At 34.6% G+C, this 910,411-nt stretch overlaps 9 protein-coding genes, 2 long non-coding RNA genes and 1 other non-coding gene across 19 annotated transcripts; 7 read left to right on the top strand and 5 right to left on the bottom strand.

The window, feature by feature from the left end:
- Nucleotides 1-15,606: 15,606 nt before the first annotated feature.
- GABA-B-R2 (gamma-aminobutyric acid type B receptor subunit 2) lies at nucleotides 15,607-818,422 on the top strand. Of its 2 annotated transcripts, none has more exons than XM_074121125.1 (18): nucleotides 15,607-15,942; nucleotides 501,721-501,994; nucleotides 737,458-737,595; nucleotides 770,807-770,974; nucleotides 786,649-786,824; nucleotides 793,916-794,090; nucleotides 800,993-801,226; nucleotides 802,226-802,286; nucleotides 802,444-802,681; nucleotides 802,909-803,149; nucleotides 803,515-803,637; nucleotides 805,951-806,061; nucleotides 806,233-806,457; nucleotides 810,994-811,255; nucleotides 812,436-812,538; nucleotides 812,626-812,773; nucleotides 815,049-815,259; nucleotides 816,124-818,422. In XM_074121125.1, exons 2-18 carry the CDS (start codon nucleotides 501,734-501,736, stop codon nucleotides 816,423-816,425), a joined length of 3,177 nt encoding a protein of 1,058 aa, XP_073977226.1. In that variant the 5' UTR covers nucleotides 15,607-15,942; nucleotides 501,721-501,733; the 3' UTR covers nucleotides 816,426-818,422. The 2 variants fall into 2 exon arrangements, with proteins under 2 accessions (XP_073977226.1, XP_073977225.1); XM_074121124.1 differs by having other exon boundaries at nucleotides 15,615-15,942; nucleotides 816,118-818,421.
- Nucleotides 354,250-388,244, top strand: LOC141449535 (uncharacterized). 2 transcript variants are annotated; one of them, XR_012455580.1, is made up of 3 exons: nucleotides 354,250-355,978; nucleotides 370,947-371,166; nucleotides 381,379-388,244. It is a non-coding gene; the product is annotated as an uncharacterized lncRNA (long non-coding RNA). The 2 variants fall into 2 exon arrangements; XR_012455579.1 differs by lacking the exon at nucleotides 354,250-355,978 and adding an exon at nucleotides 356,910-357,538.
- On the top strand, nucleotides 378,851-378,960 carry LOC141450598 (U6 spliceosomal RNA). Its single transcript, XR_012456190.1, has one exon. It is a non-coding gene; the product is annotated as a U6 spliceosomal RNA (small nuclear RNA).
- LOC141449534 (uncharacterized) lies at nucleotides 476,748-488,457 on the bottom strand. The gene is made up of 3 exons (XM_074119082.1): nucleotides 488,376-488,457; nucleotides 478,000-486,845; nucleotides 476,748-477,915 (listed from the first exon to the last, which is right to left on the bottom strand). Exon 2 carries the CDS (start codon nucleotides 486,732-486,734, stop codon nucleotides 480,189-480,191), a length of 6,546 nt encoding a protein of 2,181 aa, XP_073975183.1. The 5' UTR covers nucleotides 486,735-486,845; nucleotides 488,376-488,457; the 3' UTR covers nucleotides 476,748-477,915; nucleotides 478,000-480,188.
- On the bottom strand, nucleotides 761,678-763,157 carry LOC141450546 (uncharacterized). Its single transcript, XR_012456166.1, has 2 exons — nucleotides 762,804-763,157; nucleotides 761,678-761,786 (listed from the first exon to the last, which is right to left on the bottom strand). It is a non-coding gene; the product is annotated as an uncharacterized lncRNA (long non-coding RNA).
- A 2,813-nt stretch (nucleotides 818,423-821,235) lies between the features above and the next one.
- On the top strand, nucleotides 821,236-829,960 carry Vps26 (vacuolar protein sorting 26). Of its 2 annotated transcripts, none has more exons than XM_074119080.1 (7): nucleotides 821,236-821,425; nucleotides 821,734-821,877; nucleotides 821,954-822,186; nucleotides 823,971-824,135; nucleotides 824,216-824,316; nucleotides 827,381-827,592; nucleotides 828,047-829,960. In XM_074119080.1, exons 1-7 carry the CDS (start codon nucleotides 821,423-821,425, stop codon nucleotides 828,305-828,307), a joined length of 1,119 nt encoding a protein of 372 aa, XP_073975181.1. In that variant the 5' UTR covers nucleotides 821,236-821,422; the 3' UTR covers nucleotides 828,308-829,960. The 2 variants fall into 2 exon arrangements, with proteins under 2 accessions (XP_073975181.1, XP_073975180.1); XM_074119079.1 differs by having other exon boundaries at nucleotides 824,216-824,322.
- A 4,125-nt stretch (nucleotides 829,961-834,085) lies between these two features.
- On the bottom strand, nucleotides 834,086-844,046 carry Dph2 (Diphthamide biosynthesis 2). Its single transcript, XM_074119073.1, has 8 exons — nucleotides 843,816-844,046; nucleotides 843,615-843,727; nucleotides 841,695-841,909; nucleotides 838,750-838,989; nucleotides 838,315-838,571; nucleotides 838,075-838,234; nucleotides 835,970-836,141; nucleotides 834,086-834,325 (listed from the first exon to the last, which is right to left on the bottom strand). Exons 1-8 carry the CDS (start codon nucleotides 843,930-843,932, stop codon nucleotides 834,193-834,195), a joined length of 1,407 nt encoding a protein of 468 aa, XP_073975174.1. The 5' UTR covers nucleotides 843,933-844,046; the 3' UTR covers nucleotides 834,086-834,192.
- Es2 (ess-2 splicing factor homolog) lies at nucleotides 842,146-843,616 on the bottom strand. Its single transcript, XM_074119074.1, has one exon. The coding sequence runs from the start codon at nucleotides 843,579-843,581 to the stop codon at nucleotides 842,202-842,204; it is 1,380 nt and encodes a 459-aa protein (XP_073975175.1). The 5' UTR covers nucleotides 843,582-843,616; the 3' UTR covers nucleotides 842,146-842,201.
- Nucleotides 844,047-844,104: 58 nt separating the features above from the next.
- Nucleotides 844,105-865,957, top strand: LOC141449528 (DENN domain-containing protein 1B-like). 3 transcript variants are annotated; one of them, XM_074119072.1, is made up of 14 exons: nucleotides 844,105-844,275; nucleotides 844,902-845,060; nucleotides 845,156-845,293; nucleotides 845,459-845,597; nucleotides 847,809-847,862; nucleotides 847,945-848,202; nucleotides 851,084-851,185; nucleotides 852,535-852,762; nucleotides 853,384-853,560; nucleotides 858,472-858,504; nucleotides 859,761-859,933; nucleotides 861,877-862,045; nucleotides 862,358-862,537; nucleotides 864,393-865,957. In XM_074119072.1, exons 1-14 carry the CDS (start codon nucleotides 844,259-844,261, stop codon nucleotides 864,642-864,644), a joined length of 2,079 nt encoding a protein of 692 aa, XP_073975173.1. In that variant the 5' UTR covers nucleotides 844,105-844,258; the 3' UTR covers nucleotides 864,645-865,957. The 3 variants fall into 3 exon arrangements, with proteins under 3 accessions (XP_073975173.1, XP_073975172.1, XP_073975171.1); XM_074119070.1 differs by lacking the exon at nucleotides 844,105-844,275 and adding an exon at nucleotides 844,376-844,475; XM_074119071.1 differs by lacking the exons at nucleotides 844,105-844,275; nucleotides 858,472-858,504 and adding an exon at nucleotides 844,374-844,475.
- A 2,430-nt stretch (nucleotides 865,958-868,387) lies between these two features.
- On the bottom strand, nucleotides 868,388-869,840 carry Pgls (6-phosphogluconolactonase). Its single transcript, XM_074119081.1, has 3 exons — nucleotides 869,158-869,840; nucleotides 868,710-868,993; nucleotides 868,388-868,641 (listed from the first exon to the last, which is right to left on the bottom strand). The coding sequence occupies exons 1-3, from the start codon at nucleotides 869,483-869,485 to the stop codon at nucleotides 868,528-868,530; spliced, it is 726 nt and encodes a 241-aa protein (XP_073975182.1). The 5' UTR covers nucleotides 869,486-869,840; the 3' UTR covers nucleotides 868,388-868,527.
- A 1,057-nt stretch (nucleotides 869,841-870,897) lies between these two features.
- On the top strand, nucleotides 870,898-887,441 carry LOC141449531 (centrosomal protein of 78 kDa-like). 3 transcript variants are annotated; one of them, XM_074119075.1, is made up of 10 exons: nucleotides 870,899-871,118; nucleotides 871,198-871,452; nucleotides 873,093-873,283; nucleotides 873,946-874,122; nucleotides 874,203-874,377; nucleotides 874,634-874,815; nucleotides 877,408-877,502; nucleotides 877,581-877,703; nucleotides 882,924-882,977; nucleotides 887,071-887,441. In XM_074119075.1, the coding sequence occupies exons 1-10, from the start codon at nucleotides 871,091-871,093 to the stop codon at nucleotides 887,135-887,137; spliced, it is 1,347 nt and encodes a 448-aa protein (XP_073975176.1). In that variant the 5' UTR covers nucleotides 870,899-871,090; the 3' UTR covers nucleotides 887,138-887,441. The 3 variants fall into 3 exon arrangements, with proteins under 3 accessions (XP_073975177.1, XP_073975176.1, XP_073975179.1); XM_074119076.1 differs by lacking the exon at nucleotides 882,924-882,977 and having other exon boundaries at nucleotides 870,898-871,118; XM_074119078.1 differs by lacking the exon at nucleotides 870,899-871,118 and having other exon boundaries at nucleotides 871,221-871,360.
- A 5,388-nt stretch (nucleotides 887,442-892,829) lies between these two features.
- On the top strand, nucleotides 892,830-905,424 carry ValRS (Valyl-tRNA synthetase). Its single transcript, XM_074119039.1, has 17 exons — nucleotides 892,830-893,134; nucleotides 893,203-893,385; nucleotides 894,484-894,611; nucleotides 894,945-895,109; nucleotides 895,187-895,388; nucleotides 895,651-895,939; nucleotides 896,697-896,967; nucleotides 898,497-898,704; nucleotides 898,788-898,964; nucleotides 899,055-899,176; nucleotides 899,260-899,516; nucleotides 900,332-900,702; nucleotides 901,267-901,422; nucleotides 903,189-903,389; nucleotides 903,487-903,607; nucleotides 904,862-905,028; nucleotides 905,122-905,424. The coding sequence occupies exons 1-17, from the start codon at nucleotides 893,000-893,002 to the stop codon at nucleotides 905,332-905,334; spliced, it is 3,366 nt and encodes a 1,121-aa protein (XP_073975140.1). The 5' UTR covers nucleotides 892,830-892,999; the 3' UTR covers nucleotides 905,335-905,424.
- The last annotated feature ends 4,987 nt before the right edge of the window (nucleotides 905,425-910,411 follow it).

The raw sequence follows: 910,411 nt of genomic DNA, 5'->3' as shown, positions 1-910,411 counted from the left end.
CCACGCCTCAAAAAGGTTCGCCATCTCTGGTATAGTTTATTACATATTAATAAGTTATTATTACATTAATTAGAATAGGTTAAAATAATAAATGCCTGTTTCAGTCACGGTAAACTGTATTATGCCGAGCTTTCGACCTAGGGACTAGGTCATCTTCAGGTCTAATTTACAATGTACTATTTTACATCATTAGAGGGTTGGTGTGTCTTCAGTCTTGTCTGTTCATGGACTGAGTGTAATCGGTGTGTGACAATGACTGAAACTGGCAGTTATTTTTTCATTCCTATTGAAACTATGAATCAGTCACCAAAAATAATGTAAACAGTAAAATATTACATGTTTGTATTTCTTAATCATTATTTTAATGATGTAATACATTTTGGCCTTGGCTAAAGTAAGATTTTTTTAAAATTTCTATTAATGTTCTTCGGAAAGGATTCCATTACTTGAGAAGCTTCAGTATATTTTTTTTCTTGACAGATTCGTTTATGTAAAATAAAAATACAGAAGTTAAAATTACTCAGATGCACACTAGAGTCTGGCCAGTCTTTAGTTACTGCAAATTTGTGAGAGACAGTAAATAAAATTAAAAACTAAGTGCTTGTTGCGAACAGATTATAGTTAATAAGTTAAATGCAAATTCTGTTGAGCGAAATGAGGCCACCCACTACTAATACAAGTTAGTAATTAAAGTAATGCCAATTATTTCAGGCGAGCTTTACTTTCAACTAACTACCGGCAAGGTATCGTAGCCGACTAGCAAAAATATTTTACTATAAATTTCTGTTTATAACATGAAATAAAATTCAAATTCGTAAACTGTTAATTGAACCCAGCACATACGAGGGTCGTTTGAAAAGTCCGTGCAAAAATAAAAACTACTTAATTTTTTGGGGTAAACCTTTTTTATTTTTCAACATAGTCTCCTTTTAGGCTTATACACTTCGTTCAACGCTGCTCTAGTTTGTTGATCCCTTCCGAATAATAGGATTTGTCCAAGTCTGAAAAATAGCCATTCGTTTCTGCAATCACCTCCTCGTTTGAATAAAATCTTTTTCCCGCCAGCCATTTTTTCATATTGGGGAACAAATAGTAGTCCGAGGGAGCCAAGTCTGGAGAATAGGGGGGATGTGAAACGAGTTGGAACCCTATTTCCATTAATTTTGCGACCACAACTGCTGAGGTGTGAGCTGGTGCGTTGTCGTGATGGAAAAGGACTTTTTTGTGGGCCAATCGTGGGCGTTTTTCTTGCAGCTCGGTTTTCAAACGGTCCAATAACGATGAATAATATGCACCTATAATAGTTTTACCCTTTTCCAGATAGTCGATGAGGATTATTCCTTGCGAATCCCAAAAGACAGTCGCCATAATCTTTCCGGCCGAAGGAACGGTCTTCGCCTTTTTTGGCGCAGATACCCCCTTGGTAACCCATTGTTTAGATTGTTCTTTGGTCTCAGGAGTGTAGTGATGTGTCCATGTTTCATCCACAGTGATGAAACGACGCTTAAAGTCCTGCGGATTCTTCTGGAACAGCTGCAAACCGTCCTTGCAACACTTCACACGATTTCGTTTTTGGTCAAGCGAGAGCAATCGCGGCACCCATCTTGCGGATAGCTTTGTCATGTCCAAATGTTGATGCAAAATATTAAGTACCCGTTCATTCGAGATGCCCACAGCACTAGCAATCTCACGCACCTTCACTCTTCTGTCATCCATCACCATATCATGGATTTTGTGCCCATATGGCCACTCCGAAAATTTTGAAACCACTTATAAACTGTTCTAATCGAAGGTGCAGAGTCACCATAATGTTTATCAAGCTTCTCTTTAGTCTCCTGAGGCGTTTTGCCTTTCATAAAGTAGTGTTTAATCAACACACGAAATTCTTTTTCGTCCATTTTTTGAAAATCACTCGGCTTCCTCGATTCAAACGAATGCCAAACACAAGGAAATAGACCGATCTGGCTGAAACTTGGTGTGTGTTCTTCCAAGAGATGCTACTAACTAAACATAACCTCGATACGCGCCAGTAGTGCTATCTCTCTGACTTTGCACGAACTTTTCAAACGACCCTCGTATGCATCTTTCGGCTTTTACGCCTATCCACGCATATATCGGAAAATTGACAATAACCTTTAATTAGATCATTATTAAAATAAAAAATACAGAATCCATCGACACCAGAGCCCTCTTTTCAGACACAGGGCTAACTAAAAAAGGATATTGGGCGTATTTGCAATACTCGTATATTCCTTATTTAATAAAAGAATTAAAAATGTTCGTTCCTAAAAAAGTATTAGCTAAATAGTTTATCTCTTCTTACAAAATGTGAACGAAATAAAGCATAAGAAAAAGCAGAAAGGTTTTATTTTTATTATTTGTGAAGCCCGTTTCCCTTTACAGCCATGTTCATGCTATTTTTTATGTCTTTGTCTCTTGCAATTGTTTATATCAAGCTTTATTTTTCATTTATTTATTTATTTTTAATTTTCGAAGAATTGTATTGGCAATTCTAAAAAATGCTCATGACTCCAAAGGAGTTTACGATTACAAGACAATAATACAAGAAGAGAATGAGGTTAGCCTACGGGATCGATAAATCCCAATAGGTCTCCTGTAAAAAATGCTAATATAGAAAACCTCCCGACAGAAAGCTATAATAAAACGTAATATGAATCGATATAAAACAGAAAATAGAAAAAAAAAAACTTAATTAAGAATTAAACCCACGCAGATTGAAAGAAATAGGGAGCCCTTCTAATAGAAACCAATACAAGAAATTATTATAAAAACCAACTCTGGATTTCTCTCTCATGGAAATAGTGAAAAATTTCCAGAATCTATTTTGACTGGCAACCCATTTCTATGCGAAATTACAAAAGTAGAAATATACATTGTAATATACGGGGTGACCATGGTTACAGGCTCCACCCACTTTTTTTTTTAAACGTCGGGAAATTTCGAAAAAATAAAAAACACTTGAAAGTTTGTTTTTTCCTTGATTTTGAACTTTTAACACAAATAACCTTCCACTGATACCAAGGAACCTTCCAATAATTAATATTTTTCTGGAACTCCTACCCAAAGACTTCTCAATATCGAAATTGAAAGAATCACCACTAAAAACGGCTCATATTCCTTATAATACCAGTTTATTTCTGGTATGTCAATTACTGGTGCCCAGTCAATTACTGGTCCCTTCACCCTATTTAATCATTTTTAGTCTAGTTTATTTTCAGTGATTTACCCATTTTTTTAAACCCCAATATCCCGATATACGAGCATCCAACTTTTTTTTTTCAAGTGGAACGTTATATGTTATTTTTGCATATTTTTATAGTATTTGAGCTCCTAAAAAAAAAAACAAATTTCAGTTTAATGTCAAAATTATCTTATTTTGTTCAAATTGGGCCAATCAACGGACAGGCAAGCCAAAACTCTGGACTCCCACGCTCTGTTTGTAGCAGCACTTATGGTGGCAAAGTCAAGATTTAGGCAGGCTAGAGTTATTCGACGTTCCAGATCTTTGACTGAATCCACGGGATTAAGGTTATTGTACACTTTATTTTTTAGATATCCCCACAAAAATATAGTCCATTGGGGTTAAATCCAGAGATCGAGGTGGCCATTGGATGGGACAATGAGTTCCTAAGCACTTTTCATGGAAATTTCTGTCTAGGTAACCTCGAACAACTCTCGCATTATGTGCCGGGCAACCATCTTGTTGAAAATATATATCTAGCCGACGTTGTAGAGGAACATCTTCAAGCAGAACTGACAAAATGTCTCTTCAAAAAAAGTTAGATACCTTGCACCAGTTCTCTCTGTAGAAGTATGGGCCGATTAGTTGATTTCCTAAAACTCCACACCGAACGTTTGTAGAAAAAACAACCTGAACGTAGGAATAACTCTAGCCTGCCTAGATTTTGACTTCGCTACCATAAGTGCTGCTACAAGCAAAGCGTGGGAGTCCAGAGTTTTGGCTTGCCTGTCCGTTGGTTGTGCCCAGTTTGAATAGATTCTTTTTTAAAAAAAATACGTAATTTTGACAATAAACTGAAATTTGTTTTTCATATTTTAAATTACCATAACTTTTTTATTTGTTTTTTTAAGGAGCTCAAGTACTATAAAAATATGGAACAAAAAATATAACGTTCCATTTGAAAAAAAAATGTTGGATGCTCGTATATCGGGATATTGGGGTTTAAAAAAATGGGTAAATCACTGAAAATAAACTAGACTAAAAATGATTAAATAAGTGTTTTTTATTGTTTCGTAATTTCCTGCCGTTTAAAAAAAAAGTGGGTGGAGCGTGTAACTCTAGTCACCCTGTATAATTTAGGTCATTAAGTTCAGGTTAGATCTTTGAAAAATAACAGAACATCAATGTGAAATAGAAACAGAAAATCCATCTTACAGAAATCTCTTTAATAGAAAATCCGAACTAATGGAAACAATTGAAGCAACTGCAGTTCGAAATGTTTACAGATATTCTGGCCAATAAGCAAGCTGTTAGGATTCCTACAAACATGTGTACAATCTTAACGCATAAAGTATACAAATACAAAGAAATAACCAGCAAATTCTGGCGAACAACGTTCTAAGTACATCAGAATCCTAGACCCTTTGCAAGAACCTGCTTGTGTCAATATTAATATCTCACTGTGCCACAGAATAACTACCTGCTCGGTGCTGTTCCCAAACCTCAGCCGCTGTAAGCTTGAGTCCAAATCCTCTTAGGCTTTGAGCTTAAATAAAATAAACTAATGTAAGTGCGGAACTAAAAAAAAGGTATATTCCCGCAGCACTGCTAAGTTAGCTCATGCCTTTTTTCTGAATGGGACATGTTCACTTAAACGTATCTCTGATGCCTAACAATTTTTTTTCTTTTGATTAGCCAATCCTCTTATCCTAAATCTTTCAACTTTTAAACCAGGGATTCCCAATCTTTCTTCTGCTTCAATAAATATAAAAATAACACAAGAAATCGGCGTTACAGGCAATTACTAAGCCTAGGGCTCCTCATTTTAATATATTCAGTACCTCGGAGGTACACAACATTCATTTTTGTACACAAGTCCATTTTTCAAAATTTATTTTTTTTAATTTTTCTAATACAAAATTATTGTTTTTTTATTACCCAATCAAATGTTAATGTGCATCTACGTTACTTATTATACACCAAAGATTTAAGGGGTTATAGGCAGTCAGAGGCGCAAAAAAAGTCATTTTTTCAAATTTTTTTGGGGAAAAACGTGTTTACTTTTTTATTCGGGAACTTTTGCGTCATATCAGTCTATGTTTAAAGAACTTATTGTAATTTTTTCGTTACAAATTAATAATAATTGTACTAATGGCGAATATTTTAATGCAACACGTCAAAAAAATGCAACCCTCTCGTGGACATGATATCTTGAGACTGGGTCATCTGAAATCAAAATTTCGAAAAGATTTCGTTAGTAGATGACTTTATCTCGTACTTGAACGAAGGATTTAGAAAAAAATTGAATTTTTAATTTTTGGGACAACTTTAAAGTTTGAGTCACGATTTTCACTAAAAAAATTGACTATTTTATGTTTGTAAAACAAGTTCTATTCATTGAAAGAAAAAAAAAAATCCTTCGTCCAAGTACGATTTTAATATGTGTAAAAGAAATTCGTAAAATTTCAAAAAGATCGGTGCAGTAGATTTTGAGATATCGTGTCCACCGACTTTGAAAACGTAGTTTTGGAGAAAAACGCGTTTAAAGTTTTCAGCGGTTAAAGGTTTGCGAATAAAACCTGGATAATTTTTTTTTCAACTTACACAGTGTCATCGATTCCAGGCCCATAAAATAAGTCCTCCATGACTTCCAAAATGTCCAAGTTTTCCGATTTCTGCTGTCTGCGTAGGATTCTTGCCTTCCGCTTAGCAAGTTGCGCTCTGTGCTCAGCGATGGTAATTCGATTCTCGTCCATTTTCACTCTTACAATTTTGCTCGGATCGACTTGAAATTTTAGGACAACATTCCTGAGATACTATAATTTAATATAAAAAAATCATAAAAAAAATCGATTTTTTCAAATTTCTGACTGCCTATAACCCTTAAGTAAAATAACTTCCGTGGCCTTATAAGTAAGAAAAAACCGCGAGATAACCTTTCATTTGCTCTCTTGTAATAAATTAAAAATGTGACATAGAGTGGTGTACCTCCGAGGTACTGTATTAATTTTTAAGCCATTTCGTAACATTTTAATCGTAGTAGCAGAGTCAGAGATGTTGCAAGATCTGCCGGAAAGATATACGATTCTATAAAATGGCGGAAATATATTGTACATATTATTTTTCCATTTTATTTATACATGAAATTTCAAACAAGCTTACAAATGTAGCACTTGCCTACTCATAGATCTAAAGAAAATTTGTGGCCGCCCATCTTGCCTATCTAGAGAGTATAACATTGAGACATGTTATTTCGTGGGTACAACATGAAAGATAATTGGTTTTCAAAAAGCAAAGTACTATTTTTGTCTCAACAATTTCCTTCAAATTTTGATTTTGATTTCATAATGAAACCCTTATCAATTTACCTAGAGTTTCTTAGCATACTGAAATCCTCTTTAGAGGAAAGTCAGTTTCCACTATTTCCCTGAAAGTGCCCTTCAATAAATTTTCCAGGGGAAAATGTTTCAAAACACAAGAAATAAATCTGTGCATGTATGGGCAACGAATGTAGCAAAAGTTTGAAGAACGAAACAAAAAATGGAACTTGAATAAAACAAAGAAAATTCAAAACTGTTTTATTGAAAAACTCATTTTATTTTAAAACTGCTGGTGGAGAGGATGAAACTTCAATTTTAAATCTCAATGATTTTTTATTTATTTTATTTTATTTTTTTAATATTGATCATTGGTAGTCAGACTCTCAGATATCTGGACCATTTTGTTAAAATCAGTTTTTTTTGGTGATACGAAGAGCTTAAACAACATGCATCACTGTTGAACACTCATAATCTAAAATCTGCACAAATGAAATACCACTTTTTAAAAAGAGGTAAAAGAAAAACAAAATTGAAGCACCTCAACTAAATAAATTCCCAAATATTCCACTGTACAATGAAAATTTAATGAAGCTAAAAATGTTTCTAAAAATAAAAACCTTCATGTAGATTAAAACGAGTGCTTAACATCGACAATTGTGTAACATTATAAGAGTTAATGTTTAATTTTTGTTTGTGTTGATTAATCACGTAGCCACTGGAATGTGCAATCGCTAGCAAAATTTAGAATTCTGTTGGAATAATATGAAATGTCACAAATTCTCATTAAATCCTCACTAATGACCAAAATCTAGTCGATATTTTAAGGGAAGATGAATATTGTTCAAAGTGAATGATGTCATTAAATTTATAATTCCATCTGTGATGTCATGAGCGTACTCAGGGAGGGGTCGCTTGAGCCCTTACGTCGCTAGGAAATTAATAATAAAAATAGAAAAAAAAAAAAAAAAAAGATGAGCTTACTGAAACAAAAATTATTACCAGGCGCGATAACAAAAACTTTTATTGTTATTGCTTTATTGTGAAGGATGTAGAAAGTACGGTGTAGATGGTGATCATATGACAATGTTCTCGCCTTTTGCTCTCAACCTAAACTATAAGTAAAAACAATTGCAATACTCAGAAGAAGTAAAACAGGCATGAAACCTTCACCCTTTATTTTCTTCATTAACCTGGTAAATGATCTCAGTTTGGGGGGGAAAAAAATCATAACAAAAAACGACGTTTTCGGAACATTATTATTATTACTTTACTACTCAGCACATTATTCTGGCACAGCTTAAATTATTAAAAAAAATTAAATTTTGGTTGAAGATTTTACGAAATAATAAATTAAAGAGAATTTTACAGAAAAGTAGAGCTTTGAAATCACGCTATGCTAAGAATTGTCAAAACATTAATGGATAACGACTTAAAAGTCAGTTTGCATAAACAGGAGGCATTTCATATCCGGAAATCCCTCATCTTTTGGACCAATATTATGAATTGTCGTTATATGAGAAATGAACGCGTACAGATTTCAATATAAGTTATAAAATATAGGAGATAAACTCTAGCTATCTGTAGGTACAAGCCACTGCTGAACCAAGCAATTTTTTTTTTTTTTTTTTTTGTTATTTACAATCTGTATAAATATATACAATAAGTAAATAGGAGGTGAATGAGATGAGCTGGAGCGGAAAGAGCAGGAGGAGAGAAGCTACCCAGCGGTAGCTCTCTCTAGATGAGATAGGGGAATATGAGGAGGAGAATATGAGTAGGAGAGAGTAGAGATTTAGTTCTTCAGACTGTAAGGAAGTCGCGGGGCCACTGGCGATTCAGTCGGCGAGGAGTATTAAGGATGTCAGAGGAGGCGAGAGAGGATTTGAGTTAGTAAAGAGAGTAGTATGGAACTTTTGGTATTTCGTCTTGGCGAGTTGGTCTATGAAGGGAATGTTGAGGTCGTTTTGAAGAGTGAGGTTAGTCACGTAGAAAGGAGTGTCTGCTATCTGTCGGAGGAGTTTTGACTGAAATGTTTGTACAGTTCGTACGTTTTAGGTTTGGCTGAACCCCACAGCTCTAGTCCGTAAGTCCACATAGGTTTAAGAATAGTACTGTATAATTATCGTTTGAGTTCAATGGGTGATTTGTAGCGTCGTCCAAGAAGTCTGTTAAGTAGTTCCGCATGTTTTGTCATTGCTTGTCTTTTAAGTCTAGTGTGTGGGTTCCACGTGAGTCGCTTGTCTATGTAGAGCCCAAGGTAGCGCACCATTTCTGTATAAGGAAGAGGATTGCAGTTGAAGAGGACAGGTGGACAGGAGCCCCGCCGGAGAGTAAACGTGGCATGCTGGCATTTCTGTGAGTTCATTTTAATCCGCCACTTCTTTGCCCAGGATTCTATTCTATGTAAGTGTGTCTGTAACTTGTATGAAGCTGATGAAGGATGTGTACTTGTGGCTAGTGTGGCTGTGTCGGCTGTATGTGTACAGAGTGTAGAGGGTTGTACAGATATGTCTGATGTGTATACTGTGTAGAGAACGGGGCCAAGTATACTCCCCTGCGGCACTCCCGCCCCGAAGAGATTGCTGAGCCAGTACTAACTTGAAGAACCTATCTGAAAGATAGTAGCGCAGAATGAGGTAGTATGTTGAGGGAAGATGCTTTTTTAGTTTGAACAGGAATCCAGCATGCCAATTTTAATGCGAATTTTAATGAAGCAAATAATGATTTGGAGAATAATATCAGAATAGTGAACTAACAACTGTAATGTCTACTTTTTCAGACGGGTTTTACGTCCAACTACCAATTAGGTGTCGTGGACGGAGGCGACTAACAAACATACTTTACTGTAAATTTCTTTTATTTAACATTAAATAAAAGCCAAGGCCTAAGACCGGGAATCGAACCAGTGCCGCAATTCATATTAGGTTTGCAGGTCTCGCCTTTAACCGCTCGTCTACCGTGGCGCCTACCTCTAATGTATTATGGCGAAGTAATTAGAATTTTATTATAAATTTTATATTGTTGTGATATTACTAAAAATTAATGTTTTAAAATTGGAAAGTTGAAGTGATTCTGTAAGTTGCTTGAAGTTGCAACTAAGTTGTGCCATAGTCAATCCAGATTTTTTTCGTTTTCTCTTCTAGCAATATGCGATCGGGCGATTTTCGAATTTGAGTTCTCATCGAAAACATAGCTTTTGGGCACATTGGCGAGTAGAGCTATTTTATTGCATTGGATAGTCTTTGCAGACAACACTGTCCATCACCGAAGAGTGAGGTATAATAAGCTCCAGAAAAGAGAAAAATGACTGGAAAAATATTTATCCCCATGTATTTTGATTCTTTCATAGTATTTTACTCATAAGTAAAAGGAAATATCCTACCATAACATGAAGATAAGGGAGTAATGGAAAAAATAATTTCCACCAGCGCTCCCTAAGAAATCCTGGAGATAGAGAGGAAGATGAATAATTCTACTAAAGTGTGGGATGGGGACATTGCTCAGAAAGCAAAAAAAAGGTCACTAATTATTTCAAGAACCCTCAGACCCACTAAAGGGTCAATTGTCATCTTTCCCTCGCTGCAATCATCAAGTACTTGCTTCTGAATGGGGCAATGTTTGTGGTGAGCAGTTTATATCCTTCGCAGATGTTTACTCATGGCAGTGATTAAATTAAATCAGCTTCAATCTACAGCTTTTATCTTTCGGAGGGCCTGGAGTAAGAACTTTGGTACAAAATAAGAAGAGCGAAACAAAGATTGCAGTGGTGAGCTACAAGATGCTATCGTCTTCCCAACAGAGAGGGGATAAATGGAAAAGAGACTGATCCTTTCAAAGGCTCTACTGACGCCCTGTCATGGCCATCAATGTAGAATGCCCTTTCAGCAGTCTGCTAACGGTCACAACATACTCAGTAGCACTACGGTAGAGGCGTCATTACATATAAACGCAGAAAAGTTGTATTTGACAGCTTCGTTTACTTGATTTTCAAATTGAAAATTGAAACTTTTCTGTGACCGAAAAACCTTTTTCCCAATTATCACGATCAATTATTCAGTTTGCTTTCTTTCCTTTTACCTCTATAACATTTCCAGTCCGTTCTAGCTGGAACCAAGCGAAGTCCATGATCAATCATATTGGTTTTTACTATAAGTGAAGATAAGTTCATATTAACTTTTAAAATGGCCTTAAATGTTTGTTTACATAGTATGAGGAGACATTGCTATTTTGTCATATTTTCAAAATCCGTGTGGTTGTTACAAACGAAAATTTCAGCAAACTGAAACTTTATATTTCACCATTTACCACTTGGAAATATCGTCAATTTTTGATTCAAAATACTATTATTATTATTAACTTTTGCTCAATATAAAAGCAATATTGGATTGTGTTTATTTTTAAATGGCTTGTATTCATAATCTGGTTAATTTATAACCTAAAAAGTTAGATTTCTATTATTGTCCAATTATGGAAGGAGTACTCTTTGTGAATAGATAAATGGTCACACAAACCTCGTATTATGCATAAAAATTTCACTAACTCTCTAAGGAAAGCGAAGCTCACGCTATTGACAGAATAGTAGATGTATTCCTAGATAACAACCAAGATTTTATGGAATATTCAATTATTCCATCTAACGTTCCATTCATTTTTTATGGATTAAACTTAGAAATGGATTACTAAAGCCAAATCGTAGTTTATTTATAATTCAATTAAATAATAGAGATCTTGCATTTTTTAGTTTTTAATTTCGTAAATTCTCTACTCCTTTATAGCATGTTTATTGTAACTGTACTTATAATTGTTCAAGTATAATCAAATAAAATACTTCATAAACAAAACCAGACAAACTCAACTTAAGAACCACCCGACAATATGAGTCCAACAGCAAATCAAGAGAGCTATAAAACAGCCACCTTTATCGTACCTAAAAATGGAGAACTCAAGTACGTATCCATCAATCCTACAGCACCTAACCTGAGAATAGTTCCCTGATTGCACATAAAAAATACACAACACATTATCCACTTATTGAAAGACCCAGAACTAACATTCTCATCACGCCTCATGTCCCTTGACATTACAAACCTTTACCGTTCAACCCAGACAGAGACTCTTTAATTATTATAAAATGGAAACTACAAGACGAAAACACACTACAGACATTGGACCAACTAACAGCTCTAACCGATACCGAAACTACCTTCAAACAAAATTAAAAACGAAAATTTCAGCAAACTGAAACTTTATATTTCAGTATTTACCACTTGGAAATATCGTCAATTTTACACAGTTTTACTTTAGATTTAAAAATAACTTTTGCCTTTTGCTAAGGACAAAGTAATAATGAGAAGTCCCCATCGCCAATATTGTTTGAAATATTCATGCAATACTTGCAAGAAACTAGACCTCAAAACAGCGCTTAGGACCAACAATAAACTAGGAAACAGTACACAAATCGAAACTAACAACCATCTTGACAACAGTGACATTTACAAACTAGTTTGTCCAGACTATGTTAGTACCAATGTTACCCAGAGCGGGAGAAAAATCCAAGACAGATACAAATAACACATCCGATCGTACAAACTCAACTTACGCAAACCTTCTTATCAAACACAGTCATTGGACAGTATCAACAACACAATGATTCTGTTACATTCAGGGAAAAAGGAAGATTTGAGGACATCTTAGAAAGAGTAGAAGCATGCAAACAGAAACGCATTCACCAAAACAATATGAAAGACCAAATTAACTATAACTCTGATACACTATTTGAAGCCATTCCGACACAGGTGAGCTAGCCTCGCAGAAATAAACATGAATATAAATAGCGTGCAGCATGTTCTCTAATATCAAAAGTGTTCTTTTAAGATTTTATTGATTTACGTATTACGAGGGGGTACCCAAAAATAACCGGAATTGCGTTGCCGCGCATGGAGCTTATGTAGTACGCATTTCTGCCGCTAGACGTGTATAACGCAATTCCTTGCCAGTTCAGTCCTGCCTGTGTTGTCTGCCTGGCTTGTTCTGTTCATCTGCAGTGATTGTTTTTACCAGCGCTGTTTTGTTCTTTTTTCGTTTTTTATGATGGCAAGTTTAAGTGAACAACGTGCAGCTCTGAAATTTTGTTTTCTACTCGGCAAAAATGCTGCTGAAAGTGTTTTAATGTTGAAAACAGCTTACAAAGATGACGCTATGGGAAAAACTCAAGTATACGAGTGGTTTACTCGGTTTAAAAATGGCGACATGTCGATTGATGACAAACCTCGTTCTGGACGTCCATCAACTGCCCGAATCGACGAAAATGTTGAAAAAATTCGAGAGCTGGTGTTCACAGACCGTCGACAGACAATTGATCAACTGTCAGAGAGTAGTGGGTTATCTTGGAGCTCGGTTCAGCGAATTTTAACGGAAGATTTGGGAATGAAAAGGGTTGCTGCCAAGTTTGTTCCTCGAGTTCTGACTGACAATCAAAAAGAACATCGAGTTGAAACATGTCGTGCTTTGAAACAACAGCTTGAAACTGATCCAGACTTTCTGTCAAAGGTCATCATTACTGGTGATGAGTCATGGTGCTATGGTTATGACCCAGAAACAAAGCAACAGTCGAGCCAATGGAAGACGTCATCTTCACCCCGACCAAAAAAATGTCGTCAAGTCAAGTCAAACATCAAAACAATGCTGATTTGCTTTTTTGATGCCAAAGGCGTAGTCCATTCAGAGTTTGTCCCCCCAGGTCAGACCGTCAATCAAACCTTGTATTTGGAAGTTTTGAAAAGATTGCGCAATAGTGTTCGCCAAAAAAGACCCGATTTGTGGCAAACAGGAGACTGGTTCTTCCACCACGACAATGCATCTGCACACACAGCCATCTCTGTTACACAGTTTTTGGCTAAAAATGGCATGGTTCCGCTGCCCCACGCACCTTACTCGCCTGACCTGGCTCCGTGCGACTTTTTCTTATTTCCACGCAATGAAAAAGGGCATGAAAGGTCACCGATTTGACAACATTGAAGAGGTCAAGAAAAAAACGAAGAAGGAGCTGTCAGCCATTTCTAAAGATGACTACAAAAAATGTTTCGAACAGTGGAAGCACCGGTGGGACAAATGTATTAGATGTAATGGAGAGTATTTTGAAGGGGATAAGTAAAAAATTTGTAAATAAATAGCTTTTAAAAAATAATTCCGGTTTTTTTTGGGTACCCCCTCGTATTTGTTAATCGATTCGAATTACATATTCATTAATATTTAATTTAACAACAATTATTTCGCAGTACAAATAAACTAGGTATGGTTCAGCTTAAGTTTTAACAACTTTTATTTTACAATTCTTAAACATTACCTACGCACAAAACTTGCATTTCCCTTAATATACCTTCTAGGATTCTTTAATTTTAATTCAGTTTTGTAGAAAAAAAGACGTACACAAAGAAGAATTTTTACCAACTACTTCCGTCATGTTCAAGGACCAGAAGTTATTTATTTCCGGCATATCGAATATCTGCACGATAGTAAAAAATAGGAAGAATGAGGAGACAAAGTAAAAAAAACTTGAAAACGTTAGAGTAATGTAACCGACATAAATTGCTCCTGTCTTCAATCACTTGTAACTCAAGTGTTGGACATTTATGTATTAATTTAAATATGGTTGGACAAATTTAGCGGCTAACAACTAATACATAACTTGACTGACTCTCACAAAGTACCATCTCACCAATTTGGGTTCAGGACAAAGCATTTATCAGTAACATCAAGTTAAGAGAGTAACTGAACATATCGTGAATAAAGTAGAAACATAGTAAGTGCCTTTGAACCGTAGCCTCCATATTGGCTACCGCCTTTGCTGCCAAGTCAGTAGTTTAATTTCCCATTATTCCCGAGTGACCTGATATCCTGACGAATATTATATTTGTCCTCTCTTGTCTCAAAATGTACAGCGATACACCAAATTACTTGAAATAACTTTTAGTAGAAAAAGCTGAGGTGCAACTTCTATAAATTTGGATGAGAATTCAGAAACATATTTTTTCTGCAACCATGTAGGGAAGTTCTCATTACTCAATTAAAATCAACTGGGTAATGCCCAACTTCCCACACTAGTGGGGAAAAATTCCCATTAGTGTCACTTTCCTCACTAGTGAGTGGAAAAACTTTATTGTGCTTCCTTGATATAAGAAGTTTTGTTATTAACATAAATATTTTCTGTAAAACTTTAATAAGCTTATTTAACGTAACTAAATAATTAAAAAACGAATATTAAAAAATAAAATAAAAATTGAAAGGAATATAGAAATAAAAATAATACTTTAATAAATAATTAGATATTTTTAATTATAACAGTTAAAAAGGTTATAGTGTTACCTTATAGAAATTTAAAATGGATTCTAGTGATTCCTGTTTAGAAAACACTCCTCCATCAATAAAAGAAACAGCAGAAAATGTAAATACGTGAGTAATGTAAATAATTGTAATATAACAATAAATGTTTATAATAAATAAATTACTTTTTGTAGACTGTAAAAATGAAATTTTTAATTTTTTTAGTTAATAAATCTAATGGCTGCAGAAAAAATATAATATTTAACTACAGTGTAAAGTATTTTCCTCACACTCAGCAATTTGCATTTGCACTCGCATCGCTCGCTCGTGCGTGCAAACCCCGCCTCGCGTGAGGAAAAGTACTACTTTCCACGCTTGTTAAATAAATAACTATTGTTCAAAGTTGGAGGGAAAAAATAGAGGAAATCCATGTACGAAATTGGTGAAACTAGGTTCTAAATCTGTGGTAGTTTGTTCTACAAGTGAAGCGGTGGTTCTCTCAAATTTTTTCTCCTTTACACCCGCACTGTGTAAAATAATTCTTTGATGGGGAAAGATTTTCTTTTCTAATCTTTTTTTTCAATTCGCTTCAATAAACTTTTTGTAATCCAAGTTCCACTATTAGTTTTCTTAATGTAGAGTTTTATGTAAACACACAGGATAGCGCTAAATTAGAGAAGAAGAAAAAAAGACGTGCGACTATTGGACAAGGGGCGGGTGGAAGTTCAGTAAGGAAAACACTCGGCCGGTGGATGATGGTGAGAGGCGGCAGCAGCAGCGTCAGGTTAGTGGGCGAACGGTGCTTATTGAACTCGGCACGTACAGTATAGTGGCGCTTCTTGACGGCACACCTACGTACTAAGGCTAGCTAGGCCAGTTGGGCCCTAAGTCTGTGAGCCGCAGCGTCCCAGCAGAAGCCCTTTGGTCATTTTTGAACGCCTCATTCCCCCTTATAGTTCATTAACACCGCCCTATCCGTTTAATTCTGTGTATTCTAGTGGACCTAGCTGTTATACCACTTCTACCGCGGTATATTCTGCTAAATGGCAACCACGGACACACCTACCCGACCATCGGCCAAGGTTATTTGATATCAAGGTAGGTCAAATAGAAAATTAAAAAAAATAAATCAAAAGAAAAACCTAATACAATTATTATACAAAATTCCTACCCTTGTGAATAGTCGCAAGACTAAGTTCCTTGTTCCTTTTCCAGCGATTGCATTAATACAATTTGAAAGCAAAGAAAGAAATAAATGGAAACATTGAGGAAAAAGCTGTCAATGATGGCATGCTTATAGCATGCACCAATATTTTACCACTCACTGCTGAAAATCTCGAATCCATTTTTAAATAGAAGGGTGAAAAGTAATTTTATTCAACTATGAACCGCTTAGAAGTTTCAGTGGCTAAGGCTATCTGGCCTAACCCCAAGAGACTTAATCTAAGCTCTAAATTCAACAAAAAAAAAATACAGTAAAATGTTTATATTTAGAAAAATGTCCCACTGACTAGAAAGTAAGGTTGCATTTTTTCAAATGAGAATTAAAATAATGTAACAAATAATAAGATAAAATTATTGCACAATCATTTTACATCCTAATTTTTATTGACTCGAAAAAAAGGCTCAAATGGCCTCAAGTGGATTAGTTTGGAATTGTATATAAATTTTTTTTTTTTTTTTTTAAGTAACGGAAATAAATCCAGGTTAGAAGGGCATAAGATCGTAGGAGCAACATGGCGGTGCATGTTTCAATATATAAAATTCATTTTTTTATATACAGAAAATAATACAAAATTGATATTCACAGTCACTTTCAGTAAACGAACCAATAGAGGACTTTTTTTTCACAGCCTACCTGATTTGCTTTTTCTAGCAAATTTCCTGTATCCAATATTTGTGTTTTTATCACCAGTACACAATTTAAAATTATCATTGCGTACAGAATTATGCAAAAAACATTGTTTACGGGAGGATAAATCTCATTGCAGAAAATTTCTTGCGAAGTTGTTATACGTATAATACATCTCGTTTACAATTTTTTTTAAAAAAGTTTTACCATAAATTGTTACTAAAAGAAAAGAACTTTATAGTTTATTGTTTACATTTTCTTCTTCAAATTTTTGATTTTTGATTATTTTTATTAATTGATGAATTATTTTTGCAACATAAAGAAACTTCAGGGAATGGATTAGCTATGCGATTAGCGTACTGGACTTCCACGCGGAGGTCCCGGGTTCGAATCCAGCTGCTGACCCTTAGATTTTCTCTTCCTAGGAGCTTCTTACAGCTCACTGTCCGGTGATGGACAGTGTTGTCTGTAACGAAAGAACACTGTCCGGAGGCCGGCAGTGCACTGAAAAAAGCTCCGGGCGCCAATAACCTTAGATGTTGACGCGCCTCAAATAAAAATAATAATAATAAAAAAAAAAAAAAAAAAAAAATTAAAGAAATTTCAAGATCAAACTGGATCATTTCCTCATGCGCAGTTGGAGAATTTACTGTTCCTAAAGTATAGGCTAAACCTGAAATGTACAACTGTATTTATATAGTATAACTCGGCTTTCTGCTTTTATTATGCACTCATTTTTCTTAAGAATTTTGCTATTTTGTTCATACACAACTGCAGCACTTTTTACACTGGTGAAGCTAAATTATATCAACAACTTATGCAATTAACACTATCAAGCAAATAAAAATTAAGAGTTGAATACGTTTAGAACATCATAATTTTAGAAAATTGTGAAAAGTGAGTTTTTTTTTTTTAAGTTTTAAGACTTAAAAAAAGGATCTCGAAAAAAAAAATTAAAATTAAAAAAACGCGCGAGTTTGGGGTAGTCTCATATTCTTTTTTACTGAAATTCTAAATTTCAGCTAAGTTCCATTTAAAGTAGGTATCTTGCGAACTTGATTACATCCAAAAGTGAGAATTCCTACCGGACAGTTTTAATAATTGATCCAACCATGTAATTATATTAGAATACTATCTCCTATGATGAGACCTACAAGGCTGATATGCGTTGTGGTACTTGGTTCGATTCCCGGTATTGGCCTTGGATTTTATTTAATGGTTAAATGAGAAATAGTAAAGTACGTTTGCTAGTCGCCTCCGTCCACGACACCTAGTAAATGGTAGTCGGACGTTAAGTCCCGCCTGATAAAATAGGCGATTACTTTACTTTTACTGTCTCCTATGGAATTAAATATCCTTGTGTTAGTACATAGTGACTTTTTGGGGAGGGGAATTCCAAGCGTAATAAAAATGTATTCAATTTCGGATTCTGTTTCTAAAATCTACAACTGGGTTAATGATATTTTTGGTATATAAATTTCACTCCACAAGAGGGGGGCCATCAATAAAACTCTGAATTAAATTGTATATTATAAAAGAATTTGTAAAAACGTTCTGTCAACCAAATGACTAAAGACTTTAAAGACTTGAAAGTAGGGCTGGCATATTTATAGGTAGGGTAAGCTCATAATTATACAAACTGTGGTTATATTTGTCAACTATGAGGTCTGTAAGAGATTTGAGTGATTTATATTGTCATGATTTTCACTATCCACAAAATTTGCACGTAAATTTATTCAAATAAATACTGTCCGGGAATAAAACACATTTCTAAAAAGAACCAGAAACATCATTTGGTTTAACCAATTAGTACCTTTATTGAAACAAAGACTTTTTTCTGCAACCATGTAGGGAAGTTCTCATTACTCAATTAAAATCAGCTGTGTAATGCCCAACTTCCCACACTAGTGGGGGGAAATTCCCATTAGTGTCACTTTCCGCACAAGTGAGTGGAAAAACTTTATTGTGCTTCCTTGATATAAGAAGTTTTGTTATTAACATAAATATTTTCTGTAAAACTCTAATAAGCTTATTTAAATTTATTTTATTTAAATAATTAAAAAACGAATATTAAAAAATAAAATAAAAATTGAAAGGAATATAGAAATAAAAATAATACTTTAATAAATAATTAGATATTTTTAATTATAACAGTTAAAAAGGTTATAGTGTTACCTTATAGAAATTTAAAATGGATTCTAGTGATGCCTGTTTAGAAAACACTCCTCCATCAATAAAAGAAACAGCAGAAAATGTAATAAGTAATGTAAATACGTAAGTAATGTAAATAATTGTAATATAACAATAAATGTTTATAATAAATAAATTACTTTTTGTAGACTGTAAAAATGAAATTTTTAATTTTTTTAGTTAATAAATGGTTGCAGAAAAAATATAATATTTAACTCTAGTGTAAAGTATTTTCCTCACACTCGGCAATTTGCACTTGCACTCGCATCGCTTCGCTCGCTCGTGCGTGCAAACCCTGCCTCGCGTGAGGAAAAGTACTACTTTCCACACTTGTTAAATAAATAACTATTAACTGTTGGTGAAGAACGTCTCTCTCAGGGAAATACAAAGTATTGGGTTAATTGAGCAATATAATTGAAAAACTTCGATTCTTCGATTGTAAAGTATATCTTTGGATATGAATTCTGATTTTCAGTTTCCCTTTCAATGAAAATTATAGCCTCAACTCCAATTTGACTTGCTAGGCTTAAAGGCTTAAATATGGGAACATTCTTAGAGGTATTAGTCAGAGATCCCAGTGTCAGCTTACTTATTTAAGAATTTTATATAAAGATAATATTCATTAATTCAATGGTGAAGGTATATTTTCGCTAAGCCAAACTGATTCTCTGATAACCTCAAACATTTTCTGCTTTTATGTCTGATGAATTACATCATTACTTCGTCAGTACTTTTAGAAACAGTAAAAATTCCCAACTAACTGTTAGTTAATCAGTTACTGGAACTTAGTGACGTAAATAAAATAAACGTCTTTTGTTTTGTTACGTATTCTCTGAAATTATTTTAAATTTACTTTTATTCTGATTTTTATTAAATTAAGGTTAAATAAAAGAGTTTATTCTTTCTATTTTCACTTAATTCCACTGTTACACTAAGCATTGATCTGTAAACCCATCTTTGTGTGGGAGAACTGTGTATAGTTTCACCGGCAGAAGTAAACCCATTAGGAGCCTTTAGTAAATTGCCATTACGTGTAAATGTTGACGTTGCGTTGTTTTAATGCATCAATCGTTAAACAGAGACTGTAAAAGATTACAATTTTGTTTTTTTAATCATTAGGTTGACATCTAATACAATAAAAGTTCCAATAATAGCGTTTGTAACAAATAAATAATGTACCTTTATTTAATATTACAAACATGTTTGTATCAATGGACTTCGCTTAAAGTGAACTAATAAGTAATAAGTGAATAACTTGAAATTATTATTATTTGTTTGCTAAAATTGTTTAATAAAATATAATTCACTCAAATTGAATTAAAAAAAAAAAATCTGCTATACCACTGGAATTTACCACTGCAACGGTTGCTGCAAGAAGCAAATATGGTACCTGATAAAAAAATAAAAGAAAGTCATGAGTGGAGAAGGCACTCAGTGGTGCCACTCCAGTAAAGTGCTTTGCTCTCACGATAACAGAAGATCAGGAGGCCATCTTCCCTTCAATCTCCTTAGAGGATTACCTGGTAATGTGGAGGAAGATGGGTGTTCTATGAGAGGGTTAGGATGAGCTGCTGTAGAGGAATGAAATTTGAAGAAACGAGTGTTAGCAAGATCTGTAATAAATGGGATTTTGAGGTCATTATAGATAATGAGGTTAGATACATAGAACGGAGCGTTAAAAAGTTTTCGAAGTATTTTTGACTGTAATGCCTGGAGGTGTAGTGAGTTGGAACGCTTAGCCGATCCCCATACTTCGATGCCCTATGACCAAATAAGTCGCAGTAGCAGAAGGTATAAGAGACTTTTGTTATCTAGGTAGAGTTTAGATCGTTTGTCAAGTAGTCTGGCGAGAAGTTTGTAGCGTTGGTTAGTTTCTTGTCTTTGCAGTCCAGTATGGGGATTCCATGTCAACCGTTTGTCTAGGTGCAGTCCAAGGTAGCGTACTTTGTCCACAGTTGGTATAGGAGTTTGGTTCAAGATGTAGGATTTTCCGTCTAAGAGTAAATACTATAAATTTTGATTTCGTAAAGGTTAGTTTTGATTCACCATTTGAAAAGCCAGTCCAGTAAGTGAATTTAAATTGATGTTTTTCTTAAATATTATTATTTTATTAAATTTAGCCTAAAATTGCATCAACTTCTGCAGTCGGCAATTAGCCAATTACATCCTTTATTTGTATCATTTTCGTTTGTACGAGGTGTGTTCAAAAAGTAACGGGAATTTTCGTTTTTTGAAAAAAATATTTATTTATTCATCTACATTAACATTGTCGCCTTCAAAGTAGTCCCCTTCGCATACAATACACTTGTGCCAGCGCTTTTTCCAATCCTCGAAACACTTCTGAAACTCGATCTTTGTGATAGCTTTCAGCTCTTTCAGCGATTCGCTTTTAATGTCATCTATGCTTGTAAAACGACGGCCTTTTAATGTTCTCTTTATGTTTGGAAATAGAAAAAAGTCACATGGAGCCATGTCTGGCGAATATGGAGGCTGGGGCATCGTTAAAGTTTTGTTTTTGGCCAAAAATTCACGAACAAGCAATGAAGTGTGAGCAGGTGCATTATCGTGGTGCAAAATCCATGAATTGTTTTGCCACAAATCCGGGCGTTTTTTTCGGATTGCTTCACGCAAACGGCGTTGAACTTGTAGGTAGTACTCCTTATTGATTGTTTGGCCTTGTGGCAAGAATTCATGATGCACTATGCCATTAAAATCGAAGAACACAGTGAGCATAACCTTCACATTCGACCGCACTTGTCGAGCCTTTTTCGGTCTTGGCGATCCAGAATGCCTCCACTGGGACGATTGAGCCTTAGTTTCGACATCATATCCGTAAACCCATGTTTCGTCACCTGTTATAACACGTTTCAGTAGATCCGCATCGTTGTCGACTTCATTGAGTGACTCTTGAGCAACTTCCATTCTCCGCTGTTTTTGTTCGAAATTCAACAATTTTGGAACAAATTTTGCTGCCACACGTTTCATACCCAAAACATCCGAAAAAATTTCATGGCATGAGCCAATTGATATGGCAACGTCATCAGCGACTTCTCTGATTGTGATTCGGCGATCGTTCATAACCATTTCTTTCACTTTTTTCACGTTTTCATCGGTTGTTGATGTGCTTGGACGTCCAGCTCGTTCGTCATCTTCAACGTTTTCGCGGCCATCTTGGAAACGCTTATACCACTCGTAAATCCTTGTTTTACTCATAGCAGACTCACCATATGCCTTTATTAACATTTCACACACTTTATTTCATTTTTTACGCAAAATTTAATACAAATTCTTTGATCCATTTTTTTTAACAAACAAAAATCGCCAAGCTCGAAAAACACGTCTAACCTTAACGGCTGCCACTTAAGAAGTAAACAATGAATATTACTGAAAATTTTATCGTACTTCAGGGGCATGTGTACCAACATAATAAAAAAAAAAAAATTTACAATCAGACTCTCCAAACCCGCGAAATTTAAAAATTCCCGTTACTTTTTGAACACACCTCGTATTGCAACGCTTTATAATAAAATAATTGTTGTAAATTTAACAATAGGGTCTTCCTCTGTGAAATAGGTATCTTAATGGGCCTATTGCGGTCCCCCTCACCCAGAGAAAACAGCTCACCTTGTAAGAACGCCAGAGCCCCCGTATCTATCCTTAGCTCGACTTCCTTTCTTCCAAGGAGGTAGTTTCAGGCCTGACCAACCAGACCATGAAGTGCCTTACACAACCACACAAGCCTCGCAGGCAGTTTTATGTGAAATGCCGCAAATGTTCGAGGTCGGAGCGGTATCCGCAAAGCTTCCTCATTGGCTTCCCGTTACCCACAATTTTGTAACTTAATGCAGTAAAGGGTTATATGAAGTAATAGGTTTAAAAAATCGAATAAGATATAAACAAAAGAAATCTTTAAAATAATAGTGATATCAAGGAATATTACTACGAACAGTACTATCATGAAATGATGTGAACAAGAAAGTAAGAAATTGTTAATAAATCATGTGGGTAGAAATAAACATTAACTAAAAAGCAATTAGAATATAAACAATCAATAATATTTATAAACATAAAACGCTTCTTACTGATATAATTACAAAGAGAGATTAAGTGTTCCATGTCCCTTAAGAATTTTTAATCTTAAACTCCTAGGGCTTTTAGAGAAATGGACAAGTGAGTGATGGAATTGAGCGGAGAGCAGCTGGACAATTTGGTAACAGCAAATAGTGGGAGGTTCTACCTAATCTTGCCTTAATTTTTCCTAGAACCCTTCCTTAAAATAAGGGTCGCAAAGTCTCGGATCATCCTCTCTATCCGACCATCCACACTATTCCAGATTAGCTTTAATTCTGAACAGCCAACTAAGCTCAATCAACTTAGAATTTGAACTCACTTTAAAATAGGTACCCAAAATCCACGAAGTTAGGCCAACCTGCAGACAGTTTGCTATAAAGTACTAGCTGTTAAAGTTGGTAACTGTGATTGCAAGTAATTCTGCTATTTTTTTTTACCTAGGTTGAAGATCAACATCCATCTAAAAATTCACTGAAGACTATTCCTGTTTGCATTCCAATCGCTTGGGGTTGGAATAGGGTAACAAAACAAATATTCAACTGGAGGAAATAGACTCACTCGCTACAGGAAATAAGATTTTAGTGTTTATGCTAAAAGGCAACAAAGCCCAATATTCAGGTCGTGAGAGGTGTAGAGTCAGTGTTAGAAAAAAATAAAATAAAACCTGTCGTTTGATCTTCGAGCGATAGAAAACGACCTCAAAGGATAAAATTGAAGCGCGTATGTTGATTAAGATTCAGTCGGCCTTGTTATGTTTAACTTGTCTTAAAGTATAATATAAGGTTATATTTCCACTTCCAAAGAAGCTAACCGTTAAAAATAATCAATGCGAATCAGTATTGATTTCACATCTAGCAATTTCCCCATTAAGGCCACAGTAAAATCTTTAAATATTAAAGATCCCCTTTGATTTTAAACATTTCTTGATTAAACTTTAGGTTGAAAAATAATAATAAATGTCCTAAAGCTTACAATTCTCAGCCTATAAATTATTCTAACTTAATAGCGTTCAAATTAAATTCTAGAAACGATAATACCAACGAGAAGCTACCAACGTTTTTGACAAAGCCCTTTACTGAATCGATATTCCTTTACTAAATCGATTTTTTTCTAAAAGTTCTCCGATTTTTTTTCAAATTTTGGAGCACTAATTGCATAAAATCCCATCAATAACTATTATTTGAAATTTTTTGAGAGATTTTTGTAGTTTTTAATGATTTTTTTTAAACAGTTCCTTTTAAGTAAACGTGTTGAATTTTTAAAATCATGTAGTTTTTAATACAAATTGTTAGTTTCAACACATTGTAATAACTCAAACTGTGGTAAGAGAGCGTCTTTAGAATGTTTACACATAATTTTTAGGTAAGAGTTCATTTATTTTTGCCCCCTTATCTTAATTTATTTATTTCCTACATTAATTAATTAAAATCGTGTTGCCTTTATTTTTGATCATATCAGGGCAGCAATGTCGGGCAGAGAGAAAATATATATCAACTATATTTTCATTATATTAATAGAATGGTGGCATTAACAGTAGTAAATACGAAATTTGTTGCTTTAATATTATTGTAAATGTGTTGGTATGATAGCAACAAGCAAAAATTTCAAATTGAAACAGTATTCACTCTAAATAAGAAAACTTTCCCTCCTCTCACCTTCCACAATACTTCTGTACCAATTACTAACCAAGTACGATATCTCGGACTACATCTTGACAAACGTCTAACATGGAACCCACACACGAGACTCAAACGAATTGACCTCAATCTGAGGTATGAAATGTTGAAAAGACTACTCGACAAACGTTCAAAACTGACCCTGACGAACAAACGAACACTACGAGGGTCGTTTGAAAAGTCCGTGCAAAAATAAAAACTACTTAATTTTTTGGGGTAAACCTTTTTTATTTTTCAACATAGTCTCCTTTTAGGCTTATACACTTCGTCCAACGCTGCTCTAGTTTGTTGATCCCTTCCGAATAATAGGATTTGTCCAAGTCTGAAAAATAGTCATTCGTTTCTGCAATCACCTCCTCGTTTGAATAAAATATTTTTCCCGCCAGCCATTTCTTCATATTGGGGAACAAATAGTAGTCCGAGGGAGCCAAGTCTGGAGAATAGGGGGGGATGTGAAACGTGTTGGAACCCTATTTCCATTAATTTTGCGACCACAACTGCTGAGGTGTGAGCTGGTGCGTTGTCGTGTGGGCCAATCGTGGCGTTTTTCTTGCAGCTCGGTTTTCAAACGGTCCAATAACGATGAATAATATGCACCTGTAATAGTTTTACCCTTTTCCAGATAGTCGATGAGGATTATTCCTTGCGAATCCCAAAAGACAGTCGCCATAATCTTTCCGGCCGAAGGAACGGTCTTCGCCTTTTTTGGCGCAGATACCCCCTTTGTAACCCATTGTTTAGATCGTTCTTTGGTCTCAGGAGTGTAGTGATGTATCCATGTTTCATCCACAGTGATGAATCGACGCTTAAAGTCCTGCGGATTCTTCTGGAACAGCTGTAAACCGTCCTTGCAACACTTCACACGATTTCGTTTTTGGTCAAGCGAGAGCAATCGCGGCACCCATTTTGCGGATAGCTTTGTCATGTCCAAATGTTGATGCAAAATATTAAGTACCAGTTCATTCGAGATGCCCACAGCACTAGCAATCTCACGCACCTTCACTCTTCTGTCATCCATCACCATATCATGGATTTTGTGCCCATATGGCCACTCCGAAAATTTTGAAACCACTTATAAACTGTTCTAATCGAAGGTGCAGAGTCACCATAATGTTTATCAAGCTTCTCTTTAGTCTCCTGAGGCGTTTTGCCTTTCATAAAGTAGTGTTTAATCAACACACGAAATTCTTTTTCGTCCATTTTTTGAAAATCACTCGACTTCCTCGATTCAAACGAATGCCAAACACAAAGAAATAGACCAATCTGGCTGAAACTTGGTGTGTGTTCTTCCAAGAGATGCTACTAACTAAACATAATCTCGATACGCGCCAGTGGTGCTATCTCTCTGACTTTGCACGGACTTTTCAAACGACCCTCGTATATACCGCTCTTCTTGCCCCAATGTGGACGTACGGAATACAGCTCTACGGAAGCGCCAAAAAATTGAACATCAACCGACTTCAAACCTTACAGTCTAAAATTCTAAGAACAATAGTTAACGCTCCCTTCTACATCTCCAATCATACTACACACTCTGATCTAAATATTCCTCTCGTCTCTGAAATAGCCCAATCTCGCTACACAAAACTCACTTAAATCTACCCAGTCATTACAACCCTCTGAATCCACAACATGTCTACTACAACACTTCCTTCAAATCCACAGCGCAGACTAAAAAGCGGTGGTGGCCACGCGATCATCTCAACATATAACGCCGACCTCCTAGGATGGTTGCTGTGTAAGCTGGCCAACCTGGGTGAACTAACGGCTTCCATCACTGGATGGTCGTCGTTCACTCCAATCACGCCCTTGGCGCATATGCATGTGCGCGTGTATGTATGTACACATATACAGATGCGTGCATGTGTATTTGCGCCATCCCTTATCTCTCATCACTTTTGCTTATTTTGCTAGATACAGTTGCACAATAAATAAATTAAAAAAAAAAAATTGAAATTTCAAATTTAATTTAAAATAATATTAAAAAATAACAATAATAAATTAAAATAACACTTTGTTGTTAATTAGTTTTCATTATAAGAGGAAAGATTGAAATTTTAGTTCTTTTGAAAATTATTAAGTTTTTAAACACTGACAACTCTGCACACTTCTTTTTACTCCAACAATTAAATAAAACATTTACAAATTTAATTCTACCTTTTTTTTGTGAAACTTTTAATACCCAAAAGCGGTCGAATTTAGATACCTGAACTTATGAGCAATTGATCCAAGATTACTGAATATGTGAACACATTGAGCGCTTCATATTTACCCAAGAATCTTATTTACACAGTTTTCAAGCTAAATTTACAACTTCACTAACTCCCAGAATTCACCCAACGCCTTTCAAAAAAAAAAAAAAAAAAAAGTTTACAACTCAAAAAAAGAAATCTTTGGAGTCTTTGGTGAAATTATTCCGATTTTTGGGAAAACTTTTTCATGTGAACGCTTCAACATTTTATTCTAACAGCTTGACTGCTAGTGACCACAAAAGCATTGCTCAACAATGTGGGTCTTCACTATACATATAATACAAATACTACGGGATCTTTCACGTCAATAAAAGTTCTTTCTATTGAGTTTGGAGCGCTAGCCTCATTTTAAACTCTCGATCTCTTTATGCCATAGGATGGAACAACGTATTAATAAAATGAAAATTGAAAATAATGGAATCATTCAATGAGAAATTAAGATATTCGGTTACTGGAAAAATCAGGAAATAAAAATTGTAAAATGTGAGGCGCCACGGTAGCCGAGCGGTTAGAGGCGAGACCTGCGAATCTAATATATATTGTGGTACTGGGTTCGATTCCCGGTCTTAGGCCTTGGATTTTATTTAATGGTTAATAAAAGAAATTTACAGTAAAGTATGTTTGCTAGTCGCCTCCGTCCACGACACCTAATTGGTAGTTGAACGTTAAGCCCCGCCTGAAAAAATAGGCAATTACTTAATTAAGTGACTGCAGTTTGATCAGAGGTCCCCAAACTACGGCCTGCGGGCCACATGCGGCCCCCTGAGACATTTATCCGGCCCTCGCCGCACTTTCGGAAGGGGCATCTCTTTCATTGGTGGTAAGTGAGAGGAGCTCTAACATATATGTGGCGGTGTCGCAAAGCGCTGCGTCGCTCATGTACAGTACTACTTCCGATGACCCGGGACGGATGCGTCACGGCTCTGAAAACAGTGTAAAATAACAGCAGAAGTAGGAAGAAAGGTAAAGTACTATAACTAAACCGGACATTGACCATCTCATTAGCCAAAAGAAGGTCCATAGTTTCCACAGAAATACTGGGCAGTTTGGTGAATTAAATTTACTTGTTCTTCATTTGGAATATTTTATTTGTTCCCGTTTTGTTTTTATTTTTTGCATTAAAATAGTTTTTTTTTATATTCTGGCCCTCCAACGGTCTGAGGGACAGTGAACTGGCCCCCTGGGTAAAAAGTTTGGGGACCCTTGAGTTAGATGTAAATTAAATTTAATTTCTTCGAGCATCATCTTTCTTTAATTTGTTCAATGTTTAAAGTTTAGGTAGAATTTTCATTTTTTAATTTTAGCCACCAAAGAAATATGATGCTGGATAGCTGTTGATGATCTAAAAAGAAGTTGAGCTTTACTTGCAGAGTAGGAACTGCTATACTTTCTTTCAATTAGCTTTATATTGAAAAGTTGAGAGTCCAAAACTTTGTTTACTTACAGATTAATTAATATTATAAACATTTGAGGAAGTCCTGAATTTGATGGCTACATTTACTTTGCTTAGAAATATTATTTTGGAAGAAGCGTGATTATTAAATTACTGTTTTTATCCCGTTTAAATTAAAAAATATATATATACATATTTTTTTCAGGAATTCCTCAATACTAAGGTTTCGCTCATCCAAAGATTTCTATCCCGGATATCCTCTCCTATCAGTCCGTAACTGTGGAGACTTCCTCGGACGCCATCCATCCACTCTTTCTTGGTTCTGCCCTTTTTTCTTCTTCCTTCGGCTTCACAGTAAATAAAATAAATAAATAGTCTCGCAATATTACGTCATAGGGTGAATTTGCTGAAATTTCTGAAATGCAGCTGGGATTCTGAATGATAATTTCATTAGAAAATAAATAAGCATGAAAAGAAAATAACAGTAACTTTTGGTCACTGTAGTTATCTGTACTGAGTGACTTATTCTGTGCTAAATACGAGATATGGCTCAAAATTAGTTCGTTTCTTAGGGCTAGAGAAGTTTTAGGGATCTACAGTCGAACCTCTCAATAACGGGCACTGGCGAGGAAAAGCAAAGTGGCCGCTGTTTGGAGGTGGTCGTTAGAAGGAGGTAGGCAAGATTCATAATGAAAAAATATGGGTTTTTTTTCCAAACATCTATTTAAAAATTGTTTATTATTTAAAACGTGCATACGTAATTGCATAATTATTTAGCTATATGATATGCATCAAATTTTTCTTAATTATCCAAAAAATTTATCAAAAAACTACATATTATTGACTTATTTAATAATTTTTATAATAATTATCACATTTAGTCATAACAATAATAATTTATGGTAAAATTATCATCATACTATCATCTATTATTAGAAAAACAGAACAAAGCTTTCGGCAAGTGGACGATGGCTCGATTTGGTTTTTGCAAAATCTTCCAACACATTTATTTTCTTTTCTAGTGTTAACCGCTATCGTTTGAGAGACATATCGGAAAAAATAATATAGTTTGTCCAAAGTTATATTGAAAAATGATTAAAATGGTACAAGATGTATGAACTTATATAGGAAACTTTAGGAAAAACCAGAAAATAACAAAAACTTGAGAGGGAATAATTATTTTGATCACCGCGTCAAACGAACTTTTAATAATAAGGTGGTCGTTGGTGAGAGGTGAAACATATAATCCGTTCCCCAAAATCAATGTCCGCGGTCGCTATGTAGAGTGACCGTTAGACGGAGGTTCTTTTATATAGAAAGAAAGTGCGTAGGGGTTAAACGGGGAAATCCCAAAACTGGTCGTAAATGGAGGTGGCCGTTAGTGAGAGTGCACTTTATGGGAGGCTCGACTGTATCTGATATTTGAAATAGATTTTACACTGTAAAACATTGTTAAGTTATCTGAGATGAGAACGTCTGTTGTGCGTTTGATATTTAGGGTGAAGCTCACAGAATTGCTGCGTTGCTTAACTATCAATAAAAATTGATTATTCAGAGAGATCTATGCAATAGTTACGCGACATTTCCTGATGAGATTGCAATGCAGCTCAAAGAGTTCAAACGTAAATTTTCTTGTATTTGTTGGTAATCCCAGAACTAACTGTAATACTATCAAAATATACCGAAATGTATCTTGCATTTCCGTAGAACAACTCAGTACTACCTAAGTACGAGCAAATAAGTTATTTAACAGGTGTTCTTAAAATTAAAGCATGGTGCGAGTTTAGAAGCTACAAAGTAGTGAATTTGCGTATATTTCAGTTATCACGAAAATAGAATACCGCTAAATTAAAAAAAATATAAAAAAATTAAAAACTCGAACATCAACCGACTTTAAACCTTATAGTCTAAAATTCTAAGAACAATAGTTAACGCTCCCTTCTACGTCTCCAATCGTACGTCTCAATCAACTCTGATCTAAATATTCCTCTCGTTTCTGAAATAGCACAATCTCGCTTTACAGAACTCCACTCAAATCTACCCAGTCATTACAACCCTCTGATCCACAACATATCTACTACAACACTTCCTTCAAATCCACAACGCAGACTAAAGCGGCGGTGGCCACGCGATCATCTCATCATTTAACACCGACCTCCTAGGATGGTTGCTGCGTAAGCTTGCCAATCTGGCGAACTAACGGTTTCCATCACTGGATGGTCGTCGTTCACTCCAATCACGCCTCTTGGCGCACATGCATGTGCACGTGTATTTGCGCCATTTCCTTACCCTCATCTCTTTTGCTTGTTGTATTGGTTGCAGTTGCAAAATAAATAAACAAATAAAATAAAATAAAAAATATTGTTAACAAGATATTGATTTGAAGTAAGATAATTTTAACATTTTAGTGCCAGAAAATAGGATGGAAATTTGACAGAATTTAACAGTGTAGAAAAGGATGATCAACCTTGCGGAAGAGCACAGCCAAGTGGTTAAGAACAAAAACAGCTGATCTGTTGTCTAGTTCCTCTCCTTCTCGCTCTAGGCACTATATAAGTGGCACGAAACCAGCTCTTGCCTCATTACATTAATCAGAATTACAACAATAATTATCCTCAATGCTTGGTCCTAATGCTATTCATTGCAAAGCTAGTTTTTCCTAGTTTATTTCTGTAAATCTCTCGTCAAGTTAGTTATTCTAGTCACTAGACTATTAATACGTAACACCACTATCGTTTTTTCTATTCAGTCCTTTTGTATATCTCAGTAACATAAACTATCCCATTCGATCCTTAAACAAAAGCATATCTCATGAGACTATCAACATAATAGCAACCCAGGATCCTACAATCTCACGATTACATTGTCAGTATCACTGAAAGCAACAAATTTGTAAGCACCTTTTCTTGCTAGACTCTTATCTGCGCGGTTGTGCTTATATTACGGTTTTTTTGTTTTAATTGAAAAAATATTAAACTTTTTGGCTCCACCCACTTTAAATGCGATTCCTCCTAAATGACTTGAGCTACAATAAAATTCCGATAAAAGCAACTAATTAGTTCATAAATAGCGCTAATTTGTACACAAAGTGATTAGAGAGGATCTCTTTAATACGGACTGATCAGTCTTGTGGAAGCAAGGTTGTAATTACATATAAACTTAATAAACAGGAAATCCAGATAGATTTCTCCAGATATTTAAGATAGCGAAGATTAGTAACTGTAATAACAGTTTTTCAGTAACTTAACCAACTCGCATAACTATGCCCTGATGAAGACAATAAATTTGGCGAAACGTTGGCGTAAAGAGGGTGCTTTTTCTTTCTTTATTTTGACCGAATTCTCGCTATTTCAATCTTAAATGTGTTTTATTATTATTATTTATAATAATTGTACGTGTGTCCCCGGCTGAAGGAGATCACATGGTTTCCACATTTTCCATGTTAGTATACAAGCTGATCTGTGTGTGCATTTTTATTTTTTATGAGTGATAAGCACAGCTCAGTAACGGAAAATTATTGTGTTTGATTCACAATTATTAAAATTTATCCTCTTGAGTAAAATAATTTGCCACTTGGTCAATGTTGCTACGGCCAGATTACCTTAAAAACAATAACATAAACACAAACGACTCCTAAACGATTCTATGATCCGGCAATGCTAACGCCTAACTTGGATCGTGGATAGAAGCAGGAAATATTTTATTCCTACTAAAATATAAATACAGGGTGTCCCAAGGTATATGGACAGTCTTGTCCATGGGACATATTTTTCTGTCCCATCCCATCCCATGGCAATTTATGCCTGCCCCATCCCAGCCCATCCAACGGGATTCCCATTATAATATTAATATGGAATACAGTTCAAATAAAATTATTAAATTTATGAAAGTTTACGTTTAGTGTCTACTAAATAGGACTACATGTACAAAGAGACATGCAAAACGACAAAATTTATTAACTTTATTAACTTTAACACTCAAAAGTATAATCTAAGTATGACAATTCAGTATCATTTTATCGACTACCATGGGAAATACAAATGTGTACTGTCCCATCCCATCCCATCCCATGGGACGTTTCCCATGGGATTCCAATGGGAATAACATTCCTATGGACAACACTGTATATGGATAACTACTTTTTCTCGGAAACTAAGATAGCTAGAAAAAAAACTAAAAAATACGTGTTCCCTTAGTTTTTTGTTAAAAATCCAAATTTAATTTGTAAATTTTTTTCGGTGCTTCCAGAAGCGAGATACAGGCACCAACTTCATTTTTTCAAATGGGGAGGTGTGGTTTTTATTTCAGAAATAGATTCCTCTATTTTTTTTAAAGAAAAATTTACTTGAACGGTTTTTTTCTGAGAGAGGTATTTTAGAAGTTATGAATGAAAACATGATTCTTATAAGAAATGTCAAAATGATAATATTATAACGGTTTTTTGATAGGATAAGAAGAAAAGTACTATTTTATTATAAATTTTACTCCTCATTAATATTACAGATCATGCTCGAAATGGCCTCCACCATTAGAGATACATAGACATGCTCTTTCCTGCCAATTGTCCCTTACTGCCAAAGAAATAGATTTGGCTTTAACCGAGTTACAGGCATCTATTATTCTTTGCTTTAGTTCATTTACAGATGCAATCCCGGCCCACGTGTCGATATAACGCGTCAATCAAATTTCCTATCGAGATATCTCTTTACACGCTTGTTGGTGTTATATCGACATGGGGGGCGTTTTCAGTGGCCACCTCTCTCACCGGACTTGACACCTATGGACTATTTCCTTTGGGGATACCTGAAAAACAAGGTGATTATTCATAACTTTTTTCTTTCTTTTCTTATTTCTGCTTACCTAAAAGCATTTCTAAATCTAGGTGTATCAGAATCAAGCCGGGACTGCATCTGTAGATGAACTAAAACATAGAATAATAGATGCCTGTAACTCGGTTAAAGCCGAATCTATTTCTTTGGCAGTAAGGGACAATTGGCAGGAATAGAATGTCTATGCATCTCTAATGGTGGAGGCCATTTTGAGCATGATCTGTAATATGAATGAGGAGTAAAATTTATAATAAAATAGTACTTTTCTTCTTATTCAATCAAAAAACCGTATTTTTTAGTTTTTTTCTAGCTACCTTAGTTTCGAGAAAAAGTCCATATACCTTGGAACACCCTGTATACTTAACAAATAACACTTTCGGCTTGATATTCAACTTCAGTTTTTTTTTTTAATGCGCGTCAACATCTGAGGTCCTTGGCGCCCGTAGCATTTTACAGTGCAATGCCTAAGTTCTCCTGGACAGTGCTCTTACGTTACACTGTCCATCTCTGGCCGGGCAGTAAGCTGTAAGAAGATCCTAGGTAGAGAAAATCAAAGAGCCAGCAGCTGGATTCGAACCCGGTTACTCCGCGTGGAATCCAGTATACAGGGTGACCAAAGTTATATGCTCCACCTACTTTTTTTTTTAACGGCGGGAAATTTCGAAAAAATAAAAAACCACGTGTTTAATCATTTTTTGTTTAGTTTATTTTCAGTGATTGACCCATTTTTTTAAACCCTTGTATCTCGAGATACAGCATCCAACTTTTGTTTTTCAAATGGAACGTTATATTTTTTGTTGCATATTTTTATAGTATTTGAGCTCCTAAACAAAACAACAAAAAATTTTTTGAAATCGGTTAGGTTTTTCAAAAGTTATGGTAATTTAAAATATGAAAAACAAATTTCAGTTTACTGTCAAAATTACTTTATTTTTTTTAAAGAATCTGTTCAAACTGGGCACAACCAACGGATAGGCAAGCCAAATCTCTGGACTCCCACGCTTTGATTGTAGCAGCACTTATGGTGGCGAAGTCAAGATCTAGGCAGGCTAGAGTAATTCGACGTTTCAGATCATCGACTGAAGCCACGGGATTAAGGATACTTTACACTTTATTTTTTAGGTATCCCCACAAAATATAGTCCACTTGGGTCAAGTCCGGAGATCGAGGTGGCCATTGGATGGGACAATGAGTTCCTAAGCACTTTTAATGGAAATTTCTGTCCAGGTAACCTCGAACCACTCTCGCATTATGTGCCGGGCAACCATCTTGTTGAAAATACATATCTAGCCGACGTTGTAGATGAACATCTTCAAGCAGAACTGGCAAAATGTCTCTTAAAAAAAGTTAGATACCTTGCACCAGTTAAGTTCTCTCTATAGAAGTATGGGCCGATTAGTTGATTTCCTATAACTCCGCACCAAACGTTTGTAGAAAAAACAACCTGAACGTCGAATAACTCTAGCCTGCCTAGATCTTGACTTCTTCACCATAAGTGCTGCTACAAGCAAAGCGTGGGAGTCCAGAGTTTTGGCTTGCCTATCCGTTGGTTGTGCCCAGTTTGAATAGATTCTTTAAAAAAAATAACGTAATTTTGACAGTAAACTGAAATTTGTTTTTCATATTTTAAATTACCATAACTTTTGAAAAACCTAACCGATTTCAAAAAAAATTTTTTTGTTGTTTTTAGGAGCTCAAATACTACAAAAATATGCAACAAAAAATATAACGTTCCATTTGAAAAACAAAGGTTGGATGCTGTATCTCGAGATACATGGGTTTTAATGGGTCAATCACTGAAAATAAACTAGACTAAAAATGATAAAATACGTGTTTTTTATTTTTTCGAAATTTCCCGCCGTTAAAAAAAAGTGGATGGAGCATATAACTCTGGTCACCCTGTATATTGAGCATTGACCTTATCCATTCCATACAATATTTATAACTATTAGTATCCTAATAATCCCTTCATTTTAGCAAAATATTATTGAGGATTCAAAGCTGCAGGCGAACCAATGAGACACTGTTCTAAAAGTAAACCTTATTCGTGCTGATGGAGCCGGTAAGTTGAACATCTCCTCCACTAACGCATAAAGAGTCTTTAGTATCAAATAAATAAATATACGCTGCAATGTGCGTGCCTGGGCAAGGCTTACTGTTTTGAATTTGAATTTTCCATTTACCAACAATTTCAAATTTCATTATTAAATATTAAAGAGAATGTTGCAACAAGTACGCTAGCAATATGGAAGCGTTAATTAATACGAGCTTGTTCTGGCAATTTTAACCTGAAATAGGTTACCAAGTTGATTTATCCAGTTTAATTAAAATTATGTTGTTAATATTTATAAGGGAAAAAAGTAAATTTTGCAGTTTTTCTAATAGCGCGTGATACTTCCCCATAAAACTTAATTTAAAAATAACGAATTCAATATTTTAGCGAATAAATACAGCTAACAAATCAATTTATAAAATATTTTTAAGCTGTTGTGACTATTTTTAAAGAAAGGCGTGTTAACATCAAAGTTAGTTGACATTTGGAGCCTTCTCGGTGTACGGCGTCGTCCGAAAAGTGTACTCTCGTTATAGATTACACAGGCGTCAAGATAGCCGAGCGGTTAAAGGCGAGGCACGCACAGCTGCGATGCATTAAGGTACTGGGTTCGATTCCCGGTCTAGGCCTTGGATTTTATTTAATGGTTAATACAAGTATTTACCAGTAAAGCATGTTTGCTTGTCGCCTCCTTCCGCGACGACTACGATATTGAACGTATATTTATTGGATGTAAAGCCTGTTTGAAAGAAAAGTGTATTGCTTTAATTTTCATAGACACTGTCTATTGGACAGTGAATTATAGATAATCTAAGGGTGGAAGGCCCTGTTTTTGAATCCGGGACCCTCAGCTTGGTAATCGACCAGGCTGCCAACTGAGCTAATTAGAACCATAGTAATGGATTATAACTTCTTTATCTTTAACTCATTTGTAGACTATTTTATTATACACAAGGAATAACCCAGTATCGGCGTATTCCAGCTCGAGATCAACCAAAAAAATTAAATTTCGAAACATGTTCATCACTTATTCTCTTTCGGCAGAATTACGCTAACTCCTGAAATTCGGTAACCGATTTACGCTCATTGGCACAATGTATCTAATCTCTTTCATAAAGATGAATGAATCTGCCAGTTATAGTCTCAATATGATTTTCAGCTGGCCATCTTTTCAGTTTACCAGACCTTTTCAAACCATTTTACATTTTTTCCAGACATTTTTCATAATATCAACATTTTTACATTTAAAAAAAACATTTCAATCCTAATATTTCATGATATTAATTAATTTAAATGTGTCACAATTGAATATTTAGTAGCAATATAATAAGTAAGGAACGGATTTTTATGTATTTAAAAATGCCAAATATTTAATTAAAATATGCATTTATTTTCGTCAATTATGTGGAAAATATGTGATTTTCTTAAAATATTTTCTGGAATATTTAAGTAAAATGGACATTTTTTTTATGAAAATGGAATTTTTTTTTTGGCAAGTTATAATTATTTATACAAGAAAAGAACATTTTTACAATTTATAATAATTTATTAGGAACAATGTAATTTGTTTTTACAAGTTATAATGATTTATACAACAAAGAACATCAGCATCACTGTCAAGTTTTCCAATAACTGCATTGGCAATATACCTGCCCTCAACGTCAGTGGTTTCATCAATTGACACCCAAATCGGTCCATCTTTGATATGTTCTCGAATTTTGGTTAGTGTATCTTTATAGATATCTTCCAGGTAGTTTTTCCGCAGAGTGCTCTCGTCAGGCATTTTTTTCCCAATATAGGTCTCTAAGAATCCTTTGAAATGAGGATTTTTAAGTTTGTGGAAAGGGATATCTGCTCTAACCAAAGCCCGACACAAATCTGTACTCAGAGTAGACTTACTTGATGATGGAGATGTAAAGAAGGCTTGATAGGACGTCCTCTCTTTATTTCTGTTTTGATTCTCTATGTGCGATCTGGTGGCAATATGTTGGGTGACTTGGGAACGTTGAGAGCAAGAAACGCGCTTGTCACAAGCTGTGCAGTACAAAATGTCTCCATCACTTCGAAAAAGTTCTACTGGAAACTCGCGAAGATATTTAGCAACCAGTTGTTTGTTTGAGGCCAATGTTCGTGACATTTCACCCAAAAAAGAATACACTAAGTGACCGAACGAAATGAATTGGACACTTCAACGAACGAGCTGAAAGAACAGACAACGTCAGACAACTTCAAGGAACTAACAAGTGCCCGTCACTGTTTAGCAGCATTCTGAGTAAATTACAATAACCATTGTACCCACTGTGATTCACAGCCCTACAGTCTGTGGTTCACAGTTCCTGTCAACCACCTCCCAATTATGAAAATATGCCCAAAATGAAAAATATGAAAAAATATGTACATATTTTGATTAAATATGTAGAAATATTTATTTATTTTAATCAAATATGTATAAATATGCGATAACATCTAAATATGTGGAAATATGTGAAATAAAAGTAGACTCAAACGGCTTAAAAAGTGTTAGTATGTATACTTCTAGTTGAAAAACGTCTGTAAATTGCCTAGAAAAAAATATGTAAATACATACGAATCCGTTCCCTAATAATAAGTCTGGAATATAAAATAATTTTTGTGAGCTACATTTTACATTCATTTCTTAAATTCTAAGTTTAATTATTTTAAATCTTCTCGCCATAATTGAAATGTGTATCTCATAGGACTTCGTTATTTATTTAAATTAATTATTGTAGCATAACAAGAATTTTAAATTTGTCAGTAAATTATGAAGATTGGGGCAAGATGAAACAGTTAGGTACTGTCCAAACTACCTGGTCTCATTTTGTGTAGAAAGAATTACATTGTTCTTTAGGATATATTAGGGATAATCTTTGTAAGAACGCGGAAATCAAATTAAATTACTGTGCTGTTGGATTAGAGATCAAATGTTAATATTGTAGAGTAGTGCTGCGTCTGAGTAAGTGAAATGTTACTTCTCGGCTTGAACAAGAGCCCAACGTTTGGTTGCAGAGCTCAATTAAGTGTTTTTATGAGGAATAAGTCCTCCAATACGTTATTGATTTGACAAAAATTATCTTAATTTGAATTTTATAAAAGTTAAATCTTTTCATTTAAGCAAGGAAACGTTTATGAAATAGCTGGTTAACCTTTAAAATTCTGGATCAAACATTGTATCGAATGTAGCATGCTCCAATCTCATTGGGGAGAGGAACAGCTCTGTGGCTAGTACCCAAGATGGCCATGTGGATATCCCGGGTTTGAACCCACCTGCATACCCTTGATTTTCTGAACCAGGAGCCATTGCGATGGACAGTATTAACTCTAACGAGAGAAAACTACCCGGAAGTCGCCTATTCACTGAAAAAGAAACTCTGGACTGAAAGGACCTCTGATATTGCTGCCCCTTAAATTTAAAAATATTAATGAATATAAAATTTAAAAGAAATCGATGCAGCCCCCCATTCTAAAAAAAAAAGAAAAACCATTCCAAATTGGAAAACCAAAATTAGTAAAGTGGTCCTTACGATATAGAGATTTTGGTCGTTAATTATCTGACATACATCCCCAGACATGATACAAACAGGCACCTGCAATTTTTGGTTCTTCTGGTGATCGCAAGGGTGATAAGAAACGTAATAACACTCCGGAATAATTTCTAAAATCCAATATCTCTTAGCGAACCGCATTTTGCAATGAAAATCAATGAATTCTGTAGACGATTTATGATTTTCTGCTTTGCAGCGAGTGAAATAAATGAACTTGACGAGCCAAACTTGATGGAAACTAATGTTGAATGTTTAAGTTACATTTACATTACCTTAAGATAGAGCTGCCAACTATAAACAATGCAGACATACCAACCGCCCGGAGTTCTACAGACCGCCGTCTAGTGTGGGATCCCATATACAGTAAGTAATTAAAAGGCAAGAAGTTTACAAACGTTAATGGAGTTGTGGGTTCCCGGTTTTACAGAATTGTAGATCCATATAAACCATTCAATAACCAGAATTCACCTTCCAACTGATGTAGCCTGTCAGTCCGTTTCCACCAAACTATTCTTGACGGTTTTACATCTTCGTCGAAGACATACAACATCCAATTTCTTATTCTTTTTAAACTGAATCTCCATCAGTTTTGCAGAAATGATAAGTGCTTAGATATGTGTGTGTGAAATAATGGCTACGCTTTACGAGCTAGTAACAGTTTACCATTTACTTTTGTTAAAAGTTTATTGCTTTAATTGGTAATCTCTTAAGAAGCAATGGCGGCACGTCATCTAATTGATAATAAAAATAACTTTTCAGTAAAAATTCGCAAAAATAGATCTCCATATGAATTCAGAAAAATAATTATTTCTTACCAAAAGCTGGAACACTTAAATAGAAAATGGGCTAAATCACTGTTGCTACCTTTTTTGTAGATTGACTTACAATATTGGGGAGAAAGCCAATTATCTTCAAGTCAATTTACATCGAAAATAGTTTTTAACTTGACAGTTTCTGACAAGAAGTTGGACTCGTAACTTCTCAAAACTACTTTTTGCTGTATTAGAAGATTCTTGCTTCCGTAAGCTGCGGTAGTGTTGTCTTCCTCCAGCTAACTTCAGCCGAATTGTCTTTGCTTGCTTTCGCGCGAAGCCTCGGACTTAAGGCGGATAAATGGTTGCTGGATTCCACAATTAAACGCCTTGAACGGCAAGAACTTAAAAATAAAGCTTCTATATCCTTGCAAACGATTAAAACTAAGACTAAACAACAAACTCCGACATAACAGCCGTCAGATCTTCTCTTTCTGGAAGCTATCAGTTGGAGGAGACTGACAGCATTGTCTCTGACAGCGAGAGAAACTGTCCTAAGGCCAGCAGAGCACTAATAACCTTAGGGTCATTCCATGCCAAATCAACACAAAAAAAGACCATTTTTGACCTCACCATCTCGGATTTTCTTGAAATTTGGCACATGTGTACTATTGGTATAGACTTGGAAAAATATGAAATTTTACTGTGATATGTCAACTGGTTTATGAGTTACAGGGCTGTAAAGTTGCCAAAAATGGGCTGAAAAACAGCGAACCCCGTGTTTTTGAATTACTGCAGAAGCTTTCCTAATTGAGCTACAGACTTGAGATTGGTGTCATTTTATAGCATATATAATGCCCTTTCCTGTGATATGCGACACCATATGGGTTAGGATAAATAAAGTTTGTTAAATTTAAATTTAAAATTTAAATTTTAAATTTTTTAAAAAGTACATAATTTAAAATTTTAAAATTAATTCCATGAATAGCTAGCTAGTAGTGTTATGAATCACTGGGCAAAATATTAATTTGGGACGACAATGGCTTAATTGTTAAAAAAATTTAAGACTAAAGCTCCTTTTCATGGAAAATATATTTTAATAAAATTAAAGTAATAAATAAATTGAAAATAGTAATAATGAATCAGTGAATCATAATTAATAATTATTAAGATTTAAAATATTGATTTTGAAATCATTTTTAGAATTAATAATTATGACTACAGTAATTAATCATATTAATTATATTATTTTAATGAAATTATGCAGTTAATCAAATTATACAAAAATAATTCAATTCAATATCTTTGTTCAAGAACAGTCTTCTTTGGCTGAGATAACAGCCTCTTTAAGTTGGTTTAAGTCGGCAAAGGGCCTTGTGATGGCGTATGGGGTTCGGTAACGAGACTGGCAGCTCGTGCCAGTTTGCAACGACCCTATGAAAATCAAATCCAAACTTCACTACAACTTTTTGAGTGGGCAGTAGAAAACATCACCAACATAGACTTTGCATATTCAACCCAGGAAGACTGTTAAATCTGAGTGTTTTTTAAAAAATCGGTTTGCTCAAGCATTGGCTATTAAAGGAACACAGCAATACCATGCTTTCATTCCCTGAAGTAAATCCAAAATATTGGTTAAAAACTTTTCTATGAACTCAGAAGCTTGCGAAATGGAAGTTTCAAAATTCCGTGATAAACTAAAATTAGCCGCCATATCAGGTTGTATATCAGTGTAGTCTATAAAGAAACTGGTGGCTTGGATATGTTTTAGAGAAAAATGAAGAACTTGATGAAGTAAAAGTAACTTTTCTTCATCCAGTTGGACCCTCTAAATTATCTCGCATCCAAGAAATGCCGATATTATTTGGGTCTCAGTAGTGGATGTTTTGATAAAAATTGATCCTGTGACTCTGACTGGAAGAACTTACATATGTCCTACTAGAAAGTGATGCATGTCAAACAAATGAAGCCTTTTCAAGCTTAAAATAATAAAGAAATCCTATTACTTAACAGTATGTTTTACTTTGCACTTATTAGTGGAATTATTATTAGCATTATTGTATTAACATGAATTCAGAGTTGAATTAATCGGATTGGAGCTTTAGTCTTAAATTTTTTTAACAATGAAGCCATTGTCGTCCCAAATTAATATTTTGCCCAGTGATTCATAACACTACTAGCTATTCATGGAATTAATTTTAAAATTTTAAATTATGTACTTTTTAAAAAATTTAAAATTTAAATTTAAATTTAACAAACTTTATTTATCCTAACCCACATGGTGTTGCATATCACAGGAAAGGGCATTATAAATGCTATAAAATGACAACAATCTCAAGTCTGTAGCTCAATTAGGAAAGCTTCTACAGTAATTCAAAAACACGGGGTTCGCTGTTTTTCAGCCCATTTTTGGCAACTTTACAGCCCTGTAACTCATAAACCAGTAGACATATCACAGTAAAATTTCATATTTTTCCAAGTCTATACCAATAGTACACATGTGCCAAATTTCAAGAAAATCCGAGATGGTGAGGTCAAAAATGGTCTTTTTTTGTGTTGATTTGACGTGGAATGATACTGATGATCATTATGTCACAGTTCAATAAAATTTTGGGAAGCCAACCAAGGATACTTTGAGAAGCGTTGAAAGGGGGCCTGAATTGCTCTAGGACGAGATTATGCCTAATTACCGACTACCCGCTCTACCTGAAGCTTTCTATAGAGCCTTGTCAGTTAACAGGATATGGAAGCGGTAAAATTTACCCTGAATATTGTGGGAGATTTCTTCTGAATATCAAAGAAGAGCATTTGAGGGGATAGGCTATTGTTGGCGAGATGTGAAAATACCAGAGATGGTCAGTGGCTTCACCACTCCTCTTAAAACGTCCATCAAGAACCTAGAAGAGTTCTTCATTGGGGATGCTTTAGGTATCAACTGGTACCAGTGGGGGACAGAATAGCTCTGTTAGATGGCAGGAGAATATGTCTGATTTCCGAAGCTGCAAGGGCAATTAAAACTAGGTTTAGTTTAAGTTATTTACAAAGGAACAATTAAGTTTTAAATAGCTAAGAAGATATAATTATATTGTATATAAGTAAGATATATATATACTCTTTACTATCTTATTACATAGTTCACGTATATTACAGAGTGATAATACTCTAAGTTCTGGTACAAGAAATTTGCAGCTCTACCATTGTATTCCATAATAACAGTTAATTATCTCTCTCTCCCGCTAGTATAAATAAGTTTAATTAATTTAACAATATTTTCTTTTAATTTCAATGAACAAACTCATCTTAATTTTTAATGTTTGCACCGTATAATAGCTAGGTATATTATTTAATCATTATAAATCTAGAATACTAATTATTCAACAGTGTATTTGAATTAGCGATAGCAATGTCTGCTAATTACGATGTAAATTTGGTTGATGGAAAATGGAACATTGTTGTCCCACTACGCGTTTCCCTTCCTTCATTTCTACACTTTCATGGCCATCGGCCTCTTCTCACCAATTCCAGATTCATCCACGGGTGTCCAGATAATGCAGTACATTACCTGCTACACAACATACTACGTTTCAATATAATTTTGTTCGGTGATTAGTTTACTTTAAAGTTATCTGTAGACCTTTTGTCTTTTTTTTTATTTTATTTGAAGAGTAAATAATTTAAGAAGGCAGTGGAGATGTCAAAAGTGAAAATAAAATAAAAGGAAATTTTACTTGAAACTATTCGAGCAATATTTTTATATAATTTATTCTTTCTCTTTCTGCTAATTTTGGTTGCTATGAATCTCCCCGCTGTCTCAAAGATTTCACCAGCATTTCGTAAGAAACTGACTAATAGGAAACCAGGTTATGTCGTCAGCAATAGAGAAAAAATGTATGAAGAGTTGTAATGATCTTGACGGCCGATGTTAAGAAAAAAAAATCAGAATTCCTTACAAGAGAAACTTGACTAATGCATATTCGCTAAAGGGCGCACGCACCATAAGAGAAATAAAATAAAATAAATAATTATTACAACTGTAGCTTTTGATAAATCGCTCTGATCGATTCACTCCTTGAATGGAGTTAGTAGAGATTTATTTAAATTCTGTATACAGGGTGTATGCGGAGGAGAGGTCGAAAATTCGGGTGGTGATTCAGCAGCTCAAATGCAACAAAAAATATTCTCTTCACTTTGGCCCGATTCTCAATAGTGTCCAAGATATTTGCATTTTTAACTTTTCCGTCGATATTTGCGTTTTTCACCATAAAAACGGCCGTAACTTTTCTATTCTTTATCCTACAATAAATCTGCTTATTTCAAACGAAAGAGCATTAAATTTCCTATAAATCTGCTTAATACAGAGCCTCAAAACGTTTCTAATAACAATGGAATTTTTACTTTAATGTTTACTTTAGTGTGGGTTTTCACTCATGTATTTACTGAAATATTAAATTTTTACAAATTTTAGGTTAGACATTGGTGAGAACACCCACGTGGTGACAAACACAGACAGACCTGACAGACAAAACTAACACACACAGACAAACTTGTAAAAAGCACTTTTTCGAACACAAGAGACCCCAAAACAGGTATTCCTAGTAAAATCTTAAGATCGAAAATCTATTCGATTACAAATAATTTCTCTTACATAGCAAAACTCCGAAAACATCAAGATCCAGAGTTATTCAAAGAGAGTAGTTATTTTATATAAGGGAATAAAGTTAGAGCAACGATAATATCAGGTTCTCCACTTATGAATAACAATCTGGAGGAAATAAATGATAGGTGATACCCAGAGCGAAATTAAGCTCGAATTAATAAACTCCACCAAGTTTCTTGGTTGTGCACAACTCTAATTGAAGTTTGTGTACCACTGAAATAGTAATTCTTACTCTTACCTCCCTAATTAGTTATTAATTAACTTAATTAATCTAATTAGCATTGGTTTGTATTCATTGATTACAGTGCCGTAAAATGGGTAATTTTCCTTATTTATTTGTTATTTACTTTAATAAATAAATTAATATCGATTTTATTATTTAAAATTTAGATATGTTAGATACATTTCGACACATGTCATGGCCGCACTCTGCCTGTTAATGAACATTGTTATTATTTATTATTATTTCTTTTTAAAAACGCAAATATGGACACCTTCTTTAACTACATTTATTAGTAAATGATTATATCAACAGATTTATTTATTAAATTTTTTTAGTAACAGACTTACTATTGATAGAGTCATATAGAACCTGAAAGATGTACACCTATATGATAAAATTTAGTTGTACCTGAAACTGTTAAATTGTAAATAATATTAAATAATCATTTTATTTTATAAAATTGTAAATAAAATCATCGTTAATATGATGCGACAATATTAAATCTGTTACTATAATATTAAATAATATTTTTAAGTACGATGTTATGAGTTACTGTTATTTAGTTGTTTAGTTACTTAGTTTAGTTAGTAGTAAGTTTAGTTACTTACCCTAGTTAGGGCATCAAAAGGAACAAGGGACAGTAACAGATTACCATCAATTTTGCTTTCTTTTTTTGTAATGAAGTAAATTCACATTATTTTCCTTTTTAATTACACATAATATTCTTCTATTTAAAAAATATAAACCAAAATTTGCAGAAAAGGACCATGTCTTACAGTGTACTACAATAGCAACAGCAAGAATGTAGCAAGCAACATCGGAATTGAGGAAAGTAGTTTTTAATTAGACAGTAACAGTGCATTTATGTTTAATCAAGTATTCCATTTCATATATGGGCTCTATAGGAGTAGTCTTAAGGCAGACAGTAAATTGGGAACGCCGCTAGGCTCCAGCCTCCAGCTCTCTTGGGGAAGATCAAAGAGAATGGTAGAGCTGTCAGTGATGTTGGTCTAAGCTAGCAATATATCAAGAAAGGGAGAAGAAAAATAAAAGAGGCAAATGAAAGTCAGAAAGTTCGAAAATTGTGGCCAGAGTCCTGCAGAACCGGCAGAACGAGGGCCAGAAGGAATGCTGAAGAATTTAGGAAAGTTGATAAATAAGATTTGATAAGGTTCCTTTAGACAGTTTGGTGAATCTAGAAACAAACCATAAATACTCGTATTACAGTAATTTTCCAAATAGTTGCCCAGAAAAGGAATTACTAGGAAGGACTATAAACAGGATAGAAGAACGCGGTTTTCCAATTATACAGGCAACATTTAAATGCGCACATTTCTCTCTGTAAATCTTATCAGATACTTTCCGTTTACAATTACAAAGTCTAACTATAAATGAGAGCCGTCGATATAATAGAGAGCCGAGTTCGGAATAAGAAATATGGGATTAAATAAAGACTGATTAATGTATCAGGCGGTGTCGGAGAGGTAATGGAAAGCGCTGTATCAGTGGCAGGCAAGTTAGTTGGGATTTTCAACCGCACTGATTTAGTATTTAACAGATTACTAGCTCCAGCTCTTCGACTTCCTCTAATGAGAATAGCTTACCTTTTAATTTATTTAAGTTAGTGTGATGCACCTGTAATGAAACTTTCTTTAATTAAGATCCTATATCTGACTCATAGAGCAATAGTTATCGAAAGTAGTCTAACTAACCTTTTTAGAACAAGCCCAAACAAATTTTTACAAACGTCTTTTTCATTTATTAAAATCCACACTATACTATATATATAATACTGTTGGAAACTAGATTTTCTCATATGGCCACCACTATTTTTAAGCTTACGTTGAAATGGTTCTGTAAAATATTGGAAATGGATCGATCCAGATTACCTCGTATTTGTTACGATAGGCTGTTACATCTCGATTCTTCATCGTCTAATAACATTAAGTTCAACTGGGTAACCCAAATTAAGGAATTTTTTTATATATGTTGGTATATAGAAATATTCCTTTAAATACTTCGGATGTTCAAAATTATCTTCTACTCTTTCTACAATTTCCTGTAACTAGCATTTTGTTTCAACTTAGAACTTGCAGTAATTTCTCCATTAAAATCGTTCACAAAGCAATAACCTAGTTAATAAATCCTAACCACCTCTGTACTCTTTGTAATCGCCATGAAAATGAAGACTTATTTCATTTATTTATTACCTGTCCGATTTATGAATGTATTAGGTTAAAATATCTTCCCCAATTATCTATCCTTACCTCTATTTCAGGAACAACTATTTATTTCATTTACTATCACCTTTATCGAAATCTGACTGTCTTAATATTTACAATTATACCATAAAGGTAGTAATGTTGCGCTTATCCATGCTTAATGACTAAAGTAAGTTATAATATACTGTTATAGTATTTAAGTTATAATTTAATTTAGAAGTTTATCTCTATTTAGTAGGATTATTTTACATTATGTTATGTATTATTTTATAATTATTTTTTGTTTAAGTTCTGTTTAATTTGTATCTTTTAATGTTTGTTTCTAAAACGTTTTGTTTATGTAACTCCTTCTGCACACCTGTCTGGTTAAAACAGAATAAATAAATAAACCTTTTAGAACAATTTAGAATACAAAAAATAATAATGTTTTATAATCTAAATAATTATTAAATTGACATATATTCTCCGAGACTGCTTTAAGTGCTGTCGAATGAAGATGGATATGAAGCAGACTTGACTCAAAAAGCTTGGGGTGGCCTTGGAGCGACTGAACGCAAAAAAGTGGGGTCACCCTAGAATGTATGAGCTCCTAGCTGTTAATGAGGTTTTTCTATAGTTATTTCAGTATAACCATTATCCATTATATTGTACAAGGATTGCCGAGGACTTTGCTGGATTTTATGAGGGCTTATGTGAACCAAGAATCAGGCATTCGGTGTCATTAGGTTAAGTTTCTCAGGATCATGTTGGTAGAAATTTATGCAGTTGGTTATGAAGTTTGCATTTCTCAGAGAACCGAGACAGCTGGTGTAGGAGTGCGGATGATTGGTGGTTAGGAATTAATGAAAATTATTGTGGGCTTTGTCTTCGTAATGGAATTGGAACACTCACGATTTACTGGTTAAATAATATTTGTGATAGTGATGTAACTGAACGAATGAAATTAGCGGATTGGTGAAGGAGCGGATTCTTCTATTTGACGTGGTCAGCGAGAAGCGTTCGTTATGTGTTATGGTACCTAAGCCAAGAATGGAGACTGTTGACACTCGTGCGAATGCAGAATGTTGAAGGTGATCTGTTGATGTATGTAGCATTTTGCTTGATTGAGCTATCAGCGACTCCAAAAGCTCGCCTGAAGTGCCAGTGTAGGACAGCCACTCGCTTGGGATGTACATATCTGAGAGTATATGCTAGACAGAATGACTTAGTAAAACGTGTAGGATCAAAAACTTCTGGTTTCTCTTACTTCCGGAATTACTCTTATAATGTAAACCTCTTCTAGCCCTTACTACAATGAGGCAAAGACCTTAGAATTTTTAGATAAAAAAAAAGAAGCTTTGAAAACACGGTTTTGAAGTAAAGAGTTAAGTCTGCAGTGGTGTAGCGTCCCTTTGGGTCTCCAAGGCTGCGCCTACCCAAGTTTTTTGGAAAAATAAAACATTATTTTCGTTAGTCATTTAAAACTAAGCATAAAAATGCAGCATTGAAAAAATATCAATCATTTTGAAATACCTGCTCTACGAATAAACCTAAAAGAAACCTAAAAGTTCAAAAATCGTCCCATAAGATGACATTTTTTTTAGCATCCTGCTTTCTTGCTGTTCACCGCTCCAATTTATGGTTATAGTTTGATAGTCTTGAGGATCCGAAGACTTCTCTGTCCGGGAGTTGTCGCAGAGATGAAGTACCGATTAATCGCACTTAATTTTGGAATGAAAAACTTTATTAAAATTTAATTTAAATGCTCTGTTACTATCGAATTAGAAAGTTCATTCGTCAATTCCGATGTTGCTTGCTACGTTTTTGCTGTATAAGTGTGTTGTGTGAAATCCAAATTGATTTACCCGGGAGTAATCACCACGTGGAAAATGAAAATTATTTTTATAGTAAAATTATGTAAGTAAGGCAGAGATCTTGGCTTTAATTGAAAAATATAGTCTAACAGATACTTTAATAGAATCTCCGACTTTCTTATCTCATTAAATAAATGAAAACTAAAAGATATAGTCTTAATGATTCTTGAAGAAAAATTTTCTCCTTATTTAACCAGTTAAGCGTGGAATTTAGTTTTTTTTAAAAAAAAACCCACAGTGTGCGGAATTAAAATCAGACAATGACGTGTATACACGTCGAACGCAGGGCAGAACAACCAAAAGTTTACAACGTCGTAATAGTCACTGCAAGCACTTTTTCTGCAATCTCTGGGGCTTGAGATTACAGAGCATTCTGTGCTCTTTCAAAATCTTGCACCGCTTCACGTATGTATTGCTCTAGTTAACTAGAGACGCAAGAGCTTTTACAAAGAAGAAAAGAGCTTTGAATTCTGTGCAAAATGAAATCATGCTCAAACTGAGGTTTGAACCTCTATCTAAAAGGTAAAAACGGCATTGCACAAGGGTTGAGAGCTTCTAATTGTGTGCGTAATTCCCAATCTCTAATGCGGTGACCAAACATGTTCCAACCACTTATCATTTGGCTGACTCCCACCACCTCCCTCCGTATAAAATAATTGGCAGTTCTATTGGTAAGATAAAGGAAACATCCCACCAAATAATATTCTTATTGTATTTTATTAAAATTTCGAGTTTTTATAGTAAATGGCAATTTTATATTTTTCACAACGAGTACATACGTCGAACGCACCGTAACAGAGATTTGGTTTGACGTGTATTCACGTCAAACGCGCTTAACTGGATAAGGGCTTAAGCTTCTGTGTTTCTGTCGGGAAATTAAAAACTGTTAGCTACTTTTATCTGCTAAAGTAGGGAGTTTCTCCAGAGTGAGGCATTTCGCAATAAGTTCCCTCGTGATCTGTATTTTATGATCGTGATACGATTTCAAGTCCCTTTTTTTGGAGGACAAATTAGTTCTGACTAATTTTACAGATAAAAAAAGAAGATAAGCCCGGGGTACCGCCTAAGCCAATAAAATTCCAAGCTGCTCTACTATTTGCATAATATTTTCAGTTTCTTTGAAGAAACTTTTCAGCGCAGTATATCGATCTCTGCTAATTTTCGAGAAGCTATTCTGCAAGCTGATGATCCATATTTGCTATAGAGTTAATTTTAGAATCGATTCCCGTACAAATTCATTTACTAAAATTCATCATTGATCATTTACTAATAAAATAATAAAATTTAATGAAGGCAACTCAAAAATAAAATTAAAGAATCCCTTTTACAAAGAATGCACCAAAGAATTAAATTATTTGGGTATATTTTACACTTAGGGTTTTTTCTTCTCCGTAACAACCTTTTAGAGTGGATCCAGAGTTAGTATAGCAGCTGTGTACTAAGCCTTTGTAATAGATCTGAAATCAATAAGTGGCGCTCCAAAAAGCGATTGAATGATACTTTATGTTTTAGAACAATGCGGTATGGTTGGCAGGTGTGAGAGCTAAGATATGTTAACGAGCTGTTTGGTTCATACACCATTACATTCAGCCAAGTGCATACCAAATCTTGTTATAAGATTAGCATGCGGTCCCTTCATATATCATATTACTTTTGAAACTGTGTTTTTTGGGACTGACTAACCTAAACTTTGTAGAGCAAAATGATACCTTTGAATTTCTTTTCTGAAATTAATTCCTTGTTCAGTTCTAAAATTTAACTTCACCTCTCAACTAACGAGATATTGTTTTTTAATTATTATTTAAAGATTTACATCTTTACAAAAATTGAATCTACTATCGATTCGTGAAATATGCATGTTTATAAAACATGGGCGAGATGCCACGGAATGGCTGGAGTTCTACCATTCAGTGAGGTCAGTGTGAAGGGCTAAGTTTGATGAGCAGTACGGAGGCGCTGGTCATTTTCTTGAGTACTACTGAGTGAAAGTATTGAATACTATATGGGATACTTGATTGAACCACAAACTTCGTTCACGATTGCCCTAAGGGATGTTTTCAAATGAGAGTTTTGAGCTTCTGTCAAGAAGTCTAGAAAGAATTTAGTTCCTTCTGTGAAGTGGCTAAAGGATACCTTATTTTTTCGCTCTACATCCTTTCAGGTCCCTCGGCTTCCTCTACAATTTTCCTCCAGTAATCTCTCCTTTTAAGACTTGTGACTCCATCTTACTATTGCCGGTTTGGCAATATCTTCTTCCAATTCTGCAATCCACCTTCTCTTCGATTTACCCACCTTTCTTCTTTCTTCGTCTTTATTTTTGTAAGTCTTACTTTTCATCTTCATGTCCCAACTAGTCGACACTTTTCCCTTTAATTTCTGACACTTTTCTTACTTACCAAAATTCCTATCAGCCTTTGTAGTGTCTACAGGTTTATGGGTTGTCGTCTATTGTTATGGTGAATGAGCAATATGTACAGAGCTGTGATACTTCGTACTTCCCTACTCCTCAAGCAACTGCAAGCAACAGTTATCCTTGAAGGATAATAAGAGATCTTAATTATTGAGATGTTTGTATTTAAATGGCAAAGTTTTAAACAAATTGGTAATTTCAATATTAAATTGCCAGAAAATTTTCTTAAATAGAAGTTTAAACCAGTCCAATTTTGGATATTATTATTATTTTTTTTTAATTCAAGGCGCTTCAATATCTGTGGTCATGTGCACCCTAAACAGATTATTAAATTAATATCTCCAGTTTTCTCCGTAATACTTAACTTTTGAATGCAATCACTTGCTAAATTAACTTAAGTTATTAGACTTTCTGTTCCGATCAGAACTGCCGGCAAATATGGCAGTTGACAATGTTAAAACAAAATGTACTAAATGCAAAAAAAAAGTGTAAAAATTGTCAGACTAATAAAAGTGTCAATCATTTGTCGAAACACTTTTTTAATATTAATATATTTGAACCCAGTCAGCAGAGTTACAATTAAACGATTCTACACGTATTTTAAGTTCATTTTAAAATTCAGAGAGATTGCTCACTGAATATAAATCTTATACCAATATGAATGCTAAATAATAATAACCCTTGATTAAAACAATTAGGGAACTCTACATTCAATGCGAACGCCTCTGAAAATTCATTTTATTCTCGTACAGAAGTTTACAAGTACAAGAAGTAGTAGGGGTGACCTATTAAATAAGTATTGCATGCCAGTAATTTTTCAATTACAGTAAAATGTTATATCTAACAAGTGCCATTCCAAACAGGACTTCCTAAGACCCATCCTAGGGTCATATAACCCGTTCCAAAAAACGGTAATTTAGAAAACTTAATCTTAATTTATGTAGATCAGTATAATGCTATGAAATAAAAACAATTCTTAGTTTGCCATTTTTGCATTCTGACTTTGAACTGCAATTACAAAAAAATTTTTAATTACACTTAACGCAAGTCACTCGTTTTTGTTTGTTTGTCATACTGCACCACGTGACATTGAACAGTTCGCTACTTTAGTAATAATAATAATAAATAATTAAATTATCAATAAATTATTTTATAGATTCTACAAAAATAGTAAATAAAGAACTAAAATGGAAACGTTACAAGAATAAAACGTTTCTGCAATTTAAAGTTAAAATGTTTTATGTTCTGATTTGATTGATGTTAAAGTTACATAAATATTATTCTTTCATTCAAATTGTTCATTTCTAAAACTCTAAATGCATCGACAATCAAGAAAAACTTTCTGGTTCAAATCTGCTGGAGATGAGTAACACAATTGTACTAGAGTCCATCCAAACCTCTAAGCGACAAAACAGAGACTTCTGAAGTTGGGTTTCATTTGCATTGCAAATAACTTTATCCAGAGTATAAAATGTTGGAGTGTGTGTGTCTATGTGTGGGTGGAAGAGAGAATGACGAGGAGGACTCAGTGTACGCCAAAAAAGAGGAATTGTATTTCTTGTTTTTAATTTGACACTGCTGCTTCTTTAAAAGTTCATTACTTTATTACGCTCTTTAAAAGTTCTTATTATTATTATTATTATTACTCGTATTAACAGAATCAAACAGGACAAGTTAACAGTCTGAAGGAAAATGTTCCATTAAGGACTTTCCATTAGCGGCAACAGCTATAATCTTAAAGAAAATGAAATTCATTTTGCTGTGTACGAGTACTTCTACGTATATTCATTAATGGCGACTTAAGTAATGAGTTTTGTATAAATAAATCCAGTAAACAGTGCACACCGTTCCTTTATTTGCGATAAACAAAAGCAAGAAGAGTTTTTTAATCAACATTATATTGACTTAATACGCTTATTTTACGAACGACATTAAAACTGCGCACCCCATGAAAATAGGGATCCGTGATGATGATGCGATTAATTAATTGGATCCCCGCAGCAATCTAAAGAGTTTAAGCTAAAACAATTTTAAGGCACCTCGCCATTTGTCTTACCAGAAATTCTGCTGTCTTACCAGCCTAAATTTACCAAGTGATTTAAAGGAAATCGTCTCTTTTCAGTGCACTAGCTGACTCGTTTATAAATGCACGCGAAGCAATACTCACTTCACATCTCCTGCATTTCTATCCTATCGTCGCGGTATTTATTTCATCTAAACCCGACCTGGGCATCTGGCAGCCCACGGGCTGGGCTCTCCAGCAAGTTTTTATTTCTGCCCGCGGAGCCGTGAAAGAAGCCTGGCGCCCCAACCACCGCCGATCATCGCATGGCTTGCTGCTCTTAGGTAGGACTGAGTTAAGTATATTAGCCCGGACATGGAAAACCATTTCAATTTCTCCAACATGAGAGTGTTGTCCCCCGGAAAAATTAATTGCCCCATTTTTAACCAAGTGCCTTAGAAAGAAATTAGAATTACAAAATGATTATAAATAGGCATAACTAAAATATCAAGCGCCCCGCAAGGGGTGGTTGATGCATGCAACCACTTGGGGAGCAGCGCCCCCACGGGTCACCACAGCTCAGTACACCATGCTCGCTCATTGGGACAGTACACTATACACTTACACAAGCACACCCTACGCTACAGACAAGGTCATGGACAGTACACAACCTAGGGCCACCGCCCCTAGGAAACCACCCCGGACGGGGGAGTCGGTTCGAAGGCTCTAAGGTAGCAGCCTTACCATCGAACTCGGATGCTGAGGGCCGATAACCCTCACATCAAAAAATTACCTTATCATGAAACCTCAAAATGAAATAGCCGGTTCGATCTCAAGGAAACGACTTGGCCGTCAAAAGGATTTAAATCTCGGATATTGGAAACAGTGGAACATATTGGAATCTCGGGTCTCTGGTAAACAGTGAGTACCAAGTTGGTTCAGAAATAAAAAAAGAGGATCATGGCCGCTAACAAATGTTACTTTGGCCTAGTAAGGCATGTAAATAAGTAGACTCATCTCTCGGGACACAAAAGCCCTTCTCTACAAAACTCTCATCCGACCAGTGCTGAGTTATGGTTCCGAAGCGTGGGCAATGACCAAGGCAGATGTCCGGGCCCTTCCGCTTTTTGAGCGGAAGGTGCTCCATAGAATCTGTGGTCCTGCACGCGATGGACCGAATTGGAGAAATAAGAAAAATCAGGAATTGTACACTCTCTTCACGGATCCTGATATAGTAAAAGTAATAAAGCTTAGTAGACTGCGATGAGTGAAGATGAGTTTCCTAAGAAGGCACTGGAAGGAAACATGCAAGGATCCAGGAGGGTAGGCAGACCAAAGCTGCGCTGGAAGGACAGTGTGGCAAAGGATGCTGCATCTATGTTAGGATTCCGAAACTGGAGGGCGGCTGTGCAGCAAAGAGACGCCTGGCGGGCACGTCTTGAGGAGGCCAAGACTCTGCATGAGTTGTAGCACCAGTTAAGAAGAAGAAGAAAACATCAAGGGCAGACTTAGGGTAGTGAGGTTTATTTAGTGATTGCAGTTGGGGTTGGCCCATTTCAATATTAAAATAGCTAATTTAAATAATTAATCGTTGAATTGCTGGAGACTTATTCACCAAAGTGATTTGAGGTATGTGTCTCTCATTACATTGAGTAGAAAGATAGTCTAGTTTTGTGTTTCTTTTTATTTAAGAATTTGACAACTGCACAGCTGGTACAAGTATGAAAATATCGAAAGTACATAAAGTATGTGCGCAAGTACACTGACTCTGATTTCTTGAACGGCAGCCATCCAGCGATGACAGCCGTAATAAGCCCTTAAGGCGTTAGGACTGACTTTCTGCATAACCAATGAAATAATTAAAAACAAAACAATATTTAAGAACAAATATTCATTTTAATTGAAAATCAGAATAAATATGAAATTAAAGTATATTTGTTCCTCTTATTATAGTTCCGCTGGCCGTTGGAGGTTAGGTATCCCCATCTTGGCTAGTTTTACTTCATCCACAGCGACTTGAAATAAAGATTTAGTCCTCCAATGAAACCAATCACAGAAGATTCTTTAAACAAGAATGACGTCTTCTAACTGCACTATGTTTCCCTTGTATTTAACAGGTGCAATCATTTGCAATGCTCCCTACTTCACTCATCAAGTGTCTCAATGCACTTCATTTCTTTATTGTATTTAATATGTCTCCATTCTGATTTTTTCTTCTGAACACTTCTTTATTTGTCACTTTATCAAACCCAAGATATTTTCAATATTCTGCTGAGTTGCTCATTTCAAATGCTACGATTTTCTTGGAAGTATTTTGGGTACAAGTCCTTGACTCGTCTCCATAGAACAAAACGAGAGAAGATACATTTCAAAATTTCATATCTTAATTCTAAATTAAATTCCCTGTAGCATAAAAAATTACGCATTTTTTTTTTTAAAAATTGTAATTTCTATTCTACATACATTTCTTGTAAGTGGTTCTTTTGTTCAGCTAACTAGCATCCTGGATACTTGGGTTTGGAAGCTCTTCGCAAAGTTTGCGACGCGACAGATGATGCGGTAATTAAATTAAAATTGGTCTGTTTCTAACAATCATATCTATCGTATTTAATTTGTTGATACTTCTTTCTTATTCGTTTCTTTATTTTTTTATTTTGTACAGCTTTTATTTGTAAATCACGCACGTTACTGGCAATAAGGACTTTATCGACGTTGTATCCAATATTATTAATTATTTGATCCTCGATATACTCGTATCTTCGAGTGCTCCATCATAAATAGCTTCAGAATGTACATTGAAAAGGTTGGTGAATGTCTGCTTTAACAGAGATCTGCTCTCTGCTTCCAATCAATTATGAATACCAATTGTACACTTCTTTCTAGTACATTCCGAGAACTTTTCAAACCACCCTCGTATTTACATCTCTACTATCCAATCCTTACTTATTGAGCAAGTTTATTAGCTTAACGTTTTGTGTTCTGTCAAAGGATTTCTGTTAATCTATGAAGCACATGTGAAGGACAACATTCATAACTCGTAAGTTCTTCTCCGATCATTTGTATAGAAACGCAAAGCCTCCCTTTTGTACCAAAACCTTTTGTAAATCCTATCTGTGTTCAGTTTACCCATTCAGATGCTATCCTTTTCAAACACTATATTGTACAGTGATAGAATATCAATTCCAATATCTTCTAATAATTTTATATTTTCCATAAAAATTTCATCTTGTCCTATAGCTTTACCATCTTTAGAAGATGATTGTATATTCCTATTCTGATTTCAAAATGTCAGGGCCTATATCATCCAAAGATTGTTCAGAATAAGGCGCTCCTTGATCACTAAGATTGCTATTCATGCCATACATATAATTTATCTTTAATGTTACTCAAGATATTATGATTTTTATCTAACAAAACTGGAGTGCATTTTGTCTTTTGAATTTAACATTACAGTTTGATAGATTTCTTTATGAAAGTTAGAACTAACATAATTTCTTTACATTCTTCATTCAACTTACGCTGCTTTGCATCTCTGATTTTCTTTTTGATTAAATTTATAATTCCATACATTTGTACATCAACAGACTTAAATTTGCTTACGTTCTACCATTAAATCTAAGATTACTTCGGTCTTGATTTATTTTTGTTTTGTACCATTTATTATTAACCAGGAGATGCTTTTTTTGGTAACTTTGCAACATATTTTAACTCAACAACAAGGCCATTTTAAGGTAATAACGTTTGTTTAGAAAATTTTGTGGTCCAAGTTTTTTAGGATTATTTTCAGTAACCGGATGTAAAAAAAAATTATATGCAGAATGTAACTTTAATGGCCTGTATGTGGCCATTCTCTCAGCTACTCCGGAGCGCTAATGCGTGCTACCCCATAATTCCACCTACGAACTTTACTTTGATTTTTGTTTTGTTTAAATGGAAAAAGTAGAAATAAAAAAAAAGTTATTTGTTTGTAAAATTTATAATTCCTAAAAATAAAATAAAATAATAATAAAATGTTTCAAGTCATCGTGAAAGTAGGAATTTGTCTGTTACTCATCGTGAGAGACGGAATTGCGATGGTGCAGATATCGATTTTTTTTCACGAGAAATATCCGCTTAATGTCCCCCTAAGTCGCAAAATATGATTTGAACAAATTGAATTTGTTTGTGTATGAGATTGGTGGGAGGTGGTCATTAAAACTCAGACATAATAACACTCTCATTCCGTGGTCGACCCCAAGTACTTAGGGCTAACTTTAGACAACAAACTGACTTTCACTAAGCACGTTCAGGACAGGCAAAATAAACGCAGGTAAACTGGACTACGACTATTATTTCCTTTTCTCTCACGTGACTCCAAAATGACTGTGACTAACAAACTCCTCCTTTACAAAGTAGTCATTAGGCTGATGTTGCTCAACGCCTGCTCCGCCTGGAGCCCTGACTTGTAGTAGGAACATCAAGAAACTTTCTTAGACTCGCAACAGACTTTCCACGACGCACTAGAATTGACTCACTCCACGAGACTGCGTCCATTATCCCCGTTTACTCTTCACTCCTTTATCCAAAATCGTCTGTTCAAACTTCTTTCCATCCTAGGCTGCCATCCCAATCTATTATGCCGCGACATAGCCTCCTACGATCCTTCTGCAACATACAGACACAGAAGACTAAAACATATACTCCTCTAACTCTCTACACTAGCTGCAGGTTTTTCCTCTCCTTTTTTTCCTGCATTCCAATCCTCCTCCCCTAACTTTCTCTTTCTTCACTAGATAAGAAGGTTAAAATGTATAATACATTTACACTTCATATTTATTTTATGTATATAAATATTTATTATTATAATAAATATTTATTCTATCCTGGTCATTAAAACTCAAAAATTGAAGTTCAAATTTAATAACATGTCAGTGTTCTTTTGGAGAAAATCAACTAATGATTGCTTTACTCCAAAATGGCTCCAAGGATTTTCTGTAAACTTTCAAGTTCATTAAAAATAAGTAGAGGCACATTTCTGTTATATTTAGTAACTTTTTTGAGGAAAATGCTACTTAAGCCAGTTCTAAGATGGAGGTGGAGTTAAGCTCTTTATCAGTGTAATACTATTAGGAATTTCATTGTATTGTATTTATTGCTTATAAATACTTAGTCTTGAGTTTGACGAAACATTATTTAAACATGGTTCGTTAGTTTGTTTTCTAAACAATACAAAAATAAAGTTCTCATCAAAGAACACAAATATGTAAAATAACTTTTTGTTTGCGGAATTTAAAACGTTTATGAGTACACAAAGCGCTAATCATGCGAGTTTCTCTTATATTGAACACATTTGGGCACATAATGTTACTGAGAAGCACAGTAATTACCAAGATAATGAACAAAAATCTTAAAACATTACTATTCGATTAAATCATTATCTAAAATTTTAGACAGTGAATCAAAAAATTATATAGATTACATTGTGTTTTGAGTGAGATATGCAAGCGATATCGTATTTATGTCTGAATGAGGTAAAAACAAGATAATTGATCAGGAAGTGCTGTAAATGATCAACTTTGCCAGATTTACAGAGTTCACGAGATTTAAGTCCTGATAATTCACGCTTTATCCCAGTGGGAAATTGGCGAGAAGTTACTTTTACTTGCTAAGCAAATTTGCGTTATTAGTCTATTATTTAATAAACATGAGCATTCCAAATTTGAAAGTGAAATGAATATACCGATTAAGTTGGTACGCCTTGTTGCGATGAGTATGTCGAATGTTCACTGCGTCGTGCGGATACAGTCGAACATCCCCTCTCAATTCCAATCGAGAAACGGATTAAGGCAAGGCGATGCATTAGCCTGCTTGCTTTTTAACCTGGCTCTCGAAAGATTGATCAGAGAGTCGGAAATCCAAACCACGGGAACCATTTTCCATAAATCTGTGCAGCTCTTAGCCTACGCAGATGACATAGACGTTGTGGGTAGAACAGTCGATGCTGTAAAGGATGCTTTCCTGAGAATTGAAGCCAACGGCAGGAGATTGGGTTTGGAGGTTAATGAGGAAAAAACAAAATTCCTCTCCACCGACCCAACACAAAAAGAACCACTCCGCATACGGGACTACGCATTTGAAAATGTAGCTGAGTTTGTCTACCTGGGATCTCTTGTGACAGCCGATAATGACGTCTCCCAAGAAATAGGAAGGAGGTTGCTGTCGGCTAACAGATGCTATTACGGCCTAAATAAGCGCAAAGAGACACCAAACTTAGGCTGTGCAAGACCCTCATTCGGCCTGCTTTGGCATACGCGTCAGAAACCTGGACCATCTCAAAGACAGACGAACACCGTTTGCAGGTGTTCGAGAGAAAGCTACTGCGCAAAATCTACGGCCCAGTACGTGAAGGCACGACCTGGCGACGTAGGAAGAATAGGGAGTTATATGATCTAATGAAGGAACCCCCAGTAGTAGCCTGGATTAAATTAAACCGGCTGAGATGGGCAGGCCATTTGGCGAGGCTGAGTGCCGATGAGATTCCCTCCAAACTGCTGCGCGGGACCCCGGATAGGAGACGGAGGGTAGGTAGACCTAAACTGCGTTGGACTGATGGAGTTGCCCAGGACGCGAGGAATATCCTCGGACTGCGTAACTGGATGGCGGCCGCTAGAGATAGAGACGACTGGCGGAAACATGTTGAGGAGGCCAAGACCCACATCACTGGGTTGTAGAGCCAGGAAAGAAGAAGAAGAAGAAGAAGATTCCAAATTTGAAGAAAGGGAGGAATGAGTGAATGTGCCTCTTCATGAATTGATTTTCAGTTTTATTATACGACATTTCGTCCAAGTCGCCTTTAAACTTTAAATTGGCATTATTTATTGCGCTCCAAGGAGTCCTTAAATACTTTTATGAGGGTAAATTTGATTAAAGGTATTCTGGGCGCCATATTTGCAATAAGAAAAAGAGAAAGTGTTACATACAATAAGTGGAAAATTCTATAATTTTAGTAACCAGGCACCGACCGACAGATGAGTCTCAAAATATTGGTTTTAAGATTTATTCGTAAGGATGTGTGGCCAGTTGCCCAAAGCGTTGAAATATAAAACAATCAATCTTTTTATTGTTTTTAAGATAATTTCTTGCAACAAGGGTTGAGTCAATTTACAAGATAATAGTAGTAATTACAAAAAGACGAAATAATATAATAATAATAATAACAAATAATTATAAAATAAATTTACTCTGTTTGATATGATGCAGAAAATAGATAAATAGTAGTAATAATATCTAAACATAATCATTTACCTCGAAACAAAACAAAATGGCGAGAAAAAGTGATATAAAAGAAATCAGATTGAACTGCTACTAACTTTCCAAAAAGTTTTTTACTTTAAAGATTTCTGAACGTATAGAAAGGTGTTATTCAATTTACAATAAGTGTCAATTGTCAGTAAATTTGACAGTGTACTTCGCCCATAGGATATAAAATGTAGTTTAAAAGATACATTCGCCTAAAACAATTCAACATACGAGGGTCGTTTGAAAAGTCCGTGCAAAGTCAGAGAGATAGCACTACTGGCGCGTATCGAGGTTATGTTTAGTTAGTAGCATCTCTTGGAAGAACGCACACCAAGTTTCAACCAGATCGGTCTATTTCTTTGTGTTTGGCATTCGTTTGAATCGAGGAAGTCGAGTGATTTTCAAAAAATGGACGAAAAAGAATTTCGTGTGTTGATTAAACACCACTTTATGAAAGGCAAAACGCCTCAGGAGACTAAAGAGAAGCTTGATAAACATTATGGTGACTCTGCACCTTCGATTAGAACAGTTTATAAGTGGTTTCAAAATTTTCGGAGTGGCCATATGGGCACAAGTGACGTTGAACGTTCTGGACGCCCTGTTGAGGTTACTACTCCAGAAATCGTTGATAAAATCCATGATATGGTGATGGATGACAGAAGAGTGAAGGTGCGTGAGATTGCTAGTGCTGTGGGCATCTCGAATGAACGGGTACATAATATTTCGCATCAACATTTGGACATGACAAAGCTATCCGCAAGATGGGTGCCGCGATTGCTCACGCTTGACCAAAAACGAAATCGTGTTAAGTGTTGCAAGGACGGTTTGCAGCTGTTCCAGAAGAATCCGCAGGACTTTAAGCGTCGTTTTGTCACTTTGGATGAAACATGGATACATCCCTACACTCCTGAGACCAATCTAAACAATAGGTTACCAAGGGGGAATCTGCGACAAAAAAGGCGAAGACTGTTCCTTCGGCCGGAAAGATTATGGCGACTGCCTTTTGGGATTCGTAAGGAGTAATCCTCATCGACTATCTGGAAAAGGGTAAAACTATTACAGGTGCATATTATTCATCGTTATTGGACCGTTTGAAAACCGAGCTGCAAGACGCCCACGATTGGCCCACAAAAAAGTCCTTTTCTATCACGACAACGCACCAGCTCACACCTCAGCAGTTGTGGTCGCAAAATTAATGGAAATAGGGTTCTAACTCGTTTCACATCCCCCCTATTCTCCAGACTTGGCTCCCTCGGACTACTATTTGTTCCCCAATATGAAGAAATGGCTGGCGGAAAAAGATTTTATTTAAACGAGGAGGTGATTGCAGAAACGAATGGCTATTTTTCAGACTTGGACAAATCCTATTATTCGGAAGGGATCAACAAACTAGAGCAGCGTTGGACGAAGTGTATAAGCCTAAAAGGAGACTATGTTGAAAAATAAAAAAGGTTTACCCCAAAAAATTAAGTAGTTTCTATTTTTGCACGCACTTTTCAAACGACCCTCGTAGTGCATGATAAAAGGAAGAGTTTCCTAGATTATCGCTTACAAATACACATAAGTTACATTGCTGCTCAGAATTAAATCTATATGAAACATTATTAAGGAAGATTCTGCAGTTCTTGCTTACAAATAACCTCAATTGGCTGGCTACTCTTAATCTGTTTATGTGATACTGAAAGAAGAGATAAAGCGTTCAAATATGAATCTTCCAAACATAAGTTTACTTGCTTCGACATGCAAACTTCACTATTTAAAATAAACGGGTATAACAGTTATAAAAATCTGGAAATACAAATAATGACAAATTTTAACAAATAAAAGGTGAGCGAAATAATGTAGAAACTGAAAAATATTTTGCTGAATTGGGAAATTTCTTTTTTTGAAAATATATATAGCTAGATTTGTATCGACAGATAGCGATAAATTTGTTGGTGCGGTTTACCAAATGTTATGTAGGTCCGTGATAGAAGGTACTTTATTATTGGGTGGAAACAAGATAGAGGATTTCGCGGTCCGCGACAGAGCATGGGAAGAGCATAGTCAGCCGTGGCTGGGTGATGTTGCCCTATATTTGTTCTGTTAGATACTAGAATGTTGTTCTTAAGGCAGCCATCTGCATATGTAATACAGGTGCGATATTTATGTAACGGCGGCCTAGTCTTAGTATGACTGCATAGGCTCAGCCACGCTGTTTACACTGCCCAAACTCAAGCAAGAACTTTGCAGGTTCGCTCTACCTATCGCTACTTAAGCTTATCTTAGCTTCAAATACAAATATTGAAACTTCAAAGCAAACAAGGCTCCAACTTCTTGGAGCAAGAACTCTCTTCAACCACTCAAGATAACACTAAGAAACTTTTTAGTTTTCCATGCATTGTCAGAGAATTCACCGTCTGAAATATAAAAATCGTTTGTGAATACCCACTTGGCATTCTCTTAAGATTATTCTCAAGGTTCTCAAGGTCACATTTAACTCTTACAAACATTGTACAGGTTGTGACCATACATTACACTGAAAGGTAACCTAACAGGTAGCCTATTTCTCTTACATTAGGAGAACTGCTTTAAAACAAATTTTTATAGAAAATTGATAAATGTATCTCTATTAATAGCAACTGGAGTTAGGACCGAGCATTTAGAAGCAGCGAATAGCACTTCAAATGAAACTTAGCAACCATCTTTGCCATAAAGCACCCTTCATCGAAATTTCCTGAACAAATTATTCTAATAAGTTATTGATTTACTTACATGTAAACAATTAGTACATCTAGTTTAAAGAAAATTGTTGGGCGAGAAGAACCAAAATCTGTGCATAAAAATATATTCATACCATTATACAAACTAGGTTAATTATTAATTACATATCATTTTGAACGCCTAATTCCTATATGAATTGAAGTAAAAATCAGTTTAATCGAAGAATGAACGTAAACCGAACAATGTTTACTCCCAATTACTGCACTAAACTTGCTCTTAAATCAGATGTCAAAAACAAAAAAAATCAGTAATGTAAGTAATTAACGTCGTAATGATTATTTTTTCATTAGCATTTTTTGGAGGGTAGGGATTAGCTATGCGGTTAGCGTACTGGACTCCCACGCGGAGGTCCCGGGTTCGAATCCAGCTGCTGACCCTTAGATTTTCTCTTCCTAGGAGCTTCTTTTCAACTCACTGTCCGGTGATAGACAGTGTTGTCTATAACCAGAGAACACTGTCCGGAGGCCGGCAGTGCACTGGAAAAAGCTACGGGCGCCAATAACCTTAGATGTTGACGCGCCTTAAATCATAAAAAAAAAATTAGCATTTTTTGAAAAACCTCTGCTTAACAGTTTAATACCTCCTATTAAAATTAATCTAAGTTAAATGGGTACTACTCTTTACCGAACAAGTATTTTGTGCATGAAAAAGGGCAGCATAAGGGTCTGTGACATCTTATAAATTCTAAACAACATTCATGAATATTAATGCAGTAAAATCACTTAAATGATACTATTGTTATAAACATGATTTTTCTAACTTTAATATGGTTGAAATTATGGGCTGATGAAATGCTGGGTACTTGCTGATTTGTGTACCTTAAGTCGTTTAATCAACCCTTATACTTTAACTTTTTTAGCTGTAGGTTTTTGTTAAGGAAATAAATGCGTTAATTGAATGGTATAACTTACAAATGCACTTGTTTCTTCCAAAAGGAAATCAGAAAACTGATTCTTTCGCATTAAAGTCGTTACTACCCATTAGTGGCTATTTAAGTCAATCATTGACAAGCCACATAGAGTACATCGCCGTCTCAGGCGACGGTAGGGATTGTCTGGAATGGTTAAAGGACGAGAGTGCTGGTCACTGAACAGGTAAGGTTGAGCTGACGGAAATTTCTCGCACCATGAATTGATTCAATCTTAAATAAAAAGTGTTTTTTTAGGTCAGTGTGAATATTCTGTTATAGATATTGTATGGAACATTGGTTATACTTGACCGAAGGGTTTAGAGTTGGAATGCTTGGCTAAACCCTATAGTACGAGTTCGTAAGTTCAAAACTGTTTTAAAGGAGCGTTATGTGTACAATACTTTGTTGTTAAAAGTCAGATTTGAACGTATGTGAAGGACGTATGTGCTTTTTGTGTTCTTGTCGCTTTAGGCGAGTACAGGAAATGCGTAGAGACTCGATATAAATTTTAAATTTAAACTTAATTGATCACTAAGAAAGCAAGACAAAAGGATTTGATAAATACAGATTCTTTGATCGAGACACGTTTAGATGGAACGGAAAGCGGGATCTATTTTGGACGCAGAAGCGGGTAGACTGTCAAGACTCATGTTACAATGTTATAAACTGAATTTCGATGATAAAACCGTAATGTAAGATCGCCAAAATATTTCAAAATGAAAAAAAATAAAAACACACTACGCCTTTTCTCAATTCACATCGATTTGTTTAATTAACAGTTAACAGGTGTTATCAAAATGGCCAACATCTTATGCACGCAAACATAATTACAGTAAGCGTTTTATTTTGTTTTTACAATGGTGCTTTTTATATACTCAGATTTCACTTCCGATAACATTCTAGCTCCTCCAATTAGAATGCTAAGTTTGCAAGGTACGGCCAAAACAGTGTTTAAAGTAAAAAAGTTTTGCATACATGGAGTTTGTTAAGGATAGAACCGGGGATGGTGAGGAGGTGGTCTTAAATTACGAGGGTCGTTTGAAAAGTCCGTGCAAAAATAAAAACTACATAATTTTTTGGGGTAAACTTTTTTAATTTTCAACATAGTCTCCTTTTAGGCTTATACACTTCGTCCAACGCTGCTCTAGTTTGTTGATCCCTTCCGAATAATAGGATTTGTCCAAGTCTGAAAAATAGCCATTCGTTTCTGCAATCACCTCCTCGTTTGAAAAAAATCTTTTTCCCGCCAGCCATTTCTTCATATTGGGGAACAAATAGTAGTCCGAGGGAGCCAAGTCTGGAGAGTAGGGGGGATGTGAAACGAGTTGGAACCCTATTTCCATTAATTTTGCGACCACAACTGCTGAGGTGTGAGCTGGTGCGTTGTCGTGATGGAAAAGGACTTTTTTGTGGGCCAATCGTGGGCGTTTTTCTTGCAGCTCGGTTTTCAAACGGTCCAGTAACGATGAATAATATGCACCTGTAATAGTTTTACCCTTTTCCAGATAGTCGATGAGGATTATTCCTTGCGAATCCCAAAAGACAGTCGCCATAATCTTACCGGCCGAAGGAACGGTCTTCGCCTTTTTTGGCGCAGATTCCCCCTTGGTAACCCATTGTTTAGATTGTTCTTTGGTCTCAGGAGTGTAGTGATGTATCCATGTTTCATCCACAGTGACGAAACGACGCTTAAAGTCCTGCGGTTTCTTCTGGAACAGCTGCAAACCGTCCTTGCAACACTTCACACGATTTCGTTTTTGGTCAAGCGTGAGCAATCGCGGCACCCATCTTGCGGATAGCTTTGTCATGTCCAAATGTTGATGCAAAATATTATGTACCCGTTCATTCGAGATGCCCACGGCACTCGCAATCTCACGCACCTTCACTCTTCTGTCATCCATCACCATATCATGGATTTTATCAATGATTTCTGGAGTAGTAACCTCAACAGGGCGTCCAGAACGTTCAGCGTCACTTGTGCCCATATGGCCACTCCGAAAATTTTGAAACCACTTATAAACTGTTCTAATCGAAGGTGCAGAGTCACCATAATGTTTATCAAGCTTCTCTTTAGTCTCCTGAGGCGTTTTGCCTTTCATAAAGTAGTGTTTAATCAACACACGAAATTCTTTTTCGTCCATTTTTTGAAAATCACTCGACTTCCTCGATTCAAACGAATGCCAAACACAAGGAAATAGACCGATCTGGCTGAAACTTGGTGTGTGTTCTTCCAAGAGATGCTACTAACTAAACATAACCTCGATACGCGCCAGTGGTGCTATCTCTCTGACTTTGCACGGACTTTTCAAACGACCCTCGTAAATAGAAATAGGGCACTAACACCACTCCTTTTTATTGCTTTCTAAATGTACGAGTAGTTGAGAAATTTTCTTGTTATACTAAATTTAAATGCCTTGTCTAGTTATCCTGAAGGATAAAGCCAGTAATTATCTCTTTGGCTGCTGTAATCCAGTGGTCTAAATACTTTCTATCCTCTCCTACCCTACTTCTGGAAGAGTAAGGAGCCAGTGGCCAAGAAATCTGAAAGAATAAAAGAGCCAAATTTTTAAAATATAATTTGTCTTTTTAAACCAACCTTTCTTCTTGATCAGAGGTCATTTCAGCTTTTTTTTTCAGTGCACTACCGGTCTCCTGACAGTTTTTTCTCATTACAGACAACACTGTGAGCTGTAAGAAGCTCCTAGGAAGAGAAAATCTAAGTGCCAGCAGCTGGATTAGAACCCGGGATCTTCGCGTGGGAATCCAATACGCTAACCCACTAAGCTAATCCCCCTTCCTTACTAACCCACAATGATTTACTACTTTGGGAACATAAAAGAAATCGCGGAAATCATTTTTGTTTTCCTTTTACTTTTTTTATTTTGCAAATAACAAAAATCAAAATTGCATCGATAAAAAAAAATCACTCCTCCTAGACGGATTTCATCGAAACCTTTCTTAAAATTGTAAGATTAGTATTAGCAAAAACTTCCTGGACCACATTTTTAAAAAACAGAAAACTTGCTGTAATGATAATAAATGCACAAAACGCTAGGGGAGAAAATTAAAAAAAAATATCACTAGTTAATGTCTGAGTTAAAAAAAAAAAACTATAACTGGGAGAGAAATGAAATCTTGTCGGTTGTTATGAGGGTAAATGGCCTGGTGCCCATAGCAACCATGAGGAGCATGAGGCTTTGGGACTCACTAGTAAGATATAGGCTCAAACGGCGGTTACATTTGGACACGGCCTGAATTATAAGGAAAATTATGCTGCAGTTATGATCGTATACACAGTATCATGTATACTACATACACTCACACAAACTGCGCTCTCTTTTTTGAGAAGAATCTGAATTCGTAATGAAATGCAACAAACAAAACCTCCAGAGAGATGGCGGCTCAAAACTGCCTCTTTGCTTAGTAGTAAAAACAGATTTATTTCCAAAAAATGTTTCTTATAAAGGAGAGTCAAATTATTTGTAACTAATTGCATTAAAATGATTTTGCTATGAGTTTCTTTATCAAGAATCTTAAGACAATACTTCGAAACTTTGTTTTCAACTTGCTCAATTTGTAAAGCAATCACTAAATTATTGGCGTTTCGAAAAGTGAATAGCAAAAGTAATTTCTAGACAGTGTACAGTTTCTTAAAGTTGGAAATTACTTGTTGATCCATAGGCTGAAGTAACGGTGTAGTATTAGGAGGCAGATATTGAATTTTGATAAATTGAAATTCGTCAAGAAGATCATTTTGTAGACTTGGAGGATGAGCGGGAGCATTGTCCAGTACAAGCAACGCATGGAGCGGCAGATTCATCTCCAATAAATATTTTTTCACAGAAGGACCAAACACTTCATTTATCCATTCAACAAAAATGTCACGTGTCACCCAAGCCTTGTTATTGGCTTTCCACATTACATTTAGTTTGTTCTTGTGGATGTTGCATTTCTTAAAGGCTCGTGGAGTTTCCGAATGATACACCAGCAATGGTTTAATTTTCAAGTCGTCGCTTGCATTAGCACAAAACAGCAACGTGAGGCGTTCTTTCATGGGCTTGTGGCCGGGTAATGCTTTAACACAAATGTCACTATATGGACTTTCCCTATACACCACTCATTCGGTGAAGTTCGGTTTCGACTGTATCAGTGCATTAGATACGTGGAGAATATGAAACGCATATGCGTAAACAGGAATGACTAATCGAAGAATGCGCAGTTTTCGATGAGTCAGCGAAAACTGCGCAGTCAGCGAAATGTCATTAGAAAACTATCGTTATGCGAAACATCGCTCGCTATAAGAATCAATTTGTTTTACTCGTTATGCGAATTACTCGTTAAGCGAGGTGCTCGTTATGCGAGGTTCCACTGTAAAGGACTAATAAAAGGTGTAATATTTGAAGCTTTTTAAAGTTTGACAATGTCTTTTTTTGTGCAAGAACTCTATAACCTTTAGCACCGTTTTCTAAAGTCGGAAAATTCTCAGAGGTGCTCCGTCCTCCACCTCATGAGAAGTGGTTGGAATAGACGCCAATGGCCTTTTATTCTAAAGCCGGTAAAATACTAATCGGTACATCAGTTTAGGTCCAGGGCTGCTACTTCATGATCAACAGGCCTGGGCTAAGATCACTCGGGGCATTAAACACCTCTTTCTAAGATCTGCAATCAAGTGAACATTAATCAACCAGAAAATTCAAAGATTTCAACTTAGTCTTTTATGAAGTAATAATGGTAAAAATGATTAAACTAAGTAAGAATTAAATTAATTAAAACATGAGTAAGAGAACTTCTAGAAATGTTGATGGAAATGATTTTTTTGGGGGGAGAAATACTAATGAAATAACTAGGGCAACTTGAACCATAAATACTTGGGTAACAAAGTTGAAGAAAACATAATAAAACAAAAGAATGGATAAAGTAAGAACAAAAACAAAGCTATTAGTAACATTCAGCGAACAGGGTGTGCAATACCACGCTTGGAGTTTGTATGTGAAAAACATATCTCAACTGAACGTGAACCAAACAGAACTGTTATGGCTAAGTTCTGTTTTTTCAATGATATATTTTTTTCAGTAAAACTAAATTGTAAAATCTACGTCCACGGTTATCTTTTACATACATCGAAGATTTGATTTCTTTTTTTGCATATCCTGAAATCTCTTTCGGTTATGACCTTGCTTTAATTTTGCTTCAATTTCAACTTACGGTAAATTTAACCATATGAATCGGTTTTCTTTCTCTTCTATCAATGAAGTAACTTTATTTTGTTCTGTGGTGCATAAAGTAGGTGCTTGTTCTGTTAAGAAGCTATCTGTAAAGAGCTGCCATTTTCTCAAATATCGCTCAAATAATTCCTATCTGCCAAAAATTTTTTAAAATCATTCAATTAATTTAAAAATTGAGTTTAGCATAGAATTTATTTGCAAAAATCTGGCGTAGACCTTTCATATCATCCTCTTGCTGTCATTCTAAAGGTGGTTTCACCTGATAGATTTTCTAGTAAAGAAGTTTAGAGAAAATGGAGCCATTTTTGTGTAAAATCTCTCTAAAAAAAAATGGGGAGGAAAACCTTCCTGTAAAATTGGGTCTCCGATTGAAGGACTGTGAGCGCTAAGTTAAAGGTGGGACCCAATAAAATATAAAGTTTTAGTTTACTGCGATGTTTTTATTTTTGAGATTCACATTTTGTTCTCCCTCAAGATATTTCCCAGTGAACATTCGAAATAGAAACTCAACTCATTACCTTTTTCTACCCAGCAAAAGATGATATAAAACTTCTGATAAGTAATGACATAGTTTCAAGTGTCGAAGTTACACTAAGCGGAGATTAAGTGCTTAATAAATGAAAATATCCCCTAATTCATTTCGATAAAACCACGCGCATAATAAGTAGGAAAGTAAGTTGCCTATTTTTTCAGGCGGGCTTTACGTCCAACCACCAATTAGGTGTCGTGGACGGAGGCGACTAGCAAACATACTTTACTGTAAATTTCTTTTATTAACCATTAAATAAAATCCAAGGCCTAAGACCGGGGAATCGAACCCAGTACCACAATACATATTAGCGTTTCAGGTCTCGCCTCTAACCGCTTGGCTACCGTGGCGCCTAAAACTAAACTATTCTACATCTTTCTATCACCGAAGAACTCTAAATTCTTTTAACAGTGAAACATGCAGTAAAAAGTGTCTGCCTTTCAAGAAAGAGCCATAGTGAACTCAACTTAACCTCTTGAACTTAAAGGGGATTATCGTTAAAAAAGTATTTCATTTCCTTAGTAGAAAATTAAATATTCTAAACGTTGTAATGTATATTTTTTGTATGTTATAAAATGTTTTATCATAAACTAACTTAATATAAAAATTAAAAGTATTGAAACATATTCAGAAAAAATCAGTGATGCATTATTATCGACCTAAAAATTCCTTTTATCTAGAATAACGTTTAAAGAGGAGTTTATAAAATAATATTCAATAACTTTGTCTCATTCTTGATCGGCGCTTAACTTCGTCTAACTATAATCTAAAGTTATTTTTGTTTGTTCTTAGGTCTGTTAAATTTTACAATTTTTTTTTTTTGCAAACGAATAGTTTTTTACTCTTGTTAACAATTAAATTTGAAATTGAAGTCTTTAATTGTTATTAGCTTTACTGTAAACACAAAGCAATAATCAGTGACTTCTTAGTATTATTTCACATGATGTTATTCATCAGCAAATTGAAATTACCTAAATGAATTTTTATTGCTATAAAAACCTTGCTATAGCTTTTAGTCAAAAAGCTCGGAGTGTTTGAGAGCTCCTACAATGAAAGAAAAAATTGTTTTCGTCTAAACTAGTATTGATAAGAGGATTATCAATTGTATGGACAAAACTATAACAATGCAAGGCAATCATCTTTCCATCCTTGGGAGTCCTTAAGACATTAGGGAAGAAGATTGCTTGTGCCAGCACTACAGTACGATTTCCCTTCCTTCTACCAACAATCTCCGAGGGACCTCCACCTTCTTCATCCTAAAAAGAAAAATTACCAAGATCGTTTCTTATATTTTGAAATATCACAAGTACATGGTTGGAATCTCTGTGTGAATAAATAGTTTTTGCGTTTACTTCGAAATTAAATTATTGTTATATAGGTTAACTTCATACTTTCATGGAGCATTCAATTTTTATTTTAAACATTTCCATTGAAGAAGAAAATTAATTGATTTCTTGAGTAACTGCAATTTGGCTGTCCTCAAAAGTGCAAAGAGGTACAATATGCATGCCACTATAATACTGTAACGAAGTTGACCTGGGCGGAGAAGAAAGGCCTGGATTGTTCTAGAGGTTGAACGACCAAAGTCAGTAACAGGCCGCCACTGCGTAGACAAAAGGGCCGGTCTTTACTTTAACTAGAAAGAAAAGGGCTAGATTGTTCAAGGAGTTAGTGACCTGTGTAAAAGCCAGCTAAGAGAAAGGCCGCAGTTGGGGTGGTGGCATATGTGTTTCCCAGCCAGTGATTGACAGGTGAGAGTGAGACAGACGGAGTTGGAGAGAGACGGAGAATGGGAGGAGGCGTCTCACAGCTGAGGTGGTGGCAGTATGTTTTCTCCAGCCAATGAACGTCAGGAGGGCGTGGAAACTTATGCTCAGAGAGTTGGAGGAGGGCAGTCCCAGTTGGAGGGAGGCACGCAGTTAAAAGGAGGCCGACACAGCTGGAGTTTCAGTTTCAATCGAGTTTTCAATTAAGTTTCAATCATAGTGTTAATCGAGTTTCAAGCAAGTTTTAAGGAGTTATTAGAGTTTATAGTTATTAGTCAAGTTTATGAGTTAGTCTTGGAGAGTCAGTGCTGCGGAGTGCTTCAGTGGTAGCTAGTTGGGCAATTAGTCAGTTGATGAGTAGAGCTGTGTTAGTGTAGCTGAGACTAGTGCAATTCGGTGCAGTGCGGACCAGTGGTCAGTCGGGGAACAGTTTTGTGGCGTTACGAAGTGAATAAGTAACAGTAAACTGTTGTGACTGTTGTAAATGGTGACTGTAATGAATAGCGTTAGTTGCTAGTAAATGTTAATGTTAGTTAATGTTAATGTGTGAATAAATCAGGTTATTACTTACAACTTTAGCGAGTTTTATTAGTTAATCAAACCCACATATTTAATAACTAGTGGCAGGCACTAGTTGTGTAAGTAAAGTTTTTTTTTTAGAAAAACTTTACATTGGTGTCAGAAGTGGGATATAGTAAAACTGCTAGACGAGTAAGTGTTGATTTTATTAGATCGGGTAAATTGCTGGAAGTTCTAGAAAACCGACGAGTGTTGTATGCCCGTGAGTACTAAGAAGCCCAGCATGGAAGAGTTAATAGCAATGATGAAGGAGATAAAAGAAGATCATAGGAAGTGGAAAGACGAAATGAGAGAAGATATGAGAAACTGGCGGAACGAGATGAAAACAGGCCATGACGGAATAAAAGGTGAAATAAAAAGAGAAGTAAACGACATACCTGAAGGAATAAAGGCCGGACCAAACAAGGGCCAAGAAGCAAAGAACGTACAAGAGGAACATGAAGGAAGTAAGGATGATGCAGATAGCAGGTCAGACTTAGAAGGTGACCAGTTTAAACGAGGACGTAGCCATGTAGAAGTTCAGAAAGCTGCGTTGGAAGAAGAAAGAATTGAAAACTGCAACGGACAGGAAGAGCAAGACCAAGGTAAGGGAACTATTGTTAAACCAGGAGTGGAATGTAGCACTGAAGCGACCAGGGAGGAACAACTCCAGGGTGAGAACATTGTGTCTGTGCTCAAATGTCAGGAAGAACCAGCCCGGAAAAGGGTGGACAGCAAAGAAGAGGGGAAACGGGTAATCCTGCTAGCATCGAGAAAGGAAGAGGAGCTATCAGCGGAAATTCACGGAGGTATCGCCGGGAGTCACTTTGGAGTGAAGAGGGCATGGGCCAAGCGGAAGCAGCGGTTCTCTTGGGTAGGCTACCAGGAAGATGGTGCAGACTGGGCTAGTCGGTGCACCGAGTGGGTAGCAAGAAAGGGAACCAGCCGGAAAACCAATGGCGCCCTGAGGCAGGACAAGGTTGGGTTACCGCTCAAGAGGATAGCCTTCGATATGGCAGGACCTTCTCCTGATTCCAGAAGAGAGATACGCAACATTCCGGTTGTGAAGGACCACTTCAGTAAGCGGGCAGAGGCCCACGACTTAGCAGGTCAGGACTCGTCACCGGCATCGGCGGTCTACCAGATCCTCGGCGTCAGGAGGAAAAGGACAACGCCGCTACACCCTCACTCTGACGGCATGGTGGAGCAACTCAACAAGACTCTAGGAGGCCATCAGAGGACTTTGGGGAAAGATCAACAGGAGAATAGGGACGTACACACACCCCCTATAATGATGGCGTACCGTCCAGCAGTTCCAGAGACCGCAGAGCGAATGCTTGCAAGCATTGTGTTTGGCAGGGAGCGTCGACTACCCAGTGACGTTTTATTTGGCAGCCCAGAGACGGACGAATCGGACGTGAGCGGCTACGTTGCGGAACTTCGCCGGAAGTGGAGAGCTGCACGTGGAAAGGTACGCGGTAGGAAAAGACTGGACAGCGACCGGACGAAGACATCGTGTGACAGGCAGGGCATTAGAAGAACGTTCCAGAGAGGTGAGAAAGTTCGGTCGTATAAACGTGTCCGCAAAAAGGGAAAACCTCCTAAGTTGCTGGGAAGGATCTTGCACCATTGCCTGTCGGCTCAACGACCTGGTGTAACGGATTCAACGCACGCCCAGATCCAAGATGAAGGTGGTACACTTGGACCGATTGCTGCCCAACGTCACGAAGGAGACTTCTGTTCGGGACGAACAGTTCTAAGAGGGGAGCAGTGTAACGAAGTTGACCTGGGCGGAGAAGAAAGGCCTGGATTGTTCTAGAGGTTAAGCGACTAAAGCCGGTAACAGGCCACCACTGTGTAGACAAAAGGTCCGGTCTTTACTTTAACTAGAAAGAAAAGGGCTAGATTGTTCAAGGAGTTAGTGACCTGTGTAAAAGCCAGCTAAGAGAAAGGCCGCAGTTGGGGTGGTGGCATATGTGTTTCCCAGCCAGTGATTGACAGGTGAGAGTGAGACAGACGGAGTTGGAGAGAGACGGAGAATGGGAGGAGGCGTCTCACAGCTGAGGTGGTGGCAGTATGTTTTCTCCAGCCAATGAACGTCAGGAGGGCGTGGAAACTTATGCTCAGAGAGTTGGAGGAGGGCAGTCCCAGTTGGAGGGAGGCACGCAGTTAAAAGGAGGCCGACACAGCTGGAGTTTCAGTTTCAATCGAGTTTTCAATTAAGTTTCAATCATAGTGTTAATCGAGTTTCAAGCAAGTTTTAAGGAGTTATTAGAGTTTATAGTTATTAGTCAAGTTTATGAGTTAGTCTTGGAGAGTCAGTGCTGCGGAGTGCTTCAGTGGTAGCTAGTTGGGCAATTAGTCAGTTGATGAGTAGAGCTGTGTTAGTGTAGCTGAGACTAGTGCAATTCGGTGCAGTGCGGACCAGTGGTCAGTCGGGGAACAGTTTTGTGGCGTTACGAAGTGAATAAGTAACAGTAAACTGTTGTGACTGTTGTAAATGGTGACTGTAATGAATAGCGTTAGTTGCTAGTAAATGTTAATGTTAGTTAATGTTAATGTGTGAATAAATCAGGTTATTACTTACAACTTTAGCGAGTTTTATTAGTTAATCAAACCCACATATTTAATAACTAGTGGCAGGCACTAGTTGTGTAAGTAAAGTTTTTTTTTTAGAAAAACTTTACAATACATTCAATGTCTATATTCTTCTATGCATACAACGGTTTAAATAAATACATTATAAGTTTCTTAATAATCTAACTTTGTATGAATTTCTCAAAATAGGTCCGCCATTAGCGGAAGTCAACTATACTTGAGCAAAAATTTCAATTGGGAAGTAAATTTGCCAATTATAATTCTACAGCCAGACAAAGGCAAAGATTTGAGGCATTTTGAATTTTACTTACTTTTCTTCTGCTCAAATACTAATTTTAAAAGTGTCCTTTTGTAAGGATGTTTCCAACTTCACTCTTCCTGGATACTTGACCAATCAATATTGGTCATCAAGTTTCCTTCTTTAAGCTTCCTTTATTCCTTTCTTCATTGAAACCGTTCACCTCATATTTATTAGCTTTAATTCTTCAATACTTTAGAAGAATTTGTTTTGAAGCGACAGAGTTGGTTATTGAGACAAAAAAGTGTTAAATGTTAAAAGATAAATTTTCTGGGATCATTCCTTTTGGCCCAATTCAAATATTTGTTTTAAAAGAATCAAATGGTTCATCACTGAAATAACTTCTCATCTTGATCCCTTTTAAACTAAATTTATTGATCTAAAATTATTGATTCTCAACTCAAGTAAAGTGAAAAGTTCTGTAAACAAGGAAGTCTCGCATCTTAGGCTAGTAGCTTGAGTTCGGTGAACTCTATGTTCTGTGAATTCATAAACTTCAATGTCGAGTACAATTAAACAGTTTCAACTCAAGTCTTCTCTTAAGTTTTTAAATTTTACTTGAAAATTCAAAGTATTTTTCCACGACTAAGTATTACATTCGCTGAAAATATCATTTATACATTTACCGAATACTGAATACCGAAGCGCCAGCGATTCGCCTCTTTAATTAAATTCAAAAAAGTGCCAAACATAAGAAATATCTACTCCGTTCGTCAAGCTAATTAGGTACCTCCTCCATTATTCGCAATAACGGTCTTTTTAATTCCTCATTTAAGAGTTTCTGTAATAATATCTCGTTATTTAATTAATTTTTATAACATTTTATGTACAAAATCTAATTACATTTCGTTGAATACCATCTTCACTTTCTTTTTGCATCAATAGCTGGAGACACCCAGCTCGAGTGGTTAAAAGAAGAGAGAAAGTTAAAATGATGAGGGGCGCTAATGACCTCAGTAGTCGATGCGCCCAAAAAAAAAAAAAAAAAAAATAGCTGGAGACTTTCTTTAATGGTAGAAATTGAGGTTGTTCCTCATTTACGACATTCAGTTTTACTTTTCAAGACTTGTCTTTTGAAGTTCTCGGTGAATAACGAAAGAAAATATTTTTCGAAATTGTATTTGTTGGGTACAAGAATTTTACAAATATTTCGAATAAATTAACTAGCTAAGAGAACTAAAATTGGTTTGGACTTATAGATGTTGCTGTCAAAGAATAGTCCGGGTGGTACTGACAAATTTCTGGTTAGGTTAAACACTTAACTTGGTTAGGGTACGTAGAATTAAAGTAATCACCTACTTTTTAGGCGGTTTAACTTACAACTTACAAGCCCATGCTTCATAACTATTACTACTTCACTCGCCCATGCTAACACAGATTGATTGATTGGAGCATATAGTTTCTGCCAACCAATACAATGTCAAAATTAATTAACTGAGAGTGCGACGTCTGTCTGCTCTTTATTATCCTTTTTTGCGATTGGTCACTCACAACTACAATGGGAAGAAATCATCGACATTATTATTATAACCATCTCCAGAATAGGTCAGCAGAAAACCAACTCATTCCCCTTTCTCCAAGTTTAGTTGACTTGTCAGTAAGGAACACAAATACCAAATTCAAGTAAATCTGCAATTATAATGATTGTAAAACTGAAATAATCAGAAGGAATTAGGTCAGTGGATCCGATCTAGATATTCAAGCGGAGGTCGCTGGTTCGAGTTCATCCAATGTTGCTAGTGGATTTTTTTTCCCCCCCCAGGAGTCTTTATCAGTTCGTTAAATGCAGGCACTGCACTGAGAAAGCTCTAGAGCTAGTAGACTCTATAATTATCGAAAAGATGCAAACAGGAAAAGTTATGTTGTGTTTCACATCACATTAACTTTCAATGCAGAACTTTCCCAACTTCACTTCGCAGAATATTTGTTCCCTTAGAAAAGTTATTAAGGTGAAAAAAAAAAGATTTCCGATCAATTCCTAAAGTAACGTTTTACTAGCTAAATTGATGGTTCAAATTTTAAATTATTCTTGCCATATTGATGACGTAGTGATTAGTGCACAGCCTGTGAATAATTAATATAAGTTAGTGCTGGAAAGCCAGACATCTAGAAGGCTGTGTGAAATTTATGTATCTCCTATCACAACACCTCAATCCGACAGGTCTGACTAAAAGCCAGAAACATTACTTAAATAATTTGGAAAATCTTATCACGGTTTGCGATGTTACTCAGATAACATAAAATAGCCATATTTAGCTATATTTAGGTATATCTTAGTGTCAAAATTAGATATTATCCGAGGATCGAAGTTGAATTAATGGCAGAAAAAGTAGAAAAAAGGAAAATTGGTGTTAATGGATTTTTTAGTGCACTTGCACTTAGTGCACTTCGTTGCAGAATCACTGTGTTTTGTGGAAATATATATATGTTACATACGAAGTTGATGATAGACACTTTTAGAGAATGACCAAGAATAAAACTACTAAAAATGGGTGAATGAAACAATGAAATTCAATACGGGTGAATAGCATTAACTTAGAAATCCTGCATTTCGTCCTGAGTGTCCCATATCCTTAGATTCAGCACTTCCGTCGGCAGCAGAAAAGCACCTTCTCGTCCTAAAACCACCGTAAAAAACCGGGTACATTGAAATTCGGTGGGATTTGCTACAAAATAGGAGAGAATAACGTACTTTTTCTTTTTAACTTAAACTTTTCAGGCCTAGTTCAACACTTTGAAAAGTGATATGAGTTAGAATATGAGCTTTACTCCGGAGTCTTCTTCCGAATGATTAAAGACTTCTGTCAGTAATTTAAAAAGGCCGTTCGCCAGTGTACCTCACTTACCACCCAAACTGCTGCTAGCAGATAGTCGGCAGTGACTTAAGAAGCTGCCGCAAAAGTTCAAGTCCTCTTACGCTGAGCAGTTATATGCTGAATTCAAGTTTCAAAATCCTTTTTCAAACGCCAATGATTTTCGAATTATTAATTGCGAATTATGTTTCTTAGAAAAAGGTGATTTATTTCGAAATATGATCTACATAATTTATTGGACGAGCGCCCCCTATTAAAATGGATTCACTATACTACATTTCTTTAGATATTTTCATGTTTACGCCTAGTGAGTCATCTATGTGATATTTTTTTTAAATTGTCCTAGATATAACGACGTATATAGGCTCTTCAGTTATATAATATTAAGTATATTGCAGACTGAAAAATATTAAGTCATTCCACGGACTATATTATACAAGAAAAATATCCGCATCCGGCTCTACATCAGTTCTAATCTAATTTACTAATACTGCAACACATTCAGTTGTAATGTACACTATGTTATGACTATTTTTAAGTACATTCCAGCATGTAGTAGTTGAATGTTGCATTTCATTTAATGTCGCTGATGCAGCTCTGAGATAAACGTACAAAACGTCTTAAAAAATGGAAATGTAATTTATTATTTTCTTTACAATTCTCATTAAGAGTCAGAGTCTCTTGAATTAACTTAATTTTTAGATACTACTTATTGGTTTCAGAAAAAAACAAAATAATAATTATAAAAATCAAAGAAAATAAAACTGTATATTTATATATAATAAAAAGTTTATAGCTACACTAGAACAGTATTTATAGCTTATATTTACACAGCAATAAAAAAAAAGTAATTTAATAAAGTCGGTAGTGTCCTGTGGGTTATGGGAATGTGGCAGAAGTGGCTTTACTGTCATTCGCAGTGTTTACAGGTACTTAACCTGGCATGCGAACATTGAAATAGAAGCTGTTCTCTGATGATCATGACCGTTTTCATTTTACATTAATTCTGCAACGATAATTACACGAACTGCTTCGTAAACTGTATTAAGTATGAAATATGTTCCGTTGTTAACTAATCAAGTTTGCAAACAATTTGTAGAAATTTTCTGTATACAGATTTTTAATTGATGATCTATTGCAGGTTTCCAGAAGGTTTTTGATGGTCTCAGTTTAAGATAAATATAACTACGAAGTAAAAGGGAAGGGATTAGCTATGAGGTTAGCATACTGGTCTCCCACGCGAAGGTCCCGGATTCGAATCCAGCAGCTGACCCTTAGATTTTCTCTTCCTAGGAGCTTCTTACAGCTCACTGTCCGGTGATGGACAGTGTTGTCTGTTACGAGAGAACACTGTCCGGAGGCCGGCAGTGCACTGAAAAAAGCTCCGGGCGCCAATAACCTTAGATGTTGACGCGCCTTAAATCATAAAAAAAAAAAAAACTACGAAGTAAAAAGTAAAGTAAAGTAATCGCCTATTTTTTCAGGTGGGCTTTACGTCCAACTACCAATGTCGTGAACGGAGGCGACTAGCTAACATACTTTACTGTAAATTTCTTTTATGAACCATTAAATAAAATCCAAGGCCTAAGACCGGGAATCGAACCCAGTACCACAATACATATTAGTTTCGCAGGTCTCGCCTCTTAACCGCTCGGCTACCGTGGCACCTAATTACAAAGTAATTGATATACCGCTTCAACATCCAGCATTGATATTCACTTCCTGTTCGGTGACTGTAACGGGAGAAAAACTGATTGGAGATCAGCCATGTACTAAAACGCCACGGGCGTCATTAGCCGCGCTATTGACCGAGGAGTAGTCTTTTAGGTACAATCATGTAGCGTAATGTAAAAGGAATGTGGGTGAATTACAGCTGCTAGGCATAATATAGAAACAACGCATCTTGGATGCAGAGATATGGATCGCCGAAAAAAGTGCAAAATGTTAGTAATTAATATCCACGTAATAACGGATTGTCATTATTATTAAACCCGGGCTAGTTCCAATGGCATTACAGCCAGAGATCCAGCCCCTAGGTAGTTTAGTAGATAATTCTTACCCTTCTTACAAGCTCTACGATCGTTCCACTAGTTTTTGTTGCGATATGTTCTTTTCTGGCAGCAGGTGTCAAATATCTCATAGCGAAGCAATCAACCATGATATGAGAACAAGTTTCCTTTTCTCCTTACAAAGAGATTCGATAAACCCATTGTTTTGAATAGAAAAAATTAAAAAAATCAGTCTCATTACTTAATTTACAGACCTCGTAAATCATTGCTTCTCACGGGCTCCCTACACTCCCAAACAAGGGATGAGGTTGTTTTACAATTTCTTACTTCACATGCCCCATCCACGAAAAAATAAATATCATTTAATTTCTTTAAACTTGATACTTGTAGCAAATGCACAAGAGGTTCGCTACAATTTTGGATATAATCCCACAGAAATCTTCCTCTCAGGTTTGCCAACTTATAAAGAAGTGATTTAAGTCATCACTTTCACCGGAATTACATATCGGATAACTTTTAGAGCTAACCAACATATAACAACTATTCCTGTTGTGAAATGATCTTTATTAATTTAATACAGAAAATTCGCAACTGACATGTAATTCGAGTTTTGATAACAGAGCATTTAAAGTTACTATAAGGCTCATCAAAGTCCAGAGAAGATATTTTCCTGTAAAATGGGTTTCTAGTTAGAATTCAATATCCGGACAACATCCTGTGAGAAAGAATGGTTGGTTAATTTAGAAATCAAATCCGTTTTCATTTTCTCGAAATCACAGTTATTTTGGTTGTTCCAAATATTCTGGTGCTCCTTATCACTATAAAAAGCTGTTTTACGTGAGAGGCCCAATTAAGTTCTAAGGAATTATGAGGAGAACAATCTCAATTCCAGCAATTTCTCATAGCGAATTGTAGGAAGACGTTCTGGTGGCATTTTATGTATCTTGTCTAGCCAATTAATTATTCTAGAGAATACTTTAATTTGTAATACTCGTACACTCAATTCGGTTCGGAGTAGATAATTTGGGGTATTTCGAGAATGTAGAAAGATGGATTTCAAAAATTTGTTAATATATGAATAATCTATTGCAGTGTAAATAATTTTATATAATATATAATCTCACTAAATTTTCGACTGCAAAGCGAGCAGATTTAAGCTGAAGTTTAAGCTTATTATTTATGCTTCATTTATGTTTTATAATAAGAACTCCACAACAACAAAAATTGTAGGATGAACTAGTGTCAGATAGAATAATTTAATTGTACATTTGCTTTCAGTGTGTTTGTTATATGTATGTATTATTTATAATACTAATGTATAATTCAGTTTGTAAAATTACATGCAGTGCTACTTTGAAAGTTTTCAAGGTTGCTGATCTTCAGTAACAGTCCTGTCAGAGTCTGGTTTCTGGACCGTACAATGAAATGTAGTACTTTGGAAGATTGACGGGAAGTCCAGAGACTGGTTTTCTGGCAATGTTCCCGCTCTACATCACTCGGATCAATAAACCATTCCTTACACTCCCTAATTCGGCTCTCTACTTCCCTTTTTTCTCTTCTGACTCTCATTCTCATCATTTAAAATGGTCCAATCTTTTAATGTGTTTTCCTTCTACTTCTATACTATCTCCATTTTTGATTTCTTGTAGAGATTATGATCATTCGCCCAGCAGGAAATTTACCGCTATTTCCATTTCTCGATATCCCTTCAACCGTTTAGCCTAGACACAATTATATCATCCTGGTCAAGGTCAAGTTATAGATATACATATCTGTAACGTCCCCAAATCCTGTCCTCTTCTTCCACAGTTCTTCCATTTCTGCGAGCAATGTCAGAGCTTTATCTTAAAGAGGGTTGGCGACAGGTAGTCCTATCGTTTCTTGGATGTAGTGAATTGTTGGGAAATTTAGAGGATATTTAGCCTTAGCTAGGGGAACATTACGCTAGCAGTCTCTGTATTTAGACTTCCCTAGGCCAATCTTCCGCACAGCATCTTTATCTCGAAGGAATGCTTATCACAAGATTTTTTCACAACTACGACATCTCAGAAATTCATTTATTTGATGGTTATCCTTAAGTTTATTCTTGCTGTTTATTATAATTTCATATTATTGTTATTGAGTTATTTATTTATTTATTATTTATTTTTAATACAAATTGATGTATTGAAATTAGGATGAAAGTGTGGTGGTTAAGAACAAATAAAAGACGTATTTATGAGAGATCGGCTTGGCTGCAAAAACTAGAATAGAATCTGATTAAAATCAACTGAAGAACCGATCCGGTAGAGTTTTTGAACTCTTCTTTCTTAAGGTCATTTCCCTTGTTAGGATAAATATAGAATAATAAATGAAAGTGTTCCTCTCCAGGAACTGCTTGTACTCAGAGGAACGGAATATAAGAGTTGACCTCTTCTCGAGGAGAAGAGATTGAAAATTATGCGGCTGAAATGAAGTAAAACTCTTATTATACTTGTTTTTCCAAGTGGTATGGGATATCCCGTTTATTGCTGTTTCCCAGGGCCTGCAATCGCAGCCTTAGACCACGATATTTATACGCCTCTAGCAGTAAAATATCTCCATTTAAGCATTTCCTTATCTTATACTATTTGATTATAATTATGTTCAGTTGAAATTCTAATTTACACTTTATTACTGACAATTAATGTGGTGTGAACAAACTAACGACCTCCTCTAGCTACTGTTCTCGTGGTTCTGCTTTTACAGTTCATCAAACTCCTAATTCAAAAATTCTAATTAATTCTTTATAACATTAACCATATTTTAATACTGCACATAAAGGAAATTTGTCTTCAAAAATTTTATGGACCACTCCTCCATATTCCCAAGGATAATTATTATTAATATTACCTCTTTTTCTGTCATGTGTATTTCGCAGCGTTGTTGTTTAACAGCAGAAGCAAAAAACATTTAAAAAAATGAAGTTCAGATCTATAGTTTCTGATGATTGTCTCGATGTTTAACAATGCATGGCCTATCCGAAGTCAATTTGACTCCAAAAAAAAAAATAGGAATGACTCTGTTTCCCCACATCTCATAGCTATCCCAAAATGCTCTTAGATATGCTATCCCCACTCTCTCACCATTTGATAGTCACGAGCTGAAGACCATGGAATTCTTAATTTCATTTTGCAGATTAGTTTACTTAATAACATAAGAGTCATTTTGACTCCAGATTGGCATTACACGTAAAAATATCGGAGTCATTTCGACTCCTGATTGGTAATATAAGTACATTTTCTGTTATTATCTTGACTCCAGGTTATTGCCTAAATGCATATTTGATAAATTTACGTAATTTTCATAGAAATTATCAAGGCACAAAAAAAAAGCCTCTTTCTAGAATTGATTTTCTGTCCGAATTGCAGCAAAAACTTGCAGCGAATTGGGTAATTTCCAATCCGTGTCAACAGCGCACAGTAATTGAAAAAATAGTGAATTTAATTAAAAAAAGGGAAGAAGTCCCTGATCAGAAGGCAGCCAATCAGAGTTCTAGAAAATACTGAAATTACTGCGATCCTAAGTTGAAGTTAATTCCTTCTGTGTGAAATGTTAAAGCCGATTGGTGGACAAAAATTTGTTTTTTAGTTCTTAATTCCTATTCTTTCTCATCCATTAGTGCACAATTTTTTATTAAAATTGAAATCAATATAAAAAAAAGATAAAAATAAATTAAGGAGCAATAACTGATGTAAGTTCGTGCATTGGCAATGCTGTGTTAAGTGTGGCAGTCAATATGATAATTGGGTCAATACCAGAATTGCGGCTCACCAACTTTTCAGGTCTCTAAGTTTCGCAGTGCTTAGTACAAAAATAAAATAAAATGAGGCTTCAACAGAATTTTTAAAAATGAAAAGAAAACAACGAACTTGAAAAGGAAATTAAGTGAATGTAGTAGTTCCGGTTAGCGCCAAGTTTTTCCAATCTTTTCCTCCATCTTCTTCCCCCTGGCGGGAAGGGTAGACGACTGGCGCGGAGCTTTCCCGACGTCTCTCTTTATATCGATATACATTGAGAGTGTGTAGAATAGGAGTTATTGCTCACCCTTCCTCAACCTCATACATAAATCATTAGCTCATCCTAAATAACACCATAACAGCCCTATTTTTTTCTAGGTCATCAGTTTCTTTTAACACTTATCTCACCCAGTTTCTCCACTCATTTATACTTATATTTCACTTAGGTTTACCTAATCATGTAACCTGGTTGTTTCATTAAATGTCTCATACAAGATACTTCTTCAACTGAACAGTTTATTTAAATACATTTTCCAGTAAGTTATTAAGTAAAATGTTAGTTTGGTGCTTCAACTTGAAACTTAAACTATCCCATTTTCGAAATCATTCCCTTACTAGTAAAAACAGGGTGTCACAAGCTATATGGATAACGACTTTTTCTCGGAAACTAAGGTAGCTAGAAAAAAACTAAAAAATACGTGTTCCCTTAGTTTTTTGTTAAAAATCCAAATTTAATTTGTAAATTTTTTTCGGTGCTTCCAGAAGCGAGATACAGGCACCAACTTCATTTTTTCAAATGGGGAGGTGTGGTTTTTATTTAAGAAATAGATTCCTCTATTTTTTTTAAAGAAAAATTTACTTGAACGGTTTTTTTCTGTGAGCGATACTTTACAAGTGAAAACATGATTCTTATAGAAAATTTCAAAATGATATTATAACCGTTTTTTGATTGAATAAGAAGAAAAGTACTATTTTATTATAAATTTTACTCCTCATTAATATTACAGATCATGCTCGAAATGGCCTCCACCATTAGAGATGCATAGACATGCTCTTTCCTGTCAATTGCCCTTACTGCCAAAGAAATAGATTCGAATTTAACCGACTAACAGGCATCTATTATTCTCTGCTTTAGTTCATCTACAGATACAATACCGGCTTGATTCTGATACACCTAGATCTAGAAATGCTATTAGATAAGCAGAAATAAGGAAAGAAAGAAAAAAGTTATGAATAATCACCTTGTTTTTCGGGTATCCCCAAAGGAAATAGTCCATAGGTGTCAAATCCGGTGAGAGAGGTGGCTACTGAATCGCCCCCCGTGTCGATATAACACCATCAGGCATGTAAAGAGATATCTCGATAGGCAACTTGATGGCCGTATTATATCGACACGGGGGGCGATTCAGTGGCCAAATTAAATTGAGATTTCTAACAAAAAACTAAGGGGACATTTTTTAGTTTTTTTTTCTCTAGCTTCCCTAGTTTCCGGGAAAAAGTCGTTATCCATATAGCTTGGGACACCCTGTATATTAGATAATTCTAATCGACAAATTTAAAATTTAAATGATCATTATGTCATTTCATTTTAATAAAAAGTATTATTTATTTTGTCAGTCTATTCTTCCATTTAAGCTCTTCGAAAATTTTCCTGGGCTACTAACAGCTTGACCTTCTAGAAAGAAAGCCCGAGAACAATACTCGAGGTAGGTGGATATGACAAGTGCTACCATGTGACGCAGTTGAAAACTATTTTCCTTTTAGCTCTCCAGAGTTGAGATTATTGTTGCAGGTTTTTTAAGAATTTCGTCCACTTCTAGGAAGAATTCTAAACTTGTTTTTAAAATCCGCAATATTTTGGTGCAGAAGTTTGCTTTTCAGAGCTACAATGTTGTATAATTCTTTGTTCTAACACTTTTGGATTGAGAGATGGGAAGCAGTATTTTTGTAGCCTTAATTATGCTCTTTGTAAGGCCAACTTAGGAGTGTTTAGTTTGTTCTTAAAGATATCTTAATATTAAATTAATTTTGATTATCCTTATTACTATTATCACGTAAAAGTATTTGCGATTTAGAAATGTACTAAGCTCTAAGTATTAGAAATATTTATCTGATAATTTTTACTATCTAGCATTCGTGGTGTAACAATTAAAATGATTCTCCTACCTTTAGTAGTACTCGACGATAATATTGAAGTAATGTTGGAAATGCAGACCATGACAATTTAAATATCCCAGTTAAATTGTTTAGTAACCGTAGTTCTGTCTGCTAAGAATGTAGAATATGCATTTGCTTTAATCCGAAAATGTCAATTATGGGGAAAAAACGAATAACTTCTATCCAATCTAATTATTTGGTATTACATCTTCATTTTGGAGCAATTATATTGTCTAGGGATTTAGTCCCAGAGTGGAGCATTCAAGCATACTACAAGTGGCAGCTCATTCTGCAGTCTAGAGCCCCTCTCAAACCGATATTGCCTGACTTCAGAAATCATTAGTCGCCTGGATGCGTATTGTCTTTCATAGTTATCAATTTCGTGCTACCAATTTGTACCGCCGAGAGAATCTGTAAAGGAATATGTGAAACAAAATATAAATGTTTGATTGATTTTATTAAAGAAAAAAATATTAAAAAAGATATTCCCAACAGTAATTGTTATAATCAACAATTTTCTTTGAGGAATTTCATAAACGTCACAAATGAATGATGTTCTATTTTGATGCAAAAGAAATACTTTAAAAAACAAAATCCAATGCATACCACTTAAAACAGTATTGTACCTTTTTTAAAAAAAGCATAATGCGATTGTAAGTATGCGATTGGCTCAGTAAATAAGGCTAGTCCAGGTCAAGCGATCGAGCGGCGTCTTCTAGCGGTTATGAAGCGAGGATTTGTAAGAAGGAGATGCTCAGTTCGAATTCTACTTGTAGTTACTTTTTATTTGTCCGAATGAATGTTAATAGAAAAGTATATGCTTCCGCCCCCGACCAACGCATCTAATTGGCAACTGGACGTCAAGTTAAGCTTTAAAATTAGACATTAATTGACTTTTTAATATAATTATTTTTAAAAAGGCTAAGACAAAAAGGCTGCCGTAGAAAATATTATATAACAGGCAAGGACGACCGTCGGTTCGGTTGTTAGCAGTCTGTCGAAGAAGATCTCCGAAAGGTAGAGATTAGAAGAATGGCGCCTCAATTCCAAATATATTGTGGAAGCCAAGGTCCAGTTATGGACTGACTGATAAACCATTAAGTAGTTAATAACATACCGCACGTTTTGTTGCTCGAAACATTAGGGTGTGCTCAGCCTTACGAGTCTAATAGGAAGCCATTGGATTAAACGTTGCTTGAGATGTAATTGATTCTTTACGATTTATCCTTCTATAAATCAAGAAATAGAGAAATGAGCGAATATGGTTGTAAATTGATTATTGATCTCTGGTACCTGGTAACTAGAAGAGACAATAAGCAAAAACAATTAGTAGGAAACCTTAGACCTTTAAACAAGGGGAGGTTTTCCCACTAAAACTATTAAGGGGCGTTACAAATAGCCTATTTTATTGATAAGACCTTTAGCCCCATTAAAGTTAATCAATATCTCATTTTATCAAAGGACTTTGTATAATATTAGATACTAAAGAGTATTTCCAGTATTCACTTCAGAATACGAGCAAGAATACATTTTCCACGTTGACAGACCAACTTACTGAGATCTTTTTGATCATTGTAAATGATAGAACAACAAATATGAACACAAGAATGAAAAATATACTTTGTTTTGTCGAACAGTTGCAGAACTGATTCACAGAGAAGTATAAATTCTTTCCTCTGTCTTTAGTAACTAATAATATACAAAGTCTTTTGATAAAATGAGATAATGATTAACTTTAATGGGGCTAAAGGTCTTATCAATAAAATAGGCTATTTGTAACGCGCCGCAATAGTTTTAGTAGGAAAACCTTCCCCTGTTAAAAGGTCTAAGGTTTCCCACTAGTTATTTTTTTCTTATTGTCTCTTCAGGTAACCAGGTACCAGAGGTCTCACATCGCACATTAGCGTTCATTCTGTCAGCATATAAGAGATTTCCTCTCAAAAGGGAAAGGGAGTAACCCTTTGTGAATATAGTTACTGACCCATTGCGCCTTAAAATTAGGCATAAGGCGAAATTAAGTTGGATTGGAAGTTCGGCTCGGACATTAAGCCGGATCAAGATTAGTTATCGAGCAGAATCGCAGAATCGGAAATGTGATCAATCCATACATTTTTAATTAATAATTTTTTATTTAAATAAATAATTTATCAATTCCAGCCAAAAATACAGAAATGGTTTTCTGTATTAAAAAATACTTTAAAACATTTTCAAAAAATTGAAATAATATTAATTAATTCTGTCAGATCGCCGCTGCGAACGGTGAGGCATTCGTTAATCTCCTAACCGTTGCAAGGAGAAAACTCATGTCACATTAAATACATAGATGTACCCTACATATATTATTTACCTACATTTACGTGAAGTTATTTAAATAAACTTCTTTATCGCATAAATCTTGTCTATGTGTATAAAGTGAAGGATGCTGTCTACACTGGAGAACAAGCTAAATAAAAGCTTCTTATGAACGCTTTTGAATATACTAGCTCTTCTTTCTATAAAGTAAGAAAGCCTTTACCACCAACCTAATGCTTCTTTCTTACCCTTTTCCTAATTCTAAATATTTCTCTGCATAATAAAATCAGGAAGTTTTTCTATATATAGTATTTTCCCTATTTATATAGCCAATGAAATATTGATAAGCATGCTGGATCATTAGGTAGGTTATTTATAGTGCAGCCTGTCTTTTTTCTTCTATTTCTAAATTTAGCCCTAAATATTTTTATATTCATAAAATTTTGTTGCAATTATCGTTTTCAGGCGCTGTTGTGCAATTTTAAAGTACAGTGGTACCTCGGTTCTCGACCACAATTCGTTCCGGAAGTGCGGCCGAGAACTGAAACAATTTATCCCATAAGAAATAATGTAAACTATGTAGTTTATTTCGTTTCTAAGCCCCAGAAATATGCCGTTTTACTGGCCTAATTTTTATATTTTATGTAAAAATATGTATCTAAACAAGAAATAAGATCTAAAAGTGTAAATATAAAAACAACTCGGCTCATCTCGGGTGTTCGAGTTTCAAATGTTTGTTCGGATTTCAGGACAATATTTTCTCGAATTTCTTGGTCGAATACCGATTTTTTTCGAAAGTCAAGTTGTTCGAAAACCGAGGTACCATTGTATCTAAGTATGTATAACAACTGTCCTACAGATACGTTGAAGCAGACTGTTGAAGGAACTTATCAAAAGTGATGAATTTGTTAATAATTGTTCATATAATTAAAAATTGGAAGGGATAAAACTAGAAAAATAATTCCCAGAAAACATTTCATTAATTGCAGAAGAAGTTTAAGCTTCCACGAGCTTGAATCTGCTACTGGCTACGCGGAAATGATTCATTGTACTGTTGAGGAATGAAAAACTCTTTTATAATGTTCTTCAGATGCCACGAAATATCAGAATTTTCTGGGAAGATAACGCAGTAGACGCCGGTTGCTTTAGATAGAGGAGAAAAGCTGTACAGTTCCTTTCTGTGCATAATAGTATGCAAGTGAAATGAGGTCAATTACTCGGTATTGTTGAAGAGTAAAACAACCCTGAAATAATGTTCCAATCCTTAAATATTAGTATAAAGCAATTTGAAGAAGTCAAATGGTTGAACTTCGTTTGGTTAATCTATAAACCAAACTACATAGGAGTGGTGTACATCACTGAACCAGACAAGGTAGATGGTTAGCTGGTCCATGATGGGCATTAGTCCTGTGCAGAAGCCGGAACTGGTAGCGCCGATGAATAATAATGCTGAAACATCAAAACAAAATGTTGTAAGAACTGGGTTAATAAATAGAATTAAAAAAGGATGGAACAACAGTTAGGTAAAATAAATAGCCTATTAGCTACCGTGAGTGCTCTCTTAAACTGGAAGAACTGCCAGAAATAAAGCAGTGCCATAGTGAAAATGAAATAATATTTAAATAAATTACAACTTTGAAATGGTAGTAATGATAGAGCTATGCGAAATCACTAGGGGCAAAATGCTGTGAGTTATATTTGAATATTCATTGATTAACAAAAACTCTGTATGAAAAAGTAACTGCTCAGATGCTTGCTCTAGGCTCAAACACTGAAATAACTGACCAATCAGAATGGAGATAATAATAATTCCACTGAACAATTAAAGTCCATTAAAATACTATTTATTCTTTAATGGAGGAAGCACTTAAAAAATAAACGTTCATCTGCTTGAGATGATTTATAGAATAGAATACCCAGCGATTTGCAAGTCACAAAAATGGCGTCCCAGGCAGTTCGATGAAGAAGACTAATTAATTAACAATTAATCATTTTTGTTTTTTTTAATCATTTATTTAGTTACGATCAACGCATTGCGTAACAATAAGCAACATTCACACATATCAGAGAGGAGAAGTTAACCAGCGGTAACACTCCAATAACTTTCTAAATTCTACTGACTCTCTTCATCAGAGAGGAGATCGCGAGGCCACTGTCTTTTAAGACATCTGGAAGTGTTGTCTGGAAATGTTCTGGAAGATAGATGTTGTACAAGTGGATTGTGATGTAATTGAATGTTAAGATGGAATATTCTGTAACGTGTTTTTGCAACTTGTGCGACTAAATGAATGTTCAAGTCTGTGTGAATGGTTTGATTGGTGACGTAGAAAGGAGCGTTTACTATAGAGCGAAGAATTTTAGACTGCAAGGACTGGATCCTTTGCGGATTTAAGCGTTTGGTTGAACCTCCACAGGTCGATGCCATAAGCCCAGACTGGCTTTAGTATACTTACATATATTAGTCTTTTGTTGTCCAGAGTGAGTTTTGATCTGTTGTCGAGTAGTCTTTTCAGTTGTCGGAAGCGTCTGTTAAGTTCTGTTCTCTTAAGTCGAGTATGAGGGTTCCATGTGAGTCTTCTGTCAAGGTAAAGCCCAAGGTAGCGGACTACGTTGACAGCTGGTAAGGGAATAAGATTGTAAAAGACAGGAGGAAGAGTGATGCATCGAAGAGTGAAGGTAATATTTTGAGATTTAGTTTCGTTCAGTTTGATAGCCCATTTTTTGAACCAATTTTCTAAGGAGGTGAGGTAAGACTGAAGGTTTCTATGAGCTATTATTGGGTCTTTGTCAGTAGATAAGATGGTAGTATCGTCAGCATAGGTGAGAAGAGTAGTTTGAGGATGAGTAGGTATGTCTGAGGAGTAGATTGTGTACAGAATGGGGCCTAGTATGCTGCCTTGCGGAACTCCAGCATCAGCATGGCTGAATGGAGAAAGAATAGTTCCTACCTTCACTCTAAAATGTCTGTCAGTCAAGTAAGATTTCAAAATGAGGAAATAGGTGGCTGGAAGGATGGTCTTGAGCTTCCAGAGAAGTCCAGTGTGCCACACCCGATCGAAAGCCTGCTTCACATCAAGGAACACCCCAAAACAACACTCCTTCTTCTCAAGGGAGGTGGAGATTACATCTACAACTCGATGGCACTGCTGTATGGTGGAGTGCTGTCGCCTGAATCCAAATTAGTGATCCGGGAGAATGTCAGTAGATTCAATTATTGGAAGAATACGTTTTAGCAGGAGTTTTTCAAGAATCTTTCCTAGCCTTGACAGTAAGCTAAGGGGACGATGTGTAATGAGGGGAGTTGTGGAGGTTTATTTGACTTAGGTATCGGAAGTATAATGGAAAATTTCCATAGTAGCGGAAAGTAGGTGGTGCGGAGAGTGGCGTTGTAGATTGAGGTGAGTAAAACTAGAGCTTTTTTAGGAAGTTTTCGAAGGATGGTTGGAGTAACGAGATCAAAACCGGGTGCTTTTTTTAAAGGAAGGTATCTAATAATATGTTTAACCTCTGAAGGGGTGAATGGCTTTGGAGGAAGCGAGAGAGGAAGAGGAGTATCAAGATCTTTCAAGAGCGATTCTTGGAACTGAGGATTGACTAATTCAGAGTGAGGAGTAAAGGCAGAAGTTAGATAAGATGCAAATAGGGAAGCTTTATCTTCGTCAGAGGAGGCCCACGAGCCGTCATCACGTTATGTGGCCACATAACCCTGTTAAGCACCGAAGTGTTAATGTGGAGTGCTAACTTGACACGAGTGGCTGTGAATGAGCTGATTAAATAAAGTAGTCAAAAGTTAATGATGTAAAGTCACTAATTATCAAACAATTGGTTTTTAATAAATGATGTATACTGCGTTATTAATTAAGATAGAATTAAAATGAGGTGTACTCACCGCAACCGCCTTACCATTACACTGTTCAATAAAGATTAAATTACCTTAGAAGACCACCAACACCAAAATAAGAACTATTTAAATGTTCGAAACACAAAGAAAAACTTGAAAATTTTATGAAATTTGAGACAGAATTTACGAAAAAAACCACAGATATACGACTAATATGTGATTAGTGCAGATAATATTTATCAAGCTTATCCGAAATATGACTGCATTTTATTAAGAACATAACTATTAATATTAATAACGAATTGAAGGAGTAAGTAAGCACTGGAGGCTTGAACGTATGTAGAGCTGCTAAGAGCTAATGATGACCGTCTCTGGCGTTAGCTTCAGCTCAGAATGGTGGAACCGAATTCATGAAACTCTTACAAAGATGCCTGTCTGGCTAGACTGGTTGCCTTCGCGAAGTTTCCTCCACTCTGGTGGCAAGGAGGCGCGTTACAACATGCAGTATTACTCCCTCTTCTCAAACTAGCCTCTGCTGAATTATTAACTAAAAAAAAACTTATTTTCATAAGTTAACACTTCTTGAGGAACCTACTTTTCTAAGTCGGTTTCTGCCTTGCTTGTTCGCTAAATATAATATATCATAGACATGACAAGCGCTTTCTACAAAACAGTAAATAGAATACAAATATTTCATACATTAACCTAAATTTTACTAACGATTCTGCAATAATCTAGTTCTGTCAAACACTTGAGCGTTGCATTAAACTGTAAAATAATCATTTATTCAATTAATTTAGTTTTGTTCAAACGATGTTTAATTACTTTCCTCGTAAGCTCGTCCTTTGTTGCACCTTACAAGGTGTAATTTTGTTTTACATTTGGTGAAAACCAGAGGAAGTAATTTCGATTTGATGCCATAGTGTCTACACTGTGTCAAGTATGTTAAGTGGTTCTTTCTATCTCGTGAAATGAAAATGAGGATTCTGTCCTTTTCTTTTGACTTTCAAATTTAATTTATATGTTTTTAATTGCTATCGCCGAACCCTAAAGAACTTTCTTCTTAGAATAAGAAATTTGATACTTAGAAATTAATTCTAAGAGGCCATTCTTTCTAAACTGGATTTTTATTAAACGTTTAAAGTAGGACCAAATTAAAATGTACTTTAGAAAAATGTTTTTTCTAAACGGTTGATAAATAGAGAAATTTTTCGTCTCTTACTGGTTCAAGAAAAGACAAAAAGTTTCCGAGGTGAACTTATTTCTTTTCCCACTATCTACAATTCCAGTAGCTCTTTGGAATTTATCCTCATTTTCGTTCATTTCAATAGAAATTCGTGAACATTCCAATCTGCTGTTTTATCTTGTCCAATTATCTGAATAAACGTAGGTTTCACTATGCCAAGTGTTAGGAATATATCTTATTTTTTGACTCGTAGGAGCTCCCATTTAATGTTACGGGCAGTCTTTTTTATTTAGTATTTAGTATTTCGAAACATTCCCTTCAGTAAAAAAAAAAGTGGCAAAAATGGTTTCCTGTTTCCAGAATAGTGTAACCGTCAGTTTTAAGTGTTAATTGCGTCACCACTACGAGGGTCGTTTGAAAAGTCCGTGCAAAGTCAGAGAGATAGCACCACTGGCGCGTATCGAGGTTATGTTTAGTTAGTAGCATCTCTTGGAACAACACGCACCAAGTTTCAGCCAGATCGGTCTATTTCTTTGTGTTTGGCATTCGTTTGAATCGAGGAAGTCCAGTGATTTTCAAAAAATGGACGAAAAAGAATTTCGTGTGTTGATTAAACACTACTTTATGAAAGGCAAAACGCCTCAGGAGACTAAACAGAAGCTTAATAAACATTATGGGGACTCTGCACCTTCGATTAGAACAGTTTATAAGTAGTTACAAAATTTTCGGAGTGGCCATATGGGCACAAGTAACGCTGAACGTTCTGGACGCCCTGTTGAGGTTACTACTCCATAAATCATTGATAAAATCCATGATATGGTGATGGATGACAGAAGAGTGAAGGTGCGTGAGATTGCTAGTGCTGTGGGCATCTCGAATGAACGGGTACATAATATTTTGCATCAACATTTGGACATGACAAAGCTATCCGCAAGATGGGTGCCGCGATTGCTCACGCTTGACCAAAAACGAAATCGTGTGAAGTGTTGCAAGGACGGTTTGCAGCTGTTCCAGAAGAATCCGCAGGACTTTAAGCGTCGTTTCGTCACTGTGGATGAAACATGGATACATCACTACACTCCTGAGACCAAAGAACAATCTAAACAATGGGTTACCAAGGGGGAATCTGCGCCAAAAAAGGCGAAGACCGTTCCTTCGGCCGGAAAGATTATGGCGACTGTCTTTTGGGATTCGCAAGGAATAATCCTCATCGACTATCTGGAAAAGGGTAAAACTATTACAGGTGCATATTATTCATCGTTATTGGACCGTTTGAAAGCCGAGCTGCAAGAAAAACGCCCACGATTGGCCCACAAAAAAGTCCTTTTCCATCACGACAACGCACCAGCTCACACCTCAGCAGTTGTGGTCGCAAAATTAATGGAAATAGGGTTCCAACTCGTTTCACATCCCCCCTATTCTCCAGACTTGGCTCCCTCGGACTACTATTTGTTCCCCAATATGAAGAAATGGCTGGCTTGAAAAAGATTTTGTTCAAACGAGGAGGTGATTGCAGAAACGAATGGCTATTTTTCAGACTTGGACAAATCCTATTATTCGGAAGGGATCAACAAACTAGAGCAGCGTTGGACGAAGTGTATAAGCCTAAAAGGAGACTATGTTGAAAAATAAAAAAGGTTTACCCCCAAAAATTAAGTAGTTTTTATTTTTGTACGGACTTTTCAAACGACCCTCGTGTGACGATTGGAAGTAAGAAAAAATAAAGCTACCTCCAAAAAACCAAACAGTAATACTAATTTTTTTTCCAACAAAACTCGAATGATCAATTAATATAATGTCCATTTAATTCTAACGTGGTCCATTACAATTTATAAAGTTAGATTAGTATAATTGCTTTTGGGAGAATATTTTCAAATATTGGATATCATGAAATTTCCAGTACAATAATTTAAAATTACGTAAAACAAAATTGTATCTATAAAACCACTATTTTAATTACTGGCTAGGTTTAATTGTTAATGGATCCGGACATTGTCTGATTGATGAATCGATCGACGAATCGATCTAGTGTAAATGCTCAATTTCTTTGTACTGCAAGTTACGCCATTAATTTGAAGGAGGTGTGGCCGTCTAACGATCCGTATTTACCATTGTTCATTATATTTTCTGATTTATTTTATTAATTTAAGTTAGACTTAAAGAACTTTTGATACTTGGATATTTTATTAAAAACAAGTAAAAGAAAATTAGCCAAGTTCAGTATAATTCAATAATTTTTTAAGTAATTTGGTAATTGCTAGTGATTGAATAATATTTTACTAATTCTTTATTCTCGAAAACTCGAAAACAAGTGAAATCCCTTCAATTAGTGATCATTCTTACGTTCACTAAATTAGTAATGTATTAATGGAGAAGTATTGCAATCGTAAAATTTTTTAATTTTGTATTTGTCATCAGAAGAAACTTTTTGATGTTTTTAATAAGAAATATAACCTGCAATCTTTCTGGAACATTTACTTTACAGATAACCTCAATATTGTACATGTTCACTATAATAAAATGAAACGGATATTTATGTCTTGAAATTGAAAATCTGAACGATTACAGCAACTTCTCTCACGAGGAGTAAGAGGAACTAAAAATGGAAAATGAGTTTTCTTTTAAAGCGCTGGGAAGTTCCCACTGTTTATTTGATAAATACTGGGGTTCCAATGCACTCTGTTGGTATTTCTCAAATATGAAGGCAATGATGTAGTTATAAACTTTAGAATAAAAACAATAATCATAGTTCCTCAAAACATAATCAAAACCAACAATGCACAAAAAGTGTAGAATAGTGCTTTCAGGCGTGTATGATATAATAATTGAGAATTTAACTGAACTTTTCAGCGAAAATGTTTTAATTACACCCTATTATTAGTTTCAAAAAGTTTTTATTAGTTGCGGCAATGATAAATTAACATGACGTAACATCACTTGGTACTTTAAGAGCGAAATTATGTGTGAGAAGATTGTCTGTTGGTCTGCAAAAAAGAGGGTTAATTAAAAGAAATGTTTAATTAGATAGATACAAGTAATGATCCTAACAATAAGTTAACAAAAACCTAAGTTAAACACTTCTAAAATTACTGTAAAGTAAACTCTGCATGTATTACATAATTGTATTGATAGATTAAAGTTCATCGTAATAAAACAAAAATGGAAGTTACAAGTGTAAACAAACCAAAAAGTAATAATATATATGAATTTTACAAGCTTACATAACTGGAATTGTGTTCATTTCTAGAAATCGGTAATAATAAATGTAACAGAAAAAACATTTCAGTACAGAGTATCATGGAACAAATTAAAAAAAAAAAATTAATCAGTGTACTTAATCAGTATGTGTTTGACTTAATAAGCTCTCGGCATGATAATATTGTAATACGGATCTAACCACATTCAATTTACAATTTTTATATTTCGAATTTACATTCGGTAAAATTTAGCATAAAGCACATTAAGTAAATTGTTTACCGGGATCTTCCATTACCAAATTAGGCATCAGTTTACTGCGTATATTTCTATCTTAATATCCCTAATATTTATTTACATTAGTTACAATTCTTATTACTAGTCACTCTTTATTTATTACCATCATTGTCCGCGGGAATAGGCTCCTACGACGACCTAACAACAATTATGGAAAATGTCTTTATTATTTAATCATAAAGTGTATATTTCGTTTTAACCAGTTAAGCGCGGAATTTAGTTTAAAAAAAAAAACCCACAGTGTGCGGAATTAAAATCAGACAAAGACGGGTTTACAATGACGTCGAACGCTGGGCAAAACAACCAAAAGTTAACGTCATAATAGTAACTGCAAGGGACTTTTTCTGGAATCTCTGGGGCTTGAGATTACCGGGAGCATTCAGTGCTCATTCAAAATCTTGCACCGCTTCACGTATGCATTGCATAGTTAACTAGAGACGCAAGAGCTTTTACAAGGAAGAAAAGAGCTTTGAATTCTGTACAAAATGAAATCATGCTCGTACTGAGGTCTGTTCTCTGTCTAAGGTGAAAACGGCATTGCACAAGGGTTGAGAGCTTCTAGTTGTGTGCGTAATTCCCAATTATGGCGGAGACCAAACATGTACCAACCACTTACGAGGGTCGTTTGAAAAGTCCGTGCAAAGTCAGAGAGATAGCACCACTGGCGCGTATCGAGGTTATGTTTAGTTAGTAGCATCTCTTGGAAGAACACACACCAAGTTTCAGCCAGATCGGTCTATTTCTTTGTGTTTGGCATTCGTTTGAATCGAGGAAGTCGAGTGATTTTCAAAAAATGGACGAAAAAGAATTTCGTGTGTTGATTAAACACTACTTTATGAAAGGCAAAACGCCTCAGGAGACTAAAGAGAAGCTTGATAAACATTATGGTGACTCTGCACCTTCGATTAGAACAGTTTATAAGTGGTTTCAAAATTTTCGGAGTGGCCATGTGGGCACAAGTGACGCAGAACGTTCTGGACGCCCTGTTGAGGTTACTACTCCAGAAATCATTGATAAAATCCATGATATGGTGATGGATGACAGAAGAGTGAAGGTGCGTGAGATTGCTAGTGCTGTGGGCATCTCGAATGAACGAGTACATAATATTTTGCATCAACATTTGGACATGACAAAGCTATCCGCAAGATGGGTGCCGCGATTGCTCACGCTTGACCAAAAACGAAATCGTGTTAAGTGTTGCAAGGACGGTTTGCAGCTGTTCCAGAAGAATCCGCAGGACTTTAAGCGTCGTTTCGTCACTGTGGATGAAACATGGATACATCACTACACTCCTGAGACCAAAGAACAATCTAAACAATGGGTTACCAAAGGGGAATCTGCGCCAAAAAAGGCGAAGACCGTTCCTTCGGCCGGAAAGATTATGGCGACTGTCTTTTGGGATTCGCAAGGAATAATCCTCATCGACTATCTGGAAAAGGGTAAAACTATTACAGGTGCATATTATTCATCGTTATTGGACCGTTTGAAAACCGAGCTGCAAGAAAAACGCCCACGATTGGCCCACAAAAAAGTCCATTTGGCTGACTCCCACCACCCCCTCCGTATAAAATACTTGGCAGTTCTGATGGTAAGATAAAGGAAACATCCCACCAAATAATATTCTTATTGTATTTTATTAAAATTTTGTAGTTTTTATCGTTAATGGCAATTTTATATTTTTCACAACGAGTATACACGTCGAACGCACCGTAACAGAGATTTAGTTTGACGTGTATACACACGTTAAACACGCTTAACTGGTTAATCATACTATTGTAATGAATTATCAAATAAAAGACTACTACTACTGTATGTGATTTTTAATTTACATTATTTATCAATGAAACTAAAACACCACTGGCTTGACCGAAATAATTTGTTTTCTATTGAAGTGATTTATTAATTAAAATAATTAATTAGACCTATTGTACTATAATTTAAAGAACAATCTGTATCTGTCCTTTTATTATAACTATTACATCTAAGCTCAGACCTTTACTGGCCTCAGCTAGCTGCGTTTGAGGTAAGACTGCAAGGAATAAGCTGCAAATTTTCCTAAATTATCTACAGCTTATCACGTTGGTAACACCTTGGTTCATACGGAATGTACAAATCAACAAGAAGCTGTGTATCCACCTCCGTGAGAAAACTGACCGTCCTTATAAATATATCACTTATAGGTACATATTTGTCACTTTTTAATTTTTATTAAATAATCTAGCCAGAACACTTGACCGTACTTTACAACTGGACTGACCCGCACAAAATGGACTTATGCTAAGTCCAATTATAAACCAATTAAAAAAGAAAAACTACCTCCGAACTAAGTTGATTTACAAAAAAACATTTTAATCCATCTCAATATTCACCCTCCTCAAAAAACCCTCTGTGGCCACAAGCCACGAGACAATTCTGTTAAAGAGAAATACTAAAATGGCGTGAAAAAGTGTTCTTCTCAAAGTTTTATAAAAGGAATTAGACAGGCTGTCACGAAGGATCTAACTTTGCCTCGGGAGCCTGTAATTAAGTGCAGGGGTGCTGAATTGGCACGTTCGGCCAGTCTGTCATTTAAACTAAATGGAAAGGTGGTTAGTTTTTTTTTTTTTTTTATCTCTCTGGTTGACACTTAGCACTCCAAGTCCTCCATCTTCATGCTCTTCCCACTCCTATGCCTTCACTTTCCATCCTATGCAGATCGCCCTCCACATCCTTAAGACATATTTTCCTACAACGTCCAGTTTTCCTTCTTCCTACAGACGCATAGTAATATTTCTAACGCCTTTTTTCAAACAGAATACCTAGCGGAGTCGATCCTTCGTAATGAAGGTGGTCATCACCATAAAGATTACCTAGTTCCTAGTTCTCCCTATACTCCAAGTAAGTCTTGAGTGTTGGTTTTTGCCAGTTTTTATTATTATTATTAGGCTGCAACACTAACCATCCATATTTTTTTCACATTTTTTAATTTGTTTATTTATTTTGCAACCTTATCTAGTACAATAAGCAAAAGTGATGAGAGATAAGGGATACTCTTGCACGCATATAGTTATGTGAGTACATACACACACACGCGCACATGCATGTGCGCCAAGTGGCGTGAGTGGAGTGAACGACGACCATCCAGTGATGGAAGCCGTTTTTGCCAGATTGGCAAGATTACACAGCAACCATCCTAGGAGACCGGCGTTATGTGTTGAGATGATCGCGTGGCCACCGCCGCTTTAGTCTGCGCTGTGGATTTGAAGGAAGTGTTGTAGCAGACATGTTGTGGATCAGAGGGTTGTAATGATTGTGTAGATTTGAGTGGAGTTTTGTGTATCGAGATTGGGCTATTTCAGAGACGAGAGGAATATTTAGATCAGAGTGTATTGTATGATTGGAGACGTAGAAGGGAGCGTTAACTATTGTTCTTAGAATTTTTGATTGTAAGGTCTGAAGTCGGTTGATGTTCGATTTTTTGGCACTTCCCTAGAGTTGTATTCCGTACGTCCATATTGGGGCAAGTAGAGCGGTATATAGTGTTCGTTTGTTCGTCAGGGTCAGTTTTGATCGTTTGTCGAGTAGCCTTTTCAACATTTTACACCTCAGATTGAAGTCAACTCGTTTATTTTTTATTTTATTGTTTTTTTTTTTTTGTTTTTTTTTTTTAATAAAAAATCTCTCACGGCTTTATTAGCTTAAAATGCAGCTGTTGTCATTTTCAAAAAATTATTCGCCTTACCTCCACCTCAACGCCTCAACCTCTAGCACTTGGGCATACTCTTCTCGTTCATGAAAAACTGTTTGAAAACCATTGCGCTAACCAAGGCCTGCTTTTGACGACTTTAAAAAAAAGAAAAGAAAAGCGATTCGCGGTAATTTTGATTAGAAAAACCTTAACAATTTTCCAGTTATTTTTCATTCAGAAAATTCGTTCGTCAAATTTGGTCACACATACCGGTGCCATCCTTACTGAATCAGAGCGTAATTTTCTACGTTTTAAGCTTAAGAGTTCCAATGCAGATAAGAAGAATAAATGAATAAAAAATAATTGTAATTTATAGAAGAGAAAAATGTCTCATCGAAGGCAAAGTCCTTTCTGCAGAATGTAACACAATCTAGTCATTCTTAGATCCTAACGAACAACTTAAAGAGCCATCTCAAGGAGATGAAGTATTCCAGAAAAATTGGGTTAGACTTAAAGATATAAGATCCAGGAATAATGCGGTAAGAAGAACGCTAGGCGTAGATATTAATGACAACTATTAAACATCAACTCCCTAGGAAGAAATGCTCGAATAGCAAAATTAGTGAGCGAGTCATGGATGGAAGAAAAAGAAATGTCGGAGTTTCCTCAGAGGAACTTGGGACTAGGAAGTGAAAGAAGGATTGCGGGATAAAGGAATGGATATGGAAAGAAAGGAACTGGCCATGAATGGAAGAGAAATGCAAGGCATCTACTCCAGTCCTAGTGGATTATGGATTGTTACAACCAATAGTTAGATAATTGTTTATAAGGAATTTACTCTCTCTTCCAAAAATTGGAAAACTCCCAGAATAAAATTTAAAATAATTCAATAACTTACTCGTAATATAAACAGAGATTATATCCTTATAAAGCATTGAATCGATACCACAAAAAAATGCAATCAAAGACTTAAACGCTTTAATTTATAAGATCAACTTGGAATACAAACATTGAACGCAACAAAAACTGATTTATTTTATGAATGTGGCCATAACGTTCTACTAAGCAAGCTTACCGCTCCAAATGTTTCAATATTTAATCTAATTTCATCGTGGACAGAACACATCTAGTAGAACACATAAGGTCTTTTCAAAGCGGACCTCGTTAACTTTAATTGGTAGATAGAAGCATTTCGTCGGTCAATTTCATTATCTCTAATTGAATTCGTAATAATGAATTATCAAAATAGAAGGAAGTGAAATTAATTACTATTCAATTTTTCATTGCCTCATTATTAATTTCCTCATTTTACAAAATTTATTTCGTTTAAATTAATGTAAAATTTCCGCTAATATCTGTGATTAGAACATTACTAGTGATCAACCCATTCGTATGACAGTTGGCACTGCTTAAAACATAATTTATTTTAATCGCCTCATTCAAATGAACGGACTTTAGATTTGTTTGATAAAAAAATTTGCACTTAATAAAATTCTATGATATATTCTTAAACTAATTTCGTTTTTAAACATCCCATGTTTATTTAGCTATAAATTCAGTTTCCAATATTGTTGATGTCTTCTCTAGTTCGTCCTCTAATAACGTAATATAATCATAATTTAATAATGGAGGTGGTAATAATTATAATAATAATGGCTTTATATTTTCCTAATTTATGAAGTGAAAAAAGACATTTTTAAAGATCACATACTTCCTTTTTTGTTTTATTTTTCGATTGTCAAGAACTAAGTCAGCGAACGATCTGTACCTTAGATTGGTGTCACCTTCTACTTCTGTACTGAGCGCTTCTTCTGCGCACAGGGATCTGCCAGCCTCTTTTGAAACCAGATTATTCCCTCTCTTATCCTGATTTTGTTGGACCAAGTCTTTCGCCGTCTGTCGCTCTTTCTTTTCGTATTAAGTTGGTTCTCTCTGTAGCCATTTCGCTCCGCTACGTGCAATCTCGCCTAAAAAAGCACTTTATAACTTCACCTTTTTTATGAAGCACACTGCATCTCTAACAGAAATCTTCTTACCAGTAATCTCGTTTCTTATTATATTGGTTTGTTGTGTGCCAAGTACACTTTGCTTCTTGAACACAGCTGTATTTTCGTTCTTGATATTTGGTGTTGGATCAAATTTGGCAACCCAGGTCAGTACAGGAAGAATGCAGTTATAAATAGCATTTTTCGTATCAACTGCACTTTTTCGTATTTTCGTACACCGACTAGATATCTTACAATAGAGACCGTTTAGTTTTTGAATTTCTTTATTTAGCCGATCTTCAAAAGAAAACTGTTTGATTCAGATAGAGAACTGTTAGAGAACACCGTCTATCACCAACTTGTTTTTGAAAGTATTTCCTTTTGCAGAAAAGTTGATTACAAACTGTTCGATCCTCAAAGGGATGTGCGGCCCCCCTGGCCTAGAATTTATCTTTTGGCACAGCATTGTCCGGTTGGCGGCACTGGAGAAGACAACGGAGAGGGGGCTCCAGCGTGTGCCTGGGAGCTCGAGCCAGTTGCCCTTGGGCTTCTCAGGAGAGTATAGGGGCGTATACGCATATCAGTCTTGTCTGCAGTTCAGCCATCTTTTGTCTTGTGGCACCTCGGCAGGCGCATGTGTCTAGTGAGATTTTGTGCCTCTAAAGTCTACTCTGGTCATGACCATGATATATTATTTAGACTCTAGGACCTTGTATAATTTGTATCTTACTTGGTAAATATATAAAATTTTATTGTATTTGTCTCAATCATTTAAGGTATTCTGAGTGTCGGTGGCGTCCCCACCCTTCCCTTTCCTTTAGGAGTTTTATTTTATTTTATTTGACCTCTTGCAAAGATTCTTCACAAACTTCACGACTCCTGCTGATCAGCACTCACTCTAAAACTACCAGTCGCCTAAGCCAATTTAGCGCAGTCTGTCTGTTCGATAGAATAAGAATCTTTTATCTTTTTAGGCCTCTGCTCAGGTTCAATAGCGCGTATTTCCGCCTGGACAGCTGCGAAATAACTGCAAAAAAGAAAAGTGCAATGAATGTCTCTGGCCTTACTCTAAAGATTCTTAGATCTTTAATCATTCCTGATCGTTCAGATTTTACAATAATACGAAATAAATTTTAGATTTTTTAGCTGAAATACTAGACATAAAAGACTAATAAAATCAAAGTTCTAGAAATGTTGGAATATTGTTCTACTTGAATTCGTTTTAAGGAAGTTCTCGTGGAGATGTAAGAATAAGAATTCCCTGTAAGCTGTTATTTCATAATAGTTCACAGTTAGGAGTTAAAAGTAATATTTTAGATTTAGGAGTTGAAGAAAATATTAAAGCCTCGAGAATCAAGAAAAAATGGTGTGAATATTTCTCATCAGAATTTTTTGATTGAATGTTTCAATAAATTATTATATTTAAAACCTTGTCAATCAACACCAGCACCAGTTTAATGATAGCATTGTTAATAATAACAGAAAAAAAAAAAAAAAACTCTACTTGTGTACATAATCTGCAGAAGTGAGGGAATAAAGAGATCCCTGGATGCTGCAGTATTGGAGCTCTAAACACAGTTCGTAATGTCCGCCTCTGCAAGCTCCTAAATCATAATACAAGATTTATGCGACAGTAAATCAATATTTGAATTTTTTTGTTGTTGAATATTTTGAATACCTCTAACACTCTACTTGAACTAAAACTGGCAGAACTTGAATGAAACAAAACTGATGTGAAACTCGCTAAGTAGCTAAGTTTTCTCGATTTTCAATTTTTGTATTGTTATAGTTCTCGGTTTTTGAAAATTTAACGTAAATACCCGTTCATTGTCCAATGGTTAATTGGAGAATACCCAAGCTTCTCAGAATCTTTGCTTCAGCATACTTGAATGATGATTAAGGCACATACAGGCCTCAAGTCGCCCAAGGATTTTTTTTTTAATGTTTCAAAATACATTTTTTTTTAAATATAATAATATACTTGTGTACACAAGCCGCAGTTTTGGATTATTATTATAAAATTATTTTATAATAATTATTATTTATATATTTCTGACGTAGTTAACTTAGGAATTACTAGTTCATTCAGGATTTATGAGAATGAGTGGTTGATGAATTTTCCCTTATAGATTACATTAATTTCGCCATGTAAGAACTGTGCCATTTGCCAGACATGTGCTCACAATTATTATTTTTTTTACTTTTTGACACATTTATAATATATAAAAATGAATAGTTGATAGTTTAGTACAAATTTTGAGCGCATTCTCTAAGAGTTGCATATTTTCACTTGCATTTCTTCCGTTACTAATTTATATGCGCACTTTTTAATCCATAACTTTAGGGATAAAGTAGTTTGACGAAAGTCGCTTAAGTCGACTTGCTTAAATCGTACCACAATGATTTCAAAAGTACTTTTCCGGCCATACAAAATGGCAACAGTTTGTAGTTATACTGCTCGGTGTACTTAAGCGCGTAGGCGGTGGCATCTGTGTTTCAATGAATTGAGACTGTTTTTGGAAAACAAATACATTTATAGCCAATTCAGTGAAATTTTCATCTCTTGTGTGAAAGCTTCTAAGGCAAGTAAACACTAGTTAAATACATTTTGCTTTTTAATATGTTATTTATCTATTTGTTTGCTTCTGGCAGTTTTGTGAAAAATGTTTTCAAAATAGTTTTAGGGGTTTGTAGCTGTTCATTATTTTTTGTGACCAGTTTTCAGTCATGATACATTTATTCTGACGAGCTTTCGTCCTAGGGACTAGGTCATCTTCAGGGCTAGTTTACAAAGTAATGTTTTACATTACAGGGTAGTGTGTCTTCTGTCTTGACTGTTCATGGGCTGATTAAGGGTTTATTAACTAACATGCACGCCGTGTCTTATCTCGTACCCACTTATGCTTCCTAAGTCCTACCACCGGTACGACTTAAGAGCCGGCTGCTTCAAGCTGCAGGAGCTTCAGGTTTAGTTTTCTGGCGTGTTTGTTGAAATAAATTTTTAATAACTAGATATTTTTTTTTTTTTTTTTTTTTAAATCACTCAAGAGTTTATTATAAGGAAGCCTCATCAGTTTGGTAAGAACCAATCTTGGCGAAACAATTAATCAAAGTACGTACCCTTGGCTATGCTTTAACCCAAAATCTGTCCCGAAATCGCCATAAAAGATTTTAAATCTCTAGGATCGTGGTCATGTAATAGACATATCTTTCGTAATGAAGACTTCTCTGCTTCAATGATAAACAATGAGGACTCATTGTCCAAACTAACTCCAGAAGAGAATATTGAAGCTGAAGAAACTGAAAGTTTGTCAGCCGACCCACTTCCATCGACTCTAGGACAACACCTACACAAGTCGCGATAAATTCAGAAATCGAAACACTAGCTGTCGATACTGTATATTATATTATACTGTCTCCCATCCAATCTCCAACTTGTCACGTCAGACTCGAGAGAAATAAAGGCAAATTTGAATACGCTGACTCTAGTCCCACGACCAAATATATTTATTTGAAAATAAACCATATATTTATTTAATTTTAGCTTGAGGTACTGGTTTCCTTAGTCGTACCGATTTCAATTTTTTTTTTAATATTAGGCTTTCAAGGAAAAAAGTGCGCAGACTATTTAATTTTTTTGCATTAAGTAAAAGCAGGGTTTACTAAGGTTTCTAATGATACCCATAAGTATGTATTTACTAATTATATTCTCTGATTTCTGAGAACGTTTTTTTAAGAGGTACGACTTGAGCAACCTAACCCTAATTCTTTATCCTATCCACAAGCTCATCTTTTTACACATAGGTGACACTGAAGTTTGCCTAAATCTTACTAGGACTGTGCAAAGAGGCATGAAGCAGCAGCCGAATTTCAGAGAGCGTTAAAATAAGCTAAAATTTAATTTTTTTTTTTTTTGTAATTATTTACTTAGGTTGATATATTTTTTCTATGATCACCGGCAAAAATTAAATTAATAATTAAATAAGGCAAACACACTCGATTTTCTCTACATAAATACGATTTTCTCTACGTAAATACGATTTTCTCTACGTAAATACGATTATCTCTACGTAAATACGATTTTCTCTACGTAAATACGATTTTCTCTACGTAAATACGATTTTCTCTACGTAAATACGATTTTCTCTACGTAAATACGATTTTCTCTACGTAAATACGATTTTCTCTACGTAAATACGATTTTCTCTACGTAAATACGATTTTCTCTACGTAAATACGATTTTCTCTACGTAAATACGATTTTCTCGTATTACAAATCAGAATTTTAATCGAAAATTGGATGCAAACAATTCAAAACCTCTAACTGGGGAGTAGTTAGTAGATAAATTATTTTAGATTCCAATTCTATTGGCATTTTAGGGAATAGCGAAAAGCAACAATCCGAAACTTATCACTTAATCACCCAATTTTTCTCAAATTTAGAATTTCAGTGATTCCTTAAGCCTCCTTATTGTACGAGTGACTGAACGTCCGACTGTTAAACAATTTATTAAATACCTAGGAATTCTTCTAGACAATGAAACACATGGAATCCACGCCCGAGATTATAAAGACTGGAATTTCACAATTCTTTCGAGACTTTATATCAGACACTTGGAAATAAAATACTTTTCAATAATTCTGTTATAAAACTGGGCAAACGAGAGCGAAGTTTGGGATTCAATCAAGTATCCCATATCGTATTCAATACCTTCAGTCAATAGTCCTCAGGAAAAAAGTCCAGCGCCTCCATACTACGTATCAAACTTAGCCCTTTACACTGACCTCAAAATTCCTTTAGTACAATTTATTAAAAACCGCAATAAAAAATTCCATAACTCTAGGGCCAACCATCGCCAACCCGTTCATCCACATCCTCTCCTCACACACAACCGCAGACATCCTTCTAGAAGATTAAACGCCGCTGGCCATCTTTCTTAAAGCAACAACTTGAACCAGTACGTAATCTGAAGTTTTTAATAAACTTCCTCTTATGGAAGGCATCCAACCCCACGTTTTCAAGATATGCATTCTTCTGCATGAACCGACTGCAGATTTACTTGCATCACTTCTTTTAAAATTGTAAATGCCCAAATAAAAAATTAACAAAAGAATGATATTAAAATTAATGTGGTAGGTGTTGGAGTAGTGTTCACGAACGTGGCTTTGTAAGTAGGAGGTCCCAAGTTCGAATCCCGCGTTTTTATTTGTTAGGAAAAAAAAATTATCAGTAAAGAATGTGCTTCCGCCCGCGAAGCTAATATGCATTGTGGTACTGGGTTCGATTCCCGGTCTTAGGCCTTGGATTTTATTTAATGGTTAATAAAAGAAATTTACAGTTAAGTACGTATGTTTGCTAGTCGCCTCCGTCCACGACACCTAATTGGTAGTTGGACGTTAAGCCTCGCCTGAAAAAATGGACGATTGCTTCACTTTTAATAATAAAATTAATATGGATAATCTTTCCGTACATAAATTTCACTTTATAAAAACAAAATTTTACATATACTAGAATGAGGTTACAGTTTTAAATGACTGTAACCATAGATAAATTATGGACTGAGATTAGATCTGATAGAAACGTTTCAAAGATAAAGCGAAAATTTATGTAAAATGAAGAATTAAAAGAAAAGAGAGGTTGAAGCAGGTCGGTTTTTGTTGTATTACTTTAATTTTAATTAATATGATATTGCATTTTGTTTTCCACTTCTGTTGTATTAATATTCCGTATTTATTCTTCAGGGATTTTATTTCCAGAATAAAATTGTTTCATCTCTCTCTCTCGATTTTGCTGTAGCCATTTTAAAGAAAAATTTGTTCTGATAAATGGCCAAGAAAAAATAATTTTCAAATCAGCTATAATTTATACATTTCAGCCTTAGCTCGATCTGAGTGCTGAAGAGCCTTTTGCTACAATGGCCGAAATCAATAAAAATACCTATAACACAAGAAGGACGAAGGAAGCCATATTTGTGTAGGTTTAGAATGATAAAGATCACGGCCCAGAACAGGGGTCCCCAAACTTTTTACACAGGAGGCCAGTTCACTGTCCCTCAGACCGTTGGAGGGCCGGACTATAAGACAAACTACTCGTATTTTAAAGTAAAAAAAACAAAACAAAACGGGAACAAATAGAATATTTCAAATAAAGAACAAGTAAATTTAAATCAACAAACTGCCCAGTATTTCTGTGGGAATTATGGACCTGCTTTTGGCTAATGAGATGGTCCAATGTCCGGTTTAGTTATAGTGCTTTGCCTTTCTTCCTACTTCTGCTTGTTATTTTACACTGTTTTCGGAGCCGTGACGCGTGCGTCCCGCGTCATCGGAAGCAGTACTGTAAATGAGCGGCGCAGCGCTTTGCGGCACCGCCACATATAGTGCTCCTCTCACTGACCACCAATGAAAGAGATGCCCCTTCCGGAAGTGCGGCGAGGGCCGGATAAATGTCCTCAGGGGGCCGCATTTGGCCCGCGGGCCGTAGTTTGGGGACCTCTGGCCTAGAGTAGTAGTCGTGCAATCTATGTAAAGCTGATCTTAGGATCCATTACTGGCTCCTCAGTCTCCTCATGGTCCAGTTTCCTGCAAACCATTACTTTCTCCTATAAAAATCCTTCGTATTTTTGAGAATTCATTTACATTAATTTTGTTTATGCAACAATTGTTCCCTAATGGGGTTAATAAAATATTGATAATCAGGAATACTAGATAATAAATTAGTAATTTGGTAAAATAAATATATTACTAAATTAGTATTAAAAGAGAAACTGTTAGGTTAGTTTTTAGATGAATGGTGTGAAGTATTTTAAAAGGCATTACATCATGATGGCATTGGTGATTAGGGTGGAAACTGGTGGCGGAAGATGGGCGAACTAAACTATATAAGGTTTTGGACAAGAAGTGAAAGTAGAAGTATAAGAGAACAGTTTGTTGGGAGTTAGTAGTTGGATGAGGCGGTGCTGGATCAGGTGGCGGGCACATTGTATGGCATACCGGCCATGTTTTATTCACCGCCGTTCGGCTCTGAGTGCCAAGATATATTATTCAGACGGAAGCCTCACGCCTCCAGTTTGCTCCAATCCTTGCCTCCACTCCATGCCCGTTATACCTCCTATCGTCCTTGTTTAGTTGCTTCTATCTACACGCTAGTGGTCGTCCATTCCTGGCTATATTCAAATACAGAGACAATGGCAGCAAGGCTAAAGGGGGCTTCCACACCACCATACCATAGAATTGTAGCTCCAGAGTACATCAGGAAAACGGACTTTGACATCTTAAAGAGGTACCCTTGTCTGTCTACTTACCTGTAGTTCCTTATACCACAATTCGCTGGAATGTGTTCATTTCAAGTTGTTACTATTTTGATACAAACTTCTTCTCTATATCCAAATGTAATTTTTCGACCTTCCAAACACTTTCAGCAAAGAAACAGTCAAGATTAATTTTGAAAAATTCTAAACAGGATAAAACCAAATTTGAATAGTTAGTTGAATTTCAAGTAGCTACTTCCGTAATAATTTAATTAACCCGCCTCTAACTTGTTCACTTTCATTAAATAAACTTTGCTTGTAGATAAATTTGGACATTAAATTTGATCTACCTGTACATTAGATTCTTAATCAACAGATTTTCGCTCTTATATTTGGAGAGATTTATGTGTTAAGTTTCTGATATCTAACTACATATCTTTTCTTCAAATGCTTAGAAATTTAGCGCCGCCTGAATGGTAATTTTTTCTCAGTGAACCGGTTGTTTAGTGGCAGATAAGTCTGCAATTCCAGCAATCACAAATAAAATGAAAATGCTTTCTACTTTTAGCTATCATTTTTATGCCCAACGTTTTCATTCTTTCCTTCAATTTCCTGCTTCAAACTCGAAGAAATACAATTGTGACAAAATTGTGAAGTTGGGTTTTTACAGTACAAGAGAACTGGTATAACAAGAATCCCGTATTCAGTATCTACAATATCTTTTATTTATCTAATAGATTAAAATGTTTTGGATATCTTAGGATCACTCCTTCATCTCATTTTAGTTCTGTGAAGAAAAATCGACTTTTTACTTAACATGGCTACTTAAATTACTAGAAATGATTTAAACGCCTTCAACGTATAAAATATTTGCGGTTAATTTTCTTAAAGTTAAAGGAAATTTAAAGCGAACGTGTACCAATATGAACCATCTACAAATCCAAAACGTTTTTCGAGCACTAACATGTGGCATTGTAGTTGACAAAGAATGTCTTGGACAATCTGAAGATATGGGAATTTATAAATTAATGCTCTGGATGAGAAATTTGGACCTTGAACTGATGAATATTTGGCAGGCAAGATAGCAGATTAGTATGAAAGGCAAGAATTACCGCTCAGTTTGTTGCCTAAAGTAGGTTTTTTTTTTTTACCGAGAATGGTTTGTCAAGATGCAACCTTTGAGGTCACATGTTTCCTGACAGGACATGGACCATTTAATGCGGAGCTTAAAAGGCTCCTAGGATTATCAGAACATCTTTTAATTAACTGTGCCATACATGAAACTGAAAGAAATGAACTAATTAAAAAGGTTGGTATTCGGAATTTAATGATAGGTTTATTCTATGAAACAGTTTTATTTAACAATATGTATTAAGCTTTTAGAAAAATAGAAGAATTTTTCAAATTGAAGAGGAACAAGATTAGGGAGTTTTCGGGTGTTTTTGGCAGCATAGTTATGGGGTAATTCCAATGGTGTTATGAATTTATGCACGCCTCCAAGTGGTGGACAGTGGGCAACTGTTTTTTGTTAAGTTGCACAATAGAACTTTTTATAGAATCTGATTATAGAAGAATGTTTACACCAGCAGGTTATGAGCGATAGCTCGGGTACTGCTGGATAGAATAAAAGGCTCAAAAGCGTTAGGAAAGGTTAGATATCTTAATTAGAGGGCGGCGGTCTAACACCTGGGAAACCAAAATTAGACTATTTGAAGCTATTGGTGTTTCAACCGTATTGTATTACTCTGAAATCTGGGCCCTCGGTCATCTCGAAGATCTTGAAAGAGTCCAAACTAATTTATTCAAACAATTGTACCACTTGCCTGTGAATACTCCTCCTAACCACTTCATAAGATTTGAAATAAGTTACAAACATCTCAGAATTGTAGCACTTGAAAAGGTATTAAAATGGTGGGCCAAAGTTCTTAATACGACGTCACATGATGTTTGCCCAGACAATATTATGATGTTTTGTTTAATTATATGAAAAAAATCACAGTTTTATTGTAAAACAAAATATTGGTTGTCGTATTTAAATAAAATTTTAACGTGTTTGGGATGTCCCTCAATTTTAGATACGACTTACGATTGTAAAACTATTGCCGATAACTGTGATGACATTCTAAGCAAATGGGCTAATCACTTACAAAGTAAAGATATTGAAAGGATCCTTAATTGAAGATATAACATAAGAACAGTTAGAGATTGATGGCATCATTTATTGGTGGCGAGCAATGCCTTAAATATAATTGTAATATCAATTATATTAGAATAGTCGCCCAATTAAGATTGTCAAATAAAACCCTTGAAAGACTGTTTATTGATGGGAAGTCTCACATAATTAATGAGGAGGAAATATGTGAAATGTGAAATTACAATGAATATTAGTCCCTTTCACATGTATTTTTAGATGCCCGTACTATAAATTATCTAGAGACCAATTCCTAGAAAGATACATTGATAAAAATATCAGCGAAGAAGAAAATTCAGTCAATTTGTTAATGATTACTGATTTGAATAAATTTAAATCTATAGCGTTCTATAAGTTGGCTGTAGTTAAAAGAAGAGATTTAGCGTTAAATTTATTTTGAGCTATTTTATTTTACTTTATGTTTCTTTAAAATGTTTACTTTTTTTTTTATTTATGATTTAAGGCGCGTCAACATCTAAGGTTATTGCCGTTCGGAGCTTTTTTCCATAGAACTGCCGGCATCCGGACAGTGTTTTCTCGTTACAAACAACACTGTCCATCACCGGACAATGAGCTGTAAGAAGCTCCTAGGAAGAGAAAATCTAAGGGTCAGCAGCTGGATTCGAACCCGGGATCTTTGCGTGGGAATCCACTAGGCTAACCGCATAGCTAATCCCTTCCCTAATACAATATTATTATTATTATTTTTTTATTACTATTATTATTATTTTTATTACTATTATTATTACTCCGCACTCTTCGGAGAAAGCCGCGAAGGTGACATCGGCACTGAGTGGGCTTATGTCAAACGTTGGAGGACCGACGTCTAGTGATGTCGGTAACGAACGCCATACTTCTATATGGGTGTGAAGTTTGGGCCGACGCTCTTAGAAAGGAAAAGTACCGGAAGCAGATGGCTTCGGTCCAAAGAAGAGGAGCATTAAGGATCGCCTGTTCCTATCGGACGGTATCGGAGCCTGTGGCACTAGTGGTGGCTGGAGTGATCCCTATTGATTTGATGGCCCAAGATCGTAAAATGGCTTACGATCTAAGGGAAGTCCTTGGAACATCGGAGGCGAAGGTAGTGGCCAGGGAACACTCAATTCGGTCCTGGAATGAGAGGTGGCGGACGGACACCCGAGGCAGATGGACTGCACGGCTAATTGGCAACCCTTCTGTGTGGGCCGGAAGAGAGCATGGCGAGGTCGACTACTACCTCACCCAGTTTCTTACGGGGCACGGGTGCTTCACCTCGTACCTGTATAGGATGGGGAAAGTTGGAGACCCGTCATGCATCTTCGGAGACTTTGACCTCGATGACGCCCATCACACATTCTTTATGTGTGATAGATGGGTGCTGGAGAGGGAGAGATTGGAACAGGAGATCGGAAGAATTACGCCCGAGACCGTAGTGGGGATTATGCTCTCTCACAAAGACTGCTGGGACCGGGTGGCGACCTTTGTGAAGGCAGTCTTGATAAGAAAGAAGCAGGAGCTGGATTTCCGTCTGCTCCGGTCGTTCCAGAAAGTTGAATAAAGGCCGGTGGGAGCTCATATGGGCTACTATGAGGCACCACCCTGAAGTAATGCGTAAGTGGTTCCAGGGTGGGTTTCAATGCCTCTTGGGGAGGTGGGTTTTTTAGTGGGTGAGGGTCCCACATACCGTGGGCATTTCCCCACGACGATGCATTATGCATTTTCCCCCTCCATCAAAAAAAAAAAAAATATTATTATTATTTTATTATTACTATTATTATTATTATTTTTATAAAATACCAACTAAAAAATAAAAGTAACATCGACGGCATGTAGGTTAGTATTGTGACTAAAAAAAATTTATGTCCTTCGATGCGAATAATTATTATAAAATCTCTTATGTTTATGTAACTAAATAACATGTGTTCAAATGTTATAAAGAATGGAAGGTACCTTTATAACAGTGAGAAAGAGTTACATCACACTTCACAAAATCGTAAATTCATTATAAGGTCTCAACTTCCAGAGTTTTTTTTTTTAATTTGTTTTTTCGCTGTGACTTGAAGCGCCTAAATTTGTCACCTTTATAAGTGGAAAACCAGAATGTTGATTTTTAACACAGAGTGAAAAACATTGTTCTAAACCAAAGCTTTTATTTTGGTAAATTAGGCTAAAACTCTTGTCACACTCAGGGACTGTACGCATTTGATTAATTGTGTTTGCCATTAACTACTTCTTTCTTCTATTTAACTTACTATTTTATAATCATATACAGTCGACTCTCGATAATTCAAAACTCGATAATTCGAATTTTTCGATAATTCGAACTCTACAGCTGCTAACTTCGGTAAATCGAAAAAAATTCAGTGTATTAAGATACGCTAGATAATTCGAAATCCTTTTCTTAACAACAGGGGGAGAGAAGGCTCTATAATTCGAAGGAGGCCACCTTCCCCTCTTTATAATTCGAATTTTCCCTAGTAATGTTTACTTCTCATTTTCCGCTTATTGTTCATTTCCTGCGTAATGTTTCCCTCCTTTTAGCCCAGTTTAACTTTCCAGATCTCTTTCTTAGTTTGTCACGATGGGAAGTACGTCTCCCTTACTGGGTCCGACACAAAAAAAATTATCGCAGCCGTGAAAAGTGGTTCGAAGAAAACAGATATCGCCAAAACTTTCAATATTCCACCATCAACGCTTTCTACAATTCTAAGTCACTGACTAAGTCAAACCACATTGAAACAAAAAACTGTTCTTCATTTTTTAAATTAGGTACATATGTATATTATTATTTATTGAAATGTTAATACATATGTAATTTTTTTGTTCTTTTTTGTCGTTTTCATTATTTTTACTTTTTTACTTCAGGCTATATATATCTAAAACTTAGGTAAGCTCATACGTATTTTCAATATACGTATGTACATACATATATACATAATAAAAACTCTTAATAATTCGAATTTTTTTTCCCCTTCTTGATAATTCGAAGTCTCGATAATTCGAACTTTTCTTGTAGTCCCTTGGATTTCGATTTATCGAGAGTCGACTGTACTACTAAAAAGAATGAATTTTGTTCAGCCTTGCCCTGACTGTTATGTAAGCAAGATTTATTTAATAATGTTTAAATATCTTGTATTAAGTATTAGATAAATGGGATATTATTTTTTTAGTTTATGAAGTAAACTACCAGACCTAGACCAAATGGCTGAGACTCATCGAACAATTTGAAATGCAAACTGGTCAGCATTTTGAGGTTTTAAAGAAATTCATTGTTAAGTTCTCCTAAAAAACCTGGCACTTTCCATTTAAGATATGAAACGATTAAGAAAATAAATGCAATCTTTAAATAAATTCGCGTACCGGAAAGAGTCTTGTAGATTGGTGTCTGCTTTTACACTTTTTCTAAAAGAAATGTTTCCAAGTATAAGGAAAAGGATTTTTTTAAATTATTATTATTTAAGGCGCATCAACATCTAAAGTTATTGGCGCCCGGAGCTTTTTTCAGTGCACTGCCGGCCTCTGGACAGTGTTCTCTCGTAACAGACAACACTGTCCATCACCGGACAGTGAGCTGTAAGAAGCTCCTAGGAAGAGAAAATCTAAGGGTCAGCAGCTGGATTCGAACCCGGGACCTCTGCGTTGGAGTCCAGTATGCTAACCTCATAGCTAACCCCTTCCTTGGAAAAGGAAATGAGAATATTGGACTGCAGAAACATAGAGAGAAGGATGTCGAAATATAGCCATTAAGTGATGCTTCAAAGGGAACCCATTTTATTGGGCAAAACAAAAAAAGCAGTTGGAGGGATTAGAATGTAAAGAAATAATTAACAGGAAATTGAAATATTGTTTAATTATAGAGGAGTACTGTGACCTGAACTATTCTTAGGTGAGATTGGATGAAGCAAGAGTACATCCGCTGTGTTTTGATTTGTCCCTTTGATAGGTTAAATAAATCTATAACCAGAGTATTAAATTTTAAGTTTATCATAAAACAGAAATGTAAATTATTTATTTACCTTAATTGGTGGTTTTACTTTCTTGCGGTTAGAACTTTCACTCCTCAACAGGTCTTTCAGGGGTACGATATAAAATTTGGAAGGATGCGTCATGAAATATGTTTCTAGCAAGTTCCATCTACAGTATCCTCTCTTGACATGCAACGTTCTACCCTTTAGCTGATGGGTTAATGTAGCAGAACTTCATCAACAGAAGCTCTTCAAGTTCTCTTAGTTGGGTCTCCCTATAAATCTGGACTTGATTAGAACAGCAGCGAGATGCTTTTAAAAAAACGTCTTTTTAGAATATAACGTTTACGTATATCTTGATGGAGAAGTGAACTGTAATTTTGGACTCCAGAGTTGGGAAAACCTGAAACTTCAGGAAATATGGACAACTTTCCATTTATATCTTATACTCTTGGAAGTTGAAGGATGGTTCTTACAGAATTTCTTTATACTGTAAATGGGAAACAGCACGAACTCTTGTGATGAATTATTATGGCCATTGAACGCGAACACATTTATTGTAGCTCTTATGATGATGTCAGGTTAATGAATGGGTGGGATGGATAGGTTTTAATGCGCGTCTTAACAGTATCGCACTTCAAATACTGTTAGAATGTGAGTCTGAGAATGATTCTTACAGCAGTTTCCATCGGCGACTTTGACTAGAAGAATGAAAAGTAGTTGGTTAGATAACCTTCTACTCCCAAATCACGATTCATCACGATCAATGGCTTAATATACATAGGTGGTCAAAAGAAATTGGATAAAATCCTCAAGAAACCAAAGACCTGTGACATCCCTTGCGCTTCCGAATAGCAATCATTGCATCATCATGAAATTGAATCTCTTAGTTGCCACTCCTAATCAACTACCTAGCTCCAATTGATGAATGCAAGAGAATAAATTAATGTAAATGATAGTGGATTCTTTGGAGGTATTTGTAAACATTTTGAATATTTTATTTTGGAATGGTGAACGTATGACGAATATGCAGTCATTAATAACTGATTTATTATACTGAATGTACCAATAATTCTTCTGTTCGAAATACCACTGATATTCTGTGCCTAGCCTAATAAAGGTATTTAATTATGTTAAAAAAAGTACTGCGGGTAAGGCAGTCCTTATGTCAGTAATTTATTTGAATTCTTTCTCTTTTCAAATATCTTAAAAAGGAATATTTTGTATATTTTTTCATTTATTTTTCTCTTTCTATTTATAACTGTGAAGATTACCGAATACTATGTATTTAATATTTTATTTTATAATCTATAGAGACATCTTCTGCACTTAGCTCTGTTGTAAAACTGCTACTTTTTCTTTTTATTATTATTATTATTAATTAATCAATATTAGAAAGCAGATGGGATGCTATTTAAATTCATTTCTTTGTCATGTTAGCTGAAAAAATTGAAAACTAAAAAATAAATGAGGAAAATGGAACTAATTCCTGTAAAATACTTAATTAATTTTATTTAGGTTTTAGAATTTCAGTTAAAAATTTAAGTAAACTATGAATTTGATTACTTTATTTGGAAGATTTCAAAAAGTTCTGCTGGAACTGATTTAGTAAGAAAGAAAAAAAAAATCTTATTTCATGTATAGATACAAGATCCGTTATCTGTTATCTAAATATAGTTCTTTAATTTACAAATTTTACGTAGGTTTGGGATAGATTCCCCGTAGATATTTACTGGCGATTTACAATCTTGCTGGGTTTCTAGCACACTTCTCACACCCAGCAGAACAATAGCTTTGCGCATATATAACATATTGTAACAAAGTTGACCTGGGCGAGAAGAAAGGCCTAGATTGTTCTAGGGGTTGAGCGACTAAAGTCGGTAACAGGCCACCACTGTGTAAACAAAAAGGGCCGGTCTCTACCTGAGCTAGAAAAGGAAGGCCTAGATTGTTCTAGGGGTTAAGCGACCAAAGTCGGTAACAGGCCGACACTGTGTAAACAAAAGGCCGGTCTCTACCTGAGCCAGAGGAGAAAGAGCTAGATTGTTGTTGGAGTTTAGTGACCGTAGCCTGTAACGGACCACCGCTGTGTAAAAGCCAGCTAAGACTAAGGCTCCAGTTGGGGTGGTGGCAGTATGTGTTTTCCAGCCAATGAGCGGCCGGTGGGCGTGATACAGACGGAGTGGGGCAGTCGCAGTTAAAGGGAGGCAGACACTGCTGGAGAAGTCAGTTTTGCAGTTGATAGTTTTTAGTGAAGTCTTTGAGTTTAGTTTTTGAGTTAGTCTTGGAGAGACACTTTGGAAGTGACAGTTTGAGAAAGTCAGTGTTACTGAGTGCTTCAGTGTTAGCCCGTTGGGCAGGTAGTCAGTTCGTGAGTAGAGCTTTGTTAGTGCGGTTGAGTCTAGCGCAATCCGGTGCAGTGCGGACCAGGGGTCAGTCGTGGAACAGTTTTGTGGTGTTACGTAGTGAGTAAGTAACAGTAAACTGTTGTGACTGTTGTAAATGGTGACTGTAATGAATAGCGTTAGTTGCTAGTAAATGTTAATGTGTTAATAAATCAGGTTATTACTTACAAATTTAGCGAGTTTTATTATTTATCAAACCCACATATTATTTAATAACTAGTGGCAGGCATTAGTTGTAGTTGTTAAAGTTTTTAGTAAAAGGACAAAAACTTTACAATATGTTAGTCTAACGTTCGAACAAAGAGCTCACATAAAGAGTACATTATAGGGATACTGTCGCTCGGAAGCTGCCCCGAATGGGGAGCAAGTCTGAACGGCCTGAGAGGACAGCACCTTTACCTGACTCGGGAGATAATGGACTGATTATCCACTCCCCTATATCATGAGTCCTTACAGATAAACTGCCTTATTGCTTTGGTATCTAACAGGGAAATCGCCTAATGGACTTCAAATTAGTATTCTCAAACTTTTTGTCATTACGAGGGCTTCCGGACAATATATAGCAATACTTATTAGCAGGCTCACACTGCTTACAATTAACTTAGAAGGTCTTGGTAACCTGGATATAATACGTATAAACGAATCTGGTATTGATTTTCGTTCTCTTATAATAATTTGACCTAGCTCTGTCTGGAAAGCCAGTTTTTTGGGTTGGGCAAGATATCAAATTTCGGATATACGTTATACATCCTGGTACTCCCTTTCTCTGTATGGCAGCCATCTAAGAGCTCCCAAAAACTAACAATTCTTGAAGTAAATACTAATAAATCAGTAATTATTTAATAACTTTTAATTACGAGTATGTAGCTTAAAGTGATCAAGTTGCATAAATTATTTTGTATATTCTCTGAAACACTCTCAGAAAAATGATAATGTTGCGAAAATGAATGAATAGTTTTGAAATTATTACAAAACTGCATTACTTGCTCAAACTAATTTTCAAGTTGTAATTCCTATTTTGAATTCCCAGCTATTGGTCTGTTACTGCTGCCATTATAAAAGTATTTTCTTCCAAACAAGCAGCCAATCATTACACGCTTCTTAGCCCTAGATTGATTACTGGCCAATATAAAATCGGACCCTGACCGCTCATAAAGCACACATTCATTGGGTCTTCTGTTAGTTTTTATTGTTAAGACAACATGCACTAACTTTACGGTAACTGCAGACAAGAGGCATCACAATCTCACCATTCCTTTACGTTTAGTTAAAAAAACAAACGAAACAAGATTCTTCAGTAAACAAATATCTCTCTGTTTCAGGTATGAATGTATTGCTGTCGATTTTCATACTTCAATTGCAGAAATAAGGTTCAGTAGTTTGTATTTACATAAGGTAAGTGGGGGGAAGATGCCACACTTAACTCTTATTTCCGTTTTGTAGGAAACTGGGTTATCGAAAAAAACACCAAATGTATCAACGTCCTGGTTGTTTTTTATTCTTTAATTACATATATTTATTAGTATATTTAATTAAATGCAAAACCATTAAAAATGCATTTGAATGAAATTTGTCAAAACTGGCATCTTCCCCCATCATATGGGTATATTTAATTAAATGCAAAACCATTAAAAATGCATTTGAATGAAATTTGTCAAAACTGGCATCTTCCCCCATCATATGGGGAAGATGCCAGTTGATGCGGGGGAAGATGCAACAATATCTTAAGATATAAATTGAGAAAGAAAAAATTACAAATTTAATGTTAGGTAAACAGCAAAATGTTCTCATTAAACACTGAGGGGAAGGAACACCGAGCAAAAGACATTTTTTGTTTAATTTTTAACGTTTTTTGCAATGCAAATTGTCTTTGCTGCAAATTTCATGTAGCCATCTCTTGCATGTTATGCGTTGAAGCCAATCGCATTTTGGGCCCTTCCTATCGCAAAAATATCCTTTACACTCAATACAAAAATCATCGTCCTCCTCTTCAATGTCACTCTTACCACTGGTCATTACCAAATTATCGGGAGCGGAGGATGCTGAAGATGAACTGTCCTTCCTTTTCTTTTTCTGCAGTACTTTCCCCTTTTTTTTTTTTGTCGGCAGAGTAGCCTTTCTTCTCAATGCCTCCCGTTTCTCCACCGTCGTAAGGACTTCAGCAGTTTGTTTCTTTCTTCGAGTTTGCTTGGGTTTCTGAAATCTGGGGATAGGACTAATTTCTTCAAAAGAAGTGATAGCACCGCTGCTGCTTGTTGAAGCTATTGCCAGAGGTGCGTTAACTCCTTGTGTGGCATTCAAATTTTCTTTCATATTGTCAGAATGGTATAAGCATGTTCTGGAATTTTTTGCGGATCGTATGGATAAATTCCGCATGCAGAAAATCCCACGCTGCCATTTCCAACAGTGGCTGCCCTATTCCACGCGGCGCTCAGCAAAGACCCAAATTGAAGTCTGGTGATTCTGCGTCCCGGGTTAGAATTGGTCCAGTTGTTAAGGGCCTGCTGCCAAAAAGTTTTGTCTTTGATTTCTATTCCCTATAACATGATATTAGTTAGTTTTTCCTTTTTATTTAATAGTTTTTAATGCTGGGTCAATATGGCCCGAGGTGACGGCTTATGGCACTTCACATAAGGTGACGGCTCAAGGGTTAATAATATTAATGTATTATACAAAAACTATATTTCGTGTGTCATTAATTGTTTTATATCGATTTAATATTATAAAATATATCATTATAATGTAATAATGAACGAGAATAAATATGAAATTGAAACACTTCAATAGGTGGCATCTTACCCCAAGCACTGGAGAAGACGCCACATAGGTTTATTTTTGTACTAAGGCTTCAATCATGTTGTTTCAAGCTAACACATACTCACCAAGATGTACCCGACACAAATATCACGGAATTATTACGTTTAATCTAGTCAATCCATCACCAAACCTTAAGTATCGACAACGAAATATTATAATATGGGTCCTCACCATGTTCAAAGAGTTGAATTTTCAGTTTAACGACGATTAAACTAGATATAAATAGAAATACTCACAAGCACGGTATTCACAGTTGTTTACTACACACTTTAACGTAGGAATTGCTGCCATCCAGTTGTAGATATGCAAAATATGACGATACTTGCATCTTCCCCCAACTGGCATCTTCCCCCCCACTTACCTTACACTTACATATATTCTTTCTTTATTTTTAGTCCTGAAATTTGAAAGCATGATGTGCTTTTTTTTTGCATATGTTTTTGTTATTTTTCTTTTATGTTGGAGAAAGTGTTTTTATTTATTTAAAATTGAAAAAATATGTAATGGAAAAGCCAATCGCCATTCTTGAAAGGGATATTTGTTTTAAAAATAAATATTTACATTCAGCTCAAAAAATATGTTTTTTTCATCATACTTTGAAGATAGAAGAAGTCAATTTTGTTTCACTTTGTTTTCCTTTTATCCCAAATTTTCGATTACTTTTATCTCAGTTAGGATTTTTTTCCCCTTTTAATCTGACTTTCACTAAAGTTTATGAGAACTACTTGTAATCATTTATTTTTATTTTTTCTAAACCTCGTCTATTTATTTTTGTCTAATTTAATAACTAAATATTCATGTTGTCGATTTGGAGAAGCTTACCCAGCAATTTTCCGCTACAGAAAAAGTCATTAGCTACACGGCCACAACTGGTATGTGACGCGTAATCTCAGTGAAGCACAGTGTTCTCTCGTTACAAAGAACGCCATCACCAACTCCTGATGGTCAGCTGTATGAGGCTTCCGAAAAGAGAAAATATAATAATAATTATATATCGGATTATTGTTCATTATGGAGATGTACTTACTGTTGCAACGTAAATTCGCTCAGCTTTAGCAAGCTTTAGAGCGTTTCCGGCAAACTAACACAGTCCTAACGTTAACTTAGCCCCGCCCTCGCCAGAATAATGTGTTTTCCACAACTCGTGTTTCCCTTGAGCCATCGCGAGTAAATGCCTTCTTCCAAGCGACACGATCCTCTGCCTGTTCCTCTGGCAGACCATATCCCGCCATAATTTCCTTCACCTGCTCCCACTTTTGGGTCTTCCTCCGGCCATCCACCTCGCTGTCCATCACCACCTTAGGCAATCTCTCTAGACCCATCCTCCTTACATGTCCATGTGAGTGCCTTAGTCTCTCTAATTTCCAGGACGTTCCTCTCTCAACTCCTATTCTTTTCCTGATATCATCATTCCTAACTATTACTGTTCATTATTTTTGGTGACTGAATCATACAATAGTTTCAATAGGATGACAAATTAATGCCAGTTTCAGTCATTATAAACTTTATTATGCCGAGCTTGTCTCTTTATGTCTCTTGAGTCCATGAACAGACAAGACAGAAGACATACCACTAATGATAAAACAGTATATTGTAAATTAGCCCTGAAGATGACCTAGTCCCTAGGTCGAAAGCTCGGCATAATAAAGTTTATAATGACTGAAACTGGCATTACTTTTTCATCCTATCATTCCTAACTTTGTCCCGCCTCGAACATCCTGCAGATCTCCTCCAAAAATCCATTTCTACTGCTAGGAGTCTCTCAATTTAATAGTTACAAAAAGAAATAAAGTGTGACGCTTAGTGATATTTATTGACATAAGATAAATTTAAACCAATTTATTTATTCTTCGTCACAACATAGATTGTATGAACGTCATGTTTTTGCAGACTCTCTGTAGTAGCGGAGAATAGGGTAAAGAAGAAAATACCTAAATCAATAACTGGACCCTTCAGCATTAATATATTTTTTGTATAAAGTCCTTCAACCCAAAAAGAGGGTTCGATCTTATATTAGTTCTAATTTTCAAGCAAGAAACTTTACCCTGTATAAGAGGGTGAAATTGCTTTTGGAAGAAAAGTCCCTCTATTTTTTGCCGACATTGAGCTTTAATGAAGAGCCGGAAAATGGAATCATTTTGCTCACAGAGGGAAATTTTCTTTCAACTTTATACACATTGTGCCCAAATTGGTCTACGAGTATTTCAATGTAATCTACGATGCAAGTTCTCATGTAATATTGTAAGTCTTTTTATCCTTTTTTTTAAAAAATTATTTAAGGCACGTCTTCTTCTGAGGTTATTGGCGCCCGGAGCTTTTTCTGTGCACTGCCGGTCTCTGGACAATGTTCCTTCGTTACAGACAACACTGTCCATCACCGGACAGTGAGCTGTAAGAAGTTCCTAGAAAGAGGAAATCTAAGGGTCAGCAGCTGGATTCGAACCCGGCTCCACCGAGTGGGAATCCAATACGCTAACCGCATAGCTTCACTACCTTCATCCTAATTTTACAAAATTTGTTTATTTGATGCAATATTTTGATTCATAGTGTAGTGTTTTGTAACAAAGAAATATAATACTGTTTTTGTTTCATTACATTGTTCCTGTAACTGTTGATAACTAGAAGTGGGCAGTTTTGCATTGTAGCTAGCTCCTCATATTCATATAATTTTATAAGCGGCCCGCAGGCATAAAAATGAATTTCCCAAGTGGCCCACAAGATCATTCGGGTTGGACAACCCTTACGAGTACTTCTTTGATAACTTAAAAAATATGTGTTGTTTCCTGGCATCGAAACTGTACTTCTTACACTAATCCGTCCAATGCCATTGCTTTGTGCACACCGTTGGGGTCATGTTGGTAGATAGTGAATCGTGGTAACTGAATTGAATCGCTTCTCATCTCCCAGTAAGACATGCTGATTTCACTCGTGTCAATTGATACCGTTGCTACTTTATCCTTTCTTTCTACAGCTTTAGAATGGGAAGGTCCTTCGTACACTACTACGTCTAGCGACAACCAGTTCGCATTTGGCTCTCTAGAAAACATACATACACTTTATCAAGGCTTATTGAATGAAGTGTTTTGGTTCTATAAGCCAGTTGGTTGGTACAGAATGTAGTTTACTCCCTTTAATCTCCTAAGAACTCGGTCTACAGGAAGTTGATAGCCCCGGCTGCTATGAACAGCTATGAACACTAATTTTTTAACTCTTCCACGTGATTCGGAGGATTACAGAGTTTCCCAATATAGAGAAATTGCTGTAAAACTATACTCTGGCACCGAGTTCGTCCAAATTTAGCACAAATATTCTTTCCAATTTTTTATAGTAAATTTTCAGGATGAAAACGAAAATATATCTTTTTTTTCTAAAAAGAGAACCCACCAGCTCGCTAACTTGTAGAATTTTATTAATTAGTTGTTTCGTCGTGATTCTTAGTCGCCACCTGTTCTGAACCGCTCAAAAAATGTTCAAAAAGTATTTAACCCTTTTAGTACCGGCGAAAAGAACGTGCCTAAGCGAACAATACCGGGCCGAATCGGCGAATTTGCAGAAGTTTGCGAAAATGCTCGTAAAAACGAAAGTAGAAGTGATATTTACAAAATATAAAAAGCAGCATATTCGGAAATAAAGGGAGAATAAAACGATACGAATTGTGTTTCATTATTTGTTGAAAATCATAAGAATAACATGAACATAAGACTTAACAAAAATCGTACAAAAGTGATTTCTCTTTTTCAAATGGTAATTGCACATAAAAAAAAGTCGTCATTTGGTCATAGCTCTATATACATCTTTTAGTATAATGTATAGACATTATTATTGTCAAAATTCGCACTAATTCTGCGTCATCCATGTTCGTAACAGGGTATAATTTTTTCAAAAAGGTATCAACAAAACTGACAAAATTTTCTACTGCTAATTGTGTCTCTATGAAAACTTTGACGGTTTTTGAATACTGACTGCACGTTAGAAGGATCAAGAAAGACTGAAAAAGATTTTAGGCTTGCCGAGTCGATGCACGCATGCCACTTGAATACTCCGATAACTATCATAAACATCATAAAGATTGCGATTACGGTCCAGAGAAACTATCCCGTGTCGACGAATATCCGAGGGATATCCCGGGTCCCGTTTCTATCTTATCACTCTAACATATACAGACCCGCGGCACTAATCAGCATAAAATATTGTAGAGAGAGCGGAAACGGGCGAGGACGGCCGTACGCCGAAACGGGGGACCCGGGATATCCCTCGTATAGCCCGAGTCAGTGTGACCTGCGAGCCGGAAGTTCGTCACGGTCGTCCTGGTGTCAACCTGGTTGAGAGAGAGACTATTCTTAGTTGCTATTAATACGTATGTGTGTAAAGAGTTTTCGTTTATTTGTAATAAAGTTTTGTTTTGTTTCGTTTACGTTGGTTTCCTTCCGTACCTTCCCCCTCCCTACAATATAACAAAAAGTTAAATCTAATAACCATTTTTTCACTTGTGTTGCATCGAATATGAACCATTTTAACATTTTATAAAGTTATTTTGAAACACAGACCTCTTGTGATGAGTACAATAAGGCCCCAACGGAGGCGCAACGATATATCGTCGTTGGTATTTTTGGCAAGTGCACCGAACGATATATCGTCGTTCGGTACTAAAAGGGTTACAAAAAAAAAGCAAGACTGAACTAAAAAATCAATTCATTTACTATAGAATTACTTTCGTCTAAAGATCGTTATCTTTTGATGTTTTTCTGATGAAAGCGTCTCGGATTTTCATATTAATGTTGGATGTTTCACAAAAAATTATTAAAATTAATCTTTTTGATAAGTTCGGGATCCTGGCTTGTAGACAACATCCTAAGTCAATAAACAAGCTTTATTTTCACAATAGTGCTTGTATTTTTGTTATGCTGTTTAATATTTACTGTTATTTGTTACTTTCTTTCTATACAAAAACGTTCTTTTGAGCACTTCACTAGTTATTTATTACTTGTAAAGGAAATGAAATGAAATTTATAATAATATAACCTAGGGAAAGGTTGGGTAGGGACGAATCAATATTCAATCAGCATGCAATAATGATTTCTTTCTTATCATGGTTATCTATCATTTCCTGAAGCTACTTTTTTCCCCTTTTTCACATTTTTTAATACTTAAAAGGTTTCTTTTTATGTAAAAATGGAAAATAAGTTTGCACTAGATGAACAACTGTAATATTCAATAAACATACGAGTATTTGCATACGTATAGAATGTGTTATATTATTCTTATTACTGTAGCTTCAGACCAGTATGGAATTTCCATTTATTTAAATTTTTTTATCAGTAAATTAAAAGATGGTGGAAAAAAGATTGAAAGCTCTCACATCGATTAAAATCAGTCGAGTATATGGTCTTTAGTACACCAGAAAATTACTTGAGCAGATTTGTAATTGGATTGCTAGTTAATCCGGACAAACCTGTTCATTTGAAATAAATTCTGTTCTATTATTTAAAATTTCTGTCTTCTGGCCGATGAACATCCAACTTATCTTATTAGAGATAAATCCGAAGCGGCGGATACGAATGGCCCTAAAACACCTAGTTTATCTGAAGAGAAGAATGTCTTCTCCGAGTTATTCTTATTAATATCAGCTATAAAGGTAAGTAGGGTGCGTTACTGGAAGCACTCTTGACCGTAAAAGAGCCTCTCATGCTTTTACTTCATCACCGATCAAGTCGAATTAAGTGCTTTCTTTATCTTGACCCATAAAATCACTTCATGGCTTCCTGCTGAATAACGTGGCCAATCAATGCCCAAATAAATGTTCTGTTGATAGCTCCTTTGCTTTCGATATACCTTCGTAACCTCAGTTGTCTATTTATGAGATTCACTCCGTTCTTTTGATCTGCCGCTACAGCTCTTAGAGGTTTTTTTTTGTGTAATTTTCCGCAAAGTCCTGACACTTCTTTACCTATAAACTTGAGATTCCAACTGTCCACTCATACTACAACTTCATATTTGTACATTCCAGGTATAGCCAGAGTTTTGGCAATAAGGCCTTTAATCGGGTAAGTCTCTATTTGCTCCAGGCACAGCAATGTTGTGCAAAATTGTGTAAGGAGCCGAAGGTGGACTCAGTTTTGAGCCATTTCGGTTCTTCAAGCCGTCAATACAGCTTTGTCAAGCATTTCCAAGTTCTTATTCTGCTTGGAAGAAAGGCTTGGGAGTGAGGTCCAATAGTGTCAGGCGATTCAGTGTGGTGTACTGAAGGCTCCTAGATGGGAGGAAGGCGTAAGAAGCAGGGTGTGCGGGGCTAAAGAGGTTTGATATTTGGGTAGCCAAGAAAGGCAAAAATTATTTCTTAGGACAATCATTCAAGGGCGTGAACTTTACTTATAACAAATGCCTTGATAGTGAGGCCATCAAAGAACGGGTGCACTACAAGTGAGTGGTGAGTAAAAACTCTTGGTCAGAGGATGATGAACCAATTTATTAGCCGCTAAAACTTACTGCAGCATTATTTCAGCAAGGCAGGGCGGTCATTATGATGATCACAGGGCTTTTCGGTTATTGAAGAAACTTTTACATGAGCCTGGCAAGTTCTATCAGGAAGATGACGAAGCGACATTGCAGTACTAGTGAAAATCTGCATGACTCATGGTTAGCCACTTTGGAGATGACCAATCTTCGACTTCATACTTTTCTCAGGTGTCTCTCTCCAGACCCTTAAGTCTATTTAAACAACCAGGACTGGATGGGATGTTCCAATTGGACAACTTACCGTCTGGGTCGCAATGGCACAGTGCACTTTCAGTATTTCAGTATTAGTGCAGTATTTCTGCCCAACTTTCGTAGAATCTAGTTCACTTTTACATAAAACATTTTAATGGAAAAATTATTTCTCAGGACAGTCGATAAATCTAAATCTTAATTTTTTCGGACATTAGAGTTTCGACATTCATCGAACGCTGATATTAAGTGGCATTACAATGTTTGATATGAGTCCGGTATAAGTTTGATCATCGAACCAACTAAAGGGAGTAAGGGGAAGTGCAGCGACCTGGCAAAGTCCAGCCAGAAACCGGTCGTTACTGACCATCAGATGTGTAGGGTGACGCTTGACGTTAACTTAAAGAACATTGTTAAATTAGAATCGTCCAAAGGTATATTTGAAACGTGGTTTTGTTCATTTTTGTGAGATTTTCTCAATGAAGACACCTCAAACTAGTTTAATGAATCAGCGACGAGGCCATTTCTTTGTTGTGTCCTTAACCAGTTTCGGTCTTTTATTCACCTTGAAAGGTATCTTAATCAGTTAAGATGTAGAAAGTTTGACTACACTTTGTGTTTCCGACTCGCACAACACTTGTTAGTTCAGAAATACAATAACAAGGTTGCTGCGACGAATAAAAATTCAACGAAATTAACCAGCACTGCGGACCTAACCACAAGTACGAAGGGTACCGATTCTGTTTGACACTTCACAAAGTAACCTTGATTTTAGTGGTTCAGCTAGCGGCCAGCTTATCCGACGTTTCTTTCCATTTTAGCAACTAAACAGCCACTTCTTTTGCAAGTTATCGATGTAATAGCTCGATGATGTATTTTTTGTACTATTGAGAAGCATTATCAACTCATTTATTATCTCATATATCGTCGCCTAAGAAGTGATACCTTGTAACTACAAAATATCAACTTTACAGGAGAAGGAAAAAAACAGGATATAAAATTCATTTTAAAGCATACAGTAATTCTTCTTTCAATATTAACTATTAGTGTGACTGTCGTCTTGAAAGTGCATGATTGAAAACAAATTTTTTTTCAACATTTATTTCTTTTTTCAACATTTATATATAAAAATGTAATTTTCGTTGAAATTTTAGTTACGAGGTATCACTTCTTAGGCGACGATATGTTACTTATGTATTTATGTAAATATTTCTTATGCATACAATTTTATAATTCCTTTGTACAGATCCTGTAGAAAGCAATAAATTTACCGCAATGTTGGTAAAGAAGAATTTTATTTAAAATTTTGTGATAGCTCCTCAATACTCCAAAATTAATTATATAAATATTAGAGGCGACAAAAGACAACAAGCTGAGGGCAGTGTGCCTCAGTGTGCTCCTGGAAAGAGAAAATTTTCAGCAACGTAACCCAGTTGGAACAAAAGTTTATTTTGTGTTACAGTTTTGGATGATTAAAATCAACAGTGTAAACAGTCATGCATCAAATGTAGTATAAAGCAAACGCTTCACGTTTTAACCGATCAGCGCGTTTTTACCTGAAAGATCAAAGTAATGTTATGATATGAAACACGTCATTTACAGAATGATGACGGGGTTTTGTGACTTCTCCCAGATCGAACAAATCAGCTTTTTCCCGTTATTCCTATTATATACTGATACGCTCAAGTCGTTATAACTTTTATTGATGCTGATTTTATTTATTATTTCATTTTGATATTGTTACTGTTACTTTATTATATATTATTGTATACAAAAATATGGAGTGGTAACTGCCAAGTGGAATGTATTAAAGTATAAACATGTAATATTTTTTAATAAAATACCATATTGATAACAACCAATAAGATGACGCGTTCGTTATTTTGCAAGGAACAATAAATACGCATAGAGACAACTGTAGGTACTAGCTGAGATACAGCGATGATATATTTATGAATTATTATTAATTACAAGCAAGATTGCCTTCATCGTAGTAATTGCAACAAATTGAGAGAAGCAAGTTATACAATGAACAATGTGCAATGGTAATACAACCATTATCTTTTGCAACAAGTGGATTAGATCACAAAGCTTGATTCTAACCCGGGATCTACGAATGGAAATCCAGACCACTAACCACTCAGCTGATCGTTTTCCTTTATTGTATTCATTGTTGATGAAAATTTTGTAAATACGAGATAAAAAAGTTTAAAATCTTTTAGAGATTTGCAGATTTAATTAAATCTCTTCAGTGAATATATTGTGAACACAACTCAAAAAGTATAATAGCGCACAAGAAGATGGCGATTGTTTAGTGAATAAAGAGAATGTTTTCTTAATAAAAAGGAAGTAATTGAGTTAGTGAGTTCAACTATCTTAACATTTCTTTTACAGTAAGTGTCCGGATATAAAGTGGACAATCAGAAATGGATAGTTTCATGGTAAAAGGAATGAATTACGAAGAGTTAACGGAATCACACATCTATGTGACTAAAGCAACATTAAATTAACTGATTTAAAAATAATGTTTTAAACCAATTAGATTTAGGCTAGATCTCTATGGGATGCGAGGAATATCAAGTACTCCACCCCAACATTAGTTAGTTAGAATAGGATAAAAAAATGATTGCCATTTCAGTCGAGTAAAATTTATTTTGCCGAGCTTTCGACCTAGGGACTAGGTCATCTTCAGGGCTAGTTTAGAATAAATTTTACTCGACTGAAATGGCAATCATTTTTTTATCCTATTGAAACCATAAATCAGTCACCAATAAGAATGAACAACAATTAGTTAGGTTAGAAGGAGAGAGTTAGGGCAACCGATAGGTTAGTTTCGACAAGATTAGATGTTAGTAAATCAAGTAAAATAGTGAAGTGTCTATTCTCCAGTGTAGTTCAGGTGGAAAGAACCTTCGATGTTGCGAACCTTTCAAAACAAACAATTAGATTCATCCAATATTTCTCATCAACTTTGCTGGGTTACAAGGTTCAATATTTTATATTCATGTTTAATAGGCTTTTTGTAAATTTGCCAATTTCCTTCGCACTGTTTTTTGTTAGAATATTCTATAATTATATAATTATGGGTTTTAGCCGTTTATGCTAATAAATAAATAGTGCACTATCCAAATTCAATCACAGAAGTTCCTTAGTTTAGTTCAACCGTGAACACTTGGTGTATAATATAGGAATTATAGCTCTCAAGAGCGCAGATCCTAAAAACAATTCCTTTGTGAGCGAATTATCGAACTGACAGCTTTGAACTCCTCAAAGAGCGGGATCAAAGCGGTGCCAATGATATTTTAAAGTGCCTCTTGTTTAAAATTATTCTAAAACTTTTTGGTAAACATGCTTTTACCACAATTTAGTATTTTCTAAGAATTTAACAAATATGTTGTAAGCATAAAGAAAATATATTGTCTAAATTTCTAATGTGAACATACCGACGATGAAATAGTTGTGTAAGTTCACGTTATTTCTACCAAGAGAAATAAAGTACATCATTTTCGAAACGATCGTTGAACCTATCGTTGTGCTCGATCAGTAATTGCAGGAAGATAAGACCGCTAATCCCTACGCTTAGGGAAAGGGATGAAGAATTTGTCCATGAGTCGCCATTTGGGGACCACTTCTGTTGTTGGCAGAATCTTTAGCTCCCTTGTTAGACCGATTCCTATTGAACGCCCTAGTACGTTTCGGAAGTGATGGGTGGATGGGGAACAACGTGGGGAATCTGCCTGTGTTGCTTCCTTTATGACGGGTGCTATCCGCTTCTTTTTTTGTAATCAGTCTATCTATTAAATTGTGCGAGATTGTCTGGCTTAAATTTTAAACCAATCTTAAGGGTCAATATTTAAAGGGCTAATTCTCTTTAACCCTGAAATGGTATCGTCGGGTCAAATTTGACCCGCGCATATTTCTTTTGTGTGGCATTTTGTAGGAATTAACTATAAAAATCTCCCCTTCTCTGAATTCTCCTCTTTCATCCTCACCAACAATCGACCAGTCGTACTTGAGCTGTGCAAGTAAATAAAATATAGGTTTGGAGTCAAGTTTGACCCGATAATACCATTTAGGTTTTTTTTTAAATATGTTTTATTTTTATGTTTTGGACTTTGTTTTCTGTTCTATTTTTTAATATTATTCTTACTACATAATATTTAATATTATTGCTGTTAACTGGTTCTGTTCAGTTTAGCTGGTCCATGAACTAGGAAAGCTAAATTTGTCTTCCCGGGGACATTTCGAAAAAAATAAAAAAGAAAACCTCTCTTATGTAATTCCAAATAAAACAATCTAACTAAATTAAATGCAACTTTTGCATTTTTCAACTTTTTTTTATTTTTCTTAATCTTATGAAACAAATTTAACAAAATCTTCATCATTTTCGTTTGCTAAATAAATTTTCTAAGATAAACTAAATCGATTTTAATTATATCAATGATCTTTTAAAAGTAATGTGCATTTAAAGTTTCGGGTCAAAGCTGACCCGACGATACCAGTTGAAGTTGAGATCTTGAGGATACCAGTTAAGGGTTAATGTAATTTACGAGGGATTTAAATTCCCTTAAATTGTATTAATAAATAATTTACCTAAAACTTGATGGGTCAAAAATAATTCTCTAAAAATAGGATAGGTAAAAATATTACTTCATTGCCTACATTGTTATCTTCCTATAACGTTTAACTCCACACAGTTCACATTGGGTCGATCATGGTGACACTAGAGTGGGATTGACAAGTGGCGATATAACTTAGTACCTGTTTTATCCCACGGGTAAACATTACGAGTGGAGCGGCTTAAAGCTACGATTAACGCTGATTATTAAAACAGTTCGTTACGAATAACTGTAATATCAGGTCATATGTAAAATCGATATTTATTTTTGTCCTTGTGTAATATTTTTAGCCTAGAATATAAAAGACCATAATTATAACAGTAATTATACACATTAGTTCCATTTCAATGTATTGATCTTTTAGTAACAAAGAAATTGAACAGAAATTTTAGCAACAAAGGGAAAACTGAAAATAGAATTAGTTTCTCCTGGTTTTGCAAATCTCATCAGAGAGAAAGTTGGAGTTAATATTTAGCCAATTCAATATTTCTATTTATTTCTTTCAGATGCGTTAGTTAACATATGAGGTCATTGGCTCCCGTAGCTTTCCTCAGTCTCCGGACAGTGTTCTCTCGTTACACTCAACACCGGAATACGTATCCAGATCATCCGCGAAAGAATCCATACGCTAATCATTGAGCTAATTCTTTCTCTGTTCAACAATCATTATTTGCTGATTCTACATTCAAAAATATCAAGTATAGACTTTCCGAATAAAAGACCTCCTGAATCCGCGAAGAAAAATTAGTTTGCTAATGAACTCATTTTGGGCCATTATCATTAATTCTTGCCGGGACTTTTCTCTATCCTAAAATGAGAACATGTTGCATCAGTTTAATCATACTGGTTTAATTATTGCTGGTGGGCAAATAAAAACTGCAAGTTATCTAATTGTGTAAATCTGTAACTGGAATTAGGGAATAAACAAATTAATAATAATATTAATAATTCTAGCTCTTTTTCGGCAGTCAATGATAAAAAGATTCTTTCAAATAAATGTGTACTAATTTTCTAAATTAGTTAAATTATGATGTCTTTTTTTGGCGTAGATCATGAATGTTGGACCAGTTTTTGCCAAGAAATTTTATTTCTAACATTTAACTTAGGAAATTGAGGACGAAATATATGATGTTTAAATGGCGTCCACAGTTGAGTTTCTACTACAATTTAGATAACAACAAAAGTTTCTAGATTGCTAGCCATTTGTCAGAGCACTATGACTAGATGCTAACGCTTTAAAGATTCCATTTTCAGACAACCTAACTGTTCTTCTAATTCATATCAAATATAGTCTTTTTTCTTTTATAAAAACAACTAATCAGTATGTACCTACTGGCTCAAAATACATAGTTCTCTGTGGTTACTAAGTTGTGTAGTAAGATAATATTATGTTTGTTAATTCACCGACCGATATTCTGACAACTTTGCAATCTCCTCCCACGCATTTTGTTTACAAATTTGAAGTAATTCGATTATTTCAACATTCCCTACACTCCATCTAAAAATATTAAACAATATATGTATAAAAAAAAGAAGTAAAATAATAATATAATAAAAATAAAGAAAACAATAAAAACACAATTGAATAATAGCACTTATAAAGATTAAGCACACAAAAGACGAAGACACAATGGAGATTGAAGAGGTTAAATTTGGTGAGAAGAAAGAAGGTATGTGACCTCTGGGGAATTACCGAAAATACTCGTCTCCTCTACAGTGTGTTTGGATCATTTCTTTAATGTGTCAGCGAAACCTTAAGTTAGCTTTGTGGGCCGATCGGACGCCATCATTTATTATATCATATTTGTAATGATTAAATTGAGAATTGAATTTTTCTGAGGATGATACTCTGTTTATCCAACAGTTCACACAGTTCAGCTATAATATTATAATCCTATGTTCAGAAACTTCAGATAAGTACAAAAGGAATAAATGGATCGCTCAAATAGAAAACATCGGTAGGATTTCTAAAATAATGTAAAGTTTTTGTCCTTTTACTAAAAACTTCACAACTATAACTGATGCCTGCCACTAGTTAATTTAATAAGTGGGTTCGATAATAATAAAACTCGCTAAACTTATATGTAGTAACCTGATTTATTAACACATTAACATTACTCACATTAACATTTATTAGCAACTAACGCTATTCATTACAGTTACCATTTACAACAGTCACAACAGTTTACTGTTACTTACTCACTACGTAACGCCACAAAACTGTTCCCCGACTGACCACTGGTCCGCACTGCACCGAATTGCACTAGTCTCTGCTACAAAGCTCTACTCACTAACTGACTAACCGCCTGACTAGCTAACTTTGAAGCACTCCGTAACACTGACTCTCTCAAAACTGTCACTTCCAAAGTGTCTCTCCAAATTAACTTCCAAGACTCACTCAAAACTCACTTCTCCAGCTGTGTCCGCCTCCTTTTAACTGCGACTGCCCCACTCCGTCTGTCTCACGCCCACCTGCCGCTCACTGGCTGAGGAAAACACATACTGCCACCACCTCAGCTGGGGCCGTTCTCCTCCAACACTCTGTCTCACTCCAACTCCGTCTGTCTCACTCCAACCTGTCAATCACTGGCTGGGGAAAACACATACTGCCACCACCCCAACTGGGGCCGCCTCCTCTAATTCTCTGTCCCACTCCAACTCTGTCTGTCTTGCTCCCACCTGCCGCTCATTGGCTGGAAAACACATACTGCCACCACCTCAGCTGGGGCCGCTCTCCTCCAACACTCTGTCTCACTCCAACTCCGTCTGTCTCACTCCTACCTGTCAATCACCCCAACTGGAGCCTTTCTCTTAGCTGGCTTTTACTCAGGGGTGGACCGTCACAGGCTACGGTCATCCTTGAACAATCTAGCCCTTTCTTTTCTGGCTCAGGTAGAGACCGGCCCTTTTGTTTACACAGTGGCGGCCTGTTACCGACTTTGGTCGCTCAACCCCTAGAACAATCTAGGCCTTTCTTCTCTGCCCAGGTCAACTTCGTTACAATAATTATTCGATTATGAGTTTCTTATCCATTATTCGCAATAAATTGAAAATGACAGCCAAATAAAACACAAACTTCTGAGGCCACTGAGACAAATTCAACGCACTAAGAACAGTAAAAACTTCAACAATAAAACAGTTTGCATCAAATAACTCTCAAATTGTTTAGTATGAAAGTAACAAGTAACCGCCTGCATTGTGCTGCTATCTTTAGAACAGTTTATTGCTGCACCGAAAGAACTTTTTTGGGGGGACTTTTCAAATTGCATTCTGCTGATTTGCCCTCGCTCTGTTATTCAGCAGAGGGAAGCTGAACAGCTGATGGCACTGCAAAAGAGTTTACAGTGGGCGCTGAACGAAGGCTTTTTTTTAAAATAGGATTTTTGGACTCTGTTTAAATTGATAATCCTAATCGAACCCTGTGGAGGATATTTCTGATAGCAAAATGAACACTTCTAATTATTTTGGCCAAAATTTTCTTTAGGGAAGTGGTGCTGGCTTTGCACACGCCCCTTTTTCAGTAATACTTTCAGTCACTTTGTGTGACTCTAAGTCAGGGCAAACACCCAAGGGTTTACTAGCAGATTTTTTGTCTTTGCATATCTAAGCCTTCAAACCGAAGAACGAGTTCACTTGAGCATTTAACAACTGCCCAGTTACGAGAATACATCAAATTCCATATGAACATGTCTATCAGATAAGCACATACTTAACATTATTTAAAAATTGTTAGCACCTTGTTATAAGGTAGATGAAAACTAGGGATGCCTGAGTTAGTCGTTAACTTGTTTTACAAGTCATATTGGAAATTAAGGTCGTAAAATTAAAAAAAGTAAAGTTAAATACGAGGGTCGTTTGAAAAGTCCGTGCAAAAATAAAAACTACTTAATTTTTTGGGGTAAACCTTTTTTATTTTTCAACATAGTCTCCTTTTAGGGCTTATACACTTCGTCCAACGCTGCTCTAGTTTGTTGATCCCTTCCGAATAATAGGATTTGTCCAAGTCTGAAAAATAGCCATTCATTTCTGCAATCACCTCCTCGTTTGAATAAAATCTTTTTCCCGCCAGCCATTTCTTCATATTGGGGAACAAATAGTAGTCCGAGGGAGCCAAGTCTGGAGAATAGGGGGGATGTGAAACGAGTTGGAACCCTATTTCCATTAATTTTGCGACCACAACTGCCGAGGTGTGAGCTGGTGCGTTGTCGTGATGGAAAAGGACTTTTTTGTGGGCCAATCGTGGGCGTTTTTCTTGCAGCTCGGTTTTCAAACGGTCCAATAACGATTAATAATATGCACCTGTAATAGTTTTACCCTTTTCCAGATAGTCGATGAGGATTATTCCTTGCGAATCCCAAAAGACAGTCGCCATAATCTTTCCGGCCGAAGGAACGGTCTTCGCCCATATGGCCACTCCGAAAATTTTGAAACCACTTATAAACTGTTCTAATCGAAGGTGCAGAGTCACCATAATGTTTATCAAGCTTCTCTTTAGTCTCCTGAGGCGTTTTGCCTTTCATAAAGTAGTGTTTAATCAACACACAAAATTCTTTTTCGTCCATTTTTTGAAAATCACTCGACTTCCTCGATTCAAACGAATGCCAAACACAAAGAAATAGACCGATCTGGCTGAAACTTGGTGAGTGTTCTTCCAAGAGATGCTACTAACTAAACATAACCTCGATACGCGCCAGTAGTGCTATCTCTCTGACTTTGCACGGATTTTTCAAACGACCCTCGTAATGCTAAATTTTTCAGGCTGGTTTTACGTCCAACTATCAAATTAGATGCTTTGGACGGAGGCGATTAGCAAAACATACTTTAATACAAATTCCTTTTACTAACCATTAGATTAAATCCAAGGCCTAGAACGGGAATCGAACCCTACACCACAATAAATATTAGCTTACATATACAAAAAAGGGTCTCTATAAAAAGCAAATTTGTGTGTGATCAGTGAATATCAGGCAAAAATCAATATGTTTTAAGTTGGGGGCTGTTAGGCCGTTAATGGAATAGTAAATCAACATATCGCTCACTGATATGCATTGCGCTGCGATAGGTAATAGGGCTGTAAGGTAAAGCTTTATCGTGTTCTGTAGTTCATAAAGTAGGATTATCCTACTTTGTAAACTCATGTTATAGACATTATGTTGATTTAATGCATTCAGAATAACCATCACTTTGATATACAATAATCACCTAAGTTTGTTTGGGTAACTACGTCCATGGAATTTTTATGATGTTTATTAGTATTGTTTATTACTTTAAAGTTATTAAATTGTGGAAAAGCCATGGTAAACCTTGTAGGGAATTTCAGATCACCTCGGGCTTCATACAAGAGGACCCAGTGTCGCCAACATTATGTAATATACATATACAGGGGGTTATGAGAAGCTATCGATCAGTCTGGACGGAATTTATAGACTAAGAAGGTACAAGTGTTAGCCTATGCTGATGACGTGGCTTTATTGGCAAGCTCTGAAGCAGAGCTGAAGGCGACCTACTTGGATAATGGACCCAGCGGCCAGAGAGTTTGGATTGGAGGTTAACTGCCAGAAAACCAAATATATGGTTATGTCCAGAAGAGAAGGATATTTCGAAACCTAGGAGAGGGGAATATACCGGTGAAGCGGTCGAAGATTTCAAATATTTGGGCTCAGTGTTAACCTCCAAAAACAATGTAACAGCAGATATTTGTGTACGGATGGCTGCTGGAAATAGTTGCTTGTGGGGTCTTCAATCGGTGATTAGAAGCAAAAAAATGTGTCGGGTGCAGCGAAAATATCAGACAGTATGAGTCACCTACAGCTCAGAAACGTGGATCCTGATACGAGCGGATGAGCAAGGATTTCGCAAGTGGGAAAGAAAAAATCTTAAGCAGAATATTTGAACCTGCGAGGACAGAGGATCAGAACGAACCAAGAAGTGGCTGAACTGTTTGGGAAATCTAATACTGTGTCTTGTATAAAAGTTGGTAGGCTGTGATAGTTAAGACATAGTCACTGGATGGAAGATATAAGTAGTCCAGAGAAAGCTTTATATGGATATCCTGATGGGAGAAGGCCCCTAGGCTGACCAAGGCTGCGATGCTGAGGGATCTGGAGGACATCTTAGAGGCCATCTTCCTGCGTGGTTGGAGAACGGCGGCGAGGGACGGTGAAGGATGGAAGACTGGCTGAGGCTCAGGTCCCTTAATGGGCTGCGATGGCCAGTCTGTAAGAAAATAAGTATTAGTATTATTATAAGAGACATTCGATTTATAGTTAATAGCCATGTTTGACTGAGTGAACCAATCGTTTTGTGAGGAACCTCAACAAAAAAACACTTTTCCTCGCCCAAAGGACCGCAGGACGTGTATTTCCGGAGCAATTCAGAAATGAAAAATGAATTGTTTTATTAGAATAAGAAATTGAACGCTCAATATTAACTGACGTAATCATAATGACGTAAATACAATTAATACTTAATTTAAATTTTAATGGAATGTTAGGGACAAATATTTATTGGTAATTGTATAATAGCTGTGGATATATTGCATATGATTCTTGTAACTCGTCTGTAGTACCTAAATCTTTGTTCAGATAAATTATGGTAGCTTCTACCAGAACTTTGCAAAGTTAAATTCTAGCTGCTCTATTATTAAGTTGCTCCGAACTGAATGCTCGACATTGTACAAGCAATTTAAGCATTTACGAGGGTCGTTTGAAAAGTCCGTGCAAAGTCAGAGAGATAGCACAACTGGCGCGTATCGATGTTATGTTTAGTTAGTAGCATCTCTTGGAAGAACACACACCAAGTTTCAGCCAGATCGGTCTATTTCTTTGTGTTTGGCATTCGTTTGAATCGAGGAAGTCGAGTGATTTTCAAAAAATGGAGGAAAAAGAATTTTGTGTGTTGATTAAACACTACTTTATGAAAGGCAAAACGCCTCAGGAGACTAAAGAGGAGCTTGATAAACATTATGGTGACTCTGCACCTTCGATTAGAACAGTTTATAAGTGGTTTCAAAATTTTCGGAGTGGCCATATGGGCACAAGTGACGCTGAACGTTCTGGACGCCCTGTTGAGGTTACTACTCCAGAAATCATTGATAAAATCCATGATATGGTGATGGATGATAGAAGAGTGAAGGTGCGTGAGATTGCTAGTGCTGTGGGCATCTCGAATGAACGGGTACATAATATTTTGCATCAACATTTGGACATGACAAAGCTATCCGCAAGATGGGTGCCGCGATTGCTCACGCTTGACCAAAAACGAAATCGTGTGAAGTGTTGCAAGGACGGTTTGCAGCTGTTCCAGAAGAATCCGCAGGACTTTAAGCGTCGTTTCGTCACTGTGGATGAAACATGGATACATCACTACACTCCTGAGACCAAAGAACAATCTAAACAATGGGTTACCAAGGGGGAATCTGCGCCAAAAAAGGCGAAGACCGTTCCTTCGGCCGGAAAGATTATGGCGACTGTCTTTTGGGATTCGCAAGGAATAATCCTCATCGACTATCTGGAAAAGGGTAAAACTATTACAGGTGCATATTATTCATCGTTATTGGATTGGCCCACAAAAAAGTCCTTTTCCATCATGACAACGCACCAGCTCACACCACAGCAGTTGTGGTCGCAAAATTAATGGAAATAGGGTTCCAACTCGTTTCACATCCCCCCTATTCTCCAGACTTGGCTCCCTCGGACTACTATTTGTTCCCCAATATGAAGAAATGGCTGGCGGGAAAAAGATTTTATTCAAACGAGGAGGTGATTGCAGAAACGAATGGCTATTTTTCAGACTTGGACAAATCCTATTATTCGGAAGGGATCAACAAACTAGAGCAGCGTTGGACGAAGTGTATAAGCCTAAAAGGAGACTATGTTGAAAAATAAAAAAGGTTTACCCCAAAAAATTAAGTAGTTTTTATTTTTGCACGGACTTTTCAAACGACCCTCGTATAATTACCCAAATATTTCATGGAGTGACACATTCTAGAAAAAGGAAAAGAAAAATCCCTAAAGAAAGGAGATAATTAAAAAAAATTAAATGATCATTTTATGGAGGCTAAATTCATTGAAACAGAAACAGACTGAAGTAGCGTTGAAACGATTAAGAACTTAAAAAGGTATGTAATTATTGCTTTTGTACTAAATTCTCTTTTCAAAATATTTCCTTAAACTGCAGTAATGAGTTCCAAAGAAAACGATTAGTTGAATAAAAACACTACTGGAGAATTACGGTCGTAGTCGGAATTTAACATAGTTTTAGTTGTTCATCTTAGCAAAGTTTATGTTGGGAATGTTGTAATTAAATGAAGATTTGGTAACTTATATTAAGACAATTAATTGTTATATCTTGTTTATTGATTTTTTTCCCGAACTTTTAATTAATAGTATTAATAGAATTAATTTTTGGTGTATAACCTAGAATGAAAGATAGATTTGTGTGCTTTGTTGATATCGACCACCTGGGGAAATACGACCAGAAGCAGCATGTTTAAATTATTTACAAGTTGCTGGTAAATATTGACTAGGAAGCATAAAGAGGTAGAATAGAGGAAATGGAACCGAATAGAGTTACCAATTAATAGAAAAGGTTTTCAAAGTAAAACAGGATGCACTTCTCTTGCAGATTGTTTTTATCATTTATTTATGTACTCATAAAGTTATTCATTATTGATCTTGTAACGAATGATGTTTTAATTACACGTAAATAAGAAAATTTGGTCCAACACACTGCAGAAACCATCGTCCAGACCCAGCATGTGTTCATTAACTACTGATGCATCCTTCTTCTAATAACTCTTAAAGCTATCCCACCAATGATTAAAAAAAATCTGCCGTAAATTTTGGTATTAGTCCTCGAATGAACTATTTTGCTCATCTTTAGGGCAATGGTGGTATTAAGTTTAGGAAGTTTAGCGGCAAAGTCTACGGTTTAAAGTGGATTTTAGAGCTATCTTTAGGAACCTATTTCCCAGGAACAATGTTAAGACAGAAAAGTTATATACCATCAAGTTTAAGTAAATTCAAAGAAAATTGTTGGAGCCTTTTTGGAAAGAAACTGAAAAATTAATTAAGTTAATCGTTTTTTCATTTTGGCTGCTTTTGTCCAATTTGTTATTCTAATAGGATCTAATGAATGAATATTTTAACTAAATGAAGATTCGATAACTTATAATTAAGATAGTTAATTATTATAATTGATTTTTACTTTCGAAGACTCTCCGGTTTTGAGTTGCGCTGCCTTTCACTCAATGTTTTTTTTAAAAAAAACAATTCCTAGTTTCAACTATTTTCTTAACTTTGTGTAAACTCACTGCACACATGTTAAACTAATGCATTTTGTATTAAATATTTTTTTGGCAAATTTAATTTGCGCATATTATCAAGAACAGTTTGTATAAGGCTCTATTCTAAATTGCCATTTTGTTTATTTACTGTACGGTTCTAACATCTCGGTATAACATTGGATCAAGAAATGTCTAATCAAAAGTCCAAGTGAGAAAAACATACACCTGTAGTACGATTGTGCAGTAAGAGTTTTTCTCTCATAGAGTATAGTGTAATTAACACTGCATTGCCAATCCAGAGTCAATTTGACTCCAAAAATATAGGAATGACTCTGTTTCCCCACATCACATAGCTATCCCGAAATGCTCTTAGATATGCAATCTCCACTCTCTCACCATTCACGAGCTGAAGACCGTGGAATTCTTTTTGGGGGGGGGGCAGATTAGTTTCCTTGAATCATAGGAGTCATTTTGACTCCAGACTGGCTTTTCACGTAAATATATCGAAGTCATTTCAACTTCTGATTTTTTTGGCCTTTTGTGGTTAACAAATTAGCCATATTAATATGGTATTAATATTGGTGGGGTAACATTAAATTTTTATATTGTTGTCTCTGATAAATTTGACTATATCTACATACAGATCGTTAGTTTGGCGGTTTAGAATTGTGGAGAGATGTGGCGGAAGTGGGAATTTAGCTTCGATGATACGTTGCCAGAGGATATCTCTACCATGCGTATACTGTGGGCATGCTGGGATTAGGTGATTAGCATCCGCTATGGATTCCCTATCGCAGTGACATATTGGTTCGGTGTTAATGCCAATTCTGCCAAGATGATGTGGAGAATAATTGTGGTTGAACCTTAACCTGGAGATGACTCCATAAAAGGGTCTATCCTCAGTATGGAGGTGATACCACGGTCCGGTAGGGATTCTAGGCTCTATAGACGCGTAGAATTTTCTCTTGTACTGCTGAGAGTTTATGTATTCTAGTCCAGATGTTGTAACAAGATTTTTTTGTATGTGCTTTTAGGTCTGAATGGGCTATTGAATTTAATTCCTGATTGGTAATATAAGTAGATTTTCTGTTATTAACTTGACTCCAGATTATTGCCTAAATGCTTATTTGATAAATTTACATAATTTTCATAGAAAGTATCAATGCACAAAAAAGCCCCTTTCTAGAATTGATTTTCTGTCCGAATTGCAGCAAAAACTTGTAGCGAATTGGGTAATTTCCGATCCGTGTCAACAGCGCTCAGTAATTGAAAAAATAGCGAATGTAATTAAAAAAATGAAAATATCCCTGATCAGAAGGTAGCCAATCAGGATTCTAGAAAATATTGAAATTACTTTACTGCGATCCTAAGTTAAAGTTAATTCCTTCTGCGTGAAATGTTAAAGCCGATTTGTGGACAAAATTTTTTATTAAAATTGAAATCAATATAAAAAAAGATAAAAATAAATTATGGAGTCAATATGACTCCACATTGGCAATAACTAAGTTCGAGCATTGGCAATACAGTGTTAAACGGGGCGATCGGACATCACCTCTCTACCAACAGCTACATTTCGTTGTAGTTGTTGTGATCGGGAATGAATCTGTGGTGATGAAAGATGAAAAAGAAATAATTAACATTTATAACAAACTATGCACTACATTCTACTGTAAGTGTGCTTAAACTCAGCTAAACCAAATTTGGAAACAAATGTAAGATTTTTATGCAAAAATATAAAGAAATGGTAGTGTTTTGTCGTAGTTAATGGGTTGCACGCGAAGTGATTGTTAGCGAATGTTAACTCGTAAGTCCTTCGACATGCTGAACTTGCGACTGCAGTCTAGATCTCGCCCTAACCATAAATGGAAACTCTACCACTTTTTTTTTCACTGTAGGCCAGTGTTGTAACAGACACACTGAATGTATGTTTTGGATAAGAATATTAATGAGAACTACTTTATGTTTTTAGAATGAATTCAAAGTTTGTAGCAAAATTTGATCAAGTAAACCGTGAATGTTCTAACCAGATTGTGTATTATTCAAACCAGAATCACTGAGCTACATGGTCTTAATTTTCCTTGAAACTCACGTTGAGTACCTTTAGGTTGGTTAGCTTTTTAATGCATTTCCAAAATGCACACAATGAACTTCACGGCTCTACGTATATCAACGTTGCTGAACCATCCGCCATGTTCATTTGAATACTAAATTCAATTAATTTCCTTGAATACCCAATGTCAAGTCTCGTTGGAACTACCTTCTATTCTTACACCTTTCCATCAAATTTGGGGCAGAATTTTATTATTTTTTTTAATTGCGTTTTTTTTTATTGTTTCTTGGAACTGTTATGGTTCTGTTAGTGATCAATTTCACATTCTAGATAATATCGTGAGTTACAAGGTGAATAATTGGTATACTTTGTTATTGCTGTCTAATAAGCAGAAAACTAAAATGAAATAGATCTAACAGGAGTCGTATATTGACGTTCAACGTCACAATATGGCAACCGACATTTTCAGTAAATTATTTACTTCCATAGCCCAATATGTGCAGATAGCTTGCAACGGAGCAGGTGTCGTGCCAGTGAAATGCTATTGATTTGTTTTAACCTTTTCTCTTTCTTATTTATCACTTGAAGAACATTTAACAGAAGATATAGTTTTGACTTTTGTATTTCCTTGAGTTCATCGCAAAAAAAATTAAACACTGAAATGAATAAAAGTATAATGTAAACCTCACAGGGTACAACATGGCGAGTTTAATGGGGTATCATCCACCTGGTTAGCACTTCGTCGTTCTTCGTTCTATGCTCTGTGAGCATTTTGTTGGCGGTTAACTTGTCATAAAAATCTAATTCTTAAATTGTATCAAAGTTATAAACAAAGTATAGACCTCGGAATTGGAAAATGAAGATTCTTGATTTCTAAGGTCGCAACATATCCCACAATAATTGGACCTTGCCCTTGAACTCAAGGTCTATCCGATTGCTGTACACAACTGGAATTTCCATGTCTTCTGCAGATCTTGCTCAAGCATTTTTTTTTTCTTCCTTTCGTGAAATAACTGCACCCTACAATCGCAGTTGACACTGTCTGCAACTTTTGACCCACTTCGTGAAGCTCAAGCTGGATTGCCAATATAATGACTGGAGAATTCGAAGGTACCAACCTTGTTAGCCCCACTGAAGAACAATACAACACTTAGCCAAATAAGTTATTCCTTTACATTATCTCAATAATCTTGTTCTTGACCCTAGAACGACAAGGCTGTGCCATACATGACACCTACGTTCTTAGTTTCAGCGCATGCGAAGGCTAAATGGTAGGACAGCTCTTTAGCGTTCATTACCCTCTTATTCAGTCATAAACTAAGTGAAGTTATTTCGCGTTTCTTCTGTTAGGTGTCATACTTGACACCGCCTTGTTGACTTAGTTACTTCATGAATTCATTTTCTTTTAGACCACAATGACCCCTTACCCACAAAAAATTAATGCAGACCCCCTCCTCTTTAAAAATGGCTATAATTCCTACAATCTCTGCGATAATATGATTCATTCCTGCAGACTGGTTGTGTATATGTGATAATTTACACAACGCACTCTGGCTGACACTAATAATGGTGTATTTTTTCTCCGACAACGAATAAATATCTTTTATAGCCGTTAAAATAGCAATCAGCTCCGCTGTATAGATGGACGCCTCATCTTCTAATTTAATTATAGTTTGACGACTTATACAGGTATTTAGATGCACCATTTCGCTACGAAGACATAACATTCTTCACCAACATCTATGTGCTTATATCTGTAGCAGAGCTAGCAAAGAAATAAGAATGTATTTAAAAGTAATAGCCGATTAGAATGAATGGAAGAAAATGATTAGAGAAGGATTACGTGATTTTAATTTCGGTTAAGCTATAAGGATGGCAGGAACATAGAGTACTGATCCATCCATTAGCTGTAGTTTATATAAATAGCCCCCCCCCAAAAAAAGCTTTCATGAATTTCCCTGGGACAATGAATTTGTTATTTAAAACTTATGAAGAGATCAGGAATGAATTTTTAAGTCAATGTGACGATGGTATAAGTGAATAGTGAATTTATGAACCAGAGAAAATGATGGTTTCACACATTCCAAAGGTAATCAAGAATGTTATTCAACTGTCATACACGCGCTCGACTGGTGAAATCGGACAAGAAATCCAGAAATCATATAATTTTATAATAAGACCAAAGGTGGAGTGGATGTTTTTGATAAGTTGTGCTAAAACAACCACTCGAAAAACGTAACGATGGCCGTTAAGGTATTTTTTTGGAATGTTGGACGCAGCAGTTTTGAATGCCTATGTAATTCCCTTCCCTTCTCAGGACGTGTCTTAGCTGCCAGATTAATCTTTTAGACCAAAAATTTAAGTTTTCCAGGTATTTGGCCCTGGCAACATTAATAAATTGTAGGTTTGAGAGAGTGTGGTTCATAAAGATAAATTTACTGCAACTTAGATGATCTGTCTTAAGGTTCACAAAATGAGATTCCATTTGGTATGAAGTACGAGTATGATGCGATTGAGTGGATGAGGTGATGATGCTACAGTTCCGTCTGACGGCAAGGAAAGTTCAAATTCCTTCAAAATTGAAATTTTCTTTAAAAACACAAAAATATTCATCTGGTTCTCAAGCAGACGGCTTTGCCAATGCTTTATTTATTTTTTAAATCTACTTTGGCTATGTATATATATGATTTCTCAATAAAATAATAATAAAAAAAAATATTCATCTGGTTTTTAGCCCTGGATAGATCATTAGTTTTATTAAAGATATTTTACAAAACAGTTTGCATTACTTCTCGGTCATCTTCTAGCTTCATACGTTCGCCCACCATCAGATACCTTGAAGAACTATATGATATCACGAACTGATTTTATCTAGTGGTTGGTGTGGCGGTTAGGAGCTCCCGAAATAGTTACCCCAATTTCTCTGTCACGGTGCTTAGTTTTTATTGGTCAGAAACATGTTTAATTTAAAGCATGAACTTCCGCCCCCCTTGTCTACAACATTCAAGGCGATTACTTTACTCATGTGGTGGTGACCTTTCTTTTATTTATATGCAAATGCATGACCACCCCGCAAGCTAGCGTGACTAGTAAAAAGAAAATAACTGCATTTATTGATCGACAAAGAAAAAATTTCCAATGACTTCGCACAATTTCCTTGCACATGTGTACTTCTCTGTGACAAGCCCACTGACGCCATAAATGTCAAAGGTGTTATCTAAGCTGAATATCGTGGAAACTTATTGGAGTAAATAATTGAGATGGAACAGGATTGTATCGTCAAAGTTCGGATTTAGGTACTCTTAATATCGTCCAGCCAAAGAGGGCAGGAAAACAATATATCATCAGCCGGAAATGGTGTACTAATTTCAAAAAAAAAATCTTGAGGGAACACGCCCAAGACTTTTTCTTAATCTTCAAAACTTTTCGCTGGTAAAATGGTAAATTTCACTGAATTATAACCTTACGGAAAACCCTAGGAGCTACCAGTTACGAGAAAGTGAACTATTAATAATTAAGAGTAAATTCCAGCAAAATATCCAGTTTCAACTTGGTTTTTTGTTTGGTATGTGGTTAAGGTGAATAAAGATAACAGAAGAGTCCACTTTTTCGGACTCAGAGCACCTTATATCTGATATTATCGGTGGTAACTCAAAACTAAACCAAAACGAAAACCTGCACAATAACAGTAGATTGTTTTATTAGTGTTCTAAGAGGAATTAATAAAAGAGAGGTATTGTGGGAAAAATATGGCTTCACGTAACCACTTAGTTTAACAATATCCATCCATATTGTTCCGTATCGGAAAAAACAACACGTTGCCAGTATGTGGCTACTGCAACATTCCACATGGCGGTTTAATGAATAAACAATTTTTATTTTGGCCATTTTTGCCGAACTTGAATCAGAATTTTAACGCCTTTTTTTTGTTGCAATAAAAAATATTCAAAATTCAGATTTTAATTAATTTTGTTATTTACTAGTAGTTAGCAAAATTTTAGTGATTTTTTAGGTATTCAATTTTGAATTTTCATTAGATACATCTGATTTAGAATCTGCTAGTAGCTTTTAAAAATTGGACTGAGTATGGTCAGTATAACTTAAAAAACGATCCTAGGTTTCGAAATTGTATATTTTACGAAAAGCAGTAAGCTTTCGGCAAAATCAATCCATTGAATTTGCCAATCACAGAGTTTTTTTTAATTGTAGAAATACTAAATAAATGATCGATAAATATTGTTTGAATTGAATATATCATTTAACTGCACTTGGATGGTAGGTTGTTCACTAAAATTTCATTTCAAGTTTAATTTACGAGTATTTGTTTTCCGTATATAAATTAATTTAAGGCATTAGTTTTCCAGAGATAGAATGCGCTAGTTGCTGAGAAAACGTTCCTCAATTTTCCACAAAGGCCACGTTTCGCTGTCATTAATTACAAACAAGTAGTCTCCAACCCATTTTAAAGATAATGAGCTTTATCCCTTTAAATAACCCTCTGAGGCGTTATTTTTTTTTTTTTTGCCGTTCGTAAGAAGCTTTATTTTAATTATTAACAATGTTCAGTATAATTTGGGTTGTAGCTTAATTCTGTGAGGAGATTTTTCTCATGCAAAATTATCATTGTTCTTCTACAAGTTTCTATTTAAAATGGATAATACAAGAAATTTATGTTGTATAAAATTTTGGAGAAGATGATTATAATCAAGTTTGTACCTATTATGTAGGCAGTGGTTCGGTAATTTTAAAAATAAAAATTTATTTTTTTCGTAGCGTCTACATCTCAGACACGGAATCTTGGCCTCCTCATTACTGGGACAGTGAATTGTCTGTTTTTTATGTGAACTACTTAAATAAAAACTAACACGAAGGAGTTACTTAGAGATCTTATTTGTAAGCATTCTATATTTGAAGTAGTGTCTACAAAAATCTCTTTTGTGCAAATGGAAATGTACTTGAGAAATAAAATCAAATTCAAAACAAAGAGAATAAGTTACTACTTAAATTATATATTATACTCCATAGATATCATGCAGCATATTCTATGGCTTATTTCCACCCACTTGATATAACTGCCTAACTTGATGTATAATTGGTAACGGGCCACAATTGTCTAGCGGTAGAAGATGGGTACTGGATTTGATTCACTGTCTTGGCCTTGGATTTTATTTAATTTATTTAGGAAGGAACTACCAATGAAGCCCTCTATCCGCCCTCCAGTCCGACATTAATTGATAAATAGACTGAAATAATAATAATAATTGCTTCACTTATTCTTTAATGCTATTATGATTTAGGTAGTAACCGCATTAGATTAACAACGAAATCTGTAAAACCTGAGTAGCTGGAGAAGACAAACTATCCACTGGTCAAACTGATCAGTCCCAAAGGAGAACCCAGGACAACTAGCGCTTCAGGGTTGTCACGGAAGGTTGAAAAGGCAAGAGAATAAACAAAAGGTTTTGGGCAATGAGAGAACAGCGCGGTATTTTTGTTTTGTGCTTCACGAAAGGAGTGTTAGGGTAGTATTTAAGACAAGTTTGTGAAGTAGAACGGGTGTAAGGGTAGTGAAACCCCACCACTCATCCACTCTAGCGTAGGGGTAGTGAAACCCCACCACTCACCCACTCTAGCGTAGGGGTAGTGAAACCCCACCACTCACCCACTCTAGTCAGAGAGAAAGAGACAGCCCCCTCGGCACACAGAGAAGGGAGGCTCGGCGAATGTATATAAAAACGAGAGGAAAGTCAAAAAGGAGATTCTGTTCAAAGTCTAACACTTTAATTGTACACATCGTTTTAGCCACGTCAGTCAGTCTGTTCTGTTCTTGTAGTGTAAAGTATACAGTCCTTGGCAGTCAGTCAAATACATATATAATATCTTATACCAATACAAGGTGTTATTTATCCATCAACATCTACAACCAACATCTCCTCAAACACCATTACAACGGGGAATCAACTACAGGTAGGTACTTTTACATCGCGGTTTAGGAAATGGTCAATCAGGAAAATGTTATTCAGCCAATTAAGCGTGTATATGACATAGTGAGCCGTGCACACCCAATAGGAGCCGATGGATTCACTGAACTAACTGTTGGTGATAATTAGTTACGGAAAATATTAGATTACATTTGGCGACAGTTATATCCGATTGAAGATAGTGCCGAAGATCTTTTCAATGAAGAAACCAAAAACTTCACTCTCAAAAGTATAGAAAAATGATTGGACATGGCGAACCAGATGGAATCTTACCCTTTTAGAGAACGATCTTCTGCCAGAGAAAGTGGCATCATGTTAAAGACATCTTCAAAATTGTCATTGAAATCTGGCTAACAAGAAATTTATAATGATCTGCAAAGCAAGGGCAATCAACCTCTAACTGCAGTTTTTTTAAAACCTAAACCTACTGGAATTGCAGTGGAATTTGTCGATGAAACAAGCTCAGATCTTGAAACAAAGCCAATCAAACATTCTCGAACAATTGCAATAAGTGACGATGAGGAATAAATTTGTGAGCGTAACATTATGTTTCTTTTAGATTTTGACTTGAAATCATAATCTTTTTAGTTTTTATATGATTTTGAATTTTATTCAAGTTTTTTAGGTACGTAAATAACAGAAATGATAAAAATTTCACTCCATAAAAGGCAGTTTTTCTCTTTTTAGAACCTAATTCCAGTTTTTGTATTAAGTTGGTGTCTCCTACGATAACGCGATTTCCTATAACGCAGCATTTTCAAGGAACGTTCTACCGCTTTGTAGGAGGCCTACCTGTATTTGTATTTATTTATATCTCAGATAAAAATGTCTTTATTGTTCGTACGTTTGTCCGTTTGATTCAGCTCTGAGTTCTTGCATGTCCACATAGATTTGATTACAGAGATGGATATTAGTCTTTATAGTCCCGTCAATAATTTAAATCTTCCTTCAATCAGTCAGTAAAGAAGTATGGCACGTTTTTGTTGTTTAGCTAGACTTTTTAAGTCTTGGTTGCGGGTTCCATGTTTATCAGCTTAAAGTAGCGCACCAGGCCTTAGCAAGAAAGAGGGTTGTTGTAGAATAAGACAGGAGGAGGACAGAAGCGCCACCGAACAGTGAACGTGACGCGCTGACATTATTGTCCATGGTTCTGAGGTATGAAGGTATGTCTGTAATATGGGGGGAAGCTGATAAAGGGTTTTTTTACTTGTCGCCATATGGCTGTGTCGACTGCTGATGTAGAAGACAGAACTGTGGCTGGGTGAGTAGGAATGTCCAATGTAAGTACAGAACATGACCAAGTATTCTCTCCAGCGACGCTCTGCTACCCACCCTAGAGAAGAGAGGAGATGCTATCCAAGCAAGTTTTTGTCTTTTTATCGATTTGAATGTTCATTTATCTTTTTGCAAATATTTTAATGAGAATATAATTGGTTCAGTAGATATACCTATGCATTGTTTACACAATGAAGCACACCATGAAAAACTATAATTAAATCAATTTTTACTAAAATTTGACTATAAATATCCGTTCTAATTTCGTTTTAGATGACAAAAAAGGAAGTTGAGTGAACTTCTTTGACTTTAAAACCAAGAATCACATTAAGTATTGACACCAGGTTGTTATTTACAAAGTTTGGCACACTGTAGACCTTTCAGATGTCCTGCTTTCAATTATCTTTTGTTTAGGAAGTTTTCATATTTGCCTCCTTCAACTTTTGAATTCAGAAATTGGTAGTTTAGAGCAAAATCCCACAACAGATTAAGTACCTTCATGGACCAGCGCCTAACCTGGAATCCGCATTCTAAGAACTAAACAGACGATTCAAACTTCTCTCTAGACTTCTAAACAAACGATCTAAACTTTCACTAATCTCCAACATGATACTTAAACCTGGCCTGGACTTACGAAATGGATCTTTAAGGCTCAGCCAAAGCTTTAAAAATCTAAAGAATCCAATCTTTTCTATCGAAAACACTCGGTCGAATCCTTACTTTGTAATTCCACCTTGCACCAAGATCTTCCTTAATCCCGATAATTCTGAAGCTGCAAAATCCCGTTACGTTAAATTCCACGCTTCTATTTCCTAACATCGTAAGTCAATGGTTTCCCAACTTACTGCAATGACAGGAAATCCTCCAAGACGGTTGACCTTCTGCTTAGCCATTCGAATGAAGGTGTATTCACCAGAAATCTTGTGTTAGGGATTGCGCATTGTTATCTGAAAACAAAACTGTAGGAAAGCCAAAAATAGAAAACATATAGCTCTTTTCTTGATTAAAACACGGAGAAATAAACTTCTTTTTTAATTCGTAATTTATTTTTTCGTCAAGTATGGGAGTGTAATTATTTAAAATATTAAAAATAAAATAAAGCATGCTTCTTTGAGTGGCGTGACTAAATAATATATGACGTGGCACGTTGCTATAAAAGTTTCCATATTTGATGGACCTCATTATGCGATTTATATTGATATGCCTGGGTGAAATTAAGTATTAGGAAGTGAGTGAAAGAAGGAGAACTGCATTTCATTAATATATGTAGTCTTTCACTCGTTAGAGTATTTTTTGAGAGAACCCATAGAAGAATACAATTATTTCGAACAGTGAGTATTGTGCTTATTAAAAAAAAAATTATATTGCAAGAGTTGCAACTGTTTTTAAAAAACACTGCGCATAAGTCTACTGCAGAATAGCATTTTTATAAGCTCAAGTTCGTTGTGATAAGATTTTACAGGAAATTGGCCCTGAAGTCTTTTATGAAGGTTATGTCCTTCCAAATGGGTTCGGGAATGGAGAGAGGGCCTAAAACTGAGACAAGTTACAAGTGCCTTTCACGCAAGACTAAACTCTCGCCAAAAATATTGTTATAAATCAACTAAAAATATTACAGATAAAACAAGCATGCTAGCTAACACGGATAATTTCTGTTTTTGAGAACCGCGAATTTATAAAAATTTAATTTAAATTCAAGTGTAAATTTGAACAATAACTAAAAAAGTGAATTTAGAAATTTAGCCACCCCCACACTAGACTTAAAAGAACAGAACTAAACAGACGCTATGGACTACTTAAAAGACTCTTAGACGATAGGTCAAAACTCTCTCTGTACAACAAAAGACTGATTTATACTTCTATTTTGAAACCCATCTTATTAGAGCTGTGGGGTTCAACCAAACGCTTCAATCGCCAAAGGATTCAGTCTCTTCAATCTAAAATACTTCGAACTATTGAGCACGCTCCATTTTATGTCTCCAATCTGACTATACACACTGACCTTAACATTCCTTTTATCACCGAACTTGCTAAAACACGATACATAAAACTCCACTTTAGCCTGCAATCTCATATAAATCCTCTTGCTCAAAATCTTTCTTCAAGAACTCTTCCTGACAACTCGACAAGACGTCTTAAAAGACAGTAGCCTCGTGATCTCCTCTCCAGTAAAGAGAGTGACTAACCATCTAATATTTGGGAGTGTTACCACTGGGTAACTTCTCCACTCGTTACTTATCATTTGTTACTCGGTTATCACTGTTACTTATAGCGCTAACGCGCTGATTGTAGCAAAAATAATCGCAACAAAAAAATAAATAAAAAAGAAATTTAGCAACAATAGAAGATTTTTTTATTGTGATTAAAAAAAGATGTCCGGCCGCCTGTCTGCGTAAGGATATGATCTCGTAATGTGTCATCAAAAAGAAACGACTTATTTTTATTTTTCTTCCTCGGTAATCGTAATGAAAATACATTGGCTAGTTTGCCTTACAAACTTCTCCGGAGTGAAGAGAATGAGGTGGTCGACACCCTAACAGGGCAAGGCGCCCAATTTTCTTTCAAAGGAACCCTTTTATTTGGATAGGCGTTCATTTTCTCCGCAAGGAGCTAAAGAACGAGGAAGAGAACTGTAGAGGTATGTACTTGGCCATATTTCTAATCGTAGGTATGTACTTGGCGAAATCGTATAGACAACTATAACCTCACAGATCTCAAGCGTGTTTAGGCCTGAACAAAGATAAATTCCTTAAACTGACAAGTTACCGCACGAGGAATCTTCATGTTAGAGGGCACCTGAAGAAACTGAGTATACGTAGAACGTGATGGCACATGTAGATTGCGTAAGGAGCTAAATTCTAATACATCATCTAACTGATTCACCAATTATTCAGAAAGATTTAGACTGCTGAGATAGTACGTACCCTCCTTTCAGTTCCTGCTGGGATTTCTCCGAGATCTGAGACTGAAAAATTCTTCCTTCTTTTTAATTCCTCTCCTTAAGCAAATTTTAATTTTTAAATGACCCAATCATTTAGCTTAATTTTACCAGGTTAACCGTTTTCATTCCATTTTCACTCATCTCTTTAAGAACTAACCAGACTTCTGCTGATTGTTGGAATCCGCACGCCTTTTCCCATTCTTTGTTTTTTCTAGTTCGCAACATCATATTTAAGATTCGTTTCAAGCCGGTATAATTCTTATCAGATTTTTCTTTAATGGTGAGCCATTTCTGATAAGCCATCTTTTTAGTTTCTATTGTTTTGTAGCAATTCATTTGACATCCTCCTTTTAATTTCAATAATAGTAATAATAAATTAATCTATATTAACTGACTGGAATGTAGATTTAATAACAATTATTAATTAATAACAATTCCTCTTTTAATAACAATTATTACTTATGCAGAGTACGGAATTTTGAAGATACGAATCTGTGATTTAGACGTCATATCAACAAATTAACATTAACTTCTCAGTTAGGATTTTTTTTTTTTTTAAATTTCCGTATTTATTTTAAGTAAAAGACATTATTTCTGGCCTAATGGACAGCGTACTTGTGCTTCAAAATAATTCAAAGTATTTATCAAATTTGGTTAAACTATAAATTATAAAAAGCTTAGATCTATATTCATGAGAAACTAACTTGTCTACATTTTTTCTATCTTATTTAAGAGAAGAATAGGCAATGGAGTGCTTCTTTTATAAACTGAATGTAGAACTTGCATATTTTTTAATGGGGCACTTTTAACTAGAGAAAAGTACTTATTGATTCTCTCTCCAACAACTCTGCAGTAAATCTTGTAATATTGATTATAGTTATGAAATTATAGCGAATATTCAAGTGCATTATTAATCTTAGGTTTACAACATCGTTAGGTTTACATCGTCGTTAGGTTAGCAACATCGTTAAGTGAAATTATTGCTAATTTTATGTTTTACTTTGGCCATAAAGATCTACGTATCTTTGAAGCGTTAAAATAAATAGATAAAAATCTATTTTATGGCAAATAGGTTTAGAATGTTATTATTATTGACCTCTCAATAGACACAAACCCCAAACAATTGACTTTTTAATAAATTCTAAAAATTACTGTATTTTTGTACTATTATTTATCTTTTACTTTTTTAATGGCCTGCTTTGGAAAATAAATGATTCCAAACAAAGCGAGCCAATTATTGATGATGAAATAATTTTTTGTGTAGCTCAAGATTCTTCATCTATTTCATTATTACCTATTATTAGAGTGGCAAAGACGCGACAATCTGAGTCCCTACAGATTCCCATTTTAGATAAATTTGTTTATTTTTAGCTGTAAGTATGAAGATTGATTGAATATGTGGTTAGTTTAGAAGTGTGAGATAGAATAAGCGATATCAATTCGGCTCTGCATGTTATGTCCGTGTCGGTCTGCGATGAATGTGGATTTGTTATGAACTGTCATGGCAGATTTTGGTCCAAGGAGTCTTTTGAAAAATACGTAACATCTATTAGGTACCTGCCTATTAAGTCTTCTGTGAGTTCGACTGTCTAAGAAGAGTCCTAGGTTACGAACTGACCTATAAGAAGTGGATGGCATGTTTGTTTTTTATTATTATTAAAGTCTTTATTTATAAATGTTACATGCTTAATAAAGAGAAATACAATTCAAAATGAAACAATCATCTCAAAAGACATTACCATGGTCATAGACCGTCGGTGGAGTCGAAAAAACAAAGAAAAAATTCCATTGAAATGAAGAAAATATGCTTCAAGATAACTAAATAAACTATAAACAATATTAATCCAAATGAGCAGCAGAAATATAAAATAAAAGTATTAATATTAATTATTACGGAATTAAGAGAGAGTGAGCTAATCAAGTAAAAATACTACTGTATAATTCTAAATTCTTACATAAATTGAGATCAAATCATACAATAAATAAGAGTCTATGAGTAATTTAGAACATGCACATACGCAGCATTGATGTAACTAACAGTTGAGACCCAGTTACGACCGTTCATGTATGCCAATGCTTCCTCTCCAGATAGTTGCAGCTGGCCAAAATATCCGAGCCTAATGTCGGATAATCTCGGGCAGCTTGCTATAAAGTGATACACACCGTCAGTTACAATATCATTGCACAATTGGCAAGTATCATTTTCAACTCTTTGGTAAGGAGCAGAGCTGCCTAACTTCAATATACCCGCTCGGGCCTTCATTAGCCAACGCGTGTGTTCCAGGGGCAAGTTACAACGCAAGTAATGATTGTTCCCAAGATCAAACTTAAGCGCTCTATATAAAGGATAAGAATCATGTTCAAAAACTTTGTTCGCAATTTGCGCTTTGAAGTTTAAACTAATCCTATTTTGCAGCTGACCAAATATATCACTCCACCTATTGATATTACTTAAATTAATTTCCAAATTTAATTCACATTGATCCATTAGTTTCAAGATATCTTTAAACCAATAGAGCTGCTTCTCAACAATATGTTTAGCAACAAGTTTAGGGAGTCTACTATCCGGCATGTTAAAAACCTTAAGAATATAATTACAGTGTAACTTGAAAGTATGTGTGAAAATTGGGAGGTAACCAAGTTCATTATAAATGAACGCCGTTGGAACAAACATCGGTAATCTAAACAATCTTTTAACAAAGAAGCGAAATAATTTTTCGAGTTCATCATAGTAAACACCTCCCCACACTTGAGCACCGTAGCAAACTATGGAGCGACTAACAGCATTAAAAAATCTAAGTTTAGAGTTATATTCTACATTATTAGTTTCTATAAGATATTTCCATAAGGTATTCATTCCCTGTTTCGCTTTGGAGAGTTTTTCTTTTAAATGGCTGTGAAAAGTTAATTTAGACGACAGAGTTATTCCTAAGTAATTATAGTTATTGACAACTTCTATCTTTTCTCTGTTAAAAAACCATCTCTCATTCTTTGCCAGTTTTCCTCCATTTTTGAAAACCATAATCTTTGATTTGTTCATGTTAATTTTTAGATTCCACAAAGCAGCGTAACTGGCCAGGCAGTTAATCATCCTCTTCATTGATTGCGGTTCAGAAGAAAGAAGTACTATATCGTCAGCATACGCTAAGATTTTTATTCTTAAAAAAATGTGGAACGCTTCACGATTTTGCGTGTCATCCTGAAGTGTACTACTGAACATAGATCGCTAGTCTAATTTGTTTGTTTTCTTAATGTGAAAGGATCGTCAAACCCAGCAGAGGTTGGGTTGTTTTCCTTTTTACGTCGAGTTCGAATGAGCTCTTGTTTCAAGGTAGAGGAATGATTTGAATAAGACTGGAAGGACAGGATTGCAATGTAATCGTCATAGGCAGTGAGTACAGTTTGGGGATGAATAGTGATGTCGTTGTAGGGAATAAGCCCTAGAATACTGCCCTGCGTAAATCGGAGACTTCAACATCGCATTTCACTCTGAAACTGCGGTCGGTCGAGTATGGCTGCAGGAGGAGAAAAAAAATTGAGTAGAAAGGGATTTTTTTTAATTTGTAGAGTAGCGCTGGATGCCGAACTCTGTCGAAACTCTCGTGCCACTTCCAAAAAATCACTCAGACAGTACTGGTCATTATCAAGAACTGAGTAAATGGTGACAACGACCCGGAAGGACTGTTGCAGGTTGGGTAGAGTGAGGGGTTCAGTGGGTAGAAATGATACTTTGTGATTGTAGAAGCGGAAATAAAGTAATTGTTCAAAGATTTGTGATAACTTATGGAGAAAGCTAAAATTTATTGGGTTAAATAAAATTAAAAATGCCTTAAATTTTTTAAAGGGGAGGAAATAAAATTGTGTCTTTTTTGAGTAAGGATTTTTTTATTTATTCCTTAATTTTAAATTTCATATGGAGGGGATGATGGAATACATTTTGGCACACGTGGCGGCACTGCGTCCACACTTCAGTTCTAATAACTTCGACAAGAAAAGATTATTTCTAAAAATCTAAATTAATAACAGCAGAGTTACAAGAAAGTTCATTTTATTGATATGGCTATTATTTACCTATGTACCTACTTGGCTATTATGAGGGAACAAAAATCTTTGCAGGTAGTTCTGAGTTCCTCTACTAAGAAGTTGTATAAAGTTGGAACTCATTAAGTTTAGAGACAGATATTCAGAGATACAAGAGGTCCTTGGATGGCGGTGAGTGGAGAAAGGAGCCACTGTGGGTATTAGAAGATAGGATCGTTAGTGAAATGTAATTACTGGTAAACGAACAGTGACATGGAAGCGAGATTCTCGTTGCTTACGGCAAGCAGACCTCACTCACTACCATCTCGCCAGAACAGCGCACTTCTAACAATATTAACTAGGTACTTCACTTATAACCCAACACTGAATTAACTATAGCCTAAGTAATTGTTCACCATATAAACATTTCTGTATACAAACTCCAACTTGATACTAAGTTTTATATTGTCTCTAGTTTTAGTTATATCACAATAAACTACTCCATTTTATTTCAGTCTGAAAACTTGTGAAACTAACTTGAGTACAAATGTATTTGCCTATTTTTCCGAACACCATTAAGCCGGGTGTGGGGGACATAGCAATATAAATCGATAAGACAGATGGATCTACGTGACATTACTCTAAAGCCAGAAGTCTTAAGACCATGATCGGCCAAAATCGCGTACCACTGAATCTCATCAATTCAGTAAAGAGATGCCTACAGTTCTGGCATTTTCTCCCAGCTCAGAATTTCAAGCAACATATTTAATTTTCTTTTTTTAATGTGCACGCGTTTGGGCGATATATTGTTTACAAAAGAGGTTACAAGAACAAGAACATTTTCTGAAAATGAATTTTTTTTTCCTATTTTTGGCAACTTTTTTCTTGAAATCTACTAGATCTGGGTAGTTGTAAAAAAATTACAGAAATAACAGAGGACAGGGACAGGAGACAGAGGACTTGCCTCTATATTTTAAAGAAAGTTTAGGTATTTTATCTTTTTAGGAAAAGAGAAAAACATTGTCAAAGTTTGGTGTTTTTTAACGTTACGCTTTTTCGTGCAGTTTTTGATGATCAATCCTTATACAACTGTCCTACCGGACAGATTTAATTTGCATTTAATAAAACACAAGGCCATGAATTTACTGGAATTTAACTTTAAAGGAGAATATCATCACTCTTCTCCCCTTCTTGGAATGTTATTCAAATAAATTTCAAAAAATAGTTATTTATTTAACAAGTGTGGAAAGTAGTACTTTTCCTCACGCGAGGCAGAGTTTGCACGCACGAGCGAGCGAAGCGAGGCGAGTGCAAATGCAAATTGCCGAGTGCGAGGAAAATACTTTACATTCGAGTTAAATATTATATTTTTTCTGCAACATTAGATTTATTAACTAAAAAAATTAAAAATTTCATTTTTACAGTCTACAAAAAGTAATTTATTTATTATAAACATTTATTGTTATATTACAATTATTTACATTACTTACGTATTTACATTACTTATTACATTTTCTGCTGTTTCTTTTATTGATGGAGGAGTGTTTTCTAAACAGGCATCACTAGAATCCATTTTAAATTTCTATAAGGTAACACTATAACCTTTTTAACTGTTATAATTAAAAATATCTAATTATTTATTAAAGTATTATTTTTATTTCTATATTCCTTTCAATTTTTATTTTATTTTTTAATATTCGTTTTTTAATTATTTAGTTACGTTAAATAAGCTTATTAAAGTTTTACAGAAAATATTTAATAACAAAACTTCTTATATCAAGGAAGCACAATAAAGTTTTTCCACTCTCTAGTGAGGAAAGTGACACTAATGGGAATTTTTCCCCACTAGTGAGGTAAAGTTGGGCATTACACAGCTGATTTTAATTGAGTAATAAGAACTTCCCAACAAGGTTGCAGAAAAAAAATATTTTTTTTTTAAATTCTCTAAAAAGAAAAAAAAAGGTGAAAAATCTATACAGAAATAAGTTAATTTCTTTTGAGTGTTTTTGTTTTGGTGACGTGCTGGGGCCACACAATTTTTAATTTTTAAGATATTTTGGTATCACAAGCTTGCACAGATCCTCTTTCATCTCAGAATCTTCAAAAATTATACCTACGGGGTAAAACCAAATTTAGAATATTTAACTTGATTGCTACATTTTCCTAGCTGGATGGTAAGAGGAAATAAGAGAACGGATGCTATAAAATGCCAAATCTTCAATTTCAAAGTTCTAGAGTTTGTTAAACCGAAAACTTAAACATAAATACACTGCTCCACAAAAAAAGTGGCGCACTTTAAAAATGCGTTATTTTTTTTTCTCTGTAACTTTTTTATTCTACATCTTATTTTAGTTAGCAAATATAAGAAGTATAAAGTTACGGGAAGGCTAAAATAAAATAAAAAATGATCTAAAAGAAATGAAAACCTTTAATTTAACAAAAAAGTACTTCTCGGCAAAATATGAGTTTGAAAGAAAAATGTATTTCTTCCGATTAAAAAAGGAGAAAAAGAATTTTAGTAACGTGTATTGTTCGCATTACTGCATCCAATCTCCTCGGCATACTCCTTATTAAATTTCTCACGAAATCTTGTGTTAATTCCTCCCATATCTCCACCAGAGCACCTCGCAACTCTTCTAAGCTCCTGGGAGGATTATTTCTCCATCTTAATCGCCTACCCAGCTCATCCCAAAGATGTTCAATTGGATTTAAATCCGGGCTGCGTGCTGGCCACCTCAAAACACGAATGCTAGTATCCTGTAGATATTGAACAACACAGGCGGCAGTGTGTGGTCTGGCATTATCTTGCATAAAAATAAAATTCTCCCCAATAAATGGTGCATAGGGTATCACATATTGCTGCAAAATTTCCCTCACATACAAATCTGCATTCAAGATTGCCCTGTTGAACACGTGGAGCTCAGTCTTAGCCTCCATAGAAATCCCAGCCCACACCAGCACTGAACCACCTCAGAATGGTAGTCTACCAGAAATATTGCACGAAGCGTAGCGCTTCCCAGGCCTTTGGTGAACTCGTCGCCTCCCATCAGATGCATAGAGAGTCTAAAGAGAGAACGTTTCTCCAATCGTTCTCAGACCAGTTGCGGTGTTCCCTAGCGAACTCTAGACGGGCTCTCCGATGGTCTACGGTGAGCAATGGTCCTGTGGCTTGCTTCCTAGAGCGTGAATTCATTTCAGCAAGCCTTCTTCGTACGGTTTCGGCACTGAGTGAAACTCCACGAACAGTAAGCAGTGTTTGAGCTGTTTCAGAAGCAGTTGATGTACGATTTCTTAGAGTGTGAATTCTAATAAATCGGTCATCTAGTGCTTCTGTGGCTCTTGGTCGACCCGAACCTTGTCTACGAGTGCAGAGGCCTGTCTCCCGGTAACGATGGATGGCTCTACAGACAGTGGTCTCAGGCAACCCTAACGTTGGTGCTGCGTACCGCTGACTCCGTCCATCCTCAACTAATGCAATAATACGGGCCACTTGCTCTGCTGTAATTGAGAGTTTGCAATGCTTTCAACTTGAAAAAAGTCGAAACGCAACTGTAGAGGTCAATAAATTTATTTACTGTTGAGGTAAAGTTCACGTTGTTGTTTACACAAAAAGACCGAAGGGTATTAAACGAGGAATTGCTTCTCTATTTTCAAGAAACTTTGGACCTAGTTTCGATTAATTGTTCCCTGACATTTTATGAAAACAATTAAAACTAATAATCTTTCCCCAAAATGTGACAAAACAAAAAATAAACGCTTTTTTCAAAGTGCGCCACTTTTTTTGTGGAGCAGTTTAGTACAATTAAGTGTAATCATTAAATTTGGAACAACTCCCTGATGATTATTAAAAGTGCACAAACTTTGCGATCTATAAATAGTTATTAGAATTTAGCGTTGAATGGGACATTGAGTTTAACGGGAATGTAAATCCAATGTTCTGCTGTGTAACCGTAGAACGGAGCTAACAAATGGAGTAGGTTAGTGGGCACAGCTAGCAACATTCTCTACACGAACTACTTGCGTTCAATGCTCGCTCTGTTCTATCTTGATTCCAGAATAGGTCTTACAGCTATAAATATTATAGCTCTCTCTCTCTTTCTCCAGCTATAACAGAGATATTTCTCTGGAAGGTTCTGTTCCATGGAGAGATTTATACAACATTCAACCGGTGTGCCTGTAACAGAAGTGCTACTGCATTGACCTTATTCCTTGCCACTAATGTTTTATAATATCCTCCAAGATTATGATGGAAAGTATGAATTAATTACCACTGCCACTAACTCATACTTGCATTCACTTTTATTTACTCTTTTACTGTAAGAAAAGTATCAAGATAATGTCAAATTTTAAGAAGAAGAGGAAGAAGAAAATACATTTTTCAATGTGGGAATATTGTCTACTAAGAATAAAAACCTGTACAGTTGGAGGCCCTATTGATTTGGCCTGGATTTCAGATATTTATATACAAAAAATATTATTTATTTATCCTTTTATTGAAATTTACACCTGTACCTACAGGGTACAATAGGTAAATGCGATAAGTGTATGTGAATAGCGTGGCAGACGTGAATGACGGTCACCCAGTGATGGCCGCCATTAGTCACCCAGTTGGTCACGGGGCCAACGGCGCCTCAGCCGTCTTCGAGGATTGGAGGATAGCCGCAGTTGAAGATAAGTTTGCAGCTAAAGGGTTGGGATGAAGTGAGAGTTTTTGAAGAAAATTTTTATATCGGATTTTGGCAAGTTCAGAGATGAGTGGAATTTGGAGATCTGTATGTATTGTGTGGTTGCTTACATAGAATGGAGCGTCTACTATGCGGCGGAGTATTTTGGATTGGAGTGTTTGCAGTCTATTGATGTTGGATTTTTTTTAGCTGTTCCGTAAAGTTCGAGTCCGTAAGTCCATATTGGTGTGAGAAGAGCTGTATAGAGCCGTCGTTTGTTCTGTAGTGAGGGTTTGTATCGTTTGTTTAGTTCGGTACGTTTAAGTCTCGTTTGGGGGTTCCAGGTAAGTCTCTTGTCTAGGTTCAAAAAATATGCAAGTATTTACAAAAATAATAATATAAATTAATGAAATGAATCCATTAAATTACTATTTTGGTGAAGCTGGGAAAAAAGGAGATGATTAAACCAAAGGGATTTAAAGACGGAAAGGGTAGGAGCATGGCGGACAGGTGAAGGAGGTAAGGAGTTCCAGAAAGAGGTATCGCATTTTAGAGTATTTTCTCCGGCAAAGTTCGTTTTGAAGACCCCTGAATCCAAAAAAAACGGGTTTTTAGAAAATGGTCGGTGACCAAACTATCTCCAAAAACAAAAACCAAAAAACCAAAAACAAAAACGTGGGTAGCTGAAACTTTACATTTCGATCAGTCCCACGAATGGCCTCCCCCTCCAAGTTTAGATTAGTATTTAAAATCCCTCAATCGCTTTACACTTTACAAAACGGATTTTCTAAAACAGAGCCAGCGAATTTCCTTTTAAGTTTTCCATTTTCACATGGTTTTCGTGATAGGCTCATGTTTATTTGGAACATTTCTTCCAGGAGTAATTAATAACGGAACTTAGCGAGAAGTGGGTGCGTAGAGACTTCTTTTTAAGGTACCTTTCAGGATATGTATGTTACAGTCCTGTTATAGGTTATATAAGAGAGATAATTGTGAAACAAAAACTCCAAGTCTCCAGAAAAGTAAGCGTTTACACCAGATTAAAAAAAAATAATAATAAAATAAAAGCGATGTCAGCAGCATTGCGGAAGTCTTTAAATGTTTAAACAGAAAGCTGAGCACTCAAATTGTGGTCACATCTAGCTACTAGCCTTTTACCATCTTCAGAGAGCCTAAAAGGTTACATAATCTGTCTGTAACTAATTCATAAGCAAACAAAACGTGATGCAAAGTGCTCACAATTTTGCTGAAGCAAATCTCGGATTTCAATAACAAATTTTCTTCTAGCTCATATTTTTGTATAAGTATTTGGCTGTAATATAATTTTACATAAATCGATGGAGCTTTCGAGAATGATAGAACTACACAGTCAGGCACCCTTGGTAAGCCCTTTAACTTAATTGCATCTTTAAAAGAAACCAATTTTTTTAATAAATGTGGTACATTTTTCTTAAAAAGACTTCTCATTAAAAAAAGGTTTCCTCAACCAAAACGATTCGCACTATTGAGACTTACTTTCCTCCTAGATCTAAACTCTTAAGAACCACAACCACCAACGATCGCCACCCAGTCCAATTCAGAAATCTAAAAAAGCTTAAACTTTTTTACCGTCTAAACCAAAACAGTCTTCCTTTTGTTTGGGAAAAATTTTATTTAAATCAATTATTTGTCTCATCCTCAAGTTGATTCTTTCAGCAAGCTTGGCACTCTTGCAGATCTTTGTCAGAAATCCATTTTTGTGATTACTAGAAGGTTGTGTTCAATCATCTACTCTGAAATGCCCCCTCTCATAAAAATGGTACCTTCGCCGAGATTTTTATTTAATTTCTTTCCTCCAAATAATTCGTTTTAGAAGCATTTCTGGGTAGATGACTTCCCTCTAAACTCTAAAGTGTTCTTTTACGAGTAGTTTTGTACTCTGTTATACAGGCTGTTCAAATAGTAATAATTAAACATGTTATATAATTCCGACTTGAAATAAATTAAGTTAGAACTTCGAGAATCATAGTGAAGAATTTAGTAGTAGTTAGTGTTCACATACATATATATTTCCTGCTTCTTATTACTGCTCAGGAGTTTATTGCAATATCGTGTCAAATTTTTGGAATCTTCTTTCTACTGGAAATACACTCAGTGACAAAAAAAACCGGACACATATTTCTAATAAAAAAAGCTGCACATTTGTATTTATTCGTTTAATTCCAATTTTTTATCTATGTATTAATTATAACGCATGTAATAATTTACTGAATAAGTTAATTTTAATGCAATCAGATCAGAAATTCATAAGTTACAGAAAAATTATGTAAACACCGGAAAATCTTTATAGTGATAAATTGAAATTTAAGTAACAATTATTACCTTGTTGATTTCTAATACCACGTATTACCTCCTCTAGCCCTTCGGAGGGCTTCCAGTCTCCTAGGCATCGAGTAAATAAGCAACTGAATTTCATCTTGTGAAACAGCATCCCATAACTCACCAACAGCAGTTTGTAGCTGATAACATTTGTTGGGGGTGGCGGAAGTTGCCTGAGGTGTCTCTTTAACATGTCCCATAAGTTTTCAATGGGATTCATGTCTGGAGAACATGCTGGCCAATTCATTGTAGTAATTGAAACATCCTCCAAGTAATGGGTAACAATTCGAGCAACATGCGCTCGAGCATTATCCAGCATTAACACGAAGTTATCCCCAATAAATGGAGCAAATGGGACCACAGCTTCCTGAAGAATCTCTTCAATGTACCGTCGAGCAGTCAAAGATCCATTCTGTATAGTAATTAGTTCGGTACGGGCTTGGGTGTTGATTCCACCTCATACCATAATTGGCTGCCTTTGAAAAGGTTGGGATTCTCGCATGGTACATGAAGCATAGCGCTCACCAGGTCTTCTCCATACACGGTCCCAGTCATCTGATGGCCACAAAGCAAACCGGCACTCATCTGGGAAGAGAACAGCCCCCCATTGCTCAAGTGTCCAATGGAGATACTGATTTACAAAAAGTCTCCTTTCTACTCGATGCCTCTCCAGTAGAAGAGGACCTGATGCGAGACGTCTAGAGACTAAGTTATTCTTTTGAAGCCTTCTAATGACTGTCCGAGAGCTCACCCTGACATTACGGACCGTTTGTAGTTCGCTACGTATCTCGGGAGCGGTCACATGACGATTTCGCAGACTGTAAGAGTAATAAAACGATCGTCTCTAGGCGACGTACATCGCTGTCGACCGCTACCTTCTCTTCGATCGAGACTTCCGGTGGTCCTAAGTCGCTGAAGGCCATCGTGGATGGTAGAGCGCGGCTCACCTATGATTTGAGCGATGTACCGTACGCTAAGCCCTTCGTTGGCCAAAGCATCTGCCCGGGCAAGGTCTTCACGACTTAAAACCATCCTTTTAGGGGAAAAAGTCAATTTAATTAAATTTTTGCAAAAATTTATGTTTAATCAAAGAATATAATTTGAAAAAATTAAAAAACTCACTTGATAAGCTGACTCAAGAAAAAAATAAAAAATCTGTTAATCCGTTTTAAACACTTTAAAAGAATAAGTATCACTGATAAATGGTAAACAACTAGTCTGCAATGTTAGTTTGAGCTCAAAGATCATTGCTAACATTTGTACCTAATTATTAAAGAAGATAAACAAATAACTACAGGTGTCCGGTTTTTTTTTGTCACTGAGTGTATTAATTTAGGTCTAATGAGTCGGGAAAAGTGGTTTAAACAAATGGAAAACATGTTGGCTTAACAGGAAAATCCCAAGAAGCAGAAAGTTTCCTTGCACATTATTCAATAACAGTACGAGAAAGTTTTTTTGGTCCTTTTACTCAAAAAACTTTAACTATAACTAGTGCCTGCCACTAGTTATTAAATAATAAGTGGGTTCGATAATAATAAAACTCGCTCAACTTATAAGACCTGATTTATTAACACATTAACATTACTCACATTAACATTTACTATCAACTAACGCTATTCATTACAGTTACCATTTACAACAGTCACAACAGTTTACTGTTACTCACTACGTAAATACTCCACAAAACTGTTCCACACTGCACTGAATTGCACTAATCTCAGCTGCACTAACTAATAAGCTCTACTCACTAACTGACTAACCGCCCAACTGGCTAACTCAACTAACTAACTCCACTCACTGGCTAACTGCCCAACTGGCTAACTCTTAAGCACTCGCAACACTAACTCTCTCAAACTGTAGCTAACTAACCGGCTAACAGCGCAACTGGATAACTCTGCTAAACTCCGACTCTCTCCAACTGTGACTGCCCCACTCCAACTCCGACTGTCTCACCCCCACCTGCGACTCACTGACTGGGAAAACACACACTGCCCAACTGGGGCCGCTCCCTTAACTTGCTTTTACGCAGTGGTGGACCGTTATAGGCTTCGGCACTAAACTCCCTGAACAATCTAGCCCTTTCTTCTCCGGCTCAGGTGGAGACCGGCCTTTTGTTTACACAGTGGTGAACCGCTAAAGACTTTGGTCGCTCAACTCCCAGAACAATCTAGGCCTTTCTTCTCCGGCTCAGGTCAACTTCGTTACAGTATGATTTTGATGTAAATTATTTCTATTATCTTTAAAGTAAGATTTTTTTTTTTTATTAGAAAATTCTGTACTAATTTTTCTGGATTATGCTTCACAAATTATTTAATAATACAAAAGATAAAATAAATAATATGAAAGTCAATTGTTTTTTTAGTGAAAATTGAAAGTTTCACGGAAAAGCAATTACACAAACTGCGGTATGAGAAAGACTGTGAAGATCACGCCGTTTTCTATTCTGCGAATGAAGTGCAAGGCTATTAGCACCAGTAGCGGTGGGCGTATTGATGGCCCACTTCACTCTGTATGACTGAGGGTTCCTTTCAAAAGATGTGACCGGATTCTTGGTTTGCACTTCAACCAAAGGAACTTAGTTCGTACAATCACTCTGTCTAGGGCTGTACGCAGAAATTTACTGCTTCAAAATTTTGCAGCAATAGTTTTTATTTGAAAGGCAACATCCTCATCTGAAGTTTCTAGAAGAGCCAACTTTTCTGATTCTTCAGCAATATTTCTTTTCTTTTGGAATTTTCTTTCCCTCTCTAATCGTTTCAATTTATTCGAGGCAACTACTGTTATTAGGGGAGTATCCCTAATTTGGAAATCTGGCTAGAACAACGCTTTAATTTTTACTAAAATCCTTAATTTAGTTTATTTTTTATTTATTTATTTTTTGAATTAGAATTGACAGATACAAATGCGCTTCAAATTTACATTCCATTCGCGTCAGTGGGAATGCAACACTGGAAGCCCCTTAAATAGACCGAAACTTGATCCCACTGTTAGGGATTCACTAAGCGGTTTAACATCCCTCTTTGCTCCAATCCCGTTTCTTTTCAGAATGGGAGATTATTTGTTATTCCTCTCTCTTTCTTTGGAGATTTTCGATTAAAAATAATAATAAAAATACTTAAAATCTGGTGTAAAATATATTTTTCAATTTCTCTTATTTCGGACATGATTTTAATGCTGACAAATTTAAAATTTAATGTTTTCTCTCCTTTAAACTACTAAATAAAATTAAATTTTTCAAGATTTTTTTTTTTTAATGAAGGAAATGTTTAAAACTGTTATTAGAAAAAGCGGAAAAGATTAGGATCCAAACAGTCAAGTTAAAATTAAACTTGCTTAAATGTTTTAAGTCAGAGTAAAATCAGATCTCCTCAACGAAAACCTTACGGTTTAAAAAGTTCAAGTATTAGGATTGATTAAACTACAAAAGGAACACAAATCAGAAGAAGAAGAACAGCAACAAGAACAATAACATTTTCTGAATATTCCGTTTTTGCTCATTTTCAGCAACATACTTCTCGAAATCTATTCAATCAATGTTGATGCAAAAAAATACAGTAATAAAGGAGGATTTGCCCTGTATTTTAAAGAAAATTTGGGAATTTTATCTTTTATAGAAAAAGAGAAAAAAATTGACAAAGTGGGGTGTTTTTTAACGTCAGGCTTTTTCGTTCAGTTTTTTGACGATCAACCCTTTTACAGCTGTCCTACCGGACAGTTTTAATTACTGAGCACAAACAAACATTGTCCAAACCTTTGGTCAAAACAATAACCCACCCTACATATTCGCCACTTTTACATACATGGGAAAAGAGATATACAAACTACGTAATCCTTCCAAGAAACTAGGATTTAAACCGCAATTAGGACCAACAAGAAACAGAAAAAAAGTGCACAAATCGAAACTAACAAACCTTTTGATAATAGACGTATTCAATAAGTAGTTTGTCCAGACTATGATAGTACCTATACCGACCAGAGCTGGAGAAAAGTCCAAGACAGGTACAAATAACACATCCACTGATACAACTTACGCAAACCTCCTTATAAAAACATCAGCTGGACAGTATCAACAACACTCTGGAGAAAACTGTCTCCGTTACCTTCTGGAAAAAAAGGAAGACTTACGGATATATTAGAAAAATACAAACAGAAATCAATTCAAAACAATGTGAAAGACCAAATTAACTATAACTCTGATACAATCTTTAAAGCCACTCCCAACCAAAACTACCGACACAGCTGAGCAAACCTCACAAAATAAAGCATGAATATAACGAGCGTGTAGCATGTTCTCTACTATTACAAGTGCTCTATTTCAGATTTTTATTTATTTACGCATTATTTTTTAATCGATTAGAATCACGTATTCATCAATATTTAATTTCCCAGTGAACAAATGAACTAGGTATGATTCAGTGTTGCCAGCTTAAGTTCTCACAACTTACATTTTACAATTCTAAAACATTACCTACGCACAAATCTGCAAATCCCTTATATACCTTCTAGAATTCTTTAATTTCAATTTAGTATTTGTGGAAAAAAGAAGGAATTGCACCAGCTACTTCCGTCATGTTCAAGAACTGGAAGTTATTTTTATTTCCGGCATATCGAAAATCTGTACGATTGGAAGGGTGAGACAAAATGAAAACAGTGAAAACGATAGAGTAAAGCAACCAACATAAAGTACACCTGTCGACAATCACTTGTAACTCATATTCATGTATTAATTTAAATAAATACAGTTGGACAAATTTATCTGCAATCTATTACATAACTTGACTGGCTCACCAATTTGAATTCAGGTCAATGCATTTACCAATAACTTCAAGTTAAGCGAGTAACTTGAACATATCGTGAATAAAGTACGAGAACGCAGAAAGAACGCAGCAGCTATATCTCTTGATTTAGCCGATGTATTTGACAATTTTGTCGCGCTGGACTGCTTTACAAAATTAGGTTAAAAAAAAAGAAAAGACCAAAAGAATAAATCAAAAAGGCTGAGAAATAAATTCCAAAAAATAACTTAGGGAAACCGTGAACACTAAAATTGAAGCTTCTGTTGATTAAAAGAAAACATCTGAAAAATTTAGATTTAAATTTTTGGGAAACACAAACACTAATTTAGAATTTACAGTCAATTACGAAAAAATAAAAAAAAAAAATAAAAAATAAAATAAATAATAAAAAAATTAAAGAACTAACAGAACCTAATCAAAACTTACCACTAATATTAATTTGAAAGTAATAATAAAATGATAACATGCTATTTTCATGCAAGAATAATACAAATATGGAACAGTATTTGATAATAAAGTCTTACCTTGTTTAAAAAATATAAAAGTTCATCAGCATCTCAGTAGATCACCAGTCCAATAGCACTTGACACTAGTTAAAATAATTTACAACACTATTCGCACTAAAACTGTATATCACGCACTACGTATAATATGAACACAATTTATAAAATCGAAATTCACTTTAACACGAACTAATATTCACTTACAAAATCACGTTAATAAAAAAAAAACATCGCTAACAAGTTAAAGATGGCCGCCGGTAACTGGCCAGGCTGATCAGCGGGTAAATTAAGGTTATCTTAGCAGTGTGACCAACTTATTTTCATAAATAACCCACAAAAATAAATTGTAATTAGTGAATTTTGTAATTATCGCATTAGGGATTTTGTTTCATCAAATTATTTCAATGTTGACTTTAAAATATAAAAAAATATTTACCTACTTAAATCAATGCAAATGAAGAAAAAAATGGTTCCAAAAAATTACTCTTGTATACGAGGATTTGCTCTAAATTTTAAAGAAAATGTTGTAATTTTATCTTTTATAGAAATAGAGAAAAAAAATTGTCAAAGTTGGGTGTTTTTCAACGAAAGCAGTTTTTGACGATCAACTTTTATACAACTGCCTTACCGGACAGTTTTAATAAATAATAAAGACAGGAGCCGCCCGCAATATATCTTAAAATCGCATATCTCACTTTGAAAGTATTGAGGCAGTTCCAGTTTGCCGAGAGCGAAGATTATTGATGCATTCCGGGATCAAGTTTGAATTTCTAAGTTTTTTCAGCTACTACAATTAAAATTTGGTCTCAAAATAGGGATTAATCAGTTGTATCAGGTAACTAATAAGTAATTTTTACACTTAATTTCGTTTATATTTGTCAGACTAAACATATCAGACATTTATTTGTTACACATCTACAGAAATTATGAAAGAACACAACTAAAAAAACAATAATAGCAGTCAGCAAGTGTAGGGCTAGACTGAAACATAAGTAAAGTCGCAATCTCTACACTATAGTGACTAATCTAGCTATGATGATGGAAGGAAGTGCGAAAGCGGTCATGGATACAGTAATCATGCGTACTACGGCGGATAAAACCAATGATAGAGCGATAGTACTAGTTCAGTTTTCCTCACTCAGCTAAAACTACACAGCCAGCTGGTAATCTGAACTCAATTTAGTCTTTTCCGCTCTTGTCAGAATATTCTACAACAAACTTGATACGATTCTCTTCTCTTTATACACTATCCAGAGTGTTGTCCAACAATATAGAATAGTTCCACCGCCAGTTCACCATAATAATCACTTGGAGAACTATACAGTGCCTACCCTTTCACCAAAGATTGTACGACTACAACTATATTACGTCATATGTAGTGTGAAGAATGAGAATGTGCGAAAGTTTGCAAACCCATCTACTGCTCTGCTGGGCGTTACTGTACTGGGTGGAGTGTTGGGAGCGCTGATAGGCTTGGAACAGCCAGCGGCTCCCTTTGAATACTAAGCGATGGATACAGTTCCTCTTGACACGCCTGGTCTGCATTTGGGTGTAAAGCTTGAAGAAATATTAAATTCTTCTTTTTATTATTATTGTTTTATTTTGCAAAGATGTTTTCACTTATCATCTACCATTGTTAACTGTGCAGTTGACTTTAAATCTAATACTTCTATTGTAAGCCTCATGAACCTTTATTTATTGATGCTTCAACTTCTTAATCTCTTTATCTAACTGCCATCCCTTTACGAATTCGGGCACGCCTGAATAAAACATAACCTGCAGCCTTTCTTCTTCGTCACTTTCACGACCAAATGTTTCCTTTACTCCACTATTTTCTCCTCCTTCCATGTTTCTAGAGTAAATGTCCTGTGCCCTTGCCGGTGTTTGAGGACGGCTTTGCTTTTGGTCTTCCAGTATTAGTTTAGGGAAATAGGGAACAGGACTATTGCTTTCCAGCTTGATGAAAGATCTGTTTCCATTTGGCAAGCCATTTCAAGGATAGTTAGTAAAGCTTCGCTAATTCCTGGAACACCCTAAGACCTCTGGTTACAGTTGGGAAATCACTTCTTTTTTTTTCCAACCGGGCTTGGGACCGAGTTTGGAAAAGTTATTTCTGTTATAAGTAGCTTAAAATTCTTTTTGTCCCTCCATAATAAAAAACAAAAATCTTAAATGTTCCTAAGTGCTGCTGAAGCACTCCTACTTAATGCAATATCTTAATCTGCTCCAACTTAAATAACACTTAATTACATAAATCCGCATTAAGAATTTTCCCTAGTTACCTACTGAAAAAACTAATTTACCAGAATGTCTATCCTCTCTTAACTGCCTTCTGTGTTTAATCTGACTTCCTTCAGTTATACCGAATTTCCTTCCGTTGGAAGTTTCTGCTGCCATTAAGAGGATGGCTTTAAAATATTGTACAATGGAACTATTAATTTTTTTTTTTAAGGAAATGATTAAACAGGCGGACAGCTCCCAGGTGAATGTGTCAACTGTGAATGATTTTACTCTGTTGAAAGCAATAAATTTGTCGGAGAGTCGGTTAAATATAACTTTTTCTAATTTAACCCTCCATCGGGTTCATTTAATCTGTGAGATGAAGAGGGCATTTTCTTGTGGATAGTAACTCAGGTATCTCTTTGAATGAGCCATGGCCCTCAGTAGGTTCCTCTTTTACCTTCTTCTAACCATACGGCCTGTCGGTGTTTTACTCTGAGTTATGTGGTGTTACTTAGCGTCCGCGTAATCTGTCAGATTGGTTGCGCAAGATGGTCTCATTCTTTGGGCATTGACATTTTTCAAGTTTTCTTATCAAAAACTGTTAAAAAGTACATATCATTTAAGAGACTGTTTTCTACTTATTGACTACTTTTGCAACGAGTGTCTTTTGTTGAATAATATTGAACAGAAGAAAGAGAAGGGGATTCGGACACTAAACAAGCTTTTTTTTAATTTTTAGATGACCATGATGCGGATGATTTTGAGTGCGTATGTACAGATAAAGGTAACCAAATTGTCGGATAAAAAACCTACTTCTAGTGTTAGACGAGGGAGCCATAATATGTTATGGCGTTTGCCTGGTATAGTTGGTGACAACGTCGACAGAAACGTTCGGAGATGGTTCATGGTCACTCTTTCGCTCTTCTGATCATAGCGGGCATCAATGCGTAAAACATTTCTTGGATAATGCTAATAAACCATCTCACACATTTATTCATAAATGTGCACCTCAAAATTGGGGATGACTGATTTTTCTATTCACATTAATGTTCTGTTCCACTTTACGAGTTTTTTTTTTTTTTAAAGAAAAATTTAAACTGAAATTTTTCATTCGTTTCCAAAACATTTTTGATGAAATGTACAGCTATTGGGTCATTAATCTCAGATTAGTGGCGCCCTATGGTGTTACAAAACTATTGCGCCCGATGGAGGGTTAAGACCGCTCCTCAATATATTCCGGTCGGTAACAGAACCAAAAATAAAACTGGGAAATATATTCTACATGAACTTTCTGTTCTTCAGTCAGTCATCATCATTCTAGCAAGACTTCCGGGTGTCTGCTACTAGGCTTATTATATTGGCAAAAACATTTCCAAGACATTCATTATGGTTCAAACAATGCTGTGCACTTTATGCTTCTGGGGATATAAGATTAGTTATTCTACAAGGCACCGTTTCTTCGAAAATATGTGTGAAATTAGCTGATCGATCTGTAAGAAACGAACTATGATCAGCGCCACTCCGGATGATAGCGACCATTTTAGGAAACTTCCGCTTTAAATCTCCAACTTCCGGTATCGCGGATCTATTCAATGACAGCGCTTAGAGGTATGCCAAGGCCCCCTAGTATGCTGGAATTAAAGCACAACATCTTTGTGACAATTAAAAGCTAAAAGGCTGGCCCACTTATTCCATGGTATTGCGATTCATGTATCAAATGTGCGTCTCCCTGGAATGCCCAAATGAGATTTTAATGACTTACAGCTTAACAATTTCTACGAACAATTAGTTCGGTTGCTATAAAGGAAATATCAGCATGCTGAGTATTGGGTTACCTTACTTCTAAGACCTTTGTAGAGTAGTAAACATCCTCGTCCACGTTAATAATTAAGAGCATCTCCTAATCTCTTTGATCGAAGATTAATATTATTCAAAATGATTGTTCTAATTCCATCACTTATAGAGTGATATTCTACTTCTTTTTTATTAACTTTTTCTTAATTTTCAAGATGAATTTTATTTCCAATAGATTTTAAATTTTAAGTTTGCATCGAAAAAATCGATTTAAAGGCCATTCATAACGGAAAAGTGAATTTTAAGAGTTATATGCGTGCGTATTATCGATCTCTTAGCTATGTAAAGAAAAAATAGGAAAACGTTCAAACTTGTATGGAACGCTCTGTCATGAGACGTTCAATTCAAGTTTTTTGGTCAAAACAGCTACACAGGAAAATACACATCACTGTGTTCATTTCTCTTACTCCTTGTAAGAGGAATTATTGCATTCATACAAAATTCATTAAAATCGGTTAAATAAAAAAAGAGATATATACGAAATTTTAACGAATTATAAAAAGTCCAAAATTTTTAAGATTTATTTATTTAATATTTTTAATATATTAAATATCAATATTAATAATATTTAAAAATGGAAATAGCCATTTGAAGGTTCATTTTTTTTTACAAAGACGGTTTACAAATTGTACGTATGTACTCTTGTCTGATAATTATTAGTGTAGACCCCATTGATATTTATTTTAGGTGTCACTAATCAGACAAAGTCAGATCATCAGACTTGAGCATAAACGTTTGGTTAATACCAGCCAACCGGCATTGTTTATTTGCTAAATCGATTTTTCAATTGCGAATCTCTGTAACATTTATTTGAAATATTTTCCCAGCAAAAATCCTTTAACAGACATTTTGGGGCTAGGGATTGCGGCAGGCTATTTCAGGGCCATGTGTATTGTACAGTGCACTTTGTTAAAATGTTTCTATAATTCAACGACTCCAGAATTATTGAAGGAGAAAGACAGCTGATTCTCCAAATCTTTTAGAGAAGTGTGAGTGTAAAATTTTTGTAATTTTATTAATTTTTTTTTAATATCAATTACTGCTTTAATATCGTAAAATTATTTAATAAAATAATAAAGCTAGCGGATGGAATTAGGACAGCCAGTAAGAAGAAGCTGTCCTCTGAGCGTGTTCATAGATAGTAACGTGCAGAGAATATTGCCAGCACTGCAGTGTGAAGAGTTAATATAGTTCCGGAACTGCGTTAGTAGTTTGTCCAGGTGGAGGCCGGTAATTGACAATGAGATGGCCACTATGATATGAGACCCTTCAATTGTTAGTAGGTACCGGCCAACCTCTACATCTCATCATATTATAACGAAATTACATACCACCTCTAGTCGGGCCACTCTGTCATTAACACTGCTGATATCCGTTCGCATCCTCTCCCTTTATATTGTATCACTTTATCAGCACGCCCACACATTCTAATTATTGCCTGTTGAACTTAAGCTATTCTTTTATTTTACTTAACAACAGCTTCTACTAGAATTTAATTATAAAATTTCATTTCTGTTGTACACATGCAGTTCCATATCTATTTTGGAAATTCGGAAAAGGGTTTACTTTTAAAGCGGTTCTACGAGGTTAAAATGAATTGCTAAAATTCCGTGCGAAAGAAATCTGTCCAAACAGAAGTTCTTTTTAACAAAATGGATTTTTCATTTTAAGATATTTTGGAAAATGGTTTTCTACGATTTCCTGTAAATTGTTTTTTTATTTATTTTAAATTTGTTCATGAAAGTAAAGTTTGATTTAATTAACTTTTCAGGGAGAATCCTTGTTAGTGCTGTTGAGGTAGGAGTATGGATCAGATTTTGCTGTAAAAGCCATTTTAAGTAATGCACTAATTTACAAATGTTTAATAGGGATATATCGGGTAAAGTAATAGCCATATTAAAGTACCAACTTTAAATTTTAACATAAATTGATAAGTCTAACCTGGAATCCACATACTAGACTCAAACGGAAAGAACTGAACAGACGATTCAAACTTCTCTCTAGTATTCTCGACAAGCGATCTAAACTTTTACTACAGAATAAACGACTTACACTGTGATCCTGAAACCTGCCTGGACTTACGGGAATGGAACTTTAGGGCTCAGCCAAAGCTTCCAATATCTACAAGAATCCAATCCTTCCAGTCAAAAACACTCCATCGAATAGCAATTACTCCTTACTATGTCTTGTAACTCTACCTTGCACCGAGATTTCCTTGTTCCTTAAGTTTCAAAAGCTGTAAGATCCCGTTAAATTAAATTCCACACATCAATCACCCCATATCCTAATCCAGAAGTGCCCAACTTACCAGGAAATCCTTCCAGGCGGTTAAAAATCTAAACTGAAATATTTGACAAAATGTTAGAAAATATTTTAAACAAGTACCTACCTACTATTTTTATAATCGAAGGGTAATTTGCTTAGTTTCAAAATATTTCATTTTGTCAAATATTTCAGTTTAGATTTTTTTTTCTTTTATTTTTTATGTGTAATAAGTAACCTTAGACTACCTTATTTTAAGAGAATCTACTTTAAAAATTGACTACAGCTCCATCCCCAAGAGTTTAATGAATTAAACAACACAATACAATATCACTGCTGTATGCTCGTGAACACGTTTTCTTGCAAAACAAACGCAATTTCTCATACGAAGATAAAAGGAATCCTGGAAAATGATATACCGTTTGAAAGCCCATTAGACAAGGAAACTTTTGTAAAAAGTGACAGCACCTAGGTCTGAAAATGATCACATAAGAGCCTAATGAGTTTTCTTAAAAATTTCGATTACTTTTATTTTCCTAGGTTCCGGTGGAAGATTAAGGCAGTTGGGAGAATAATTTATGCTTCAAAATGGTGTCAATTTTTAGGAAATTTATCTGTCTTTCTAACCATGTCATCGGAATTGAATTCGGACTAAAACTTTCTGAGTAATAACATTTTTATTGGAAAAAAGTAATGATTTTAGAAAAAAACTTTAAAGTGACGTCACTCAAGAACAGAGGAAAATATGAACTTGGCCAATACGTCATTGAACTCCACTTTAGATGTACTACACGCAGTATTGACAATACTTACTGGTTCACCCTGTATATCCATGAGCATAAATCATAAGGACATATACTAATAAATTATTGAAAGAAAATATGCGTTATAACAACGCGAAGGACAAATAATATTAATTCTAAAGTAAAATAACGAGAATGAATACAATTTAATTCTTCAAATTTGCATCAAGTGCACTCTGCCTTTTGTTTTTGTAAGTAGAAGAGTGCACTTCTACAAGTCAGCTGAGATAGTGCCAAGTAGGACTTATACTGCCTTCTAGCATAAAATAACTTTTATATATTTTATTTCATTTAATTTTTTTTTTTGCCACCATTTAATTACAAACTCGAATGTACTGTCGTCATCTTCATCGTTTCCTTCGTCATATTTTGATGTTCCGGTTCTATGGTTTCATCAAACGCATCCCTAGTAACAAGGTAAATTTATTTATACTAATAGCACTTTGTTGTATATCCTTATTTTTCTTTGGGCTAGATGTTTTTATTAAGTAGAATGTTGACGTAATTCAACATTAGCTATCAATATTAGTGTTTGATTTTCGTTTCTAAACATTTGGCCGAAATAAGTGGCAGTCTCTGGTAACCGAATAAGTGGTATCAAACAAGTGTATTTAAATCAACCATTAAATATTTTTGTTATTCACAACTTAAGGGAACTTAGATTTGCAGGTTAAATACAAGTTGAAACCAATAGCTAGCGTGTGTGTTCTAAAGTGGAACAAGAGTTGCCTTGGCATAGCTTTCCTGCAAGGTAGTTTAGATTCACTCAATAACACAGATATTTATGTGTGTGATAAAGGTACAGTGACTGAATCATTGGAAAATGTGATTAGGGAATGAGGGAAGATTGAATTAAGTGCATCAAGTAGTAGTGTTTGCTAGAGGGGCTTCTTAAGGTTGAACAACGATTTGCACTGTTAGCTTGGGGGATTTCAATTTTCGAGACATAGTGTTGAGAGTCTCTTCTATTGAGACTTATACTACCTTCTTCTGCTCTTACTCTGGTCTCGCGGTTCGAGGTTTGCACTGGATATAAAGGTTTTGATGTACCATCAAATGAAGTGCGATTTTCTTATTCAGATTACAAGACTATAAAGGATCCGAACGTTGACTAAGAGAGTTGGCCATTCTTCTGCACCTTATTAACCTGCCACACGCAGATCACCCTCATCAGCGTCCAGCCATCTTAAACGTAGTCGACCCCCTATGACTGCTCCTGCCGGTCTCACCTTTATGGACAATCTATCAAGACATATTCGTTCGACTGGGCAAGCCCTGGCAATCTTCCTCTTTTTATAAAACAGTCTTTTTAACTCCAGGTTGAAGCAAGTTTTCCTTCTCCGTTCGTAAATGTGGGATAAAGATTCTTTTTATCACCTTCTTCGAGCATTTTTTCATTTTTCCTGGACATCACATAAGTTCTGGTCTAACTACCATCTTGTGGATGTTAAAGTTCTAAAGATGAGAATCTTCTGTATCCCCGCTTACGTTCCAGGAAGAGTAAGAGCTGTTTCCTGATACTACGGATCAAAGGTGTGTATACTTGTCACACATGGAGAAAATATGAAGTCGCTGATGCCTCGAGGTATTCATATATTTAGTTTTTGTATCGTTTTATTAAACCTGGTACTCCAGGTCTCGTTTTTTAAAACAGTTATTATAATTCTGCGAGTGATTTCTCCAATACTGCCTCACTCCGCACTCTTGCTACGTGCTGGGTTAACTGTTGTGTCCCCCGGGTTTATCATTATGGCTCTGATGACTTAGTTTTAGGCGCAAGTTAAATACTGCATGGGGCCACGGGTCATCTGTACTCTGACCTCTTCCAACTGGGAAGCTCTCACGGTCAATACGTTTTGCACTCGACCTTCACCGCTAGTATTACTCCAATTGAAACCAATCATCCAATCAAGCCTCACATACTTCTTTGATTTCCCTAGAGTTCTTAGATCCGCTGATGTCGCTTTACTAATTGATTTTTGTTTTTTATGTTTTTAGAATACTGTAACAATTTTCTGTAAACTTCGAACGAAAATGAATCACTCAAAAACGTTCGTTCCATTAATGGGCTTCTTGCCTTTCAATTATTTTGAGGAATTTTTACTTGTGGGCTTTAAATTTGATTATATATTAGGCAATCCATTTTACCAAATTTGTGTGACAGTTTTGGATTCAATTATTGAGCATCTCTTACTCTACTGAATTCCTTTGCAACCTAGATTCAAAGAATGAAATATATTTTTTTTGAAAGGAAATTAAATATTCATTAAACAGTGTACGAGGTGTGTTCAAAAAGTAACGGGAATTTTTAAATTTCGCGGGTTTGGAGAGTCTGATTGTAAATTTTTTTTTTTATTATGTTGGTACACATGCCCCTGAAGTACGATAAAATTTTCAGTAATATTCATTGTTTACTTCTTAAGTGGCAGCCGTTAAGGTTAGACGTGTTTTTCGAGCTTGGCGATTTTTGTTTGTTAAAAAAAATGGATCAAAGAATTTGTATTAAATTTTGCGTAAAAAATGAAATAAAGTGTGTGAAATGTTAATAAAGGCATATGGTGAGTCTGCTATGAGTAAAACAATTATTTACGAGTGGTATAAGCGTTTCCAAGATGGCCGCGAAAACGTTGAAGATGACGAACGACCTGACGTCCAAGCACATCAACAACCGATGAAAACGTGAAAAAAGTGAAAGAAATGGTTATGAACGATCGCCGAATCACAATCAGAGAAGTCGCTGATGATGTTGCCATATCAATTGGCTCATGCCATGAAATTTTTTCGGATGTTTTGGGTATGAAACGTGTGGCAGCAAAATTTGTTCCAAAATTGTTGAATTTCGAACAAAAACAGCGGAGAATGGAAGTTGCTCAAGAGTCACTCAATGAAGTCGACAACGATGCGGATTTACTGAAACGTGTTATAACAGGTGACGAAACATGGGTTTACGGATATGATGTCGAAACTAAGGCTCAATCGTCCCAGTGGAGGCATTCTGGATCGCCAAGACCGAAAAAGGCTCGACAAGTGCGGTCGAATGTGAAGGTTATGCTCACTGTGTTCTTCGATTTTAATGGCATAGTGCATCATGAATTCTTGCCACAAGGTCAAACAATCAATAAGGAGTACTACCTACAAGTTCAACGCCGTTTGCGTGAAGCAATCCGAAAAAAACGCCCGGATTTGTGGCAAAACAATTCATGGATTTTGCACCACGATAATGCACCTGGTCACACTTCATTGCTTGTTCGTGAATTTTTGGCCAAAAACAAAACTTTAACGATGCCCCAGCCTCCATATTCGCCAGACATGGCTCCATGTGACTTTTTTCTATTTCCAAACATAAAGAGAACATTAAAAGGCCGTCGTTTTACAAGCATAGATGACATTAAAAGCGAAGAGCTGAAAGCTATCACAAAGATCGAGTTTCAGAAGTGTTTCGAGGATTGGAAAAAGCGCTGGCACAAGTGTATTGTATGCGAAGGGGACTACTTTGAAGGCGACAATATTAATGTAGATGAATAAATAAATATTTTTTTCAAAAAACGAAAATTCCCGTTACTTTTTGAACACACCTCGTATATTAGTGTGTATGCGGGAAATACATTGTATTAAAGCTGGTTAAATGATCCATGTGAGGTATATGAGTTGTTTTAGAAAAAAAAAAAAGTGTATAGAACAGAAAAGATGGCGATAGAGTTTCTGGGCTCCTGAAGTAACGTCACCTTCCTACTCTATATGTGGCTTGAATGTTAAGAGGTTAGCAACAAAACCCTTGCAGAATACAAGTGAGATTCGTTCTAATTTAAAGGGAAAAGTGCGAAGAAATAGTGAATAGAAAGCCAGTAGAGATCTTTTCAAATCTCCATCTTGTCCTTCACCAAGAGAGAAGGTGATTTGTGTCCTTATATAATCGATATCGTTTCCACCTTGTAGGATCACATTAAATTCTCTTTTATACTGACAGCCGATGAAATCTATTTCGTTGCTCAAGCAGTAAAAATATAATGTATTAAATCGCACTAGCTGATTTATAAAACATTAATGTATTAGCTTTACATCAGGATTTTAAGTTTGTCCTTATTCTTTATTATTATTATTTTAAACTTAATTTTATTGAGAGGACAATCTTTAAAAGAGACATCAAAACTAATTATCTTGGAAAACGATTTGAGGGGCTCATTTGTCTGCATTTTTTGGAAAATTGCAAAAAAAAATATAAAAACTCTTATTTGCAATAAATACACTCTTAATTAAACAGTTACATTTTGACCGAAAACTTTTCCTCAAAGCCTCTGAAGGTAGCAAACTGGGCTAGTTTGTCATTTGGATTTTTTTTTTTTAATATATTTTGTAATTTACAATCTGTAAACATGTATACAAGGGTCGTTTGAAAAGTCCGTGCAAAAATAAAAACTACTTAATTTTTGGGGGTAAACCTTTTTTATTTTTCAACATAGTCTCCTTTTAGGCTTATACACTTCGTCCAACGCTGCTCTAGTTTGTTGATCCCTTCCGAATAATAGGATTTGTCCAAGTCTGAAAAATAGCCATTCGTTTCTGCAATCACCTCCTCGTTTGAATAAAATCTTTTTCCCGCCAGCCATTTCTTCATATTGGGGAACAAATAGTAGTCCGAGGGAGCCAAGTCTGGAGAATAGGGAGGATGTGAAACGAGTTGGAACCCTATTTCCATTAATTTTGCGACCACAACTGCTGAGGTGTGAGCTGGTGCGTTGTCGTGATGGAAAAGGACTTTTTTGTGGGCCAATCATGGGCGTTTTTCTTGCAGCTCGGTTTTCAAACGGTCCAATAACGATGAATAATATGCACCTGTAATAGTTTCACCCTTTTCCAGATAGTCGATGAGGATTATTCCTTGCGAATCCCAAAAGACAGTCGCCATAATCTTTCCGGCCGAAGGAACGGTCTTCGCCTTTTTTGGCGCAGATAACCCATTGTTTAGATTGTTCTTTGGTCTCAGGAGTGTAGTGATGTATCCATGTTTCATCCACAGTGACGAAACGACGCTTAAAGTCCTGCGGATTCTTCTGGAACAGCTGCAAACCGTCCTTGCAACACTTCACACGATTTCGTTTTTGGTCAAGCGTGAGCAATCGCGGCACCCATCTTGCGGATAGCTTTGTCATGTCCAAATGTTGATGCAAAATATTATGTACCCATGGAGTAGTAACCTCAACAGGGCGTCCAGAACGTTCAGCGTCACTTGTGCCCATATGGCCACTCCGAAAATTTTGAAACCACTTATAAACTGTTCTAATCGAAGGTGCAGAGTCACCATAATGTTTATCAAGCTTCTCTTTAGTCTCCTGAGGCGTTTTGCCTTTCATAAAGTAGTGTTTAATCAACACACGAAATTCTTTTTCGTCCATTTTTTGAAAATCACTCGACTTCCTCGATTCAAACGAATGCCAAACACAAAGAAATAGACCGATCTGGCTGAAACTTGGTGTGTGTTCTTCCAAGAGTTGCTACTAACTAAACATAACCTCGATACGCGCCAGTGGTGCTATCTCTCTGACTTTGCACGGACTTTTCAAACGACCCTCGTACAATGAGTAAATGTGATGAGTAAGATGAACTGGTACGGGAGGAGAGCAGGAGGAGAGGTCTTCAGGTTTTCGGTTAGGTCTTCAGACTGCGAGGAAGTCGCGGGGCCACTGGCGATTCAGTCGGCGAGCAGGATTGTTAGGAATGTCAGAGGAAGCGAGAGACCGTACTAGAGGATTAGAGCTAGTCGAGAGAGCAGTATGGAACTTTTGGTATTTCGTCTTGGCGAGTTGGTGTACGAAGGGAATGTTGAGGTCGTTGTGAAGAGTGATGTTAGTCACGTAGAAAGCAGCGTCAGCTACCTGTCGGAATAGTTTTGACTGAAATGTTTGTACTGTACATATGTTTGTATGTTTGGCTGAACCCCACAGCTCTAGTCTGTAAGTCCACATAGGTTTGAGGATAGTACTGTATATTAATCGTTTGAGTTCAATGGGTAATTTTGAGCGTCGTCCAAGAAATCGGTAAAGTAGTTTCGCACGTTTTGTCATTGCTTGTCTTTTAAGTCTAGTGTGTGGGTTCCACGTAAGTCGCTTGTCTATGTAGAGCCCAAGTTGGCGCACCAGATCTGTACAAGGAAGAGGATTGCTGTTGAAGAGGACAGGTGGACAGGAGCCCCGCCGGAGAGTAAACGTAACATGCTGGAATTTCTGTGGGTTCATTTTAATCCGCCACTTCTTTGTCCAGGATTCTATTTTATGTAAGTGTGTCTGTAACTTGTATGAAGCTGATGAAGGATGTGTACTTGTAGCTAGTATGTCTGTGTCGTCTGCATATGTACAGAGTAGTGTAGAGGGTTGTAGAAGTATGTCTGATGTGTATACTGTGTAGAGAAAGGGGCCAAGTATACTCCCCTGTGGCACTCCCGCCCTCATTGTTGAGAAAGAAGAGATTGCGGAGCCAGTACTGACTTGAAAGAATCTATCTAAGAGATAGGAGCACAGAATGAGGTAGTATGTTGAGGGAAGATGCTTTTTTAGTTTGAACACAATCGAAGGCCTAGTTTACGTCTAAGAATGCCCCTGAGCAATACTGTTTCCTCTCCAGTGCTGAAGCAATAGCATCCACAACCCGGTGGCATTGTTGAACAGGGCTAGGTGACTCCTGAAACCAAATTGGTGGTCTGTTATAACACTAAACTCCGACAATATGGTGTTAATACGGTTAAGTAACAGTTTTTCAAGAACTTTTCCTTGAGTCGGCAGTAAGCTGATTGGTCTGTAGGATGAGGTAGGTGAGCAGGTTTTCCAGGTTTCGGAATCATTCGCACCATGAATTTTCTAAAAGTTTTTTTGAATCAAATCAAATGTTTTCTCGAGGGCTTCATGGAAATCACTCTTCTCGTCATCCTCAGCAGATTCTTTGAAGACATGACAGCTTGCGTAACTAAAATGGAAAAACTACTTTAAGCCGCAGCTTAAAGATGATACAAGGCTTCATGGGTGTGACTCCAAATCTCTCATTCTTCCTTTTATAATAAACCCTCTTCCAAAAGCTTGCTTTTTATCATAGCAGCTATAATAGATGAGGTGCCTTTTTTCAAGAATTTCATTACCAGTCCAGCAAATTTCCTGGATCACAGCTGCGTCAATGTGATATTTGACCATCCAGTACGAATGGCTTGAAGTCCTCCTAGTCTGTAAAGAGTTGAAATATTCCAAAATCCTATTTTTAAGTCAGTAATACGTTTCTGGTGTCTATTGTCAGGTATCAATCCGTCATTGTTTTGTTGTCTTTGAGGTCTAGTAAACGTGCGAGAATTTAAGGCGTGCGGTTGATTAGCCCCCAGCGCTTGAGTCTGGTGGAGGGTCTGCCTCCTTGGAACATCCAAACTTGCTCCCCTGTCAGGGGCAATTTCCTAGGAAAGGTAGCCTTAGGATGTGTACTGAGAATGTCTTAATGGTTTACGTAGGGGTGTATATGTAATGTAAGTGTGGTCTGTAAATGTGTTTAGGTGTAGATGCACCCTTTTAGTCGTCTCTTATATCAAACAGGGATTACTGAAGATATATTCTACATCCGAATTTGTGGGATTTTTCCTCCACAGCTTGTGAACCTGGTACTGGTAGCTGGCGGGCTGATCCACTGTCTCGCCGTACCCTATATTGGTTAGCGGATGATACCAACCAGCCTTAAACGCTTAGAATGGTCACCGTAGCTGGTACTACGACTTTTTTCTAGCCTCTTGGTGCCTTACTTAGACTTTTGGCACCATTCTAGTCACTATTGGTTGTCGGTTTACGTCTAAGAATGCCCCTGAGCAATACTGTTTCCTCTCCAGTGCTGAAGCAATAGCATCCACAACCCGGTGGCATTGTTGAACAGGGCTATGGTGACTCCTGAAACCAAATTGGTGGTCTGGTATAACACTAAACTCCGACAATATGGTGTTAATACGGTTAAGTAACAGTTTTTCACACACTCACTACACAAGACCCACTTCACTCATTCAATAGACTTTACGAAATTCCTTACACTCACTTAATACCAATAATTACCATAATCAGTACACAACTTAATTTACAAAGCTTTACACACACTCTGGACACATTTACCAGTAAATATACTTCTATAATTAAGAATAACCCATCCTAACCTAACCTCCATAATGAGTGGTTTAGTGGGTGGAGTACCCGCCTCCACCTAACCCCCTTAACCTAATCAGGTCCACCCAACACCCGAAACCTCTTCTCCATTTTCCCAAGCCACATTCCCAGCCTAAATCCTCCCTTCAATGCTCTTCAAACACCTAAACTTCATACCTAAGTGCTTCCAACTACTCTTCAACTCATACAAGCAAACAGTACATGACTCCCAGTCTCTTCCTCCTTATACTCGTAAATACTGTTTCCCTAATCAAACAACCCCCAACTCGCACAAGTTTGCCTTGAAATAGCAATCCCATGGCCTCTCATCAACTGCGTGAATGGTACTCTGGTTCTACCCACTTAACTTCCCATCCCCTCTATCTTTTTTCTCTCTGGCTCTTAGAAACACCTGAAAAGTCAACACTCAGTACTACATTTCTCCATTCAGAACAGTTACTTATGAAAAAGTCATTCATTAATTCAATCCTCTATATTCTGGAATTCTTTACCACCATCTTTAATCAATAAAACTACAATAGCAACATAAATTAAAACTGAATTATATAATTATTTAATGCATCTATTCAAAAATGACGCCAATTAATAAGTTTAGTTATTATTTAAATGTAATTTAATATTTAATTATAATCCAATAATTATTATTGTTAGACAATTAGCAAATATTTGTGAAGCTTTTTATTTGTTTTAGCATTTTTCTAAAGATTTACCGCTGACCTTATCTTCTTCAATTTCTTTTGTTATTTTCGTTCTTAAGGGACATTGTCCTAGGACGGATTAGAGTTTCTTACTTTTTCTTTCTCTCTACAAAATGAAGAGTGTTTTCTTTGACGTTGTAATTATAAAGCGAACTCATTGAGCGTTCCTTATGATTGGCGGGATAGACGTTGTTCATTTTTTTGCGTCAAACACCAAGTCTGAGCACCATGTAGAAGACAGGGAGTTATGCAACTATTAAACACTTGCTTTTTCATTTCCACACTTAATGTAGCTTTAAAGAAGTGTTTGAGTGACCAGAATTTTCTCCAACTAATGGAGATTCTCCTAATCACCTCCTGCGTGGTTCTATTTTTAAATGAAATAGTTTGTCCTAAGTATGTACTTTCGGACACTCGCTTGATTTCTTGTCCATTTATTGTTATGGCCGATCAATCTGGTCCATTTGTCTGTATTTTAGTCCTTTCGGCAATTATACCTAAACCTGCTTTAGGCGCTTACTTAAGAAGGTCCTGGATCACATTTGACAATTCATCTGCCGAAGCGGCAAACAGAACTACATCGTCTGCAAACAATAGATAATCAATATTCTTACTAATATTTAAATTATTATAGATGCCACCACAATTAGTTGCATATTTTTTTAGCATTTGTCCACCCACCCCCCTTACATTTTCAGAATATTATAACCATGAAGTCTCCGGGAAAGCTTCTCTCATATCTCAAACTTACTCCTAAATTTGGGCAGCCATCTGGCAACAAGATATCATAGGCGATGATTTTCATAGACTTTATTAATTATTATCTATTAAAATACACACAATAAGCCTCTTGTATTAAAATAGATAATGCATACACAAATTTGAATGTATTTATAACGCAAATAACTCATTCACATTTACATTTAACATTACAAATACTATTTGTGTATTACATCAACAAATAGAAATTATTAATACAAAGCTTACGTAAACTTTAACAATTATCTATTGAACAATTACACAAAGAGTTAACAGACGTTGCCGATGAATTTTCAAAACAACTCCAAAAGACTTAAGGGGGAAAGTAGTGGATGTTTGGAGGTGATCAAGATATGTAAATGATAGATGTCAGCCTTCGCTAACCTAGCTCCACTTGGAAGCAGCAAGGCACAGTTTCCATTTGATGTGTTCTGCAGAATGATAAGATTGGATGTTCAGACTGCTTACTCTTTTATTCCAAACTATGGAAATATGCTGTCATTCTTCCATGGTACGATAGAATTTAGGTTAGATGAAACTTTAGCAATAAACTGGATTTAAAACGAACTCTCTTCTGTTCTCGAGTATCTGAAGATTTTGACGAATTTTCTTTTGGAAGGAGGGTTTAACATAAATTCAAAATGAAGTAATTTGTCTTTGCAGATTATTTAACAATGATTTCATTATATAAATATGTAAACGATGTGTGGCTATTAAATAACGAGACTATTGCTAAAAAACATTTTATTTTAAATTTATACATATTTAGTTATTATCACTTTCAATATACACCCCTCCCCTATCCCTATAACGCTCCAGGCGAATTTACCATTGTTCGAAACAGTGCTGGAAGTCTTTTTCTATGAGCTCCTGCATGACACGTGCCGCTTTTTCTTTCACAGCTTCAACGGACCGAAATCGTTAACCTTTAAATGCAGATTTGACTTTGGGGAACAGATAAAAGTCACATGGGGCCAGGTCAGGCGCATAAGGAGTATGGCCTAAAACTGGGATATTGTACTCGTACTTGGCTAGAAACGTCTTAACAGACAATGCAGTGTGAGCCGGCGCGTTTTCTTGATGGAGAACCCATGACTTGGTCTTCCACAAATCGGGTCGTTTTTTCCTTACTCTTTCACGGAGTTGAGCAAGCATCTCACGGTAGTAATGATGATTAATTATAATCGATATTTTCATCCGTTTTGGACGTGGAAGGTCGACCCGGGCGGTCATCATCTCCGACGTCTTCTCGGCCATCTTGGAAACGCTTGAACCACTCAAAAACTCGCGCACATGATTAACATTCATTGCCATAAACTTCTTTTAATAAAAGATTTTATCTTTTAATAACCTTTCTAACGGTTTTAAGTAGTCTTTCAGTAACGGTTTGACCCAGTTTCATGTGAAATTTCACGACAATTCATTGCTGTACTACATGTGTACTACATATTCGTTGCTGTACTACATATTTGTTTATTAACAACAAATTCTTGGATTGAAAATTAAAAGTGTGATGAAAGGACAATTGGAATTGGAATTTGCAGTAAAAAATAGTAACTTGAGTCCGCTATTACTAAAATAAAATAAAGATAATTGTGGACTTCAAGTTGAGTTTCAGGCATTTAGGCAGGCTGTTAGTGGCTTAAATTAAGTACACACCTTCCCAATAAAGTAAATATAAATAGTTTCAATTTTACATAATTATTGTGTAATATTCAAACTTAGTTTTCCTATGGCTTTTCTCAAATAAATACAACATGCTTGGACTACATTAACCCTGGGGTTATTTGCTTTTAATTAAATTGGAGTAAAAAAAAAATACGCAAAATAAATAATGCAATTAATGCGCAATAAGAGGGAGAGAGAGACAGAACGATTTTACTGCGTCATAGCTAATTTTAAAAAATTTAAAATATTCAAATACCTCGCTAAATTTTCAATTTAAAAAATATAATAAAATAATTCTGCTACAAACTTCACTTGAAGGAAAACAGTTTTAAATTATAAAAAAACAAGGAAAACCAGAAATATAGAGCGTTTTATTGTGTATTCAGTTTTGCTTGAGGGCACTAATCTGTACACTGGCAATGCTACACAAATGGCGTACACGACGATAGAATGAAATTGTCTTCCATATCATTTTGCTTACGAAGGGCGCTTGGATGTTCTCTGCAAAGTTGGCAATTCAAGCTAGTTTCCTGTCGCTATCCGTCTGCGGATCTTAATCTAAATTAATTTTTTTTGGGAGGAAAAAGATTCAATTATTATTATTATTGCGCATTAGACTCTTGTATTATAATTTATTAAATTTGTTCATGATTTTTATTGTAACTTATTGGTTATAGCTACTCTTCATTCAAGATGGCTGCTACATCTGTGTTAGTACAGTACAACCTCGATTAACCGGACTGACCTCCGGCTATACCCAACCTGGAAAACTGAAATCCCGGTTAAACCGAATCCACAGTATTAGTATGTAATACTGTACTGTTTCGTCCCAGGGATCAACTTCTGTCTTAGACGGCAAACCTTTTTTTTTTATTTTTTACATACATATTTTTAAGGCGCCACGGTTGCCGAGGGTTAAGAGGCGAGACCTGCAAAGCTAATATGTATTGTGGTACTGGGTTCGATTCCCGGTCTTAGGCCTTGGATTTTATTTAATGGTTAATAAAAGAAATTTATAGTAAAGTATGTTTGCTAGTCCCCTCCGTCCACGATACCTAATTGGTAGTTGGACGTTAAGCCCCGCCTGAAAAAATAGGCGATTACTTTACTTTGCTTACTATTTTTGTTTTTATTTTTTAATTTTTTTCTCTTTTCTTTCTCTATCACAATCGTACCACTACGAAACGTAAATCCCATGGTATTTTGTAAGACCGTGGTAAATCCCAAGAAATTCAGTACTAATTGCACCATATTTTGAGTTTTTACATACATACATAATGACCCTTCAAGAAAATCAGGTATAAAAGAGTTGCTGCCACGCCTACAATTATGTTACATCGGAAGACAAAAAATTTTCCTGTTGCCACCGAAAATTAACTTTTGTTTCGACGCTGATCCAGGTGTTCTTATGATGCCTCAACATGATCCCGGTTAATTCGAATCCCGGTTAACCGAGGGCCGATAAATCGAGGTTGTACTGTACTACGCTTATTGCTCATTATAGTAATACTTTCTAGGCGCCACGGTAGCCGAGCGGTTAGAGGTTTGACCTGTAAGGCTAATATGCATTATGGTACTGAGTTCGATTCCCGGTCTTAGGCCTCGAATTTTATTTAATGGTTAATATTGAGAATTTTAGTATGTTTGCTGGTCACGACACCTAATTTGGTAGTTGGACGTTAAGCCCACTTGAAAAAAATAGGCAATTACTTTACTTTTATTTCTATTTCTACTTTTTTCCACGTATCAATCAACTCACATCCTAATTCACTAGTGTCCCAACTTACTACTCTACCAGGAAATCTTCCCAGGTGGTCGAAGTGCAGGTGGCCACGCGATCTTCTAAATGAAGTAAGTGCCAGTGAACAATAGTGTAGTGTACCACTTTGGGAGTTTCACCAATGAATGCTATTCATGTATTTATTCTATGCATCTTGTTGTATCAGCTTCACTTGTTGCAGAATTACTGCAGTTGTGAAAAGAAATAAAGTAAAAACAAAAAAAAATCTACTTTTACTTCTATTCAAAACGGCTGCTAGAACTGTGTAAAAAAAAATTTCAGCAATATTTATGCAATGAAATTGCCTTTTAATTCAATACTTGCGCGGGAAATTCAATAAAAAACTGAATATGTATTATATTCAGTAGTGGCACATCAACACAATTCATAATCTTTAAACTAGACATTTTCCTATGCATTTAATCCCAATAATTATTACCCAGATATTGTGGTCGCACATTACACTAAGGGACAATTTGAAAAGACCTCCATCTCTCCTCAGCACTGCCAGAAGAAGAACTATCTGGGAAAATGTTTAAAAAATATAAGTACACATCTAATTGGCGTACGAATGTTAAAGAAAAGACGTTTTATTTTTGAGATATTTTTTTTTTGTTGCGTTTATTTATGCTACAATCAGTAATTGCGCTATAAGTAACAGTGATAAACGAGTGTCAAATGATAAGTAACGAGTGGAGAAGTTACCCAGTGGTAACACTCCCAAATATTAGATGGTTAGTCACTCTCTTCAGTGGAGAAGAGATCACGAGGCTACTCTTTTAAGACGTCTTGTCGGGTTGTCAGGAAGAGTTCTAGAAGAAAGATTTTGAGCAAGAGGATTTATATGAGATTGCAGGCTGAAGAGGAGTTTTCTGTTTGAGAAATATAAAAAAAAAATAACTAACTTTCGGTTAGCATATTCTGCAAGAGGTTCCCCACATTGCTTTACATGATGTAAGAAATAATAGCAATGACAATGAACCTTGAATCGAGGCTTAATTAAAAAAATATAAACGAAAGTAAAAAAACAAAAAGACGACGACCTAATTAAAACAAAGTTCTAGGAGAGAAGACTTAGGACTTAGATGTTCCTAATATTTATCTCTGTAACTTGTTTACTTACCTGACGTCATAACAAACTGGTAATTAACTTGACAAGTGGGTAGGATGAACGGAGGTCATGTCATAACTTTGCTACTTTTGCGCCTTGAGAAACTCGAGGTACAGCTCCACCAAAAAATGCCCCATCGGCGAGCCGTCACCGCTCTGCGCTACGACTTCACCTCTAAGTTACTTTTCAAAATGAAGAGGAAGTGCAATTTAAAAAATCGATGTTTTATTTATCATTACAATTTTTTGATATTCAATTTTCAAACTTCAGGCATTGTTCGTGATAAATTTTTATAAAATTACAAATCAAGGAAAAAAGAAGATAAATTACCAAATGGTTCCCTTGGCGCATTCAAATCAGTATACGAATATTTTTAGACAAAAATGATTGAGTTGGAAGTAGAGCAAAGTGAAACTCGAGTGAGGAAAGTAGACTTTCGTGACAGATAGAATGTTCCATATGTGGGTCGTTAGAGAATGTGGCGGCACACGCTGCGCCCTCAGTTCTGGGGACAAATTATTGTTGTCACGCGATTAACTTTATATGTAGCCAGTTTGTACACGATATTACTACACTTTAGTTTCCAGCTGAATGTGATTGTTTCCCTTGTTTGTTTGCATTTAATGGCTCAATAAACTAATACAAATTGGTTCCATCGGAAAAAAATCAATAAATATAATTACATCTGGTTGCTTCTTTTAAATGAAAAATTTTTACTTTCTCTCGCAACTAATAATAGAAAGGATTGTGATCGTTGAAAGTTCTATTTTGTTTTTTCACTATTAATATTCGTTATGAGGACGTCTGACAAATAGGTCTGTGAAAATGAGTATCTTTTTGATCAGTGTATTTCAAGAAGGGGAAGCCGAATTGGTGCACAATTCCATTCTGTTTGCACAAATCCACTGCTTCTATGTAAATGACTTGAATATATAGGTTTCGTGACCGTAAATATATGACCGTTATATAGGCCAGACAAGTCAGTATCTTAAGGCAAGGTTGTACCAGCAACAGTATGATTTTAAGACAAAAAAAAAAGACGACAATTCCACCGCGCTACTTAGACACCACATTGAACATAAACACAATTTTGATTTCCAGAATGTGACAGTACTCGATTGGGGAAAAGAACCAGTACAAACGTAATTTTCTAGAAATGTGCTATATAGTGAAACAAAACAACACAGTAAACTTTAGGACAGACACGTCGAATTTAGCCAATTGCTACAACAATATTATCATTAAAAAATATAAAGATCTCTAACTTCTGTACATAATTATTGCTGTGTTTTTTAAATTTACTAATCATTTGGTTCTTATGTTATTTAGTTCATAAGGGTTTTTGGTTTTTCCTGCTTTTTGTATTAAAAGAAATTTTCCCAATATCTATTTTATAGTCAAAATTGAACATTGTAATTAGTCTATTGTGTGTCCCATTGTCATTACCAAAATTCCCGTGTAAGTCCGGCTATATCTGTATATATATACCTGTTCTCCAGTTCTGGCTCTTAGTTTCTGTAACTCAGCCAACCCGCATAGCCACGTAAGTTTTCAATAATTATAAAGAATTTATTGTATTTTATTTTTTTATTTTATTTTATTTATTTATGTATTTATATTTTTTTTATTGTATTTTTATTTTTAATTACCTACTGGATTTTTTTTTTTTACTGATTTTCTGTGTTACTGAATTGTTTGTATTTGTGTATTTGTAATATCCAGGCCCTGAAGAGGACAATATATTTGTCGAAACGTTGGCAAGAAGACTAGATTGTTTTTTATTTGACTGATTCCTCGTCAATCTTGAATCCTAAGTAAATGACATAATTATAATTACAAAATTAATCGAACAAAATCAAAATTTTAGTCTGATAGAGAGGGATCCAGGAAAATTTAAGGAAGGTGTGAAAAATGAATTTTTAATGAAGAATTGCATGAAGAATAATTATTTCAAACTATTGAATTTGAATTTGAATAAATATTTATTACAATAAATATATACATAAAATAAATACAGAAGTGTAAATGTATTATACATTTTAACCTTCTTAACTAGTGAAGAAAGAGAAAAGTTAGGTGAGGAGGATTGGAATGCAGGGAAAAAAGGAGAGGAAAAACCTGCAGCTAGTATAAAGAGTTAGAGGATATGTTTTAGTCTTCTGTGTCTGTATGTTGTAGAAGGATCCTAGGAGGCTATGTCGAGGCAGATTGGATTGGGATGGAAAGGAGTTTGAGCAGACGATTTTGGATAAAGGAGTGAAGAGTAAACGGGGATAATGGAAGCAGTCTCGTGGAATGAGTCAATTCTAGTGCGTCGTGGAGTGTCTGTTGCGAGAAATTTGTTTTGCGTTGTCTGAAGTTTCTTGATGTTGCTACTACAAGTCAGGCTCCAGGCGTAGAGCAACATCGGCCTGATGACTACTTTGTAGAGGAGGAGTTTGTTAGTCACAGTCATTTTTGACATTTCAAAGTCATTTTTATTTTGTAGAAGTTGTTTGTTTATTTATCCATTTAATGTAATTTACACCTGTACCTACATGGTACAATAGGTAAATGCGATAAGTGTATAAATAAATAGCATGGCAGACGTGAATGACGGTCATCCAGTGATGGCCGCCATTAGTCACCCAGTTGGTCACGGGGCCAACGGCGCCTCAGCCGTCTTCGAGGATTGGAGGGTAGCGTAGTTGAAGATAAGTTTGCAGCTAGAGGGTTGGGATGAAGTGAGAGTTTTTGGTGAAAATTTTTATACCGAATTTTGGCAAGTTCGGAGATGAGTGGAATTTGGAGATCTGTGTGAATTGTGTGGTTGCTAACATAGAATGGAGAGTCTACTATGCGGCGGAGTATTTTGGATTGTAGGGGTTGGCAGTCTATTGATGTTGGATTTTTTAGCTGTTCCGTAAAGTTCGAGTCCGTAAGTTCATATTGGAGTGAGAAGAGCTGTATAGAGTCGTCGTTTGTTCTGTAGCGAGAGTTTTGAGCGTTTGTCGAGTAGTCTGGCTAGAAGTTTGTATCGTTTGTTTAGTTCGGTACGTTTAAGTCTCGTATGGGGGTTCCAGGTAAGTCTCTTATCTAGGTACATTCCAAGGTACCGCACATGGTCAGCTGGTGGGATAGACAGGTGGTGGAGTTTGACGTTTGAGTGTGAAGACTATGTATTTAGACTTAGTTGGATTAATTTTTATACGCCAGTTTTCTAACCAAGGTTCTATTGAGTGAATGTGGGACTGTAGTCAGCGTACTGCGAGGATAGGGTCAGAGTGTGTGGAGAGAATGGCAGTGTCGTCAGTGAAGGTGTAAATAGAGGTGTTAAGGTTAGAAGGTAAGTCGGCAGTGTAGATTGTGTAAAGAAGAGGAGCTAAGACACTTCCCTGTGGCACACCAGCAAGGACAGGATAGATGGAAGAGTGAGTAGTGCCTTGAAGAACTTGGAAGAATCTGTCAGAGAGATAAGAGCTGAGTATGAGGTAATAAGTGCTAGGAAGGATGCGTTTGAGTTTCCACAGTGGACTTTCGTGCCAGACTCGGTCAAAGGCTTGCGATACATCGAGGAATATTCTAGGGCAGTATTGTTTTCGCTCGAGTGAAGAATTGATGGTGTCTACAACACGATGGGCCTGCTGGATCGTCGAGTGGCAACTTCTGAAACCAAACTGATGGTCCGGTATAATTTCGAGAGATTCTGTAATTTCGTGGGGAATATTTTGCCCAAGAGAGGCAGTAGGCTTATGGGTCGATAAGAAGAAGGTAGTTGGGTCGGTTTGTTGGGCTTAGGTATCATTCGAACTGTAGAAAATTTCCAGAGTATAGGGTAGTAAGTAGTAGTTGGAGTAGGATGTTGGCAGTAATTAGATCGTACAAGTTGTAAAGAAAACAAATCGAAGCTAAATAAGAAATTTGTTTTCAAGAAGTTTAATCCTTAAAAAAAATGAATTCATATCTTAAAAAATTATGCGTTTTCTAAAATCATTTAAAATTAATTATGAATGTACATTTTTTGTCACACTTTCGGATTTTTTATGGTACTTTAAGAATGTGTAATTACCAAAAACTATTGCCTTTTGGTGTTACTGTAATTAATGCACTTTTTTGTTGTAAAAAATTCCCCTGGTCAAATTCCCAGTTCTTATTTTATACATAGCTAACTCTTTAAATCAATGGTATGTTTCATTTATAATCCAAATTATCAAGAAAGTGAGAAGCTCAAAAATTTACTTAACTTGCACTTAGTCGAAAATGAAGATATTATAACATAAATCAATAATCAAAAGCAATTCCTAACCAAAAGTAGGCTTCAAGATGAAAGCCAAAAGGGAAAAGATTAAACGAAAATAAACAAGCAATAGTTACTCACCACCGCAAATAAGGATGGATATCCAGCTAATGAGGACAAAAAAAGAAACTGTCAATACTCAAGCAGCCGCCTTCTTTGGATAAGATTGAATAAATAAATCAATTGATCCAATTTGTGAAATAAAATGCACGATAATTCAGAAAACCTTTATTTTTTCCTTGTACCAAATCCTTTTCATTGCTGACAGAAATCCTATTTTTCTCCTTAAAGCGCTACTTAAATTGTCATTTTCGTTAAGTATTTTCTCTACGAATACTTGAGCAAACCAATAATTGCTTTAATTTGAGCACTTTTACTGTAGAGAGCAGGATTATTATCATGTTCTCTGAAAACAAAATAATCAAACTAATGCAAATTTTTATCTACTAATCTAATATTTAAATTATTATAGATGTCATCACAATTAGTTGCATATTTTTTTAGCATTTGTTTTTTTCCCCTTACATTTTCAGAATATTATTACCATGAAGTCTCCGAAAAAGTTTCTCTCAAATCTCTTTCGTCTAAATTCTTCTTCTTGATCATAATGCGGGTTTTGCGAACGAATGATCGAACAGCTAACTATGGGCAGTATCGATAATTAAACCAACTAATTAGTGTACATTGAAAGGCTGGCGATAAATGGTCACTAGGCTAATTGCGCTTCAGGCGACGCATTATTATAGCGAATTTTTCAGCTGATAATGGTGATAATAGGGATATCAGGGGATTGGTATCACCATAAAGACTGGAATGGAATTTCCTGTAACGAAAGATGGTTAGGTCGGAAAGAATTATTGACGTTATTTTGGAGGGTAAGATTGGAAGCTTAGTAGAGTGCGCAATTCGACGGAGAATGCTTGATTTAGATGACTCGTTACGGCAGGAAATGGAAGGCTTGGTTGATGTGGACCTGCTTATGGTTGCTTAAGGCTGAATTTGCAACAGAACCTGTGCACTAGTTGGTCGTAAATATGGAGGTTGAGATGGAAACGCCGCTCACGAGGAGCGCCATTGGGATATGCCTTGGTTACAATTTGTGTTTTAGACGTTAAAGTTGTTTAAGAACACATGATTCGTTGAATCATCCTGTCCAAAAAGAGCACATATCGCCGTAATATCACCACACTTCTGTCAATCGCTTAAGAAGTGCGTTTCCTCTTCGTTTACCTTACAGGAAGTATACGCTGCACGTCGAATATTTTTTTTATTATTAGAGGAGGACAGGGTCAGCTTGGTGTTGGTCGCAAGGTGAATAAGTTCGTCACACTTCTCACCTGAAATCATATTTGACTCAAGTTAAGTTCAATTATTGTGTTAGAGGAGCTAGTTTTGATGAAGGTATCTGATGACTGCTCTAAAAGCTTTATCTTACATCATTTGATGAACATGGTAGACAAAGTTCGGCTATAATGTTTACTCTGTTTGAATATCGCATGTCTGAGGCAATAACAGTGCTGTTCAGTCTGGCACGGCACATAAAAGTGTTCGCAATCAATTTTTATAGTTCTTAAGATTGGTATGACTGGCATTATTTTATTTTATTTTTATTTATTTACTTTTTGAGGTTCGGGCAGATTTTTGTTTGTTTCTTTTGACCTAAGGAGACAGGCTCCGTCGGCCTGAGAACAGCGAAACTGTTAGACTTGATAAAGTCACTGGTGAAGGACAGTGACGAAGTGGATTTAGCGATTTTGAGTTGACATTTATTCCTCCGAATAACCGTTTAGGCTAAATATTATCTGTTATCTGCTTTGGCCTTTTTCTTTTCTGAGGAGGTATGCTCACCAGACGCAGTTAAACAAAATTAATCTAAAATTATTGAAGAGAAAACGTAAAGAGTGGAGAGCAAGAGGAATGTTTTGAGGCTATTTACCCGCTTATTGCCGATTTGAGGCTATTTACCCGATACAAAGTTACTATTTGCATACAAGTTCATTGAACCCTGTTTATACATAAACTTAGTAAAGTCAAATTATTCAATGATTTTTAATTTTGCGTTTATTTGTGCTACAATCAGCGCGTTAGCGCTATAAGTAACAGTGATAACCGAGTAACAAATGATAAGGTAACGAGTGGAGAAGTTACCTAGTGGTAACACTCCAAAACATTAGACTGTTAGTCACTCTCTTCACTTGAGAGGAGATCACGAGGCCACTGTCTTTTAAGACGTCTTGTCCGGGTTGTCAGGAAGAGTTCTAGAAGAAAGATTTTGAGCTAGAGGATTTATGAGAGATTGCAGGTTGAAGTGGAGTTTTCTGAATCGTGTTTTAGCGACCTTAGAGACAAAAGGATGTTAAGGTCAGTGTGTGTAGTGAGGTTGGAGACATAAAATAGATCTTTTACAATAGTTAGAAGTATTTTAGACTGAAGAGATTGAATCCTTTGGAGATTGGAGCGTTTGGTTGAACCCCACAGCTCTATTCAATACGCCCGATGGGTTTTAAAATAGAAGTACAAATCAGTCTTTTGTTGTCTAGAGACAGTTTTGATCTATCACAGGTATAAGAGTCAAATTAAAATAAAATACAAAATTCAGAATTTTGCTTAAAAATGTCACAAAACTGAAGAGCGGCACAAATTTTATAGATGGGACAATTTTCTCTCTAAAACCTTGTTAAAAACAGATGAATTTTAATTAATCCACTTGTTTGAGCTGTTTGGCTCAGAACGCTGCCAAACAGACATTCAATACAGAAGTGAAATTCCAAATTTTAATAGATTCAATTGAGCGAAAGTGCCACTTTACTGAATAAGTTTCGAGGTTTTTAGTGCTTATTTTATAGACTTTTTTTTTATTATTAAACTGTTTTGAGAAAAAAAGATGTGAAATCCCAAGAGATTCTCTTTCTCCCAGTAAGAGGAGGTTAGCGATATGCAGAGTTTCGATTCTAAGTTTTTATCGATAATATTCGTTCTAAGGTTCTCTGGCTGCGAAAAAGTATTTTTTAGAAATTGATCAATGGGTGTGGTCAGTGTTACCCAATAAGAAAACTGACGGCAAGAACGAATTATGTTTCTTATATCGCAGCATGTGTATGGAAAGCCCGAGATAGTCGCTTAAATAAAGAAAAGGTGATTGAGATAGTTGGGACACATTGAATGGGTTGGTTACTTCCAAAATGGCAAACCAGTTGGCACAAGATTTCGAAGACGCTTTCGCCCTTAGATGGTTGGATGGACTAAAGAAAGACCTCCGTCGAATTGGAGTGAGAAGATGGCCATCTTTAATTGGGCATCATCCAACAATCTAAGTCGAAAGCGTCCTCGAATTCTCGCGCCACCTGGTTTTCTATTTATTAACGTTTAAGGTAACCTCCCCTGAGGCATCATCTCCAGCTGTCCCAACCAGATGGTTTAAGGGTGATTAAGATTTAATCACCCCTTCTTTATTTAAAGTAAGGAGGAAAGTTATTCAGGAGGCCCAGACCCTAATCTAAGGAAGGTCGCACCGATTGGTAAGTATCGATGCCGCCAATAAGCTTTTGGACAAATTTAGCCAATTAGAAGACACTTTGCTGAATCGATTTTTTTTTTTTTTGTAATTTCTTTGCAAGCTGGAGGGGAGTTAAGCTTCCCCTTACAGGGTCATTTTAATATAACGGGCGGACTGAACACTGAATATTTTAATTTCCAAATTTGTAGTAAATTGTTACGAATTAATTTTGTTTTTTGAGATTTTCCGCTCAAATTCTAAAAACTTTTTAATTTTAAACTTAAATTGCAGTAACATGATGTGTTCACGCTGCGTATTTGCAAGATCTAAAATTTCAAAGAGTACGTATTTTTAGTTCATTAGTTTCACTCGATATTACAAATTTATTATTGTGAAATAATTTTTATCTTCATTAGACAATACAAACTGATGCCATTTTTAAAGAATTTTTACGATAATGGTAAGTTATACTAGAAAGAAATCACTGTTTTATTGGAAATCGGAAATCGATAAGTAAATGTGAAGTTGAATTAAAACAGAAACTGTCCCACACACGTTTCCACGATCGACCGCATATTTCATGTGACCTCGGTTTAGACTAGGTCACACCGTTGTTAATAAATATTTGGTTTATATCGCGAAATATTTTTATTTATTGAATATTTAATTTAAAAAATTTTTTTGTCACTTCACGAGTTTTAATTAATTCGTCATTAATCCTCCCCCCAAAAAATGTAGGTTTATATCTTTTTGTGTAAAAATTACATGCCAGGATCGGCTATTGATTCTCTTTCTAGTCTATAAATACAGTAGTAAATTCTGAGAGGGTCATTTGAAATTCGTGCGTAATTTCCTCTTTTACGTCTTTTATTATCTTATTTTTATATCATCGGAGGCGGATTCTAAATACTAAGCGCCGTAAACGCTTTTTATCCTGAGACTAAATCCAGAGATTAGCAACATGAAAAAAAAAGAAGAAATGTCTTCTTGTAGCCTTTAAGTTATTTGAAAAATCTGGGACGATTTCCAGTGTTCCCAGTTTGTAAAATGAAATCTTAAAACTTACAACTGATTCGAAATCACCAAAAAAAATGATAAAAAACGAAATGGCCATTTTAGTGAAATGAAAGTTCAGACTGTAGTTTGTCCTTTCCCTGTCTAACACTTAGCTCGAACTTAGTCAGTTATTGTTGCCAATGTGGACTCCACATTTTTGACTCCATAATTTATTTTTATTTTTTATTTTTATATTGATTTCAATTTTAATAATAAAATTTGCATTAAAGGATGAGAAAGAATAGAAATTAAGAACTAAAAAACAAATTTTGACCACAAATCGGCTTGAACATTTCATGCAAAAGGAATTAACTTCAACTTAGGATCGCAGTAATTTCAGAATTTTCTAGAACCCTGATTGACTGCCTTCTAATCAGGGACTTTTTCATTTTTTGTAATTAAATTCACTATTTTTTTTCAATTGCTGGGCGCTATTGACACGGATCGGAAATTACCCAATTCGCTGCATGTTTTTGCTGCAATTCGGACAGAAAATCAATTCTAGAAAGAGGCTTTTTGTGCCTTGATACTTTCTAAGAAAATTATGTTAATTTATCAAGTAAGCATTTAGGCAATAATCTGGAGTCAAGATAATAACAGAAAATGTACTTATATTACCAATCAGGAGTCGAAATGACTCCAATATATTTACGTGTAATGCCAATCTGGAGTCAAAATTACTCTTTTGATTCAAGTAAACCAATCTGTAAAAAGAAACTAAGAATTCCACGGTCTTCAGCTTGTGACTATCGAATAGTGAGAGAGTGGGGATAGCATATCTAAGTGCATTTTGGGATAGCCATGAGATGTGGGGAAACAGAGACCATTTCTATTTTTTTTTTTTAAGTAAAATTGACTTCGGATTGGCAATGCACTAAAGAAGCATTTTTGTAAGAAAATGTTTAAAATTTTAAAGTTTTAGATCTAATTTAGCTTTAGATACTTTGAGCGTACGAAGACCAAAAATAACAGTGTAGTGAAGGTTTAGTTCAGAGGCTACCATACTGGATTCCCATACAGAAATCTCTAGTTCGAATCCTGCTGCCCGCTGGACAGCGTTATCTCTGTATGAAGCGAACATTTTCCGGAGTGCACTGCAAAAAGCTCCAGCCCCCCAAAAACCCAGGAATCTCAGATTTATTCATATTATCCAAACTGTAAATAAATATCTCACACTATTATTCAAGAAATGTTACTCGGAAAGTTAATTTTTCATTGAGCCCGCGAGGAACTACCAACGTTAAAGTTGCATTCGCATTTCTTTCTTTTCGTAGATTATTCATTCTGAATAAAGAAATACAGGAACTACAATGCTCCATTAAGCCCCCTAATAACGTGTGCATGTTTCACTAATAAAACGAACGTGTAAATTCTGTATGTACATATATAAAAGTAAAGAAAAGTAAAGTAATCGCCTATTTTTTCAGGCGGGGCTTAACGTCCAACTACCACTTACTAGGTGTCGCGGACGGAGCCGAATAGCAAACGCACTTTACTATTTCTCATTTAACCATTAAATAAAATCCAAGGCCAAGACCAGGAATCGCAGTACCACAATGCATATTAGCTTCGCAGGTCTCGCCTCTAACCGCTCGGCTACCGTGGCGCCTTTGTACATATATATTTATATGGTAAAGATAGATATTATGTATTTTATTAGGCGAAAGATTAAAAATGATTAAATACGTGTTTTTTATTTTTTCGAAATTTTCCGTCGTTTAAAAAATAAGTGGGTGGAGCATATAACTCTGGTCACCCTGTATATTTATTTATAATGAATTTAACAATTTACATTATTTCGGCTTACAAAGTTCGTGTGTACTTATTTTCCGAATAAAGCTAATAATGCCCATTTTTCCCCTATCACTAAACAATGGGCCCATTATTGTATTAAATTCAGTGAAGGGAGTTCAAATTTCATTTTTGCTACATTATGAGTATTAATTAGTAACTTTTCATTATTAAATTAATCATAGTACAAAATAATTTAGTATTATCGATTTAGTAAATTATTATTATTTAATATTACAATATTTTAATTTTACTTTTGTTTTTTTTATTTTTTGTCCTAAAGACACATAATATGTCTTTGGCCTCTTTGTATAAACGTTGGTGGAAATAACTAGAGAGTATTCCTGAAACGGTAAGGGGAACTGTGCAAGTAACATATCTGTATAATATTCTAAATAATTTCTTTCTGTCCTGCGTGAATATGCCAGCGCCATATGCTTAAAATATCCATCGTCATTACAGTCTACACAAAGAGATGAAGCTCTTCTTCTGGTTCTGTGAAAAAATTTGTTTTACAAACTGTATGATCAGTTCTCATTCAACTTCTAGCCTGACGACGCTTTTGTAAAGCAATAAATATAATTTTAGATTTAAAATTGTAAATTGGCAATACCTTTTAAAAATTTCTTGAAATTTGAACTCACTTAAAAGTTGTACAATAAATAACTGTTTTGAACATTGGTTTTGCCGTAACTTTGAATAATGCAATCTATTAATAATGTTAGTTCACATATTAGGAGATAAGGAATGTACGCAAATCCGATTCTTAACTTCGGGATAAGGAATGGCTCTGAGAACATCCTGGTGTTGACCAGGCCTGGGACGTTAGTCGTTAGCTGTGGTAAGGGTTCGGCCACTCATTTGAGAACTCATCGGAGTAACCCGATAAGACCTAAGTTCCCTGGAAGGAAAATAAGGTTTTTAAACGCCAAACCGTGGAGACCAACATTATTAGCCAAGTAAAATGCTATTAAAAATACCGTTACTTGAGTATGTTCTATACCTCTATATGTTACCATTACTGCAGTAACTCAGTGGAACTGACAAGTAAATGCTTTTAAACAATGGCGTCAAATTGGTTTCGAAATCTGTACGAGAGTGTAACCACACTCCTAACCTACATCTGTTTATCCATTTATGGAATACACAATGTTATTCCAAACATAGGCACAACTGAACAAACCTCACCTAAGCATGAATATACCACCATGTTTTTGTAATATAACCTACTTAATTTAAGATTTTGCTTATTAGAATCTCATGTTTACAAATATTTAATTTAACAATAATTATTTCCCAGTACAAATGAATCGGTAGATACTTCAGCGTTGTCTGCCTAAATTTGTGCACTTGCTCGCGTAAAGTACCAGCTTTAACATTCTAAAACATTACCTGTGCGTGAGTCCTTCAGAATCCCTAAATAAATGCTCGTTTTCATCAATTTTAATTCTTTATTTTTTAAAAATGTTTTCACCGTTCAAGTAACACACATACGCTACATGTGATCTCACTCAATCTAGCAGCACAAATGGAAACTTAGATGATATCAAATTCACTTACTCCAATCATCTAATTAATTTACACTGCATTGCCAATGCTCGAACTTAGTCAGTTATTGCCAATCATGTCATATTGACTCCATAATTTATTTTTATCTTTTTTTATATTGATTTCAATATTAAAAATAAAATTTGCATTAAAGGATGAGAAAAAATAGGAATTAAGAACGAAAAAATAAATTTGGGCGCTGCCGACAAATCAGCTTGAACATTTCACACTGAAAGAATTAACTTCAACTTAAGATCGAACTAATTTCGGTATTTTCTAGAATCCTGATTGGCTGCCTTCTGATCAGGGACTTTTTCATTTTTTTAATTACATTTACTATTTTTTCAATTACTGTGCGCTGTTGACGCGGATCGGAAATTACCCAATTCGCTGCAAATTTAGCAGCAATTCGGACAGAAAATCAATTCTAGAAAGAGGCTTCTTTTTTGTGCCTTGATACTTTCTATGAAAATTATGTAAATTTATCAAATAATCATTTAGGCAATCATCTGGAGCCAAGCTAATAACAGAAAATCTACTTATATTACCAATCAGGAGTAGAAATGACTCCGATATATTTACGTGTAATGCCAATCTGGAGTCTAAACTAAGAATTCCACGGTCTTCAGCTTGTGACTATCAAATGGTGGGGATAGCATATCTAAGAGCATTTTGGGATAGCTATGAGATGTGGGGAAACAGAGACCATTCCTATTTTTTTTTTTGGAGTCAAATTGACTTCGGATTGGCAATGCGGTGTTAATCAACCTCTAAAGATGTACGAAAATCCGAAAACAATTAGAAATATAAACAAAAAAAAAAAACTTGCGGATAAAATAAACGATATTATCTAGGTCTATGGTCATTATTTTATGAATAATTATGAATCAAGTATAAAACAACAGTATAAAACCAAAATCGTGAGTGTTTCCTACCAAGGTTTTGAACCTGAAGATATTGGAACATTTAATGGGTAAGTGAAAGTTAATAAGCGATATAGGCAAGGTAATAAAACAGTAAAAAAACATTTCAAGATAGTTTGTAAGAATTTAAATAAATAGGAAATAAAATAAACAACACGTTGGGAGAAAATGAAATAACACAAAAGAGTTATGAAATATAAGAAGAGGAAAAGAATAATGAAGGAGTTTTATTCTATTATTAACTGGAGAAAGATAGGATCGGGCCATGGAATTGTGTGATGCGAATTACAACGGGCTTTAGGCACGGATACAGCGGGGCGTTCTGGTGTATTGTCGGTTTGCCCAGGGACCATTGTACCGCTGTGTTCCGCTCTAATCCAGTTTATCGTCCTTCATCCTCTTCCTAAAATGGTCATTCCCTTCGTCGCCATACGCACACAGTGATCACTCCAACGGAACCCACTAAAACATTCTACAGACAGAACGTTCAATCTCAGCTTTTTCCAACTTCTTATTTTATTTACTACTTTCTGTTGGAGTTTGGAACTTTTTATATTAATACACTTTATACATGAAATATTTGTAATAAAGTTTGGCTATCGTTTATTTATATAGACCATAATAAAGCCTCAAGTATGTGAATGAAAGGAATATAATATAATAAAAAATTGCCTAGTTGGGGAATTCCTAAAAAAGAAAAAAAACCAAACGCTTTTTCTTCTATAATTAGATCTTGTGGCCGTTGTGACCAGCTTTGGAGAGTTTCCAGGTGACGGATTTTCCAGAAGTCAGAGATTTAGGAAATTTATTTAAATTTTGTAAAGGCCTTATGATTGTCTACCCCTAACCTGACAGTCCAAGCAGGTTACCGCCACCAAATTGTGTTGTTCCTTGAATTACAGTTTTCCATTTCTGTAAATTTTTTTTAAATTTATTTATTTTGCAACTGTAATAGATATAACAAGCAAAAGAGATGAGAGTAAGGAAATGGCGCAAATAGCGCAAATACACGGGCACGCACATGTACGAGGTGTGTTCAAAAAGTAACGGGAATTTTTAAATTTCACGGGTTTGGAGAGTCTGATTGTAAAATTTTTTTTTTTATTATGTTGGTACACATGCCCCTGAAGTACGATAAAATTTTCAGTAATATTCATTGTTTACTTCTTAAGTGGCAGCCGTTAAGGTTAGACGTGTTTTTCGAGCTTGGCGATTTTTGTTTGTTAAAAAAAATGGATCAAAGAATTTGTATTAAATTTTGCGTAAAAAATGAAATAAAGTGTGTGAAATGTTAATAAAGGCATATGGTGAGTCTGCTATGAGTAAAACAAGGATTTACGAGTGGTATAAGCGTTTCCAAGATGGCCGCGAAAACGTTGAAGATGACGAACGACCTGGACGTCCAAGCACATCAACAACCGATGAAAACGTGAAAAAAGTGAAAGAAATGGTTATGAACGATCGCCGAATCACACTCAGAGAAGTCGCTGATGATGTTGCCATATCAATTGGCTCATGCCATGAAATTTTTTCGGATGTTTTGGGTATGAAACGTGTGGCAGCAAAATTTGTTCCAAAATTGTTGAATTTCGAACAAAAACAGCGGAGAATGGAAGTTGCTCAAGAGTCACTCAATGAAGTCGACAACGATGCGGATCTACTGAAACGTGTTATAACAGGTGACGAAACATGGGTTTACGGATATGATGTCGAAACTAAGGCTCAATCGTCCCAGTGGAGGCATTCTGGATCGCCAAGACCGAAAAAGGCTCGACAAGTGCGGTTGAATGTGAAGGTTATGCTCACTGTGTTCTTCGATTTTAATGGCATAGTGCATCATGAATTCTTGCCACAAGGTCAAACAATCAATAAGGAGTACTACCTACAAGTTCAACGCCGTTTGCGTGAAGCAATCCGAAAAAAACGCCCGGATTTGTGGCAAAACAATTCATGGATTTTGCACCACGATAATGCACCTGCTCACACTTCATTGCTTGTTCGTGAATTTTTGGCCAAAAACAAAACTTTAACGATGCCCCAGCCTCCATATTCGCCAGACATGGCTCCATGTGACTTTTTTCTATTTCCAAACATAAAGAGAACATTAAAAGGCCGTCGTTTTACAAGCATAGATGACATTAAAAGCGAATCGCTGAAAGAGCTGAAAGCTATCACAAAGATTGAGTTTCAGAAGTGTTTCGAGGATTGGAAAAAGCGCTGGCACAAGTGTATTGTATGCGAAGGGGACTACTTTGAAGGCGACAATATTAATGTAGATGAATAAATAAATATTTTTTTCAAAAAACGAAAATTCCCGTTACTTTTTGAACACACCTCGTATGTGCGCCAAGAGGCGTGAGTGGAGTGAACGACGACTATTCAGTAATGGAAGCCGTTAGTTCGCCACGTTGGCGAGGTTACACAGCAACCATCCTAGGAGGTCGGCGTTGTGTTGAGATGGTCGCGTGGCCACCGCCGCTTTTTAGTCTGCGCTGTGGATTAGAAGGAAGTGTTGTGGTAGACATGTTGTGGACCAGAGGGTTGTAGTGACTGTGTAGATTTGAGTGGAATTTTGTGTAGCGAGATTGTGCTATTTCAGAAACGAGAGGAATATTGAGATCAGAGTGTATTGTATGATTGGAGACGTAGAAGGGAGCGTTAACTATTGTTCTTAGAATTTTTGATTGTAAGGTCTGAAGTCGGTTGATGTTAGATTTTTTGGCGCTTCCGTAGAGCTGTATTCCGTACGTCCTTATTAGGGCAAGTAGAGCGGTATATAGTGTTCGTTTGTTCGTCAGGGTCAGTTTTGATCGTTTGTCGAGTAGTCTTTTCAACATTTTATATCTGAGATTGAGGTCAATTCGTTTGAGACTCGTGTGTGGGTTCCATGTTAGTCGTTTGTCAAGATGTATTCCGAGATATCGTACTTGGTTAGTAATTGGTATAGAATTGTTGTGGAAGGAGAGAGGAGGAAGAGTTTTCTTGTTTAGAGTGAATACTATGTATTTAGATTTACATTCGTTCACTTTGATTCTCCCCTTTTGCAGCCAAGGCTCTAGAAGATTTAGGTGGGATTGGAGTGTACGGCATGCTGTTACAGGATCTAGATGAGGAGAAAGAATTACACCTTTTAAAAATGAGCGTTTTCTCAACTATTTTATTTGTAAAGAATAACTTGGTTTGTAATTGACTTCATATAAATTATTAACAGTGGGTTCTGCTAATTTACTGTGTGTACTTAGTAAGTCGATTCGTCTTAGCATGGCCAGAGTAATTTTTATTTTATTTACATTAACTCTTCTCCATGTTCAAGAAGCATTAATTATTAATTTTAATTAATTCCTAAGCTGAAACTAAGATTATATTGGTTCTGTTTGGCAAGTAAAGAACAAATTCAGAAGGCCATACTACATAAATATTTCCTGAAGAACTAGAATTAGTGGTGGTTATATAAAGAATTATAAAATGCGCCAGTGATAGGTGTAAATCAATTAACAGAAATAATAACCAGTGCGGCGCAACAGTATAATATGTTTTATAAAGATACAGTATCTGTTTTTAAACAATGTTGGTTTGATGATGATTGTTTTAAAGTACGTAAACATTTATACAGTTTGTTAAATATCTTTAGAAATACTAATTCCGTTACGATGAAACTATACTATTTGAAAATCAGGAACGAATATAAAACTTTGTGTAATGATAAAAAAAAGAAGTATACAGAGAATATTATTAATGAATTTAGTAAAGTTAAAGATACGAGCGAGTTCTGGAGTATGGTACGTCACTTTAAAGAAAAGAAGTACATTTTTGACAAAAATATATCTGCTGTAGAGTGGATTAATTATTTTAAAAAGCTTTTAAATCCACCGCTGAATGCCACCCGAATTGCCTACGCGGAACCCTATATTGTCAATGACTTCTTAGATGGCCCTTTTGAGATGACGGATTTATTATTAGTTTTAAATAGAGCGAAAAATAACAAAGCACCGGGGACAGATAGGATATCATATGAATTTTGGAAAAGTAGCCCTAAGAGTTTTTTAGAAAAATTATTAGAATGTTTTAACGAAATATATCGTACGGGCAAAATACCTGAATGTTTTAAAAATTCTATTTTGTTCCCAATTCATAAAAGAGGGCCAACTGATGAGGTGTCAAATTATAGAGGGATTTCTTTTTCTAATACTGTAGGCAAATTGTTTACTGGTCTCATTTTGGACAGAATCACATTATGGGTTAACGAACAAAATCTTTTGAGAGAATTTCAGGCGGGTTTCCGTAAATCCTACTCAACGGTTGACAACCTTTATAACCTGATGAGCATCATTAAAATCAATCTAAGTGTGAAAAAGCAGAAGGTCTTTGCTTTTTTCATTGACTTGGCTGCTGCATTTGATCGGGTTGACCGATATGCTCTGTATTTCAAGTTGTTTAACTTAGGACTGTCCACAAGGATGATAAGGGTTTTAAAAAATATGCATGAGAGTAGCTCGGCTCAGGTTTGGTGCCAGAATAACTTATCAGAACCTTTCGAGACATTGATGGGGCTGAAACAAGGATGTTTGTTGAGTCCATTATTGTTTTCCTTGTTTATTAACGACATTTATGACAACCTTGAGGGTGGAATTAAAATTCAGGGCAGCACAATTAAAGTTTTGGGATATTTAGTCTTGGTGTTACTGGCCTCGAGTAGGTATTCTCTTCAAAAAATGATATACTCCCTATCTGATTACTGCGATTTATGGAACTTGGTTGTTAATTTAAAAAAATCCAAAATTATAGTGTTCAGAAATGGGGGTAGGATAGCTACCTAAGTGCGAGGTGAGCTGCTGTATTTGAATAAGTATATGTTTAATCAGCCGGTAGCATTATGCTCTTTATGTAACAAAAATGAGGTTGAAGATGTCTTTCATTTTGTAGCTTCCTGCCCAATTTTGGCAGAATTTAGAATAAAATATTTAAATAAGAGAACATTAGACCATGCCGAATTTATTTCATATTTGAATGGAAAAGATTGGGCTGGTCTTATAAATTATTGTATTCATGCGTGGAAGTACAGGTTCTTTTTAGTTTCAGAGTTTAATTATTAAGATAATTATTTTGTTTATATTTTATTAGATTTGTTTATTTTACTTTGCTTTGGTTATTCAGTAGGTTTTTTATTTTTCTTTCTATTTCATTATCATACTTCCATTACAATTATGTTTTTTGTTTTTTTATATTTACTAAAATAATATACAACAACCCCTCAGACGGTCATTGACCATGAGTAAGTCTTGTTGGATACTAAATAAACTTTTAAATTGGCAATCATATGTAACCAAAATTACAATAAAGACTGTTATTATTATTATTATTATTAAAGAATTATAACTGATAATCCAAACGATTTGATTAGGTTTGATTCTAGATTGAATGGTACTTTTAACAATAAATAAAGGTAAAAAGCGGTGTCTATTTTGGAAGGTAACTCTTTATTAATGCAACACAGTGTTTCATGACATTCTGACAATCAAATATTGATCGAAAGGAAATAAAAACAGTATAATTTCTGTGTGTAATCAATAACCGACTGGTGAATGTCACCACAACTAGGCTCTCCAGCTTACTGTCTCTTCCAATTTGTCAACATGTAACGAGATACTATATTATATTCTTTGCCATTTATTACCACATAAATATCTTAGCTGGTTATTGTAGTAAAATTTAATGGTTTAGTTAACATAAAAGAAGTGATGAGAGAGTCTGTGGCAAAAACAAACCAATGTATCAGCACTTATCATTTTCTTAAACGATGTAGATGCCAAAAATAAAAGCAGTACTCGGTTTTAGAGAAAATTATTCAATAACCAATCCGAATTAATCCGAGAAACCTAATGACGATCTTCTTGTCCCCTAACTAACTTTGAATTTCTTTTTATGGTAATCCAGTTTCCAATTAAAGATACTCAGGCAGCCCAGTGACATATTTTTTTTTATTTTCTCTTTTTAGGTAAGAAACGGAATCATGTCAAATTTTAGATTTTGATTTTTGATCAGAAATATCCATTTCGAGACCCTGAGTTCGAAAAGTGTTTTTAGGGAAGTGCTCTTTCCCTCTCTGTGTCTGAGTACACCTGAACAAAACTTAATATATGAAAAAACGCAGGAAGCTATGTACATTATTTCGATTCAGTCTCTCCTAGAAATCCAACTGCAACTTAACGATCAAAACCTGAAGGACCATTCTACTAAACAGAATTTTTCCTTTTTCCTTTTAAATTTTGTGAAAAACAGCTCTAACGATTTTATATAAAATGTTTATGCATACTGCACTCATGATAGTCTAAAACGTTTATTTGAAACATTGTTACGGGAAAATTTGATTAGGTGCATTTCCTGGTGATGGAATTCTGTAATTCCCCTCCTAAGTAACATTTTTAATTTGAAGTAACGGTCCTGTTTCTTGTGTTTGATTATGAAGGGTTATTCTTTCATTAAGCATTTACATGTTTAAAGAATTTTTAAAAAAATTGTGTTTTATAAAAATTCTGCAACCGAAAGTATTTCTATTCAGAATGGATTTCTCACTTTTCTGATCATTTTTCGAAAATTACCTTACGTTAAATCTAAATATTTTTTAGGACATTCTTGGGAGTGATGAGATTGGTCAAAAGCGTCGCTATAGTTTAATTTGTAGCATTACAGTCTGGATGATTTCAGTATGAATCAATATGTTTTATAATCCAGAGATTGAGAGAATGTTTAAGCTCCAGAATTTTAGTATTAACCTCCAGAATTCTGTAACAACCTTCAGAATTCCAGTAATAAGCTCCAGAATTCTAGTAATAACCTTCAGAATTCTAGTAATAATCTCCAGAATTCTGTTAATAACCTTTAGAATTCTGTTAATAATCTCCAGAATTCTGGTAATAACCTCTAGAATTCTGTTAATATTCTCCAGAATTCTAGTAATAACCTTCAGAATTCTAGCAATAACCTCCAGAATTCTAGTAAGGGAAAAATGGGAGAGTTTGCATCAATTTTTTTTTCATTTATTTTTGTCCTCAAGTCTTTCGTAACACTAGGCGTAGGCCACCGTCTGGACGGTAAAAGTCGATGCTGAAAAAAACCACACATTAGCTCCTCAATCTGCTTTGTAAACTTTCTTTTACTTCATTCCTAGTTCTTTAGTATATAAAGAATGAATATTTCTTTCTGATGTTTAAAGTCGGAAATAGGGTTGAATTTTTTAATTATGAATGATTCATGTCAATTGGTTACAACAACAAAATGTGTGTGAAAAATAAAAGAAAAACGAAGAGTGGGAAATTTAGCGATGAGAGATCTAGCGAAGTATTAAGTATTTAGCTGAACTTAATCTTGACTGAGAGAAAGAGAGAATTTAACAAAGAAAAGTATATAGAGGATAGAATTCTAAGAGGGACCACTTTACTTGACCGAGACATTAAGTGCTCTCCACTTAACGCTGCAATTAGGCACTGGTCGGCACTTGTGAATTTATTTACAAAAACAGGAATTCAAATGAGCCCAATTAAAGTGAATCGACCATGGCATGACTGACTGAAATAATCTTCAGGATCTGAACAATCGTAGGCTATCAGCAATCTGCAGAATTACTTTAAAAAAAATTGAATTCAGCAGGATTAGATTAAAAGCGCACGGAAAAAAATTCCTTAAGTACTCCACATCTGGTGTTTGGTGGATTAAGAAATCAATGAGTATACACATTTAATGAATACAAAAAAATAAATAAAAGTATAAAATTAATAAACAATATCTCACAATAACATCAATAGGGCGTGAAGCATGCTGTAAGCTACCAATTCGTGTGCGTATGAGATGCTAAGGGTCAAATGAGAGTTTAGAGGATAATGGGCTAAGGGTTGAAATCTAGAACCCCTCTACTTGATCGAGACATTAAGTGCCCTTCAAGTAACGCAACTAAGTAATCACTGGTTCCCCTGGAGATATTCTTTTTTATTTTGGAATATTTCCTACTACGTAAACAAATAAGTAACAGGTAAATATTTAGATGGGATAAAAACTCAAGTGTACCTTATTCATATCCAACAACGATTTCATTAGTTACCAAAAAAGCCCCGGGGCAACAATATTGTAGCCACCCTACAGAATTTTCTAGAGGTGAAGTTTTATGATTCTTTGGTATCTGTTGTATCGGGATTTCACTAGGTTGTGGACAAAAAGATTCTATCAGGTTTGTGTGGATTGTGAAGTTAGAATACACTTCCGATGATTTTGGATTTTAAGATTTCTCTTTTGTTATTTAGTTACGTTCGTGTTTCCAACAAGTTCTAGACCGTACACCCAGATGGGTGCATATAGTGCGGTGTCAAGAGGTGCGTTTCCTTTAGTTAAGTGAGTTTGAAGCGATTGTTTGAAGTCTGGTAATTATATCTGAAGCGTATGTTCGTTAAAATCTGGTGTGCTGATTCCACGTAAGTTGCTTATCGAAGGTCACGAACATGGTCTGCGCAGCATTGAATTGGTAGACAGGGGCTTTTTCTTTTATGATATCAGTTTGAAGGAAACGTTGAGCAATTACGTTTGAATAAAATTAAGTGAGGACAGTTAGTAAGTGTTGGCATGATTAAGATTATCGGTAGTGAATTCTGTACACAGGAGTGTACATTGCTGCCCTCGGGCTGTGAATTTATTTTCAAAAAATTTGGAATAAACACTGTCACGAATTTCTCTGACTATTATTTTTGAGGTTCGAACTTATCCTTTTATTCAAATTTTAAAAGCTGTTTTAATCCCAAAAAGGGAAAAATCTGAAAAGTACCGAGGCATTTCCGATTGGTACCCAAGACTCAAAACCGTTATTTGTATTGAAATAGTAAGCTACTCATTCCTTCTCCTAGAAGTGCCTAATCAAATTGCACTAGAAAAATCTCTTAAAAAAATATTGTAGATCACTATTGGATTTTGATTCTACGAGGGTTGGCCAGAAAACGTACGAATTATGATCTAGATGGTTCGTGAAAATCAAAAATACAATCAGGCCTCAATGTTTAGAAAAAATTGTTGTATGTTTGAATAAATCTCAGAAAAATGAAAAATCCATTCAGTTCGAGAAGTATGAGTCAGAAAGACAATGTACTCTATTTCAGTTGAGGAAGCGGATTCAGAACCATACACATTATGCTATTCGTAAATGGCGAGATACAACCTGGAGAGACATCTTGGTTGACACTTTTTATCCTTGAAAGCGTAATAATAAAAAATCCATTCGCTTAAGTGGAACCAGTTACGGGAAACTACCCTCTGTAGAGGGCATGAGAGACCTGGCAAAGGTTCTTCAAAGATAACTTATCGATTAATCCATCACCAGATCATCGTGAGAACTAGAAGGTGACAAACCGATAAGAGAGAGCCAATCAGAGTTTACATTCACAAGCTCAGCAAAGTGCACTTCCTGTATTGGGTTAGTATGGCATGCTAGCGGTAAATGGTGTGAGTTCATTGACTAAGACTCTAGATAAACTTAGTATGCTGATTGTACGATAGATAATCACCGACTGAGATATCTACGGACAAAGTTTTCCTCGCTCAATTTAAATAATAAAATTATACAAAATTTTGGCAGCTGTGGATTTGTTGCTATAGCTACGAACAGACTGATCTCACAAGGCCGCAATAATAAAGGAAGGTGAGATTTAACTTCGGACAACTGCTTCCTTCTTATACCGAGCAAATGGCCTCCCGTTTTCTTATTCAAAAAGGGTGGGAACACAAAATATGTCTTCGAAAATTGTGAGTCAGAACGGCCATATACTAGCGTTTCTTCATTTCAGTGGACAACATAGTAGAGGCGGATTCAGGTGTATTATTGGCGCATAAAGAGGTACTGTAAATTTTTTTTCGACCCGCCATATAATTCACTTGTATGGCTTAAGTTGCTCGTAACTTATTTGCATTACTTGCGGACCTAAAGTAATCTTACCATTTGTTCTCTTCGTTGAACCATACTACCTTGCTGGCTATGGAAACGATTTTGCTATAAACATCATCATCATCATCATAACAATATATTTATTTTACTTTTTTTATGATTTAAGGCGCGTCAACATCTAAGGTTATTGGCGCCCGGAGGTTTTTTCAGTGTAGTGCCGGCCTCCGGACAGTGTTCTCTCGTTACAGACAACACTGTCCATCATCAGACAGTGAGCTGTAAGAAGCTCTTAGGAAGAGAAAATCTAAGCAGCTGGATTCGAACCCGGGTCCTCCGCGTGGGAGTTCAGTACGCTAACCTCATAGCTAATCCCTTCCCTTATCATAACAATATAATTTGTAAAATAATTACTATAAATTAAAATATCATCTTGTTTCTTAATTTTTTTAAAATTTATTTATTTGTTATTCACAATCTACAAAAAGAATAAAATGTAATTAGTGAATGTGATAAAAGAAAACTTCATGACTGGATCAACTGGAGGAGAGAAGCTGCCCACCGGCAACACTCTCGCTGGAGTTCCTTACATTACTGGAGCTGGTCACGAGGCCAACAGCGTTTCAATCGACGTAGAGGACGCTCTGGAATCGTCTTGAAGGCAAGATTTTGAACAAGAGGATTTGTACAGAATGGAAGAGAGTCAAAGAATTTTCTATATTTAGATTTAGATTCGTCAGTTACGTAGGAGATTTTGAGATCGTTATGGAGGGTGGAGTTAGAGACATAAAATGGAGAATTCGTTATCTGACGGAGTATTTTGGATTGGAAGGACTGTATTTTTTGTAAATTGGAAAGTTTGGCTGAACCCCACAGTTTGAGTCCGTAAGTTCAGATCGGTTTGAGTACGCTGTTGTATATTAAGTCTTTTATGTTCCAGTGGTAGTTTTGATTGTCTGCCAATTAGTCGTAACAGTAATTTGTTTCGTCGGTTGAGTTCAAGTCTTTTCAGTTTAGTGTGCGGATTCTACGTTAATCTTTTGTCGATGTACATCCCAAGGTAGCGAACTAAATTAGCAGAAGGAAGAGGAATTGAGTTAAAACTTACAGAGGGACAAGAATTTCGACGCAGAGTAAAAGTTGGCACTTTTGAGGATTGAATTTGACTCTCCACTTCTTGGCCCAGGGTTCTAGTTTGTGTAGATGAGATTGTAGATGAGAAGAAGCTGTAGTGGCGTCTGAGTTAGAAGAGAGAATAGCAGTATCGTCAGCGTAAGTGCAGAGCAGCGTGTGCAGAGTCAGTTGGTAAGTCAGATGTGTACACAGTATAGAGAAGCGGTCCGAGAATACTACCTTGAGGTACACCAGCCCGTGCCAGAGAGTAGTCGGAAGAGGCAGATCCATAACTTATCTTAAAGAAGCGGTCGGTAAGAAATGATAGTATAATTAAGTAATCAGTTGATGGAAGAGCTCTCTTTAACTTCCACAATAGTCCTGGGTGCCAGACTCGATCAAAGGCCTGAGCCACGTCGAGAAAGTCCCCATAGCGTTTCTTAATTTAAATTGTTTCTTAATTATTACACTTCTAAAATTCAAATTAATCAAATATTCTAAACTCAACAACTTACCTGACCTTCATCGAGTAGCCATTTAGTGTAAGTTTGAGTTTACATTCTGAATTAATGAAAAGATTGCTGGAAAAATTTAATAAGGTAGTTCAAGCATTCAAGGGTTTTAATGTCCTGTTTAAGATTTCGTCGTTTAAAGGCATTCGTTGAACTTGGTAAACTATCCGCGCTTGTACAATTCATGATTATGTTCTTTTAAATCAATGATAACCAACAAAAATCTAGCTTCTCTATAATCGGATATTATCAGTATCAAACGATTTTATTTGGAGTTAGATATATCGTGAGTTAGAACACTCAAGCTATCTTTTGTTATTTAGCTATTATCCATTAACACGAATTATAGTTGGCTAGCTGTGACGTCTGCTTTCTTCAACAGCACCATTTAGTGGATTACATTAATGGAGCCTAGTGTTTTTTTCAAATTAAAAATGTTTCAATTTGGGCTAAAAATAAGTCATGTGAATTTTCACACCAAATTTTTTGTGACGGTAACTTCACTACGTGAAAATCTCCTTTTTCCAAAAAAATTGTAAGAGTTTAAAGACCAAAACAGTAAGTTATTTAAATTTGACTACAAAGTTGTCTCTTTTACAATAAATTTTAACCATAGTTTATAATATTTAATAACTGTAATATTAAATGCTTTGAAATAATAAGCGCTATATTATATGGTAGAGATATACTAAGCTAAATATTCTGTAGAATAACAAACCACGCTGCCGTACGATGTTATACTTCAGTTCAACTTCGCCAACGGTTCTCACAATAAGTTTAGCGGACGTGATGCATGGACTAGGGGGGTGTACGGAATCTTGGTCTGGTGGCTGCCTTAGCTCTGGGATACATGAGACATTGTACCAAAATTGCGCCGGCAAAGGTAAATAGATAAGGCTGAGTTCTATTTCCGGCTCAGGTAACAAGCCACCCCTTGCTGCGATATATTCCAGAACCTTCACATCCCTAACTCCAAACCCTGCACTGTCATACATTCCTTTCTCAATTCTTCTTTCTAATTCTCTTCTTACATTTGATTTTTCTTCGCTTTCACTTTATTACTTTCTTTATTTGGCATGAGATTTTCGAAAGGGAAATCGTGCGTAAAGTTTTTGGCTCCTTTAGAGAAGAAGGTACTTCAGAGGATTTGGTACTGTAGAGGGTTTTATGAGATTTGAAACGAAATTAGGGCCTCTAAATTTGTAAGATGCGACGGTTTCTTTTGGTTAAATCATTTTCAAAGATTGGTGGGTTAGATGCCCGTGAGTCAGTCTACTGTTCTACAAGTTGCAGAGCTAGAGGCCAAGTCAAGATGGCTGGACCTGGATTATACGTCAAGCTAGAGCAGATAACTAATGGTGGCAGACTTTGATCCGGTAACATTGGGGAAGGTTTTTATTGGAGGCTAACGCTAGAGAACTGTACAGCCGATGATAAAAGTATAAGTATGTAAGTGTTATTGTGAGAAGGAATGTCTATCAAATTTGAGTTCCTCCGTAACTCCACCGGTCTTCTGAGTAAAAATGGTTTTTACAAATTGATGAATTACTGTTACTGCGACCCATTTGGTCATACGGCATCGAAGTATGGGGATCGACTAAGCGTTCTAACTCACTACGCCTCCAGGCATTACAGTCAAAAATACTTCGAAAACTTCTTAACGCTCCGTTCTATGTATCTAACCTCACTATCCATAATGACCTCAAATCTTGCTAACACTCGTTTTCTTCAAATTTCATTCCTCTACAGCAGCTCATCCTAACCCTCTCGTAGAACACCTTATCTTCCTCCACATTACCAGGTAATCCTCTAAGGAGATTGAAGAGAAGATGGCCTCGTGATCTACTGTTATCGTGAGAGCAAATCACGTTACTGGAGTGGCACCACTGTATGTCTTTTCCACTCATGATTTTCTTTTATTTCTTTTACCATATTTGCTTGTTGCAACAACTGTTGCAGTGGTAAATTGCAATAAAAAATTAAAAAAATAAATAAAAAATTGATGAATGTTTAGTTGGATGGGATAACTTAAAAACTAAAATTTTAGAATTGAATCGGTGCCACCCTCTTACCCTGCAAGAAGTTTTGGGACTTAATCAGTCCATATAAAGTAAAATTCTTTCGAATCGATTTTTCAAGTTTTGGGGATTTTAGAGAAAACAGCTCTATTAAATTTATTTATAGTTATTTTTTCATGTAGGTAACATTTAATTGAAATAATTTCCTAGAAGATGATTACCGAAATTCAAAATGCGAGTGAAGTTCTAAATTTGAACCGAATCTGTTGAGCAGAAATACCACTTTATGGAATCAAATTTGTGGTTTTAGCTATTTTTTTCTTTAAATAATTTAAAGAAAATTATCTAATTACTTAATTGTGATGAGATAAAGACAAATGAGTGATTGAACATATATTTTTTAATATTCACTGTAGCTGCATATTAAAATTATCCAATAGTACATTTGTATAAGGGTTGATCGTCAAAAAGTGCAAGAAGAAGCGTAACGTTTAAAAACACCCAACTTTAACAATTTTTTTCTATTTTTCTATAAAAGATAAAATTCCCAAATTTTCTTTATAATATAGGGCAAATCCACCTTTATATTACGAGGGTCGTTTGAAAAGTCCATGCAAAGTCAGAGAGATAGCACTACTGGCGCGTATCGAGGTTATGTTTAGTTAGTAGCATCTCTTGGAAGAACACACACCAAGTTTCAGCCAGATCGGTCTATTTCTTTGTGTTTGGCATTCGTTTGAATCGAGGAAGTCGAGTGATTTTCAAAAAATGGACGAAAAAGAATTTCGTGTGTTGATTAAACACTACTTTATGAAAGGCAAAACGCCTCAGGAGACTAAAGAGAAGCTTGATAAACATTATGGTGACTCTGCACCTTCGATTAGAACAGTTTATAAGTGGTTTCAAAATTTTCGGAGTGGCCATATGGGCACAAGTGACGCTGAACGTTCTGGACGCCCTGTTGAGGTTACTACTCCAGAAATCATTGATAAAATCCATGATATGGTGATGGATGACAGAAGAGTGAAGGTGCGTGAGATTGCTAGTGCTGTGGGCATCTCGAATGAACGGGTACATAATATTTTGCATCAACATTTGGACATGACAAAGCTATCCGCAAGATGGGTGCCGCGATTGCTCACGCTTGACCAAAAACGAAATCGTGTGAAGTGTTGCAAGGACGGTTTGCAGCTGTTCCAGAAGAATCCGCAGGACTTTAAGCGTCGTTTCGTCACTATGGATGAAACATGGATACATCACTACACTCCTGAGACCAAAGAACAATCTAAACAATGTGTTACCAAGGGGGAATCTGCGCCAAAAAAGGCGAAGACCGTTCCTTCGGCCGGAAAGATTATGGCGACTGTCTTTTGGGATTCGCAAGGAATAATCCTCATCGACTATCTGGAAAAGGGTAAAACTATTACAGGTGCATATTATTCATCGTTATTGGACCGTTTGAAAACCGAGCTGCAAGAAAAACGCCCACGATTGGCCCACAAAAAAGTCCTTTTCCATCACGACAACGCACCAGCTCACACCTCAGCAGTTGTCGTCGCAAAATTAATGGAAATAGGGTTCCAACTCGTTTCACATCCCCCCTATTCTCCAGACTTGGCTCCCTCGGACTACTATTTGTTCCCCAATATGAAGAAATGGCTGGCGGGAAAAAGATTTTATTCAAACGAGGAGGTGATTGCAGAAAGGAATGACTATTTTTCAGACTTGGACAAATCCTATTATTCGGAAGGGATCAACAAACTAGAGCAGCGTTGGACGAAGTGTATAAGCCTAAAAGGAGACTATGTTGAAAAATAAAAAAGGTTTACCCCAAAAAATTAAGTAGTTTTTATTTTTGCACGGACTTTTCAAACGACCCTCGTATATACCTTTGCACTTCTATGTCCAGACGCAGTTGAAGGCATTCTGCACTTTCAGATACTAATACTGTATTACTGTCCCTATTAGATAGACGAATAATCTAAAATCCAATGTGAACCACAATATGCTGCGCCATCTTCTCGAGCTAACTGCCCATCGACTCGCTAAGAGAATTTGCCAGAATTTTCGATTTAAATACAAGTGCAAATCGACTTGTTGGGGCAGTATACTAAGTTACAACCGAATTATTGTCATTAAAACCACTTAAACGGCTTTCTCTTTCTAATATTCTCAAGTTCCAACTAACAAAATTTTGCTCAATTCCAAACATTTGAAACAAATTAAATTTTTACCAACATTGAAAACTTTTATCGTCACTCCTCGCTAAAATGTATCATCTAGAATCTTGTAAAATGTATCGTTAATTACACTAACATGTAACATACCAAGGAAGCGTTTTCCGTATCCATGACCGAGAACCACCCTGAGATGTATTTATCTAGTATCTTTAGGTTGGCTGGTTTTGAACAAATATGACTTCTTCTGTTGGTACATAACCAAATTTTTAAAGTGGGGACCTATGTTTATAAATAAATTCAAACTTTATTCTAGAATGATTTAATTGTGTTACTTAGATCACTTTTTGTCTACATTCGTTTGAAAATCATAACACGAAGCCAGTGCAAGCCAATTATTGCCACTGACACCAAACATTGGTCGGCCGCAAGTTCCTCGCTACAAAAGTATCACAAGACTATAATCCACCAATCTAGAGAATTCATCTTAATAATGGGATCAATCTTCACAATAAACATATAACAAAGCACACTATTAACCGAAGATTCACTAAGGCAGGTTTAAGTTCAACATGTACGATCTGATTTTAATTATTTCGGATTGATTTAATTAATTTCGGATAGGTTGGGAAGCCGAGTAGTGAAATGAAAATTATTAGTATATTTGTAGGTGCTGGGAGTATTTAAACAGTAAATACAGTAAATGGTTAATATTTTCCTCGTAATAATTTAATAATAAATCTAGAATTTTACCCCAGTGCTCTAAAACTTTCATTAGAATCAACATCCTTTGCGTTAAATCGGTTCCGCAAGTCGTGTTTGCCTAATAATTCGAACTATCTTAGGCTAAACTGATTCCTTTATTTAGATGTTCACGAGTCAGAATCCTCATGTATCGCATTAATCTTTTTTTAGCGAACCTCAGATGTATTATAAGTACTTAAACTTATTTACGTGCAATTTAAACTTATATAAGTATACTTTTCATTCTACCTTCAAGCAACAAAAAAAAAAATCTAGCTATATAATTCTCATGACCTCCCATCATGTGGTAGAGATCGAACAGCTTTTAAAAAAGCTTTTTCTCTAACTCTTCATTCTGTTTCCATTCCCATCATTGAGCACCATTACATGAGGTAACTCGCAATGTTGCGTGGAACTATTACATTTTTACGGCGAAACTGTAGTCTTTACATGAAAATGGGATAGATAGATACCTGCCGAGTCTAGAGATAACGGCTTCATTCACTTTCCAATTTACATGTTTGTTCAGATTTAACGTTGACATGAATTTAGACATCAAGATAGATACGTGTTAACATTCTCCATTAAATGACCTACCATTAAATGAAAGTACCATTTCTTCTTGTTATCCCCAGCCTTTGACTTAAAAATGACAATTTAAGATTTATTTAAATTTAATATCAAGACTCAACATTTCACGTAACATTTCCAAGTCGACTTTCATACGTCACATAGTAATTATTTGTTCAGCCAAAAGTAAATACATCATCGTCTGCGAAAGCCAACAATTTAACTTTCGTTTTAAGCAACTTAATGCCCTTTATTTGATACATCATGTAGCTACGAGTAGTTCAAATAGAAACAAAAACAATAGGATTAAGTAGGAAAAGGGATTAACTAAGTGATTAGCGTATACTGGATTCCAGCGCGGAGAATCCGGGTTCTAATCCAGCTGCTGGCCGTATATTTTCTCTTCCTAGCAAATGGAGAGTATTGACTGTTACAAGAATGTCCACAGGGCGGCAGTGCCCTGAAAAAAAACTCCGGGTGCCTCAGATAATATCGCGCCTTAAAAAAAATGGATAAAAATAAAATAATATAGGACTAAGCGAACTTACCTATTCGGCGCTGGTTACAACGATCGGAATCATACCAATATTATGATTAAAAGTTGTAAAACAAAGCAATCGCCTGTTTCTTTAGGTGGGGGTTTAACATTCAATTTACCAAATTAGCTGTTTTAAACCGAGGAGGACGATAGCTCTTACTTTATTATCAACATTTTTCTAACAAACAAGCGTACAAAGATTGTTCTAAAATTTGAGCCTTAAAATGCATAAAAGTTTTATGGAGTAGATAAGTTTAAATTCCTGGGTTCTCTATTTAATAAAAAAGGAACATTCACTGATTACATTATAGGAAATTTACAGAGTGAGGTGATAGCTGTCCGCCTGTTAAATGGCCTATTGTGGAATCTGGTACTCTCGATAGAAAGGAAAGAGGCTATTTACTCAGTTGTCGTTGGGTATAGGTGAAAGCGGCAGCAGAAAAGCTAACGGCAACGGAGATGGATGTATCTAGTTGGAGAAAACTCCATTTAAAGCATGAAAAGATAAGCTTTGAAAGTCAAGCTGATGGAAAAAGAGGCTGAAATAAGTCAATAGGGCAGTACGGGGAAAATCGGGCAAAGAATAGTCACCTGGTCTTTTGCGGATGTTGGAAAATAGGTAATTTAATGAGGCCTAGAACTAGAAGGAAATGTGGCCACCGCTCCAAGAGTGGGTTGCCAAAATAGAAAAGCTAATGGCCGGTTGGTGACAGTAAGATCTCACAATCTTAGATTCTAGCTGGCAACCAAATACGCTGTTATTTAAATAATCAAAATTAAAAACTGTTAAACCCTTAATCGAACTGGAGATATACCACTTTGTTCGTAGCGTACGTACGAAGTTCACTGACAATCCTTGTGCTATTTTGGAGAAAATCTCAGAAGAAAAAAGTATTTTTGAAAAATGAAAAAAAAAGTGTAAACTCCGAATGTTAGGAACTCGTTTAATCCTTCTTAATAGTGCTCAAGAAATAGATAGGACCGTACATTACCCTAGGATCATCTCTTGACACTATCTATAGCCGTTTTCTTTCTCAAAATTGCCCTTAATGGAATTTAAAGGGAATAATGTTTCAAATAAAAGTTTGTATATTTATAGCTGGTAGCCACTGTATGAGGTTTCCATAAAATTGTAGAAGTCGTTTTTTAGTAACCTCTAACTACTAAAAAATCTAATATAAGCAGCACTTTTGGCCAGCCAATTTTTTCAAATTATTAATAATATTGGCTACTACAAAATAATCTACATGGTTGCGTAAGTTCACGGTGAGAAATCCCAAAACTACCCATTTTCAGTTCTCAGCAGAATTATCTGAATTCTTCAGATAACAAGTTGAACATAGAATTGATGAACTTACAAGAAATGTAGCTTTAATTTGTGCAATTAATTAAAATCATATTCGCGTGAATTTGAACGTACATAACTAGTTGAAGTTTGTTTAAATGAGTAGTCGTGGCAACTGAGGATTTTGCATAAGATGTACCAAGTTCCAGTTTAACACAAAATGGGGTAATGTTTTCAAACAAAACATCAATAAAGATTGTAATGTTTCTTTCAAAAGGGTTTTTATTAATCCTATAAACAGTGTTGCCACTTCTACTGGGGATAAGCACTCTCATATTTGTAAATGGGCTCACTGTTCGCTACAATCATTTCAACGTAATATGTAGAAGGGAATGGTTATTTAATACCTTAATGGAGTGCATGCTGTGTGCTCTCTAGAGTGCTACATTCATACACCGCAATAAGTATCTATAGATTTGCATTAGAATAGCATGTTTCATTGTCTTAGCACTGTATCCTAGTTTCCTATTGCTGTTATAGGTGAAATTATTATTTTAAATGTCTACAATAAATTACTCTAATATGTGACTAGTTGCAAAGCTTATGATAGAATACAATTGCTTGTCGAACCTCAGAGTATCCGAATGAGACCTTCGTATACTACAGTTGTGGATTATGAATACTAGTTTTCTTGTATAACTAAAATTACATTTAACATTTAATTGAATACAAATTCATAATTGAAATAAACAAAAAAACTCAAAGTAAGATATTCATCAAGGGAATACTTCTCTCAAAATTCTGGAATATTTAATCGAACGAGCTGCCATGCAACGTCATTCCCTGTTCTACTCTTTAGAGTTCATAACGTTTCATTATTTTATGATGATTTATATCGACAAAAATCTAATTCTAGTGCAATAGAGCTTTTTTGATTTTTTTTAAATCGCAGATTATTCTTTATCGACAGAAAATTGGCCATTATTCAGATTTTTAATTAACCGCAATTAAAAAAAAATAAATGCATAACCTAAATATATGATTTCTTCGTTTAATTTGCAGACTAACAATAACCTGGGGCAATGTTAACATAGTTCAGAAATCCCCCCCCCCCCCAAAAAAAGTGATTTATTTCTTTTCTATTCTGTTCATTCAACTTGAAATAAATTTAAGTGACTTACATTTCTGTAAAGCGATGTTTGTTTAAACGATACCTTTGATCATAAACATGGAGACAGCTAGATGGTCAATACTCCCCTCAACCCCACATAGTTCCTCCACTACGAGATGACGTCAAGCTACCGGTCGAAATTCTTCGCATTTGGTATATTTTATTTTTTACTTTTTTTTGACATTTTTAGAATATGGCTCCTTTGATTTTCTATAACTTCGTGAGTGCATCAGTTACTCACTGCTCCATTACAATTGGAGAAGAAAGATTGGAAAGAAAGATACAAGAAAATTAGTTCTATAGATGTTCTGGGAGAGTGTGGTTTAGCCATAAATAACTAAAGAGTTATTTTAGTGAGATGAACATCGTAGAATGTTACGAAGAACTCAGTATTTTTCTAAAATTCGGATTTCGAACGTTTGGACTTCGATAATTGTTGTGAGCTGGTAGTGTAGTGGAAGAGGTGCGAATCAAAGGTTGTCAGGAGGAGCTAAAAAATCAACTCTTCTATTACTGAAAGGGCTAAACCTGAGGTACTTATTGAGAGTGCTCTTGGGAGATGTGCCACTGTCTTTCAGGCCAAAGTCTTTGCTATAAAAACCTGTGCTGAGGAAAATCTGCGAATGAATCTTAGAAATAGGGAGGTTCGCATCTTTTCGGACAGCCAGGCTGCGCTGAAGGCCATTGACTCCTTCAGAACTACCTCTTCCCTGGTCTGGGAATGCAGAAAGGCCCTAGAACTACTGGCTCGGCACAATAAAGTTCGGTTAGAATGGGTGCCGGGTCATGTGGGGATTAAGGGGAATGAGACAGCCGATCTACTGGCCAGGAATGAAGCCAACACTCCTTTCATTGGCCCGGAGCCTGTCCTGGGGATCACCACGGGTGCAGTTCGTGAGGCTCTCAGAGATTGGATCTGGAGAGAACCCGAAAAGAACTGGGTGATGCTTCCTGGGGTCAAACACAGCAAGAGTGTTATGCCCTTGCTGTGCAAACATAGAACCAAAGAGACTTTGGGCTTGGGCAGGAATCAGATCACTCTGATTACTGGCCTATTCACAGGGCACGGTAGGTTCAGAAAGCACCTGCACAAATTAGGGCTTATTAGCTCGGAACCATTGTGCAGATTGTGCCAGGAAGAGGAGGAAACGGCCTCTCACCTGTTATTCGATTGCGTTGCAATCGAGAGACTGCGCTACGACATCTTTGAGACCAAAAAAGATTATAGCGCAGAAGGAACTGGTAAGGAAAGCCCTCAACCTTCTTAGAAGGGGAGGTGTCACCTACTATATTTAGAGGGAAGGCACAATAAGCCTCTTGTTGCTGCGGTGCCGTGGGGTATAGGGCCCGTCCCGCCCTTCTAAATCTAATCTAAAAAATCTAATTACTGAAAACGTTTTTCGTGAAGTATCCTTCTTGCAACGAGTATTCATTTTCGAATAACCAAAAAATGATATTTTTCTGCCAGAACGAAGTGTTCGCTTTGGCTAAGTTGAGTAGAATTTGAAAGTAATAATAACCAGCTTAAAATGGCAAACACTTTTGTACTCCCGTTTTGTACTTGACAGCCAGTGGATCGCTTTCTTTCAAATCTTTCCTCTGTGGAGGTTTTTAGCTGGCTACCAGTTCTTATTCATTGCTTTCGTTTCTTCTAAGAGACCCAATAATCTACTTTAAAATAAACTCAATTAAACAAAAATCACTCAGTTTTACACAGATTCACTCAGCAGGGGGTATTGATAGGGGTACCAAGTTGATGAACTCTTCCGCAACGCCAGGTACAGCATTGCTGAATCCAAGAATGTTGCTCTGGACCAAATTCATATCGTCCTCTAATGTTTCTTCAAAGTAGCCCTCACAGTAACCTTTCCTTTCAACCTCATGGAAGAGGTGTCTAGAGTTTCTAGTTCAACAAAGGCCATAGTAAAACCCAGAGATAAAGCAAGTTAATAAAGCACAAACTGAAATTAAAAGGGTTAGGAAACATGGGTTGGTAAGCAGAACAAAGTTGAGATGGTAATAATTGGACACATCCGGAAAACTTTGTCACACCCTAGTGTTTAGGTAATAGTTGAAGCTCTGACTTGAGGTCAGAGGATGATTTTCAAATTTATCAATTTAGCCTGCAGCAATTGTAATTATTTTTAGGCTTATTATTGATTCAATTTTCTTATTATTCCCAGTTAGAAATTTTTCTAAAAATTGACAACGAAGCCAAACAAGAAATACGAAGTGATTCGTCCTAAATATTGATCTACTAAGTTTTGATTATAGACACTATCTAGCTGTCTCCAGTAAACCTTTCTACCAGTAGGTTACGACTTTTTACGGTTTTCTAAGCGATTCTCTCCTTTATAACAGGTTAGCCGTTAAATAGATTCGATATGAGTAGTGCTTTGACTAAATCAGCCCCTGTTTGATGCTTTATACTTTTTCTAACGGATCATCGTTCGTTTAATTGGTCATTACACCTGGAATTGGGCAATTTTCTTTGATAATAAATTGGTGGCATTTCGTCAATGCTACAAACTGGAAAATTGATTGAGTGAAGTGGCGCTTTTGGTTGACCGATTTTCACTTCAACAAAAGAACTTTGCGTTTTTTTTCTTTTTTGTCATTTAACTTCAAATTCAAATTTTAAGCATTGTCCACAGGCCTACTGCGAGTAGTACATCTAAAGTGGAGTTCAATGACGATTGGCCAACTTCATATTTTCCACAATTCTTGAGTGACGTCACTTTAATTTTTTTTCTAAAATCATTACTTTTTTCCAATAAAAATGTTATTACTCAGAAAGTTTTAGTCCAAATTCGATTCTGATGACACGGTTAGAAAGAAAGATAAATTTTCTAAAAATTGATACCATTTTGAAGCATAAGTTATTCTCCAAACAGCCTCAATCTTCCTCAGGATGCTGGAAAAATAAAAGTAATCGAAATTTTTAAGAAAACTCATTCGGTCCTTATGTGATCATTATCCGACCTAGATGCTGGCACTTTTTATAAAAGTTTCCTTGTCTAATGGGCTTTCTAACGGTATATCATTTTCCAGGATTCCTTTTACCTTCGTACGAGAAATTACGTTTGTTTTTACAAGAAAACGTGTTCACGAGCACTCAACAGTGTTAGTTTATCAAGTTGTTTAATTCATTGAAAACTCTTTTAGATGGAACAATAGTCAATTTTAAAGTAGGCTGTCTTAAAATAAGTAAGTCATAGATTACAAATGTCACTGAAAAAAAAAATCTAAACTCTCTGAAATATTTGAGACAATATTAGGAAATATTTTTAACAATTGCAGTTTTTATAAAAAAAAATTATATACCGTTAGAAAGTGCATTAAACAAGGAAACTTTTATAAAAAGTGCCAGCACCTAGGTCGGATAATGGCCGAAGGATTTTTCTTAAAAATTTCGATTACTTTAATTTTTCGAGCATCCGGAGGAAGATTGAGTCTGTTTGGAGAATAACTTATGCTTCAAAATGGTATCAATTTTTAGAAAATTTATCTGTCTTTCTAACCGTGCCATCAGAATCGAATTTGGACTAAAACTTTCTGAGTAATAACATTTTTATTGAAAAAAAGTAATGATTTTAGAAAAAAAAATTAAAGTGACGTCACTCAAGAACCGTGGAAAATATGAAGTTGGCCAATACGTCATTAAACTCCACTTTAGATGTACTACTTACACAATAGGCCTATGGACAATACTTACTGGTTCACCCTGTATATACAGACCAATTTATTTAAAAAAAAAAACACTTTTTTCGGACCCAGAGACCTCAAAATTTATATGTAGTAGAAATTCCTGTTTTTCAGATGGGCTTTACATCCAACTACCAATTAGGTGTCGCGGACGGAGACATCAAACATACTTTACTATAAATTTTTCATATTAACTATTAAATAAAATCGAAATTCAGACCGGGAATCGAACCCAGTACACAATAAATCTTAGTATTTTAGGCCTTGCCACCAACCGCTCAGATATCGTCTGCGCCTGCCACAAACTTAATATTTCTTGTTTAAATACAAAATAGATCTGTAGGATAATACTAGTTTTACTTGTAAAGTAGATGAAAGAAAAACGACGGTTAGGGATGGTTATTATGCATAATTATGGTCATTGATAAGAGATCATAAAATTCCGATTGATGAATCCTACGCTAAGTCCCTCATATTGATAAGTCCTTCGCTTCAGCGATTCATATCTTAAGATTCATCAGGTCCCAGGAGGAACACCAAATTAGAAAGACTTAGCTTCCTGGTGTTTTCAATTTTGAACGGTGGTTCACACACAGGCTATGTACTTTCTTTTTTGTTTTTGTTTTTTTTTTTTTGAAAGTTGTAAAATCCGATGTTTCTGGTAATCACTCGATTTCGAAAAGTGGTGACGATTGTAATTCATTCCTTACCCAGAATGGAGAAAATAAGTATTTGCAAGAGGAAACCAAAAACAACGTTGGAGATAGGTTGAAGTCAGGTGCTTTTATCACTCAAGCAGATATCAAAGCTGTTATAAATGGCACTGAAAGGCATTTCAAGCAGTTATCTGTCAAAACTAAAGCAGATTAACTCAGAGGTTTTAAAAGGTCTCGCAAATGGGATTGAATTCAATATTTAACTCTTGAATAAATGATTTGAGGAGTCAATAGCATTGGTGTAGCGAGTGTCACAATTTCAGCCATTATCTTTGTCAAATGAAAATCTATTCTAATTTTAGTTTTTAAAAAAAAAAAACCGAACAGTTATTTTAAAAAGGTTAACAAAGTTAAGGAACTTAAAAGGTTGAGAGAGAAAGGTTGAGGCAAGTTGAAATCTTGCCAAGTTTCTCGCTAGACTGAACTTTATTTAAGTAATCTTTGTTAATATTTCAGCTAAATTATAACAAAATCCTGAACTCCTCGTTGCGGAATATTTCATTCTTTTGTATGCAAAAATTGGGATTTAACTCCAGTACAACTAATAATCATTGGGGTAACGTTTATTAATGAGATAGCTTTTTTTCTTATTAGTATTCTCATCAGTAAATTAGCAGAACTTAATAATAAATATGATTTCAATCAAAACTAGTTAGAGTTCTTCACAAAGAAAGTAAATTGGAAAAATGCTGAAAAATCAAAGAAAAATACGATTAATTTTACAAACAAAACAGAATCATTAATTACGGAAAGCAAATTACTAATTCAAGACCCAACGCTTTTCTCCTCGCTTTGAGAATAGAAAGCCGTTTGCAACCTCTTACGTATAACAAAATTTTGTATTTCAAGGCATAAATTGTTTCAAAGTATTTTAATTTTGTTTTGTTTTTGTTTATGTAGAACCAAATTATTGAACGAAGTTCATTCTTGGGAGTTGATTCTGAAAAACTGAATCATTTAGGGTAATCGGTTAGGCCCCATTTTATTGCTAAAACTGATAAATGCCATAGAACTGTGAACATGTTAATATCACTTTTAAACGTCCGTGCCACTAATACACTAACAAAAGATTTCATAAAGCGCACGCGAAAGATGGGTTAAGTGTGGAAATGATCAAACAATTCTTTTTCCTTATTCTGAGCCGGTCCAGTCAACTTATTGCAGCAATTCGCTGCAAGAATTTCAAAGAGACATTAAAAAAAGTAAGAATATAATATTTACCCTAACAGGTGCCATTTGTGCTCCAGTTTACTACAACCAGACTGTACTTTCTTGCCTGACGCCGTACCATACCTCTGTTTTACAAATGTTTTAAGTGAATCCCAAATAAACGTGTTAATTACGACAATAATTCATAAAACTCTTCTATCTACTTGCGTGACAACTTGACAGTCGCCAAAAACTGACTTTTATCAAGAAAGTACTTATGTACTTCCGGAAATTGGTTAGTATTTACCGACTCCAACTATGAGGTCTAGCCAAGCATCTACCGACTCCAACTATGAGGTCTAGCCAAGCATCTACCGACTCCAACTATGAGGTCTAGCCAAGCATCTACCGACTCCAACTATGAGGTCTAGCCAAGCATCTACCGACTCCAACTATGAGGTCTAGCCAAGCATCTACCGACTCCAACTATGAGGTCTTGCCAAGCATCTACCGACTCCAACTATGAGGTCTTGCCAAGCATCTACCGACTCCAACTATGAGGTCTAGCCAAGCATCTACCGACTCCAACTATGAGGTCTTGCCAAGCATCTACCGACTCCAACTATGAGGTCTAGCCAAGCATCTACCGACTCCAACTATGAGGTCTTGCCAAGCATCTACCGACTCCAACTATGAGGTCTTGCCAAGCATCTACCGACTCCAACTATGAGGTCTAGCCAAGCATCTACCGACTCCAAACACCAGCCAAAAATTCTAAGCCGCGTAATCAATGCTCCGTAGTCTCCTACAGAACTATTCGCACTGACATAAAAATGCTTTTTATTCAAGATTAAATCATCTTAAGATATGATAGTTTAATACTCGCCGCTCTCCTCATCTCAACCTCCTCATTAACCGGCCCTCTTCTTCAGATATTCCAGGCAATCCCAAGCGATATCTGAGGCGAAAAAACCCATTCAATGATCGATATCAGTAATTGATTCATTAATTGGTAACCTTCATTTCAATTCAACTCACGTCATGTGAATCTTCTGCATGTGATTGAGAATCACTTTTTTAAATTATGAATAAATAAAATTATCGCATTGTAAATATTGTGCTACATAGTGGTATCAAGATTTTAAAATGATTCTGATTTTTTTTTTATATTCTTACATTTCTTCATAAACTTTACAAGAATCTGCTCATCACCATCCATCCATTCATGAAGTGAAGAGATTTATTTATTGTTTTACTTAACCCAACTCCGTTAATTCCAGTTATTTGTAAATCCCAAAAGGATTTAAATTCTATTTCTTGCGGATTAAATGGAAACGTTAAAACTAGGGGATCTCAATGAAGTTTACTTGAAAATCGTTTGGGTCATCAGTACCACATTTGTTACTGGCTCTATGCAACGTCCATCCTAATTGGATATTGACAGCCGTTAATCCGTCCAAAAGTGATTTATTTCGCCGGTTATTATTTCCCAATAATTGGAACTCAGCTCCTATTTACAAGAATTCATTCGCAAGAACAGCAGAATTATAATTTTATGCAACATTTTTGTGCATTCGGTTCTTATAAGGCTGGAGTCTTCAACAACTCAAAACAAATTTCAGTACTTCAATCGCCTTAATTTTGATTGCTTAATCAGTTAACGGTTACAGAATTTAGCAGGAGTTTGGTTCGAGATGCAAAGAACAATAACGAAATTCGATGAGATCCTACAATTGACATATTTAGCTGGCACGAAAGAGTTTCTCTTACAAAAGTTAATTGACTTCCCTCATCAATTATTAATATAATTATGAAGTCGTCTTTATCGTTTGGTTCATCATCTTCAACAGCAATCCTCTTCCTGGTACTGATCTGGTGTGCTACCTTGGGCTCTTTATTATTACAGATTATTTGAACGACGCTCCAAATTACCCATTGAACTAAAAACGATTAATATACAGTACTATTCTCAAACCTATGTGGACTGACGGATTAGAGCTGTGGGATTCAGCCAAACCTACGAATATACGGACAATACAAACCTTTCAGTGAAGACTCCTCCGACAGATAGCTGACGCACCTTTCTACGTGACTAACCTCACTCTTCACAACGACCTCAACATCCCCTTCGTACACCAACTCGCCAAGACTAAATATCAAAAATTCCATACTGCTCTCTCGACTAGCTCTAATCCTCTAGTACTGTCTCCCGCCTCCTCTGACATCCCTAACAATTCTCTCGCCAATTGAATCGCCAGTGACTTCCTTGCAGTCTGAAGACCTAAACATCATTATACCCAATAGAGAGTGCTACCACTGGGTAGTTTCTCTCCTCCTGCCTTTCACACATACATTTATCTTTCATTCTTTCTATTTACTTATTATACAGGGTGTTCAGCATAAGACTACGGTAACTTCGGGAGGTGATTCTGGGCATCATTTGCAACAAAAAATTCCATATAAACTATGGCTCGATTCGGCTCCGTTTTATAGATATTTTTAATTTTATGTTTTTTCAAGGTGTTACTACTTTTTAGCAAAACGTTGTCTATATTTCTCAAACTATTAAAGCTACAGCTATTTTAATAAGCTCATTAGAAAGAAGGTTAAATTTCCTTTTAAATAAGCTAATTTGTATTCCAAAATAATAATATTAAGTATTTTACTTTGTGGCCCAAACATAAGAAATAGCAAGTTTCTAATTTTTTCCAAAAACTTTGACTTCATTTTTCTCAAAAACGTTTTATATGAAAAAACCGTGCACTATTCTGGAAAAACATCTACATACGATCACCTTTCGAACAGTGTACAATAATTGGGGTTATGTTAAAAATTGATGCAGAAATCTGTGATTAACTGCAAAAAAGTAGGCCTCAAAACAGCGTCGGCATTATAAAAGGAATTCACCTACCATAAGAATATAACTGATCAGAATCATCAAATCCAGTACGATTTTTTGCAAACGTGTAATTTAATAATTAATTAATTTAAGAACTATTTTCAAAAATATAAAATTTACATTATAAATAATAAAATAAAATAAAATAAAAAGAAAAATGAATATGATGTTAAATGATTGTTAGGTACCAATTTCGTTTTATTATAATGATTTGAATCTAATGAATGTATATCACAATTATACTTATTTTTTATTCTTTTATCGAAATTTACAACTGCAACCATTGCGGCAACCAATAATCAGGAACATGATAAAACAATTCACAATTACCAAAAAATGGTTTTTTATTTATTTTTTTAAATTTTTAATATATTTTGGATAACACATGATCGTTACGTGGTTGCCTTTATATTTTGCTTTGAGATAACTTATTGTAATAGAATTTGGGACCTATATTTCATTTTAAATGACCAAAATTTTGTCCACGCATTTTTTTTTCAAATTTTCATTTCCGGTTTTAGGAGATTATACAGTTAAAATTATTGCGCAGTTCCGAAAGCTCCTGTAAAATTGTCATTAACCTATTTGAAATTAGTTCCATCTGCATGGTTTACCTAGTTCATTCGATTCTGTAACACATACGTACTGCTGAAAATAGAGCGTCTAGTTCAATTTTATTAATACATTGTAACAATCCTTAATTGCCAAGCGCAATCTAAAATGAGTTTTGGAAATAGACTTTTTAAAGAATACGCGTATTAAATGGCAAAGCTTTTAAAATAACTGAATTACATGAAGCCCCCATGTTGCTGCGCTGAAAAGCGCCCAAAGTAGGTCAAACTGTGCTGAACAATTTTCTCAAGCCTTCCAGATCCTTTTTATTACTTTGCAATGATAATGGATGAGATTTTTTGAATGTTGGATTTTAAAATACTCTGGTTTATCATATTCCTGATATAAGTGTAGTAGTTTAATGTCCAAGCCTGATGCTCTGGCTGTTGCTTTACCAGTTAATAATGTTTTTGCGAACGAGAATATCCAAATGTTATCATTCTATTCAATTATTTTTGGCCATTCCTCTCTGAAACTAATCTTCATAATAAGTGGACTTCTCTCGTTAAGAAAATTAAAACTGAAAGTGCTTTATTTAGACATTATGGCGAATAACCTAGTTTTTGCAGCAACTTCAGTTTGTATCAAACATTGCTTGTTGTTATATTGTACTTATGTTCTGTACATTGTGTTATCTCTTCTTTCTCACACACATTTACTGATCTATTTTACTGAATTATTTACTGATTTGTTCTTGATTAAATAAATAAATGGTCCACAATTTTAGGTAAATGTTAGTAAATAACAGAAACTTCTTCATGAGTACATTAAATCTTTCATTATACATCAAAGTACCAAAATGTTTTGTGCCAAAAGACAAACTATGTAATCGAAAGACTAATTTGTTATTAAATAGGACTTAGTAACATTGTTTCTTCATTAATTCGTACTAATTATTGCTGATTGAAACAAAATAATAATACTTAGAGAGGGAATTAATTAAGTGGTTTGTTTACTGGTTCAACAAAGGGATCTCGGGTACGAATTCAGCTACAAGATCTTCTCTTTCTAGGAGCTGTCAGGTGATGGATAGGGTTGTGTATAATGAGAACAGGAAGCCGGCAGTGCACAGAAAAAATCTCCTGGCGCTAATGACCTCAGATCTTGACGCGCCTTTAATTAAAAATAATAATGAAATATTGTAGAAAATTAGCAGGATTTAAGAATCATTATATTCTTAACAAGATGAAACCTACTTTTTGCTCTTAAAAGATCTCCTGGCTTACAGAGTGGTTTCGTGGAAATTTGGCCTCTGGCCTGAACTATTACCACCTCTACGCACAAGTACCGTTTCTGCCTACGAACTACATTAATTTTTAAAAATTATTAATAATTTTAACAGAACATTTATAGTATCTTCAATGATTTTGTGTGGAAAAATCAGCCAAAACTAGATCACTTAGCAACAATGAAACTTTTAGCACATTTCCATTATACCTTTTCCAGTAAAATTACTGGAGCGTAGACATATTTAATGATTAAGTAATTTCTAGCTGCTGTCTCTAGCAAACTGTACTAAAACCAACAAACTATTTTGCACCATTTAACTTTGTCACTAACTCTTCTTAATGTTGCATAACTGACACAATATTTTCTCTTTATGCACTTTTAATTCGTTGCTAGTTTCGTAGAAACACTTTTTTGCAAGCTCTTTATTTACTAAATTTTAATTATAAAATATATGACAATATATGATCTTCTTACATGTATAATGTATAGGGGAGAGAGGGCACATTTGAACAGAATTTAGATTTTCTGTTACAGAGTGCACAGAATCGTATTATTGAACCTTTTTATTTTGTTTTCTACAACTTTCAAGTCTTCTTAACAGATCTATATCGATAAACTTTACATACATATTAATTTAAAAATTTGTGTCAAATATTAATATCTGTCCCACTGGTGGGGTAGCTTTGAACACAATATAAAATAGGAAGAAATGATATTACTTTACTCTGAATCTACCTTATACGTATCAGTATTTCTCTCACTACTACATTACTTTCTCTTTTAAACCACTGAAATCTAGTTCAAAAATCAAGAATGGCTCAGTTGTACCCGAAGTGATTGGGTTTAGGAAGTTTGAACAAAATATTCGGTTTGTTGCGCTTCTTAACGTAGGTTCGGACCACTTTCCACTTCTCTGCGATTAAACAAAAAAAAAGTCACAAACTTGCAGGTCGGTAGGGCACATTTTAACTAAGATGTTGAAATGTGCCCCCTCTCCTTCTATAAAAGAAAATATAATATCCAACACTTTTTGCAAGCAAATAGACTTTTGTAAATACTAGGTTTAAAAATACAATTTCCAAATGTTAATATGGACTAACAATACTTACACCTTTCCATTACAATCTTAACAATACACCTCCTAAGCTGCAACACAAATTTTACTTCCACCTTACAAAATATAACATTCCTTAATTTTGACTTTACAAACAATGAAAACGAAAGGAAACTCTGTCAATTATACAACAGGTCTACCACAAAATATGGAGAAAATTACCAATCATAATTTTTTTAAATATTTGGCGGGAAATTAAAACTGTTCAAATTTGCCCCTGTTCAAATGTGCCCCCTCTCCCATCCTATAATTTACATTTATGACGTAAACTAATATAACTCACAAAATCTGGAGCGAACATACATACGACTATTCTAAATCTCAAAATTTCTTACAACTCCAAATATTTGAGTAATATTTTTTTCTCAACAATATGCAGTTTGTAACAGCTGTACCTTACACTGAAATATGGTTACATTTCCTTATTTATATGGTAGGAGAAAGTCTAAATCAATACCTCTCGGAAAAACTGTTCTAACAAGAATTTTTTTCTTTACCCAAAAGTTATAAATTTTTGTGTACCATGTAAAGCCTAGTAGCCATTTTACAGAAAGTGAACCATCAATTGAATAAAGAGGTATTTCCGATTGAGTATTTTCTTTAACCACAATTTCGGGAACACATTATCCTCCGCACATACGAGGGTCGTTTGAAAAGTCCGTGCAAAAATAAAAACTACTTAATTTTTTGAGGTAAACCTTTTTTATTTTTCAACATAGTCTCCTTTTAGGCTTATACACTTCGTCCAACGCTGCTCTAGTTTGTTGATCCCTTCCGAATAATAGGATTTGTCCAAGTCTGAAAAATAGCCATTCGTTTCTGCAATCACCTCCTCGTTTGAATAAAATCTTTTTCCCGCCAGCCATTTCTTCATATTGGGGAACAAATAGTAGTCCGAGGGAGCCAAGTCTGGAGAATAGGGGGGATGTGAAACGAGTTGGAACCCTATTTCCATTAATTTTGCGACCACAACTGCTGAGGTGTGAGCTGGTGCGTTGTCGTGATGGAAAAGGACTTTTTTTGGGCCAATCGTGGGCGTTTTTCTTGCAGCTCGGTTTTCAAACGGTCCAATAACGATGAATAATATCCACCTGTAATAGTTTTACCCTTTTCCAGATAGTCGATGAGGATTATTCCTTGCGAATCCCAAAAGACAGTCACCATAATCTTTCCGGCCGAAGGAACGGTCTTCGCCTTTTTTGGCGCAGATTCCCCCTATGGTAACCCATTGTTTAGATTGTTCTTTGGTCTCAGGAGTGTAGTGATGTATCCATGTTTCATCCACAGTGACGAAACGACGCTTAAAGTCCTGCGGATTCTTCTGGAACAGCTGCAAACCGTCCTTGCAACACTTCACACGATTTCGTTTTTGGTCAAGCGTGAGCAATCGCGGCACCCATCTTGCGGATAGCTTTGTCATGTCCAAATGTTGATGCAAAATATTATGTACCCGTTCATTCGAGATGCCCACAGCACTAGCAATCTCACGCACCTTCACTCTTCTATCATCCATCACCATATCATGGATTTTATCAATGATTTCTGGAGTAGTAACCTCAACAGGGCGTCCAGAACGTTCAGCGTCACTTGTGCCCATATGGCCACTTATAAACTGTTCTAATCGAAGGTGCAGAGTCACCATAATGTTTATCAAGCTTCTCTTTAGTCTCCTGAGGCGTTTGGCCTTTCATAAAGTAGTGTTTAATCAACACACGAAATTCTTTTTAGTCCATTTTTTTAAAATCACTCGACTTCCTCGATTCAAACGAATGCCAACCACAAAGAAATAGACCGATCTGGCTGAAACTTGGTGTGTGTTCTTCCAAGAGATGCTACTAACTAAACATAACCTCGATACGCGCCAGTGGTGCTATCTCTCTGACTTTGCACGGACTTTTCAAACGACCCTCGTACACGAAATGGGGCTGAAATAACAGGGAATTCTTACTGCCCTCACCTTTTCTCCTAGAACTGCCCTGAATCAAAAGAATGTTACAATCAATAGTTACAAATTACATACAAACTACATCAAGTTTGAATAAAATCGTAGGAATAGTTTTCGAGTAAATCGCCAAATTTTGAAGAATCTTTGAATTATTGGCATTCCCTGTTGGCCTTTGATTGTTATTATACGAGTGTTACTATCATATCGGTGGAAAGACGTTACAATATACAAAAATGGCGCTTTAGAGGTGTTGCCCACCCTCCGAACTTTTAATTGAAAAAATTAATTGATCCACCAATTTAAAAAAAAACAAACTCGCAGCTGTTTTCGAAAAAATTAATATTACATTCTCCTGAGCATCCAGTGCACGCTAACTACTGTACTAATACCCTCCTTCGAGAATAAAATTAACATTATTATTGATGTAATTTTATTAATTGAACTACCTCCGATTAAAATAAAAACTCTTCATCCATTAAGAACATTGCCTGATGAAAAATTTATAGTCTTTTAATCCCGCAAATTTACAATTTCTAAAATTTTGTGTGAAATAATAATACAATTAGTTGTCTTACTAATTAGTCCAAAGCAATTAAATTCAATTCCATTTTAATAACTTAATGATCGAAAACTATTAAATGTAAAGTCAAGAACAATATGAATTCGTTCGCTAGATTATCGTTTCCTAACACAATACAGATTAGATTAGGTAAGATTAAAGCAATGGCTTTCATAAATTAATTATTAAATCCATAACGCCTCATCATAATTTAGATAAGTTTTAGTTAATACACCTATAGTACTAATGCAATTTAATTAAACGCGGCTCTGGAAATTGATTCTCTTATAATTTTAGTGGCATCAAATGTACTACAACTAGATCTGGATGACTGATTGGTACACTTGGCTTCCAACTGCATCTTGAAGCCGTTTGAAACCTCATAAAGCCTTAATTTTTCAGCAAACCGGTTGTAAAAATAATTAACTGATAATTTTTCCAAACTGCCTTAGATCGTGGGTAAAAGACAGGTAATAAAAAAATGTACCAAGGTCACTTAATAGAAGTTTTTTAATCGAGTCTGAATATCTAGATAGTGAAATTAATACAAGGAATTTAATTAATATTTACCTAGAATTTATTATTGCAAAGGAATAAAATCTAAAATATCAAGCAATAATGCAAATTTATTGGCCACAAATATTTGCAGAATGGTAACTTGTTACATTTTCAGTCTAAATTAATTTTACAGAATATTATTCAAATAGAAAGAGAGAAATTGGTATTATTTCACTTTTATTTATTGTGGAACGTTTTGTTATTGAAGTTTTAAACTGGAATTAATTAAAAATTGAATTTATATTTACTCTTAAATAAACCTTTAATATATTTTGTTAAAAAGAATTTTCCGACCTACGGGCCTAAAAAGGTCTCAAAAGGCATATTTGTTTACCGTAATATAAGGCCTCTACTGGAGGAAAAAGCGTGACTTCAGCTTCTCCTCAGAACCTTCTAAAACCCAAATGATCTACAAGATACGTGCGCGTTTAAATGAAGCCTTAGAAAAATATTTTATTTTTTTTTAATATACTTTTTTTTTCACTGACATTTCGACAAATTATTCCCTTTTTCAGGGTTATATGTTATTTAAATAATTTATAAATAAGTTTATGTGCATGGAACGGCAAACTGTAAATTAAGAAAGTGTTTCGAGTCCTAACTGTTCACAATCCTTAATCGTCCTTGCGGTTGATTGTAAGTTAGAGTGGCAATCCTTGAATGAGCCCTATGTTAGGATAGAAAAGCAATTATTAATTACACCCTAATAGTTAATGTTTAACTATTATTTAAAGAAAAAAATGAAATCAAGGAAATAGAAAAAAAGGTTCAACTTATTTGGGAAAATCGAATACAGATACTTCGATTAATTCAAGAATTAACAAAAGAATACTACGAAGTCACTGAAAAGCCCCCAGTCGAATCCAAATGCGAGCCAAGCCTGATTGTTGGACATCCCTTGTTTTATGAAAGGATATGTACGAAAAAACCTCAACTTACAATGGGTTGTAAGTTGAGGTTTCACTTTCACTTACATGCGACTTAAATTCTAGCATTTAGCGAGTATACAAAGTGTAAACTGACGATCAATGTGGCTTAAGCAAAGTACATAATTGATCGATTTTTGAAAACAAAAATGGCTAAAAATAAACATCTTTTGAAAAGGCAGTTACGTTCAGCCCACTTTCTTCAAATTTGGTATTTTGAATACCTGTTGTTTTCGTATTAATACATTGGCATTGATTACAATCCACGTTGCATTACGATACAGTGATGTCATTTCACTGAAATGAAACTTTAAAGGTTTGCTACCCCATTTCTTGTCCAATTATGCTCTTAAATGAAGCGTGTTTTCTACCTGAATCCTGATCAAACATACTCGTCTTACAGGGAAGCGGAATGTTCGCTCCTTGAGGGGTCTGGCGCCCAAAGAGTATACCCTGCTCTCACAAAATAAACAGAGGTAGTTGTGGGCAGGGCTTATTTACCATTTTCAAATTTAGATTTTTTTTTTTATAATCAATTTTAAGTGCTACAAATTTGGCAAATTATTGAAGTTTATTCTCTGAAAATGTTTCTAAACCATATTTGGACCATATTATCATAAGTACCATATTTGAATATCTATTGCACCATGTTTGAAACTATGCAAATTAACCTTCGATTATAAATAGTACTTAAAATATTTCCTGGCGTATAAAAATTAACCCAACTAAATCTAAATACATAGTCTTCACACTCAAACGTCAAACTCCGCCACCTGTCTTCTTACATCACACACCTATCCCACCAGCCGACCATGTGCGGTACCTTGGAATGTACCTAGACAAGAGACTTACCTGGAACCCCCAGGCAATATTTACCGAAACGTACCGAACTAAGCAAACGATACAAACTTCTAGCCAGGCTACTCGACAAACGCTCAAAACTCTCACTACAGAACAAACGACGACTCTATACAGCCCTTCTCACACCAATATGTACTTACGGACTCGAACTTTACGGTACAGCTAAAAAATCCAACCTCAATAGACTACAAACACTGCAATCCAAAATTCTCCGCCGCATACTAGACGCTCCATTCTACGTAAGCAACCACACTATACATACAGATCTCCAAATTCCACTTATCTCCGAACTTGCCAAAATTCGATACAAAAATTTTCACCAAAAACTCTCACTGCATCCCAACCCTTTAGCTGCAAACCTGTCTACAACTACGCTACCCTCTAATCCTCGAAGACGGCTGAGGCGCCGTTGGCCCCGTGACCAACTGGGTGACTAACGGCGGCCATCAATGGATGACCGTCATTCACGTCTGCCACGCTATTCACATACATTCATCGCATTTACCTATTGTACCTGTAGGTACAGGTGTAAATTTCATTAAAAGGATAATAAAAAAAAAAAAAAAATATTTCCTAACATTTTCTCAAATATTTCAGAGAGTTTAGAATTTTTTTTTTTTTTTAGTGCAATTTGTAATCTTTGACTTCCTTATTTTAAGATAGCCTACATTAAAATTGACTATTGGTCCATCTCAAAGAGTTTTCAATGAATTAAACAACTTGATAAACTAACACTATTAAGTGCTCGTGAACACGTTTTCTTGTAAAACAAACGTAATTTCTCGTACGAAGATAAAAGGATTCCTGGAAAATGATATACCGTTAGAAAGCCCATTAGACAAGGAAACTTTTATAAAAAGTGACAGCACCTAGGTCTGATAATGATCACATAAGAGCCTAATGAGTTTTCTTAAAAATTTCGATTACTTTTATTTTTCCAGCATCCGGAGGAAGATTGAGGCTGTTTGGAGAATATCTTATGCTTCAAAATGGTATCAATTTTTAGAAAATTTATCTGTCTTTCTAACCGTGACATCAGAATCGAATTTGGACTAAAACTTTCTGAGTAATAACACTTTTTATTGGAAAAAAAAGTAATGATTTTAGAAAAAAAAAAAAATTAAAGTGATGTCACTCAAGAGCAGTGGAAAATGTGAAGTTGGCCAATACGTCATTGAACTCCACTTTAGATGTACTACACACAGAAGGCCTATGGACAATAATTACTGGTTCACCCTGTATATATTTAAGTTAAATAAAAGCCTACCTTCTTCCAGCGTACTACATCCGCTTCAAAAGGGGTGTTCGGAGTTAATCACCTATTAGACGCTTCATTTAACTTATTGTAAATTTGTATGCGGAGGTAGAGGACCCAATCCCAGACAGACAATGGGCCTACTTTCGCATTGGTGCCCTTCTTAAACCAATTTCAATAATTCACAGATAATAGTCCACGTTTTCTCGGTTTAAATATTCATAACCAATTTTCTGTAACTTAATCAATTCTTTTTCTCTTGTTACAGGTATGTTGGCTACGTAGATTGATTGGCGTACATTTATTTATGAGGTGAGCTTACATTTATTTTTCAAATTTAAAAAACTCACCACCCACGGCTAAAAAATTAATAAAATAAAATTATGTAATAATTATTGCATGAATATTATTCAAAAATCCACGACACTCATCTGGGAAAAAACCCAGATAACCTAAAAGTAGATATTTTTGGTGAAAAACTAAATTTTGAAAATTTAATAAAATTGCTTTTTGTGCCTAGTTCTGGAAGTCACACAAAAAATCTACACTCTTTCTCGAAGAGAGAAAGTAGAAAATATTTTTTTTTTTATTTTTTCACCGTAATCTTACGACGATTCTGTGCCTCCCTTGTTGAAGAGCCAATCAGAAATCGAATGTTTAATCCAAACTTAGATGGGTGAATTTAGTAACCTTTGGAAATTTTAGTTGCGTAGATCAACTTTAATTAATATTTAGTAGATGGTGAATTCATGCAGTTGACTAAAGTGGCACTTTAGAGGTAAGCATAATCACCGCTTAATCTGATTCTCAAAAAAAATGCAAATAAAACTTAAGAACTACATATGCGCGGTATGTTCACATTTGACTACAATGTAATATTTGATTAAGTAATGTCTAACCAAAATTATAAGTAGGAAATATCTCAGTACGCCGGAATTGTGATTTCACAAAAAGGTATTTTCGTATTCACTTGGCAGAGGCCAAAAGGATGCAAACGAGGACAAAACAAACGCTAGAATTGCCTTTCAGAGAGGTTAGCAGAGTAAATAGAGGATGGTTATGGAAAAGCAGAGACGTCACATTTCCTCCAATAATAATATTTTATAACAGTAGACTTGCAAAATATCGAAATTAATAATTTTTATTTCTTAGAACAAATTCTACGTTTTGCAAAAAACATTTGCGAGTATTTGTTTGTTTGTTGTTTTTTTTAATTTGGATTAAAGTTGTACTTAGTTCCGTTTTGGTTTTTAGCAAACAAGATTAGCGCGTGGTTGCGTTCAGTGCTAAAATCGTTCGTGTCTGAAATAAACTGACGTGGTATTGATCTGCGTTAGTAGATGTATGCCACATACATTATTTAGCGAGTATGTGCTCGGTGCAACTTTATACTTGTCCCTCTGAAAAGTCTTTTTCACCTTCCATTATACACTTGAACTTGCTGCTTTCCACAACAGAATAGATATCTTCGTTGTCAAAGAAAATATTTTCCACTTTTTAACTTCAATTTATATTTTATGAATGTTCTTTCTCTTATCTTTGAACATAACCTCACCAAATTAGAAAGGAAGTAAATTAGAACAAGAATAGCCGAAATATCGCCTGTCTTTGTAATACAATATTCAAGAGCATCATTATTGAAGCATAGAAAGTTTCCAATTACAGTCACCTGCCAAAGACCGATGCTCGCAATGTTGTTCCTTCTGTGTAGGGTGCAAAACAAGACAATCTTCTCCTTAAGAAAGGATTTACCCTCTTTCCTGGGCTGATATTACAAAGGCTTTTTTAACCTGTGATTACTGGGAAAGACTAAAAAAGAAGTAAAGTAATCGCCTATTTTTTCAGGCGGGGCTTAACGTCCAACTACCAATTAGGTGTCGTGGACGAAGGCGACTAGCAAACATACTTTACAGTAAATTTCTTTTATTAACCATTAAATAAAATCCAAGGCCTAAGACCGGGAATCGAACCCAGTACCACAATACATATTAGCTTCGCAGGTCTCGCCTCTAACCGCTCGGCTACCGTGGCGCCTGGGAAAGACTATTTACTCCGTTGAAACGCACGAAGTCACTCTTTGCCATCTATAATATGGCTTAAATCGCATGACGCTTCCAATTAGGCTGGGGAGGACTGTGGAGAGAGGGGAGCAGCAGTCGGGTATCTTGCTCCTTAGAGTCGAATCTTCTGAGTATAAGTCCTTTTTCTCATCTCTGAGCGGACTATGGAACAAGTTTCTATGCAGACCCCAGTGGCATGTTTTCTAGGAGCAATTTCCAGAGGGCACCAAGTGGAGATAGAGATTAGATTTTAGTTAATCAGTACTTTCTTTAACCAATATCTTTGCTGCTCACAATGAATCAAAGTGATGCTTCAGCAAAACAATTTCATCACTAAATAAAACAGTGGTCATTGCGAATATTGGCCTCAAGTTTTTTAAAGTTTGCAGTCAGTGGATTTGTTGAGGAAAAACGATTTGTGCAGAAGTAGCTTTAAAGCGTAAGAAAAAGTTTAACTGATTTCTCTGGTCTTTTGTGCTTGCCGTACTTGCCTTTTAACTATCACTTTTATCTAAACAATTTATCTTGGAAATAATTTTAGCACACTGCGCGTTCTTTGTCCTGTATCTTAGCTGCTAATGCATTGGAAAATGTTGCTTTTCTTGCATTGGTGACTCTTTTCCTCACTTGCTTTCTAGGTAAGCCATCTGTTTCGAAGGAAGACCCTGAGTTGCGTAATTGGTCTACTTTTCTAATTTTGTTTGCTATACAGTTGATTTTGAAACTCTAGCTTTCTTACTTACCCGACCTTCCTGTATTAACCTAAATGGCGTCGCAGTCAGTCAGGAGATGTGTTTGAGTTTCTTCCTTCTCTCCTCAGAATCTGCATGCCATCGCGTTCCAGACAGCTCAGATTAAGGTCGAGGCTTGCCTCCATTTTGTTCTGGATATAATTGCCTAGATCTTCGACTCCCTCAGACTTAGGAGGTAGTCCATAGCGTAACTCTGCAGATCTCCCTTTTTTTTCAACACCTTCATATAGGTTTAGTTTTCTAATGACATTTCGCTGACTGCGCAGTTTTCGCTGTCTCATCGAAAACTGCGCATTCTTCGATTAGTCATTCCTGTTTACGCATATGCGTTTCATATTCTCCACGTATCTAATGCACTGATACAGTAAATTCAAAAAAAGAACCGGCATTCACAGCGTTATAAGGCACGGTGAAGCAGCAAGTTCCGATAAGAAGGCAGCTGAGAACTACGTCAGCGACTTCAAAAAACTTTTGATTTCCGAGGGTTACTTGCCACAACAAATTTTTAACTGTGACGAGACAGGTCTCTTTTGGAAGAAAATGCCCAAGCGAACCTACATAACAGAAGAAGAAAAAGCATTACCCGGCCACAAGCCCATGAAAGATCGCCTCACGTTGCTGTTTTGTGCTAATGCAAGCGATGACTTGAAAATTAAACCATTGGTGTAAGTGTGGCTGATCTAGCACGCACCTACAATCGATCAACATCAACGATTTGCACTATTCTCAAGAATAAAGACAAAATCAAACAGATAGATGCATCAAAGGGCGTTACAAGAATGTCTACGCAGCGGTTACGTATCCTTGATGATTTGGAAAGATTACTTCTCATTTGGATAAATGAAAAACAATTGCAAGGCGACACTATAACCGAACAAATAATCTGTCAGAAGGCAAAACTAATTTTCACTGATCTCCGTACGAAAACTCCAGGATCGTCAACAGACGAAAAAGAATTTAAAGCAAGCCGTGGGTGGTTTGAAAAATTCAAAAAAAGAACCGGCATTCACAGCGTTATGAGGCATGGTGAAGCAGCAAGTTCCGATAAGAAGGCAGCTGAGAACTACGTCAGCGACTTCAAAAAACTTTTGATTTCCGAGGGTTACTTGCCACAACAAATTTTTAACTGTGACGAGACAGGTCTCTTTTGGAAGAAAATGCCCAAGCGAACCTACATAACAGAAGAAGAAAAAGCATTACCCGGCCACAAGCCCATGAAAGATCGCCTCACGTTGCTGTTTTGTGCTAATGCAAGCGATGACTTGAAAATTAAACCATTGCTGGTGTATCATTCGGAAACTCCACGAGCCTTTAAGAAATGCAACATCCACAAGAACAAACTAAATGTAATGTGGAAAGCCAATAACAAGGCTTGGGTGACACGTGACATTTTTGTTGAATGGATAAATGAAGTGTTTGGTCCTTCTGTGAAAAAATATTTATTGGAGATGAATCTGCCGCTCCATGCGTTGCTTGTACTGGACAATGCTCCCGCTCATCCTCCAAGTCTACAAAATGATCTTCTTGACGAATTTCAATTAATCAAAATTCAATATCTGCCTTCTAATACTACACCGTTACTTCAGCCTATGGATCAACAAGTAATTTCCAACTTTAAGAAACTGTACACTAAAGGTCTCTTCGAACATTGTTTTGAGGTGACTGAAGAGACAAACCTTACTTTGCGAGAATTTTGGAAATACCACTTCCATATTGTTACATCCCTCAAGATAATCGACAAGGCGTGGGACGGGGTTACCAAAAAAACTCTAATTTCTGCATGGAAGAAGCTCTGGCCTGAAATCCTCGTCGAATCTGGTTTTGAGGCGATTGAATCCGAACCTGTGGAATCTCTAGATAATGAAATTGTGTCTTTGGCCACGGATATGGGATTGACAGTTGATAAAGATGATATTGATGAGCTTGTAGCAGATCATAGTCAAGAGCTATCCACAGAGGAACTTGTTGAGTTGCAACACATTTCACAACAAGAATTGGTGGAAGAGAATTTATTAGACAAAGAGGAGAAAATATCAGAGGAACAACAATCTTCCAGCGCAATAAGAGAAATGTTGAAAGCATGGGAAACTGTTGCAACACACGTAGAAAACTATCACCCGAATAAGGCTGTGGCTATGCGATCTATAAATTTATTTAATGATAATGCTGTGTCACATTTTGAAGACATTTTGAAGCGACGGCAGAAACAAGGAACATTGGACAAATTTATAATTAAAAAGGATTAATTATGAATGTACATATTTATCTCAATTAATATATGTAATTTATATTATATTACATCATATGTACATAATTTTTTCGAAATAAATGTTATAAAAAAAAATTTTATCAATATTTTTTTTGCATGGAACCAATTATCCCCTTTTATTTTAATTTAAATGAAAAAAATTGTTTCGCTTAACGAGTATTTCGCTTAACGAGTAAGGTTCTGGAACGAATTATGCTCGTTAAGCGAGGTTCGACTGTATTTTTAATTTTATGTTTTTTCAAGGTGTTACTACTTTTTAGCAAACAGTTGCCCATATTTCTCAAACTACTAAAGCTAATGCAATCTCAATAAGCTCATTAGAAAGAAGGCTAAATTTCCTTTTAAATAAGATAATTTATATTCTAAAATAATAATATAAAGTATTTCACTTTTTGGCCCAAACATAAGAAATAGCAAGCTTCTAATTTTTTCCAAAAACTTTGACTTCATTTTTCTCAAAAATATTATACATGTTTAAAACGTGCACTACTCATGAAAACATCTACAAACAAACACCTTTCGAAAAGTGTATCATGAATAGTGGTTATTTTAAAAATTGATGCAGAAATCTCTGATTAATTGCAAAAAAAGTAGGTCTCAAAACAGCGTCGGCATTATGAAAGGAATTTACCTACCATAAGAATATAATTGATCAGATCATCAAATCCTGTACCATTTTTAAATAAATTAGCTTATATAAAAAGAAATTAACCTTTTTTCTAATGACCTTATTGAAATTGCTGTAGCTTTAATTGTTTGAGAAATATAGACAACTTGGAATTGGCTAAAAAGTACTAATACTTAATAATAAAAAACATAAAATTAAAAATAGCTATAAAACGGAGCCGAATAGAGCCATAGTTTATACGGATTTTTTGTTGCAAATGATGCCCAGAATTGCCTTTCGAAGTAACGGTAGTCTTATGCTGAACACCCAGTATATAATATATATACATCTATTGCGACGCTTCAGTTTTTGGGACTATTAGCTTCAGTGGTCTTTCAGTGGTCCATAAATCCCAAGATAATGTGCTATGAGACTTCTAGAAGGAAAATATCTAAGAATATCTACAATTATAATTATTCGTTAAGATGGAGCCCTACGCTATCCCAAATCTCTCTAGGTCCTTATAAAACCTAAGAACTTCAGTTTTTCTTTTTCATGTTTCGAAAAATTCAAATTTTTTTGGTTATAACAAAATTTAATTCTCTGTTTTAGTACTATCGTATAAGTTAAATATGTTTAAAAGTGGTAAATGATAGAAATAATAAAGTGAGCAAATATATAAAGGATTCTTAGAACTTTATTTTCCGAAAGTGCATGTCTATGAAGTGCAGTGGAAGTTATATTTGTGTTTTCAAGAATAATCCTACCTTTATCTCTGGTTTCAGCCATTTCTTGAACTTTGCAACCCACTTGCGCGCACAATGTTTCAGTTTGTTCAACAGGTCTAAAACACTAGTTTAATACAACATGCTCGCTGGTCAATACTGGCTATAAATCTTCACTGGTAATTAATCTTGATGGCGGGCAGAAGGTGCACTCTCGGGTAATTAGAGAGAGAGAACGGTTGGAGAAGGGTAAGGTGATGGAGGCTCCTAGAAAAAGAAGAAGAAGAAGAATAAGGATGAAACAAAAGGATTCTAGTAGGGTTTTCCTGTAGCTACAAGGTTCTCCCTTTTGTAAGTTGCAAACTATTGTTGTCTGCGTCTATATTTTACCTCTGACACTAAATTCAATACTATAAAGAGAGCGTCACAATATTTTGATAGTAGTATAGCGAGGATGTACTGGTATAAAAGAGCTGTCGGCAATCTGGTACATCCATTATGTTACCGCTTAAAGGAAAATGCGCCGATTATTTATGTTTTTATGAGGTTATTCGAGTAATGGTTATAAAACGGGATTTGTAAATGGGAAATACCCGGATCGAATCCCGGGCGAAACTACTTTTTATTTGCTTAAAACAAAAAAATATATGCTTACGCCCCCGGACACGGCCTCCAATTGTAGTTAGAATTTAGTTCCGCTGAAAAAATGGGCGATTACTTCCCTTACTTTTTTATATTTTTAAAAGCGAGTAGCTTCCATATTGATTTGAACTATCGCCTTTTTTTCAGTCTCCATTTTGAATTCGCTTGTTTATTTTAAAAATAATCTCTATGGTTTTTATTTAAAAACCAATGGAGTAAACATATGCGATCTATTATTACTTTTAAAAAGAAGAAAGGTTCTTAGTACCTAGATAATTAAAACTGTCCGGTAGGACAGTTATATAAGGGTAGATCGTCAAAAAGTGCAGGGAAAAGCGTAACGTTGGAAAACACCCAACTTTGACAATTTTTGACTCTTTTTCTATAAAAGATAAAATTCCCAAATTTTCTTTATAATGTAGGGCAAATCCTCTTTTATAACTGTAATTCTCTTCCAACAACCCAGATCTGATGGATTTTGAGAAAAAAGTTGCTGAAAATGAGCAAAAATGGCTTTTTCAAAAAGTGGTCTTGTTGTTGTTGTTGGTTTGTCGTTACCTATTATTTAAACTACGTAGCGCCTAAACGCGCGAACCGATTTTCATGAATGAGGTGTCATTCGATTCGGAATTTTATGTAGATGTGCATTTTGGGAGTCTCGACGCTGTACATCGAATGTGAGAGGAGTTAGCCCCATGTATATAAGGCCCCCTCCAAATTATTATTAATTACTAATAATTGGAGTTGACCTCTAGCTTTTGTACAGTGAACACAGTTCTGTGTGCTCTGCATTTTCGTGCTTTTTTATCTTGGTTTTAAGCCGAAAAATTTAGTGAAATTTTGCTTATTGGAAGAATAAGGTGTTTGACTTTATTATTTTAAAATTCAGAAAAATTTATCGCTTTATTTCTGAGAAATTAATGATCTAATTAGTTTAAACTTGTGTTATAAAAGTATAAATTGTGTAAGTGAACTTTGTTAACTCAGTGGTGGGGATGTGTTGGCTGTATTCACTGTTATGAGAGAGCAAGTGAGAAGGAAGTAGGTGTGCGACTATAGACAGAGCGAGCCACGTAAACACTGCTTATCTTTAGGAGCTTCTCCTTGAATACGAGTAATAAGTAAATTTAACTCGACTTACCAATACTATTTCTTTATTTTCAATTAATTTCCACTATTTGATTAAATATCTTCATATTATTAATTTATAATAATTTTAAAAATGGAAGAACTGATGGTTGAAATTAGAACTAACAATGAAGAAATTAAAAATCTGAAGCAAAGTGTAGACAAAACTCTTACATTAATGACTGAACTTTTAAAAAATTTTGAAGATACTAAATCAAAATGTAAGGAACTCGAAAAGCAAAACAGTCAGCTGAGAGAAGAAATAAAAATAATGAAGAGGCAATCAAGAAAAAATAACTTTTTAATCTATAACGTGGCCAAAGAAGACAATGAAAATACGGTTGGAAAAGTGAAACAGATCTGTGCAGATATAGAAGTAGCTCTTCCGGATTCCGCTATTAACGACTGTTTCCGGGTTGGTAAAAGGGAGCCACAGCCTATTCTGGTAACATTAAACAATCAATTTATAAAGCGAGATATTTTTAAGAAAAAGCAATTATTGCAAGAGAAAAATATGAGAATAAGTCATGACCGCTCCAAAGAGGACCGGGAGGAAGGCAGGCGGGTTTACAATTATTTAATTAAATTAAAATCTTTGGATCCTAACATAAGTTACAGACGTAATTTATTCAAGTTTAGAGGCTCCTTCCTTACCTTAAAAGAAATTGAGGATTTGCTAGATAATTTCACAGAAACTGATGAAACTACTGAAAGCGAAACTAACTCTGAACGAACCAAGAAAAAAGTGAAAATTGATAAAAGGACCAGAACTAAGTTGGAAAGCTTCATGTTTCGTCAAAGGAGTTCTCCAGTACCTTCATCAGCAGATATCTGACAACCGTTGACTCAACCCATTTTGCAGGAAGAACCACCACATAAATTTTCACCTGCTGATAACTATGTCTGTAAGTCTGTATTAAATCAGAACACATATAAGTTTAATATTTCATGTTTAAATATCAATGGATTTAACACTTTTTATAACTTAAATAATGCCGAATTAGATTGTTTGAAAGATAGTCATGTCATGTGTTTTGTTGAAACCTGGATAAGTGATAAAGCTTTCAAATTACCAAACTTATTTAATGAATATGAGATGTATGTATCCGAGGCAATTAAGACGCATACTAGAGGTCGAGCCAGCGGAGGCATAATGATTCTAATTCATAAAAATTTGTCTGAATCTGTATTGATAGAGATTTCCCGCTACTGGTTGTTTGTTGGTATTAAAATTAATAAACTATTCTTAATAATAGGTACTATATATTTACCACCATTATGTGATATCGAAACTTGTTTAGAGCAATTACATTTCATTTTAGTTAAAATCCATAACAAATTCCCAGAAGGGTATATTGTACTTTATGGTGACTTTAATTGTAGAGTTGGGAATTTAAATACTTTAGAGGATGATGTTTTCGAAAATACCAGCTTGTACGGCCTTAGAACGGTTATGGATTCATACATTAACAGACGAGGGAAGTTACTTGCTGAACTTATGGAGACATTGGGGTTTTTCTTATGTAATGGGAGGTCGATTACTGATAGGCCAGCAAATTTCACTTATGTTTCTAAAATTGGCAAAAGCACCATTGATCTAGTCTGGATTAATGAACCTCTATTTACTACTTTTTATGATATGTCTGTAACACCACTCTCTCCTGTTTTTGACCATTTACTTTGTACTGTCACTTTTATGTTTAGTGATCCCGCTCTTTCAAAAGTTAAAAATAAAAAGGAAAACACTTGTAACCTCGTTAGACATATTAAGTGGGAGAGTAGTAGAGTTCCTAGTTTTCAGCTTTTCTTAACGAGGTCTGATAGAATTTACTTCAATAGCAAAGATAATACTAGTCTTTATAATAACTTTGTTGAATGCATGCACGAATCTCTTACCAATTCAGGATTACTATTTTACAGAAATCAATTTAAGGAGCCAAAAAAAACAAACCAAAAATGGTTTGATAAAGAATGTGAATTTCAGAAATCACTTGTTTGTAGGAAATATAGGGCACTCCAAAAAAAAGATGCTTCTTCCAATAAACTATTGCAGGACTATGTTGACACAAGGAATTTGTATAGAAGTTTAATTAAAAAGAAAAAGAATTTATTTTGGGAGAATATTAAACAGAATATGCGCAATGTAAAAAACAACAGTCAGTTTTGGAAAACCATTAGATCCATCAAAGGGTTTAATGCGAACATTAATGAAATAGGGATCACTGAATGGGTTGATTACTACAAAAATTTGTTCGGTATAAAAATTATAAATGAGACACAATTCTTTTCTGCAACTCATCCGTTCTTAGATACGCCTTTCTCTTTAGTAGAGTTACAAACCTGTATTCAAGCCAGTAACAATAATAAGGCACCAGGGTTCGATGGCATTATATACGAGGTCTTCAAGAACTTAACACCGGAATGGGAACATTATCTTCTTCACTTATTCAATAGTATCTTAGATAATGAATGCCCCCCAAAATCGTGGTCTAACGCCAAACTTCATTTAATCTATAAAAGAGGGAATAAAAAAGATCCGGACAATTATCGTGGAATTTCCCTCATCAATTGTATCGCTAAACTCTTTACTGGTATCTTGGCGAAAAGGATTCTAGCTTGGGCTGACAATGAGAATATAATCCCGGAAGAACAATCTGGCTTTCGGAGTGGGAGAAGCTGTGTAGACCATATATTTACGCTTACATCTTTGATACATATTAATTTAAGAGAAAAAGGAAGTTATGTATTTGCCGCCTTCGTGGACTTTAAGAAAGCCTTCGATTCCATAAATCACAACTTATTATGGGAAAAATTGTTCCTTCTTGGCCTTAGTGGAAAACTCGTGAGGATATTGAAAGGTTTATACGAGATGGCAAACATACAGATAAAACTGGGAGATTGCTTTTCTGAAGAAATAGGTGTGACCTCTGGACTACTTCAGGGTGAATCTCTTAGCCCAGCTTTATTTATCCTTTTTATTTCAGATATTGTAAATTACTTTAGAAGTAACGGAGCTTCAGGATTAAGGGTCAATAGTTCAACGGAAGTTATAATGCTTTTATTTGCAGATGACCTGGTATTGTTCAGCCGCTCCTGGTCTTCAGCTCAGAAGAATTTGAAAATTCTGAATGAATATTGTCACAATAATTATTTAAAACTAAATCCGGAGAAATCAAAGGTTGTGCCTTTTCACAAATCAGGGAGAATTAAAAACCTAAAGCCTTTATTCTGGGGAAATTTGAAATTAGATTATGCAAAGGAGTATGTTTACCTGGGTGTGCCATTTGCGGCATCTGGGAAATTTAAACGGGCTTCGGAACACTTCACACGGCGTTCAGTGATCGCAAGTGCTAAAGTAAGGGAAATTCTTATTAGAGGGAGAAGTGATTCTTGGGATTCGAGAATGACCTTGTTCGACTCCATGGTTGTTTCTACACTTCTTTACGGTTCTGAAGTCTGGAGTTTGAGGTACTTTGAACCCTTGGAAGTGGTCCAGACGAAATTTTTAAAAAACTTATTCTTATGGCCAAAATTTACCCCTAATTATATAGTACGACTAGAGTCCGGTAGGAAACCTTTGTCAGTCCTAGTTTTCGGCAGGGTAATAAATTTTTGGATTAAATTGCTCCAACTCCCACTTGAGAGTCTCCCAAGACAATGCTTTGTACGTTTGTGCCAACTGGATCAATGCCCCAGCAATAATATTGACTATAATTGGGTATCACAAGTCAGAAATATAGCCATTCAACTAGGGGATCCCTTGGTGATGAATTCAGAGAATGCTAATATGGTTATTGAGAATAAGAGTGGCCTGTTACAGAAGATGAAAAATAATCTCCTGAGTCTAGATATTGATAGAGCCCTGAATTCTGGTTATTCCTCAATTTACAGAAGTATTTGTGACTTTGCTGACTTGGAACCCCAATACTACTTCACGTTATTAGTTAATATTAATAAATTAAGGGTTATTAGCCAATTAAGAATAGCAAATAATAAGGTAGTTAGGCTATTGATAAATGGTGAAGTATATTACTTATATAAGGAAGAGGTTTGCAAATTGTGCAAGCATTTAATATTGAATTCTGTTGAACACCTCTTATTGGAGTGCCCTATTTATTCCAGCGTTCGATCTAAGTTCCTGAAACAGTATATTGTATCTCATGACAGCACATCAAATTTGGTTAATATCTTAACTTTTGATACTGTTGAAAAAATGAATAATGTCTATTTTTACATATTAGAGATCTGCGGACTGTCGGCAGAATTAAAATAAAAACCAACAGCATATTCAATATTAATAATTATTGTTTTGTAAAGTTGAGGAACTTAGTTTCCATTACTTAGGAGCTTGTTTTGTTTACTTTCCTTTTTTATGCAACATGCGAAATTTTGAGAGCTAAATTTTAATTTATTTTTCTATTACGTACCTTATTATTTTGTAAGTACATTGTAAATTATTTTTATTTTGCAAAAGTCATTATTTTAATTGTAATAGAGAATGTCAACTCCATGCTAACAGGTGTATGTTCCTTTATAGCAATAAATATATTACTACTACTAATAATTCTGTAAATCTTAGCCCGATTTAGATAAAATTTGGCAGGGTGATATCGTTGATTTTATTTGACTTTGCGCTCATGTGTCCGTTCATCTCTGACCGGTTTCAGACTATTATTAATCACCACAGATATGATTTATCAGTTTGGGTAGAGAAGATGATAAATTCCCTCCAATGATTTTTTGCGCAATGTTCGGTACTACATTTTGGAAACTGTTATGAATGGTTGAATGATATGAATATGTTGCTCAAATCCCTCAACCGCAAGTACTTCTTTAATCAATGTGTGGTTCACATTTTTTTAAAAAGATTTTCACGAAAATGGATTTTTTGGAAAATGGATTATGATGGTTCTTCGGGACGGGCTAATGTAGGCCTATCTGTAACAAACTTTCCAGTTTTACGAACAGAGTAACGTTGGTAACAATTTAATAATTCCCAAATGTTTGGAATTTAGAGAAAAATTTTAAATCAAAATCTTGCGATTAGTAATTAGAGAAAGTCGATTACTTTCTCACCAGAATTTATATTTTATCTCCTCTGTACATGTTTCTACTTTCTCGCTGGTCAATTTGGAAGTTCCAAAAACTAAATTTCTTTTGATTAAAGTTTTGCAATTACCATTAATTTCGCTGTGGGGTGAAGATATAATTGCCTTGCGCTATTTAGTATTCTGCCAAACAATTTTATGCCGATAACTTTGGCAATTATGGCTTCCTTTATTAGGTTTCTTCCATAGTTACTTTGGAGTCAGAAGTTTTACTCTAGATATTATCTCAGTGTATCCTGCTAGAAGATTCTGTGTCTTATATTGTGGGAGTAATTTCCTAATAGGACTTCTTCTATTCTCTTTTAGCTTCAAGATGCTTCTGACAGGAGAAGTATCCCCAGTTTAGGGTATTCAGAAAGTGCATTCAAGGTTGATATCTGTAAGAAGTGGAAGAAGGCGAAAGGCTGATGTTATTAAAAAAAAAGGCATGGCCATTTAGAACTGACAAACCAAAGTGTTAGGTAATATAATGAATAATTATTTCATTTTTCTAAAATTATACTTAAAATGTGCACATTATTCCAGTTGGACTCTTTGCTAAAAACAAATCCTTCTATGAAAGGTCACTTAATCACTTGCCAAAAATCTGGCTGAATAATTTTGTAACAAGCTCTCCACAAACTAGCCTTTTCATCACTACAAATAAAAGTGGAATTCTCAATAAAGAAGTTACCATAGGATGGTTTTCAGCGCCCTTGTATGTTAAAAAAACTAGAAATGTTATTTACAAGTAGGCCCCTGAGCTTTTTAATGTGAAAGAGTATTTGAAATTTATGCTAAACAATTAACCTGACACGAAGATCAAACAACCAGAGTCGGTGGTGGATTCAGAAGGCTAATTTATGCCTATCGCCTGCCTAATTTATTGTTGCTATACGTGTGTTCGGTCGTGACTAACTTCCGACTCCCGCGGCTCAGTCTCGCGCCCGCGCGCGTACTAATGTACGCATCCGCCTTAATTTCCTGCTATCACTATCGCCAATTACTAAGTCTTATTTTTTATTCAATAATTTTCAGTATATTAAAATCTTAGTTTCCGTTTCTTATGCCAAATGCGTCACTACCTATCACTTCTATTTCCTTTATTTGTTTTTCCTATTCTAAGCCCTTTGCCCCACTACTTCCTTTAGGACCGTGTGGTCACTTTTCGAGCCTACACAGTTCTCTGCGGTACCGCGCTATTTACGCTTCTGTGCTTCTGTGCTAATACGCTTATATTCAACGCTTCACTCATCGCTTCACGCCTATCATTTTTCATCTGCATCTAGTGCCCTTAGTACGCTATTACTTTCATACTTCCGCTGACACCTAACAGTACGCATCATCCGCATCTAAACGCCTCTCCCGAATATCGCTTCACGCATATTCCACCGCTTATAGTGCACTTATTGCACTATTCCCCCTTTACTCTTCCGCTTACCTCATTTCCACTTCCGCTACGCTTCTCTGAGCCTGAGCCCAAATATTGCCTCCCTTTCTCAGAGCTCAACACACACACACACACATTTACATAAACATATATACACGCTTCCGCTCCACAGCTTCCTTTCCTCTCATCGCTTCTCAGGCAGATTATCAACATACCTCACGCACATCGCTCCTTGCAAAGGGTAAGTACCTTCCCCTTTCTCTTTTATTTCTCTTTATTTTTTCTATTCTTCTTTGTCTACTATTATTTCGTACAGCGCCCACTTGGGCATTTGGGTGTAGGCGTACTCGAGCGCCTACAACGTGATTTTTGAAACTGTTTGTAATATACCAAGCGTCCCTTCTAACATCAGTTAATTGGAAGTTTTAAATTGTTTCAAAATGGGTAAAACGTCATATCCTTTCAAGTCTCAAAGTAAAACGCGAATTACTGATAATAATGCATTACGTAGCGTTTCAGTTAGTGATGAATGTGTAACTAATAATGGCAGAATATTGAATTCTAAAAAAATAATAGAATAATTTTGTTTAATAGTTATATTATTTTGGTTAGTAGGGGTTGTAATATTTCCACTAAAATTCCGTCACATTGTTTTGAAATCTTCAAGATTATTACGGCATAAACTGAAAGTTCTGTCTTACTCTCTAATCTGAATTAGACAGAAGTTACTCGCAGTTTGCTAACTTCAACCCTACCTCTCTATTATGCAGATGTAAAACGTCGGTTTGTAACAGCAAGGGCTGGCTGGCTATACAATGTCATATGAAATACGAAGTCTGTGTCAGTTACATTATTATTATTGCACTGTGCCCCCGTTGTATTTATCTCCCTAATTATAATCTATTTCTGTTTATACTTACTTTCCCTGAATTTAATTTGGTTTAACTTTGATCGATTGATTTTTCTGTTATTACTTCTTGTAATTTTAATTACAGTGTAAATCAGAATTACGAACTGCTTTTGACAATAGAAACAACTGATGCAGCGGCAACTTTTTCATTTAGAACATTTCGTGAAAAACTAAAATGTCGAATCAGTAAAAGAAAGTTTGACGGATTTCGGCCAAATCCTTGAATAACTGAAGTGACAATAGTACCTGAGCTGAATACAAAGTTCGAGCCTTCTTATACAATTCAGCGCCTTATCGTTTTAAGATATTCTGGTCACACATCGCATACAAATACATTTACATTCATGTATATTGGCATGCGATATTTTACACTTGTTCTCCTGTTCAGAGGGAACTCAACAAGAAGTATTTCAGAGTAAACTCAGTTCCGAGAGATGATGACACGTGTGCCATTTTTGCAAAGGTAAGAGGAAGGAAGAAGGTTTGTTAATACTCTCATTACTTTCCACCATCTCAATTTGTTTTCTTTTGTTTTTTCATTTAATTATTCCCAAAATTCTCTCGTTTCCCATTATTCCACCCTGAATGTCCTTTATCCACGCCTTTCACGGTCGCCCCTGTCACCATTTCTGTAATCAAATTTTATTAAAACTATTTTGCTAACTAAAATCACTAAAATTCACAAAATTCTCATGACTTCCGCTCAAGCGATGTTCTAACTCGAAAATAAGAAATTTTGCATAAATATTTAATTATTCCTAAATTTAATCAGGAATTGAGGCCACACATGGCTCCGGCATGGCTTGCCATTTTGTTAGTCCTCTAGTAGCGCGACTCGTCAAACTCGGTTCTACAATTTTTATCTGTTAGTCCGAATGAAAATAAAATAAAGTAAGTATTGCCTATTTTTTCAGGCAGGCCTCATGTCCAACTACAAAATTTGGTGTCGTGGACGGAGGCGACTTGCGAACCATACTCAACTGTCAATTTCTCATTTTAACCGTTAAATAAAATTCCAAAACCTAGACTGGGAATCAATACATCTTAGCTATGCAGGACGAGCCTCTAACTCCTCCAATTCTACACTGAATAATCAGTTATATCTACCTCAACTTATTTATCTCATGTAGTTAATTATTCGGCGGCGCAAATTTTGCGACAATAAGCTGGAGAAATCGGTTTAGAGTCCAATGGACGCCAAGGGAAGTCTAGCCTACCTATTTAAGAACTGGCTTAAAGAGCGTTTTTCTGGACAGCAAAATGTTGGAGGCTATTCCGATAAAATTCCAACTAAAGAATTCGGTCCAGAAAAGTGGCACTCCTGATCATCACATCACATCACCAATTTGTAAAACCCACTTTTTTGGGGGGATTCAGGAGTTGAATTTTTCCGAAACAAATCTTTCGCTAGCGAGTAATTAGTGTGAGAGTAAGTGAGAAAACAAAATTCTTCAATTTTGAGCTGAATATTTAATTATGACAACGCTTTAGTAGAAGAATACTCCAAACAGCTAGCATGGTAGCGGGGAGAAACGGAGGGAATGTTAGTTTCTCGCCAGACTGGTCCATCACTCAAAACCCATTGCATAATTGATTAACTAAGAAAGCGTCAAGCCCGAATTTTGCGGTGGTGTATACTACTTCTTCTTCTTGTTTGACACTACACTCCTTGAAGGACCTTGGCCGCCTCAATAATGTTGTGCCATTCATCCCTCTCTTGGGCCGCTCTTCTCCATCTTCTTACGCCCAAAGCTCTGAGATCCTGCTCAACATTGTCGAGCCATCTCACCCGGGGCCTCCCTCTCCTTCTAGTCCCTCATGAATGTCCAAAAAATAGTTTTTTGGCGGTGGTGTCTACACTTCATGTAAGGTAGTCCTCATTAGATTCTTTATATTGTTTTCTACAACATCCATTGGTGGGCAAATCCAGTATGTAACTCATATAAATAGTACATAAGGGGCGGGTGTTGCTCTAGTGGTCAAGAGCATGGATTTGTAAGTGGGAGATCCCCAGTTGGAATCTCGCGTTTAACTACTTTTCATTTGTACAGAGTCCATTGAGTTTGAAAAAGAGATTTCGGCGAATTGGTGTATGTGTGGGTACGTATCCACCACAATTCAAAAATATAATAATTCGAATTTGATCTTTCGCTTCTTTGCAAACCAAGGAAGCCGCAATGAAGGTTTCAGTCAAAAAGTGGGGCACCCGGAAGTATACCACTTTACTAAATGGAGTTTTGAGTTTTTGGATTTTTTTTTACAAACGGCTCCTAAATTATACATTATAATTTTGATAATACATTAAATTTGTGATAAATTTCTTTTTCAGGGAACTCGATCAAAGACACATGGGGATAAAAATGGTAGTTAGGCTTAGTGCTGCACGAGAATCGAGACAAATCTTGGTACCGAGACCGAGACGAGACTTGAGCAACCGAGACCGAGACCGAGACATTATATATATCTCGTCGAGAAATCTCGGTCTCGTCTCGGTATTTCAAATATTAATTTTTAGCTACAAAATTATAAAATTGTGTTCTTTATTAATGAATAATCATTACGGGTAATGAATTAATTATTAAAAGATACGATTTTATTATATATGTTCAATATTACTACATCTATTTGACTTCGAATTACATAAGTAAAGTAAAGTAATTGCCTATTTTTTCAGGCGGGCTTTACGTCCAACTACCAATTACGTATCGCGGACGGAGGCGACTAGCAAACATACTTTACTGTTAATTTCTTCTATTAACCATTAAATAAAATCCAAGGCCTAAGACCGGGAATCGAACCCAGTACCACAATACATATTAGCTTCGCAGGTCTCGCCTCTAACCGATCTTCTATTGGACATTATCAACGCAGCTTGCGAAAATAATCTTTAAGATGGCACTGAAGTTGCACAGATACTAAAAATATCTTTCGCCATTCTAGACAAATTTTTGAAGGAATTCTCCACCATTTTGAAGTGTTTTCCACCATTCTAAAATGTCAACGTCTACTGGTGCTTGGTCTAATTTGGTATAGTATTAATTATTTATGTCTTCCATGCTTCGGTGATAGTTGCTGATTTTTGAGCAAATGGTCGTCGTCGTCAAAAGGTGAATCATCAGATTCTTTATCTTCACCAACAGCCATAACTAATGGAGCGGGAAGTTTGTTGGGAGGTGCATTTTTTATTTCACGAATCGACTTGATATAAGAGGCAGATATGTTATTTGGGTCTTTCATTTGGCGCGTTTTTAACATCTTCTTGAAATTATATAAAGATATATAACAGTAATAGTAATATATGATGCATTGAAGTGTAAGTAGTTGTCTTCTTTTACACACATTTTCATTACCAATATATAAATTAAAATAATTATTAGAAAATAATAACATTTTTTGAAAAGATTATTAATAGCAAACCATTTATAATACTTAAACAAAAATTCAAAAAACCGAGACCGAGACCGAGATTTGAGCGACCGAGACCGAGACCGAGACGAGACTTGAGCAACTGAGACCGAGACCGAGATCGAGACTGCGCCTCGTCTCGGTCTCGTGCAGCACTAGTTAGGCTAACTTACCATTTACGTACATTGTACATCATGTATGGTTTTACAAACTGTATAATGTTGGTATTAATTATTAATTACGCCCAAATATTCTGATTATAAAACAAATATTTTTTCGCTTTAGTTTGTCGCCCAGTGATTAGGTTATCCAAAGGCGAAAGGCGATCCCTGAAAGACCAAAATCTTGGAAGCCGCGAGAATTCAGGTTGAATATATTCTTAATTCAAACTAATTTCTGGTTCACTAAATCCCTAGGAAACGTGAAGGTGTTTGTAAAGCGTTCTTAGTGGGAGAATCCCAGATCGATCCCTGATGTAGCTACTTTTTGTTTATCAGACCTTTTTGCTTTATTTTTACTTCCATTTCATCAACCTATCTGTTTATAAACAAACTTTGTTGCTTTTTTTGAACTTTAAATAATCATTAAACGTTTTACAATAAACTCCTAGAGTTGTCTGTACAGCTTCACATTATTTGATAAACAATTTCCACATATTGAAACGCTGGAGTCAGGCACAAATATAAGTTAACAATGAGCTCATATTTATGCAGTTACATAATATATTTGATATTGTGTGGCACATTACGTGCAGTATATCTCGTAGCTACCACTGCCGAATTTGAAGGGTCGGTGTCAGACGGCATGATTCGATCTGAGGTGGCATATCGTAGCTCTACGTGTATGCTCTGATTCACGACCATTTGTTCAGTCTTGTCAAGTTTCTTTTTTAGTAGCCTCTCTTAAGAAAGATATTCTGTCCGCCAATTCTAGCATTTAGTACATTTTAATAATCTTATCAAATCATTAACTGCAGTTTATGTGATGCAATTCGCTTGAGCTGCCTCTTTCGCAGTATCCATTATGACCTTAAAAACTTAACCGCCACTTTTTGTTTTCTCTCTGTACAAGTTTAGGTTTAAAATTTTCACCACTAAATGGTAACACGTGTTTCTCTTTCAGAGCATTTCCAATTCTAAACCGCCGACAAGCGCAACAAGTTCCGCCGTGTTCACAGTAGCATATGCAGTCAAGCGAGTCAATCGATGGAATTTGGCTTTCAGATGGCTCCTCGCATGAATATCACGTTATGATCCACCTGTACAGATGTAATAACAAACAGGTCATCTTTTTTTGTGTAATCATTTTCAAAAGGATCAGTATTAATGGAGATTGCTTTGTTTTTGCAAAAAATAATATTAATTATTTATTTGCAATATTAATTTCCAACACTTAAAACCAACACTGAATTGATTGTGACTGCCGGAAAAATATAACATATTTAAGTGCTCTCTGGTCATCCAATGTCGACTTGAAAATTGTGTGCCTCGAGCTGGAGTATTTTCTTTTTACTAAAAATAAAAAAAATATAAAATAATAAAAAAGCATCGAATGGGACATATAACATAGAATGTCAAATTTCCAGCGAGCGAGCTCTCAAACTTCTGACAGATCTTAATTAAGTTTAGTCTACAAATCAAAGAATAATAAATTATCTCAAAAAACGCAAAAGAAAGAAAACGACGCAAACAAAACTAGGCAGAGGAGGAAAGCAAACTACTTAATGAGTACTTAACAAGAAGTGGGGATTACTTTAAGTTAAAAACTTCCAAGTTAATAAGAATATCCAAAAATTGTGGCTAAGCATTAAGACTGTATAACTTTCTGTCACGTTTTTTTTTTGCTTGGATAAGCAATGCATTACTACAAATTTAAGCCGTGGAATAAAACTCCATATTTCTTGTATAGCTCTTACTTTCTACTGCTTAACTCTATCCAGACGGAACATTTGCAAATGGCAAATGAATATAGTCTCACTTCAGACCAATTTGAAACTTGATACTGACGGCTGATGATCCCTATAAAACTTGTATTCAACTCTTTAAATTTTTTAACTGAAGGTAAGTTGAGCCTTCGAAAATTCGAATGGAAGACCACTTAAAAGGTATCGTATTTATCAAACAGAGTTTAACGTGAAAACATGGAGTGTTTCCTTCTGATGTTCTTTAAACAGTTTCTTTCTCTGGCTGGGAGGATGGGGGTAAGCAGGACCGCCGCAGGGGTTGAGTGCGACATCTTGATTGGGAGACACCCCACTCCAATAAATTACAACTTGCAAAACTTTAATTGCAAAAAATAAAAAATAAAAATATGTATCTTTAGTTAATTATCTTACAAAAAGTTAACCGACCGCTAATTCTAAAATTGGCTTTTCTTTGGTTGAGTAAAACTCAAGATTTCAAAGCGAATATTTCAGGTTAAAATTTAAAAAAGAAGAAAAGGACACGACTACAATTCTTCCACTTCAGAAGTAAGAGAATGAAATTGGTTATTATATTTTTCATGTTATTTTTAAATAAAATACGGATCAATAATCCAATTTTCAAAAACAATAATAATACGTAATAGTAACATTAATAATGCAAATAGTACAAAGAAATAGTTGACATCAGGCTTAATTTAGAAAATTTTGTGTATCAGTGCCAAAGAAATCTAAGTTAAAATGATTGGCTGTCCGCATCATACGAAAGATATATTCTCTTATTATGTACAGTATGTACCAAAAGTCCCATTACCCCATCTTACTGTATGCTGTAAGATGTTTTGTGATATTGGGTCGTGAAAAGAATGTCTGACGAATCAAATTATACCCTGGAGGAAGGAATCGTCATGAGTACCTGAGCTCATGAACGACCTCACAGTGAGAAAACATTGAGAGAGATCCAAAATGATTTTAACGTTAGATTTAATAGGGCAGCACCACCGAAACCAACAATTCTACGTTGGGAGAAGAAGCTATTTGAAACTGGTTCCATTAAGGACAGACCGCGTTCTGGAAAACCATAAACCACTCCGAAAACCCCCGAGACTCATGTGACCGTATCAGTGAATCAGCACACTTATCTCGCCATGCTACGCGACTGGTTTGTACCACAATTGGAACGTTTGGGGCTTAGTGATCGAATCTGGTTTCAACAAGATGGGGCGCTAGCTCATTTCGCAATACGTGTGAGAGACTACCTAAACGAAGTGTTCAGAGGTAGATAGATGGTTGGGAAGAGGATCGCCAGCGTTACCGGCACCTCTGAAATGGCCACCACGAAGTCCTGATCTGAAACCCTGTGATAACGCATTGTACGGCACTAGTTAATTGTTGTATTATTCAATAATTCAATGTAAATCAATATATATTGAAAATAAGTTATATTTGCACTAATCAAAGTAACAATGGGAAATCATGGGTTTACCAACATCAAACAAAAAGTCGCCCAGAATCGTTATCAGACAACTGAAGACCTCAAAGACGCTGTTCGGAATGCATTTGCTTCCATCACTCTAGCAATGTTGCGGCGCATTTCACGTCACTCCTGGAGGAGAATAATATTGTGCCATGAAAATGACGGTGTGCACACTCAACGCCAGGAGTAAATGATGGTTTACTTGTTATAATTTGTTTATGCTACTTAAAAGCTTCTCTCAGGATATAGATACATGCTGTTAAAAGAACACTTTTCACGGATGTTTGCAGAAGGGGAATGGGACTTTTGGTACATGATGTATAATGGGTTATATTTTATATTATTAGAAAACTTGAACCTCTAATAAATTGCAGAAATCTACAGCTGTTATTAATAAATGATTTGTAAGAGTGAATTTGAACCGCTGAATGTAACATATGTAATTAATTTAATTGTGCTAACAGAATGTTATTATTTTCTTAATATTGAAAACATATAAAAACACCGGTTAATAATAGCAACAATCAATACATTAGTGTGGCCAGTTCAGATTTCAGTATTGTATTTCTTTCTCATGTCCTGTGTACACACATTTGTAGCGCTAGTTTAACGTGCTCAGTGGGGGATTCACTGTCTAAAGCGTTTTAACAGACAAGAACCCTCGTCATTGCTGCCAACTATAGGAATCCACAATAAGATCTTGCAACATCCGACTTTATTAACAGTGCATCACCTTCGGTATATAAACGGAACATAAAGGATTTTGCAAATTGTCTACATTTATATAAGTGTACGGCACTAGTTAATTGTTGTATTATTCAATAATTCAATGTAAATCAATATATATTGAAAATAAGTTATATTTGCACTAATCAAAGTAACAAAGTATGTTATGCGACCCCTTCACGTATTACAAAATAAATGTATCAGATTGTGTCTCGGATTCTTGAACAGCACACCTGTGGACGTAATGTACGCAGAGGCTGGCGAATTACCGCTCGCTTATAGAATAGAAGTACTGTCCGATCGATATGTCTTAAAAAAATTAGCCACGAACCGAATAATTTATAACAAAATAAGCCAATTAAATACCGAAGTCCTCACTCACAAATATTGGACAAAAAAGAAAGGCCCCATTTACACAGAAAGTTTTATTAGAATCTCTACCTTTAGAGATAAGGTATATTCGAATAATAAGTTAGATGTGTACAACTTAAAATACGAACATTTATTGAGCGAATTAAGGGTTAACACTTCCTTCGACTTGATAAAGGTACCGGAAAAGATGAGAACTGCGGCCTTCGAAGATTACATTTCTTCCCATTATCCGGGCTCATATCGTTTATTTACAGATGGGTCCAAAATCAATAATAAAGTCGGAAGTGCTGTGTATGATCCGGTTCGGAACTATTTTACGATAATTAAATTAGAAGATGAGGCGTCCATCTATACAGCGGAGCTAATTGCTATTTTAACGGCTTTAAAATATATTTATTCGTTGTCGGAGAAAAAATATACCATTATTAGTGACAGCCAGAGTGCGCTGTGTAAATTATCACATATACACAACCAGTCTACAGGAATGAATCACATTATCGCAGAGATTGTAGAAACTATTGCCATTTTTAAAGAGAAGGGAGTCTGCATTAATTTTTTGTGGGTAAGAGGTCATTGTGGTATAAAAGAGAATGAAATTGTTGATACACTTGCAAAGGAAGCCACCAATCGTGGGGAAATGGCTAATTATAAATTACCACACACCGATATCAAGGGTATAATTGCAAAAGCAGCACTACAAAAATGGCAGACAGATTACAATAATGGTGATAAAGGTAGATTCTATAAAACTATGGCAGATCAGTTACCTAGACAACCATGGTTTAAGGGAACTGGCACTAATAAATGGGTTGTTACGACAATAAGCAGGCTGAGAGCGAACCACGCGGTGTGCGGATCGTATCTACACAGGATCAACAAAAGGTCCTCTCCTCTTTGCGTAGATTGCAATGAGGAGGAAGATTTCAAACATGTAATAATGATATGTCCACGTTATGTGGTAGAAAGGAAACGAATGTTTGACGATATATACAGGTATTCAGATGCACCATTTCGCTACGAAGACATTATATTCTCCACCAACAGTTATGTGCTTAAGTCGATAGCAGAGCTAGCAATGAAATATGAATGTATTTAGAAGCTATAGCCGAATTAGAATGAATGGAACAAAATGCTTAGAAAAGGATTACGTGATTTTAATTTTGGTTAAGCGAGAAGGATGGCAGGAGCACAGAGTGCTGCTCCATCCATTAGCAGTAGTTTATGTAAATAGCGGTATATAGTAGAATGATGAATGTGTGAAGCGAATGTATTTGTAGGTAAGAATGGAGAGTGAGTGATATTCTAGTGATAAGCACCTAGACGATGCTGGCTGTATGGCGGAAGCCAATGCCAAAAAAAGAAAACAAAAAAAAAAAGTAACAAAGGGAAATCATGGGTTTACCAACATCAAACAAATTACAATTTTTCTTAAGCATTAACCCTTCAGCCGTCACCTTGGGTCATATTGACCCAGCTCATACTTTCAAGACTTCTATTTTAATATCTATAAGGGCTGGGCTCCCGAAATTTTTATTTATCTCTTTTTGACGTATTTTGATTGAGATGGTGTAGGATTTTTTCCCGCTGCCTGCTGTACAGGCGTGAACCAGCCATTTTCACCCGAGGTGACAGTTTGTGTGGTTCATTTCTTACTGTTTTGACCCGTGGTGACAGTGTGTGCCGTTCATTTCATAGTGTTCATTTCTTAGTCTTAGTTCATTTCTCAACCTTTGTTAGAACTCTTAGTAAAAATAAGCCAGAAATCCCCACTTCATTTCTGCCACACAAGTCAAGGGAAGTGAACAGATACCTTTTTGGGTTCACAAAGAAAATTTCTATGGTGTCTTATGTGTCCAAAAAATCAAGAGCTGTAATTTTGTTATCTACAATGTATAACGATAAATCCATTGACAGCGGAACAGGGAACAAAAATAAACCCGAAAATATAACTTATTACCATGCTATTATGACCAACTTTGTGCAAATTATTCTGTAGGAAGAAAAACAAATAGATGGCCCATGGCCATATTTTACCACTTACTTAATGTGTCAGGGCATTAATGCGTATATCACATAAAAAAATAATGCTCAACGTAAAAATATAAATTTCAAAATGGACCGACGCACTTCCTCAAAAGTTTTGGGGCATCAATTATTGCGAAACGTCATTATCAGAAGGTCGCTGAGCATCGTGATCCCACGGAATTTGAAGGTGAGGATCAATATGTATCTGCAAGAAGAAAGCGCAACAATCCTTCCGATTGCAACAAATGGAGAAGACATTCCTAACCCTAAAAAACGAAGAAAATGCCACATATGCCCTAGTACAAGGGACAGTAAATATCCTACTTTTTGCAGTAACTGTAAAAATTACATATGTAACTGTTTTAATTTTAATTGTAAATTGTCAATATTTTCTCTGTTTTTCATTACATGCTAAGCAGCACCTCGTTTAGAAATTACATCTTTATGTTTTTGATTTTTTTTTTTAAATTTTATTTCTGTTTTATTAAAGTATAAATTAACGTTTTGTCTTCGATTTCTATTCCCTATAACATGATATTAGTTAGTTTTCCTTTTTATTTAATAGTTTTTAATGCTGGGTCAATATGACCCGAGGTGACGGATTATAGCACTTTACGAAAGGTGACGGCTCAAGGGTTAAGTAATTTTTTATAACACCAAATTTTAAAAAAAGTAAAGTAATTGCCTATTTTTTTCAGGCGGGGCTTTACGTCCAACTACCAATTAGGTGTCGTGTGGAGGAGACTAGCGAACATATTTTACTGTTAAGTTTCCATATTAACCATCAAATAAAATCCAAGGCCTAGACCAGGGGTATCGAACCCAATACGTCAATACATATTAACTTTACAGGTCCCGCCTCTTAACCGCTCGGCTACCGTGGCGCCTCGAATTAATATAAATTATAATTAGTTTAATTTCATTTTTTTCACAGCGCTAAAGATAGATGATCTATACTTTGTGTTGAAATCATGGCATTAATGTAAAGAAAACAAATTATGACTGAAATTGCCAATAATCTTTTTTCCTTTGAATTAATGAATCAGCCACCGAATAAGATTATACCTGACCTCCACAAAAAATGTTAACTTTGTGCAATCTACTGTTTTGCAATTACACAGACCAATATGAGATTTCTCGCACGATATATGTACGAGGGTCGTTTGAAAAGTCCGTGCAAAAATAAAAAATACTTAATTTTTTGGGGTAAACCTTTTTTATTTTTCAACATAGTCTCCTTTTAGGCTTATACACTTCGTCCAACGCTGCTGTAGTTTGTTGATCCCTTCCGAATAATAGGATTTGTCCAAGTCTGAAAAATAGCCATTCGTTTCTGCAATCACCTCCTCGTTTGAATAAAATCTTTTTCCCGCCAGCCATTTCTTCATATTGGGGAACAAATAGTAGTCCGAGGGAGCCAAGTCTGGAGAATAGGGGGGATGTGAAACGAGTTGGAACCCTATTTCCATTAATTTTGCGACTACAACTGCTGAGGTGTGAGCTGGTGCGTTGTCGTGATGGAAAAGGACTTTTTTGTGGGCCAATCGTGGGCGTTTTTCTTGCAGCTCGGTTTTCAAACGGTCCAATAACGATGAATAATATGCACCTGTAATAGTTTTACCCTTTTCCAGATAGTCGATGAGGATTATTCCTTGCGAATCCCAAAAGACAGTCGCCATAATCTTTCCGGCCGAAGGAACGGTCTTCGCCTTTTTTGGCGCAGATTCCCCCTTGGTAACACATTGTTTAGATTGTTCTTTGGTCTCAGGAGTGTAGTGATGTATCCATGTTTCATCCATAGTGACGAAACGACGCTTAAAGTCCTGCGGATTCTTCTGGAACAGCTGCAAACCGTCCTTGCAACACTTCACACGATTTCGTTTTTGGTCAAGCGTGAGCAATCGCGGCACCCATCTTGCGGATAGCTTTGTCATATCCAAATGTTGATGGAAAATATTATGTACCCGTTCATTCGAGATGTCCACAGCACTAGCAATCTCACGCACCTTCACTCTTCTGTCATCCATCACCATATCATGGATTTTATCAATGATTTCTGGAGTAGTAACCTCAACAGGGCGTCCAGAACGTTCAGCGTCACTTGTGCACATATGGCCACTCCGAAAATTTTGAAACCTTTTATAAACTGTTCTAATCGAAGGTGCAGAGTCACCATAATGTTTATCAAGCTTCTCTTTAGTCTCCTGAGGCGTTTTGCCTTTCATAAAGTAGTGTTTAATCAACACAAGAAATTCTTTTTCGTCCATTTTTTGAAAATCACTCGACTTCCTCGATTCAAACGAATGCCAAACACAAAGAAATAGACCGATCTGGCTGAAACTTGGTGTGTGTTCTTCCAAGAGATGCTACTAACTAAACATAACCTCGATACGCGCCAGTGGTGCTATCTCTCTGACTTTGCACGGACTTTTCAAACGACCCTGTAGTAACTCAATAGATACTGCAAACTGTAGTATCTCAATAGGAATTGTATATATTATTCAGATTCAAAATTTATACCTTTCTACTGAACAATAACTTCTGTTTTTTGTATCGATGATTTTGTTCGCACCAAAATAGTTTCTGTATTTCTTTATGTAAGTTGCGCTTAGAGAGATTCGTGTAAATGTTCCTCTTAGATTGATTTAAATATTCGTATATTTTTCAAAGAAAAGTTGGACGAAGAAGCTGACATAAAGATTTAAAATATGGAGTAAACTTGAGCGAAAGAAATGAAATCAGAATCTGCTCTAGAGACCTGTTACAGAACTCATAAATTAAATGAGTCTGTTTAGTGTCTTTTGTTTCCAAAATATAAAACTCTCGGTAATATTATATCATTATTAAAGGCAAAAAATGGAGTTAATCCTATTGGCTGATTTTCAAGGTAATTAATTAATGAGTCTAACGAGTCGACTTCCTTTGCCACATTACGAGTTTGTCTCTTTGTAGCGTAGAAAAGACTTTCTTTTTTTTAAATTTGTTATTTGACGCTAGTTGGGTTGTATCCGGTTCATCATTATTTTCTCCGCCTTTTCTCATTAGAGACAAATAACATTGTATTCTTTATGTGCTGGACAACAAGAGCAATTTTGTAGAATGGTTTATTCCCTAATTACAATTATTAACAGGTAAAAAGTAAACTGTGTATTATTCTGCGCAAAACCAACCATTTTGTTTTCTTGGCCTTTCAATCTAGCCCAAACTATCAATCATGTTTACTTCCGTCTGATCGATATTTTTTATTTACAATGTTATTCTGAATTGTTTATGTAACCTAGAACTAGTTGATAAAAGAAAAGAAAATTTTTGAGACAAGCAAAATTCTTGTTTACCAATATTAACTGGGTTTTACTGGGGCGATTCAAGTGTTGTGCACCGTAATTGGCTACATAAAGTTACTTGGAACGTCTCATTTTAGCTTTTTACCGTTTTAAAGTTTTCTGTAACAGTTTATTGGCATTTCTAATAACAACAATAACTTACAAACAACTTGTGCACAATTAAATAACACCTGGACAGGTCTGTTCACTTGGCTAGCGCTTACTAATACTGTTTAGATTTGTTACTATTGTTTTAACTACTTGGCACTTGGGCCATTGAGTACTCCTTTGTTTATTCTTGTGAGTACTTTTCAAGTGAGACATTAAAGTGAGACTTAACTTTAGCGTCAACATGCTCAGCTATTTATTTAAATTGTAGGCCATGCCTTAGCCTTAAATTACGTGGTGAGTTGGTAAGAACTTTATTAGTCTTTCTACCTAAGGACAACAGTAAAGAATTCTCAGTTCAGGAAAAGTTTCACGTTCTCTACTTGGCTTTGGCTCTGACGGAAACCATCGCTAAGTGCCTGGTCGTAATACTGTTTTTTTATTGGCTACTGTTATTAACCTACTGCCTTTTTACTGGCTAGTGCTGTTCAGCATTAGTACCTGCGCTACACTTTATTGGTTAATCTAATAGATTCTTAGTGTTTTAAACTTAATTAAAAAAAATTATAACAAAATTAATTTTGAGAAACCAACTTTGACCATGAACTGTAATAAATAATTAATTTACAATTAAAGTAATGTCCGAAAGTATTTGTTTATATTCTTCACACATTCTCAGAAAACACACTAAATATATTTTTTGAGATGTACGATGCTGAGTATACACCCCTTTTAAATTATCTCAAATCTGAAATAAAATCTCGTTATCGGAGATATACACATTGTTTTTCTCAATTATAAACTATAGTTATTTTGTGTACAGATCTATAAATGTAGAAGATATAAAGGGTTGAAAATTTTTTGGGTCATGAAATTCTGTAAAATTAAGGCCGTTCTATATCCCCCACTGTGAACCACGTATTCGTATGAAATTTTATTCTCTGGTACACTTTGTTTTCTCAATTATAAACTATAGTTATTTTATGCACAGATCTAAAAAAGTAGAAGATATAAAGGGTTGAAAATTTTTTGGGTCATGAAATTCTGTAAAATTATGGCCGTTCTATATCTCCCACTGTGAACCACGTATTCGTATGAAATTTTATTCTCTTGTACACTTTGTTTTCTCAATTATAAACTATAGTTATTTTGTGCATAGATCTAAAAAAGTAGAAGATATAAAGGGTTGAAAATTTTTTGGGTCATGAAATTCTGTAAAATTAAGGCCGTTCTATATCTCCCACTGTGAACCACGTATTGACATGGAATTTTATTCTCTTGTACACTTTGTTTTTCTCAATTATAAACTATAGTTATTTTGTGCACAGATCTAAAAAAGTAGAAGATATAAAGGGTTGAAAATTTTTTGGGTCATGAAATTCTGTAAAATTAAGGCCGTTCTATATCTCCCACTGTGAACCACGTATTCGTATGAAATTTTATTCTCTTGTACACTTTGTTTTTCTCAATTATAAACTATAGTTATTTTGTGCACAGATCTATAAATGTAGAAGATATAAAGGGTTGAAAATTTTTTGGGTCATGAAATTCTGTAAAATTAAGGCCGTTCTATATCTCCCACTGTGAACCACGTATTCGTATGAAATTTTATTCTCTTGTACACTTTGTTTTTCTCAATTATAAACTATAGTTATTTTGTGCACAGATCTATAAATGTAGAAGATATAAAGGGTTGAAAATTTTTTGGGTCATGAAATTCTGTAAAATTATGGCCGTTCTATATCTCCCACTGTGAACCACGTATTCGTATGAAATTTTATTCTCTTGTACACTTTGTTTTTCTCAATTATAAACTATAGTTATTTTGTGCACAGATCTAAAAAAGTAGAAGATATAAAGGGTTGAAAATTTTTTGGGTCATGAAATTCTGTAAAATTATGGCCGTACTATATCTCCCGCTGTGAACCACGTATTCGTATGAAATTTTGTTCTCTTGTACACTTTGTTTTTCTCAATTATAAACTATAGTTATTTTGTGCACAGATCTAAAAAAGTAGAAGATATAAAGGGTTGAAAATTTTTTGGGACATGAAATTCTGTAAAATTAAGGCCGTTCTATATCTCCCACTGTGAACCACGTATTCGTATGAAATTTTATTCTCTTGTACACTTTGTTTTTCTCAATTATAAACTATAGTTATTTTGTGCACAGATCTATAAATGTAGAAGATATAAAGGGTTGAAAATTTTTTGGGTCATGAAATTCTGTAAAATTATGGCCGTTCTATATCTCCCACTGTGAACCACGTATTCGTATGAAATTTTGTTCTCTTGTACACTTTGTTTTTCTCAATTATAAACTATAGTTATTTTGTGCACAGATCTAAAAAAGTAGAAGATATAAAGGGTTGAAAATTTTTTAGGTCATGAAATTCTGTAAAATTAAGGCGTTCTATATCTCCCACTGTGAACCACGTATTCGTATGAAATTTTATTCTCTTGTACACTTTGTTTTTCTCAATTATAAACTATAGTTATTTTGTGCACAGATCTAAAAAAGTAGAAGATATAAAGGGTTGAAAATTTTTTGGGTCATGAAATTCTGTAAAATTAAGGCCGTTCTATATCTCCCACTGTGAATCACGTATTCGTATGAAATTTTATTCTCTTGTACACTTTGTTTTTCTCAATTATAAACTATAGTTATTTTGTGCACAGATCTATAAATGTAGAAGATATAAAGGGTTGAAAATTTTTTGGGTCATGAAATTCTGTAAAATTATGGCCGTTCTATATCTCCCACTGTGAACCACGTATTCGTATGAAATTTTATTCTCTTGTACACTTTGTTTTTCTCAATTATAAACTATAGTTATTTTGTGCACAGATCTATAAATGTAGAAGATATAAAGGGTTGAAAATTTTTTGGGTCATGAAATTCTGTAAAATTATCGCCGTTCTATATCTCCCACTGTGAACCACGTATTCGTATGAAATTTTTTTCTTTTGTACACTTTGTTTTTCTCAATTATAAACTATAGTTATTTTATGCACAGATCTAAAAAAGTAGAAGATATAAAGCGTTGAAAATTTTTTGGTTCATAAAATTCTGTAAAATTATGGCCGTTCTATATCTCCCGCTGTGAACCACGTATTCGTATGAAATTTTGTTCTCTTGTACACTTTGTTTTTCTCAATTATAAACTATAGTTATTTTGTGCACAGATCTATAAATGTAGAAGATATAAAGGGTTGAAAATTTTTTGGGTCATGAAATTCTGTAAAATTATGGCCGTTCTATATCTCCCACTGTGAACCACGTATTCGTATGAAATTTTGTTCTCTTATACACTTTGTTTTTCTCAATTATAAACTATAGTTATTTTGTGCACAGATCTAAAAAAGTAGAAGATATAAAGGGTTGAAAATTTTTTAGGTCATGAAATTCTGTAAAATTAAGGCGTTCTATATCTCCCACTGTGAACCACGTATTCGTATGAAATTTTATTCTCTTGTACACTTTGTTTTTCTCAATTATAAACTATAGTTATTTTGTGCACAGATCTAAAAAAGTAGAAGATATAAACGGTTGAAAATTTTTTGGGTCATGAAATTCTGTCAGATTAAGGCCGTTCTATATCTCCCACTGTGAACCACGTATTCGTATGAAATTTTATTCTCTTGTACACTTTGTTTTTCTCAATTATAAACTATAGTTATTTTGTGCACAGATCTATAAATGTAGAAGATATAAAGGGTTGAAAATTTTTTGGGTCATGAAATTCTGTAAAATTATGGCCGTTCTATATCCCCCACTGTGAACCACGTATTCGTATGAAATTTTATTCTCTTGTACACTTTGTTTTTCTCAATTATAAACTATAGTTATTTTGTGCACAGATCTATAAATGTAGAAGATATAAAGGGTTGAAAATTTTTTGGGTCATGAAATTCTGTAAAATTATGGCCGTTCTATATCTCCCACTGTGAACCACGTATTCGTATGAAATTTTGTTCTCTTATACACTTTGTTTTTCTCAATTATAAACTATAGTTATTTTGTGCACAGATCTAAAAAAGTAGAAGATATAAAGGGTTGAAAATTTTTTAGGTCATGAAATTCTGTAAAATTAAGGCGTTCTATATCTCCCACTGTGAACCACGTATTCGTATGAAATTTTATTCTCTTGTACACTTTGTTTTTCTCAATTATAAACTATAGTTATTTTGTGCACAGATCTAAAAAAGTAGAAGATATAAACGGTTGAAAATTTTTTGGGTCATGAAATTCTGTCAGATTAAGGCCGTTCTATATCTCCCACTGTGAACCACGTATTCGTATGAAATTTTATTCACTTGTACACTTTGTTTTTCTCAATTATAAACTATAGTTATTTTGTGCACAGATCTATAAATGTAGAAGATATAAAGGGTTGAAAATTTTTTGGGTCATGAAATTCTGTAAAATTATGGCCGTTCTATATCCCCCACTGTGAACCACGTATTCGTATGAAATTTTATTCTCTTGTACACTTTGTTTTTCTCAATTATAAACTATAGTTATTTTGTGCACAGATCTATAAATGTAGAAGATATAAAGGGTTGAAAATTTTTTGGGTCATGAAATTCTGTAAAATTATGGCCGTTCTATATCTCCCACTGTGAACCACGTATTCGTATGAAATTTTTTTCTTTTGTACACTTTGTTTTTCTCAATTATAAACTATAGTTATTTTATGCACAGATCTAAAAAAGTAGAAGATATAAAGGGTTGAAAATTTTTTGGTTCATAAAATTCTGTAAAATTATGGCCGTTCTATATCTCCCACTGTGAACCACGTATTCGTATGAAATTTTATTCTCTTGTACACTTTGTTTTCTCAATTATAAACTATAGTTATTTTGTGCACAGATCTAAAAAAGTAGAAGATATAAAGGGTTGAAAATTTTTTGGGTCATGAAATTCTGTAAAATTAAGGCCGTTCTATATCTCCCACTGTGAACCACGTATTGACATGGAATTTTATTCTCTTGTACACTTTGTTTTTCTCAATTATAAACTATAGTTATTTTGTGCACAGATCTAAAAAAGTAGAAGATATAAAGGGTTGAAAATTTTTTGGGTCATGAAATTCTGTAAAATTAAGGCCGTTCTATATCTCCCACTGTGAACCACGTATTCGTATGAAATTTTATTCTCTTGTACACTTTGTTTTTCTCAATTATAAACTATAGTTATTTTGTGCACAGATCTATAAATGTAGAAGATATAAAGGGTTGAAAATTTTTTGGGTCATGAAATTCTGTAAAATTAAGGCCGTTCTATATCTCCCACTGTGAACCACGTATTCGTATGAAATTTTATTCTCTTGTACACTTTGTTTTTCTCAATTATAAACTATAGTTATTTTGTGCACAGATCTATAAATGTAGAAGATATAAAGGGTTGAAAATTTTTTGGGTCATGAAATTCTGTAAAATTATGGCCGTTCTATATCTCCCACTGTGAACCACGTATTCGTATGAAATTTTATTCTCTTGTACACTTTGTTTTTCTCAATTATAAACTATAGTTATTTTGTGCACAGATCTAAAAAAGTAGAAGATATAAAGGGTTGAAAATTTTTTGGGTCATGAAATTCTGTAAAATTATGGCCGTACTATATCTCCCGCTGTGAACCACGTATTCGTATGAAATTTTGTTCTCTTGTACACTTTGTTTTTCTCAATTATAAACTATAGTTATTTTGTGCACAGATCTAAAAAAGTAGAAGATATAAAGGGTTGAAAATTTTTTGGGACATGAAATTCTGTAAAATTAAGGCCGTTCTATATCTCCCACTGTGAACCACGTATTCGTATGAAATTTTATTCTCTTGTACACTTTGTTTTTCTCAATTATAAACTATAGTTATTTTGTGCACAGATCTATAAATGTAGAAGATATAAAGGGTTGAAAATTTTTTGGGTCATGAAATTCTGTAAAATTATGGCCGTTCTATATCTCCCACTGTGAACCACGTATTCGTATGAAATTTTGTTCTCTTGTACACTTTGTTTTTCTCAATTATAAACTATAGTTATTTTGTGCACAGATCTAAAAAAGTAGAAGATATAAAGGGTTGACAATTTTTTAGGTCATGAAATTCTGTAAAATTAAGGCGTTCTATATCTCCCACTGTGAACCACGTATTCGTATGAAATTTTATTCTCTTGTACACTTTGTTTTTCTCAATTATAAACTATAGTTATTTTGTGCACAGATCTAAAAAAGTAGAAGATATAAAGGGTTGAAAATTTTTTGGGTCATGAAATTCTGTAAAATTAAGGCCGTTCTATATCTCCCACTGTGAATCACGTATTCGTATGAAATTTTATTCTCTTGTACACTTTGTTTTTCTCAATTATAAACTATAGTTATTTTGTGCACAGATCTATAAATGTAGAAGATATAAAGGGTTGAAAATTTTTTGGGTCATGAAATTCTGTAAAATTATGGCCGTTCTATATCTCCCACTGTGAACCACGTATTCGTATGAAATTTTATTCTCTTGTACACTTTGTTTTTCTCAATTATAAACTATAGTTATTTTGTGCACAGATCTATAAATGTAGAAGATATAAAGGGTTGAAAATTTTTTGGGTCATGAAATTCTGTAAAATTATCGCCGTTCTATATCTCCCACTGTGAACCACGTATTCGTATGAAATTTTTTTCTTTTGTACACTTTGTTTTTCTCAATTATAAACTATAGTTATTTTATGCACAGATCTAAAAAAGTAGAAGATATAAAGCGTTGAAAATTTTTTGGTTCATAAAATTCTGTAAAATTATGGCCGTTCTATATCTCCCGCTGTGAACCACGTATTCGTATGAAATTTTGTTCTCTTGTACACTTTGTTTTTCTCAATTATAAACTATAGTTATTTTGTGCACAGATCTATAAATGTAGAAGATATAAAGGGTTGAAAATTTTTTGGGTCATGAAATTCTGTAAAATTATGGCCGTTCTATATCTCCCACTGTGAACCACGTATTCGTATGAAATTTTGTTCTCTTGTACACTTTGTTTTTCTCAATTATAAACTATAGTTATTTTGTGCACAGATCTAAAAAAGTAGAAGATATAAAGGGTTGAAAATTTTTTAGGTCATGAAATTCTGTAAAATTAAGGCGTTCTATATCTCCCACTGTGAACCACGTATTCGTATGAAATTTTATTCTCTTGTACACTTTGTTTTTCTCAATTATAAACTATAGTTATTTTGTGCACAGATCTAAAAAAGTAGAAGATATAAAGGGTTGAAAATTTTTTGGGTCATGAAATTCTGTAAAATTATCGCCGTTCTATATCTCCCACTGTGAACCACGTATTCGTATGAAATTTTATTCTCTTGTACACTTTGTTTTTCTCAATTATAAACTATAGTTATTTTGTGCACAGATCTATAAATGTAGAAGATATAAAGGGTTGAAAATTTTTTGGGTCATGAAATTCTGTAAAATTATGGCCGTTCTATATCCCCCACTGTGAACCACGTATTCGTATGAAATTTTATTCTCTTGTACACTTTGTTTTTCTCAATTATAAACTATAGTTATTTTGTGCACAGATCTATAAATGTAGAAGATATAAAGGGTTGAAAATTTTTTGGGTCATGAAATTCTGTAAAATTATGGCCGTTCTATATCTCCCACTGTGAACCACGTATTCGTATGAAATTTTTTTCTTTTGTACACTTTGTTTTTCTCAATTATAAACTATAGTTATTTTATGCACAGATCTAAAAAAGTAGAAGATATAAAGGGTTGAAAATTTTTTGGTTCATAAAATTCTGTAAAATTATGGCCGTTCTATATCTCCCACTGGGAACCACGTATTCGTATGAAATTTTGTTCTCTTGTAAACTTTGTTTTTCTCAATTATAAACTATAGTTATTTTGTGCACAGATCTAAAAAAGTAGAAGATATAAAGGGTTGAAAATTTTTTGGGTCATGAAATTCTGTAAAATTAAGGCCGTTCTATATCTCCCACTGTGAACCACGTATTCGTATGAAATTTTATTCTCTTGTACACTTTGTTTTCTCAATTATAAACTATAGTTATTTTATGCACAGATCTAAAAAAGTAGAAGATATAAAGGGTTGAAAATTTTTTGGGTCATGAAATTCTGTAAAATTATGGCCGTTCTATATGTCCCACTGTGAACCACGTATTGATATGGAATTTTGTTCTCTTGTACACTTTGTTTTTCTCAATTATAAACTATAGTTATTTTGTGCACAGATCTATAAATGTAGAAGATATAAAGGGTTGAAAATTTTTTGGGTCATGAAATTCTGTAAAATTATGGCCGTTCTATATCTCCCACTGTAAACCACGTATTCGTATGAAATTTTGTTCTCTTGTACACTTTGTTTTTCTCAATTATAAACTATAGTTATTTTGTGCACAGAACCAAAAAAAGTAGAAGATATAAAGGGCTGAAAATTTTTTGGGTCATGAAATTCTGTAAAATTAAGGCCGTTCTATATCTCCCACTGTGAACCACGTATTCATATGAAATTTTGTTCTCTTGTACACTTTGTTTTTCTCAATTATAAACTATAGTTATTTTGTCCATAGATCTAAAAAAGTAGAAGATATAAAGGGTTGAAAATTTTTTGGATCATGAAATTCTGTAAAATTAAGGCCGTTCTATATCTCCCACTGTGAACCACGTATTGACATGGAATTTTTTTCTCTTGTACACTTTGTTTTTCTCAATTATAAACTATAGTTATTTTGTGCACAGATCTAAAAAAGTAGAAGATATAAAGGGTTGAAAATTTTTTGGGTCATGAAATTCTGTAAAATTATGGCCTTTCTATATCTCCCACTGTGAACCACGTATTCGTATGAAATTTTATTCTCTTGTACACTTTGTTTTCTCAATTATAAACTATAGTTATTTTATGCACAGATCTAAAAAAGTAGAAGATATAAAGGGTTGAAAATTTTTTGGGTCATGAAATTCTGTAAAATTATGGCCGTTCTATATCTCCCACTGTGAACCACGTATTGATATGGAATTTTGTTCTCTTGTACACTTTGTTTTTCTCAATTATAAACTATAGTTATTTTGTGCACAGATCTAAAAAAGTAGAAGATATAAAGGGTTGAAAATTTTTTGGGTCATGAAATTCTGTAAAATTATGGCCGTATTATCTCCCGCTGTGAACCACGTATTCGTATGAAATTTTGTTCTCTTGTACACTTTGTTTTTCTCAATTATAAACTATAGTTATTTTGTGCACAGATCTAAAAAAGTAGAAGATATAAAGGGTTGAAGATTTTTTGGGTCATGAAATTCTGTAAAATTAAGGCCGTTCTATATCTCCCACTGTGAACCACGTATTCGTATGAAATTTTATTCTCTTGTACACTTTGTTTTTCTCAATTATAAACTATAGTTATTTTGTGCACAGATCTATAAATGTAGAAGATATAAAGGGTTGAAAATTTTTTGGGTCATGAAATTCTGTAAAATTAAGGCCGTTCTATATCTCCCACTGTGAACCACGTATTCGTATGAAATTTTATTCTCTTGTACACTTTGTTTTTCTCAATTATAAACTATAGTTATTTTGTGCACAGATCTATAAATGTAGAAGATATAAAGGGTTGAAAATTTTTTGAGTCATGAAATTCTGTAAAATTATGGCCGTTCTATATCTCCCACTGTGAACCAAGTATTCGTATGAAATTTTATTCTCTTGTACACTTTGTTTTTCTCAATTATAAACTATAGTTATTTTGTGCACAGATCTAAAAATGTAGAAGATATAAAGGGTTGAAAATTTTTTGGGTCATGAAATTCTGTAAAATTATGGCCGTTCTATATCTCCCACTGTGAACCACGTATTCGTATGAAATTTTGTTCTCTTGTACACTTTGTTTTTCTCAATTATAAACTATAGTTATTTTGTGCACAGATCTAAAAAAGTAGAAGATATAAAGGGTTGAAAATTTTTTAGGTCATGAAATTCTGTAAAATTAAGGCGTTCTATATCTCCCACTGTGAACCACGTATTCGTATGAAATTTTATTCTCTTGTACACTTTGTTTTTCTCAATTATAAACTATAGTTATTTTGTGCACAGATCTAAAAAAGTAGAAGATATAAACGGTTGAAAATTTTTTGGGTCATGAAATTCTGTCAAATTAAGGCCGTTCTATATCTCCCACTGTGAACCACGTATTCGTATGAAATTTTATTCTCTTGTACACTTTGTTTTTCTCAATTATAAACTATAGTTATTTTGTGCACAGATCTATAAATGTAGAAGATATAAAGGGTTGAAAATTTTTTGTGTCATGAAATTCTGTAAAATTATGGCCGTTCTATATCCCCCACTGTGAACCACGTATTCGTATGAAATTTTATTCTCTTGTACACTTTGTTTTTCTCAATTATAAACTATAGTTATTTTGTGCACAGATCTATAAATGTAGAAGATATAAAGGGTTGAAAATTTTTTGGGTCATGAAATTCTGTAAAATTATGGCCGTTCTATATCTCCCACTGTGAACCACGTATTCGTATGAAATTTTTTTCTTTTGTACACTTTGTTTTTCTCAATTATAAACTATAGTTATTTTATGCACAGATCTAAAAAAGTAGAAGATATAAAGGGTTGAAAATTTTTTGGTTCATAAAATTCTGTAAAATTATGGCCGTTCTATATCTCCCACTGTGAACCACGTATTCGTATGAAATTTTGTTCTCTTGTAAACTTTGTTTTTCTCAATTATAAACTATAGTTATTTTGTGCACAGATCTAAAAAAGTAGAAGATATAAAGGGTTGAAAATTTTTTGGGTCATGAAATTCTGTAAAATTAAGGCCGTTCTATATCTCCCACTGTGAACCACGTATTCGTATGAAATTTTATTCTCTTGTACACTTTGTTTTCTCAATTATAAACTATAGTTATTTTATGCACAGATCTAAAAAAGTAGAAGATATAAAGGGTTGAAAATTTTTTGGGTCATGAAATTCTGTAAAATTATGGCCGTTCTATATGTCCCACTGTGAACCACGTATTGATATGGAATTTTGTTCTCTTGTACACTTTGTTTTTCTCAATTATAAACTATAGTTATTTTGTGCACAGATCTATAAATGTAGAAGATATAAAGGGTTGAAAATTTTTTGGGTCATGAAATTCTGTAAAATTATGGCCGTTCTATATCTCCCACTGTAAACCACGTATTCGTATGAAATTTTGTTCTCTTGTACACTTTGTTTTTCTCAATTATAAACTATAGTTATTTTGTGCACAGAACCAAAAAAAGTAGAAGATATAAAGGGCTGAAAATTTTTTGGGTCATGAAATTCTGTAAAATTAAGGCCGTTCTATATCTCCCACTGTGAACCACGTATTCATATGAAATTTTGTTCTCTTGTACACTTTGTTTTTCTCAATTATAAACTATAGTTATTTTGTCCATAGATCTAAAAAAGTAGAAGATATAAAGGGTTGAAAATTTTTTGGATCATGAAATTCTGTAAAATTAAGGCCGTTCTATATCTCCCACTGTGAACCACGTATTGACATGGAATTTTTTTCTCTTGTACACTTTGTTTTTCTCAATTATAAACTATAGTTATTTTGTGCACAGATCTAAAAAAGTAGAAGATATAAAGGGTTGAAAATTTTTTGGGTCATGAAATTCTGTAAAATTATGGCCTTTCTATATCTCCCACTGTGAACCACGTATTCGTATGAAATTTTATTCTCTTGTACACTTTGTTTTCTCAATTATAAACTATAGTTATTTTATGCACAGATCTAAAAAAGTAGAAGATATAAAGGGTTGAAAATTTTTTGGGTCATGAAATTCTGTAAAATTATGGCCGTTCTATATCTCCCACTGTGAACCACGTATTGATATGGAATTTTGTTCTCTTGTACACTTTGTTTTTCTCAATTATAAACTATAGTTATTTTGTGCACAGATCTAAAAAAGTAGAAGATATAAAGGGTTGAAAATTTTTTGGGTCATGAAATTCTGTAAAATTATGGCCGTATTATCTCCCGCTGTGAACCACGTATTCGTATGAAATTTTGTTCTCTTGTACACTTTGTTTTTCTCAATTATAAACTATAGTTATTTTGTGCACAGATCTAAAAAAGTAGAAGATATAAAGGGTTGAAGATTTTTTGGGTCATGAAATTCTGTAAAATTAAGGCCGTTCTATATCTCCCACTGTGAACCACGTATTCGTATGAAATTTTATTCTCTTGTACACTTTGTTTTTCTCAATTATAAACTATAGTTATTTTGTGCACAGATCTATAAATGTAGAAGATATAAAGGGTTGAAAATTTTTTGGGTCATGAAATTCTGTAAAATTAAGGCCGTTCTATATCTCCCACTGTGAACCACGTATTCGTATGAAATTTTATTCTCTTGTACACTTTGTTTTTCTCAATTATAAACTATAGTTATTTTGTGCACAGATCTATAAATGTAGAAGATATAAAGGGTTGAAAATTTTTTGAGTCATGAAATTCTGTAAAATTATGGCCGTTCTATATCTCCCACTGTGAACCAAGTATTCGTATGAAATTTTATTCTCTTGTACACTTTGTTTTTCTCAATTATAAACTATAGTTATTTTGTGCACAGATCTAAAAAAGTAGAAGATATAAAGGGTTGAAAATTTTTTGGGTCATGAAATTCTGTAAAATTATGGCCGTACTATATCTCCCGCTGTGAACCACGTATTCGTATGAAATTTTGTTCTCTTGTACACTTTGTTTTTCTCAATTATAAACTATAGTTATATTGTGCACAGATCTAAAAAATTAGAAGATATAAAGGGTTGAAAATTATTTGGGTCATGAAATTCTGTAAAATTATGGCCTTTCTATATCTCCCACTGTGAACCAAGTATTCGTATGAAATTTTATTCTCTTGTACACTTTGTTTTTCTCAATTATAAACTATAGTTATTTTGTGCACAGATCTAAAAAAGTAGAAGATATAAAGGGTTGAAAATTTTTTGGGTCATGAAATTCTGTAAAATTATGGCCGTACTATATCTCCCGCTGTGAACCACGTATTCGTATGAAATTTTGTTCTCTTGTACACTTTGTTTTTCTCAATTATAAACTATAGTTATATTGTGCACAGATCTAAAAAATTAGAAGATATGAAGGGTTGAAAATTATTTGGGTCATGAAATTCTGTAAAATTATGGCCTTTCTATATCTCCCACTGTGAACCACGTATTCGTATGAAATTTTATTCTCTTGTACACTTTGTTTTCTCAATTATAAACTATAGTTATTTTATGCACAGATCTAAAAAAGTAGAAGATATAAAGGGTTGAAAATTTTTTGGGTCATGAAATTCTGTAAAATTATGGCCGTTCTATATCTCCCACTGTGAACCACGTATTCGTATGAAATTTTGTTCTCTTGTACACTTTGTTTTTCTCAATTATAAACTATAGTTATTTTGTGCACAGATCTAAAAAAGTAGAAGATATATAGGGTTGAAAATTTTTTGGGTCATGAAATTCTGTAAAATTAAGGCCGTTCTATATCTCCCACTGTGAACCACGTATTCGTATGAAATTTTATTCTCTTGTACACTTTGTTTTCTCAATTATAAACTTTGTTATTTTGTGCACAGATCTAAAAAAGTAGAAGATATAAAGGGTTGAAAATTTTTTGGGTCATGAAATTCTGTAAAATTATGGCCGTTCTATATCTCCCACTGTGAACCACGTATTCGTATGGAATTTTGTTCTCTTGTACACTTTGTTTTTCTCAATTATAAACTATAGTTATTTTGTGCACAGATCTAAAAAAGTAGAAGATATAAAGGGTTGAAAATTTTTTGGGTCATGAAATTCTGTAAAATTAAGGCCGTTCTATATGTCCCACTGTGAACCACGTATTGATATGGAATTTTGTTCTCTTGTACACTTTGTTTTTCTCAATTATAAACTATAGTTATTTTGTGCACAGATCTAAAAAAGTAGAAGATATAAAGGGTTGAAAATTTTTTGGGTCATGAAATTCTGTAAAATTAAGGCCGTTCTATATCTCCCACTGTGAACCACGTATTCGTATGAAATTTTATTCTCTTGTACACTTTGTTTTTCTCAATTATAAACTATAGTTATTTTGTGCACAGATCTAAAAAAGTAGAAGATATAAAGGGTTGAAAATTTTTTGGGTCATGAAATTCTGTAAAATTATGGCCGTTCTATATCTCCCACTGTGAACCGCGTATTCGTATGAAATTTTGTTCTCTTGTACACTTTGTTTTTCTCAATTATAAACTATAGTTATTTTGTGCACAGATCTAAAAAAGTAGAAGATATATAGGGTTGAAAATTTTTTGGGTCATGAAATTCTGTAAAATTAAGGCCGTTCTATATCTCCCACTGTGAACCACGTATTCGTATGAAATTTTATTCTCTTGTACACTTTGTTTTCTCAATTATAAACTTTGTTATTTTGTGCACAGATCTAAAAAAGTAGAAGATATAAAGGGTTGAAAATTTTTTGGGTCATGAAATTCTGTAAAATTATGGCCGTTCTATATCTCCCACTGTGAACCACGTATTCGTATGGAATTTTGTTCTCTTGTACACTTTGTTTTTCTCAATTATAAACTATAGTTATTTTGTGCACAGATCTAAAAAAGTAGAAGATATAAAGGGTTGAAAATTTTTTGGGTCATGAAATTCTGTAAAATTAAGGCCGTTCTATATCTCCCACGGTGAACCACGTATTCGTATGAAATTTTTTTCTCTTGTACACTTTGTTTTTCTCAATTATAAACTATAGTTATTTTATGCACAGATCTAAAAAAGTAGAAGATATAAAGGGTTGAAAATTTTTTGGGTCATGAAATTCTGTAAAATTAAGGCCGTTCTATATCTCCCACTGTGAACCACGTATCCGTATGAAATTTTATTCTCTTGTACACTTTGTTTTTCTCAATTATAAACTATAGTTATTTTGTGCACAGATCTATAAATGTAGAAGATATAAAGGGTTGAAAATTTTTTGGGTCTTGAAATTCTGTAAAATTATGGCCGTTCTATATCTCCCACTGTGAACCACGTATTCGTATGAAATTTTATTCTCTTGTACACTTTGTTTTTCTCAATTATAAACTATAGTTATTTTGTGCACAGATCTATAAATGTAGAAGATATAAAGGGTTGAAAATTTTTTGGGTCATGAAATTCTGTGAAATTATGGCCGTTCTATATCTCCCACTGTGAACCACGTATTCGTATGAAATTTTGTTCTCTTTTACACTTTGTTTTTCTCAATTATAAACTATAGTTATCTTGTGCACAGATCTAAAAAAGTAGAAGATATAAAGGGTTGAAAATTTTTTGGGTCATGAAATTCTGTAAAATTTAGGCCGTTCTATATCTCCCACTGTGAACCACGTATTCGTATGAAATTTTATTCTCTTGTACACTTTGTTTTTCTCAATTATAAACTATAGTTATTTTGTGCACAGATCTAAAAAAATAGAAGATATAAAGGGTTGAAAATTTTTTGGTTCATGAAATTCTGTAAAATTATGGCCGTTCTATATCTCCCACTCTTTAATTAGAAGATGGGCCGAAAATTCCATGACAACGAAGTTCTTTTTCTAATTGAGTTTTGTTGTACTTTTACTCCTAACATTACATTTCAGAATCTTGTTAAAGTTTAGGACTTGGCCTATTTCAGGCTTTTGCCTACTAACCTAATGAACCCTTTTTTAAACTTTTTTTTTAATTTGAAATTTGTTTTGGGCCCCCACAATTAAATATGTATACAAATAAAAATGAGGTGAGAAAACTAACTAGTGATAGCACTCCTCATCACTGATTTATTCACTGATATTCAATCTGGATGATTACTAATTCAAACTGATGATTAAACATTCACTAGAGAGCACAGCACTAGGCTATTGGTGTTTAAGCCATTCAAGAGAGTTGTCAGTGGGAGTCCAAATTGAAAGCCGACGGATCTAAGGATTAGAACGTGAGGACAAATGGAATCTCTTGTATCTTTTGTTTGGTTACTTCTGGTAGGAACGGAATTATTCAAGTAAACCTGGATTAGGAGCGTTTACTTATTTTCCGAGGAGATTGGATACGGTTAAGGTTGAAACGATTGGTTAAACCCCGTAGATCGATGCCAAGATTTCAGGTAGGTTTGATTAATGTGTGTACTAAAAGTAACTTTTGTAATAATTGACTGTATATTTTGTTTTTTTACATAAGATTTGTTTTAGTCGTCTGTAGCGAGTGTTCTTTTTCTGTCTTTAAAACGAGTGTAGGATTCTGAGTACCTTGTCGAGGTAAATCCCAAGATAATGGACGATATGAGTGGCAGGAACAAGGGAAGTTTTTCTTTCAAGGGTAGAAACTAGTTGCGGACAATTACTTTCGTACAGCTGAAAGCCCTATTTTATAAACTTTTTTTTCTAATTGTGTGACGTACACCTGCATATTTCTAATCTCTTCTTTTTTCTTAAGAGAATAGCCATATCGTCTGCAAGATAGAGGGAATGGTTTCTGGATTTGTTGGAATGTCTACCTGCTCCACTGAATATTGGATAGAGCCTAAGATGTCTGCTTGAGGATCACCAGTTTCGGCCAATTGGAAAGGTGACAGAGAATAAGTAACGGCAAGAGTGATAGGATTAGAAGATAAATTAATGACTGAAGAAACGCTCTTTAGCTTCGAGAGCAGCCCCAGATGCCATACTCGATAGAAGGCTTGCTTCACTCTGAACTTCATTCACTTCGTTCAAGATTAGAAGCGTCGGCATGATCGCAAACTTTCTCTTCTTCTAATATCTTCTTTTGGCGTTCTCATGTTGCGGTCACCAACCAAGATAGTTTTCGTTATTGCTAGCCATCATTCATCAAAGAAAATAAGGCAGCGCAAAGCTGTTGACTTTTAATTTCAGGACTTCTTCATCTAAAAATAAGGTTAATTAAAAAACAAAAACAAAAAATGGAAAACTAATTTAACAACTTTTTTTAGAAGAGGGTTTCAGTGAATTGAAGCAGAAGTGGCTAAAATGAAGAAACGAATAATGGAGAAAAGAATCAATCGACTGAAAAGAGAAGCTTAGAGAAGGATATTACCCGCCAGGAGGCTGCAAAGAAGCAGTACAATCACAGAGTAAAAAGTAAATCCATGTCCAAACCAACTTCTCTTAATTTGCTTATTGTTTCCGGTAAAGACAACAAGTATCCCATATCGCTCATTTATTGATATTTAACATAAGTAGACGGATGTACATGAAGTGTGTGAGAAAACTTAGAATTTCTCTTCAAGAAGGTTTTGAAAGCTGCTGGGAAAATATACATAGTTTGTTCAGAAACTAAGAAAATCTGGTACAGTTTTTTTGTGCTTCAGCTGAAAGCTGAATTTTTAGAGTTTAATCCATTTGAAAGACGTGATGTAGGGATGATCAATGTTAAAGTAACTTTGAATAGTCACAATTCAATTGTAGTGACCGATTCAAAAATCATCAAAATAATAATAATAAAATAATAAGGTTAATGGGACATCTGCCATCCCAAGTAGTGGGGTGATATGTTCGAGAAGGAACAGAAATTAGAGGCGCTAATAACCTCGGCTGTTGATGCGCCCAAAAAATAAAAATAATAATAATAATCAAAATTTTCGCTATGTATTATATTTATAAAAAAAAAAGATGGTGGAAACACATACCCGATTTTCTCTTTACGAAAATTACAAAATTCGTATTTGAGTCCAAATTACCAAACTAACGTTAATTTTTGTCGTTTTCAGATTGCTTATTCTGGCCAAAAGTTTGTACAATAACATTTATTAACAGGTTTCTTCATTTAGTTAATAATTTAAACAAAGAAATGCTTAACGAAACAAAATAATTCGTATTCCCTCTTAGGCCACTGGGAAAAGAAACCATTGAAATATCACAGTTTGGTTATTTTGAGTTGGTCGCCGGATATGTCGTAATTACTTTGGTTGTTTCCAGAAGTTGTTTGGACATCCAAGTTTTCGAATTACTTCCTCCTTTCTCTTTCAATCCTAAAAGTTCCGTTGCTACTTCACGAACGGTTTTACATAAGTACCTATAAATTTCGTTAGGCGTATCCTCAAAGTTTTCATTCAAATATTGATTTATCTTTTGAGTATAAAGCCACTTTACGTTATCATCCTGCAGGAGCTCAATTTTGTCCTGGTTTCCTTCCATTCTTCCTTGTTCTTCTTTTTAAATCTTATCTTTACCTTTTATCCATGTCCATGACGTTTTGCCTTTTACCAGAAAGTGATCTAAGCCACACTACGCACCTCTGCACACTCCAATGTCCAGAAATCTTACTGAGCTTTGCTTCCTGGTAATGATATAATCAATTATTGATTGTATTTGGAGTCCAGGTAAATCTATGTAAGTTCTTGTGTTTGAAAAAGTCATTCTGGATTTTTGCATGATTCCTTAAGGCTGTTACTATTGTCAATGGTTTCGTTATCTCCAAACGTTCCATGTATCTCTGGAGTTCAAATCTCCCATCAAAAATATTTCCTTCTTTTCAGTATCTCTTCCAGGAGTTCTCTTAGGTTGTCCCAGAATTCATCCTTCTCACTCAATTCAATTCAATTTATTTATTTGTTATAGGGGTAGTCCCCATACAAAGGAGCATGGTGGTGATGGTGTACAGATCAATAACATAGAATTATAAAGAAACCAAAGATTAATAATTACAAATACAGAATTAATAAATGAATTGTTATACAGACCAAAGTTGTATATAAGTTTTTATAAAACCATTCATACTTATATTGAAAGAAAATGTCTTAATTTCAAAATGGATGTTACATATTTATACAAAACATGAGCTGAATTGACTGTGTCTGGGTTAAACAATTTTTCAATATGTTCCCCTACATTATCAGAATGGTAATACTCTCTAATAGGTTTGTAGAATGGGCATTCAACAAGAATATGTGCCAGGTCCTCTTTCTTTTGTAATCGACATAACCCACAATCCAACTGAGGATCTACTCGTATTTTACTTATTGATGTCCTTAATGGACGGAGACTTTGAAACTCTTAGAACTTCTTAAGAAGCAAAAACTACATAATTCCTTCTCACTCTTCTGGGTATCATTAGTTAGCGCATACGAACCGCTTCCCTTCCCATAAGCTTCATTTCTAGGGAAATTATCCTTTCGCTAATAAATTTCCCGGAAGTTATATTTCTTCAGTGTTCTTTGCTTATCAAGACAGACACTCCTGCTTTTGCTCTAGCTGTTTTATCCACACCACTCCTGAAATGTGCCCTAAGCATTCCTCTGCGTTTCTTTTTCTTTTAGCCTCCAATAGAACGGCTGCTTGGAGTCCCTAATTCGACAACTCATCTGGTCAGAGGTTCACTGTTTAATGTACCCTGCACATTTCAGCATCCAAAAGTTACAATCGTAGTCCGTTGGCCTGGTCAATGCCGACTAATCCGTCCATTTTCTCAATTTATAGGTCTTTTAGCATTGTTTGCTGGAGGGGGAGTTGGCCCCCGAGTTGTAGGAGCTGGAGGTTTGATTTTGGGGACCTCTTCCTCGAGACTGAAGCCTTCACTGTGGCTCAGAGACCTCTCTACCCTGGAAAAGTATAGGACAAAGTAGGATAAAAGGAGGTAAAGGAGAGGCAAGAAAAAGGACGGAAGAATAAACCTGAGTCCACGGACGGTTGACTCAGGGTCTCTCTTTTAGTCGCCTCTTACTACAAGCAGAGATGCTGTGGATGTATTCTTACTCTCCATCCTAAATAGGTTTTTCAGGTTTTTGGAATTTTCTTGAAAACTCCTCGAACTATTTCCTTTAAACTTCCTGTGCTAACTGGATCATGCAGAACTATAACTTTTATTGGAAACATTTTCACAGAAAAATGCTCCTGATGGCAGTTCTAGAGCAGAGGTAGAACATGGCTTCCCATGTTAAGGGCCATTCAAGTATAATAATAGTGCCTGTGCAATATTAATTAGAACTAAATTTGTTTGTGAAATGCCGAATTTGAAGGAAATGTTTTGCGTAGAAGTACCAGTGTGCCAAATATTATTTGGGATTTAGCAATTTTGTCACTCAAATAGTTTCAATAAAATTTTGTTAAATTGTTAGGGTAAGAGTAAATAGTGAGAATATTTCACACCAGACATTTTATATTTGTATTTTTAAAACAATTTACTTTTACAAATTTTTTGTCCATTAGGCTGTATCAAAGAAATGTATGTAATTGGAGAATAAAACTCCAGACAAATAGATTGAATCAGGAGTCGTTACAGAACTAGACGATTACTGACACAACAAGATTACAACCAGGTTGTAAAGGTGATTGTAAATTGAGCTTTAGTCGTTAGCAGTTGGTGTATCAGATAGTAGCAGCTACTGGAAACCACTACAGTTTAGTTCTATTCTACTACACAACGAATAATAAATTTACTTGAATACACTCGATTGTCCATTTGATTACAATTCTACTCTCAAGTAGTAGATAAGATGGGTTTCAGCGAAAAACAAATTACTAACTTAATCCATATAAGTGTTATATGGATTTTGATACAGTTTGTACATGTTTTGTGCGTGTAAGTGCGCTAGCTTTAATCTTGAAGTAAAAACTGTGGGCTTCTTGTAGCGTTAAAATATTTTATTATATTCCATAAGGAAAGTATCGCGTTCCAGCCAATTTTTTTTGGAAATGGAGTTATGCCCACAAAATTCCAGTTTTATGGTCATGTTATGCATGAAAAGAGTTTTCAGTTTAGTAAAAGTGGTAGGGCTTAAAGGAAAAGTCTCAAAAATGGATTTTTTTTTGACATTGAATATGTTTTATCAACTATCATTTCATAAAAATTGAGTTTCAATTTTTTGAGTGATGGTTCGACGCCAAATATTTAATTTGATTTTAACGATTTTTAATTTTTTAGATTGGTTATTAATTTTGGTACCATCAATCAATCCAACCGTTAGCTTTCACGATTCCTCAACCAAAAGGCCATCCATCGCAAGGTATCGACCTACTACTTACTGGTAATATTTAAAAGAAACTTTAAATATAATGCTAAACTTTCAAAAATTTTCTCAAAATTGCGAATTTACTTTAAAAAGCAGAAAATTTCGGGTGAGATAATAGCTTTTTCTTGATTTTGTTTTAATGAAAACCGCTTGAAAGTAGTATGCAATCCAAAGTATTGATCTTCCCACAACGCTAGATGACACATGCATGATGTATTGACGGCTGGTAGACATAACGACATATGTTTAGACCTGAACCATCTCTTAACTACTCCAAGTACAACACTATTCTGGGCACTTTAGATTAATTACAAATTAATTTTTAGCTGGCCGCACTGATTTCTGGTAATTTGCAGCTAGCTGTATAATAATAATAATAAATACTTTATTTGAAAAGAAATTATAATACAAACATAAAAAATGAAGAAAAAGAAAAGTATTCTACGGCAATGGAAAACCGTCTGCCGGAGGTTGATATACATATATAAAATAACAATTACAAATTGCTTTATAAATTGACTAAGTATTTAGAAACAAAAACTGCTAAAAGAGAATACAAAAGATGAGAAAAAAAAATAAAATAAATAATAATACAAATAAAATAGTAATAATAGGCAGAAAAAAGAAAAGAAGGATTCTCTTAAAATAAATTACCATTTTCTATAACAATAATAACAATAATATACTAAATATATGAACTACTATGAATTACTAAACTAAGTACACTTAGTTAAAGCAAAAAGAACCTGTAAAGTGTAATACAAAGAAAGCTTAATCAAAATTAAATTCCATGATTAAATTGTGTCTATATTGCCAGGCGTGTCTTGCAAAACCAATAATCCCAATGCAGTTTTCGCCATTGAGCATCAGTATTAACTCCGATCTAGATAATTTGCCACAACCAACATAAAGCCTTCGTATCTCCGAGAGAATGGAGCAGTCTGCCAAAAAATGACAGACATCCTCCCTCGCCCGAGAGTTACACAGAGAACACAAGGAGTTACTTCTCTCAACCCAAGGGGTATAGTTTAAATAGAGTACCTCACCACGAAGTCTGAATAGCCAACCAAGTTGACTAAGCGTTAGTTTCGTTGAGCTGGACACCAAGCTACAAGGCTTGACAGAGTTGGATTTCTTTATACAATAAAAACCTCGTAGAGCAACGAGCCAACTCCACACACTCCTCAAGATGGTGAACCCCTATTCTTTGTACGATGGCCGTTAGTTGCGTCCGCCAATTAGACATATTTGCAATGGATGAATCAAATGCACAAGAGTAGCGCTGAGCTAAAGAAGACCAGTGCTTAAACCAAGAAATTTTATTTTTAATAATCTCCAAAGCCAATATTTTGGGAAGGCGATAATCGGGCAAGTTAAGAACACTTAGGCAGTAGCTAAAATGTAAAGAAAAAGTAAAAACCTTAATAAGAGTTGTGGACTTTTCAATAGGAAGCATATAATTAGGGGTCACTGAAGGCAATCTGAAAAGCTTTTTAATAAAAAATCTTTGAAACTTTTCTAATTCTTCATACCTTTGAAAGCCCCAAACCTGACATGCATAACAAACCACGGTACGAGAAACAGCATTAAAAAAAGTATATTTAGCCGAAGGCGGGACTGAATTATTTGCAATGAAATCGGACCAAAACCAGTTGAGCCCGAATTTGGCCGAAGAGATTCTATCTTTCAAGTGTGAAGTCATAGACAATCGGGTAGACAGCAAAACACCCAGGTATTTATACTGGTTAACAACTTCCACGGGTGAACCCTTGTAAAGCCAACGTTCAGAAGAAGCAAGTCTACCTCCCTTCCGAAATACCATAATTTTAGATTTCGTTAAATTAAAGGATACATTCCAGAGATCACAATAAGATTCCAAAATTTTAATGTTTTTTTTTGAGAGTAGTAGGGTTATCCGCTAAAAGCACCACATCGTCGGCATAAATTAATATCTTGAATGCAACTCCACCTATACGAACACCACCTTCAAGGGCCAGAGGTAAATCGTCCAGGAGCTAGCTGTATATTTCAACCTTGAAACTCTAGGAATAAAAGAAATATAATATTGAACTAATTGTTCTTAATTTCATATTTCAACAAATAATTTTCTGTAAAAAAAATTTGTTTTAACTGCAAAAACCAAATAAATATGTTACAAAACACGCAGAAATTTACAGAGTTAATAAAAATTGATTAAAAAGACCATGTAAATTGTTTTATTTAGAAAAAGAACTAAGTGAATTAATGGCGAAAACGAAATAACAAGGTTAGTGTAGTTCTTCGAGCGGAGGTAAACCTATTTGCCGTATGTTGATTTATTTCACCCAGCGCTATCAATAACTTCATTTCCTTTCTCTTTGTACTGATGGATATTTCATTTATACTTCCGTTATCATTTAAATGTAATTTACATTTTAAAAGCTAATTACACTATAATTACATGATGGTCTTCTGTTCCATGATAATGTGGAATATAGGTTAGCAAGGCACAGTATTAAAGCACCTTTTACAATCTTAGCTGCAGCTCTGTGGTGTGCCACTATTATTGGCACATTTCAATTATAGGCGCTGGTTGCAAAAATATCTCAAAATTTAGGGGATTTAACCTTCCAGCGGGCGCGCGTATCTCACAGATACAAGCTTAGACTAAAATAATCGCAGTTTAGAGACGGAGCGGCGGAGGATGCGGTCCTTTAAGCAATGCTACACCCTGATGACTAGTTTCCTTCAGTAAAAATCTTATCTTGTTTGGGGGTTGTACATTTCTTTGCAATTGGCGATCCGCGCCTGACATATACTCGCGACCATTCGAGTAAGTTTCCTGACTTATCAATTATTTATATTTTTTCTTTTATACGTGTTCATCAAATTGAACTATTTTCAACATTGTTTATAAGAATATTGTTTTCTACTGACAGAAAAAGACATTGTATATCTCAGATACGAGGAGGATATAACTGCGAACACTTTTAGACAGTCTAGTGGCTGAACAAGCTGATTGTAATTATTACACCTATTGGCTTGTAAAAAATAAAAAGTACTGTCGTTTTCTGAGCATTTTTAATTTGCTATTTCAATTATTAATACTAATTACAGATGTTATTTAATTAATTTCATTTCTTCTATTGACAGAAAAAATTAAAAATACCAAAGTTTATCTGTGAGATACGCGCGCCCATTTTTGTAACTTTTTATGCGCGCCCGCTGGAAGGTTAAGTTTGAGGCTGTCAGATAGTCAGAAAAAAACATTTGTGTCTGCCGCTCTCTACTTAAGCAGTTCAAGTCATTAAATGGATTTTAATTAAATATTTGCTTCCGTTATTGATTGGAAGCCCATGATGACTTGTACATTAGAGCATCACCATAGTTCATGGCATTGAATGTGTGCGAAATATCTGTTGAGACTCACTCACACGACTCCCTCTTAACGTTATTTACGAAATAAAATGTACATTAAATACAGAATTTGTACTGAATAAAAGCCAGAAGCCGCATTCAATTTGTGGGGTAAAGCGTTATTTCCGCTCAACCGATTTTCTAGGAATTTTACTTTCATACTGAATCCTGAATACTGAATCCCATTTTACAGTTAATGCGGTCAAACATGACACTTTAAAAGAAGTTAATGATGAGTAACCGTTCTCCCAGAGCTGCCTCAAGATCGATATTGCTCAGAAAATGTTTCATTAAAAGTTTTAAATCTTGAAATCTACGCCAAAGCAATGAACTACCCAATTCAATTCTGTGATTTTTTTTTGCTATTTCATTTTTTGACTAATGACTCTTTTAATGATTCTAAATGATTTTTTTTAATGATTCTGCGCTGCTCCTTGGGTTTTTATTTTTTTATGGATAATTTTTTTAAAAATATTTACAAAATACAGCAAACATTATTTAAAATAAATATCAAGGACAAATATTAAATATTTAAGATTTGATTTAGTGCAGAGCGAGCTGGTTGGGTGGTGCCCAGTGGTAGTGGTACAAAGTAGGCTATAATAGTAGGCGTGCTTGTGACACATAATCCTGGCGATCAGTAACAGATGACTAAATATCTCTCACACTTACCTTCAAGGAACGGCCCTTTCTAGGTCCCAATTCTACCTCAATATTCTTAAAAATAAGAAAATATTATTCTACATATTTCAACCTTGGATATTTTATTTTTCAGCACGTATTTTTCCTTTATTTATGCATACTTTATAGTTATTGAAGTTAGAAATTATTCAAGTGTGCGCTAGTTTGGAGTTATGAGCCCTAATACCTAAATATAGAAGAAGTTCTGTATGAAGGACAGCAGAAATTGACCCACAGGGTCTCTTGTGGGATCCACTAAATGAACTTACAGTCCCTTACTCCCTTACAGTCCTATCGGTTATATGGTTATAATTAGTAATAATAATTTTGAAGAGGGCTAACTCCTCTCCTATTCTATGTACAGCGTCGAGACCCCCAATAGGCACATCTACATAAAATTCCGAATCGAATTCATAAAAATCGGTTCACGCGTTTAGGCGCTACGCAGTAACAACAACAACAACAACAACAAGAACAAAAACAATTTTTGAAAAAGCCGGTTTTGCTCATTTTCAGCAACTTTTTTCTCAAAATCTATCAGATCTGGGTTGTTGCAAAAAAATTACAGTTATAAAGGAGGGTTTGCGCTATATTTTAAAGAAAATTTGGGAATTTTATCTTTGATATAAAAAGAGAAAAAAATTGTCAAAGTTGGGTGTTTTTCAACGTTACGCTTTTTCGTGCAGTTTTTGTCGATCAACCCTTATACAACTGTCCTACCGGACAGTTTTAATACTTAGGATCCTGGAGTGAGAGTCCTGGACATATGAAGAGCCCTAACCCTTGCTCTACGAAGAGCCAAAATTTTAGCAAAACTTGCCCTTCAAACCACTGGCATAACACGTGCGGTGCTTTTCATCTCCTTATGACCATAAGATCATGCTGGTAGATCGTGCTGTTGGCCGACCAGCCTTGCTGAAATGAACTACATTAAAGTTTAGGCGAGTAGTCGCAATTAAATTGTATCGCCTGCCTCTAGTCCGGGATTTTACCTGCCACTGCTGTAATTTCTGATGGCCACACAGACAAGGCAATAAAGCAGCACCGCAAAAAAGTACAGTTCCCGTTATAACTCCCCTTGTGACCAAGTGATCTACATGCCTATATAACATCTACAATGGGCGAGCCCTGGCTCAAGAATTAAATACAGGTCTATGAAAGGGTTGTTCGGTACAGATGTAATAGGAAAAAGTCACCATTTTTGCTAGGTAAAAAAGTCACGTTCAAAAGTCACAATTCAACAGCACTATTTGAAAATCTCACAATACAAGTGTACCCTCTCAACAGTGTTAATACAAAATAAATTCACTGACAGAATGAAATATAGATAGATGCAGGGTACAACTCTCAGTACGTTATAGGAATTCTATATTTAATTTGCGCCGGTATTCCAGTATATAAATAAACCAGACTATTCGAGAGGGCTTTATAGGTCTTTCGCCTGTATTGACTGACGTAACAATAGAGAAGAGATATGGTAGATGATTATCAATGGTATATACAAGCATCTCTCATCGTATGGACCATCATTACCTCGAACTCTTTGCTTCAATGATGATGTCCTATGAAACAGTTCTACTTCCACGCTCTGCACCTGATTTCTTTATACATTCTGCTATTGGTGGCCGTTGAAAAAGTCAAATTAAAAATTTACATGTGTGGTATGAAACACATCATTGCTTTCTTTAATAAATAGCATTTCAAATTCAGATTTTCTTCTATACTGTTTTTTTAAATATTCTATTCTTATTAATATTTATGAAAGGTATTTACGGGGAAAATGTTTCAACAAAGGTTGGTATGACTGTACAACAATAACTGTACGAAATGATTGAAAATTGTTGGAGCCATTACACAAACAATAAAATTCTTCCATCAACGTGTTATTTGCCGCTTAGTAAGAGATTCCCCACGTAGCTTGCAAGTTATAAGAAATAATAGCAATTACACGAACCTCAGCGTTAGAGATGACAGTGAAACATGTTACTGCAGAAATCGTTTGGCCGAAGCCATAATAATAAAATAAAAAAACACCTACTTTTAGGTAAGTGTCTAGCATTGAACATTTTTATTTGGATTTTCAGGAATCATGGAACAGTAAAGAATTAATATTACTTTTGGTAGGTTTTTCAGGCGAGCTTTACTTCCAACTACCAATTAGGTGTCATGGACGGAGGCGACTAGCAAACAAAATTTACTGTAAATTTCTTTTATTAACCATTAAATAAAATCCAAGGCCTAAGACCGGGAATCGAACCTAGTACCAAAATACATATTAGCTTTGCAGGTCTCGCCTCTTAACCGCTCGGCTACCGTGGCGCCTTTTAGTAGGTTACATTCACTACGACTATCACCCACAATGCCCCCAAGACCTCCGTATAACGGTTTGGTACGCAGTTTTTCACCAATTGGCCTCTTTATACAAATTTCCAGTCAAAAACTACATTATGTTTCCCCTAAAACATCAACAGTGACATGTCGTGTTACGTTACCATTTTTTTACCAAATCTTTCTCTCTCCGTAAAAGATTTTCAATTTTAAAAAAAAGGGAGAGAAAAGTGAAGTGATGCGCAGTTATCTGCCAATGATACGCAGTCAGTGCCAGCCCAATGATCCTCTTCTTCAAATCCATAACTTCTTACCTGAAACTATTTGCCCTAAATTCAGTACAAATATGTCTTCTGCATTAGTGTGCAGTTTCACAAAAAGTGAAAACTGGTATAACAATGGTAGAATGATCGCTGACTGTACGATTATAGAGTGCAACTACAGGAATTATAGTTGCTTGATTGTAGATTATTTCAAAGAAAATTTGTAAAAATTAAGATTTGGTGATGAAGTTCAAAATTTAATGTGTCAGCTTTAAATAAGTTCATTTTGTAATAAAGTGTAAATCCAAAATTTTGGGAGCATTTAAAAAAAAAAAACTGCAAGGCGTTGAAAATAGCCACTCAACAATTTGAGCCATTAGATGGCTAATTTTGATTTGGTGCTTTGTTGATGCACAAAGAGAAAATAAATTAGAGATTTCTGCATCCTTTGTTCTTTCATAAATCAACAAATATTTCAAAAACTGACCAATGTCAAAATTTTCACTTGCAGCTATAATGAAAAAAATTATTAATAAGCAATTAGTAAACAGTTATTCAGCAATTTCCGTTCTGTTTAAAATACGAGGTGTGTTCAAAAAGTAACGGGAATTTTCGTTTTTTGAAAAAAATATTTATTTATTCATCTACATTAATATTGTCGCCTTCAAAGTAGTCCCCTTCGCATACAATACACTTGTGCCAGCGCTTTTTCCAATCCTCGAAACACTTCTGAAACTCGATCTTTGTGATAGCTTTCAGCTCTTTCAGCGATTCGCTTTTTTATGTCATCTATGCTTGTAAAACGACGGCCTTTTAATGTTCTCTTCATGTTTGGAAATAGAAAAAAGTCACATGGAGCCATGTCTGGCGAATATGGAGGCTGGGGCATCGTTAAAGTTTTGTTTTTGGCCAAAAATTCACGAACAAGCAATGAAGTGTGAGCAGGTGCATTATCGTGGTGCAAAATCCATGAATTGTTTTGCCACAAATCCGGGCGTTTTTTTCGGATTGCTTCACGCAAACGGCGTTGAACTTGTAGGTAGTACTCCTTATTGATTGTTTGACCTTGTGGCAAGAATTCATGATGCACTATGCCATTAAAATCGAAGAACACAGTGAGCATAACCTTCACATTCGACCGCACTTGTCGAGCCTTTTTCGGTCTTGGCGATCCAGAATGCCTCCACTGGGACGATTGAGCCTTAGTTTCGACATCATATCCGTAAACCCATGTTTCGTCACCTGTTATAACACGTTTCAGTAGATCCGCATCGTTGTCGACTTCATTGAGTGACTCTTGAGCAACTTCCATTCTCCGCTGTTTTTGTTCGAAATTCAACAATTTTGGAACAAATTTTGCTGCCACACGTTTCATACCCAAAACATCCGAAAAAATTTCATGGCATGAGCCAATTGATATGGCAACATCATCAGCGACTTCTCTGATTGTGATTCGGCGATCGTTCATAACCATTTCTTTCACTTTTTTCACGTTTTCATCGGTTGTTGATGTACTTGGACGTCCAGGTCGTTCGTCATCTTCAACGTTTTCGCGGCCATCTTGGAAACGCTTATACCACTCGTAAATCCTTGTTTTACTCATAGCAGACTCACCATATGCCTTTATTAACATTTCACACACTTTATTTCATTTTTTACGCAAAATTTAATACAAATTCTTTGATCCATTTTTTTTAAGAAACAAAAATCGCCAAGCTCGAAAAACACGTCTAACCTTAACGGCTGCCACTTAAGAAGTAAACAATGAATATTACTGAAAATTTTATCGTACTTCAGGGGCATGTGTACCAACATAATAAAAAAAAAAATTTTACAATCAGACTCTCCAAACCCGCGAAATTTAAAAATTCCCGTTACTTTTTGAACACACCTCGTATATTACAAAGGATTGTGAGCTTTACTTCTCTGAATTTTTATTTTGCTGTTCGGCTTTACGCCATCATTAATATTCTCTAATTCACCGACAAAGAATAATAGTAATAAAGTAAACTATGTTTATAAGAATATCGCATACTGAACAACAAAGTGATAAAATAAAAAAACCCGTGGTTTTCTGTTGTTTTCCTGCGGTGTGTTCATTTACGTGCACTTTGTTGCGTGCAGTGTTAATATCGTGCTGTTCTATTGGTTAAGTGATGTGCCTTCAAAGTCGTTTTAACTTTTCTTTTTGTAAGACAGGTTAATGCGGACAGACATAATGCCTTCCGCCTGCTTTGAAGCCGATACAACTTGAGTTATTGCGTTGTTTAGCTGGAAGTAATAATAAAGAAGAGATTTAAATTGAATTATTATACTTCCTTTTTTTTTAGACATTAGTCAATTGTTTAACCAGGTAACTACTCAGTTTATATTACAAATCTTACAGTTCGAAGATTTAATTTAAAAAAAGTAATACATCCGTCTTAGAACTTCTTCACATAATTAGGTTTTCTTAACACTGCATTGCCAATCTGGAGTCAATTTGACTCCAAAAAAAAAAATAAGAATAGTCTCTGTTTCCCCACATCACGTAGCTATCTCGAAATGCTCTTAGATATGCTATCGCCACTCTCTCACCATTTGATAGCCACGAGCTGAAGACCTTGGAATTCTTAGTTTCATTTTGCAGATTAGTTTACTTGAATCATAAGAGTCATTTTAACTCCAGATTGGCATTACACGTAAATATATCAGAGTCATTTCGACTCCTGATTTGTAATATAAGTAGATTTTCAGTCATTATCTTGACTCCAGATTATTGCCTAAATGCTTATTTGATGAACTTACATGATTTTCGTAGAAAGCCTCTTTCTAGAACTGATTTTCTGTTTGAATTGCAGCAAAAACTTGCAGCGAATTAGGTAATTTCCGATCCGTGTCAACAGCGCACAGTAATTGAAAAAATAGTGAATGTAATTAAAAAAATGAAACAGTCCCTGATCAGAAGGCAGCCAATCAGGATTCTAGAAAATACTGAAATTACTGCGATCCTTAGTTGAAGTTAATTCCTTCTGCGTGAAATGTTAAAGCCGATTTGTGGACAAAATTTGTTTTTTCGTTCTTAATTCCTATTCTTTCTCATCCTTTAATGCAAATTTTATTATTAAAATTGAAATCAATATAAAAAAAGATAAAAATAAATTATGGAGTCAATATGACTTATTGGCAATAACTGATTAAGTTCGAGCATTGGCAATGCAGTGTTAAGTTCTCTTAACATAACTTCTGTGAAGAGAAATTGGTTAAAAACAGAACTGTTTTACATTTTTTTTTTAACTTTATTTATTTTCACAACTGTAGTTTGAATCGTCTGTTCAGTTCTTTCCGTTTGAGTCTAGTGTGTGGATTCCATGTTAGGCGTTTGTCCATGAAGAGTCCTAGGTACTGAACACAATCTGTTGTAGGAAGAGGAGTAGGTAAACGGCGAACGGATAGTTCACCTTAAATTTTATGATTTAAGTAGTATAATTACTTAATTAATTTTTAAGACAATTATAATTAATTTTTTCCTAAAAATAAAACTAGATAGAGATGTTAGAAATTAAGTCAAAATTATTGCAGTTGTATTGCATTTTTTTTTAAGTTTCATGAACAATTAAATTTTTACAAAACTTACAGATACAAAAGTTATGTACTATCTGCTAATAACTAGCTTGCTTACACGTCTAACACATTTTGATAACATCATTGATGGCATTTCCTGCAAACTGCACATAATTAACTGGAGATCGAAGCGTTTCTTGGCCTTTTTGATGCCATCGTCGTGTCCAGTCATCGTGTGAACAGCGTTGATAAATTCCTGTTAACAATAGTCAAGTTAATTTAGATAAAAACAAAAACTCTTTAATTTATTTTATTTTTTTGAAACATTATGCACGAGGTAAGTAGTGTAAGAGTACAATGATGGTTGTTTTCAAGTATTATGTACCAATAATAAAACAAAAGTCTTGCGAATGGAGTTTTAGAAAAATATGTGAACAATGTTTTCTTATTTTTCTGAACTTAAGAGTTAATAAAATCTTTGGCATGAAAACAAAAGTTTTAACGAACGACTTTCCATAACTTTTAATCTAGTTTCCATAATTCCAGTTCCAAATTAATGAAGTATTAATAAAAAAGGTAGTAAATTAAATTAGAAAAGTTAGGTTCGCACTAACCCTTTCGCGTATTTCTATTATTTTTTATATTAAAAGATTTATTGTTCTATAATAGAATTTTTATAGCTTGAAGCTGTTGACAAAGTAATATGATGCGAAACGTCCTTTTAATTGAAAAAAAATTCAGAACTTCAAAGCGAAGAATGACGCTGATAAAAAATTAAAATAAAAAGAGAAATACTAATATTTGTCATAATAATTTTATCAAGTTATGTTTAAAAAGCGAGCAAGTTTTCATGACAGAGTTCAAATTTAATATCTTAAAAGTAAATCTGGTGGTCTTTTTTATTTAATTGAAAGGACGGGAAATCCATTTCTTTCCAAAATATGCTGTTATAAAATAGAGAAGCGTAAATGGTTTACCCCTTGTTAATAAATATAAATAAAATTAATATACAGCGAGTAATTTAAAGGCTCATCTTTATGGAATTCAATGAAAAGGAAGCAAGTGTTCAGCCATCTTTATGGTATGGTTCCTTGGGAAAGATGACAACGTGAAATCAAGATAGAGTTATGATGGTATTAGAGAGGGAAGAAGGACGCTATGGCAAAGATGCCGAAGCAGGACGAAACAATATTAAAGTTTAATAAAACACCATGGCTGATAACAAGGATAGAGAATATGCCAAACGGTGGCACAGGCAGCTAAGGAAGGAGCAGTGCAAGATATTAGATTTGAAAAGTTGGACGGGAGTCATTTGCAATTCTTGGTCAGGGATGGCTGACTTGGAGCCATTTCCCGGCTTCCGTATCTCAGACTCGATCTTGTTAAATTTATTATTAGAAAGAAAAGGACTCTTCTTTGCCATTAAAGTGGCCATAATTTTTAAATTTAAATTGAAATGTTTTAGCCTAATACTACATTATTACTTCTACCTCAACAACAATTACTTATACTTTGTTAGATTTTTAGCAGTACTCTCCTCTAAATATATGTTAAAAACTCTCAACTCGAACAAGTCTTTCTTAGAATAAATATTTAATCTGAATATATTCTGTAATATAATACATACATTCCCTTCAATGTTTATGTCTGACATTCCAGTAATACGAGAATATACTCGTAGTTTACTGCATGGTGTTGTAACTGGGAGCATTTCTCGAGTATAGTAAAAATTTAGTAATAAAGAAATTGTGCAGCAAAATATAGTTTTATTTAGAACGGAACTTTACAAATATTTAATCTGCTTATATGTACCTTTCAATTTGAATTATAATGTTTCTGTCTGTTTTACCAAAAGTTGAAAACTAACATAAAATTACATATTTCAGTTTTTAAAATAATTTACACTTCATTAATTGTTATTTCTAGCTAGAGTAATTTAAAAAAAAAAATCTATGAAAGGGTTGAAGTGAATCACACTTGAAGGACTTTGACCTTTAGTCAGAAAAAACTATTTTAAATTCGCGGCAAATTTGAGATTCTCAAAGTGCATTACTGAGGTGATTTATTAAGAAATCTCTATTTTGACTAATTGTAGTAACTAATTAATACACCAATATTAACTACTACTTTTCAGATTGATGAAGACTAATTGAAGTAGAAGCTCAGTAAATTGCTGTTTCATTTTGAATGATTTTTTTTTTTTGCCACTGATAACTTTGGTAACTTTTGTCTCTTTGAAAAAGCTTAATCTGAAGCGTCTAACTGGTTGTATTTTACACCACTAGTAGCGCACATCCAGCTGGAGATAAGCGGCTCGTTTAATGCATATTTAAGAATGAAGTAATGTTCGCTCAAACGGTACAGCGTAAACCCAGGCAAACTAACTAGCAGTTATTTGTAACATTCGTACTGTCACCTTATTGGCCGGCTATATTCTTATTTGGTATTATTTTCTGGTTACATTCTTTTACTTGTAAACTATCAATTGTTTGTAATATTTGTACTGTTCTTTTATTGGCACAAAAATCGTGAACTGTTCTTGTGGGTTCCTCATCTCCTCGTTCACTAGCAGCAAAATGGTTTTGTTGTGGCCTTGGATTATAGTTCTCTTCATTTATCAATGAGGAAAGAGAATGGTGTGGTTTTTGCCTTCGGGAGTATATGCGCCACTTTGCCTTCCACTCCCGCCACATCTTCCTTTACTGGCCTTCTGTCTAGGCTAAAATAGTCCCAAGATATCCCTTGCCTATCGTAAAAGTGAACATATAGACTTGTTTTATAGCTACTTGTGGCTTGACATTTCTTCCACTTCATTATTATGCAAGTTTATATTCCCTTTTGTGAATGTAAACGAAATACCACAAAAATGAAACATTGCAGGCATCTCGAACTCTATATTTGCTGGTCGGATCCCGGCGCAGCAGGATTAGATTTAGTAGAAAAACTTGATCTTAATTTTCTTTCCGATTGCTTTCGGCTTAATTATAGACACATTTGTGTCTTATATCAAAAATAAATTGCCAAAGAAAAGCTTGTTATTTGCAGAATAGAATCAAGCTGTTATAAAAATGTAAAACTTTACAATCAGAAATTTTTTAGAATATTTCTTTTAAAATAATGCATATATATAATGTAAAAATATTAAAATTTAGTATTAAAATAATGTAAAATTAACAATTTAGAGAAAATGTATTTAACTCCGAGTATATTACTGAAAGATTTGGCTACAATTTCGCTTTCCATTCGCCCTGCCAGACCAGAAAGTAGACCGCAGCAATATCTTGACAGGGTCAACCACTAGTGTGGCCAAAAGCTGTGATATCGACATTCTCTCAAAGATTTCCAATTTAATTCCTTTGCTTCACGCAACAGGGTCCATTATGAGTACTACTGTAGATGTGTTCTCAACACTAAATTTCCGTCTCGTTTCAATAATTTTACTTTTGCAGTGATGATAGTATAATTAGGCAATTATAAGTTGATCGTTAACAATCCATAAAATTCTTTCGAGTTTCTCTTCTTGGAAAGAGAGGTTTTAGAAGACATCATTCTTAATGTTGCTTTCTTGAGTTTCTGACCTGTTTTCTTATTGAGCTTGAGTTCGTCCTTGGAAACTGTTCGCCGATGGCTGACCCATGTAACGTTTATGTTATTTGAAAGGTAAAGTTTCAGTTAAATTTTAACAATTTAATGAACTATTATTGAATGAAGCTTCTCAAAAAAAACAAAATATCGCGCATGCCGTCACAATGTAAGGGTCCACAATTTGTTGCTCTGCACAAGTTTCGAGATACCAGCGTTTTGAGATCTAAAACAAAAATTACTCAAGTAATTTCCTTAAAAAATATGTTTGCACTTCCTTCAACTGTTCCTGTTTAGATTTTGAGTTGAGTAACTTATCTAGATTTATATTTACTTTCTGATTCTTCATTTTAAAATTGATTCTAACAATGTTGCTCATGAAATTGTGAGCAAAACCATACCTGGGTTCACAGGATGATCTAATCTTACCCAAAATTACTTACTCCTTGATGTTTGATTTCTTCCTTAATATATGCCATGATTTGAATCCAAATTATCGAAACTGCTGCATAAAATAAAACATATTCGTTTGGATAGGATAGCAGTAGAGATAATCTCACAATGTATTTAACGCTGTCTGCTACCTGGTTGAAACTCTCACAGCTGAAGAAGCTGTTCAAACTGAGAAATGAACTGGTTTATCCAATCTGTGTAATGAGTCGATGAAGCTAATCACAATAGAAAAAATGTCAAGTGCAATTAAATTTATAAGAGAAGAGTTAAATATAGTGCTGCACGAGACCGAGACGAGGCGAGACTTTATGCAATCTCGATCTCGGTCTCGGTCTCGGTCGCTCAAGTCTCGGTCTCGGTCTCGTCGAGATATCTCGGTCTCGGTTTTTTGAATTTTTGTTTAAGTATTAAAAGCGGTTTGCTATTAATAATCTTTTCAAAAAATGTTATTATTTTCTAATAATTATTTTAATTTATATATTGGTAATGAAAATGTGTGTAAAAGAAGACAACTACTTACACTTCAATGCATCATATATTACTATTACTGTTATATATCTTTATATAATTTCAAAAAAATGTTAAAAACGCGCCAAATGAAAGACCCAAATAACATATCTGCCTGCTATAACAAGTCGATTCGTGAAATAAAAAATACACCTCCCAACAAACTTCCCGCTCCATTAGTTATGGCTGTTGGTGAAGATAAAGAATCTGATGATTCACCTTTTGACGACGACGACGACTGCATCAATATTTTTGCACCATTTGCTCAAAAATCAGCAAATATCACCGAAGCATGGATGACAGAAATAATTAATTACACCAAATTAGACCAAGCACCAGTAGATGTTGACATTTTAGAATGGTGGAAAACACTTGAGAATTCCTTCAAAAATTTGTCTAGAATGGCGAAAGATATTTTTAGTATCTGTGCAACTTCAGTGCCATCGGAAAGATTATTTTCGCAAGCTGCGATGATAATGACCAATAGAAAATCTTCTCTAACTTCTGACTCAGTAAAAGCTCTTTTATGAATCAATGCTTGGGCAAAGTGTATCTTAAAAACGAAAATTTGTGGCAATATTTTTTAGGTGCATAGATAGGCTTTTTTTTCAAATTCACTAATTCCAAAATTCTAAAATATAATTCAAATAATATCAAAGTTCAAAGTATTAGATTATTAATAGTGAAATTTATGAAATTGAATGAATGAATGATATCAATAGTGAAATTTAGTGAATTTATGTAAAAATTATGTAATTCGTAGGGGGCCGTGGCAGCCGAGCGGTGCGAGACCTGCGAAGCTAATGTGTATTATGGTACTGGGTTCGATTCCAGGTCTTAGGCCTTGGATTTTATTTAATGTTTAATACGAGAAATTTATAGTAAAATATGTTTGCTAGTCGCCTCCGTCCGCGACACCTAATTGGTAGTTGGACGTAAAGCCCCGCCTGAAAAAATAGGCGATTTCTTTACTTTGTTTACTTTACTTATGTAATTCGAAGTCAAATAGATGTAGTAATATTGAACATATATAATAAAATCGTATCTTTTAATAATTAATTCAGTACCCGTAATAATTATTTATTAATAAAGAACACAATTTTATAATTTTGTAGCTAAAAATTAATATTTGAAAAACCGAGACGAGACCGAGATTTGTCTCGATTCTCGTGCAGCACTAGTTAAATAACTTCTTTGGTGATTGTGCCGTCCTGTCCGAACGCCGTCTGTGATAAATGGGAGCGAAATTTGTATCAGCTCACTTTGTAATTTAAGTTCACTTCAGCTCTTTAAGTAATTTGAATGTTTGCGCAAACTTTATTAACTTTGACAGGCAAGTTGTTAAGGTACAGTTTCTACTCCATTAAAGAATTTAATTATTAGTTTGCAATTTGATCACTATTTTATTAAACTATTTTTCCTTCGTTGGTGAGAAACCTTAATTCTGTGTTACAGCGGTTATTTTAATTATAGTGTCTGTCTTAAGATTTTGTTTCACTTCCGTTTGATGATCAGCGCAATATTATTTACGAATTTCTATTACTGCGTTTAAGAAAACTTTTGTAAGACTCCTACCGATCTCTGGCAGAGAGTGACAGCTACGCCTTAAGCTTAACTTATATTGAATATTTTATTCCAAAATAGAGTACAATAATATATTTGCGCGATTAATATCATGCGCCACAACTGTCAGGCGTTATTGCCAATGGACAGTCAGCTATGTAGGATAGTTTTTAAAATGATCACCCCAAAGACAAAAATCTTTGGACAATGTGCCAAGCGATGCATTTTTCTGCGTAATTTGCATGTGTTAATCTAACAATTGCTGCTTCAACTTCAAGAGACAACCCAATTATCAAAATCTTGGCAAAGAAAGGTGCTTCTTGTCCGCTCTAGTTTTGATAACCTAGTTCTGAATGGGAAACAGGAAACGATCTGCTTCCCTATGAAGGTTAGCCATTCGTTGAATGAGTTCTGGAATACATTGAGAATTGTATCTCACCAATCCTTTCATGAAGCTGTTAATGTCTCCAAGCTGTTTTTCGTTCCTTTTACCTACTGAACTTCAAGGTCTGGTTGCTTTAGATGGTATGGACTGTAATTCCTATTTCTGGCCCTTACTAAGCTAAGGAAACAATAGCTGTGATAAAGTATAGAATTTTTTTTTTTTTATGTACTTGCAAGTATAGGAGTCGAATACAAAGTTGATGTCAATTTCTCTACTTTAAACTGATTAATCATCAACATCTGATGATGTTAAACTCTGAAATTGTTCAAGAATACAATAAACATACGTACTATGACTAATAAAATCAAAGATATTATCCTGCACTCTGGACATAACCAAGATATATACATTTACACGTATGTAAAGCGTGTCAACAGCTTAGGTCATTCGCACCCGGAGCCTTTTTCAGTACATACTGATGTTCTGTTGACAGTGAAGTATAAGAAGCTCCTGGGAAAAGAAAAATCTAAGGGCCGGCAACTGACTTCGAACTCGAAATCTTCACGCTAGAAATCTAGTGCGCTAACCACTAAGATTAATACCTTGCCTTTATCACCAATATTTCTCAACGTCTAGTATATTAACGCCCATTATTATTATTATAATACTTATCTGTTGTCTATGTGAATTTTGTGGCTAATTTCCTGTGAAACAAGTTGAAACAATGGTACCAACTATTGTGGCAGACATCAACTGGAGTACATTTGTAATGAATGATGTTAATGAAGGGTGTGCCACTGTCGGTCAGTCACTTGTCCACTATTAGACATTTGCTTCCAATATACACAGTACTCGTAACTACTTAGTAAGGGATGTACTTCTACCTTTTAAGCAAAATCAAGTTAGTTGGTTTTTCCATCTCACGTTCTTGTAGATCTAATTCTTTTCTTCATGTTGCGAATTAATTGACATTCTTATAAGAAACAAATGTCTTTTCTGCTGGAGGGAACTGATTGGCCAACAAATACGAATACAAAAATGTGTAACTATTTTATGCAGTTTTCTTTTACTATTTCCGCCAATAATTGCCAACAAACTATACTTTTAGTTTTTTAAAAAAATATATATAAGATAAACAAAATTAATTAAATACTCATTTTAGCTTGCTTTACTCATAAGAAACCATCTTGTCTAAAGGCTACAGCTTCCATGGCGCTGGCCAGTCTATATTTTTAATCGGTACAAATCTTGACCTAATTATCTCCATTCATTGTTACTATTTGGTAGGCCCACTTCATTTCTACATGTTCTACCTTTTCAATTTAAACCAGATCTTTTGATGGATTATTATTCATCTTCTTGTTTGGTAAATAAACAAGCACATATCAATTTCATTTTCGCTAAGTAGCTGGGATATATCTTGTTCACGCCAAATACTCCTGCTCATCCAGTTACAGTTCTTTCCTCCAACGCTGAAGAAACCTGCAGTATTACTCCAAACTCTTGTTACCTATACGAGATTGGTTAAACCCTACTAATAGCAAAAACTATTACATTCTCTTACCAATCCTGATCCATTGCACTATTATAACGTTTACCTAAATACGTAGTTGTGTTTGTCTTAGTTTAGGACTTCTTCTCCACAAAGACACATAATTTTAGAAAGATTAAAACTAACAAAGACTGCAAAATCTTTCGTTCGACAGCCGCTCAAAACTCCCTCACGTATTTTTTTTTTAAATTTAAGGCGCGTCATTGGCCCCTGCAGCTTTTATCATGTACAGCCATCTTACCAATCGTAATCCAAAGGTAATCGTCTAAATGGGAAGTGGATATTGACGGTCGGCGGACGCTATCCCTATTTATCCTGCTTGTTCGGACATGTTACCTGGCGCTATGTCTCACCAGCTATGCCTCTGGCCGCGATCTGCCCACCTTTGCTCTACTCCCACTCTGCATGAGACACTTACCCCATATTTCCCACTTTCTCCTTCCATTCACACAATTATCAGTAGTTTGCTTAAAATGGATAGAAAAGAATTACCCTTTAACAAAAAAATATGAATAATTATGACTATATTATTAACTCTATTACTTGATTTTATTTCATAAAACCTGATCTATTATTTTGAAAAAAATTCAAAAAAGAAATAAAAATGGATAAGTAAATGCAGCAAAATTATTTAAACATTTAGAAGAGAGCCCTGAAATCTCCAAATTTAGTTCAAAAACCGTCAAACCACTCATAGAATGCAAGCAAGTCCAATTCTTCGTTTAATTTATTATTTATTGCAGATAATTGCAAGAAATTATTAAATTAACCAAGAAATCCAACTTTTACCTTAAATTGCTATTAAGGATTTACTGATTACACAAGTGAACACGGTCGGACAAAAGATGGACTAGAGCAAACTAAGAGAGGTCATCAATGGACTTAGAGAGGCTTCCGTGTCTCTACTAAAGGTTATGACTTGTATAAAAGAGCACGTTGAGTGAATACAGGACAGAGTAGAAACAGCTTCTACAAATCTTGTCCATTTGTAACACTTGTTTTAAATTTCACTTGTGGATATTTTCCATTTCAATTAAATACAAATGAATGGCTTAAATTTAAAAAAAATAAATAAAAGAAAGAAATGTCCGTTGCCTGATGGCTAAATTCCCCGAGCTTGCTCCATTCTGGCCCAGCAGGAAGCAGTGAACTTATTTCTTCATTTCAGCTCTTGTGGTGAAATCACTTCTTTCGTTTAAGAATTTCATTCCTCTGTCTCTTAGTCATACATTTATACATCAGCCTAATTTATCTTAACCTCCTTAATTCGTGGAATATAAAGGTTTACTGCACACATTTTATGGAAACCTTAAAAGAGGTATAAAATGGCTCTAAGAAACCTCTTCAATTATGTTCTCTTGATAAAAATAAAAAACCCACATTACATTATTTCCGGGTACAGCACCGGATAAGCACCCCTAAGAATGCTAAATCTGATTTATGTTGTCCATGTTCCATAAGGGGATACATTATCACTTTACTTACTATTATTTAAATTAAAAAATGCCAGCGTATCATTACAGGAAAGTAACGCTAAGTATGTAATGTCATTGTTATGGTTGGAAATGCAGTTGAGGACTTTTTAAAACTCAGAATTTTATCCTTAGCTCAGTTATTTTATTTAGATTAATTAATGCAATCCACTTATTTACTTGCAGTAAACAACGATGAAAAATAGATTTTTTTTCTTAAACAAAGAATAATAGCAAGCAAACAATTTCTTAGTGAAATTTATCCTTTGTAATTACTTTCTTATGGAAAATGTGGCCAAATTATGGATCTTAAGTTTTCATCGCAATCAATCGTTTTGAGATTTCCCTTTTACGAAAAAAGTAATTTTTAGATAACATTGTGTCTGTGTTTGTTGGACCAATCATATTGCAGAAAGAACAAATTTTACGTAACTACTTTTGTTTTTATTTTTTGCCATAGGACTAGATAGATAGATAGATAGATAGATAGATAGATAGATAGATAGATAGATAGAAAACATACTTTATTATCATATTTACATACAAAATAAATAAAAATTACACATTTGAATCGTATGAATACTGACATGAGTACAATCGTCTGTCAGGAAATTGTGGCTATCATTTTAAAGAAAAAACTTTTTCAAAACTTATAATACTTTAAATAAAAAGAAATCTTTTTAATTTAAGGAATGGGAATCGGGCTCTAAAGGGAAGAACTAGTTAATAATAATAACAATAATATTAATAATAATCAAAATAGTAATAGTCAAAACTACATCCGAGACATGGGTTGGTATTACTGTTTAATAGTTGAAATTCGCCACTAGAAACATTCTAAATGCCACAGATTCTTTAATATAGGCAATTAATGGCAGCCAATTAGAGCCAGACAACAGCAGAATCATTTCTCTTTCTTTTAAGGTCACCTTGTCAAAGAATTTCTTTCTTATAATACCCAGTATTCTACAGTGACCAAGAAAGTGAAATACATCTTCATTGACGCCCATATTGCACATACTGCACCTTATAGTTTCTTCCTTGAATATATGGCTTATAGTTTAGGTCAAGTAGCTCTCCTCTTATCTTCATAATTAGACCCACGCTGTAGGCATCCAAACCAATAAAAGTGGAATTTACTTTAAAAGATAACTTGCTATAAATTTTATGGTACGTATTATTAAGAGCTTTGGAAATGTTACAGTTAATATAGTGCTGATTTAAAGCATTAATAATCTTGTTAATTTCAGCACCAAACCTGTCAGGAGACTGGAAATCTAAATTAACATCACATTCCAACTTTTGAAGCCAATTGGCCAAATCTTTAGACCACAAAATTTGTTTTCTAATTATTTCCAGTGCCAAATGTTTAATTAAACGATTACCATCCAAATCCAAAATCTTTTTAATGAATCTCAAAAATATTGAGAAGGTAAAAACATGTAATGGGCTTGCACCTGTTTCTAAGTAGAGAACATAATTAGGTGTATTTTTTGGCAGACGATACAGTCTCTTAATGTATAGCCTCTGTACTTTCTCCAATCTTTCCGAGTACTGGGCACCCCAAATTTGACAACCGTACGTAAACCATAGGACTACTTGATGATCCAAATTCCTGAACTGAAAGTAAAATTGTAATACTAAAATGGATTTTTCACCTTTTTTTTTTGAAGATTTTAGTAAAAAATGGATTAAAATACACACATTGTACTCGTAGTGATCAACATCAACATATTTTTGAAACATTTCTCCCGTAAAATTCAATTAAGGAACACTTCTTGTTTGTAGAGGATGGTGGAATTCTTTCGAAAGAATAATTTCATTATATTGTACTTTATTTTTTTTGCCGCCAGAATTGTATTGGGGTGTGAGGAGATTGGGTCCAGGACCTGTTTGGTTGTAAAAAGGTTCATCTTGGAACAGCTTAGGCTATTTCTTAGTCTCTTGCATTGCGTGGTGGCTGAAGTCCCAAGTATGTGGTTTTGTCCAAGACTCGTTTTAAGTTCCTGTTTGTTTTTTTGGGGTGGCTGCTTAAACGAGTTGGGCATGGTGCAGGGCTTCTTCCTTCCTTCAAATAAATAACAATAATTAGATTTTAGATTTTGACCGGCAGGACGGGACCCATGCCCCACGACACCGCAGCCACCAAGAGGCTTATTGTGCCATTCCCTTTAAGTCTAGAAGATCAAACCTTCCCTTCTAAGAAGGTTGAGGGCTTCCCTACCAGCTCCTTCTGCGCTATAATCTCCTCTGGTCTCAAGGTACCAAAAATATCGTAGCGCAGTCTCTCGATTGCAACGCAATCGAATAACAGGTGAAGAGGCCGTTTCTTCCTCTTCCTGGCACAATCTGCACAACGGTTCCGAGCTAATAAACCCTACCTTGTGCAGGTGCTTTCTGAACCTTCCGTACCCTGTGAATAGGCCTGTAATCAGAGTAATCTGATTCCTGCCCAAATCTAGAGTCACTTTTGCACAACAAGGGCATAACCCTCTTGCTGTGTTTGACCCCAGGAAGCATCCACCCAGTATTTTTCATGTTCTCTCCAGATCCAATCTCTGAGAGCCTCACGAACTGCACCCCTAGTGATACCCAGGACTGGTTCTGGGCCAATGAAGGGAGTACTAGCTCCATTCCTGGCCAATAACAATAATAATGACTACCTTTTTTTACGTTCAGCCTCCGGCAGTACATTGGCAGATATTAACCCGCTTTAATCAAAAAATAAATAGGACTCTTGTATATATACATTAATGGATCCTCACCCTTGACCACTCCTTCAGAACCTATTCCGTTCCATCTACCTGTCCCAACCACTTGAAACCCTGTCACACAATCTGTCCACATCTATCTTCTTCTAACGCCATCAATTTAAAAGAAAAAAGTCCAGAACTTTACCTCATCTCCACCACCTTCCGTCACCTCACAAAACTTTGTATCAAATAATCCTCTTTTTTTTCTGTCCCCGTTTATTTTTTATTTCTATATTATGATCATTAATAATAATAATTACTTTATTTTTTTTTTATAATTATTTTAATTTGTGGAGTTTTTTAATTTTTATGTTGCTTTTTGTTTCTGTTTTACAACGTATTATGTTTAGACGATTAAATTTCTGTTGATCCACTTTTTAAATTCTTAACTTCAGTAACTTTGCGCCTTCTAAAACACCAAAAAAACTCTCCTCTTCAGTTACTAAATGGCCCCATATTCAATCAATCTTTTATGATAGATTTTCTACAAAGTTCACTTATAATGTTAAAATTGGCTGGCGAAAAGGCTGCACATGATCATAACAGCTGTATTACATCTCAGCATCGTGCTGCCGTTATGGAGGTCCATTATTTTTATAACCTATCTACGGTGATAAATAATATTCTCTTGGTAGAGAAGCCGTGAATCGATGGAGATTTCTACGTAGTAAAACTTCTACTTCGTAAAGTATGATTAATACTTTATGTCTAATGAAATATGAAAAGCAATACTAGATCTACTGAATGATGTAACTACATGAAGAACATTAAAGTTAAGAAAATAATAATGTGTATTGTGACATAATCGCCTACTTTTTCAGACATGGCTGAATGTCTTATTATGGTGTCACCATGCTTTACTGCTGACAACTTCCTTCAGGGGGAACTGCATTAATCACTGCACTAAACTAGTCGCTGTAACATCAGAGTAAACCCATCTTAAGACAGAATTGTTTACATTTGCAGGCAATTCTATAAATATGTTCGCAATTCCACCAATAAGGAGTTCCTACCAGGTACTCTTGATAGGTAAGAGTTTATTTTATTTATTTTAATGGAAACAAGGAACTCTGAATGTAGATAAAGAAAATGCCATCCTGCGAGAGTATGTTCCAGTGACGGTAGAAGAAGATAGTGCACCTGCACGGCTGAAGGAATACGTGTCATTTTCCCAGCAATAAAAATGATAATGGCGGTGATATTGTGCAGCAATTATGATAATGTCGCCCGGAGTACGGTTTATATACTTAAGGGCAGTTTATATTGTTGGTGTGCACATTTATTTGGCCGATGAATTAGTGCCCTGGAGGCCATTATATGGGTACTTTACCTTTTTATTATACCATAGTCATATCCTTCCGCTTGCTTCATATTCGGTACTCTCCTGTGGTTTTATTTAATCAATATCCATATAGTTGTAGTAAAGAAGATCCTTACCACTGTAAGAGACATGTCACAATCTAGAGGTGGGGGTGAAGTGGAGGCATTGCTTCAAGGAAATAGACTTGGAGCCAGATGGACCACGTGAGTTATTGATTCGATTCAGCCGCCAATGCATCAATCACCGCACGTCTACTTCTTGCTTTACAATCATTAATTCATATTTAATAAAACTTGCATAATTAAGCCATAAGTTATCTCACTTATTGTACTCATTAATCGGAATATAGTCCAAAATGTCGATGCCTTTAAAAGCTTTAATTGTTTATGTTATCATGTTCATCCACACATAATAATTCTCAAATCATCACTACATCTCTCTCTCTCTTGGCCGCTCACAACATCCTCAACATCTATCTCAGGGTGTCTAATCAACTGTTTCCATATTTGTTGATTTTATTAATGATAAAATGATTTTATGTCGCAACGTCCACGCTTTTTGTTCACAATACTCTTAATTATTTTTTAATTGAAGGTCAAAATCCTCTACACCAAACTGACCAATCAATCTACAACTTGTTGGTGTTAAGCATTGCGGACCCAACCATATTTTGAGCAATTTTCATGTTTGCTTTCTAAACCGAAAGTGCTTGTGAATATGATCGCTTCAACTTAGTCCTTGACACTATCAGATTTAGCGAGACAAAAAGAGCTTTCTGCTTTATGTTTTCGTTTTGATACAACCAAAAATACCAACCTTAAATGGAAATATTTTTCTTTTTTTTAAATTTATTTAATTATAATGTATATTCGGCCCATCTTTATAACGTAGGGTTACAAAATTGCAGAAATTAAATTTAAACAGCCTATTCTCATTATAGTTTACATCAAACAGCGTGTTATGCGCACTGACAAACATTTCTGTATTACAGAATAAATGCCCGTCATTAACACACCATAATCCTAACCACGCCAAGTATTATATATAATATGTAGGTTTTACAAACAAATAATGGTGTAGTAAATGCCTGAAGGGAATTAGACTACATCAAAACCTCAGATTTAATTACGTCTTTTGAACAAGGTCCTCCTTACGGCATGGTTCAATGCCATCACAGGCTTTAAACTACTGAATACTGATGTCTACTTTCAAAGAGATAATAATAAAGAGTAATAATTATTAATTACTTTTCATAGAAATTGTTTATTAAAAGCAATTTTCGATGCCGCTTTAAAAACTAAATGTACTTTATTGAATTCACAAGGCCCTTTACTGGCGATAGACAATTTTTATTTTGTATATTATCTAAGAGGCAGTTTAGCAATAATGAAGATTTGCGATTTAGAGTTTTTATTATAAAGTCCCCTGAGTAAGTTGAGGGTGGGCTTGAAAATTAAGTATGGGTCTGTAATCCGGAAATAACACGTTACTGAAAGAATTTTTCAGTTCCTCTCGAAAATAAATCTGATTTTCTTTAAATTTGGCGCGCTCATTTCACGTACGTAATAGACCTTTTTTTAATAGGATGAAAAAATAATTGCCATTTCAGTCGTGATACATTTATTCTGCCGAGCTTTCGACCTAGGGACTTGGTCATCTTCTGGGCTAGTTTACAAAGTAATATTTTTACATTACAGGGTTGGTGTGTCTTCTGCCTTGTCTGTTCATAGACTCGACAGAATAAATGTATCACGACTGAAATGGCAATTATTTTTTCATCCTTTGAAATTGTGAATCAGTCACCAGAAAGAATGAACGACCTGTTTTTTATTTAATTTAATATACAAACTGCCTAATGGCAACATGTAAATATGATTGCGTAGATATAACATATAATCAAAATTACTTGAAAGAATTGAATGAGAGCCTTCCAACAATGATCATCATGAGTCGGATACCGTTGAAGTGAATTCGAAGGATGCCCTTCGAATCGATCAGGTGATCGCGAGGCCATCGACGCTTCAGTCTTGGGGAAGATTCAAAATAAAAATCATTTGAGACAGCTTGCGTATGAGCGGGTTGAAATGTTGGGAAAATTTGGAATGAAATTTGGGGTAACGGGATTTGGCTAGATCAAAGTCAAAAGGGATTTTTAAGTTAGTGTGGATAGTCTGATGACTAACGTAGAAAGGTGCGTTAACGATGGTGCTTAGGATTTTAAATTGGAGTGTTTGTATACGGCTGAGATTGGATCTATTTAATAGTAATCTAATTTAAATTGGAAGCAAATTAGAAGTAGCACTTTACTAATGCGAAGCCCAATTGGTGCCGTCAAATATTTAAGAAGATACGAAGTAAATCATTTACTTCGTTTATTGACTTTTATACATTTTTGAAATAATATAATTAAATTTTTTAAATCAGACATCGGACAGCAGATGATTATCAGAAGCTAGCTTTTCTCCTTTCGTGTTGAAATTTTTCCTTTAATAACCAATCTGCCAAATTGTAACCAAATTGTAATTGACGATTTTAGCTGATTTACATTTAATACTTGAGTATATAAGGCGTCATTTACTTTTCGAAGTATAAACCATGTTTAGCCAATCTTTTTTTTTTTTAATCCGTGAAAAATGGATTTATACCGATGGATTGTAAAGAAGCGAGATTTAGGATGTAAACAGTGCGAAGAGTTAATTCAAACTCTGGTTCATCAATTATTTGACAAGAAGTATTTGGTCTTGAACAATCATGCTCCTGAAGAACTAAAGATAGGTAATTTGTACTACATGTACCTTATTTACTTGTGCTGAATATAGTTCTCAGTAAATACAGTTTCTTCACCGAATTAACGTGAAAATCCTTGTACTTTATTTTGAAAGTTCAAAAACATAATGGGCTTTGTCTTCATCAAGATAGCATTGGGAATCAATCACACACTGTGCATCTGTAAGATGTTCTTAGAGTTGTGTTATCACAGTAACTCTATTTCTGTCTACTGCACTAGCTTCTTATTCAGGTAGTTCCTCTCTCATGGATTGCTTAGCAGAAATAATAGAGAGAAAAAAAGTAGAGAATCATTTCTACATTGATTTACAAAGATAGAACCAAGCGGAACAATTAAAACAATAATAATTTTTGCTGCTTTAATAAGAGAAGGATAAAAAAAAAAACAAATTCTGAATAAAAGCCGATCAGTCGAAGTGATTACTTGTTTTACAAAGAAGATTAATATTCCTTATTGGGCAAGATTCTGCCTGCAGGTACTAGATCCACAAAGGAAATTTAAGCGGATTATATTTATTAGACCCAGTTAGGAAATTGGAAAGGTAGAACAGTGAAATTGATAAAGTTGTAAACTTGGCAAGCATGGCGGCGTGTTACAAGAAGATGACGCAGATGCCGAAGTGAGAGGCGAGGTGAAGAGAATGCTAGATAAACTAGTGATTCCACATTAAACTTAGTTTGTAGTTGGTAGCACTGGGCGGAAAGGAGGGCGTTCCAACAACTTGTCTCTCTTTTGTCTGTCAGCTAAATCAGATATTCTGCTACTGCTTCCTTCAACACACTAATATTCAATCTTATAATAACACGCGGAGATTGGTGGTAGTTTCCATAAGTCTATTTTAGGCTATACTTTTCGTAAAGATCAATATAAGCCTTCTTTATCCCTTAAATTTGCATTTGATTCTTTTCTGATTTGATTCTTTGGACGAGCTCTTAGGCTTGAAACTAGTTCGCATCCCACCGGCCTAGAGGGCAGGTAAATTGTATAAGATATCTAGAAGGCGGTAAGTACTGCGGACAAGCACGCGATGTTTAGATTAGGACAATATACAACTACTACTAACAGATTCTCGGAGGGGGTTGGCGCAGTATGGAGTTAATGGAAAATTAGATTTCTTAAAAATGTTTTAATACTTATAATACGAGGAGTGGCTGTAAAACATTATTGTAAAACATTTTATTTTAAAATACATATTTAATTATTATCACCTTCAATATACACCTTACAACACTCCATGCGAAATTACCATTGTTCAAACAGTGCTGGAAGTCTTTTTCTGTGAGCTCCTGCATGACGCGTAGCCGCTTTTTCTTTCACAACTTCAACGGACTGAAATCGTGTTCGTTTTAATGCAGATTTGACTTTGGGGAACAGATAAAAGTCACATGAGGCCAGGTCAGGCAAATAAGGCGGATGGCCTAAAACTGGGATGTTGGCTAGAAACGTCTTGACAAACAATGCAGTGTGAGCCAGCGCGTTGTCTTTATGGAGAACCAATGACTTGTTCTTCCACAAATCGGGTTGTTTTTTCCTTACTGTTTCACGGAGTTGAGCAAGCATCTCACGGTAGTAATATTGATTAATTTTCATCCGTTTTTGACGTGGAAAGGCGGTCATCATCTCCGACGTTTTCTCAGCCATCTTGGAAACGCTTGAACCACTCAAAAACTCGCGCATGTGATTAACATTCATCACCATAAACTTTTTTTAATAAAAGATAAGTTTCAGATGGAAAGGCGGTTTTATCATGTTTTGATGTGAAATTGGCTTCCAAAACAGGCTTTGAAATTTGAATTGTTAGAGTTGGAGAAGGTAATGTTAATCTTACGTCCTGCCTGGATTCACGCAGACTGTCCTCCAATAATAATAATTGCAAGAACATCGGCAACAACATTAGTGCAGTGGAGTTGTACGCGGAGCATCTAGTTCGAAACCAGATGTAAAAACAAAATCAACTTCAACACGTAAGATCAATGAAGCGGCATCTTTGCAGGAAACTAGCTTAGGTAGATCTCAGTGCTCATTTGAACTTTAGATTCAATAAGAGCGTACAAATTTTAGGTTATTAACTCTTTAAATCTATTCTTTTGGAATCATCTCTTGAAAGAAGTGTAAGATGAGGAATAAGAACAGAACTGAACAATGCATCGTTGGGATGCTTGTGATGAGAGCATTAAAATATCAAAGACGCAAGTAAGTGCTGGTATAGTAGAATAATTCTACCTTGGCTGAGAATCTAATTTTCATCTTTATATCCAAGGTTTGGATTTCTTTCAGCTGGCAGTTAAGGCCAGATCATCAAACAGTCCAATCTCTTCCAACCCACAACTCTATCAGAAGCAGACTTCTCAAAATTAGGTTCTTCTTAATTTATTCCTCGCTTAATTTCTCCGCCCTGTTAATCTCAAACTTACTTTCCCTCTCTTTAATACTTCTTACTTTTATCTTAACCTCTCAACCCCACTTGAATTCTAAACGTTTAAAATTATATAAACAGATTTGTTTACTTTACCCAAATATGGATTGCATTTATTTTATTTGAATTTAACGCGATTACCGATGACATAGCTACGATTTAAGCTACAAAGCTAAGCGAACCCAAAATATTTTTTGAAAACATAAAACACAGCATTTATTACTTTTTTATAACTGTTATATTTTATCATAAAAATGCAGTTTTAGTAAAAAAATAAAATTAAATAGAGGAATCCTAAATTTAGAAAAATTATGCTAAAGGTTAGAGCTTTTTGAACCTCATCCATAGAAACTGCAGTTGCGACTATCGCTTGCTATTGTATTCAGGATCCGCAGATTAGCTTCAGCAGTTGGCAGGGAAATGAGGCGTGCTTTAATCACACTGTCAGTTTTACTAAATAACTATGGTAACTTTAAAAGCTCTGTTACTGTCCAGTGTCCAGTCAGAAATAAAAACTACTTTGCACCTTTTTGCCTGTGAGACCCGAGAGTCTCTTTATTCGTTTTCTTTTCGAGGGAGGTGCCTTTTTCAAGGTGCTCATTGACCATTCTTCAGCTATAGCAAAAGTGGCAGATGTCTGTGAGCTCGACGAAGACCCTACAAAGGTGGGCCTGAAGGTAATAATAATGTCCCGCCACCATGCTGAAATTTACCACGACATGAGAACGCGAACTTGTAAGCCTTTTTACTTGTTTCCTGCCGCCGTCTCGGCTTATCTCCGTTTCCTCCAGGCTGCAACAGTGTGCTAAATCATCATCTTATTATTTTCGGAAAGATTCATAGGTGCCTGCGGTATTCTCTGCAGCGATTTGTTGGTCAGATCTACCATTTGCGATTGACATTTCATCCTGGCTGGTTGCATTGACGGCATTAGATGGTCAATGAGACGTAGCAGCTATTAGTAAGAACAGTATCATCGAGCTGCACTTGGACCTGGGTATTCCGCGTCTGATTTAAGAGCACTAACACTGAGCCAATATTACTGTTGTGAGAAATGTCTCCATTTCTGTGTTTATCCGCCCCACTTCAGAAGAACTGCTACTTTCTCCTTGCTATCCCATTATTTAAACTTAGCGTTTAAACTTTCACGCTTAGAAAATTTCACTTTCTTTTGCCCCATAGATTATCCAACCTCTGAAATATAAATAAAAAAAACTTCCTCCACAATTCAACATTATTTTGTTCTCTGTCACCAGTTACACATTCCAGTAGTCTCTCTCTTCTAAATGCTGAGAAACTTTTCAGTCTTTCTACTCTTCACGCCTGCCTTTGTGACTAATGTTGCTATTATACTTAACTGTGCAAGTTGTTGTCTAGCGCAATAAGTTTTTAAATGGCAAAGCATTTTAGTTCGCAAAAAAAGAAGCATTTATTTCTTCTAACCGCTATCCTAACCATTGTTTCTGATTCCTAAAATAGTGGTGCTTGATGTCATTGTCGCTCAGAGCCTTCTCAGTGCTTTGTCAGCCCTCCATCTATAATATCATTGCACTCTAATCTCCAAAGTGATGTGTCATTATTTTTGCCATTGTCTTCTCAGTGGTAGGTACTTGATTTTCAAAACATTAAAATTCATCCTCCCCAAGTGCCGTATTTATTATTGCCATACCTATTAAGCAGACAGAAAAGCCAAATTTACTAAAAATTAAACCAAATTTATATTCTTGGTAATCACATAAACATGCAGCATTAAGAATAGTGTGCTGTCGGCAAGGAAGTCCCCCTTTTATAAAGGCGCTGGAGGAAGAAATCGCTAATGGCCACTTCGGCTCTTTTCTAAACCTTTCCCTTACCACTTTCTCATAACTCTAATTTCTATGAATTCATCTCATCTTTTCCTAGCAATATAAATCCCGTCCACCATTCGGGATACCCTCGAAACCCTACACTTAAATAATATTATAGTATTAAATAAATAATATACTACTATAATGTCTTAGTAACCTTAAGTAACATCAAAAGGAAGGAACTCAACTTACAAAAGTGTTATTCCAGGGTAAAAAGTGGTTTAAATTACAGTCTAGTATTTTAAATTTGCTTCATGCAAAACTTGCCTAATTATTTAACTCCATTTTTTTTTGTACGTCACATAATATTGATGATTGTCTTTATTTCTGCTGCATTTTGTCTTTTATTCTTTTGTAACAACGAGAATACAGGAATAACGTACGGTTTACAATTCCTTTTATTCTTAAGAGTCATTAATAAGTCTGGGAAATTCCAGGAACAAACTTCTCAACTGGATATGATGGCTTATTGATTCATAATTAGCTTTTAAATAGATCGATTGTTCCATGAAGCGATATTAAAGAATTCTACAATTTCGGTTACATTACTGCTATAATGGAGGAAGTTATGGTAATTTGGAACCCTGTCGGTATTATGGAACCCTATAATATTTTGGCAGCAAGTGATCTTAGTCTTAACAGTATCCGGCTTAAACTGTAGTTAGATAACGGTAGTGTGCAAAGCAGAGTGTTAGTTCAGTTGCTACTCTGTGTCCATTTTGAAATTTTTTATTTTTATCGATTCTTGAAAACTTTAATAAAGGTAAGTTCAAACTGTTATTATTGTTTTGTTATCAAAATAGTGGTAGTTATCCGCAGTATCTATTGGTTCAAAGGGATGTATTGCAGCGATTTTCATTTGTGAATCAAGATAGCGATGCTTGTAATATGGAACCGCCATGGGTGGTGGTAATATGGAACCCTGTTCTACACTCGCAGTGGAAAAATTTCATGGGGTTCCATATTGCAAGCATTACAAGCAAATCATTTATATTTATGGGGAAAAAAGGAGAAGAATCTAAAATGGGGCTAAAAAAAAGCTGCAAAAACTTTCATTGTACCTAAACCCACTCTACGGCGAGTTGCAATAAAAATACTAAGTTGTTCCATACTACCCGCACCTCATGTCAGAGGCACCACTTTCACTTTTTTCATAAAATTGAAGGTTGCTCTTCTGGTGGTTGGAGGAGAGTAAATTTGAAAACAATAGTGCAAGACTAAGATATAAAGGTAATAATTACCAGAGAAAGCAATACATTTTTTTGGAATGTCTAGCATTGGTTAGTCAAAAACAAAGAAGGGTTCCATATAACCACCACTTCCTCTATACATGTACGCTCAAAGAATGGTTTTCATGTTCATCCGAAATAGAATAACATTTAAATTTTACAAAAAAGCTGAAGAGAAAAAGGCGGAGCTCTTCAAATTAATAACATTTTGAGAAGAGGCGTGGCTTGAACATCTGCGACTGGTATTAGCACACATCCCACACAAGATTTTGGTGCTTTGGAAAAAATACTTAATTATTATTTTTTAATATTCCTCGTTATTGTAAAAATCAGCTCTTGGGAAACCTGGAAGGTTATGAAATTATAATGAAAGTGAAGTTTCACGAAAAATATCCGATTTAAACTAGAGGTTTTCAGTAAATAATCTGTGTGGTGTTTACCAAATATCTCAAAAACAAGAATCGCTGGAAATTGTAAGTTAACCAATAAAGCGTGTTTGACGTGTATACTCGTTGTGGAAAATATAAAATTGCCATTAACTATAAAAACTCGAAATTTTAATAAAATACAATAAGAATATTATTTGGTGGGATGTTTCCTTTATCTTACCAATAGAACTGCCAAGTATTTTATACGGAGGGGGGGTGAAGGGAGTCAGCCAAATGATAAGTGGTTGGTACATGTTTGGTCTCCGCATTAGAGATTGGGGAATTACGCACACAAATAAAAGCTCTCAACCCTTGTGCAATGCCGTTTTTAACTTAGATGCAAGGTTCAGACCTCAGTACGAGCATGATTTCATTTTGCACAGAATTCAAAGCTCTTTTCTTCCTTGTAAAAGCTCTTGCGCCTTTAGTTAACTAGGCAATGCATACGTGAAGCGGTGCAAGATTTTGAATGAGCACAGAATGCTCTGTAATCTCAAGCCCCAGAGATTGCAGAAAAAGTCGCTTGCAGACTATTACGACTATTGTAAAATTTTGGTTGTTTTGCCCTGCGTTCGACGTGTATACACATCATTGTCTGATTTTGATTCCGCACACTGTTTTTTAAAACTAAATTCCACGCTTAACTGGTTAATATTCACAAAAAAAACACTTGCAGAACTCTAACTTACATTTCAAACATTGCCACGTCAGATACAATTTAGGGTACTACTGAGAGAGAGAGAGAGAGATTTGATTCCTCTAACGTGCTGTTTTAGTCGAATGTACTATTTTGGTTCATTTATATTGTTAAGGACGTTTAAATCTGTACTAAGGGAACTAGAGTCCGAATTTCAAGAAGATCCCTTAACCGAAAATAATACTTTAATGAATGGATTAATTAAAAGATGGATTACTCTTTTGGAAATTTATCAAAAAGTGGTTACCACCTTCGTAATTTTAAAAGAACTTTTTTGGTTTTCTAAAACATCGTTTCCCAACCTTTTTCGACTTGCGTACCAGTTGGTAGTACATCATGCTAAATTGTACCTCTTCGTAAAAATGATTGTATTTCGTGACATTTGTTATTGCGAATGTGTTATTTTATTATTATTATCTTTATTTGTATAGAGATACAATGTACCTGTTACAAAGGAGTTCCAATTCATTTTCACTTTATAAACTTTGTAAAGTGTAAGATCTTAGTTTTAAATCTTTTTTTAAATAATTAAAAATTGCGTACATATTTTTCTCTACAAAATTATTAATTAATTTACAAAGTTCTTCTCTAGGATTATTATATTTGTGCCCAAATCTTATTAATTAATATCTTTTAAGCATTCAACTACCTGTAAGTACCACTTAAATTTAATGTTGCTTGGATAGAGCTTACTCATTACAATCAGTCTCTTTAAGCAGATTTTTATATATTTATCATTTAAGTTCTGTCACATGATAATTCTATTTAATTACCTTTATCTATTATTGATAATGATGTAGCTTTTCCTAAATTTTCTTTATAGAAGGGGTTTGAAATCCAATTATCATTTGTGTTTTCGAGTTTTGGAAAATACTCCATGAAAGATAATTTTAATCCTGTTAAATGTGCTGTTATATTTTCTCGTATATAAGTTTTTTGGAATTCCTAGGACTACCCTTTAGTACCACTCCGATCTCGTGTACTATTTTTATAAACTGATAATAATGTGAGAAACACTCTAAATATGTTTTAAAATGGAAATTTTGAAGAAAATCTGTTGGTTAGAACTCTGTGAGTTATTGTAAGAGAAAGACATCCGAGTGTGCACCAGATTGTTAAAATACTAGACAAACTATGGCCCTACAAATGTTTGGCCTTTAACTATATTATTAATCCTGTTACCTAGAAGAACCTACTTATTTTTTTTTGCATTCAGTATTTCTGGAAATGAACATTTATAAATTATAAAAAAAACAGAATTCCTGGAATGAGTCCACTGGTAATCTTTTTTATTCCCTTCTAAAAAATCTCGCAAGGGCGTAATGAATGTTTCTATTCACAGCCTTGAGCTAGTTTCCTACTTGTGTACGTGTAGAGGTAGGGTTGCCCCCCAAATGTTATAATAATTTTATAAAACTATTGACTTTATTTTAGCGGTTCGGCTAGTCTGAAAGAGTGGCCGCCTGTAAGTCGACGATAAATTATGAATGGTAGCGTGCCATGTCAGACAAATACTACACTATATTACTACAAAATACTACAACTGTTACAACACCATACTTCATATCTCCGCTTCTTAAATCATCTTTAATCAAATATTTATAATTCTATTGATGGACAGCATCGATTTAATGGTGACCGATTTAATGCAATTATTGTGATCCTTCATAACATGTTTTATTTGACCTTACTTTTTCTATTTTTCTTTGCATTTAATTTATTTATGTTCAATGAAAAAGCATCTGAAAAATTATTTTATAAAAAAAAATTTCTTTTTTCTGCAACCATGTAGGGAAGTTCTCATTACTCAATTAAAATCAGCTGTGTAATGCCCAACTTCCCACACTAGTGGGGGGAAATTCCCATTAGTGTCACTTTCCGCACAAGTGAGTGGAAAAACTTTATTGTGCTTCCTTGATATAAGAAGTTTTGTTATTAACATAAATATTTTCTGTAAAACTCTAATAAGCTTATTTAAATTTATTTTATTTAAATAATTAAAAAACGAATATTAAAAAATAAAATAAAAATTGAAAGGAATATAGAAATAAAAATAATACTTTAATAAATAATTAGATATTTTTAATTATAACAGTTAAAAAGGTTATAGTGTTACCTTATAGAAATTTAAAATGGATTCTAGTGATGCCTGTTTAGAAAACACTCCTCCATCAATAAAAGAAACAGCAGAAAATGTAATAAGTAATGTAAATTCGTAAGTAATGTAAATAATTGTAATATAACAATAAATGTTTATAATAAATAAATTACTTTTTGTAGACTGTAAAAATGAAATTTTTAATTTTATTAGTTAATAAATGGTTGCAGAAAAAATATAATATTTAACTCTAGTGTAAAGTATTTTCCTCACACTCGGCAATTTGCACTTGCACTCGCATCGCTTCGCTCGCTCGTGCGTGCAAACCCTGCCTCGCGTGAGGAAAAGTACTACTTTCCACACTTGTTAAATAAATAACTATTTCTCCTAAAGAGAAATAAAATTTCCGAGCAAGCCCTGTTTCCTTTATTGAATTGTAATTTGCCCGAGGATATTACTTTTTTAAAAACAAAATAATACACGAATGAACAGAATCTTTTTGTTAAAATAATAGCATTTTATTTTCCATGAACTGAAATAAACGTTCTGCTAAAAAAGTTTTATAATCAAATTAATGTTGCTGGAGATAAGTACGGATGAGTTTGGATATCTTTATTTTTTACTTTGGGATTGTCAACGGTCACTTTTACGATCTCATTTAAAAAGTTTACCTTAATTTAGGTAAAGCTAATTATTAAATAAAACAATTACAGTACAACCTCGATTAACCGGGATTCGGATTTTAACTGGGATCATGTTGAGTCATCATAAGAACACCTCAGATCGGCGTCGAAACAAAAGTTAATTTTCGGTGGCGACAGGAAAATTTTTTGTCTTTCGATGTAACATAATTGTAGGCGTGGCAGCAACTCTTTTATACCTGATTTTTCTTGAAGGGTCATTATCTATGTATGTTTGTAAAAACCCAAAGTATGGCGCAATTAGTACTGAATTTCTTGGGATTTACCATTGTCTTATAAAAGATCTTACAAAAGACCATGGGATTTACGTAGATGGTTATATGTAATATTTTTATGGAAAATTACCGGCATTATTTTAATCTTCCCAAAGAGCAGCCTAATCTCAAGCTAGTCTTCAGTGTTAATAAGTTCGTCCTACAAAAAACATCTTTCGTTTGCCCCTTTCGGTCGAATTTTTATTTCACTTACGCAATGGAATCAGTTAAGAAAACTGGTACTAAACGTAAACGTATTCACCCGTCTAATACATACATACTTATGTACATATGTACGAGGGTCGTTTGAAAAGTCCGTGCAAAGTCAGAGAGATAGTACCACTGGCGCGTATCGAGGTTATGTTTAGTTAGTAGCATCTCTAGGAAGAACACACACCAAGTTTCAGCCAGATCGGTCTATTTCTTTGTGTTTGGCATTCGTTTGAATCGAGGAAGTCCAGTGATTTTCAAAAAATGGACGAAAAAGAATTTCGTGTGTTGATTAAACACTACTTTATGAAAGGCAAAACGCCTCAGGAGACTAAAGAGAAGCTTGATAAACATTATGGTGACTCTACACCTTCGATTAGAACAGTTTATAAGTGGTTTCAAAATTTTCGGAGTGGCCATATGGGCACAAGAGACGCTGAACGTTCTGGACGCCCTGTTGAGGTTACTACTCCAGAAATCATTGATAAAATCCATGATATGGTGATGGATGACAGAAGAGTGAAGGTGCGTGAGATTGCTAGTGCTGTGGGCATCTCGAATGAACGGGTACATAATATTTTGCATCAACATTTGGACATGACAAAGCTATCCGCAAGATGGGTGCCGCGATTGCTCACGCTTGACCAAAAACGAAATCGTGTGAAGTGTTGCAAGGACGGTTTGCAGCTGTTCCAGAAGAATCCGCAGGACTTTAAGCGTCGTTTCGTCGCTGTGGTTGAAACATGGATACATCACTACATTCCTGAGACCAAAGAACAATCTAAACAATGGGTTACCAAGGGGGAATCTGCGCCAAAAAAGGCGAAGACCGTTCCTTCGGCCGGAAAGATTATGGCGAGACTGTCTTTTGGGATTCGCAAGGAATAATCCTCATCGACTATCTGGAAAAGGGTAAAACTATTACTGGTGCATATTATTCATCGTTATTGGACCGTTTGAAAGCCGAGCTGCAAGAAAAACGCCCACGATTGGCCCACAAAAAAGTCCTTTTCCATCACGACAACGCACCAGCTCACACCTCAGCAGTTGTGGTCGCAAAATTAATGGAAATAGGGTTCCAACTCGTTTCACATCCCCCCTATTCTCCAGACTTGGCTCCCTCGGACTACTATTTGTTCCCCAATATGAAGAAATGGCTGGCGGGAAAAAGATTTTAATCAAACGAGGAGGTGATTGCAGAAACGAATGGCTATTTTTCAGACTTGGACAAAACCTATTATTCGGAAGGGATCAACAAACTAGAGCAGCGTTGGACGAAGTGTATAAGCCTAAAAGGAGACTATGTTGAAAAATAAAAAAGGTTTACCCCAAAAAATTAAGCAGTTTTTATTTTTGCACGGACTTTTCAAACGACCCTCGTACATTCATAGGTACAAATGTATTATGTAACACTGTGTACTCGGTTTAACCTGGATTTCAGTTTTCCGGGGTGGGTATAGCCGGAGGTCAGCCCGGTTAATCCAGGTTGTACTGTAATTTGGAACTAAACTTTCTTTCACTTGGTAAGGAGAAGATTGCGATCATTTTAATCGAATTTAATATTCGATTTTTATTTTTCACCGGATGTATTCGTATTATTGGTACCGTCACTCCGATAAGTTTTGTCTGGGTTTTTCCCCTTAGCCGTAGTAAAAAGTACACTATTCAGGAACCGTTAGAAATACATTGTTCTCGAATTAATACAAATATTATTAAACTAACATTCAGTCGAATGGTTGATAATCACTACGAACACACACTATAAGGTAGTGTCATCGATTGACTAAATAAGTCAAAGTGTCCATGAAAATTAGTCTTAAGGAAGTTACGTTTAAAGGATGGAGGAACAGAAAAATGTTTGTTTAGCGACAACGACCTGTGCTCGCGAGAACATGTGCAGCAAGAACGTTCTAAGAACAACGATAGGAATACGAATGGAATTTCAATAGTTCAATACATCCTTGTGCTGCTAGTTCAGCACCATGCCATGCTATCATAGTACATCATATACTCATTTTATCTATCGTAGCACGCGTGTTCTTTATATTCCTGACCGGTTTTGGACTTTCATCAGTCAGCATGATTTAAGGTGGATAAAATCAGCAACATTATTCAGCACTGTGGACCTAACCACATTTTCAGCAGTACATCATGTAGTTTCTCCTTCATTCCGGTTAAAAAGTGTCGGACCATGCACAACTCCTTAAGTGAATTTTACTCATCTGTCTATTGACGGGCTGATTCAGTTTTAATAATTTATATTTAACCTTCCAGCGGGCGCGCGTATCTCACAGATACAAGCTTAGACTAAAATAATCGCAGTTTAGAGACGGAGCGGCGGAGGGTGCTGTCCTTTAAGCAATGCTACACCCTGATGACTAGTTTCCTTCAGTAAAAAACTTATCTTGTTTGGGGTTGTGCATTTCTTTGCAATTGCCGATCCGTGCCTGACATATACTCGCGACCATTCGAGTAAGTTTCCTGACTTATAAATTATTTATATTTTTTCTTTTATACGTGTTCATCAAATTGAACTATTTTCAACATTGTGTATAAGAATATTGTTTTCTACTGACAGAAAAAGACATTGTATATCTCAGATACGAGGAGGAAATAACTGCGAACACTTTTAGACAGTCTAGTGGCTGAACATGCTGATTATTACACTTATTGGCTTGTAAAAAATAAAAAGTACAGTCGTTTTCTGAGCATTTTTTATTTGTTATTTCATTATTAATAATTACAGATGTTATTTAATTAATTTCATTTCTTCTATTGATAGAAAAAATTAAAAATACCAAAGTTTATCTGTAAGATACGCGCGCCCGTTTTTGTAACTTTTTGGGCGCGCCCGCTGGCTGGAAGATTAAACTCATTTTTCCTAATCTATGACTTTGTACGGTTAATTGTACTATTGGGTGAAGGGCATTCCATTCTAAGAGGTCGGTCTATCCGAGCTTAAAATTTCTCATAGCCTCTTAAATTTGTAGGAACAATATGATGATCTTTCTCAGAATAGGTTGAGAGTGATCCGTTTAAACTGACAATTGCCGATTGTTAAAATTTGAGAGATAATTGTGTTTAATAATTATTTAATAATAATCAGAATCAATTGTTTCGTGAAATAATTTTGCTCATTTTCATTAAATATTTAAAGTGAGTCTACAGTCTTTTCTACCCTCTGACAATGTTTTATCTAGGAAATGGCATATTTTATTTTTATTTAGTCAACATCTGGCAACAATAGCGCCATCACATTATTATTTGTAAATCAAGTTTCGTTAGATTGGATAAATTATTGCAAAAATGTATCTCATTAAGGGGTCTGACATAATTGAATGCTGTACATGAGCAAGCATTGTTCTGAGATTATTTAATTCCTATATGATTAGATTCAGATTAGAGTTAATTTATACATCAAACGGAAGTTAAAAAGCAATCTAAATCAATAACATAGTCTGGTAACTACTGGTTCGGCACTGGACAAACAGAATGTATTTATGTAAAATAATTTATGTAAATTAGATTCAATTTTTGAAAACGTTTTATGGTTATATATCGGTATATACAATTTGCAACCTTGGAACAAAATAGAGTATAAATTAGGATTTTCGATTTTAATGTTTTTATGCCATGGAATGAGTGAAAGATATTGGAGTGATGTAGCATTGAATTAACAAATCGAAAGATATTTCTTATTTTTTGAAAGAAATTAAGCCACTTTGTTTAAGTTCTGGAAGAACGAAAACGTTTAACTACAATAGTTTATTTAGTTTGTCCGGAAATAGTTATAAAGGGAACACCGTCCTCAGAAGAGCTAGAAGAATAAAAGGACTTAATGGGTAATTGAAAAAAAATGTTAGGAAAAACGGATCATTAGAAGAGCAGCCATGACTGAAATTACTGTCGAGTGAAGATAAAATAAGCCTCGTTATCTGTTCTCTTACTCTCTTCCTGCTCTTGGAAATAATTTAAAAAACCATCTTTCATCCCTTTAGCGTAATTACTTGTGTCATTAAGATATAAATCTTTCACTAGAAATAAAAAAAACTGAGAAGCAGTTGCATTGATTGTAAAAACATATTCGCTTAAACGTAAAATATATTTTTTTAAATTATTGAATAGAAATTGTATTTTGACCTCACTAAATTAAGAATTATATCTCACTTCATAACCTTTACCCTCATTCACAAGGTACCCCCTCCAATCTATCTGATCCAGATTCCTAATCCTTCGGCAGATAAAGTGCGATATCTCGGACTTTACCTCGACAAGCACCTTACGTGGAACCCCCATACTCGACTCAAGCGACAGGGACTTTTCTTACGTTACAGAATGACCAAAAGACTGCCTAGACAATCCCTTCAATCGAAAATCTTACACACCAACAATAACGCCAGCAATCACGTTATCCTTACTGACCTAAAAAATTCCATTTGTCCGAGACCTAGCCAAATCCCGTTACACCAAATTTCATTCCGAACTTTCGCAACACTTCAACCCGCTCATATACAACCTGTCTCAGTCTACTCTTCCCTCAAATCTTCGCCGAAGACTGAAGCGTCGATGGCCTCGCGATCACCTGATCGTATGACAGAAAAGGGGCATCCTTCGAATTCACTTCAGCGGCATCCTGTGTTAGTCGACTCATGATGGTTATCGTTGGATGGCCTTCATTAAAAATCACTCCAGCCATTTTAATTTCATATATTGTACGCTATCATATTTACTTGTTGCCAATACGCAGCCAATTAAATAAAGAGAGTTAAAAAAAAGAGACCTCACGCTCATTTTGCCCGAACTATTGCAGCTTATGTACCTTGAATTTTGATCAAAAGCAAGTTACATATACTTTAAGAATTGTTTGTTACTAAGATTCATCTCTTCTGCGTTTTTTTTTTTAAATAGAATGAATTGCGCATGCATTGACACTTATTTTAATGCTCACATTTTTTGTTTTAACTTTAAAAGGCTACTTTAAGAGACTACTTAATCTCTTACGCTTTTAAATAATATTAATTTTGGTACATTAGTTTTGCATATAAATATATAAAGCAACGAAATAAAATAAAGAAAATAATTTCTTAAGAATAAAAATGAAACAAAGAAAGAAATAAGCCAAACATTGACAATATTCCATCCTAAACTCTAGCCATCAACTCACAGAAGGCACTATTTTCACCACATTCTCTTTTTTAAATAATAAAAAGGAAGAGTTGATTAGCTGAGTGGTTAGCGTATTTTATTCCAACGCGGAGATCCCGGGTTCAAATCCAATTGCTGGCCCTTAAATTTTCTCCTTCTAAAAGCTTCGTACAACTCACTGTCCTGTGATGAGCAGTGTTTTCTGTGACAAGAGAGAACACTGTCTGGAGGCTGGCAGTGCACTGAAAAAAGCTTCGGGCGCTAATAACCTTAGATGTGGACGCGCCTTAAATACAAAAGAAAATAATACTCGTACCAGCATACTAAACTGCCTGCCTGTAAGTACAAAATTAAGTCTCATGGGGAATTGATTTAATGAATCAATTTAAAATGGTACGAAGTGAAAACAACTAAAATTCACTATCAGAGAATTAGGAATAAACATTAATAAAATAATGAAAGAAACCAATGCGGTGCGTGGTTTGGATTCATGGAGAATACTGATGCTGATGGCATATCAGTTACGTGCTCTAATATCCGGGGAACTCCAGCCCGAACAGCGATTGGCCAGCTACCAGCAACCAGTTGTAATAAATTATGAATGATATAGTGTAAATTTTTTCAGGGAAATTCGATTATGGGCATTTTCAAGAGAGTAGATTGCCTCTAAAGTGCCAATTTTGTGTAATGTACGATCCTATCTCTAGTGCACAGATAAGGAGATTTAGTAATACTAATTCCAAAATTGAAGAAAATTCCTCGACTGAATGTTCGCTTTCACACGATGAGTTGTTCACTTTTTTTAAAGATTTTTTTGATTGATTCATGTATCATTTTTCAAAAAAAAACATTTGTCAAAGAAGTTTGACGTAAGGATCTAGAAAATTTCATTAAGAAATTTAATGCAGCTTGTCGTTTGCGATTCCATTAACAGTAAGGAAATCACCCTTGGGTATAAAGCTTGACGAAGCAAAATCCATTGAACCTTCGAGAAACCTTCTCTGAACCCCTCAAAATTTCACTGAAGAAATATTTTAAGCGAAGTATTGGCAGTCACATACCCAATGCTTTGTAAAGTTTACAGAAGTTGGAACCATTTTCAAGAAAAACGGATACACTTTAACGTCAAAATCGGTGATTGTGGAGCTCTTCTAAAGAACCTCAAGGTTTTGATCATATCCTTGCATTATCCTTCGGTCAGGATACATCACAACAATCAATCTTGATGATGCTCGTTTTGTTGACCTCTTTCTCAAAATGACTTGCTCTTTTAGCTTTTAAGGCAAACTAGGCTCGCCTATAATCTTACGTTTCACAGTACGGTTGTAATCTACAAAATTTTCAATGTTGATCATAATGAAATATGGCTCCAATTTTCGGAATCTGAAGAAAGTTGTATGAGTCGAAATGTTGAGTAGTTGGAACCATGTGGGTTCACACTGTACTTTTCAAATTATGACCGAGATCAAATCTGTCAGCAAAATAATGCATATTCTTCTTTTCAAAAGACCTAAGTACTAGACAGAAATACCTAGGTACCAGACAATAACAAATGCTGCTATAATTCTCCTTCCAGCTGTATCATTTAAAAATTAAAATGCAATTCTGCCTTTATTTCAATGGAACCATCTTGATTTCCTGAGTGCCAGCAGATCACATTACTTTTATTTATTTTCTTTTAAAATAAAACTATATTGAATTGCATTAGTTTAAAATGTTTTATTATTTCAAGTGCAATAAAATTTTATATATAATAAATTATACGAACTTATTCCTTTCGGCGAAATTCTTTGGCAAAATCTGTTCGTACCTGAAACAAAACATGCCATTTATTAAATACAACTAGTAGTATGTCTTTAAAGAATTTGGTTAAACATAGCAGAGTAACTTCAAAACATAGACCTTAAATAACATTTTCTTTTAAGTTTATCTTGGAGAAATATTTTCTTGCACAAGTTGTTCTAGAAGGTTGTGTGAAGTTGGAAGCGAATGTATCAGTTTGTTAAGTGCTACTTCAGGTATCGTTCGTCCTGACTATGTATCATCAAGATGGTGGCCCTTGACTCAGTAACCGGTGCTTAACTCAGGACGGTGCTTTGTCATTGTGCACAGGTGTGGGGGATTCAAGGAGAATGAATTGTTGAATAAAAGTGAACGTTTTTACATAGAATTATTTATAAGAGCTCCAAGTTACTCTCCGAACTACATGTTGAACCCAGAATGCCAAGAGAATATTATTTTGTTGGTGCTGAAATAGAAATGATTCTGGACAGGAGCACAGACTAGGTCACGTCTACCTTTAATGTGTATAACTGCCATTTTAAAATAATTCTATTCTGTTTGTGTTTCCAATATTCTGTTTGTTCGTGTGAGCACTAAATATCTCGGAAAACGAAAAACCCCAAAATGATGAAACTTCATATTTTGTTTCAGACCTACCTGGGATGGGTCTGTAACTGGAACTCTCTCAACCGAAATATTGTCACCTTGGAGGTCTGCAAGACAGGCACCATCGGCGATAAGGAAACAAACAATACTGAATAGATTTTTCAACTTTTTTTTGTATTTTGAGAAAGCAGTGTTGTTCAGAAGACAAAAACTGCAGTTATTTAGAAAATGACTAAGCACGCGACATTCCAGCTAGAAATAAGAAAACCAAATCAATGAAGAAGTATTGGAAGCTTACTTTCTTTGGGTAAAGGAACCAGTACCCTCTTATAGGTATTTACCAGTCAATGAGGTTTTAAAACAATAATTTTCTAGAATGCAAAGAATAGTCTGTATATCTCGTCAAGAAAAAGAATAGATGCAGAAATCGCCTTCAGTCCTTGGTAGAGCGGATACGTATCAAATTATGTTCAACAAAATAATCCATAATATTAGGAGTAATGCATGTCCCAGTAAGTCACTCTGGAGGTCTCTTTGAAAGAGACCATCTGCGATAACGAAAGAAATAATACTGACCAACTTTTAGTACTATCGCCAATTTGAGACAGCTTAAACCAGAGCTGGACATTGTTTACAGTGTCAAAAGCTCTTTTGAAGTAAAAAAAACATTATCTTTCTTTTATGTCTTTTATATCACAGAAATATACAGGGTGACCAGAGTTATATACTCCGCCCACTTTTTTTTTTAACGGCGGGAAATTTCGAAAAAATAAAAAACACGTATTTAATCATTTTTAGTCTAGTTTATTTTCAGTGATTGACCCATTTCTTTAAACCTCTTACAGCATCCAACTTTTGTTTTTCAAATAGAACGTTATATTTTTTGTTGCATATTTTTATAGTATTTGAGCTCATAAAAAAGTTTTTTTTGAAATCGGTTAGGTTTTTCAAAAGTTATGGTAATTTAAAATATGAAAAACAAATTTCAGTTTACTGTCAAAATTACGTTTTTTAAAGAATCTGTTCAAATTGGGCCAATCAATGGATAGGCAAGCCAAAACTCTGGATTCCCACGCTTTGCTTGTAGCAGCACTTATGGTGGCAAAGTCAAGATCTAGGCAGGCTTGAGTTATTCGACGTTCAGGTTGTTTTTTCTACAAACGTTTGGTGTGGAATTTTAGGAAATCAACTAATCGGCCCATACTTCTACAGAGAGAACTTAACTGGTGCAAAGTATCTAACTTTTTTTTAAGAGACATTTTGCCAGTTCTGCTTGAAGATGTTTATCTACAACGTCGGCTAGATATGTATTTTCAACAAGATGGTTGCCCGGCATATAATGCGAGAGCTGTTCAAGGTTACCTGGACAGAAATTTCCATTAAAAGTGCTTAGGGACTCATTGTCCCATCCAATGGCCACCTCGATCTCTGGACTTAACCCCAATGGACTATTTTTTGTGGGGATATCTAAAAAATAAAGTGTACAGTAACCTTAATCCCGTGGCTTCAGTCGATGATCTGAAACGTCGAATAACTCTAGCCTGCCTAGATCTTGACTTCGCCACCACAAGTGTTGCTACAAGCAAAGCGTGGGAGTCCAGAGTTTTGGCTTGCCTATCCGTTGATTGTGCCCAGTTTGAACAGATTCTTTAAAAAAAATAAGGTAATTTTGACAGTAAACTGAAATTTGTTTTTCATATTTTAAATTACCATAACTTTTGTAAAACCTAACCGATTTCAAAAAAAATTATTTTGTTTTTTTTAGGAGCTCAAATACTACAAAAATATGCAACAAAAAATATAACGTTCCATTTGAAAAACAAAAGTTGGATGCTGTATTTCGAGATACAAGGGTTTAAAAAAATGGGTCAATCACTGAAAATAAACTAGACTAAAAATGATTAAATACTGTTTTTTATTTTTTCGAAATTTCCCGCCGTTAAAAAAAAAGTGGGTGGAGCATATAACTCTGGTCACCCTGTATATACAGTCCTGTGAAAAAGTATAAACTCAAAATTGAAGTATTTTTAAATCTGTACAACAATACTATTATTTAAACTGTATTTCATATTAATACTATGTCAGAAAGCACTCAAAGGTCATTATTCCAGTTGATAATCTAACAATAAGAAAACCGTATCATGTAAACATATCTTATGCACGCTGAAGCTGTGAATAAATATAAACTCAATTTTATATTTTTGAAAGAATATCAATTCAGTTCACCTTTTTATATAAAAGAGTAAGTATTCGTGCTGATTTTCTTAATTTAAAATATGCCGGGCGGGATTCAATTATGTGAAACTGAGCAACAAAGAATAATCGACTTAAAAAGAGTCGGCATGCCAAAGGCAAATCGCTAGTGATCTAAACCGCTCTCAAGGTGTGCTTAAAAACTTTTTAAAGTTAGGCCAAGAGAATTATGGAAAAAATAAAAGAGCTGGAAGGCCTCCGAGATTTTCCAGTTATGTGAAACGCGCCGTTTTAAGAGAAATTTCAAAAACTGGTACTTCTTCTGCTCAGATTGGGAAGCTATTTAACCTAGGTGTGATGCCAGCTTAATACGGAAGTGGATAGCTTAAACCAGATATTTAAAATATCGTAAAATTACAAGAAAACTGCAGCTCAAAAATCATCATTTACAACGGCGCTTGCTGAAAAACACATCCAGGAAAGCGAAATTTGGTCCAGGGTGATTTTCAATGTCGAAAAAATGTTTAATCTTGATGGACACGACGGTTTCAACTATTACTGGCACGACACAAGGAAGGAGAACAAAAAATTCTCTCGAAGGTCACATTGGGTTGGTGAAGTGATGGTTTAGGCTGCTTTCAATGAAAAGGGCAAGTCTCAAATTGCATTCATCACAGGCATGAATGCAGTAAGTTATAAAAAAGTGTTGGAAGAATTGTTTTTGCCTTTTATTACATTACTAGAAGAAGAAGAGATAATTTTCCAACAAGATAATGCACCGATACACAAAGCAAGGTCCACAAAACAGTGGTTTGAGGATTTCGGGCCCAATGTTTTGGATTGGCCAGCTATTAGTCCAGATCTTAACCCTACTGAAAATTTGTGAGGGCTCATGGCAAGGGAGATCTATGACTTTCAGAAGCCAGAGATCCAAAATGTCAAAGAACTCAAAGAAAGGATCACAAAAGCTTGGCAAAACATCCCAGAGGACATTTTGATAAAGTTAGTAATAAGTTTCCCAGAAGGCTGTTGGAGGTAATTAAAAAAGTGGGGAAAGATCTAATTATTAAAAGGTATTCTCACTTAAAACATTTTGAGTTTATAATTTTTCACATCTGTTTTTACTATTTTGTTACATTTTCTAGCTAATCCAGGATATGTATTCTGACTAACAATAAAATTGTCACAAATCATGCAAACTATATTTCAAAGTATTATATTTTGTTAAATACATTTAGAATAAAAGCTTAAAAACAGTTAGAGAAGATTTTTTCATCTTGAGGTTATACTTTTTCACAGGACTGTAAATATATGTATTTTTTTTTTTTTTTTTTTGCCGGCGCATCGACGTCTATGGCCATGAGCGCCCTATATGTATACGAGGGTCGTTTGAAAAGTCCGTGCAAAGTCAGAGAGATAGCACCACTGGCGTGTATCGAGGTTATGTTTAGTTTGTAGCATCTCTTGGAAGAACACACACCAAGTTTCAGCCAGATCGGTCTATTTCTTTGTGTTTGGCATTCGTTTGAATCGAGGAAGTCGAGTGATTTTCAAAAAATGGACGAAAAAGAATTTCGTGTGTTGATTAAACACTACTTTATGAAAGGCAAAACGCCTCAGGAGACTAAAGAGAAGCTTGATAAACATTATGGTGACTCTACACCTTCGATTAGAACAGTTTATAAGTGGTTTCAAAATTTTCGGAGTGGCCATATGGGCACAAGAGACGCTGAACGCTTTGGACGCCCTGTTGAGGTTACTACTCCAGAAATCATTGATAAAATCCATGATATGGTGATGGATGACAGAAGAGTGAAGGTGCGTGAGATTGCTAGTGCTGTGGGCATCTCGAATGAACGGGTACATAATATTTTGCATCAACATTTGGACATGACAAAGCTATCCGCAAGATGGGTGCCGCGATTGCTCACGCTTCACCAAAAACGAAATCGTGTGAAGTGTTGCAAGGACGGTTTGCAGCTGTTCCAGAAGAATCCGCAGGACTTTAAGCGTCGTTTCGTCACTGTGCAGGAAACATGGATACATCACTACACTCCTGAGACCAAAGAACAATTAAACAATGGGTTACCAAGGGGGAATCTGCGCCAAAAAAGGCGAAGACCGTTCCTTCGGCCGGAAAGATTATGGCGACTGTCTTTTGGGGATTCGCAAGGAATAATCCTCATCGACTATCTGGAAAAGGGTAAAACTATTACAGGTGCATATTATTCATCGTTATTGGACCGTTTGAAAACCGAGCTGCAAGAAAAACGCCCACGATTGGCCCACAAAAAAGTCTTTTTCCATCACGACAACGCACCAGCTCACACCTCAGCAGTTGTGGTCGCAAAATTAATGGAAATAGGGTTCCAACTCGTTTCACATCCCCCCTATTCTCCCTCCAGACTTGGCTCCCTCGGACTACTATTTGTTCCCCAATATGAAGAAATGGCTGGCGGGAAAAAGACTTTATTCAAACGAGGAGGTGATTGCAGAAACGAATGGCTATTTTTCAGACTTGGACAAATCCTATTATTCGGAAGGGATCAACAAACTAGAGCAGCGTTGGACGAAGTGTATAAGCCTAAAAGGAGACTATGTTGAAAAATAAAAAAGGTTTACCCCCAAAAATTAAGTAGTTTCTATTTTCGCACGCACTTTTCCAACGACCCTCGTATTGTTATAATTGTCTCCATTTTCTTTTCTATAATTGATATCATTGAAGTATTAAACAAATCGTTGTCAGAAATCAGAAAGTCAGTTTACCATAGTTTTGAAATCTTTCATAATGTTATCCAATTTCTAAAAGCAATTATGAACTGTAAAAGATGGGCGAAGATAATTCTCTGTCAGCGAAACAATAAACGTAACTTACATTTTATGGTTGAACATAGCGCTCATAAAAAGGTATTAAACACACTAAATCCAGACTAAAGACTTGAACGGAATTACAAATGAAGTCGGTAAACATAAATATGAAGAGAATTTTAAAATTAAAAAAGAAAAGAAAAAAGAATAGAATGTTCTAGAGAAAAGGAGTAGAGGACAGTTTAATATCCTCATAATGGCGAATTGAGTTACAGAAGGGCTTAGAAGGAAGAAACCCTTAGCCCTATTTACAGCCTAAAATTATTAATGTTCTCTAATGTATACGCTAGTAAATATTATAAAATGAAAAATATTCAGCAATATTGGTGAAAGGATTAACTGCCCTTTCAGCCTTATTCAGTAGCTGTAGTTTACAGAGCTAAATTTCTTTGGTTTTTGTATTTAGTTAAACTAGCAGCTAATTCAAAACAATGCTTATTGCAATTTAACGCACTTTATAAATACCTCGATAGAGTGAATCACTTCTTTCCTTCTTCCAATTTCGTACAATTCCATTTTAAAACCTACCTGGAAGTGTAGGATTCAACCAGAGTTTAACCTCAAGTGGATACAAAAACTTCTATCCAAAATATTCTAAAATCCTCGTTAGTGCCCTCTTTTAAATATCCAATTGAACTATCCACTGAGAACATCATCTCGTCAGTTCAGCTACTCCATCCCGCTTTGAAAAATTCCATTATACCCTACAATATCAATACGAAAATTGGGGTGAGTACTAGCTTTGCAGATTATATTGAAACTACAGCGCACCTCTCGCATCGTATTTCTCTGATTCAGCTAAGGCTCGGTTACAGACCAAAATTATGATCTTAGAAGCTTCTAAACGTTTCTGTGGAGTAAAAAAATCCACTCTCTCGCTTTTACTGCTCTGAATAGGCTTTAGGCATTCATGAACTCAGATCTTAATTAATTAAAAAAAAGAGACATCTATACCCCTGAGTGTATTCTTTTAATGAACATCACTTTTTTTTACAAAAAATAATATCAATGAAAATATCAATGAATGAATGAAATTCTCCACTCTGGCCAATTTAACCTTTTTTCGGATGCCAATACTTGGATAGTGCAGCATTAGCCACCAGTGTTTTGTAGCTTCCTATCTCATTGCCGATCAAAGCGATTAAAGTAAAACTCTCCGAGAAATGTAATAAAATCTAATGAAAATTCTATTTGCCGAAGGACGACTTAATGGTCAAAGCTTAATAAAAAAAAAGCTTCCCTAATAAGCTCTCCAGTTAGAACTTAATGCAAATCACGCAAAAAACATAAAACTCTACTTCAAATTAGAGATGTTAGTTGGAATAAAAATTTTTATAGGTTAATATTGCTTGTGTAGCTGCAATAAAACTGGTAAATTTTATGACAGAATAAAAATAAAATTGACCTGCGTGCAGGCTAGTTTTTTTTTGAAAATCCGGTGCGAGCAGCCCATTGGGCTCTCTTTCACCGCAGTTCAGGTAATTACATTTTTTTTTGTTTATTTTCCGTTCACGAGTTTTGCTTTCACGCACTACGGGTTCTCGTAGTTTCTCTCTCTCAAAGACATACAGACTAATTTTAAAACTATCCATTTTGGATTCAAACGGATATCCGGTACTTCTAATCGAAATTTTGAAACAATTGCACCCAAGAGAAAGTAAAAATTTGTGGGCTCCTTCTCCATTAGATAAATAATTGTGTCGCAAATACAAAATTTAAATAACTGATTCATAATTTTTTTAAAGTTTGCAAAGTAAAACTTCGATATCGTATTTTTACGTGGAAAGGAAAAACGAGGTTATGGTAGGTATATTACCAGTGGTCGGCAACCTGCGACCCGCTGGAAAAAGTTTAGTGATCCAGTAAACAATTCTTAATTAAGACGATCGAAAGGTAGTCTTGCCAACGAGTGTGCTTGTTTTGAGATGTGTTGCAAAATTCTATCATTACGTAGCGAGTACACGTTTCAACATGTACTTTTCTGCTAACATTTTATTATTTCTTTCAAGTTATAATTAAGGATTTGGTGATAATAAATTTTTAATTATCTATTTCAGGTATATTGGATTATCCCATCTGTAATTTTCTGTACTCTGAAAATATGTAATCTAAAATAGAAGTGATGTGACCCATAAGCAAAACGTTTTGTGGAAAAAAATTTGAAAAATGACCCACTTGTAAGAAACGTTGCCGACTACGACAGAATGTGAATAATCTGTATCTAATAATCTAACTTGAATAATAATTTGAATCATCAGATCTGGAATCTTCAATATCAGTCTGTAAGGAGGTAAATCAGGATCTCATAGCCGCCAATAAATATGGTTTAGTACTCTTGATGTTTATAAAAAGCCGAAACTCACCCAGGACCGCCAAATGTACTTAGTACAAAGTGCTAATGCGCCCTGTTCCTGGAGCTGAATCATGGATCATGACCAAAGCCACGCAGCGAAAGCTACACGTCTTTAAAAGAAGAATTTTAAGAAAGATCTGTGGTACAGTTAAGAGAAATGAAGGAAAAATCACAAAGAGAATTTGACAAGGTTATATTCAGAAGTAGATATTGACAACTACATCTAGTTGAATAGAACGCGATGGGCAGGCCACATTTTTAGGGATGGAAGAAACTGCCATTCCCAGAAGAGTGTTGCTCGGTGTACCAGGAGGGAAATAAAAGGTGGCAAGATGACTGGATGGTATATGACAGCCAAAAGACTGGAAGTAATGGATCAGTTCAGGGATAGAGAGATTTGGGAAGACCAACTTTATCAAAATAAATATCAAGTATCAAAATAATAATTAATAGAAGATAATGCTGTGAGTCAAAACTTACACCAGATTGAGCAATCAGTTCTGAAATTACGATAATTAAACAATGTCAGAAATTGTAGTACATTTTAAGTTGCATGTTACAAATATTCGTCGAGAACAGTTACCAAGTTGTGCTCAAGCTTGCAAAGTTATGGAAACTGAAGCGAATACAAAGTTTCTATTGTAGTCTAACATATATTTTGCATAAGGTTATAATTGACTATGTGAACTTCATATTACAAACAATATTAAGGCGCGCCAGTATTACAGCGTATAATAAATACAAGTTCTGACAATTTCATACGACAACGTTCCGCAACAATATTATTTTCTTGAATCCAACCAGATTTATTTATAAAACATTTTCTGTCCCTACAAGAAGGAAGAAATTATATTTTACCTTGTTTTTGGAAACATAATATTTTAGTGAGTGAATAACTTATTTCTCTGGGGGCAACCAAGAGTAGAACATGTTCAGAAAGATAAAAGTATTTTTTTAAACTCTAGTTTGATAAATTTAAAGTTGTAATGTATACTTTAAATAAAGAAGATAAAATTGTACTGTCAAAGCAGCAAAGGAGTTTTTACATTTTTGTATTTTTATCTATTTTTAGCATTGACTAATTTGTTAAAAAGGATGCTACAATTGTAACAAGATAGAGCATTAAAATTAAGCAAATTTTATTCGTAGAATAAAAGTATATGGTTATAAAAAACAACTCAAACTGAAGTTTATTTATAAAGAAATAAAACATTAGTATTCCTGATAAAACTTTAATCAAATAAGTCCTGTAAACAGAACAATAACAGAACATTAATTTACTTGAGGATGTGCTGGTTGAATGTACTTTCATCCTTGTTGCTCGTATATTATTGCTATTTTTAGAGACACTTTCTACAAAAAGGTTTAATATTCTTAAGCAGACCAATTATTTGTACTCTTTGTAATTAATTTTGTCGGTTTTCTTTTCTCGATGTTTGATACAGTTTGCTTTCAGCCTCTGATGCCGTTAAATCCTTCGGGCATTATATTATTATTTTCGGGCGTTTATACCATTTTCGTTCAGGTGATGTTGGTCTAGTCTCTTGGTCCTCAGAGTGTGAGTATGGTTAAAAACTTATATTATGTAGTAAATTTAAATGTATCGGAATGTTTGATATTTGGCAACCCTGTAGAGGATGTAAGAGAAGGGCTGACCGTTAGGGGTAGCTAGAGGGTTGCAGGTAGTTGGAGACATTCCTCAGTTGAGTTGAGTTGAGTTTTGTCACTCTTTACAATGTTATGCTTTATGAATGTTACGCCTTATGAATTATGTGAATAAACTATATTTATGTTAATTTGTGTTTATTCAACCCTTTTGAGTATTAAGTAAATTATTATTATGTTTTATGTGTTTTAGTTTTGAGTTCTCTCCCATTTTCATTTTTCATTTTTAATTTTACAATTACTATATTTTATGAGTACAAGAAGAACTTACGTAAATAAGTAAACCTATTTAAAACTAACAGGGATTGGCCCGGTACGTCAAATTGATCAAAATAATCTTATCTTCACCCACTGAGTGCCTATTCTACAAATGAAGCTAAAAGAGCACGTCATTTTGAGAAAGAGGTCAACAAAACGAGCGTCATCAAGATTGAATGTTGTGATGTATCCTGACGGAAGGATAATGCAAGGAAGATGATTCAAACCTAAAGAAGAGCTCCACAATCACCGATTTTGACTTTAAAGTGTATCCGTTTTTCTTGAAAATGATTCCAACTCCTGTAAACTTTACTAATCATTGTGACTGCCAATAATTCGCTTAAAATATTTCTTCAGTGAAATTTTGAGGGATTCAGAGAAGGTTTCTTGAAGGTTCAATGGATTGTGCTTCGTCAGGAGTGATTTCCTAACTGTTAATGGAATCGCAAACGACAAGCTGCATTAAATTTCTTAATGAAATTTTCTAGATTCTTACGATCTACCTGTATATCTACAGTAGTGATATTAAACGCCTTGAGAATTCTTGAATCTTAACGTCTGTTGATCTAATAATCGATTCGCAATAAGCTACTTAAATTCCTGGTTGAAATTTTTGATTCTTACCGTCTGTCGATCTAACCAGTCCATCTAAAGCAAGCTCCATTAAATGCCTTACTAAATTACTTTACATTAAAGTTTACTGAGGCTAATTTTTGGATAAATTATTTTAATCTTACTTATTAGAAACTCGTACTGCCTCCGAATAGCACATACACCAATTGACTTTGTTTTGGGTACACTGTTCTCCATTTCCAGCATTCAGAGTCTCTGACTCCCTTCTCTAGTTTGTTCTATCCTAATGGGAATTAAGTTTATATTCTATCATGAACAAAAGTTGGATTATATGAAGTTGCAAAGTTATATCATATCTAACGTCGAGGAATTGGAAGAAGCAAAACTTTAGTAGCAGTATGCTCAACAATTATGTAAAATATCTTATTCTAAGTTATATTCAGTTAACATTAAGGTAATCAGATATAATCAAGGTTTTTAATTTAAAAAATATTTGTAAATCGTTACAGTCAAAAGAATTGTAATTCTTTCTGAACGTTTTAAATTAATATTTAATATTATTAAATTAACGATTCACACATTTATGGATTAGATGGAAATAATTCATCAATCACATACAACACTTTGGTTAGAGCTAAGAATCTTCATTTTTTTATTTTGTTTTCTAGCTTCTACACTAAACAAATCTTCTGGAATTGGAAACTCTGCTTTCCAAAACCGGTGGAGCTAACCTCTACGCTTACCTCGCAAGTTATGGTTACGTCCTTTCTATATTTTGTACAAGAATCTCTAACAACTTCTTCACGTAAGAGAGCTTTCAGATCGTAACCTTCAACATCTAGTTATTCGCTACAATAGAGAACGCTCCACTTTCTGTAACAACTTCTATCCTTCATTGCGCCTCCCAATCACCAGATTGTAGAAATATAATTTAATCCAAAATATCTAGCTATCTTTATTAAAACAACTATTACTAAAATTTCTCTAAACGCATAATTTTTAAATTTAAATATATGTTCTATTGAGTGAAGGTGGGACTGTAGTGAGCTCAATGGAACCTTGGTTAGAAAACTGGCGTATAAAAATTAACCCAACTAAGTCTAAATACCTTCACACTCAAACGACAAACTCCACCACCTGTCTTCTTACATCATACACCTATCCCACTAGCCGACCATGTGCGCTACCTTGGAATGTAACTAGACAAGAGACTTACCTGGAACCCCCATACGAGACTTAAACGTACCGAACTAAACAAACGATACAAACTTCTAGCCTGACTACTCGACAAACGCTCAAAACTCTCACTACAGAACAAACGACGACTCTATACAGCTTTTCTCACACCAATATGGACTTACGGACTCGAACTTTACGGAACAGCTAAAAAATCAAACATCAATAAACTGCAAACACTCCAATCCAAAATACTCCGCCGCATAGTAGACGCTCCATTCTATGTTAGCAACCACACAATACACACAGATCTCCAACTTCCACTCATCTCCGAACTTGCCAAAATCCGATACAAAAATTTTCTTCAAAAACTCTCATTTCATCCCAACCCTTTAGCTGCAAACTTGTCTTCAACTACGCTATCCTCCAGTTCTCGAAGACGGCTGAGACGCCGTTGGCCCCGTGACCAACTAGTTGACTAATGGCGGCCATCACTGGATGACCGTCATTCACGTCTGCCACGCTATTTATTTATACACTTATCGCATTTACTTATTGAACCCTGTGGGTACAGGTGTAAATTTCATTAAAAGGATAAATAAAAAAAAAATATGTTGTGCTGTGCAGTATCGTTTATCTTTTGTTGGTGACTGATTAGGCTAAGGGGAAGTTTTGGTTTCACTTGAGGCTTTGTTGTAAACTGCAACAAAGAATAAGTTAGAAGATGTAATTTAATTTCTCGCACAAATGCTAATTATTATTTTTATTTATTAATTCATTTATCTCAAATTTTTAAATTTAGTTTTTTTGAAGCCATTCAATAACATTTTAATTTGTAGAGTAAGTTTCTTGGTGACTTTTTCTTTCTGTTAATGCATAAAATTATTGTTTTGATTACTTTATCCAGGAAGTTTATCCAAGATTGACAATAAACATGGCTGCGTACACTGTAGCTTCTCCACTCTTGCAGTAAAAGATCAATAATTAATTTTGTCTAATAGAAGTTTGTGCCTCATAAAATTAACTGAATATTGTTACCACGCTATTCGCAGTCAGGTGCTTTGCTTTATATTAATATTGCTGCCTGCGTCACCGTTTACTCTTTCATTTAATATTCCATGTTTTAATATTTAAAATTAGGTTAATGTTCAATCTGGGAATATTATAATTTTTATTAAACATACTTCATTAGGAATTCATTAATTGATATTTTATTTAGAAATTTATGGGTCGTGAATTAAAAAACTCTTTTAGAATTCTGTTATTATTGTTTCAGGTATTTTTTATTAAATAGGAGATGTATTTTTAAAAATATACAATTCTCACAGTTTTTGAGTGGTAATTTTGTTTCTTTTGCTGTTTCCACTGATCGTCTCGAGCTCCTCCTGTACACTCCAATTCACCAGGTAGCTCTAGGTCTCTCCTCTTGTTCCTTCAATACCTTAATCTTTCCCTGTTTACCTCATACTCTTTTTTTCTTAAGTTTACCTTGAGAACACCTTTCACCACGTCTTGTTACAGTTTTTCTAAAATGAATTTCGCATCATACCTATCTTGGCCTATCATCATTACCTGCTTATCTGCAAACAAAAGTGAGTTCAATTCAAGGGTACTTCCACTTTTCGTATCAGCAGATGTACCATTCCATACAAAATTTTGGAGACCAATTTAAAGCAACCTGGCATATTCTAGCCTAAGATCCTTTCCACTACTCTAACCGAAGCTCTGCACTCTACATATTCTTTAAATGAGGTCAACAAAAGAACATTTCCAATTCAAGTCATTTTAGTGACTTTCAAGCTGGATAATCGGCTCAGCGTCGATCAACAATATTAAGTGGATCTTTGGGGGGGCCAGTTTTTCAGGAATTTGACGAATTCAGACTGCATGAACAATAAATGATGAGTGCCTGGTTTTAAAACCAGCCTGTTATTTTCTAATTTGGTCTTCAAATTACCAATAACAGAAGTCATAACAATCATGTATCTTTAATTACCAATTACCTTTTAATAATAATTATAATAATGTTTGTTTATTAAATAACGATACAAGAAATCACTCCACAAGATCCCCCAAGTCTGCTTCAAATTTAACTGAAATCGGTACACGATAACTGTAATTCGCCAAAATAGTACTTGTTTTAGCCGCTCGAAGTCGATCTTCAAAGTGGTGTCGGTAAGCTAATTGTGGAGTTAACCATACGAGTAACCTCGTACACCCAAATATTACCAATTACCTTTTCATCGTCTTCTTAGAGATGGCGGAAGCATAAGTTAAGCACCAATCTTCAGGTATACTTCCACCTAATTTATTTACTTCTTTAGTTCTCTCTCTGATAATAAAAGGCCTGTAAATAAATGTTGTTGTTAGAATGGTGGTAAAATTATTTTATTATTGTATAGTAATATTTGCTACAAAAAGCTACTAACAACAACTAACAAAAATCGAAAAATTACACGCAGTATCGATTCACAATGAACCACTTTCAGAGAACCAAATTGTCATTACTCCCTTAAAAACTTTTAAAATAATACTTCCCACAAATATGTTTGCGGCAAAAGTGATACACCTATGTTTATATTGTATTTTCTTGTACAACATGGTTCCTTTCCATTGTGTAAAGGTATCTTTTGGTCCAGCATCTCATTCGAACCATAATCGTATCGTAATAAGTGACCATTTTATTGTAATCTTTCTCTACATTTGGTTCAGAGAAATTTCTTGCGAGTACATCCTGTTTCTTAACTTCGCTTCAGTTTAACTTCTCCAATAGTTCATGTCCGTGGCAAGCAAACTTTTTACAACACTTTTCTAGAAGATCCAGTTTTGTGTTGCATGTTTGGTTGCACTTTCTATGACAGAATTGTTCAATTTGTTTGTTGCCTGAAATACTAAGTTTACATTAGTGTTCACTGGTAACCGTATTTTGACGGTGGAGTATAGGAGTCGGACGAATGGATGAAACCTAGGTAATACCAGCTCATTCCGCCGCGCACAACCACCGGTAACAATCGCACCAATGCAGAAAATAATCAAAATTTAGATTTATTCTAAAATAAATTCTAAAGAACGGTATTTATTCCTTAAAATAGGATTTTTTGCGCATAGTTTCGTATTTCCGTTAATAAGTGTAAAGTACCCGAACCAATTATAAAAAAACATTTATCATATCTTACATTTTCAATACTCCTCACTTTGGCCATTTATTATCTCTTGATTTTTTTAAATTATCCTCCGAGGCAATTAAAACGCTTCGTGATTTTCTCTTCTTTAATTGATAAAAGGCTCCTTCGAGAAACATAATATATATATATATATAATAAAATAATTTTATACTGAACTCAAGAAGTTTAAAATAAGATTATAATTGAATTAAGGATAACGATCGCTCTCATTATTATACTAACAAGACAAGCTACAAACCGCGAAAACATGGAGCCAATTTGCGGATTTGACTTTTAGTAGTTCTAATGTCAAGAAGTTCATTGTACCTAATGTTACAAAATTTATTGTAAAACATAGTTGAAAATTATTAGGATGTTATCTATTGTGGAGTACAAGTGTTCGTGTTTATTGAAAAAAAAGTATACATACGAGTATAGGGCTAAATTTGAAATTATATATCGTACAAACAATTCAACGATGTTTTTGGTGTGAGATTTACTTTAAAGAAGTCAATTGTAACGGAATCGTATATTGATAATCTACTAACGAAAGATGAGAGATAAAACCCAGATGTAAACTATTAGAAGAGTATCTGCAGCGTACAAGTGATCTACAAATTACAGTCGACTCTCGATAATTCGAAACTCGATAATTCTAATTTTTCGATAATTCGAGCTCTACAGCTGCTAACTTCGGTAAATCGAAAAAATGCAGTGTATTTAGATACGCTCGATAATTCGAAATCCTTTTCTTAACAACAGGGGGAGAGAAGGCTCTATAATTCGAACGAGGCCGCTCCAACCTCTTTATAATCTCCTTAACAAAAACTTACAGTTTAAAATGTTAAGTATAAGGGTTGATTAAACGCCAAAAGGTACACAAATCAGCAAGTACCCAACATTTCATTAATACTTCATTAATATTTAAGTAATTCTACTGCATTAATTTTCATTAATAAGTTATTTTTTAGAATTTATTAGATGTCACAGACCCTTATGCTGGCCATTTTCGTCTACAAAATATATGTTCAAGTAGCACTGTAGATTGACTGTAATATCTAGTTATCTATAATAATGAAACTATTAATTACAGGTTAAAAAGAAAAACGTTACAAAAAATAAAAAAAAATTATGAGGCTAAAAAATTCAAAACTTTCTTTTAAAAGAAACTTCACCAACATACATCAATGATTTTCAAAAATCGTCGGTTTAAGTTCATTCTTCGATTAAAGTAATTGTTATTTTATGAAGTAGTCAAACGTTTATAATAATTATCTGGCTTTATCGCAAGTAACATAGTTTTCTTCAATTACATTCTCAATGTAGGTATTCATCCCACAATGTTGTATATATGTAATATAAAGTAAATAAGATATGCATATTTTTAGGACAGCTAATTATTCCAGTATTTTACTATAAGTAAAATTAGGGGGACTAAATTAAATTACAATCGAGAAATCAATAATTGTTGTTGAATAATCTACTTGTTATAACTGTGTGTTATTTGTGCTCACGAATATTTCGGTAAGACGAATTCAAGACAGTAGCCGACTCTAACTTTGTATTTTTCTACTTTAACATGCATGTACATATTTATGTGATTTATCATAATTATAACAAAAAAATATTATAAATGAAGTGGCCAGCATAAGGGTCTGTGACATCTAATAAATTCTAAAAAATAACTTATTAATGAAAATTAATGCAGTAGAATTACTTAAATATTAATGAAGTATTAATGAAATGTTGGGTACTTGCTGATTTGTGTACCTTTTGGCGTTTAATCAACCCTTATACTTAACATTTTAAACTGTAAGTTTTTGTTAAGGAGATTTTTGTACCTTTTGGATAGATTTTCCTTTTTGTCTATTTTACAAAGTTACATATCTGCTTTACAGATTTTTTTAAAATTTGGAATAAGCAATTCTATAATTATAACCTGATAAGGTGTTAAGTCGGAACCGTAACTACCACTGGAGAGATCTTTTTAAAGAATGATTATAGTTGCGGTCCCCCAAACCATCCCCAATAACAATGTTTTTGAAAAAGCGTAGGAAGGTATTTGTACGTGAATATCAAAATTAAACTGCGATTTCAGTACTTCCTTTTAAGAGGAGTAAGAAAAATAAACTACGATTGCAGTACTTCTCCCTAAAAGGCAAAGATTTTTTAATCGAACGACAATTCATTGATTTAAATCGGTTCACTCATTGATTATTTAAACGATTGCAGTACTTCCTCTTAGTAGGTGCAAGAGCATCAGCAACGTACAGGAGCTTTAACCACTTATTCGAGCTGAATTTTATCAAAATCTTACTAAGCGTTATAGAAATATTGGTAATAATAGTTTTAGAAAGGGCCTTATTTGGGTGGGGCGAACTCCCCTCCTTATGAGGCACGGCGTCGAGACTTTTAAAGTGCAAATCTGTACAAAATTTCGATTCGAATGACACTTCGGTCGGTTCACGTGTCGATAATTTGAAACGATTGCTATACTTCCCCTTAACAAGTGTAAGAGCTGATCGCCGCTTTAATGTTACGTAGGGGAGCCCTAACCCTATCATCCTACCAAATTTTATCAAAATCGGGCCAAGATTTACAGAGTAATTAGTAATAATAATTTTGGAGGGGGCCTTACATACAGGGGGCTAACTCCTCTCTAATTCGGTGTACAGCGTCGAGACCCCCAAAAGGCACATCTACATAAAATTCCGAATCGAATGTCACCTCATTCATGAAAATCGGTTCTTGCGTTTAGGCGCTACGTAGTTTACAAAAAAGGTAACAACAACAAGAAGAAGAAGAAGAAGAACAAGAACAACAACAATTTCTGAAAATGCCGTTTTTGCTCATTTTCGGCGACTTTTTTCTCGAAACCTATTAGATCTGGGTGGTTGCAAAAAAATTACAGTTATGAAGGAGGGTTTGGAGTAAGATTTAAAGAAAATTTGGGAATTTTATCTTTTATAGAAAAAGAGAAAAAAATTGTCAAAGTTGGGTGTTTTTCAACGTTACGCTTTTTCGTGCAGTTTTTGATGGTCAACCCTTATACAACTGTCCTACCGGATTCGAATTTTCCCTAGTAATGTTTACTTCTCATTTTCCGCTTATTGTTCATTTCCTGCGTAATGTTTCCCTCCTTTCAGCCCAGTTTAACTTTCCAGTTCTCTTTCTTAGTTTGTCACGATGGGAAGTACGTCTCCCTTACTGTGTCCCACAAAGAAATATTATCGCGGCCGTGAAAAGTGGTTCGAAAAAAAAGATATCGCCAAAACTTTCAATATTCCACCATCAACGCTTTCTACAATTCTAAGTCACTTGACTAAGTCAAGCCACATTGTAACAAAAAACTGTTCTCCATTTTTTTAATTAGGTACATATGTATATTATTATCTCCTTAACAAAAACTTACAGTTTAAAAAGTTAAGTATAAGGGTTGATTAAACGCCAAAAGGTACACAAATCAGCAAGTACCCAACATTTCATTCAAGCTTAGTTGATATAATTTAAGTAATTTTGCTGCATTAACTTTTCCTTCACATTTTTTAGAATTTATTAGATGTCACAGACCCTTATGCTGGCCAGTTCGTTCATAATATTATTTGGTTATAATTATGATAAAATGTATATTATATCTTCGTTTTTAAATAGGTACTTTATTTTAACTCTATTCCAAATTATTCTTCTGATTTATCTTTAATATGCCCTTTATTCTGAAGTTGTCACATCTTATACATGCATGTTAAAGTAGAAAAAGACAAAGTTAGAGTCGGCTACTGTTTAATTTTGAATCACGGAGGATTTAAAACAATATTTCAGACTTGAATTCGTCTTACCGAAATATTCGTGAGCACAAATAACACACAGTTAATACCAAGTAGATTATTCAACAACAATTATTCATTTCTCAATTGTAATTTAATTTTACTTACAGTAAAATACTGGAATAATTAGCTGTCCTAAAAGTATGCAATACTTATTTATTTTATATTACATAACATATATATAACATTGTGAGAAGAACAGCTACATTGAGAGTGTGATTGAAGAAAACTATATTATTTGCGATAAAGCCAGATAATTATTACCTATTATTATAAACGTTTGACTACTACATAAAATAACAATTACTTTAATCGAAGAATAAACTTAAACAGACGATTTTTATTAAAAATAAAATAATCGAAATCATTGATGTATGTTGGTGTAAGCATTTTTTTAAAAAAGTTTTTAAATTTTGTAGCCTCGTATTTTTTTATATTTTTTATAACGTTTTCTTTTTAACCTGTAATTAATAGTTTGATTATTATAGATTAATAGATATTACAGTCAATCTACAGTGCTACTTGAACAAATTTTTTGTAGATGAAAATGGCCAGCATAAGGGTCTGTGACATCTAATAAATTCTAAAAAATGTGAAGGAAAAGTTAATGCAGCAAAATTACTTAAATTATATCAACTAAGCTTGAATGAAATGTTGGGTACTTGCTGATTTGTGTACCTTTTGGCGTTTAATCAACCCTTATACTTAACTTTTTAAACTGTAAGTTTTTGTTAAGGAGATTTTTGTACCTTTTGGATAGATTTTCATTTTTGTCTATTTTGCTAAGTTACATATCTGCTTTACTGTTTTTTTTAAATTTGGAATAAGCAATTCTATCATTATAACCTGATAAGGTGTTAAGTAGGAACCGTAACTACCACTGGAGAGATCTTTTTAAAGAATGATTATAGTTGCGGTCCCCAAACCATCCTCAATAACAATTTTTTTGAGAAAGCCTTTTTATATAAAATAGGAAGGTATTTGTACGTAAAAAGCAAATTTAAACTGCGATTTCAGACCTTCCTTTTAAGAGGAGTAAGAAAAATAAACGGGCGATTACAGTACTTCTCCCTAAAAGGCAAAGAGGCAAAGATTTTGAATCGAACGACAATTCATTAATGTAAATAGTTTCACCCATTGATAATTTTAACGATTTCAGTACTTCCTCTTAGTAGGTGTAAGAGCATGATGGCACTTCACAGCCATGTAGAGGAGCTTTAATCACTTCTTCGTGCTAAATTTTATCAAAATCGGACAAAGCGTTATAGAAATATTGGTAATAATAGTTTTAGAAACGGCCTTACTTGGGTGGGGCAAACTCCCCTCCATATAAGGCGTAGCGACGAGACTTTTAAAGTGCAAATCTGTACAAAATTTCGATTCGAATGACACTTCATTCATGAAAATCAGTTCACTTGTCGATAATTTGAAACGTTTGCTATACTTCCCCTTAACTAGTGTAAGAGCAGATCGCCGCTTTAATGTTACGTAGGGGAGCCCTAACTCTATCATCCTCCCAAATTTTATCAAAATCGGGCTAAGATTTACAGAGTAATTAGTAATAATAATTTTGAAGGGGGCCTTACATACAGGGGGCTAACTCCTCTCTAATTCGGTGTACAGCGTCGAGACCCCCAAAAGGCACATCTACATAAAATTCCGAATCGAATGTCACCTCATTCATGAAAATCGGTTCTTGCGTTTAGGCGCTACGTAGTTTACAAAAAAGGTAACAACAACAAGAAGAAGAAGAAGAAGAACAAGAACAACAACAATTTCTGAAAATGCCGTTTTTGCTCATTTTCGGCGACTTTTTTCTCGAAATCTATTAGGTCTGGGGGGTTGCAAAAAAATTACAGTTATAAAGGAGGGTTTGCCCTATATTTTAAAGAAAATTTGGGAATTTTATCTTTTATAGAAAAAGAGAAACAAATTGTCAAAGTTGGGTGTTTTTTAACGTTACGCTTTTTCGTGCACTTTTTGACGATCAATCCTTATACAACTGTCCTACCGGACAGTTTTAATTTATTGAAATTTAATTAGGTACATATGTATATTATTATTTATTGAAATGTTAATACATATGTAATTTTTTTGTTCTTTTTTGTCGTTTTCATTATTTTTACTATTTTACTTGAGGCTGTATATGTCTAAAATTTAGGTAAGCTCATACGTATTTTCAATACACGTATGTACATACATATATACATAATAAAAACTCTTAATAATTCGAATTTCTTTCCCCTTCTTGATAATTCGAACTCTCGATAATTCGAATTTTTCTTGTAGTCCCTTGGATTTCGATTTATCGAGAGTCGACTGTATATTGTTTGGTTAAATATTTCTGTGTTGCGATTTGGTTTTACAGAATGGTTCCAATGATTAGCTTAATTTGATTGATTTGTATCCACTCTAAATACATATCTGTTTTAGGCATTTATTATTTTTTGAGAAACCTTTTATCTATAAACTTCATTGAAGCCTTGTTTTAAAGGAGAATGTAGGTAATGTTAAGCGCCTCAATTAAGTGCCATGTGGCTCTAACAACAGTAAAAAAATGAATGATTATAAAATGTGTTGCTAATATTCCAAGTAGGAAGCTGAGCGGCTCTCTTGCAAGGCTTTTAATGATCTTAGACAATCACAAGCGTCCCCAGACTAATAAAAAATAATTGAGTACAATTAACTACAGCTTGACACTATTAATGTTGGTATAAGCAAAAAATAATTTAATTAACAACTTATCGTACCAAACATTTGTAAGAAATTTTACAGTGTTCAATGCCAGCGTCCTCACAGCGAGTTCTGGTCTTAGATAAGGAGCAAACTATGCAGGATGAAGTAGCCACTGTTCTCTATTAAATAACGGAATTAACAACATCCTTTTAACAAACTTTTGTATTAATTTTTCTCCGATACATTAGTATACTTTTTATTTTAATTTTTTTGGATGGTGTCTCGCTATCAAGGCGCTCTTGTGTGGAACAGTACCTGCTTACCCTCAGGCGAAGAGAGTACTTAGTTCTGAACGTAACTTAGGACGTCTCTCCTTCTGGCAGTGAGTATGTTAGTGTTATTGTTACATACAGTGCAATTATCGCGGCTGTACCATCAAAATACATAATAATAAAACAAAACTGCGTGGGTTCGTGTAGTGGGCGTTTTCGAGTTCAAGGTTTGTCTTCTGAGTTAACCCCATTTCCACCCAACCATATTTGAATGTTCTAATCAATATGGTTATTTTGTAATGTTATTTTTTTACAAATACTTTACTGTATACATTGGAAGAAATAAAAATCCGAACAATTATTTTAAGAAAACACCCGAACAATGAGTGAAACATAATGAACTTTCGTAAACTTTAATCAGCTCCACCCAATGGTAGCCCAGCATTAATCAATCGACTTTCCTCCATATTTCCCTTTCATTCAAAAATCTGTTTCCAGGGTTATTTTTATAATTAATTTTTTATCATTTTCATTTATTTCATTACATTCTTTTACTCTAATATTAAGAGAAGATGACCAGCGGGTTTTCTGTTTTGAGTTCATTTTGATGTTTCTTGAGCCTAGAACAGTGATCTTTACATATTGATCTATCTGACTGTGCGGAAAATTAAATTTTGTTATTTATTTGGCTTCTTTTTTCAAAATCAAAAAGGTGCAAATGGCAGCTGACTCTTGAAAAAGAAAAGAATAACAATAATTCTTTGTTTGTTTAGGTCAGTACAATAGCTTATTTATAATAATGAAAAATAAGACGAATGCTGATAAATCAATAGGAAAATAAAAGATAACTTATTTAGTTTACCAGAATAATAATAATAAGGGAAGGGATTAGCTATGAAGTTAGCATACTGGACTCCCACGCGGAGGTCCCGGGTTCGAATCCAGCAGCTGACCCTTAGATTTTCTCTTCCTAGGAGCTTCTTACAGCTCACTGTCCGGTGATAAACAGTGTTGTCTGTAACGAGAGAACACTGTCCGGAGGCCGGTAGTGCACGGAAAAAAGTTCCGGGCGCCAATAACCTTAGATGTTGACTACGGACTCAGCGATTCTCGTAAACGAGAAAACTAAAAACTTTAGCGCTCAGATTTTATTTTTTGCCGTAAAATCAGTATTCACATCAGACATACCTGTAAAACCTTCTACTCTACTCTGTACATATGCAGACGTCACAGCTATATTAGGTACAAGTACACATCCTTCATCAGCTTCATACAAGTTACAGACACTTACATAAAATAGAATCCTGGGCAAAGAAGTGGCGGATTAAAATGAACCCACGGAAATGCCAGCATTACTCTACGACGGGGCTCCTGTCCACCTGTCCTCTTCAAAAGCAATCCTCTTCCTTATACAGAAATGGTGCGCTACCTTGGGCTCTACATAGACAAACGACTCACGTGGAACCCACACACTAGACTTAAAAGACAAGCAATGACGAAAAGTGCGAAACTGCTTTACAGACTTCTTGGACGTCGCTCCAAATTATCCATTGAACTCAAACGCTTAATATACAGTACTATCCTCAAACCTATGTGGACTTACGGACTAGAGCTGTGGGGTTCAGCCAAACCTACAAACATACGAACAGTACAAACATTTCAGTCAAAACTCCTCCGACAGATAGCTGACGCTCCTTTCTACGTGACTGACCTCACTCTTCACACCGACCTCAACATTCCCTTCATAGACCAACTCGCCAAGACTAAATACCAAAAGTTCCATACTCTCTCGATTAGCTCTAATCCTCTGGTACTGTCTCTCGCTTCCTCTGACATCCCTAATAATCCTCGCCGATTGAATCGCCAGTGGCCCCGCGACTTCCTGGTAGGCTGAGGACCTAAATCATTATTCTCTTATCTCTCCTCTCTCCTCCTCACATTCTCCTCTCTCCTATAGAGAGTGCTACCGCTGGGTAGTTTCTCTCCTCCTGCTCTCCTCCCGCACCAGTTCATCGCTCTCTCCAAATTTACTGATTGTATACAATGTATACAGATTGTAAATTACAAAATAAATTGAAAAAAAAAAGTTGTCTGCCATTTTTCATTTTTTAAGATCTTATGATTGGATGATTATCTCGCCAGGCGTGCCTTGAATGTGTGATCGAATCAGTTTTACTTGGCAAACGCTTCGAAATTTTATTGCAGAATTCTAATTTAACGAATAAAGGTGAATCACAAATATTCATAAATATTAATGTTAAACAATGATTATTATTTATTGCAAACAGTAGTAGAACTGTCAATAAAAGATAAATAAACATCTAAAACAAAATAAAGTATAAAATTAATAATATACATACGAGAAGCACACATAAACATTTCTACAGACAAGAACCAACTTGTTCAAACACGACTTTGCGTCGTGTATGTACGTTCGTGCGTGCGCCCACGAATCGAGGTAATAAAGCCTCAGGAGAACAAGTCAGAAGAATTAAAGAGAACAAGCAATATTAGCATTATCTCTGTGACTTCCTTCATCTTCCCATTTACTCTTGATGCTACTTCGCTCATCCAATTTATCTAGAGATACTTTTCGTGTATTTAATCTTTTTTATTAGTTTAATATTGCGACATCTCTCTTTTTTCTTTTTGTAAACGACTAAGTTCTAACTCTTATTTTTAGGAAAGAAAGTAACATGTAAATTTGGTAAACGATTGCCAAACAGCCCATTAGTTCGGTACTCTTTCTCTCATGCCATATTTTATTTGTAAAGAACGTTCATCTTATATTTGTGCAATATTTCTAACAAAATAAAAACAAGTAATTTCAACTATTTTCTGGGATACTGTCAATAAAAAATAAAACGAATTGCTATTAAAATTCACGTTATTAGGTATCTCGTTAAGAATCTAAATCTATTTTGGACATCACTACTAACATCTGTGATATTTGCAGTTAATTCCCCATTACGTACGTGTATAATGTTGCCTGGCATGTACAAGCCTTGTGTTTCCATTTGTAAGCTGATATAAAGTATTTAATTGCTTATGACTGCAACTCTAGGACTCAGACAAACATACCGAGATTCCAAACTAAGATACTATGACAAATATTGGATGCCCCATTTCTACGTCACAAACTTTACTCTACATACCGGTCTCTGCATTCCTTTCGTGAAGCAACTAGCCAAGCAAAAATACCACAAATACCATACTATACACTCTCATTGCTTTAATTCTTTCGTACAGTCTCTCGCATATTCTACCATTCCTCAAAAATCTTTCACTGGCTGAATCACCAGTGATCTCGAGATCTCTTTCGGGACAGGAAAGTTTCACCTATATATATATATATATTTTTTGTGACAGTCTTTACATTCTATCTCGTAAACAAGGTTTGATTGTCTTTTTCAGTCTGGTCCTTTAGATAAGAGAAGAATTGTCTTTTTGTGTTGTCGATGTTCTTTGTGATGCACGTTGGAAGGACACAGGAATCAATCCGGGTGGAGTGTGAAGGGGCATTCATGGAAGAGGTAGAGGAGTTTAGGTACCTGGGAGTCTTGTTTAGCCGGGATGGCAGAATTGATAAAGAGGTGCTGAATCGGGTGGGTGTGGCCAATAGAGCCTACGGTCTGATCAGGAATACTGTGGTCGGTAAAAGAGAGGTCAGTAAAAAAGTGAAAGTGACCGTCTTCCAGACCGTCTACTTGTCTCTTCTTCAGTATGGGGCAGAATCGTGGACTATGCTGGATAAGTATGCAAGCCGGGTAGATCTCTCCGCCGGGTCGAAGGGGAAACTAAGCGAGATAAAATTAGAAATGAAACAATAAGTAGCCGCTTAGAGATACAACCCTTCGTAACCAAGTTGGAGAATCGGCAGTTGGGGTGGTTTCGCCACATCTGCAGGAGAAGTGGATTAGAGAAGATTAGGAGCTTGATGGAGGCCAAATCAGAAGGCCGCAGACCAAGAGTGGGCTATTTGGATTACATCGAACGACTAGCACAAAAGCGAGGTCAGACTAGGTCTTCTATCCAAAAATTGGCAAACAACAGGAAGAGTACATCCGTTGGTTAAAGGCCTAATTTATCTAAAGCTCGACGCTGAAAGGCATAAGAGCGAAGACAAAGAAGAAGAAGAAGAAGAAGAAGATGTTCTTTGTTGCAATAATTGTGTTAAGTGAGTTCTGTAGAACTGTTTTTAATTGTTTGGGAATGACTGTACATATAGTAATGAGGCATATTTTTTAGGTTTTATGGATAGGTTGGTGTCATTGTCCAGTTCTAGGTTTGTTTTTCTTGATGAGTTGATTGGATTGGTTATTTCGTAGTATGATTTGATGGCATGGTTGATGTGTTTAGAAGGTAGTTGTTCAATTGAAGTATTGTTTTGGAAGTTTCTATTATGACCTGATAATATTGGGTTAGATGTGAGTTTAAGATTACGTAAGATGAAATTGTTGATACAGTTGGTTTTCTGTATTAGAGGTTGGTTGAAGAGAGTATGTTGATTTTGTCTTTATTTGTCCAGTGTAAGTTCTTATGAGGAGGTCAAGAAAGGGTATTTCGTTGTTGGTTTCTTGTTCTACTGTTAATTGTAAGAAGCGGTAATAGTGGTTGAAAATTGTAAGTATTTCTGGTATTTTTGTGGTATTGATGCATACCTTACCTACCTACCCCATGGCGCTACGGCCCTACAAGGACCTGGGTCTCCTCCACTATTTTTTGCCCTTCGGCTTTGACATACGCGTACCTCCGCCATCTTCTAATACCCACTTCCTCCACACCATCTAACCATCTCATAAGAGGCCTCCCTCTGCGCTACGGCTTCCTCCTGGCTTTCCCTCCATAAGTTTCCTTGGAATCCTATTTTGTGGCATTCTTTCAACACAAAAATGTCCAAGCCACTTTAACCGGTTCTTCCTTACAAAAGATACCAGTTCTGGTTCCCCGAAACTCTGCCGAAGTTCTTCATTTTTTTTCTAATTCTCCAGCGCCCATTTTTGCAGACAAAATATTCGTCGAAGTACTTTTCTTTCCCATATATTGAGAAGTTTTCCCGGTAGCTTTTGTAAAGAACCTAACTTTCACAACCATACGGAACCACAGGCCGAATGATTGTTTTGTATATAAGGACCTTAGCTCTGCTTGTCAAACTCCTGAATTTGAATGGCTTGTGGAGAGCGAAGGAACATCTGCCGCCACTCGTGCTTTTATTTCTTCTGAAGTTTCGTTTTTTCCAGTCACGAGTGCTTCCAGATATTTAAACTGGCATGCGGATTTCAACACATGATTTCCAAGGTACATGCTGGATTCCACCCGACCTGGTCTCCTAGAAGTTTTTAAATAAAAAGTCTTGTCGTCATTTAACACATATGCAGACCCATCTTCCTTGCTGCAGCTTCGAATTCTTCAAAAACTCCAGCTAACGCTGAAAGTAGTATTGATGCATACAATTTAAAATTGCTAAGTTATTAATAAGTTATTATGGTAATTGTACAAAAATGGATTTGTAATTTATAATGAACTATTTTTTTTATTATAATATTAAGATTAAAATTGTATAATCCTAGAGAATTATTATCATTTTCCCATAGTAGAAAAAAGGAATACAATAAATTCCAGCATTTTAATCTAATAAATGTAATCTGGAGTTTTATCTAAGCTAAAAAGTGGTGGGTCCAGTAATGGAAACAGTCATGTCGATTCCAGGGCCAAATCATGTTATTATTCCGCTCAGTTAACTTCTAATAGAGTTTAACACGACATTGAATTAGAGGACTTTTTTTTATTATCTACGCCTTTTTTGTTAACTTTTTTCGCTATTAATTTTTTTACTTGCTAACGTCTTAAATTATGCTAGAAGTGGCAGCCCATTCTCATTAATATTGTCTGTCAGCCTAACGAGCACTGTGTAGTCGGCTATAATTTTTGTTAACTTGCACTCAAAAAAGGTTGTAATGTGTTTTCTGTTCCTGCTTCGGAATGAATAATTATTTTTTGAATATGAATTTATTAATTTTGGCTTAGATAAAAACTTGAACGAATCAGGTGAACGAGGTGGCCACTGAATCGCCCCTCGAGTCGATATAGCACGCCCATCAAATTGCCTATCGAGAAATCTCTTTACATGCCTGATGATGTTATATCGACACAGGGGGCTATTCAGTGGCCACGTCGTTCACCGAATTAGACACCTATGGACTATTTCCTTTGGGGATACCTGAAAAACAAGGTGATTATTCATAATTTTTTTCTTTCTTTCCTTATTTCTGCTTACCTAAAAGCATTTCTAAATCTAGGTGTATCAGAATCAAGCCGGGATTGCATCTGTAGATGAACTAAAGCAGAGAATAATAGATACGTGTAAGTCGGTTAAAACCGAATCTATTTCTTTGGCAGTAAGGGGCAATTGGCAGGAAAGAGCATGTCCAATGGTGGAGGCCAGTTCGAGCATGATCTGTAATATTAATGAGGAGTAAAATTTATAATAAAGTAGTACTTTGCTTCTTATTCAATCAAAAAACCGTTAAATATTATCATTTTGAAATTTCTTATAAGAATCATGTTTTCATTCATAACTTGTAAAATATCGCTCACAGAAAAAAACCGTTTAAGTAAATTTTTCTTTAAAAAAAATAGAGGAATCTATTTCTGAAATAAAAACCGCACCTTCCCATTTGAAAAAATTAAGTTAGTGCCTGTATCTCGCTTCTGGAAGCACTGAAAAAAATTTACAAATTAAATTTGGATTCCTAACAAAAAACTAAGGGAACACGTATTTTTTAGTTTCTTTCTAGCTATCTTAGTTTCCGAGAAAAAGTCGTTATCCATATAGCTTGGGACACCCTGTCCAAACAATTTCCAAACAATTTCGATCTGTCAAGTTGGAGGGTACGTTAGGAGAGTAATGGAGACTTACAGAAAGACGCCGAGGTAGAGATAATATTGTTATTTCCTGCAACATTGTATTTGTGACTTTTTTCGTAACAATTTTACTTTTGCCTTTATCAACTTGATTTTTTTTAAAATACTTTTGCGTTGAATGAAACGTTCAATTTAAGTTTGATGAGTTATTTAAACGTTACTTTCAGTATGTAACACGAACAAAAGTTCAGGACGTCGAAAGACTAATGACCGTTAGAGTCTTGCATCAAGTAATAAAAGTAAAGTAATCGGCTATTTTTTCAAGGCGGGGCTTAACATTCAACTGCCAATTAGGTGTCGTGGTCGAGGGCGGAAGTTAATACTTCGCTACTAAATTTATTTTCTAAAAAATTAAAAGTAGCTACATCGTGGACACACATACAAATCCACTTTCGTGACCACTACACCAACACCTCCCCGAATCGTACTTGAATTTAGTACGATTCCATAATTAGATATTTTTTCCTTGCTTTCTTACCTTAAAAAGGCAAAAAGAAAGTGCATAATAAGGCGCCAATGAGCGGTTAAAGGGTTCGATTTCTGGTCTAGGCCTGGGATTTTAGAGAGTTTTCTTTAAGTATACTTTTTAGTCGCCTCCGGCCCGAAACCCAATTTGATAGAAAGTAAAGTCCGTCTAAAAAAATAGACATATCATTACATTAGGACTTATTAGATACAAATTACAAAGAAGACAACTGATAAGTTACAGCTAAATAATTTATAAATATACATAATTAGAACTCATACACACGCATGTGTGGTGTAAAGGGCGTCCATCCAATCGCCAGTGGTGAATCCCGAACAGACAAGCTTATAGCCATTAGTTTAGGCAACAAACAACCATCCTAAGAGGCCGCCATTATCAACAAATGATTGTGCGGCCACAACCCCTTCGTGGGTCTGTGACGGGATTGGCTCCCCGATATAAGTGTGAGTGGTCATATGAATGTTGTGTAAATAACTATGTAAGTATGTAAATAAGTTTTTGTCTTAGGTTATTAATGTGAAGCGAGGAATATCAAGTACTCCATCACAAATCGCGATTAGTAAACGAGAAAATGAATTTTAGGTAGATTTAATGTATGTGATTGTGTTTATTTGGATGAATGTATTTATATGCACGAGTGTTTTTTACTTTAGTTTAGAATGAACTAGTGTAGTGTCATTCAGCAACATTGTCAGGTGCGAAGGACCTTAGATGTTGAGCACCTTTAAACAGAACACAAAAAACACCCCTTCAGATAGTATACGGGATTGTACAGGTAGTTAAGCTGCGGCGAAACAAATCAAGTTTCAAAAAGGTAGGCAGTATGAGTGGGGTTTTAGATAGTCTTAGATAGTCCGGAATGGGCTATGTGTGGAAAGAATGGAATATTAGCACGGAGTGGTTTCTGTGAATACACAGAAGGGTGTATTGATTATAGCTCTTAGGATTTTGGATTATAAGGTTTGGAGTCTATTGCGGTTTGATCGTTTAGCAGTTCTGTTCAGTACAGTCTTTTTATACAAGAATTGGGGCTATCAGGACTGTTTGTTCGCGACAATTATTAATTTTGGATCAATTATCAAGTAATCGTTTCAACATTTTATTTCTGTAGGTGTAAAATATTGTTTTAAATCTAACATGCGAGTTTCTCGTTAGTCCGTGGAATCGTATTTGATTTACAGTGGGGATGATAATGCTATTCAGAGGAAAGGAAGGAAGTTTTTTTGTATTTTTAGGGTGAGTATTATGTGTTTAGACTTTGGTTCAGTAATTCCTCCACCGTCGAAACTGGCGTTCAGGGGTGTAAAGATAAGAATTGTAAGGCACGTGTTGCTGCGGTTAGTTCTATACTAGAGACAAGAATGCCGCAGAGATTCAAAGGAGTGTCTTTTGGTGTGTTGGTTCAGCCTGTGTAGTCTATATGGAGTAGGGGTGCAAGCATGTTCCCACTGGACTTCGGCGTGAACAGGTTAGATGGAAGAGGGTGAATAACCGTGGATAATTTGATCAGAAATGTAGGATATGAGGATAGGGATCAATTTAATTGCAGTTTTTTTAACAAATAAAATACAATTAGGAACGGGTAAATTTAAAGCAAAATAGGAGACAGATGTTTAGATTAAAACTGAATTTAACTTCGTTGAAATGTTGTGATAGATAGATAGATAGATATTCAAAAGATAAATGTGTAATGTAGAGGGGATAGATGGGCAAAATGTTATCTGGCGCACCGTATGTGACCCAAATCCTGTCTCGAGTTAATTGTGCGTACGTGCATGAGTATATGTGGGTAGCCGAGCTGGGGCCGTTGGTGCGTTCGTGCGTATTGATTGTTAAGGTCGGCAGCCTCCTCCACACCGCCCCACTCGTATTCATGGAGGCGGCGTTTTTCGCCCACCTTTCTATCCCGGCCACACTGGACCACTAGCCGGCCCTTCGCGAGAACATTTACCTCTACCAACACCTGCACCACCTGTCAAAAATTAAACAATTAATTTTTTTTTTTTTTTCTATGTATAGATAGTTAGACAGATGATTGATTTTCTTTTTGAACATAATATTCTTAGCTAGGAGTTGTGAAAAAGATTTTGCATACAATATTATTCAATTTGTAAATAGAGTATATCATGTAATTAACGTTTAAATGAACAAGCAACTTGATTCAGATTAATTAAATATAGAAAACAAAAAAGCAAATAATGTGTTTGAAGACAGGTGATAGTGTAAAAGTCAAGTTATCAATTTGAGAAGTTTTAGCTCCTTGCGATCTATCGTTTTTTAAATTTTTTCTTCACGCTCACAGACAAAAAATGAAAAACCCTTTTTTTGGGCTCAGGAGGCTTCGAAAAAAAATGTTTTGGTAAAAAATCAATTTAAATAGTTTCATGAACAAATCATTCTATTACGTAGTGAGAGAAATAAAAATAAAGTTATGCCTACCTTCCGCTTTTGGCAGCACATACAAAAATGTTTGCTCTTTCAATTTGGAATTCTAAAAAAAAAAAAAAAACTAAGATGGCGCGTGATTTTTGTTTCGTTTTTTGTCCTCTCAATTAGTGAGAAAAGTTCGTCATTAATAAACCTTAGAACCCAATAAAGACCAGAATCCCTACAACAGAATCGAAAGTGTGATACGACGAGTTTACTGTCATCCGCAACTCCTTCCTTCATGCAAACTGAACTATGTTAATAATTAACAAAAACTTACAGTTTAAAATGTTAAGTATAAGGGTTGATTAAACGCCAAAAGGTACACAAATTGCTGATTTGTGTACCTTTTGGCGTTTAATCAACCCTTATACTTAACATTTTAAACTGTAAGTTTTTGTTAAAGAGATTTTTGTAACTTTTGGATAGATTTTCCTTTTTGTCTATTTGCAAAGTTACATATCTGCTTTACAGATTTTTTTAAAATTTGGAATAAGCAATTCTATCATTATAACCTGATAAGGTGTTAAGTCGGAACCGTAACTACCACTGAAGAGATCTTTTTAAAGAATGATTATAGTTGCGGTCCCCCGAACCATCCTCAATAACAATTTTTTTGAAAAAGCGTTTTGAATAAAATAGGAATGTATTTGTACGTAAATAGCAAAATCAAACAGCGATTTCAGAACTTCCTTTTAAGAGGAGTAAGAAAAATAAACTGCGATTGAAGTACTTCTCCCTAAAATGCAAAGGGGCAAAGATTTTTTTAATCGAACGACAATTCATTGATTTAAATCGGTTCACTCATTGATAATTTAAACGATTGCAGTACTTCCTCTTAGTAGGTGCAAGAGCATGATAGCACTTCACAGCAACGTAGAGGAGCTTTAACCACTTCTTCTTGCTAAATTTTATCAAAATCGGATTAAGCGTTATAAAAATATTGGTAATAGTTTTAGAAAGGGCCTTATTTGGGCGGGGCGAACTCCCCTCCTTATGAGGCATAGCGTCGAGACTTTTAAAGTGCAAATCTGTACAAAATTTCGATTCGAATGACACTTTATTCATGAAAATCTGTTCACGTGTCGATAATTTGAAACGATTGCTACACTTCCCCTTAACAAGTGTAAGAGCAGATCGCCGCTTTAATGTTACGTAGGGAAGCCCTAGCCCTATCATCCTACCAAATTTTATCAAAATCGGGCCAAGATTTACAGAGTAATTAGTAATAATAATTTTGGAGGGGGCCTTACATAAAGGGGGCTAACTTCTCCCCCATTCGATGTACAGCGTCGAGACTCCCAAAAGGCATATCTACATAAAATTCCGAATCGAATGACACCTCATTCATGAAAATTGGTTCACGCGTTTAGGCGCTACGTTGTTTACAAAAAAAGGTAACAAGAACAACAACAAGAAGAACAAGAACAAGAACATTTTCTGAAAATGCCGTTTTTGCTCATTTTTGGCAACTTTTTTCTCGATACCTATTAGATGTGGGTTGTTGCAAAAAAATTACAGCTATAAAGGAGGGTTTGCCCTATATTTTAAAGAAAATTTGGGAATTTTATCTTTTGTAGAAAAAGAGAAAAAAATTGTCAAAGTTGGGTGTTTTTTAAGTTACGCTTTTTCGTGCAGTTTTTGACGATCAACCCTTATACAACTGTCCTACCGGACAGTTTTAATGCATTTTTATCCTGACCTATGTTGATTTAGAATCATGTTCATGGCCTTTAGCACCATGTTACTTCTTTAGACAGAAAATGGTCAATTTTTTATGCACCCAATTATTACAATTATTTGTTTTCTGAATTTGTAATAAAATGAAGTTTTTTTCTTTTCTTTTTTTTAGGATGAAACAAAAGCTAAACCCGTCTTAAATAATTACAAAGTAAATTAAAAATTAAGTTTCCTACATTTTTAAGCACCAGAAACGTGAAAGTTTTTTTTTAAATAGGGTGAAAATGTTAGCGATTCCTGTTTTCTGTGTCTCCAGATAAAAGTCCAGAACAAGGAGGAGTTTTCTGGTGCACGCCTAGTGGACTCAACCGTCTGAACTTACTTTATAACTTCAAGTTATGCTTCGGTGCTTCTTTTTTACTACACAATGCGCTACTGTATAATATAACGAGGGCTTTGCTAAGGGCTTATTTTATAAAGAAACTGTATACAAGCACACTCACTCTACTACCCCTCCTCTGCAATAATGAACAACTGACGCTTAAATGAATTATATAAAAAATTTATTTTCCACAAGTAAATTTAATGTTTTTTCTTTTCAAATTTCGCGAGCACAATTATTTCCTTATTATCAATTATTTATTAAAACTGTCCGGTAGGACAGTTGTATAAGGGTTGATCGTCAAAAACTGCATGAAAAAGTGTAACGCTGAAAAACACCCAACTTTGACAATTTGTTTCTCTTTTTCTATAAAAGATAAAATTCCCAAATTTTCTTTAAAATATAGGGCAAGTCCTCCTTTATAACTTTAATTTTTTTTGCAATAACCCATATCTAATAGGTTTCGAGAAAAAAGTTGCCGAAAATGAGCAAATACGGCTTTTTCAAAAAATGTACTTGTTCTTGTTGTTGTTACCTTTTTTGTAAACTGCGTAGCGCCTAAACGCGTGAACCGATTTTCATGAATGAGGTGTCATTCAATTCGGAATTTTATGTAGAGGTGCCTTTTGGGGGCCTCGAAGCTGTACTTATAAAGGGAGAGGAGTTTGCCCCCATGTATGCATGGGCCTTTCTCAAACATTGACGCTGTACATCGAATGAGAAAGGAGTTAGCCCCCTTTATGTAAGGCCTCCTCCAAAATTATTATTATTACTAATTAATCTGTAAATCTTGGCCCGATTTTGATAAAATTTGGTAGGAAGATAGGGTTAGAGTTCCCCTACGTAACATTAAAGCGGCGATCTGCTCTTACACTTGTTAAGTGGAAGTATAGCAATCGTTTCAAATTATCGTCACGTGAACCGATTTACTTGAATGAAGTGTCATTCGAATCGAAATTTTGTACAGATTTGCACTTTAAAAGTCTCGACGCTGTGCCTTATTAGGAGGAGAGTTCGCCCCACCTAAATAAGGCCCTTTCTAAAACTATTATTACCAATATTTATACTCCTTAACAAAAACTTACAGTTTAAAATGTTGAGTATAAGGGTTGATTAAACGCCAAAAGGTATACAATTCAGCAAGTTCCCAACATTTCATTAATACTTCATTGATGTCATTTAACACTAGCGACCAATTAGTCCTGCAAGAGAGCATCGCCTCTACCAGCTTCTCAGGAGTCAATCGCCCGATTATCAACTCCAAATCTCTTCTAGGGCGACCCCACCTTTAACACACAAAAAAGCTGTAGGCGTCGTCTCTCATTCCTGGACAATGTACACAATCTTCTTAAGCCTCCTTACCAATCCTGTTGAGGTATGCACTGAAAAGGCCATACCCACTCAAGAATTGGATAAGGTAGAAGTCCACTTCTCCGAACGACCGCCTTATCCAGATGCTTATATCTCTGATAAGCCTGGCGGTCCATCGGCCACGCGGATCTTCGTCCCAGGCAGCCTGCCATTCCAGGACGGTTCGGAAACGCTCCTCCCTGGACACAGCTTCCCTATTCATTTCCGGTCTCCTCTCATAAAGCCACTTACGCTCACCAGCTGAGAGAGCAATAGGGATAACCCGAGCAATTACCATAATTGCAGGCTCGGATACAGTGTGGTATGCCGAGGCAATCCGCAGTGCACCGAGCCTCTGGACCCTGGCTAGTATCTTTCTATTTGCCATTTTATTTAAAGCATTCGCCCACACCTCCGCAATAATAATAATAAAAATATTAATATAATAAATAGTAATAATAATAATTATTATTATTATAACTATTATTATTATTATTTGTAATATTATTATTTTTTTTTTTTTTATTGATTTAAGGCGCGTCAACATCTAAGGTTATTGGCGCCCGGAACTTTTTTCAGTGCACTGCCGGCCTCCGGACAGTGGTCTCTCTTATTATCATTATTATTTGTATTATTATTATTATTATTATTATTATTATTATATGTAAACCCCAAACCGGCTATCGTGGTGCAAACGTTATTTTGTATTGATTTGTTTTAACTTGGAATGCTAATTGTGCATATACTTATATATATTTTTTTTTAATACTGTAGCAATGTTTTATGGAAAAAATGAGTCATTTTTATTGGTGAAAAATGTTTATATAATTTTTAGAATAAACAATTAAAAAGTTAGAAAATTTGTAAATTAATTAAAAAAAAAAAAAAACTGTGTTTTAAATATCAGTCATTTTAAAGGAACATTTTGCAGGATACAGACTCTCCGCCTCGGTAGGAAAGAAAGGAAACAATATTAAATTCCTGTGAAACAATAGCGTACTAGATTGTTGGACTCTGTCAGGGAAATTGATATTCCTCGCAGACATAGAGGTGTTTGACATTTAATAAAGGCCCAACTTGTGAGGAGGTAATAAAGGACCAAAATTGAATTTCGGCTTTCCGCAGTTTCTAGGAGAATCCAAGATATGACAGTAAGTAGTCGCCATGCTAATAAATAAAAAAAAAAACAAGAACTGCCATTGGGCCAACACCTAAATGTCGGGAAAGTAAGTGGTTAATGAGGTAATTAAAATTAAATTCATCCAAATTGCTGAATAAAATAAAACAGAATTGTTTTGCACTATTCAATGAAAGACGAGTCTCGTCAAAGTGTTTTTTTTTTTTGTTTTTTTAATAAATCGTTTATTTAGTTGCAACAAAACGCATTAATTGCGTTATAAGCAACAATGATAATAATGTACAAGATTCACAGAGAGAGAAAGAATCACAGTTACACAAATTGAATTGAGTCCGTAATGTAAAAACTTTTTACAAATGTTGGCAAAGAGAAGCAAGAGTTGTGTTCTCAAACAAGTAAAAAGATACGATGAACATAAGCCAGCAATCTTATCTATAAAATAAATCAACCGTAACCTAGACAAATAGACAATAATAGAGCGTTTTCATTCCCAAATCTACCTTGACATTATCCATCAAATTAAATTTAACTATTAGGCGCGTTGTAGCCGAGCTGATATAGGCTAAACCCGCAATGCTAAGATGTATTGTTGGTTAGTAGGTTCGATTACCGGTCTAGATCTTCGATTTTATTTATTGGGTAATAATAGTTATTTATTTAACAAGTGTGGAAAGTAGTACTTTTCCACACGCGAGACAGGGTTTGCACGCACGAGCGAGCGAAGCGATGCGAGTGCAAGTGCAAATTGCCGAGTGTGAGGAAAATACTTGACACTCGAGTTAAATATTATATTTTTTCTGCAACTATTAGATTTATTAACTAAAAAAATTAAAAATTTCATTTTTACAGTCTACAAAAAGTAATTTATTTATTATAAACATTTATTGTTATATTACAATTATTTAAATTACTTACGTATTTACATTACTTATTACATTTTCTGCTGTTTCTTTTATTGATGGAGGAGTGTTTTCTAAACAGGCATCACTAGAATCCATTTTAAATTTCTATAAGGTAACACTATAACCTTTTTAACTGTTATAATTAAAAATATCTAATTATTTATTAAAGTATTATTTTTATTTCTATATTCCTTTCAATTTTTATTTTATTTTTTAATATTCGTTTTTTAATTATTTAGTTACGTTAAATAAGCTTATTAGAGTTTTACAGAAAATATTTATGTTAATAACAAAACTTCTTATATCAAGGAAGCACAATAAAGTTTTTCCACTCACTTGTGCGGAAAGTGACACTAATGGGAATTTTCCCCCACTAGTGTGGGAAGTTGGGCATTACACAGCTGATTTTAATTGAGTAATGAGAACTTCCCTACATGGTTGCAGAAAAAAGAAATTTACATTAAAGTGCATATGTTTACCATAAGTTTTCAACGAATTCAAGTAATCTTTTCAAAGTAGGAAATGTCGTTTTTCTGCAACCATGTAGGGAAGTTCTCATTACTCAATTAAAATCAGCTGTGTAATGCCCAACTTCCCGCCCTAGTGGGGAAAAATTCCCATTAGTGTCACTTTCCTCACTAGTGTGTGGAAAAACTTTATTGTGCTTCCTTGATATAAGAAGTTTTGTTATTAACATAAATATTTTCTGTAAAACTCTAATAAGCTTATTTAACTTAACTAAATAATTAAAAAACGAATATTAAAAAATAAAATAAAAATTGAAAGGAATATAGAAATAAAAATAATACTTTAATAAATAATTAGATATTTTTAATTGTAACAGTTAAAAAGGTTATAGTGTTACCTTATTAAAATTTAAAATGGATTCTAGTGATTCCTGTTTAGAAAACACTCCTCCATCAATAAAAGAAACAGCAGAAAATGTAATAAGTAATGTAAATAATTGTAATATAACAATAAATGTTTATAATAAATAAATTACTTTTAGTAGACTGTAAAAATGAAATTTTTAATTTTTTTAGTTAATAAATCTAATAGTTGCAGAAAAAATATAATATTTAACTCGAGTGTCAAGTATTTTCCTCACACTCGGCAATTTGCACTTGCATTAGCCTCGCTTCGCTCGCTCGTGCGTGCAAACCCTGCCTCGCGTGAGGAAAAGTACTACTTTCCACACTTGTTAAATAAATAACTATTTATGTGTAAATATGTTTAATTAAAATTTGAATTTTTAGAGACAGTTTCAATTATTATAATTTTTTTTCACTATCGCTTCTATGGAATTCAAATTGGTTTACTTCGTTTTCCCTACAGAAATCGATATTAGTCTTTATTACACAATCTTACGACTTTGGTATTTTAATAAGAAACTTATTAAGAGAAAGGAGTGGAAATTTACTTCTTCATAAACTATTTAATTAAGAGAAGCGTATATTAATTAAATATATGAACTTAATTTATAATTCAAAGCCAAGTTTAAAATGAATTTACTTTACCTGCAAGTGCTTGGAACATTAATTTAAAAGTTGAAACGTTCTTGGCGTTTTATAATGAATGGAGTCTTGTAATTTTATATATTAAGATTGGACTATAATTTTAAAATTAATGGTCAATATGTACACTATAGAAGGCCATGGTAGTGTTGTTGCTAATTGGATCAGAGAATCTTCCACTTGGTTCCTGCTGCTGATACAAACTGAGGAGATTCACGTGGAGTTTTTTATTTAAAGAATTAATTTTCTAATAATGTCCAAACAATCTGTTGTGCAATTACACTCATTTCTCTGACCTAAATTACAGTTATTTGACCTAGCAAACTCAAACGTTTAGATAAGTTTTTCTAAACTCTTATAAAGCCGAACAGTTTCAAAAAAGATATTTCTGGTATAATCTGTTTCTTATCGTTGATATACAATTTGCTACAGAATGTTAGTATTGTACTTTGCTGTCCAACATTCAAAATCTTTCAAATTAATTTTAGTTCTTCCAGAACGTTGTAACAAATTACAGCCGTAAGCCACTGCAGCCATTCTGTCGAAATCCATTCGTAGAACGTGTCCGAATCAGCTAAGTCTTATTCTCTTCTATTACTTCTTCTGTTGGCTATACTTTCAAGATGGTTTTTGTGGCTTTAAAAATCCTTTCTCCTACATTATTTAAAATATATGTAGATGTAGCCCTTCGTAAATGGTCCCGCAGATGTAAACCATTGGGATTAAAGATAAATAATGGCGAATACTTACACAATCTGTTCTTCGCCGATGATCAGGTGGTTATTACTGAGGACTCAGACGACGCTAATTTTATGTGCGCTAGACTAGCCCAAGAGTATAAAAAATGGGGTTTAGCTATCAATTTTAAAAAAACTGAGTTCATGAGTAGCCAAGGAGGGCTACTAGAAATCGCGGGGGTGAAAATTAAAACTTCAATCTACTTTAAATATCTGGGTACCATCCTTGAAGTAGATAACGGCTCTAGGAGAGAAGTGTCAAGAAGGATCTCTGAGGGTCGCAGAGGGCCATAGGGTTGCTTAACCCTCTACTGTGGAGCAGTAACATACTACCGACAGTTAAAAGGCTGATGTATAATTTCATAGTCGAAAGCATTATACTGTACGGTAGTGAAACATGGACTCCAGGAAGTCAAGAGAGAGGGAAATTGTTGGCAACCGAGATGGATTTTTGGAGAAGGTCCGCTCGAAAATCCCGTTTGGAAAGATTTAGAAATTCTGAGATAAGAAAGACTATGGAAGTAGAGAAGGACATCCTCCAAAGAATTACGGAGAAAAGGTTGCAGTGGCTCGGACATGTTTCAACGATGGAAGAGCAAAGGATTCCTAGACGGATAACGGAATGGGACCCAGAGAGAAGAAGGAGAAGAGGCAGGCCGAAGCTGGCTGGCTGAAAATGGCTAAGGAGGATATGGCTGGATATGGCGTCTCTATAGAAGATGCGAAAAAATAGAGAGATTTGGAGAAGTAAAATAAAAAATTAAATTTGGGCGAGGGAATCCTCACTGTGGGGATAACCCTCAGACAAAAAAAAAAAATCCTGCTCTTGTGATCTTCCCCTCTAAGTTTTCTCAGATACCTCATCTCCTGTTTCTTAGTCACTATCCAGGACTCCGATGAGTATGTGAGAGTACGGAGAGAAATGTCGACCTGTAGTCCGACAGCATCCTACTCTTCTCTATTACTGAGGAAGCCCTTGGGCAATCAATGTTAACTTCCTTAATTGTATGAAGAGTTAGAGCCGAACATAATTGATACATTTCAGGAACTTTACCAATCATCATTTTTTTAGAAATCACCTCATCGAGTTTGATTGAAATGGTAGGAAGTCTATGTAAACGTGTAACTTGTTGAAATTTTCATAGGATATGTTTCAAATAAATGTTGCAGATCTCCACGAGTAGAACTAGTTTAGATTTCCTAGAAACAAAACCAAATTATCGTACAAACACTTTTCAAACATAAAAATTATTTTTAAGAGATAAAACAAAAGATTTTATTGGCCAAATGTGCAATTCGCGATCAGTGTGGTTGTTGGAAAGAATACGTCAGGTGATATTGTAATAATAGGTTGCAACTATCTCTTTTCATAAAGAAAAAAAAAATCATAATCTGCTGACACGGAATATTTCCGTGACTAGCAGTCACAACCGTGACCTACAATAAATTACATTATCGTGATTCAAACCAAGTGTAACTTTTCCAGTAGATAAACTTAAACTATTTACAAAGAGTGAGATTAGAATGCATACTCTAAAATAAATAAAAGATATGTATAACGCGTATACCTAGAAACGTAATTGTATTTATCTGAATGTAAATTGTACTTAAATTCTATAAACATTAGTGGTTTAATGTAATATTGTGAAGGTGTTTGTATTAATTTATTTAAATAATTAAATACACAATTACTGATGACTGATTCAAAGAGTTTTTGTGAGATTTCTGGAAACCGGTGAGAAGTTATTAAAAAGGGAAATCTGAGGAACAAATAAACATATAATTCAAAATTAAACTTCTAATAATAATAATTTTTATCAATTATAATGTATCGTGACTTATTTCTTGTTAAAAATATTCACATAGTTCGGCAGCTGAAGCTCGTAGAGTATCATTTCACATTCTAAGACCCAGCACTAAACAATTAAACTCAATTTTCAGCACTACTCTTCTAAAATACTAAAATTTGATCTCAATTCGAGCATTATAATTCCTTTCTACAGTTACCAACTTTGATCTGCCACTCCCTTAGTAAGCTAGCCCTTATATCGTATATAAACCTTTAAGTATTTTGTTTCTATAAATCAGATAGTAAGGGATTCTGATCACCAATTAACTGTTCCATTGTTTTGCCTCAACTTCTGTGCTGCTCACAAATGAGTTATGTCAGTTACGGTAAAGGAAGTATGTAAGACGTTGCCAAAATCGAGCTTGAAATGAATATCTCAAGAAATCTGAGACTAATGATGCATAGTTGAATTTGACTAAATATGTTCAATTAATAACGGTATTGTTACTTTGGTAATAATTTAGTTTCTCGAAGAAAATAGATTTGAAAATGGGGACAACTGTACTGAGCTCCCCAGTATTTGCACTAATTTATAACACGTTCAATGCTAAAGTTAAAGTAAATTCAAGAAATATCTTCTACGTTGTTTAACTTCCTAAATGAGCTGAGATTGGAAAGATGAAAACAATTATACTCTGCCGTTAGTCGTATATGTGCTCATTCCGCTGAAGAATGGACGAGTGATTAAGGAACGCCTATCCCTCTCTCTCTAGATTCCTCCCAAGAGATAAAACTTCGCTGTCTAGATGAAGAATCAAATAAAACTTAACTGCTTTCATTATAACTTTTTGGCTTAACTTTCTACGTTGCTTTATCACTTTTAGCTGATTGTGGCTCGACAAAGGTCGTTTTTAGAATTTATTTAGTAGTTATGAGAGAAACTTTATGAAGTTGTTGTTAAATCAGACACTGAATGGTGCTTCTATTTCTAATAATTGCTGCCTTCAAGTAGAAGTGCTTCAAAAAAAAGAAGTGCTTTTGAAATACGATATTACGCTCCTTTCTTAAATACCTCAGAGCCGATACTGAAGAGAAACTGTGGCTAATTCTTTGGCACCATTTTGCTTGAAAGCATGCAAAGTATTTTCTCATAGCGCTTAAACAATCTCCAATAATATCTGGTATCGACTGCTAGTGGCTTTATTCTAAATATAAGCGCGATTTACCAAAATGGCACCTTACAGAAAATTCTATCCCAATATAATGAACTTTCTTAATATGTAATTTAAGTACAAGAACTAAACAGACGCTATCGACTCTTAAACGATAGACTATGTATCATGTCTCTGTCAAACTGTCTCTTGACTGCGAAAGACTAATTTGTACTTCTATTTTGAAACCCATCTGGGCGTATGTGATAGAGTTGTGGGGTTCAAGCGTCGCATTGATCTCCAAAGGATTCAATCTCGACTAACTAAAATACTTCCAATTATATAGTAAACGCTCCATTTTATGTCTCCAGCCTGACTATACACACTGACCTTAACATTCCTTTTACCACCCAAGTCGCCAAAGTAACAAGATGCAGGAAACTCCACTTCAACCTGCAGTCATATGCTAAAACTCTAGCTCAAAATCTTTCTTCCAGAACTCTTTCTGATAAACCATTTTTATCCCTTCTAACATTAAAAATATAACAAACGCAGGAATTCAAAGGCCTTTGCAATATTAGATACAGCTTTTCAGCTAAGTCAATATACACCAACGATCAGTAATCAAGGTAAGGAAATACTAAAATGGCGACCAGCTGTTTTTGTTAGAGTAATGAACAGAAGATAAGATTAGAAAAGGGGACGGAACCTGTACCCTGCACCAAAGCCACAAGAGACTAATTGTGCCTTCCCTTTGTTTAGATCCAGTAGACGAAACCTCTCTTACTAAAGAGGTTGAGGACTTTCCCTACTAGTGGTTTTTGCGCTACCATCTCCTTTGGTCTCAAAGTTCCAAAAGATTCATAGCGCAATCACTAGATTGCAATGCAATCGAACAAATGAGAGCCCGTATCCTCCTCTTCCTGACACAATCTGCAAAACGGTTTGGAGCTAATAAGACCGACCTTGTTACAGATGCTTCCTGAACCTACCATGTCCCGTGAATAAGTCTGTAATCAGAGTAATCTGATTTCTGCCCAAGCATAGAGTCTCTTCGTTTCTTTTATTTACACAGCCAGGGCACCATACTGTGTTTGTCCCCAGGACACATCACCTTTCATGCTCTCTCCAGATCCAATCTCTTTATTATGCTGAGCGCAACTTTATTGTGCTGTGCCAGTTGTTCCAGGGCCTTTTTAAATTTCCAAATCAGGGAAGAGATAGTTCTGAAAGAAGTAAGGGCCTTCAGTGCAGCTTGGCTCACCGAAAAAATGCAAATCTCCCTATTTCTAAGATCCATTTGCTGGTTTTCCTCAGGAAAAGTTTTGATAGCAAAGACTTCGGCCTGGAAAAATGGTGGAGTATTTCCGAACAGATCTTTCAATGAGTACCTCAGGTTTAACCCCATACACTCCAGTTCCAGTACCACAGGCTAAGCGACTGAATGTTTTCATTATAATATATTTTAGTTTGTACGTTTTTGAAATTCAGAACAAGCAGTATGTCTAAAATTTATTAAATTAATTATTGTTAAGAATGGAAGAGATCAAATCTGAATATTCTGTTTTCATAATTTAAAAAAGTTAAACTAAATTATAGATTTATTAGTTCCCGCTTCGGCCATAAATATACTAAAACTGGGACTATACCGAGGAGATTAGCAGAGCCCCTATGCAAAGACAACACGCAAAATCGTGAAGTGTAAGGCACCACGATAGCCAAGCGGTTACTGGCGAGACTCATAAAGTTAAGATGTATTATGACACTGCGTTAGATTCCTGGTCTGGCCATGGATTTTAATTATTGATTAAAATGAAAAATTCATAGTGTATGCTAGTCGGCTCCGTCCAAGAAACCTAATTTGTGGTAGACGTGAAAAAAATAGACATTACTACTTACGAGTATATATACTCGGAGATTTTTTTAAAATTATTTAATTAATTACTTTACTCATTTGAAAACATTGTTTCCCTTTTCTCTAATGCAAGAAGTGTTTCTCTGGAATGTTGATATTTACCGTAGCGGTGAGTAATTATGGTTGAATTTGACATTTTGGTTAGTAAAGGTAGCAACGTGGAGGTGGTTGTGGATTGCAAACCGACCTAACCGTGCACACCAGAGGGAGCGTTCTGATTTAATTTACTGCACACAGACCAGCCAAGCTGGCTCACTAATTAATGAGCCTCTCACTCAATCTACACCTGCCAATTAACGCGCATTGGAAAATTAAATGATTTCTGGTGGACATACTAGTAAGTTTAGTCAGAGTAGTAAGTTAGTAAAAGTGGCAACATTAAAACAATTAATTACTAGCAAATGAGTTAGACTATATTTTACTTATTTTTGACTTGTTTAGGGTCGTTTGTTTAATTAAGAGTAGATTACTAAACATCTGGAGCCACACACGACTTTCTGCTGTTACAATTCTTGAGGTGTTGTAAGATACGTATACATTTTTCGAAACTCCTAATTTTAATACTTATTAGTACTTAATAATATTGTCCAGATTGAAAACTACACAGGGCTACTGCCCCGATACGAATTTTCCTAGAAATATAAATAAGTGCCGGAGATCAACGTGAATATCATGTGTTTACATTGTCAGGTCCCATGGACGGGCACCAGTGATAATCGAAATTTTAATTGAATTCTTCCCGCAATTTAAAAAAAAAAATGTAATTCACAGACACAATTAAAAGAATATTTACCAATGAAAATTAAGGAATCGTAAATTTTTACCTCAGTCATTTTTTTACCTAGAGTTCTTTTTTTGTTGTTTGTCTTTGAAGTAATCTAAACTTTGTTACTAACGAAATGATCAACTCTCAGAAATGATCAAACTAATTTTACTAAATCGGTTTTGAAACAAAATTAATAATAAATTCATATAAAACAGATCAAAAAGTTAAATTAAGTACGAAAAATATTTTAAAGTTAGAAAATGTAAATTCGACTCTGAAATTGGAATTAAAAATCTTAATTCTCAACATTATTTTAATATATTGCCCCCCACTACTCATACACAACAGAGAAATACCGACCTCCATACAAGTACGCTACCTAGGACTGTATTTAGACAGTCGACTTACATGGAACCCGCACACTAGACTGAAAAGACAAGAACTCAATAGACGATACGGACAACTACGAAGAGTGCTTGGGCGGAGATCAGCCATAAACGTACAGAACAAATTGACTCTACACAAGACACTACTAAGACCCATCTGGACCTACGGTGCTGAGCTGTGGGGCTCTGCGAAACCTTCCAACATCCAAAGAATCCAATCCTTTCAATCTAAAGTCCTTCGGCATATCGTTATTATGTATCCAATTTAACCCTCCACACAGACCTCAATATCTCTTTTGTCAATGACCTAATCCATTCTCGCTTCCTTAATTTCCATAATAGCCTAACCATACATCCTAATCCCACAGCACAAGCCTTATCCACAACAACCCATCCCGACAGTCCCCCACGACGCCTGAAAAGACGTTGGCCCCGTGACCTTTTACCTATTTCCTAAACTTCCTTTCAACCTCTAGAGAGTTCCAGCATTAGCTTGCCCCTCTCAGCATGCCTTCCCGATTGTGGCGCTGTGTCCTCGGATTCAGCCTACAATCTGTGCTTAACTACATGATGATCACATTTACTTGTTGTACATGTATGAGTATGTACAGGTTATAAATATGTTAAATAAATATATATATATAACAAAAAAGAAATTAATATAACTGTAAGTTTTGCTAATGTCCCTACAAAGTACAGGTAGATTTATTTATAATTTTATTGATGAGGGAACAAAAGCTTGATTTCGAACTTTCTACGTATAGATTTTCGCTTCCTACACCCGTTTTATTAAAATTTAACTGCAACTTACAAGAAACGGTATGAGATTACTACAAAAATTTATTGAACATTCTTTGCTCAAGCGCTAAATCTTCACAAATAAACATCTGCCGCCTCACTTTTATTCACTTTGACAAAAATTGAATGACTTAAAGGAATGGTATAGATTTGCTCCATTACAGCAGGCTATTTGTTAGAGTTCTTCTCCAATTTTTGATTAAAAATGTCGACGAAATAGAGATGCTAAATCCTTTACTAATGATCGACTACACGATTTTCTTTCAGATTAATGAAATGACAATGAGTTTTCTTCTCAAGAATCTGAAAAGATCTCTGAAGTGCGAGGGAATATCTCAGATTCAGGATGTTTGGACTTTTTTTTAAGGCCCAGAACTCCACTAAATACAAATGTACATCAAAATCTCTCGACGGTAACGGAAGAACTTGCCTATAAGGCCTCCACCAAATAACTCGCAATAATTTCACTATTGTCGGAGGTGTAAAGCAGTAAATGTAACAAGAAAATAATATAGATTTGTATTTTGTAGTCATAAGTTACAAATCTTTTTTTTTTTTTTTTAATGATTTAAGGCGCGTCAACATATCAGGTCATTGGCGCCCGGAGCTTTTGTTCGGTGCCGAACAGTGTTCTGTCATTAAAGGCAACACTGTGGCAGTGGCAGTCAGCTGTAAGAAGCTCCTAGGAAGAGAAAATCTAAGGGCCAGCAGCTGGATTCGAACCCAGGTCCTCCGTGAGGGAATCCAATACGCTAATTATTTTATTTATAATAAGTTTAGTATTATTATTAGTAGTGTATAGCACCTATCCATGTTTATTATTTTTTCTTTCAAAAGTAAACATCTTTGTTTATAAAATGAGAGGTTATACAGCTGTTACCCTTAGAGTTTGTAAAAGGAAACCAGCAGTTTTGTTCTTTCTTTATGGATGTTTTCCATACTATTATACATTTTTAACTGGTTCTACTTGCACCACTTTATTTTAAAGAAATAGGTTTTTAAATAAATAAAATGTGTTACATAAGGTAACTTATTTTCAAAATAGAATATTTAACTATAGTTTATGGCATCTTTTGGCCGATATTTTTGACGAAGTTTCTTCCTTGAACACAAGATTTTTTTCTTACACAGCTACCATTGGCAACATCTTATATTTGGGAAGTAGAATTTGTAGCAGCGGCTGCCTTAAATACAAAATGTGGATTTTAGTCAATTATATAAAGTGGCTATCAATTTCCAATATTGCCATCTTATGAAAAGCTTTACCTTCCTGCAATAGTGCGACCAAGAAAAACCATCTTGATTGTCTAGTTTTATTTGTTCTAGTTTTGGTAACACTGTTTGCGCGTTAGCGGAAGTGAGTAATGGTGTTTTATTTACAGAAAGTTATTCTGAAGTTTCCAGAAGAAGGTGCACTTAAAATGGAGAATCATTTATTTAAAATAAAATTACACCTTTTTCCATCTCATGGTGTTAACTGAGGACAAATTTAATAAATAGTAATTTTGTTGTCACATAATGTTTTAAGCGGCACTGGCCACGCGATTTAAAGTAAAGTAAAAAGTAAAAGTAAAGTAATTGCCTATTATTTCAGGCGGGACTTAACGTCCACCAATTAGGTGTCGTGGACGGAGGCGACTAGCAAACATACTTTGCTGTAAATTTCTTTTATTAACCATTAAATAAAATCCAATGCCTAAGACCGGGAATCGAACCCAGTACCACAATACATATTAGCTTTGCAGGTCTCGCCCCTAGCCGTTCGGCTACCATGGCGCCTACACGCGATTTACTTGGCGATACAGGTCGGTAAATAAATTTTACGTTAAAATTTACACAGTAAGGGTGATGACTCCTCTCTCACGCCGTTTCATCGTCATATTTACTTGTTACAGTAAACTTGAAATAAAGAGCTTTTTTTTAAGTACGGATACTTACCTATTAAGAAGGGGACTAAAAATGACCTATTTAGAATTGAAAACAGACAATAGGTCACAAATTAGAATAATGTTTTCCTGTTCTAGATTAAATATTTGATTGATATATTTCTATTCTAACCAAATGCAAAATGCAGTTGCAAAATGTGTATTATCAAGTCTGCTGTGGTAATTGTGGAAAGAAATTCTATGAATGCGAAATAATGCAGCACGAAGTGAGAATGTTATGAATAAAACCGATATATGCATAAAATGTTCTGTTTGGAATGGCACTCCATTTGAAAAGAATAGAAGAGCCACTATTCGCTCAACCGTTAACTTCTACTCAAGCGGTTAATTCGGAGAATATGCATTCACGTTTCGAAATAATAAAAAACTTGAAAATGTTCTTCTTTTTCCATTTATGTTTCTTAGTACGTTTACCATCTTTCAATTCGGTTGAAAAGAGTCAGGTGGAATTTCTAAAATATATTTTAGCCCAGTCAGTTGACAGTTTAGTGCTAGTTGAATCTAGTACTGTACAGGTTAAAATGAAAATTGTACAAATATGCTGGATTGCTGATTACCATTAAAGTATGGATTTTCGGATTCTTTCACAGATCGTCTTCTTCAGATTAGTTGAAGTTGATGGTAGTTACTGGCCTTAAAATTAGTCCTTCTTAGTCTTTCTCTGAACAGTGTTGATCTCGACTTCCTTACTCGATCTCAGTTTAATCTCCGCTACTACTCATCTCATGATCTCTCGAGTTTGGTGGAATTTACTTGAGCAAGATTAAAATTGATGAAAGATCTATGTTGCTATCCAAACGTTCCTTCCTTGCCGTTAAAAACCTTAAACCATCTCAAGCGCCTGCTTCTTCAAAAATACCTGTAACTGCTTTTCTGCTCTCTAATGTTCTCCGAACTTTGATTATAGAGGCTTCTCTGGCACTCTCAAATATAGACTAAATATAGAGTAGTTCCTGATGAACTACTTTGCTGTTGATGTGATAACGCTCACATCAACCACCCATATACTTGCCGTTAAACTGATTTACTATTCTGACGCCAATAGTTCTTTTAGACTTCTTCTTTCACTTTATTAATTCTGAAAGTTCTTCCTATATCTTTCAATTTCTCCAATTCAAATCCTTTGTCCATTCCCGACAAACTTGCTCTCTCCTTTCCACAAGACAGAATCCCTCAAATTCTACCTCACCTGGGCCACAACCCCTTGCCGGTAATCATCGTCACGCCCTTTCACTCTGTTTTAATGCTCGTCTCATTCATCACCTGTTTCTTTTCTTTTTGAATTTTCTGTTTATTACTTACTTTAAGTAATTTTATATTCACATCTAATATGTGCATGAGTTATCTTGAAAAATATATTATTTATGTTTGTTTTTTAAGATATACAATTTTATTGATAATCTTTAATTTCTTGTCAGCCATGTGAAGCCACTATTTTTTTAATTATGATTATTTTTAGTAGACTAATGTCGTTGAATAATATGCTGATTTTATGTTATTTCATTTCAAATCGTGAACATTGTTATCATGCAGCTTGATTAAGTGTCGTTAAACTTTATAAAAGGACCTTCCGGATTTACTTTTTTTAAAAATAATTTACAAGAAAGGTAAAGGCCAGTAATTGTGAACAAATTTAGACACCTGTATTTATGGTTTAAAGCACTAGACTGGGCATGACGTGAAAACGCAGGAAGCCGAATGGCTAGAGCAGAAGTAAGGGGCGAGTAGAGTGACCATACTCTGTGTGGTAATCACACGTTATGATCGCAAAGACCTACATACACAAGTACACGAATGTATAAAAACAATATTCTCTACTTCTCCTTGTGCCAAACCCGTTTCCAACAGTCGGTAAGCCCCTACTAGAGGCGGTTATGGGCCAGTTACCTTTGTTTGAAGGCAATGCTGGCTACTCTCCAATATTCTGCGTGAAAGAGGGGCTCCACGTTTCATCTACCCGCCGTTCCCTTTGGTTAAACTAAAGACCTTTTCCGTTCTCCCTGTAACGATTTATATTTATGTGCCCAAACTCGGAATTACAAGAGAATCTTAATTTAAAACTGATCGCGAGTAGAGCGGAACTGTGTTTAAGGGTTATTTATGATTTGATTTTTTTAGTGTTGGATTAATTTCTGTTTGAGTTTGTTTTTAGTGCTGCCGTAAATTAAATGTTTTTTTAGGCAACCAAACATAAATGAAACACAATTTGGATTAAATGGCATTTATGTTTTTAAACTGTAACGAAGTGCGAAGTTTTCATAATGAAGTTTTCGTAATGAAGTTTCGAAACTCACAGAGTTCTTAAATTCAATAAATCTTGAAAACTCTTCAGACTCTCCCATTACTGTCCAATCCAAAGTCACATAACGATTAACCCTTAAAGCTGAGTTGCATTAATAAAATGGAATATAATATATATTTGTTTGGCGGATTTAGAACTTTCTTATCATTGAAATTGTTGACGAATTAGCGCTAGTTTTGAAACGGAAACAAGCAATAATCACACGTCTAGTACTAGGTTATGATGAATCTGGTGTTCTTACTCCTCAAAGCACCCTGTACTTTCCTCAAGCTTTGCTTAAGGTTTACAGTTACTTACCTTTCAGCACCTTAAGTTCTTCTTAAGCATTCAATCTTAAAAGAATATTTTTCTGAAAATACTATAGCTAAAATTAAAACGAGATAGAAAACTAAAAGATAACTTATTTGAAACTTAATCTAATAGTAGTAAATAATCAACAGAAACATTACCTACCTGGCCAGTAATGGAAGTAATTATAAAGTAAATAAAAAAAATATATATTAAAAAAAAATTACATTTTATAATAGTGTTTCATGAACCAGCTAATCGTCAGTTCAGTAAAATTCTAATATTTTTCACCATTCTAAAAAAATAGTTAAATCCTGTGAATTAAGTTGCGCGCAGAAGTTAAAAAATAAGTATTAGGGTAATAACTAATAACACTACTGTATGAAGATACAAATTCCAACATTAAACCTTCTTAAATCCTGAAGAAACAATAATATTTGTAATTAAAAGTACGTCAGGTACTTAGTTGAAGACAAAGCAATTTTATAACAACAAAATTACCCCGTTATTTCATTTACTAGGTCATGAATAAGAAATTTTACCACTCAATCGCAACTCTTTTATCTTCATCTTAGAATTAGAAAATACCGTCAAAGAAATAGCCTTATTTCAGCTTCATCGTGTCTAGTACTTCGTCATTAGAAGAAAGTCATCCTTTATTTCCCAAAGTACGAATAGTCAGCTATGGTTTCTCAAAGAATTACTGCCTTCAGTATCCAGAGTGCATATAGTGAGCAGAAGACCATCGTTTTACTTCCTGCCCAAAACACGTGAATGCATCTTCTATATGGAGCTTACTCTACGAATTCCAGCGTTTGCTAAAACTTACCAGATTTACCTGCCAAGATTCCAAGTAAATCCTTCCAACATGGAACACTCAGCAGGCCATTTCAGACAAAAGGAAAACTAGCGTCTACACTGCTCTGAATGCCGCAACTAATTTCTGGACCCAGAGACGAAGACCAAGCGGATGGTCTAGTAAGGACTGCACCAACCCTCTTCTAAGACCACATTACTCCTACTATCATCTCTCTTTTTAAAAGTTTAATCCTACAGATGATAGTCACACCATTAATTTCTCATCTAAAACAGATATTCTTAATCCTGGACTAAAACACCATCTTCTCTAACCTTAGACAGCTTTCCTCTCACAACTTACTGACCGATTAAGAGTGCTAAGTTGTACTACTTACCGGAAATGACTACAGATTCCAGTAGTTTCAGATGGAGTTGCTCCCTGCATAAAAAGAAGTATCAAACAACATGAATATCTCCTACCTGCACTACAAAATCTCGAAGCTGTCGCTACAAGTAAATACCGACAATGGTTAAACTATTATCAAACTTCTACAAGAAGATATCCAAAGAGCATTCCCTCAAAATAGCTCATTACTACGTACTACGAGAGTGTAACAGCAAGTGAACATACTGGGGTTGTCAGAAGACTAATAACAGCGGTACAGACTATAGTGACTGCCTCGGACAACTTGAACATATTAATTTCAGCACCAGACCAACCTACAGTCTAACCCACCTTTTTGCCCCAAACAAATACCAACCTGACAACCTGGAGATCGCTTTACTACACAGTATTAACACACCTGTATACCTGGATTCAATCAGCGAACTAGATTCCGACCATCTACCAGTAGTTTTCAGGTTTCATTAACACTTTCTACGGTGCGAGCCAGCTCCAAAACTAATCAATAAAAAGATAAAGAGCGAAAACCTCAAATATGATACAAATAAACTACTGACGTTACTTGTTCATTCAGGAATTCTGAACATACTAATAAGAACTCAACTTATTTACTCTCATTCTTAAGTAATGCATACGGCGGTACATACTCAAGACAAAATAACTCATGTAACAGAACTAGTAAAGTGTAAAGTTGAATGGGACCTCGAGAACCATAGAATCACTACGTACAGTACACTCTAGAGGGGATACCTCATTCTAGACAGATACGAAAAAACTGTTGAACAAACCTTCACAATTCCTTTTCTTCGAGTAGGAAACAGATTGTCAACAAGTAATACAGAAAATTGTGACTTCAAAGTGTCACACCTCAAAAACGAATTCATTCTATCTGACCAGTCTCACCAAGACCCCTACGATTACAAAATTATGAGCTGCATCAACACAATCACATCATCATGTAGAGCTCTTCATCACGTTTACAACTCTTTCAGAAATATCCTCAATAATTAAATCATTTCCCAATAAAACAAAATCACCAAAATTTGACATGATTCACAGTATCCTAAAAAAAAAAACTAGATAATCTGTCACCAAAGAGTGTTGCATTTTTAACCAACTCTTACCAAATTGTAGAATTTTTTATACCGGAAAGAACATTCCATGCAAGCTCAAAAATCGATACATTACTAGGCGACTCAGAGATCGGTCATGAGTTCCTTACTCTTCAACCTCGAACAAATCTGAACTTTTATTGACTCACACGACCAGACTAACAGAAATCTCGCTCACTTCTAGAAGTCTACGAACATATCTAGAACTTTATAGAAACGTTATTTCACTCTCTGTGAAACTTCTAACCAGTCTATTTGATATTCAAGGTTAAGAAAGAAAAGAAACTATAGAAACCAAGCAATTTTATTTTATTTTTAAATTTTATTTGTATTAAAATTTACTTCTGAAGCCAAACTCAACCTATATTTTAAATTCAATAACCTACCTAACCTTTAGCGGGTAGTACTTCGTCTGTTTATTTATGTTTGCAGAAAAAATTTAATATTGAACTTCTTAAAAAAAAATTCTTGGCACATTCTCGTTCAAGATTTCACACAACCACAATTCGTGAGTGAAAAGAAGACTACCATCACTTGTAAACAAAAATAACTACGTATTTTTTAACGAATTGAAACAGCTTTTACGGTGATTGGGACTGGAAATTAAATTACTCAAAGTAAAAAGAAATATTTGTACTGGATTTCAAACGTTTCTATCAAATAGACCTACTGTTTACATAAGTGGAAAGTTCCATCGTTTAGGAACAATGTTCGAGCAATCGCTCCAGTAAACTTCAACGGATTTCTCGGTCCAGCAGAGCCTGTTGGTTCGGTGAAATCATGCTGCTAACAGTTTTAGAAAGTTAAACCGATTCTTATCAATTTACAATATGATTGACTGAATTGTATTGGTTTGTCAATAAATAAAAAATAATAATTTTTTATTGACGAATTTCAGGGTTTGATGAAAATTCTAAAGACGGAAATACCACTTTACTTGTCAAATATGATTCAATTCACTCCAAAATTATTTTCCAATGATTTTCTTTTTAAAAACTGCCCGATAGGACAATTGCATAGAGGTTGTTCAAAAATTATACGATAAAGCAAAATGCTGCAAAATGTTCTAAACTACAGTGGGTCAAAAAAGTATTCATACACTAAGTTTTTTTACTTTATCTACTGAGCTTTTGTTTCTAGGATGACTACTTGTTCAGCACTTAAATTGAAGAAAATAAAAATGAATTTAATGCTCTCATTTTCTTTTATAAACATAAAGAATTGATTAAAAAGCAGAAAAATAATTTATTGTATGCAAAATAAGTGTTCATACAGCTGATGGTTATGAATTTAAGCTTTATTCATTATGTACATATTTTAGGTACTGGGAGGCTAGCGTCCAAATTGATATTAGGAAGCTCGAATTGGGATAAATACTGGTTCTTATTATCAGTTGATTGAGATGGGGCGAGAATCAGCCAAATTAAATTCCGTGATTAAAGATAACATTGAGGCGCTACTTCAGCAAGGGTTTAGTTATCGCCACATTATCTCATGCGACCGTCCAGGATATAATTAAAGAGTTTAAGACAATTTCTACTGATAACGCAAGACGTTCTGGGAGGCCGAGAAAAGTTTCTGTGAGAGGAACGCGCAATCTGGTGCGGCAAGTTTCCAATACTTCCATGATAAGTGCACGCCAACTCTTAGAAAGCCTCGCGTCAACTTCAGGGATCCTTGTTACGCCATAGACATCCGAAATCTCCAGTATGCAGCGGGCTACTAAAGTAGAACTATGAGGAAGAAACCATTCATTATTGAAATCAATAGGATGAAGAGACTGGATTTCGCTCGGAAGTTTGCCAATAAGCCGCTGGAATTTTGGAAAAATATAATCCTGATGAGAGCTAATTCAATATTTTTGGATCCGATGGACGAAAGTTTGTTTGGAGAAGACGTAATAGGGAACTTGAAACAAAAAACATAATAAAAACTGTCCAGCACGGAGGAGGCTGTGTGATGGTATGGGGCTGCATGCGTGCTGCGGGAGGGGGAGAACTTGTCGTCTTCGATGGTACTCTTAACGCTGAAAGGTACGTGGACATATTCCGCCATAATTTAAGTAAAATTACTGGTAAATTGGGGCTCGAAAGCGCGTACTTCTTTCAACAGGATAACGATCCCTAACGTACAGCCCAAAAAACTGCCCTGCTTTATAATACCCGGCTGCTTTATAATGCCTGGAAACAACTTGTCACTCCTCCGCAGTCTCCGTACATAAACCCTATTGAAAATTTAAGGTCTTATTTGGGACGGAAAATTCGAAAATTGAAATGTTTTTCCAGAGAAGACCTCATAACCAATTTAACCAAATCATGGGAAGAAATCACGTCTTAAGAAATACTAAACCTGGTGGAATCTGTGCCAAGGGGGCTTCAAGCAATAACAAATGCAAAGGGATTGCATAGAAAATATTAGGTCTTTAGTTTAGCGTTAATTATAACATTCAGACTGAGTATGAATACTTATTTTGCATACAATAAATTATTTTTCGGCTTTTTAACCAATTCTTTATGTTTATAAAAGAAAATAAGAGCATTAAATTCATTGTTACTATCTTCGATTTCAGTGCTGAACAAGTAGTCATCCTAGAAACAAAAGTTCAGTAGATAAAGTAAAAAAACCTTAGTGTATGAATACTTTTTTGACCCACTGTATGTGTATACTTGCACACTTAGTACATTGAACATCTGGGGTACTACTATAACGTAGCATTTGTATCAGCTGTTTAACGTAGAAACAGACCGTTGTTACATTACCTAGAAAATACAGCTGTATTTTTGCCGTTAAATGTACCTGATTGTCAATCAATGATTTCAGTTTCGAAAATTAATTCTATGAAATTTGCATTGCTATTTTATAGTTTAAAAAAAGAATTAAAAAAAAAGGAAAGAAAGCGATAATAATTACTAGTAAATACTTCAAACTTTAATGCTTTATTGAGTTATTTATAGAAAAAATTGTTCCGTTCGTTAAACAAACTGATTCTTGACAGATAGATAGCTAGCTACCTTCTGGTTGTTACACGCGTCTATATTTACTGGCGAATAATAAGAATATCTATATTCCAGTCTAAAACAATTCAATATCGATTTTATGATTTATAAATAAATATCATTACGTTGCCAGGAATCGAGAAAAGAAGTTTAAATGAATTTAGAGAAGTGCAAAAGGCGCTAGCAGTGCTGAGGGGGGATGGACACAAAGTAGACGATGAAGATGAGGACTTCGCAGCTCGGGAAGGAGTAATTAGGGTGGAGGTTAGAGTGAAAGAGAGTGGGCTAATAACAATAAGTGAACAAAATAAATTGAAGTTAGGTTAAAAATCTGTAATAATGATAAAATATTTTGAACTAAAGTAAAAAATTGTTTGTATTCTAAATATTTGTTCACCAATTGTATTTAGATCTATATTCGAAGAGCCATACCATGGATGAAATTAAAGGCTTCAAATCTTCAAATTATTCATGAATTAAAATTATTAAGGCAACATTTTTTGTAATCATTTTTGTTACAATGAACGCATTTGTTGCATTATAAGCAACGAGGACAATAATACACAATGTCAACACCCTGGGAGTGGAGAAATTGCCCAGTGGTTAACACTCCAACAACATTTTACCTTCTGGTCTCGTCATCAGAGAGGAGATCGTGAGGCCACTGTCTTTTAAGACGTCTGGAAGTGTTGTCTGGAAATGATCTGGAAGAAAAGTGTTGAACCAGTGGATTGAGATGAGACTGTAAGTTAAGAAGGAATTTACTTTAACCTATTTTAGCAACTTGTGTGTGGAAAGGAATGTTTCGGTCTGTGTGAATGGTTTGATTGGTGACGTAGCGAGGAGTGTCCAATGATAGAGCGAAGAATTTTAGACTTCAAGGCCTGGATCCTTTGGAGGTTTGAATGTTTAGTTGAACCCCTCAGTTTGATGCAAAAATTTGTTTTTAAAAAAGTTTAAATTTAAATCAGTTTAACAATTAGAAAAATAAAAATATTTTTTTAAGAGTTCACTCATTTAAAGCTTTCACCCAATTAAAAATTTTTACATGGTCATTAATTGATAACAAAATATTTTAATAAATTGTGAATGAATAGATTGTACTGTACATTGGCGGAAAATTATTCTTTGTTCAAATTCAAAAAGTTCGGGAACAAAAGATTATTTATTCTTGCATAAAACTTAACGTGAAGGTTTATTAAAATAATAACTTCAACCATCGCAAAAATATTATTAACTCTATAATGATGGGTTTCTCATAAAGTATTAATTGTTTATTTTTCTAATATTGTTCTACAACTGAGCTTCTTTTTTTAAACCATGGACGATGGAAGTTAGTTTTTGGTACTGAACTGCTGTGTACCTACACTCAAGTTTATTTACTTCAAAAAAAAAAAGTATACACCCACACTTCACGATGTATCGCAGAATATCTGTTCACGCTAAAAGTATACATTGTAAGTGTCACCCAATAAATTCTGACGTAATACAAACCTCTTGTCTCTTGATATTATATCTGTCTGTTCAACTGATATGTGCATGACATAGAATTAAACGATGGTTTAGTTTGACATGAATGTAATGCGGTGGTGAAAGTTACCCTTTTTGACTGACACTACATCAGTGTAGGAGCCCAGTAAATTGAACAGCACACCACGTGATTGTGGATAATGAATCCAAATTGCCGAGTTGGTTGACGGTGTAAGACAACATCAAGCATGTTTGAAGAGAATAAAATCTGGCCAGAGTATAATATTTTAGCTAGATTTATCCTATAGCCAGGAAAAGCGGTACAACTGGCAACGGTCTTTCAAAAATAAAAAATAGAAAAATATATACGGAACGCAGTGCAAACAAAATTGTTTAAAACGGAAGTTCACAATCAGAAACAGCTGTGCACGAACCGCCTTCCTTCAGGACGTTCCCCTTAGACCAGCTCTTACACTTTTGTCAGATACAATATTGTCAAACATTAAATTAAAAGACTATCTAAATTTCTATCTAAATATTATTACTTTTATGTTTTAAGAAAATAGAAAAAATAAGTTTAAGTGTATTTTCAAAACGATTTTTGCCGGTAATTACAAATAATAATACTAATCTCCTTAACAAAAACTTATAGTTTAAAAGTTTAAAAACTTATAGTTTATATTTTTTTGCCCATTTTTGGAATCGTTTTCCTCGAAAACTAATTAATCTATGCTATTACGAACAAAATACACTTATAAACGAGGATATTTACTATAATATAAAGAAAATTTGGGAATTTTATCTTTTATAGAAAAAGAAAAAAAATTGTCAAAGTTGGGGGGTGTTTTTCAACGTTACGCTTTTTCGTGCACTTTTTGACGATCAACCCTTATACGAGTACAACTGTCCTACCGGACAGTTTTAATAAATGGATTTGGGGTATAATAAAAAAAAAAATGTATATGTTTAGAGCATGTTAATATTGACTCCAAGTAACTAAAAGTGCATTTGTTATTATGCAATCAAATCAATGTGCAATTGTTAATTAATCTGTATGAGCACTAATCCAGAACTTAGGTAGAAAGTTTTGCAAAAATAAATGCATTATTTTCATTCTGATATTTATCTCTGCACTGAAGACATTTATTTGTATGTACCTTCTTGGAAGGTTACGAATAGTTAAGTAGTTTTGTTGCCTTTTTGGAACTATGCAGATGTCTTAGTTTAAATTATGTTCTAAACCGCATGCGGCTCTTTTATCCAAATTTTGTGGCTTTTCAGCCTGTCCGAAATAAATTGTATATTTCAATTTTATTGAAACAAATGAAAATTTCATTTATTAAAGTAGAGATATTTTTCCAAAAAGAATTTTAAATGCGATAGGTTTGAAATTGAATAGAGTTATATTAAAATACAGTACGTAATATACAGGTCTGCCTCCATTTTCATTCAAATACAGGTTTAGTTATTATTTATTTATTTACTTTGTAATATGTGAGAATAAATATATAAAACATTTAAATGTTATTGAATATCATACAAATAATAATTTGAGAATACAAATGATCTTCAGAGGTTTTTACACCATCATCCTTGCGGCTCTTGGTAAGATTTATTAAAATTATTTAAGAAGAAATAGCTCTCTACTTAAAATAGGTTGCCGACCCCTGTTCTAAACGGAAAATTTCGGAATAGACCTTGGAGGTTTACTGCAGTTTATTACTTCATTCTAAGTAATCGTGTGTAATTATTTGGCAAAAGAAGTACTTGTAATGAATAAAAAAGCTATATTTGACTTCTTTTCTACAAAGACTGTCCGATTTTTTCGTGTTATTTTTTTCAGACGTCAAGATATTTGGGCCAATGATAAAAAATGACATTATGTTATTGCCGAACTTCCAACATTGTTAGGGTATATGTTATAGTTGGTAGCGAAATATTCTAAACTAAATTAGTTAACAGTTTTAATGGCAGCTCTAGCGGAAGATAGTCATTAACTCTGTGTCTAGTTACTGCCAAGCGACAAAAGCAAATTAGCAATGCCGAAGCATCGTCATTCATCATTCCAAAACGTCGTGATTCACTATGAAGCATCATATCTCTAATGGGATTAGTTATTGTTTAACTATGAACTAGATATCTGGAGAAAAAATAAGCTTCTATTTTTACAAACAGTTTTGTTCTATCTATAAATTATTTTTCATTCAGAGGCTGCTGTGGAAAGATAAAGTTCTCAATTATAATACGTGGTATCCTTTCTTATCAGTTTCTCAGGAGAACTCAGGGGATAACAACCAGTTTAGACACCCGTTTAATTAATTGCGCCGCTCATCAAAAAATGTCATATTCCAAAAGCAGGATTTAAAAGTTTAAAAATAATTAGAAGAAGAAAATTAATGCTTTCAGTTTTCTAAAATGATTAATTTTATGAAGATTTCCTCGTTTCAAGAGCTGATTACACCTAGTGGTAAATAGAAATATAATAATAAAAATATTATTTAACTTCAAAGGCTGATCAAGTTTTGAATCGGTTAGGTTAATTCGCTTTTAGTAAAAAATAAAATTATATAAATATGTCGTATCTACGGACATTTAAACTGACATATACCAGTTGAAAGTCGTGGTATTGTACTTCGAAAAGTGCATCTGTTCACTTAAGAGTGGAAAGAATGCACTGTCTGAAAAAAAAAACTTATTTCTTCGCACGTTTCCTCATAAGTTTTGTGGATTATAATAAGGACTTGATGTCGCAATCCATGTTTTGGAAAGATTGTTTGCTTAGCAATCTAAAAGTTCTATTAAAGAGATCGCTTCTTTTTAGAAGTCGTTACTTAGAGTTATTATTATTTATTTTATTTATTCATTTGTCTCTAAGGCCTGAGCCTTTAACAAACGGAGTTTCAATAAACAAATTACTTACATAATATCATAATTAAATTAAATGATCAAACTTGATAATAAAAGTAAAATAAAAGCAATATCATTAATGAAATTAAAACCAACAAACAAAAAGTAATAAAAAATAGTAAAATAATATTTATAGATGTTGTCTAAAGGAAACAAAAAATATAAAACCTGTTTAAAACACAAAAACAAAACTTTAACAACTGAAATTATTCGTTTAGTAAAAAAGACCTTAACTTTAATACACTAAACGCGTAATTATAAGCAATAAGTAATTTTGATTTTTCGCAACTGTACATTAGTTCTAATAGACCTCTTTGTACATCAGTGGGCAGATTACTTTTGAAATAATGAATCCTTATGGAAGGCATATAGAGGACAAACAGCAAACAGATGCAAGAAATCCTCTTCTACGTGCATATCACAAACTGTGCACAACAATTTACAATTTATGTTATGCATGGATTTCTGTAAAGATATTTTGATAAAATATTTATTAGAAGTTCGCATCTGAGCAATCAACCTAGTTACGCTGAAGGGTTGTCTTATATTAATATACTCTAGAGGTACTCCAGCCAAGAGTGGTAGGCTATTGTAAATACCACTAAACCGGGAATATTCAAGAGATTGCCTATCCAACTGGAGCAAATTAGTATGAAGTTTTGAAACTATTTCTCCAGCAGAGTGTCCATTGAGATCTGACGCTTCAAAAGAAACACCATATTTGTTCAAGAAACCAGTTATATTTCAAAGGAGCAGTACTCAACTCCAAAAGTCTAAAAAAACAGATACGCGGCAATCTTGTGCTCTCCATAGATAATATATTTTTAATCCAACCGACAGTAATCTTAACAATTTGCAGCAACACATGAGTTATACCGAATTCAGTTCTAATAATATAATCGGGTGTGTTTCGAGATAATTGGAACAATCGCTTATAAAAGTTCAGATGCGCCCTCTCCAACAAGTCAACGTATCTTAGACTCCGGACTTGAGCCCCATACAACATTACACTTCGAGCTATAGCATTAAATACTACTTAGAGTTATTAGAGAATCTTTACTCCAGAATCGGTCAGAGTGTGAAATATCTGGAAAGAAGGATCCATCATTTTAGTTACTCTTCATTAAAACTGCTGGAATATACAAAAGAGCGGATGAAGCAATGTGCCAATAATTAGCTCACTTTTCATGTTATACATACACTGTTAGCAAAGTTATATTTTAAAAGAGATAGTAGTAGAGTTGTGTGGACCAGCTGGCAGACGGTCCGCTAAAATGGGTTGAAATCGAGCGAGAGGGCATGTATTTGCGAGAGAGAGACAGAAGTAATTACGGACCGGTGATGTCGCCTGCATGTCACTTTATAATTTATGTACCGGCACTTCAGGTCTCTTCAGTTAGCCAGCATTGATGGCATGTCTCGCTAATCCTGGATGCACAAATATTACATGCAGTATCCTATCTAGTTCAGTAATGAAACTTTGTAGCAACATTTTCAAATAATTAATTTTTCCTTCAAAGGACTCAACAACTACAACCACTCTTTCTAGGCTAATGGGTCGAGTTTTCCGTCTTTTTATACCCAACGTTTTAACATCGGCTTCTATGGCATCTAGCCATCGTAAACGCTATCTTTTCTTTCATATTCTAGCTCCCGACGTCCTGTATAACTACTTCCTGGGGATCATCAAGTTCAGCATTCTCACTAAAGGGCCTACCATCTTGCCTACCACTTGCCTGTTTCACGAATCCTACCAAATCTGGATCGCGAATTATCGAAGTTCTTATTGTAGCTCATCTTAACCATGCAAATCATTCACTTTCATCGCTCCTTATTCTTAAAGAGGATTTCTTCTACCAGAGAAATGAACTTGAAATGCAAATTTTAGCTTTTCTAATGCATTTCTTTTTATTACAATGTAAGGCTTTTCGCAGTGCAGAAGGAGAAGAAAGTCTTTATTTACAAAAAACAAAAACAAAAGCAGATTTACATTCATGTAAACTTATAAATACTTTACCGTAATAAATATAAATTTAGACTACAACATGGTCATTGACCGTCCTAGGACTTTTCGCAGTGATGGTCCTTCTTTATTGGTAAAGTTTTGCCAGATGTTTCAGGTATATCGGAATTAGTAGTTTGAAGATTAGTGAGTTGGAGCTAGAAGAAAAAGTAGATTCAATCTAATGAAGAAGCTACCTGCTCAAAACCTTCTGACTTTCTCCTCTTGCAAGCCTACGTAGTGACGGCAAGTTGCGTATTAGTAAAGTAAAGTAATTGCCTATTTTTTCAGGCGGGCTTTACGTCCAACTACCAATCACGCTCGGCTACCGTATCGCCTAAGTTGCATATTGTCTGGTTAAACAAAGTGGCTAGTGTGAGGAGGAACAATAGTGTATGTGCGATATGTATGGTTTGGGTGAGTGCATGAGCGATAGTTTACACCTCTCTTAATCTCTCTTAAAACAAGCAGAGAATACTTAGGTTACACTTTAACCCACACCCACAGGGGCGATCCAATAGTGCATGAATGTGATCATTATGGCATCAAAAGCAATGACATACGTGCTAACAAGAATCGATGGCAAGTAATCTAGAGATGTTCTTAGCAACAATACTTAATAGAGGCATTCAACTGCACGGTACTTGGAACCGATCTGGAAAATGGTATGCTTTGAATGTTTGATTCAATTAAATGTTTTATTTTTAAACATGTAAAATTACTGGATTTAATTGTGCAAGCGTTTCCCGTTAAATTAATGCATATAATGTCTTCTTGAAATTAAAAAAAAAAGGAACCTATGCCTGCTAAACTACATACAAGAACGGCGGGAAGTCTCAGGATAAATGTATTTAAGGAATATAAAATTTGGTACGAAGAATAAAACATCCTCACAACGTGCGAATTCGGAATGGGTTATCAAATAATAGTTCTAAGGAAAAATTACGAAAAAAACCCTAATTCTCGTGTGTAAATTTTACTGCTCTCGCAAGTACGAGGGTCGTTTGAAAAGTCCGTGCAAAAATAAAAACTACTTAATTTTTGGGGGTAAACCTTTTTTATTTTTCAACATAGTCTTCTTTTAGGCTTATACACTTCGTCCAACGCTGCTCTAGTTTGTTAATCCCTTCCGAATAATAGGATTTGTCCAAGTCTGAAAAATAGCCATTCGTTTCTGCAATCACCTCCTCGTTTGAATAAAATCTTTTTCCCGCCAGCCATTTCTTCATATTGGGGAACAAATAGTCCGAGGGAGCCAAGTCTGGAGAATAGGGGGGATGTGAAACGAGTTGGAACCCTATTTCCATTAATTTTGCGACCACAACTGCTTAGGTGTGAGCTGGTGCGTTGTCGTGATGGAAAAGGACTTTTTTGTGGGCCAATCGTGGGCGTTTTTCTTGCAGCTCGGTTTTCAAACGGTCCAATAACGATGAATAATATGCACCTGTAATAGTTTTACCCTTTTCCAGATAGTCGATGAGGATTATTCCTTGCGAATCCTAAAAGACAGTCGCCATAATCTTTCCGGCCGAAGGAACGGTCTTCGCCTTTTTTGGCGCAGATTCCCCCTTGGTAACCCATTGTTTAGATTGTTCTTTGGTCTCAGGAGTGTAGTGATGTATCCATGTTTCATCCACAGTGACGAAACGACGCTTAAAGTCCTGCGGATTCTTCTGGAACAGCTGCAAACCGTCCTTGCAACACTTCACACGATTTCGTTTTTGGTCAAGCGTGAGCAATCGCGGCACCCATCTTGCGGATAGCTTTGTCATGTCCAAATGTTGTTGCAAAATATTATGTACCCGTTCATTCGAGATGCCCACAGCACTAGCAATCTCACGCACCTTCACTCTTCTGTCATCCATCACCATATCATGGATTTTATCAATGATTTCTGGAGTAGTAACCTCAACAGGGCGTCCAGAATGTTCAGCGTCACTTGTGCCCATATGGCCACTCCGAAAATTTTGAAACCACTTATAAACTGTTCTAATCGAAGGTGCAGAGTCACCATAATGTTTATCAAGCTTCTCTTTAGTCTCCTGAGGCGTTTTGCCTTTCATAAAGTAGTGTTTAATCAACACAAGAAATTCTTTTTCGTCCATTTTTTGAAAATCACTCGACTTCCTCGATTCAAACGAATGCCAAACACAAAGAAATAGACCGATTTGGCTGAAACTTGGTGTGCGTTCTTCCAAGACATGCTACTAACTAAACATAACCTCGATACGCGCCAGTGGTGCTATCTCTCTGACTTTGCACGGACTTTTCAAACGACCCTCGTATTATGCTGCTAACTTGAGAAGTTATTACCTTAATTAGCCATCTTAGCTGTCGGTATGAATCGCTTAAGACAGATCATCGGCCTTCTTCTCATAAAGTTTGGTCTCTAGTTAAATTAATAGTTAATCTCATAGAAAGAAATGGCATTCAAACCGTGAACTTTGGGAAATGAATTTTGCGAAGAAAATAATAAATTTTGAAAAGAACCCAAAATCCTTCATTCTTGGCAATCTCTGGCTCTGGAATTACAGATTCTCGAACATCTGAGTTATATCTATGAGTGTCATGACCCCCCTGATCGGATGAAGTATGCAGTGTCTTCTTGGAAAAGAAAAAAACAAATTAGATAGGCTTTCACATTTTCCATCTGGGGCGAAATATGCTTTTAAACCAGTAAAATTATAAAGTTTAATCTTATTAAGCATGAAAAGCAAAAGTTTTAATTTTGTTTTTGCAAATTAAATAACCATAATTTAATCTGAGTATGCAAGGTACGCACAACACTGTGGCCATATGCTGCATACACACACTCGTAGTATCCTTCTTCATATGAGCTAACATTAAAGCCAGAGTTTCTGCTTTATTCTATTTTCTGTAACTTTAAAAAAAAATAAAATAACATTCCTTCCGCCAATCTCACGTGAGGTCATTACGTATTAATGTACAACCTCTTGTTTTTAATTCAGAAGTGCCTTACTTATTTTATTTATTTAGTACTTTAATGCTAATAAACATAAAAAAGTTTCTACTTTTAAAAAATATAGGTTATAAAAATTGTAATTATATATTCAGAATAGTAAATTATGTAAAAATAATGGTAATCTGCGTATTCACAAGAATTCGCATTTCCTACATAGAGTCCCTATTAACATTTGAGTAAAAACTATAATGCGAACTTCAGTGGTATGACACATGGAGGTGAGGTATGTGTCTCAGCGTTCTATACAGTACGAGGGTCGTTTGAAAAGTCCGTGCAAAAATAAAAACTACTTAATTTTTTGAGGTAAACCTTTTTTATTTTTCAACATAGTCTCCTTTTAGGCTTATACACTTCGTCCAACGCTGCTCTAGTTTGTTGATCCCTTCCGAATAATAGGATTTGTCCAAGTCTGAAAAATAGCCATTCGTTTCTGCAAACACCTCCTCGTTTGAATAAAATCTTTTTCCCGCCAGCTATTTCTTCATATTGGAGAACAAATAGTAGTCCGAAGGAGCCAATTCTGGAGAATATGGGGGATGTGAAACGAGTTGGAACCCTATTTCCATTAATTTTGCGACCACAACTGCTGAGGTGTGAGCTGGTGCGTTGTCGTGATGGAAAAGGACTTTTCTGTGGGCCAATCGTGGGCGTTTTTCTTGCAGCTCGGTTTTCAAACGGTCCAATAACGATGAATAATATGCACCTGTAATAGTTTTACCCTTTTCCAGATAGTCGATGAGGATTATTCCTTGCGAATCCCAAAAGACAGTCGCCATAATCTTTGCGGCCGAAGGAACGGTCTTCGCCTTTTTTGGCGCAGATTCCCCCTTGGTAACCCATTGTTTAGATTGTTCTTTGGTCTCAGGAGTATCCTGTTTCATCCACAGTGACGAAACGACGCTTAAAGTCCTGCGGATTCTTCTGGAACAGCTGCAAACCGTCCTTGCAACACTTCACATGATTTCGTTTTTGGTAAAGCGTGAGCAATCGCGGCACCCATTTTGCGGATAGCTTTGTCATGTCCAAATGTTGATGCAAAATATTATGTTCCCGTTCATTCGAGATGCCCACAGCACTAGCAATCTCACGCACCTTCACTCTTCTGTCATCCATCACCATATCATGGATTTTATCAATGATTTCTGGAGTAGTAACCTCAACAGGGCGTCCAGAATGTTCAGCGTCACTTGTGCCCATATGGCCACTCCGAAAATTTTGAAACCACTTATAAACTGTTCTAATCGAAGGTGCAGAGTCACCATAATGTTTATCAAGCTTCTCTTTAGTCTCCTGAGGCGTTTTGCCTTTCATAAAGTAGTGTTTAATCAACACACGAAATTCTTTTTCGTCCATTTTTTGAAAATCACTCGACTTCCTCGATTCAAACGAATGCCAAACACAAAGAAATAGACCGATCTGGCTGAAACTTGGTGAGTGTTCTTCCAAGAGATGCTACTAACTAAACATAACCTCGATACGCGCCAGTGGTGCTATCTCTCTGACTTTGCACGGACTTTTCAAACGACCCTCGTACATATTTGTTTCTCCTACATTTTGTTTATTTTAGCTTTAAGCTCATTAATAACTAAATATTATTATTTCTATTTTATAAAAAAATTTTTACTTCACAAAGCTCATAGACTAACTACCCTAAGTACTTAAGTACGGAAACGACTTTATATAAATTTCTATGACTAACGCATTGTACGAGTAAATAACTCGTATTTATTTTTACCAGAGCAATTTTATTTTTCTATTGATATTCACCCAAAAAAGATTAAAAGAGTGGTACACAATTTACTAGTTTGGTATCTTATACGTAACAACAATAGGATGAAAAATAAATGCCAATTTCAGTAATATTTTGTATTTTTTTTTTTTTTTTATTATGCCGAGCTTTCTGCCTTAGGACCAGCTCATCTTCAGGGCTGTGGAACATATTTACAGTGTGTTAACAACAATTACCTATATTAAAATGAATTTTAATGAAAGTAATTTACAAAATTATTTACCTGATTGACAAAAATGTAAATATGTTCCACAGTCCTGAAGATGACCTAGTCCCTAGGTCGAAAGCTCGGCACAAAAATAAATATCATGACTGAAATAGGCATTTATTTTTCATCCTATTGAAATAGTGAATCAGTCACCAAAAATAATGATCAGTAAATACCTAACAACTGTAATTGATAACTATCAATTCAATATTTAATTAATATTAATTTATTTCTCATGCAATCGTAGAATTTTAAAATTCTTCGTCACCACATCAGGCTTACTTCACCACCACGTAACAATATTCCAGCTGCCATCCAATCAAGCTAGCTGTGCTATAAAAATACCATTTATTACAGCCAATCTTAGCAGCAAGAACCTTCACCTTCGTCTCTCTTGTGAACCATATCCTATAATTCATCACCTCTCTTTTTTTTACTCTTAACGACGCCAATTGAACCAGGCGATTTCTTTGACGATTTAGATCAATAAACAGTGGACTTAGGTACCAGTGAGTGATGATTCCTGCTGGTCTTACGGTGTCACACTATTTGCTGATGATTTAGTCTCGCGCAGTTTAATCTTCTCAGAACTACTAATAATATTAATTGTTCTAGAGACATTATTCAAAATTTTTCACAATTGGGGTATTGGCATCACTGTTGTCAGAAAATTCGTGTTTTTATTCATCCGACTAGAATTTAAAAGACTAAAAAAGAATCCCAGATCTCATTGAACATAAAAACACGCACATTCGTGAATAGAAAGGTTCTGTTTAACAGAAACAATCCGCATCTTGCCTTTTCACTAAAACTGAACATGGCCGACTTCATTTCTCCTTCTGAAATAGTAACAAAAGTGTCGCTTTTCCTAACATATTCAGTCTATAAAACTGAGTACAACTCCAAAACGATCCTTGTCCAATGTTCTACCTGTATCAAAGCAAGTTCTTGTCCACCGTACGATACAAAAGAATCCTCATCAAAGTAAAAAGCTTCATAGTTTTTTTCGTTAATATTACCAAAATGAACTGGAGCTGCTTCAAAATTTTCTTGAGATATTAAAGCATTTTATTAAAGGGGAAAATATGTAAAATATCGAAAAAATAATGGTTGCACTGAGTTTCTTTATTTTCCAAAAATTAGTTCGTTTGGGGAAAAAGTTCATTTTAAGAATCATTGGCTACCAATAAAGTTATAGATCTCCAACATTACGCAAAAATACGAGCTTTAGAGATAATTGTTGAATCCATTATTCCAAGATTATGAAAGCGCGCGGTGGTGTACATCAGCTGGATGGGTGTTCCTTCCACCAGTAAGAAGATGAGTGCTGCCATCCGTGTAATGGCTTAATAATCGACCGAATATACCACTTCTTTGCCGTCTGTCCCAGACTGGGTGAAATAAGGTTGAAATATTTTGGAAATTCCAAATTATCAAGAATGGATGAGGATTTAATGTCTTGAATGGAAGTGATTGGCCATCGTTGGCACTTTTTTGTAAAAGTGTATACAATTATTTATAAACATCTAAAATGTTAATTAAGAAAATTAAATTTGAAGAACAACAAAATAGTTATTAATAAATAGAAAATAGTCATAGCAATAGTAAATATCGAAACTAATAAGTTTTTAAATTCAGTTTATTTATTTTTGTTTAAGATTATTTGATAACATTACCTATTCTTTTAGTAGATTTCTTATTAAAACTGTCCGGTAGGACAGTTGTATAAGGGTTGACCATCAAAAACTGCACGAAAAAGCGTAACGTTGAAAAACACCCAACTTTGACAATTTTTTTCTATTTTTCTATAAAAGATAAAATTCATAGATTAACATAACATAGAATAATTAGTTTTCGAGTAAAACGATGCCAAAAATGAGCAAAAACAGCATTTTCAAAAATTGTTCTTGTTACCTTTTTTGTAAACTACGTAGCGCCTAAACGCGAGAACCGATTTTCATGGATGAGATGTCATTCGATTGGGAATTTTATGTAGTTGTGCCTTGTAGACGAATTGAAATTCAAATTTTGTTCTAATCTCGTGATTCAAATTTAAATAGTAACCAAAACACTACCTTAGTCTTTTTTTCTATTTCAATGTGCATGTGTATTGATTACACAGAATAAAGGCTCTAATAAAAAGAATTATTTGGAATAGAGTTAAATTAAGCTTGATATCGCAGAGATTGTAGAAACTATTGCCATGTTTAAAGAGAAGGGAGTCTGCATTAATTTTTTGTGGGTAAGGGGTCATTGTGGTATAAAAGAGAATGAAATTGTTGATACACTTGCAAAGGAAGCCACCAATAGTGGGGAAATGGCTAATTATAAATTACCACACACCGATATCAAGGGTATAATTGCAAAAGCAGCACTACAAAAATGGCAGACAGATTACAATAATGGTGATAAAGGTAGATTCTATAAAACTATGGCAGATCAGTTACCTAGACAACCATGGTTTAAGGGAACTGTCACTAATAAATGGGTTGTTACGACAATAAGCAGGCTGAGAGCGAACCACGCGGTGTGCGGATCGTATCTACCCAGGATCAACAAAAGGTCCTCTCCTCTTTGCGTAGATTGCAATGAGGAGGAGGATTTCAAACATGTAATAATGATATGTCCACGTTATGTGGTAGAAAGGAAACGAATGTTTGACGATATATACAGGTATTTAGATGCACCATTTCGCTACGAAGACATTATATTCTCCACCAACATTTATGTGCTTAAGTCGATAGCAGAGCTAGCAATGAAATATGAATGTATTTAAAAGCTATAGCCGAATTAGAATGAATGGAAGAAAATGCTTAGAGAAGGATTACGTGATTTTAATTTTGGTTAAGCTATAAGGATGGCAGGAGCACAGAGTGCTGCTCCATCCATTAGCAGTAGTTTATGTAAATAGCAGTATATAGTAGAATGATGAATGTGTGAAGCGAATGTATTTGTAGGTAAGAATGGAGAGTGAGTGATATTCTAGTGATAAGCACCTAGACGATGCTGGCTGTATGGCGGAAGCCAATGCCAAAATAAAAAAAATAAAAAGTTCAAGCACAAAAAAATAATAAAGATAATTATAAATTAAGTGGCCAGGGTAAGGGTCTGTGACATCTAATAAATTCTAAAAAAAAAATTTAATGAAAAATTAATGCAGTAAAATGTCTTAAATAATATCAATGAAGTACATATTAATGAAATGATGGGTACTTGCTCATTTGTCCACCTTTTGGCGATTAATCAACCCTTATACTTAACTTTTTAAACTGTAAGTTTTTGTTAAAGAGATAGTAATTTATAGAGGTGTTTTATGTTCTTTCTTCTTTTTTGCTTTTTCTTACTTAGTTCTGTTCTTTCAAACTGTATACAATGGAATCAAAGAAATTGTTTTTATTTAATAAATAATTTTGAATGATTTCTTAATACGACTCTACCGACGGTCTAAGACCATGGTCATTGTCTTGTTTGTATTTGTAGATGAGTAAATTATGTAATATTCAAGGTATTAATATTCATTAAAGACTATTACAATTACTACTACCACCATTATCGAGAAGATTCCGAAAAGAAACAAAAATCCATTTAGCAGGCTGGTACTAGTGAGCGATTTCCTTCGAATTCTGATTTTTAGGCATTCATTAATCCTTTCTTAATGTCTTATAAGAGTATGGAACGGATTTTTATGTATTTAAAAATGCCAAATATTTAATTAAAATATGCATTTATTTTCGTCAATTATGTGGAAAATATGTGATTTTCTTAAAATATTTTCTGGAATATTTAAGTAAAATGGACATTTTTTTTTATGAAAATGGAATTTTTTTGGGGGGGGGGGGCAAGTTATAATTATTTATACAAGGAAAGAACATTTTTACAATTTATAATAATTTATTAGGAACAAAATAATTTGTTTTTACAAGTTATAATGATTTATACAACAAAGAACATTTTTACTATTTATAAAAAGATGTGTTAAATTTTCAATTTTGAAAACTTCACTCTTCGAAATTGTTTGCAACCACATGAAATTTCAAATGTTGGAACGTAAAGTGACGACGATCTGGGCGTAAGATGGACTTGTAACGACTAAAATCCTTTGAAATGAGGATTTTTAAGTTTGTGGAAAGGGATATCTGCTCTAACCAAAGCCCAACACAGATCTGTACTCAGAGTAGACTTACTTGATGATGGAGATGTAAGGAAGGCTTGATAGGACGTCCTCTCTTTCTTTCTGTTTTTATTCTCTATGTCCGATCCGGTGGCAATATGTTGGGTGACTCGGGAACGTTGAGAGCAAGAAACGCGCTTGTCACAAGCTGTGCAGTACAAAATGTCTCCATCACTTCGAAAAAGTTCTGCTGGAAACTCGCGAAGATATTTAGCAACCAGTTGTTTGTTTGAGGCCGATGTTCGTGGCATTTCACCTAAAAAAGAATACACTAAGTGACCGAACGAAATGAATTGGACACTACAACGAACGAGCTGAAAGAACAGACAACTTCAAAGAACTAACAAGTGCCCGTCACTGTTTAGCAGCATTCTGTGTAAATTACAATAACCATTGTACCCACTGTGATTCACAGCCCTACAGTCTGTGGTTCACAGTTCCTGTCAACCACCTCCCAATTATGAAAATATGCCCAAAATGAAAAATATGAAAAAATATGTACATATTTTGATTAAATATGTAGAAATATTTATTTATTTTAATCAAATATGTATAAATATGCGATAACATCCAAATATGTGCAAATATGTGAAATAAAAGTAGACTCAAACGGCTTAAAAAGTGTCAGTATGTATACTTCTAGTTGAAAAACGTCTGTAAATTGCCTAGAAAAAAATATGTAAATACATACGAATCCGTTCCCTACTTATAAGAGTAAGGATTTTATATTCTACTTAATCAGCACATTAGTACCTTTAATCGAATTAGGAAAATTGGAGATTTTCAAGAAAAGCCTTTTGCGATTTTTTGTTTTATTGTAAAAACGAAGAATGTAGTCATGAAAACTTCGAAAATTTAACATGATCGCAATATCTTTTTTTTGGAAAGTAAAAATTAAAGAATTTTTTAGCAGGAAGTCCATGATATTTTCATTAAAAAAAAAAAAAATACTGGAAGTAAATAACAAAAGCATTTATATGGCCAAAAAGCGGTGAAATATTTTTATAGCAGTGATGGTGTAAAATATTTTTTGTTTTCACAATGGCGCTGAATCAAGCCAAACCTTCATAGCTCCCTTTTTGCACATCCATTCCCCTGAAGTCCATTAAATCAAACCAAGAGTGTTTAGATATGACGCCACGTTAGCTTCTAAAAAGCCATTCACCACTGTGTCTTTCTAATTCTTGTTTTATTTCCAACTTTTGTTTAGAACGGAGATAGAATTGCTCCTAACTGGTTTTTTTTTTTTAATTTATTTATTTAGTATTAAGTATTTTGCAGATCAGTTTTCGCTTTTCAATCGATTCTTTTCGGAAGGGGGTCTAGAGATCATAATTACAATTTATCTTGCGTAATAATATTGTTAAACTGTTTTGAAAAAGTTGGGAAATATTGATTATTTTACTGAAAAATATGCCAGAAAAGTATAAATCCGCCGCTGTCTAAAACTTTTTGCATACGGCTGTCATTTAACTAAACAGTAATGGTTGTGGTACACTATAAAGTTTTTCTGCAACCATGTAGGAATATTCTCATTACTCAATTAAAATCAGCTGTGTAATGCCCAACTTCCCTCACTAGTGGGGAAAAATTCCCATTAGTGTCACTTTCCGCACTAGTGAGTGGAAAAACTTTATTGTGCTTCCTTGATATAAGAAGTTTTGTTATTAATATAAATATTTTCTGTAAAACTTTAATAAGCTTATTTAACGTAACTAAATAATTAAAAAATAAAATAAAAATTGAAAGGAATATAGAAATAAAAATAAAACTTTAATAAATAATTAGATATTTTTAATTATAACAGTTAAAAAGGTTATAGTGTTACCTTATAGAAATTTAAAATGGATTCTAGTGATGCCTGTTTAGAAAACACTCCTCCATCAATAAAAGAAACAGCAGAAAATGTAACAAGTAATGTAAATAATTGTAATATAACAATAAATGTTTATAATAAATAAATTACTTTTTGTAGACTGTAAAAATGAAACTAATAACTTTTCAAATCAAATAAAATTTCGCATCATAGACAATGGCTCGTATAGGCCGTCTGTCGAGTAGTTCCATTTAACTAAGTTTATAGATATAAGTTTGAAAGTGGATGTTATATGTAAACTAAAAGAATAATAATGTGCACAACAAACGATGAGGGGCTAAACAATATAATAATGTTATAATTGCGTATTATTAATTTTTTTAGTTAATAAATCTAATGGCTGCAGAAAAAATATAATATTTAACTCGAGTGTCAAGTATTTTCCTCACGTGAGGCAGGGTTTGCACGCACGAGCGAGCGAAGCGAGGCGAGTGCAAGTGCAAACCCTGCCTCGCGTTAGGAAAAGTACTTCTTTCCACACTTGTTAAATAAATAACTATTTCTCTAACTACAATTAGTTCACAGAAATCTATAAGCTGTTTCTCTAGAAATTAGAAAAAAAAATGGTCGGTCCATCTTTCTCTCAATACGATTCTCTAGGGTATCTAAAATACCAATTGTTCGAACTTTCTTTCTTCTGTCCCTAAAATGCCCTTTGTGTACCCATTTTCGAAAAAGTTCTTTAAAAAATCCTAATGAAATGGAGTGGTACTTTTCTGGTCGTGGAATTCTAGAAAACATTTATAACCCATTTTAATAATGATCACGGATAATGTACTTGAATGTACACTTCGTAAAGAGGATGAGGATCTATTCTATTTCCTGGACGGGCGAACTTCGCGGAACTTCTGATCGGATCCTCTATTCTTTCCCACCAATGTAATTTTGGTTGCTTCGACTACTAGAACTGGATCATACTTGTAAAATATTGTGTGGTCGCTTATGTTGAAGTGATATTTAGTTACTTGCACGTGCTATGGTTTCTTTTATCTTATTACCGTTACATCATCATATTATTGCTAGTGACGTAATAATTAAAAAAAAAAAAACTGACAAAACAGATTTAAATTTTGAGTCAGATTTTAAAAGCAAACTCAAAGGCGATTATTAAGGCCATGTCTCTCTCCCATCATTCTGTTATTTTTATTTTATTATTTCTAAGAAAGTTTTTTTTTGGGGGGGGGAGATTTAAGGTGCGTCAAACATCTGAGCTAATTGGCGCCCGGAGCTTTTTTTCAGTGTTCACTTGTTACAGACAACACTGTCCATCACCGGACTGTGAGCTGTAAGAGGCTCCTAGGAAGAGAAAATCCAAGGGTCAGCTGCTGGATTCGAACCCGGGACCTCCGCGTGGGAATCCAATACGCTAACCGCATAGCTAATCCCTCCCCTCTGTTTGTATTTATTATTACAGATTTCACTTTTGCATATAATATTATTAAATGAAGGAATGAATGAATGAATGATGTATATTTACAAAATATATGAAAATACATAAACAGAAAAGTAATACTTATTACAAAATAATATTCAACTACAAATAAATTCAATTATAAACAATGTAAAAAAAATAACTTTTCAAATCAAATAAAATTTCGCATCATAGACAATGGCTCGCATAGGCCGTCTGTCGAGTAGTTCCATTTAACTAAGTTTATAAATATAAGTTTGAAAATGGAGGTTATATGTAAACTAAAAGAATAATAATGTGCACAACAAACGATGAGGGGCTAAATAATGTTATAATTGCTTATTATTAATTTTTTTTTTATTTTATTTTATTTATATATTAATTATTATAATTAAATTCAGAGCAAAACATTTTACTGTACCGATATCCATCGCGGACATATTTATATAAATTATATGAGCTATTAACATTATTATTTCCATTTAATATATCAACATATTCCTGCCACTCCAATCTCTTTTTCCCAAAAAAACCGTAACCTAAACTCAATTAGTACAGGGCGTACTGATACAAAATGGTAGGTGTCCTCGTTAACATTCAAGTTACAGAGGGAACACATGAAGATTCTCTCTCTTTTCCACGGTTGGTAATTTAGTTCCAATAACTCCCCTCTGACACGGAAAATAGTCTGGATCAGATGGAAATCACTAGTACCGTCAATATAACTGTTACCCCTTACCACATTTAAACATTTATACTGTTGGTAGAATTCGCTGTTTATAACTTTTTCCTGTAGTATTGTTGCCTGTTGTTCACATAATTTGCCAATAAACTCTTTCAACCATCTCAAATGCTGGTCCATTAGAGATGAAACAGAGATTTCCAAATTATATTTACCTGCTTGTACCAATAAAGCTTTATACCAGGACAACTTGTTTTCAATAATAATTTTGGCAAGAAAGTTAGTTAAGCGATCAGGGCTTTGGTTCAGTACTTTGTTTAAATAATTAATTTGTAGCCTGAGTGTATAATTGTAGAGTGGCTGACTAGAGGTTTCTAGAAAGAACATGTAGTTAGGCGTGTTGTTGGGCAGTTTGTACAGTTTATTCAGAAAATATCGCTGTAACTTCTCCACATCATCTTCTCCTCACCACCCCACACTTCAGCTCCGTAGCACATCACCATCTTTGAGGTAGACTTGAATAACTGCATCTTGCTACTGAGAGCTACCGCATTATTACTTATTACATGATGCCAAACACTATTCAGTCCAAATTTGGCGGCTGACAATCTTTCTTTAAAGTGTGGTGATAATGACAAGGTCGGGGTCAAGGTCATTCCCAAGTATTTATAATTTCGCACAACCTCAATCCGCTGATTCCTATAAAAACCATTTTTCATTTTTCTTATATCTGCCCCAACCTTTTCTACATACCATAATCTGGGACTTTTTTAAATTAATTTTTAAATTCCACTGTTCACAATATTTTTCTAAGTCCTTAATCATGCGCTGAAGTGTTGTTGCATTACTAGTCATTAAAACAATATCGTCAGCGTATTTTAACAGTTTAATTCTTCTTCCGCCTATGACCAGACCACCGTCAATAAAATCCTCTAGGTCGTTTATAAACAGTGTGAATAAAATGGGACTTAGCAAGCATCCTTGCTTCACTCCTATACTACTTTCAAAAAAAGGGGATAGTCCGTTTTTTGTCCACACCGTCGTGCTTGTACCGTCATACAGAGTTTTAACGACTTCTTAATTTATTAGAATTTATTAGAAATGCAACAGTTATGCAGTTTAAAGAATAAACTATTACGATCTATCCAATCAAACGCCGCTTCAAAGTCTATAAAGAACAAGTAAACTTTCTCTTTTTTATTTTGTTGTATATTAACTATATTCAACAAATTAAACAAATTATCTATATAATAATAATAATAATATATTTATTTGCCTAAAGAAAAATACATCTTGTGGCAAGGAGACTGTCCTGCACATGTACAACTTTTTACAAAAATTAAGTAATCTTAAATTCAAACCAATACATCCTGAATTACTTGAAAATAATTAAAATATAGAATAATGATAAAAAAGATCAGATACTTATAATTTAAAGTATAGAGAACAACTATGAACTTAGATACTGCTACTCTGATAAAATAAACTATACATTTTCGAATACCTAAAATTAACACTGCTGACAAAGAGCACACGTTTTCACCCACTATTCTAGCCTTAGCTGGAGTGCTTGAATGGTGTACAAAAAAAATATTATTTAATTTTTCTCTACAGCTTACAACCAAAAAAGTTTTCATATTTGTCGGAATGGATGAAATATTTAGGGAGAAACATTTCGCGTAAAGATTCCAGCGGCGTGAAGGCTTCTAATAATCTATCTACAAGGCATATGTACATAAATTTTACCAAAATGGTTTCTTTAGAAAAAAACTTGCAAACTTGAAGATCTATTACTTATTTGAAAATTTAGTCCAAGAAAATCTTAAGTTAGTTCTGTGGGAGATAATTTTTTTTTTGTAAATGTTATTTAAATAAAATTCTTTGCAATATTTTATATGTGGGTAAATTGGGTAAATAACGGATAATAAAAAGAAAAAACTGTCTCATTACAGAATCTAAATTTGGTGTTTTTTTTTTGTGAATTTTCGCTCAAAATGGATGTAAGAAAATTGTATTATGTAAATGATAGAAAGGCATGCGAGTCTTTTACTCAAGACATCTATTTTTTCCCCTCCTATAGAAACATGTTGAATAGATATGTAAATTTTATGCTAGAAGGGAAGTAGTTCAAACAAAACGAACAAATAAAAAAGAAGACGGGGCCACTTCCTTTGTGAGGGTAACTCCGTAAGGGAAATTCCAAAACAGGACCATTAGATAGAGCATTCAGGCATAACATGATCGCCAACTAGGACCGGTTATTCTGTTTACCCCAAACAAAGAAATTGTTTTTCCATTTGATTAAAAATCTCTGGAGAATAATTTGTTTCTCTCTCTCTCTTGAAAAATATTTTTTTTTATTATTTATTTATCCTTTTAATGTAAAGTACACTGTACCTACAGGGTACAATAGGTAAATGCGATAAGTGTATGTGAATAGCGTGGCAGACGTGAATGACGGTCATCCAGTGATGGCCGCCATTAGTCACCCAGTTGGTCACGGGGCCAACGGTGCTTCAGCCGTCTTCGAGGATTGGAGGGTAGCGTAGTTGAAGATAAGTTTGCAGCTAGAGGGTTGGGATGAAGTGAGAGATTTTGGTGAAAATTTTTATATCGGATTTTGGCAAGTTCGGAGATGAGTGGAAGTTGGAGATCTGTATGGATTGTGTGGTTGCTAACATAGAATGGAGCTTCTACTATGCGGCGGAGAATTTTGGATTGTAGGATTTGCAGTCTATTGATGTTGGATTTTTTAGGTGTTCCGTAAAGTTCGAGTCCGTAAGTCCATATTGGTGTGAGAAGAGCTGTATAGAGTCGTCGTTTGTTCTGCAGTGAGAGTTTTGAGCGTTTGTCGAGTAGTCTGGCTAGAAGTTTGTATCGTTTGTTTAGTTCGGTACGTTTAAGTCTCGTATGGGAGTTCCTGTTAAGTCTCTTGTCTAGGTACATTCCAAGGTACCGCAAATGGTCGGCTGGTGGGATAGGTGTATGTTGTAAGAAGGCAGGTGGTGGAGTTTGACGTTTGAGTGTGTGATCACTTCACTGCCACCATCCAACAGAAAAATATTAATGCATATAAATGATTTATGTTAACAAGTATGCTATAGTAGGATATGGCTACTTTGAACGGAAATACCCATCACGCCCATCCTAGAAACTGTCCTCTAATCGAATTTTCTCGGAAAAGTGTTTAAAATAAAAGTTTTAAAGATACATGATTGGTCTGAGAGTGGCTGTTTATGGGAAGTCGTTAGAGCTATTTTCAATAGCACAGAGAATGATCTCTTTCCTGTTCAAATATTTAGGCCACTAAGAAATCTATGGCAGCGCCCCAATGGACGAATTAGTGCTGCACGAGAAACGAGACAAATCTCGGTCTCGGCACCGAGACCGAGACCGAGACCGAGATCGAGACATGATATATATCTCGTCGAGAAATCTCGGTCTCGTCTCGGTTTTTCAAATATTAATTTTTAGCTACAAAATTATAAAATTGTGTTCTTTATTAATAAATAATCATTACGGGTATTGAATTAATTATTAAAAGATACGACTTTATTATATATGTTCAATATTACTAGATCTATTTGACTTCGAATTACATAAGTAAAGTAAGCAAAGTAAAGTAATCGCCTATTTTTTCAGGCGGGGCTTTAAATTAGGTGTCTTGGACGGAGGCGACTAGCAAACAAACTTTACTGTGAATTTCTTTTATCAACCATTAAATAAAATCCAAGGCCTAAGACCGGGAATCGAATTCAGTACCACAATGCACATTAGCTTCGCAGGTCTCGCACCGCTCGGCTACCCTAGCGCCCCCTTCGAATTACCTAATTTTTACATAAATTCACTAAATTTCACTATTCATATCATTCATTCATTCAATTTCATAAATTTCACAATTAATAATCTAATACTTTGAACTTAGATATTATTTGAATTATATTTTAGAATTTTAGAATTAGTGAATTTGAAAAAAAAGACTATCTATGCATCTAAAAAATATTGCCACAAATTTTCGTTTTTAAGATACTCTTTGCCCAAGCATTGATACATAAAAGAGCTTTTACTGAGTCAGAAGTTAGAGAAGATCTTTTATTAGTCATTATCAACGCAGCTTGCGAAAATAATCTTTCAGATGGCACTGAAGTTGCACAGATACTAAAAATATCTTTCGCCATTCTAGACAAATTTTTGAAGGAATTCTCAAGTGTTTTCCACCATTCTAAAATGTCAACATCTACTGGTGCTTGGTCTAATTTGGTGTAATTAATTATTTCTGTCATCCATGCTTCGGTGATATTTGCTGATTTTTGAGCAAATGGTGCAAAAATATTGATGCAGTCGTCGTCGTCGTCAAAAGGTGAATCATCAGATTCTTTATCTTCACCAACAGCCATAACTAATGGAGCGGGAAGTTTGTTGAGAGGTGTATTTTTTATTTCACGAATCGACTTGTTATAGGAGGCAGATATGTTATTTGGGTGTTTCATTTGGCGCGTTTTTAACATTTTTTTGAAATTATATAAAGATATATAACAGTAATAGTAATATATGATGCATTGAAGTGTAAGTAGTTGTCTTCTTTTACACACATTTTTTTTTCTTTATATCAATATCAATATATAAATTAAAGTAATTATTAGAAAATAATAACATTTTTTGAAAAGATTATTAATAGCAAACCATTTTTAATACTTAAACAAAAATTCAAAAAACCGAGATATATCGACTAGTCCGAGACCGAGACCGAGATTTAAGCGACCGAGACCGAGACCGAGATCGAGACTGCATAAAGTCTCGCCTCGTCTCGGTCTCGTGCAGCACTAGGACGAATCCAAACACAATATAAAGTACAAATCTTTCCTATGATATTAGTTTTTGGGCTAGAATATTCACAAACTCACATACGTACAAACCATCTTCCAGATAGCTCTTTGTCGATCTCGTGAATTTTAAATGAAAACCGTAACTGAAAAATTGACTCGATTGCTTCACTTCCAGTTAGCAGAGTATTTCATTACCACAGAATGTAAAGATTTCTATTTAACCAGTTAAACGTGGAATTTAATTATAAAAAAAAAAATCCACAGTGTGCTGAATTAAAATCAGACAATGACGTGTGTACACGTCGAACGCAGGGCAAAACAACCAAAAGTTTACAACGTCGTAATAGTCACTGCAAGCACTTTTTCTGCTATTTCTGGGGCTTGAGATTACAGAGCATTCTGTGCTATTTCAAAATCTTGCACCGCTTCACATATGCATTGCCTCAGTTAACTAGGGGCGCAAGAGCTTTTACAAGGAAGAAAAGAGCTTTGAATTCTGTGCAAAATGAAATCATGCTCGTACTGAGGTCTGAATCTCTATCTAAGGTAAAAACGGCATTGCACAAGGGTTGAGAGCTTCTATTTGTGTGCGTAATTCCCTAATCTCTAATGCGGAGACCAAACATGTACCAACCACTTATCGTTTGGCTGAATCCCACTAACCCTCTCCGTATATGAAATACTTGGCAGTTCTATTGGTAAGATAAAGGAAACATCCCACCAAATAATATTCTTATTGTATTTTATTAAAATTTCGAGTTTTTATAGTTTATGGCAATTTTATATTTTTCACAACGAGTATACACGTCGAATGCACCGTAATAGAGATTTGGTTTGACTTGTATACACGCTTAACTGGTTAATTCACTATCGTTAGTTTAGTTCAAGTGTGCTTCACGCTCTTTAAAAACCCTAAAGTAGAGCTACATTGTTTTCTTCACATTGCTAAACAATCTACAGAAAATGCCAAACAATCTAAAAGTAAAGCTATATTGTTTTCAGCGCGCTGTTAAGCAATCTGCATTGAAAAAAGAAAATGCATTGTTTTCTTCACCTGCTGAACAATCTAAAAGTAGGGCTACATCGTTTTCTTCACGCTGCTAGAATGCTGGAATGAATCGGGTATGCTAGATCTTAGAGTTAACTGGTGCTTATTGATTCCTTCATATGCATCCTACAAATATCAGCAAAACAGTTTACAAAAATGAAACCAAGAATTGGTATCGTTTCCCGGTGTAAGAAGACATCAACTGCATAACTCTTCGTAATTCTCATTAAGGAACAGCTTTCACCACTACTAGAGTATGGAAAATTTCATAACATGAGATAGTGAACAATGTGACGACTAAATAGTTCTGCCGATTTGAATTTTGATTTTGCCATTTAGTAACTCAAGTTTTGCGGAAATTAGAAGGGAAGACATGGGAACTTTTCTTCATTTAATTTTTACTTTTTGCAGATCCTATCAAGAATTCATAGCTGTCTATTACTGGATGAAGATAGAAGTATAAGATTGTTGCTATAGCTACAAACTTTGTAAAAATATCGAGGGTAAAAGGTAATGCTATCTCGCAAACTGCTTAACAATCTAAAGTAGAGCTGTGTTCTTTTCTTTACGCTGACCCTGAGGTCTGCTTTTCTGGTGAGTTACACAAGCATTTGGAATAAAGAATCACCAGCCCACTTTAGCTCTTCCGGAACCCAATCAGCATTTTGAAATTCGACATCCTGTCGAGCACACCTAAAAGGATTGAGTGCTTTAAAATCTTTTAATCATGGCGCCTTGTCAAACTTGAGTTTGTGTTTTGGCCGAACATATCCCATACCGATCGATTAAATGATGAAGGCTGACACGTAGAAAATCTTACTTAATAATGTTAAGTTGCCTTTTAATTGCTGCTACTTAATTAAATTCTTCGATATTGCCATGCTCCCGCATCCGCAACTAAAGTCCAATCTAATATCGGGTTTTTAACAATTAATTTTATTTCACAATGAATTTGATTTGATGCCTGTAAATATTAGTTCGATTGGCAGTGATAGTTTTAATACAGTTGATTATTTCTTCAATATTCATAAAGTTGGGGGACCTCCTCAACTTCGATAAACAATGGGCTAACTAGTGAAATGTAAGACACTCGGCATGGTAGCCGAGAGGCTAAGAAAGCGAAGCTAAGATACGTTTTGGTACATTTTCTTCTAGTTTAATTTTGTAATTTAATGTTATAAAAAGTGAAGTTTGCCGTAAAGTGCTTTCTGCCTCAGTCCAGACATGTACGACACTTAGTCGAAAAGCTCGCTTTAAATATTAGGCATCACATTAATTACATGTAGAATGAATCAGATCAAATAACGCCTAGCCTAAAGACGTCACAAAAACTTGTCCACTCCATGCGAATTCAATTAGAATGTTTTCAATAACTGAGAATAATGTTATAAAATGCTTCCCAACAATACTAGTAATAATTTCAGAAGCAAAGTTGAGCTTTGGAAATGTATTTGATATTTTACTCTGGAAAGCAATCGCGACTTCTATTGTTGAAAGATACCGTAAAGTAACAAAGTTTCAACTATAAAAGCTTAAAGAATGGTTGAAAGATGGTTTCATTTGTTTGCCTACATTCTTAGTGTTTCCTGTAGCATAACTTTCTGAACTGGTTGGAAGAGTAGGATATATTAGAGTGGAAAACAGAGTTTAAAAGTTAAGGGGGGAAAAAAACGAAGATTTGGCAAAAAAACGAGAATGGAAGTTGGTAAGTTTGCAGACGTTTAGACAGTTTCTCTAGTTATGTGCGCCGTGCAGCAGTTCACAGTTATTCATGTGTGGGTCTACCTACTTTCAAATCACTCTAATAAGTGGATGTCAGAAACTTGCTCGAACCTACACAGAAATAACTTTTCATTTCCAACGTAGAGGTTCTTAACATTTCTCTAATCTAATATCATTCACTAATTCTTTATTTATTTGACGTTATCTCAGAAAATTTCTTACCAACAATGTAATATCCATTTTTCGTTTAAATTTTCAATCATTTAATTTAAAAAAGACAATTTTTAATTAAAGATTTTCCACTCAGCAGATCAGTTTGTTGGTAACTCTTAATGCTGAGTAGGCAGTTTGTTCTTTACTCTGTCAAGACTGAATTCATTAAAATATACATACGAGGGGGTACCCAAAAAAACCGGAATTATTTTTTAAAAGCTATTTATTTACAAATTTTTTACAGAACAACCTTATCCCCTTCAAAATACTCTTCATTACAACTAATACATTTGTCCCACCGGTGCTTCCACTGTTCGAAACATTTTTTGTAGTCATCTTTAGAAATGGCTGACAGCTCCTTCTTCGTTTTTTTCTTGACCTCTTCAATGTTGTCAAATCGGTGACCTTTCATGCCCTTCTTCATGCGTGGAAATAAGAAAAAGTCGCACGGAGCCAGGTCAGGCGAGTAAGGAGCGTGGGGCAGCGGAACCATGCCATTTTTAGCCCAAAACTGTGTAACAGAGATGGCTGTGTGTGCAGGTGCATTGTCGTGGTGGAAGAACCAGTCTCCTGTTTGCCACAAATCGGGTCTTTTTTGGCGAACACTATTGCGCAATCTTTTCAAAACTTCCAAATACAAGGTTTGATTGACGGTCTGACCTGGGGGGACAAACTCTGAATGGACTACGCTTTTGGCATCAAAAAAGCAAATCAGCATTGTTTTGATGTTTGACTTGACTTGACGACATTTTTTTGGTCGGGGTGAAGATGACGTCTTCCATTGGCTCGACTGTTGCTTTGTTTCTGGGTCATAACCATAGCACCATGACTCATCACCTTTGACAGAAAGTCTGGATCAGTTTCAAGCTGTTGTTTCAAAGCACGACATGTTTCAACTCGATGTTCTTTTTGATTGTCAGTCAGAACTCGAGGAACAAACTTGGCAGCAACCCTTTTCATCCCCAAATCTTCCGTTAAAATTCGCTGAACCGAGCTCCAAGATAACCCACTACTCTCTGACAGTTGATCAATTGTCTGTCGACGGTCAGTGAACACCAGCTCTCGAATTTTTTCAACATTTTCGTCGATTCGGGCAGTTGATGGACGTCCAGAACGAGGTTTGTCATCAATCGACGTGTCGCCATTTTTAAACCGAGTAAACCACTCGTATACTTGAGTTTTTCCCATAGCGTCATCTTTGTAAGCTGTTTTCAACATTAAAACACTTTCAGCAGCATTTTTGCCGAGTAGAAAACAAAATTTCAGAGCTGCACGTTGTTCACTTAAACTTGCCATCATAAAAAACGAAAAAAGAACAAAACAGCGCTGGTAAAAACAATCACTGCAGATGAACAGAACAAGCCAGGCAGACAACACAGGCAGGACTGAACTGGCAAGGAATTGCGCTATACACGTCTAGCGGCAGAAATGCGTACTACATAAGCTCCATGCGCGGCAACGCAATTCCGGTTATTTTTGGGTACCCCCTCGTATATATTTAAAAAAAAGCACAAATCTGCAAGTAAAAAGTAATCCATTATCTAACCTGGAGGCAAAATTATTGTAACAAAATACGTTGCATCCCAGTTACGCCTCACTATTTACCTTATTGCACAACCATCAGTTGTATTTGGAACGAAAATTTAATTTCCTGCAATTCGTCCCAGGAATAAGAGAACAGTAGTTGATTGTTTGACACACGAAGAGTTGATATGGCCGCCATTTACAAGTTGGATGTTGAAATGAAATTAATAAAATTTTCATGTAATTTTCTTTCACAAAACTAGTTAAATTGAAAATTCGAAACGTATAATTTTTTTGTAGTTTTAGGTTTACAGGAGTTATTTATTTATTTTTTGGCTCCATTAAAGATTTTTTTCGCATTCACAATGAGGTCGTGATAAAATTGTTACGTTAGATTTTTTTGTACGATGGGAAAAGACCCAATAAATAGTTAATCTAGTGACTGATAGAATTATAATCAGTGCTGTCCTCTTGTCAGTACTTAACACATCTTAGCTTTGCAATTCTCGTTTCTAACCGCACTGTTAATAATGGAGTCTCATCGTAAAGCTTGATTTAGCTCAATGCTAGAACTTAACGAACTGTGCTGTTCCAAATAAATCTGTGAGCTTCTAAAGGCAGGAGTATTTGTTATAAATATTAGTGTTCTCTCCATTAAACACCCAAGTTCTCTCGTAAAAGCATTTATACAATGTTATTCTTCATGTTCCAATATTGTAGAGCAGCAAGGTGACTAAATTATATTGAACTCAGAGCATAGTACTGCTTTCGGCTGCTCACAATGGTAAGTTACATGGCTGACCTAAGTGGTGAGATAGTTGGTGAATAATATGGGAAGCATCAGTACACTAATCTAAGTGCGACAGGAAATGGTCAGGAAGGATCGAAACCAGATCCGGCTAGTGGCAACCTCATGCAGTAACATGATTATTGGAAGGAATGGATCGATGGATGTAACATTAGTCCCTTAACCAAAGCGTGCTATTCTGCAGAGCTCAGACCATAATTATTAACACTCTAAATTGAATGATTTTTGTTTTGTTTTAGTAAAACACAGATTTATTTTATTTTTTAAAAATTATTTGTGTCCGTTCCAAAAATAGAAGACGAAAGTATAAAGAAGTTTGTTATTTGAATGGGTTTATTTAAATTTTAAAAAGACGTTCTAATTTTGGCGGAAGTAGTTCCGAATATAACCAATTTTTATTTCTTTGATTTCCTTTTAGTTTATTATTCTAGCAATATTTCTTTAAGAGCAAATAATTTTTAGGTGAATCTATTATATTAGATAGTAATACTGAGGTGAATTTCTTTTTAGAAGCCTGACTGCCTAAATTTGGTCCAAATCATCAATAAATGTAGCAAACAATCAGGGTGATAACTGATAATATACCACCCTAAAGGCATCGTAACACTAACACAAATTAGGCAACCGCTCAAAGCTAGGTTACGTACCGCTGCCTAATTATGTACACAATTGTGTGTAAAAACAGCAATAAAAATAATTTAAATAACAGAAGTCTGTCACAATCAGATCAATCTTTCTTGCCGCCATTTACGTCGAAACTGTTTTTACAAACTTCTTTGAGCGGAAAAGCAACTGAAAACCAGAAACTTTATTGAGCGAAGTGGCACTTTTATGTTCGACCAGTTTTCTTCAATTTTGAATTTGTGCTTCAACAGACTTCATTCTCACTAAATCTACCACAGATCTACAACCTGTCCATTACGTTTAACCTTTGAGCCGTCACCTTTCGTAAAGTGCTATAATCCGTCACCTCGGGTCATATTGACCCAGCATTAAAAACTATTAAATAAAAAGGAAAAACTAACTAATATCATGTTATAGGGAATAGAAATCGAAGACAAAACATTTATCTATACTTTAATAAAACAGAAATACAACTTTAAAAAAAAATCAATAACATAAAGATGTAATTTCTAAATGAGGTGCTGCTAAGCATGTAATGAAAAACAGAGAAAATATTTACAGTTTATAATTAAAATTAAAGCAGTTAATTAATTACAATTATTTCTACAGTTAGTGCAAATAGTTACTGAGTGTATCTTACATATGTAATTTTTACAGTTACTGCAAAAAGTAGGATATTTATTGTCCCTTGTGCTAGGGCATATGTGGCATCTTCTTCGTTTTTTAGGGTTAGGAATGTCTTCTCCATTTGTTGTAAACGGAAGAATTGTTGCGCCTTCTTCTTGCAGATACATATTGATCCTCACCTTCAAATTCCGTGGGATCACAGTGCTGAGCGACCTTCTGATAATGATGTCTTGCAATAATTGATGCCCCAAACTTTTGAGGAAGGTGCGTCGGTCCATTTTGAAATTTATATTTTTACGTTGAGCATTATTTTTATGTGATATACGCATTAATGCCTGACACATTAAGTAAGTGGTAAAAAATGGCCATGGACCATCTATTTGTTTTTCTTCCTACAGAATAATTTGCACAAAGTTGGTCATTATTATCTACCCATCCTTTAATAGCATTGTAAAAAGTTATAATTTCGGGTTTATTTTTGTTCCCTGTTCCGCTGTCAATGGATTTATCGCTATGCATTGTAGCTAACAAAATTACTGCTCTTGATTTTTTGGACACATAAGACACCATAGAAATTTTCTTTGTGAACCCAAAAAGGTAGCTGTTCGCTTCCCTTGACGTGGCAGAAATGCAGTGGGGATTTCTGGCTTATTTTTCCTAAGAGTCCCAACAAAGGTTGAGAAATGAAGTAAGATTAAGAAATGAACACTATGAAATGAACGGCACACACTATCACCTCGGGTCAAAACACTAAGAAATGAACCTCATAAATTGTCACCTCGGGTCAAAATGGATGGTTCGCGCCCGTACAGCAGGCAGCGGAAAAAAAAATCCTATGTCATCTGAATCAAAATACGTCAAAAAGAGATAAATAAAAATTTCGCGAGCCCAGCCCTTATAGATATTAAAATAGAAGACTTGAAAGTATGAGATGGGTCAATATGACGGCTGAAGGGTTAAATGACGCTGCAGAACACGAGTTCTTCACCTTGTTTTTCCTATTTCAAGGAGTTTGTAGAGAGAGAGTTACCGGCTGGGTTTAGCACCGACAAGTTCGTCTTCCACTCAGTCAAGAAAAGTTGCATCTTCTGAGAGTTTTGTTTGATCCGTTCAGAAGGTAAACTGCTATACCAGTAGTCATGAAACTTATCGCTACCTGAGCTTTACCAATCGGGCACAGTTTTCGGCTCGTCCAGGTAGATCGTATCAAAAAACCACGTCTCCCACACGCTACACATTGTCTTCCTCAAATAGAAGTCCCGCACTCTTGCTGGCCAACCTGTAATACATTGTATCCATCTTCCGTGTCGTGTTCAAAGTTTATTATTTTAATTTTAGACGAATTAACTTGTGACATCAGTAGCCTCCGGTTGTCTTTTCCATTGTCAGAACGGCCTCTGGTCAGTATTCTCGTTACAGACACTGTCCATATAGTGTGTAGCTTCTAGAAACACCTGGCATCTCGGCATGAATTCCCATATTATTATTGGTGGGGTCACTTGCCCCTCTGTATCTAGCACCTGCTCGATAAGTTTCTGTTCTTAAAAAAAGTAAAATATAGACAAATAATTTTGTTACTCCATTCTTGCCACAGTTTATTTAAGCAAGGATTCAGCCATGATGTTGTTTATTTACTATAAACAATTGAGTTTTTAATCAGTTTTTCCATAACATTTTCATACATTTTTTTAAATATTTTTCTCTTAATAAGGATTAAAAAAATTGCGGTTAAAATTAGATACGCAGACTGCTGTATCCACTGGGATTAACACTCTGCCACTAAACTGCTCGAATATAACATACTTTTATTTAAAGGATTCATTTGTGCGTTGTTAAATTTAAACGTTTTATATAGTATATAATAAATAAGAAAGGATTAAAATAAAAAATTACGAACTCTTTAAATGGGTTTCACACTGACTGGGTGGCTGACACGCACAACTTAAAAGGTACCAGTTAATCAATGATACTATCTGACTGAATGTCTATCTCCGGGTGTGGCGGATGTCCAGCGATGTGGTGGATGGATGTGGGGATGGTGAATTCTATGTGTGTGTGACACTTGGAATCAATTTCATACATGACCTGATCTCGCCAGCCAACAGTTACCGACAGCGTACATCCCATTCATTAACCGAAATGCACAATCGCCTCTTATATTGAATGCTATCTAATAAATTTATTGTTTCTGTTGTAGAGGTTGTCACAATTATATTGTCTCATTCAAACTCTTCTAACCACAATTGAAGAAGTAAAAGTTTTACTCCTTTTTAGTTTTGATAAAGTAATAAAAAATGAATTTAACCTTTTCTAAATTAAGACGTCATTTCGTATTATTTTCAAATAAATCTTGTTTTTGTGACTCCAATTTCCGTATACCTGGTTAAGTTATACAATGAAGTTGACCTTCGGCTAGCTGAGCTGGCTAGCGACGAGCTCTTTCTAAGTCCCGTTGTTTTCGTCTTCTTACAGATTTCAAGGTAATGTACGGTATTCACAATCAGTATAATCTTAGTAAAAGTCAAATATGATTGTAATATTCTGAAGACCGCATTACATAGTATAGAGCGTCTGGCATGTAACGCCTGAAGTCGAGCTATATTAATTTTTTTGGCTGATCATCGTCTTATGAATGTTTTTCAGTCTTCCACATCGACATTCAGTTCCAATCTTTGTTCTACATGTTTCTTTTCATGTTAGACGATGGTCCTAGATAGCGTACAGTATTAGATGTTAGATGGGTTCACTGTTTAAGTATTATGCAGGAGATGAAACCTGTCTAAGAGTATGATTGGTTAGCGATGTTCTTCTTTCTTCCAGGTGATAAATAAATTTAGTTGATGTTATAGATTGGTGAAGCTTGTTACCCGTCAGGATGTGATGATAAGGTTACTTTATCGTCCTCAATAGTCGCTTTGTGCGTGCTGGAAGTGAAGGGACGTCCGCAGTGTACCAAGCGTTTAAAAAAATAAGCGCTTCCTTGAGGTATATTCTCCAACCACCTGGAGTCAGGGGAAGTGTAAGCCTTGCGCTATCTTAAAGAAACTTAGAGAAAAGATTAAATTTGAGAGTAGTGGGTAAATTTTTAATTCTGCTAACAGGTTTTCGTGAGTAACTCGGTCAAAGCCTTTTATGGTTATTATTTTATTACAGCTCTGTGCTACGAGTACTTTGAAGCCTCGTCCAAAGCCGAACTAATTGTTGGTAGAAGATGTTTGTCCGTCACTATGGTATAAAGTCGTCAAATAACGGTCTATCGAATTTGTTTTTATTAAAATAACACATGCTTCAGTAGTCTAAGCTTTCACAAAGTTTTACACGATTCATATAAGAAGTTGAAACGTCAATTCGGTCAGTAACATTAATAAAAAAAAGTCGAAACATGCCTCGACAGAAATCTCAACCATAACTCCTAAATAAAACATGGAGATGCCATCATCTTTCACCGCTAACAGAATGGAGGTTTTGAATGAGAAATGTATTAAGTGACTCAGCCTTTACTGAGTATAATACTGTAATTGGTGTACTAACCTTTGTTATTTTACAGTTCAAATATAAATTCCTTTTAATTAAAATATCTTAATTAGAATGTTGAAATCATTCAGTCAAACAGAAATCCTCTTGTTCCTTAGTTACTTTGTTTCCTTGTGGTTGTTATTAAATTTAACGGGTGGTTGACTTCCAAGTCCCAGCAAGAGTCCTAAATGCAAGAAGTAAAGCGTTTTATTCTCTCATGTTTTGTTAGACAACTTATTCTTAGAAAATTCCATAATTATTGTTATTAGAAATTTTATTTTTTAAAAAATTTATAATTTTAAATTCTTTTCTTTTACTAGACGCAGGACTTATGATAGCTTGCAGTTGCACAATCTCACAATTTATAGTTATAAATTACGGACAGTTGTCTATAATTTCTTTATGTTTTGACTTTCTTTGAAGTATCTAGATTGAAAACAAATAAAACAATATCTGGAACTACTGAATGAACTTTATAGCGCTCTCGTTTACGCCTAAGTATTTTCTAAAAAAAAGAAATATAGTTACAATTTTAGGCTTGAATTCAATAAGGCTTTTATAAAGGTTATAATGGAGAAGAATTTCTGGTGTGAATAGACTTACTCATACTTTTCTCAAAGTTTAAATTTAATTTACTTAAATTTTATAAAATTTAACACTTAGCTTAAAGAAAATTGTAAAAACCATTTTCGGACTAACAAAAGTTATAAGTTCTCTCTCAGACTCGCTCAACAAATGATTCACATCAAAGCAAAAGTGAATACAACAAATTAATGTTTTTCTATGAGATGTTCGTGAGGAATTGATGTGATAAAATAGTTTAGAATAAAAGACTTTCTAGATATAATTATCGCTGCGAAGAACAGAAACATTTTTGAAACGATATAGGCTAGATTTGCATCATTAAATTGGCAGATAATCGCCAACTGTAGAGATTGTTTAGGCATTAATCGATACGAGATGTTCTCTCTGTACGTTCGTAAAATGTTTTGATAAGTTTTTATCTTACTTATCCAAAATAAATGTTTTTTTTTCCTGTATGGACCAGAATCACAAACACGCACAATTTGTATTTTGTAGTTCAGTTGTTACTTGGAGTGCCATTGTTCCAGTACCTTTGTTAAGATGTTTACCTTTCGCAGAAAAGTTCGTCGAAGAAGAGTTCTTGAGATTCATGCTTCCATTGTTTCGCTTCAATCATAAAGATCTTCCCAGTTATTGTTTTATGTCAGGCGTAACTTGTTTTTTTTTATCAAAATATCTTACAATTAGTTGGATAGTAACACTTGCATTACTAAACTCGTTGTAGATAAATTGTATCTTCCGACGACAAGAAAATAATTTAATAATTACATAAATTATACAATTATGAGCTTATCAATTTCTTCAAAGTAATTACAGAATGATTCTTTTTTTTACTATTCTGAGTATGCCCCCTGCGATTATTAATATTGTAAGTATTGCTTAGTATATGATATTAACTGTAATATGAATAATTTTTGCAGCAATATATATATATATTTTTTTATGGCATTCTGAGGATGTAAGTTTCCTCTGTAGAGTTACAGAATTAGGAAATTCACTAGTTGGAAAAAGTGGTTGTGAAAGGTTCAAAGCGTTATAGGTCAGAATAAAGGGTTATAGGTTATAGGCTCAGAACAATGGAAGGTGCCCAAACGTCAGAATAGGTAAGGACACCCAGACTGCAGCTCGGGACACTAAATCGCATTCAGGCAGTGCATTCACTCTATTCACGACCTTACTCTAATCGTCATTCAGTTTAGCCAATCATTTTAAAAATAGTTTATATTTTAGATTACCCTAGTTAGTTATTGTAAATTACACTCGTTCCTAAGTTAGTGTTAATGCTAGTTATTAAGCTCCTAGTGAGTAATATGATCCTTTATTCTATGTTATTTAGCCCTTCAGTCTTCCTAATCAAATCTGATTATCCACTCAAGCCTGTAAATTAATAGCTACTTACGTAAACCTCCTTTAAGCAACTGTACTCATTCACATCAACCTCATCTACAGCTAGCAACACGCCAATAAAGGGTCATTTCGGCGTAATTTTTTTAAAATCATTTAAGGCGCGTCAACATCTGAGGTTATTAGCGCCTAGAGCTTTTTTCTGTGCACTGCCGGCCTCCGGACTGTGTTCTCTCGTTATATACAACACTACCCATCACCGGGCTGTGAGCTGTAAAAAGCTCTTAGGAAGAAAAAATTTAAGAGCCAGAAGTTGGATTCGAACCCGGGACCTCCGCGTGGGAACCCAATTCGTTAACCGCATAGCTAATCCTCATATGCACTTTTATGATCTAGAGAATGTTAGTAGAAAGTGAATATGTTTTAAAATTAGTTGTTTAAAGAAACAAGTTAGTGTTTCGAGATTTATCGCTAAAGTCTTGTGAGTGTGCACACCAGTGTTTTGGAGTATTCTGGGGGGGGGGGGATAAGACAGTCTTCCAGAAATGGTGTTTCCAATAGAAATTGCCACTAATGCCTTTTTAAAGCAACTAATGGTAACATGAGGTCACTAATTGGAGATTTAACTGCAAAATTGCGATAAAATTATGCCAGAACTCGTTACTTCTTGCTAGTGGTTGAAGAAATTTATCGAACGATGGAATGCCACGGGATTGTATTTACCAAAGATTGTGTAAGGTTACTTCCATTGCGGTACTATTAATGTGTATTTAATTGTAATTAAATTTAGATCTATTGATCAGTTAATTTTGGAGCAAATAATAATTGTGATATCCTTGATTTGAATGAGTACAGAGGATAGTTGGCTGGCAGCTGAAATAGTTCCCTGAGTACTCCTCTGAATGTAATCCTAATATATAATTGAAATATATCCACGAAGTTGGATCGATATTTACTTTGATGGTCTCTAGCAGAATACTTAGACTAACTATTAGAATGCGGGGACGGCAGGGTTCTTCTGAACTATTTCGATCTCTCTCTCTCTCTAAAGTAAAACGGAACGTGCCCTTAAATCATTCATGGTCACCATTTATCTCTCCAAAATTACTCATATAAATATAGCATTGAAGGAGGATTCTTGGCTGTCGTTGGACCTATTAATCAATTTTAGAAAAAAAGTCACGTAAAGTAGGGCATTATTACGACGATATTGATGACGTATGTTACTAACAATGATCTAAATTAAGCATAGGTTAGAATTCTTTGACCTTTACTTGTTTAACTTTTCTTTATTTTATTTAACTTGTATTACATTATTGTGTGTATTTAGTTTCTTTTCATCTAGTGTTTTTTTTATATTTTGAACGTAAATTGCTGCTTTTCTTCATAGAGCGAAGACTTCACATTGTTTCTAAACATATGTATGTATGTAATATCTATTTTACTCATAAATAAGTTTCTGGAATTGTCAAGTTAGTAAGGACAAGGACGATAACAAGGACGTTAGTTATGCAAGTAGCCTACAGTTGACAGAAAATAAAAACGTAGTATTAAGCCTTGAAAGTGGACAGAGAAAGAGGATCATCCTTAAGAGTTGTGTAACTTTCTACTAAGTGTTATTCCAAGAAGAATTCACTAGAATGGAGTTTAAGTTTCGAGGCTACAGTTTGGTTCTAGCGGAAAAAAATACCAAAATTCACCAGCGATGTTACTTCTAGAGATGGATATAAAGGTCGTACAATCGTATTGTAACGAAGTTGACCTGGGCGGTGAAGAAAGGCCTAGATTGTTCTAGAGGTTGAACGACCAAAGTCAGTAACAGGCCGCCACTGCATAAACAAAAGGGGCGGTATCTACTTGTGGCAGAAAAGAAAGGCCTAGATTGTTCTAGGGGTTAAGCGACTAAAGCCGGTAACAGGCCACCACTGTGTAGACAAAAGGGCCGGTCTTTATTGAACTAGAAAGGAAAGGGCTAGATTGTTCAAGGAGTTAGTGACCTGTGTAAAAGCCAGCTAAGAGAAAGGCCTCAGTTGGGGTGGTGGCATATGTGTTTCCCAGCCTGTGATTGACAGGTGAGAGGGAGACAGACGGAGTTGGAGAGAGACGGAGAATGGGAGGAGGCGGCTCACAGCTGAGGTGGTGGCAGTATGTTTTCTCCAGCCAATGAACATCAGGAGGGCGTGGAAACTTATGCTCAGAGAGTTGGAGGAGGGCAGTCCCAGTTGGAGGGAGGCACGCAGTTAAAAGGAGGCAGACACAGCTGGAGAAGTCAGTTTTCAATCTAGTTTTCAAGTCAGTGTTAATCGAGTTTCAATCAAGTTTTAATCGAGTTTTAAGGAGTTCTAAGAGTTTTACAGTCTTGTAGTTTGGAGTTAGTCTTGGAGAGTCAGTGTTGAGACATAGTTAGAGAGAGTCAGTGTTGTGGAGTGCTTCAGTGGTAGCTAGTTGGGAAATTAGTCAGTTGATGGTTAGAGCTGTTTTAGTGCAGCTGAGACTAGTGCAATTCGGTGCAGTGCGGACCAGTGGTCAGTCGGGGAACAGTTTTGTGGCGTTACGTAGTGAGTAAGTAACAGTAAACTGTTGTGACTGTTGTAAATGGTGACTGTAATGAATAGCGTTAGTTGCTAGTAAATGTTAATGTGAGTAAAGGTAATGTGTTAATAAATCAGGTTATTACTTACAACTTTAGCGAGTTTTATTATTTAATCAAACCCACATATTATTTAATAACTAGTGGCAGGCATTAGTTGTGTAAGTAAAGTTTTTTTATTTTGGGAAAAACTTTACATTGGTGTCAGAAGTGGGATCTAGTAAAACCGCTAGACGAGTAAGTGCTGATTTTATTAGTTCGGGTGAATTGCCGGAAAGTTGTAGAGAACTGACGAGTATTATATGCCCGTGAGTACTAAGATGCCCAGCATGGAGGAGTTAATAGCACTGATGAAGGAGATGAATGAAAACCTGAAGCAGGGCCAGTTAGAGATGATAGAAAAAGTGAAAAACATTAGAAAAGGCCAAATTGAGATGAAAGAAGAAATAATAAGGAAAATAAAAAGGGAAGTAAACGAGATGCCAGAAGAAATTGAGGGCGTAACAGAAACAAACAACATCCAAGAAGAAGACGAAGGCAGCCAGGATGATACAGACAGCAGGTCAGACTTAAAAGGTGACCAGGATAAAGGGAGACGTAGCTGTGTAGAAGTTCAGGAAGCTGCAAGGGAAGAAGAAAGCATAGAAAACTGCAGCGGACAGGAAGAGAAAGAGCAAGGTAAGGGAACTTTTGTTATACCAGTTGTGGAAGAGAGCCTTGAAGCGAGGACAGCGAGGAAAGAAGAGGGAGTTCAAGTACTCCTGCCAGGATCGCAAAGGGACGAAGGGCTATCGGACATCCACGGAGGTAATACCGGGATCCATCCTGCAGTGAAGAGGGCAAGGGCCAAGCAGAGGCGGCGGTTCTCTTTGGTAGGCTACCACGAGAACGGTGTAGACTGGGCTAGTCGGTGCACCGAGTGGGTAGCGAGAAAGGGAACTAGCCGAGAAACCAACGGCGCCCTGAGGCAGGACAAGATTGGGTTACCGCTCAAAAGGATAGCCAGCGATATGGCAGGACCTTCTCCTGATTACAGAAGAAGAATGCGCTGTAATCTGGTTGCGATGGACCACTTCAGCAAGTGGGCAGAGGCCCACGACTTCGCAGGTCAGGACTCGTCACCGGCAGCTGCAGCATCGACGGTCTACCAGATCCTCGGCGTCAGGAGAAAAAGGACAAGGTCGACGCCGCTACACCCTCACTCTGACGGCATGGTGGAGCGAAGCTACAGGACTCTAGGAGGCCATCAGAGGACTTTGAGGAAAGATCAACAGGAGGACTGGGCTAAGTACACACCTCCCATGACGATGGCGAACCGATCGGCAGTTCAGGAGACCACTGGCCGGACACCTGCTAGCGTTGTGTTCGGTAGGGAGCTTCCACTACCCTGTGACATTTTATTGGGCAGCCTGGAAGCTGAAGAGTCGGACGTGAGCGGCTACGTTGCGGAACTTCGCCGGAAGTGGAGAGCTGCACGTGGAAAGGCAGGCAACAGGAGGAAACTGCAGAGTGACCAGATGAAGACATCGTATGACTGGCAGGTCATACGAAGAAAGTTTCCGAGAGGTGAGAAAATTTGGGCGTACAAGCGTGTCCGCAAAAAGGGAAAACCTCCTAGGTTGCTGGGTAGGATCCTACACCACTGTCTCACTGCTCAACGACCTGGTGTTCGAGATCCAACGTACGCCCAGATCCAAGATGAAGGTGGTACACTTGGACCGATTGCTGCCCTACATCACGAAGGAGACTTCTGTTCGGGACGAACAGTTCTAAGAGGGGAGCAGTGTAACGAAGTTGACCTGGGCGGTGAAGAAAGGCCTAGATTGTTCTAGAGGTTGAACGACCAAAGTCAGTAACAGGCCGCCACTGCATAAACAAAAGGGGCGGTATCTACTTGTGGCAGAAAAGAAAGGCCTAGATTGTTCTAGGGGTTAAGCGACTAAAGCCGGTAACAGGCCACCACTGTGTAGACAAAAGGGCCGGTCTTTATTGAACTAGAAAGGAAAGGGCTAGATTGTTCAAGGAGTTAGTGACCTGTGTAAAAGCCAGCTAAGAGAAAGGCCTCAGTTGGGGTGGTGGCATATGTGTTTCCCAGCCTGTGATTGACAGGTGAGAGGGAGACAGACGGAGTTGGAGAGAGACGGAGAATGGGAGGAGGCGGCTCACAGCTGAGGTGGTGGCAGTATGTTTTCTCCAGCCAATGAACATCAGGAGGGCGTGGAAACTTATGCTCAGAGAGTTGGAGGAGGGCAGTCCCAGTTGGAGGGAGGCACGCAGTTAAAAGGAGGCAGACACAGCTGGAGAAGTCAGTTTTCAATCTAGTTTTCAAGTCAGTGTTAATCGAGTTTCAATCAAGTTTTAATCGAGTTTTAAGGAGTTCTAAGAGTTTTACAGTCTTGTAGTTTGGAGTTAGTCTTGGAGAGTCAGTGTTGAGACATAGTTAGAGAGAGTCAGTGTTGTGGAGTGCTTCAGTGGTAGCTAGTTGGGAAATTAGTCAGTTGATGGTTAGAGCTGTTTTAGTGCAGCTGAGACTAGTGCAATTCGGTGCAGTGCGGACCAGTGGTCAGTCGGGGAACAGTTTTGTGGCGTTACGTAGTGAGTAAGTAACAGTAAACTGTTGTGACTGTTGTAAATGGTGACTGTAATGAATAGCGTTAGTTGCTAGTAAATGTTAATGTGAGTAAAGGTAATGTGTTAATAAATCAGGTTATTACTTACAACTTTAGCGAGTTTTATTATTTAATCAAACCCACATATTATTTAATAACTAGTGGCAGGCATTAGTTGTGTAAGTAAAGTTTTTTTATTTGGAAAAACTTTACAGTATTTATGGTCTCTCTCTCACTCTCAGCATCATCCAATACCATCTTTATGGCCAGCAAGCTCCTTAAGCTGTATAATTTATAGTGATGTCCCTTTTATAGTGGGCATTAAAGCTCCGTCTAAATACTATTGCCTCAATGTTAGAAAGAGCAGAGTAAAAACCTAATTCTGTTTAATAAGGCTGCAACTCGTATTTTCTGTTTAGGCACCACCCGCCAATGCAGACTAAATTAATTTCTGGACATTTGTAGTACAAAAATTAAACATCACCACTTCATTATAATATTTAAATTCTACTGTTGTACACAAATAATTTTTACTGTTGCTGATATGAAGGCAAGACAGATTTATCTTACTGAGGTCACTTCAGGACCGGCAGATAAAAAGAAACATTTTTGAAATATAAGTAGGCAAAACGGGAGATAAGTATTGATTGGTGAGCAATTTGTGTTCGTTGTTTAAAGATCTCTTTCTTTAACTAAATAAACTTGAATACTTCAATGTTCGTGACGCAGTAACTATTGATTTTGTGCATAATTTTAATTTCTTGAAGGTTTTACCGTTCGTTTCCTAAAATGAAACTTCAAAAACTGACTTTGAGGACCACAGATTCGTTTAATTTAGTTTCCAATCTAGTCTCCTTAATTAATTACAGTTCTGTTACTTCGGTATGTTTACTGCACTTTTTACTTTCAATACTGTATAATACTTTCTCTTAAGAAAGTGTTACTTTACACACACGATTTTAGATTATCGCTGGAAATATCCCCAAAAAATAAGTCCAAAAAATGTTTTTTTTACAAATTATTCTCTCCCTCTTTCCTTCTGAGAGCGTGGTGATGAGCATAACATTATTTAAGCACAATTCAAACCCAAAAAAATCAACGAAAGTTAAAAATTTATATTGGGACTCGACAATAAGATTTTGTAGAAAATCAGCACATCCAGAAGTGACACTGTACTTTATAAATTTTCTAATTTGGCATACTTATTTATTGCTCATTTACAGTTTTGCAAATTGTATGTCTAATCATTGAAATACCGGTAAAATTTGAAAAAGATACTTTTGAATGAGAGGTTGGTTAGACTGCCCTCTAAAGTGCTATTTATGGATTGACCACTTTTGAATTTAATGAACACTGCATTGCCAATGCTCGAACTTAGTCAGTGTGGAGTCATATTGACTCCATAATTTATTTTTATCTGTTTTTATATTGATTTCAATTTTAATAATAAAATTTGCATTAAAGGATGAGAAAGAATAGGAATTAAGAACGAAAAAACAAATTTTGTCCACAAATCGGCTTTAACATTTCACGCAGAAGGAATTAACTTCAACTTAGGATCGCAGTAATTTCAGTATTTTCTAGAACTCTGATTGACTGCTTCTGGTCAGGGACTTTTTCATTTTTTTTTATTAAATTCACTATTTTTTCAATTACTGGGCGGTGTTGACACGGATAGAAAATTACCCAATTCGCTGCACGTTTTTGCTGCAATTCGGACAAAAATCTAGAAAGAGGCTTTTTTTTGTGCCTTGATACTTTCTATGAAAATTATGTTAATTTATCAAATAAGCATTTAGGCAATAATCTGGAGTTAAGCTAATAACAGAAAATGTACTTATATTACCAATAGCAGTCGAAATGACTCCGATATATTTACGTGTGATGCCAATCTGGAGTCAAAATGACTCCTATGATTCAAGTAAACTAATCTGCAAAAAGAAACTAAGAATTCCATGGTCTTCAGCTCGTGACTATCGAATAGTAAGAGAGTGGGATAGCATATCTAACAGCATTTTGGGATAGCTATGAGATTTAGGGAAACAGAGACCATTCCTCTTTTTTTTTTATTTATTTAGTCAAATTGACTTCGGATTGGCAATGCAGTGTTAAGGATCAAATAGGTAATAAACATTCTAGAATTGTAGAATGTTGCCTGACTAGAAGGCCACTTGCTGGATAAATTTTTGTTTTGAAAATGGTACTTTTACAGTGGAAATATATAATATCTATTTTGTAGATCAAATTGAAAATTCCAAGAAAATTTAAGTACGCAAGAGAAAGTATTGTGAGTTTGACAATAGGTTTAAAGAACGTTAAATCAGACGATTAGCGGCTCCAGCCCAATGCCGGCTTTCTGATTAGAGATTTGTAGGTTTTAGTTAAATCGGTAAAACTAAAATAAATTTGAAGCCTTTCTTTTCAAAGTGGACATTTTGAACACCTAAAAAACAAGCCACCAACTGTCCATAAATTTTCAGCAAAAAAACAAAACAAAAACAACAATTTGAGGTTCCCCCAAAACATTATTTTCCCCCTAAAATCAACAAAATAGTGCGACAAATTTTCTCATTGTGACCAATTTTAATGTTTTCTGTTATGTGGACGAATAGATTTTAAAAATATGTTAGACGCTGAGGTTATCTAGTATAGATCTGACATTACGGCACTTCGTTGTACCAAAAATTTGGTAATGTAACCATATGTAGCTTGCTGTTGCCTAATCATTATTTTAAAACATCCGTACAGATATATACATATAAAGGTTTAGAACCTTGAATTCACCCCGTAAATTCATTAAAGGAAGAGAAGTTGTATCCATTTGTCTTTGGCTAATGTTTCATTTGTACCTAATTTGAATAAGTGTGTTTAACGAAGTTAGTCTATTCAATGGTTTACTATTCTGAACTAGATAACCTACTTAGCTATTCTGAAAGTGAATAGCTATCCTTCATTAAAGTTTATCCTTTGTTGCCAATTACTTGTCTAGGCTTATATTTCAAAGGAAAATTGAAGGCTATTTGCTGTTAATAATTTTAATTTGTTGTAGAATAGTTTGTTTTACAAGTCAACAATGATCAGTCAGTTGAATTAAAGGAAAACAATAAATATGAATTAACCTTCCAGCAGAATTATTCTTTCTCCTATAAAATATTGAGAATATATTGTGAAGTTTTTCCTTTTTCTTTCACTATCTGAAACTTCAACTACAACTAGTGACTGCCACTAGTTAATAATTAGTGGGTTCGTAAAGAATAAAACTCGCTAATCTTCTAACCAAACTGATTTATTAGCACAGTAACATCACTAACATTATTAACATTTACTAGCAACTATTAATATTCACCACATTTACTATTCCCTACAGTCACAACAGTTTACTGTTACACACTTACTACATAACTACACAATAACAACTGTTCAACGACTGACAACTGGTCCGCACTGCACTGAATTGCACTAGACTCGACTGCCCTAACAAAACTCAACACAACTCGAACTGCTTACTCTGACTAACCCGCTTACTCTGAAAAACTCTTGACTGGGGCCAGTCACTCGGTTTTTATACAGCAGTAGGACGTTCTTGAGTTCGCCAGAAACTTGTTATAAATTTGTCGAAACATTGGCGTAAAGACGGATTTTTTTTTTTTTAAATTTTTGACCGAATCCTCGCTATTTCAATCCTAAAAAATGTTAAAATTCCCTAAAATTTCAAAATCCATTACGTCCAAAAATTATGTAGCTTACTCTGCAGACTTGTCCACAGTCGCTTGACGTTTGTCAAGTGCATTGAGATAGTAAGGCATTTTTTCACGATTTAATAATATTGAGTAAGTATGCTAAATAAATAAATGTTTAATGAATAATTTTTGGTAATTATTATAATAAAAACTATACACAAAAAATCGGTACAGATAGCTATTCTCGCTCTATTTTAAAAATATTCTATGACCTTAAATTGAGAACTCTGAACAATAGCTGACTGAAAATCAAAATTTTGCTGAATACTGCATGGAAAAAATCATTAACTTTTTCAACAGCACTTAGCTGTTTCAATTAATATTTTGTGACATTCAATATATAAAGTAATTAACGTGCTATTCAATCGCAGACAATGATAATTTTTGCATTGTAATGAAAACCAATCAGTGCAGCTCTCTGTGTATAAACTGTTCACTAATTGGAAATTCTGCTGACCAATCAGTACTACATCATCAGATGGCTTTTACTCCATCATTTTGTAGAGACATTTTTTGTTTTGTTTCATTTTTCCTCAAAACTTATAAAAGGTATTTTTAAAAAAATCATTTTATTTTTAATTTGTAGATTCATTATATTTCCAAACATTTTTATATATTTTCTTTTAAAACTGACTTCTTAAAAATGTAACAGATGAATTTGATATTTTATTATAATAGCTAGACTACGAGGGTCGTTTGAAAAGTCCGTGCAAAAATAAAAACTACTTAATTTTTTGGGGTAAACCTTTTTTATTTTTCAACATAGTCTCCTTTTAGGCTTATACACTTCGTCCAACGCTGCTCTAGTTTGTTGATCCCTTCCGAATAATAGGATTTGTCCAAGTCTGAAAAATAGTTATTCGTTTCTGCAATCATCTCCTCGTTTGAATAAAATCTTTTTCCCGCCAGCCATTTCTTCATATTGGGGAACAAATAGTAGTCCGAGGGAGCCAATTCTGGAGAATAGGGGGGATGTGAAATGAGTTGGAACCCTATTTCCATTAATTTTGCGACCACAACTGCTGAGGTGTGAGCTGGTGCGTTGTCGTGATGGAAAAGGACTTTTTTGTGGGCGTTTTTCTTGCAGCTCGGTTTTCAAACGGTCCAATAACGATGAATAATATGCACCTGTAATAGTTTTACCCTTTTCCAGATAGTCGATGAGGAATATTCCTTGCGAATCCCAAAAGACAGTCGCCATAATCTTTCCGGCCGAAGAAACGGTCTTCGCCTTTTTTGGCGCAGATTGCCCCTTGGTAACCCATTGTTTAAATTCTTCTTTGGTCTCAGGAGTATCCTGTTTCATCCACAGTGACGAAACGACGCTTAAAGTCCTGCGGATTCTTCTGGAACAGCTGCAAACCGTCCTTGCAACACTTCACACGATTTCGTTTTTGGTCAAGCGTGAGCAATCGCGGCACCCATCCTGCGGATAGCTTTGCCATGTCCAAATGTTGATGCAAAGTATTATGTACCCGTTCATTCGAGATGCCCACAGCACTAGCAATCTCACGCACCTTCACTCTTCTGTCATCCATCACCATATCATGGATTTTATCAATGATTTCTGGAGTAGTAACCTCAACAGGGCGTCCAGAACGTTCAGCGTCACTTGTGCCCATATGGCCACTCCGAAAATTTTGAAACCATTTATAAACTGTTCTAATCGAAGGTGCAGAGTCACCATAATGTTTATCAAGCTTCTCTTTAGTCTCCTGAGGCGTTTTGCCTTCCATAAAGTAGTGTTTAATCAACACACGAAATTCTTTTTCGTCCATTTTTTGAAAATCACTCGACTTCCTCGATTCAAACGAATGCCAAACACAAAGAAATAGACCGATCTGGCTGAAACTTGGTGTGTGTTCTTTCAAGAGATGCTACTAACTAATAAACATAACCTCGATACGCGCCAGTAGTGCTATCTCTCTGACTTTGCACGGACTTTTCAAACGACCCTCGTACATCTGTGTTTTTATGTATGAGAGTTGCTTCATTGTAAGTTGCAAAAGCAGTTTTTCTGTGTATGCCAGGCCATTTACCGCTTTGAGGTTTTCAAGGTGTATAGTGAGATACCCTTGAATAAAGAAACATGGAAGTTAAGTACAGAATTACTTGTACGTCGCGTTAGTTGGTTGTCATGCCTTAAAACCATATTGAATTAAATGTTTTGATTGTTTGTAGAGATTATTTTTTATTCAAATGTCGCATTTTTGTTACAACTGCTATCATCGTTAGTATAGTTATTGCAGAAGCTGGAGACTTTAATTGGTCAGGGCAATGCAGTAGTTTACCTTCCATTCCTTACTACTTTTAATTTTCACGCTGCATAGTTTTTCTGAATTACAAATCTGCAATTTTAAGACAAGAAATGAAATAATTATTTAAGGAAAGAAAGGGAGGATATTAAAGAAAATAAGGATGTATTTAAGATTCAATTAAATTGATGTTGCGAGTAATTTCTCTAAAAACATTTTTTCTTTTAAGGGAAGAACAAACAGAGATCTCACCTTGATTTTGTACAAGTTATTCTCTTTTAGCTATTATATAATTGCTTCTTTTAATTCCAAAATTGATATTTACATAATTTTTCTGCGTTATTTTAATCTTTTATGCGACACTATCGAACGTTTAGAGCGTATTTGAGATCTACTGAAAGATCGAGAATGTAGAGAAGACGGAAGATTATAATTACGGGCGACTTGAACTTTAGAATTGAAAGTTTTAGTGAAATTGGTGAAGACATTTGAGAGAGTTCATGCTAGTTTAGCGATGGGCTGACTCTAGATATTAAATTAGACTGTAAGAAAGTTAGTTGGTTTAATAGGAGGCCTAGGATAGACGTAACCTGTCAAATTCACCTGGGTGGTATACCTACTTCTTCCTAGAAAACTGTTGGCAAGTCTGATTTGGATTAACCGTCATAGTTTGGTTGATGTCGCTGATTTTGAAATATTTATTATTCTAGGTCCTCGGAACATTTCGATTTTTTACTCGAATTTGTTTACTCAAATTCGTTCGGGTTGTTTCTGGAGTATTTTGAGATAAGAATGTCTAAGACAAACCGTGACAGTAAGGGAATTTCTTGCAAAGATATTGAAAAAGTCTCCTGAGTAGTATATATTAGGAGTTTCTGTGTCAAATTTTTGAGCCCAGTATATGGGGTGGTGGGGTTAGGGGCTGCAGGGGGGCAATCTCCCCACTCCCATGTGCCCTAGGCCTGTTTTTAAAACAAATACATGTAGTATTTTCTGTGTATGAAACGCGGGTGTTAAATACATGTCTGTATTTTTGACCTGTGCATAAAACACTCATGTTTCATACACGTAGAATATACTACATGTATTTAACACCCTCGTTTCATACACAGAAAATAATATATGTTTTAAAAACAGGAATCGGCCTAGGGCAGGGGTCGGTAAACCCGCGGCTCGCGAGCCGCATGCGTCTCTTTTATCCAAATTGTGTGGCTCTTCAGCCTGCCCAAAATACATTTAATATTTTAATTTTATTGAAACAAATGAAAATTTCATTATTAAAGTAAAGATATTTTTTTAAAAAGAATTTTAAATGTTATAGGCTCGAAATTGAATAGAATTATACAATATTAAAATAAAGTACATGATTATTATTGTAAGACTGCCGCTCTTTCATTCGTTTAGATATTATTTATTTGTTTATTTACTATGCAAGTTGTAAAAATATTATAAAAAAACATTTAAATGTTATTGAATATCATAAAATAATAATTTGTGAATACAAATGATCTTCAGAGTTTTTCACACTATCATCCTTAGGTAAGATTTATTAAAATTATTTAAAGAGAAATGGCTCTGTAGGTTGCCGACCCCTGGCCTAGGGCACATGGGAGTGGGGAGATTTCCCCCCTGCAGCCCCTAACCCCACCTCCCCATATACTGGGCTCAAAAATTTGACACAGAAACCCCTAATATATACTACTCTCCTGTGTTCTCCTTTAATATATTTCATTAGTTTTTCTGTCTTTTTTTCGTCAAGAAAACTTGTATAATGCTATAAATAAGGCGTCCTCCAACTCAGGTTTGAATTACAACTTGGTTGCACAGTTAAATTGACTACCTATAAAAATAACCACTAGTAAAAGTGCAAATTATATTTTAAGTTTTGTCACATAAAAAATTTAAACAAAGTAATTTTTGAAAGACTATTTTGGAAGTTGGAAAAATATAGGGGTGAGCCAAAAAAAAAAAATGAAATACAAAAAAATGACCGTTTCAAGGGTTAAAATGAATAATTATTTTTTATTACAACAAATTTCTTCTAACTTTTGAAGTACAGTCCATTATGTTCTATGGTCAGTTGCCTTCTAGTAGCCAGCTGTTCGATTCCCTGCCGGTACCACTGCTCGGAAAAGATAAAACTCCGAAGACGCAAGATCAGGGCTATAGGGTGGGTGCGGTAGAAGTTCGATGGCATCCATTTCAGCGAGATTTTGCTTCGTGTGTCGGGGAAATGTGCGGCCGGGCGATGTCCTGCTGCAGCAAAACATTCTTCTTATTCACCAAAGCCGGGTATCGCCTCTCCAAAACTTCGTTGCAGCTGTGCCGAATAAAGCTCAGAATCGACAGAACATCCTACCGGAACAAACTCATGGTGGTTTACACCTTCAAAATTCCAAAAAAACTAACAGAATTGACATCGCTTTGCGACTGGTAGAGCAGGCTAGCCTCGGTCTATCCACTCTCCTGATGAGTTAGGTAAAATCGAACAAAGTTATTAGAAAAATCCAATTTTTCTAGGTAAATGTTGCAAATAAAAGTAGTAAAATCTTTTTTGTGCCAAATTTACTCTCAATTTAATTAAAATGAAGGTAGAGAAATGAGAAAATAATGAATAATACTCGTAAGTTGGGACGTCTGGTTTGTAGATTTTGTAGTAAAGATTATTGATGGCTCGGATGGTGGCAGCTAAGCTAGTTAGCTTTAATTGAAATTACTATGATTTTTACTTTTTGATTTACGGTGGTCACACCCACAAAACACACAAACGCACTTACAGACTAATTTGCGAAAACTTTTTTTTGGGGGGGGGAGGTTCAGGGGTTCACAAAATGGATATTCCGGTGAAAAATCGAAATTCAAACTTTTGCACGATCACAATTCTTGGTCTTATCTTAGTACAGTAAGGGAAACTAAACAAAAAACAAATACAATTATTCTATTTAAAGGGTTCGTTGTAAAAAACTAAGTGTAAACCCTTGCGCATCACGATTTCATCTTACTTCAACTTTAAATCGTTAATAATCGGAAGGATTGAAGCCTCAGTTTCGTTGGGTATTAGTACTTCACTACAGTAAAATTAAATTATTTTTTATCCTATAGTCTATTTGGATAATATCTGAAATCAACTCCTTATCTCCCTTATTTTTAAGCAAACAACCAAATCTGTTCTGAAATCTGAAAATAAAGAAGGGATTTATTAAAGAAAATAAACGAGACAATTAAGTAGAAAATCAATAAGCTACCCATATGGGTACAGAAATGTATACGTACTCCAGTTATGGTTCTCCGAGTGGCAAAAATGGGACTGAGAGCAAGGTTACAACTCCCGTATGACGTAGCTGCGGAAGAGTTAGCAAGTAGTGGGTGTAGTTGACGCGATTCACGTAGCTGCTGCTCAGTGAACTATATACTGATAAGAATGTCTGTAGATACTATCAGTTACTATGGATGTCTATAACCTGTCTATCTAGTCCTCGCCCATTATCAAAACAATGCACAATGAGTCTGCAGTATTCGAGGTGTCGATTTTGCTTCAAATCAGAAAGGTGTATGCACTTAGATGGATATTTCTCTTCATTTTTTTTGTTTTTTATTAAGAATTTTATAAAATTTGTCAAGCAAAGTATGGCTCTGCTGTGGTGACGGTTAGACGGTAAATAAAATATTCTCGATACAAGCAACACTTTCAAGTTGAGGGGAAAAAAATCTAAGGACAAGCAGGATTCGAATCCTTAGGACTCTGCCTAGGAGACCACCGGGAAGGATGCTTGACAGTTGCTTGTTCATACACAGGACCTCTAGTTTTTCAGTAATTTTTTTAACATTTCTATCGGATATTTTCATCAGCAATTTTCAAGCCAGACAACATCAAGTTTTTTTTCTATCTTCAGTCTCTAAAATTTTATAATAGTTACGCATTTTTATTGAGCTTTATTGTTTATTCTTAGTTTTGCAAACACTTCATCTAGACTAGAGCAAACTTTTCCTGATTCTAGTTCGCTAGTTACATCGCTGACTTCTCCTTACTTACGGAGCACCAGAAAAATGAGATAACCTGCATCTCTAAGAACAATTATGCTATTCCTGGAACCATAAAACCTTTTTGATATTTTAGCTTTAACATTGACCTTTGACAGTGTGATAGATCTTAGAAAGAACCATTTTTTTTTTTAATTGTTATGCATCCTCAGGATGTACAAGTTCCTATATTATCAATATGTATCCATTATGCATTGTGTATTAATATGAACATTATTAGAAAAGGCAGAACATGTAGTAGATTTATTTTAGTTATTGATATTTATTTGTAAGCAGGTTCTTCGTACTTTTGTAAAGCAGACATTTCCTTGTTCATAAATAGAGAGAAATTCTGCTTACTTGATATTTAACAACTTATTATACTCTTTAATACATTAGGTTCTAAGAGGGCAGGTGTGAAAGCGTTGGTCACCGCGACTCGGAGGATTTATTCTGGCACCCACTAGATAGAGCACGCACTTCAGTTCTGCATGTTCTAGTATGAAGCCCCTGAGAATAATATAAAGGCGCAGATATTTTTTTTCTCCGAAGAACCGAAACCTGGGCCAAGAACTTCACTCTTCTGTTTGACAAAACCTGCTCAAGATATGCTTGCCAGGCACATAGGAGCATGTGTTTCTGTAATTTACTGTAATCAACTTTGAGGAGGCCAATAGATCATCCGATTGGCCACTCGGCCATTCATGCCGCTGTTAGATTAACTTTATCGCCTGCTACTTGGCCAGTAGTACCTACTTACCACTTCTGCCACTTGCTGCACTCCCATCCGCTTTTGGCCACACAAAAGAGGCCTTATACGATGCCACAATAGGGTTCGGGTGTTAGGGGAAACCGGTCTCCTGGTGCCAATGATGTGCCATCTCATTGCCAGATATTATAGTTACATTCCGCCAAATGACAGGGCACCCAGCTAGAGGACAACTTTCGTCAAAATTTCTAGTCAGATTCAGACTAACCATGAGCAGACTTCCTAGAGCCTAGTAACCTGTATGGACGCCTGGCTAACTGAGAAAATAACGATCCAGTAAATAATTCTTCGTCTTAAGATATCACAAAGATGTTTAGCGATTAGTTGCGCCTGAAAGACTGTAGCTAGTCTTACCGAAATGTCAAACCTCGTTTTAGCCGCTTACACCGCGGTGCTCTCACCACTTCTTCGTCTTAGTGCTGTCAGTATATCACATAGAATCGCCTGACATGGGCGGTCTATGCTTCCAATTCTCTTTGCCCGGAATAAGAAATTTTTAAATTCTTAAGTGTGCTGCCGTATAGAGGGAATACCTCTAAAACCGGATCTCCTCGCATAGCTTTAGGAATCCTCTGTTCCTGGAACTGATAGGAGGTTGCTCCTTGAATAGTCTTGTCATATCAAGCTCTGGTTACTTCCTGGATGTAGAGATATGATATGTGATAGATTAAGGAGAGCATCCAAGTCGCACTTTATACTCTTGAATATATTCGTTTGTTATGGAATTATTTTTAAATAAATAATTAATTTTCCAAATTACAGTAAACATTCATAAACTCAATCTCTAATTAACATTACATCGTGCTCATATTTGAAGAAGATTCGCTTCTACATGTTTGGTTGAACACGCCTCCTTGTGTCACAAGTAAAATTATATCTTTGAGCAGAGAGAATAATTCAGGTAATTAGAGGAATTTTATCGCAAGATTTTAGGCGGGTACCTTTCACGACGAAATTCAAACATATATAATATATTATATATATATATATATTTTCTGGTGGACTTCAAGTATCAGTATATGTAGTTCTTTGTATTATGTCAAAGTAACATAGGCAAAGCCCAAATGACAAAATGGTTTCTAAGAATTAAAACCTCAGTATCAAATAGCATTTCCTCTTTCATTTCCATTCTCAGAAGCACTGTTGTACATCCTCCTCCTCACTGGCTCACTCGACCAACAATACCATTATTCTCATCAAACGGATCTTGAATTATCATCAAATACATTAACAAACCACAAAATTATATTAATTTTTCCTAAGAGATAATGGGCTGTTTCATTCTTTCAAGTGTATAAATAAGAACCAGTATTTCTTCTAGTGTCTGTTAGCAATTACATTATTTATAATTGTAATGTTTATTTTTAATCATTATTCTAATGGTAATTGTAATTTTACAATAATAATGTGATTATTTTATTTTAAATTTAATAATTTAAATAAACATTCCCAAAACTAGTGAAGCTAAGAAAGTCACGTTTATAATATGAAAACCATTATAACCAACAAACTACCCATCATGATGACTCACTTACAATATAAATTTAAATCCAATAATTTCCCCGTTGTTAAGAAAAAGATATTAAACTAAAGACAGAAAGTATCATAAGAGCGGCTGAACAACTTGAACTTCGAATATTCATCAATAAACGAAATCAGTAACTAATATGGATTTTGATTTAAAACAAATCCCTGAGTGACTGACGAATTCGGTCTTTCAGGATTGCTCTCCCCACTACTTGAACGTATAACCGCTCCTTGACGGGCGGCTCAAAAATAAATAACAAAGTAGAGATTAAGGTTTACGACCCTGTAGGCAATAATGGCATAGCAGCTAGATCACAGCTCATCCAGTCATACTCTGAACTAGTTGCCATATTAACGGCAGTGAAATAAATGTGCTTATTTTCGCAAAAATTAGTGGTAGCCATAATGCAGTGGCATATCGTGTCAGTATAAATCGTATTTCTGCAGATATTGTAGAAATGGTGCATTTTCTCTGGGTTAAAGTTCATTGTAAATTTCAAGAAAATTAAAAGCAGGTCTTGGAGGCCAACGATAGTGGAGAAATAGGAGATTTCAGATTAGTACCTCAGATTTAAAATTAAAACTTACTTTAACTAAGTGGTGTGGCAGACAAAATACAGCTACAGTAAAAAAAAAAGTAACTTCTATGAAACAATAATACAGGAATCACCTAGGAGACCACGATAATGGCACCTGTAACTAAAAAAGAACATCATCAGGTCTGTAAGTAGGATTAGAGCTAATCACGACAGTTAGTGGGCCAATTTCACATAGCTCTTCATCTCTTTGATGAAGTTTTAATGAAGAGGAAGATACCAAGCTCATGGTGATGATATGCCATCGCAAGACTGAAAGGAATTATTTGTCGCTTTATGCCAATAAATGTAAGCTCCGTTTTGGCGAAGTTACTATTCTCAATCAATATTTATGTTCCCAGATTTCTAGTAGCACTATACTGTAATTTAAGAATTTTTAATTGCTAATAAGGAAAACGTACACATTATTAAATCTATTCATATTATACGTTTATAAAAGATACTAAATTGGCTGAATGGCGAAGGCCATATTATCGACGGTACCCAATTAAGCAACCCTTTGTCTAGGTAGGTTCTTATAAAGTTATAGTTCACATTAGAATTGGTTGGAAGTACGGTTATTCCAAGTCAGAAGAGTTTTTTGTTTTCAATGTATTTATCCTGTAGTTAAATCAACTTCATATTTATTAATTATCTTATTCAAATAATTTATCTTACAGCTTCTCTTAAATTATTTAAATTTATTCTCTTGTAATAAAATATATATTAACAAACTAGTAGATTTGCCAAGGATCTGTATTGCGATATTATTTACTTTTTGTCTTATTTTAATAGTAATCCCTTCATTTCCTAATGTCACCACTCTGGCAGACCAATAGATTAATTGAACATCGCATGAATGTGATGTTACTTTGTGAGAAAAAGAGTCTGAATAACTTGGTTACATTGAAGGAAGGTTTATTATGCGATAGGATTACTTGTGGATAACCAAAACATCAATGACAGACCTTTAAAAGGCTTTTATAAAATGTGAGGTATACAAAAGTTAGTTGGTCAAAGTCCAAAGAGATTGGCTAAAGGAAGTTAGAGAAACTCAATGATGTCGCTCTTCCGTCATGTGATTTGCTATAGTAGACTTTTAGCAACACACTTTTACATTATTGAGGAGGTAAATACTGATGCTCCATTGAAATGATACATTCAAGTAGGTCTGTGCTTCCTATTCTAACCCTAAAGAGCCACTTGCAAATGTTCAGAAACGTTGACGGACCCCACCAGTGATGAATTAAAAGACTCCCCTCTCTATTTTACGACAAATAATTATTAACTTCTTTGAAATATGTTTTTCACAAACACCCAGAAGAAAATTAGATAAATTAACTATTTATTTCCCAACTAGTGAGAAAAGAGTGCGGATTTAACAGATCTGTCGCTCTGTTTTCTAATTCTAATAAGAATTAGATCGCGGTGTTTTTTTAAAAATGTAATTGTTCCTTTGTTTGTTTTTTTTCAAATTACGTAATGTTTTGGATTTTTCCAATACGCTCGATTCAATTCCAATATCGATATTTATCGAGTATTGAACTTCTTAACGAAACTTACAGTTTAAAAAGTTAAGTATAAGGGTTGATTAAACGCCAAAAGGTACACATTCAGCAAGTACCCATCATTTTATTAATACTTAAATTGATATCATTTAAGTAATTTTAGTGCATTAATTTTTCATTAATATTGTTTAGAATTTAATAGATGTCACCAATAGCAATTTCGTATTAGAAATTAGACCGCGAAAGCAATACTTCCTCTTAGACAAACTGTTCGTCACATAACCTTTTACAGGATTATAATATACTATGCATATCCCATAACATTGTAAAAGGATTTATAATTTGTTTTTGTAAATAAATAAACATGAGTGAAGAAGCCATCCAATGACGACAGTCATGGCTTTGAAATGGTAGTTAGATATCCCTAGGCACTTTCTGGCAATGTTGTGTAGAGGGTGTGCGAAGTGGTTTCGCGATGTGCTAATGTTTTCTGAAACGTTTTCTACTTTGTTTGAACAGTAACAAAAGGTACGTTAAGATCTGTTTGTAGAGTAAACTTTGAAGCATTGTATGATGCTTCAGTAATGTGTTTTTAACACTTTAGATTTGAAATGTCTGTACTCTATAAAGTTTGAACAGTTTAGTGAAAGTGATTGTAAAATTGTGTTAAACAGGTTATTATTGGGTCTTCAGGCCCTAAATCATAATGAGAAGGTTATTATGGTCAATGGCCCAGGCTAAGTCGTTTATGGAGACCAATTGCTTTATTGTGTCTAACAATTCGGGAGTATATTTGTACCCTTCAGTCTGTACGTTTACAACAAATTTACATTATTATCTCCTTAAGTTATTATCTTTTTTAAAAAATGTATCCAATATAAATTTCCTCATTAATTTTAATTACTTTAAATTCTACTCATTTCCTGTAATTTTACTTTCTCGTCACTATTAATACCTAAATTTCGTTAATGACTTTTCATCTTGTTTGATACATTAGATTAGATTAGACTAGGGTGGCCTCAAGGCCTACGCCACTGCGACCCCTTTGGATCTATTGTGGCTCCCCTCACTTTAAAGTTCACTCTCCAGACCTGTCCTTTTAATCAGACTCTTAATGCTGGAGAGCGACTCTTGGGTAAAGCTCACAGGCCTTGGCTTTTCCTCCCCGAGAAGTAACATCCTTAGCCACACGAGCCCCTCACACTGACACAACACGTGCAGTGCCGTTTCCTCCTCTTCCTGACAGAACCTACATAGGCTATCATCTGCCAGGCCCATGCGATGCATGTGTTTCCTGAGCCTACAGTGGCCAGTTAATAGGCCTACAATCATCCTTATAGCCCCACGGCCTTGACGGATTAATTCTGCAGTCAGCCTCGGCGAATAGCCTTTAATAAACTCCTTCGCCTGTCTCTGCCCAGTGGTGGCAAGCCACCACTCCTGAGACCTACTCTGCACCCATAAGTTAATGGTCGCAGCCTTAACACACTTCGGAACCCCAAAACAGGGCTCCGGGCCAACGAAGCGTCCCGCAGAGCCTTCCCGGGCCAATAAATCTGCCGCTTCGTTTCTGTTTGATACATAGTAGGATAAACAATCCCCGAATAAACTTTGTATCGCCTACTTGCAGAGGCTTCTAAAGTAGAGAAGCGATACTACCCGAAAACTAGAGACGCCATTAAAGAAATTGGTCTCCAAAAGTGGACTTTCTTAAGCAGTTGCCGATAAAAACCCTTTTCATTAAAATTATAATAATAGCCAGAGTATTTTGCTGGCACTTAACATTCTTATTTTGGCTTAAATTCAGCAAAATGGAATAATCTTTATTGTTCAAAACATTAAACTTTTAAAGAGCTTTTCTTTTTACAATTTAAAGTACTTAGCGATTAAGCAAAACTTGATAATGAAGAAAGTTGCAAACTCTTTCATAGGATATACCTAAGTAATTTGTGCAATACAGAGTTTGTTTTACTTAGATAAAAGCTGAGAAACTGTTTCCTCAAACTGTTAACCAAAGTACTTTATTTACAATGTGCTTAAGTTTAGATAGTATGCGTTTTGTAACATCTGCTTTTAATGTAGCAATCCATGAATCAGACAGATACTTGGATTTTACCTACCCAATTCAAAACCCTTCATTCCAAGACCTGTGGACAGGTGTAAGGACCCAATAAACGCCCACAAAGCAAAAGAAAATTTCGAAATTTTGTCTCTTCATCAAATCTTCCGCTTAAGAACGGTTTAAAATTGTTGTGTCACACTCTGTGGCGTGGAAAAAACAGCAGGACAGTATTCATAGTTATTAAACATTCGTATTAATTAGTTTCTATAATTAAAAATAGAAATAATGGCGCAATACTTCGGGTGGGTAGAAAGGATATTTGGAAAGGAGATGAAGGGAATTTGAAGAAACTAAAGTAGCCATCCAATTACTCGAAATGTCTGTTTTCTGTCGAATTATAACGCAAACTGTAACTTTTGTTTTTAGTAAAAGGAGTTCTAAATATAGTAGTGCAAAAATATTTTATGCCATCATTCTACTTTTTCAACTTTCTTAAGTAGTTTGTCGAAGGTGGGGGTGGATCCAAACAGTCTGGGGACTCTCAAAACTCTTCCAAAGTATTTTATAAAATTAAAAATTGATTATCTTTATTGATTAAACTATTAAAGAGCTATGCGCCACAACTGCAAAGTTTAGGAGCTTTGCGTTCGATGGGCTTTTAATTATTTTAAGTTTCGGACCGGATCAATGGCATTCGTTGGTAAATTTTCTTTTTGCTGTATTTATTATTTATGAATAGTGCAGTTGGTTTTTGGAGATTACGGTCATCTGGTGACTGCAACCCAATATATTATCTATTTCTTTTGATCGTAACCATTATCTAGTAAAACGATTCTCTTATATCTCCTTCAAAAACTCAGCATTCTTTTCTGCTCGGCTAATCAGGACACATTTCCGGTTATCTTTTACTTCGATAAGATGGAAGTGTTTCTTTGGTTAGTCGTGACCAGTAAAAGCCACTCTTCTAGAATGAGTCAAGGGTTCGTGATATTCTCTTGGTCTCTTAAAATCACTTTCCAGCCGTGTGCTCAGCTTGGTCAACTGCCGGAACTAATAACAACCTTTTTTTTTTTTTTTAACTGGGCGGAAAGTGATAGAAGTTGTTGATCTTTCCAGAACATCAAATATTCTAGTTCATGGATGCATTTTATTTAAGATGAAGCGTAAGACTGAGCCATGTTTAGTAATGGTAGTACAGAACTGGTGAAGAAGTGATTTGAACTTTTAGTTTTTGCCCTGTTGGCTGATGTAAAATTCCAAGTCAGTTGTCAGTCGATGTGCAGCCCAAGGGACTCGTCAATATTGGCAGTCGGTAGGCTGGTTCTAAGAAAGTTTATTGCAACATAGGTTATTTTCTGATGTGTGTTCTGGTGATTTAGTTTCATTTTTCATGGCATTAATCATGTTTCCCAGAAAGGAAGGTGTGATTGAGCCTTGGATTCCATTTTTTCCAAGCGACTTCATATTTGTCGCTGGAACCTAAAGGAAAAACAGCTAGACTCCATTTTTTAATCTCAGTTAAGACATCATTCTCCTTGCTGACTCAACAGTACAGATAGATAGATTTATCTAGCTTAGCTAAGGGCCTTACTTGTTACCGTGTATTTTGGTATTGGTCTAATTAAATACGAGATCTCACCTATGGCAAAGTCTTCCAGGGTGATAAAGGCTTCTTTAACAGTCCTCTGTGAAGGACCTGCAGCTACACTGTTACAAGGTCTTGTTCTTTTTGGAAAAATAGGATTTAAAAATGAGTTAGTTGATGGCATAAAATATTCAACCTCATCAAAACTTGATTAAAATTCTCAAAGTCGACGGATCAATACACCCTTTAACGCTTCAGAAGAGCAGTGACTAAATACCCAAATAACTAGCAGAATGGCTATTTTGATACATGAGTGGAAAGCTTAAAAGAAAAACCTAACTGGTTTCTTGGGTCAGGTTTCAGGATTCTGGGTTTTAGTATTTTGAAGTAATTCGTTAAACTTTTTGTGCGTGCGAAGATTTTAGGACTTTACAATGTTATTAATTAATTAAGAATAGTAATTTAATTAGGATCACAAAACTGCGCACCCTTTTGCGCCTTAGTTTTAAATAAAAAAGCAAAAAAGCAAAAGGAAAGAAAATGATAAAACAGCAGATGTCTTATTAAATAAAACATTTGTGTCAGGATGACGATGAGGTGAGGTAGCGGGGATGGTTAATGCAGTTGGCTCCAGACACTGTTTATACAGAGCGGCATTAAAACAATGCTAAGCTTTTGGGTATGAGGTTGTAGACGTGATCAGCATCTGTGTAGCGCTCAGCCCTTCATGGCCAACTTCAAATTTGTTCCATTGTCTCAGATGGGTCTGAGTCTTGAAAATAATTGACCCCTTTCTCATTCCAGATTCCTGTTCAGATTTCTTTAGTAGCCATCTACTGCTGCCTACAGACTAACCAGTTATTTGAACTATGTGTCGCCTGAGAATCGTGTCTGAGAAATGTGTTTGCAAAATATATCCGAGAGATTGATTTCTTTATGTCAGCGGAATATGACAGTTTTCTAAATTCAGTATTTCCTCTTTTTCTAAGAAAAATCCATTAGGATCTTCTGGAAGAGGATGATCTTCTAAAGTACGAGTAACATTTCATTACGCTAAATTTGCTTATTCGTATTTAGGCCTTTTTTGTATCGTTGCTAAGTAATATATTTTTCTAATAATTTTGCATTTACATTGGCTAATGTAAAAATTAAATTATTATTTTTTCCTAATATAATGCCGTCATCAGCCATTGGTACTCGGAGCCATCCTCAGTGCACTGCCTGGCTCTAAAGTATTCTTTAGCTACAGATAGGAATGTCCATGAGTTTGAAAGAGTGGAGCAGGAAGTGTAGTAGAATGAGAATTCCAAACGGAGTAGGGTTATACCTCACTAACCTGCTCTTCGCTGACGATCAAGTTCTGATTGCACAAGATGAGGAAGATATTAATTACATGCTGAGGAAGCTGAGGAAAGAATATGCAAAGTGGGGTCCGGAAAGCAATTTTGACAAAACAGAATATATGACGGCAAACTCTGTATGATCGATGGCCACAGATTAAAAAAAAGTACTGAACTTCAAGTACCTTGGTTTGTATCTCCAATTGGATGGCGCGTCGGATATGAATATAGAAAAACGGGTGGCTAGTGCGAGGAAAGCTGTTGGAATGTTAAACCCTATCTTATAGAGCAGCAATATCCAGATGAAGACCAAGCATCTAATATATGATGCAATCGTCCAGAACATACTGCTCTATGCTGCGGAGACCTGGACGATTAGCAAGAAGTTACAGAAAAAAATAGCTGCGATAGCAATGGATTTCTGGAGACAGTCGGCCAGGAAATCTCGCACTGAAAGAAGAAAAAATTCTGAAATAAGAATTGCAGAGAGAGAAAAATCTGTGCTGTAAGAGATTGACCGCAGGAAACTTGCTTGGTTCTGCCATCTGAAGAGAATGCCAAAGAGCAGAGTGCCCAAAGCAGTCCTAGAATGGAACCCTCCAGGCCGCCGGAAAAGGGGTAGACCCAGAAATAACTGGAGGAATGGAGTGGAAGAGATGATGATTGGTAAGGGATTCTGCAAGGAGGATGCAATGGATAGGGACCAATGGAGACGCGCTATTGAACAATGATTGGTCCGGTATAGTTGGTTTTGTTTTTTGTAATATTTATTTATTTATTATTGATAGCGTTCAGTAGGTATTGTTGTTATTTGTTTGGTTTATCTTAAGGATAAGATGTAGGACACAAAGGCGCGCATCTAAGGCTCCTATTAGATGGAGGAAATCCAAGGAATCACGTGTGGATTCCAAACCAGAACATCTGGCTTCCTCGGTCACCGCACTACCAACTGAGCTAGTCCCTCTCCTTAAAATTATTATTGTATCAGATTATAAGTTTAATAATGTTATTTTTAGTTTTCTATGGGCAAATTAATTTTGTTTTTTTCCTGAATTTCAAATTTATGAATTTCTGCGCGCATCTTATTCTTTATTTTTGTACTACTTTATTGCTATTCTTTTAAATTAGTCTTGCTAAAAAAAATTATATAAATTTCGTTCCACTTCCTATCTTTTTCCATGATGTAAGAGGATTTGATAATTTTCATCGTTTTTATTATTGTAACTTAGATGTTAGTCTAAAAAAACGATGTGGATTTCATTATTACTTGTATTTGTTGCTATTTTACGGCGTGTGTTTGATGTAACGCTGTAAGTGTGCACTTGTAGTTCACCAGTTCGAATCCAGCGTGAAGCTGTTTGTTTCTGGGCATCACAAGTAACCCTACTTTTGCTTTCTGCTACCCTGGGTCTTTCAGAATTTAACATTTGTTGCACCACCTCTTGGCGATGACCTAGTCTTTTAGGGATAAAGACATCCACCTCTCAATCAGCCCACCAACGTCTCCTTGACCACTAAACCTCTATCTATGGTAGGGTAAAGTAGGATGAGATGGCCACCATTTTATTTGGAGGTTGCCTGCAAATTTTTGGTAAGGGCTAGGCTTACTTTATTATTATTTTTGGAAACCTCATACGCTCACAAACATAAAATAAGGAAAAAAATTCAGAAAAAATACTAAGGGAAACGTTTTTTTATTCTTACAAAAAAAAAAAAAAATAGCAGTTGGCCATCTATCCCCACTGGGTTGGGTGAGTTGGTCAATGTAACTGGGGAGAGATGGCCACATTAAATGAAATTGCACTAGTAAAACGTAAAAATAACAGAAAAAAATGAATGGTTACTTAATATTTACTTATTATTCTTCTTTTTAAATGCGCTTTTACTACAATTTTGGCAAGCGTATGCAAAAGTAGAGCAATTTTCGTGGAACCACTTCCGGCATATTATGCATTCCAACCAATCTTTTTTTCTGGTCTTGTTGTAGCTTTCCCCATATCCTGTGCATTCAGTTTCATCGATTTCTAAAGTGGCATCACTTTCCTCTTCAAATTCGATTTCTGTTTCGTCCTCTTTATCGGAACTTGGGGAAGGTGAGCGTTTTATTTTTCGGACAATCCTTTCTTTCAGAAATGTCTCTTTGGGGATGGTATGTCTTGTTGGTTTGGATTTCTTTGCAACTCTGTTTTACACAACAGCAATGTGCTCGAGAGAAGTTAATAAAGTGACAACAGACTTGGCTCGTTTTCTTGCAGAGACGACAGTTTGGGTGTGGGGTTAATACGATCTCAAATTTTCTTCAGTATAATTTCCGCGGTTAGTGTTCTGTCTTTTATGCTGAGTTGGCATTTTACTGCAATGAATTGGAAACTGAGCCAAACTATAACAGAAAAAAAGTAAAAATAATTGGCCATCTATCCCTACTGTTTGATGGTCATCTGTCCCGAATGCTAGAGAGAGATGGCTAACATGATAAACATAACTCAACGCGTACTTTTTGACAGTTTTAGAAGTTAGGATTCATTAACTTTTCTAATATGTAGAAAACCACACTAAATTTCGTCATATACATTCGCTGCAGCACGCAATATGCAACTATCATAAAATTTTTTGTTGAGACGGTAATATTTTTATTCTCTGAGATAATTAATAACGCTTTGACGCAGACCAAAATGAACTCACTGTAGTCAGACATGAAGGTTCATCACTGGAGAGGTCACGCAGCGCCGTTGGACGACATTTCGGTTAAATTTCGGCTGTTGGCCCTCTCTCCCGATTGGACATCTCACCTGACTTTACCCTATTGACTAGGCAAAGCTTTGGCAATTCAGGTGGCGCCTGGGTTGTTCACTTTACCTTCTTCCCGCACATCCTCTCACAGGTCCGAACAGTGAGTAAAAGTGAATTAATTGCCTAATTTTTTTCATATTGGGCTTAACGTCAAACCAATTTGATGACGCGTATAGAAGCGGAAGGATAATAAATAGCACTTTACAATTAACTTTTTCCCTAGCAAATAAAAATTAGTTACAAGCTGAATTCAAACTGAGGTTATCCCAATTGCAAATTCACAATTCATTACTTCTACACCAACACTCGCCCCTCAATGGTCTAAACCCCATATCAGCGGAAACCACAGACTGGATTCGCGCCGACCTCTCCTACGAAAGAAAGTAAATACACCTCACCTGCACGTGATGAATCGCTGCAATGTCAGTAATATTAAATGATTCGACCCGAGGGAGCACAATCCTATCAACTGTAGACCTCGGATGATGCGTTGCGGTGTATAGTGAGCGTCTTCCTAATTGAACGTTGTAACGCCTCCAGGTTGGAGGTCGGTATCTCCAAAAGCACCCCCAAGGAGTAAAACACAGACACTAAGCACTAATTGCTCTTGACAAGTTACCATTATTATTAATTTATTTATTTTTAATTATTTTTGGTTGTTAATTAAGAATGATTCCACTTATGGGATGAAAAGAAAGCCTTTTCAGTTTCAATTCAATAGGATTTTTTAAAAGAGATACGTTTCAGGCTTCTGAGAGTATACATTTTCAGTCTAAAAATAATTTATTATTTAAATCACTAAAAAATTAAACCTGTAAATATAGTGTAATCTTTTATATAGTTGATAAAACCAGAAATGCAGACAGAAATAAATTTTACAACATTTTTTAATGTCATCAACAATACATAAGAATGTTGGATGAGGGTATATTTAATATTAATTTGTGGAACATAAAGTTGTACGTGATAAGTTGTAGAGACATGAAACTGTTGGAAAGCTAGGGGTGCGTTGACTGAATACTTCAGTATGATCATTCCATTTCCTTTTGGCACACTTTATACCCTTGGAGCATTTATAGAAGGCGGCGGTAACCCTATACTTGTAACTAACTCAAATTCTACTTAACTCTCTGCGGCAGTTCAACCCATGACTTTTGCTGAACTAAATCCCACCCTTGCTTGTCAACCTAAAACCTATTTATACGAAGGATGAGTTGGGTTTTTAGTTTTGTTTATTGTGTGTAACTCTTACAGTTAGTATCTCTAAATCTTCATATCCTCATTGTTTGTTATGAGAATGAGTGTAAAGGGGGTTTGTGCCCTTTTAACAATCACTGTAAATAGTATCTCATCAAACTCTTCCCTAAACCTGCATTCCAATGAGGTGGCCTCATACTAAGCGAGTAGTAAAAGGAGAAAATTAATAACGCCGGCTTGTAATATTTTGTCTCGGTTCAAATTTTCAGGCACCATACTTCTGATTTCCTTGTTGTTAATCGATTGCTTATTTTCAGTTCCATTAAGCCTCTTTTCTTTTATTATGGGCAAATTAAAATTTAACAGATTTTGACTTTTAGACAATTAAAATGCTTTCAGAATGGGATCGAAATGCTATTTGGATGGTATAATGGTACTAGTCAGTGATGGATGTATGTCGTCATTGGAGTGATTCCGAAGTGATGAATGACATGTACCAACGCCCACAAGCATCAACTTGGCAGCAGCTGTTACCTTTATTCTCTCCTTCTTCTTTGTATTTTCTTTACATCAGTACATTTTCTACCTTTGCAGGAGTTGAGTGGAATCTAAAAGTGTGAATCAAAATGAGATTTTCTTTTGTGACGTGTGAGGATCACAGTTGAGCCTATTAAAGTAAGCGACAGATAAAAGTAACAATAAGGAAAGAATGGAAAGCACTTATCCTGCTTTCCTTTACGTCACTTCTTCTCAGTAAAATCAAATTTAATAATTCCCTGAAATGATAAATGAACATTTGCCCAACCTAAGTGAATAGAAGTGAACTCATAGAATGCTCTCTTATTAAGTCCAGACTAGGGTTATTCTATTCTTCATTTTGAAAAGGTACAAAATAAATGGTCGGTTGAAATAAATGGCAAAAACTGCTTCACAGATCAAATTATTATTTCTTCCCTCTCATCCCGACTATGGCATTTCAACAATGTCGTATCTATCTGTCCAGTATCTTTTTGCCAGGTAATTTAAAGTTAATTCAGCCAGATGCTCTACAACGCGGGAAAGACAGAGAAAGACGTGGTTCTCGCCGGTTAATTCTCACCCTAACAAATGAAGACAAATGATTTAGTGTGTTGATAAAAATAGTCGATTTCTCTATCACGATATTTCTCTCAGCTGATCTACCAGATTTCTAGAAAATTTGAGGTTAATCTCAGTTGAACTATAACTATAACCTCTGTAACCTGAACTGTAACCTTAGCTTCTCGACTTCCAAACGAAATTACTGCAATTTGGCTGACTTCCGAGAGAACTTATTAGTTTGTAATTTATCTTGAAGGAGCAATTTATACTGCCTTAACATCTACCCTAACTAAATGGTCGTTACGTCTGCGGAATGTAACCATTTGGTTTAATTGATAGATGCAAGTTCAACGAACTCCTACTCAATCCTTAAATTGATGAAAGATTTAGTTTTCATATTAGTTTTTTAAGAAATCTCTCACTCTGTCAATGGCACTACAACCCGGTTAGTTGGGTCCTGGCCTCCTCGATTTTCTCCGACAGTCGTCCCCTCTCTCTTGCAGCCGCCATCCAGTTCCTAGTACGCAATAACTGCCTGGCATCCTGTGCCACACTGTCGAACCATCTTAGCTTTGGTCTCCCAACTCTCCTTTTGCGGTCAGGGACTTCCTGTAGAAGCTTGTACGGGATCTCTTCGTGGACCATTCTTGCGACATGTCCAGCCCATCTAAGCCTAATTAGCTTAATGAACGCTATAATATTCGGCTCTTTCATCAGAGTATACAGCACTCTGTTTGTTCTGCGACGCCAAGTCGTGTTCTCACGTATTGGGCCGAAGATCTTAGGCAGTATTTTCCTTATTGAAAATTAATAGGCGTTGTTCATCAGCTTTCGTGATTATCCAGGTTTCGAAGGCATATTCCAGGACAGGGCAAATAAGAGTTTTACAAATTCATAGCTTGGCTGAGAAATAATTATAGAATATTCTTTAGTAAAGCCTACTAGAGAATAGAGGGGCATTATGCCCAACTACCAATTAGGTGTCTTGGACGGAAGCGCCTAGCAAACATACTTTACTATAAGTTCTTCATATTAAACATTAAATAAATCCAAGGAGATGGTGGATACATAAGATCGATATATACAGAAGATAGGTATAAATAGGTTTACTTAGTGAAAATTTAGCTCAGCATACGGCTAGTTTCCGCTCACAGATAAATGACAGTGATTATTTTCATATTTCAGTCAGACCGGAAGTCAATCACATACCACAATAGATCCTAGATTTGCGGGCCTCGCCTCTAACCGCTCGGCTACCATGGCGCCTCGAAAATTGAGCTATGTATTTAATTATCATCAGTCAGCAGTCGTTTTCTTATTTATTTTTCAATAATTACAGAAAAATCTTACTTAGTTCTGAACATTCTAGTCCAAAATGAGATCTAAAATATAAGGATCTACACAAAATTTGATGGTACTTAGATAAAGTAGATATAAACGTTCGGCAGTATTAGATTTAATTGAATTCGATAGGTTAGATTCTACTTCTTTTATATTCCGTGATCAGAATTCTACAATTCAATGATAGTTACTTTCCTTTACTTTATTATGTACCCGAAAACGAATCTTTCGTTTACAAGACTGAAGAAGTAGAGTTATCTTAATCTTCCAACATAATTCCATTTGCTTTCAAGAAGATAAGCGACAAAGAGTGTTGGAATGCAGGTGGAGAAAATGTATTCATGGGAGAATGCCGAATGAAAAACAATTTCCTTGAACTAGGAGCGTTGGAGAAAGGGGGCTGGCTGCAATATTCCAGTAATACGCTACGTTATTCTCTCCTCTTTTTTTTCATTCGGTCGGAATAAAAGTGTAAAGTTTCAACTTCTTTTTAGTGATACAGAAATGAAATCAAAATAGAATGAAATCGACAAGGAAGGAGTGAAAGAGATAGGAGAAAGGGCTGCCAGTTTGGAGCAGTGGTTAGGCGTTGTAACGTAGCACAAAATGACCTGCTGTACCTTAGGGAGCTGGCAATGGAAACGGCCTGGGGAAAATTCAATTTTAGTTATAAATGATTATGGTTGGGATAGGGCAGGAAGCGCGCACCCTCGGAGGCTCTACTGCTGCTCTACAAGGTTTGCTCCTCTTTATTGCGCCACTGTTCGGCTCTGTATTCTATTAATTCATTTGGTGCCCATTCAACTATTCTATAAATATCCATTTTATATTCAGATAGGGAGCGAACACTCTCACGACTTCCTCTTGCCTTTGGAGGCCGTAATTAACATTTCTTGAAAGTTTGGAAAAAAATTAGTTGACTTAAATTACTTTAAAATTATTATTAATTGCTTCAATTTTGGATTTTTTTTAAATATTCGTCACTTATCAATATTAGTCATATATTAATATCACTTTAATTAGTGATAAATTCATTCTTTACATTGAAATGACACTTTAGAGTAGCGATTCACAACCTTTTCTGGCTTTAACCAAAAAACTCAACTAAGCAAGTTAATGATAACATTTTTATTATCATTTATTTACAATAACATTAACCTTTGAAATAAACCTTTGAGAAAAATCACAGGAAATCTTCGAAGGCAAAATTATAGATTCTGGATCCTTAAATTATGGCATTAACGTAAAAAATATCGTACGAACTTTTATTTTTTTTATTTCATTTTTTTGTTTTTTAAAAGACAAAAAGGGAAGAGGACAAGCGAAGAAAACATTGATGGCAAAATCCAGTAGCGGGTACCAAAAATTTATATGGTACCTACTGATCTAAGAGCTGATAATGTAACAACAAGCTGTGGATCCGAAGTTATACTAAAAATGAACTATAGTAGTAATACTACTAAACATTCATCCAATTATCAGAGTCAAAGTAATGATAATAAAACTTTACAACATATGTATTTCTAATAATGTTATATTACCACAAATACAGTCAGTGAATGATTTATTGGGTGCAACTCTGGATACAAAATTAGATCAATTGGTTGGCCAAAACCATTTGTTTGGTAGCATGATATCAGTAAGTGAGGAAAAAATGTACTATTTAATAAGTAAAAAAATTTTTTTTTGTTTTTAACCAAGAAATTTGTAAAAACGGAGCAGTCACTTGTGATGCAAAAGTAAGAAGATACCATAGTTACTTCTGTGATTAGGGCTCTTCTAAATATTGGCATTTCAGGGCCTTTCGATTGGCTTGTTCTGGTGGATGTCTCATCAAAATTATTGAAAGCTATTGTATTGGAAAAATATCACATGTACAGAACCATTGCCTAAAGCTAGTTGTAACTAATTACTGTTTATTATTTTTGGTGACTGAATCATAGTTTTAATAGAACGAAAAATTAATGCCAATTTCAGTCATGATATATGTTTATTATGCCGATTATGCTTTATTATGGACTCTCTATGAACAGACAAGACAGAAGGCCAACCCTCCAATGATGTAAAACAGTATATTGTAAATTAGCCCTGAAGACGACCTAGCCCCCAGGACGAAAGCTCGGCATAATAAAGTTTATAATGACTGAAACTGGCATTAATTTTTCATCCTATTGAAACTATACCTAATTGAACATAGATTTTACCCACAACTAAACTAACATACGAAAGTTCTTACAATATTAAAGTTAGGACGATTTCATTATTGTTAAAATTTAGAGCATATAAAGATCAATGTAATTAATTAAAATAAAGGATTAAATATTAAAATATGATAATTCAAAATATCAAAACCCAAATAATCCTAAATATCAGAAGCGATTTCATAGAATTTTATTGACGAAACACTGGAACTTGATTGAGTGAAGAACGATCATCGCTACGAATGACGGAAGACTGTTCCTGTTGCTAAGGTTCGTCTTTCTTTATTTCTTTTTCCGCCCTTCGACAAGCGCCAGGATTGCTAGCAGCTATGGTTGTGAAGCATACTCTCTTTTTCATCTCATTTCTCACCTCTCTTACTTTGAATCTTTCAAGTGCCTTTTCCTGTATTTAAAAAGTCTATTAAAATTCTACTTTACTAATTAAATGATTTGCTAATGGATTTGTGTGTGAACTTGGACAGTTAGTGAACGCATAGAAATAAATACAGTTAGTTATCATACTGGAATTTCCCGTTCGTATTAAATGGAATAGCCATTTATTCAGGGAAGCAGGTGTCTCTGTGGGTTTGCTAGCCGAACAGCTCTCAATTATGAGAACCACTAACACTTGCACATATAGGACCTGCAGAAGTAGTTGTAGCGAGCAGCTGTTTGGGTTTTTGTGAACCCACAGGCAAACTCTAACACAAGGCACACACACTGTCTCATTTATTCAGTAAAATATTCGTCTTCCTACATACTGCTACTGGTTCTAGATAGTGTTCTAGCAAGTGGCTACTGCAAGCTGAGTTGTCACCTACTTCTGCGTGGTATACCTCGTTCAGCTCACTAGGTTATGTTAGAAGTTATAATATAAAATTAAGTTGTAATCTTTATGCAGCAAATTATGTTATTTTTTCCTCTAATAATAATAATAAATACAGGGTGTTCATTTTAAGACGGCTCAAATGCATTTCATGCTTAAACGGTTGGTGTGAGCAAAAAATCGTAGAGGAAAAATTTGTTGCCCGTCACCTCTAGTTTCAGAATATGTGACTTGATTTTAGATTCCTGCCCACATACGTGGCAGACGCGCGTCCAAAAGTGAGGGTTCGCAGCTGACCCCCATTTTCAATATACACAGTTTTAAAGAGTATAAAAAGTTATGAAAGAAACCAGTAACCCCAATTCGATATCTTCAAAATTAAAGGTGCTAGGCCATTTTAAAATCTGGTATTTATTAATCATATTTCAATGTTTTAACTTGTTATCAAAGAAAAAGAAGAGCACGCGATAGGTCATTTTTATGTATTTTTTCATCCCCTTTCTACTGAAAATATTGCCAAGGCAGTAAAGCTAGTATTTTTCTTAATATCGGGAAATAAGTCGTTTTCCGAGTGATTTTCTAAGAAAAATCAAATGTTAAAAGCTTTAGATGTCCTCAACCATACATAAAATGGCTAAAAACTAATTTTACATCTGTTACAAACAAGGTTTAATAATTATTTGGTAATTTTGGGAGAGTTGCGTTTTTTTCTTTCTCTTAATAATAATAATAATAATAATAATAATAGTGTTTTATTTAAACAAAAGTTACAATTGAATTCAATATGAAATTTGTTACAAACACTTAGGCATGGACTCAAAGTCCGTCCGCCAAGTTAACTCTCACTATTAATAATATTTAGTGCAAAACAAATCTAAAACAATCAAAGTACTTTTTTTTTTCTTTTTTTTTTTTTTATAAATAAAATGAAATACGCAACATAGACAATTATAGAATAAAAGATGGGGTTCGATTATTTATTAAAAATTAAATTCGTTAATCAGAAAATTTCTATATTTCAAGGCACATTCAGTGTACTTATATAAATTTTCCCATCCGAAATCGCCATTAAGATATTTTATTACTACGTCATAGCTAATAAACTGTTGTCCTAACCATCTCAGCCTGAACTCTTGCAATATTGGACAAAGCCCTACAAAATGAATTACATTTTCTAATGCACCTAAATTACATAGTGCGCACTTACGCGCTCTCTCTTCTCTACTGATATTGTAATTTAAGTTCAGCGACTCTCCTCTCAGTCTCATGATTATTGACATCTTCCTACTGTTATTTACCTCGTTAATGTAATGGTTACCAACTAAACTAGTACTTGATTCTTTATACAATACATGAAATCCAGAGCGGATAGCACTAGACCTTAGATTATGCTCGAATTCCCTGTTTATGTTTTCTAACAGCTTTTCAAGTAAATCCCTATCGTCATTCTGATTATAGTTAAACATTGGTAATCCATAATTATTACATAATTGTTGGCATTCTTTGTACCAATATATTTTTTTATGAATAATTTCTTGCGCTGTCTGTTTAACGAGACGCACTTGGGGCATTACCATCACTCTTTTAATATAATTATAATGCATTTTAAGAGTGAAATTGAAGAGTGGTTTTACGTTTGTCTCAGAGTATATAATATAATGAGGCATATTCCTGGGTAGCATGAACAGTTTTTTAAGAAAAAATGTATTAATTTTCTCAACAATTTGGTGCCTCTGGTGTCCCCAAACTTGTGCCGCATAGCACATTATAGCCCTCATTACAGAGTCGAAAACCTTAAATTTAGCTATCAATGTAACATCTTTGTTGCTAATAAAGTGCCTGTAATTTATCAAAATTGCTGTTTTTGATATGCCCAGTTTCTCTTCAAAGTGTTTAGTTAGTGACAACTGTGGGGTCAACCCAACACCCAGGTACTTATAATATTTTACTATCTCTATATTTTCCCCATTCAACTTCCACCGCTCCCTCTTACTTAATTTACCCCCATTCCTGAACACCATAATTTTAGATTTAGTTAGGTTAACTGTCAAATTCCATAGAGCATTGTACCTAGCTAATCTATTTATCATAGTTTGTAATACCAGTGGATCCGTAGCCAGAAGAACAATGTCGTCTGCATACATTAGACATCTTATACGCACTCCATTAATGCTTACACCACCACCCAGACATTCATCCAGATCGTTCAGAAAGAGGGAGAATAGGAGTGGGGAGAGCAAACAACCCTGCTTAAGTCCCATATTAGTTTGAAAATTTGGGGTCAATCCATCACGCGTCCATACTGAGGCTTCACTATTTAAATAGAGATTCCGTAATACATTAATGAATTTGTTTGAAATACCGAGTGTATATAATTTGTAATAAAGCGCGTGTCTATCAGGCGAATCAAATGCTGATTTAAAATCCACAAAGAACGTATAGACTTTTCTCCTTTTTTGCGCGGTAATTAATTTAATTAAATTGGTTAAAATAAAAATATTGTCAATTGTTGAGTACCCTTTTCGGAATCCGGCTTGACAGTCACACAGGATATTATTTTCATTCACCCATTGTTCTAATCTTGCCAACAATAGCCCCGTGAACAACTTGACAATAGAATCCAAGAAAGAGATACCTCTATAATTTATTGCGGAGTTAATATCGCCTTTTTTATGAAGCGGGTAAATTATAGTTTTATTGAAGCTACTGGGGATTTTTACAAATTCAAAAATATAATTATAAAATTTCAATAAGTTTTCTTGGAAATTTGAACTGCAGTTTTTAAAAAATTCAAAAGGGACCCCGTCAAAACCGGGGGCTTTACCCGCTTTCGACTTTATTAGGACACACTGTAGCTCATTCAATTCAAAAGGTTTATCTAAAATTTCGAGTTCATTAAATGGGGGGGCATAAAGTATACGATCTGCACACAAGCTCGGATTTAATAGTTTGCTGAAGTGGTCCATCCACTCTTCACTGTTGATTCCCGGACTAATAACAAAATTATGTTTTTTAAACTTTTTGACTACATCCCAGAAATCTTTACTATCCCTAACAGAATGAAGTTTTCCTAATAAACACAGTATATACTCTTTCTTTTTTTCCTTACAAAGTTGTTTATATCGATAGAGTTTATAAGCATATTGTTGTTTAATAAAAGGAGATCCAAATTTTCTAAAGAGTTTTAAAAATTTAAATGTTTGCCTCCTACTATTTCTACACTCGTAGTCAAACCATTTGTGATTGGGCTGATCCCTAAAGCTGTCACCACAATATCTCATACCTAAGCTTGCCGCGTTTCTAATTGTATGAATGAAAAAATCTACACCCTCCTGCGGATCCCGAGGGAACTCATTTATTACGGCCAATCTCTTCTTAAAAAACTGCTCATCATTCCCAGTCCATAACAATCTAGGAAGTAATGGAAGGGCATAATCTTTTTTCCGGTTTACAGACACATTAATTGACAGAGAAATCGGCATATGGTCTGAAAATATCTCATTCAGGACTTTAAAATCTACAACATGTTCTAATAAATCTAAATGCACACAACACAGATCATTAACCGAACAGCCTGGCCCTCCTATGAATGTATATTCTCCCTCTGTATCCCCTTTTGTTCTACCATTCATTAACATAAGGTTGTAATTCTCACATAACTCAAGAATTTTTCTACCATTTGAATTTACAATACAATCCTTCGATTTTCTAATGGGCTAAAAATTAATTTTACATCTGTTACAAACAAGGTTTAATAATTATTTGGTAATTTTGGGAGAGTTGCGTTTTTTTCTTTCTCTTTGATAACTAGTTAAAAAATGGAAATATGATTAATAAATATCAGATACTCTTTAAATCTGTGTATATTAGATTAGATTAGATTAGACTAGGGTGGCCTTAAGGCCTACGCCACTGCGACCCCTTTGGATCTATTGTGGCTCCCCTCACTTTAAAGTTCACTCTCCAGACCTGTCCTTTTAATCAGACTCTTAATGCTGGAGAGCGACTCTTGGGTAAAGCTCACAGGCCTTGGCTTTTCCTCCCCGAGAAGTAACATCCTTAGCCACACGAGCCCCTCACACTGACACAACACGTGCAGTGCCGTTTCCTCCTCTTCCTGACAGAACCTACATAGGCTATCATCTGCCAGGCCCATGCGATGCATGTGTTTCCTGAGCCTACAGTGGCCAGTTAATAGGCCTACAATCATCCTTATAGCCCCACGGCCTTGACGGATTAATTCTGCAGTCAGCCTCGGCGAATAGCCTTTAATAAACTCCTTCGCCTGTCTCTGCCCAGTGGTGGCAAGCCACCACTCCTGAGACCTACTCTGCACCCATAAGTTAATGGTCGCAGCCTTAACACACTTCGGAACCCCAAAACAGGGCTCCGGGCCAACGAAGCGTCCCGCAGAGCCTTCCCGGGCCAATAAATCTGCCGCTTCGTTTCCTTTATGTCCTGAATGACCAGGTACCCAGACCAGAAAGACCTTATTTTGGTCACTAATTTCCTTCAGGGCACCCAGACAGTCCCAAACCAGCCTTGAGTTGACCTGGTAGGAACTAATTGCCCGTAGAGCAGCCTGACTATCCGAGAAAATTACGACCTTGGAATTAATAATTCCTCGCCCTTTAATCTCGGCAGCACAGAACCTAATTGCAGCTAGCTCAGCCTGAAAAACTGTAGCTAGTTTTCCTAGGCTAACCGAAAAGCTATATTTCGGTTTCGCCCCGTACACTCCCGCTCCCACACCCTCCTCCGTCTTGGAGCCATCCGTGTACCATATTGAATCTCCCTCAACTGGGGGTCCTCGTGTCCAAGCCTCCCGGTCCCCAATACAGACTTTGAAAGGCTTGTCGAAGTTATATTTGGGAGTCATAAAGTCCGAAGGCAGGCCCAGAATTGGGTCGGCCTCCAGCTCCTCGTACAACTCTTGATACGCTCCTCCATGCCTGACGGTAATGGGAGCTTGTCCTATTATAAGCCTAATGACAACGGCCTTTACAACGCCTTGAATATATATGTGCAAAGGGGGCAAATTTAATAAAACCTCCAAGGCCGCAGTAGGGGAAGTCCTCATGGCACCAGTAACACTCAGGCAAGCCAGCCTTTGAATACCACTTAGTGCTCGGACTCCACCCACCTGCAAGGTTTTCGCCCACCATGCTACCGCCCCATGTGACACCATGGGTCTTATTACACTCTTGTAAATCCAGAGTGTCATCTTAGGGCTCAAACCCCAACTTTTCCCACACAGCCTTTTGCAGTATCCTAAGGAAACCTTAGCCTTGTGGGAAATCATATTTAGGTGTGAATTCCATGTGAGCCTTTTATCGAAGATAACTCCAAGATACTTGGCCTCCATGGACAAGGGGATAGTAACTCTCCCCAAAATTGGTTGCTCCAATCCACCCAGATTCTTCCTCCTTGTGAAAGGGACAACCCTAGTCTTATGCGGATTGATGGAGAGACCTTCCGCCCTACTCCATCTATCCACAATATTAAGCGCTCTCTGCATGCGCTCCGAAACCGTATTAGCGAAACGCCCTTTAACAACCACTGCCAGGTCATCTGCAAAGCCTAGGCAGTAGAAGCTCTCCGCCGACAGTTTCACTAAGAGGTCGTCGACCAGAACCGTCCACAAAAGAGGTGACAAAACACCCCCTTGCGGGCAGCCTCTAGCCACTCTGACCTCTACCGAACAGTTGTCTAATGTGGCCATAACAATTCGGCCTAATAAATTAGACTTGATCCACTGACAAATTGTTGGCGCTAGACCTCTCCTTGACAGAGCATCAATCAAAGACATAGCCGAGACATTGTTAAAGGCCCCCTCTATGTCGAGAAAACCGGCTATTGCAATTTCTTTGTCCTCTAAGGACTTTTGGAGCAGCCTATTGAGATCGTCCAGAGCAAGATTAACCGACTTGCCCGCCTGATAGGCATATTGACGATCACTAAGGGGATGAATCCCAAGGATTTCATCCCTAATATATCTGTCTAAAAGCCTGTCCAATGTTTTAAGTAGAAAGGATGACAGACTAATCGGCCTGAACGACTTCGGTGTCTGGTCCCCTAATCTCCCAACTTTAGGAAGAAACACGACCTTCACCCTTTGCCATACATCAGGAATGAACCTCCAGGCCAAACAGCCTCTGAGAATTCTACATAGGACTGGCATCAACGCCTCCTCAGCCTTCTGCAAAAAGGCTGGATAGATTCCATCCGGCCCTGGAGATTTAAAGGGCTGGAATCGTGCAATCGCCCATCGCAGTCTATTTGGCTGTACGATGTGCGTCGCAATTTTCCAGTCCGCTCGTGAAGGCCTTTTTGGTAACTCCGAGCAGACCTCCTCACATCCCGAGGCTGATAGCCGAGTGGACCCTGGAAAATGGGTACTCAGAAGTAATTCCAGGGTTTCCTCCATCGACTTAGTGTAGGTTCCATCCTCTTTCAACATGAAACCTACTCTGCCCGCAGTCCCTTCTTTCGCCAAGACTCTGTGTATTCTGGCGCATTCTGGGGTATCTTTGATGTCCTCACAAAATGACCGCCAGGCGCTTCGCTTGGCCTTCCTTATTTCCTTATTGTACTGCGTCAGTGCTTGCTTATAAAATTCTCAGTCCTGGTTACATTTGGCCTTATTAAACAGCCTCCTCACCTCTTTCCTCCTCATTTCAAGGTGACTATTCCACCAGACTGTCTTCGACCTTTGAGGTCTGATTTTTTCCGGGCAGTTTTCCTGATAGGCCTCTAGTATTGCCTCATTAATTTGGACCACCGCCTGTTCAATGCTCTCCGTCCTTCTGACATCAACCTTAAAGCTTGACAGGGACTCAGTGAGCGATTGGGTAAACCCCGCCCAATGGGTTCCTCTAGGGCTCCGCAGCCTCTTGGTGACAAGGGGCGGGACGCATATATCGAATCTGATATGCCTGTGATCGGAACAAGACGGCTCGTTCGATACATGCCAATTAACTATGCTGTTCGACATGCAACGCGTGGCAAGAGTTATATCCAACACCTCCCTTCTGGTTGCAGTCACAAAAGTTGGGTCCGATCCTATATTGGACACATACAGCCCCTCACCAGAAATAAATTCTAAAAGAGACCTACCTCTGGCGTTATCGTCGGTGCTCCCCCACGCAGTATTATGTGCATTGGCGTCGCACCCCAGTATGAGCTGCACTCCCTCTCTCCGACAGTGGGCAACAATGTCGCCTAAAAGAGACGGGGGGCAGTCCTCATCACCAGGAAAATAGGCCGAGCAGACTACAAGCCTTCTTGACCCTCCTTCGGTTTTGATGTTGAGAAGCGCTGTAACAAAATCTCCGGAGCATAACTCCGGTATTAAGTTACAACCAATTCCATTTCTGAGCACTATGCAAGATCGAGGTCTAGTGACACTCCTACTGTACAGTGCCTTCCCCAATTTGGGATTTAAACCCCGGACAATCCCTCCATGGCACCATGGTTCTTGCAGTAGGGCTATATCTAGCCCCTCGCTGTCAAACCTCTTACACACAACGGCCGAAGCGGCCTTAGCATGATGGAGGTTTGCCTGTACCACTTTCAGCACCATGTCAAGTGTCCGAGGAGGGCGGGGTGATGTTCCGCGTACCCAGGGCCCCTCCCAGGTCTCCGCGGCGCCAATTTCTTGCCCCTGGCCGCCAGGCCTCTGAGGCAAGGCTCCGCATCCACCCGAGAGGCCGCCCATGGAAAGCTCCACCATCCCCACACCAGCCTCCTTGGGTTTCCCTTTACCAACGGGTAACTTAGACGGAGCGGCTTGGAGTGCCTGCATTTCTCCCTCCAAGCCACTCCATTTCCCTAGCGGAGTCACAGCGGGGCCTGTCGCTTCTGACATCAATCCCTCCTCATCTTCTAATGTCTTTGCCTCTTCCGGACCCCTGTTCTTAAAAGACTTCGCTCTAAACCTTACATGTCCCCAGCCAAAAAACGGGGACATGTTAAGCCTCTTCAGCTCTTCGAGTGAGGACCCGTCCATGGAGAACGTCCAAACTTGGCCGCCCTCCACGGGTTTACGGCTCCACACTCTCCAGTTGTCCGTAAGCAATTTTTCGTTGCCCACCTCCAACCTATTGAGCACCACTTCGGCCTCCAGTTTATTTCCCAGCTCATCGGGGATGAATACAGTCGCGGTTTCAGGCCTCGGTATGTCACTCCCGAGAAGTGGTAGTAGCTTTGATCCTTCCCAGGGTCTAAGCTTTGGGACAATGTCCCTAAGCCACTCTGCACTAAACTGGTCCGCACAGGTGGCCATGATAAAACCCGGCTTGTACATGCATTTGACCAGTCGCACCTGCATGCTTCCTTTCGGGATTTTATCATATTCGCTCAGCACTGCATACTGGATGGCCTTAAGCCTTTCCGGCGCCAGCTGAGTATCAGGGTACCCCTCCTGCACAATGGCAACTTTGACAAAGGAGAGGGCCTCGCTGTGGGATTGCTCCCCAGCCTTGGCCTTTGTCTTCTTTGCCGGCCGCCACTGTTTTGGAGATTCCCCTTCCGACCTGGGTCTTTTCGCTGCCTTAGAGGTATGCTAGGCCCAGCGGTTGAAGTTGTCGAGGATTACTTGCCTTTTGGCCTGAATGAAATCCCGACCCTCCTGAGTGAGGGCAAAGACTCTCTTTTTTGAGCTACCTGAGAGACGAGCAGCATGCACTTCAGCATCTGTCATTCTCTCAATCGCTTCCAAAGAGTCTGCCCTAAAACTAGAACTTTGACTACCTACAGGTGTCTTAGGGTTTACTACCCCGGCCATTTTGGTTGGAGGAATACTCATCCCCTTCCCATGGCCTTTACTGGGTTTTGTCCCCCCAATTAAACCCGCCACGACTACACTTTTAGAGCCTGTGGCTACTGCTGGATTAAAATCCCGTGCCATGGTCTTAGTGGTCGTGGAGTTTTCAGCTCCACTCCCTTGGCCTATTACAGTGTTTTTATTTAAATTATCTTTAAATTTGGAATCTATTTTGATCCCACGAGCAGCTAGGGAAATTAACAGTCCGCCCGACCAGAGCCCCGCATGGCCGGGTAAGGCTACTTACTACCGGGGGTTCGCCCAGTGCCCCGGAGGATCCGTTTCAGACACAATCATCCCTCAGCACGGAGTCTCACACTTTGGATTGGGGGGGTGTATTCCAGAGCTGCCCCCGGGGACACCACCCTGGATGACGAGTGACTTCCACCCTTAGCCACCCGGGATTTTTATCGACATCCACGTCTAGATCCGCCGAGTTCAGTTATCTGCAGGGCCACCTCTTGCAGGATGTCGTATAACTTAATGCTACGCTCGGACGGTCTTGGTGAATAGAAGGTGAAGCCTTAACTATTCACCCTGGCGGAATGGAAGCCCAAAGGCTCCCCCCCTTGGCCCCAATCTGTGTATATAAAAATTGCGAACCCTTACTTCTGGACGCGCGTCTGCCGCATATGCGGGCAGGAATCTAAAATCAAGTCACTTATTCTGAAACTAGAGGTAACGGGCAACAAATTTTTCCTCTACTATTTTTTGCTCACATCGACTGTTTAAGCATGAAATACATTTGAGTCGTCTTAAAATGAACACCCTGTATATGCAGTATACATATCTAATAATTTTAAAATAAAATGGCCCAAGGTATCTAATACAGAGCATCCAGAGCGTGGACAGTTGTAGGGAATACTGTTTTTACGTTTGCAATTTTTGTTGGCTACTTGTGGACTTTGTTGATGTTGATATTAGTGAAAAGAACATTGCAATAGCGTTTAAATTTAAGTGTAATAAAACGAAAGTACTGTAGAGATAACCCTCAGAACTTTTCTTATTACAGTTCTCGAGGTACAAACTTTTATATTTCGTTCTAACACCATATTTAACACCATAAAACATAGTTAATAATCACTAACATTATCGATTACAGGAAAATGTATCGACATGCCCATCCAATTAATCAAACAGGTTATTAATTTAAATAACCGGTCTAATCGATTTGAAAACGGATAAATCTGCTATCAATGAAAAATTGAACAATTCACATTTTATGACAGTAAAATATATTAATTCTTAGTAAAATATTTTTTTTTTTTTAGAAATATAAGCTCTCTTAGAAATAATGGTGGGGATTATTTAAAATGCTAATGTTTGGTTCCTAAAATTAAGCTTGCTGCACGATTGACAATATGTAACAAAAAATAAACTCAAACATTTTAACAGTGCGCGACCCCGCAGGGTCCTAAAATGGCAGGCTCATAAAGCATCTAGCCCTTGGTTCATCATCTTCAGAACATACAAAACTATATTTTATTTTATAACTTACGAACTCGTTTATTTGCTTTTACTTCTTTCAAACGTATTTGGTCTGTGTCGGAAGTTAAAGCCGCCGGAAATCGAACCGCTTTTCACGACATTTGTCCCTTCACTCTTGTTTCAATTCTGCTCCTAGTTTTTAGCCACTTATCCATGGAGGACATAAAATTTTTGACTTTAAAAGCAGTCCATTTATCACAAATACTAAGTTAAATACGATATTTTACACTAAAATAGTAAACTCACAAATGGGCCACACTGACGTTGTAAAACCGAACCTCTATCTCTTTCTAGTTGTCTTTCTAAAAATATAGTAATCTTTCTAGAGTTTAATAAAATTTTACTTTTTGGAAACTAAAATTTTTCTCAAAAAAGTTTATCGATGAGGTTACATTTCTTTACAATTTTTCTATCCACCTTGCGACCCCGTTTGGGGTCAACCCATAATTGAATACCACTTACCTATCTTCAGTTCTTAACGAATAAGTTTTTCGTTCAAGTTTTTAAGTTCAAGAGAAGGAAGAGAGGATAAGCAAAGGATTAGGAAAAGAAGAAATAAAGAAAACAAACAAGTTTATTGTCAATATTTTTTCATTTATTAATTTTATAATAGAGGCAGTAGGGTGAAGGGACCAGTAATTGACTGGGCACCAGTAATTGACATACTAGAAATAAACTGGTATTATAAGGGATATGTGCCGTTTTTAGTGGTGATTCTTTCAATTTCGTTATTGAGAAGCCTTTAGGCAGCAGTTCCAGAAAAATATTAATTATTGGAAGGTTACTTGGTATCAGTGGAAGGTTATTTGTGTTAAAAGTTCAAAACCAAGGAAAAAACAAGCCGTTGCTAAGGAGGATTGATAAGAAAATAATTTTCCTTTTTTCTTATTTTTCGTTTATTTGTTCATATATTCGTGTGGTTATCAATGTTCTGTTATAATTAGTATTACTTGTAGATTTCATTTATGTAGTTTTTTTTTTAATTATAAGAAGCATTGAGGATTAAAATGGGGCTGTCAATCACTGGTCCTTGAAACGGCAATCTGCCCAGTAATTGACATGTATGTCAATTACTAGTCCTACAGCTTTTTTTTTGAAACCAGTGATTGACTTCCAGGGAAAATGATAAGATAGGTTGATAAATTTTATTATAATTAAAAATTCAATAAATTGTAAAATAAAATCATTGATAAAAATCGGCAACATAAAATAAATAGTAAAACTTCCAACAAAATATGTTTAAATTAATGAATTAGCAAATGTACGCCTTATTTCAAGAGGGCATGCAGAATGATTATTCTGTACAGAACAACAATGTATGAACAACAAACTGGAATAGTCGAGATCGCCGAACAGTTTCACGAGGCCAACGTGAATGATAAAAACGACGCCCACTTATCGGAGTTTGAAAATCTCTCATTCTCCCTCAGTTTTGGGTCCTTGCCACATTCCAAAGAAGAAAGGGAGGAAATGGCTGAACCATAGAATTCCATCAAATAAAACGGCCAGGGGAAAAATGAAGCTCCCTCAAGAGAAGTACCAGGTGCGAAATTAAACATAAGTGGAGAAGTTGGTGACTTAGTGACGTTTCACATTACTTACTTTTTAATCTAGTTTTTTTTTCATTGATGTTTCATTTATTTATTACTGTTGTAAGTGCGAATGCTTACAACCTGAGGCGGGACGCGATTAACGTGCACACAGTGTATATATAAATGAGCCCAAGAGGTAACTCAGTAATAATAAACAATCAAATACTGTTTAGATGCAGAAAATAAGAATGAATTACATTCAGATAGTTTGGTTTCGAAGCAAATGACACTGGCAGCACAGATTGTGGAAAATATTAGCGAAGCGCTCCAAAAGAAGGGAAGCGTAGGAGAAATTTGGTTCACTAGAAAGCGAACCCAAGGACGCGTAGATGCCATCAGTAGCAACGTTATAGGCGGAATGGATAAAACAAGGATGTGACCACATAGTCTAATCGGAAGTAGAGAGTTTGGTAAAGTGAGAACCAAAAAAAAATTCCCAAAAAGAGGTTTAAGTAACAAAATATTTAGCGGAAACTAAAGGATAAGAGAGCGGAAGAGTTGAGAGAAAGAGATAAAAGCGAGCCGACAGACATTGTGTACGATCTAACATGTATGTTAGCTAATATCTCCTTGGCACTATTGAAAGTAAGGGCTGTTATTCAAATTACCTGTCTTGGCTTGGGGAACTTAATTAAAACTGTCCAGTAGGACAGTTGTGTAAGGGTTGGTCGTCAAAAACTGCATAAAATAGCGTAATGTTGAAAAATATTAGATTATTTAGGTTTGCCTATTTAAAAACTGATTAATTATGAATAAGACCGATTTTTGTTATAAATCCAATTGAAAAAGTGATTTAGGTGATTTAAGTGATTTATTTAGATTTAAAAGTGATTTTGAATGCATACCTTATGTCGTTTCATGAATATATTTGTATGTCAATTACTGGTCCCACCCCATGTCAAACACTGGTTCCACCGAAAATTCGGTATGTCAATTACTGGGTCATTGACAAATTTTCAAAAAAAATCATTTTTGGTTGACATAAAGATCGAATTTACTGCTTTTAAAATATTAATAAAATAAAATACATCCTACTGGAGCGGTACAATTTTACAACCTTCACCTGGAGCCAAAATAACGGAAGTTATTCTACCTTAAACTCGAATTTTTTCTTAAGCAGTCAATTACTGGTCCCTTCACCCTACTTGGTTGAATATTATGTCTTTATTTTAAATTATTAAAAAATGTCAAGAATAACTTTATTACTTTAATTTTTTATGATTATAATTAGCAATTGTACTTAGTATATTGTTACTGATTGATTAATCGTATACCTAGGTGATAATGTAATTTTCTAAAACCAGAATAGTAACAATGACAATACAATAAATAGATAATAGATTTATAAAGGCGTACATTTCACCTAAACGAAAATTTATTGGGAATGATCTCAGGGGAAATAAATAATAAGGAAAGTGGTGCTTTTGATTATAATAATAAACTATATTTAGCGGCGCATATATTTATCCTCACATTGCTTGGTAGAAGAGTACCAAGTTATTTTATATACTCCTCTTCCAATTGGCTCTTTCTTGAGGTTCTGGTTATACTGCTGTGGGGGAGAGAATTGGCTCTAATTATACGGACATTCCGGTGAATTCGAGAATTCGCTGATCTAAATATTTACCTTGTTAAGAGCAAGTAAGAGCAATGAGTTTCTTTCAGGAGGTTAACAAGAAAACATTTCAAAATGGTGGTTGGGTTTTGAATTATTTGTTAAGCGTGTATTGATAAAGTAGAGGCAGCGTCGTTAAGGGGAGAAATAAGAGGTCCGTGAACTTGCTGCACCACTTAGCCTAAGAGCACAAGCTAATCCGCCCTTGGAGAATATATGAGAGCTCCTCGCCACGGCCATTAGTTCACTAGCATTCCAGCTCACCACAGTTTGCTACCACTTCTCCAAAGAAGTTTGTTAACGTCACGCTATATGTCCAGTCTGAGTGCGCATGTTGCCTCATTTTATACTCTCCTTTTATTATTACTGTTTAGCTGCCTGGATAGTAGGATCTGGAAAGACTCATTTGGTATCCACACTCCCGACGGAAAATACCAGAACTGAACAGGAGAGACTTCTTGGACCAGACTCAACACATACAAAGCTGACGATCACTTCTAATTGTCTAATAGGATATACGAGTAGTTGGGATTCCACAAACCCACTAACATTCAGAGACTACTTCTTACTACCCAAAGCCCTCAAACGAAGTGTCTTTGTTCCTTTCTACTTTCCCAATAATGCCCTCCATAAAGACCACGAAGCACCTTTCCTTTCCCAATTTAACAACTAGTGCAAAGTAAACAACCTAAGCATCTAGCCCTCGCTTCCAATTCCCACTTGACAACCAACCACGTCGCTTATTACAGTGACGGCCCCGTGATCTCCTGTCTTGACCAAGCCCCGTATGCCAACTCTTGGATAGTCCAGCAACAGTTTGCGTCTCTCATCGCACCTCAGCGAATGTGGCTATTAGGTTTCATTCTGTACATTCAATTTCAGCAAAATGCAATAAATAAAATTTATAAAAAATGGTTTAGTTAGTGAATTAGTGATATTCTAAGTACAAATTTTATTCTTCGCTTGGAAATCTCGTTGTGGCCTGACATCAAAATTCCTCATTCGGAATTTATCAATTTACTAATTTTTGTTTCTTTGTGATTTTCCTGAAATCATTTCAAAAATATGTCGCTCTTACAGAAAACTTACTTGAGGCATTGCTGGAAGTTACTATATCATTGTAGAAATCTAAATATAATAACAGTGAAATCAACAGGTTCTTCCTGTATGAGATTATTACTTTGACAGAGTCCAACATTTTATACATCATGTAGCCGAACTAAATAAGAGGAATAAAAAGTTCCCGGATTATACGGAGCAATCCGGCAATTTTGATGAAATGAAATTATTTAAATCCTTGTTAATTTTCTAAATGAACAAATTACGGTTATTTAAAACTTTGATACGTTCTATAGTAATTTATGTATCCGAATTATGGGCTCTAAATTCAAAATGCACAAATGTTCTCCTTATATTTGTAATACAAATTTACGGACCAATTTATGAAGACTAAGAATGGATAAATAAAGACTGTTTGAAGCCTTAGAAAAGGACATAAATATTATCAAGTTGCATAATACGAACGAATTGGAACATTATCTATGCAAATATATCCCAGCACCTTGACTATTTCTAGAAGAAGACGAAGGCCGAGAAAGTAGCAGCTGCAGGATGTAGAAAATTATTTGAAATTCCTGGAGGTTAACAGTTGGTGAAGTCAAGCACAGGGATTTAATTTAGCTGGATCGTAATGGACGATAAGTCCGATTATGGACAAGTAGAACTGCTTGTATGTGGTTTTCTCAAAAACGGCATCAACTATTAACTTTATTTAACAAAAACTTACAGTTTAAAAAGTTAAGTATAAGGGTTGATTAAACGCCAAAAGGTACACAAATCAGTAAGTACCCATCATTTCATTAATACTTCATTGATATCATTTAAGTAATTTTACTGTATTTTTCATTAAAACTTTTTACTGTAACTTTTCATTAAATTTTTTAGATTTTATTAGATGACACAGACCCTTATGCTGGCCATTTCATTCATAATAATTTTTTGTACAGCGAGGAGACTCGCTTCATTTAATTTAGATTTATTTAAAAAGGAGGTATCTAACTATTAATGCACAGGGTTTTTAATGAAACGCTATTTAAAATACTTTTTAAAAAATGCATTCACCGATTTATTTTTCTTGACGTCAGATTTATTTATTAAAAAATTTATTACATCAGTAAGAAGCTAAAAATCATTGATTTATGTTCATCCATTGATTAAATTGGTTGGATACACTTTCATATACTTTGCCAAGTATAACATACTTCGTTGAAAATAATAGATAATTAATACTTAACATGGTTTATTAATATTAAATATTATAGTTATCTTTAATTACACTTTTAAGTTGATTACTTACATTTGTATATATATGTTAAACTTATATTATAGATATAGATATAAATATTGATATACTAGGGGCGGGTGTTAGTCTAGTGGTGAAGATCGTAGCTTTGTAATTGAGAGATCCCCAGTTCGAATCCCGCGAATGACTACTTTTTATTTGTTAAAAAAAATTGTTTACAGAAAAGTAAGAACTTTCGCCCCCTTCCGCAATAACTAAGTGGTAGCTGGTCGTTAAGCCCGCCTGAAAAAATAGGCGACTACTTTACTTCACTTATTACAGAGTACATACTATATACAGTAATAATTAACTACATATAATAAAGTATAATTAAGGATATTTTTAAATTAATTTATCCCTAGATGGATTACTCTGAATGTTATGCACATATATGTAAAATAAAATAGACAAAGATATTTAAATTTTTCAGATGGTAATTATTATTAAAGTGCTTTAATAATTATTTGATAACAAGAGGTCTTTGACAAGTACTCAATAAAAGACTACATTCAATTAAAGTTTGCAAATGAATTATAATTACAAGTATTGTTTATTTGTTATTAACTGCATAATTTGTGCTCATATCAACCCTTATACAACTGTCCTACCGGACAGTTTTAATATTCTGCTGTAAGAAGAATTCAAAATTCAAATTATTCTAACTCCGTGATTCAGATTTCAGCAGTAATAGACCAATTGAAACTGTCCCTTTTCCATTTGAATGTGATGATTATTCAGACAAAAAGGCCTAAAAAGAAAAATCACAATAACAATTTGGGTTATAGTTAAAATAAAGTGCCTTTTGATAACTAATTATAACGATATTACTCACATTTTAATATTATATAAAAAAATTATTATGAATGAAATGGCCAGCATAAGGGTCTGTGTCATCTAATAAAATCTAAAAAATTTAATGAAAAGTTACAGTAAAAAGTTTTAATGAAAAATACAGTAAAATTACTTAAATGATATCAATGAAGTATTAATGAAATGATGGGTACTTACTGATTTGTGTACCTTTTGGCGTTTAATCAACCCTTATACTTAACTTTTTAAACTGTAAGTTTTTGTTAAAGAGATTTTTGTACCTTTTGGATAGATTTATTTATAGTTTTATAGAGGGTTGCAGACAATACAATATTTACACAGCATAACCATTTATGAATATATCCTCCCTCTCCTGGCTCTGCGTATAGTTAGCCTTTAGATCCTGAAACATAAGTAACTCCGACGGACCCCTCATCCTTTCTCACCTGGGCTTGGGACCGGCTTGGCGGACTTAGTCCGTCAGTTAGTTTAGTCACATATAAAAAATTAAAGTACAATATATATATAAATAAAGAATAAAATAATTATTTCTAAACAAATCTTTCACAGTGTGGACAATTTTTTTTATTTAATATTATAAATTGTTTCTTTTGAATTAGTTGTGTAAATCTTCTTACAACTGCATCAAACATAAAATTAAATTCAGTTAATTAATAAAATTTCCTTCGTTATTTAGAAGAAACAACGAGCGTAATATTCAAAAAGTTACAAGAAGTGGAGTGCAATTCATTTTCATTATGTTATTAATTTAATTGCTTATGGGGATCAAAATGTGAAAGGTTCATTTAAAGATAACTAAACATCAAAACCTTATAAATAATAGTATTTAATTATTGAGTGATTTTTGTAAGTAGGAAACTCGCTTAGCCCTAGTCGTTTGACCTTTTGGCCAAACTAAGAAAAAAATTTAAGAAAATAAAATTAGAAAACTAATGCAAATGATATATACAAATTTAAAACATGCAATTAAATAAAATAAAGAAAATAACTTTTAAGTATCTTAGGATATGACATAGAATTTGTTTTATTCGCAAATATAGATGTAAATTACAATTGATTAAATTTCATTTTCTCCTTTTATGTTACTGTTATTGAATTATATTTGGCCTGATTAAATACAATAAATTGCAAAATGGGAACTGACATCGAAAATAAAACAATAATTTATTTCAAGACGGGTGGTTGACTTGAGACATGGAACCTTACCAAAAACTATTCAAGTTATTTATTAAAAACTAAAAAAAAAAAAATGTACACAGTTATTGGATCTCAAGTGAAATAGTATAAAAACTTAAGTGGGCATAATAAATTTGCAGTCACTTACTATTGTGATAGTATGTGAGGACCAAACAGAGGTATTCATTGCGAAAAACATATTCTATGTAAAAAAATGTTTCACTTCAAAAAACAGAAACATGCACAAATAAATTAATAATATCAAATAAAATATTTACAGTCAGTCAAAATGTCTGTTATCTGCTGGCTCTCTAACGGCTAAAATTCGATATAAAATTATTTTGTTTTACTATAAAAATAGATTTTTTTTAAAAAAGGACGTTACGTTATTGATTTTAAAAATAAAATGTACGCGTCTTTTAAACCCGGATTAAATTTAAAATTATAATTAATAATCTCGTCATTTAACAAAGTCCACGAATTATTTGGACTTTTTATCGCGCAAACGTAGTGACCAGAGTTAAGGTCCGAACCGTAATGGTAAATCACGGACGAAAGTGTGAAATTAAAACCGTCGATATTAATGTTATTTTCGTCGAAAGAGTGGATTTCATTTAAAACACGATTCTCTTGATAACGCTTTAATATAACTATCAGATAATCCGATACCGAATTTAGTTTACTACGAATATAAATTTTATTTTCCCCGCATTCTGAACAAGTTATATCCGATAATTTATAGTCGAATAACGAGTGAAAGGTAACCGGCTCGTTATTTTGGAGAACCCCGAATTCTAGAAAGTACATTACTTCAAGATTAATGGGAACGTCATCCCAATAACTATTACAATTAAAACACTTTCGAACGAATTTAACCGTACAATCAAATAACCTGCAAGGAATGTTATTTTCTGTTTTTAAAGCGGATATTACGAACAATAGAAATTCTTGGGCGTCTTGCTGAATATTTGCGTTAAAATTGACGTCACTACCGTGAGCAATTAATTCGCGGAGTCATTTGGTATTAGGTTTTTTGGCACCTCCAGTTATTCCGGATGTTAAAATATTAAATAATTCGAAAGTTACACTCACTTTTTGGTAGTTATCGCGAGTTTTTGGATCCGGAAAAGTTATGTTTATATTATTGACGAGGTTATTCGTTAGGTTAAATTTAACGGAATCTATATTGGCCAAACACTGTGCAACAACATTCGCGTAACATGAAACGCCGTCAGAATTCGGTAAGCCAAATATTTCCGTTTTTGAACAAAGTTCGCGATTAACATGCGATTGAAGAAGGGATTCTTTTTTGGATAAATTGATGGTGGGGGAAACGCAAATATTATTATTCGCAGTTTGCAAACGTGGTGATTGGGTACTACTATTTAAACGACGGTATTCATTTATCGCGTCATTATCTACTTTTATTTTTGAGAAATCGAAATCAATTAAATACAAACCGTTTAAATTAGTGACCCGCGAGAGAGCTACATAGTGCATGCCCGGTGCAAACACTTCTTTACCTAAACTCGTGAACAAACAATCCAAGGTTAAGCCTTGTGATTTGTGGATGGTTACCGCGTACGAAAGAGTCACCGGAAATTGTTTCCTATGCACGTAAATATTTTTTACTAACTGAAATCGCGCTTTTACCCTTTCTAAAGGAAAGGGTTTGTTATTCACGATAATGATTAAAGAATCTACGATTTTTCCTTTAAATACAAACCGTTCAACTGTACCTATTGTTCCATTTACAATTCCGCTAGCAATATCGATATTTCTTTTAACCATTATTTTCGCGCCAACAAATAAATTTATTGTTTTAGATAAATTAGCCGTACGGGAGACGTCTTCTGAAATTTTATTAATTATCAACTTCAAATCTTTAGTTTTTTTATTCGATAATTTAGAATTATAATCAATTTCATCGATACTATCTATTGTAACTATTTCTTTCGCGAATTTATCTGAATAAAGTTTATTAAAAGTTGTGCACTGAGCTTTAGTCGCGAAGAGACATAACGGATTTCTACCGGAATCGAGTAATTCTTTATAATTTTGAATTACATTATTTAAATCATTATTTGGCAAAACACGCGAGTTTAATAGTGCAATATCTTCTTCGCAGATTTTACCCGACCGAATGTTGAGCAAGGTATTTATGAAACCGCTTTTATCATTTTTCTGTCTTACATTAATTTTTAATTCGTCATATTCGAACATCGACCAAAGATCAACAGAACCGATAGATCCGAGTTTGGATTTACATTCGATGCGGGTTAACTTTTTAAAAACTTGATTACCTTTAACGGGCTGCAACTGTAACAAATCACCGAAAAGTAAAATATTGAAATTACCGAAAGGTTCATTATTTTTAGCAATTTCTGTCAACCGAAGATGAATATAAGCGAAAACGAGACTCGAAACTAAACTAATTTCATCGATTATCAATAATTTCATATCTTTAAGTACGTGTCTAATCGCCCGACAACTTTCGATGTTTAATTTATTATATTCGGCGGTTTGTTGGTGCTCTACCGGGAGCGATAAAAGCCGGTAAATGGTGACGCCATTTACATTATATGCAGCCAAGCCGGTCGGAGCCGTTATAGCCACCGAAATAGTGTCTTTCTTAGGCGGAAATGTATTGTTAATCCAAACTTTTAACGCTTTTAAGAGATACGATTTACCCGTACCGCCTACACCAGAAATGAATAATTTTATTTGACTATTGCATTTATTATTACTTTGGTCGATAAGTGTCTGAGTTATTTTATTAAAAATCCGGCTTTGATCTTCGTTTAAATTAAATTTATTATCGCGATCGTCAATACTAGTATACATCGCCGCGCAAACTTCCAACATCGCCACATCTGCATCCTGCACTTCTCGGATAATATTATCCTCTTCTAAATTAATGAAATTCTCTTCTTTGAATTCCGCAATTTTAGTCTGAAGTTCTTTGATTCCTTCTTCAATCATAATTAATTTATCGTGGTAAGTCATGGCCTCTTTTAATTCCGCGGAATAATGTTCAAACGCTTCTTGGTACGTCCGAAAACCTTTTAAAATATCCGATTCATTTCGCCACGGTTTAAAAAGAAGTAAAAGGGAATGATAATATTTATTTCGGTCTTGTTCTGTATTTAACGTTTTGTACATCGGATGTTGAATAACGTAAGGTTTTCCACGCTTTCTTAAAATAACATTATTTTTTAATTTTATTCGGTTTTCGGCTTCTAATTGATCGCGGGAATAATCGTAATAACGACAGAAGTCGTATAAGTTTAAATTTTCTAGATCGTCGGGTCGATTCGGATAGTAGTCGTCTAGCCATGACTTCAAATATATATCCGTGGAATTAGCCGGCATATTTTGTAGTTGGTTATACGGTTTTAAACATCGTTTTCTATTCTCGCGAAACGTAGTGCTGATGTACCTCATATCTTCCGATTTACCGTACAAATGATGCCCGAGTAACCGGTCTATTGTTTCGTATAACCCGATCTGCCGATGCGTTAATTTTTTCAAACCTAAACTCCACAACGCTTTTCTATTTGATTCTTTACAAATATCTGCCCATAAATCTTCTAATTCCGTTTTTTCATTTTTAGATATATAACTAGTTACGTAAATTACTAATCTCAAATCTCCGTCTTTAACAAATTGCACGTCAACGTTAAACCCGCCGGAAGCTAATAGAAGGACAGGGTTGTAGTCGTTAATGCGAACCTCACTTCTCTGCCTAGGCAAGTCGTAAACACGTTTCGGACCGAAACCTTTAACTCTAGACGCGATTGTGGAAATTATGTCATTAATTATCAATTCGTCGGTAACTTTACGCGGAAATCCAAACCGACATTTAGTATACATTTTTTGTTTAACGCGATATTTTCGTTGGCAATACGAGTTACACTTATGCAATTGATATTTCCGGACAAACGAGTGTAAGATAGGGGACTCTAAAGGATCCGGTAACCGAGCACAAATATATGTGTTAATGAAATCGGCAACTTTTTCGAAAGAATCATTATTAATTCCCGGACTATCCCGAATCCACAATAACATGTGGTAATGCGGCGCCCCCCTTTCTTGATATTCTACGCGCCAAAAATAGTGTTCCACGAAACCTAATACCGGATTTATTTTATCGTTTATTAGAAACTTGAACATATTTCGGATAAGACGGTGATAATATCTACACACGCTTGTCGGATCTAACGCACATAACTCTCCGGCGGACATTTTCTCCACGTTAGGAACATCTTTATTAATTTTGACAATATACTGTAATAATTCAGAATGATCATATTCTGCACATGACAAAGTTACAAAAAAAGTCGGCGCCCCAAAATCGCGTGTCATGGCATTGAGTTCTTGGCGACGACGTTGCCAATATTCTTTAGTACCCCGTAACGAACTAAATAAATTGATTAAATGTTGTTCCAACTGTTCATCGTTTACGGTAACTTTAGTTAAAATATCATTGACCGTGTACGGTTTGTACGCGCGAACGTTTAACAAATGTGCAATCGCCCCGCCTAGGTATTTAAATTCACTGTCATTTAATAGATGAAATAAATAACATGGATCCCGCCGAAATCGCCCGTCTTTATTCAATATTCGCGTTTTACGATACTCAGCGTCCGAGAGAGAAATAGTTCTATTTATGTCAAATTTTCCGAACCTGCCTTTAGGAAATAAATGCGGAAATGTTAAATAATCTAAATTTTTATCAAAAACCGACACGTACTCTCCCTTCATTTGTTGCATTTGATACGATTCGATTTCGCTCGATTCAACAGCGTTCATATTTATCGGATGAAGGGAGTGAAAAGTATAAAATCCGGTTTGGTAAAAAGTTTTACTATCTACTTTTTTTATGGATGCCCCGGATACATCCTTAAAAGTATATTTATTTCCTATGTTTTCGTTAATATTCGGTAACAATTTTACATTTAGATTTACGTTCGCGTATAAAGGGTTAATTTCTTTTAAAGCGGCAATCGCTTTGTAAATTTTATTCGCGCTCACTAAATCTCGCCATATTACTCGGTTTTGTGTAGGTACGCCATTAACCAGTACAACCACTTCATGATTTTGGGGCAGTTCGTTCGGAAGTAGGTCCACGTTTTTCTGCAAAGGGAGGGGTAAATAAGTGACGCGACCCTTTAACCCTTTAAGTTTTTCGCTGACCGCAATTTTCCCTTTTTTCGGCTGGAGACGAATAACACATTGGAACGATTTAACTAATTGGGTCAGCATTGTTTCGAAAATATTCAACTTACCAACTTCTTCTGGCACTAGATCTGCTTCTAAACAGTTATATGCGGCGCGTCCGGGAATACAATTTTGATTTAATTTTTGTGCACAGTATGTACAAATTTTAATATTATCCGAATGAACTTTATCATAATTTTTATTAATATAATTAATTATAGCTCGCCACGATTTATTATCTTTATTTTGAAATTTAATAAAATCTTTTAAACCTTCGTCGTAAAATAACATATCGCAACAAGCGCAAAAGTTCTCCGGAAAAGAAGAAACTTTACTTTTTAATGAAAACAAGTTTTTCTTATATTTATTCAAAATATTTATTTCGTTAGTATCGCAACTAGTAGAAGGTACATATTTCTTAAATTTGTTGGTGTCGATTTTAAGATTTCCGAGGCACTTTTTTAAATCATTAACCGACCGTAAAATAGATTCGACATTATTTGCTTTATTTATACAGAAAGTTACACGATTAATTTTGAAACAAAGATTACGCATAGTGTATATCTGGCTTTTTATGTTCCTAAACGCGGTGTAATGGACCGATAATTCCGAAAGAATTTGCAGAAGCGTACTGCATTTAAATATGCTGTCGTGCGAAGCGCAGTGTATGGTGTGTCCTTTTTTATTGAGATGTCTGTACCGACATGTATTCGCAAGCTTTTTGATTGACATTGTATTCATATTGCTTTTTACAAATTGTACTAATTTGTTTAAAATAGAACGCATACTTTGTTTCGAAAATTTACACGTAATGCCGCAAGGCCATTCTACTATATTATTATCTTTAGTAATGCACTTTTTAAAATTGTGTCTGTTGACGAAAACGTGCTGGCTATCAGCCAGTAATATTTGACCGGAAGGAACAACGCTGTAGGAACTCTCGTAGAAGTACGGTTCAGAATGTACGCTATGTTTCTGCTTACCTCCGAATACTTTTACGATATTTTTGGGAGTTAAGCTTTTAATTTTATATATGTCAAACTTATTAACCGCCTCATCTACAACGGCTTTTAATTTATTGTTTAGATATCTAAAGAAAGGATGAGCGATTCCTATTAACGTATTAGAATGTTTAATGAGGTAATGAAGCATAGTGCGTTTAATTTTACTTCTTACACCGCGGTGTTTATTGAAATTACGATCGCGTTTTAAAGTTGCCCACAATTTGTTAACTAGCGCGCATTCACCTTGAAATGTGTTAATTTTTTCCCGAGTCTGTATCCGTTTTTTGAGTAAAGTCGCGAATGAAACCGAAGGCCTGTTTACATTTTGACGGGACAAAAAATGCCGAATATTCCTTTTTAAATTAATAACAGCCCGATTTTTCTCGTCATACCTCTTTTGTCTGGCAATGACTTCGTTTCTTTTCTCCCTATTGTATTGTTTTTGCGCTTTAGTTTTTTGTTCTCTGTTTAATCTGTCTTTTTTCTTCTGTTTCTCTTTTATTTTCAGTTTATGTTCTAAATTATACTGTCTCTGTGTTTTTTGTATTTTCTCCTTGTGGGCTAAATTATACTGTCTCTGTTTCTCTTTTATTTTCAGTTTATGTTCTAAATTATACTGTCTCTGTGTTTTTTGTATTTCCTCTTTGTGAGCTAAATCATACTGTCTCTGTTTCTCTTTTATTTTCAGTTTATGTTCTAAATTATACTGTCCCTGTTTTTTTTGTATTTCCTCTTTGTGAACTAAATTATACTGTCTCTGTTTCTTTTTTATATCCTGTTTATGTTCTAAATTATACTGTCTCTGTGTTTTTTGTATTTCCTCTTTGTGAGCTAAATCATACTGTCTCTGTTTCTCTTTTATTTTCAGTTTATGTTCTAAATTATACTGTCCCTGTTTTTTTTGTATTTCCTCTTTGTGAGCTAAATTATACTGTCTCTGTTTCTTTTTTATATCCTGTTTATTTTCTAAATTATACTGTCTCTGTGTTTTTTGTATTTCCTCTTTGTGAGCTAAATCATACTGTCTCTGTTTCTCTTTTATTTTCAGTTTATGTTCTAAATTATACTGTCCCTGTTTTTTTTGTATTTCCTCTTTGTGAGCTAAATTATACTGTCTCTGTTTCTTTTTTATATCCTGTTTATGTTCTAAATTATACTGTCTCTGTTTTTGTACAATACCTTTGCGATTTTTAGCATAGTACCGTTTCTGTTTGGTCGCAGTGGGGGTAGTTACGATAGAGTAGTTATCGAGCTCAGCAGTGCTGTCAGTAGTCTGTCTAATTTCCGTTACTAACTTTTTAATAATTTGTTTTCTTTTACGATATTTAGAAGGCATTTATAAATTCATATAAAATCGTATTTAGAAATTAAATAATTAATAAAGAATACAAATTATACAACTGCCCTTCCGGATAGTTATAATACTTATCCTGTATTTTCTTCCAATCTGAAAAATAAATGTAATTTTTTTAGGCTCGCAAAACGAAGTAAATTTAGTGTAATATTTATAAATTTCCAAAAGTAATTTCATAAATTTAAAATACTTTAAGGAAATTTATAAAACAAATTTGGTGGGAATCCTTACACTACTTATTATTCTCAAGGATTTAACTCTTAAAGATTCTTTAAACCCGGATCTTTCGGGACAAATTTAATTCTCACCAACATAAGAGTTTGTAAAATCGTACATTCTCTGAAATATAACTTTACTTGGAAGCCTACCTCAAAACCCTCCACAAGATCTGCCCTAAAACTAATTATTCTAGAAAAATGATTTAAGTAAAAAATTGTAGATTTAGTGTGCAAAGTTTACAGAAAATCCTAGAATCCTTTTTTTAGAAAAATCCCAAAAAGTGAAAAATCCATTGAGTAAAGAGGTATTTCCGGTAAAATAATTTTAATTTATGTAATTTATCAGTATTCAAGAGATAGAAGTATACATAATCTAGAAATGGCACTTTAGAGGAAACACACTTCCTTAATAGAATTTTCCAGGAAAATATATTTCTAATAAAAGTTACAGATTTGTATGTTTGTAATCACTGTACACAGTTTAAATAAAATCGCACGATGTATATTTTCTCACATCACTCAAAATATACATTTCCGGTGAAATAGAAATATACAATTTGTGAAAGAACAGGACAATCTTAGCATTATGTTTATGGTCTACAACAGACTTCATTATATTAACAGGGATTAAATATTTAAGTTTCATTCCTGACATGAAGCAATGAGCGGAAATGCCTCTTTATTGTAAAACTTTGGTGGTTTCCGGCTATATTTCCGAGAAAATTCTAAATTTGAAGCAACTTTTAGTCTGTAAACTGTAGTAAGAGAAGGTTTAGTGAGTGTTCACATTCTCCTCTTCTCTCCTTACATGGCAAAATTTTTTTTTTTTGTAAATTTTTTTAATCAGCCACTACAATTGAATTATGAGTAACTTTCCGGTTAGTGTTTTATCTAAGCGGAAGTGTTCCTTTTTACCGTGATTACCGATTATAGACTTTCTTTCACTTTACTAAAATTAATTAATAAAACGGTACTTCCGGTTACTGTTTTTGGTACCTTTACTAGTACTCTGCATCGAAAATTCACACGATTGGAATGTTCTCCTATCAGCAGTCAGCAAAAGCAATACAAAATAAATTTTTCATAAAAGAAGAGTTTCTAAAAAAGTGGGATTTCAGAAAATGTACCAATGAAAAAATTGAAAAAAAAAGTTATTGAATCTGAATTTTAAAATGGCCATTAGGTGAAAATTATTTCGAACTTATGATTTAAATTTAGTTTAAATAAACTAAATAAGCAACAGTATTAAATACAAACTATCAATCAGAACTAGGCTTACTTTTCGGCAGTTAAGGAATAATAATTAATAGGAACATAACTATATACCAACACCCTAGTTCGGCTAGTTTCTTAATTCAATTAAATTAATATGTATGAATATAATTAAATGCAGATATCTACTTACAAATCAATAAGATGTATGAAGAGTTTTCTAGTAAGAAAAAAAATAGCAAAAATTGGCAAGCACCTCTTTCAACAAAAGCTAAAAGACGTTTGAATTAGATTAAACCTTTATTTCAATTATCTAAAGCCTAAAAAGTGGTGGTAGGGGGAAGTCATGCCATGATCTGTTCGAACTTGATGCAACTTGCTGACTTAGAAACAAACATACTCATGCATGTTTATTGTGCACGTACTGGAAAGAGTAAAGTCTAGTTATATTTAAGTTTATATACTATATGTATATAAATCTATTATTATAAATTAAAATACGTAGATCCACTTTCATTTATTTTTTCATAAATTTTTTTTTTATAATTTTTGCATTTGTCTGTTTATAATCGAACCTAATAATAACATTATTGCTTATTTCCAATAACATTATTCCTTATTTCCAATAACATTATTGCTTATTTCCATTCCTCGACAAATAAAAAATAATACATTTAAAAAAATCAAGGAACACTCGCACGACTTTGCCTGTGTACGCATTAATATTTGTTCGCAATTTTCGTATTAACATTTCCTTGAAACTGAAAACTTGAAAAAAAAAATCGTTAAAAACAACCAAATGTATTCAGTAAAGCGACACTTCCGCTCTATCTATTTTCTTTAAATGCTTAATTTTACTTTCATATTGAATTCATCTTAACACTACCGCGGTAATCAGGCCACTCTGGAGGGAAACTTGACATCACGAGAGAGGTTGGGAGGGAGGGAAAGAGACATAAGAAAAGTTATACATCTACTCATTTGCAATAAATTTTCTAATTTTAAAGAAAATCGGTGGAGCCATTTTCACGAAAATCTCAAAAAAATACCCCCAAAATACTTTCGATGTTTTTCTAAAGTTACTAAAGTGGTTCCTAGTGAGAATATTAAATTTGGCCTGGCGCCTACATCCTCAGATGTGGACGTTCCTTAAACGAAAAAATGAGGTTTATTTTTATCTCAAATAAATATTTACTAAGTCACATCAGCTAAAAAGAATTGAACATTTTATTAAGCCATAGATTTTCCAGGGTACAAATCCAATTATTTTAGGGGGGAGGAACGTTTAAAATAAAAGTACGAAATGTAACATCTGTAAATATTATTACAACTAAAAAAAATACCTAACCAATAAATGTGTTTTTACAAAATTAAAAAAAAAAGCACGAAAAGTCCATTCCGTAAAGTTGCATTCACGGTTCACAGTTTCTTTACATATTTTGCTTACATATTAAATTTCAAATTGAATGGCAATTCATTCATGTAAATCGGTTATAGTCGATAATTTGAACGATTGCAGTACTTCTTCTTAGTAGGTGTAAGAGCATGCGATAATGTCACATAGGGAAGCTTTATCCACTTCTACTTGCTAAATTGTATCAAAATTGGCCTATAATTTTCAGTCATTATTAGTAATAATAGTTTTATATAGAGAGCCTTACTAGCATGGTGCCAACCCCTCTCCTTATGATGCACAGCATCAAGACTTTTAAAATGCAAATCTATGTAAAATTTCGAAATAAATGACCTTTCATTCATGAAAATAAGTTCACGCAGTGATAATATGAAACGATTACAATACTTCCCCTTAGTAGGTGTAAGAGCAGAACGTCGCTTTAATGTTACGTAGGGGAGCCCTAACCCTTTCATTCTGCCAAATTTTATCAAAATCGCGGTAAGATTTACAGAGTTATTAGTAATAATAATTTTGGAGGGGGCCTCACATACATGGGGCTAACTCCTCTCCCTTTCGATGTACATCGACGAGACCCCCAAAAGGCACATCTACATAAAATTCCTAATCGAATGATACCTCATTCATGAAAATCGGTTCACGCGTTTAGGCGCTACGTTGTTTACAAAAAAGGTAACAACAACAACAAGAACAACAACAAGAACAACAACAAGAACAACAACAAGAACAAGAACATTTTCTGAAAATGCTGTTTTGGCCTATTTTCAGCAACGTATTTCTCGAAATCTATTAGATCTGAGTTGTTGCAAAAAATTACAGTCATAAAGAAGGATTTGCTGTATATTTTAAAGAAAATTTGGGAATTTTATCTTTTATAGAAAAAGAGAAATAAATTGTCAAAGTTGGGTGTTTTTCAACGTTACGCTTTTTCGTGCAGTTTTTGATGGTCAACCCTTATACAACTGTCCTACCGGACAGTTTTAATATACTCTATTACTCTATTTCTATCTATAAATAAGGGTTGATCATCAAAAACTGCACGAAAAAGCGTAACGTTGAAAAACACCCAACTTTGACAATTTTTTTCTCTTTTTCTATAAAAGATAAAATTCCCAAACTTTCTTTATAATGTAGGGCAAATCCTCCTTTATAACTGTAATTTTTTTGCAACCACCCAGATATATAAATAAGGGTTGATCATCAAAAACTGCACGAAAAAGCGTAACGTTGAAAAACACCCAACTTTGACAATTTTTTTCTCTTTTTCTATAAAAGATAAAATTCCCAAATTTTCTTTATAATGTAGGGCAAATCCTCCTTTATAACTGTAATTTTTTTGCAACCACCCAGATCTAATAGATTTCGATAAAAAAGTTGCCGAAAATGAGCAAAAACGGCATTTTCAAAAATTGTTGTTGTTCTTCTTCTTGTTGTTGTTGTTGTTGTTGTTGTTGTTGTTGTTGTTGTTACCTTTTTTGTAAACTGCGTAGCGCCTAAACGCGCGAACCGATTTTCATGAATGGGATGTCATTCAATTCGGAATTTTATGTAGATGTGCCTTTTGGGGGTCTCGACGCTGTACCTCGAATGGGAGAGGAGTTAGCCCCCTTAATGTAAGGCCCCCTCCAAAATTATTATTTCTAATTACTCTGTAAATCTTGGCCCGATTTTGAAAAAATTTGGTAGGATGATAGAGTTAGGGCTCTCCTACGTAACATTAAAGCGGCGATCAGCTCTTACTCTTGTTAAGGGAAAGTATAGCAATCGTTTCAAATTATCGACACGTGAACCGATTTTCATGAATGAAGTGTCATTCGAATCGAAATTTTGTACAGATTTGCACTTTAAAAGCCTCGAGGCTGTGCCTCATAAGGAGGGGAGTTTGCCCCACCCAAGTAAGGCCCTTTCTAAAACTATTATTACCAATATTTCTATAACGCTTATTCCGATTTTGATAAAATTCAGCCCGAATAAGTGGTTAAAGCTCCTCTACGTGGCTGTGAAGTGCTATCACGCTCTTGCACCTACTAAGAGGAAGTACTGCAATCGTTTAAATTATCAATGAGTGAACCGATTTAAATCAATGAATTGTCGTTCGATTAAAAAATCTTTGCCTCTTTGCTCTGGAAGTACTGCAATCGCAGTTTATTATTCTTACTCCTCTTAAAAGGAAGTACTGAAATCGCAGTTTAATATTGCTATTTAAGTACAAATACCTTCCTATGGTATTCAAAACGCTTTTTCAAAAAAATTGTTATTGAGCATGGTTTGGGGGACCGCAACTATAATAATTCTTTAAAAAGATCTCTCCAGTGGTAGTTACGGTTCCGACTTAACACCTTATCAGGTTATAATGATAGAATTGCTCATTCCAAATTTAAAAAAATCTGTAAAGCAGATATGTAACTTTGCAAAATAGACGAAAAGGAAAACCTATCCAAAAGGTACAAAAATCTCCTTAACAAAAACTTACAGTTTAAAATGTTAAGTATAAGGGTTGATTAAACGCCAAAAGGTACACAAATCAGCAAGCACCCAAAATTTCATTAATTCTTCATTAATATTTAAGTAATTTTACTGCATTAATATTCATTAATATTTTTTAGAATTTATTAGATGTCACAGACCCTTATGCTGGCCACTTCATTTATAATATTTATTTGTTATAATTATGATCAATCACATATACGTACATGCATGTTAAAGTAGAAAAAGACAAAGTTAGAATAGGCTACTGTCTTGAATTCGTCTTACCGAAATATTCGTGAGCACAAATAACACACAGTTAATAACAAGTAGATTATTCAACAATTATTGTTTCTCAATTGTAATTTAATTTAGTCCCCCTAATTTTACTTATAGTAAAATACTGGTATAATTAGCTGTCCTAAAAATATGCATATCTTATTTATTTTATATTACATATATACAACATTGTGGGATGAATATCTAGATTGAGAATATAATTGAAGAAAACTATATTATTTGCGATAAAGCCAGATAATTATTACCTATTATTATAAACGTTTGACTACTACATAAAATAACAATTACTTTAATCGAAGAATGAACTTAAACCGACGATTTTTATTTAAAAATAAAAATAAATAAATAAAATCATTGATGTAAGTTGATGTAAGAATTTTTTAAAAAAGGTTTTGAATTTTTTAGCCTCATAATTTTTTTTTATTCTTTATAACGTTTTTCTTTTTAACCTGTAATTAACAGTTTAATTATTATAAATAACTAGATATTACAGTCAATCTACAGTGCTACTTGAACATATATTTTGTAGACGAAAATGGCCAGCATAAGGGTCTGTGACATCTAATAAATTCTAAAAAATATTAATGAATATTAATGCAGTAAAATTACTTAAATATTAATGAAGAATTAATGAAATTTTGGGTGCTTGCTGATTTGTGTACCTTTTGGCGTTTAATCAACCCTTATACTTAACATTTTAAACTGTAAGTTTTTGTAAAGGAGATATACTCTATAAATACGTAGATCATAACCTCTTATTTGGGAGATTTTCCCAGCAGAATTAGATTTAGGGCAGTTATTGGATAAGAGGTTGGAGTAACTTACTTTAAAATGCCATTTCATTGTTATGGACTTTTCTATCAATAATGGATTTATATTTACTATTTCTAAAATTTTACTTCTATTGGTAAAGTTTTAGGACTTTTTTTAAAAAAAATAACTACTCGGAAGTCATCCAAACTTTGTATTTAGGGGTAGATCTATGAATGGTTAGGAATTTTTTTTAAACCAATTCTGTGGAGGGTTAATGTTTCTAACAATTAAAAGCGGAAGTCTGAGAATGTAGGCAATCTACAGGTTCGAAACTGAGATCTGTGGTTTCAGAAAGTCGTGTGAGTGTGACGTTACATTTTTTAACTGTGAAATTAATAAAAATATTATTAACACGTTGGGGCGCTAATGACCTTAGCTGTCAATGCGCCAAAAAAAATGTAAAAAAGTAAAATTAACCTTTTACTGTAAATGGCAAGTTTATTAATTAATTAAGTAAAAAAAAAAATACTTTAAAACAGAGTAACATCATTCTTTCAGGACGAGCTTAACATCCATCTAATTAGGAGCTAGGAATGTGGGAGAAAAGTATACAATCTCCTCGGCATAAAGAGCTTTTCCGGCAGACTTGCTCTAATGCTCTCTTCTTTACGTGAAATTATCATTTTCACTTTCCTAAGTACAGCAATCCTGTAGATTTTCCATTATGTGATTTCGCAGAAATTATGTGTTTTGAATTTTCAGATTACGACGAAGTGATTTTTAAATACTATTCTATACATAAGGAGTGTGGCCAGCATATAATTCCGTAACACAGAAAAATAGATTTTAATTTTTAGTTTAGTTCTAGCTCGGTTTTGGTGCCACTTAGTAAATCACTATTTTTGTATTTATTGATTTCTTGGTAACAGCTCCAACCATTCGAGACTACTCGTACGTAGTTACATACTTGTGGATGTATAAATTTTATAATCTCTCATTTCCCAGAAAAATTCATTTAAGGACATTTTGGAGAAAGAATGGGGAATTTCTCTGAGTGGTTGGTGGAGTAAGCTGCCCTCTAAAGTGCACATTAATTCTCTAAATAACAAAAAAAAAAAATCCAAATTTGACGAAAAACCAAAGTGCTATTCAATTTGGCTTAATGTTTCGAAGGTGTCCGCAATAGAAAAATAAAATCGGAAGAATTTCCGAACAAAAATTAACGCATTATTCTCTCGAGATACTGGTATATCACCAGGATTACACTACTATTACCAAATGGATGCTATATCTCTAGTTTGGACCTTGGCGTCCTCCAGAGAGAACTGCCATTCACGTCTACATCCGGCTTTTTCTCTCCAACCTTACATATCAATCCTCCTGAGGCTGTTCTCCACAACATCCAACCACCTAGACTTCCTCATAGTCTTTTTCCTCCCGGCTTCCCTGCCGTTGTGCTCTAAGATAGTCTGGATTCTGACATTCTCTGCACATGGACAATGGGATAGGTGGACGCTGAGAAAATAACATCGAACTAATACGCCATAAGTTGAGCCATCTCCTTATTTATATAATCCTACCCGGATAGCCCTAATTGATTTTCCAAGCACTTGGTGTTTAAACATTGACTCTCAGATTCAAGAGGACGAAGTGGTACCTAACTGTTAGATTGTAACTGGACATATTTTTAGGTTATATATGATAAAACTATTATACTGGAAGCCATCTTTTCTTAAATCTTAAATTAATCTTATCTTAAATTTTGCTTCTTAAGTGGCAATGTTCATACACAGTGCTGGTGAACCTTTTTAGTCTGTGGAGTTTTTAATTTGATTGGTTGTTTCACTATTTATTATGCATCGGTTGTATGAGAACGTAAAGAAAGAATCCTTGCAATTTAATCAATGTAAATTACAATTTTTCTTAAAATTGTGTAACTCATAACAGATAAAATTAGACAGATTGGTGTTTGCTCTCCAGCAGAAAGAATTCCATGGAGACATCCCAAAGTTTCCTTTTGTGTTTAAAATTCTGCATCTAATTGCGTTATCTGCTTAAAGTATTAGTAACTTAAAATGCAAATAACGTAACCGGTAGGGTACTTTAGCGTAACAAAATTTTATGATTTTTTTTTTCCCAAGCTTCTAAGCATAAAAGAAGCAGTTTTCTTTTACTCCAGTATTCATATTCCACTCCCTTTTCGACATAATGTTTGTTTACTTTTATTTATTTGATTTCTTCTTGTATGTAAATGGAGCTTGGCGAGTCAGTATAATGGTACATCTTTCTTTTGAATATTGAATTTCTATCCATTCAAGAGCAAATTTGTTTAAATAAAAGCGCACTCGAGAAAGAAAACATAAAACCACTTCCATCTATATTTCCTTAAGTTACTTTCAAACAATTTCCTTTACGATTTACTGTCTTCTTTAGGTAAAATTAGGGGGAAACCTACCCTCATTCCAATAACCTTCTTCGCAAATATTTTTGTCTGATTTTTCTCAAAACATGGCCGTTATTGATAGATATATTGTAATGGATTTGAGATCTAGATATTGATGTCCCGTTTATAATTTTTGCAAACATTCTCTCAGAAGGAGAAATATTCTCCAAGTATGCTTTAGGGAATTAAATTATATTTATAATTTCTTTCACGTTTTCTCCTTAAAGATTACGTCTGACACAAATCTTTATTTACTTTTGCTTTCTATCGTACTCACTTCCCGCAGGGGGAAGTGGATTAGCCACTTCTTCAGTGTACTTGGCGTTCCTGCGGATATCCTAGCCTAACAACATGAACATGAGCAACATATACTGTTACACCCCAATACATTTACACAGTACACATAGGACATAGTCATCTGTATAAGGAGGGGCTTATTAGCTCGGAACTGTTGTGCAGATTTTGTCAGGATGTGGAGGAAACGGCCTCTCACTGGCTGTTCGATTGCGTTGCAATCGAATGATTGCGCTATGAAACCACTGGATCTTTGAGACCAAACGAGATAGCAGCGCAAAAAGAACTAGTAGGGAAAGTCCTCAACCTCTTTAGTAGGAGAGGAGGTTTCATCTACTAGATCCAGAAGGGGAGGGCACAATAAGCCTACTACTACTTTTTTTTTGTGGCTGCGGTGACCCCGCTAATCTAATCGTACTAACTCTAAAAGTGATTCAGTATTTAGCTTATTTGAGCTAACAATAAATTTGTATCCATTCTCAAAATGCGAACATGGTTTTACACATTTTATTCCATATTAACGAAAAAAATGAAGCTCTTTAATTTGATGATGATTCTTTTGTGTCGTACGGTGGACAAGGACTGCTTTGATACAGGTAGAACATTGGACAAGGATCATTTTGGAGTTTTCTAGACTGAATATGTTAGAAAAAGTGACACTTGTTTTACTATTCCAGAATGAGAAATGTTCCTCTTAAAGGACATGGTGCGGTTTGTTTCAATTCAGTATCTTCAAAAATGGATTTTTTTTTTTTTTTTTTTCATAGGATCTGGATTGCAAAATCTAGTCGGATGAGTGCAGAAGAATATTCTCCTAAATATTTGATAAAAATATCTTAATTTCGAAAAATTTGGGGCAAGGATTCTTTGGTGACTGGAAGTCTGATTTTGTCTGAATCTTGTGTCTTCATGTAGGTCGACTATATTGCTTAAAATATTTGAGGCATCACAGCAAATAAATAAATAAATTTTTGAAACAAATAAAAAGTAGCCAAACACGGGGCACCTGAAGTAGGTCCCACTTAACAGTCCACGCACATAACCCTTCATCGAACCCTCCCACTTGTTATATTTATGTGTGTTAGTGTGTGTAAGAGGATGAGAGAGGCTTCGTGAAAGAGAAAGAGATCACCAGTTTTTTTTCTCCTGAACTCTGGAAACATCTGCTGCAAGTCTATTTTGATAGCCGAGTGATATTACGCTCTCATAAATCATTTATAAAAACCTCTTTGATGAAAGAAATATGATGCTACTTTTTGTCAAAAATGTTTTAATACAAAAGGAAAATCTGTTCAAAACAATATTTTATTCATAAATAATTCTGTTGTTTTTCACATTCATAGTTTTCTCGCCCGCACTAATCTCTTGTTTTGTAAACACAATGTACACGTTCGTATGTACAGAATTTCCACGTGTACAGAACAACCAACGATGTCGTCCTGTATTCTGTTGTCCAGTTAGTAAACAAATTGAAGAAGAGTGTCTGCGAGAAATCTGGATAAGTATCCAATGATTCAATGCAACTACACAGTAGCTTCAATCTAGTTGCTTCGCTCTTGAGCGATTCTAGTTTCAGTTGGGTATCTTCGAATTTCCTTTGCAATGCCAGCTTGATGGCAAACAATATTTTAATGGATAAAGGTTTTCAATTTAGCTCAAGGCCTTGGCTAAAATGGATGAAAGCCCGAAGATTTCTCGAGCCATTTCTAAGTAATCTCTATAATTAACTGGTTTCTTGCACAGCTAACATCCTAGACCCAGCAAATAGCAAACTTAGCGTTCGGAGACTAAATTTGTCGCCAGGCAAGTGCGTAAAGACCTTGTCGTTGGACACGAAATGTTGTTCAAATTTCCCTTTGTTGCTCCAACTCTGAAAGTTTTCGGCTGAAATCTGGTGAAGCGAGGAGTCAAGCAATGTGAAGCGAAGAATAAAGTTGCATATCCTTTAGTGAGGAGTGAAGTTTAAGCAATCTCTTCAATTAGAATACATCTCTAAAACTTAGGCGTTTTGCGCATTACCAAGCAGCGAAGTGAAGGTTCACGTGAACATTCAGGGAAAGGAAATAACCAATGAAAAATTTTTGTTTTATTTATTAGAATTTATTTACAATATAATCTGCTAACTAAAGTCTTATGTAAATTGGCATAGGCAAGGCTTTGGTCTTGAACTGGCTTAGAGATCTCCCTATCTCCTTCACACACTTCAACTGTCAGGATGATACTCAGAGTTGGTTGGACTTTTATGGGATTCATGTGCGCCTAGTTTGTTGTGGAATCTTCAGTATTATTGTGTTATGTCTAGCGAAGTGAATTTCTCTTGCGGGGATGAGAAGGATGGCACGGGATAGGGATCGATGGAAGCGTTGGATTGGGGCAGCTTCTCCACGCCTCACGGCATGGCAAAGGAGATAGGGAAAGAAGAAGAAGAAGTCTAGCGAAGTGAATGTTAAAGTCGTGTTTCAAACACAGTAGGGGCATTGCATGATCATATGTAGAGTTTTGTTCTTTCATGACTTGCATTCGTCTGGCGTGTCTGTAGTTTCCTGAAGTGAAGTCCGTAATTCCTAATTAAATTTTTTATGGCTCTATAAACCCACAGATGACCCTTTTTTTCAGTTTTGATGGTTATAAAGTACGTCAGCAAAAAAGAGCCACATTTTCATCTAGAGATGAGATTACATTCCAAGTTTGTACCTACTTAGCCATCTTCTAGTTGAATGTCTTAGCGAATGTCCCGTATCAGAGGAGATACTTAATGTCTTTGTTCTCTGGCGTGGTGAGCATCTATACCGAGATTGTCCAGGCAAAATTACGCAAAATAACATTATTAAAAATTACATAATCAATAAAAATTCCGACGCTACTGTGACTAAAAATAAGTACGAAATATAAGGCAAAGAAGAATACCCTGAACTTCAATCTCTACAACTGATCAGGGAAAAAAAAACAGTCAAACATTTACCAAAAATATAACCAGATGAAGAATTCTCGATACAATATCGAGATGTAATGAGATCAAGAACTTTCTTAGAGGATGGTTCAACAGGTAAAAAAAAAAAAAAAAAAATTCATTTGACAGCTGACAATGACGTGTACCGATCAGTGGAAAGGAAACTGCAGACCAGAACATACGCACGTACTGCACAAGTTATTATTCAATTTACACGAACTGACCGATAAACTTCTGACTCGTTACAAACCAAATCACAGTCTAGCAAACTGACTATAAAAGGTGCTCGTGATTGCATAGATATGCGCTACTTCTGTCACTGACGAGTAATTAATAAAATAGATAATATCCGATCAAATCATAGATTTTTAGGTTAATTTCATACAATCAAGAAAAAACTCTTTCAAATTTTAACAATGGTTCTAAAACCATCGTACTTTTAAGTTCAACAAGGGCATCTTCCGTAAATAATACTGACGAGAAAGTTGAGCTACAAGGTAGAGTCCACAGTAAACCGATGCAAACTTATATTTTCTGTACACTGTCTTTCATTCATTGCTGTATTCATTAGAAGATTCTTGGGCACGTTAGATATGTTACAAACAATAAATACTATTGGCAGAGATATGTGTATTTGGTGTGAGTGAGAGGACTCTGCAAATTGGGTGGAAATAAGAAGGCCGCCGAATATCGGCTCGAAACTGGCCAGCCGACTCGAAGAAACACTGCTAGAATCACTAAAAACCTCAGATATAAAGAACTTCTATAAAAAGAATCTTCTCAGTAAATGGGTTAAAATTTCCTCGATTTCTATAACCGTAAAAGGGAAAATTCTACTGCTCCATACAAGTTTCCATTTCAGTAAAACTAAGGTTCCACTGAAGCCACAGAAAGTAGAGCATTTTAGCATACCGTAGGTTGAGATTTAACCATAATTACTCACCTCACCATTTAGTACTTATCGGCATCCAAGTAGACCTTCCTTCTCTTGTGATGAAGAATCAACTGCTGATGTAAATCACATAATCTCGGCCTGCAGCAAGTACTAGCTATATACTATTCAATTTGGCTTAATGTTTCGAAGGTGTCCGCAATAGAAAAATAAAATCGGAAGAATTTCCGAACAAAAATTAACGCGTTAATCTCCCGAGATACTGGTAATCACCAGGATTACACTACTATTACCAAATGGATGCTACAACCCTAGTTTGGACCTTGGCGTCCTCCAGGGAGAACTGCCATTCTCGTCTACATCCGACTTTTTCTCTCCAACCTCACATTATCAATCCTCTTGAGGCTGTTCTCCACAACATCCAACATCTAGCCCCTCAGATATGCAACCTCAGCATCCAAGTAGACCTCTTCATTCTCTTCTGATGAAGAATCAACTGCTGATGTAAATCACATAATCTCAGCCTGCAGCAAGTACTAGCTTGACGATATTGCAGTCGGACTGTCCATTTCCGATCAATTTAAACACAAATCTGACTCACCCAAACATTTACCCAGATTATATAACTACTTAAGGACTAATAAAATAAAATATAATAAACTTTCACGCATCCTTACTAAAAGTGCATATTACAGATACATAGATCACCCACTATTTATGTAAAGGAAGACCAGGGAAGTAATGGCGAATTTGAGGGGAAGTTGAGGCCAAAACAAAAATCTCGGTTTAATATTTTTCAATTTTTTTAATAATTACATTTAATATTGCTATTAGATTGAAAAACATTTTAAGTGTATTAATATTGATTTTCTAAATTTCATTCTCATGTACGAGTTGTGGCAATTAAATTACGAGACTATTGCTGTAAAACATTTTATTTTAAATTTATACATATTTAGTTATTGCCACCTTCAATATAAACCCCTCCCATGCAAATTTTGACTTTGAGGAACAGATAAAAAGTCACATGGGGCCAGGTCAGGCGAATAAGGCGGATGGCCTAAAACTGGGATGAAGTACTTGGCTAGAAACGACTTCACAGACAATGCAGTGTGTGCCGGCGCGTTGTCTTGATGGAGAACCCACGACTTGTTCTTCCACAAATCGGGTCGTTTTTTCCTTACTGTTTCACGGAGTTGAGCAAGCACTTCACGGTAGTAATGTTGATTAATTATAATCTATATTTTCATCCGTTTTGGAAGTGGAAGGGCAACCCGGGCGGTCATCATCTCCGACGTCTTCTCGGCCATCTTGGAAACGCTCAAAAACTCGCGCACGTGATAAACATTCATCGCCATAAACTTCTTTTAATAACAGATAAGTTTCAGTAGCGGTTTCTCCAAGTTTCATGTGAAATTTCACGACAATTCGTTGCTCTTGTGTAGTATCATGTTTTCGGCAAAACGAAACTAACACCTCTTACACAAACGACGGTTCCGGTCAGACAGATTTCTCTACAAACACGTGAGACGCTGCAATCCAAAGAGAAGGCTTTACCTGCCCAGCCGTCGGTCGTTAGGATTTGGCACATGCATAGTTCTTCTGTAGCAGCATCAGTCTCGTTATTTAATAGCCACATCTCGTACATTTCCCTCAGGACAATCTTTGTTGAAAATAAATCTACTTTTTGTAACAAGGATTTTTTATTTCATAAAACTCTTTCCCTTGCTGCATTTCCGTATTAGTGATCGCACGGTTACTGTGTGTTGTGAGCGGAAAACAAGACATGATGGCTGTCCTCCGAACATGATAGTTCTTCCTGAAAGCTGTGTATTTTGAAAGTAATCTGCAAGGCATGCGTTATACACCCAAACGATTTAGAACACAAGTGACTGTGGCAACTTCTAAGAGTCTCTTGTTTAGTAGAATTAGTAGCTGTTAAAAGATTATTTTAAACCTAAATTATAGATTAATATTTAAAAGTAATAAATAAGAAAAAATCTCAGATTTGTGTGTGTGGTTACAGGTGGTGTTGACCGATGTGGTCGGATGGCGTGGGGCGGGTGGGGGCAGCGTTGTTGTGCACCTGCTGCCTCCTAGCCGCCTCTCAAAGGCCGACCGGTCCAAACAAGAGACATGACCTCTATATCGCCGGTTTCTTCCCTTATGGTCGACACGTGCCAGAATCACATATTGGACGCGGTGTCATGCCAGCCGTCAAATTGGCTCTGGATCACATTAACGACAATCCAACCGTTCTCAGGAACTACAGGCTCCACATGTGGTGGAATGATACTCAGGTCACTATTGCCTTTTCTATTTTTAACAATTACTATTTATTAATTGTAATGTTTTTTTGTAGCATCGAGACTAAGAATCAACATCTCAAACGTCTTTATAGTAGATCATTAACAAAAATAAATTAGCTATCAAATTACGCTTATCATTTCATAATTATTAGGATTTTAAAAACAATTATATAATTTTAAGCAACATTTTACTGTTACTTGCTCTATTTTTAATGACTGTGTCTCAAAGGGCGGTCTGACTTTTGAATGATGAGTCATACCGCCTAAAATGATGTTTTTTAATGTATCCTTTTAGACGGCCATTAGCACAAATGGTGGATTATTGTCAAGATGGTATGAAAATTGATGTGTTCAAATGGAATCCAAAGTAACAATGTAGAATATTTTAGCAGGTTGAATTATTCAACATGGGATACCATCGTTAACTACATTTTCGATTTATTTGTTTGTATGCGGGCAGGGCTTATCGTCCAAGTGCCAATTAGGGGTCGTGGTTGGAGCCAGAAGCACATACTTTACTATTAACATTTTTTCATAAAAATTCTAGATTCAATTGTGGTTCTCCCACTTATAAATTCGCTACACCAAAATGCGCCCCTATTAATTTGTTTATCCAATGGATAAAATATGTTTTAACCATAATTATGAAATTTGAGATAAAGAAGGTTTATATTCGGCAACGCACCAGATCCTTATTATACCATCCCCTAGATCAGTGATGACGAACCTATGACCCGCGCAAGTTTTTTCACTAACCCACAATTGCTAGGCAACCATTTGTTTGTTTACGCGGGTTGATTTAGATTTTCTAATTGTGTGGATAATTTATATTCTATCTGTATTTTTTCTATCACTCATTGACACAAAAGCAATTTAAATGCTATCTATAAACTTTAGTTTGATCATTACAGTTCTAAAACGCAAATGACGACAAATGCTTTTGTAGTATTTGAAATAAAGCAAAAGTGTTTACAAAATATCAAATAAAATGTATAATTTTACTCATATTTTGTTTGTTAAAAAAATCGACAACCCAAAGCAAATAACCATATTTAGATTTTTCTTCAGATAAAACACACTTTTGTAAGGTTTTGTTCAGTTATGTTTGTAAAAAAGAGACTCCCATAGCACTTGTTTCGTTTCGTTTTACACGTTAAGCCAACTGAATTTTAAAGATGTTTAGTTTTAAAAATATTCAGTTTTTAATATAAAGTTTTTAAACTTAACTCTTGTGCAAATGGGCATTAGTGACCCAAGAGCTAGTACTAAAAAAGAAAATGAACAAAATTTGACCCACGTCTCAAAAAAGGTTCGCCATCCCTGCCCTAGATAGACTAGTAGATACCTTCTTACTTGTAGCAGTATCTTTCCAACCAAGCTTTGTTGCGATATGTTCTCTTTTAGCTGCAGGGAGCCAAACATCTCATAGCAATCAAACTAGATATAAGTAGTTTCTTTCTGCTCCTGACAGAGTACATCCCGTGTTAACTAACACCAACCAATGATACTTCCGCTACGTACTATGTCCTATGAATGCCAGCAACCATAAACTGGTGCCCACCTAATCTTAGTGGTTTCTAAGTTCTGCATTTACTCGAAATATTTTATGCCGATCAAACCCGTGATTTATTCCTTAAACAGCGTTCCAGGATTTACTAAGCTCTCTATAAAACCTTTGGTAAATATAAATTCCATTTTGTTTGACTAATTATAAAAATGATCGTACATGTAATAACTTCATCGTGGTCATTATTTTAAAGTTTAAATACTTAAAGATTTGTATCAGTTGAGGAGTTTTAGGTCACGTATCATTTGAGTATTCAATATTCCACTTCTAAAAATCAAGTACGGTTTGCCATCAAATTAATAAATTTTTATTTAATCAATAATGGAACATTATCTAGCAAAAGGAAGAGGTAAAATTAATTAAAGGATTAGATCGTAAGGAAGGAATGTGCTGGGATGACTAGTTCGTGCCTAAACTCTGGTCTTGTAATCTGTCCGTGCTAAAACAGTTTGTCTAATTGTGATAATTACAGAGTGTTGCTAGAGGACAAGTAGATGGTGAAGAGTTGACAGGCTGTCTTATCTAGTTGTCAGACATTTCACACATAGTGGGTCTTGCTCTACTTTGCTTAATTTACCCGAAGGGGCACATCATCTCCTTCCTTTATCTGAAGAATCGTAGGTTTCCACTTCCATTGAAGGAAGTTATTAAACGGTATGTACTTAAAAGATGAGCAGGAAGTTTTCCATCCGTGTAGAGCGGAAGCTGGCTGATGGGCAGATATGGTGGTGAAGAGAGTATCCGTGTGGCGGCGCTAACGATCCATTTGCTGAGCTGAGCGGGGAAGGTGGAAGTTTCAGCTCTAGATATGCACTACATCAGAGCTTCCATCTTTGTGTACCCTGTTAGGGGAGCTGGTCGGCTTGTTAACGGCACAGTTCTTCTCACCTCACCTGGTCCATCACAGTCTCTCCTCTTTTTAGAAAACGTTTTACACAGCATGGTAGACAAAATAAATTCTAAACAATTATACACTCCGTAAAGGTTTTTGTCTTCCCATACTACAAAACTGTTTTCAGTTTGCCGTCCTTGTAGTTCATCCCTAAGTGCAGACTGAATGAAACGTTCCAAACCAATTAAAATGTGAATAGTCTTGATTCCCTTTTAAAAATTCGCCAGATTTATCTTTTTTGTTAAACTATTTTTTTGTTTCTGTTTTTATTTATGTAATTTTTAAATAAAGTTTTTCTATTTTTGGGGAAGTTGAATTTTCTTTAAATTTGTAAAACAAAAATCCCAAATTAACTACTATTTGTTAACAAGTACACATCCTTCATCAGCTTCATACAAGTTACAGACACACTTACATAAAATAGAATCCTGGGCAAAGAAGTAGCGGATTAAAATGAACCCAGAAATTCCAGCATGCCACGTTTACTCTTCGGCGGGGCTCCTGTCCACCTGTCCTCTTCACCAGTAATCCTCTTCCTTGTACAGATCCGGTGCGCTACCTTGGGCTCTACATAGACAAACGATTCACGTGGAACCCACACACTAGACTTGAAAGACAAGCAATTACAAAACGTGCGAAACTTCTTTACAGACTACTTGGACGACGCTCCAAATTGCCATTAGAACTCAAACGTTTAACATACAACACTATCCTCAAACCTAAGTAAACTTACGGACTAGAACTGTGGGGTTCAGCCAAACCTACAAACATACGGACTGTACAGACATTTCAATCAAAACTCCTTCGACAGATAGCTGACGCTCCTTTCTACGTGACTAACCTCACTCTTCACACCGACCACAACATCCCCTTCATAGACCAACTCGCCAAGACTAAATACCAAAAATTCCATACTGCTCTCTCGACTAGCTCTAATCCTCTTGTACTGTCTCTCGCTTCCTCTGACATCCCTAATACTCCTCGCCGACTGAATCGCCAGTGACCCCGTGTCTTTCTTATAGACTGAAGACCTAAATCATTACTCTCCTATCTCTCCTCTCTCCTCCTCGTATTCTCCTCTATTATATAGAGAGAGCTACCGCTGGGTAGTTTTTCTCCTCCCGCACCAGTTCATCACTCTCTCCATATACTTATTGTATACAATGTATACAGATTGTAAATTACAAAATAAATTAAAAAAAAAAAAGAAAAAAGTTAATAGTTCTAAACCAGTTTTTCCTAACCTTTGTTCATCGTGTAGGTTGTTTGCACAGCAGTAGTATCTCATTTCTAAAATCATCTGGCCACCCAGAGCCAAGCGTAAATCTTAGTATTCAAAATTACTATTCACGAAAACGGTACCTAAAAAGGCCATTTAACCAAATTTAATGATGTCTTGTGTTAAGTTCATTTACAAAAAATATTTACAAAGTATTTGGCAATTATTTATCACATTAAGTATACCTAATGCTTTGTAAAAAATTGACATTTCTGGTAAGTCCTAATTGGGTATAATGATACATACAGGGTAAAATGATGCTATTTTTTATTTATTTATTATTATTATTATTATTTTCCTGTTTTTTAAAGACGTGTCACCATCTTAGGTCTTCATTCTTTAGTAGGTTTTCATGCTTTTTGAGTGTCGGCCTTTGGATGGTTCTTCTCTCGTTACAGAATACACTGTCCATCATTGGATTAAGCAGTAAGGATTAAGAGTGAAGAATGTCCACCACCGGTCAGTGAGCTGGAAGAGATCTGGATTCATACTGAGGATCTCCGCGTGGGAGTCCAGTACTACTGCGCTAATAACAAATGTTATTATAAATTTTCTATCAGGAATCGTCAATCTCGGCAGACGGATCATTGTGCATTGTCATGCAATATTTGTCTAAATTTAACTATAGTTATTGTATAAATTGGTTACAATAAAACATTTTTTTAATTATTATTAATTACGCTCACTACGCCTCCAGACTTCGAAAACTTCTTAACGCTCCGTTCTATGTATCTAACCTCATTATCTATAATGACCTCAAAATCCCTTTCATTACAGATCTTGCTAACACTCGTTTTCTCAAATTTCATTCCTCTACAGCAGCTCATCCTAACCCTCTCATAGAACACCTATCTTCCTCCACATTACCAGGTAATCCTCTAAGGAGATTGAAGAGAAGATGGCCTCCTGATTTTCTCTTATCGTGAGAGCAAAGCACGTTACTGGAGTGCCACCACTGGGTGCCTTCTCCACTCGTGATTTTCACGTATTCTTTATCAGGTACCACATTTGCTTGTTGCAACAAACGTTGCAGTTGTAAATTCCAATAAAAGATTATAAAAAAAAATTATTAATACAAATATAAAGAAAATTTATTTTTTTAAGAAAACATTCGTCCAAACTATCTCTCGTTATAAAGTATATTTTCCTTCCTCAGTTCTCTTTTAGTCCCTTTGCATTTGCAGATTCACGGAGAGGAGATTTTTCCAGAATCTGTTCTTGATTCTTTCTTCAGATCACTTTCGGACTTGGCTGTCCATCATTCAGTTTCCCTCTGGAATCTGCCTAAACGGTCAGAAGTTTCATCAATTAAAAATTTCTTAAATGATTTTCAAAATAAAGTCTGTAGTTAGAGGATTTCCTACCGTACCTAAATTTTTGGAATATCAGAAGTTCTTAAACTCTCAATTGGCAAATTCGATTCCTTTTTTTCAGTTCTTACAATTCATTTCGGAAACTTCACTCTGTGGCCAACAACACACATCCCCTGTCAAGTCTAATTGGCTTTCCCGGATGGACTGTTTCTTCACCAAACCATTTGTTCATTAAATTTTTCTTTTACGTTTTATTTGTTATTCTCCACTATTCTGTTCACTCATTCTACAGAACTTGCCTTTGCTAACTTAAAAGAAATATTTGTTCTTCTTACTGAAATGGGACTTTTTAATTTTAGTAATGCTTATGTAAAATTATGAAGCTGTTTAACCATGTATTTAGAATTAAAGCAGTAATTTACAAAAACCTATTTTGTACCCAGTTTACGTAGTTTTAACTTCTAAGTTCCAGAACAAATATATGCTAATTGCTATGAAATGTTATTTTACGTACATTAATGCTTTGATGCTAATGAAACATTTCGAACTGTCAGATACAATGTTTATTAGAAACTAATTGAGGGGCACGATGAAAACGAAATGGGTGTGAAATCGCCAAATTTGGAATTCAAACCGCGGCGATGTAGCAGAAACATTTAGTGAATTTTGTAGAATCTGTTACAGCCAAATAATAAATTAACCTTTCAAAACTGACTAACAATTACGTGTAAATGTTTGAGTTTGAAAAAGTTTATTTACAATTTAAAATAGATATACAAAAGGAGGTTTCAGGCTGCAGTGCCTATATACTCTTCACAACCATGATATTTACATAGATAAATGGTCCAAACTTACATACTAAGGCAAAGAAACGTTACTACAACGTGTAAATGAATTTCCAATTAAAAAAAAATATTTTGGTACAAAGAGATACAATTTCAAAACTCACAATTAACAAAAAAAATAAAGCTTCAAACTTTGGACTTTTTTTTTCTGGACATTTATTATACATAGTTATTTACCATTTGAAAACTATTAGCATGAGTAAATTTGCTGAGTTGTACATGCAGTATTGGAGTATCACCTTCCTAGAAGGTTACTCCTCTTCCTATGACAGGATGTCTCACGGCATTGCAAACGTCTGCAAGGATTCCCAGTGATGGTTAGAGAGAACAAGTTTATGGATGTGTTATTGTGTGGCTTAGTGTTTAGTGGATTTTTTGTTTTAATCCGTTTAAGGTCCCTTAAGGGCGTTAAGGTCAGTTGTAAAGTCCTGTTTGTGATATAATTTGGGACATTGATTGCTTGATGTTATGTAAAGATTTATTCTTTACGTTTTGTACCGTTTAGTGTGCTGGCCGTAGGTCCAAATACGTATTTTTATGGCTCTTTAATTTCTGGTTTTGATCGTTTATCGAGTATTTCTTTATCATCTACAGATAAATTTTCGGTACATGAGTGTTTCTTGTTTGCTGTCGATCGAAGATAGCGAAGATCTTTATGATGAGGTAACGATGTGCTTTGATTTAAACGATCGAAAGTTAAAACAACTGAATTTGTTAACATGTAAATTTCGTTTCCATGATTTAGATCTTCCAGAGCTCGAAACATACTTTAATGAGACTTAGATTGTAATTGTGAGAGTGCTATCGTAGCATCTTTGTTAGTTTCGTAGTAAAGGCATTGTGTGATAGTAAATAAAATGTTTTACTGAATGGCTTGTTTTCCAGCAGCTTTTCTATTTTGAGTTTTGACTAAAAAGATCCATGTGGAAGTCCGTTTACTGTAGTGTTGTCCAACTCGTGCGGTAACTGCGTGCAAATGTCTCCTAACTTAAAGTAGCGTCGAAGTTACAGCCTTGTTTTTACAGATGGAAAACATGAAATTGAACAGAAGAAACACCTTTAAAAGATACTTTTCTCAGAATATAATTTAGACTTATTTTTTCATTTTTTTTTTTTTTTTTTGGCTCGTCAACAGCTGAGGTTATTAGCGCCCGGAGCTTTTTTCAGTGCACTGCCAGCCTCCGGACAGTGTTCTCTCGTTATAGACACCACTGTCCATCACCGGACAGTGAGCTGTAAGAAGCTCCTAGGAAGAGAAAATCTAAGGGTCAGCAGCTGGATTAGAACCCGAGACCTCCGCGTGGGAGTCCAGTACGCTAACCGCGTAGCTAATCCCTTCCTTTTTTCATATTATTAAGGGTTGCTAAAAAATAAAATAAAAACTACATAATAATAGCCAACATTTTAAAAAATTTATTTCTTATTGATGTTTTTGTTATTATTATAAAATATTAAATATTTTTCCTCATAGTTCGATGCCGTAGGTCCACATTGGTTTAAGAAAACTGTTATAAATAGACGTTTCTTCTCTAGTGATCTATTGTCTAATTGTCTTTTGAGCTGTCGTTATCGAGTGATCATTTCTTGTCACTTAAATTGCGTAGGAGGTTTCCATGTTAGTCTTATATCGATGAACAGCCCAAGGTAGCGGACGATATCAGAGGATGGGTTTTAGTATAGAGAAGGCAAAAAGAAGAATGAAGTAATATGCCGAGACTAAGTTCCATTTGTTTTTTTACCCTCCACCTACGAAACTATTTCTCTAAACTTGTAAGAAGATCCTGCATATTTCTTTGGGAGATTACTAGGTCAGGATCAAATTAGAGGATAACAGTATCATCATAGTATCTGGAGAGGATAGTATGAGGGTCGATAAGGATATCTCCTTTCTGGAAGCAGGTGTTCCGCAAGGAGTATTCTAGGCCCTCTACTCTATATAGCACGCAGTTGATTTATGGTAACATTTTCTTACCTTTATGAGAGTGGGTCTTTGTAAATTTGCAGAGATAAATATTATTGGAATTTTAATTATTTCATACAGATGAATTTTAAGGGAAAAACTAATAAAATTACAGTGATAATGTATAAATATTTCATCTTCGCTATAGAGGTACCATTGTGAGTGTTTGTGAATTGGTCAGCGGGATAGAAGAGTTTGCATGAGAAGTGTCCCGAGGGACTCCAGTAAAACGTGGTAATATTCCAACACCCCTTGTAGTGCAATTCTGTGGTATGTACGCCACGACCTTTAATAATAGCAATGGAACTCATATAACCCGTTGAGCCGTAATAAAACTTTATGTAGCAGAAATATAGGAATACAATCCCAAGCTAACCTAGACATGTATATACATAGATCAAGTGTTAAAACAGAACAAAGTATGGGCAAGAACGTGCACATATGTATGGGGAGGCTTATATTTTGTGTAAAGTTGCTCTCTGATCTGCGAATTCTATACTTTCTTTCTGATGTAAGGTGTTAGTTTTCAATTCTGTCACACTTTTATATTCACAACTTCCACTACACATATCTTAAAGTTCATCAGTTAAACAAGAAAAAAAACAAATATTCGTCTGGTTTCAGAATTCAACAGCTAATTGTTTATATCTTAAGCCTATCAGTTGACAGAGACACATATATCACTTTTTTTTTATAAGTTTAAGTAGAAACTGTTTTCAGAACCTTGTCTGTAATTTAGAAAGCTTTGAAGCATTGCTTCAATTATGTTTAGTATTTTTAAATTTGTCCAAAATAAGGAGTGGAAAAAATGATTTTTTTCTATTTGAACTATCTGGAAGTACCGAGAATTACTGAAAAATTGAAATGTAACGCAGGGCGGAATTGAGTTGTAGAAAATGAGAAGACCTCCGTGATGCTTGAGCCAGGAGATCTTGAGGAGATAATATATGTGATTCTTTGTTACAATGTGTATGAAGTCCTCCAAGTCTTAAGAACTAGTGAAAAGTGTAGAGCGCTCCTGCGGCCAGTTTGAGAAGTCCCAGAAGAAAATCCCAGAGATTCACAGCAGTCTCTGCTTGAGCGGTAGTAGCAGTTTCGGATTGGCTGGCACTTGCTTGCCTATTCAGCGCAGCACCACTTTTAGACACATTTGGTGAGTTCTCTAGGTTCTAAGAGCTTGACTTGTTTGATGCTGTCCGTCACCGTCTAATTAAAACAAGGCACGAGTTAATTTACTCGAAATTTCCCAAGCACAATTATTACCCTGAGTGGTAATAATTTGCAAAATTTCTCGACCACTCAAATGGTTAGAGAATAGTAATAACTTTATTTTATTGGCACTACTATTTTCCTAATTAGCTGTTTTTATAAATTAATTCAGAATTCTATGATGGAAGATAAACCTAACTACTCAGCTATACCGTTCTGCTGAATTGTCACAATTCTTATGGTGACTTATTGTCACTGACGTAGGCACCTATTTGGTTAAACTGTTTGAAAGGCGCAATCTGATTGGAGGTTGAGTTAATCATTGGGGAAGAGGACTAACCACTGCTTTATGGAGCTTGCCGATTCTGCGGATATTCCAATCCACTAAAGAAGAACCCCCTCACATAATACCTCCACAGATCAGAGGCATACCTATTGTTGTCTGCGACTAGTTAGTTTAGCGAACCCAAAAGCAAAACCTCGCTTATTGTCCCAAGTAGTATTTTCTTTGCGTCAACATTCTCAGCAAAACATTTGACACTTTAGGGAACCATAATAGGACCTTTTAGGACTTAGTGAAAATGGCTTATAGCTCCCCTCGTATAATGTACTGCGGTAGCCGAGAGGTTGGAGGCGAGGCCTGCAAAGTTAAGATGTAATGTGGTATTAATAGGTTCGATTCCCGGTTGTGATGGATTTTATTTAATGTATATTAAAAGAGTAATTTGAGTAGACTAGATTGTAGATTGTATTAGAAGGGCGGTTCCACCAAAAAGGGGAAGGAACGCAGGCAATCCAAAATGTCCATTGTTCCCCGCCCACTCCTCATCTCATCAGAGATACCGGGGCTTTAAAACAACAAATCCGGCTAAAGTTTGCCAGATGCCAGATAGGGAGCATGGCGACTCAATCGCCCAGTGCACTGAATAAACCTAGAAAGTTCGTTAAGATTACCAGATGCCACAATCTCCGGCAGGGAAACATTTAACGTCCCGAAGACGAGAAATCTAGTTTTAGAATAAACGGGGCAAACCTCTACTAAGTGCCGCACAGTCTCATTGGACTCACCATAGCCGGCGCAAATTGGCGACTGGGTAATGTCCAACTGGCGGATCCGGGACCTGCAAAAACCAACTATAGCCGTTTTTGGCTGGCCAAGAATTTCCTTAGCCTGACGGCAGTCAGCTCGGGATCTCCACCGTTACCGATGTTCCTTCAAAATCCACTGCTCCACCTCAGTTCTACAACGTCGATAGGATAATGGACTGAGGAGTCTTTGTTATTATCGCAGCTCCTTCCTTTGCTGTTTCATCAGCTAGTTCGTTACCCGGAATCCCGGAGTGACCATGTTAGAGTAGACTATGTTAAGTATTTTTTATTACCCTAGAGGACATCATTGTAAGTGTTCCAGGTCTGATACCGCTCTTCTTAGTGCACTTAACAGATATTTACACCGCAGTTAAACTGACTTCTACTTTGTTTAAGACTCTTATTACATCTTGTACACCTGTTATTGAAATCTTCAATTATTGAATCTAAAATAAAATACACGACATGCAATAACATAATCGATTTTATTCTGGAATTACGTCCTAAATAGGAACATCGCAATTAATCACTCATCAATAGTAGATAATTTATAGTAGGGCACAGAGGGGCGCAATATTAATTAGAAAGCATACCTTCATCAATGTATTAAAACTGTCCGGTAGGACAGTTGTATAAGGGTTGACCATCAAAAACTGCACGAAAAAGTGTAACGTTGAAAAACACCCAACTTTGACAATTTTTTTCTATTTTTCTATAAAAGATAAAATTCCCAAATTTTCTTTAAATCTTACTCCGAACCCTCCTTTATAACTGTAATTTTTTTGCAACCACCCAGATCTAATAGGTTTCGAGAGAAAAGTTGCCGAAAATGAGCAAAAACGGCTTTTTCAAAAAATGTTCTTGTTCTTGTTCTTGTTGTTGTTGTTGTTGTTGTTGTTCTTGTTCTTGTTACCTTTTTTGTAAACAACGTAGCGCCTAAACGCGTGAACCGATTTTCATGAATGAGGTGTCATTCGATTCGGAATTTTATGTAGATGTGCCTTTTGGGGGTCTCGGCCCTGTACATCGAATGGGAGAGGAGTTAGCCCCCTTTATGTAAGGCCCCCTCCAAAATTATTATTACTAATTACTCTATAAATCTTGGCCCGATTTTGATAAAATTTGGTAGGATGATAGGGTTAGGGCTCCCCTACGTAACATTAAAGCGGCGATCAGCTCTTACACTTGTTAAGGGGAAGTATAGCAATCGTTTCAAATTATCGACACGTGAACCGATTTTCATGAATGAAGTGTCATTCGAATCGAAATTTTGTACAGATTTGCACTTTAAAAGTCTCGACGCTATGCCTCATAAGGAGGGAAGTTTGCCCCACCCAAATAAGGCCCTTTCTAAAACTATTATTACCAATATTTCTACAAAGCTTAGTCCGATTTTGATAAAATTTAGCACGAAGAAGTGATTAAAGCTCCTCTACGTGGCTGTGAAGTGCCATCATGCTCTTACACCTACTAAGAGGAAGTACTGCAATCGTTAAAATTATCAATGAGTGAACCGATTTACATCAATGAATTGTCGTTCGATACAAAATCTTTGCCTTTTAGGGAGAAGTACTGTAATCGCAGTTTATTTTTCTTGCTCCCCTTAAAAGGAAGTACTGAAATCGCAGTTTAATTTTGCTATTTACGTACAAATACCTTCCTATTTTATTCAAAACGCTTTCTAAAAAAAAATGGTTATTGAGGATGGTTTGGGGACCGCAACTATAACCATTCTTTAAAAAGATCTCTCCAGTGGTAGTTACGGTTCCGATTTAACACCTTATCAGGTTATAATGATAGAATAGCTTATTCCAAATTTTAAAAAAATCTGTAAAGCAGACGTAACTTTGCTAATAGACAAAAAGGAAAATCTATCCAAAAGGTACAAAAATCTCCTTAACAAAAACTTACAGTTTAAAAAGTTAAGTATAAGGGTTGATTAAACGCCAAAAGGTACACAAATCAGCAAGTACCCAACATTTCATTAATACTTCATTGATATTATTTAAGTAATTTTACCGCATTAATTTTCATTAATATTTGTTAAGAATTTATTAGATGTCACATACCCTTATGCTGGCTAGTTCATTCATAATAGTTATAATTGTGATAAAATGTATATTATATCTTCGTATAAATAGGTACTTTATTTTAACTCTATTCCAAATTATCTTCTGATTTCTCTTTAATGTGCCCTTTATTCTGAAGATGTCACATATACATGCATGTTAAATTAGAAAAAGACAAATTTAGAGTCGGCTACTGTTTAAATTTGAATCACGGAGGATTTAAAACAATATTTCAGTCTTGAATTCGTCTTACCGAAATATTCGTGAGGACAAATAACACACAGTTAATAACAAGTAGATTATTCAACAATAATTATTCATTTCTCAATTGTAATTTAATTTAGTTCCCCTAATTTTACTTATAGTAAAATACTGGAATAATTAGCTGCCCTAAAAATATGCATATCTTATTTATTTTATATTACATATATATAACATTGTGGGATGAATACCTAGATGGAGAATGTAATTGAAGAAAACTATATTATTTACGATAAAGCCAGATTGACTGCTACATAAAATAACAATTACTTTAATCGAAGAATGAACTTAAACCGACGATTTTTATTTAAAAATAAAAATAAATAAATAAAATCATTGATGTATGTTGGTGTGAGCAATTTTTAAAAAACGTTTATGAATTTTTTAGCCTCATATTTTTTTATTTTTTATAACGTTTTCTTTTTCACCTGTAATTAATAGTTTGATTATTATAGATAAATAGATATTACAGTCAATCTAAGTTAAACGGTGTGCTACTTCAACAAATATTTTGTAGATGAAAATGGCCAGCATAAGGGTATGTGACATCTAATAAATTCTTAACAAATATTAATGAAAATTAATGCGGTAAAATTACTTAAATAATATCAATGAAGTATTAATGAAATGTTGGGTACTTGCTGATTTGTGTACCTTTTGGCGTTTAATCAACCCTTATACTTAACTTTTTAAACTGTAAGTTTTTGTTAAGGAGATTATATCAGGCTTTATTATTGGTCCAAGTATGTTATTAAATTGCCCTACGTAATATTACCAAATTAATTGTTTAATAAATTAATGTAATTTAAATAAGATATTTAAATTATCGATTCACCAAATGTTGTCGAGTTACACAGTTTTAGCAGATTTTTTGAAATATTTGTTTAAAATATTTCCTAACATTTTCTCAAATATTTCAGTAAGATCAGAAGTAAATGTTTAAAGTGCAATTTGTAACCTTTGACTTCCTTATTTTAAGACAATCTACTTAAAAATTGACTACTGGTCCATCTAAAAGAGTTTTCAATGAATTAAACAACTTGATAAATTAACACTGTTGCGTGTTCGTGAACACTTTTCTTGCAAAACAAACGTAATTTCTCATACGAAGATAAAAGGAATCCTGGAAAATGATATACCGTTTGAAAGCCCATTAAACAAGGAAAAATTATAAAAAGTGCCAGCACCTAGGTCTGATAATGATAGGGCCTAATGAGTTTTCTTAAAAATTTCGATTACTTTTATTTTTCCAGCATTCGGAGGAAGATTGAGGGTGTTTGGAGAATAACTTATGCTTCAAAATGGTATCAATTTTTAGAAAATTTATCTGTCTTTCTAACCGTGTCATCAGAATCGAATTCGGACTAAAACTTTCTGAGTAATAACATTTTTATTGGAAAAAGTAATGATTTTAGAAAAAAAATGTAAAGTGACGTCACTCAAGAACAGTGGAAAATATGAAGTTGTCCAACACGTCATTGAACTCCACTTTAGATGTACTAGTCACAGTAGGCCTATGCACATTACTTAATGGTTCACCCTGTATAGTTTTATGGTTCGGCTGTATAGTTTTCCAATTTCATTCAAAAATAAAATTCGTCTTCCGACTTTATCCGACTTCTGTATGAGTTTTTATATTAATGGGACCACAATTTTGTTGACATTTATTTTCTTTATTTAGAAAGGAATTATGTGTAAAAACTATTACGGAAGACTTTATTTAAATTTATGTAGGAAATGTGCAACTCTATGGCTGCATTTACGGAGATAAATTATATTTACAAAACTAGGAGAAAAAATTAAATAAAGTAAAGAAAATGCCTACTTTTTCAGTAGGGGCTTCACGTTCTACCACCAATTAGGTGTCGTGGGGCCTAGTTGGTGGCAGAAACACATACTTTACTATTAACAGTTTTCCTAACGAATAAAAACTAGTCATACGCGGGATTCAATTTAGGAAAGTCCCACTAACTTATTTACGCATCATAACCTTTACCTTAACACTAACTCCAAAGTTATAGTTCTATTCGTAATCAATTAATGTAAATAGAAAATCGTAAGAATAATTTTGGAGTAAGTAGATAAAAAGTGGAAAAACTTATTTGTAAAATAGTGCTTTCGTTTATAAGATTTTGTTAAAACTCTCAGTTTTAGCAACAATGTTAACTCTTTTCAATAAAACATAAGAAACAAGAACGTACATTATACTGAAAAAGCATAGTAAATGTAAGCCACCTCTCTCTCTCCAAGAATTCCTGTTAATAGAATTTTCTGGGTAAATATTAGTATTAGAAGATACAGACCCACCTTTGTACAATAAACATTCCTTTAAAAGAAGAACTTGGTGAAGCCGTTTAGGAGAAGATTCAAGAAAATTAAAAAATCTAAGCAGTGAAGTGGTACTTTCACGAAGTTGAGTTTCGTGATTGCGTGTTGTTTCTAATTGTGGGTTTCTGATTTTGACCGCTAAGTGTCAAGTCTATTGGTGAGACCAGATCGAGAGCTTCATAGTTTCAACTGCCTGCAATTTTTTTCGTTTTTGAGTTACTCACACACACAGTTGGAGATTTTTTGCTAATTTGGTTTTATTAATGGGACCTCAAAGTAGAGAATTTTCGGTTTAAACTCAATTTTGAAAATTTGGCACGATTAACTTTTAAGAAAAAGGCAAAAAAAAAATCATTGATTACTTCCTTAAAGCATGAAAACTGTTATAGTAGCACCGGGCAGCTAAAGACTATTTGACAAAAGAACCTCCGTTTCCAGTGGGACTGTGCTCTATAGTGCTCCTTGAGAGAGCTTAGGCAGTCCGTTTCTACCTTCCTGGCAAATTGTAGAGGGTTAGTGCCCCTTCTTCACCCGCATCTTCGCTTCTAATACCTGGCAGATCTTGACTATCCAACTGTGAACTTCCCATCTCTGCCGGCTTACATCTCCTAACCACTTCTCACTGCTGAACGTGCGTGTTTTGTTAGGTGCGTATGTGAGTCTACTATATTCTCCATTATTACTCGGTTAGAAATGAAAAGTCACACAATCATCTGGTAAATTGTTGTACAATCCTTTACCCCAGTTAGAGCGACAGACCTCGCAGAATCCTGCTAAAACTGTTCTTACATTAATCTCAGCCATAATATTTTGAAGCGGAATTAATATTTCTCCGCCCAAATCTTCTTTATCTTAAAAATTTATGTTAATTTTCAAAGCGGCTTAAGCTTTATTTTTGTTTCATTTAGTTTATAAAAATCTCTGAGAAACTCTTAACAGTTACTTAATTTCCTCTTAGATGTTTTACTTCCTTATTTTGTTCATTTTGATTTGAGCATTTTCGTTTAAAACTTCCTCCGGGCCAGTCTTATCTACCAGTGCTCTACATATTTAAACTAGTTAGAACTTAATATATTAAAACTTTCTGTTCAATGTCTAATCTCAATGTAGTTGAAGATTTATAACATTATGAATGTCCAATGTCCAATTCTTAAAGAATTTAGAATCCGGTGGTTTAATAAGAAAACGCTAACTAAAACAGAAGCAATTAGTTACCTGAATGGGCAGAATAATAGTTTTAAGCGCCTTTATTGGTACCTTGGAGGCGGCTAATTACAGACAGGTTTTGATTTCTAATTACAATTTTTAAATTTACTTTATTTAAGTGAAGGTTTTAATTAAATTTTGCGGATTTCAATAATTAATTTAAATTTGTTAATATTATTTTAGCGGTTGGTATTTTAATTTTCTTTGATAAAGAATCTTTCTGTTTTTGAAAAATACTTGTATTAATGTATGTAATTTTGTAAGTGAGGTCAACCTCTGCAGACGGACATAATGTCCATGCATTGTGTTGATTTTCTGTAGTTTTCTGTTCATTATGTTTTGTATTATTTTGTATCATTATTTAATAAACACACATTATTATTATTATATTAACATTTTTACTACAATGAAGTTTGTTAATATTTAATGATGTCTTAACAATTTCTGAAAAGCCATAATTGCGAATCTTATGGGACGGTGCCCTGAAGTGCGAGGTATAGCGGGTGAGATTTAACATTAATAAAGCATGATGTGAATAGAACAAATGCGGAATGAAGCGTGAAATAGCTGCTTACTCGACGAACGACCACGAGTAAAATTATTTAATTGACATTTCTTCTTTTATAAAGACAACTTTACTAATTGAACTGAACTAATTGCAGAGAACGATCTAGAAAAAAAGAAATAAAGAAGGTCTAAAAGAGAGAGCGAGCAAGAAACTTTTTTGAGGAACACCATTAAAGATTTCCAAAAAATGGAAGCACTGAGACTCTAAATCGGAACCAGAAGAAACGGTCAGATAAGACAAAGACTTGAGCGTTTGGTAATTCCGTTAAGGGAAGGGCGTTCTTAGCCAACCGAGGGTGATGTATACGTTTAAACGACAGGGTGATTTGGAAAACACACAATGTTTCACCTTAACAGCAATGGAAGTGGCATCTACAAAGCGATCCCGTGTTGGTCGGCGGGAGAGTGGAGAGTTCAGAACCTGAATTGATGATCTGGAAGCAGAACTGCTGGGAAAGAGGAGCCGATGCGTTTGTGACGAAGTCCGCTCGACTAATTTTCCATTTTTTATTATTCTTGATGTAAAAGGAAATGACTGAATAATGTAATTTAAATTGCTTAATTTTAAAACAATTAAAACTTTCAGAATGAATTTAAATTTAATTAAAATTTTAATAGAATAATTGCCTTGAATAGAAGTTTAAATGAATAATGAAATTAATTAAAATAGAAACCTTCAAAGTATTAATTAAAAAACAGAACAAAAAAGAATTTTCACTTTTTAGAATTCATGCCCAACCATGAAGGTGTTATTTTCTAATTACCTCCCAAAGCGGAATTCTTCATTGTATAGATTTTCGAAACTTTGTCTATGAAAGTGTATGGTGAAATCTTAATAATTTTTCTTGAGGAATAATTAGTGCGTCATCCAACTTCATTGCGTCATATTGTAGTAGCAATTCAAATAAGTTTCTGGATTAAACAATCTATTATTTTACTGCTTGGAAAATTGATGGATAAGATTTCCAATCCCTCCAGGTGGTGGACATCAGAGGCCTATATTACTGTAGTTCAATTACTTTGAATTGTTTGGCTTTCCTGATGAGTTTTGTAAAATTAAAGCTTATAATCCAAGTAGAGCTTGAATATTCAAAGACCTCAGAAACTGCTGATGTTAAGGTTTTTTTTAAACTTAACAGTTTTTCTAAAGTTTATCTTTAATTAGATCTAAATCCCAGCCATTTTTATGTTCTTTTTTTTCAGATCTTTTATTTTCTGATGAAGTTCTTTTAAAGTAGGGTTTCTTCCCTACTGGGCTTATAAAACGAAGCGTGGTCAAATGATATTGCTTCATGCAGTTACGCTCATGAACTAAGTTAATTTCATGGTTTCTAAACAACAGCCTTTGCTTTCTTACTAAGATGGTAAAACACAATCTTGTTTAAATAAAACTTTTACACATTATAAAAGAGGGAATAGTGGTATATGCTGAACTTAAAGTAAAGAATCTCGTAGTAGTAGATCTGCAACTGCAGAAAGATGAACATCCTCAATACCTGCCCACCATAATAAGCGCATTGATCTCCTCGATTTCTTTGGCACGTCTCGCCCTCTCACCAACAGCACGTTTGAATGTAGAACACTTTCCTATCTTCTGACTCTTTACAGCCATCCAATATCTAAAGCGCCAAGAGTTACTGCATTTCATAGATAAGTAGATTCTTCTCATGGAAAACAACTTAGTCCTGAGAATCATCTGATGATATAGATGCAGAATCAGAAGACCTACAGGCTCACTAATTACTTCAACAAAATACTAACTAGTACCTCTCTCCATATTAATCATCTTTGCAAATCCTATCTCTGGTTAACGGAAAGATGTATGCACAGAGGCAGATGGCACGTCACGCTTCTAAAAAAAACCAATGTCTTACAACAACCGACTTATTAGACAATTTATAGAAGAATTAACGAATCTAAAAAAAAAAATCTAATGCTAAATTCCTACACTTTACAGAAACATTGACTGCTGAGCGATAAATTGCTTTGGTTGACAACCAAAAGAAATCTTGCTGGTCTTGCACAAGGCATGGGTATTGCACACTTTAAGAGATAATACACAGCTGATTTACACATCCTCAGATTAAATTACTTACTTCTGATGATACAGCCATTTTGTCCTCTCACTCGAAACACATTCATTTCCTCGCGAGAGCAACACATTGCATCTTACCTCCTGAGAAATAGTGCTGGACAAAACTAATGCAGTTAAATACAGAAAAATCAACGCCCACTTCATACACCCACCGCAGTTGGCTGTAAGTTCTGACATCTGCGTTAACAACATTCCACTTCCTACGGCTGACCAGGTGAGATAACATACATTTACCGCAGACTCATCTGGAACCCGCACAATCCACTCAAACTCCAGTAACCAATTTCCCACAGAGGCCACAGAGGAAGAAACCTTACCCAATCTTGCTCACTATCGGAATCACTATCTATTTGAGATTTCTTATTACTTCTAAATATTCATAATTTCATTTAGCCCAATTGGTAACTGTTTGACTTGGACATGCCTTCTTCTCAGCTTAATTCTCCTCCGTGACTCCTTCTCCACTCACCTTTTACCCCTTCAGGTGCTCCGCTGCTGCAACATATAAACAAATAATCCAAAAATCTTTTTCTCTTAAACCATTAAAAAGCCTATTTCAAGCCTAGCTCAAAAAACTAACTTTACTGCCTGATCAATAGATCTTAAAACTTAGGACCAGTAACTCAGTGAGCGTTTTCAAGCGTTTTCACAGAGCGTGCTCTTAGGTTGTGACAAATGCAGTTCCCACTTACCCAGCCACATTTTCCGCTCCAATGGTCCAGTAAAAGAATTCCTCAGTGAATGAAGCAATTCTCCGTAACTAACTTAACTTTTTTATTCCTCAAATACTTTTATCTTTATATTTATTTAGTTTGCAATGTTTACTTTTTCTTTTTTTATACTTTTATACTTCTGATAAAAAAAACGTATTGACACATTCTTTAAGAAGGATAAAAGTTGTTTCACATGCGAAGTTGTGTGTTCCTCCATATTGTAGAGAATTTGTGTCATCAAAAAGAAAAGAAATAAACTCAATTTATAACAAATCTGCAAGTAAGTTACTGTTCTTTTTTAGCCTTATTCTTTAGTAAGAACTTTCAACTTCAAGACAACTTTATTTTTCTTCGTCGAAGCGAATAAAACTGCATTGAAACTTCCATAGAAAAGATTTAATCTGTATTTATTTTGATTACTGATTTATTAAAAGCATCAAAAAGTTTAATCGGTTTTTAATACTTTTTTACTTTAGGAATAAGGGGCCGTACTTAAATTACGTAACGCAATTTAAAGAGCTTTTTAATCCCTCCCCCCCCGATGTAACAGATCGTAACAAAATGTCAACCTCCCCTCCCCCCCTAGCCAAATGTACGTAATTTTTTGTTACCGACTTTTAACTTTTTTACCGACCTTATAAACTTGTACCATAAGTTAAATGATATAATACCAATAACTACCGTATAGCGCTAGTTTCAAGATGTATGAAGGTTGGCTATAGTAGAATTTGGCGCGAAAAATATCGTTAGTATTTTTCCATTAATGACCAAAAAATTATAGATTCAATTGGAAAAATTACGTACAAGCATTAAAAAAACCCCTCCCCCGAACCATAACGAATGGTAACAATCGAGCCTTACCCCCCTCCCCCCTTGCGTTCGTTACGTAATTTAAGTACGGCCCCTAACCTGTGTGGGCATTCGGAATGGGTCTTTGGGGCTAAGCCTAAAGCTTCCAATATCTATAAAATCCAAACCTTCCAATCAAAAACACTCTGTCGAATCGCGATTGCCCCTTACTTTGTATCTAACTCTATCTTGCACCATGATCTCCTTGTTCCTTAAGTTTCTGAAGCTGCAAGATTCTGTTACGTTAAATTCCACGTTTCAATTACCTCACATCCTAATCCTCCATTGCCTGGAAATACTCCAAGACGGTTGAAGTGCAGGTGGCCCCGCGATCTTCTCAGGTGCTAGTGCTACCTATTGTTTGATTGTGTTGCAATCTAGTGATTGCACTATGAAACCTTTGGAACCTTGAGGACCTAAGGAGATAGTAGCGCTTAAGAACTAGTAGGGAAAGTCCTCAACCTCTTTAGTAGGGGAGGTTTAGTCTACTAGATCCAAAAAAGGGAGCTGGCACAATAAGCCTCTTGTGGCTGCTGTGCTGTGGGGCGTAGGTCCCATCCCGTTTCTAATTCTAAGTGCCAGAGTACAATAGTGAACTGTTCTTCTTTAGGAATTTCACCATTGGGTGAACTCTCTCCTCATGCTACTCATGTATTTATGTATCGAGTTGTATCAGCTTCATATATTGCAGAAATGTACTGCAGTTATGAAAATTAATAAAGTTTAAAAAAAAAGTAGGCGTTAATAATTACAATTTGTAATTTACAAATAAACTTACTCAATTTACCATTGCCATCCCTAGCCTACTCTAAACTACAAACTACAAACTACAAAATATTAAAAGCAGAAACTACAATTTACTAGTGGTAGTACTGAGCCTAACCATAGATATTTACTATCTCAGCGCACAATCAGCGTACGTTACCAGGTATAACTTAGGTTTACTCGCTGTAACAACTCTCTGGATAATAATCGTCAATTGTTACAGAGCGATAGTCATTCAATCGGACTTGATGGTATTTTTGTATGATTTTAAAATCATCACCGGTGTATTCATATAAACTTAGTGATTTAGAACAGCGGCTAAGTCAAATTTGTCAGCGTTCACTGGCGTTTCCTCTTCTTACTTCAGAATGAACTATAGTTTTTCTTAGAAGATTGGCCCATAATCGAACCGAGATTAGTCATACTGATCCTTCTTTATTTCAGCTACCTCCACTTAAGGTAATATGAAGAGCTCACTTGCAGGGCATTAGAGGCCTTTCAGCGGTGTAAAGGCTGCTGGAATTTACTTCTCTCTCAGAATTACTTTCCTTAATAAAAAATATCTAGAACCTTCAGCTTTGTTTTTTACCTTAGGGTAACATAAGTAACATAATGCTCAATTTCTGCATATATCCATCTCGTTATGCCATATTACCATAGCGGTGCCAATTCCTCTTGAAACGTCCATCTCGGAATGTACAAAGCTAAGATCGTATTTCAGAATGGTCACAATCATTTGAAATTATTCTGCTCTACCATAAAAGTTTTGCTTAAAAAAATTTGCTTCTCTACATTGTTACATAAAACATTTTCGTCTTGTTTTGTGACAAAGAGAAATATGACAAGTACCTTCAGGACATTCTTACGGACAATGATGCTTGAGAAATGCGACAAGATTATGACTTGAACGTGAGCGTAGGAAGGTTCTGTAAAGAAGCACAACTGAATTGGTATCATTCAAATATTCAGGTACCGGGTGAGAGGCGGTAAAAAGGCGGACTGGAGAGCTTTGGGAATGCGCTCCCTGGCCACTCAAGCTGGCTTCTTCCTTCCTTAGTACCTTACTCGCCCTCAACTTCTCCTACATCTTCAATAATTCAAGACATTCTTTCCCATCTCCGCAACAACCTTGCCAGCACCCTTCTTTCACTACTGCCTTACCCTTTGCTGCCCACTCTGGTACATCAGATCCAACTGAATTTATCACAACTGCCACTAAAACGGGACTGACAGAGTAACGTCGCTCGTAATTCGGTCTGACCAACTTAGTACTGCTTACAAGAGCACACCAGGATTCCTCCTTCATGTAAACACACGCCACACTCTCGCACGTAGCACATCCTAGCTAGCAAGTAGTAAATCCTTGAGCAGCTATCAAATGTGCAAACTCGTCCGGCATTAATCCACTCGCGCCAGTAGCTCTTGTTTTGAGCAGAATTTTCTTTGCATTATTAAGTTTACAATATTATCAATTACTTTTTATTGTACTCTAGTCTTCTTCAACAAAAATTCTCCTCCTTGCTGCCTTGGGCTGATTAATATGAAATCCACATGCTACAAACAAGCAATTACTTAACGAGCAAAACTTCTTAGCTGGCTAATTGGATGACGAAATTACCAACGGAAACGAAGAGACTAATATACAATACAATAATCAAACCTAGGTGGACTTACGCACTAGCGCTGTGGCGTTCAGACAAACCGACAAACATAAACAAATCATTCAGATTTTCCATCTTAAGTACTCCATCAGAAAGTTGAGGCTCCATACTTTGCCATAAACCTTACTATTCATTGCGACCACAACTTGGCTTGCGCACGACAACTCTCCAAGACAAAATACGTACAGATCTCTTTACAGCTCTGGTCTTTTCGTACAATCTCTCAACTCGTTTGTAGGTAAATTTAAGTGTATTGTATACGAGTGGCAATACTGTTGAGGGTATATGAGAAGGGATGACCGTTTTGGCGTGGTAAGAGTAGCAGGTGGTAAGTGACGCTCCTTATGTTATGTACGTTATGTTATATTATGCCTTAAGTATTAAGTGAATAAACTAAACTTATGTTAGATTGGTGTCTATTTCAACCCTTAAGTAATCAACGTATATAATTGTTTTTGGATTTCTTCTCTCATTTTTGTCCGTGGTTTACGCAGAGATTGCTATCATTGAGTATCTCTCCTCATATTCTTCACGCCATAATACCAACTTCATTCACTTTACTTTTTACTTTTTTGAATAGAGAATTTTCGATAAAAATAGATTATAAATTTCAAAATACATAATTTTTTTCGCATGGTTAATAAACTACATTATGCACTCTCAATTAGCATATTTTATATCCAGATTTCATTGATTAGAATTGCGATTTAGTGAGTGTAATACAAAACTGTATAGACTAGAAATTGATCCGCCTAAGGATGTAATAATACTAAATATTTCTTAAATAATCTAAAAATAAATAATAAATCTCTCAACCTTGGATGTGGGTATTCGGTGTCAGTGCCACAGCCTTCTACAGCACAGCGGGTTACCACTTTGTCAATAGAAGCATAAAGCTGTTCTTTTAAAAAAAGAAACACCTAATACAGATGGCAAGAGCTATGCAAGTTAGTTGCAAAGTGTAAAAACGTTTCCTGAATAATTTGAAGTCTAGCAATATTAACGCGACATGTTCCTCAATTAATACGGCTCGAAGGGCAAGCGTAATAGGTTTTACAACCACTTTATATATCACCAGTTAGTTGACTAGCGACAATTTAGCTTGCGGAAGGTAGTGAAAACAGTGCTCGCGTGGATGCCTTCCTTTGCAGTTACACTCGCTGAGATGTCTGCGAAAGTAATCTTGCAATGAATTGTCACTCCTAGATAAGGAACAGAATTTTACCACGGCCCTAGTGGCCATTGTAGATACTTCTCTGCGAAGCGCTGGTTAGCGTTTGGTGAATAATATGGTCTCAGTATTACTGGCGTCGGAACCATTTCAGTGCGCTGCAGCTTCTGTACAGTGCCCTCGTTATAGACAACAGTTATAACTAGCATTTACAATTATATTTCACTTTGTTTTATATTTTACTTTGTACTACTGAATATGTAATTAGTACTTCTAATTATTGAAACCCAATTCCAAATTGATTCATCTTCAATCTAATCAGTCAAACTATTTTTACAATAAGTTCAATTATGCGTTATAATTTGTTTTTTAAATGACTAGAGAGAGGTAAAATAAAATTCCAACGGGGTTATTGGCGTCATAAAGTTAGCAGAACTCCAGTAAACAAGTATCCCAAACCCGGTGAATCTGTCAGCTGTAACATACAAATCTAAAGGACATCACTGTTTACTGCGGTGAAATAGGACACAAATATGTAGGAAAACATGGGTTTTATTATTTTTTTGTTTTTTTAATGTTTTAAGGCGCGTCAACATCTGAGATTGGCGCCCGGAGTTTTTTTTCAGTGCTCTGCCGGCCTCCGGACAATATTCTCTCGTTACAGTCAACACTGTCCACCACCGTACCGTGAGCTGTAAGAAACTCCTAGAAAGAGAAGATCTAAGGGCCAGCAGCTGGATTCGAACCAGCATCTCCGTGTGGGACTCCAATACCCTAACCGCAAAGCTAATCCCTTCCCTTATTGTTATTAAAAAAAAAAGTGTTTATAGTTTTCCAACAATCTCTTAAAGGATTACACAATTTAAATTATTACTGAAAATTTAGGAAATTTGGAAAAGTGAAAGGTTTTGATCGAAGGGATTTCATAGGGTTTAAATCATGCATAATTTTTTGAGCGATGTTTCCGTTGGATCTGACCTTTGCTAAACTTTTCTTTTATTCAGTAAATTTTTTTAATTTTGATATTTTGTCAAGTTAGACCGCAAAATTCATCACACGCTCTTTTTAGCCGGTGTCGTAGTAAGCTATTATTTTGCAAAAGGAGGGATGCTTTCATATTAATAACAAATCTGGAGAAGAGAGCTAAACTGAAATGGAAACCGAAATAATATCACTCTTGTTTAGAAAATAAAGTGTCTCCTACAATCATAAGTTAAATAATAAGTAAGTAAATAAAAGAAATCTGGTGTGAATATCTACAACATTAACAATTCCTACCTTTGTAAAGGAGGCATTTGCATATCAGAGGAAAACATGCGAGGTCAAAAAACTTCAACATTATCACAGATCTTCTTCTCCAGTGCACTCTAAGGTGCGAAAACTGGCACATCCTTCATCCTGCGCTTATACGTTGCTACAGCCCCATCTCTCCTCATTAGAACCGTGGTTCAAGAGATGGGCTATTAAACTTAATGAAAGCAAGTCTCAAAATATCACCTTCACTCTTCGGCGCATTACTCTTCCTCCAGTCATCTATAACCTAACACCTCTACCAGTAGTGAACGTTGCCCGCTATCTTGGGCTTTACTTAGACCAAAGACTTTCTTGGAATCCCCCACACTAGACTTAAAAGAACAGAACTGAACAGACGCTATCGACTACTTAAAATACTCTTAGACGACAGATCAAAACTCTCTCTGGAAAACAAAAGACTAATTTATACTTCTATTTTGAAACCCATCTGGGCGTATGGAATAGAGCTGTGGGGTTCAACCAAACACTCCAATCTCCAAAGGATTCAATCTCTACAGCCTAAAATACTTCGAACTATTGTACACGCTCCTTTTTATGTCTCCAACCTGACTATACACACTGACCTTAACATTCCTTTTGTCACACAAGTTGCTAAAACAAGATACAGAAAACTCCACTTCAACCTGCAATCTCATATAAATCTTCTAGCTCAAAATCTTTCTTCTAGAACTCTTCCTACCACCCGATAAGACGTCTTAAAAGACAGTGGCCTCGTGATCTCCTCTCAAGTGAAGAGAGTGACTAACCATATAATGTTTTGGAGTGTTACCACTGGGTAACTTCTCCACTCGTTACTTATCATTTATTACTCCATTGTATCATTGTTACTTACAGCGCTAACGCGCTGATTGTAGCACAATAAACGCAAAAAAAAAATGTTGCTAAATAAAATAAATAGTCTTATCAGATACATTTCAACATTGAAAAAATTTGTAGTGAGAATTAATGAATTCGCAAACTTCTGTACAAATACCCAAGCCAGAACGAAATATTGCTCCAAAGTGATTTTATTTTTTAAGGTTTATTTATAATTATTTCCTATAAGATAATGTGTTAAATATGACTAATAATTAATTAACAGAATATAACTTCTATTTTTTGTTAAGGCAGCGACATGAAACACGTTATACTGTACTCTTTACATTTTTATGAAAAAAAGTTAATATTAAATTAATTATTTTTATTGTCAGGAGTTCCCTGTTTGAATACTGTTCAAGGACATCATCTTTATCTGATTCAAACAAAGCAACATCAGAATAAAGCGAGCCTCACATCATCCTTACCTTTTCTATTCAATTAGATCGTTTAAAGCAGCTGTGCACAACCTGCGGCTCGCCACCACAGATATTGGCCCAAAATAAGGGTAGATCAGATTTCAATCCAGCTGTACTGTGAAACATTTTGATTGCTTTATCTTTATCTTCCTAGCAATTGGAAGTATTGATATCATTTCAAATTTCTGTAATAAAAATTTCATCTGAGATTGCACATAAACATACTAGTCATTTTCGACGTCAAATTCGCATGGTTGTCGATGCAGTCAAAATGCAGTTTTGAATGTTAGGTAGTGCTTCTTGGGGATCTTTTAGATTCCTAGTTGGGTATTAACAAGAAAGTAAAAAAGTAAAGTAAAGTAATCGCCTATTTTTTCAGGCGGGGCTTAACGTCCAACTACCATTTACTAGGTGTCGTGGACGGAGGCGAATAGCAAACGTACTTTACTATTTTTCATTTAACCATTAAATAAAATCCAAGGCCAAGACCGGGAATCGAACCCAGTACCACAATGCATATTAGCTTTGCAGGTCTCGCCTCTTAACCCGCTCGGCTACCGTGGCGCCTTGGGTATTAACAAGACATTGGGTTAGATAGCTGTGTTGGAGAATTTAGGGATGATTCCTTATCTGGTTACCGCCCGGATCGTTCGTTACTGTTCGGATTGGATATCTGAACTATACATTATACTTTTACTACATGTCAATAATGTCTTTGGAATGGCAATTCGCCTTATTAACATAACAAAATGGTAGAATCACTTCTCCTGCCATCAGCAAATTTATGTTTTTCTTTCTTATTCTTTGAAATATTACAAATCTAGATGATATTCTTTTTCTTTTAAGCATAAATAAGGTAAAACAACAAACTTGATTACGTTTAAATAGATATTTTCCTTTTTAATATTTTTATTCATTATCCGATAATTCATTAAAGGTTGGGCGATTGGGGAAACAGGGATTTTCCCCAATTACTATTCGATACTGTTCTATGGGGTTTCCATGGTTTATTTTTTGGGGGGAAGTCTACAGTAATGTGAATTCTCGGAAGTTTGGAACGTGTGGATTTTCACTTCAGCAGGAAGTTCCCTATTAGATGGGTTTGACGAAGAATTTCCTTGACCCATACCTTCAGGCTGAAGCCGGGTCCCTGGACACCCTATTAAAAATAATAATGATCATCATTTTCAGTAATTTTCACATTATTGGACGCTTTTTTTTTTGCCAAACATAATCTTTATCATGTTTTAGAAATCAGAGACCTTAATTTCTGATTCTCTTGTATTCCTCAGATTCTATTTCTTCCTTCACATTCCATCTCGTCTATCCTCTCTTTTCCACTAGAGTATTTCAAAAAGAGATAGAAGTTTTATTATTTTCCGTAGTTATATTTTCCAAGTTACTTTTGAAGTAATAAATATCGTGTAATTTGAAATTAATTTAAGATATATTTTATAAAATAAATTATTCACAAAAAAATTATTAAGAATAATCTATTTTAATGAAGTTACATTTTGCAAAAGAACTTTTTTATAAAATTCTTATTAACCTGAAGGAAGTTACAGGAATCAACAACTTTGCTTCAAGTAATTTGCAAAGTTCCCGCCAGCTATCTAAAAGAAGTTATATAAAAGAATATACTTGGAAGTAAATTTTCACTCGAATAAAATTTTACTCAAGTATTCAAACAAACAAACTAAAAAATCTCTGAATTTCTTTTTTAACAACTTCTGTCATTTAGACAAGAAAAATAAATAAGTTTTTTTTTTCAGTACGTCTTACTACTAAAACTTGTTCAATCTGAACTCATGAGAGCTTAAATGGTCCAGATTTGTAAAATTACAAATCTGGTTTGCAGAATTACAAGACTTTTATCGTTCTCTATTCTCAAGATTCAAATGCATATGTTTTATTCAATCTCTAAATATTTGAACCACATTTAATCCTTATTAAACCCGTATAGTTAGGGAATCCAAACTCTTGGCAATCTACGTTAGTGAGGTCTGATCTAAGCGCTTTTTTAAAAAAAACTGCCCTAATGCGAATTCCCCTTTGAAAAATCAATAAAGTATAAGTTAAAGATCTATTTGTAAGTGGTGTACTTACGAAGTCTGTAAGAAATCCTGGGAGCCGTTTCTGGGAAAAATAATCCTTGGGTGTGAGGTGTAAGGTGAAGGAGCGTCAGCTATCTGTCGGAAGAGTTTTGATTGAAATGTTTGTTCAGTCCGTATGTTTGCAGGTTTGGCTGAACCCCACAGCTCTAGTCCGTAAGTCCCACATAGGTTTGAGAAAGATAAGGGATTTTAGAAGCAATTAAATCTTCATTAAACAATATATGGTTCCTAGATTATTTAGCTTTACAAGTAAGTCTACTTTTCCCACTCCTGCAAATGTGATTAAATGCAATTAACCTAGGAGGTTTTCTAGGAAAATATTTCAAAAAATAGCTGTATAATCGTATGATTATAAACATTTCAAAATTCTCAACCAATCTATTCAGTAAAGGCACTTCAGGTCAGCGAGTACGCTACACGGAAATGGCACCTTAGAGGCATCCTTTTTTGTTTTTTTAAATTTATTTTGTAATTTATTGTACAATTATACATTGTATACAATCTGTAAATATGGAGAGAGTGATGAACTGGTACGGGAGGAGAGCAGGAGGAGAGAAACTACCCAGCGGTAGCACTCTCTACAGGAGAGAGGAGAATACGAGGAGGAGAGAGGAAAGATAGGAGAATAATGGCGTTTAGGCCTTCAGACTACAAGAAAGTCACGGGGCCACTGGCGATTCAGTCGGCGAGGAGTATTAGGGATGTCAGAGGAAGCGAGAGACAGTGCAAGTGGATTAGAGCTAGTCGAGAGAGTAGTATGGAATTTTTGATATTTAGTCTTGGCGAGTTGGTCTATGAAGGGAATGTTGAGGTCGTTGTGAAGAGTAAGGTTAGTCACCGTAGAAAGGAGCGACAGCTATCTGTCGGAGGAGTTTTGTCTGAAATGTTTGTACTGTCCGTATGTTTGTAGGTTTGGCTGAACCCCACAGCTCTAGTCCGTAAGTCCTCATAGGTTTGAGAATAGTACTGTATATTAAGCGTTTGAGTTCAATGGGTAATTTGGAGGGTTTCATACGTTTTGTCATTGCTTGTCATAACAGGCATCCTAGAGGTGCGTTTCAAATCATCCAAGGATTTTCCAATGAGTTCCAAATAGGATTATAGCTCTGCATATATACTCGTACAATTAGTAAGTGATTTAACTTTAAGAAAAAAAAACCATACTCTGAAACTGTCAGAGTAAAACATTCAAAAAATTGAAAAATGGACACAGTGAATTTCAATTGACAAAAATTTTGTCCGAAATATTTAGCCAGAAAAGTTTAGAACTCTGGTTGTGCTAAAACAAAATATCAAATTTTTTGGGTTCCATTTTGGTGATGCGGTGGAGACTTATCACAATCAACTCCAATTAATAAATCGTACAGCAGTTTTTAGCTAGTGAATTATCTGGAAATTAAGTATTTTTGCTAAAAAAGTAGTTGATTTCAATAATAATCATATTTGGTTTAAATGCAACATTTTTGAAAAAGAAAAAATAGCTAATAATTATACAATACTTCAGTAAACCAGAACTTTCTGTAACCAATTCCCTTCAACTTTGGAATTAAGGTTATTAATTAATCCTTATTAATATTCTTTTAGTGAAAATTACATAATTATTCTGAAATGGTACTTTAAAGAAGAACTTTAACTACCTCTTCCGTATTTTAATCGTATTTTTCCGGATAATAGTCAAATTTTAGGGAAGGGATTAGCTATGAGGTTAGCATACTGGACTCCCACGCGGAGGTCCCGGGTTCGAATTCAGCAGCTGACCCTTAGATTTTCTCTTCCTAGGAGCTTCTTACAGCTCACTGTCCGGTGATGGACAGTGTTGTCTGTAACGAGAGAACACTGTCCAGAGGCCGTACAGTGCACTGGAAAAAGCTCCGGGCGCTAATAACCTCAGCTGTTGATGCGCCAAAAAAAAAAGAAGTAAAAAAATAGTCAAATTTGAAATCTGTAAAAATGACTTGGTAAAATAAGCGCTTCCTTTAATTTTCCTAAAGCTTATTACCAGAACCAAGCAACTAAACCGGATATTAAGCTTGTACTTGCTTCGATTTTCGTTTTTGAGTTGTACTGACCACACACTCGACTAAAAAACAGATTCGCACAGATAATACATTTACAGAGAAATTAGCAAACTTTTTTTGAATTCCGGAGGTTCACAAACGGATATTTTCAATGTAAACTTGATATCAAAAATTTAAAACCATTGTAATGCTTTTTCTAAATTGGTGAGGGTAAGTAAAATTTAGTAATTCGATGATAAAAACTATACGGTCTGGATGCTACGTTTTGAACACACCCGAAGTCAAAACTTAAAACTGTAGTATCGGTGAGTACAGGTGTGGAGGTGTACTTACTCGTAAGTCAGGTTTGAAAAGGTTGGAAAACTGAATTAAGTTTCGTGCTTCAGCGCTAAGAGTAAAGATGAGTCGATGCTGTAATTTAATGGTTGTACCATGTTAATGAAGTTCTTTATCACAAGAACTCTTCATCTGCTGTTCTAAACCAGCCGTATCATTAAGTTGGAATTTTTTTCTACTTTAAATTAAAAAAGCTGAAAGAGATTATACAATTTTAAGACTGGATCAGTTATTTTAGCAGAATTGTACGAATTCAATTTGTGAATAGAGTATGACATTTTAGGTTTGTGCCTAAAATGTAGTTTTAGTTTCAAATATTATAGAGTAAAGAGAATTAAGAACGTACGAGTATAACGACAATTTACGAAGTAGGCGCATTTTTCATGCAACGTCTGAAATGTATTCGATGAACAAAAACTGTGATATAAAAATAGATTCACACTTTAATTTAGCGCAACAGGTTTCAGCAGATGGCGCTCGTGGCTGACGAGCCAAAACAATCAGAAAACTAATCTTTCAGGTATTCAAATTCTCTAATTAAAGAAAGCAATCTGATTTGAAACACTCTAATGACTTTAGACAAAAGTATTGCAATTATAACATAAATTTTCTTAACCAAAATGGGAGAGGTTACAATCGCTTCGAAAATAAGATAAAAAGAGAGACCTGGTTACTGTAATACAGACCCGCTCCGTCCATAACTAATGAAATCAAAGCCAGTCTTTTCATCATCCAATATAGCTTAAAATCATGAATCCAGTTTTGTAAATTAAGGTGATAATATACATAAAGGCTTATTTTAAAGAGATCTCAGCAATTCTCTGAGAATACTCACCTTCTCGAAAACCCCATGTTCATAGGAAGAGGAATAAGTAAATAAGCACACTTATCAGTTTTTCAGTTCTATCAGCTTTTTGTTTCTAGTAACCTCTGCAGTTCCGGTTTTAGTGTCTTCTGTCCGCAGCAGAATGGTGATGAACTAAGGAAGATCCGGGCGACCATAAGCTTAGATTTTGAAGTTTTAATTAAAGAAAAACAAAACAAAATTTAATTAAAATTGAGCCATTTTCTTGGAGAATTTCGCACTTAGATTCAAGACACAGGTGGTTAGATTAGATTTTAAAACCTACGTATCTGACGCGACGTTTAATCAATTTTAGGCTTCTTCCTTTTCGTATTGAAGATTGTGTTTATTCATGCAGACCTTGCTGTATGTTAGCTACAAAAAATTATTATTATTTATTTTATTAACAATTAAAAAAAATTATATTTTCTACAACTTTAATTAAAATCATGATGATGTTTATAAACAGACAAAGATAAAGAAGATTTCATGACCATTTCAAATGACAAACATTTCACAAGTGAATTAATTATATTTGTTTTAGAATAAAATCGAGATAAAAGTCCCCATTTTTTCATTTGTATTTTAATTTTTTAAATTATTTTTTCCTGCTGCAGTGACGCCTTCTGTTTCCACCTACCTTTACTGCCTTTAAAGTTATATTCAGACTTAACGCTATCATGCACCTGAACAGGAAAGAAAAGATGATGTGATGATTATTTTATTGCAAGAAGGGGGTTGTTTGTACTGCCCTTGATGGAAATGAAATAACGGACCGAGAAGTGCCGGAGATAGGAATGATAATTCAAAATCAGATGTTCCGTCATTCAAAATTTATGTTATTAAAAAGTTTGGCGAGTTGTAAATTTTGATATCTACAGTCAGATATCTGTATGAAATATTTACAAGTTACATTTCGCTTAAATTTTTATCAAATAAAAAATACTAATTATCAATTATTTACTAAGTCATTACTGTAATAAATTCCAAAATAATTGTTTTCTCCATAATATTTTCAAGTATTAATATAGTTATTCTACATGATGATCTATCCAGGATGACAGAAGTAATTTCTCAGAAATGAAATGAGAAAAAAACGATCTCTACTAAATGTTAGGTCGAAAGGACTCTTTAGAAGGAAATCTGTTCCAGAACTAACAAATAACTATCATTTTTTCAAGTAAAAATATTAAAATATTTCAGATCTAGCGTAGTATGTGCCGGAAGCTATACTTCACTATTAACATTTTTCCTAACAAATGAAAAGTGATATTTAAAAATGAAAATGATAAAAAGTGGCATCTAAAAATGATATTAGACAAACGGCATTCAGTATTCCGAAAACAGTTGATATAGGCTATTCGTCTACTAATGTACATAAAAAGAGAATTGTTACGCCTCGTACAAGGTTTAGGATTAAGTGGAATCCTAAAGCTCGTAATACTATTGATGCTCAGGAACTTTTAAGTGATTCAGCATCTTTTGGAAGTTTTTGTGAGAACCTTAAAATTAATAAAGTACCACCATTATTGTATAAACGTCCTTATACTGGTGAAAAGAAAGATAGTAATGCTAAGGATGGCACGCAAATGATAGGTAGAGTTAGAATTTATTATAGATATACGTTTAGTGGGCGTTTATAAAACCAAAATGTATGATTACTTTTTGAAGATGGAAGCGAGAAGAATAAATTATTTTGGAAAATTACAACTGGTGTATTCATTGCATCTATGGCCTGCTTACTTTTTGGAGGTAGTGTTCTGAAACGACCTTAACTACGCCAATAGATTGATTGGTCCACAGATACTGATTGGTCAGGTTTTGCAGAAATGTTAAGAATAGCGGCATTTATTACCATTATTTAGTTTATTTTTACATTTTTACCATTGGCTAGTGCGCTATTGGTCTCCATTCAATTATAGATATAATTAATAATTATGTATATGCATATTATTAATTATTATATTAATTAACAATTAACAACATTAACATAGTGCTTATGCAATTCACTCGGCTTCTACGGCCTTGCATTTCATTTCCATCCTTCGCTATTCATGGCGATTACCTTTCTTTCCATTCTATCCCTCTTTCTTACAATCTCTCCCTTACTTCCTCCTCCGAAGTTCCAGCTGAGGCGACACCGACGTTTTCACCCATTCACCCGTGAATCCTACACTAATTTTGGCATCGGATAAGCTTCCATTCTGACCATATTTCCGTACTAGCGAAGTTGATTTTTCTTAAGGATTGCCATGGCTGATGCTACATGGTGGTGCTTCGTACCGTTCTTCCAGAACCTATCTGTATTAGTTAAACCTACAACTTTCCTCGTTTACTTCAACTCCACTGTTAGGAAATGGTTCTTTACCGTTATTTGTTCGACTTCCTTGACTGACTGTCTCCTGTTCGGAAAAGAAATAGTTTTATAAACAATGATCTTTCCTTTTGATGACACTTTCTTCTTTTTGTGGATAATTATTTCTGCATCTTTTGGAAGGACCTTTCTGCCGCACCTATTCTTTCTTTTACTTATTGATTTATTTAGGTGAGCCCTCGAATACTTGCTTCAGCACACTGCCATTAATTTTTACTTGAAAATCTCCTTCTAAACCCACTAACTAAGTGCGTTTAAATTTCTTAGGCTTTGCGTACAACTTCTTCTTCTTCTTCTTCGCCAACTCTTCCGCTAGCACTGGTGTAGTTAAACTGGCGGTTCTTCTCTTTATCTGCTGCGATTAGAACATCATCAGCATATACCATTATGCTAAATCTCACTCTTTGAAGATTTTTTAAGACATGGCTTGGAAAACTGAAAGAAATTAACGAACATAAAGTTGGATGGAGAACAGCAAGAAGCTGTGCAGTTTGTATAAGGATTGAAAGAGCTCCTCTCGAACGCCCACAACAGGGTTTCGATAATTGATATATAAAGTTTTGGCAGGGCTTGGATAATTATGTGAACTACAATAGGAAGTCTGGTAAGTAACCCAGCAAACGTCTACTAATTGCACATTGTGCTTCTGGTCCTAAAGAAAAAAAAAATTTTTATTATAAAGATTTTTACTGGCATTTTTGAGAACACAGGATAAGTTGTAAGTACTCTTCCAGTTGAAAGAAGCAAAGTAAATAGCGTAAGGATAAAATGGAACAAAGGAGATGAGTTTTAAATTCAAATTAAACATGGGATTTCCCCCATGGGCTTGTCCTGGAGGCTGAACAGCATGAAGTCATACGTTTGTCGAGTGTTAAGAAAGAAAGAGGAAGGACGTTGACAGTGTTAAGAGGAGTTGTTGGGATGTGGTGAACTTGTTACCCCTGTGCGCACACAGAAGCAGATATACATGTAGTGTGTCGGGATAAATTAGGAGAGCCAGCAAGTTGGATGCCAGTGAAGGGGGAGACATCACCGAGAGATGCTGACACTTGAAGCTGAAGCAAGGATGTGAGCAGTAAATAGAACAACGACTCAGCTCTAGCCTGGGACACTGTCGCCCAGCCAGCCGGTTTACATACGAGCAGAGCGAGGATGGTAATCTGGTCCATTGTACAATCTAGTCAGCAGTGTCACCAACCTTCAACACACTTTTGATGACATAGCCAACCGTATGGTGCACCATTTTGCCAGCCTTATTTAAATAATTGTCATACTTCTTGCGAATCATACTTTAAATTAGACATTCTGAATAAATAATGTAATCCATTAATAGTAAATATTAATTCAAACTATTCAGACATATTTAGCAAACTTCATTACATAGTCACTATTTGCTCTGACGTCCCAATCCACGACCTTCGCTCCTTCAACTCTGGAGTGCATCGAGTATAGTAATGACATGACCGAAATATTTCAGTTTATGGGTATTGTAATTCTGGTTTTTTGCTCCAATAGAAGTACAAATGGGTACCAGAGTTACAGTTTCCGTCTATTAGTACATTTATATTAGCTAAAGAAAATATAGCACATTATTATTAATTCTGAATTTAGCATGCCTTCTAAACTTTCTACCATCAAATTAAGTTACGTGGGAAAGGCTTAGACATACACTATGACTATTAAGGTTTTCCCTTCAAGATATAAAGTTATTTATGCGTTGTCTCAAGCAGGAGATCTCCAAGGTCTAACTAAGTCCATGTTCAAAACTTTATTACCAATACACTAATCCGACTGAGACGTTACTCCGTCACAGACGTTACTCTGTCTCAGACGTAGAAGCGGGTCTATTCTCTAGCTCCAAAAAAAATCAGCCGAATTTATTTTACTTATTTTAAACTTATTTCCCGAAGCTGCGAATTCATCCCTACATCAACTTTCCCGAAACATTGACTTTCATTGAACAAAATATTTCTGGAGATGAAAAGTAGTTTTATTTCATCAATTCAAAAAAATATAAAATACTCTGGACTACGGCTTAACAATCGTACCCGTCTCCGCATTAAATGATTTAAGGCAAAAAAAAATGTTGATTGTAATGATATTGTTTACTGCTTTAGCTGCAGTAAGTTTTGAAAAACTGTGCCCGAGTTAAATTTAATTTAGTCGTTAGGGAGAGGATTAGTCATGCGGATAGCGTATTGGATTCCCACTCGGAGATCCCGGGTCCGAATCCGGCTCTTAGATTTTCTCTTCCTAGGAGCTTCTTACAGCTCACTATCCGGTGATGGACAGTTTTGTCTGTAACGAGTGATCACAGTCCGAAGTCCGGCAGTGTACTAAAAATAGCTCCGGGTAGTAATAACCTCAGATGTTGACGCGCCTTGAATTATTAAAAAAATAAAAATTTGGTCCTTCATAATGTTTTGGTAAATGGCTTTGTGGTTGGTATATTTCTAATTTTGTTTCTAGTCGTCTTCCTTTCCTGACAGCGTCATTATGTTGATGATAATATGTGGTTGGTGACTGTGTTTGATAAAGTGGTTTGCGTGAGTTGAGTCGGCTGTGTTGTTGTTTATACGATCGGATGTGTTATTTGTTTCTCTTTTTGATATTCACCCTACAAATTAATTTCTATTTCCGGATAGTACGTAATTCTTGAGGTTATAAATCATCCCTTTGGAGAAAAAATATGTATGTATTTCTTCTGATTTACAATTGATATGTTTTTAGCTTTTGTATTCAGCTATGAGAAAAGCCCGATACTTGTAAGCGGTAATGTGGTAATAGAATAACTGTTTCCATCCTCCACCATTCAACAGGAATATAACATAGGAAAGAGTCAGATACTTTATTCTATATTCCGTCAGGACTGGACAGACACCTACATAGTGATATAAATCCTCCTGTTCTTCTCTATTACACACGGCACATAGTCTCTGATGCTTTGATCTAATTACATTGTTATTAAGAGAGATTAATTGCCCACGTAATTTAAAGATCACTCTTATGAAGTTCAAGTTATTTACATCACTTATGTAGCGCCTGCCTGCTGGATCCAGCATAAGATCTTTATATGAACAATGGAATCTGGACTCATTTGCCCTCTCAACCATTGCACTCCGAAATTCTGTTTTAAGGTTAGCGAGAATGTCATCTAAATTAATATCATTATAATGTGAAAAAGTAACATCATACTTGGTACACAAATCAAGGTTATCCTTATGCCAATAAATATTATATTCAATTATTTCCTGCGCGAGGATTCTCGGCAATCTCGTATTCGGCATTGCAAACTCTTTCTTCAAATACTTGAAATGAAGCTGTAAAGTGTAGAAGTACATTGGAAGAAAATCAGATTCAAGGTAGGCTATGTATCGAGGGGTATGAACTGGCAGTGAGAACAGTTTTTGTATAAAAAATAGATTTAACTTTTCTAGGTCCTCGAAATTTAAATAAACTTTATAGATTCGAATAAAGATTTTAGGGCTCATAGTGTTATCTGCAGTCAGAGAATAACTAAATTGACTCTTAAGGATATCACTTATAGATATTGTTATAGCTAGCTCGTATAGATATAGATATTTCTCACTTGATTTATGTAGATAGATAAAAAAATTATATATTTTTTTTAAATCTACAAATTTTATTTAAAAAAAAATAAGTGTAACTATATTAAAACCTAAGGCTATGAGAAAAATGAAACATAAAGCGAAAATATTTTTTCTAATAAACAAGGCTACAGATGAAACGTTATCTCAAATAGATTTTGAGGCTACTCTAATTTTCACTAATATATAGTATAAACTTTTAAAGGAAGATAAATAAAATGATAACAATGAAAGCGAATCAGTCAATTTAGTTTTGGATAAAACGGAGAATATTTATTTAGAGAATATCTTCCCCTTTGTTAAAATAAATTGTTTGCAGAGGTTATTTCGCAACAAATTGGATTCGGAGCTATCTTGTATTTATATCTGCGACAGTTCCAAATTATTTTATAAATTACTCCTTTGTTTCTTACTATTAGATGAGAGTTAATTAAAATCAAGTGAATAATCTAAAATTTCTTCAACTGGAACTTTTGCTAACAAGTCGGTTTATCTATTTATTTTTGGAGTGAAGAGAGAAGGCGCCTTCTCAGCTCACCGTCTTATCCTCTCCTTCTCACATACACTGTGAGATTATCATAAAGACATAAATTACACTCTAGGCTAGTCTAGCCCTAGAGGCTCCTAGGAGGAGGGAATTCAAGGACCTGAAATTCAATTCCAGGTCCTTAGCGAGCCTAGTCAAATATCTCATCCTTACCATTTAGTGAAACCAATAATGAATTTATTTTTTAATCACCAATATTCTTGTAGCACTAAATTTTACATAAACCGATACTCAAATTTAATTTAAGTAAATATGACAATGAAACGGCGTGAGAGAGGAGTCATCACCCTTAGTGTATAAATTTCAACGTAAAATTTATTTACCGACCTGTATCGCCTAATAAATCGCGTGTAGGCGCCACGGTAGCCGAACGGTTAGAGGCGAGACCTGTGAAGCTAATATGTATTGTGGTACTGGGTTCGATTCCCGGTCTTAGGCCTTGGATTTTATTTAATGATTAATAAGAGAAATTTATAGTAAAGTATGTTGGCTAGTCGCCTCCGTCCACGACACAACTACCTAATTGGTAGTTGGACGTTAAGCCCCGCCTGAAAAAATAGGCGATTACTTTACTTTTTTACTTTACTTTACTACTCAAATTTAAAGTGTAAGGTGTTTGAAAACAAAAGATGAAAGAACATGCCCAGTTAGTAATGGCCGAGTTTTGCTCGGAGTAAACAAGAGGTTGTTGAGAGCAACCTATTGACAATATTGTAAACAAAAATAGGGATTATATTTGTTTAGGACATGATTGTGTTGGCAGAACTATCCTACAAATACACTTGAGTGAAAACATTTGCAAACAGATAAACAAAATATATTTGTTTTTGTGTGAAATATACATGAAGGCAACGTAAGTCAGTTAATTAAAATAATTCTGAAAATTATTTTAAAATGTAATCAAATTAATTAATTTTAACTTTTAAAATATAATTGGTTAAATGGCACATTGATTAGCTAAGTACAATCAAGTTAAATAAAATCAAATGAACAAAGTAAAGTAGATATTAATTGGCAGCACAGCGAAAGCCATTGCAGTCAAACACATCAAAGAATAATAATTTTTATCTATTACAAATAAAATCCGCGAAATCAAGTAATATGACCGTGAGGTGGTGCACGACTATTCAGCACGCCCCATCGTATTATCACTAAGGAACGGATTTTTATGTATTTAAAAATGCCAAATATTTAATTAAAATATGCATTTATTTTCGTCAATTATGTGGAATATATGTGATTTTCTTAAAATATTTTCTAGAATATTGAAGTAAAATGGACATTTTTTTTTATGAAAATGGATTTTTTTTGGGGGGGGCAAGTTATAATGATTTATACAACAAAGAACATTTTTACTATTTATAAAAAGATGTGTTAAATTTTCAATTTTGAAAACTTCACTCTTCGAAATTGTTTGCAACCACATGAAATTTCAAATGTTGGAACGTAAAGTGACGACGATCTGGGCGTAAGATGGACTTGTAACGACTAAAAGATCGTTCAACATCTACAGATGTTATAGGTGCCTTGCTGAAAGAAGTTATCTCGTTGGTTGTAAAGGGTACACGATGTTCTGAGGTGACTTCTGTTCCACTGATAATATCAGAAATCTGGCAGATGGTCTCCCACCCTTTGTTCTTGCTCAGTACTTCTACCAGTTTTGATCTGATCAGATCTCCCTTACTCCCAGGTATTCCTTCCACCTTTTCGATGACTTTTTTAACGTTGGACACGTTTTCTGTCAGTCGAACATTTTGGGACTCAAGTTGGGTAATGGCTTGTGCAAGAAATACGCAATTGTCAGAAATGAATGCAAGGTCGTTCCTTAAATTAGGTTTCTCGAATAAAGACTTGGCTGTATTTATCGCTACTGCTTCGTCTTCGAGATGTGAAAGGACATTCTTGATTTTATTGTAGTTTTCATAGCAATACTGAGCTGCTTCCAGCCAAGTACCCCATCTTGTCAATATTGGTTCTGGTGGAAGGCACAAGTCTGGATAGAGATCTTTTAGCATTTTAATGCGACTTGGTGCTTTTAAGAACACTTTTTTAACCGAGGAGATTAAGGAATCTACGTCACTGAACAAAGATCGGACAGTTTCTGCTACTCGATGCAAGGCATGAGCAATACACGTCACATGAATTATCTTAGGATAAAATACCTGAATAGATTGCCCAGCCTTGACCATGTTGGGGGCAGCATCAGAGAGAAACAAAAGAACTTTTTCGTTCAAAACTCCACTGGGCCATAGGATATGCATTGAGGCATCGAAGAATCGTGAAATGGTGGAATGATTGCATTTTTCGAGAACCTCACAGTTCAAAAGGAATGGCTTTGAATCCACATCAGCATCACTGTCAAGTTTTCCAATAACTGCATTGGCAATATACCTGCCCTCAACGTCAGTGGTTTCATCAATTGACGCCCAAATCGGTCCATTTTTGATATGTTCTCGAATTTTGGTTAGTGTACCTTTATAGATATCTTCCAGGTAGTTTTTCCGCAGAGTGCTCTCGTCAGGCATTTTTTTCCCAGTACTTCTACCAGTTTTGATCTGATCAGATCTCCCTTACTCCCAGGTATTCCTTCCACCTTTTCGATAGGTCTCTAAGAATCCTTTGAAATGAGGATTTTTAAGTTTGTGGAAAGGGATATCTGCTCTAACCAAAGCCCGACACAGATCTGTACTCAGAGTAGACTTACTTGATGATGGAGATGTAAGGAAGGCTTGATAGGACGTCCTCTCTTTCTTTCTGTTTTTATTCTCTATGTGCGATCCGGTGGCAATATGTTGGGTGACTTGGGAACGTTGAGAGCAAGAAACGCGCTTGTCACAAGCTGTGCAGTACAAAATGTCTCCATCACTTCGAAAAAGTTCTGCTGGAAACTCGCGAAGATATTTAGCAACCAGTTGTTTGTTTGAGGCCGATGTTCGAGGCATTTCACCCAAAAAAGAATACACTAAGTGACCGAACGAAACGAATTGGACACTTCAACGAACGAGCTGAAAGAACAGACGTCAGACAACTTCAAAGAACTAACAAGTGCCCGTCACTGTTTAGCAGCATTCTGTGTAAATTGCAATAACCATTGTACCCACTGTGATTCACAGCCTTACAGTCTGTGGTTCACAGTTCCTGTCAACCATCTCCCAATTATGAAAATGTGCCCAAAATGAAAAATATGAAAAAATATGTACATATTTTGATTAAATATGTAGAAATATTTATTTATTTTAATCAAATATGTATAAATATGCGATAACATCCAAATATGTGGAAATATGTGAAATAAAAGTAGACTCAAACGGCTTAAAAAGTGTCAGTATGAATACTTCTAGTTGAAAAACGTCTGTAAACTGCCTAGAAAAAAATATGTAAATACATACGAATCCGTTCCCTAATTATCACTTATTTTCTCTTATTTGATTCTCACAGCTGTAAGTGACCAATTTTTTTTTTTAGGAATTTAAATATTGAATTATTTTTGTAGTAAAATAAAATAATCCCAAAAAACGCTTTTAGGGAAGCCTCTATAGAGGCTATAGCCTCTACTCCACTTACAATATTTTTTTCAAAACAAAGCAAATTATTCAAGCAAAATTGATATAGTCTTTTGGTAGCTTAAGAATACCAAGTTTAGATAGTTCATCTTGATTATTTTTCTAGAAAATCTTAAAAATCAGAAGAAACCACTCAGACCGTGGCACATCCGATCTTTCTGTTTCCTTCAAATATATTTAATTCCTTCTAGCGTACGTAGAGCAGATGTCGTTTTGAGTTTGTGCCATTTGGAGATACACTTTGCATAATAACAAGGTCGTAATTAAACTCAATGAATAAATTATACAAAGGAATGCATTTAGTATTTGCAAGGCTGAGTTAAATTTACTTGTTCGAGTTCTAGAAAAGAATTTGGATTAAGAATAATGGATTGAGAAAGAAATTATGAAGTATGAGTACTGTCTTCTAAAACTAACTTCTGGACAACCCTGCTTTCCCATGTCGATTAAAGCAGTAGGTAGCAGCCTGTGGACTGTGGTCATTGTAGACTCTCAATGTAGAGTGGGCAGGTTCGCTAACAATACACAGATTGATGTAGGCGATTAATAGACTGAATGTTTTCAGCTATCTGTGAAACAAAAATGATTGGTATCTTGTGCAAACATATTTCTGTAACTGACTGCATGACCGTCATTATATTCAGATTCTAGTGACCAATATTTTTTATTAGGAAAGCGATTGTTATTCAGATGATAGCGTACTGGAGGATCAAGGGTTCGAATCCAGCTCTCGTTTACTTATGTTTTCTTTTCCTAAGAGCTTCTTACAGTTCACTGCTCGGTGATGAGGCATTGTTGTCACGAAAGAACACTGTCTGGCAGTGAACTGAAAAAAACTCCAGGCGCCAATGACTTCAGAAGTTGTTGCCCCGTTAAATTAAAAAAATAGTAATAATAATGTTATGGCTCAAGTTTTGAGACTTTTTACAAAACGCCTATCTTCTGCCAACGAAATATCCTTGATCCAGTTAGGATTAATTAATCCAACAATGCCATCGCTTTCTTAAGAGCAGTAGGAGACCTGTTCAGCTTCCTTGATATAAGACTAGCTTTAGATCGAGTGTGACAACCGGGCAACGGTATTCTTCCCTGATAAGATAATATCTTATTATCAATTTGCGCCAGTTAGACCTATGTTAGTGTCGGTAGGTGCCTTCCTATCTATCTTCTAACCTGTGAGGGCGAGTTCCCAGTCCGATGCTTGCAGACATCCCAAACCGGCCTGAAACAGTAATTTCCTCTTGCTTACATACTATTCAAAATGTTTCTTTGATATCTAGAAATCTTCTTTCAACACTGGAATTTTGGTTAGTTGGTGGGAAATCAAGCTAAATGGGATCAAGTGACACAACATTCCCTTCGACATACATTCAGTCTATTTATACTCTATTTTTCCCATAGATACTACAAAAATGTTAACGTAGAATACGCACACGACTCAAAGGAAGAGTTCAAACCTATTTGGGTTAATGAAATCGTACACTAAGAGTTCCAACATTCAGCGAGTCCAATCCTCGAAGGCCAGAAACTTGAAAACCACTGGCAACGTTCTTCTAACCGTATCCAGTAAAAAAAAAGAAAAACACTGACCTACATATCTTTTCTTCAAGAAGTCATTAAAATCCGTAACAATAATTTTCATAAGGCGTACTTATCTTTTCTTCAAAACCCTCTTGTACATCGTACTCCGTCTCTAATTCTTCCAGACAATCATCCCCAACTGCTTAAAGGCAGTGGCAGCAAACACTCAGAAGAGGGTGAACATTGAGAACAGTTTCTAGCAGCACTGCCCATTGTATACTTCTTTATAAACTTAAATTTTCTTTCTGGATTATATCAATTAAAATTAACTTTGAGTTTATTTAAATAATTGAACTGAATAAATGAAGATTTTAAACATTTAAATGTCAGATGATGCGCAAAGTTTGAGAGAAGCGTAACAAAGCTTGGCAGAGGATGAAGCGCGGTGCAGGCTTCATAAATACTACCACTTCATATTTATGTTGGTGGCCGTAAGTTCATTTCGAAGGCAAATTTATTCCACAAAATACCACCACCACCAACAACAACAACAACCAGCACCACCTTAGCTTTCCTCACACTGACATGGGCGCCCTTGAGGTATGGTAATGTTTTCCGCTAACTTGTTCGCTTCAGTAATCATCATAGTTTACAGGTGTCTCTAGTATACACTACCTGAGTTCGCTCCCTAACTCTATTGCAACAAACTATTTCTCATACTCTCGCAATTACGAAACAAATTCGTTACTTCAATGGGCTATCTATGAAGTCCAGTGAATAATCCCTATCCAATTTCTTTCAACATGAATTCACAATTGTTATATTTTTTAGTTTTTGTTTATTTACTCCTACTACAGTAAGCAAAATTGTGATCATGTAAAATTTGGATTTAAAGTTTTCATTTGAAAAAAAATTTCCGTTTTGAGATCCTCTGAGTCCTAAAATGGACTATTGCAGGGATGGCGAACCTTTTTGAGACGTGGGTCAAATTTTGTTCATTTTTTTTTTTTTTGTAGTACTAGCTCTTGGGTCACTAACGCCCATTTGCACAAGAGTTAAGTTTAAACTAACTTAAGTTTTAACTTTTAAGTTAAAACTAAACATCTTTAAAATTCAGTTGGCTTAACGTGTAAAACGGTACGAAACAAGTGCTATGGGAGTCTCTTTTTTACAAACATAACTGAACAAAACCTTACAAAAGTGTGTTTTATCTGAAGAAAAATCTAAATATGGTTATTTGCTTTGGGTTGTCGATTTTTTTTTAACAAACAAAATACGAGTACATTTTATTTGATATTTTGTAAACACTTTTGCTTTATTTCAAATACTACAAAAGCATTTTTGTCGACATTTGAGTTTTAGAACTGTAATGATCAAACTAAAGGTTATAGATAGCATTTAAATTGCTTTTGTGTCAATGCGTGATTGAAAAAAAATATAGATAGAATATATAAATTATCCACACAATTAGAAAATCTATATCAACCAAATGGTTGCCTAGCAATTGTGGGTTAGTGAAAAAGCTTGCGCGGGTTAGTGTCTGACCCGCGGGTCATGGGTTCGTCATCACTGGTCTATTTGGTGTGGAGTATTCGCCCCCTTCATCTCATAAACGGAACTTCGCAGGGAGCTCAAACATTACCTTTGGTTTGATTACCTTGCAGGACCTGTTAGCAAGGTCTGCTTCTCTAAACCACAGTAGCAGCAATACTTAACACTTTTTAAGTTTGTAATAAATTCTCCTAGCTCTCATTTAGTTCTACAAATTTGGGTTGGAACAGTTTTTTCCCTTAGAAAAATTCGATGAAAAGCACTTTTTATGAGGTTGGGGACGCTTTCTTTTAAAGCGCCATTGATACGGTTTTCTAGATCCCATCTCTTTTACATTATTAAGGAGGACTAATCGTGTTGCTAAACTTCCACTTAAAATGATAATCCCTCAACGGGAAGTAAACGTTATTTAATAGATTTTCTTTATTTTTAATTTTCTCGAAAAATGCTTTTCCTCAGATTTTCCCTAAACTAGATATGTATCGTAGATATGTGACTATTAAATCATTTTAAAGGAAAACAATAGAGAAAGAGTAGAGGCTGTTGGAGTAGAGGACGGTTTGAGCGGAACTGATACAGCCGTGGTCCAGTGATGACGAGAAGAAATATTCTCAAAGGGGGATTGTAAGAATGGGCATTATTTTAGTTAATTTTCTATTACTGCTTAAATTATTAACCAGTTAAGCGTGTTTGCCGTGTATACACGTCAAACCAAATCTCTATTACAGTGCTTTCGACCTGTATACTCGTTTTGAAAAATGTAAAATTGCCATTAACTATAAAAACTCGAAAAATTTTAATAAAATACAATAAGAATATTATTTGGTGGGATGTTTCCTTTATCTTACCAATAGAACTGCCAAGTATTTTATACGGAGGGGAGTGGAAGGAGTCAGCCAAATGATAAGTGGTTGGTACATGTTTGGTCTCCGCATTAGAGATTGGGGAATTACGCACACAAATAAAAGCTCTCAACCCTTGTGCAATGCCGTTTTTACCTTTTAGATAGAGGTTCAGACCTCAGTACGAGCATGATTTCATTCAGCACAGCATTCAAAGCTCTTTTCTTCCTTGTAAAAGCTCTTGCGTCTCTAGTTAACTAGGAGCAATGCGTACGTGAAGCGGTGCAAGTTTTTGAAAGAGCACAGAATGCTCTCTAATCTCAAGCCCCAGAGAATGCAGAAAAAGTCGCTTGCCGTGACTGTTATGACGTTGTAAACTTTTGGTTGTTTTGCCCTGCTAAGTTCGACGTGTGTACACGTCATTGTCTGATTTTAATTTCGCACACTGTGGTTTTTTTTTTTTTTTAATTAAATTCCACGCTTAACTGGTTAAGGAAGAATTTGTTATAGTAAACTAATGTGATTTACATATGTATGTTTTTAATTTCAATTTAGATGTTTAACCTACATTATTCGTTTGACATTTCGGAGGGAAGAATCGCTTATTTCTAAATTTTTATTTTAGGTGTAGAGTGGTCTATTCTAGATTAGAAAGAAGTATATTATTTATATAAATTCGGTCAAATCATTGAATCTTAGCACCTTATAAGACAACCTTATGATAATTTACATCTTTCGTGAATTTTTAATTACAAAGATCTAAATTAATAAGACCTAAAAATTTGTAAACGTTATGTACTAATGGTAATGATGTGTGTATAGCTGGTTTTTGTATGTTAATTCAAGTTCAAGTTAGCTTTTCGGTTAAAAATTTGGGTTTACAAAATGGGCGGTCACATCTCTATCCTACAAATATAGAACTTTTTATTATTATATATAAATTTTTTTTTTTTTAGTCTTGTGGATATGCAGATAAAAAATAAAATAAAATAGAATAAGGAATTTATCCATTTATCTATTACCTTTGATTGGCTTGTACTTTTTCGTAACAATTTTTCGAATTACATCAGGCGAGTGGCCCTTCAATCTTCAGCTTGTTTCAATTGTCTTTCTAAAGAACAGATCTAGAAAGGTAATGTGTCTAATCATTCTACTTCCTAAAAGTCTCTAGCAATCCCTTTTTCTGTGTCGATAAGCCTTCCAGGCTCTTAAATAAAGTGGCTAGATGGGTAAGGACTGAAACTAGTGTCCCTCCACATTATAAGCAAGCTGTTACCTTCTATCGCTGATTTAACCGTCGTGGCAGGCACTTATTTAGATTCCCAATCAGTTTCTAACTTTAATCCATCGTGAGAGGTTGATTAATTAGTTTGGCAAAGAGGATTCGGTTACAACTAAGTTTCTGTCCCATACTTCTAAATAGAGAAAGCAGTGCCCTCAACTCTAGAAACCCTGTAAAGATTGGCTCCCAAGGAACTCCTCTTTTCTTTCGGTTGGGGAGTATCAGGATGTTTCAAGCCCATCAGAAACTTGTATCTATTTTTAAGCATTCCTATTTGATATTAAAGTAAGTAAAAATTGAATCTGAAAGATATTCTTTGAGTTCCATGTTAATTGTTCCTTGTACGTGTTAATTAAAGCATCATTTAGTAGAACTACACATTTCTAAACATTTAAGTGGTAATGTACATATATATATTTGAAGAAAATTGGGTTTTAGTTTCCTAAATAAACGTGAATGGATTTAGTTAGCAGCACGTGTAGTAATGTCGCCCAAAAAAACGTATATACTTCAACTAAGAATGAGCTGGGATCACACGACGCGGGTTACCCACGGAAATCCCATCTAGCTTCTCCGCAGACATATAACAGAACAAATGTTCTCTCTTTCCTCTATATCTAGACTCTACACCTCCTTCTGGCTTCCTCTACAATGCTGGATCAAAGTAATTTATCTGGGTTGCCGCCTCCTATTCTAGAAGTTCCTCCTTCGTTCGCACAAACCTACTACTTCTCTCTCTGAAACTCCATTCATTCTGATATCCCAGCTCTCTAACTTCTCACTCAGCCTGTATAGCCAATAAACATGACGGCAGAAACTTCTTATCGTTTAAAGGATTGTGTTTTATCATTACTAAACTTTAATGAATGCATGACCTCATTTCTGGCAAAGTTAGCTACTAAATTGTGTGATATTGTGTGATTATTGTTCTAACAGATTTTATTTCTAAATAAATCATTACAACTATCTTCTAATCAGATAAATTTCGCCAGTAAAATAAAAATTACGAATAAACGTATACTTTTTCGTAAATCGACATCTTTTTGTGGCTAAACTAAAAAATAAATAATTTGTCTTAAAAAATAACTTCGTTTATTTAAAAAAAGATTAGATTAAAAATAGTTTATTTTAGTGGCAATAGAGCGATACTCCAGTAGCTCTGGAAATTTTGACATTTTCTTTCACCCAATACAACCAGAGAAAATAATAGAAAAGACTATTCTAAAATCTGTTCATATTAACTTTTACTTTTAAAAACGTAAGGTTTTAAATTGGTTGTCGATGTAAGAAGTTGTGTCGGTGCGTTTGAAGTACGCTCAGCGTAGTACATAAAACGCTTCACAACAAGCTGACATCAGTAGAGTTGTAGCTCCTATTCTCTACCAAATTCTAATATTTCTGTTGAATCTCAGTTGAACTACCGCCCTTTATATTATCTCTAAGTAGATAAAGTAACAATGAACTTTGACTACAATCAATGCTAATGAGAGTGACAGTGTTGTAGTTTTCATGAAAAATCGTAAAACACATATTGTTAAGGTCTACTAGAAGATTGGCTCTAAATATCTGAACACTTCTCATCTATATTGCTGTTTCCAATTAGGAAAGAAAACGAGAAAGTATTTCAGAGATGTAGGCCAGGTGGGTGAGGTTAATTGGGCCGGATAAGGAACAAAGTCACCCTGCTGAAACTTGGATACTTCTCAGTAATGTTCAGTATTACGAGTTACGGTTTTCCTCGGTTATTCCAAACTACAGTGGCACTTAGACTGTCTCTGTATTCTTCCTGAAAGCAGTAAGGTAGAAGAGCCACTATGTACATTACAAGATCTTTCTAATCTAATTAACTTTGTCTTTCCAAGCTAGAATCTTCTTTTAAGACTCGCAAATACCTGTGTACTCCAAAGTCACTTTTGAAATCTTTTCTCTCAATGGTTGTAATTTTTATTTCTAGATAATAACTTTAATGTAGACACTTCTGGTTTTGAAATTTATTATTATCCTTAAAAAAAACTTACAGTTTTAAATGTTAAGTATAAAGGAAGATTAAACGCCAAAAGGTACACTATCAGCAAGTATCCAACATTCATTTATACTTTTAGAATAATATTTTTTAGAATGTATTAGATGTCATGGACCCTTAAGCTGGCCATTTTCATGCATAAAATATTGTTCCCATTTAACAATGGGTAGCACCCATTTAATTTAGACTGTAATAGGAGGAAATACCTCACTAATCATGCACAGGTTTTAACAAAAAAAAAAGGTTATGAAAAATATAATTGTTTTGACGTTAAAAATTAAAAATGCATGTACAAACGTACATGTCGATTTTATTTTGTTTTTATTTTTGACTTCTGATTTAAATGAAATTTTAGCGCAGCAGAAGGAAGTAAAAATAAAAAAACACTATCTCAGAAACAAAAAACTATCTCAAAAACAAAACACTATTTCAGAAACAAAAAACTATCACAAAAACAAAACTCAATCACAAAAACAAAACACTATCACAAAAAACAAAAAACTATCACAAAAACAAAAAACTATCACAAAAACAAAACTCAATCACAAAAACAAAACACTATCACAAAAAACAAAAAACTATCACAAAAACAAAAAACTATCACAAAAACAAAATACTATCTCAGAAACAAAACACTATCACAAAAAACAAAATACTATCACAAAAACAAAACACTATCTCAAAAACAAAACGCTATCATTTTTATGATAAGTGCAAGTTTAGCGCAGGAGAAGGAAGTAAAAATAGTCGGTTTTCATTGTTCAATTAAACTGATTGGTTTTACTTTATGCAGTAGTTAAGCGTTGTTAGTTCAGTTCAATGTAATTACGAGTAATAATTAATCTATTTTGTTAATATTAAATGTTAATGTAATTTTCTTCACTTACATTGTTAATCTAGGTGCTCTCCCCACAGTATTATATGTATGTAATCTAAAATAGATATGCATATTTTTAGTTGGTTTTAACACTTCTTTACAATAAGTACTCAATTAAAGGGCTACATTAAATTAAAGTTTGAAAATAAATGAAATGTAGTTACAAGTATTATTTATTTGTCTTTAACTATGTAGTTTGTGCTCATGTAAGACGAATTCAAGGCTGAAGTTTTGTTTTAACTCAAATTACTACAGTAATAGACCAACTCCAACTTTCCTTTTTTCTTTTTAATGTGCGAGTGAATGAGATGATTATTCAGAATAAAGATAAATCACAAGAATAATTGGGGATAGAGTTAAAATGAAATGCTTTTTTAATACTAACTATTATGATGAGATACATCTTTTATTATTCTATCAGAAATATATTTATGGGTGCTAAAAGGCCAGCACAAGGGTCTGTGACATCTAATATATCCTAAAAAAATATGATTCTAACAGTATAATTGAAATGTTGGGTACTGCTGATTTGTGTACCTTTTGGCGTTTAACCAACCCTTATACTTAACTTTTTAAACTGTTTTTGTTAAGAAGTAAATTTAGGCATCGAATAGCCAATTTACTTTTGGCGGGCATTAGACAAATAAATTGTCCTGAATCAGATCGTTTAAATAGAATATGTTTATAACAGTTTCCAGAATGTGGACAACACCTGCGTTGGGCTGAACTACAATACAATTGTAAACCATAATTTATAAGTTACTTTCTTCTATTGCAATGATATTTGAAACGATAAAAATACTAAATCGTATGTTCTTATTGTACTGAAACCTTTCGTTTGTATTTTAAAATCACCTTTTTATAATTATTAACAGGTTTGTGTTACAAAATGTAAGTCATAAAGGCAGCCGTGTGACTGGAGTGACTTGAAGGTTAAACAAGTTTTCTTGGTTCAGAAGTTGGTTAGGGCTGGGTGGGAAATTGAGGTCACTTGGAAAGTTCGATTGGACAGTTCAGAAGGAGTATAAACTACTGCAAGGGCTGCCTGTATTTTATTGTAGATACCACTTACTTCAACTTCACATTTACTCTTGTTCCTGCATTGAACTTTCTGCAAAGTTCCTAACCTTGTTACATTTATGCATCAATTCGTTTTAACAGAAGTTTTTATGACCTGCTCTTGAAATCCCTGAGTTGAACCCAGACAGAAATACAATCAAATTCAGTTATTAGTTGAATAGTTCATAGTTAGATTCCATGTAAATTCTGCTTAATGTAAATTTTGCTCAAGTAAACGTACCTAGCGCGGAAAAGTATTTATTTCCGCATTAGTCCCACAAATAACTATGGTTTCTTTAAATATTTGAAAAATAATTTTAATTAAAAAAATATACATAAATATTTTTTTTAATTATTCCACCAATATTAAGAATTTGTTTCTTTTCAGGTAAGAAATGACAAATAATCCATGAAAAAACAGAAAATTAATTTTTGAAGCCATTTGAAATAGTAAGTTATTTTACTTAATTTTTTTAAATTACTTTTTACTATTAGCATAAAAATAAATCTCATTTTAGTCCAAGGTAAGTATTTTGTAATTTTCTTTATACTGACAGAGTTGTCTGAAGTATTACTGAGTTAAAAGTTTAGATTAAATGAGTAGAGAGAGTTGGTTTTCCCAGTAGAGTTATGGAGGCAGTGTGAAAGTAAAAGATGAAGGTAAAGAAACATCGTTACTATAGCTGAACGTTAGCATCAACTTTTTCTTTCATTTTTTTTGTCCAGAAAAGAAATAATCTTGTTAATAAAGATACAGCATGTTTCATCACAGAAAAGCACAGCTTAGACTTAATGATACCGGTAACTAATGTCCATTTAAGACTAAAATATTGGATATTTCCCGTAATCAGCACCCCAGGGCGTCAGTATATTATCTGGTTTTGATGTTTAAAAGGCCTCCCTTATTAATTAGCTTCCAAGAGTGGATGTAATGGCGTTCACTGCCGCATTACAACTCTTTGCCGCCAGCCAAGCATGTACTTCGCGAATTATTCGTCTCCGTTTAATGTTACCGTTTCTACAAATGGTTCAAAAGAGAAAGCAAGATAATTTCGCTTCTGAGTGTAGCTGCGGACATCCTCCAAAGATATTAGAAGATAACCAAATACTCTGAAACAGGGTACTTCAGCCGGTCTACCACAACACACTGGCGAGCCATTTTTCAGTGAAAGATATGCTGCAATTTTGCATAAAATACAAAACAGAGATTTCTTTGTATATGTTACGGTAAAAGTAGATATTGCGGCAAATGTACACATTTTCCGCTAAATGTGCACATTTTCCTCCTCGTTTGGCTAATGTGCGTTGAACTAACATTTACAATTTCAAAGAAGGAAAATGTACATTGAATTCACAATGACCATGTCGTTTTGGTAAATGTGAGCATACAAAATACGAAATCGCGAACAAAAGTTTATATCATACGAAGATGTTCCTCAAGATGTTGAGAAATCGGTAAGAGAAATGATAGGAATGCAGTCCCTTACTGGTGGACAAGGTTTTAAAAGATGCATCTGTAAAGGAACATGTTCCTCAAAAAAATGCAGTTGTAAAAATGCTGGAATATTATGCAATTCCAAGTGTCACAATAGCAATTCTTGCTCAAATAAATAAAACTTTTTTCATTATGAAATTTCTCATGTTCCTTTATAGTTTTATAAAATTTAACTGTTATTGTCCTGAGAAGTAGGCAGCAAGCCATACTTCAGGAACTTACAATAAAATGATCTTGTATTACATTCTTTATTTAATGTTTTGCTCTTCACTTCTTTCTTCATCTCTACTTTCTTAAGGGGAATTTTCAAAAAACTTATTAACTTTTACCCCTGGCAAATATTTAACAAAATTTTGTTATACTCCCGATAAATATTTGCACAGTTATAATAAAGAAAAGTATGTTATTATTATTATTTGTTTGATTCCCATCGTATTGGTCCTGAAAAACTAGGACGAAAATTATATTTATGAATATTGGGATCATAACCTACGACATATTATATAATATGCAAAGAAAAGTATGTTTTGTTTGGCATTTACATTTTTTAATTAAAATAATTTTCGTTATTAAAGCCTTTTGTATTATGTTTATTTAAATCTCCTTAACAAAAACTTACAGTTTAAAAAGTTAAGTATAAGGGTTGATTAAACGCCAAAAGGTACACAAATCAGCAAGTACCCAACATTTCATTAATACTTCATTGATATTATTTAAGTAATTTTACCGCATTAATTTTCATTAATATTTTTTAAGAATTTATTAGATGTCACAGACCCTTATGCTGGCCATTTTCATCTACAAAATATTCGTTCAAGTAGCACACCATTTAACTTAGATTGACTGTAATATCTATTTATCTATAATAATCAAACTATTGATTACAGGTGAAAAAGAATACGTTATAATAAATAAAAAAATATGAGGCTAAAAAATTCATAAATTTTTTTAAAAATTGCTTACACCAACATACATAAATGATTTTATTTATTTATTTTTATTTTTAAATAAAAATCGTCGGTTTAAGTTCATTCTTCTATTAAAGTAATTGTTATTTTATGTAGTAGTCAATCTGGCTTTATCGTAAATAATATAGTTTTCTTCAATTACATTCTCCATCTAGGTATTCTTCCCACAATGTTGTGTATATGTAATATAAAATAAATAAGATATGCATATTTTTAGGACAGCTAATTATTCCAGTATTTTACTATAAGTAAAATTAGGGGAACTAAATTAAATTACAATTGAGAAATGAATAAATAATGTTGAATAATCTACTTGTTATTAACTGTGTGTTATTTGTCCTCACGAATATTTCGGTAAGACGAATTCAAGACTGAAATATTGTTTTAAATCCTCCGTGATTCAAATTGAAATAGTAGCCGACTCTAAATTTGTCTTTTTCTAATTTAACATGCATGTATATGTGACAACTTCAGAATAAAGGGCACATTAAAGAGAAATCAGAAGAATAATTTGGAATAGAGTTAAAATAAAGTACCTATTTATACGAAGATATAATATACATTTTATCACAATTATAACTATTATGAATGAACTGGCCAGCATAAGGGTCTGTGACATCTAATAAATTCTAAAAAATGTGAAGGAAAAGTTAATGCAGTAAAATTACTTAAATTATATCAATGAAGTATTAATGAAATGTTGGGAACTGCTGATTTGTGTACCTTTTGGCGTTTAATCAACCCTTATACTTAACTTTTAAAACTGTAAGTTTTTGTTAAGGAGATTTTTGTACCTTTTGGATAGATTTTCCTTTTTGTCTATTTGCAAAGTTACGTCTGCTTTACAGATTTTTTAAAATTTGGAATAAGCTATTCTATCATTATAACCTGATAAGGTGTTAAATCGGAACCGTAACTACCACTGGAGAGATCTTTTTAAAGAATGATTATAGTTGCGGTCCCCAAACCATCCTCAATAACCATTTTTTTGAGAAAGCGTTTTGAATAAAATAGGAAGGTATTTGTACGTAAATAGCAAAATTAAACTGCGATTTCAGTACTTCCTTTTAAGAGGAGCAAGAAAAATAAACTGCGATTACAGTACTTCTCCCTAAAAGGCAAAGATTTTGAATCGAACGACAATTCATTGATGTAAATCGGTTCACTCATTGATAATTTTAACGATTGCAGTACTTCCTCTTAGTAGGTGTAAGAGCATGATGGCACTTCACAGCCACGTAGAGGAGCTTTAACCACTTTATTTGAGCTAAATTTTATCAAAATCGGACTAAGCTTTGTAGAAATATTGGTAATAATAGTTTTAGAAAGGGCCTTATTTGGGTGGGGCGAACTCCCCTCCTTATGAGGCATAGCGTCGAGACTTTTAAAGTACAAATCTGTACAAAATTTCGATTCGAATGACACTTCATTCATGAAAATCGGTTCACGTGTCGATAATTTGAAACGATTGCTATACTTCCCCTTAACAAGTGTAAGAGCAGATCGTCGCTTTATTGTTAGGTAGGGGAGCCCTAACCCTATCATCCTACCAAATTTTATCAAAATCGGGCCAAGATTTACAGAGTAATTAGTAATAATAATTTTGGAGGGGGCCTTACATAAAGGGGGCTAACTCCTCTCCCATTCGATGTACAGGGCCGAGACCCCCAAAAGGCACATCTACATAAAATTCCCAATCGAATGACACCTCATTCATGAAAATCGGTTCACGCGTTTAGGCGCTACGTTGTTTACAAAAAAGGTAACAAGAACAAGAACAACAACAACAACAAGAAGAACAAGAACAAGAACATTTTTTGAAAAAGCCGTTTTTGCTCATTTTCGGCAAGTTTTCTCTCGAAACCTATTAGATCTGGGTGGTTGCAAAAAAATTACAGTTATAAAGGAGGGTTCGGAGTAAGATTTAAAGAAAATTTGGGAATTTTATCTTTTATAGAAAAATAGAAAAAAATTGTCAAAGTTGGGTGTTTTTCAACGTTACACTTTTTCGTGCAGTTTTTGATGGTCAACCCTTATACAACTGTCCTACCGGACAGTTTTAATAAATATTTTTTGACTGCAACAACATTTTTAATTTATTTGTATTCTAACTTTTCTTAAAACATGAAGGTAAGAGTATACATTTACCAAAACGTGAAGGCAAGAGTACACATTTGCCGGGAAATGTACATATACATTATATTCAGTTCACTTATACCTAACTTTTTAGGAAATGTACACATTTTACGGTAAAAGTGTACATTTCCCAAGAGTGTACATTTACCGTAACATAAGGTAATTATTACCTTATACATTTACCAAAACGTGAAGGCAAGAGTACACATTTGCCGGGAAATGTACATATACATTATATTCAGTTCACATATACCTAACTTTTTAGGAAATGTTCACATTTTACGGTAAAAGTGTACATTTCCCAAGAGTGTACATTTACCGTAACATAAGTATATATAGTTCCAATGTGCGAAAATAATAAATTATCGACTATTTTCAGATTAGTACCTGACTTATAACCGTTGATGGAGGTTATATCCCCTCTGGGAAACTGGATGTGTTGGCTTTAGAGAATGGTTATCTTTAACTGCTGCCTTCCTGTGGAGAGGAACTGGATTTGAACTATCCATCCAGTTTCTTTTAATCCAGAGGAGTAAAATTTTGCCAAAGTTCGCAAATGTGGTTTTATTCTGTTTTATTTTATTTGTGTTCATACTGTATATCTAAAAAAGCTGGATAATATCTATATTATTGCCTTCAGAATATCTTTGCCGGTAGAGTATGTTGGGAATGATTGCCGTCACCCGCTTGTTATTCCTAGACTTCCCTAGAGAACCTGGGTGAACGGTTTTATAATCTGGGTGTGCAGAGCTGAATAGATCAATTTTGATTGCAGAACAGGATACCTCGTCTCTATATATTCATACATATGAAACAATAAAACAGATTTAAAAAAAAGTCCCAAGTATACCAAAACATAACAGCGTTAGTTCTTAAAACTCAGTACCAACTCTTTTTGGGGTGTCGATGGAATAAAATATCGTACTTGGAGCTCCGCTTGTTTGGGAAAAATTGCAGAACTCTGCTCTAAATGGACGAAAATGCAGGAGCAGTTTATGTTTATGATATGATTCAAGTAATATCTTCGACCTTGCAAGATTCTTCTTCCCCGAAACGACTGATAATTCTAATTATAATCCAGAGCCATCCTGCTGCAACTTGATAAAGGAGACCAAACTTTAAAGACAGTTATGTTAATGTAAACAAAATATCTTCGATTCTTTAATGGAGAATTGAATAGAAATGAAACATAAAATAATAAAGTTTGATTATCTGGAAATGAATTTTTAACCTACAAGAAAGCATTTTACTTTTACACATGTACATACGTCTGCCACAAAGCTATTTGCTTATGTACAAGGAAGGTTCCATTTTTTAATAAATTTTAATAACCTAAAAGAATAAGTTTTTTTGTTTCTACCGTCTAATTCGCTCGTCTGATCTTGACAAAAAAAAAAAAAAAAGTAAAATAAAACACAGAACCGCCAGAAAGTGAGTCATAAAGATGGTTGTACCAACTTGGTGCTGACACTAAAACACAGTCGAGGAGTGCTTCTTTAACAACAAGCAGTGCTTTCAGCATTTATTTAAGAACTTTTATGCATCAAACAACAGTACTGCAAATGCAACCTATATCTATATTTTATTTACTTTATCACTGTAAAACCTTTTTCTAGAAGTAAGACAACTCATATCTTTCGCGTTTCAAATCTGAAGTTAAATAAGAAGGTGTGTGATTCGCTAACCTGTGCGAATAATTAAAAATGTTGATGTGTGCTAGCGTTAAATAAGTGAATTTAAATTTGTAAAACTAACCAACGAGAAGAGCTAAGTGGCAATGAACTCGCTATCCATTCGATAAACGTCTCTACAATTGACTAACTCACCAATTTAACTTAAACAGTTGAAGGATGAATGCTTCCAAGACTATACATAACACTAACTACAGAAGAAAAAGAAAATCTTGTCTTATAAAACGTGATGACGGCTCTTAAGCTGCATCTGATGAAGACAATGTCTCATTGTTCGCCTCTCACTTTTCCTCAGTGTTTATTCCTCATCAAGATATGATCAATACTTCATTCCATGCAGGGGCGGCTTAACCTATAGTGCAGGGTGTGCAATGCACACGGGCGCCGCCGTGGCGCCCCCTGAGACAGCTAAGAGCATCGTCTTGGACCATCATGGTACAACAATGATATGACAGAAGCGGCCAGCCAGCGCGGTGGCGGCAGTTATCAAACGCGAGCGCCCTATGGGCGGCTTCTTTTTCGAACATTTTGTTTCAACTCGAAATAAACCTTATTTCACGTATTTAAAGTTTAGAAGCGGCCAGACAGCGCGGCGCCGGTAGTGCGGCGGTGTCAAACGCGAGCGGCTCCTTTTTCGACCATTTTGTTCAACCTGAAATTAACTTTCTTGTTACGACGGCAAAGTTAATAGTTATAGCCGCGGGGGGGTCAGGCCTAGGGGGCGCCAGGGTTTCATTGCACACGGGCGCTACACGAGCTAGAGCCGCCCCTGATTCCATGAATCCTTACGATCAGATCTGGACCTATCTCTTCCTTTCTCCTACCACCAAAACATTTCACTCCATCTGACATTCTATTTATTATTAATCATCTCTCTCTCTCTTAAGAAAGCTCCGGGCTCTGGTCTGGACTGCTAAAATTCTTCGACATCTTCACAGAAAAGCAATAGATCTGTTAACCACAATCTATAATTCATTTCTAAGAACAACTTCCCGACTCTAAGGAAATTCTCCTTAATTCATCCTGAACCTAAACCTAACCTTTCTTCCTCTTACCTACCAATAAGTCTACTGCCAGTTCTTGGCAAAATTCTTGAGAAACTTCTTTTAAAATAAATTCTTCTAATGCTCGATCTTTTAATATTATCCCAGATCATCAGTTTGGTTTCAGGCTACAACATTCTGCTGCTCAACAGTGCCGTCGAGAAATAGATACAATCACATTCTCACTTCAGTAAAAAGAGTTTTGCTCGGGTGTCTTTTTCGATGTGAAACAAGCCTTCGATCGGTTATGGCACCTGGGATTACTATCTTTCACTGAAAAGACTACTAGATTAGCGATCTAATTTTTTCACTTAATAACAGACGACTGGTATTCACTTATTTTCTAAAACCCACCTTTAAAGTATACTTTAAAATGCGGTATTGAACTTTGGGTTCATCGAAACGAACCAATCTTCTACAAATTCAGTCTCATCAATTGAAAATTCTCCGCACTACCGTTAACGCTCCATTTTACGTTTCAAAACTAGCCATTCACGCAGACTTAATAGTTCCTTTTGTAAATCAGGCTGTTCTAACTCGCTGTAAAAACTTTCGTCAGAACTTACAGCCTCTTCTGAAGAGAGTAGTTATTGCTAGAGATGACTTAGAGAGTGTCACCGCTAGGTAATTTCTCCCCACAGCTGAGTGCGCAGTATTGTCAATTATTGTCATTGATACTTATGTGCATCTAGCGCTGGTGTTACTTTCAAATAAATTGAAAAAATATAAATCCTAAAACACAGCTAAACAATAATAAAGTAGGTTGAAAATAATAATATGGAATAATAATAAAAACAAGAAGTACTTGTGATAATTATTTAGGAAAAGTTATTGTTGGCAGTTGCTCCACAACCTGGCAAGTGCATTTTGGTTTTTTTACTCGCTCTAGTTTTCTGTTCTAGAAATTCATATTTTAATTTTGTGTATATTATTTTATAATATTTGTTATAGACCAAATTTTGTTTTTTTATTTAGGGATGTTGATAAACTTTAAGTATTATTATTTTTTGTTTTGTTTTGTCTTGTTCAGCCACACAGGGCTATGAAAGATTGAATCGTTGGTAAAATAATTAATAAAAATGAAATTAGACCACTATCATAAGGTTATATAAAATTATTTATTTGTATTCGTTTCTTATTTAGGGTTCTGTGGTTTAGTTATTTCACAATTCAAATATAAATGATTTTAACTACGAATATGATGAAGTGAAGTAAATATATTCTGTCCAGTTTTCTTATGCTTCGATTTGAAGGCCGAGTAGTTATCAAGTATCAAAGGTTCCATTAGACAGGAGATCCTAGCTGAGGTAACCATTTTATCCTCCTGACCACTGATGTACCGACCACTTCTAGTCATCTCCTTAACTTCTTCTCCTTATTAATTCTAATTTATCAATTACTAAGCGCAACTGATACCACAGAAATGTCTTTATACATTAATTAGATTAGATTCTAGAGTGTTGGCTAGAAAGCCTATGCCACCAGAACCCAGAGAGAGCCTTATGTGGCTTCAAGCAGTTAGAGCTCTAGTCAACTGTCTAATTAGAGGCGTTCATTGAGAGGCTTCTGGGCAAACTAAGAAGGCGAGGACTTTTGTTCTAGAGAAAAGGTGAACCCTGAGTCAATACCAATCCTTCTCACTAATGCAGGAGTTTCCTCTTCTTCCTGCCAGAACCTTCGCAGGATAGCATACGCAGGCTTATGTGATGTTTTTATTCAATCTATAGTGGCTCTTAAGAAGAGTACGATCAGCCTAATGACCACCTAGCTTTGTTGGGTTCATTGCCTTTAGTAGGTTTTGGCGAATTGTAGTCAATAAACTTTATCGCCTTCTTCTGGTCTTAGAGTTCCTGCGACCTGTTAGATTCCCATTATTTGATACCAGCTCCACGAGCGCAATGCCACAATGAGTTCGAGTCTCGTGAAAACTCTGCAAGACCTTCTATACCCAAGCAATTTACTGCTTCATTGTCTACTCCTACAACCCGAATAAACGGGGTATCCGAATGTAAAGGGAATGGCCTTCGTCTGAATTTCTAAAATGTACCACACTAGTCTTGAGTAGACTTCATAGAGTCTGAGAGCCAGTAAGATGCCTGGCTATCCTAGAAAATGACACTACACTGGAATTAATAATTTCCGTACTATGATCTCGGCAGCACAAAGGTACTTTGCGAATAGCTCCACCTCAGTGGCTCTACCTACCAAGGATTACCGAAGTGACAAAACTTGGTTTAGCCCTATTCACCCCGCTTAAATATTAACTAAAATTAATAAATAAATTTTTAGATATTTTACAAAAAAAAAAAAAGTCGGACTTAACGAATGAATTATAAATTTATAGAACATACATCTTAATTAAGTTCACATCTAATACTCATTAACTATACCGCAATATATTGCACGGTATGAAGGCAAAATGTGCCCCTTGGGTCAAACATAATGTCCACCTATAAAATGAAGGCATGGCATGGACTCATATCCATCAAATATTTTCTTATGCCACTGGCCGCCATTCTGGGGTCCGCTCCATCAATTCGCATCTTGACAAATATTATAATCAGTAGTTCAAAGAAATCTAACAAAAACTCGTCCTGCTAATTTTGTCAAATGAGGACAAAATAAGAAAAATAATAATATTTATAAGAAACAACATTAAAATATTATTGTTATTATTATCATTATTATAGGGGAGGGATTAGCTATGTGGTTAGCGTACTCGATTCCCACGCGGAGGTCCCGGGTTCGAATCCAGCTGCTAACCCTTAGATTTTCTCTTCCTAGGAGCTTCTTACAGCTCACTGTCCCGTGATGGACAGTGTTGTCTGTAACGAGAGAACACTGTCCGGAGGCCGGCAGTGCACTGAAAAAAGCTCCGAGCGCTAATAACCTGAGCTGTTAATGCGCTAAAAAAAAAAAAAAAAAAAAAAAAAAAAAAAAAAAAAAAAAAAAAAAAAAAAAAAAAAAAAAAAAAAAAACATTAAAATAAAAAGTTAGTCAGAATATGGGCCCGAGTTGCACGAACCATGTGCCGATATTGCTGCAGAGAAATGCCTAGTCTACCATCTGGCTAGGTCTGTAATTAATCATTCCTTCAAATTCATAATCAATGAACCGTGCATTCATTCACTCTGTCAGAAATATGCTTCTTACAGTTCTGTTCATCACATTCTCATACCAATAAAATTATGATTATGATTACACATTATTGGTCGGTGTGTGTGAATATTTTAAAATTCGAATCTAAATTTTCACACGAACGGAGTTTTGAAAATGGGTTACTGAAAGACTCTCTTATTTTCTGTATTGCCATGACCAGGAATCTTCAGGATGTTTCTTTCCTCTTTGGCACTGCAGACCATGAAGGTCCTGGTCGTTGACAAGTCTCCCTACTCGACTCGTCTTATCTTTGGGCCCTAACACACGCCATCTTTCAATTCCTATAATTCTCAAATCCTCCTCCACACTATCCCTTCCACGCAGTATAGTTCGTCCCCACCTTATTATTTTTGCTGGATGTTTTACATGCCGGAGGGAGCCTGCATGGTTAGACACTACTAATGATTACATTCCTTTTCCACACAAAAGTATTAAATAGAGTACGGCAAGCTTCAATGAAAGTGAAGTCTACATCAAAGCTCTCCTAAGAAGCGGATAAGTAGTTTCTGACTGTGGTAAGTGAAGATTTTTTCTTTTTCTTATTTAATTAATAATACATGCTGGTGTTTCCGGCCGCATCGTGGTTACTTATTATTCAGATTGCTGTGGACAGCAAGCTTAAACTTATTACAGGAATCATCCATCAAAAATAGTAGCACAACTAGTGGCGCCTGTTTGAACTCCCTTCTGAGCACCCTTGCAAATCTATTCTTTAAGGTTACATTAATTATTATAATAATTATCTGCAAAATAATTTCAATTTTTAATTAATCTAAGACATGATACAGTTTTACTAAATTAATAGTTCGAAATATCTAATCTCTGTTACGATCGTATTATTTCCATGCTATATTATGGACTACGCAATAATTATATTGCATTATTTGTTAAAATATTTACAAATATTGTTCTACGTCCGAAATATACATGTACGAGGTGTGTTCAAAAAGTAACGGGAATTTTCGTTTTTTGAAAAAAATATTTATTTATTCATCTACATTAATATTGTCGCCTTCAAAGTAGTCCCCTTCGCATACAATACACTTGTGCCAGCGCTTTTTCCAATCCTCGAAACACTTCTGAAACTCGATCTTTGTGATAGCTTTCAGCTCTTTCAGCGATTCGCTTTTAATGTCATCTATGCTTGTAAAACGACGGCCTTTTAATGTTCTCTTTATGTTTGGAAATAGAAAAAAGTCACATGGAGCCATGTCTGGCGAATATGGAGGCTGGGGCATCGTTAAAGTTTTGTTTTTGGCCAAAAATTCACGAACAAGCAATGAAGTGTGAGCAGGTGCATTATCGTGGTGCAAAATCCATGAATTGTTTTGCCACAAATCCGGGCGTTTTTTTCGGATTGCTTCACGCAAACGGCGTTGAACTTGTAGGTAGTACTCCTTATTGATTGTTTGACCTTGTGACAAGAATTCATGATGCACTATGCCATTAAAATCGAAGAACACAGTGAGCATAACCTTCACATTCGACCGCACTTGTCGAGCCTTTTTCGGTCTTGGCGATCCAGAATGCCTCCACTGGGACGATTGAGCCTTAGTTTCGACATCATATCCGTAAACCCATGTTTCGTCACCTGTTATAACACGTTTCAGTAGATCCGCATCGTTGTCGACTTCATTGAGTGACTCTTGAGCAATTTCCATTCTCCGCTGTTTTTGTTCGAAATTCAACAATTTTGGAACAAATTTTGCTGCCACACGTTTCATACCCAAAACATCCGAAAAAATTTCATGGCATGAGCCAATTGATATGGCAACATCATCAGCGACTTCTCTGATTGTGATTCGGCGATCGTTCATAACCATTTCTTTCACTTTTTTCACGTTTTCATCGGTTGTTGATGTGCTTGGACGTCCAGGTCGTTCGTCATCTTCAACGTTTTCGCGGCCATCTTGGAAACGCTTATACCACTCGTAAATCCTTGTTTTACTCATAGCAGACTCACCATATGCCTTTATTAACATTTCACACACTTTATTTCATTTTTTACGCAAAATTTAATACAAATTCTTTGATCCATTTTTTTTAACAAACAAAAATCGCCAAGCTCGAAAAACACGTCTAACCTTAACGGCTGCCACTTAAGAAGTAAACAATGAATATTACTGAAAATTTTATCGTACTTCAGGGGCATGTGTACCAACATAATAAAAAAAATAATTTTACAATCAGACTCTCCAAACCCGCGAAATTTAAAAATTCCCGTTACTTTTTGAACACACCTCGTATTTTGGTGCTGAAATTTATACGCAATGTAACTTGAAGCTATAATGTACCTACTTCACTAATGTACTTTAATAATTTAACGTACTTGCTTTAATGTAGTAATAGAGATAATATAGCGGCACCAACACACTCCGCTGTATATATTAATACAATGAGGATCAGAGGCTTTGTCAATATACATTATTATGTTAATATCCGTCTAAACCAGTGTATAACTGACATGAGAGGATGTATGCTGGGGACCGACTTGTCCCCGAGATGTGATGTCTGCATGCATATTCCAAAATGCCTCCAACTGAAATACAAACACAACTCACCAATTGTGCAATCTCTAGTCCAAGATTGAATCTTATAAAATGGTTTCAACGCAAATTAAATCTTACATCAGTTAAAGTCATGTTTTTGAGTTTACTCTGTATTCTTACAATTTCTAAGTTAAACAAAAAAAAGAATATACCCACACAAGAATAACAAATGTTCAATGTTCAATATAAAAATATATACATATATGTTACCCTGAAAGACCGAATATTTGGGTATATTCTTAAAAATTAAGACATGGGTGTGTACATATGTCGACAAGCACAGATATGCTTTGGTGGAGTTCGAAAAGAGAAGCCGCCTGTCGCCAAATCCTGTGTTCTGCCGCGATTGAGGCCTCGTGGTAACTATGTATCTAACTATGTAACACTTTATTTACATGTGCTGTTACTTAAGATTTCTCTTATTTTGACATGTATCGTATGTTTTAACAATACAGTATAATTTAAGAATTATACATATAGAATATTTTTGTTTAATACTCGCTATCAGGGCATGGTGAATGTTGACATTGACCGGCGAAGTCAGAAATAAGGATATTTAGCAAATATTTTGGACATACACAAGCGAACATGTGACTCAACTTTCACCAGGTGAATCTTGACATTCTCCAAATCTTTGTCTTTCACGATAATATATATATATAATAGTCTTTATTCAAGACTGCCTCCTGGCCATCGACCATCGGGGGAGTCGGTCATCTCATACATTAAATTAAATACATTTGGTCATTACTGGTAAAATACAAAAACCAAATAAAAAGTACAAAATACAAAAAAATGAGATGAAAAATTTACACAAAAACAATACAAACGAGAAAATAAAAGAAAAAATTCTCCAAATAAGCAAAAGCAAAATAAATTGAAAACTTGTATGCTTATGCAAAAAATAAAAACAAAATAAAGCAAAAAATAATTTAATTAATTAATAAAAGATAAGTGAGAAAAAAGAAAAAAAAGAAAAGAAATAAAAATAAATAAATAACTAAAATAAATAATAGTAATACAGAAAGATAATCATCTCAAATTTTATCTACGCACTAGAGTTTACATTTTGACGTAATCTTGAGGCAATCTTACAGAAATTGACAACTGAATTCCAGCCGTACTCTCCATTTAAGCATTTTATTAACACATCTTTCTGCAATATCTCCTGTTTTAAACAGTTTAATCTTATTTCTTTTAATCTGGGACAGACAGCTATGAAGTGGAAAGAGTCTTCCGTTTGAGACAAGTTACATAAGTTACAGAGTGAGCTGTGTTCGCTATGTTGATAGATTTTAAAGTTTAAATTCAACAGGCCACTTCTGGCCTTCATGATCCAAACACTATCGCTCATGTTATTGTCGTACACATAGCTAATACACTTATGCTCAAAGTTCAGCTCTCTGTACATCATGTTTGAAATTGATCTCTGTGCCCTTTCAATGAATTCTGCATGAAATATTGTTTCCAAACGGTTACGTATTTTATCAAATTCAGATTTCCAATTACTCATATTCTCAAAAGAAATATCCGCTGTTATATTAAATTTATTTATGAGTTTTTCTAAATCAGAATACCAAAATAGTTTTTTTGCTATTAATTCTTTTGTCATTAAGAGAGGGTATCTATTAGCAGGAAGTTGTGTAATTTTAATTATGTAATTTAAGTGCAGTCTGAGCGTGTAGATGAAGAGATGTGTCGAGTTTGTTTCTAGATACAGCAGATATGTCGGGGTGAACCGCGGAAGATTAAAACATTTTTTTAAAAAGAATCTTTGCAACTTCTCCGCCTCTTCAAACTATATATATAATGTAATAAACTCAATATATATATATATAAACTCAACAATCATCAAATAATTCAGAAGGCAAACTCTAATCTTGAATGAAAAGACTACCCGCTAAACGTTAAGTTATCCAACTTAGAATAGTGGATTAATATGAGCTTTAGAAGATTATGTAAACAAAGATTGCTAAATATAACTTAACTTAATTTTTGTATATTAGCGATAAATGATTTCCATAACAGGATGTTTGGCAACCTTAGAGGAAGTGGTGGTAATATGAAACCCTTCTTTGTTTTTGACTTACCAATGATAGACTTTCCAAAGAATTGTATTGCTTTCTATGGTAATTATTAGCTTTATATATTAGTCTTGCACTATTGTCTTCAAATTTACTCTCCTCCAACCACCAGAAGAGCAACCTTCAATTTTATGGAAATAGTGAAAGTGGTGCCTCTGACTTGAGGTGCGGGTAATATGGAACTCCTTAGTATTTTTATTGCAAGTCGCCGTAGTGCTGTGGGTTTAGGTACAATGTACATTTTTTGCAGCTTTTTTAAGATCCCATTTTAGAGTCTTATCCTTTTTTCCCCATAAATATAAATGATTTGCTTGTAATGCTTGCAATATGGAACCCCATGAAATTTTTCCACTGCGAGTGTAGAACAGGGTTCCATATTACCAGCACCCATGGGGGTTCCATATTGCAAGCATCGCTATCTTGGATTTGATATGTCATCAAACAAAATTGGGAGACATAAGAACTGATTCTAAAATGAAAATCACTGCAATAGATCCCTTTGAAGCAATATTATAGTGCGGATAACTACCACTATTTTGATAACAAAAGAAAACTAACAGTTTAAACTTGCCTTCTTAAAGTTTTCGAGAATCGATAAAAACAAAATTGAAAATTTCAAAATGAACATACAGTAGCAATTGAACCAACCACCTGCTTTGCACACTACCGCTATCTAGCTACAGTTTGAGCCGGATACTGTTAACACAAGATCACTTGCCGCCAAAATATTATAGGGTTCCGAAATACCAGCAGGGTTCCACATTACCATCACTTCCTCTACAGTTAATTAGTTTTTTTCAGTTAAATTAGTGTTAATTTTTTTTTTTCACTTTATTTGAATATTTACAACTGCAACAATTGTTGCATCAGGTAAATTTGATCTTACTGGTTCAGTTCTCTTGTAATGACATGGTTAGAGCAATCACCCACTGGTAAAACTCTTTCACAATGATTTAATCACAACAGATCTCTAGGCCATTTTCGCTTCAAGCGACGAGGAGGATTGTCGGGAAGGTGAGGAGAGGAGAGTTGTTGGACAAGAGGTTTAGGATGGAGAGCTAGGAGGCTGTGAAAGTTGCGGTAGCGAGACTTTATTAGGTCAGTGACGAAAGGGATGAGAAGGTCAGTGTGTATTGTAAGGTTAGAGATGTAGAATGGAGCATTCAGGATTTTTCGTAGGATTTTAGACTGTAGTGTCTGCAGGCGTTTGGAGTTAGAAGGTTTGGTTGAGCCCCACACTTCTGCTCCGTATGTCCATATGGGTCTTAACAGTGTCTTGTAAATTGTCAGTTTGTGATTCAAGTCGAGTTTGGATCTGCGGTCAAGTAGTCTAGTAAGTAGCTTGTAGCGTCTGTTCACGTCTTGTCGTTTCAGTCGAGTATGTGGGTTCCAGGTGAGTCTCTTGTCAATGTACAGTCCTAGGTATCGTACTACGTCAGCTGGAGGAATCGTTCAGTTGAACTGGTGGACTTGCAGATTTTCGTAAAGTAAACGTAATGTGCACAGATTTTTGTTCATTAATTTTCATTTTCCATTTTCGGAACCAGGTTTCGAGAAGATTTAAATGGATTTGAATGTTCTGACTTGCTTGTACCGGATCGGAGTGGGATGAAAGAATAGCAGTATCGTCAGCGAATGTTGAAACTATTGTATTTTGGGAAAGAGGTAAGTCAGCAGTATATATTAGAAAAAGGAAAGGGCCTAGAATGCTTCCTTGAGGGACTCCAGCTTTTATGGGTATAAAGGATGAGAGGGCCTGCCCTTGACGAACGCGGCAGTACCGATCGGTTAAGTAAGATTTTAAGATCAGATAGTAGGTGAAAGGAAGATGATTTTTAAGTTTGTGCAGTAAGCCCGAGTGCCAGACCCGATCAAAGGCCTGAGTCACATCGAGAAAGACACCCGAACAGTACTGTTTACGCTCCAAGGAAGAGGATATGGTATCTATTACACGGTGCAGCTGTTGAGTTGTTGAATGAGATGCGCGGAAACCAAATTGATGTTCAGGTAGCAATTCCTCTATTATAGGGATTAGACGCCTTAGCAGAAGCTTCTCCAGTATTTTCCCAAAAACAGGTAAAAGGCTTATTGGACGGTAGGAGCTAGGTTGCTGTGCAGGTTTATTGGATTTCAGTATCATTTTCACTATAGAGTATTTCCAGAGCATTGGAAAGTAAGTCGTTCGTAAAACTGCGTTGTTGATGTAAGTTAGAAAGAGAATACCACTTTTTGGTAAGTTGCGTAAAATGTTACTAGTTATAAGATCGTAGTGTTTTAATTAAGTTATGTATTAGATTTGTGCGTAAAATTGTCATAGTATTGAGATGTTAGACTAATTGAAGAAGGCTTCTCTTAGTTTACAGAACAAAGGTGACTAAAATTCACAATATTTATTTATTTATTTATTTATTTATTTATTTATTTACAAGACGGGCAATCACCCAGTTACAAAGAAATATAATTTAAAATAACATTTAATAATAACTCAATATATAATAATTATAGAATATACATATATCATACATTTATACATATATATATATCATAGAATAGAAATAAAGATAAAATAGAAATAATATATACACATAATTTACTTAATAGATAAACAAAATACTTCAAAATATGTACTATAAAATATACTTTAAAAATAGAAACTTTACTCAATTAATAAATCTTTATATCACAAATAACCGGTAAGTTTTCCCTAGTACCAATCACCGCAAAATCAGCTATTTAACAAATGTTTCAACTCGATCATGTTGGTGTTGAATATATCAAAATCAGCGGGTAGATGATTAACTTGATCCGCAACTCTTGGAAAATAACTGAACTTACGATAATTGGTACCATGGCACACTTTAGAAAACACTTGTTTTTGTCTAGTACCGTTTGTTGGCACGTGAAAATTTAACAATGATAAAAGTTCAGGGCAGTTTATATTATTATTTAGAATTTTGAAAATAAAATTTAAGTCTGTGGCTTGTCTACGAAACTGTAAAGTACTCAAACCAGTAAATTCCATTACGTCATCGTACGGTACCTCCGTCATGACTTTTGTCTCTCGATACCAGAGCAATCTTAGGAATCTTCTTTGAAGTGATTCAAGTTTGTTGACGTAAGTTTTCTGATAAGGAGACCATAAAGCAGAGCAGTACTCAAGAATGGGTCGCACCATTACTTTGTAAAGGATAATTATGGTTCTGACATCTTTAAAGTTTCGAGTAGATCTAGATATAAAGCCAAGCATTTTATTTGCCTTTGTGACTATGGAGTTCATGTGGAGGTTGAATGAAAGGTTAGCACAGAACGTAACACCAAGGTCCTTCACTACATTAGATCTACTTAGAATTGAAGCATGAAGAGAATAATCGAAGTTTGTACACGTCCGACTACGATGATAGGATACTACCTTACATTTAGAGATGTTTAGGCTCATATCATTTTCATCGCACCAAACACTCAGTCTATGAAGAGAGTTTTGGAAGAGGAGAAAGTCATCCGCAGAGTTAATGGCAGTATAAATCTTTAAATCGTCAGCAAAAAGCAGAAAGTTTACTGAATTGAGACAGGTAGATATATCATTGATAAAAATTTTGAATAAAAAAGGGCCAAGAATAGAACCTTGAGGTACACCAGATGATACAAGAAATTCTTCTGACATTAGTGATTTGTATTTAACAGATTGATGTCTTGCGGTGAGGTAGGAGTAAAACCAGTCAAGTAGTGATCCATGAATTCCACAATGGGATAGTTTATGAATTAGTTTGGAATGATTGACACGATCAAAAGCTTTGGCGAAATCGAGATATACAGCATCGACCTGCTTGGCAGTAACTAAGGCTCTCCGCAGATAGTCCTCAAATAGTAACAAATTAGTGAGCGTCGATCTACCAGAATGGAAGCCATGCTGTTCACTGAGGATGAGGTTGTCGAGTAAAGGCCGAAGAATGTCAATTACAGACTTTTCAAATATTTTCGCAATTGCTGATTGAATGCAAATTGGTCTATAATTTGTAACATCCCTCTTATCTCCAGATTTGTAAATCGGAACTACAAAACTTGTTTTTAGCATGTCCGGATAAATCCCATGTTTTATGGATTTGGTAAATAATGAGGCCAGAATCGGGGCCAGAGCAAGTTGACAATTTTTTAATACTGCAGATGGTATTCCATCAGGTCCTGTACCTTTCCTGATGTTGACATTAGACAGTTGTCTTAGTACATCTTCAGTGCTGAATTCTATCATTGAGATGTTCACTGAATTCAAAGATATCACTTCTTTATTGGTTGCGGTATCTAGATCAGACTTATTATATACACTTGAGAAATACTCAGCAAACAGGTTTACCGTATCTTGGTTACTCGAAGAATAAGTGTTATTGAAGTGGGCAGCATCTGGAATGGCATTATCGTTTTTTTGCCTGTTGATATAGTTCCAGAAATCCTTTATATCACAACTTTCATTTATTGCTGATTCTACATCATGTATATTGAAAAAGTATTGCTAGCTAATAATTTGAAATTGTATTCATCAATATTGAAGTTAACAAGCTCCTAAATTTATATTAAAACTGTCCGGTAGGACAGTTGTATAAGGGTTGATCATCAAAAACTGCACGAAAAAGCGTAACGTTGAAAAACACCCAACTTTGACAATTTTTTTCTCTTTTTCTATAAAAGATAAAATTCCCAAATTTTCTTTAAATTATAGGGCAAACCCTCCTTTATAACTGTAATTTTTTTGCAAGAACTCATATCTAATAGGTTTCGAGAAAAAAGTTGCCAAAAATGAGCAAAAACGGCTTTTTCAAAAAATGTTCTTGTTCTTGTTCTTCTTGTTCTTCTTCTTCTTCTTCTTGTTACCTTTTTTGTAAACAACGTAGCGCCTAAACGCGTGAACCGATTTTCATGAATGAGGTGTCATTCGATTCGGAATTTTATGTAGATGTGACTTTTGGGGGTCTCGATCCTGTACATTGAATGGGAGAGGAGTTAGCCCCCTTTATGTAAGACCCCTCAAAAATTATTATTACTAATTACTCTGTAAACCTTGGCCCGATTTTGATAAAATTTGGTAGGATGATAGGGTTAGGGCTCCCCTACGTAACATTAAAGCGACGATCTGCTCTTACGCTTGTTAAGGGGAAGTATAGCAATCGTTGCAAATTATCGACACGTGAACCGATTTGCATGAATGAAGGGTCATTCGAATCGAAATTTTGTACAGATTTGCACTTTAAAAGTCTCGACGCCGTGCCTCATAAGGAGGGGAGTTTGCCCCACCCAAATAAGGCCCTTTCTAAAACTATTATTACCAATATTTCTATCCCCTTAACAAAAACTTACAGTTTAAAATGTTAAGTATAAGGGTTGATTAAACGCCAAAAGGTACACAAATCAGCGAGTACCCAACATTTCATTAATACTTCATTAATATTTAAGTAATTCTACTGCATTAATTTTCATTAATAAGTTATTTTTTAGAATTTATTAGATATCACAGACCCTTATGCTGGCCATTTTCGTCTACAAAATATATGCTCAAGTAGCACTGTAGATTGACTGTAATATCTAGTTATTTATAATAATCAAACTATTAATTACAGGTTAAAAAGAAAAACGTTATAAAAAATAAAATAAAAATATGAGGCTAAAAAATTCAAAACCTTGTTTAAAAAAATGCTTACACCAACTTACATCAATGATTTTGTTTATTTTATTTATTTATTTTTATTTCTTAAATAAAAATCGTCGGTTTAAGTTCATTCTTCGATTAAAGTAATTGTTATTGTATGAAGTAGTCAAACGTTTATAATAATAGGTAATAATTATCTGGCTTTATCGCAAATAATATAGTTTTCTTCAATTACATTCTCCATCTAGGTGTTCTTCCCACAATGTTGTATATATGTAATATAAAGTAAATAAGATATGCATATATTTAGGACAGCTAATTATTCCAGTATTTTACTATAAGTAAAATTAGGGGGACTAAATTAAATTACAATAGAGAAATGAATAATTATTGTTTAATAATCTACTTGTTATTAACTGTGTGTTAATTGTGCTCACGAATATTTCGGTAAGACGAATTCAAGACTGTAGCCAACTCTAACTTTATCTTTACTTTAACATGCATGTACGTATATGTGATTTATCATAATTATAACAAAAAAATAATATAAATGAAGTGGCCAGCATAAGGGTCTGTGATATCTAATAAATTCTAAAAAATAACTTATTAATGAAAATTAATGCAGTAGAATTACTTAAATATTAATGAAGTATTAATGAAATGTTGGGTACTCGCTGATTTGTGTACCTTTTGGCGTTTAATCAACCCTTATACTTAACATTTTAAACTGTAAGTTTTTGTTAAGGAGTTATTTCTTGTGTTTGATTAATATAAAAATGAGAGCTTACTAAGTACACTTAGCAATAATGTGACATCTGAAAATCCTTCACTAAATGAGTCCATTATTTAGCTATTGCAGAAAAATTCATTATTTTTGAGTACTTTCCCATCTAATTCTTGTTTTGAAGGGACTGAGTGAAGCTTTGAAAACGAAAAATCTAGTTTTGAAAAAGTGACGCAGTAGAATTATGGTTGAATTTAGAAACAGTAAACAATATTACAAAGCTACAGAAGTCTTCTTCCATTTCTTTCACGTAAGATGCAATAAAATTTTTATTGAATGTTCTATTGTATTAAAAATTAAATGAATTGCCAATAAACCATTGTAGATAAATTTTACATCTTTATACGTGTAGTAAACCATAAAATTTATTATGTTCTTATAATGAATACTCGGAACCTCATCAGCTAAAGTGATCATCAGAATACACGTTTCCTGTTTGAGTGATCAAGTCTCAGAGTGGTGTGTGCTCCTAGTGTAGTCAGATTCGGGAAGGCAGTTGCGGCGGATTTATTGCAATCATATCCGTCCAACTCCTTTCCGTGTTTGCTTACAGCTATAAGCTAATCGAAAGAAGTTCAGTTATGTAGAAAAAGAGAAGCATGAAGAAATATATGTTATATGTTCATTCTAATTTACGTCGTAATTATTCATCTTATTCGGCTAAACATGTTTCGTCCAAGTAAGTATGTTCCTTGCAGGAATTTAATTATGTATTTAATGATTATTATTAGTTTAATGTGCTTAATTTGGATTAAGTAATTGTTTACCATTTTTTTCATCAATTTCAAGAATACATATATGCTTTTAAATGTTCTGGTATTCAGTTTCAACGTTTCCCATATTGAAATGAATATGTCAACAATAATATAACATATTTCTATTTCTAGTAATCTCTGTGACAATTTTTATCTCTAAACAATTGCAAGAACTTACACATATGCAAGCACACAAACTGGAAAAATCATTATATTTTACTTGTGTCCTTTTAATATTCTTTGAATTAGAGTGTAACGGGAAAATTGCCAACATGATTATTATAGTGGGAAATTGTCAATAATGTAGCTTAATTTGCAAGTATTTAGATTGCCAAAAGATTTAAGTTCGGCCTGGATTTTGAATTTTCATACCTCGGATGGTCAACACGTTTTTATTGGAGATTGTCCTGTTATAAAGATAATTTTGCTCAAACTCAACAGTCAATCTATTAGAACAAATTGATTTGAACAAACTCAACGATTTCGACCAATCACGTACTTATTGGCCAAGGCTATTCAATTTTGTTTCATCAATTTGTTAATATTTAATGCGTACACGCGATCTATGTACTGGTTAGAATTCGATTAGAATTTTGGTTCTTTTGAAACATTTACTTTTCACATGCCGTAAAATTTTAAAGAAATCTGTAACCATCCTACAGAGTAAACAAATTGAGCTGAAGACATCCCTGACTGATGATACTTCTTTTGATTCTGCTACTGTCCTGATCAATCGCACATCAGTTTGAAGTTGGTTTGAATTGTGATGGAAAACCAATCTCTTATTGCTCTCTCCTCACAATCACAAACTAGCCACTAGTTCTGATGAAACAGATACATTGATACAGCATCCAGTAAGTCCTTTAATCAGTTTATATTAATATTAGGTCGCTCCTTCCTTATTAGCTGTGATTTAATTTAATTTTAGTTTGTATTATATTTTACAAAATAAATGTAACTATCCATTAAGAGCTTTGCACATAACAGTATCGTGTAGATGAAGTTCAGTTCTTCATAGATCATGATACAGTCTTCTAGAAGTCGTAGGTTCTCCAAGGTGGTAACGTGGATGGCAGTGCGAGAAGGGTGAGGAAGAAGTTGTCTGTTAGTTTGGTAGTGTGAGTGTGAATGGCTTGAATGTAGAGTTCTCTGGGTATCTGTGTGCTCCTAGTAAACCATGGGGTGTTCAGTGCAATTCGTAGTACTCGATTTTGATGTCTGTAGTCTTTTCGTCAATGTGTTGCTAGCTTTAATCCAAACTGGGCAGGCGTATGGTGAAAGAGGTCTTGGAGGAGAGTTTGAGCAATATGTTTCTGTTGATCACTGTTTCAGAGGGGTGTATGCTTGTTGAAGGTCTGTACTGATGTACAGTCTCCTTGGTGAGTTGTGTATTTAGGATTACGCCAAGGTAGCGCATTTCTTGATCCTTTAGTTTCCAGAGCATTTCTCAGTTATTGAGTTTTATTATACCTAGGTCTTCATTCAGGAACCTAAGAATTACATAGCAGTTACAGATCACATCGAACCCAACTTCGAGCACAGAAAGTTCACGGCGCTATAATTCTTGATGCAGCTTCCGCCTTCGACACTGTTCATCGGCACTCTGCACTACTTCACAAACTTAGCATCACTAACGGGCCATACTATATTACTCAAATTATACAACCATTTCAAGACAGAACATTGCAGGTTAGACTTGACAATTCGTACCCATTATTAACATTATCAATTTAATAAGTTATTTCCTTTTACTTCAATCATTTGAAAGTTAGTGAACCAATTAAATGTAGTTGTAGATCTGCTCAGAATTACAGGAAACATTTTGATGAGATTTAACAATTTTCAAGCGATGTTTTTCAATTTCCTTCAGTTGAATTGAAATTAATTAGATTTACTTAGATATAGCCTAACTTGAAACCTTGTTAATAATAAATAACCCTTTCATGTCTATGTAAAACATTTACAAATTGTAAAATAAATGTAATGTAATTGTTTGTTGCATTAATTCAATTACTTTTAATGCTTATATTGTAACCGAAAAATGGTCATAGATGGCAGGAGCGGCGCATCAATATAAATTTGGAGTGACCCTTGAACTGCAAGAGCGAAATATTTTATTGTTTACCGCTAACATTTTTAAAAGTAAAAAATTCATTCCTTCTCGTTTGCTGGCCAGTGCCTTGGATATCGCTATCGTCACTGTGAGTTTTGTATTTTCTTATTATTTTGTTTTTAGCGTAATTATTCTCTATTTTGTACACTTTTCATTCTGCATTGCTTTAGTTTAGAACATACAATTTTTTTGTAATAAATCTCTCAATCTTTTCTGTATCAATCTTTCCTTAAATAAAGGTATTCTTTGGTTTGTTCAAGTACAGCACACGAGAGAATTTTATTTCGCTCCCTGACGCCCCGGGTGATCGTCCACAGGACGCCTGAGAGGCGCCCTTAAGGGTATTTTTCTGTTTGGGGCTGGTTAGGGATATCGTATCGGATAGCTCCGGCTATCTGGGGCTCGTAAGGATACCGTCCCTTAAGAGAGAGGGATCTCTCTCTTCCCTAGCCGGTCACAATATATTTCATAACTTCATTATTAATAACAGAAGCAGACAAACAAATATTCTTTAAAAAATGAATTAAATTACAGAAAAAATAAAAACTATTTACCTTTATAGGGTTTTTGCTTTTTGATAATACAGTATGGGCGTCAGCATATGTGGAGCCCGGAGCCTTCCCAGTGCCCTAGCAGTCTCCGGATAGTGCTCCCTCGTTACTGGCAACAATTTCCTGCACCACACAGTGAGCTGTAAAGGCTCTATAGGAAAAGAACATCTGTGGGAAGCCTGTTGAATTCAAACCGAGACCACTACACTAACCACATAGCTAATCAATTCCCATTTTATTACCTAATATTTACCCTTAACTGGTATCCTCAAAATCTCAACTTCAACTGGTATCGTCGGGTCAGCTTTGACCCGAAACTTTAAATGCACATTAATTTTAAAAGATATAATTAAAGTCGATTTAGTTTTTCTTAGAAAATTTATTTAGCAAACGAAAATGATCATACTTGTTTTGTTTTGATACAAAAAATCAAAGTTTTGTTGCCAATAAAAGCAAACAATGAAGTTCCGACGGTAGTTTTTTTTATTTGGAATTATATAAGAGGGGTTTTCTTTTTTATTTTTTCGAAATGTCCCCGAGTGAGACTAAGAAAATTAGCTTTCCTAGGTCAGGGACCAGCTTAGCTGAACAGAACCAGTTATCAGCAATAATATTAAATACGTATTATGTCAAATTTACTATTACAGAATAATATTAAAAAATAAAACAGAAAACAAACTTCAAAACATAAAAATAAAAAATATTAATAGAAAAAGTTACAACGTAAATGGTATTGTTGGGTCAAATTTGACCTAAAACCTACATTTTATTTACTTGCACTGCTCAAGAACGACTGATTTGTATGGTCGATTGTTGGTGAGGATGAGAGAGGAGAATCCAGAGAAGGAGAGATGTTTATAGTTAATTCCTACAAAATGCCACACAAAAGAAAAACGCACGGGTCAAATTTGACCCGAAGATACCAGTTAAGGGTTATTTTATTTTTCTATAACATTATAATTAATCATCTAAGTTGGTTATTTTGGGAATTAACACTAAGGCAATTTTAGCGATTTTTTAATTTATTGTTTTGTTACTTGAGTTATGAGGGGGAAGTATGAGGTCATAGTGTCCGGAGCCGCCTCAGTGCACTTTCTGTCTCTAGAAAATTATTAGCTGAAGGATATTACTATTACTATATACTATCTAATAATTTTTGAGTCTCCATGTACATCAAATACGAATATATTTCCCCCATGCTTCTACATCAATGCCATTTTGGAAGTCAATTTCTTGATGTAAATCCAAAAAAAAAGTGATTCACTGCTGCTACATTCCATTCCATGATGGAAAAATCAAGTATTTTTTTTTTTACGCTCAGAGATGGAAGTCTGATGGATGAATGTAACCTGAAATCTGAGATCTGGAGAATAGGATGGTATGTGGTAATAAATCATTCTCCAATTCAGCTACGTTCGCCATCGACATGGCATTGGTGACGGCGGCCATATCCTGATGAATAATGTGAATTTATTTCCTATCTCAACACTTTTTTCTCTCGGGTGACCCTAGAGCTTAAAGCCATAGTGTTCCCCTGCTGATAATTATTTTCTCTTTCTTGCTATGCTAGCAAAAGAATGAGTTGAAATCTGTCAGAATTTTCGAAAAATGAGTTATTCCCAGAACTATACGTTTTTGACGTACCTAAAGTCCAAAAGAAGTGGTTTTAACAAATAAATGTTGAAAATGTGTATAGTATGCAGTATGCCTATGAAGTGCATAAAGTTAGAGCGCTTATGAAGTGCCTAGATAGCCTACTCACCGACTCAGAAACGAATCAGATTGAGTTTCATACGAGGGTTGGCTGAAAAGTAATGCACACATGCTTGCAGAGCGCGAACGAAGAGCTTCAAAAAGCGCGTGAGGTGGCATTTGGAAGACACATTTCCCCTTATTATGTATGCGCAGTTTGAACTCGCTGCGTTCAGCCAGTGTATTTTTAGACGCCGGAGTATGGACACTTGTACTGGTGCTATGTCACTGCGAGATAAACAGCGTGCTGTTTTCGACTTTCTTTTGAATATTGTGATAGGGGACGAATCATGGATCCATCACTACGACCCAGAAGAGAAAAGGCAGAGCACTGAATGTCGACATGAGTCTTCTTCTCGGCCGATACAATTCAAAACACAACCGTCCGCAAAAAAAAAATTCTACTGATTGTTTTGGGATGCTCACCAAGTTTATGCGACGATTTTCTGGAACCAGGGGCAACGGTAAATTCTTCTATAGACTCTAAGAAACCTCCGACGTCGAGTTCGTCGTGTTAGAGGTAGCTTGGCACCAATAATCTTGCAACATGACTACGCTCGTCCTCACACCTCGCGCGGCGAAACTGCAGAGGCTCTGGAAAAACTGAAGTTTAAAAAAATTCCACACCCTCCTTATTCCCCGGATCTTGCCCTCTGCGATTTTTATTTGTTTCCCCTACTCAAGAGAGTCCTCAGACGATGAGGTGAAGGCAGCTGCCAATTCCTGGATTCAAGAAAAGTCAAAAGAATTCTTCACTGACGGAATGAAAAAAACTTCATTCACGATGGGAGAAATGTATTAGCGTTAATAGTGACTACATTGAAAAGTAATACATAATTGTGAAGCTCAAGAATTGCACTATAATATACTTTCTGTCCGAACTTGGTAACTCTTTTCTTCCCTCCACTCCTAGCATGTGTGCATTACTTTTCAGCCAAAATAATTTTATAAAAAAAAGAGTAAGTTTTTGGACAATATCAGTCAACCAAAATCGCTACTTTATTAAATTTAATTTTCCGTTTTTGGGATTCACCTCGTAAACGGTTCTTAGATTTTATTTACACCTTTCCTGCCTATACAAGTGGGACAAGTTTTATTTGTTACGGTTTTCTTAAAATTCAAATAAGGCCACTTTTAGCTGAGAGGTTCTCTATAAAGTACCATTCAGGCGTAATTACAGGCTTACCACATATATTATATTAACAGGAAATAAATGTGTCAGTAACTCGCCAAGTTAGGCCTGAAGTGTCAATTTAGCGAATAGATTTTGCTTTTCTTTTTGGCTCCTATCTAGTTTGCTTTATACGATTTTTCGTTATTTTTGTGAAATTTTTGTGAAAAATATGCTATTTTTCAGACTTGGACAAATCCTATTATTCGGAAGGGATCAACAAACTAGAGCAGCGTTGGACGAAGTGTATAAGCCTAAAAGGAGACTATGTTGAAAAATAAAAAAGGTTTACCCCAAAAAATTGCAGGACATGTGCCAACCGATATGCCGACAACCTCAGCAACTTCTCTAATTGTGATTCGACGATTCTTCTCAACATTTTCATCGGTTGTTGATGTGCTGGGGCGTCCAGGGCGAGCGTCATCATTTACATCTTCTCGACCTTCTGTGAAAAGCTTGTACCACTTGTAAACATTTTTTTGACTCAGTGTACTCTCACCGTACGCCACTCTCAACATTTCAAGTGTTTTTGAGCACTTAATTCCATTTTTTACACAAAATTTCATGCAAATTCGTTGATCCATTTTTTTCGACAGAAGAAAATGGCCGAACTCGCAAAACACGTCTTATTTATGCCTCTAACATACAAACTAAACATGCTATATAGCTACAACTTTGAAAATATGTTCGAGACAAGTGTACCAACATAAAAAAAAAAAAAACAATCGAAATTCGAATGTACTTAGCCCGCGAAATTTGAAAATTCACCTTATTTTTTGAATATACCTCGTATGGCTAGTTAAATTATTAAGTTTTGTAGCATCTTTTGGGAGTTTTGGTTTTAGTCGACGTCAGCCATTTTTTTCTGTCCGAGTCGGTGATACTGCCTAGTTTCTGTAGTTTCGTAAGAGCTACACAAATGATGTTCTATCAATAAAGTGTATTACTGTTGGTATTTCCCGCAGTGTATTTGATATTCCATACCAAAGGATACGCAACATCATGTTTTGGAATATTGGCAGCTAATTGAATGAAGTCTTATTAGCTCCCATATATCTTTTTAATTGATATTCATTTTACTGAATACACTCTTAAACATGGTCTCTCAGAGGGTTGAAGTTAGCCAGCAGTAACACTACCAATTACTGAACCAATTGCTCTCGTCACTCGATGAGGAAATCGCAAGACCAGAGGCGTTTCAACCGCCTGGGAGGGATATCAGGAATGTTACGAGAAGAGGAACTTTCGGATCAACGGATTAAAGGTGGGATTGCAGGGATACAAAGTTAAAAAGGGTCTAAGTATAGTTGGGAATTCAGCAGCATTGTGGATTCAGTGATATCCGATAATTTGTTTATAAGAGGAAATTGAGAAGTCTTCTAAGAGTTTGGTATTGCAGTCATATCTTCATGAGGTCTCAAAAAAATTTCCATTCCAGATTTTTAAACAGATGGTTTTAAAATTATTTTTAGAAAAAAATTGCAATTCTCTGCTGCAATGGTAATAATTAGTAATAAATTGTGATGACGTTGGTTTACACAAGAGTAAAATGTAATTCTAACTTTCTTATTGGTTTGTCCGGTAATGCCGACTTTTAGATAGTGATATCTGATTTTGGACACGGATTTCTGGATCATCTCCAAATAGTAGGTAGGAGAGAGAGCGCGAATGAGAGGCTGTAAGGACAATCACTCCCCACCTAAAGTTATCAACCCTCCAATTCCTCATGTTTACCATTCTGACCTGACCAATTTACAGAAATTCACCTAAACCTAGCACACTGTCTAATAACAAAAATATCTAAATCTATTATTGGGTAATAAAGGTTTAATAATTATTAATTATTTGGGATTTTAATTAAATTAAAACTTCTCTACCGACTTAATTAATATATAATTAGAACGTTTCGTTATCCTACAGGTACTATCATCAGATCTCCAAGCTATAAAAATATACGTCTATTATTTAATTTATTTATAAAAGTTAGATATTGCAATTAACAAAAAAAGTTGAAAAACTAAGTTGATAAAAGTGGATTAATTCACAAACGAATTGAGTATTACTCAACACTTTTGGGGAATCTGTGGGCTTTTCTCTAATGTGCCGTTTTAGGGCAATGTAAGGTACGAGGGTCGTTTGAAAGTCCGTGCAAAGTCCACTGGTGCGTATCGAGGTTATGTTTAGTTAGTAGCATCTCTTGGAAGAACACACACCAAGTTTCAGCTAGATCGGTCTATTTCTTTGTGTTTGGCATTCGTTTGAATCGAGGAAGTCGAGTGATTTTCAAAAAATGGACGAAAAAGAATTTCGTGTGTTGATTAAACACTACTTTATGAAAGGCAAAACGCCTCAGGAGACTAAAGAGAAGCTTGATAAACATTATGGTGACTCTGCACCTTCGATTAGAACAGTTTATAAGTGGTTTCAAAATTTTCGGAGTGGCCATATGGGCACAAGTGACGCTGAACGTTCTGGACGCCCTGTTGAGGTTACTACTCCAGAAACCATTGATAAAATCCATGATATGGTGATGGATGACAGAAGAGTGAAGGTGCATGAGATTGCTAGTGCTGTGGGCATCTCGAATGAACGGGTACATAATATTTTGCATCAACATTTGGACATGACAAAGCTATCCGCAAGATGGGTGCCGCGATTGCTCACGCTTGACCACTGTGGATGAAACATGGATACATCACTACACTCCTGAGACCAAAGAACAATCTAAACAATGGGTTACCAAGGGGGAATCTGCGCCAAAAAAGGCGAAGATCGTTCCTTCGGCCGGAAAGATTATGGCGACTGTCTTTTGGGATTCGCAAGGAATAATCCTCATCGACTATCTGGAAAAGGGTAAAACTATTACAGGTGCATATTATTCATCGTTATTGGACCGTTTGAAAACCGAGCTGCAAGAAAAACGCCCACGATTGGCCCACAAAAAGTCCTTTTCCATCACGACAACGCACCAGCTCACACCTCAGCAGTTGTGGTCGCAAAATTAATGGAAATAGGGTTCCAACTCGTTTCACATCCCCCCTATTCTCCAGACTTGGCTCCCTCGGACTACTATTTGTTCCCCAATATGAAGAAATGGCTGGCGGGAAAAAGATTTTATTCAAACGAGGAGGTGATTGCAGAAACGAATGGCTATTTTTCAGACTTGGACAAATCCTATTATTCGGAAGGGATCAACAAACTAGAGCAGCGTTGGACGAAGTGTATAAGCCTAAAAGGAGACTATGTTGAAAAATAAAAAAGGTTTACCCCAAAAAATTAAGTAGTTTTTATTTTTGCACGGACTTTTCAAACGACCCTCGTATTGCCACTTTTCTTCAATCAAGATGAGTTATAAGTAATTATTGTTATTTTTCTATTTTAAGAAATTCTTATGTTAAATGTTTTCTTCTATAATGTATAAAGAAGAACACTCATTAATTTTGCCGGCAATACATTTCCGCCTTACAAAATACAAGTATAGAAAGGGAAAATAAATAATACCTATTGTGTTTTAAAATTATTACTGGCTACTGGTTAAGTTTAGAAGTATCTGCTGTGGTAGTTTAGGTTTTAGCCGTCGTCGGTCTGTTTCCTCTTCGAATCGGTGGTAGCGCTTAGCCTCTTAAATGCGTATCTTCTCTAGGAAAGATTGTTCTGGAAAAAAGTATTTTATTGTAGGTATTACCTTTGGATAGATTCATTCCTTTTACTTTTTTTTTTGAAAAGATGCACTTTAATCAGCTAGCCCCTATCTACAAGGTGCAAATGTCAATAAGGATCTACTTAGATATACTTATAGATGTATGTATAGTTAGGAGCAATGAGGTTTCAGAGATGTCTGACGGTTATTTAGAGAATAAGCTATTGGAGTGAATGGTGGGTTTGTCTTAAATTTCAGTGCAACCTTTGGTTTTCGAGTTATAAGCCAATACATTTTAAGGTTTTGTACTCCATTTTCTTTGCACATCACTGTTAATGATTTTTAAAGTCGTTGATGGATGCATTCTATGAAGCAAAAAGTTTCTGGGATATCTTCTGCACATTTATGTCAAATTGGTTACGGAACCAACCCGTAATTTTGTTTGTATGTTATGTATTGATACAGAAATTTGTAATATTATACTGTGAAGAAGGAGGTTATCGTCTGCATGTTGCAAGTACGGAGGTGATGAAGGTGCGAACGTCATGACTGCGTGTAGCATGGGATGGAGAACTGACCGCTGAGGAAACCCTGATAACTCATCGAATACAGAGTGGCAAATTTATTTTGTTTACCTCAAATATTTCATTGTGTAGTAATGAAGTTAGAATTGTTCATTAAGTAAATAGATATCGAATAGAGTCGATAACATGTGGAATGCAGGACTGTCGAGTATTGTTTTTGTTCAAATCAGCTCATTTTTTTTTTAATTATTCGCAGTAATTTAACAAAAATTTATAAAAAATTATTTAAAAAAAAGTTTATGAGAAAGGTTTAAAATTTTGGCATAGGTTTGTTGCGATCATCATGGGCAATATCGATACAACATTTGAAGGAAAGGGATCAAGAACGCATAACTCTGCTTGGAGTACATATTCTGTTAACTATTCTTGGTCTTTTTATTTCCCGTGTCATCCAGAGCCTAGGCTGAGACCCATGGGCACTTTACTTGAGGCTAGACCGTTATTCTCATCCCTCTCCTGAAAAGGACAACTTCAGATAGAGATTCGCGTGATTATGTGGCATTTACACTTGTCTATCTACAGGGCATTCTTAATGTCCCATGAAATTGCATTCCGTCTATCTTCACTGATCCTTATATCCCTGATAACCGAATCTCAGAACTCCTCGACTCGTTCCAAAGGTCAGCTTTTCTTCCCGAATTCCTATAGGGAAATGATTAGCCCTAATAGGTATGATTACGCGGGAATGCCCGAACAGTATTCTGTTTTATAAAGTTGCCATACCCATAACCACTCAAGAACTGAGGGAGTTGGTAGTTAACTTCTCGGTGCTCCCTCATTGTCCAAGGTTTATCCTGATGATGATGAGTCTTTGTACCTTTTGCCTCTTCTTTTACTTCTTAGATTGTGTTCAGTTGTGTCTTTGCGTTTTCCTACCTACGCTTTATCTTTTTACCAACCCAATCTTTTCGCAGAAACTCAATTCTCAACTTTCTGGATAGAAGTAATACTCTTTCAATAATTCCACAGCAGGATGTGAGGAAAGTGGGGAAAGCTGAAGTGATAGAAAATAAAATCAGCCTTAAACGCCGTCTGCCGCATCCAATTCCGGAAGTTCAGCTTTCTGCCTATGACTCCAAGAGGTGCCACGGTAGCCGAGCGGGTTAAGAGGCGAGACCTGCAAAGCTAATATGCATTGTGGTACTGGGTTCGATTCCTGGTCTTGGCCTTGGATTTTATTTAATGGTTAAATGAGAAATAGTAAAGTACGTTTGCTAGTCGCCTCCGTCCGCGACACCTGGTAAAAGGTAGTTGGACGTTAAGCCCCGCCTGAAAAAATAGGCGATTACTTTACTTTTACTATGACTCCAAGAGTATTCTCATCCCAACCACTTTTCTATTCTGTACCCTCCTTAGTTTGCTGTTGTATATTTTGAAAAAGGTTTGGGCAACTCAGTATTCCTGCTTTTCGCCCTTAGTTTGCGAGAATGGATCTAAAAACCACGACCGGCCTTTGATGTACGTAATGTCATCCATTAGAACATTAGTAACCTCAACTTAACTTAATAAAAGAAAATCTTGGCCAATCCTGAGAGGATAATATTTAGTAAGAGCCCACTAGAGAGAATCTGAAGAATTGTGCTCTAAAGAGGGTCAGACGAAGGGTTTCTTCCTTACTATAGATCTTTTCTTCTCTCTGTCCGTTTGTCCGCTGTGGAAAATCGAGACCGTAAGCTAAAATTCATAATAATTTTTGAACGAAAAAAGTCCAATAGAAATCCGTATTTGCTGATAACTTGGTCAAATAGTTTCTCTTAAACAATTTTTTAAGTAAAAATCAGTGAAAGATTTCCATTTAATTCTTTTATTTGGATTGAGGAAATTATTATTTTTTTTAAATAATTTTGTTTTCTACTTTAATTGAAATTCTGTTTATACAGTCTGAACGACGCCAAAGAAGTGTCTAAAAGAGCAGAAGCTATACACTTGCACATTAAGTGTGGAATGGGCAACCCTAATCAAAGGATACAGAAATTCAATAAAGTGGCAGAGTTATTTCTTAATGACCTTTTTTCCCCTTTGAATCCTCTGCAGCACTTCAACTAATTTACAAGTCAATCAAGCCGATAAAGGGGCCTTCTGCCCCTACTTTTTGTTCCTTTTACTAACTCTCTTTCGCTCGCCATCTTTTTGTTTACAAAAGCCCATACTCGACCTTTTTGACGTGCTAAGTGTAGCAACTTCATTGTTGGAAAAAAATATTACTTTCGTAAAGTACTTTCAAGCACTTCCTTGAGTTCTACAATTAATTTAATGTATGCTTCTTGTTATATAACTGTTCCACAAACAATTTTTCGAAATTTCTTCAAAATCTTTCAATTTTATGTAGATTTGTTTTCTTTCATCGTCACCAATAGAATTTAGAATGGAAAAACAAAATAAATAAAAGAATATTTCGCTTCAATTTTTTACGTTATGTAAACTTTTTCCTAAGGTGGTGCAGAAAATCAATATTTACCAATTGATCACGAATGCGGCAAATCCTACTTTGTGATATGAATTCGCATCCCGTCGTGTTTACAATAGATAATCATATTATATTTTTTGTATATCTATTTAGGACAATTCTTTTTGTGTTATTACTTACAAAAATAGTGTTTTAATTTTAACAAAACAGCAAATAATATTGAGTCAGCCTCACCTTTACTGTTATGCAAATTAACAATATTATTATTATTTATTAATATAATATTATTATGAAAGCATAAAGTAAAGTAAAACCTATTTTTTCCAGGCAAGCTTTACGTCCAATTACCAAATTAGGTGTCATGGACGGAGGCGAACCGAAAACACAGTTCAGTACTAATCCTTTTATTAACCATTAAATAAAATCCAAGGCCTATACCGGGTATCGAACCCAGTACCACTTAAATCTTACCATTGCAAGCATCGCCTCTAACTGCTCGGCTAACATGGCGCCGAATAATTTTGTATGGTAATATTCAGTTTTTAATTTTCTAACTTATTAATTGTAATTGGAGGTTCTTCACTTTTTTATTATTATTAAAATTTATTTCTTGTTTTACCGTACCAACCGCTGTTGCTTTGTTTTACTTATTCCACTAGCAATGTTTTTTTGGATTGTATTTAGGAAGTAATAATGAGGTCGAAAGACATTTGCTGCAGTGGCTATGTTTTGGCAGACTTTAGGGTCTCGCTAATATCTGCACTTTTCCCTCTATTCAACATAAATATATACAGGGTGACCAGAGTTATATGCTCCACCCAATTTTTTTTTAAACGGCGGGAAATTTCGAAAAAATAAAAAACACGTATTTAATCATTTTTAGTCTAGTTTATTTTCAGTGATTGACCCATTTTTTTAAACCCCTGAATCTCGAGATACAGCATCCAACTTTGTTTTTTCAAATGGAACGTTATATTTTTTTTCCATATTTTTACAGTATTAGAGCTCCTAAAAAAAAAACAAAAAAAAATTTTCAAATCGGTTAGGTTTTTCAAAAGTTATGGTGATTTAGAATATGAAAAACAAATTTCAGTATTATGTCAAAATTACCTTATTTTTTTTTTAAGAAGCTGTTCAAACTGTGCACCACCAACAGATAACAAAACTCTGGACTCCCACGCTCTGTTTGTAGCAGCACTTATGGTGGCAAAGTCAAGATCTTGGCAGGCTTGAGTTATTCGTTGTTCCAGATCTTCGACTGAAGCCACGGGATTAAGGATACTGTACACTTTATTTTTTAGATATCCCCACAAAAAATAGTCCATTCGGGTTAAGTCCAGAGATCGAGGTGGCCATTGGATGGGACAATGAGTCCCTAAGCACGGAAATTTCATGGAAATTTCTGTCCAGTTAACCTCGAACCACTCTCGCTGGGCAACCATCTTGTTGAAAATACATATCTAGCCGACGTTGTAAAGGAACATCTTCAAGTAGAACTGGCAAAATGTCTCTTAAAAAAAAGTTAGATACCTTGCACCAGTTATGTTCTCTCTGTAGAAGTATGGGCCGATTAGTTGATTTCCTAAAACTCCACACCAAACGTTGGTAGAAAAAACAACCTGATGGCGTGTGGCGAAGGTAACTTGTGGATTTTCTTCTGCCTATATTCTGAAGTTCCACTGATTAAGAAGACTTTGATTCATCAGTCCAAAAATGTTGTTCAACAGATCTGGTTGATCATCTAGTAAAACAGACATGTTAGCCAGAAAATTTATCGTCGCTCCAGCTCTACGTCGCGTAATCTCTGAACTAAGGTCGCTCTAAAATTTTGGATCCCGTATGTTTTTAAAATTAACCTTACGGTTTTTCGAGCTAAATTTAGCACTCTGCTGATTTGACGGATGGATGATTGTGGATGCTCCCGAACATGAAGTAAAACATCCAATTCCAGATCATAAGTCCTAAAACCTCTCCTCGTCGCTCTTCGTTGGCTACATTGTACAGAACCAGTATGTTGAAATTGTCTAACAATTTGCACAATTGTAAATCGACTCGGATGCTACGCGTTCGGATATTATTCAGCATACTGCCGTTCTGCTTCACGAGCTTTTCTGCCACATGATATTAAAGTGTTAATAATATTCACTCTTTCTGCCGTAGAAAAAACAGTTCTGAGAATTTTATAGTAAAATACAAAAAACAAAACAAAAACGGAAAAATTAAGAAAAGTAAAAACACTCAAACGAAAAACACAGAACAAATAGAACATTAATGGGCAAAGTTAGCATTAAAAATGATTTCAATTTTATTAAGTTAAAATAAATGCAATTATCAGTAAAAAGTACAAATTCCATGTTTACACTCTGGTCTAGGTATTAGACAAAAAATAAACATGTAGGTATTATTTGTGCTAATATTTGAAATAAGTACGTATTTGTTGTTGTTTCCGTAAGATTGATCAAAATTAATTCATAAAAAGACGCGTTTAAATTTTAGTAGGTAATCATTTCTAATTACTTAAGTCGGCGCGCCCTTATTCTTATTACTATTAAATTGCAATAATTTATAAGCCTTTTAACAAAAAATAATGTTGTAATGATTTTCACCATAACTTTTGAAAAACCTAACCGATTTGAAATTTTTTTTTTGTTTTTTTTAGGAGCTCAAATACTATAAAAAATATGCAAAAAAAATATAACGTTCCATTTGAAAAAACAAAGTTGGATGCTGTGTCTCGAGATACAGGGCTTTAAAAAAATGGGTCAATCACTAAAAATAAACTAGACTAAAAGTGATTAAATACGGGTTTTTTATTTTTTCGAAATTTCCCGCCGTTTAAAAAAAAAAGTGGGTGGAGCATATAACTCTTGTCACCCTGTACACTTCATTCACGAAAATCGGTTATCGCGACGTTGATTTGAAAAGATTTCAAAACTTCCCCTTATTAGGTGTAAGAGCAGAACTTTGCTTTAATTTTAGGTAGGGGAGCCCTATCCCAGTCACCCTGCCAAATTTTATTAAAATCGAGCTAACATTTACAGAGTTATTGGCAATACTAGTTATAGAGGGGGCCTTACATACATGGGGCTAACACCTCTCCCATTGCATATACAGCGTCGAGACCCCCAAAAGGCACATCTACATAAAATTCCAAATCGAATGACACCTCATTCATGAAAATCGGTTCGTGCGTTTAGGCGCTACCAGTTTACACAAGAGGTAACAACAACAAGAAGTAGAAGAAGAACAAGAACAACAACTATTTAAAATGTTGTTTTTGCTCATTTTCAGCATCTTTTTTCTCAAAATCTATCAAATCAAGGTTGTTGCAAAAAAATTACAGTTATAAACGAAGATTTGTCCTACATTATAAAGAAAATTTGGGAATTTTATCTTCTATAGAAAAAGAGAAAAAAATTGTCAAAGATGGGTGTTTTTGAACTTTACGCTTTTTCGTGCAGTTTTTGACGATCAACTCTTATACAACTGTCCTACCGGACAGTTTTAATAAAAACGCTAAAGTACATATTGATAAGATTGGCAGATGGTTGTAGTAAAGTATGCAAAAGATTCCAGACAAAGTAATCAGCAGCCAAAAAAAAGTATTGCAGAGAGTCTTTAATGTTTTAATTAAGAGGTACTTTGCTAAATGTCAGAACGGGTTTATTTATTTATTTATTTTGTATTAGGCAAGGGTTAAGGGGTAAGGGGTACCTTCAGTGCTACCTCTTTCAAGGGGAAAATATATCCCTTAGATCTCTGCTGACATGTGCGAACTTTTCAGACTAGTGCTAAATAAATAAAACTCAAAAAGTAAAGCTGGATTTAGCTGGAATAAAGCTGACTAATACTTTCAATTAAAATAACAAGGCAAATCCTTTCATCTTGGAAATGATTTATAACTGGTAGTATCCTTAAATTTTAATTAATGTTAAAACATTAATGGCAGGAGGGGGTTGCAAACACTCTTGAACGTAATCATCCAAACATACTCCATTAGCAGAGTGGAAAGTACTAGAACCTTGTGCGCTCTTGCAGATGGGACAGTCTTCACAAGTCCGGCAGCCTGTCGCAATACTGTCTTAATCTTGCTGTGGAGGGCCACGCTTCCCTATCTTGCAATTCTTTATCCTTAGCGGCTGTTTCGGCTCTTGCATTGGTATTCTTTGAGTACAGAAAGGTCCATTCTCTGAATAAGTTATTACTTTCTCTTATTAAGTTAGGAAAGCATAGAAATCATGTCAAATTTGCGGTTTCGAGAGTTCCCCGGTAATATTTTGAGGACCCCAGGGTCTAAAAAAATGTTCGGCGTGTGAACGAAATCGCAGAAAGCTGAAATTCTATACTTCGACTGGGCCTTACCTGGACAGCTGATTATATCTCAGCAGTCAAGTACCACTTTTTCGGAATTTACTCAAAAATAACTGATTTTCTTTAAAGTACAAGCACACATTGCACTCATGGTAGTTATATTTTTTTAATTTATTTATTGAAGAATTCACAACTGCAAAATTTCCGTTTAGTAAATTTGATGGGTGCAAAAGATGATCGTAAGTTTGCAGCATCTGTTCGTAGAAATATCGAGTTATTTACAAGTACTGAGAAATGAGAAATATCCAGACGATAGTTAGTGAATGAGATGAAGGTATTTACAAGTAGAGTTAAGGGAGATGAGAGTAATTATTAGAATAATGGCGATTATAGGTTAACTGTTTAAGAGAAGAGAGCGATATTTTACATAGTTACAAAGAATTATGGCTAACTTTTGTTCCACCAGTAGATCTCTTGACCAGCGCCTGATTGGGATTTCCAGGAACGGTGTTAGAGGAAAGTTCTTGGATTAATGGATTGTAAGGGAGAGAGAGGGAGTTCTGAAAATTTGAATACCGGGATGTGGTAAGGTCGCGTACAAAAGGAACATTGAGATCTTTGTGGTTGGTCTGGTTAGAAACGTAAAATGGTTCTGCGAAGAATTTTGGATTGAAGTGTTTGTAGTCGGTGATAATTAGAGCGCTTGGCAGAGCCACATATTTCTATTCCGTTGGTGTAAAAGGTTTCAGTACAGAGATGTAGATGAGTACTATATTGTCTAGCTAATCTAAGTAATTGTGCAGCAGTTTGAATCGTCGTTTTAGTTCTCTGGAGTTTAGTACGTATAGTAGATTCCAAGTGAGTCTTTTGACCAGATAGAGTCCCAAGTGGCGTATAGAATCAATCGAAGAAAAGAGTATACAATTTAGAACCACAGTATGGGCAACTGGCTCTCCGAAGAGTGAAAATGATGTGATTACATTTCTCTGAGTGTATTTTAATTCTCAATTTCTTAAATCATTAGTCAAGAAGTCTACGATGGAATTGAAGCGAATCATGGCGGTCTCAAACTTTTATTTGAAGCAGTTTTCTAGTAAAAATCTACTAAGAAACTGCTGGAATAGATGTTTGATTAACACTGAAGAACCATTTGAACGGTTTCTTCTTCTGCACACTATGAAAGAAGGCTGAATGTATTTTTGAAATTCTGAAGCCGATGATATACCCATTACCGGAAATACAACTTTTTTGAATGGATTACTTTTTTTTGGAGATTTTTTTAAAGTCAACACAAACAATTTTCTTTAAATTTTGTTAACCTCATTGCGCCAGCCTTATTCTTCGGGAAATTGTTATTCAGAACTATTCGATTAAAGGGATTCTTGAGAGAGAGGATAGGTATTCTACCCGCTGAAGTACAGGGTGGGGCAAAAGGTATGAACCGGTTTTAAAGGGATGTAAAATAAAAAGCGCTATGTGACAATGTTTGGAAGAGTTTTTTGAACCTGAGCTGGAAGAATTGAGTGAAGCAACTAATCTGGCAGACATCTGTTTTCCAACAGGACGGGGCTACATCCCGCACTACTAGGATTTCAATGGCGAGATTGAGGTTTGTTCCCCTAGCGCCTCGTCTCTTTGAGCGGTGACGTGGAGTGGTCTGCGCGCTCACCAGATTTGAGCATTTGTGATTTTTTTCTTTGAGGGTCCATAGAGGAAAAAGTTTTTAAACATCGTCCACATACCCAGGAAGAACTTAAGGACAGAATCAGTGAGGAAGTTACGGCAATACCCATCGAAATGTGCAGAAGAGCGGTTGAAAACTTCAGAATTCGCCTTCAAGAGTGCATCGCGGCTGACGGCCGGTATCTTTCAAACTTAATTTAAAAAAACTAGATTCTGTACTGAATTAAACAATATAAACATAATTTCTGTAAGTTGAATTGTTTTTGTTTTACATCCCTTTAAAACCGGTTCATACCTTTTGCCCCACCCTGCATATCTAATCAAGAATGCCCCGGAAATATAGTGGTATGCCACTGGTTACGCACTTCTGATATACGAGATATACTCGTAGATATCGTAATGTTTACGTCACATTGTTTTAAGAATAAAATTGGTACCATTTTCGTACAAAAAGTATGCATGAGTTTTTTCTAGTTTAAAACAATTTATGTGCTTCAAAACTTTCACATTTCAACTAGCCACCATTGCAATGCGGTAGAAGGCGTGGCCATGGTCATGGTTTATCATTCTTTCTAATTATAAGCATGGGTAACAATCTCAAATAGAATTATAGTTTAACGCCATCGTACGTGTAAAATCCCTTCAACTAACTAAATTAGCTCTTCAAAATTGATTTAATTAAGTTCAAAATTGCTTTATAATCTCGCTGTGGAAGTGTTATTTACTGAAGCAATTGCTTTGAATAAATTATGTAACCGATACTTATTAACCATTCGAGTTTCCTTATTTTTTACTCAGCCGAGCCGACATTTTTATATTCCATTAAACAATAAAAATAATTCAATTATTTATTTTTTTTATTCCCTCTACAGTTGTTAGAAAGAACAATGTCATGAAAATAAAGTGATATCTTGAGAGAATCGTTCTTACTTTCCACTTCAAGACAACCAACTTTGCCCAGCAAGTTCTCCTTGCTATCAGATTTCTGTGTAAAGTTCATATTTATTTCTTTATTCTTTATTTTGTAGTTATAATTTTTGTTTGTTTTTTACTTTCTAGACGAAAGAGCTATTCTGAAGCTTTTTAACCCTCTCAAAAATTATAGAATAGAAATAAAAGCAGTAATAAATCATTTCAGGCCTTAGATTTTTCTGATTTTTGTATTTAAATTTACATAAATATTATTATTTATTTATTTGTTATTACTTGCTTATAATGTACATTTGTAGCAAGGGGTTGACCCGTGCCTTCACACGGATAAAATACAGAAGATACATGAAAAAGAAAGAGAACAAAGACAAAAATAGATTCACTTTTACAAATAAAACAAAAAGCCTATTAAATTAATGAAAACAAATTTCTAAATTTTATAGAGTTAATTACAAAAAAATACATATTGTAACGAAGCTGACCTGGGCAGAGAAGAAAGGCCTAGATTGTTCTAGGGGTTGAGCGACCAAAGTCGGTAACAGGCCACCACTGTGTAAACAAAAGGGCCGGTCTCTACCTGAGGAGAAAAGAAAGGCCTAGATTGTTCTAGGGGTTAAGCGACCAAAGTCGGTAACAGGCCACCACTGTGTAGACAAAAGGACCGGTCTCTACCTGAGCTGGAAAGTAAAGGGCTAGATTGTTCAAGGAGTTTAGTGACCGTAGCTTGTAACGGACCTGTGTAAAAGCCAGCTAAGATAAAGGCTCCAGTTGGGGTGGTGGCAGTATGTGTTTTCCCAGCCAGTGATTGACAGGTAGGAGTGAGACAGACAATTGGAGGAGGAGGCCCCAGCTGAGGTGGTGGCCGTATGTGTTTTCCAGCCAATGAGCGGCCGGTGGGCGTGAGCAGACGGAGTGGGGTAGTCGCAGTTAAAAGGAGGCAGACACAGCTGGAGAAGTCAGTTATTAGAGTTTTTGAGTGAGTTTTGAGTTAGTCTTGGAAAGTTAGTTTGGAGAGACACTTTGAAAGTGACAGTTTTGAGAGAGTCAGTGTTGCGGAGTGCTTTAAAGCTAGCTAGTCGGGCGGTTAGTCAGTTAGTGAGGAGAGCTTTGTTAGTGCGGTTGAGTCTAGCGCAATTCGGTGCAGTGCGGACCAGGGGTCAGTCGGGGAACAGTTTTGTGGCGTTACGTAGTGAGTAAGTAACAGTAAACTGTTGTGACTGTTGTAAATGGTAACTGTAATGAATAGCGTTAGTTGCTAGTAAATGTTAATGTGAGTAATGTTAATGTGCTAATAAATCAGGTTATTACTTACAAATTTAGCGAGTTTTATTATTTTATCAAACCCACATATTTTAATTAACTAGTGGCAGGCATTAGTTATAGTTGTGAAGTTTCTAGTAAAAGATAGGAAAAACTTTACAATATATTTTACTTTGTCTACCGAGTCGAAACATAAGAGACTCTCCAACACAATTTCAGGTTGAATTCAGGAAGAAAAGTTAATGTTTAGCATATGTAGATACTTGGATCTTAAGACATCTAATATCGGGCAGATAATTAGGAAATGAAATTAATAGTATATTAGGAAATTTACATAAATATCTATATCTTGAGTTATCACAATATTTGATTAATAGCCAATACCAAAAAACATCAATTTAGAATTTATTTAAACTCTTTCTGATGAAATATAAAGAAAATTTGGGAATTTTATCTTTTATAGAAAAAGAGAAAAAAATTGTCAAAGTTGGGTGTTTTTCAACGCTTTTTCGTGCAGTTTTTGACGATCAACCCTTAAACGACTGTCCTATACGGACAGTTTTAATACAGCACCTATTTATTGACTCTGTTTTTGTTAACTGTTGGGAGACAAGAGGAATTCCAGAGCCCTGGAAGTTGATTGAGACATTTTCGATATTTGATAATAAATCTGCTAAATCTACCTAGAACAAACTGTAGACAAATTTATTGGTAATCTCAAGGTTATTGCAGATGTGCTATTTAATAGAAGAACAATCTGAATCCAGAAAAAAGATGATCGTGTGAGAGATAAGTCACAATAGTGAGATCCAATAAAAGTATAGAATTCAATATGGAGGCTTATATCGCCTTATAGCTTATGAAAAAGCTTTCAGTCGGATTTGGAAAATGTTCGAGTAGTGAGGGATTCTCTAGGCATCTTGTAAAGGCCTCGGTGAAGGAACCAACATTAACGTAAATACAGGAAATAAGGAGATGAGATAAGTATAAGGATAAGGAAAATGATTGCATCTGGAGGCATGAAATGACTCTCAAGATATTTCCATTCAATGACAGAATCAAAGAAAATAAGCAAAGCTGGCTACCCCACACAAAAAGAGATTACAGTATGATAGCAGGTTTGTTAAAGGTCGTTTTTCTTCAGACCTCTCGCTAGAAGGAATGCTGATGGAACTCGTGTACTTGCTGCAGTCAAAATTGGAACAGGCTGCAAGCCAAGAACTTGGTATAAAGAAAAGGAATCTTTTTTATTATTATTCTTTTTGCTACACAAAATCTACAGACATAATGTAATCAGAGAATCTGATAGATAAGATCTTAATCTGATATAGTGGGAGTTCAGGAGTTCTATTCTTGATTGGTATAATAAATTTAAAGGCTATCATTGTAGCCATTTTTGACAAAATTCTAACCAAAAATCAAAAATTTATTTAGTCAACTCCGAGTCAACCGGTTTTTACCAAAATCTTCTTGTAGCATCCTCTTTTGTTACTTAACCGATATCAAATGTAAACTTTTAGCGATTTTTCGGTTACTCCTGGATACGAACATGTATGATCATGTCTGAGGGCCTCACAACGAATATTTACAGTGAAAACTAAATCGAAAATCTGCAATTAAATTACAATACTCCTACTTAGTAATGTAAGAGAAAGTGAAAAGCAAATTAAATAGTTAAAATGTTGCATATTTATGAATAACTAATAATAGCAATAAACTGTCATTTTGAAGTATAACCAACCTTAAGGGAAACTAGAGTAAACCTTATTTATCTGTTGTTCGAAGATCATTAAAATTTAGTCCATTGTGTTTTGAACACGTGCTGACTTTATCTATAACAGTTTGGAAACTAATTTAGGTTTAGACAATCTGTTGGAGGCAAGTATAGGAGAACCCTGGATAATAAGCGAACAAACACTCTATATACATATCTGGATGTTAGTTGGGTTTAGTTTGATAAATATGCTTTAACCAAGAAGCAAGCGCTATAACCATTAATATCAAACAATAATTGGAGGATTTAACTTAAAATCAAACAAATGGGTTAAGATTATTGTTCAGGTAGTATCGTGTTGTGTTTGATTAGAAAATGCTTTCATTTCAATCGTCACAAGCTTTGTTATAGAAGTGTTTTATGCTTGAAATTAGAATGAAGAAAAGTGTTTTTTGGTTTGATTTAAATTCAATCCATGAGTAGAGTGTACAGGGTGAGCCAGTAAGTATTGTCCACAGGCCTACTGTGTGTAGTACATCTGAAGTGGACTTCAAAGACGTATTGGCCACCTTCATATTTTCCACTGTTCTTGAGTGACGACACTTAAATTTTTTTTTTAAATCATTACTTTTTTTGCAATAAAAAGGTTTATTACTCAGAAAGTTTTAGTCCGAATTCGATTCTGATGACACGGTTAGAAAGACAGATAAATTTTCTAAAAATTTATAAGATCACATAAGGGTCTAATGAGTTTTCTTAAAAATTTCGATTACTTTTATTTTTCCAGTATTCGGAGGAAGATTGAGGCTGTTTGGAGAATAACTTACAATAAAGTTGATTGTAGATTGTTCTCAATGTTTATTTTAATTATTGTTTGAAGACAGACGATCTAAACTCTCACTACAGAATAAACGACTTATCTACACTATGATACTGAAACCTGCCTGAACTTAGGGAATGGAACTTTAGGGTTTAGCCAAAGCTTCTAATATCTATAAAAATCCAATCCTTCCAGTCAAAAACACTCTGTCGAATCGCAAATGCTCCTTACTATGTCTCTAACTCTACCTTGCACCGAGATTTTCTTGTTCCTTATGTTTTACGAGAAGCTATAAGATCCCGTTATATTAAATTCCACACATCAATCACCTCCCATCCTAATCCACTAGTGTCCCAACCTACTACTCTACCAGGAAATCCTCCCAGGCGGTTGAAGCGCAGGTGGCCACGCGATCTTCTAAATGAAGTAAGTGCTAGTCGACCATAGTGAACTGTACCACTTTGAGAGTTTCACCAATGGATGAATTCTCCCCTCATGTATTCATGTATCTATTCTGTTATCATATTGTATCAGCTTCACTTGTTGTAGAATTATACTGCAGTTGTGAAAATAAATAAAATAAAAAAACAAAAATTTATAACATATATATAGAAGTAGTTACAATTACAACTGCTGGACAATCTGGCATTTATACAGCATAGTTAACTGTTGAATTTAGCCTGCCACTTCTCTGCAGATCGGGTGGAAAAATCAGTAATAGGAAATGAAAACAATCGTTTTATTTAAGGGGAAGCAAAACACAACTTTAAATAAAATATACAATTAGTAGAACATGTGGGCTTCCACAGTCAAGAGCCAGAACGCAATTGATTTTATTCTTGCCAATTGAAGGGTTAGACACTGCTCGCACAAACCCTACTTTAGTAGCGTGTAAAGATATTCAACATTTCTGCCTCTCTGCTCTGAATTCAGACTCCTAATTGGAGAAGGTTCACTTGCAAGCAAGAGTGAATACAATGGTTTCTACTACAACTGAAGATGCTTGAAGTCGATCAATAATACAGCTGTGTCGATACAATGCAGAACAAATTGGAAAGAGTAAAACTAAGCTCAGTTGAGGAGCTCTAAAAACAAATAAAGATCCAAAAACAGAAAATACTGTCCTCAAACAAACATGTTGAGTCTCTTCGCAGACAAAACAAAGAAATCGACTCGCTTATATTGCTGAAAGAAGAGTTATGGCCGGCATCACAATTATTGTAATTAAATAATGTTTCGCATCCATTAACTGTTGCACCACCTAAGCATGTTTTTAAAAAGTCATGTCGATAAAGATGAATAGCTTGTTCATAGAATTTAAAGCCCCAATATTCCTGTATAGCTTTCCATATTGTCAAAACCATAATCATGCTTTCCGTGATTCTTGCGACTCTCTCCTCACAAAAATTGAAGAATGAGAAATTAAAATTCTATTAGGCCATGACATTTTGTATTAACTGCTCAGTATTTCAGTTCCCTTCTCAGGTAATCTTAACGGATGACTCAATAGCCATCTACTTCTCTTAGACGATCAGTAAGAGGTACATCCCAACAACAGTGATAGTCTCTCTCATCTTTTTATCCATATTTCAGCAACTTAGAATGCTTGGGATGCTAAACAAATCCAAGTATATAAAGTCCTACTTTTAATATTAAAAGTAACAATATCTTTAGATTAATAAACTTTTTTAACTATAGAAGTTTGAAGAAATTGCAATTTTGCACCATTTTTATGTTTGGATTGATTCACTGAAATGTAAATTACAAAAAATAATAATAATAGTAATTAAAGGTACTGCACATCCAACTGCTAGTAGAGTAAATAGCCTCCTCGGATTTAGTATTCAGAAAAGCCCAAGCAAATAGTAAACCTAGAAATTATAATACTTTTGGTTTTGCCTACAATAAATATAATAGAAAACATTTAAAATTATTAATTCAGATTTAGATATGTATTATAAAAGTTAGTTTATTTAAGGGATGTCACAATTATATTCCACGCTCCCCCTCGTCGACAAGGTCGATGAAATAAGAGGGGATGTGTGGAGACAATTTTGCAGACCCAGGCTCCACCCTACCTTGTTAAGCAAGGTGTAGTGATTGGAAGCTATGGGTCTGCACATGTGTCATCCCAGCTCGTGTAGTATAAGGAAATAAGAATAACTATGATAGTGGGCGCTAATGACCAAGATGTCGATGCGCCGGAAAAAAAAAAAATAGTAATTAAAATAAAAGTTATTGAAATTTTAAACTTAAAGCACTTGCTAGCAGCTTTATACGCAACACTTGCTGCTATTCCCAAAACTTATTTGTTGCTCAAATTTCTGTAGTACATTATTTGTTAGCGATAGCCTTAGTTATGATTTGAGTAAATGAGACTTGTTATTTCTATATTCCTATTTTAACGAAAGTAACTTTGCGCTTAATGACCAGATTGTATAATACAATGAAAAAGATTTGTAACTTACACCGAAACGAAAGCATATCAGCTTATATTTAAGACGGAAGTGTTAATTTCATTTCGAATTTTATGGAAGTAAATGTGTAATAAAATGTTTAATTATCTAGTGTTGTGGTGGCACATAATTTTCTTTTATTTTTTACTCTGTTCTTCAATTTTCTCTAGTTTCAATTATTGTGTTGCCATTCTTCTTGTAATATGTTCTGGACGTAAATACAGTATATTCTCTTTGTTTCTTACTAAAATCCATCCAGACCGTTTGATTACAACATGCGCGAGCCAGCAATCAAAGTTGGCTAATTGATAATAAATGAAAACAATATTAAGCCGTTTTTATACTTTTAAATTATTTAATTATCTCCAAAATTGAAATAGTCAATTGCAATAGATTAGGTTGGGTTATAGTACCATCATTAACACTTCATTGCCAATCCAAAGTCAATTTGACTCCAAAAAAAAAAAAAAGGAATAGTCTCTGTTTCCCCACATCACGTAGCTATCTCGAAATGCTCTTAGATATGCTATCCCAACTCTCTCACCATTTGATAATCACAAGCTGAAGACCGTGGAATTCTTAGTTTAGACTCCAAATTGGCATTACACGTAAATATATCGGAGTCATTTCGACTCCTGATAGGCAATATAAATAGATTTTCTGTTATTAACTTGACTCCAGATTATTGCCTAAATGCTTATTTGATAAATTTACATAATTTTCATAGAAAGTATCAAGGCACAAAAAAGAGCCTCTTTCTAGAATTGATTTTCTACCCGAATTGCAGCAAAAACTTGCAGCGAATTGAGTAATTTCCGGACCCATGTCAACAGCGCACAGTAATTGAAAAAATAGTGAATGTAATTAAAAAAATGAAGAAGTCCCTGATCAGAAGGCAGCCAATCAGGGATCTAGAAAATACTGAAATTACTGCGATCCTAAGTTGAAGTTAATTCCTTCTGCGTGAAATGTTAAAGCCGATTTGTGGACAAAATTTGTTTTTTTATTCTTAAGTCCTAATCTTTCTCATCCTTTAATGCGAATTTTATTATTAAAATTGAAATCAATATAAAAAAAGATAAAAATAAATTATGTAGTCAATATGACTCTATTTTGGCAATAACTTACTAAGTTCGAGCATTGGCAATGCAGTGTTTTCCCAGAATAATCAAATAAGGCTGCAATAATCAAAATAAGGCTGCATACAATTGTCAATATTGTGGTTTTTAGCAAATTATAAGATTCATTAAATGCAATGGATTTAATAAATATTTCTGCACTTAAATTTTCTAAAGATGCATTTGAAGTTGCCCCTAAAAGCATTGTGTAGGCAATAACCTTCTTACAAAATAGAGAAAGGAGCTTAGTGCAGAGGAAACAGAATATCTAATATTTTATGCAACAAAGTTTGTTTCCCAAGAAGTTTGCCTGGAATAGATAAGAACTTATTAAAGTGCATTTCCTATCTATTGAGTTTCATTTTGTGCTCCCCTACAGCCCCAATTTAGTACTTGTTTTTCTTCAACCATCTCTAACCTCAACATATTGGATCAAGGAATTGACTTTTTATTATTTTTCCTATAAAAAAAAAAGAAGAAAGAAAATAAGAATAAAAATGTACTACTTAGTTACTTAATTTACATTTAAACGACAGCACTTTATTCCCTATTTGTGTATTGATTTTGTGATCCTTCAGCCATTTTCTCTGTCTAGTGCAGAGATCTCTTGACCAGATCCTACAGTCTGCGATCTGAATTGCCTTCTAGAATGAAGTTGAATACTGTTAGATATGGATTGAATGTATCGCCATTCATAGTTGCTAACTTAGTGAATTGTTGGAAGTTTTTATTTTTTTTTAGTGATAAAGTTTCTTTCTAGTTTGTCAACAAATTTAATTCTACATGGATTTCCACGGTCTGGATTCTTAGCGTACCCAGCAGATATTCCTTAAAATCATAGAAATCTCTTTTTACTTCGTACCCACCTAAATATAATTAAAGATGTTCTGTAAAAGACTAGATAAAATTCAGAGACAAAAAAGCTAATTGGCTTAATGTTACAGGAACCACACTCCTATTATTTCGTGATAATACATTCGGTAGCAAAGCAACACACCTTAAAATATTATTTGATAAGCTATTCTCAAGGAATGCACGTAAAACACAAGAAAGAGAAGTAAACAAACTTTATAGAGTACCAAAACTGTAAGAACCTGATTGATGACTTAAATTAAAATGACAGTAGTTTACAACCTTTACTTAAATTTCCAGACTACAGCTGAAGTTCATTCAGCATTCCAATCTCTTTTATTGAGCGGAGAATCTGACGTTTCCGTTTTAATCCTTTGATGTTTCAAACTAGCTGCGTGGTTATCTTATTTCAGCGGATGAACCGTTGTGACTCTAATTCTTAAACAGCGAATCTTTTATCTTTAGATATAAAACTTTAAAATATTTAAGTATAAAAAAGAACAAACAGTATTTTTGCTTAGCCACTGGTATCAAGCAAGCGGTCATCTTCTTTTCTTCAAATTTACCAAAACATTATTGTTATACATGCATTTAACATTGAAGTGACATGCATAGGAAAATTATGCAATAGCTCAAATTTATGAACGATAAAGGATAATTTATATAACAATTGTAATTACGGCAATAAGGATCTGGTAATAATGAGCATGTGTAAATTAGTGCAGTCTATTAAGGATTAATGATTGATGGCACCGATGTAATCCTAATTTGTAGCAATTACGACTTCTAGGATTCTAGAATAATTATTATTATTTAATACTAATCTCTCGTTAGTATTTGTATAATATACTGGGGTTATCTTAGATTACATTAGCTTGTTTGGAAGTAAGATCAAGTCGAAATGTTTGCATTATTTTTCATAAAAGATTTATTATTTTAGCTTGTTAGATTATGTGTCTTAGCTAGAAACCATATTGGATCCAATTATTGCTCTTTTCTTTCAATCTGCACTTTAATTACATGTCCAAAATCTTTCTTATCACGCTAAATAGTTTAACGCTAAATTTATTTCCATAGAAGTTAAAAAGAGCAAAAGTTCTTTGGTTTCAACACTGGAAGGCGTTATGCGCTAATAATGCCGCTGATTTTCTGGTTCTGCTAGTTACACTTATTGCATTTTTTTGTAAAGAAATTATTATACAAATAATTCTTTTGTCTAAGTTGATAAATAGGGAACATAAATTATTCAGCTTTATCTCTGAGAGTCATGTCTTCACTTTGAGGGAGTTCGCAAGGGCTCGCAAAGTAAGGGAGTTGATGTATCTGTCTCAAATACCATACTTTCAGTTCTTCGAAAACTAGAATGTTATACATTAGCTAATGTTACAGTAGCAATAATGCGCGGCAATATCTGTGCCAGAGAAAATTTTGTTCATTTTATGGAGGAATGCTCAATTCTGACAAAGATTCATTGAGCTTATCTCGTTCATTCTTCCTTTGACATTCGCTCAGCTCATAGATTTGCTGAATTCTGCGAACAAGCAGTTTGTTAAGCACGCTCGCCCAAGCTTGGGGAAATACCACCAACGGCTAATTGAAGAGTTTAATTTTTAATTTTATTTATCACTGTGTTAATTTTCGTTTATTTACCATTGATTTCTAACATTTGTAACTGATTTATTAACTGATTAACTGATTTTATTTTCGTGATGATTATAGGTTTTTTTCTTCAGTTACAACCTCCACCAAACGAATATCCATGCTGTAAAGGACTGGATTTTATAATTCTGTATTTGTATTTATTTCTCTTGATTAATTTGTTATTACATTTGTGTGTTAACAAATACAAAATAAAGTCAACGTAAGTAAGATGAATGGTTATTAGTTTTGAATTATTTCTTTTTAGAATGAACAGGACGGTCAAATAAGAATGTCTTTGCTTTTCGTTTTATATTTACGAGGGTCGTTTGAAAAGTCCGTGCAAAAATAAAAACTACTTAATTTTTTGGGGTAAACCTTTTTTATTTTTCAACATAGTCTCCTTTTAGGCTTATACACTTCGTCCAACGCTGCTCTAGTTTGTTGATCCCTTCCGAATAATAGGATTTGTCCAAGTCTGAAAAATAGCCATTCGTTTCTGCAATCACTTCCTCGTTTGAATAAAATCTTTTTCCCGCCAGCCATTTCTTCATATTGGGGAACAAATAGTAGTCCGAGGGAGCCAAGTCTGGAGAATAGGGGGGATGTGAAACGAGTTGGAACCCTATTTCCATTAATTTTGCGACCACAACTGCTGAGGTGTGAGCTGGTGCGTTGTCGTGATGGAAAAGGACTTTTTTGTGGGCCAATCGTGGGCGTTTTTCTTGCAGCTCGGTTTTCAAACGGTCCAATAACGATGAATAATATGCACCTGTAATAGTTTTACCCTTTTCCAGATAGTCGATGAGGATTATTCCTTGCGAATCCCAAAAGACAGTCGCCATAATCTTTCCGGCCGAAGGAACGGTCTTCGCCTTTTTTGGCGCAGATTCCCCCTTGGTAACCCATTGTTTTGATTGTTCTTTGGTCTCAGGAGTGTAGTGATGTATCCATGTTTCATCCACAGTGACGAAACGACGCTTAAAGTCCTGCGGATTCTTCTGGAATAGCTGCAAACCATCCTTGCAACACTTCACACGATTTCGTTTTTGGTCAAGCGTGAGCAATCGCGGCACCCATCTAGCGGATAGCTTTGTCATGTCCAAATGTTCATGCAAAATATTATGTACCCGTTCATTCGAGATGCCCACAACACTAGCAATCTCACGCACCTTCACTCTTCTGTCATCCATCACCATATCATGGATTTTATCAATGATTTCTGGAGTAGTAACCTCAACAGGGCGTCCAGAACGTTCAGCGTCACTTGTGCCCATATGGCCACTCCGAAAATTTTGAAACCACTTATAAACTGTTCTAATCGAAGGTGCAGAGTCACCAAAATTTTAACAAGCTTCTCTTTAGTCTCCTGAGGCGTTTTGCCTTTCATAAAGTAGTGTTTAATCAACACACGAAATTCTTTTTCGTCCATTTTTTGAAAATCACTCGACTTCCTCGATTCAAACGAATGCCAAACACAAAGAAATAGACCGATCTGGCTGAAACTTGGTGTGTGTTCTTCCAAGAGATGCTACTAACTAAACATAACCTCGATACGCGCCAGTGGTGCTATCTCTCTGACTTTGCACGGACTTTTCAAACGACCCTCGTATTTGTTTTCAGACACCAACCATTTGGCTAAAATATTTCTTAGTAATATTGGATTTCAATGAAAATTGAAACTTGAAGTAACATCAGTGAGAGGAAAATACTTTTTAGAAGGGAAATAAGGAGTCTGGAAAATCTAATGAACTACTTTGAATAGATGGACTCAATATCAAACTTAATAAATCTTGTTCTAAACTGTGTTTAGAAGTTACTAACATTTAACTTAAGTTTTGGTTTTCGATGTCTTGATAGATACAAATTGTCAATAGTTTTTTTTTTTAATCAAAGTTAATTGTGCACTCCTGACAAGAAGCCTGCTAAAGAAAATCTAGATGCTCTGGTTAACCATAAACCAAAATTTTACACATCTGAAAACTAGTGAACCAAATTAGTAACTTCAATCTGTTTCATTTTGACTACCAATGTTATAAAATCCGTTTCCTGACATATACAGTGACTCCCATTAATATTGGGACAGCACATACAGAAGTTCAAAATTGACGAAAATTAAAAGTGGCACCCATTTATTCAAATTTTTATAAATTCATTTCATTTTATAATTACTATTAATTAAATAAAAACTATTTAAATAAGTACATAAAAATGTTTTGGTAGATTAAAAAATATATATATATTATAATAAGTGCAAATTCTACCTCTCATAAATATTGGGACACTATTATAATTTATAGTTTGTCCAAGGTTTTGCCCGAATATTTATACAATTTGTAAATATATACCTTAAGCATATATTCAATATGAAATTAATAATTAAATTAGTTTATATAAATCAAGCCAGGTGTAACATGTCGCGCAAAAATACAAATACAACGATTGAACAAAGAAAAATTGTAATTTCTTTGCACAAAGACAATAAAAAGTGTTAGAGAGACAAAAAAACTGATCGGACCTAAAACATCTACTGCGTGGAACATCATTCAGCGTTACCAAAAAGAAAAAGAATTGTTTCAATCCCACTAAAAGGCCGTCTTCGATTGCTCTCTGAGAGAGAGCAGCGTTATATATTAAAAGAATTAAAAAAGATCACCGACTTAGTGCTCCAAAACTTCTATGTGAAATTTTTGACATGTTCAGAGAGCAAAAAAGGAGCAGAAACAGTTCGGAGAGTGCTAAGAAAACTCGACTATCATGGTAGAGTAGCCTGGAAGTAAGATAAATCGTGTTAAGAGAGTGAAATTTGCCGAAAAATATTTTAATGGAAATAGTGACTTTTGGAATGATATACTCTAGCGATGAATCAAAATTTAATGTTTTTCAGTCAGATGGAAGGGATATGGTCTGGTGGAAAGCGAATGCTGAACTCGAAAAGAAGAATTTACAGCCAACTTTAAAGGGTTTTAAAGCTGCACCACCGGGTGGAGGTGGGTCAGTTATGGTTTGGGGCTAGATGTCCGCATCAGGATTTGGAGAATTAATGTTTGTTGATGGAGTGATGGACAAAATGGTTTATAGTAATATATTAAAAAATAATTTGAAAAAAAATGCCAAAAAATTGGGTATTTTAGGGTCTTTTAAATTCTACCAAGAGAACGACCCCAAACCTACGGCTTGGGTGATACGTCAGTGACTGTTATACAATTGCCCAAAAGTATTCCAAACCTCTCCGCAATCTCCAGGTCTTAATCCCATTGAAGATTTATGGCATATTTAGCTAGTGCTTTAAGTAAACGAGTAATATCTAACAAAAATGAATTAAAACGATGTTTCCTGGAAGAATGGGAAAAAAACACCACCTGAATTAACCAAAAACTTGTTTCACCTATGCCTGATCGTTAGAGGGCTATTGTAAGTCAAAAAGCAATTTTTAAATTATTACCTACCAAATATTAAATAGTAGGAGATTTTAAATATTGAACATTAAAACACTAGCACTTCTGGTGTCCCAATATTTTTGAGAGCTTTATTTTACACTTTCTCAAAAAGTGCTACTTAACAGTTTGGAATTTCATCGATTTATACTTATATATAATTTCCACAGATGTTGCTAATGTTATTTTAAAAAAAAAAAAAAATCCAAACTTTTGTCTGTTGTTTTCATTTTCCTTTTAAATCATTTTGTAATAGGTGTCCCAATATTAATGGGAGTCACTGTAGATGTAGCACATGGTCTTTTGGAACTCAAGTTAATGTGCACACGAACTAATAGCATTACTGCAACGACTTGCAGGGTTCAGCAGTGAGGCATGATCTCCTCCAAACATCCTTTACAGGCAATTCGTAATCCTTATAACCATTTCAATGTCTCCTCCCTGCATAGTAAGAAACAGAAGACAAGGGACTTTTATCAGTGATGTCAAATTCCTCGAACATTATATCCTTAGATCATTTAAGGGTTCAAAACAAGTTAGGAAGCCGAGTTAAGGATAATTTTTGTCAATGTTATTTTCCAATATATTTTTTTTTATTAATTATAATACTTCAGAAGTGATGTTAATTTTAATCATTGCTTGCTATTATGGTCAAGCTGTCCCCAAAATGGCTATTAGCATGCAGCAATAGCTACTCACAAGCTGTTGAAACTGCTAATTACTTTCGAAAGTAATTAGAGCAGAATGGATCCTTGATAGTGATTAAATCTTTTGTTTACAGAAAGAGCCTTTTCTTGTCGCTGCTCCAACAATGGACTAATAGTCTATCAAGCCAGCTAAATACTTGGTTTACATAATCTTTATCCAACAATTCTTCAAATATTTTTATCCTCATTTCTCTAATTTTTTCTTAACGAAAAAGTTAGTCTCTGCAGTTTTGGGCAACAATACTTTATTTCTAATGGAAGCTCTGATTCTCGAAGCTTAAGCAAATACTTCCCATAATAGTGGATGCATCTTGCACTAAATTTCCGAGGCCTCTTGCAATAGTTTTGGCTTCTAAGTCTTTTTCTCCTCATTCTCTATTACATCTTTACTACATTTTCCTCATACCTTAGATCCTGTACTTCCACTTTGTCACCTTCTTCGTCGACTTCTTCCTTTTTTTTTTTTTTGCTTTCATCCGTTACTGTTTCTTTAGTATTTCCACAAGTTTTCACTTCTTCAGTTTCATTCTCACTAGTTAATAACCATCCGTTCTTCTCCTCACATTCATTGCCTAATCCCTGTCACTTAATGTAGACAGCGTGCTTTCTTTTAGGCATCATAGTCTGTCTTGCACCAGGCGATAAATATCTCAGCCATGTTTCATACCTTGGATGAAAATTCGTACACTTTGTTATACTAGTAATTCGTATTCCAGTTTCGTTAATTAACGGCCCCCAAACGCGAGGTCTGAAGCAAAATTGAAATGTGTATTACCAGGTTTCCACCAATATTTTATAAAAAAATAAAAACAGCTTTCCTTTAAACTTTTGCAATTAAAAATATTTGTATAAAACATTATTTTTTTAAACATCAATACGTATATTAATCTCTGATATTGGCATATCTAACTCATAAGGTACGGCTATTGTAATTTTTATACATAACTAATTAAGATGTAATATTGCCATAAAATTGGGTGTTGAATACAACAACGAAATATACATACTAATTACGGCTATTCTTAGTTTGAATACGTCCATGATTATTTCCACGTTTTGTAAGAAACCTCAAAGAATTGTTGAATTAAAAATAGAACGGAAAATGTATAAAAAAAAGAAGGGCAGAAAAGGATTCACAATTTACTCGTAAGAAGTGACCCTTTCTTAAACTTGAAATCTTTAAAAGAAAATTGTAAATGTAAATAGTTTTGCCCAATATAATTTTGTAAGTAAACTAACCACTTTCAAGAAATGCTTTCTAAAAATTACTAAGTATATTAATTTAAAAAAATAATTAACTGCCAAATTAATCTTCATTTAAAAAGGTAAAAAAAAAAATTCTTGTGGTTAAATTTCTAGTGTTACTGAAGTGGGGAGGTAATTTATTAGCTGTGGCATCTAAGTAGAAGGATGTTTTAATCGGAGGGCACGCGATCTTGCTGGCAACACGGAACAGCTTATTAGGACGTCATGCAACCTTACAAACTGAAAAATATTTGTCTTCTAGTTCTGAATAGATAATACCAAAGAGTAACTGGAAAAATATTTAATTTGTATTTCATTTTATTTTTTATTAGATTGGTGTTTTTTCAAGCAGGCAAAATAGGGCCAAATCAACTGCTATTAGATAAAAAAATAAGAATAGTAAGTCTGAGAAAACAGAATGAACATACATCTAGGGAATCTGTTACAATACATGAACACCGTACTATATCTGGTTACCAGGCTGGTTTCTATCGAACCCTAATGCAAATAGAACCTTCACTGATTATAATATGATGATTATTAATATAATTGCAATGCACTGGAAACAGCCTTGCTGTTCATAGATCAACAGTTTGGTGTAGTGATGTTCTTCCACAAGACAGAATTTTGGAGATTTTGCTACTCCAAACAAAGTCTTCAAAACGCACGCTTCATTGAAATGTCACTATAACGAAGAGCATAGCTTCGCCTATTCCTAAATACTGCACTAAAATTAAGTTATTATTTATGAAAATATTTGGTTATGGATTATTTATTTGGATTTCATTGTGTTTGACTAAAATTAAAAGATTCTAAAACTTTCTAAAACAAAGATGGTTTATTATTTCACCTAACCTCTTCTTTACGTAATTTGGGTTGTGAATAGTTTTTATAGGCTTAATAATGATTGGGTTATGAAATGTCGCTGTTAAAAAACTTTAAATAATAGATTTTGGGAAACTATAAGACGTTTTTCGACCTGAAATTCCCAACAAATTCAGTTTTCATTACCCTTATATTCTCATAATTCCTTTATTGGGACTACGGTCCTCTCCTAAAAAGAGCGTCGCAATTCATCCCTATCTCCTGCCCTTATCCTCTACCAACTCATCCCCATCCTTACTGGAACTCAACCCCTTGCAATCTATTCACTTCAAGTGAGGTCCTCCCCGTCATCTGGCTCCCCCTTGTCCTCCTTATAGCAAGCCCCTGGGAAATCTCTCCCTCTGCCTCCACTCTTTCCACAAGTCCCAGGTAACTGCGTATATAACTTTACTATATCCTTTCTTAATGCGTTTTAAGAGGTCACCTTTATCGCCCGCTTCAATTCGGCATTGGTCCGAATTTTCTAATAACCACACTCATTTGTAGGACCGTATATTTTCCGTAGCATTTTCCCGAACATTCTTTTATTTTCTTCTTTCTGGATTATATTTTTTCTGGCTTATAAAAACCACTGGTTATCTTCTTTGATTTTATTCGCTAGGATTTCTCATAAAAACGTAATCTAATTTATTTATAAATAGAGCAAAATGAATACAAATATTTTAAAAGTGGCGGTGAAATTTTTCAATAAATCAACAAAAGAGGATATTTGAGATTATAATCTGGCTGGCTCACTTTAGGTCGCTAGATACGGTACAGGAAAGCTCTTCCAAACTCTCTCGGATGGCCAAAGGTGGAGAAAGGAAACGATAGCGGCGCTAATGACCGTAGCAGCCGGTGCGTCATACATAAATACTTATGCATGCATGTGTGTTTTTGAATAATGTATGTGTTATCCATACCTAAATGTTCTAGAGATAGTTTGCGTTGATATAACTTTACATGATACCGAAGTAACTATGCAAGTGAAGGCCACTAGCTCCAATGAATGCACTTTTATTGTATCAAATGTAAGAGATAAGTTCAAAATCAACCTAAACTTAATAACTTTTTAAAAACTGATATCTGAATGGAATATATTCATGCTACGAGACGCTGCCCGCAAAGCTCACGATATTGGGATCGATTTAATGTGATATAAGAAATTTAAGTTAGTTTTGTAAAAACAAAATTGATTTTGCTATTTTCAATGTGGCAACTGTTATCTTGTATTTCCTTCATTTCCTTTCTAAAGCGGTTCAAACCAAATATAAAAAGTTAAATTTGACTCTCAGTGCGCGTACCAATCCATTAGTTCGTAAACTTCAACTCCACAGTTGATGGACAGTGTTATCTGTAACGAGAGAACATGACCTCACACCGGAAGTGCAGTGAAAAAAGCTCCGTGACCCTTGACCTATGACCTCATATTTCAAATTTTGTGACTTCAGATGTTTAAGCGCCTAACATTTAAGAATAATATCGACGTATTTTTTTTTGCATTTATTTTTGCTACGTACAACCAGCGCCATTAACAGAAACATATGAAGCAAACGAGTGAAGAAGTTACCCAGTGCTAACACTCCAAAACATTAGGCTATTAGTCGCTCTTTTCACTTGAGAGGAAATCACGAGGCCACTGTCTCTTAAGGCGTCTTGTCCGCTTGTCAAGAAGAGTTCTAGAAGAAAGATTTTTAGCTAGAGGATTTATATGAGATTGCAGGTTGAAGTGGAGTTTTCTGTATCATGCTTTCAGCAACATGTGTGACAAAAGGAATGTTAAGGTCAGTTTGTATAGTGAAGATGGAGACATAAAATGGAGCTTGTACAATAGTTCGAAGTATTTTAGATTGAGGGGACTTCAATATTCAATATTATTATTTAAAGAAGTAATAAATTATCATATTTAGAAAAACTTTTATTTTGTCTGTAACTTATGTAGAAATTGGTGACTGAATGAAAATAAGTGAAGTTAATGAATAGTTGATCGTTACCAAACTAAACCAATAACTTAAGAGCCAGAGTTTCAGAGAGCGGCAATGTTAGTGTAACATTAACTTGTAGGAACAAACGAACCGCAGGACTCAGACTGGACTGGGTTAGTTCTGCAGGTAAGGTATCTCCTGTATTGCAGCAGTACCTGCTGGGGGAAGAGGTTTCTGCAGAAAAACATTACGCGAATGGGAGCATTCTCCTTAAGTTACCTTAACTTTGTCGGCTAGAAGTGTACAGCCGAGCTGGGAATGGTCTAGATAAATATTAAACAGTTAATCCCAAAATCGCCGCTTTAGTATTACTCTCAGCCAACTAACTTATTTCCTTAGATAGTGCATGTGAGGCAGCAAATCTATTTATTCTATATAATTAGATTCTATTGCAAGACTAACTCTAATCGCCTTAGTGATGTACAGGCCATTATGGGGTACTAATTTAGATTAAACTATAATTTCTTTTCTATTCGCTATTTATTTTAATCTTATCCAATGTTAGAAAGGTTCTAATTCTTTAATTAAATCAACCGCAAACGGCCTACGTGGCTACAGCAAAATACATCAAGCATTACATCTTATGCATGCATGTGTGGGGTGTTTTTGAATAATGTATGTGTTATCCATACCTAAATGTTCTAGAGATAGTTTGCGTCGATATAACTTTACATGATACCGAAGTAACTATACAAGTGAAGGCCACTAGCTCCAAAGAATGCACTTTTATTGTATCAAAAGTAAGAGATAAGTTCAAAATCAACTATGCATGTTGATACAATAAAAGTGCATTCTTTGGAGCTAGTGGCCTTCACTTGCATAGTTACTTCGGTATCATGTAAACTTATTCTTTTATTAATCAAATAATGCACTTTACTCAACTTGTGAAGCATGTACTTTGCCTCCAAAGGTGCCTCCTCAGATACAGAGAGCAGTTGATAACCTCCTGGCTAACCTGGCTTGCGAGCCAGAGGAGGCATCTTTGAAGGCACAGTACATGCTTCAGAAGTTGTGTTAAGTGTATTATTTGATAAATTAAGGGATAAGTTTGATCCTTTACATGAAAGATATTGATCACTTAAATATGAGGCAGGAGGTTTCCAATTTTTTTGGTAATTAAACGCAACTCTCGCAAAATTACCAAAAAATTATTAAACCTTCTTGTTTGTTACAGATGTAAAATTATTTACAGCAAACCCTCACATTTGGTCGCGCGTCAGCCGCGTATGCGGACAGGAATAAAAAATCAAGTCACATATTCTGAAACTAGAGGTGACGGGCAACAAATTTTTCCTCTACCATTTTTTGCTCAGATCAACCGTTTAAGCATGAAATGCATTTGAGCCGTCTTAAAATGAACACCCTGTTTATACGTGCATGTGCATTTGTGCCATCCCTTATCACTCATCACTTTTGCTATTTATATTGGATACAGTTGCAAAATAAATAAACTAATTAAAAAAAAATGTATTTTATTTTACATGGTGCAAAATTTTTATTGAACTGGTAACAATTTGGTTTTCAAGTGGAGAATATAGAATATAGACAATATCAACCTTCTTCTCTCGAAAATTTGAATTTAATATTGTTATCTGGAAAGAGATTAGCCAAGGTGGGGACTCCCGCGCGGAAGTCTCGGGATCGAGACCAGCTGGATGCCCCTTCAGGTTTTCCTTCCTCTTCAGCTCAATATCCTGATGGACAGTGAAGTAACAAGAGATTAAATTGATAAAATAATAAAAATAATTCTTTAGCAGTAGGTAGTTTTATACACTTTATTTTTATGTAACTTTTATGTCATTTAATAGAAGGATGACTTTTTGTATTCATATTGTATAACATCAGAAAATAATGATTTTCCTCACTAAGTAGTGTGCAAACTAAACACAATAAATTCATGGCATTAGCTAATACACATATTTGCTTATTTAACACGTTGATGCATGCAACAAACAACACGCAAGATATATCGATTTATGGTGTCAGTATCTTCTTAGTTTTGAAGGTAAGCAACAAATAATAATCATTATTATTCTTCTTATTTATGATTTATAGTACCATTTTGAAACTAACAGCATTGCGCATGTGCACTTCCTTATAAGATAAGAAATTGTTGTGATTAATGATATCTATGTCGATGTAATCTTGAAACTTATTATTCATGTAAGGTGGAGTAAAATCTGACAGTGTTTGTACTTAGATAACCTAAGATGTTAAAAAAAAGTTAGACTGGTAAGGAAACAAGACATGTACTAGTTCAAACAGCAAGAAATAGATGTTCACCAACCACAGTTACCTACAAATTCAAATTTACACTTAAGGTCGTTCTTAAGATTTGATTCATGGCGATCTAATCTAAAACACAATTTCTTACTTCATTGGTTGGTAGCGTCCTGTTTCACTTCTCGGAGATATGGGTGGTGCTTAGTTATGTAATACAATGGAACGAGTGCGAGTTACAATTTCTAAATTATCTGGTAACACTCTGGATTCGAACGTATGATTTGGAAAAGAATCATCTCTCAACTCCAAATGTTAAAACACGTTCTTTCTGGAAGGACTAATGACATTAGCAAAGCCCAATGCAGCTTGAGCTTGTAATGATGCTATTTAGTAAGGTCCTTATTTAAACTATTTGGTAAGATGTCTAAGAATTCAATTTCAAGTAATGTCCATGAATTCACAATATATAATCATGAAAGAATTCAATTGCGGATGTGCCCCATCGAAAAGATTTCCCTTTTGACTAGCATTGTATTGTTGCGATCATTAATACGCTGCGAAGTATTTTTTTTATTTGTATATATATATATATATATTTGGCCTTTAGATCTAGCTAATTAGCCAGAGGGTATTATTGGTATAAACAGTTATATTGGTATTTGATTGGATTTAATATACTGGAATAGTTCCATGTATACTATGGGGTCCTTTGTCACTAAGATGGAATTTAAGTTTGGTGGAAGCGTGCAGTCTGAGGCTATAATTGCCTTCCATAATTTGTCTCTGTTTTTTGAGAATAGTGGGCATGCCAGAATTAAATGATTGGCGTCAGCATCCGATTCTGAATCGCAGGAACAGGTTCCGTTGATGTTGACGCCTATTCTTGCCAGATGATGTGGGGAGTAATTGTGGTTTAGTCTCAACCGTGTTATTGTACCATAAAACCTTCTCTCCGCGCTAAAGCCATGGAACCATGGCTTTTTGGGGATGAATGGTTCAATTGCCCCGTAAAATTTTTCTTTTCCCTGAACCTGAATTTTGTATTCACTTTGCCAGGTTGAATAACATTTCACTCTGTAATTATTTTTTATATCGCTGGGTAATAATATTTTTAGTTTTGGACAGCTAGTCGATGTGACCGCCTCTTTGGCCCCAGCATCAGCAACTTCGTTGCCTTTTAGCCCTGAGTGGGCCTTTAGCCATATTAGGTGGATTGGCTTGGTGAGGGATAAATTGTAAAGAAGTTTCACCGTTTTTAATATGAAAGAAGGGGCATATCGACCTGGATGCTTTAGTTTAAACAGGGCGCTCTTACTGTCGTACAAAATTACTACAGATTCTACATCATTTGTTGCCTTTGCAATCTGTAAGCTTTGGTTAATGCCGACGAGTTCTGCAGTGAAAATGGAAGTCAAATCGCCAAGCTGGTACTGGTTGCTCGCATCCTGCTGCACGTCATATACGGAGCAACCCACACCGTCCGCGGATTTAGAACCATCCGTATAGAGTACATAAGCATATTAAAAAGTTATTAATCATTTTAATAGTTGTCATTCTTTAAGGTTAAGAAGCTTCTTTTTCCGAATAGTTAATTTACTAAAAATCATTGTAAGTTTTATAACTACTGACTACAAATAAAAAAAATATATTCTTATCAGTTTTTCTTATTTTCTTAGTTTAGTGAATATGGAACAAACAGATTTAACTCTAAGATTATTTATTCTTTACACATTCTCTTGAATACGCGCAGTTTATTAGAATGGGCTCTAAACATAACTGGTAAGTGTTACTTCTCTGGGACTGGAGAAGTGTCTTTAGGAATTTTTGTTTGACTCCGTTCTAAAGTTTCTATACATTAGACACCCCAAATATCTAATCTATACAAACACTTTCGGGAGGAGACCAAACAATTGAACTTTAGTCTCCCATCTATTTGATTTACAGTCGAGCCTCCCATGAAGGACACTCTCACTAACTACCACCTCCATTTACGGACAGCTTTTGGATTTCCTCGTTTTACCCCTATACACTTTCTATATAAAAGAACCTCCGTCTAACGGCCACTCTACATAACGACCGCGGACATTGATTTTGGGGAACGGATTAAATGTTTCACCTCCACCAACGACCACCTTATTATTAAAAGTTCGTTTGACGCGGTGATCAAAAGAATGATCCTCTCTCAAGTTTTTGTTTTTTTCTGGTTTTTTCTAAAGTTTCCTATATAAGCTCATACATCTTGTACCATTTTAATCATTTTCCAATATAACTTTGGACGAACAATATTATTTTTTCCGATATGTCTCTCAAACGAAAGTGGTTAACTAAAGAAGAGAAAATAAATATGTTGGAAGATTTTGCAAAAAACAAATCAAGCCATCGTCAACTTGGCGAAAGGTTTGTTCTATTTTTCTAATAATAGATGATAGTATGATGATAATTTTACCATAAATTATTATTGTTATAAATAAATGTGATGATTGCTATGAAAATTGTTATAAAAATTATTAATTAAGTCAATAATATGTAGTTTTTTGATAAATTTTTTGGATAATTATGCAATTATGTATGTTTTTAAATCTATTAATAATAAACAATTTTTAAATAGATGTTCGGAAAAAAAAACCCTATTTTTTCATTATGAAACTTGCCTACCTCCTTCTAACGACCACCTCCAAACAGCGGCCACTTTGCTTTTCCTCGCCAGTGCCCGTTATTGAGAGGTTCTGCTGAATTAGCAAACAATCCTTTCTTAAAAAATACAGAAAAAATATTGCCTTTCCGTTAAAATTAATCAGAAGGAAACATAGAAACTCCTAAATTTTTCGCAGCCTATTTTATTACTAATTTTTTTTTACTTTTTCTAACCCACCTTTGCTAAAAATTTACTTTTTTGTTTTGCTTTCATTCACTGAGAAATTATTTAAATCGCAGTATTTCCCTAAAAATTTTTAATTTTTTGGACATCAGCCCAAGAGTAAGCCAGGATAACTGTGTCATATCTGCGTATCACGGTCGCTATTATTTTAAATATTTAACTCTTTAGCTTCCTGTAAATCAAAATAATCCTGCCCAAGTAAAAAAAATTAAAGTGCTGAGGCTTTTACCCGGCTAGTGTCCTGCCAAAATATAGGTATTTTCAAATCAGCACCGTCGCATTTTGACACTCCTGTTTTTAAAATCTTATATACTTGACTTTACGTCGAGTTTAAGCAATTTATTCCACAAGATGCTATTATGACACACCCCGTCAAATTTTTCTTCAAATCCATAAATATGGGCCAAACTTTTCTCCCAAGGTTATGTAATTGAATATTAATAACCGAATTACAGTACAGAACAGCGGCTGAACAACCTTTTCCGTTTCGAAAGCCCAGTAATTACCTTCCCGCCAATTAAGCCTGTTATAAAAACAGAAGTTAAGATTTTTTTTCAGTAGTATTTAAACATCGAGATAACTTGGTACTTTTCTGGAAATTGCTCATTCCCTGATTGAAATAATAATTTGTTTATTTTACCGTTAGCAGAAGGGATATCCTCGCCGCTCCATATTTTATTTAATAAATTTAATAGATTTAAGTTCCTAAGCAAGTAATATTAGGCACTCGTTTGAAATCATATTAAGTCTGCTAACTTTGTTCATTTTAGCATTTTTAATATGTCTGCAACCTATCAAGTTAAATTTCATTATCTAACTCAGGGCTCTAGGCTTAGTTTATTAATTTATGGTGAAAATAAAATAAGAACAAGCTTTTAGAAAATTATTTTCATCTTGATGGCTTTTATCAAATATAATAAGTCTCCATCATATCTCTCTTCCTATAAATAAAAGTTAATTACGTTTGCAACATTTATTATTTTGAGGAAGATCTCCTTATTTTCATTAAGTGGAACATTAAAAATTCTAATTTTATTGGATATTGTTGAGTATGACAATCATTAGCACGAAATTTAAACAAACTATTTTTTGTTTTAACTCATCTCTTCTTTGTTCACTGAAGCACATTCAACTCTGTTAATTTACTAAAAACATTTTTAATATTCCAGTATTTCTATCCAAATGATTGAATGATACAATAATAGTATTTCGTTTTTCCAACTTTACTTTTGAAAAAAGTAAGTTCATTGTAAAATTTGTCTAACCGCTCATTATAACTTATAAAGCAATCCACCGCCACTCAAAATGGTGGTCTCGTTAGCTTGCTCAGTGGTCATTTTATGATCTGTTTTTATTTTGTTGCAACAAGCAAATATGATGTAATATAGTGTCTTGATAGAAGATTGGAGAAGGCACCCAGTGGCGACACTCCATTAACGTAAACAGATGCACTATACTCTTATGAGAATAGTAGATCGCGGGGCCATCTTCTCTTCAATCTCCTTGGAGGATTACCTGGTAATGTGGAAGAAGATAAGTGTTCAATTAAAGGATTAGGATGAGCTGCTGTAAAGGAATGCAATTTTAAGAAATGAGTTTTAGTAAGGTCGTTAATGAAAGGGATTTTGAGGTAATTATTAGTGGTGATGTTAGAAATATAGAATGGAGCGTTAAGTAGTTTCCGTAGTATTTTTGATTGTAAAGTCTGAGTGCGTAAAGAATTGGAACGTTTAGTCGATCCCCATACTTCGATGCCGTATGACCAAATAGGACGCAGTAACAACAGGTATAAGAGTCTTTTGTTATGTAGGTTGAGTTTAGAAAGGTTGTCAAGTAGTCTGGAGAGAAGTTTGTAGCGTTGGTTAGTTTCTTGTCTTTTCAGTCTAGTGTGGGGATTCCATGTTAACCGTTTGTCTAGGTACAGTCCAAGGTAGTGTACTTTGTCCACAGTTGGTATAGGAGTTTGGTTCAAGATGATGGGAGGTAGGATTTTTCGTCTTAGAGTAAATACTAAATATTTTGATTTCGTAACGTTAGTTTTGATTCTCCATTTGAAAAGCCAGTCCTGTAAGTGGTTGATGTGCGTTTTAAGAGCCCGAGTAGCGATAAGAGGATCGGAATGAGGAGATAAGATTGCAGTATCGTCAGCCAAGGTTGGTGGTATTTGGATGTTGAGATACTCGTATGTCTGCTTTATATAAGGAGTAAAGAAGAGGACCTAGGACACTGCCCTGAGGAACACGATGTAATTAAAAACGCTCTCTGAAATAAACAGAACAGTAAAATGAAATAGAAAGATCTAAAACTGACAACAAATCGTGTATAAATAGAAATAGCAAATAATACGGTGTTCAAAAAATCATATTTTTATATTAAAAAAAAAAAAAGAACTGTTTTATTTATTTTGCTCTTTCTGATTTTTCTCGATTTTTATCTAAAACATTGTGCAATACTTCAGTTAGGATTGAACTATAGGTACCCTTTTTAAATAGGATTTCTGTTAAGCAGAAAGGGATTGGCGCTAAGCCCCTTAGAAAAAATGAGAGAGCGGCTTACATCGGACAGTTCCGGCTTCCAAACTTTAAAAATCCAGATAGATTCCGAATCTCTCGCTAAATGCAATATTTAGCATCATCAGCTACACAATATCGCGAAAGGTCTAGCAACTGTTTTAAAAAAAAACGCTTCATTTCCTGCTATCTCTTGTAAAGACACGCATTTTTTCTTTTGCGTAACCGGAAGTACGCAGGAATGTAATCAACTTTTCAACTGAGACATAAAGTCTAATATTCTTTTATAATTCGTCCAATTGCTGTGAATAAAAATGAGGAGAGGTTTTGGTTCTTTGCGAGTAGTTCTCCTGCGTCTTCTCGCTGGGGCTGGAAACCAATCATATTTCTGGATCAGAAGGAGAATCAATTTGAAAATTCCGTGGCATCAATCCGCTTTTCTTTTTTCTTTTTTAGAGCGAGGGCGAGTGTACAGAGAGATATGTCTGGATGCAGGAAGCTATGGATCTTCTGTATTTAATGTGAGCGCAACTGATAGTGGTGTGGAACAAGCACCACGCTACGTGGATTGGATACGCAGATAATATGCAGCAGAAGGAGCAATAAATGCTTGTGGCATGGTGCAAAGTGCCATTAACACCACAAGCAACCTAAAATAGGCGAATATCAAATTAAAAAATATCCTCAAGAGTGGGAAAGGGATATTTCAAGTCCCTCGCTGCTAATGATCTTCCACTGAAAGAAGATATTAAAAAAATGAGCCTACACTTTTTACGAACAGTTTTAGGACACCAGTAAATTTTATGCAGAAGAGTTCGATAAAAAATTTTATGGATTTCTTCGCCTTCCAGCGAAGGTACTAGTCACTTCCTGGCCGACAAAATCCCCTAGTGAGATTCAGGGAAAGGAAGAATAATGACAATAAGACTAGCAAAGTTACAAGCATAGTCTCCAACCCCAGCTGCTCGAAGAAGGCTATAAAAGATATAAGGAACTAATGGGAAGAATTGCTATAATAGAAGAAAGAGATGGTACAAAATATAATGAACCCAGAAATACCAGTAATGTTTAAAGTGAGCATCAGCAATGTTAAAGAATTTCTAGAAAGCAGCCCAATTAAAACAAACGGACCTTTCCTAGAAAAGACCCACTTACTTAGGCTTAGAAGCCCAAGATCAATCAGTTTACAAAGCTATCAAGTATACTTGAAAATGTCGGAAACGGACATATTGCTCCTGACAAAGCTGGCGAATTCATAAGTACAAAAAATTCAGGGTGCTGTATTAACTCCAACTCTGTATAATATTAGTTAATTTTATGTAATATGAAGTGTGAGATCCTGAATTGGCCAACTTTTTAGGTCATTTAGGACGTAATACTGTTATTCTATCAGGTACGACGATCAGAACATTGCAGCGTGCAATGTAAAGGAAGCCGAAAGGACGGTAGACATGGTTAAAAGAATTAGGAGAGAAATAAACTAGAAATCAGCTAACATATATGAAGAGTACACCTGTAATAATTCAATATAGAGTCCTTCTAAATAGGAGACTTCTCGTGAAGATTGGAGATTACATTGATTAATAAGAATTGGACGGATAAAACAACAATAAGTATTTAGGTTATTCCTTGGCGGGCGAACTGATGGTCAATGGTGGTGCTTTCCACAAGATCAATGCTTTATTGAATAAGTTAGCGGAATCAGCCTTACTAAAACCAAATCTAAGCAGTGTATCCTTAACGGCCTTATTTTTCTTTCCAAGGCTTACCCATTGCAAACAGCACCTTTAGCAAAGCTAACTCCGTGCTTTTTAGAGAAAGTAGTTGTAGTAGAAGCAGTAGTAGCGGTTTGGTATGAAAGCAATGATGAGTACCAAGCCGTACACTTCGAGAAGAAATCAATGTAGTAACGGGGTATTCCCTATTACCTGAAGAAATTCTGGGACAGTTTGAGGATAGAGAATTTGAAGTGAGAATTAGTCATTGGTTTGGTACGAAGGATACTATCAAGAACTTCTTATTCCTTCTATGAGATGGGTATTGACCGGAATGACTTGGTCAATATTTGGGAGGCCATAATTATGACGATAATTAGGGGCCATATTTACAGCTAATTATACACCTTAGTTGCATCCCTACTAATTACTTTAATGAGATCATTTAGTGTATACATAACACTCAAGAATTTTGTTGTATTGACTGGAATTACTAGTGGTATATCAATGACATTTTGAATAATTGGGATGGTGCGCTTTTCAGCAACTCTACCTAATTTAGCAGAGCATGAGTAACACATAAAGTAGGGAGTACTTCTCTTACTCATAAAACTGGAACTACTCAAATGTAGTTTAATCAAGGGGATCTAAAAGGGTACTAACTTTGGAGCACCTTTTTATAAAGGATCAGTTGTCCAGAATAAAAGCTTCAACAATAGTTAAAGAGTAAGCAAACACCTTTGCTTATGTTTTTACTGCAAGAACTTTAGAAAGATTAGAAAGAATGCAAAAACAATTTTAAAAGAAAAATCCTGTAAACTACCGATTCCGATTACTGAATTATTCCGTTATTGTTTCTGGTGACCTGAACTGCAAATTCTTCTAAAACTTCACTTTAAACAATAATAATAATAATAATACTTACATTAACTACACCTTTATAAGATCTTAGATTTGGAAAATGCCAGCGTTTGTCTCGCAAAATTGAGTGAAGTATTAAGGAAAGAAGTCCACCTTCAGTTGGTTACGTGTAGCACTTAATATAAATAAAAAAATATTGTTTATTCTGCTAACAACATTAATATGTTCAGTAATAAATATAAGACGTTCTTTTATGAGTTTTATGCAGAACAGGTTTTCCTAAGTTTTTGTGGAACAAACTACAGAATTTTGTGAATCAGAGAAATAAACAAAATACTATTGAATTGGCTAAGAGAAAGTAAAAAAATAGTTCAATAACAAAAAAAACATGGTCAATTTTGTCAAGTTGGGCTGGCCACGATAGAATTTTTGGATTATTATTTGTGATTTATAAAGCTAGTAAATCCTTTAGGTATTTCTCCTTTAGGCAAAATTGCAGGATTTATTCCGAAAATTTAACTGAGATATTGAGAAAACAATAATACACCATTGCCTGAGTATGTAATTACATTAGTAGCAAGTCTTCTAATCTTTCCCTTAACTGGTTTATCTTTTCTTCTTTCTCTAGAAGCTGTTTATATTCTTCCTTTATTGCTGCCGTCTTTTCCAAATAATCTGTTTTCCTTCTTTTAACATCTAATTCTTCCAGTTCTTGTTTTCGTTTCCTTGTCGATGTTACGTATGCTGGCGACAGTGGCTCTATTTCTTTAATAGTACATGCGTGCAGTCTGTTAGTATTATTTAACGATGTAGACAACAACACCATAATCTTACGGGAAAACGGGTGCATTATGTTTCTCCCCTCATAGTTAAAGTTTAAATTAAGTATTATTTCATTTTTATAAACTAACATAAACTGCTTCTTTTTTTTTTTTGTATAATTGATGTGGTGGTAAGTAATAAATCACATTATTCTTGTCTTATGAAGAACAATACATTGACGCATATCCTGTCAGTGAAGCCGTTATTCCCCAACCTTACTCCAGATAACACATTATTATTATTATTTAATCATTTTACAAATTTTACAACAGTACATAGGATGTGCTCACCTTTAATGAGAGAGAGGTGGATGTACACAGTATATGTCCTTGATTTAGCGGGCACAAGATCAAGGTGTATTATTAATAATTTACACAAAAAGATCGGTGTGTGTGTGTACGAACCTTGTTTTAAAAAAAAAAATAATAATAATAGTAATAATAATAATAATAATAATAATAATAATTGGGATAACAGGGAAGGGATTAGCTATGAGGTTAGCATACTGGACTCCCACGCGGAGGTCCCGGGTTCGAATCCAGCAGCTGACCCTTAGATTTTCTCTTCCTAGGAGCTTCTTACAGCTCACTGTCCGGTGATGGACAGTGTTGTCTGTAACGAGAGAACACTGTCCGGAGGCCGGCAGTGCACTGAAAAAAGCTCCGGGCGCTAATAACCTCAGCTGTTGATGCGCCAAAAAAAAAAAAAAAAAAAAAAAAAAAAAAAAAAAAATGGGATAAGGATAGATGCGCGCTCCTCGTGCATGCATTTTTTATTACATATTATCTCTCTCTCTCTCTCTCTCTCCACTCTCTCTCTAGCACTCATAAAGGAGGAGGAGGAGGGGGAGGGGTTTACCTTGTGACGTAGGACTTGCGTTCCTTGTGACGTAGGAGGAAAATACCTCTATTAATTTGCGTCATCGTGACGTATTGTGTCGTCATTATGACGTCACACCCCTAACCCCTCGTCCATCTGGACCACAAAATTAGGATGAGGGGTATGGCTTGTGACGTCATGATGACGCGTTGCGAGGTCGTCGATACCGACACAAAAAAGCGTCCTAGTATGCCCGAATTCATACTACTATAGCAGAATCTTTACAATTATTTCTACGCTATTTATTTTGCTGACATCTTTATTATTGTTAGTAATATGAGGTAATATTTTTTATCTGTTATGCAAAAGTATAAAACAAAACATATGTATGTATTACAAATTCAGTACAAGTACAGGTTAGCTTGTCTAGACATACATTTTTACTCAGTGGGTTTTTGTGTAATAACTTTCTTAATATTGTGGAATAAACGTTGAAAATTTGCATATCAGAGGAACAAGCGCAGAACTAGCGATACGCCCTTACTTGATGAAGGGACAATTTCTTCAGTTTTGTATGAAAGAATGTATATTTTTCATTTAATTTACGTGGATAAATTAAAAGAGTTGGTACTTTCTGAAGAAAGAAATATTAATCTCTGATTGAAGAAGGAAAATAATAAATAAGAAATGTATGGTCTCAAGGAAAAAACGGAATTTTTTTTTGTAGGTCGGAATAGAACACTAATTGGCTACTATAAATCTAAACTGAGTGAGAATACAGTGATTTGATTGGCTTTTGGTGTTATTGTTTGTCGTCAGAAGTCCAGTCACGTGACTTTGGCCAATGTGTTTGTTCATGGAGGGAAAAAAAGGCCGAGCCACCTACCAGTGCTCAGAACGCCGGCCGCAACAAACAACACGCCGAAGAAGTTAGTCTTCTATTACCTTCGTCAGTCGCCACCCTGCCAGCTGGCCACTCCTTTCTCTTCTTTTCTATTTTCAATCAACAAAACTAACACTGTGTAAACATCATCCTTCTTCTTTTTCCTCTAACCGCTAAATTATACTTTTCCTTTTCAGATTATTTCTACACAATTCCTGTTGAAATAAACATTTTTATTCAATAACCAGCATTCTAGTAAAAGTTATTTGATAAAATTAACTGTAAGGGTGTGTCTGTCCGCTCTTATCCATAATTACTCAAAACATCATCGTTGATTTCATCCATCAATAATAAGCTTGATTTCTTTAATTCTGATCGGTTTCAGATTGTCAGAGATTGATTCATCTCAATGTTGGTACTGTAAAATTATGAAATAAAAATAAAATGCGGGAGAAAACACAATAACTAAATCGCATAAACAATAATAATAATTTACTTAATACTCATAAGGGTTGAATAAACACAAATTAACCTAAATATAGTTTATTCTCTTAATTCATAAGGCATAACACACATAAAGCATAACTTCCATAAAGAGTGACAAAACTAAACTCAACTCATCTAAGGAATGTCTCTTACTACCTGCAACCCTCTAGCTACCCTTAACGGTCAGCCCTTCTCTTACACCCTCAACAGGATTGCCAAATATCCAACATTCCAATACATTTAAATTTACTACAGTACAGAGAATTTCTCTTCGGTTCTCAAAGTTTCTGTCAAATACTTCTCTCCTGGCTGGTTAGCATGAGACGCTAACATTGTTGGAAGAAATCGAGAGCTTGATCACACCCTCATGGACAAATCTCTGAAAATGGTTAAAAATTCGCGACCGTTAGAGTGGAAGAACTGAGCCAACGTTTGACTTTGTTTTAATTTATTTAGTAATTTTTAATTTGTAAAATGATTAAAGAAGATATATATATGGTGGTGCTCAGGTGGAGAGAAACTGCGTTAGCACTCACAGCAGGATATCGATGGTGGCAATAATCTTTAATTCTCAAGGAAGTCCGGGGCCACTGGCGATTTAGTCGGTATGGTGGATTGTTAGGAATAACAGTCGTCTTGACGAGTTGTTGTGCGGATGGGGTGTTGAGGTCGTTGTAAAGAGTAAGGTTAGTCACGTAGAATGGAGCGTCAACTAACTGTCATACTTTTTTCTGTCGGAGTGTCTGTTTTGATTGGAATGTCTGAATGTTGTGAAATTATGTTTGTAGGTTTGGCTGAACTTCACAGCTCTAGTCCGTAAGTCCACATAGGTTTGAGGATACATCAATCGTTTGTGTTCTATGGGCAATTTTGAGCGTCGTCCAAATCGTAAAGAAGTTTCACACGATTTGTCATTGCTTTTACTCGTAATTATAGTTTGTGATACTCAATGGTATTTCAAGTAAAATCAATAGATGTTGCTACACATCTTTTTCAGTAAAAATTAACAGTTTAGGGAAGGGATTAGCTATGCGGTTAGCGTACTGGACTCCCACGCGGAGGTCCCGGGTTCAAATCCAGCTGCTGACCCTTAGATTTTCTCTTCCTAGGAGCTTCTTACAGTTCACTGTCCGGTGATGGACAGTGTTGTCTGTAATGAGGGAATACTGTCCGGAGGCCGGCAGTGCACTGAAAAAAGCTCCGGACACCAATAACCTTAGATGTTGACGCGCCTTAAATCATTTAAAAATAAAAATAATAAAATAAAATAAACAGTTTAGTTGGTTTCTTGTAAAAACCTTAGATTTCGAGAAGGTCCAGAGAAAATTTTCGGAATGGCAAAAATAATATTTTTTATATTGTATTTCGGGTGCTAATCTTAAATTTTAAATTAAAAAAAATACAAACCTTTGTTTTAAAAATCGCTTTCTCTGTATCGTTTGCCTTTATGAAAATGAATACCCCTTCAAATAAGGATTATTCAATCTGTAGTAAAGTAAAGTAATCGCCTATTTTTCCTGGCGGGGCTTTAGGTCCAACTATAGAATTAGGAGCTGTAATTTCTTTTACTGTAAGAACTGTAAATTTCTTTTATTATCCATTAAATAAAATCCAAGGCCTAAGACCAGGAATCGAACCTAGTACCACAATACATATTAGCTTTACAGATCTCGCCTCTAACCGCTCGGCTACCGTGGCGCCTTCTTCAGTCCTTAAATGTTATTATTTATATTCGCATAATACGAGGGTCGTTTGAGAAGTCCGTGCAAAAATAAAAACTACTTAATTTTTTGGGGTAAACCTTTTTTATTTTTAACATAGTCTCCTTTTAGGCTTATACACTTCGTCCAACGCTGCTCTAGTTTGTTGATCCCCTCCGAATAATAGGATTTGTCCAAGTCTGAAAAATAGCCATTCGTTTCTGCAATCACCTCCTCGTTTGAATAAAATCTTTTTCCCGCCAGCCATTTCTTCATATTGGGGAACAAATAGTAGTCCGAGGGAGCCAAGTCTGGAGAATAGGGGGGATGTGAAACGAGTTGGAACCCTATTTCCATTAATTTTGCGACCACAACTGCTGAGGTGTGAGCTGGTGCGTTGTCGTGATGGAAAAGGACTTTTTTGTGGGCCAATCGTGGGCGTTTTTCTTGCAGCTCGGTTTTCAAACGGTCCAATAACGATGAATAATATGCACCTGTAATAGTTTTACCCTTTTCCAGATAGTCGATGAGGATTATTCCTTGCGAATCCCAAAAGACAGTCGCACAATCTTTCCGGCCAAAGGAACGGTCTTCGCCTTGTTTGGCGCAGATTCCCCCTTGGTAACCCATTTTTCAGATTGTTCTTTGGTCTCAGGAGTGTAGTGATGTATCCATGTTTCATGCACAGTGACGAAACGACGCTTAAAGTCCTGCGGATTCTTCTGGAACAGCTGCAAACCGTCCTTGCAACACTTCACACGATTTCGTTTTTGGTCAAGCGTCAGCAATCGCGGCACCCATCTGGCGGATAGCTTTGTCATGTCCAAATGTTGATGCGAAATATTATGTACCCGTTCATTCGAGATGCCCACAGCACTAGCAATCTCACGCACCTTCACTCTTCTGTCATCCTTCACCATATCATGGATTTTATCAATGATTTCTGGAGTAGTAACCTCAACAGGGCGTCCAGAACGTTCAGCGTCACTTGTGCCCATATGGCCACTCCGAAAATTTTGAAACCACTTATAAACTGTTCTAATCGAAGGTGCAGAGTCACCATAATGTTTATCAAGCTTCTCTTTAGTCTCCTGAGGCGTTTTGCCTTTCATAAAGTAGTGTTTAATCAACACACGAATTTCTTTTTCGTCCATTTTTTGAAAATCACTCGACTTCCTCGATTCAAACGAATGCCAAACACAAAGAAATAGACCGATCTGGCTGAAACTTGGTGTGTGTTCTTCCAAGAGATGCTACTAACTAAACAACCTCGATACGCGCCAGTAGTGCTATCTCTCTGACTTTGCACGGACTTTTCAAACGACCCTCGAATATTTATTATAATATATATTTTATTCCTAATTTGGAAATTCCAAATGCAATCCAACTTTTCTATTTTCATTTGAACTATTATAAACAGTAAATATTAAATTAGGTTTTATTTTCTCAAATTCACAAGCAAAAGACCAAATAAAACAATAAAAATTAAATTAAAGAAGTAGCAAAAGCGTTAAAGTATTTTATTAAATAAGACATAACTTCCGTCCCTATCTTAGAGGTAATAAATTGCTTCTTAGAATATAAACTGGCTCAGTATTATGACTCAGTGAGAACTGGCCACTTTCTTTTAATTTGCTTCAATGAATATTATCTTTTTTCCTTATTATTTTTTTTTTATTCAAGTAATCATTAAGGAAAAAGAAACACGTAGCGCGTGAAAAATTAAATAATATTAATAATAATTATCCTTATAAAAAAGTTGATGTACATTTTAGATCGTTTTAGAGTAAATGTTATTCGGCAATTTTTTAAGTAAATTTTATTTATTTATTTTAATGAAGAGAATTTATTGAGGATGCGACCAGTTTTTTAAATTCAATTTTCAACGGAATACTTGTTACTCATGGTTTTTGAAATTGGTGTGCGCTTGTGATTCGGACTGAAGTTTCTGTTTTGTGCCGTGCACTTCGATTAGGAAACACGTGACTTTGCTGAAGCAGACACGTGACTGTGCTGAAGCAGAAAGATAAATTTACACTCACAATAACACCCATTCTACCCATATTCTACTGTACTTACCTCCTTACCTACCAAGATTTTTTCGTTTCCTAAAGTCGGTAATATTTCATTTTCATGCAGCCCTAATATCAGATATGTATGTGTTCTTTTCTACGGCTAGCATTTCAAATCACTTTCGTTAATTCGCCAAAAAATTTTTGTTGTCCTTCCAGATTAAGCTCCATGTAGAGTATTCCTTTATTAGACTCACCATTTATTCTGAGTTGCCTTCATTCACTTTTTAATTTTTATTTTTTGTTCACATCGTCAGCTAAGGTCATTACCGTGCCCCTTACATCCGTTCCTTCTCGAACTTATTTCCACTTTACTTGGGATTGCATGTATTATTGCAATCTATGCACATCTAATGCAGAACCTCGACCAGCAAGGATGGGTGGTGCTCGAAGTAATTATTACTACTTATTAATTACTTTATTAAGTTTTTTCTCTGTTATTATTTATTCAGATGCTCAACAACTAAGCCTCCTTACTAACCTTTGCATCTACTGAATCAAAGCACTTATTCTAGCCTCCTTATTTTATTATAGATGTGAAAACCTATTCGCTAATACGATCGATTGTTGTCCAAATCATACAAATGCCGGGCTAACTTCATTCATACACTAATCTCATTCTATAAATTGGGCATGTACATTGTGCACAATAAATTCTCTCTCACCATTCTAAGAGCCTGATCAATCTTGCCACAAATAACATTCAACTCATTGCTGCACATACATTCTGTATATACTTACATAAATGGAGTAGAATACTGGATATTCCTCTACCCTATGTGTACCAATCCTATCATTTGAAATCTAAAAGATGACCTATTTTACATAATACGCGAAAAAAAAAGCACATAAAGTTACTGCACTATTCATATGTCGTGGAATAAAAGTTTTCTCCTTCAAGTATTGGAAAATATTATTTACATTATTTATATTTTCGTTCGACACATTGACGTGAAGTAGCCTTAGATTCATGCGGGCGGTTTTATATTCCTTCATTCTGTTAGAACAAGTCATAAAGTCAATGGGAAGCCACAGCATGTTGACTGCCTTGAGCCTCTAACAAATAACCATGCGTTAGCATTATTGGATGACCAGAAGGTAGACTGGCAACAACTACACTTCTTCTCGCCGAGGTTATCGGAAAGCTGTCAAGCATTTCGTTGATATAGACTGAATATATCATAGTGAATGCAATGAATTCTCCATTATATAATCTATAAACTTCTTGCAATCTGCTTAATTGTTCTTTGAAAACTGCAGCATGACTTTGAGGCATTTTCTTTTCGTACCAGCATGCCCAGGAAGGATATTTCAACTTTATAGAACTAGGTGTTTGCTCTTAAGAGTTCTAGGATGTATTTGAAGTCTAAATGGGACAATCAGCCATCTCACACACTTCTTGATTTACCACTGACAGATAGAGATACTTCTTTCCTGAGTTTTCGAGCATTGAAATACTGCCTACTTGATCAGATAACTTTTACCAACGTTCATCTTCCATGGTTCGTGGAGGAGGCGGATAGATAAAACACTTTTTTGCTATAAATAAATGCATAAGCATAAACATATTTTGCTAAAGACATATATTTTTTCTAGGTTTTTTTCACAATGAAGGTTTCTGCTTCCGAGGATATCTTCATTAATCTCCTCTGATTACTTTATCGCTCTCAGTATTTCTCTCAAGAGGTCGCGGACTTGAGCTGAATTTTGGGGTATTCCCTCATTTTTGCTCGTTAGTTCATTCATACAATAAACATGCGTGCTACATGGATTATATCAGCTGTATGAATTCCTTTATAAAGCCTAATCTTCTTTAATAGATTTAAATTATTAATGAAATTTCGCAAAACATCAGGTGATTCTGACTAATGTGAGCACGCTGGGCTAGTTCCAATATCAACTGAAATACCTAACTTTTGCAACAGCAAATTCGAAGAAAGTTTTAACATATCTTACATCAAGAATTTCTCTTTATTAAAAATTTAAATAAGCAAAAATTCATGGAGTTAGTAATTAGTCAGCGAGTTAATACTCTTTCATACTTGAATCATAGTCAGTCCTTTGATTTCCCTGATAATCTAGATGGCTAAAATGGAAGTTCTCTTAAACACTCCATCACATGCAAATACATCCTTTTTGCAGGTTACTTTAATACGTTAGATGCTATTTTCCCAAGGACACACTGAAAAACAATTTATCTTCTGTAACTTTGATGGCTTTTAAGATGTAATATTTAAACTTTGTTGAAAGCGTTGAGTATAATAACTTGAAGTTCTATTCGGCGGAAAAGTTGAAAGAGCTGTTCAATGCGTTGATTTAACTTTTATTATTTCAGATCAATTTAGAAAATGACGGTAAAGTTTTTACGCTGATTTATATTCATACAGGAACCTCTTCGTCGCCATGTTGCCTCGCTCCTAAAGTAAGGATATTTGCATCTAAACTAATTGTTCGCCAATCAATGGGTTAGTGCTTTCCTTTTTTTCTCTTTTTCCTTAATGTTTTACTGCCTGTTCAAACCGTTTGCATTTTATTCTACTGCATTCTTCGTCTAGTAGTCGAAAAAGTTGCATTTCAGAGATTATGTGATGAATGTTTGTATTAGGAGGATTAGATTAGATTAGATAGGGAATCAGAAGGAAAAATTAAATAAATGGACTAGATAAATAATTAACACTTGATTGTAGAGGCTAATAAAACACTTAATGGTAACTATGAATACAATAAAGAGGTTGATTAAATCAAGTGAATTAATGCCGAGGGAGCTGAAACAGAATATCGTGTGAGAGGACGAGTGTACTTGAACAAGAGTTGTGACATTTGGAATGAGGATGCTGTGTGGAAATAATATCTCATGTTCTGGGTCCAACTCGGCGCCGGTTTATATTTAACTGTTCCTCGCCGTTTAGTCGAGACAGAAGGTCGCTTCCTCGTCGCTTGAGGAGAACAAACCATTTTTTGGAATGTGTCTGGCATTGCAACCAATTAACTATCCATCTAATTCTAATTTCTCATTGTTTATACTTGTACTCGCTACCATTTCTCAATCAAGCCATAAAATTAGCACCATTATAGGCAAAGTTGTGACTGTTTATCTGAATCCAGATAAAAAAAATAAATGTGAAAAAGTAGCTACAAAAAAATGAATCAAAATTCATAAAATTAAAGAAGAGGACAAACATGATTTAGGGCGCTAATGCCCGTGGCATTAATAAAGAAAAATATAAACTTAAGGAAGATGGCAGGTTAGACCTACATCTGCGTCTCAGTGGATGGTATCTCCGTGACTCCTAATTCTCCAGTCCTTAATTAAATGTTTTCTTTTTTTTTTTTTAAATTTAGGCCGCACGATTCGTGCAACCCAATATACGAGGTGTGGCTATTAAATAACGAGACTGATGCTGCTACAGAAGAACATATGTATGAGCCAAATCCTAACGACCGACAGCTACGCAGCGTAAAGCCTTCCCTTTCGATGGCAGCGTCTCATGTGTTTGTAGAGAAATCTGTCTGACCGGAACCGTCGTTTGTGTAAGAGGTGTTAGTTTCGTTTTGCCGAAAACATGATACTATTGAGAGGTTCCAAGATGGCCGAGAAGACGTCAGAGATGATGACCGCCCGGGTCGCCCTTCCACGTCCGAAACGGATGAAAATATCGATTATAATTAATCAACATTACTACCGTGAAGTGCTTGCTCAACTCCGTGAAAGAGTAAGGAAAAAACGACCTGATTTGTGGAAGAACAAGTCATGGGTTCCTACATCAAGACAACACGCCGGCTCACACTGCATTGTCTGTCAAGACGTTTCTAGCCAAGTACAAGCCATCCGCCTTATTCGCCTGACCTGGCCCCATGTGACTTTTATCTGTTCCCCAAAGTCAAATCTGCATTAAAAGGAACACAATTTCAGTCCGTTGAAGCTGTGAAAGAAAAAGCGGCACGCATCTTGCAGGAGCTCACAGAAAAAGACTTCCAGCACTGTTTCGAACAATGGTAAATTCGCATGGAGCGTTGTAGGGATAGAAGAGGGGTGTATAATGAAAGTGATAATAACTAAATATGTGTAAATTTAAAATAAAATGTTTTACAGCAATAGTCTCGTTATTTAATAGCCACACCTGGTATATCATGGTGATCGAAAAAAAATACACAATTTAATTTTAGTGGCCGGTAAGTAAGAAAAAAATAATAAAAAATTTTGCCATATAAAGAATGCTTATGTTCAAAATTCCACTCACATAATGAAAGTTGTTGAAATTTAAATTTGGCAATCCACCAAAATCGCCAGAATCCACAAAATTTTTGCAATAAAATGGCCATTCTGCTCACCCTATTTTTCCATATCAGGAATTTAATTAAAATATTTAATCTCAATTGATATTTTAAAGAAAATCAGGGATTCATTCTGTGACTTTTTCTCTTGGATCCTTTCATAATATCATTTCTGTGACTGATGCTCAATATGGTTGCTGTTATTTTTCCACAACCTGCAATGCAAATACAAACCCCATCAAAATTATTCAATTGGAAAAGCCTATTTGATGAAAGGATTTTAAGCTTTTAGAGATTTTCTCTAGTAAATAGAGTCAATGAATTTTCTACAAAATTCTTCCTCTCATCCTGCAGATCTACAACTTTATTTGAAACATTTTCTCAGGTTAATCCTTCTTCAGGTGGTTGCTGGGAATAGGTGGGGATAACTTCCTTGTAATGTCACTTTTGTGTAATCTTATTCTATTATGTAGAAAATATGTGAGTAGAATAGCAAATTTGGGGAATTGGATTGACCGAAAATAACCACTTTTTGAATTTTATCGTTTCTGGTGATGTTTTTGGGCCACTTATAAGTTTCAAGAAGATTTCATAGTCTTAAGAGAAAAGTCGTGGGAGAGTTTTCATGCCCGTAGCGCCATAATTAGGCATAGATCAGGTTTACAACGTTATTTATTTATTACCGTCCGATACAATTGAATTGTGTCTTTTACCCTGAGACTCATCGCCCATTTAAAAGATTTCCTTAATAATCTTGTCTTAAGGACTATATCCCTAAAGTTTGCTGATTTAACTTCAGGACCATCCGGCTTTAAATTTTAGAAAAAAAATTTTAGAATTTCAATCAAACTTATTCAATTTCAATTTCATTTACATAAATCTAGATTTTAAAATGTACATTCAAATTAAATAAGAGAAAAAACTTTGCAACGTAATTTGAATGTTGTATGTCTATAATAAAGAGGATAAAGATGGAAATTGTAATACGGTTAAGACGGAAGAAGAGGATAACCGTCAGTCGCCGAATAGGAGTTATAGAATGGCAGGCAATTGATTGGATTAGCTGGAATTTCCTTCAGATTCAGAAATACGGATATCAGAAGATATAAAACGGAAATACTACATCCTGTAGAAGAACCCTTCTAAAAAGATCACATAAATGACGTCATTTCCTTCTTTAGTACGTATACAAAAAATTGTTCAATAAAAAAATTCCATCTGGAGGTTTACATTTACAAATAATTAGTATTCGTTAATTGTAATTAAATCGCCGGTTGGGTTTGATATCACGTTTCAGATTTCTCAAATTAATTGAATAAATTCTTATTTATTATTTTCTCTCATATCTAGTAAGAAGAAGTACTGCCATCGTGCCAAATTACTGAAATTATATTTTTCACCGAATTATTTGTTTTGAGTTTCCTTGAATCATGGCGAAAAAAAGCAGTTTTTGGATCACGGCCTTTATATGCGGGTGTTGGAGTTGAGAAAGAGGACGTGTAAGGGATTGATCAAGTTAAATCTTACTCAGAGCATTGGAGTACATTGACAAGACACTATGTGAGAGTATGAACAAGTATGAGAGAATCTTCTCTTGTATGAGCAATGTAATCCTGAAATAAAAGTGAAAGACACCAGGTTTGGATATAATTAGGAATATTCCAATTAGCGAATAGCCATGGAGTTAGATAAAGTTCATTATGAGAAGTGCCATTGAGAATGGTGCAGTCCACGGATTGCTAGGCCATCTCTAAAGACATTAATCCTCGAGTTTGCTGTGCACCTGAACGGAGTTCTCTTAAATATAACACTTGTGGACAGGTCGCAGTTTTCATTTGGCCTGCATTCTCTCACCCGGCCTGCACACTTCTCATTAGTGGTTTATTATTAATAATTGTAGATGGCGGTGCACAAATCTAACTTCATCCCAAGGAAAGCGTCCGTTAGGTTTCCCTCTTTAATTGCCCCTTCAGAATAAGTTCTACTTTACGCTGACAACAAACATGAAATGCGTTACTGGTAATTCCAAATTGGAGAAAAATCGATTGATCAGAAGGGCACTTTTATAGAACAGAAAGTTTAGCTTTTGGAATATTCTTAAAACGGCTTTAAACTAAGTGCAACAAAATGCTACTACTATTACAATTATAATGGCAGTAGAACCACATAAACATTGTGACTTTTTTCCTGTTATTTAACTACCGATCGCCTCTAAAATGCATCAAACACCCACAGCCACACGCTTCACAATCAATCACATCAACCTGAAACATTTTTCACACTCATTCAGCTTCTCCTTCACAATTTGATGACGTCTCATATGTCAGAACAACTAATTTATTAACAAATAATAAAGAAGTAAGGTTTAAAGGCGCTGATAGTCAGGTATAAAATTAGTGAATGTTTGAGTATTCCATGTATACAATTTTTTTTTTTTTTTAATCTTTTATTAAAATTTGTGACTGCAGCGGTTGTTGCAACAAGCAAATGCGATGTAATATAGTGTCTTGATAGAAAATTTGAGAAGGCACCCAGTGGCGACACTCCATTAACGTGAACAGATGCACTATACTCTTATGAGGTAGGCGCCACGGTAGTCGAGCGGTTAGAGGCGAGACCTGCGAAGCTAATATGTATTGTGGTACTGGGTTCGATTCCCGGTCTTAAGGCCTTGGATTTTATTTAATGGTTAATAAAAGAAGTTTACAGTAAAGTATGTTTGTTAATCGCCCCTGTCCACGTTAATAATTGGTACTTGGACGTAAAAAGTAGGCATTACTTTACTTTACTTTTTAAGTAAAATTGTCTTGTTTTGGCTGGATGATGTTTTTTTAAGTGGCAGATGATGTCTCAAAAGTCGGACATTCTTTAACCTCTCTTGTAAGTTCTGAGGTAATTATTAATGGTGATGTTAGAAATATAGAATGGAGCGTTAAGTAGTTTTCGTAGTATTTTTGATTGTAAAGTCTGACTGCGTAAAGAATTGGAACGTTTAGTCGATCCCCATACTTCGATGCCGTATGACCAAATAGGACGCAGTAACAACAGGTATAAGTGTCTTTTGTTATGTAGGTTGAGTTTAGATAGGTTGTCAAGTAGTCTGGAGAGAAGTTTTGTAGCGTTGGTTAGTTTCTTGTCTTTTCAGTCCAGTATGGGGATTCCATGTCAACCGTTTGTCTAGGTGCAGTCCAAGGTAGCGTACTTTGTCCACAGTTGGTACAGGAGTTTGGTTCAAGATGATGGGAGGTAGGATTTTTCGTCTTAGAGTAAATGCTATATATTTTGATTTCGTAACGTTAGTTTTGATTCGCCATTTGATAAGCCAGTCCTGTAAGTGGTTGATGTGCGTTTGAAGAGTTCGTGTAGCAATAAGAGTATCGTAATGAGAAGATAAGGTAGCAGTATCGTCAGCAAAGGTGGAGAGGATAGTAATTGGGTGTTGAGGTATGTCTGCTGTATACAAGGAGTAAAGAAGAGGACCTAGGACACTGCCCTGAAGAACACCAGCTCGAGCTAGATGGATATCAGAGTCTGCTGCTCCACAGTTGACTCTGAAATATCGATTTTGGCGGAGGGTTTGAGGGTAAGGTAGTATGTGTGAGGAAGAATCTCCCTCAGCTTAAGCAGTATTATAAAATTTTAATATCAATATTTTGCTCAACTAAACCTTACAATTCTCCGTTGCAGATACTCTAGAAACAGGGACTAATCTCATAGAATGACACTGCATTTAAGGGCGATAATGTGATTAATATTTGTTAATAGATTAAAAATATAATGTTTGAATTTGAAGGCAATTAAAAATTATCTATTACAAATAATAACTCCGTATTTTTTAATTCTATCTAATATCTACATACTTTACTATGTAAGATTCGTCTCTTAATGCTGCATATAATGTCCGAGCAACAAATTTATTCAGCAAAGAGTAGAGGAGAATAAATCGCGTGCATCAGATGTAAGGCAGTAGATTTGGGACGCGTAAAGTAATGAATTTGTGATAAAAATTCTAAATTCTAAATCCTTTCTTTACCATTTTTAAATATTTAGCAAACATTTTTTGTATATTTAAGTGTGTACGTACAGATAAATATTTATATTATTATGTTCTTTATATATTTTATTTATAGTTGATATTAGAGTGACATTGTTTAATGGCCTTCTGATATCCGACTATTTATAAACATCATGACAGCAAATAATGTTATGTTCCTTTGTCTCTTTAGACAGACTATCAGTTTGCATTTCAATTTTTGTTGAAGAATACTTAATTTCAATGACCTTTTGCTTTATTCGAGAGCAACATACGAGGGTCGTTTGAAAAGTCCGTGCAAAAATAAAAACTACTTAATTTTTTGGGGTAAACCTTTTTTATTTTTCAACATAGTCTCCTTTTAGGCTTATACACTTCGCCCAACGCTGCTCTAGTTTGTTGATCCCTTTCGAATAATAGGATTTGTCCAAGTCTGAAAAATAGCCATTCGTTTCTGCAATCACCTCCTCGTTTGAATAAAATCTTTTTCCCGCCAGCCATTTCTTCATATTGGGGAACAAATAGTAGTCCGAGAGAGCCAAGTCTGGAGAATAGGGGGGATGTGAAACGAGTTGGAACCCTATTTCCATTAATTTTGCGACCACACCTGCTGAGGTGTGAGCTGGTGCGTTGTCGTGATGAAAAAGGACTTTTTTGTGGGCCAATCGTGGGCGTTTTTCTTACAGCTCGGTTTTCAAACGGTCCAATAACGATGAATAATATGCACCTGTAATAGTTTTACCCTTTTCCAGATAGTCGATGAGAATTATTCCTTGCGAATCCCAAAAGACAGTCGCCATAATCTTTCCGGCCGAAGGAACGGTCTTCGCCTTTTTTGGCGCAGATTCCCCCTTGGTAACCCATTGTTTAGATTGTTCTTTGGTCTCAGGAGTGTAGTGATGTATCCATGTTTCATTCACAGTGACGAAACGACGCTTAAAGTCCTGCGGATTCTTCTTCTGGAACAGCTTCACACGATTTCGTTTTTGGTCAAGCGTGAGCAATCGCGGCACCCATCTGGCGGATAGCTTTTTCATGTCCAAATGTTGATGCAAAATATTATGTACCCGTTCATTCGAGATGCCCACAGCACTAGCAATCTCACGCACCTTCACTCTTCTGTCATCCTTCACCATATCATGGATTTTATCAATGATTTCTGGAGTAGTAACCTCAACAGGGCGTCCAGAACGTTCAGCGTCACTTGTGCCCATATGGCCACTCCGAAAATTTTGAAACCACTTATAAACTGTTCTAATCGAAGGTGCAGAGTCACCATAATGTTTATCAAGCTTCTCTTTAGTCTCCTGAGGCGTTTTGCCTTTCATAAAGTAGTGTTTAATCAACACACGAAATTCTTTTTCGTCCATTTTTTGAAAATCACTCGACTTCCTCGATTCAAACGAATGCCAAACACAAAGAAATAGACCGATCTGGCTGAAACTTGGTGTGTGTTCTTCCAAGAGACGCTACTAACTAAACATAACCTCGATACGCGCCAGTGGTGCTATCTCTCTGACTTTGCACGCACTTTCCAAACGACCCTCGTAGTTCGCGGATTGTTGACTGCTTTTTACAATTTGTGATTAAAATTCTAAATTATATATATTCTAAGTAAGGTAAAAATTTGGCTGTGTAAAGAATGCTTATTGTGATAAAGTCGAACTCACCTAGACTCATCCCAAACTACTTTTCACTCGAATTCCGTCCGAAGGCTGAAGCGTCGATGGCCTCGTGGATCTCCTGATCAAATCATAGAAAAGCGTACTCTTCGAATTCACTTCATCGGTATCCTGAGTTAGCCGACTGATGTTTTACATCATCATCATGAAAATCAAATGAAACAAAAAACATTTTGTAAGAAATATTCCTAAGCCAATTGTAGGTCAAATTTAACACAAATTCTATATCAGTGCTGAACAAATGATTTCTTTATTTTTTCAGAATATGATGTCTAAATTCTTTAACAAGTAGAGGAGAAGGTGGGTGAAGCTTGCTACTTCTTTCGCAAAAGGCCAAATGGTTAGGATTATTCTCCTTGAACGTTCCTCTGACACAACTTGCACGAATAGTTTCCTAGTGAGCTTCATTTTTGGGGTTCCAAGAGAGGGATGAAGTTAAACTAGTATCTAGTTCCGTTTAAGCACTTTTTTTTTACATCAGAATAATATTTTTTGGTTCTTTTAAATAATAATATAAATTAGATGAGAAGGTGGTAATATGGGACAGTCTTTTTTTACCTTGCATATTTTGAACACTACAGAATTTGAAATCTACTCTGAAGTAAAATCATAGACATACATTATTTGTCTTTGTAAATTTGGAGTCCTGAGTGGATACAGCAAGGAGTCTGGAATTACATTGCCTTCTGCAGCAGACAAAGCCAACCCCAAAGAGTAGTAAGGCACTAAAAACTAACAGATAGCACTCAAAGGTGTCCCAAATTCCAACCCCGTCCCTACACAGACTTGTACTAGCCACACATTATCTGCACTTATAGAGTATATTACCGAATACTGCATTTCCTTAGTTCATAAACCCAATTATAAGGTACTTTACTTACATTTAAAAAATATAAAAAAGGCAACTAACACAACTTAGGGGACCTTATGTTCAGACATCAATAAAACTTTACTCCGCCAGCCCAACATTTTTTCAATATTATACTCGAAGCTGAATGCGTCCAGTTTCTAATCTGATAAATACATTTAATTGGAAGTTTTAGTATAGATTTAGAGAAAACTGTTTTTTCTAGTAAGAAATTTTTTTTTTCTAGTATCTTTAGACACTGAATACAATCCTCAATCCTCACACAAATATAACACTTTCTGACCAGGTTTCGTTAACTTTGTGGTCAGTAATTGAATAATATGGATTTATATTTGAAAGTATTGTGATTTAAAACCCAAGTCACTCAATATCGTAAGTTAATTTAATATTTATAGAATATTGTTTTAATTAGTTTCTCCATAATCTTAATATAGCATGTTTTTGTCAATTTTTTTTTACTTTTGATGGAAATTGTAATAGTATAATTCAGATTTTAAAGAAGCCAATAAAATTGTCCTAAGGTTGGGTAAAATTAGTTGATTTATTGGCCGAAACCTTGCAAATATAAATCCAATTACGTATTTGAACGTTATATCAATATTTTTTAAACTCTTTACCTACAGCATTTTATTAACCAAATTTACTTAAATTAATGAACTTAATAACTATATATATAATATTGTCAAACATTGTTTCATTTATGTTTTAAAGCCAAACCTTCTACTGTTCATGAGGAAACAGACTCTCCAGTTTTATCTCCTGACATTTTATTGTCTGAGTTGTAACTGTTACAGAAGAATATAACATTTGACATCAGATTAAGTGTTTTCTACTTTCCTTTAGGCACTATTTACTTCTATCACTCTCTCTGTCTAGCGTAAAAAAAAGTTTTTTAATCTCAGAGATAAAAATCCCAGAGATTGCCGTTTTCCAATTAAACAAATCTTACAGATGGCAAGTTTGGATCAATAAAAAATGAAGACATATTAAACGAATCTCCTTCCTCTTTAGGGAAGTATTGCAGTTGTTTGACCCACTTTAGGTCACAATTAGATGTTATTTGAACAATGTCAACTAAATAATAGATTACCCTGGAAAATATTCTGTTATCCTTTATAAATAGGATAGTAGATAACCTGTCTAGCCATAAAATATGATATAGATATGTTAGTGTCGGATTTAACAGTTTTATTGTTATTTTAAACAAGGTAATTTCGAGGCAAGTAAACTAGATCCACACATCAACTAATCATTTTCTAGGCCTTGTCTTTCGTTGATCGGAAAGCTGCCCTCTGCGAGGAACCAAGTATTTTTATTACGACTTAAAGCACTGAGAGAATAATTTCAATGTTTAATAATTATAACTTAGATATGAGATTTTTTTTTTGAGCTGAAGGGGTAGTTTCACAGAGCCAGTATGCGTCATAACACAAGATCATTCCACCAGCATCTGCTGTCCATGGCAAATGGCCTTTACACGGTTCCTCCCGTAACTTGTCTTGTCCCAGACTAGGCCATATCCCACAATACGCAGAAACGATTGATGGGAAATCGTAGTGCTTGTAAATATAGCGAAATTTTCCTACTAGAACTATAAGAGGGTCGTTACAATTAGCGCTTTTCTTTCGCAAAGTTGTTTTGATTAACCGAGTGCCCCTGTGCAGATCTCGTCAGAAAGAGGTGGAAATGGCCGCCCTGTTTGCCAGCAATCGCCGCCCTGTTTGCCAGCAATTGCTAGAATGAGATCTTTGGCATGCTGAGACTAGTAGTAGAGATCGTCGCAAAAAACTAGTCGTAACACCTGAGGCCTCGAAAAGAGCGGAGGCTCGATCTACTAGACTTTTCAAGAGAACGGTATAAAAAGCCTTTTTGACGACAATGCCTTAGAGTTATAGGATCCGTCCGCTTGAGGTTTCCTCAATAGAGACACCACACAACACCCAAACTTCACTTTCAATTAACATTTAAAATAAAAAGGTTATCAATAAAACTATGAACTATTTGTTATAATAAATATATTTGGAATAAATATTTATTTTGTTTCTTAAGGGAAAAAATCCAAAAGGAAAAAATGCCAAAAATTAGTTTGCATATAAATACCTAGCGAATACTGTAAAAGAAGGAATTCGTGTAGACGGTAAAAAAAAAAGCGCTAGATGATTGGGTGAAATAAAATTAGAGCGCTTGCTGACGAACTAAATTATTCGGTTGGGAAGCCTTTGAAGTACGCATTGAGCAGCGAAAAGTTCTTTTTCAAATACTGCCAACTAGATCGTACAATCCATCTCGTCAGTCACTGATTTCTTCTTTTAAAATATAATTTATTTTCACTACTGCTCTTTATTTCGAAAGATATGGTTTTCTTTTACTTTTATCGAAAGATTTGTTTTTTCGCATGAATAACTTTCAGTTAAATAGGTTGTAAATTAAATTTAACTTAAATAACTTCTCAGATATAACTGCATTTTATGAATTCCTTTCTAGTGAGAGTTTTAAAAATAATAATAATAAAAAGTTTGATGTTAGCGAACTAACTTTTAAGTGAGAAACTAAACTTAAAAAGATCTGCGAGTTTTAGAGCCACTTTATTGACTGTATCTTCACGATACAAATATTGCATCAAACAATAATAATAATTCGTTTTCGCTAGCTGTAAGTGCTTCTACAACCATCCACTTACACGGTTCCAACCGCTGTCCGAGATTACTTGTCAACCAATTTTGGCAAATCATTTATTATCCTTCAAGCATGTATTTAGAAAATCGTAAGGTAAGTATTATTCATAAATAGCAAACTAATAATGTCGACAAAATAAATTTTATGAATTTATTGCAGTAAAATATGAGATATGCCTTGCCTATGCATCCATGTGTATACGCCACAGTTGGCAACATGCAACATGTCTCGGGTCTCGACCTGGATTAGGCTAAGTCCTATTAGGAACGGTAGGTCAAAAAATATCTCCACTGCTATAGATACTAAAATTAATACGTATTTAAATATGTTTGTAGAACTTAAGGCTAGATAAAACGTTTTTTTTACAAAATTTTGACCGTGGAGATACAACCACTTAAAGGTGTTCCTAAAAGTCGCAAGTTTAAGAATAATATCTCCATCAACGTTGTGGAGTCTATAATAAAAGATGTCAAGTCTTTTGAAATCCTGTCTGATTGCATACTAATCGCTAGTTGGCGATATGTGATCTCTGTAACCAGAAGTCCTGAGCAGACATTACAAAACCGACTGGGGGAAACCCTAGTCCTTTGATCCCAGAAACCCAAAACCCTATATTCAGTTACAGAGCTAACTGGATTATTTATTATTGCTAAATTAGCAATAGTACAGGTTATAAGAAAGAACTAATTACAGTTTCGAACTGTTGTAACGGTTTTTCAGATTTTCCTTCAGGTTCAAAACATTTATGAATTAAGTAATGCGACGATTTTACAATTGTAAGTTCTTAGATCAAATACCGCCATCCCAGAGTTAATCTAAAAGAGATTGACATGATAAATTCCGTTTGAAAGAAAATTTGGACTTCAGAAAAAATATTTCAAGGTACTGTTTTTCAGAATGTACAAAATATTTTCCGGATACACTGGATCTAGAACGCAGAAGTGCCTTTCAACCAAGACCACTCTTTTTCTATAGTACTTTTTTTTTCGTTAACCTCCGGCATGCTTCAGCCGGAAATTATAAGAGTGCTCTGTTTTCTTCCGTCCTCTCTAAGGGTACGTTTACAACGGAGCTGTGAGTATAGATGATAACAGAGATGATAACTGATAGAGTAAAATATAATCGCTGATTAGTGTGCACAACGGAGCTGTGATACATGCAACATGTCGAGTAGTGAAGAAGAGTTTTTATGTTCACCAGCAACGAAATGGTATATTTAAAAAAAAAAGGATGTAGAAAATATCATGTACATACCATAAATAAAAAACGAAGTACTTTGGGTGAATTTCACTATTTATATAAGGAACTTAGAAATTATCCGGATCGTTTTTTTGAATATGTGAGGATGGGTCCACCCACATTCGACTATATTTTAGAAAAAATAAGGTCAAAATTAAGAAAACGTAGGAAAAATTGTCATGGAAATCCTATAACTATAGAAGAAAAACTAGTGATAACTCTGAGGTAAGGTTATATTGAGGAAAAACAAATAAATACACATGAAAATAAATGTAAGCACGATTTAAAAAACAAAATATTGTTTAAAAGTAAATAATAAAATAATAACCAAAAATAATGAGTAAAGACAGCACTAATTAATTTTTCTACCTCCATTTTGAAGCTCCGATACTGGAGTTCAGCTAGCAGAAAAATGAAAAATTCAATTCTATCATCTATGCTCGTTTATAGCAGCGAGTATGAGTCACTAGTCGAAGCTTCGTTGTGCACGCTCACATAAGAATGTACTAGGTTATTCTATAAGCGCTGATGCATCACTGCTATCATCTCCGCAATCATCTATGCTCACAGCTCCGTTGTGAACGTACCCTAATACGTTCGTTTATTTCTTTATTGATTGTTTCACTGAAGAGAACTTTAACTTTTTAAACTTCTTAAACCTTAATTCTGTTAACTTCAACATATGCAAAATGAAAAGAGACCGGAAGGCGCATAAATCGGTCCTTCCTTGCGTTCAAGCTTTACAGTTTAACTCTAACAATTGAGCTCTACAGTTAAATCTATGCTCTTGGATAGTCTTTATCATTTATGAATGCACTTCGAAAGTCAAAAATGATGAATTTTGACTGAACCTTAGATTCTTTGCAACAATTGTGATCATTATTTGGGTTCGATAAACCTGGAAGTGATTATATTTACAAAGGCCAATTTTATTTCTTACGTGTATATTTTCCTTTTGTTTGACTTCCAATGTAACTATAGCTACCACAGTTGTGTACACTGCGGATGGCCTGAAGTTCCACCAAATAGCTTTAGTTTCAAATTTAGGTGGTAATTTATAAGAATATTGTTGATGGAAAAGGCTAAATAGAACTAAAGATTGAAGTACGATATTATTTAAGAGTTACAAAAATTACATTCACACTAACTTTTTTTTTTCAAAATTATTTTGTAATTTACAATCTGTATACAGTATACAATAAGTAAATATGGAGAGAGCGATGAACTGGTGCGGAGAGCAGGAGGAGAGAAACTACCCAGCGGTAGCACTCTCTACAGGGGAGAGGAGAATACGAGGAGGAAAGAAAGAAAGAAAGAGGAGAGAGGAGAGATAGGAGAATAATGGCGTCTTGGCCTTCAGACTTCAAGGAAGTCGCGGGGCCACTGGCGATTCAGTCGGCGAGAAGTATTAGGGATGTCAGAGGAAGCGAGAGACAGTACAAGAGGATTAGAGCTAGTCGAGAGTGTAGTATGGAATTTTTGTTATTTCGTCTTGGTCTACGAAGGGAATGTTGAGGTCGTTGTGAAGAGTGAGGTTTGTCACCGAAGAAAGGAGCGTCAACTATTTGTCGGAGTAGTTTTGACTGAAATGTTTGTACTGTCCGTATGTTTATAGGTTTGGCTGAACCCCACAGCTCTAGTCCGTAGGTCCACGTAGGTTTGAGGATAGTGTTGTATATTAAGCGTTTGAGTTCTATAGGCAATTTGGAGCGTCGTAAAAGAAGTCTGTAAAGCAGTTTCGCACGTTTCGTCATTGCTTGTCTTATAAGTCCAGTGTGTGGGTTCCACGTGAGTCTTTTGTCTATGTAGAGCCCAAGGTAGCGCACCAGATCTGTACAAGGAAAAGGATTGTTGTTGAAGAGGATTCACACTAACTTAAATAGAAATAATTAAAATATTACTAGGTTACTAATTAAACTATTATATTATAAGAAAATGGCTAAACTGTAAAGAGTAGATTGATAACTGATCGAGTAACAGCGTATAAACTGAAATGTGTCTTGCAACGGTAATCCGGGTTCTTATACAGAGATCTGGCTAGCTTCAGTCTTTGGCCTAAACCTATCTGTGCTTGCACCTTTTATAAATCACTGTAAACTTTTTCTATATTTAAAAATTCATACACTACTTTTCCTAACTAATCTTTTCCTGAGACTACAGCCAAATAGGTCTAACTGGCGATAATATGTGAAGGCCACAAGAAAGAGGCGACTTACTGCTCGCCAGTATGCGAGATATTTGATCCTTAGGACCATATCGATTGCACACCCCAACTAACCCGAGTAACATCAACATCAGTTGTTCATGCAAGCTTGAGGGGCGTTGTATCATACACACTTAATATGAAACTATACATTAATTGAGCTATAAAATTGAGGATAATAACAGTTAATAAAGTTTCAACTTAATGTTTTATACAGATTAATTAAAACTGGGTAATATAAATGGCTCACAGTTCTCCCTGGGTAATTTCCCTCACATTTTTGATGCATTTTACGTTTTAATACATTCTAATACCATGTTCTAATTATAACTCTATAGAAGTTAATTTGTGTTTAATATATATCTGGAACTAAATTATAAAGGAACCATACAGATTGGGAGGACAATGGCCGTTTTTAAATGCGCAGCACCAGCTTTTTATTAATACCTACACTACATACCCAGGCTTTTTATTTATTTTTCTAGATTTTAGGTTGTTCGGAATAAATTCCACACCTCAGTCATTCACTTCTAACAATTAACGTTCACACTGCACTGTGTGCATTAACTCGAACAGTGCAAATTTGATTAAGGAATTAAAAAAGACAGGATTCTAGATTGGCGAGGAATCGGTCAAATAAAAAACAAATTCGTCTTGTTGCCAACGTTTCGACAAATATATTGTCCTCTACAGGGCGTGACTTTGCGGGTTGGTTGAGTTACAGAAACTGTTCGAGTTCAGAAACTGTTCGAGTTCAGAAACAGTTTCCAATCTAGAATCCTACAATTTACGGTCACGAAACCTACATATTCGATTTACAAAAGAGTTAGGAGAAAAATAAGTTGGTAAAAACTAATTAGTAGATTATAATATTAAGCGTAAAAACTACTTTATTCTATATTAATGGCCCATGCCTAACTCTTTCAGATAAATGCAGGACGGCTTCCACTCTGTTAAAACGAACATATCATTCTCTCTAGAGAGATAAAACATACAATTTCGCCTGGATAATGTCTCATACATAAATAATATTCAAAGGCTTTCATATATCATTTTAAATTTTGTGCCGCCATTTCGAGAAAAAAGCTGAAAGTAAGTAAGAATAGAGGAGAGATGAAGTTCTAAAGTTCCGAAAATAAAGTAGTGCCTGCACTCCTCTTGAGTTACATATTTTGTGGCCTTGTGGGAAATCCCAGTTTGGCGCTCTGCTAGAACCCAGTTGTCAAGAGTTGTATTTTGTCTGGTAAAATACTGCGTCATGTTAGATCTGCGAGTTTTGAAGTGTTATCTTTGCCCGTCCTCCGCTTCTCACCACAGTCCTATTACCTCCTACTCCTTCCACTATATTCCTGCCTACTCTGCGCACATCAAGAGCCGTAAAAAAAAGGGGGCTGCAATAGCGCATTTCACCTTTCAGACAGTGATGCCAACTTCATCAAAATTCCTTTTACGACCTATCGCAACATGCCTAAATGCACCGCAGTATCGATTAACTAAAACAAAACTCTCTACTGTAGAGCAATATAGATAACCACAGCTTTACTACTGCACAGCAAAGTTGATTAAGATAAAATCTCCTACCGGTCTATGTGAGATGTGAGCAAATACAACTATTGTATTTTAATAAGATTGGTTAGTTTAAAATACAAAAACTATCAGTTTAACCGCTCCGTTTATTTATTTTTATTTTTTAGCAAACTACTATGGCTCTTAAAACAACTGTATCATCTACTAAATTAAAATGTGTTTTCTCTTTTGTGCTTTTTAAATGAACTCTAAGAAGTTTGAAGGATAACTGCACTTACCACAGATTAAAGAATTTAGTTAGAGTCACCAAGTTATTTGCTGTGTCCATAGAAAGGATTACAATCATCTTTAGAATAGGTTAATATTTAATTTATTGGAGCAAAATAGTAATTCTCGCTTTTACAAGAAAAATGTATTAAAAATTTATGTGTTTTGGATGAATCACTAACAATAAGAAGTAAAATTTCTCAACAGAAACAAAACCAACGAGTACCAATCTCTAAAGATGGATGAAAATCCAAAGAATTAAAGGAAATAAAACGGATTTTGATGAAAACTTTATTGCTTCCATCGATAAGTCACATCTTATGTGGCGTTTAAGCTAAATATTAAGTTTAAACTTACTGCCATTTTTCGTATTTGAGTTCGGTTTACAGATAACTGACCAATTCATAAAAGCCTTTTAATCGGACTAAAAAGGCCTAAAAAGGAATATTCTCTGTGAAAACGTAAAATTGAAAATCTATTACAATACGATAGATTAATAGAGTGGGAAATAGTCAAAAGAAAAGAAAATTAAAAAATAAAAAAACACGATTAAAAATGAAGTAATAGAAGAGATTTGACGAATCATAACCGCAATTATAGCCAGAACTAGGTAAAGTGACTGTAATTTATTTTCCTATTAAGCTGCTCAGTAATGTATAATTCAAAAGGTACACCTGTCTAAACTGTTTTAATGAAATTAGGGGGGGCCGTGGCAAAGCTGGCGTTGGTAATTGCTTCGGCGGAAGGTAAAAGGCGAACGAGAAAAGAACAATTTAACTGATTGTTTCTTTTTGTGTTCGCCCTCTCAAAGACAGAGCATTTGGCCTCCTCTTTCTACCATTCTTTGTAAATTACTTTCTTTAATAGATGTCGCTATTATCGTTGGCTCGTAATGATGTCTACTTATATACCAAAACGCTTTTCTTGCATCTCCTTTCAGTTAGCTTATTACAAATATCGCTCCTTTCTAGTTCGCATTATACTTTTGTATAAGTATATGTTTACAGAAATTAGAAAACCCTCCACTTATTGTTTTACTATTTGGATAAGTAGAGGAGATTGAACGTGTCGCTGCAACAAGTGAGAAGGTTTTATTAGATGAGAATGTCTTGACAGGGTAGAACAGGTTGTTGTTTCTTTCTCTTGTAAGATGAGAAAACATTGTCTACAGGCTTCGAATCTGAGGTTGCACCGAAAGTATCTCCCTGAGTCCGAAAAAGTGGTTTTTACAAATTGGTCTGTAAATGTGTGAATATGCAATCCGTAACTCAGAAACAAGTTTTAGTCTTTTACTGAATTTTTTGTACTTTGCTATAGTTTTTCCCTTTATCAGCGTTAGTAATTATAACTTTAGGGAGTCTTTAAGGAATTGTTTTGTGTTCTTTATTTGTTGTGGTTTGATACGAGTATCCATTCTGTTCTGTTTTGTGTGTTTTTGAGTGCTTTTAGTAATAAAACCTGTGGTTTTTCCTCGAATTATGTTTTTTTTGTTTTCTTCCAAGAGTGAGTTGTTGATGATATATTTTTAAAAAAACCCACGGGTATTGCGGATAGAGCAAATTTGTGGCCGAAACTCAGTAAGTAACCTACTTCCTTCCGAATAATGATGTAGCGCTGTGAAGTAATTTTGTCTACATCGATTGTTTGTGATTTTCTGTGGGTCTTTTTTTATTGCGAGATTTTAGTAATTGGTTGAATTCCTCTTGAAGTTTTTTGCTGTGTTGCTGTGTGGTTCCTTCAGTTTGTTGCTAATGGTTTGTTGCAACAGTACCTAATCAGTCAGGACAGAAGACCAGCCTTTAAAGTTAAAAATGTAAAAAATATTGTAAATGGTATTAGGCATAAGCCCTAAAGATGTTATAATCCCTAGGTCGCACGCATGGCATAAAATAAAAACATTTATGATTGAAATTGGCAATATCCTTCCTTCCTGATAGATCTACTGGTATATCTTTTATTTGCAACATTTTTTCCAGAAAAATTCGATTCGTGAGCCTGCACAGCCCATGAAGGACCTGAGTCTCAGCCACTACGGTTTTCCATACTTCTGGATCACCCGCTCCATGTCTCTCATCCTTGGCCAGCTTCGGAGCCTTCTTCCACCAGGATATCCATATAAAGCTTTCTTGATCGATAGCCTTCTCATAACTCCCTGAAGAACAGTATTAAATAACGTTGGCACATCCGGGACTTTGAACCCTTGCCTGAGGACTGAGTTAATCTCAAATTCCCTAGAAATTCTTCCTTGGACCATGGCTTTTCCACAATTTCCCTTCAAGCACATAGCTGCTATTAGTCTTATTAGTTTTTTCGGAAAACCTAGTTCTCTCATAAAATAGATTCTCTCCATCAATTCGGACATATACCATTTTAAAAACAATTAAGAGATTATGCATCTCCAAAACTAGATGAGAATATAGTCTATCGCAGATCTATCGCGTCTAAAACCACATTGGTATTCTCCTGTCATTAAATGTTGTTTATTAATAATACATAAATACAAGTTACAAAAACAAAATGAAAAATATAATCTTAACAACTTAGACATGGTCACAACCGACGGCCGTATCCTGTAATTGTTTCTTTTATTTATAAAACTTTGTAGGTAGCACTAAAGAGTGATGTCCATCTATAGTTCGCACATTTAGGCGAGTGAATGGCCCACTAAAGTGTCATTTTTGGGAAATATACGGCCCCACTTCTTCTGTACTATTGTAGAGGGTCACTTAAGTCGAATTTGAAGAAGATTCAACTGAAAGTACTTCACTACTCAATGAATTTTTTCAATTTTTTAGGATTTCACAAAAGCTGCCCTCATGATTTTCTGAAAGCTTCATACGTACATACAAACACGTGAAATGGCTTAGAAGACAAGACATATGTAGAATTATAATTTTCTCTTGGTGGAACAGTTCGCTTTAGAGCAGTTTTCGAGGAGGCTATTTGTAAGGTTACAATCAGTTTACGGTGTTGTGAAGGTATATAGTTCTGGCATAAATATTGGAGTTTTAAGAAAATTTATGAGAATAAGAGGAAGTCGTGTTTGTATGTGTGTTCATCCAAGATTTTGGTTTGGATAAGACGGGAGGTATGAGGTGTACAAATTGAAGATATTGGGCACCATAACCTAAACACGGTTTTAGAGAGAATTTTGTTTGTACACACAAGTTCTTGTATGAAAAGGAAGTATGTTTTGAATTTTTTAAATAAAAATACTTAAATAAAACATTTAGCTTGCGATGTTCTGATGTTAGTGAGTGTTTTGTGTTATGTTTCAGCTGAGTTAGTTTAAGAGGATTAGGGGCAGGGCCGGATTTTCCTATAGGCTAACTAGGCTTCAGCCTAGGGCCTCAAGATCAAGAGGGGCCTACAATCAAATTGTTAGCAAAATTAAAATTACACTATTCTAAAAACAGTACCAATAACAACATGTTTCACTTAACATATTGATATATATCATAGTAGTGATGTATTTTATTATCTCTCATGTAATTTACAAACTTAAAAATGGGAGGTGAAAGGGCCTTATCTTATAAGTGGAATAGCCTAGGGCCTCTTTTCATCTAAATCCGGCCCTGATTAGGGGAGAGAAAGGTTGAAACATCTGGGATTATATTGGCAGTTGAGGATCCCAAAGTTTGTTCATCAATATTTTTTAATGTCTTTTAAAAGTGATAGAAAGTGAATTTTATACTTTTATAAGAATTCGTTTAGTATAGCAAGACCGCGTATAAATTATATAAAATAGAACAGCAAGTTAATGGAGAAGTTGATAGGACACCTAAAGTAATATAAATTCCACGTTGCGATGTGGTGTAAATTACCCAAGAAATACAGCATTAATTATAACTTTGAAGGAGAATTCCGAGTTTCTTAATGAAGCTCTAATCTGCCTTTAGGTGAACACCACCCCAGTACTGTTTTTGTGACGTGACCAAGGATGGGTTGGTTGTTAGTAATAACGACCGGGTCGCCTAACCCTTGTGTATTTCTTGTTCCAGCCGATATGATTACAACTCTTGTTTGTTCTAATTCGCATTCTGGGTTGGTATTTCCTCAGATCTTTGGCAAGAGGATGACTATGAACGGATAAATTTTTTTTTTTTTTTTTGAAGAATTTTTCCCGGAAATACTTGTTTCAGAAAGTTTTGCGTTTATGGTTTTTCCGCCCTGACATATGATTTCTTTTTTTTAAGTAAAATTGTAGGCGCCACAGTAGCGGTTAGAGGCGAGACCTGCAAAGCTAATATGCATTGTGGTACTGGGTTCGATTCCCGGTCTTGGCCTTGGATTTTATTTAATGGCAATTAAAAAAAAATTACAGTAAAGTATGTTTGTTAATCGCCCCTGTCCACGTTAATAATTGGTACTTGGACGTAAAAAGTAGGCATTACTTTACTTTACTTTTTAAGTAAAATTGTCTTGTTTTGGCTGGATGATGTTTTTTTAAGTGGCAGATGATGTCTCAAAAGTCGGACATTCTTTAACCTCTCTTGTAAGTTCTGATCCTCTTTGAAGCAGAAAGGAATCGTACTCCTGCTGCACTCTCCGCCACCTTTGACAGACCACTTCTAGTACAAGGACGCTCTCCTTTCGTATTGGATTTGATTTTTTTTTTTAGTTCGCTGTGGTTCTCGTTTTACAGATTCTTTCTCTCGAAGTATCTGTCTAGAAAAGTATCCATTTTGGTTAATGGAATGCAATAAATTTCTCTAATCTCTTTGTAAATAGTAGCGCATATTTAAATGGAATATCTCTATGGCGTTTCCATACTCCATAAACAACAACAAGTTTATGTTAGTACAATAATTGGAGGAAATTTGAAACAAAAATAATTCAGGGCTACCTCTTACTAAATTACTTGTGTAAGAAATGGTCAGTATTCCTTGGTCTCCTGTTTATAAAGGGAAATATAGTTCCTTAGGATAAAATTGTGTTAGTCCTTCAAAGTGGAGGCATCAAATTTTGTTACTATCCTTCCCAGAAGGAGATGAAAGTGTAGCGTGAATAAAGAAAGTACATATTGCTTTCGGGTTTACATCAAATTTAGTAATAAAAAAAAAAAAAGTATAAGCGAAGTACGTTGGTTATTTGTAAGTTCAGATGGCGCAGAATGTTTTAGAGCTCAACTTCAAAATTTATCTAAGTTTTTTAATGAAAATAACCAACTTCAAACTTAAAAATAATCGAACTTAAAAAGCTATTAACAGCCACCTTTTTAACGAATGTTTGGATTAATAATTTTAAATTTTATCAACTTTGGACAACCTTTTAACTTTTTGCCACCTCTGTGCTCGAAGTGAACGCAGGCTTCCCAAAACCTCTTTGGAGAAGTCTGCAATATTACCTAGTTGATGATTTAATATAATTATTTAATAGTTGAGGACCCCCCCAAAAAATATTGGATTTTAAAGTATAGCTTAAAAAATGGTTTTAACGATGATTGCGTTTTTTAAAACTAGAACTTACTGAACTTAGAAGACTCCAAAAGCTTCTCGAAGTGAGTTTCAAGGTACAACTCTTTAAAGAGAAGTTCTTAATTTTCTCTTACTCGTATATTGTCTCTTGTGTGATTCACCTGTAGATTATGATATATGTTAAAGTTAGTGCGTATGTTCTTATATTTAGAAGTTGTAATAATTAAATACTTCTTAGCGTTTATTATTATAGTTTTAATAAAAACGTCACTCAATGTCAGGAGTTAGAAATAGCACTAAACAAAACATGTTCGCTCTCATGAGACCTTAATTTCGAACTAAATCGCTTCATCAACTTTTTTAATAACATACAGAAGGAGGAACTTCTTTATTGAAAGAGAGGAGTTAAGAAGAGTTTGTTTCTTTACGCACTAAAATTATTTTGTTAAATTTTCTTATAAAGTTTGCTAGATAATTTTAACTTTTGCTAAGTTTATTTTTATGTCTATAAATGGTAAAAAACCAAAACTGGTTTTAAATATTAGGTTTTTGGTAAATGAGGATGTATTTCTAGTTCAGTCTATTTCTTTGGACAAGTGTCGAGTTATTCAGTAATTAATTATTTTAATATTTTAAGGGGCAACCCTCTAATTTATTTCATATCAAATAGAAAGCAGTCCACGGGACATATAGCTGTGTCCTTCAACAGCTATGGTCTCCTTTTGCATAATTTACGGCACTCAGACATAAACTTTTTCCAACAAGAATATGTCGAGCTTAAGAGTGGTTCAGACAGCCTTGGAGCGTGGCATTCCTGTAACAAGAAGAAAAGACGGTATTGGGAACTAATAGGAAAATACTAGCTGGCAGACATACTGGTACTGGTTAAGCCATCTCAAACGGAATAGGGCCGGCCACTTAGCAAGGTATTGGAGATAAAAGGCGTTCTAAAGTAGCAACGGTATGGATACCTCTTGATCAAACCAGAAGAAGCCAAAACAAAATCTTTGATGAGTTAGTCAAAAATACAGAAAATAATTAGCCTCATCTAACCAGGCAAAAGTAGTTCAGTTTTCTTTGGGAGAGATCTTAGTGTTCAGTTACGTCAAATTTACTAAAAATGCAATTTTTCAAAATATACATTTTATAAATGGGTCACAGGGTAAGAGATACATAACAAATGCGACAAGTCCTGGTGCTCTTCTAGCTTTCCCTAGACATTATTGACCTTGGTTGAAATAACAGACTTTCTTACCTATTGCGTTGTTAATATAAAAAATCTTAATTAATGCGTGCCAACTGGCAATATTCTCTTGATAGAGTATAGTGGTAGATGCGGATTCTGGGGGTATCAATCCATGGACCACCAGGACAAGTCCACAACGCCACCTCCTAGCTTATCCCTTTCTTCAACCAGGATTTCTTCTACAAAAGTAGTTTGTGCAGTTATTGGAAAAGTTTTTCTCCATAACAAGGGATGAGATACTTTATTACTCAGATCACGTGAAAGTTATAAGATAGATTACTAAAGAAATTGACTGAAAGGGAACCACTCGTTGCCATCATATTTCTAAAATGTACGAGGTGTGTTCAAAAAGTAACGGGAATTTTCGTTTTTTGAAAAAAATATTTATTTATTCATCTACATTAATATTGTCGCCTTCAAAGTAGTCCCCTTCGCATACAATACACTTGTGCCAGCGCTTTTTCCAATCCTCGAAACACTTCTGAAACTCGATCTTTGTGATAGCTTTCAGCTCTTTCAGCGATTCGCTTTTAATGTCATCTACGAGGTGTGTTCAAAAAGTAACGGGAATTTTTAAATTTCGCGGGTTTGGAGAGTCTGATTGTAAAATTTTTTTTTTTTATTATGTTGGTACACATGCCCCTGAAGTACGATAAAATTTTCAGTAATATTCATTGTTTACTTCTTAAGTGGCAGCCGTTAAGGTTAGACGTGTTTTTCGAGCTTGGCGATTTTTGTTTGTTAAAAAAAATGGATCAAAGAATTTGTATTAAATTTTGCGTAAAAAATGAAATAAAGTGTAATAAAGTGTGTGAAATGTTAATAAAGGTCGTCGTTTTACAAGCATAGATGACATTAAAAGCGAATCGCTGAAAGAGCTGAAAGCTATCACAAAGATCGAGTTTCAGAAGTGTTTCGAGGATTGGAAAAAGCGCTGGCACAAGTGTATTGTATGCGAAGGGGACTACTTTGAAGGCGACAATATTAATGTAGATGAATAAATAAATATTTTTTTCAAAAAACGAAAATTCCCGTTACTTTTTGAACACACCTCGTATGCTTGTAAAACGACGGCCTTTTAATGTTCTCTTTATGTTTGGAAATAGAAAAAAGTCACATGGAGCCATGTCTGGCGAATATGGAGGCTGGGGCATCGTTAAAGTTTTGTTTTTGGCCAAAAATTCACGAACAAGCAATGAAGTGTGAGCAGGTGCATTATCGTGGTGCAAAATCCATGAATTGTTTTGCCACAAATCCGGGCGTTTTTTCGGATTGCTTCACGCAAACGGCGTTGAACTTGTAGGTAGTACTCCTTATTGATTGTTTGACCTTGTGGCAAGAATTCATGATGCACTATGCCATTAAAATCGAAGAACACAGTGAGCATAACCTTCACATTCGACCGCACTTGTCGAGCCTTTTTCGGTCTTGGCGATCCAGAATGCCTCCACTGGGACGATTGAGCCTTAGTTTCGACATCATATCCGTAAACCCATGTTTCGTCACCTGTTATAACACGTTTCAGTAGATCCGCATCGTTGTCGACTTCATTGAGTGACTCTTGAGCAACTTCCATTCTCCGCTGTTTTTGTTCGAAATTCAACAATTTTGGAACAAATTTTGCTGCCACACGTTTCATACCCAAAACATCCGAAAAAATTTCATGGCATGAGCCAATTGATATGGCAACATCATCAGCGACTTCTCTGATTGTGATTCGGCGATCGTTCATAACCATTTCTTTCACTTTTTTCACGTTTTCATCGGTTGTTGATGTGCTTGGACGTCCAGGTCGTTCGTCATCTTCAACGTTTTCGCGGCCATCTTGGAAACGCTTATACCACTCGTAAATCCTTGTTTTACTCATAGCAGACTCACCATATGCCTTTATTAACATTTCACACACTTTATTACACTTTATTTCATTTTTTACGCAAAATTTAATACAAATTCTTTGATCCATTTTTTTTAACAAACAAAAATCGCCAAGCTCAAAAACACGTCTAACCTTAACGGCTGCCACTCAAGAAGTAAACAATGAATATTACTGAAAATTTTATCGTACTTCAGGGGCATGTGTACCAACATAATAAAAAAAATAAATTTACAATCAGACTCTCCAAACTCGCGAAATTTAAAAATTCCCGTTACTTTTTGAACACACCTCGTATTCTTTTAGGCGAACCTTATCAAACGTACTTCTATTAGAAATAGAATTGTTTATTGTAAAGACCCTACCCTTTAGAGTCTTAATCGTTAGATGAAATTGTCTGAACCTTTAAAGGAAATAGTTTGAAAGCATTGTGGACTATTTCTGATGCTATTTTCGTGTGATTTGATTCAAGAGTGAAATCATACTTAAGTTTAAAAAAGAAATTTAAAGACAATTAACTACAAGTCCTGTACTATCAATGAATTTCAAATTATAACAATAAATGCAAAATATTCCCTAATTTAGACGTTTCAGTAATCAAAATTATTTGTTTTTTAAATTCTGTACGAAACACATAAAAAATGAAGTGATTTTAACGTTAATTAATCGAAATTTATAAAAAATGTATATTTTTTTTATTTTTTTTTTTCTAAATACAGCTTTTTTAATTATTCATAACTTTGAAAATAAAAAGGCCATCAAAATGATTCCAACTGCATTGTCTTTATAGCAAATTATGTTTAAATAAACTTTGTACAATTACATGTTTTGCTAATAATTTTATAAGATACAAAACATTTAATTAGGATTTTTTATAAAAAAAAAAAAAAAAAAGCAAAACAAAAATCTTTTGATCGATGGTAGCGACCTCGAAATATTAATCGATTTCGCTCTACTACGGACGAAACTTTTTGTTTTTAAATGAACTTTGATTTTCCGCCCAGCGCCTTTAAAATTTAAAAGTCATCATTTTTTGAAACACCCTACTGTAGAGGTAAAAATGCTCTTACCACTATAAGAAGAAGTTACGGTTGTGAGAGACAATGACACAGCCTACAAAGAGGAAAAGTAGAAAGCATTAGTCATGACCTCTCTTTAAAGAAAATAGTCTAGAAAGCAGTAGGACAAATAATCATTACATATCTCTAATGCAACCATCACTTGTAACAATCTAAAGCAGCCCATATCATGTGTTCATATGCATACCTTAAACACGATACGAATTCTTAATTAGAGTACATTCTGATTGTATTTCTTTAATGTATTTATTTTTATTCTAAAATACATCTACAGGCCGCTCCCTCCGAAACCTTCAAATTTCAATTTCTTCAGAAAATGTTTACTAAACGTGAAATATCGTATATTTGATGGAACAATAGCACCAAGAAAACTCCGAACAAAGTTGTAGAAAACTACGGGAAACAACAATTTCTTTTCCATTTGTTGCTTTTTTTTCTGAACAAAATTTCCAAAAATATTTAAACTGTGCAAAAAGTAAGAAAAATTTCCTCATTAATTGTGTGAAACATATTTCGTAAGGTAAATGATTAGAAATAACCTCAATTGATATTCTGTTTCAGGTGAGTAGATGACGCCGTTAGTTTGGGAAAATTGTAGAACGTAAGTCTGTATTAAATTATTCTCATGTAATATTTAATAAAGAACTGTTTATCGTTTTTGGTGACCTGATTCATTAAACTAAAAGGATGAATGAATACTGCTAATTCTAGTCATAATTTTGTTTAATTTTTTGCCATGCTTTTAATCTAGAACTAGGTCATCTTCAGAGCTGTGGAACATATTTCACAGTAACAGATTATAATGTTAGTATACATTAATTTGATATAAAAATAAAAGTTAACAAAAATGTATAAATCACTTTAAGATAATGTTTGTAGCTAAAGTTTACTAGTTGTTTAAGTTTGAATACATTATGACGTAACTAGAATGCTGGAGAAAGCAGGTCGGTGCCTGGAACACATTCCCTCATCACACTCCAGCCCACACTTACATTTGCATGTCCACCTTGTAATTTAAATCCTTTGTCTAAAATTAATTAGCTTAAAGGTATTCCCAAATGTGTTTAACCACTTTCCCCAAACGTATAAGAGGCTCGCCATCTTGTATACCTATATACATTCGTCTGATGGTAATGCACTTATACATATATACATTACAAAAGGTGCCATTGTGGCTTAGTGGTTACAAGTGTGGAATTACTAAAGTTATCCTTCACACGTTCTGGTTGATTCCTGACCTTGCATTCACCTGGTTTTGTTAATTTAGAGCTTCCTAAGGAACTATTTGCTTTTGTGGTACTAATAAAAATATGGTGGGAACACCAAGAGAAGCTGTGGAATTCGCTGCAAAACAATCAGAATCAAATCTGAATACGATTTAAATAAATAACTATATTTGCCTAGTTAAGTATTTTACAAAAGAATTATTATTTTGTAGAAAGTTATAAAAAATATGTCTTTCTGTTTTGATTTATCATTAAATGTTCTTATAATTTGTGACTGCCGAGAGGAAATTATTTATTTCTACCACCATCTTTCGTACATCGCATTGGAAGGTAAAACTTGAGGCGGCTTCTCTTCTAGTTTTGAGCACCTAAAGTCTCTCTTGCTTCCAATTTCTTTGCAAAACAAGTTATCTTTAAAAAAAAATCAGTTTACTTCCAAATCTTTCGGATAAACCTTCCAAGAAAAACCTTCCAACTGGCTGGATATTCCCTTACCTTTCTGGTAATGGACGGAAATTTCACTTCTTCTCTTAGTGGGATCTGCTAATCAGACTTCAATTCTAAGCCCTTTTTTTTGGCATTGGCTATCGCCATACTCCAGCAACGTCTAGGTGCTTATCACTAGAATATCACTCACTCTCCATTCTTACTTATAAATATATTCGCTTCACACATTCATCCCTCTACTATATACAACTATTTACATAAACTACAGCTAATGGATGGATCAGTACTCTATATTCCTGCCATCCTTATAGCTTAACCGAAATTAAAATCACGTAATCCTTCTCTAATCATTTTCTTCCATTCATTCTAATCGGCTATAACTTTTAACAACATTCTTATTTCATTGCTAGCTCAACTATAGATTTAAGCACATAGATGTTGGTGGAGAATATTATGTCTTCGTAGCGAAATGCTGCATCTAAATATACCTGTATATGTCGTCAAACATTCGTTTCCTTTCTACTACATAACGTGGACATATCATTATTATATGTCTGAAATCTTCCTCCTCATTGCAATCTACGCAGAGAGGAGAGGACCTCTTTCTTTTGTCCTTTCTTTGAGAAATATATGGCGTTACATCTGTGCGCTATCATAAAAGATTCCTTCAATGCTGGCATTTCTCATTAAAATGCTAAAATTAAACTATCTCTTTTAGAAGCTTCTCGTACGCTACTAAATCTATTTTAGCCTGGGTCTCTTTAAATAGAGCTATGACTTATTCAAGCTTAGCTGTGGCCCTCAGAGACAGAAATGATATTAAATTTAGATGAGCTACGTGAAAGTTATTCTAAATCATTGTCAGAAAAAATATTTTGTAAGGCAGTCCCTCCCCTCCAATGAAGTTGTAGCTATTTTCAAGTTAAAAATGATTGTCTCACCAGGTTACTAAACGGTTGAGGAGAGTCCAAACTCGGAAAGTTGGGAAATGAAAATAAAGTCTCCTCACCCTTGGGAAGAATTTATGTTTTTTGAGAAGTAAATTACTGTTAACAGGGTTTAATTTCAATAGAAAATATGGTCTTGTAATTCGTCCTTATTACATTTATCTGAAATTCTTCTGTCAACTTTTTTCTTTTTTTTTTTTTGTAACCACAGCATCTCAGGCAGTATTTTGTGAACGTGTTTCTATTGAATAAACTAGCGAATACCAGAGTTCATTAACATTATAAAACAATTATTCCAAAATGCTCTTTTAACACTTAACAAAGACACCAAAGATCTTTGGCAGAAAAAATAATCTTGAAGCAATTTCTTCCCCTCATCATTTTCTTAATATTTTGAAGTGATTTCGTTCCAAATCTTTTAGAATAAAGGAGACAACAGGATTCAAGTTGCAAGTATCATTAATGTTCTTCTTGGTTTTGCAGAGATGGTTGATATTTTCGGCAGTTACCAGAAACTTATGTGTCCGAATCAAAGGCGATATATTGAGGAAGTATTATGCAGTAACTTTGCTGAAATCCAATTGTTAGAAAAACAAGATAATAATATTTCAGATAATAGTATACAGGAAGAGAAAAGAAGAAAACAACGAATGAAAAGGATACTAAGCCTTTTAGCCTTCCTTAAAAAAGGAAGTGAAGTGAAAAGTAATGTGAGTTCGATGTAGAGAATTTGACTTTGTCTTCAAATTGCGTTTCGCGTAACATGCAGAAAGTGGCACAATTTTATATTTACACTCCATCTTAATGGAGTATTAAGAAAGTCAGACGCTTGCCAGAAGGTAGGTGCCAGATGTATTGCAGTACTGGATATAAGGATTTAATAGTAAAGAATTTTTGATAATAGCCTCATTCCCTAGACCCCTAATTTGGTGAAGCACGCCTGAAAAAAAGACATTACTTTACTTTATTAAAAAAGTCTGCTGCGGAATCAGAATTAATATAAAAGTCAACTCTTTCTCTGTTGATGCTGAGTCGATATACAAAATTTATATAATAAAATCAATAATGTTCTTCAATTCGTCGCTGGACGTACGATCATTACCATTGAGGAATGAGTTTAAACTTACAAGTGTTATTTGTACACCATTACCTTGAAATGAATGGTTATTTGTCACACGCAATAATTATATTATCCCTTCACTGCATGAAATTTTATTTTTCATTCAAAAAGTTATAGAAGATCCATCAAACCCTCTATATCAGCGGTTCTCAACCTGTGGGTCGCGACCCTGGCGGGGGTCGAACGACCAAAACACAGGGTTCGCCTAAAGCCATGGTGAAATGTTATTTATTGGAATTAGTAATAAATATTTCTCAATATATAATTGAATATTGTTTTTGTGATTAATCACTATGTTTGATTTGTAGCAATGAGAATACATAATAAATATCAGGTATTTACATTCCGAATCATAACTGTAGCAAAATTACAGTTATGAAGTAGCCACCAAAATTATTTTTTGGTTTGGGGTCATCGCAACATGAGGAACAGTATTGCGGGGTCGCAACATAAGAAAGGTTGAGAACCACTGCTCTATATCATAGGAAAAATAGTAAACAAACATTCTGAACCTTTCATATTGATTTTATTTAGGTTTTTGTACTCCTAACCAATTGGCTGCAGACTTAAATTTAAAGAAAATAAATTAATTTCTTTTTTAACTGAGTACATCTTTCTTAAGAAAGATTTTTCCAAATTCTTAAATTAAATGTCATTTCCACCAACTACTTTCTGTAGCAACTTGTGACGGGGAAAAATCAAATGGGAGGACCGATAGAAAAAACACTATTGTCTCTCTACTAGTGCATTCTGTGGGTCAACTTTTGACCTACATAAACAAAAACGTCTCTTCTAAAGGGTAAATGCATCTAGTAACCGATAGAGTGCAGTAGTAAAGAAAAATTCAGATAGAAAAGGTATCTAGCCGATGGGTATGCAACGAAGGGTTATTTATGATTGATTGAGAATCTTATTTAGTTTTTAGCAAGTTTTTATTTTATTTTCACGTGTTTCTACATAGTTATTTACATAAACATTCTTTTGAGTATCTCCTTGCACAAAAAGACATGAGCAAAAAAATAGATTAGAAAGTTTAGGCACCGATTTGCAATGATTAATCAGAAAATTGCTTAACCCATTGTAGCGCAATCGAAAACTCATAATTCGATAGTCTCAACTTACTGCTAAAAAGTCTACATTATTACATGAAGACTCTCTAGAGCTTTAGGATACGTTTGAAGAATTGTTTGTAAATAAGCTCGTGACCATAAATGGAGAGGAATCTTTAGGTCATATCTGAGATTGACCTGCCACCAGAGGTTTTATCATTAATCGAGAAATTTAGAAGTTTCTGCTTTGTAAGGGCTTTTTTTTCTGTTTTCATTCATATAGTCTCATCTGCAGAGCACTACCGGAGCCAATACCGTCTTAATGTTTCTAAGGGTGATAATGTCCGATGAGTAAACTAAAGCATGGCTACGAAGAGCGTAACGTCTCTCCTCCCTAAATTGCTTCCCATTACCTCTCTTCGGCAGATACTGTCACTAACTGATGACAGTAGCTTTCCATTAATGGCTGTTTTGTGAAAGTGTGGGTGTGTTAATTTACTCATTGGTGGTTTTGCACAAGAATCTCACTTTAGTCAGCCTATCTCACATATAATTACCTCATATTGTTTGTAAACCTAAGACTGACTTTAATTGTCAATGTATCCGTTCTTACATGCAAATCGCATCATTATACTTAGAGATTGTTAAGTAATCTTCATGGAACTTATTCCACCTTTTCGGGCAAATACAAAACTCAATGGGGGGAAAAAAAACTGAGTAATGGGTGTATAACCTCACAGTTGTAGGGAAAGTAAATTTAGAAAAATTTAATTAAGAATCGTGATAAAGAGAGGAAAATAATGTATTGTGTGTATTGTGAAAGCTGAAAATGTATAGAACAATGGCTTTACTGCTGAAACAATTTCCTTTATTTAAGAAATGGAAAAGATGAAATCCTTTAATTAAGCCTCTCACCTCAATGGTTTTTTTCAAAACAGTCTCTAGATACATTGTCCGAGGAGACGGCGGAAATTGTTAAAAAAAAATATATTGTTACAAAATAACGATTAACTTAAAAACCCAACTGTGCTTCACATACACATATCTTTCTGCTCTCTTAGTTCAGATGGTAATTTAAAGTCTCAATTTTGTAAGCTTAAAACTTCAATAACGAACCAAAACTTCAATTCAACTCAAGAGGTATGAGTACCACTTCCCCAAATTTTGTTTTGTAAAGTAAAGTATTGTACTTTCATGCGCGAATAGCAATTTGATATTAGAAGAATTTCTTTTTTAATTATGTTTGAGAAAACTGCGAGAATTTCAAGCTACTTCATGCTGGTTCAAAGTCTTCTTGAATTAGGGTATCATAACTAGAAAAATAATTATTTAATTCAGGGCGCTGCATACATTAAATTATTAAGAAATAATCTTAAAACAGCGTATGGAGGTTAAATTAAAATTTCGTGTTCAATCTTTGGCATATCTTTTAGATTGTGGATTAATTAGCCAGACAGAGATATAAGCGTGCAGCCGGCAAAGTAATGAGTGCGTAGTAAAAGTGGGTGCTGCTGAAGGACTTGATGAAATCTACAAATTAAGTGAGCCGTTAGCAGACACAATCTACGTGCAACACTAACTTCGCTGACAAGTCTCTCCCTATTAACCCTATCAATCTCTGTTATCACTATCTGCTTGAATCGTTACATTTAACTTCCTCCAACAATCTACAGGTGCAACTGATAACTAATTTTCAGATTAAATTTTGTTCTTACATAGTTTGGAGCATTAAATCAAATGTTTTGAACCGAAATGGGGTAAGTTTTAGTTATTTATCTGTCTTACCATATTTCAATTATACATATTGGTATATATTCCTCTTTTTTTTACAGCTGCAAGAAGATTGTACCATTAACCTCGAATTTCCGAAATTGAATATCACCTAATAGAAAAATTTTGAGGGTTACTTTTGCGAACGGTTAAGATAAGAATTAACTTAGCGGGGCTTATTGTGCCACCCCTTTGGATCTAGTAGACGAAACCTCCTCTACTAAAGAGTTTGAGGACTTTCCCTACTAGTTCTTTTTACGCTACTATCTCCTTTGGTCTCAAAGATCCAAAGGTGTCATAGCGTATCCGCGCGATTGCAACACAATCGAACAGGCCGTTTCCTCTTCTTCCGGACGGTTCCGGCTAATAAGCCCCACCTGAACCTACCGTACCTTGTGATTAGGCCTCTGATCAGAGTAATTTCCGCCCAAGCATAGAGTTAATTTGGTTCTGTTTGCACAACCAAGGCATCATAGTCTTGCTGTGTTTGACCGCCAGGGCACATCACCTAGTTCTTTTCATGTTCTTTCCAGATCCAGTCTCTGGGAGCCACACGAATTGCACCCTAGGTGATTACCAGGCAGTAGGGCATTGCTAAAGACCCCCGTAATCAACAAGCAAGCCAGTCTCTGCACTCTGGCTAGAGCCTTGATGGCCGTCTGTTGTTCACTCTTTCTCCACCACACTACCGCACTGTAGGTGATTATTCGGATGACTGTTCGTTTATAGAGCCCCCAGTTGGTCATTTTGGGGTTAAGACGTGAAACAATTCAAAATATTAAACTCACAGAGCTCACATTTTTTTTTTTCTATTGAATTAGGGGCGCATTCTAATCCTCTAGGCACTGCCCCAAAAAGGCTTATTGTACCATTGCCTAAAACAGTCTAATAGATCAAGCCTTCCCTCTTCACGAAGTCCATTTCACCCATTAGTCGTATTCACAACATGATCTTCTCTGGTCTCTAATTTTCGCAACCATTAACCTAGCGTTTGCGGAGCCGGCAAATTTTGTGCTGCTGTATCGTTCTCCTTGCATCCCTAGTAGGTTAACCCTCACCCTTTTACAAGGCCCAGAGTTGCCCTGCAGTTGCTTTTGCGTACTGTTTCCTCTAGTCTCCAAAAGCCAGACTTCACTCCAGCGATTACAGTGCAATCTGACGGAGTTTAATTGACGTTTCCTGTCCACCTGTAACATATGTAACAAAGCATAATGCTAGTTTAGGTCACTGAGTCTTGTTTGGATCGAGAAACGCGACCAGTTATTGGAAGTATCGTTTGGTGGTTGCCGTTTGTCTTAACCAGTGGAGCTAATGGCACGAACTTGTACGAGTATGACTTGCCGTGACTAACCCAAAAGTTCCAAGGGCCGTAGGCGGAAGATTGTCTCTTAAAACGTATGCCAGGTCATTGCTACTAGGGCGATACATAAAGCTGCAATCGCCCAAAGCTGGATGCTCGAAACTCCCTTTAGGACCTCTACATCAGCCCAAAGTTAGGTAGCATGCATCTCAGACTAGAGACTTAAATCTAAATACTAGTTCCTCCGACCTGTTCCTGCCATAGCCAGTCACAGAAATGAAGGGAACTTGGGCATGGAGAGGGCAACTACCATCCGATCCACTAATAATTAATAATTTCCTAACAATTATTATTAATAGAATTATATTATTAAACGTACAAAATAAAGGTGTATTATTGTTTCGTGATTCTTGAGGGATTCTGCAGAAGATATGTTTACAACGTCATCAGAAAACCCACTGGGAAAAATAATATTGGAAAACAAAATGAATGTTATACTCCAGCGGTTACCGTATTGACCCACAATTTATGAATGACATATTTAAGTAAAATTGAAAATTCATATTTAAGAGCTAATTTTCTTGAATAGTCTTCTCAAAGAAACGCAGAGATATTTAGTTTATCTCAGAATGGGCGAAATGGTTCAGGATCATGTGATGCTGTCATATACAATGAGATGAACATCAATTACATTCGATTTCTCGCACCTATGGCAAGTAATAGGATTTGAGATTGGTTGTAATAGGAATGAAACGTCAATTCCATTGCAACCTTAAAGCTTTCTTTGTGGCTGCTGTAAGTGTTATCACAGTTGGATCCACAGAAGTGTAGAGTTTGTCAAGAAAGCTGAGTAGTGAATCTTGAAAGAAAATAAAATAGGTATTTGGTATTACGGTTTGCGGCTAGCGACATTTTCAGTTTTACTGAGAGATTGTTTTAGATAAGTACCTGGGATTGGTTACTGGGATTGAATGTCTGTAAAATATTAAAAAGAAAATGTATGAATGCAAAGGAGTGAGGGTTGAAAGAAAATGGCTGTCATCTTGAGGCGATATTGTACGATGACAGGAGATTGACGTATAGCTAATTTAATAGTGAACTATATTTCTCAAAATCAATTTTGAGCAGACATTCTACCATGAATGTTATTCTTCATATTTTATAAAACTATAGAAAAAACATCTTAATTTATCTTGATCTGAGTTTCCTCATGTCCAATAAATTTTGGTGTTTATTGAGATTTTGTTTTGAGATATGTATTCGTTTTCTTTTATAATTTAAATGAACAATTATTTTCGCCTTTTCGATTTTCCTAGTCGATGTTACGAATTTATTTTCGCTTTAATCGAATTTAACCGTTAAGTATTATTTTAATTACATGTTTATACCTTCAACTTTTTCACTGGCTTTTCTGTTTACCGTTTTTAGGATGGTCTTCATGTGGCATATCCGGTTTTCCGTACGCTGCCAATCACTTTTGCGAACGCCTCCCTACGACGTAAAAGAGTTCTCCTGCACTCCGTATGCCCATCCAGTTTCTGACATTCTTCAGCCATCGAGACGTCCCTCAATTCCTCCCTTCATAATCAGCTGGAGAAGAATATACTTTTCACCCTTCATTATATGGCCTAGGTATTCGACCTTCCTGCATTTGATGGTGGTTAACAGTTCCCGTTGGGTATTTGCTCTTGCAAGAACTTCGCAGTGAATACCCTGTCGTCCCAAGAGATCCTGAAGATGCGTCAAAGTAGCCTCATTTCAAAGATCTCGAGTTTTCTAATTTTGGTTATCTTGAGAGTGAAAGCTTCATCTCCATACAAAAGAACAGTCCAGACATAACATCTGAACATTCCTAACTTCTGAATAAGAAGAATATTTAAATATGATATAAATAAAATAATTGTTGACACTTATAATTAACCTAATAGAATTTCTACAACTTACAGTTTTAGGCTAAGAAAAATGTTATATAATATTCGCCAGGACGAAGTAGCGACCTCATTGTGAAAGCCAGGCTCCTCTACTCACCATTGCAGTAGGACGTAACTCTCAAATTAGAGAGTGGTACTTTCACTTCAACCATCCGAACATGAATGAGTTATTAAATTAAAATTGTCATCAATGGCAGAACTTGTGAAAAAATCAATGAGTTTGCAGTTCTAAAATGTAGCACCTGATGTTCGGCTCAATATTAGCTATTAAATCCTCTCGACAATAAATGAAAATTAACATTCTTGCATATTTTTTAGTAAATAAAACTAATTGTATAAGTAATGGAAGCTAGTTTACTATTTAGATAAAAGTAATATATTTATAAAATAATGTAGGAAATGCGTAGTAAGTTTATGACTTTTGCTACTTAAATAAATCAATTTCTTTTTAGAGTCCATCGTGCCATGTGCTGGATGATCCTTTAACTGTAATGATCGTAGTCTACTCCCTATTCCTGGGGAGTACGCTTAGTAGAGGTGGGAGAAAATCCCTAAAGAGTAACTAAGTTCAATTTCCACAAAATTTAAGAGTTTACATAACAGAGTAATCTAATTAGCAAGTCTTTATCGTGCAATCCTTATAAATATTAATCTAGGCACTTTTCTTAATGTGCACTTTTATCGCTTTTCACTTAAGGTTTAAGATGGGGCAAACTTTTTTTCTGGATTTAGGTGTGTTAGTATTTTCTTTGATACCTTTTTCACGTAGTACGAAGAAAATTTTTAAAACAAAATATTCAAGAAAAGTGGCCAACTAAGGAAAATCTTGATTACACTTGCGATTAAAGCTGCAAACATTAAACAGGAAATATTAGCATTAGATTCTAAACATTGCAATTATGAGGTAGAATCAAGTTTTGGGAACCTAACATTCTTCCGGAATCTTAAAGCAATTATTTATTTATTTGTTTTATTGCTTACATTTCTATAGCAAGAGTTTGGCCTCTGCTAGTAATAACAAGTATAAAAGTGAATTATAGAAAGAACATTCCAGCATGAAGTGATTGATATTGTCTCTTTTACTTTCAGCACAAGTAAAACAAACCCTTTCATACTCAAATACACGATTTATTACTTTATGAAAAATCCTAGGATACTTAGTTCTGGCTACCGTAATCTGAGCTATCAGTCTGATTTTTTAAATATTACACATCTAATGACTTGCCATTAGCCATAGGACATACCAATCTACAATTGGTATTAAATGAAGAATTGAGTACATCACTAATGTCTTTAGATAAACAGTTGTTATAAAATTTAGAGTTGAGATTTTTCAGGTTACAAAATAGAAATTCAGCCCAGACATCCTCTGCCCCTGTAGAGTAAAGCATATCTTTAATGAAAACCACCCAGTTATAAGGGATGCCTGGATTATCTGACAAGCTCACAAGTCTCCTGTAACATATCTTCAAAAGTGAACTGTTATCAATTAGTAAAAGCTTCAGCCATAATTTTATAGTTTTGTTAAAGATCTTAGTTTTTAATCTGCGGGCATTCGGCTTCAAGGCGAACATAACTATTGGGTGTATTGCGCGGTAAATAACAATAATTTTAAGAATTTCAGTTGTAAGTAAAGTAGTTGAACGCCCAAAGTTCAGAAGCATACAGGAGAATGGCAGAAATAATACTGTAATAAAGAGTCATTTTAGACTGAATTGGTGTCTGACTTGTGGAATGAGAGTATGTTCAAAACTCTTTGAATAGCTATAGAAGATTTTGAGACAAAGTGATTGCAGGCTATTTTAAATTTCCCAGAAGAGGCAAGAGGCACGCTCAGGAATCTAAAAGCAAGTAAATTCTGGTAATTATCAACGTAATGAATCTAATTTCCTTGTAATTGAGTTTCAACAACTCTCATTAAATGGCATCTTTTATGTAATTTGCCACATCTGATAGATTATACATAACTACGAGTTTATCATTTATCATTAAAAAGCAGAACCAAAAAAATGACACCTTTGCAATGAGTTCATCTGGCCCGGTATGGCAAGAAAAAAGTAATGACAGATTGAAAAGTAATCGATTCAAGAACTTCTTTCTTGCCTTTGAAATTGTAACATTAATTTTTTCAATCTTTTTCTTAATTTATACCTTTTCTAAAGCAATTGTCTCTATTTTCCTGTTTATTCCTCCATAGTAATTACCTAAGTTTTAACCCTTCTCCTTTTAGCTAGTTCGCCAATAATATACTGTTTTCCTCTGCGATCTCACTCTTCTAGTATTAATGCGAATTTAAAAACGCAACTTTACTCATTTGTCAAATTAAATATTTGTTAAAAACTTTTTAACTCTGTTTTTTCCGGGCAGTTTTAATAATAGCAATTAATAACACCATATTGCGCAAGAACTGGTGCGTAGTTGTATGGATAAAAACCAAGGAATCTAATAACAGAGCCAGCTTGATTAACGGTTGCAGGCTAGTAAGAAATAGCACAACTGCAGATCCTCCAATAAGGTTTAAATTGAACAGCCCAAGTAATTAGTTTTCATCTCGATTTTCAGTTCGATTCTCTGTTACTATACATTTGCTACCCTACTTAGATATTATAAGAGATGCTTTAATAGCCCAATCATGAACAATTTTACTTACCTTATTGTGATTCATGACTTCATTTATAGAAAGCGAAATAATTTGCCAACGGACATCAGCTTATCCAGATCCCAGGATAAACCATAAACCGAAATTTCGCCCAAAATGTCAGGGCCTTATTTAGGCTATAAGGCTTAAACTTCAACCTCTAAGTTCAGAAAACCTAACCTTTACTTACAACAATGAGAAATGTGATGTAAAGCCCAGGTTTTAGAAGTCCCTTTTTGTTTCTCTCGTCTATGAGGAGATGATCCCAAAATTATTATAAAATCCTAAGGACCTTTTTTTGCCATTGGTATTCCACCAAAGTTCAGCAGTTTCAGAGCTTCGTGTCAGGTTGCTAGCGATTATGGCAGTTCTACATAGCTACAAATTCTTGTAGAACCATCATAATGCTTTGCTTATTTATTTCTTCGAGTAAAAGGTAAAGTACTGTTATTATAAAGTAAATGACAGAGGTAAATCTTCCGTTTGATAGTAAGTTGTACTTAAAAGCAAATCGTATGGCTCATGAGTAAAAGATGTCAAAAGGTCCTTTCCTTCTGTGATGTTTTTGTTTCAAGATCTTCGATACTAATAAGTTTTTCAGCTAAACGTTTGTATCCTAAAATTCTTAAAATCACATTAAGTTAACAATAACCACGAATAAATTAAGTTTTAAAGTACCAATTCATTAATTCTATTGAAAAATAGCACAATAAAAACCATTAATATGTAAAAGGGAAGGTTATTTCACATGAATCATCAATTTACATAAATAAAACAAGCTTTGTGTTGTTGGGTGATTGTACTGATACTGCTGATGTGGGCTTTTGCATTAAACAATTTCCTCGCTTTTTCAGCCGCAATTTCAGTCTTCTGTGAACTATTTTTGTAATAATTATTTATATGTTTTATTTATTTTTTTAGAGTAGTCAGTATTGGAATCTTACCCACATATTCTAAAATTAAAACATTGGAAGGGTATCACTTCTCTAGGGAAATCCCAGGGATTTGATTAACCACTTCATGGATGCTCACCTATCCCCCCAATTCTTCAGGCACGACAAATACGTGCCTGAAGAATTGGGGGGACACTTTCTGGGAACCGCTAAGGAAGGCCGGCAGATAGGAATCACCATTCTCAAAAAATACTTTCACTTCCTCCTAAATGAGGATACATCCTTCCTTCGCTATCGTAGCTTTTCACAGGCTTTCCTGGGAGGTCAAGCGCCCTTCCAAATACGGAGAAAAGGCAGGCGCCTAGAATCTCAGTGGCTACATTTTCAGCATGTATTTTTTTTTTCATTAGCGCCCACCACACATTTTCTCTATTCTTATTCAAAGACCACTAGAGCTGGGATTAGTACCTATTGGCCTAACAGGCTGCCACACACATATCTTGCTCAGCAGGGCAAGGTGGAGCCTAGGCTAATGGAAGAAAACAACGCTCCCCTCTTACATCATCGATCTGGTCACGAGGGGGAATGCGATTTGGCTGATTGTACCATTCCTTATGTTCACAAGTTGAATTTTCCAAAATTCAAGTAATTAAAAGCACTTTGGGTCTTGCTTTAACTATTAAAGTTAACTATTGACTTAATCTAGTCCATGTATATAGTCTATCCTAAGGAGGCTATTTCATAGAATCTAACTCAAGTGTGCAGTACTTTTAACAAATGTTCCTGCACACTCTAAAAGTGACCTAATCCTAAATGAATTTAAATCTAAGGGGGGTTGAAATACTTTTATAAATTTCTTTCAACCCCGGATTAAAAGCCTAAATCTAACATTCGTACCAACATTCTTGCAATAAATACACTTACACTGATAAAATCATTCATGCCAATAAATACATTCACGCTAATAAATACATTCACAGCAATAGCAAGCTCGCAAATAAATACATTCATGCCAATAAATACACTCACACTGTTAAACACAACCTACTACTCATTCACACTAGGGGAAAGTACTCGATATTCCTTTCCCCTTTAAAGAACTAAACTATAAACTAACCTAATCTATAACTAAATTTTATTATAAAGATTTATATTTTAAGAAATCAAATAGCCTCCTTACATAAGGAGAACCCTCTTGGAGAAATGCGCGCTGGTCATGTGGCAGGCCTGCTCTTTCTCTTTGGATACGCAGTGCGTGACACCCTTCCAACTTCGGCGTGTGTCGTTTCCCTTATTTGTTTAGCAACAGCCCAATGGCTTCTTGGACTGGACTAGAGAAGTGCTTTCGGAAAGATGAAGGTATGTGAGATTGAGGATTACCGGGTCTTCCTCTGTTATCCGGAAGGGAGACGTCACGAGGTGTAGAGAACGTATTTTGCGTATAAAAGTTTACCTTTCTTTAGAAAATTCTTAGCTAAAGTACAAAGTACTACTTTTTTTACAGGAAATATCCCACCGAGCTTCCTTAAACAATGATTGGGAGAAACTGATTTGATTTTAAATTTCACTGTTCTTTCACAGTTTACGAGATTGTAGAAAGATAGTTTCGTTTAAAATATCTGGCAGAGAATTCGACTCTGACAAAATTATTCATCAGACAATGTGTTGGTGAAATAAAAGCAATGTTAAGAATCTTGATTAGTCTCAGCGTTGGAGCCTGATCAGAAGATATGCCGTTGAACCTTCATCTCTTTCCAAAAACAGAAAAGTGTGGAAGGGATAAAGTTAGAGGGTATTAGCGAGATCTGCGTTTTTAATATCTTTTAAGATAACAACACAGAAAAACTAGCAGTTTGTCAATTCGTAATTCGGAACTGCAGCAAAAGAACGTGTGCAGCCTCTCAGCCTCGAAAAATGCACAGATCATCAGAATAACAAGTTCAATCTGTGAAATTATTAAGGCTAATCTTCGGCATCTTCGGAAGTTTTCGGAAAGGCGAAATCGTTTTATGGAAAGTTTTTAAAATGGATTGAACGTTATATCGCTTGTGGGCAATAGAATCACTTTTAATGTTATGTATTCCGTTACGGAGCACGTATCTTCAGTTAGTTATAGAATAATGCTAGAAAAAGGAAGTAAAACAAGAAATAACAAATTCTGCATTTCGTATTATCCTCTTATTTAGCGCATTCAAGTTAGAAATTACATCAAAATAATCATTAGCAATTATTCAGGTAAAAAAATCCAATCAAAGGGGGAAAATAAACTGAATATAACTGCTAATTGTATATATTTAAATATGAATAAATAAAGAATATACAATCGTTAAATAAAGAATTTTAATCATTTTTCCACTAGTGCATACATGCAACATAACCAAATTTATTTGTATGTTTGATTACATACATGTAACTAAACAAATGCAAATGAATAGACAAACTAAGATTGCGTTAACTTTCACTCTGTTGAAGTTGCAGTTTCAGTGCTTGTTATGTACCACCATTTGTAGTTAGTTCTGTTCTCCATGTTTGCACACGACTACAAACTAAATACTAGTGTCGCAGGATCATTTACACAAAAGGCATATCTCTCAGGAAATATGTGCATAATTATCATTCATTTTTTTTTTAATGTAATTAAAATTAAATAAAAACAAAATGCAGTTTTATAAAGTATCATACACGCTACAAAAATTTTAAATAATTATACTTTATATATTTTAGAGAATCCCTTGGCGGGACCTAAGTATAATACCAAATATTATACCAAACTTACTACGATTTTTCGTTTAACACTAAAACAGCCACTATACGATTGGATTTGTAAAAACTCTTTTTCTAACACTCAGAAGCCCCAAAACAGATACAGTCGAGCCTTCCATAAAGGGCACTCTCACTAGCGACCACCTCTATTTATGGGCAGTTTTTGGATTTCTCCGTTTTACCTCTATACACTTTCTATATAAAAGAACCTCCGTCTAACGGACACTCTACAAAGCGACCGCGCGGACATTGATTTTGGGGAACGGATTATATGTTTCACCTCCCACCAACGACCACCTTATTATTAAAAGTTCGTTTGACGCGGTGATAAAAAGAATGATCCTCTCTCAAGTTTTTGTTTTTTTCTGGTTTTCCTAAAGTTTTCTATATAAGCTCATACATCTTGTACCATTTTAATCATTTTTCAATATTACTTTGAACGAACAATATTATTTTTTCCGATATGTCTCTCAAACGAAAGTGGTTAACTTTAGAAGAGAAAATAAATATGTTGGAAGATTTTGCAAAAACCAAATCGAGCCATCGTTAACTTGCCGAAAGGTTTGTTCTATTTTTCTAATAATAGATGATAGTATGATGATAATTTTACCATAAATTATTATTGTTATAAATAAATGTGATAATTGCTATGAAAATTGTAATAAAAATTATTAATTAAGTCAATAATATGTAGTTTGATAAATTTTTTGGATAAATTAAGAAAAACTTAACGCGTATCATGTAGCTAAATAATTATGCAATTATGTACGTTTTTAAATCTATTAATAATAAACAATTTTTAAATAGATGTTTGGAAAAAAAACCCATATTTTTTCATTGTGAAACTTGCCTACCTCCTTCTAACGGCTACCTCCAAACAGCGGCCACTTTGCTTTCCACCGCCAGTCCCCTTTATTGAGAGGTTCGACTGTACTTGAAAGAAAAAGAATTGTAATAAAATTCTGGAGCCATATTACCTTTACGATCTGCCAGCATGGTTAACAGTAAACTTGAATAAAAACTAAATTAGAGTAGTAGTTCTTGAGATAATATGTTATTTTATCTTACAACCATGTTTTTACAATAATAATGAGTTGCCAACTATGATATACGATATTACAACAAGAAATTGGATTGGATAAATTGGACGATAGTGGTCCGCAAAGTGATACTGATATTGTTACAGAACTGAAATTACAAATTATAGTTCATTAGGTTGAGCATTAATTATCCTTTGTTATCTTCCTCTCCGCGCACAATTATGGTCTCCTCTATCATTTCTATACTTTATAACCACTATTGTTGAAACAAATATTACTCTTAGATTTTAGTAAGAGATAATTAGCAGCGTAATTCGTTTTCTAGAATTCTGTACATTTCCAGGAAATTGAAGCAATATTTACTGTACCCTAAATATTGAGTTTCAGAGTTGTGTGATTGTTAACTAAGAAATGATTTGTACTAGAAGACCTCAGGGCTTTGATAGCTGTCTGACTGTACACGAAGAACTGCTATCGGTGTCAGTAAATCTCTTCCAACAGAATATTGTAGCTGCCATTTTAGTGCAACCAGCTTTGCTTGAAAAAGTGCTCTATAATTGCACAAATGGCTTGATAGGAAAAGTAAGCCGAAGACTAAAATTGCACCTCAGCAAAAACTCAGAAACGGCCAAAGCAAGCCGACAGGGAGAGGAAACTGTACAAGTCAGGTCTTAGAGACTCAGTCCGCCTCGACAGTCGAGGGGGTCAATCCCAATTCCATTTGTACAGAACCAAGCGAAGCCCCACTACTTCAAACCATTCGCAGCGAAATGCAAACACTGCGCTGGCTCTGGGTTAGACTATGGTGGAAAGAAGCAAGTGAACAGAAGGAAAACGGTGTGCGGTAAAAAAGGAAGTGATGAAGTAGGCAAACCCAGTTACTGGAAACGTGAACCTGCTGGGTCTAACTAATTCAATTTAGGGTTCTGCTTGGCCGAGTTGGGATTCTGCTTGACAGCTCCATTTCACTGCGCTGACAGTGCAAAATCATTCAAATGGGCGACTTAAAAAGGAGCGCTTTGAGTATCTATTGTGGTGACTGTACTCAGGTTTGCTTGCTTATTTTACTTACAGAGCCAGTGAGCAGACCTGTTGTAACTACAGAGGCTACGCAGCGTTGTTCCGATTCACTGATTTTGGCTGTAAATTTTATCCTATAAATTAAAACTGTCCGGTAGGACAGTTGTATAAGGGTTGATCGTCAAAAACTGCACGAAAAAGCGTAACGTTAAAAAACACCTAACTTTGACAATTTTTTTCTCTTTTTCTACAAAAGATAAAATTCCCAAATTTTCTTTAAAATATAGGGCAAACCCTCCTTTATAGCTGTAATTTTTTTGCAACAACCCACATCTAATAGGTATCGAGAAAAAAGTTGCCAAAAATGAGCAAAAACGGCATTTTCAGAAAATGTTCTTGTTCTTGTTCTTCTTGTTGTTGTTCTTGTTACCTTTTTTGTAAACAACGTAGCGCCTAAACGCGTGAACCAATTTTCATGAATGAGGTGTCATTCGATTCGGAATTTTATGTAGATATGCCTTTTGGGGGTCTCGACGCTGTACATCGAATGGGGGAGAAGTTAGCCCCCTTTATGTAAGGCCCCCTCCAAAATTATTATTACTAATTACTCTGTAAATCTTGGCCCGATTTTGATAAAATTTGGTAGGATGATAGGGCTAGGGCTTCCCTACGTAACATTAAAGCGGCGATCTGCTGTTACACTTGTTAAGGGGAAGTGTAGCAATCGTTTCAAATTATCGACACGTGAACAGATTTTCATGAATAAAGTGTCATTCGAATCGAAATTTTGTATAGATTTGCACTTTAAAAGTCTCGACGCTATGCCTCATAAGGAGGGGAGTTCGTCCCGCCCAAATAAGGCCCTTTCTAAAACTATTACCTATATTTTTATAACGCTTAATCCGATTTTGATAAAATTTAGCAAGAAGAAGTGGTTAAAGCTCCTCTACGTTGCTGTGAAATGCTCTTGCACCTACTAAGAGGAAGTACTGCGATCGTTTAAATTATCAATGAGTGAACCGATTTAAATCAATGAATTGTCGTTCGATTAAAAAAATCTTTGCCCCTTTGCCTTTTAGGGAGAAGTACTTCAATCGCAGTTTATTTTTCTTACTCCTCTTAAAAGGAAGTTCTGAAATCGCAGTTTAATTTTGCTATTTACGTACAAATACCTTCCTATTTTATTCAAAACGCTTTTTCAAAAAAATTGTTATTGAGGATGGTTCGGGGGACCGCAACTATAATCATTCTTTAAAAAGATCTCTTCAGTGGTAGTTACGGTTCCGACTTAACACCTTATCAGGTTATAATGATAGAATTGCTTATTCCAAATTTTAAAAAAATCTGTAAAGCAGATATGTAACTTTGCAAAATAGACAAAAAGGAAAATCTATCCAAAAGTTACAAAAATCTCTTTAACAAAAACTTACAGTTTAAAATGTTAAGTATAAGGGTTGATTAAACGCCAAAAGGTACACAAATCAGCAAGTACCCAACATTTCATTAATACTTCATTAATATTTAAGTAATTCTACTGCATTAATTTTCATTAATAAGTTATTTTTTAGAATTTATTAGATGTCACAGACCCTTATGCTGGCCACTTCATTTATAATATTTTTTTGTTATAATTATGATAAATCACATGTACGTACATGCATGTTAAAGTAGAAAAAGACAAAGTTAGAGTAGGCTACTGTCTTGAATTCGTCTTACCCCAAATATTCGTGTGCACAAATATCAATTACTTTAATTGAAGAATGAACTTAAACCGACGATTTTAATTTAAAAATAAAAATAAATGAAATAAACAAAATCATTGATGTATGTTGGTGTAAGTTTTTTTTTAAAAAAAGTTTTGAATTTTTTAGCCTCATAATTTTTTTAAATTTTTTATAACGTTTTCTTTTTAACCTGTAATTAATAGTTTGATTATTATAAATAACTAGATATTACAGTCAATCTGCAGGGCTACTTGAACATATGTTTTGTAGACGAAAATGGCCAGCATAAGGGTCTGTGACATCTAATAAATTCTAAAAAATAACTTATTAATGAAAATTAATGCAGTAGAATTACTTAAATATTAATGAAGTATTAATGAAATGTTGGGTACTTGCTGATTTGTGTACCTTTTGGCGTTTAATCAACCCTTATACTTAACATTTTAAACTGTAAGTTTTTGTTAAAGAGTATTGAAAGTAATATATAAAGAGAAATCAAATCAAGTCGAGTTATTCGCTAGTTTTCATTTTTGTATTGTGCAGTTCATGTGTGTAAACCAATGCTCCCAGAATGGTGAAGTAAATCTTCATTATTAAGTACGAATTAGAAAAAGAAACACAGACTTTCAACCATGAAAAATTCAAAAAGTAAAATTAATATTTGTTCTTTTATTAACAGTGTATGGAACAATAAATTAACCAAATTGTAATTCAGTAAAATTGCAAATACAGTACTAATAAAATTATTGTACCTAAATGCAATAAAGCTGAGGGAGTTATTTGATGAATAAAAGATAATTGCATTTCCATTTATATTCTCCAACAAATTCTTAATTTTGTTAAAATTATCGGCTACATGAGCGAATTAAGGTTGGTACAAAAATATTGTATCAAATATTGTATCGAGGAGTTCTTAATGGACCGGTTGGGATATTTTGTATTTTTAATTCAATTACTGTAAATTATCGGAAAGTAATTCCACCAGATCACTTGTACTATGTAATCTATACATTTACAACATTTGTTTTGGTTTGGAAAAAGCATTAATTTGCCCATGCTACACTAAACCTCTTGACTGATCCGATAATGACCAAGCAATAAATTTGCTTACAATGTAGAATCTACATCTATTTGTAATGGTAGTGTGTTTTGTTCATGAGTCTGAACACAAAACATTTTATGCAAGGGATGTTACCAGTTTTATCTTTTGTTCCGAGTTAATTTCTCTGAATGTTTTTACAATATTTATTTCATTTTGATCATGTTTTGTAAGTTAAATCGTATTAACTGCTGTATTTACGAAATAATTGCTAAGTCATGCAAGAAGATTGTAAAAAGTAAAAATAGCAAAAGATTTTAGGGTTAGATCAGGGGTCGGCAACCTATTTTACCACTATCCTACCGGACAGTTTTAAAGCATTTAAATGTTATTGAATATCATAAAATAATAATTTGTGAATACAAATGATCTACAGAGTTTGTTTACGCTATCATCCTTGCGGCTCTTGGTAAGATTTATTAAAATTATTTAAGGAGAGTAAGTAGAGACCCATTTCTCTTTAAATAATTTTAATAAATCTTACCAAGAGCCGCAAGGATGATAGCGTAAACAAACTCTGTAGATCTTTTGTATTCACAAATTATTATTTTATGATATTCAATAACATTTAAATGCTTTAAAACTGTCCGGTAGGATAGTGGTAAAAGGGTTGATCTTCAAAAACTGCACGAAAAAGCGTAACGTTGAAAAACACCCAACTTTGACTATTTTATATATATTCACATATTGCAAAGTAAATAAATAAATAAATAATAACTAAACCTGTGTTTGAATAAAAATGGCGGCAGTCATTTATAATTACATGCTTTATTTTAAAATAATTCTATTCAATTTCAAACCTATCACATTTAAAATTCTTTTGGAAAAAATATCTTTACTTTAATAAATGAAATTTTAATTTGTTTCAATAAAATTGAAATATACAATTTATTTTGGACAGGCTGAAGAGCCACTCAATTTGGATAAAAGAGCCGCATGCGGCTCGCAAGCCGCGGGTTGCCGACCCCTGGCCTAGATGCTTCAACTGGCACGCTCTCTCGGCCAAGGAGTTCATCGTTATGCCAGAAATACTTGGTCCCTGGCGACCAAGTTTATTTTGTCTACTGGATTTCGTAAGGACGTCCAAGGAGGCTCACACAACCTTGGAATGAACTTGAGACTGGTAGAACAGCCTGGTTTATTTGGAATTATTTACCTTCATCTTATGGCCCATATTAAAAGAATCGTTTTATTATAACAACCAGCTTTCCAGACAGGTTTAGCTTACTTACCTGGGTTTGTGGACATATTCGGTAACACTTATCTCCTTTAGAATGTTTACCCTACAACTTTACGTTTCAAAACTATTTAGAGCTACGGGGTTCTAAGCACTTCTGAGTAGTTCGTCTCTTTTCCCTCAGAGGCAGTGAATTCATAGGATAAATCGTTGACATTACATTCAATGAAGCATTAAAATGTAAAACGGCGTAAAGAAAAGAGGTTATTTATTTCACAATAATAGATTGAATAAATAATTTTGAGAAGGCTCCTTAGTATGACCGTAAAATGTATATTGCTTCCGTTAGATAGCGTTGCAAGTCAGTCTTTTGCCCGCTTTATAGATTTCACATTAGAGACTCATAAATTCAATCCAGTTTGGCGCATGGCCCAATTGTTGAATTTTAAGGTTTACTGCCTTGTTTCTTCCTTTTTTATAGATTTGTAATCTAACTGAAAACATTATTACCTCAAGAAAAGTAAATGAGAATGAACAAACGAGACCTTCGACAGTCGGTTTTTTCGCAATAGGTGACGGATAAAGGATGTGATTATTTCTTACATTTGATGAAATAGGTTTTACATATTTTATAAATTTTAGAACCCGCAGAATTTTTAGCAAGAGAAGTCCGCTGTGAGTGACTAAAACCAGATTATTTATTTTAAAATGGTTGTGAACATTAGGTAGTGCACTTAATTTAATTGCTACAGGGTTCGTGAATGTCTGTTTGTACACAGGAAGTTATGGTAACCGCTACTAATAACGATGAATTATTCGTCATAATAAAAACCTATGTGCTGCGTTGCTTCAATCATATACAGTGTTCACAAAAAGTATTCATACACTAAGTTTTTTTACTTTATCTACTGAACTTTTGTTTCTAGGATGACTATTTCTTTAGCACTGAAATCGAAGATAGTAACAATGAATTTAATGCTCTCATTTTCTTATATAAACTTAAAGTATTGAGTAAAAATCAGAAAAATAATTTATTGTATGCAAAATAAGTATTCATACACTCAGTCTGAATGTTATAATTAAGGCAAAACTAAAGACCTAATATTTTGTAAGTAATCCCTTTGCATTTGTTATTGCCTGAAGCCTCCTTAGCATAGATTCCTGATGGTCTATGGCGTAACAAGGGTCCCTAAAGTTAACGCGAGGCTTTCTGAGAGTTGGCGTGCTCATCAGAAGCGCATACTTCTTTCAACAGGATAACGATCCCAAACATATAGCCAAAAATACTAAGGAATGGCTGCTTTATAATGCCCGGAAACAACTTCTCACTCATCCACAGTCTCCGGGTATAAACCCTATTGAAAATTTATGGTCTTATTTGGAGAGGAAAATTCGAAAATTGAAATGTTCTTCCAGAAAAGAGCTCATAACCAATTTAAATCATGGGCAGAAATCACATCTCAAGAGACACTAAACCTGGTGGAATCTATGCCAAGGAGGCTTCAGGCAATAAACAAATGCAAAGGGATTACTTACAAAATATTAGGTCTTTAGTTTTGCCTTAATTATAACATTCAGACTGAGTGTATGAATACTTATTTTGCATACAATAAATTATTTTTCTGATTTTTAATCAATTCTTTATGAGAGCATTAAATTCATTGTTACTATCTGCGATTTCAGTGCTGAACAAGTAGTCATCCTAGAAACAAAAGTTCAGTAGATAAAGTAAAAAAACTTAGTGTATGAATACTTTTTTTGACCACTGTACATAGGATTATATAAATTTATCATAAGGAATGGAATATATAGCTTTTCATTCTGTTAAAGGTTACTTCTATTGGCTATATCATCTCCGAACAGAATGATACCAAGGTGCAAGTTTTCCTTTCTCAGTGTTTATTGGAATTGCAATAATTAAAATGTAATGCAGTATACAATTATAATTGTATTATAAATATTCCTTAAATACATTTCTAATTAAAAAGAAACATGGAGTTTATAATAAATCTTGGTGCACTTTTATTAATAAATCAATGTAAAAAAAAGTTGTTAAAAAACCAAAGATTAAGCCCCACAACAAACGGGTATCTTGATTAAAAGCATCTTATTTTCTGCCAAATATTTAGAATGCACAATGGTTACTTGTGTTAGCAAATCTTAGGATCTAAAACAACTTTTGCCAAAAATATTAAGTTGCCAGTCGCAATTTAAAGAATACATTCAGTAAAGTTAGGAGAGAGCCTCAGAGAACGAGTAAATACAAAATAAAGAAGATTCTGAACCAGTTTTCATTAAGGAATAGCAGAAGTAATAATTGATGTAAGTATTAAAGCAAAAGTAGGCGTAAATAATGGAATAGAGGCTTTGGATCCGACCTGTTATGTAATTCTAAAACCACATGAGTAATTTATCTCATACTTTGGTTCGCTATGAAAAGCTTTACAAAAGTATTCCAGCTTGACCTTCATTCTTACCTCTCTTTTTCAAAGTGGAAACAAAAATAATTTTCTGGGAATAAAATTAGATAAATTGTTAGAAGTAAATAAAATTTAAATATGTCACTTAATCAACAGATTACGCAGATGACGTCGACATAATCGGGAGATCTCTCGAAAGGGTGAAAGAAGCATTGTTATGTTTAGATGAAGCTGCAAAGAAATTAGACCTAGCTGCCAACCAAGCCAAGACAAAGTATATGCGGACTGGTATAGGCGGTGGTGTCACCGATATAACGATGGGTTCCTATAAATTCGAGAGGGTTGACCACTTTAAGTACCTCGGATCCGTGGTTACCCAAGGGAATGAAATATCAGCAGAGGTTAAAAGTAGAACAATAAGCGCGAATCGATGCTACTTTGGACTCGCCAAGCAGATGAAAAGCAAGCTGATATCATCCTCTACAAGACACTAATTCGCCCAGTTATAACTAATGGTTCGGAAACGTTGGCTTTTTCTAAAACAGATGGAAAAGACCTCCTGATTTTTAAGAGAAAGATTTTAAGAAGAATATTTGGACCAATTCGGGATGGCCCGACTTGGCGAAAACGCACTAACACGGAAATCTACTCTCTGTACAAAGAACCGGACATCAGTAAAGTGATAAGGATAGGCAGACTAAGATGGGCGGGACATGTGACTAGAATGTGTGATGATGACGTGCCGAAGAGGCATGTCTACACGGCGGTTGGAAGAGAGGCAGGCCAAGGCTACGTTAGCTGGACGGAGTGAAGGAGGATGGCGTTGCTGGGCGTACGTAACATCAGTGGCTGCCCAAAATAGGGAAAACTTCTGGAAGCATTTGACGGAGGCCAAGGTTCGCTAGACGGAGTGTCGCGCCAAATAAGAAGAAGAATCAACAGATTATAAAGATTACTCTCAGAACTTATTGGTGAAAGCCAAATCTTGAGAATTGGTCGACGATTAATGGAACAGACTGTGACGAAAATAGAATTTTTTAAAAACGTCCATTCGCAATAAACATGTTATTAAAGTTGCATTAACTTTATATATTAAAAATAGTTAACAATATTAATTGTTATCTCCTTGCCGATAAAAGACTATGTAGGCAGCGGTATATAGTCATCCAACTAGAGGAGTACCCTTGCCAGAAATTATGCTAAGTACACTTCAAAAACTCGGCTACTCAGAAAGTCCTCAATTTAAGTTAAGTTGCTTTTGTAAAATATTATTCGATTGTTAAGAAAATTATCTAGCTCTTCATTAATTCTTGTCTGGCACAAATGTAAATTTGGTATAAATTCAAAAAATTAATCTGCAATTGATGTTTGGCAAAAACCTGCTTCATTATCAACCTTTGAAGGATTTCGTGTAATAATTTGGAGAAACCATTTTTTTGAACTCGGACGGATGTTTCTTAAATCTTAAAATAGAAGATCTTTACCATTACCTTCTCTTATTGTAATAAAGGGAAGGGATTAGCTATGAGGTTAGCATACTGGACTCCTACGCGGAGGTCCCGGGTTCGAATCCAGCTGCTGACCCTTAGATTTTCTCTTCCTAGGAGCTTCTTACAGCTCACTGTCCAGTGATGGACAGTGCTGTCTGTAACGAGAGAACACTGCCCGGAGGCCGGCAGTGCACTGTAAAAAGCTCCGGGCGCCAATACCCTTAGATGTTGACGCGCCTTAAAAAAAAAAAAAAAAAAAAAAAAAAAAAAAAAAAAAAAAAAAAAAAAAAAAAAAAAGTTTTCAAATTTCATTCTCAAGAATACTTGTTGCAGAAGTGTAGTGGGTCCTATTGCGGAAAAAAAGCGCTTTACAACGTCCACCCATTTCAAAATTTTCATTTTGGGAGATCAGAGTAGTTCGAGGCAAGGTTTCAGGTATCCATCCTCGCGGCAATTGGTTACAGGTTGCTGAGTTTATCCTTTCACGTTAATGAGTTGAAATTCAGGTTTTAAAAACCAACGATAAGTCGATTAAGATGTTTTCGTTGAAAATAAACATGAATAATTGACGTTTTTTTTCGTTTTCTAATCGTAGGGAGGTACAAAGTGAATTTAACTTAAAAATTCTATCGTATTTTTAAAGCCTAAAGATGAAAGAGATAAATTACTACATTTTTGAAAAAGTATAAAACACAATTGTTTGGCTTCATGGAGTTGAATAACATTTTTGATTAAAAAAGTTTAGAAATGTAGACACATCAGCCACAATCGTCTCGTCACACTTTTTTACCTTTAAAAAGTTTCACCATTCTCACCTGACTGATTAAAAAATATTTGTGCGGTTTAAAAAAGGCGTTTATTATTATTTTTTAAAAAAAATATTAATTATTTTTGTACAAAACTAAAGTGTGTAATTATTGTACGAACTTTTGGACGAGTACATAATTGTTGTAAAAACTGATTTATAAAAACTTTCATGTATTATTTCAAGCGTAACATTTAATTTAAATTTAGAACCCACACCAAGTCGTGCGTATTACCTTTAATTAGATTCTACAAATAAAAACAAATGAATGAAATTAAGGGTGTTTCTAATTATTTTAATTATCAAGGTAATTAAATTGACCATTTTATAGGAACTTAATTTTCAATTTTGGAGGGGTTGCTTTAAATTTGAATACCCATAAATACGAACATTTGAGTAACTATAAATTCTTAGTAAAAATTTGTTTTAATTTATTTCTGTGGCTTGGTGTAAGAAGTGCCAATGTCAAAAAAAGGATTACGAGTGTACGTCCTTTTTGGTGTACTTGGAGGGGGGAGAAATATTGATGCTAAATTTTGACATTGGCACTAGTAAGTTTTAGTAACTCAGTTACTACTTTGAAATGGTCTTTGGCACTCTTTGCAAGAAAAATTTTGATGGTTAATAAAGCAAAACAGATTTTTTGATCACTTTTACCAAAATCTGACATTGGCACTTCTTGCACCAAGCCATAGATTTATTTACTTATTTCTGTATAACTAAATTATATTCTGTATTTATTTAGTTAATCTGAATAAATATGAACAGTCAGTACATAATATAAATAAATAGTTGCGTGAAAAGCAGGAGAAGAGAAACTACCCAGCGGTAGCACTCTCTAATAGTGCTGCACGAGAAACGAGACAAATCTCGGTCTCGGTCTCGGTCTCGGTACCGAGACCGAGACCGAGACGAGACTTGAGCAACCGAGACCGAGACCGAGATCGAGACATGATATATATCTCGTCGAGAAATCTCGGTCTCGTCTCGGTTTTTCAAATATTAATTTTTAGCTACAAAATTATAAAATTGTGTTCTTTATTAATAAATAATCATTACGAGTATTGAATTAATTATTAAAAGATACGATTTTATTATATATGCTCAATATTACTAGATCTATTTGACTTCGAATTACATAAATAAAGTAAGCAAAGTAGAGTAATCGCCTATTTTTTCAGGCGGGGCTTTACGTCCAACTACCAATTAGGTGTCGCAGACGGAGGCGACTAGCAAACATACTTTACTGTAAATTTCTCATATTAACCATTAAATAAAATCCAAGGCCTAAGACCGGGAATCGAACCCAGTACCACAATACACATTAGCTTCGCAGGTCTCGCACCGCTCGGCTACCGTGGCGGCCCCCTTCGAATTACCTAATTTTTACATAAATTCACTAAATTTCACTATTCATATCATTCATTTATTCAATTTCATAAATTTCACTATTAATAATCTAATACTTTGAACTTTGATATTATTTGAATTATATTTTAGAATTTTAGAATTAGTGAATTTGAAAAAAAAAGACTATCTATGCACCTAAAAAATATTGCCACAAATTTTCGTTTTTAAGATACACTTTGCCCAAGCATTGATACATAAAAGAGCTTTTACTGAGTCAGAAGTTAGAGAAGATCTTCTATTGGTCATTATCATCGCAGCTTGCGAAAGTAATCTTTCAGATGGCACTGAAGTTGCACAGATACTAAAAATATCTTTTGCCATTCTAGACAAATTTTTGAAGGAATTCTCAAGTGTTTTCCACCATTCTAAAATGTCAACGTCTACTGGTGCTTGGTCTAATTTGGTGTAATTAATTATTTCTGTCTTCCATGCTTCGGTGATATTTGCTGATTTTTGAGCAAATGGTGCAAAAATATTGATGCAGTCGTCGTCGTCGACAAAAGGTGAATCATCAGATTCTTTATCTTCACCAACAGCCGTAACTAATGGAGCGGGAAGTTTGTTGGGAGGTGTATTTTTTATTTCACGTAAACAAAAATTCAAAAAAACCGAGACCGAGACCGAGACCGAGACTTGAGCGACCGAGACCGAGACCGAGATCGAGACTGCATAAAGTCTCGCCTCGTCTCGGTCTCGTGCAGCACTACTCTCTAAAGGATATGAATGATGGTTATGACCTTCAGACTACAAGGAAGTCGCGGGCCCACTGGCGATTCAGTCGGCGAGAAGTATTAGGGATGTCAGAGGAAGCGAGAGACAGTAGAAGAGGATTAGAGCTAGTCGAGAGAGTAGTATGGAATTTTTGGTATTTCGTCTTGGTCTACGAAGGGAATGTTAAGGTCGGTGTGAAGAGTGAGGTTAGTTACGTAGAAAGCAGCGTCACAGCTATCTGTCGGAGTAAGTTTGACTGAAATGTTTGTACCGTCCGTATGTTTGTAGGTTTGGCTGAACCCCTCAGCTCTACGTAGTCCGTAAGTCCACATAGGTTTGAGGATAGTATTGTATAGTAATCGTTTCAGTTCTATGGGCAATTTAGAGCGTCGTCCAAGTAGTCTGTAAAGAAGTTTCACACGTTTTGTCATTGCTTGTCTTTTAAGTCTAGTGTTGTGGGTTCCACGTGAGTCGTTTGTCTATGTAGAGCTCAAGGAAATTTTATATGAAAATAAATAAGAGTAATGTAATAAATCTATGTGTATGTGTCTGCATACAAAGCTCTGAGAGTCTGAGAGGCACTTTTCGAGAATACGATCAAGTGATGAATAAGCTCGATTGAAAATTTTTCCAAACTCAATTCTACCCTTAATAAATTGCAAATACCCTCAAAAATCTTACAAATAAACGTTATAGATTTACACATACACTAATCATTATACCAAGATTCAATAAAATCGGTTTGTCATTTCTAAAAAGTCTCAAAATTCTGAGAAATCTATCCATTAAGAGCACATCCGGTCTGCACATTTTATTTAAATATGAAAATTTGATTCTTATTATTCAACAGATGGCGTAACAGTGCAATATTCAAGAGTGCTGATATAAATTTGATGACAAGCACATACTGAAGAATCAAACACATGGTTGATACTTTACCAGCAATATAAGTCTCTTCAATCCAAAATATATTGATTCACATAGTGGGTAGCAGATTATGAAGGCATTGAATTTACTTCTTCTACGGTGGTAACTTTGAAATTTGTAGAGATTATGAAAAACGAATGAAAAACTTCGAAATGAATTTGAAAACGCCCATCATGGGCAATTTTGTTTGTTTGTAAATCCTCAAGTTTTGTGGTTAACAAGAAAAAAATAAGAAATAAAAAATTAGTTCGCTTTATTTCCACTTCGAAAAAGAAACATAGGAACAATCAGATTTTATGACAAGATGAAGACACATTTAGCACGTTAGAGTGGAAGGGAATGAGATGGCGGATGTCTTTGTCTCTATAATGAGGCTTGAACTTTACTGCAGTGGAGGTAATAGTTTTATCGGATGATGCTGAAGAGGCATGAGTAATCAGCAGAGATTTGCTCTGGACAGCGCTTTCTTAGTTTGAGACAAGCAAAGATCTGTTGGGTAATCGGTACGAAGTAAGATTTGGCGTAAGTAAAGATAGATCTGCAAGATGACGGGTTTCCAAGTGGGGTACTACTAATACAAAGAACATCTGAAGAATCTGGTTCTGGGACAATATGGCATTTGCAGATTCTGTAGGGAATTGAAGAAAACTTCAATACACTTCCATTTGCAACAACACTTTCCTGAGAAGATTCAGACACCTTGGAAGCGACCAGTTGCTGGAGGGGGACATACCCACTTAAATCCTGGGATTGGTTACATAACTAGAACTGAAGGAGGTGATGTAGAGACTGGTCCGTCACCATTAGGGGTACAATAGATCTTTAGGTGGCAGTGCATTGTTCACTCCAAAAAAAAACATTGTCAAAATATTTTAAATAAAATCTGGTTAAAACATTCTTATGGGATCATTTCTTGTATAAAATTCTTTGCTATAGTATAGGAAATAATTCAACAGCACTTAATAGGACATTTTTACGTCATATTTAATTTAAACGAACATTAGGTAGATGCTGAAAGCAGGGAAACTAACCAATCCTCCATCTGAGCTGGCCTAAAATGAATTTTCTTATATTAACATTACAAATAAAAGTCATTAAACGTTTATGCTACAGTTTACGAAGTTTTAAAGCAAATTGCGAAAATGTTAAAGTTGCATTTAGTTTGAAAGAATTTAAACTAAACTTTATTTCACGTTCCATCATCTAAAATAGAGATCAAGTTCGAAGATTCTGCGAGTTGTTGTTTTGAGATGCTGTGGATAATTCACAAGTCTTAACACAGAACCATTTTTACGGATGCCCTAGACTTGTACATTTCGGAAAAATTCTCAAAATCGAAAATCTGCCCGATTGTAACAATTTAAAAAATATTTATATAAATAAGAATAATAAACCTAAATAAATTTATTACGTTGCTGGTGTATACCTTCGTAATTTGACGGCAAGATTTTTTAAAATGTCATAATTGAAAACCGCAAAAATAGAGTAAAATTTTCACTCCCTAGCAACAAACATAAATGTTCAAATAATTCATATCCTCCGAATAGATAGGAAGAAGTGAAATAATTTGTGAAGCGCCTTCAAGCGGAAACGCAGGGAAACGTGCGCCAGCTGCGTACACACGGGAATGTGGTCCTTCCTCCGTCTCCACCTTCATTACCACTCGCTTCTTGGTAGCCAGCCGCTCTGGGTGAGTTTTTCAGACGATAATAAAAAAGAGTAAGAAATAGGCTGTAGCTGGCATCACATCTTCCATTTCCCTCGTACCATCTCTGCTACATAATATATAAAATACTTTTTCCCGTTAAGCCTCTTCCTCTTTAGGATAAAATAAAAATCAATTGTTCACACTCACAAGACTTTGTCTCACTAGAATTCTTTAGGTTCTAACTGATACAATTTCTTTGAACTCGCTTTTGTTTTTGCTCTTCTCAGAGTACTCTGCACTGAGACCGTTATTGGGCTGCCCATTGGTCTCCACTCTGGTACCAGGTTAGACTATGTAACCTCACAGTGACTATGTAACAACTCACCTAGGTATTCGAGAGAAGTTCGAGGATGATGAGACGGAGCCGGCAGCAAAAAAATAACTGCTCTTAGGAATAGACTCACATCTCCCAACATTGCACACCTTATGACAGCACCTCCTAAGAGGTTTTCAGATAGATTACATTTCTAGGCTCTTCAGCAAGCGTAGAGGGCTGCCCACCTACGCATTTCGCTAACCAGATATTCTAAAGATGTTAGGTCCAGATGAAAAACACACCAAGTTCTCCAGAGATGTACCAGGCAGAGAGTAGATCTGGTAGTCAGGTATAATATTCCTGGCATCCCATGCACCCTTTCCCACAAAACCACTCGGAATCAAACCCAGTATCACAATACATCTTAGCTTTGCGGGCCTCACCTCTAATCGCTCGGCTCTCAAGGCACCTTGAGAAATTGGAAAGCTTTGTGAGTCATTTACCAGATTTTTCTTTTACTCAATAAATATTAAACTGCGGTATACATGGTGCTGAGATTTACTAAACATGCTGCATATTCTATGTTACAAACTGGCAACTCCTCGCCATTAAGGTGACGGTGAGTAGGAATGCTATTTTAAAGAAATAAGAGGACTCTTTCTTATAGGTTCAGTAGTTTTTTTATCTTTAAAAATTACCGCTACATAAATTTCTCATTAATGTTCAACTAAATTTGTCACATTTTACAGTTGACTACATTTTAGAATAAAAAAAAAGTAAATTCAGAAAGCCTAGAAGAGAATATATGCATTCAGAAGCAGTGTAAAGTCCTCATGAATAGTTGATTGGATGCGGTGGTAGTTGGTGCCTTTGTTGTAGCTGTGCCTCTGACCCCAGCTAGCTAGTTACTATCTCTAGCTGATGCTGTGCCTAGCTAGTTGTACCCCGTTACTAGCAAATCACTTTCTTCTCTTTATTTAAGAGATAATTGTCCAAGGGAGCATGCTTTCCCTCTTTGTATGCAAAGACTACTGATCTAAAACTCTGATTTACAAACTCTTCGTTTTAGTAATTTTTAAAACTAGCCTAAATCCATCTGTCAAAAAAATTGCTGTCAAAGTAGTTGGATATTTATAAAAAAATATTTATATTTATATTTAGTAGCATAAGAAGGATAACATTAGAGAAGACCCTGAACCTGGCCGTCTCAATCCAACTAAAAAGAGTAAAAATAAAATTGGTCAATAAAAATTGTAATAATCTATTGTTTGGAAAAATGTGAATTGAGCAAATTTGCGGCAGTGAAACGAGGTTAAAACAATGTTGCCAATCATGAGATAACCAACTCAGCTGGAAACCTGGATTTAGCCCAGCTCTATGGCCATCAATGTATTTGTGTATAATTTCAGTTTGAGCATTTGCATTATATTTATAAGCGTGCAAATTTTCATGCCTAATGCTTTCCTGTTTATTAGTCTATTTCCATATTTTATCTAAACTATATGTTTTAAAATATGTTTAACAAATTTATAGGAGGATGCCGGTAGTTATTACTTTTTATTTTAATTTTGATTACATACCGTGGGTGCCGTCAGTGAGCAGAATGGAGTCGCTATAGAGCTCAAGACAAATTAGTAAAAGAAAAAAAACATGGCGTTCTTGAGAAAGAAGTTCTACTGGCCCTAAAAGTAAAATCTCTGTTTATACAATATTAAAGGAATTAAACAGTCATGTAATCTGCGTTTAGATTCACATCTTCGAATATGCGACAACATGCCCTTTGCACTAATATTAAATAGCCCTTTGCTTTATTAAGCCAAAGTGAAGTTATTGGCTTGCAGCTTCAGCAAGCTTCATCATTACGGTTGAGTTTGTCGTATCTCTATGCAAACGAAATGCTGTTTTGTTAGTGTACTTCACAGGCACCTTGCAGATCCCAGGTTGGATTCCTAGATGGGCTTTCAAGTTTCTGAAGACATCTCTACATAATAAGGCTCAATCTAAACCTTTATTGCAAGATTTTTGGAGAGGGCTTCCCCCCCCCCGTTGATCACTGATTACTTGGGATGAAGATCACATTCAAAATCTCTGGGCAAACATCTAGGTTTCCCCATAATGTTACTTAACCGAATACGGGCTATAAAAGCTACGCTAGAATCTGAATCGTACTTTAAGTTTCCGTATTTTTCAGAAGTAACTTAAAAAAAAGGCTAAAAAAGACCTTTTCGCTGCATTTCATTACTGACCTTACAGGAAAACTGAAAAATTAATGTATCCTCAAGTCTGATTTATACAAATCTAATACAGTATTTTTGGAGAAAAAGTAGAAGTATTTTTTGGTCATCCATCTGTTATAGGGTCCAAATTTCATTGGTGCGTATTATGAAGACGTGGAAAAACTCGGCAAATTCAGAGCAGATAACATAAGGAAATAATCAATGGACACTAAGATACTACAAAATGATAAACGACCCAATTAAAAAAATCTGCTGGATTTATGCTGGACTTTTTTAATGTCTTTAGTTAATTAGAAGCATAATGAGGAGACCAAATTAAGAGTTATGCTAATTCAAGGTTATGTCTGACTCCGCAAAATGTGGCACACAGAAATTTAAGAACTTGAGCAATATGAAGTGATTGCAAATCAAAGGTTTAAGAACTTTTGATATAATACGAGTATAAAATTCAAATGTAAGAGAAGAGTCAAAATAATTGGCGAGTTTGGTAATTATATCTACTTTAGTCAAATTATGATTAATAGTACAACAGGCCCAGCTCGTGAAGTATTATATATGGAAAGAGGAAGATACAAGATAGTGGGCGCTAATGACCAAGGCAGTCGATGCGCCCCCTCCAAAAAAAAAAAAAATAGTCTAACAGAGTTGATTAGCCAATAACTATTTCTTATATCAATGTAAAACTTGATGATTAAAAATATTCAAATCAAAACTATTAATGAATTAAAATTTGATTGAACATTTTGATAATAATTTTAAAGATTTTTAGATCATCCAAAAACAGAATGGAGTGAACATCATCTAAAATAGAGGAAATTTCGTTGTTCGAAAGAAGAAATAGAAGATGTGAGCCCTGAGGTACACCAGAAACAGCAGGATAATTAGAGGTTTGTTATTTAACTATTTCATATCTGTTGGACAAGTAACAAGAAAAACAATGACATAATTCACCAGTTTTAAAAGAAAAATCTCCCGATTTACAAGAAAAACTTCAGAAGTGAAATTGTGATAGAAGAATAACTTTGTGACAACAGATCGCCTCTTAATGAATCCATGCTTATAATTTTGCATAGATTTGTGCACACTAGATCAAATACCAAGAATTCAAACAGCTTTGCAGTCGGAACATTAATGAATTTATAGTTTCTGACAACGTCCAATAATGCTTACTTTACATCCATCCGAAAAGAGGTCTAACTTCAGAGAAAAATTGAATAAGAACTAGCCAGATTATAGAAAAAATTTCTGAATAAACAAGAAGGAATTCAGTCAAAACTAAGTTAAGGAGAGAAACTATTTTTTTTATTTTTATCATTAAATCATAAAATGTATATATTCTTATTAAAACTGTCCGGTAGGACAGTTGTATAAGGGTTGGTCGTCAAAAAGTGCACGAAAAAGCGTAACGTTGAAAAACACCCAACTTTGACAATTTTTTTCTCTTTTTCTATAAAAGATAAAATTCCCAAATTTTTCTTAGTTATTATTTGTAATGTTTTTTTAAAATAAAATCTACTACTACTTCTATTGTTATCATTTTATCGAGAACATTAAGTATCTTGAGGAATAGGGTTAAATGTGTCATTGAGGCTGTAGAGGCAAAGTTTTTACAAAAAAGAAGTTTTAGTATTTATACTGTTAATGGAACCAAAATGAGAAGGAATGAGTTTTGCATTATATTAAAGGATTATTACAGATCAATCACTGGCTAATTCTTCACTTTAAGAAGCAGAACATAAAACGCCAAAAAAACTTTCAACATCATTTTAACAGTTATTTTATTCAAGTTCAATATATTCAGAATAATTTTGACTACTTAATATTTCTCGGAAGGATTAGGCCATTGACTTGTCTTTAATCAGTTGAGTCTGTCTGTCTTATTGAAGTAAACAAGAATATGGAGTTTCATTGCTAATTTCCCTGTACCGTAAAGTTGATTAATAAAGACTTATCCATCTACTACTGCTTTGATATAAACCTGTTGCTATTTATTAAAGGTTTCTCTAGTAAAGTTTCTTCTGGGGTGTTATAAGATCTGAGGGTCGGTTAACGTAAGGAGGAGGAAAGTTCGTAAAGGCAACGAAGGGCAGACAGATCCATTCATATCGTATCATATTTCTTAACCTATCTTCAGGCGAGCTTGCTACTTCGTTCGCAAAAGGCCAAATGGTTAGGATTATTCTCCTTGAACGTTCTTCTGACACTACTTCATTTTTGGGGTTCTAAGAGAGGGATGAAGTTAAACTAGTATCTAGTGCCGTTTAAGCACTTTTTTTTACATCAGAATAATATTTATTGGTTCTTTTAAATAATAATATAAATTAGATGAGAAGGTGGTAATATGGGACAGTCTTTTTCTTACCTTGCATTTTTTGAACACTACTGATTTTAAAATCTACTTTGAAGTAAAATCATAGACATACATTGTTTGTCTTTGTAAATTTGGAGTCCTGAGTGGATTAGAGCAAGGAGTCTGGAGTTACACTGAAAAAGTCTGTCGTGGTGCCATATTGGGTTTTCAAAAAGTGTGGTCGTAATATGGGACACATATAACAATTATAGTTAATGTTCTCGTTTCTCCATGAATTGTAAAAATAGGCTTTAAATATGCCACAAAACTATATTTTACACAATTATTGTACTTACATTATGGATACAAATTAGGGTGTAATCAGTTTTCTTAGAGAAATGTCAAGAAATCTTTGAAATGATCTTTTTAGGCCCTTAAAAAAAAAAAAATTATAAGACACTAGTTTCGTCCTCAGTGCCACTTTTCACACTTGTTCGGCAGACGATTAACGAGCTTGTTAGATGGGACAACGCTGACCCATAATACCACCTTACACCGCGAACAATATAACCTCATTTTTTCCCCAATATACATTCATAATTGAAATCCATAATACTGGCATTTAAAACTCTCTACTTTCTACATTTTTAATATCTAACTTTCCTCGGTATTAACCAAAAGCAGATGAAAATCATCCTTTTAGAAAGAAAACTTTTTAGCACTGACAAAATCAACACGGTCCTTTTTCGTGGACAAAGCCTCCACTCGATTGACGGCGCTGCCTTCTACAGCAGACAAAGCCTACCCAAAAGAGTAGTGAGGCACCAAAAACTAACAGATAGCACTACTGGTTTCACAAAAACAGGGTTGCCCCAAATTCAAACCCCGTCCCATAATACCACCTTCTCCTCTAAATATTTAAACCAACTTCTACTAAAATAAACAATTAACTCCCATGCTAAATAGGTTAAAAGCTATTTACACAGTAAATCAATACCCCTCGTTGGTATATTGTGTTCGTAGATAAGAAGCAAAAAACTTGTTGGCCTAACGTCCTTTTCATTCTCCATAACGAAATTAACTAGAGATACTTTTTTATTTATTTTGCTAGTTAGTTTATTAAGGGGGAGTAGCGCTCCTTAATCAAGGCGCCCGTGTGGGAGCTCATTGCCCACCTTCACGCAGCAGTCCTGGGTACTATCCTTCCCTCTGGGGCACAGTTCACTCCAGTACTTAATTAGGTAGCCTCTATTTAGATACCAACAATTTTTTATTGTGACCTTTGTGATGGAAGTTGGAGGTAAAAGCAGAAGATATAGGCTTTACATTTGATGTGCATATAATAAAATATCTTAACTCCAATTAAAATAAAAACTTTTTATTGAATATTTATAAATTCGCAACGTGTATAAGTTTACGTAAATGATATGAAGAGCGAGATTGATGACCTTCCTCAATCAAACAGTTATTCGGACACCAATCAACGTCTTTGAAGATTGGACGGAAGTATGGTTGTTGATAGAATTGCTGCAAGAATACTGGAGTGTAAGGACACGTTTTGACGAAATTTGGTGTAACAAAATTTGAAAAATTTATATATAAATGAAATCTTAAGCTCGGTATAAATACGAGGGTCGTTTGAAAAGTCCGTGCAAAGTCAGAGAGATAGCACTACTGGCGCGTATCGAGGTTATGTTTAGTTAGTAGCATCTCTTGGAAGAACACACACCAAGTTTCAGCCAGATCGGTCTATTTCTTTGTGTTTGGCATTCGTTTGAATCGAGGAAGTCGAGTGATTTTCAAAAAATGGACGAAAAAGAATTTCGTGTGTTGATTAAACACTACTTTATGAAAGGCAAAACGCCTCAGGAGACTAAAGAGAAGCTTGATAAACATTATGGTGACTCTGCACCTTCGATTAGAACAGTTTATAAGTGGTTTCAAAATTTTCGGAGTGGCCATATGGGCACAAGTGACGCCGAACGTTCTGGACGCCCTGTTGAGGTTACTACTCCAGAAATCATTGATAAAATCCATTGATATGGTGATGGATGACAGAAGAGTGAAGGTGCGTGAGATTGCTAGTGCTGTGGGCATCTCGAATGAACGGGTACATAATATTTTGCATCAACATTTGGACATGACAAAGCTATCCGCAAGATGGGTGCCGCGATTGCTCACGCCTGACCAAAAACGAAATCGTGTGAAGTGTTGCAAGGACGGTTTGCAGCTGTTTCAGAAGAATCCGCAGGACTTTAAGCGTCGTTTCGTCACTGTGGATGAAACATGGATACATCACTACACTCCTGAGACCAAAGAACAATCTAAACAATGGGTTACCAAGGGGGAATCTGCGCCAAAAAAGGCGAAGACCGTTCCTTCGGCCGGAAAGATTATGGCGACTGTCTTTTGGGATTCGCAAGGAATAATCCTCATCAACTATCTGGAAAAGGGTAAAACTATTACAGGTGCATATTATTCATCGTTATTGGACCGTTTAAAAACCGAGCTGCAAGAAAAACGCCCACGATTGGCCCACAAAAAAGTCCTTTTCCATCACGACAACGCACCAGCTCACACCTCAGCAGTTGTGGTCGCAAAATTAATGGAAATAGGGTTCCAACTCGTTTCACATCCCCCCTATTCTCCAGACTTGGCTCCCTCGGACTACTATTTGTTCCTCAATATGAAGAAATGGCTGGCGGGAAAAAGATTTTATTCAAACGAGGAGGTGATTGCAGAAACGAATGGCTATTTTTCAGACTTGGACAAATCCTATTATTCGGAAGGGATCAACAAACTAGAGCAGCGTTGGACGAAGTGTATAAGCCTAAAAGGAGACTATGTTGAAAAATAAAAAAGGTTTACTCCAAAAAATTAAGTAGTTTTTATTTTTGCACGGACTTTTCAAACGACCCTCGTAGTTCCGGTTGTCGATTGTTAAAAAAAAAAGAACGTTCACAATTCGACGAAGGATTTTTAATTGAGAGTCTGTAATCTATTAATTCTGGATCTTCTAGCTGTGACGAAGAGTTCGTGTTCGCAAGTCCGTATTGTTGCAAGTGTGAATTTCCACCCGAAGTATATTCTGTAATCCTAGTTTAGAGCATGAGTGGGCAAAGTGCGGCCCTTTTAACATTTTTCCTAGCATTTAACATTTAAATCATAAAATATTTCAAATTTTACGTTAATAAAGTTTGGTAATTTTCGCTAGTACAATAATTATTGTCTCAGCGTTCAAATCTTATTTTCGTAATCCGGGCTCTTTCTTTGTATGATGACGTGACTTTTAGTACGCCACTTTGACAACAGACAGAGCGTATTCTCGCCGTCGAAGCTAAGGATTTTCGCTTTTTCTTTAGTTATTTATTTTATGGTGCAACAATTGATGTATAAATGTGAATGCAATCGCATTATTTTTATTTGTAATAGAAAAAATAATGAAGATATGAAGCAATTACATAAATATCGTTTTTACGTTGATTTGTTAATAAATTTCATTATAATTAATTAATAATTTGCATTATAATAAATAAAAACAATTAATAAATAAGAACCCGAAATAAATATAAATTAATTAATATAAATAAGAATATATATATGTTACACTGCGGCCCTCGGTAATAAACCAATAACCTTTTGTGGCCCTCGGTAATAAACCAATAACCGTATGTGGCCCTTTACAGAAAAAGATTGCCTACCCCTGGTTTAGAGCGACTTTCGTAGTTCATCAACTGGCGTAGGGTCTCTTTTCTAGAAACAGTCCAAGATGCGCATATGATCAGCTGATAGAATTGAATTCTTATCATAGATGACTGGTGCGTGTTTGCCGTTTGGAGGTAAAGACAAATGTATTTACATTTATCTGTGTTGATCTTTATGCTCCACAGTTATAGCCAAGGTTTTAAGAGTGAAGATGTGACTGAAGACAATATCCAACGAGGGATTGATCAGCAATTGTGGAGCGAAAGGTGGTGTTGTTACCGAAAAAGTACAATATGTTTGTATTAATGTACACGAATCGAAAGAGGATATCTCAAGAAGGTTCCACACCAGATTTGTCTAAAAGTATTGCCTACTAAATCTTGTTCATTGTAACAGATACTTCAATTGTGTTACAAATATAATGGTTTAAAAATAAATTATTTTAAATGTTGTGTTGTATTTTTTTTTTTTTTGGAGAGATGCAAAGTCTTTAAACTTTCTTTTAAATTTTTAAGCATGAATCCTGTAACTAAGAATCATTTCTGGTCTTTACAAATCAAATTATTTTAAAAAAGTTTTCTAAATAGTTTTTGGTTCAATTAAAAATAATGCAATTACTTGCTTTTTTGGGTCGCTACCCTTGGAAGTGAAGGGAAATGGAACAGAAAAAGAAAAAACAGTTTTCCCTTACTCAACTTCCAACAAAGTGGAAAGAAGAAAACTTAGTAATATTTTAATCCAATTCACAATGTTAATTTTCTTTTAGGAATGTTAAAATGAAAAACATTAAGGCTACTAGATTATTTAAAACATTATTCTTGAATTGTTGAAAATATGCTAATATTATCTTTTAGAATGTATATTAATTAAATTTTTATTCTTGTTATCTCGTGTTTATATTTTTAATTTATTATTTAAACAAGTTGGTGAAATGTTGATACTTGCTGAGTAACTTTTTAATGAAGCAACTTGATGTCTAAAGCTCTACAGTAAGACTAAAGCAAACTCCCTTGTAAACTCTGCATATAATAGTAGAAGTATCTTTCAAATTCTAATTCTATCGATGTGGCCGTTTATAGTAGTGCATACGTCATAAACTATTGTGCAATTCTTGTCAATAATTATTATCTGTATAAAATTAGATCACCCAGTTAAATTTTCCTTTTTCAAGACGATTCTGCTCAATTTATTTATTAATTTTCCAACACTAAGGTTTGAGGTTGAAATGACACTTTCCATGCATTTAGATGCACCGTTAGGATGGGAGGTAATTCTTGGGTTCGGGATAGGCCTCTAATGTACCGACTAATTAGTCACTGCACCTCTGAAGTTCAAGTGCAAGGTTGGGCTGAATTAAATGAAAGAATCTCGGTTGCACACTTTAACTTAGTTTGTAGATTAAAAAAATGAACTGCGTGAAGCTCCAATCGGATTCCACAAAAAATTTTGAGAGATGAATTCGCCGCATGTACTCGATTAGTCGCTCCTCTGAATGAATGAATGAATGATGTATATTTACAAAATATATGAAAATACATAAACAGAAAAGTATATACTTATTACAAAATGATAACTACAAATAAATTAAATTATAAACAATTCAAATAAAATAAAATTTCACATCATAGACAATGGCTCGTAGGCCGTCTGTCGAGTAGTTCCATTTAATTTTAAAAATACAATATAAGTTTGATAGTGAATGATAAATGTAATCTAAAAAAAACAATAATGTGCACACAAGCGATGAGGGGCTAAAAAATGTAATAATTGTGTTATAATTGCCTAGTATTAATTTATTTATATATTAGTTATTTTTTTTTTTTTTTTTTTTTTTTTTTTTTTTTTTTTTTTTTTTGCGCATCAACAGCTGAGGTCATTAGCGCCCGGAGCTTTTTCCAGTGCACTGCCGGCCTCCGGACAGTGTTCTCTCGTTACAGACAACACTGTCCATCACCGGACAGTGAGCTGTAAGAAGCTCCTAGGAAGAGAAAATCTAAGGGTCAGCTGCTGGATTCGAACCCGGGACCTCCGCGTGGGAGTCCAGTATGCTAACCTCATAGCTAATCCCTTCCCTTATATTAGTTATTATAATTAAATTCAGAGCATAACATTTTTCTGTAACTATATGCATCGCGGACATATTTATATAAATTATATAAGCTATTGACATCATTATTTCCATTTAATATATCAATATATACCTGCCACTCCAATCTCTTTTTCCCAAAAAAACCGTAACCGGAACTCCTTAAGTACAGGGCATACTGATACAAAATGGTAGGTGTCCTCGTTCACATTCATGTTACAGAGGGAACACATGAAGATTCCGTCTCTTTTCCATGGTTGGTAATTTAGTTCCAATAACTCCCCTCTGACACGGAAAATAATCCGTATCAGATGGAAGTTACTACTGTCGTTAATATACCTGCTACCACCCGCCAAATCTAAACATTTATATTGTTTGTGGAATTCGCTGTTTATAACTTTCTCCTGTAATATTATTGCCTGTTGTTCACATAATTTGCCAATAAAGTCTTTCAACCATCTCAAATGCCGGTCCATTAGAAGTGAAACAGATATTTCCAAATTATATTTTCCTGCTTGTACCAATAAAGCTTTGTACCAGGACAACTTGTTTTCTATGATAATTTTGGCCAGAAAATTTGTTAAACGATCAGGGCTTTGGTTCAGTACTTTGTTTAAATAATTAACATGTAGCCTGAGTGTATAATTGTAGAGTGGCTGACTAGAGGTTTCTAGAAACAACATGTAGTTAGGCGTGTTGTTGGGCAGTTTGTACAATTTCTTCAAGAAATATCTCTGTAGTTTCTCCACCTCGTCATGCTCCTCACCACCCCACACTTGAGCTCCGTAGCACATCACCATCTTTGAGGTAGACTTGAATAATTGCATCTTGCTGCTGAGAGCTACCGCATTATTGCTTATTACATGATGCCAAACACTATTCAGTCCAAACTTGGCGGCTGATAATCTTTCATTAAAGTGTGGTGATAATGACAAGGTCGGGGTTAAGGTCATTCCCAAGTATTTATATTTTCGCACAACCTCAATCCGCTGATTCTTATAAAACCATTTTTCATTTTTCTTATATCTGCCCCAACCTTTTCTACATACCATAATCTGGGACTTTTTTAAATTAATTTTTAGATTCCACTGTTCACAATATTTTTCTAAATTCTTAATCATGCACTGAAGTGTTGTTGCATTACTAGTCATTAAAACAATATCGTCAGCGTATTTTAACAGTTTAATTCTTCTTCCGCCTGTGACCAGACCACCGTCAATAAAATCCTCTAGGTCGTTTATAAACAGTGTGAATAATATGGGACTTAGCAAGCATCCTTGCTTCACTCCCATACTACTTTCAAAAAAGGGGGATAGTCCGTTCCTTGTCCACACCGTCGTGCTCGTACCGTCATATAGAGTTTTAACGACGTCCAAGAATTTATTAGAAATGCCACAGTTATGCAGTTTAAAGAATAAACTATTCCGATCTATCCAATCAAACGCCGCTTCAAAGTCTATAAAGAACAAGTAAACTTTCTCTTTTTTATTTTGTTGTATATTAACTATATTCAACCTATATCAACTATATCTACCGTGGAGTAACCTGGTCTGAATCCCGCTTGAGACTCATTTAAAATTTGATTTTCTTCCACAAACGCTTTCAATCTTTCTTCCAACACACCTGTAAATATTTTTGCAATAGAATCAATTAATGATATCCCTCTATAATTACTGATTTCGTTTATCTTGCCTTTCTTATGGATCGGAAATATAATTGATTTCTTAAAACTGTCGGGTACTTTATTGCTATTCCAGATCTTATTATATATATCTACTAGCGTGTTTAGCGTTTCAGGTGGTAAATTTTTGAAAAACTCAAAAGGTGTTCGGTCCAATCCAGGGGCTTTATTGTTTTTTGTTTTATTTATTATTCGCTTTACTTCATCTGCACTAAAATTTGAATCCAGAAATTCGTTTTGTATTAATGGAACGGCAAATGAAATGGGTGAAGACTGTATTGGCGGATTTAATAATTGTTTAAAATGATTAACCCAGTCGTTTATTTGAAAATGTGGTTCGGTAATAAATTTATGGGCTTTTAATGCGTTAAAATTTGACCAAAGCTCCTTTGAATTCTTGCTTTCTTTAATGTTATTTACTATAGAATTATAATAAGTCTTCTTTTTATTACAGCACAACTTTTTATACTCTTGATTTGTCTGTACATATAATATTCTCAATAAACTTGTGTTCATTTTCCTGTAATAATTAAAAAATTTAAAGGATCTTTTTCTTGCTTTGCGGCATTCATCGTCAAACCATTTCTCTTGTGTCCTATTGTTATTGCTTTGTTTTATGTTTGAATTTTGTCCCGCACATCTTTTTATTAGTTTTAAAAAATTATCTGTTAATATTTCGGCATTCGAACTTATAAAATCATCCTTTTTGTAACTGTTAATAATATTATTTTTATAATTTGTTTCACAATAGCTAGACCAGTTTAATTTCGGTAGCAATGGCAAATAACTTTCTTTCGGTTCATTTACATCTTTGTATATGTATAGTTCAAGTGGTAAGTGATCAGAATAAGTAACCGTGCCTACTTTAAAACTTGAAATTAAATTTAGATAACTTGTGGGCACTAGACCCAGGTCGATCACAGAGCTACCCCTACTAGAGATGAAAGTGAACTCACCCTCTTCATCCTCGCCGACCCGACCATTCAGAACAATCAGGCTCATTTCCTCACATAGCGATAACAAACGTTTACCTTTACTGTCTATAAATTGATCTTTAGAATTTCTTTTATGATTTATTAAATTACTGCCAATCAGCAAGTCTTTAGGTACTGTTTGTGCATCACCAACACGCACATTTAAATCACCAATTATTATTAGTTAAAGTTTTTATTTATATCAAAAAAATCACCCAAACATTCATAATCACTTTCCCATTTATTGACATTTAAATATAAAGGCATTAAATAAATTTCTTTGGAGTTAACTTCAAACGAGAACAAAATTTTGCCAGAAATATTTACGAATTTTGCTTTACTATTTTTAAATCTGAATTTATTATAACCACAAAGTAATCCCCCGCTCGCTCTCCCAAATTGGTTCCCCTTAACAGCTGGTATCCAGTATAATTCAAAATTTGACAATTTTTGTTCTACATTTTCTTTGCTGCCATCTACTACAAATGTTTCTATTAAACAGAAAAAATCAAAATCTTTAACATAGTTATAAAAACTGCTAGTTTTACTTTTTAAACCTCCAATGTTATAGCTCAAAAATTTATAATCCCCTATTTTGTTATTGTTTTTAGTATAAGTTATTCCTCGACAGACTGACCTACCTCATTGTTTTGGTTGTTTCTCTTCTCTTCTCTCCCCTTGTAGTAGTGCTTCCCTCCTAGTCTGCCCTCGCTGAAAATCTTCTTTGTTCTCGTCTAACAGTCTCGAGACCAGTGCCCGAAGATCTATCCCAGTTAACTGCTGTAGGGTATCCACTCCGTCTCTGTCATCATGTTACAACCCTTTTCCCTCTTGCCATCTAAATATCTTTCCGCCAATATACATTCTGTCTTGTTTCACCGTTATTCTTGCTTTGAAATTCTTTCTCATCATTTCTCTCCTGATGGCTAATAGTTTATTCCTTCGCTGACGGCTTCTCCAGGGTAGATCATTCTCCACACTTATTCCGCTTCCCTTCAACTTGTTTATATTCCTGAATATTTGCTGTACATTTGAACTTAGCGCGAATTCTACTTTAACGACACTTTTCTCAGTAGTTTTCAAGTTATAAGCATTACTAATTAGTGGTTTATCCACTCCCAGTACTTGTTCACAAAGCCCCGTTACTATTTCCTGTGGTGTGGACTTGTCAGTCATTGGCATACCTTTAAAAATTAAATGATTTTTTCTGCTTGTAATCTCTAAAACCTCTATTCTCTCTCTAAGGTTCCCATTTTCTTCTTTTAATGATTTAACTTCTTCTTTTAGTAATTTAATTTCTATCATAAATTGTTCCATATTTGTTTCCATTCGCCCAGTACTTTTCGAAATGGTGTCAAGCTTAGTATTAACTTTACTATCTATCATACTAGCTATTTGCTGCAATAATTCTTTATTTGACTCAGCTGCCATAGTTTCGTAAATTTCTTTTCTTTTTTTAATTATATTTTTAGTAAGTAGTTCCGGCGAAGATTTACTTCTCTGTCTTTTTGGCGTCGCTGTTTGGGCTTTATCACTGTTATTGTTACTCATAAATTTTTATATATTGAGAGTATAATATTTGCTGTTCTGCCTGCAGCTACTGTACGTGATGATTGATTATAGCAAATGTAGCTTTATTTACGGTTTAATTAAAGAGAATATTATTCTCTATCATTTAAACTTACGTGTAACAGAGCAACGCCGCGCCAATACCAGCATTGGAGAGAATATTCCCCCACTACAGCTCTAGTCCAACAGTTATCAGCGAAGTTCGGCACAATAACAAAAACAAGAACAGCCCCTTCCACTTCTTTTAAACTTTAAATCTGTTCAAATAACACTAACTAAATAAATAATATCGACCTTGAGAGAAACTTTAGATGCTTTTTCTCTTGATTTTTCCGATAAAAAATATAAACTGTTTAAATTAAGAGATAGCGTAAGAGAAAATAGATTCACTGATACACAACAAATCAAAATTCAGTCAATTACCAATAAAATTTAAAGAAAACTACGGAGCACATCTCATAGATGTTTACTCATCCATTACCAACTCCCTTAGTCGCTCCTCTGTTCTCTACTTATTTCTTTCACTCATAAAGTTATGTGAGTCACTGATTTGTTTATTAGCACTTTAAAAAAGGATTCTTTATTAGTTTCTTACTGCAATAATTTAAAATATTTAGCGCACTAAATTCCAAGTGCATTTTAAAGAACGAGAAAATGAAGAATTTCTACTAAAACTATCCGACAAGCCGACCTAATGTATATGAACAAGACCTGGCCTAAAAATGGAAAATTTTAAGCCGAATATGTGAAACTTCTATAAAACAAGCAAATATTTTCATCATTTATCGTTTTTGTGAAGCAAAACATCCACAACTAGCCAACCTATAGTGTATTTTCGAACCAATGGATAGAAGTAAAATGTTAGTAAAAGAAAATTAGGACTTTCAAGTACATCTAGTTATTATTCCCCAATTTTCTTCTTCTTTTTCGAACTTCTACATCCAAAAATAGCAGATATAAGTTGTATTATCCAACCAAGCATAGAAATAGATTGTTAGAAGGGGAAACTAAGGTATTTGTAGTAAAATAATAAAATATTTATAACATTTACCTTTTTTCTGAAACAATATATCCAAAACTAGCCCAGTCTGCAGTGTATTTTCGAACCAAGACATAAAAATAGAGTGTTAGTAGTGAAAATGAAGAATTTCTACTAAAACTACCAACTATTTTCAATTTATTTCTCTTTTTTCTGTTCTTGCTTTTACAAAACAAGTCGACCCAAGTACAGTGGAACCTCGCATAACGAGCACCTCGCTTAACGAGTAATTCGCATAACGAGTAAAACAAATTGATTCTTATAGCGAGCGATGTTTCGCATAACGATAGTTTTCTAATGACATTTCGCTGACGTGTTTTCCTCAGCCAGTAAGCGGCCGGTGGGCGTGACCAGACGGAGTGGGGCAGTCGCAGTTAAAAGGGGCAGACACAGCTGGAGAAGTCAGTTTTTGAAGTCAGTTTTTAGTGAGTTTTTAGTAGAGTTTTTAGTGAGTTTTTAGTCTTTGAGAGACGGTTTGGAAGTGATAGTTCGCGAGAGAGTCAGTGTTACTGAGTGCTTCAGAAAAAACTTTACAAAATTATTGTGTTTATTTTGTTATCCCTCTAACAAAATGGCTTCGAAAAGAATTAAAATAACGTTAGAATTGAAACGTAAAATCATTGAGAAACGAGAAAATGGCGTAAGTGTGGCTGATCTAGCACGCACCTACAATCGATCAACATCAACGATTTACACTATTCTCAAGAATAAAGACAAAATCAAACAGATAGATGCATCAAAGGGCGTTACAAGAATGTCTACGCAGCGGTTACGTATCCTTGATGATTTGGAAAGATTACTTCTCATTTGGATAAATGAAAAACAATTGCAAGGCGACACTATAACCGAACAAATAATCTGTCAGAAGGCAAAACTAATTTTCACTGATCTCCGTACGAAAACTCCAGGATCGTCAACAGACGAAAAAGAATTTAAAGCAAGCCGTGGGTGGTTTGAAAAATTCAAAAAAAGAACCGGCATTCACAGCGTTATGAGGCACGGTGAAGCAGCAAGTTCCGATAAGAAGGCAGCTGAGAACTACGTCAGCGACTTCAAAAAACTTTTGATTTCCGAGGGTTACTTGCCACAACAAATTTTTAACTGTGACGAGACAGGTCTCTTTTGGAAGAAAATGCCCAAGCGAACCTACATAACAGAAGAAGAAAAAGCATTACCCGGCCACAAGCCCATGAAAGATCGCCTCACGTTGCTGTTTTGTGCTAATGCAAGCGGTGACTTGAAAATTAAACCATTGCTGGTGTATCATTCGGAAACTCCACGAGCCTTTAAGAAATGCAACATCCACAAGAACAAACTAAATGTAATGTGGAAAGCCAATAACAAGGCTTGAGTGACACGTGACATTTTTGTTGAATGGATAAATGAAGTGTTTGGTCCTTCTGTGAAAAAATATTTATTGGAGATGAATCTGCCGCTCCATGCGTTGCTTGTACTGGACAATGCTCCCGCTCATCCTCCAAGTCTACAAAATGATCTTCTTGACGAATTTCAATTTATCAAAATTCAATATCTGCCTCCTAATACTACACCGTTACTTCAGCCTATGGATCAACAAGTAATTTCCAACTTTAAGAAACTGTACACTAAAGGTCTCTTCGAACATTGTTTTGAGGTGACTGAAGAGACAAACCTTACTTTGCGAGAATTTTGGAAATGCCACTTCCATATTGTTACATCCCTCAAGATAATCGACAAGACGTGGGACGGGGTTACCAAAAAAACTCTAATTTCTGCATGGAAGAAGCTCTGGCCTGAAATCCTCGTCGAATCTGGTTTTGAGGCGATTGAATCCGAACCTGTGGAATCTCTAGATAATGAAATTGTGTCTTTGGCCACGGATATGGGATTGACAGTTGATAAAGATGATATTGATGAGCTTGTAGCAGATCATAGTCAAGAGCTATCCACAGAGGAACTTGTTGAGTTGCAACACATTTCACAACAAGAATTGGTGGAAGAGAATTTATTAGACAAAGAGGAGAAAATATCAGAGGAACAACAATCTTCCAGCGCAATAAGAGAAATGTTGAAAGCATGGGAAACTGTTGCAACACACGTAGAAAACTATCACCCGAATAAGGCTGTGGCTATGCGATCTATAAATTTATTTAATGATAATGCTGTGTCACATTTTGAAGCGACGGCAGAAACAAGGAACATTGGACAAATTTATAATTAAAAAGGATTAATTATGAATGTACATATTTATCTCAATTAATATATGTAATTTATATTACATTACATCATATGTACATATGTATATAATTTTTTCGAAATAAATGTTATAAAAACAAATTTTATCAATATTTTTTTTGCATGGAACCAATTATCCCCTTTTATTTTAATTTAAATGAAAAAAATTGTTTCGCTTAACGAGTATTTCGCTTAACGAGTAAGGTTCTGGAACGAATTATGCTCGTTAAGCGAGGTTCGACTGTATATGATCCAGTTTTAGACCAGGAATATTATTTGGAAAGCAGAAAATAAGGGCTTTTTTTTTTGTAAAACAAGTAATTTTTGTGATTAATTAATAAAGTCTTTATTTATTTGATAAATGTATATCGCTGAGTGGCCACAGTTTTTACAGCAGGCCTTCTGAGGCCCCTCTTAATATAAAAGACATATATAGATAGATCAAAACTCTCTCTGGAGAACAGAAGACTGATTTATACTTCTATTTTGAAACCCATCTGGGCGTATGGAATAGAGCTGTGGGGTTCAACCAAACGCTCCAAACTCCAAAGAATTCAATCGCTACAATCTAAAATACTTCGAACTATTGTACACGCTCCATTTTATGCCTCCAACCTGACCTTAACATTCCTTTTATCACCGAATTTGCTAAAACACGATACAGAAAACTCCACTTCAGCCTGCGATCTCATATAAATCCTCTTGCTCAAAATCTTTCTTCTAGAACTCTTCCTGACAACCCGACAAGACGTCTTAAAAGACAGTGGCCTCGTGATCTCCTCTCCAGTGAAGGGAGTGACTAACCATCTAATATTTGGGAGTGTTACCACTGGGTAACTTCTCCACTCGTTACTTATCATTTGTTACACTGTTATCACTGTTACTTATAGCGCTAACGCGCTGATTGTAGCTTAAATAAACGCAAAAAAATATATACAGGGTGACTAGAGTTATATGCTCCACCCACTTTTTTTTTTAAACGGCGGGAAATTTCGAAAAAATAAAAAACACGTATTTAATCATTTTTAGTCTTGTTTATTTTCAGTGATTGACCCATTTTTTAAAACCCTTGTATCTCGAGATACAACATCCAACTTTTGTTTTTCAAATGGAACGTTATATTTTTTGTTGCATATTTTTGTAGTATTTGAGCTTCTAAAAACAACAAAAAAATTTTTTGAAATCGGTTAGGTTTTTCAAAAGTTATGGTAATTTAAAATATGAAAAAAAATTCAGTTTATTGTCAAAATTACGTTATTTTTCTTAAAGAATCTGTTCAAACTGGGCATAATCAACGGACAGGCAAGCCAAAGCTCTGGACTCCCACGCTCCGTTTGTAGCAGCACTTATGGTGGCGAAGTCAAGATCTAGGCAGGCTAGAGTTATTTGACGTTTCAGATCATCGACTGAAGCCACGAGATTAAGGATACTTTACACTTTATTGTTTTAGGTATTCCCACAAAAAATGGTCCATTTGGTTTAAGTCCGGAGATCGAGGTGGCCATTGGATGAGACAATGAGCCCCTAAGCACTTTTCATGGAAATTTCTGTCCAGGTAACCTCGAACCACTCTCGGGGCAACCATCTTGTTGACATACATATCTAGCCGACGTTGTAGATGAATATCTTCAAGCAGAACTGGCAAAATGTTTCTTAAAAAAAAGTTAGATACCTTGCACACCAGTTAAGTTCTCTCTGTAGAAGTATGGGCCAATTAGGTGATTTCCTAAAACTCCACACCAAACGTTTGTAGAAAAAACAACCTAAACGTCGAATAACTCTCTAGCCTGCCAAGATCTTGACTTCGCCACCACAACTGCTGCTAAAAGCAAAGCGTGGGAGTCCAGAGTTTTGGCTTGCCTATCTGTTGATTGTGCCTAGTTTGAATAGATTCTTTAAAAAAAAATAACGTAATTTTGACAGTAAACTGAAATTTGTTTTTCATATTTTAAATTACCATAACTTTTGAAAAACCTAACCGATTTCAAAAAATTTTTTTTTGTTTTTTTTTTAGGAGCTCAAATACTATAAAAATATGCAACAAAAAATATAACGTTCCATTTGAAAAACAAAAGTTGGATGCTGTATCTCGAGATACAGGGATTTAAAAAAATGGGGCAATCACTGAAAATAAACTAGACTAAAAATGATTAAATACGTGTTTTTTATTTTTTCGAAATTTCCCGCCGTTTAAAAAAAAAGTGGGTGGAGCCTGTAACCATGGTCACCCTGTATATATTTGATATACTTTATACATTTTTTTATCTCAGAAGTAGTAAAAAAAAATCTCTTTATAAACATAATAACAAAAATAAAATAAAAACACTTTCTTCTATAAATAACTAAAGACAAACTCCTGGACACTGAACCTTCAGAGGGGAGTCTTGAACAATCATAACTAAATAATGTAATTATTTTATTGTGAATACAAAAGTTTAAATTAAAGGCTAAACAATCTAAATATGAACTTGAAATTCTATCTGTAGCAAATTGTAGATTTACAATAATTTGCCAGCGCTAACCAAGCTTTACAGCTAAGGAATTCTAAAATTAATTCACTAGTCAAAAATTCATTATTAAAATATTTGTTTTCGAATTTAACATAATGCTGGACTTGCAGTTAAAAAATGAAATAAATCTCCCTCCTCAACATTTCCACATAAATTACACTCAATATTTACCGTTTTAAAATGTTTGAAATTTAAATTAATTAAGTCCCCTCTACATTTTATTTTATATCTAATATTATTGAAACAAGCAAATATTTACCTCCATTACATTATCTCTGAAGCTGTATCACTAGTTTAATCTTCAGTGTATTTTCCAAATAAGGCATAATAATAGAATTTTTGAACGCAAAAATGAAGTGAAACTGTTTAAGAAGATAAATATAAATACTGTATTTGAAAATTGCCTGAACATGAAGAAGTTGAATCAAATTATATTGACAAGAAAGCATGATTTAAAATTTTTAAATGCAATTCATTAAAGAGAACTACTTCTAATTAATTCCTACAAAACGTTCAATAATTATTGGCCTTAAAATCCGAACTGCTAATATTTAATTCAAGACTACACAATCCTGCTAAGTGCATCTTAACTAATTAATCACCTTGTAGCAGCTTCAAGTCGAACAGACCTTAATCTCTTGAGACAGTATTTATCATTTTATTTAGAATTCATATATTTCCGTAATATTGATTATACTGTAATACATCATAACGATAATCAGTTTTTTTTTTTTTAATTTAAGCAATTAAAATATTGAATTACTCCATTTTAACTTTCCATATTTCTTCCTCTTTACGTGGTAAGAAAAATTTTGAAATTGAAATTTTGTAGGGAATATCCGAGGACCCCTCAATCAAAAAAATGGTTTTCTAGGTCTGTGTGCGCACCTACAAAATATCTGCAAAATGGAAATTCGAAGCAAGGAAGATGTAAACTTCATTTTTCACTATTAATCCAAAACATAGACCGTTCTAAAAATCAAATTTTTTCCAGAAAAATAATATCTCTGCGATAAGTTTAGGCTGCGCATTCAGTTTTGTTGTAATAATTTCATTGGAAAGAACGTTTTGCAGGTTTTGACATGAGTACTTATCAAAGCGGTTTTCTGGAAGACATATTTGCTTAATTCATTGTAGTTGGTAGAACAACGGTGTTTTTTTTGTGGTGTCGTTTATTTTTTCTAAAAAATAAAAGTTGTTTCACGCGGGATCGATCTAACGATCTCACATTTACAAATCCACCCTAATAAATAATGATTATTGTTACTTAAATTAAACAACAACAAAAATTAACTACAATAAAATAAAATAATATGAATAATACAGATTAATAATGTTGTTTCGATTATGTACTGCAAAGAAAATGGGCATTTAATTTGTCTAATTAAAATAATGCTAAATTTAACTACAGAGTTCAGCTCTGTGAAAGTAAGTTACCAGTTTTCCTTCAAGAAAAGAAATAGGATGCCGAAACTATTTCCATGAAGAACTTTGCACAGGTCGGATTGTGTGGGTTTTTTTTATTGGAGGGTTTAGAACCCACAAAAGGGCTGAACGTGTTCTTGTAATAATGGAATAAGATAGAAGAGTGTTAAGAATCAGATTGGGAGAGCAGGATTTCTGTTTAATCAAATTTAGTAAATAAGTTTAATTAACAATGTCTCTATATATTCTAGAAGCTGAAATGTTGAAAGTGGTACAAGCCACTCTGTTGGATGTGCATTGATAGTTACAGCGCTCTCTGTTAAGTCTCAGAGAAATCTTTAAAGAAATAGTTAAAGAAAAATATTTTCAATTTTCAGTTCGCCATATTTGTTTCTTCTAATGGCAACAAGTTATCAACTCTGAGAATGTACTAGTGTAATGATAGGTCAGTGTGGCCGAGTAATTGTTTGTAGTGTTTTAGTACAGACACATTATTTGGAACAAGCAGAATTTATTTAAATAAATAGAATAATAAACTTAGGATTTAGGAATAGGACTTCAAGAAGTCTTAGAAGAAAGACTTTCAGATGTAAGTACTTTAAGGCTAGAATTGAATTAGATGACAATTATAGCGCATAAATTAATTAGAATAGAAAACGCTATATGTTCTTCTCTTTAGAAAGGCGCCACGCTAGCCGAGCGGTTAGAGGCAAGACCTGTAAAGCTAATAATGTATTGTGGTACTGGGTTCGATTCCCGGTCTTAGGCCTTGGATTTTATTTAATGGTTAATTAAAGAGATTTACAGTAAAATATGTTTGCTAGTCGCCTTCGTCCACGACACCTAATTGGTAGTTGGACGTAAAGCCCGCCTGAAATAATAGGCAATTACTTTATTTTACTTTAATTTTTTTACTTTTACTTCTCTCTAGATAGGATGATTTCTTCATAAACGTTTGGGCCATTGATCTTTATTTAATATTTACATCCAGAACAAAACCTTTCGCGCAGGGGGTCGCTATCACCCAGCTTTCTGGGTGTTGAGTTCCTAGCACAGTACTCCATGCACTTTCAGTATTCAATAGGGACACATCTTTACTTAAACAATTACACCAGAGTTCCTACACACACCCAAGGACTACCTTCCCTTGAAGATAGCTTCGGCAAAGGGAGTAAACCCTTTAAATCCAAATTCCTCCATTGTTTCGGGGGTAGGGCCGATAACCGTATCCTGTAATACCTTAATACGTTCTCGAAACCTCAATTGGAAAATAGAGGAGGCTAGAGCCCTTCATGGGCTGCAATGCGAAGAAAGAAGAAGAAAAAACCTTAATGTCGAGTAAATCCCTATTGCCTTTCGATCTCAATACCTGCAAACGCTACCTAAACTCCTATAACTTGAATTTTTATAATTTATAATTGTTTTTTAATTTCAGAATCCTTATTTCGAATTCTCGGCTTTTCATATGATTTATTATACGTTACTACAGCTATAAATCCAACTTCTCTGAGCCTAAAAGATGAATTGAGACTAGCGTCAATGTCACACGGAGATCTATTAACATATTGAGTCGTTTGTAAGGTGCAAAATGAGGTGTTCTGAGTGTGTGTTGTGTTTTTGGGTTTTTATGAGTATTACCAACCCTTACAAAACTAAAATTGTGTACGTTATTTTATGTCAGAAACATGGAAAAAACTTTAACCTTAGTTCACATTATTTGACCACGCAGCTGTAATCTCTCCAGTTAACAGAGCTGTAATCTATTTAATGGCTAGGCGCCATGATAGCCGAACGTTTAGAGGTGTGACCTGCAAAGCTAAGATATATCATGGAATTGGGTTCGATTCCCGGTCTAGAAATGGTTAATGGTTAAATGCTTAAAGTTTAATATGAGAAATACTTTTAATAAAGTGTGTTTGCTTGTAGCCTCCTTCGAGGACACCTGATTTAGCGTGAGGCCCGCCTAGAAAAAAAAAATAGGCATTAATTTATTCTACTTTTTCATAATTAATCCTGCTTTTTTAACGAAACCAATCGTATGAAAATGATTATTCTAAAGTTAGAGAACAGAATTAAAGTTAGAAGTTGGAATTTTGATTGTGCACAAGTAAAGGGATGATGTTTGTGACTTTAAGCAAACTGTTTGTCCACAGTTGTTTGATGTATGTGGATGTGTATCAGCGACTGGGTGGCAAACAACCCGAAAGTGATAGTGGAACTTTCAACATTTTTCAAAGATTAAATTTGCTGGAAGAGGTATCCCAGTTTTCTTATTTCAATACATCATGTTTGTCTGTGACATAAATCAGGGCGGAGAACAAACAAGTTTAGAAAACAAGAAATTATTTACAGTTTAAAAAAAAAATGTTACACATTCTCTTATTCCTGTTGTAGATGTCAAAAAAATATAACTTACCTTGGTTGAACCAAGAAATCCGAGAAAACAGAGACTATTTAAATGGCACTGAAACCAAATACATTTTTTTATTACTATATAGTTTTCGTACCGCAAATTGTTAAACTTAGGATGGAAGATTTGCGAGGAATCGGTCAAATAAAACAACTCGTCTTTTTGCCAACGTTTCGACAAATATATTGTCCTCTTCTGGGCGTGGCTATGCGGGTTGGTTGAGTTACAGAAACTCTTACCAAAGATTGTTTCTTTTGCTCTACCAGACATTTTAACTTTTTGATGAGATTTGTTTTCTTCTGATTAAAATTTTTTATTGTGGGCTGATAGTTGTCTTGCTTCAAAATCTTTTATGATACTGACTGGAATAAGTTCTAGTGCAGTGTGTAACTGAATACGTTTGTTGATTTCTTTAACGTTCCAGTAGCACATAGATTGCGTAAACGGATTCTGCAATTGATATCTGTTAGTAAATTTTTGAATGTGTTTCGGAAACGTATTGTTCTGACGATTTTTTAACAAAAAAAATCCTTTGGTTTAAGGCAGCGGCTAATTTCTCTACATCACTGGCCCAAGATTTCAATAAGATGCAAGATTCAACACCAAATTGCACAGTAATATATTTGTAAAATCCCATATTAGCACTAATAATTGATGAAGACATACCTCAGTGTTACAAATATGAATATACAGTTTTCGTGACCGCAAATTGTTAAACTTAGGAATAAAGATTGACGAGGAATCGGTAAAATAAAAAACAACTCGTCTTTTTGCCAACGTTTCGGTTACTATGCGGGGTTGGTTGAGTTACAGAAACTGTTACAGTACTGTTACTGTTACTGTACAGTTTCTGTAACTCAACCAACCCGCATAGCCACGCCCTGAAGAGGACAATATATTTGTCGAAACGTTGGCAAAAAGACGAAGTTGTTTTATTTGACCGATTCCTCGCAAATCTTCCATCCTAAGTTTTTTTTATTACTCTATTTCAATTACAAGAGAGATTACGTTATAAAGCAAAATGCCTTGGAATATTTGGATGAAGATCATTTGATGAGATTGTAAAAGTGGAAATTTGACAACATGATTGGAAAATGTTTCAAGTCTAAATTGTTAAATAATCGTATATATTTTTTTTGAAGAGAAAAAAGGAAGTGGAGAGAATTGGCAGACCTGAGAGGGAGAAGCGGATTTAGAAGGCTGAGTGAGCAGGACCCAGTGATAATCCGCACTCTCTCATGTAATGAAGGAACTGCTAGAGTTTCCAAGTACTAAACCGTTATCCAATAAAGAACAAGAAGAGTCAGTCTGAACAGGAGTCGGCTAGCCGCGCTGTAGGTTGTTCTGCCTGTTCATGTCAGCCACTCGAGTATTTATGATGTCCAATATCTTGAGTTCTCTCTTTTAGAATTTATTCACTCTCTTTCTTTGGGTCAGTGATGTTTTCTAAAATAGCCAATAGCTTTGGGCTCGAGAGCTTTACTTAATAACTAATAATGGAGCTAATGTCAATAAAATAAGGACTAGAGATTAAGCGGGATTTATAACTAACAATAATTAAATTAATGATTAAAAAACAGTTATGAATCCAAATTTTTGTAAAGCAACATTGAGAAAAAATAATGGCAAATGTAGAGAACTATAATGGTTTGTTTTTATCGGAGAATAATAGCAGATATCAGTCTGCTGTGAATGAAATGAACCGTCTCTCGGCCAATTAATTGCCTTATTTAGTGGCGATGACCTCAAGCTACTAGTGTTCTTTGACCTCGAAAAAGGCAATTCTGCGTGTCAAGAATGTGAAGTGCCTAAGATGGAAGCTGTCTAGGTTTTACTGAGTATAGTTTTTTTTTGTTTTTTTTAGAATCACCAAAGGTTCGAGACGAGTCCAGAGGTCGTTCTATTTTGACCTAATGTTTGACGAAATGGAATACCACATAAAGGTCTATACTTCATCATATTCTCCAATATGCATTTACACTGAAAGAATGTTTATTAATCAGAAGATACTTTAATTAGTTGCCATTTAAACAATAATTCAAAGGGAAAATTGCATATTAGCTGGGAAATATGGCCCTGTTACATTGGTTTTCTACTAAGTACACTTTAATTACCTTCTCAACTTGATAACCTATTTTTTTTTTTCAACTAATGACTTTGTTGGGTGTTAATTGCAACTGCTTCTCTTATCTCTTACATTCTGGATTTACTCTATTTTTGAAATTAAAAAACTCATAAAGACTTAGCTGCTCGTTTAATTTTCCACCATTTTGCTTTATCAAACTTTTTTAAAATTACTTTTTAATTATTCTCAGTTATAGATAATATCTTTTTAAATAAAATTTTCTGTTAGGCGCTTCATTATTACTTCTTCCTTGCTTCCGATAAAGTAAACTCAACTAGGGTTACATTGTTTAATTGTTGATAAATAATTAAGCAGATCTTTTCTTCAGATGTTCTATAGTTTATCAAAGAATCTTTTTTTATTTTATTCTATTGCCTACTTTTTGGCGGACTTTACCATATTAAGTCTGGTTGACAGAGGCGACTACCAAACATACTTTACTGCTTATTTCTCATATTACCAATAAAATCCAAGGGCTACACCGGGAATCGAACTCTACCTCGTAATACATCGTAGCTGTGTTATTTCAGTTTCTTTTTAAGAGGAGGTATTTTTTTTCTTTAGAGCTGCTCTGATAAAGTGCGGTGACTCATCGAGTGTGTATATTTAATCAAATTCTCTTGAAACTTGAAAACTCTTAAACTAAAAAGATAGTTAACTTCAATACTGGACACATCTCGGTAATAAAATGATCCCATTGAAGAAAACGTAACTTCACAAGCCTGCAGCCAGAACTCTATTATCAATAGTCCCTCAGAAAAAGTTGAAACCAAATTATGGACCAACTTTTAAGTTACGAGTTCTAATGAAAAGTCAAGTTCTAGTTGCAATGAAAACCTCTGGCAGCCTTGGACATTTATAAATTTTATATTCATAAACACTTTGCAGAGACTTGGACCGTACAACATACTGTACAGAACTTCGACCCTCATGAGTAATAACCCCGTTGAAATAATGTTCTCTGGAATAATATTTTAAAAAAAAAAATCGATAGTGAAAACAGTGTACAAAAGTTTAAAATCACCAAAAACTAAAATAGTTTCTGTTCATTATTTTTGGTGACTGAATCATAGTTTCAATAGGATGAAAAATTAATACCAGTTTCAGTCATTATAAACTTTATTATGCCGAGCTTCCGACCTAGGGACTAGGTCATCTTCAGGGCTAAATTACAATATACTGTTTTACATCATTAGAGGGTTGGTGTGTCTTCTGTCTTGTCTGTCCATGGACTCACTCAGTCAAGACAGACAAAACAGAAGACACACCAACCCTCTAATGATGTAAAACAGTATATTGTAATTTAGCCCTGAAGATGACCTAGTCTCTAGGTCGAAAGCTCGGCATAATAAAGTTTATCATGTCCGAAATTGGCATTAATTTTTTGATCCTATTAAAATAGTTTCCAGAACAGTGGCACTTCCTGCCTACCGAGTTCTTCAGAGTTTTGGATTCATATTGAATTCCTGTTGGATGAGACTGTACATTACAATGAAATGACATTTACCTGCTCTCACAGTTCTACAACTGCCAATCAGTATGCCAGATTTTGTTTTGTTTTTAAAAAAAAACCTCGAGGAGCTGTTTTCGAGAAAGTTTCAAAAAGAGCTGCGAAATAGTTCAGTAAAGTGATTTGCCATTTGCTTATATTGACCAAAAGCAGGTGTCTCAGTACCTGAACGGCTGGAGGCAAAGTTAATTAGAATTGCGGTACTGGGTTCGATCCCCGAACGAAACCTTGGATTTTATTTATTGGATGTTGAGAGAATTTAGTAATAAATTTTGTTTGCTAGTCGCCTCCGCCAACGACATTCGCAGTTGGACGTAAAACGCGCCTAAAAAAAATAGGCATTAACTTGCTTCTTTCCTTTAATTGATCAAAAGCTTTATTGCCTGTGGTGCTAAAAAAAAACAATCAAATTTAAACTTACTGTGATTTACTCTGTATTATTCCTGCTGATCATAAAGACATAAAGGCAAACTGACAAAAGGAAATATACCCAGTTCAATTTGTGAAAACCCTTTTTTTACGAACTCAGGCGACTTTAAACGGGTATTTACTATGAAAACTCAAAAACGAAAAGCTGCACGCAAGCAATACATATTACTGTGTAGTGTTTTCATAATTTAAATCCAAAAAGATACTCTGTATTGAAGAGTGGTGAAGTGAATCTTAATTGATTCAGTCCAGAAACTGGATTCTCGACCTATATGAATCCTCTACAATTGTTTTTCTTTAGGGTAGTTGTTTAAGCTATTTGTGGATTCGGATAGCATTCCCTCTGGCGATTAAATAACTGGCACCTGATTAATAGTCAGGAAAACAGGATAGATTCAATGATGAACAGGCGATAAACCTGCCTTAAGCGTTTCTTCAGAAGCATTAGCACACTATTCAGGAAGCATAAAATAGCTTCGAATGTAAATTAAAGAATTAAATCGATGCAAGAATAATCAACTAGAATGGCCAATTTAGGTGTGAAAGATTCATAAATTTAGAGAATTATTTCAATATAGCACTTATAAAAAATTTAAAATGTTTCACAAATATGTGAAGTATCAGAAACTTGTAGGAATGAAACTTTGATTTTATACCTTCCCTTGTATGAAAGTAAATATACATATGTAGTGAATGGGTATATATTCAATATTGTTGTTGAATCAATATTCCATTGGTATGTTTGCAGGTAAGCAAGATGCAAAACTCTATTGGAATATAAAGCGAATTGCTCCATCATACTCAACTGAAGGTAAACTGTGGATTCAATAGCCATACTGTGGATTTTGTATTCAAACTGTAAACTACTTGCCTAGTTCGCGGCGGTATTTAATGTATGTGCGCTTTCAATCAAGTTATAATTACCTTAATTAAGCAAGTATTTGAATGTGCATACTTATTCACCATTTTTTTCGTTTTTCTTTCTTTCTGTTCGTTAGTTACATTACCAACTTGGTTTTTCCTTAAATTTATTGCCGCTTCAGCCTCTGCGAGAAATCGGAAATGATATTTTTCAGTTTAATCAGTTTATAACTCCAACATTTATCAGGGGAAGGTTTAAGCTAATTATTTATTGCTAAGATTGCAGAGTTGGTCCAGAGTTCGCGTCAGCTAGTTATCTTAGCTAATCTCCACTTGAGGGCGTCTACAGTCCAGTGATTGAACTCATTTGGAATGATAAAAGTTTTAAATTTAAGATGTAAAGTATTCGAAATAGAATAATTGCCTTTCTGATTAATAAGTAGGTGTGATTCAATCCCCTATAGGGACCAGCCACTATTTCATAGATCTTGTTGCCTACGCTAGTATCTCTGCATAAAAACACGAATACACTTTACACTGGCAGTCTCATCCTTCAACAATACCCTAAGAGTTTGCAGAGATTGTTTGTCGTGATTCAGGCTTAGCGAGCCGCAAGAAATTTTAGTTCAACATTACTGTACACATATATGCGCCCTACAACAAACACATACACAGGGCATCGTTACTCTGTAATGATAATAGGTGTGACTAGGGCCGGCTCTTGGGTTTTCTCTTCTTAGAGGCTTCTTACAGTTCACTGTCCGGTAATGGCCTGTAGCTAGAGAACAATATACAGAGGCCGACTGTGCGCTGAAATAGCTGGGGCAGTTGATTTTACACGTTGACTTTCTTTAAACTGTACAATAATAGTAACAGGAAAGTGATTAGCTATGCGGTTAGCTTATTGGATTCCCTCGCGGAGGTCCCGGGTTCGAATCCAGCTGCTGATCCTTAGATTTTTCTCTTCCTAGGAGCTTCTTACAGCTCACTGTCCGGTGATGAACAGTATTGTATGGAATGAGAGAACACTGTCTTGAGGCCGGCAGTTGCACTGAAAAAATCCTCTGGGCCCAATAACCTTAGATGTTGACGCGCCTTAAATTATTTTTTTTTTAAATAATAATAATTGAAGTTAGGAGATGTGTTATGTATGGATCATATTCCGAACACGTGTGCCCCAACTTAATGAAATGTAAGGTTCATTTTATACCAGATTTAAATAGATCATTATTTAATGTTGAATCCCTCAAGCGAGCCAAAGCTAATGTTATGTGGGCATTAATCCCAGAGCTCCCATTTTTGTTACGGATTTTCCTTTTAATCTGATTAAACTGATTAAAACTGGTCCAATTATGTCGCATCTTAGGATTTCTACCGCAGTATCTTGCAGCTATTTATGAAAACTTATTTAACTGTTCGTCGAAAGTTAAATAACATAAATCAAAAGATGAGACTTGGAGGTCCTTAAAACTGGGGTCACATCACATTAATTAGGTTGCTCCATTAGTTGTAACCAGTTTGAGGCGATCTATAAAAAATGTATTGAACCGAAGGAATGAATGTTTAAGTAAGAGACCTTGATATTTCATTTCATGAATGTATTGTCAGATAGCATGAATTCAAGAGACTCAGTTAATTTTTGGACATTAGGAATTTGGCTAAAAAATCCGTGAAATAAATATTAAAGCACTTTTTCCTTCAAGGTTACTCAAGGTTAAGTATTAGGGGCTGCTTTGATCATAAAACGTTTGTTACTAAGGTTAGCCAGAGAAGGGTTCAGACCTGGAAAATTAGACTGCTGGGTAGCTAAAACCCCTCAGTGGAGAGAGGAGCAGCTGGCTGTGAGTACCCAGACAATACTCGCAGACCGCACATACAGAGCACTGGGTTTCTATTTCCTCTTTATTGCCAAAATACCAGCATTGCTCTCCGCCATTCTTTGTCTTCATACTCTCCACATTGTTAGTGGATAGCATACCGTTTTCCCACCCATCTTTAAATGTTTTTTTTTTTTCATGTGTATATGAAACAAAAAGTGTTTGAGAGAGATAGAATATTTCCATTTACAGATTTTTTTTCTGCCGCTTTTACTCTAAATAAAGGGATAAAGAAATTATTTTTACTAAAATATTGCCCTCACTGAATGGGATCATTTTATCCTGCATTTAATCTGTCCTGAACTAGACAAAAAAAATCCATTGCTTTAATTATATTAGATTTATCTTTCAAGGTGCGCCATTTGGGTACGCGTCCGCGTCCTCGAGGTTAAAATTAAGGTTACGGAGCATAATGGTTTTATTATTTTATCTGTGAGTATACCATAGACCAGAAAATCCACACAAACTTCTGGAACCTGCAGAGATTAGATGTGTGCAACAATTTGGGTTTAGATAACCTAAATGCGTACTCTAGCTCACACTATTCTTTTCAAACATCAACCATTTTTATATATTTTTTCATCCCCTTTCTACTAAAAATATTGCCAAGGCAGTAAAGCCAGTATTTTTCTTAATATTGGGAAATAAGTCGTTTTCCGAGTGATTTTTCTAAGAAAAATCAAATGATAAGAGCTTTAGATGTTCTCAAGCATACACAAAATGGCTAAAAATTAATTTTATATCTGTTACAAACAAGAAGGTTTAATAATTATTTGGTAAGTTTGGGAGAGTTGCGTTTAATTACCAAAAAAATTGGAAACCTCCTGCCTCACATTTAAGTGATCAATATCTTTCATGTAAAGGATCAAACTTATTCCTTAATTTATCAAATAATGCACTTTACTCAACTTGTGCAGCATTTACTGTGCCTTCAAAGGTGGCTCCTCTGGCTCACAAGCCAGGTTAGCCAGGAGGTTATTAAATGCTCTCTGTATCTGAGGAGGCACGGGTAACAAATTTTTCCTCTACCACTTTTTGCTCAGATTAACCGTTTAAGCATGAAATGCATTTGAGCCGTCTTAAAACGAACACCCTGAATATAATGACTCCATTTCAAATTGAAAGCAACTAAACATTTAGTTAGGATTTAAAAAAAATTTGTCTTCTCACAGAGCAGTAAAAGAACATAGAGGGTTTACACCAGACTTTTTATTCAAGGAACTTTTTGTGTTCTTTTTAAAGGTGCTCAATATCTGGCAATGTTTCTTAATGACACTGCACTAGTCAGTCTCACTATAACTCATAATAGCCCTTTACGAATGAGGAATAGTTCCCTATATTGCACCAAAGAGGAAATCAAATTATTTAAACTGCGATCAATCTAAAACAATCATTCTAATAAAAAACAGACTCATGCATATATAATACTTTCACCCAAATAAATACAGTCACACTCATTAAATCTACCTAAAATGTATTCCCTCGTTCACTCACTCTAAATTTACTAACACTAATCGCAATTCGTGATGGAGTACTTGATATTGCTCGCATCACATTAATAATCTAATCTAAGATAAAAACTTATTTACGAACTTACATAATTATTTACACAACATTCATACGACCATTCACACTTATGTTGGGGTGCCAATCCCGACACGGACCCAACCTCCAGAATATAGTGGCTCCTGAAATACGGAACTTTGATCCATTAGCAGCTAAACATTTTCTGCTTTCTCTCTCCTGAGAAGTATCCCTAACCAAAACCCGTTTATTGTTGAGCATGATCCAATGCAGATTATCAAAAAGCCTACATGGCTACATGCCATTACAAGAAACAAATTGAATTTATTACATACAGATATTTAATGTGATACATGAGTATCTTCAAAAACTATGTTTTTTTCACAATATATTCATGTAATGTGTGGGTTAAGCTGTATAAAATTAGTGCAGGAGCTCTCGTACATTTATATTACGAGGGTTGTTTGAAAAGTCCGTGCAAAGTCAGAGAGATAGCACCACTGGCGCGTATCGAGGTTATGTTTAGTTAGTAGCATCTCTTGGAAGAACACACACCAAGTTTCAGCCAGATCGGTCTATTTCTTTGTGTTTGGCATTCGTTTGAATCGAGGAAGTCGAGTGATTTTCAAAAAAATGGACGAAAAAGAAATTTCGTGTGTTGATTAAACACTACTTTATGAAAGGCAAAACGCCTCAGGTGACTAAAGAGAAGCTTGATAAACATTATGGTGACTCTGCACCTTCGATTAGAATAGTTTATAAGTGGTTTCAAAATTTTCGGAGTGGCCATATGGGCACAAGTGACGCTGAACGTTCTGGACGCCCTGTTGAGGTTACTACTCCAGAAATCATTGATAAAATCCATGATATGGTGATGGATGACAGAAGAGTGAAAGTGCGTGAGATTGCTAGTGCTGTGGGCATCTCGAATGAACGGGTACATAATATTTTGCATCAACATTTGGACATGACAAAGCTATCCGCAAGATGGGTGCCGCGATTGCTAACGCTTGACCAAAAACGAAATCGTGTGAAGTGTTGCAAGGACGGTTTGCAGCTGTTCCAGAAGAATCCGCAGGACTTTAAACGTCGTTTCGTCACTGTGGATGAAACATGGATACATCACTACACTCCTGAGACCAAAGAACAATCTAAACAATGGGTTACCAAGGGGGAATCTGCGCCAAAAAAGGCGAAGACCGTTCCTTCGGCCGGAAAGATTATGGCGACTGTCTTTTGGGATTCGCAAGGAATAATCCTCATCGACTATCTGGAAAAGGGTAAAACTATTACAGGTGCATATTATTCATCGTTATTGGACCGTTTGAAAACCGAGCTGCAAGAAAAACGCCCACGATTGGCCCACAAAAAAGTCCTTTTCCATCACGACAACGCACCAGCTCACACCTCAGCAGTTGTGGTCGCAAAATTAATGGAAGTAGGGTTCCAACTCGTTTCACATCCCCCCTATTCTCCAGACTTGGCTCCCCCGGACTACTATTTGTTCCCCAATATGAAGAAATGGCTGGCGGGAAAAAGATTTTATTCAAACGAGGAGGTGATTGCAGAAACGAATGGCTATTTTTCAGACTTGGACAAATCCTATTATTCGGAAGGGATCAACAAACTAGGGCAGCGTTGGACGAAGTGTATAAGCCTAAAAGGAGACTATGTTGAAAAATAAAAAAGGTTTACCCCAAAAAATTAAGTAGTTTATATTTTTGCACGGACTTTTCAAACGACCCTCGTATATACGAATGTTCTCGAAATGTTTCTTGAGATATAATAAGGTTAGAAGTGATAAGACAAACGAAGACTTTATCCCGATGGTTTCTTAAACCAAAGAAGGGAAAGGGCGCCACGGTAGAAGCGAGACCTGTAAAGCTAATATGTATTGTGGTAATGGGTTCGATTCCCGGACTAAGGCCTTTGATTTTATTTAAAGGTTAATAAAAGAAATTTACTATGTTTGCTAATCGCCTCCGCCCACGACACCTAATTGGTAGTTGGACGTAAAGCCCGCCTGAAAAATAGGCAATTAAATAGGCAGTTGGGAGAGAATGAGGAAAAAAGGCAATTTCTTAATCTTTGTTCGAATTTTGGGCCAGATTGATTACAAGTTAAGGTTGAGCAAGACAGTACATCTGAACAATTTCAAAAGTAAATCAATTCAATAAAATACCACTCATACGACATATTTCTTACAGTGAAGTACAATGTGTGTCTTCTGAGGGAGGAGAGAAATTATTATTCAATCTGTTATCTTTAATTTTGGCCCAACTTTCGTCCAAGGGACCAGGTTATTTTCAAGGTTATGAAACAGAGATGTCAGAATTTATTTAGTACATTTTTAAGTTTAACATGATTTTACAGATCATACAGCTTGGTTTATAAATATTATTGTAGTTTATACATTATTATTTTACTAATCAATATTACTTATTAGTTTTGATCACATAATTGAATTACAAATTTCTTGTTCCGCCTTTGTCAGAACCAGGGTTTGCAGAAAATATTGCTGTACATCTGCAAAGGTTGGGGTCAACTTTACTGAATGGCTGAGAATAATCAAAAGTAAAGATGCTTTGTGATTTTTGATAGAATCAACTCTTGAAATCTTTTTATAAGATTTGACCATTTTCGACTAAATTTGTACTTTTTGACAGAAATAATTTTGGCGAGATAAGTACTTGTATCTGTTTAGAAAATCCTTAATCTTAGTATAAAAATATTGTTCTATTAAAACTTTTGATAAAATTAATTATATTTACAAACAGTTTTCTTTAGATTCATTTTAGATTAGGTGTGTAGAATTATTTATTGTTATTAATTAAAGAGAAAGTGTGGATAGGCTGCTTGGAAAATTCATTAAAATGCAAATTGCATTAACTTCTTTTCTTAGAGTTCGAGAATGAAAAAACAAAATGAAAAGGAATGTAATTAAAACTATAAAAACCTTTTTTGTAACAATAAACCAATAGCCCACAGTGTATTTGCATTTTCTCGACTTTTGAAGGGAAATATCATCTTTTGATTTTGAAGCGATGCTGATTAAATCAGATTAGATGAAGTGATGAAATGCTGGAGAAAGTTTTTGGTGAACCTGCTAAACGTTTAGGAGCAGAAGGAAGCCCTTTTTTTAATAATTTACTCTTTTTATTTTGAAATCCTTGACTCGGATTGAGTATGTCGATTCAGTTAAAAGGCACTTGCCGTATGTCAATTTAGTTAAATGTCGGTATGTTTAATCTAGTTTTATCGTAAAGCATATTTATAGTTACCAAGAGTCCTCTAAGCCAATTTTGAAGACTGGGAATGTTGGTTACAAAGTAGTGACCACATTCATAAAATAAAATACTCGTTGAGAAGGAAGCCACTTTGCAAAAGTAAGTTTAAAATTCAAATTCGAAAATCTTCATAATTAATAGACACTCGCATAAATGAGTTCAAAGTAAGTAAAAATAGCAATAAATCTAGTGATGACACTCACAGGACTTCCTGTGATTACTGTGCTCACGATTCTTGCTAAAAAATTGTTTTTAAACTCCGCCAAACTGAATCAAATTTTAATTTACCAACATTATATGTTTCATTACCGGCTATTACACCAAAACGTAATCTAACAAAAAAGCCAAACTCAACCCTATCCGAGAAGTGCAAGAAAACGAATTTTCAAATAAAAAGTCCAAAATAGTAGATAGAATGAGCAATAAAACTGTATCTTACCTCTTACCACCTATACCACCTAAGGCAGAGCAAGAGTATATGTACATCTTACAACAGAATACTAGAGCTTAAATTATTTACAGTTAATAACTGTTAGGTATGTTGTTTTATGCATGTCTTGAGAACTATCTTGAATTCCTTTGCCTACCTAAAAGATTGATATTTCAGAGTCAACTGTGGAGCAGCAGACTCTAATATCCATCTAACTCGAGCTGGTGTTCCTCAGAGCAGTGTCCTAGGTCCTCTTCTTTACTCCTTATACACAGCAGACATACCTCAACACCCAAACACCATCCTTTCCACCTTTGCTGACGATACTGCAATCTTATCACCTCATTCCGATCCTCTTATCGCTACACGAGCTCTACAAACACACATCAACCACTTACAGGACCGGCTTTTCAAATGGCGAATCAAAACTAACGTTACGAAATCAAAATTTTTAGTATTTACTCTCTGACGGAAAATCCTACCTCCCATCATCTTGAACCTAACTAACTCCTGTACCAACTGTGGACAAAGTACGCTACCTTGCACTGTACCTAGACAAACGGTTGACATGGAATCCCCATACTGGACTGCAAAGACAAGAAACTAACCAACGCTACAAACTTCTCGCCACACTACTTGACAAACGAAACTTAACCTACAAAACAAAGGACTCTTATATCTACTCTTACTGCGACCTATTCGGCCGTACGGCATCGAAATATGGGGATCGACTAAGCGTTCCAATTCACAACGCCTCCAGACATTACAGGTCGAAAACTTCTTAACGCTCCGTTCTATGTATCTAACCTCACAATCCATAATGACCTCAAAATCCCTTTCATTATAGATCTTGCTAACACTCGTTATCTCAAATTTCATTCCTCTACAGCAGCTCATCCTAACCCTCTCATAGAACACCTATCTTCCTCCACATTACCAGGTAATCCTCTAAGGAGATTGAAGAGAAGATGGCCTCGTGATCTACTCTTATCGTGATAGCAGTATAGCAAAGCAAGTTACTGGAGTGACACCACTGGGTGCCTTCTCCACTCATGATTTTCTTTTATTTTTTTTTATCAGGTACCATATTTGCTTGTTGCAACAACCGTTGCAGTTGTAAATTCCAATAAAAAATTAAAAAAAAAAAGAATTCCTTGGCGGCACAATGTTTTTATTAGTGTTTTTTAAGAACCTATGGATACCTCTTGTTAAAATCAACCTAATTTTAATGGGTGCTACTCTTTACTGGACGAATATTTTGTGGATGAGGATAAGGGTTTATTTCAGCTAATAAATTCTAAATATTATTAATTAATAAACTTACTTAAATGATATCAATTGTTATAAAATTGTAATAAAACACAAGATTTTTTCGAACGTTTCAAATTAGGTGAAATGACTTTGTCTTCTAATCAACCCTTAGACTTAACTTTTTACGGTCTAAGTTTTTGTTAATGATATCTATTATTATTGTGGTACTTTTCAATATACCCAAGTATTTTCCTAAATTTCTATTTTGTGGTAATCCGAGAGAATCTATTGTAGATTTTCTCGCCTGGATGTAGAAACAGCAGCTGAAACCGTAGCGCCATAAAATAGTAGTATTGGGGGTCTTCACCCCTCTAGATTTAATTATTTTAATATACTTTCCTAATTTTTCTGTCAGTAACATGTCTTCTGTACAATGTTTTATCTGACACTAAAATTAGAAAGTTAATTATACGACTTTGAGTGTGAGATAAAATAATACAAAGAAATCTTCCCTAATTAGAATTTCCTGCCGACAATGCTTCGTTTCCACTCTCAGCAAAAGCTTTCAACACTGCCGGGATGGAAGTCTTTCTCTTTCATTAGAATATTGCCACTTCAGCTTGAAAATTAATTCTGTAACCACATCAAATTGATTCTTACCATTGTCCTAAATTTTTTTTTTTTTTTTTTTTTTTTTTTTTTTTTTTTTTTTTTTTTTTTTTTTTTTTTTTTTTTTTTTTTTTTTTTAGCAATTTAGCAATCACCATGTTTCGAGAGATGTAGAGGCAGCCATAAACTCCAGATATAACTCCTTCTATAGGAATATAAGTACACTAGGTTTAGGAGAACAGTATCTGGAAATACCGAATAGTTTAAGTAAACGTAGAATAATCAGTCAACTTAGAGTATGTAATGAAAATTATTTTAGGTTATACTGCAATGGCACTTTACATAAGTTTGAAGGGAAAGAAAATTGTACAGTTTGCAATATGCAGAAGCCCGAGAACTTGGTGCATTTTTTGATACACTGTCCCATATATAACAGTTTACGCAATAGTTTTCTCCATCAGTATTTGAAGGGAAATGCAAGTAATGAGGAAAATATTATAAATTTATTAAATAATATTACATGTAAGCAACAGATTAACAATCTATATTGGTACACTGAGGCAGCTTTAAAATTAAGAGCATTTGCGTTAAACGAATAAATAAATAGAATTAAGATGTAAATAGTCGGCAAAGGAAAATATAATTAAATAATCAATATTAATAAAATTTAAAAAAGGTTAATGTCTTAAAAAAAATAATAATTTTTTTTTTGTTTTGTTTCTTGATTTTCTTTTGAAATGCTACTTTTGTTTTGGGTACTTATTTATTTTGTTTTATTTATTTGTTTATTTATTTGTTTGTATTTTTTGTTAATAGTAGTAATGTATTTCTGTTCTGTTATAATTTAATTACTGTAATAAGGATAATTGAGAATACTTTTATGTTTGAGATAGTTATTTTTCTGTTTTATTATGCTTTATTAATTTCGTTGCTATCAACTCCTTGCCAGGAGGAAATGTACTCAAGAGGCAAATAAACATATTCATACCATTGTCCTGATTTGCATTGTATTCCACAATGGTCATTTTCCATCACAGTTCCATCCTATTATTAAATTTTCCCTTGCACATTAGTTTCCGTGATTCACTGAGTTTTAGGCATGAATAGAATGTGAAATAGAACAAACGAATGAAACTGATTGAGCTGTTTCAGGTCATAATTAAAAATTAAGAAAAGTAAAACAAAACATATTTTTTTCAGGTGCGGTTTAATCTTGAACTAGTAATTAATTTGAACGGGTGGATCCACAAGTCGTGGATCTTGCACCAGGACAACGCTCCTCTCCATAACGCGCTGTCTGTGAAGCGTTATTTAGCCGCTAGAGGTAATCCAGTGCAAGAACACGCGCCGTACTCACCTGATTTAGCACCCTATGACTTTTTCCTGTTTCCGAAGATCAAGTCTGCCTTAAAAGGAACCCGATTCGAGTCGATGGAAGAGGTGAAGCGAAAATCGGCGGAGCTCCTAAATGCTCTTACAAAAGAAGACTTCCAGCATTGCTTTGACCAATGGAAAAAACGAATGGAACGGTGTGTGGCGAGAGGAGGGGAGTACATTAAAGAGAATGTAGAATAATTTTTAAACTCTTTTTCATAAGCAGTCTCCTTATTTAATAGCCAGACCTCATAGTTGGGCAGCATTCTGGGTCCTATTCTTTATTCGATTTATACGTCAGACATACCAACTGATCCTAACACTTCACTTCTCTCATACGCAGATGACACCGCCTTATTGTCCACTAACTATGATCCTGCAATAGCTCTGAGAAATCTACAGTCACATCTCTCCTCATTAAAACAGTGGTTCGAGAAATGGGCTAATAAGTTTAATGAAACCAAGTCTCAAAACTTGGTTCATCTTCAAAACTTCACTCTTCGTCGCATTACTCTTCCTCCAGTCTTCTATAACCTAACACCTCTATCAGTAGTGAATGTTGCCCGCTACCTTGGGCTTTACTTAGACCACAGACTTTCTTGGAATCTCCTCACTAGACTTAAAAGAACTAAACAGACGCTACCGACTACTTTAAAAGACACTTAGACGATAGATCAAAACTGCCTCTGCACAATAAAAGACTAATTTATACCACTATTTTAAAACCCATCTGGGCGTATGGAATAAAACTGTGAAGGTTTAACCAAACGCACCAATCTCCAAAGTATTCAATCTCTGCAATCTAAAATACTTCCAACCATAGTAAAAGCTCCATTTCATGTCTCTAACCAGACTATACATACCGATCTTAACATTTCTTTTATCTCCTAAGTCGCCAAAACAGTATATAGGAAACTCTACTTCAACCTTAGCAAATCCTCTACCTCAAATTCTTTCTTCAAGAACACTTCCTGACAGCCCGACAAGACAGTGGCCTCATGATCTCCTCTCTAGTGAAGAGAGTGACTAATAGTTCAGTGTTTAGGATTGTTACCACTGGGTAACTTTTCTACTCGTTTGTTCCTACTTCTGTTTACTGTTGTCAGAGAGAAGAAGTTATTTTCAATACTAAGGCTCACTTCAAAGGCACTGTTTTTGAAAAAGTCAATAAAAAGTTATAAAATCGATTAATTAAAACGGCAATTTCAATCATACACTTAATCCTTCTTCAGGACAGTCCAACTACCTTCCTCGCCCATGAGGGCTCTTATTCGAATTTTCGGTGGGCTGGTTTTGCCTGTAAGATCATTGTCAGCTTTGAAGATGGAACCTGTACAGATATCCAATGAGATATTCATGCGTTTTTGAGTAATGCTGTGCACAAACTCCACAGACATATAACTGACCAGTTTCTAAAAACCACTTTACTTAGAGAAAGTAAAAAATCTATTTATTAAATAAGTGATAATTGATAATTAGTGGCAGTGGTAAAAAGAGTTCATCAGACTAATTAAATAAAGTGTATTTTTGTAAATATTTGCCTCATTTCAAAAAAATGTTTCACAGCCCCTGATTCTCTGCGCTGAGCTTGTTTGCAGAAACTGAAAGAAAAGTAAGTTTACCAGAGCAGAGGATGGAAGATGATGGGAAAAGTTATTCTTTGCAAGTTGTGTTTGGCGTTCTCCAGCCACCACAGAAGAAATAGTGAAATTCCCCGTATTACAGCACTCCAGGAGCTTGAAAATGGAGGAAAAGTTACCAACAAGTAACTGATTCATTCGCTTTGTACCCAGATCTCTCTTCTCCCTATTCTTAATTTTATTGACAGACTTCTCTATATCCGTTCGTTGGGGAGTGAGAAACTTTTATTCTAATTAATAAACTTTTTACTCTCTCATAGTGCTTCTACCAGCTATCTGATATGTTCGATATGAATTTTTGCAAATTTGAATGTTTGATGTTTTCAAAAACATCCCATAAAACTAGTGAACGGGCGCCTTCAGAAAACTGGTACCTGCAGTAAACTGGTACCTGCAGAAAGCTGGTACCTGCAGTAAACTGGTAGAGGCAGTTGAGGGATTTTTATCGCTGAGTTATTGCTAGGTTCTAAGGGAATTCCAAGGAAAATTTTAAGTTTCAGCTATCTGTTTTTAAGTTAGCGTTCACACACACAAACACAATACGGCTCGAATCACGATGCAATGTCTCAAACCGTAATCCAACGGTTGCTCGAAAAAAGGTATTCATCGTAAATTCCAAAGTTAGTGCTAATAGAATTATAATTTGATACAAATCGGAAAAGAAATTTACAAATTTAACATTTAAAGCATCCGAGATCAGATTAATGTATGAGCAAGTTTTTTATTAAATAACAATATGATAATAGAAGGTTTGAATTGAATTCAGCAGTGACTCGGTTAAATGGTGCTTTATATGGTTGCAATGGTAAAAATCACCACATGTGAAGGGCGTTATCTTTATGCTGTGGCCAAGTTGGTCGTAATGGAGGGGTTATGCCGCCTACATTATTTGCATTTATGGCGCGCATCAATTTAGAACTTGGCGGTGTCTGCCAGCCCAACACTCTTCCCGCATTTACGGTCACTAACTCTAGACCAGTAGCTCCTTCTGAGCAGCATCGTTGCAATGTCTATATTCAATCCCATGCATCACTCCATCTCGTTCATCTTTGAATATATCTGTTACTTTTAAAATTTAGTTTTTTTAATTAGTCGAAAGGGACCAGCTTTTATTAAAATATACATTGCGATAGTTGGTTGGGGCAAAAAAAAAAAAATTGCTTTAAGAGATTATAGGTTTAACGTTTCCGGAAGTTCCCAATCAGGAACTCAGGAAGATAATTGTGGGAGTATCCATCTTCGACTAGAGGTGTCCGAAACGTTGAACCAATAATGTCATATATCAAATGTTTTCTTCGCCTCAGCCAATCGTTACAACATATAATCTTTTGTTTTTATTATATAGTCTTTATTTATTAAAAATAATATCAATAAAAATACACTTCTTTGTACACAAAATTATAAAGACACTACCATGGTTAAAGACCGTCGGCGGAATGGTTAATAGAAATTATTTTTATAATTAATTAATACTAAGAACACAAAGAATTGAAAATAATCTGAAGTAAATAAAAGTTTTCACAAGAACATTAGTAAATAATACTAGAACTTGTGTACTTATTGCTTTGCAATATTGTGCTAACAGAGGCCAATCGAAACCATTTAAAATCTCTAACATTTCCACATTTGATATTGAAATATTCCTAATATCTGACCTCACAGAGTCTAGAACAAACTACCAAGATACGATGCATTCGATCATGTATTACCTCGCTACATAACAAACAAACTTCTTCATGTATTATCATAGTGGTATGGCGGAGAACTACCTAGGGACAATACACCAGCCCGAGCCTTAATTATCCACCTGACCTGCTCCAAGGATAAACTACTATTGAAGTAATGTTTGCTACCTAAGCTAAAATTAAACTCTGTATAAATGTTGTAAGAATCAAGTTCGGTAACTTTCTGCATAAATTCTTCTTTGTATTGCAGCTGGACACATTTCACTAATTTATTAAAGATACCGTTTCATGAAGCTATATTATTCATATTGCATTCAAAATTCACATGATATTTTTTTAAAAGATTTTGGATTTCTACAAACCATTACAGCTTCTTAGAAACTATCTGGGTCGCAACTATTTTTGGTAACCTATTATCACTCATAGCAAAAATTGATAATCTTTTGTTATTTTTCTAATTTTGTTTTCTGGGCTGATCTTAGCTCCTATTTCCAATTTAATTACTACCAAGGCTGCAGGCTTGGATTTTCTGTATTATTTCTATTCTAACCGCCGTTTTTGCGGTATATTAACATGTAGTTTTTCATTGTCTGTCATCAATCGTACAATATTTATTGGTAGTTGAGAACATTAATTAATTTTCATTACTAAATGCTCTGCCTAATTGCCTGTGACACACATTTTTCATACAACCACAACAAGTGTTACCCTGTAGTCAGAAAGAGTATTAATCAATAATTTATTTCAATTATGATAATTTAGTAAAAACCAGTGTGCAACGTGGATTACCAGCAATGGACCATTAATCAATAAACCAACCACTGCACTTACTAAATTCAACAACTTTTCCAGGCTTGCCAACTAATCTAAAGGAAGCAAAGTGTTATGAGAACTTGGTCAAACTTATTGTGGTAATCAATAATTAATTATGCCTGCATTTACTCCAAAGGGTAGTCAAGAGTTTAAAGATCTTACTTTAGGAGAGAGGTTTCTTGGTGATCGTTCTACTTCGCAAGAAAAATCTGGGGGAGCCTATAGTTAGTACAGGGCTCACAACCACATTCTGCTTTTGTTTCAAATAATCAAATGAAGTAATTTATTTTTCAGGATTAAAAATAATTTGACAGCATTTCTTTACTGAAAACAGACTTTTTTATTTCTTCCTCACATCCCGCACCTGCATCCCATCAACTTGTACAGCCCCTTTGTTACTTTCATCTCTTTTCTCTCACGCAGAATCTTCTGCCCACCGGCTGGAAATTTAAATAAAGTATTTAGGCCATGAGAGGTGGACCCAAGTTGATAGAATGAACGTGCATGCTGTGATAATTGTGATTAATGTTGTGGAGCAATGGGCCCAAGTAGATAGGATGATGCGCAGGTTGTAAAAAAAAATCTGTGATACAAGTTATGGGGTTGTGGTTTTAATTTGTCGAGATGAAGGTGGAGGGTATGGGAAAGGTGATAAAAGTTGTGAAGGGTTGATGATGCAGAGGCCATTCATTTCTATAATCAGTTTACAAAAGGGAGGAATTAGCTTAGTGGTTAGCGTTTACTGAATGCGGAGATGCTGGTTCGAATCTAGCTGCTGGCTCTGACAGCTCAATGACCAGTGACGAGAGAACACTGCCCGGAGGCCGACAGTGCACTGAAGCTCCGGCCTCAGATGCTGGCGCCCCTTTATTATTATTATTAAAGATGTTTTTTAGAAAAAAATAAAATTTATTTCAAATAAATTTTGCCCAACTCTGCTGATAACTAAGGCGAAGATTAACTGTGCTTGCTCCATTCTCAGTGAATACTGTAACGAAGTTGACCTGGGCAAAGAAGAAAGGCCTAGATTGTGCTAGGGATTGAGCGACCAAAGTCGGTAACAGGCCGCCACTGTGTAAACAAAAGGGCCGGTCTATACCTGAGGAGAGAAGAAAGGCCTAGATTGTTCTAGGGGTTAAGCGACCAAAGTCGGTAACAGGCCACCGCGTAAAAGCCAGCTAAGAGAAAGGCTCCAGTTGGGGTGGTGGCAGTAAGTGTTTTCCCCAGCCAGTGATTGACAGGTGAGAGTGAGACAGACGGATTTGGAGAGTGACAGAGAATTGGAGGAGGCGGCCCTAGTTGGGGTGGTGGCAGTATGTGTTTTCCAGCCAATGAGCGGCAGGTGGGAGCAAGACAGGCGGAGTTGGAGTGTGACAGAAGGTTGGAGGAGGGCGGCCCCAATTGGGGTGGTGGCAGTATGTGTTTTCCTCAGCCAGTGACCGGCCGGTGGGCGTGACACAGACGGAGTGGGGCAGACGCAGTTAAAAGGATGCAGACACAGCTGGAGAAGTTAGTTATTAGAGTTTTAGTGAAGTCTTTGCAGATAGTTTTTGAGATAGTCTTGGAAAGTTAGTTTGGAGAGACACTTTGGAAGTGACAGTTTTGAGAGAGTCAGTGTTGCGGAGTGCTTCAAAGTTAGCTAGTTGGGCAGGTAGTCAGTTAGTGAGTAGTGCTTTAATAGTGCGGTTGAGTCTAGCGCAATTCGGTGCAGTGCGGACCAGTGGTCAGTCGTGGAACAGTTTTGTGGCGTTACGAAGTAAGTAACAGTAAACTGTTGTGACTGTTGTAAATGGTAACTGTAATGAATAGCGTTAGTTGCTAGTAAATGTTAATGTTAGTAAAGGTAATGTGTTAATAAATCAGGTTATTACTTACAACTTTAGCAAGTTTTATTATTTAATTAAACCCACATATTAAATTAACTAGTGGCAGGCATTAGTTATAGTTGTGAAGTTTTTAGTTAAAAAGAAAAACTTTACAATACAATAATTTCTCAAACATTAGACAATGAAGTTTAAACGTCTCCTGAAGAATGTACACAACGTTTGCATAAACTGTGAGATAACATAAACAAACCAAAAACAACATTCACTTGTTTCTAATTTACTTTAATCCAGAGCCTCTAATACAATTTTGTTCTTAACAAGGTGTTTTTTGATTTGGTCCAGAATTCCCCGATAAAAGAATCTGATACTTGGATAAGGAACTGAGCAGCCTCACACTCAATAAAAACATTCCCAATCTTCCCTCATCCATCCATCTAGTGGTAAATTTTGAAGGAATTTCTGCGACTTATTCTCTTGGAAATTCCCCTCTCAGCGCGACAACCCTTACCTCCTATGCATCTTTTCTCCACTTGCTCCTGTCCAATGCCTTGGACGTCCATCTCCTTACATCTCAAGTCCACTGTCACCTCATTCAACCACCTTCTACTTGCCCCTCTTCTTCCTTCGGATTTATTTTTCAACACTTTGCTTAATCCGGAATGTCCAATCGTTCTAGTTGTCAGCCAGTCCTTCTTCATTCCTTATCTTCTACAACTTGCTTTCTAGTTTAGAAAAAATATTCTCCTAGGAATTATCCTCTTTTAAATTCATGGCATATCGCAGTCACTAAGATTTGGTTATCATGTTATTCTTCTTTCCTGGTATTTTGCAAAATCCGAATTATCCTGTGACATATGTACGAGGTCTGTAAATTAAGTAATGAGACTGATTTTTTTAATTTTTTTTATTCAAAAAGAATTACAATTCTATATTGTCACCTTCAAAATAACTTCCTTCTGAAGCCACACAGCGCTGGAGACGTTTCTTCCACTCCTCATAGCAGTGCTCGAACTCGGATACTGGAATAGCCTTCAGCAGGTCGGTTACAGCCGTTTGAATGTTTTCGACTGTCCCAAAATGAGTTCCCTTGAGGTGATTTTTCAACTTCGGGAAGTGAAAAAAGTCACAAGGACTCAAGTCAGGCGAATAAGGAGGCTGAGGAGCCATAGGAATGTTTTTACTGGCCAAAAACTCGTTAATTGAAATTGCTGTGTGACAAGGTGCATTATCGTGCAACACCCACTTGTTCTTGATGTTTGGTCTCACACGAATGACCCTTTTTCGAAGTTTTTCAAGAACCTCTCGGTAAAATTGTTGATTGACCGTTTGACCTTGAGGTAGAAACTCTTTGTGGGCGATTCCGTGGATATCGAAAATACAAATCAGCATGCATTTAATCTTCGACTCTATTCCTTCAAATAATGTATTAAAAAGCAATTTTAGCCTCCAATCTACTAAGTACCTTTAATCATAACTCCGCTATTAAGCGTAATAAACCACTCGAATCTAATTCTAACTTCAAGACATTACATTCTCAGGACATTACCAGCTCTTATATTACCAACAGCAAATCACTGTCTTGTAAATTCAGAGCGTATGGTTTCCATCTCCTGCTTCTTGCGAAAGAACTTCTGCTTGGTGAATTCGGTACCAAAGTATTTAAAGGTTTTTCATACTTATAAATTCAGCTTCATTGAAGCATGCATTGAAGTTAGAGTGGCAAAGTTGAATTGCCAATGCTTGACTCTATCATATACTTAGTTTTAAATGTACAATTAATTTTTATTTGATCAGGATTTTAGTATTTTTCCCTCATTCCTCAGAAGGCTTCCATGCTGTGACATATTTTCTTACGAGACCCAAGTTATTTACATCTACTTTAATAAAGAAAGAGGAAAGAAGAGTTATTAATTAGTTGTGGTCCACCAGGTTTGTAGGAAGAAGGATATTCCTATCTAAAATTTTAACTCAGATAAAAGGATGACTTGAAAATCATTTTTGCGGAGGTTCATATTTCGAAAAGGCGTCTCTAATATTAAGATTTTTTTTTAACCACCGAGTGAATGGCGTCTTATCAAGGCGCTGCTGGTCTTATGACAAGTCTCCCTCATTACACAGTGGAGTTGGAGAAATAGCTAACGGAAATGTCTGCACTGGAATCCTTCTTCTTCGTACATTCCCTCCATCTGCCACTACTTACTAAGATACTAATTACTAAGTTGACGATTTTATTTATTCATTTTTTATATTGTTTATTACATAATGCATTGGTATACCCAAACATATATAAAAATAAAAAGGTTTAATCATGACAATTTTTTGCAGTGCAATGCTGCCGTTGGAGTGAAAGCTTTCTTTGACATGATGCATGATGGGCCACATAAGGTGATGCTTTTTGGAGCGGCTTGTACACAAGTTACTGATCCTATAGCCAAAGCATCTAAAAGATGGCATCTTACGCAGGTATGTTTTAATGTTTAACTTAAGTTAATGTTAAATGCTTTATGTTTTTCTTTACATTTTTATTTTTGAAAAATTTTGATTAATAATTATGTAAAAATGTGCTCCTAGAATTAAGTGTAAAGGTTTTTTTTTTTTTAATTTTTAAAATATGGAAACTTGTAAATATTAACACAGAATAGATGAAGTAAGCATTAATTTGAAACAGTATTCTTCAAATTTAGAAGTAGGATAGCAAAAGGTTCTGAAGAACTGAAGCGCAAAAGATGAATGAAGTAGCAACAAGAACGTCTCGAAGTTTTACAAAATCAAATTAGTTGAGGATAGTGTTAATAACCGTTTTTTCGCAAGGAAAGGACTGGCTAATTTTTAAGTGTAGGGTATTGTGCCCCTATTGTATAGTGGAGTACTTTTACTTATACCCGTAATTTGACAAATATGTTCGGTCAAAGCTTCTTGATTAAGTTCTTCAACGAAATATGGTGGAGATAGTCTTGTTTTTTGAAAAAAAGACTTTCTTAGAACATCTTTCAATTTTACACCGTCCTTTAATTTCTCTTTCTCAATAGATTCTCTATTTTGGCTGAAACAAAACAAAAAATGTATTATTAAGCAGTGCAAAAATGAAGAAATTAATTTACCAAGCTATTTGTTCAAATTGGATGTATCATTTGGAAAAGATATCGTTCGTCTAACCAATCGGCAAGCTTTAACTGTCATAGTATTTAGGATCAATATTAAGGATATATATCTGTAATATGGTTATCAAGTATTACAGTTGAAGGGACAGATGTCCTTTGGCCCAATTGCACCCTTTCGCAAGTAATCTGTTGTGACCGGATTGACATTTAATCGATTCCTATCAAAGACTTAGCTTACCTCCTTTTACGAACCTAATCCCTTTAACTTTATCCCTAGCTCTTTTCACTACCTACTTCATATAGCAATTAACTATTATAGCTCCTCTTACTTCTGTTTTCCTAAATCCTCTTTTTTATCCCCTTTTTAACTATTTATTTTATTTTTTAAGATAAGAATCAGTTCGTATTAAATTAAGTCTTCTTATTTGCCTTCCCTATTTCTATGAAGACATTTTATTCTCCAAAACTGTTTCCCAGTACTGAAATTCAATTACATTTACTCAATCATCTTGCAGCCTATTAAGGGCCCTAGCTTCCTCAAGTTTCCAATTGAGGTTTAGAGACGTACTATTAAGGTTTTGAAGGGTAGGGTTATTGACCCCCTATGCCCAACCCCCGATTCATTAGAAGTCCTTGGATTCAAGGCTTTACTCACTTTGCCGAACCTATCTCCAAGGAAAGGTAGCCCTTGGATGTGTAGTATATGTGCCTTAGTGTGATTGTTTAAGTAAATATTTTAAGTGTAGGGTATTGTGTCCCTATTGTATAGTGGAGTACTTTTACTTATACCCGTAATTTGACAAATATGTTCGGTCAAAGCTTCTTGATTAAGTTCTTCAACGAAATATGGTGGAGATAGTCTTGTGTTTTGAAAAAAAGACTTTCTTAGAACAGTGCTGCAAACTTGTAATTTATAAACTTTTTGTAGCTTCATTCATCTTAATAAATTTGTTTACCACATTCACAGAGATAATATTCCTACTACTGTCGCCAATTTTTAATATCAGGTTTTTATTTAGAAAAATAAAATAAATATGGGATAAACAGACGTAGCTAGACATGATTTAAGTTAGAAGATTATTGCTAACGTCAATTAGTTTCCAAGGGGATAAGAAATACAACTGTAATCGGAGCTAAAAATAGTCATGAAGTTGGGGACTCAGTGCTAAAATAATTTTTACCATTTTGATACTTACCATCTTTATTTTCGTTGATTATATCCGTACTCAAACTTAAAAAAAACGCTTCGAAAGATTCCTAAGCATCCTCTTACATGATTAACTTGTTACTTATGACAACAGAGAACCATGACCTAATCGAGACAGTGAGAGTTAATTCTCTGCAATCTGTCGTACATAAACATCTTGAAACCATCTCTAAAGATAATTGAGAATTGGTAAGAAAGTTAGCACAGTTTACAGGTTAATCAACGATAGTGCTAACGCTATGGTTCCACTTCTAATACTGATGCCATCCAACTTGCTATGAATGAACCATCCTGACGACTAGAAGTGTTATCTGGAAGTGACATGGAAAAATTGGGGTGGTACTAGTGGATTGGGATGAGATTCTAAGCTGAGTTGGAATTTTCTGTTACAGGTTTGAGCAAATTATGTGACAATAGGAATGTATTGGTCTATTTGTGAATGGTTGAGTGTGACATAGAAAGGAGCCTTAAATATGGAGCAAAAAACCTTTGGAATGTATTCTTTGGAAGTTTGGTTGAACCCACAAAGTACAGTGCACATTCATAGACAGGCTAGATTTGTAAGTGGTAGATCTCCAGCTAGAATCTAGCGAGAAACTACTTTTCATCTGTTAAAAAAAAATGTTAAACAGAGTGATTTCTTTACGTCTTCTTTTGTCTTGGGGGAATTCTTGGGTGTTTTTTTAAGAATCTTGCCAACATTTGCAAAAATTAAACGGGCCATTGCGACATCGGAAGATAGTGGAGTTTATAGTTAGAAATATCTTTGAGATTAGACAAATTGTTGACAGTTTCCCAAGTATTGGAACGTAGGTAATTCGGAGGGTTGTTATAGGTTGAGATGAAAAAAAAAAACTAGAGCTTTTTCAATAAATTTCCGAAAAACTATTGAAGTTGGATGTAAATTTCGTAAAAAGAAATGTCCTTACATGTAGAACATCTTAGGAGGTGAATCGAGTGAAGAGGAGGAATGCCATCATCTTTCAAAAGGCTTTCTTAGAGGATAGCTCAAAGCGGCGTGAGGACAAAAACAGAAGATAAGTAAGAGGCTTTATCTTGGTCAGAAGTGGTATATGAGCCTTTACACGACGTGGTGGGCATGATGCGGATTTGAATGAGAGGATCTTTTCTTGTGGCTTTCTATAAGGGATTGTTTTTGGTCGATAGAGATTTAGTTAGTTCTTCTCGTAGTATCCTAGTTTATTTATCACTATTTAAAAACTAAAATATAAATTAAAATATCTTTTTTTAGTAAACCTTAATTGAAATTTAAAAGTAATTTCAAAAACATTAGGTACGCTCAGCATTTCTCACGGTAGGTTAAAAGTTATTATTAAAATGTTTCCGCATTTTCAGAAAATCCTTTAGAAGTTTCACTAATTAAGTTATGCTTTCCGGAAAGGCAAAATTTTACCAAGCTAAAATAGCCATGCCTTGTTGCTGTTCAATGGCAAATAAACATTTGAACGCTGCGATTTTATGCATCATTTATCTTCAATGTCAAAATGAATTTAATGTCGTCATTTAACGTCTTCTTCCAGGAATGGTAATTTAATAAGGTCAGAGCTTTGATGCGAATTTATTTCATTTAATAAAACGCAATGAACTATAATAAGCAATTAGAACCAGAGAGAGAAGAGATTAGTAACTGGTTCATTAGACAGGAAATCCGAAGTTCAAACCAGCCGTGATACGCTTAGATTTTATCTTCCGATGAGGCTTAACAGCTCATTGTAAGTTGTTAACGCGTCTAAAATTAAATATAATGGTGGCCAACGTGTATGAAAATCATGTCTACCTTCCTGGAGCTAGGGACATTGCTCAAAATTTCTCCGGTTATCTGCTGAGCAAGCAGATTAAATTAAATGATAATTTCCAGCATCATTTTTATGTTATGTCCTATTTAGAGTTTCTTAGGCCCTGTGCAACATTACTTATAATTAAACACTCATACCTCTAACATTGTTAATTGCGTGATTATGTCTAGCAGGAAAGCGTCGACGTGACGTAATGATTCAAAAAGTGAAATATTGCTGTAACAGAGACCAAACATGTCCTGTGGGCAGTCTTTTTTAAACAGCTATTTTGGTTATTTTTTTATTTGTTTGCCCGCTGTTTTTCCCACCTAAAAGTAAGACATTTAGAAGAAGATTTAGTACCTCATTATAAGCTAAGTCCTACGAGGAAAAATCTGTCTAGTTTGTTGAATATTTCCACCATTGATCGTGTAATAGTTATTTATTTAACAAGTGTGGAAAGTAGTACTTTTCCTCACGCGAGGCAGGGTTTGCACGCACGAGCGAGCGAAGCGATGCGAGTGCAAGTGCAAGTTGCCGAGTGCGAGTAAAATACTTTACACTAGAGTTAAATATTATATTTTTTCTGCAACCATTTATTAACTAATAAAATTAAAAATTTCATTTTTACAGTCTACAAAAAGTAATTTATTTATTATAAACATTTATTGTTATATTACAATTATTTACATTACTTACGTATTTACATTACTTATTACATTTTCTGCTGTTTCTTTTATTGATGGTGGAGTGTTTTCTAAACAGGCATCACTAGAATCCATTTTAAATTTCTATAAGGTAACACTATAACCTTTTTAACTGTTATAATTAAAAATATATAATTATTTATTAAAGTATTATTTTTATTTCTATATTCCTTTCAATTTTTATTTTATTTTTTAATTATTTAAATAAAATAAATTTAAATAAGCTTATTAGAGTTTTACAGAAAATATTTATGTTAATAACAAAACTTCTTATATCAAGGAAGCACAATAAAGTTTTTCCACTCACTTGTGCGGAAAGTGACACTAATGGGAATTTCCCCCCACTAGTGTGGGAAGTTGGGCATTACACAGCTGATTTTAATTGAGTAATGAGAACTTCCCTACATGGTTGCAGAAAAATGTTATTTATTTTTAGATAACAAAAATGTTACCAATTAAAAATATTTTTGAATTCAATGGTTCGAAAAACTGCGGATTCTGTAAAACCAGTATTTTATTTGTTGCGGCAACACGGTTAAAAACAGTTTATTTTAGAGAGTTATTCAGAAGTTAGTCCAGTTAGTTCTTTATAATATCGTACGGTTTCATCAAAGTAAATAAAATATTTTATCGGATCAATCAATACCAACAGCTACATATTTATAATTTAATATATTATTATTATTATAAATGTTTTATTGGAAAATAATGTTTACATGTTTTTTTTCTTCATACATTTGGCGGCTTGATCAAATGATCGTCAGGCGAGTTCCATACTTTGATTTTATAATTCAAATTAAACAATTATTTCCATAAACATACAAATTCACTCAACTTTATTAATAGTTTGGTAATTCTATTATGCTAATTTAATATATTTCTTTTGCTGCTCTTTCTTTGCAAAGAGAAGTACTTTTTGGTTAAGTAATTTTTTTTTTTTATTATCTATAAATATTACTTAATTAAAAGTTTAAGAATTCCGATTGTTAAGAATATGGCGTATTCTACCAAATAAGTACCACACTGATTGGAAAGCAGGAGTTGAGTCTTGATGCTAAATTGGTGCTATATAAAACGGTATTTCTGCCTGTGCTCCTCTATGGCTCTGAAAGCTGGACGGTGCCTGGATAGGCATGCCAGTAAGCTGTCGGCTGCTGAAATGCGATTCCTGAGGCGCATCCTGGGTAATACTAGGAGAGTTTGTATCAGGAATGCGCGGATTAGAGAAGATTTAAAAGTACAGCCAGCGCGGCAAATTTGGGATGGTTTGGCCATGTTCTGAGAATGGAGGATGGACGGAAGGCCAAGCAAATGATGGATGCCAGACCTATTGGCAAGAGAGCAAGAGGCAGTCCTCGTACCATGTAAGAGGAGTACATTGAAAGTCTCGGCCAAGCTAGAGGAGAATCTTTTGCAGGGATGAGAAGGATGGCACAGGATAGAGATCGATGGAAGGGTTGGATTGAGGCTGCTTCTCCTCGCCTCATGGCACAAAGGAGATAGGGAAAGAAGAAGAAGAATATGGCCCACTTGACCAAATATTGTGATATGATGAAATTGATTGATTTTGATATGAAGTTTGCTGTTAATGAATACTAGTGGACCTGGTGAATAATAACACCAGTGTTATGAAAACTGTGTAATTGCAAATGAATAATATTAATACCATGTTCATGAAACACTGTCTTACTGAATGCTTTGTCTACTTCACTAGAACGGGTCCAAGTTAAAAACTGTCTTTTAGAAGGCAATTAGAAGCAATAGAATTGTTATAAAAAGCCCTATAGAGCTTTAATTTGAATTATTGCCACTAGATGGCATTGCAACTCACTTCTGAACACCGATCATAATAATACAGAAATAATTTGATGGTCAGTGGGCCTTCAACGTGTCACTAAATCCCCGTTTCTCCCCAATATTTACTTAACCATTTACAAGTGAGTAATGTTTAGTGACAGACCTTTGGAAAAATGTCAACAGTCAATAGGATGCTCATAACTTCTGATTACCCCATTATTCTAAAATACAAGAATTGGTCGACAATATCAGGCATTCTGTGGCAGGACATTTTCAAATATTTACTTAACCATTTACAAGTGAGTAATGTTTAGTGACAGACCTTTGGAAAAATGTCAACAGTCAATAGGATGCTCATAACTTCTGATTACCCCATTATTCTAAAATACAAGAATTGGTCGACAATATCAGGCATTCTGTGGCAGGACATTTTCAAATATTTACTTAACCATTTACAAGTGAGTAATGTTTAGTGACAGACCTTTGGAAAAATGTCAACAGTCAATAGGATGCTCATAACTTCTGATTACCCCATTATTCTAAAATACAAGAATTGGTCGACAATATCAGGCATTCTGTGGCAGGACATTTTCAAATATTTACTTAACCATTTACAAGTGAGTAATGTTTAGTGACAGACCTTTGGAAAAATGTCAACAGTCAATAGGATGCTCATAACTTCTGATTACCCCATTATTCTAAAATACAAGAATTGGTCGACAATATCAGGCATTCTGTGGCAGGACATTTTCAAATATTTACTTAACCATTTACAAGTGAGTAATGTTTAGTGACAGACCTTTGGAAAAATGTCAACAGTCAGTAGGATGCTCATAACTTCTGATTACCCCATTATTCTAAAATACAAGAATTGGTCGACAATATCAGGCATTCTGTGGCAGGACATTTTCCAGTCATTAATCTTCAATGAAGTAGTACCAAACTGAGTCACAATATAAGTAGTTAGATTAAAATTTGGCACCAGTACGCCGTGGAAAGTGGGAATATCATGGTTATATAGATGGATACATGTATGTTTGTAATATGTAAAGCCTCTATACGACTTAACTCTCTAGTTTGCCAAAGGAAATGGTTTAAATGTTACTTACATAAATCTTGTTCCTCTTGCACTTCCTTTATCACATTATAACATAGTGTATAGTTCAATTCCATGTTGGTAGTGTGGAAGAGATATGAATTACTTTGTGCCGAGAGAATTATGTGTTATGCTATTACATATATGAGTGTATCATCATGTTAAAGTGTAGTAGCACGAATGTAAAGAGGAAACAGTGTACATCGCCCGCAGGAAGTACCCAAGTTTTCATTGTATTCAATTTCAGCAGCGCAGTGACTGCCCTTGAATAAGAAGGAAGTGTATGATTTGCATTGCTCATATAAAACATAATGCCCGAGAGTTTTTGTAAAGAAATTATTTTTATATCTTTCTCAATAATCCAATTTTATTACTTTCCTTTATTAGGTAGGAAATAACATAGATAACGTAGTTTTCTCAGTGGTGGCAGTGTGTTGGGGCAACAGCATCTCCCCAAACTTTTGACTTTATTACGAAAAAAAATATTGAATCACGGGTGCAACGTTCAGCAGCTGAGAATCTCCCGCGGCGAGAGTCGGTTATAATTACGAGGCTGAGAATTGGACACACTCGAGTGACCCATGGACATCTCCTTACTGGGGCTAGAAGACCGAGGTGCTCATGGTGCAATGAAAGCCTGACTGTGGCACATGTGTTGGAAGAGTGCCAGACCCTGCGTCAACAAAGAGCTCAAGCAGGTTTGCCAGATGATATGCGTGCAGTACTAGAAATAGGGTCTTCTCACAAAAAAAGGCTATTTGCATTTTTGAAGAAAATTCAATTTTATGATAAAATTTAGGATTAGGGTAGCTAATAGGTTAGTTTAATAAAAGGGGAGAGGAATATCGAGTACTCTCCCCTCTGGATGGACGAAGTATGAATATATCAGTAGGCATGAATGTATTTATCAGCGAGAGTGTATTTATCAGCGAGAGTGTATCTATAAGCAAGAGTGTATTTATAAGTGTAAATGTATTTATAAGCATGAACGCATTTATAAGCATGAATGTTTTAATTAAGAAGAATGTAGGTATGAATGAGTGTAAATGTTGTACATATTGCTAGGCTTAGTTTATTTTAAGGGGTGTAGGAATATATAAAGAGTACTACACCCCAAAGTTCAAAAATGATAGCTAGAATAGTTTGGGAAAGAATAATAGATGCAAATAGCCTTTAAGTGGTGAATAAAACCGAGATAAGACGAATGAGTTTGGTAAGAAGAGGATGGCACCACAGGGCACCCGCACTCCCTCTTGTCGGCTGGGCCGATAACTTATGAAGGGAAGTGTGGACCTAGGTCGGATTACCCGGGGCTCCGCCATGCCTCACTGGATGAGATATTGGTTGGACGCAAATCGGGAAGAGAGACATGTGCCATCCTGGTCCGAGAAAAGAAAATAGCTCTAGGGGCGCTAATGGCCTAGTCGTCGATGCGCCAAAGAAAAAAAAAAAAAAAAAAAAAAAAAAAAAAAAAAAAAAAAAAAAAAAAAAAAAAAAATTACGAAAAAAAATAGTTTGTAATTGGTACTAAAATAAAAATCTGTACTCTTTTGATCTAAATTATAAAGAATGCTGGAATTTGGATTAAATTCAAGCCTTGGAATAATAATCCCAGTGAGCTTCAAGTATGGAGATTTGGTTTGAATACAGAAAAACAGAGCAGTCCTTTTTGAAGTGGATGTACTTAGGAAGTAATCACCGCGATGTTCGTCACTTCTAACTGAAAAGATTTGGTAGAGGTTTCTTTCTTCAGCTGGTATTGGATAAACGACTTAAGATTAGTGTCCAAGTGAACAGTTTGCCTAAAATAAAAGAATGTAAAATCTTGATCATTGTCTGAAAGTGAAGGAGCCCCATTTTATGTACAAGATAACTGTGCTTTTATTGGTGAGGGAGTGGCTTACTGTGTCACTACGTCATCAGCTACAGTCCGCCTACTTCACACATCCCGTTCGCCAATGAGATTAGCCAATCGTTTTTTGTAATTATTTCTCGGAAAAATAGTAATTAATTTTTTTTTCTAATTTTTCCCCAATAGGTATTTGATAAATTATCGAATAATGTAATAAAAATTGATATTATAAAAGTGTCCAAAATACACATGTTTTGAACATTATATTTCCGATTTCATACTTCTAATGTAATGCAGTATGCAGTAAACAAGTTAACGAAATATTTTCCTGAATTAAATGAAAGTAAAATCTAGATCATTGAATGAAAGTGAAAGCGCACCATTTTAAATACTAGATAACTGTGCTTTTATTGGTGAGGGAGTGGCTTACGGTGTCACTACGTCATCAGCTACAGTCCGCCTACTTCACACATCCCGTTCGCCAATGAGATTAGCCAATCGTTTTTGGTAATTATTTCTAATATCGTATCGTAAAAATGTCCAAAATATACATGTTTTAAACATTATATTTCGCATTTCATACTTGTAATGTAATTTAGAATCAAATATTCTCATACCTTCCTCTAGTCATCTTCATAGGGCGTACCATTCACTAGACACTGATAGTTTAATTATAATTATTACACTTATTATGAGCGTGCGAATGCGATGGTCAAGGTAGGAAGGGCCAGGGCCATAAAGAGAGCAAACAAAAGACACCTAGATAACCCCCTGCAGATGAAGATGGAGAAAAATTGATGCTGAATAGATGAATATGTAATGTAAAGGATGCAGCTATTAACAAATAGCTGTAATTCTGTAATAGCTTTAATATATAAAAAAAAACGCATTACTACTGCTCAAGAAAATAGCTACCAAAGTGGACCGCTCTAACAATAGAATCGCGTCTTGTGTGATGTTCCCCTATTGCTGACCGCCGCAACGACCGCTGGATCGCTGGCCGCTTTCTGTGTGCCCAAGGCTTAATGAACATGAAGCATCCCCAGTGAATTGTGTTTATTAAAACTTACAGTAAGTTTAGATACTAAACCATAATTCTTTATATACCATATTCATACGTGCATAAAAACCATATTTAATTATTGACCTGCCCTGGGTTTTCTGATACTAATATGAGAAAGTTTCTTGCCGTCGTAAATCTTGTTTAATTAATATTAAAATACTGGCCTTTGGTAGCAAAGTAGTGTTGGCAAATGTGTGACCAAGCTTGCAGAGGAACAAGTAGAGAGGAGAGAGCAATACAGAGAGAGAAGAGAGGTCCTTTATGGAAATAAAGGATCTAACCGCGAAAACGGCTGCTAACTACGGAAGAAGTGCGGGGTAGATAGAGAAAGCTGCAAACCGAATCATTGATTTATGGGGAAGTTCCGCTTGTAAGTGTAACAAATAGTACAAGGCAGCTTGCACACCGACATTGCACTTACATAGTCTACAAAAGGATGGAATAATTTATATATTACAATAAGGGTATAAATAAAATGTGTCGCTATTTCCGTATTCTGCTCATCAAAATGAACAAAAAATATCTTTTGACGTTCTCCCAAAATAAGCTGCTTTGACGTTACAGACATTTGAACAGTAATTGTTACTGTTTAATACTTTACGTTAAACATTCTATTTCTTTTTTTATATTTATTTATAACAAAAGCATAAAATAGACCAGTGGAGTAAATTAATAAAATAATGAATAATTAACAAAAACAAAACCTTATTTTAATAAACATCTTATTTAGCTTTAATTTTTAAAATGTTTTTTCGCCAGTTTCATTTATTAATTACAGCAGAGTCAAACTTCCGAAGTTCAATTTTTAATCAATTTGTTTAATTCTATAATCTCATGGTCCGAAATTTGCTATAAATTTAGATAAGATTATTAGAAAAATTTGCCCAGAAAACTGAATAAAATTACTTCGATGAATTTGGGTGGACAGATTAGATATAAAGTCTGTTTTTGTGTACTCTTAGGAAGGGCTTAATCTGTTGCATTAATTTCGAGTTTGAGGTAAATATCTCATCAGGAATAGCTCAATGGATTGTTTTCACTTTTTGAGACTTTTACCAACATGGCACATTGGATTTTTTGCAAACTTTGTATATTCATTTCATAGACATAGGATTTATATTTTATTTTAATTATTTTTACGGCAGTTTTCGGGTAGGCATCTCTGTCAGGAGTTCAGTCTTTAATGTACGTTTTCACAGATGTTGGTAAAAATTTAAAAAATAAAAATGGCAAAAGTCATTTTTTAAAAAAAAGGTCTATATAAATTTTCTAGTTATTCTACGTTTGAAGCAATTTTAGACCAGCAGCCTAACATACAATGGAATTGTATTACAAAATGTTAGGACATAATTCTCAAGTTTCTACCCTTAAAGAAGATTTGTACCATGTAAGTAAGGTAGATCTTCAGGCCGTTGTAGTAATGGAGGAGGGTTATGGGAAAGGGTCAGCTCATCAATCATCTTGAAAACCTTCCATAATATCAGGGAGAAGCGCAGTATTATAACTGCACTAACGCCCTCGTTCATACATACACAGCCTTTATGATGATTACATCACGTAATTTGCGAAATAATATATTGCAAAAGATAATGTTCAAATTAAATTAGAAGTAACTTAAAAGTATAATCAAATATCCTGGCGATACGTTAATATTTAGCGATTTATGATCTATTTTTTTTGGCTAAAATTAGGCTGCAAAAGCCTCTTTGTAACGAGGTTTTTCTCTCACATTTAAGCTGGCTTTATAAAACATTGAACTAGCGTCATTGAATTTACGTCATTAACATTGATCATCGTCTGTATTTCTGACGTCCAGTAACATTCTGGTTTTCTGGTAAACCGTAACTGTGTTCTTATAAATGTAAAATAAATAAAATAAAAAATAATAGAAATAGAAAATAGGATATTTTGGGTTCACTAAAGCCAATGTCAGGGGGGTTTTACGTCCATCACATTAGATGTCATGGTCGAGGCGACTAGAAAACATAAATGACTATAAATCATTCGTATTAGGAAGGAATTAACATTTTTAGGAAGAACTAAATGTAGCAAATTAAACATTTCATTCATCGTTATGGTCTGAGGTGTAGGGTACTCTTTTCCAATGGTAATAAAAATTAATAATTAAAAATTTGGTTATAAAATTAGAAGCATTTAAACAGAAAATAAAAATAAAGATCCAAACTCTTATTCTAAGGACAGTGCTGCTGCCTATTGATCACTAACAGCAATTGATCAGACTATTCTGGAGTTCAACAACCGATTTTGGTATGCCATTTGTTTTGCGATTATTTTAAATAGATAATTTAAACAGATAAAATATTTTCATGCACACTTCAGCATGACTTTCATTCCTTGTATCTTTTCGAGTTAAGTACCTGACCGACTTTATAACTTGATGAAAGTTGATGTATGCTCTCTGAGAATATGGAGATATTAGAATATTATTATAGAATAATATAGATATTATTAGAGAATATGGAGAATATGGTTGATGTATGCTAGTTGTGTGATTGCTTTAGGGAGAAGTTATTTCAAACTGCCGGCTCCCCGCCATTCTGGGGCTTTCTTGGCCAGAGTGGATTTGAACAATAACTCTCTTACAAGGGGTTGAAGGTTATTGGTGAAGATATTGCCAACTATTGATGTGAGGAAGCATCAGCTCTGCAGGTTGCAGTTCTGTGCACAGACCATGGTTTGTTTGAAGTTACTAGTGCCAGCAAATTATGTAAGTTTGGCACAACAAGACTGTACCTTGATGTCCAGGGCTTCTTGGACTTTAACTTCGATGCTTTACTGTACTTTGCACTAAACTATTTATAGCAATAAATGACAATCATTCACTAGTATTAAGTAATTATTGAAGTAATAAAGTTAACTTTTCAAACGATTGTAACTAAATTTCAAATTGCCGAAATAAAAACAAAATATTTTTATTTTTAGCCAGGCCCACGTGGCTTGGTGGCTACTTTAATTTTTGTTGACGTTTCCATAATCTTTGATTATTATTTTCTGAAGGATCCAAACATAAAGAAAACAAACAGAGATTTGTTCACTTTAAGAAACTTACCCCTATGTATTGATTTATTTTATTTTATTTATTATAATTTATTTAATATCACCTCATTTGCTCACTTCTAACCTCATTTTAACCCTAATTCTAAATCGGATCCTAATGATAATTTAATCATGAATATTCTTGGTCAGCATAGATTATTTGCGTTTGTCTAAAAATTATTGAAATTATTAACCCCTTCTTGAGAACGATATTCTTGCTCTAGGTACCTCCATGTAACGTTTAAATCACAGAAATAAAATATTTATAATTTAATAAAATATGAGTTTGTTTATTTCTTTTTTTACTGTAGAAATTTGCTTGCCAAAGCGTTGCAACGTTTTATGCTTGTAGAATAACAAGAACATCTTAAAAATGTTCCATTTAAGAGGTCTAAGATTTAGTTGTAATATACATTTTTGGTAATTCACACCAGAAAGGATCTTATAGAAGCTTTCAAATTTAGATTAATTGGCAGGGCTATAGATTTTAAATAAATTCTTCCTGTAATTTCCATTATATTTATATAGTTTAATCTGAATTTTAAAATGAAGTACATTACTTCAGATGCCGAATGAATAAATTGAGATGAATTGCTCGTTTGTGATTAGTTAATACAAAAAAAAAAATCAGTCTCTTTTACGAGGGTCGTTTGAAAAGTCCGTGCAAAGTCAGAGAAATAGCACCACTGGCGCGTATCGAGGTTATGTTTAGTTAGTAGCATCTCTTGGAACAACACACACCAAGTTTCAGCCAGATCGGTCTATTTCTTTGTGTGTGGCATTCGTTTGAATCGAGGAAGTCGAGTGATTTTCAAAAAATGGACGAAAAAGAATTTCGTGTGTTGATTAAACATTACTTTATGAAAGGCAAAACGCCTCAGGAGACTAAAGAGAAGCTTGATAAACATTATGGTGACTCTGCACCTTCGATTAGAACAGTTTATAAGTGGTTTCAAAATTTTCGGAGTGGCCATATGGGCACAAGTGACGCTGAACGTTCTGGACGCCCTGTTGAGGTTACTACTCCAAAAATCATTGATAAAATCCATGATATGGTGATGGATGACAGAAGAGTGAAGGTGCGTGAGATTGCTAGTGCTGTGGGCATCTCGAATGAACGGGTACATAATATTTTGCAACAACATTTGGACATGACAAAGCTATCCGCAAGATGGGTGCCGCGATTGCTCACGCTTGACCAAAAACGAAATCGTGTGAAGTGTTGCAAGGACGGTTTGCAGCTGTTCCAGAAGAATCCGCAGGACTTTAAGCATCGTTTCGTTACTTTGGATGAAACATGGATACATCACTACACTCCTGAGACCAAAGAACAATCTAAACAATGGGTTATCAAGGGGGAATCTGCGCCAAAAAAGGCGAAGACCGTTCCTTCGGCCGGAAAGATTATGGCGACTGTCTTTTGGGATTCGCAAGGAATAATCCTCATCGACTATCTGGAAAAGGGTAAAACTATTACAGGTGCATATTATTCATCGTTATTGGACCGTTTGAAAACCGAGCTGCAAGAAAAACGCCCACGATTGGCCCACAAAAAAGTCCTTTTCCATCACGACAACGCACCAGCTCACACCTCAGCAGTTGTGGTCGCAAAATTAATGGAAATAGGGTTCCAACTCGTTTCACATCCCCCCTTTTCTCCAGACTTGGCTCCCTCGGACTACTATTTGTTCCCCAATATGAAGAAATGGCTGGCGGGAAAAAGATTTTATTCAAACGAGGAGGTGATTGCAGAAACGAATGGCTATTTTTCAGACTTGTACAAATCCTATTATTCGGAAGGGATCAACAAACTAGAGCAGCGTTGGACGAAGTGGATAAGCCTAAAAGGAGACTATGTTGAAAAATAAAAAAAGGTTACCCCAAAAAATTAAGTAGTTTTTATTTTTGCACGGACTTTTCAAACGACCCTCGTATTCACTACCTTTTCACCTTGCGGTAATAACAGGGTTTAAGAAGGTTATCACTAAGTGGCAGATTCACGCAGCCCATCATCTAGAAACCACTTTTTCAGACTCAGGGAATGTCAAAACAGATATTTCCATTCAATAATTTTCAATTGTAGAAAGATGAGTTAAACCGGAAAAGTATCTTATCGGATTGATTTACATATCGATATTTTAAGTGCAACAATGCTGGAAGGAAACAATTCTGAGTCACTTTTTTTATCGATTCTTCTATTCGGTCAACTGTTTGTCTCGTAATCGTTAAAGGGGCCATCGCACTGAATTGGTAATTTGTAATGACTATGTGTCCGTCACAGCTTCCAGGCCTATTTCCTTGAAGGTGGAACGACGGTAAATGGTGTCCACTATAGAACTTTGGGCTAATATTTTACAGCTGTCACCTATTCCTTACTACTTAGGAATCATTTAATAAATTATTAATAAAATAGCTTTAACTGTGCTAAAAGGATGGAAATGCGAAGGCTAGTTTGTAAAATTCTTATTTGAAAATCTTGTTTATTTTAGTTAAAGAAATAACCATGGTGCGCAACCAAAATAGAGAAAAGCTTCCAACAAAACAGTCCAACTTCAATTTTCTTGTGGCGCTGAAAGCATATTAGCAAAATGTAAAGGCAACAGAATTAATAGTACCTAAATTTAAATGTAATTATATGTTAGTTTTTTCCATCCATCAAAAAAAATTGGTTAGGGACAAAGAAAATCACAATTAAATAATAAATTTAATGGAAAATAAATTAGTAATTATTTTACCCGGAAAGGATTTAACTTTTGCTTACTGAACAAAAGTTACAACACCAATAGTTTTTTCAGCAATTACTTTAAGTATAATTAGTCTATTAAAGCTGTTAATTATAGCCTTACTTAAATTATGATTGAACAATTTTTTAGAAGTAATTAAGAACCAAAAAAGTAGCAGCATTAACGCCTTGGCTAAATAGGTTACTACCCTATTTATTAGAAGATATTAAAAAAACTAAGCGAGTGAATACTGCCTCTGTAAAAAAAGAATAAAAAGTAAAAATAAGTTTTTTAGGCGGAGCTTAACGTCTAATTAAAAAACCTGGACGGGAGATAGTGCATACTTTACTGTTAGCATTTTTCCTAACAAACGAAAAATGGCTACAAATTTTTTCCAACTTATAAATCCGTGCTTCATAACCACTACACGGGGACGGACGGTACCGCCCACCGGTGTGCGCTGAAGAGATCTAGGGGGTCGTTTTTGGTCAAAGGCAAATTTAGGGGGCGTTGAGGACTAGCCGACGCCCCTCTAGGGAATGGAAGGAGCCAAAGCATAAGATTGCCAGCATTGGGAAGCACTTAAAGAAGGTTTTTACAAATAGATTTTGGGATGTCCTCAACATGATCATTCCAGATTGGGTCCTAGAACCTTCCTCAAACTACAAACAGCAGTATTATCACTGCAGGAGGAGTTGATAGAACTGTCAACAAACGAAGAGTTAAAATTGAAATTAAAAAATGGATATCAAGAATTTTGGCTTCAAAGGCAAAGTCCAGTATTATATCCGGTCGTATGGGCTACAATCAGTAAGGTTTTTTATTGCATTCCCATCGCCAAATTTAGCCGAAACAGTATTTAGCGTAGTCTTCACTCTACTAGCAAACAAAAGAAACAGATGGTCAGTAGAGAAACGCGGTGACTTAAGATTGCTGATGACAAAAATGGCACCAAATATCGAAAAATTAGTGTCATTACACCTGACTCAGCCCTCTCACTAATAATATCTATTTGTTTTAGTAATATATATTTCTTAATCAAATACTGAGCAATAACCAATATTGTTAATATCTTCTAGTAAAATAATTTTCTAAATCTTTCTTGTTTTTCACCAAGACCCACCCAAGTGCTATCGAATCATTCTAGTTGACTACGACCTAATAAACTTGGGAACCTATGGATTACAGTTAGATTATTGTTTTCAAGAAGGGGAGCTGGTAAGTTTATTTTTATTTTTTGAAAAGGGGGCGGTAGACCAATAAAGGTTGGAAATCAATGCACTACACCATCATCGGCTTCTAAGCATTGACAAAAATCTAAACTTTTCAAGCAATGTTATTCATCAAATTCAGTTTTATTCCACAAAAACCATGGTAAACTTCATCCCCAAATTCTAACCATTTAATAATATAATTTCCTGCAGCAAGTTAAAAACCTCATCCGGAAGGCAATTTTAGTAAATAGTAGAATACACTATCCAACTAATATGCAACTTATACTTGGTGCAAGCAAATGAACATTACAGGAAACAATTTTTGCTTCGTACGATCAAATAATATTTAAGTTTAAACATTTTATACTTTATTTAAACATAAATATTTTAAGCTAGAAATCTGGTCTGGTGAGTTGTCTTCCCGTTTCTGCAGATTTCTCCGTAAAGTTCTTTATCATTGGATGCCAGATATTTTAATATTATGCTAACGTGTTCTGTTCAACATTTTCAGTTCATTGATTTTCATTGCATCCAACCCACATGGCAACAAGCCCTGCTCTTCGCAGTAAACATTAAAAGTTTAAAAAAATATTAAATCTAGTGAAAGTTTAATGAATTAAAGGAAAATTAATTATAAAAATTACATACATCTTCCAGGAAGCACTTTCAGCAAAATTATGTTTCAAGAAATTGGGAGAATATTTAATAAATTCTATCATAATAAATTACGATGGTTTCTTGATAGAAACGGTTTTTTCTTTCTCTATTTTATTTTTATTTTTTGCATTGAAGAAAACGGTTAGGGTCCAAATTCTATTAAGCTACCAGCGTCCTGATTTTTCCTCTAACTGTATTAAAGAAATAAATTATAAAGATCTGTGGACAATGCTCTCTTATTTAGATGCGACACTGTTATCTGAACATTTTCATTGAAAAATCAGTTTCTGCGGAAAGTGACATCCTTTCTTTCAAAAAAATCACTTTAATTTTACAAGATCTTAAACATTATACAGGGTGATCCATTTAAAACGCACCAATCGCTAATAACATTTTAGGAAAGCGGAATTTAAAAAAAAAAAAACACGAAGTAAACTATATGTTTTTTTTTGGTCTAGTTTTCAAATTTTCCTCCCCCGATGCTGTATCTTCATACGGAGTTACGGCCAAAAACCCAATTGAGGTTTCATAAGGACCACTGGTTTTGACCATGATTATGTAAACTACATAAAAAACTGGAAAAAAACTCCGTTTCAATATCCCTAGTATTTGTTGAGATATTTAAGATCAAAGTTACAATTTATTCTATTCGTGAACGGTTTTTAATATTAATTTTCCACCAGAAATACACTACATTACGGTTTTGGGAGGTCCTCTGACTGTGAAAAATGTTATTTGTGACGCAAATAACAAAAATAATAATAACTGAAGAATTTAAAACATGTAGTGTAATGTAATGGTTTTGGGTGAATCAGGGATAAATTTGTTTTATCATCAAATAAAAGCAATCATCACATCATTTTAATTCACCCAGTATGCAAGACTTTTTGACCTAACATTACGGTAAGAATCTCTTGCCAGAGTGTTGGTCTAGTGGTCAAGAGCGTGACTTTGTAAGTGGGAAATCCTCAGTTCGAATCCCGCCTGTGACTACATTTTATTTAAAAAATTATTATTATTTTGAATGACTGCAAACGCGGGATTCGAACTGGGAATCTCCACTTACAAAGCCAAATCAACACCCGCCCATCCCTGGGAAGATATTCTTAACGTAATCAAAGGTCAAGAAGTCTTGCATAAGGCGTACCTTAAAATGATGTGATGGTTGCTTTTATTTGCAGATAAAACAAATTTATTCTGACTCACCCACAACCATTACATTACACTATTAAAATATTCAACTATTATTATTTTTTCACTTTGCGTCACCAATAACATTTTTTGCAGTCAGAGGACCCCCCCAAAACGTGTCTTTCTGGAGGAAATTTAATATCGAAAACCGTTCATGTATAGATAAAATTGTAATTTTGATCTTAAATATCTCAACAAATATTAGGGATATCGAAACGGGGTTAACGTCATTTTTCATAGTTTTTTTATTTTGTTTTCATAATCATGGTCAAAACCAGTGGTCCTTATGAAACCTCAATTGGGTTTTTGGCCGTAACTCCACGAAAAATAAAGATACAGCATCGGGGAAGAAAAATTTGAAAACTAGACCAAAAAAACCATATAGTTTACATCATGGGTTTTTTCGAAATTCCGCTTTTCTAAAAAGTTATTAGCGATTGGTGCGTTTTAAATGGATCACCCTGTATATTATATTTGGTTCAAGCTCTCTCTCACAGAAGTGTTCTTCGTTGAATTTACCTGGAATAAGGTTTTTAATAAAGGTTATCTACTTAAGTTCAACGAGTGTCACAAAAAAATATCAACAAAAGTTAAAAATCAATAAGCAAAGTAATATTCTATCCTAAGAAAGAGATGATTCCAGTCAGTGCTCGTACAATTTCGAGACAAATTTTTTACTGATTGGTATAGGTCGAAAATAAACCGTTCTTCTTGAAAAAACATCAATGAATTTATATTGATGAAATTTAATTATAATCCTACAGTTTTGACGTTTATTTTCTTCAAGTTATTGCCAACACGATTATTGTTGTTATTAGAGCTGTCCGGTAGGACAGTTGTATAAGGGTTTACCGTCAAAAAAGTGCACGAAAAAAGCGTAACGTTGAAAAACACCCAACTTTGACCATTTTTAGTAGTTACTAAATTCTTAGAATGTGGCATATTTACAAAATTATAAGTTTTCTGGACGTTTATTAGTATCTTGTGCTGAATAAACCTCCAAGCCATATTCCTGATGATTGCCTCTGTGGTGAAAGTCTTAGCTCAAAATACAAATCTATTCCAATAAATTTAAAGCAACTGCGACATTGTAGGAGATCCTCAGTTTCATCTCTCAAAGATAATTAATTTCAAAGGATGTTGGTGAAGCTGCTACTTCATCTTCAAAATTATAGGCTCTCCTAGCAGTGAAATTTTGGAAGTAACCAACCATACACTTAACATGAATTCCCGGTTTGCAGTATCTTTGTGCTGTGTAGTTTGTGACTGCTCCATAAGGGAATAAAATTTACTTTCGATTTGGTGTTTAGAAACGGTTTCCTCTGTGAAAGGAAAGTCTGATAGAAAGTTCCTAACCGATTTAGAGGAAGTTTTGTCTTTGTGGAAAGAATTTTCTGCGGGCTTTTCCATTTACACTACTTAAAGTCACTTAGGGTGGAAAACAACATCAATTTATCGTGTGAAAATTTACACATGCGGAAACAACAATGAAATAGAGTTAATAGAATTATTTAATTTGTTCCACGAAAGAAGTACATTAAAGAGCAGCGTTTTCAAACTTTTTAGACCACGTGACCACTTTAGATAAAATCTTGCAATGCCATTTGTTAAGTAAACAATTACATAACTAGCACTAATAATTATTGCAATATTAGAATTTTCCTCATTAAAAATCAATAAAGCCTTGTACATACATAAACAAAAATAAGCTATCGTTTATAATAAACTCAAATAAAAAGTTATTCGGGGTAGACTCGCACGTTGGGCAAGAATAACTGCCTTAACCACAGCCGCTAGCAGCGCAGGGTAGTGACTAGGCCTTACAATACCAGGATCTCGGGATCCCGAATACCGGAATCCCGGACGATTTTTGTCCGTAATTAAAAACCGGTATTTATGTAAAAATACCGGTATTTTTGTATTACATTGGTTGATAAAAATTGAATTTATACACAATTTATCATTTTTCAGATAAAGAATTTAATTTATTATCTTCAATTATTGCTGCTCTTACTCCTGTAAAATTAACAGTAGATGCATTATGCCGAAAAGATGCAAATCTTTTGACGGCTGACGCTTCTTTGACATTTATGTTAAATACTCTTTCCCAGCAAAAATCTACAATTGCATTAGAATTATTGGAAGCATTAAAATCTCGAATTTTACTGCGACGAACTGAATTATCACAAATACTTCAGTATCTGCAAAAAGGCTCACAAGATGTTGTAGAAGTATTTAAACGCATATCCAAATTTACAATCATTAAAAAAATTGTAAGCTTAACAAAACGGCTCACACATGAAAATCTAGAAGATACAGAAGATATGGAAGTTGTGCAAGAAACATCCCTTCCAATATCTTTTCAAATTAGTAACGAAACAATATTAGAATCTGACAAGGTAAACGTAAACGCATTAAAGAGAAAACTACAGGCAGCAATAGACGAAACACTAAATACTTCACCCGTGCCTGCGTTTAAAAAAATTCCAAGTCTGGAACAAAAAATAAAAGATGAAATTACTTTTTTTGAAAAAACAGGAACCAAAGGAACGTATTTACAAAATGTGTATGATTTCTTAATGACAATAAGTGCCGACAAGTGTAGAATCAGAAAGAGCTTTTTCAGCGGCTGGTTATATTTGTACGAAAATTCGGTCCTCGCTTGATGATGAAACGATTGATTGTTTATGTTTTTTAAGAGCATACTTTAATAAACAAAACGCAAGTTATTAATATTGTTTCATAAATACTTTCAATTAATTATATTTTTCGATTCTTTAATTACATAACATTCTTTAACGCCATGCGAGCCTATTATTATATGTAAAATATAACAAAAATTTAATATGTACTTTTTTATTTGCACGATTTTTTTATCTATTCCTACTCTCTATGTAATAAATTTAATAATATCTACTCATTTCAGAACAATATTTATTAGATTTCAGCAATTATTTGTTAACAAGTCAATATAATATCTGATGTAAGTAAAAATATAACTAGTAAATTTTTTATTAATAATACCGGTTTTAATACCGGTATCCCGATATTTCAAATTTCAAATATCAAATACCGGCATTCAGATTTTACTTGGGTATTGTAAGCCCTAGTAGTGACCCCCCTAGACCAGTGCTTTCCAACCTTTTTCCTGGTCATGGCTTAGTAATCAAGATACCAAACAGTAAACGGCATACTGGAACTGAAATGCTCCCATTTCATTTTAAAATGACGTATTGTGCTCAACTAGAGCTGTAATAACAACACTATTACAATCCTAAAAAAATACAAGTTTTCGTGGCAGGCTGTAACAACAAACCCAATTCTGCCCTAGACCCGTCTGTACCGTTCTCTGTTAATCAATTAACTACGTGTATACAGTAGCAATGAATCTTATGACAAAGAAATTCTTTATTTTAAGGCCATTATTGATGTCAAGAAGTGCCTATAATTCATATAAAATTGTTAATCCGTAACTAAAAGAAAGTGATTAAAAGACTAAATTGAGATTAAAGTTACAACAACTAAACAGTCAATAAAGAAGAACGAAAGCTATGACATACGAGGGTCGTTTGAAAAGTCCGTGCAAAGTCAGAGAGATAGCACCACTGGCGCGTATCGAGGTTATGTTTAGTTACGTAGTAGCATCTCTTGGAAGAACACACACCAAGTTTCAGCCAGATCGGTCTATTTCTTTGTGTTTGGCATTCGTTTGAATCGAGGAAGTCGAGTGATTTGCAGCTGTTCCAGAAGAATCCGCAGGACTTTAAGCGTCGTTTCGTCACTGTGGATGAAACATGGTTACATAACTAGACTCCTGAGACCAAAGAACAATCTAAACAATGGGTTACCAAGGGGGAATCTGCGCCAAAAAAGGCAAAGACCGTTCCTTCGGCCGGAAAGATTATGGCGACTGTCTTTTGGGATTCGCAAGGAATAATCCTCATCGACTATCTGGAAAAGGGTAAAACTATTACAGGTGCATATTATTTATTCATCGTTATTGGACAGTTTGAAAACCGAGCTGCAAGAAAAACGCCCACGATTGGCCCACAAAAAAGTCCTTTTCCATCACGACAACGCACCAGCTCACACCTCAGCAGTTGTGGTCGTAAAATTAATGGAAATAGGGTTCCAACTCGTTTCACATCCCCCCTATTCTCCAGACTTGGCTCCCTCGGACTACTATTTGTTTCCCAATATGAAGAAATGGCTGGCGGGAAAAAGATTTTATTCAAACGAGGAGGTGATTGCAGAAACGAATGGCTATTTTTCAGACTTGGACAAATCCTATTATTCGGAAGGGATCAACAAACTAGAGCAGCGTTGGACGAAGTGTACAAGCCTAAAAGGAGACTATGTTGAAAAATAAAAAAGGTTTACCCTAAAAAATTAAGTAGTTTTTATTTTTGCACGGACTTTTCAAACGACCCTCGTATTTTACTAATTCTCTATCTTGAATCCTCTTGAAGCAAGTTAAATCCAGTCTTCCAGTGGTCAAGCTAGATAATGACAAAATTTCATTGCTTTTATTTTTATATTTGACTAGCCTATATTTGAATATTAAAAAAATATTTAATAAAGCCACGGCACACTTCTACCGTAGCCATAGCCATGACACAGTTGTGTGCCACGGCGCAAAGGTTGGGAAGGACTGCCCTAGACCATTCTTTTTCGTTAGTCAGGAAACCCAGTACTGAACTGTCAAGTCAATGGTATCATATTTGTCTAAGTATAGGCCTTGTCTAAGAGGCTCCTAGGCATTAATCTCCCAGCATAGCCTTTACCAGATTGTAACTAATGATTTTAAACATAAATAAAAAATGAAGATTTAAACACTGCTTCAAATTAAACTAATTAGGGACAAACCTATTTTAATGAAGAATAACAGCATTTCATAGAACTCTAAACACCAAACTTGACCTACATAATGAACTATTGAGCTCACTGGCGACTTCCTTGTGCCAAAAGAAAGCTAATTATGCCATATTGTTGAATGATGGTGCGGAGGATGCTGAGTTTAAATGGAGTGGCTTCCAATTCAATTATATCTCGCTTTCATCGAAAAAATATTTATTTTGTGCTCTATCAACTTAAAATGTAATAGATTTATTTCTTCGGAGTATTGTATTTTTTTTTTGTTTTTTCTAAAATTGATTTCCTGTGTTTAAAAATTACTTCAGTTGAAGGTCCAAACTGGAAAAGATTTAAAAAACATTTTTAAGTCTCATTCCTGTACTCTGTAGAACTTTTTCATTTGATGATCAATATACATAATTACTTTAAAATTATTTACTTTCAAAGTCAGTGCATATTTATGCATTTATTATTGATGCAATTCTTTTTAAAGAAAATTTTTTTTATGGTGGTTCTGGAATTCTTGAGTTACTTATAACTAACTGAAATCTTCTTTTTCTGCTCTGGGACTTCAATTGGTGTTTCAAACAAAGCAATCTATTTAAGAAATTTAACACTAATAATGAAATAAGAATATGTTTATATAAATTCTAAGATCAATTCAACTTTTACAAAAAAAAAAAAGTAGCCATTTTGCCTAATTATTGTGCTGATTGCAAAGAGAAAGAAAGTCTTTCTCCATTTGTTTGGAGTTAGTCGGCGTTTGCTAGTCATTAGTTATGACCAGCACAGCAAATGTCAGTCCTCTAGTTAGGCTGTATCTAGGATACCATCAGTATAAAGAATTACATTGGTTCAGAAAGAGCAGTCAGTGTATTTCCTATCTGGGACTTTTCATCAATTCTAAACCATACTAACTAGCATTCTGTAGAGTTCTGATTGTTACAGAACCTTAAGATGCGATGATAAGACAAGTCTAGTACATTTCTCTTCCATCACGTAAGATTTGGAAGAGTGTATCATTTACTAATGCACAAATTTACTAGTAACATTCTTTACTCAAAATTTTTTTAAAATAAATTTTAAATGTGATTATTAAATAAACGTAGCAATGTCTAATACATCTTTCAGCTGTTCTAGTGAAGTGAATGATGCAATTAATGAAAGCACAATTTCCATCATTTACTCCAAAAATTAAAATTTTTATTTATTTTGAAGCACATACGTATGTCTATATTTATCGCAAAGATGGGATAATACAATTATTAATAAAATCAAAGAACGATATAAAATTAACTTTGGTACATAGAGAAATCATTTGTACATTGATAACAATGATAACACAATGCTACTTACAAACCTTGCTTTCTCAGCTCTTGGGAATTTAAGTAGTTGGATAGAAAGTGATAAACTTAGTCATTTCTTTTAGAGTACATTAAGTGCCCTCTCTGTTGGGCCAGCAATGATATCTTTTACTCATAATACTCGTAAGTGTGTCTTCTTTAAATCTGTGTAAGTTCAGAAGAACCGGAGATTAGCCGATTGCTCTCTTAGCTCCTTTAATCTGGCAAACTAGCCCCCTTAGTAGCTTCATGCTAACGCACCTCTAATTCTTGAAACGTGTCTAAATGTCCGAAATAATTGCTAAATATCGTTATTACTGAATCATTCACCATGCACTCATAGTGAGTGTTGAATAAAAATATTTTGGTTACGTTAGAAATCACACTTTCTTATTAAAACATATGATACATGCCAAAATAGGAGAAAGCTTAAGTAACAGCGCAAGTAAATAAACTGTTGAACTTAAAAGGAACAGCACATTCTAAATGAGAAAAGAAAATAATACCAATAATATACTTAATTATGTGATTGACGTTTTTAAACTAATCTAACAATCAATTTCTCTTCACCATTAATTTTTATAACTTCAACACGTTTTGATCGTCTGTGATACAAAGGGTGTAGCTCTTAGTTGTAGCAGAAAGCATTTTAGAGTACTTTTCTAGAGAAAAATGAAAACGGTTCACTGGTTCATTCAATATAAATTAGGGTATCGGTTAAAAAAAAAAATAACTCCAACTTTGCATAAAACTAAGGATTCAAGATTGGCGAGGAATTGGTCAAATAAAAAACAACTCGTCTTTTTGCCAACGTTTTGACAAATATATTGTCCTCTTCAGGGCGTGGCTATGCGGGGTTGGTTGAGTAACAGAAACTGCACAGTAAGAGTTACAGTACTCTAACAGTTTCTGTAACTCAACCTCGTAACCGATTCCTCGCCAATCTTGAATCCTTAGTTTAATTATTTACGGTCACGAAGCCTATATGTATATTCATACTTGCATAAAACTGACAAACGATAGTGTTCTAAAGTATAACAAATAGATGCCACGTAACCTCAATTGCGGCAGAACAAAAAATTTTCTGTCGACATGGGTTTTTCGGCCACTCGTTTCGACATCCATCAAAGCATATCTGTGCTTGTCGATATACATTGGTTATGTACATACAAGAATGGGTAAGAATATACCCAAATATTCGGTCTTTCACCGACGAATTTGGAATGTGTTGACATTAACCAAAGAAAGTCGACTTTCTCCAATTTCGGTCTTTCGTAATAACATACTGTATACAACCTACCGGACAGTTTTAATATATATAAATTTTATTTGATTTTTTTATTTTTAAGGAAAATTTGTTTTAAGGCAGTTCTTTTTAAGGAGGCTTTAACCTTATTTAAAGCAAATAACCTTATTTCTGAAATGATCCATGCTCTTAGAGCAGATTCACAGAATTCTTGTATATTTTAATAAATTTTGTCAGGTGGTCGGAAGAAGTTCATTTAAAACAAAATACTGCTACCTAAAATAGTGGTTACCATCCAGTGTCATAGTACGATTACGCTGCATAGACGTCTGTAAAGTATTGGTTGAAGAAGTTGAAGTTAAGAGGGCAGTGCTTTAAACTAGGGCAAACTGGAGTACGTGAAACTTTTATAAAAATGATTAAACTGCTCACTGAACCTTTAAATCTCTTTTCCGAGCGTTTAATGAGTTATGAAAGTTCTTCTCGGAAAGACAAGACTTTTTCTTTTTTTAAAAAAAAATTGTTTTATTTATAAAAAAAAAAAATCTACTGGAGTTTCTGCTGTAAATAATAATTTGTAGAACCTGAACTGACGAAGCATTTCTATTTCTTAGACATTCTGTTGTCACATTTTCAATTGAATTAGCTAGCTAAATGTTGGGTGCTTATTAAAAAAAATCTATTTCTGTTTATGAAGCATTTATTTTTCCTGTGCTTACATCCTTCGCACAAGTTATGGCAGAGAGTAAATTTAAAGAAAAGCCAGCTTCTATCTACTATTTTTACCATTTGGAAAGCCTAAAAGCAGAGTAGGAACTTTGGTATAAAATAAGAAAAGGAAAGAAAGATAACAGTGGAAAACTAAAATACAGTGTCGTCTCCCAAGTCGTATGAAGACAGATCCTTTCTTTACGGCAATCAAAAAGGCTCTACTGCCCTGTCATGACCACCAATGTGATAGAGGCTCTTTCAACAGTCTGCTAAGGATCAGGGTGACAATATACCACGTAACAATATAGTAGAGGAGCGGTTAAATATATTGGCTTATACGTGTAAACGTAGAAAAGTGAGGTATCTTTAAGTCAAAAATGGTGGATATTTTTCCATTAACTTACTTAATACATGTAAACAGATAATATCGATTATTCCTTATCAAGACAAGTGTTCACATCTTCATTCTGCCTCTTTTCTTTCCTTTAAGATCGCTTTAAGCTCTATAAAAAATTTAATTACCCTTCAGAAAGCTTGCAAAGCCCATATGGTCAGCATTATTCATACTACTTTTTTGGTCACTCAGTAGCCGTACACTTATCAAAAAAAAAAATGTTTTCGAACTTTAAAATCTTTTTCTGGTTCACAATTAGGCTGATCTTCCCCTCCAAGATTAGCTCGTCACTCCTGAGTTTGCGCATTAGATTGTTTCCCCTTCTATTTATTCAAGAAATGCCCAATTTTCTCCAGGTTTACGTGCCTTGATTTGTATACTACTGTACAAGAGCTGTACCCTCAAAAGATTTGAAGATAAAAGCAATTTAGCGGCCTTGATATCATTTTTTAAAAATTCTTTTATTGAAATTTACGACTGCAACAATTGTTGCAACTAGTAATAATAATGATAATATTAATAATTCGTTTTTATTCGAATTCTCTTACAAATGAAAAACAAAATAAATTCTTTATGTACCTCACTGGTCCACGACCGACGGAGGGATGCTGCAACTAGTAAATGTGGAACATGATTAGATTAAGCAAAAAATAAAATTATTTGAGTGGAGTAGGCATCCAGTGGTGCCTCTCCAAGTTCGTAAACATTTATTCTACAACTCTCTCGATAGTAGAGTAGAGTAGAGTAGACCGCGATACTATCTGAAAGAAAATGTTTCTTTTATGAAATAAGTACATTAAAAATCTGTTTGATTCTGATGTTTAAATGATTGTGTTTTAGTTCATTATTACATTGTAAGTCAATCAGTTCCATTTGGAGAATAAACAAATTTTGTAGAAATTGGGATGAATATCGGAGGCGATAAAATTATTCAAGGCGAGTTGGCCACCCCGCCTTAGACGCTAAAATGAAGGGCAAAGTTTGGACATGGAGAGTCTTGATTCCTTCATATTTAAAATTTTAACTCAAATCAGGTGTTAATATTTCGGTTACTACTGCACAGTAAACAAAATTTTAATTAACATCACTGAAGTAATTAAACATTAAGGAAATTCCATTAATCCTCCAATAGATAGTGCAGAAAGTAAGAGAGATTTGATTTGAGGAAGAATCCCCCACTAACGAGCTGTTCGGGAGGAATCGCCTCTGATCCGCTTTAGTATTGCCATTACTCCTTTCTGACCCTCATCCTAAGGGCAGAATTGCCTACAATGAAAAAGTCAAGATTTGCCCAAGCGAAAAAAGAGAAAAGTTTTAAGCATGCGCACAAAAAGCGTACATTTTAACGTCATTGGCTCTGCCTGCCCTATTCATAACTTTTTCATCTTAATTGCTTTCTCCTCCTCGCCACCAGACCTGCTCTTAGGCCCAGACTCTCTGGTTATCCCCTTTAACCCATCAAATATTAATTAGTCCAAAAGCTTTTATACTTCAATTAATGGTTAAGAACCATTTACAATAATAATATTTTTAAAAAACGCAACTTCTTAATAACATTAAAAAAAACAAAAAAAATTATTTCATTTTTGAAGTCTTAAAACAAGTTAGGTTATCCATAAGTTCATTTTGTTAATTAAAACACAATAAACTACTTGAAGGTTGCGAAATTAGGACTGATTGTTGCCTTTATTAAACTTATTTTTAGTTTAGATTTATGCGGAATATTCCTCCTAATCCCTTTAAATAACTGACATTATCTCTAAGTTAAACATTCCTTCCTCGTCCAAATATAGATTCATTTGATGGAAAAGTGATTAGCAAATTCTAACCTAAGAATAAAAGTACATTAACTTTTCACTGCTAAGAAAGAGTAGCTCATTTTGGACTTGGATTGATTATTGCAATTGTGCAAATAGCGCTAAGTGAATTCTACCTAACAAGACGATTATCACAGCAAAACTGGGCGCGACTGTTCATTATAAATAGTTAAGGCTGGTGCCCTTTAGTTTTATTAAATTAAAGCAATAGCAGCAGCGGAGGTTATATTATGTGGCTGTCTTGTTGGCTCTTCACCTCTATACCAATTTCAACATGCCCAGTGTTTCTAGTGCCTTTGTAATTAATTTATAATTAATTTAGCAACCAGCTTTAAACATTAAGAGGGCGGTCTATGCTTTGTTCAAACGCTTATCCATTCCACCCTTAAAGGAGAATTTGTAATTTTCTGATTTAAGCAGGCACTCCACTTTTGAACACAAATGCATATTCTAGTAGACATTTTATTGTTATCTACGCAAAGACTCAGTCATTTAAAAAACAAAAGGTCTTTAAATTTCATTTTCCTTGGAATCATTTTTTTTTTATCTTCTTTATGTAGCAATTAATAATTTATTAAAGGTACCTAATTATTTCATTTTAAGGATAAGAATATATAACAGAATATTCAGTCAAAAAGTTCAAATATCGTAAAGGTGTTATGCTGGCCGAAGATAGTCATAGTTAGTAATATTATTAAGGATGAAGCTGTGCTGCCCAAAATGAGATCACATTGTAAGCATTTTGGAATAGCTGCTCGGTAATGTGGTGCTGGGTTTTAAGTAAATCTTCTTTAAGGACAGACCAACCTTCAGATACAAATTTAGTAAGTTTTTATTTGAAATAAGTCCTCCTATAATAGTTATAAATAATCATTGACAAGTATGAAGGTGTTTTATATTTATTATTGTTTCAAAGGCCATGTATAGTACTTTTATTACTAAATATGTTTTAATGAATTATTTCATCTCTCCTTAATAAAGTGTAACACAGACCTCATGAGGCCCTCTTTGGAGAAAAGTATTCTACAATGTGTATAATTAATGATAGAAAATGAATTATTTTAACATTGTAAGCAACTGCTCGCCCCAAAATATTAGATTAAACTTTTTATTCGAAAATTGAGCATTTCAAATTAAATTTTTCTATAATTTGTAAGGGGCTATCTCAGTTTTCCACTTTGGTGGACGCAGTAGCGCGAGTAGCTGAAACAGATGTTTTAATTATTATAAATTAGGCATTTGCAGCAACAACATTGTCCTTCTTTAAAAAAAAACAAATATCAACCTCTTATGAAGGATGAAAATCTGAAAATGGTTTACCATGTTTTTCCTCAATAATGTCCAGCACATATTCAAGAGTTAATTGAAAGTTATTTTCATTTAGTATCTAAAAATAGTATCAATGCATACAGGCACATCATGTATAATATTAAGCAAAGGTACTTGACTGTTTACAAATGGAATATATAACTTTATTATTCCTGATCAGTTGTTGTAAAGTTAGCTTATAAAAGAATAGACATGGTATTTATGGCAATTTATGGTGTGCAGCTCTCTCTTAAAATTGTTTTTAAAATTACAGTGGGAATTAGGAGACAATATCATTAACCAAAAATCTTCGTACCATGATAAGGGCTAACTAATAAAATACCTTAAGTATTCAAGGTACTGTTATTTACATATATCAAGGTAACGATACTTACTGATCTTAAAAAGCTACTTAATGTGCATGGTCGGAGTCATTCTTATGTTCATGCAGTTTTAAAAGACATATTTTATTTTTAGTACGAAAAGCTCCAGTATTGCAATTTTACACTAATATTTCATCAGATGCTTAGAAAAGTCTTCTTTCTAAGTATAAATATTGAATGGAAAAGAGCTGCGGTTGGAAAACGGTGGTACCATCCTATAAAATATTGAACACAATAAACTGTAATATACTCAAGAAAATAAAATTCTGAGTCACAAAATGCAATTCCTATGGATTGTTCATATTAAATGGAATATTTATAGAACGGAAACCTTCTATTCTTATTTTCATACTTCTATTTTGCTACAATACCGTTTACCTTCTTCAAATAACAGGTTATCCCTTAAAACATGTAACACAGTCATTATAATTTCAGCCACTCCTCCATTATTACTAGTTTCTCACAATGCTAAGATAAAGAATATTGTATTATGGAACTTGCAACTGTCTATCTAATGAATATATAAAAATGAAATAAGAAACTTGGCCTGGTGGCTCCGATAAGATGAAGCAAGATCGGGAGAAGGAAGCTATAGTAATGGTGTGAAATGTGGCCGGTGCGTTCGAAGGGGGAAATAATTGGAAAACTGGCATTGTGTAACGATCCGCCCGCTGAGGGTGTTAATTGAATTCTGTTCGCAAAACGAACATTCTGGCCAGTGTATTCTGTTTCAAACTTAATTAGTTTAATTATAATAAATTTGGTCTATTTACTTTCTCTCAATAACTAACGAAATATTAAGTTGTAGTTTTGTTTTGGGCCAAGTTTTACTTGTATATATTTAGCGTAGTAATAATCTTATATTAGTAGCCTCATTCAGTTTTTATTAATCATTTTATTACCAACGTTTTAGCCTTTCAGGGTTATTTTCAAAAGTTAAACATGAATATTACATATTTTTAATTCACCAATCAATATATTGTGTTACATTACATATCTTGTATAGCAGGGGTGGCCAACTTTTCTGTATATAAGATCTACTTTTTATCTTAAAAGTGTGTCGCGATCGACTTGTTGTCATAGGCGTAGTCTAAGGGGGAAGAAGGGGTGTGAAATGCATACTATGCTTATACACTGTGTTTCAGTATAAAGTATATATATTCAGTATAAGGTGTTCCAGCGATGTATAGGTAGATAAGTAAAATATATTATTTTTTAAATCACTTATTAAGTTTTCGAGATATAGGCTCATGAAGAAAATAAATTTCCAGACCCAACTTTTGATAGCAGCATTCCGTACATGCGGTACCTACAAAATTCTATTTTCCGACACTTTTTCAAAATAGACTTTTACGAACTAAAAATGCAATTTAATTATTTTATCAACTCCAATGTGTAATTTGTTGTACTATTTGTTCGTAAATATGATAAAGTTATAAAATGCACAGAATGGCTGATAATTTGATTTCAATATTTCACTTTCGCGTTTTTTTTGGGCCAGGAAAATTTATCATGAAAGAATAATATGACTTACGTTTTGCTAATCTATCAATAGCTCGCTGAGTACACCTCGTACTGTAAATATAGATACAAGGCTTATCTACCTACGTAATAAACTACAACAATAATTATTTAAACTCACATCCAGGGCAATTAAAAGAACATGGATAATTATTAACAATATTTATTAATTCAAAGTAGCTACAGATAAAGACAGATTTAGAATTTACTTTGTTGCCTTAACATTAATGGGAAGAATGAGTTTGCATGTCTCGATCGACCAAAACTGGCCTCGCGATCGACTTGTTGGCCACCCCTGTTGTATGGGAATACTTTTATTTTAATATTCAAAATTTCTTCATTTTACTCGAATCGCCGTAATGCATTGTTTTTATGAAATTCATAAAATACAATTATTTTATTAAACTGTTTCTGTCACATTATCCCTAAATATTGAAAATATAATTGAACTAATAAATTTCTGAAAGAATTTTTATGTTTGGTTAGTAAATTACCGGTTCAACAAGTTCTACAATCTGTTGTAGAGACTCGTGCGGTTTTCTTCTCTTAGAAAACTCGACCTGTTGACTCTCCTCAAAACTAATTTTCCTAGGGTTTAAGTAATCATTAAATATTAATTAATATTGATCATTTCAGCTATCATATGCGGACACTCATCCAATGTTTACATCAGTGCACTTTCCCAATTTCTATCGGGTGGTACCGTCCGAGAATGCCTTCAACGCTCCACGTCTGAAACTGATGCAACATTTTAACTGGACCAGGGTTGGCACAATTTATCAAAATGAACCAAGATATTCATTGGTAAGTTAACATTTTTAGTACCACTACCTTATCTAATATGTGTATGTTGCACTCTTAATTACATCTTAGGGTACTGCAGCAGCCAAAATTAGAAGATCATCACTACATTCAATCGAAAAGAAATATTATTTAAATAAAATAAAATAAGCATTTATGCTAAACTGGAAGCAAGTGTCGGCACATTACTTTCACTTTTGGAAAATTAACATTGCGTGTTCTGCACATTAACTATTTATCGACTTAAGTTCTTCCAAATTAAGACGAATTTTTTTGAAGGCTTGAATTCTGACTTTTTTTCAATATTGGACAAATGGCAACAAAGGTGGAAAACATCTACTTCTTTTCACCTTAAGACCTCTGAAATAATTCAGCTAATTTATATATTTCATTTTGAAATTTTCATAAGTCTGCGGAAAGATGTTCAAGCTTATAACTTTACATATGTGTATCGTATATACATAATTTTGAGTTGTAAGTTTCATTAGATTCGTTAACAATTATACTTTTCAGATCATTTGAAAAATATAATTTCTTATTAAAAATCAAACTGTGATATTAAAAGAGCGAATTCTTCAAATGGGGATAAGAATCATTTTTAAAATCATTAAGAAGAAAATACTTTTAAATATATTTTTGTATAAAGTACATACAAGTTTTTAAATTTTAAAATGTATCAGTTATCTTTCTTTTAAAACAAAAAATTCGTTGTCCTCAAGGTGTTGTTATGTAAAACGACACAGACTAAGTATCGTGCAAGAAACGTGAAAAGACCTTTGTAGGGAATGTCCTCATGGGATCTTAAAACTTATATTGCCCGATGTAAACACCATTTCTAAAGCGAGACATCTAAACATCTGCATTGAGTGCGACACTTCTTGCTACAAGAAAAGAGTAAAAATACCAATATTTCTATATTTCTTTGGAAGAAATATATCGATAACAACTAGCAAGATTCTCTAAAATTGAAAGTAGATTTTAATAATTCGTAACCAACAAAATAGAACATTTTGGATGCTCGTGATGAAGTATGTAAAGTTTAGAAGATTTAATTTAAGTCCCTCCTATATTGCCCGACCAAAAAGGATTCAGCAAAGAAAATAGAAAGCTCTTACCTTCATGACTTGGGCTTATTTGCTCATGAAATTTCCTATTTTGCGTAAGATTTTTTTTTAGGGGAAATTTACTGTGAAAATATTGTAATTTTCTCTTTCATTTTTTTAAATAAATAAGAAAGAAATCACTTTGTGCCATGCATATTCAACAAGGCTCTGGTGCCAGCTCTAGAGTCCGCCGTCCGGTGACCGGAATATAACTAGAAAACTTACTTAATTAAATGCAAAGTTAAAGGTAGGACTTGAGCTGGAGCGAATCTCAATCCGATTAAATACATACTCATGACTTTTTAGTTTTTTATTTATTTAACATATTTACACTTACATGATACAGGTAACAATATATTTAATAAAATATGAATACTTTTTTATTATTATTATTATTTTTTTTAATTGTTTATTTATTTTGCAACTGCAATAGATACAACAAGCAAAAGAGATGAATGATAAGGATAGCACAAATACACATGCACGCATACAGGTATATATATATATATATCCATACATATACGCGCACATGCATGTGCGCCAAGGGCTTGAGTGGAGTGAACGACGACCACCCAGTGATGGAAGTCGTTAGTTCGCCAGATTGGCAAGCTTACGCAGCAACCATCCTAGGAGGTCGGCGTTAAATGATGAGATGATCGCGTGCCCACCGCCGCTTTAGTCTGCGCTGTGGATTTGAAGGAAGTGTTGTGGTAGACATGTTGTGGATCAGAGGGTTGTAGTGACTGTGTAGATTTGAGTGGAGTTTTGTGTAACGAGATTGTGCTACTTCAGAGACGAGAGGAATATTGAGATCAGAGTGTTTAGTATGATTGGAGACGTAGAAGGGAGCGTTAACTGTTGTTCTTACAATTCTAGATTGTAAGGTCTGAAGTCGGTTGATGTTCGACTTTTTTTGGAGCTTCCGTAGAGCTGTATTCCGTACGTCCTTATTGGGGCAAGTAGAGCGGTGTATAGTGTTCGTTTGTTCGTCAGGGTCAGTTTTGAACGTTTGTCGATTAGTCTTTTCAACATTTTATATCTTGAGATTGAGGTCAATTCGTTTGAGTCTCGTGTGAGGGTTCCACGTCAGTCGTTTGTCAAGATGTAGTCCAAGATATCGTACTTGGGCAGCCAGGGCTCGAGAAGATTTAGGTGTGATTGGAGTGTACGGCTTGCTGTTACAGGATCTAGATGAGGGGAAAGAATTGCAGTGTCGTCGGCGAATGTGAAAGTAATTGTAGTCGGGTGAGTTGGTTAATTGGCAGTAAAGAGAATAGTATAGAGAAGGGGGCTAGAATACTTCCTTGAGGAACTCCAGCGAGTATTGGAAGGATAAGAGAAGAAGAAAAGCCTTGCTTGACTTGGAAGAAACGGTCGGAGAGATAAGACTTAAGAATGAGGTAAAAGGTAGAAGACAGTAGGCGTTTGAGTTTATAAAGCAGCCCTGCGTGCCATACCCGGTCGAATGCCTGAGATATGTCAAGGAAGACACCTGGGCAATACTGCTTTAATTCAAGAGAAGTAGCGATTACATCCACCACTCGATGTGCTTGGATAACAGTCTAGTGGCAACTCCGAAAACCGAACTGATGGTCAGGATATGAATTCGTTAAAAAGTAATTAGGGTGAAGGGACCAGTAATTGACTGGGCACCAGTAATTGACATACCAGAAATAAACTGGTATTATAAGGGATATGTGCCGTTTTTAGTGGTGATTCTTTCAATTTCGTTATTGAGAAGCCTTTGGGCAGCAGTTCCAGAAAAATATTAATTATTGGAAGGTTCCTTGGTATCAGTGGAAGGTTATTTGTGTAAAAAGTTCAAAATCAAGGAAAAAACAAGCCGTTGCTAAGGAGGATTGATAAGAAAATAATTTTTCTTTTTTCTTATTTTTCGTTTATTTGTTCATATATTCGTGAGGTTATCAATGTTCTGTTATAATTAGTATTACTTGTAGATTTCATTTATGTAGTTTTTTTTTTAATTATAAGAAGCATTGAGGATTAAAATGGGGCTGTCAATCACTGGTCCTTGAAACGGCAATCTGCCCAGTAATTGACATGTATGTCAATTACTAGTCCTACAGCTTTTTTGTTTGAGACCAGTGATTGACTTCCAGGGAAAATGATAAGATAGGTTGATAAATTTTATTATAATTAAAAATTCAATACATTGTAAAATAAAATCATTGATAAAAATCGGCAACATAAAATAAATAGTAAAACTTCCAACAAAATATGTTTAAATTAATGAATTAGCAAATGTACGCCTTATTTCAAGAGGGCATGCAGAATGATTATTCTGTAGAGAACAACAATGTATGAACAACAAACTGGAATAGTCGAGATCGCCGAACAGTTTCACGAGGCCAACGTGACTGATAAAAACGACGCCCACTTATCGGAGTTTGAAAATCTCTCATTCTCCCTCAGTTTTGGGTCCTTGCCACATGCCAAAGAAGAAAGGGAGGAAATGTCTGAACCATAGAATTCCATCAAATAAAACGGCCAGGGGAAAAATGAAGCTCCCTCAAGAGAAGTACCAGGTGCGAAATTAAACATAAGTGGAGAAGTTGGTGACTTAGTGATGTTACACATTTCTTACTTTTTAATCTAGTTTTTTTTTCATTGATGTTTCATTTATTTATTACTGTTGTAAGTGCGAATGCTTACAACCTGAGGCGGGACGCAATGAACGTGCACAGTGTATTTATACATGAGTCCAAGAGGTAACTCAGTAATAATAAACAACCAAATACTGTTTAGATGCAGAAAATAAGAATGAATTACATTCAGATAGTTTGGTTTCGAAGCAAATGACACTGGCAGCACAGATTGTGGAAAATATTAGCGAAGCGCTCCAAAAGAAGGGAAGCGTAGGATAAATTTTGTTCACTAGAAAGCACCAACAACTCGAACCCAAGGACGCGTAGATGCCATCAGTAGCAACGTTATAGGCGGAATGGATGAAACAAGGATGTGACCACATAGTCTAATCGGAAGTAGAGAGTTTGGTAAAGTGAGAACAAAAAAAAAAATTCCCAAAAAGAGGTTTAGGTAACAAAATATTTAGCGGAAACTTGAAAGGATAAGAGAGCGGAAGAGTTGAGAGAAAGAGATAAAAGCGAGCCGACAGACATTCTGTACGATCTAACAAGTATGTTAGCTAATATCTCCTTGGTACTATTGAAAGTAAGGGCTGTTATTCAAATTACCTGTCTTGGCTTGGGGACTTAATTAAAACTGTCCAGTAGGACAGTTGTGTAAGGGTTGGTCGTCAAAAACTGTATAAAATAGCGTAATGTTGAAAAATATTAGATTATTTAGGTTTGCCTATTTAAAAACTGATTGTAAATAATTATGAATAAGACCGATTTTTGTTATAAACCCAATTGAAAAAGTGATTTAGGTGATTTAAGTGATTTATTTAGATTTAAAAGTGATTTTGAATGCATATCTTATGTCGTTTCATGAATATATTTGTATGTCAATTACTGGTCCCACCCCATGTCAAACACTGGTTCCACCGAAAATTCGGTATGTCAATTACTGGGTCATTGACATACTTCCAAAAAAAATCATTTTTGGTTGACATAAAGATCGAATTTACTGCTTTTAAAATATTAATAAAATAAAATACATCCTACTGGAGCAGTACAATTTTACAACCTACACCTGGAGCCAAAATAACGGAAGTTATTCTACCTTAAACTCGAATTTTTTCTTAAGCAGTCAATTACTGGTCCCTTCACCCTATATACATATAAATCATTTAAATAAAATTTATGTACAATAGTTTTTTAATAATTTCATTTTTAATAATAATAATAATTATAATATTGTCTTTATTTTGGATAATATTTACATAAGATATTATTACAATAGAAAAGCGACAGACAGTTCTCTTGGTCTTTTGACCGTCAGTGGGTTGCTGTGTTTTGCTGCATATACAATAAATAAATAAACAAATAAAGATCTAATTTAAATACAGAAGTAACTTTAAAAGATGTTTTCATTTTTAATAAGTGTAAAATATATAATTATACAAAAAAAAAATTTAGGAACTATTCTCATTTGCTAATTAAACTATAATATTTATAATAATAGAAATTCAAGGGAAGGGACTTGCTGAGTGGCTAGCATGTTCTGGATTCCAATGAGGAGATCACGCATTCGAATCCAGCTGAGCTCTTAGATTTTCTCTTCTAGGAGTTTCTTACAGCTCACAGTCCGATGATGGACATTGTTGTTTGTAAATAGAGAACACTGTCCGGATGCTGGCAGTGCACAGTTGACGCGCCTTTAAAAAAAAATTGAATTTTTTTTTTTTTAAATTTATTTTATTTACAATCTGTATTAAAACTGTCCGGTAGGACAGTTGTATAAGGGTTGATCGTCAAAAACTGCACGAAAAAGCGTAACGTTGAAAAACACCCAACTTTGACAATTTTTTTCTCGTTTTCTATAAAAGATAAAATTCCCAAATTTTCTTTAAAATATAGGGCAAACCCTCCTTTATAGCTGTAATTTTTTTGCAACAACCCAGATCTAATAGGTTTTGAGAAAAAAGTTGCCGAAAATGAGCAAAAACTGCAATTTCAGAAATTGTTGTTGTTCTTCTTGTTGTTGTTGTTGTTGTTGTTGTTGTTGTTGTTGTTGTTGTTGTTACCTTTTTTGTAAACTGCGTAGCGCCTAAACGCGTGAACCGATTTTCATGAATGAGGTGTCATTCGATTCAGAATTTTATGTAGATGTGCCTTTTGGGGGTCTCGACGCTGTACATCGAATAGGAGAGGAGTTAGCCCCCTTTATGTAAGGTCCCCTCCAAAATTATTATTACTAATTACTCTGTAAATCTTAGCCCGATTTTGAAATAATTTGGTAGGATGATAGAGTTAGGGCTCCTCTACGTAACATTAAAGCGGCGATCAGCTCTTACACTTGTTAAGGGAAAGTATAGCAATCGTTTCAAATTATCGACACGTGAACCGATTGTCATGAATGAAGTGTCATTCGAATCGAAATTTTGTACAGATTTGCACTTTAAAAGTCTGAACGCTGTGCCTCATAAGGAGGGGAGTTTGCCCCACCCAAGTAAGGCCCTTTCTAAAACTATTATTACCAATATTTCTATAACGCTTAGTCCGATTTTGATAAAATTCAGCTCGAATAAGTTGTTAAAGCTCCTTTACTTGGCTGTGAAGGGCCATCAAGCTCTTGCACCTACTAAGAGGAAGTACTGCAATCGTTAAAATTATCAATGGGTGAACCTATTTACATTAATGAATTGTAAATCTTTGCCTTTTAGGGAGAAGTACTGTAATCGCAGTTTATTTTTCTTACTCCTCTTAAGAGGAAGTACTGAAATCGCAGTTTAATTTTGCTTTTTACGTACAAATACCTTCCTATTTTATTCAAAACGCTTTCTCAAAAAAATTGTTATTGAGGATGGCAACTATAATCATTCTTTAAAAAGATCTCTCCAATGGTAGTTACAGTTCCGACTTAACACCTTATCAGGTTATAATGATAGAATTGCTTATTCTAAATTTTAAAAAAAATCTGTGAAACAGATAAGTAACTTTGTAAAATAGACAAAAATGAAAATCTATCCAAAAGGTACAAAAATCTCTTTAACAAAAACTTACAGTTTAAAATGTTAAGTATAAGGGTTGATTAAACGCCAAAAGGTACACAAATCAGCTAGTACCCAACATTTCATTCATGCTTAGCTGATATAATTTAAGTAATTTTGCTGCATTAACTTTTTCTTCAAATTTTTTTAGAAATTATTAGATGTCACAGACCCTTATGCTGGCTAGATCATTCATAATATTATTTTGTTATAATCATGATAAAATGTATATTATATCTTCGTTTTTAAATAGGTACTTTATTTTAACTCCATTTCAAATTATTCTTTGGATTTATCTTTAATATGCCCTTTATTTTTAGTAGTCACATATACATTCATGTTAAAGTAGAGAAAAACAAAGTTAGAGTCGGCTACTGTTTAAATTTGAATCACGGATTTAACAGAATATTTCAGTCTTGAATTCGTCTTACCGAAATATTCGTGAGCACAAATAACACACAGTTAATAACAAGTAGATTATTCAACATTATTTATTCATTTCTCAATTGTAATTTAATTTAGTTCCCCTAATTTTACTTATAGTAAAATACTGGAATAATTAGCGGTCCTAAAAATATGCATATCTTATTTATTTTATATTACATATACACAACATTGTGAGAAGAACAGCTACACTGAGAGTGTAATTGAAGAAAACTATATTATTTGCGATAAAGCCAGATAATTATTACCTATTATTACAAACGTTTGACTACAACATAAAATAACAATTACTTTAATCGAAGAATGAACTTAAACCGACGATTTAAAAAAATAAATAAAATAAAATAAACAAAATCATTGATGTATGTTGATATAAGCATTTTTTAAAAAAAGGTTTTGAATTTTTTAGCCTCATAATTTTTTTTTTATTTTTTATAACGTTTTTCTTTTTCACCTGTAATTAATAGTTTGATTATTATAAATAACTAGATATTACAGTCAATCTACAGTGCTACTTGAACAAATATTTTGTAGATGAAAATGGCCAGCATAAGGGTCTGTGACATCTAATAATTTCTAAAAAAATGTGAAGAAAAAGTTAATGCAGCAAAATTACTTAAATTATATCAGCTAAGCATGAATGAAATGTTGGGTACTAGCTGATTTGTGTACCTTTTGGCGTTTAATCAACCCTTATACTTAACATTTTAAACTGTAAGTTTTTGTTAAAGAGATACAGTATACAATAAGTAAATATGAAGACTGAATATGGTGAACTGGTGCGGGAGGAGAGCAGGAGGAGAGAAGCTACCCAGTGGTAGCACTCTCTATAGGAGAGAGGAGAATATAAGGAGGAGAGTGTGAGGAGGGGAATACGAGGAGGAGAGAGGAGATATAGGAGAATAATGATTTAGGTCCTCAGCCTACCAGGAAGACGCGGGACCACTGGCGATTCAGTCGGCGAGGATTATTAGGGATGTCAGAGGAAGCGAGAGACAGTACAAGAGGATTAGAGCTAGTCGAGAGAGGAGTATGGAATTTTTGGTATTTAGTCTTGGCTAGTTGGTCTATAAAGGGAACGTTGAGGTCGTTGTGAGGTTAGTCACGTAGAAAGGAGCGTCAGCTATCTGTCGGAGGAGTTTTGACTGAAATGTTTCTACTGTCCGTATGTAATTGAAATTTAATTTTTATTAATTAATACAATAAATCAATAATATAAGTGCTTCATTGTTAAAAGAGTAAATAAAATCAATAATAATTAATGGCGCTAATGGCCACAGACGTCGATGCGCCAGAAAAAAAAAAAAAATAAAAAAAAAAAAATAATAATAATAATAATTAATAAACTGGTCTATTGCTGACAAACTTAATAAAATTATTTAAAGGAAGCAGGAAAATATCATACTCATTCGCAATATTATTACCTACGGACTGACGTACCAAGGAAGGGGCATAAATCCCCTCGCAGGAAAGGGGAACAATCAGCGGAATTGTTATTAAAAATAAAAAAAAATACCGTGTGATATCCTTTATTGTAGGAATGGGGAAATCAAGTGATTGGAGCAATACAAAACCATATTTGAGAAAATGAGATGTCTGAATAGGAAAAGTTAGTTGGGCTCTTTGTTTTGAGAAGAAAGAGTTCCCAAATTTAGGGAATCTAACGCGTCAGCATATACTGAACAATCATTTGAAGATCCACATATTTTGACAATCTTTCTGAGCAAACCGCTCTACACAATCTGCAAGGGGTAAGACAAATAGGAGAAGCGAATTGGTGGCGTGATCCGACCAAGTGTAAATATAGTCTCAAGTCACTTGATAGGTTTCTAACCAGCTGGTAGATTTCCTAAGATAAAACATAACGTTTTAAAACTATTACTGTGTTTTCAGATGACACCTAAAGATTAGTCTACATTCCATTAAGATACCGTGATTGATTAAAATGTGGTTTCTATTAATGGGAGTGTTGTTTAGATGATGTGTAAACAGAGATAAAAGGAGATGAAGTAATGATTTATTTTTTTTAATCTCAATAAGATGATTGAGGATAACTCTCTAACCAGCAGCAATGCCCAGACACTTAAGTAAGTAGCAGAACTTGTGAGCAAGCAATAGCAAACAAGAAGGAACTCCGTCTGAGCAGTGTAGCGTTGGTTACCTTCTCAACATTGCGCTTTGAAATAGCAAAATGTCTGAAACTTACACAAAGAGGCAAAGTGAAGCCCCATGCTAAAGGCAATTATAGGAGGTTCACGTTAAAAACAAAAACAAACAAAATTGATAGAAAATGTTCTGCAAACAAGTCAACTATTTCATAACATTCTGAATAACGTTAAGTCAAACAAAAACATATCATCTGAAATGTCAACGCTAGATATGGTAGGTTTCATGTAGTTCCAGAACGTTTTGGTTTCTTTCAGGTTAATTTGTAAACTGCTTCAATGTGGTTAGGTCCCCAGTGCTTTGATTTTGTCCATCATAGCACTCATGTCATCAAGTATAGTGCGAGACGGAAACATACATATGTGGAGTCGAAATCTGTCTAATCTATGACTAATGATGTCCATAAGTTCGAAACCGATCAGGAGTACAATTAAAATGCCTGTATTGACGAATAAAATTAAAGATATTTAGGTAGGGATTTGCATTTTGATTTTAGTCTAAAATCTAGAATAATCAGGTTTTGAGCATGTTATTTTGTAAAAGTTGCGGGCAATTTTCTTCTTTTTTTTTCTTTTAGATGAATTAATCAATGCACCAATCTGGAAGACTGTTCAGAGGATTAATATTATTAGCTCAGTGGTTACTGGATTCCAGTGGGAGATCCCGGATTCGAATCTAGCGGCTGGCCCTTAGATTTTCTCTTTCTAGGAGCGTCCTACAACTTACTGTCCGGTGATGGTCAGTGTGGTTTGTAATGATATAACACTGTCCATTGGCCGTTAGAGCATTGAAATCAGATCTGGGCGCCAATGACCTCAGATGTTGTCGCAAAGTACCGCAGAAGGTCTATACTTCGACCTCCAAGGGAAAATGATAAATAATTAACTGCATTAGCAGTGACTGTACCACGCTTTTTCACGTTTAAACTTAAATTACAGAATTCTAAATGTAAAAAAAATTGAATTTACGTAATTGCGTAATTTTTTTCATAACTTAAGTCACTGAGATAATTTTTTCATAGATTAGCACTCTAATTTGAGCACTACAACGTTACTTTCACACCATTCGAAACCAAGATTTTTAACCCCAAAAAAGTTTTATCTTGGCAGTTTGATATTGATGAAATGTATCCTCCATATCACGACAGTGTTGTTCATTCATATCTATGATGGAATCCGGAGATAGATCCACTTTCGCAACCATAAGTATGGATGTACTCAAAGAAATCTTTACAAATACCTGTTCAGTGTACTGAGTAAAAGTTATTTTTAAATCATACTAAGTGTGATAATCTTATTCTACTTACATTCTAGTTGATGAGACATATAACATTGTTTTCTGACTTAACGAATAGCAATAAACTTATTCAAAATTAAAAATGATCATTTATAATCTCATTTACGAGGGTCGTTTGAAAAGTCCGTGCAAAAATAAAAACTACTTAATTTTTTGGGGTAAACCTTTTTTATTTTTCAACATAGTCTCCTTTTAGGCTTATACACTTCGTCCAACGCTGCTCTAGTTTGTTGATCCCTTCCGAATAATAGGATTTGTCAAAGTCTGAAAAATAGCCATTCGTTTCTGCAATCACCTCCTCGTTTGAATAAAATCTTTTTCCCGCCAGCCATTTCTTCATATTGGGGAAGAAATAGTAGTCCGAGGGAGCCAAGTCTGGAGAATAGGGAGGATGTGAAACGAGTTGGAACCCTATTTCCATTAATTTTGCGACCACAACTGCTGAGGTGTGAGCTGGTGCGTTGTCGTGATGGAAAAGGACTTTTTTGTGGGCCAATCGTGGGCGTTTTTCTTGCAGCTCGGTTTTCAAACGGTCCAATAACGATGAATAATATGCACCTGTAATAGTTTTACCCTTTTCCAGATAGTCGATGAGGATTATTCCTTGCGAATCCCAAAAGACAGTCGCCATAATCTTTCCGGCCGAAGGAACGGTCTTTGCCTTTTTTGGCGCAGATTCCCCCTTAGTAACCCATTGTTTAGATTGTTCTTTGGTCTCAGGAGTGTAGTGATGTATCCATGTTTCATCCACAGTGACGAAACGACGTTTAAAGTCCTGCGGATTCTTCTGGAACAGCTGCAAACCGTCCTTGCAACACTTCACACGATTTCGTTTTTGGTCAAGCGTTAGCAATCGCGGCACCCATCTTGCGGATAGCTTTGTCATGTCCAAATGTTGATGCAAAATATTATGTACCCGTTCATTCGAGATGCCCACAGCACTAGCAATCTCACGCACCTTCACTCTTCTGACATCCATCACCATTTCATGGATTTTATCAATGATTTCTGGAGTAGTAACCTCAACAGGGCGTCCAGAACGTTCAGCGTCACTTGTGCCCATATGGCCACTCCGAAAATTTTGAAACCACTTATAAACTGTTCTAATCGAAGGTGCAGAGTCACCATAGTGTTTATCAAGCTTCTCTTTAGTCTCCTGAGGCGTTTTGCCTTTCATAAAGTAGTGTTTAATCAACACACGAAATTCTTTTTCGTCCATTTTTTGAAAATCACTCGACTTCCTCGATTCAAACGAATGCCAAACACAAAGAAATAGACCGATCTGGCTGAAACTTGGTGTGTGTTCTTCCAAGAGATGCTACTAACTAAACATAACCTCGATACGCGCCAGTAGTGCTATCTCTCTGACTTTGCACGGACTTTTCAAACGACCCTCGTATTAGGGCGAGAAAAGTATATGCTCATATTTTAGTGTTTTAGCAATTAGCTAGTCGCTATCCAAGGGTACTTCTTTTAGGCTAAGGTAACTGGCGCCCGGAATGTATTCTCTGATTATAGATAATACTTCCATCATCAGACAGTTGCTGTACGAGCCTATTAGGAAGAGATTATCTAAGAGCAGGCGGCTGGATTCAAACCCAGTTTTCTGCATAGGAATCTAGTGTTTTAACTAGTTAGCTAATCCGTTTCATAGTTCGTATTAGGTTTCAAAATTCCCTTTTTTCCTATATGTTTTCCTTCTTTTTCAAGGTTTAGCTCTTAGAATGTAATAATAAGTTATAGTCAAAAAATAGTATTATCTAACTTCACTGAAATACCATTTCTAAAAACTTAATTAATCGCACTCTATGCCTCTCATTCAAAGACTTTTTCTCCCATTTCCGGATACTAATTCAATGTTTTCACAAAAGTGGATATTCGCTACAGAAATACATGGCTCCAAGAGAGAGCTGTAGAGTTAGTGGCAGTGGATTTGCTTGCTTTCTATTTCATCTAGTAAGAATGATTTACTGTTTGAATTTTTTTTTTTTGCTAGTTTTTTAATGACAACAAATCGTGACATTTGTATATGTTAATGATATGCTTTGAAAGTTTCTTGGATTATAATGATATGGTATTGGCACGAATGGCATATATGTAAATTATAAAGTTGGCATCAACGTTGGTAAAAGCAATAGCGGAGTGCTTTGCTACATTCAAGCTTTTAGTTTAATGAGATAGATAAGAATGTATTTCAATTCTCCAAATGCCCTAATATTGCTGCCTTTGCGAAAGGATGTTTAATTCAGTTAAGTTTTACCTTATTAACCTTAATGGCTCGTAGAGCTTTTTTTCAATAGGATTTTTTTTATTTTTTTACATTTTCTTATTGTGGTTAGATGGTTGTAATGAAATTGTTGTTCGAAATTGAGTTTTTAGGCTTTGAAGCCTTGATAATGTGAAGTGGCCACGTTTAGATGTTAAGAATAACTGAATAATTTAACTGTTGAGTGATGTAACTGTGGACAATATGGTTCTAAAAGGAACCGAAAGCCGGTTAAGAAATGGTAGAAGCAGCGTGACCGTTTCCGTTTTATATTGGAAATATGCAATGGTGAGCTTTTGAATGAACAAATAAACAAGTGTTAATAAGTCTTAAGTCGCAAATGAATCAAATGAATAACTTCTGTATCATGTTAATCAGGCCTGAGGAAGATTATAAAACCATAAACACAAAGACAACATACATGTGTACGACACATATTAAAACTTATCTCTTTATCAAAAGTTAAGTTTAAAAAGTTAAGTATAAGGGTTGATTAATCGCTATAAAGTTCAAAAATCAGCAAGTACCCAACTTTTCAGTAATAGGTATATCATTGATATCATTTGAGTAATTTAAATTTATTAACTTTTCATTAATATTTTTTAGAATTTATTAGATGTCACCGACCCTAATGTGGGCGATTTTCATATACAAAAGATTTGTTCAAGTTGCACAACATTTAACTTATCAAGCTATTAATCGTAGATTAAAAAGAAAAACTTTATACTAAAAAAATACTAATTAATATATAATAATATATCTAGGTTAATATTAAACAATATAGTTTTCTTCAACTATATTCTTAATCTAGATGTTCTTCCCACAATGTTACATAGTATATGTATGTAGTACAAAGTAAATAAAGATAGCATATTTTTGAGACAGCCAATAAAGTATTAAAGTATTTTACTACAAGTACTAAATTAAATGGAACAGTAAATTACAATAGAGAAACCAATATTACGAATAGTACTTCGAACGAAGGTTTGAAATTTGAAGTATTTGAAAACTACAAAAATTTAACCTTCCATATTTAATTAACCATTATCACTAGAACATTGCCATTTATACCAGTTATAGAACAACTTCAAATACGCCTGATTTTAATACTTCCCTTTAGTAGGTGTATGAGCATTTTGGCACTTTAGTTAGTCATGGAAGCTTACTTATGGAAGCTTTAAACACTTCTTCGTGCTAAATTTTATCAATACCGAACTAAGGGATATAGAAATACTTGTAATAACAAATTTAGATAATAGGGCCTTAATTTCGTGGGGCAAACTGCCCTCCAGAGTGTCTAAAAGGTAAATTTATACAAAATTTCAATTCGAATTCATTCATGAAAATCGCTTCGCATGCTTAGACGCTACGTTGTTTACAAAAAAGGTAGTAAGAAGAAGAAGAACAACAACAACAACAAGAATAAGAACAATTTTTGAAAATGCCGTTTTTGTTCATTTTCAGCAACTTTTTTTCTCAAAATCTATCAGATCTAGGTTGTTGCAAAAAAATTACAGTTATAGAAGAGGATTAACCCTATAGAAAAAGAGAAAAAATCGTCAAAGTTGGGTGTTTTTTAACGTTACGCTTTTTTCGTTCACTTTTTGACGATCAATCCTTATACAACTTTCCTGTCGGACAGTTTTCAGGTAGACTTAGGAAAGAAGAAAAGATTAGGAAATCAACATCATTATAATTTATAATTCAATGCAACCCCATTTTTTAAGATTTAAATGCCACAATAGTTCATGATTGTTACAAGTTTAATAATTTAATAATTTTTATTTAATGAATTTTTTTAAGATTTCCATCGTTTTAATCCCATTGACATCTTACAAAAAAAAAATTGATAATTACCTGTACGAACGTCTTATCCTTAAAGAAAATAATAAGTTTTTAAATAAATCCACAAAATATCATTTATTCAGAATATTCATAGATTATTTGAAAATAAAGAAACTGACAAGTGTAATAGATAATTAACGCAATATTATTTTCGTTTTTACAATGACATCTTAATGGATATTCATTTAAAAGAAATTAGAGAAGTTTTAAAACACTTCCAATATAATTATTAAAATTAATTAATTTTTTTTTTTAATTACTGGAAGAAGTATTCAAATATTTTCAACTGAAGGAAGCTGACGTTACAAAATCTAAAGTAATTGGATGTTTAGAGAACAGTATTCAAAGAGGTGAAAGAAGACTTCTGCAACGTATAGATTTTTTTGCTTGTTTTAAAAGTTCTTATTAATTTGGAGTCTAACTTTTGATAAAGTGGTTTTACTGAATTTCAAGAAAGGTTAAGTTAAGATTAGTTTGTATAGACTGGATGGGCTATTTGCCATTGATTCTTTCATCTCAAAAAATATTAAATTCTACTGAGTTTGTCATGATATTGGTTGCAATGAAGTAAGGATGTGACAAAACCCAGAATCTTTGTTGATTTAAAAACAAGAAATTTAGAGTACACTAATTTTCACTACGAACTTCAAGATTCAAAGGTTTAACTCAGAATTTTTGAAGTATATTTGATACTTCTTTACATTACACAGTTTTAAAACCGTACTTCACCCTGAAAAGTTACCAGAGGAATGAATACCTATTCCTATCCCAGCCGTATAACTAATTTATTGATTTCAAAACTACCTATATTTTAAGAAAAAAAAAAGTGCTTATAATAAAATGCAATTTGCGCACTGTACACATTAATACCTTCATAACCATATCTTTTCACAAGTGATATACAATCAGAGATGTTTTGCAGGCCCACAATCGCCTTGTTGCTGATTTGGATACAATGAATTTTGAAGTGGTGGAAACGCAAAGCTTTGCTACTGAAGTAGCCACTGCCATCAGTAAACTGAAAGAAAAAGATGTTCGAATCGTACTCGGTAATTTCAACGAATCCTGGGCAAGAAATGTTTTTTGCGAAGCGCATAGGTAAGTTTTTATGATTTATTAATTTTTTTTATTTAATTCCTTCAACAGAAAATAGTATAATTTCTGTGCGGTCACTTCTGATTATAATAGCAATGAGTGTAAGCCGTTAATTGAAAGAGCAAAAAGTAGCTTCACCATTGGACAAAACTACTAGCTCTCACCATGCTTGTTTGGCCACTAGTGACTCAAGATAGGACTCAAGATGACTACCATGTCCTGAAGCATTAGAATGTTTAAACACAGGCTATAATGCTTTTCTTTACAGATAATCTATATTGGAGATAGTGACCCGTTTTTCCGCTTCCTTACAGTAAGAAAAAGATTACATAAGCAAATTTTGAGACTTGGTACATTAGGGAAAGATTTTTAATGCAGGGGTTTGCCTGCTCTCTCTCGGTGTGAACGTGAATGTGTCAATGAGAAAAATAATGGGAAGGGAAATTAAATTGGTTTTGGTGGAGCATGGTCAGAAGCGCGTTAGTTTCTCTCTAATTAGAGTTATAACCTGTGAGGGGATGCTGGGCAAAGTTTGAAGGCAACAGCTCTAGGAGTGCCGCTTCCTCTTCTTCCTGCAAAACCTACACTGGCTATCAGTTGCCAACCCAAAAGATGCATGTGTTTTCTCTACGATCATCTGAATGGCAGCTTTGTTAATAATACCCTGTTAACTGTAGTCGAGTAGGCACTAATAAGCTTATTCGGCCGCCTTTGATTGGGTTTTCACTTATCACTCTTAGTGCACTCATCTCATCACAAAACCCACAAAATAGTTTGGGATCTTGAAAATTCCATGGACTTCCGCCGGGCCAAGCGATCGACCGTCTTATTGCCCCTGCATGACGAAAGCCAGGGTAACTAAGTTAGAAAGACTTTATTTTACCTATCCTTTCTCATCAAGATCTCCAAATAATTCTATACTACTTCATCAGAACTTGATGGACTTGATGACCTGTAAATATGCCGACGCATCCACCATCTCTACAACTCCACTTTTTATCAATTCAACTCCTACGATTACTTCGGAAGGCCTCTATTTCATTCCGCAAGATATTTTTCCATTGAGAACTAGATTCTAAATTTGAACTCTCAGGCGAAATATATCGATAATTCAAGCATTTAAGCTCTTATAGCATGGCTCTGTTCATGGGGAATGTTCTTCGTAAGCTTGCTTTCTCAGGCCTTCTATAGTCTGGTGTTGTCTACGTCAAAATAGAGCAGTGAAATCTTTAACTTCAAATATCTCGAAAACTACTCGATAGATTTTGTTTATATTTTACTTGTATATGGAGACTTCTATTGTCTATAATTTTGTAAAATTTAGTAAAAATCTGTCGAGTAGGAAACGAGATATATTGAGTTAAAGTTTGTTTCCGTTTGAAACAGTGAAATCTTTAACTCCAAATATCTCGAAAACTACTCGATAGATTTTGTTTATATTTTACTTGTATATTGAGGCATCTATTATCTATAATTTTGTAAAATTTAGTAAAAATCTGTCGAGTAGGAAACGAGATATATTGAGTTAAAGTTTCATCTTCCAGGAGAACCACAACAGCTCCACTGATTTTTATACATAAATAGTTTCCTTTAAACCTTTAAAATATTTTTCGGTAAAAAAAAAATGCTTTAGTAGTTTACTAATGGATTTAAGGTTTAATCTGATATTGATACATTCTGTTGATGTTGATGTCTTAGCGTGGCATATGATGAAATCATGCACATTAAGCTATTATAAGCTGTACCTGTAATTTTGAAAGACCTCATCTCTCAGTTACTTACGGGAGACTGAATTTTTTAACTTCAATGCTGCGTAAATATATTTGTATCATGTTGCATAAATAAAATTAATTTTTTTTAAAAAAACTTGCAACTTGGCCCAAAAAAATGTTACCGAAATTATTATCGTCATTAATACTATAGAATAAGAAATATTTTATTAGTATGAAGATACAATGTATCGGTTACAAAAGAGTTCATGTTCTTATTAAATATTGCTTGAACATATTATAGGAATTATTATTATTATATTATTAAGAAGCGTAAAAAATTTAAAAAACAAATTAATTGCAGGTAAACTAATACAAATAAAAGTTAAATTCAAATTAAAATTTTTTACTTTATAAATTTTGTGAAGTGGAAGATCTTAGTTTTAAAACTTTTAATAAATAATTAAAAATTGCGTACATATTTTCCTCTTTAAAGTTATTAATTAGTTTGTAAACTTTCTCTTTAGGGTTTCCTATTTATTTTTTTATATGGAGTGCCATACTAAAACTTGCCTAGGCAACTGATAAACAGGTTTATTGTAATTAATACTTGTATTCATGAATAAAAAGGAAAAGCTAGACACTAATAAGGACCTTGAGGGAAGACTGATCCGACTTCGTGACAACATACCCAGGAAATAAAGCCCGAATTTCGGCATGAATTCGAAACAGTGAAACAAAATCAACAAAATAACCAAAAAGTGTAAATATGGAGGGATGTGAAGACTAGCGTACGACTGGGGTTCCTCGGAAAATGTCCGGACGACAGATAAGTATCAAGATTCTTCTAGTGGAAGTAAAAATAATAAAAGGTCGTTGGCTCGGGTGGGGGGCATTCTTGAACTTGCTCAGAGTGACTAGGTGGTAAGAAATGGAAATACAATTACTGATGGTTAATAATGGCAATAATATTATTAGGGACAATACTAATAATATTGATGAGGATGGTAATGTCCTACTTTCTGTTTGAAGAGAGTAAAGAAAACAATATAATGTACACCAACTTTTGGGAATGGATGATTGTTTATGTCAGCAGATACTCAAGCGATGTGCTTGATATTAGAGATGTTGGCAAAAACAATGAAAATAGTAACAATAACCCGTGAATCCGCGAATCATTTATTAGAGCATAACTGCCTAGATTTCATAGCATCTGGTTCTTACAAAAAGGCGGACTAGTAAGTTGGAAGTCTCTATCCTACAGAAAAAAAGACATGAAAACGTAAAAAGCAAGCTCAAGGTTCTGATTGTACGTAACCCCATGCATGGTGGAAGGTTTGAAATAGACTTTTGCATTACACATTTTATTTTTAAAATAATTTTAGTACCTAAATCATAAATAGTGATTCCCTTCCCCATTTAGCCTCTAGCAAGTCGAAAAAAATAAATTCTTAAGACCTAATGGCAAAGGAACTTCAAATTAGAGCTTGGTAAAGTTTGTATATTTCTGACATTAGATGCGAACTGCTTACCAAGTGAAAAGAAAAATGAAACCAACTTATTCCAACTTGTTCTTTTCCAAATAAAGAAAAAGAAACAGTGAGGAGAGAAAAAGTCAAGCTTCCAATCTAAAACTGGTGACTGTCAAACCAGAAGTCATCACATCTTTTAGTTCTGACTTTTTTCCCTTTACTTTTTAACAATTTGGTTTTATTCTTCTTTATAATGTTTTTTCCTTTAAAAATTTATAAAGTTCTTTAAAGACAATAGAACATTGTCAATATTTGATTTTACGGATTTTTTAGTATTATTTCATTCGCTCCAAATATTTTTGAACGAAGTAAAACTTCTGAAATTACAGAATAGGGAGATTTTCTAGGTTTGCAATACCTTACGTCATCATTCGCCTAATTAGAAGATTATAAAGCACTAGTTTTAAAGGTTTTCAACTTCATCCAGATAGGACTTCCAATGAAAGCCTCTCAGAGTTGTCTCCACCAGCAACTCGAAAGTAACTGGAGCATTGCAGAGTCCGAACGGCATCCACGGTCCAGAGCCTGTTGAGAAATTACCTATCCATCTTATGGAATTATCTTCCCTTCCAGTACCCACTCTTCAAGTCCAAAACTGAGTACCATCTGGCCTCTTCTTCTAAGAAGTTCAGAGGGTCATCTTTTTATTGCAATAATTAGCTATCCTCCTACTGTTATCATCATTGAGCTAATGGACAACACAAAATGTAGTCGTGCCCTCTTCTCCAAAGGCTGCTAGAAGCACGCATTGCAATTTCCATATCGTCTTTCAATTTCTGGACTTCCTCCTGTTGTTTGCATAAAGTAGACACCAAAGCTTAACGTATTGAAGAGAAAATAAAGGGTTTTACTAATAATTGATTAGTTATGTCTCTTCTGCAGAATATTATAATACAGTCGACTCTCGATAAATCGAAATCCAAGGGACTACAAGAAAAATTCGAATTATCGAGACTTCGAATTATCAAGAAGTTTGAATTACCACGAAGGGGAAAAAAAATCGAATTATTAATAGTTTTTATTATGTATATATGTATGTAAATACGTATATTGAAAATACGTTTGAGCTTACCTAAGTTTTAGACATGTATAGCCTCAAGTAAAATAGTAAAAATAATTAAAACGACAAAAAAATTACATATGTATTAACATTTCAATAAATAATAATATACATATGTACCTAATTAAAAAAATGAAGGACAGTTTTTTGTTTCAATGTGGCTTGACTTAGTCAAGTGACTTAGAATTGTAGAAAGCGTTGATGGTGGAATATTGAAAGTTTTGGCGATATCTTTTTTGTTTCGAACCACTTTTCACGGCCACGATACTGTTTTCTTTGTGGGACACAGTAAGGGAGACGTACTTCCCATCGTGACAAACTAAGAAAGAGAATTGGTAAGTTAAACTGGGCTGAAAGGAGGGAAACATTACGCAGGAAATGAACAATAAGCGGAAAATGAGAAGAAACATTACTAGAAAAAATTCGAATTATAAAGAGGTTGAAGCGGCCTCGTTCGAATTGTAGAGCCTTCTCTCACCCTGTTGTTAAGAAAAGGATTTCGAGTTATCGAGCGTATCAAAATACACTGCATTTTTTCGATTTACCGAAGTTAACAGCTGTAGAGTTCGAATTATCGAGAGACGACTGTATGTCCTAACTAACCTCAGAACCTAACAAACTCGTTCCATTCTTTTCGATTCGTTTTCAAGTGCGGAACAGATTTTTTTGTGCCAAAGGGTGCAGAGTGATTTTTGATATTTTTTATCAAACCACAAGTGTTAGTGGTTCTGGAAAACTTCATTCGCTAACATTTTCATAGAGCTTAGGTGTATAAAAGTTTAGCCTGAGGAAACTCGATTGCAAAAGTTGGACACTAGCCAATACTTCCTCTTAGTTAAAAGAAAATAATAAAGTCCTTGATTCATTGAAACATAAACTAAAAAAAAAATCTAACTGCTAATTTATATATGATAAAGACTTTGATAGCTACATAAAAGAGGACGTACTGGGAAAAAATGCAAACTTTACAACGTTAACAAAAATAAATAAAAATAAAAGGTTGGACGTAAATTGGGAAGTTGGTTTTATTCAAGAAACTTGGCACTTTAAAGTTATCAAAGCAACTTTTACTTGAAGTTAATGTACTACAACAAAGATAGTTACCAATTTTCACAATTCTCATGCAAAAACTTGCTCAATTTGCTTATAGTGTTCTCCTACTTAACTGATTATTTTTTTTCTATTTGGAATTCTTTCTAAATTAAAGGCCACAGCACAAAAGTCGGTTCTCTTGATTATTCTACCCTTCTTTACAAACATTTACTTTTAATTAAGTTTTCTGGATACTTTTTTTTATTATTCTATGTTGAATAAAGAATTGAAAAGTAGATTGCTTGATTAGTAGAGCTACATTAACTGATTTAATTGCAACATCAAATAAAAATCAAAAAACATGAAATCAAATTCATAGTTTTATTGATTTAACAAAAAGATATTAGGTAAGTGTCAAGTTGTAAGACAATAGTGTAAAATAAAAAAAAATAAAAAAAAGTACATACAAAAAATCTATTAGCTTCTTCAGTAGATTTTCAGCAACGAGTATTGTTAGTTAAAATATTTACACTGTCTTATAAAGTGAAAATTGTGTCTGTTCTGCTAAAAACCATTCTACTTAGCGAGAAGAGCTGGTTCTGTTTACAACATCTTTTAAAGAAGATGAGGTGTTCGCTAAAGTTACTGTATGAGACCTCTTATGCTCCATTTAGAGAACAAAATGGAACCAAATACTTGACTTAAAAGACGTGCCTGACATGAAAGACAAGCAATGTCTACACTTGTCAAAACTTCTTTACACACTTCCTTGTCGTCCTCTATTATTCTTTACACAATTATAGGGACTCAATTAAGAAATGTACTTCAAATTCGGCTCTGTTTATAGTTTCGGGTACAGTTGTTGAATTGGGGATAAAAACGGTCTAACTTACACGTAGTTATATGTACAAGTATGTTCAACCCATTTTTCGGTAAGGATCGTGTAGTTTATCATCAATATCAGTTTTTTATCAGCTATAGTTTAGAGGTGATTAAACTCAAATAGTGGTAAATATTATCAACTATCTCTCAGGGTTCTACGACAGTGTTCAAGGCAAGTTTTATGGGTATTGACATGTGTACAATTCATAGCGTTTTTCTCCATATTGACCCATTAGGTGTCTTGGACGAAGGCGATTAGCGAAGTTCCTTACTATAAATTTCTCACTTAAACCATTGAATAAAATTCAAAGCCTTGACCGGGAATCGAACCCAGTAATTACCACGATACATCTTAGATTTGCGGACCTCGCCTCTAACTCTAACCGCCAGGCAACCGTAGATTATTTTTTTTACAGTACAATTCAAATTTATTTTGGGGCAGTTATCAGAGAGAAGATGGAGTAGGCCTTTTAAACTTATATTTTTATGTAATTCACAGTTTATAGACAAATTGTATAATGTTTGTAAAAATTGAATATGTCGCAAATGTTCAAAGTTAGGAATTAATTTGTGAATTAGTTTTTTCGGAATAGTTATGAGAAACAGTTGTGAGTGTTCTCCACAAATTTATGCTTCAAGGACATAGAATAACTTTTTGTAAGCAAAAGAACAAATTGAGACGTCGTCACTTGATTTTTCAATTGAAATTGTGTCTATGTTAGACGAGAACTAATGTCTGAAATATACTTTTACTCATAATTAAGAGTAGAATTATAAAAATCATAGAATAGTGATTTCTGTATATATTTAATTCTTTCTCTAACAAAATCTGCAGGAATATTAGAGTAAGAAATTAACTTTGTTTTCTGTTGTTCTCAGAGTTGGAATGACAGGGCGAAAATATCAATGGTTAATAATGGGGACCTACAGCACTTCGTGGTGGTTAGATCCTGCACCATGTCCTAGTCACACACTGGCTCAAGCTCTAGATGGTGTTATCCTCACTGATCTACTGCCGTTGGCCACAAGCGGCGAAATTACCGTCTCTGGCATTGTAAGTAATCATTCACTCACACATATCTATATATGTAGTAGATCGCTTTAAAGTAGAACAAATTAGAATTGGGTAAAGGAGAAAAAAATTTAAAAAAGTAAAAGCTAGTAAAGGTAAAGTAATTCCCTTGTTTGTGGTTTATTATTTTTATTTCAAGATATTTTATTTTCATATTTTAACAAGAACTTATTTTGAATTCAGATAAAACAAGATTCTTTACTTTACAGAAGTGGCTGCAAAAAAAAAAACTAGATTTGTTAACGATTAATTATTACCATTACTTAAGGTAGGGATTTGCTCAGTGGTAAGATGCCGGCCCTTAGATTTTCTCTTCCAAGGGGCTTCTTACTGCTCAATTTCCGACGATAGACTGTGTTGCCTTTATTAGGAGAATGCTCTCCAGAAACCAGCAGTGCACGGAAAATAGCTTCGGTCGCCAATGACCTCAGATGTTGCTGCGGCTTAAATAAAACATTACTTAGTAGGGAATCTCCTAAACTAGATTGACCATTTATTTTGAAGATAGAAATTATGGAGTCAATTTCAGAGTTGACTAGACTAAATGAAGTTTGGGAATTGGCTTTCTTACTTTAAGTAGTTTCTTCAGATGTTAAGTTATTACATAGTATTAAAAGCAGCAATTTATTGCATAATTAATGTGAAACTAACCTAAACTTCAGACATTACACTGAAATTTAAAACAGGCCTGCCCAACTCAGACCGCTTTTATACACAAGTTTTGAAACTTCATCACTTTACGGTCTTTTATAAATCTAAACTCGGACGTTATGCTCACCCTGTATGAGTGGGGCCAGTAAGACCACTGAATAAGCAGTAAGTTTGCAGAAATAAAGTTCTGCGTATTTCTTTGGGGGAGCTGTGGTTCTTAAAGAATCCACAGAGAGCTCGAAGTATCATCCAATTTTAATACTTTATGTACTGGATAACACACATTTTTAGAGAACCTTCGTACTACAGAAGCTGGACACGCCTCTCACTCGGAGAGAAAGCAGACCTAAACGCTAAAACTTCTACTAATTAGGCGTACTTCATACTTCCAAAACAGCCAGTGATAGTTTTAATTGTATTTTTTGTTTTATTTTGAGAGACTGAAACTGCTTAAAAAATTATGTGTTCTCTTCTTAAAAAATGTTACTCTTGACTGGATGTAAAATGTTAATAGAAAGTTGTTCTTTATCACTAGTATGAACTTTGAAGACATTTTTGAGTCACGGTGAGAGCGCTTGATTCTATCTCTCTTTTCTTGGTTCTATCCAAGTTCACTCTATTTTATTGCCCATTTTGGAATTGTTTTGTAAAAATGTATTTTAATTTCTTTTCTTTTTTTGTAAGTAAATATTATTTTTATGACACTCTGCATTGTAATAATTAAATATGAAATGGTATTTCCTCTTGAGAATAAATAAGGATATGCCCTGGGGCGGCTCTGAAATTAATTGACTTATATCGATGAATGACAGAAATCTTGCAATATTCATGCCTGTTAACGACTATCCTGTGTGCTTATCGTATAAAATTAATAACGTTCTGTTGGAATTACATTACATTTTAATTGTGTTGATTCAAGTTGATTAGTTGGAATATTAATCTTCTAATTAGCTACAATCAATTTATACTGCATTTGCATTGTTCATTAGTTTTCAACTTTTATTCTTGTTCAGAAGATATGTTATTATAAAGTAAATTAACTTTGAGGATGAATTACCGAGGATGATACTGGTTGAGAACTGCATCAAACCTGCATTTGTTTGTACAAATCGGTTATCACCCTTTCGAGTTATTCAACCACACAGTACTCTGTCATTGCGCCTTCGGCTTGTGGCTCAAACTTTTTCTCTAGTAAAGTTTAAGGCTGTCTTGTCTTGAGTCGGCCTTGAAGGACTTCTCTGAGAAATAGAAGGGATAAACTGAAAAAAGATTTGACAGTTATATACAATACATTTTCAGTCTAAGTCCAACTTATCAATATTCAAACTCTAAATTAAAAAAATTGAGTATTTATAAGTAATAGCCCAAAAATTAATGAAATTAAGAATTATAATAAAATAATATCATTTGGGAAAAGAATTATCTGTAGGGAACAATTGCTTCTCAAACGAAGAAAAACTAAATTAATTTACGGTTAATAAATAATAAAATCCTCTGTTACATCCATATAAAAACTAATAATGTAATCCTCAAAAAAAGATCGACGAACACCTCAGATAAACTGTCTCAACATTCCTACTGCGGTACACGGAGGTGGAAAACGAAAAGTAGGTGAAATGAACATCTTTGGAGAAACTTCTCATTGACTTTTTACTCTACACTTCTATCCAATTCTCCTGTTTAACAGATTTCATTTAAAATGTGACTATAGTTATAGTTTTAAATGTCAGAAGTTTATGAAAGTATTTTAGATAAAATTTATTCTTTTTATAACTTACATTTTCCTTATTGTATGAATAGCAGCACTTTTTCAGCTGGAATTGTTTCAAGCAGTAATGAAACACTTGTCATTTTCACAATACTATTATTAGAAATGTCTCTTTAACTTTAGTATGGCTTTAATAATTGAATCGTTGGGTGTTGGTGAAGTGGTGACGCTTTAAGAGCGTGAATTTATAAAATGGGAGATGCTAGGAGTTTTTAAAAAAAATGTTAATATTAAAAGTATTTGCCCTGTCCCAGCATGTAATTGGTAATTATATTTTTTTAAAAACAAAATAATTTTTCTTGTCTCACCTGTAAAATTGCATTTTAGGACTTATCCAGTTTTATGCTAGGGTTTATGATTTTGTACTCATGGATCTTTTCTAACCAGATTTAATTATTTCACTCAAACTCAAAATTGATAGTCTCTTACGGTGCGCAATTTTAAAGCAATTCAAGTGGAACACGTTTTAAAAGACATCTAAAATGCAAAACATGTAGATTTTAATCAAAACAGTTTTGCTTAATTTAGAGAAAAATCTATAGAAATCAATTGTCTACATTTCAAGTAAAATACAAAATATTGATATCAAGTAATGTTAAATAACTAAGTATCTTTTAAAGTAATTTGTTTTCTTCTTAAGGAAAAGTTCGAAGTTGAGTTTTATAACAAGTTTGGCTAAGTTGGCTTTGTACTGTTTGAAGTTAGAAACCGTGTTAAAGGTAGGTTGATTGAACGTTCAATGTTGAGCAGGGAAGTTGGGTGGTTGGTTAGTCAGGCAGGTTGATCCCAAAAGTGAGATGTGCAGGTTGAATGCTAATGTGACCACTGCCGGCCTACCACCTCCTTTTGTCTTTATTCTCTTTCGGAAATACAATCCCTAAGATTTCAGTATGAACACCTTATTACGCTCGTATCACCAAAGGAGCTTTGAAGCTTTATATTAAAATTATTGACAATTTATTAACAACTTTTTACTTGATCTATGAAAAGAGAAAAATTATATGTTGGATCTTTTTGTTAACTTGTGATCAGATGTAAATTTTAACATACCGCGTATTGCGCTAAAACTTGATCTGGTGTACTTTAGGTTTTTTCAACTAAGTATTTAGTTGACGTTTTGCTCTATTTGCTTATGATATATATGTATATACAAGTGTGTTCGAGCTAAGGCAGATATGCAATGCTTCTTTGTTCAATTGAAAATAAGATGGCGATTAATGTAAAAAAATGTGACCTTAAATCTTCTTCACCAAAAATAAATCCCTTATCTATAATGACTGGTATCAATCTGCAAAAAGTAATTTCAATAAAAGACCTTGTTATGCCCTTCAACTCTAACAAAACTTTCAATAATCACATCAGAACCATAGTTTGAAAGGCTGGTCAGATTCTTCGTTTCATCGACTGAATTACAATTAAATTTGTTTTTGTTATTTTAAGGAAATTAACTCTTTTTCTTTAATTGTGCTGTATGAATTGATAGACTTCTTCAGAAATATGGGCCGTTGCATGTTGAAAATCGTCATTATTGTAACAGTTCTTTATCTTCAAGCGCCACAAATTCCGACACCATAAAGTTGTCTTGCCTGTAATTGACTTTAACAGTACACAAGCACAAGATCATATTTGAAAGGAAATAGTATTTATATACATAATATAGATGAGGGGTGTATTTAACACAGTAATTACGGGCAGGACTTCATATCAAGTACTGCATTAAAACTGTCCGGTAGGACAGTTGTATAAGGGTTGATCGTCAAAAACTGCACGAAAAAGCGTAACGTTGAAAAACACCCAACTTTGACAATTTTTTTCTCTTTTTCTATAAAAGATAAAATTCCCAAATTTTCTTTAAATTATAGGGCAAACCCACCTTTATGACTGTAATTTTTTTGCAACCACCCAGACCTAATAGATTTCGAGAAAAAAGTTGCCGAAAATGAGCAAAAACGGCATTTTCAGAAATTGTTGTTGTTCTTGTTCTTCTTGTTGTTGTTGTTGTTACCTTTTTTGTAAACTACGTAGCGCCTAAACGCGTGAACCGATTTTCATGAATGAGGTGTCATTCGATTCGGAATGTTATGTAGATGTGCCTTTTGGGGGTCTCGACGCTGTACACCGAATGGGAGAGGTGTTAGCCCCCTTTATGTAAGGCCCCCTTCAAAATTATTATTACTAATTACTCTGTAAATCTTAGCCCGATTTTGATAAAATTTGGTAGGATGATGGGGTTAGGGCTTCCCTACGTAACATTAAAGCGACGATCTGCTCTTACACTAGTTAAGGGGAAGTATAGCAATCGTTTCAAATTATCGACAAGTGAACCGATTTTCATGAATGAAGTGTCATTCGAATCGAAATTTTGTACAGATTTGCACTTTAAAAGTCTCGACGCTATGCCTCATATGGAGGGGAGTTTGCCCCACCCAAGTAAGGCCGTTTCTAAAACTATTATTACCAATATTTCTATAACGCTTTGTCCGATTTTGATAAAATTTAGCACGAAGAAGTGATTAAAGCTACTCTATATGGCTGTGAAGTGCCATCATGCTCTTACACCTACTAAGAGGAAGTACTGCAATCGTTAAAATTATCAATGGGTGAACCTATTTACATTAAGTAATGAATTATCGTTCGATTCAAAATCTTTGCCTCTTTGCCTTTTAGGGAGAAGTACTGTAATCGCAGTTTATTTTTCTTGCTCCTCTTAAAAGGAAGGTCTGAAATCGCAGTTTAAATTTGCTTTTTACGTACAAATACCTTCCTATTTTATATAAAAAGGCTTTCTCAAAAAAATTGTTATTGAGGATGGTTTGGGGACCGCAACTATAATCATTCTTTAAAAAGATCTCTCCAGTGGTAGTTACGGTTCCTACTTAACACCTTATCAGGTTATAATGTTAGAATTGCTTATTCCAAATTTAAAAAAAAACAGTAAAGCAGATATGTAACTTAGCAAAATAGACAAAAATGAAAATCTATCCAAAAGGTACAAAAATCTCCTTAACAAAAACTTACAGTTTAAAATGTTAAGTATAAGGGTTGATTAAACGCCAAAAGGTACACAAATCAGCAAGTACCCAACATTTCATTCAAGCTTAGTTGATATAATTTAAGTAATTTTGCTGCATTAACTTTTCCTTCACATTTTTTAGAATTTATTAGATGTCACAGACCCTTATGCTGGCCATTTTCATCTACAAAATATTTGTTCAAGTAGCACTGTAGATTGACTTTAATATCTATTAATCTATAATAATCAAACTATTAATTACAGGTTAAAAAGAAAACGTTATAAAAAATTAAAAAAATTACGAGGCTACAAAATTCAAAAACTTTTTTAAAAAAATGCTTACACCAACATACATCAATGATTTCGATTATTTTATTTTTAATAAAAATCGTCTGTTTAAGTTCATTCTTCGATTAAAGTAATTGTTATTTTATGTAGTAGTCAAACGTTTATAATAATAGGTAATAATTATCTGGCTTTATCGCAAATAATATAGTTTTCTTCAATCACACTCTCAATGTAGCTGTTCTTCTCACAATGTTAAATATATGTTATGTAATATAAAATAAATGAGATATGCATACGTTTAGGACATCTAATTATTCCAGTATTTTACTATAAGTAAAATTAGGGGGTCTAAATTAAATTACAATTGAGAAATGAATCATTATTGTTGAATAATCTACTTGTTATTAACTGTGTGTTATTTGTGCTCACGAATATTTCGGTAAAACGAATTCAACACTGAAATATTCTTTTAAATCCGTGATTTAAATTTAAATAGTAGCCGACTCTAACTTTGTCTTTTTCTACTTTTGCATATATATGTGACATCTCAGAATAAAAAGCAAATTAAAGCTAAATCCGAAGAATAATTCGGAATAGAGTTAAAATAAAGTACCTATTTAAAAACGGATATAATATACATTTTATCATAATTATAACAAAATAATATTATGAACGAACTGGCCAGCATAAGGGTCTGTGACATCTAATAAATTCTAAAAAATGTGAAGGAAAAGTTAATGCAGCAAAATTACTTAAATTATATCAACTAAGCTTGAATGAAATGTTGGGTACTTGCTGATTTGTGTACCTTTTGGCGTTTAATCAACCCTTATACTTAACATTTTAAACTGTAAGTTTTTGTTAAGGAGATTAACTAATAAGTTTGTATTTGTTGGCAACACATAATGTGTTTCAGCCTTGTCCACAATACTTAATTTGGCAGTTCTACGCTAACACCGCCTGAAATACTAGGTACTAGTTTCTAGATGCCTAAAGCGTGTAACTACAAGGCACGTAGGACTAAATCAGTTCTGCTGCCATTAGACGACTAGCCTGATATTAGCTAAAACAAGCACAATAATTAATTTCATAATGTATTCCAAAAGCAAAACATATTTTAAGGGCCTTACAAGTAAAATGAAAAATGGCAAATTTCTTTCACAGACAGCAGATGAGTATAAGGAAGAATATGATTCTAGAAGAGGTAATGAATACTCAAGATTTCATGGATACACATACGATGGAGTTTGGGCAGTCGCTTTAGCAATACAACATGTTGCACACAAGATACGCCACTATCGCAAAAACGAAACAGTTATTGACTTCCAATATCGGGATCCATTGTGGGAGCAGCTGTTCTTGGAAGCACTTCGCAATACAAGTTTCGAAGGAGTTACGGTAAGTTTGTAACTAGTTTTAAAATTATAAGTCAATTTTGGCTTTATAATAGTGAGCCTAAAAGTTGGCTGTGAATTAAAAAAGAATTTTCTAAATGACTTCTTTTTCACCTGGCATTTTCCGAGAATTGTGTTCGGTGCTATCTACTTATTTTTGATTATTAACTCCAATTCTTTTAAGTCCTCAATAATTTTATGTATAATTTTTTCTTGATGATTTTATCTTCAATTATACACTCGGTATCTAATTTTTTGTTATATACTATTTATTTATGATAAAATTTACTGAATGTTTCGATTATAGTAGCCAACAATCATGGCACTACGTTGACCACATATTTGTTGAAATAATTTTTATTAGTTTTATAAATTTTGCGAGATTTGACAGCTCTAAATACACAAAGGGCTTCTGAAGTACAAGTTCTAGTTCCGAACTTTTGTTATTCGTCCTTAAAAGTTTAATGACAACATTATCAATACCAATTCCCTTCCTACCGTCTCCTTTATAAAACATTTGTGTTTTATATCTTGATTCTTTCTGGCAAAATTGCTTATCTAATATTTTATAAATCCGTTCAGCCAAAAGTTCAAGACTTTAACTGCATCCTTACTTTAAGAATTTCATATTTAAATCGCCAGAGCCAGGGATTTAAATTTTTGGCTACATGTACTTTTTGCTTCCCCTTGGATTGTTCTCAGTTACTGCCATTATAGGATAAGTATGTCAACAAAAAACTGAGTTCTACCTTTATTCAATAAATCATAAACATATTGGTATCTCCAAATTAATACCACATTTACATTATTTTAGCAGTTTCTGAAGTCCTTCAACAAATTCCACGTCTTTGAACTTAAAAACATGTACTCTCTGGGAAGAGAAAATGTTTTTCTTCTCTTTTATTGTCATCGCACACATTTTACTTACTTTCCTTACTTCACCCAATACAACTACGAAATAAGATTGAGAACTCAGTTACAGGTGTTTTTATTTTGTTTACAGGGGCCTGTCAGGTTTTATGGCAATGAAAGAAATGGAAGCATTTTGCTCAAACAGTTTCAGAGTAAGACTTAAATAACTAACTGGCATTATTCTTAAGAATATTTCTTTTCTTTCTCTAAAAAAAGTTTATTACTGTTTATATATTACTTACCTTAGTTTTAGACATTTATTTATTTTATTAAAATTATGTATCAAATTGTTGGCTTTTGTTTTTGTAGATGGTACAGAAATAAAAGTTGGTGAATTTAACGGAGTAACGCATGAATTAGATCTGAGTCGAGGTCAAGGAATCAGATGGGCTACTGGACGAGGACCTCCCAAGGACAGAACTCATCAAATATTTGAACATTCTCATGTCAACGTAGCCATTTACTCTTCTCTGGCTGTGGTAGCATCTCTTGGCATCATATTAGCTACTGTGTTTTTAGCAATTAACATCAAATATAGAAACCAAAGGTATTCAATTCCATATTTACAGAACTATGAGGGACTTTTTTCTATTTTTTTTTTTTTTTTTATGTTTATGTATTTTTAGTTATTTATTTTATCGAACTGGCTTACGAGTCCATAGCGCTACTTCTGAGCTAATCTCTCCCTCTACTATAATAATGTTATTTTATTCTCACCTCTTTCATTTTACTGGAAGAATGTGAATTAATATTTATTAACGTTATTATTTCCAGATATATAAAAATGTCTAGTCCTTACTTGAACAATCTGATAATAATCGGAAGCATGCTGACGTACAGCAGCGTAATATTTCTAGGATTGGATTCAAGATTGACTAGCGTACAAGCTTTCCCGTACATATGTACTGCTAGAGCGTGGTTACTTATGGCTGGATTTTCTCTCGCATTTGGAGCCATGTTCTCTAAGACATGGAGAGTGCATTCCATCTTTACAGATGTAAAACTAAATAAGAAGGTAATAGTACTTTTATCAGTATCTACTTTAATATGTATTCAATAAATAGTGCCCTTTTTGTTTTACTTTTTCGCCTTCTTTCATTCTTTCGGCCATAAATTTTGCGTCCTTTTTATTGTCCAACTTATAGTAGCCCTGTTCCTTGGATTCAAAAGATTTTTATCTTTATTGACTGTTTTGGTTCATCCTGTACTTGCAAAGTTGTCTGATGCCTGTAAATGTGAAATCATTAGTGTGATTCTCTTTCAAGACTGTATGAACTAAAAGTCTAATCCCATTTCTTCTGGCATCTTCTTCTTTAAAAACTGTTTTTGAATTTTAATATTCTAACAATATTTAATTCTCTTTTTTTTTTTATATTAAAGGTAATAAAGGACTATCAACTTTATATGGTAGTAGGCGTTCTGCTTGTAATAGATCTGGGCATTATGACTACTTGGCAGGTTGCCGATCCATTTTTCAGATCTACTAAACTTATGGAATCATATGTGAGTTTGCTTGTTCTTCATGATTATTATAGTAGAACTTAACTATAGTAGGCAGCTTAACCATGCAAAATCCTTTTTTTTTTTAATAACAAATGCGTTTCATTGTGCATGAAGATATAAGTATATTGTTTTCCAAATTTAAAGGAATTTTCAGAATATTATAAAACAAAATGACGTGATATTGGTTCGACTGATAGATAGTGAATTTAGATTAATCCACTCATTTATTAGTTTTCGGGAATTACATAAAATAGGTTCTGGTGGCATTTTATTATTTATGAAAACTTTCGATCCTTTATTTAATACTGAGAAATTAGTACTGTTTTGAAAGAAGCAAGAAGTTAGCTCTTTTTACTAGACATTATGGTGACTTTCGATAGACAAGCCCTGCTTGTCCCTGACATTTCAAATTAAAATGTATGAATTTTAAAATGTTAATATTACATACTAAAGCCATCATAGCCGAAAATTTTCTTTAGCTCTTACACTGGATTACGTCTAGCCAAGGCCTGTTACTAAGCCCCTAACTCTTTGTCTTATTTTTTAATTATATGCTGCAGTTCAAATTGCAGCGAGAGACTGCTTACAAATAATTTGGGTGATTATTGTTAAGCACAGATGTTAAAATTTAGCACATCAGTTTTATGAAAATTGAGAAGTGGTTATTAAACGGTTAAAAAATAGAGTGATAAATAACCAATATCTTGATATCTTTGTTATCTCCAACTGGAGAAAAATTTGGATAAAAATGCTCGCTAGGAAAATTTGCTCTGAAGCAGTAAGGAATAAGTTTTCGAATAGAAATGTTCTTATTTCAAATAACTTGAAATTTTGAATGCGGAGTCCCATGCCATTGTGTTACCCATGCCATAGTTTAGAGTTATAAAATAAACGAACATTTGGAACAATTTAGAAGATATATTATAACAAACTTTTCAAGCAACTGAGAGAAACCCAAATAACATTTAAGATAACGAAATAGATTTCAGCACTATAAATAAATTATACTTTAAACTGACGTTTTAACCACCTACTGAAGTGTTGATCCCACCTCTTTCTTATATTTCATACTCATTAAGGAAGAAGTGAAAGAGACGACATTAGTGGACGGATTAAACTGACTAACCGTTTTTCAATTAGTCCTAATTGAAAAATTATTTATATTAATGATGTTCAATATGATTATCTTTAGCTTTAGTAAATTATGAATGAAATTTATTAAAATGAAAAATCTTTGTTTCACTCTTTATATACAACTATATCTTAATGATGTCATTAATTTTTATTTATATAAAGATATAGATTTTAACTCTATGAGATGGTTGTTTAAAAAGAGATTCGAGCATCTCTTTTGACTTAAGACAAAAAACTGAAGAGGTTTTATCGTAATGTGATAGTCAGAGCAGCTACTGCCCACTAGGAGAGACACGCCCAGCCACCTAGGGTCGGTCTGGTTTTTATTGAATTCAGAGTTCAGATTCTTCATATCTTTCATTGCCTTGAAGTTTGCATTGATTCAAATTTGTAAATTTTGTTACCTTATTTCTAAAATAAGCACTATTTTTGTTCTTAGCTATCTTTGTATCTGTCAATCTAATGTTAACTTCTAAAATATAATAACCATAAAATACAATTTGGTAAAATAATAAAATTCTTATGAAGAAGTTAATGTTTTTTGCGAATGGTGTAAATAAATTTGTCCAACACTTACTTAAGACACACAATCAAAAAAAAATTATAAAATAGCCTTGTTTACGTGAACTGATGTGAATCTGATCTTGGTTCATATAAACGTTTTGTCACAAGTGAAGCCCTGTATATTTTTTTAAAACTAGATTGGGTAGAAGTAGTTTAACATCTAGTTCGTTTTTATTATTTTAAATATTTACACAGAATAATTCAGAAATTTTGTGAAATGAGTCGTACTGATTCAAACCTCCAGATCTTGGGAAGAAGAATAAAAACAAATTGGAGATTTTCGTTAGGTGGAAAAATTATTTCTCCAGAATTTTTTTTTTTTTTGCTATAGAAACTACATTGTTATATAAAGGGTAGTGATTTTGAAATTTTAAAGAGAACATACTAAAATTTTGTAGATAAAAAATATTCATCAATTTGTCTTTCAATTGAGTGCATCTAATTATTGTTTCTAATGGGTCTATAAAATTTAGAGGGTCATTCGTCAATCATTTAATTAGTTTGAATTATAATCTTATATAATAAAATAGTTCTGACATGCTTTTTTCTTCGCCTGTAAGTTATTTATTTTTACCTGAAAATTGGTAATTTCTAATGAGAACTTTTTGTTTGCAGCCACATCCTCATAGTGAAGATATTATAATTTATCCAGAGAATGAGTACTGCAAAAGCAACTATATGAACATATTTGTAGGCATAATATACGCGTACAAAGGTTTATTAATGGTTAATATTAATGTTATTTATTTTTTTACATAACGTAGATTTAAACTATAAAAAAACCTCAGTTTTACTGTTTGAAACGTTTATTTATGTATTTCATTTTATATATATATCTTACTTTGCCCCCATTATCGACCGAAATGAAGATAAAACAAATAAGATTTTATGTTACAGATATTCGGAGCGTTTCTTGCATGGGAGACCCGTCATGTAAGCATACCGGCATTAAATGACTCTAAGTATGTTGGGATGAGTGTATATAATGTTGTACTGATGTGCGTTATGGGAGCTGCAGTATCGTTTGTGCTATCTGATGAGCAGAATGCTGCCTTTGTATTGATCTCTGTTTTTATTCTCTTTTGTGCTACAATCACATTATGCCTAGTTTTTGTTCCAAAGGTAAAGATTTTTCATTCAGGTTTTTTTGCTTCGTCCTCAAAATTCTATGTTTATTTGTATCACCCTTATACAACTGCCCTACTCGTCAGTCCTAATTAATCTAATTGCCAAATTTTTCAGGCTTGCATTAAGTCAAACAAGCGATCAGGTGTCGTGTACAGAGGCGAATATACATATTTAAATAAATAAAATAAAATAAATACATACATAATTTTCATATTTACAAATTAAATAAATTTCAAGATGCTGACCGGTATTAGAACCCAGTATCGTAATGCATCATTACAAATTTACAATGAGATAATTATACATAATTTGGCTCTTAAGTGAACAGATCTAATCACTCATTCTAAAGTAGGTCAGTTCCGCAGTTTTAGTCTGAACTATGATCTTTTGAGCAGATAAAAGAAGTTCACACCTTTTTAATTTCATCTATTATATTTAATTTTCAAATCTGATATCTATTTTTTACTTCTCAGTCAGTTCAATGTAATTCAAAAGGTATATTCAATTACCCAAAATTTTTATTGAGGGTAGATTCGTTTGAGGAGGAATAGATTACTTTTCATTTTCCACTTGAAAACTATTCATTTTATTTATTATAAAGTACAATCACTGTGGGAAAGGATTAACTCAGTGGTCACTGCACTAAATATCCTACTTCATTTTTTCACTTCCTTAATTAAGTAATAATTATGCCATTACATTACACTTACAACTCTGCCGGGAATTCGGACAAAGGCGTAATGAGACGGCTTACCGCCTGACCGAGGGAGGTTTCTATTCTTTCTGCGGTGCTCTCAAAAGACTTTATTTAGGACAAAGCCAAATGTCGCATAGTGCAGCCAACAAAAGCCCGGCCGCAGAAATGATGGTGGGTGGATATTACTCCAACAACTTTGAACGTCTGGAAGACCAGTCAATCGGACGTTCGTGGCATTTTGATAGGATATTGCAGTCCAAGTAAACACATGCATCGAATAGGGCTATCAACTTTAAGCCTGTGAAGGTACCTTAGAAAGAAAAGGAAATGGTACCTCAGGTTATAAAGATCTATTTCCTGCCAGTGTGAAGGGCGTGTATGAAGAGTATGAAAGTTCTGCTTTTGGTAGAAGAAAAACTCAAGCTTTCAAACTCAATCTAAGAATCCATTTGCAAACTTTTGTCTAATAATATAGAGCTGTAGTGGTGCTCCAATTTGAGAGCAAACTCCATATCATGGCTAAGCCATATGGCGACTTAGGTAGGTATACTTAGACATATCGGACCCTTCGGTAAAAGCTCCGGTGTAGGTGACCTCTGATGAGGGCGTGCCTTAAATTTAAAATATTATTAGTATATGAGCCTTGTAATGTCATAACAACAACCCTTAATTTCACCGGCTTCCTTATTTTTCTGTCACTGAATTACCCTATTGAGCAGCATGCAAACCTTTACTAGTAATCAATTCCGTCAGCTTTCAACGTCTGAGAGTATAGTGAGGATTCAGTTTCCACTGGTGTACAGCATTGTACACCCCTCTGCAGTTGTATATTTTTTCGAACTATTAATTTGCAAGGATTCAAAACACAGAGTTTTGACACAAGGACTTTGCTAATGGTCATTAGCTCTCTGTACTTCATATATATGTCCGAAGTGCCATCCTTGTAGAAAAGAGCAAATTTTTGAAGCCCTCTGTCTGTTCTTTTTAATTATGATCCGATCTTGAAAGTAGGGATTATCTCCCTTATCAGACTTAACAAAAACTTACAGTTTTAAAAGTTAAGTATAAGGGTTGATTAAACGCCAAAAGGTACACAAATCAGCAGTTCCCAACATTTCATTAATACTTCATTGATATAATTTAAGTAATTTTACTGCATTAACTTTTCCTTCACATTTTTTAGAATTTATTAGATGTCACAGACCCTTATGCTGGCCATTTTCGTCTACAAAATATTTACTCAAGTAGCACACCATTTAACTTAGATTGACTGTAATATCTATTTATCTATAATAATCAAACTATTAATCACAGGTGAAAAAGAAAACGTTATAAAAAATATAAAAAAAATAAGAGGCTAAAAAATTCATAAACTTTTTTTACATCAATGATTTTATGCATTTATTTTTATTTTTAAATAAAAATCATTGGTTTAAGTTCATTCTTCGATTAAAGTAATTGTTATTTTATGTTGTAGTCAAACGTTTGTAATAATAAGTAATAAATAATCTGGCTTTATCGCAAATAATATAGTTTTCTTCAATTACATTCTCAATCTAGGTGTTCTTCCCACAATGTTATATATATGTAATATAAAATAAAGAAAATAAAGATATGCATATTTTTAGGACAGCTAATTATTCCAGTATTTTACCATAAGTAAAATTAGGGGGACTAAATTAAATTACAATTGAGAAATGAGTAAATATTGTTGAATAATCTACTTGTTATTAAATGTATGTTATTTGTGCTCACGAATATTTCGGTAAGACGAATTTAAGACTGAAATATTGTTTTGAATCCTCCGTGATTGAAATTTAAAAAGTGGCCGACTCTAACTTTGTTTTTTTCTACTTTAACATGCATGTATATGTGACTACTCAGAATAATTCATCACTCATTTTATCATAATTATAATAAAAAAATATTATGAATGAACTGGCCAGCATAAGGGTCTGTGACATCTAATAAATTCTAAAAAATGTGAAGGAAAAGTTAATGCAGTAAAATTACTTAAATTATATCAATGAAGTATTAATGAAATGTTGGGAACTGCTGATTTGTGTACCTTTTGGCGTTTAATCAACCCTTATACTTAACTTTTAAAACTGTAAGTTTTTGTTAAGGAGATTTTTGTACCTTTTGGATAGATTTTCCTTTTTGTCTATTTGCAAAGTTACGTCTGCTTTACAGATTTTTTAAAATTTGGAATAAGCTATTCTATCATTATAACCTGATAAGGTGTTAAATCGGAACCGTAACTACCACTGGAGAGATCTTTTTAAAGAATGATTATAGTTGCGGTCCCCAAACCATCCTCAATAACCATTTTTTTGAGAAAGCGTTTTGAATAAAATAGGAAGGTATTTGTACGTAAATAGCAAAATTAAACTGCGATTTCAGTACTTCCTTTTAAGAGGAGCAAGAAAAATAAACTGCGATTACAGTACTTCTCCCTAAAAGGCAAAGATTTTGAATCGAACGACAATTCATTCATAATGTAAATAGGTTCACCCATTGATAATTTTAACGATTGCAGTACTTCCTCTTAGTAGGTGTAAGAGCATGATGGCACATCACAGCCACGTAGAGGAGCTTTAATTACTGCTTCGTGCTAAATTTTATCAAAATCGGACTAAGCGTTATAGAAATATTGGTAATAATAGATTTAGAAAGGGCTTTACTTGGGTGGGGCAAACTCCCCTCCTTATAAGGCACAGCGTCGAGACTTTTAAAGTACAAATCTGTACAAAATTTCGATTCGAATGACACTTCATTCATGAAAATCGGTTCACGCCTCGATAATTTGAAATGATTGCTATACTTCCTCTTAACAAGTGTAAGAGCAGATCGTCGCTTTAATGTTAGGTAGGGGAGCCCTAACCCTATCATCCTACCAAATTTTATCAAAATCGGGCCAAGATTTACAGAGTAATTAGTAATAATAATTTTGGAGGGGGCCTTACATAAAGGGGGCTAACTCCTCTCCCATTCGATGTACAGGGCCGAGACCCCCAAAAGGCACATCTACATAAAATTCCGAATCGAATGACACCTCATTCATGAAAATCGGTTCACGCGTTTAGGCGCTACGTTGTTTACAAAAAAGGTAACAAGAACAACAACAACAACAACAACAACAACAACAAGAAGAAGAAGAACAAGAACAAGAACATTTTTTGAAAAAGCCGTTTTTGCTCATTTTCGGCAACTTTTTTCTCGAAACCTATTAGATCTGGGTGGTTGCAAAAAAATTACAGTTATAAAGGAGGATTTGCCCTATATTATAAAGAAAATTTGGGAATTTTATCTTTTATAGAAAAATAGAAAAAAATTGTCAAAGTTGGGTGTTTTTCAACGTTACACTTTTTCGTGCAGTTTTTGATGGTCAACCCTTATACAACTGTCCTACCGGACAGTTTTAATTTTCAAGTAGACAGTTTTTGCGGTTTTTTTTTCTGCGAAACTCTCGGAAATATACTCTATCGGTGAGCCTTAACCTATATATTGCCATGTAAGATTGTTCGAAACGTATTATCAATTGGCACACCTATGCCAGCTCTTCACTCCTAAAACTATAATAAGAGCTAAGTATACTTAAGAGTAGGAGCCGGACTGCGTTGTTGAAGCCCTATGGTAGCCAATAAATTGAAGCGTAGTTAATTTAAAAAAAAAACTTCTAGCCTAAAATAAAACTATCCCTTTAATGTATTACAAATTTTACATAATTTTTTTTTGTATGACTAATTTAGGCGCCATTTAAGCTTATAAGGGTTTAAAGATCATTTTTTTTTTTTAACAAAATCAAGATAATTAGGTAACTTGTTTTACAGTTGGTTGAACTAAGGAGAAATCCACAAGGTGTGATTGACAAAAGGATTAGAGCAACTTTAGGACCAAGATCTAATAAGAGAAGAGATTCTTCGGAATTAGAAGAGAAATTTAGAGAAGCAAAAACATCGAATCAAAAATGGCGCAAAATTTTACTGGAACGAGATAATGAGCTTCAAACGTTACTCAGGGTTTTGGGCCAAGACGAAAAGGTGATCTCTAACCCTCCAGCACCTCCAGAAGTAACACAACTGAAAAAAGACCGTTAGTTTTTCTTGTTTGTTTTAAAAATTCTAATATTGTTTATTTTAATAATTTAGGTGATCAATTAGTTGCGATAATTAACTACTAATTCGGCTAATTTATTTATTGCCTTCTTGAGGGTCTATACAAAAGAATTTAAAAATACACTATTGTAGATTGGTTGTAACCAATACAAACTAAATTATTGTAAAAACCTTGACCAAAATATTATACAAACACAATAAATAAATTTTTAAAATATTAAAAAAAATTTAATGTAAATTTAAATTTAATTTAATTTAATGTAAAACTTTAAAAAAAGTTTTTAATGTACGTTGTCTTTTAACAACACACACGACTTTACAACTTTTGATTTAACAACATCACGACTGTTATTGTGAACGGGATATTAACTTATATAGGTCTGGGTGGGGTGAAATGTAAGATTAGAACATTCGAAGGAACTTGATGGTAGTAATGGTACAGAAAGATTTTGTTGAAGAATATTTTCTTAGAATTTGGAGTTGTTATTGTAGTATCTGTCCTTCAGCGAGGCAATTTTCAAAAAATCTGTACCAACACTGGCCCACTTTTTCAAAAGCAAACATACTAGTGGTGGTTAGTTATTTAGGCAAGCTACTAAAAACGACGGTGCCATAGGAAAAGAGGCAAAAATTTGTCAAAAAGTTGGGTGTTTTCCAAGTTTTTTCGTTCAGATTTTGACGATCACTCTTTATCACCAAACGCTCCAAAAATTCATTGAGAACTCGAGAACTTTGAGACCAAAGGAGATGGTAGCGCACAAAAAAACTAGTATGAAAAGTCCTCAACCTCTTTAGTAGGGGAGGTTTCATCTACTGGATCTAAAGGGGGAAGGCACAATAAGCATCTTTTGGCTGCAGTGGCATGGGGCACAGGACTTGCCCAGCTATTTTATTCCTTAATTTTATTCCTTCACTACACTTTCACCAACGTACTATCATTTGGCGACTTCCTGAAGACTGAAACCAGACAATATTAGGATCTTAATTTTTTTTAAACAATACTGTAAAGCTTTATTGTCAATGAAAAAATAAAGTTTCTTTATCTTAATTTATGCCGCGTCCAATCTGAGGGATAATAATAATTAATTTTATATTTGAACGATTTCCACTCTTTCTAAAAAAACATGAACTTATTTTCTAATGTTCTATTGTTCTAGTACCTTCAGCAACTGAAACAACCGAATTAAGTTCAGTATGTTCCAACGCTTCATCTCATGAAGGAGATTTTTCAAACGTTGTAGAAACACCAGCGGCTCAAAAGTAACTTTACTGTTGAATTATTTATTTTTATTTTTTGGGTAAATATAAATTCTTTTTTTCACATAATTGTTTTTTAAATTCATTTAGGAAAAAAGCTACAACATTCTGTAATAATAAAACGCCAGTGGCGGCATTAGAGGAAATGACCGGAGGAGGTAGTTTGTCTGTAATTAGTGAAGCCAGGCACAGCATTAAATCTGCTCAACATTCTCCAGCAAGCCAACCGACCAGCAAGGTTATTTTAAAATCCTATCTTTGTCAATAATAACTTAACTTGTTCTCAGCAAGGAAATATCGATTATATTTTAATATTATTTAATACTGATTAGATTTTAAGCCAATAAAGTTGAAAAGTGAATAATTCATTTTTTTATATTTCTCTGTCTAATAGTAGTAAGAAGCGTGGATAAGCCCAATTTGCTATAATGAATTTCCACTAGAAATATACGTTTTAGGTTCCAGGCGTCCATAAAAGTGTAAAAAAAAAAAAAAATGGACTTGACCTCAGTAAGAGTACAGGCTTTTTTGTTTTCTAGATTTTGGGGGCCAAACGTAATACAACCTAAAGCTCAATTATGCTTCCTTTAAGTATCAGTGTATGTTGATGAAATATAGTCATTTCTAAAGTTACATGTGTATTTTGTGTACATGTAAAGTGCATAGTTTACATTTGCCAATGAATGTTTGAATCAGATATAGTTTGCCTTGGAAGCGCTAAACCAATCAGTAGCACTCATCAACTATTCTGCAAGCTTTGGTATATTTCGAGGGTGTAAGAGGTGTCACTGGGTGTTATTATTCACCCTTTTTATATACTCTTTTTCAGATTCCCACTGGAAAGTAGATCTATCATTTTCCTTGGACGTTTAGTACACTTCTAGAAAAGGTTGTACGCTTTCTTCTTATTTCAAGGGATCTGGATGAGATTAAGTTCACACTCAACTGCACTCGACTAATTGCACTGCTGGCGACGCAGTATCGCGTCACGAGTTTGTTATAACAGAGTTCTGGTGAATACTGAGGGAGAAGAGAATTTAATGTATTTAAAGAGAAAAGAATTCTTGACTTCGTGCCTGCCAGAATAACAAACTACACACCGAGCTGCCCAACTGAATGAATTCAAGAGCGATCTATTGGCTACAAACCGAACTATAAAGAACTTTGCCAAAGTATCGCTGCTTTTTATTTATTTTTATTTTTTATTAATTTCATTTATTTATTTTGTTTATTTATTTATTTATTTGTGTCGTTATTTACCGCCGTCTGGAGCCTTCTAATTCTTCTAAATCTTCTCCATACAATCGCTTTAGTCGACATTACCAGCTAGTTGTACGAGCTTCTATGAAGAAAAAATCTTAGTGGTTGGACACCTAGAAGGTTTCTAAACCTTTGGTTTAATAATACTTCTCTTCCAATTCAGTTAATCAACCCTGTAAATCACTAAGTTTAATTGGCATGATTAGAAGTGAGATTTCAGAGGGTATGTTCATAATTCCTCGATTTTCTCGATAGCTGCTCCTACAGTTATGAATACCTTTTACATTTGTACATTTGTAGCTATAACTTTAATTTCAAAAACTTTTCTCTAAAATTCGTTTCACGAAAGTTATGAGGAGGGAGAGGATAAGTTTTCTGTAATGTGCTGTTTTATCGAATTGTATGATGTTTTGTTATTGCAAGCCTGAAAAAAAATCGCTGACCGCAAGTTTGACAATGCATTTTCAGCTTTCGAACAGAGATAACTCAGACAAGAACCTATTACTTTTTTTAAATCAAAAATTAGTTTTATGAAAAGGTCTTATTTTGGGACATTTTGCCTCTTTCAAAAGACCTTTCTTTAAATAGGCCCATATTGAAGCCGCTTAATATTTGTGAATATTCTATGTATAGCAATTTTTTTATCATTTTGACACTTGTCTCTTACTCCACTATTTTATATTCTGTAGTAGAATTTCAAAAGAAATAATGCGCATTAGCTAATTTTCATAACAACACTTACATCTTTTTATTTTATTTGAACCTAGAAAAATTGGTTTAGGGAGTTCTGGGAAAAAACTTCTGAAATTTGGAATTGGAAGAAATTACATATATTAGTTTTGAATTTTGAATAATTGATTAGCTTTGATTTGAAAATTTTCGTTTCTTGAAAATTGAATTAAAGGAGGGATCCAAGCAGGTCTTACTTCTTTTTCAATTCCTTCTATTAATTGCATCATTGAAGCCTCCTAACAGTGTAATTTCTAAGTTGGCTAAAATAAATTCGAAATTTGAGTAAAGAAAGTCATGTGTGCGTTCTCATGAAATGTTTTAGATTTTCTAAAAGTGGAATTTATACAAATTTATGACTAATTTTGTTCCTTGATACAAAACGTAAAATTTAAAAGTCATAAAGAACAATAACAGTCAATATGATCACAGCCATCGATGCGCCAAAAAAAAAAAAAATGATAAAAAAATAATGCAAAAAGATGTACATAATAAAGTCATTAATCATATTTGCTCCTTTCTAGGCTGTCTCTTGGGAAGAGTGTCCCAGGGGTGGTGGCAGTAGCAGCTCTTTAAGGCGTAGATCCAGTGGAGCCAAAACAAGCCATACTCCACCACCACAACGTCGCACGTCCATGCCTGGCAGGCGTACCCCAACATTTGTCCATCAAGATGAACTATGGCTAACTCAACGCCATTGCAGAACGAGATGTAGTAATCCAGCTACAAACGAAGGTACTTAGTTCTACCCTTATTACACATTAAACGACTTTCTCTTAAAATCATTTGATATAGGTATATAATATATGAAGTTGTAGCTTATTGAATTAAGTTAGGTGTAAGTGAAATATTCTTCTGAAGATTGTTAATTTATTCTTCGCATAACTTAGTAGATTAGTGGAGATAGTAGTTGTTATTGAAGGATAAAATAATTCTAAGATTGGCAAACAAATCAGTGGAGCTATCTTTATTCGATAAAGAAAAATAGTGCAAAAATTGTAAAAGAGTTTCCATAGAATTGAATTTGTTGCAAAACACATAGCTATTGCTTAATCATTTCTTAAAGAGGATAATTGTGGCGTTCAGAGATTTTTTTCTTAGCCAGATCTTTTCTACGTCCAGAACATTCAGTGCGGATGAGCATAACGGAACGTATTTTTATCCCATGACAAAAGCACCAGAAGGTGCATAGATCGATGTATACTATCCTTCTCTCTTGATAGAAGGTTATGAAACAGTCGATTTCTAAAGGGATTTAGAAAGGAACGAAGGGCTTGAAACGTAGTTTGTTACAAATCCAGATTCAACCAGCCTTTATCAGCTCCATCAGTAAAGTAAATTATATTATTGCTAAAGAGTATTTTACGAATAACTATTCTTTTTTAATTTTAACAATATTTTTAAGCACCTTTTATTGATGATTCTGAAAAATGAATGTATAATATATTCTCAATTTAAATGTAATATTGGCTGTTATTGTAACTTATACAAATTTTGCTTTAGCAATGAATAATTTTAAAAAATATATAAACAATATCGCTAATAATATGAAAGCTCCTGAACGTTTTACAATTAATTTACGTAAATTCTAAGTTTCAGATGAAGATGTTTCAGTAATTCAACGCTCAGTATCCGAAAGAAGGGATAAATGTTGCCATGGAGGCTCTGGAATTATTCCTCAAAGCGGCACTGTACAAACAAGAGGTAGCAGCCTTAAAAAACCAACGCCAGCTCATGTACAGAGCACACCAAATGTACTAGCAGGAGCACTAAGCGAAGGAGAACTGCTCGATTTATCCATACTGCCTATATTTCAAAAACTATTGACGGAGAGGAAAGGAGCAGCAATCGCATCCTGCCCCAACATAGCAATTAAATGCGATATCGTAGAATATCTATAACATACATCTTCCACCTATCCCTACGGACTGTGGACAGTGCCGTTTCTCCCACCTTTTTTAACTGCCAAGTGCACTACCTTTGTGATAAGTGTTATTTCATTGATGTACTTAGAAATAAATTAATTCGTTCGATATTTAATTATTTGAACTTGATTTAACTGAAAGTTTAGGATATAAGTTATCACTCCTAAAAGCATTGCAAAGTTATGAACCTGATAAAAGCATTTTAAAATCAAAACATAATCATAAATTATATGTGAAAATAATATACGATATACATATATACCACCTGTACAAATTTATTTATCTCTACGTTTAACATCATAGGAATTATCATCAGGAACACAAAGCCATTTTTTTTTTTTGGTAACTATATTTCTAGCGCAATAAAACTGATCGACTGATATTCTAGATAATAAATAAAGCTTCTCTAAATTGCATAATGAAATACTGTTACCGTTTAGACTGAATACTTGTTTGGCAAAACCCGAAAAATAAAATTAGAAAAAGGTCGTACATTTCATTAATGAAGAATTATATTCAAAAAAAACTGTAATTTTCTTACTTTTTATTTATTTAACAAAAAAAAAATGAAAATTTTATTTATTTCTTAACATCATTTAATTAGTACATTATTTAATAATAAATGTAGCTCACTTTACTAAGAATAAAGACAATCAATAAATTAAATCAATTGTAAATAATAATCTGCTTGTGTTCCTGACGTTTAATATCTTACTCTTTACAAGTTGATATTTTTTCTTTAGTTTTCATATCCTTTCCCTCAGTATTATTGAAAGGGCATCTTAATCATTAGAATAACTGAAGTTTTGTACATAAACATTGAATGGAAGTTGTCTGGCACATTCGAAATATGTGCAAATTGGTATGTGAGTGATAAGTAAAATTCAGGTATAACTAAAAGTAAAATATTAAATAGATTGCCTAATATAATTTGCTCAAAATGTCAATTACAATATGCTTCGTTATTTCTTTTATGACAAACACTGATCTGACACAACGAGCAGAAAGTAATGACGTTGTATACTATTATATACCCTTCCTTTCCTTACTATTCAACTTTATTTCTAAAATTTTTAACTTCACTTGGTCTTCATCAGTGTTAGGTGTCCATAGCATTTCATAAAACTTAACGCTGTGTTTATGGAGCGATGTTATTTGTTATGGATGTTAGAAATTTAAATGCCATTTATAGCTCAATGAATACTGTAAGATTTTAGAGAATGAAAGTATGTTTATTAATATTAAATTAATAACAGTGTTCTTTATATTTACATTCCCACCCTTAAAAAAATCATTTTAAAAGATAAATGTTGCAATTTTTTTTGTTCAAAGATTCTAATTGTAAATATATATAATAAAATTCAACATAACGTTTTACTGTATATAATTATAAAATGTTATGTAGGTGTCTTTTCATTTCTAATAAGATACTTATAAACTGATTATAATTTTGTGATTTGTTAATTTTTGCCTATGAGTGTTATCAACATTGTGATAGAAAAAAAAGGTTAGCTACGTTCGTTATGAGGAAATCAATCTTACTGAAAATTATTTCTCCGAGATTGTAAACCCATTATGCTTTAGCCTATTCTATTAGGAATATGTAATATTTTGTAAAATGTTTATAGTGTAAATAGAAACCATTTATATGTTTTGTCATAAAAAAGTGTACATAATCCATTAAAAACTTAAAAAAATAATTGTAAAATATTGTTTTAATACAATGTTATAGATCTAAAATTAAATTTATATACATATATAAATATAAATTGAATTAAGTATATATATATATATACATATATACTTAAGTATGTATATATTTATATAATTATACATATTAATTCTAATAGGGTGTTCCAAATGGTTGTGTGATTTAAAATTTTACTAATACTTTATAAATAGTTGCATAATTTAGAGTTTAAATATTACTACAGTATTGCAATAAACTAACTTTTGTTGAAAAATACAGATTACTAAAATTATATTTTTGTTTTTTATTGAAAGTACAATTAAAAACCATCTGTTCTTTATCATACTAATTAGCAATTATTCCATAATGTTTATTAAAGAACATTTGGTCCCCTTTCTGATTTAATCCAAATCTATATAATATATTTGTTTATTTTTCAAATATTTAATGCAATAATATTTACCCATTTCTAGTGAATTGTTAGAAAAACAAGCTCCATTATTTAAAGTACAGCATTGTGTGAGCCCGGAAGCTATAAAAACTTATCTATAAAAATTATTATTATTATTATTTATTTAATGCTTTATAGAAAATACATTTTGTAGCAAGTGAAACATACAAGTGAAAAATAGAAGTTAAAGTGGGTGTGACATAGTCGATCACGAACAAAGAATAACAACGGTAACGAATGAAAAAGAAAATAAAAATAACGAATAGCCCAAGAAGATCAATTATCTTCTATAATTAGGAGCCAAATGAAGAAAGAGAAGTCGTCCGAGCTGTGGTGAAGGAAATGGCTGAGAAACTGTTACTAGGTTATAAGGAAATAAAATATGACCCTTAAATAAAACAGCTCTTTCACCTAGAGAGTAACCAAGAGACGTAAGTAGAATTTATATACATACATTAGGGGTAAAGACAACTAGAATCATTCTTTTTTAAACAAGAATTACATATTCTGAGGCAATATGCGTGATGGACGGGTGGTACATAAAGCTAAACCAGCATACATGGTAGTGAAAGTATGCTAGTGGTTGGAGTAAGAGCAAGCATTTTTTCAATCAGACTTAACATCTAATAACAAATTAAGAAACTAGTAAGTCAGCATCTATCTAGCATATTAAAATTAGAATTTTATTTGGTATTTCAAGGAATCTGAGTGGAAGATTTCATAAAAAATCTTTTACAGGAAGATTTTAACTTTTTTTTCTGTTTTGCCCAGAATAAGAATCTCAGATTGAAAAATGAGACAGCGTTATCAAAAAGCGTTATCGATTATGTTATAGGTAACGTTGTAAAATGGAAGTGATTCAGATTAGAGCACGTATGAACTTTTAATTACCAATTGAGATTACTTTGAAAACGAGAGTAAAAGAAAAAATTTTAAAAGTTTTCTTAGGCAGTTAATATTCCATGAATAAATTGCTCTCTAAATTTTTACTTTATATTGAGTTTCTGACTTGATAAAATGTTTTGTGGTAAAACTTAGAGTTCAAGAAAATTTGTGGTCACTAAGAAAAAATTATTGTTGACTAATTTAAAGTATTATCAAGCTCGTTCTTTCTTTCATTCTCAAGTTATAGAAATAAATGAAATTTGTATACATCTAGAAAATATGTAAAGATAAATTTGCTATAATATTCTCTATAATTAATCAATTGAGAGAAGATTATTTAGAGAATAAACAAAAAAAATGTGAGAAATAAAGTTCATGAAAAATACATTAGTCGATCAGAACGCAACGAAATTAAATTCAAAACTCTCTGGTTCTTGTTTTTGATCTGGTTGTGTTGTAGAACTAACTAGAAATGATTTTTCTCTTTTGAATTGAAGGAAAAAGGAAGACAGGAAAAAAGTTTGAATACTTTCACATAATTAATTGTTAATTCCAATTTTTCAAATGAAGGATTTATTTCTTTAGGAAAGTTACCACTTCAAAATGTCATTGACTAGAACGTCATTAATTACAACTGATCACTTGTGACCAATCACCTTCTGGAGATAAATTCTACTGCCAACAGGTTGCTCACGTTCGAACCATTCTTCACGTTTATTGCTAACATTTAACATAAATGGTTTAGTAAGTAAAATTAACTATTTATTTAAATTTTAAAAGCGATATTTTTATTTTTTATTTCCATGGTGTTAGATCTAGAGTTTAAGTAACGCAATGTTGTTTTTTTTTCATTATGATTTGTACTCTGTTTGGTAGGGTATAAATTTCGAAAACATGTATTCCTTTATTTGCCGAACTTTTCGGAATATTATAGTCTTTATCAGTGGTACTGAAATAACATTATTATACAGGTATTATACAGAATTAATAACAGCAATATTTCCTCTAAAAAGGATTCAAACTGAGAAGATTTGCTAATTAGTTATAACGATATAGTATGTACATATATATAACGATATATATGTTTAATAGTAATTATAATCTGGTATCTCATACTAAGTATTTGTGTTGTTTATTTGAGAAAATCCTGAAAAATAGCTAATTCTTTTCGTTGCAATAGCTCTTTAGCAAAGTCGTAATCTACTAAACTGATGCTTTTTCGAAATCGTTTATTTATTTCTTTGAATTTATGTAAAATCCAGTCGTAGCTTAAAAACTTGGAAATTTATTTTTGAATCTTTCTCCTCAGCGATGGATATTTTATGCAATATATTTATTTACTATGTCAAAAACAGTAAGTCCATCAAATAACAAAACAAAATTTGAGGTCTTGTATTATTTTCTATCGAATTCGTGGTTTCTTTTTTAAGAAAAGTAATCTAAATATTGAATAAAAAGTGAAGTTACTCATAAGTAAGTCACATACCTCAAGACGGTAATTAATTCAGTGAAGAAGCCCTGTTTAATAATATTAACAGAAAGAATTCAGGTATTGTCAATTTGTAATATCAATTTTGAATTAGGCGGGCTAAGTTCCGCCAATTTAATTCAATTTGTGCTTAATTGCAGATATATATATGAAAAAATTAAGTAATATATAGTACTTTTATTTTATTTTTTATTTTATGTATCTTTACTTTCACAAATACAAAAAAAAATTGAATGAAAACATACAACGCTTACTGTGGAAACCAGTTATTGGGGAAGCATAAATTCGTGACGTAACCTAAAATGAAGTTGTTAGATTAGTGAATTTTATATCAGGATGCAATAAACCATTACAAGTTAGTGGAAGTATATCATCATGTTCCAACGTTAATTTTATTATCAGATATATAGGCACAATTATTTTTCTAACTGGTCTTCTCTTACCTCTTAGACCTGAAAATGGTAAGCTGCTTTAAATTCATTGTTTGATTAAAAAAAAATCTCTTTCCCCCAGAAAAAAATTAAACGAAATTTGATTTGGTTAATTTTGAAATAATCGAGATAGTATTTCTAAACTAATCTATAAGCAATGAACTTGTCAAAAGCCCATACATGTTTCAATATTTTGTATTCATATTTGTCGCAGTTCTTTCGAAAAACGTGTGAAGAATGAACTCTGCTGCTGCACTAGTTGATATCAAAATATTTTTTTAGTAACTTTATATAGCATTACGCAAAAAAAAAAAAAAATTATAATATTTATGTTTCAGAGTTTCTTTGGGTTTGGACAAAGTGCAGATATAGAAATTGTATTAGACGGCACAGATAATAGGCCACTTGCTGAAATAAAGACTGAAGACGGTAAAAAAGAAAGGCATTTACTCTATTATGATGGTGAGAGTGTTACAGGAAAGGTGAGTAAAATATTTTTCTTAGTAGCAGTTCTTCAACGTTTCAAAGTCATTAACTATAAAAAACTTAACATTATAGGTAAACATAAGATTGAAAAAATCTGGAAGTAAATTAGAACACCAGGGTATAAAAATTGAATTCATAGGTCAGATAGAACTGTATTATGATAGAGGGAACCATCACGACTTTACTTCGCTTGTCAAAGAATTGGCTAGACCAGGAGAACTTTTGCAGAATACAACTTATAATTTCGAGTTCCTTAATGTAGAGAAGCCCTTTGAATCATATACAGGTTCTAATGTACGATTAAGGTAAAGCACTCTTTCGTATTATGGTATGTAGTAAGTTGTTATTGTAATTAGATGTTAGTTTTTAGTTAATAATTCATATATGGGCTTACTTGTTTGAGTTCGTATATCTATGTATTGGTTTTTCATTAATATCCAAGAAGGAAAGTTTTAATCAAATATGAGCTCCGTTATATTTCTTATAAATTATGCAGGATTCTTTTTTACACATAGGGAAGGCCGAATTTTCAATATGTACAACCTACAAACAACAAACTTAAATTCAACTTAAAAGAATATTGCTTTTCCTTAGAAGCAATTTTTTTCTTAGAAGAGTTTGTTTTTTTGTATCATATACTGACTTTCCAGTGTTTTCGAGGTATAAAGTAATTGAGATTACTCAGGTCTATGATAAGACAGATGGATTTCATTAATGCCTGCATTTTTAATTTTTTGTAATTTAAAGAAAAATTCTGCAGTTTTATGATTTAAAGATTCTAAGAGAAACTTTGCTAAGTTTTAGAAATGTTGCTCTGAGTTAAATTTAAAACGAGAATAACCACGTTACTAGAAATAATATATTTATTAGTTTTTATACCTAAGAAGTATAAATTGAATTTTCAAATATTTAAAACACTACCAACCTTTTTCTGTAATTTTGGCTACATATGTGAAAGTACCTAATTACAGTAGATTATTCAACTAGTTAACTAGTTCTTTAAGAAGAGCAATTTATTTGCTCCTTTAGTTTCATTGTAGAACCATTACCATTTTAACAGAACTTCCTGCTTGTTGGAATTTTAAGTGCATAAACTTGTTAGAAAGTAAGCCAGCACCGTGACAATGTGTCTAGTACAAAGAATAAAATTCGGTACAACCATTAGTCCAAATTATTTCAGCTAATTTTTGTTTGATGACTTTTCTCGAAATAATTATTGAAATCTAAATTTTCGAAAGCTTTTAATTAATATTTTGTATAATCAGAAATTTCAATTCTAAAACCAAATTTTATAATTCATTAAAAGATATTTGTGTATGTCACCCTGCAATTTATGTGAAAGTAAAAGCCGTTAATACCTGCTTGGTATAACTATAATTTCCTTGCTTTAAGTACTTCGAAACTTCGTACATTTATCGATAATTATTTGGCCTGACGCTATTTTTTTTTTAATCTTAAGTTTTTTTGTTCTATTTTGCTTATTTATTAAACTTTCAGTTTCTGTGTTTGTTTGATTGTTTTTTGTTTTTTTTTAATATTTTGAAATATAGTGTGGGTGCAGGTCTTAACATTAATTTCACTTCTGTAATGAATATCAAAAATCAAGTTTCAAATTATATAAAGTTTAATGGTAGAACGTGATTAAAATCCCTTATAGTACAATGTTGTCTTTGCTCGCAATACTTTGTTGAGTGACAAAACTGACTTTATTTACTGTACATTTGCGCATGACTACTACTTTTGTAATTTACTAAGTAATTAATGTTGTTGACAGTTAAAACTATTAAAATCTTGTCTTCAAGTTTATCTAATACTTGCTTAAATAAATAATTATTTACTTGTATGATGGCATATGACTTTTTCCATTTATGTGCTGTCATGGCCAGTTCTTAGATTGCACTGCTTTCACTTTTTAATTTGTTATAATCAAGCATCGATAAATTTATTTTGTTAAATATTAAAAAATACTATTATTAATAGCATGATGTTAACGTATTAATTCTATCAACTAAGGGTAATTTTTACTAATAACTAATACAACCAACTTCATGTGCAGAAACTTACATAATAAATTATTTCTTTATTTAAGGTATTTACTTAGAGTAACAATAGTGCGACGTTTGTCGGATATTGTTAAGGAAAAAGATATTGTAGTTCACACTCTGTCTTCTTACCCAGAAATGAACAACAGTATTAAGATGGAAGTTGGCATTGAAGATTGTCTACACATAGAATTTGAATATAATAAAAGCAAGTATGTATTGCACCCTATGAATTGATTGGATGAATGCGTTTGGAACAAACAACAGCATTTAAAAGATAATTTTTTTTCAGATATCATTTAAAAGATGTGATTGTGGGAAAAATTTACTTTCTTTTAGTGCGAATAAAGCTGAAGCATATGGAGATCGCTATTATCAAACGGGAAACCACAGGTTCTGGTGAGCTTTTCTTGGCCTAGGGTTTAGTGAAATAATTGGGATACGGTTTTTTAAAAATAGCATTGATTACTCCCAATTTTTTCATTACACTGTTAGTTAAGTACTTGTTAGTTAGTTAAGAACAGTTAGTTAAATGTACAGTCATTTAGGTTAGTTATATAATAGCATGATTTTCAAAAACCTGGTTTTGTTGTTTTTATTCCATACATCTTCTAAGAGAATTTTGAAGCGCTTGAGCTGAATTATTTAAAGAAAGACACTTTGATTTGAAACATGATTTCAAAAAGCTACAACTCTCGTTACATGATCTTTAGAGGCGACCGCTACCTCAGGAACCTCCATTAATCTTTAGTTAGTTGAGGATTACATTTTTGAAAATACTTCGGAATATTTTATGTTATGAGATGCGACTGTTGAATGTTAAATCCATTGATTGATTGAATAGCATGTGACACCACCTCTGAAATTTCATGTATTTTTTAATGTTCGTACGAGGTCTATAAAAAAAAAAAAGTTTAATTTTTAGAAAAAATTACAGGCATTACGAGGGTCGTTTGAAAAGTCCGTGCAAAGTCAGAGAGATAGCACCACTGGCGCGTATCGAGGTTATGTTTAGTTAGTAGCATCTGTTGGAAGAACACACACAAAGTTTCAGCCAGATCGGTCTATTTCTTTGTGTTTGGCATTCATTTGAATCGAGGAAGTCGAGTGATTTTCAAAAAATGGACGAAAAAGAATTTCGTATGTTGCTTAAACACTACTTTTTGAAAGGCAAAACGCCTCAGGAGACTAAAGAGAAGCTTGATAAACATTATGGTGACTCTGCACCTTCGATTAGAACAGTTTATAAGTGGTTTCAAAATTTTCGGAGTGGCCATTTTGGCACAAGTGACGCTGAACGTTCTGGACGCCCTGTTGAGGTTACTACTGCAGAAATCATTGATAAAATCCATGATATGGTGATGGATGACAGAAGAGTGAAGGTGTGTGAGATTGCTAGTGCTGTGGGCATCTCGAATGATCGGGTACATAATATTTTGCATCAACATTTGGACATGACAAAGCTATCCGCAAGATGGGTGCCGCGATTGCTCACGCTTGACCAAAAACGAAATCGTGTGAAGTGTTGCAAGGACGGTTTGCAGCTGTTCCAGAAGAATCCGCAGGACTTTAAGCGTCGTTTCGTCACTGTGGATGAAACATGGATACATCACTACACTCCTGAGACCAAAGAACAATCTAAACAATGGGTTACCAAGGGGGAATCTGCGTCAAAAAAGGCGAAGACAGTTCCTTCGGCCGGAAAGTTTATGGCGACTGTCTTTTGGGATTCGCAAGGAATAATCCTCATCGACTATCTGGAAAAGGGTAAAACTATTACAGGTGCATATTATTCATCGTTATTGGACCGTTTGAAAACCGAGCTGCAAGAAAAACGCCCACGATTGGCCCACAAAAAAGTCCTTTTCCATCACGACAACGCACCAGCTCACACCTCAGCAGTTGTGGTCGCAAAATTAATGGAAGTAGGGTTCCAACTCGTTTCACATCCCCCCTATTCTTCAGACTTGGCTCCCTCGGACTACTATTTGTTCCCCAATATGAAGAAATGGCTGGCGGGAAAAAGATTTTATTCAAACGAGGAGGTGATTGCAGAAACGAATGGCTATTTTTCAGACTTGGACAAATCCTATTATTCGGAAGGGATCAACAAACTAGAGCAGCGTTGGACGAAGTGTATAAGCCTAAAAGGAGACTATGTTGAAAAATAAAAAAGGTTTACCCCAAAAAATTAAGTAGTTTTTATTTTTGCACGGACTTTTCCAACGACCCTCGAACATGCAAGCTACAGATCTTAATCCGCTACAACGAATGCAGTTGTCCCTAACTTGTTTTCATTGCTGAAAGTCGTTTTGGGAGCTTTTACTGGAATCGCTTTCAACTCTCACTACTGTTTATCTTTTATGGCTTCAATTTTTTTTTCAAATCGTTTTCCCGTCAAGAGTGTGTGGCGTTATGGGGTAAAGAAAGTCAGAAAGAGTATTTGGCATTTTTCTTCGGATCCTGTTTTAATTTTTTTAATGCAACAATGCTTTTTTTTACCTACGCTTTTTGCGTTTTGTTCTAGATCTTTTTTTTTTCGTTTTCCAAAACTTAACTATTGAAAACATAAAACAGCTCACAGTTTGAACAGTTAGCGATTCCGGTAAATCCTGCCAGCACTGCTTGGTAAATCTCATTAAGAACACTTGCTTCGAATACAATCTTCCGTAATCTTGAATCTTTTTGAAATTCCCTTGAATTTCTTCTTTTTTTTTCTATTTGTCATTTCGGACAATCGTTTGGTGAAAAAGACTTGGATGTATCTATTATTAATAATAGAGGAAAGAAATTATCCCAGTGATTAGCATACAGAATTCCAATGCGGAGATCTCAGGTTCGCATCCGGTTTGCTGGCCCTTAGATTTTCCCCTTCCTAGGAGCTAAATACAGCTCACTGTCTGGTGATGGACAATTTTTTAACAAAAGAACACTTTCCGGAGGAAACTGACAGTGAATTGTCACTAAAATTTAGTGATGTTTATTTTCGACTTGCTAAAGACACGGAAGTGCGTGTGTGTATAGTTGAGGTTAGATTTATCAGCTTATCATCTTCCTTTTCGATTTCAGTTAGAGCACGCTAAATTTATTAATATAATTTTTACATATGACCTAAATTTACTAATATATCCAACGTAGAATACCAGTTATGTTTTCTAAAAAGCCTGCATTCGAACTGATACATTGGGATGGAACATAATGTGAAACATTCTTTTTAAAATTTTAGAGATTAGAGATCGATAAATAATACATTTTTGTATGTGATTTGGATTCCATCGTTCAAGGAACTTGTTTTGTATGTTATTTTAGCTGTTTGATATCTATGAAATAAGTCCCGCCTAAATATTATCTGAAACATATAGAATATGTTCCTCATATTTAATTGCATAAATAATATTTCTAATTATTATTTACATTTGTAGAACATAATATTTAATTGTAAGCTTGTTACTTGCAGGCCCGAACACATTTGTTGAGAATGACAATATTGTTAAATATGAAATAATGGATGGGGCCCCTGTAAGGGGTGAGAGTATACCGATAAGAGTGTTCTTGAGCTGTTACGATCTGACACCAACCATGAAAGACATCAATAAAAAATTCAGTGTTAAATATTTTTTAAATTTGGTTTTAATGGATGAGGAAGACAGACGATATTTTAAGCAACAGGTTCTTATTTATTTAAATACATGAATTCTTAGAAATTGTGCAATTTTATTTCTTCAGTTTTAAGTAATCCGATTAATTATCAATTAATTTGAGTTGATTTAATCCATAAAAAAGTTTAAATTTATTACGGTTCTTCAATTTCAATTAAGTTTTGTTTTCTTTAATTTGTATCTCCTTTTTAATTGTTAATTGGTTTCTTTTTATCATGAGAAAGATCACATTTTTTAATATCTGATTCTATGAGACTTGCTCGTTTTATGAGAGAGGAATATTTTATAAACATTATTGTAACAACCTTGAAACTTTTTACTTTCCTTTCTGCGAAAATGAAATATAGCGATGGAGGTCCGAAATTTACCAAATGTGATTTCACCAATATCCGATTTAAGATCATCTAAGCAAGTAAAAATGGTTTACTTGATGTACTGAATGTCTTTTTTTAAAAAAATTACAGGAAATAACGTTATGGAGGAAAGGCGAAAAATCCCTAAAAAGTCATAGCGGTTCTCCACATGTACCTAATCATCTGGTTTCTGGTGAAGGAGGTCCAAAAGCTGCTGAACCACCTCGTGCTACACCTACTACTCCGGAATCGCCTACATTTGAAGATTTTCAAAGGGAAGATTCCCCATCACCAATGCCTTCTGTAGAAAATCCACCATTTCCAGCTCCTACCATACAGGACCAAGAAGAAGAAACTAAACCAGATGAATGATGTCTCTAGTCTGTATCGATAATACTGAATAGCTTTGATTAAAAATCATATTGAACATGCGTGAGAGACATCTCAAATTAAAATATTATGTGTGTTCATAATTTGTAAAATGGGTTGGCCACATCAGGCACATTAATCTTTTAAAAAATAAAAAATGAAAGAGTATAGAGATAGGCAAGTTATACGAAATTCGGATGTGCCTAAATGAATCTCTTAATACTGAAAGAAAGCACACGCACATTCATACATTGCATATATAATATTTATATATATTATATAAATGTGTTTGTGTGAGCGCGCGTGAGTATTTTAGTACGTATTTAGAACACTTATAGTTTTTCTTATACCAAATATCTTTTTATGAATTGTGCTCCCTGTACTTGTGAAAAAAATACATACATCCGCTACATTCAAATTGTCTGCTTTTAACGCCGCAACCCAGCCGTACAACTATTTTTGGTTAGATGTATTGTTTTATTGTAAACTATTATTATATTATTTAAAAGTGTCATCGAAATTAAAATTATCATTGGCAAATGTACTGGTATAAATAATTAAATATTCCTTCATTATTAATGTATTTATTATTTCGAACATGTTTTTAATGTAAGAAATTTCTAGTTTATCAAAATGTTGAAGAATGGTTTCAGACAGTATTTAAAGTTATTTAATGGTACCATGTACATGTACATTATTCATCATAATTTCTTTTAAGATTTCATATTGACTGGGACATTTCGATCGATCTATATTATTATCTTCATGAATAAAGTATCAAATTGAAATATAATGGAATATATATATATACTGATAACTATTCGTAAGATTCTTTCAAAGCAAATTTATGCAGTACAAGAAAAGGAACCCCCAGATTAGGGATAATTTCCTAATTGTTAAATAAAAAACAATTTGAATTAGAATATTCACAAAACGTGTGATATTGGATTTAGAATATATTTTTGAAGAACGTTTTTTCCACTTGTTACAATTTATAGAAATTTATATAAGAAAATAAATCTTTTAATTTAAATTTAATTTATTATATAAATATATAACATGAGTGTATGTGTAATAAAAACAAATATTTTACACAATAAACAAATAATTCTTTTTACTACTAATATTCCCAAAATTGTTGAAATTTATAAGTGCTCTATATTTATGAATAAATTGTTAAAAATATGGTAGTTATGTTAAAAAAAAATATTGTAATTATTGTAAAATTGCCTCATAAATGACAAATATTAAATTGAAAAGATTCAATTATGGCAATAAGCAAGGTGATAATGGTGGCCAGAAGAAATGCTGTAAGGTTAGAAACTTCAAGTTCATGCTGTATTCTATATTGTAAATAATTTAAACTGTATATATCAGTTATTTGATCAATCTCTTCTTAATATGCCATTTAGTGGAGCTTAGCCAAAAATGAGTAATAAATTTTAGTTGAATGAATTTGGGGCATTAAAATATTATTTAAAAACATTTTGAATATATTTGTCACAGTTCATTTGTTGATATGTCATGTAAAGTATGTTTGTAAATGTGAACTTGGATAAAAAAAAAAGTATCATTAACGCATTTTCTCGATGTTACATTATGAACCTTGAACGTATATTAAATATAAATTGTTCCCGAGTAGGAGCTTTAAACATTCCAATATTATTTAACATATACATATATCCATTCCTCATATCTTTTATTACAATTTGTTGAAGTAAAATTTTAAATGAGAAGAATGCAGTTTTCATTAATTGGTTCTTGGCTCAGCAAGACCTGTTCCCCCATTTTAAGCTTGTATGCAAATCGCATTTTCATTTTTATTTTTAAAAACAAAAACTAAAGCATTTTTTAGAATAATTTTCTTCTTATAAGTCATGTTTTCTCAAATTTTTTTTCGAGTAATGCAGCTTTAATAAAAGATAATTTTCCAGAATTTCAATGTGGTAACACTTAGAGATGCCATGGAAAGGTCATATCCACATTAGTGAACACTCGTCTTTGGGTTATTTAGTACCCGCTGGCTTAATAAGATTTTGACAAGGGTCAATTATATTAAGTGTTACACTTTTTGGTTTCATACTCTAGTGCTATTTTATTCTCAAACATTACATATGTATATTTATACAATTTATGATAAGGGACCCTCAAAAAAGTCAATTCTGGTAAAAAATCTCAAAATCGAAATCTTTCCGATTGCAATAATTTCACTCTCTTAGCAGAAAAAGAGTAACTAAACAAATTATATCTGAATTAAATTAACGAGGATTATAAATATGAAGATGATGGCTTTATTAATTAAAAATAACCAGAATCTCTTCTAAAAATCTGGAAAACTAAAATGGAAATAAAAGAATTTTAAGTTTCACACTGTACCAATGCGCAGCTAAAGGAGTAAGGAAGAAATATTTAGTCAGTTCAAGAAATGTGAATGAAACGAAAAAAAGACGAAGTCAAATGGATTATGGAACCAAGTAATAGAATAGAAAATAAATTTAATTTCCTGGGACTATTGTCCCCTAAGAATAAATACATGGTATAATTGGAAGCCCTAATAGTTTGGCCTGTATTTTAGATATTTATAAATAAAAAATAAGTATTGTAATTACAAAAATAATTAAGGAGATAAATGAATTCAATTTTAATTTCGGAGGAAGCTGGGTGAAAGGAGATAATTAAGCAAAAGGGATTTAAGGATGGAAAGGGTAGGAGTATGGCGGATAGAAAAAGGTAAGGAGTTCCAGAAAGAAAATACGCGTACTAGGAAGGATTTGACAAAAAATGAAGTACGGTGCGAGGAAAGAGATCTAGTATTACGGGAATGGATCGAGGATTAGAACTTGAAGAGTTGGAAAATATAAGATGGCCTTTGAGATCGGATAACTTGGAAAAGGAATAAAGCCAAAAAAATGCAGGAAAAAGCCACTTCAACTCATCGTAGTAGTGTGAAATGCGAGAGTCTCTGGGAATGCTGAAAATAAATCTTATGAAGAAGTTCTTGAGCTTAGCTTCAATATCACCATACACTAAGCAACCATAGTCGAACCTGGGGAAAATAAGAGAGGAAACTAGGTTTCCAGTTTCCTAGGTGAAACTAGGAAACTGGAAAAGGTGACGGGAACTGTTAAACTGCTTTAGGATGTGGATGGAGTGGCGAGATTTGGGAAACATGGTTTTTCCAGGATAGGTTTTGGTCAAAAGTGATACCGTAGATCTTCACAGAGAAACAATATTTTATTGGGATGTCATAGAGAAAAAGATTAAGAAGCGGAGCCAATGACTTAAGGAGAGAATTGGAGCCAATAACAATTGCTTTGGTCTTTTCTACATTCAGAGTAAAAACATTTTACATTGTTCGTGGCCCAATACAATATGATGCGATATTGTTGAGGTCTTCTCGAAGTTTAAACATAACTTCAAACAGATTAGACGGGGAAAAGGATAGGTAAATCTGAAATAATCAGCATAGAAGTGGTACTGGGAATGGGAAATGAAAAGAGGAAGGTCATTTATATAAATGGAGAAGAGGGTGGGAGAGAAGAACCTTGAGGTACACCACGTGACAATGGAAGGAGTGAAGTTACTATTGGGAGAGACGACGCATTGGGGACGATTAGACAGGAAGGATTGGAAACAGCGGAGGGTGCTATTGGAGAAAGAGAGGGATTGCGGTTTAGAGAGCAGGATATAGTGGAGAACGGTATCATAGGCTTTGGAGAAGTCTAAGAGTTTAAGGAAGTTTTTCGTCGTCAATAGCAATCTGTAGGTCATGATTTATTTTCAAGAGTGCAGATAGAGTGCAATAAAATGGACGAAAGTCAGATTAAAGTGGATTAAGGAGATTGTTTTGTTCAAGGTAATCGGAGAGCTGGGATTGCACTAAGCGTTCGAAGAGTTTAGAGAAATTCGATTAGATAGAAATAGGTCGAAAATCAACAGTGAAGTGGGATTTGAGACTTTATTTAAAGGACAGAGAAAGAGATTGAAAAAAAAGGTGAACGGAAAAAATGCGTTACGGGAATACATCTAAGTCCTCTGAACTGTTGATGACAACGGTCGGAAGGCCATCGCCCCTACGGCACTTCACCCGACCACCATTAAACCATACGTACTTTACTTTATCAGCGGATCTCTTCTGTCGGGCCAGCCAGCACAGATGCCTGTTGGTAGCGGTCATCGCATCACGGACATAGATACGCGAGTCACAGTTTGGGCTACCAAGATGTCGAGTGGAAAAATCACTCTTTATGCTCCTCTGACGTACCATTTCGTCTCGCAGAGATTGTCGGACGAATCGGGCTACAATAGCTCCAGAGGTCTTGCCTCGGACCGAGCCGCTCTACGTGGTCCAAGTCTTCAGAACTTGTCTTCAACCCAAGACTAGAGCAAACGCCCACCACAATAGCAGCAGGTTCTTCCTCTTGCTTTGAAGGAATCCCACGAATCTGCCGTTGTTCACTTGTATTTATTCTGATTTCGAGATTTTCTTTTTTAATGTGGAATTCTCCATAGTGTGTGGCTCTATTTGCTTATTTTGAGATTCTCAAGCTTCTTAAGTCACTCCGAATTTTCGAAACTGAGTCCAGTTTGTTTGTCAAGTGTTGATTTAATATCTTTAAAATCACCATCTGATTCCAGAAGCCTCGTCTTCATCGACTTAACTTCCTTAGCCAACTCCTTCAGTACCTCCCAAATGATGGTGTAACAGGCCTTTCGCTGTGTGGAAAATTTTTCCTAACCGTGCCACAAGCAGGGCAAATCCACGACTTATTGAGGGCTATAAGGTTATCTACATCCTTATCTTTAAAATTACAACATTTACTATGATATATAGCTTTGCACTGCATATTAGGGCAGGTAAGTGATTTTTTTATCATCCCTGTTTATCATTACATGAAGGGCACCGAATTTTGTGCGAAACAAAAAGAAACAATGAAGGAAAGTAATACGCCCTCAATACAGTTAAGGAAGTACTGAATGCTACAGCAGTTAGACGGTTGTTGACAGTTGTCATACAATTCGCAAGCGCACCCCACTACTGACACTTGACTACAGTAATCTCCCACCTGTCTGTAACTGATTTGAGATAATTTACTTCACTTTCCACTTTAATCAAGCTTACGGAAACTGTCGGCGAGTTTAAACAATCTGCTTAGTGAAAACTGCACACTTTCACGGGGATGCTGGTGAAAATTTAATTCCAGGAAATGACAACACTAATAACTTAGCAGTAAACGAGAGAGCAAAACTTATTTCTTATTACATTACAGAAGGAATATTAGTTGGATATCCTGCAAAGTCAGTAGGATCTTTGTCGCTCGGAAACGTACAAGGTCATATTTTCAAGAGATGTCTTGTGTGGAGAATAGTTCTGTGATAAATTATCCAATGTTGTTTCATTTGCATTCAGAGTACAAATACATTCCTATTTATTATTACGCCATCAACTGTTTTTAGTTAGCTGCCTTGGTACGAGGTATTAAAATAATAATATAAAAATCATTATGTTGCATTTATGTAAAATATACAATAAAATAGGGAAGGGATTAACAAGTCATTAGCGGCGATATCGGGTTCAAATCTATTTGTTAGTCCCTGGATTTTCTCTTATATGAGCTTCTTACAGCTCTCTGACCGGTGATGGGAAATGTTATCGGTAACGAGAGAACACCGTCTGGAGGCCGAGAGTGCACTAAAGAAGAAAATAAATGAAAAGTAAAAGTTCTAAAAAAGCCTGATGGGAATGATTTGCTATCAACATTGAAAAAATTAACACTAAAATGAATTATGTAAATATATATTTTTTCGTAGAGAAGAACACTACTCTTTTTCATTGTTTTTTCTTAAATTTTTGATTTTGGAAAAAAGAAAGGAAAACCATTTTTTTTTTATTCTTCTTCCTGGGTATTGTCTTTTAAAATATCCTTTTCATTTGTATAACCTTCAGCAGTACCAATTCTTCCTTTATCAGGCTTCCTTAGGTCAGGGGCATTTAGATTTGGATTTAATCCATCCCACACCCTGTAAAAATAATTATTTTTAATTTAAAAACACATCAAACCAACTTCTAAAGTTAGTAATAAAATATAAAACGGAGATCGATGATTAAAGTTGGATTCGCAATACAAACAAATCAAATCCCAGATGCTCTATGAAAATCCGAAACCAGCCAGAATTTTGAAAAAAAAAAAATATGTTGTGATGCATGAAGTTAATTATAAACCTGAGAATTTGTTAAATTAAAAATCACTTATCATCAGAAATGGCTTTATTCATCAAATTCGTGACTTCTCACACTATATCAACATTGTGAGTGTTCAAAAAGATGGTGAAAATTGAGGATCATTATTTATTCGGCCTTCAAATTCAATTCATTTACTTTAAAAATTGATCTGTTTAGTATTCACTTAAATAACTTGAAGGAATAGTGTGGAGGAAAATGACTAACCACACATAATATGCTATTTTCGGGATGAAAACCTGTTTTACTCAAATACTTCACAATGTTATTGACAGAGTAGACAATTCACATTCTTTCACGTAACAAATAGAATTTCCATCGGTCACTGAGCAAAATGGCTTTTCTTTTCTTTTTTTATTTAGAGAGATTTGAATAATATTTTGTATGAATATTTTGAATGCAAATACAAAGAGAAAATACAGGGATCCGCGACTCTTGGGGTAAAAATATTCATAGGAAGTTGAGTTTCACGAGTCTAGGTTTTGCACGCGAGCAGCAACTAGAAGAATCTAAAATGTTTAGCATTAAAAGTTTTCCGAAATTTTTCAAAACTTTAGAAAATAAATCTAACTAAAGAAGTAAAGTCTGACCGCAGAAGGTTGTCTAGGTTGTAGAACAATGCAATTAATGCGAGATTTACAAAAAAGAGAAAACCTTAGAAAACTTATAAACTATTAAGATAAATTTTAACTGTTTACAAATTATTTGTAACATTTCTATTGACGTTTATTGAATCAATAACTGCTTCCGTAACTGGTAATGAGACTTACCCTTGGTGTGGACTGTACTTCTATTAATATATTATTAGTTATGCATTAGTTTTCTACAATTTATATAATTTCAAAAGAACTATTTTCAAAAAATATTGTTAAAAATAAGTTTAGGATAAAATCAAGTTTAGGAAATCGTAATGTTAGCCAGAAGTTGGTAACAATATAGAGATGTTTCGAGATAAAGAGATATTTAGAGATAAATAGAGATATTTCTTATATCTAGGTATTGTATTGAAGTTGAGGTAAAAATGTATAAATTAAAATTAATACAGAATTTACAATTACATTAAATTTGTTTTGTGGTGAGAGGAATTATTTTGCCGACGTACTTACATATAATTTACAAATTAATCGTACAAAACATGAATGATTTTTTTTAAGTAGTGATTGATTATAATTTCAATAAAATGATTGAAATTTGAACTTCCACCTCTTAATTTAAAAAAAAAAAATCCTGGAAATAACATATAAAGCAAAATATTAAACAGTTAAGTAACTTGAGTTATTAATGAGATATTAAGTAAATGGAAAAAATTTCTAATGTAAAATTTTGCTAGGTAAATAATAGACAATGTGTTTTGAAACAAAAAGATATTTTGAAAAAAGTAAATTTTTAAAGTAAAGTAAAAAGTTAAAGGAGAAACACTTTACCTTTCTCGATCAGTTACTAGCACTTTATCAACTAAAATCTTTTCTGGAACAATTTCAACGTCTAAGCACCCGCTTGGAGTATTTGAAACTCCATGTAATCTATTGGAAACCAATGAAACTTCACCAATACCATCAGGACTTTCTTCTGGAGGCGCAATGTAATCTCTACCACCTGTTATAATAATAATAATAATTTAACTTAATAATACTTAATTATTAGGTACAGATTTTTAGAAGTCCCAAAATTAACCTGAATACAGTAACACAAAACATAACAATTTCTGTTAATAAAACTTTTTTTTCTGTTAATTTGAATCATTAAATTTTTTGAAACTTATGACTTTTGTACTCAAAAGTCGAGTTTCATATCATACAGTTTAGTTAAATAAAACCATTATTGAAAAAATGGCAAAAAAAAGATAAATCTATTAAATTAATCTAATTGGCATTTCTGGGAAGAAAATTTTCTGCACTTAAGAATGTTTTCCCCCATATTTACTGCTTATTCATATTTAATAGGTAGGTCTTTTTATTACATTGAAATGACTTTTCAGAGAAATCTCTAACTACTAGCCTAAAGTGATTTTAACAGAACTATCCTGGCAATATGTTTCAAATAAACTTTATACAACTAGTGGTGCGCTAAAAGTATACCAAATTTAGCGAAAATCATAAGATCTGTTTTCAAAACCCATTGTTAAAAAACTATAGATTCATAATTTCGATTTTGACCAAAATCTTTTTGTCGCGCCTGCTGAGAACATTTATGCAAAATATTCAAATATGTATACTAGGGACTTTTCTACTTTAAGTTACAGTAGATTAACACACCTTTGTTAAAAGCACTTTTCGTATTTAGAAGACTTCAATATTTTCCCGGTGAAAACACAAAATAAAAAATCAGTTTGGTCACAATACTTTTTTCTTGATAGAAATAAGAGAAATTAAGACTCTGGTATGAACATTTATAAGGCATGCTATTACTGCAATTATTACAATCTAGTAGAATATCCAACAATTTCATACTACTATTGAACTTTACTGAAGTTTTAGTCAATTATTGGTCGTCCCATCATAAACTACAAGCAGATAAGTAGTTACACTAACTGCCACTTTACTTTACCACTGTCATATTCGGAGGTATATTTTTTATTTTAGTTATATTTGTTACCCAAAACATCGGATCATAATTTATTTCGGAAGATTATTATTACCAAGTTTATGTAGCATATTAAAATATTTTCTAAGGTTGGAGGATAAAGCGTGAAAGAATGAGATATGATTTGAATTTCCAAAGTTAGTTAGCTGATGTCCAAGTCATTAAGGCGGAAGTTGGAATCGACGCCTGCTATATGCTAAAGAAGGGATGAAACATTTAGTACACTAAGTACTTAGCATAAAATTTGATAAGAAATAGGACTTATCCACTTCGAATTGAGAGAGAATAGGAGTAAAAACAAAAGCATTAAAAAAGTGGGTCATTTAAGTATGTGGGAATAACGGAAAAGACCTTCCAAACAGAAAGTAGAGAGAAGAATCTTACAAAAAAACTATTGCCGACAACTATAGAATGTTCTTGACATTCTTTCGGAGAATTGTACTATTAGATGCAGAAACCTGGCTCCTGAATAAGAAATTACTGACTAAAAAAGGACTTTTGGCGAAGGTCGGTATGGTGCTTGTGGCGAGAGAGATTAGGAACGTCGAGATCAGGTAGGGGATGAGTACGACGCATTTGAAAGGGATGGGACCGGAAAGTAATAGATGGTAACTGACAGCTAAATGGATGATCGAAGAAAGACGGAAAGACTCAGCGGGATATGCAAAGATCAGGTTGACAAAATGGAAGGGAGAACTAACAAAAGATCGTGCAATTCGGAGAGAAGGATTGTAATACTAAAGCTGAAGGGAACTACTCAAGAGGGAAAATTAAAAAAAAAAGAAACAGAACTGAATAGTTTATAAGCATACATATAAGTGAGAATTTTTATCAGCACTAGATTTTTGAAGTCTTAAGAAAATGAATAATCCTAATTTCTAGTTGGACTGTTGTGTTTAGGTCGGGGGCGAGTCCACTTTGTCATATGTATAATTTAAATTCTTACCCTGTACCAAATCCTTAAAGTCTTTAGAAAATGAATTATCCCAAGTTCTATTTTCATTTAAAGCTAATTCTACATCAAGTAGGCCAACTACTGGTTGGAGAAATGTTTTACGATCATAAAAATCCATTTCAGGACAAGAAATGGAAACAAATAAGTCTACCTGAAAATTAATTTGAAAAATGCACAATAAAAAAACTGATTGAAAGAAGTATTTATGTTAAAACAGTTTTCAATATTTACCTCAGTAAAGTTAGCTAATTTCGCGGGTGTAGGCTTTCCAAGAGATATTACATAAAACTTCTTTTGCCTACGTTTACAAAGAGTTTTAACATGTTCAATGGCAACTAAAAAATGTTCAACGGCTAATGTGCATACCAAAATGCCTATGGTTTGTGCAGCTTTCACTTTTTCAATTAGGAAAGAAGATTGCTTATATAAACTTAACGAATTCATTAAGACAAAACCTTCATTCCCAGTGTATTGATAAAATTGTACATCTGAAAAGTTTCCATATATCATAAGCAATACTCCTCAAAAATAATTTAGTTTTATTTTATAATTTCAAATTGATATTCATTCCGATGAACTTCACAAAATTTGATTAATATGTTTTCATTGAATAAAACAAAAAATTTCTTAAACATGCAACTTAAAAATAATATATGAATCACTTACTTTTCATCATCATCAAAAAATTAGTCATACTTTTATCAGTTCCTGCGTAAATTACTATATCAAAATTTTTTCCATCAGGTTCACAAAACCCGCGGGAGAATCTACTGGAAGAGTGTTTTGACTCACCACTAAGAAGTTTGCAACGAGTACAACACGGCGAATTATGACTAGGGCTGGTTATTAATTCAGATATTACTAACGATTCTTTTAAAACGTCAGCCATTGAGTCGTTTAATTTACCTGAAATGTAATTTATTGTAATTATTTTTGGGATTTTTAAGAATTTTTCTGATATTGACTACTTTTAAGAAATACATTAGTTAGTACATACCATTTTTTTAAAAAAAATCTGGTAAATTAGAAAGAAAAAGAACTCTTTTTAATGATAATTATTTTTAAAAATTAAAATGGGTTATTTTCAGGACCATTGCAAAAAGTAATGCTAACGAAATTTACTTTCCGGTAAGGCAGGAAACTCCATATATTCACGATTGCGACTTATGTTCTTAGATATTTAGAACAATAAAAAAATTCAAGGGAAAAAAAACATACTTAGCAATGTTTCTAAAGGAGAAAAAAAGATTAAGATCGTTATTTTATTTTGTATAACATTATCTGGATGAAAGCTAAGTTCACCTGTTCCAGTGCCTTATCATCTATTACTATTTTAGAACGAAGTGGGTGCTTTCCATGGTGGACCATAACCTTTGTCTTTGAAACTGACATATGTATTTAAATTATACTCTCTGCCAAGTTGATGTAGCTTATACACTGAGCGCTGTAAATCTTCCTCATTCTTCTGTAATATTGTATTATTACTTCGTCTGCATAGCGTAAGATGTTTAGATTGCTCTTTCTGTTCAATTGGATACCTGAATTAACTTCTTTTTTCCATTTTTTTATCAGGTCATCTACATAAAAATTAAACAGAGTTGGCGATATACTACATCCTGGTCGCACAACTTTGCTTATTATCACCACTTCGGTTCTTGAAGTGCCTGTATTTATTACGATTTTTATACCTTCATACATTTCTCTTTAGAGGGAATTTAAATTTACGTTTCAACAAAATAGGTTAGACAGACTTTAAGAAATTGATGTTTTTACTTTCCTAACAAATAATTTTAAACATAATCTTTAATCTTTAAATTGTGAGATATTTATATTTTTATTTTAAATATTGGGTTATCCGGAAAATAATGCAGGATTATGATTTTAAAATAAAAAAAAATAAAAATGAATGATGTATAACTGTTTTTATTAATCAAACTAGCCTCCATTACTTTTTACACATTTCTGTCAACGTGTGGGTAAATTTTCCATACCTTCTGTATAGAATTTGGAATCCTTAGAATTTATAAATTCAGATAACGCACTTTCTAATTCTTTGGTAATAAACTTTTTATTTTGTAAATAGCAGTCCAGGTGTCTAAAAAAATGTGTGTGAGAAGGGCGGGTGTGGCAGAGTCAATATTCGGAAGTCAAACGTGGGATATGTGGTCGAGCGTTGTCATGCAACAGAATGGGCCCCTTCGATTGACTAAAGATGGCTTCATTATTGCCAATTTCTGATGCATTATGTCAATTTGGTTACAATACGATTCGGCATTGATGGTTTTGCCAGCATTCAAGAAGCTGTAATGAATCAGACCAAATGAAGCCCATTAAAAGTAACCATCACCTTTTTTTTTTGATGATTTGGGGGCTTTGGAAAATGTATGCTGCTTCTCCTTTGTCAAGCCACTATCCAGAGCGTCTGCTGTTGTCGTAGAGGATCCACTTTTCATCGCAAGTCACAATCCTGGACAGAAAAGGATAGCTGTTGTTTTGGCAAAGAAGTGCAGCACAAATTTCATACCGCTGATCTTTATGGCGGTCGTTTAATGTGTGAGGAACCCAACTTTCAAGCTTGTTCACCTTCCCAATCGCCTTGAGATGATCATCGACGGTTGATTTGCTGACTTCGATCTTCCCTGCCAGTTCTCGAACAGTTGTTCTGGGATTTTATTCCACTAAAGCTCGGAGAACATCGTCATCAAGGGCAGAACTTCTTACACGGCCTTCTTTGTCCTCAAGACTCAAGTCTCCCTCTCGAAATCTCTGGAACCACAGTTGAACAGTGCACTCACTTATACTGCCTTCGCCCCAGACATCGTTGATATTTCTGGCCGTTTTGACCCCGTTCCGGCCGAGTTTGAACTCGTAAAACAAAATTATGCGAAAATCACGCTTTGACATCTTAGTAAATACTGAATTGTTTCCAAGTAGCAAAATGTTACAGAGGTAAACAAACATTTTTGTTTGAAAGAGGATTAATAAGTGTTTACATTTATCAAAGTCAAAAGTCCAACTAACAAACATGAACAGTTTACTATTTGGATTTTAAAGAAAACATAAAATCCTGCATTACTTTCCGGACAACCCAATAGTTTTCCAAGAAATCAGAATTATGAAAATTAATGACGTCACCAAAAATTGTTTTAATGCTCAAGACAACGGTTAACGCCCTATGTCTCACCTGCTTGCACATGAAGTCATTATCAACATTTTGTAATCGATTAAATTACAACCACTAGGTGTTAATATTAAAAAATTAGGCGGCACGATAGCCGAGCGTTTAAGTTAAGATGCTTAAGCTAAGCTAAGATGTACTGTGTCTTACTGGGTTCGATTCCTGGTCAAGGCCTTGGATATTATTCAATAGTTAATATGAGAAATTTATAGTAAAGTGTTTGCTAGTCGTCTTTGTCTACGATACCTAATTTGGTAGTTGGAGGTAAAGCCCGCATGAAAAATCAGGCATTACTTAACTTTTAGTCGCAAATTTCTTGTAAATGGCAAAGTTCAGAAAAAAACATTGTTCCATAAATAAAATTAAATAAAATAATTTAATAGCAAAGAATTTAGAAAATTTTAAGTAAAAATTAAGGATTATTTATAATTACTTATTAGGTAAGAAACTCCAACATCGTAGAGAAGAAGAATATCTCCTTTTGTGCGAAACTGTTCGAAGCGAATTATAAACTGTTGTATGTTAAAACCTTTCTTTGGTAAAACGTACAGCACTGGTATGTTTGGAGTACCGCTAAGACAGGCATGACCAAAGTGAATGATTGCATCAGCATTAACATGCTTGCTGGCCACTTCATCAACGCAGCAACTGAAAATAATTCCTTTACATTAAAAATATATATATTTAAATTTATTTAAAAACAGTATTATTATAATTTTAATAGACGATTTAACTGAGAAGAGTTTGGTACTTAAGGTGAAATAAAACAAATTTGTAACTTGCGGCGTTTTACAATAGTTTAAGCTAAAACACAAAATGGAAAAACGTCCTAGTAAAAATAAGCCCCTACATTAACTGAACAAGGATTAATGAATTACATTAAATTAAGAAATAACATTTAATTACAAAACTTTTGTTACATATTTACAAAGTTTACACATTAATTAAAAAAATCAGCAGCTTTAGGTCTTCTTTTAACATTCAGCTTCAGCAGATTATCTGTAGTAATGGCGTTGTTAGGGGTAGCAGGTGTACTCTCATGAAGTTTTGGTGTATGAAGTTTATTTGATGGCTGCGCTGGACTATAATAAGCTGTCAATCTCTTATCACTGCCAAGTCTCTGCATTTGGGCTGATGCGAATTTTTTGGCAGCAGGTGAAAGCATTTGAAGTCTATCAAGAGAACCTGGGCGGCTGAGAGGAGATGTCAACTGACGTCTTGCTGCTTCTATTGCTTTTTTCTTTTGATCCCGATGCCTTTCTCCGACCTTATCGGCTAGTTTTAATGCTAATCTTTCTCGTTTTGGAGGTTCGGGAACAAAATATGACAATCCAACAGAGGTGCGTAATGGTGTATCCCCACCATCTAATCTGAAGGGAGTGCCTTCAATCTGACCCCACGTCATTAAAGGAGATTCATTAACACCTGGTGCAGGAGATGGCGTTTTCACCAATGAAAATCCATTTATCTTTGGGGTTTCCGTAACAAGTTCTTTCCCGTCCACACCAATCTTTCCATCCATTGCCTTAGCTTGAGAATGCGCCATATCTTGTATTCTTTCCTTATTTTCATTCTCATCAAAAGGATTCATTTTTAAACGAGTATTTGAATGAATTATTTCTTGTTTTCGTTTAGCCATTTCAACTTTTTCTTCTGGAGTCAAATCTACACCATCTGGCACGTACATTATATAGTTCTTATCTTTATAAGACCAAGTATCAATTTGTTTTGGTTTTGAGCTACATATGTTATTATTTGTTGAAGGCAAAGAAAGAGTACTACCTTTTGCAGCTGAACCCTCTTGGTAAAGCCACGGATATTTCTGCTGATGAGACAGGGCTGATTCAGATATGATTTCTTCAAAACTTTGATTATCTTCACTTGTATGAGAACCCAAATATTCATCTAACGACATATTTGACTTTATATCGTTGGAAGGTTCTTCATTTTTTGCTGTATGAGCACTGTTTACTCTAAAAGGTTCATCTTCACCAATCTGAATATCGTTAGGAGTTTCAAAAGTTGCAGGGCTTGAATACCTCTCAGAACCTATCGTACGTGATCCTTGAGTATATTTAGCATGAATCTGCTGCATTTTTATAGTGTCATTTCTATTTAAAGCATCCAAATAATCATTCTGCGCTTTCAATTTTTCCAAGTCCGGGAAAAAGTCTCTTTGTATTATTTTACCCATTTCTTCAAGATAAGTATCCTCTTCTAAAACCTTTTGCTTCCTAGTTTTTTTAATTTTAGGAATCAAAGGCTGCTTAAACAAATTATCATCAGCCTTCGCCAAAATTTTATTTTTGTCAGAACTCATCTTTATTAAAAACAGGACATTAACGATTCCTACCTTCCATATGAGGTGTCGCCAAGAATGTATGTTTTGTTTGAGGTATGCTCGTCAATATATAAAGCAACTTCCACGGAGTCCGGCAATAATGAGTCAGGAAATTGAAGGCACACCTATATTAAAACTAATGTTAGTTGTTTTTCAAAATATGTTCAATATTCACTTAATGGGAAATTAAATGTCACACCAAACACCAAATACCTTTGAAAATTCGTTATCTTTAATCCACTGAACACATTTTTCAAGTTCATAAGTGGTTGAGAAATCGCAAGATATATTTAAAACATCGTCCGTAAACGTAACCTTTTTATCTGCCATTTGACGATTACAAAGCTCATAAGTGTCACTAGTCACTACACTGTTTCAGGTAACCTCTAACAAGGTGAAGATAGTAATGCAGACATGTTGGTGAAATAGTAACCAAAGCCATCGAAATAATCTTTTGTCCAACAGAAAATTTTCTAAAATTTATCTAAGTGGCAGAGAACTGTATGAGTCATGGGCATATACAATATACCTAAACCTGTTAGGATTTAACCATCCTCTTGTTAGATAATGTTAAAGATTACGCTTTTTTTCCTGATTAAGATTGTTAAATTTTGCTTATAAATGGATCGTTTTTGGAATAGTACAGATTAAGTATAATGGGATCGCGTATAAGGTAAGTTAAATTGGTTTCCAATAGTAGAACTGATAATTTTTTATCACATTGATAATTACGTATACCTCATTGAATAACGGTATACGTTATTTGTCATCATAGTTTAATTAATGAATCATATAATAAATATTGATGTTAATTTGCAAATATAAAAAAATAGGAAGCACTTTGATGGCTTGGTGTTGTTCAAGGAGAGTACGGTAATATTTCCTTATGTGAACCTTTTTTTTGCAGTAGTCAACATTATTATTATTTATTCATTAATTTAATAGTGTAAATTTCTAAATGCTAAAAATTTCAAGAAAGGATTAGATTTCAATAGTTGACTAAGATCTGATGAAATTCAAACATGCAGAGTATCCTCGTATGAGTTATTTCCTGTCATTACATTTATAGAGGTTTACGGTGTAAGAAATTTGTATTATGTCAATTCTTAATATGAATTAAATATTCTTAAATGCGTTTTACAAAACTGTAGTAAGGTTGTAAATGTTTTAGTTCTTCCGTTACTATGTAATTCATGGAATTTTCAGACTTTAAATGCATAAAATATATTTTAGGTGATGATAAATGTTTTGTATTTTCTTATTTATATTGCCATAATAAACAATTTATCTTAATTTTAGAGAAAATGTATATCATTTGTTCGAGTGCTTCTGTGAAGTAGTTAAACCCCAAGCTTGCGAGAAGGAAGCATGGATTATACAGAAATTCCCGGATGCATACAAAGATGAAGAAATATTAAAATCTGTACCAAAATTTGCTTATCCTTGTGATTTTGATAAGTAAGTGTATATATTCCTCTTGATTTATTTGTTTACTTGTTGAACTTAATTTGTCTGCTTGTTTAAACGACGATCTAACTTGTGTGACTTTCTAGTTCTGTGATACAACATTATTCCTTTGTGTTAACAAGTGTGGATTCGAAATGGACTTTTGGATTTTGTCGACATGACCCAAAATCAGCTACTGCAGTTGTTCTTTTAAGTTTTTTACCTTGGCATGAAACGTTTTACAAGTAAGTTTTAAATGTATTTCTAATATTTATACTTGAAACTTCAATGTTCCTCTCAAGAAGAAAGCACCATTACCATTCAACTATCTACACCATTTATTTATTGTTATAAATTAGGATTATTAATTATAATTGATTATTGTAATTAGGATTCTTTTTATTTTTCAGGCTTTTAAATAATATTTCAGATCTATTACATAATACCCAAACAGATTTGCTCTCCACATTTCTTAATAAGGTTTATACAAGCAAAGTTCCTGATCCAGGAATGTCTGTTCAAGTATCTCTCAACAATAACACCAACAGTGTAAGCAATTTTTTTTTCAAACATTAAATAATTAAAACGGTTAAGTTCAGTAAATATCAAAATTTATTTATTTATGCGCGATAAGAAAAGGTCAATTTTTTAAAAATAATAACTTTGTCTGGTACTCTGGCGAAATTGTTGTAATTAATAACGTAGTGAAGTGCATTTATATTAGTTTGAATGATATTGGTAAAAAAAAGTCCCGCCTTGGTTTCATTTTGTGCTATGATTGCATTATAACAATGAAAACTGTGACAACATATTAAAATGTAAATTAGCTCATTCATCCCTACTTCTCGATTCTGGAATACCCACTCCGGCGACTATTGTACAAAATTTTTATACAGGAACAAAGAGAATGATCGTTTTTTGTAAATCAATTCACAATACACTGTCTAATCACAATTTTTGGGCAAAATACCTAGCTATACAAAACATATTTGTTTAAGTACTTAAAAATTCCTTTTCGTCTATTGCAGTATTTATTAAAAGCGATCTAATTAAATAGGAAACTAATAAAATAAGTAATCACCGAGTGGATGCTTACTTTATTATCGGCTAAATGATTAATATTTAAATAATATTCTATTACACCAGTTTTCATCTTTTTTCTTTGCTTTTATCATGGTTATAAATGAAACTTAGTGTTGTTAACTCGTGCGCTAACGGTTTGTATTATTTCTATTTATATATTTACTTTATTTACACTACCAAAAGGCTACACAACTTTAGTTATGCCTTGGATAGAAAAAGCAAATAACCAAAAGAAAATTAATAAGAAGTTTGCTGAGAGGTTAGAGGCCTGGATTATTCGGTAATTTGTAGTAATGGGGTTTGTTTCGCGATCTTTGCTACGGTTTTTGGTGAAACTTTAGAATCGTTCCCAACCACCAGGTTTCCTAGATTTCGATATAGGGGGAGTTCGTTTTATAATCGTTTCCGTACCACGAAAAGTTTATCAAAATAGCGATTTGATGGTCAAAATTATAGGTTTTTGATAATGTTTTTTTTTAAATAGTGTGTTTTGAAAAAGGATTGCAGTGATTAAGTTTCAAAAATTCTACCGACTGGTTTAGAATAAAAATTGAAAAGAATTTTACTTCGTATTATTATAAAGTGCGCCTGTATTAACAAAGAGATAGAGTGGGGATTATTAATTCCTAATTGGCCACGCCAACATTCTCATATTTATTTAGTCGTTCTATAAATCAAGATGGAAAGTTTTTTATTCCGTCTTAATATGTTTGTACTGCCTGTTAAATAGTTATATGAAATACAATATCCTTGTCCTGTACAGATGGGAAAATCTGTAGTACTTATTTATTTGGCTTATACATATTGGTTTAAGAGTACGTTCGCTTTACGTTTAATTTATTATTTTTTTTATATTTTATTTATTTATGTAATTTTCGTTTCAGTAATTACTTTTGTACCTTCGGCAATATCTTTAACGTCGTACTTGCTCACATTTATTCTGTTGAGTTTTCTAAAGTTATAAAACTCTACATAGGATATAGCCTCGCAGTATGATAGTATTTTTTCTCTCGGTCTCTTTTCTAGAAAAGTCAAATGTAAATATATGCAATTTCAGTTGTGGTTGTTACAGACGGAAATTGCAGTGAATAAGCGTAAGCGTGGTTCTGTTTTGCAGATATATTTTCAAGATTGTTCTGACTATAATGAATAGTACACGATTTTCTGAATGCTGCAGCAGCCTAGCTATCCTAACACTTTAATATGTTTAATTATGACTAAAAAAAAAAAAACTGTTTCCAAAGGAGAAATTGAACTAGACACAAAAATGGGTTGAATGTAGTAAGTTATGCCTATTTTTTCAGGCCAGTTTTACGTCCAACTACCAATTAGGGGTCATGGACGGAGGCGACTTGTAAACTTACTTTACAGTAAATTTCTTGTATTAACCATTAAATAAAATCCAAGGCCTAAGACCGAAAATCGAACCCAGAATCACAATACATATTAGCTTTACAGGGGTTGAATGTATTATATATTGAAGAACAAAGTGATGTCTCAATTTTGATACCCTTTAAAATAAAACAGCCAAAAGCACAAAGATTTTTTGCATTATAAAAATTTAAAGGGGTGGCTAGGGCCAAAACGTTCAATAATAATTTATCAACTAAAAAAATTATTTGGACGAATGAAGCATAATTCATCATTACAAAACATTGGCTTTACTTTTTGTTGCAGATATTCGTTTGTCAAGCACCTAAACAATTCCAGCTTCCAAGTATACCTGAAAACGTAAATTTAAATTAACATTAGAATTGCTTTGTAAATAAATTTAAAAGTGCCCTTATTAATGCATTTAACTTTTCTATTTCAGAGAAACTTGACGGAGTACTATAATGCCGTTGACTGTGATAATATGATAAGAATATTTGCATCTATGTTATATGAAAGAAGAATAGTATTTACTTCTAAACGCCTGTACAGGCTGAGTGCTTGTGTACAAGCTGCCAACGCTATTATCTACCCTATGAACTGGCAACACATATTTATTCCTGTGCTTCCAACGCATCTAGTCGATTATCTTCTTGCACCGATGCCCTATCTTATTGGTGTACCAAATACTCTTTTAGATGTACGTTTATTGTTTAATTATTTTTATTATGAAAAAAAAGTACTTTGGAAGTTTGGGCAGTTCCAAGATTAGTAGCCATGGCTAGCAATAGAACCAAAATTTGCGACAGTAATGTCAAGAATAAACTTGATTGAATCATACGATTTAAAGGGGGGGGATTAAGTTAAATTCAATATTTGTTTTATTCATAGTGTTCCCCCCGCCATTCTTTAAAATTAATAATAAAGGATAGTTATTGTGATTATCATTCATGTAAAATTTTGCCAATAGTTACACCAGATTTTAGTTCCGTTGTTTTTATTATTTTCGAAGGGGGATAGTCTGGAAGAAGCTCTTAAACTCTCTTAAATATTAGCTCTTATTCCTTAATTTTCTCATGTAAAAGAGGTTGTATAATATGTCTCTGAATATCGAGCAATAGATTTTTTTTATTTTGAAATAAGTTTAATCTGCATTTACACATTTGAAGAAGATAGTAAATAACAATTTGCTCTTACCGTGGATAACTGGCAAAAATTTTATTTTCAATAAAAAGCCAAGTTCAAATTTTATTTCCAATACCGCAAAGCAAAAGAAAATTATAATGTTATCCTCAAATAAAAATTAACTGTACGCCTTCTTCCTACTTTGAATGGTTCAGGTCAGTAATGCTCTAATTAACAGCTCAACTCTCTTTTTTTTCTTCAAAAGTAATAAATACTGTGACAAATTTGTGGCCAACACTCAAAAATTCTTATTTTTTTCTAGCTTTGCTTTTATTAGCATATTCCATTTCAAAGCGATTTCTTCATTGAAGTATTTTTTTAAAGCAGAAGCTCTCATTGTTTTTCTTTTTTTGTAATCATTTGCTGCCCAAATCTTGATTTTTTTTCTTTCCTTATTAACATTTTATTTGTCTATTTGTACTGTTGGTTTTTGGTGCTGCTTGAAGGTAGCCTCTTATGAAGCAGTGACAATGTGCTTATACCAGAATTACGTTTTTATTTTTCTTACGACATGTCATTTTTATATATTTTCTTCATAAGCCAGGCCTTCGATCGTGTTTGGCATCCTGGATTACTGTTCAAACTGAAAAAGCATCTTCCCTCAACATACTACCTTATTCTGCGCTCCTATCTTTCAGATAGATTCTTTCAAGTCAGCACTGGCTCAGCAATCTCTTCTTTCTCCACAGTGGGGGCGGGAGTGCCGCAGGGGAGTATACTTGGCCCCGTTCTCTACACAGTATACACATCAGACATACCTGTACAACCCTCTACACTACTCTGTACATATGCAGACGACACAGCCATACAGGCCACAAGTACACATCCTACATCAGCTTCATACAAGTTACAGACACATTTACATAAAATAAAATCCTGGGCAAAGAAGTGGCGAATTAAAATGAATTCACAGAAATGCCAGCATGCCACGTTTACTCTCCGGCGGGGCTCCTGTCCACCTGTCCTCTTCAACAGCAATCCTCTTCCTTGTACAGATCTGGTGCGCTACCTTGGGCTCTACATAGACAAACGACTCACGTGGAACCCACACACTAGACTTAAAAGACAAGCAATGACAAAACGTGCGAAACTTATTTACAAATTACTTGGACGACGCTCCAAATTGCCCTTAGAACTTAAACGTTTAACATAGAACATTATCCTCAAACCTATGTGGACTTACGGAATAGAGCTCAAACCTACAAACATACGGATTGTACAGACATTTCAATCAAAACTTCTCCGACAAATAGCTGACGCTCCTTTCTATGTGACTAACCTCACTCTTCACAACGACCTCAACATTTCCTTCATAGACCAACTCGCTAAGACGAAATATCAAAAATTCCATACTACTCTCTCGACTAGCTCTAATCCTCTTGTACTATCTCTCACTTCTTCTGACATCCTTAATACTCCTCGCCGACTGAATCGCCAGTGGCCTCGCGACTTCCTTGTAGGCTGAAGACCTAAATTGTTACTCTCCTCTCTCTTCCTCGTATCTCCTCCTCACATTCTCCTCCGATATTCTCCTCTCTCCTGTAGAGAGTGCTACCGCTGGGTAGCTTCTCTCCTCCCGCACCAGTTTCATATTCAGTTTTCATATTTACTTATTGTATACAGTATACAGATTGTAAATAACAAAATAAATTAAAAAAATATATATATATTTTCTTATCAAGAAATTCCTTTTTTCTTGCAACGACTTTTTGCCGCCCATTTTGTTTTCAAGAGCTGTTATTTTTCAGAGTTACTGTAAGTGATCGACATTGTATTCATTTTGTAGTTTAGCGCAATTCTTAAAAAAAGCTGCATAGTTATCTGAAAGATATTCAACTTCTTATAAGCTTTTGACTAATGTATTTTGTTAAGTAACGTTAAGAACTGATATGTCCAGTAAGTTATTAGATTGACAATGTTTCAGGTCAGCAATGCTCTAATTAACAGCTCAACTCTCTTTTTTTTCTTCAAAAGTAATATATACTGTGACAACAATTTGTGGCCAACACGTGACGCGTTCGATTAAGTTTTGAAAAAAAATTCAGAATTAGATATAGTATATAGAAACGAGCTGAAATCAAAATTTATTGCGATTATTAAATATTCTCACAATATAATCACAGACTAAATAAGTCGTAAACAATGTAAATGTGGATTGGACATTTTATGTGTGAAAACTAATATATCGTAGCTAAAATAATATTTCGTTACATTAGGAGAATTAGGTTTGTGCATACCTGCACATTGTACAGTACAACTTCCATACTTTTTTTACTTGATTTATAATTTCTTTTTTCTTAATTAATTTATTGTTTAAATGTACCTTCAATCTTTGTTTTCTTTATTTAGCATCCCTCTTTTTTTATAAATGAAATTAAAATGTGCTTCATTTTTAGAAAGTAAGAAAAGCAGATGTTGGGGACGTAGTTATTCTAGACGCTGATAATAACACAGTTGAGTCTCCTTTTGATGATTTAGGAAGTCTTCCCCAAGATATTGTGAGTAATACCTAGTGACATCTATTTAAACAATTAAATACGCATTGGAATTGCATAATTTCATTAAAACATATGTATACCGAAAAATTTGTTCTAAAGCAAAACCAAAAAATAAATTATGTAAAATAAGAAATTAAATATAAATAGCTTTTAACAATGATACCCAAATAAACAACCACTGCTTTCTTGGTGGAAAAAATAAGTAACTAAGATATTTCTGGATATTGCCAGAGTGAACTTTTTACGTCACTTTCTCTTGCTGTAAATTTCTTGTTAATTCTAAATTAAATTTTAAATAGTCCAATTTTGTACGATTCTAATTTCTTATAGTTGATTAGTATTGTTAACATAATGTTTAATGAAACAGAATTTTCCTTTAGTAACGAATGTGCAGATATTTATTATTATAATCTTTCATACATTTCTCACAGTTATAATAGAACGTTTTCTTTGAATTAAAATTATACATGTTTAGAAAAACAGTTTTGATATTAAGACCTACCTAGCACTAACACCGCAATCCTTGACCTTTTTTAGAAATCACAATTCGTTTTCAGATACTTTCAACTTCTAGTGCAAAATGTAGGAGAATACATAAATAACACATTAGCTGGATTAAAAACACTTTTGTTTGTAACTACTAGCATTGTTAATATCAGCACTACCCTCTCTTTGACCCTCAACCTTGGCGCCCGCCACAAATTAAAATGGGTCTGCGAATTATATGCTCTTCCTTAGGGTAGCTACTGTTATTATTATTATTATTTTTTGGGGGGGGGCGCATTAACAGCTGAGGTTATTAGCGCCCGGAGCTTTTTCCAGTGCACTGTCAGCCTCCGGACAGTGTTCTCTAGTTACTGACTACAGACAACACTGTCCATCACCATTAATAGCTGTAAGAAGCTCCTAGGAAGAGAAAATCTAAGGGTCAGCTGCTGGATTCGAACCCGGTACCTCCGCGTGGGAGTCCAGTATGCTAACCTCATAGCTAATCCCTTCCCTATTATTATTATTATTATTATTATTATTATTATTATTTTACAGCCAGTTTTTTGTGATACTACTCTTTGCTGCGACAATAGGATTAGTACAAAATAGGTTAATAGATTTTTTCAAATCTTTATTCTACGACGCCAAGGTTAAAGTTAGTTATTCTTGTTGTTCGTTTGAATTTAGTGTGTTAATTGCCTTATTTGTTTTCGATTAAATGCAGTAGATACTGACTACCCCAGTAAGAGAAAGTAACGAAAATTGAATAAGATTTTTTATTAAAACGTAATTTCTTTGCTTTGGATTTTTTGTTTTAATTATTTAAACCAATTTTATAATTATTATTCCTTAACACTTAGGTTAAGCAGTTAAAATCTCAGTTAAAAAACAGAGCTGCGTTGCTTGGAGATGGTGTGAGCCGAGCATTCCTCAGAGCACTTGTCCACTTGATCGGTGGCTATAGAGATGCATTGAATGTTAATCAAGGTGAAAAAATTACATTCAATAGTGAAGCATTTGTTGAATCTCGACCTTCTAACATGCAGCCTTTCCTCAGGAAAATTCTTGAGTTACAAATTTTCCAACAGGTACACTCTCCAGATTATTAATTTTTATGTTTAATTTAAATAGATTATTTGTATTTTATAATACTCTAATTTATTTTTTATACTCTTATCATTCTGTGCACATTAAAGAAAGCTGAAATATTGAAAGAATATCATTATAATTATTGTTATGTCTATTTTGGTACCACTTTATCTGAAGCATTGGTAATTCTGCGAAGAATTTTGGATTGGAGTATTCTTAATAGGTTTAATATTAGAGAGCTTGGTACAGCCACACAATTCTACTCCTTAAGTTCATAAGTGTTTAAGTACAGAGTTGTAGATGAACACTTTGTTGTAATCGTGAGAGCAGATGGTATCGTCGGGTTAGTTCCTGTCTCTTGAGTTTAGTATTTAGGTTCCAAGTAAGGCAGTTATTAGTATTTCAATGCCAACTTGCGACAGTTTATTACAATCTTTTTAGGACGGTAAGGTTCCTTCCCTCCTAAAGATATATTTTATCAATTAAAGTTTTGTATATGTGTTTTGTTAAAAAAAAAGTATACTTAAAAATATTGTTTAATATACTTCCTTCTTAATGTTTTCTTACAAAAAAAATAATAATTATCTTTATCATTACATTGATAAATTTATTTGATTTAGTTCATAGACGAAAGACTTGCAATGCTAAATGAAGGTCGAGGATTTTCTGATGAATTTGAATTGGAGGCTTGGAATTATTGTGACAAAAATAGTTCTAAGCTGAAAGCACAATACAAAGAATGGACGTACGCAATGAAAAAGGAAGGGACTGCGTTTTTTAAAAGTGTAAAAACAAGAGTAAGTTCTTTCTTAATTTATTGTTCGATGTTATGAATATGTTTGGTAGTTGTAATTATCAAAATAGAAAGTTAAACTAAATTATACTATGAACATATCGAAATCAAAATTCTAGAAGTTTTAGTAATAACATTTTAGTCATCTTCTCTTCACATTATTGTTTTTTTAAATTGTAGCTGTGCTCAGAAAGTAGAAATAAACCAATGAATAAGTCACTAGTCAAATTATCCTAGCTGAAAATCCGAATCATGAGATGAAGATCCTAACAAAAGTTTCGTTTACAATGGGATTAACTCACGAAATACATTTTCAATTATTTATTTACTATTTAAAAACTTTGAAATCTCTTTTGATAGGAGAAATATTAGTTCTCTGAACCCATTTTTATTTAAATAGGAAACAGAAAAAAACAAAAATTGTCAATATATCAGGTGGATTTCCAGTACACAAAAATGTAGAAAATAGAAAGTCTTTCCTTTTAATTGTTTAATTTCTTTTGTCTTTCAAATAAATGTTTTAACCTACTTCGTTTGGATTTTGAAATTTACCTCTTTATTTTAATATCTATACGATCTCAACATTCAAAATGAGTTGCGGGTTTACTACAAACCCTTTCATCTGATTTATCTAAACAACTTTTTCACTATACTAGAATGTAATTTATCAGAATCCTTCGGCTGTTACAAATAAATATCTTCGCCAACTGTAAATAAATGTTATTTATCCCAGAGGTCCTAATGCTCTCGTGTAGAGATTGTGTACTTAACCAATAGGCCTATAGGCACTACATAATCTTTATAGCATCCACATGTTGGTTAACTTCCTCCTTATATTTGGTCCATATATTTGCGCATCTTTTTAATCAGAGAATTCTGAATGTTGTGGACACAATTCTGAAATATGATACGTGGGCCAGTTTTTATGATAGAGTGCTGCAACTCCAATTTAGATCTTTAGGACCCGTCCTAGGACGGAAGACTGAACCCGTCATACTATAAGTGCGGGTTCTTTTAATGTATTTTTTGTAATTTCTCGTTCCGATAACTTAATCCTGAACAGCAATAGGAATGCATCAATTTCAGGAAAGAGCTCATTATTAACCACAAGAGCTACTTTATTAATATTGCTAAGTTTAGTGCTTTCTTTGATATCCTTTTATACTTTTCTTGGTGCAAAATCAGATAGATATAATTTTGGATTTTTTGCCTAAGAATGGTCTGAATAGTGAAGAGGCACATGTAAATTAGGCGCTTATAAATTGAGAAATCCCTTCAATAATGTATCGTGTAAATCAAATAAGAATAATTTTAATTACACTTCCTTAATGAATGATGCACATTTAGATAAATTGTGTGTAAAAAAAGCATGCCTCAGGTCAGAATGTATAAGACTATGTCCATCATTTGTTGTTTTTAAAATTCAGGTAGGTATTTTTTCCAATTGATTTTATAAAAAAATGACCAGTTGCATCATTTGGATGATATATAACAATGCCTTGAGAAATATTTATTTCTATAACGTTTTGTAGTATAAGTTTTTACTTAGTCTCTTAATCTCATAATATTACTGCCATTGTTCAACAATTAAATTTTTGCATGTGATATCTATTATGCAACATTGCACAATGTTAAAAAAAAAAGTTTGTTGGAACAGTTCATTCTTTAGATAATATTTTGTTATATTCCATAATCTTACTTTCAATAAAATTATTGGCATATTTAAATTGCAAATGAATTTTGAATTTGTTTTTTGTTTTTGCATGGGCATTTCACTAAACAGTCAGCACTGAATATAAGGTTAAACATAATTCTTCATAATATATAAATACTAAAATCAGTCTCAAATTATTATTTAAAAAAAAAAATTGCAGAAGATTGTTATGTACAAATTTATTTTCCTATAAATTTGAATTTGATTGCAAAGATAGTAGGCCATAGTAATTATCACCTCTTAAATGATTCTGTTGAAAGAAGAGGTTGTAAAAGATGCGCCATATCCCAACTAAAAATCCCGCAGAAAAGAAGTTCCAAACCAAATTGATCTCTTAGCGCATAATAAGTTCAAGTAAGAACTTGATGACGTTCTAGATTTTGAAGCCCCCCCCCCCCTAAGAAATCCGCCTAATTGAAGTTGAAATTTTAAATAAATTGAATACGTGTGTATTCAAAACTTTAACAAAATATTGGAAACATTTTTAGCAAAATGTAAAAAAAAAAAGAAAAATGAATTTTGTAAAAAGGCACTTCAGATTAGCAGATTCTTCGGTCAGTGATTAAAATATTTTTAAAAATATATAAAAACACGTTTAATAGCAGAATAATGAAAACATGTTCTGTAAAGTTGAAGGTTTATAGTAGCAATCACACTTGTTCACTGCTTTATAACTAAAACAATTAATAACGTTATCGAACACTCATTTTAGCTCTTTCCTAGCTTTTTAAATTGGCTAAGTATTTATAATAGTTCTCTAAAGAAGTATTCCATTATAAATTTGTAGAATGATTACTTAAATTCAATTCATTCATTCAATTTATAACCGTATCATTAAACCGTACCTTACGTTCCTATTGCAAAAAGAACTGAAAGCTCTCAAATTATTTTTTGAACTTATTTCTTATATTATAAAAGCAAAACTCTCAAGAAAACCTTTCTAAATTATTTTGAGAGCGACTATTCCTAGGTAAGTGACTATCCATCCACTAGGGTTAGCGTGATACTATTTTTTTGTATACCTAGATTTATGTATAAATTCATACTAGTAAACTTGAAAGCAACGAATAATCTCCGAATAAATATTACACATCTTCGCGTGAAGAACTGCAGAATAGATGGTTGGGGTCTTATGGCCCAACTGCAGAGGTATTCTTTGTGTTTCTCGGTGCTTGCTACTTCCACCAAGCATGGTTACCAATATGATACCTAAATTTTAAAAAACCTATTCAAATGTCCGTGTTTATTAAAACTAACTGTCCGCCAGGACAGTTGTATAAGTGTTGATCGTCAAAAACTACACGAGAAAGCGTAATGTTGATAAGCACAACTTTGGAAATTTTTTCCTCTCTTCCTATAAAAGATATTACAAAAATTTAAAATAAATAAAATAAAGGATACGTCATCTTTTATAAGCGTATTTTTGGCATCAACACAGATCCAATAGATTTCGAGAAAAAATGTTTTCCAAAAAATGGGCGAAAAAGGAGTTTTTAGACATTGTTATTGTCCTTGTTGTTGTTGTTGTAACCTTTTTTTTGTAAAGAACGTAACGCAAGATATTCTTACCGTAATCATAGGTCAAGAAGTCTTGCATACAGGGTACATTAACATGATGTGATTGGTTACTTTTATTTGATGTTAAAACAAATTTATCCTCATTCACCCACAACCAGTACATTACACTACGTTTTTCAAAAACCTTCAGTTATTATTTTTGTTCATTGCGTCACAAATAACATTTTTTGCTGTCAGAGGACCCCCAAAACGTGTATTTCTGGTGGAAAATTAATATTAAAAACCAATCACGAATAAATAAAATTGTAACTTTGTTCTTAAAATCTCGACAAATATTAGAGATATCGAAACGGGGTCAACGTCATTTTTCACAATTTTTTTTATTTAGTTTGCATAATCATTGTCTAAACCAGTGGTCCTTATGAAACCCCGATCAGTTTTTTGGCCATAACACTGCCAAAAATAAAGATACAGCTTCGGGAAAGGAAAATTTGAAAACTAGACAAAAAAAAAAAAACAGTTTACTTCGTGGGTTTTTTCAGAATTCCGCTTTCCTAAAAAGTTATCAGCAATAGGTGCGTTTTAAATGGATCACACTGTATATACATATCATAATATTTATAGGTATATATTACATAATATATACTGTGTTCATCATAAATTTCAGTCAGTCTAGACAAAAAATGTCTCTTGGCATTGGATGTATAAATTTGTCTAATGATAGTAAATTGTCTCTTGATAGAAGTAAAGGTGTTTCGATGGGCCAGTTGTGTCCTGTTGTTGTAATGTGTTGTATTAGATGTTGTCTGTACCGGTCCAGAAGTGGACAGTCAGAACCCAGAAGTGGGTTCAAGTTTGTTCTGTAGTGTTGTCGCAAGGGCAGCCGTTGTTGTCAGTTATACGAAACCTGTGCAAGTAGTGTCTAGTTATTCCATGTCCTGTCAGTTTGTAGTTAATTTTAAAATATCCCATTTTTTCCTGTCTTGTATTGTTGGTATGAACTTGTGTGTCTCGGCCGGTCCATCTCCATTTATTCTATGGCAGAAAGTCTATAGTATATTCTGTACGAGAATTGAGAAGCATTTGAGTGATGTAGACTCTAAGGTGCTACCACGATATAACTATGAAGCAAGAGTGAGTCCATTTGACAATGGCCTTGTCGTTTTCTTTTGACCATCTAATCCTGTAAAGCTTTCGTAGAGTGATAGTTTTTTTACAAAAATGTACATACTGGCTCTGCGCCTAGCCCCTAGCTCATAGGAGGGAGGGTTTTTGATTTTTGGGATTTACCCTCTTTTCAGAGCTATTTTCAAATTTAATAGAAAGGGTAATAAAATCAGTAAATCGTATTTATGAATGCATCTACACCTGATGAGAGTATATGAGGTGTCGAATCAGTAAGTATTTAGGAATTATTTTAATATTGTATAATTTGTATTAGTTTAATTAAAATGTTTGATTTGATCAATAAATAAATAAAAGTTGTGCAAATTTATTAATCTTAAAATTAGAAAAAATTGCTTTATATTAATTTGTTTTCCTGGTCACTCAAAATAAATCATTCTGCAATCGATAATCAAATTTAAGAAAATGTATTTGTTTAGTTTGTGTTATGCTGTGTTCAATTTTAAGTGTAATTTAGTGATACATACATCATTTTTTTTTTTTATTTCATTATTCCAGGCTAATCCTGCTGTCAAATCTGCTGTAAAAACAGTAAGTAAAGAGTTTGTGTACTTAATTATTATTAGAATGCTTTGCTTGGCTTTATACTATCCATTTAGTGTGTATTTCAGTTATGAGTTTGATTGATCTTTGTTCTTCTAATTCTTCATTTATCAATGAATGTTTTTTAGATTAATAAAAAAAAATTCAATTAGATAAATCTTTGCTGACCTTCAAAAACTCAATTAGGTTTTTAATGTATTGATTCTAAAGGTGGAATCCATTTGGGATGAGGTTTTTTTTTACTGCTAATAATACGAATTTATTTTGGCCCACCTTATTTATCTTATCTATTTTACCCACCAAGATTTTGCTTTGAAACAGTATTTTCCAATGACCCTGCATTGTTGGAAAATAATTTTGGGGCAAATTCAGTATTCAGTAACATCTTAAGAAATAACTCTTTAAAAGTAGTATGGAAACATTTTTTTATGAAGGGGTATAATGTACGGGTCTCCCTATTCTGCAGAATCAGTTTTCTTCAATCATACTTTTGACTTAGAAATTTTATTTCTATCTTTTTGTTTTTTTCATTGCGAAAAGTGTTAATAAAATTTCTAATAATAACGTGAAAGGCAATCAGTACAGTAGTAGTGATGGATTCAGAAAACGGAGATGCGAGTTTTAATGACTGCTGTACATTTTCTCTAGGTCATGCGTGGCTCGCATGTTTATTATCCTCCGTCATCAAAGGTAGATTGAACAGTTTGATGTAGAGTATTCGACTTCACCTATGTTTCAAGTCCAAAACCGGTCAGCGATTAGTAAATCTATTGTAAACATGTGCAAACTTTATATAAAATCGTTGGAACCATTTTCGATAAAATCTCAAAAATAAGTTAAATAAAACAAAGCCATTTAAAGAGGCATTTCCGTTTTAGGGATTTTCTACAATAAGTTATGTCTTATCTCTTTGGAGAGCTCAAACTAAATATAAAGCCGTAAGCTTCCTCCAATTTTTTGTTTATTATGAGTTAGGTATAAACGTACGCCATTTTCCAAAAACCATTTCTTGGTAGCTGGGGGAACCACAGACGTATATTTTTTTGTGAAAATACGTTATTAAAAATTTGATCACAATTCTTTCTTTACCTGCAGCAAGAGTCTGAATTAATTGTATTATAATGTGTAAATAAAAACATTTAAGCAGCATCCGTTTATTGATTAGACATATAGGCGTTACCAAGGAGGAGATGGTATTTGCTGTAATCTTTTCTTCAGTTTTAACGAAACAAAAATGATTGCAGGTAAAAGAGAGAGGTAAAGATGTTGGAAAGGCCTACAAAGGAATCCGATCAAAATTAAGAGACCTTGGGGATGAAAAAGGGAAACAAAGAGTTCAAACTGCGGCTGCACCCAGTACTTCATTCAGAAAAGATGTACTCAATAAACAGAGAAGGAGTGCTGCACCTGATCTTAGGTAATTGTTTAATATTGAAATAATAGTTATTTTATTTAATATTGTTCATTATTTTCAGTGGCAGTTTCATTAATCCAGAAGGGAGAATGAATCATGCCATTTTCAGTCATAATTTTTTATTTTGGCCGATATTTCGACTTTAGGACTAGGTCATTTTCAGGGCTTATTGACAATATAACATTTTTAAATTGTTAATCTCAAGTTGGCGTGTCTTCTGTCCGGTCTGCTTAAGAACTTAATTTTTATTAAATTTTTTAACCGTAGGTTGGTGACTATTTGTTCAGCTCAGCACGGTTGGCTGTGCATTTTTTTAAAAATATTACTGCCTAATTTCATTGTAAATCACTTCATTACTAAAAATACAAGTAAATGTTAAATATAAAATATATAACGTAGTTATATCTCTTAAGAGTAACAATAAAGTCAAGAAATATTCAATTTTAAATAATCTTAAATAATGGGAATAAGAAAATTGATATTACGAGGTCTGGCTATTAAATAACGAGACAGCTTATGAAAAAGAGTTTTATTTAAAAATTATTCTACATTCTCTTCAATGAACTCCCCTCCTCTCGCCTCCCCTCACTTCCATTCGTTTTTTCCATTGGTCAAAGCAATGGTGGAAGTCTTTTTTTGTAAGAGCATTTAGGAGCTCTGCCGTTTTTCGCTTCACCTCTTCCATCGACTCGAACCGGGCACAATTTCATTGATTTTGGTCACTGTTTGCGAAGTTGAAACAGAGACAGGTCGACCTGGACGTTGGTCATCTTCGGTGCTCTTCAGAAAACCGTTTATACCATTCGGAAAACACGCGCACGAGATAGAGAATTATCACTATAGGCCTCTTTCATCAACTTATAACACTCATTCGGAGGTTTTTTTTTTAATTTAACGAGAAATTTCACATTGATCCCTTGCTCGTGTTTTTCGTCACACATTGTTTTCGGCACGAGAAAAAAACACGTACGTTTCTAACTTCTATAGAAAAAATACTACTACAGCGACAAAAACGTGTTTTCATACCTGGAATAGTAGACACTTCCAGCTATCCAACGCTGCATTCGTTTCCCACCCTACCTCTCTAGGACGCCTTTTGCGCGCGCAGTCTCGTTATTTAATAGCCAGACCTCGTATTTAAGTTTAAATAAAGTATTTCTATATTAAAGTAAAGTAATTGCCTATTTTTTCAGGCAGGCTTTACGTCCAACCACTAATCAGGTATCGTGGACGGAGGCGGAAGCACACAATTTACTATAAACAAATAAAAAGTAGCTATACGCGGGATTCAAACTGGGGATCTTCCACTTGCAAAGCCTCGGTCAAAACTACTAGACCCGAAATTTCACGTCTTCTGAAGTTCAACTATTTTATGCAAGCTTGTTTGGTCCAATCATTTTGTGTAACTCTTGACTCAAATAGAGATCATTGCAATTAATCTTGGAAGTTTTGAAATGTTACCTATTCTTCACTTTTCTTGAACTGGTGCCTGAAGTCTTGATATATTTTTCATTGACTGCTATCTTAATAATAAAATCAAATTTTTCATGTTTTTTTGCGAATGTAACATAAATGATTCATATTTGCCAATGTACTGATTCTCCCATTTGATAAAAAATAAATAAAAATTAAACAAAAATTATCTATGCCTATAAAATACTTTATTTGATCCACCATCTTAATTCTTTTACTAATTAGCCAGGGACAGGTTAATGCCCTTAGGTTTTTTCTTCCTAGAAATCTTTTTACATTTCATTGCTGGAAATTTTCTGTAAATAGAGAAAATTACGCTGAAAAAGGCTCTGTGCACCAATACTCCCAGATATTAACGCGGTATAATTTTAGAAAAAGTAACTAATCACTTTGAGCCATACTCTCTGAAACCTATAAATCATGGAAATTTCTTAAAAGTAGCTAAAAAAAAAATTTGTTTAATAATTTTTTAGTTTGAGTCAAGCACCATATTCAGTTTTAACACCAACTTCGCCAGATCATGGAGAAAATTCTACACTTCAGTTTTCTCCTTTAAATATGGATTTAATGGGTGATCTTCAGGATGTGCTGTTTAACAAGTGCTCACTACTTGAAACACCAGGGCAAACACCGAAAAAAATGGTTCGTTCTAGTATTTAAGTGTTATTTTCTTATAATAAGTAGTAAACCAGGTATTAGTTTGCGGAATGATTATTATTTTTTTTGTGTGTTTGACAAATAATAGTGGAATCCTTTTATTTATTTATTATCATTTTTATGTTTTTAATTATATAAAGTAAAACAGTCGAGCTTTTATTTGTGAGGATTTTTTTATTTTATTTATACATTTACTGTTAATTAATTAATTTTTTTGAGGATCAATAAAAGTTAATTATGAACGGGTCTTTCTTCATTTTGTTATCTATATTTCATATATAAATTATTTTAACATAGATAAAGCCTGTGAGGAGTTTTGACAATTTTACGACGGGAAATGGGTCTTTATTAGAAAACTCAGTTTTTCCAACCGATATTGGAGCTGCTGGAAGTGATGATAGTGTTTTCCTGTTGGGCACCAAATCACAGCAACAATCACAAAAGCCTGTAACCACTCACAAAACAGAAAAATCTGAGGTAAAATTATTTTTAAAAAAAATTCAATTTTAATATTTTTACACGGTTTTAATGGTGTGATATTACGAACAATATTAAATGCGAAACCGGTTAGTAAATGAAAAAAAAATTATATTTCATATTGATACGTACATTATATTTATGCATTCACTATACAAATATATTTTAGTGTATAACAAATCATCATTTTATGGCCTTTTTAATTTTTTTGAAATATCAGGCCAATCAAGGTTAGATATATACGGACGGTGTATGGATTACGGGTAACGACAAATCTTAATCATTTTAAATTAGTTTAATCTTGTTTAAGCAGTGAAAATTGGAATAATTAAATATTTATTATTTGTACAAAATGCGATTTTTCTTAAAATATTCCTCGGTTTTGTAAATATTACTAGATTGCAAGTCCGGCACATTCTCCCCTTTAAAAAAATTTGGAGTTGCGAAGTGGAAATTTTAACTGCATGTTTTTGAATCAACAAAAATAAATAAATTATTGGATATTGATTTTTTTAAAAATTGATACAAGAAAGTTTGTGGCACACACTATCTAAAAAAAAAAAGTTCATTTACAGAAAATCTAATTTATAGCCCGTTCGTAACAAACTAACTAATATACAATTTTAACTGCAACGATTGCTCCGCTGAGTATCCGTCGGAGCACCTGGAGAAAAGAATAAAACCTCATGAGGAGAGAGAATATCGGAAGTTCATCGCCCTATTCTTTTCATGCCCTAACTCTTAACCATAGGCACCAACATCAGTTTTTCTGGTAAAGAAAATGAAACAGAGCGTAGAGGTCCCACATCTAATAACTACAGAACAATCACAAGCAACATAAACCAAATTTACACTAACTTAATAAAAACTGTGTCAGAAAAGCAGCGGCATCAGCCGTTGGAGACATCTGGATTATTAGAACGTCGTGCATCCTTCACATTAATCCACTCTTCTTGCACGTGGCTTATTTCCACATTATATCATCCACTTGATGAGGAATAGTTCTTGCCGAAACGATTGGCATATGGGAACTATGCCCAAAAAGCTAGAAAATAAAAGCAATTGAAGACGAATTCTCTTATCTCCAAACTGATGGATCAAGTTTTGATTTCCCGAAAATAAATAAATAAATAGATCAGTATGTATCTGTAGTATGATTACAAGAATAAAAAGAGATAAAAGACTGCTGAATAAATAAAATTTGATCCTCCAGTTTAGTGGAGGTCCTCTTTGTGCAGTGGTTAGGAAAGAAAACGACGGAGTAAGAATCATATTTTAAGTTGATCCGTTGTATGTTTACTAAGTGCAACTACTTCAAAGAGAACTCAGCTAACTTTTAATTCTGAATGGAGATGTTATGATATGCTTCAGTGATACCAAGCAATGTCGAAGTTATATTTAGTCAAACAGTCAGAGAATGTCAAAGTTCAAGTTTTTAGTCCACCATATCGATATCTAATGACCAATTGTTTTACATATGGAAGTAAAGCTGTCATTATTTGTAGAATTCTTTTAGGATAGTTTTACTCGGAAGATGTGAAATACTGAAAATGTATTACGGGTTGTTATTGGTGACAACCAAGATTTTTTTGGTATTAAAGTCTAATATTGTTTATAGTTTTTTTTAATAATAATAATTTTTTTTTTTAAACTTCTCCCTATTTCGGGCTCCGTTCTTTGTTCTGTAAATTCACTTGTATATGTTCTTAATCATACAACTACTTGCATTGTATATGTAAATAAATAGTAAAACTTATAATTAATTCATTCAGTTATTTTTGTAGAGGAATAAAACATAAAAATTTCAGTAATCAAGAGTAACTTAGAATCTAATACTGAATATTTTTTTTTCCAGGTTAAATCTTCGAGTTCAGAAACAGTTGATCTGATTAGATTAGATTCTACACCAAGTGATGAATTTGATCCGTTAGAAAATGGAGAAGGTTTAGGACATAGCTTAACAAATCCGTTATATCCATATTTTAGTGGACAAGCATCAGATACACATAGAGATTTAGATTTACTTCGTGAGTACGGTCTTGATTTTAATTCTATATCACCACCTTCAGCAACACATTCTCAAAGTAACTGGACTAAATTTGACTGAAGGAATATCGTTGCTGGATGTATTACTTTGTATAATAACTCTTGTAAACTTGTCACACTTCTTCCTATTGCTTTTGGAAGATTAAATTTTTCAGATGGTTATACATGTTTTTACAGTTATAATGAAAGAAAGAACAAATGGCATTTATCAAATTTTTTAATTTATTATAAATTGATATATTATAAGACAGCATTTGTTTGTAATTATAGAAGCACAAAAAATTAGTATACAGGGATGAATGTAAATAAAATACTTAAATTATATGTAATCAGTATTCTCATATATTATAATTGTAAATGTATAAGCAAATTACTATTTTTGCAGCTAGTCTTATCACAAAAGAATATTAAAAGTAATAAGTAATTAGGTACGATTTTTGTTTGCAGTTACCTTTTTCGTTTTTTTTTTTTTGTTATAAAAAGTAATTAGTTTCATTCATTTAATTAAATTTTATTTCATTCATTAATTGTTTTAACTGATTATTTAGACATAATCCGTGTTAAATATCCTTCCTCTTTTCCAAAATTTATATTTCTTCGTTCTTCTGCGTAATAATGCTATAAATTAAAGAAAAAAAGACAATGATTTTGAAATATCGATTGTTTTTACACAAAATATCATTAATAATGAGACTGACCTTTTAAGACATTTGTTAAATTTATTATCGTTATAAAAGAAGGAAAAACTGCGCATTATTTTTGTAAATATATATTTAGAATTTATTTGCGAAATTTTATTGATTTTTTAAATGTTTGAATGGGGATATCCAGTGCACTCATTAAGCTTTACCCATTGTAGAATTTAATAATAATAAATATTAAAAATAATATTTTTGTATTTTATTACATGCTATTGGTTTAAAATAAGTTTTGTCAGTATGTAGGAGGTATACAGAAAGAGTACATTTATAAAATATATGTTATTATATTAACGCATAGTCGTTTCCTCTTGTTATGTTGTTATTATTTTAAAATTAATGAAATGTCTGATGGCAAATTCGTTGTAATATGCACTTGGATAATTGAGGCCTATACTACTTTAAACTTTTGAAAACTATTTATTATAATTTTGAATTATTTCTTTAAAGAATTTATATAAGCTAAACTGAGATAATCTAGATAATTGAAAAATATATTGTCAAGGTGGTTAAATTATTTGTTCTCGGAAATTCATTAACTTTATTTTTGAAGCGTGTAATTTAGGTCCTAATTTTATAATTAAATTCGTGTTTATTAGTAAATTTGTCTAAAGTAGTAAATCTGTGATATTGTTTCATGTTTTCTTCTTTATTAAAAATTGCGGTTTTAATAGTACACTATTTTGTTAATTTTAGCAATTTCTATTTATTTTATTTAAATTTCAGCTTATTTTAATATTTGTTAACCAACTCTTGAGGAAAACTCACTGGTTAAAAAAGTTTTCTTTCTCTGCAGTTTTTACATTTCTGGTTGGTAAATTCACTTCAAAAATGATTAGTTGTCATAAGTTATGAATGTGGGACCCCCACCAACTTGAATGGACCTTCTCCTTCAAACCTCGGGATCAATTTTCCGGACAAGTAAAGTGGTTTTACAAGAAATCGTCGAACTTTTTTAGCAGCCCCTTGATCATTCCTCTAGAATAAATTTTCTTTTCCACAACATTGATATCACACTAGCAATTGAAACAAATGAGTTTTTATGAACAATCTGTACATCATCGATACTAAATTATTAATTGCCCGATCTATAATAATCCGGAAAGAAACAATGAAAGAAGTGCTAGGCAATTATAGCTAAAAACAAATTCGTGGCATCACACCTCAGATCAATAGTGAATCGTTCATTCTGGCTAGATGTTAGAAAAGTTATACTAATCGACCCCATTCTAGAACTTCTTGCAGCTGTGTTGTTACTTGAGAATTGCAATAATGTTACTGAAGCCACAAAATATCAGAACGATGGCTCAGCCGCCGATGTTTGTCGTTCTGCTTAAATTATGAGAATCATCAGTAAATCTTTTTCAGAGGACAAGTAAATCACGATTTCACTCTGAAGAAATGATTACATTTTTTCAAATTTCAATTAAATCATTTATTCGACTGATCATTAGATCCTCCCTGACTGTCAAACTAAACTGTCATACATCCCTGGTAGATCTCAGAGAATCCCCTAAGGTCGCTGAAAGCCAGATTGAGATCCCGTGTTAGATAAATTACTCTTCTTGTTGACGGATTATAACTGCACCCCTTTTTGATTGTATACTCTGATGGTAACTATTGGAACAAAAATTTGCGCAAGCTTTCTTAGATTTTGAATTTCTATTATTATTTAGACACCTCATCCATTAACATATATAGAGCCAGCTAAGAACACTTTTTCATTTCGAAAATCTAACATTTCCGAAAAAACTCTTGCAAAAATTTCACTGTCATAAAATATCCTCATAAAGCAGCAAGAGAAAGTTAAAAATAGTACATGCATTGCTCAATATTTAATGTTTTTTTTATAAAATGTGTTTATTGGCATAGTTTTAATTTCTAATCGCAATGTCACACTAAAAAAATCGAGTAATAATTAAAATGCCAAAATAGAGATCGTATGAAAGAAAGAAACAACTCCAAATGGTTTATTATGCAAGGTTATCTAAAAATAAAGGAATTAAGGCCTAAAAAAAAGAAAGAAATAAGGTACTCTATATCTTAAGCTTAACTAAGTCCTACATTTAGTTCCTATAAAGCTTAAGGTGTAGATCATAACTTGGTAGTTAATAGTAAACTTCTTCACCTTACTATTCCAATTTTCAATGAATTTATTTTTAGTACTGTAAAAATTTGTTTCTCTATTAATAAATGTACCAACCAGATTATTTTAATGAAGGAGTTTCGCAAATTGAATATAATCTTTCATTATTTGGTATCTTAGGATACGCTTGTAAATATATATACAAATTAGACGTAATTATATTTATTACAGTGATGTGATTAATTAATATTGTTTTATGTTATTAAATATTTATTTAGTAAAAAGAAGTTCATTCAAACAAAATGCTGACAATTTGTTTTTCTTCAGGAATAATTTGTCTCATTTATTGTAACTAACTTCCTTCAAAACTTTTACGCCTATTTATCTGTGTGATAAGTATGCTTAACCGTAGATACTTAAGAAATGGCACAAACCATGTTAATCTATCCTTCTCATTGACTTGGTCAATGATATATGAGAGGAGTTGTTGAAAAATCTGCATGACCTATTTTTACGCCAACTACACCTGACCGAGATACTGCGATTGGAAGACAGTCAACATGTGCCATCCAACCTCAAGAAGTTTCAAGAAAAATGGTGATTAGTTAATGATGATAGCTAGAGACCGCATTATAATAACTATTATTACTCCTAAAACTATAATAATTAGGCGAGAGGGAAGGGATTAGCTGAGTGGTTAGCGAGTACTGAATTCCAATGCGAACATCACGGGTTCGTATTCAGCTGCTGGTCCTTAGCTGAGCTTTCTTCTTCTTGAAGCTTCTTACAATTCACTGTTCGGCGATGTTGTCTGTAACGAAAGGACTCTGTCCGGAGGCTGACAGTGCACTGAAAAAATCAATAAACAATAACCTCAATTGTTGACGCGCCTTATATACGACAAAAATAGTCAAGACACTTTTGATGTGAAAAGTAGTGGCGTGCTGGTCTGGTGATTGGTTGCTACTTTGTTCCGAGATCGGCAGTGCTTTGAGAAGACTACTTGCGGCGATTACACAGTTGTTTTAAAAAAGTATTTTATTTAGAACAATACCACATTTAAGTTTAACAAAATTTATATTTATACACAAAATTTAGGTAAAAAATAATTGATCCCATAAAAATGTTTATAAAATTTAGTGTATCGAAATTCCTATTCATTACTTCTGATTTTCCAAGAGCGAGGCAGCAGCTTTATCCAAAAGCCAATAGACTTTTCCATTAGAAGGTCTCACCATAGAGGCAGGAAGTTTAGAGGAATCCTCAAGCACTTCCTAAACAAAACATGAGGTCACTTTCATTTCTTGTTAGGAAGGAATACCTTGTCACAAAAAAAAATTACCTTAACAACCGATGCTTTCTCTGCTCCTGTCACTACAAAAATGCAATTATTCGCATTATTAATAACTGGAAAGGTTAGTGTTATTCTAGAAGAAGGTGGCTTTGGTGAATCCGTTATAGGTGCAACCCAAGAATCGTTCTTTGTAAGAAGTGGATGATTTGGAAACAGAGAAGCTGTATGGCCGTCTGGGCCCATTCCAAGTAAAAGTACATCAAACCTTGGCCAATCACTTTGTGGAAAATGTTCTTTTAGTTTTGATTCATAATCTGCAGCTGCAACTTCAGCTGAAATAAAAATGGTGAATTTAAAACCCAGATACTGACCTTAAATCACATTTTTACAAGTTCTTAAGCTTTCAAAAAAGCATCTTCCACACTAAAAAGGTAGAGTTAGTATCTTTTATTCTTGCTTTTTTTTATTATAATAATAGTAAGTCGGTTATACCTACCACTTACGTTTTCCTTGATTTTTATAAACTGACTTTCTTGTAGTGAAATTTTCGCTAACAGTGTTTTTTTATATAAACCAAAAGTTGAATCAGGATCTTCTACGGGTACTATGCGTTCATCACAAAAGAAAAAAATCCATTTGGACAGGTCGGTATTTATGTTAGTAAGACCCTTACTAAGAAAGTTAACTATTGATCCTCCCGACAATCCAATTTTGAAGAGATGCCCATCCTTACAAGATAAAAGAGAAAGCTCTTCTATTAAGTTAATTAATTGAACGATAAGTTCATTTTCAGACTCATGGATGGAAATAATTGGTGTGGCCATATCTGGAGCTATCTTTAAAAAATTACGTTCTGTAAGGTCAGAATTGTATATAATAACGGTTACTTATGGATTCCATCCAAGTACCCCGTAACCTCCACAGTGGATCCCCAAGAAGACTCCTTTAAATCATCTGTATCCAATACAATTGGCCCTGCAATTATCGATAAATCGAATTGCTCTGTTCTATTACTGTCTTCTTGCTTGCTAATCAGTTTTTATACTTTACTATTTCCAGATCACCAGACACAAAATCGGTTGATCACTAAAATGTAAAAGGTTAACTATTAACTATAAGCCAAATCCATTACGACCAAAAGTAGCTTCACAGTAATATCGCTCCCAACCATCCTCCTACTATAACCAGTGTGAAAGTAGTCCACCTTCACCTTACAAATATCTACGCTATTTCAAACTTTCTGTCGCTTTCTTCTAAACAGCTGTTTGTTTTTTCATTTTGCAAATGTTTCTATTTCCGCACTTCTTTGTAGTACGTTGCTCGACAAATTTCAATTTTTTAATGTAAGAAGCACAAAAAAAATCCAAATTTTGTAGCAATTTCTTCCTATTTCTTGAAATGCGGTGCCATTGTTTTTGAAGTACCTATTATCTGGCACAATGAACAAAAATCTGGTGTAGATCCTCCAACTGCTTTTCATACTAAAAATCTTAGGCCTTGGGCACACAGATAGCGGTCTGTCGCGGCAGTCTGCAATAGGGGACATCACAGTGGACCCCCTCGGTCGGAGAACGTTGCCCGCCGCGACAGATCGCTTTCTGTGTGCCCAAGGCCTCAAAGTTAAAACTACCAATTTTTGAATTAATTTCATCCAACTTTATACAAATAGCAAAACTTGAGGGATAATCTTCGCTAAGTAAAAGTCAGGTTCCAATGGGGTACTTTACTTACTCGTGCAATGTGTAAGAAGAGTTAAGGTGTCCAACCTTTGAGTTTTCGTTCCTGTACACAGGGGACCTAAAGTCACCCGAAAAATGGTATTTTCGAGAAAAACTCAGATTTTGTCGAGGACTTGCTTTAGTGAGTTTAGAGACCTATAAGTCAAATAAATGGAAAATTAGGAAAAATTTGAACTGATATATAATTTATATTTTTTAATTATTTTGTTAAATAAATGTGTAAAAATAGATGAAAATCTAATCTAATCGAAATCAAAGAATATAAGCATAAAAGTTTTTCGGAAAAAATCAGTAATAGCCTTAAAAATTTAGGATGCAAAATTCTGTCCGTAAACTGTAGCCTCTAATTTTTTGAACCTAACATTAAATTTCTATTAATAATGTTGGAATGTTTTTTACATACAATTAAAATAAAAACTATTTTGTTTTTAAATAGGAACGGCAACATTACGCAGATATAAATATAAAAAATCACGTGAACAGTAATTAAAAAAAAAAAAAGATCCGATCTGATTCATTTAGCACTGGGATATTTTGAACTAATAAAATGAACTAAAATATATTCATTTAATCTAAATATAAAACAAATGTTTTTAGAGCTTAGTAATTAATATAAACTTACCTTCAACAGTGATTATTTGCAAGAAGTGTGAGAGTGGTAATAACGCAACTAATTTTTTATAGAAAGATATGTCAGCAGTTTCGCCAGTGTCATGGGGTAAGTAAATGATTCAATTGTGGAAAAAACTAGCTTTCTAAGCGAGCAGTATTAAAGCGAAATTTATTTAATTTTTTAGGCTGCTCTTCTGAAAGTAACTCACTACTTAAAAAAAATAAATCTGTTGATATATTTAATGCCAAGTACAAGAAAAACTGTACACTAATGCATACGCAACCCTTGAGAGGATTAAAATTGCACGCTCTAAATTCATCATTGGACATAATAGGAGACCGAATAAAGTATGATGATTGGATGCCTTTATTAAAAACTATTAGTGCTGACAGAAATTTACACTTTCTGTCACTAAAAAGCAGGCATTCTCCAGGAACAGGTGTTGTTTTAAAGTTTACTTTTATGAATAGGGATGAAGATTAATTATTTTACTTTGTTATTCACATATGCTCAACGTATTTCGAATTATGAAATCCGAGCGGAGGCACTGAATCGTCCTATGAGTAACTTCAAATTTTTTTAAGGTATCTCTTTACTTGCTTTCTTGTTGGTTCCTAACAATTCCATAACATGGATTTATCACCAAGACAGTCAGATGTCGCGTGGTAAATGTGGCTCATAAATATTTTTTTACTCATTCCCTGAAATTCCATCAGTTTATGTCATTGAAGGTAAATTTAATTTCATCCACCCAATTAGATACCTTAGATCTTCTGGCAATAAAAATCTTTCATCATGACTTAATGGTTGGTATGTCGCAATCCTTATAACGCAAGAACTCCATAATTGCTTGAGTTGTAAACCTTAAAGTTATTCCAATTAGTTAATTTAAAAGTGTCGCGACGCTCGAATGATACTGTAGGTGAAGTAGGGTTTTGTTGGACCTTGAGAATGAAGTCCGGTTCATTGTTAAATGAAAAGATAGTCTTGAAAGCTTTCAAATTCAGATTAACGAAAAGTACGTAAAAATCAACGAACTGTTTTAATTTGGGATTCTTTTAAATTCGGAGAAACTCAGTAAACACCCGACCATTGACCTTACACATTCTAAGCTAACATCATACATATCACGACGTTCAAAAGGTTGGAATATATTCTTGAAAATAGTTCTACTATTCTTTTAAAAATATGAAATAAAATAAAAAGTCTAATAATTATATCTGCAGTGTGAGCATATTTCACATTAAATAATATAAATTAATGAGTGAATGTATACAGGTTTAAAGCGAAAAAAATAATAATATTGAATTTCTTTTAAGTGATCTTGCACTCAATTGTAACTCGTGAACTATAGCTCACACACACAAAAATTTTTTAAATGAAGAATATTTTTATGAACTAAAAACTGCAATGTAATATAAAGTCAGTATGTGTGGTGTGAAACGGAAATGTAGTTAAAGTCAAATTCTCTTTGGCAAACAAATAGAAGGTCCGAAATCTTTAATACGACGGATAAAACTAGCGATAAAATCTACCTCTATCTCTTAAATTAACAAAAAACAAAAATCGTGTCGACCAAACCTTACCTACTCCATGTTCTAACTGTACACAGAGAATACGTGCCTGCGGTGCACGTATAATACATACTTTCAGAAAGCGTTGATCGTGCCGTAGGTGTAAATCTATCATTTCGAAACTCGAATTTTTAAGAAATTTTTTGAGCTTAGAACATTGAGAATTTGCAATAAATAAATCTCATGCAATTTTTTGTGTGCACTTTCTCTGATTCTTTATGAGAAGAAGTAAGTTATCAAATGTTTGTTAAAATTTGTGGCGCTTCAATATGCCTATTAGATGCCTATTATTAGATTTTTTATTTATGCCTTCACACAAGTTTCTCATAAATGTCCGAGCTTTAGAGAAAAGTTTAGGGATGCTCTCTTTCATTTTAATTCGGGCTCACCTGCTTGCCAGTCTCCCGGACAAACCAACTAAAATAATCCCTTCCCTTTCTTGTTTAACAATAATGAATTCCAATTCTTATATCAAAACATACTTAAATGTCAATTTTATTTTTAGTAATAATAGAACATGTGAACACTGAAAAACAAGCTCGTGAATTTACAAAAGGATCTATTCTGTTCACTAAATACATGCTTGAAAAAGTTGTAGAAGCATTCGCAGCATGCATTACTGTCTCAAAAACTCTAATGTGTTTGGAATTTCAAAGTATACCTCTTCAATACGAAGCAATGAATATTCTTTCTGAGGTATGTATAACACACATTATCAAGTGATTTGTAAAGAAAGTTCTCTAGCCACTTTTTCGTACTCAAGGAATCGTGAAATGAAAATTTCTATTGAAAACTCCGAAAATAAAACTTGACCTGATTACGAAACCATCCTTACCTAGAAAAAAAAAGAAATACATATAAGAATAAATCAATAAATAAAATGCATATTCATTGCTACAATTATTGTTTCATTCTAATTGACAACTTTCTTCAAATAAATTTTTTTACAAATCTGATGTAATATTTGGAATTAGAAATTATGCTATTTAATTACCATAATCACTATAAGTTGTCAATTATTAGTACTATATCCTAGCTTGGATATTTACCTTTAAGTGAAGGTAGATTCTTGCATTAAACTGCAATAGGACCAGTTTTAATCCCTTTCTCTCTCTGTTGACAAAAGGTCCTGCCTTTAATAATATTTAGGGTCTGTTTTGAGAAGTATTTAGATTTTTATATTTAGTACCAAAAATAGAAAATCGTAAAATTTCAAAATCTTTAAGATTTATGAAGTAACAATCGAAAAATAATTCCACCGTTCTCATTAAAAGCGAGAATGATACTAAGAGCTAGAGTACTTTTAAAAAACACCTAATAAATGCAAAATTTTAAATGTATAGACAATATTCTTATAGGCTCTATCAAAGACCAATTGTTTGCAACATTTGGTACTTCAACATTGTAACATTGGAGATGAAGGATGTAAGTTAATTTCGAAAGCATTAAGAAATCAGCCAACAGTGCAGACGATTGATTTATCTAATTGCGAAATTACAGAGCAAGGAGCTTTTTACATTGCTGAATTAATAAAGGTTGGCAAATTTTTCGTTTCTTAAATTTAAAGATAAGTAAATAAATAAATAAATAAATATTTCAAACTTTAAATGCTCAGGTGCAAGAAATAGCTAGATTCGGGGAATGTTGGAAGCATTCGTTACGTTATAGAGAAGTTTCTCACGAGATTATTTCTGGATTACGTAGAATAATCTTAAATAATAATCCAAACATTGGTGATAAAGGTCTTCAGAGCATAGTTCTAGTTCTCTGTGATGATTTTTGGATAAGAGGTAATATTTTATCAATGTCACTGTGCGCGAGTGGGGATATTATTCCTACTGCTTACAAGTTTTATTTTAAAGAATTCTTTCATTAATTTTGAAACAAAGTACGCGTGAATGTTGCAATATACCTCTTTCTTGGATAAAACACTTAATGAAAACGTCACAAAAGTTTGAATTGAGTTGGCAAGTTTGGCATATAAAGAATTCATAACTTTTTCAATTTATTTTTTCTATTTATTAGTTTTGTAAATTATATTTTTAGCCTTGGACATGCAAAATTGTGGAATTACAGATTTAGGATGCACCGCCATCATTAATTTAATTAGTATGAACAATAAAATTGTAGTATTTGATATAAGAAAGAATCCTATACAAGATCAGAATAAAGTAACAGAAATTTTTCACTTACTTTTTTCACACTCAAGTCCTTGTGAACGTGCAGAAGTAAGTTTTTTTAAATGTTAAAAATTGTACATTTAAATCGTTAGTCTCTATACCTTTGTATGTATTTTTTCCGAAACTGCTTATTAGCCACAATTGAAGAATTCGCTTGTGAATATAAACCAATAATATTAAATACCCACCAACTGACAATTCGACTCAGACGTGCGGTTATTTCTTTGGCTAAATCATACTTAGAGAAAACCTAATATATTAGGAAAATCTTTCTTCGGGCTTAACCCAGACTTACAAGACTTAAATCCCTCTGAAAATTTCTACGAGGAAGTTCACATCGTACAACGTACACTTTCTTCCAAACACAACTTGAACATAAAATTAACTGCCAAGTCGGGGCTGTTGCTAATTATTGCTAAGTTTCAATAACCCTTTCAAGGTAAGCAACAGTTTTATCATTACGCTAAGTCTGCGCTTTGAATTACTTACTTCTCCCTCCTTTATAAATTCTCTTCAGTAACAATAATTCTATTAAAACTAAAGCTCCTACCAACTTGGAAAACTTCTTCGACTCCAAACTGAAATTAGGCCCTTTAAATATTATACTAAACATTAGTTTGGTTTTTGAGTTAACACTCAACTGTCCTTGAAGCTCATAGAGTGATAGATGTAATCGCTCCGAGATCTCTCTAGGTCCTAGACAGACCTAGAGTCTAGGACATATCCTAAGCATTCGACTCTGATTGCTTTATAAACCGAAAGGTATACAATCTTTTAATTTTTATATCATCCTTATAACTAATCTTCTTCTACCTATGTATTCATCACTCCTCAAGGAAGCATTCTTGCTACCGTACTTTATACATACTCCTTCTACAGTTATCTTTACATTCGCCATTGACACTTCAATTTTGTCAACTCACCCACAATCCTTGTGAAGTCATATTTCACTCTTATGCAAAACATTCCAGAGTTGAAACTCAAAGAAAAAATATTGAAATTCAAAAACATAATTCTAAAAAAGAAAATTCTTTCTCCTTCCCACTTACTCAACATTACTGTTCTCGTCAAACAACTAATACGAACCCGCTTATGATAATGAAACAAACTACCTCAACCTGAGATACAAACTGTTGAAAAGACTACTTGACAAACGTTCAAAACTGACTCTAGAGAACAAAAATACAAAACAGCATTGTGTCCAAGAATCAATATGAAACTACGGTAAACTAATCAATGGAAGCGCAAAACAATTGTGCATCAATTGACTATAAACTTTAGTCTTAATCTTAAGTAAACCTTTGTGTACACAATATTTTATATAATTAAGTTGCTTCATTCTTATATATAATAATGTTTCTTTCTATGTTTACAATCACACAATCTGCTTTAACCTCAAGTTTTTTTAAAATTGTATTGTGTTTGTAAATCTTGCTACATAACACTCACTCAAATCCTGAAGCCACAGAACTCTCTAATTCCATCATGCCTACCAGAAAACTTCCCTCACCACAGACCAAAGCGACAGTGACCATGCGGCCATCTTAACGCATTAAAATGATCACTTAGCTTGTCATAAAGATTTCAATCATTGGATTGTCGTTATATTGTACACACATACATTTCTGTTTGTATTTATGTGCAAACACAGTGATTTATGCATGTACATATTTGCGCTATTCCTTGTTGCAAAATCTATTTTGCTTATTATAAACAACATAAAGTTGCAAAATAAATAAATCGAACATCATAAATGTGCCATCTCTTCTCTTCTCCCACTTTTAGCTTTTAATTCAAACACTCTTCGATGTTCTCCGATCCTCTTTCTAGGCTTTCTGGCTCTTGTTTTTCAAATTTCTTTTATTATATCTTGACTTGCTGCCAAACTCTTCTCTTTATTATTCATTGAAGAAGTGCTTGCTTTATTTCCAGGTTTTTTATAGGTTAAAAACTCATTGACTTTTTCTCTTCTCGCCTTCTAATTTCAATTTTCGAGAGGAATCATATCTCATCAATGTGGAGGGTACTTTACTAGTTCTAGTAAGGGTCCGTGATTCATTAATACATTCAAGGATTGACAGGGAAATGTATGAATCCTCCTATTTGTCATTTTTCGGCTAGAGATTTGTCTTAAAATGTTAGCAGTTTGCTCGCTTCCTTTTATTTCATTTTAAGAAAAGAAAGGAGACCATTACCACCAATGACGACTTAAAGTGTCGTCATCAGTGAATGAAATCAGTTATTCGAACTAGAGCTGCAGGGTGAGAAATTTAACTTTCCAGCTTACTAAATTCTCTTTAAACTTAAACTGGTCTCCCAATAAAAGGCATCATGGGTTTCATTGGGTTAGTATGCAACTTAACAAGAGATCAATCTTAATTATATCCAACCCTTGCATTGCTGAGTCGCAGAAAGTTCCCTCGAACTTGCTTCTAGCAATTCTGACGACATCCTCAGCAGAGTCTAATCAAACTTGTCAACCAATCTATGTTAATCTGTCATTGTAGCTCATTTAAGAGGTCCCTGGATTTTCTTAATTTCTACAATAAAAAATACTATAATTATACTGTTTAAAAAAAGAATTCTTTGTAAATAATAATGAATATATAACTTAATAATAAATAATGCTTTATTAAATAGTATGGTTGGTTGAAAATTGAACCGAGTTCTTCATCCAGTTCAAGTAACGTGTCAATGATTTCCACTCTCACTTATGGAAGTCGGCGTCACAAACTGTAAGAATTTAAGGATTAATATTCTCACAAATTAAAATCTCTTTAAATTTCTAATTTAATATAATTTTTTTTTTGCAGTCCTTTCCAAGCAAAAAGTTTAAAAAGTGTGGGCATTAACAAGAGCATTGCAAGAGCTAAGTCTGAGAACATTAATCTTTGTAAAACAAAAAGTAGCCCGGGTCGAATTTCTACTGCCAGCAAGTAAATAATTTAGTTTTTAAAATTGATTTGAATTTTCAATAATCCCATACTTACCATTTCCTATATTATTGAGTTTAGTGTTATTTATATCTGGTTGGTAGAGTCTTTATTAATATCCAGTTATCTCTATTGGTGTCAGATTCTTTCATTTCCAGTGTACTCTTGCGTAGGTAATGCTAATTCAATAGAGATTTGTAAAAGAGAATTAAAATTAGATTTAGAGGTAAGGTAAGATTAAAGAAATCCACATAATGTCAAATCCCACAAACTAATTGCAATTAGAAAAAGTTGGTTACTTAACTGGTTTCTATATATTTTAAGTTTCCAAAAAATTTTGTTATAACTAACTAAGCATTTTTCAGAAATTCATCTAAGATCAGAGATTTTATTATAGATTTTTTTTAAAGAAAAAGTATTGTTTATATAGGATGAAAAATTAATGCCAGTTTTAGTCATGATAGACAAGACAGAAGAAACGCCAACCCTCTAATGGTGTAAAACAGTATATTGTAAATGGGACGTTAAGCCCCGCCTGAAAAAATAGGCGATTACTTTACTATATTGTAAATTAGCCCTGAAGATGACCTAGTCCCTAGGTCGAAAGCTCGGCATAATAAAGTTTATCATGACTGAAACTGACATTAATTTTTCATCCTATTAAACTATGATTCAGTCACCAAAAATAATGAACAATAATTGTTTATACATTTATATAAGAGTAAATTCTGAAATTATTGAATAATTTCAAGCTTTTTAATGTAGAACTTAATAAATTCTGAGATACCTAATCTTTAAGTAAAAATATTTAGAGGCCTCTTCAGGGAAACTCTTATACCATACAAATATATACTATATATTTTATATACTCGTATATATATATAGGAAAGAAGAGAGTAGATACTAAATAACAAGAAAGAAAGAAACAAAAACAAGGAATCACTGATGATACAATAATATATTTTCTCGCCTTTACACCTTTACCGTCTTAAACTCACATTAAATCTGATGATATATTTAACGCCTTGAAAAAACTATAGACAAAAGAATATATTCGCCATGGCCATCAATATAAATATTCTCATAAACTAGTATTTTAAATAAAATAAATTTATAAGGGGGTGCCTCCACGGATTTCTATTCCACAGATCGGTCGTCCTGCGAATCGTTCGCCTCGAACGATCGGTCTTGCACATACTAGCCTCAATCTACTCCTTTCTCCTTTTACATCATCTACTTCCATTTCTTCGCCTTCTTCTCCATTATTTTCACCATCCTCAACGTCTCCGTCATCCACTTCGCCATCCTCTTCTTCTTCACCATCGTACCGATCTTTCCCCTCAACCTTAACTACCTTATAAGGTTCTAAAAACAAACTGTCCAGTTTGGACGTTTGACTAAATTTGGTCCTCCGCATCGCCACTCTCTCTCCGCCCTTGTAAATAGTTGCCGGTTTCCTCTTCCGGTCGCAAGTGCGCCTCTTTTCTTCTTGCCTTTGTTCAATATTTGCTTTCGCTGAAGCTCCCAACTCTTCCCTCTCGCCTCCTAATCTTTCCCGTTCTAACCGTAACAGTTCGACTCGTTCACATTCCAATCTCTCTCTTTCTATTCTAATCTTCTCTCTTTCCCTTTCTAATCTTAAAGCTTCATCCCGCAGCCTCATTTCTATTATTCTCTGTCGATCTCTTTCTTCATGACGTCGTCTTTCTTCTTCACGCAAGGCTCGCTCCTTTTCTCTTCGCCGTTGACTTCTTCTAACGGTCTCCTTCCTATTTCGTTTTTCTATTTTCCCTCCTCTTTTGGTTTCTTCTGAACCGCTTTCCTCGGTACGTACTTCTTCATTGTCCAGCAAATCAATTTGCAAAACGCTGGGAATCGTTTCTGCGGCAATAAATTTCACCTCTCCTTTCACAATGGTAACCACCTCTTGGGGCAAAAATTCCCTAAAACAAGGTCAACTTGCAGACAGCTACTAGGCACAACGTTAAATTTGGATTGGTATTTTTTCCCATCAATATGAAATTCGGTCTCAAATGCTCCATACGTCTCAATACTGCCACCTATACCCCTCAACTTCATTTTTTTTGCAGTCAATTTAACTTTATCCGCAGCTTTGAAATAGGCTTCTGATCCTATCAAATTGACGTCACTGCCGGTATCTACAAGAGCTTGCAGTTCTACATTGGTGATCTTCACTACTTTCATCATCGCCCCATCTGAAAAATCATCGTTTATTGTCTTGGCGTTCGCCTCAGAGATCTCGGAAATCTGATTAGAACTCTCCCTTTTTTGAGACGGGCTATTAAAATTACATGCTGTAGCGATATGTCCAAATCGATTACATCGATAGCATTTTGTCCCTCGGTCTTGGGACGGACAGCTATTGGCTTTATGCCCCTTTCGACTACAATTATAACAGCGAACTATTTCATTTGCTTTTCTTCCCATTACATTATCTGTGTTCAGGTTTGTCGCCTGGTTTCCATCTTTCCCAGGGTATTCTCTTCCTCCGTCACCTTCGCTTAAATTACAATTAGAGTATCTCTTTATAGTACAGTAAATTTCCAACTTCACCTTAAACTCCTGGTAAGTTTTGGCGCCATACAAAATAGCTTTATTAAATCCTTCGTCCGGTATGCCATTTATAGTATACTGGATTAATACTTCCTCTTCAAGGTCACCTCTAGAGGCTATCTCCTTCATTACCAAAGCATATTCCTGCACCGGCTCATCTCTTTTCTTCCTTCTAGTTCGCATCATCTGATGAAGGTCTGCGCTGTTCACTTTTCGGCCGTATTCCCTCATAAGGAGTTCTTTCAATTTTGCCCAGGTGGTTATTCCTTTTTCCGACTGAACTTGTAGCTTAGCAAGACCTCGGAGTGACCTCCTTGCGAATGTTAATTTTTGAAAGTCATTTAGTCCTGCCATTTCGGCTACTTCCTCGAAATCGGAGATCCATTTCCCCACTGGATAATTTTCATTGGCACTGAACGTGCGAATGGACTCCTCCAAGTCTTTAAAGGATAGAGTCAACTCAGGTCTGTTGAATACTCTGTGGTATGGTTGCTCACTTCTTACTGGATAAGGTCTAACATCAGCTTCGGCGTCAATAACCGCAGGTAATTCATTATCCCGGGAAAACTCTCCCTCCTCATCATTTTTCTCGCTGGATATAGCCACTTCTTTTATTTTTGTGAGAAACTGACAGACTCGCTTGCTGACGGCATCCGCATCACCATCATAGTCAAGATCTAAAATATTACAAATCGCTACTAAATCTGCAAGAGAGCATTTCTCACTAATATGTCTGGCCTTTTTTTCGAATTCCTCAGAATTCTCACCAAATTGAAATCCTTCAAACGCTTTTAAATTCCGTCTTACCCATCTGGGGTCGGCCACAGCATCAAAAATTGCAACATGAAGGGCTTTCACTGCCGAAATGCGCCCATTGGCAATGTTGGCTGCCACATTATCGATGTCACCTAAAGCCACCATCTAAATTAACAATAACGTAAAGAAACAAACAAAGTCTTAAAAGTCCACAACAAAACAGATCAACAAAACAGTTCTCAACAAAAGTTTCTTACTTCACCGGACGCACGAGTAGTATCCCACTTCTGATGTAGGAAAGAAGAGAGTAGATACTAAATAACAAGAAAGAAAGAAACAAAAACAAGGAATCACTGATGATACAGTAATATATTTTTTCGCCTTTACACCTTTTCCGTCTTAAACTCACATTAAATCTGATGATATATTTAACGCCTTGAAAAATACTGTAGACAAAAGAATATATTCGCCATGGCCATCAATATAAATATTCTCATAAACTAGTACTTTAAATAAAATAAATTTATAAGGGGGTGCCTCCACGGATTTCTATTCCACATATATGTATTTTTTATTTTATTCTAAATAAAAACGGATCAATAATCCGATTTACAAAAAAAAAATAGTAATAATATTAATGATACAAATACAATAGTTCATAGAAATTGTTGACATCTGGCTTTATTTAGAAACTTTTGTATATCAGTGCCAAAGAAATCTAAGTCCAAATGATTGGCTGTCCGCATCATACGAAAGATAGGAGAGTAAAAAACGTAATTATGCTTGCACCTTGCAGTACTGTACATTGAACGGAAAAGAATTACGTGTAGTATGAGATGAGATATTAGAAGGTAAGGACGGTCTATTTGAGAATGGAGAAGTTTGCAGAGGAAAGAGAGATCATGATAAATTCTTCTGGTGACAAGTGGTGGAATATTGTGCGTGAACTGAAGATCGGAATAGATAACATTTTCTTTAGGGATTTTCAAACGGCAAACCAGCAACCGAAAGAACTTGTTCTGAACGGCCTCAACAGAAACCATATAAGCTTGCAAAACGGACTCCAAATTATTGAACCACATTCAAGATGGGGGTCTTACAAGGGATTTATATAAAGTGATATAAGAATGGCTGTCAGAGAAATTCCTCGTGTTCCTAAATACAAACCCAAGCATTTGTAAAGATTTTCTTCTGAACCTATTCATGTGCTCCATAAAATCCAATTTACAGTTGAATGTGATGCCCAAATCCTTGACTAGCGATACCCTAACCAGCAAAGAATCGTTCAGCGTATGCCATAAGCTGCCTAATGAAGAAAATTACACAATCCTTGGACAAGTTCAGAACTAAACAGTTCTCAAGGCACCACGAAATAAGGAATTCATTGCCTTTTGCAAGTTCCTACATTCATGTGGGGATGAGATTGACAAAAATAATTTAAGGTCATCCGCAAATAACAAAAAAGGAGAATCTTGAAGATTGTGCTTTATGTCATTAATAAAAAAATAAGTTAAAAAAGTGGCCCCAGATGAGAACCCTGAGGGACCCCAGATAGGACGGGAAAAGGAAGTGATTTAAAAGATTTTAGTTTCACTATTTGTGTTCTTCCAATCAAATAACCTGAATCCAAAGAAGAAGTTTGCCATGAATGTCATCATAAGCTTCTAACTTCGCTAGCAAAAGACAATGATTAACACTATCAAAAACCTTGGCAAAGACATTGTAAACGGAGTTGGTATAATATAAGAGTTTCCCTTAACGCAATTATTTCTGGAACTTGTATATGTGCTTGTATATAACATATATGCAAGTTCCAGAAATAATTTCGTTATCGCTGAGATATAATACTTCCAAACTAACTTCAGTTCTCAAGAAAGTTATTTTTATTTTCAGAAATAGCGTTGCAACATGGCAGCAATTTTCCAGAGAGAAAATAGAATTTGAGAAGTACGTAAAATTAAAAAGATATATATGTACAGGGTGTTCATTTTAAGAAGGCTCAAATGCATTTCATGCTTAAACGGCTGTTCTGAGCGAAAAATGGTAGAGGAAAAATTTGTTGTCCGTCACCTCTAGATTCAGAATATGTGACTTGATTTTAGATTCCTGCCCGCATACGCGGCTGACGCGCGACCAAAAGTGAGGGTTCGCAGTTGACCCACATTTTCATATACACAGTTTTAAAGAGTATAAAAAGTTATGAAAGAAACCGGAAACCGCAATTCGATATTTTCAAAATTAAAGGTGCTAGGCCATTTCAAAATCTGGTATTTTTAATCATATTTCAATTTTTTTAACTTGTTATCAAAGAGAAAGAAGAGCACGCGATAGGTCAGTTTTATGTATTTTTTCATCCCCTTTCTACTAAAAATATTGCGAAGGCCGTAAAGCTAGTATTTTTTTTAATATCGGGAAATAAGACGTTTTCCGAGTGATTTTTCTAAGAAAAATCAAATGTTAAGAGCTTTAGATGTTCTCAAGATACACAAAATGGCTAAAAAATAATTTTTCATCTGTTACAAACAAGAAGGTTTAATAATTATTTGGTAATTTTGGGAGAGTTGCGTTTAATTACCAAAAAAATTGGAAACCTCCTGCCACATATTTAAGTGATCAATATCTTTCATGTAAAGGATCAATCTTATTCCTTAATTTATCAAATAATGCACTTTTGCAGCATGAAATGTGTCTTGAAAGGTGCCTCCTCAGACTCGCAAGCACGCAAGCCAGGTTAGCCAGGAGGTTATCAACTGTAGTGATGGGCTATTAGAGCGGACTCGTTCCACTGGAACGAGTCCGATGGTGGAACGAGTTGATTCAAATCCCTATTTTAAAAAAAAGTGATTCCGCCCCGCCCCAAAAAATTGAGGCAAATTAAAATGAAAATAATTAATACTGTAGTCGTTTACACTAAAATAAAACTCACTTAAGGCTACTATGTAGAAGTTCACTGACACATTCCAACTTGTAAGAGGAATCCACACCAAAATACAAAATCTGGCGAGCTTAAATACTGATGCTTGAAGAATAAAATAAGTTCCAAGGTTTTTTTAGAATATCGATTCTAAAATAATATTCATTTTATTATTTTGTTAATTTCTAAACAAAAGTAGGGGTCGATCTAAGACAGGGAGTCGAAGGAAAAATAATTTCGTACCCAATATAGCGAACCTTGCAAAGAAACACCAGGCACACCCATCTCGTTAATTAAAAAGCAATGCTGTAGTTACTTTACTTATTATTTAATATTTTATTTTACATATAGAAAATGCTGTGTGCTTAATCTTTAACTTAGCGGCTGGACGCTCTTTCTCTTATCTTCATTGGCGAAAGTTAAATCGTGTACATGTTATTACGACGATCAAAGTAATACTGAGCTAAAAAATAGTATTACCTAACTGGTTTACTTACTGCTGTATCCCTCCCACTCTATCACCTACTTCACAAACATTCGTCGATTGGAAATGGGTTGTAGTTTAATATTCGTTTCATTTGAAAACAAAAAACATTATAACGCTTTCTCAAGATGTTTTTAATTTTTAAAAATTTGTTTTTGTCCATTACTCTTATAATATACGAAGAATTTCGAATAAAATATAATATACAAACACAGAATGATCTAGAGTGCAGGTGGAGTCAGTCGGCGTTGTCATGGTGATGGAACCGTTTAACGACTCCGGCCCAACACCAGCAATTTCATTGGTTAAATCCACTGGAATTGGTGGAGTCAAATCCGGAGTGATTTAAATCCTTTTGAAACCGGACTCGTTCCATTTTTTCGTTCACTGAATCTAGCCAATAGAAAATGCTGGAGCTGGAACCGGAGTCGTTAAACGGTTCCATCACCATGACAACGCCGACTGACTCCACCTGCATTCTAGATCATTTGTGTTTGTATATTATATTTTATTTAAAATTCTTCGTATTTTACAAGAGTAATGGACAAAAACAAATTTTTAAAACTTAAAAACATCTTGAGAAAGCGTTATAATGTTTTTTGTTTTCAAATGAAACAAATATTTAACTAAAACCTACTTCCAATCGACGAATGTTTGTGAAATAGGTGATAGAGTGGGAGGGATACAGCAGTAAGTAAAGCAGTTAGGTAATACTATTTTTTAGCTCAGTATTACTTTGATCGTCGTCATGACATGTACACGATTTAACTTTCGCCAATGAAGATAAGAGAAAGAGCGTCCAGCCGCTAAGTTAAAGATTTGGCACACAGCTTTTTCTTTTTGTAAAATAATAAGATATTTTAAAAGCTTGATATTAATTCATAGTAAATAAATATTTCTTTCTTTATGAGTAATTATCATTTTGTTTGAAGGGTTATAATTTTTTTTTATGGGAATAATTTCCTACCCATTTGCGTTTTTCTTCTTGAATCAAGTTAACTCCGGTGGTCAAGCTAGATAACGACAAAACTGCAGTTGCTTTAATTTTTATATTTGACTAGCCTATTTTTGTTAATATTTGGTTACGTTGTTAATTTTATATTTATCAGATCAATTGGGAATTAGGGAACTACTTAATGTGTGTTAAAGAAATATAGTTTTGTTATTAACTGGAAAAGCTAACTTTTAATTATTTATTTAATTACAATGCGTGACATTTGTACAAATGCATAGGGTAAGTACAGACTGGAATCAGTGAACGAGTTGTTGGAATCGATTCCAACCCTGGAACTGATTCAAATCCAACGACTCCAAACGCGGACTCGTTCTGCCCATCACTAATCAACTGCTCTCTGTATCTGAGGAGGCACCTTTGAAGGCACAGTACATGCTGCCCAAGTTGTACTGTTCATAACTTTTTATACTCTTTAAAAGTGTGTATATGAAAATGGGGGTCAACTGCGAACCCTCACTTTTGGTCGCGCGTCAGCCGCAATTGCGGACAGGAATCTAAAATCAAGTCACATATTCTGAAACTTGAAGTGACGGGCAACAAATTTTTCCTCTACCATTTTTTGCCCAGATTAACCGCTTAAGCATGAAATGCATTTGAGCCGTCTTAAAATGAACACCCTGTATAATAATGATTCATTTAAAAATTAATTTTGGCACAACCATATGATAATGTGACAATTATTCAATTAAACGTAGGGACGAAAATTATTCTAAATTCCTCACGACTTGTGCCTATAAGGCTGTTTGATTGGTAATTGTCAGTCTCTGCTTTTAATTATTTCTAGCTCAACATTTATCGTCATCTAGAATTAAAACATTTTTATTACTAATATATAAAAGTATAATGTGACTAAAGTCCTCTTTAGTTAAAAATTTTTCATTATTATTATTACTGCGAGCACCTACTCATAATTTTTATGACTTGTAAGTTAAAAAATGGCTAAGTTTTAAATCTTGAATTATTTGGAAAAGAGATCGCTTGGGAATAAGAAGAAATATAATAGCAGGAGAGTTCACAAAACGGTTAAACTTCTTTAATTCTAGAACAGGGAACGCCATCGGCCCTATACACAGGAACCACAGGGAAGAAAACAGAAAGAACAATGAAGTAACATTTGTATGCATGAGGAAAGTACTTAGGTTCAGAAAAATATTCAGAAATTGATGGGTAGTAGCCGACCTAAAGAATATAAGAGTGCGTAGTTGGGCTCTATGGGAGGCGATCGGGAAGAATGAAAAAGCTGTTTCAGGAGGCCTTAAAGGGCAAGCGCCGATAGAGAGAGTGAATGAGATCAGCACGCCCGAGAAATACTCAGTAGTAGAATATTTTTAATATTTTCGTTCAGTACACGATTGTTAAAATGTCTTTAATTTATTACACTTTCTTCATAGTGGTAAAAAATTTCTTATTTTCATTTATTAATTATTAATTTATCTTTACATTATAAATAAATGCAATTGATAAGACCTATAATTTTCATTCTGGGCAAATTCTGTCAAAGAAATTTTAGAAGCTACAAATCTGCTGAATGTAACAATTAAAAAATTAATTTAATGAACAAGACATTTTTCCTCATGATTATATTATTTTTCATAACTCATCCGTATTTTGTTTCCGTTGTTTACAGGTCCGCTAATGCCACTGAGTACCCATATTATAATAGGTTCCTAGAAATTGAAAAGTTAAAGGGCTAAAAATTATTGTCGTATTTATATGAAATTAGCTGACTGGATATGATTTAGAAAAAAAAAACAGTTTAAACTGGCAAAAAATGTATAATAAAATATGAAAAAAAGGTCTTTTGTATAGTCCTAAAGTATATTATTGGCTGAAGATGAGAGAAACTTTCTATCATAATAACATCTTTTCCTCTAAGGACTTGGAAAAGTTAATTAATGGTCAAGCATGCAAAATGAAGAAATTAATGCGTACATTAACAGAAATTACTTTACAAATTATTAAAATTACTTAATAGATATTTTTATATAATTGCATCTATATTTGCAGAAATTACTATTATTAATTAAGAAAAGATACATTCCTTAAAGTTTACTTTGAAGTTCTTTAAATTAATTATAACTATTTTAAGTTTTATTCTGTTAATAATTTCGGAATGAAGTTAGATTTGTGAATCAGGAAATATTTGGATTCAAATATAGGCCAGAAACAAACTAAATTCCTCAAGAAGCAGACAATCGAATTTCACGGTATGGTTTAAATTTTGATCAAGCAAGTACAAGCCAAAGACTGAATAAAAAAGCGGTTCAGATATTGTATCGGTAATTGGATCTTCTAATCTAAAATAATGAACAAGAAATCGGCTATTCCAGAGAGATAAATGGAAGTGTGAAAGAATTTGATTTATTAAGAATTCCGAAAAAAAACTTCGCTATGCCTGACGTAGAATACATCTTTTAGTTAGTGCCGGCTAACATTTGTATGCACTTATAATTAAGAAGACTCTTTTACTTAATGCATAAATGTGTTGCGGTATAGTATGACTAATCTTAACAGGGGTCTTGATTTCCAAAGATAGTGCTAAAAGAATAGACTACTTACTAATTGAATAATAATTTACATGTCAAATTTTGTAAAATAATTTTAATTTTGTAAAAAGATATGTATATATTTTAGGATTTAAATATTTTCATCATAAAAAATATATTTGAAAAGTGTTTTGATTAATTTTTATAAATAACTAATATGGATTGCATTTTGAGCAAGATATGTAAATAAATAAATAATCTATACTTCGAATACAAGTAAAACCAGAATTAAATATATAATTTAAAATATATATTTATAAAACTAAAAATAACCTTTAGACCAGAGGTAAAGTGGTCTACATATATAGACCCCCAGGGACCTATTAAAAAAAAGTAGGGGTCGATTGGGGGACTTATTCAAGTTTTACTTATTATTTAATATAAATATTAAGGTATTTAAATTTCAACATTAAGATATTTTTCATAAAACTATTGTTACACGATGCAAAATTACTTTAATAAATGTTTAAAATAATAAAAGAAATATACAAACACACTACCTAATTTCTAATAGATAGTTTTATTTTAATTAACTGAAAATTACTTTTATGGGGGTCGATGAAGATTTCGAAAAATTATATAGGGGTCCATGAGCAAAAAAGTTTGGCGACCACGTTTGGTGAACACATACAAAATTTATATCTGTTATCGGTACTTGCCTTTTCTAAACAAGTTGACTAAGATCGTGTAAATTAAATAACAGCTAATCGTCAGATCTCAAAAGTGGGAGGGAAGAAATAAACAAAAAATCTAAAAAATGGAGTTATATTCATGATCATTAAATATAAATGAACAAAGAAAACAATAACCATTAGAGAGAAAGATAGAAAAGTTTAGTAATCCTGTATACAACACTCCGAGGTTTTAATAAAACTTCACTTAATTTTATTAGAATAAATTACTACAAGACAGAATGTCTGGAATGTACGAGTAATCAGTCCATGGTTGAAGAGCCAAATAACCGAAAGGTTCCTTGCTCAGAATATATATGTATATATATCCTTAACAAAAACTTACAGTTTAAAAAGTTAAGTATAAGGGTTGATTAAACGCCAAAAGGTACACAAATCAGCAAGTACCCAAAATTTCATTTATACTTCATTGATATTATTTAAGTAATTTTACTGCATTAATTTTCATTCATATTTTTTAAAATTTATTAGATGTCACAGACCCTTATGCTGGCCATTTTCATCTACAAAATATTTGTTCAAGTAGCACTGTAGATTGACTGTAATATCTAGTTATTTATAATAATCAAACTATTAATTACAGTTAAAAAGAAAAACGTTATAAAAAATAAAAAAAAATTATGAGTCTAAAAAATTCAAAACCTTTTTTAAAAAATGCTTACACCAACTTACATCAATGATTTTGTTTATTTTATTTATTAATTTTTATATTTCAATAAAAATCGTCGGTTTAAGTTCATTCTTCGATTAAAGTAATTGTTATTTTATGAAGTAGTCAAACGTTTATAATAATAGGTAATAATTATCTGGCTTTATCGCAAATAATATAGTTTTCTTCAATTACATTCTCAATCTAGATATTCTTTCCACAATGTTGTATATGTGTAATATTAAAAAAATAAGATATGCTTATTTTTAGGACAGCTAATTATTCCAGTATTTAACTGTAAGTAAAATTAGGGGGACTAAATTAAATTACAATTGAGAAATGAATAATTGTTGTTGAATAATCTACTTGTTATTAACTGTGTGTTATTTGTGCTCACGAATATTTCGGTAAGACGAATTCAAGACAGAAATATTGTTTTAAATCCAAAAATATTGATTCTAATTTAAACAGTAGCCGACTCTTAGTCTTTTTCTACTTTAACATGCATGTATATGTGTCTGCTCAAAATAAAGGGCATATTAAAGATAAATCAGAAGAATAATTTGGAATAAATCTAAAATAAAGTACCTATTTAATAACGAAGATATATTATACATTTTATCAAAATTATAACAAAAAAATATAATGAATGAACTGGCCAGCATAAGGGTCTGTGACATCTAATAAATTTTAAAAAATATGAATGAAAATTAATGCAGTAAAATTACTTAAATAATATCAATGAAGTATAAATGAAATTTTGGGTACTTGCTGATTTGTGTACCTTTTGGCGTTTAATCAACCCTTATACTTAACTTTTTAAACTGTAAGTTTTTGTTAAGGAGATTTTTGTACCTTTTGGACTGATTTTCCTTTTTGTCTATTTTACAAAGTTACATATCTGCTTTACAGATTTTTTTAAAATTTGGAATAAGCAATTCTATCATTATAATCCGATAAGGTGTTAAGTCGGAACCGTAACTACCACTGGAGAGATCTTTTTAAGGAATGATTATAGTTGCGGTGCCCAAACCATCCTCAATAACAATTTTTTTTTGAGAAAACGTTTTGAATAAAATAGGAAGGTATTTGTACTTAAGTAATAAAATTAAACTGCGATTTCAGTACTTCCTTTTAAGAGGAGTAAGAAAAACAAACTACGATTGCAGTACTTCTCCCTAAAAGGCAAAGAGGCAAAGATTTTTTAATCGAACGACAATTCATTGATTTAAATCGGTTCACTCATTGATAATTTAAACGATTGCAGTACTTCCTCTTAGTAGGAGCAAGAGAATCGGCAACGTAGAGGAGCTTTAACCACTTATTCGAGCTGAATTTTATCAAAATCGGACTAAGCGTTATGGAAATATTGGTAATAATAGTTTTAGATAGGGCCTTACTTGGGTCGGGCAAACTCCCCTCCTTATGAGGCACAGCGTCGAGACTTTAAAAGTGCAAAACTGTACAAAATTTCGATTCGAATGACACTTCATTCATGAAAATCGGTTCACGTGTCGATAATTTGAAACGATTGCTATACTTCCCCTTAACAAGAGTAAGAGCTGATCGCTACTTTAATGTTGCGTAGGGGTGCCCTAACCCTATCATCCTACCAAATTTTATCAAAATCGGGCCAAGGTTTACAGAATAATTAGTAATAATAATTTTAGAGGGGCCCTTACATAAAGGGGGCTAACTCCTCTCCCATTCGATGTACAGCGCCGAGACCCCCAAAAGGCACATCTACATAAAATTCCGAATCGAATGAAACCTCATTCATGAAAATCAGTTCGCGCGTTTAGGCGCTACGTTGTTTACAAAAAAGGTAACAACAACAACAACAAGAAGAAGAAGAAGAAGAAGAAGAAGAACAAGAACAAGAACATTTTTTGAAAAAGCCGTTTTTGCTCATTTTCGGCAACTTTTTTCTCGAACCCTATCAGATCTGGGTTGTTGCAAAAAAATTACTGTTATAAAGGAGGATTTGCCCTATATTTTAAAGAAAATTTGGGAATTTTATCTTTTATAGAAAAAGAGAAAAAAATTGTCAAAGTTGGGTGTTTTTAAACCTAACGCTTTTTCGTGCAGTTTTTGATGATCAACCCTTATACAACTGTCCTACCGGACAGTTTTAATAAACTGCATGACACAAGTTAAAGACATATAGGTAGAGTAGAAATAGTCCTATACAGGTCTATATGAACAAAGTTCAAGATAACAAGGAGAAAAACGGTCAAAGAAAACAACAGCCTCTTGAGACAGGTCTGAGGGTTTATCTTAATTCTACCCACAATTATTCTCTTCAAAACATGTTCCAGAGTGCACTCATTTACTTGGAAGAATGGCAATCCAAAGTGGCCCTTTAATTTGTTTGACGTGTGTACTTGGTGACTTTTGGCGAAAAAAATGAATTTCAATTCAGTTTAACGAAAATAACGTTAACAAAATAGCTTTAGTGACCAGGTTGCGGGTTTTGGAGGATGTTGATGGTGAGAGGGTATAGAACCTTTAAAAAGTGGAGTTTTCAGACTTGACGGTGTGTTGTTCTTTTTTTTTTAATTTAAGTTAATAAACGTAATTTCTGGCACTTCACTTCTGAATTCATGGGCGCCCAGAGTTTCTTCAGTGACTACCAGTCCCCTGACCGTGATATCTCTTAACGAACGATTCTGTCCATCACCGGACAATGACTCTTAGGAGTCTAAGAAGAGAAAATCTAAGGGCGAGTAGTTCGAACCCAGGATCTCCGCGTGGGAACTAACCACGGCGCTAATTCCCTCCCCATAGCAGTGTAAAGTCACGCTTGAAAAATAAGTTTGATTTCATTAATTGCACTTAAAAAAAATATTCTAATATTATTAATATTAATACGTATTAATATTTAGTGCCTTTATGTAAATGTGGGTGCACATTGGAATATACATATATGTATTTATTATTTTAAAGTCAGAACGATTCAAGTGACACCATCTCTTTTTAATTTTTTATTGGTATTATTTTCGGTGTTATTGGTAATATTATAATATTTCTTATTATTACACGACGAGCTGCATACGGCGCTGACCACCTCCGCGTGGTACACCGCCGTAGCCGAAGAGTTGCTTTCGAACATTCGAATTTGGTTGTGTAATAGGCCTAATTGGTAAGAATGTCAGCCACTTTGGTTTGTAACTTTTTATCCAGAATATTGATTTTCATGGAATTCTAGGGGAGCTTTAATGTCTCGCTCTAACAGTACTATTTAAAAATTTTTTTAGTAAATTTCGAATCCATCTTTTTAGTAAACATTTTAATTACATTATTCGAACAGTAATTTAAATTGGGGAAAGAGAATGACATGAGTGTTTATGCCAGATTTTTCTACATTAAATTTATTAGTGTTATAACAATTAAAGAGAGAAAAATTGCATCAAAATTTTGGTTGTCCTACTCTCAAGTTTATAATTGAATTCAAATACGCCGCGTCAGTCAGTCACATGTGTGATACGTGGAAGTTCTGGTTATGGTTATAAAGCTAGTTGAGGAAGGTATTGAACGTTCAGTATGGTGTCAAAGACAACTGTTCCTAAGTTCCAGGTGTTTATGTGCTACTACTCTCAATCTGTTAGAGAATTATCTCGAGTCTTTAGGTACCTGCAGTAAATTTTTGATCAGTTTCTGTGTTCAGAAATGGAAAGTGACAAAACTATCCCTGAAAAAACTCCAAAGCAGTTAGAAAAAGAAGCCAAGAAACTTGCGAAATTAGAAAAATTTAAGCAAAAACAGGAGAAAAAAGTGACTGAACAATCAAAAGAAAAAAGTGAGGTAAGTGTTTAATAACTTATTGTTAGCATGGACTTTGTAGTTCATCAAATAATTTACCTACATTTTAGAAAAAAGAGAAAAAAAAAGAAATCAAGAATGACATTGGAACTGAAACATATTCGGTTAATACCCCACCTGGAGAGAAAAAGGATACTTCGTGCCCTCTACCCGATTCATACAACCCTAAATATGTGGAAGCTGCTTGGTATCAATGGTGGGAAAAAGAAGGTTTCTTTAAACCTGAATATGGGGTGAGCGATTTAAACTTTTTTTTATTTAAAAATGAATACGGAGCAAACTAGATTGGTAAAACTTCAGATTTGTTGCTGAATCGCTAGTGTAAACTGGGTTGCCCTTACTGGGTTATGTTCTTAACAAAAATAACTAAGTCCCCTTTCTAACGAACATGCAAACCTAGTGAGCCGGGAACAATTCTGAAGTTTAACCATAAGTTGAGTTACTTGGAGAGAAAGCAGTTTGTAAAAAAGGGGTTCTTTAGTCACTGCACTCTTAAATGGCCTTATGTACGTAATTGTTTGTCAGTAGTATGAGCGAGTCAGTATTACTTACTTATCCGGCGCTACAGTTCGATATGAACTTTGGCTTCCCGTACAATCCTGTTCCAGGTATCCCGATCTAACTCCTTTGTCCTCCATGCAGTCTGATTAAGTCCCGCTCCACGTCTCTCAACCAGCTCGTTCTTCTTTTTCCATCAAACTCCTGCTTCATTATTTTTCTTATCATCAGTCCCTCTGGTAATTTCTGTATATGCCCTAGCCAACCTATCCTTCTCGACTTGACAAACCTAACTATATTTTCATGCCCATGAGGGACTCTACTAAGTGTTAAATGTGTAATAGAGGTTTGTGATAGTTACTAATTTTCCTGTGGGTTCGCTAAACCCAAATAGTTGCGAACATCAACTACAACTTTTGGCTTTACTTGAGTGGTACGTATTTAAGGGTCGCCAAGATATCTGAAGAAGTGGCTTGTCAAATTCTTGCTAGTTATTCTGGGCAAGTCGATATTTTCTTGGTGGCTACATTCTCTTCCCAAAAACATTTCTTATGATATATCTTTTGAAAGCCTCATCATTTCTTATTTCAGCTAGTGTATACTCCAGAAGTATATATAGCTGAATTACTATACAACTTAACGAGAAGCAAAATGTTGTGACCAAGGGAAAATGAAAGCCTTTGGAAACAAATTTCCCCATCCTCATTAGTCTAAATTTTTTCGTAAATTTGGAAGTTAAATAATATTTTCTGTTAATGTAAAATTAAGGTTGGTTGATTGTTTAATTTTGGATTTTTTGTTTGAGTTTTAGTGTATGTATTTTAAAATTTTAGGGCAAAGTTATATCAGCTCATAATCCAAAAGGAAAATTTGTTATAATAATACCTCCTCCTAATGTGACAGGATCGTTACATTTGGGTCATGCATTAACAAATGCAATTCAGGATTCCCTCACTCGTTGGTAAGATAAATGAATTGCCTTACTAGTAAACTAATGTCAAATCCAGAACATTTTAATTTAAAAATAAATAATTAACTATCATTTAAAAAAATGAAATGTAATCGCTTTCATTAAGTAACAGTTTATAAGTGAATAAATGAGAGTAAATAGACACTTGATTATATTATTATTCACATTATAATGAATTCTATTATCTTGCTGCAAATTGCAGCTTTGAAATTAATTGAATTTATTAACTAAACTTATCCGTTTTTTATTGTCATTGGTAATCATGAAAAAATTAAGGCATATGTGGAATACATTTTTTATATTCTTGATGTTGTTTTTAATTAGGCACCGAATGAAGGGTTGCACTACATTATGGAATCCAGGATGTGATCACGCTGGTATTGCAACGCAGGTTGTGGTTGAAAAGAAATTATGGCGAGAAGAAAAAAAAAATAGACACGATCTTGGAAGAGAAGCATTTGTTAAAAAGATATGGGAGTGGAAACACGAGTTAGTTTTATGTAAATATGTTAGAATTGCCCATATGAATACGAACGTTAAATTAAGTAAATATCTGAATTTAACAGAAAAGGTGACAGGATTTATCAACAACTGCGACGTTTAGGATCATCGTTTGATTGGGATAGAGCTGCTTTCACTATGGATCCAAAACTCTCTCGAGCTGTTGTAGAGGCTTTTGTGCGATTGCATGATGATGGTGATATTTACAGAAGCAAACGTTTGGTTAATTGGTCTTGTACATTGAAGAGCGCTATATCCGACATAGAAGTGAGTCTATTAATTTAAAACCTAATTACTTTCTTTTACACTCCAATTGTTACAAGTTGATCTAAGTATTCAAGTTCATGAAGGAAGCTATGATATTTTCAGTGAATCAAATTTAATTACGTTAGCAGATGCTTAATATACAAGTTTTCTAATTTAATGCCATTAATATTCTAATTGCTTATTTGAATGTGGACTCCATTAAATAATTTTTAAGATTAATTCTTGTCCAAATTAAAGTATTTAAAGAAATAGAGTTGTATAGGTTGACAAGGTGGAATTAACAGGCAGAACACTCATGTCAGTTCCCGGATATGCAGAGAAAGTGGAATTTGGAGTGCTTGTTTCATTTGCCTACAAAGTGGTTAACAGTGATCAAGAAATTGTTGTAGCAACCACTCGAATAGAAACCATGCTTGGAGATACAGCGGTCGCAGTACATCCTAATGATGAAAGATATAAGCACCTTCATGGATGCAAAGTAGTACATCCTTTTTGTAATAGAACACTTCCACTAATTACCGATGAATTTGTTGACATGTCTTTTGGAACAGGTAATAACTTTGTACATATTATGTTTCTTTATTAAATTAAAAGTTCCGGCAGTCATTACTTCAAAAACGCTTTCTTGGCAGAGACTTTTCTGAGTAATTGCAAAATTATAGAATCTACCTTCTGACCGAAACTCTCAATTAAAATTTTATATATAAAATTAGGTGTGATAATGTTAAAGATCCGCTTTTAAAATTCTTCCTTGATGTTTAACCTATTTAAACATTTATTTTTAATATTTTTTAATTTATTTAAATATAAAAAAAAATCTGGCCAGTCATAATATATATATATATTATATACATATATATACACGTCAATTTATAATTTGAATGTAATATACTATTACTTTTCCTGAAATATGCTTCAGTTAAAAATTAATTAACGTCTGGTCGATTACATATAATATATATATATTATATACATATAATATATATATATATATATATATTTGCCAATTGCCTTTGCTCCGGAGCCACCTCAGTGCCGGTCTCCAAACAACGGCTACCGTTGGAACGTGAGCAGTAAGATAGATAAAAAATGTAAAGCCTGTCAGGTCGGCTCCAACTGAGTTTCAGGTAGTACTTCTAAAATTCAAATTAAGTCTGGTTGAATTTACATAAAATATAACTAATTTTGCAGATTTTGAACGGAGAAAGTGAAAAAAATCTGAAGTTAAACGGGAACGGATTGCTTCTTTTTGTAAAGATTTTACAAATTTACTATAGTATGACTTTTTAATATTAAAATGGATTTTAGGTGCTGTAAAGATAACTCCAGCGCATGATCCTAACGACTATGAAGTTGGAATGCGTCATAAACTGCCATTTTTAACAATAATTGATGATGAAGGATATATCACGGGTGAATGTGGTAAATTCAAAGGAATGAAACGATTTGAAGCGAGAAAAGCTGTTTTGGCGGCCCTTAAAGAATTAGGCTTGTACAGAGAGACGAAAGATAATCCAATGGTTGTACCTGTTTGCAATAGGTCAAAGGACATTGTGGAACCTCTGATTAAGGCTCAGTGGTAAGTTTTATAACAGCATTGATGCGGTTAGCGTACTGGACTCCCACGCGGAGGCCCCGGGTTCGAATCCAACTGCTGACCCTTAGATTTTCTCTTCCTAGGAGCTTCTTATAGCTCACTGTCCGGTGATGGACAGTGTTGTCTGTAAAGAGAGAACACTGTCCGGAGGCTGGCAGTGCACTGAAAAAAGCTCCGGGCGCCAATAACCTTAGATGTTGACGCGCCTTAAACATTAAAAAAAAATAGCTATGATTATTTAATTTTATAAGTGTGTATGTTCACAGTTGATACCTGATTTTTGAGGAGATATATCTTAATGCTTACACCGTAGTAAATTTTTATATTAAAACTTCAAGCTCAAAAAAAAAATAATAATAATTTGATAGTTTAAATCTCACCTTGAAACTATAGCATTCAATTATTCTCGTTTTAAATCCTAAGGCAAAAACATCTGCAATATTGTTAAAGATTGACGGTTTACAAAACTCGACTTAGACCACATTTACTCAGACATTCTTGCGGCACCTCTGGCTATAAAGTCTTACGAATTATTCAAGATACTGTGAGATTGCTGCCTGGTCAATTTAATAGTTTTATACTTTTTAATGATTTTTTCACAGTTAAAAGGGTTACGGTAAAAGGGTGTGTGCTGACTGATGGACTGAGCACAGTCTAGGCCCTGCTATTCCATATTATTAATATTATTACGTTTAAGGAATAAAATTTATTTTTAAAAAAATTGTCTATTGCAATTTATTAAAAAAAGAACTGGTCAAATCTCGTTATGTACTTAAGGCAAGCCAGTTATTACAGAAATGAGTTAATAAATGAATTTAATTGGTAAAGGGCATAGGAGGATTATTTTATGAAGTTAAATTTTGAGCCATTATTTATTTCGGGTGTTCTTTTGTTTTTGTTTTCTTAGAAAGGGTACATGTTTATTTATTTTATTTTTTACTGAAATGTTGTTTGTTTATTTACAATTACCTTTTCGAGGGCGTAAAAAGTAGTTAATTTTTGTTATTAGAAAAATTAGAAAAAATAAGGAAGAAAAGAAAAAGAAACTGTTAATTTATCATTATTATTTAAAATGTGTTACACATTTATTATTTAATTTCAATTTATTAATTAATTGTTTATTGTATTTTATACGGTATTTATTTAAAAACACTTTCTTTAAAATACAGACTTGACAGACGGATTTTATCCATTGTCTATGTGCATAGATGTGAATAGAAGTTTGATTTATTTTCTTTTTTTATTTTTTGTATTATTTTTGTTTTAATTTTTCTTTGGTTGTAACTTTATATGCACAAAATAAATAAATAAATATTAAAAAAAGTAAGAGATAGCTTATCGATAATTTTTGACTTAAAATTATTGGAAGTTAAATTTGGATAAATTTTAAAATATTTATAAGGTTGTGGCAAATAGTCTTATTCTTTCCCATTTAAAAACACTATGGTAGTTTTGTATGTATTTCATGTTATATGGATTTCGCTGGTTCTTCACTTAGTTCAATTCTCCAGGTATGTTAAGTGTGATGTAATGGCAAAGTCAGCATTAGAAGCCGTTAACTCGGGAGAGTTGGAAATGATTCCAGAACTATATATTAAGACTTGGACTTATTGGATGACAAATATTCGTGATTGGTGCATTTCAAGACAACTTTGGTGGGGACATCGTATCCCTGCTTACTTTGTTACAATAAAAAACTCATCTGTAAAACCCGGTTTAGTAAGGAAAATATTCCTTTTATCGTTACATACAATTTGTTACTTCCGTTATAATTGTGTAATGATTAAATAAAATGCTTTCAGGATCATGAAAATGAATACTGGGTAAGTGGAAGAACTTATGAAGAGGCTAAAATTAAAGCATCAAAAAAATTTAATGTGGCACCTACCGAAATTGCTCTTAAACAAGATGAAGATGTTTTAGATACCTGGTTTTCTTCAGCCCTTTTTCCTTTTTCTTTATTTGGATGGCCGGAAGATGTAAGTTTAGTTTTATCAGGAAACTTTAATAATTAATAATAGTCAGAATGCTAAGAATATTTTTGTGTTGTGGACACTTTACTCCTTTAGAACGAAGAATTGAGGGCATTTTATCCTGGTACTCTTTTAGAAACCGGTCATGATATTATTTTCTTTTGGGTTGCAAGAATGGTGTTTTTTGGCCAGAGACTAATGGGGAAGTTACCTTTCAAGTAACTATTACTGTTAAAATATTTATATATATAATTTATTAATATTTTACAAATTTTAATTTCATTAATTTTTTTCTCTTAAGGAAGGTATTTCTTCATCCAATTGTAAGAGATGCTCATGGACGTAAAATGAGCAAATCTTTAGGGAATGTAATTGATCCAATGGATGTAATAGAGGGAATATGTTTAGAAGATCTTCATAAACAACTACTTAATAGCAATTTAGATCCAAAAGAAATAGAAAAAGCTAAAGCAGGACAAAAAATGGATTACCCAAACGGAATACCAGAATGTGGAACAGATGCTTTAAGATTTACACTTCTTGCATGTTTAATTCAAGGTATAGAAATATATCAGCACCGGCGGCGCTAAAATGTTGCTATTTTTATTATTTTTTGTCTTTTATTTTTACTTTCTGTGATATTTTGTTAGAGGATATTCGAATGGCACCCGTGGATTTCACATTTAATTTTTCAGCGGAATCACGATCACGCATTGAGATCCCCTGAGAACGAATACAGTATATCTATGTGGGTGTTTGTGTTTATGAGAGTGATAGCTAAATGACTTTAAAAAACCTGGTTCCAGGTAGTGTTTGTTCGAATAGGCAACTCTATAATTACCGGACAGTGATTATAACAGGTAAAAAAAAAAAAGCTAAAGACACCCAGCTTGATATGACCACGGATTTCCATTTCATGAGTACAGTTCTGAGCTAATTCTCTCCTACGAATAATTTTTTATACTAAAATTAAACTAGATTTTTTAACGTCCAAAGAAACGCGGATGACAAAGACTCTTAAGAGCCAGTGCGGACAAAGCATCCTCGGTGAGGAATTGCGTCGCAGATAATTTCCAAGTCGACCTAGTTAGTATCGTTTGAAATTTCTGAAACTAAATTTCTTACGTTATGTATTTTCTATTAATAGCAGATAGAGAACAACAGATTCTGTAAAATTGAGGCGTATCACCAAAAAATCTGTGTTGGCCTACATATTCAAGGACTGGCTTTTATTTACCCCCATCGCAATCTATTTATTTGTCGCCAATGAAATTAATTACTGCACTCTGCAATGCAGTATGTCGTAGATTAAAATATTTAAACAATGGTCGGTTAGTTGTTCTGAATTTTAAAGTAATTTTGTTATTTTTCAGGTCGCACAATAAACCTTGACATTTTACGCGTACAAGGTTATAGATTCTTCTGTAATAAACTCTGGAACGCCGTCAAGTTTGCTTTAATGTATTTCACAGATGATTTTAAAAATAATAAATTATTGGTAAATGATAAACCACTGATCCAAAAACTCGCAAAAGTTCTTTCAAATTGTCAGATTAGTAATTATCAAGAAACTTTGAACAAGCATTTTGAAGAGTTTAGTTACATAAATGGATACGAAATATGTGGAAAAGATTATTTACTCCAATCGATACTTACGAAAGAAAAATGGGACGCCGACAAATTTTCACATTTAACACGTTGGTTAAAACATGTCGAACGTAAATTACCTAGTGGTACTTTTCAGGTAAGTAATTATTCTGATTAAAAACTGATTAAGCCAAATTATTATTAGTGATTCGTCATTTTTGGTGGCCACTGTTAAATTTAATTATCTCCGAATTTTTTTGGTAAATTTTGAAATTTAATAATTTTTACTGGAAAAAAGCATCTAATCTCATTTCAGAGGTATCTCCATAATATTCTGGAAATATTGTGAGTTATCCTCTCAACAGCAGCAAATTAATATTGCTTTATATAATTCAGATTTAAAGTCTATAAGAATCCGTTATTTAAAAGAGGAAACAAATATTTTTGTTTTTTCCTAGTCTATTTACGAGAGCTACTCCTTGAAACTTCCGATGTGGATAATTTATTATCTCTGTTTTCAATTTTTTGTACAAACGTTAAAATATATACAGGGTGACCAAAGTTATGTGCTCCACCCACTTTTTTTTTAAACGGCGGGAAATTTCGAAAAAATAAAAAACACGTATTTAATCACTTTTGCAGGAGTAATATTTTTTTTTTTTTTACACATTTATCTCTTTATTCGATCTGAAATGAATTATAGTAGATGATTATCTATCAGTTGACAGGTAATGAAAGTGACATGGATCTTTGGATGTTGAGCCGCTTGTCTTCTGCTGTTAAAGATTGCAATAAGGCATTTGAAACTTTTGACTTTTTAAATCTTACCTCATCCTGTTACAATCTGTGGTTATATGAACTATGTGACGTCTATCTGGTATGCATTAAAATATATTTTATTTGTCTCTTGAACACATTGCTTTTGTATTTATTTTATGGAAGTAGCTTTATAGATCTTGTGTACATTATTTTATATAGATTTTTTGGTGGCATTTTATCAATTTATGATGAACGTTTATGATTTATGAACTTCAGCTTGTCACAAAGTATGGGTTAAACCAGCGTTTCCCAAAGTGTGGGTCGCAGAAAAATTCAGCTGGGTCGTGGCAAAAATTGTAAAAACACAAAAAATCTATAACTTTTGCTCTAAATTTAATATTTTTCGAAACTTTTTCAAGTACTGCAGGTGGCAACCCTTTACCACCGTTTCCTACCGGACCGTTTAAATTCGGATGCTCTGATTGGCTGATTTCGATTCGTCATTCAGTGCCTTCTCCGGTACATGCGCCGTAAACTCACTTGTATCAAAACAAAAATTAACATCATTAAGTCCTAATTTGAAATTACTATGTGATGAAAAACATCATCCTTCGCACTAAGGTCAAAATATGTAAAACTAAATTTACTTTATTTACTTTAAGTTTTAAATGAAGATAATGGATTGTCTTTAATTACTTATGTTTTTGTTATATAATTATTTTGCAATTTTTGTGTATGAAATAAACAAACAAATAACTTGAATTTTGATTTTTATTAAAAAATAAAATTTGTTTTTTATAAGGTGGGTCGCAAAAAAATTTAAAATCTCGTACCGGGCCGCGATCAAAAAAGTTTGGGAAACGCTGGGTTAAACACTAAGTTCTAGTTGCTTTTTATATTCGTTTATTGATTCCTTTACTCTGATACAGAGTATAATAGATTTTGTCACCTTCCCGAAAATGATTCTCTACTAGACTATCGCTGCATATCTATTTTCTTCTAAAAACCAAAATGTGAACATTTTTTTTTAAATTTAACACTGTTCTTACATTTTCAACTAAATTATTTAGTCAGTAAGAAAACGTTTCAGAGCTTGATTCTCAAGGTGCACCCTGTTTCCCTGGCATCACGGTCAACAGCGCCGACCTCTTGAAGGCCTGGTATAAACAAACTTCTACTTTTCGTAATCTGGATTTCCCAATAATAGTTTTTGTGCTGTTATCTTTTCTGGAAATTCCCATGAAATGCCAGTTAAAATATTCTTTGTTTGGTTTAATCAAGGCAGATTTGAAGACCAATTTCTTTGATTTTGCTAGAAAGGCAGTAGGTTTTTTTTTAAATTTATTTATTTATTTTTAATATGAATAATGCGCAGTTGAAGAACATAGAGGTACAGGATTAAATGTAACCAATTCTGATAAATGTTATAATTTGCAAATGAACGGAGTGCTTTTACTCCGAACCTTCTTCCTCAAATTAGCAGTGCGTGTTGTAACTACTAAAAATTAAGTCGAAAATTTTGATATCATTTTACTTTCCACCCAGATCTGTCACATCTTATTTTTCTCTCCAAAAACCTCAACAAAGAAAACGAAACTATTAGGAAAGGAAATTTTTACTTACAGCAAAAACTAACCATTAGAGAAAAGGGACAAGCTAGAATATGTTTAGGAAATATCTAAAAAGTCATAGAAAAAGTTAAAACTAAAAAAAAAAAAGCCGACTCTATACTAACGTTGAAAAAAAAAAATAATAATAATTCACCCAATGCTCTAATTAAAATTAAAACGGTTTGCTTTTATATCATAAAGTTAAATTTTCTAATTTTTGGCAATATTGTTGTATTTGTTTGCCATTATCATTATTATTTTTGTTTTTTTGCAGGAATCTCTAAAACCTGTATTTTCTTCTGAAGATAAAGTAGCTAAACTAACAGCACAAAATGTACTCTATTTTACTTTGGACACTGGGCTTAGATTACTATCCCCTATAATGCCGTTTATAACTGAAGAATTGTATCAGAGGCTTCCACACGGCAACAGAAGCCGAGCACCCAGCATATGTGTTGCGGATTACCCTCTTCCAGTACGTTTCAATTATATATCCTGCTATTCTGTACTAATACAGTGATGTTACAAAGACTACAAGTTCCCCAAGGTTATTTAAACTAAATAATTTTTAGGAAGATTATTGTTGGCGAGATATGAAAATTGAACAAGATGTTGAAATAGTTCAAAAAGTGATCAATAGATTACGTTCGGCAAGATCAGATTATAATATACCTCGAAGTTCCAAAACTGAAGGTAAGGCCTACACTCAAGTTCTGTCTAACTGTAAATTAATTTATTTTTGGTGAACGTTTCCTTTAAAGATAACTGGAAGCCTCTTTTTGAACGACCAAGCGACATTGCTTGACCAAAACACTTCAAATGACTCCTTTTAAAAATTTGCAGAATGCAACTGTAATTTATAGGGGTGTGGTTACTTAGATAATGAATAGGCACACAAAACTTCTTAATTTCACAGTGGATTTTTTTCATTAGATAAAACTTTAAGAACTAACACTGACATCGTAGGAAGGCTCAGACAAGCCGATTTGCTTATATAGATCTAGCATAACTAGTTGAAATACTCCCTTAAAATTAGTTTGTGATTAAAAATATTTTTTCTGCAACCATGTAGGGAAGTTCTCATTACTCAATTAAAATCAGCTGTGTAACGCCCAACTTCCCACACTAATGGAGGGAAATTCCCATTAGTGTCACTTTCCGCACTAGTGTGTGGAAAAACTTTATTGTGCTTCCTTGATATAAGAAGTTTTGTTATTAACATAAATATTTTCTGTAAAACTCTAATAAGATTATTTAAATTTATTTTATTTAAATAATTAAAAAACGAATATTAAAAAATAAAATAAAAATTGAAAGGAATATAGAAATAAAAATAATACTTTAATAAATAATTAGATATTTTTAATTATAACAGTTAAAAAGGTTATAGTGTTACCTTATAGAAATTTAAAATGGATTCTAGTGATGCCTGTTTAGAAAACACTCCTCCATCAATAAAAGAAACAGCAGAAAATGTAATAAGTAATGTAAATACGTAAGTAATGTAAATAATTGTAATATAACAATAAATGTTTATAATAAATAAATTACTTTTTGTAGACTGTAAAAATGAAATTTTTAATTTTATTAGTTAATAAATGGTTGCAGAAAAAATATTAAAATATTTTAATATTTAACTCGAGTGTAAAGTATTTTCCTCACACTCGGCAATTTGCACTTGCACTCGCATCGCTTCGCTCGCTCGTGCGTGCAAACCCTGCCTCGCGTGAGGAAAAGTACTACTTTCCACACTTGTTAAATAAATAACTATTCCTAGATAAAAGACAGTTTATTTAAATTACGCCCTCTTGGCAAATATCTCTGAAAATACTGCTACACCTTCTGATAAAATTTCCTTACCAGTTCGCCACACAAATAAAAGAATCACTCGAATTTTAGCAAAGTAAGATTTTTTTTGTAAAATAAGATTTCCCCTTTTTGTTTTAGCGTACTTCCGGTGTTCTAATAAAGATGTTGTAACATTACTTGAAAGCCATTCTACAATGATTCAACAATTGTCTTCTTGTAGCCAATTTTGCAAATGTGGTACTCCACCTGAAGGATGTGCTATCTTAACAGTATCTGATAAATGTGAAATATTTCTTGTTCTGAAAGTAAGGATACATTAAATTTTGTAAGATACAATTTATTTTATTTTCACTTTATTATATATATATATATATATATATATTTTATATATATTTTAGGGTCTTATTGATTTTAATAAAGAGATGGCAAAACTAGAAAAGAAGGAAGAAAGTATTAATCAGATTATTCAAAAACTGGAAACAGCTATGGCTAGTGAAGATTATCAAAAAGTTCCAGAAGATGTTCAAAAAATAAATTCTGAAAAACTTAATCAAAATAAGTGTGAATTAAGTCGAGTAAAGGACGCTATGAGTATCTTAGCTAATATTTAATACTTATTTCGTCCGTCAAACTCTTTTAATGCATAATTTGTAATTATTTATTTTAACAAATAAAAACCGAACAAATTTTTTTTTTAATAATTTTTATTGTAGGATTTTTTAAGAGAAAAATTGAATATTTGGACGTTTATAACTTCTGATACGGACATCAAGTAGATCTGTTAAACACAAATTACATACCCATATAAGTGGATTGTTTCAGCTCTCTATTAATAATTCAAAGATATTTTCGAGGAATAAGTTTGAGAAGTTTGCAGGTAACTTATTCTGAACGAAAAAGAGTTTAGAAATATTTTTAAGAAAATCTAGAGAAAATAGAATAATTAAAAAAGTAAAATAAAATAGGTAGAAATTTGGAAAGAGACATTATACTGGGTGTCCCGAATTTAAATGTCATAACTTCGGGAGCGTGTAGGGGATCGATAAACTAAAAGAAAAAGTGGTATAGAGATATGCTCGTTTTTGCTTCGTTTTGGAGAAAATCGCAAAAAACATAAAACGTAGTTTTTATTTCTGTACTTATTTATTACTTTTTAATTCATATTTATTTGTTCGCGTTGTCACTTGCCTAATGTAAATATTCAAAATGTTGCCCTCTTGCAGCAATGCAAGCATTGCATCTAGTACGGACAGCTCGTGTTGCAGCCAAACACTGATTTGGTGATATTTGGTGTACTGCAGCCACGATTCGGTCTTGTAATTGCTCTCTTGAGTTGATTGGTAACGAATAAACTTCCTGCTTCAGGAGACCCCATGCAAAAAAGTCCAGTGGTGTCAGATCAGGCGATCGGGGTGGCCAAGATACTACTCCTCCACGTCCAATCCATCTTCGTGGATAATGGTTGTCTAGCCAAGCTCGAGTAGCTCTGCCATAATGAGCTGGACACCCATCGAGCTGGAACCACATTTCGATGCGTTGCTGCAGGTTGATATCTTCTAAATAATTAAGCAACTCGTTCTCCAAAAAGTCTGTATATCTGGCTGCATTTAATCTGCGGGGTAAAAAAAATGGTCCCACTACAGACTCGTTCAAAATTCCGAGCCAAACGTTAACAGCAAATTCATGCTGGAACCTCCATTCCCTAACAGCCCGTGGATTTTCATCAGCCCATATATGACAATTTCTTTGATTCATAATTCCTCTTCTTGTAAACGTAGCTTCATCCGTCCACATTATTTTTGATGGAAAGGAATTATCATTATTAAATTGCTCAAGATACCAATTACTAAAATTCAACCTCTTAAAATAATCCTCAGGTAATAAATTCTGCACCCTTTGAATGTGATACGGGTGGCGGTTATCATCTTTCAAAGTTCGCCAGATTGTCTGCCGCGGCACTTGTAATGCAGCTGATGCTCTCCGAACGCTGGTCTCAGGGTTGTTATCAAAATGGTGCAGAATACAATTTTCTTGCAAATTGGCTCTTAACGGATCTTGATGAATTGAAAATGAGCCGGTCTCTCGCAGCCTATTAAAAGTCATCGTAATGACTCGCCGATCCGGCACTCTTCTATTTGGAAATCGGCGCGCATACTCTCGCACCGCCTCCACAGCATTACCGTCGCAGAAACCATACACGAAAACCATATCAGCATATTCAACGTTAGAATATGTACGCGGCATATTGTAACAGAAGTAATTCACTCGATGGCTTCTGATGAGTAACTGACGAATTTATAGGAGAAAGGCAGAAATGTAAACAAACAAAAAAGCTTTTACCAAAAAACGGAATATTATTGTTTCCGTGTACGATTTCAATGAATGCCAGAACGATGAGTCATTGCTGCAAGAGGGCAAAATATTTTGAACAAAACAATATTTACATTAGGCAAGTGACAACGCGAACAAATAAATATGAATTAAAAAGTAATAAATAAGTACAGAAATAAAAACTACGTTTTATGTTTTTTGCGATTTTCTCCAAAACGAAGCAAAAACGAGCATATCTCTATACCACTTTTTCTTTTAGTTTATCGATCCCCTACACGCTCCCGAAGTTATGACATTTAAATTCGGGACACCCTGTATATTGCCATTTTCACAAGTTATAGTTTGTACTTTTACTTCCTCAGTAAATCTCTCGGCCATCAACGTCTCATTCTCGCCGTAGAATTAACAGGTATGAAGTGCGTTGAACGTTCTTGATCAAAACGATGTATGCTAAAATCATTAATTTAAAAATGTGTCCTGTCAGTTAAGTGAGTCTCTATAATTAAGACTAACTCAGTTTGCTGACGAGTAAAAGTCTATTATTTCTGGCAGCATGATAGTTTTTGTTAAACATCCAAGCCAATAAAATTAAAAAGATTAACAGGATTTAAGTTTAAGTGCAACTGCTAAAAAAAATTCTAGGATTAATCACAGACTAATTTGAATGAATAGTTGAATAGTTTTAATTTTTTAGGGGCATTAATTGAAATTAAACTTCACAAAGTAGTTAGCTTGAATTGCAACTAATTTAATTGGAAGTTTAAAAAGTTGAAAAATGTCATCAGAAATTAAACTAGAAGACATTGCAGCATTATTAAAAGAACTTTTGGCAGGTATTATAAAACAACGAAAAATACGAAGCATTTAGAGAACAATTATACTTTACGAAAATTAGAATTACACCTAGAAAATAAACAAATGGACATACAAGGGTCGTTTGAAAAGTCCGTGCAAAAATAAAAACTACTTAATTTTTTTGGGTAAACCTTTTTTATTTTTCAACATAGTCTCCTTTTAGGCTTATACACTTCGTCCAACGCTGCTCTAGTTTGTTGATCCCTTCCGAATAATAGGATTTGTCAAAGTCTGAAAAATAGCCATTCCTTTCTGCAATCACCTCCTCGTTTGAATAAAATCTTTTTCCCGCCAGCCATTTCTTCATATTGGGGAACAAATAGTAGTCCGAGGGAGCCAAGTCTGGAGAATAGGGGGGATGTGAAACGAGTTGGAACACTATTTCCATTAATTTTGCGACCACAACTGCTGAGGTGTGAGCTGGTGCGTTGTCGTGATGGAAAAGAACTTTTTTGTGGGCCAATCGTGGGCGTTTTTCTTGCAGCTCGGTTTTCAAACGGTCCAATAACGATGAATAATATGCACCTGTGATAGTTTTACCCTTTTCCAGATAGTCGATGAGGATTATTCCTTGCGAATCCCAAAAGACAGTCGCCATAATCTTTCCTGCCGAAGGAACGGTCTTCGCCTTTTTTGGCGAAGATAACCCATTGTTTAGATTGTTCTTTGGTCTCAGGAGTGTAGTGATGTATCCATGTTTCATCCACAGTCAAGCGTGAGCAATCGCGGCACCCATCTAGCGGATAGCTTTGTCATGTCCAAATGTTGATGCAAAATATTATGTACCCGTTCATTCGAGATGCCCACAGCACTAGCAATCTCACGCATCTTCACTCTTCTGTCATCCATCACCATATCATGGATTTTATCAATGATTTCTGGAGTAGTAACCTCAACAGGGCGTCCAGAACGTTCAGCGTCACTTGTGCCCATATGGCCACTCCGAAAATTTTGAAACCACTTATAAACTGTTCTAATCGAAGGTGCAGAGTCACCATAATGTTTATCAAGCTTCTCTTTAGTCTCCTGAGGCGTTTTGCCTTTCATAAAGTAGTGTTTAATCAACACACGAAATTCTTTTTCGTCCATTTTTTGAAAATCACTCGACTTCCTCGATTCAAACGAATGCCAAACACAAAGAAATAGACCGATCTGGCTGAAACTTGATGTGTGTTCTTCCAAGAGATGCTACTAACTAAACATAACCTCGATACGCGCCAGTAGTGCTATCTCTCTGACTTTGCACGGACTTTTCAAACGACCCTCGTAAACATCTACATTCCAACAATATTGAAATTTAAAAAAATAAACAATATGCAGAAACTATAATATTTATATAGTAACTATAGTATAATAGAACACAAAAATGGAACAGTTCGTGTGGCTGAGGTTTGTTAGATCAACTTAATCCCAAGATTCTTTTTGAAAACAAAGGTAACACATAAAGTGAAGAAATTCAATAAAAGGCCATACTTTATATAATAAGATGTAGTTTGGTTGAAAAAAAAAAAATTATTTATTTATTTACTTGATTTTTTTTTTTTTTTTTTACTGGCATTGGCTTTCAACGTTCACCCAATTAATTTCTATTATGATTTTTCTTATTAAATAAACTTAACCTTTAAATAATCTTACATATATTAACTGATTAGTGCTACTAGAGATCTGGGAACGTAAGTGTTGGTTAAAAATCGTATCTTCGCACTGAAAGGGAGCTTGCAAGTATTGGCATAAAGCGACAAATAATTTCTGTTTTCATACAGAAAAAAAAAAATGATTAAATGCCTCTTTATTTCTCCTATAAAAAAAAAAGATTCTATATAAATAAGGGCCACAAACTTATGATTAGCTCTCAATCCAGACGACGGCTTTTTTGAGATTGAATTGTTGTAGTTGAGTGATCAAAAAGTCAGTCTACGGAAAACTAAAAGATTTATTTTCTTTGTCTCCAAGGAGTATAGTGTGTACAACTAATATATAAGGAGATAGCGTTTGATGCTGAGGAAGAGTTTGCCGCTTTTATGTTTGAATAGCAACTACTGCACTGTGACCGAATAACATATACGTATCATATATGGGAAGAAGAGTTATATTTTTCCTGTGTGCACGCTTAACTCAATTGTACTAATTAATTACTCTACAGTCTATTATTGAATGTGTCGGAATTAATGTTGTTAGGCTAAGATACCCACAGGACCTAAGTTCCCTTAACTACACTGTAAGAGAGTATCCAGTGGGCTAGTTCACTTTCTACTGCAGAGGGCTTATTTGGATATTGAGCAAATGTGCAAGTTCCAGGAAAAAGTGGCATTAAAAATTGTTTGCTTCGTAAGATTGGATGGGGCAAATATTTTGGTATGCTTGGAGGAGTCTAAATATCCCATAAACGTTTTCTCCTGAAGTGTTGTAAGTTACACGAAACTCCGAGTTCTGCAAACCCGTTAAATACTGCATCATTATTGTTGACAATGTTATACTTGGTTCCCTTAGGGTCTTCAAGAT

The sequence above is a fragment of the Rhodnius prolixus genome, unplaced genomic scaffold (assembly GCF_049639745.1).
Source record: "Rhodnius prolixus isolate KJV_2025 unplaced genomic scaffold, Rpr scaffold_2, whole genome shotgun sequence".
NCBI classification, from domain to species: domain Eukaryota; kingdom Metazoa; phylum Arthropoda; class Insecta; order Hemiptera; family Reduviidae; genus Rhodnius; species Rhodnius prolixus.
Note: the sequence above shows the minus strand (reverse complement) of the source record. Positions and strands in the feature narration are given on the sequence as shown.

Excerpts from the sequence above, each read along its gene's own strand:
- LOC141449534 (XM_074119082.1), bottom strand. The coding sequence starts at position 486,734 with ATGCCTTCTAAATATCGTAAAAGAAAACAAATTATTAAAAAGTTAGTA.
- GABA-B-R2 (XM_074121124.1), top strand. The coding sequence starts at position 501,734 with ATGTGGTCGGATGGCGTGGGGCGGGTGGGGGCAGCGTTGTTGTGCACC. Across the intron at positions 770,975-786,648 it reads ATGAACCAAGATATTCATTG|GCCCACAATCGCCTTGTTGC; the intron begins GTAAGTTAACAT and ends GATGTTTTGCAG. Across the intron at positions 801,227-802,225 it reads CAAGTTTCGAAGGAGTTACG|GGGCCTGTCAGGTTTTATGG; the intron begins GTAAGTTTGTAA and ends TTTTGTTTACAG.
- Vps26 (XM_074119079.1), top strand. Across the intron at positions 822,187-823,970 it reads GGTTCTAATGTACGATTAAG|GTATTTACTTAGAGTAACAA; the intron begins GTAAAGCACTCT and ends TCTTTATTTAAG. Across the intron at positions 827,593-828,046 it reads GACGATATTTTAAGCAACAG|GAAATAACGTTATGGAGGAA; the intron begins GTTCTTATTTAT and ends AAAAAATTACAG.
- Es2 (XM_074119074.1), bottom strand. The coding sequence starts at position 843,581 with ATGAGTTCTGACAAAAATAAAATTTTGGCGAAGGCTGATGATAATTTG.
- Dph2 (XM_074119073.1), bottom strand. The coding sequence starts at position 843,932 with ATGGCAGATAAAAAGGTTACGTTTACGGACGATGTTTTAAATATATCT. Across the intron at positions 838,235-838,314 it reads AATTAGCTAACTTTACTGAG|GTAGACTTATTTGTTTCCAT; the intron begins GTAAATATTGAA and ends ATTAATTTTCAG. Across the intron at positions 834,326-835,969 it reads CTAGTAACTGATCGAGAAAG|GGTGTGGGATGGATTAAATC; the intron begins GTAAAGTGTTTC and ends TTATTTTTACAG.
- LOC141449528 (XM_074119070.1), top strand. The coding sequence starts at position 844,408 with ATGTTAATTTGCAAATATAAAAAAATAGGAAGCACTTTGATGGCTTGG. Across the intron at positions 845,061-845,155 it reads TATCCTTGTGATTTTGATAA|TTCTGTGATACAACATTATT; the intron begins GTAAGTGTATAT and ends GTGACTTTCTAG. Across the intron at positions 851,186-852,534 it reads GAAGTCTTCCCCAAGATATT|GTTAAGCAGTTAAAATCTCA; the intron begins GTGAGTAATACC and ends CTTAACACTTAG.
- Pgls (XM_074119081.1), bottom strand. The coding sequence starts at position 869,485 with ATGGCCACACCAATTATTTCCATCCATGAGTCTGAAAATGAACTTATC. Across the intron at positions 868,994-869,157 it reads AATCAAGGAAAACGTAAGTG|CTGAAGTTGCAGCTGCAGAT; the intron begins GTAGGTATAACC and ends TTTTTATTTCAG. Across the intron at positions 868,642-868,709 it reads AGAAAGCATCGGTTGTTAAG|GAAGTGCTTGAGGATTCCTC; the intron begins GTAATTTTTTTT and ends TGTTTTGTTTAG.
- LOC141449531 (XM_074119075.1), top strand. The coding sequence starts at position 871,091 with ATGTCAGCAGTTTCGCCAGTGTCATGGG. Across the intron at positions 871,453-873,092 it reads CAGGCATTCTCCAGGAACAG|TAATAATAGAACATGTGAAC; the intron begins GTGTTGTTTTAA and ends TTTTATTTTTAG. Across the intron at positions 873,284-873,945 it reads CAATGAATATTCTTTCTGAG|GCTCTATCAAAGACCAATTG; the intron begins GTATGTATAACA and ends ATATTCTTATAG.
- ValRS (XM_074119039.1), top strand. The coding sequence starts at position 893,000 with ATGGAAAGTGACAAAACTATCCCTGAAAAAACTCCAAAGCAGTTAGAA. Across the intron at positions 898,965-899,054 it reads TATTTGGATGGCCGGAAGAT|AACGAAGAATTGAGGGCATT; the intron begins GTAAGTTTAGTT and ends TTACTCCTTTAG. Across the intron at positions 899,517-900,331 it reads TCTTGCATGTTTAATTCAAG|GTCGCACAATAAACCTTGAC; the intron begins GTATAGAAATAT and ends GTTATTTTTCAG.